At 43.7% G+C, this 1153433-nt stretch overlaps 1 protein-coding gene, 1 non-coding gene and 2 pseudogenes across 2 annotated transcripts; 3 read left to right on the top strand and 1 right to left on the bottom strand.

The window, feature by feature from the left end:
- The first annotated feature begins 133951 nt into the window (after positions 1 to 133951).
- LOC126254292 (5S ribosomal RNA) lies at positions 133952 to 134069 on the top strand (annotated as a pseudogene).
- A 423094-nt stretch (positions 134070 to 557163) lies between these two features.
- LOC126253682 (uncharacterized) lies at positions 557164 to 563495 on the bottom strand. Its single transcript, XM_049955207.1, has 2 exons — positions 563152 to 563495; positions 557164 to 561697 (listed from the first exon to the last, which is right to left on the bottom strand). Exons 1-2 carry the CDS (start codon positions 563302 to 563304, stop codon positions 559220 to 559222), a joined length of 2631 nt encoding a protein of 876 aa, XP_049811164.1. The 5' UTR covers positions 563305 to 563495; the 3' UTR covers positions 557164 to 559219.
- Positions 563496 to 583941: 20446 nt separating this feature from the next.
- Positions 583942 to 584059, top strand: LOC126254182 (5S ribosomal RNA; annotated as a pseudogene).
- A 526173-nt stretch (positions 584060 to 1110232) lies between these two features.
- Trnat-ugu (transfer RNA threonine (anticodon UGU)) lies at positions 1110233 to 1110307 on the top strand. The gene has a single exon. It is a non-coding gene; the product is annotated as a tRNA-Thr (tRNA).
- The last annotated feature ends 43126 nt before the right edge of the window (positions 1110308 to 1153433 follow it).

Raw genomic sequence — 1153433 nt, 5'->3', positions numbered from 1 at the left:
AGATGATATTTTGAAAGTCAATGACAAAGCAAACTACGTTGCTAAGTACTGGGAAGGGAAGATATAATTGGTGCATCCGGATATGGAAGAAGAAGAAGAAGAATAATTGCAATCTGGTTTCTGCACAAGTTGTAAACAGCCTTTTGCTCCTTGCATTTTATGCCTGCCACCTTCAGAAATTGAAAGAGAGTATTCCAATCAGCAGTGTCAAAGCTTTCTCTAAGTCTACAAATACTATAAATGGAGGTTTACCTTTCCTTGACGTATCTTCTGACGTAAGTCATAGGGTCAGTCTTGCATTATGTGTTCCTACATTTCTCTGGAATCCAAACTGATCTTCCTTGAGGTTGGCATCTATCAGTTTTCCTGTTCTTCTGTAAAGAATTTGTGTCAGATTTTTGCAATGATGGCTTATGAAAGTGATAGTTTGGTAGTATGCACACCTATCAGCATCTACTTTCTTTGGAATTGCAATTATTACATTATTCTTGAAATTGGAGGGTATTTTGCCTGTCTCATACATCTTGCACATAAAATGAAAGAGTTTTGCCGTGGCTGGCTCTCCCAAGACTATCTGTATTTCTGACAGAATTTCATCTACTCCCAGGGCCACGTTTCAACTTTGGCCCTTTAGTGCTCTGTCAAATTCTTCTCATAGTATTGTATCTTCCATCTCATATCCATCTACATCCTCTTCCATTTGTATAATATTGTCCTCAAGTACAGTTCTATTACATAGGCCCTCTATGTACTCCTTCCATGTTTTCAGCATTCTCTTCTTTGCTTAAGACTGGTTTTCCATCTGAGATCTTGATGTGTGTACAGGTGCTTCTCTTTTCACGAAAGGTCTCTCTAATTTTCTTGTTTCCTCTAAGTGGTATCTACCTTTACCTTAGTGATGTATGCTCCTAAATCCTTACATGTGTCCTCTAGTCATTCCTGCTTAGTCATTTTGCACGTCTCATTAATCTCATTTTTTAGATGTTTGTATTCCATTTTGCCTGCTTCATTTGCTCTAATTTCATATTTTCACCTTTCATCAATTATTTTCAAAATCTCCTGTGTTATCTAAGAATTGCTACAAGCCCTTGTCTTTTTACCTGTTTGATCCTCTGCTGCCTTCACTATTTCATTTCTCAAAGCTACCCAGTCAGTGTTTATTACCCTATAAATGAATATGGTTAAAATTTTTTTTGACTCATTCCACATCCATGGCAATCATTCCACTTGGAGTCTGTGGAACGTACATTATTATACTCGTATATTTATTGTGTATCCTTGTTATTTTGACATTTTCTATATCCTGGAGGATCTCCTCACTATGGATCAGAGGGAATAAGGTACACCTAAATCAAAATGCTGTAATGATTCCTTATATCTGGCTCTCTCTCTCTCTCTCTCTCTCTCTCTCTCTCTCTCTGTGTGTGTGTGTGTGTGTGTGTGTGTGTGTGTGTGTGTGTGTGTGTGAGTGTGTTCTGCATTTCTTGTATTGTTTGATCCTTCTGTTTGCTAATTTTCAACTGTGTTCAGCATTTTCTATAAGTTTAGTGTGTGTGCCTTTGTTTATTCAGTTCCATGTGTTCAGCAATGCTTTCAAGAGCCTTCAACTCTCAGTATCAGCTTAAGCTTGCAACAGTTTAACAAGGAAGTGTGGTTCATTTCATGAATTTTGTACTTTTCTTGGTTTGGCTTTGTGTGGCTTGGGCTACATGGTTCTGTTCTGATCAGTGTTAACTCCATCCATATCCCAGAAAGTAACTGAATCTCTATTGTTGATCTAAACTACATTTTGGATAGTAGATTTCATTTAATTCCACAGGTGAATTTTCTGTGTGATGTAAGGCTGGTGGAACAAACCTCTGCTATCTCTGTGTGTTGTAGTAAATGTGCAGGAAGAGCAATATTACTGACCAGTGAGAGGTACGATGCAGATTTTCTCTGACTGAGCAGTTCGACCTGTGACTTCATGGCGAGTGGCTGTGCATTCTTGTTTGTATCATGTTGTGTTTAATAAAGTGTATTTTGTACTTTGTACCTACAGATTTCTGTATTATTTATCACCATTATGTACTGGTGTTCCAGAATTGGTGACCCTGACTACCATGTGCTGTTCATTCATCCAAATTCATTTATTCTATTCTGACAATGCGGCCTCCGTGCACCATTGTGTTGCAAACCTCACGAATCGTGATTCTATTCGACATTCTTCACTAACAGCATTTCTGAAGAGTGCTTCATGAGTGATAAAACATGTCACTGGCACACCACGTACCAGTGTTTTGCTGATGAACATGACTGCATAACAGTGGAGTACAGTGGACAATGCTCTCACTGACTCTGCTGAAGAACCTGGCTGTAGTGTGACTTCTGCAGCCCCACACGTACATTTGCATCGGCTCGACCCAGTCGAGCTTCCAACCGGATCGCATTTTCATTCGCATGTACGAGACTCACTCTCACTCGCCACGCATCATATTCCAACCACACTGTGCGAAGCATTTTTTGGTCCATGTTTCAAGCAACCAGTTGCATTACCAGCTGCCATATTGACTGTACACATTTTAATGGTTCTTTATTTACATGACCATTACGGCACTCCAACCCCAGTTCTCAATACCAGTAATACCTTACTACTTTTCTGCGAAGTAACAGACATATTTTTGTGACAATATTCACATTTGGTTTTATTAATGTAAGGTACTCCAATGTATCGATATATTACAGTTGTATGGTTCTTGTGTATATTCATTTCTGTGAGACTGTCATAATCTTTGACTTACTTGTAACCGTTTTGGTGTGAATGCACACACAGCAGTCTTTGTTTCACTTTGCAGAAGTTAAGTTGTTATTTTGCTTTGTAAAAGAACAGTCAAGTCTTGTGTTTGGTTAAAGTGGAAATTAAATATATGAAGATTGATACAAAACTGTTTTCTTGATGATGTGACAATTAAGAAGAAGTATATGTGAATTTACAAGAAGTTTAATAAAAATGTGGATTGTGAACACCAAGTCAAAAATTATTTCTACCATACCATTGTTCTGATCTGGGATTGTTTGATCATTAAGAATTTCCTGAAAAACACATTTGTTAGGTCTTCAAATATTGCTAAAATACAGATCTGGACCTTCTAGCAGTCAAAGTGGAATCAGCCTAGAATCAACAAGATGAGCCATAGCAACTTCGACAAAATTTACATGGGAATCCATTCAAGATAAGTGCCAAAATTAATGACTTTTTTACAGTGACTTCATTATTTCCATTCTGATGATACCATCCACAGTCAATAACTTTGTTGTTGCCCGATAAAGCGAACATATGCTGCGTGAGCAACATTACTAATCTGATTTCTAACCTACTTTACAAGTGGTGGTATTGTTAGAACACACATCCTGACTGCACAGACTTGCTGCTGCTACATCATCCAGGAGATCAACACGCAGAATCACATACCAAGCTTCTGCTGTTCCCAACTGATAACCCTCAGCTTTGGTTCGCTATCACAGAAAGCATCTTCACTGTGAATGCTATCGTCACCAAATGATATAAAATACATCACCTTTCTCAGTGACACGGACAGCCGAGAAGACACCATTAACAACTTCTTTCACATACCCCCTTAGATTAGATTAGTTTTCGTTCCATAGATCCGTGCTGAGGAGATCCTCGTGGATGTGGAACATGTAATTTTTTTTTTTTAAAGCTGAAATAACAATACTAATAGTATGAATATATACAATACATCATTTGTTTCTATTAAAAAATTCGTCAATGGAGTAGAAGGAGTTGGCCACTAGTAAGTCTTTCAGGCTCCTTTTAAACTGATCTTTATTTGTAACTAAATTTTTTATGTTTACTGGCAAATTATTGAAGATGAGTGTTCCTGAGTAGTGGACCCCTTTATGAACTAAAGTAAGTGCTTTTAAGTCCTTGTACATATCATTTTTGTTCCTGGTATTGTATGTATGAACTGAGCTGTTTGTTGGAAAAAGAGATATATTATTTAGGACAAATTTCATTAATGAGTAAATATACTGAGAGGCAGTAGTTAGTATACCCAGTTCTTTGAAGAGGTTTCTACAGGACGTCCGTGAATTTACTCCACAAATAATACGTATTACACGCTTTTGGACTCTGAAAACTTTTGTTTGACTTGAAGAGTTACCCCAAAATATTATACCATATGACATTATGGAATGAAAGTAGGCAAAGTATGCAAGCTTTTTCATTTTTTTATGTCGCCTATGTCTGCTAACACTCGAATTGCAAATACAGATTTGTTAAGGCGTTTCTGCAGTTCTGTGGTGTGCTCTTCCCAACTGAATTTATTATCAAGTTGTAATCCCAGGAATTTAAGACTGTCAACCTCTTCTATCTGCTCTTCTTCGTATTTTATGCATATGCTGGGTGGAAACCTCTTACAGGTTCTGAATTGCATATAGTGAGTCTTTTCGAAGTTTAATGTCAGTGAGTTGGCTTTAAACCATTTATTAATATCCATGAAAATATCATTAGCAGATCTTTCTAGAACTACACTTGACATACTATTTATTGCAATACTTGTGTCATCTGCAAACAAAACGAACTCTGCTTCTGGCAGTGTAACTGATGAGAGATCATTAATGTACACAAGAAAAAGCAATGGCCCTAAGATGGATCCTTGTGGGACACCACATGTAATTTCTTCCCATTCTGATGATGACTGATGACTTAATTCACTAGTCCCTTGCACTGACACCCTTTGTTTCCTGTTAGTGAGGTATGACTTGAACCATTTTGCAGCACTGCCCCTGCTTGTAATTTGTTATTTAAGGAATTAAGTGCATTTTCACTGTAGGTGTAAATAGCCTTCTCGATATCAGAACCCTTCAGAAATCCAAACTGTGTTCTTGATAATATGTTATTTGTGGTCAGATGGTTGAGCAGCTGTCTGTACATTACTTTTTTTTAAATTTTTGAGAATGCTGGCAAAAGTGAAATCAGTCTGTAGTTTGATGGTATCTCTTTATCCCCTTTCTTGAATAGAGGCTTAACATCTGCATATTTTAGCCAATCAGGAAATGTCCCAGTTATAATTGACTGGTTACACAAGTAACTTAGAATTGTACTAAACTCACAAGAACATGCCTTAATTAACTGTGTTGATATTTCATCGTACCCAGTAGAATGCTTTGTTTTTAAAGATTTTATTATGGACGTTATTTCTTTTGGTGAAGTGAGCGATATATTCATGTACTTGAAGCTATTTGTGAAGGCTAGTTTCAGATATTCAAGGGCATTATTTACTGATCCTGAAAGTCCCATTCTATCAGTAACAGATATAAAGTACTTGTTAAATAGATTTGCCACACTATGCCCATCAGTTACTAATGTGTCATCTACCCTTAGTGCTATTTGCTCCTGTTCCTTTCTGGTTCTACCAGTCTGCTCTTTCACTATATCCCATATTGTTTTTATTTTGTTCTCTGAAATTGCTATCTTCTTCTCGTAGTGCATTTGTTTAGACATCTGAATTACTTTTTTTAATGTTTTACAGTATTCCTTGTATTTAGCTAAATCATCAGCATTGGAGCTATTCTTGGTTGACGGATACATTTTCCTTTTTGTCTTACAGGAAATCTTTATTCCTTGTGTAATCCATGGTTTTATTATAGACTTCTGTTTAATTTGAGTAACTTTTAGAGGAAAACAGTTTTCAAACATGGTACTTACATTGTTCATGAATATGTTATATTTTTCATTCATGTCATGAGCACTATAAACATCTTTCCAGTTCATATCTTTGAGCAGTTTTCCAAAACACTCAATTTTTGGTTGATTGACTACTCTCCTGTACTCAGATTTAGCAGTCTTGATAATCTGCTTATAATTTACATCTAAAACAAGGAGCTGCACGTCATGATCTGATAGTCCATTTATAACAGGTTTCATGATATGATTTTGTTCCTTTGATTTGTCTATAAAAATGTTATCAATGGCTGTCCTTGAGGATTTAGTGATCCTAGTTGGAAAGTTTACAGTGTGAGTTAGATTGAAAGACAACATTACTAACTGCAGTGAATGTTTATTGGAAGACTGCATTAGAAAATCTGTATTAAAGTCACCAGCAATCAAAATTTCTTTGTTTCTTCCTGTTAAATAACCCAAAAGAGCTTCTAGATGATCTAAGAATAGATTATAATTTCCTGCAGGTGCTCGGTAAATAGTTATTATTATATAGGATCTGTTATGGAACTCTACTTCTGTTGCACATGCTTCTAGATGCTGCTCTAAACAGAATTTATTAATGCCAATGTTCTTGAATTTATGGCAGTTTTTGATAAATATGGCAACTCCTCCTCCATCCATATCTACTCTGCAGAAGTAGGAAGCTAGCTTAAATCCTGAAATGTCTAACATATCTATATCAGTGGTCACTTGATGTTCGGAGAGGCAGATTATGTCAATTTGGTTAGATGAATTCATTTCATCAATACAAAGGAGTAGTTCATCAACTTTATTTCTAAGTCCTGGAATGTTCTGGTGTAATAAAGATAACTGATACTGCATACTAATGGGATTATAACTGCTTTGGCGAAGATGAACTGGCAGTTTCTGATTACTTTCTGTTAAATGCTGTTTAAATTGAGGCTGTATGATACAATCTGACTCCTGTTCATCTGTTTTCTCAAACTGAGTGTGTCTGCCAATCTCTCTTAAAACTCGTTTTCTTTCCCCCTTCCCTATCCTAAAAAAGGCATCCCTCTGACACCTGTGACCACTGGTATTTTACCACTTGTGCCAGTGTCCCCCCTTAAGTTTTCTGCAATCAACCCAGACAGTTTTCCCTTCCCTTTCCTATTGAGGTGAAGGCCATGCCTAGTGTAGTCCCACCTATCGATAGAATCCCCAGGAATCAAACCAATATGGGACCCAATACCCGTCCTAAGCAGCCACTCCAACTCCAAGTTCACCCTCCCTACGGAAGAGTTCAAATGGCGTCTCAACACAGACACCAGACTCTCTCAGTGTCAAGTACCTGACATTGAAAATGACACTCCTACAGTGCTTATCACTCACTCCCAAGGACCAGCTGTACCGTGTGATGTCTGATGAACATTTACATGATGAGATGCCATCCCAATTGTGACAGCACCTTTGCATAAGGACTGGCCCACAGCAGAAGTCTGACAAAATTTTATGGACACTTTGGGTGGTTAAATTCCCTACATACGTTCAGAAATCTACAGTGTCAAGCGACCATCAACTGTTGGATGCCCATCTTCACCTGGATGATCAAAGTTTTGTACTGATAACGAATCAAAAATGGCAACTACAGTAGGAAGTGTGGCACAGTGTTGCCACGGACCCATCTGCCTGCTGCCTTTGGCCATCACCAGCACTTCCAACTCCACCTGACAGTGGCACTACAGGCAGTGTGGTCAAAGCCTCGAGTGTTGACAAAGCAGACACAGCCACCAATTATTTATTTACTTATTACACACTAAACCACCACCGTGCCAACTGTAGTGGGTCATTTGACACTACAAAAAGTTTTTGATACAGTTAAATTGTTAGTTTAAAAATGGAAGAAAAAAAAGCAAGATACGTGAAGTACAATCAGGAAAAAGTTAATATTCTTAAGGAAAAAAATCACAAATGGAAAGATTTACATAGCAAAAGAGGTTCCTTTACCTAGCTATTTCAAGCAGGAGGGCTTCATCAAACACTTTGAGCCTGTCTCACCTGAATTAGCATATTCTGTTCTGCTATAGCTTCTACTATATGTATGTTGTGATATTATCTTTATGTGACTCGTGTGTAACGTATCACAGTACTATTTGTTACTACACTCGCTTCCTCCACTTAACCACGCCATAAGCGAGATGAGCCTCAGTATGCTCTAGGGTGCTTCTTATCTATGTTGTCTACTTGTGTTTGTGTATTTATGCCTTATTATATTGCATATGTACGTTTATGCATAATTTTATAAAGTTCACATATTTTACGGTTTCCATTTTATACATTTCACAATTGACACATTTACATGTTTGAAAATAATGATACAAAGAACTAAATGATTACATATTTTTCTTCTACAAACAGAAAAATTCATTGTTTTATTTCTGTTCTTAACTTATTTCTAAATTCCATGTTCGTATTACTTGTAGTATTGTTGCAGTCATCTGATCTGCTTCTATGCCATATATACAGGGTGTTTCAAAAATGACCGGTATATTTGAAACGGCAATACAAACTAAACGAGCAGCGATAGAAATACACCGTTTGTTGCAATATGCTTGGGACAACAGTACATTTTCAGGCAGACAAACTTTCGAAATTACAGTAGTTACAATTGTCAACAACAGATGGCGCTGCAGTCTGGGAAACTCTATAGTACGATATTTTCCACATATCCACCATGCGTAACAATAATATGGCGTATTGTCTGAATGAAATTACCCGAAACCTTTCACAACGTGTCTGGCGGAATGGCTTCACATGCAGATGAGATGTACTGCTTCAGCTGTTCAATTGTTTCTGGATTCTGGCGGTACACCTGGTCTTTCAAGTGTCCCCACAGAAAGAAGTCACAGGGGTTCATGTCTGGCGAATAGGGAGGCCAATCCACGCCGCCTCCTGTATGTTTCGGATAGCCCAAAGCAATCACACGATCATCGAAATATTCATTCAGGAAATTAAAGACGTCGGCCGTGCAATGTGGCCGGGCACCATCTTGCATAAACCACGAGGTGTTTGCAGTGTCGTCTAAGGCAGTTTGTACTGCCACAAATTCACGAAAAATGTCCAGATAGCGTGATGCAGTAATCGTTTCGGATCTGAAAAATGGGCCAATGATTCCTTTGGAAGAAATGGCGGCCCAGACCAGTACTTTTTGAGGATGCAGGGACGATGGGACTGCAACATGGGGCTTTTCGGGCCCCCATATGCGCCAGTTCTGTTTATTGACGAAGCCGTCCAGGTAAAAATAAGCTTCGTCAGTAAACCAAATGCTGCCCACATGCATATCGCCGTCATCAATCCTGTGCACTATATCGTTAGCGAATGTCTCTCGTGCAGCAATGGTAGCGGCGCTGAGGGGTTGCCGCGTTTGAATTTTGTACGGATAGAGGTGTAAACTCTGGCGCATGAGACGATACGTGGACGTTGGCGTCATTTGGACCGCAGCTGCAACACGGCGAACGGAAACCCGAGGCCGCTGTTGGATCACCCGCTGTACTAGCTGCGCGTTGCCCTCTGTGGTTGCCGTACGCGGTCGCCCTACCTTTCCAGCACGTTCATCCGTCACGTTCCCAGTCCGTTGAAATTTTTCAAACAGATCCTTTATTGTATCGCTTTTCGGTCCTTTGGTTACATTAAACCTCCATTGAAAACTTCGTCTTGTTGCAACAACACTGTGTTCTAGACGGTGGAATTCCAACACCAGAAAAATCCTCTGTTCTAAGGAATAAACCATGTTGTCCACAGCACACTTGCACGTTGTGAACAGCACACGCTTACAGCAGAAAGACGACGTACAGAATGGCGCACCCACAGACTGCGTTGTCGTCTATGTCTTTCACATCACTTGCAGCGCCATCTGTTGTTGAAAATTGTAACTACTGTAATTTCGAAAGTTTGTCCGCCTGAAAATGTACTGTTGTCCCAAGCATATTGCAACAAACGGTGTATTTCTATCGCTGCTCGTTTAGTTTTTATTGCCGTTTCAAATATACCGGTCATTTTTGAAACACCCTGTATATATCTAGTGACATTGGGGTGTTCGTGTCATGATCTATGTCTATATGCTCATCTGTTTCCATATCAGTGTTTGAATCTCAGTTGTCCCATTCATTGTGTTGTGGTGTAGAGTGTGTTTTGGGTCATGATCTTTTATATGGTTCTTGCTGCTTATAAGTCTCGTGTAGTGGTCTTGATATTTCATTGGTAATTCGGTTAAATGTGCTCCAGTTATCTGGGTCTCTTAACACTCGCCCTGTGTCCTCGATTTCTGACATCATCCTTACATGTGTGAGTGTGCCATATTTTGGTGTTATGTGTACGGAGGATCTATGTTGCCCCCATTCACACATATCTCTTTGGCTAAGGCCAAAGCAGTGCAGGTGTGTAGGGTAGGGGCAATGGTCCATCAGGAAGTGTACTATACCACAATGTGTCTGAGCTGCGACTGTTTCCAGATGTTCAGGGAAAAGGAGAAAACCTGATAGTCTTTATCAGATGTTTCCCATTCTTTTTGCCATGTTTCAACCTTCCAAAGATTTAATTGGTGTTTTTGTGTAATGTGCTCCCCTGTTATCTCATATACATTATTCAGTCTTCCTCTTTTGAGGCAATATGCTTCTGCTCTGTGTCTAATGGTTATGCCAATAGGGTATGTTGCAAGTACAACACAGAGGCCTTCCATAGACGTGGTGCCAGATGCCCCTGACATTCTGAGCAATACACCTCTTTGTCCACGTCTCACAATGGTTTTTTGGATTGTCAGTGACAGTCGATGTGCCCAGGCACTTATTGTGAAACACATTATCTATTCTAATAGGGCTGTATGATACATTCACAGAGTCTGCAATGGTAGTCTATAGTACGCTGAGTTTAGCATGGCGAGTTTGTGCATTTAGTCTTGTCGCTTTTCAGCTGTAAATCTTATGTGCTCACTGAAGATCGTTTGTCGAGGTATATCCCGAGGTACCGTGTTGTTATTTTCCCGTGTATGCTAGTGTTGTTCAGTCTAGTAGTGGGGCTTCTCTACAAAGCCCCTTTGATCAGTAAATATACTGTCTTGTTTCTCACAATTGTGAGCTTGTTATGGCTGTGATGGTCACTTATTGGAGTTGCGTAACCTTGCTTTAAAGTCGCTTTATTGAATTCGCAGTTATTACTGCTAGCAAGTCGTTGACATAGGCTTCCACCCTATTGTCTTCGTGCAGATTCTTTAGGAGCGCTTCTCTGGCAATATCCCAGAAAACTGGCCCACAGATTGAGCCTTGTGGGCATCGTTTTATTATTTTCTTGATAACCTTTTGTGTTCCTGCTTGCCACTGCACCACTCTATCTTCGCAGAAGGCGAGTAAGCTACTGTGTAAGGCTGTTGGTGTCTGCATCTCTCATAGCCTTGCAAACGACGCAGACCACCAGAGATTGTCGAAGTTTCTTGCTATATCTATTGTTACTGCTCTACTGCGCTTTTTTTTTTTTTTTTTTAATTTTTAACCTGTATCATTTCCAGCGCGCGGTTAACTGCATTGCCTATTGAGCTGTTTGGTCTAAAACCATACCGGTGTGGACTAAGGGCGAAGAGTGTCCTGTGTGACTGTAGTAAATTACACAGGAGCGTCTCCTGCGCCTTAGCCAAAAGGTTTAAGAGGCATCTACATCTACTTCCATACTCCGCAAGCCACCTGACGGTGTGTGGCAGATGGGCCTGTAGGTCTTTGGGTCTGTTGGGTCCTGATCCTCTGATTTTTTGATGACTACTGCTGTCATCCACACGGCAGGGCCTTACCTTTCTACAGTTCTTCATTAAGTAACTCTGTTAGAAAGGCGGTGACCAGTGCAACAGTATTTGTTAGTGTTACTGAGCGTATGCCATCTGGATCGGGAGTCTTCTTATTCTTCAATTGTTTTTTTGCTAACGCTACCTCTTCTTTGGCAAATGGGACAGTATAACGAGACCATTTGTGTAGGTGTCTTCCGTTAGTCTTCTTAAGTCTGTGTGATGTTATTCGCCTTTTCGTCGTCAGGAATAAGCTTGCTCAGCACGTAATGTGCTGAATAACTCCAGCCCTTGTTGGAGTGCTCAAGAGCCGACAATAGTGTCAGCGTCTTTACCTTACCTGTTAGAAGTTTAAGTGGTTTACCTCCCCCTCCCCCCCCCCCCCCACCTCCCCTCCCATGTATTGTTTTCTAGCTGAATTTTGACAAAATAGTTCCAGTCATTCTGTCTAGTCTTGCATAATTTGCTTTTATATTTTTGCTTTGCATAACGGTATAGGCCGATAATACCGCCCTCTCTTGTACTTACGGCGTAGGGCTTACGGCATACACACGTTTCTAGCATTTGTAGACTTAGAGAAAGCTTTTGACAACGTTAACTGGAATACTCTCTTTCAAATTCTGAAGGTGGCAGGGGTAAAATACAGGGAGCGAAAGGCTATTTACAATTTGTACAGAAACCAGATGGCAGTTATAAGAGTCGAGGGGCATGAAAGGGAAGCAGTGGTTGGGAAAGGAGTGAGACAGGGTTGTAGCCTCTCCCCGATGTTATTCAATCTGTATATTGAACAAGCAGTAAAGGAAACAAAAGAAAAATTCGGAGTAGGTATTAAAATTCATGGAGAAGAAGTAAAAACTTTGAGGTTCGCCGATGACATTGTAATTCTGTCAGAGACAGCAAAGGACTTGGAAGAGCAGTTGAACGGAATGGACAGTGTCTTGAAAGGAGGATATAAAATGAACATCAACAAAAGCAAAACGAGGATAATGGAATGTAGTCAAATTAAATCAGGTGATGCAGAGGGGATTAGATTAGGAAATGAGACACTTAAAGTAGTAAAGGAGTTTTGCTATTTAGGGAGTAAAATAACTGATGATGGTCGAAGTAGAGAGGATATAAAATGTAGACTGGCAATGGCAAGGAAATCGTTTCTGAAGAAGAGAAATTTGTTAACATCGAGTATAGATTTAAGTGTCAGGAAGTCGTTTCTGAAAGTATTTGTATGGAGTGTAGCCATGTATGGAAGTGAAACATGGACGATAACCAGTTTGGACAAGAAGAGAATAGAAGCTTTCGAAATGTGGTGCTACAGAAGAATGCTGAAGATAAGGTGGGTAGATCACGTAACTAATGAGGAGGTACTGAATAGGATTGGGGAGAAGAGAAGTTTGTGGCACAACTTGACTAGAAGAAGGGATCGGTTGGTAGGACATGTTTTGAGGCATCAAGGGATCACAAATTTAGCATTGGAGGGCAGCGTGGAGGGTAAAAATCGGAGAGGGAGACCAAGAGATGCATACACTAAGCAGATTCAGAAGGATGTAGGTTGCAGTAGGTACTGGGAGATGAAGAAGCTTGCACAGGATAGAGTAGCATGGAGAGCTGCATCAAACCAGTCTCACGACTGAAGACCACAACAACACAACAACAATGCTACTTGCGGTTCAGCTCACCATCGTGTTCTCACATGTTATATTCTTCTGGTTTCTTTTCTTCCTTCTGTGTCGCGTTAGTGTGGGTATGGAGAGTGTGTGTGCTTCCCACAGTACGCTGTTCCTGTTCCTTACGCATATTCAATGATTTGCAAGCTCTTCAGGCGAGAAATTTACTTAACTTTAGTGATTGCGTAACCTTCCAAACCAGGCCCCAACAGCCTTTTAACTTTATTACGTAGAATAAGTGTTCCATGCAATTTAGATTAAATTTCACTGACAAAATAAAATTTGTCCGTTGTATGTAAATGTGACTTTTTGTTTTTATCTGTGGCGGAACTCCGCTCTGCCGTTCTTCTTGAAGAACTCCTCAGTAATGAGCTTCTAACTTCCATCTGCTCCAACAGATCCTTTTCTGTGGACATGATTGAGAGTGTAGACAGACGACTTTCTCGTTGCGAATTCCTAATGGACGTCTTTATTCTTTTCAGTGTAAAAAAGATAGTTCTACTGGTGACGATGTAGCTGGCATGGTTAAAATCAGTTCACAGAATTTATTGACTTCTGGAAGTCCAGAGTGAAGTTCATTTTGTCACAGGAAGCTTTGTACTTCCTTCACAGACGTGTCTTCAAGAAAATGTGATGTAAACATAGCACGCACTTCGGACTTTAATCTAACAGTATCAACAAAACGTCCCATATATTGTCCTTTATTTTCCAAATGCCTCCTCTAGAAACAGAGCTACAAAGCTCGAGAACTTCTTTAAGTCAAACATGCCAATAAATTGTAAGTCAGGCAGCGGACCATATCTGACGTTTAACTGCGTGATTATAGTACCTAATACCTCAAGGTACAGCCGGCCGTTGTGGCCGAGCGGTTCTAGGCGCTCAGTCTGGAGCCGCGCGACCGCTACGGTCGCACGTTCGAATCCCACCTCGGGCATGGATGTGTGTGATGTCCTTAGGTTAGTTAGGTTTAAGTAGTTCTAAGTTCTAGGGAACTGATGACCTCAGATGTTAAGTCCCGTAGTGCTCAGAGCCATTTGAACCATTTTGAACCTCAACGTACATCCTCTTGCAGTCATCTTTACGAATGTTTTTGTGCAGTTTGTTTTCTAGTCTTCCTTGGAATGTCACATATTCTTTCAGCACAATACATTCTCAAAGCCCTTGTACTTCTTGGGGCGCAGATTTCCTTTGAAGTCTTCCACTTCTTTGCTGGAAAATGTAATGTCTAAGGATTTTGACTGCACAATGTTGAACCGGACATTTCTCTGTGGAAATAGTTCTTCAAACAGACACAAAAGGAAGTTAAATTTAAAAATCTGGTAACACCATGACAAATCCACGTGCTTCGTCAACAGCAGTTGTATCCCAATATGTGGATTTTCCCAAATGAAGTCGCACAAATCTTCAGTTCAACCCTATATTCCGCCACAGTTTGTATCAAGCGACTTGAGTAATTCCACCTTGTTGGTGCAGTCTGGGAAAATCTATTCTTAACTATTGTTCCTAATAAGTTTGTTCTTTTCGAGTGGGCTCAGAAAGGGATCATTGACCTGCAAAATACATTGAAAGCGGTGGATAGGATCTCATAAAATCTGGCTTCGTCATCCTTACCTTCAGTAGCACGAAACTCCCAGAACATTTCAAGGCATGCTTCCTTCGTCTAAGCATACGGCCGCATGTCCCTAACCCAACGCGCTGTTATAAAGGCCACCACTTTGGGCACACCACCTTAGGATACATCTTTTGCTTCGGCCCTTAAAACCCCTATTTCGACAGACAATGCTTCTACACAAACGGAGGTTGCTGGAATCAGCACGCGTACCTGTGTTTGTCAGTGCACATGTCAACGCGCTATTGTTTCAGAGCCCATAGCCCTCCCACGAACATCAGATAAAGCGACAATTGTCACCACTGCGGTACTTCCAGTACCTCCAAAGGCAGACCTCGGTAAAATATCCAGCTCCGCCTCCGCCGTTGCTGCGGTAGCTCCGCCAAAACCCTCCCAGTCTAAAAAACCAAACGGGAAGCTTCCATCACAGCCGGAAACAGCCAGTAAATCATCAGATACTGTCGATGTAATTCGACTTAATGGCTCTGCTGCTTATGCTTCTACGGACTATGAAGTCTTTCTGGGACAATCATCTTGCCCCAAGGATGAAACTCCACCCATTATAGGCTCCCCACTCCGGCAGAAAGGCAGGGTGAAAGTACAAGCCCCGTAACAGATGGCTCTCCTCAAACCAGGGAAGTCTTGGTACAGGCACAGACCTTGTACTTGTGTTTACAGGAAACACATTTCAAAGCTACTGATGGCCCTGTGCTACTGGGCTGTGTCCTCCACTGAAAGGATGACCTGACTGGAGACAGAGCGAAGGCAGATATTGCTATGTTTGTCAATACCACACACCACTCCTCTGCTCCTCCTTGATTTCTGATCTACAAGCAGTAGCCATTGCCATTCATTTGGATCAGAAGATCACTATCAGCTCCCTGTATTTACCTTCACAGGATGCTGTAGACCCTGGGGCTCTCGCAGGCCTTATTGAGCAACCCCCTGTCCTTTCTCCTACTGGGTGATTTTAACGCCCATAATACAGGGTGTCCCACTCAAACCTCCCTGATTTCAGGGACCCAGGAGAGAAAAATCACACCAGATACGACAGTGACAAATGCACTACTTTGTAGAGTATCTCAAAGAATTTATATTCCCGTGCCAGAAGAGCCAAGTATCGCGCCAGATTGCAGCATGGTCGCATGAAGTGAAAATGGCGACTCCACAGCAGCGTGCGCAAGCAGTAGTGTGGTTTGCAGAAACAAAATCGCCGATTACTGAGCAAAGAAATTATGTTCGTGTGCATGAATGTGATCTACCTGATGTAAAAACAATTAGGGAATGGTATAGGAAGACTCTGGCAACAGGAAGTATTCTGAAACATTCTGGCAGTGGACGTTACAGAATTTCAGAAGAGACAGTGGAGGACATCAGTCAAACGTTTCTCAGAAGCCCACGTTAAGTCCATTCGTCAAGCATCTAGGCAACTTGATGTACCTCGATCAACATTGCATCGTGTAGTTCACCAGCGTCTTCGTATGTGTGCTTACAAAGTGCAAATCCTGCAACATCCGACTCCGAACGACAAACCACGCCGCCAACAATTTGCTGCAGATATGCTGCACCATATTGATATGGATGCCAGCTTCCTGGAAAGATGTTTATTCTCAGATGAGGCAATCTTTCATCTCTCGGGAAGGGTTAATAGGCATAATGTTCGTATTTGGGGTTCGCAAAATCCGCATGTTGTAATTGAACACGATCGTGACAACCCTAAACTGAACGTCTGGTGCAGGCTAATGCATGACAGGAGTGTTGGACCGTTCTTCTTTGCGGAACAAACAGTGAATAGGTCAGTGTATCTGGACATGTTGGAGCAGTTTGTGAACTCTCAGATACAAGACTTGCAACCCAACATCATTTTTCAACAAGATGGAGTTCTTTCACATTGGTCAACGGCTGTTCACAAGTTCCTGGATAGGAAATTTCCCAATCGCTGGATCGGATGCGGAGGACCCATTGCCTGGCCATTGTGTTCGCCCTACGTTACGCCACTTGATTTCTTCATGTGGGGATCCATGAAGGATCATGTGTATGCGACCAAAGTGGATGTATCCCTACACTGCGACATCGTATCACTAATGCGATTGCAAGAATAAGAGAGGAAATGTTACAAAGAACTTGGCCAGAAATTGAATATAGACTCGATATTCTTCGTGTTACAAATGGTTCATATGTAGAGATGTATTTATGATAAATAAATAAATTCTTTGAGATGCTCTACAATGTGGCGCATTTTTCATTGTCATATCTACTGTGGTTTTTTGCCTGGGTCTTTGGAATCAGGGAGGTTTGAGTGAGACACCCTGTATATTACGGGGCTCAAACTATATTTGCCCTTGGAGTCGAGTCTTGGAAAACTTCATGACACTCAGGAGCTGTGCATCCTCAACACAGGCAATCTCACTCAGTTCTTGGCTGCTACTGGGCCATCTTCAGCCATCGACGTCTCTTTCTGCTCTCCAGCCCTCAAAGACTTAGCACAGTGGAAAACAACTGATGACCTACATTCCAGTGACCACTTCCCACTGTGGATCCGCCTACTGGATGAACAGTAGTCACCAAATAGATGATCAGCGAGGCCAAATGGGGGCTGTTCAGCCAGGTGGCTGTGCTTGAACACCACAGCAGCTCCAGGTATGGGTGGACAATATCACACGAGTGATCCATTGTGCTGCTGACCAAGCCAACTCAAAGTCCTCAGGTCACTTTAGAATGCGGCCTGTACCTTGGTGGAAAGATGAGTGCTGTTCAGCAATCAGGGACAGGCATGCAGCTCTTCAACAGTTTAAATGCCGGCCAACAGCAGGCAACCTGAGAGCCTTTCGAGTTGCAAGGGCGAAGGCTCGACGTGTCATTATGGAGAGCAAGAAACGATCATGGCAAGCATTCTTGGATTCTATCAACCGTTCCACTCGTTCTACTAAGGTATGGGAAGTCATCCAGCGGATTTATGGTAAAGACTGTCGTTTACAAATAGCAGCAGTGCTGAAACAGGGGTGTCTCCAAACAACCTCCAGAGACATCGTTCAGACACTGGCCGAGCATTCTGCTAAATCTACTGTCAGTGCAAGCCAGATCTGGCTCAATGTGGGAGCTGGAATCGGCACTTTCTGAGAATTGTGACACTTCACCTTGTCACGACGAAATCCGGTGCTGCATGCTTGAACATTTGCCAGTGGCGTTAAAGGAAATCCTCCTCGAATGTTTTATATGACAGACAGGCGACTTCTCCACCTTGTGGAGGGAGGCAATTTTGATACCTCCCCTCAAACCAGGGAAGGACAGCATGTGTCCCAGTAGTTACAGAAATATCGTCTTAACGAACCCTGCAGGCAAGACCCTGGAACGAATGGTTAACTGTTGTCTGGTGTGGTTGTTAGAGATCAGGCAACTCTATGGCCACTCTCAGTGTGAATTCTGGAGATTTCTGTCGACTGTCGACAGCTTAACCGTGCTAGAGGCGGCTATTCAGCAGGCTTTCCTACGTAAACACCACTATGTCTGGATATTCTTCGATATCAGTAAGGGGTACGATACAACTTGGAGACACAGTATTCTAGCAAAATTGCATCAATGGGGCTTTCCTGGGCTCCTCCCCATGTTCGTCTAGTCTTTCCTGTCTCAGCGGTTTTTAGGACCCCATTTGGTGACACACTGTCTGATCGTTTTGAGCAGGAGAATGGTGCTCATCTGGGCAGTGTTTTAAGTGTTACCCTCTTTGCCATAGTAAGGAGTTCTGTACAGTGCTCCTTGTTTGCGGATGATTTTGTTGTTTCCTGTTCCTCATCCAGTGTTGCAACAGCGAGCCATCATTTGCAACTTACACTGCGGAGGTTAGAGGAGTGGGTCGCAAATTGGGTTTCAATTTTCTCCAGATAAGAGTGTGTGTGTGTGTGTTCATTTTAATCGTTCTCATCATATGTTTAATTTACCTGACTTACATATGAGGGAGACCATCCTACATTTTAAAGACTCAGTGAGGTTTCTGGGCCTCACTTTTGCCTCCTTATTTTCGTGGTTGCCACACTTGAGAGACCTGAAAGCCAGAACCCTGAAGGCACTGAACATCATAAAGTGCCTTAGCCACAGGTCTTGAGGAGCAGACAGAGCACGTCTGGTCCACTTTTGTACGGTTTTCGTGCATTCCTTGCTGGACTATGGGTGCATAGTGCATGGATCAGTGAGGCCTTCTTATTTGAAGATCATTGACACTGTCCACTGTGAGGGGATTAGGCTGGCCACGGGTGCCTGTGAGACTAGTCCCATATCCAGTCTCTCTGATGAGGACAGGGAACTGCCACTCACCATCCATTGGCATCTGCTCATGGTGGATCAGGCATGCAAGTTCCCCACAGCTCCGACTTCACCAGCATACTGTACTGTTGCTCGTCCAACACTGGTACGGCTTTCCTCCAACTGTCCATGAACCACAGTGCCGTTTGGGACCTGTGTGCGGCTCGTGCTAGAGTCAGTCTATGTGGAGTAAGCACGACCGCAAATCCAGGGTTTGAACTTTTTGCCGCCCTGGTTACTGCAGAGGCCTAGGATAATTTTAGATTTGGTGCAGCACAGGAGAGATTGCTTCCGTTTTCAATGCGATATTTTCTGGGATTTTATATGAGCACCACAACTATGTAACTGCCTTTACAGATGGGTCTAAACATGGGACTCTGTTAGTTGCTCCGTCGTCTTCCCGGATTGTGTCCTCATCAACGTCCGACTGCCTCAAAAATTTACTGGCTTTGATGCAGAATTACGTGTGACCTTGCAGGCACTGGCAGATGAGCCATTCTTCCAGTGCTAAATTTCTCAGATTAGATTAGATTAGATTTACTTTCATTCCAACTGATCTGTAGTGAGGAGGTCCACCAGAATGTAGAACACGTAGGAAAAGCAATAACAGATGACAAATATTTACAACTGAAACAAATAATCTAATGTACCTTCCACAGGTCCCAAGTGGAATGATCGTCATCATTTTTTTTTAATGAACACTATATCAAAGAATCGTTTTACAAACACCAATGCACTGAATTTAAAATAAAAAAGTTTTTTATTTATAAGGTAATAAACATTCTAACAGAACTACTATAATACTTATTTACAATGAACACATTACTGCACTGAAATTATGCAGAAGTTATATTGTACTTAAATATATATATACACACACACAAATCAGTTGCTTCTACTGAGAAATTCACCAATGGAGTAGAAGGAGTTGGCCACCAATAAATCATTTAGGCTTCTCTTAAACTGAATTTCATTGGTTGTCAAGCTTTTTATGGCTGCTGGCAAGTTATTGAAAATGTGTATTCCTGAATAATGTACACCTTTTTGTACAAGAGTAAGTGACTTTAAATCCTTGGGAAGATTATTCTTACTTCTAGTATTGATTCCATGAATTGAGCTGTCGGTTTGAAAAAGTGATATATTTTTAATGACAAATTTCATTAAGGAATAAATATATTGGGAAGCAGTAGTTAGTATCCCTAGTTCCCTAAACAGGCTTCTGCAGGATGTTCTTGAGTTCACACCACACATAACTCTTACTGCACGTTTTTGTGCCCGGAAAACTTTAGCTTGGCTTGATGAATTACCCCAAAAAATAATCCCATATGACATTATGGAATGAAAGTAAGCATTGTATGCCAGCTTTTTCATTTTTATATCCCCTATGTCTGACAAAATTCGCATTGCAAACAGAGATTTGTTAAGACGCTTCAGCAGTTCTGTGGTGTGCTGCTCCCAGTTGAATTTATTATCAAGCTGTAATTCCAAGTATTTCCCACTGTCCAGTTCTTCTATCTTCTTGTCATCGTATGTTAGGCGTATACTCGTGGGACACCCCGTACAAGTTCTGAACTGCATGTATTGAGCGTTTTCAAAGTTTAGTGACAAGGAATTGGCTAGGAACCATTGATTAATGTCCACAAATATTTTATTAGCTGACCTTTCTAAGATTACACTTGATTTGCTATTTATTGCAATGTTTGTATCATCAGCAAATAAAACGAACTTGGTATCTGGTAATGTTACTGATGAAACGTCATCGATATACACGAGAAAAGGTAAGGGTACTAAGATGGAACCCACATGTAATTAGTTCCCGGTTGGATGATGCCTGATAGCTTGATACATGTCTCTTTCCTAATAACACCCTTTGTTTCCTGCCAGAGATGTAAGAGTTGAAGCATTTTTCAGGATTTCCTGTTACACCATAATATTCTAATTTACTTAAAAGGATATTGTGATTTACACAGTCAAATGCCTTTGACAGATCACAAAATATACCATTTGCCTGCAGTTTTTTGTCTAGTGAATGAAGTACATTTTCACTGTAGGTGTAGGTAGCCTTCTTAATATTAGAACCCTTTAGAAATCAGAACTGCGACTTTGATGGTATCTTATTTATGATAAGATGGTATAAAGATGATTGTACATTACTTTTTCTAAAATTTTTGAGAATGCTGGCAAAAGTGAAATTTGATGGAAATTTGATGCCATTTCTTTATCTCCCTTCCTAAACAGTGGCTTGACTTTAGCATATTTTAACCATTCATGAAATATTCCACTGATAAACGACAGATTACACAAATAGCCTAATATGTTACTTAACTGAGAATCACATTCTTTAATTAACTTTGTTGATATTTCATCATATTCACTAGATGTTTTTGATTTTAAAGCTTTTATGATGGACATTATTTCTGCTGGGATGGAGAGGGTCAAATTCATATTATGGAAGTTACTTGAAATGTCCGGTCTGAGGTATTCCGTAGCACCATCTACAGAACCTGACAACTACATCTTTTCAGTAACAGTTCTAAAATGTTTGTTAAAAAGTACTGCAACACTATACACATCCAATGTATCATTTATTCTTAATGCTATTTGTTAGACTTCATGTCTGGTTCTACCGGTCTCCTCCTTCACTATATCCCATATTGTCTTTATTTTGCTATGTGATATGACTATCTTTTCCTTGTAATATATTTGCTTTGATGTCCATATTACAGTCTTCAATATTTTCCTGTGTTTCTTGTGATGTGCTATAGCATCAACATCAGAACTGTTTCGGATTGACAGATACAGTTTTCTTTGTGTTTTACAAGATACCTCTGTTCCATGAGTAACCCATGACTTCTTTGTGGACTTTGCTCTAACCTTGTTTGCTCCGATTCTCTGAGTGCCCTTCACTCTCTCCAACGTTTGTACCCAGCAGATAAAGTAGTCTTCCCAGCCCCCGCCAACTACAACGGCTGGGGAAGGAGGTGTCTTAATGCTGACATAATGATGATCAACTTTTAATGGTGACCCAAGTGCTTGCTAAGAGAGGCAAAATCTAATTATACCTTTCACAGACAGCTTTCACATACTTTTAACAGATCGCATTCACGAATTTAACATGCAGATCTGCACTAATAAAACAACAGTTGTGGCATTCAAGGGAAAATCACCTATCAGATATAAAGTTGTAGTAAATAATGTATTACTGGAACAGGTAACCCATGTTTAGCTCCTCGGTGAGACATAGGACGAAATTTGGACAATGAAAATGATAACAAGATACTAAAATTTAACATAGTCGTGGGATAATTAGAAAAACGTTACAAAAAAAAGCCACTTATGAGACATGGATGAATCTTTACAAAGTCGTTGCAGTGGCTGCTATACTCCATAGATCTGAAACCTGAGTTCCCACACAAAAGGATGTGGGCAGATCCAGGCTGTGGAAATGACATTTCTCTATAGTGTCTAAGGGTACATCTGAGAAGATAACAACAGAAACGAAGACATTAGGAATAAATTAGAAGTTGATTCAATACGCGAGAAAATAGACCTAAATAGAAGCAGATGGTGGGGACATGTAGATAGATTGCCTGAAAGTAGACTTTTAAAACTAATTCTTGACTACAAACCACAAGGAACAAGACACAGGGGAAGACCACAGAAGAGATGACTAGAACTTGTTGACTGGAACAGGGAGAAGAAGGACAAGGGGAAGCTTATGTCCTCGTGTCACACGCAGAGTTACAAGAATGTATTAGAGAAAGCATCACAATTTGTCCAGCCAGAGCGATGCGGACTTATGTACTGGCACACAGTTGTTATTAGGGAAATAGATGTATCAGAGTGTCAAAGATAAGTGCTCGCCCCACAACCACATTCTCAGAGAGTGGGACCACATTGGATATATTTAGTTTTCTCAGCAGAAGTTGTCTTCGTTAGCCAAATGGAAAACCCATGGGCATGACCAAATTAGAACTCGAAAAAATGGTGTATTAATAAATGATACAACTTGTGATATAATGAGAGCACAGTTTCGTCTTCCAGCTACTAACACGGGTACGGCAGTAATCCAGTTCTCACAAATTACATTGCACTGGCCGGACAAACCACCAGCCCTAAACCTAACATTCCTCAACAGCACCTTAGAACCCGCCCTATTGCACTCGCTCGATAAGATGATAGCGTCACAAAAACGACGAATTCGGGAGAACAAATGTTCCAGCATACTCAGAACTACAGAGATAAACAACAGTATAGCAGAATGAGATTTTCACTGTGCAGCAGAGTGTGCGCTGATATGAAACTTCCTGGCAGATTAAAACTGTGTGCCGGACCGAGACTCGAACTCGGGACCTTTGCCTTTTTTCGCGTGCAAGTGCTCTACCAACTGAGCTACCCAAGCACGACTCACACCCCGTCCTCACAGCTTCACTTCCGCCAGGGAGTTTCATATCAACGCACACTCCGCTGCAGAGTGAACATCTCATTCTGGAAACATCCCCCAGGCTGTGGCTAAGCCAGGTCTCCGCAATATCCTTTCTTTCAGGAGTGCCAGTTCTGCAAGGTTCGCAGGAGAGCTTCTGTAACGTTTGGAAGGTAGGAGGCGAGGTACTGGCGGAAGTAAAGCTGTGAGGACGGGGCGTGTGAGTCGCGCTCGGGTAGCTCAGTTGGTAGAGCACCTGCCCGCGAAAGGCAAAGGTCCCGAGTTCGAGTCTCGGTCCGGCACACAGTTTTAATCTGCTAGGAAGTTTCAACAGTATAGCACTTCCACTACCAGGGCTGCCATGGCTCTCTTAATCTATGATGTACTGCTAACGTTCGCCAAGATGACTTCCGTCTTCGAAGCATGGAGGCTTCTGTCTCCAGCCTGGAGCACCGAACTGGTGGTGTGTAGCCCACCGTCCACCTGTCCTAGTATTTAGGCGGCTTGCTAACTGCTGCTGCCCCAGACTAGTCACTGCAAGAAGTCATTTATATCCCCTGTTTTCCTCGGTGGAAGGCGACATGCCATTGTCCATCTCCACGTCATGCAGAGCTGCTGCGACATTACCCGAACACTCCACCTTGGTGTTCATGAGAGTGCTCTGGCAACATACAGCTGCTGTCCTGGGCAGCAACGCCTGCTGTGTGGGCTGTGTCGGCTGCCACTGAAACCTGCCATCCGCCGGCCGCGGTGGTCTAGCGGTTCTAGGCGCTCAGTCCGGAACCGTGCGACCGCTACGGTCGCAGGTTAGAATCCTGCCTCGGGCACGGATGTGTGTGATGTCCTTAGGTTAGTTAGGTTTAAGTAGTTCTAAGTTCTAGGGGACTGATGACCACAGATGTTAAGTCCCATAGTGCTCAGAGCCATCTGAACCTGCCATCCGCCAGCACCGTGTTTGTGTGAATCGACACTGCCTGGGCAACTCCGAAGATCGCTGAGACAGCATCAGCACCTTCTGCGACTGTGCACTGCACATCCAGTGACCTGGGCGCTGCCACAGACAAGAATATGCGATTGTCAACTTTGATGCAATAATTACTTATGCGCCGCGCGGGATTAGCCGAGCGGTCTGACGCGCTGCAGTCATGGACTGTGCGGCTGGTCCCGGCGGAGGTTCGAGTCCTCCCTCGGGCATGGGTGTGTGTGTTTGTTCTTAGGATAATTTAGGTTAAGTAGTGTGTAAGCTTAGGGACTGATAACCTTAGAAGTTAAGTCCCATAGTATTTCACGCACACAACTACTTCTGCTGTTATTGCTAATATTGTACCCATGCTCCGTCATCCTGACAACAGTGGGGATCTCAACCCAGGAACCCAGGGCCTTACAATATATGAAGTGTTAAACCTATTTTGAAGGGGATAAAGAGAGAGAGAGAGAGAGAGAGAACAAATAAATTTAACTTGCTAAACTCTAGTCATTTCTTTTATATTATTCTAGACTGTCTAATATTCTTATTCATATACAGGTTGATTATAATTAAAGTTAAACTTTCAAACCGTTGTAGAAATAACACCATCGATCAGAATGACGTCAAATTGCGACGGAATATTGTCGGAGAAGGGGGAAAACCTATAGCAGAACAAACATAAGTACAAAATGTCGTAATAGATGGCGCTGTAAGCATAATAAGTTAATAGTGGCCGACTGCAAATGACAAATTGATCATACAACAATGGCTAAGGTGTACGTTTGACGTTAAACAAACTGTACTGCTCAGTGTGCATGGGTGTACAGGTGCGATACTGTTAGTTACGTAAGCCCATCAACCATGGCAAGGTCATATCACATCAGATGCGAAAAGTCGGCTTTTAATTGTTCTGAGGCCAAAAACCGCATAAAAAGCATGAAAAACATCGGTTTTTTAATTGTCCTGAGGACAAAAACCGCATAAATAGCATCACTCGAAATCAAATCAGATTATTAATTTCCGTGTTACTGGCACAAAACATGTTCAATATGCTGTGCACCGTTTTCTGCAACAAGTTGAAATCGACAAACAGCATTTTCCACAAGTGATCGAAGTGTTTCCGAGGTCACGTTAAGAATGTGTTGCTCAATGCATGCCTTCGATGCAGCTAAGTTTGCAATCAGAACACTGAACACAACATCTTTCAGATAGCTCCACAGCCAGCAAGTCACACGGATTGAGATCAGGTGATGGGGACGGCCAGGCTGTAGGGAAATAGCGGCTGATAATTCTAGCATTTCCGAAATGGCGCTTCAGCAGGTGCTTAAATAGATTTGGTTGGTTGTTTGTTTGGGGAAGGAGACCAGACAGCTAGGTCATCGGTCACATCGGATTAAGGAAGGATGGGGAAGGAAGTCGGCAGCGCCCTTTCAGAGGAACCATCCCGGCATTTGCCTGGAGCGATTTAGGGGAATCACGGAAAACCTAAATCAGGATGGCCGGACGCGGGATTGAACCGTCGTCCTCCCGAATGCGAGTCCAGTATTAAATAGGTTTGCAAAGTGCGGAGGTGCACCAGCTTGCATAAAAATGATCGCATCCACACGGCTACGCTGTTGGAGAGCTGGAATGGCGTGGTTGCGCAAAAGACACTCACAGCGCGTACCAGTGACATTACAGGTAACAGGACCAGAAGCACCTGTCTGAAAAAAATATGGTCCTATGATAAATGATGCCGTAAACGCGCGCCACACGGTGACCTATTCAGGATGAAGTGGTACTGGTTGATTTGCGTGCGGAGTTCCCTTAGGCCATATTCGACAATTCTGCCTATTGGCATATCCTGTCAGATGGAAGTGGGCTTCGTCTGTCCACAAAATCTTCCACGCCAATCATTGTTGACTTCCATGCGAGCAAGAAATTCTAAAGCAAAGGTCTCTCTCGGTGGCAGGTCAACAGGATGCAACTCGTGCACATGGGTGATTCTGAATGGATAGCAAAGAAGGGTGTTTCGCAGGATTTGACGAACCGTTCTCAGGGGCATGTCCAATGGTCGGGCAATTCTCCGTGGACTACACTTTTGCACACCACCACTCGTCTCCTCCTGCATTGCTGTGGCCACTGCTTCCACTGACGTCGAATCAATTCGTTTCCTCCCTCAACCAGGTTGCACACCAAAAGAACCGGTCTTTTCGAATTTCCGAATCATTTTCTCCAAACCCTTGGCAGTCATCGGACCAGCGCTTCTTTTCCAAACCCTTCCGTGTCTGGAATTTCTGCAGAGCGACATGTGTACCGTCATCATTCTTGTTATAGAGCTTGACAAGCAGAGCGCGATCCTGCATTGAAACAGTCATGGCGAACGTCGCAGACGCGAAAGGAGGCAATGCCACGTACCCGGCGTGTTTATACCAACTTCAATGGGTTATGTGCTTGACAGGTGTTTTCATTTACGCATTCTGACACATACAGCACCATCTACTGATCAATTTTCACACAATTTTTTTTTTCTTCTGCCATACGTTTTCCCCCTTCTCCGATAATATTCCGTTGCAATTTGTCGTCATTCTGACCAGTAGTCTTATTTCTACAGCGTTTTGAAAGTTTAACATTAATTATAATCACCATACAACTTATTTATTTATTGCAATGTAACTGTTACATCCGTATTGCACATGAATATTTCTGTGAGAAGATATGCATTTACACTCCTGGAAATGGAAAAAAGAACACATTGACACCGGTGTGTCAGACCCACCATACTTGCTCCGGACACTGCGAAAGGGCTGTACTAGCAATGATCACACGCACGGCACAGCGGACACACCAGGAACCGCGGTGTTGGCCGTCGAAAGGCGCTAGCTGCGCAGCATTTGTGCACCGCCGCCGTCAGTGTCAGCCAGTTTGCCGTGGCATACGGAGCTCCATCGCAGTCTTTAACACTGGTAGCATGCCGCGACAGCGTGGACGTGAACCGTATGTGCAGTTGACGGACTTTGAGCGAGGGCGTATAGTGGGCATGCGGGAGGCCGGGTGGACGTACCGCCGAATTGCTCAACACGTGGGGCGTGAGGTCTCCACAGTACATCGATGTTGTCGCCAGTGGTCGGCGGAAGGTGCACGTGCCCGTCGACCTGGGACCGGACCGCAGCGACGCACGGATGCACGCCAAGACCGTAGGATCCTACGCAGCGCCGTAGGGGACCGCACCGCCACTTCCCAGCAAATTAGGGACACTGTTGCTCCTGGGGTATCGGCGAGGACCATTCGCAACCGTCTCCATGAAGCTGGGCTACGGTCCCGCACACCGTTAGGCCGTCTTCCGCTCACGCCCCAACATCGTGCAGCCCGCCTCCAGTGGTGTCGCGACAGGCGTGAATGGAGGGACGAATGGAGACGTGTCGTCTTCAGCGATGAGAGTCGCTTCTGCCTTCGTGCCAATGATGGTCGTATGCGTGTTTGGCGCCGTGCAGGTGAGCGCCACAATCAGGACTGCATACGACCGAGGCACACAGGGCCAACACCCGGCATCATGGTGTGGGGAGCGATCTCCTACACTGGCCGTACACCACTGGTGATCGTCGAGGGGACACTGAATAGTGCACGGTACATCCAAACCGTCATCGAACCCATCGTTCTACCATTGCTAGACCGGCAAGGGAACTTGCTGTTCCAACAGGACAATGCACGTCCGCATGTATCCCGTGCCACCCAACGTGCTCTAGAAGGTGTAAGTCAACTACCCTGGCCAGCAAGATCCCCGGATCTGTCCCCCATTGAGCATGTTTGGGACTGGATGAAGCGTCGTCTCACGCGGTCTGCACGTCCAGCACGAACGCTGGTCCAACTGAGGCGCCAGGTGGAAATGGCAGGGCAAGCCGTTCCACAGGACTACATCCAGCATCTCTACGATCGTCTCCATGGGAGAATAGCAGCCTCCATTGCTGCGAAAGGTGGATATACACTGTACTAGTGCCGACATTGTGCATGCTCTGTTGCCTGTGTCTATGTGCCTGTGGTTCTGTCAGTGTGATCATGTGATGTATCTGACCCCAGGAATGTGTCAATAAAGTTTCCCCTTCCTGGGACAATGAATTCACGGTGTTCTTATTTCAATTTCCAGGAGTGTACATTTAATTAGATGGGTTGAAATAGTCACCCACCCTTAACATTAAACAGTTGAATGGACTTGACACTAGCTCTCCACAGTGCATCAGTCAGCTCTATACTGTAGTGTAGCGGAATAGTAAAGAGTTGGAAACGTGGAATATTGTCAAAATTTCGTTGGCCTATGCCGAGAGCCAGAGGCAGTAGGTTAGCCAAGAGGTAAGAGGATTGCACATATATCGGAATGTGTCGTCAGGCAGGGGCAATGGCCTGGTTACACACAACAGGCGAGAGAGAATTGCTTAGCATGCGGGTTCGTGTTAGACGGAGACTTTCGTAGAGTGTAAGACAGAGGTGTATCGTCAGCTGTATTGCATTTCGTATCGCACTTCACAACTTCGCGTAAGTCTGCCGTAACAACACGTAACTCTGTCGCAAGAACACCTAAGGGGCGAGTACGACAGATGAATCAGCATGTAACCTCCCCCTCACTTATCTACCTTAATGACCGTGAAAAATTAAACCGCGTGTACCTAATGGAAATTTGGGAAAAGTAATCGTCACCGAAGTTAATCTGTCGGTAAAGAGGGAGGAAAGGATTACATCTAAATGAAAGGAAAAATGCAAATGAAACTGGTGGAAATTAATTTTGAAAAGGGGTAAAGTTAATGAAGAAAGTAAATGTGCAGCCGTTACGTTAACAATTAACTAGCGGTAATTAGATATTTGAGATCTGGGGGAAATTACGGTCGCCAGTCCCAAGGACAATTACTATAGTAACTGAAAAAGAAAGGTAATTACACATATAATTAGCACTAGAAGCGTGGCAACTGAAGGTTGACACGTGTAGTGTGAAAACTGAAAGTTTGTCAGAAGTAATAAATTTCGCTGCACTCTGACTTAATTTAGCAAAAGAATTAATAAAACCGGAAAATTGAAAGTTAACTTAGTGACTGAAATTAATAAGAAGCTTTCTTTCTTAAGCACATAGAAATTCAGTAAAATACGGTTAGTCTTGGACTACCTCAACAATCATTTCAAAAGCTACTTGAATCTACGCAATTTAGAAATAAGAGATTTAGCTTTGAACTTGAATTAAATGATTCTGAACAATTAACAATAGTAAAATTTAGTACATACCAAGCTGAGCTGCAGTCACAGGTAAGCTAAAATACGGTAACAAAACTCGCACTCTTAATTTGTGCTTGCGTAATCTAAATATTGTAGCCAGCTATGAATACTTAAACTGAACTTTGAAATTAAAGCAGTGAAATGGAATGATTGTACTTTAATGCTGGCGTCTGAATTTCAACGACACTCGGGTTCATTCCGGAAAAGGAAGGGACCCTGCTTGGTAATGCAATTGGGACAATGAGCAACAAAGGTTCATGCTAAGTTGCTGTAATTTTGCGAGGCAAATGGAACAGTTTGAAAAGCTGAGGTCTGCCATACAGTTCTGAAATTTTACGTGCTTTTAGTCTTTGAAGTCGTCGATCGAGGAGGTGGCGACAGTCACTCATTGTCGGCCGTCGCTATTGCAGAAGCTGGATGCTGGCGCGCCTTCTTCTCGACACGGTCACCAGACGAAACGGGCTCTTGATGTGCGCCAGCTAATGCTTCCCGTCCGTGACACCATGTCAGAAACTATCATCGCAAGTCGAGCGCAATTACATGCTGCCAAACCCCGAAAGCGCGGCAACTCGCGGGGGGCGTCACACACACACCTGCTCAACCGCACTACCCCAGCCAGACCCTCCCTGCTCTGCCCGCGCTCCACGCGGCAGAGTTAACACTACCAAAGATCCTACACACTTTCGTTCTTCACACGACCTATCGATGTCTTCGTTCGATAGCATAGTTTTCCCTAGGCAAGACCCAGCGTAAAATAAAATAATATTTACAAAACAAACCAATTATACATCGACATAAATGCATATATATATATATATATATACACTCCTGGAAATGGAAAAAAGAACACATTGACACCGGTGTGTCAGACCCACCATACTTGCTCCGGACACTGCGAGAGGGCTGTACAAGCAATGATCACACGCACGGCACAGCGGACACACCAGGAACCGCGGTGTTGGTCGTCTAATGGCGCTAGCTGCGCAGCATTTGTGCACCGCCGCCGTCAGTGTCAGCCAGTTCGCCGTGGCATACGGAGCTCCATCGCAGTCTTTAACACTGGTAGCATGCCGCGACAGCGTGGACGTGAACCGTATGTGCAGTTGACGGACTTTGAGCGAGGGCGTATAGTGGGCATGCGGGAGGCCGGGTGGACGTACCGCCGAATCGCTCAACACGTGGGGCGTGAGGTCTCCACAGTACATCGATGTTGTCGCCAGTGGTCGGCGGAAGGTGCACGTGCCCGTCGACCTGGGACCGGACCGCAGCGACGCACGGATGCACGCCAAGACCGTAGGATCCTACGCAGTGCCGTAGGGGACCGCACCGCCACTTCCCAGCAAATTAGGGACACTGTTGCTCCTGGGGTATCGGCGAGGACCATTCGCAACCGTCTCCATGAAGCTGGGCTACGGTCCCGCACACCGTTAGGCCGTCTTCCGCTCACGCCCCAATAACGTACAGCCCGCCTCCAGTGGTGTCGCGACAGGCGTGAATGGAGGGACGAATGGAGACGTGTCGTCTTCAGCGATGAGAGTCGCTTCTGCCTTGGTGCCAATGATGGTCGTATGCGTGTTTGGCGCCGTGCAGGTGAGCGCCACAATCAGGACTGCATACGACCGAGGCACACAGGGCCAACACCCGGCATCATGGTGTGGGGAGCGATCTCCTACACTGGCCGTACACCACTGGTGATCGTCGAGGGGACACTGAATAGTGCACGGTACATCCAAACCGTCATCGAACCCATCGTTCTACCATTCCTAGACCGCAAGGGAACTTGCTGTTCCAACAGGACAATGCACGTCCGCATGTATCCCGTGCCACCCAACGTGCTCTAGAAGGTGTAAGTCAACTACCCTGGCCAGCAAGATCTCCGGATCTGTCCCCCATTGAGCATGTTTGGGACTGGATGAAGCGTCGTCTCACGCGGTCTGCACGTCCAGCACGAACGCTGGTCCAACTGAGGCGCCAGGTGGAAAAGGCATGGCAAGCCGTTCCACAGGACTACATCCAGCATCTCTACGATCGTCTCCATGGGAGAATAGCAGCCTGCATTGCTGCGAAAGGTGGATATACACTGTACTAGTGCCGACATTGTGCATGCTCTGTTGCCTGTGTCTATGTGCCTGTGGTTCTGTCAGTGTGATCATGTGATGTATCTGACCCCAGGAATGTGTCAATAAAGTTTCCCCTTCCTGGGACAATGAATTCACGGTGTTCTTATTTCAATTTCCAGGAGTGTATATATACAAATAGTAAAACAATTACAATATATAAAGGCACAGAAATGTCATATATTCAGGTAACAAAATAAGGAAAAAAATTTATAGTACAATAGATGGAAATAGAAGGATATGCATTTCCGGCGTTACAAGCAGTATAAGTGGGACGAATGCGTTCATTACAGACGAGCATGACGTCAGGACGTCGCTCGTGCTTCCTTTAAATACGCCAGCTTTGACAGCAACAAGGTACTCGCACTCGCAGTTAGACTTGCTGTTAGATGTGTACTGGGTCGCTGCGTAGCGCTCAGCTCGTTGATCGACATGTAAATCTTTATTAAGGAGATGTTGCAGTAAGGGCGGCCCATCCAGCAGCAGACGTGAGGGGACAGTACCAGCTCTGGTCCTCTCTGCTGCCACTGTCAATCGTCGACCCAGGATTAGCAGACATCGCGGCAGACTCGCTCGCCGCCAATGCTGACCACATCGGTGAGCCGTCGTCGAGATCGTGCGGGGCCTAGGCCCTGTGCATCCGCCGTCACAACCGGGTGAGCCGACGACGCCGGGGGACTGCAGGCCGTTCCGCCCGTCCACTGCGGACGAGCCACCAGGAGGAGCAGGGAAGAAGACGGGGTGGGATACAGTACACTCCGCACTACGAGAACGCTCTTGTGCCGACAGCGCCGGGACTCCAACCCGGAGCCTCCTGTCCGCTGCCGAGCCGGCCAGCCAGCTGGGGACAACCAGCCACGCGCAGCTGAAGTACGAAGTAAGGACATTCCTCCACTACGTCACAGCACGCGGTGCTGCGCTAGCAAGACTGATGCGGCCCGGAGCTGGTGTCGTCGCTACGAGTCTGCGAGGACTCGGGGAAGGTCGTTGATATCACCGAGCTCAGCCAGCCTGTGTTACGCGGGCCACATTGTACTCGGCAGGAATGAAGGTGTTGTGAATTAATAAGATCGCCGTTTAACAATCAGAGCAGTGTCTGAGTTAACAGGAGTTGACAAGAAAAGTGTCGAACAAGTTTACCGATTTTTTCAATGTTTGCATCAGTTTTTGCTGACAATGGTCTGCCAGTGCGAGTGTCATCACTGGTGTCTTCGCGGCCATCTTTAAATCGTTTAAACCACTCAAACACTTGTGTTCGCGATAAACAATCATCGCCGTACACTTGTTGTAACATTAAAAACGTTTCACTTGCAGATTTTCCTAGTTTGAAACAAAATTTGATGTTAACACGCTGTTCTTTCTGTACACTCAACATTTTCCGACGCACAGACAAAACGTCAACTACTTAAAACAGACGCCACGGGCAGACTGAGTGCAGGAGGCAGATGAAACTCGAGCGGTAGGCGGAGCGAGAGTCACGTGACAGGCCACGCGACTTTCAGCCTTATTGCATTCGTTTTATTGTTTCACCAGTACTAGTCCGGTTTTTTTCTAGCCACACCTCGTATAGAGAAATTTGAACTGTTTTGAATTTCCCGCCAATTATTGAATTCTGGCCATTTTACACAAAGGATTATTGGCAGGTATCAGAGGCGTGTGGAGGGAGAGGACACTGGCATCGCTGTATGACATTGTGGTGGGAGGGGGAGCGTGGGGAAATCTGACAACAATGCAGAGTGGACGCAGAGTGGTATACAACCACTCACTCCTGAGCATATCAAAGAAAGAAGAGCCTGGGTTTGGTGTACGGTCGGTGGTGCAGATCAAGTCGCTCTATAGTTATAAAGAGTCACTTTCTCTCCTGATTATCATACGAGTCCCATATGGAGGACTGTCAATTCTTTCAACTGATAGGGGTGACAACACAGAGCCACGGAAACACAAGAAGCATTGCCTCCAGTCTCAGTGCGTCAACAGCCAAAATGTGGGATCTGCGGTATGATACTGCTCTTTCCCTGAGGTGTATGTGAATTGAGTGGGCAACCACGTGAATTCTCAATGCCCGCATCTGAGGTCACTCCCACTCAGGTGAAAAAGCTGCAGCAGTAACCGCATCATGAACTGCTATGGCTGCAAAATGTACCATGATGAGGAATTATGCCTATGTGCATTGCCTCCAAAGAAGAAGGCTGGCCACTCTGTCCAATATGCACACTCAGGCCCACAGTCAACGCCAAGGGCAGCCAACACCACCACCACCACAGCACCACTGACAGCCAGTGATGATATTAGAGCTGTCTTCACTCCAGGGAACAAGACAAGATGGCATGTGCGCATGTGTAAGTGTGCCAGGACGAACATGGCAGAGGAGTGTCTTAACGACCCCTACCTCACCCTCCCTCCATAGGGTGCCCAGCAGAGATAGGTGTCACGGAAATAGGCATAAGTAGCAGTAACGCTGCCACTCCCATTGGCAATGAAGCAGCCTCACCCTGAGCCACATCTGCCACTGTCACCAGTGGCGAACTGGCATCGTTATTTTTCTCATTAACTACAGTACTCAGCAAGGTCTTGCACATTGTCCAGAACCTGCAGCAGAAGTCTGAGGTCTCCATGAGGGTTACCAAAGTAGCCAAAATGGATCCTCACAGCTGGCACCCTGAATATGCTTCCACGGCGCTCTGTGCCCAGAGAAGTGAAGACAGGCCAGCCCTCTGGTCTGAAGTGCTGTCAGCTGTCCAGTGCAGCCAGCATTAAGGAGATCAACTTAAGGTGATAACATGAGAAGAAAAGAAAACATAGAAGCAAATTTCTTTTTATGTTCCAGATATTGGAGCCAAAGTACTATATGTTGACACTTCCTGTGAACGAGGGGCTGAGGCATACCCTGACAAAGTCCTTGATCCACGTTGTCAGTAGAGATGCAGTAAAAGGAGGGCTCGGTGACTTTGAATGTCGACTAGTGACTGGATTTGACCTGAGTAACAAATCCATCAGGGACAAAAATGGTTAAAATGGCTCTGAGCACTATGGGACTTAACATCTGAGGTCATCAGTCCCCTAGAACTTAGAACTACTTAAACGTAACTACCTACAGACATCACACACATCCATGCCCGAGGCAGGATTCCAATCTGCAACTGCAGCGGTCGCGCGGTTCCAAACTGTAGCGCCTAGAACCGCTCGGCCACTCAGGCCGGCCATCAGGGACATTTTTACCCTTCTAAAGCTACCCAAGTCAGCCATTGGTGATGTGGCAGTGAAGTGGAAATGTGAAGGACAAAGCGTCTAAACCAAGACCAGGCCGACCTCATGTACTAAAGGACAGCGATCATCGTGGTTTGTGGAGGGTGGTTGTAATCGGCAGAAGGAATCACTCGTGAGTTCCAAAATGCTACCAGCGGCCCATCTAGCACAGTGACTGCACATAGGGAGTTAAGGAGACTGTAGCACGACTGTCGAGTGGTTGATCATATGCCACACATGTCACAGCCAACGTTAAGCATTGCTTGAGACTGGATGGTGGATGACTGGCAAACAGGAGATTTGGAGTGACGAATCACACCATATCGTGTGCAGTCTGACGGAAGAGTTTGGATATAGTGGATGTCTGGAGGACGTCACCTGCCATTATGTGTGATGCCAACAGTAAAGTACAGAGGAGGTGGTATTGTGGTGGGGGATGTTTGTCATGGGTTGGGTGTGGTCGTCTTATTGCGGAAAGATATGAACAAATTTTACAGCATTATGTACTGTATGCAGCAGAGGAACTGTTTGGAAACGATGATTGATTGTATCAGCATGACAATGTACTACGCCCAAAAGCAGCATTGGTGAAGCCCTTGTTTGTGGGCAATAACATTCCAGAAAAGGACTGCCCTGCCCAGAATCCCGACCTGAACCCAATGGAATACGTTTGGGATGGGGTAGAACGTCGACTTCGCTACAGACCCCAGCATCCAACGTCACTACCGTCTCTGGATTCGGCCCTTGAGGAAGAATGGGCTCCCATTTCTCCAAAGACATTCAAACACCTCACTGAAAGTGTTCCAAGTGGAGTTCTAAAAATGGCTCTGGGCACTATGGGAATTAACATCTATGGGCACCAGTCCCCTAGAACTTAGAACTACTTAAACCTAACTAACCTAAGGACATCACACAACACCCAGTCATCACGGGGCAGAGAAAAACCCTGACCCCGCCGGGAATCGAACCCGGGAACCCGGGCGCGGGAAGCTAGAACGCTACCGCACGACCACGAGCTGCGGACAGAGTGGAGTTCTAATGCACACGTAATGCCCTCGCGAAATGTGTTAGAGCAGCTTTCACATTCTCCTAGTCCAAGGAAATGAGGTACCGCTATGTAATACTGTCATTAGATTGAAAACAAACAATGGCCAGCCATCTTTTTCATGGGAGGTCGAGCTAGTATCTACAGCACTGCAAAGTGACTGGTGTGACATTTTAAGGCGATACCCAATATTTTGTCGCGTGAGCTTACACTGAGGTGACAAAAGTCACGGCATACCTCCTAATATCGTATCGGACTTGCTTTTGCCCCACGTAGTATACCAACTCGACGTGGCATGGACTCAACAAGTCGTTGGAAGTCCCCTGCAGAAATATTGAGCCACACTGCTTCTGTAGCCGTCCATAGTTGAGGAACTGTTGTGCACAAACTGACCTCTCTATTATGTAATAATAATAATAATAATAATAATAATAATAATAATTTTACTGTCGTTCGGCGATTACAGCAATAGACAAAGTCAAGAGCATATATTTCTACATAAACTACTATATCGAAGTGAATTGGTTTACATAAAATAGGTACACGTTATAATACAGTACTTTCATCTTCAAAGAATTCATCAATGTAGTAAAACGGATTGTTCACTAGTAGCTTGTATAATTCAGCTTTAAAGATATTTACAGGCAGTTCTTTAAAGTCAGCACTTAGTCTATTAAACATCCTTAGTCCAAGAACTAGGTAAGAGTTATGCGATTTTGATAATCTATGATATGGTACGTCTACAGATGTTCTGTTTCTAGTATTATGGCTATGAATATCACTTCACAACACAAAATTAGACACATTGTTTCTAATGTACATTAAAACATTGTAGATGAATATGTTTACTACTGTAAGACACTGCAATTTAATAAACAGAGGTTTACAATGTTCTGTTTTATCAGAATTCGTTATTATTCTTATTACTTTCTTCTGTAAAAGTAAAATGTCATTTACATGACAGCTACTACCCCACAGTAAAATTCCATAAGAGATGATGCTTTGGAAGAAGGCAAAATATGCTGATCTCACATAGTCATTGGGAACATGTCTTTTTAAATTTCTAATTAGATAAATCACTCTTGAAAGCCTAGCCAATATATTTTTAATGTGTGGTTCCCACGTCAATTTATTGTCAATAGTAACACCTAAAAATTTAACAGTTTCTAATTCCTGGTAGTTAGGAATCTCTCTGAGGCTAAAGTAAAGTGTCTGGGTTTTGTTTTCATTTAGCAAGAAGCCATTAGCTGTGAACCATAATGAGGACTGAGCAAGGGTATTTTCGGTCAGTGTTTTCAGTGTACCTAGATCAGAGCTTTTATGTAGAAAAGTTGTATCATCAGCATACAATATTGTATGAGATTTTATGAATAAGGGCAGGTCATTAATCATTAGTATAAACAGTAAAGGTCCAAGCACCGACCCTTGAGGCACTCCGTACCTAACATTAACCAAATTTGATTTCTCCCTACCAATGCAAACAACTTGTTGACGGTTCTCTAGAAAAGACCTGAACATATTTATACTGTTGTCATCAAAACCATAGTAAACTAGCTTATTCAGCACAGTGTCATGCTCTACACAGTCAAAGGCTCTGCTCAGGTCACAAAATGTAGCCTGGGCATAGTCCCTAGCCTCCAACACATCTAGGACTAATTTTACGAGGGAGTCCATTGCATCTGTTGTGGATTTACCTTTCCTAAATCCAAACTGTTTATCGCTAATTATATTTAGTTTACCCAAGTAGGCACTAACTCGCTCATACATAATCGTTCCTAAAATTTTTGAAAAAACTGGGGTCATGGATATAGGTCTGTAGCTAGCGGGACAGTTCTTTTCCCCTTTTTTGTATATGGGCACAACTCTAGAAATTTTTAGTATGTCGGGGAACTTACTTTCAACTAGGCATTTGTTAACACAAAAGGTTAAAGGATAAATCACACAATCAATAACATCTTTCAACAAATTACATTATGTACCATAAATGTTCGATGGGATTCATGTTGGGGCGATATGGGTGGCCAAATCAACCATTTTCCAGAACGTACTTCAAAGCAATCGTGATCAGTTGTGTCCTGGTGACGCGGCACATTATCTGCCATATAAATTCCATCGTTGTTTGGATGCAAATGGTCTCCAAGTAGTCACACATAACTATTCCCGGACAATGATTGGTTGAGTTTGACCAGAGGACTCGATCGATTCCTTGCAAGCCCAGGCCGTACCATTACGGAGCCACCAACAGCTCGTACAGTGCCTCGTTGACAACTTGGGTTCACGACTTCGTGAGGCTGCGCCACACTCGAAACCTACACTCAGCTCTTACCAACTGAAACTGGGTCTCGTCTGACCCGTTACACTCGTCTAGGTTCGAACCGATATGGTCAAGAGCCCAGCAGAAGTGTTGCAGGCGATGTCGAACTCTAACGCACTCGCGACGGTCGTCCGCTGCCATGGCCCATAAATGCCAAATTTGGCCGCTCTATCTTAACAGCTACATTTCATCGTACGTCCCACATCGATTTCAGCTGATATTTCGAGCAGTGTTACTTGTCTATTAGCACTGACGACACTAAGCAAACGCCGCTGCTCCCAGTCGTTAAGTGAAGGCCGTTGGCCACTGTATTGTCCGTGGTGGTAACACCTGAAATTTGGTGTTCTCGGCACACTGTTGACCCTGTGGGTCTCGGAACACTGAACTCCCTTACGATTTCCGAACTGGAATTTCCCATGCGTGTAGCTCCAACTACTATTACGCGCCCAAGATCTGTTAATTACCGTCGTAAGGACATAATCACGTTGGATATATTTCACATGCATCACCAGAGTACAGGTCTATTACAAATGATTGAAGTGATTTCATAAATTCACTGTAGCTCCATTCATTGACATATGGTCACGACACACTACAGATACGTAGAAAAACTCATAAAGTTTTGTTCGGCTGAAGCCGCACTTCAGGTTTCTGCCGCCAGAGCGCTCGAGAGCGCAGTGAGACAAAATGGCGACAGGAGCCGAGAAAGCGTATGTCGTGCTTGAAATGCACTCACATCAGTCAGTCATAACAGTGCAACGACACTTCAGGACGAATTTCAACAAAGATCCACCAACTGCTAACTCCATTCGGCGATGGTATGCGCAGTTTAAAGCTTCTGGATGCCTCTGTAAGGGGAAATCAACGGGTCGGCCTGCAGTGAGCGAAGAAACGGTTGAACGCGTGCGGGCAAGTTTCACGCGTAGCCCGCGGAAGTCGACGAATAAAGCAAGCAGGGAGCTAAACGTACCACAGCCGACGGTTTGGAAAATCTTACGGAAAAGGCTAAGGCAGAAGCCTTACCGTTTACAATTGCTACAAGCCCTGACACCCGATGACAAAGTCAAACGCTTCGAATTTTCAGCGCGGTTGCAACAGCTCATGGAAGAGGATGCGTTCAGTGCGAAACTTGTTTTCAGTGATGAAGCAACATTTTTTCTTAATGGTGAAGTGAACAGACACAATGTGCGAATCTGGGCGGTAGAGAATCCTCACGCATTCGTGCAGCAAATTCGCAATTCACCAAAAGTTAACGTATTTTTTGCAATCTCACGGTTTAAAGTTTACGGCCCCTTTTTCTTCCGCGAAAAAAAAAACGTTACAGGACACGTGTATCTGCACATGCTGAAAAATTGGCTCGTGCCACAACTGGAGACCGACAGCGCCGACTTCATCTTTTAACAGGATGGTGCTTCACCGCACTTCCATCATGATGTTCGGCATTTCTTAAACAGGAGATTGGAAAACCGATGGATCGGTCGTGGTGGAGATCATGATCAGCAATTCGTGTCATGGCCTCCACGCTCTCCCGACTTAACCCCATGCGATTACTTTCTGTGGGGTTATGTGAAAGATTCAGTGTTTAAACCTCCTCTACCAAGAAACGTGCCAGAACTGCGAGCTCGCATCAACGATGCTTTCGAACTCATTGATGGGGACATGCTGCGCCGAGTGTGGGAGGAACTTGATTATCGGCTTGATGTCTGCCGAATCAGTAAAGGGGCACATATCGAACATTTGTGAATGCCTAAAAAAACTTTTTGAGTTTTTGTATGTGTGTGCAAAGCATTGTGAAAATATCTCAAATAATAAAGTTATTGTAGAGCTGTGAAATCGCTTCAATCATTTGTAATAACCCTGTACAAATGACAGCTCCGCGAATCCACTGTCGTTTTATACCCTGTGTACGCAATACTACCCTCATCTGCGTACGTGCAAATCGCTATCGCATGGGTTTTGTCACCTCGGGGTACTATTCTGATAACCATGTATAAAGTGTTAACGTTTAGAATGGGCGTAGTACGAAGGAGAAGTGGGCGAGAGCTGCGCTATCCTGGAAGCTGCCGAGGCGCCAGCAGACAGAAGGGATACGGGCGTTGTGCGGGCAGCGGCTGTGACCATCGGCATAAATCTTCATCTGCCAATACCAACCGGCCAGCGTGCACGCCTTCCTTCCATCAATACCGCGCATCGTAACTCATCTCCATGTGCTCGCCAGCCGCAGCTGCTGCAAAAGCAAAAAAAGTACGCCGCCCTCGTTCCAAGGCGTGCGACGCAGAACACTTTCAACGGCGACCTACTTAAGGCTGGGCGCAAACTGAAACACATATAGCACGTGTGACGTGACACTAGACTACAGCGCGACACGCACGTGCCGCACGAGTCGCGCGGGTGCAGCGCATATTGCGACTGGCGACGCTGTGCGCTGATAGAACCGAAGCGCGCGCGAACTGTTATCTTTCTCAAACGATTTTACAGAAACTGTTCACTGAAAATACACTCCTGGAAATTGAAATAAGAACACCGTGAATTCATTGTCCCAGGAAGGGGAAACTTTATTGACACATTCCTGGGGTCAGATACATCACATGATCACACTGACAGAACCACAGGCACATAGACACAGGCAACAGAGCATGCACAATGTCGGCACTAGTACAGTGTATATCCACCTTTCGCAGCAATGCAGGCTGCTATTCTCCCATGCAGACGATCGTAGAGATGCTGGATGTAGTCCTGTGGAATGGCTTGACATGCCATTTCCACCTGGCGCCTCAGTTGGACCAGCGTTCGTGCTGGACGTGCAGACCGCGTGAGACGACGCTTCATCCAGTCCCAAACATGCTCAATGGGGGACAGATCCGGAGATCTTGCTGGCCAGGGTAGTTGACTTACACCTTCTAGAGCACGTTGGGTGGCACGGGATACATGCGGACGTGCATTGTCCTGTTGGAACAGCAAGTTCCCTTGCCGGTCTAGGAATGGTAGAACGATGGGTTCGATGACGGTTTGGATGTACCGTGCACTATTCAGTGTCCCCTCGACAATCACCAGTGGTGTACGGCCAGTGTAGGAGATCGCTCCCCACACCATGATGCCGGGTGTTGGCCCTGTGTGCCTCGGTCGTATGCAGTCCTGATTGTGGCTCTCACCTGCACGGCGCCAAACACGCATACGACCATCATTGGCACCAAAGCAGAAGCGACTCTCATCGCTGAAGACGACACGTCTCCATTCGTCCCTCCATTCACGCCTGTCGCGACACCACTGGAGGTGGGCTGCACGATGTTGGGGCGTGAGCGGAAGACGGCCTAACGGTGTGCGGGACCGTAGCCCAGCTTCATGGAGACGGTTGCGAATGGTCCTCGCCGATACCCCAGGAGCAACAGTGTCCCTAATTTGCTGGGAAGTGGCGGTGCGGTCTTGGCGTGCATCCGTGCGTCGCTGCGGTCCGGTCCCAGGTCGACGGGCACGTGCACCTTCCGCCGACCACTGGCGACAACATCGATGTACTGTGGAGACCTCACGCCCCACGTGTTGAGCAATTCGGCGGTACGTCCACCCGGCCTCCCGCATGCCCACTATACGCCCTCGCTCAAAGTCCGTCAACTGCACATACGGTTCACGTCCACGCTGTCGCGGCATGCTACCAGTGTTAAAGACTGCGATGGAGCTCCGTATGCCACGGCAAACTGGCTGACACTGACGGCGGCGGTGCACAAATGCTGCGCAGCTAGCGCCATTCGACGGCCAACACCGCGGGTCCTGGTGTGTCCGCTGTGCCGTGCGTGTGATCATTGCTTGTACAGCCCTCTCGCAGTGTCCGGAGCAAGTATGGTGGGTCTGACACACCGGTGTCAATGTGTTCTTTTTTCCATTTCCAGGAGTGTATTTGATTTTTGCCTTACTTGTAGCGTTATGTGTCAGCTTCGTAGCGAAGTGTCCATCACCTCGCTAATGACCATTCTTATTGTGATGTACACATTTTAGTGAGACACTACGCAAAACTCAAAAAGTTTACAACGAAAATTAAGGGTCGCTATGATTTTGCGTTTGGTGCATATTACAACATTTGTTGCTGTGTATGAAATTTAGCTAACATGTTGAATTTGTGTTTAGACTTGGGAGGAGGTCTCTATCTGCCTCCGATCTCGAGAAAATGGATCCCTTGTAGCGCGCTCACTTCCCATCTCACGCCCGCGAGAATGAAATACTCGCAATATCTCTCACATCTCCTAAACTGCTCGGAGAAATCGAAAGTTTGGCGAATGATAGCACACAAGGAGGAGAGTGTTTTGCCAATTCTTAAACACAAGGAACTTTCTTATCTCTGGCGATATATCAGTACTTATACTTCCCTTTTTATTTATTTCACTCCAGTGATTGTAATTTTTTAAGAGCTATCGACAGCTAGCGAAACAAGAGCTTCTTAGTATGAAAATAAACATGAAATTTCTTCTTTTATGTTACTGCAAACCGACACTATGAGGTTTTTCGAAAGCTATTGAGCTCTCTGATTGCCAATTACTGGTTTAATGAGGCACTCCGTTTCGGAATTCTGTCGCAATAGCTGCTGTGAGATGCGTTTGGCAAATTACACTGTGACAAAGGAAGTACAATTAAACGGCACCAAGAGAAATGTGACCGTTATTCACAAACGGTGATGCTTCTTCGAATGAGAAAAGGTTAACAACTCACACAAAAATAAATTGCCAATTCTGTTGGAATTTTGGTGTAATCCCCGTAACCCATCGTATTTTTAACACTGAGCAACTGGAATGGAAACTTACCAAAGGATTTTACTCCTTCTCCTGATCTGAGTAGTATTAAAATAATGACGAGCGTTCCATCAGACGGAATACCAGATACTGGTTACTCACCTACGGCTTGCCAAAATGACAATGTGTGATCGCGAATAAGATAGTTGTTATTGAGAAAAATAAACAATTGATCTGTCGCACAACACAATGGTCAGTGTATTGTCAGCAGCGGAGGATAATGCGCGCGACAGGAATGCACAAGCTAACCATGTGTGCCCTGTGAGTTGGAGTTCTAAAAACATTGTCATGAAAGTAGATCTGCCTTTGTTAGCATTACATTTCAACAAATTAAATATATCTAATCATAACACTCTTTTAGGATATTCCTCCTTTCGTAATAATACCCAGCGTTTTCTTCATTTGTGTAGCCTGTTGTACAATTAGTTTATTAATGCTGATAATGTGCATGCAACAATTGAAATGCTTTTTCTCATCGCGGCGAACCAATTAAAACATTGTTATTTGTGACTGCTTTTCGACTGTTTCTAGCTTGCAGTGGAAATGTGATGTTCACATGCATGTAGTACATTGTGTCATATTACATTATTACATCCATATCCAAGTGATCACAGTCAGACTTTTATACTTCAGATCTTGGACGCTTTTTACCAGGAGCACAAAGGGATCACACCTGTGGAGATTATCCCTTTCTAAATTTTTGTAACAGATCGTACAGATACGCTAGCTTACTTGGCAGCGAGAAGATAACCTTGCTTTACTTTCCTGCCTTGATTCTTAATCACATGATTTTATAATATTCCTTGCTTCCTTATTCACTACCCTCTGTCCCTTCTTGCGATCTGAAAACATCGCGGAGGTATATGATACAATTCCAGCGGCCAATGGCTCATCAATTACTGAAGTATGCATTTTTCTTGACAGAAGAAAAACAGAACAAAAACAAAGCTATACAGATATAAATAACAGAAAAGTATAATGTACTAAAGAAGAAAGCTAGAGCGTTTAAATAGCGAAAAACGAAACACTACCCAAAGGAGATAAAATTTAGTACAGAGTAAGGCAAAGGACTTGGAAGAGCAGTTGAACGGAATGGACAGTGTCTTCAAAGGAGGATGTAAGATGAACATCAACAAAAGCAAAACGAGGATCATGGAATGTAGTCGAATTAAGTCGGGTGATGCTGAGGGAATTAGATTAGGAAATGAGACACTTAAAGTGGTAAAGGAGTTTTGCTATTTGGGGAGCAAAATAACTGATGATGGTCAAAGTAGAGAGGATATAAAATGTAGACTGGCAATGGCAAGGAAAGCGTTTCTGAAGAAGAGAAATTTGTTAACATCGAGTATAGATTTAAGTGTCAGGAAGTCGTTTCTGAAAGTATTTGTGTGGAGTGTAGCCATGTATGGAAGTGAAACATTGACGATAAATAGTTTGGACAAGAAGAGAATAGAAGCTTTCGAAATGTGGTGCTACAGAAGAATGCTGAAGATTAGATGGGTAGATCACGTAGCTAATGAGGAGGTATTGAACAGAATTGGGGAGAAGAGGAGTTTGTGGCACAACTTGACAAGAAGAAGGGACCGGTTGGTAGGACATGTTCTGAGGCATCAAGGAATCACAAATTTAGCATTGGAGGGCAGCGTGGAGGGTAAAAATCGTAGAGGGAGACCAATAGATGAATACACTAAGCAGATTCAGAAGGATGTGGGTTGCAGTAAGTGCTGGGAGATGAAGAAACTTGTACAGGACAGAGTAGCATGGAGAGCTGCATCAAACCAGTCTCGGGACTGAAGACAACAACAACAACAAGGCAAAATTTATCGTATTTATGATTTTACACGGGGGGTAGCCGTACTTAGAAAAAAAACTGTTCTTATCGAAAATTTATTCAAGGATGACCTGTGTCGATTGACCAGGCAATTATCTTCAGATGAGAAAAGGAAAAAAAAACAGTGTTCATAAACTGTTCTTACTACATACAATATGTATACTGTATAAGAATCGACGATGAATATACCATTAAAACGCCATTACAGTGAGTAATTCATCAAATGTAGTGCGGCGGAAACGGTTACCTAATTTAAACATTTTATTTGACCGTGAAGAAATACAGCTATACATTATTAGTGCGCACGGTTCGAAAGAACACTTCATAATATTTTATAAGGCATGTCACTTAGCCGGCCGCGGTGGTCTCGCGGTTCTGGCGCGCAGTCCGGAACCGTGCGACTGCTACGGTCGCAGGTTCGAATCCTGCCTCGGGCATGGATGTGTGTGATGTCCTTAGGTTAGTTAGGTTTAAGTAGTTCTAAGTTCTAGGGGACTGATGACCACAGCAGTTGAGTCCCATAGTGCTCAGAGCCATTTGAACCATGTCACTTTTCGTAAATTAAGCCCTTCAGTTGTTCAGCATTCTTGGCGATGCAATATTTGGCATGAACTCGTTCGCTCGCCATAGCCTTGCGAAGAGTGTGGCTTGTTAAGCCCCGGTTAATGACCAAACAATTTATCTAATGTTGAGAGGCACCCACATGCCTTACTCATACTGTGGCATCAAGCAGTCAGGCCTGCAAGATGAGTGGTCAGCCAAGCGAGTGGATTCTTTCTTATTTGACGAGTAACATGAACTCTAGTACTCACACTTAGTTACAAGTTATCCTCCTATATGATTACTACGCAACGGAAACGCATATCTGACTATCAGTGATTTACAGAACTCTGACTGTACACTACGCACTGGCAATACCACATTTTCTTTTGGTCTTTTATTTACCGGCTTTTATTAACACGTGGCCATCGCACTGAATATGAGTGGCGCACACATTATAAATTTGGGACATTATGATAACATACAATTCGAAGGAAAAGGCCGCCAATCTTTTTCTTTTCACTATCTTATTTATTCCTAAACACACAAATTCTATAACCTACAACAATATCACATGAGAAATTCCGCCCAGTGGGCATGGCTTTACATTAGTGAATCTCTATATTATGGTCTCGTAGTTTATTTAAGGCTACAGTGCACTTTCTGGATAGGCTGGTGGATCTTTTATTATACCTCACACTTCGACTCTCACAATCATCACGAAACTTTCTTCCAGATCGAGCGATACAGAAGGAACAAGCATAACCCACAAATCTTTTGAAACTACCTTGCTACTCCCCCATGCAAACCACACATACCCAAATTACATGACATACACCACACAACAATATGAAATACTAAACACTAAATAGTCACAACATTATCACTTTCAGCTTTCCCACTTCAATCAATATTTATCCCAGTTTCACACGACACTGCCCCACTTTGTAATTCTACTTTCCTACTGTGAACTCTGGAGATAAATGCACGTCTTCCTGTGCAATGCAAGCCAAGTGGCGTTGCTGGATAGACGGCCGACTCACCTTGATTCTCTCTCAGAGTTTAAATCTAGCGTCACCCGGAATCATATCATGCAGTTTAATGTTAAGCACACACGCGAGTCCTCAACTGATACCATGGACGAGTACTTCTCTTTATCCTCTGTCTCATACACAGATTGAGACTCACACAGTACTCACCACGTGGAAGTACTCGTCTCTAATTTCAAGTCCTGCACACGTAATTTCTTAAATATTTCAACTTATGATACACACGCTATTTCTTAAATATTTCAACTTATTGCACACACGCTAGTAATTCAGCTTAACTTAAGCACACGGAAGTATCTCAACTTATAGCTACACGTGGTTTCATTGTGACCGTTGGTCACTTCCGAAGATTACTACAATCCCCTTAATATTACCTGCCTGACATTTAATTCTCCCCACAAAAGTTCCTGAGATAGAGAAATTATTAATTCAAACTACTCTTAAATATTCCACATGCATACCATGCCTCCACTCTTTCGTCATTACGGAGCACAACAAAAACAGGTCTTAACAGCAGAAGATCCAGCGGCAGAGTGTTGAAACATGGCCGTTCTCTAGGTCATCTCCCATCTCTGTCGAGGTGGGGGAAGCACCTTGCTATCGTATTGGTCAGCCACATTTCAGACGCTCAAAGCTCTGGTAACTTTCATCTCTTTGGTCCCACCAAAGGTGGCCAAAGGATCGACTCAAAGATGATCATATATCCACATTCACTATCTGCGGTTAGCAGACGACCATACATTCATTCATTTCACAGATCTCACCAAACTGGATGTAGGGATTTATTTTGAGAGAGTGCACATGTGATCAATTAAATAAATAAATTGTCATTCTTTCCCACACTGGTATCCGGCTTCGCTGTATTAATTGAAATTGAGTTACTTTACAAAAAAATGTGTTGTTCTGACAAAAATAATGAAGTATTTCGTACCTATTTTCAATGTCGGGCGGTACTGTACCCTTTCAATGTAACTATACTTGATTGAAGAAATGTATGATGAGATAAGAAAAATTATTCAAATAGTGAAGGGAGACCAAAATTTAATTGTCATGGGGGACTGGAATTCAATAGTAGGAAAAGGAAGAGAAGGAAAAGTAGTAGGTGAATATGGAATCAGGTAAGGAATGAAAGAAGATGCCACCTGGTAGAATTTTGCGCAGAGCGTAACTTAATCATAGCTAACACTTGGTTCAATAATCATGAAAGAAGGTTGTGATTTTGAGTTTCTCCCGGCGTATTCGATAATCAAAATATCCACGGGTGTACTGCCGGTCTACAGTGTCCAACGGGCACAATATTTCGGCGATCATACATGTCGCCATCATCAGGTGAACTGACGGACTGAGCTCCTGTGAACGTGCCGGCACGGAGATCCGTACACAATGGCTGCTCAGGGGAACTGGGTTCGGTCGCGGCGGCGGCCGATTTAAATACCCTCCGCCCGCGGCGCGCTCACTCCGCCGTCCGCGCCCCGCGCCACGGTCGCGCGGTGGAACGGATTGCGACGGCGTCTGAGATGACGTCGGTGTGATGGCTCTGTCCGCCGTGGTCGTCACAACTATACATTTGCTCGATTTACTCTTGATTAACCCAATCGCTGGTTCCCACGCCCTGCTAAGATTGCCACAGTCACGGTTTATGAGGTCGTCATTGGTGCGAATTTCGATGGCCTCTCTAACAACGCTGTCCCAGTATCTCGACGTCTGTACCAGAATCCTCGTGCGTTCATACTCCATAGCGTGATTTTCCGACAAACAATGTTCAACGACCGCCGACTTGCTCGGATACATCAGTCGAGTGTGCCTCTGGTGTTCACGGCATCGATCCTCGACGGTACGCATCGTCTGACCAATATACGACTTACCACATTGACAAGGAATCTGGTACACGCCGGCCTTCCTCAAACCGAGGTCATCTTTGGCGCTCCCCACCAGTGCACGAGTTTTATTCGGAGGACAAAACACAGTTCCGACCCGGTGTTTCTTCAAAATGCGAGCGATTTTCCCCTAGAGTGCCCCTGTATATGGGATAAACGCAGTGCCTACCTCCTCCCTCGTGATTTCATCCATCTCCACAGGTTGTGATGTAGTGGTTGGGCGGAGAGCACGTTGAATCTGCCACTCTGAGTACCCATTTTTTCGAAATACAGTTCTCAGATGTTCCAATTCCTGGGGTAGACTCTCTGCGTCAGAGATAGTGCGCGCCCTATGTACTAGAGTTTTAAGTACCCCATTCCTCTGTGAAGGGTGATGGCAGCTGTCTGCGTGCAAATACAGATCAGTGTGCGTTGTCTTCCGATACACCCCATGACCTAGGGTGCCGTCAGGCCTTCTCTTGACCAAGACGTCAAGGAAAGGTAGTTTACCCTCCGTTTCAGTCTCCATAGTGAATTTGATGTTGGGGTGTATGGAGTTTAGTTTCCGCCCATAAGAAGGTAACGGGACGTCAAACAGCTAAGTTCTCACGTCTCCTTGACAAACCATCTGTGCAGGTTCCGGGCAAGACTGTCATCAATTTGAGTGGCATGGTGTTGAGTGATGATGCGGTCTCGGTTTTGCAGAAAGGTCTCAACTTCGCTCCCACCCCCAAGTTCTCTCCGGTCGCAGAAATTGTTAGTGCTGTTGAACAGGTTGCAGCTCGACTTCCGCCTGAATCAGCTGAGGAAATACGTCGTGAAACTTGTCGTGCGTTGACGAAATCCAAGCCGATGAAGTCAAATATCACTAGTAAAGAGAGGGCGGCCATTCGTGATCTGAGGGAGCGCTCTGAAATTGTTTGTCTTACCGGCTGACAAAGGTAATGCTAAATGACGATTCCTACCGGAAGATCAGCGTTGACCCTACAAAGAAGGTGGACAACAAGACGAGGTCGCTTCTCAAGGACGCAGATTTACCGGAGGGTGACGCTAAGAAATTGTTACCCCAAGGTCCGGTACCGCCTAGACTATATGGACTCCCGAAGGTTCACAAAGAGGGGGTACCATTACGCCCCATTGTAAGCAACATCAGGGCACCTACATATTTGTTGGCCAAATACCTGACGGGAATATTAAGTCCTTATGTGGGTAAATGCCCTCATCACATCCGTAATTCCGTGGATTTTGTTAAACGCCTTGATAGCTTCAGGTTAGATGAGTCAGATATCATGGTGAGTTTTGACGTCGTTTCCTTGTTTACGAGGGTACCCCTGCGAGAGTCACTAGAATTGATTAGTCAGAAGTTTGACGAGAAGACCACTGAACTTTTTAGGCACGTCTTGACTTCCACGTATTTTCTTTTCAATGGAGAATACTACGAACAAACGAAGGGAGTCGCCATGGGTAGCCCACTCTCACCGGTGGTAGCGAATTTGTACATGGAGAACTTCGAGGAGGAAGCCCTGTCGTCATCCGAATGGAAACCTACTTGCTTTTTCCGTTACGTGGACGACACGTTCGTCATCTGGCCGCATGGTATGGATAAACTCCTTGACTTCCTTACACATCTAAACTCCATACACCCCAACATCAAATTCACTATGGAGACTGAAACGGAGGGTAAACTACCTTTCCTTGACGTCTTGGTCAAGAGAAGGCCTGACGGCACCCTAGGTCATGGGGTGTATCGGAAGACAACGCACACTGATCTATATTTGCACGCAGACAGCTGCCACCACCCTTCACAGAGGAATGGGGTACTTAAAACTCTAGTACATAGGGCGCGCACTATCTCTGACGCAGAGAGTCTACCCCAGGAATTGGAACATCTGAGAACTGTATTTCGAAAAAATGGGTACTCAGAGTGGCAGATTCAACGTGCTCTCCGCCCAACCACTACATCACAACCTGTGGAGATGGATGAAATCACGAGGGAGGAGGTAGGCACTGCGTTTATCCCATATACAGGCGCACTCTCGGGGAAAATCGCTCGCATTTTGAAGAAACACCGGGTCGGAACTGTGTTTTGTCCTCCGAATAAAACTCGTGCACTGGTGGGGAGCGCTAAAGATGACCTCGGTTTGAGGAAGGCCGGCGTGTACCAGATTCCGTGTCAATGTGGCAAGTCGTATATTGGTCAGACGATGCGTACCGTCGAGGATCGATGCCGTGAACACCAGAGGCACACTCGACTGATGTATCCGAGCAAGTCGGCGGTCGTTGAACATTGTTTGTCGGAAAATCACGCTATGGAGTATGAACGCACGAGGATTCTGGTACAGACGTCGAGATACTGGGACAGCGTTGTTAGAGAGGCCATCGAAATTCGCACCAATGACGACCTCATAAACCGTGACTGTGGCAATCTTAGCAGGGCGTGGGAACCAGCGATTGGGTTAATCAAGAGTAAATCGAGCAAATGTATAGTTGTGACGACCACGGCGGACAGAGCCATCACACCGACGTCATCTCAGACGCCGTCGCAATCCGTTCCACCGCGCGACCGTGGCGCGGGGCGCGGACGGCGGAGTGAGCGCGCCGGGGGCGGAGGGTATTTAAATCGGCCGCCGCCGCGACCGAACCCAGTTCCCCCTGAGCAGCCATAGTGTACGGATCTCCGTGCCGGCACGTTCACAGGAGCTCAGTCCGTCAGTTCACCTGATGATGGTGACATGTATGATCGCCGAAATATTGTGCCCGTTGGACAATGTAGACCGGCAGTACACCCGTGGATATTTTGATGAAAGAAGGTTGTATACGCGGAAGAGGCCTGGAGACACTGGAAAGTTTCAGACAGATTATACACAGATCAAAAAAAGTTTTGCGTCACCTCAATTCCGAGAGTTCCGGAACCTCTACAGAAAATTGAAATAGAGATCAACGTAAACATCATTTCCGTCTTTTTTATTGCTCGTGAAAACCACATACTGCATGTTGTACCACCATACAGCGAGACCTTCAGAGGTGGTGGTCCAGATTTCTGAACACACCGGTACCTCTGATGCCCAGTAGCACGTCCTCTCGCATTGATGCATGACTGTATTCGTCGTGGCATACTAACCACAAGTTTATCAAGGCACTGTTGGTCCAGATTGTCCCACTCCTCAAACGCGATTCGGCGTAGATCCCTCGGAGTGGTTGGTGGATCGCGTCGTCCGTAAACAGCCCTTTTCAATCTGTCCCAGACATGTTCGATTAGGTTCATGTCTGGCGATCATTCTGGCTACTCTAGTCGAGCGATGTCGTTATACTGAAGGAAGTCATTCACAAGATGTGCACGATGGTGGAGCGAATTGTCGTCCATGAAGACGATTGTCTCACCAATATGCTGCGGATATGGCTGCACTATCGGTCGGAGGATGGCATTCAGGTATCGTACAGCCGTTACGGCGCCTTCCATGACTACCAGCGGCGTACGTCGGCCCCACATAATGCCATCCCAAAACGGCATGGAACCTCCACCTTGCTGCACTCGCTGGACAGTGTGTCTAAGGCGTTCAGCCTGACCGGGTTGCCTCCAAACACGTCTCCGACGATTGTCTGGTTGAAGGCATATGCGACACTCATTTGTGTAGAGAATGTGATACCAATCCTGAGCGGTCCAGTTGGCATGTTGTTGGGCCTATCTGCACCGCGCCACATGGTGTCTTGGTTGCAAAGATGGACCTCGCCATTCACGTCTGGAGTGAAGTTACGCGACTTGCAGCCTATTGTGCACAGTTTGAGTCGCAAGACGACGTCCTGTGGCTGCACGAAAACCATTATTCAACATGGTGGCTTTGCTGTCAGGGTTCCTCCGAACCATAATCCGTAGGTAGCGGTCATCCACTACAGTAATAGCCCTTGGAAGGCCTGAGCGAGGCATGTCATCGACAGTTCCTGTCTCTCTGTACTCCATGTCCGAACAACGTCGCTTTGGTTCACTCCAAGACGTCTGGACACTTCCCTTGTTGAGAGCCCTTCCTGGCACAAAGTAACAATGCGGACGCGATCGAACCGTCTAGGTATGGTTGAACTACAGACAACAAGAGACGTGCACCTACTTCTTGGTGGAAAGACTGGAATTGATCGGCTGTCGGACTCCCTCCATCTAATAGGAACTGCTCATGGATGGTTGTTTACATCTTTGGGTGGGTTTAGTGACATCTCTGAACAATCAAAGAGACTGTGTCTGTGATACAATATCCATCGTCAAGGTCTATCTTCAGGAGTTCTAGGAACTGGAGGGATACAAAACTTTTTTTTATATGTGTATAATGGTAAGACAGAAATTTAGGAACCAGGTTTTAAATTGTAAGACATTTACAGGGGCAGATGTGTACACTAACCACAATCTGTTTTTTGTGAGCTGTGGGGTACACTGAAGAAACTGCAAAAAGGTGGTAATTTAAAGAGATGGGACCTGTATAAACTGAAAGAACCACAGGTTGTAGAGAGTTTCAGAGAGAGCATTAGGGAACGACAGACAAGACTGGAGTAAAGAAATACAGTACAAGAAGAATGGGTAGCTTTGAGGGAGGAAATAGCAAAGGCAACAGAGGACCAAGTAGGTAAAAAGACGAGGGCTAATAGAAATCCTTGGGTAACAGAAGAGATACTGAATTTAATTGATAAACGGAGAAAATATAAAAATGCAGTAAATGAAGCAGGCAAAAAGGAATACAAATGTCTCAAAAATGAGATCAGCAGGAAGTGCAAAATGGTCAAGCAGGGATTGCTACAGGAGAAATGTAAGGACGTAGAGGCATATATCACTTGGAGTAAGATAGATACTGCCTACAGGGAAATTAAAGAGACCTTTGGAGAAAAGAGAACCGCTTCTATGAATATCAAGAGCTCAGATGGAAAACCAGTTCGAAGCAAAAAGGGAAGGCAGAAAGGTGGAAGGAGTATGTAGAGGGTCTATATAAGGACGATGTACTTGAGGGCAATATTATGGAGATGAAAGAGGACGTAGATGAAGATGAAATGGGAAATATGATACTGCATGAAGTGTCTGACAGAACATTGAAAGACCTGAGTCGAAACAAGGCACCGGGAGTAGACAACATTCCATTAGAACTACAGACAGCCTTGGGAGAGCCAGTCCCGACAAAATTCTACCATCTGGTGAGCAAGATGTATGAGACAGGCGAAATTCCCTCAGACTTCAAGAAAAATATAATAATTCCAATCCCAAAGAAAGCAGGTGTTGACAGGTGTGAAAATTACCGAACTAAAATACTAACACGAATTCTTCACAGACGTGTGGAAAAACTGATAGCAGCCGACCTCGGGGAAGATCAGTTTGGATTTCGTAGAAATGTTGGAAGTGAGGCAATACTGACCCTACGGCCTATCTCAGAAGATAGATGAAGGAAAGGCAAACCTACGTTTCTAGCATTTGTAGACTTAGAGAAAGCTTTTGACAATGTTGACTGGAACACTCGCTTTCAAATTCTGAAGGTGCCAGGGGTCAAATACAGGGAGCTAAAGGAAATTTACAATTTGTACAGAAACCAGATGGTATGAAAGGGAAGCAGTGGTTGGGAAGGGAGTGAGACAGGGTTGTAGCCTATCCCCAATGTTATTCAATCTGCATGTTGAGGAAGCAGTAAAGGAAACAAAAGAAAAATTCGGAGTAGGAATTAAAATCCATGGAGAAGAAATAAAAACTTTGAGTTTTGCCGATGACATTGTAATTCTGTCAGAGACAGCAAAGGACCCGGAAGAGCAGTTGAACGGAATGGACAGTGTCTTGAAAGGAGGATATAAGATGAACATCAACAAAAGCAAAACGAGGATCATGTAATGTAGTCGAATTAAGTCGGGTGATGCTGAGGGAATTAGATTAGGATATGAGACACTTAAAGTAGTAGAAGAGTTTTGGTATTTGGGGAGCAAAATAACTGATGATGGTCGAAGTAGAGAGGATAGAAGATGTAGACTGGCAATGGCAAGGAAAGCGTTTCTGAAGAAGAGAAGTTTGTTAAGATCGAGTATAGGTTTAAGTGTCAGGAAGTCTTTTCTGAAAGTAGTTGTGTGGATTTTAGCCATGTATGGAAGTGAATAGGGGCAGCAGCCTTTTCAGTAGTTGCAAGGGCGACAGTCTGGATGATTGACTGATCTGGCCTCGTAACAATAACCAAAACGGCCTTGCTGTGCTGGTACTGCGAACGGCTGAAAGCAAGGGGAAACTACGGCCGTAATTTTTCCCGAGGGCATGCAGCTTTACTGTATGACTAAATGATGATGGCGTCCTCTTGGGTAAAATATTCCGTAGGTAAAATAGTCCCCCATTCGGATCTCCGGGCGGGGACTACTCAAGAGGATGTCGTTATCAGGAGAAAGAAAACTGGCGTTCTACGGATCGGAGCGTGGAATGTCAGATCCCTTAATCGGGCAGGTAGGTTAGAAAATTTGAAAAGGGAAATGGATAGGTTAAAGTTAGATATAGTGGGAATTAGTGAAGTTCGGTGGCACGAGGAACAAGACTTCTGGTCAGGTGACCACAGGGTTATAAACACAAAGTCAAATAGGGGTAATGCAGGAGTAGGTTTAATAATGAACAGGAAAATAGGAACGCGGGTAAGCTACTACAAACAGCTTAGTGAACGCATTATTGTGGCCAAGATAGATACGAAGCCCACACCTACTACAGTAGTACAAGTTTATATGCCAACTAGCTCTGCAGATGACAAAGAAATTGAAGAAACGTATGATGAAATAAAAGAAATTATTCAGATAGTGAAGGGAGACGAAAATTTAATAGTCATGGGTGACTGGAATTCGAGTGTAGGAAAAGGGAGAGAAGGAAACGTAGTAGGTGAATATGGATTGGGGCTAAGAAATGAAAGAGGAAGCCGCCTGGTAGAATTTTGCACAGAGCACAATTTAATCATAGCTAACACTTGGTTTAAGAATCATGATAGAAGGTTGTATACATGGAAGAACCCTGGAGATACTAAAAGGTATCAGATAGATTATATAATGGTAAGACAGAGATTTAGGAACCAGGTTTTATATTGTAAGACATTTCCAGGGGCAGATGTGGACTCTGACCACAATCTACTGGTTATGACCTGTAGATTAAAACTGAAGAAACTGCAAAAAGGTGGGAATTTAAGGAGATGGGACCTGGATAAACTGAAAGAACCAAAGGTTGTACAGAGTTTCAGGGAGAGCATAAGGGAACAATTGACAGGAATGGGGGAAAGAAATACAGTAGAAGAAGAATGGGTAGCTTTGAGGGATGAAGTAGTGAAGGCAGCAGAGGATCAAGTAGGTAGAAAGACAAGGACTAGTAGAAATCCTTGGGTAACAGAAGAAATATTGAATTTAATTGATGAAAGGAGAAAACATAAAAATGCAGTAAATGAAGCAGGCAAAAAGGAATACAAACGTCTCAAAAATGAGATCGACAGGAAGTGCAAAATGGCTAAGCAGGGATGGCTAGAGGACAATTGTAAGGATGTGGAGGCTTGTCTCACTAGGGGTAAGATAGATACTGCCTACAGGAAAATTAAAGAGACCTTTGGAGAGAAGAGAACCACTTGTATGAATGTCAAGAGCTCAGATGGCAACCCAGTTCTAAGCAAAGAAGGGAAAGCAGAAAGGTGGAAGGAGTATATAGAGGGTTTATACAAGGGCGATGTACTTGAGGACAATATTATGGAAATGGAAGAGGATGTAGATGAAGATGAAATGGGAGATACGATACTGCGTGAAGAGTTTGACAGAGCACTGAAAGACCTGAGTCGAAACAAGGCCCCCGGAGTAGACAATACCCCATTGGAACTACTGACGGCCCTGGGAGAGCCAGTCCTGACAAAACTCGACCATCTGGTGAGCAAGATGTATGAGACAGGCGAAATACCCTCAGACTTCAAGAAGAATATAATAATTCCAATCCCAAAGAAAGCAGGTGTTGACAGATGTGAGAATTACCGAACAATCAGTTTAATAAGCCACAGCTGCAAAATACTAACACGAATTCTTTACAGACGAATGGAAAAACTAGTAGAAGCCGGCCTCGGGGAAGATCAGTTTGGATTCCGTAGAAATATTGGAACACGTGAGGCAATACTGATCTTACGACTTATCTTAGAAGAAAGATTAAGGAAAGGCAAACCTACGTTTCTAGCATTTGTAGACTTAGAGAAAGCTTTTGACAATGTTGACTGGAATACTCTCTTTCAAATTCTAAAGGTGGCAGGGGTAAAATACAGGGAGCGAAAGGCTATTTACAATTTGTACAGAAACCAGATGGCAGTTATAAGAGTCGAGGGACATGAAAGGGAAGCAGTGGTTGGGAAGGGAGTAAGACAGGGTTGTAGCTTCTCCCCGATGTTATTCAATCTGTATATTGAGCAAGCAGTAAAGGAAACAAAAGAAAAATTCGGAGTAGGTATTAAAATCCATGGAGAAGACATAAAAACTTTGAGGTTCGCCGATGACATTGTAATTCTGTCAGAGACAGCAAAGGACTTGGAAGAGCAGTTGAACGGAATGGACGGTGTCTTGAAGGGAGGATATAAGATGAACATCAACAAAAGCAAAACGAGGATCATGTAATGTAGTGGAATTAAGTCGGGTGATGTTGAGGGTATTAGATTAGGAAATGAGACACATAAAGTAGTAAAGGAGTTTTGCTATTTGGGGAGCAAAATAACTGATGATGGTCGAAGTAGAGAGGATATAAAATGTAGACTGGCAATGGCAAGGAAAGCGTTTCTGAAGAAGAGAAATTTGTTAACATCGGGTATAGATTTAAGTGTCAGGAAGTCATTTCTGAAAGTATTTGTATGGAGTATAGCCATGTATGGAAGTGAAATATGGACGGTAAATAGTTTGGACAAGAAGAGAATAGAAGCTTTCGAAATGTGGTGCTACAGAAGAATGCTGAAGATTAGATGGGTAGATCACATAACTAATGAGGAGGTACTGAATAGGATTCGGGAGAAGAGGTGTTTGTGGCACAACTTGACCAGAAGAAGGGATCGGTTGGTAGGGCATGTTCTGAGGCATCAAGGGATCACCAATTTAGTATTGGAGGGCAGCGTGGAGGGTAAAAATCGTAGGGGGAGACCAAGAGATGAACACACTAAGCAGATTCAGAAGGATGTAGGTTGCAGTAGGTACTGGGAGATGAAGAAGCTTGCAGAGGATAGAGTAGCATGGAGAGCTGCATCAAACCAGTCTCAGGACTGAAGACCACAACAACAACATGGAAGTGAAAGATGGACGATAAATAGTTTAGACAAGAAGAGAATAGAAGCTTCTGAAATGTGATGCTACAGAAGTATGCTGAAGATTAGATGGGTATATCACGTCAGGCAGTAGTAGCCGACCGAGACAGACGCAGCAACAGGGAAGTAACCCCTTTTGTGACATTTACGAGTTTCTCACCAGGAACGAATTTTATTATATCATCTGAGTGCTTTAATAGTTTAGTTTCTTGAGTTTCTGCGTGTAAATTTAATACGAGGGCAATCCACTAAGTACATTACGTTTCGGAATTAAAAATAAATAAAGTATTGGAAATTTTTTTTATTATATACAGATGAAAGCCACACTTAAATACTACTTTTCTACATAGTTGCCATTTAAATTAAGGCACTTATCGTAGCGATGGACGAGCTTGGAAATTCCTTCGTCGTAAAATTCGGCCGCCTGCGCCTTCAACCACGTTGTTACCTCTTCTTGAAGCTGTGCGTCGTCATCAAAACGCTGCATAGCCAACCACTTCTTCATTGCTGGGAATAAGTGGAAGTCGCTCGGTGCCAGGTCGGGACTGTACGGCGGATGAGGAAACAACTCCCACTTAAAAGATTCGAGAACTTCACGAGTGGCATTTGCCGTTTGGGCCCGGGCGTTGTCGTGAATCAGCAAGATCTTTGAGCCCAACTTTCCCCTGCGCTTGTTTTGTATTGCTCTTCTGAGGTCGTGCAGAGTTTGGCAATACCTTTTAGAGTTTATTGTAGTGCCTCTTTCCAGGAAATCCACAAAAATCACACCTTTTCTGTCCCAAAAAAACAGTCGCCATCACCTTCCTTGCCGACATTGTCTGCATGCATTTCTTGTTTTTTTGTGGGGAATTTGTGTGCCCCCACTGCATTGACTGCAATTTTGTCTCGCAGTTCACACGCTTAACCCCTGTTTCGTCACCAGTAACGATGCGATCGAGTAATGTGTCGCCATCTTTCTCGTAAGCGTCCAAAAACGTTAACGCTGCAGCCATTCGCTGAATTTTGCGAATCTCTGTTAAGATTTTTGGTATCCATCTTGCACAAAACATGTGGTAACCAAGCTTTTCGGTAATGATTTCGTGCGACAAACTTCGTGAAATTTGTGGAAAACTCATAGAGAGTTCCGTTATACGGTTTTCACGGACCGCGGCATCGACTTTTTCGACAAGTTCGGCAGTCACTATGCTGGGTATTCCACTTCGCTCTTCGTCGTGGACGTCAGTTCGGCCATTTTTAAATTTTATGACCCATTGACGCACTCCACCTTCAGTGATTATGTTGTCCCCATACATTTCACAAAGCTGCCGATAGATTTCTATCGGTGTACAGTTTTTTGCAGTCAGAAACCTTATTACAGGACGCACTTCACACTTCGCGGCATTTTCAATAAACGCTGACATTTCAAACTGTCACAGTAACTCAACGGAGTGCAGCACGAACCTCTCACTAGCACGGCAGGATGCCGACTGAGCGGCGGAATGCCATGACACCAAGATGGCCGCGCTAGCCCCGCCCCTAACAGACACAAACGAAAACGTAATGTACTTTGTGGATAGCCCTCGTACCTAACAGCCACAGATCCCGCGTTTTCGTTTGCATCGGAAAGTAAACCGATTTTGTGACATATCACAAGTTACTAATCAGGGCAAATTACACTCCTGGACATTGAAATAAGAACACCGTGAATTCATTGTCCCAGGAAGGGGAAACTTTATTGACAAATTCCTGGGGTCAGATACATCACATGATCACACTGACAGAACCACAGGCACATAGACACAGGCAACAGAGCATGCACAATGTCGGCACTAGTACAGTGTATATCCACCTTTCGCAGCAATGCAGGCTGCTATTCTCCCATGGAGACGATCGTAGAGATGCTGGATGTAGTCCTGTGGAACGGCTTGCCATGCCATTTCCACCTGGCGCCTCAGTTGGACCAGCGTTCGTGCTTGACGTGCAGACCGCGTGAGACGACGCTTCATCCAGTCCCAAACATGCTCAATGGGGGACAGATCTGGAGATCTTGCTGGCCAGGGTAGTTGACTTACACCTTCTAGAGCACGTTGGGTGGCACGGGATACATGCGGACGTGCATTGTCCTGTTGGAACAGCAAGTTCCCTTGCCGGTCTAGGAATGGTAGAACGATGGGTTCGATGACGGTTTGGATGTACCGTGCACTATTCAGTGTCCCCTCGACGATCACCAGTGGTGTACGGCCAGTGTAGGAGATCGCTCCCCACACCATGATGCCGGGTGTTGGCCCTGTGTGCCTCGGTCGTATGCAGTCCTGATTGTGGCGCTCACCTGCACGGCGCCAAACACGCATACGACCATCATTGGCACCAAGGCAGAAGCGACTCTCATCGCTGAAGACGACACGTCTTCATTCGTCCCTCCATTCACGCCTGTCGCGACACCACTGGAGGCGGGCTGCACGATGTTGGGGCGTGAGCGGAAGACGGCCTAACGGTGTGCGGGACCGTAGCCCAGCTTCATGGAGACGGTTGCGAATGGTCCTCGCCGATACCCCAGGAGCAACAGTGTCCCTAATTTGCTGGGAAGTGGCGGTGCGGTCCCCTACGGCACTGCGTAGGATCCTACGGTCTTGGCGTGCATCCGTGCGTCGCTGCGGTCCGGTCCCAGGTCGACGGGCACGTGCACCTTCCGCCGACCACTGGCGACAACATCGATGTACTGTGGAGACCTCACGCCCCACGTGTTGAGCAATTCGGCGGTACGTCCACCCGGCCTCCCGCATGCCCACTATACGCCCTCGCTCAAACTCCGTCAACTGCACATACGGTTCACGTCCACGCTGTCGCGGCATGCTACCAGTGTTAAAGACTGCGATGGAGCTCCGTATGCCACGGCAAATTGGCTGACATTGACGGTGGCGGTGCACAAATGCTGCGCAGCTAGCGCCATTCGACGGCCAACACCGCGGTTCCTGGTGTGTCTGCTGTGCCGTGCGTGTGATCATTGCTTGTACAGCCCTCTCGCAGTGTGCGGAGCAAGTATGGTGGGTCTGACACACCGGTGTCAATGTGTTCTTTTTTCAATTTCCAGGAGTGTACATACGAGGGGCGTTCAGAAAGTAAGCTCCGATGGGTCGCGAAATGGAAACGACTATGAAAATCCGATAAAGCTTTGCACAGATGTGTTGGGTAGTGTCTCTAGTATAACCCCAGTTAGCATCACGTCGCTCTTCTCATTTCTGAGCTCGCAGTGAGTGCGTAAAGATGTCTAGAAAATAGTGTCTGCCGCCAAGTACGAGGGCCTGGTGAGAAATTTCGCCTGAAGCTATGCAGCTAACATTACATAACTGTCGTGCTGTTTCTTCTTCAAGACAATTCTCAGCCGCATTCTGCAGGGGCAATGAAGATGCTCCTGCATCGTTTTCAAATGGAAATGTGAGATTACCCACAATACAGTCCGCAATTGTCTCCCCCTGAGTTTCATCTCTGGTCACATGAACCGCTGTCTTTGAAGACAACATTTTGACACAGACAACGAGGTGTAGGCCAGCGTGGAGAATTGGTGGAAAGCACTGGCGGCTGCCTTCTATGATGAGGCTGTTGAAAAGTTGGTACAACGCTATGACAAAAGTCTAAGTCAGAACGGCGACTACGTAGAGAAGTAGCTGAAAGGTGTAGCTAATTGTTACAAGTAAAACATTTCTGATGTTCACTGTGGTTTCAATTTGGCAATCAATCGGAGCTTACTTTCTGAACAGGCCTCGTAGCTTCACCTGAGTGCATCGGTAGTTAGGTTTTTGAATATCTGTGTATTATTAGACACAGTTCCTGCGTTTTCGTCAGGGTCTACAGTAGAGTTGCGTAACCACGTGCTGATAGTCCGTTTATCTGCATAGTTTAGTTTTTCACGAAGTATGGACAGGGACTGCGATTGTTGTGTGCGGATGCGAGCCGAGTTGGTGAAACTTTGCTCTCAGCTTCAGGCTGTGATGGCTTCGGTTACACAGGTTGAGGCTGCAGTGGATGGGCACCACTGTTGTGGGCCGGCTGTGGGGATCCAACGGGTGTCCAGCACGTCAGAGTCCTCCGATCGGTCCTCACCGGTGGCCAACCCAGTTACTGCTCGCACTGAGGCCGACCCCCCACCTGTGGTCGAGTGGGAGGTCGCCACGGAGTGAAACAGGCGGCGAAAGACTTGCCAGGCGGCCGCACGCGAGGCCTCCCCGGTTTGTCTGACAGACAGGTTCCAGGTGCTGTCTGTGGCTGACACTGTCGCTGAGCCAGATGCTGTCGCCTGTCCTGATTCAGAGGAAACCACTCAGCCTGCAAGATCCGGGCCATCACAGAGGGTGGGATTATTGGTAGTTGGGCGCTCCACCGTTAGCCGCGTTATGGGACCCCTTAGGGACTTGGATGACAAGAAGGGTAAAAAAACCAATGTGCACTCCGTGTGCATACCGAATGGAGTCATTCTAGATGTGGAAAGGGTTCATCCGGATGCCATTAAGAACAAAGGGTGCAGCCAACTGTAGGTGGTTGCTCACATCAGTGCCGGCCGAAGTGGCCGTGCAGTTAAAGGCGCTGCAGTCTGGAACCGCAGGACCGCTACGGTCGCAGGTTCGAATCCTGCCTCGGGCATGGATGTTTGTGATGTCCTTAGGTTAGTTAGGTTTAACTAGTTCTAAGTTGTAGGGGACTAATGACCTCAGCAGTTGAGTCCCATAGTGCTCAGAGCCATTTGAACCATTTGCTCACATCAGTACCAGTGATGTGTGTCACTTTGGATCAGAAGAGCTTCTCTCTGGTTTCGAGTGGCTAACAAAAGTGGTAAAGGCTGCCAGTCTTGCTTGCAAGATGAAAGCAGAGCTGAAAATTTGCAGTATAGTCGACAGGACCGATTCCGGACCTCTGGTACAGAGGCTCAGACGGTTCTGCGGCCGTGTAGGCTGCGGATTTCTCGACTTGTGCCAAAGGGTGGTTGGGTTTTGGGCTCCGCTGAATAGTTCAGGTGTCCACTATGTGCAGGAGATGGCTACACGGGTAGCAGGAACTGTGTGGCGTGGACTGGGCGGTTTTTTAGGTTAGAGAGTCTCGGGAAAACACAAGAACGGCTCCAGTCACAAAGGGTGCAGGCTGAACACAGGAAGAACGTAGATACAGGAACCATTGGTATAACAGTTGTAAATTGTCGAAGCTGTGTTGGGAAAGTACCAGAGCTCCAAGCGCTAATAGAAAGCACTGGTGCTCAAATCGTTATAGGCACTGAAAGCCGGGTATTACCTCAGCCGAAATTTTTGCGAAGGACCTAACGGTGTTCTGAAAGGATAGGCTAAACGCGGTTGGCGGTGGCGTGTTTGTTGCTGTCAGAAGTAGTTTAACTTGTCGTAAAATTGAAGTAGATACTTCCTGTGTGGGCAGAGGTCATTGTTGGCCACCGGAAAAAAATATTAATTGGATCCTTTTACCGACCTCCAAATTCAGATGATACAGTTGCTGAAAGGTTCAAAGAAAACTTGAGTTTGATTTCAAACACGTACTCGACTCATATGATAATAGTTGGTGGTGACATCTGAAACGTCCCTTTTTTAAAAATTATACGAGACTGTGCTTATACTGACACACAATATTTTTTAGCGCAACGCAATCTGACTTTCAGAATTCCCTACAAAAGAATGGCCCTGACTAACATTAACCTATACCTTTCACAAATCACTTACCTCACAAAAATCTTGGTTACTCCCACTACTGCAATAGAGCAAGCGCCACTACTGCCAGCTAAATAAAAGATTCAAACTACGGAAGGCACTAACTACTGATAGGCATAGTTAGCAAATGAAAGATTTTAATAGAGAACAAACAATGTATTTACCTTAATAATGTTGAAAACTCATAATATGCATAGCAGTTCATGACATACAGTTTTAAAAATTTCACAACTCCGCCATCTCTCTCCCCACATCCACCATTGCTGGCGGCTCACCTCCAACTGCGCAACGCTATGCGCTGTTAACATCCAGCTGCCGCTGCCCAACACTACAATGGCAGACAACAATGCAAACTAGCCAGAGACTGCACACAGCACAGCCAGTGATTTTCGTACAGAGCGCTACGTTACGTTGCCAATAAGAAAACATAAACAGCCTACTTACATAGCCCCCATGCTCCCCACAAAAAATTTTACAAATTGTTTTGGGCACTGGCCAATACAGAATTGAAAAATTTTTCATAATTACAGTAGAAAGATATCAAATGCACACACTTCTTGATACAATGTTGGTCAAAAGCTAAAATTTTCTCACAGTCCATAAAGACAGTCCTGATCATTCATCACAGTAACATTGCAGTGTTTTTCTCAAAGTCTGAGCAGTAAAAGAAAATGCACACGGAAGTTGTGGATTTCCATGCAATCTTGAAGAAGTAGTGTTTTCCTTCCAACGGAAAGACAGTGCTGACTCTTGACATGCAGACAGGTATTGGTCCACAACAGAGCAAACCCACAACAGAGTCAGTCGAAATTTTGAAGAGTATTGCTAGGTAGGTCATCACAGAGCAGACCCACTGTAGTCCTGGTAGAGATTACGGTATTGGTGGGCCACCAGAGGCGTAGAACCACTGCAGTCCTTGTAGAAATAATGGTACTGGTGAGCCAGCAAAGACGCAGACCCACTGTAGTCCTTGTAGAAATAATGGTATTGGTGGGCCATCAAAGATGCAGACCCACTGTAGTCCTTGTAGAAATAATGGTATTGGTGGGCCATCAAAGATGCAGACCCACTGTAGTCCTTGTACAGACGGCCAGCAACCATCTGCTGCGACTGTGCAGGTGCACAATCACCATCGAATAGTCTTGCAGACAATATAGCAAGTCCATAAACCACCACTTGTGCACTCACAAACTTTTTTTTTTTTTTTTGAAATGTCCTTAGAACCAGCAATGCTGTTATCCAGTCTCTTGCTGAATTATTAACACACGTGCAAACACTAACAGTCCCAACTGCTCATATATTGTGCATATGTTATGACCAACAAAAACGTGTGCAGTGAAATGATACTTAATTTGAAGAACTGGTGTCTATACAATTATAAATTTACAACATAAGAATACAATTACAAAGGTACAAAATACATTATTAAAGAACATAACAATACAGATAACATTTGTAGTAATAGGGGCTTTACAAAAGAATAGAAATAAACACATACATCAGTGTTACAGGAAGTATGACATAAGTAAATATATAAAATAATGAGAACAGTTTTCGAAACATTAATTTCACACATGAGCATTAAAACAGAACAGAATTAATAATGTCTAACATCTTTACAAAGCAAATAACATATTATTAATGCAAATTATATTTGAGGATAACAGTATTCCTCATCATCGTTCATGTAGCTGAGTATTAGAAAAATTCTACAACATAAGTCTTATCAGATAAACATATAAAGACAGGAAGAACATAAATACACAAGGGTACACAAACATATAGTGGGATAACACCAAGGAAAGGACAGGGTTTGTTTTACTGCAGTATTTTGCAAACAAAACTTTCTTTACTTCTCGGAGATCTCCCTTCGTTCTTCATTATTTCCAAAAGTCCTATCTATACCTGCTTTCTGTACTTTTCTCGTATAGCCTCTCAGTGCATTTCATCAAATTCATCGCAACTCATTCTGTTATAGGCTACCCCCTCTTAAGCTAACTTAAATCTACTGAGCTCAGATGCTAAACTATGGGACGAGGCAGTGCAGCAGCACAAAACAATTGACACAAACAGCAATGACAAAAAAAATGGAAAATTGCAAAGGAAGCAGCATAAATTAGCAAAGAAAATGGAATATTACAACTAATATAAGGCAATGCACAGCAAACAAGAAAAATAAATCAGTAGTAAAACTAGATTAACAGAGTAATACAAAGTGAAATTTAATAACACTATGCCTGGCAAACAGCAGAAGCAAAAGCAATAAATTATATCTAAACATGACAAAGCTCAAGCAAAAAAAAATATTACATTAAGGACAAAAATGCAGACAAGGGAAATGCATATTCACATCTTAATGTCTATGTAATTAAAGTGGTGCACCACAACAACTTATTGTAAAAAAATATTACCATGTACTTGAAAAAAAATTATGTGTGCAGTTTCTGTTACTAGTCCCTTCTTATTGTTCTTTCCTTTCCAAGTGCTCCTTTTTTTAAGAATGTCGATTAAAAATTATTATTTAATAGATCTGTTGACAGAAAGTGTTCACATTAGCAAATACATTTTATTTTATAAAAGCAATGCTGCAACACAGCTGGAAACTAGATATCAAATGAAATAAGCAACTATGAAAAGCAAAGCATAAAAATATCATTCAATAGTCATGTGACATTTCATAAGTTAGTAGAAATTCTCTCAGCTCTCGTAGAAAGATGCTTGTCATAATCAGGTGTGCAGATGTATCTTTCCAAGTAATGAGCGTGTCGTATTTGCGATGCTTTCTCTAAAGGAATGTCAATGGCGAGGATAATGGCTTCTTTTTTTTTTTTACCTAATGGCTTTCTTTTGTCAGATGACTACCTCTCAGCTGGGCGCCAAAAACGCATTACGTCAAGGTCACCTACCTTTCTTAACGAAATATTTACGACAGCAGTTTCCGCTACAGTGGCAGTCTCATATAAAAAATTTCACAGGTCAAGAATTTGCGTTACAAATCTGTGGAAACAAAATCTTATTGATATAACAGTGTCCAAAAAAAAATTTTCGTCGGCATTGTGATACATTCACGCATTTACACACATTTCATAACTCTTAAAGTACGATTCTTGGTTTCCAACATCCTTTTCCACAAATCAGAGTCCCTAACCACTACTCATTATTCATATACGTATTCGTCGACACTTCTTCAATATTTCATCATAATAAATACGTAGCATAATCAAATTCCTCATATACGGTAGCATCATCTTATTGATCATAAACATACCTCAACAGCATAATACACATCATCGTCGTAAAAATAACATCATAACACCTCAGTCAAATCTCAAAAACGTCGTAGCTTTCTGCAATAATGTCAAAACCTAAAAAAAATTCTCTGCTCATTTCAATAGTGTCATCTACCTCAAACGTACTTTAAAATCATGCTCCCTTACCAAATACATCATTCAAAGCTCTCATAGTATCACAATGGTTCCGAAAAAATATGAACAGTTCACAAAGTACAGACAAAATACAATTTCATAAGTGTGAAGTTACCCAACTGTGAAATTGCGTAAACATGTGTCACTGATGTAGTAAGAAAGTTTGTCTCTCTCAGTTAAAAGATCAGATAGCTGTGTAATTATGTGTTAGAGAAATATGGTACCGATGTGTAAAGTTGTGTAAGCAAATACCATATTAGCTAGGGCTCCTTGTGCTTGCCAAACACATGATACACAAAGTAAGCGTGTACCCCCCTGAGGATTAATGTAATTATACCCTCAGGTGTTACAGATTACAGCAATGGAATGAAATGTATCACGGGAAACCCTTGTATCATTGTACTTCAAATATCTTTAAAAATAAATGTTTTAAGTGCGAAATTAATCACTCAAATACGTGTACTGTAGCGCTAAACTGTGCGTCATGTTGTAAGATAATCTCTGTGGAAGTCTCATAGTTATCGTCCTCCGAAAGCTATGTTCTGCAGAAGTCAATGTACTTACCTCATGATAAACAAAAGTGAAATGCTTCGTGTATAGGTATCATAGTTATTACGCTTATTGTTGTGATGAAGAAAGTACTGTACTGTAACGTATTGTTGTGCTACGGAAAAGGCTGTCTCATTGTATCTATACCACAAAAGTTACTACTAAAACATGTTTTACTTTCCAGAATAATTCAGAAAAACTGTGCAGATATAAAACAGAAACACTGCAAAAGCAACATTGTAAACTGTCACTCATTAGTAGCGTCGTGATAAAAATCGTGTAGCTGTCACATAAACTAACCACTGTGACATCTGGTATTTCACAGAAAGTACTGTAAATCCTGAATGTATTTTCAAGTAAACCAAAATGTTACATGTTAACAGTTTCTAAGTCTGACAAAGCATACTAGAAATGTGAAGTGAAAAGTTTTATGGCAAAGACTAAGTTAAACAGCAGATCATCATTCAATAAACGGTTTTACATGTGAAATGTGGTGAAAACCTTTACTCTTCCTAGTACGCAGACTTTCAACTGAAAAGCAATTGTCATGTTTCATACGTCGGTAAGGAATGCTAAATCTTTTCTCAAGGTTAGCGTCTGTGTTATTTTTCTCTGAGCCAGCCGGCGCAGGTGGCTGCCTGCGGTGTGAGTCATTGTCTGTTCCTTTGTTGGCGCGCGTCGTTATTGGGATTAGGAGACCTAGCTTCTACAAATTCACGTTGTCGAAAGTACCCTGCTCTGTTTGAATCCCGCCAGTGCTGATGGAATTCAGGTCTGTCGTTATGATTATCTCGTCTGTCGTCATGTCGGTAGATTTCATAATTTCTTTCTTGTCGGTCATGTGGTGGAGAATTTCTTCCTGAATCGTACCTGCGCGCTGAACTGTTGCGTCTGAAGTTATTCTGTCTCCCTTGATAATAATTGTTTTGGTTCCCATATTGTCTGTTTCTAAGGTAATCTCTGTCATCTTCATTACTACGGAAATGCGATCTTTCTCTGTAACTATTGTTACTCTGCCAGTGGTTGTCATATGGGTGGTGTCTGTTTTGTTCACGCTTTGCGTTGTAAGAATAGCCTTGTCGTGTCCAGTTATTATTTCTGTCATCACGGAATCGTGACGGATGTGACCTGTAGTGATTGTTTTCCTGTTTTCGCATTCCCCGATTGTCAGTGTCAATTTCCAGTTCTTGTAACAGTCCCTGAAAAGCTTCAATGTCGTCTTTGCAACGTCCTGCCAAAATAATAAGTCGTAAATGTTCAGGTAATTTGATTAAGCAAATGCGGATGAGTTCTGAGGGGCTGTATGGGTTTGACAGGTACTGATTCTTGTGCTACATGTCTTCAATATATTTCACAAGACTGGAGAATTCAGATTGTTCGAAATGTTTCATCATTATGATGCTATGTTTTACTCGGTCTTGTGTAGCTTGAGACCAATATGCTGAGAGGAAGGCATGATAAAATTCTCCTTCACTGTGACAATCGTGAATGACCGATCGCATTCTTACAGCTGGTTCATTCTCTAAGTAGCCACACATAAATTCTAATCTGTGTTCTAACGACCAGTTGGGAGGGAAACAATGAGAGAATTGATGGAGCCATGCTTGTGGATGAATGTCGTTTCCAGAATTCTTAAATTTTTTGAATTTACGTGTAGTAATGAACAGCTTATAGTCAAAGTCATCGTGTCGGCGAGTCGCATATCGGTCATTGTTACGTCGTTTCGGCGGTTCCATTTCAAAATTCGGTGCACCTTGCCAATTTCTTTCATAGTTTCCGAAACGCCCTGTGTTATTATTTTGTGGCTTTTCCGTATTTCTATGTCCCTCTTCCCGTATTGGGGCGCGAGTGTCCTCTGAAATACGTAATTCTTGTATTACCTGTGTCAGCTGATCTTGTACTTCCCGGATTTCTCTTTGGTGTTGCGTATTTATTTGATTCTGATTTTGTTTGAATTTCCTAATTTGTTCGCATTCTTCTGTGTCATTAAAAACTACCGGTCTTGTGTCATTCAGATCATCATCTACCTTTGTAGATAAGTTAGTGAACTGATCCGAAAGTTCGGCTACTTTCTCCGATAGTGTGCTTATTTCCTCAGTGTGTTTTTCTGAACCAAGTTTCAGAGTATTTACTGTGTCCTTTAAATTTTCCTGAGTTTTTGCAAGTTGCGTAACCGAATCGGTAGATGCAACTGAGTCAATTTTAGCTTGCAAGGTGTCGTGATTTTCATGAACAATGGTTTGCAGTTCTTTTATGGCTGCTTCGTGATTCTGTAATGCATTTTCATGCCGCGAAAAAATAGGTTGGAAATGCTCACAAATTTGTGTTTTTATGTCATTACAGACTTTTTGACATTTCGATTCGATGTTATGTAACTCAGTAGTTAAGTCTTCACGTGTTTGTTCAAGCGTATGTTCCACTGAGTCTAACTTTTGAAGCTTTTGTTCCATTGCGTCTAACTGTTGCTGCGTTTGTCTCTGGTGTTGTTCCATTGTGTCTAACTTTTGAAGCTTTTGCTGTGTTTGTCTTTGATTTTGTTCCATTGTGTCTAACTTTTGTAGCTTTTGTCCCATTTGTTGCATTAACTGTAATAACAATGCACTGGTGTCTGAAACATGTTCCTCAGTGCTTTTCGGCAGTGAATTTGCACCGGCAACATTGACATTTTGACAAGCGGAAAATGTGTCTTGACTCATTTGAGAAAACGGTGAGGACCCAAAACCTGAATCTGCAGTATTTGCAAGATTGTGTCCTGTCATTCCCGATTCCTGAGGCGAGCTGTTGCCGACCGATCGATCGATAATGCTTCCCTGCTCACTAATTGTTTCACTGCCTACGCCATTGTTTGCAGCCCGCTCCATTTCCCTATGCACAGTTACCAAATTACTACTTTGAACGTCTGTTAATTCATTACACAGTGGTGCTGGCAAGCTACGCTCGTCGTCACTATTATTTCTCAGTTTGCTTTGGAGCCTAGTGTTACGTTTTTCACACGCCATTATTGTCACAATATTTCACACGATAACACAGAAAAGCACAATTTGAAGAGCAAAAATAAGAGAACACATTAACATAGCACTGAAAATAATATCTAGTTAATTGCAAGCGCAGCTGCGAAATACTTGCTGCAAATCTACATGCATGCCACAACTGTTTTACTGTACAACAATGAAAAACTACAACTACAAAGGAAATTCTCTCTATAATTACGCGCTAGTTATAAACGAAAGCTACACTAATTACACAAACTACAAGAAAAAAATCAGAAGATTCCAGTGAGGTATCCTCGGCTAAATGGTCGACATATGAAACGTCCCCTTTGAACAATTATACATAACTGTGCTTATACTGACACACAATATTTTTTAGCGCAACGCAATCTGACTTTCAGAATTCCCTACAAAAGAATGGCCCTGACTAACATTAAACTATACCTTTCACAAATCACTTACCTCACAAAAATCTTGGTTAGTCGAACTACTGCAATACATCAGGCGCCACTACTGCCAGCTAAATAAAAGATTCAAACTACGGAAGGCACTAACTACTGATAGGCATAGTTAGCAAATGAAAGATTTTAATAGAGAACAAACAATGTATTTACCTTCATAATGTTGAAAACTCATAATATACATAGCAGTTCATGACATCCAGTTTTAAAAATTTCACAACTCCGCCATCTCTCTCCCCACATCCACCACTGCTGGCGGCTCACCTCCAACTGCGCAACGCTACGCGCTGTTAACAGCCAGCTGCCCAACACTGCAATGGCAGACAACAATGCAAACTAGCCACAGACTGCACACAGCACAGCCAGTGATTTTCGTACAGAGCGCTACGTAACGTTGCCAATAAGAAAACATAAACAGCCTACTTACACATTATTTTACCCTCGATATGTTGGCGAAAATACATGTTTAATTCCGGAGGGCCGGCCGGAGTGGCCGAGCGGGTCTAGGCGCTACAGTCTGGAGCCGCGCGACCGCTACGGTCGCAGTTTCGAATCCTGCCTCGGGCATGGATGTGTGTGATGTCCTTAGGTTAGTTAGGTTTAATTAGTTCTAAGCTCTAGGGGACTTATGACCTGAGCAGTTAAGTCCCATAGTGCTCAGAACCAATTCCGGAGGTACGCATAAAATATCATCCGAAATTGTGCTAAAAGCATTCTCTGAAAATTATTTCGAGCAGTTAGTTCATGAGCCAACGCGAATAGTAAACGGTTGTCAAAACACACTTGACCTCTTAGCAACAAATAATCCTGAGTTAATAACGAGTATCAAAACCAATTCAGGGATTAGTGAACACAGGGTTGTCGTAGCGAGATTGAATATAGTACATCTACATCTACATACATACTCCGCATTCCACCATACGGTGAGTGGCGGAGGGTACATCGTACCACAACTAGCATCTTTTCTCCCTGTTCCACTCCCAAACAGAACGAGCGAAAAATGACTGCCTATATGCCTCTGTTCGAGCCCTAATCTCTCTTATCTTTGTGGTCTTTCCGCGAAATATAAGTTGGCGGCAGTAAAATTGTACTGCAGTCAGCCTCAAATGCTGGTTCTCTAAATTTCCTCAGCAGCGATTCACGAAATGAACGCCTCCTTTCCTCTAGAGGCTCCCACCCGAATTCCTGAAGCATTTCCGTAACACTCGCGTGATGATCAAACCTACCAGTAACAAATCTAGCAGCCCGCCTCTGAATTGCTTCTATGTCCTCCCTCAATCCGACCTGATAGGGATCCCAAACGCTCGAGCAGTACTCAAGAATAGGTCGTATTAGTGTTTTATAAGCGGTCTCCTTTACAGATGAACCACATCTTCCCAAAATTCTACCAATGAACCGAAGACGACTATCCGCCTTCCCCACAACTGCCATTACATGCTTGTCCCACTTCATATCGCTCTGTAATGTTACGCCCAAATATTTAATCGACGTGACTGTGTCAAGCGCTACACTACTGATGGAGTATTCAAACATTACGGGATTCTTTTTCCTATTCATCTGCATTAATTTACATTTATCTATATTTAGAGTTAGCTGCCATTCTTTACACCAATCACAAATCCTGTCCAAGTCATCTTGTATCCTCCTACAGTCACTCAACGACGACACTTTCCAGTACACCACAGCATCATCAGCAAACAGCCGTACATTGCTATCCACCCTATCCGAAAGATCATTTATGTAGATAGAAAACAACAGCGGACCTACCACACTTACCTGGGGCACTCCAGATGATACCCGCACCTCCGATGAACACTCACCATCGAGGACATCCCCAAATCCTCGAAAAATAAGCGAAAAATATACCTATTCAAAAAAGCAGATAAAAATTCACTTGACGCCTTCCTGAGAGACAATCTCCACTCATTCCAAATTAATGATATAAATGTAGACCAGATGTGGCTTAAATTCAAAGAAATATATCTGCAGCAATTGAGAGATTTATACCAAATAAATTAACAAACGAGGGAGCTAATTCTCCTTGGTATACAAAACGTGTTAGAGCATTGTTGTAGAAACAACAAAACAAACATGCCAAATTTAAACAGACGCAAAATCCCCAAGATCGGCGATCTTTTACAGAATCTCGAAATTTAGGGCGGACTTCAATGCGAGATGCCTATAACAGTTACCACAACGAAACTTTGTCTCGAAACCTGGCAGAAAATCCAAAGAGATTCTGGTTGTATGTGAAGTCTGTTAGCGGAAAGAAACTATCAATGCCTCCTCTGCACGATAACAATGGAGATACTATTGAAGACAGTGCTGTCAAAGCAGAGTTACTAAACACAGCCTTCCGAAATGCCTTCACAAAAGAAGACGAAGTAAATAGTGCAGAATTCGAATCGAGAACAGCTGCCAACATGAGTAATGTAGAAGTAAATATCCTCGGAGTAGTGAAGTAACTTAAAGCACTTAATGAAAGAAAGTCTTCTGGTCCAGACTGTATACCAATTAGGTTCCTTTCGGAGTATTCTGATGCATTAGCTCCATATTTAACAATCATATACAACCGTTCGCTCGACGAAAGATCCGTACCCAAAGACTGGAAAGTTGCACAGGTCACAACAATATTCAAGAAAGGTAATAGGAATAATCCACTAAATTACAGGCCCATATCGTTAACGTCGATATGCAGTAGGATTTTGGAACATATATTGTGTTCGAACATTATGAATTACCTCGAAGAAAACGGTCTATTGACACACAGTCAACATGGGTTTAGAAAACATCGTTCCTGTGAAACACAACTAAATCTTTATTCACATGAAGTGTTGAGCGCTATTGATAAGGGATTTCAGATCGATCCCGTATTTCTGCATTTCCAGAAGGCTTTTGACACTGTACCACACAAGAAGCTCATAGTGAAATTGCGTGATTATGGAATATCGTCACAGTTAGATTAGATTAGATTAGATTTACTTTCATTCCAATTGATCCGTAGTGAGGAGGTCCTCCAGGATGTGGAACATGTCAGAAAAACAACAATACATGACAAATATTTACAACTAAAACAAATAAGCTAATGTACCATTCCACAGGTCCCAAGTGGAATGATCGTAATTTTTTAATGAACACTAATAGTCATTTTACAAATACTAATGCACTGAATTTAAAAGAAAAAAGTTTTTTATTTATTTATAAGGTAATATAACTACTGTAATACTTATTTACAATGAACACATTACTGCACTGAAATGGTGCAGAAGTTAGATTATACTAACACACACACACACACACACACACACACAAATTTTCAATGAACACACTACTGCACTGAAATTGTGCAGAAGTTATGTTACGTGACTGGATTTGTGATTTCCTGTCAGAGAGGTCACAGCTCGTAGTAACTGACGGAAAGTCACCCAGTAAAACAGAAGTGCTTTCTGGCGTTCCCCAAGGTAGTGTTATAGGCCCTTTGCTGTTCCTTATCTATATAAAAGATTTGGGAGACAATCTGAGGAGCCGTCTTCGGTTGTTTGCAGATGATTTAGAAAAGATATCTGAATGCGAAAAGGGGCAGTTGACCCTAAATGACGAAAAGTGTGAGGTCATCCACATGATTGCTAAAGTAACTCGTTAAACTTCGGTTACACGATAAATCAGTCTAATCTAAAAGCTGTAAATTCAACTAAATACCTGGGCATTACAATTACGAACAACTTAAATTGGAAGGTACATATAGAAAATGTCGTGGGGAAGGCTAACAAAAGACTGCGTTTTATTGGCAGGACACTTAGAAAATGTAACAGACCTACTAAGGACAGTACCTACACAACGCTTGTCCGTCCGGTTTTAGAATACCGCTGCGCGGTGTGGGATCCTTAGCAGATAGGACTGACGGAGTACATAGAAATAGATCAAAGAAAGGCAGCACGTTTTGTACCATCGCGAAATATGGGAGAGAGTGTCACAGAAATGATACAGGATTTGGGCTGGGCATCATTAAAAGAAAGGTGTTTTTTCGCTGCAATGGAATCTTCTCACGAAATTCCAATCGCCAAATTTCTCCTCCGAATGCGAAAATATTTTGTTGACACCGACCTACATAGAGGTGTGTTGGCCTCATCATCATTCGGGAAAATGGCGAGGCTGGACAGTGAAAAGATAGGGATTTGTACGGGCGCTGAAAACCGCGCAGTTGAGATTCCCACCAACCAAACATCGTCGTCATTGTATGGTATCGCCACTTTCGGCAGGAAGAAATTTTTCCTTTTGAGCTCCGTAACACTTCGTCGTTTGCAGTAGAAGATTCTGTTTCGGACAGCTCACTTTATAGAACCAAGATCATGTTTTTCAGTGCGAAGTTAATATGAAGACGTGGTGGGTTGCAGCTTCTCTTCAGTACGTTATTTTCCTTTGCAGTATGTTTTCCGGTGCGGCCACTCCTAAAATTTTCTTCAAAAATATGAACAGTTTCTTTGAGCTGTTCTTTGGTTTCAGTATTTGGGCTTTGTTCGCCAGGCAAAGATGATGATGTTATACTACTTTTTGGTTTAATGCCAAACATGGTTTCATAAGGACCTTGGCGTATTCCTTCGAGGTATGTAGTGTTCTTTGCAAACAGAACAAAGGGTAAACCAATATGACCTTGTATCTGAATCTTTATCGTTAATCCATGGAGTTAACATATTCTGTATAACCTGGCTGCTCCTTTTAAATGAGCCTTGTGTTTGACTTTGAGGATGCTTTCCCTGGACTGTCTTAACATCTTTCCACATAGCACATAGTTCAGATATGATTTGATTACAAGATTGCTTACTATTATCAGATTTCAATATAGCTGGCGCACCTACCATTTAAAATACAGGGTGGCGCATGATAAGTCACCTAGTTTATTTCATGAATAACATATTTGTTGTTGACAAGACTTGTAATTTATTGATGTTGTAACGTCACAATAGGTTTCGTTACATAGTTAAAATCAGTGTTATGTTGCTATCAGCTGATAGACAGTGTCAGCGTAAATTCAATTACTTTACATAATTAATGAACAGTGAAATAATCTTAGCCCCAGATTACATGCATGTAGAAACAATTATGGATCAAAGTCTTTTATTCTCATTACAATATGCACGTCCTGTGTCCCTGTTTACGTTTCCCCACCTCTCCTTAAAGTACGTGGTCAGGTGTGAATGTTTTGAGTGTGGTAGCAGACAAACCAGAGACGTAGTGGGTCTTAGAATCTTCTACCGACTATAACACAGTCAGTGGAAGGCAAAGAGCAGGAACAGTATGGTTCGACCAGAGGTGCGAGAGTCTAAAAAAAACGTTTTCTTACCAGAGGTTGGTCATGGGCATTCCCACCAACTCACTCTGCTCGGGAGAAAGAGTCGCGCAACGGTTACGGGGAGTGTTTTTGGAAGACAGGTGAGCGACCAGACGTTCCTTCAGAACGCTGCGTCGAAATCAGGACAAAGGTATTTGAATGTTTAAATATGTTTAATGTTAACAATTTATTTATCAGAGGCTTTTTCGCGATTGATTAATTAAGAACTATTTATTGATTTTTGTTCAATTTATCCGATAAAGAATAATCTTCTCCGTTCGAGATTTCCGTTACGACCCGCCACGTGGTGCATTGTTTCAAACTGCAACCGCCGAGAAAGCTAATAGAGGGAGTTGTAGCCAGTTTTTGCGATTGCTGAACATTTATGCTAGCTTGTGTCGATGTTTAACAACTTATTGAAAATTTAGTGAAGAGTGTAGCTTTTCTAAGATGAATCGTTCCGTATTCAAGCACTTCGCGCTGGAGATACCAGCCACGAGTCCTGCTCGATGCCAGCCACTGTACATAGAAAATCTGCATGGAGAAATAGTTACGATATTTGCATCTCAGTGATAACTCAGTCCATGTGCATGTATCAGCATAGTAGTGTAGTGACCACGTGCTCTCCAAGATTTTCCTTGCCCCCACAGGACGATGCACATCAAAGGCAACACGGCTTGTAATTCAAAGGATAAATAATCTATGTGCATAGTTAAATAATCTTTGTCCATAGTTAAATGAAAATTCAAAGCAGAATTAGTGAAATGAATGAAAATTCAAAGCAGAATTAGTGAAATGTGTATTCAAAAGATTGTTAAGAAGTAACTTCGTAAATTTGTCTAACGTTGGTTAAAATAAAATTAACTTTGTTTTTCGAAGTAATTTCCGTTCTCGGCTTGCTCATTTAAACCATACGTAAGAAAAGAGAATCATATCAATCACGCTGCCCCTTTACTAAAATTATTGGCACAAGACTAGATTCGTGCAGGATGTAGTTTTCTCTGACCATCCCCAAAATTACAATTGCGTTATCTGTTGCGACTTCAAATTCAATCGATAAGATTGTATTCTGAACTTTGATGGGCCTAAACATCAATTCTAAAGCGGGCAGAATGGTCAGGGAAGGTTACGCTGCCGAGAGAGAAAGAGTGTGCATAAGATCCTTCCCCACAGCAGGCTTATATAAAAATGAATAAAAGTAATCCCTGCTGATAAAATTAAGCAAACTCCCTTCTCAGCCTGCCACAGACAGGGAGAATTAACGACATTTACGATCTAGAATACCAGTCGTTGGGAGCTTGCAATGTAGAAGTAAAGAATACAAATGGCTCTGAGCACTATGGGACTCAACTGCTGTGGTCATAAGTCCCCTAGAACTTAGAACTACTTAAACCTAACTAACCTAAGGACATCACACACATCCATGCCCGAGGCAGGATTCGAACCTGCGACCGTAGCAGTCGCACGGTTCCGGACTGCGCGCCTAGAACCGCGAGACCACCGCGGCCGGCAGTAAAGAATACAGCTTGGAAAAACAACGTAATGAATCACATGTTCAACATGACTGCCGTTTTGGTTTACAACTTCTTCAAGTCGCACACAAGCATTTGTGACGACTCTCCGACACAAATCTTCTTGAATGGCGCGGAATAACTCCACAATGATGGCCATAAGTTGCACTGCATTTTCGATTTTCTGTGGTACACCTTCTCTTTAAGCAGTCCTCAAAGGAAGAAGTCACATGGGTTAACGTCCAGGCTGTGGGGCAGCCACATTCCTTCTCCTGCATAACTATCTGGAAATCTGTTTGATAATACCATAAGGCCAAGTCTTTCGTGCAGTAAAGCCAGCACAACGTCGGCAATATTGAGGCCGGCTCCATCCTGCATGAACCATTGTGTCTGCAGTAGAAGATATGAGGGCGTGAGTTGAGGAGAGAACTGGTTTCGCAGCATGTGTAAATAGTGTTTGCCGGTTACTGTAGCATCGAAAAAGAACGGACCGACGGTTCCATGGCTTGACATCGTGACCCACATGCACACTTTCTCTCCGTAGGCGTCTTTCGTGTGGATTATTCACGGAGGTCCACATGCCCAGAACCGAACATTCTGTTTGTTCACAAAACCGTTCACATAAAGATAAACTTCGTCAGAAAACCTATGTTGTGTTTTACTGCCTCTTGGTCTTGCTCGACTGCCCACCTTGCAAATTGCAGTCTCCAGTCATCTCTCGCAGTAAGCTTATGCGCCACGGTCATCTTGTATGTGCCCATACTTCTTTCATTCTTTTGCTCTGGGCTTCTTTTATTTCTTGAGACCATGTTGTTCCAGTCTTCTTCTTTGGTTTCTCCTCTTGGTCTCCTTGCCACTTGTGAATTTCGGATCTGAAGATTTCCCTGTCTTCGATATCCTCTGGTGTAATTCCTGCTAGTTTCAGATCTGTTTTGATTTCACCAATCCATTTCATTTGGTCTGTTTTAGATTTAGTCCTGTTTTCATAGAATTCAACTATTTTCTTTGTAAGTTTGTCCGGATTCATTCTTTTGATGTGTCCAGAGAATCTTAATCTGCGTTTTGTAATGCCACTGTGAATATTAGAGTATTGTTTGATTTCCTGTTTGCCTCTGAGCCGATACTGTTCATCTACAACTTTTGGGCCTAAAATTTTTCTTATGATCTTCCGTTCCTTTTTCTGAATGTTTTCTATGTCAGTCTTCCTGTTTAAAATTAGTGTCTCTGATCCATATAGGCATTCTGGTTTTATGACGGTATTGTAATGTTGTAGTTTTGTGTGCTTGGAGGCACATTTTTTTACTGTAGATATTTTGAGTGAGTCGACAAGCAGTGTCCATCTTTTGGCATCTGACTTCGTTGGCTTTCGTTTCTATTCCATTTTCCTGAATCGTTTCACCGATATATTTAAATTGTGGGACTCGTTTAATTTCGCCATATTTTGTCTCCATGAATGTTGGTGCTTGTTTGTTGCAAGTCATATATTCTGCCTTGTCAAAAGACACTTGCAGGCCGACTTTTTCCGCAGTTTCTTTCAGGAGTTCAATCTGTGTTTTGGCTGTTGAAACATCGCGAGTTAAGATGACGAAAACATTCTGTTGGCACCCACCTACATAGGGAGAAATGATCATCACGATAAAATAAGAGAAATCAGGGCTCGCACAGAAATATTTTTTCCCGCGCCGTTCGAGAGTGGAACGGTAGAGAAACAGCTTGAAGGTGGTTCATTGAACCCCCAGCCAGGCACTTTATTGTGAATAGCAGAGTGATAATGTAGATGTAGACGTAGATGTAGACAAGGAACTTCCAAATATGGAGAAAGTTTGGGCAATATACACTATTTAGGTATCGTAATTTTGTCATATTTTTAACGCATTTTTAAATACGACTAACAACTCTATTGCATACAGAGGACTGATAACTAAATACTGAATAACAAAGTTTATTATGGAACATCTTTAATAAAATTTCGACAAGTTCTGGAACGTATTGGTTACACATTATGTGTTTAACAAACACTATAAAAGAAATATAAACTTTTATTTTGATAATTAGTTCTCCTTTTGATTTTAATTACTTGTTTCATTTCAAAACAAATGAAGTAGTGACGAATCTTTATTACTGTGTAAAACGCACGTTTTGCACTTGACTACAGCTGAGAAGTAGTGCTGAATGAAATAATTATTTACATGTGATCGCATAATTTAGATATAAATGAGTATCGATAGCTTTTATAAACACTGATATCAACTACTACAACAAAGGAAGTTTACTTATCCCTCTATTACATTTAAACTCTGACATGAAATAAAAGGTTACACGAACCTTACTTCAGTTTCTTATATTTATGACTGCTTAAATCACAGTTTAGATGAAACAGATTTTTATCACCAGCAGCTAATATCACTAAGAAGTACATACAGTGGTCTGTGAGTAATGTTTTTTGTTTATATCAACAGACAGTTTATCAGATTACATAGATTGATACAATGAAAAGTTCTGTAAGACCATAAACTAGTTTACCGTATCATCTATCTGAAATTATTTACGGAGGACATCCCATCGTGCCAATTAGGTTCCCAAGAAAAGAAACGCATTTGAGAACGGACCCTTTCCCAGGGTATAAGAAGGGGGAAATCTTAGAGGCGTGTGTTACAAAACCACTACCTTGTTACGGCAATGGCTCCTGCTACCATTTCGCCGTGTATGTGAGAATATTGAAGCGACGTTGGAGCAGCGTTGCATCATCTGTCGAGACAGCTGAGAAGATTTCCCCAGAGAATTACCTGAACCGACACACAGCACGGGAAGTTTCTCCGAGATTTAATAGCGTGCTAGCGAGAATCTGAATGCCGTTTCTGGATGCATACAGAATGACAGCTGACGCGAATCTACATGTTTCGATCACGCGTTTATATCATATGGTTGTACTGTTTTTGTGTTTACACCTTTCGTAACAACCTAACTGCAGTAATGTTGTGTAGTTTTTATTTTCTTGATACCATTCTGGAAGATAACTTTCTGGGAAGGTATGTATGTATTTACTGCTCTGTTTATGCAGTTAATTTCTTGTAAATTACATTAAAGCATTTCACATTTGTACAATGCTTAAGGAAAAGAATTACGTTCGCAGTCTATAGGAATGTACAATGAAGCGTCAAAGAAATTGGTGTAGGAAGGCGTATTCAAATACAGAGGTAGTAAGACAAGGTATATAAGACAAGAAGTGTCTGGTGCAGTTGTTAGATCGGTTACTGCTGCTACAACGGCAGGGTATCAAGACTGAGGAGAGTTTGAACGTGGTGTTTCAGTCGGCGCAAGCGCGATGGGAAAAGAGCATCTCCGAGGAAGCGATGAAGTGGGGATTTTCCAGTACGACCATTTCACGAGTGTACCGTGAATATCAGGAATCCGGTAAAACATAAAATCTCCGACATCGCTGCGGCCGGGAAAAGATCCTGCAAGAAAGGGACCAGCGACGACTGGACAGAATCGTTCAACGTGACAGAAGTGCAACACTTCCGCATATCGCTGCAGATGGTCAGCATGCGAACCATTCAACGAAACACCATCGGTATGGGCTTTCGAAGGCTTGTACCGAGCGGATGGACGTGTACGGGTATGGAGACAACCTTATGAACCCATGGACCCTGCATGTCAGCAAAGGAGTGTTCAAGCTGGTGGAGGCTTTGTAATGGCGTGGGGCGTGTGCAGTTGGAGTGATACGGGACTCCTGTTACGTCTAGATACGACTCTGGCAGGTGAAACGTACGTAAGCATCCTGTCTGATCACCTGCATCCATTCATGCCCATTTTATACACTCGGATGTATATGATAAAATGTGGTCCTTCAGTGAATGGATTCCAAGTTCATTCTAAAGCTGAATTGTATGAGGTTCTTCCACATTAGTGGTGGGCAGGAAATAGCGTATCTGTTAGAAATCACAGTGACTGAGAAGTCACAGATATCACAGTAGCAACTTTACAGAATCTAACTGCGATTTCAGTCTCAGTTAGCAGTCGCAATAAGTATTTCACATTCAAAGACGTGAGCCATCTATTGGTCGAATTTAGCACTGCTTTCTGCGATTTCAGTGACAAGTCGCAACTAAGAGTCGCAAGTAGCAACTAAAAAGCGCAGTTAACAGTGCCATCTGTTGGCCAAAGTTCGTACTACGTCCATCTCTGCGATACGGTATCGAGTCTAACTGCGATTTCCGTGACAAGTCGCAACTAAGAGTCGCAAGTAGCAAATAGAAAGCGCGGTTAACAGTGCCATCTGTGGGTCAAAGTTCGTACTACGCCCATCTCTGCGATACACTATTGAGTCCAACTGCGATTTCCGTGACAAATCGCAACTAAGAGTCGCAAGTAGCAACTAAAAAGCGCACTTAGCACTCCCATCTGTTGAGCAAAGTTCATACTACGCTATTCGCTACCGAGTCAAACTGCGATTTCTGTGACAAATCGCAACTAAGAGTCGCAAGTAGCAACTAAAAAGCGCATTTAACATACTTTTCCTAGTGTCATCTGTTGACCGACGTACGTACTTCGTTATGAGAGCCTTGTGCCTCACGAGATCGATGTGCTGTGTGTGCATATGAAGGGCTTATTTCAATAGTGGTACAAGTCCATTTTTGTTCATTTTGAGATACAGAGTCGTAAAGTTAAATGAGCGCTGAAAAATCTGCAGTTGAGATACCAGAAATATTCAAGCATATGGCTTCTTGCTAGAGATGAACCTTTATTTATGTTTGTTTGGAACACTAATTTCAGAAGCATTATAGACAGAAAAGTGGAGGTAATGGACTTGTACCACTATTGAAATAAGCCTTTCATATTATATGACGACATGCACATTCAGCATCAGTTATGGTTGGTCAAATACTGCTGTGACTCTGAATGTATTATATTAGTAAGAAGCAACATTGCCTTTTTCTCCTGAAAATATCAAGTAACGTAACAAATGTGTTTGATTCTGCTTCCAATATGACAGTTTTGGTTAATACTCCACATGCCTACAGGACTTTGCAATGTTAACACAGCAGAACTCAGACATCTGTATAAGTGTAGAGAAATGAAAACAGTCATACGAATGCCTCACTTTTGTTCCGAGACAGTTCAAGACTCGGGAGAAAAGTTTTACACCTGGTGTTCTACATGGCAACTTCACACACAAGAACTTTTTGCCGACTCTACTACCACCTACATAAGTAAGCTTTTCCTGTGTTACTTTCAAGTAATGCACTTAAGCTATTCCTGGTTTAACTGGAAGATCTGTACTTCCCACTTTCATATCAACAGCCTCAAAATGCATATTGTAGACTTCGGGACATGTTACAGGTCAGTGTCACACCAAGATTGTGGAGAAAGGGGGGGGGGCGGCATGTCGCTCTCCAAGAAGTGTTTACCAATAAGTAAGTGGCGGAAAATTATGGGTATAGGACGGCTTAAACATGTGGAAAATGAGATTTTTATTATTCACTCACTGTATTTGACATTTATTATTCCTTTAAAATCGCACAACAACTTCAATGAAACACAGTTTAATCATTCACACACTTATTTCACAATTATTTCACTTTTAAACTGCAAATCCTCTAAGAGCTGTCTTGAATCTTCACGAGTCTCTCCCAACAGCCTTGATGTGGATAGATACGTACAGCAACCAGTAATCAGAGTCAGAACTGTGTCTGCAAAAACACAAGGATTATTAAACAATTTTTGCTGTCATTAATTACTAGCAATATAATTGACAGAGTAGATTGCTAATATTTGCTATAATGAATATCACATTTGCAAGAACGATCTCACTGAAGTAATTAAGTCCATTGAAACGCTTAGAAACTAACCTCTCGTCTGACGAAAACGGTCTAAAGCCGCAGTGGCAATTTCTTCAGATCTGTTGACAATGATATTTTGAGTTATCACTTTACTGAGTGACTGAAATGTAGTTCAGGTACCTGTGAACATAACAACATGTTAGAATTCATTTTCTAAATACGAACTATTACGGTACTGTACGGCTACTTACATATTAATTACACTATTAATATTTTCACAGTTGTTTCTTTAATACAAAATTAAAGCCAATGGAAGAAAAAACGTAAAACATACTTGCCAATGACAGGTTTCTTGCGATGCAATTTTCTGTGTTGACAGATGTAACTTTTTCATACAGTGGTAAGTCGCAGAAATCGCAGGAGTCACAGACATCGCAGAAGTAGCAGAAGTCACAGAAATCGCAGAAGTAGCAGAAATCGCAGAAGTCACAGAAGTAGCAGAAGTCGCAGAAATCGCGGAAGTAGCAGAAATCGCAGAAATAGCAGTGGCGGAGGGATACACGACCTATGTTCCTTAACTGCGACTCTTAACTGCGACAAATCGCAGTTAAGAATAACAGATACTGAAAAGTAGCATTCACAGAAATCACTGATATCGGAAAATCGCAGTTTAGCCCATCACTATTCCACATGTACAATATTTATGTTCGTATTCGATACAGATCACTCCAGGGTTGACCACAGAATATTTTCAAAGTAATTTACATCCCGCATTTTCTACGGCGTGTTGCGTAGAGATTCTATAATGGTCGATCAAAAAATTTCCGTTTGAGGGCGTTGCTGCAGCGTATATGCAACATAGCGCTATTACGGTGCTGATATATAAGCACCAATATGTAGGCAGAGCATGAGTGTGGCGTTCTTTTCTTCCGATGTGTGTGCGGTAAATGCAGAAATATCAACTGTGGGCCACATTATTACCAAATGCCTCGAAACAGGAGCAAAGTGCTGCTCTTATTCTCTCGGCTGCCGAAGGACAAACACGGGTAGATATCCGTCGGCGAATGAAGAACGTGTATGGGACAGTACGTCTGTAGAAAAGCACAGTTACGGAATTGTCCGCCAGGTTCCGTGCTAGTCGCCACTCGACACAAGATGGCGGCCGATCTGGGAGGTGGGAGGCCGGGCTCATCCATCATGGACAACGACAACTCAAGCGGGAGACATCCGAACACCCGCCCTAAAAAAAATACACCTAGTGAGCAGTGTGTCTTTCAACACAATACAGCAATACGTATCACAATATGCTATCATACAGGGTGTTTCAAAAATGACCGGTATATTTGCAACGGCAATAAAAACTAAACGAGCAGCGATAGAAATACACCGTTTATTGCAATATGCTTGGGACAACAGTACATTTTCAGGCAGACAAAGTTTCGAAATTACAGTAGTTACAATTTTCAACAACAGATGGCGCTGCGGTCTGGGAATCTCTATAGTCCGATATTTTCCACATATCCACCATGCGTAGCAATAATATGGCGTAGTCTCTGAATGAAATTACCCCAAACCTTTGACAACGTGTCTGGCGGAATGGCTTCACATGCAGATGAGATGTACTGCTTCAGCTGTTCAATTGTTTCTGGATTCTGGCGGTACACCTGGTCTTTCAAGTGTCCCCACAGAAAGAAGTCACAGGGGTTCATGTCTGGCGAATACGGAGGCCACTCCACGCCGCCTCCTGTATGTTTCGGATAGCCCAAAGCAATCACACGATCATCGAAATATTCATTCAGGAAATTAAAGACGTCGGCCGTGCGATGTGGCCGGGCACCATCTTGCATAAACCACGAGGTGTTCGCAGTGTCGTCTAAGGCAGTTTGTACCACCACAAATTCACGAAGAATGTCCAGATAGCGTGATGCAGTAATCGTTTCGGATCTGAAAAATGGGCCAATGATTCCTTTGGAAGAAATGGCGGCCCAGACCAGTACTTTTTGAGGATGCAGGGACGATGGGACTGCAACATGGGGCTTTTCGGTTCCCCATATGCGCCACTTCTGTTTATTGACGAAGCCGTCCAGGTAAAAATAAGCTTCGTCAGTAAACCAAATGCTGCCCACATGCATATCGCCGTCATCAATCCTGTGCACTATATCGTTAGCGAATGTCTCTCGTGCAGCAATGGTAGCGGCGCTGAGGGGTTGCCGCATTTGAATTTTGTATGGATAGAGGTGTAAACTCTGGCGCATGAGACGATACGTGGACGTTGGCGTCATTTGGACCGCAGCTGCAACACGGCGAACGGAAACCCGAGGCCGCTGTGGGATCACCTGCTGCACTAGCTGCGCGTTGCCCTCTGTGGTTGCCGTACGCGGTCGCCCTACCTTTCCAGCACGTTCATCCGTCACGTTCCCAGTCCGTTGAAATTTTTCAAACAGATCCTTTATTGTATCGCTTTTCGGTCCTTTGGTTACATTAAACCTCCGTTGAAAACATCGTCTTGTTGCAACAACACTGTGTTCTAGGCGGTGGAATTCCAACACCAGAAAAATCCTCTGTTCTAAGGAATAAACCATGTTGTCTACAGCACACTTGCACGTTGTGAACAGCACATGCTTACAGCAGAAAGACGACGTACAGAATGGCGCACCCACAGACTGCGTTGTCTTCTATATCTTTCACATCACTTGCAGCGCCATCTGTTGTTGAAAATTGTAACTACTGTAATTTCGAAAGTTTGTCCGGCTGAAAATGTACTGTTGTCCCAAGCATATTGCAACAAACGGTGTATTTCTATCGCTGCTCGTTTAGTTTTTATTGCCGTTTCAAATATACCGGTCATTTTTGAAACACCCTGTACAACCAGGGAAATGTACAGATAAAATACGGAAAAACGTATCTTTTCTACACCATGTTTTAAAGTGATAAGGCCATAATGACATCGTCAAAACATATAAATATAGTGAGCACAGTATCGTAACATAGATCTAAAATAAGGTGTAGAATAGGCCACATCGTCCACACAGTCATTATTGCTACTGGCTACTGAAGTACAGTAGCTACCAGAAATCTGTTTGCCTACATCCTACCCAGATGTCGCTGATAAAAACACATTAGGTAAATACATGTAGGCGTAGCAGACTTTTAAATATTGATAATTATCATAGAAACCAATTGTGATACAGTAAAAAAACATCATAAAAGGGTCGGATCTATTATCTTCATAGATTTCCTTTTAATAATTTTATATCGGTAACTGTATTCGTCTTTTACTGTATCACAATTGGTTTCTAAGATAGTTATCAATATTTACCTAATGTGTTTTTATCAGACTATGTTTTATGCGTAAATGATGACTACATCTAAGCCCACAGTAGCGACGTCTGGGTAGGATGTAGGCAAACAGATCTCTTGTACTTCAGTAGCCAGTAGCAATAATGACTGTGTGGACGATGTGGCCTATTCTACACCTTATTTTAGATCTATGTTACGATACTGTGCTGACTATATTTATATGTTTTGACGATGTCATTATGGCCTTATCACTTTAAAACATGGTGTAGAAAAGGTACGTTTTACCGTATTTTATCTGTACATTTCCCTGGCCGTATGATGGCATATTGTGATACGTATTTCTGTATTGTGTTGAAAGACACACTGCTCACTAGGTGATATATTTGTATACGAGGTGTGGCTAGAAAAAAACCGGACTAGTACTGGTGAAACAATAAAACGAATGCAATAAGGCTGAAAGTCGCGTGGCCTGTCACGTGACTCTCGCTCCGCCTACTGCTCGAGTTTCATCTGCCTCCTGCACTCAGTCTGCCCGTGGCGTCTGTTTTAAGCAGTTGACGTTTTGTCTGTGCGTCGGAAAATGTTGAGTGTACAGAAAGAACAGCGTGTTAACATCAAATTTTGTTTCAAACTAGGAAAATCTGCAAGTGAAACGTTTGTAATGTTACAACAAGTGTACGGCGATGATTTTTTATCGCGAACACAAGTGTTTGAGTGGTTTAAACGATTTAAAGATGGCCGCGAAGACACCAGTGATGACACTCGCACTGGCAGACCATTGTCAGCAAAAACTTATGCAAACATTGAAAAAATCGGTAAACTTGTTCGACAAGATCGCGGTTTAACAATCAGAGCAGTGTCTGAGTTAACAGGAGTTGACAAGGAAAGTGTTAGGCAGATTCTTCATGAAAGTTTCAACATGAACAAAGTGTGTTCAAAAATGGTTCCACAGTGTCTCACAATTGAACAGAAGGAACGCCGAAGAATGATTTGTTCTGACATCCTGGAAAACATTGAAAGTGATCCCACCTTCTTACAAAATGTTATTACTTGCGATGAATCGTGGTTTTTTACTTACGATCCCGAAACTAAACGCCAATCGATGCATTGGAAAACTCCTGGTTCTCCATGACAAAAAAAAGCACGAATGTCAAAATCGAAATTCAAGGCAATGATGATTGTTTTTTTTTTGACATCAAAGGGATTGTGCACATTGATTGGGTACCAGAGGGACAAACAGTGAATCAGCATTACTACATTAGCGTCCTGGCTACCCTACGTGAGCGAGTACGGAGAAAACGGAACGATTTGTGGAGAAAAAAGTCATGGATCCTTCACCAAGACAATGCCCCAGCTCACAGTGCGTTGTCAGTGAAGACGTTTTTGGCAAAACACAACATTCCCATCTTAGATCATTCACCCTACTCACCTGATTTGGCCCCCTGTGACTTTTTTCTTTTCCCTAAAGTCAAGTCAGCTTTGAAAGGAACTAGATTTGAGACTGTTGAAGCAGTAAAAGAAAAAGCGACGGAAGTAATGTATGGACTTACCGAAAATGATCTGCAGCATTGCTATGAACAGTGGAAAATTCGTATGGAGCGGTGTAGAGACCGAGGAGGAGAGTACATTGAAGGAGATAACATGAAATTGTAAATAATTGTAAATAAATGTTTTTTCCAGCATCAGTCCCGTTTTTTTCTAGCCGCACCTCGTATTGTAGATCTGAGGATGGTCGTTACGGACTGAAACCGGTCATCGTCAAAAGAATTGATATTGTGATCAAAGACTGCAATACAAAAACGCAGGACACGATGTTTTACCAAACGGGTATCTTCAACCTGTTGCGTCAATGCTCACGGTGATTTTGTGTGGTTGGCATGCCGATTCTGGACTGTGCGGCTTCTAACGTAAACTTTTTGATCACCATATGTATGTATGACCTTGATAATGATTGTACAGTCAAAACTGGCCTCAACAGCAAATAAACGGAAAATTTTACGGCCTAAGTCATACAAAAAAATATATTAAGACTGTAGGCCCACATACGAAGAAGACTGTCCACAAAAAAATTCTTACTCCCAAAGAGGAAGAGGCATTTCGAACAGCAACTGTAAAGAACACTTCATGCACACAGATGTGTAACACGGAGATCACTTCGATTTTACATGTATATTTCGTGCAGCTGCACACGATAGGTGTAATTTAAATTATGCCCCTAAATGATACAGGATTTGGGGTGGAGAACATTAAAACAAAGGTGTTTTTCGCTGTGGCGGAACCTTCTCACGAATTTCAATCACCAATTTTCTCCTCCGAATGCGAAAATATATTGTAGACACCGCCCTACGTAGGGAGAAACGATCATCATGATAAAATAAGGGAAAGCAGAGCTCCTACGCAACAATATAAGTGCTCGTTGTTCCCGAGCGCTATACGAGATTGGAATAATAGAGAATTGTGAAGGTGGTTGGATGAACCCTCTGCCACGCACGTAAATGTGATTTGCAGAGTACCCATGTAGATGTAGATGTAGAATTTTAGAGCACCTGTTGTATTCACAGTCTGACTAATTGCGATGTGCGTTTGACTATCACGAATGGGTGGAAGAAACAACTAAATTAACTCCGGGCGATTTTTCTGTGATTTCGACAAATATGGAAAAATATTATGTTCATTAAATCTATCACACTGGGCTATTGTAGCTACTTAAAATTTCCTTCAACAATATGGCATACTCTTTAGAAAAATCTGTCTCATATTTAAAGACTGATGAGTTGAAAAGAACAATAGAGTATTTCACCGAAAGCAAGCAGTTTAATTGGGGCAATAAGAAAGGTGTGTTTCCTTCAGAGCAGGTAAGTGACGGATTCGTTTTGTTGTGCAGCTGCCGCCAGTTGAAGCGTTCGAGAGCTTGCTGGCTGGTGTATCAACAATCAATGAATTGCATTAGCAAAGAGTGTGCGACGTGTGGAGTTTATGTGAATGCGAGACATTAAGGGAGTATTCCACCTTATGTTTGACAACCAATATCGTACTTTTTTGCCGCTGTGTTTGAAAATTTCCTCACGCTTTGCCTAAAAAAGACACGAAGTAGATCCAGTGTATTATATGAACTGACCCGGCTTCGCATCGAGTGGATTGCTGGAAGCTGCTTATGTAAAATTGCAAGTTGTTACGGATATAGATCAATCACAGTTTGCTGAGTGTGGCGTCCGAGGTGGTATTGTTCACTGTTCACAATGGCAAGCAGTTGCAAACGGTAGGTTCGTGGTTTACTATGATGAAAATGTTATATACCTCTGTGTTAAAGTCTGTACAGCTGGGCTAGAATGCAATGCCTTTCACTCCCTGATTTCAGGTGAATGTCAATGGACAGTTTCGAAGTAATGAGTCTACCAGACGGTTCAGACACGGAGTGCATTTTCGAAATGGATACTGAATGTCCAAAAAATTTACATGATACGTCATTATGGTAAAAGAAAGTTATACCATCAAATATCAGGCCAGGATTCACAAAGAAGCTAATTTCCACATGTTTCGATAAGAAAAATTTGATTCGTTATATAAATTTAAAATAGTAACTAAAGAATAATGTTATTCTAAGCAAAATTCACCAGATACTGTCATTCTCTCAATCTCCCTGTACGGAACAGTACATCGATATTAATCTTGAACAATGTATGAATACAAAAAGCGATTTCGAAAATAATTTCTTTGAACTGATTAATAATAGCGTTTTTGACAAACTATCAAAAAAGTGCAAAAAATGAGTGATATGAAGCTAGTAAAGAGTAAAGTAGATTGATACAGAGCAGATTGCAAGACTGAATTTCAAGCGGAGTGTTATATTTCATGAAAATTTGGTTGCAACTGAATTAAGTTGACTTAGCTTAGTTTTTGATAAACCTATTGCTGTAGGATGGCTGTTTTAGATATTTCTAAGACGCTGCTTGTAGATTTTCACTGTGGCTATATACTAAATAAAAGAGAGCCAAAAAATGTTAAAATGTGTTAGACAGAGTTGGACAGCCTAATGTATCATGTAACCACCTTAAATATTTGTGATATTAATAAAGATGCAGTGCTTATCACGATAATAAAGTTTATAACATTCTATTTGTCCATAAAATGAAAGTTGCTTTAGTGAAAGATGATTTATCATTAGAGATCATTACAGGATTCGTAGGGCTGACAGCAAAAATGTTCACTCTCAGAATTCAGGCGCAACACGTAGTGCATGGAGCAAAAGCTGTGAAACTCTCATCAGCAAGGAAACTAAGCGCTGATGATTATTGGAAAAGTGCGTGAAATGGTACTGAAAGATCGACTATGCCGTATACGATTCGATATAACTGCACATACAGGGTGTTTCAAAAATGACCGGTATATTTGAAACGGCAAGAAAAACCTAAACGAGCAGCGATAGAAATACACCGTTTGTTGCAATATGCTTGGGACAACAGTACATTTTCAGCCGGACAAACTTTCGAAATTACAGTAGTTACAATTTTCAACAACAGATGGCGCTGCAAGTGATGTGAAAGATATAGAAGACAACGCAGTCTGTGGGTGCGCCATTCTGTATGTCGTCTTTCTGCTGTAAGCGTGTGCTGTTCACAACGTGCACGTGTGCTGTAGACAACATGGTTTATTCCTTAGAACAGAGGATTTTTCTGGTGTTGGAATTCCACCGCCTAGAACACAGTGTTGTTGCAACAAGACGAAGTTTTCAACGGAGGTTTAATGTAACCAAAGGACCGAAAAGCGATACAATAAAGGATCTGTTTGAAAAATTTCAACGGACTGGGAACGTGACGGATGAACGTGCTGGAAAGGTAGGGCGACCGCGTACGGCAACCACAGAGGGTGACGCGCAGCTAGTGCAGCAGGTGATCCGACAGCGGCCTCGGGTTTCCGTTCGCCGTGTTGCAGCTGCGGTCCAAATGACGCCAACGTCCACGTATCGTCTCATGCGCCAGGGTTTACACCTCTATCCGTACAAAATTCAAACGCTGCAACCCCTCAGCGCCGCTACCATTGCTGCACGAGAGACATTCGCTAACGATATAGTGCACAGGATTGATGACGGCGATATGCATGTGGGCAGCATTTGGTTTACTGACGAAGCTTATTTTTACCTGGACGGCTTCGTCAATAAACAGAAGTGGCGCATATGGGGAACCGAAAAGCCCCATGTTGCAGTCCCATCGTCCCTGCATCCTCAAAAAGTACTGGTCTGGGCCGCCATTTCTTCCAAAGGAATCAGTGGCCCATTTTTCAGATCCGAAACGATTACTGCATCACGCTATCTGGACATTCTTCGTGAATTTGTGGCGGTACAAACTGCCTTAGACGACACTGCGAACACCTCGTGGTTTATGCAAGACGGTGCCCGGCCACATTGCACGGCCGACGTCTTTAATTTCCTGAATGAATATTTCGATGATCGTGTGATTGCTTTGGGCTATCCGAAACATACAGGAGGCGGCGTGGATTGGCCTCCCTATTCGCCAGACATGAACCCCTGTGACTTCTTTCTGTGGGGACACTTGAAAGACCAGGTGTACCGCCAGAATCCAGTAACAATTGAACAGCTGAAGCAGTACATCTCATCTGCATGTGAAGCCATTCCGCCAGACACGTTGTCAAAGGTTTCGGGTAATTTCATTCAGAGACTACGCCATATTATTGCTACGCATGGTGGATATGTGGAAAATATCGTACTATAGAGTTTCCCAGACCGCAGCGCCATCTGTTGTTGAAAATTGTAATTAGTGTAATTTCGAAAGTTTGTCTGCCTGAAAATGTACTGTTGTCCCAAGCATATTGCAACAAACGGTGTATTTCTATCGCTGCTCGTTTAGTTTTTATTGCCGTTTCAAATATACCGGTCATTTTTGAAACACCCTGTAGTTTCAACTTTAAAACGATGCAAACTAGCACTTTCATCTAAACATGATAACCATTGAATACCAGAAGATAAAGTGAGCACTGTGGCATGCGGTAATGGCAGTCGCCCGACCATCATTGCCCCCAAGCGTTGATCGTGCTCACCCTGTAAATCGACCATTACTACTACAGTGGGTAATGATGCTCACCATGTAAAACTACCGTCAATTCCCCCCAGGGGTGAAGGTTGACATCATGTAAATGGACCATCCCAGCGCCTGCACGCGTAATGGTGGACACGCTATAAGGGAAATAGTGCTCACTCTGTTAACTGACCCTTACTATCCTAACCATGATTTCCCACCAGGGGAAAGCTGATCACCCCAGAAATAGCTATAATTTTCTCCCAGAACTAATGGTGGCCACCATGTGAACTGGGATTAGCCTAGCGGTCTAAGGCGCTGCAGTCATGGTCTGTGCGGCTGGTCCCGGCGGAGGTTCGAGTCCTCCCTCGGGCATGGGTGTGTGTGTTTGTCCTTAGGATAATGTAGGTTAAGTAGTGTGTAAGGTTAGGGACTGATGACCTTAGCAGTTGAGTCCCATAAGATTTCACACACATTTGAACATGTAAACTGAGAATAATTGCTCCCCAGGGGTGAATGCTGCTGACTCTGTTAACTGACACTCGTGACCCAAGTGGGTGATGGTGGTCACCACATAAACTGGCCATCATTTCCCAGCAGGAGTAATGGCGGTCACCCAATAAATGGACCATTCTTCTTCAGTAGCTCTACAGCCCTTGGTGAGCCTTGGCTTCTTCAACAATCTTCCTCCACACTTCTCGGTTATTTGCTGCTCTCTTCCACCCCCGGACTCCCATATTGCTGATATCCATTATTACCTCGTCGATCCATCTTCTTCTAGGTCTCCCTTTTCGCCTAACTGAATGGATCATACCTTACATCATTTTCTTTGGAATTCTATCCTCTGCCATTCTTTCCAAGTGTCCTAGCCATCGTATTCGCTGTGATTTCACAAATTTTACTATGTCCCTGCCTTGTATTAACTCTTGTAATTCGGCATTGTAGCGTATTCTCCAGCCTTCTTCCTCCCTTATTGGCCCATAGGTTTTGCGTAGTATTTTCCGCTCGATGCTTCTTAGAGCATTTTTATCGTGTTGTGTCAACGTCCATACCTCTGAGCCGTATGTGATAACTGGGCGGACTAGGGAATTATATATTAGCAGTTTAGTTTTTCTAGTAACAAGGCTATTTTTGAAAAGCTGCATATTTGCAAAGTAAGCTCTGTTTCCTGCTTGTATTCTTTCCCTTACAGCCTTTCCAATACTGTCATCATTTGTTATTAGGGCTCCCAAGTAGTTAAAAGAGGACACTCCACTGAAGCATTTCCCATTTATGTTTAGGTTTTTAGGGGTTCTTCTGGCCTCAGATTGTGACATTACCATATATTTTCTTTTGTTTTCGTTTACTATGAGGCCAATTTTTAAGGCTTCTGTTTCCATTGCCCGGTATGTTTCTAGGAGTGTATTGGTATTTCTTCCTACTATAGCAATGTCATCAGCGTATGCACATATCTGGCTAGTTTTCATAAATATGGTGCCTCTTTTGTTGATTTTATTTACTGCACTATGCAGGGCAATGTTGAATAGGACAGTGGAGAGACTATCCCCTTGTTTCACACCTTTATTAAAGTCAAAGCTTTCACTTGTTCTGCTAAGGACCTTTACTTTTGCTCTTGTCTCTGTCATTGTCATTCTGATTAGTCTATTAATTTAGCACATATACCAGCTTCTTTCAGTACTCTGTATAGTTCTTGCCGATTTATGCTGTCAAAGGCTTGTTTGAAATCGATGAATAAGAAATGCAGATCTATATCATATTCATAGAACTTTTCCATCATTTGCCTTATCACAAATATTTGATCAGTTGTTCCTCTGCCCGGTCGAAAGCCACACTGATATTCCCCTAGTATGCCTTCTGCACACTTCTGTATCCTTTCGTTTAATATACTTGTGAAGATCTTATAAGCTGTACTTAGGAGTGTTACACCTCTATAGTTTTCACATGCTGTTCTGTCCCCTTTCTTACAAATGGGGACTATTATTCCAATTTTCCAATTATCTGGCATAGTTTCTGTTTCCCATATATCTGATATTAATGTGTGCAGTTCCTTTATTACAGCCTCACCACCAGTTTTTATTAATTCAGCAATTATGCTATCTTCCCCAGGGGCTCGATTGTTTTTTGACTTGTGCACAGCCTGGGAGACCTCTTGTAGTGTTGGTTTTCTTGCCTCATTGGTTTCATTGTCTACTTCCAGCTCCACTCTTCCCTCCTGTGCGGCTCTCTCTTCATCTTCTAGGCTGGTGCTTAGTGTATCTTTGAAATATTCTGCCCATCTTCCCACTATCTGTTCTTCCTCCCTTATCATTTTCCCATCTTTACTGGAACAGGCCATTGTTTTTGGTTGGAATCTATTCTTCATTTTGCCTATGGCATGATACAACTTTCTTATTTCACTCTGTTCCTTTAGTTCTTCTAGTTCTTGAAATTTCTTCTTATTCCACTCTCTTTTCTTTCTCTTGCACAGTCTGTTAGCTCTTCTCCTTAATTCTCTATATTGTTCCACATTATTTCTGGTTTCTCTCTGTAGCATTTTTGTTCTTGCCCTGTTCTTTTCCTCTATCGCTGACCTGCAATCTTCATCAAACCACTCCTGGGTTCTTCTGTTCCTTCTTATGCCTATTATTTCCTCTGCAGCATCCTTAATGGCTTTTTCAAACCTGTTCCACCTTTCATCTACTCCTACTGTGGTCTCTTCATTGCTCAACTTTCTGCTTAGTGTTACTTGGTATTTTTTTACTTCATCAGGGATGTTCAGTTTGTCTGTATTCCATTTCATCATCTTTCCCATTCTGTTGCCATTTCGGAGGCATGGTGTGTTCAATTTCTGTTTGGTTGTCGAGTTTGTTGCAAACAAATACTTAGTACAGATCACAGTTAACTGCCTGTCTCACTGTTACTGCTGACGTACTAGTGATTACACTGAGAGGGAAATATGGAGACAAGAAGAAGAAGAAGAAAGATTTTTTTTACCGGAGACAGGTCGTATAAAGTCATTGTCGTTCACTGAAATTTTATCTTACAAAAGCGAAGATGTGAATGTGCTGTGGGACAGCCATGAACTGGTCTCCTAAAACCAAATTATTTTCCTAAGATCTCTTCAGTCACGATAACCAAACCGACCTGACTCAAGATGGGGGCTCATACTAGCTGGAACAGTGATAAAGTTGTCAATACAGTAATAAGATAGGTTTAATTACCTTGTTAGTTTAGACCCAAAGGTTGTTCAATGGATTCAGTTGTACTTCAGCTCTGCGACAGCTGCATCCACGTGCTGTAATATAATGTACTTACCTGTTGGCTGAAATCCTTACATACGAGGGCCAAAACTTGGAAAAGTGATGTTCTGCGACCAGTATTTGAAAAATTAATACCTCCATTTTTTATATTTACTTTGTATCAAATGCATGACAGTATTAGGAACTTCAAAAACTATAAAAATGAAAAAAATAAATGGAAAAGCATGTAGTCATGATCAGAGTCCGGAGCTGACAATCACGTATGGTGAAGGCTCCTGCAACTGAACCGTCCAGTCACGTTAACTCGACATTAATATCAAAAGCAGCGCAACGTTGCGAGACGTGCGGGAGCAGAATGAGTGAGGTTCCGGAAGGTAGCTACAGGGATGTAGAGTCTCGCTGACCCCAGTGCAGTGGCCAGCTGAAGAAGATCCGGTTGAAGATCCATGGCACATACAGCCCGATCATGGTGATCCAACAGACTCTCGACTGGGTTCACATCCATGGAATTTGGTGGCCAGGGGGTAAGGTTAATTTGGAAATTTTTGGTAAGGTCTTATGAGACCAAACTGCTGAGGTCATGGGTCCTCAAGCTTACGCACTACTTAATCTAACTTAAAGTAACTTACGCTAAGGACAACGCACTCACCCATGCCCGATGGTGATGACGTTTCGGTTTGTGGGCCTCTCAACTGCGCAGTTACCAGCACCTGTACAAATTCCAAACCTTTGCTCAGTCCAATCTCGCCACTTTCATGAATGATGATGAAATGATGAGGACAACACAAACACCCAGTCATCTCGAGGCAGGTAAAAATCCCTGACCCCGCCGGGAGTTGAACCCGGGACCCCGTGCTCGAGAAGCGAGAACGCGACCGCGAGACCACGACCCATTCCCGAGTGAGGACTCGGTGGAGCCGCGCGGAGTAGGGTTAATTCATCCTGGTGCTCTTCTACCCACGCACCTACACTGCGAGCTGTGTGACACGTTGCATTGTCCTGCTGGTAGATGGCATCGTGCCGAGGAAATCGCTACCCTCACTCGCGTTTCGCCCACTATCACCTGATTGACTGTGTTAATGCGTAGTCTTACTCAGACGCACGGATAACATCACAGCCCAGCATCCTGCGATCCACTTACTAGATAACTAACATGTTGACGGAGGTGACAGTAGAACTTTTGGTCTGGTCACCATGTTGGTGCGGGCGTGCAGGGGCCCCATCTCTATTTAAAAAAAGGAAAACGCGAACTGCATGTAGGGGTGGACGTTGTCCCCAAGGATAGATGTACACCTGTGTTGCTCTATTGTGCCTTCCATCATGACGAGATCACCCAAGGAATGCCACGATAACATTCCTTGGAGCATGTCGCTCCTTCCTCCTGTCTAGACCCTTCCCACGATTGGTGTAGGGTGTTTGCTTCCAAACGTTTCGCGCCCTATCTGCCAACGGCCATCTGTACGATGGAGCGTAAAACGTGAGTCATGTGAAGAGGCTACCTGTCGCCACTCGGTGGACGTCCAGTTACGATACTGGAGTCCAAATTCCAGCCTTCGTGCCGACGAACAGCAGGCAGCATGGTTGCATGAACCAGGTGCCTGATGTGGAGGCCCATACGCAGCAACGTTCGCTGAACGCTCCTTGAGGAATCGCTGTTGGTAGCACTTTGGTTCATCTGGGTGCTCAACACTTGCACGTCTATTCGTCCGTACATATCCGCGCAGCCGTCATTACCCCGGTCATCTATGGCCTGTGGTGTACCACAATTACCTTGGCGCCGGATTTGGGCAGCGCCATTTTGCTTTGCACGGTATACTTTCACCACGGCGGTACACGTATAGTTTACAAACTTAGACGTTTCGGAACTGCCTCCACCTTTGGCCTGAAGGCCAATGATCGTGCCCTTCCGTATTACGGCGTGCACTGCACTTGTCCAAACGAGCCTAGCCTATACTCGTGTTGGGGTAGGTTCAGCGTTCTTCGCTATTCCTGCAAGCCTATGGGGTGGGTGTAGGGGAACTCACGGATAGAATTGGCTACGCAGACGGACTGCGTCTAATGGGATGTAGGGCTGATGACGGAGGACTGCGCACATGTCCTCGGTGATAAGGCTGGTAGATGCAGCTGGGGGCGGGTCGTGCGCAGGTGGTTCGCACTGACCCGATCGGGACTCCCACGCCGACACGCCTCTGGCTGAGACCACAAAAAATGTGTTCCCAGTGAGAGGGCGTAAAGACGGGGTGACTATTGATTAGTTTCAGGTCTTTCCTCGAAACCAGAGATCTTAGAACCGTATTGTGCCTGACTGGTTCGTAAGGCTGTTGAGGAAGGCGAGGTTTCGGCCTGTCTGGACGAGTGAAGGAATAGGTGAGGGTATGTCCCGTCACGAAGGGACACGGCGACCTTCTGCGGCACGGGCTGCACACTGCGTTCCGTTGTGCATCCCCTCGTCGTGTGTCTGCAACTCGTCCTCCCCGTCAGGAGGGAGAGCAGAGGTCTCCATATCCGTTGGGGACGCCACGCTGTACCGCACGTTGGTGGGGAAAGCGGCTGGCCCTGTCTGGGTGGAGGAGTCCACCCCCACCGGCTGCGTTGTACGAACAAAAACAAGGGAAAATGTCCATCAGACGTGAGTTCTGAGATGCGTACCTTGAAAACTGCGAAAACTTCTTCATCTTCGCTACTGTGAAAAACATCTCTTCAACACCAAGCTCTTTGTTATACAGAACGACCTACAAATGCAGTAAACGCACGAGAAAACATTGTTCTTCTACTGTGAAACAGAAGAGCTTCTAATACAATCTGCTTGCTATTATGTACGACCTGTACCTGCGTAAGAGAAGAACACGTTTACCATTTCTCGTATGGAACAAGAAGCTTCCTTTATGCCGGTAATTACAAACAAAAAACTACAATGTAAAAGCATTTCAGAAACTTTTCAAAACACAAATTGGTTTCTTTAGAAGTAATGTATGTGTTACCTTCCTCCACAAGTGCGAATGCAGTTTACAGTAACACCACTGAAATGAAATGAAATGATCGTATGGCATTGTTGACCGGGAGGCCCCACGCGGGGAAGTTCGGCCGCCGTATTGCAAGTTCTTTTTAGTTGACGCCACTTCGGCGAATTGCGAGTCAATGATGATCAAAGACACACAACACCCAGTCATCGCGAGGCAGAGAAAAATCCTCGACCCCGCCGGGAATCGAACCCGGGACCCCGTGCGCGGGAAACGACAACGCTACATCAAGACCACAAGCTGCGGACAGTAACAGCACAAACAGACGTTAACTGTATGCTGTATCCATGGACAATAACACAGGAATGTGTCCCCACTCGTTTACCGCATTCTGTAGTTCGTTCGTAACAGCAAAGAGCTTTCACTAGGAGAGATATGTAACACAGTAGTGAAAATGAACGAGTGCTTATAGACGAATGCGTGTTTTCGCGGCGATATCCGTTACTAAAACATTCTCGGGTTTCAAGCCGCGCCAAGTGGTTTACTGCCCTTGACAATGGCAGAGGAGATCTCTGCCGAAAGCTCGTGGGCAATAAATCACTTGATGCGGCTTGAAACCCGAGAATGTTTTATTAGTTCTCATAGATATTAATACATTTTAGAGCCCATGTTTAGAGGACACTCTTTTCTTGTTTTGTTCCATACTACTACCTCTCAAAATATGGAATACTTGCTTTTGACACCCTTTATACGGAAGTTTACTACTGGAATAATCATGTACTTAGACACCACGTGTTTACAGGCAAGATTATTAGAGATTAAACACCAAAGGTATCTCTACATGCGTATGAACTTCGTAACAGCACAACTACAACATATTACCAACAATTGGAACAATCACGAAATTGGCGCTCTAGTACGGGCGATAACACGAGATCAAATTTTACTACCTCGGTGTAATGAATCGCCTGGAATTGTGCGTTATCGAAGTAGACACAAAGGGAATACATGTGATATGAAGTGCTGCGAATTTAAAATAAATCGTTATTCATGGGCTCACGACGGTTCGAGGAAACCGAGTTGAATTCTTTTAACATTGAATAAAATATTTTAAATGAATTAATATGGATTACCTATTTGGAGCACGATGTGTGGATAACCATATGCTTCGCGCTCGTAACCGACTTGCTCGCGAATAAGCGATACGGTAGAAGCTCGAAATGGAATTGTTCCCATCTGACTTCTGTGAGGTATAATGCTAATGTTTGTGTAGTCTGTAAAAGGGTCTCAGTCTCTAAAGTGTCATATTGTAACAACAACAACGCCGTACTATTGTACATATAAGTAAATTTTTTTTCCATCTGATTTTTCGATAAATTAGTGTAATTGATGTTCTGATTTCATTCGTTTTTTGTTTCATGCCATTGTGTTAAGAAAACTGTAAACAATTTTCAATGTGAATATTAATGTTTATGTCAAATGTCAAACAATATTGTAATAGAATTGAAATGTAACAAATGTTGAGACTGTTATAAGATGTTTAAAATTGTAACTGTGCGTCTGGTTCATACGTAGGCAATGTATTAGGATATGTAGAATGCAAAACCTCTGGTGAATACCCTGTCTGTAGGGGAGCGGTAAAAGGTGGATGGCAGGCGAGCGCGGGAAAATGCACACGGGCGCGGCACGGCATAACGGGCTCAGCAGTAATAGTCGGAGTTTGGCATTGGTCTGGGCCACACGTTCTGGATCGAGGAGGCTCTCCTGGAAAACGTGATTTCATTGAGCCTCGGGTATGCCGTTCCAACGCCCATACAGCATGGCAAAATTCCATAGGCACTAAACGGAAAAGTATTGCGACGCTATGAAGGAATAAAGTGCCGATACGTCAAGAGCCATAGCTGTGGTTGTATGTCTGCTCTGTGCCTCGCCATCTCGCCGCCTGCCAACCGCCGCATCGATACAAGCAGGTTGAAACTTTTAGTACTGTATTCGTATGGACCAGTGTTACTTTTGTTCCATACTGTTCAATAACAACTTAATAACAACTTAAATTGTACCAGAACTTTCCTATCATTTAATTATCCTCACAACAAACCTAGACAGGGTCCTTTCCAAATGTTGTGCAATCCGAGTGTCCCGAAATGAAAAATTAAATTTTGTGTTAATAACAATTACCTGCAGACCTAACTATGTAAGAATGGTGTTTAAAGAAATGTTTTGTTAATGAATCAGTAAATGAATAACGAAGGTCTGATAAAGTTGGAAGATAACTTTAATATTGATTTAGTAATGAAGTTTAATTATTTCGAGACAGATATAAAGGTATTTAAATGAGTAGGAAATCTTGAGCGCATAATGAATTCAGTAATCAATTTTTTTTTATACAGTGATCATAACAATTTCAGGGTCCACCCCCCTTTTTATTCATTTGAATTCTGAAGTGTTCTAAATCGATTTGACCAGCAAAAGTTAAAGTCAATATAAAAGCCAAAATTTATCAGTGTTTTATCTTTATCAAAATTGACATTGTGTGTGTGACTCGAAAGTGCTGTTTCTAGGGTAACCTATGCCCGATTTTAATCAGATCAATAGACTACGAAGTTTTGTAGTATACATTATAGTGTAGTGTTACTGGTTCTAAAATTTACTATATTATGCAGTGTTACTACGTGTTGTTTTGCATGAACTTACATCAACTTGTACAGAGAAGAAACTCAGTTAATGCCTAATTAGGCTGGCGACCGTATTATTAACAAATTGGTAGCATCTTCTGTGTTGCTTTTTGTCCGTCCTGACGTGTAGTTGTATTTCGGACTTATTTGACGTATCATTGTTATTACAGAGTGGGTGTAAGTCTGATTTGCCACCATTCAGGTACACGCGGTCAATATATATACAAAAATCCTGTCTCGTAAGGTGAACCCCAACACCATAGTATAGGCTTTAATGAGTATTGTGTGCCCCACGCGCACGTTACACTATGAGAGTCATTTTTGGTTTTTAATGAGGTGAATTTGGGGTTCTTGGTTTAATGAATTTATCAGATTATGAGCCGAAACGTTTGTTTTGATATAAAATGTAGTGGATTTTCTGTGAATGTTATGGTAAACAAGTGTTTGGCTTAAGTGTTGCCTAATGTGAATGTTGAGAGAATAGAGGGGAGCATTTGTTTCAGATGTCTGCCGGTGACCACCGATCTCACTTCCGAACCACACACGATGGCTGCGAGTGTGACAGCGCGCCAGGTTGTCAGTCTTGCGTAGTCTGGTGGTCTGCAACAGATTAGCTGCAATTCTAGGGAACCGAACTAGTCTACAAACCACTGCCCCACAGATGCGGCCTGATGAAAAGGTGCGCTGTCATGCTGATGCAAACAATAGCCGTCTTGTCTATAAAAGGTTCCAGGTATTTGATTGAATCACGACAAGTCAATTCCGTACTATCAATTGCGAGTTGGCGGTTTGGGTGCTTGAGCTTGGTAGTGAACTGAATTGATCGACTATTGTTAGGACTGATTTCCACGTTCCAGTCAGTACGCTATTAGGCGATGTTGTCAAGATGTGTGTGCAGCAGATGAATAGCACAGTGTCACCGGCGAACTGGACTATTTCTCCTCCCGCCTGCTTGCGTATCCCGTTTGTGTATGTTGAGTACGCCACGGGTCCCAGAACAGAGTCCTGCAGCACCCCAGCCGTAACTGGTTTTATGCTGCTGCAGCGTTTGCCATTTCTGATGAAGAATCACTTCTCCCAACAACGAATCAGTCATGTTGAAGCCCTGCTCAAAAATTCACCATCAAGTGTTTTGTACCCTATTCAAGTATCTTTGCTCCAGGATGTAAGTGCTGCGAGGTAACGTAGTGCGACCTACTGGTCAAAGCATTTCGACCTCAGAATTTGCTGTTACCAACCTACAAGGGTGCCGTGAGTAAGCAGTGGGATTACGTCTATACACCACACGATCAAAGTTATCCGGACACCTATTAGTGGACATTAATGTGGGGTGTATCCACCCACCAACTCCGTGACAGCTTGAACTCTACTGGGGATACTATCAATGAGGTGTCTGAATCTGTGTTGAGCAATGACAGTCCATTACTCGTCAAGAGCCGAAACCAGAGGAGAAGACAATGACGTTGGACGCTAGAGAATGGAGCGAAATCGACGTTCTAACTCAGTGTGTTCAGGTCGGAACTCTAGGTAGGCCAGTGCATTTTATGAACGTTGTTATCCATGGGTTCTGCTTGATGACAATACGCACTGTTATGCTGATACAAACAATCGTCGTCTCTGAACTATTCCTCTACTGTACGCGGTTGACAATGCTGTAAACCGTGTTCATATCATTATGCGTCAGTTCATCTCTGGCTGGTGTTGTTTTACTGTGGTTGTTCCTTCTCGTCCCCACTTCACAGTCCCATCACCAAGAGTCGATCTCGGGAGCCTTATAAGGGCCGAAACGTCCCTGATGGATTTGTTACTCAGGTGACGTACAACGACTAGTACACGTACGAAGTCACTGAGCTCTCCTGCAGTTACTACTTCTTTACTCACGACACAATACTCGCCGCCTCGTGGTATCTAATGGACGAGTCTGCAATACATAAGGTGTCCGGAAACTTTTGACCAATGAGCAGTCGTCTGCTGCGTGGAAAACGTGACGATGAAAGGCTGTGGAACACACAGTCGCCTTTCTAAGTGTCTTCAGTTTTTAATTATTTTCATTTACACGTTAAGTTCCGTAGGACCAACTTGAGGAGCGAATCTCCAAGGTCATGGAACATATCAGTACATGAAATTACAACACAAAAGTAATTACGGATAAAAATAAATGTTCATGAACCTGAAAAAAGTCAGTCCATAAGTTAAGTAAACGCTACCAGCCATACAATAAGAATCATCTTAATTTTTCAAGGAACTCCTCGACAGAATAGAAGGAGTGACCCATGAGGAAACTCTTCAGTTTCTATTTGAAAGCGCGTGGATTACTGCTAACATTTTTGAATTCGAGTGGCAGCTTATTGAAAATGGATGCAGCAGTATACTCCACACCTTTTTGCATAAGAGTTAAGGAAGTCCGATCCAAATGGAGGTTTGATTTCTGCCGAGTATTAACCGACTGAAAGCTGCTTATTCTTGGGAATAAACCAATATTGGTAACAAGAAACGACAATAACGAATATGCATATTGAGAGGCCAATGTGAAAATACCCAGTCTCGTGAACAGAGGTCGACAAGAGGTTCGTGAACTCACACCACTTATTGCCCGAACCGCCCGTTTCTGAGCCAAAAATATCCTTCTAGAATGGGAAGAGTTACCCCAAAACATACCATACGACATTAGTCAATGAAAATAAGCAAAGTAGACTAATTTACGTGTCGAAATATCACTCACTTTCGATACCGTTCGAATAGTGAAAATGGCAGTAGTAAGTCTTTGAACGAGGTCCTGAACGTGGGTCTTCCACGACAGCTTACTATCTATCTGAACACCTAGGAATTTGAACTGTTCAGTTTCACTAATCATATGCCCATTCTGTGAAATTAAAATGTCAGGTTTTGTTGAATTCTGTATTAGAAACTGTAAAAACTGAGTCTTGCTGTGATTTAACGTCAGTTTAATTTCTACAAGCCACGAACTGAGGTCATGTACTGCACTATTTGAAACCGAGCCAAAGTTGCACACAACATCTTTTGCTACCAAGCTAGTGTCATCAGCAAACAGAAATATTTTAGAGTTGCCCGTAATACTGGAGCGCATATCATTTATATAAATAAGGAACAGGAGTGGCCCAAACACTGATCCCTGGGGCACCCCCCCCCCCCCCCCTTGATAGTAGCCCACTCAGATCCGACATCACAGCCGTTATCAACATTGTGAATAATGACCTTTTGCTGCCTGTTACTAAAGTAAGATGTGAACCAATTGCGAGCTACTCCCCGTATTCTGTAATGGTCCAACTTCTGGAGCAATATTTTGTGATCAACACAATCAAATGCCTTAGTTAAATCAAAAAATACGCCAAGCGCTCAAAACTTTTTGTTTAGCCCATGCAATACCACACAGAGAAAAGAGAATGTAGCATTTTCAGTAGTTAAACGACTTCTAAAGCCGAACTGTATATTTGATAGCAAATCATATGATATAAAATTTTCAATAACTTTTGCAAACACTGATGGCATAGAAATAGATCTAAAATTATCCCTTTCTCCCTTTTTATAAAGCGGCTTTACTGCTGAATACTATAATCGCTCAGGAAACTGACCATTCATAAAGGAAAAATTTCAAATATGGCTAACATGTGCAGCACAGTACTTTAATATTCTGCTAGACACTCCATCATAGCCATGGGAGTCCTTAGTCTTCAGTGATTTAATTATTGACTCAATTCCCCCCCCCCCCCCCTTGTCTGTATCACAGAGGAGTATTTCAGACATCAATCTCAGAAAGGCATTTGCCAAGAAAGTATATGATTTCCTGTGGAAACTAAATTTATATTTAATTCACCAGCAATGCTCAGATAATGTTTGTTAAATACTGTACATATATCTGATTTATCAGTAACAGAAATATTTTTACTGCGAACTGACATTATATCGTCAGCCTTGTGCTGCTGACCGGGCACTTCCTTCACAACTGACCATATGGTTTTAATTTTATCCTGTGAATTAGCTATTCTGTTTGCATACCACATACTCTTTGGCTTCCTAATAACATTTTAAGCATCTTACAATACTGTTTGTAATGATGGGCTACTGTAGCTTGATTGTGACTACTTCTAACATTTTGATATAATTCCCGCTTTGTTCTACATGATACCCTTATCCCGCTAGTGCTGAACTATATGATACGTGGGCACGTTAAAACGGCAGACCGCTTGTTCTCTGCTCCAGCAGCCTCTTGCGCTGGACGGCTGCCCACTGCCCCTCTTCCTGGAGGACGGTGTCTCTCAGCGCGGCACGCCGGGCGTGATACGCCTCTGTGTTTCGCAGTGTGTCTGTCGCCTTGACCCCGTAAGCCACAGCGCGTGCTGCGTAGATGTCAACGCGGACACGCGCCGCGCCTGTTTACCTGCCAGGAATGTAATGGTTCTGCGAAACTCTGCGTTGGAGTCCGCTCAGCGTCGCGTTTCAAAGCCGTCTCTTCCACTCACCCGATACAGCTTTCCTATCAAGCGTCAGCCGTTCCGTCGGTGTTCCTACTGGCCATAGCTCGATTTTTGGCCGTACGCAATGCAGTTTAATCCGTTTCTGTTAACCTGCTGTTGCAAGTAATATCCCCCAAGACGTTCCATAAAGCTGAACGAAAACTACGTAACACTCCTTTTTCTATAGCCACTAGGAGTGTTGATATTTATAAAAATATCTGGAATCCGATATATCGATATGTAAAAAGATATCACTATGGGCTCTATATATATTGAAAAACGTATCGATATATCGACGGAGAACGTATCGACGTGCCGGTCTATAAAATTATTGGCTGCACGTTGTAAATATGCTGCCGGTTTTAGAGCTATGTATTTAAGTATTTATTTATCATCAGATATTCTGTGTATCAACAAGCTGGCCTCCGTAAGGGATCCGTGATCCCACGAACATAGATGCTAGTATCCGACGCCCAGGTCGATAATAGACAGGAGTCGATTGTTGAACGCTGCAGTAGGCAGTGAGACCTAGTGTCGAGTCCGGAGTAGAGATGGGTCGAACTCGTTCATTCCAGTGAACTACTTCTTTCATTTCACTCTTTGCCGTGAAGCGTTCAAATGAAGTAGTTCATTCATGAAGTACGGAAGCCTGGCGAAGTTGCCCAGTTCGCCGTTCAGCCGCAGCTACGCTCGCTTCGCCTCGCTCGTACAATGAAGCTTCGTAATACTTCATAATTTTACCAACAGATGGCCGAACTATGCAGTAACGTGCACGCAACGTTTTACGCTCTTACAGCGTCTGAGTTAACTTAAATAGAGCATGGCCGAAGGGGACAAAGGAAAGATAAACAGAGGAGCCTGTCACATATAAAGAAGGTATTTCATTTAATCTTGCTCGAAATTTTCTCATGAAGCGTCCAAAAAAGTCTTTATCTGCCAAATGAAATATTATTTGTTGTATTCATGAACTGAAAAATAGGGCTACCAACGAAATGCAGTCCAATTTTATGTTCCTTGTAAAATTTAATCCAAAATAGAATGAGTATGTTTACCACTGTCACAGTCTATATACCTACGTTAAGTAATTATTCAGAAGTTTTCCTGTAGATTTTATTTTTGTTGAGAATAATAACCCTCCAGATTCAAAGCGTAAACTGTCACCTGTAGTCATTGGTACGATTTCAGGTAAAATCCCTCTTTCAGTGTTATTAACAAACCTTTTATTTTCATGTTGGCTGTGCGTGCTCACACAGCCAGCCCCTTCGTTTATATCTTTAATACAGGGTTATTACATATGATTGCCCGCAGCTCGTGGTCGTGCGGTAGCGTTCTCGCTTCCCACACCCGGGTTCCCGGGTTCGATTCCCGCCGGGGTCAGGGATTTTCTCTGCCTCGTGATGGCTGGGTGTTGTGTGATTCCTTCGGTTAGTTAGGTTTAAGTAGTTCTAAGTTCTAGGGGACTGATGACCATAGATGTTAAGTCCCATAGTGCTCAGAGCCATTTGAACCATTTTTACAAATGATTGAAGCGATTTCACAGCTCTACAATAACTTTATTATTTGAGATATTTTCACAATGCTTTGCACACACATACAAAAACTCAAAAAGTTTTTTTAGGCATTCACAAATGTTCGATATGTGCCCCTTTAGTGATTCGGCAGACATCAAGCCGATAATCAAGTTCCTCCCACACTCGGCGCAGCATGTCCCCATCAATGAGTTCGAAAGCATCGTTGATGCGAGCTCGCAGTTCTGGCACGTTTCTTGGTAGAGGAGGTTTAAACACTGAATCTTTCACATAACCCCACAGAAAGAAATCGCATGGGGTTAAGTTGGGAGAGTGTGGAGGCCAGGACACGAATTGCTGATCATGATCTCCACCACGACCGATCCATCGGTTTTCCAATCTCATGTTTAAGAAATGCCGAACATCATGATGGAAGTGCGGTGGAGCACCATCCTGTTGAAAGATGAAGTCGGCGCTGTCGGTCTCCAGTTGTGGCATGAGCCAATTTTCCAGCATGTCCAGATACACGTGTCCTGTAACGTTTTTTTCGCAGAAGAAAAAGGGGCCGTAAACTTTAAACCGTGAGATTGCACAAAACACGTTAACTTTTGGTGAATTGCGAATTTGCTGCACGAATGCGTGAGGATTCTCTACCGCCCAGATTTGCACATCGTGTCTGTTCACTTCACCATTAAGAAAAAATGTTGCTTCATCACTGAAAACAAGTTTCGCACTGAACGCATCCTCTTCCATGAGCTGTTGCAACCGCGCCGAAAATTCAAAGTGTTTGACTTTGTCATCGGGTGTCAGGGCTTGTAGCAATTGTAAACGGTAAGGCTTCTCTTTAGCCTTTTCCGTAAGATTTTCCAAACCGTCGGCTGTGGTACGTTTAGCTCCCTGCTTGCTTTATTCGTCGACTTCCACGGGCTACGCGTGAAACATGCCCGCACGCGTTCAACCGTTTCTTCGCTCACTGCAGGCCGACCCGTCGATTTCCCCTTACAGAGGCATCCAGAAGCTTTAAACTGCGCATCCCATCGCCGAATGGAGTTAGCAGTTGGTGGATCTTTGTTGAACTTCGTCCTGAAGTGTCGTTGCACTGTTATGACTGACTGATGTGAGTGCATTTCAAGCACGACATACGCTTTCTCGGCTCCTGTCGCCATTTTGTCTCACTGCGCTCTCGAGCGCTCTGGCGGCAGAAACCTGAAGTGCGACTTCAGCCAAACAAAACTTTATGAGTTTTTCTACGTATCTGTAGTGTGTCGTGACCATATGTCAATGAATGGAGCTACAGTGAATTTATGAAATCGCTTCAATCATTTGTAATAGCCCTGTATTCATTTGTCTGCAAGCGCTGCCAACGGTAGGCTACCCGTAGACGCGAAGTATAGCTGCACAAATAGTCACAAGCAATGTCAGCACTGCATGTAGCAGCTGACGCTGCCTTCTCCTCGCCCCTCACCTCCCCAACCCCTCGTAAACCTATCGTTCCCCACAAACCCCGCGCGATTCGTCGACAGGCAGCAGAGGCAGGACTGAAGTGAAGGGAGGATGAGTGACGTAGCGCCGATGTAGTGGGAGAAGGAGAGGGGAAGAGAGTGAGTGAACTAGAAAAAAGTGTGGAGTGCGCTATCTGTGAAGAGTTTGAAGTACCAGTTCATTGAAATTGAGTGGTTAGTTCACACTTCACGGAAGTGAAGCGTTCATTTGAACGACTCATTCACGAGCTCCCCATCACTAGTGCGGAGTAGTAATGGAGAATGTCGAGTGAGAAGTAGTACTGGAGAGAATGGTGGGCGAGTAAATCACCGAAGTATGACGAGTGAGCACGTCCCCCAGATCGTCGTGGGGTTGACCCTCACTAGTACCGATTCGCGAGTGGTATGAAACAGAAAGTGACAAGTGCCGAATTTCGTGTTTCGCGTCAACCGTGTCGGCCAGCAACAACCATGGATTGCAGTGAGGATTGTTGTGAATGTTAACCATCAGCAATGCGTGTGACGAAGTACTGAAAATCAGCAACCAATAAAAAGATACAACTGTGATTAGACCTGGAAGTCGAAGGTAGCAACTGCCTCAGAATTTGAGTGTTAGTAGGAAGTATATATCAGTTTGTACGTCGCAACCTTTATGGTCCTTAATAATAGACAAACTTTCAATCATTCCACTATTCAGTCTCAGAACAGCCGCACTCGGTTGAAATACCCCCGAAACCACAGCAGAAAAACCGATAGCCTTTCATCCATTAAGCACACGGTCATACAATCATAATAATTAACTGTTTGGCGGTTTCGATAAATTACACAAAACCCAATTAGGAAATAACGGGGGTGTTTCACCTCCCTGTACCGCTTACAAGAAGAACTGAAAGGAAAAAGATGCGCGTTCACGCTTGGCGTGCTAGCAAAGTGATAACCACTTTGCTAACAATGGTAATTGCATGTAAGTGGAACAATAAAAGTCGTTCGGTTTCGTCACATATCGGATGTGTCCAGAGCGCTTCATGCCGGCTTCCCTGTGTTCTCATTTCTGCTAACGCCAGAGGTCTAGCAGTTGTAGTGTGAAAATTGCGTGGTGAAGCTAAACATTGCACTCTCTATTGGTAGCGCCTATCGCCAATCTCTGCCGCCCACAACAAAGACCAATCTTGTCATTCAGATTTTAGTTTATATTTTTCAGCAACTGTTTTTGAAGAATGCCGAATTGAAGATATGGCACACTCGTTGCGTTAAAAATTGTTTTCTAATGCAACTGGTGTGCTATTTCTTCACATCGGAAATCTCGTTATTCCATCCACGTCACCCCCCCCCCCCCCCCCAGTGGAATCGGACTTGCTCTCTTTAGTGCCACCTATACCTGCTTCACACAATCAAAGAGAAAGATTGGACATGATGAAAGCTCAAAAAGTAGTAACACTCCTCCACACATTGAAAGCAGAATTATGTTCTACTACAATTTCTACAACTACATCAACATTTATGCTCCGCAAGCCACCCAACGGTGTGTGGCGGAGGGCACTTTACGTGCCACTGTCATTACCTCCCTTTCCTGTTCCAGTCGCGTATCGTTCGCGAAAAGAACGACTGCCGGAAAGCCTCCGTGCGCGCTCGAATCTCTCTAATTTTACATTCGTGATCTCCTCGGGAGGTATAAGTAGGGGGAAGCAATATATTCGATACCTCATCCAGAAACGCACCCTCTCGAAACCTGGACAGCAAGCTACACCGTGATGCAGAGCGCCTCTCTTGCAGAGTCTGCCACTTGAGTTTGCTAAACATTTCCGTAACGCTATCACGCTTACCAAATAACCCTGTGACGAAACGCGCCCCGCTTCTTTGAATCTTCTCTATGTCCTCTGTCAACCCGACCTGATACGGATCCCACACTGTTGAGCAATACTCAAGTACAGGTCAAAGGAGTGTTTTGTAAGCCACGTCCTTTGTTGATGGACTACATTTTCTAAGGACTCTCCCAATGAATCTCAACTTGGCACCCGCCTTACCAACAATTAATTTTATATGTCATCAGCGCACCCCGAAGTCTCATGTTACTACGCATGACGGCTGTATTAAGATGAGGCCGATCGTGACGCTGAAATAGTTCAAAAGAACAACTTCAAATATTTACCGAGAATTCTGAAAAAAATGTAACATAAAATAAAAATATCTGCACTCGATATTGCAAATCTGATATCGGTATATACGGGGGGGGGGGGGAAATATCGCAGACATATATAGATGTTTATCGGGAAAATATCGATTTACTGATATTTTATCAATGCCGTAATAGCCACCTACCACTGGAAATGTGTAGAATCGTCGTCTGTGTCTCTTGCTGTACTCTCCATTCCGAATACAGCTCTAGCCGGCCGGAGTGGCCGAGCGGTTCTAGGCGCTGGAACCGGGCGACCGCTACGGTCGCAGGTTCGAATCCTGCCTCGGGCATGGATGTGTGTGATGTCCTTAGGTTAGTTAGGTTTAAGTAGTTCTCAGTTCTAGGGGAATGATGACCTCTGAAGTTGAGTCCCATAATGCTCAGAACCATTTGAACCAATACAGCTCTCCATATTACTCTGCACTTGACAAGCATCTTCATCTCAGCACGACTACTGCAACCTACGTGCATTCGAAAGAGCTTATTGTGTTCTAGCCATCTGTAAATTTTTCGCCTCACATTTTGTTCCATTAACAAATGGACGACTCCTTGGTGCCTTAGAATTTGTCCTTCCATCCGAACCCTTCTTTACTCAAGTTATCCAATATATTTCAACATTCTACATCTACATTCATACTCCGCAAGCCACCCAACGGTGTGTGGCGGAGGGCACTTTACGTGCCACTGTCATTACCTCCCTTTCCTGTTCCAGTCGCGTATGGTTCGCGGGAAGAACGACTGTCTGAAAGCCTCAGTGCGCGCTCGAATCTCTCTAATTTTACATTCGTGATCTCCTCGGGAGGTATAAGTAGGGGGAAGCAATATACTCGATACCTCATCCAGAAACGCACCCTCTCGAAACCTGGCGAGCAAGCTACACCGCGATGCAGAGCGCCTCTCTTGCAGAGTCTGCCACTTGAGTTTGCGAAACATCTCCGTAACGCTATCACGGTTACCAAATAACCCTGTGACGAAACGCGCCGCTCTTCTTTGGATCTTCTCTATCTCCTCCGTCAACCCGATCTGGTACGGATCCCACACTGATGAGCAATACTCAAGTACAGGTCGAACGAGTGTTTTGTAAGCCACCTCCTTTGTTGATGGACTACATTTTGTAAGCACTCTCCCAATGAATCTCAACCTGGCACCCGCCTTACCAACAATTAATTTTATATGGTCATTCCACTTCAAATCGTTCCGCACGCATACTCCCAGATATTTTACAGAAGTAACTGCTACCAGTGTTTGTTCCGCTATCATATAATCATACAATAAAGGATCCTTCTTTCTATGTATTCGCAATACATTACATTTGTCTATGTTAAGGGACAGTTGCCACTCCCTGCACCAAGTGCCTATCCGCTGCAGATCTTCCTGCATTTCGCTACAATTTTCTAATGCTGCAACTTCTCTGTATACTACAGCATCATCCGCGAAAAGCCGCATGGAACTTCCGACACTATCTACTAGGTCATTTATATATATTGTGAAAAGCAATGGTCCCATAACACTCCCCTGTGGCACGCCAGAGGTTACCTTAACGTCTGTAGATGTCTCTCCATTGATAACAACATGCTGTGTTCTGTTTGCTAAAAACTCTTCAATCCAGCCACACAGCTGGTCTGATAATCCGTAGGCTCTTACTTTGTTTATCAGGCGACAGTGCGGAACTGTATCGAACGCCTTCCGGAAGTCAAGAAAAATAGCATCTACCTGGGAGCCTGTATCTAATATTTTCTGGGTCTCATGAACAAATAAAGCGAGTTGGGTCTCACACGATCGCTGTTTACGGAATCCATGTTGATTCCTACATAGTAGATTCTGGGTTTCCAAAAACGACATGATACTCGAGCAAAAAAACATGTTCTAAAATTCTACAACAGACATATTCTACAACAGACATATTTTAAGAGCTTCTACTCTCGTTTTGGCTGAACTGCTCACTGTCCACATTCATCTGCCGTACAAGACTACACTCCACAAAAATTCCGTCAGAAAAGAACTTCATCCCACTTAACTTTACATTGAGGTGATAAAAGTCGTGGGATAGCATACTGACGGTGGTAGTATCGCACACACAGCGTATAAAATGGCAGTGTGTTTGCGGAGTTGTCATTTGTACTCAGCTGATTCCTGTGTAAATGTTTCCGACGTGATTATGGCCCTACGACGGGAATTAAAAGTCTTTGAACGAGCAATAGTAGTTGGAGCTGGATGCATGGGAATCTTTCATTTCGGAAATAGTTAAGGAATTCAATATTTCGCAATACACAGTGGCAAGAGTGTGCCGAGAGCAGCAAATTTCAGGAATTACCTCTCACTGTGGAAGGGAGACGAAAATTTAATAGTCATGGGTGACTGGAATTCGAGTGTAGGAAAAGGGAGAGAAGGAAACATAGTAGGTGAATATGGATTGGGGCTAACAAATGAAAGAGGAAGCCGCCTGGTAGAATTTTGCACAGAGCACAACATAATCATAGCTAACACTTGGTTTAAGAATCATGAAAGAAGGTTGTATACATGGAAGAACCCTGGAGATACTAAAAGGTATCAGGTAGATTATATAATGGTAAGACAGAGACTTAGGAACCAGGTTTTAAATTGTAAGACATTTCCAGGGGCAGATGTGGACTCTGACCACAATCTATTGGTTATGACCTGTAGATTAAAACTGAAGAAACTGCAAAAAGGTGGGAATTTAAGGACATGGGACCTGGATAAACTGAAAGAACCAGAGGTTGTACAGAGTTTCAGGGAGAGCATAAGGGAACAATTGACAGGAATGGTGGAAAGAACTACAGTAGAAGAAGAATGGGTAGCTTTGAGGGATGAAGTAGCGAAGGCAGCAGAGGATCAAGTAGGTAAAAAGACGAGGGCTAGTAGAAATCCCTGGGTAACAGAAGAAATATTGAATTTAATTGATGAAAGAAGAAAATATAAAAATGCAGTAAATGAAGCAGGCAAAAAGGAATACAAACGTCTCAAAAATGAGATCGACAGGGAGTGTAAAATGGCTAAGCAGGGATGGCTAGAGGACAAATGTAAGGATGTAGAGGCCTATCTCACTAGGGGTAAGATAGATACTGCCTACAGGAAAATTAAAGAGACCTTTGGAGATAAGAGAACCACTTGTATGAATATCAAGAGCTCAGATGGAAACCCAGTTCTAAGCAAAGAAGGGAAAGCAGAAAGGTGGAAGGAGTATATAGAGGGTCTATACAAGGGCGATGTACTTGAGGACAATTTTATGGAAATGGAAGAGGATGTAGATGATGATGAAATGGGAGATATGATATTGCGTGAAGAGTTTGACAGAGCACTGAAAGACCTGAGTCGAAACAAGGCCCCCGGAGTAGACAACATTCCATTGGAACTACTGACAGCCTTGGGAGAGCCAGTCCTGACAAAACTCTACCATCTGGTGAGCAAGATGTATGAAACAGGCGAAATACCCTCAGACTTCAAGAAGAATATAATAATTCCAATCCCAAAGAAAGCAGGTATTGACAGATGTGAAAATTACCGAACTATCAGTTTAATAAGTCACAGCTGCAAAATACTAACACGAATTCTTTACAGACGAATGAAAAAACTAGTAGAAGCCGACCTCGGGGAAGATCAGTTTGGATTCCGTAGAAATGTTGGAACACGTGAGGCAATACTGACCTTATGACTTATCTTAGAAGAAAGATTAAGGAAAGGCAAACCTACGTTTCTAGTATTTGTAGACTTAGAGAAAGCTTTTGACAATGTTGACTGGAATACTCTGTTTCAAATTCTGAAGGTGGCAGGGGTAAAATACAGGGAGCGAAAGGCTATTTACAATTTGTACAGAAACCAGATGGCAGTTATAAGAGTCGAGGGGCATGAAAGGGAAGCAGTGGTTGGGAAGGGAGTAAGACAGGGTTGTAGCCTCTCCCTGATGTTGTTCAATCTGTGTATTGAGCAAGCAGTAAAGGAATCAAAAGAAAAATTCGGAGTAGGTATTAAAATTCATGGAGAAGAAATAAAAACTTTGAGGTTCGCCGATGACATTGTAATTCTGCCAGAGACAGCAAAGGACTTGGAAGAGCAGTTGAATGGAATGAACAGTGTCTTGAAAGGAGGATATAAGATGAACATCAACAAAAGCAAAACAAGGATAATGGAATGTAGTCTAATTAAGTCGGGTGATGCTGAGGGAATTAGATTAGGAAATGAGACACTTAAAGTAGTAAAGGAGTTTTGCTGTTTGGGGAGGAAAATAACTGATGATTCGTCGAAGTAGAGAGGATATAAAATATAGACTGGCAATGGCAAGGAAAGCGTTACTGAAGAAGAGAAATTTGTTAACATCGTGTATAGATTTAAGTGTCAGGAAGTCGTTTCTGAAAGTGTTTGTATGGAGTGTAGCCATGTATGGAAGTGAAACATGGACGATAAATAGTTTGGACAAGAAGAGAATAGAAGCTTTCGAAATGTGGTGCTACAGAAGAATGCTGAAGATTAGATGGGTAGATCACATAAGTAATGAGGAAGTATTGAATAGGATTGGGGAGAAGAGAAGTTTGTGGCACAACGTGACCAGAAGAAGGGATCGGTTGGTAGGACATGTTCTGAGGCATCAAGGGATCACCAATTTAGTATTGGAGGGCAGCGTGGAGGGTAAAAATCGTAGAGGGAGACCAAGAGATGAATACACTAAGCAGATTCAGAAGGATGTAGGTTGCAGTAGGTACTGGGAGATGAAGAAGCTTGCACAGGATAGGGTAGCATGGAGAGCTGCATCAAACCAGTCTCAGGACTGAAGACCACAACAACAACAACAACGTGGACAACGCACTGACCGACGGCCTTCACTTAACAATCGAGAGCAGTGGCCTTTGTATAGAGTTACCAGTGCTAATAGACAAGCAACACTGCATGAAATAACCGCAGAAATCAATGTGGAAGATACGACAAATGTTATTTGTATGCTTGTAATCGGGGCTCTATTTGAAGCGGGACTCATGGCTGAAGACAATTCTGCTCCAGTCAATGACATTCCACGCCGAAGATGTGTCTGGAGGCGGTGGAATACCAACCTGACTGTCGCCCGCTATACGGCACGAGAACCAGATTTGGTGGTCAGGACAGCCATCTCATTCCACACCAGGACCCCTTTGGTTGTCAGCTGCGGCACGCTTTCGGCACAACGGTACATTGACGATATTCTACGCCCCGTTTTGTTGCCCTTCATTGCAAGCCGTACTAGGCTTCAACTTTCACCAAGATAATGCCGACGGCACACGGCGAGTGTTTCTACAGCTTGCCTTCGTGCTTGCAAATCCCACCGTGGTCAGTAAAGTCGCTGGATCTCTCACCATCTGAGAACGTTTGGAGCATTATGGGCATGGCCCTCTAACCAGATGGTTTTGACGATCTAGGGCTCCAATTTCACAGAATTTGCATGACACTCAACATGGGGGACATCCAACTTCTTCTCTTGAATAAATCATCCAGTTTTTTCTGAACTGCCAGACGGGGTGGCCGAGTGGTTCTAGGCGCTTCGGTCGCAGGTTCGAATCCTGCCTCGGGCATGGATGTGTGTGATGTCCTTAGGTTAGTTAGGTTTAAGTAGTTCTGAGTTCTAGGGGACTGATGACCTCAGAAGTTAAGTCCCATAGTGCTCAGAGCCATTTTTTTCTGAAGTTGTAAAAATTGGTTTTTCTGTACATGTACAGCACAGGTACCAATTCCCGTCCCATTCGGATAGTTCTTTCAAGGTGAGTCGTTTTTTTTTCTTAAAATACACACTATATACCCTCACACAAACACACACACACACACACACACACACACACTATATCAACTTACGCCAGTATTCACTCAGTCACACTCCTTCACATTTTGTTGGTAGTAGGGATAAAACACAGAGAACGAAAGGGCATTTACAACTACTAAAGAAACCAGACTGCAGTTATAAGAGTCGCAGGGCATGAAAGGGAAGCACTGGCCGAGAAGGGAGTAAACAGAGTTACAGCCTATGCCCGACTTTATTCAATCTGTGCATCGAGCAAACTGTAAAGGAAACAAAGGAAGACGATGGAGGAGGAATTAAGGTTCATAAAGAAGAATTAAAAACTTAAAGCTTTCCCGACGACGTACTAATTATGTCAGAGACGGCAAAGGACTTGGAAGTGCAATTGAACAGACTGGACAGTGTCTTCAGAAGAGACTATAAGATTAAAACAAGTATAATGGAATGTAGTCGAATTAAATCAGGTGATGCTGAGAGAATCAGATTAGGAAATGAGACACAAGAAGCAACAGACGAGATTTCTTATTTGTACAGCAAAATGTCGGATGATGACCAAAGCATGCGGGATATACAGTGCAGACTGGCAACAGCAAGAAAAGTAGTTACGAAGAAGAGTAACATGTAATGTGGATGTAAGTCTTACGAAGTCTTTTCTGAGAGTGTATTTATGGAGCGTAGGCTGTTCAGACAAAAAGAGAATATAAGCTTTTGAAAAGTGGTGCCATAGAAGAACGCTCTAGATCGAATAACAGATGAGGAAGTCTTGAATCGAACTGGGGAAAATTTTTATGGTACTATTGCGCAGGATAGGCTAGCATGAGGAGCTGCATCAAACCAATCTTCGGACTGAAGACCACATCACCGGCCGGTGTGGCCGGGCGGTTCTAGGCGCTTCAGTCTGGATCCGCGCGACCGCTACGGTCGCAGGTTCGAATCCTGCCTCGGGCACGGATGTGTGTGATGTCCGTAGGTTAGTTAGGTTTAAGTAGTTGTGAGTTCTAGGGGACTGATGACCTCAGATGTTAAGTCCCATAGTGCTCAGAGCCATTTGAAGACCACATCAGCAACAAACAACAACAACTACTCACAAATCACATTTCTACAGTGATGTCTGAATTACACATATCGAAATACCAAAAGGTGTTTACAATTTGTTTACACCTTAACTTAACAAAAATTGGAAATCTGTATGGATCTCATACTCTAATTTCACCGCGCATTTTTACACCAGAAACACTGTCTACACTATGGGACTAACGAGTTAAGTGTAAAAACAAGTCAATGAAATGAACTAAGGCTTAAAAATAGTACCTACTGGACTTACGTCACTGTGGGGAACCATATGCTATTAGCGTGTTGAAGGCCACCTAATAAACCACGGGCAACTCTGCTCACCACGTCGTATTACGTCAGAAAGAGACACTGAATATGTCGATGGCTCCACCTACTGGAGACATCCATGATAGAGGCCAATTTCCTACGTATCTGTACAACTGTTGAAAGCTAAAGTTAAGTGTATTGTTCCCCCGTGAGAGTGCAGAAAACAGTTTGATCTACACAAGACCTATCACGTTTTTAAACATATTGTATTGTCCCGTTTTCACAGGCGTTTAGAATCAGTTCAATACAAAATATTCTCAGCAGTCATAGAGAAATTGAAGTAATAAACAAAGGTATAAAAATGGCCTGAAGTACTTTTGGGAAGCTAAATAGAGCTTTCAAAATAATGATTCTAATGAGTCTGAAACGAAAAGTTTACGCTCATTGTATATGGCCAGTTTTGACTTATGGCAGTGACACGTGGACTTTTAATGCGAAAAGCATACAGCAAAACGAATGTACACTGTGGTCAAAATCAGCAGGCCGGGAAAATGTTTCATTCACATTAAGAGATGCAAACCAAATTACAAAGGTGGATGAAATATTTTCCGGGCCACTTTTATTTTGACCACCCTGTGTTAGTGATCACACTGGAGTGAAATATGTATGTTGCAATGCGAATATATGCTACACAGACACATAGACCTATGCAGTTTATTTGCTGGATTGCAAAAAAAAAAAAAAAAAAAAAAAAAAAAAAAAAAAAAAAAAAAAGATGGTGATGATGAAATAAGACGCGTAAGGTATAAAGATTATTTCAGCATTGGTGACGAACATTAGGCCATCACATCTTTTACAACAATCGGTATGCTCCGTGGCGTTCATCAGACCCATTTACTGCCTCAACGACTCGCGCACATCATAACTCGTGTTATAAGCATCCAGAAAGACGTTCGGAATTTAACCGTCGGATTCCAGTGGAAATGCAGAAGAACATTCGCTAAACTCTAGAAGGTAATTGAACAGCACAATATTTATACCATCATAACAGAATCCCGAGTGTACGTAAATAATTCCACAGCTGGAATATCGCAATGCCTTGACTTCAAATGGCTCTGAGCACTATGGGACTTAACATCGGAGGTCATCAGTCCCCTAGAACTTAGAACTACTTAAACCTAACTAACCTAAGGACATCACACACATCCATGCCCGAAGCAGGTTTCGAACCTGCGACCGTAGCGGTCGCGCGGTTCCAGACTGAAGCGCCTAGAACCGCTTCAGCTACAGAAGCCGGCGCGATGTCTTGATATGCGTGTATCACAGTGGTTGTGAAATTATACTGTCAGTGACTGGATCCAGCTTTAGGAGAAGTGGCTTCTCTAAGGAGGTGAGTGGGGTAAATAGAACCCATTGTTCCGACTCAGCATCGGAATCCTGTCACTGCTACACAGTTATTGTATTTATAGTATAACTTCAAATCGCGTAAGACATCTTGTGAAAATTCAACTCGAAAGGAAATGCAGTTACTTCATTGTCGACAGAGTTCAAATCATTTCATAAACAGTTAGACAGCACACAGGCTTACACAGAAAACACACTTAAACCTTTTGAAACACAACAACGCAGTGTCTAATAATTTTTTCGCGTAGTTAATTCTGTAACCATAATGTAACTGTGATGTAATTTCTGTCATACGTACCTTTCATTATTTTATTAATATTGTCATATAATTCTCAATGAATTAATCCAAACAATCTAATTAAAAAAGAATACTTTAATTATGATGTGGTAAAAACGTTGGCATAGTGAGAGAAGTTTGCTGTTGATAGGGCAGAAGAATATGTTTGAATTATGTATTGTCGCTGGGTGCGTAAGCGGTGAGTCGGACGAAGTAATCGACGGAGAAAGTTGTTATTGACAAGTGACCAAGTTAACTTCTCATGGTTGGGATTCACAATCATATGACTGTATGAAATACACTCCTGGAAATTGAAATAAGAACACCGTGAATTCATTGTCCCAGGAAGGGGAAACTTTATTGACACAGTCCTGGGGTCAGATACATCACATGATCACACTGACAGAACCACAGGCACATAGACACAGGCAACAGAGCATGCACAATGTCGGCACTAGTACAGTGTATATCCACCTTTCGCAACAATGCAGGCTGCTATTCTCCCATGGAGACGATCGTACAGATGCTGGATGTAGTCCTGTGGAACGGCTTGCCATGCCATTTCCACCTGGCGCCTCAGTTGGACCAGCGTTCGTGCTGGACGTGCAGACCGCGTGAGACGACGCTTCATCCAGTCCCAAACATGCTCAATGGGGGACAGATCCGGAGATCTTGCTGGCCAGGGTAGTTGACTTACACCTTCTAGAGCACGTTGGGTGGCACGGGATACATGCGGACGTGCATTGTCCTGTTGGAACAGCAAGTTCCCTTGCCGGTCTAGGAATGGTAGAACGATGGGTTCGATGACGGTTTGGATGTACCGTGCACTATTCAGTGTCCCCTCGACGATCACCAGTGGTGTACGGCCAGTGTAGCAGATCGCTCCCCACACCATGATGCCGGGTGTTGGCCCTATGTGCCTCGGTCGTATGCAGTCCTGATTGTGGCGCTCACCTGCACGGCGCCAAACACGCATACGACCATCATTGGCACCAAGGCAGAAGCGACTCTCATCGCTGAAGACGACACGTCTCCATTCGTCCCTCCATTCACGCCTGTCGCGACACCACTGGAGGCGGGCTGCACGATGTTGGGGCGTGAGCGGAAGACGGCCTAACAGTGTGCGGGACCGTAGCCCAGCTTCATGGAGACGGTTGCGAATGGTCCTCGCCGATACCCCAGGAGCAACAGTGTCCCTAATTTGCTGGGAAGTGGCGGTGCGGTCCCCTACGGCACTGCGTAGGATCCTACGGTCTTGGCGTGCATCCGTGCGTCGCTGCGGTCCGGTCCCAGGTCGACGGGCACGTGCACCTTCCGCCGACCACTGGCGACAACATCGATGTACTGTGGGGACCTCACGCCCCACGTGTTGAGCAATTCGGCGGTACGTCCACCCGACCTCCCGCATGCCCACTATACGCCCTCGCTCAAAGTCCGTCAACTGCACATACGGTTCACGTCCACGCTGTCGCGGCATGCTACCAGTGTTAAAGACTGCGATGGAGCTCCGTATGCCACGGCAAACTGGCTGACACTGACGGCGGCGGTGCACAAATGCTGCGCAGCTAGCGCCATTCGACGGCCAACACCGCGGTTCCTGGTGTGTCCGCTGTGCCGTGCGTGTGATCATTGCTTGTACAGCCCTCTCGCAGTGTCCGGAGCAAGTATGGTGGGTCTGATACACCGGTGTCAATGTGTTTTTTTTTCCATTTCCAGGAGTGTATTTATTATTAGGATTGCAATTTCGGCCTTAGCGCCATTTTCAAGTAACACTGCAAAAGTTACATTCTGTCAGCATTCTGTCTGTAGTGTTGGCAGAAGAGCCAACACTGTTTTTTTTTAGAGGAGGCCGAAATGCACGCGTTTAATTACACGCTGACTGGCGTGAGGTCTGGAACAGGTCAGAGAAATAAGACTAGCAAAACAGGAGGTAACTGGTAGAATACTTAACTTTAATCCACAATTGTAGAACATCTCTCGTTGCGGTACATGCTTCATAATATTAATTATCAATTGAATATGGCGCCTTGCTAGGTCGTAGCAAATGTAGCTGAAGGCTATGCTAACTATCGTCTCGGCAAATGAGAGCGTATTTGTCAGTGAACCATGGCTATGAACGTCGGCTGTACAACTGGGGCGAGTGCCAGTACGTCTCTCTAGACCTGCCGTGTGGTGGCGCTCGGTCTGCTATCACTGACAGTGGCGACACGCGGGTCCGACGTATACTAACGGACCGCGGCCGATTTAAAGGCTACCACCTAGCAAGTGTGGTGTCTGGCGGTGACACCACACTGTCACTCATGTCAGATAGTCTTATATGTAACTTTTGCAGTGTTACTTGAAAATGGCCCTAAGGCCGAAATTGTAATGGTAATAATAAATATTTCATACAGTCAACGGCGACTATGATGTTTCTTAAGAAGTGACCAGGTGCTGACGCGGCGTGCGGCTATCTAAGCAATAAACTGCAAGATCTTTAATAAATGATCAGAAATATTATGTGATTGTAAATGGGTACAGTGCATTGTCATCAAGATGGATATATACAAGAAGAATACTGTCGGGCCAAACTTGTTATGTGAAGCGACGATAATGAAGAGTCTGTTGCCGACACTGTCGGCGAATAATGCCTTACATCGCATCAGCAGCAACTCATCAAAATAAGATCTGACCAGCGTCATCTTTACATTGTACAACGCTAGCCACCGAAGTAGTTTTTTTTTTTTTCTTAAATGAATAACAGTGTATTTAATATAGCAACTTCGTGCTGCAAATGAACTTCACCTCAATCGTTTACCAAACAGGGTCCTATCTTATCACTATTATTGACTCCGAGAATACCACCAGTGAAAGAACAGTAAAATATTGAAAGTGATGAGCTTATTTAATTTTAGTAACTAAGATAAAGAAGTCCAATTTACAAAACTGAGTACTATCCAAAACTGTCATTTAACAGCAGTAAACTTGGTTGCTTGGTAGAACAACTATTTAAAGAATACTGCCTAAGAGTAGAAGCATAATGTAAATGAATACTGACAAAATATTACTTCAGAATAGTACGTTTCATGTTTTTGTGTGTAATGTAATTTCTGCTCAGATTTGCAAATTACAGAAAAGTGCAGTGTAAAATTACTTATTTTTCGTTAAATGAAACATTATGAACTTTCCAGAAAAAACTTGCTGTAATAGAAAGCAAGTATTTATGAACATTTGCGTTTCTAATGTAGTTAGCATTACAATGAGTAACGCAAAACTGTCCATTACGCGAACTGTTTTGCGAACAATTAACTTTTGCGTGCATGTGCTCAATACAAATTATTCTGCTGGTTTTCTGGTTGACTTAAATTCACGCTATTAAATGTGTTTTTACATAAGATCTCGAGTCAGTGTCTTTGGTTCCGTCCTCGCCTGAATAAAAGTTAATGGTTAGTTCATAATTACAGTTTGTAAACCGTTAATAACCCTACAGTAATTTTTGCTCACACATAGAGCTGGTGACAATTCTTAAGTAAGTTTATTTATTCAAAATTTCACTAACTATTTCTTCTTTTTACCTTTTTTGTCAAAATTTGTTACGATTCTGTTATAACTGTATCCAAGCTTATCCGGATTTTCTTTATTCTTCGGAACAGATGACTTTCCCAAACAACAGGGAATATTAGCGGCACGTGTCATTTAAAAATTCTAATTCACCGGAAGTTTAGATCCGTTATACTATCCCTGTACGCATTATCTTCAGATATCGGCCTGAAGAACTTGCCGCCGTCGTACGGGCGGATAACGTCGCAGGCTGTAAACTCTCCATTCAGACTCGGACCTAACTATTCTCTATCCGAGGCGCGGCTCGTATTAAAGGCTCTGAGGCGGAGCCACCCGAAAAGATACATTAAAATAAATTTCTCAATAACATGTTGCAGAAATGAAGTTGTCAGAACGCATTTAACATATTTACAATACGGATTTCAACAATGCCGGTGAACGTTTTTGGAACTGTTGATATGTGATGTAAAGCGGTGTTTCTCGAACAGGTAGTGGCCTGTGTTAAGACTGCGCCTTGAAATGCCGCTAGCTCTATGTAGCAGAGGTGGGGGCGTGGCTTCCTCGGAGTACAGTTCTTATGGGCGTCCCGAAGGCTCTGGCGTTTCAGTCTAAGGGTGTTCTACCAACCTACAAACAGTTTTCACGTCCCACCGCTTACATCAAAATGGTATGAACAGAGCTGCTGAAACTTCACTATCGAATTCCTTTCTCTGCGTATCTCTATTAGACTTCGATGTGTCATTGATCGACGTTTAGTATTACTGTTTTGATCAACGAGTTAAAATTTCATAGAGTGGCTATAGGTCCGCCATGTTTGAAGCAAATTGAAGTTCTGTCCGCCATGTTTTCTTTAGTCAAGGCAATCGTCTGCTGTGTCCCGCCCCCTTGTAACTGCGTTTGACTTACTTGAAATAGCCCATACTAGCTTTATTTTTTCTAAAACAAGCAATAGACAGCAGTGATTTCAGTGTACACTGACAGCAAAAAGGGATGTTTTTGTCGAAATATGGCTAAACTTTTCGATGTAGATAACACTACAAGACAACTAAAATAAGTCTGTCCATCCACTATAACGTTACTTGTTGCCCATAAATTAATGCAATTAGAGCAGGTACCACCAGAATATTACGGTGAAACTTCTAAACATGCTGTGGTTAACTATTAGAAACAGTAACGGGCGCAGAAATGCGATATTTTTGTCGCTATGCCTTGGCAGAATAAAAGTGTAGGGTCAGGGCAAATTTCCTTATTTGCTGAGAAGAATGGCATACTTTAGCACTGCACTGAAGTTCCAATAGCTCCTTCAACAAACCAACTACATGTTCACTGTTTAACATATCAGAAACTGAACTACATAGCCTTCTTCTCAAACCAGCAACTAAAGTCTGTAACTGCACTATTCTTCTTTTGTGTCGTACACTAAGTTGCTTCATTTGCTTTATCCGCTTCTTTAGTCGCACATTCTCTGCTTGTACTCTGTTATATTGTGTTTTCAACTTCTTAGGGCTTGGTAGACAGTAATTGTGGTCAGCAGAAACAGATGTGGGTCCGACAGGCACTGAAAGAATGCAGTTACATCATAAGTTTATAACAGAGTTACACCATAAGATTATAATAGAAAGTATGTAATTCAAAGTAATAAGAACACGGAGTAAAATTACATTATTGACTTACTTTGTGCTAATGATGTCACTGTAACAGCACTATCTTGCAAATTGTCGAAAGATCGCTTTCTGGGTTGTGGTCGTAATACTTTATCTTGCTTTTGTAAATGTGGTGGAAAGTTAAAGATAGTAGGTCCTGCTTTTGACAAAAGGCGCCTCTGGACATTTGTGTGGTACATATAATTCTCTTCAAAATGAGCTGAACAGAGGTAACTGGCTGTAGTAGGAAACCAGTTTTCTCGCTTCATATTTATAACCCATCTTTTTGTAATTTCCTTATCTTTTAAAGGAAATCTGTAATCAACGATAAATAAATTACTTTCCTGCATTTGTCTTAAGCATAATTACAGTTCCAATGCAAATGACTCTTTAATAAACATTAAAAAACGTGTGTCGTATTTCGGTACTAATATACTTACTTATAATATGAAATATTTGTTGTTTTATCGCTGCGATTTGTGCAGTTGAACGCTGAACACACTGCAGGTATGTTGACTTTATATTTTGTAACAAAAAAGTCAACTAGAAAAGTTAAATATTGCAGTAATATCACAACAGCTGACACACTTCCAACACAAACAACAGTAACGCTTTCCTAATGTTTTGACTAAGGAGAACATGGCGGCCGAGTTAGCGTTGTTTGCCGCTAGGAGCGCTGTAACTAGTATCTCAGCCACTCTATGAAATTTTAACTCGTTGGTTTTGATAGTGTTTAAGACAGGTTTTTGTTTCTGCTATTGGCTGGTCTATCCGCCGTTGGAATAAGTTTGGAAATTTCTCGCCAGAGTGCACTAGAGTACGGTAACGAAAGTATCACCACCTAGCGAGGATTTCGCAAATGATTTGTGGAAAAAGTGCGCGAAATATACCCCCTCTGCGGAATATGCGCCGTTACTTTAGTATTCTTGCTTGCTGGCTGCGCTAAAGTACGTTAGTAACACGTTTCCTTTTGTGAGTGTATTACGCATGAGTTTACTGGGCTTTAGTTCCTTGCGAATACCTACTGTATACCACGAGTTCTAAAACAAAACAATATGAATTCCTTCTGCAAATTATCAGGTAAAATTTTGAAACATGCGGTTAGGATAAACGTGAAGGTACTTGGTATGCCCAGACCTGATGTGAGTATGCGCAGACCTGACGTAAACATGAATCAGGAAACAAAAAACCAGTGTAAATCCAGGCAAGGCATACATGGAGTTTCAGCAGAGCATGTACAATGCAGATGAGTGGTTGCGTGCGCTATATCAATTAAAATGTATAAATACGGCGTGTAAATTAACATGGCGGTTGCTCATGTCAGCCATCTCAAGATCCGTGACGTCATGGAAACGTAACTGTTGCATCACGGGAGCTCATAAACGCCGCCATTTCAGCGTACAAAACATTAAGCGTCTGAAGTTTAGAAATGAGAATATCAAACACATTAAGCATACAGCGAAGCTAACATATACCACATTAAAGATCTCTCCAAAACGCGTCTTTTAATTCGATATGTTGCGGTAAACTGTCGGGAAATGTGATGGTGGATAAATAAGTTACCTAAAGATTTTATCTTCTAGTTAGCCTTTGATGTTATTTAATAGGTGATTATGAAACGGAATGAAGAGTGTGTAATCATTTCGCTAGTCTTTGATATGACCCCCTCACCTCCTCCTGAAACATTGGTTCTCATGACAGATTGATTTGTTGTGTAGCCTGGTGTCTAGCTTAGTTCTGATCGATAAACGTCGCAGTCTTCCCCACTAAGGAAACCACGACCCGCGCCTGCTCTATCCTGACTGGAATCCCTCTCGGTTCCACGTTTAATCTCTTTCGCGAACTCACACACCGCTGCTCACCAAATCGTGCTCTCTGCGTACGTCTGTTGGGAGGAGGTTTGGTATATCGTTTGGTGTATGTAAATCTACGAGTATTATCTTACAGAATTGTCTGTCTTCTCTTTTTAATTCCTACTCTAAATATTACCAATGGATGGTTGTGTACTAACAGCAGATGGCGAAAAATGTAGAGAATACTTGTGAAAAATCTCGAAGTTAATTATAGTAATAAGGAACAAAATTTATATAGTAGTCAAATAAAATGCAAGAAGAATGCATCAGAAGAATAAGTACATGAATTACAAAAAATTGATAAATTTAGTTTAGGCATTTCATGTACTAATGATGTAAGATCCTGCATGTAAATCAGGAAAATGATTCCAACAGATAAACCTGCTTTCAATTAAAGAAGACAGTTATTAGTAAACAAATTGATTGGTAAGGAGCCGGCCGCAGTGGCCGAGCGGTTCTAGGCGCTTCAGTCTGGAACTGCGAGACCGCAACGGTCGCAGGTTCGAATCCTGCCTCTGGCATGGATGTCTGTGATGTCCTTAGGTTAGTTAGGTTTAAGTAGTTCTAAGTTCTAGGGGACTTATGACCTCAGATGTTAAGTCCCATGGTGCTCAGAGCTATTGTTTTGATTGGTAAGGAAAGGAAAAAAAATGTCGTGGCATGCATCTGGAGTGTGCTCTTTTGTAGCTGTGACAACTGGACCCATTGATGACAGACAGACAGAAGCTAGGAGGTATTTTGAAAGTAATAAATGAGTGAAGAGAGTTCATAGTACGGTAACTATTCAAAAATGTGAAAGACAAGTGTCTGGTCGATTATTTAGACACATTAAGTTTTCAACAAATACCTGACAAAAATATTTCACTTGCTGTGCAAGATATATGAGACAGCCGAAAATACCTTAGACTTCAAGAAGAATGTAATAATTCCAGTTCCAAAAATGACAAATCTGTGGCTGAAAAGGGAGCGAGACAGGGTTTTAACCTAAATTAACGTTATTCAATGCGTACGTCGTGCAAGCGGTAAAGAAAACCAAGGGAAATTTGGAAAGAGAATTAAAGTTCAGTGAGAATAAATATAAACTTCGAGAGTTGTCGATGATATCGTGATTCTGTCAGAGAAGGCAACAGACTTGGACAGAGTCTTGAAATGAGGTTACAACACAAACTTGAACTGAAGTGAGACAAGGATACTGAGGGATCTGGATTAGGAAACGAGGCACTTAAAGTAGTAGATGGGTTTTGCTATAAGGGCAGCAAAAAACTGATGATGGCCAAAGTACGGAGGATAAAAAAATGTAGACCAGCGATGGTAAGAAAAGCAATGTATGAAAGCGAAACGTGGGCGATAAGCAGTTCAGACAAGAATAGAAAACAATTTTGTGAATTATGGCGCTGAAGAAGAATGCTGATGATTAGATGGCTAGGTCGGGTAACAAATGATGACGAACTAATCGAATAGGGGAAAAAGAAATTTAGAATTTGACTAAAAGAAAGAATTGGTCGATAGGTCACTGTGATATGAGCGGTGAGTCCGTTAAGCATAATATTTCAAAGTAAATTATTTGGTTGAGTGGTGTATGGCTGACAGGTTGCCGTGAAGTGACTGGGCCAGCCAGATAAGTCGGAGTTGTTACTGGGCGGAGTGCCCACGCTATTTCAGCGAGCTACTGAAGGACACTGGTGGACGCTCGGCCTGTTACAGAGGCTCAGTGGCTCGGAAATCCGGAGATGGTAGGGGAGGGCGCGCCGCCGCGTGCTTAAGGGAGCCACGCAAAATGGTCCGAACACTACGTTAAAACTGAAACGAAAAATATTCACTGAAAATACTAAAACTACTTCCAGACATACTAGGAAAAATCAGACAGCGTCAAATTCGCCGTAGTAAGACGAGCTTATTAAAATGATTATTATTTGTAGAGCATTATTATTGGCGAAGTTACTAACATTTACACTAAAACTGTTTATGTAGCCAATAACAATTGATACAGGCAGGCTGTATGTGCACGTGATACACAGCTATGTAGATACTGATGTCAGGTAGAGAATGACCATATTTCTATTATTGTTAAACAAATACACAAATAGATGTAAATTATTTATTGAATGATCTGTGAAAGGATGCTAGAACAGAGATTTCTGCACACGTAAACGAACGATTACCGCCAGCATCAGAGGGCTGTTCCATTACTATATCAATTCACATGTTTATTTATTGAGATTTTGGTCACTTAATGTTAAGATTCTCGTTTGAGTAACGTAGGACTGCTGCTCCAAGGTGAATAAAGTAGTCAAGTTGACTAGGTTTTCTGCAGGTCCACAATAACAATAACGGCAACAACAATTACTACTACTACGTTGAAAGAAAACAAATGTAAAAATAATCAACAAATGAAGAAGGAAAGCACCAAATGGAGATGAGTGCTTGCGCGACAGGTTGCAAATTGATTGACTCATTTTATCGCGTTTTCGGTAAACGTCGTCATGCTTTTGCCTTTTCAATTTCGTTATCATACGAAATTCTGTATATTTTACAGAGATATGCTGCCGTTAATGTCGTGACTAGAAAATTGATAATACGACGTTGATGGATCATAAGTTATTTTATATATATATAATATACGCTTGAAGGTAACACATCATTCATGTCAGTTAATTACTTCATTAACCACAGTGAGCTTTCTGAAGTGCTGTAGCAAAATACGACGTCAATTTTGAGGGTGGTCTGACACAACTGTAACATTATAGCAAGGGAAATTTTATTACACAAGCAAAATAGGCGTAGAGCTTATTTCTGTTTTCAGGTACAAATGTTGAACCGAACTTCACTATGCCTGCACAACTCGAAAGCCCGCTCCTTCTAAAATTCCATTATGACGCTAAAAAACGTGTACTCCACGTAAATATGTATTTCCGAGTGGAAAGTGCTACGTTATGCGACCATTGAAAAGCAGACGTGCATGTTAAAACGCTGTGCGAGTCACGCAAATTTAGAGTTGAGCCGCTTACGAATTTTTTCACATTCAAATGAGATGATGCAGCAAAACACGGAGCCTTCGAAACACTGTTTTAAATATGAGTACAAGCTCTGAAATATTTCTGGCAGTCTAATACGTAACCTCCTAACATACGCAAAACATACGAACGGCGTACTGTGTGTCTGACTCACATCACTGTTTTCACAGTCAACAATATACATAAAATTAAACAGTTTGTTCTTTAATTCGTTTCGGATCTGCTGTAGATAATTCAGTTTGCAGGTTTCGATTAAAAATTCCCAAGTAAAATTACTTAATTTCCGGAGTCGTCTAAATGAATCTATTCGGCGACAAAGCTATTACCTGATTCTGAAATAAATGTTCACATTCTTAAAGTAAGAAGATTACACGTGAGGAAAAGATAAAGGGCACGCAAAATAATTCCCCAGCGGAGTAAATCTTTCACTGTTTCTAGTCCGCCACACAGTATTAGCTAATCGGTCAGACGATTTCAAAGTAAAGTTCTTTGGGGTGAATGATTCATCCTGACAACAACCACACACCGGGGCTCAGTAGTTTCTTCATGATATCCTCTCTCCCAGAAGTGCTAGCCTGCGAAGTATGCATGGGTAGAAATTTATCATAAAGGGTGGGTAGCATGTTTGAGAGCAAGTCTCAAAACCAGACATTTCTATTAACTCCGTGAATTTGAAGAAGTCATGTCACAAGATTCCGTTTCACAGGAAATACACGAAACTTATTACATCCTAAATTATTTATAGGCCAACGGCCTTGCCGCAGTGGTAACACCGGTTCCCGTTAGATCATCGAAGTTAAGCCCTGTTGGGTTTGGTTATCCCTTGGATGGGTTTTCGTCCGGATTTGACGAGTGCTGTTGGCAAGCGGGATACACTCAGTCGTTGTGAGACCGGATGAGGAGCTACTTGACTGAGAAGTAGCGGCTACGGTCACGAAGACTGACAACGGCTGGGAGAGCAGTGTGGCGCCCACCCGCCCATCCGGTGACCCCTCAGGGCTGAGGATGACACGGCGGTCGGACGGTACCGCTGCATCTTCAAGGTCTGTTCGGACAGTGGAATTATTTATACACATTTACTCAATATTTATTGTAGGTAGATTACTGTATGACCTAAACTGTACTCATGAATTATTAGTGTATACTAAATATGTCTTTATATAGTGTCAATACGATTATTTATGCGATTGCAGTCTTTCTCGGCGTATTCCAATGATGAATTATTCTCGGGTTATCAGCCGAGTGGTGGCGTCGTCTTGTCGCAACGTTTCGATGATTTTCGTAGCTATCATCTTCTGACTTCGCCACAAGATGATGGGTACGAAACTCGTCGAAACGTTGCGGAAAGACAACGCCACCAATCGGCTGATAACCCGAGAAGAATTCATCAACATGATTATTAATCTCATCTTTTCGCACAGAATACTACAAAATTATTTTCACACATGACGATATCTAATAAATATCCAAAAACGTGGCCAGCAGGCTAGGAAACAAAGGTATAAAATATCCTCAAACGATATTTTTATTCATACGCCAATAATGACTGGGGCACGCTCGAAGTTGCTTCGACAGCTGTCGATGACATTCCATCTAAGATAACGTGTTGCGTCCTATCAACCGATATAACTCTGAAATAGAGAAATGTCAGAGCAACTGCAGTTATTCTGGCGGACCTCACTCTACGTCTATATCTACATCTACATCCACACTGTGCAAACAACGGTAAAGAGCATGGCAGAGGGTGCTTCTCACAACAGCATCTGGGTTTCTTCCCGTTCGATTCACATGTGGAGCACGGGGAGAATGACTAAACACCTGTGCGCTCTTTAACTCATTTCATCTTGTCCTCACGATCCCTACGGGACCGATAGTTAAGACGTTATAGTAAATATCTAGGTCCGTCATTTAAAGGTGCTTCTTGGAATTTCATAAGCAGGCTTTCTCGGGACAGTTTTCGTCCATCTTCAAGTATCTTTCAGTTCGACTTTTATCCATTGTGGATGTGGAGCACTGCGACTGTGGTGTGAACAGGTTTTCAGAAATTACTGCAACCAGTCGCCTTTTATGTAGATGTATTTTATTTAACCATGACCGGTTTCGAGCTGCCTAGCAACTCATCATCAGATGGTGTATACATTTAGTGCTTTTTTTTTGTACCCATTGTGTGGGTGGTTGAGTATCTGTGGAAATAAATCTTTTTGCAGGTATATATATCTCTTTTAGGACGTATTTTTGAAACCATTGTGTCTTGTTTTTCGCAATTTCACAAGTTAAAACTTTCACTAGATGTATATTACTTTTATGAGGCACTGTTGGAAACATATATCTCGTTTTTCGTAAACATCGCTGAACACACTTAGCCACAGATACGAATACAGGATTTACACATTATAATGTGTAAATCCTGTATTCGTATCTGTGGCTAAGTGTGTTCAGCGATGTTTACGAAAAACGAGATATATGTTTCCAACAGTGCCTCATAAAAGTAATATACATCTAGTGAAAGTTTTAACTTGTGAAATTGCGAAAAACAAGACACAATGGTTTCAAAAATACGTCCTAAAAGAGATATATATACCTGCAAAAAGATTTATTTCCACAGATACTCAACCACCCACACAATGGGTACAAAAAAAAAGCACTAAATGTATACACCATCTGATGATGAGTTGCTAGGCAGCTCGAAACCGGTCATGGTTAAATAAAATACATCTACATAAAAGGCGACTGGTTGCAGTAATTTCTGAAAACCTATCTTTCAGTTCATCTTCCACAGCGTCTCTGCCGGCCGCTGTGGCCGAGCGGTTCTAGGCGCTTCAGTCGGAAACGGCGCTGCTGATATGGTCGCAGGTTCGAATCCTGCCTCGGGCATGGATGTGTGTGATGTTCTTAGGTTAATTAGGTTTATGTAGTAGGTCTAGGGGACTGATTACCTCAGATGTTAAGTCCATAGTGCTTAGAGCCATTTGAACGCTTTTTCTACAGCGTCTCTGCGACGTTCTCCTACCAATCAAACAAACCTGTGACCATTCGTGCTGACATTTTCTCTATACTTTCAATATTGCTTATTAGTCCCATTTGATATTGACCTCTCATACCCGAGCAGTATCTGGAATGACTCATTCGAGTGATTTGTAGCCAGTCTCCTTTGTAGACTGACGGCATTTCCCCAGTATTCCACCAATGGACCAGATTCTGCTACACGATTTCCCCATGATTGAGCCTATGTGATCGTTTCATTTCATATCATTGCAGCTGTGACCGAATGTTACTGTACTGATAGGATATTATGTTCTTCTTTTAGAATTGTGAAGTGCACAATTTTACATTCCTGGACATTTAAAGAATTTTGCCAGTGTTTACATCACTTTGAAACGTCATCATGACCTGACTCAGTATTTGTGCAGCTTTTCTCAGACAGTACGTCTTTAGAAACAATTTTATCGTCTGTGGGAAGTCTGAGATTACTATGAATATTTCCTGCAAGATCATTAATACACGACATGAGAGCCGGTCGGAGTGGCCGAGCAGTTCTAGGCGCTACAGTCTGGAACCGCGCGACCGTACGGTCGCAGGTTCGAATCCTGCCTCGGGCATGGATGTGTGTGATGTCCTTAGGTTAGTTAGGTTTAAGTAGTTCTAAGTTCTAGGGGACTGATGACCTCAGATGTTAAGTCCCATAGTGCTCAGAGCCATTTGAACCATTTGAACACGACATGAGCAGCAAGGGTCCCAATGCACTTGCATGTGGCCCACTCGAAGTTACTTCTGCATCTGTCGATGGTCTAAGCAACGGCCTTGCCGCAGTGGATACACCGGTTCCCGTCAGATCACCGAAGTTAAGCGCTGTCGGGTGTGGCCAGCACTTGGATGGGTGACCATTCGGGACGCCATGCGCTGTTGCCACTTTTCGGGGTGCATTCAGCCTCGTGATGCCAATTGAGGAGCTACTCGACCGAATAGTAGCGGCTTCGGTCAGGAATACCATCATAACGACCGGGAGAGAGGTGTGCTGACCCCACGCCCCTCCTATCCCCATCCTCCACTGAGGATGACACGGCGGTCGGATGGTCCTGGTAGGCCACATGTAGCCTGATGACGGAGTCCTTTGTCGACGGTCTCCATCCAAGATAACATGCTGCATCCTTCCTAGCAAGAAGTCCTCAATCCAGTCGCAAATTTTCACTGCTACCCTGTACTGTCGTACTTTCCATAATAAGCGTAGGTCTCGTGATGGGATAAAAGATTTCGAGCGTCGTCACAGGTTCTTTATAGTTTCAATATATTAATTTAGAGGTTGGAACCGTGAAGATTGTTGTAAATTTAATAATGGTGTGTAACTAATGTCAGTGTATGTCAATACGTTGTGGAAAAGCGAGCAAACGTCCGCACTTGAACGTACGAGCGAGCTAGGACACATACTTCACATGCACCAGCAGCAGAAACCAACAGCTGACCGTACCACAGATCCCATCTCATCTAACTGGCCGCTGCCCGACGCACTGAAGGCCGTAGAAGAGCAAATATTTAATTACGATAATGATGGAAGCTGCAGAAATGAACCAAAATTGATCCCATGGCTGGGACTCGAACCCGGGACTCCTTGGGTGCTAGACCGGTGTGTTAGCCATTAGAGTTGGTGTAGGACGCACACTCTAAGGTAACTGAGTGTTTTGCGCTTGCTATTGCTTAGGTTTTAATTCACACTACTGGGTTAGTGGAGTAACAAATACAGTGTACGTACCGTTGATCAAGTGTCTCGATCGATGATTGATAATAGCCAGGAACCAGAATTTGCACAGAGTATACATTGAGAGAATACAGCTATTGTTGTCCTCGAAAGTGTGGCTGCAAATTGTGTGAATAGTTTAGTTCCCTAGTGGAACCAATAAACACAAATGCCGACGATATTCCGTTGCTTGTTAGTGTGACGAGTGACATTTCAAATAAGGACTGCTGGTGAGAACGAGTGAGCCAACACCTGAAGAGGTTGAGTTCTGCCTAATACGAGGGTCACTCCAAAACAAATGCACACTCTCTATTATTCTACATTAATAAAAACTTCCGGGCTGAATTTCCGTGGTCCATATATAAAACTTCTTCTCCTTCCTGACGTTTCGTTGCCTATTGCGGGTAACATCTTCTGAGGTGAGTTGGCGACTGGCTGCTAGGCGCTGGGGGTCCCGCTTGTATAGAGCGCTTAGATGGCGCCACCACTCGTCACGTGCTTTCGACTTTAAAACTATCTCTGGCTGGTGCCATCTCTCTCGATTATAGGTAATCGATAGTCACTTCGTTGGTACAGAGTCGACCGCCATATCTTGTGTAGTTTTAATCCTTCTTCTTTTCTATTAAAATTATTTCCTTGCTTGTAGATCTATATAGCTTCTCTATAGATGCGAGTATAATAATGTGAGGTCCTAGCTCTCACGTTTGTCTCACTAAATTTTATTTCGTGATCACCGTCTTTGAAAACGTGTTCCGCTACAGCTGATTTGTCAGTTTGTCCCAATCTACAGTTCCTTTTGTGTTCCGTTAGGCGGGTATTAACACTCCTTTTAGTTGAAACTTCCTGGCAGATTAAAACTGTGTGCCCGACCGAGACTCGAACTCGGAACCTTTGCCTTTCGCGGGCAAGTGCTCTCCCGAGTTCGAGTCTCGGTCGGGCACACAGTTTTAATCTGCCAGGAAGTTTCATATCAGCGCACACTCCGCTGCAGAGTGAAAATCTCATTCTGGAAACTCCTTTTAGTTGTTCCAATATAAACCGTGCCACAGCTACACGAAATTTTATACATTCCTGGGGTAGCTAAGGGGTGTCGTGCGTCTTTCACCGATCTTAAACTTTCACTAATCTTCTTGGTAGGTCGAAAGATTGTCTCCAATTGAAACTTGGCCAAAACTTTACCATTATTATACTCGCATGTATAGAGAAGCTGTTGAGATCTACAAGCATGGAAATAATTTTAATAGAAAAGAAGAAGGATTAAAACTACACAAGATGTGGCGGTCTACTCTGTACCAACGAAGTGACTATCGATTACCTATAATCGAGAGAGATGGCACCAGCCAGAGATAGTTTTAAAGTCGAAAGCACGTGACGAGTGGTGGCGCCATCTAAGCGCTCTATAAAGGGGGACCCCCAGCGCCTAGCAGCCAGTCGCCGACTCACCTCAGAAGATGTTACCCGCAGTAGGCAACGAAACATCAGGAAGGAGAAGAAGTTTTACATATGGACCACGGAAATTCAGCCCGGAAGTTTTAATTAATGAAGACGCCGGCCGTGAAAGATTACATGTTATGATTTTATTCTACATGTTTGAAAGTTTTACAGTGTGTAGATACATCCTTTGGGAACAATATTTTGATTTCTCCACATAATTTCTATCCCTCTCAACTGCCTTACGCCATCTTGGAACCAGCGCCTGTATACCCGCACGGTAAAATTCTAGACCAACCTGTTGGAGCCACTGTTTGGCAGCGTGCACAAGGGATTCTCATCTTCAAATCTTGTTCCACGGAGAGAGTCTTTCACTTTCCCAAAGAGATTATAGTCACATAGAGCCAGGTCGAGACTGCAAGGCGGGTGTTTCAGTGTGTCCATCCGAGTTTTGTGATCGCTTCCATGGTTTTTTGATTGACATATGGCCGTGCATTGTCGTGCAACAGCAAAACATCCTGCTTTTGCCGATGTGGTCAAACACGTCTCAGTCGAGCTCGAAGTTTCTTCAGTGTCGTCACATATGCATCAGAATTTATGGTGGTTCCACTTGCCATGATGTCCACAAGCAAGAGTCCTTCGGAATCAAAAAACACCGTAGCCATAACTTTTCCAGCAGAAGGTGTGGTTTTGAATTTTTCTTTCTTGGGTGAATTTGCATGATGCCAATCCATTGATTGCCTGTTCGTCTCTAGTGAAAAACGACGGAGCCACGTTTCATCACCTGTCACAATTCCTCCAAGAAATTCATCTCCGCCATTCTCGTACTGTTCCAAAAGTTCGCTGCATACCGTTTTTCTTGTTTCTTTGTGAACCACTGTCAACATCCTGGGAACCCACCTGGCACAAACCTTTTTTTTAACGCAAAATCTTTCAGTATTCTACAAACACTTCCTTCGCCTATCCCAACGTAGCGTGACAATTCGTTCACTGTGATGCATCTGTCAGCAGTCACCAATTCGTTAACTCTCTGCACATTGTCTGGAGTGTGTGCAGTACGAGGCCTGCCGCTGCGAGGACAATCCTCAATATTGCTGTGCCCGCTTTCAGCACGTAACCGGCTTGCCCACCGACTAACTGTACTGCGATTGACAGCAGAATCTCCGTACACCTTTTTCCACCTCTTGTGGACGTTTCCCACTGTCTCGTTTTCACATCACAGGAATTCTATGACAGCACGTTGCTTCTTACGAATGTCTAGTATAGCAGCCATCTTGAAGACATGCTGCGACGGCGCCACTCACGGGAACAGGTTGAACTAAGTTTGAAAACAAGCGGGAAGGATGTATCTACACACTGTAAAATTTCCAGTGATCCTCGTAATTTAATTTAATCCGGGATGAAAGTGGGGATGTCCTGTAGGTTTTTTTATTTCAGTTTTTTGTCTTTCGTTTTCCCGATTCGTGTGGGATTAGTTTTGAGTCACTTGTTCAAGATAAAATTTCTAATTAGTATTGAATTTATTGAACTAAAAGTAAATAATGTAAGAAGTAAAGATAAAATTTGCGTCATGAACGTTCAATTAGTGGAGAGGATAGAATCCCCACTAAAGTTATTTACGCAAATAGTTTTCAAGGGAAAAGATATCATTTTGATTTGCAAGATAGTCGAAACCGACAATCGTAAAGATGAGTCATTTTCAGTAGTGTCAGAGATAAGGAAACAAGGAAAGTTACATGTTCCATAGGTTACCTGTACTATTCTTTATCGAAATGATATGGAACGAGCTACGAGTGTACAGTGATGAGCCAAAACGTTAAGATCCACCTGCTTAATAGCTTGTCTGTCCGCCTTTGGAACGAAATACAGCACTGATTCTGCGTATCAGGGATCCGACAGCTTTTGGTAGGTTTATGAAGGTATGTGACATTAGATGTCTACGCACAGGTAATGTAACTCGCGTAAATAACGGACCGATGATTTGCGAACGCTGTAATGGCGCCCGATAGCGACCCGGATGGATTCTATAGGAGCCGCCCTTGTGAACCGAGCGGTTCTAGGCGCTTCAGTCCGGAACCGCGCGACTGCTACGGTCGCAGGTTCGAATCCTACCTCGGACATGGATGTGAGTGATGTTCTTAGGTTAGTTAGGTTTAAGTAGTTCTAAGTCTAGCGGACTGATGACCTCAGATGTTAAGTCCCATAGTGCTTAGAACCATTTGAACCAGTTTTTAGGCCGGTTTTTCAAAATTATGGAGAGTTTCTTATCAGGGAACTACTTAATAATTCTTTGGCAAACATCATTTAACAACTCTTCTGTTTCCAGAATGAGATTTTCACTCTGCAGCGGAGTGTGCGCTGATATGAAACTTCCTGGCAGATTAAAACTGTGTGCCCGACCGAGACTCGAACTCGGGACCTTTGCCTTTCGCGGGCAAGTGCTCTACCATCTGAGCTACCGAAGTTAGGTGGAGAAAAAAAAGAGGCCATTATCCTCGCTATTGACATTCCTTTGTAGAAAGTATCGCAAATACGACACACTCATTACTTGGAAAGATACTTACATCTGCACACCTGATTATGACAAGCGTCTTTCCACGAGAATTGAGAGAATTTCTACTAACTTATGAAATGCCACATGACTATTGAATGATATTTTTATGCTTTGTACATAGTTGCTTATTTCATTTAATATCTGTTTTCCAGCTGTCTTGCAGCATTGGTTTCATAAAATAAAATTAAATGCATTTGCTAATGTGAACACTTTCTGTCAACAGATCTATTAAATAATTATTTTATGATCCACATTCTTCGAAAAAGGAGCTCTTGGAATAGAAAGAACAATAAGAAGGGACTAATAACAGTAACTGCATATATAATTTTCTTTTCAAGTTCTTGGTAATTTTTTGTAGAATTAGTTTTTGTGGTACACCACTTTAATTACATAGACATTACGATGTGAATATACGTTTCCCTTATCTGCATTGTTGTCTTTAGTGTAATATTTTTTTCTGCTTGAGCTATGTCATGTTTAGATATAAGTTATTTCATTTGCTGCTGCTCTTTGCCAGGCGTAATGTTACTGAATTTGACTTTGTATTACTCTGTTAAGCCAGTTTTACTACTGATTTATTTTTCTTGTTTGCTGCACATTGCATTATATTAGTTGTAATATTGCAATTGCTTTGCTAATTTCTATAATGCTGCTTGCTTTGAAAATCTGCATTTTTTGTCGTTGCTGTTTGTGTTAATTTGTTATGTGCTGCTGCATTGCCTCGTCCCTTGGTATATATATCTGAGCTCAGTTGATTTAAGTTAGCTTAAGAGGGGGTAGACTATATAAGAAACTAACTATGATGAATTGGAAGAAATGCATTGAGAAGCTATAAGAAAATGGTTTACCCAACAAAGTATTTTGAAAGAGGATATGAACAAAAAAGTAGGTTTTAGAGACAACAAGTTTAGGTAGGATTTTCTTGGAAATAAATGATGTAAGATAATGGAAAATAAATAATGAGGTAAGAAATATGTGAACATACACTCCTGGAAATTGAAAAAAGAACACCGTGAATTCATTGTCCCAGGAAGGGGAAACTTTATTGACACAGTCCTGGGGTCAGATACATCACATGATCACACTGACAGAACCACAGGCACATAGACACAGGCAACACAGCATGCACAATGTCGGCACTAGTACAGTGTATATCCACCTTTCGCAGCAATGCAGGCTGCTATTCTCCCATGGAGACGATCGTAGAGATGCTGGATGTAGTCCTGTGGAACGGCTTGCCATGCCATTTCCACCTGGCGCCTCAGTTGGACCAGCGTTCGTGCTGGACGTGCAGACCGCGTGAGACGACGCTTCATCCAGTTCCAAACATGCTCAATGGGGGACAGATCCGGAGATCTTGCTGGCCAGGGTAGTTGACTTACACCTTCTAGAGCACGTAGGGTGGCACGGGATACATGCGAACGTGCATTGTCCTGTTGGAACAGCAGGTTCCCTTGCCGGTCTAGGAATGGTAGAACGATGGGTTCGATGACGGTTTGGATGTACCGTGCACTATTCAGTGTCCCCTCGACGATCACCAGTGGTGTACGGCCAGTGTAGGAGATCGCTCCCCACACCATGATGCCGGGTGTTGGCCCTGTGTGCCTCGGTCGTATGCAGTCCTGATTGTGGCGCTCACCTGCACGGCGCCAAACACGCATATGACCATCATTGGCACCAAGGCAGAGGCGACTCTCATCGCTGAAGACGACACGTCTCCATTCGTCCCTCCATTCACGCCTGTCGCGACACCACTGGAGGCGGGCTGCACGATGTTGGGGCGTGAGCGGAAGACGGCCTAACGGTGTGCGGGACCGTAGCCCAGCTTCATGGAGACGGTTTCGAATGGTCCTCGCCGATACCCCAGGAGCAACAGTGTCCCTAATTTGCTGGGAAGTGGCGGTGCAGTCCCCTACGGCACTGTGTAGGATCCTACGGTCTTGGCGTGCATCCGTGCGTCGCTGCGGTCCGGTCCCAGGTCGACGGGCACGTGCACCTTCCGCCGACCACTGGCGACAACATCGATGTACTATGGAGACCTCACGCCCCACGTGTTGAGCAATTCGGCGGTACGTCCACCCGGCCTCCCGCATGCCCACTATACGCCCTCGCTCAAAGTCCGTCAACTGCACATACGGTTCACGTCCACGCTGTCGCGGCATGCTACCAGTGTTAAAGACTGCGATGGAGCTCCGTATGCCACGGCAAACTGGCTGACACTGACGGCGGCGGTGCACAAATGCTGCGCAGCTAGCGCCATTCGACGGCCAACACCGCGGGTCCTGGTGTGTCCGCTGTGCCGTGCGTGTGATCATTGCTTGTACAGCCCTCTCGCAGTGTCCGGAGCAAGTATGGTGGGTCTGACACACCGGTGTCAATGTGTTCTTTTTTCCATTTCCAGGAGTGTATAAATACAGAAAGCATACTTGGATAGGATTTTTTTTTTTGGTGGAAACAAATGTTGAAATAAGAGGAAAGATCTACAGAACGAAGTTTTGGGTTGGACTGCAGTACCAAATGTCACACTGAAAACAAACCCTGTCCTTTCCCCCCTGCATTATTCTGCTATGTGTTTGTGTACTCTTGTATATTTGTGCTTTTCCTGTCTTTATGTGTTATGCTAATAGGAGTTATGTTGTAGAATTTTTCCGATAATATGTTATTTTCTTTGTAAAGATGTTTAGACATTATTTATTCTGTTCTGTTTTAATGCTCATGTGTGAAGTTGATGTTTCGAAAGTTATTCTAATCTTTTATGTATTTACTTATGTCATAATTCCTGTAACACTGATGTATATGTTTATTTCTATTCTTTTGTAAAGCCCCTATTACTACAAATGTTATCTGTATTGTTGTGTTCTTTAATGATGTATTTTTTACCTTTGTTATTGTATTCTTATGTTATAAAATTATAATTGACACCAGGTCATCAAATTAAGTAACTTGTAAGTTACATTTCACTGCACACATTTCTGTTAGTCATAGTATATGGACAATATGCGAGAAGTAGGGACTGATAGTGTTTGCACGTGCGTTAATAATTCAGCAAGGGACTGCATAACAGCATTGCTGGTTCTAAGGACATTTCAAACAAATTTTTTGTGAGTGGACAAGTGGTGGTTTATGGACTTGCTATATTCTCCGCAAGACTCTTCGATGGTGATTGTGCACCTGCACAGTCGCAACAGATGGCTGTTGGCCGTCTCTACAAGGTCTACAGTGGGTCTGCACCTTTGATGACCTACCAATACCATTATTTCTACAAGGACAGCAGTGGGTCTGCACCTCTGGTGGCCCACCAATACCGTAATCTCTACCAGGACTACAGTGGTCTGCTCTGTGATGACCTACCTACCAATATTCTTCAAAACTTCGACTGACTCTGCGGTGGGTTTGCTCTGTTGCGGCCCATTACCTGTCTGCATGTGAAGAGTCAGCTCTGTCTTTCCGTTGGAAGGACAACACTACTTCTTCAAGACTGCATGGAAATCCTCTACTTCCGTGTGTATTTTCTTTTACTGCTCATACTTTGAGAAAAACACTGCAATTTTACTGTGATGAATGATCAGGACTGTCTTTATGGACTGTGAGAAAATTTTAGCTTTTGACCAACATTGTATCAATAAGTGTGTGCATTTGATATCTTTCTTACTGTAATTATGAAAATTTTTTTCAAATCTGTATTGGCCAGTGCCCAAAACAATTTGTAAAATTTTTTGTGGGGAGCATGGGGGCTATGTAAGTAGGCTGTTTATGTTTTCTTATTGGCAATGTTACGTAGCGCTCTGTATGAAAATCACTGGCTGTACTGTGTGCAGTCTGTGGCTAGTTTGCATTGTTGTCTGCCATTGTAGTGTGGGGCAGCGGCAGCTGGCTGTTAACAGCGCATAGCGTTGCGCAGTTGGAGGTGAGCCGCCAGCAGTGGTGGATGTGGGGAGAGAAATGGCGGAGTTTTGAAATTTGTAAGACTGGATGTCATGAACTGCTATATGTATTATGACTTTTGATGACTATTAAGGTAAATACATTGTTTGTTCTCTATTAAAATCTTTCATTTGCTAACTATGCCTATCAGTAGTTAGTGCCTTCCGTAGTTTGAATCTTTTATTTAGCTGGCAGTAGTGGCGCTCGCTGTATTGCGGTAGTTCGAGTAACGAAAATTTTTGTGAGGTAAGTGATTTGTGAAAGGTATAGGTTATTGTTAGTCAGGGCCATTCTTTTGTAGGGATTTTTGAAAGTCAGATTGCGTTGCGCTAAAAATATTGTGTGTCAGTTTAAGCACAGTCATGTATAATTTTTCTAAGGGGACGTTGCATCATGAACTACATTATTTGATAATGTGTCAATATTACACACAAGATACTTCACTACCAAGCTGGTGTCATCAGCAAACAGTAATATTTTTGAATCACCTGTAATACTAGAAGGCATATCATTTATATAAATAAGAAACAGCAGTGGCCCCAGCACCGACCCTTGGGGAACGCCCCACTTAACAGTGCCCCATTGGGACTGAACATCACTAACACTCTCCATATTGCGGAGAATTACCTTCTGCTTTCTGTTCTTAAAGTAAGAGGCCAACCAATTGTAAGCTACTCCCCTCACTCCATAATGGTCCAACTTCTGCAGTAATATTTTGTGGTCAAAACAGTCAAAAGCCTTCGTAAAATCAAAGAAAGCACCTAGCGTTCGCAACCTTTTATTTAATCCGTCCAAAACCTCACAGAGAAAAGAGAATATAGCATTTTCAGTTGCTAAACCATTTCTAAAACCAAACTGTACATTTGACAGCAAATTATGTGAATTTAAATGCTCCAGTAACCGTGTATATACAACCTTCTCGATAACTTTAGCAAACACCGATGGCATAGAAATAGGTCTATAATTGTGGCTTCACTATCGAGTACTTTAATCGGTCAGGAAACTGACCACTCCTAAAGGAAAAGTTACAGATATGGCTAATAAATACTGTACATATATGCGACTTATCAGTAACACGGACATTCCCATTATGCACTGATTCTATATCCTCGACCTGTCTCTGCAGACCAGCCACTTCCTTTACGACTGACCATATGGTTTTAATTTTATCCTGAGACTTAGCTATTCTATCTGCATAGCACACACTTTTTGCCTTCCTAATAACTTTTGTAAGCGCCTTATAATACTCTTTGTAATGGGCTGCTGCATTTAGATTTTGACTGTTTCTAACGTTTTGATATGATTGCCACTTTGTTCTACAGGATATTCTTATCCCTCTGGTCAGCCACCCAGGCTGCCTGTTTGTGCTAGTACCCTGTTTTGAACGTTCTAATGGAAAGCAACTTTCAAAGAGCACCAGAAAAGTCTTGAGGAAAGCATTATATTTATCGTCTACTGTATCAGCACGATAAACATCTTGCCACTCTTGTTCCTTGATAAGGTTTACAAAGGTCTCTACAGCAACTGGATCAGCTTTCCTAAAAAGTTGATAACTATATTTAACATGTGTTGCAGCACAAAAATGTTTTAGAGTTAAAACTTGTGCATCATGATCTGAAAGGCCATTCACCTTTTTGCTAACAGAATGCCCTTCTAGTAATGAGGAATGAACAAAAATGTTGTCTATGGTTGTTATACTGTTCCTTTGCACTCTCGTTGGAAAGAACACGGTTTGCATAAGATTATATGAATTAAGGAGGTCTACCAGCATCCTTTTCCTTGCACAATCACTTATACAATTAATATTGAAGTCACCACATATAACTAACTTTTTGTATTTCCTATAAAGTGAACCAAGAACCTCCTCTAGCTTTAGCAAAAATGTTGTGAAATCAGAGTCTGGGTATCTATAAATAACAACAGTTAGAAGTTTAACTCCACTAAATTTAACCACACCTGCACAACATTCAAACACCTTTTCAGTGCAGTACTTTGAAATATCAATTGACTTAAATGGGATACCGTTTTTCACATACATGGCTACTCCCCCACACTGCAAAGAGCTCCTAGAAAAGCTGCCAGCCAACCTGTATCCTGGTAAAGGAATCCTCTGAATTATCTCCTTATTTAAGAAATGTTCATATATACCAGTAATTTCAGAGTCAACATCTATAAGCAGTTCACTAACTTTATCTCTAATACCTTGTATAATTTGATGAAATATACTAATTCCCTCATTACTCGGATACCTAAGCTTTGTCGAAAGTGGTTTCTTTGTTAGAGAGACTTGCCTTAAGCAGGAATACCTATCAGCTGACTTCAATCTAAAAAAGGTGCAGCTCTAACACCCACTAGTACAGGAATTTTCCCATGAGTGATCCCACCACCCCCACCTATGCTGTCACCTACAAGCTTTGCCAACCTCCCCTTTCCATACCTGTTGAGGTACAGACCATGTCTAGTGAAACCCGTCCTGCTGATAGACTCCACCGACACCACTGAAATGTGACTCATGCCTTCTGTCATCAGCGCACCCCCAAGTCTCATGTTATTACGCCTGACGGCTGTATTAAGATGAGGCCGACTGTGACGCTGAAACAGTTCCACGAAATTCACATTCGTGTTGCCAGTCTGAGTGGCTATCTTTTCCAGGTCACCATCTATGTCATACTCCCCATCCCTGTCAATACTATTACCAGCCCCACCCACAATCACTACCTGATCCTCTTTAGTAAAATCCCTACATAACCCCCCTATGTTAAAAGTCACCTGAGCCAATCCTGCATTAGGCTTCAAAATGCTGGTGACCTGGTACTCACTCCCCAAAACTTCCTGCAACTGCTGGCCTACACCTCTACCATGAGAACTACCTAACAGCAGAACCTTCTTCTTTCTCTTAGACTTTGCAACTGTCCTAGCCACCGTAACTGCTGAGGTCTGCTGCATACTTCCTACATCTACAGCTACTAGAGATTCCTCTCCACTAGACTCTGACAGTTGGTCATATCTATTACAAACACCAATAGTAAAACTATCTGATAATCTCCTTCTCCTAGCAGATCTCTTGCCAACAGCCAGCTCCCATTCCCCAATCCCCGTCTCCCTCCTCATCCTATCTAGCTCCTCCTGTGCGTTTTTCAACTGCACCTGAAGGGCACAGATCTTACGCTCCTTTTCCTCTACCAAATTACTCTTGTCTCTTTAATTATTGAATGACCTTCGTATTATTTAAGGCTTGTACTATTTGATGAGTATAAATAGCATTCTCGGTCGAGCAATCTTTCCGGAATGCTAAATAAATTGTTTCCACTTAAAAATAGTGTGTGACTTGTAACGACAACTGTACATATAATAAATTTTTTTCTTTATGAATTTAGATAAAGTAATGTAAGCAATGTTTTGAACTTCTTTTTCGGTTCGTATCGTGATGTTAAAGAAACTGTGAGAAACTTTTGAAATGAATATTATTATTTATGTTGGATTTCAAATAATGTGGTAATCAAAGGGAAGTGTATTTAATGTTAAAACTATTGTAAGATGTGAAAATTGTAATTTATACACTTGGTCCATACGTAGGAAATGCATTAGGATATGTGTAGTAGAAAACCTGTGGTGAATACCCTACCTGTAGGGGAGCGGGAAAAGGTGGAGGCAGGCGAGCGCGGGAAGACGCACACTGGCGCGGTTCGGCACAACGGGCTCAGTATAACAGTCGGAGGCGAGCAACAGTCGGAGTTGTGAATCGGTCAGAAGAACACGTACTGTACCGAGGCGGCTACCCAGGAAAAGTGGATTCCATTGAGCCTCGGATGAACCGATTCCGACGACTATTTGGCATGGCTATGTTCTGAGGCACAAAATGGGAAAGATTACGACGCTAAGAAGATGGAAAGTGCCTATGTAGTGTGAGCCTTAGCCGTGCTTGTATGTGTGCCGTGCTGCCCGCTATCTCGCTGCCCGCCAACCGCCGCACCGACTTGCACAGGTCAAACATTTATTTCATCTTTAGAAGTGTATCTGTGTGGACCAGTGTCGAAACTGTTTCTAACTGTTCAATAATAACGTGACTTGTACCAGAATTGCCTTAGCCGTGACTTATCCTGATCACTGACCTAGACAGGATCCTTACCTCGTATTGTGCAACCCGAGTATCCTGAACTGAAAGTTTAAAATTAGTGTTAATAAGAATTATTAGCAGACAAACCTATGCTATAAAGAAGTTTAAAGTTCTATGTGTTATTGCAAATGTTGGTAAAGAACAAAAGTATGACTAACTTGAAAGAGAGTTTTTTGAATTGAATTAGCGATGTTATTTAATTAATCTGAGACAGAAATAATGACAGTTAAATTATTCAGAAGTAAGACAAAAGAGTAGTTATCCATAGATTGATAATTTTGAGTGTTAAATTGCCTTTTAATACTTAATAGTTTCAGTATAACGACCATAACAGTTTCAGCCCCCCCCCCTTCTCTTGTCCATTCTTTCAAACCTTGAAATGTGCTGATCAGATTTGACCAGTAAAGTTAAGTTCTATATTGAACCTAAGGGTATTAGTGTTGTTTTCCAATTTTAATAGTGACATTGTATGTGTGTTTTCAAAACTGCTCATTCTAGGACAATCTGTGCCCGATTTCAGTCTGATCAATATACAAAATGCAGTTCGTAGTAATCATTGCTGTGTGGTGTTGTGTGAATTTATCTCGTCCAAATTAGTACAAAAAGAGAAAACTTTAGTTCAGTGGAATTTTCTGGTTCCAAACTTTGCCATATAACGCATCATTACTACGTGTTACTATGCTTGCACATGCACCCACTTGTACAAGGAAAAAACTCACTCATTGCCTAAGTAGGCTGGCGACCGAATTATTAATTATAGGTAGCATCTACTGGGTATACTTCTAGTCCATGCGAAAGAGTAATTATACTTTACATTTGCTTGATGCATCTCTGTAGTTATTGACTGAGTACAAGTCCGATCTTGCTTCTAGTAGGTACACGCGGTCAACTTATGTACTAAAATCCTTGTTTATAAGGTGAAGCCCGTGAACTTATTACAGTACAGGCTTTATACAGCTAACGTACGTCCGAGCGGGCGGGAGCGTTACAGACTACTCTAGAGTACATCACTTTTTCGAATATTCTGGAGAAAGATGTCAGTAAGGAAATGAGTAAGGAAGGAATACTTTTGCAGCGCCACTGATTAAAGATCGATGATTTCCTAATAACTCACGAACTATGTCTTGCAGTATTATAAAATTTTGGCTGTGAGGCTAATTTTACATTGTGGATACGAATACATATTAAAAATGAAGTCATTATAAAACATTATAAGGCTGATGCCTTCTTTAATACTATCTTTTATACTGTGCAGGGCAGAAGCAGTGGCAATAACAGTGGCTAGCAACTGGACCAATATCAAACACTTGACGCTGATGTGAGGTTTATATGTCGCATGCAGTGCATAACATGTTTCTTGGATGTGTGTGTGTGTGTGTGTGTGTGTGTGTGTGTGTGTGTGTGTGTGTGTGTGTGTACGAGAGAGAGAGAGAGAGAGAGAGAGAGAGAGAGAGAGAGAGAGTGCATATGAAGAAAACGAATCGAAGCTTCTGTAAAAACACATTGTTCCTGAGTTGCAAAAAGAGATGACATGTACACGGGAGTACAGTATTTGACATAAACATTTTTAGTGAAATATGAAAACAGAGAGGGAGAGATGAAATGCTTGTAATAACAACTAAAATAGTATCAGCTTACAAAGATGGTTTTGTAAACTTTTTATCCCATGCTGGATTTAGCGACTTTAGGCCTCATCTTCAGAAGTAACTGCGCAAATAGTAAAATTTCTTCCCAAAATTATGTATGTCGTGCACAAGCATCATAACATTTCTCATAAAAAAAAATAGTCCACTATTTTTGGTGCCTTTACTGCACAAAGGCCCTGCGAGTAATTGCCGCCCAAATTCCTAGCTTTGGGATTTACCCACTTCAGGTGGCACTGACCGCCTTTGTACCTGGACTCGCCTGTACCGGTTGCCTATCCCGCCCCGTTACGGCGCGCTCTGAGCCCTGGGCCCGCTATCGTTAAGCCACACAACAATTTCACCTCCCCTATTACTATTTCCAGGCGGACAAACTGCTCGCCTACATACACGGTACGTTACATGTGCCTTGCCTCAGAAACCATTCACTACTAACTTACATTGTGGACCATAGATACATACAACAATTATAAAACTGTTTCGTTCTTTCCAGCAACTTATTAAAAGTACTGCAACTGCAAATACATTATAGTAAAGACACAAAACATAAAATATAAATATAAAACTGCATGGGGGCTTAATTAAAATAGAATGCAAATAATTTTAATTTTTTGTTTCAGTAACTGTCTGTTCGGTTACGAAGTCTCGTAACGGTTGGCCCTGACTAGTATTATTACGCTATCTGACTGCATAGAACAATAACAAAGAATGAAATGGAAATTTTCATTAACACAATTAATTAATTAAGTCCCCAGCAACTATAAAACCTACGAAACCAAAGCACAAGTGTAACTGTTCTGTGTGTGGAAGTATGACTCAACGTACGCATCTGGCACGGTTCTTCTTCAACAACACAAGAAATTTTAAATATCATTTATACTGAATTAATTAAAGAAAATAGAAATACCATAATTACTCAAGAAAACCAGAATTACACTCTAATACAAGAACACAAGCCAGATGCTTTGTTGACTGAACCTGTAATGACGCATTATTCAGGACATTGAAATAATGAGAAAGAAAAGAAAAGTAGTTTGTTACCTTAATTTATATTGATGAAAAGCACTCTAGACATTACAATCTCTCCACACCGACTCGCTACTGTCACATCTCAACAAGAACTTTTCAGTATCACATCTCAGCAAGCACTGCCTACTAGCTCATCTCAACAAACACTCCTCACTACGACATCTCAGCACTGACTACCACGAGTTCTCCCAAAGCACTGCCCACTACGAGTTCTCAATAATCACTGCCAGTGGAGGCGGCGGAACAATACTCTCTAGCGCGATCTCTGGCGCTGTGGCTCAGTGTAGCCACCTTTCAAAACATATAAAACTCGCAGACTTAGCACCAACATAAACTAATTCTTTCTGTTCCTGTACAGCGCTTTGGAATTATCTTTTAGTCTATCATTATGGTTCACACCATCTAGTATATCTGCAAAGCTCTCAGACGAGCTCACTGCCATTCTCTCAGCTTTTTCATTTAGTGTTCTGCCCATGTTTCCTATTGCGAATCAGAATTTCAACTTGTTTATAAAGACTGAGTTTGTAGCCTATTTTATGTGTATGGACTGAAGGGGCGAGTGAAAATATGTAGCAAGGCCGTGAATCCAACCCAGGTCTCCTGGTTACGAGCGAGGTGCGTCAGCCACTACGTCACCTTTGCACAACCGTTTACACAACTGCACAGATTACCCTGCCACGCCTCTCTCCTTGATCCAGATTCTCACTGCCGCCCACCCCAGTCTACTTTAAATTTCCTCTCACACTTGAACAGAATTGCAAAGGCTGTATGGATGCCCGTCCAGGTGCTCCTCTGAGGTGTTGTTCCGTGACATGGAGAGCTCAGGAAATTCTGTTCAAGTGTAAGGGGGAGTTTAAAGTAGACTGGGGTGGGCGGCAGTGAGAATTTAGGCCGAGGAGAGAGGCATACAAGGGAATCTGTGCAGCTGTGTAAACAGTTGTGCCAAAGTGTCTTGCCTAGAAAGCGGGAGACTAGGGTTCGATTCCTGTCCTTGGTACAAATTTCCACTCGCACCTTCAGTCTATATACAGGGCTATTACAAATGATTGAAGCGATTTCATAAATTCACTGTAGCTCCATTCATTGACATATGGTCACGACACACTACAGATACGTAGAAAAACTCATAAAGTTTTGTTCGGCTGAAGCCGCACTTCAGGTTTCTGCCGCCAGAGCGCTCGAGAGCGCAGTGAGACAAAATGGCGACAGGAGCCGAGAAAGCGTATGTCGTGCTTGAAATGCACACACATCAGTCAGTCATAACAGTGCAACGACACTTCAGGACCAAGTTCAACAAAGATCCACCAACTGCTAACTCCATTCGGCGATGGTATGCGCAGTTTAAAGCTTCTGGATGCCTCTGTAAGGGGAAATCAACGGGTCGGCCTGCAGTGAGCGAAGAAACGGTTGAACGCGCGCGGGCAAGTTTCACGCGTAGCCCGCGGAAGTCGACGAATAAAGCAAGCAGGGAGCTAAACGTACCACAGCAGACGGTTTGGAAAATCTTACGGAAAAGGCTAAAGCAGAAGCCTTACCGTTTACAATTGCTACAATCCCTGTCACCCGATGACAAAGTCAAACGCTTTGAATTTTCGGCGCGGTTGCAACAGCTCGTGGAAGAGGATGCGTTCAGTGCGAAACTTGTTTTCAGTGATGAAGCAACATTTTTTCTTAATGGTGAAGTGAACAGACACAATGTGCGAATCTGGGCAGTAGAGAATCCTCACGCATTCGTGCAGCAAATTCGCAATTCACCAAAAGTTAACGTGTTTTGTGCAATCTCACAGTTTAAAGTTAACGACCCCTTTTTCTTCTGCGAAAAAAACGTTACAGGACACGTGTATCTGGACATGCTGGAAAATTCGCTCATGCCACAACTGGAGACCTAGAGCGCCGACTTCATCTTTCAACAGGATGGTGCTCCACCGCACTTCCATCACGATGTTCGGCATTTCTTAAACAGGAGATTGGAAAACCGATGGATCGGTCGTGGTGGAGATCATGATCAGCAATTCATGTCATGGCCTCCACGCTCTCCCGACTTAACCCCATGTGATTTCTTTCTGTGGGGTTATGTGAAAGATACAGTGTTTAAACCTCCTCTACCAAGAAACGTGCCAGAACTGCGAGCTCACATCAACGATGCTTTCGAACTCATTGATGGGGACATGCTGCGCCGAGTGTGGGAGGAACTTGATTATCGGCTTGATGTCTGCCGAATCACTAATGGGGCACATATCGAACATTTGTGAATGCCTAAAAAACTTTTTGAGTTTTTGTATGTGTGTGCAAAGCATTGTGAAAATATCTCAAATAATAAAGTTATTGTAGAGCTGTGAAATCGCTTCAATCATTAGTAATAGCCCTGTACATAAAGTCATATCTGTATGAGACCAGTAAAGTCTCTGAAATTGTGTCTTTTCATTTGTAGCCGTCGTTTATTTTGGGAAGTATTATTAAATTGTGCTCTATGTTATCGAAGGAATATCCTGCGTCCTGAATGTGTGTAGCTATGGCAAATCTGTTAGGTGTGTTGCATCTAAATGAATTGGTGTGTTCTGCCACCTCAGCTTCAACAGTCCTGCACCAGGTCGATCTCGGTCTGCCTCTCCTCCTTGGTCCTTGTGGGTTCCACTCCAATGCCTGCTTCGGAGTGTGCTGCAAGCCTCTTCTCAGGGTGTGTCCAGTCCATCTCCATTCCTTTATTTTATGCTTATCTCGGCTTCCCACTGCTGGGTGCATTGCCATAGTTCTTGGTTTGAGATACCATTTGGCCGGGGTACTCCCAGTATAGTCCTCAAACATTTACTGACGGACGTTTGTACTCTTGTTTTAATTTGTGCTGTCACCTTCTACGTCTCACACCCGTAAAAGAGAACAGATTTTGCATTCGAGCGATACAAACTGGCGATACTCGGTCTGAGCGAAACGCGATGGAATGGTTCTGGAGAATTCAGGTTGAGAGATGGGAAGACACTTCTGTATTCGGGGAAAGAGGAAAGAGAAGACCATGAAAATGGAGTGGGTATACTATTGACAAGAGAAGCAAGGAGAAGCTTATTAGGATGGGAGCCAATCTCAGATCGGATTATTACAGTACAATTCAAGAGTCGAGTAAGAAATATATATCGCGTGCAGTATTATGCACCCACAGAACAAGCAGACACCCAAGAAAAGGGCAACTTCTATGGAGAGTTGGGAGAGGTTCTAGCCAGGATCAAAGAGAAAGATATAAAAATTGTGATGGGAGACTTCAATGCCAAGACTGGTTGTGAAAACGAAGGGTTAGAGAAAGTTATAGGAAAACACGGTGCTGGAGTCCAAAATGACAATACAGAGCGTTTTATTGATAAGTGCCTTAACAACAGGTTGGTTACTGGAGGATCGGTGTTCCACACAAACTCTGGTATAAAATAACATGGCTCTCACCAGATGGCAAGACACAAAATCAGATCGATCATCTTGCAATTAGCTATATGTGGAGACGTTCCCTTTTTGATTTCCGAAACAGAAGACATGCTGACTTCGGAAGTGACCACCATCTTGTAATACATGAAGCACGGTTAAATACTCCTGCTGCTGGATATCAAGATGCAAATTGTAGACAGAAAAGATTCAATATTAGAAAACTTCAAAACAAGAACATTAAAAAAGAGTTTGTGCTGGAGTTGAAAAAACGATACAGTCAGTTGGAGGTAGAGCATGGAAGTGAGGAAGAGGCAAGTACACAAATGGAGAGGAAGTGGAATAAAATCAAGAAAACCTTCCTAAATTCCAGTGACAAGGTATTAGGATTCCAGGGCACCAGAAGGAAGCCATGGATATCTGATCATACATCGAAGAAGACTGAAGAAAGAAGATAAATAAAGGCCTTGATCAACAAGTGTAGGGATGATGAAGATAAAGAACGCCTTAGGGCAGGGTACAATGAAGTTCATCGGCAAGTGAAGAGAAGCGATACATCTGATAGAAGAAATAGGGGAGAACAAATGGTTCAAATGGCTCTGAGCACTATGGGACTTAACATCTGAGGTCATCAGTCCCCTAGAACTTACAACTACGTAAGCCTAACTAACCTATGGACATCACACACATCCATGCCCGAGGCTGGATTCGAACCTGCGACCGTAGCAGCCGCGTGGTTCCGGACTGAAGCGCCTAGAACCGCTCGGCCATACCGGCCGGCAGGGTAGAACAGCTTGCAGAAAGAGTTCAAGAGGCAGCAGAAAGGGGCGTTTCGAAAGAGCGATATAATATCATCAAACACCTGTCCCAGAACAGCTTTAACGAAAGTAAGCCAGTGAAGTCGAAAGAGGATGAACTGTTGACCAACAGCGAGGAGGAGCAAAAGCGATGGAAGGAATAGTTTAGTGAGGTATTCGACATGACGCTGATCCATCAAGAAGAACAAGAGCAGGAGGAACTAGACCAACAGGAAACGCCTCCACTGCAAATTAATACCCACCCTCCCAGCAAGAGCGAAATTATCAAGGCTCTTAAAATCTGCAAGAATAACAAGGCGCCTGCTGTAGATGTGATGGCGGAAATGAAGGTAGACTATGAAGTAACAGCAGATTTGTTGAAACTTCATGGCACGCCCCGTCCTCACAGCTTGAGTCGTGAGTCGTGCTTGGGTAGCTCAGTTGGCAGAGCACTTGCCCGCAAAAGGCAAAGGTCCCGAGTTCGAGTCTCGGTCCGGCACACAGTTTTAATCTGCCAGAACGTTTCATACCAGCGCACACTCCGCTGTAGAGTGAAAATCTCATTCTGGAAACAGATATGTTACTGTACCCTGTTCCAAGAAATCTGGAACACAGAAACCATCCCAGAAGACTGGAGGGAGGGAATCCTTATCAAGCTGCCCAAGAAAGAAGACCTGACAAAGTGCAGCAACTGGCGTGGCATCACACTTTTGTCAATACCCAGTAAAGTATTTTCAAGGATTGTTTTAAACCGTCTCTGAGTGCCCATTGATAGTAAGCTCAGGAAAGAACAGGCTGGTTTCTGAGAAAGCGGATCAGGCACGGACCAAATCAACACCCTGACGATCGTTATTGAGCAATCCATGGAATACTGGTCTCCTTTGTATCTGGCTTTCGTTGACTTTGTAAAAGCCTTTGATTGGATGCAGCGTGAAGCCATCCGAAAAACAATGCAGAGTTATGGTGTACCTCCAAAGATCGTCAATATCGTGAAGATGAGGTACAGAGAATATACTTGCCAGGTGCAACATGATGGAAATCTCTCAGAACGATTCCCTTTAAATTCTGGAGTAAGGCAGGGTTGTCTGCTTTCACGAGGGACTAGTGAATTAACTTATCAGTGGTAATCAGAATGGGAAGAAATTACATGTGGTGTCCCACAAGGATCCATCTTAGGGCCACTGCTTTTTCTTGTGTACATTAATGATCTCTCATCAGTTACACTGCCAGAAGCAGAGTTCGTTTTGTTTGCAGATGACACAAGTATTGCAATAAATACTATGTCGAGTGTAGTTCTAGAAATATCTGCTAATGATATTTTCATGGATATTAATAAATGGTTTAAAGCCAATTCACTAACATTAAACTTCGAAAAGACTCACTACATGCAATTCAGAACCTGCAAGAGGTTTCCACCCAGCATATGCATAAAGTATGAAGAAGAGCAGATAGAAGAGGTTGACAGTCTTAAATTCCTGGGATTACAGCTTGATAATACATTCAGTTGGCAGGAGCACACCACAGAACTGCAGAAACGCCTTAACAAATCTGTATTTGCAATTCGAGTGTTAGCAGACGTAGGCGACATAAAAAAATGAAAAAGCTTGCATACTTTGCCTACTTTCATTCCATAACGTCATATGGTATAATATTTTGGGGTAACTCTTCAAGTCAAACAAAAGTTTTCAGAGTCCAAAAGCGTGTAAGACGTATTAATTGTGGAGTAAGTTCACGGACGTCCTGTAGAAACCTCTTCAAAGAACTGGGTATACTAACTACTGCCTCTCGGTATATTTACTCCTTAATGAAATTTGTCCTAAATAATATATCTCTTTTTCCAACAAACAGCTCAGTTCATACATACAATACCAGAAACAAAAATGATCTGCACAAGGACTTGAAAGCACTTACTTTAGTTCAAAAAGGGGTCCACTACTCAGGAACACTCATCTTCAATAATTTGCCAGCAAACATAAAGAATTTAGTTACAAATAAAGATCAGTTTAAAAGGAGCCTGAAAGACTTACTAGTGGCCAACTCCTTCTACTCCATTGATGAATTTTGTAATAGAAACAAATGATGTATTGTATATATTCATACTGTGGGGCGGCAGGTAGGAATTAATTGTTATTTAAATGTTCCTATTATTTATGCTGTGGTTTGCCCTTCTCAACACTGGCTCTCTAACTACATTATTGGCAACCAGAAAGTGATTAGCAAAACGTGAAGCCTGTAATTAGAATTCCTAGTGCCCACTTCATCTGAGAAATACACTCATAGCTACAGCTTATAGCTCTGAGGAATTAGGAGATTGTCTGGGATTCATAATCAAAAACGATTTTGATTAAAAATAGTTCAGTATATTCTGAAAGTCACAGATAAAAAAAAAAAAAGAAGAATCCACACAATCTGACTAACAGAGCAGTTCAGAGTCTAATGCGCTGATGCAACTATAACTGTCCAAATTAAATGTTTAAGTGAATGCTCGCCATAATTTGATGATAATGTTCATCAAACGCCACGCTAAATAATGGTAGAATGTCTGTCCCGCGGCGGCACGTGAAAATACGACATACGCAAACTGAAGATATATCATTAAAGTCATCCCAGAATTAACACTTCTCTCGAAAATGATTTCATGGTTACGCGTACCCCGAGTAACTTAATACGGCATCCGAGGCTGTTTATATCAACGATACCGACGCGACGCGACTCCTGGCACAGGTGGTGCGCTAATCAGTGCCTGGAGACAACTGGGGCCTTCTACTCTTTTCCGCGCAGCGTTCTTACATATAGAGCCGCGGTGCGGACGGCTAAGGGAACGCCTGATCAAATCGGCTCTCCCAACTAGCCGCTGGGCTAGTAATGCACCACATTAAGTTATTGAATAAATCACCGCTTCTTTTGCTGATGGCCGATGAAGCTCTCAATTGAAATGTGCATTCAACACACAGGTAAGTAATCATAATAAAAGTCTGACGTGGCTAAGTTAAATATTTTGGGCGAGAGAATTAATTTAATTACACTGCACGCTGTAGACGAGCTCTGAACTTGCCCTTTGGAGATACGCTATCGCTATAGTTTTATAGTTATTCAAATGAAAAGTCTCACATCTTTATGGTTATAGCGGATCTCCATTCTACTTAAATATAAACATCCTAGCCTTATTTCTTAGCCTACTTAATCTATCTGGCTTCCTTAATTTTTAAGACAAAAACCAGAAAATTATGAATTTCAACTAAAATCTAAATTTGTGAGATCCAGAAGACATTTTCTATTAAATAATTATGAAAAAGGAATCTAAATATAAATTTTTAAATCTGTAGCTCTTTTCTGTTGCGCCAATGATTTTTACAGAAAAACATCCAAATTTCGAAAATGGTTAAAGTTATTGAACTGACATTCAACACATGTTAATTTAGTATTACTCCTGACATGCTAGAACTGTTTCAGGTTATTTGCTTGATTTTTAAAGTATTGCGCAACATTTATGACGTCAGAGCTAGTTACAGCGGACTAGGCTGGCACACAATGGAAAGACTGCTGTGAATTTACTATGGCGTGAGTAGGCTGCTTCCCTACAATGTATTGTTACTTCAGCATGAAAAAAAAATTAAAAAAATTGACATGTTCCACATCCACGAGGTTCTATGGAACGAAAAACTAATCTAATGTAATCTAATCTAATAACAACTGCTGTTTTTGCTGACATTAGTTGGTGTCATGAAGAAGGTAACGCGAGAGAAAAGGAGAGGTATGTAGTGGACTCTATATGATCGCCTGGACTACCTGGACTTTGCAGACGACATCTGTCTTCTGTCCCACACTTTCAACGATATGAGTGAGAAGCTTAAGGAATTGGAAACAAAATTTTATGAGACTGCAAAAAATAGTTTACGAGTTATAAATCATCGATCTTTAATGAGGTTCAAATGGCTCTGAGCACTATGAGACTTAACATCTGTGGTCGTCAGTCCCCTAGAACTTAGAACTACTAACTAAGGACTACTAAGAACTACTAACCTAAGGACATCACACACATCCATGCCCGAGGCAGGATTCGAACCTGCGACCGTAGCGGTCTCGCAGTTCCGGACTGAAGCGCCTAGAACCGCTCGGCCACAGCGGCCGGCCCTTTAATGAGGGATGCTGCAATAGACTCACTTATCGTGAGTAGTCGATTGAGACAGGAAGTATCTCTTCTTGAAGAAGACTTAAAGAAGAATGTGGCGTGGCTTTTACTGTCCGCTGGCGTGTATGGAGACGCGAGTAGTTAGCTGGTGGGAGCGCGCTGCCCCCATCCCCTCGCCCAGCTGCCGCGGAAGGTCCTGCCCGATGAGGGGGAGGGAGGGGGCAGGGGGCAGGAAGGAGTGTCCACCGCCGCAGCCGGGGGTAATGGCCGCCTTCCGGCCCACACTGCCCCCCCTGCCTCTGTGTGTGTACAGCGCCGGCCACTGCTGTGCCTAGGGACGTCATCAGCATCGCTCTTGAAATAACACACACACACACACACACACGTCTACATTCCTATCATTCACCGCCACCCTTTTCTCTAGCTCGTTCTCACATGATGATGTGAAAGCTGTGGATCAATGTAGTCAGGCACGTGCATTTGACTAACAATGAAACATCACCAACCTGACCTCGTATTTTAAGCAGAGAGAAAACATACTTGCAAGATATCAGCCCCAGCAAACGTAGCATAGCGCTATTCAACTATCAATACTTACCGTGATAGTCTCGTAGCTAGCTGTGGACTGGCCGAGCGGTTCTAGGCGGTTCTACGCGCTTCAGTCTGCAACCGCGCTGCTGCTACGGTCGCAGGTTCGAATCCTGCCTCGGGCGTGGATGTGTGTGATGTCCTTAGGTTAGTAAGGTTTACGTAGTTGTAAGTTCTAGGGGACTGATGACCTGAGCTGTTAAGTCCCATACTGCTCAGAGCCTTTAGAACCATTTTTGAACCTGTAGACTGGCTATAATACCTAAGGGTATATATATTTTTTTTCAATTCATAATTCGTGTGTAAAAATTTGAAGGTGGAATTTCAAAATATATTTAGGTTTACTAGACTTTCTACTCTAAGTACATATATTTTAGCGGTGCTAGTGTTAAATCTTGAATACGCAAATACTTCAGGTTAGCAGTAGCCATCACAAAGAAAAACTTGCAATGGAATTCTAATATTCAAAAATATAAGCAATATTAAAAAATATAAGCAAATATAAACAAACATTTCTAAAGAAGAGAAATTTCTTAGCACCGAGTATAGATTTAGGTGTCAGGAAGTCGTTTCTGAAAGTATTTGTATGGAGTGTAGCCATGTATGGAAGTGAAACGTGGACGATAAATAGTTTAGACAAGAAGAGAATAAAAGCTTTCGAGATGTGGTGCTACAGAAGATTGCTGAAGATTAGATGGGTAGATCACATAACTAATGAGGAGGTATTGAACAGAATTGGAGAGAAGAGAAATTTGTGGCGCATCTTTACTAGAAGAAGGGATCGGTTGGTTGGGCATATTCTGAGGCATCAAGGGATCACCAATTTAGTATTGGAAGTCAGTGTGGAGGGTAAAAATCGTAGAGGGAGACCAAGAGATGAATACACTAAACAGATTCAAAAGGATGTAGGTCGCAGTAGGTACTGGGAGATGAAGAAGCTTGCGCAGGATAGAGTAGCGTGGAGAGCTGCATCAAACCAGCCTCAGGACTGAAGACCACAACAACAACAACCAAACACATGGTCCTTCTGCTTATATTTCTGTTACAGTCAAGTTGCATCTAAAGATATGCCCAAAACACATGATTAAAGCAAGATTTTGCATTCATAGTGGAGCACAGTGTGACGCAAATTGAAACTTACAGAGATCTGCAGTCCAACATTACATTGACTGGACTCTTATGCTCCCATTAAGTTCCTGATGCACCTGCAGGAGAATCCTTCGTAACAATACAATCTGTGAAAATAATACGATAAACGTATGGAACAACTCATCTTCAAAACGGTATACGATTAATACAATTTTCAGATGACGTGTAATCTTTATCATCATCAAAGTCTTCGTTCTCGTCGTCTGTAGACCCTGACCCCGCCGGGAATCGAACCCGGGAACCCGGGCGCGGGAAGCGAGAACGCTACCGCACGACCACGAGCTGCGGACCATCAATTTGAAACCAAAAGTTTAGTTATAGCAATTACATCATAGATTATGCTTTGATTGCTTTTTTAAATTACGAATTAAAGTAATATAACTGTGATGCATAATGTACCTAAAATCCAACTAAAAAAACATATCGGTATTTTTATCAACAGTAGACTTAATTTTCGGCAAGAAATATTTTGACTCTAAAAAAGTTAACATGCCTTAATGAATGAATCTTTCACATTTTTATTAATATCGTATACAATTTAAGTACATATTTACAGTCAGCAGAGGTGAAAAAACCCCTGATTACTTAAAAAGACATACCGATTAGCAGTTTCTACGCTACACGCTGCAAAACTTTCCTTTCATGAAAACATAATGGAAGTGTATTTATAGTCAGCAAAGGTGTAATTTTACCAAGCTCGAATAAAACTGTAAAGTAAAACTTTTACCTCGAAGCTTGATGCTACACTGTATTCTTCGTTTGTGCGTCTAGAGTGTAAGCAAACAATTCGGCGTGCCGACTCTTGGGCAAGCCAAGTATCACCGACCATGTGAAAAACAGAGCGTTTCCTAGTTAATGCTTGCCACACGAAGTGATTGATCCTGTTTATACTCACAGCAAATGCAAGTCGGGTGGGAAACTGGAATGGCTTGAAATCGAAGGGCATATTTAAATCACTGAGTATCAACGCTTGCTTAGCTGAGTAATGCCGCCACGGTAGCTCAACGTGTTCGATCAGAGAGTTAGCTGCTCTCTGTAATAAAAAGACTGAGTTGACGAATCAACGACGAACTTTAACGAGCGTCTTGGTACGTCCGCCCCAAACACATACAACGACCAATAACGAACAAAATGAGATTAAAAAAAAAAAAGTGGTAGTGTGCTCGCCTCCCACGCAGCGGGCCCAGGTTCGATTCCCGGCTGAGTTGGAGATTTTCTCTGCTCGTGGACTGGGTGTTGTGTTGTCATAATCATCATTTCATTCTCATCACAGGCACTCAAGTCGCCCAATGTGGCGTCGACTGAAATAAGACTTGCGATCGGCGGCCGAACTTAAACGGATGGGGCTTCCCGGCCAACAACGCCATTTCAATGCAACGAGAGGAATGACTACTTCACCTGCGGCATATTCCGTCATGACCGTGGTCTCTCTTTTGTTCGGCAATAAATGAAGAGTGGAAATCAATAACGGACTAAGTGCTTTTTTTGGGTCAGACGCGAAAAGCAAGCTAAGTAACGATGCCACCAACCTGAAAAGCGGGCTAAACGCTATTATCATTTCTGGTAGTGCATATAACGCCCGCTATTATCATTCCTAGTAGTGGATATAAGACCCGAAGGATAGCATGACCGTATGTGCCGACCCACTGGTGAGGCTAAAACGGGCCAAGTACCACAAAGTTTTCTAGATGTTTGCAGTTTGTGATAGAGATTTTTTCCAGATGGAAAAACTTAAGAGGATGGAAGAACGCCAGAGTGTCAAGTACCTAAGGACCTCGTAGAACTTATGGAGAAAGCGACACCCAACAATCAATTTGTGATTACTGTGCTCCAGCCTGAGGATGTTTTCGTTTTCAAACAGCAGGCGATTTACATATTAATACATCGAATATAAATATTTCCAAATGTAGTTGCGTTAGAGTGAAAAAAAAATGCTCCTGGTGCCGTCAAGAAGAGAACAATGTTTACTGAACTTGAACATTGGAGCGCCTACAAGATTTTCAAGAACAGTATTACCAATGACATAACAAATAACTTTGTTTTACCGCCACAACGGTGTAAAAACAATGTGTCAGCCGGTAAACAAGAAGGTTCTGCAACAGATGCTCCCTTATTTGAAAGTAACTAATAGAACATTATTCAAACAGTTAATCAATTAAAATTGCTTTGTGTTCTATAAAATTAAAAGGACAATTAAAAATGTATATGGAAAAGGGTTATTATTAACAAAATAAATGCTTGAGATTTCTTTCATTGTCACTTGGCTCGTTTTTGCCGATACATGTACGGCATATTTATTTTCATTCATGAAAGGTAAGATTTGCTGTAGTTGTGTGACTGTTACCCTAGGCAACAAATAAAGAATATTGTTGCGGTTTTTTCATTAAAATATTTTTGTCAAAACACAAAAAAACTGAATAACTCGGAATAGGTCTTTTGGCACTTATTCCGTTGCTGATTTCCACTCTACAAATAAGAGTTTAGTCTAGCGACCTAATGACGTCTGATGGTGCTGTCCCCAAGATGGGTACTGCCACTGCGACTCTTTCTGGTGATAGGAATTATAGTCACTGCTCGACGATATACCGGATGATCAAAAAGTCAGTATAAATTTGAAAATTGAATAAATCACGGAATAATGTAGATAGAGAGGTACAAATTGATACACATGCTTGGAATGATATGGGGTTTTATTAGAACCAAAAAAAATACAGAAGTTCAAAAATGTCCGACAGATAGCGCTTCATCTGATCAGAATAGCAATAATTAGCATAACAAAGTAAGACAAAGCAAAGATGATGTTCTTTACAGGAAATGCTCAACATGTCCACCATAATTCCTCAGCAATAGCTGTAGTCGAGGAATAATGTTGTGAACAGCACTGTAAAACATGTCCGGAGTTATGGTGAGGCATCGGCGTCGGATGTTGTCTTTCAGCATCCCTAGAGATGTCGGTCGATCGTGATACACTTGCGACTTCAGGTAACCCCAAAGCCAATAATCGCACGGACTGAGGTCTGGGGACCTGGGAGGCCAAGCATGACGAAAGTGGCGGCTGAGCACGCGATCATCTCCAAACGACGCGCGCAAGAGATCTTTCACGCGTCTAGCAATATGGGGTGGTTCTAATAAAACCCCATGTCATTCCAAGCATGTGTGTCAATTTTTACCTCTCTATCTACATCATTCCGTGGTTTATTACGTTTTGAAATTTATACTGACTTTTTCATCACCCGGTATATCGATTCTTAGGCACTAAATTTCTCATTAACTTCCTTCAGTGTTTCGTATGACTGTGCAAATTTAAAGTAAATTGGCCACAACTTTCAAGTAAATAGGTCAAGTATTTTTCGAGATGTTTGGTAACAACGTTCCCCCTTTATATATTTTATATACATATTTATATATTACGTACATTAAAAAATTTATAGCATATATCCGCCCAAATATTAATTAGGGGATCGTGTAGAAATCTGAAATAAAACGACCAAAAAATTTAAGACATTTTTCGTAACAACCTTTCCCCTTTCTATATTACATAGTGTATGTTTCAAGTCAGACTACGAAGTCATATGTAGACAGTGATTGTCCTCTGGTCTTGAAGATAAAGTGTGAAAAATGTCATCAATATCGGAATAAATGTCATCAATATCGGAATAAAACTGCAGATACAGGGTGTTTCAAAAATGACCGGTATATTTGAAACGGCAATAAAAACTAAACGAGCAGCGATAGAAATACACCGTTTGTTGCAATATGCTTGGGACAACAGTACATTTTCAGGCGGACAAACTTTCGAAATTACAGTAGTTACAATTTTCAACAACAGATGGCGCTGCAAGTGATGTGAAAGATATAGAAGACAACGCAGTCTGTGGGTGCGCCATTCTGTACGTCGTCTTTCTGCTGTAAGCGTGTGCTGTTCACAACGTGCAAGTGTGCTGTAGACAACATGGTTTATTCCTTAGAACAGAGGATTTTTCTGGTGTTGGAATTCCACCGCCTAGAACACAGTGTTGTTGCAACAAGACGAAGTTTTCAACGGAGGTTTAATGTAACCAAAGGACCGAAAAGCGATACAATGAAGGATCTGTTTGAAAAATTTCAACGGACTGGGAACGTGACGGATGAACGTGCTGGAAAGGTAGAGCGACCGCGTACGGCAACCACAGAGGGCAACGCGCAGCTAGTGCAGCAGGTGATCCAACAGCGGCCTCGGGTTTCCGTTCGCCGTGTTGCAGCTGCGGTCCAAATGACGCCAACGTCCACGTATCGTCTCATGCGCCAGAGTTTACACCTCTATCCGTACAAAATTCAAACGTGGCAACCCCTCAGCGCCGCTACCATTGCTGCACGAGAGACATTCGCTAACGATATAGTGCACAGGATTGATGACGGCGATATGCATGTGGGCAGCATTTGGTTTACTGACGAAGCTTATTTTTACCTGGACGGATTCGTCAATAAACAGAACTGGCGCATATGGGGAACCGAAAAGCCCCATGTTGCAGTCCCATCGTCCCTGCATCCTCAAAAAGTACTGGTCTGGGCCGCCATTTCTTCCAAAGGAATCATTGGCCCATTTTTCAGATCCGAAACGATTACTGCATCACGCTATCTGGACATTCTTCGTGAATTTGTGGCGGTACAAACTGCCTTAGACGACACTGCGAACACCTCGTGGTTTATGCAAGATGGTGCCCGGCCACATCGCACGGCCGACGTCTTTAATTTCCTGAATGAATATTTCGATGATCGTGTGATTGCTTTGGGCTATCCGAAACATACAGGAGGCGGCGTGGATTGGCCTCCCTATTCGCCAGACATGAACCCCTGGGCCTCCTTCTGTGGGAACACTTGAAAGACCAGGTGTACCGCCAGAATCCAGAAACAATTGAACAGCTGAAGCAGTACATCTCATCTGCACGTGAAGCCATTCCGCCAGACACGTTGTCAAAGGTTTCGGGTAATTTCATTCAGAGACTACGCCATATTATTGCTACGCATGGTGGATATGTGGAAAATATCGTACTATAGAGTTTCCCAGACCGCAGCGCCATCTGTTGTTGAAAATTGTTAACTATTGTAATTTCGAAAGTTTGTCTGCCTGAAAATGTACTGTTGTCCCAAGCATATTGCAACAAACGGTGTATTTCTATCGCTGCTCGTTTAGTTTTTATTGCCGTTTCAAATATACCGGTCATTTTTGAAACACCCTGTACTTTCATTCCAATTGATCCATAGTGAGGAGGTCCTCCAGGATGTAGAACATGTCAGTAATGAAAAAATTGTATTTCCGAAAGCACTGGCTGAAATGCAATTGCTGTAGTTCAGTAGACTCAGAACATACCTGTAAAAGTTTCATGTCAATGGCTACAGTGGTTTCTGAGATACAGGGAAGCCAAGTCACTAAATGTAACCTTGCCGCGAGAGGGCATTCCAACCCCCTTAAATTTGCGAAATACACATATGTGTCGCGATCAAAGGGCGACATGCAAATAAGAAAACTCTTCACTATATACAAGTGAAGAAAGACAGTCCATGTTTCTGTCCAGGTCACTGGTCTTGTGCTTCTGTGGTACTTCGCGAGCTGCCAGCGGCCAGGCTGTGCGGTGCTTATGTCCTCTTCATGTAGAGGGCGCTGCTGTCGCGTTGTCGTCCTGGAGAGGGACCAGTCAGCGTGCAATTGGCTGACGTCGTCTCGCAGCTCTCTCTGCTCTAACGTTCCCCCCTGGTGTGCCGGCGCTTGACTTTACACTGGAACAGTTTCCATGGAACCTTTCGTGGTACTCAAAGTCACAACAACAGACGTGAAGTACATGCACCGCCTGCATCCCTTCGTGCATAATGTCTTCCCCTACGGGGATGACGTATTCCAGCAGCATAACCGTCGGTGTGACAAGTCCAAACTCGTGCAACAGTGATTTGAGGAGCACGGTAGTCAACTCATGTTGACGTGTTGGGCACCAGATTCGCCTATCCTGAACCTGATGGAACACATCTAGTTCGCATTCTCCCTGTCAACACACCATCGGCCCATAATCTGCATTAATTGCTTGAGCAGTGCTTAGACACCTGGTGCCACATACCTCTGGAAATCTACCAGGGACTTGTCAATTAATGCCACGCAAAATAGCTGATGTGTTATCTTGTTACACGCTAGTAAATAGGTATAATAATCTCGTTCATCCGTGTGTATTTGATGCGTTCCAATAAACTGTCTTTATATTGTTGTTGTTGTGGTCTTCAGTCCTGAGACTGGTTTGATGCAGCTCTCCATGCTACTCTATCCTGTGCAAGCTTCTTCATTTCCCAGTACCTACTGCAACCTACATCCTTCTGAATCTGCTTAGTGTATTCATCTCTTGGTCTCCCTCTACAATTTTTACCCTCCACGCTGCCCTCCAATACTAAATTGGTGATCCCTTGATGCCTCAGAACATGTCCTACCAACCGATCCCTTCTTCTAGTCAAGTTGTGCCACAAACTTCTCTTCTCCCCAATCCTATTCAATACCTCCTCATTAGTTATGTGATCTACCCATCTAATCTTCAGCATTCTTCTGTAGCGCCACATTTCGAAAGCTTCTATTCTCTTCTTGTCCAAACTATTTACCGTCCATGTTTCACTTCCATACATGGCTACACTCCATACAAATACTTTCAGAAATGACTTCCTGACACTTAAATCTATACTCGATGTTAACAAATTTCTCTTCTTCAGAAACGCTTTCCTTGCCATTGCCAGTCTACATTTTATATCCTCTCTACTTCGACCATCATCAGTTATTTTGCTCCCCAAATAGCAAAACTCCTTTACTACTTTAAGTGTCTCATTTCCTAGTCTAATACCCTCAGCATCACCCGATTTAATTTGACTACATTCCATTATCCTGGTTTTGCTTTTGTTGATGTTCATCTTATACCCTCCTTTCAAGACACTGTCCATTCCGTTCAACTGCTCTTCCAAGTCCTTTGCTGTCTCTGACAGAATTACAATGTCATCGGCGAACCTCAAAGTTTTTATTTCTTCAGTCTTTATATTGTTTGTTTATATGTGGAAAATAGCTCCGTAGGTATCGAACCTCATTTCATTCAGAATCTATCAAAAAAAATTGTGTGTGAAATCTTATGGGACTTAACTGCTAAGGTCATCAGTCCCTAAGCTTACACACTACTTAAACTAAATTATCCTAAGGACAAACACACACACCCATGCCCGAGGGAGGACTCGAACCTCCGCCGGGACCAGCCCAGAATCTATCGCAACCAAAAAATGTATTATTGACGTCGTGGATCTCCCTACAGTCCAAGTGTGGTGACGGTATGATATGAACTCCTAGGATGTGTTGGTAGCAGCCGTGGTTGCATTTTATTCTGGTAATGATTATTACGAACCACCTTTTATTCTCTTTGCCGTCGGGGTTAGGGTTTGTTAGGGTTTGTCAGTCTTCGACGTACTGTAGTGACTTTGGTTTCATTCACTTATGACTGCATTCCAGAATACAGCAGTAAGATACCCAGCTTCAAACTGACTAAAGAACCAACCATCGGTATATTAAAATTCGAAAATAGCGACGCTTGATTTGTCCTCCACGCGCAGGAGGAAAGAAACGAACTTACGCAACATAGATTTTGCGTATGCGTGCAAGCGATTTCCCCCTCAGGAGTTCGTAATTCGCGGAAGATATTTTGCCATGCGATGGCGTAATTGTGTGGCCTGTATCTCTTTGTTCACACTTCTCAGAGAAGCCCGGCCACTTTACCTATTGGAACTGCCAAACGTGCCTGTAGACATGCTACAGACAAACGAAATTCTCCAAGTGTGTGGTGTTCCCGCCAAGATTAGAATGCTAATACTACAAAACTAATTACAATATAAGTCTTCACGATAAATGAATTTCAACAGTTGCTGTTTCAGCCATGTTTAAAATCTTTACAAATTTTAGGTTCAAAATGGCTCTGAGCACTATGGGACTCAACTGCTGTGGTTATCAGTCCCCTAGAACTTAGAACTACTTAAACCTAACTAACCTAAGGACATCACACACATCCATGCCCGAGGCAGGATTCGAACCTGCGACCGTAGCAGTCGCACGGTTCCGGACTGCGCGCCTAGAACCGCGAGACCACCGTGGCCGGCACAAATTTTAGGAAGTACTGTACGTAAATGAATAATTACAACATCTCTCCAAACCGTCAACGAGGAGAAATGCAAGAGGTCTGGAAGGACTTGAAAGTTACAGTTGCCTAAATGCTGTGGTTCAAGTTGGACGCTAATAATAATGGCTATTGGTAGTTGACAAATCGAAGATTCGATTGACACGATGCAAGCACGGAAAGTAGTAATATCTGTTTAAAATAAAGTGCAACAAAACACTAATCGTGGAGGGAAATAAAAGAAAATAGAAGTGATTATAAAGGAGGAGGATGTCTGAGAAAAACAATGTATAAAGCGTGGCGTGTATTGAGAACCAAGGATGTGTTGGAGAGTTGGCTCCGTGATAAGAAACACGGAAACAGTGATAATGGCATGGATACCCAAACGATCAAAATTATGGAATATGGATCTGAACTCAACCCGCAACACATACTCCACCTCAAATACGGGGAACTGGTACATTACCGAGGGAGGAACGTCCTATGAGACTAATCAAATTGTCGTCATTTTTCTGTTTTTCACCGTTCTTTAGTTGCTCCCAAATTCATAGAGGTATGTTCCGTCTTTGGAGCTAAACGAAAGGCAACTGGTTTTTGGTCATATACGTTTCGCTTCTTTTATTTATGAAGCATCTTCAGTGGCCCGTAATACGTTGGTTTTTTATATACATACATGATAAATACGTCATGTAGTAGTTTAAAGTACGTTACTGAATTACGTTTTCACATGTTTTTTCCTGCTTTTCAGGTTAGAAACAACGTTTGCAGCGCAAATTTGGTGAGACTAAATTATCGTTTGCTGTTACCTACTATATCCAATGTTGCCAGTCCATGGGCTTGGTTCTCGAGAAGTGTTTACTCGGGCCCCCATACTCCAGATGACCGATTTCCGGTGTTTTTTCACCCACGTTTATTGGCTCAAATCTTCTTGCCACCGCTACTTGTGTCCTAACAAACAAAGAAAAAAAAAAGAAAAAAAATGCACCTCTTCAGGCGTTGGCGCCTATCCCCAAACAACTAACCTATTGCTACAAGGGTGTAGGGAAGGAAGGAAGTAGGGGAGAAGAACATACAGAGTAGCGATGAAAACGGAAGTACTTGTGTGCGGACTTTTCTATTTTACTTTATTTTATTTTATTTTTTGTGCTTTTCGTGGTTTTTGTGTTTTTCGTTTTTCTCTTTTTGTATGTATATTTTTTTCTTTTGTTTATTTATTTATTTTAATTTTTTTACTAAATGATTCTATGTACCAGAAATCCAGGAGTCGCTAGCGCCTTCCGATTGGCGGAACATCCAAATGTGTCTTCTCGAAATTTTTATAGAGATTCCATTTGTAGTGCGTTCAGAACATGAGCATCGGCATCTCATGGCTTGGACGTTCCAGCTGGAAGGCAGGTCATTAAAGGCGCTTTGTAGAAAATTGGACCTGCTTGTATCTGGGGTTGCGAACAAGTGCGCAAAGTCGATGGTTGAGGTAGGTCCAATAACCTAGTTCAGATTTCTCGTCGGGGCCAAAAAAGTAATGGACCGTGAAACCGCGTATCCAATTCACAGCGTTAGCTTTTGTTGCGGGGTAATGAATCACATCTGGGAATATAAGCGTCGGGTAAGTGCTCTGAGAAGGTGTCTGTCGGGTAAGGAAACCCAAGATATGCTGCTCTAGCCTCTAGACGTCAGACGTCGGACCACATGAGAATCTATGAACGTCTGTGTCGTCTACACCACAGTGAACACAGAGGGGTGTGTCAGCGAGGCGGATGCGGTGCAAAGGAAACTGGTTGACCTGTTTGCCGTTGACGGTGATATACCAGGTGGACTGGACGCTGGTGTCGAGATAGGCAACATGCACTGCTTTCCACATACGGTGCCTTATGATCTGGGGAAACTTGCGTTCGATGGGGTTGGGGATACGACGCATTTGTACAGGGGTATTACAAATGATTGAAGCGATTTCACAGCTCTACAATAACTTTATTATTTCAGATATTTTCACAATGCTTTGCACACACATACAAAAACTCAAAAAGTTTTTTTAGGCATTCACAAATGTTCGATATGTGCCCCTTTAGTGATTCGGCAGACATCAATCCGATAATCAAGTTCCTCCCACACTCGGCGCTGCATGTCCCCATCAATGAGTTCGAAAGCATCGTTGATGCGAGCTCGCAGTTCTGGCACGTTTCTTGGTAGAGGAGGTTTAAACACTGAATCTTTCACATAACCCCAGAGAAATAAATCGCATGGGGTTAAGTCGGGAGAGCGTGGAGGCCATGACACGAATTGCTGATCACGATCTCCACCACGACCGATCCATCGGTTTTCCAATCTCCTGTTTAAGAAATGCCGAACATCATGATGGAAGTGCGGTGGAGCACCATCCTGTTGAAAGATGAAGTCGGCGCTGTCGGTCTCCAGTTGTGGCATGAGCCAATTTTCCAGCATGTCCAGATATACGTGTCCTGTAACGTTTTTTTTTTTCGCAGAAGAAAAAGGGGCCGTGAACTTTAAACCGTGAGATTGTACAAAACACGTTAACTTTTGGTGAATTGCGAATTTGCTGCACGAATCCGTGAGGATTCTCTACCGCCCAGATTCGCACATTGTGTCTGTTCACTTCACCATTCACCACTTCATCACTGAAAACAAGTTTCGCACTGAACGCATCCTCTTCCATGAGCTATTGCAACCGCGCCGAAAATTCAAAGCGTTTGACTTTGTCATCGGGTGTCAGGGCTCGTAGCAATTGTAAACGGTAAGGCTTCTGCTTTAGCCTTTTCTGTAAGATTTTCCAAACCGTCGGCTGTGGTACGTTTAGCTCCCTGCTTGCTTTATTCGTCGACCTCCGCGGGCTACGCGTGAAACTTGCCCGCACGCGTTCAACCGTTTCTTCGCTCGCTCCACACCGACCCGTTGATTTCCCCTTACAGAGGTATACAGAAGCTTTAAACTGCGCATACCATCGCCGAATGGAGTTAGCAGTTGGTGGATCATTGTTGAACTTCGTCCTGAAGTGTCGTTGCACTGTTATGACTGACTGATGTGAGTGCATTTCAAGCACGACATACGCTTTCTCGGCTCCTGTCGCCATTTTGTCTCACTGCGCTCTCGAGCGCTCTGGCGGCAGAAACCTGAAGTGCGGCTTCAGCCAAACGAAACTTTATGAGTTTTTCTACGTATCTGTAGTGTGTCGTGACCATATGTCAATGAATGGAGCTACAGTGAATTTATGAAATCGCTTCAATCATTTGTAATAGCCCTGTAATGTCTCATGTACAGTCTTTGTTTGTAGTATAAGTGGAAGGGGTAAGCAGCGAAGGATTAACTTAATTCAAAAAAGAAGTGCAGAAAGTGATACAAGGGGGTGGAATGTCTGATAACATGACTGGAGCATATTCACGTAAAAAGCTGGCTCGTCGGGCAGCGACGCCAGACTTTCAGTTGGGAGCCAACAGAAAGTGCCGTAAATCTGTCTGGCACATGGAATAAGCCCACTCCACCACTCTCTCATCGGAGGGCAAGGGAGGAATATTGAACTTTAAATAACATCCCAGTACAGACGAAGGATCCCATCGCCATCAACATACGATGGGCAAGGGTAATCGGAACTGGGAACATTTGTGCCACATGGGGGATGCGAGAGGCGTGGTAAACCTTCACGTATTGAACACGCTGTACAGTGTCGAGTGATCTAAGCCGGTGGTCCACAGGGACAGCCTTGATAGTTTGGAGGAGACGTCTACTGTTTGTTGCCGCTGAACGACGGAGGTCATTCATAAAGTCAATGCCCAAATAGCAAACGCTGGTGGCCGCACTTGAACGAGCGCAATATCTCTCAGGTAGAGCCTCATCAATGAGCAGAGCGGTCGATTTGGAAATGTTAAGAGAACTGCCCAATTCCTCCCCTTATGTCACCACCCAAGTCAGAGCCAGAGGTAGAGGACTAGATAGTCAGCATAGGCTGTGCAACAGAAGCGGTGCCCATGCAATGTCAGGCTCACCAGGTGATGGCAAAGACCCTGGAGTATGGACTCTAAAGCCAAAGCGTACAGTATCGTGGAAAGTGGGAAACCCTGTCGGACAGAGCGCTCGGTCGCTAGGGGTGAAGTGAGGCGACCATTACAAGTATTCTTGAAGTCGCGCCTCTCAAGAGGCGCATTACCACTGCTACTACACTGCTGGCCACCGTAAATGCAACACCAAGAAAGACAAGAGGTAGCACAACAAGATTTATTTTGTAGATAACATGTTGACCAAGTATCAAATGATTACGTTTACAGACGTCTGTGACATGTGGTCCCTGCCAGAATCAGTAGCCAGAGTAGCCGCCATTGTTGGAGATCACCGCTGCCACACGTCTCGGCATTGAGTCAAAGAGACGTTGGATGTGTTCCTGCGGTACAGCAGCCCAAGCAGCTTCCACGCGTTGCCAAAGATCATCTGGTGTGGCAGCTGGGGGTGTAATCTGGGTCACTCGTTGAGCAACCATGGACCACATGTTTTCTATCGGCGAAAGATCCGGAGAGCGAGCCGGCCAGGGAAGCAATTCAATCTGGTTATTGACGAAGAACCTTTGGACAATGCGTGCCACGTGTGGTCGCGCATTATCCTGTTGAAATATGGCTGTGGCCGAGCCCTGAAGGTAAGGAATGACAACTGGCTCCAGCACCTCGGATATGTAGCGCCGGCTATTTAAAGTACCGGCAATGCGTACTAGAGGCGTGCGAGAGTAATATCCAATACCGCCCCATACCATAATACCCGGTGCAAGACCAGTGTGGCAGTGCATAATGCAGCTGTCCAGCATCCTCTCTCCACGGTGTCTCCACACTCGAATCCGACCATCGTGGTGCTGCAGACAGAAGCGTGCCTCGTCAGTAAAGACAACGTCATTCCATTCTGCCGTCCACATCCGTCTGTCATCACACCATTGGCGACGGAGACGTCTGTGGTTCTACGTCAATGGTAGACGAAGCAATGGACGTCTTGCGGACAGACCACTCTGCTGTAAACGGCGTCGAATGGTACGCGCAGACACTGGATGATGCGTTACAGACGCAATGTGCTGTGCTATGGTTCGGGATGTCACTGAGCGATCCGTCACTGCCATGTGCACAATTTGCCTATCAGCACGTGCAGTGGTGCACCGAGGTGAATGCGATCGACCACGTCGGTCCGTCGTACCCTCCTGCATCCAACGGTCACATATCCGCATTACAGTTGTTTGGTTTCGTCCAACACGACTAGTGATTTCTCTGTATGATAATCCACAATCTCGGTAAGCCACTATCCTTCCTCTGTCGAACTCGGATACTTGATCAAACGATGTTCGCTGTTGTCTACGAGGCATAACTGATCGTCTTGTGAAACAACCACAAGGTAAACACACGTGCCGAACGTACACTCGTCGAAATCGCCAAGCCTAAAAAGGCGCTATGAGGTGGCGCCACAGGCGCGCGTGATGTGCGTCTGCGCTGAAATTCTAATCAGTTGCATATCTCATCGCTGCAAACCCATGGTGTAAATTTCACTCGATTCGGATGCTTCCTTCAGGGTGTTGCATTTACGGTGGCCAGCAGTGTATATGAGGCGGGAAACTCATGTGTTGGAGGACCAATTTCAGAAAGGTATGGTCGACACGGTCGAATGCCTGACTGAAGTCAAGCGATGCTGATGCGCCATGTAAATGTTGCGACCTAGCGAGTGCGATCATATCCCTGTAACGGCAAAGGGTCGTATGCACGTTGTTGCCACCGCCCAGTGAAGTCTGATTAAGGGAGGTGACGTATCTTGCTGCCCTCTTGAGCCGTGAGACCAACAAACGGGTGAAAGTTTTCATGTCACTGCTGAGTGATGGGCCGGTAATCACAGATCCGTGATCGCCCATGTGGCTTAGGGACCAGGATAATGACCCCATTAAGAAAGGTGGCTGGGATCGTCATTGTGGGTGGACGTCCAAGTAGGTACCAAACAATAGCTAAAACACTTGTAAAATTCGAGGGGTCGGCCGTCAGGTTAAGGCACTTGCTGGCAGCTCCCACCTTGATAGCATCTAGGACTTCATCGGGGGTCATTGCTTCCTGAAGTTCTTGAGCCACATCCTCTGGCACGGTGTTGACAGTCAATGCCGCTACCTCCTCAATTAAGGTCGGAGATGTGGGATGGCAGCGTACAGCCGGCTGAAATGAGAATAGAAAGCGCGACCAATGGCGCATAACGTAGTGTACTGTCGTTCTTCCACATCGGAGAGGTTGTGGATGAGAGCTAGACGGCGACGTCGGCGTTCTGTGAGGAAGTGACACGTTGATGGCGTTTCGGGGGCCATATGCTCAAGGGTGCAGGACCTGACAAGGGTCCCTTCTAACAAGGGAACCTCCCCATCGCACCCCCCTCAGATTTAGTTATAAGTTGGCACATTGGATAGGCCTTGAAAAACTGAACACAGATCAATCGAGAAAACAGGAAGAAGTTGTGTGGAACCGTGAAAAAATTAGTAAAATATACAAACTGAGTAGTCCATATGCAAGATAGGCAACATCAAGAAGAATGCGAGCTCAGCAGCGCCGTGGTCCCGTGGTTAGCGTGAGTAGCTGCAGAACGAGAGGTCCTTGATTCAAGTCTTCCCTCGACTGAAAATTTTACTTTCTTTATTTTCGCAAAGTTATGATCTGTCCGTTCGTTCATTGACGTTTCTGTTCACTGCAATAAGTTTAGTATCTGTGTTTTGCGACCGCACCGCTAAACCGTGCGATTAGTAGACGGAAGGACGTGCCTCTCCAATGGGAACCGAAAACATTTGATCGCAAGGTCATAGGTTAGCCGATTCCTCCACGGGAAATCACGTCTGATATATTCTATACGACACTGGTGACGGCATGTGCGTCACATGACAGGAATATGTTGTCGACCCACCTAACTTGTACACATAGCGAATGGGTAAAAAGATTCTTCTACCTTTCCCGATTTAGGTTTTCTTGTAGATGTGATAATCACTCCCAAAATAGTGATGAAAACATAAGAGTTCGTCACATAAACTGAAAATAAAAAAATTAAACTTTTCACTCGAAGGAAGACTTGAACCTAGGACCTCTCGTTCCGCAGCTGCTCACGCTAACCACGGGACCACGGCGCTGCTGAGCTCCCATTCTTCTTGATGTTGCCTATCTTGCATTTGGACTACTCAGTTTTTATATTTTACTAATTTTTTTCATAGTTCCACACAACTTCTTCCTGTTTTCTCGATTGATCTGTGTTCAGTTTTTCAAGGTCTATCCACTGTGCCAACTTATAACTAAATCTGAGAGGGGTGCGATGGGGAGGTTCCCTTGTAAGCATCATCGCATGAGTGAAATGATTTGCGCTTTAGCACGATGCACTATCGTCTGACGGACAAGAGAGAATGCCATCGAAGTGCACTCATGTAGCACCGCATTATAAAAGTCTATGATGCTCGCTTGCCAAGCTCTGAACTCTTTGAGATATCCAATCAGTGCCCTGCGTAGAGCTGGTTTCGCGCAGGATAACCACCAGGATAAGGTGGATAAGTACGCAAGGCGACGTCGACAACAGAGGGCGCACGCATCCTTAACAATCCGCAAGCAATCAGGGACAGTCAGGTGGGAAACGTTTAACTCCCACAGGCCGCGACTGTGCCACACCTGTTGGCTGGCGAGGACGACTTCGCAGATGTACGCTTCATGGTCGGAGAAAGCCAGAGGCCATACTTCGGGCCGGCCGGTGCGGTCGAGCGGTTCTAGGCGCTACAGACTGGAACCGCGCGACCGCTACTGTCGCAGGTTCGAATCCTGCCTCGCGCATGGATGTGTGTGATGTCCTTAGGTTAGTTAGGTTTAAGAAGTTCTAAGTTCTATGGGACGGTTGACCTCAGATGTTAAGTCCCATAGTGCTCAGAGCCATTTGAACCATACTTCGGCATGGCGAGTGTCGGCAGCAAGGGAACGTGTGAGGCGATTGGACGAATGCGGCGTACAGCATGTGAAACCTGCGCGGGTGCCATGAATCTTTGTCCATGTGTCAACAAGCTGAAGTCTGTCGATGACGACGGAGAGGGCCTCTCACAGGGAGTGATGTCGCAGTTGGTCAGCAGGCCCTCGTGTGGAGTTGAAATCACCACCGAGGACCATTTCATCCAGGGGACTCTCAAAAAGGGGCGTTACCTTGTCAGCAAACAATGTTTGTCGGTCACGACGTCGACTGGAGCCGGACGGCGCATATACACTGAGGATGCAGACGCCAAACAGCGTGAGAGCCACACCTCTAGCATTAGGAAGGTACACTACATCTTCAGTAGGGAGTAGAGTACGGAGAAGGATGGCAACTCCACTACCACTGTCAGAGGCATGAGAGATGTGTGCCTTGTAGCCAGTGGGGGCTCAGAAATCAGCGACGATCACTTCTTGGAGGTGGGCAATTCCGACATCAGCAGCTTAAATGGTCTCTCGAAACATTGCCAGTTTGTGTGGAGCCCGAATGCTGGCCAGATTCATCGTTGCGGTGTGGTAGTGTTGTGGGCATGCTCCCAGTATTGGCACAGATCGCTCGGCAGAGATGTCTGGCTGGCATGTGACATCCGGTGCAGCCACTGTAGACGCAGTCATTGGGTGGAAGGGGGGGGGGGTCAGGCACCTCCAAGGGGCACTGCCTGACGGGAGGGCCACCATCGCGATCTGCTCCATCGTCGACTTCGTCAGCCCAGGAGACTGGAACTGGTGGCAAGCCACTGTCGCACTCATCGAGGACGAGTTGTGGTGACGCTGCTGTAGCGGGGTCCAGGGACCCTCCCTCCATGGAATCCATCGTTGTCGGGTGGGATCGCTCCTCAGATTGGATATCAGGAGCGGCGACTCCTGTCGTCAGGGCGCTCGAAGGGAGATCACTGTCTTGTATCCGCTCCACAGCCTGTGATGCCACATGAAGACGTGTGTCGTCGGACGGCGTTTGACTTCTCTTCTTCCGTTTTCTGGGCGACCGCTGCTTTCGGAGATGGTGTTCTGTGTCAGAATGTGGACGTTCGATGTCCGAGGTCGCGCCCATCTGAAGAAAAGCAGAGGTAGGCACCGCACCCGTATCGATGTCCATCGCAGCGAGTGGGCTGGTCATCCGGCTCTGGAGAGTGGGTGGTGTCGTAGCCGTCAGAGGAGATGGTGCCGGTGAGGCCGCGGCCGCACCGTCATTTCCAGTGGGGAGTGCCGGGGGGAGAACAGGCGCTTCCTGAAGTGAAGCATCGGGGTGGCGTAGCTGTCTGGTAAAGAAGTGACCGTCGCTTTGGGAGCTTCGTCACTGGCCGGGACATGGAGAAAACGTCGACGGAGAGAGTCTGACCGAACACGGCCCTCTTGTCGGCAACTGGCATACGTCCGCGGCTGGCCACCATACACAACGATGGCTCGCACGCCACCTGTCATCAGATAGGATGGTACATGTTTGGAGAGTTCGATTTTCAGAATGAGATTTTCACTCTGCATCGGGGTGTGCTCTGATATGAAACTTCCTAGCAGATTATAACTGCGTGCCGGACCGAGACTCGAACTCGCAAACTTTGCCTTTCGCGGGCAAGTGCTCTACCGACTGAGCTACCCAAGCACGACTAACGACCCGTCCCCACAGCTTCAGCTCTGCCAGTACCTCGTCTCCTACCTTCCTAACTTCACAGAAGCTGCCAGGAAGTTTCAGTTCGATTTTGATTTGGCGGACGCCATTCAGCACATGGTATGTCGTGAACGTCTGCCATTTTTCCACGATGTAGCCCATAACATTGCCGTAGGGCCGGATAGCTTCGACGACAATGTCTTGTGGCTTTCGAAAGGGAGCTCAAAGACCCGAATTGTTCGAAGACTGAAACCAGCGTCATCTGCCGTTACCTCCCGAACATGCCCGTCAGAACGCTTAAACTTGAGTCCGTGTGCGTGTTGTCGGACTACCTCGGCACATACTTCCTCCGTCGTCATTTTAATAGGGGCGATACTGCCAGGAATAGAGATGTGAATACTTATCACTTACTGGTGGTCGAGACAGAGCTCTTCGTGAGTGGATTCCTCGATTTCATAAGCGCGTGGTCGTGCGTGTTCGGCTTGGAATGTTACTTTAACTATCGCTCGGTGGTAACAGTGCGCCATGAGGTGCAGTGGTAATGGACGCTACACAGCACGAAATACCGCGACGCGGAAGTAAACAGCTACGGTGTGCTGTCAGGCGCACGGAGCTCGTCCGCACGCAACCACGGCCGAAAGCCGACTCTTACACCGGGCGACTTGGGTGTCGGTCATGATGAGGACAACACAACAGCCAGTCCACGAGTGGTGAAAGTCTCCAACCCGGCCGGGAAACGAACCAGGGCCCTCCATGGTGGGCAAGTGCGTTACCACTCAGTTAAGCAGGCGGACTGTGACGTTAGTATCCGAGCTTATGTGGTGACCACTATCGAATCTGCTCGAGTGTTGCCTATTACCCATGTCTGAAGGTCCCCGTCAGTACATCACAGATGACGGAAAGATCTAGTAAGGTAACTACGAAGAATGTTTGTGTAACAGATGGAAAACTTCAGCTGATTAACGACAGAGGGAAATATAAAACAGTTGAGGGAAAGACGGGAATATAGAAATGTAAATCACTTAGGAATGAAGTGAGTAGGCACTGCAGGGAAGCCAAGGCATAAAGGCTGCAGGAAAAAATGTGAAGAAACGATCGTCGGTAGAACTGACTCAGCATATAGAAAAGTCAAAACAACCTTCAGTGAAATTAAAAGCAAGGGCGAAACGTTAACAGTGCAAAGGGAATTCCACTGTTAAATACAGTTGAGAGAGCAGGTAGGTGGAAAGAGAACATTGACGGCCTCTATGAGGGGGAGAAATTGTCTGATGTGACAGAAGGATACATTATAGTTGATACGGAAGAGATACGGGATTCAGTATTAAAAGTGCTTTGGAAGACTTGCTATTAAGGCAGAAGCGATACGTAACATTGCACCGGAATTTCTAAAATCATTGGGGTGAATGGGCAACCAATTTATTATTAACGTTGGTATATAGGATCTACGAGACTGGCGACATACCATCGTACTTTCCAAAAAAAAAAAAAAAAAATGATCCACACTATTCTAAAGACAGCAAGAGCAGATAACTGGAGAGACTACCGCTCAGTCACCTTGAAAGCTCATGCATCCAATTTGCTGACAAGATTAATACACAGAAGAATAGAAATGAAAACTGAGGAACTGTTAGAATACGATCACTTTGGCTTTAGGAAAAATAAAGGCACCAGGTAGGCCGTCCTGACGTTGTACCTGATAATGGAAGCAAGACTGAAGTAAAAACGAGACATGTTCAGACGATTTGTTGACCTGGAAAAAGCGTTCGTCAATGTAAGATAGTGTTAGACGTTCGAAATTCTGAGAAGAACAGGAGTAAGCTATAGGTAAAGATGAGTAACGTACGAGGGCAGTTCAATAAGTAATGCAACACATTTTTTTTCTCGGCCAATTTTGGCTGAAAAAACCGGAAATTTCTTGTGGAACATTTTCAAACATTCCCGCTTCGTCTCGTATAGTTTCATTGACTTCCGACAGGTGGCAGCGCTGTACGGAGCTGTTAAAATGGCGTCTGTAACGGATGTGCATTGCAAACAACGGGCAGTGATCGAGTTTCTTTTGGCGGAAAACCAGGGCATCTCAGATATTCATAGGCGCTTGCAGAATGTCTACGGTGATCTGGCAGTGGACAAAAGCACGGTGAGTCGTTGGGCAAAGCGTGTGTCATCATCGCCGCAAGGTCAAGCGAGACTGTCTGATCTCCCGCGTGCGGGCCGGCCGTGCACAGCTGTGACTCCTGCAATGGCGGAGCGTGCGAACACACTCGTTCGAGATGATCGACGGATCACCATCAAACAACTCAGTGCTCAACTTGACATCTCTGTTGGTAGTGCCGTCACAATTGTTCACCAGTTGGGATATTCAAAGGTTTGTTCCCGCTGGGTCCCTCGTTGTCTAACCGAACACCATAAAGAGCAAATGAGAACCATCTGTGCGGAATTGCTTGCTCGTCATGTGGCTGAGGGTGACAATTTCTTGTCAAAGATTGTTACAGGCGATGAAACATGGGTTCATCACTTCGAACCTGAAACAAAACGGCAATCAATGGAGTGGCGCCACACCCACTCCCCTACCAAGAAAAAGTTTAAAGCCATACCCTCAGCTGGTAAAGTCACGGTTACAGTCTTCTGGGACGCCGAAGGGGTTATTCTGTTCGATGTCCTTCCCCATGGTCAAACGATCAACTCTGAAGTGTATTGTGCTACTCTTCAGAAATTGAAGAAACGACTTCAGCGTGTTCGTAGGCACAAAAATCAGAACGAACTTCTCCTTCTTCATGACAACGCAAGACCTCACACAAGTCTTCGCACCCGAGAGGAGCTCACAAAACTTCAGTGGACTGCTCTTCCTCATGCACCCTACAGCCCCGATCTCGCACCGTCGGATTTCCATATGTTTGGCCCAATGAAGGACGCAATCCGTGGGACGCACTACGCGGATGATGAAGAAGTTATTGATGCAGTACGGCGTTGGCTCCGACATCGACCAGTGGAATGGTACCGTGCAGGCATACAGGCCCTCATTTCAAGGTGGCGTAAGGCCGTAGCATTGAATGGAGATTACGTTGAAAAATAGTGTTGTGTAGCTAAAAGATTGGGGAATAACCTGGTGTATTTCAATGCTGAATAAAACAACCCCTGTTTCAGAAAAAAAATGTGTTGCGTTACTTATTGAACTGCCCTCGTACAATACGTACAAGAACTAAGACGGAACAATAAGGGATAAAATACGGATGCACTCTTTCATTCCCATTGTTCATTCTATACACCGAAAAAGCTACGACGGAAATAAAAGAAAGGTTCACGAGTGGGATTAAAACTGAGATAAAGGATACCAGAGATAAGATTCACTGCTGACAGTGCTGTCACCGGTGAAGGTGAAGAAGGATAACAACATATGTTGAATGGAACGAACAGTCTAATGAGTACAGCATATGGGCTGAGAATAGCGAGAAAGATGAGAATTGCCAATCACGAAGTAGATGAAGTTAAGAAATTCTGCTACCTTGAAAGCAAGATAACCCATGGTGCTGAAGCAAGGAGGACATAAAATGCAGACTAGCACGGGCAAAGAGGACATTTATGAGCAAAAGAAGTCCACTAGTCCTTCATTCGAGGAATGAATTTTTGAGAATGTACCTTTGGAACACAGCACTGTGTAGTAGTGGGGCATGGACTGTAGGTGAATTGTGCTTCATTTATTTTTGAATACATTGTGGGAGTGAACAGTGATCAATGTGTTACAAATATTTACTATCAAAAACAGTCTTGATCACAATTTATTTATTACGGTGACCAGTTTCGACCACTACTGTGGTCATCTTCAGACCAATGAGTAAGAACCTCCTTCTGGTCGTAAATCAGTACTTATGAGTAATAATCTCCTTCTGGTCGTAAATCTGTAGTGATTTACCACCAGAAGGAGGTTCTTACTCATTGGTATGAAGATGACCACAGTAGTGGTCGAAACTGGTCTTCGTAATAAATAAAAGACTGTTTTTGACAGTAAATATGTGCTTCATTTGTCTCATAACGTACATAATCTAAATCATTTGATTCATGTACAGGAGACACGTCAGATTGTGGTAAAATTTCACCATAAGCAAAGAACAACTGATGTTAACAAACAGCATCATAATAATAATACAATTTTGTTATACGTATATACACACAATAAAATCAAACAATTTTCCCTTGGTCGATTTATCATTTCATCCTCTATGAGTTCTTATATTGAACAGTAGTGGCATTTCTCCCACAGAGTCTACTGTAGCCGCGTTTTTAAAATCTCTAGCTTCATATAAATAAGTTTTTCCCATTAACTTCTTATATACTGTCATCCCCATATACTGTGGAGTCCGTGCATATAATTTAAACTGGTGTGTGGGTAGCATTAAATTATTTGTATTTCTTATGTTATATGTATGGTAAAATGGATTTCCCTCAAATAATTTTTGTCTGCTGTGTAGGAAGATAATAATTTCATGGCGTATAGGGAGGGAACAGTTAGGATTTACAGTTTTCGAAGTAATGGACGACAAGACTCTGCTTGCTGTGCAATACACGGTATCGGACAATTTTCTTTTGCAGTTTCAGTATTCGAGATACACTACTTGTACTTCCCCAGGAAATTGTCCCATGTCTAATGACAGATTCAAAATAACTATGATAAGCAATTTTTCGTGTACTCACGTCAGAGGAATTTGCTAGTATTTGCATAGAAAATGCAAAACTGTTTAGTTTATTTGACAAGAAGTCAATATGTGTATTCCAGCTTAAGTTCTTGTGCACATTTCGTTCCCAGAATTTGACCGTGTCAACTACTTTCGTAGGCTGATTGTTATGTTGTATTTTAAGTCCCACACATTTTGATGTTTAGTTTTCAAATGTAGAGGTTATTGCAATGTGACTGATTTGTTTACGTAAGGGTCAAAGCATCCAGTGGCCATTTAGTTTACATACAGGCTACAGCCAAGTGTGCAGTTTGTTTACATAAAGAGAACAATGGGTCCTTCGTCTCAGAAACAGTATCGCCTCAATAATATCGTACTAAAACAACGCCTACCTTAGAGCCCTATGGCAAATAGAAGAATATAATTATACTCTCGTATAAAGCAAGAAGTACAGGGTGTCCCAGGAAGACTGGTCAATACTCAGAGTTATGACAGGAATGATCATTCGAAGCAAAAAGTCCAGCAAACATGGGTTCTAATAGGCAAACCTTAATAGCTACGAACACCTCCTCCTCTTCGATACCGTGAAACAAGTCTCTTCTACTGCAAGCTCTTTGCTTTCCATACTTTTGAGAAGTGGTAGTTTAGACCAACACAAGAAAAAATTGTCGAGTAAACATGGGCTCTAGAGTGCATGATTTAAGAGCTTTGAGTACTTGTTCACCTTCACTTCCGCAAACTACATCTCCCCTAATGAAAAAGTGCACATAACTCTTAAGTTACGCATTTTAGAGCCCGTTTTTACCAGACAATTTTTTCATTGTTTTGGTCCGTAGCACCACCTCTCGAAATATGGAAAGCAAAGAGCATGCAGCAGAAGAGATTTGGTTCACAATATTAAAGTAGAAGAATGTACGCTTTTTAGAGCCGATGTTCATTGGACCTCTTTGATTCAAATGCCGTTCCTGACAAATCCCTGAATACTGACCATTCCTCCTAGGACACACTGTATAATACATCTGTAATACATATATTTTTCTTGCATAATGTCGACAGCATCGTAATGGAAACGTGTGCATGTATGGGTAGCTCCCCTGTACCTAATGTAAATTAGTTTAGTGGTCGGAGAAAAGCAATGCCTTCCTTACAAAGATAGTAGCACTGTGAGCTGAAGAGATATGTATTTACTTTGAAACAAGAAAATATATAGTACATTAATTACGCTCATGTAACACCATCTGTTGAATTTTGTGGTTACGAAACGCGTCGTGTTAGCGAAGCTACAAAAGAACTCAAATAAAACTTGGAAACTGATTACAAGAAACAGCTTCAGTCGAGGCTCAAACGTTTCTTTCACATTGCGGCTAATCTTCAGTTAATTCGGAAGCTGGACAATAACATAAGGAACGCCTGTTGGGGGCAAACTTCATATTTTTCGCTTGTGATGGTTTGTGTGTTAGATATTTAGAAAGAAAAAAAGTAAACAAAAACAAGTACTTTTTTTCTATTTCCGTTCTACGTGTACGTTTGTACTTCGGACATAACACGGTGTTCAGTGGCGGGTAAATAGGTTTCAGGATCTGCCTTTCTCTTCTTTTTGCCACATTTCCCATTGCATTCCACCACAGCGCTATCATTAAGCGTCATTTTTCTATTACCAAGCCAGACTAACATGGCGCATTTATGCAGTGTCTTAAGGTGCTTGCATGGGTGATTTACGACGGTGCAGCTGGAACTTAGAGAGTTTGTGGTGTGCTGGCATCAAACATTCCAGCGCTGCAATATTTAAATATAAAGGGTAATATGATGGTATCCTTGACATCGGCTTTCAACCATCTTTTTCTCAGAAGCTTCAAACTGAGGCAACGACAGCTTTTAAGGGCATTTCTGTAGAGAATGGAAGTGACAGCATACATTTAAAGTGTTCGCGATTCAACAAAGGTGATTGACATTCACCATCATAAACGGAAACAGTATTTTTGTTTGTTTGTAAAAACCGTTAAAACCAAAACTCCTTTTGCCGCTGAAAGATACAGACGTGAAGCTGTCTCTGTGCGACAGTAAATATTACATGTAAAACACGTGGAAATTTGTTTCATCTGTCGCAGGTGTTCATTTATTGCAATTAGTTTTCCTGCTAAACACAAATTTTCGTACTGCGCGACGGAAGTAGCAGTTCCGGCCCAGAATGACCTGCCTGTGACGTACAGAGCTATATTTTGGCGTGCGTACTTTGACGCGGTGCCTGCTGGCATCTGGCGGCGCTACGATGCACTAACAAGCGGAACAGCTGGTACGCAAGAGGTACCGGCGAAAGAAATCACTTGTTCTACCACGCACAGTCGCTTAACAATGGAAGCCGAAGGGACACTTTTCATTTCTTTCACAGAGAAATCCGCCAATCTCGTCGGAGAACCAGAATGGCCGTCAGAGGATAGTGTCCCATTTAGAAGTGTGTTACGAATATGTAATCCCGTGCCAGTTCATGCGCCACAGCCTGATATTAGGATTCACCGATTATACACTCCTGGAAATGGAAAAAAGAACACATTGATACCGGTGTGTCAGACCCACCATACTTGCTCCGGACACTGCGAGAGGGCTGTACAAGCAATGATCACACGCACGGCACAGCGGACACACCAGGAACCGCGGTGTTGGCCGTCGAATGGCGCTAGCTGCGCAGCATTTGTGCACCGCCGCCGTCAGTGTCAGCCAGTTTGCCGTGGCATACGGAGCTCCATCGCAGTCTTTAACACTGGTAGCATGCCGCGACAGCGTGGACGTGAACCGTATGTGCAGTTGACGGACTTTGAGCGAGGGCGTATAGTGGGCATGCGGGAGGCCGGGTGGACGTACCGCCGAATTGCTCAACACGTGGGGCGTGAGGTCTCCACAGTACATCGATGTTGTCGCCAGTGGTCGGCGGAAGGTGCACGTGCCCGTCGACCTGGGACCGGACCGCAGCGACGCACGGATGCACGCCAAGACCGTAGGATCCTACGCAGTGCCGTAGGGGACCGCACCGCCACTTCCCAGCAAATTAGGGACACTGTTGCTCCTGGGCTATCGGCGAGGACCATTCGCAACCGTCTCCATGAAGCTGGGCTACGGTCCCGCACACCGTTAGGCCGTCTTCCGCTCACGTCCCAACATCGTGCAGCCCGCCTCCAGTGGTGTCGCGACAGGCGTGAATGGAGGGACGAATGGAGACGTGTCGTCTTCAGCGATGAGAGTCGCTTCTGCCTTGGTGCCAATGATGGTCGTATGCGTGTTTGGCGCCGTGCAGGTGAGCGCCACAATCAGGACTGCATACGACCGAGGCACACAGGGCCAACACCCGGCATCATGGTGTGGGGAGCGATCTCCTACACTGGCCGTACACCACTGGTGATCGTCGAGGGGACACTGAATAGTGCTCGGTACATCCAAACCGTCATCGAACCCATCGTTCTACCATTCCTAGACCGGCAAGGGAACTTGCTGTTCCAACAGGACAATGCACGTCCGCATGTATCCCGTGCCACCCAACGTGCTCTAGAAGGTGTAAGTCAACTACCCTGGCCAGCAAGATCTCCGGATCTGTCCCCCATTGAGCATGTTTGGGACTGGATGAAGCGTCGTCTCACGCGGTCTGCACGTCCAGCACGAACGCTGGTCCAACTGAGGAGCCAGGTGGAAATGGCATGGCAAGCCGTTCCACAGGACTACATCCAGCATCTCTACGATCGTCTCCATGGGAGAATAGCAGCCTGCATTGCTGCGAAAGGTGGATATACACTGTACTGGTGCCGACATTGTGCATGCTCTGTTGCCTGTGTCTATGTGCCTGTGGTTCTGTCAGTGTGATCATGTGATGTATCTGACCCCAGGAATGTGTCAATAAAGTTTCCCCTTCCTGGGACAATGAATTCACGGTGTTCTTATTTCAATTTCCAGGAGTGTAGTTACGTTCCCTCAATTCCAGTAAGTCATTCTTTACAACAGCAATTGTCGTTTGTCTATGCTAGATGCTCATTAGAAAAATTTGCATTATTTAGTAGCAAAGGTTTTCACTATATTTCATTACGTTGGTCTTATTTTGACTGTGAAAGAGACGACTGTAGCTAAAAAAAAAAAAAAAACCTGGTAAGTGCGGGGAGGTCTTACGCTGTGGTTTCCGTACAAACTTGCATTATAATTAATTATTTAGATGGTAATAATATTTTCGTGTGGCTCAGTGGCCTGATGGCAGTCTGTCAATTAGACAGGGACTGTTAGACCAGCTTAAGTAAAAACGTCTGTTAGATTTCAGTTTTGTCAGCACTTGGATGCAACAGTCAAGATTGGGTATCTATGTTTCATTCTGACAGTGTTATAATTCTGTAAATATTAGTAGTTCCAGTCTACTTTAATGTGGTCACATATTTTGACAGTCTCCTGATAGATCATCTGTGTAGTGAGTATTGTATTCAAATGTTTTATGTTACACTTTCTAACTTGTCCGACACCCACGAGAATTATCTCAGTTTTGGGTTTATGGAAAGAATACTGAATCTAGTAAGACGCCACTTCGGCGACTTGCGCGTTCCTAACCTACCCCCGTTATCCAAACAGGGAAAAGGGACCCACAGTTTAACGTGGAATCCGAACTGCGTGTCTTTCATGATGACTAGTCGTTGACAGGTGATGACTAGGTTAAACTGAAGGCTGAAAAACCCGGGGTCCGACAGAGATTATCGCTTAAACGCTAGATCCCCAGGCCCGACATGTTTATGCAAGGTGTCCCGAAAAACACCGGCAAACTTTGGGACAGATTACCTACAGCAAAACAAGAAAAAATGTGAAGTAAAGAAGGGCTCTAAAGCGCATACCTTAAGAGATATGAGCACATATTCGATACTATGAAACAAATCACTTCCATTCAAGCTCTTTGCTTTTCATATTTTGGGAGGAGATACTATGGACCAAAACAAGAAAAAAATGTCTAGTGAATATGAGCTTTAAAATACATACCTTAAGAGCTATGAGTACTTCTTTAGTAGAAGAGATGTGTTTCACATTAGCGAAGATGAGCAAGTGCTCATAGCAATTAAAGTGTGTATGCATTTTAGATCCCATGTTTACTAGACTTTATGCTTGTTTTGGTCAACACTTCCTCCTTCCAAAACATTTAAAGCAAAGACCTTGTAATAGAACAGATCTGCTTCGTAGTATCAAACATGAACAAGTGCTCATGCTTCTTAAAGTATTCATTTTAGAGCCCATTTTACTAGACTTTTTTACTTATTTCTGTATAAGGAACCTATCCCTAAAGTTTATCGGATCCCTAAAGTTTATCGGTGTTTTTCTGGGACGCCCTATAGATAGTTCGTCTACAGGTTCTGACGAGTCTGCGAGTATCAAAATATGCGACATAAATGGCAGCATTTTAAAGCATTGACTTGGAAGCTTATACTGTTTATACTGCCGAGTATTTGACATAAATTTCAACTTCTTCCTGAGAAAAAGGTCTTAACGGATGGAGAGACAGACGGGCAACAAATAGTAAAAAAGTATAGGTTTCATGTGACATAACAACAAATTAAGTATTTTTGACTTTTTTTCTTTTCTTGTGCTGTGAAATATCACTTATTGCCAAATTTCATAATTCTAGGTCACGTGGAACACCCTATAGGTTTGGATGGAGTAGTTTTCGAGTATCTAAATATGACATAAATGGCCGAATCTTTTAATTGCATTGACTCAGAAGCTTAAATATTTTTCACCGCCAAGGGATAGTAGAACTTAGAATTTGACATAAATATAATTACAGAATTCACGTTTTTTTCCCTTTACTGATTCTGTGAAATCTTGCTTCATGCCAAATTTCATGGTTTGAGGTCAGCGGGAAGGACCATATAAGCGTTTCTGAAAATCGATATTTATGTGACACAAATGACCATATCTTTTGACTGCATTGACTTAGAAGCTTACATTTTGTTAAACCGACACTCGACTGTAGACGTCAGTATTTGACATAAATTTCAACTTGGTACCTCCACCCATTCCTGCGAAGATGTGATTTTGAGAAACAGAATGACAGACAGACAATGAAGTTATCCTATAAGCGTTCCGTTTTTACCGACTGAAGTACGGAACCCTAAAAATTACATCATTTTAGTTTAGTAAAGAGATCACACACTACAAATGTTGTTCCTAAAAGGACGGCCTCTTCTATAACGAAATACTCACTTTCAAATTGCTGCCTACTCCACTGTCGCGTATTTCCTCAGACCTCTACATCTACAGGAATACTCTGCAAATCAGATTTAAGTGCCTGGCAGAGGGTTCTCTATTATTCGAAGCTCGTACAAGCTGAAAAAACGGACAGCTATATCTTTCCGTATGAGCGCTGATTTCCCTTACTTTATTATGATGATCGTTTCTCCCTATGTATGATGGCGTCAACAAAATACACTCCCGGAAATTGAAATAAGAACACCGTGAATTCATTGTCCCAGGAAGGGGAAACTTTATTGACACATTCCTGGGGTCAGATACATCACATGATCACACTGACAGAACCACAGGCACATAGACACAGGCAACAGAGCATGCACATGTCGGCACTAGTACAGTGTATATCCACATTTCGCAGCAATGCAGGCTGCTATTCTCCCATGGAGACGATCGTAGAGATGCTGGATTTAGTCCTGTGGAACGGCTTGCCATGCCATTTCCACCTGGCGCCTCAGTTGGACCAGCGTTCGTGCTGGACGTGCAGACCGCGTGAGACGACGCTTCATCCAGTCCCAAACATGCTCAATGGGGGACAGATCCGGAGATCTTGCTGGCCAGGGTAGTTGACTTACACCTTCTAGAGCACGTTGGGTGGCACGGGATACATGCGGACGTGCATTGTCCTGTTGGAACAGCAAGTTCCCTTGCCGGTCTAGGAATGGTAGAACGATGGGTTCGATGACGGTTTGGATGTACCGTGCACTATTCAGTGTCCCCTCGACGATCACCAGTGGTGTACGGCCAATGTAGGAGATCGCTCCCCACACCATGATGCCGGGTGTTGGCCCTGTGTGCCTCGGTCGTATGCAGTCCTGATTGTGGCGCTCACCTGCACGGCGCCAAACACGCATACGACCATCATTGGCACCAAGGCAGAAGCGACTCTCATCGCTGAAGACGACACGTCTCCATTCGTCCCTCCATTCACGCCTGTCGCGACACCACTGGAGGCGGGCTGCACGATGTTGAGGCGTGAGCGGAAGGCGGCCTAACGGTGTGCGGGACCGTAGCCCAGCTTCATGGAGACGGTTGCGAATGGTCCTCGCCGATACCCCAGGAGCAACAGTGTCCCTAATTTGCTGGGAAGTGGCGGTGCGGTCCCCTACGGCACTGCGTAGGATCCTACGGTCTTGGCGTGCATCCGTGCGTCGCTGCGGTCCGGTCCCAGGTCGACGGGCACGTGCACCTTCCGCCGACCACTGGCGACAACATCGATGTACTGTGGAGACCTCACGCCCCACGTGTTGAGCAATTCGGCGGTACGTCCACCCGGCCTCCCGCATGCCCACTATACGCCCTCGCTCAAAGTCCGTCAACTGCACATACGGTTCACGTCCACGCTGTCGCGGCATGCTACCAGTGTTAAAGACTGCGATGGAGCTCCGTATGCCACGGCAAACTGGCTGACACTGACGGCGGCGGTGCACAAATGCTGCGCAGCTAGCGCCATTCGACGGCCAACACCGCGGTTCCTGGTGTGTCCGCTGTGCCGTGCGTGTGATCATTGCTTGTACAGCCCTCTCGCAGTGTCCGGAGCAAGTATGGTGGGTCTGACACACCGGTGTCAATGTGTTCTTTTTTCCATTTCCAGGAGTGTATTTTCGCATTCGGAGGAGAAAGCTGTTGATTGAAATGTCGTGAGAAGATCCCGCCGCAACGAAGAATGCCTTTGTTTTAATGATGTCCACTCCAACTCCTGTATCATGCCCGCTACACTCTTTTCCCTATTTCTCGATAATACAAAACGTGCAGCCCTTCTTTGAACTTTCTCGGTGTACTCCGTCAATTCTGGTAAGGATCCCATACTGCGCATTAGTACTCTAAAAGAGGACGTTCAAGTATTGTGTAGGCAGTCTCTTTAATAGATCTGTTCCATCTTCTAATCGTAAGAGTTCTGCCAATAAAAGTAGAGTTTGGTTCGCCTCCCCCACAACATTTTCTATGGGTTCTTTCAATTCAGCTTGTTCGTAATTGTAATTCGTAAGTGTTTAGTTGCAATTACGGCCTTTAGATTTGACTGATTTCCCCTGTAACCGAAGTTTAGCAGATTCCTTGTGGCACTCATATGGATGACCTCACACTTTACATTATTTCGGATCAGCTGCCAATTTTCGCACCATACAGATATATTATCTAAATCGTTTTGCAATTTGTTCTGATGACTTCACTAGACAATAAATGAAAGGATCATTTGCAAACAACCTAAGATGGCTGCTCAGATTGTCTCCTAAATCGTTTATATACATAAGGAATAGCAAAGAGCCTACAACAATACATTGGGGAACACCAGATATCACTTCTGTTTTACTCGATGACTTTCCGTCAATTACTGCGAAATGTGACCTCTCTGACAGGAAATCACAAATCCAGTCACATAACTGAGACGATATTCCATAAGCACGTAATTTCACTATAAGCTGCTTGTGTGGTACAGTGTCAAAAGCCTTCTGGAAATCTAGAAATACGGAATCAATTTGAAATCCCTTGTCAATACCACTCAACACTTCATGTGAGTAAAGAGCTAGTTGTGTTTCACAAGAAAGATGTTTTCTAAAACCATGTTGTCTGTGTGTCAATAGAGCGTTCCCTTCGAGGTAATTTACAATGTTCGAACACAATATATGTTCCAAATTCCTGCTGCATAATGACGTTAATGATATGGGTTTGTAACGTAGTCGACTACTGCTACTATCTTTCTTGAATATTGGTGCGACCTGTACCACTTTTCAGTCCTTGGGTACGGATCTTTCGTCGAGCGAACATTTGTATATGATTGTCAAGTATGGCGTTATTGCATCAGCATACCCTGGAAGGAACCTAACTGGTATACAGTCTGGACCAGAAAACTTGTTTTGTTAAGTGATTTAAGTGGCGTCACTCTTCTGAGGATATCTACTTCTGCGTTACTTATGTTGGCTGCTGTTCGTGATTCGAATTCTGGAATATTTGCTTCGTCTTCTTTGGTGAAGGAATTTCGTAAGGCTGTGTTTAGTATAACTGTGTTTTAGCGACACTGTCCATTGCTACCGCGCCGGAAAGGCATTGATTGTTCCTTGCCGCTAGCATAATTCACATACGACCAGAATCTCTTTGGATTTACTGGCACGTTTCGAGACAAAGTTTCATTGTCGAAACTATTCTAGGCATCTCGCATTGAAGTCCGCGCTAAATTTCGAGCTTCTGTAAAAGATCGACAATCTTGGGGATTTTGCGTCTGTTTAAATTTGGCATGTTCGTTTCGTTGTTTCTGCAACAGTGTTCCGACCCGTTTTGTGTACCAAGGTGGATCAGCTCCGTCGTTTGGTAATTTGTTTGGTATACATTCCTCGCCGGTCGAAGTGGCCGTGCGGTTAAAGGCGCTGCAGTCTGGAACCGCAAGACCGCTACGGTCGCAGGTTCGAATCCTGCCTCGGGCATGGATGTTTGTGATATCCTTAGGTTAGTTAGGTTTAACTAGTTCTAAGTTCTAGGGGACTAATGACCTCAGCAGTTGAGTCCCATAGTGCTCAGAGCCATTTGAACCATTTATACATTCCTCAATTGCTGACGATACTATTTATTTGAATTCAAGACACACCAGGTCTACACTTACGTTCTTGATTTGGAAGGCATGGAGATAGTCTTTAATTTGGAAGGAGTGGAGATTGTCTTTCAGGAAGGCGTCAAGTGAATTTTTATCTGCTTTTTTGAATAGGTACATTTTTCGTTTACTTTTTGAGGATTTGGGGCTTAGAATATTCAATCTCGCTACGACAACCCCGTGTTCACTAATCCCTTATCGGTTTTGATGCTCGTTATTAACTCAGGATTATTTGTTGCTGAGAGGTTGTAACAATAACAACGGTACATGTAATAATTTTTTTCTTCTGATTTTCGATAAATTGGTGTAAGCAATGTTTTGATTTCATTTCTTTTTCTTTTCGTGACATTATGTTAAAGAAACTGTAAGCAACTTTCGATGTGAATATTAATATTTATGTCAAATTTTAAGCAATGCTATAACGGAATTGAAGTGTAACACGTGTTGAATCTATTGTAATATGTTTAAAATTGTAATTGTGCGTCTGGTCCATACGTAGGCGATGTATTAGGATATGTGGAATGCAAAACCTTTGGTGAATACCCTGTCTGTAGGGGAGCGGTAAAAGGTGGATGGCAGGCGAGCGCGGGAAAATGCACACGGGCGCGGCACGGCATAACGGGCTCAGCAAGATAGTCGGAGTTGGGCATCGGTCTGAGAAACACGCTCTGGATCGAGGAGGCTCTCCTGGAAAACGTGATTTCATTGAGCCTCGTATGTGCCGTTTCCGACGACTATACAGCATGGCTATATTCTATAGGCACTAAATTGAAAAGGATTGCGACGCTAAGAAGAAGCAAAGTGCCGATACACCAAGAGCCATAGCTGTGATTGTATGTGTGCTGTGCGCCTCGCCATCTCGCCGCTCGCCAACCGCCGCATCAACACGAACAGGTTGAATCTTTAGAATTGTATTCGTGAGGACCAGTGTTAATTTTGTTCCTGACAGTTCAATAACAACTTAACTTTTACCAGAATTGTCCTATCAATTAATTATCCTCGTCACTAACCTAGACAGGGTCCTTTCCACTTGTGCAATCCGAGTGTCCCGAAATGAAGATTTAAAGTTTATGTTAATAAGAATTACCTGCAGACCTATCTATACTAGAAAGATGTTTAAGGAGCTTTATTGTTAATGAAAATATAAGCAAAGAACAAAGGTCTGACAAAGTTGGAAGATAATTTCGGAATTGGTTTAGTAATGAAGCTTAATTAATTTGAGACAAAAATAATGGTAGTTAAATGAGGAAGTAATAAGATAAAAAGAGTAGTAACTCATATATTGTAAATCTTGAGTGCTTAATGATTCCAATAGTTAATAGTTTCAATCCAGTGATCATAACAGTTTCAGGGTCCCCCCTCCACTCTTTTCTTTTCTATTCATTTAAATTCTGAAGTGTAATGAACTGATTTGACCTGCAAAGTTAAAGTCAATATAAATCCTAAATTTATCAGTGTTTTACCCTTATTAAAATTGACATTGTATGTGTGTTTCAAAAGTGCTATTTCTAGAGTAACCTATGCCCGATTTCAGTCGGATCAATAGACAAAACGCAGTTTGTAGTAATCATTATAGTGTAATGTTGTGTATTTATAGCTCGTCCAAATTAGTACAGAAAGGGAAAATATTAGTTCAGTAGATTTTTCTGGTTCTAAAATTTTCCATATAATGCAGTATTACTACGTGTTGTTATGCTTGTACGTACATCCACTTGTACAAGGGAAAAACTCACTTAATGCCTAATTAGGCTGGCGACCGTATTATTAACAATTGGTAGCATCTGCTGTGTATGTTTCTTGCCCGTCCTAACGTGTAGTTGCATTTTATACTTGCTTGACGTATCATTGTTGTTACTGAGTAGGTGTAAGTCTGATTTTGCCTCCATTCAGGTACACGCGGTCAACATATTTACTAAAATCCTTTCTTATAAGGTGAAGCCCGTCAACTTACCATAGTACAGGCTTGAAAAGGTCACGTGTATTTTCACAAACCGTTTACTATTCGCGTGGGCTCATGAACTAACTGTTCGAAATAGTTTTCAGAGAATGCATTTAGCACAATTTTGGATAGTGTTTTATGCGTACCTCCGGATTTAAACATGTATGCTGACGAGTTTACCTTTGCCCTCCGTGATATCACAGCACGAACTTTGTCCACAAACGACTGGCACGTCGTATGTACACTAACGTGTTAACTCATTACCACCACTGAGCACTGCGGGATAGAATGTCGTCGCATGTTGGCGCCGAGGTCACGCGACGCTGTAATGGAAACGTACAAGTGGAGCACAGGCGAATGAGAAATCATTCCACCGACGACATGGACCACCACTCCGGAGATCGACTGACGTTAGTCTCTTACTTATTTTGTTCCGTCGTGAACCTCTCGCCCAGTGCAAAGTCTCAAGCGACTGAAAAAAAAGGTCAGGTGACTCTTGTATGTACACTACTGGCCATTAAAATTGCTACACCACGAAGATGACGTGCTACAGACGTGAAATTTAACCGACAGGAAGAAGATGCTGTGATATGCAAATGATTAGCTTTTCAGAGTATTCACACAAGGTTGGCGCCGCTGGCGACACCTACAATGTGCTGACATGAGGAAAGTTTCCAACCGATTTCTCATGCACAAACAGCAGTTGAACGGCGTTGCCTGGTGAAACGTTGTTGTGATGCCTCGTGTAAGGAGGAGAAATGCGTACCATCACGTTTCCGACTTCGATAAAGGTCGGATTGTAGCCTATCGCGATTGCGGTTATTTCATTGCTGGTCGCGTTGGTTGAGATCCAATGACTGTTAGCAGAATATGGAATCGGTGGGTTCAGGAGGGAAATACGGAACGCCGTGCCGGATGCCAACGGCCTCGTATCACCAGCAGTCGAGATGACAGGCATCTTATCCGCATGGCTCTAACGGATCGTGCAGCCACGTCTCGATCCCTGAGTCAACAGATGGGAACGTTTGCAAGACAAGAACCATCTGCACGAGCAGTTCGACGACGTTTGCAGCAGCATGGACTATTAGGTCAGAGACCGTGGCTGCGGTTACCCTTGACGCTGCATCACAGACAGGAGCGCCTGCGATGGTGTACTCAACGACGAACCTGGGTGCACGAATGACAAAACGACATTTTTTCGGATGAATCCAGGTTCTGTTTACAGCATCATGATGGTCGCGTCCGTGTTTGGCGACACCGCGGTGAACGTACGTTCGAAGCGTGTATTTGTCATCGCCATACTGGCGTATCACCCGGCGTGACGGTATGGGGTGCCATTAGTTACACGTCTCGGTCACCCCTTGTTCGCATTGACGGCACTTTGAACAGTGGACGTTACATTCCAGATGTGTTACGACCCATGGCTCTACCCTTCATTCGATCCCTGCGAAACCCTACATTGCGACAGGATAATGCACGACCGCATGTTGCAGGTCCTGTACGGGCCTTTCTGGATACAGAAAAAGTTCGACTGCTGCCCTGGCCAGCACATTCTCCCGATCTCTCACCAATTGAAAACGTCTGGTCAATGGTGGCCGAGCAACTGCCTCGTCCCAGTACGCCCGTCACTACTCTTGATGAACTGTGGTATCGTGTTGAAGCTGCATGGGCAGCTGTACGTGTACACGACATCCAAGCTCTGTTTGACTCAATGCCCAGACGTATCAAGACCGTTATTACGGCCAGAGGTGGTTGTTGTGGGTACTGATTTCTCGGGATCTACACACCCAAATTGCGTGAAAACGTAATCACATGTCACTTCTAGTATACTATATTTCTCCAATGAATACCCGTTTATCATAACCATTTCTTCTTGGTGTAGCAATTTTAGTGGCCAGTAGTCTAATAAGAGTAAAGGAACAGGTCTGCATAATTACAGACCCTAATCCTTAACATACCAACGGCCTTGCGGCAGTGGTAACACCGCTTCCCGTCAGACCTCCGAAGTTAAGCGCTGTCGGGCTGGGCTAGCACTTGGATGGGTGACCATCCGGTCTTCCGAGGGCTGTTGGCAAGCGGGGTGCACTCAGCACTTGTGAGGTAAACTGAGGAGCTACTTGATTGAGAAGTAGCGGCTCCCGTCTCTGAAACTGACATACGGCCGGGAGAGCGGTGTGCTGACCACATGCCCCTCCATATCCGCATCCAGTGACGCCTGTGGGGTGAGGATGACACGGCGGCCGGTCGGTACCTTTGGGCCTTCATGGCCTGTGGGGAGGAGTTAATCCTTAACACACATTTCCTGCAGAATTCTTCACCATATTCTGAGTTCGAATGTAATAAATTTCCTTAAGGCAGAAAAACTAAATTCGTCTAAAATTGTGAGCCATATGTTTGTGACTATTACATCGCTATCTATCACAAAGTGAAAAAAGTGGTCCAACTAAAACATTCATATTTCTTTACCTACTACATGAATATGTAATAAACAATGGGGGTTCCTATTTTAAAAAATGCAGTTGATATCCGTTTGACCTATGGCAGCGCCATCTAGTTTCCCCCTTCAAGCTAGACGAGTTTCGTACTTTGTAGTTTTTTCGTTTGATGCTTATTTCGTGAGATATTTGGTCCGGTCACTATCAATGGACCACCCTGTATATATGATACTGGATCAATATCAACCGTATTTCGTATACGTACTGCCTGGTATATGAGAATCAGCACTGCGGGGGGTTAGAACCTCCTCGTTCCGGTAGGAGAGGAGACACAGGCTTCTGTCCCTAGCTGCCCTGCACGACAGTTGTGTTGTGCGTGTAGTATCAGCATGCTTTGCAGGGCCTACACATGCGAATGCGCACAGATGAGCAGAGAAGTGGAAAATTGAGAAGGAGAGAGAGGATAAGGTGGAGAGAGAAAGGGAAGGAGGAGATGGACAGATAGTTGGAGGAGATGACGGGCAGAGAGAGGGGGGAGGAAACAATAGGGAGTAGTAGACAGTCAAAGAGAGACAGCAAAGATGTTGAGTGGGCAATATCGGTATGCCTTGCAGGGGCTACACAGGTCGATTGACACAGCTGAGCAGGAAGTGGAAGGCAGGAGATGGATAGTGAGAAAAAGGTGATGAAGGAACGGCCAAAGAGAGGGGGAGTAGATGTATAGAGAGAGAGGGAGTAGGAGATGGACAGAGAATTGGCAGGGTGATGCAGGAGGCAGGAAGAAGGTGTAGAGGGGTAGTGGACAGGTGTTAAAGGAAGAGGAGGTGGAGAACATGGATGGAGAAAGAGGGTATCGGCAGAGGGAAGGGAGAGAAAGATAGAATGGTTGAAGAGAGGGGGCAGAAGAAATGGACAAAGAAAGAGAGGGGAAGAAGGAGATGGTGCTACAGAGAAAGTGTTGAGGAGGACGTGGACAGATAGAGGTGGGAGGAAGAGGTGGACAGAGAGACATGGGAAGGAAGAGATGGACACAGAGACAGGGAAAGAAGAGATGTGTGCAATATCAATGTCGAACAAGTACACAAGTGAGGCTGTGCCGAAAAGACTGGTACACACGTACATTAAGTCCTGAAGCACTGTTCAGATCCCCATGCAGTCCCCTTGACTTGATGGGATGGTCTCTCGAAACCCCTGCGGCCGTTTTCCTTCCCCATCTGCGGCCAAATGCTGTAATGCTCGAGTTCCAATGACCCCCGTCTAATCTTCCTTTCTGTTTCACAGCCACTGAAACAAAAGATATTTTAACGCAGTTGTAGAATTTTGGAACACGTATTACGTTCGAGTATAATGACTTTTCTGGAGACTAGAAATCTACTCTGTAGGAATCATCATGGGTTTTGAAAAAGGTGATCCTGTGAAACCCAACTCGCGCTATTCGTCCACGAGACTCAGAGGGCCATGGACACGGGTTCACAGGTAGATGCCGCGTTTCTTGACTTCCGCAAGGCGTTCGATACAGTTCCCCACAGTCGTTTAATGAACAAAGTAAGAGCATATGGACTATCAGACCAATTGTCTGATTGGATTGAAGAGTTCCTAGATAATAGAACGCAGCACGTCATTCTCAATGGAGAGAAGTCTTACGAAGTAAGAGTGATTTCAGGTGTGCCGCAAGGGAGTGTCGTAGGACCGTTGCTACTCACAATACACATAAATGACCTTGTGGATGACATCGGAAGTTCACTGACGCTTTTTGCGGATGATGCTGTGGTATATCGAGAGGTTGTAACAATGGAAAATTGTACTGAAATGCTGGGGGATCTGCAGCGAATTGACGCATGGTGCAGAGAATGGCAATTGAATCTCAATGTAGACAAGTGTAGTTTGCTGCGAATACATAGAAAGAAAGATCAAAAATGGTTCAAATGGCTCTGAGCACTATGGGACTCAACTGCTGTGGTCATCAGTCCCCTAGAACTTAGAACTACTTAAACCTAACTAACCTAAGGACATCACACACATCCATGCCCGAGGCAGGATTCGAACCTGCGACCGTAGCAGTCGCACGGTTCCGGACTGCGCGCCTAGAACCGCGAGACCACCGCGGCCGGCAAAGAAAGATCCCTTATCATTTAGCTACAATATACCAGGTCAGCATCTGGAAGCAGTTAATTCCACAAATTATCTGGGAGTATGCATTAGGATGGAATGATCATATAAAGTTGATCGTCGGTAAAGCAGAGGCCAGACTGAGATTCATTGGAAGAATCCTAAGGAAATGCAATCCGAAAACAAAGGAAGTAGGTTACAGTACGCTTATTCGCCCGCTGCTTGAATACTGCTCAGCAGTGTGGGATCCGTACCAGATAGGGTTGATGGAAGAGATGGAGAAGATCCAACGGAGAGCAGCGCGCTTCGTTACAGGATCATTTACGGAGATGATAGATAAACTCCAGTGGAAGACTCTGCAGGCGAGGAGTCAAGCAGTATATTGCTCCCTCCTACGTATATCTCGCGAAGAGACCATGAGGATAAAATCAGAGAGATTAGAGCCCACACAGAGGCATACCGACAATCCTTCTTTCCACGAACAATACGAGACTGGAATAGAAGGGAGAACCGATAGAGGTACTCAAGGTACCCTCGGCCATACACCGTCAGGTGGCTTGCGGAGTATGGACGTTGATGTAGATGTACTGATTCTAGGGAAAATAAACTTCTAAATCAGGCCCATAGGACTGCACTACGCTGACCATATGCCGTGCCATCTTGTCATATGGCCTCAAAAAAAAAAAAAAAAAAAAAATGGCTCTGAGCACTATGGGACTTAACAGCTATGGTCATCAGTCCCCTAGAACTTAGAACTACTTAAACCTAACTAACCTAAGGACATCACACAACACCCAGTCATCACGAGGCAGAGAAAATCCCTGACCCCGCCGGGAATCGAACCCGGGAACCCGTGCGTGGGAAGCGAGAACGCTACCGCACGACCACGAGATGCGGTATGGCCTCATTTGGAAATATTATGGAGGGGCATGGTGTCAGCACAACACTCTCCTAGCGGTTGTCGATTTTCCAGACTTCGGAATCGATATTTTTCACTGAAGTACCCCGTCAGTCAACTTCCTGAGTTCCAGTCCTTCTCCCAATGGAAAATTCCAGGCAGTGCCAGGAACTGCACCCGGATCCTCCACACTGAAGTCTGACATTCTGACCACTCAGCTACGGAGACAGACAGCAATAGTCGTATATCATATAGTTCAGTTTACATACCCCATTCCTTATAGGCCTCCGTGCACACAACAGTCGAAAAAGATACGCAATGGCAAACATTCTTAATGTGATTAAAAGTATCTGGATATCCCTTTGCAAAACTCTCCCAGCAGTCCAACTCACGTAGGGAGTTAAAAAGAATGAGGTCCATTGATTGAGCAGCTCCTCAGAAGCCACATTTCTCTATAGCCAGTACTAAACGATGCTTGAGGTGGTGTAGAGGAGAGTGGATGGCGGGGATGAGTGATCTGGAGTGATGAATCACGCTATACCCCGTGTCAATAAAATGGAAGGGCTTGGGTTTGGAGAATGTTACCTGCCATCATATGTACTGGCAACAGTGAAGTACGGAAGAGGTGATGTTACAGTACAGGAGTGTTCTTTGTCATTACGGTGTGCTCTTGTTATTGATCTTAAGAAGAAGCTAAATGCGAAACACTATCGACACATCTGACAGCGTTGTGTACTGCGTACAGTAGAGGAACAATTTGGAGAAGAGGACTGCATCAGCATGACAATGCATCTTGTCATAAAATGGTTTGTCGGTAACATTTCCAAAATGATATCGCCTGCCCCGAGACGCCGCCCCCCCCCCTCCCCACCCCCAACCCGAACCCTATAGAACACTTTTAAGGTGAGCTACAGCGACGACTTCGGTCCAGAGTTCAACATCAGCGTTCATTTCTTGAGGAAGAATGAGATGCCATTCCTCCACAGATATTCAGACAGCCCATTGAATGTGCCCCAGTAGAGTTCGTCATAAAGGCTCAAGGTGCATACTAGGACTGTTGATATTTCTTAAAATATCGGGAATCCAACAAATCGATATTTAAAATAAATCATTACCAGCTCTGGATATATTGAAGTAAAATAACGATATACGAGATCGACGGAAGAAATATCGGCGTACCTGCCTATAAAAATATTGGTTGTACATTGTAAATATACTGCCGGTGTTAGAGCTGTATATTTAAGTATTGATTTATTGTTAGATATTTTGCACACAAACGAGCTAGCAGCCTGCCTATTCCACTTAGAGAGCAAGAATTGAAAGGAAAACGATGCACGGTCACGCTTTGTGATAACCGATTTGCTAACACTAGTAACTGCGAGTGAGTGGCACAATAAAATGGTTTGTCCGGAACACTTTATGTCGACTTTGTTTTCTTTTTCATTTCTGCCAAGGCCACCGACCTAACAGTTATAGAGTCAAAATTGCGTGGTGTACCTAAATGTTGGTAGCGCCGAGCACCGATTTCCCCTCACTCGTCTCTACCCGCCGTAAAGACCAATCTTGTCATTTCGATTTTCGTTCATCGTTTTCAGCAACTGTTTTTGAAGAATGCCGATGTGAAGAAATTGCACACTAGTTGCGTAAAAAATGGTTTTTCAACGCAACTGGTGTGATATTTCTTCACATCGGAAATCTTGTTATTCCATTCAAAGTGCCACCCCATTAAGAGCGAAACACGCTCACGCTTGGAGCACTGTATCAGATGAACATGGGCCGTAGCCCTTACAGCTAATTTTAATAGTGGCGTGTATTTTTATAGATGCTACACGGAACGAGGCAGTTAACGGGCTACGTGTGCGAGGTCTATTCAAAAAATTCCGGAACTTTGTCCACAAAAATTTTCGTCGCTTACCTTTTACTTATTGTGCACGGTCTTCTTCGAAATACTTTCCTCCACAATTGATCCACCGCTTCCAACAACGTTTCCACATCCGGAAGCGATCTTGGCACGCCTTCTTCTGGATTGCACTTAGCGCAGTGTGCGAATTTTCTTTTATCTCGTCTGTCGTTGTAAATCTTCGTCCTTTCAACGTCTCAGCATCATAACCGTAGACCCATGTCTCATCGTCAGTTATGAGTCTATTAAGGAACATCTCGGTGTCATTTTCGCGATCCAAAAGTTCTCGACAGGTTGCCAGACGAAGGTCTTTCTGGTCTTGATTCATGAGCCGTGGGTCGGTCTTGGCGGTAACACGATGCAATCCAAGATGCTGTGTCAGGACTTCATGACATGATCCAATTGAAATGTTAAATTATTCTGCAATCTCTCGGACAGTCGGTCTTCGATTGGCAAGCACAATTTTGTTGACATTTGTTACACGAGCGGCATCTGTGGAAGTCGAAATGCATCTGGAACGAGGGTCATCTTTAAGTTCTGTCCGGCCATTTTTAAACCGTGTTAATCATCCTGCATTATTTTCTGGGTCTCTGTAAAGGTTTTCTCGAGTTTCGCGCAAAGTTTAACGCACACGCGTTGCTCCTCTAACTCTCCCATCTCGAAATTCGAAAACGTTCTACTCAATACACCATTGAACAATAACTAACAGACATACAACAATGAAAGTTCCGGGAGCTACACATTAAACACAGGTCTGTGCAGGGATGCCAACTGCATTCCGCTCCAACACGCTATTGACGCGAATTTACGAACGTTCCGGAATTTTTTGAACAGAACTCGTATGTCATACGATTGTGAGGACACTACAGAGGCTCAAACTTAGTAAGACCGAGCTTATGAGTCATTAACACTATTAGTGCAACAAGGCTCAAATTTAGTTCTTTTTTATTTCTTTTCTTACTTTTTTAGCATCAAAAGATACCAGTCACAAATAGATATTCATAACGGAATAGAAACTGTTCAGAAGAAACGATTTTAAGCTAGATCTAAAGTTCGCTTTTCTATCTGTCAGAGATTTTTTGTGGCTGTGCAAATGACTAGAGATTCCTGGGGCTGCATATTAAACTCATTGTGGCTTCAGAAATGAGTAACACAGGTCATTTTCCTGTGTACATCACAATTCTTCTGAAATTGTTTTGGATTACTTGTGACAGATTACATTAGCGAAGGTCTACATTTTGAGGGACAGGTTGAAACGCCTAACTCGTTTAAGACCGCCGGTCCACAAGATTGTTATGGCTGAACATCGCTCGTTACTCTCATTGCTCGATTGTGTGCAGTCAGTATTTTCTTTATGAATGATGAGTGTCTTCCAAAAGCCAGGTCATGAGGAATTAATGAATGGAGAGATGCAAAACCTGTTGAGTAGTTTATTTGTTTATTTCCGAATCTAGCAATTCTATAAAGAGCAGAAGTCATCGAACTTTCTAAATTGAGCAGCCCAGTAGCACGATTCTCCCAATGTAAGTTTTCACCATTGTGTATACCCATTAGAAAGTTATACTCCTGTTCACGTAGTACACACACTATTGTAGTAATTCAATTTGTTGTATGGCTCACAACAGAAATTAACTCCAGCGCGGCAATGAGAGCAGCAACTCGTACCTTGATGAACAGTTCGTGTGGGGCAGTGCTGCAAGCGAGGGAGCATGTCGCTGGACTTCCTCTAACACGTCATCACTGTACAGCGAACCGCGGAACTTACTGGGATGAATGGAGCGAACTTGCGCAAGTTACGCCTTGGCGTCAGAGGTGGTCGTTTCCACGAAGAGGGTAGCGGCAGCTGCTGCCATGCAGCGAGAACTCCGGTGAGACACTGGGCCCCGTATGCGGGGGAACGTCGGTTCTAACTCCCCGCTCCTCCCCCCTCCCCCCTTCCTCCCTAGACATTCTTATTTAGGTTCCCGTGCTTTCCATCAATCGCTGAAGACACATGTTTGCATGGTTCCTATAAGAGAGAGTGGCCAGTTTCCTTCCCCAGTCGGAGCTTGTGCTCCGTCAGTAATGATGACCTCGTCGACGGGCCCGTGAAACTGACATGCTGAGGAAGCTGGCTGTAGCAGATTTAAATAGATCGTAACTTGAACACAGCAATAACTAATAACAATACTACTGAAAAAAAAGTTTAGTCACATTTAACCATTACCAGATCCGGTTTTTTTTTTTAAACTCATCATATGACTCCTCCAAAATTTTTGTTCTAAAACCTCGCTTTGAGGTTGTGTTGTGTATGGTGTTGTGGTGTATGCTCCTGAGCCACACATTCGTCGAATATTTCTGCTGTATTTTCAACATTATGAAGTGGTTGTTTAAAGCCTGCGACTGTAATATTAACGGTTTTGTTGTTCACACAATGACTTATAAGCTGTTTTCCAGCTGTGACTTTGGCTAAATGTATTTTGTTTCGCCAAATGAGGTCGTTTGTACCTCTCGAGGACACAGGAGACCCTTGTGACAGGTGATCCTTGACCTTGTAGATTACAAAAGTGTCTTGGTATATTTTATAAAAAGTGGTGTGGTTGTCCCACTCAGACTGGCTTAAGAATGAAATTCGAAACCTCCGACGTGTGACTGGCGTGTTGAGCAAGTTGTACGATCTAAAGCTTACCGTGGACGCAGTACATAACAATACAATTATTTTGTCAAAACTGTCTGAATATTAAACTGTTGAAGTCATAAATTCGTTAGGATTTTGCATTTTCGTTTGTCACGAGACAGTTGTTTAGTAGACTTGGCTCACTTCTTACCCGGTGATGGAACGAAGTCTCTGAAACGTGTCGTGACTATATAGGTTGACTCTTGCACAGAACATAACAGGAACCATCCACTTTTTACAATGCTATTTATTTGTTTAAATAGCGCCGTTACGGGTTTCGAACCGACAGGTTCATCTTCAGACGGTTAGTTCACGTTAAGATACATTCTACATTAGCTTTCACTTTCTGTTTTCCCAACTGATGAAATTTCCTTGGGTGCCCTACAACCAAAACAAGATGTGAGGTGATGTCTTTCTCGCTTTAACTGTGCCTCACAACGATTTTAAGTGATGTAAGCACATCACCTCTACTACCCTCTTCCCTCTCCCTACACTTCCCAGCATTACCAGACTGACCAATTCTTTACGTCACAGAATATGTTCTATAAACCGAGCTCTTCTTTTAATCAGGTTGTGTCGAAAATTTCTTTTGTCTCCAGTTAGATTCTGTATCTCTTGATTAGGTATTCGATCTACTGATGTAATCTTCATCATTCTATAGCGCCACATTTCAGCAGCTTCTGTCCTCTTCTTGCCTGAACCGTTTATCGTTCACGTTTCGCTTCTGAACAACACTACATTCCAGGCAAATACGTTCACAAATGACTTCCTCACATTTAGACACCAAGAAATTGCTCTTTTTCTGAAATGCTTTTCTTGCCATTCTACATTTCATATCCTCTTTACTTCGCCATTATCATTTATTTTGGTGGGCAAACAACAAAGCTCACCTACTACTTTTAGTGTCTCCTTTCCTACTCTAGCCCCCTCAGCATCACCTGACTTAATTCGACTACAATCAGTTAAACTTGTTATAATTTCGTTGATATGGTATAAACCTCTTTTCATGACACTATCAACTCTGTTAAACTGATTTCCTAGATCCTTTGCCACCTCTGGCAGAATTGTAATGAAACTGACGGACTGGGAAGTTGAAATTCCCTGGCAAATTAAAACTCTGTGCCAGACTGCAGCTCGAACTCGGGACCTTTGCCTTTCGCAGGCAAGTGCTCTACCAACTGAGCTACCCAAGCACGATCCCCTGCCGTCACAGCTTTACTTCTGCGAATACCTCATCTCCCACTTTCCAAGCGTCACAGAAGTTCCCCTGTGTAACTTGTGGAAGAAACAAGAGCGGACTTCCTCAACTCACACGATGTCTCTTTTCCCAAAATGAAGAGCAACGCAGTAAACTGGCTAAAAAGTCACACTGCATACTACATTCTGGCAAATGAAGAAAAGAGTGAATAGGATTTCTGGACGTGCCTCACGACAGAGCACAATAAACTTAACGGATAAGAAACTATCTACATCTTTATCTACATCCATACTCCGCAAGCCACCTGACTGTGTGGCGGAGGGTACCTCTATCAGTTCTCCCTTCTATTCCAGTCTCGTATTGTCCGCGGAAAGAAAGATTGTCGGTATGCCTCTGTGTGGGCTCTAATCTCTCTGATTTTATCCTCATGGTCTCTTCGCGAGATATACGTAAGAGGGAGCAATATACTGTTTGACTCCTCGGTGAAGGTGTGCTCTCGAAACTTCAACAAAAGCCCGTATTATGAAGAAGAACCTGCCAATTTTTTTATCTTTTGGAAATGTTTTAGTTAATAACATCGTTAAAGACAAATATCCTTTTTGTTAGATAATAAATATGTAAGTTATACTAAGTAATAAATAAATCAGTATTCCTAAAACGAGGCCGGTACGCCACTTCACTACAACAGGCAAAGGTCCTGAGCTCGAGTCCCGATCCGGTAGAAAGTTTTGATCTACCAGCAAGGTTCAGATCAGCGCTCACTCCGCTGCGGAAGGGAAAAAAGCCATACGGGAGTGTTTTATTTATTTAATTACTTTTTTTGCCTCTCCAAAATTCTCCTTGGTTACTTTTCACTGTTTGGTGAATGCAAAGGGTAGCAACACCTCTGATTTCTTTCTTAACTACTGCTTATCCTTTATATACTTCGAGTCTTCTAACTACGGTCTCGTTTTTGTGTAAATTGTAGATAACATTTCGCTCCCTCTATTTCATGTCAACTATCTTCAGAATTTCAAGACGTTATAATGGTCGCCCAATCGATGATATTGCTATATTCGCACTATATCACTCCAATATACGAAGCTTGTTAGCACTTGATGTAGAGAATTGGGTTGGCGCCATTAAATTCTATAGTAGTAGTTGCTGCTGCTGCTGGCTGGTTCACTGCTGTATCTTGATGTTAATGTTGGCTCTATGTGTATTCGTCTAGGGGTAAAAAGATGAGGTCCCGTGTTGTTGATGTGCTTGTTGATAAATAATGCATGACAGCATAAGTGAACTTCAACTATTTATTGTCATGGTAGCCATCTTAACTCCGCTGACCACCCAAAGACATTGTCACAGTACAGAGTAACACTTCTCTTACAACATCTTTGCATTGTTTTTACACATAAGACAATAACATGCGCACTTTAAAAAAGTTCTATCAAGACTCAGCTGACAAGGCTTCTTGCTGCTTGTATTTATAACCTTGTCAAAGAACTACTAAGAAGATATGTGGTTGTCAGGCATCCATCTGTTATCGTAATTTGTGCAAATAGTTATTAATTTACATCGAGTGACATAATTTAACAGGTCACTAAAATGACAGTCAGATTTGTCAACTTGTGAGAACAATTCTTTGTTGCAAAAAGACCAATTTTGAAAGGTACATCTATTGACTTCTCTCATTTGCATACATAAGTAAATAACGTGAATTATTAAAAATTACAGTGGTTCTCGTTTAAAATAGATGTGTTTACGTGAATAGTGAGTGAAAACAGTCCTAGTAAATAAATGGGTTTCACTGGGTAATTTTTATTTAAGGAGGTCCAAAACACGTAAGTTGACTAATATTATTCGTATTTCATATTAATTATTTCAGTTGAATGTAGTGTTTTTACATAATGACATCTGCTGTATCAGTGTTCAAGTGATGTTAACTTTTGTGTGGGTCAGTTATTAATTGTGTTTTAATGGGTTGACTCTTTATGTAGACATGTTATGCAATCATTGCTAACATACACAATTACTTTTCTATTATCATAATTGCTAATTAAACTGGTTGAATTAGGAGGGTATCACATACTTCGTTATAATAAAGCCTTTAATAGGTACGTGCATTACAGCAAATATCGTCATCGTCGTGTCTTGTAAATATAAATGTTAATGACCGGTTACTAAATGTTATTTGGTTGCTGTCTTCCTTCCTGGAACGTGACCCTCGGTAGGGATGAGGAAAGGTGTCGATTTCGCACAGTTCCTCGTATCGGAGTCGCGCGGCTTTTAAGAGAACAGCCGGTAGGCAGCGGGGCTGGGAAGCCCCCGCGACGGCAGCGCCGCGCCGCGCCGGCGGCAGCCGCGTGAAGCTGGCGGTCGCGCGAAGGTCGCTGGCCGTTGCGCTGAGCGCGCGGAGCCTGGCACGGACAGGTACGGCCGTGGCCGCAGCCGCCGGCTGGTGGGGGGGGGGGGGTTGTGGGGGGGGGGGGGCGGCTGCCTAGCTAGCTGCCGGGAAAAGCTCGCTGACTTTTGCTGCTTATATAACGACGCGCGCCGTGCAGCGTGGCGCAACGTAGGCATCGCGCACTGGGTCACAGGGGCCGCGGGTCTGCGTGACGCCCCACAGCTGCCCGCGGCTCTGAAAATGTACCCAAACAGGCCGGCGCCGATCCCCAGTCGAAATTAAATCGCCAGCTGTGGAGTAGGTAGAACAGGACGCAGCATTCATACTACATCTACATCTACATCTACATCTATACTCCGCGAGCCACCTTACGGTGTGTGGCGGAGGGTACTTATTGTACCACTATCTGATCCCCCCTTCCTTGTTCCATTCACGAATTGTGCGTGGGAAGAACGACTGCTTGTAAGTCTCCGTATTTGCTCTAATTTCTCGGATCTTTTCGTTGTGATCATTACGCGAGATATATGTGGGCGGTAGTAATATGTTGCCCATCTCTTCCCGGAATGTGCTCTCTCGTAATTTCGATAATAAACCTCTCCGTATTGCGTAACGCCTTTCTTGAAGTGTCCGCCACTGGAGCTTGTTCAGCATCTCCGTAACGCTCTCGCGCTGACTAAATGTCCCCATGACGAATCTCTTCTATTAATCCAACCTGGTAAGGGTCCCATACTGATGAGCAATACTCAAGAATCGGACGAACAAGCGTTTTGTAAGCTACTTCTTTCGTCGATGAGTCACATTTTCTTAGAATTCTTCCCATGAATCTCAACCTGGCGCCTGCTTTTCCCACTATTTGTTTTATGTGATCATTCCACTTCAGATCGCTCCGGATAGTAACTCCTAAGTATTTTACGGTCGGTACCGCTTCCAATGATTTACCACCTATGGCATAATCGTACTGGAATGGATTTCTGCCCCTATGTATGCGCATTATATTACATTTATCTACGTTTAGGGAAAGCTGCCAGCTGTCGCACCATTCATTAATCCTCTGCAGGTCTTCCTGGAGTACGTACGAGTCTTCTGATGTTGCTACTTTCTTGTAGACAACCGTGTCATCTGCAAATAGCCTCACGGAGCTACCGATGTTGTCAACTAAGTCATTTATGTATATTGTAAACAATAAAGGTCCTATCACGCTTCCTTGCGGTACTCCCGAAATTACCTCTACATCTGCAGATTTTGAACCGTTAAGAATGACATGTTGTGTTCTTTCTTCTAGGAAATCCTGAATCCAATCACAAACCTGGTCCGATATTCCGTAAGCTCGTATTTTTTTCACTAAACGTAAGAGCGGAACCGTATCAAATGCCTTTCTGAAGTCCAGGAATACGGCATCAATCTGCTCGCCAGTGTCTACGGCACTGTGAATTTCTTGGACAAATAGGGCGAGCTGAGTTTCACATGATCTCTGTTTGCGGAATCCATGTTGGTTATGATGAAGGAGATTTGTATTATCTAAGAACTTCAAAGCGTTGGTGTCTTCCCTCGCAGGACAGGAGACCTCTAAATCCACGGGAGGAGTGGTCATACAAAGATTACGTCTCTACCTCGCACTCCCCCCCCTCCACCCCCCCCCCCCCCCCACACACATACCTAACCCCCAATCGGGATTTGCTGTTTAATTATCCTCGTCTATAAACATTATGGCCGTGAATGCATCGGACTACTCAACGCCGGTTATAACAAAACATCAAGACACGCGGTGCACGTACTGATACTATGAAATTGGAAAGATACTAACGAACTGAGCAATGATTCGCAATTGCTAAATACTTTCTTCTTCTGTAGTGGTCAGTCCAAGGATTGGTTTGCAGCAGCTACAATGGCAGCTTGTCTCCATTCTGTGCGTCTTTCAGCTTTTCTCTTCATGTCTTTATAGGTGTTACATCCCACATCTTTTCACGATTTGATCCATGTACCTCAGTCGTGGTCTTCCTCTTGGTCTTTTTCCCTCGACATATCCCTCTATGATTGTGTTCAGGAGTCCTTTATGTCTTAATAGATGGCCTGTAAATTGCACTCTTCTTTTAACAATGAAACTCCAGAAGCTTCTTTTCTCACCTGCTCTTTCCAGAACCACTTAGTTTGTGACCTTGTCGATACATTTTATTTCGAGCATGCATCTATAGCACCACATTTCAAAAGAATTTAGCTTCTGGTCTTCCTCTGTCCCGAGAATCCATGTTTCACACCCATAGCATGCCAAACTCCACACATATGATTTCAAAAATCTTTTCCTGATTTCAAGGCTGATGCTCTTAGATGTTAAGATGCTTTTCTTCTTGTTAAAAGCAGCCTTTGCTTGAGCAATTCTGCTTCTCACTTCTGCCTTGCTCCTTCCATCCCTGGTAATATTACTGCCCAGATAAGTAAATTTATCAACTTGTTCAAGCACTTCATTGCCTACATGAACTTGGACTTTCGCTTTATCTTTTTTGTCCCATCCCATTACTTTTGTTTTTTGCTTTATTAATTCTCATATTATATTCTTCCCCCCTAACTTTATCCATTCTATTCAGTAGGACTACAAGATCTTCTTCACTTTCAGCCAGGACAGCTATATCATCGGCATATCTTATCATATCTATTCGTTGGCCATAAATTACTACACCTGTCTGTGAACTTTCCCTTACTTTTTCCAGCGCCTCTTCAATGTATAGGTTAAAGATAACAGGGGATAGTGCGCAACCTTGTCGGACACCTTTCCGTATCTGCACCTCGTCTTGTTTTGTCCGTCCATGGATAACTGCTGTCTCGTTTTTGTACAGGTTCCATATCATTTTTCTATCTTTATAGTCTATTAATACTTTTTTGAGTACCTCAAACATCCAATTTAACATTATCAAAGGCTTTCTCTACATCTACGAAAGCTATGTATGTTGTCAGGTTCTTATCTAGTCGTTTCTCTATTATTAGTTTTAGAGCAAATATTGCTTCTCTGGTTCCTCTAAATACTTATGGGAATGTAATATACACCCAAAGTCCTTGCCCCCCTTTCTCTGCATATCTTCTCCTCCTCTTTATGCATCTCCTCTTCATCCTCCTCCCCTCCCTCTCTGTGCATAATCTCTTCTGCATCTCTCTGTCCACCTCTTTCCCCCCTTTCTACGTCCATTTACTCCAACCCCTCCCCTCTGTCCACTTACCACTCTATCTGATTTTGAGCCTTGTTTATTGTTGTTGCAAATGAAACTTTCATTCGGAACTGAAGTCACTTAAAATGTAAGAGTAAGTCGATTGGGACCATTGCAATATGGGATATGAGAGAGACTTTTCCTGCTACTGCATCGGTTAGTGTAGTAGCTTGAATGACAGAATTTCGCATAGTTTTAATCTGCAAACGGCTAGGAATATAAAGTTCCCGACGATTCATATTCTGTAGTAGTATACTGATAATAATACGATATGCCATAAATACATATTTCCTGTTTTGTGTAAAACAGACGGCAAGGAATAAAACAAAACATTACACTGGTATATATATATATATATATATATATATATATATATATATATATATATATATATATATATATATATACAGGGTGTTTCGAAAATGACCTGTATATTTGAAACGGCAATAAAAACTAAACAAGCAGCGATAGAAATACACCGTTTGTTGCAATATGCTTGGGACAACAGTACATTTGCAGGCAGACGAACTTTCGAAATTACAGTAGTTACAATGTTCAACAACAGATGGCACTGCGGTCTGGGAAACTCTATAGTAAGATATTTTCCACATATCCACCATGCGTAGCAATAATATGGCGTAGTCTCTGAATGAAATTACCCGAAACCTTTGACAACGTGTCTGGCGGAATGGCTTCACATGCAGATGAGATGTACTGCTTCAGCTGTTCAATGGTTTTTGGATTCTGGCGGTACACCTGGTCTTTCAAGTGTCCCCACAGAAAGAAGTCACAGGGGTTCATGTCTGGCGAATAGGGAGGCCAATCCACGCCGCCTCCTGTATGTTTCGGATAGCCCAAAGCAATCACACGATCATCGAAATATTCATTCAGGAAATTAAAGACGTCGGCCGTGCGATGTGGCCGGGCACCATCTTGCATAAACCACGAGGTGTTCGCAGTGTCGTCTAAGGCAGTTTGTACCGCCACAAATTCACGAAGAATGTCCAGATAGCGTGATGCAGTAATCGTTTCGGATCTGAAAAATGGGCCAATGATTCCTTTGGAAGACATGGCGGCCCAGACCAGTACTTTTTGAGGATGCAGGGACGATGGGACTGCAACATGGGGCTTTTCGGTTCCCCATATGCGCCAGTTCTGTTTATTGACGAAGCCGTCCAGGTAAAAATAAGCTTCATCAGTAAACCAAATGCTGCCCACATGCATATCGCCGTCATCAATCCTGTGCACTATATCGTTAGCGAATGTCTCTCGTGCAGCAATGGTAGCGGCGCTGAGGGGTTGCCGCGTTTGAATTTTGTATGGATAGAGGTGTAAACTCTGGCGCACGAGACGATATGTGGACGTTGGCGTCATTTGGACCGCAGCTGCAACACGGCGAACGGAAACCCGAGGCCGCTGTCGGATCACCTGCTGCACTAGCTGCGCGTTGCCCTCTGTGGTTGCCGTACGCGGTCGCCCTACCTTTCCAGCACGTTCATCCGTCACGTTCCCAGTCCGTTGAAATTTTTCAAACAGATCCTTTATTGTATCGCTTTTCGGTCCTTTGGTTACATTAAACCTCCGTTGAAAACTTCGTCTTGTTGCAACAACACTGTGTTCTAGGCGGTGGAATTCCAACACCAGAAAAATCCTCTGTTCTAAGGAATAAACCATGTTGTCTACAGCACACTTGCACGTTGTGAACAGCACACGCTTACAGCAGAAAGACGACGTACAGAATGGCGCACCCACAGACTGCGTTGTCTTCTATATCTTTCACATCACTTGCAGCGCCATCTGTTGTTGAAAATTGTAACTACTGTAATTTCGAAAGTTTGTCCGCCTGCAAATGTACTGTTGTCCCAAGCATATTGCAACAAACGGTGTATTTCTATCGCTGCTCGTTTAGTTTTTATTGCCGTTTCAAATATACCGGTCATTTTTTAAACACCCTGTATATATTGAAAGGTGGCTACACTGAGTCACAGCGCCAGAGATTGCGCCAAAGAGTATTATTCAGCCGCCTCCACTGGCAGTGCTTGTTCAGAAGTTGCTGTGGGAAGTAGTGGTTCGGATGTTGCCGTAGTCTGTGCTTGTTGAGAGGATGTCGATAGCAGTACTAGTTGTGAGCATGCCGTGTGCAGTTGTTCTGATGGGCTAGACAGCCGATGCTGTTCGAATGGGGATGTTGTAAGGATCAGAGTGTATTTTTCGTCAATATATATGAGGTAATAAAAAAATTTGTATTTCAAATTTCCTAAATAACAATGCTTCTTGGTCACAGGTTCAGTCAACAAAGCATCTGGCTTGTGTTCATGTATTAGAGTGTAATTCTGGTTTCTATGTGCAATAACAGTATTTCTGTTTTTTTTAATTACTTCATTGTAAATGGCGTTTAGAGCATCTTGTCGTATTGAGGAAGAACCGTGCCAGATGTGTACGCTGAATCACACTTCCACACACAGAACACTTACACTTGTGCTTTGTTGTTTCGTAGTTTTTGTTTCGTAGGTTTTATAGTTGCTGGGGACTTAATTAATTAATTGTGTTAACGGAAATTTTCTTTCATTCTTTGTTGTTATTCTATGCAGTCAGATTGCGTACTAATACTAGTCAGGGCGAACCGGTTACGAGACTTCGTAGCCGGATATACAGCGACTAAAATTAAAAATATTTGCATTTTATATAATTAAGCCCCCATGCAATATATACGAATGTATAAACATAAATGATGATAAATGTCTGATGATTTACAGACACTGTTATGGTAGCTGCAACAAAGAAAACGAAACTATACATTTTCACAGCACAGAATTTACTTTCTCACATGTATTACATAAAGACTATGATTATATATCACATTTAGAAATATAGTTTATGTCCATTATATTGTCCCTCTCTCTTTTAATTGTGTCGATAATTACTCTTATGAACGACTACATTTATATGCTGGTAGAAATGGAATGTTCTACGTAGGCGAAAGAATATTGAATTAATTCTCTGCGGTAGTACGTTTCTCAAGACCAATATGCTGCCAGCATTGTATTAAAATTGTTCGATATAAGACAATGCTACGGAGAGAGACGACATAGACGCCTATATAGCTGTATTGTTGGGATGTTAATAGAAATATTCTGTTCTGACCTGATATAAATAGTGAAATGCAAAATTAATTTCACTTTTTCAAGTAAGAGATTATCTCAATATTACGAGCAAAGATATTAGTACTGATGCAGGCTAGAACTCTAAAATTGATTCTCTGTTGAATTTAAACTACAATCGGTGTGGCTTTAATGCAATGAATTTCAACTAATTGGTAAAACTTTTTGAAACTATTTATTTTAATGGTATTGCCGGAAGCCCGCGAATGATTAACATTTTCAATCTTTAGGTAATGGCTGCCGTTGCACCATTGCACAAACGAAAGGCAGATGGCCATAAGAATCCCTCTGCAGGCACTTATATATGATTTGCAGAGTATCCATGTAGATATAGAATCTATGTACCACTTGTCTTATAGTGCTATGTTCTTAATTATTTACGCGGAGGGATAAGAAACAAGCAAACACACGATTACGCTTAATACATATATCATAAAGCTGTATAGAAAATATGTCGGCAGCCTTTCGCTTCCAGAACAAGAGTGTAAAGCGTTTTTCTTTACATTGAAGAGACAGAGTTTTGTCATGAAGTTTCTACGATATGGCTCTTATGGACTATCACAATACATAGATAACACATAATTACATTTTTTTCCTTTGCCGGCCGCGATGGCCAAGCGGTTCTAGGCGCTTCAGTCAGGAACCGCGTTACCGCTACGGTCGCAGGTTCGAATCCTGCCTCGGGCATGTATGTGTGTGATGTCCTTAGGTTAGTTAGGTTTAAGTAATAGTTCTAAGTTCTAGGGGACTGATGACCTCAGATGTTAAGTCCGATAGTTCTCAGAGCCATTTCTTTCATACACAGTAGTAACTAAATTTAGCATCCTTTCGACCTTTACAGTTTCAAATCTATTGACATCGGTGGATAATCAGCATTTTGAGATTAACACGCAGTTTTTCTTCCGTTTCTCCACTTGACACACATAAGAGACATTTTACATGAGACACATTTTTAGTTAAATTTCTCCAGCTGACGATACACCATCCAAAAGTTCATTAGAGTATCTTGTAAAAATCTGAAATAAATTGGTCAAGAACTTTTCAGTTTTTTGGTCACAGCACTAAAATACGACTTGTATTTATATAGTACGAGGGTAATCCCAAAAGTAAGGTCTCCTATTTTTTTATAAGTACATAGACCTGTTTATTTCTACAATGGTTTACATCAGTTTACAGCCTGAACATGTAGCTATTTTTCGGCATAATCACCATTTCTGTCGAAGCATTTTTGTAGACGCTGTGGCAGGTTTTGTAGGCCCATGTTATACCAGCCCGCCGCCATGCTGTTCAGGAAGTTACGAGCCTCTTCTTTCAACTCGTCGTCGGAGCTGAATCGCTGGGACCACAATTAACGCTGACTGGTACTGTGAGACTCTGAAAATACTTAAACGGGCAATTCAGAACCGGAGAAGAGGAATGTTGAGCAAGGGCGTACACATTCTCCATGACAAAGCTCGCCCACACATCGCTCGGCAAACCGTTGCTCTCCTGCAACAGTTTCAGTGGAACATAATCACCCACACGCCCTATAGACCTGACTTGACGCCCAGTGACTATCACCTGTTCCCTAGGTTAAAAGAACATTTGGTCGGAAAGCGATTCAGCTCCGACGACGAGGTGAAAAATGGTATCCAAAGCTTAAGAATTCCCCTAACTGCTTGAGTTAATTATAGCCATCTTGTTTTTGAGTGATACCTTCTCTGGCGTTACAGTTGTTGTTGTTGTGGTCTTCAGTCCTGAGACTGGTTTGATGCAGCTCTCCATGCTACTCTATCCTGTGCAAGCTTCATCATCTCCCACTACCTACTGCAACCTACATCCTTCTGAATCTGCTTAGTGTATTCATCTCTTGGCCTCCCTCTACGATTTTTACCGTCCACGCTGCCCTCCAATACTAAATTGGTGATCCCTTGATGCCTCAGAACATGTCCTACCAGCCGATCCCTTCTTCTGGTCAAGTTGTGCTACAAACTCCTCTTCTCCCCAATTCTATTCAGTATTTCCTCGTTAGTTATGTGATCTACCCATCTAATCTTCAGCATTCTTCTGTAGCACCACATTTCGAAAGCTTCTATTATCTTCTTGTCCAAACTATTTAGCGTCCATGTTTCACTTCCATACATGGCTACACTCCATACAAATACTTTCAGAAATGACTTCCTGACACTTAAATCTATACTCGATGTTAACAAATTTCTCTTCTTCAGAAACGCTTTCCTTGCCACTGCCAGTCTACATTTTATATCCTCTCTACTTCGACCATCATCGGTTATTTTGCTCCTCAAATAGCAAACCTCCTTTACTACTTTAAGTGTCTCATTTCCTAATCTAATTCCCTCAGCATCACCCGACTTAATTCGACTACATTCCATTATCCTCGTTTTGCTTTTGTTGATGTTCATCTTATATCCTCCCTTCAAGACACCATCCATTCCGTTCAACTGCTCTTCCAAGTCCTTTGCTGTCTCTGACAGAATTACATTGTCATCGGCGAACCTCAGTTCTTATTTCTTCTCCATGGATTTTAATACCTACTCCGAATTTTTCTTTTGTTTCCTTTACTGCTTGCTCAATATACAGATTGAATAACACCGGGGAGAGGCTACAACCCTGTCTTACTCCCTTCCCAACCACTGCTTCCCTTTCATGTATTAAAGTGTATATTGAAAAATAATTAAATATTTTCACAATGATTATTTCAACATCGACAGCTAAGACTCCAGCAGCGTTGGTACAGTATTGTGGAGCATATTGCCAGGGCATCCAATTTCTTCTACATTTTTTGCTAGTTCTTCTTTAATTTGGTGAAACAGATTGCGCTGGTCGCATCGATGAAGCCCTCCGAGGTACTGTCTCCGCAAAAATCGATCTAATGGAATTTGCGGTTGTGTTTAAGTGTCTAGGCAAAACTTTGCAGTTGTCTCCAATGTCTCGTTATTGAGCGAACCAGACTTCAACAGCTTCTGTTAGATTCCGTCAGTTTCAGTAAAGTATTGAACAACTAAAGAAAACATTCGTGCCTATGCCGTAAAATAAAACTGAGGATGCATTTACATGTTCCGCTAACAGATGGCGTTACTTCAGTATTTGAGTCAAGCTCGTAACAGTATTTTCAAAATGGGGATGAAATTGGGTATTTTCGGAATGTCCGGACAAGGAAGTCGATAACGGTGACATTTCCGATATATCGAGACGGATGGCAGCCCTGATTATACAGGATAAAAAATGTGTGAGATGTTCCTACAGGAAAAATGGTAATGAGCGTATGGCATTGTGGGTCGGGAGTCCCCCATTCGGGGGAGATGAGGCTGAAGTGATGATGACAACACAACATCCAGTCCCCGAGCGGAGAAAATCTCCTGCCCCAGCCGGGAATCGAACCCGGGCTCCTTGGCGTGACATTATGCCGCGCTGACCATTTTTTTTTTTAAATTCTCATTTTGTTCGTTTTTGTTCGTTGTATCTGCTCGGGGCGGACATCGCAATACACCAGTTTCAGTTCGCCGTTGACCCATTAACTCAGTTTTTTTATTACAGAGGGCAGCTAACCCTCTGACCAAACACGCTGAGCTACGGTGCCGGCGACCATTCAGCTAACGGGGGCGGACGTTCCTACACGAGGCAGTATTAGTTAAAACTTGGAGAAAAGTGTCCATAACGATATGTCCGGAAAGCAGTATCTGTTGAGATATGGGCCAACCTGTTCTCTCGTGTCATCTGTCTGTGACTTACAAGGGAACATCTCCATCGCCACTCCCTCAGATTTAGTTATAAGTTGGCACAGTGGATAGGCCTTGAAAAACTGAACACAGATCGATCGAGAAAACAGGAAGAAGTTGTGTGGAACTATGAAAAAATTAGCAAAATATACAAACTGGGTCGTCCATGCGGAAGATAGGCAATATTAAGGGCAAAGTGAGGCGAGGAGCGCCGTGGTCCTGTGGTTAGCGTGAATAGCTGCGGAACGAGAGGTCCTTGGTTCAAATCTTCCCTCGACCGAAAATTTTAACTTTTTATTTTCAGTTTATGTGAAAAACTCTTATGTTTTCATCACTTTTTTTGGAGTGATTATTACATCCACAAGAAAACCTAAATCGGGCAAGGTAGAAGAATCTTTTCACCCATTCGCCAAGTGTACTAGTTAGGTGGGTCGACAACATATTCCTGTCATGTGACGCACATGCTGTCACCAGTGTCGTATACAAAATATCAGACGTGTTTTCCTGTGGAGGAATCGGTTGACCTATGACCTTGCGATCAAATGTTTTCGGTTCCCATTGGAGAGGCACGTCCTTTCGTCAACTAATCACACGGTTTTGCGGTGCGGTCGCAAAACACAGACACTAAACTTATTACAGTGAACAGAGACGTCAATGAACGAACGGACAGATCATAACTTTGCGAAAATAAAGAAAGCAAAATTCTCAGTGGAGGGCAGATTTGAACCAAGCACCTCTCGTTCCGCAGCTGTTCACGCTAACCACGGGACCACGGCGCTCCTCGCCTCACATTGCCCTTAATATTGCCTATCTTACGCATGGACGACCCAGTTTGTATATTTTGCCTATTTTTTCATAGTTCCACACAACTTCTTCCTGTTTTCTCGATTGATCTGTGTTCAGTTTTTCAAGGCCTATCCATTGTGCCAACTTATAACTAAATCTGAGGGGGCTGCGATGGGGATGTTCCCTTGTTAGAAGCAGACATCATAAGCCCTGCTGCATATGATTACCCACAACCTGACACTTCCTTCAGGCCTTCTTTGCAGTGAATTATGCATTCTCTTAAATACACCTGATCGCTCTCGGACTGTGTTACGCGCATTGGTCGCACGCCCATGTAACATCTGCACTTTGTCGACGTGTTGGACACATAAAGACGCCCCTAAATATCCCCCGTCTCACGATCCGTGGAAAATAAGGTGGTGCCCCGTCGTGCATAAGCAAAAGCTGCTATCTTCCTGCAAAGTTAACGTTCTCAATAACGCTGGTAACTTATCTGGAAGGAATCGGTGATCCACAACAGCTGTTAATCTGTTTGGTAAAACGTATGGGAGTATCAGTCTGTCACGGACAACCCCCGCCTATACACTGATACTGAAGCGATTCTGATGCCTCACCTCGATGACTGCTCGAGGATTTATACAGGGTGTTTCAAAAATGACCGGTATATTTGAAACGGCAATAAAAACTAAACGAGCAGCGATAGAAATACACCGTTTGTTGCAATATGCTTGGGACAACAGTACATTTTCAGGCGGACAAACTTCCGAAATTACAGTAGTTACAATTTTCAACAACAGATGGGGCTGCAAGTGATGTGAAAGATATAGAAGACAACGCAGTCTGTGGGTGCGCCATTCTGTACGTGTCTTTCTGCTGTAAGCGTGTGCTGTTCACAACGTGCAAGTGTGCTGTGGACAACATGGTTTATTCCTTAGAACAGAGGATTTTTCTGGTGTTGGAATTCCACCGCCTAGAACACAGTGTTGTTGCAACAAGACGAAGTTTTCAACGGAGGTTTAATGTAACCAAAGGACCGAAAAGCGATACAATAAAGGATCTGTTTGCAAAATTTCAACAGACGGGGAACGTGACGGATGAACGTGCCGGAAAGGTAGGGCGACCGCGTACGGCAACCACAGAGGGCAATGCGCAGCTAGTGCAGCAGGTGATCCGACAGCGGCCTCGGGTTTCCGTTCGCCGTGTTGCAGCTGCGGTCCAAATGACGCCAACGTCCACGTATCGTCTCATGCGCCAGAGTTTACACCTCTATCCGTACAAAATTCAAACGCGGCAACCCCTCAGCGCCGCTACCATTGCTGCACGAGAGACATTCGCTAACGATATAGTGCACAGGATTGATGACGGCGATATGCATGTGGGCAGCATTTGGTTTACTGACGAAGCTTATGTTTACCTGGACGGCTTCGTCAATAAACAGAACTGGCGCATATGGGGAACCAAAAAGCCCCATGTTGCAGTCCCATCGTCCCTGCATCCTCAAAAAGTACTGGTCTGGGCCGCCATTTCTTCCAAAGGAATCATTGGCCCATTTTTCAGATCCGAAACGATTACTGCATCACGCTATCTGGACATTCTTCGTGAATTTGTGGCAGTACAAACTGCCTTAGACGACACTGCGAACACCTCGTGGTTTATGCAAGATGGTGCCCGGCCACATCGCACGGCCGACGTCTTTAATTTCCTGAATGAATATTTCGATGATCGTGTGATTGCTTTGGGCTATCCGAAACATACAGGAGGCGGCGTGGATTGGCCTCCCTATTCGCCAGACATGAACCCCTGTGACTTCTTTCTGTGGGGACACTCGAAAGACCAGGTGTACCGCCAGAATCCAGAAACAATTGAACAGCTGAAGCAGTACATCTCATCTGCATGTGAAGCCATTCCGCCAGACACGTTGTCAACGGTTTCGGGTAATTTCATTCAGAGACTGCGCCATATTATTGCTACGCATGGTGGATATGTGGAAAATATCGTACTATAGAGTTTCCCAGACTGCAGCGCCATCTGTTGTTGACAATTGTAACTACTGTAATTTCGAAAGTTTGTCTGCCTGAAAATGTACTGTTGTCCCAAGCATATTGCAACAAACGGTGTATTTCTATCGCTGCTCGTTTAGTTTTTATTACCGTTTCAAATATACCGGTCATTTTTGAAACACCCTGTATGTGCCTACACGTGTTTGCTGTGGTAAGTTACAATGCCATCTCGCATGAATCTTGTGTAGCGTGTAAATAAAATGCTGACTGTGGGCTGCGGATCTTTAGTGGCCCATATCTCAATAGGAATCTGTTTCCAGACAGATCATTATAGGAACTTTATTTCTAGCTTTGGCCAAACTACAATCTGCAGGAATATGAGATATTTTTTAACACCCTGTACGCTTTCATATTTCAATTACAGAATTTTTCGGCCAACTTTGTGAGAATAACATAACATGAAAACTAAAATGACTAGGAACTCTAGAATATAAATAGCTATGTATAATATAGGACACTTTAAAGGTATGTGCATGTATCGCATCCAGCTGTAGTGCTTAACAATTATTAATTTAATGAAATTAATTTAAGAGTGACGTGTTTCGTGCCACTAACACTCGTCATCAGGCATCAAGGAATACAAATCACTTAAGTATTATTTACGTAACTAATATTGTTGCTAATTTGCTAAGTCGTCAGGGTCTTCATCAATTGCAGAACATATAAATATTATTTACGCAACTAGTACTGTTACTAATTTATTAAGTAGTCAGGGACTTCACGAATTCCAGAACATATCCCTCCCTACACAAAAATGGATTGAATTGATAAAATTGATAAAACTGAACTGAATCGAATTGATAAAACACATGCTGTCAAGTAAATATCTTTGATGATAGTATCCTGGGAATTTAACATCTTGTCTGTCCACCAGCTGCTGCAGTGTCGGACATCTGTCCACGCTTTTGTAACACTTTTCTGCACTGTATTAACTTGCCTTTTCCTTTCCACAATGCTTTTGGAGTGAGGTTAATACGGCATTATGTATCAATACACGATCACACAATGTATATACTGAACAAGGCACTGATAATGTTTATTTAGCTTTTATTCTTCTTCTTTTACATTTGCACCACTGTTTCTTCTTTCTTTTGTTCCACAATTCTCTCATTTTTTCCTCGACGTTTTCCGCATTTTTCTTCTGTCCAAGTGTCTCCAGTTTTCTTCTTCAGTTTTTTATGAGAACATTTGGAATATTGCAATTTCTTACTGAGTGGCAGTCATTCCTCAAGATCTTCCGGATTAATTCGGAGTTCATCTACGTCACTTCCAATTTCTTTTCACCATGTGTTACCCATTTTTAATTTATCGCAATAAGTGACCACTCTTTTTATCTGTCGGTTATGGTTCATCATTAAGTGTGGCCACAGGAAGCTATTCTTCTTTTCTTAATCATAAAAATATTTATATACGAACATCTAAAATTGAGGGACCGGTTTTTAATATTAATTGTGCAAGGGGGCCAATGAAATATAGTTAATTCGAAAGGTATTTATTCGTGATGTGCACATACAAACAGAACAATCGTGTGTGTATGTAGCCGTTAAGAGAGGTAAAAGGCAACTGACATACATAAATAAGAGAAGTTTTCCTTTGTCTCACACACGGCTACCAACTTCTACCACATGTACCGATCAGATACTAAGGCAGAAATGACAGACAAAAGTAATGTTTCGTGGAATCACATGCTAGGAACTTTCATGTTTAAATGTTGCAGATGGGTCATTTGCAGTAACACAAGTATACCGGACAGATACCGTTATCAGCAATGGAAAACAGAATTTCGTAGTACCGAAGAGTTGGGTGCAACATACGACTGTACATAACGTTGTTTAGTGGCGTCGTTTTATCGCTTACTTTTATCTGAGAGTAAATGGAACTAACTCCGTCTTCACTTGCCGCGTTATCATAATTTGAAGTTACTAATTTTCAGTTTCTTCGCTTTAAATAGCTACGACTTCCCTAATTACAAGGAAACTGTATTTGCTTTAGGCTGTGTCTAGAAGAAGAATACTAACGGGTCGGACTGACAGACAAAAGAGTTACAGAGACAAAATTTTTGCCTAGACAAAGTAATAGGAATTATGTGAACATCGACAATGATAATTCTATTGTTGTTTTTAGATATTCGTTTAAATGTGCACTGAAAGCAATTAATTTCATATAATATTGCGAATTATAATAGAAGTGTGATGAATGTACAGTACAGATTTTGTAATGTAAAACATTTCGCATCTGAGATTACTTTACGTGATATAATGGCATTCACATTGTGTTATCATAAGGGAAAAGTTAATTTGCCACCGTTAAAACAAATTTACTTTTCAACGTACTGTAGCATGGATTCAATTGAAATGATCAACCAGTTAAAGAGATATCAAAGAATTATTTCAGTAACATTCGTAGTCATTTCCTGTCGTCAGTTCTGAGATTTCAGACAGTTTTACGTGGAATGCATCACTTTAAGATACACGACATTTTTTGTCAATGGTCAGGTTCAATAACTTACACGTATGGTCATTCACCATATTATGCCCAGTTATATTTTTATGACATCGACACAGCTGGTCGAATTTCGACCACAGCCGTTGCTAGTGTCTATAATTTTTTCAATGTGTGTACAAAGCTCACTATTATGACCGCTTCTGTGTTGTGATTGCTCTTTAACTGGTTCCAAAGTTTTCGTTAGTATCTTTTTCATAATTTGCAGTGTTTCCATCATCATTTTTTTGTTCAGAGTTAATTACTCTGTTGCACAAAGTACTTCTGGGTGAATTACTGTAGAGCAGTTTCTATCTTTAGCATTGACGGAAATTGAGTTCTTAGTAGATAATCCTTAGTGGGATAGTACGTAGTTCAGTTTTCATCTTATTAATTCTTACTTTGATGGCTGCGTTCTCTGAAATGTCTTCTTCAATTACTTCTACTAGACAGCTGAATTTGCTAGTTCTCTCAGTTTTTCCGTATTTAGTTTCCGTTATCTTGGGGGCCACCCTAATGTTTGTCATCAGTTCGGTTTTCTCATAGGAGATTTGCGAGCCTGCTTTTTCAGCTTGTTATTTCAGCAACTCTATCTGTCTACTGGCTGTTTCCATTGAGTCTAGGAAAGCAGCCAAGCCGTCTGCGAGTGCTAGACAGTCTATGCCTAGGTTGTCCCTTTTTTGAGCTATGTAACTCACTCATTGATTTGGCTTTCGCCTATTGATACTCTCTATTCCCTTGTGACTTTTTCTATGACATAGTTAAATACCAACAGAGAGAGAGAGAGAGAGAGAGAGAGAGAGAGAGAGAGAGAGAGAGACAATCTCCTTTTCAGACTCCAGATGTAATCTCAGAACCTCTAGATCTTTTACTTTATCTTTTGTTTAAATAATTGTTCATTTTTGCAGACTGCTCTAGTTTAGGTTGTAAGATGACTGACTGATTGTGAGTTTGTGAACACAATGAAAATGATGGAATATCTCATAAACCTTCCCTGTCGGAGGCACGAAGGCAATTGTTATTATTTTTGTTGTTATTTTACTAAAATTTATTTATAGTAATCGTTGAGAGTTAGGTTCGATCAGCTAGTCACCTGTATAATTTTTATACATAGAAATTGTTGTCGCTCACTAAACAGTCTCTGATTACAAATTTTAAAAATCTGAGTGTATGACTTTTTGTCTGTCGTTGAGTGAAACAGACGTATATGGACTAACAGAGAATATTTTCCGAATATAAAAACAAACAATATTTATAAAATTTGCAAAGGAGAAATCAATAATAAAACTTTTAAGTTAAAAAAAGGGCGTTTTGGCTAAATTATTAACTACTAATCCATACCCTTTTTATCTTTACAACTGAGTGGCTCCACTCACCTTGTATCGAAGATACAACAAATCTGGGAAGAAGACAAGCAATTTTCTGATTAAAAGTATAATAAAATGAGAATAACTATTCATAAGTGTCATGTATAACTTTATCTGAATCGATTTGAGCGAGCAGCGATTTTGTGAAGCTATATCGCAGAAGCTAGGTCATTATCTTTGGTGTGAGCCATAGAGTAAATATCTATGGAGTGAGCATTCACATGCGCAGAACAGATTTTGTTGTGTCAACATGCATTGCCGGCCTGGTCACGTGATCTCGGGACGTCGTGTGTTTGTCCGTATAGCGCCCTGTATATTTAGAATGTCACTACATCCCTAGTACAGACGGATTCTTTTCGTACGTGTCGCGGATTATTTATATATGTTGCGCAGACATTTTAAAAGTATCCATTTGATACCGGGAATCAACCAGCTACGTAACTTTTAAGGGCAAGTGATATTACATTCTGCTTCTTTGCGATAGGTGTCACAGTTCAGATGCACTCGATTTTTGGTAGTTTTCGGTATGATACGGCACTTTATAGTATTACAGAGCCTGACGTACATTTTTGCAGTGATAGTCTTGCAAAACGACTTGACAGTACGCTAATACTTTTGCAAGTGTCCGAAACACACCGAATTTGCCACACATTAGCGATTATATCCCTGCCAATTCGTCCTTTTTTTCTGCTATTTCTTCTGCATATTTATTTTCTCGTTTTTGCGACTTAAAGCACAATTTTTCTTACTGGTGATACTTTGAAGTATTTATTTAACTCATTTTACGTACTTGCTCCCAGTTTATTAAATAAATACTAGACTGAGTAATCTATATACATAATCGACAATTCACTGATAAATGCATGGAGGATAGTATTTGCTGAAACAACTAACCATTCCCTTTCCTGTTCCACTAGCAAATTTACGAGAGGAAGCGATTGTTTGTAAGCTTTTGTACGAGCCGTAATATCTATTATAGAGTCATAAAATTGTAGAAAAATAGGTCTACAGAATCAAGCATTAATTATAATGCGTCTAGAAATATACAGTGTCTCTTACTAATATGATAACATGGTATGTACCCATGAAAAGTTACTATCCCTCTTTTCATATATTTTTCTTTACATCCATAGCAACAACAGTAATTCATCATCGGTATTACACTATCAACAAAGGGTGAAACACAACAAAAACTCTTGATATTATAAACTTCAAACGCTGCAGAAAGTACACACGCACAGTGAAGTCCCGAAAACACGTGACAATCCTGGTTTCATGTTGACAACATGCGCAGAACGCAATGCTCACTCCAGAGATATTTACTCTATGGTGTGAGCGGAGGTGTAGGGTCAGATAATGTTAAGCTGTGTTGGGGTGAGAAAGCAATTGTAATGTTATGTTTCAAATGTAAAGTCTCAATTTATCAATGTGTTTACTGAGCATGATTATATCATGATTGTAACGGAAACTAATTTCTGAAGGAGGAAGTTTAATGGAACTAACTGTATACCAGAAGTGGAATGTCAGAGGTAAATATTATAATGAAGTTACTTTTTTTCAGTATTGCTGCGCTATCGGACTGAGTCGTTTATTGTACTGAGAGTTGCTAGATTTAAAAGATAGGGAAGTGTATTATTTGGATGTTACGACGTTCATTAAATCTGAAGTCAGCCATGAGCACTTTTTCACAGTATAGAAAAAAACTTTGTGTTGTCATTTATGCCCATCTTTCATTTTTTACCTACCTTTCTCTTACAATTCTTAATTGACCATGTTTCTTTTATAGAAAAGGAATCACGAGTGTTCGGAAAATACTTCGATTTGCAACTAACAGAGAACTCAATGCACATCATTAGTGTATCTGTGTAGATACAGTAATTTGCAGCTTTAGCATCACACAAGACAGATTAGTACTGTAACGTGTTGTCCAGATTTGCGCAGAATAGAGGTAAGGGCTAAATATTTGATTTTTTTTATTTATTCAATCAGGGCCAACTTATGTCATTCAGATACAGTTTTTTTATCAGTTTTGCAAAACTAATTTGTTGTTGTTGTGGTCTTCAGTCCTGAGACTGGTTTGATGCAGCTCTCCATGCTACTCCATCCTGTGCAAGCTTCTTCATCTCCCAGTACTTACTGCAACCTACATCCTTCTGAATCTGCTTAGTATATTCATCTCTTGGTCTCCCTCTACGATTTTTACCCTCCACGCTGCCCTCCAATGCTAAATTTGTGATTCCTTGATGCCTCAAAACATGTCCTACCAACAGATTCCTTCTTCTAATCAAGTTGTGCCACAAACTTCTCTTCTCTCCAATCCTATTCAATACCTCCTCATTAGTTACGTGATCTACCCACCTTATCTTCAGCATTCTTCTGTAGCACCACATTTCAAAAGCTTCTATTCTCTTCTTGTCCAAACTAATTATCGTCCATGTTTCACTTCCATACATGGCTACACTCCATACAAATACTTTCAGGAACGACTTCCTGACACTTAACTCTATACTCGATGTTAACAAATTTCTCTTCTTCAGAAACGCTTTCCTTGCCATTGCCAGTCTACATTTTATATCCTCTCTACTTCGACCATCATCAGTTATTTTGCTCCCCAAATAGCAAAACTCCTTCACTACTTTGTCACATTTCCTAATCTAATTCCCTCAGCATCACCCGACTTCATTCGACTACATTCCATTATCCTCGTTTTGCTTTTGTTGATGTTCATCTTATATCCTCCTTTCAAGACACTATCCATTCCGTTCAACTGCTCTTCCAAATCCTTTGCTGTCTGACAGAATTACAATGTCATCGGCGAACCTCAAAGTTTTTACTTCTTCTCCATGAATTTTAATACCTACTCCGAATTTTTCTTTTGTTTCCTTTACTGCTTGCTCAATATACAGATTGAATAACATCGGGGAGAGGCTACAACCCTGCCTCACTCCTTTCCCAACCACTGCTTCCCTTCCATGCCCCTCGACTCTTACAACTGCCATCTGGTTTCTGTACAAATTGTAAATAGCCTTTCGCTCCCTGTATTTTACCCCTGCCACCTTCAGAATTTGAAAGAGAGTATTCCAGTTAACATTGTCAAAAGGTTTCTCTAAGTCTACGAATGCTAGAAACGTAGGTTTGCCTTTTCTTAATCTTTCTTCTAAGATAAGTCGTAAGGTTAGTATTGCCTCACGTGTTCCAAAATTTCTACGGAATCCAAACTGATCTTCCCCGAGGTCCACTTCTACCAGTTTTTCCATTCGTCTGTAAAGAATTCGCGTTAGTATTTTGCAGCTGTGACTTATTAAACTGATAGTTCGGTAATTTTCACATCTGTCAACATCTGCTTTCTTTGGGATTGGAATTATTATATTCTTCTTGAAGTCTGAGGGTATTTCGCCTGTCTCATACATCTTGCTCACCAGATGGTAGAGTTTCGTCAGGATTGGCTCTCCCAAGGCTGTCAGAACTTCTAATGGAATGTTGCCTACTACGGGGGCTTGTTTCGACTCAGGTCTTTCAGTGCTCTGTCAAACTGTTCACGCAGTATCTTATCTCCCATTTCGTCTTCATCTACACCCTCTTCCATTTCCATAATAGTGTCCTCAAGTACATTGCCCTTGTATAAACCCTCTATATACTCCTTCCACCTTTCTGCCTTCCCTTCTTTGCTTAGAACTGGGTTGCCATCTGAGCTCTTGATATTCATACAAGTGGTTCTCTTCTCTCCAAAGGTCTCTTTAATTTTCCTGTAGGCAGTATCTATCTTACCCCTAGTGAGACAAGCCTCTACATCCTTACATTTGTCCTCTAGCCATCCCTGCTTAGCCATTTTGAACTTCCTGTCGATCTCATTTTTGAGACTTTTGTATTCCTTTTTGCCTGCTTCATTTACTGCATTTTTATAGCCGGCCGGGATGGCCGAGCGGTTCTACGCGCTACAGTCTGGAACCGCGCGACCACTACGGTCGCAGGTTCGAATCCTGCCTCGGGCATAGGTGTGTGAGATGTCCGTAGGTTACTTAGGTTTAAGTAGTTCTAAGTTCTAGGGGACTGATGACCTCAGAAGTTAAGTCCCATAGTGCTCAGAGCCATTTGAACCATTTTTTGCATTTTTATATTTTCTCCTTTCATCAATTAAAGTCAATAATTCTTCTGTTACCCTAGGATTTCTACTAGCCCTCGTCTTTTTAACTACTTGATCCTGTGCTGCCTTCACTACTTCATCCCTCAAAGTTACCCATTCTTCTTGTACTGTATTTCTTTCCCCCATTCCTGTCAATTGTTTTCTTATGCTCTCCCTGAAACTCTGTACAACCTCTGGTTCTTTCAGTTTATCCAGGTCCCATCTCCCCAAATTCCCACCTTTTTGCAGTTTCTTCAGTTTTAATCTACAGATCATAACCAATAGATTGTGGTCAGAGTCCACATCTGCCCCTGGAAATGTCTTACAATTTACAACCTGGTTCCTAAATCTCTGTCTTACCATTATATAATCTATCTGATACCTTTTAGTATCTCCAGGGTTCTTCCATGTATATAACCTTCTTTCATGATTCCTAAACCAAGTGTTAGCTATGATTAAGTTGTGCTCTGTGAAAATTCTACCAGGCGGCTTCCTCTTTCATTTCTTAGCCCCAATCCATATTCACCTACTACGTTTCCTTCTCTCCCTTTTCCTACTACCGAATTCCAGTCAGCATGACTATAAAGTGGATGAATACCTACGGGCAGCATCGAGAGCGCATTATTGTAGCCACGATAGACACGGAATCGACACCCAACACAGCAGTACTAGTTCATGTGCCAACTAGCTCTGCGGATGACGAAGAGATTGAAAAAATATATGATGATATAAAAGAAATTATTCAGATAGTTAAGTGAGATCAAAATTTAATAGTCATGGGGGACTGGAATTCGATAGTAGGCAACGGGAGAGAAGGAAAAATAGTAGTAGAATATGGAATGGGGATAAGGAATGAAAGAGGAAGCCACCTGGTAGAATTTTGCACAGAGCATAATTTAATCGTAGCTGACGCTTGGTTAAAGAATCATGAAAGAAAGTTATACACGTGGAAGAGACCTTGAGACACCGGAGCTTTCAACAATTTGAGAATGCATTTTTGAGGGAATACTGGTCAGAGCAGAAGCAGGAGAGGCTATGGCGTAATTTCGTAGTGTCACAATCCTACGGCGCAAACTCATGCGACTCGATGAGAGAATTTTGCGAAAATTGGATCCGCAAATGAGAATATCTGCGTGGATCGACGGACTGAATCGGAGATAGCCTGGGAGCTGTGAAAGAAGCTTCCAGATGATTCCAGAAGTAGTTAGGCAGTAGTTACAGTAGCTACAGAACAATTACTGCATTCTTCGAAAAGGTCGAGGATGAATATAATTGGCGGAATAACCGCGGAAGTTATAAAAGCATTGGTAATAGCAACAGTTACCACAACAGCAACAACCATAATAACAACAGCCATGGCAATAAAGGTAAACACCACCGTGGTAATAATAACTCACACCGCTATAACAATAACAGTCATAGTGGGAACAATAATGGTAGAAATGACAGATGCCAGTATCAAGTTCTCAGTAGAATGTTAGTGGGCCGGAGCAAAATCAGCAATCGTGACAGACGGATAGAAACGGTTCTGTAGTACTCAATGAGGGAAACCATTAGCCACCCAGGTTTGGGGCCCTCCGGGCGTGGGAAGACCTTGGCGGCCCAGAAGAAAGCCTAGGCAACGCCGCCATGACAGATCCGGATAGATAAATCGGCGATTCGAGAATGTGCAAGAAGACAGAGCGAGTAACGGTCCCGCAGTAACAATAATTGAAGATGAAACGGCAGTCTACAAAGCGACCACTGTGCGTAATAAATGAGTACAGGTCATTAAGCAGGAAGCGGCCGCTGTTAAAGCAACAACGGTACCACAGGCTCCAATACAACGGAATGAAAGAAGCCGATATGGGATAAAACTTCAGTTATAGCACAGGGCAACACGGAACGCGACGAGGTGTGACTAGGTCAGTTCCGTCAGATACACGGCGAACGGAAGGATTACAGAGGATTGTATAGGAGGTGTGCTAATGGGGAAAGCGGACAATATTTGACACTTCTCAACCGCCATGAAATTAGCGTTTATGAAGAAACAGAAAACTCTGTACCGGAGAGGCGGACTTGTCCAAATGATGTAGTACTTGAAGTAGCCAATACCAGCGACGCAGGTAGTAAAGAAAACCGAGGCGAAATTTCAGAAGAGGGGCAATACGAGTTCGCCGATGATGGCCAGATACGACTAATTGAAAGCCACGTAGATTACACGTACGAGATTAATACTGACATCATACAGTCAGACGAAGGTAGTATGGGTTGCGTGAACTCGGGAGCAGAATTGGAAGCAGAAACAGTGCACATTTCTCCAAGCAATTTGGAAGATATAGCCATCTTCGCGAAGAAAATTTACCTGACTTGACAGCGAATTGTTGGTAATACGTGATTCGTTAATCAAAGAAATTCATAAAAAGATTACAATGTTGGGGTCAAAACCAATTCAACAACCGCAGAACAGGCAGATAGAAATTATGAGTGTTTAAAAACAGAAAATTAAAAGGGGACCAGATAAACCGCTTTCGGTGTCAGAGCCGGAAGGATTTATCTGGAACTACCTCGATGTGGAGGAGGACTTGTTACGGTAAAACCTAAAAGCAAGAACTAGACACAGATAAGTGTAGACAAAAAATAGTCCCCCGTCGATACGCACGGCCTACAAAGGCACGTTTTAATAGGTACTAGGAGATAGCTAGGTGATATGTCCGGAAAAATTTTCGACTTCATAAAAGAAAGACGAAGAGTAGTACTTATGCCCGTAATGGGAGTTAAAATAGTCGGAAAGAGTAGCAGACATATCAAATGTTTATCTGTTTCGAAATTCAAGGGCAACAATTTGAACATGAATTTATCGTCTGACACATTTGAGCACCGAGATAACAATTGGCTGAGATTGGTTATTGAAATACCAAGCAGTAATTGATTGCAACAATAAAACAATGATGTGCATTTCAAAAGATAAGACTGAAATTAATGTGAGTTTTAATGAAACAGGTGATGAAGTGAGTAGTCAGTACCAACCTATTCACATTGTTACTTGGCCTGATGAGATTGGTTTAGGCAGAAATATGGAATACTACGGTATGTGGGATCTAAATGTTGACAATAACTTGGAAGACGAGTTAAGAGAGTATTGTGGACGGTGTACCTAATGCTACACCTTACCAGAAACGAACCAATTGTCACCACAATTACAGGACCCGGGGAAAATATATAAACGCTTTCGGAAAGATTGCGAATACTTTGACGCACGAATCTAGAGGATTCACTCCGGAGGAAATACTATTAGATCGTAAGTCTAAGAGTTTAGTGGAAGAGATTATTTATTTCCTTCCGGGAGTCAGTTTACTGAGGTGAAAAAAGGACGTTTACGAGAGGTAATGAAAAAGAAAGCCGAGGCGCGAATACCGCGTCATGACGCGAAAGCGGGGTTTGCTGAAATTGCAATTGGGGACCTCGTTCTCCTTAAAGCGAATGAGAAATCGATCGACACTGATAATGATATTTCAAAATATAAATTTATTTATAATGGACCATTTAAGATTGTCAGTACATCTCACACCAACGCTTACTGTTGTTACTTTTCCTAATTCCGACAAGCTGTTATGTCTTAATAACATTGTTGACTTGAAATATTATCAGTCAAGCACAGATTAATCTGAGAAAGAATTTCCAGTAAAAATTTAATTATTCTTCTTCTTCTTCTTCTGCTTTTACGGCCTCATTGGACCACTTCAGTCAATCATTTCTGGTCCTCTTCTTTGGTATTTTCCCCTTCCGAGTGGCCCAGTATCTCTTCATTCGTTCCGATGCTTTTCGTCGTTCCTTATCTGTAAATACACTTTTCATTGTATGTCGTTTGTCAATTTTTGGTTTAAATCTTATTTCTGTGTCCCTCAACTTCTTTAAATTTGGCGTTTTGTTCTGCAAATCATCCAGAGTTATTTCCAGTTCTTCCATATCCTCTCTTATTTTCTTAAGCCATCCTCCTTGTTGTTTCAAATTCCAGAGTTTCTCAATAATTTTCCTTGATAATCTGGTTTCTGGTGTCCTCAGAATGTGACCACAAAACGAGATCCTTTTCTTTCGTATAGTATCAGTGATGGGCTCCAGTTCTCTGTATACCACTTCATTTGGAACTATCCGCCATTGCCCAGCTTTTTGATATTTCTTATTTATGCATGTTCTAGCAATTCTTCTCTCTACTTTTAAAATTTTGTCAATTCTGTTTTTCTGGGTGACTTTAAAAAGAGTTTCACTTCCGTATGTAACCTCTGGTTGAACCACCGTCTTGTAATGTTTTAATTTTGTTTTAATTGATAGACATTTTTTATTGTACGTAGACCATGTTAGGTTTTGAGCTTTTATCATTTTATTAGTTCCTGCTCGCCATGCAGGTTTCTCGACCAATTTATGTGTTATAATTTCACCTAGGTATTTAAATTGTTTCACTATTTTAATTTCCCTATTGTTCACTGTGATGTGATCTATTACAAGTGGATCCGTTACACTTATTTCAGTCTTTTCAAATGATATCTGGAGTCCTAATTTTTGTGCTATATTTTGTAAGCTTGTTATTTGTTTCGTGGCTTCCTGAATATTATTAGCTAGTAATGCTAGGTCATCAGCAAATCCCAAGCAATTTAGGTTTATTAATTATTATTGTAATATTAAAAATTTATTCCAAATTTATTTCTTGGACTAGACGGTCATCGTCGAATTTGCGAAACGTATTACGAGAAATTTAGCTTAAACAGTAAATGCTTTGAGAGAACTGAAATGTGTATAAACGACATTCTGGTATATGTACCATTTTTAATTTTGTAAATAATATGCTGTAAAAATTCTTTTATACCATGTATTATGTAAGTGGATACCGATGAACTCAGTGCTTTGTGATTCATTTATTTTCTCGTGAACTGTTGTGTTGTGCAAAAGCGTGACAACCTTCTGTTGCCACGGCAGTGGTGATTTGTTTAATTTTCTTTGCCATTATTACCTTTCTTAAGATTCTGAAGATTCATTGCCGTAGTGAGCTGACGACCGTTTAATTATCCTTTTTTTGTTTATCAGTATTTTTGTACTACCAGTAGCCGGCCAGTGTGGCCGAGCGGTTCTAGGCGCTTCAGTCTGGAACCGCGCGACCGCTACGGTCGCAGGTTCGAATCCTGCCTCGGGCATGGATGTGTGTGATGTCCTTAGGTTAGTTAGGTTTAAGTAGTTCTAAGTTCTAGGGGACTGATGACCACAGCAGTTGAGTCCCATAGTGCTCAGAGCCATTTGTACTACCAGTACTTTTTGTGTTAAATCATTATGTGGTACCCTTTTCCTCCCTGTGTGATACGTGAGCGGTTGCACTAAAATTCCACCCGTTTCAAAATTACTATCAGTATTTACACTCCTGGAAATTGAAATAAGAACACCGTGAATTCATTGTCCCAGGAAGGGGAAACTTTATTGACACATTCCTGGGGTCAGATACATCACATGATCACACCGACAGAACCACAGGCACATAGACACAGGCAACAGAGCATGCACAATGTCGGCACTAGTACAGTGTATATCCACCTTTCGCAGCAATGCAGGCTGCTATTCTCCCATGGAGAATGCGGACGTGCATTGTCCTGTTGGAACAGCAAGTTCCCTTGCCGGTCTAGGAATGGTAGAACGATGGGTTCGATGACGGTTTGGATGTACCGTGCACTATTCAGTGTCCCCTCGACGATCACCAGTGGTGTACGGCCAGTGTAGGAGATCGCTCCCCACACCATGATGCCGGGTGTTGGCCCTGTGTGCCTCGGTCGTATGCAGTCCTGATTGAGGCGCTCACCTGCACGGCGCCAAACACGCATACGACCATCATTGGCACCAAAGCAGAAGCGACTCTCATCGCTGAAGACGACACGTCTCCATTCGTCCCTCCATTCACGCCTGTCGCGACACCACTGGAGGCGGGCTGCACGATGTTGGGGCGTGAGCGGAAGACGGCCTAACGGTGTGCGGGACCGTAGCCCAGCTTCATGGAGACGGTTGCGAATGGTCCTCGCCGATACCCCAGGAGCAACAGTGTCCCTAATTTGCTGGGAAGTGGCGGTGCGGTCCCCTACGGCACTGCGTAGGATCCTACGGTCTCGGCGTGCATCCGTGCGTCGCTGCGGTCCGGTCCCAGGTCGACGGGCACGTGCACCTTCCGCCGACCACTGGCGACAACATCGATGTACTGTGGAGACCTCACGCCCCACGTGTTGAGCAATTCGGCGGTACGTCCACCCGGCCTCCCGCATGCCCACTATACGCCCTCGCTCAAAGTCCGTCAACTGCACATACGGTTCACGTCCACGCTGTCGCGGCATGCTACCAGTGTTAAAGACTGCGATGGAGCTCCGTATGCCACGGCAAACTGGCTGACACTGACGGCGGCGGTGCACAAATGCTGCGCAGCTAGCGCCATTCGACGGCCAACACCGCGGTTCCTGGTGTGTCCGCTGTGCCGTGCGTGTGATCATTGCTTGTACAGCCCTCTCGCAGTGTCCGGAGCAAGTATGGTGGGTCTGACACACCGGTGTCAATGTGTTCTTTTTTCCTTTTCCAGGAGTGTATATTAGGTTTAGAGTAGATTCTTCCTTCAGAAGTGCCTATGGTACACTTTCCTCCTACTAACCGGTATTATTTTCTTTCGGTGACGATAGCCTTACTCACTATAAAATTTTATTAGGCATACGCCATCACGATCAATTACATCGCAGTCCAGTAGGCTGATTAGGAATGGGGAGGTTACAAGACGTAAGTCGTAACAAGGCCCCAGGGGAAGACAACATTTCGTTAGAATTACTGACAGCCTTGGGAGAGCTATCTGTGACAAAACTCTTCCATCTAGTGAGCAAGATGTATCAGACAGGCGAAATACCCTCAGACGTCAAGACGAATATAATAATTCCAATCGCAAAGAAAGCAGGTGTGACAGATGAGATAAATTTTCGAACTATTAGTTTAATGAGCCACAGTTCCAAAGTACTAACACGAATTCTCTACAGAAGAATGGAAAAATTGCTTGAGGCCGACCTCGGGGAAGATCGGTTTGGATTACGGAGAAATGTAGGAACACGCGACGCAATACTGACCCCATGACTTCTCATAGAAGATAGAATGGCAAACTTTCGTTCATAGTTTTCGTTTAATTAGAGAAAGCTTTTGACATTATTAACTGGAATACCCTTTTTCAAATTCTAAAGATAGCAGAGATAAAATACATGGAGTGGAAGCCTATTGACAATTTGTACAGAAAACAGATGGCAGTTATAAGAATCGAAGGAGCAGGAAAGGGAAGGAATGGTTGAAAAGTGGATGAGACATGGCTACAACATATCCCCGGTGTTATTCAATCTGTAAAGAAAACAAAACAAAATTCTGGAGTAGGAATTAAAGTCCAGGGAGAAGAAATAAAAACTTTGAGGTTTGAGGATGACATTGTAATTCTGTGAGAAACAGCAAAGGACTTGGAAGAGCAGTTGAACGGAATTGACAATGTCTTGAAAGGAGGATATAACATGAACATCAACAAAAGCAAAACGAGGATGATGGGATGTAGTCCCATTAAATCAGGTGATGCTGATGGAACGAGATTATGAACTGAGAACTTAAAGTCGTAGATGAGTTTTGCTATTTGGCCAGCAAAATGACTGATGGTCGAAGTAGAGAGGATATAAAATGTAGATTGGCGACGGAAAGAAAGGCGTTTCTGAAGAAGGGAAATTTGTTAACATCGAGTATAGATTTAAGTGTCAGGAAATCTTTTCTGAAAGTTTGCGTATGGAGTGTAGCCATGTATGGAAGTGAAAAATCGACGATAAACAGTTTAGACAAGAATAGAGTAGAAGCTTTCAGAAAGTTGTGCTGCAGAAGAATGCTGAAAATTAGATGTGAAGATCACATAACTAATGAGCAGGTACTGAACGGAACTGGGGAGAACAGAAGTTAGTGGCACAACCTGAATAGAAGAAAGGATCGGTTGGTAGGACACATTCTGAGACATTAAGGGATCACCAATTTAATAATGGAGGGAAGCGTGGGGGTTAAAAATCGTAGAGGGAGACCAAGAGATGAATACACTAAGCAGATTCAGGAGGATGTAGGCTGCAGTAGTTACTCGGAGGATAGAGGAGCATGGAGAGCTGCATCAGACCACAGCAACAACAATAACAACAACAACACTGACATTGGTTAAGTCAACGCATCGCTTCTCAACAGCCATTAGCAAATATTTTGTAGAAAATGACTCAGAAACTTTTCCAAAATTATGAATTTCTGAATGTAATAGCAATGCTCCACTTCTGAAGTTGTCAGATACTTCCTTTGTATTCAGTGTCAACGCCATCTTTACGACCTCGAAGTCGAGTGGACGCTAAACCCTAACCTTCCTTCCTTTTTCAGTGTCAACTGGGTGGATTTGAAAAGTCTAACCTCGAGGAATGAAAAAGTATATCGCTGTGTCTACAGTCGCAATATATTCTATTTTGCCTACTGGCTACCGGTTTCATTACACGTGACCACCCTCAAGCCACCCCATGGCAAGCAGTGGTTACACTTGCTTCCCAGGGCTGTGTGTCAAATAGTGTTGTATTTGAACGCCCACTTGGGAAGCAAGTGCTTACCATGGGATGGCCTCAGGATGGTATTGTGTAACGAAGCCTGTAGCTAGTAGGCAAAATGGAATAAACTGTGACTGTAGACACAGCGAGATACTTTTTCAGTATTGCATTGGTCGTTGTTCCACTGGCAATATGTCGCGAATATCTAATCGTTGAGACTGATCGCACTTTGTCTTATGTGCAATATGACTTCACCTGATTTTAGCTTATGTCTCTTATGATAAGAATTATTGTTATTTGAATAAAAGTACGACAGATTGCCTGATTTTTCAGTGTACAATAGCTAAGAACTACTTACACCTCGACCTCTGCATGTGAAGACTATTAATTACGTACGTTTTCACTTCTGGATGTTGACGCTGAGGCAACCCCAAAACATGTCAACATGTTAATAAGTAAAGTATTGGTGGAACTACATGGGATTTGTAAAGAAGACATCACTCAATAAACTGCGACATTGTTCACACTACCTCAATCAGAAAAAAAAGTGCCATAAAATACGGAATGGAATAAAAGAGCTAAGAGCATACGGGGAAAAAGAGTCAATACTTACAAGACAGTCACAAGCACAAAAAGCGGTCCATTCAATATCGATTTGCGAAGTCATTGTAAAATATTGGTTGTAACACTGACTAGTTCGCGACGATAAATGAAACCATAACCCAAACACGTATATACTATGAGCTGGGAGTTTCGTCTATGGAGCTGAAGGAGTTCTCACGTAGAAATGATTTCAGTTTGTCCTTAAAATTTTCACTATCACCCAGCACCTTTAATTCACAAAAGAAGTGGTCAGATATATTTATGGGTGCATACTTCAGTGCTTACTGTGCAAGACGAAGTTTACTTCGTGGTAATGGAAGGTACTTATCTCGAAGATATTAAATCTATGAATGCTACCGCCGGCCGAAGTGGCCGTGCGGTTAAAGGCGCTGCAGTCTGGAACCGCAAGACCGCTGCGGTCGCAGGTTCGAATCCTGCCTCGGGCATGGATGTGTGTGATGTCCTTAGGTTAGTTAGGTTTAAGTAGTTCTAAGTTCTAGGGGACTAATGACCACAGCAGTTGAGTCCCATAGTGCTGAGAGCCATTTGAACCATTTTTTGAACCTACCTCGGGCATGGATGTTTGTGATGTCCTTAGGTTAGTTAGGTTTAACTGGTTCTAAGTTCTAGGGGACTAATGACCTCAGCAGTTGAGTCCCATAGTGCTCAGAGCCATTTTTATGAATGCTACCATTATTTTCACATAATGTCTGATTCTTCAAAACCCACTTTTTAAGAAACTAAATGTATTGTGAAACAGTTGTTAGATTGCCCAGTTTTTTAGACAGTGGCGTACGTGGTGTGGACATCAGATATTAGTCTTACAGCACGTTTCCGTACTTTGTATTATGTGTCGAATTGCCCCCAGAAAATTTTTCTATGTTATATCAAAGAGTTGGCAAACTGATGTTCAATTGCTTTTATCACCAAAGTCAGCAATTACACGTAGAACAAACGTTGTTTGAGAAGATGTGTTTTCCAATTCGAGTTCTGATCGACATGCTCATCCTAGAATTTTGAACAAACATTTTAACATATTTCCTTTCCTCCTTACTGTACTGTTGTCGATGATCATATATTTTACCTTGTACAGAATTGCATGGAACATGTTTTTTTTCTATATTAAATGATCGTCCCTTTACTGAGAACCAATCAATAATACTTTTCAATATTTCATTTGTTGTTCTTTCTGTTGGGATTCATGCTTGCACCATCAACAAAGAGCACTATTTCTTCTTTCTGACTGTAAGAGAGAAGATCATTTATATATCGTAAGAACAGCAGAAGTTCGAGAATTGAACCACGTGAACGCCAGCTTTGATTTGTCCCCATTCAGATGGACATTCATAATGTGAGCTGCATGGGTTTTCTAACATGTCCCTTTGCTTCCTTTCAGTTAAATATGAAGTGAACAACGTATTCATTGTATTTCAAAAGCCACAAACTTTCTGCAAAAGAATGTTGTGATTTGCACAGTATAGCTGCGTTCAGGTACAGCTGCCCATGCAGCTTCAACACGATACCACAGTTCATCAAGAGTAGTAACTGGCGTACTGTGACGAGCCAGTTGCTCGGCCACCATTGACCAGACGTTTTCAATTGGTGAGAGATCTGGAGAATGTGCTGGCCAGGGCAGCAGTCGAACATTTTCTGTATCTAGAAAGGCCCTTACAGGACCTGCAACATGCGGTCGTGCATTATCCTGCTGAAATGTAGGGTTTCGCAGGGATCGAATGAATGGTAGAGCCACGGGTCGTAACACATCTGAAATGTAATGTCCACTGTTCAAAGTGCCATCAATGCGAACAAGAGGTGCTCGAGACGTGTAACCAATGGCATCCTATACCATCACACCGGGTGATACGCCAGTATGGCGATGACGAATACACGCTTCCAATGTGCATTCACCGCGATGTCGCCAAACACGGATGCGACCATCATGATGCTGTAAACAGAACCTGGATTCATCCGAAAAAATGGCGTTTTGCCATTCGTGCACCCAGGTTCGTCGTCGAGTACACCATCGCAGGCGCTCCTGTCTGTCTGTCTGTGACGCAGCGTCAAGGGTAACCGCAGCCATGTTCTCCGAGCTGATAGTCCATGCTGCTGCAAACGTCGTCGAACTGTTCGTGCAGATGGTTGTTGTCTTGCAAACGTCCCCATCTGTTGACTCAGGGATCGAGACGTGGCTGCACGATCCGTTACAGCCATGCGGATAAGATGCCTGTCGTCTCGACTGCTAGTGATACGAGGCCGTTGGTACCCAGCACGGCGTTCCGTATTACCCTCCTGAACCCACCGATTCCATATTCTGCTAACAGTCGTTGGATCTCGACCAACGCGAGCAGCAATGTCGCGATACGATAAACCGTAATCGCGATAGGCTACAATCCGACCTTTATCAAAGTCGGAAACGTGATGGTGCGCATTTCTCCTCCTTACACGAGGCATCACAACGTTTCACCAGGCAACGCCGGTCAACTGCTATTTGTATATGAGGAATCGGTTGGAAACTTTCATCATGTCATCTACATCTACATTCATACTCCGCAAGCCACCCAACGGTGTGTGGCGGAGGGCACTTTACGTGCCACTGTCATTACCTCCCTTTCCTGTTCCAGTCGCGTATGGTTCGCGGGAAGAACGACTGTCTGAAAGCCTCCGTGCGCGCTCTAATCTCTCTAATTTTACATTCGTGATCTCCTCGGGAGGTATAAGTAGGGGGAAGCAATATACTCGATACCTCATCCAGAAACGCACCCTCTCGAAACCTGGCGAGCAAGCTACACCGCGATGCAGCACGTTTTAGGTGTCGCCACCGGCGCCAACCTTGTGTGAATGCTCTGAAAAGCTGATCATTTGCATATCACAGCATCTTCTTCCTGTTGGTTAAACTTCGCGTCTGTAGCACGTCATCTTCGTGGTGTAGCAATTTTAATGGCCAGTAGTGTAGATATGAAGAATAAAGGTGCAGAATGTTAATGACGTTTGGTGTATTTAAAAAGCTTTAAGAGTTTTCACATAAAAAATTCGGAGGTATTACTTTTCAGCACACCCTCGTATTTTTCTGTAATGAGTTGTTTGTAGCATCAACAACTTAGTGCCGATAATATTGATACTTTGGTTTTGTGAAACTTATGACTTAAGAATGTTATTTGGCCATTCAGTACATAATCATGTATCAAATAGAACTTCGTTGTATAAAAGTGTGTAACGGGTATAAGTGCTGGTATTTCTATTGGTGACTGGGGACCATGTACCGAACAACACTACAACAGTAATTAAGTCATTTGCAGACTAATAACTATAGTTGATTCAGATCATATATTTTCTTTAGGTAAGTTTGGACCTCCAAGTTCGTGTGGCAAGAGCAAGCTATTAATGCTTATTTTCCGCTGAGCAACAGGTCAAGTATTGAAATGTGCAGGCATGGAGGCAAAACGGTTAGTCTATACTGACGGGCATAGTCCATTTAGTGGTGCAGTTACGACTGTGCAGAAGACATTAGGCAGTAAATTATGTGACGTGTTTACGGTAAGACTGTTCAACGGACAGGAAAAACGATCAACACGCTGGTGTGTGTACTTATTAAAGCACCACGTGCAAAAATATCTCCACTTTTACCCGCTATACCCTGTATAAATATTTTTATAAACCCAAATTATAAGTCTCTGTTCTCCTCCTGAGAAAAGAGTAATTTATTGAAAAGAAATGGATGTGGTCTTCAGCCACCGAACTTGGGGGCTACTACGGCTTTCAATTGCAATGCTGTTAACAGCTACACCGCTTACCTTACTTTTCCGTATCTGGACGCCTTCTGTGTGGACGAAGTCACCGCAGGCAGAAAGCTTTGGAGACTGTTGTTACCAGGCAGTGTTTGAATACAGATCATGTAAAGGTGAGCTCTACACGAGACTGATATTTGTGCAAAAACATGGTGCAATTTATGGAAAAAAGCGGCGATATAGCACCTTTTGCGTGGCCTGGTTTCCGTGTCTACATAATAGGAGATGTGAAGATACTATGAAAGCAAATCCGCCCAATATTCACAAAAGCACTGTGGCTTAAAGACAAGATACTCACTTCTAGTTTTATATCTGGAATTGTTACAAGAGAGACAGGCATATTAGAGAGGGTGTGATGAGTACTGGGAAACAATACAGTAATAGTTACATAAAATTTCTGGCGTGCAGCCGCATAAATTTAACTTCTTCTTCTAATATTTCGGACGTATACCGTCCAGCCATCTTCAGAGTGAGCCGACGAGACTGGCGCTCCAGCACTTGCTGCGTCCTTTTAAACCCACATTCCTTACTCTTACAGAAGAAGACAAGGAAAGTTTTAAATCCATGGCTTTTCTGCCATACGTTGGAAGCCTATCGTCAAAAATAGGACGGATCCTCAGCAAACACAAAGTGAAAGTGATTTTTTCGCCCTCCACCAAAGACAGCAGCACTCCAGGAGTCCGTTATACGAGTAGATGATTTGGTTCTTCGGAAGCCCGGGGTTTACAATATCCCCTGTGAGTGTGGCCGTTCGTACATCGGACAAAGGACACGTGTAGTCCATGAGAGATGCTCAGAGCACCGCAGGTACACCCGGCTCTTGCAACCTAATAAATCGGCGATGGTAGAGCACTGTATTGACACTAGGCAGTGGCCGAGCGATTCTAGGCGCTTCAGTCCGGAACCATGCGGCTGCTACGATCGCAGGTTTGAATCCTGCCTCGGGCACGGATGTCTGTGATGTCCTTAGCTTAATTAGGTTTACGTAGTTCTAAGTTCTAGGGGACTGATGACCTTAGAAGTTAAGTCCTATGGTGCTCTGAGTCATTTGAACCATTTTGACACTGTGCACTGTATGGTGTGCGATAACGTCGAAATTTTAGCTTCAACTGGGAATCGGTAGTGAAAGAAGCAACTGAAATTCGGTTGGCGACGAATTTGATTTATAGAGGTAGCTCCTTCAGCTTGGACAAATCATGGAATCCGGCACTTTCTGTGACAAACTCACGAAAGACGTCGCGACGGTGCTGCTCGCAGTGATACATCGATATCACCGTGTGGATCGACCGTGCAGCCATAGGTCAAACTGCATGCATATGTTATACCTCCCTACCGCCGATCAATGTCTCTGGCGGGTTTTGTATTCGTGGCCGCATTCGCAGTAGCGCGGTCCGCGGGTTTAAAAGGACGATGCGAGGCCCACGAGAAAGACTGAAACGTACCCTTAGAAAAATTAATGAATTACCGTGCTGATAAACCTCTTACGTTATTTGATTTTCAAACAGCTGAGCAGAACTGAACGTACTCAGACATTTCTCTCTTTACTTATTTTGATCAACACTAAACTGACACACAATATTTTTAGCGCAACGCAATCTGACTTTCAACAATCCCTACAAAAGAATGGCCCTGACTAACAATAACCTATAACTTTCATGAATCACTTACCTCACAAAAATCTTCGTTACTCGAACTACTGCAATACAACGAGCGCCACTACTGCCAGCTAAATAAAAGATTCTAATTACTGAAGGCACTAACTACTGATAGCCATAGTTAGCAAATGAAAGATTTTGATAGAGAACAAACAATGTACTTACCTTAATAATGTTTAAAAGTCATTATATATATATATATATATATATACTCCTGGAAATTGAAATAAGAACACCGTGAATTCATTGTCCCAGGAAGGGGAAACTTTATTGACACATTCCTGGGGTCAGATACATCACATGATCACACTGACAGAACCACAGGCACATAGACACAGGCAACAGAGCATGCACAATGTCGGCACTAGTACAGTGTATATCCACCTTTCGCAGCAATGCAGGCTGCTATTCTCCCATGGAGACGATCGTAGAGATGCTGGATGTAGTCCTGTGGAACGGCTTGCCATGCCATTTCCACCTGGCGCCTCAGTTGGACCAGCGTTCGTGCTGGACGTGCAGACCGCGTGAGACGACGCTTCATCCAGTCCCAAACATGCTCAATGGGGGACAGATCCGGAGATCTTGCTGGCCAGGGTAGTTGACTTACACCTTCTAGAGCACGTTGTGTGGCACGGGATACATGCGGACGTGCATTGTCCTGTTGGAACAGCAAGGTCCCTTGCCGGTCTAGGAATGGTAGAACGATGGGTTCGATGACGGTTTGGATGTACCGTGCACTATTCAGTGTCCCCTCGACGATCACCAGTGGTGTACGGCCACTGTAGGAGATCGCTCCCCACACCATGATGCCGGGTGTTGGCCCTGTGTGCCTCCGTCGTATGCAGTCCTGATTGTGGCGCTCACCTGCACGGCGCCAAACACGCATACGACCATCATTGGCACCAAGGCAGAAGCGACTCTCATCGCTGAAGACGACACGTCTCCATTCGTCCCTCCATTCACGCCTGTCGCGACACCACTGGAGGCGGGCTGCACGATGTTGGGGCGTGAGCGGAAGACGGCCTAACGGTGTGCGGGACCGTAGCCCAGCTTCATGGAGACGGTTGTGAATGGTCCTCGCCGATACCCCAGGAGCAACAGTGTCCCTAATTTGCTGGGAAGTGGCGGTGCGGTCCCCTACGGCACTGCGTAGGATCCTACGGTCTTGGCGTGCATCCGTGCGTCGCTGCGGTCCGGTCCCAGGTCGACGGGCACGTGCACCTTCCGCCGACCACTGGCGACAACATCGATGTACCGTGGAGACCTCACGCCCCACGTGTTGAGCAATTCGGCGGTACGTCCACCCGGCCTCCCGCATGCCCACTATACGCCCTCGCTCAAAGTCCGTCAACTGCACATACGGTTCACGTCCACGCTGTCGCGGCATGCTACTAGTGTTAAAGACTGCGATGGAGCTCCGTATGCCACGGCAAACTGGCTGACACTGACGGCGGCGGTGCACAAATGCTGCGCAGCTAGCGCCATTCGACGGCCAACACCGCGGTTCCTGGTGTGTCCGCTGTGCCGTGCGTGTGATCATTGCTTGTACAGCCCTCTCGCAGTGTCCGGAGCAAGTATGGTGGGTCTGACACATCGGTGTCAATGTGTTCTTTTTTCCATTTCCAGGAGTATATGACATCCAGTCTTACAAATTTACTGTCTCTGATGGACACACGTCCAGATCATCCGCTCTCAAAACTCCGCCATCTCTCTCCCCACATCCACCACTGCTGGCGGCTGACCTCCAACTGCGCAACGCTACGCGCTGTTCACATCCAACTGCCCAACACTGCAATAGCAAACAACAATGCAAACCAGCCACAGACTGCACACAGCACAGCCAGTGATTTTCATACAGAGCGCTACTTGACGTTACCAACATAAAAACCTAAACAGCCTACTTACAAGACAGGCCGCGGCGCGTACGTCGCGAAGGTAGTCCTGCGCTCGCCCGCTCGCCCAACTCAGCAGGCAAACTACGTTTCTGCACTTGTTAACTCGTAACTAGGTGTGGACGTACAAACGAGAATTGCATATTCTACAGCAATCCACTATCATGGAGTCTTACTGTCATTAGTCCTACAATAATTGGAAATACGTGGGCCTAATTATAATACGTTACGGCTGTACTGGGGTGCAATAAAATTAAAACAGTGCCAAAATGACTATCAGTTGCATAAGGCACCGTTTCTTGTATGAAATGAGGACTGTCAAGCAAAAGAGACCAAATGGTATAAACAAGCCGTTATACCATTTGTATCGAGAACTGATCTTAAATTAAATTTTGTTGTAGTACTGTTAATCAGGAAAACTTCATAATAGCAGACTGCAGCAGAAGATGTAAATCTCGTTAGTAGGTACACGTCCAACTGCGAGTTAACAAGTTTACATACGCCGCGGTCTGTCTTTCTCGTGGGCTTCGGGACGGAGCAAGCGGTGCAGCGTCAGTCATTTCGCCTCACTGAAGATGGCTGAACGATATACAGCCGAAATATTAGAAGAAGAAGTGAAATTTATGCGGGTGTACGCTAGAAATTTTATGGAACAGCTATTGCGCAGGAAAAATATGAAGATTCACAATACAGTGATAATATTCGTAGTGACTTGTGTTACTATCTTTTACTTTACAAGTACATTGCGTCCATTCATACATATCCTTTTCTAAATAGTGTTTACCGACTAAAAGTGCATCTCTGCTATCGTAAATTTTTGTGCCGCAATTTTAATAAGAAAACGATGAAATACGACAGTAAGAGGTCGCATTGGATTGGTTTGTTTGACTTATTTAGTTTCTCGAACTTAACGATAATAAAACAAGACGAGTAACTTAATTTATACGTACACAGCTTTGTTAACTTAATTGCAAGACTGACTGACGCTAAATGTCTTGTTAGTTTCGTTCTTGCTCTAAAAGTAAAGTTGCACTCTTCCAAGTCAAATCTCGCTAGGCATTACAAATTCAATTAAAAGAGATTTTCTGAGTTCGTATCTTCTGGAATGGGAACCTATTTCCGTAGAAAGTATTATTTATTTTCAGATGGAAAATAATCGAGGTGAGTTTGTACTGGTTCCTGATCCCGCTGTAAATGCTGACACTGTAGTTTAGTGGAAAATACTGAGTTATCAAAACGATTACTAAAGTAAAAGTTAATTGAGGTGATAAATGTTTGTTTCTGCGTAGAATCATCCCCTATCCATAAATTCCACTGAATGCTCAGGAATAACAACGACAGCCTTGCAACAGTGAAGCGGGTTTTCCGTTCGATTATCTTATATTAAAAATTCAGTTTCATCAAAGCAGTTCTTAAAAATGTTTAAGTATAACATTTTATTTCTTTGTTGTAGAAATATATACCATCAGCCGTTACTTTTGGAAACTTTATATAGGTTACTAGTTTCAGCGCCTCAGTAGCGTCTTCTTCAGGTCCCATGGCATCGAACGTCAAGAGCATACCAGTCTTATGTGTACGTACTCGATTCCGTAGAAGTCTTTCAACCAGTTTGTGCCTCCCTCACGAGTAACAACGACTCATGTACTCATGTGTTGGTACATGAGTGGAAGGCACATACTAGTTCAAAGACTTATACGGAATCCAGTATGTACCCATAAGACTGGCATACTCTGGACGTTCGATGTGCTGGAGCCTGAATAAGAGGCTAGTGAGGCGTTGAAACTAGTACCCTAAATACAGTTTCCAAAAACAACGGCTAATATATATGTTTCTACAACAGTCCGACCGTCTGCTGTTCCTCAATCCATATTTCTCATTATTTTATAATTCTTTTCGAGTGTATTGATTACGCTGCGCCCGCATCTCGTGGTCGTGCGGTAGCGTTCTCGCTTCCCACGCCCGGGTTCCCGGGTTCGATTCCCGGCGGGGTCAGGGATTTTCTCTGCCTCGTGATGGCTGGGTGTTGTGTGCTGTCCTTAGGTTAGTTGGGTTTAAGTAGTTCTAAGTTCTAGGGGACTTATGACCACAGCAGTTGAGTCCCATAGTGCTCAGAGCCATTTGAACCATTTTGATTACGCTGCGATAATATCTCAAGGTTGGAGAAAGGACACGCAAATTGATAAACGCGCCCAACTACACTTAAGGTAGACGATAAAAGTTCACGATACTTACAGAAAATAGAGAACAAGGTCGTTACAACTCGAGTCGCTGTGTGTGTGTGTGTGTGTGTGTGTATGCGACTGCACGAGCTTGGCAGGCAGGCAGGGTGGGTGGCTGAGTTCTGGATGCCCCACGCGGTCCCCCCCCCCCCAAAAAAAAATATAGGGTTAAAGGCAACGAACTGCAGTGTTAAAGGACATGGGTTTCCAAGCTTTTCCACTGACGGAACACTTTCAAAATCCTGGTAGTTTGAAAGAAAAATATGACAAAAACTTGTTTTATTCACTCATTACTTCAGTTTTAAATGAAAACTAACAACACAGGAATCATAATAAAATTAAAAAAATATATTAGTATCGTCAGAATGTCGAGAAAACGCCATGCTATTAATAGCTTTTGGCGGAGCAATTCAGTTCCCGCAGAACACCAGTTTCCACGGAACACAGTTTGTGAAACCCTGCCGCAGGATGACGGAGTAAATATAAATTTCACATCACCAAGGGACTTCCAGTATTGCTTTGTTGGTATGAAAGCTTGGTATCAATGCTGAGAAAACGACTGGTGGGTCTGTAGAGAGAGAAACCTAACGGGAACTACTGGTAAACGATGTTCAAGAGAGGAGAGTTTTCTGAACGGTAACATGAGACAGGACTTAAAAACAGAGGCAGTTAACTCTAGAATGCAAGAGTACAGGCAGAGGTGGGGACTGTCGGTCGAAAAGATGGAAAAGTGCAGGCTTCCAGAGGCCACGTCTGTGCTACTCACCTACAATAAAATGGGACGTCGGAAGACCGAGGAGATGCTGTCAGGACAGAAGAGGTTCTAGCTGAAACCTTGAAATAAAGAACTGTCACAAAAGGAAGAAAGAGGGAGATTTCCACACGACACTTCTACGGTTCTGCGCTCAGCATAATTATGTCGTTTGTTGGGGAAAGGCGGTGGCGCAATGTAGACACGTACGTTAGGGAGGTTTCAGGGCATTTCAAGAGCTCTGTTTCTTTTGACACCGTTCTCCGAAAGGAAAACATGTGATTGTAAGATGTGGTCGGCACGGAAACAGACTACCTCACGCCTGTCTGAATTAGGCCCCACGGGTTGTCGCAATACTGCATCAACGACTGCACTTTTCCTGTTCGGTTGGAAATGAATAAGTTGGAAACATTAGGACATAACATAAGATTTTCAGCCGAAAATTTAAGCACCTTCGGTTCACGTTACGTCAGGAATGAAGGAGGAAGAAGTGTCCTGCAGGAAGGGTTTGCTTTAATGGAGACTCACTTCCAAGCAACGGTGACTTAATATCTTCCAGGAAATGAGATGGTTGGTCGTGCGTTGGTTCGTGTTATCTGCACAGCCTTTCTACGAAGGTTAAGCAATGTGAAAACTTTTTCTGCAGATCGTGTGTACTGCATATCACAAGAGGAAATGTATTCCGGGTGGTAACGGAAACGCTCATTTGAAGCAAAAACGATGTCTATATATGTGGGAGGAAGTTTAGTGCTTAACGTCTCGTCGACATCGAGGTCATTACAGTACAGACATGGAACGGGAGACGAGCAAAACGCTCGGATTAAAAAGAACGTAAGACAAGGTTGCTGCCTTCAGCCTCTGCTCTTCAACTTGTGTATCGAAAAAGCAGTTTTATTAATTTAGTCGTATCCCCCCCCGCGTCGGGCAGGCCGGTCGCCAGGTACCGGTCTTTCAGTTTGACGCCACTTCGGCGCCTGGAGTCGATGAGGATGAAAGGATGATGATGAGGACAGCACAACACCCAGTCCCTGGGCGGAGAAAATTCCCCGACCCAGCCGGGAATCGAACCCGGGCCCAGAGGATTGACAATCCATCACGCTGACCATCCAACTACCGGGGGTGGACGAAAAAACAGTGGAGGAAATAAGACAGAAGTTCTGGGTGAAAGGCTGTCACTTAGATTCGCTGATGAAATCGGTATAAGTGAGGAAGAGCATCAGAACTTGTTGAATGGCATAATCTGTCTACTGAGCACGGAACAAAGACTGAGTGATAGTAAGGGGAAATAGCAGAATGACAACAGCGATAAACTACACGACAAAACTGAGCGCCACGTAGTCGACGAAGTAAAAGAATTCTGCCGGCTTGGAAGCAAAAAATTCATGACGGCGAAGTTAGGCTGTCATGAGAGGCATACTAGGATAGGAAAAGGCAGCATTCCTCACCAAATAATTCTGTGAATATGAAAGAAATTTCAGAGAATGTAAGTCTGGAGGATAGCAGAGTGTGGTAGAGAATCACGGATTGTTGGGAACAAAAAGAAGGTATAATGTTTCTGAAACCTGCCACATTATTCACAGAGGCTCATTTGGAGTATGTATACGAGGTGTGGCTAGAAAAAAACCGGACTAGTACTGGTGAAACAATAAAACGAATGCAATAAGGCTGAAAGCCGGTGGCCTGTCACGTGACTCTCGCTCCGCCTACTGCTCGAGTTTCATCTGCCTCCTGCACTCAGTCTGCCCGTGGCGTCTGTTTTAAGTAGTTGACGTTTTGTCTGTGCGTCGGAAAATGTTGAGTGTACAGAAAGAACAGCGTGTTAACATCAAATTTTGTTTCAAACTAGGAAAATCTGCAAGTGAAACGTTTGTAATGTTACAACAAGTGTACAGCGATGATTGTTTATCGCGAACACAAGTGTTTGAGTGGTTTAAACGATTTAAAGATGGCCGCGAAGACACCAGTGATGACACTCGCACTGGCAGACCATTGTCAGCAAAAACTGATGCAAACATTGAAAAAATCGGTAAACTTGTTCGACAAGATCGCCGTTTAACAATCAGAGCAGTGTCTGAGTTAACAGGAGTTGACAAGGATTACCGATTTACCCATTTTTTCAATGTTTGCATCAGTTTTTGCTGACAATGGTCTGCCAGTGCGAGTGTCATCACTGGTGTCTTCGCGGCCATCTTTAAATCGTTTAAACCACTCAAACACTTGTCTTCGCGATAAACAATCATCGCCGTACACTTGTTGTAACAATACAAACGTTTCACTTGCAGATTTTCCTAGTTTGAAACAAAATTTGATGTTAACACGCTGTTCTTTCTCTACACTCAACATGTTCCGACGCACAGACAAAACGTCAACTACTTAAAACAGACGCCACGGGCAGACTGAGTGCAGGAGGCAGATGAAACTCGAGCAGTAGGCGGAGCGAGAGTCACGTGACAGGCCACGCGACTTTCAGCCTTATTGCATTCGTTTTATTGTTTCACCAGTACTACTCCGGTTTTTTTTCTAGCCACACCTCGTACATGGTTTACCGATTTTTACAAATTACTTTTGATCCCTTTAGAAAAATGTTTTGTCAAACACTGAAAAAACTGTGTTAACGGGACGATTGTCTGGTCACAACATTTTCCCACAAAGCTAAATGCTTAAGTTAGAGGCGCGCGGAGTGGCCGTGCTGTTTGAGGCGCCACGTCACGGATTGCGCGGCCCCTCCCGCCGGAGGTTCGAGTCCTCCCTCGGGCATAGGTGTGTGTTTCGTTCTTAGCATCAGTTAGTTTAAGTAGTGTTTAAACCTAGCGACCGATGACCTCAGCAGTTTGGTCCCTTAGGAAATCACACACATTTCAACAGTTTTTTCTTAAGTTAGAGTATTGGATCTAAATCAGAAGTAATTTAGGAAATAAGCATCGGATTGCTTAAACATTGTCAAGAGAATTATTTTTCAATAAATGAAATATCACAAGATCGGAACTTTTTTATTTGTCTATTATTTAAGCCTTTATCATGTAAGTACTTCAGACAAGAACTTAGTCACTCGCAGAAGCGACCATGCTGATACTATGAAACACTGACTCTAGGCTCGACAATGAGCTCCATTTGGCGAAGAACAGATTCTTCAAGTCTCGTCCGTACGCCATGTCTAGCCACTCATTGATAATGAAGCTACGAAATTGAACGGATGTTGACTGCTACATTTTACTCGCTATACCAAATAATCTCTGGCTTTTCTATGACGGTAGGATAACGAGTCAGTTGAATCGCAGCAGGGAGCCAGACTGTTCGTCAAACCAGAAACGTGTGTGCGCAGCCCTCTGATCACATCTGTTGCCGTCTTGGAAGACGCTACTTTCCGCTGCATACTCATCATAAAGATTGTAAGGGTTTTGTTTTATGCAGAAAACTGTAATTTTGGTAATATTTTGGGTGTCACGCGGCAAAGTAAAGCACCAATAGCATCTGAGTAATAATGGGCAACATCTCTGCCAAAGAGGTTGCACTGCGAGGGACTGTTAGTAGGATCTTTGCTTGTGAGTGGGTGAGTGGAGTGCAGTCTTGGAGAGAGAGAGAGAGGAGTCGAATTGTATCTTCTTATGGAGTAGGAAGTGGTTAGGCTGTGCTGTGTACTGGCAGTAATTTTCTTGTATTATTGTTCATTGCTCGAGAGATATTTTCTAAATTCATTCAGAAGACTTCAAAAGGTACTGTAATAGCGCATTTGCCGAGACATCCAGGCGTAGAAATTAATTTGGGCAGCGATTAAGAATTGGAGATTTTTATGACAACGTAAAATGTGTGATTTACTGATTTTTCTTCAAAGATAGATAGCATATGTGTCTGTAAGAAAGTAAAGAGAATTTGTTCAAGTTTTTCTGCTATTAATGTAAAGTGAATTTCTTATATTTCAAGTATTAAAATATTTTGTCTTAGTGATGTAAAGTTTTGTTAATACAGTTACTTTATTGCTTTTCCATCAATCGCCATTCCTTTAATTTCAAGTTTCACATATAAAATTTCGCTTTCCCGAATTTCTCAGTGACAGAACTTTAATTGTCAACGATCATTGTAGTAGTGCGTTCTGTTAGCACAGAAGTTTTGTGGATGTCTCTGTAGTTCAAAGCATGCATTACACATCGCGTTGGTAGTAGTTCGAACTTTTATTTTTTAACTAACATAGCAGCAGCAGCCGCAGAAGTTTGCAGATAGCAGCAGCACAGCATTTATTCATTGCGCAAATAGGTAGACCATTTATAACTTACGGGTGATACAATCAACATTTCAACAGTGACACACTCGTACTTTTCAGACAGGGCACTACTGGTAGTTACTTATATTTCATATTTTTCTCACTGTCTGATTGCTTGTATTATTGCTAACAGGACAGTTTTATTAAATTAAACTGAATATGTACTCTCGCCACGAGCGTTGCAGTACACAGTTTAATGTTACATCTCTGACTAACTTTTGCACTGCTGATCACCTTTCAAGAATTGCGAGATTACTTATGAACTTAAATACGAGCTTAACTGTTTCTCTAATCACCAATTTCACATTACCACACAGACAAAATACCAGTAAATACACTCCTGGAAATGGAAAAAAGAACACATTGACACCGGTGTGTCAGACCCACCATACTTGCTCCGGACACTGCGAGAGGGCTGTACAAGCAATGATCACACGCACGGCACAGCGGACACACCAGGAACCGAGGTGTTGGCCGTCGAATGGCGCTAGCTGCGCAGCATTTGTGCACCGCCGCCGTCAGTGTCAGCCAGTTTGCCGTGGCATACGGAGCTCCATCGCAGTCTTTAACACTGGTAGCATGCCGCGACAGCGTGGACGTGAACCGTATGTGCAGTTGACGGACTTTGAGCGAGGGCGTATAGTGGGCATGCGGGAGGCCGGGTGGACGTACCGCCGAATTGCTCAACACGTGGGGCGTGAGGTCTCCACAGTACATCGATGTTGTCGCCAGTGGTCGACGGAAGGTGCACGTGCCCGTCGACCTGGGACCGGACCGCAGCGACGCACGGATGCACGCCAAGACCGTAGGATCCTACGCAGTGCCGTAGGGGACCGCACCGCCACTTCCCAGCAAATTAGGGACACTGTTGCTCCTGGGGTATCGGCGAGGACCATTCGCAACCGTCTCCATGAAGCTGGGCTACGGTCCCGCACACCGTTAGGCCGTCTTCCGCTCACGCCCCAACATCGTGCAGCCCGCCTCCAGTGGTGTCGCGACAGGCGTGAATGGAGGGACGAATGGAGACGTGTCGTCTTCAGCGATGAGAGTCGCTTCTGCCTTGGTGCCAATGATGGTCGTATGCGTGTTTGGCGCCGTGCAGGTGAGCGCCACAATCGGGACTGCATACGACCGAGGCACACAGGGCCAACACCCGGCATCATGGTGTGGGGAGCGATCTCCTACACTGGCCGTACACCACTGGTGATCGTCGAGGGGACACTGAATAGTGCACGGTACATCAAAACCGTCATCGAACCCATCGTTCTACCATTCCTAGACCGGCAAGGGAACTTGCTGTTCCAACAGGACAATGCACGTCCGCATGTATCCCGTGCCACCCAACGTGCTCTAGAAGGTGTAAGTCAACTACCCTGGCCAGCAAGATCTCCGGATCTGTCCGCCATTGAGCATGTTTGGGACTGGATGAAGCGTCGTCTCACGCGGTCTGCACGTCCAGCACGAACGCTGGTCCAACTGAGGCGCCAGGTGGAAATGGCATGGCAAGCCGTTCCACAGGACTACATCCAGCATCTCTACGATCGTCTCCATGGGAGAATAGCAGCCTGCATTGCTGCGAAAGGTGGATATACACTGTACTAGTGCCGACATTGTGCATGCTCTGTTGCCTGTGTCTATGTGCCTGTGGTTCTGTCAGTGTGATCATGTGATGTATCTGACCCCAGGAATGTGTCAATAAAGTTTCCCCTTCCTGGGACAATGAATTCACGGTGTTCTTATTTCAGTTTCCAGGAGTGTATAACTATACGTTACTAAACAACGAAATCTACTTACCGACTTTCAAAGATGGAGAAGAAAGGGCAAACCTCCGTAACCGACAATGTTGAAATTAACTCCCTGGTTCATGTTCACGTAACCTGAATGAATGGACCCAAGTCATGGTGCGAAAACATCCCAAAACATCATGGAATCTTTTTCCAGCCTGAACTCAAATACGTGTTAAACACTTCGCTGGACCGTCGCTGCGCTCACCGCCTTCTAGCTTTTGGAAAGACTCAAAATAGTGACTTGTGGCACTGCATTACTCACCTCCTGCCCATTTTCTATGCAATTTGAACCGTTGAAGATGTGCAGCTTGAAAGTTGTCTTGGCCATTTGGGACTTTCGTGTCTTCCCATTATATTTTGTTTCTAAGAGACGACGATATTTATCTTTGCAACACTTCAAGCGAGTCTGCTATAATCAGTTTCGACTAAGGGATACAAGCACTGTAGCAACGTATTCGCATGGTCTCTGGTGCAGTTTTACGTCTTTGCTTTCGATTAATCGGAATCGTTCGCTGGCTGCAGCCCAATGAGATCCTTCTTGCTTGAAAGAGATTCCGTCATTATATTCCTATTCGAGTCTTTTGTGTGTGCTGCTTCGGGTTCATTTGCATGCTAGTCGGTGGAGTTGTGTTAAGTTGGCTATTCATTCTGCTGTTGCGTGCATAAACAAACTCTTGAGTCTGAGATATTATTATCGTGAGTGGTGCTACTGGCGCCAGAGAAGATTTTTATATTAATCGAGGATGTCTGGTAATTTTTCTTTTTGCCGCGCGTAGTTGTTGCTGGAGGGATTTTGTCAGATTTGTGTTTGCGTACAGTGAAAGTAATATTAGCATCTTTGTTCTGACGAACTAGTTGATTATTGATTAAAGGTATTGTGGAATAATTAAAGTTTTTGCTAATCAAACCGTCAGAGCAAAGCTTGTCAGTGTGTAAATCTTTAATTTTCAGAATATAGCAAATTAAAAGTTTTTATTGAGTCTTTTCATTTTTTACACCTCTCGAAGCTTGTTGACTAAACGCGACCTGATCATTTAATTTCTATAAAAAAGAAAAAGGGGAGTAGTTTGCATCAGTAGTTGTGACGATGTAATGCACTCTGCTTGAATCGCAGTATTTCTTTTGAACTATATTAGCATGTTGCGGCGTGCAAAATATTCACGTTATTGCAGCGGCAGAGGTGGTAAGTTTTCTATTGCGTGCAGGAGCATTACAGTGTAAGAGAATATTTTATAAATCGCAGTCAGATACAAAAGAACTTATTTTTCATGATTTATAGGAAGAGTAATTAATTTCAGTTTTTTGTTCTCTAACAGAATACTGGCATGTCCGATAGTAGGATATTCCAGAAAATGATTGACTACTGACATGTCGGAATAAGGGTTTTCATAATACAAGTTGTATGGCTACATATCAGATTTCTGGATATCGATAATAAAGTTTCAGTAGATAGCGTAGCATTTTTAGACAAAAAGTGTAGATAACGATAACATTGACTGAGATAGAGTTTTACACGTTTTATAAACGTCCCCTTTGAACAATTATACATGACTATGCTTAAACCGACACACAATATATTTTAGCGCAACGCAATCTGACTTTCAAAAATCCCTACAAAAGAATGGCCCTAACTAACATTAAACTATACGTTTCACAAATCACCTACCTCACAAAAATCTTCGTTACTCGAACTACTGCAATACAGCGAGCGCCACTACTGCCAGCTAAATAAAAGATTCAAACTACTGAAGGCACTAACTACTGATAGGCATAGTTAGCAAATGAAAGATTTTGATAGAGAACAAACAATGTATTTACCTTAATAGTATTCAAAAGTCATAATACATATAGCAGTTCATGACATTCATTCTTACAAATGTACTGTTTCTGATGGACACACGTCCAGATCATCCGCTCTCAAAAATCCAGCATCTCACTTCCCCACATCCACCACTGCTGGCGGCTCACCTCCAACTGCGCAACGCTATGCGCTGTTAACATCCAGCTGCCGAACACTACAATAGCCAACAACAATGCAAACCAGCCACAGACTGCACACAGCACAGCCAGTGATTTTCATACAGAGCGCAACATGGCGTTACCAATTAAAAAAACTAAACAACCTACTTACATAGCCCCCATGCTCTCCACAAAAAAATTTACAAATTGTTTTGGGCAGTGGCCAATAATGATCTGATAAAATTTTTCATAATTACAATAACAAAAGATATCAAATGCACACACTTATTTATACAATATTGGTCAAAAGCCAAAATTTTCTCACAGTCCATAAAGACAGTCCTGATCGTTCATCACAGTAAAATAGCAGTGTTTTTCTCAATGTCTGAGCAGTAAAAGAAAATGCACACGGAAGTAGTGGATTTCCATGCAGTCTTGAAGAAGTAGTGTTGTCCCTCCTACGGAAAGACAGTGTTGACTCGCGACATGCAGGCAGGTAATGGGCCACAACAGAGCAAACCCACAGCAGAGTCAGTCGAAGTTTTGAAGAATATTGGTAGGTAGGTCATCACAGAACAGACCAACTGTAGTCCTGGTAGAGATTATGGTATTGGTGGGCCACCACAGGTGCAGACCCACTGCAGTCCTTGTAGAAATAATGGTACTGGTGAGTCAGCAAAGGTGTAGACCCACTGTAGTCATTGTAGAAATAATGGTATTGGTGGGTCATCAAAGGTGCAGACCCACTGAGGTCCTTGTAGAAATAATGGTATTGGTGGGCCATCAAAGATGCAAACCAATTGTAGTCCTTGTAGAGACGGCCAGCAGCCATCTGTTGCGACTGTGCAGGTGCACAATCACCATCGAAGAGTCCTGCGGAGAATATAGCAAGTCCATAAACCACCACTTGTGCACTCACAAAGTTTTTCTTTAATTGTCCTTAGAACCAGCAATGCTGTTAACCAGTCCCTTGCTGAATTATTAACACACGTGCAAACACTATCAGTCCCTACTTCTCACATATTGTCCATATACTATAACCAACAGAAACGTGTGAAGTGAAATGTAGCTTAAGAGTTACTTAATTTGATGAACTGGTGCCAATTACAATTTTATAACATAAGAATACAATAACAAAGGTACAAAATACATCATTAAAGAACATAACAACACAGATAACATTTGTAGTAAAACAGGCTTTACAAAAGAATAGAAATAAACATGTACATCAGTGTTACAAGAATTATGACATAAGTACATACATAAAGATCAGAATAACTATTGAAACATCAACTTCACATATGAGCAACAAAACAGAATAAATAATGTCTAAACATCTTTACAAAGTAAATAACATATTATCAGAAAAATTCTACAATGTAACTCTCATCAGATAAACACATAAAGACAGGAAGAACACAAATACCCAAGGGTACACAAACACATAGTGGGATAACACAAGGAAAGGACAGGGTTTGTTTTACTGCAATATTTTGCAAACAAAACTTTCTTTACTTCTCGGAGATCTCCCTTCGTTCATCATTATTTCCAAAAAGTCCTATCTATACCTGCTTTCTGTACTTTATTCGTATAACTTCTCAATGCATTTATTCCAATTCATCGCAACTCATTCTCTTATATAGTCTACCCCCTCTTAAGCTACCTTAAATCTACTGAGCTCAGATACAAAACTAAGGGACGAGGCAATGCAGCAGCACAAAACAATTAACACAAACAGCAATGACAAAAAATGCAAATTGGCAAAGCTAGCAGCAGCAAATCTAAATTAGCAGAGCAAATGCAACGTTGCAACTAATATAAGGCAATGTGCAGCAAATAAGAAAAATAAATCAGTAGTAAAACTGGCTTAACAGAGTAATACAAAGTGAAATTCAGTAGCACTATGCCTGGCAAACAGCAGCAGCAAATGCAATAACTTATATCTAAACATGACAAAGCTCAAGCAGAAAAAATATTACACTTAAGATGGCCATGTCTAATACCTATGTCACATCTTAACACTAGAGTGATGCATCACAATAACTTACTCTAGCAGACAAGTTACCAAATCGTAAAAAAATTATTTATGCAATTCCTGTGAAGGGAAATATCTTTTTGTGCTCCCTCGTTTTTTTTTATTTGAAGTAGATCATAAAATTATTGTTTAATGCATCTGAAGACAGAAAATATTTGCATTAGTACATCTATTAAATTTTATTTTAACCAATGCTGCAGTGCAGCTAGAAACCAGATATTAAACAAAATGAGCAAATCTCTCAACTAGAAAGACAATAGATGTAAAATGTTTCTCATCATTTCATTAGGCATTTTAGTAAATATCATAAATTAAGAGCTCCTCAGTGTAATTATATGTTTTCAAGTTTGAGCGTGTCGTATTTGCGATGCTTTCTACAAAGAAATGTCAATAGCGAGAATAATGGCCTCTTTCTTCTCCACCTAATGGCTTTTTCTCAAGGTGGCTGGCACACCTGGCCGCTCACAACGCATTACGTCACGGTCACTTACCTTTCTTACCGAAATATTTACGACAGCAGTTTTCGCTACAGTGACAGTCTCATATAAAAATTTCACAGGTCGAAAATTTGCTTTACAAATGTGTAGAAAGAAAATACTGTGAATATAACAGGGTCCAAAAAATTTTCGCCAGCATTGTGATAAATTCACGCATATACACACATTTCATAACTCTTAAAGTATGATTCTTGGTTTCCAACATCCTTTTTCACAAACCAGAGACCCTAACTACTACTCCTTATTCCTTACCTTATTACACATGTACATATTCATATTCATCAACACATCTTCAATATTTCATCATAATGAATACATAGCATAATCAGATTCCTCATATAGCATCATCTCATTGATCATAAACATACCTCAAAAGCATAAGACACATCGTCGTCATAATAATAACACCATAACACCTCAGCCAAATCTCAAAAACGTCGTAGCTTTCTGCAATAATTTCAAAACCTAAAAAAAATTCTCTGCTCATTTCAATAGTGTCATCTACCGCAAACGTACTTTAAAAATCATGATCCTATACCAAATACATCATTCAAAGCTCTCATAATATCACAATGGTTCCGAAGAAGTATTAACAGTTCACAAAGTACAGAGAAAATACAATTTCATAAGTGTGAAGTTATCCAACTTTGTGATTGCGTAAACATCTGTCACAGACATAGTAAAAAAATGTTTCTTTCTCTGTTAAATAATCAGATAGCTGTGTAATTCTGTGTTAGAGAAATATGGTACCGATGTGTAAAGTTGTATAAGCAAATACCATATTAGCTAGGGCTCCTTGTGCTTGCCGGACACATGGTACACAAAGTAAGCGTGTACCCCCCTGAGGATTAATGTAATTATACCCTCAGGCGTTACAGATTACAGCAATGGAATGAAATGTATCACAGAAAACTTTCTTTGTAATTCAAAAATCTTAAAAAATAAATGGTTCAAGTACAAAATTAATCACTCAAATGCGTGTCCTGTAGCGCTAAATGTGCGTCTTGCTGTAAGATAATTCTGTGGAAGTGTCGTAGTTATCGTCCTCTGTAAGCAAAGTTCTGCTGAAGTCAATGTAATTACCTCATCATAAACGAAAGTGAAATTCTTTGCATATAGATATTGTAGTTATTACGTACCTTACCGTGATCAAGAAAGTACTATAATGTAACGTATTGTTGTGCTATGGAAAAGGCTGTCTCACTGTAGCTATACCACAAAAGTTACTATTAAAACATGTTTTACTTTCCAGAAGAATTCAGAAAAACTGTGCAGATATAAAACAGATACACCGCAAAAGCAACAATGTAAATTGTGTCACATATTAGTAGCGTCATGATATAATCGTGTAGCTATCAAAGAAACCAAATGCTAAGTCATCTTTAATCTCACTGAATGTACTTCAAATAAAGAGTATCTTTTCAAGTAAACCAAAATGCTGCATTAAAATCTCATTAGCTGTATATGTTCTAAGTATGTAAGCCTTATAGTCGTTACGTAATCGTGCAATTAACGAGCAAGAATGTACACACACAATAACACTGTGTCCTCTGTTCGCTATAACAATGCATTCGTAATTTCTATTTAAATAAGTTCTCTTGGTTCTTGACTGGATATTTAACTTCAAACATTGCAGATTATCTTTCAATAAACGGTTTCACATGTGAAATGTGGTGTAAACCTTTACTCTTCCTAGTACACAGAGTTTCAACTTCAACGCAATTATCATATTGTGTACATCGGTAAGGAATGCTAAAATTTTTCTCAAGGTTAGCGTCTTATGTTATTTTTCTCAGAGCCAGCCGGCGCACGTGGCTGCCTGCGGTGCAAGTCATTGTCTGCTATCTCTTTGTTGGCGCGCGTCGTTATTGGGATTAGGAGATCTAACTTCTACAAATTCACTTTGTCGAGAGGGCCCTGCCCTGTTTGAATCCCGCCAGTTCTGATGAAATTCAGATCTGTCGTTATGATTATATCATCTGTCGTGATGTCGGTAGTTCCTGTAGTTTCTTTCTTGTCGGTTAAGTGGTGGAGAATTTCTCCCTGAATTATCACTGCACGGTGGACCGTTGCATCTGAAGTTATTCTGTCTCCCGTAATAATAATTGTTTTGGTTCCCATATTGTCTGTTTCTATGGTTGTCCTGTGATAGTCATTACTGTGGAAATGCGATCTTTCTCTGTAATTATTTTTACTCTGCCAACGGTTGTCATACGGGTGGTGTCTGTTTTGGTCACGATTTGTGTTGCGAGAATAGCCTTGTCGTGTCCAGTTATTATTTCTTTCATCATACTGTAGAATTGTGACGGATGTGACCTGTAATTGTTGTGTTCCTGTTTTCGCGTCGCGCGATTGTCAGTGTCAATTTCCAATTCTTGTAACAGTCCCAGAAAAGCTTCAATGTCGTCTTTGCAATGTCCTGCCAAAATAGTATGTCGTAAATGTTCAGGGAATTTGATTAAGCAAATGTGGATGAGTTCTGAGGGGCTGTAAGTGTTTGACAGGTACTGATTCTTGTGCAACATGTCTTCAAAATATTTCACAAGACTGGAAAAATCAGATTGTTCGAAATGTTTCATCATTATGATGCTATGTTTTACTCGGTCTTGTGTGGCTTGAGACCAATATGTTGAGAGGTAGGTATGATAAAATTCTCCTGCACTGTGGCAATTGTGAATGACCGATCGCATTCTCACAGCTGGTTCATTCTCTAAGAAGCCACACATAAATTCTAATCTGTGTTCTAATGACCAGTTGGGAGGAAAACAATGAGAGAATTGATGGAGCCACGCTTGTGGATGAATGTCGTTGCCAGAATTCTTAAATGTTTTGAATTTACGTGTAGTAATGAACAGCTTATAGTCAAAATCATCGTGTCGGCGAGTCGCATATCGGTCATTGTTACGTCGTGTCGGCGGTTCCACCTCAAAATTCGGTGCACCTTGCCAATTTCTTTCATAATCTCCGAAATGCCCTGTGTTATTATTTTGTGGCTTTTCCGTATTTCTAAGTGCCTCTTCCCGTGTTGGAGCGCGAGTGTCCTCTGAAATATGTAATTCTTGTATTACTTGTGCCAACTGATCTTGTACTTCCCGAATTTCTCTTTGATGTTGCGTATTAATTTGATTCTGATTTTGTTTGAATTTCCTAATTTGTTTGTACTCTTCTGTGTCATTAACGACTACCAGTCTTGCGTCATTCACATTATCATCTACCTTCGTAGATAAGTTAGTGAACTGATCCGACAGTTCGGCTACTTTCTCCGATAGTGTACTTATTTCCTCAGTGTGTTTTTCTGAACCAATTTGCAGAATGTCCATTTGTGTTGAAATCGTATCTACTGTGTCCTTTAAGTTTTCCTGAGTTTTTGCAAGTTGTGTAACCCAATCGGTAGATGCAACTGAGTCAATTTTAGCTTGCAAGGTCTCATGATTTTCATGAACAATAGTTGGAGTTCTTTTATGGCTGCTTCGTGATTCTGTAATGTATTTTCATGCCGCGAAAAAATAGGTTGGAAATGCTCACAAATTTGTGTTTTTACGTCATTACAGACTTTTTGACATTTCGATTCGATGTTATGTAACTCAGTAGTTAAGTCTTCACGTGTTTGTTCAAGCGTATGTTCCACTGAGTCTAACTTTTGAAGCTTTTGTTCCATTGCGTCTAACTGTTGCTGCGTTTGTCTCTGGTGTTGTTCCATTGTGTCTAACTTTTGAAGCTTTTGCTGTGTTTGTCTTTGATTTTGTTCCATTGTGTCTAACTTTTGAAGATTTTGTCCCATTTGTTTCTGATTTTGTTCAAGCGTTGTGTCTAACTTTCGTAGCCTTTGTCCCATTTGTTGCAATAACTGTAATAACAATGCACTGGTGTCTGAAACATGGTCGTCAGTGCTTTTCGGCAGTGAAGTTGCACCGGCAACATTCACATTTTGACAAGCAGAAAATGTGTCTTGACTTATTTGAGAAAACGGTGAGGACCCAAAACCTGAATCTACAGAATTTGCGAGATTGTGTCCTGTCATTTCGGATTCCTGAGGCGAGCTGTTGCCGACCGATCGATCGATAATGCTTCCCTGTTCACTAATTGTTTCACTGTCTACGCCATTATTTGCCGCCCGCTCCATTTCTCTATGTACAATTACCAAATTACTACTTCGAATGTCTGTTAATTCATTACACAGTGGTGCTGATAAGCTACGCTCGTTGTCACTATTATTTCTCAGTTTACTTTGGAGCCAAGTGTTACGTTTTTCACACGCCATTATTGTCACAATAATTCACACGATAACACAGAAAAGCACAATTTGAAGAGCAAAAATAAGAAAACACATTAACATAACACTGAAAATAATATCTAGTTAACCGCAAGCGCAGCTGCGAAATACTTGGTACAAATCTACATGCATGCCACAACTGTTTTACTGTACCACAATGAAAGACTGCAACTACAAAGGAGATTCTCTCTACAATTACGCGCTAGCAATAAACAAAAGCTACACTAATTACACAAACTACAAGAAAAAATCAGAAGATTCCAGTGAGGTATCCTCGGCTAAGGGTCGACATATGAAACGTCCCGTTTGAACAATTATACATGACTGTGCTTAAACTGACACACAATATTTTTTAGCGCAACGCAATCTGACTTTCAAAAATCCCTACAAAAGAATGGCCCTGACTAACATTAACCTATACGTTTCACAAATCACTTACCTCTAAAAAAATGGTTAAAATGGCTCTAAGCACTATGGGACTCAACTGCTGTGGTCATCAGTCCCCTAGACTTAGAACTACTTAAACGTAACTAACCTAAGGACATCACACACATCCATGCCCGAGGCAGGATTCGAACCTGCGACCGTAGCAGTCGCACGGTTCCGGACTGCGCGCCTGGAACCGCGAGACCACCGCGGCCGGCTCACTTACCTCACAAAAATCTTCGTTACTCGAACTACTGCAATACAGCGAGCGCCACTACTGCCAGCTAAATAACAGATTCAAACTACTGAAGGCACTAACTACTGATAGGCATAGTTAGCAAATGAAAGATTTTGATAGAGAACAAACAATGTATTTACCTTAATAGTGTTCAAAAGTCATAATATATACATCAGTTCCATTCTTACTAATGTACTGTTTCTGATGGACACACGTCCAGATCATCCGCTCTCAAAAATCCGGCATCTCACTTTCCCACATCCACCACTGCTGGCGGCTCACCTCCAACTGCGCAACGCTACGCGCTATTAACATCCAGCTGCCCAACACTACAATAGCCAACAACAATGCAAACCAGCCACAGACTGCACACAGCACAGCCAGTGATTTTCATACAGAGCGCTACATGGCGTTACCAATAAAAAAACCTAAACAGCCTACTTACAGTTTCTGTACGTCTGTTGCCGTAATAATAATTTGCGATGGTAAAACTTTCAAGGTTTGTTGCATCACAGGCGTCAGGTATGCCTGACGTCTACGCTGTAAACAGCCGGATATATCTTCCTTGTGGCCGGTGAGTGCTACATTTCTGAAAACGTTCGCGTCTGACGAGTAAAACATGTTAAATAAAGGGAAGTTGTAGGTGTCTCGTGACTGACAAACAGTTTTATTTCTAACGGTTGCTGTTCCCCCTGTGGACGATGCTTGCTCTCACTGAACTTCCTTATTTGTCAGTCTTGTTCATTTTCCGACGAACTACTCATTAAGTATAGTAGAGTTTTGCCCATACGCACGCAATTTAATTTCTCAAAAAATATTCCCTGTTATAGACTAGGAATTGAAAAAATAAAAGGAGCATTGGACATCACATTCGCAGCAAACTAGCGGCATTCGCTTTCTTCAGAGCATTTTCACGAACTATGTCCATGATTACTGACTGTTGTTTGGACTGTGAATTATGATGATAGGGCTAGTTTTCACGAAATGTCAAGGAAAAGTGGATAAATTCCTGTCGATTACGCCTAATCCTCAGCGGAATCTAATTTAAGATTTTTTTGGTATCGATTTCGTCAAAAGGGAGCAATCACGGCATCCAACGCAATAATAGCTTTTCTGCGTGCTGTTTCTCGAGCAAGATATTGTTTGCATGTTCACTCGCGACGCTTACCAAACTACATCGTGTATTTAAATTTTGTGGTTTGCTATTACCATATCGATATTTTTTATGGTTTCCTGTGTGCTGACCACAACTGACAGCCCGGAATGCGCTTTATCTTCCGTGACTGCGTTTACACTCCGCAAATAAAGTCTTCAGTGCGGTTGCTGTGACCACGTGAACATCCCGCCCGTTACGATCTATGGTGCTGTCGTACTCTTCAAATGATTTTTTTAAAACATAGCAGCGCGAACCTCGCTTTACTCCATTTTCCACAGCATACGCTTCACTAACGACTTAAAATGGCTGGCAACAACCAACTACAGAATAGGTTCATTTCTTTTATTTGGCACGGGTTTATTGAAACATACTGCCAGTAGCCTCGTACAAAAATAAAATCGTACGTATAAGGAAAACACAATATAAATAATTTTCGATTGTGGTGAGCCACAGTCAAGCAATACTTTTTGAAAGAGTAAACGGCCATTTGACTGTGTATCACTGTCTTTAGCTTCTGTACTATCTAGATTTCGGCTTGTATGCCATTGTCAAGTACGATGCTACAAGCGTGAACACAAACAGTAAGACACACAGTAAAAAAATGAAAATAAAAAAAAATTAGACGCACACTGATGAACATTACGAGATTTCCATTTACTTTTTAGGCCATTAATATGTCATACTTGAAAAGGCAGTTCAAAGTAGGTAAATAAGACTATGACATGTATTTAAGACGTAACAGTCAAGAAATGTAGACTCTAGAAGACATTGTAAATATTGAAATATGACAGATAGAACTTACAGGTGTTAGGTGTCATCTGACTACATGTGGTTACCTTTGGAGAGGGTGTTCTGCATTATCACTTTTGCATTTACATATATACATCAGATCGCTAATAATATGAAGTGAACATACGTCATGCAGCATGAAGAATCCGAAGTCTGTAAGGTATAGACAAAATAACGTACAGAAACCAGTGAATCGCACTTCATGACGCAGTAAGTACCAGTAATAACATAAAAAGTGCTAAATATAACAGTATGATTGAAAAACAGACAATAAAGCACCGAAGCCAATGAATCGCGCTTAACGGTATAGCAAGTGCCAATAATAAAAAAAATACTAAATATAAAACTATGAGTGAAAGAACAATCCCTCCAATCTCTTCACCCCCCGCCCCCTCTTAACCTTCCAATCACACTTTCTTCCTTTTCTTAATCTAAGACGACGTACACATAATAATACTGCTCCTATTTCTCCCCTCCCCGCCATTTCCACCGCCCACCTTCTTGCCCCTGCCCCATGTTGATTCACTTATAACTAAAGGACCGTGGTGCAACTATATACGAAACACCAGAAAAGACCTTGTTGGACACTATGAGCTGCACTTCAAAATTATTTATTTGCTAGATCGGTATTCGGGCATATAGCCGATTATCAGCGTCATATACAATGCACGGTTACAGTACATCTATCGACGTGTCTCGCAAGTACAAAATCTTTACGATGCTTGAGTATAATGTGGATCTCTGCGAGAGAAAGATCGTCGTGTGTACATGTTGTTAATGTGAAATCCTAAATGGCCACTGATGATGGGCTGCATGCCCGAATAACTGTGTGGCAAACAAGTACTTTTAAAAGTGCAGCTCATACTGCATATGAAGCTGTCCATTATCAAAAATGCACAAACAGCGAAGCACTCAACATACAAGGTTTTCACAAAATGGAATATAAATAAGAAATAAACAGAGATTGGGAAATACACACCTGGAGGTTACAGTGTTTATACAATCATAGATAGTACATCAGATATCATACACACATGTTACTGTCTCGTATAGAACGAAAAACACTTCCTGTATTTGGGGATCTTCATAATATAATAAACCAGGAGCGTTTGTTGGAAGAGGCACCTTCAACTTCACAAGGTTTTGCAGTAAGCGGTTTTGCTGTATTTCGAACAAACTACAGTTAAACAGAAAATGGTCTACATTTCCTTCTTCCTCGGGACAGTCACAGAAAGGAAGGAGTTGAACAATGGTTGGTATGCATTCATATCATTGTAGTTATCAGCGTACTGCTCGTCTGCAATTTTCAAAGCCGGTAGGCTCTTCTAATTACTGGTCAGATCGCAGGACAGTATCGATCTTTATGGGAGACTGGAAACCCCCAATCCTCCGCACATTCTTCGTTTCCGTATTCATATCTTGAAATCGGAAGATGATACATTGGCGTTTATTACAGGACCATACCCCTGGCCTTCTCCTCCTCCAACGGGTCTATCTTGTCATTGTATACCAATCCTACATTAGCTGCGACTCATTGAAATGAGATTCGCTTGCTTCTTCGTTATTTTGCAACACTCGCGTGTGATGTCCAGTATTTCGATACTCATTTTACTGTTCCATTCTGGATTTTCAGTTGACTGCAATACGCTTTGTAACTCTGAATTTATCACCTTGTTCTGGAGCCCACCATAGTGGTAAAATCTGAATCATCTACATCTACATCTATACTCCGCGAGCCACCTTACGGTGTGTGGCGGAGGGTACTTATTGTACCACTATCTGATCCCCCCTTCCCTGTTCCATTCACGAATTGTGCGTGGGAAGAACGACTGCTTGTAAGTCTCCGTATTTGCTCTAATTTCTCGGATCTTTTCGTTGTGATCATTACGCGAGATATATGTGGGCGGTAGTAATATGTTGCCCATCTCTTCCCGGAATGTGCTCTCTCGTAATTTCGATAATAAACCTCTCCGTATTGCGTAACGCCTTTCTTGAAGTGTCCGCCACTGGAGCTTGTTCAGCATCTCCGTAACGCTCTCGCGCTGACTAAATGTCCCCATGACGAATCGCGCTGCTTTTCGCTGGATCATGTCTATCTCTTCTATTAATCCAACCTGGTAAGGGTCCCATACTGATGAGCAATACTCAAGAATCGGACGAACAAGCGTTTTGTAAGCTACTTCTTTCGTCGATGAGTCACATTTTCTTAGAATTCTTCCTATGAATCTCAACCTGGCGCCTGCTTTTCCCACTATTTGTTTTATGTGATCATTCCACTTCAGATCGCTCCGGATAGTAACTCCTAAGTATTTTACGGTCGTTACCGCTTCCAGTGATTTACCACCTATGGCATAATCGTACTGGAATGGATTTCTGCCCCTATGTATGCGCATTATATTACATTTATCTACGTTTAGGGAAAGCTGCCAGCTGTCGCACCATTCATTAATCCTCTGCAGGTCTTCCTGGAGTACGTACGAGTCTTCTGATGTTGCTACTTTCTTGTAGACAACCGTGTCATCTGCAAATAGCCTCACGGAGCTACCGATGTTGTCAACTAAGTCATTTATGTATATTGTAAACAATAAGGGTCCTATCACGCTTCCTTGCGGTACTCCCGAAATTACCTCTACATCTGCAGATTTTGAACCGTTAAGAATGACATGTTGTGTTCTTTCTTCTAGGAAATCCTGAATCCAATCACAAACCTGGTCCGATATTCCGTAAGCACGTATTTTTTTCACTAAACGTAAGTGCGGAACCGTATCAAATGCCTTCCTGAAGTCCAGGAATACGGCATCAATCTGCTCGCCAGTGTCTACGGCACTGTGAATTTCTTGGGCAAATAGGGCGAGCTGGGTTTCACATGATCTCTGTTTGCGGAATCCATGTTGGTTATGATGAAGGAGATTTGTGCTATCTAAGAACGTCATAATACGAGAACACAAAACATGTTCCATTATTCTACAACAGATTGACGTAAGTGAAATAGGCCTATAATTATTCGCATCTGATTTATGACCCTTCTTGAAAATGGGAACGACCTGTGCTTTCTTCCAGTCGCTAGGTACTTTACGTTCTTCCAGAGATCTACGATAAATTGCTGATAGAAAGGGGGCAAGTTCTTTAGCATAATCACTGTAGAATCTTAAGGGTATCTCGTCTGGTCCGGATGCTTTTCCGCTACTAAGTGATAGCAGTTGTTTTTCAATTCCGATATCGTTTATTTCAATATTTTCCATTTTGGCGTCCGTGCGACGGCTGAAGTCAGGGACCGTGTTACGATTTTCCGCAGTGAAACAGTTTCGGAACACTGAATTCAGTATTTCCGCCTTTCTTCGGTCGTCCTTTGTTTCGGTGCCATCGTGGTCAACGAGTGACTGAATAGGGGATTTAGATCCGCTTACCGATTTTACATATGACCAAAACTTTTTAGGGTTCTTGTTTTTCCACAGTAGCGATACAGAGACTATAATTAAAGTCACTAGTACGGTTTTTGTTTAACAAGGTTTGCCACTCCTTTGAAGAAATTTACATAACCCCATATTCAGAGCGCAGCATCAATGACGGGACAACATCGTGAACCGGATGTGTGCGACATAGTGTTCGCGTGAGATGTGTGGTGACAAATGGGCAAAAATCCTGTTGGTCGAATACTGGTTCGTAATAAGGATGCAAGTTTCTGCATTCTTGTTAAATAATCCCTGTGATAAACGGTTAATATATGTCTGTTTCTCGCCGAATGTTTAATTGTATTGTGACATTAAGGTCACATATCACTAAGTGATATTGTTTCATTTTTCTGTCATTATTTCATGGTTACTTTATTGTGAGTACTGGATATACACTCTAAGGCAAAATACGTACACACCAAGAGGGAATTATGCAAGTGGAACTGAAATCGATACATGTGTTGTACATGTACAGACAAGCAAATGATTACAATTTCAGAAAAAATTGGATGCTTTATGGTTCAGGAACTGAATGACACGTTGGTGCACTTCTGGCCCTATGCAAGCAGTTGTTTGGTTTGATACTGGTTGATGGAGTTGTTGGTTGCCCTCCTGAGGAACGTCGTACCAAATTGTGTGCAGTTGGCGCCTCAGATCGTCAAACCCGAACTGGTTGTAGGACCCTGCCCATGCTCCAAACGTTCTCGACTGGGGAGCGATCCTGCGATCTTGCTGACGAAGAAATGGTTTTCCAAGCACGAAGACAACCAGTACATACTCTCGTCATATCCGGGTGAACATTATATTGATGACATATAAGCCAGGATGATTTTCATGAGGGGCAACAAAACAGAGCGTCGAATATCGTTGATGTACACCTGTGATGTAAGGGTGCCACAGATGGCAACCGAAGGGTCCTGCTATGAAATAAATGGCATCCCAGTCCACTACTCCTAGTTGTCAGGTCGTACAGAGGGCGACAGTCGGTTTGGTATCCCACCGCGTCTGGGTCGCCTCCACAGAACACTTCCCTCGTCATCGGGGCTAAGTTCGAAGAGGGACTCATCGCTGAAGACATTTTTACTCCAGCCAATGAGATTCCAGGACGAATGTGCCTAACTCCATCGCAAACGGGCCAGTTGCTGTACAGAGGTCGGTGGTAGTCTGCACTTGGGGCGCCACGAGCTCTGTCGCCTTTCTGTTAATGGTCCTTATGGTCATTGAAGCAGCAGTTGCACGTCGGATCGATGATAATGGTGAATCTGGGACACCGAATACCACTCTGACGATTGCTCCGCCCTCACGTTCTGTCGTCTCTCTAGCTCGACCGCTTCCTCCTTGACGCAGTTTTCAGCTATGGTTCACCTATTTCTGCCAACATCATCGAATAGCGGCATCACGTCTATTCAAATGTCGAGCTGTTCATCAATCACCACAACCGGCTTCTTTGAGCCCAACTACACGTCCCCTCACAAATGCTGTCATCTGCCTATACTGTTCATCCTCCTCTCAGCGAGGCATAGTTACTGTCCAACAGAGCACACGGAATGAAATTCGCAAGGATTTTCTGCCCTGGTATCGACATGTCCCCTGTTCACTATGCTTGCCAATTGCACAGTGAAATTGCGCTGCAGTGCCACACTTTCATGCATCGGCGATGAAAATGTACAGTTTTGCATTTTTCCATCAGTGCGTGTATGAATATCAATTTCTGACCAATTTTCATAACTCCTTCTTGGTGCACCTTTTTTCTTTTTTGGTTTAGTGTATTTGCTACAGAGGAAACGCTGCGTTTTTCTCGCTGGGAAGTTGCACTGCTGGCGTTGTCTCAGGTTCTTGTTTGTTAGTAGCAGACAGTCAGTGACTCCCGTTAGGAGAGATGAGGAGTTTTCGCGGAACTGGGTCAGTGGTCCGCTCCATCTTTTGAAGACAAAGCCGGCACCTATCTTCATTGAGAGCAGAGGACTCCGTGGCGCCACTGCCGTCTCTAAAGAATAATAAACTGAGCGTGACATTTTTGCCTTTCCTTCTTGAACGTCAACGGACGAACGCCGGGGCACCGCAAGGCCAGCGTGAGAAAATCGACTGCTTTCGCTCCAAACATTTTGGTGTATCCAGTCGAATGTGTCCCTACCACAATCCTTGCAGTGTCGAGGAGACAGTTTTTGCTCCCTTTCCCCGTTTTTCTTCTTTTTTTTGTGAAATAAGAGAAATTCTCGTCTGTCACATTGGCAACAGCGTTGAGTCGTCCCCTTCATGTAGACATTTTTGTAATGTAGAGAGCTGAGGACAGAGAACTAAGATTCGTGGCGGTTCACCTGTTGGTCACCATCCGCTGCTGATGGGAATACTCTTTGGTGATTTAGGGGAAATGCAAATGTCGCCACCTGCGGTAGAGTGACCCATATTGTGAGAAGCTCGCTACTTACATCTTCTGGTACGTAACGTGAGTTACCGATTTTACTTGTAATTTGTATTTTTTGCCTCATTACTTTCGAATTTGAGAGCTGTCCATATAAGGATATCTTATTGTGTTTTCCCCATACAGTCTTCCACAAAATGTAGTACCTCCCCCACGGTACTGGCATCATTTTGCATAAATTCAAACGACGTTTTAGAGAACTTCGCTCTCTCCCAACTTCTTGTGAATCGTATCCAATAATTAAAGGAAACAAAAATTTGTTGTAAGCAGACGCGACTTAAATTTCAAGATCCTTCGGTTGTCCTACAACTTTCTCATGGTTAGGCGACCCACTAATAAAAAACGTAATCTGCTGCACACATAAGTTTATTAATCTGATTGTGATGGTATTATCATTGTCGACAGTTATTCTGATTGTGACGGTATTAGCATTGTCGGCAGTGACCAAACTCAAAGATCAGTTACTTATAGGGCTATTACAAATGATTGAAGCGATTTCATAAATTCACTGTAGCTCCATTCATTGACATATGGTCACGACGTAGAAAAACTCATAAAGTTTTGTTCGGCTGAAGCCGCACTTCAGGTTTCTGCCGCCAGAGCGCTCGAGAGCGCAGTGAGACAAAATGGCGACAGGAGCCGAGAAAGCGTATGTCGTGCTTGAAATGCACTCACATCAGTCAGTCATAACAGTGCAACGACACTTGAGGACGAAGTTCAACAAAGATCCACCAACTGCTAACTCCATTCGGCGATGGTATGCGCAGTTTAAAGCTTCTGGATGCCTCTGTAAGGCGAAATCAACGGGTCGGTCTGTAGTGAGCGAAGAAACGGTTGAACGCGTGCGGGCAAGTTTCACGCGTAGCCCGCGCAAGTCGACGAATAAAGCAAGCAGGGAGCTAAACGTACCACAGCCGACGGTTTGAAAAATCTTACGGAAAAGACTAAAGCAGAAGCCTTACCGTTTACAATTGCTACAAGCCCTGACACCCGATGACAATGTCAAACGCTTTGAATTTTCGGCGCGGTTGCAACAGCTCATGGAAGAGGATGCGTTCAGTGCGAAACTTGTTTTCAGTGATGAAGCAACATTTTTTCTTAATGGTGAAGTGAACAGTCACAATGTGCGAATCTGGGCAGTAGAGAATCCTCACGCATTCGTGCAGCAAATTCACAATTCACCAAAAGTCAACGTGTTTTGTGCAATCTCACGGTTTAAAGTTTACGGTCCCTTTTTCTTCTGCGAAAAAAACGTTACAGTACACGTGTATCTGGACATGCTGGAAAATTGGCTCATGCCACAACTGGAGACCGACAGCGCCGACTTCATCTTTCAACAGGATGGTGCTCCACCGCACTTCCATCATGATGTTCGGCATTTCTTAAACAGGAGATTGGAAAACCGGTGGATCGGTCGTGGTGGAGATCATGATCACCAATTCATGTCATGGCCTCCACGCTCTCCCGACTTAAGCCCATGCGATTACTTTCTGTGGGGTTATGTGAAAGATTCAGTGTTTAAACCTCCTCTACCAAGAAACGTGCCAGAACTGCGAGCTCGCATCAACGATGCTTTCGAACTCATTGATGGGGACGTGCTGCGCCGAGTGTGGGAGGAACTTGATTATCGGCTTGATGTCTGCCGAATCACTAAAGGGGCACAAATCGAACATTTGTGAATGCCTAAAAAAACTTTTTGAGTTTTTGTATGTGTGTGCAAAGCATTGTGAAAATATCTCAAATAATAAAGTTATTGTAGAGCTGTGAAATCGCTTCAATCATTTGTAATAACCCTGTATAATTCAATGAAGGCAACGAGCATTGCAGTCGCTCGCATTGTATAATAATAGGTTCGTTTATTGAGCAGAGAGAGTTGTCTCGATTTCTTCTAAGATTATGCCTACACTGCGTGTTGTTTCATGATAATAACGACCTCTTAGTATTCAGACGTAATAAAAAACAACAATTTTATAGTAACAAACCGCCTATTGACTTCTGCCTCGGGTTCTCCGGCCGACGTTCATCTAATGATTTTACTGACGTTTCGCCAGCACGAGTGGCTGGCATTGTCAAAGCTTCACCCTCCACTGCCGGTGGTGAACTGAAGCCGAGCGGTTTTTTTTAATAGAGATGGGGCCCCTCCACGCCCGCACCAACGTGGTGAGCAAACCAAAAGTTCTACTGTCACCTCTGTCAACATGTTATTTAGCTAATAGGTGGATCACAGGATGCTGGGCTGTGATGTTATCCGTGCGTCTGGGTAAGACTACGCATTAACACGGTCCATCAGGTGATAGATAGTGGACGAAACGCGAGTGAGGGTAGCGATTTGAAGAGCAGAGGGAAAAAAGTGCCAAGGCTCGTGCCGTGGGAAAAAAAACCTCTGTGACAGTGGGTTGGGTAGTAAGAGCAGTAGTGGCTTACTAGCTGCGATAGTTCATGCAATGTTGGATTTGTTAGTATGGGTATCATGCATCATTACCGTGGCAAGCGATGGCGAGCAGACTATATGTACCTGGCGCGCCAACGTCCGAAGGCTTCTCCGCGGTCATTTCCGGCGCGGTTCTCCTCTTGCTACCTGCGACGGTCGTTCGCTGCAGTACGGGAAGCCAGGATCCGTTTACCTTGAGGCTTTCCTCTTTCTTGTTGAAGCTGTTCGCGTGTTTTTGTGTTCTACAGCTTCTCTGAACAAGCGCGTGTGATAGTGCTTCTCTACAGCCAGAACTTCCGTGTCGGCGAATTTTATTACGTGGTCGGTCTCACTCAGTGCGTGCTCTGCCACGGCCGATTTCTCCACCTGCCCCAACCGGCAATGTCGCTTATGCTCTTTAATCCTGGTGTTAATGGATCGTCCAGTCATTCCGACATAAACTTTTCCGCATGTGCATGGTATACGGTATATACCCGACTTTGCAAGTGGGTCCCTTTTCTCCTTCGCCAATCTAAGACACTTGTTGATCTTCCTTGTCGGTTTGAAAATCGTCTTTACGCCATGTTTGCGCAATATACGGCCGATTCTGTCCGTCACTCTGGGAATGTATGGCAGAAAGGCCGTACCCGACATTTCTTTTTCTGGTTCCTTACTTCGCCGAGTGTTTGGCTCTGTTACACTTCTAATATAATTTGTGGTGTACCCATTGCTCCTCAGAACACTTTCCAGGTGTTGCGTTTCGCGTCTGAGGTGCTGCGACTCACATATTCGTCCTGCTCTCGTTACGAGCGTATTAATCATGCCTCTTTTCTGGCTCGGGTGGTGGTTTGATAGTTTGTGCAGGTGCGGTCCAAGTGTGTCGGTTTTCGATACACGCTGTGTCCCATGTTTTCGCCTTCCTTTGTGACCAGCACATCTAGAAATGGCAGTTTCTTGTCATTTTCTACTTCCATGGTAAATGTTATGTTGGCATGGAGACTGTCCAAGTGTCTTAGGAAGTCACCGAGCTGTTCTTCACCATGGCTCCACACCACGAGAGCACCATCGACGTACCTGTACCACACCTTAGGTTTGCAAGTCGCCAAGTCCAGTGCCTTAATAATTTTGTATTTTTATAATGAATGTGATAACGTCCTCCCGATCAGAGACGAGGAAACACAAGACTTTCAGTACCTGTGGCATACCAACGCAGCACATCTAAATAGCTAGTGCCTGGAGATGACTACTGCAGAACAGTGTGTTCGAATTCCGCCAAGGGCAGGGTTTTGAGTTCAATAAGTATGTCATTCTGCCATAGGATTCGTTCTGATATCGGTCATGCCTGATTTTTTTAATCAGCTCAGATCTGTCGATGATCAAGTAGACCTAAACCGGTTGTCTAAGTACTGACGTACTACCATGACATTTAAAATGTTATTAGACACGAAATGTTGCTGATATATCTGGACAACAGGTGTCATCACACTGCCTAGTGATTTAGAGAGGTTCGTTATCTTTTCATGGGCTGGATATCGGTCTTTCCATCTCCATCGATGTACCACTTCCATCACCTTCGGTAGCCTGTTGCATGCTTTCCGAGGTTTATTGCTGCCACAATGTTTCCCTTCTACGAATACTTCTACACTACCTGCAGACGCCTTAGAAAACGTCACAGTAATCCGTTCCTTGTTGTACGAACTGTTTCTCGTAGACTTCTTTCGCCACACATTCTTTCTAGTAACTCATCATCTTGTGCTTTACCATTCCATTTAATTTACCGCATCCTTTCCTGGTACAACATTTCTAATGCTTCCAGTTACTCTTTTTTTTTTTTTATTTGACTAAGGCGCGCGTTTCTCATCCGCATAAACGTGTTCCAGACTTTCAGTTTCTGAAACTACTTCCTCATTACGCCAGAATTTGATACCAATACACTTGTGAGAGAAGTTTGTTATGTTATACCTACGCCAGTATACTTCTGACCTCTCTGTTCCTTCTGCCAACTTGTTTAATCTAGCTTTCTAGACAGCAAGATACTTTCAATTATTGTTCAGTGTCTTCTCATCTTTTGCAGTTTAGGTGGTATTTCTTGTTATTTGTAGTAATCGTTCGTTGTTATTGGCTCTATCATAGCTCAAATTGTTCTCACTTCATTCCCTCGGCCGTATGTGCTTAATTTTAGTATTAAGCTACTTTGTGCTAATATAATTTACTTTTACTTCATTCCTTACGTTCTTTGACTTATGAACTTAACCAACAGCGGCGAGAAGCTATAGTGCTGACCAACAAATTTTATAAAATGTAGTTGTTTTCTAGCTCATTTGTTAGACATTACAAAAAACGATGTGTCATATACGACGCTCTGGCATTCAAAGCAAAGAATTTTTTAAAAAATGTTGGGTATTATACTGATTTTATATTTTGTAAACATATAATGAAAAGAAACCAGCACCAGTAAGTAAAATCATTTATTTTGATGGCGGTACATGGAAAAAATAGAAAATCCTTATATTGTCATTCAGAGGATGTTACGTGCATTCTAGGATAGCCAAGATACGGTATATTAACAGATTTTCCAAAAGATACCTTTATTTCTTCAGCTGTTGTGTTTAGTGACTTGGCAGTACGTATGAATGCAATCCAATTTGCACATGTGGAGATGAGTTCAGGAATCTCAGCTGTCATCTATTTTATGTAGTACTGACTTGGTTGACCGTCTTTTCCTTCCCGAAATACTTCTTCAAAACCTGGAGCAGATAACACTACCTTGGGGAACGCCTGAAGTCACTTCTATTTTGCTCGATGACTTTCCGTCAATGACTGCAGGGCTGTGACCTCTCTGACAGGAAATCGCAAATCCAGTTACATAACTCAGACGATATTCCATAAGCACGCATTTTCACTACAAGCCGCTTGTGTGGTACAGTGTCAAAGGCCTTCCGGAAATCCAGGAATACGGAATTGATCTGAAATCCCTTGTCAATAGCACTCAGCACTTCACGTGAATAAAGAGGTAGTTGTGTTTCACAGGAACGATGTCTTGTAAGGCCATGTTGACTGTGTGTCAATAGACCGTCTCCTTAGAGGTAATTCACAATGTTCGAACACAATATATGTTCTAAAATCCTGCTGCATATCGACGTTAACGATATGGGCCTGTGATTTAGTGGATTACTCCTACTACGCTTCTTGAGTATTGGTGTGATCTGTGCCCTATTTGGCACACACAGTCTCACACGAAGGAAAATTCATGTCTGCTTTGTATGTAAATAAACTTAGGAATTCCAAAACTGCTTCACAGAGGAAAAGCGCACTGTAGTACCTTTTCTTTAAATCGTTGTGTGTACAACAAAATGGCTGATGCAGAAATAAGTGACCATGGTGTATAAAAGCAAATGAAATCGCTAACAGAGGGAAGGCCACTGGATCTGACGGGGTAGCATTGTGAGTCTTCATAGTGTGTGCGAAAGAACTTGCCCCTGTTCTAAAAGTAGTGCACCGTAGATCTTTGGAGGAGCGAAGTGTTCCTGACGATCGGAAAAAAGCGCAAGTCATACCCGCTCTCAAGAGGGGTCGTCGAACAGGCGCACAGAATGTAGGTCTGTATCTCTGACATCGGCCAGCTGTAGAATTGAAGAGTTTTGCAACTTGTTTTGTGCATGCGTATTAGGTCATTTGTGGAGCCCACAGATCTCCTCTGTAGGAACTAACATGGGTTCTGAAAACGATCGCGTGAAAACCAACTCGCTCTGTTCGTCGACGAGATCATGAAAGCAGGCGCAAAGGTAGACGCCGTGTTCCTTGGCTTCTGGAAAACATTCGATACAGTTCCGCACCACCGCCTAATGAACAAAATACGAGCGTATGGAATATCACACCAACTGCGTGGGTGGATTGAAGAGTTTCTAGTTTACAGAACACAACGTATCCTTCAGAATAGAGAGAAGTCTTCAGCTGTAAAAGTAAATTTGGGTGTTCCCCAGGAGAGTGTTAAGGACCTTTTCTTTTTTCCTTTATTGTAATTTTAATCACCTCATATAAGGCGGGCTGGCAGCAGCATAATACGCTGCTCTTCAGCCTTAAGGGGTACAATAATACAATATATAGATGACACAGACAATACAAAAAATGGCGGGCAAAGAAAGTAGATACAGAAAACAATAAACAAGAAGCCGTTCACGTTGGACGATAAAAACACTAACACTTGTTGACACGGCGCACAAAACACGGAGAACGGCGACGGAACATGTGAACAGTTGAGTTGTAATTGCACAAAACACAAAACGAAGCACACACACTAGACACTGATGGCGATGATCTCCGGCGCGCGAATGTTCACTAGGCGTGTGCGTGTCCAGGGACCTGCCAAGAGAGGAGGAGGAGGAAGGGGAGTCGGAGAGGGAGAGGGGAGAGCAGAGATGCCACGGGCAGGGGAAGAAGGGGGAGGGGAATCCCGGGGGAAGAAGGGTGGAGGGAGGGGACGGGGGAAAAGGAAAGAGAAGGGAAGGGAAGGGAAGAGAAGGGAGGGTGCCTAAAGGAAAGGACACCGGAAGTGGGGGGTGGGGCAGGGTCAAAGTTGAAAGGAGGGGTAGATGGAGGGGAGGAGGACATCATCAGGGAGGGGGAGCTGGCGGAAGCCACCTTGGGAGAGGGTAAGGAGGGTGGAGAGATGGAGACCAGGTGGGACGTGGGAATACAGGCGCGGCAGCGGGCGGGGGTGGGAGAGGATCGGGGAGACGAGCGGGTGAGGAGGATCGAGTTTACGGGAGGTGTACAGGATCCGTATCCTTTCAAGGAAAAGGAGGAGGTGGGGGAAGGGGATGAGATCGTACAGGATCCGCGTAGGGGAGGGGAGACGGATGCGATAGGCGAGGCGGAGAGCATGGCGTTCAAGTATTTGGAGGGATTTATAAAAGGTAGGGGGGGGGCGGAGATCCAAGCTGGATGGGCATAACAAAGGATAGGGTGGATGAGGGATTTATAGGTGTGGAGGATGGTGGAGGGGTCCAGACCCCACGTACGGCTGGAGAGGAGCTTGAGGAGACTGAGTCGGGAGCGTGCCTTGGCTTGGATTGTCCGGAGGTGGGGAGTCCAGGAGAGGCGACGGTCGAGGGTGACGCCAAGGTACTTAAGGGTGGGAGTGAGGGCGATAGGACGGCCATAGATGGTGATGTAGAAATCAAGGAGGCGGAAGGAAGGGGTGGTTTAGCCTACAATGATCGCCTGGGTTTTGGAGGGATTGACCTTGAGCAACCACTGGTTGCACCAAGCGGTGAACCGGTCAAGATGGGATTGGAGAAGGCGTTGGGAGCGCTGCAGGGTGGGGGCAAGGGCAAGGAAGGCGGTGTCATCGGCAAACTGGAGAAGGTGGACGGGGGCTGACGGCGGCGGCATGTCCGCCGTGTACAAAAGGTACAGAAGGGGGGAGAGGACGGAGCCTTGGGGCACACCGGCAGAGGGGAAAAAGGTGTAGGAATCTGCGTTATGGATGGTGACATAGGAAGGACGGCGGGAGAGAAAGGAGCCGATCAGACGGACCTAGTTAATGGGAAGCGCGAAGGTTTGGAGCTTGAAGAGGAGACCGGAATGCCATACGCGGTCATAAGCACGTTCGAGGTCCAGGGAGAGGAAGATTGCAGAGCGACAGGAATTAAGCTGTTCGGAAAGGAGATGAGTGAGGTGAAGGAGAAGGTCGTCGGAAGAGAAGGACGGCCGAAAGCCACACTGGGTGACGGGAAGGAGGCGGTGCTGGCGGAGATGCTGGTGGATGCGTCGGGTGAGGATAGATTCCAGGACCTTGCTGAAGACTGTTAAGGACCATCGCTTTTCACAGTTTATGTAACTGACCTAGCAGATAACGTCGGAAGTCCTTTGAGGCTTTTCGCGAATGTTGTTGTTGTATAAAGAGAAGTCGTAACGCTAGAAAATTGTGGCAAAATGCAGGAAGACCTGCAGAGGAGCGGCGCTCTTGTAGCGGGGAGTGGCAGCTGTTCCACAACATAAACAAATGTAAAGGTCTGCGAATAGAGAGACAGAAAGCCGCTTTATTGTAGTACGAGGGGCGTTTGAAAAGTCCGTCCAAAGTCCGAGAGATGGCACCACCGGCGCGAATCGAGATCATGTTTAGCTAGTAGCATCTTTGGAAAGAATGCACACCAAGTTTCAGCCACATTGGTATATTTCTTGTGTTTGGCATTCGTGAGAATGAAGGAAGTCGAGTGATTGTCAAAAAATGGACGAAAAAGAATTTCGTGTGGTGATTAAACATTACTTTATGAAAGGCAAAACGCCTCAGGAGACTAAAGAGAAGCTTGATAAACAATATGGTGACCCTGCACCTTCGATTAGAACAGTTTATAAGTGGTTTCAAAATTTTCGGAGAGGCCATATGAGCACAAGTGATGCTGAACGTTTTCGACGCCCTGTGGCGGCTACGACTCCAGAAATCATCGATAAAATACATTATATGGTGATGGATAACAGAAGACTTAAGGTGCGTGAGATAGCTAGTGGTGTGGGGATCTCGAATGAACGGGTACACAATATTTTGCATAAACATTTGGACACGAGAAAGCTACCCGCATGATGGGTTCCGCGATTGCTCACGCTTGACCAAAAACGGAATCGTGTGAAATGTTGCAAGGATGGTTTGCAGCTGTTCAGGAAGAATCCGCAGGACTTCAAGCGTCGTTTCGTCACTGTAAATGAAACATGGATACATTACTATACTCCTGAGACCAAACAACAATCTAAACTATTGGTTACCAAGGGAGAATCTGCACCAAGAAAGGTGAAGACTATTCCTTCGGCTGGAAACGTTATGGCGACTGTCTTTTGGGATTCGCAAGGGATAATCCTCATCGACTATCTGGAAAAGGGTAAAACTATTACAGGTGCATATTACTCATCGTTATTGGACCGTTTGAAAACCGAGCCGCAAGAAAACGCCGGCGATCGGACCACAAAAAAGTCCTTTCTCATCACGACAATGCACAGCACACACCTCAGCAGTTGTGGTCGCAAAATTAATGGAAATAGGATTCCAACTCGTTTCACATCCCCCCCCCCCCCCTATTCTCCAGACTTGGATCCCTCGGACTACCATTTGTTCCCCAATTTGAAGAAATGGCTGGTGGGACAAAGATTTTATTCACACGAGGAGGTGATTGCAGCAAGTAATAGCCATTTTGCAGACTTGGACAATTCCTATTATTCGGAAGGGATCAACAAATTAGAACAGCGTTGGAAGAAGTGTAGAAGTCTAAAAGGAGACTATCTCGAGAAATAAAGGTTTACCCCAAACACGTAAGTAGTTTTTATTTTTGCACGGACTTTTCAAACGCGCCTCGTATTACTCAACTGCAGAAAAATCAATGATGGCAAATACTTCCATAAAATATCTAGAAGTATGCCTACGGAGCGATCTGAAATGGGACGACCACATAAAATTAATCGCGAATGAGGCATATGGTAGACCGAGATGCATTGGAAGGATTCTCAGGAAATGTAGTCCATCAACAAAGAGAGTAGCTTAAAAGACATTCATTCGACCAAAGCTTAAATACTGGGTTCCATACCAGATAGGAGTAATAGCGGAAATAGAGAAGATCCAAAGAAGAGCAACGCATTTCGTTACAGGCTCATTTAGTAAGCACGAAAGCATCACAGAGATGCAGACGTTGCAAGAGAGGCGTTCTGCATCACGATGTGATTTATTGTTAAACTTTTGAGAGCGTTCGTTCCTAGTATAGTCAATAAATATGTTGCTCCCTTTTACCTGTAACTCGCGAAAACATTAACGTGTAACTCGCGAAAACATTATGACGATGAAATTAGAGAGATTCGAGCCCACACGTAGCCTTACCGACAATCCTTCTTCCCGCAAACTATTTGCCACTGGAACAGTAAAAGGAGAAAAGTGGCGGTGGTATAGCATGTACCCTCCGCCACACACCGCAAGGTGGATTGTCGAGTGTAGATGTAGATGCAGATGTAGAATTGCACGGACGTTTTTACTTATGCAGATCTGTGACAACTTCTGCTCTCGCGTGCCAAACATGAACGCTGCACCTCACAAGTCAAAACTACTAAAATTCTGTTATAATTGAAACCAGAGTTTACGTTTTGCAAGAGAAAATTCGATTTTTTTAGAATAATTAATTATGTTGTGCACACAGGAGCTATGTGGACAAGCTGAGGTGCAACATTGTGACAAGAAGATGCAGCTAATGCTCTGGAATACGCTGCGAAATAAATACAGTATAGGTTTAGTGCGTTTTTAAGGAGTGTTTTTTTGTTTGATTGTTCGTAAGCAAACAAACGCAGTGAAGCTCTGTCTTAAAAAAGGTTCTCGTGTTTCACATAATTACTTCTGCGAAAACAGGACGACATAAAAGCAGGAGAAATCTATACCAAAAGAAAGGCCGAATAATTAGAAAGATACAGCTGAGATACAAGAAACGTTGCTGCATCAGTAATTATTTTCCGTAGATGCCACAGACGGAGTGATTTAGTTACAGTATAATACGTAGGAAGCCTTTATTGAAGCAAGAACTGGAATAAGAAATGGAAGTCTACTGCTCCCTCTTTCTTCTCCTTCGTCCCGAATTAAGAAAATGACACGCGATGTCAGAAGAAAGAATCTCGTAATTATTGTTTCATTATAGAATCGCAACACACACTACAAGGAGTCGCAAGTAAGTATCCCAAGATTCCAGTGACGTACACTCAAAGCATCCGGATCTAGATTCTCACCGCGAGGGCATCCAGTTGGAAATTCTCAGCAACTACGTAAAGATGTTTTCAAGAAATCCGGTCTCCGCCATATTCTGAGATTCTGTGTTTTCTCGGCTCCCATTTTTCAGAGGGCGCATTTAACCAAATGCTTGGCGTCTATAATAGATAAACAGGTACCCGACGTTTAAATTTGTTTTCCAGCTATTGCAATTACGTTGTGTTCCTCGAATAAGGTCTTCAGTTCAAGGCTGCTGTTCATTCACCTGTAGCGACTAGCGTTCACGCCGAAAACTACGTCACCGTCTGGAGTTAAGGCTATAATGAGGCTATATGCAAAACGTCATTGGATTTCCGAAGCTCATAATTATCTAATGGCCTTCGATTCACCATAAACGTTCCCATGTAAGATATATCACCTCCAGATTACCTGAACACAGTTTATTAAAAGTTACCTGTCGCTAAAGATTAATGTTGTTTCGTTTCACATATTTCTCTTAGATAATAAGTTAAAAATATTTAAATTATATCATATCGTTCTCAGTGGGGAGCTAGCCACTGTAAAACTATTATTTGTACATCAAATATCATATAAGACGCTATTCTCGTAAGATTAACAACTGTGTTATTTATTTACTGGTAAGTGAAAAAGTAGACTAGATTCAATTCACAGAGGTTCGACAGTAGTCGTGAAAATGTGTTGTAGCCTAAAACGCCTTGAAATTAGATAGAAAAGTAAAATATGAGATGGAACACGGTGCATTATTATTGAAATATATTCAAAAGTTCCCCCCATGAACCATGGACCTTGCCACTGGTGGGGAGGCTTGCGTGCCTCAGCGATACAGATGGCCGTACCGTAGGTGCAACCACAACGGAGGGGTATCTGTTGAGAGGCCAGGCAAACGTGTGGTTCCTGAAGAGGGGCAGCAGCCTTTTCAGTAGTTTCAGGGGCAACAGTCTGGATGATTGACTGATCTGGCCTTGTAACACTAACCAAAACGGCCTTGCTGTTGTGGTACTGCGAACGGCAGAAAGCAAGGGGAAACTACAGCCGTAATTTTTCCCGAGGGCATGCATCTTCAGTGTATGATTAAATGATGATGGCGTCCTCTTGGGTACAATATACCGGAGGTAAAATAGTCCCGCATTCAGATTACCAGGCAGGGACTACTCAAGAGGACGTCGTTATCAGGAGAAAGAAAACTGGCGTTCTACGGATCGGAGCGTGGAATGTCAGATCCCTTAATCGGGCAGGTAGGTTAGAAATTTTAAAAAGGGAAATGGATAGGTTAAAGTTAGATATAGTACGAATTTGTGAATTTTGGTGGCAGGAGGAACAAGACATTAGTCAGGTGAATACAGGGTTATAAATACAAAATCAAATAGGGGTAACGCAGGAGTAGGTTTAATAATGAATAAAAAATAGGAGTGCGGGTATGTTACTACAAACAGCATAGTGAACGCATTATTGTGGCCAAGATAGACACGAAGCCCATGCCTACTACAGTACTACAAGTTTATATGCCAACTAGCTCTGCAGATGATGAAGAAATTGATGAAATGTATGACGAGATAAAAGAAATTATTCAGGTAGTGAAGGGAGACGAAAATTTAATAGTCATGGGTGACTGGAATTCGTCAGTAGGAAAAGGGAGAGAAGGAAACATAGTACGTGAATATGGATTAGGGCTAAGTAATGAAAGAGGAAGCCGCCTGGTAGAATTTTGCACAGAGTATAACTTAATCATAGCTAACACTTGGTTCAGGAATAATGAAAGAAGGTTGTACACATGGAAGAACCCTGGAGATATTAGAAGGTTTCAAATAGATTATATAATGGTAAGACAGAGATTTAGGAACCAGGTTGTAAATTGTAAGACATTTCCAGGGGCAGATGTGGACTCTGACCAAAACGTATTGGTTGTGAACTGTAGATTAAAACTGAAGAAACTGCAAAAAGGTGGGAAATTAAGGAGATGGGACCTGGATAAACTGACTAAACCAGAGGTTGTACAGAGTTTCAGGGAGAGCATAAGGGAACAATTGACAGGAATGGGGGAAAGAAATACAGCAGAAGAAGAATGGGTAGCTTTGAGGGATCAAGTAGTGAAGGCAGCAGAGGATCAAGTAGGTAAAAAGACGAGTGCTAGTAGAAATCCTTGGGTGACAGAAGAAATACTGAATTTAATTGATGAAAGGAGAAAATATAAAAATGCAGTAAATGAAGCAGGCAAAAAGAAATACAAACGTCTCAAAAATGAGATCGAGAGGAAGTGCAAAATGGCTAAGCAGGGATGGCTAGAGGACAAATATAAGGATGTAGAGGCTTATCACACGAGGGGTAAGACAGAAACTCCCTACAGGAAAATTAAAGAGACCATTTGAGAAAAGAGAACCACTGGTATGAATATCAAGAGCTCAGATGGAAACCTAGTTCTAAGCAAAGAAGGGAAAGCAGAAAGGTGGAAGGAGTATATAGAGGGTCTATACAGGGGCGATGTTCTTGAGGACAATATTATGGAAATGGAAGAGGATGTAGATGAAGATGAAATGGGAGATATGAAACTGCGTGAAGAGTTTGACAGAGCACTGAAAGACCTAAGCCGAAACAAGGCGCGGGAGTAGACAACATTCCATTAGAACTACTGACAGCATTGGGAGAGCCAGTCCTGACAAACCTCTACCATCTGGTGAGCAAGATGTATGAGACAGGCGAAATTCCCTCAGACTTCAAGAAGAATATAATAATTCCAATCCCAAAGAAAGCAGGTGTTGACAGATGTGAAAATTACCTAACGATCAGTTTAATAAGTCACAGCTGCAAAATACTAACACGAATTCTTTACAGACGAATGCAAAAACTGGTAGAAGCTGACCACGGGGAAGATCAGTTTGGATTTCGTAGAAATATTGGAACACGTGAGGCAATACTGACCCTACGACTCATCTTAGAAGAAAGATTAAGGAAAGGCAAACCTACGTTTCTAGCATTTGTAGACTTAGAGAAAGCTTTTGACAATGTTGACTGGAATACTCTCTTTCAAATTCTGAAGGTGACAGGGGTAAAATACAGGGAGCGCAAGGCTATTTACAATTTGTACAGAAGCCAGTTGGCAGTTATAAGAGTTGAGGGACATGAAAGGGAAGCAGTGGTTAGGAAGTGCGTGAAGCTTGCACAGGATAGAGTAGTATGGAGAGCTGCATCAAACCAGTCTCACGACTGAAGACCACAACAATAATAATTCAAAAGTTAAAGGATATCAACCAACACCCTTAAAACTTAAAGTGTTCGTGATTAATTTGATTTCAGACGCATTTCTACTGCCTGATAAGCATTTTATTCCTCTGGGCAAGTTGTCAAAAGGTTACAACTGTATGTTTTATTTCGTTTTGATGAAATAATGTGCTATATATCAATTTTATTAGGAACAGTAATTCTGTTCGATTTATTGCAATTGGCATAATAGTGGATGGTTGGAGCATATTCGTGATTGCGATAATTACACTGAAACTTACTTTTCTTTGATATACGTATATTAAAACCGGTGTTTTCGTACGATCTAATTTTTTTGGAGAGTCTGTAGTATAACTTTATGCCCAAAGGCTGAAATGAAAAATAAATGAAGCACAAAATCTACATTTCACTCAGTAATTCTACGACAAGAAAACACTGTTACAAATCATACAAATTATCAAAGCGAAATTTGAACTTCTAATAGAAAAAATAGGAGGTAGTGGTATCACAGCTGAATGCTTCGCTTGGGAGGACAACCACTGATGGATGCATTGAAACGATTAATATCCACCATCTGGGCAGCGGAAATAATTCCTGAAGAATGGAAGGAAGCAATTATATGTCCCATCTTCATGAAAGGTGATGCTACGGAAATATCCAACTACCGAGGAATTTCACTTCTTGGAATTGGGTACAAGTCCTTACAATTCTGCTGCTAAATCGAATGAAACCACTGGCTGAAGGAATTGTAGTCACATATCAATGGGTGCGGTCTACCATTGACCACATATTTACTTTGAGGCAGCTGATAGAAAAATTCTATGAGTTCAATCGGAAATTACACCTCATCTTCATCGATTTTTGGCAAGCTTGTGACAGCATTGACCGCGTCACATTATGGGAAACGTTAGGGGAACTTGGCATCCCATCGAAATACAACCGTCTAATTGCAGCTTGGGACTCGCGGTCAACTTCTAAAGTACGGTTTGGCAACCAACTATCACCACCTTTCACTATCCAAAATGGATTGAGACAAGGCGATCCATTGGCACTAATATTATTCATCTTGGCCTCGGACAAAGGAAGCCGTGACACTTGCCGAACCAGAGCAATGGAGATGGTGGGAGCAGACACAATTCTGGTTCAAATGGGTCATATGGCTCTGAGCACTATGGGACTCAACTGCTGTGGTTATCAGTCCCCTACAACTTAGAACTACTTTAACCTAACTAACCTAAGGACATCACAGACATCCATGCCAGAGGCAGAATTCGAACCTGCGACCGTAGCAGTCGCGCGGTTCCAAACTGAAGCCCCTACAACCGCTCGGCCACACCGGCCGGCTAATTCTGGCATTTGCTGACGATGTTGTGATCCTTGGCGACACTCTAGAGCAAATGTGTGCTAATGCTTCAGGATTCCTGCAAAATGCAAAGGAAATTGGGCTGGAGGTTTTAAAGGCACGTTTGTAGGATAGGCGTGGAAATATAGCAAAAACTTAGATATAAGTTCAGAATTTAAGTAAAGAATTACATGAGATAGTAATTAGTACTAGCGGTTGTATCGATTGTGGCCTGTAAGCGCTGAAACATTAGAATAATTACGCAGTTCAGTTGTCTTGCCGTGAAGACGCCATCTTTTTTGTACTAGGAGTACTCATAGTTGCACACAGATACAGATTTAATGTAAGTATCTGTGTTGTTCAATTTCGTATAATATTTTGTGAATACAGTGGTATTATTTAATCTTGTGTTTCATTTATGTTGCAAGCTACTGTTCCATTTAAACGGCGTCTTGGCAAAGCTAAAGGTTCCGTGTTACAAATTTGCTACAAATTTTATCAGAGGTCCAGTACCAACGAAAGGTTTGGAATTATTCAGTGTACGAAGTCCGATAAAGAATCACACGCGGTCAAAATTACAATGAACAGACCTTACACAGAAAGCTATTGTCAAGCGCGCAAAGTTTATATAAACTGATCACATACAATTTTTAATAATTATTATTATTTATCTGTTGTCTGATATTCACAAACCAGACAGGAAAAGCCACGGCGAGAAGAATCAAAAGGTGAAAGAGAACACAACTAAATATCTTGGAGTATCACGTCGTCGAATTCTCCCTCCTTCCATTGTTGTAAAGGGGCATACCTTCGAACGAGTTGAAGAGTCCAAGTACCTGGGCTCATTATTAACCAACGAAAGTGAAATGACGAAAGAAGTACATCAACGCATAACAATTGCTAATTGCGTGTTCTTTAGTCTGAAAAATCTTTTTAAATCTCGTCTGATATCTCAGAAGAACAAAGGCCATCTGTACAAAACACTGGCGAGGCCAGTACTTTTATACGACTGTGAAACTTGGGCGACATCAACAACGACAGAAGATTCGATATGTGCGTCTGGAAGAAACGTACTTCGCAAGATCTATGGAAGGTAAATGGGAAAGAAGAAAGAAAGAAGTCCTATACCAGAGGATTGGAAATCCACACATTGGACGAATATTGGGGCAGAGGCGACTACAATGGTTTGGCCACATCTTACGAGCCGGCGGTTCCCCCCCTCCCCCCGCCTGAGACAGTCCACTCTCAACCCACGGGTAAACGCCCGAGAGGACGGACGCCCAAGAAAGCGATGGAAGGTTCGAGTGACGACGATCCTTCAAGAAGTGAAGCCGGTGACCGTGGATGATGACGCTAGAGACCGGCGAAGATGGAGTGCCATCTGCAGCAAATACCTCCTCTCTTGTCATTGACAGACACTCCCTTTATTGGGGTTTCTGTGTTTGTAATGTTTTTTTCTTTCCTATTGTTCTTCTGCTGTAGGCAGGCCTCAAAGGCCCATTAATGCAATAAATGATGATGATGATATTGATTATGAATAGAAACTTAAACTGAGTTGTATCTTCTTAGCTGAGTTTAATAGCAGTGAGTAAACTAGTATTTAGCGTTACCACCTGTCCCGAGTTTGTAGTGATCATTCCTACTTTTCTATAATTGGTCCTGTCTTCGTACATGACTATGACGGAACACCATCAAGTCCAAAGTTTTTTGGTCTACTTTTACAGTTTTACGTCTTGTACTGCCCCTCTCTCCTTTAATTGTGTCGATAATTACTCGTATAAACACTGACTTTATATGCTGGCAGCAATGAAATGCGTTACGCAGGGTCCGCAGCTCGTGGTCGTGCGGTAGCGTTCTCGCTTCCCACGCCCGGGTTCCCGGGTTCGATTCCCGGCGGGGTCAGGGATTTTCTCTGCCTCGTGATGACTGGGTGTTGTGTGCTGTCCTTAGGTTAGTTAGGTTTAAGTGGTTCTAAGTTCTAGGGGACTGATGACCATAGATGTTAAGCCCCATAGTGCTCAGAGCCATTTGAACCATTGTTTTCGTTACGTAGGCAAAAACAGATTGAATTAATTCCTCGCGGATGTCCACTTTTCAGTACCAATACGCACCCAGCATATACCATACACGAAGCTTGCCACAGAAGCGTATTAAAATTGCCCGGTATAAAACCCAAGTTCATGTACATCGGTATCTGTTTAAAACCCGTTAACATGTGGAGTTTTGCGCCTACAAACTACGATTTGCGGACAGCATTGGTTTTCTGTTATCAGTAGAAGAAAACTGCTGCACACTCGCATCGAATACTTGTCGAAGCTTCCGGCGAACATGCTCTTGGGAGAACACAGTGTTACCAGTGCTTCAAAAAATTCAAAAGTGGTTTTCTTGACGCGAAAAGCAACGAGCGTCGGAAACAACCGAAAAGGTTCGGAGAGTACAGATTACAGGCCTTATTGGATGAAGATAGCACTCAAACTCAACAGGAACTCGTGGAACAATTGAATGTGACTCAGCAGGCCGTCTCTCTTCGGTTGAAAGCTATGGAAAGGTGCAGAAAGTGGGAAAATGGGTTCTGTATGAACTGAGTGAAAGACAGCAAGCAAATCGAAAGACCACTTGTTGCTGCTCGCCAGATACAAAAGAAATTCGTTTCTTCATAGAGTAGTGGCAGATGATCAAAAATGGATGTATTTTGACAATCATAAGCGTCGTAAATCATGAGTGAATCCAGGCAAACCATCGACGTCCACTGCAAGACGAAATCGCTTTGGAAACAAGACAATGCTCTGTGTTTGGTGGAATCATCTGTTGTAAGCTGCTAAAACCTGGTGAAATCGAGCATTACGTGAAAAACGACCGGAATACGGAAAAAGGCAACACAGAGTCATATTGCTCCATGATAACGCCCCATCACACACAACAAAACGGGTCAGGGAAACGATCGACGCTTTCAGTTGGGAAATACTAGGGCACGCAGCTTATTCTCCAGTCTTCGCTCCGTCCGATTATCATCTACTTGCATTACTGGGACACGCTCTCGCTGAACAACGCTTCAATTCGTATGAAAATGTACGAAAATGGCTCGCTGGCTGGTTCGCTTCAAAAGAAGAACTTTTTTTTTTTCGTGGCGTGGCGTTCATAGCCTGCCGGAGAGGTGGGAGAAATGTATAAATAGCAACGGAGATTACTTTGAATACAATATTGTTTATCAGTTTCAGACAAAAGACTTGCAATTATTGTTTCCAAATTCCGGTTTCATACTTCTACACCTGGTAGATGGCAACTGTGTCCTCGTGACCTTTGCGAGCAGAAGAGGAAATGGAAGAACTAGCCATGGTCCAAGATACCCCCCGCTGTTTTCCCTATGCTGTGACTTGCGGAGTAATGTAGAAGTGTACACCAGTGGCGCCTGCGGCAGACCCCATGATTCGAGATGAAATTCGCAGGGTCTAATCGGTACTGAGAAGAAACCTGCCTGCCACTCCAAGCTCAGAAGAAGACCAACGTGTGCCAGAACGTATTATTTGTCTGCCCTACAGGGCGAGTCCTTGAGTACAGTTGTGGCTGAGGGCTCGGTCTGCTGTTATCTGACCGGTGAGAAGTCCAATGTACTACAATGACTTGGCATTTCTTTAATGCGTGAACTGCTTATTCACCTTGTAACAAAGTAACTGTTACCAACTATGATTTCTTCCGAAGATATGCATTCCATAATAACTAGTCTATGAAATTATATTATGGAAAAGTGCATATATATATATATATATATATATATATATATATATATATATATATATATATATATATATATACTATGCGATCGAAAGTATCCGGACACCTGGCTGAAAATGACTTACAAGTTCCTGGCACCCTCCATCGGTAACGCTGGAATTCAATATGGTGTTGGCCCACCCTTAGCCTTTATGACGGCTTCCACTCTCGCAGGCATACGTTCAATCAGGTGCTGGAATGTTTCTTGGTGAATGGCAGCCCATTCTTCACGGAGTGCTGCATTGAGGAGACGTATCGATGTCGGTCGGTGAGGCCTGGCACGAAGGCATTCCAAAATATCCCAAAGGTCTTCTATAGGATTCAGGTCAGGACTCTGTGCAGGCTAATTCATTGCAGGGATGTTATTGTCGTGTAACCACTCCGCCACAGGCCGTGCATTATGAACAGGTGCTCGATCGTGTTGAAAGATGCAGAGTCGCCATCCTCAAATTGCTCTTCAACAGTGGGAAGCAAGCCTACATCAACGTCGGCCTGTGCTGTGATAGTGCCACACAAAACAACAAGGGGTGCAAGCTCCCTCCATGAAAAACACGACTACACCATAACACCACCGCCTCAGAATTTTATTGTTGGCACTGCACACGCTGGCAGATGACGTTGAGCGGGTATACACCATACCCACACCCTGCCATCGGATAGCCACATTGTGTACCGTGATTCGTCACTCCACACAACGTTCTTCCACTGTTCAATCGTCCAATGTTTACGCTTCTTACACCAAGCGAGGCGTCGTTTGAAATTTACCGGCGTGATGTGTGGCTTATGAGCAGCCGTTCGACCATGAAATCCAAGTTTTCTCACCTGTCATAGTACTTACAGTGGATCCTCATGCAGTCTGGAATTCCTGTGCAATGGTCTGGATAGATGTCTGCGTATTACACATTACGACCCTCTTCAACTGTCGGCGGTCTCTGTCAGTCAACAGACGAGTTCGGCTTATAGCTACGTTTTTGTGCTGTACGTGTCCCTTCACGTTTCCACTTCACTATCACATCGGAAACAGAGGACCTAGGGATGTTAGGTGTGTGGAAATCTCGCGTACAGACGTATGACACAAGGGACACCCAATCACCTGGCCACGTTCGAAGTCCGTGAGTTTCGCAGAGCGCCCCATCCTGCTTTCTGGGGGTGTCGGGATTCTTTTGATCACATAGTGTATATACAGCCTGCTTCTGGAGGCCTGCTGTAATATTTGTTGCTCGTAGACGCAGCTTCTGTGTTGTTAGAAAAATCTCGTGATTTCCACACGAATATTGCCTTACAGAACTAAACAAGTACAACACGTATATTATTAGTTGGGAGCTGGTTGACAGCCGACTAACACTACCCGGCGCAAGAAGAAACTCAGATTGATACACTAGATCACATTTTGCTAGCCTACACAAATTCCTAGATTTGTTGTGGTTTGTGTTGCTTTGGCATTGGAAACAGCCACTCACATAACCACATGGTCGGATAATGTTCAACACCATATTGGATTACGTTATTTCGTCGTTGGTTTGACATTAAGTAATTTCGTTTCATCATAATACATACAACAATCTACATACGTTAGTTCCAACGCTACTTCAATGATTACACAGAACTACGTAAGTTTTTACGACTCTGGAAATCTGGGATCTTGGTAGTTCACAATTCAAGTGCATAGGCGGTTTTATGAATTTACATATTTTCGTTGACAATTCGTCCTTCTCAAACAATACGTTATTTTTATCGTTTTCTTCGTTGCAGAAGTAATTTTATGTAAGCGCCACGCTATTTCTAAACGAATCTTTCTTATCTTCTTCTGCTCATCAGTTTTTAAGCAATTCCCTATTACGGTGCTTATCTCTTCCTTGGCCTTCGCAGACTTCTGCCGGATCACAATCTCTGACTTTGTAAGGCGGCCTGCCAAGGTTCATCCTGTTCAGACGTCGTTACTTCAATTAAATATATCTAACTGTTTCGACTGTATTTTCTCATACTGAGAAATTAGAAGGAGCGGTCTGTTTTACTTGGTAAAAACTTTCTAAAGCCAAGGCCGCTTAAATATTCCTTTATTTCCAAACGATCGGTTTCGACAGACTTTGCTGTCATTTGCAGGTCTCCAAAAATTTATTTCACAAAGTGGGTTCATTTTGAGTTGGACCTCACCCCAAGATGTTACATTTTATCTACATGACTACTTGGCGTGAGGTCCAATAAACACATCTTATAGCATAAATTTTTGAAAACCTGAAGGTGACAGCAAAGTCTGTCGAAAGCGATGGTTTGTAAATAAAGAAATAGTTAAGCGGTCTTGGCTTTAGAAAGTTTTTACTGAAATCAACTCTTTCCTGCTGTTGCTGTTTCTTAATCTGTCTACACTGGCTCAATAGCCCTAAGAAACGTCGTTTCAGTTGACTGGATCTTACTTTCTTGACTTTTTAAATGAGACACCATTAATTTATAAAACTTCATTCCGATTATTTTTTGCCTTTTTTTCTAAAATACCTGTTTATTGTTCCACATACGTTTTCAATTTCTTTTCCATTTTTTGTCTATATGTTTGTTATACTCATTTATGATAACAATGGCAAATAATTACAATAGGTGACCTGTTCTACTGCTGTATCGTCCACCATTATTTTTGTTCTTATGAAGTCACTTCTTATTGTAAAAGTCGTTGTTTTAGTTTTCCGTGGGTATAGTCTTCGGTTATTTTACACAGGAGGTAAATTCCTTTTTACTGGTCATTCTATTTCTCTTTTATAGCTGTGGCGCTATCTGCATATAAAATGCAGTTCACAGTAGTCTCTTTGTTCGTTCTAATACCTGCATGAAACTTAGTTTTGCCTTCACGTAGTAAATATATACATAACAAAAATCGTGGGCGAAACGCTACGCTCTTGTCTGACTCCCCTGATTCTGATGGAAGACACTGCCAGCTCTTCATTCGTATCTAACGTGACTGTTACATTTTTGTATAGGCTTCCTAAGGTTTTTATTAAATGTAGTGGGCACGCCTCTTCTTCGCTATGCGCCACAGTTTTTCTCTGTCAATTGTATCAAAGGCCTTTTTTTATATCAACATAGGCAAAGTGGGTTGTTTCAGGAAACCACAAATCCCGAATCGTTTGCTGCTGGTCTTGTAGGTATCGTTGGATTTTCATTCAAGGCTTTAGAAACAGATATCCGATCAACAGAGTGAAACATCACACCATTGCTCGCACCTCTGAGGACGACACGAAGAAAATTTCCAATACAGGCATTCATTTTTCTATCTCTTTATACGTGAATGTGAAACGTCCCCTTAGAAGAATTATAAATGACAGTGCTTAAACTGACACACAATGTTTTTAGCGCAACGCAATCTGACTTTCAATTATCCCTACAAAAGCATTGCCCTGACTAACAATAACCTATACCTTTCATGAATCACTTACCTCACAAAAATCTTCGTTACTCGAACTACTGCAAAACAGCGAGCGCCAATACTGCCAGCTAAATAAAAGATTCTAACTACTGAAAGGCATACTAAGCAAATGAAAGATTTTGATGGAGAACAAACAATTTATTTACCTTAATAGTGTTCAAAAGTCATTATATATATATATATATATATATATATATATATATATATACTCCTGGAAATGGAAAAAAGAACACATTGACACCGGTGTGTCAGACCCACCATACTTGCTCCGGACACTGCGAGAGGGCTGTACAAGCAATGATCACACGCACGGCACAGCGGACACACCAGGAACCGCGGTGTTGGCCGTCGAATGGCGCTGGCTGCGCAGCATTTGTGCACCGCCGCCGTCAGTGTCAGCCAGTTTGCCGTGGCATACGGAGCTCCATCGCAGTCTTTAACACTGGTAGCATGCCGCGACAGCGTGGACGTGAACCGTATGTGCAGTTGACGGACTTTGAGCGAGGGCGTATAGTGGGCATGCGGGAGGCCGGGTGGACGTACCGCCGAATTGCTCAACACGTGGGGCGTGAGGTCTCCACAGTACATCGATGTTGTCGCCAGTGGTCGGCGGAAGGTGCACGTGCCCGTCGACCTGGGACCGGACCGCAGCGACGCACGGATGCACGCTAAGACCGTAGGATCCCACGCAGTGCCGTAGGGGACCGCACCGCCACTTCCCAGCAAATTAGGGACACTGTTGCTCCTGGGGTATCGGCGAGGACCATTCGCAACCGTCTCCATGAAGCTGGGCTACGGTCCCGCACACCGTTAGGCCGTCTTCCGCTCACGTCCCAACATCGTGCAGCCCGCCTCCAGTGGTGTCGCGACAGGCGTGAATGGAGGGACGAATGGAGACGTGTCGTCTTCAGCGATGAGAGTCGCTTCTGCCTTGGTGCCAATGATGGTTGTATGCGTGTTTGGCGCCGTGCAGGTGAGCGCCACAATCAGGACTGCATACGACCGAGGCACACAGGGCCAACACCCGGCATCATGGTGTGGGGAGCGATCTCCTACACTGGCCGTACACCACTGGTGATCGTCGAGGGGACACTGAATAGTGCACGGTACATCCAAACCGTCATCGAACCCATCGTTCTACCATTCCTAGACCGGCAAGGGAACTTGCTGTTCCAACAGGACAATGCACGTCCGCATGTATCCCGTGCCACCCAACGTGCTCTAGAAGGTGTAAGTCAACTACCCTGGCCAGCAAGATCTCCGGATCTGTCCCCCATTGAGCATGTTTGGGACTGGATGAAGCGTCGTCTCACGCGGTCTGCACGTCCAGCACGAACGCTGGTCCAACTGAGGCGCCAGGTGGAAATGGCATGGCAAGCCGTTCCACAGGACTACATCCAGCATCTCTACGATCGTCTCCATGGGAGAATAGCAGCCTGCATTGCTGCGAAAGGTGGATATACACTGTACTAGTGCCGACATTGTGCATGCTCTGTTGCCTGTGTCTATGTGCCTGTGGTTCTGTCAGTGTGATCATGTGATGTATCTGACCCCAGGAATGTGTCAATAAAGTTTCCCCTTCCTGGGACAATGAATTCACGGTGTTCTTATTTCAATTTCCAGGAGTGTATATATATATATCAGTTCATGATATCCAGTGTTACAAATTTACTCTTTCTGGCGGACACACGTCCAGATCGTCCGCTCTCAAAACTCTGCCATCTCTCTCCCCACATCCACCACTGCTGGCGGCTCACCTCCAACTGCGCAACGCTACGCGCTGTTCACATCCAACTGCCCAACACTACAATAGCAAAATTTCCAACAATGCAAAGCAGCCAAAGACTGCACACAGCATAGTCAGTGATTTTCATACAGAGCGCTACGTGGCGTTACCAACATAAAAACCTAAACAGCCTACTTACAAATGGAATCTTGAAGGACACGACGTCAGCAGAACGAGTCCATACTAGGGTAGGTGAGTACATGCAGTTGCAAATATTCGCTGCGTCACTCCATATGTGTGCCAGACGTTCTCTTCTGTCCGTTTCCTTGTGATACCATCAGTAGCTGGAATTATGTGACTCAGACCTATATGAAGCAATGAATAAGAAAATAACAGAAATAGGAGAATAGTAGACACGAAATGACTACTGCTCCCTTAATTACTACCTCACCGTGGTCCGGCAGAATAGGCGAGTGCGCGAGTAATTTCTTCCGCGTCGTCGAGACGTATCCGCCCACTGTCGCAATTATCTAGTGTCTGGTTGCAAAGTCTGTAAAATTTAGTACATACGTGGCTCAGTTTAAATGAGTTTGGTGGCAGCTGGGTCGATGTTAAGTTTTAAATAGAGTTTAGTCATCTGTACATCAATCAGTGCGATTTGTTTGGATATAGGTACGCATTTCATGCAAAAACATTGTTTTTTTCTTGTTATACAAACATGTTTCGGCACCTCTGTGCCATCGTGAGCGGGTTTCGTTTATTGAAAACATTAAAAAGTGAACAATTTTAGGTTTTAACTGTTCTAAGTTAGGTCTAAAGAAAGTTTTTGTTCGTTTTTCCTCTTACCGTCATTATATATTATATGGTTTTCAGGACCATCCGTAGTAAAAGGCAAGCAAGTTTTCAGTGAAAACACTACACTCTGTAAAGGCACATTATTTAATACACTAAAGGAAGTTTCCATAAAAGGCAACACAAACAGGTAAACGAGCTTACACACACACACACACACGCACGCACGCACACACACACACACACACACACACACACACACATATACAGAGAGAGAGAGAAAAAGTAAACAAAATTCAAATTCGGCGCCAAGCTCTCTCGGCAACAAATGAACGCCGACGGGATTAGGAAACACAATAACCGTGTTTTACGAAGTGAAAAGGCGTTTGTAAGAACGAAATTCACAAAGTACATCAATATGTGTGTGCAGTGTCCTCAGAAAGCAAAATAAGGACCAGCACAACGAAACGTGAGTAATAACAATTATATATGCAAAACATTTTTGCCACGCCACAGTCACTTGTTTAAAAATAAAGTGATGTGTTACCTTTGCGATGAAACTCGCATTTACATTATTTGGTTTGCAGATGACAAACTATTAGTGCAGAACACCATAAGGACGGTCCTGAAAACCACATAATGTAAAATCACGGTAAGAAGAAGAACGAACAAAAACTTTCTTTAGGCCTCACTTTCTTAGGTCAGTTACAACCTAAAATATGTTCGCTTTTTACAGTTTTCAATAAACAAAGCCCACTGTGGATGGCAAAGAGGTGCGAAAACATGTTCGGGTAATAAGAAAAAAAAAACGTTTTTGTATAAAAGGCAGATTTGTACCCAATAATTTAACTGCAAACACGGAAAGGAAGACAGGAGCTGCAGATCCGAAAAGATGAATATATAATCAGCGCGATCATTCGAAACCAGGGAGCATCGGTTAGCTGCAAGATGATGTGTGATAAAACACTAAAGATCATTTCTAATGATTAAGTTCAGACTCAAATCCACTTAACAAAATCGCACTATTAATTTGTAGAAATTCCGACAAAGTTCCATTGTCCCAATCCTATCATCAAACTAACTTTGTTGTTCATACATGCTATTTACTTCTTAGCTTAACTCCCTTTTGTTCCATGTCGCACGCGAGACTTAACTCCAAAACTTTATAAAAAATGTCGACGATACTAGCGAACGTGGCTGAGTTACCGCCTAAATTACCGTATGTACCGACTCGCCGCAACCGCTTCCACAAAACTAAGTGAGCTGAGACCTTGTAGCTTCCTGCTTGTGCGCCGTTCCAGCTCCCTGAGTTCTGACGTCACAAGTCTGTTTCAGAACGCGTATCACCACTGCCATGTTAATTATTTTTTTAAAAAAGCTTCTTTGACAACAGGTATAAACGGGGCTGCATGCACGCCACCAAGACAAGAAAAACGAGACTAATTGGTTGAATCTGCGTTATTTCGTAGATTAGTTTGACTGTTTTTATGCTGTTGCGTAAACTGATTGTACAAGAGAAACATCTAAATCGTTTAATGTCTATGCATATATGGTGTCGTTCAAAAACGAAATTGTCTCGTCTTTCTACTCGAGCATTCAGACTGGTGATATCCCTCACATTTCCCTCGTAATTTACATATTTAATTTCACTATTAATATTTATCACTTTCTCTGTATAAATACAGATATATTACATATTTTGTGAGTGTACTATGATACTACAATGCTTCTAGTTTGCTATACTGTTGGGTGACACTACATTTGTTACTGCTACTTCGTTACAAACTAATTAATCGTGTAATTATAATGCTTTAACGTTTTGGGCCAATCTGGTACATTGTACTGCATCTCTGTGTACCATAATTGATAGATTTCATCAACAGCTATCCAACGAAACCTTGACTGTTAAAATGTGGTAATTAATTTTACGAATGTCTGCGCCTTTCCCTGCCTTTTACTGAGAATATCTTTCATTACAATTGTCTAATCCAGATCAACAGTAATTTTATTTCTGCCTTCTCTATAAGCATGTGCACTTGCTTATTATGTAGCACATCAGTAACCTATGTTTACCGTCTCCCTCCGTGATATTATTCGTCGTAATCTGCCGTATTACCTGTGTTCAGGATGAAAGCCATTATGCGCCTTCGAACGCCTACTTCCACTCGGATGTGACATTACGTCATTGCTGTTGTCTCGCTGGTGTACCTACGTTCAGCGGTCCCTGCCGTGTGCAGTCAATATTGTGAAGAAACTATTATAATCTGATACAGCACCTTGCATCCTGTCGTCCTTAGTTGCATGTAAACGAAATTTCGTATGGTGGAAAGCAGATCACCTGTAAAACATGAAAATGAACAAGTGTAGGCCAGTATCTACGAAGCTTCCCGCTCAGATTATCTTGCAAATAATAAAGGCGAAACGTGTATGGTAAGAGAAATTTGTTTATTCAGTTCCCATTAGACGAATCTCGAGACGGAATGTCTGTTTATACCAGTAGCCTTAGACTTTATTTTCGGTATATTTTGGGGGGCTGTTTGCGGGAAGAGACCAAACAGCGAGGTCATCGGTGTCATCGGATTAGGGAAGGACGGGGAAGGAAGTCGGCTGTGCCCTTTGAAAGGAACCATCCCGGCATTTGCCTGGAGCGATTCAGGGAAATCACGGAAAACCTAAATCAGGATGGCCGGACGCGGGATTGAACCGTCGTCGTCCCGAATGCGAGGTCAGTGTGTTAGCCACTGTGCCATCTCGCTCGGTGTTTTCGGTATATCACGCGGAATGTTTTCGATGCATAAGGCCGACTGTGAACTTAATAGTCGTATAGATAGTGGCTATTGTTGCAAAATATTATCTTAGAAAATTACAAGTTGAAAGCTACGATGCTCGCACAGTGGAGTAAGGCGTTTATTATGTACAGAGTTTTTGGTACAGATAACATTCTGTTAACTATAAACATAAACGTACGGAAGTGATTATTGCCATAATACAAAAATTACAACTTTCGAACAATGGTGTAAATGTATAATAAGCGCCGTGACGTCGACAAACATAACGTTTTTTTCTGTATAGATCAAGTTAGATCTACATCGCCGACTTCAGACACTTCAATTAACGAAGAGACTTTAAATAACTCATCGATATTCAAGTCGACACGCTATTTCCCACAGCGAAGTGTCTTGTAAATTTCTATTAAACAGGCTTATTTAATATAAACATAAGTAAATCCACCGTAGCTGGTTCCAAACCCAGCTAAGATATAAGGTGGAGCAGGAGTAACACCTCGTTCAAAAAACATTGACTTGTTCTGGGTGGTAATAACTAGTCAGGACTCTTTTCCAAGCCTATTGTGAAGAATTCAACGGCAGTGAAGGTGGAGGTGGAGACCGTAGGAACGGCTAACCTGGTCGATGAAATGGTGGTATAAAAGATCAGTAAATGGAAAACTGTGAAATAAAAAACCGGTTTGGAGTAATGTGAAAGGCGCCTGTTCTCAGAGCTTGGGGCGGCCTAAAGTTCACCTCAGTTTTAAAGCTGAAGATTGGACTATGCCCACCCTCTCAGCTATCTTCAACGTTGGGCGAGATGGAAATACTTCCATTAAAGACTACTCCAGGGGGTAGCAAGAAACAGAAGTACCCCACTGCCATGAGCTCTGCGATGAGGCCGTTGGATTGTGGAGGATCTGGAACATCACATGGGGGTGCTCAGAGCCATTTGAAGCATTTTTTTCGTTACTGTATTTATATTTATTGTGAATGGTATGCAGGTGGACGAATGCTTATAATGTTTCCTTATTTAAATATTGTTGCAATAGAATAGTTTAGAGTGGAAAGTGGTCAAGTTAGGTCATAGTTGTTGGACGTCCTCCTGGGGGATATAGTGCCAAATTCTGTCCAGCCGGTGCATCAGATCGTCAAACTCCCGTGCTGGTTGGCGGTCCCTGCCCGTTGTACTCCAGATGTTCTCAGTGGGGGAGAGATTCGGCGACCTTGTTGACCAAGGTAGGGTTTGGCAAGCACTTTCGCTGTGTACCGGCGGGCATGAAATGTAAGCTTAGGATGGTTTGCCATGAAGGGGCTACACAGCGGGGCGTAGAATATCGTCGACGTACCACTTGCTGCAAGGGTTACGTGGATAACAACCGAGAAAAGGAATGCCACCTTAGACCATCTCTCCTGGATATCGGGCCGTACGACAGGCGACAGTCTGGTTGGTATGCCACCACTGTCCAGGGAGTCTCAAGAGAGGTCTTCACCTGGAATCTCATTGATTGCAGTAGATTTTCTTCAGTATACGGAGACGCACCAGGACAGCTGTGGCATACCAACCTAATTGCCGCCCATCGTACGCCTCGATAGCCAGGAATGACGGTCTGGGGTGCCGACTTACTTTATAGCAGGACCCCTTTGGTTGTTGTCCACGTCACCCTTACAGCACAGTAGATCGTGGACGATATTATACACCCCGTTGCGTTGCCCCTTCATGGCAAGCCTTGCTGAGCTTACAGTTCAGCAAGATAATGCCCGCCCGCGCACGGCGAGAGTTTCTTCTACTTGTATTCGTGCTTGCCAAACCTTTGACCAACAAGGTCGCCGGATCTCTCCCCAATTGAGAAGATTTGGATTATTATGGAAAGGGCCCTCCAACCAGCTCGGGATTTTCGCGATCTAACTCACCAGTTGGACAGAATTTGGCACGATATCCCTTAAGAGGACATCCAGCACCTCTGTCAGTCACTGTCAAGCCGAGTTACTACTTGCATAAGAGCCAGAGGCAGACCAACGAGTTACTGACTTGCTGAAATCGTCCAATTTTTTCTGAAATTGTAATCATTTGTTTGTCTGTACATGTACGTCACACCCACCGAGCTTCGTCCCTTCGGCTAATTCTTTCGTAGTGAGTCGTTTTTGTTTTGTTTTATTGTCTTGAAGTGCATATTGTATATCGACCACTGGCATTCATAACCAGCTCCAAGCGCTGTCTTTGTATGGTAAATATCTGTGGCAATGATTCCAATATTCGTATGAAGTGTCGAAACTAGTGCACGATTATGTCACATACGGAAAAGTTGGTTTTAAATGCAGCTGAGGTAATTGGACCACGCATCATTAAGTGGCGGACTGTCCTGTAACAAGACATCGGCAGTCTACAAATAAGTAATCATCCAAACAATTGGCAGCTGCGAGAGTGGCTCGGTAGTTGTATTCCGAGAGATCAGTTGGTAGAGCAGTAAAAATAAACGTAAAAGCAAAAGTCCTTTCTTCGTGTCCCGTTCAGGATTACAGTTTTAATCTACTAGAAAGTTTCAATTAGTAGAGATGTTGACGCAAGTTCTCAATTAGTCTATAAGAACCAGCAAGGTGAACGATAATACGTTTGTGCATATTTAAAATTCTATCTGCTATTTTGGATGTGCGGTACGAGCCCATCGTCCGTCGCTCAAAATTATGAGAAGAGTGGTACCACCGGTGTACCCTGAAGCGGGAAGCAATAAAAGAAATGCCTAGCTACTCCATGTAATAGAACTGCACCTGTCTCGCGCCAGTGCATCACATCACGTTTGTTTCTGTGCTGCAAGAATTCACGTCGGTCAATGTTGGTACGCTTTGTGTTGGCCTTGGCGGGTACATTCATACTCCCGTTCGACAAGGAAAAGAGAAGGTACAGTTAGAGTGTTATGTCTCATAGACGTCGAGGTCATTCGTGTCTCAGCTACAGCTCAGCTGCAAAAGAATGGAGAAAGGAATCTGAGGTTTCGGGAGGCCGCCGGTTCAAATTTCCGTCCAGTGACTCAGATTTAAGTTTTTCGTAACCCCTCCAACTTACTTACGGAAAATTCCAAAATAATTTTTTTTAAGAGGGAAGGTTGCTGATCTCACCCCTACGCTTCCCAAATCCGAGTTTGTGCTTTATATCTAATTATCTCGCCGTCGATGAGACGTTAAACGCTAATCTCTCTTTTTTCGTTTTAGTCACTGCATATGCCTGATGTGAATTTTGGCAACACCTGAAGCTTAAATCAGAATGATCAGACGACAATTATAACGCTCTTCGAAATATCAGCCCACTGCTTGTGCTAATGTAATTCATTCTAATTACTGATTGTACACACGAGCAGCTATGAAGTTAAAGCTTTGTGTGGCCGTGCGGTTCTAAGCGCTTCAGTTTGGAACCGCGTGACCGCTACGGTCGCAGGTTCGAATCCTGCCTCGGGCATGGATGTGTGTGATGTCCTTAGGTTAGTTAGGTTTAAGTAGTTCTAAGTTCTAGGGGACTGATGACCTCAGATGTTGAGTCCCATAGTGCTCAGAGCCATTTTTGAAGTTAAAGCTTTGTTGTTGCTCGTAATTGTTTCCATATACGTATCTCGTCATCTCTTTCGAGGCAGTGTCCACTAAATATGGCTCATCTATTATTTCACACTTTACCGTCATCAGACTTTCTCCATGTACTGCTGGGCGTTACTGTATTCAACCAAACACATCCATGCTGCTCCAGCGTTCTTTCTAGTAAAGAACTTCATTGGTCTTTCTACACAACTCACCATTAAAATAGCAACGCCATGAAAGCGGAACGCAACAAACGTCAAATTAGCATGAATAGTACGACATGATATATGGGATGATTCCGTGATTATGTAACAAACTTTCAGGGACGATGAAGTAAGGTAAATGTATCAATTTGAGGTAAGGGACCCTGGTCCGGAAACGGCCGACACGAAAGTTATAAGTGGGGGAAAAAAAACACTAATGGTGGACCTGTTATTCTGCAAGTCTTTGTTTCCATATTTTGGGAAGAGGTACTGGGCCAAAATAAGAAAAAAGTTTTCAGTTATAAATAGACTGAAGTGCATACCTTAAGACCTACTTTTCCATCTTCGCTACTGTGAAACATCTCTCCAACTGAACGAGTGCTCCACTTTAAGACCCATGTTTACTGGACCATTTTGTCTTGTTTTGGTTCATACAATCTCCTTCCGAAATAAGTAAAACTAAAGAACTTGGAGTAGAAAAGGTCCACTATAGGGGATAGCAGAACGATTTCCACTTATTAACTTTCGATTCGGTCGTTCCTGGACTAGGGTCCTTTACCTGAAATAGATACATTTACCTTACTTCGTCGTCCCTGAAAGTTTGTAAAGTCAACACGGAATCAACCTTTATGTACAAATGGTTATCGTTTCAGCGCAATCACACAAAGTGGGTAGGAGTTACAATATGTACATTCCGTACACAAGAAAGGATTAAGAAAGGGTTTCTCTCTCAGAAATCGTGTTTGAACGTTGGCTGTTCGTGAAAAAATCATCTTATGCCTCTTGTAAGAAGGAGAAACGTCTGAGAGCACGTTTCGTAATTCGAGACTAGAAGGATCGGAAATTATCCAGACTGTCGTTTATCTTTGCAGGATGTTGTGGTTCGCGTTGGTCGGATTCCACGTCTGTCATGTCAGTATGTAATTTACACTCACGGAAAAAATTTGCAACACCAAATAAAAGTAATGTAGAATAATGAAATTTAAGAAATACGTTTGTCTAGGTAACATTTTTAAGTGATTAACATTGCAAGATCACAGGTTAACGTAAGCGTGAGATACGCATTTGCAAATGGGAAACGCTGCTACATTAATAACCGGTGTAACCGCCAGAATGTTGGATGCAAGCATGAAAACGTGCATGGGTGCTGGATACAGGGACGGTTAATGCGTTTTGCGGATGACGCTCGAGTTGCCGTCGCATGATGTCCCACATGTGGTAGAAAGGAAGCAGACGGTGATCGAGGAAGCCAAAGCAACATGTCGCCACTGGGTATAGTATGTTGGGTTACAACAGATCTATGTGGTCGAGCGTTATCCTGTTGGAAAACGCACCTTTGTAAGCTGTTCGTATACGGTAGCGCAAAAGGTCGGATCGCCAGATTGACATACAGATTTGCAGTCAAGGTGCGTGGGTTAATTTAGTGCTGCAGCTATCGTACGAAATTTTGCCCCATACCATAAGTCCAGGTGTAGGTCCAGTACGTCTAGCACGTAGACAGGTTAGTTGCATGACCTCAAATGTCCTCCTTCTAAACAACACACGGACATCACTGACGCTGAGGCCGAACCAGCTGTCATCATAAAACATCCTGCCCTTGAATGAGCTCTCGCTTGACAACACTGAAGTCACTTTGGTGGCTTTGGCGGTGGTTTGGGTCAGTAGAATGTACGCTACAGCGCCTCTGACTCGGAGCTGTCCTCGAAGTAACCGGTTTGTAACAGTTGGTTGTGTCGCTGTGGTGCCAACTGCTGCCAAGGCTGCTGCTGAAGATGCAGTTGTGATACGCCACCGTCATATGCCGAACACGATGGTCTGTCCACGTGGTAGTGGTACGTGGCCGTCCGGAGCTCTGTCTTCTTGCGACTGTACGAGTCAAACGAAAACCTTAAATTTGTAATAACAAATCGAAATTTCGCGCCGTTATCCTGTAAGTTGGTAAGCGTCCTACAACAGCGTGCAGAATTGCGTGTAGGTGGCAGCATAGTGCAGATGCACACATACCGTCGCAGTATCAGTATAAAGATGGCCGTCCCACTTGCGACTTGCACCAGGGGAGAACAGCGTTCTGTTATTCGGTTTTTGCGTAGTGAAGGTGTGAAACCTATTGACATACATCGACGAGTGAAGGTTCATTCAGTACGGTGATGCATGTTTTTCACAGCAGCAAGTATACGAATGTAGTAGGAAGTTCGCAAATGGTGTGCCTTCAGTGTAAAATACTCCGCACCCAGGTCAGGCACAACGAGTTGTGACTCCACAGAACATTGCAGCAGCTGAAGCCATAGTGAAGGAAAACCGCCGACTGACACTGAATGACATTGCAGCATGTTTACAGATTAGTCATGGGTCAGCACACCACATTGTCCATGATGTGCTCCAGTTTCACAAAGTGTCTGCAAGATGGGTGCCACGGCAGCTGACTCCTGAAATGAGAGAACGACGTGTTGATGCTTGTGAAGGAGTTCTTCGGCACTTTGAATGCGAAGGTGACAGCTTCCTTGCAAGAATTGTTACTGGGGACGAAACCTGGGTTCACTTCCACCAACTGGAAATGAAGAGAGCGAGCAAGGAATGGCACCATTCCTCATCACCAAAACCAAAGAAGTTCGGAACAGAACCATCAGTAGGGAAGGCTATGCTGACTCTCTTTTGGGACGAAAAAGGCGTTATTTTGGAGCATTACATGCCTAGAGGGACCACTGTTACCAGTGCATCATACACAGATCTCCTAAAAAATCGTCTGCGGTCTGCAATCAAATCAAAAGCGATGTGGATTGCTGTCAGCAGGTGTCCTTTTGCAACATGACAATGCAAGGCCCCACACTGCCCGTACAACAGTTGCAACAATCACAGACCTGCATTTTGAGTGTCTTCCTCGTCCACCAAACTCACCAGACCTTGCCCGAAGTGATTTCCGTATGTTTGGACCACTTAAAGACGCAATGGGAGGAAAGAAGTTCCGTTCTGATGAAGAGGTACGCTACGCGGTGCATAGATGGTTGCGCGGACCACCAAAAGAATTTTTTTCTAAAGGAGTTTATGCAATTTGTAAGCGCTGAAGGACTTGCATTGTGCATTATGTTGAAAAGTGATACAGCTTTGTACCATTTCTGAACAGTAAATAATATTTTAAAAAATGTTTAAGGTTTTCATTTGACTCACCCTCGTACATTCTTGTGACCACTGCTACCATCGATGATGTACAATGGCTACATTCCTGCCAAGTCTTTCTGCAGTATTGTGGAAGGAACATCCTTCTCCTCACTGCCCTATTACACGACGCCGTTCAAATTCAGTGATGTTTGATAATGGCGTTTTGTCGCCTTAAGTTCCACGTCCAACCTCAAGGATAACTAACGCTCACGATCGTTACATCGTGTATTTAAAGGAAATCTGATTTGCATTCTCATAGTGGCGCTACTAGTTGTGCGAAAGTGGAACAGACATCGTATTTCAGATTTGGAAACACGCCTACCAACTTTCGTTTATGTCGGACAAGTCCTTCTTGGTGTTCTGATTTTTTCCCGTCGGTGTATAACTCAACCACAGAAGACTTATTCTCGAATTCTCTGTTACTTATATCGCAGGTCTTACGAGCCGAAACTTGGAAGAGGCTGGTAAATTACATATCCCTTCATCTGTTTTGCTTGCTTCCTCCATTTCGCTCCTCGCTTCTTCCATCTTAAGTCGGCAAAAATCGAAATCCTTTTATACACGCGCGCTGACGTTCGGGATCGTAACAATAGCGTAACGAAGTGGCAGAAGAACTCCATTGTTGGACATGCGTGAGCTGTATAGGTAGCTCCGTGGAATTTCCTCACCGTGGCGTTTTCGACCCATTTGTAGGTACCGCATGTAGAAGTGAGCGCAGAATAATGTGGTCGGTAGATGCACAGTCGGCAGGGAACGTGTGTGTAGAGCGGTAGTGGTGGGGTTACAGGCAGGCGCTGTAGGGGGGGGGGGGGGGGGGAGCTAAGCGCTGAATGAGAAGTGCCGTCCCAAACTGAAGCCTACACTCAGATTTTCTGTAACTATTAAGTGGAGCCCCTCCAGAACCACACTTGCAAGGTAATCATTCAAAACTGTCACCTCTCCTTTGGTTAGCATCTTAAGAGAATTCCTCTGAAAATGTAACAAAGCAGCGATTTATTTTCGTCTGAGTTTTTAACCATTTGTAACTTTCAGAGAATCGTGGCGAATTTTGAGTAAAATCTGCACATTTCTCTTGTTGTCATCTTAAAATTTGCTTCTGTTGCCAAAACAAAGCGAAGTTCAAGCATAGTGTCTACGCAGTAACATGTTGTTTAAACGCAACTGTGAGGGAATTCTGAAAGAGTAGTTTATTAAGTTTAATAAATGAGGAACTGAGGAAAAGTAAGAGCAAACAGCTTATGAAAAAGCACATATAATGCTATAAGTAACGTAAAAATGAATTTCTCTTGTTGTCATCTTAAAATTTGCTTCTGTTGCCAACACAAAGCGAAGTTTACGCATAGTGTCTGCTCAGTAACATGTTTAAACGGAGCTGCGACGGAATTCTGAAAGAGCGGTTTATTAAGTTTAATAAATGAGGAACTGAGGAAAAGTAAGAGCAAACAGCTTATGAAAAAGCACATATAATGCTATGAGTAACGTAAAAATGAATTTCTCTTGTTGCCATCTTAAAATTTGCTTCTGTTGCCAACACAAAGCGAATTTTACGCATAGCGTCTGCTCAGTAACATGTTAAACGGAATTGCGACGGAATTCTGAAAGAGTGGTTTATTGAGTTTAATAAATGAGGAACTGAGGAAAAGTAAGACCAACAGCTTATGAAAAAGCACATGTAAAGCTATAAGTAACGTAAAAATGAATTTTTTTATCGACTAGTTTCTGGAAGATCGTGTGAGAAATATAGCAGCGCGTGCGCCTCGGTTCTATCTTCGCCGACCGGCCGAAAGAAGGCAAACACTATCGCCATCCCTTTGCCCAGTGCTCTGGACAAAAATTGCTCAATGCACATCGCTCACCGTATTCCACGCAGACTCAACCGTGGCACTTCCGAACAACCAGTTTTTCACCGTAGTATTTGACCGAAGCCTTTGCCACTGTTGGCGATGTCTTTGACGCGGCAACAGATAGACGTAACGTCAATGCTGTGCTCTTAGATTCCTGATGGTCGGAAATCGAGACATATTCGGAAAAAGCTGCCAGAACAAAAATCTCATTGTCGCTCGTCCCATTCGGAGCAATAGAAACTTTCGTGTTTTAATCAGACTAAAAATAAACATATGAAAAACATTTGAACATGCCTGTATACTATGTACACAGTCTTTTCTAATTCTGGATAAGTTGTAAAGGGAAACGGTCGGAAAAGCCACGGCTAAGCCCGACCACTTTTCCCCTGTGGTACTTTCTACCAGAGCCCCTCACTGTTGCGGCTTCCTTTGACGATCGGAAGAGAGACAGCTAAAATACTTCTGGTCGGAAATTCCAAGTTGACGTCTTGGCACGCAGTGTCCATGGTGGGAAAGTCCACGACACCGTATAGGCGGCAGCTGTGTTAACCAAGTGTGCATTTGCCACATAAATCGTGTTAGCGAGAGGCGTGTGTCATAATCGGATGAAAATAACAAAATGACTGACAGCTTGCTGTTTACAGAACGGCTGCAGTAGTAACAACCAATCAAAGCACGTGTTTGTTCACACTCTCCGTCCTGGACTCTGCCACCTCTGATTCCGATTACCAGACAGCTGCGGACAATAACTGTCTCTAACATTATGGTTGCGATTTGTTCTGTGCTTCGTTTGTCTGTGCAGTATGTTTCTTTTTCGGAATATGCGAAGACAGTCGTGAAGTTGTAAATAAAGACTACTATTATCCTGAAAAGCGAATTCAATATCGCATTTTCACGGAGAACATATGAACATGTTCGGTAAGGAACCTCACAGCTAATATTACAGAAGCCATATTGCCTTGCGCGACGACATTTTACCAGAGTCTTAACACAGTCACGAACCTCCTGCGAAAGCAGCGCTCCAAGCGGACAGGAAGTTACACTTCTGAATACGATATCGGATAAGTGCGAATAGTATCGTTTATATTGACTTGTAACATAGTTTTTACAATAGGGAGCGTATGTAGTGCCATAAAAATCGGCAATAAGTAAACAATGTCTTCCTTTAGTTTAGTCTACATCATGGGAGGCACTTTACAGGACAGTTTATTTAAGATTCTCTTGTAACGTATAGATATTTACTGAATAACGCAGTACTCTTTTAAGAACAAAACAATGGGTAGTAAACAGCGGAAGACTTGGCCTTTTGCAGAAAGACGTTGTAAATATGCTCAACAGCGTGAAATTTTGTTCACTACACTTCTAGTCAAATCAGTGAGTGTGGAACCTAGGAAAATGAAATGGAATGAAATATATTCGTTATTTAATAAGCCGTCACAACTGTAGCTGAAGGGAAAACCACACAGACGTGTTAATAAAACGTCCAAAGCAATAAAACTGTTTCCCAACGCGGATGAAACCAATTCGACAATATTTGCTATACCTAAGCCACAAAATGGAAGAATCTTCTACGCTTTCGCTTTTGAAGCAATTACATCACACAAAACTGTTACTTGGCAAGGAAAGTACTTACCATAATAACAACAGAAATATATTCTGCTCGTGCATGAAATGTGTGTTTACATTCTCTTTCTTCCAGTTCTTTTTTTATTGTTATTTCATCCATCTCGCTCCATATGGGCGGCAGGTTGGGCTGCCTGTGGTACAATATGTCGCTCTTCAGTCTAGATGATTTACGTAATAAATGAAGAAATGATAAAACACATTCATTGAATAAAATTTTTAAAAAAATCGAAACAGAATTTGCAGATTATTATAAATATAGAGAGTGGTTTTCTTCCTTTAAGGACAAAATAGATATTTAAAACATTAAAATAAAAACGACGAAGTTCATTAAAAACAAGCACTGCACTTTCAGTAAAAAGCCGAACAACCTGCGCTGGGTGAAGAAGTTGTGGTGAGACTAAACTTTAGGATGACTGTGGGTACAAGTTCAAAAGCTGTTGGGTTTCTTCCTAAATAAGTTGTCATTGGCTCAGTGAGATTTGGCTGATACTACATTTATTTCACGCTTAATCATGTCTCTTGATAGTTTGCTAATGCTTCGAAAGAAAAAATGTAATAAATATCTCGCCAATTAACTAAAGAGATAATTAAAAACAAACATTAATCTTACGACTAGCTTTCTCGCCGCTAGGGGCGGTAGTGTGGTTCCAACTGTCAGATGGTAACAAGTTTCGTGACTGTATATGTTAGACTGTGATTTCCCCCTTCTATGCTCAGCTGTCAGTCACTTAGTTCTTGTGACCGAGTTACAGGTAGTGTTCGTTTGTTTATAAACCTACCTGGACGAAATTAGACTGTAAAAGTGACGTGTAACAACATCGTACGTTTACAGCCGTGTACCGAGGGAGACGCTACTTCTCTTAGCCAGAATATAGGAACACGATGGGTCGGAGAACTCACGATCATATACCGGTTAACTGATTAACCGTTCTTTTTTTCGATCAGTTTTTTCCCTCTTTCTGTGCCTGCGCCCTTGGCAGGGGCCTATCTCGTCACGGCCTCGGTATCGCCTGGGCAGGGAAAAGATTTTGAAGGTTTAACCGAGTGTACGGGGCACATTAAAGGCCTCTATGAGGGAGAAGATTTGTCTGATATGATAGAAGAAGAAACAGGGGTCGATGTAGAAGAGATAGTGGATCCGCTATTAGATTCAGAATTTAAGAGAGCTTTGGATGATTTAGATCAAATAAGGCAGAAGGGAACGATAACAGTCCATCAGAATTTCTAAAATCATTGGGTGAAGTGGTAACAAAATGACTATTCACGTTAGTGTGTAGAATGTACGAGTCTGCCGACATGTCATCTGACTTTCGGAAAAATATCATCCACACAATTCCGAAGACTGCAAGAGCTGACAAGTGCGAGAATTATCGCACAATCTGCTTAAAGAGCTCATGCTCCACGTTGCTGGCAAGGATAATACACTGGAAAAGAAAATTGATGATCGGTTATATGATGATCAGTTTGGCTTTAGGAGAGGTAAAGGCACCAGAGAGGCGATTCTGATGTTGCGGTTGATAATGGTAGCAAGAATAAAGAAACATCAAGACTCAGTCATTGTCGATCTGGAGAAAGCATTCGCCAGTTTAAAATGGTGCAAGATGTTCGAAATTCTGAGAAAAATAGGAGTAAGCTATAGGGAGAGACGGGTACTATACAATATGTACAAGAGGCAAGAGGGATTAATAAGAGTGGAGCAACTGGAAGCAGTTAATTCCATAAATTATCTGGGAGTAGGCATTAGGAGTGATTTAAAATGGAATGATCTGTAAAGTTGATTGTCGGTAAAGCAGATGCCAGACTGAGATTCATTGGAGGAATCCTAAGGAAATGCAACCCGAAAACAAAGGAAGTAGTATAGAGTACACTTGTTCGCCCACTGCTTGAATATTGCTCACCAGTGTGGGATCCGTACCAGATAGGGTTGATAGAAGAGAGAGCGAAGATCCAACGGAGAGCAGCACGCTTCGTTACAGGATCATTTAGTAATCGCGAAAGCGTTACGGAGATGATAGATAAATTCCAGTGGAAGACTGTGCAACAGAGACTCTCAGTAGCTCGGTACGGGCTTTTGTTGAAGTTTCGAGAACATACCTTCACCGAGGAGTCAAGCAGTATATTGCTCCCTCCGACGTATATCTCGCGAAGTGACCATGAGGATAAAATCAGAGAGATTAGAGCCCACACAGAGGCATACCGGCAATCTTTCTTTCCACGAACAATACGAGACTGGAATAGAAGGGAGAACCGATAGAGCTACTCAAAGTACCCTCCGCCACACACCGTCAGGTGGCTTGCGGAGTATGGATGTAGATGTAGATGAAGTCTTTCGCCCCTAGTGATTAATCTGTACATCGAAGAAGCTATGATGGAAATAAAAGAAAGATACAGTAGTCAAATTAAAATTCAAGGTGAAAGGATATCAATGATACGATTCGCTGATGACATTCCCATCCTGAGGAAAGTGAAGAATTACACGACCTGCTGAATGTAATGAACAGTCTAATGAGTACAGAATATGGATTGAGACAAAATCAAGGAGAGACGAAACTAATGAGAAGTAGCAGAAATGAGAACAGCGAAAAACTTAATATCAGGATTGGTGGTCATGACGTAGATGAAGTTAAGGAATTCTGCTACCAAGGCAGCAAAATAACCAATGGTTCAAATGGCTCTGAGCACTATGGGACTCAACTGCTGAGGTCATTAGTCCCCTAGAACTTAGAACTAGTTAAACCTAGCTAACCTAAGGACATCACACACATCCATGCCCGAGGCAGGATTCGAACCTGCGACCGTAGCGGTCTTGCGGTTCCAGACTGCAGCGCCTTTAACCGCACGGCCACTTCGGCCGGCTAAAATAACCAATGACGGACGGAGGAAGGATGACATAAAAAGCAGACTAGCACTGAAAAAAAAGGACATTCCTGGCCAAGAGAAGTCTAGTAGTACCAAATATAGGCCTTAATTTGAGGAAGAAATTTCTGAGAATGTACGTCTGGAGTGCAGCATTATATGGTAATGAAACAGGGACTGTGAGGAAATCGGAACAGAAGAGAATCGAAGCATTTGAGATGCTGTGCTACAGACGAATGTTGAAAATAAGGTGCACAGATCAGTTAAGGAATGAGGAGGTTGTGCGCAGAATAGGAGAGGAAAGGAATATGTGTACAACACTGGCAAGGAAAGGAGTATGAACAGGATGATAGAACATCTGTTAAGACATCTGGGAATGACTTCTGTGATACTATAGGGACCTGCAACAACTGTAGAGGAAAACAGAGGATGGAATACACCCAGTAAGTAATTGAGGACGTACACTCCTGGAAATTGAAATAAGAACACCGTGAATTCATTGTCCCAGGAAGGGGAAACTTTATTGACACATTCCTGGGGTCAGATACATCACATGATCACACTGACAGAACCACAGGCACATAGACACAGGCAACAGAGCATGCACAATGTCGGCACTAGTACAGTGTATATCCACCTTTCGCAGCAATGCAGGCTGCTATTCTCCCATGGAGACGATCGTAGAGATGCTGGATGTAGTCCTGTGGAACGGCTTGCCATGCCATTTCCACCTGGCGCCTCAGTTGGACCAGCGTTCGTGCTGGACGTGCAGACCGCGTGAGACGACGCTTCATCCAGTCGCAAACATGCTCAATGGGGGACAGATCCGGAGATCTTGCTGGCCAGGGTAGTTGACTTACACCTTCTAGAGCACGTTGGGTGGCACGGGATACATGCGGACGTGCATTGTCCTGTTGGAACAGCAAGTTCCCTTGCCGGTCTAGGAATGGTAGAACGATGGGTTCGATGACGGTTTGGATGTACCGTGCACTATTCAGTGTCCCCTCGACGATCACCAGTGGTGTACGGCCAGTGTAGGAGATCGCTCCCCACACCATGATGCCGGGTGTTGGCCCTGTGTGCCTCGGTCGTATGCAGTCCTGATTGTGGCGCTCACCTGCACGGCGCCAAACACGCATACGACCATCATTGGCACCAAGGCAGAAGCGACTCTCATCGCTGAAGACGACACGTCTCCATTCGTCCCTCCATTCACGCCTGTCGCGACACCACTGGAGGCGGGCTGCACGATGTTGGGGCGTGAGCGGAAGACGGCCTAACGGTGTGCGGGACCGTAGCCCAGCTTCATGGAGACGGTTGCGAATGGTCCTCGCCGATACCCCAGGAGCAACAGTGTCCCTAATTTGCTGGGAAGTGGCGGTGCGGTCCCCTACGGCACTGCGTAGGATCCTACGGTCTTGGCGTGCATCCGTGCGTCGCTGCGGTCCGGTCCCAGGTCGACGGGCACGTGCACCTTACGCCGACCACTGGCGACAACATCGATGTACTGTGGAGACCTCACGCCCCACGTGTTGAGCAATTCGGCGGTACGTCCACCCGGCCTCCCGCATGCCCACTATACGCCCTCGCTCAAAGTCCGTCAACTGCACATACGGTTCACGTCCACGCTGTCGCGGCATGCTACCAGTGTTAAAGACTGCGATGGAGCTCCGTATGCCACGGCAAACTGGCTGACACTGACGGCGGCGGTGCACAAATGCTGCGCAGCTAGCGCCATTCGACGGCCAACACCGCGGTTCCTGGTGTGTCCGCTGTGCCGTGCGTGTGATCATTGCTTGTACAGCCCTCTCGCAGTGTCCGGAGCAAGTATGGTGGGTCTGACACACCGGTGTCAATGTGTTCTTTTTTCCATTTCCAGGAGTGTAGATTGCGAGTACTCCTCTGGGATGAAGGGGTTGGCGCAGGAGAGAAATTCGTGGCGGGCCGCATCAAACCAGTCAGGAGACTGATGACAAAAAAAGGAAAGGAGACCGGGGAAGGGGGGGGCGAGCTAATAATCTGATGTTGAGGCCAGGACGTTGTGGCCGAGCGGTTCTAGGCGCTTCAGTCCGGAACCAGGCGGCTGCTACGGTCGCAGGTTCGAATCCCGCCTAAGGAGATCACGTCCTTAGATTAGTAAGGTTTACGTAGTTCTCAGTGTAGGGGACTGATGCTCTCAGATGTTATGTCCCATAGTGCTTAGAGCCATTTTCGTCTCGATCACGTGCTCACCGAACATTGGTTACGATCCGTCTTTTCCCACCACAAGGAGAGAGTTGGCGGCCGAGAAGGCGAGTGCGGGACATGTAGAGAGGTGCCAGAGTGTTCATTAGCAGTCTGCGTGGAGAATGGCGCGCCGGCCGCCAGATGCCAGCCAGCTCCTCTGGTATTCCTGCCGCAGCTGGCATTGTGTTGCCTGCGGTCTTGATGGCTGCGCATCCACCTTGGCCTCGAGGTCAGACGGGTCACGATGTCGGTCGTGGCGAAATGATACGGCCGAGCGAGTTGTGAGAAACCGCGGCTGCTGGCCACCGAGGACGCGGCAATTGTCGCTGTTCCTGTTACTGTCGGTAGCGGCGCTATGACGCGGAAGTGGTACCAATAAACCGCTGGCTTCCTGCGCCGTATCTGGGACTCGTGCGGGTGTGAAATAGTTGCCTCGTCCCTACCACACGGTGTGACCCACATGCGGCGGGGAACTCACGGCGTATAACGGTTGCCGAAAGTGACTCACTCACTGCGAAGTAACCACCCCAAAGAGTCGCTAACAGTTCAATACCTAAATTACGACGTGTGCTAAAAATGCTTGCAAGCAAATGAGCCGTGCGTCATGTCTAAAGGACCCCTGGCACATTCAGTAATATATCTATACCTGTACTCCGCAAGGCACGGTGTGTGGCGGAGGATACATCCGGCACCACTATCTGATTCCCCTTCCTTATTTCATTCGCGAATGGCACGTGTAAAGAATTATTGTTGGCAAATCTCCGTCAGTTTCTCGGATATTTTCATGTACTTCTACATACATACTCCGCAATCCACCATACGGTGCGTGGCGGAGGGTACCTCGCACCACAACCTGCATCTTCTCTCCCTGTTCCACTCCCAAACAGAACGAGGGAAAAATGACTGCCTATATGCCTCTGTACGAGCCCTAATCTCTCTTATCTTACCTTTGTGGTCTCTCCGCGAAATATAAGTTGGCGGCAGTAAAATTGTACTGCAGTCAGCCTCAAATACTGGTTCTCTAAATGGCCTCAGTAGCGATTCACGAAAAGAACGCCTCCTTTCCTCCAGAGACTCCCACCCGAGTTCCTGAAGCATTTCCGTAACACTCGCGTGATGATGAAACCTACCAGTAACAAATCTAGCAGCCCGCCTCTGAATTGCTTCTATGTCCTCCCTCAATCCGACCTGATAGGGATCCCAAACGCTCGAGTAGTACTTAAGAATAGGTCGTATTGTACCAATGAACCGAAGACGACTATCCGCCTTCCCCACAACTGCCATTACATGCTTGTCCCACTTCATATCGCTCTGCAATGTTACGCCCAAATATTTAATCGACGTGACTGTGTCAAGCGCTACGCTACTAACGGAGTATTCAAACATTACGGGATTCTTTTTCCTATTCATCTGCATTAATTTACGTTTATCTATATTTATAGTTAGCTGCCATTCTTTACACCAATCACAAATCCTGTCCAAGTCATCTTGTATCCTCCTACAGTCACTCAACGACGACACCTTTCCGTACACCACAGCGTCATCAGCAAACAGCCTCACATTGCTATCCACCCTATCCAAAAGATCATTTATGTAGATAGAAAACAACAGCGGACCTACCACACTTCCCTGGGGCACTCCAGATGATACCCTCACCTCCGATGAACACTCACCATCGAGGACAACGTACTGGCTTCTATTACTTAAGAAGTCTTCGAGCCACTCACATATTTGGGAACCAATCCCATATGCTCTGCAGTGGACACCAATTTAGTATTGGGGGGCAGCGTGAAAATCGTAGAGGGAGACCAAGAGATGAATACACTAAGCAGATTCAGAAGGATGTAGGTAGCAGTAGGCACTGGGAGATGAAGAATCTTGCACAGCATAGAGTAGCATGGAGATCTGCATGAAACCAGGCTCTGGACTGAAGACCACAACAACAACAATATGTTGCTCGACTGTTCTCGGAACGAATTTTCTCGGGATTCAAATAGTAAACGTCTCTGTTATGGACAAAGCACCTATTGTAACGTCTGCGACTGGATTTTATTGATCATCTACGCAACGCTCTCGTGGCGACTAAGGCTGAGTTCAGACTAACATGCGTTGACGGACACGATCGAGTTTCAGACGATTTCAGATGACAAGCGGCGGAACAAGTTGGTCCCTGCAGTTACTCTCTCGTAGTCTGTTTCTCTTTGAGGCACCTTGCAACCGGATGTGCAGTGGCCGACCTGCGCTATTCATGTAGGCCTACAGCACTTATCGGAAAATCGACTGCCTGGGATAATTCGCCAAGTATGCAAAGTTATCTGGTGGAAATTAAGACACTGTGACGCTGACCCCATATGAAGAACAGTGTTTTGAAATATCTCAAAAACATGAGCAGTACGCAATGTTTCGTCGTCATGTAGGAGCTCTCGTTGTTCAACACATAGGAACACAAAATGCAGAATATTCAAGTTCCTTATACTTCAAATATTTTTTTTTCTCTAGTGCCGTTGGCGCTATGTGGCGCAGACGATCACTTTATCTGTGCGGACATTCATGTTTATGAGAAATACAGCGACTCAGCACTTTTTCAGAGATTCCGTTGTATATGAAAAACAAACTGCAAAATATGCACCGAAACGAAGACCTTTAACAGAAAACCACAACACGGCACTTCCTTACATGACCGTTGGTGATAAAGCAACTTGGCCGCTGGAAAATTTGAAACTCTACGGCGAAAAGCAGCTGACTTATGCAAAAAAGATATTTAACTATCGGCTTATTTTGGCACGTAGGTATGTTGAGTGTTGTTATGGTATAGCGTGTGTAACGCGTCCTCTTATATTATTATGTTTTGCTATCCTTATTGTTAGAAAAACCTTTATTCAGTCGGTCGTCGAAATTTTGAAATAAAAGTTATTGTGGATGTCGCGTAATAAATATTTCGCGTGAAGCGCTGTTGCGACACAGGCAAAGATCAATTGTGGAAACTAACCCACTGAATATTACAAATAATGTTAATAAGAATACGGCCGACTGACTACATCAAATAAGAGGGCACGCACATTCGCGAACGAGTGGTAAAAAAAAAAAAAAAAAACGTTAATACTCTGTAGGAAATGAGTCTTAAATATAGTTACGCTTGTACACATTCAAATGTATGCGAACATACGAACGGGATAGAGGCACGTACATTTTGAGTGCAATCATCCCCCGTGGCCTGGATAAAAGGAATTACAGCTAAATGCATTTATTCATCTTAGAATGTAAATGCGTGGACTTCGAAATTAAATGAAAAGAAAGACTGCAGGTTCTGAATGTCGCGGCAAATATATTTGAAATTGACGGTAGCGGCCACGAAAGGAAAAGATGAACACATTCACGTACCTCTATTGTTGAGCAGCGTCGCCGTGAAAATCGTCGCCTCCATCTAAATTCTCTGCATAAAATTGAAATAATAGCAATAATTTTCCATAATTTCAGGAACTTGGAACCATGGTATCACAAAAGATGAAATCGCTCTGCTTCAAAATCACTTTCATTATTTAACCCAGTTTTATCAGTAAGAAATGGCACTACACGTCTTAATACTAGGACAGGATAACAGCGAAAGGTAACTTATTCTAAGACTAATAAACGAAGAGTGTAAAGCTTCTTTTGTTCAGCACATGCTTTTGCACATTAATCTCTGGTAGTTGAACTAGTGTCTATATATTTATAAAAAAATTTATATAATTCATTTACACATGTAATTAATGGGGAGTACTATTCGTCCATTAAATGTCAGTGTTGATTGTGCCGAACACATTGTAAAAGGCATTACATTACTTCACAACTATGTTGAAATGAAAGATGAAGTTAAACGCGAAGATCACTTAGAAGCAAATCTGACAAGTATAAATGGACGACTTTCGGACTAAATGTACCAGCTATTTTGTTAATGAAGGCGGAATGGAAAATTCAGATAGTGTGGTATGAACGAAAGGGTACTTGTTAACAGGAAAGATTTTCTTACCTGTATCGTTTCTTTTCCAATTCTCCCCACGCTTGCGGCCTCAAAATTTTTCATCATCATATCATTCCCATTGACACGCAAGTCGCCGAAGTGGCGTCAACTAAATAGACTTGCACCAGGTGACTATTCTACCCGACTGGAGGCCCTCGCCATACATTTCCATTTACTTTTACGTAATGCCGACGATATATTCCGTAATGCAGGCCTTGTTTCTACTTCGTCAGTCAGTAGCTCGATATTAATACTCTCGCCTTCGGTTTCACTCATTTTTCTCAACATCCTACAAAGAAAAATAACAGTAACATACAGAAATTACGTCTCCGTAAACGCTGCATTAACATGCCCTCATAAGCCCGGTTGTGAGTTGAAAGTCAGGTTTTAAAAAGCGCGTCAGAGTTCTGTCATCTGCACTATGCCTAAAAGATCCCTTCTGTTTATCGGATTTTGTCTATCTCTCCGATTAATCCAACCTGATAAGAATCCCAGACTAATCAGCAATTCTCAAGAATCAATCGAACAAATATTTTGTAAGACCCTTTCGTGGGTGAATTACATTTCCTTAAGATTCTTCCAATGAATCTCGGTCTGGCATCTGCTTGTCCACGTGGTCATTCCGCTTTAAGTCTCTTCTAAGCATTTTAAGGCAGCTACTTTTTCCAGAGGTTTGTTGCCAATAGTATATTTCTGCAACAGTGGATTTCTTCGCCTATTTATGCGTGACGTGTTGCATCTAATTTACATTATGCCTCCTGCACCAAACGTAATCACCTACAGGACTTTTTGGAGTTCAAATGTTTCAAATGGCTCTGAGCACTATGGGACTTAACACCTATGGTCATCAGTCCCCTAGAACTTAGAACTACTTAAACCTAACTAACCTAAGGACATCACACAACAGCCAGTCATCACGAGGCAGAGGAAATCCCTGACCCCGCCCGGGAGTCGAACCCGGGAACCCGGGCGCGTGAAGCGAGAACGCAACCGCACGACCACGAGCTGCGGACTTTTGGAGTTCACGAAGGTCTTCTGCTGCGATAGACAACCGCATCACAGGAAAAACTCTCATCGAGCATCCGACTTTGTCGACCAGATCATTTATGTATACAGTAATGGTAATGCGAGTATATTGTCAAACCTTCAATATATTGATTGTCTTTAGGCACGTATAGACGTACTCTCAGCACCAGGAGTATTGACGAGCTGTGTTGGTGGCCTCAAAAACGGTCTCAGTTTTGTCAGTAAGTACTGAGCGTGTGAGGTCGAGTATTGATGGTTTGACAATATTCACCATTCAGAAATCAACAGAGCTATACGACGTTAAAAAAAAGCACGCTTCATGTTTTGAGTTCGGCTTCTGCGCACCTCATACGTCAGATGCAATTTCTCAAGTAGTCTTTCAACCCAACACGGTTTTAATAGGCCTATTCAGACTCGCTCATTGTGTTTACTACTTTAGGAAGATCAAAGGAGAATTAAGTATGGCAAAGCTTTCGCTATTATTATATAAATATAGTACTGGCTTGTTGAATTACGTAGCATTGTGGAATTATTCTTCTGCTTCGAAAAGTACGTCATATATCGCATTTGCAGTGATTGGTACACGAAATGAATGTTCCTCCCTCCAAATTACCACGAAACAAAAAAAAAAGTTTTACCTGAATATATTCTTGGAGTTCAGAGTTCAGAAATTCCTTCACATGCTTTCATTAAATTTTGCTAATTGTCTTTGCTCAAATTACAGCACTAAATTTGAAGCATTTGAATGACCCACCTGTCGCTAGAAATCTCATTGTAACTCCGAATCTCTCATCAGTAGATATTGCCTCTCTTATTGACATAATTATTTCTTTATTTTTATATCATATTATTATTAATAAATTATCATACGATACAGGACTCATCTGAAAATAGGTTATGAAATCAGTTTCTATTATCAGTCAGTAAATTAATATGAGATAAATCATTCCATTTTTTTCACACATTATTGGAACCATTTTTTCTTTTTCGTTGTTCTCTGTTGCTTCGTGCCAGCTATAGGTAACATAATTGGGAGACTTGCTTTCTTTTCGACGTTCGCTATCTTAACCTCATTGCTAACTGACAGTATTACAGATGGTGTGAGTGTATATTGAAGGTTTGACAAACTAGAACTGACAATAAATACTGGACGTGTGCAGGTCCCAGAGCATCGCTTAGTTATAGGTATACTAAGTTGAAGCAAATTTTCTGTAGGCAGCTTAATATAAACACACTTGTGCCATAGTTACACCTAGGACTTTCAGATGCTACATTTTTATTTTTTGCTATTTCAGTGGTTTTCAGTGATTCATCATGTGAGGAAAACATGAATTAAACACTCCCATCTGTAATTTTGTTGCACCTCATCAGTGCGTTTACCCTGTTGTCATATTCTCGTGAATAACAAATCAAAATCAGGCATGCAAGAGAAAATTGTTGAACACCAATAAAAGTTTTGAATAATAAAAGAAATGAAATAATGAAATAACAAACAATGTCCGTAACTGTTATTTATGTGAAGAAATTTTGAAAATTACGAAAATTCCTGGCGAGGCATACCCTTAGGTGCACCAGTGATTGCTATGCTAATTGTTTGCAAACAGTTCAGTCGTTTCGATACTCAGGGTGGCGGATCTGTTGTAAAGTGCAGCATTTGTAAGGTCTCAATGGCAACTGTTGAAAAGCGCTAACGAAATCATGTTCAGCATCGCGTGGAAAGCACGAAGCATGCAAGGAATAAGGAATTATGGGTGGGAACAGTACAGCTTTTTAATTGAATAGCAAAGAACCGGAAGCAAGAGCCAGAAACAAATTTCGAAGACAAAAAAAATGTACTCTTATTCTATCTCAGGATTCAAAATTCAGCTAGTAGAATTAATACTTTTTACTAGTACTAGTAATGTAGATTTAGCTATTACTTGTAGAATTTTTATGAGGTCACAATGGTTGACTTTGCCTGGAGAAGGGTCTAGCATGCAAAATGCTGCTGGACTGTTTTGTTATACAGGGTGATTCAAAAAGAATACCACAACTTTAGGAATTTAAAACTCTGCAACGACAAAAGGCAGAGCTAAGCACTATCTGTCGGCGAATTAAGGGAGCTATAAAGTTTCATTTAGTTGTACATTTGTTCGCTTGAGGCGCTGTTGACTAGGCGTCAGCGTCAGTTGATGCTAAGATGGCGACCGCTCAACAGAAAGCTTTTTGTGTTATTGAGTACGGCAGAAGTGAATCGACGACAGTTGTTCAGCGTGCATTTCGAACGAAGTATGGTGTTAAACCTCCTGATAGGTGGTGTATTAAACGTTGGTATAAACAGTTTACAGAGAATGGGTGTTTGTGCAAAGGGAAAAGTTATGGACGGCCGAGAACGAGTGATGAAAATGTAGCACGCATCCAGCAAGCATTTGTTCGCAGCCCAGGAAAATCGACTTGCAGAGCTAGCAGAGAGCTGCAAATTCCACAATCAACTGTATGGAGAGTCCTACGAAAAAGGTTAGTTATGAAACCTTATCGCCTGAAATTGGTTCAAGCACTGTCTGCAGCACTTCATCACTGGCCTCCAAGAAGCCCTGATCTTACCCCCTGCGATTTTTTCTTATGGGGGTATGTTAAGGATATGGTGTTTCGGCCACCTCTCCCAGCCACCATTGATGATTTGAAACGAGAAATAACAGCAGCTATCTAAACTGTTACGCCTGATATGCTACAGAGAGTGTGGAACGAGTTGGAGTATCGGGTTGATATTGCTCATGTGTCTGGAGGGGGCCATATTGAACATCTCTGAACTTGTTTTTGAGTGAAAAAAACCTTTTTAAATACTCTTTGTAATGATGTATAACAGAAGGTTATATTATGTTTCTTTCATTAAATACACATTTTTAAAGTTGTGGTATTCTTTTTGAATCACCCTGTATTAGACAACATTATGTGCAAACGTTTGGAAATAAAAATTAGAATAACTGTGAGAGAATAATTAATCAATTCAGAGAAAAAGGTAAAGCAAAGTGCTGATTTTATGTTGTTGTTAATGACTGTGGTAAAAATTACCAAACAACAAAAGGTGAATGCGACCGAATTAAGTGATTTTGAGTACCAAAGTGGAAGAATTGGTTCAAACACTCAAACACATCTCTTATGCTGAGCAACTGCTTGTAGCTCATGAGGTATGCGTTTTAGAGTCCATGGTTCAAATGGCTCTGAGCTCCATGGGACTTAACTTCTGAGGTCATCATTCCCCTAGAACTTAGAACTACTTAAACCTAACTAACCTAAGGACATCACAAACATCCATGCCCGAGGCAGGATTCGAACCTGCGACCGTAGCGGTCGCGGGGTCCCAGACTGTAGCGCCTAGAACCGCTCGGCCACACCGGCCGGCTAGAGTCGATGTTTACTTGATTTTTTCCTCTGAATAATCGTTGCTATCATATCCCTGAATATGGACAATTTATTCTGGGACACCCTGTATATGCATTAATAATTTGCTAAGGCGTATAAAATTTGTGTGGGAGTAAAGTGCTAGTAAGGAATCGTCCCAACTCGTCTCCCATTATCAAGAAGAGCAAAAACAGAAAATGGCAATTAATGTATACTAACCAATTTGTCATGGTGAGAATACCTCAATCTGGTGCTTATTTATTATGCTGAAAAGATATTTTCAATTATTAAATCCATTGGATTATGTATACCACGTTGCCACTTTTCTGTGCTGTTCAAAGAGAACTTGACTCTGAAACCCTGTATGTGACATTAGGTACAGTGTAAATATACGTATATTCTCACAGAGCTGGTCACGTAGGATACAATTAGAAGTCTACGTTAACATTGCGACCTAACATGAAAATACAGTGACTGAAATTATGGTATATAAATATATACATACTGGTGTAGCTTAAAGAAGTCCATTTTTGTTAACTTAGTGGTACTACACATTTTTCAAATGGCTCTGAGCACTATGGGACTTGACATCTATGGTCATCAGTCCCCTAGAACTTAGAACTACTTAAACCTAACTAACCTAAGGACATCACACAACACCCAGTCATCACGAGGCAGAGAAAATCCCTGACCCCGCCGGGAATCGAACTCGGGAACCCGGGCGCGGGAAGCGAGAATGCTACCCCACGACCACGAGCTGCGAACTACACATTTTTCGTGAGGTATAGAACAATAGTAGGATTTCTAAGCTATATATACATGAATTTATTTATGCTGTAGGTGTAAGAATGTCATTGCTGGTGAAGCATAATATACAGTGGATACTAAGAAGCCATTTTCTGTTTTTATTATTTAGTAGGCAACTTGTATGATTATAGTATGTAGGTTTTCTTATGTTGTCGATATTCATAAGAACTTAAGAAAAAAAGCATTACACAGCATCAACTGGTTTAACTGAAAATTTTGTGTAAGAAAATAATTAGCTCATTTTCTAACACTGCGACTATGCACATTAATTTGCGTTTAAGTAGCATCTAGTTACATTTCTTACTTGTGATGTTGGTCTTTTAATTGATTTAGGATTCATGATGAGATGACATAATTGCTGAAACGTAGTGATTTGTTTTACATGACAGACTGGTAGCAAATACTGGTATATACATAAGCCTATACTAGAATGCCTGAGCTAAAAACTAATCTTTTATAAAATCGCCATGTGTGGGTGTGAAAGAAGTATTATTTCCACTAAATAGAAATGTTGGATAAGTAGTTTAATTATTAATTACTATAAGAACAGTTTGCATTGTGGTTTGTTAGTTGTACATGCAGCCTTATTTTCATGTGTGATTTGGGGGCTGCAGTCTCAAAAATGGTTGCATTGTGAGGATATGGTATGAATTAACCCATCCTATATTCACAAACTGGTATACACACATATGCAGTATTAACGGAGCAGAATACTCATGTATCTCAAGCCAGTACAATTGATGGTAAGAAAACAAAGCTATAGCAATGCATGCACAAAAATTGTGACAGGTGACTTACCTTTTACCTGCATCATAGACAGTGTGTAGAACCCCATGAGTATAAATCTTAGTGTGTCTACCAGAACATGCATAAACACTCTGCACTGACATTTGGTAACGTGTTACGAAACTACAAACGTAACCACTACTGAACCAACAATCAGACATTGTCAGACTGTATTGTTGCTGTTTGGTTGAGTGAAATGGGCAGCACATTGGTATGAAAGCCAGAGTTTAAATAAAAATAAACGACAAACTGCAGAGACATTCTATGAGTGCGCTGGTCAATTACAAGGCACAAAGTAAAGAACTGTTACCGATCTGTGGTTATAATAATCATACCTGAACTACTCTAGCAGGTGGACTAGGTAAAAAGTTAAAGTTATAAGACTCACAGCCAAACTCATTGCACACTTACACTATTACTCCCCAAATCCAAACAAATTCAAGTTTAATGATAAAAGCTGATTTATAAATACTTAAATAGTAACAATGCTTTTCAATTACAGGAAGATGATTGTGTGACATGTGTTCTGATTCTTTTTGTACAACTGTTACATGTACTGGTGCCATCTGGGGTTGTGGATGGCGTTTTCAAGATACTGAGCTTTAGATTTCCACTGAGGGTCCTTTCATGAGCTGGATGTTCAACCAAACTAACTACTCCATTGGCTGACGTGGGGGGAGCTCTACATACATGAAAAATATTGGTCCTGGCAGAAAAGTGTAAATATGTAAATCTGCTTGAGTACTCTATCCTCCTGTAACATTTATGTCAAGCAATCATGTCCTTGATTCATACCAATGATATTATTCAATATATAGCTAATGTTTTGTAGACCGACACTATTTATATATGTAAAAAAATTCGTACCAACACTCCACAAAAAAAACAGCTTTTTGTAAATCATATAAGAATCATTCTATAGGATGTTACCTGGTTTTCCATGGATTCTCCATGCATCTCATGTGAATTGGGGGGTCAAAAGAATAACCCAGTGTAAGTTAATCTAATCTCAAGCCACCAGACAAGAGCTCATCAAATTTTTTAAAAAAAATCTGTTGTTTGTATTATGTGTTTCCAAATACAGAATGGTATTCTTTACGCATGTACTTGTAAATAACTGTCTGCATTGTGCAAACCTTCATTCAAAAACAAATTTATTTCTTTTGCTGATGTAGCTTTATTCAGCATAAATGTGATCTGTTCTGTATTGTATCTGACGGAACTGTGTCGTAACGTACTACTAATATCCACCATATGTTTATGTACATCCAAAGATATCCATTACCTTATTCCTGTCTGTGCAGTCAGATTGGTATTAAATAAGTATAACAGAAGGCCTTAAAAAGGAAGATTTTAAAACTGATTGTGACGAGAAGTGAGTAAATCTAGAATGATCACAGACAATTTCACAAATAAAATTATCTGTCTCCATATGGGACCTTTTAGTGTCTCAATGAATTATGTTTTTTAAATATGATGCTTTATGAAAGTGAGTAAATAGTGTTTCTGGTTTTATGATGTAAGTATACGACGCCAGAGAAACCGTGTGGTTAATATGATTTTTTTAATAATTTTAACTCATCTACTAATGGCATGAAGAAATAAATTGTTAACTTCACTTGTCCTTTGTCTGTAAGCACCAAAAAACGCTAACACTTATTGTGAGCGAATAATATACAATTATTCTTGTAACGAGATTAATATTAATAAAATATATTTTTGCTTATTATTATTATTAATTATGTATTGCAGATGAGCTGGGAAGCATACTCTTCTAATTGCTATTCTTAAACTGTTCATAACTGTTGCTAACAGAACTTTTGTGGGTGTAGCCATTTATTTGATTTATTCGCGTTTATCAAACATAGAATTTCCTGCTTGAGTTGACTATGTATTCAGTTAGAGAGGCGAAGATTACAGCGTCATGGATTAAAATGTGATTGAGAACAGCCGGTGCTTACTTGTTACTTGCGTTTTCCATTCTCAAGTCAATGTTCTGTAACCTAAAACATATTACCTGCATATCATGCACACTATTCATAGAGTTTATGATGCTTTAAAAGAGGAATACTCATACGAGAACAAATTTGTATCTTGTATTAAAGAACCTTGAGAATATCTCCTGGCAGAATGCAAAGATACAAACAAATTACAGGACTTCATTTAACGACGTCCCCCATCAACAATGGACAGGGCATTTGGCTTAAAACAGCAGTGTATATCTGTAACAATTTTCATGCTGCATGATGATTTTTAAACGGTTTGCCAGGTGCACTTCACCTGTAACTGTGAGAAAGGTGTCAGATACACAGGATCTTTATATCCTGAATATCCCTGAAAGCAGCCACGAGAAAACTGTTTTGAAAGAAGCTAAGTGGATCATTTTGACAGATGTGAAGGAAGTATCTGAAGGCAGTGGCAGGCAAAAGCTCGAGCAAAATATCTCATGTGGAGGACGAACAACGAACAAAGATATTGATTATCGTTTTGAGTTGTGTCTGTTGCTGTAGGTCTTGCCCTTTCCGTTTAAAAATATTTTCTCTGTGATCGCAAACTGAAAAATATTGACATCTTTAATGACTGAGTGATTGAAATAGATCAATGTGTTAGCTGATGTGTTCCGATAGATTTATGCTTGAGCGAATTATCTTTGGGAGGTTTGTGTACGGGAAAATCCCCACTTCATCGCTATCTCGGTCATTCCGTGTGCCTCGACTGTAACACCATGTTCAAACTCACTTAAATCTTGATAATCTCCATTGTAGCAGCAGTAACCGATCTAACAACTCGCCAGACACTTCTCTTATTATAGGCATTGCCGACCGCAGCGCCACATTCTGCCTGTTTACATATCTCTGTATCTGAATACGCAGCCTATACCAGTTTCTTTGGCGATTCAGTGTTTATTGCACGAGGTGCATTCAAGTTCTAAGGCCTCCGATTTTTTTTCTGATTAACTACTCACCCGAAATCGATGAAACTGGCGTTACTTCTCGACGTAATCGCCCTGCAGACGTACACATTTTTCACAACGCTGACGCCACGATTCCATGGCAGCGGCGAAGGCTTCTTTAGGAGTCTGTTTTGACCACTGGAAAATCGCTGAGGCAATAGCAGCACGGCTGGTGAATGTGCGGCCATGGAGAGTGTCTTTCATTGTTGGAAAAAGCCAAAAGTCACTAGGAGCCAGGTCAGGTGAGTAGGGAGCATGAGGAATCACTTCAAAGTTGTTATCACGAAGAAACTGTTGCGTAACGTTAGCTCGATGTGCGGGTGCGTTGTTTCGGTGAAACAGCACACGCGCAGCCCTTCCCGGACGTTTCTGTGCAGTGCAGAAAGGAATTTGTTCTTCAAAACATTTTCGTAGGATACACCTGTTACCGTAGTGCCCTTTGGAACGCAATGGGTAAGGATTACGCCCTCGCTGTCCCAGAACATGGACACCATCATTTTTTCAGCACTGGCGGTTACCCGAAATTTTTTTGGTGGCGGTGAATCTGTGTGCTTCCATTGAGCTGACTGGCGCTTTGATTCTGGATTGAAAAATGGCATCCACGTCTCATCCATTGTCACAACCGACGAAAAGAAAGCCCCATTCGTGCTGTCGTTGCGCGTCAACATTGCTTGGCAACAAGCCACACGGGCAGCCGTGTGGTCGTCCGTCAGCATTCGTGGCACCGACCTGGATGACACTTTTCGCATTTTCAGGTCGTCATGCAGGATTGTGTGCACAGAACCCATAGGAATGCCAACTCTGGAGGCGATCTGTTCAACAGTCATTCGGCGATCCCCCAAAACAATTCTCTCCACTTTCTCGATCATGTCGTCAGACCGGCTTGCGCGAGCCCGAGGTTGTTTCGGTTTGTTGTCACATGATGTTCTGCCTTCATTAAACTGTCGCACCCACGAATGCACTTTCGACACATCCATAACTCCATCACCACATGTCTCCTTCAACTGTCGATGAATTTCAATTGGTTTCACACCACGCAAATTCAGAAAACGAATGATTGCACGCTGTTCAAGTAAGGAAAACGTCGCCATTTTAAGTATTTAAAGCAGTTCTCATTCTCGCCGCTGGCGGTAAAATTCCATCTGCCGTACGGTGCTGCCATCTCTGGGACGTATTGACAATGAACGAGGCCTCATTTTAAAACAATGCGCATGTTTCTATCTCTTTCCAGTCTGGAGAAAAAAAATTGGAGGCCTTAGAACTTGAATGGACCTCGTACACGCACAATAACTAATGTTTTGTTATTTACAATCTTTCCTGATGTTGCAGTTTTAATGTCCAGTCTGCAGGTGACCCTGAGAGCTTGATCGTAGGTTCATCATTACTCTTTTTTTTTCGTCTACGTAACTATTTGATCTTTGGCCCCAATTACCTTTGAATAAACTAGCAGAAAAACGAGTTCGTGTCCTTCATACATTTCCCAGAATTTCCCAGGTCAAAGGAGACGTGTGAGAGGAATAAAAAGACCAATCGGCTTTGCATAGACGTGTTAAGTGTCTGAAGAGTTAACGACTTGCATGCGGTGAAGCTGACGTACCTGGTGGTCGAAGCAAACGTGCCTCATTCATTACGAATGTCCGCTTCTTGCGACACCATGTTCACGAATCAAATAATTTTCTTTTATGACTGGTTTCCGACTACTGTGCCGGACATTATGATACGTAATCAGCTAGTCTAAATGCATGTTATACCGCAACGGCTCTGACGCGGGAGTCAGCGTGGAAAGGATGGATTACGCAAACGACAGACTGCGGTGGTCTCAGCAGGTCCTCTAATTTGACGCAGCTGTTCCCTCAGCACTGGCATTTCTCATCAGCAACACTGGGGACAAACAACAACCAGACAGTTACGTGTGAAGTGTTGCATTAAGTTCGTAGTGTTTCTGTTTTGCATTTTGGTCTTTCCGGTTGCTATAGGTTTATTTATCGATTTTCACTTTTTGTTTGCTGTTCACTATTGCTATTACACATATTGTCATTTGGAGATAGTGAGTGGAGCTGTGGACGCCAGAAAATGGGAGTGCCAAGTGAAGAAATCGGAACATTTCCGACATATTCTTCTGCTTGGGTTCAGTTGAGGGCTTATAAAATAAATAAATAAAAAAATAAAACAAAATATTAATTATTGTATGTGTATGATAGTGATTGGTTGTAATTAATATTTACTTATGTAGAACGTGGACGTTTAATTATTTGGTATCAGACGCTTGACAATGGCTTTTTCGTAAATGTAATATTATTCGTAGTTGGCCGTGGAATGTAACTCAAATAATCGGACTTCGTATTTAAATCGTTTCCAAAGACTGCTGCGGTAGGTGCGGACTCAAAATCTCAATATTAGAATAATTTGCCAGCCATGTCAATACGTCGTACAGGGGTGACTGTCTACTAAACATAAAAAAGTTTACACAGTTAGTTAAATCAGATATATTCAACGAATAAGCCTACAGTTAAATAATTCAACTTACTTTAATAAATATAGAGTCTTTACAGAGTCGAGTGCCTAGTGAGATTGCAACTCGCAGTGTTCTTATACAGCGTGTTACAAAAAGGTACGGCCAAACTTTCAGGAAACATTCCTCACACACAAACAAAGAAAATATGTTATGTGGACATGTGTCCGGAAACGCTTACTTGCCATGTTAGAGCTCATTTTATTACTTCTCTTCAAATCACATTAATCATGGAATGGAAACACACAGCAACAGAACATACCAGCGTGACTTCAAACACTTTGTTACAGGAAATGTTCAAAATGTCCTCCATTAGCGAGGATACATCATCCACGCTCCGTCGCATGGAATCCCTGATGCGCTGATGCAGCCCTGGAGAATGGCGTATTGTATCACAGCCGTCCACAATACGAGCACGAAAAGTCTACATTTGGTACCGGGGTTGCGTAGACAAGAGCTTTCAAATGCCCCCATAAATGAAAGTCAAGAGGGTTGAGGTCAGGAGAGCGTGGAGGCCATGGAATTGGTCCGCCTCTACTAATCCATCGGTCACCGAATCTGTTGTCGAGAAGCGTACGAACACTTGGACTGAAATGTGCAGGAGCTCCATCGTGCATGAACCACATGTTGTGTCGTACTTGTAAAGGCACATGTTCTAGCAGCACGGGTAGAGTATCCTGTATGAAATCATGATAACGTGCTCCATTGAGCGTAGGTGGAAGAAACTAAAATGAGCTCTAACATGGAAATTAAGCGTTTCCAGACACATGTCCACATAACATCTTTTCTTTATTTGTGTGTGAGGAATGTTTCCTGAAAGTTTGGCCGTACCTTTTTGTAACACCCTGTATAACATCAAATACGGCGGTGTGCCAGTTAATAAAATTGAAACGTCCCCTTTGAACAATTTTATAGGACTGTGCTTAAGCTGAAACACAATATTTTTAGCGCAACGCAATCTGACTTTCAAAAATCCCTACAAAAGAATGGCCCTGACTAACATTAACCTATACGTTTCACAAATAACTTACCTCACAAAAATCTTGGTTACTCGAGCTACTGCAATAAAGCAAGCGCCACTACTGCCAACTAAATAAAAGATTCAAACTACTGAAGGCACTAACTACTGATAGGCATAGTTAGCAAATGAAAGATTTTAATAGAGAACAAACAATGTACTTACCTTAATAGTCATAATATATATAGCAGTTCATGACAAATTTCAAAACTCCGCCATCTCTCTCCCCACATCCACCACTGCTGGCGGCTCACCTCCAACTGCGCAACGCTACGCGCTGTTCACAGCCAGCTGCCTAACACTACAATGGCGAGTATTACAACAATGCAAAGCAGCCACAGACTGCACACAGCACAGCCAGTGATTTTCATACAGAGCGCTACGTGGCGTTGCCAATAAGAAAACATAAACAGCCTACTTACATAGCCCCCATGCTCCCCACAAAAAATTTTACAAATTGTTTTGGGCAGTGGCCAATAATGATTTGATAAAATTTTTCATAATTACAATAACAAAGATATCAAATGCACACACTTATTGATACAATGTTGGTCATAAGCTAAAATTTTCTCACTGTCCATAAAGACAGTCCTGATCATTCATCACAGTAAAATTGCAGAGTTTTTCTCAAAGTCTGAGCAGTAGATGAAAATGCACACGGAAGTAGTGGATTTCCCTGCAGTCTTGAAGAAGTAGTGTTGGCCTTCCACCGAAAAGACAGTGCTGACTCTTGACATGCAGCTAGGTAATGGGCCACAACAGAGCAAACCCACAGCAGAGTCATTCGAAGTTTTGAAGAATACTGGTATGTAGGTCATCACAGAGCAGACCCACTGTAGTCCTCGTAGAGATTATGGTACTGGTGGGCCACCGGAGGTGCAGACACACTGGAGTCCTTGTAGAAATAATGGTATTGGTGGGCCATCAAAGATGCAGACCCACTGTAGTCCTTGTAGAGATAATGGTACTGGTGGGTCATCAAAGATGCAGACCCACTGTAGTCCTTGTAGAGATGGCCAGCAGCCATCTGTTGTGACTGTGCAGGTGCACAATCACCATTGAAGAGTCTTGCGGATAATATAGCAAGTCCATAACCACCACTTGTGCACTTACAAAGTTTTTGGAATTGTCCTTAGAACCAGCAATGCTGTTATCCAGTCCCTTGCTGAATTATTAACACACGTGCAAACACTAACAGTCCCTACTTCTCACATATTGTCCATATACTATGACCAACAGAAACGTGTGCAGTGAAATGTAACTTACAAGTTAATAATATGATGAACTGGTATCAATTACAATTTTATAACATAGGAATACAATAACAAAGGTACAAAATACATCAGTAAAGAACATAACAATACAAATAACATTTGCGGTAATAGGGGCTTTACAAAAGAATAGAAATAAACATATACATCAGTGTTACAGGAATTATGACATAAGTAAATAAATTAAATAATGAGAATAGTTCTTGAAACATTAATTTCACACATGATCATTAAAACAAAACAGAATAAATAATGTCTAAACATCTTTACGAAGAAAATAACATAGTATTTGAAAAATTCTACAACATAAATCTTATTAGCTAAACACATAAAGACAGGAAAGACACAAATATACAAGAGTACGCAAACACATACCAGAATAACACAGGGGGAAAGGACAGGGTTTTAATAGTCATAATATATATAGCAGTTCATGACAAATTTCAAAACTCCGCCATCTCTCTCCCCACATCCACCACTGCTGGCGGCTCACCTCCAACTGCGCAAAGCTACGCGCTGTTCACAGCCAGCTGCCTAACAGTACAATGACGAGTATTACAACAATGCAAAGCAGCCACAGACTGCACACAGCACAGCCAGTGATTTTCATACAGAGCGCTATGTGGCGTTGCCAATAAGAAAACATAAACAGCCTACTTACAAAATATACGTGCTTCCCGCACCAGCTATTGTACAAGACCTACTTCTTCTTAATGAAACATAAGAGTGTCGTAATTGACTTTTGTTTTATCAGCGGCATAGCGCTGCAGTTCTGTGCCATAGGCTTTATTTATTTGTCAGAGATTAATTATTTAATTAAGATTCCGCGTTTCCGAGGAAACTCACACACGGCATGCAAATGTGCCTTTATAGGCTGACAGCAGGGGAGGCAACCAGAAACATATGCACAGTGTAAACGGATAATGCCATTGGGCAGAGGACGAAAAGAAAATAGTTTTCTCGTTTTAAGGAGGATAGTTTTGACATTAGTGACTCTCCACGTTCAACAAGACCGTTTAAAAGCGTTAACCCGCAATGATTCGCGTCAGTGTACTCGAGAACTGGCAAATGTAATGAACTGTGATCATTCCACCATCGTGCGACATCTGCATTCGATGGGGAACGTTCAAAAATCGTGTGTATGGCTTCCACATGCTGTACGTCTAAATCACAAAAATCAACGCATGGCCATACGTACATCTCTGCTTGTTCGTCATCAACTGGCTGTTGAACAACACTGAATATTTCTATCCTGTATCGTTACTGATGACAAGAAATGATTATGCTAACATAAGGAAAAGAAAGGAATGCTTGAGTCCAAACAAAGCAGCAACTCCCCGTACGAAGACCTGCGAGTATCCACAAAATATAACGTTATCCGTCTGGTGGAATAGCGACGGTTTGTTGTAAAACGAATTGGTTCACCGAGGTGTGAACATCATTGCTGAACCGAACGAGGTGGCGCAGTGGTTAGACACTGGACTCGCATTCGGGAGGACGACGGTTCAATCCCGCGTCCGGCCATCCTGATTTAGGTTTTCCGTGATTTCCCTAAATCGCTCCAGGCAAATGCTGGGATGGTTCCTTTCAAAGGGCACGGCCGACTTCCTTCCCCGTCCTTCCCTAATTCGATGAGACCGATGACCTCGCTGTCTGGTCTCCTTCCCCAAAACAACCAACCAACCAACCATCACTGCTGAAATTTATTGTCAACTACTGAGACTAGCCAGTCGTGACTCAAACTGATGCCACCCTCTGAGAGCATTTATTATTTTGACCGTGCGTTTGTGTCTAACGGATAAAGAGTTGTTTGTTGTTGTTGTTGTTGTTGTGGTCTTCAGTCCTGAGACTGGTTTGATGCAGCTCTCCATGCTACTCTATCCTGTGCAAACTTCTTCATCTCCCAGTACCTACTGCAGCCTACATCTTTCTGAATCTGCTTAGTGTATTCATCTCTTGGTCTCCCTCTACGATTTTTACCCTCCACGCTGCCCTCCAATGCTAAATTTGTGATCCCTTGATGCCTCAAAACATGTCCTACCAACCGATCCCTTCTTCTAGTCAAGTGGTGCCACAAACTTCTCTTCTCCCCAATCCTATTCAATACATCCTCATTAGTTACGTGATACACCCACCTTATCTTCAGCATTCTTCTGTAGCACCACATTTCGAAAGCTTCTATTCTCTTCTTGTCCAAACTAGTTATCGTCCATGTTTCACTTCCATACATGGCTACACTCCATACAAATACTTTCAGAAACGACTTCCTGACACTTAAATCTATAAACGATGTTAACAAATTTCTCTTCTTCAGAAACGATTTCCTTGCCATTGCCAGTCTACATTTTATATCCTCTCTACTTCGACCATCATCAGTTATTTTACTCCCTAAATAGCAAAACTCCTTTACTACATTAAGTGTCTGATTTCCTAATCTAATTCCCTCAGCATCACCCGATTTAATTTGACTACATTCCATTATCCTCGTTTTGCTTTTGTTGATGTTCATCTTATATCCTCCTTTCAAGACACTGTCCATTCTGTTCAACTGCTCTTCCACGTCCTTTGCTGTCTCTGACAGAATTACAAATCATCGGCAAACCTCAAAGTTTTTACTTCTTCTCCATGAATTTTAATACCTACTCCGAATTTTTCTTTTGTTTCCTTTACTGCTTGCTCAATATACAGATTTAATAACATCGGGGAGAGGCTACAACCCTGTCTCACTCCTTTCCCAACCACGGCTTCCCTTTCAAGTCCCTCGACTCTTATAACTGCCATCTGGTTTCTGTACAAATTGTAAATAGCCTTTCGCTCCCTGTATTTTACCCCTGCCACCTTCACAATTTAAAGAGAGTATTCCAGTTAACATTATCAAAAGCTTTCTCTAAGTCTACAAATGCTAGAAACGTAGGTTTGCCTTTTCTTAATCTTTCTTCTAAGATAAGTCGTAAGGTTAGTATTGCCTCACGTGTTCCAACATTTCTACGGAATCCAAACTGATCTTCCCCGAGGTCGGCTTCTACCAGTTTTTCCATTCGTCTGTAAAGAATTCACGTTAGTATTTTGCAGCTGTGACTTATTAAACTGATAGTTCGGTAATTTTCACATCTGTCAACACCTGCTTTCTTTGGGATTGGAATTATTATATTCTTCTTGAAGTCTGAGGGTATTTCGCCTGTCTCATACATCTTGCTCACCAGATGGTAGAGTTTTGTCATGACTGGCTCTCCCAAGGCCATCAGTAGCTCTAATGGAATGTTGTCTACTCCCGGGGCCTTGTTTCGACTCAGGTCTTTCAGTGCTCTGTCAAACTCTTCACGCAGTATCTTATCTCCCATTTCGTCTTCGTCTACATCCTCTTCCATTTCCATAATATTGTCCTCAAGTACATCGCCCTTGTATAAACCCTCTATATACTCCTTCCACCTTTCTGCCTTCCCTTCTTTGCTTAGAACTGGGTTACCATCTGAGGTCTTGATATTCATACAAGTGGTTCTCTTCTCTCCAAAGGTCTCTTTAATTTTCCTGTAGGCAGTATCTATCTTACCCCTAGTGAGACAAGCCTCTATATCCTTACATTCGTCCTCTAGCCATCCCTGCTTAGCCATTTTGCACTTCCTGTCGATCTCATTTTTGAGACGTTTGTATTCCTTTTTGCCTGCTTCATTTACTGCATTTTTATATTTTCTCCTTTCATCAATTAAATTCAATATTTCTTCTGTTACCCAAGGATTTCTATTAGCCCTCGCCTTTTTACCTACTTGATCGTCTGCTGCCTTCACTACTTCATCCCTCAAAGCTACCCATTCTTCTTCTACTGTATTTCTCACCGAGCGAGGTGGCGCAGTGGTTAGACACTGGACTCGCATTCGGGAGGACGACGGTTCAATCCCGCGTCCGGCCATCCTGATTTAGGTTTTCCGTGATTTCCCTAAATCACTCCAGGCAAATGCCGGGATGGTTCCTCTGAAAGGGCACGGCCGACTTCCTTCCCCATCCTTCCCTAATCCGATGAGACCGATGACCACGCTGTCTGGTCTCCTTCCCCAAAACCAACCAACCACCCAACTGTATTTCTTTCCCCCATTCCTGTCAATTGTTCCCTTATGCTCTCCCTGAAACTCTCTACAACCTCTGGTTCTTTCAGTTTATCCAGGTCCCATCTCCTTAAATTCCCACCTTTTTGTAGTTTCTTCAGTTTCAATCTACAGTTCATAACCACGTAACTAATGAGGAGGTATTGAATAGGATTGGGGAGAAGAGAAGCTTGTGGCACAACTTGACTAGAAGAAGGGATCGGTTGGTAGGACATGTTTTGAGGCATCAAGGGATCACAAATTTAGCATTGGAGGGCAGCGTGGAGGGTAAAAATCGTAGAGGGAGACCAAGAGATCAATACACTAAGCAGATTCAGAAGGATGTAGGTTGCAGTAGGTACTGGGAGATGAAGAAGCTTGCACAGGATAGAGTAGCATGGAGAGCTGCATCAAACCAGTCTCAGGACTGAAGACCACAACAACAACAACCAATAGATTGTGATCACAATCCACATCTGCCCCTGGAAATGTCTTAAAATTTAAAACCTGGTTCCTAAATCTCTGCCTTACCATTATATAATCTATCTGATACCTTTTAGTATCTCCAGGATTCTTCCAGGTATACAACCTTCTTTTATGATTCTTGAACCAAGTGTTAGCTATGATTAAGTTATGCTCTGTGCAAAATTCTACAAAGCGGCTTCCTCTTTCATTTCTTCCCCCCAATCCATATTCACCTACTATGTTTCCTTCTCTCCCTTTTCCTACTGACGAATTCCAGTCACCCATGACTATTAAATTTTCGTCTCCCTTCACTACCTGAATAATTTCTTTTATCTCGTCATACATTTCATCTATTTATTCATCATCTGCAGACCTAGTTGGCGTATAAACTTGTACTACTGTAGTAGGCATGGGCTTTGTGTCTATCTTGGCCACAATAATGCGTTCACAATGCTGTTTGTAGTAGCTAACCGGCACTCCTTATCGGACAGTAATTGTGAATATGGTGAATTTATCACAAATCTAAACAGCCTTTAACTTTGGGGTTTAATGAAAGTAGTAAATTTCGTGTACGAATGAAAAAATGAACGTTCTCCAGCCCAATTAGGCACATGAATTTGGAAATATGCGTTTAAGATTGTTACTTGGATCAGTACTGCAATGTTACTGCAAGGAGTGCAGAACTAAATTTGGCTAGGACATATAAATACCTCAAATAAAAATAAATAATAGCACAAATACATTGTTTATACTCCCACCTATAAAAATAGATTTCCTTAGTAGTAATAATAGTCCCTTTATCTTTGTAATATGTGAAGAATATGATGGGGATCCATTAACTAGTATGGTGCCACTAGTCAAGCTGTGAGATTAGTTCAGTAGCAAAGACTAATTCAAATAAAATTAACTGTTAACTATTCAAAACACTATGTAGTCACTGTCCGCTACAAGTCGTAGAAGTTTGTAACGGGGATTTCCGAACACCCTGTTGTAACACGCCCGGGAGTACAAATGGGTGGGGTAGCTTTAAACTGTTTGTCGTCTCGTGACCGTTGCTTTTCGTGACCGTGCGCCCTGTCCACACCACGTACCTGATAATCCCGCGGCGGTCGTACTGTTCTGCTCCACACTGCTGCTGGCTTGCCTGAAACTATCTACGGAAAAAATGCAAGCGAGTTTAGGGGAGCCACTCAAAGTTTAAACACAACACTGTCCTACGTCTGGTATGAACATCTATATTCTGAGACGATATGGAAACCACAGGTTGCACTGTTTACACTCTAAATCGTAAATGTTTATCGCAATTAACAATCTTGATGATTCACAGTCGCAAATATAATTCGGACGAGCGTACGCGTAACCGACACGACGCGGGTGATTGTTGATGATGCGGAAGCCGAATGATCGAACGACAGTTCTTACGCTCGTCACACATACAGATACCTGGTAATAGTCCTCGTTGTCACTAGTAATGATATAACACTGTTCGTAAAGTTAATTTTTCAGTTCTCAGTTCTCACTTGTACGAGCGTGCGCGTAACCGTCGCGGCGCGGCTGATTGTTGATGATGCGGAACGCGATAATCGAACGCACGTTCTCACGCTCGCTACAAATCACTGGCGCGCGATTGCACTCTTTTGTGGTAAATAGTATTACTGATTCACATTTGTTCATTCTTGGAGAGCGAACACGGCGCGGATGATCGATGTTATGCGACACGCAACGAGAGGATACATAAATACGTTATTAACGCCACTGCTCATTTTCAATTACTTCTTGACGCACTTTCCTCTGAACCATTTCCATATGTCATCACTTTACTGTAATAGCACTTGTAGCAACACTTCAACTTGAATACTAACAATGCTTCTACATGCAGAGCTACACACTACACAACATAACAGTTTCGTGTCCCGTGCTCGACTCTCTCCAGACGCGGCTGCCCGCAAAGATACTCCACAACTAAGCCAGCGATATGACAATACGCTTACACTGTATATAGATTTTAGAACACACAGTATAAACTGGAAACTGCTCGAAAATACACTTCAGCATATGTATATATAAAGGGTGATTCTTATATTCTTATTAACGTTTAAAATTGTCCTAAGCGGCGTATGTGACGCTGAGACAACTACTTTAATATAAGACGCGTGGGGACGCAAATATCAGAAAATCTTCTGGAGCGTATGAGAAATGTTGAACATGTGACGTCACCAGATGACGTACCACATGTAGCAGTTGAGCTGTCGCACCCGATCATCCGAACAACCAGTCAGGTATTCACGTCGGTGGGGCGCATGCCCTCGGCTTTCGAGTCTTGCGTCTAGCAGGCAGGATTTTTTCATTATGTGTTTGCACCGAGGTAAGATTTGTTATTTTATTTACCGGTCTCGTGGTCTCCGCTGGTTTGTTACGAGGTACAGTACACCAAAAGTCAACTGTATTGCGTCAGAAGTAAATAAGTTTCCGAACTGTCTCGTTGCCAGTAAAGGACCTACATTTTCTTTAGTATACAATGTGTATATAAAAGAAGAAGGTGCAAAACGAAGCCGGCCGAAGTGGCCGCGCGGTTCTGGCGCTGCAGTCTGGAACCGCGAGACCGCTACGGTCGCAGGTTCGAATCCTGCCTCGGGCATGGATGTGTGTGATGTCCTTAGGTTAGTTAGGTTTAACTAGTTCTAAGTTCTAGGGGACTAATGACCTCAGCAGTTGAGTCCCATAGTGCTCAGAGCCATTTGAACCATTTTTGCAAAACGAAAGAAACACAAAATAAGAACAACTTTTCTTTGTTTACAGCGAGGACAGTAGTTTTGTAACTTCTACGTTTACAGTAGATCACATTTTCAAAAGTTACTCGAAATTTGGACCGTTTGCTCGAATGTAAGTATTGCATCGTTCCGTCGTTCCTTCATGCCCAAGCCCAACCACTGTACGTGCGGCGAGGTACGTCATCCGGTGACGTCACATTTTCAACATTTCTCATTCACTTTTGGGATATTACCAGACGTTTGCGGCCCCACGAGTCTCATATTAAATTACTTGTCTGAGCGTCATCTACGTCTCTTCGGGGATTTTAAACTTAATTAAGAATCAACCAGTATATCAAAAGAACATTTCAAAACGCATTTGCTAGTGCCGTAGATGAACTGTTAGACACTAAAACGAATCATAATTGACAACTATGACTATCTGTTGAAAACGACGAAACTACCAAATTAAGAAGCAAGTATTAACCCTTAAGAAACCGACGGAAGTTTGGGAAAATACACTCCATGTAACCAAAAAAACATGATACGAAATGGAAGATGTCACAACTGTTACACAAGAGAAGTAACCTAGAGGTGCACTTACGGTATCTGGGACGTTTCCAAAGTCTGGGACGTTTCCAAAGTCTGCTATTGTTAATAATGCCTTCCACGTTGAACGATGAGTAGAACGCAACACATCAGTCACATATAGACAGCCAATCAGATTCTCAGAAATTTTATTTGCTTCTTGAATCAATGTAGCTTAGACTATATTCGAAAACAGTGAAACATTTCTAACAAATAAAGCATCGTAAATCGAGACATTTCGATCTAACAGTCAAATAAGCACCACAACGAAGAAGCTGGGTACGTTGTCTCGGCAGTATGTTGTCCTCAGCCAATGACAGTACTCGTTCGTAAACAACGTCAGCTGCTATTTTGTATTATTAAGACGTAATCAAACAACATCGTCCAAATATTCGTCAAAGTCACAAATACAAGGAGGTTAGTGCAAATAGGATCATATATCTCGACATACGATACAGATCAACTCGGCAGTCATGCGTTAGTGCTGCAATTCCTTTCCTAGACAACTTACAACGAAATTTCCACACGCCACCTAACATAGGCCTGGTCCTAGGCTTCAGGTGATTCTGTTAACACATGTTGTTTTCTTGGCTTTCACGAGCAAACTGTTGGATTCTAACCCAGCCTTACCCCGGACAGCGCTACAGCAGAAAGCTTTTCCTCTGTCAGGTTCGTGGCTTCGCCACCACACAACCAAACTGATGCATTCCAACCTGACCAACACCTCGGACTATGCTCCAGATCAGTCTGTCACCACAGAAAGTTTTCCGCTGTTAGATTCGTTGGCTTTGCCGTCTCATAACTGAACTGGTGCATTCCAGCCTAACCTAGACCTCGGACTAGACCAGTCCGTCACCACAGATACTTATCACAAACTCAGACTCGTTAGCTTCGTCAACTCACAACCGAACTGTTGCATACAGACCTAACGTAGACCTCGGGCTACATTACAGACCACTCTCTCACCCCAGACAGCTTTTACGTTGTTAGAATCGTTGGCTTCGACAACTCACAACGAAACTGGTGCGTTCCAACCTAACCTAGACCTCGGGCCATGCTACAGATCAGTCTGCACCACAGACACCTTTTTCGCTGTGAGATTCGTTGCCTTCGCCAGCTCACATCCCAATTGTCACATTCCATCCTAACCTAGACCTCCGGCTAAAGTAATCTATTATTGTGACATTAAGCTGTTTCGTCAAGTCACAAGATAATCATTTTCTTGGAAAGTCGGAAATTCTTTCATATTTTGAAGAGATACATCTCTCTTTTCACTCCACCTCAACATTTATTCAATTACTATCTACAAATTCGCTAACACCAACGAGGAACAACTTCCAACATCATCACGCAATGCGAGAACCACCAAACAGCTAGTCCCCCTTCGACGATAATAATATAGAAATGAAAATTACAGTAATACGAAATGTCCCAGTTCTTACCAATAGCAGCTGAGTATTCCCAATAGGTTGACATCCAAGAGATGATGGATATGTGTGAAACTATTGGAAAAATATGACTTCAATACCAAACACAGAACATAAAATTAAGAAAACAAAAATAATTCTAAAAATTTAAAAAGCACCCACAGAAGCCACCACCATTTTAAAACAGAAACCTTACTCTCTTTCTTTGGCACGTCAGAAAAACTTCAGACATATACCGGTTCTGTGGAATATTCTTCCTACAGATATACTCATCCAACTAACTCCGCAGCACTGAAATTCTCCTTTTTCCCTGTCCAATAACACTTTTTATGGTCCTTTGCCCAGTACCCTTCAATGATGTCTGTACATGCCCCTGTTTTTTGTCTCTAACTTCGACACAACAGTTCACAGCTAAATGCGTCTACCCAACTTCATCTGACCACTTTTAAGTACCCCACCCATCCGACATAATAATTTACCCATCTGCTATACAACGTTTTGTTAATTGAGACATAGTACAACCTACCCTATTTTTAAGTACTTTAAAAATCATGTCTGGAGAAGAATTATTACCTGAAACAACTACCCCCCTTACACCTATGGTCCAACAGCATCATGCCCACTACCACTTTTTTTTTTTTTTTGCAAATTGTGGTTCCTCTATTTCTATAATAGCCCCCGAGCCACCAATTTTGCCCCATTTCATAACAAAATACAAAGAACCTTCCCGGCAAAACGAATACCAATCTATAACCGTTCTGCGGTCTGTCTCACATTCAAGAGCAGCAAGCGAAACAGGAGATTTTAAACGAAAAAGTAACAAAGTAATAACATAGTTTTCATAGAAAGCCTTGTTTCTCATACTAAGTCGCTCGACGAATATACCGCCACACACGATCTTTTGAACCCCGCCACATATATATAAATCGGTGCTCCGTTTCTTGGAAACCTTGGATAATGTCACGTTGCAACCACAAACACTATGTCTAGAATAACAAGCGATTACGTTGTACTGTGTGGCAAAACTGACGACATTCATCGGTTCTCTCAGTTCATTAGCCAATTTCGCCTAAGAAAGCTGGCCCACAAGGTGTTCATTTCTCGTTATCTTGCCAATTGCAATAAGACTTTCCCACTAATAACCTAAGCTAGGCTCGACATCCAAACATGAAAACTATGACACAAGCAGTTTAGTATCACAATTTCCGACTTGCATACACCTATTTACGCTTCGTCAGAAAGTAGGAGGCTACTGCCACCTACGTACATTTTGCCTAAGGATAACGAAGATAAGAGAAATTAGGGATTTTACGGAGGCATATAGACAGTCGTTTTTCCTCGCCGTATTTGGAGAGTGAAACACGACAGGAAAAGACTAGTAGCGGTACAAGGTTCTCTCCGCCACGCACTATGTGGTGACCTACGGGGTATGCATATTAAAGCAGATAACAGTAGATACCACTCATTTCTACTACGAGTTCTTACTGAAGTCGTAGATGAACGTAAATTGATCGCATTTACAACCAAAGAAGCTGAATTCCAAATCACTCGTCAGCTGGTTTTTGTTCGTACTGATGGCGTTAATATCTCTGACTTCAGAGTAACAACACGCTTGTCACCTCTGTTCTGCATAACTATAAATGCTATTCAGATACCGAGGGCAGCACTATTGCCTATTCAGATGAGTGACTAAGACGTCTGGCGACTTTTTATGTTCAAATACCGAATGTGTGAAGTTACTCGTATATTCACTACATTGCAAAAAGACTAGACAAATGACTTACCTTACTGAACATTTTCCGAGGCAAAAAAATGTTTGTCTCGGTTTAGCACAACGATATACGTAGCTACGTTACGCACCACTGCGGCCATATCGTACCGTATGCAAAGATACGTTTCCATGGAAACACGTTCTAGGACCCACGCTAAAATTCATAGTTTGACGGAAACATAAGATTGGACTTGTAGCGGCGCACTGTGTAAAATTATCAACTGCAGGTGGTTGCAGAAATGTAAGGCGATAATGATTTCAGATCATAAGTGCGACGCCTTAGCGTACAGAATTTACTGTATAGCAGTGTAATTTGTAGGCGATTTTTTTTATGTTTGTTCAAGGATATTCTGGGCCGTTCATTGAATTTCTGGATGAATCGTAATGAAATTATAACACTCTCAATAAAAGCGATGATGAGTTGCTAGTTTGATTGGTCTCAGCAGTTTATACCTATATTCTGGAAACCGCTGTGGCAGAAAGCACTCCCAGTTGCAGCACATTTTAGGGTTTGTTGGCAGTCCATTCGCGGGGGAACAGTCACTGCTTAAATATCTCTGTGAACGCTGTATTCAGTCCTGCATTCGCGATACCTGCGGGGGCCATACGAAGGGGCCCGTCGCAAATTCCTAGATCCTTCACTGAAACTAACACCCGATACTTTGTTAGTAGATTTTCGCGTGGTAATTGGCATCTATCCTCATGTGTCTATCAATTCATGTTTTCCAACAATTCCATGAGTCAAGCAAACCTTCGACCATCTGTGCTGGCCATCTTTGTGTGCTTTCAGTGTCCCCTATCAGCAATATTGACGCAGAAAAAGCTCAGTAGCACCGTCACTGTGCTGTAGAGGTTATGATACTAGAGTGTTGCATGGAAAGTCGTGAATTCAAAACTCACCTGAACCATAAAATTTTAATTTCTGTATTCGGTTCGTTGACATTCTAGAAGTATCCACAAATATCAAGAATCATTGTACTGCACTGTTCTGTAACTGTATATATACGGTATGTGCTCTGGCCGGAGGCAGTTCGCTCCGCGCTCTTGTATGTGCAAGTGCCGAATAAACTTTCGTTAAGTCAAGTTAGTGTTCGTCATTCATCTAATTACACCTTCTCCTACGTGACAATGTTCTAAGATGAGACGCACGAGTGCGTTGTAATCAATCTCCTCTGTGGATTGATAGCATTTTCCCTGTACTAGGACTGATGACCTAAGATGTTAAGTCCCATAGTGCTCAGAGCCATTTGAACCATTTTTGAACCCTGTAGTAATGAACCGACGTCTGCCGCCTGAATTACCTCCTGTTTAGCCTAAGTGGTGGTTCAATTTCATGTCCTCACAAACAACACGTATTTGTAAGTTCTGAGTGACTCCACTTGTGACCCACTGATACAGTAGTCATAGGGTACTAAATTTTTAGATTCGTGAAACGCACAGTTTCAGATTTCTGAACATACAAGGCAAGTTTCCAACATTTGAGCTGCTTTGAAATCTCTCGGCCCTGAAGCTTTGTTCAGTGCTAATTATTTCTTCTATTACTAAAGTCAAGTCCACCTCCAATATTTACAGGTTGGTTATTGCTAAACTTCCACTACTTGAGCCAGTATAGAGTGAAAGCTAAACTGAAAATCCAAAGAAACTGCTACACCTGCCTAATACCGTGTAGCATCCCTCAAGGCACACAGAAGTGCCGCGTGGACTCTACTAATGTCTGAAGCAGTGCTGGAGGCAACTGACACCATAAATCTGTAATAGTACGACGGGTTGGAGACATCTTCTGAAAAGTACGTTGCAAGTCATTCCAGATATGCTCAATAATGTTCATGTTTGGGGAGTCTGGTGTCAAACGTAGGTGTTCAATCTCAGAAGAGTGTTCCTGGAGCCACACTGTAGCAATTCTGGACGTGTCGCATTGTTATGCTGGAATTGCCCAAGTCCGTCGGAGTGCACAATGGACATGAATGGATGCAGGTGATCAGGCAGCATGCTAACGTACGTTTCACCTGTCAAGGGTCGTATCTAGACGTATCGGGGGTCCCATATCACTCCAAATGCACACGCCCCACACCATTACAGAGCCTCCACCAGCTTGAACAGTCCCCTGTTGAGATGCAGGGTCCATTGATTCATGAGGTTGTCTCCATACCCGTACACGTCCACCTGCTTGATACAATTTGAAACGAGACTCGTCCGACCAGTTAACATGTTTCCAGTCATCAACAGTCCAATGTCGGTGTCGAAGGGCCCAGGCGAGGCGTAAAGCTTTGTGTCGTGCAGTTATCAAGCGTACACGAGTTGGCCTACGGCTCCGAAAGCCCATATCGATGACGTTTCGTTGAATGGTTCGCACTCTGACACTTGTTGATCGCCCATCACTGAAAAATGCAGCAATTTGCGGAAGGGTTGCACTTCTGTCACGCTGAACGATTCTCTTCATTCGTCATTGGTCCCGTTCTTGCAGGATCTTTTTCCGGCCGCAGCGACGTCGAGATTTTGACGTTTTACTCGATTCCTGATATTCACGATACATTCGTGAAATGGTCGTAAGGGAAATTCCCCATCTCGAAGATGCTGTGTCCCATCGCGCCGAGCGCCGACTATAACACCTCGTTCAGACTCACTTAAATCTTGACAACATGCCATTGTAGCAGCAGTAACCGATCTAACAACTGCGCCAGACTCTCGTTGTCTTGCCGGCCGAAGTGGCCGTGCGGTTAAAGGCGCTGCAGTCTGGAACCGCAAGACCGCTACGGTCGCAGGTTCGAATCCTGCCTCGGGCATGGATGTTTGTGATGTCCTTAGGTTAGTTAGGTTTAACTAGTTCTAAGTTCTAGGGGACTAATGACCTCAGCAGTTGAGTCCCATAGTGCTCAGAGCCATTTGAACCATTTTTTTCTTGTTGTCTAATACAGGCGTTGCCGACCGCAGCGTCGTATTGTGCCTGTTTACATATCTCTGTATTTGAATACGCATGTCTATACCAGTTTCTTTGGCGCTTCAGTCTATTTACCATATGGGTACTAAACTTGACAGAAATGGCGTTCTGAGTGTGCGGTGCAGTGTTTCCGCTGCAATTAGTATTAGTGTGATGAGTTGCCATTAGGCGCCGGTATTGGTAAGGCGACGTAGCGTGGAAGCAGGAGAATCAGCATGCATTACAGTTGCGGACACTCGACGTGGGTCTGGACAACATGAGCAGAGGAAATCTCTTTTGTCAAAACGACAGCAATAGTGTTACATCTCTTCGCGGGTATCGACGCATTAAAGGAATATGGAGAGGTCTTCTTTCCACATGTGAAATCACACCTCCCGTGACCCGGTAGAAATAATTAATTATTTATGTCTAAAGAAATATATATTTTGCGTTAACTGCAGCGATCATGTAACGCTGATTGAGTGTTAATGCCGAGCATGCTGTGATCGGCTCGCCATTAAAATCTCTGTTACTACTATAAATTACGATGCGTGTCCGATTTTGCGCTCTCTATTGTTTTAGCGCCTTTCTGTTAGCCTCTCAGATTCTATCTTGTCAGACATTTTAGTTCTCGTGAGTTCTATTTCTTAATATTGTAATTATTCCTTGTGTCTTATGACATATCATGCATCGTAATTACTGCGATATTATTATTTTCCACGATGATTTCCTCTGCTGAAGAGCATTCTAATTTCTAAACAAGACTAAAATCTGTAAACGTTAACTGATTTTCGCCATAAGTTGGCAAATTCCATTGTGTTTTCTTTGCAGAAGATGTCTGCCATGAAACTTGTAAATGTACGAAACAATTTTTCTAAATAATAATCTGAATTATTGTAAAATAAAACCGGGATGGTTTTCACAAAATTATTTTTTAGTTCGATTTCGAGAGTCTCAGATATTCTATATTTCATCGTTAGTCGACCCCACTTCTGGACACTAATAAGAAAAAATATTTTTCTTAGCAAAGTTTTACCCTGCTCTTTAAAAACTAGCCGGTATACCAGCCAAAAACCATGTTTACCGCTGAATGACTTCTGCCGGAACTTCGCTACAGAAACTATAGAAGGTAAATTTCATGTTACTAACTTTTCTTATGAAAGTTACTATTTACTGTCAATAGAAGTCGTCTCAGTTATAAAATATTCTCTCTGTTTAACAAGATTTAATATTCTTTCAACCAAAATATAAATGTAAGTTATATTTTACACAACGGAATTGAAGAGATGATTCGGGAGTTCAAATTAGCTGGTGATTTGGGAAGTGCTCCACCCTGTACATCGATGACTCATCTTTACAGTGCTATGGGAATTAAATTTAGACAGTACGCTTGTACCTTCCTCTGTAAAGGTAGATTTGAAGTGGGACCTGACCTGCTTTATTACCCTTCATCTCGCTTACTATCTCAGCCACCAGTGGCTGGACTTTGACGCCACTGTTAGCCATTACATATGCCCAGAATTTCTTTGGGTTCTGTAAAAGATCTTTCAATAAGATTCTGTTACGGTACATTTTCGAGATGGATGTCTCTTCAAACCATCTGTTCTAAATAATACGAGGGCCGTTCAGAAAGTAACCTCCGGTTGATTTAAAAAAATACACCAAGTTAAATAAAAATATTTTAATATATACATCTTACAACTACATCTTTGCACTATTTTTCTACATAGTCTCCATAGCGATTGAGGCACTTATCGTATCTCTTCACAAGCTTTGAAATTCCTTCTGCATAAAAATCACCCGCTTGTGCCTGGAGCCAGCCTGTGACCGCATCTTTGAGCTCTTCGTCGTCATCAAACCGCTGTGACCCGAGCCATTTCTTCAAATGCATGAAGAGGTGATAATCACTTGGCGCCAGGTCTGGGCTGTAAGGTGGATGGTTGATAACATCCCACTTGAAGGACTCAAGAAGGGCCGTTGTTCTGCGAGCAGAGTGAGGACGGGCGTTATCGTGCAAAAAAACGATACCGGAAGTCAGCATACCACGGCGTTTGTTCTGTATAGCCCGTCGTAACTTTTTTATTGTTTCACAGTACACGTCTCGATTAATGGTCGTACCACGTTCCATGAATTCAACCAACAACACCCCTTTGGCATCCCAAAACACCGTTGCCATCAGTTTTCTGGCAGAAAAATCTTGCGAGGCTTTTCTCGGTTTGGTAGGCGAATTTGAATGTGCCCACATCTTTGATTCTTCTTTTTTCTCAGGGTTCACGTACTTAATCCAGGTTTCGTCACCGGTCACGATTCTGTTTAACAATGGTTCTCCTTCGTCCTCATAACGTGACAGAAAGTCTAATGCAGAGGCCATTCTTTGAGTTTTGTGGTGGTCGGTAAGAATTTTGGGCACCCATCGTGCCCAGAACTTACGGTAACCCAATCTTGCTGTCACTATCTCGTACAAGAGAGTCTTAGAAATCTATGGAAAACCAGTAGACAACTCCGACATTGAGAAACGTCGATTTTCACGAACTTTTGCATCAACTGTCTGAACGAGTTCGTCAGTCACCAATGATGGTCTACCACTCCTCTCTTCATCATGAACGTTTTCTCGTCCACTTTTAAATAAACGTACCCATTCACGGACAACTCCTTCACTCATAACTCTCGGTCCGTACACGGCACAAAGCTCATGATGAATAGCTGCTGCAGAATATCCTTTGGCTGTAAAAAACCTTATGACAGCACGCACTTCACATTTGGCGGGGTTTTCTATTGCAGCACACATTTCAAACTGCCACAAAAACTAAACTAGCGCAGGTACGACGTTCACTCGACCACGGCTTGATGCCGACTGACCTGTTGAGTGCGTGAACGCACAGATGGCGTCGCTACTCCCCCCACAACCCGCACTGTGACCAATCGGAGGTTACTTTCTGAACCGCCCTCGTATTTAGTATTGCCTCACAGGTTCAAAAATGATTCAAATGGCTCTGCGCACTATGGGACTTAACATCTGAGGTCATCAGTGCCCTAGAACTTAGAACTACTTAAACCTAATTAACCTAAGGACATCACACACATCCATGCCCGAGGCAGGATTCGAACCTGCGACCGTAGAAGTCGTGCGGTTCCGGACTGAAGCGCCTAGAACCGCTCCGCTACCGCGGCCTCACAGGTCTTGTTACGCCCAACACGTTCTGAATTCTCGGGTTATAGTACGATTGACGAACATATATTTCAGTGAGCTAAGATCGGTTAAATATGGGGAGGGGGGGTAACAATGGGAGTTGATGGAAGAAGCCCTTAATAAGTTATGCTGGCCCTTCATATTGACTTCTTCTAAACATACTTCTTGCTTACTACGACGAAAACCACCTTAATTACCCATTACCTTGTCTTTTTAATATGCACTTAGATTTAACCGAAAAATTTAACTGTTGTCAGTGCTGGGATTAAGTCAGCTTTTCAGACGCAGTGTTAAGTAGGCTGTTTAGGTTTTTATGTTGGTAACGCCACTTACCGCCCTATATGAAAGTCACTGGCAGTGCTGTGTGCAGTCTGTGGCTGGTTGGACTCATTGTTGGAATATTCGCTTGTGTAGTGTTGGGCAGTTGGATGTGAAGAGCGCGTAGTGTTGTGCAGTTGGAGGTGAGTCACCAGCAGTGGTGAATGTGGAGAGAGAGATGATAGGAGTTTTGAGAGGTTACTATAGGCGGACGATCAGGACGTGTGTCCGTCAGAAAAAGGAAATTTGTAAAGATGGAGGTCATCCTCGGGCAGACATTTGTGCTGAGTTTTCGGAGTATACGGACATTAGAGGACAGTATACGCACAGTTGTATTGCAAGTCGCTCATCGCTAGTAACAATATTTTGTACATTAAAGTATTGTCAATGTGCTTCATAGAAATAAAACTACTAATGTTATTTGCTTGAATTGTTGTATAGCATTCCGAGAACGCAGCATCCCTTAGGCACCCTACACGAGACGAGTGGGGAAGACCCAACACACTGCTTTTAGGAATGCTGAGAACTTATTGTGCACACTTCGGCACCAGTTCCTGTGATTTTAATAGTAGAATATGCGGGACACACGTCTTTGGGTAACACACTGTTAGTTCAGGACCTCCATTGGCTTTCATCGGCTGAAGTGAATGCAGGGTTCCCCAATGTAACAAGAAAACTTTTGTGCGCTCCACAAACAACCTCCTTTATAGGCTGCAGCCTCGGATGTATAATGGAACTCTAACCCATTTTGGTGGGACATAACAGCTCTCAACCCTATCGTGCAGTACGTGGTCGAAGCCTTCTACTCAGCTCGGAATCAGAAGGCTACGATCAGTTCCGTTGAACGACGCTGCACATTCTGACTGTCGTCGAAATTCCTTAAGCGAGACTGCTCTTCTTCACATTCTCTGCCAGTAGCTGGAACGATTCAAGTATGACATCGGAGCCCAACTAACAGACATCGCTTCTTCCAACGTTCGTCATTCTGTAACTGGTTGCACCTCGTTCTTTCAGTGGCTGCCGGAACATCCTCTTCGCTGTGTTGGATGAGACCACAAAGTGCACAAGGTGATCCTTCCCATCCATCGCTGATAATTCCCTAAGCTATACCGTTATTCGTAGTATGTTCTAACTGCCCACGATTAAGAGAACACATTACGCCTTTACTCATATCTCTCCCTGACACGGGACAAAGGCGGCTTCCCAACAGGTGAAGTTAATTGTGTTGGCCCAGTTTCAGTAAGACACAGCACGTGAAACTTGTTGATTAGGGGAGCAGGTGTAGTACCTTTTCCCACTCAGGGTCTCTGAACTACCATGAAATCGACGAGTAGCAGTAGCTTGTTTATTTTTGGGAGGGGAAACAGAGAACAGTATAAGAGATACTTTTGGTAAGTGGCTGTCTGCAGTTCACCCAGCACACCCATTAGAAGCAGCTTCCTATCACTTGGTAGTGGTTAGGGCGATTTATATCTGTTTACGAACAGCGACTAAGCCTGAGCCCGAGACCAGAGTTCAGAGGGGCATCTTACGTATGTGTGTTTGGGTGGAACAACAAGTAAGATTCAGATGCGTACTTATTTAAAAATTCCAGACACATTAAAATTCTATGTAGCATCGGAACTCGAAGCTGGGACCTTTGCCGTCCACAGATGAGAGCTCAGCCGACTGACCTAGCCAAGCATAACTCAGAATGCATTCTCATAGCGGTACCTACAACTTGTGAGGTAACAGGCGAGTTGTGGCGCCCTGAAAATATTCTAAGTTCGGACTTGGCATGGCCAAGCTGGGGCCTCTCGGCGGGCTATGGCTCGTCGGTGGCCACATGGTGCTGAATATCTGGGATCCAGGCCGACAGCGTGGGTGGGAATTCCGTGGTGACGCTGTGTCGATGAAGGAGACATGCCAGGAGTGCCAAAAATGGCGGACTTTGTGAAACCATAATGACAGACATTTTGTGCAGTTCATATAGAAATTAATAATATCCAGACGAAACATGATACCTTAAAAAGAAACATGTACGTTACCATTATTTGCACGATGGTTCTGACTGTGTAATCAGATTTTCAGTATCTTTATTAGTTTAAATTTTAGTATCTCACTGTAAATTATACAAGTAAAACCCAGCAACGAATTTCCAAAATCTACACGGTTCATCCGATTTCGTCGATCGGCGTGCCTTTAGAGAGCTATTGGTGTAGACCTAAATTGATATAAATTAAAGACATGTAACTTAAATAGTACATGAGTTATTGGAGGCCAAAGTGGCCGATTACTATCGATCGCGTCAGGCCATAAATACCCCACAGTTACTCGAAAATACGGTAGCAGCATGGTTATAAATATATTTATTCATCTATGTCTTTGTTTATATCTGATATAAACTATTCATGAAGAAATGTTTTAGGAAGCACAGAGACATTAGGCTACTGGCCTACCTTTTGTTTCTATTCCTTTGATATATGTTTATTTGATTTGTTTGTGTCTTTAATAATGTGTGTTACAGCGTGTTTATGGTGCAGCTGTAGGAATATTTGTTTAATTTCAAGTTATTTAAGTGTAAATCCAGTATTTCGTATGTGTTTCGATATGTTTGGCTTGAAGAAACGGCGGGAGCGCTCTAGCCAATCACAGGGATCGTTTCCAAAAAGGACACGTGGAGAGATGTATCGAGGTTTGGGAGGAGCATCGTTTCGGGAGAGGACACGAGGCAGTTCTGAACAGTGCGGCGCGAGGGACAGTACACCACAGGACACGGGAGGTGCTTATAAGCTCCCGTCTCCTTGGAGATTACGTGTGTTAATTAATGATTATTATGTTACAATCCTCTTGTTGTAGTTGACCGTGTATATCGAGACTTCGTTCATTGTTAAGTGCAGTGGTGTGGTACTGACTGATGGGAGACGCATTAAGAAATGGTAAAATTTAATTTATTTCCTTTATCACACTGCACAAACATAAACACACTATTATTCAAACTGTGTGCCACTACTATTAAACGTAGAGATAAATCCTCCGCAACGCAACCGCCTTTGGCTCACGCAGCCTACACCTCCCACAGCCTCTCAACAACTGCCTCTGCTTGCGACACTCTGCGTCACTGCGCATTATCCCCCTCCAAAGAACAACCAGTTACAGATATTACACACCAGTACCCTCACATGCTGGCGACGGACGCACGGTCGCGGGAAGAAATGGGAGAGTGGAGCAGTTTGCGCGTGGTCGCTGCAGATAGAAATACACTCCTGGAAATTGAAATAAGAACACCGTGAATTCATTGCCCCAGGAAGGGGAAACTTTATTGACACATTCCTGGGGTCAGATACATCACATGATCACACTGACAGAACCACAGGCACATAGACACAGGCAACAGAGCATGCTCAATGTCGGCACTAGTACAGTGTATATCCACCTTTCGCAGCAATGCAGGCTGCTATTCTCCCATGGAGACGATCGTAGAGATGCTGGATGTAGTCCTGTGGAACGGCTTGCCATGCCAATTCCACCTGGCGCCTCAGTTGGACCAGCGTTCGTGCTGGACGTGCAGACCGCGTGAGACGACGCTTCATCCAGTCCCAAACATGCTCAATGGGGGACAGATCCGGAGATCTTGCTGGCCAGGGTAGTCGACTTACACCTTCTAGAGCACGTTGGGTGGCATGGGATACATGCGGACGTGCATTGTCCTGTTGGAACAGCAAGTTCCCTTGCCGGTCTAGGAATGGTAGAACGATGGGTTCGATGACGGTTTGGATGTACCGTGCACTATTCAGTGTCCCCTCGACGATCACCAGTGGTGTACGGCCAGTGTAGGAGATCGCTCCCCACACCATGATGCCGGGTGTTGGCCCTGTGTGCCTCGGTCGTATGCAGTCCTGATTGTGGCGCTCACCTGCACGGCGCCAAACACGCATACGACCATCATTGGCACCAAGGCAGAAGCGACTCTCATCGCTGAAGACGACACGTCTCCATTCGTCCCTCCATTCGCGCCTGTCGCGACACCACTGGAGGCGGGCTGCACGATGTTGGGGCGTGAGCGGAAGACGGCCTAACGGTGTGCGGGACCGTAGCCCAGCTTCATGGAGACGGTTGCGAATGGTCCTCGCCGATACCCCAGGAGCAACAGGGTCCCTAATTTGCTGGGAAGTGGCGGTGCGGTCCCCTACGGCACTGCGTAGGATCCTACGGTCTTGGCGTGCATCCGTGCGTCGCTGCGGTCCGGTCCCCGGTCGACGGGCACGTGCACCTTCCGCCGACCACTGGCGACAACATCGATGTACTGTGGAGACCTCACGCCGCACGTGTTGAGCAATTCGGCGGTACGTCCACCCGTCCTCCCGCATGCCCACTATACGCCCTCGCTCAAAGTCCGTCAACTGCACATACGGTTCACGTCCACGCTGTCGCGGCATGCTACCAGTGTTAAAGACTGCGATGGAGCTCCGTATGCCACGGCAAACTGGCTGACACTGATGGCGGCGGTGCACAAATGCTGCGCAGCTAGCGCCATTCGACGGCCAACACCGCGGTTCCTGGTGTGTCCGCTGTGCCGTGCGTGTGATCATTGCTTGTACAGCCCTCTCGCAGTGTCCGGAGCAAGTATGGTGGGTCTGACACACCGGTATCAATGTGTTCTTTTTTCCATTTCCAGGAGTGTATTTCGTAGTGCCGACTTGTGCGCTTGTCAGATTTCTGTTGCTTCTGCAGTGAAGACATAGTACGCATTTATAAGTGAATACCTCGTGAGCAATGTTGTTGTTCATAACTAATTACGTGAAGCAGGAATCTATTGTTTTCTTGTTATTCAACTTATATTTTATTTAATTGCTGGACCATCGACATCAATAAGTGTTTGCAGTAATAAACGGCATTCTAAAAGGTACTTCTGCTATCGTACTCATCCTTTGAAGTCGTTGAGATAGTACCTACAGAATTTATTTAATTAAAATCTTTCATTCATAAATTACTATGTTGCATTAAAAATTCGCAATTGCCGAGTGATAAGAACCTTCGACCATTCGATTCATGTGTATATTCATATTGTATACTGTAGACTCAGCAGTATTTGGCTTGTAATGCGGCAACTACGTATCCCAGCCCCTAGACAACGAAACCAGCCAAAACTTTTAATGTTGTAATTCTTGAGTCGTAGGGTACGTAGTTGAGGTTCATCACCACATTTCATTATTATTTTGAAAGCCTGCAAACTTCTCTCGTGTGTTCCATGCTTCACAGAAGTTCTCCCGCACACATTGCGGGACAAACACTCCTGCAAGAAAGGATACTGCAGAGAAATGGGTTAGCCACAGTTATTGGATTATTTCTAGAATGAATTTTAACTGTGCAGCGGAGTGTGTATCGATGTCAGTTACAAGCAAAACACGACTTAAACATGAAAATATAAATTGTTTTTAAGAAGCCAACGCACATAGCAAATGTTTAAATATTGCCAAAAGTTGTCACTAAGTGTCTCATAAGAGGAGGCAACTTCACAGTAGATACTATGAACACTACTAACCTTTTTACAGTGATACTTGAAGAATGAACGCGTAATTCAATCCATATTGTTCTGTGTCTTTAGGGCAGTCCTCTTAATAGAGATTCTTATCCCATACAGCTACACCACTGAAGGTTTTCATTGACACCAAGGAGTTTAGGCGTCGGCGGTGGAAACCGTTCTCATTAACACGATATGGTGAAATTCCCCAATGTTTTTTTCGACGAGAAAATTTCCAACATTTGAAATGATGAGTTTCCTTTTTTCTTTTTGCGAGGGAAATAACGTACATTTACTGTTGGTTCACTGTCAATTTCATTTTTATTTCGTGCTGTCCCTGACCTCCTGGGGTGGTCGTTCTTAGGGTTGTGTGTCTCAGTCGGTAAAAACGGAACCCTTATACGATCGCTTTGTCGTTCGTCTATCAGCACGACAGTTAAGACACCTTTCTCTTAGGAACGGGTAGACGTGTCAAGTTTAAATTTATGTCACATACTAAGGACTAGGGTCCCTTGGCGGTGTGAAAAATTGAAGCTTCTGAGTCAGTGGAATCAAAAGATACGGCCATTTATGCCACAATTTTCATACTTGCCAACTCACTCACTAAAACCTATAAGATACTTCCAGTTGGCCTAGAATCAAAAAATTTGCCAGAATGAAAGATTTCACAATATAACCAAAGGAAAAAATCTGAAAACTGTAAAATTGTGATTATATCACAGGAAAAACATTTTTTGTCGTTTCTTATCTTTGTCTGTTCGTCTGTCTGTTAAGACTCCTTTTTTCTCAGGAAGGGATATACGTATCAAGTTGAAATTTGTTGCACATACTAAGGTCTATGATCACTTCGTGCTATAAGAAACTTCACCTTCTAAGTCGATGCAGTCAGAAGACATGGCCATTTATACCACATACTTTGACTATCGCAAAAACACTCACCAAAACCTGTAGCGTACTTCCCGTTGACCTATACTGATGAAATTTGGCAAGAGGTAAAGTTTCACAGACAAGTAAAATAAAAAAAAATCGGAAAACTGTTAATTTGTTATTACATCAGGCGAGAAAGATATATCTTGCGCCATTGATTATCCGACGTCAAACCTGAAATTAAAACAGTCAGTAGTTCTTCACCCAGGATGACTGGGTCTCAGTAGTAAAAATCAAACATCAGGCAAGGAATGATGTTTGACTTTTACCATTGTGACCCCGTCAGCCTGAAAGGAGAGCTACTCATTATTTTATAAATGGTCGCCTGCTTCTTGCAGTCACATTTATATTACTGAAATTAAGGGGCTCCGGAACGCCCTATACTTGCAATGTTAAAATAACGCTTATAAATTACATCTTTCCTCACAAAGTATTTGAGGTAGGAAGTTGAACTTTTTACAGATTATTTATTGGAATATGGGCTACAACTTAACACAGGGATTTTACAAAATTTTAGTTCAGTTATTAAAGATTATTTTTTTTCAATTGTAATGAAAATTCACAACATTTTTTTGCAATTTTTTATTTATATATTCAAAAATATACAGTTGTTTGGAAAAAGGCTGTGTTAAATTATGCAGAAGGTACTGTGTAACATTTACTGAAAGTTTGAAACAAATATGTTTGGAAGATCCTTAGAAAACATGTAATTAGTATGAGAAAATAAAAGTTTTGGGAATCGAGCGACAAAGATTGGATTAACTTTTTAGTGCATTCCAGGTCCATAGGATGGATTATCTTCATCCTCTGCAAACTCCTCCTCCAGCTTCCTCTTGTTCCTCCTCCTGTTTACTCTTGCTTGTATTTCTAGACTCTTTACAGCCCTGTCTGCAGCCCGAAGGCGTTCCTTGTCTAAAGCAAGCATCGCTCGTACCATGTTAGAACCTATCTTCATTCCCATATTTCTAAATATCTTGCACCTTACAATGTTGCCATCATTGAAAGTCGCAACAGCATCATACACACCAAAGTAAAGTGTTTCTATTCCAACAAATACAGTCTTGGGGATTCTCGACCATATAACACTATTTACACTTTCATTGGGGTTTTGAGTTTTTCCGTGAATACACTTTTTCAACAGTTCAGGTGCTGCTAAGTCTCTGAAAATAGGTTTTATCACCTCCATTATTGCATGAGGCAGACTATGCTTATGCGTGTACACTTCACCAGTTAGCAATCCTTTGTTATATTTACACCAACTGTCTTCTTCTTTGGGACACAAGCTATGTTGGGGATTTTCATCGTCTTTATTGTTTACAGTAATAACACATACCTTTGGCTTTCCAACATTTCTCCTTTTCTTAAAAGCCTTGAGAGGATTTCTAATAACTTTACTTTTACTCATTATTATACTTCAACAAAACAGAGACTCAAGAAACAGAATTAATTACGAATATTTTTGAGATAACGACAGAGTAAATAAACATGAAACAATCGACAATCACACAAGCGATATATATTGAACCATCACAGGTTAGCCACAACACATACTTTATCTCACATCACTAAAATGTACCTGATGAACACGGACGTTAATAATAACACCATTTGACAGCAGTTTAATAGCGCCACAGTGGGTCACGCCCATGTAGAACACATTTCAAAAAAAATTCGGAATTGAATAAATTATATATCTATTAAAAGATAATAGTCTGCAGATTCAGAAAACGCAAAAAAGTAAAAATTGAACTTTTCATGATTTTGAGCCTTTCCGGAGCCCCTTAAAATATTCTCTAAAAGCTGGGAATCGCTGGGACCGATATCTTACCAGTATTAATAACAGGCAAAAGTGGTCAAGATTCTCGATTCCCGGAATGTATAAACAGTCTCTACACAGAATTAAGTTCGTGCGGAGCTCTCAGTGCGCGAGATCTACTCGCATCTGGCCATTTTTTTAAATACTCTAAAATGTGCAGCCACTGCTGTGCTGCGTATTTGTAGATAACTTTATAAATTATGGGGCTTCAAGGTTCCAATTGCATATATTTAACTCTTCTATTCTGCTCACTACCTTTAGGTTGGAGCAAAAAATATTACACTCATGATTGTTTAAGTATATACTGTCGAATAATATGAGTATCGCGGTAATTTTGTATTAGTCTCGAAGGGTAGCTTTGACAGATGAAATAATGAAGGCAAGAGAAAATCAAAGAAGCAAGAGGAGAAGGTTCAGTAAAAATTCATGAATAGCACACGAGATATTGATGTTAATTGGTGAGAGGAGAAGGTATAAAAAAAAGCAGGCAGAATAGAATACGTAAAAAAATGAGATTGACAGGAAGTGAAAGTGGCAACGCAAGAATTCCTAGAGGACAAATGTAAGGTTGTAGAAGCATACATGATTAGGTGAAATACTGATGCCGCCTGTAGGCAAGTTAGAGAGATCTTTGGAGAAAAATAGAGTGAAGAAAGCACAGTGGTTAGCTCTCTGGACTCGTATTTGGGAGAACGACGGTCCAAATCCGCGCCCGGACATCTAGATTTAAGTTTACCATGGTTTTCCTAAATGGCTCAGGGTAAATGCTGGAATGGATCCTTTAAAAGGGAACGACGGATCTCCTTTCCGGTCCTTGAAAATTTCCGCGCTTGTGTTCTATTTACAATGATCTCGATCTTGACGGGACATTAAATCCCAAACTGCCGTCCTTCCTTCCTTCCTTGGAGAAAAGAGAAGAAACTGTACGAATATCAAGATCACAGGTGACCAAGCCAGTACTAAATAAAGAAGGGATAGCTAAGAGGTGTAAGGAATAGACACATCACAAAAAGTTTTCCATGATCTCGGTTCCGAGAGTTCCGGAACCTGTACAGAAAATTGGAGTAGAGATCAAGATAAACACCATTTCCGCCCTATTTGTTGCTCTTGAAAACCACATATTGCATGTTATACGACAAAAATATGATCCAAATGGTTCTGAGCACTATGGGACTTAACATCTGAGGTCATCAGTCCCCTAGAACTCAGAACTACTTAAACCTAACTAACCTAAGAACAACACACACATCCGTGCCCGAGGCAGAATTCGAACCTGCGACCGTAGCAGTGGCGCGGTTCCGGACTGAAGCGCCTAGAACCGCTAGGCTACAACGTCTGGCTGTTGTACGACAATACAGCGAGACCTCCAGAGGTGGTGGTCCAGACTGCTGTACACACCGGTACCTCTAATACCCAGTAGCACGTCCTCTTGCATTGATGCATGCCTGTATTCGTTGTGCCATTCTATCCACAAGTTCATCAAGGCGCTGTTCGTCCAGATTGTCCCACTCCTCAACGGCGATTCGGCGTAGATCCCTCAGAGTGGTTGGTGGGTCACATCGTCCATAAACAGCCCTTATCAATCTATCCCAGGCATGTTCGATAGTGTTCATGTCTGGAGAACACGCTGGCCACTCTAGTCGGGCGAAGTCGTTATCCTGAAGGAAGTCATTCACAAGATGTGCACGATGGAGGCGCGAATTCTTGTCCATGAAGACGAATGCCTCGCCAATATGCTGCCGATATGGCTGCACTATCGGCCGCCGTAACGGCGTCTTCCATGACCACCAGCGGGGTACATCGGCCACACATAATGCCACCCCAAAACAGCAGGGAACCTCCACAGTGCTGACTCGTTGGACAGTATGTCTAAGGCGTTCAGCCTGACCAGGTTGCCTCCAAACATGTCTCCGACGATTGTGTGGTTGAAGACATATGCGACACTCATCGGTGAAGATAACGTGATGCCAGTCCTGAGCGGTCCATTCGGCATGTTGTTCGGCCCATCTGTACCGGCTGCAAGGTGTCGCGGTTGCAAAGATGAACTTCGCTATAGATGTCGGGAGTGAAGTTGCGCATCATGCAGCCTATTGCGCACAGTTTCAGTCGTAACACGACGTCCTGTGGCTGGACGAAAAGCATTATTCAACATGGTGGCGTTGCTGTCAGGGTTTCTCCGAGTCATAATCGGTAGGTAGCGGTCATCCACTGCAGTAGTAGCCCTTGGGCGGCCTGAGGGGGGCATGTCATCGACAGTTCCTGTCTCTCTGTATCTCCTCCATCGCTTTGGTTCACTCCGAGACGCCTGGACACTTGCCTTGTCGAGGGCCCTTCCTGGCACCAAGTAACAATGCTGACGCGGTCGAGACGCGGTACTGGCCGTCTAGGCATGGTTGAACTACACACAACAAGAGCCGTGCACCAACTTCTTGGCGGAATGACTGGAACTGATCGGCTGTCGGACCCCCTCCGTCTAATAGGCTCTGCTCATGCATGGTTGTTTTACATCTTTGGGCAGGTTTAGTGACATCTCTGAACAGTCAAAGGGTCTGTGTCTCTGATAAAATACCCACAGTCAACGTCTGTCTTCAGGAGTTCTGGGAACCGGGGTGATGCAAAACTTATTTTGACGTGTGTATATAGAAGGGCTATACAAACAAGAATGAACTTGACGACAAAATTATGGAAAGGGAAGAGGAAATAAATGCAGATATCGAAAAGAGAGAAGTAAAAGTAATCAGGAATATGTTAGGCCCAAATTATACTGAAGGAGGAACATACAGTCTAAGAGAAAATAAGTAAAGATCTACCTGGATAAAGCCGGCCGCGGTGGTCTAGCGGTTCTGGCGCTGCAGTCCGGAACCGCAGGACTGCTACGGTCGCAGGTTCGAATCCTGCCTCGGGCATGGGTGTGTGTGATGTCCTTAGGGTAGTTAGGTTTAAGTAGTTCTAAGATCTAGGGGACTTATGACCTAAGATGTTGAGTCCCATAGTGCTCAGGGCCATTTGAACCATTTGAACCATCTACCTGGATATGAGAAAACACAAGCTGTAATTCTATGGAATATTAAAATAATGGAACTAATCAAATTAATGAGACAGGTTGTGGTATCATACGGTAGTTGCAGTACAGTGAAACTTAAAGCTGTAAAGCGATGTGTCCAGCGAAACAAGACAAGAAGAAAGCAGAACAATTTACACATCAGGCACAAAAAATTTGAGCAGAAATTCACATTGGGCAGTTAGCCTGGCAAACAATTTCTAGAGGCTATAAAAACATAGAATGACGATAGGAAAAAAGACTCCATTCTGAGATGATGGGAGACTGGTGTGGACAATGAAAAGTTAAAACAAGACTTCGAAAACGCCTGCATCGCCTAGTCCATTAGCACCCAAACAAGAGTAATAATAATAATAATGATAATAATAACTACTACTATTATTTTAAATTAAGCGTTGATCGGATAGGATCACGTAACAACGCCAGATCCTCTTCTTTCCTTGTTTTCTGTTTTTCCAGTACTCCCTCATTTCCCCCTCATGGTGTTTTTTCCTTTCTTCCGTTCATGTTATTCCGGATTTCTTATTACTTCTGCATTGAAAGCCTTCTAAATTTAGTATTTTATTCTTAAAAAGGGTTCTGTCTTTCATTTCAGGTTCTTTGGTATTGTTTCTTTCTAATTCCATCTTTATTTCTGGAATCTGTGCTATTGTCGATTTCTTCTTCCAGATATACAAGAATATTTGGTTTGTTGGGCTGTTCTCATTCATTCGGTAGAGGTGTTCAAAGAAGATTAATCTTCTTTTAGCCATCACTTCTAATATTTTCTCTATATTTTTGTAGTTCCCCTCATTACTTCTCATTTTACAGCCGTCTGTAGTTTATATTGCACCCATTATTTTGCTAATAATTCATCTTTCAAATATCTCTGTTGCTAATAATGCATCTTTCAAATATCTCTGTTCTATCCTGCTTACAGTCCATAGTTTCACATCCGTATAAACATTCTAGTCGTACCACTGTGATATAATGTTTTAGGTTTCTTTTTCTAGGTATGCATTTCTTGTTGTATATATACTTCTTCTTAATTTTTTTGTTATTATTATTATTTACTGCGAGTAGATCATCTGAGGACCACGTTCTAGTTTCAGTTCTTCGTTCTCTGTTCTTTTCTTTTCTTCCAGCGTGCCTTCACCTGTACCCTACGTTTCTTCTTTCTGTCTTCAAACCATTTTGAACCAGTCTGTTTAGCTACACTCTCTTGGAATCCTTTCATTTGCAATACTTTTTTTTCCGAAAGGCTTGTTTGTTGATTATGTTTACTGTTTCATTATTATTATTATACACTGAAACACAACTTTGTCATCGATTTCAACTCTTATCAACTTATAAGATGTGGCACATTATTCTGCTAGAAAACGGGTGGGTGGGGCACGTAGTAGATAATTATCGACGAATTTCTTGTCGAATATCAATTTGACAAAGACTCCAGTACACTTGCTTCTATCACTTGCAGATGCGTGTGACATATTCTGTTAGAAAGTTTTATCTTTCCGGTCCACTAGTGACACGGATATCGTGTAGTCATTATACATGTACTCTTTTTATTTCTGAATTCTTAAGACGTTGGTTGCATTATCTTTTAGATAGAAAATTTGTACGAGTAGTTTCATGGATTTCTGGAACAGAATGCAGCAGTGACTTCTAGTCTCCTCTCATCTGTTAATTCTACTCGACAGAGTAAAAATGTATTTATTTATTTGGCTATTCTACATTTAACTTTTGTTTCACCTAGTGTTCGTATGGAATGTTACACTACTACTTCAGCCTGCAGACATCTTTAGTGTGAATTGTGTATAACATAATCTCCACTTGTCATGTTTTAGGGAAACGTGGCTGAAAAGTTAACAAATCTGACTATTGGAGCTGTGAATATGGATATACCATGAGACGATACTACGAGTTGACTAAAGGTGAACATCTCTACACATGACGACTGTGGGTTTAAACTACAAAAGGTATTGGACGCACACTATACAGGGTGAGTCACCTAACGTTACCGCTGGATGTATTTCGTAAACCACATCAAATACTGACGAACCGATTCCACAGACCGAACGTGAGGAGAGGGGCTAGTGTAATTGTTTAATACAAAAATGCACGGAAGTATGTTTTTTAACACAAACCTACGTTTTTTTAAATGGAACCCCGTTAGTTTTGTTAGCACATCTGAACATATAAACAAATACGTAATCAGTGCCGTTTGTTGCATTGTAATTATATCCGGAGATACTGTAACCTAAAGTTCACGCTTGAGTACCACTCCTCCGCTGTTCGATCGTGTGTATCGGAGAGCACCGAATTACGTAGGGATCCAAAGGGAACGGTGATGGACCTTAGGTACAGAAGAGACTGGAACAGCACATTACGTCCACATGTTAACACCTTTTTATTGGTCTTTTTCACTGACGCACGTGTACATTACGATGAGGGGTGAGGTACATGTACACACGTGGTTTCCGTCTTCAATTACGGAGTGGAATAGAGTGTGTCCCGACATGTCAGGCCAATAGATGTTCAATGTGGTGGCCATCATTTGCTGCACACAATTGCTACCTCTGGAGTAATGAATGTCGTACACGCCGCAGTACATCTGGTGTAATGTCGCCGCAGGCTGCCACAATACGTTGTTTCATATCCTCTGGGGTTGTAGACACATCACGGTACACATTCTCCTTTAACGTACCCCACAGAGAAGTCCAGAGGTGTAAGATCAGGAGAACGGGCTGGCCCAGTTATGCGTCCTCCACGTCCTATGAAACGCCCGTCGAACATCCTGTCAAGGGTCAGCCTAGTGTTAATTGCGGAATGTGCAGGTGCACCATCATGCTGATACCACATACGTCGACGCGATTCCAGTGGGACATTGTCGAGCAACGTTGGCAGATCATTCTGTAGAAACGCGATGTATGTTGCAGCTGTTTGGGCCCCTGCAATGAAGTGAGGACCAATGAGGTGGTCGCCAATGATTCCGCACCGTACATTTACAGTCCACGGTCGCTGTCGCTCTACCTGTCTGAGCCAGCGAGGATTGTCCACGGACCAGTAATGCATGTTCCGTAGATTCACTGCCCCGTGGTTTGTGAAACCCGCTTCATCGGTAAACAGGTAGAGCTGCAACGCATTCTCTGTTAATGCCCATTGACAGAATTGCACTCGATGATTAAAGTCACGCGGTACAGGTCGCCGGGCAAAGAGATCACCCTATGGAGTTGCCGTGTCATTGCGGAGCGTGACCTGCGCGCCTAACAGTCCTATTAAACGTGTTTGCAATTGCACCCTCTGTTTGACAGGGTTGCCTTCTTCCCCGTGCGGAATGTACCAGTAATCTGCTGCTGTAGTTGACCGTGACTGATCACTTCCACTGGGCAGCAGTGACTCCGAAAGTTCCCCATAGACGTGAAACAATGTCGTGAGCAATACCAATGTCGAGGGCTACATCACCCTTCTTCTGGTTGTCCGATGATTCTTCCCAATGTGAAGTCGTCCAAATGTCGTCTCTAAGCATGCCATAACGAAGACCATCGCCAAAGCGCACCGCAACTGCTCACTGGTTGAGACACACCATCTTTTCCCATCTCTTCAGCTGCCTCGTATTCAGGAGACTGCCCCATTTGGCGCAATAGTCAGGCTGAGCACGCGCCATTTCACGTCCAGCTTCTGTGCACGACTGGTAGACCTCTGGCAACATGCTCCCTCCCTTTCATTCATTTCCACCAAGTTGTTAATACTTTATGTTATTTTATTTGTCTCGTTCTTAAGTTTTACAAAGCAGTGAATATTTTTCACTCCTAGTGCAACTACACATTTTTTTTTAAATACACGCTACTAATTTTTAAAATATAATTCGTCTACGCAATAGCTGGATTTGTCTATAGGGTGATTTTTTTCCAACGTGTACGAACTCTAGGGATTGATCGATGAGAGGATACAGAACAAAAAAGGTCTAATGAACTTATGTACAGAAATGCATGGTCTCCATGCTAGAGACCATTTATTCAATCATACATTGTTACAGAGACTACGGTTGAAACTTCTTTGTTTGTGTGTACTGAAATAACTGAGTAGGTGAAAGTACTTTGTGAGAGTCTTAAACCGCTGAATACAACTGGACCTACTGTCTCGTTACTTATTTATATCATTTCAACACTGACCTACAGAATTTTCCCTAACAAAGACAACTCAAACTTAACCTATTCATTTATTACCCACAATATACAAGCGTAACGCAATCTGACTGCTCTAAAATGACAACACCAAATAATCAACAGAAAAGAATGGCCCTGAATTGGAAGAAATCCTAACACATTTTGATAAGTCACTTACCTCACAGAAAATCTTGACAACACGAACTACAGCAATTACGGCAAGCAGCAGCTACAAAAAAATGGCTCTGAGCACTATGGGACTTAACGTCTGATGTCATTAGTCCCCTACAACTTAGAACTACTTAAACCTAACTAACCTAAGGACATCACACACATCCATGCCCGAGGCAGGAGTCGAACCTGCGACCGGAGCGGTCGCGCGGTTGTAGCGCCTAGAACCGCTCGGCCACACCGGCCGGCGTAGCAGCTACAGACAGCTAAATAAAAAGATTCTAACTACTATAGACTGTACCTACTAGGAGGCGTATGGTTAGCAAAAGAAAGATTTTGTTTTAGAGTAAACAATGTATTTAGCAGGTTTTACCTTATTCATGTGACATCCATGATGTATATAGTCGTCAATAATTCCGCTACCCAAACATTACCTACTACCTACAGGGTGTTTCAAAAATGACCGGTATATTTGAAACGGCAATAAAAACTAAACGAGCAGCGATAGAAATATACCGTTTGTTGCAATATGCTTGGGACAACAGTACATTTTCAGGCGGACAAACTTTCGAAATTACAGTAGTTACAATTTTCAACAACAGATGGCGCTGCAAGTGATGTGAACGATATAGACGACAACGCAGTCTGTGGGTGCGCCATTCTGTACGTCGTCTTTCTGCTGTAAGCGTGTGCTGTTCACAACGTGCAAGTGTGCTGTAGACAACATGGTTTATTCCTTAGAACAGAGGATTTTTCTGGTGTTGGAATTCCACCGCCTAGAACACAGTGTTGTTGCAACAAGACGAAGTTTTCAACGGAGGTTTAATGTAACCAAAGGACCGAAAAGCGATACAATAAAGGATCTGTTTGAAAAATTTCAACGGACTGGGAACGTGACAGATGAACGTGCTGGAAAGGTAGGGCGACCGCGTACGGCAACCACAGAGGGCAACGCGCAGCTAGTGCAGCAGGTGATCCGACAGCGGCCTCGGGTTTCCGTTCGCCGCGTTGCAGCTGCGGTCCAAATGACGCCAACGTCCACGTATCGTCTCATGCGCCAGAGTTTACACCTCTATCCGTACAAAATTCAAACGCGGCAACCCCTCAGCGCCGCTACCATTGCTGCACGAGAGACATTCGCTAACGATATAGTGCACAGGATTGATGACGGCGATATGCATGTGGGCAGCATTTGGTTTACTGACGAAGCTTATTTTTACCTGGACGGCTTCGTAAATAAACAGAACTGGCGCATATGGGGCACCGAAAAGCCCCATGTTGCAGTCCCATCGTCCCTGCATCCTCAAAAAGTACTGGTCTGGGCCGCCATTTCTTCCAAAGGAATCATTGGCCCATTTTTCAGATCCGAAACGATTACTGCATCACGCTATCTGGACATTCTTCGTGAATTTGTGGCGGTACAAACTGCCTTAGACGACACTGTGAACACCTCGTGGTTTATGCAAGATGGTTCCCGGCCAAATCCCACGGCCGACGTCTTTAATTTCCTGAATGAATATTTCGATGATCGTGTGATTGCTTTGGGCTGTCCGAAACATACAGGAGGCGGCGTGGATTGGCCTCCCTATTCGCCAGACATGAACCCCCGTGACTTCTTTCTGTGGGGACACTTGAAAGACCAGGTGTACCGCCAGAATCCAGAAACAATTGAACAGCTGAAGCAGTACATCTCATCTGCATGTGAAGCCATTCCGCCAGACACGTTGTCAAAGGTTTCGGGTAATTTCATTCAGAGACTACGCCATATTATTGCTACGCATGGTGGATATGTGGAAAATATCGTACTATAGAGTTTCCCAGACCGCAGCGCCATCTGTTGTTGAAAATTGTTACTACTGTAATTTCGAAAGTTTGTCTGCCTGAAAATGTACTGTTGTCCCAAGCATATTGCAACAAACGGTGTATTTCTATCGCTGCTCGTTTAGTTTTTATTGGCGTTTCAAATATACCGGTCATTTTTGAAACACCCTGTATTACATTCCACAATGCACATCCTACCAACACTGAGTCTCCATGAAGGACATATGTCCAAGCCGCGTGCTCGCTACCCGCTAGTCCGTCCAACCACAGAGTCTCTTACCGGGGGCGCAGATCGCTGTCAGCGATATTAATTACAGTCTATAGCGCTGCTGCCAACATACAAACACATAAACAGGCTACTTACGCGGTCTAATACGAGCGGTACTATGCAGCCACATTTACAGTTACGTGTTTAAAGTTGTTTCCAGCTGTCTCAACGCATGCGCTAACGCGCCTTAGCATGTTCTGTCTCATACGTTCGCATCGGCTAGGCTACATCCGAACAGTGTCAAAGGTAGTATGAATATACTACTCCAGTGTCTCCACATCTGGAATGGGCTCTGCGTACACGATACTTTTGAGATGGCCCCAGAGTCTGGAATCGCAGGGGTTGAGATCCGGGGAACGAGCAGGCCATGCAACTGGATCCCCTCTTTTGATCCATTGAGCGGGGAAGACACAACTCAGATGTGGACGTTAAAGGCGAAGCAGGCTGGAGGACCAGCATGTAGCAGCCACATAACCCTTCGAATCACCAGTGGCACTTGTTCCAGCAGGGGAGGCAAGATCACCTGCAAGAAACGCCGATAGTTCCGGCCTGTTAGGCGACGTGGAAGGGAGACTGGTCCAAAAATACAGTCGCCAATTATCGCGGCCCACACTTTCTGGCTGCACTGATGCTGATGATTTGCTGTCACCATACCATGGTCGTTCTGCAAACTACACTCCTGGAAATTGAAATAAGAACACCGTGAATTCATTGTCCCAGGAAGGGGAAACTTTATTGACACATTCCTGGGGTCAGATACATCACATGATCACACTGACAGAACCACACGCACATAGACACAGGCAACAGAGCATGCACAATGTCGGCACTAGTACAGTGTATATCCACCTTTCGCAGCAATGCAGGCTGCTATTCTCCCATGGAGACGATCGTAGAGATGCTGGATGTAGTCCTGTGGAACGGCTTGCCATGCCATTTCCACCTGGCGCCTCAGTTGGACCAGCGTTCGTGCTGGACGTGCAGACCGCGTGAGACGACGCTTCATCCAGTCCCAAACATGCTCAATGGGGGACAGATCCGGAGATCTTGCTGGCCAGGGTAGTTGACTTACACCTTCTAGAGCACGTTGGGTGGCACGGGATGCATGCGGACGTGCATTGTCCTGTTGGAACAGCAAGTTCCCTTGCCGGTCTAGGAATGGTAGAACGATGGGTTCGATGACGGTTTGGATGTACCGTGCACTATTCAGTGTCCCCTCGACGATCACCAGTGGTGTACGGCCAGTGTAGGAGATCGCTCCCCACACCATGATGCCGGGTGTTGGCCCTGTGTGCCTCGGTCGTATGCAGTCCTGATTGTGGCGCTCACCTGCACGGCGCCAAACACGCATACGACCATCATTGGCACCAAGGCAGAAGCGACTCTCATCGCTGAAGACGACACGTCTCCATTCGTCCCTCCATTCACGCCTGTCGCGACACCACTGGAGGCGGGCTGCACGATGTTGGGGCGTGAGCGGAAGACGGCCTAACGGTGTGCGGGACCGTAGCCCAGCTTCATGGAGACGGTTGCGAATGGTCCTCGCCGATACCCCAGGAGCAACAGTGTCCCTAATTTGCTGGGAAGTGGCGGTGCGGTCCCCTACGGCACTGCGTAGGATCCTACGGTCTTGGCGTGCATCCGCGCGTCGCTGCGGTCCGGTCCCAGGTCGACGGGCACGTGCACCTTCCGCCGACCACTGGCGACAACATCGATGTACTGTGGAGACCTCACGCCCCACGTGTTGAGCAATTCGGCGGTACGTCCACCCGGCCTCCCGCATGCCCACTATACGCCCTCGCTCAAAGTCCGTCAACTGCACGTACGGTTCACGTCCACGCTATCGCGGCATGCTACCAGTGTTAAAGACTGCGATGGAGCTCCGTATGCCACGGCAAACTGGCTGACACTGACGGCGGCGGTGCACAAATGCTGCGCAGCTAGCGCCATTCGACGGCCAACACCGCGGTTCCTGGTGTGTCCGCTGTGCCGTGCGTGTGCGTGTTCGCTTGTACAGCCCTCTCGCAGTGTCCGGAGCAAGTATGGTGGGTCTGACACACCGGTGTCAATGTGTTCTTTTTTCCATTTCCAGGAGTGTATCCCACAGTTGACTGTTACGAAAGCTGAAGATACCACCCCCTGTAAAGGTGACCTCATTTGTGAATAGCATGGATGACACAAATCCCAAAATCTTGGTTGCCTGGTGAAGAAACCAGTGCGAAAACTGCTCCTGATGTGGAAAGTCTGTCGTTAGTAAGCCCTGCACACGCTCTAAGTGATAAGGAAAGTAACAATTGTCATGGAGAATGTTCCACACGGTCGAGTGGCCTCTCCTGTACTGGCGGGTCAACTGCCCTGGTACTGACACGTCGGTCGCCTTCCACAGTGTTTATCACAGTTTCCTGCAAGTCTGGTGTCCGAACATTTCGGGTACGTCCTTAATGATTTCCTGCTTCCTGAACCGACCCTGTCTCAGAACAAGGTGGAACACTGTTGCAAACATTGAATGCTGTGGTTTTTGTCAGCGTGGATACGTCTCCTGATACAACACTGCTGCCCCACACATTACCATTTACCTTTCCGTAAGTAAACAGAGAACCACTTGTATGCATATCAAGAGCTCAGATGGCAACCCAGTTCTAAGCAAAGAACGGAAGGCAGAAAGGTGGAAGGAGTATATAGAGGGTTTATACAAGGGCGATGTACTTGAGGACAATATTATGGAAATGGAAGAGGATGTAGATGAAGATAAAATGGGAGATAAGATACTGCGTGAAGAGTTTGACAGAGCACTGAAAGACCTGAGTCGAAACAAGGCCCCGGGAGTAGACAACATTCCATTGGAACTACTGACGGCCTTGGGAGAGCCAGTCCTGACAAAACTCTACCATCTGGTGAGCAAGATGTATGAGACAGGCGAAATACTCACAGACTTCAAGAAGAATATAATAATTCCAATCCCAAAGAAAGCAGGTGTTGACAGATGTGAAAATTATCGAACTATCAGTTTAATAAGTCACAGCTGCAAAATACTAACGCGAATTCTTTACAGACGAATGCAAAAACTGGTAGAAACCGGCCTCGGGGAAGATCAGTTTGGATTCCGTAGAAATACTGGAACACGTGAGGCAATACTAACCTTACGACTTATCTTAGAAGAAAGATTAAGAAAAGGCAAACCTACGTTTCTAGCATTTGTAGACTTAGAGAAAGCTTTTGACAACGTTAACTGGAATACTCTCTTTCAAATTCTGAAGGTGGCAGGGGTAAAATACAGGGAGCGAAAGGCTATTTACAATTTGTACAGAAACCAGATGGCAGTTATAAGAGTCGAGGGGCATGAAAGGGAAGCAGTGGTTGGGAAAGGAGTGAGACAGGGTTGTAGGCTCTCCCCGATGTTATTCAATCTGTATATTGAGCAAGCAGTAAAGGAAACAAAAGAAAAATTCGGAGTAGGTATTAAAATTCATGGACAAGAAGTAAAAACTTTGAGGTTCGCCGATGACATTGTAATTCTGTCAGAGACAGCAAAGGACTTGGAAGAGCAGTTGAACGGAATGGACAGTGTCTTGAAAGGAGGATATAAGATGAACATCAACAAAAGCAAAACGAGAATAATGGAATTTAGTCAAATTAAATCGGGTGATGCTGAGGGAATTAGATTAGGAAATGAGACACTTAAAGTAGTAAAGGAGTTTTGCTATTTAGGGAGTAAAATAACTGATGATGGTCGAAGTAGAGAGGATATAAAATGTAGACTGGGAATGGCGAGGAAATCGTTTCTGAAGAAGAGAAATTTGTTAACATCGGGTATAGATTTAAGTGTCAGGAAGTCGTTTCTGAAAGTATTTGTATGGAGTGTAGCCATATATGGAAGTGAAACATGGACGATAACCAGTTTGGACAAGAAGAGAATAGAAGCTTTTGAAATGTGGTGCTACGGAAGAATGCTGAAGATAAGGTGGGTAGATCACGTAACTAATGAGGAGGTATTGAATAGGATTGGGGAGAAGAGAAGTTTGTGGCACAACTTGACTAGAAGAAGGGATCGGTTGGTAGGACATGTTTTGAGGCATCAAGGGATCACAAATTTAGCATTGGAGGGCAGCGTGGAGGGTAAAAATCGTAGAGGGAGACCAAGAGATGAATACACTAAGCAGATTCAGAAGGATGTAGGTTGCAGTAGGTACTGGGAGATGAAGCACCTTGCACGAGATAGAGCTGAAGACCACAACAACAACAACAAGTAAACACCATGTCGGCAAGCTACCGATTCGAACACGGAAACATTGTGTATAAGCTGTATCACATGCAGTACAAGGCGAGTTAGCTAGAGAAGTGAATCCGACACAACTTTACCAATTACTATGGCAGGAGAGGGCGCTAGGGCACGACGTATGAGGAACAGTACCACCCTCTAGGAGGAAACCACGCGTACTGTAACTGTGGTTGCATGGTGCAGCCCGTATTAGACACTCTCTGTAACAAAGTATGATTGAATAAATAGTCTCTAGCATGCTAACCATGCAGTTCCCGACATAAATTCATTTGACCTTTTTCGTTCTGCACCCTCTCATCGACCAGTCCCGGGAGTTTGTGCACAGTGGAAAAAATCACCCTGTATAATAAATCATTTTAGGTTAGATTTAAACTTGCTTTGTAATTTGTCAGACATTTTATGTCATTGAGCAAATGATTAAAAATTTGTGGTAATGCACTGGAACTTGTTTCTTGGCCAGTAGCAGGTGTGATAAAGGTTACTATTTTCTAATGTTGTAGGTATGCACATCACTATTCGTCTCAGATTATGCGGATTCTTTATGATGACTTTCGTTAGCGAATATACATGGTGTTCAAAAAAAGAGCCACATATTCCTACTGAAACGCCTGGTTAAATCCGCAGGACACAACAGGTAGTTGGAATTATGGAAAGGGGCCAAAAATGTGCGGCTGTCAGTTACACTCTAACACATATAACTTTATTCAGTTGCCAAACCATTACAGTGCAAATTTCCGAACTTAACTATCGACTGAATATGTCACACAATCTTATTGCTTAAGGGCACAACATCTTTAATTTTGAAAATGGCGGAAGGTCCATGATTTAAAACACAATTACAGTACATTTTCAAAAGACAGAAAGCGCAGTGTTTTATCCTTAAATAACATTTCAAATGTGGTTGAAGGCCCAAACAATTTATGACTTGACAAGTAAGGAATTTTAATTCTAAAACAGCCGAAGGCCCATGATTTAAAACCTCAACTACAGCAAAATTTTGAAAGGCAGAAGGACCAAAGCTTTATCCTTAAATAATTTTAAAAAAGGAGGCTGAAGACCCAAACAATCTAAGACTTACCAAGTAAGGAATTATAATTTTAAGACAGCTGAAGGCCCATGATTGAAAAACACAACTACAATAAATTTTCAAGAGACAGAAGGCCCAAAACTTTATCCAAAAAATATTTTAAATGAGGCTGAAAGCCCAAACAATTGTAGACCTGACAAGTAAGGAACTTTCAGTTTTAAAGAGGCTGAAGGCCCGTTATTTAAAACCCAACTAAAAGCATACATATTCAAACCATCGACTATAAGCCATTAAAATACACAATCAAACACCAATAAGAAAAGGCAGTACTGCCAGCGGCGCTTAGAAGTTTCCGGGGTTCGGTCTGACTTGAAATACACTCCTGGAAATGGAAAAAAGAACACATTGACACCGGTGTGTCAGGCCCACCATACTTGCTCCGGACACTGCGAGAGTGCTGTACAAGCAATGATCACACGCACGGCACAGCGGACACACCAGGAACCGCGGTGTTGGCCGTCGAATGGCGCTAGCTGCGCAGCATTTGTGCACCGCCGCCGTCAGTGTCAGCCAGTTTGCCGTGGCGTACGGAGCTCCATCGCAGTCTTTAACACTGGTAGCATGCCGCGACAGCGTGGACGTGAACCGTATGTGCAGTTGACGGACTTTGAGCGAGGGGGTATAGTGGGCATGCGGGAGGCCGGGTGGACGTACCGCCGAATTGCTCAACACGTGGGGCGTGAGGTCTCCACAGTACATCGATGTTGTCGCCAGTGGTCGGCGGAAGGTACACGTGCCCGTCGACCTGGGACCGAACCGCAGCGACACACGGTTGCACGCCAAGACCGTAGGATCCTACGCAGTGCCGTAGGGGACCGCACCGCCACTTCCCAGCAAATTAGGGACACTGTTGCTCCCGGGGTATCGGCGAGGACCATTCGCAACTGTCTCCATGAAGCTGGGCTATGGTAACGCACACCGTTAGGCCGTCTTCCGCTCACGCCCCAACATCGTGCAGCCCGCCTCCAGTGGTGTCGCGACAGGCGTGAATGGAGGGACGAATGGAGACGTGTCGTCTTCAGCGATGAGAGTCGCTTCTGCCTTGGTGCCAATGATGGTCGTATGCGTGTTTGGCGCCGTGCAGGTGAGCGCCACAATCAGGACTGCATACGGCCGAGGCACACAGGGCCAACACCCGGCATCATGGTGTGGGGAGCGATCTCCTACACTGGCCGTACACCACTGGTGATCGTCGAGGGGACACTGAATAGTGCACGGTACATCCAAACCGTCATCGAACCCATCGTTCTACCATTCCTAGACCGGCAAGGGAACTTGCTGTTCCAACAGGACAATGCACGTCCGCATGTATCCCGTGCCACCCAACGTGCTCTAGAAGGTGTAAGTCAACTACCCTGGCCAGCAAGATCTCCGGATCTGTCCCCCATTGAGCATGTTTGGGACTGGATGAAGCGTCGTCTCACGCGGTCTGCACGTCCAGCACGAACGCTGGTCCAACTGAGGCGCCAGGTGGAAATGGCATGGCAAGCCGTTCCACAGGACTACATCCAGCATCTCTACGATCGTCTCCATGGGAGAATAGCAGCCTGCATTGCTGCGAAAGGTGGATATACACTGTACTAGTGCCGACATTGCGCATGCTCTGTTGCCTGTGTGTATATGCCTGTGGTTCTGTCAGTGTGATCATGTGATGTATCTGACCCCAGGAATGTGTCAATAAAGTTTCCCCTTCCTGGGACAATGAATTCACGGTGTTCTTATTTCAATTTCCAGGAGTGTATTAACGTTCGCTTAGGGGAGACAGTCGGCCCAACTATATCCGATCCTCCGGCAACCCAACCAAGAGACAGTCAACGGACCCACCGACAAGACGACTTGCTTTCCACCCGACCAGTACACAAGGAACTCCAAAGTCAAAACGTAAAAGGCGTAGCCGCCCACAACCAAGTATGCATAAGCTGTCAAAACTACACACACGTGTTGGACAGTGACAACATGGTGAGGAAAGGACACCGCCTGAATTTTACGTCAGTGGCCAGGGCAGGTAACCGGAATGCTAACGGCCACAAGGAAAAAAATTCCGCTGGTATACTTGGACTTCAAATAACCAAAATACAGTTAAAGTCCACCGGATGGCGACCAAACTTTCGCCAACTCGAACACTCGTTGTTGCTCACGGGAATACCCCCAACAGCCAACCATGAAAACCAGCGGCACAATGTGAACAGACTGGCTTCGGTAATTAAATAACCACTCAACTTTGATGTCCCGGCCCGCATCTCGTGGTCGTGCGGTAACGTTCTCGCTTCCCACGCCCGGGTTCCCGGGTTCGATTCCCGGCGGGGTCAGGGATTTTCTCTGCCTCGTGATGGCTGGGTGTAGTGTGCTGTCCTTAGGTTAGTTAGGTTTAATTAGTTCTAAGTTCTAGGGGACTGATGACCATAGATGTTACGTCCCATAGTGCTCAGAGCCATTTGAACCATTGATGTCCCGGGTCGGTGAGCCACGAACCTCGTTGCAATCGGAACAGCTCCTACACACTCTGTTACTGCTTAGAGACCGCCAGCAGGCCCGGCCCACTGCGCCGCGTGGAGATTTCATGGCTGATCCACACCAACCAACCGACTGCCGCACACTGGCTAGCCGGAAACCATAAGCACCAGACCAAAAATAGTACAAGGTGCGAATACACACCACCGCTGTCACACGTAGAAAGAGGAAGAACCATGGCATAACCTCAATAACCACAGGAAACCAAACACAGAGTAACAGTCAAGGTTTAAACCAACACATAAGCCGGGGCCAGCATGGCTCACCTACAGGAGGTGTTATTGATCATAAACAGGAGAAAAATTTGGCACTTAACAACTGCTGAGACGTGGCCCCTTACTTGTGATTAATGATGTGCCGTATTCGATAGTGTAGACTGTCTTACTGTTGCAGTTCATTGCATGACGTAGTAAATTACCACAGTACGCACATGTAGACAACTGAAAATCGTCGGTCAGTCAAGAGGGTGACGCATCACGATCACTTCTTTATCAATATATGGGCAGGAATAGTCTGTGACAAACCACATAGGACTATACACTTTACAAACAGATTATGGTTCAAATGGCTCTGAGCACTATGGGACTCAACTGCTGAGGTCATCAGTCCCCTAGAACTTAGAACTAGTTAAACTTAACTAACCTAAGGACATCACAAACATCCATGCCCGAGGCAGGATTCGAACCTGCGACCGTAGCGGTCCTGCGGACAAACAGATTAGCAGGTGCTGTGTATCACCTATTTATGCGCAATGAACTACCAGAGGTATTAGAGAACGCTACCGTTGCAGAAAGACATCGACTGTCGTTTATCGATGAGGGGGCACCACCCCATTTTCTACAATTTCGTAGGCGATGAATTGATCAATGATCCCCGGTAGCATCTCCTAGTTCCACCGAATCTGAATACGATGGATTTCTGGCCACGCGGACATTTAAAGACATTGGTGTATGCCTGATCCATCGACAACACGCTGACGTTGCAGGAGCCTGTCCCCAATGCATATGAGGCAATGTGAGTGAAGCCAGGTGTATTTGGAAGAATGCGTGATTCACTGTTTCAAGATGCGATGCAACGATATGCCACACTGCCTTTAGTGTGTGTTTCTACGTAGCAGACAAATAGGAATGAGATGAAAAATTGGCCCATGTATCAAGAGGTGTTGGTTATCGAACGTAGCATTACGGGAACTTTTTTTTAGTTTTGACCTATAGTAATATGTGATACTTTCTTTTTTATAAAAGACTCTGTGTATGGGGAAGAGAGAGTTAAAATGCTCAACACCTTGAAGAAGTACCTACAAGATGTCTCTGGGTAAACACAAGATATTATTCTCATTGCTCGTTTTTGTGCAGTCACTACTTTCTAACTCAGAACTTAAACCAGAACAATTATTCCGTAAGACATTATTGACTGGAATTATTGAAAATATGTTCAGAGCTCGATACGTTTGTTACCTAGACTAGCAATTACATGAAGAGCAAAAGTAGCTGAGCTTAATTGTTTGAGCTGGTTAGCAGTATGCTTCTTCCAGTTCAAGTTTTCATCGATGTGTAGTCCCGAAAACTTGCAGCATTGTACCCTATTTACTGACTGCTTTTCATGTATTACATCAGTTCTTGGCATAACTATTTGTCGTACAGAGCTAATAGTGTGTTTTCTCAAAATTTTGGAAGAATCCATTTTCAGAGAATCATTTAATAATTCTTTGAAAAACATCAAAAATTTCTCCTTTTACTTTTTCCCTAAAGGGGTTTATTAATACATTAGTATCGTTTAAAAAGAGTACCAATCCAGCTTGATGAATGTTAAGTTGAAGATCATTCAGATACAAAAGCAATAGCAGGGATCCAAAATGGGACCCTGTGAGATTACGTTCGTGATTTCCCTGCAGTCACTAACATTTTGTCTCCTTCCGATATTGTTTGAAGCACTCAGCGTAACTTTTTGGATTCTGCTGAGTCTAATTCAAACCAGTTGTTTGTAAAGCCATAAATTCTAGAAAGATAAAGTTTTTCTAAGATAGTAACAAAATCTAGATAATAATACGCCTGGGAAAGGTCACAACAAATACCAGACGGCCATATTTTATAATTTAAGGCTGTAATATTTGGTGAATGAATGTACAGATAGCAGTCTCACTCGAACAGTTCCTCCGGAATTCTAATTGTAATGTGCTACGTTATGTGTTTCTACTTAAATGCCAGACTACTCTTGAGCACTTTATTTTTTGGAATATTTTGCAAAAATATTTCAATAATTAAGCGGGAGGATAGTTATTTTAATCTTTCTTGTCACCTTCTTGCAAAGAGGTTTAACAATGGCAGCCTCTTCATCTCAGAGTAGCACATAACCCAAGATTATCTATTGTTTGTTGGATACGTTCCAGTCTCTGTACTACTTTACAGTTTTTGCCATCTGTAGTTCTTTGTGGTGCTGTGGAAGTTACCCTCTGGTGTATTAACACATGTTTGATCGTCCCTTTCGCCGTTCCAGTAAACGTTTTCGACATATTCCTTTCCTCGTCGATTCTACGGAGAAACTCTTCATCTTATCAGTTCAGTTAATTTCCAACATCTTTCTACAGCGGAACATCTCAGTCATTGAAAATCTCTTCTTTTTCGGTTTTCCTCGAGTCCATGCTTCACATCCATACTACGCTGTGCTCGAGCATACAGCCTCGGGAACTTCTTCCTCAAATTAAGACCTGTAAACTACTTCTACGCTCGTCAGGCGTTATTTTGCTTCCAAGGTAGCAGCATTCTATCTCTTCGATTGATTCGTGGTCTCCAGTTTTGTTGTTCAGATTACTGCTAATGTTATTTCTGACACTTTCCGTTACTTACATTTTTTTTTTAATTTTCAATCCGTGTTCTCTAGTCATTAGTATGTTTATTCAATTCAGTAGGACCTGTAACTTTATCGCAAGTTCATTGAGGGTAGCAATGTCGTCAGTGAATCTTATCACTAATATATTCCTGTCATTGCTTCTTCGATGTAGCTACCCGTTGAACACAAGGGAGGAAAGACTGTCTTGCACCCTTCTTAAGGGATATAGCAGGTGACGCTCGATTTGGGAACCGATATTCATGACTTTTTCCAGTAAAATGACAAACAAATTACAGAACCGACCTTAGACATTTCTTGTATGCCCTTAAGATTGTATTATGTATTTTTAAGTAAAAAACTTGCGCCCAAAGGACACTACACGACATCTACGAAAGGCCTTTGCGGAGTGCGAGGGTGGTTGTTGGGAGTTCTGAACGCCTCAATTTTTAACCTAGAACAAAATTTCAGAAACGCCTTTGAAACTGATGATATTATCCATTCATGGATACTAAAAAATGGTTTTTAACAATATGGTGGAACGCCGAAATTTTTATTTTCATTTTTTCGACAAAACGGTCGTTATTAAAACGTGTACGGAAAATCGAAATCAAAATATATCGCAAAAATCCTATGTAATACAGTAGAAAAATCGCCGACTCACAAGTTACAAACAAGAGTAAAGATTTAACTTGTGCCTTTTAATATTGAAATTGAACAAACCTTTAATCGGCTGGCCTCGTTTTCACCGATATCGAAACACTCATTTTGGCGAAATTATATCGAGTAACTGGCTTGCGCTTACCGATCTACGCGTTTTTTGCACGATTGGGATTACTTTTCGAACCTTTTCTATCCGTACAAATACGTTTGTTTGTCATTTTCAAGCACTCACGTATTACTTCGTATAAAAAACGACCTAAATGACAAGTTAAGCAGGCAGAGGACAAGCACATGCTTTGGGACTGTTAAGTCAGAAAGTAGAATTGTGTTAGGAACAAAAATCTTGTTGAGAATAGTATTTTAGTTGGTACTAGTACCCATGAAACATGTACTGTATGGAATGAGGAGGCTCTGCACAGAACCGGAGAGGAAAGAAATACGTGGGAAACACGGACAAGGAGAAGGAACAGGATGATAGGATATCTGTTAAGGCATCGGGGAATGACTTCCGAGGTACTAGACGGAGCTGTAGAGGGCAAAACCTGTGGAAGAAGATAGAGATTGGAATACATCCAGCAGATAATTCAGGACGTAGGTTGCAAGTGCTACTCTGAGATGAAGAGGTTGGCACAGGAGAGGAATTCGTGGCGGGCCGCATCAAACCAGTCAGAAGACTGATGACTAACAAAAAAGGATCTTCTGTGATACTATCCGAAACTGTAAGGATCCCTATTTCGTCGTTACTATTATAGTCCGTCGATTGCATTGGAGCGCTCAGTTGAGCAAGACCCCCATGCAGTAAATCGTGGTTTTAACATATTATAAAGTTTATGGTACACATTATATGAATGAATCTTAAAAATGGGCTCTCTAAGGAACATTTTAAGCCAAAAAATTAAAAAAGTTTCTATCCTGGCCTACCCTCTTACGCCGAGCACTTCTGTCTTGGCCTTCCATTCTTAATTATTCTTTCTTAGATACTGCACTTCCATATTACGCGTCTTTCTCTATAACTTCTACCTACTTTTCTAAGGAGGTATCTTGATTTTCCTTAATTCTTGATTGCATTATCCACCGCAACATCAGAAGTACCTCTCTTTGAGCCTCTATCTTTCCTAAACCCAAACTAGTAAATTCTTTTCCATCCTTCTGTATATTTATTCTCGTTAGTATATAGGATGCATGAACTGTTAATCTAATTGTGCGGTAGTTCTCAAATTTATCTGCTCTAGCTGTCTACTGGACTGGTCGGAAAGTCTGTCAGTACGTCTCCAGTGTCATATACACTATGTGATCAAAAGTATCCGGACACCCCCAAAAACGTGCGTTTTTCATATTAGGTGCATTGTGCTGCCACCTACTGCCAGGTACCGCATATCAGCGACCTCAGTAGTCATTAGACATCGTGAGAGAGCAGAATGGGGCGCTCCGCGGGAAACACAGACATCCGATGTGGTCAGGTGATTGGGTGTCACTTGTGTCATACGTGTGTACACGAGATTTCCACACTGCTAAACACCACTAGGTCCACTGTTTCCGATGTGATAGTGAAGTGGAAACGTGAAGGCGCACGTACAGCACAAAAGCGTACAGGCCGACCTCGTTTGTTGACTGACAGAGACCGCCGACAGTTGAAGAGGGTCGTAATGTGTAATAGGCAGACATCTATCCAGACCACCACACAGGAACTCCAAACTGCATCAGGATCCACTGCAAGTACTATGACAGTCAGGCGGGAGGTGAGAAAACTTTGGTTTCATGGTCGAGCGGCTGCTTATAAGCAACGCATCACGCCGGTAAATGCCAAACGAAGCCTCGCTTGGTGTAAGTAGCGTAAACATTGGACGATTGAACAGTGGAAAAACGTTGTGTGGAGTGACTAATCACGGTACACAATGTGGCGATCCGATGGCAGGGTGTGGGTATGGCGAATGCCCGGTGAACGTCACCTGCCAGTGTGTGCAGTGCTAACAGTAACATTCGGAGGCGGTGGTGTTATGATGTGGTCGTGTTTTTCATGGAGGGGGCTTGCACACCTTGTTGTTTTGGGTGGCACAATCCCAGCATAGGCCTACATTGATGTTTTAAGCACCTTCTTGCTTCCCACTGTCGAAGAGCAATTTTGGGATGGCGATTGCATCTATCAACACGATCGAGCACCTGTTCATAATGCACTGCCTGTGGCGGAGTGGTTGCACGACAATAACATCCCTGTATTGGACTGGCCTGCACAGAGTCCTGACCTGAATCCTGTAGAACACTTTTGGGATGTTCTGGAAGGCCGACTTCGTGCCAGGCCTCACCGACCGACATCGATACCTCTCCTCAGTGCAGCACTCCGTGAAGAATGGGCTGCCATTCCCCCAGAAACCTTCCAGTACGTGATTGAACGTATGCCTGCGAGAGTGGAAGCTGTCATCAAGGCTGAGTGGGCCTACACCATATCGAACTCCAACATTACCGATGGAGGGCGCCACGAACTTGTAAGTCATTTTCAGCCAGGTGTACGGCTACTTTTGATCACATAGTGTATCTTATGTACTAACCTGGATATCTGTTTTGTTGCTGCTTTTCAGAATGATTTTAGGAATTCACAAGGCATATTATTTATCGTTTCTGCCTCTTTGAATTTCAACTTACCCAAAGCTCTTTCAGACATAGATACTCTGTCCCGTATACCATTTCTTCTGTCTTTCAGTAGGCATTTCCTCCCCCTCATGCATTCTACTTGCTGACAATACTTGTACGCAGATACATGCGAAAGAAAATTAAAAGATTTGTTAGATAACGACAAATCTGACTTTAGGTAACGAGTCAACGTTAACGGGCTCCGGAACGCCCTATACTTGCAATGTTAAAATAACGCTTATAAATTAGTTGAACTTTTTACAGATTATTTATTGGAATATGGGCTACAACTTAACACAGGGATTTTACAAAATTTTAGTTCAGTTATTAAAGATGATTTTTTTCAATTGTAATGAAAATTCACAACATTTTTTTGCAATTTTTTATTTGTATATTCAAAAATATACAGTTTTTTGGAAAAAGGCTGTGTTAAATTATGCAGAAGGTACTGTGTAACATTTACTGAAAGTTTGAAACAAATATGTTTGGAAGATCCTTAGAAAACATGTAATTAGTATGAGAAAATAAAAGTTTTGGGAATCGAGCGACAAAGATTGGATTAACTTTTTAGTGCATTCCAGGTCCATAGGATGGATTATTTTCATCCTCTGCAAACTCCTCCTCCAGCTTCCTCTTGTTCCTCCTCCTGTTTACTCTTGCTTGTATTTCTAGACTCTTTACAGCCCTGTCTGCAGCCCGAAGGCGTTCCTTGTCTAAAGCAGGCATCGCTCGTACCATGTTAGAACCTATCTTCATTCCCATATTTCTAAATACCTTGCACCTTACAATGTTGCCATCATTGAAAGTCGCAACAGCATCATACACACCAAAGTGAAGTGTTTCTATTCCAACAAATACAGTCTTGGGGATTCTCGACCATATAACACTATTTACACTTTCATTGGGGTTTTGAGTTTTTCCGTGAATACACTTTTTCAACAGTTCAGGTGCTGCTAAGTCTCTGAAAATAGGTTTTATCACCTCCATTATTGCATGAGGCAGACTATGCTTATGACTGTACACTTCACCAGTTAGCAAGTATTTTCTTTCCCACTTTGACTGCTATGGGCAGGTGTACTTGAGAGGTTACGTTCACTCACTTGGTTATCGTCTTTATTGTTTACAGTAATAACACATACCTTTGGCTTTCCAACATTTCTCGTTTTCTTAAAAGCCTTCAGAGGATTTCTAATAACTTTACTTTTACTCATTATTATACTTCAACAAAACAGAGACTCAAGAAACAGAATTAATTACGAATAGTTTCGAGATAACGACAGAGTAAATAAACATAAAACAATCGACAATCACACCAGCGATATATATTCAACCATCACAGGTTAGCCACAACACATACTTTATCTCACATCACTAAAATGTACCTGATGAACACGGACGTTAATAATAACACCATTTGACAGCAGTTTAACAGCGCCACAGTGGGTTACGCCCATGTAGAACACATTTCAAAAAAAATTTAAAAATAGTTGTAGTCTTCGGAATTGAATAAATTATATATCTATTAAAAGGTAATAGTCTGCAGATTCAGAAAACGCAAAAAAGTAAAAATTGAACTTTTCATGATTTTGAGCCTTTCCGGAGCCCCTTAAGGGACAAGAGAGGAACTTCTGACTTTGCGCTTGATAATTGAAGGAAGACTTAGGGAAAACTGAGACACATTTATAGGATTTCTCGACCCAGAAAAAGCGCTGTATCCTCTCTCTTCTGAATCGAAAAGCAAAAAGTAATCGACAAAGGAAGCGATAAGCCACGTGCGGAAGCAGTAAGCGAGACACGGCGCTGTTTGCAGTAATTTTCTGTGACAAACAGGTCCGTGTTGGGTTAAGCTACGAACTTATATTTACGTTTTATTCAAGTGAGGCCAGAGGGAGCTGCATCGTCCTTCGGCGTGGACGAGCCGTCACGCTTGGACCGGACCGCCGAGGTAATGGCTCGCTACTCCAGGGAAGAAAGAAAAGGAGCAACGCGACGGTTTCATTGTCTTTCCGTGGCGTAAGTGGCCCTCTGGCTCAGTCACGGCGCCTTCCAGGGCATGAATGGAACACACAACAGCTCGTCCGGGAGAGAAGGGCTCCGTTACCTGGCGGCTTTCGAGCACGCTGCACTGCCCACATTAAAAACTGCAGCAACGCGAATGCAGAAGAAACGCAACAAACATCAGATTGGTAGCAACTGCGTTACACGTACGCTTGGATGTGTAAATGATTAGCGTCTCCACACAAATTAGGCAGGAGTAATGCCTTTAGGAGGGGACGGTGATAAGTCATTGGGATTTTCTATTTAAAACTGATGTTCATGTACATTAATTCTGATATTATGACATTAAACCTTGATCTTTATATTACGAGGTGTGGCTAGAAAAAAACCGGACTAGTACTGGTGAAACACTAAAACGAATGCAATAAGGCTGAAAGTCGCGTGGCCTGTCACGTGACTCTCGCTCCGCCTACTGCTCGAGTTTCATCTGCCTCCTGTACTCAGTCTGCCCGTGGCGTCTGTTTTAAGTAGTTGACGTTTTGTCTGTGCGTCGGAAAATGTTGAGTGTACAGAAAGAACAGCGTGTTAACATCAAATTTTGTTTCAAACTAGGAAAATCTGCAAGTGAAACGTTTGTAATGTTACAACAAGTGTACGGCGATGATTGTTTATCGCGAACACAAGTGTTTGAGTGGTTTAAACGATTTAAAGATGGCCGCGAAGACACCAGTGATGACACTCGCACTGGCAGACCACTGTCAGCAAAAACTGATGCAAACATTGAAAAAATCGGTAAACTTGTTCGACAAGATCGCCGTTTAACAATCAGAGCAGTGTCTGAGTTAACAGGAGTTGACAAGGAAAGTGTTAGGCAGATTCTTAATGAAAGTTTCAACATGAACAAAGTGTGTTCAAAAATGTTTCCAAAGTGTCTCACAATTGAACAGAAGGAACGCCGAAGAATGATTTGTTCTGACATCCTGGAAAACGTTGAAAGTCATCCCACCTTCTTACAAAATGTTATTACTTGCGATGAATCGTGGTTTTTTACTTACGATCCCGAAACTAAACGCCAATCGATGCATTGGAAAACTCCTGGTTCTCCACGACAAAAAAAAGCACGAATGTCAAAATCGAAATTCAAGGCAATGATGATTGTTTTCTTTGACATCAAAGGGATTGTGCACATTGATTGGGTACCAGAGGGACAAACAGTGAATCAGCATTACTACATTAGCGTCCTGGCTACCCTACGTGAGCGAGTACGGAGAAAACGGAACGATTTGTGGAGAAAAAAGTCATGGATCCTTCACCAAGACAATGCCCCAGCTCACAGTGCGTTGTCAGTGAAGACGTTTTTGGCAAAACACAACATTCCCATCTTAGATCATCCACCCTACTCACCTGATTTGGCCCCCTGTGACTTTTTTCTTTTCCCTAAAGTCAAGTCAGCTTTGAAAGGAACTAGATTTGAGAGTGTTGAAGCAGTAAAAGAAAAAGCGACGGAAGTAATGTATGGACTTACCGAAAATGATCTGCAGCATTGCTATGAACAGTGGAAAATTCGTATGGAGCGGTGTAGAGACCGAGGAGGAGAGTACATTGAAGGAGATAACATGAAATTGTAAATAATTGTAAATAAATGTTTTTTCCAGCATCAGTCCGGTTTTTTTCTAGCCGCACCTCGTATATGTGATTGTAATTCCATAGCAAGAACCTTGGTTTTTATGTTTCTGTGCAGGTTCTTACTGAAGACGGCGCAGGAAAATAGAAAATTCACAGGAAATGCGCGTCAAGGGGTCCATTAGGGACACGGCTGCTGTGTGCATACCGGGTGGAGTCATTCCAGACGTCGATACGGTTCTTCCGGATGCCATGCATAGGGTGCAGCCAGATGCAGGTGGTGGCTCAATTCGGTACCAATGATGTGTGTCACTTTGGATCAGAACAGATTCTCTCAAGCGGCTGACAGAAGTTCTAAGCTGCCAGTCTTGTTCCGATATGAAAGCAGAGCCCACCATCTGCAGCATAGTCAACGGCACCGGTTGCCGACCTCTGGTACAGAGCCGAGTGCACGGTCTGCATCAGAGTCTCAGCCGGCCGGTGTGGCCGAGCAGTTCTAGGCGCTTCAGTCTAGAACCGCGTGACCGCTACGGTCGCACATTCGAATCCTGCCTCGAGCATAGATGTGCGTGATGTCCTTAGGTTAGTTAGGTTTACGTAGTTCTAACTTCTAGGGGACTGATGACCTCAGATGTTAAGTCCCATAGTGCTCAGAGCCATTTTTCAGAAGCTCAGACGTTTCTGAGATCGTGTACGCTGCAGATTCCTCGACTTGCGCCATAGGGTGGTTAGGTTTAAGGTTCCGTTGAATAGGTCAGAAGTCCACTACACGCAGGAGGCGGCTACACGGGTAGCAGGAACTGTGTGGCGTGGACTGGGCACTTTTATAGCTTAGAGGGTCTCGAGGGTATACAAAAAGCCTTCAGCCTTAAAGGGTGAAGGCCGAACACAGGAGGAACGTAGTTAAAGGAACCATAGGTATGTTGTTGTTGTTGTGCTCTTCAGTCCTGAGACTGGTTTGATGCAGCTCTCCATGCTACTCTATCCTGTGCAAGCTTCTTCATCTCCCAGTACCTACTGCAGTCTACATCCTTCTGATTCTGCTTAGTGTATTCATCTCTTGGTCTCCCTCTACGATTTTTACCCTCCACGCTGCCCTCCAATACTAAATTGGTGATCCCTTGATGCCGCAGAACATGTCCTACTAACCGGTCCCTTCTTCTAGTCAAGTTGTGCCACAAACTCCTCCCCAATCCTATTCAGTACCTCCTCATTAGTTATGTGATCTACCCATCTAATCTTCAGCATTCTTCTGCAGCACCACATTTCGAAAGCTTCTATTCTCTTTTTGTCCAAACTATTTATCGTCCACGTTGCAGTTCCATACATTGCTACACTCCACACAAATACTTTCAGAAACGACTTCCTGACGTTTAAATCTATACTCTATGTTAACAAATGTTTCTTCTTCAGAAACGATTTCCTTGCCATTGTCAGCCTACATTTTATATCCTCTCTACTTCGACCATCGTCAGTTATTTTGATCCCCAAATAGCAAAACTCCTTTACTACTTTAAGTGCCTCATTTCCTAATCTAATTCCCTCAGCATCACCCGACTTAATTCGACTACATTCCATTATCCTCGTTTTGCTTTAGTTGATGTTCATCTTATACCCTTCTTTCAAGACACTGTCCATTCCGTTCAACTGCTCTTCCAAGTCCTTTGCTGTCTCTGACAGGATTACAATGTCATCGGCGAACCTCAAAGTTTTTATTTCTTCTCCATGGATTTTAATGCCTACTCCGAATTTTTCTTTTGTTTCCTTTTTGCTTGCTCAATATACAGATTGAATAACATGGGGGATAGGCTACAACCTTGTCTCACTCCCTTCCCAACCACTGCTTCCCTTTCATGCCCCTCGACTCTTATAACTGCCATCTGGTTTCTGTACAAATTGTAAATAGCCTTTCGCTCCCTGTATTTTACCCTTGCCACCTTCAGAATTTGAAAGAGAGTACTCCAGTCAACATTGTCAAAAGCTTTCTCTGAGTCTACAAATGTTAGAAACGTAGGTTTGCCTTTTCTTAATCTAGCTTCTAAAATAAGTCGTAGGGTCCGTATCGCCTCACGTGTTCCCATATTTCTACGGAATCCGAACTGATCTTCCCTGAGGTTGGCCTCCACAAGTTTTTCCATTCGTCTGTAAAGAATTCGCGTTAGTATTTTGCAGCTGTGACTTATTAAACTGATAGTTCGGTAATTTTCACATCTGTCAAAACCTGCTTTCTTTGGGATTGGAATTATTATATTCTTCTTGAAGTCTGAGGGTATTTCGCCTCTCTCATACATTTTGCTCACCAGATGGTAGAGTTTTGTCAGGACTGGCTCTCCGAAGGCTCTGGCAGTTCTAATGGAATGTTGTCTACTCCGGGGGCCTTGTTTCGACTCAGGTCTTTCAGTGCTCTGTCAAACTCTTCACGCAGCATCGTATCTCCCATTTCATCTTCATCTACATCCTCTTCCATTTCCATAATATTGTCCTCAAGAACATCGCCCCTGTATAGACCCTCTATATACTCCTTCCACCTTTCTGCTTTCCCTTGTTTGCTTAGAACTGGGTTTCCATCTGAGCTCTTGATATTCATGCAAGTGGTTCTCTTTTCTCCATCGGTCTCTTTAATTTTCCTGTAGGCAGTATCTATCCTACCCCAAGTGAGATAAGACTCTACATCCTTACATTTGTCCTCCAGCCATGCCTGCTTAACCATTTTGCACTTCCTGGCGATCTCATTTTTGAGACGTTTGTATTCCTTTTTGCCTGCTTCATTTACTGCGTTTTTATGTTTTCTCCTTTCATCAATTAAATTCAATATTTCTTCTGTTACCCAAGGATTTCTACTAGTCCTCGTCTTTTTACCTACTTGATCCTCTGCTGCCTTCACTACTTCACCTCTCAGAGCTACCCATTCTTCTTCTTCTGTATTTCTTTCCTCCATTCTTGTCAATTGTTCCCTTATGCTCTCCCTGAAACTCTGTACAACCTTGGGTACAGTCAGTTCATCCAGGTCCCATCTTCGTAAATTCCCACCAGTTTCTTCAGTTTTAATCTAGAGTTCATAACCAACAGATTGTGGTCAGTGTCCACATCTGCCCCTGGAAATGTCTTACAGTTTGAAACCTGGTTCCTAAATCTCTGTCTTACCATTATATAATCTATCTGAAACCTGTCAGTATCTCCAGGCTTCTTCCATGTATACAACCTTCTTTTATGATTCTTGAACCAAGTGTTAGCTATGATTAAGTTGTGCTCTGTGCAAAATTCCACCAGGCGGCTTCGTCTTTCATTTCTTACCCCCATTCCATATTCACCTACTACGTTTCCTTCTCTTCCTTTTCCTACTATCGAATTCCAGTCACCCAGGACTATTAAATTTTCGTCTCCCTTCACTATCTGAATAATTTCTTTTATCTTAATCTAAAGGCCGTAAATTCAATTAAATACCTAGGAATTGCAGTTACGAACAATTTAAACTGGAAAGAACACATAGAAAATGTTGTGGGGAAGACCAAAGACTGCGTTTTATTGGGAGGGCACTTAGAAAATGTAACAGATCTACTAAGGAGACTGCCTACACTACGCTTGTCCGTCCTCTTTTAGAATACTGCTGCGCCGTCTGGGATCCTTACCAGATAAGATTAACGGAGTACATCATGGAAGTTCAAAGAAGAGCAGCACGTTTTGTATTATGGCGAAATAGCGGAGAGAGTGTCACGGACATGATACAGGATTTGGGATGGACACCATTAAAACAAAGGCGGAATCTTCTCACGAAATTTCAGTGACCAACCTTCTGCTCGCAATGCAAAAATACTTGTTGGCCCCGACCTGTATAGGGAGAAATGATCATCATAATAAAATAAGGGAAATTAAAGCTCACCCGGAAAGATTTAGGTCTTCATTTTTTTCCACGCGCTGTTCAGTAGTGGAATGGTAGAAAATTATTGTGAAGGTAGTTTGATAAACCCTCTGCCAGGCACTTAAGTGTGATTTGCAGAGTATCCATGTAGATGTGGATGGTGAAAGAGCGTCCTGCAGTGATCAAGTGTCTTTTTTTTTGTAAAGGGAACACGTCCAAAAAACCTGACGTTATTTTTGGTACAATGGGTGGTAGCTACCCTTACTACACCAGTATCAAGAATAGGGTTCCAGCAGTTAAAACAGGGCATTTTAGCACTGAAGATGAAGAACGTAATGGAAGGCCAACTCAAGTCACAGTTCCGGAAACCGTGGATGCAATGCATTCCGTGATCCTGAATGAACGGAATGTAACTGGTAAGAAGTAGAGACCATGGGCATATCGTCAGTGTACGAACTTGATGATTGAGGACCATGTGACGTCCATGCAGGACGTCCGTGGCACATATGATCAGCGCACAAGAGTAGAGGCAAGTCGTTTGCTCAGCTTCTCAGGGTCATACAGCCACGACACATACTCTGAATCAGGAAACTGCCGACTGTCGGCATGCCGAACATTGTCGTAGCTTGCCTTGATGCGACAGCGGCGCATCCAAAAAATGGTTCAAATTGCTCTGAGCACTGTGGGACTTAACGTCTGAGGTAATCAGTCCCCTAGAACTTAGAACTACTTAAACCTACCTAACCTAAGGACACCACATACATCCATGCCCGAGGCAGGATTCGAACCTGCGACCGTAGCAGCAGCGCAGTTCCGGACTGAAGCGCCTAGAACCGCTCGGCCACAGCGGCGGGCGCGGCGCATCCAGTGACAAATACTGCACACGGAAGTGACATAAATCCATTTCAGGCGAATCAGGGTCTGTGTATGGTCATGTGCGTGGAGGCTCCAAGGTGATGGATCGGTCCGAGGTTGCATTCGTCGTCGTCGTAAGGAAACAGAACCTGGTGCGGTGGTACGGTGTGCCGTTGAAGGCACAACACGATCACCTCTGATTTCATAATCGGTGATTTCGATAGCAGTGGTTACATTCCTAACGTGTTAAAGCCAGTAGTGGCTGGACCCCATCTTCAGTAAGACAACGCAAGATCGACTGTTCACTGTGCTGCCTTGGCCTACCTCGATAAAGCGGGTGTTCAGTTACTGGCTCGACCAGCAAGTTATCCAGATTTCTCACACACTGAAAACATTTGCTCATGGATTACCTAGAGACCGGCATCGCCAGTCACTACGATCGGTGAACTCGGGCATGGCACTGAAGCAGCACTGAATGACATACCTGTATTCATCTCCCAACCTCCCAACCTCGATGCCCACGTGAGTTAGTGCCGTTGCTCCTGCCAGAAGGGGCAGCTCCGTGTACATCCCTAAATTTACTACGTATTTAACCACGTATTCTTCATCCGCATTGTACATACATGCATAAATCCTTGTTCCATATATCATGAATACGACATTTCGTAATGTTGTGCAACGTGTCACTTTAACATAAGTTTTCTTTACACAAATTAATTAATTAATTATTTTAGAGTTACTACTTCATAACTAAGAAGTCATCTATTGAGTAAAAGGAGTTGTCATTCAGAAATTCTTTTAATTTGCTTTTAAATATTGCTTGGCTATCTGTCACACTTTTAGTACTATTTGGCAAATGACCAAAGATTTTTGTCGCAATATAGTTCACCTCTTTCTCTGCCAAAGTGAGATTTAATCCAGAATAGTGAATATCATCCTTTCTTCTATGCACTTCGCTGCTATTTTTGAATTGGGATGGGTTATTAATGACAAATTTCATAAGTGAATATATGTATTGCGAAGGTACTGTGAATATCCCGAGTTCCTTAAATAAATGTCTGCAAGGTGATCTTGGGTGGGCTCCAGCTATTATTCTGATTACAAGCTTTTGTACAATGAATACTTTCTCTCTTAATGTCGAATTGCCCCAAAATATGATGCCATATGAAACCAGTGAATGAAAATAGCCATAGTAGGCTAATTTACTGCTATGTTTATCACCAAAATTTGCAATAACCCTAATAGCATAAGTAGCTGAACATAATATATACAATAAGAGAAATCTCGTTATTTGATATCCATCCTGGTGCTGGAATTTTAATGGATTGCTTGTAAAACTATGGTAGATTACTGTAGACTATCGCAAGTAAGCGTAGACTACGATAGTTTACCTAGTGGCTTTAATGGGCTACGATCGTAATCGCGTTACCTGTACGTTATATATATTGTATATCTATCAGGCACTACCTCGTTTCAACCGCTCTGTTTGCATATGAGATCAACGTCTTACTAGATTCCCCTAGGAACCGGAAGTGGTGAATAGTCCAGAAACTGAGTGAGGATTCATAAAGGGCCACATAATCTGTGGAACATATTTGTTCTACATAGTTCTGTACTTAAAAACAAACACTATTTATAGCAAAAGTGAAATTGTGGATATTTAATTCAAGTTCCTGTGAAACAGACGGGTGTTAACTTTTGCGTTTATCAATAGTAACAGGAAAATCTTGCCTTTGATCATGATGATGAACATCCTATTGAGTACAAAACAACAACAGCAATTCTATATATATTTTTTATGTTTGTGCATATAAATTCAATTTTTATCAAAAGTAATTGCGATCAACTAATTTTTACTAGTTATAAAATGCAACTTGTACTCTGTAACAATATACTCGTAAAATACACGATGGCATAACACTGAAGGATGTGCGCTCCTAATTATGTGCGAGCCAAACAACCAACCAAACAAAAAGACAAAGAGAAATCTCTGGCTGCCAGTTTCTGTCTTACACATTCATTTATGTTTCGTTCCCTACCAATGCTACCAATACTACCAATAATTCTACCATTTACTATGTCATTTATGCAGTGTATCAAAACTACCGAACTATAGTTTTGGTAGAGCTCAACTCTAGCTGTTGTGCACCTCCTTTTCATCACATCTGGATCAACTGTTTTTACAATTCTGTACAGCAAATGGCATAACACCATTGATAAATATAGACTATGAACGGAAGTCTGTTGCTAAGGTAGAATACTCAAACTTTCTGGCTGTGTGCACTGATGAGAAATTGAATTGGAAGAAACCCATCGATGATCTGATGAAACGGTTAGGTTCAGCTATTTATGCTATTAGGGTTATTGCAAATTTTGGTGATAAACACATTAGTAAATCAGCCTACTATGCCTATTTTCATTCACTGCTTTCATATGGCATCATATTTTGGGGCAATTCGTCATTAAGAGAGAAAGTATTTATTGCACAAAAGCGTGTAATCAGAATAATAGCTGGACCCCACCCAAGATCACCTTGCAGACATTTATTTAAGGAACTCACAATACCTTCGCAATACATATATTCACTTATGAAATTTGTCATTAATAACCCATCCCAATTCAAAAATAACAGCGAAGTTCATAGCTGCAACACTAGAAGAAACTATGATATTCACTATTCTGGATTAAACCTCACTTTTGCACAGAAAGGGGTGAATTATGCTGCCACAAAAGTCTTTGGTCATTTGCCAAATAGTATTAAAAGTCTGACAGATAGCCAACCATCATTTAAAAGCAAATTAAAAGAATTTCTGATGACAATTCCTTCTACTCATTAGATGAATTCTTAGATATGAAATAGTAACTGTTAAAAAATTAATTAATCAATTAATTAATTTGTGTAAAGAAAACTTATGTTAGAGTGACACGTTCCACATCATTACGAAATGTCGTATTCATGATCTATGGAACAAGGATTAATGTATGTATGTATGTATGTATGTATGTATGTATCAACTGTTTATCTCATTTTATCTGGTCCCCAATTCTCTAAAGATTTCATGATGTTTATTGATGGACCGAAAACAAGATACAAACACAATCCATAACCAGAGTCCTAATTAAAAAATAACGAGCCATAACTCACGAATTACGCCAAATCTGCAGCACCCAGCACAGTTGTAGAATCCAATCGAGGTGACCAACAGCCAATACAGTCGGGACAACAGTGACCAGGAGTTGCCTCGCGTCACCTTCTAAGCACTTCCCAAGGAGACTCAATTATGAGCATTAATGTGCATTAAGGTGATGGAGGTTAAAGCGCTGTCACATAGTCCACCCACTACCCACATATGTTATGTTTTGTCCGGTACATCGCTGGTTATACACACAACAAATACTAAGTATCTCAAGAAAATGTCTTCTCCAAGTAGTAGAATGTACTTGTAGTAGTCTAGAAATTGTTTCATTACTTGCTTAGAAACAGATAAATCAGTTAATTGAGAGCACGACACAGCAGTGTGTGTGTGTGTGTGTATAGTGAGTGAAGTGTTATGAAACAATGTGTGTATAGTGTGTGCAATGACTGATAGTGAGATATGTGTGGCATTACATTATTTAATAAACTACTTGTAAAAAAGAACTATTGTGTACCAGGAGTAAACCTAATGATTCTCTCTAACTACTAGTATGTAAATATATGTGTGTACGAATTGGCTTATTCTAAATTGGTCTAAACTTGTAAATAGTTTGACATGTCCTATATCCTTGTAAAAAGAGATCCACAGATGAATAAAGCTACTACTACTACTACTGCTACTACAGTAACTACATAATGGTTACTATAGTGAGGACACAGTATTATTATTATTATTATTACTATCAGTGGCTTTGGTCAGACACAAAGCATTAACAGCCGGAAGTCTTCCAGTTTCTGTCAGTTCAGAAGTAAGGAATCCAGCAATCATGTGATTTACGAACACTGAGTATGGAGCACACTTTTTAACTTGGTTGATTCCATGCGCGCGCTAACTAAATTTCATTCATCGTTCATCACTTTAAAAATAAAGGCGTCCCAACAAAAGTCTTTCATTCTAGTTAGGTGCCAGATTTGATGATAACGTGGAGGACGGAGTGGCAACAAACAGCAAGAGGGGAAGGAGTGGGGGGTACTAGCTAATGTCTACTTGTACTCAGGAGGGATAAGGGCCTACGAATGGTTGGAAACGACTGCCATAGAATATTTGAACGATTCTTTTATGGAAATGAAGTGGTACGCGTCAGTTTACGGGGAACATATACATGAACGGTATTAAGGGGATGTTTACTATCCTTTGGTTAAAAAAAATCGATTATTTTAAAAATTGCATTTTTGGATCCATAAAAGTGTTTAGAGTCCACTCATGAAACGGTTTTTCCGAATACGGAACGGAAATGTTTGTTATTCGCGGTTGAACAAAAAATTGCGCCTGCCTGAAATCGGCCTTTTTCACACACCAGTTTTTTCTTTCGGAGGACGAGTTATTGTACCGGTGCTTGAAACATAGAAAATTCAAATGAAAGTTTGAACGCGTGTATTTGGAAGTTAGCCCCCAAGCATTTGCATTCTGGTGCGAAGACTGTGGAGATTGCGATTTTCCTGGCAGTGAGCAGCTTCAACGAAGGGTATTCAGCAATTCTGAAGACCATGACAACGATGGACGTCACCCTGGGACTCTATTCGACGCAGTTCGCCAAGCATTCGGACGACCACCGGATTCAAGCAGCCGAAAACCGCTGGTCACCGGCCGTACGAGCGGCTCTGGAGCAGCGCAGGATGGCGCAGATCGAGCAGAACTCCCTCTATGAGGAAGAGGAAGGACTAGTTTATGGATCCGGAATAGCAGATTGAACGTAAGTTGCATAATATTGCATTTATATGTGTCAAAACTTCAAACGCGTTTTTCTCGAAATGACTTTTTTTTATCGCGCGGTATGGTAACTTCAAATCTACTGAACTGATTGGCATGGTTCTTTGTTTCCGACGAAGCTAACTAAATTGTATAGGAGTTGTACCAGTTTTATTCCGATCTATCGACTATAAATATCGATGAAAAAAGCCCTTTTTTCAAATGGCCGTCATTTTGTTTCCTATGGTCCAAATAACTTAAGCGAGGTACAACTCCTAAAGAATCTTATATACTTCGCTAAAGTCAACTCAGTTTTGATTTCAGACGAGCCGGCTGACCTGTGATATACCGCGCGTGGAGGTCTATATCGAAATTTAGTTTCGTTGCGACGGCACTTCCGCCTTTGCTCTTCGACATTTCCGGTCTAAAAAATTCCAGTTTGTAGAGGAAATATCAATAAACATTTTGACCAAATTTGACATTGATATCTATAATACATCGCGAGAAAAAAATTCTGAAAGAACATGCTTTTTTCGGGCCAAAGATAGTAAACCTCCCCTTAATATCAATGAACATATTAATTTTTAGTCCTACTTTTGCAGTTACACTTAAAAACTAGATTTTTTTCTTTCTGGCAAGCCGTGGCAGTCACTCTGTCGAGGAGTACTATGTCGCTTTGTTCTTAGAATGTTGTACATGGCTGCGGCTGGTACGCCATTACTATAGACGTGTTGGACAGTCCATTTACCCTTACAAATCGGACAACGTCACAGTATGGTCGTGGGGGCGTTCAGCCGCGATGGCTCCTTTCTGTGAAGTTCCCACGTCGATCCAGTTCACTGTGCTGATTCCACACACACCACTCCAGTGGCATGACTCAGCTTTGACGTGGAGGCTCACATGATCGCTTGGAACCAGTTCTAATCCATCCACAGCGCCGTAAACCGACCGGTTGGCTGTTTTAGGGATGGGGTGACTAATATATTGCCCGGTCAGCTTGTCTTCCTCGAACTGAGAGGCTCCATACAGGTTACCAACGTACCAGAGTCCACAACAGGAGTACCATGCGGGCCGTGGGAGAATCATTAAAGTATCACGTTCGATTACAGTTGTCACTATTGAAACGTCCCCTTAGAAAAATTATGAATTACTGTGGTGGTAAACTTCTACGTTATTTTATACAGAAACAGCTGAGTAAAACGAACGTACTCAGACATTTCTCTCTCCACTTATTCTGATCATCACTAAAGTGACACACAATATTTTTAGCACAACGCAATCTGACTTTCAATAATTCTCTACAAAAGAATGGCCCTGACTAACAATAACGTATACCTTTCATGAATCACTTACCTCAAAAATCTTCGTTACTCGCACTACTGCAATACAGCGAGCGCCAATACTGCCAGCTAAATAAAAGATTCTAACTACGGAAGGCACTAACTACTGATAGGCATAGTTAGCAAATGAAAGATTTTGATACAGAACAAACAATGTATTTACGTTAATAATGTTCAAAAGTCGTCATATATATATCTATCAATTCATGACATCCATCTTTACAAATTTCCTTTTTCTGGCGGACACACGTCCAGATCGTCCACTTATAGCAACCTGTCAAAGCTATGGCATCTCTCTCTCTCCCCACATCCGCCACTGCTGGCGGCTCACCTCCAACTGCGCAACGCTACGCGCTGTTCTACGTGGCGCTACCAACATAAAAACTTAAACAGCCCACTTGTGCTATGGATGTGTTCAAGTGCGGTGCCAGCATGGAGAATTTTGAAAACTATAGGTATGCCCACCACTTCGAAAGGCAGCGTCGTCTCAGTATCATTGCCACAGGCAATTCTCGGTTCAATTCTCTGTCAGGAGACGAATTTTACTGTATTTACATATGTGTAGATTATACATGGTGTTAGGGATATACACTCCTGGAAATTGAAATAAGAACACCGTGAATTCATTGTCCCAGGAAGGGGAAACTTTATTGACACATTCCTGGGGTCAGATACATCACATGATCACACTGACAGAACCACAGGCACATAGACACAGGCAACAGAGCATGCACAATGTCGGCACTAGTACAGTGTATATCCACCTTTCGCAGCAATGCAGGCTGCTATTCTCCCATGGAGACGATCGTAGAGATGCTGGATGTAGTCCTGTGGAACGGCTTGCCATGCCATTTCCACCTGGCGCCTCAGTTGGACCAGCGTTCGTGCTGGACGTGCAGACCGCGTGAGACGACGCTTCATCCAGTCCCAAACATGCTCAATGGGGGACAGATCCGGAGATCTTGCTGGCCAGGGTAGTTGACTTACACCTTCTAGAGCACGTTGGGTGGCACGGGATACATGCGGACGTGCATTGTCCTGTTGGAACAGCAAGTTCCCTTGCCGGTATAGGAATGGTAGAACGATGGGTTCGATGACGGTTTGGATGTACCGTGCACTATTCAGTGTCCCCTCGACGATCACCAGTGGTGTACGGCCAGTGTAGGAGATCGCTCCCCACACCATGATGCCGGGTGTTGGCCCTGTGTGCCTCGGTCGTATGCAGTCCTGATTGTGGCGCTCACCTGCACGGCGCCAAACACGCATACGACCATCATTGGCACCAAGGCAGATGCGACTCTCATCGCTGAAGACGACACGTCTCCATTCGTCCCTCCATTCACGCCTGTCGCGACACCACTGGAGGCGGGCTGCACGATGTTGGGGCGTGAGCGGAAGACGGCCTAACGGTGTGCGGGACCGTAGCCCAGCTTCATGGAGACGGTTGCGAATGGTCCTCGCCGATACCCCAGGAGCAACAGTGTCCCTAATTTGCTGGGAAGTGGCGGTGCGGTCCCCTACGGCACTGCGTAGGATCCTACGGTCTTGGCGTGCATCCGTGCGTCGCTGCGGTCCGGTCCCAGGTCGACGGGCACGTGCACCTTCCGCCGACCACTGGCGACAACATCGATGTACTGTGGAGACCTCACGCCCCACGTGTTGAGCAATTCGGCGGTACGTCCACCCGGCCTCCCGCATGCCCGCTATACGCCCTCGCTCAAAGTCCGTCAACTGCACATACGGTTCACGTCCACGCTGTCGCGGCATGCTACCAGTGTTAAAGACTGCGATGGAGCTCCGTATGCCACGGCAAACTGGCTGACACTGACGGCGGCGGTGCACAAATGCTGCGCAGCTAGCGCCATTCGACGGCCAACACCGCGGTTCCTGGTGTGTCCGCTGTGCCGTGCGTGTGATCATTGCTTGTACAGCCCTCTCGCAGTGTCCGGAGCAAGTATGGTGGGTCTGACACACCGGTGTCAATGTGTTCTTTTTTCCATTTCCAGGAGTGTAACTGCAGATATTGTGATCATTGGTAGCTTAGTAAGTACTAGCTTCAGTGTGTTAGTTGTTTGTTCTCTGTGGGCAGTCTTCCTGCAAAGGCATAATATAATTTACTACCTGATGTTTTATGCACAATCATAACTGCGCAACTAATTGGACTACACTTGTCAGTACAGACTAACCGTTTAGATCCACATGTCCACATTTCAACACATGACCTGCTGCCCACGGGAAAACAAGCATTAATGGCTTGCTCTTGCCACATGTAGTGGGATCCACTAACCAACCTGCAAACATTCTACTCCTAATAGTCATAATTATTTGTCTCCAAACAAAGTAATTACCGATGTTATATTTTTCAGTGCACTCTCTTCTGTCACCGATAAAAATATCTGGACTCATACCTCTAACGCACTCCATACGATATTGTTGTATGTAATTCTGGACCTTCTTGTCAGACAGATTGCATTCAGTTGATTGCCACAACGTCCTGAAGAAATGAGCAGACAGCTCCATTTCTTCTCCATCAAGATATAGGCGCTAGCAAATAACCAGTCCTGCAATAAAAGAAAAAAAATTCAGGATGTGTACATATTTACAGATTCCGCGAAGAATTAAATGGGCTTAGCTTAGGAAGTTCGTAATTCACAAGTAACGGAACGTAGTACAGAAAACGAATGATTAACATACTTGTCAATAGGTAGGGATGAACTGTGTATTAAATCAGAAAGTTCTATAAAGAGCATAAGGACATCTTATTTATTCATTAACAGTTTTTTATTAAGACATAATGACAGTAAAATCACGGTAATCGTCACGTGCTGTTTCATCTTGCTTTACGCAACCCTTATTTGTTATTCACTGGTTTTAGAGAATGGTGAAGGAAACTTGGGAGGGGGCAACACAGAATTTTTTATATAGTTATTATTATTAAATGAATCATGTTACTTAGAAACTTCGGAAACAAGGCCTTGGTTTTAAGAATCCCTTTTAAGATACTCCTCAATGGAAAGAAAGTTAGCAGATGAAGCTCTTTAATATACATTTAAATTCAACTGTACTAGGTAGAGTATATTTGATGAGACGTGACAGGGTGCTCAATGCTTGTGTCTCCTTGCATCGAATTTGCTTCCGTATTTATGTTAAACCGTTCAAGTTTCTGAAGCGATTGGTTATGGTTTTAGTATTGTATCGATGTTTCGATTATATTTTGAGAATGAGGAAATATTGCCAGCGACAGTGGATATTAATGCATGCTGTATTGTAGAACTGTTTTCAAATGTCCCTGTAGCGGCAAACTTTGTCTTACACACATAACAGGATACAAATAAGGTCTTTGGAAAAGTTATGAATTGGTTTTCTGGGTAGAGCATACTAAGTTTTTGGGTGTACGTATAGATGAGAATCTTAATTGGAAAGTTCATATTTTGGATCTTCTAAAGCGACTAGGTTCAGCAACTTTTGCTGTCAGAATAATTGCCAATTTTGAGGATGTAGAAATTAGTAAGCTAACACTTTGCATACTTCCACTCTCTGATATCATATGGAATAATATTCTAGGGCAACTCAACACTTAGGCAGCAGGTATTCACTGCTCAAAATAAAGTAGTTAGAATAATATGTGGGGTTCATAGTCGCACATCTTGTAGGCATCTGTTTAAAAGGTTAGGAATTCTTACAACTGCTTCACAGTAAATTTATTCTGTAATGAAATTTTTTCTCAACAACATGGACCAGATTAAAATCAACAGCGACATTCATGATTACAATACCAGAAAAATGAAAGACCTACACTATCCTAGCTTTGGCACAGAAAGGGGTAAAATATGCTGCTATAAAACTTTTTGATAAATTACCAGATGAAATAAAATGTCTGACAGACAGCAGTAATAGTATCAAAAACAAATTGAAATGATACCTCCTTGACAACTCGTCCTATACCATAGATGAATTCTTGAATATGAGTAAATAAATCTGTAGATATAATATATGCATTTTCTGCCATTTAAGGGAATGGGATGGATAATAGAAATATTGAGGTATAACACTATAATGAAACAAAAAGAAAAAGAAAACAGAAACATGTTTCCTGTGCGTATTTCTTGTGCATTTGACACGTTCCACATCGTAACGGTTTTCCGTGCTATTAATCAATGGAACACGTAACTAACTAACTAACTAACTACGAACAACTACAATACAGAGTCCGCCAGAAAAACGTATGCACTCTTCGTCAGGACCTATCGAGATATCGATATTGCCGTTCGATTTGAGTTGCGAGTGTGTTGTAGTATTGTCTTTGGCTCAAGCGATGTTAGTACTTTCATCTCGGTATTGGAAAAACAAGATGGCTGGAGCACTCTTGACATTCGAGCAATGAAAATTTATTGCGAAGTGGTTTTTCAAGTGTGATAACGCCGTTGAAGTGCCACGTCAGTGGAGGCGGGGGTTTGAAACATAACCGCCAATCCGCCTAACAATTAAACGCGTCATTGACAAGTTTGAATTGCATGGAACGATTTGTGATATTCACAAAGGAAGATCAGGAAGACAGCGTATAGCTACAAGTCCCGCTTCATCGGCTCTCGTGTTGGAAACGTTCACTAATTCTCCACAGAAGTCTGCTTCGCAATGTGCGCGTGAAGTGGGGGTTAGCAGTACAAGTGTACGAAGAATTCTGACAACTGCGAAGTGGAAAGTTTACATTCCACGATTACTGCACGTGATGAATCACGACTATGCTGATGGCCGAGTGAAATTTTGCGAATGGTATCAGCAAATCGTTACTGATGACGAACAATTTGAGAAGGAGGTAGTGTGGAGTGGCGAGGCACAAACTTAATGGAACCGTGAATCGGCATAACAGTGTGTACTGAGCACCGAAAAATTCGCATGTTTACGTGGATAAAGTAGTCAATATACCAGGGATTCATGTGTGGTGTGGACTATCATCTAGGACAGGGCTTCACAACATACGTGCTCGCGGAGCAAGCTGTGAGCAGCAAGGCGCGAGCACGGAGCAGCGCGAGCACGCTACCCCCTCTACCGGACCAGAGCAGAGAGTGGGGAGAGTCACGTGGGGCACACAACAGCTGCCGCCAGTCAATGTAAATCCACGGCCACCTGCAGGGATATCACTCACGAATTATTACTGCGACAAATGAAATAAATAAAGGAGAATCTACAAGTGCCACATAATTATTAGCTTAGTGTATGCCTCTACCTTCTGTAGATACTGAAACTAAAGAATTCCACGACAATCCTATATTTTTAACACTTTCTTCAACACTACTTAAAATATCACCTCCGGTTGTAGTGTTCTTCATGGCTACTACATCGAGGAGCTCCTCCCTCACCTGAAGATCTCTATTAACACCTCTAATAAATATGGCAAGCTGCGCTGTTCCAGTGATATCAACACTTTCGTCCAGAGCTAGAGAATACGCCATAAAATCTTTACAGATATTTGCAAGCTGGCTCTGGACGTTGTCTGCCATGTCCTGTATGCGACGCATAATGGTCATGTTAGATAATGGCACAATCAGAAACTGTTCAACTTGAGATGGAGACAAATGCTCCGCTGCAACTACCAAACATTCCTTTATTAAATCGCCATCAGTTAAGGGGCGCAGGGATTTTGCTAAAAGCAAAGCAATTTTGTAACCCACTCTGAGAGCTGCCTCAGTTGATTTTTCTTCGTCGTCCAGATCTTCTTCAGATAGCTTCCTTTTAAGTTTAATAACTTCCTGTGCACGATCTGGTCAATCACATTTTCCAGGTCCGTAGTCTTTCGCATGGTACGACATATAATGTCGCTGCAAATTAAATTTCGTAAAAGAATCCAGCGTTTTGTGACATACTAAACATTTTGCAACACCATCTTTTCCTGTAAACAGATACAATTCCCCCCAATGGGGGTTGAACTGCGAAAGCATGGTTGGGGTTACACAAGGGCGACTTCACATGATTCTTAACCAGCGAAGTGACTGTTAAGAGCTGATCGTAGTACTTTAAACGTTACACAGCCGGCGCGAATTCAATAGGCACGCTGCGGCCCTATTCAAACGTGCGCGTGCATTTCCCCTCCCTCCCCTCCCTCCCTACTCCGCGACCTTGCAGCTGCTCGCGAGCACGTGCCTGAGCACACGCGAGTACTCGCGCTCAAAACCGGCCTGTTGTTAAGCCCTGATCTAGGAGCTCACTAAGAAACTTTTTCTTTGATGCTACTTTCACTGGAGAAGTGTACCTGGAAATGTTACGCGCATACATTTTTCCAGGCATACGTGCGCTTTATTGAGCTGATGACGAGGTCTTCTAGTAACAGGACGAGCCGCCACCACACTACCACCTAGCCGTGCGACCTTTCCTGGATGGCAATTTTCCGCGTTATTGGATTGGACGAAGAGGGCCGATTGAGTTCCCTCCACGGTCGCCAGATCTAGCACCTATGGACTTTTACTTGTGGAGGATTGTGAAACATAACGTCTATCGACGTAAGGCACGTACGCTAGAGGAACTTCGCTAGGAGATTACAATGACATATGCAGCGATCTGCACTGTAACATTGACTGACGTAGTTAAGGCGACCACTCGTCGTTCTCTTATGTGTATAGTCGCCAACAGTGAACATATTGAACATGGAAAGTAACCATGTGCTAAACTGAAGGTTGTACAACATGTGTGATCAATTATTGAATGTCAAATAAACACATAAGTCATACTTTTCGTTCCTGAAAGAGTGTATACATTTTTCAGGCGGACTCTGTAGTCAAACAAAGAAGCAACAGATTCCTATAAATTTATATATTTGTACATCATTAATACAATGTTCAAAATCTAAAAAGGTATGTTGAGCCTTTTAGCCTATCGTTTAGAGAGACACAATTTAATAGATTCGACAGCAGCTAGAATACGAGGGGGCGCTGAAAATTCCTCTGAATTTTTATGTGAAAACTTTATTCTTCGTGTCCACGTGTAATCCCTGACACAGTACTCGTTAAAGCCTGTGCCATGGTAAGTGAGCGGGATTCACCTTATGAGAAAGGATTTTCGTATAGTTATCGACCGCGTGTGCCTGAATGGTGGCAAATCAGACTTACATCCACTCTGTAATAACAATGATCCCTCAAGTAAGTTCGAAATGCAATTACACGTCAGGATGGATCAAAAGCAACTCAGAAGATGCTACCAATTAGATAATTATACGGTCGCCAGCCTAATTAGGCATTAAATGAGTTTCTTCCCTATACAAGTTGGTATATATTCATGCAAAACAACAAGTTGTAACACTGTATAATATAGTCGAATTTTAGAACCAGAAAATCTATTGAACTGATAGTTTCAGGTTCTGTACTGATATGGACGAATACATAACACCACACTATAATGTATACTACCAAACTTTATACTGTCTATTAATCTGATTAAAATCGGGCATAGGTTACCCTAGAAATTGCACTTTCGTGCCACACACAAAATGTCAATTTTGATAAAGATAAAACACTGATAAATTTTGACTTTTGTATTGACTTTAACTTTTGCTGGTGAAACCAATTTAGAACACTTCAGAATTCAAATGAATGAGGGGGGACCCTGAAACTGTTATGATCGCTGTATTTAAAAAAATTGATTACTGGGTTTATTATGCGTTCAAGATTTCCAGTATATTACTACTCTTTTCATCTTATTTACTGCTCATTTAAATGCCTGTAAATCTGTCTCGAAATAATAAACTTCATTACTATATCAATACTAAAGTTATCTTTCAACTTCGTTAGACCTTCGTTATTCATTTACTGGTTCATTAACAAAACATTTCTTTAAACACCATTCTAACATAGCTAGTTCTGCAAATAATTATTATTAACACAAATTTTAATTTTCATTTCGGGCCACTCGGATTGCACAACATTTGGAAAGGACCCTGTCTAGGTTGGTTGTGAGGATAATTAAATGATGGGAAAGTTCTGGTAAAATTTAGGTTATTATTGCACCAAACAAACACAGTTCACTCTCTGATCCACACGAATACAGTACTAAAAGTTTCAACCTGCTAGCATCGATGTGGCGGTTGGCGGGCGGCAAGATGGCGAGGCACATAGCACACATACAACCACAGCTATGGCTCTTGATGTATCAGCACTTTAATTCTTCTTAGCATCGCAGTACTTTTCCATTTAGTGCCTATGGGATTTTGCCTTGCTGTGTGGGCGTTGGAACGGCATACCCGAGGCTCAGTGAAGCTATGTCTTCCGGGAGAGCCTCCTCGCTCCAGAAGGTGTTGCTCAAACCAATGCCAAACTCCAGCAACTACTGTGTCCGTTGTGCCGTGCAGTACCCGCGCGCATTTTCCCGCGCTCGCCTGCCATCCACCTTTTACCGCTCCCTGACAGGCCGGGTATTCACCCGAGGTTTTGCATTCTACATATCCTAACACATTGCCTACGTATGGACCAGACGCACAGTTACAATTTTAAACATCTTACAACAGTCTCAACATTTGTTAATGGCTCTGAGTACTATGGGACTCAACTGCTGAGGTCATTAGTCCCCTAGAACTTAGAACTAGTTAAACCTAACTAACCTAAGGACATCACAAACATCCATGCCCGAGGCAGGATTCGAACCTGCGACCGTAGCGGTCTTGCGGTTCCAGACTGCAGCGCCTTTAACCGCACGGCCACTTCGGCCGGCTCAACATTTGTTACATTTCAATTCTATTACAATATTACTTGACATTTGACATCAACATTAATATTCAGATCGAAACTTATTTACAGTTTTCGTAACACAATGTCATGAAACAAAAAAAAATTGAAATCAGAACATCAATTACACAAGTTTATCGAAAAATCAGATGGGAAGAATTACTTATATGTACAATAGTACAGAGTATTTGTTGTTACATACGTATTTGTCTGTAACGTAACTATGCGGGTGCTTGAGAAAGAGCGTGCTGTAATCGAGTTTCGCATTCGAAGAGTTTGAACACACATGGAGCTTGCTCTTCTTCAGCATGATAACGCCAGACCATACGGGAGCGCTGCGACATCTGCAACAATCCGACGCCTTGGGTTCTCTGCCATCGATCATCCTCCATACAGTCCCGACTTGGTTCCATCCGATTGTCTACTGTTTCCACAACTCTTAAGAACACCTTCGAGGACGTCACTTTGACAGTGATGAACCGGTGCAACCAGAGGAGAGGTTGTGGCTCCGTCAACAAAGTCAAACATTCTATAGTGACGGTATCAATCAATTAGTCTCTCGTTGGGGGAAATGTGTTCGTCGCTAGGGCGACTAGGTGGAGAGATAAATGTGTAGACATGAAGAATGAAAATGTTGAATGTTAATAATGTTTTGTTTTATTTCAAAAGCTTTAATAGTTTTCACGTAGAAGACCCGCAGACACTACTTTTCAGTATACCCTCGTACTACCGCCCAAACCAAATCACATAGATTCGGGACTTAAATCTGAAATTACTTTTTATTCGTTATTATTTACATAGCATCAGCGTAATGAGTTGTACAGGTTGCCTGTCGATTGATTGTTGTATGCATTATCATACCTGCGTCTAGTATTAAAACCTTTGACATGGAAATCGATTGTGTGACGGAGTATTTGGACATGCAAATATAAAATACTGAGTGCAGAAAACAGCAAAGCAATTTCTTATGCCGTAGACATCCACAATATCTATTTTTACGAGTGTCGATTTTGACCGCAATAATGAATTAATAGATAAAATTTTGAGCACTTTCTGATTATTAAGAAAGACATTCCCTCTGTTGATAATTGTCCGATTGGCAGAAAAAGTAACGAAGGGAACATTACAACACGAAAAAGAATGTATAATTCAGTGGATTAGCCACTGACAACTGCCTTCTAAAGTTCTCATAATACCTTATCTACCTCGCAACCAACACAATCATTATTTCCGACGAAATCGGCTGTTTACAGTCAGGACATTGCAAAAACGTTCGAATGGCTCCGAGCACTATGGGACTTAACATCTGAGGTCATCAGTCGCCTAGACTTAACAACTACTTGAACCTAACTAACCTAAGGACATCACTCACACCCACGTCCGAGGCAGGATTCGAACCTGCGACCGCAGCAGCAGCGCGGTTCCGGACTGAAGCGCCTAGAACCGCTCGGCCACACTGGCCGGCAAGACATTACAAGATATGCTCGTAATGATATATGAGTCTTTTGGAAATTTGTTTATCTACATTGATTGATACATCCATGAAATTTCGGGAGGACTACCGCATGACGATGACGTTCTACGAAAATACGAAAATATGTCGGCACGGTCCTATCTCTATCTCCAGACGTATGCTGACGAAAGTACATCGAGCTCTTCCAAGTAACAGACAATATGTATGACAGGAAAGTCTTAAACAACCATCTATACACTGGGAAAGCGTTTACTGCTAAATGACTGAACACAAAATTTCTATCTGCACACATCAACGGAAGTGTTGCATCACCCCGATACGTCATACAGATTTGTTGCTAATGTGACTGTTCCTACAACGATCGGAAGGTCACCTGTGATGTTGTTTATAAACATACACATAGGTTACCGTGAGCGTTACCTACGGGTAGAGAGCTTAACTCGAACTGATTGCACCATTTCAGGTGAAATTAAAACAGCAGTGGGAACGTATTAGAGGCGTCTGTGGAGCAATAAAGTGAAAATCGTTCATGCCACGGAGGAATGTCATCGAGTTACGCGCAGAAGGTTTGGCAGCGAGTGAAGTTGCTCGATGTGTGCACCGGAGTCAACGTGTGATGCGGATATGGATTCGGTTCCATTCGAGAGGTAGTATTGAGTACTTGCACCGCACAGGCTGTCGACGTTCGGCAGATGCACAGGATGATCAATATCTACAAATTTTGAGTCAAAGGAACCGTGGGCTGAGTGCTTCAGAAATGAATTCGGCGTTCGAAGAGGCTAGAGGACGTCATGTATCGCATCAAAACATTCACACACGATTTCATTAACGACGACAATGACGAGCATCAGGTCGTACATCACGACACCGTGAACTCCGTTAGAGATGGGCAACAAACCATGTCGAATGGAAGCCCCCATGAACTGAAGTCGGGTGGTGTTAATGGACGAAACTCGGATCTGTTTGTACACCGATGATCGCAGACAACGTCTTTGGAGACAATCCAGTAACATCTAACGCCTCCAACACTGTATTCCACATGTGCAACAAGGTGGTTGTCGAGAGGTGAAGTGGGGTCGCATTACTTGGAGCCACCGTACTCCTCTCGTGTAGTGATGGGGAGCTCGTGAATGAGTCGTCCAAATGAACGCTTCACTCCAGTGAAGTGTGAACTAACCACTCAATTTCAATGAACTGGTACTTCAAACTCTTCACAGATAGCACACTCCACACTTTTTTCTAGTTCACTCACTCTCTTCCCCTCTCCCTCTCCCACTACATCGGCGCTACGTTACTCATCCTCCCTTCACTTCAGTCCTCCCTCTACTGCCTGTCGACGAATCGCGCTGTGTTTGTGGTGAGGGATAGGTTTAGGAGGGGTTGGGGAGGTGAAGGGCGAGGGGAAGGCAGCGTCAGTTGCTTCCTGCAGTGCTGGCATCATTGCCCGTGACTATTTGTGCAGTTAAACTTCGCGTCCACGGGTAGCTTGCCGTTGGCAGCGCTTGCAGACAAATGAATATTAAAGATACAAACGAAGAGGCTGGCTGTATGAGCACGCACAGCTAACATGAGAATAAAAGGTTTGTTAATAACACTGAAAGAGGGATTTTACTTGAAATCGTACCAATGACTACAGGCGACTGTTTACGTTTTGAATGTGGAGGGTTATTATGCTCAACAAAAATAAAATCTACAGGAAAACTTCTGAATAATTACTTAACGTAGGTGTATAGACTTTGTGACAGTGGTAAACATACTCATTCTATTTTGGATTAAATTTTAAAAGGAACATAAAATTGGACTGCATTTCGTTGGTAGCCCTAGTTTTCAGTCCATGAATACAACAAATAATGTTTCATTTGGCAGATAAAGACTTTTTTGGGCGCTTCATGAGAAAATGTCGAGCAAGATTAAATGTAATACCTTCTTTATATGTGACAGGCTTCTCTGTTTATCTTTCCTTTGTCCCCTTCGACCATGCTCTATTTAACTCAGACGCTGTAAGAGCGTAAAACGTTGCGTGCACGTTACTGCATAGTTTGGCCATCTGTTGGTAAAATTATGAAGTATTACGAAGCTTTATTGTACGAGCGAGGCGAAGCGAGGGTAGCCGCGGCTGAGCGGCGAACTGGGCAACTTCGCGAGGCTTCCGTACTTCATGAATGAACTACTTCATTTGAACGCTTCGCGGCAAAGAGTGAAACGAATGAAGTAGTTCACGGGAATGAACGAGTTCGACCCATCTCTACTCTCGTGGTTCTTGAGACGAATCTCGCTACTCTACCGTTCAGAGACGAGGTTCTGCAATCAATAGCCTGACCGTATCGCCAATATCTAGGTGACAATTTCATCATGACAGATAATAACTCGCGTGCTCATCGTGATGTTCTTTCAGAATGCTAGGATCTCCAGAACGGAGTGCCCGCCTGTTCCCAGGACGTAAGGTCAAGCGAACATGTGCTGCCGTCCCAACCCCCCCCCCCCCCCCCCAATCCCTCTCTTGGGAAAGGGACAATTTCGCCGTTCTACATCTACATCTACATGGATACCCTGCAAATCACATTTAAGTGCCTCGCAGAGGGTTCATCGAACCACCTTCACAATTCTCTATTATTCCAATCTCGTACAGCGCGCGGAAAGAACGAACACCTACATATTTCTGTACGAGCTCTGATTTTCCTTATTTTATCGTGGTGATCGTTTCTCCTTATGTAGGTCGGTGTCAACAAAATATTTTCGCATTCGGAGGAGAAAGTTGGTGATTGGAATTTCGTGAGAAGATTGCGTCGCAACGAAAAACGCCTTTCTTTTAATGATGTCCAGCCCAAATCCTGTATCATTTCAGTGACACTCCCTCCCATATTTCGTGATAATACAAAACGTGCTGCCCTTCTTTGAACTTTTTCGATGTACTCCGTCAGTCCTGTCTGGTAAGGATCCCACACCGCGCAGCATTATTCTAAAAGGGGACGGACAAGTGTAGTGTAGGCAGTCTCTTTAGTAGGCCTGTTACATTTTCTAAGTGTCCTGCCAATAAAACAGTCTTTGGTTAGCCTTCCCCACAACATTTTCTGTGTGGTCCTTCCAATTTAAGTTGTTCGTAATTGTAATTCCTAGGTATTTAATTGAATTTACGGACTTTATATTTGACTGATTGATCGTGTAACCGAAGTTTAACGGATTCCTTTTAGCACTTTTGTGGATGACCTCACACTTTTCGTTAATTAAGGTCAACTGCCAATTTCCGCACCAGTCAGATATCTTTTCTAAATCGTTCCTCAGTTTATTTTTATGTTCTGATGACCTTATTAGTCGACGAACGACAGCATCATCTGCAAACAACCGAAGACGGCTCCTCAGATTGTCTCCCAAATCGTTTATGTAGATAAGGAACAGCAAAGGGCCTATAACACTACCTTGGTGAATGCCAGAAACCACTTCCGTTTTACTCGATGACTTTCCGTCAATTACTACGAACTGTGACCTGTATGACAGGACATCGCAAACCCAGTCACATAACTGAGACGTTATTCCATAAGCACGCAATTTCACGATAAGCCGCTTGTGTGGTACAGTGTCAAAAGTCTTCTGTATACCCGGAAATACGGAATGGATCTGAACTACCTTGCCAATAGCAATCAACACTTCATGCGAATAAAGAACTAGTTGCCTTTCACAAGAATGATGTTTTCTAAACCCATGTTAAAGGCTTTTTTCTTCGAGGTAATTCATAATGTTCGAACACAATATATGTTCCAAAATCCAAATGCATATCGACGTTAACGATATGGGCCTGTAATTTAGTGGATTATTCCTATTACCTTTCTTGAATATTGTTGTGACCTGTGCAACTTTACAGTCTTTGGGTACGGATCTTTCGTCGAGCGAGCGGTTGTATATGATTGTTAAATATGGAGCTAATGCATCAGAATACTCCGAAAGGAACCTAATTGGTATACAGTCTGGACCAGAAGACTTTCTTTCATTAAGTGCTTTAAGTTACTTCACTACTCCGAGGATATTTACTTCTACATTACTCATGTTGGCAGCTATTCTCGATTCGAATTCTGGACTATTTACTTCGTCTTCTTTTGTGAAGGCATTTCGGAAGGCTGTGTTTAGTAACTCTGCTTTGACAGCACTGTCTTCGATAGTATCTCCATTGTTATCGTGCAGAGGAGGCATTGATAGTTTCTTTCCGCTAACAGACTTCACATACAACCAGAATCTCTTTGGATTTTCTGCCAGGTTTCGAGACAATGTTTCGTTATGGAAACTGTTATAAGCATAGCGCATTGAAGTTCGCTCTAAATTTCGAGCTTCTGTAAAAGATCGCCATCTTGGGGATTTTGCGTCTGTTTAAATTTGGCATGTTTGATTCGTTGTTTCTGCAACAGTGTTCTAACCCGTTTTGTGTACCAAGGAGGATCAGCTCCATCGTTTGTTAGTTTATTTGGTATAAATCTCTCAATTGCTGCCGATAGTATTTCTCTGAATTCAAGCCACATTTGGTCTACACTTATATCATTAATTTGGAAGGAGTGGAGATTGTCTCTCAGGAAGGCGTCAAGTGAATTTTTATCTGCTTTTTTGAACAGGCATATTTTTCGTTTATTTTTGGAGGATTTGGGGGTTACAATATTCAATCTCGCTACGACAACCCTGTGTTCACTAATTCCTGAATCGGTTTTGATGCTCGTTATTAACTCAGGATTATTTGTTGCTAAGAGGTCAAGTGTGTTTTCACAACCGTTTATTATTCGCATCGGCTCATGAACTAATTGCTCGAAATAATTTTCAGACAATGCGTTTAGCACAGTTTCGGATGATGTTTCATGCGTACCTCCGGAATTAAACATGTATTTTCGCCAACATATCGAGGGTAAAATAAAGTCACCACCAACCATAATCGTGTGAGTCGGGTACATGTTTGAAGTCAAACTCAACTTTTCTTTGAACCTTTCAGCAACTGTACCATCTGAACTGGGAGGTCGGTAAAAGGATCCAGTTATTATTTTATTCCTCTGTCCACACTAACTCACAGGAACTATCTACTTCAATTTCGCGACAAAATAAACTACTTCTAACAGCAACAAACACGCCACCACCAACCGTGTTTAGCCTATCCTTTCGGAACACCGTTAGCTTCTTCGCACAAATTTCGGCTTTCGCCAGCTTTGAGTGCCGATAACGATTTGAGAATCAGTGCTTTCTATTATCGCTTGGCGCTCTGGTACTTTCCCAACACAGCTGTGACAATTTACAACTGTTATACCGATGGTTCCTGTATCTACGTTCATCCTGTGTTCACCCTGCATCCTTTGCCGCTGAAGCCCTTCTTGTGTTTTCCCGTTACACAAATGTTCGTTTTTTTGAATATGTGGTCTGGACACATTTCAGATGAATGTGTATGCATGCCTCAGGGCCAGTTTTCGTTTTGTTGTTGTTGTGGTCTTCAGTCCTGAGACTGGTTTGATGCAGCTCTCCATGCTACTCTATCCTGTGCAAGCTTCTTCATCTCCCAGTACCTACTGCAACCTACATCCTTCTGAATCTGATTAGTGTATTCATCTCTTGGTCTCCCTCTACGATTTTTACCCTCCACGCTGCCCTCCAATACTAAACTGGTGATCCCTTGATGCCTCAGAACATGTCCTATCAACCGATCCCTTCTTCTAGTCAAGTTGTACCACAAACTTCTCTTCTCCCCAATCCTATTCAATACTTCCTCATTAGTTATGTGATCTACCCATCTAATCTTCAACATTCGTTTTCGTTTTATATGCTATGAATTTCGAAAATTTTCGTTTTATGTGCTATGAATTTCGAAATAACGGGGTGATGGAAAATTTCTGTTGGTGAGTCTGTGTCATGAAGTTACACGTAAGCAGGGAGTCACGAAGTTTCCATGAAGTTTTTATTAACGCTTCGAAAAAATATATTTAGGAAATAAATTTTTTCTCCTTTGGCGGTCACATGTCTGGAGTCCTGGAACAAGTACCGTAGCATACCACGAGAAGAGTCAAAACAAAAAAGCGCGTTCCATTGATGAAGTGGAGTTGTAAGTAGGCTGTTTATGTTTTCTTATTGGCAACGTTACGTAGCGCTCTGTATGAAAATCACTGGCTGTGCTGTGTGCAGTCTGTGGCTAGTTTGCATTGTTGTCTGCCATTGTAGTGTTGGGCAGCGGCAGCTGGATGTGAACAGCGCGTAGCGTTGCGCAGTTGGAGGTGAGCCGCCAGCAGTGGTGGATGTGGGGAGAGAGACGGCGGAGTTTTGAAATTTGTAAGACTGGATGTCACGAACTGCTATGTATATTATGAGTTTTCAACACTATTAAGGTAAATACATTGTTTGTTCTCTATTAAAATCTTTCATTTCCTAACTATGCCTATCAGTAGTTAGTGCCTTCCGTAGTTTGAATCTTTTATTTAGCTGGCAGTAGTGGCGCTCGCTGTATTGCAGTAGTTCGAGTAACGAAGATTTTTGTGAGGTAAGTGATTTGTGAAAGGTATAGGTTGATGTTAGTCAGGGCCATTCTTTTGTAGGGACTATTGAAAGTCAGATTGCGTTGCGCTAAAAATGTTGTGTGTCAGTTTAAGCACAGTCCTGTATAATTTTTCAAAGGGGACGTTTCAGAGTGTCATGCGGTAATTCGTTTTCTGCCTTTCATAGGGGCCAACAATCACGCAACAGTCCACGTCGAGTTTCTGGAAGCGTACGGCGATCTACATCTACATCTACATCCATAATCCGCAAGCCACCTGACGGTGTGTGGCGGAGGGTACCTTGAGTACCTCTATCGGTTCTCCCTTCTATTCCAGTCTCGTATTGTTCGTCGCAAGAAAGATTGTCGGTATGCCTCTGTGTGGGCTCTAATCTCTCTGATTTTATCCTCATGGTCTCTTCGCGAGATATACGAAGGAGGGAGCAATATACTGCTTGACTCCTCGGTGAAGGTATGTTCTCGAAACTTCAACAAAAGCCCGTACCGAGTTACTGAGCGTCTCTCCTGCAGAGTCTTCCACTGGAGTTTATCTATCATCTCCGTAACGCTTTCGCGATTACTAAATGATCCTGTAACTAAGCGCGCTGCTCTCCGTTGGATAATGTACTATCGTATGACACAGGGGTTAGGTGGTGGAGATCCTTCCAGGGTAGTCAAACGACTCTGAATGACGAAATCAGCCATCATCCAGCATGTGCTGTTAACGACTTGTGCAGCTAATTATGGATGCTGGTGGATTTCTCGAGACGCGCAGTGTTTATAATGAATAGTGATTAATCCCGTGGGCAATGAGCCCTGAAAATGAAAGCTGCCACGTGGACATTAGCGCCCAAAACGGCCCATACTGCCGCATACCAACATCCAGCTCTACAAGCACAGATATGCAACTTCTTCCACAATAAGATGAACCTGAAAAGTGTAGCAAAATACTTTATGGACATAAACATATATTTCATTATTGACGAGTCACAGTTGTCTTCATTTATTTTCGGTTAACATACAGTCACAGTGTTATACAGTAAGCATAATTTCAAGAAAGAACTGTGTTGATCGCACTTTATCCACGAAAACTGTGAAACTTCTTTATTGAAATGTGTGTGTCTGTACTTAAATTGCTGAATGACTGAGAAGATGAAACTCCTACGTTATTTTATTCTGAAACAGCTGAGTAAAACGGAACGTACTGAGCCTACTTTCTCTTTACTCATTCTTATCATGTCAACACTGATCCAAAATATTCTAGCGCAACGCAATCTGACTGCTCAAAAAATTTACAACCTGACTTCAGATAATTAATACAAAAGAACGGCCCTCACTAAAAAGAAATCTTAACAATAACCTATGTATTTCATTAAGCACTTACCTCACTAAAATCTTGACTACGCGAACTGCTGCAATACAGCGAGCGTCAATACTGCCAGCTAAATAAAAGATTCTAACTACTAAAGCCATTAACTACTAATAGGCAGATGATTATAAACGGAAAGATTTTGTTGCAAACCAAATAATGTATTTTTTACCTTAATAATGTGACATCCAGTTCAAACACGAATATAAATCGTCATTGACATCCAGTACAAAGATATATAATCATGAATAATTTTCAGTCTCCAAGTCGGATACTTCCAGATCCTTAGCCTACGCTAACACTTCAGACCTCTACCCTCCATCGATGCTAACTTCTCACATTTAACATCCATCACTGCTGGCTGTTCACCTCCAACTGCCCAACAGTACTTCCATGACTGCTGGCGACTAATTTCCAACTACCCAACAGTACTGGCGACTAACTTCCAACGAGTCGAACCAGCCACAGAGTCTTTTACAAAGAAAGCGCAGTCAGAGATCCAATGCAAAGCGCTGCCAACACAGAAGCAGCCCACTTACAACTGGTAAATACACGTTTCGGCGTACAGTCATTACCAGCTAATGACACGTACACGATAATCATCCACACCTTTCAAAATTTTCTACCTTTCACAGTCAAAAAAGGGGAGAAACAGATTGTTATGAGCTAACCTAATACTTCGTGACTTTATGAAGATTAGCGTACACAGATGAGATAAAACATTATGACCAGCTGCCTAATGGTGTGTTGTTCCACAGATCAAAGGCAATACAGAACTGATAATGTGTGGGACTGAACACATCTGTCGAAGTCCATGAAACTCTTCAGCTCCTAACGTTTCGTCCAGAGCTGCGCTGGACATCTTCAGAAGGGTGTTTCTCCTCCGGTGAGTCTTGCCGACTGACGGGTCGGACGTCTGAGAGCGACTTACATATCCTAGAAAGTGGGCGTGACCAGAGTTACACGTGATAAGCAGATATAATCTTTGTCAGAGATAAAACTTAACTATCGATCGTAATCTCGTCACGGATAAAACTGTCTAGCAATTCTGTAGTGCTACTGTCCAAATATCACTAAGTTTCATGGTCTCTTCTTTCCGATTAAAATTATCCCTATGTTTATATATTTCAATTGCTTCTCTACAAAGCCATGGGTAATAGTTCGTCGTCGCAGATAAAATTTTTGTTTCGGAAAACTTCACTTGATGATTTCCTCACTGAAAGGCGTGTTCTGCTACAGCCGATTTATCTGTTTTTCCTAATCGGCAAAGACTTCTGTGTTCTTTTATCCGTGTATTTACGCTTCTTTTTGTTGTTCCAATATAAACTTTACCACTTGTGCACGGAATTTTATATACGCCACTGGCTGAAAGAGGAGCGCGTTTATCTTTTACAGACCGGAGAACATGAAAAATTTTCTTCGTTGGTCTAAAAACAGGTCTAATATCATGTTTACTTAAAATCTTTCCAATCTGATCCGTTACTTTCTTTATAAAAGGGAGAGAGACTGTATTCTTCCATCGATTTTCGGGCTTGTCCTTAGGCTTTTTGTTGTTTGGGTGCAGAATTCTGCTTACTTCTTTCTTTGAGTAGCCATTTTTCTCAAAAGTGCGCTTCAGAAGTTTTAATTCGACGTCTAGATACTCCGGCGTGCAAATCCGTCTGGCTTTGTCAACGAGACTTTTAATCACACCTCTCTTTTGTTGTGGATGGTGGTTAGAGTTTTTATGTAAGTATCTGTCTGTGTGCGTTATTTTTCTAAAAATCTGTTGTTTCAATCTTCCATCTGTCTGTCTCATATCGTGATGACTGGGTGTTGTGTGATGTCCTTAGGTTAGTTAGGTTTAAGTAGTTCTAAGTTCTAGGGGACTGATGACCTTAGATGTTAAGTCCCATAGTGCTCAGAGCCATTTGAACCATTTTTTTTGTCTGTCTCATAACTAAAACATCCAAAAACGGTATTTTCTTATCATTTTCTCTCTCCATGGTAAACTGGATTCTTGGATTTATATTATTAAGGTAATCAAAAAATTCGTCTAAGTCTTCTCTACCATGTGGCCAGACCACAAATGTATCGTCTACATACCGATACCAGCGAGATGGTTTCTTATCTGCTTTTTCCAAGGCTGACTGTTCGAATTTCTCCATGTAGAAATTAGCTACTGCACGACCCAATGGGTTACCCATTGCTACGCCATTAAGTTGCTCATAAAATTCGTTATTCCACTGGAACTGACTGGAAGTAAGACAATGTCTGAAAAGAGCAGTCAGATCTTCTGCAAAAATATCCGTTATAAAATCCATAACTTCGTTAACTGGAATCACAGTAAATAAAGACACTACATCAAAACTTACTAAAATACACTCCTGGAAATTGAAATAAGAACACCGTGAATTCATTGTCCCAGGAAGGGGAAACTTTATTGACACATTCCTGGGGTCAGATACATCACATGATCACACTGACACAACCACAGGCACATAGACACAGGCAACAGAGCATGCACAATGTCGGCACTAGTACAGTGTATATCCACCTTTCGCAGCAATGCAGGCTGCTATTCTCCCATGGAGACGATCGTAGAGATGCTGGATGTAGTCCTGTGGAACGGCTTGCCATGCCATTTCCACCTGGCGCCTCAGTTGGACCAGCGTTCGCGCTGGACGTGCAGACCGCGTGAGACGACGCTTCATCCAGTCCCAAACATGCTCAATGGGGGACAGATCCGGAGATCTTGCTGGCCAGGGTAGTTGACTTACACCTTCTAGAGCACGTTGGGTGGCACGGGATACATGCGGACGTGCATTGTCCTGTTGGAACAGCAAGTTCCCTTGCCGGTCTAGGAATGGTAGAACGATGGGTTCGATGACGGTTTGGATGTACCGTGCACTATTCAGTGTCCCCTCGACGATCACCAGTGGTGTACGGCCAGTGTAGGAGATCGCTCCCCACACCATGATGCCGGGTGTTGGCCCTGTGTGCCTCGGTCGTATGCAGTCCTGATTGTGGCGCTCACCTGCACGGCGCCAAACACGCATACGACCATCATTGGCACCAAGGCAGAAGTGACTCTCATCGCTGAAGACGACACGTCTCCATTCGTCCCTCCATTCACGCCTGTCGCGACACCACTGGAGGCGGGCTGCACGATGTTGGGGCGTGAGCGGAAGACGGCCTAACGGTGTGCGGGACCGTAGCCCAGCTTCATGGAGACGGTTGCGAATGGTCCTCGCCGATACCCCAGGAGCAACAGTGTCCCTAATTTGCTGGGAAGTGGCGGTGCGGTCCCCTACGGCACTGCGTAGGATCCTACGGTCTTGGCGTGCATCCGTGCGTCGCTGCGGTCCGGTCCCAGGTCGACGGGCACGTGCACCTTCCGCCGACCACTGGCGACAACATCGATGTACTGTGGAGACCTCACGCCCCACGTGTTGAGCAATTCGGCGGTACGTCCACCCGGCCTCCCGCATGCCCACTATACGCCCTCGCTCAAAGTCCGTCAACTGCACATACGGTTCACTTCCACGCTGTCGCGGCATGCTACCAGTGTTAAAGACTGCGATGGAGCTCCGTATGCCGCGGCAAACTGGCTGACACTGACGGCGGCGGTGCACAAATGCTGCGCAGCTAGCGCCATTCGACGGCCAACACCGCGGTTCCTGGTGTGTCCGCTGTGCCGTGCGTGTGATCATTGCTTGTACAGCCCTCTCGCAGTGTCCGGAGCAAGTATGGTGGGTCTGACACACCGGTGTCAATGTGTTCTTTTTTCCATTTCCAGGAGTGTACATATGCGCGAGGCTACTTTTACCTTATACTACATCGCTCAGGCACCGCCATCGCTCCACCACGACCGGCCTCGCTAACTCGACACACACGACTGCCAACTACTACTTACTCCTACTGACACAGCTCTTACTGCAGTCAACACTGCTCTCTGGCCTGAGATTCTCTTACAGCTTACATATCGCAGGCAGCGCGTGAGCAATCCATCGAAATTACATCTGCTCTAGTGCGCTACCAATAAATTCCTTAGTCATGGACCTCTTCCAAACTCTTGCATGATGTGGCTCTTCCGCATAACATTGCTAGATGAAACTTGGACCATACATAGAAAGAACTGCTGCCGTGCAGTACAGAAGCAATGAGACGAATAGGAATGACACTTTTATTCGAAAACGATAATTGTATTGAAGTCACCGCAGTTCATGATGGTCCCCAACGGTGCGTGATGACTACGGACGGCTTCCATGTTGGCCACAAGTTTGATTAGGAATTATTGTGGGTTACATTCCTCCTCCAGCGCGGATGGCAACTGCTGTAGGATCTTTGATGAATGCAGACATGCCACAATTCGTCTTCTCAACTCATCGCAGACGTGGGCCTTGGAATTTAAGTCGAGGGAATGGGCAGGCCAGTCCATTCGCCGTACATGCTCTCGTTCCAAGGTCCATGTGCGCTGTTTGATGCGGTCGCGCATTATTATCCAAAATAAATAAATAAATAAAGCCAAGGCCGAATACACCCCTGAAAAGATTCACATGGTGAAGGACACAATGGATCAATAACATTCAACGGAGAGGTTACCGCGTGCAAAGATTTGGAGGTCAGTAAACCCATGCAACATAATGCCTCCCCTCACCATCACACGTGGATCACCAAAACTATCAGTTTCGATAATGTTATTGGATGCATTAAGTCTTCCCGCTGTCGCGAATGGATTGGCATGTCACTTCCTCCCACTTGAATCCCATCGAACACTTGGGGGATCCTTTGGGGAAAATTCATCGCAGCACGCCCACATGCACCAAAGACCATTCACGTGTTGTCAGCCGTGGAGTTTCACGTCACTACTCTCTCGAATTGTTTTAAATTGTTGCTCTTTGGTTTATTTATTTATTTTTTGATTATTGGCGTAACAACGCATATATGGAAAGAGTTACGTGAAATACTTTTAACAATGCTGTGCTTTGAATTTCTTTATCATCGTTACCTTTTTGCAAAATAAAATGTATCTATGGAAGTCTTATTGTTCTGTATCTGGCCTACAATTTAAAGAACGATTTTTCTTAACTGCAACTCATGCTAAGGATCAATATAACTTCCCTACTTCATAGTTATTAAAAGTTGAAATTACTTTTAATGAACACTGATGTTACAGTTCGTATGATCGTTCAAAAACACAAGTTCGCAGTGGATTTTATTTCTTGGTGAAATACTATTTCATACCACGACTAGCCCAAGAACATGAGACTCTCATAAAAAAAATTACGTTATCACTATAAAATTTGCCAGATCAGAACGGAGCACAGCAAGATTACTATCAGATTTTGAAGGTACATTAAATTATTTGCACTGTAAATTATATCCTATCAGCAGCCCGCGTCAACCTGCAACACATCATAAAATCTGCTGATCTTCACTGCCAGCCTGGGAGCTAAAAGAAATAATATTATTTTACTATTATTTTACCGCTTCCTTGCGGTATGCTCGACTATATTGTAAGTCGTTTAAATACGCCGCGGCAGCGGCTCTTCGTTCTCCACGCAGCTCAGCACCACAGATAATATTTATATAACTGAAAAATGTCTCAACAGGATGGGATAATAGGCAAGCAAGCTTTAACAATTAATAATACAAGTTTTCATTTAAACAACTCTATTAAAACATTTAAATATCTCATTGATTACAGACCTGTGTGAATTCACACGTAATGGCGTACATTTCCCAGTCTCGACAAAAGAATGCTACATTCGCGTTCTCCACGACAACAACAGGAGATCTTACTCTCACAACTTCCAGATTAAGAAGACAAAGAATTTAATTTACATCACGCATTATATACTAGTTCCTTTTGTAATCTCTGTTCAACATTTATCTTCTGTGGCGGTTTTATTACTCGCCGACGCAGACGTTCTCAAAAATAAATAATAAAAAAAATACATAATTTTACACAATGACACAATATGATACATCTAATTTTCTAATTACTACATAATATGTTGTTTTTGTTTCTTACTAGACGTTACAGGAGGCAGAGCAATGGAACGTCCTGCCAAGAGAACTCCGTACCGGCCTTGTAGCCAGTGTGCGAGCACGGTGCAGGGCACAGGCTTTTAAGAACCAAGTCCCACCTTCTGTAATGCCCAGGGGGTCATTATGAATCACGGTAAAAATGGAAATGAGCGTATGGTGTCAGTGGCCGGGAGTTCCCAGGTGCAAGTTTTATTAAGTGCGACGCCACATTGGGCGACTTGTGTGACGACAACGGGGATGAAATGATGATGACGATGATAGCACAACACCCAATCCGTGAGGGGAGAAAATCTCCCGCCCGAAACAAGAATCGAATCCGGGCCCCCGTATGTGGCATTCCAACGCGCTGACCATGCAGCTATCGGAGCGGACATGATTCGCGGTGACTTCAGTCTTTGCATAAAACTGTCATTTCTGTTCGTCTAACCGTGTGTTTCTTTCAGTTAATTCTTTACTTTACTGTAACAGTGCGTCTCTCAGTCCAGACTCCATGTAGCTGCGTTACTTGGCAATGACACTGCATGTGAAAGTTACTTCCGTCATTACGTTTTGCACACCAGTGTATACTATCCTTAGTATACACTGTCTGTGGCGTCACTTGGCGACATTGACTCTAGCTGAGGCCAGCTGTCATAATTATTTGTATTGTCAGTGTATTCATCTATTTTTTCCTTTACTGAATTTCGATTCCCCCCAAAGGGGGCGGGCTGGCAGCAGCTTAGTACGCCGCTCTTCAGTCTACAGAATTTGTTTTTTAAAAAAATAAATATAATAAATAATAGAAGCAGACGATAACATCAGTGACTTAAATGGTAAAAATGGCGGAAAATTGTGGAAGTTAAAACATAAAACAAAGGGGTGCTGATGCTAATAAATACACACGAATCAGACAGGTAAAATAATAGACAGACAATTAAAAACACGGCGACAGTCTGGTTTCTGTTCGCAAGAGATATAAAAATCACACCAAGCGACAGTATGAGTTCTGTTCGCAACACTTTGGAAAGACGCACAACACTGAACACTCACTTGAACACTGCACTAAAAAGTTGGCACAAATATAACACAGCACAGCTGAGGGCAGACAGGGGGAACGTCGACGGATGCTGGGAAAGAAAAGGGGGAAGGAGAGGAAAAACGAAGTGGGGGGAGGGGGGGAAGGAGCCGACAGAGGACGAGGACTCAAAAGGGGGGGGCTGGGCAGATGCGAGAGGGAGTGGGGAAAGGCAGAGGAGGGGAATGCAAAAGGACTCGGGGGGGGGGGGGGTGCAGAAGGGTGGCAGAGAGAGGGTAGGCGGGAAAAAACAGGATGGAAGGGGGGCAAGAGGGAGCCCGGGGAAAGGACAGAGGAAAGGAGGATCAGAGTTGATAGGAGGGATAAATGGCAGGAGAGAGGGCATCACCCGGGAGGGGGAGTTGACGGAAGCCACCTTGGGAAAGGAGATGAAGTGTGTAGGGGGTTAGGGTAAGGGGGACACAACAGTGAAGGAGCGGCAGAGGGTGGGGGTTGGAGAGGAGAGGAGCAACCAGGGGGTGGGGCGGATCAGGCGGGAGGTGTGGAGTATGCGGATATGTTCGAGGAATAGGAGCAGATGGGGGAAAGGAATGAGGTCGTAGAGGATCTGCGTGGGGGAATTCATCTTTTTTTTCCTTTATTGTAATTTTAATACCTGTACATCAGGTAGGCTGGCAGCACCATCCTACGCTGCTCTTCAGCCTTAGAGTGGACAATGAGAAAACATAAAGAAGACACATAATAGACATATTGACGGGCAAAAAACAGTAGGCACAGAACACAAAAACACGGAGCCGTTCACACTTGACGAAAAATACACTTAAACACGTTGGCACGGCGCGCAGACACTGACGACTTTGACGGCACGGTGAACATAGGAGAGTTATGGCGAACACTAAACACAAATACGATGGTACACACATGAGAAACCGATGGCGATGATCTCTGGCACGTGAATGTCCATGTAGCATGTGCGAGTCTGGGGACCTGCCAAGAGGTGAAAAGGGGGGGAGGGGGAGGGAGAGAGGGGAGTAAAGATGCCAATGGCAGAGGAGATGGTAGGAGGAGGGGTAGGGGGAAGCCCGTGGAGGAGTGGGGGAGGGGAAGGGGGAGAGAAGGGAGAGAGGGTGCCCATAGGAACAAACACGGAGGGAGGATCAAAGTTTGTAGGAGGGGTAGATGGAGGTCATGAGGGCATCATCAGGGAGGGGGAGCTGGCGGAAGCCACCTTGGGAGAGGGTAAGGAGGGTGGAGAGATGGAGAGCAGGTGGGACGTGGAAGTACAGGCGCGGCAGCGGACGTGTGCGGGAGAGGATGGGAGAGACCAGCGGGTGAGGAGGATCGAGTTTACGGGAGGTGTAGAGGATCTGTATCCGTTCGAGGAAAAGGAGGAGGTGAGGGAACGGAATAAGGTCGTACAGGATCGGCGTGGGGGAGGGGTGACGGATCAGATAGGCGAGGCGAAGAGCATGGCGTTCTAGGATCTGAAGGGATTTGTAAAAGGTAGGGGGAGCGGAGATCCAGGCAGGGTGGGCGTAGCAGAGGATAGGGCGAATGAGGGATTTATAGGCATGGAGGATGGTGGAGGGGTCCAGACCCTAAGTAGGGCCGGAAAGGAGCTGGAGGAGACGGAGTCGGGAGCATGCCTTGGCTTGGATTGTCCAGAGATGGGGGGTCCAGGAGAGGCGACAGACGAGGGTGACGCCAAGGTACTTTAGGGTGGGGGTGAGGGCGGTAGGATGGCCATAGGCGGTGATGTAGAAATCGAGGAGGCGGAAGGAAGGGGTGGTTTTGCCTACAATGATCGCCTGGGTTTTGGAAGGAGGAATTCATCTTTCTGCCACGATGTCTTTAGCCCGATAATGTGCTGATGTCTCCTTCGAGCAGATTCTGACTGTATGCCGTTTGGTTCGCAACAAGCTACCAGATTTTCACCAGAGGATTAACGCTGCGATATTTCTTACGCTGCAGCCGGTGGAACTCGGGCGTGAAGAGGCAGCGGTGTTGCGAGGTCTGGTTTGGAACACGGAGGCGCTGTTATACAGCGGCAGATGCCCCTGCCCGGCCGGTGCTCAAGCGCCGCCGCCGCTATCTCGTGTTCGGCGCCGCCAATGGCGCGCTAAGCCGGCCGGCGAGAGAATGTGTAATGAACGGATTACACGCCGGCGCCGATCGCCCGGCAGGAGGCTGTGCCCGGGTGGGGCGGCCAAAGTCAGCTGCGGCCGGCGCTGTTATCTTTCCATTACGGGGGATAACTTGCGGGGGACGGCCGCAAACCGCCACGGGCGGCCGCGCTGCGTATTTGTGTTGCCTCTCCATCCGCCCACGCATGCGGGCTAAGGAGCGGCGCGGCGGTCCACACGTACTTCTGCAACCACACCTGCATCTGTACTCTGAAAACCACGGAGAAGAACACTGTAGCGGATACTTGTCATCATACATTCTGCTGAAGGCTTCTTCCGATTCCATTCATTTATGGCGCGTGGGAAGAATGATAGCTGAAATGGCTCTGTGTGTTTAAACGATGGAACCATTTTAACCACCGTACGCTGTCACTTTCATCCCTTTAACGCATCGTGCTAATAAATTACATTACTGGCCAGTTTCTGCCTTAGGCGATTAGCAAATGTATGATATTAGTGATGTGTATGTTACATTTAAAAATGTTTCTTTCGTGTTACGTCTGGTCAGACACATTGCCACAAATACACTTGTCGAAAAACATTCAACGGCCTAGATCACGCAAGTAAAACAGATCGCGCCTACAGTACTTTCAAGACGAGGAAATTCAATCAAATTCATGTGCTGAATATTACAGTTATGATCTTGCACATACCAATTAGCTTACAAGAATAACTTTCACAATACGTGATGCAGGAAAAAACCTTACTATCGAGTAGGTTATTAGCCCTTGGACGTTCGTTTAGCAGCATAACGCGTGCTTCTCCGCACTCATAAACACACATATGTGTGTTCATCAGTGCGTAAAAGTACCTGTATGCGGTAAGGTTTCTGCCTACATCACATGTGTAAGTTGTTCTTGTAAGCTGATTGGTATGCGCAAGACCATAACTGCAACATTCGACATTTGTATGTGTGGGAACGTGTCTGTCCCCACATAACAAGCCGGCCGAAGTGGTCGTGCGGTTAAAGGCGCTGCAGTCTGGAACCGCGAGACCGCTACGGTCGCAGGTTCGAATCCTGCCTCGGGCGTGGATGTTTGTGATGTCCTTAGGTTAGTTAGGTTTAACTAGTTCTAAGTTCTAGGGGACTAATGACCACAGCAGTTGAGTCCCATAGTGCTCAGAGCCAGCCAGCCCACATAACACGAAACAAACATTTTGAAATGTGACACACACATCACTAATATCATACATTTGCTAATGGCTGAAAGGTGGCTACACTGAGCCACAGCGCCAGAGATCGCGCTAGAGAGTATTGTTCCGCCGCCTCCACTGGCAGTGGTTGTTGAGAGCTCGTGGTAGTCAGTGCTTGTTAAGAACTCGTGGCAGAGAGTGTTTGTTGAGATGTGCTAGTAGGGAGTGCTTGCTGAGATGTGATACTGAAAAGTTCTTGTTGAGATGTGGTAATAGCGAGTCGGTGTGGAGATATATTGTAATGATTAGAGTGATTTTGGTCAATATATGAAGGTAACGAAACTTGATTTATTTTTCATTATTTAATGTCGTAAATAATGCTTCATTACAGGTTCAGTCAACAAAGCATCTGGCTTGTGTTCTGGGATTAGAGTGTAATTCTGGTTTTCTTGAGTAATTATGGTATTTCTATTTCCTTTAATTAATTCAGTATAAATGATATTTAAAATTTCTTGTGTTGTTGAAGAGGAACCGTGCCAGATGCGTACGTTGAGTCATACTCCCACACACAGAACAGTTACACTTGTGCTTTGGTTTCGTAGGTTTTATAGTTGCTGGGGACTTAATTAATTGTGTTAATGAAAATTTACATTGCATTCTTTGTTGTTGTTCTATGCAGTCAGATTGCGTAATAATACTAGTCAGGGCCAACCGTTACGAGACTTCGTAACCGAACAGACAGCTACTAAATCAAAAAATTTAAATTATTTGCATTTTATTTTAATTAAGCCCCCATGCACGTGGCGACCGCTGCTTCGGATCGTCCCTTGGAATTCTTCTGATTGTAGAAATAGTAGACAGTAGGATTGTTGTAGTAATTTGTAGTTTAGTAATTGTAGTCTATATTGCATGTGTAGATTTGGTAATTGTCATTCTTCTAATGGTATTTTTTTTGCAAAATTTCATTTCTGTTGTCTTGTCTACGGGTTTGACAATTAGTGCAATTATTTCAATTGTTCGATTAATCGTGTTTGAGGAAACATTTCGTGTGAATGGTATTGTTGGAGATAAAGTGTCATTGTGTGTAATTTTCATATAGTGACGAGTTTTGTATGTTTTGTAAATGATTACGCGATCGATGAAAAAGGCAAAAATGATGGATAGTGAGAATGACGAAATTGTTAACATGGCGAACTCGCCAGCAGAGGAAAACAGTATCATGAATAATGAAGTGGAAAACAATTTCATAAGTCGGGAAAATAGTCCGGAACCATTTCAAAATTTATCTCAATCAGAAAATTCACAGAATACGAGATTAACGATGGAAGATTCTGAAATAGTATCGAACACACATAGCTTTACAGCTATGACGAATGAAGTTGGTTTCGCGGGAAATGTTAGGGGCGAAAAGAATTTCGAACCGGCTATTATGGAGCAGTTGATGGGTGCAATATTAAATTTGGGATCTCGGTTAGATTCACAAATAGGAACAATTAAAACAGAGATAGGAACAATTAAAACTGAGATGGGAACAATGGGATCACAGTTACGATCTGAATTTAAAACAGAGATGGGAACTTTGACAACACGGTTAGACTCACAAATAGGGACATGTTTCAAAAATATGAAAGATGAGTCAAAGAAAGAAATCAGAGAAGAAGTACAACCGATTTTGAATTCTCACAATAATAGATTAATTGCAGTAGAGATTAGACAAAGGGAACAAGATAGAGAACAGGAAGAAAGAGATCGCGTGATAGTACAAAAATTTTCAGAGTTAATTTTACAACGTGCACACGATAAGGAAGAAATATTTGAGAGAATCGAGGAATCCGTACCAAATGACAGAATAAATAACTTAACGCAACAGTGTGAACAGTTAACTACTAAATGTGACAATACTGAAACCCGAGTTGCGACACTTACGGAAGACGTAAATAAACAGAAAGAGCAATTAGGTGACTTATCGGAAAGAGTTGAGGAGATTTCAGATAAATTGACAAGTCTTAGTTTAAATGGGGACAGAGAATCGGATGATACAGCTCCATTGCCATTTGCGGAAACTGAAGAGTACCAGAACATAAATAGATATGTTGAAAATCAGGGAAAATTTAATGAACGCGTGAAAAGGGAATTTGAGGCATTACGAAAGCAAGTCAAACAAATCGAAGGCGAAATTGTAGGAAAGGACAGTAGAAGAAATTTAGAATCACAGAGAGCAGAGGGGTTTGAAGAAAGTAATTTATTTCATTTACGAGAAGCAACAAGAGAGCGCCAGGCGCGCGAACTTGACAATAATCGACATTCGGACTGGGACAGACGCGGTAGGTCTTTGTCGCCACGAGGCGAAAACTTTGACTATAAACACTTTTTGACTGTTCGGAAATTTAAGATCTTCCGCAATTCTAAGAATGACATACATCCATGTTCATGGTTTGATCAATTTACGTACGCACTTCCGCCAAGTTTGCCACTAAGTCACAAACTGAAAATTATGTGCAGCTATTAATGTCCTCAGGGGATTCACTATACTAAGTGAATATGTGCCGTAGCGTTCACAGGGCCCCGAGCTGTAGTGGTGCTATTTCCCTTTTAGTTTTCTGCACCGCTGCCTATTCTTTCACTATTCTTTGCATCTATAAAAAACAATTCTTCTACTATCCATCTATCTAGACAGTAGGTAAAAAATAACCGGATTTGACTGTTTTACCCAAAAGTGACTTTGGAAATTACCGTTTGGACTTAATATATTTTCTGCAGCATTCATTCGTAGCTTAAATGAAATTTTACCTGATTATCTTCGTGACAATATTACTTCATATGTTGACGATATTCTTATTGCTAAACGTTCTTGGAGTGAGCATAACAAAATTTTGGATTCATTGTTACGTATTTTTGCACGAGTTGGCATGACAATGAACTTGGAAAAATCTGAATTTGGTCGTTCTCAGGTGAAATTTCTCGGTCACATTATTTCTACAGAAGGTATTCTCCCTGATCCAGAGAAACTAGACGCTATTCGTAATTATGCTGTTCCTTCCACAAAACGTGATGTTCGTAGTTTCCTTGGTGTCTGTAATTTTCTTAGACGCTTTGTCAGATTGGACGATTTGGCCACACCTCGTTTATGTGAATTATCTGGAAAAAATTCTAATTGGTGTTGGGATGAGGAAGCTCAGTCTGAATTTGAACAACTTCGTGATGCTTTTAGTTGCTGCTCCACTTCTTTCACATCCGGATTTATCTAAAGATTTTTGTTTGGCGACGGACTCATCATACAAAGGCCTAGGTGCACATTTATTTCAAGAGATAGAAGAAAACGGCGTTGTAGTACGGAAGACTATTGCATTTGGAAGTCGTGTACTCTCTAAATCAGAAAAGAATTATTCGATTACGGAACTTGAAGCTTTGGCTGTTGTTTGGGCTTTCACAAAATTTCGCACATTTTTGTTCGGTAGACATACTAAGGTTTACACTGATCATCGAGCTTTGGAATTTCTTATGTCGACAAAATTAACTCATGGCAGATTGTCACGATGGACGTTGTACCTACAGGAATTTGATTTTAGTATTGTTTACATACAGGGATCTTCAAATATTGTTGCTGATGCTTTATCACGTGCACCTATGGGTTTGAAACAAAGTGCTGAAGAGGACTGCAAAGAAAACCAGTATTGTTTGATGTACATTCAAGGTGTTGCGTTTGAGAACTTTATTTCGTCTTCGCTCCAGGACATCGCTAAGGAGCAAAATAAGGATCCAATCTGGAAGGACATTAAGGAGAAGTGGAGGAGAAAGGAAAGCGTAGCGATTAGACAGCATTATTTAGTCCGCAATGACATTCTTTTCAAACGAAAATCGGTCGACAATTCTGTTTGGTTAGTTTGTATTCCTGATGAGTGGGTCAATAAATTGATTTGGTACACACATTTCAGTTATGCGCACTTTGGTCCCAGAAAATGCTTTCATAAATTACGAGAAAATTGCTACTTCAGTAATATGGAAAAACGTATTCGATCTGTTCTTGCCAAATGCAAATTATGTCAAAAGGCTAAGCCGCCAACTGTTTCTCACAGAGCACCGTTGTTTCCTATCATTCCAGCGAAATTAAAGGAGATGGCTGCAGTCGATTTGTTCGGTCCAGTGGTTCGTTCTACTAATGGTTTTGCGTACATTTTCGTAGCAGTGGAATTGACATCAAAATATGTGTGTTTTACACCTTTACACAAAGCAACAGCTCGTTCAGTATCTAATGCTTTCATCAAACATTTTCTTAAAGAAGTTGGTCATGTTGATAAGGTTATATCAGATAATGGATCACAGTTTCGCTCTCAAATTTGGCTTCGTACTCTACGGCGTCATAAGATTAAACCAATTTTTATTTCACTTTTTCACCCTCAATCTAATGCTTCAGAGAGATGGATGAAGGAAATCAATAAATTGTGCCGTCTTTATTGTCATCAGAATCACAGAACTTGGGATCAGTATCTTCATATTTTTCAAAACATTCTGAATGAACTTCCTAATGACTCAACTTCTTTACCGCCTATACTGATATTAAAAAATAAAGTACCAACAAATCGCATTTCTGAAATCGTTCCTTTTCCGCCTTCACGGAAACTGCGGCATTCTGAAGTTGTCAACCTGGCTCTACGAAATATTGCGTCTGCGGCTGCAAGAAGAGAGAAATCAGCTAAATGTCCTGGTCGTTTAAAAATTTTGTCAGTTGGTCAAAAGGTGTTAATTAAGTCTCACCGTTTGTCTCATAAAGGAAAAGGCTTATGTCGCAAATTTTTTCTGCTTTATAACGGTCCATATAGGATTCGCAAAATTATTCATGATAACTCTGTTGAAGTAGAAACTCTTAAATCTCGGCGCTCTAAGGGAATACATCACATATCTAACGTTGAAATTTTTGTGGAATGACATACTTTTGAGACATCAACAGTTGTACGTAAACACACGGAGAATGCAAGAGTACCGCGCCGTGTTCCGGCGGCGGCAGATACTCAAAGCAACAATGAAGTCTGCGCGCCGCACAAGGCTGTCGTTGACCGCAAACAATCACTTTCTACGTCACGCGCCTACAGCTGATCGAGCGCTCAGTGCGAATGCACTGACAGCCGTAAACAAATACACAGTCTAATTTCTCCGATTAAATTCAGTATAAAGCTATAGTGATTTGATGAATTATGTTATTAACGTTCAGTATTTTTCAGGATACGGTTGTATAAAATATTTAAGACCTTCAGGTAAATTCTGTGCGTGTCCGACGTTAAGACGACTTGCTATTGAGAAAATTTCAGCAAGAATGTCATTTCGAAAAAAAAAGTAATAAATTAAAAAGGGTAACTATTAATTGAGTTTAATTTTCAGGTAACATAATTTCACTTAGGTACGTATTTTAGATGTAATTTGCTGCTCGCGATTACGTGATTCATACTTTGTGCTAAATTTCATGTTCTATGAATTTACTTGTGAAGTGACGTGCTTGTGTACATTTACTGATTTTGACAATGTTTTATTAATGAACAGTGTTATTACTTGCGTATATTATGCGTCGCTTGGCTGCTATGCTTTTTCACTGATGTCATATTTTTTTAATTATGTGCCTGCTGTGCTTATTTATTTAAATTGTAATTGTCACCTGATTAATTGTGCTGACTGTAGTTAGGTATGTAGGTTACACTTTGTGATTTATCTGCTAGCGCCTTCATGTTTACTTATTAAGATTACATATGAACATTTATTTGCTTATGCTGATATGATGATAATGACCTGTTTATTATGTAAGATACATATTTGCTGCTTCGCGTATGGATTGTATATTAACACATTTCCTTTTGTTGTCATAACTACTCTTCAATTTAGAATATAGCAATGCTGATATACTGTGTACAAACATAGAGTTTAGGTTACACTGTGGTATTAATTATAGATTGTTCGCTTGGCAGAGCCTCGTTATAGGGATTGTGCTGCATCCACTTGTTGACATTCTGTTCTCTACTGGTATATTTACTCGCTATTGCATGTTTTGCTTACGCTCAGTGCCTTATATTTTTAAGATAAGAAAATGAACTGCTATAATTCGACGAACGACATTAGTACGAGAAACTTCATAGAAGTCACATGAGCTGGAGGTTTTATGGAAGCTGTATAAATTTATGCTAATAGGAAGGAAGTTAACGACATGACATACCAACACTAGGTTAGACCATTGACAGTTATTACACTGCATTCTTCGTGAGCAATTGAAATAGGAAGTGACACTTGACACAAGAAATACTCCACATGTTTGCTTCTGTTTGCCATAATTTTTGAAGTGGTGTACACACTGAAATATCACGATCATTAACACTTCGTAATCGTACTTACTTACTGAAAGTTATTCGAACTAAGTCTGTTAGAGGTCATGTATGCATTTCTTTTATTTAATGATGGACAAGGAACCAAAATGTATCTTATAATTTATAATGAGTAGAAGATTTGAGTCAGATGGATTATACAGAGGTTGTGTGTGGACACTGTGTCTTCGGATTGTATGGGATGATGAATTGAAGTTGCACTAGGATTTTGTCTGTACTTGTTCGAGGAGACTGACTAGAGGGAAGAGTTGTTATGGAAGTGAAATGATATTGGTGCTGAGGTTTATATGTATCAACGTATTGAAGAGGTATTATAGAGGTATTGAGATTATGTGAAGTTCATGATTATTGGAGTTTTCGTGGACAAGAGGTAAGGTAAATGATATTGATGATAAGGTTTATATGTATCGACGTATTGAAGATGTATTATTGAAGTATTGAGATTATGTGATGCTGATGATTATTGGAGTTTTGGTGGATAAGAGGTAAAGTAAGTGAGGAGCATATTTTTTTGTTGGTCTATATGGAACAAGGAGGATGAAGATGGCAGACTAGAACACTCAAGTAGAAGGAAGATTGTCTACACACACACTTTGTTAAATCACTAAGCAGTATATATATATATATATATATATATATATATATATATATATATATATATATATATTTTTTTTTTTTTTTGAAGAGAGGAAGTATTTGCATATCTTGGCTCACTGACAGTTGTTCAGCAACAGTACATTTGATCTGGCTTGGCAAACATTGGTCTTGACATGATGACTATGACGTTGACTTAACTATTATTGACTGTTATACATTGCTGCCACTACTACTTGATACACATGATGAACATCAAATTTTGACAGAATTACATTTACACAGTTAACACTATTCAACTACACAGGAGCACTAAATGTGGATGAAAGATGAGTGAGTGTGTTTCGTGTGTTTTCCTTTTATAATCCCAGAGAAGTGATCCCAACCTATCTCCTAAATATTATTTTACTTGTTTGTTGTGGCTTGCACTGACACCCATAAATATTATAGGTTTACTGCTATTTGTGTATTGTAATAGTTAATATGACAATTATCTGATATCATTTGTGTGTTTATTATGATTTGTATGTTTAGTGTAAGAGCATTGATAATAATTTGTTAAAGAAATTGTATGTGCATTCAAACTATTGTTCATGACTGAACTGACTGATTAGTGATAAGGAATATTATGGACTGTTATTTGCACTTTTTCTACATGATTGGTGCCACTAGGACATGTTTAAATTCTGCTGATGAACTGTGTGATTAGTGATAGTGTATATTATGGACTGTTACTTGCACTTTTTCTACATGATTGGTGCCACTAGGACATGTTTAATTTCTGCTGATGAACAGTGTGATTAGTGATAGTGAATATTATGGACTGCGGTCAGCACCTATTCAACATTACTGGGTGCCACTGATGGACTGCTTCTACCGAAATGATGTCACTTGTTGGTGTCTGCACCTGCTCAACATTGCTGGTGCCACTAATGGAACTGCTTATACTGAAATGGTGTTACTTGTTGGTGTCTGCACCTGCTCAACATTGCTGGGTGCCACTGATGGACTGCTTCTACCGAAATGATGTCACTTGTTGGTGTCGGCACCTGCTCAACATTGCTGGGTGCCACTGATGGACTGCTTCTACTGAAAAGATGTCACCTGTTGCTGTGTGCACCTGCTCAACATTGCTGGTGCCACTAATGGAACTGCTTATACTGAAATGGTGTTACTTGTTGGTGTCTGCACCTATTCAACATTACTGGGTGCCACTGATGGACTGTTTCTACTGAAAAAATGTCACTTGTTGCTATTTGCACCTGTTGACCATTGCTGGGTGCTACTGCTGGGACTGTCAACTATTTGTTTCTTGGGCTATGGAAAGCGTTTATGTGAATATTTGTATAAACTGATTTTTTGTGTATTACTGTTTCTGAAAAGTAATGAGACTCTTACCTGCACATATTCGTCATTGCTGACGCTATTGATTGAACTGTTTAACCACATAATACTTGTGTAAACTATTATGTAAAGTCACATGTATGAAAGAATTTGTATTGCTTACTGTATTCTATATATTAGGTTATTGAAAGGTCAGTGCAAAGCCAAAATTTTATCTAGTTATATGATATTTACGCATTACTATTATCTTTTATTTTTGTCTGTATTTTTTTGACGAATTTGGTGGTATTTTCACCACCAATGCTGGCAAAAATACCATCAAATTCTAGCCTGTGGAGGAGGGGCATATGAAAGGTGGCTACACTGAGCCACAGCGCCAGAGATCGCGCTAGGGAGTATTGTTCAGCCGTCTCCACTGGCAGTGGTTGTTGAGAGCTCGTGGTAGTCAGTGCTTGTTAAGAACTCGTGGCAGAGAGTGTTTGTTGAGATGTGCTAGTAGGGAGTGCTTGCTGAGATGTGATACTGAAAAGTTCTTGTTGAGATGTGGTAATAGCGAGTCGATGTGGAGATATATTGTAATGATTAGAGTGATTTTGGTCAATATATGAAGGTAACGAAACTTTATTTATTTTTCATTATTTAATGTCGTAAATAATGCTTCATTACAGGTTCAGTCAACAAAGCATCTGGCTTGTGTTCTGGGATTAGAGTGTAATTCTGGTTTTCTTGAGTAATTATGGTATTTCTATTTCCTTTAATTAATTCAGTATAAATGATATTTAAAATTTCTTGTGTTGTTGAAGAGGAACCGTGCCAGATGCGTACGTTGAGTCATACTCCCACACACAGAACAGTTACACTTGTGCTTTGGTTTCGTAGGTTTTATAGTTGCTGGGGACTTAATTAATTAATTGCGTTAATGAAAATTTCCATTGCATTCTTTGTTGTTGTTCTATGCAGTCAGATTGCGTAATAATACTAGTCAGGGCCAACCGTTACGAGACTTCGTAACCGAACAGACAGCTACTATATCAAAAAATTAAAATTATTTGCATTTTATTTTAATTAAGCCCCCATGCATGGCCTAAAGCCGCAATTCAGTGACGCAATTTATGTGTGTGGTGCATTAAAGGAATAAAACTGGCAGCCTACAGTGGTTAAAATGGTTCCATCATTTAGACCAGCGGTGTCCACCCTTTTAGTTTATCTGGGCCACATTGGAAGAAAACGAATATGTTTGGACCGCATAATATATACAAAAAAAGGTGGCGGACCAATGAGAGAATAGCATCTTGAGGCGGAAGTTTCAAATTAAAAATATTCGGCTTTTTTTTTTTATTGATCGTGCGATGACATGCTGACTGAATGGGCGTAACTGATAGTTACTTTGAATCGCATGCGGCCTTCGGGCCGCGGGTTGGACCCCTGTGATTTAGACTATACAAGGAGGCTATGGACGCATACAGGAAGAAATTATTGCCTCTGAGTGTTGCAATGAGACTAATCTTCTGTTTACGGTCCCTGTTGGAGCGATGCTTGAGAGATTGTAGTATACTTCTAGATTCCACGCTTGAAACTTTGGAAGTAGGCTTTCGCAGGATATTGCGCGTCAGGGTTTTCAGCATCTCCGTAATGCTCTCCCATGTTTCAAAGAAACCTGTGGTTATCCGTGCTGCCCTTCCGTCTATACGCTCAATAACCACTATTATTCCTAGTCGAGCACTGTTGTAGGATATGCCACACGGTGTTCTGCAAATACATTTCTTTCTAGACTCATTGCATTTTCCACCATATTAGTGAACCAAAGTCTGCCACCAGCTTTACCCATGACTGAGCTGATGTGACCATACACATTGATGCCTACACATTGATGTTTTTGTGTTCTTTAGCCCGCTTTGATGCTGCTCTCCACGATGGCCTACCCTGTGCAAACTTCTTAATTTCTGTGCAACTACTGCGACCTTCATCCATCTGAACCTGCTTACTGTATTCGAGCCTTGGTCTCCCTCCAGAATTCTTATCCTCCGACACTTGCCTTCATTATCAAATTGACGATGCTTCAGAATTTTACTACCAACCCAGCCATTCCTATTGTAAAGTTGTGCCATAAATTTTTTTCCCTTCACTTCGGTTCAGTACCTCCCCAAAAGTTATTTGATATAGCCTTGTAATCTTTAGCATGTTTCTGTAGCACGACATTTCAATAGCTTCTATTCTGTACTTGTCTGAACTGCTTATCGTCTACTTTTCACTTCCGCACAAGGCTACGCTCCACACGGATATGTTCAGAAGAGACGTCTTTGGTATCACCGCCAACGGGGGTACATATGGACACAGATTAGCTGGCATGGGACTCACGTCGGAGTAATGTGTAAAGCTGTCGCTGACGGTACGAGCAAAGCTTCATATGGGCAGAACTGCTGACGCAGGTACAGGGTTATTACAAATGATTGAAGCGATTTCACAGCTCTACAATAACTTTATTATTTGAGATATTTTCACAATGCTTTGCACACACATACAAAAACTCAAAAAGTTTTTTTAGGCATTCACAAATGTTCGATATGTGCCCCTTTAGTGATTCGGCAGACATCAAGCCGATAATCAAGTTCCTCCCACACTCGGCGCAGCATGTCCCCATCAATGAGTTCGAAAGCATCGTTGATGCGAGCTCGCAGTTCTGGCACGTTTCTTGGTAGAGGAGGTTTAAACACTGAATCTTTCACATAACCCCACAGAAAGAAATCGCATGGGGTTAAGTCGGGAGAGCGTGGAGGCCATGACATGAATTGCTGATCATGATCTCCACCATTACCGATCCATCGGTTTTCCAATCTCCTGTTTAAGAAATGCCGAACATCGTGATGGAAGTGCGGTGGAGCACCGTCCTGTTGAAAGATGAAGTCGGCGCTGTCGGTCTCCAGTTGTGGCATGAGCCAATTTTCCAGCATGTCCAGATACACGTGTCCTGTAACGTTTTTTTCGCAGAAGAAAAAGGGGCCGTAAACTTTAAACCGTGATATTGCACAAAACACGTTATTTTTTGGTGAATTGCGAATTTGCTGCACGAATGCGTGAGGATTCTCTACCGCCCAGATTCGCACATTGTGTCTGTTCACTTCACCATTAAGAAAAAATGTTGCTTCATCACTGAAAACAAGTTTCGCACTGAACGCATCCTCTTCCATGAGCTGTTGCAACCGCGCCGAAAATTCAAAGCGTTTGACTTTGTCATCGGGTGTCAGGGCTTGTAGCAATTGTAAACGGCAAGGCTTCTGCTTTAGCCTTTTCCGTAAGATTTTCCAAACCGTCGGCTGTGGTACGTTTAGCTCCCTGCTTGCTTTATTCGTCGACTTCCGCGGGCTACGCGTGAAACTTGCCCGCACGCGTTCAACCGTTTCTTCGCTCACTGCAGGCCGACCCGTTGATTTCCCCTTACAGAGGCATCCAGAAGCTTTAAACTGCGCATACCATCGCCGAATGGAGTTAGCAGTTGGTGGATGTTTGTTGAACTTAGTCCTGAAGTGTCGTTGCACTGTTATGACTGACTGATGTGAGTGCATTTCAATCACGACATACGCTTTCTCGGCTCCTGTCGCCATTTTGTCTCACTGCGCTCTCGAGCGCCCTGGCGGCAGAAACCTGAAGTGCGGCTTCAGCTGAACAAAACTTTATGAGTTTTTCTACGCATCTGTAGTGTGTCGTGACCATATGTCAATGAATGGAGCTACAGTGAATTTATGAAATCGCTTCAATCATTTGTAATAGCCCTGTATTTACTTGCCAGCAGCAATAGGCTGGCCTATACTCCATTCGCCGAAACAAGAGACGTACTGTAAACACGGCAAGGCGCGTGACCAAAGCGCTGCCGTCGAGGGGTGTACAAGGCAGGGGCGTCAGAAATTTAAAAAAATGAAAGTCGTGTTTTTTGTAATTTGGAACCTAAACATGTGAAAGTAATCCGAGACCTACCTTCCGACACCTTGTTTTACATTACATTAAAATTTATTGTCACTGAAAAAGAGAAATATTTAAGCTTTCAGGAAAAGTTGTTTTTTCGCGTTACTCTATATTTATCACGCCATATCTCCTAAACTGTGTGTCGCACAGCAAAATAATTTTATAATTGCCATATGTTGATGACGTCTGTAAATTTCCTGCCCAATAGATCAGTAATAGTGAAGTAATAAATTGAAATCTCACGTCTGATGCAGGACTTTCACCAAATCATCATCCGAAATATAGTAAGCGACAAACTTTTCCCCTTTAAATTTTTTTGTGGGGGTGTAAGCGAGGAAAGTTTCAGAAAGGTTTGAATTTAATTTTGTAGTTTGTTCGAATGCGATGGGTGCAACCGTTTGTCCTTTATGAGGGATGCATTGTGCGGTTCCCAGGCGCGGCGCTCAGTCAGTGTGGCCGTCTCAGTTGCAGGTGTGAGCTCGTTAGCGGGTGTTGTACAGCGGCGATTTCAGGGTATCTTAAGTTCATCTGTAAAGACGCTTGAAAGACTAGTTGTTGATTATTAGAGTAAGTATATGTGTTTGTAGTCACGCTGAGCATACACTGTTTATGTGAGCATCCAATAGCATCGCATGGTTTCTTATTTTACATATTCTTTTATTTCGTTAGCATGACATACGGCTGTCCTCATTATGTCATCCACGGATTCAGCGAGCGAGGTCGACGTGTCAGTTCTGAGTGCACCAAAGAAGCGAGCAAAGAAGAAATCATTAAGTTCTTCTGAGAAGCACATGGTGCTTAATGTGTACAAAACGGAACTGTTACATCCAGAGCAGTCGATGAGTGACATTGTTTCGAAAACAGCTGCAGCTATAGGTCTTGGACATTCTTCAGTGTATCGTGTGATACGTGAGTACAAGGCCACACACTCTTTGAAGTCTGCCAAGAAAGGAAAATTACGACAGAAACTTTCTGAAACTGTTGATGACTTCGATAGAAATGCGATACGAAGGAAACTACACGATTTTTTTTTTTTTGCAACGAATTGCCAATAACTGACAAAGTGCTTACAGTCGTGAACGAAGATGCTGATCTGGGCAATTTTCGGAGAACTACATTTTATAAGTTATTGAGAGAACTGAATTTCAAATATGTCTGGCGTGGGCGCGATAGCATGCTAATAGACAGGGATGACATCATTTTATGGAGGCGGCGTTATCTTCGAACCATTAAACGGTTGAGAAATGAAGGCAGACCTATTTACTACACTCCTGGAAATTGAAATAAGAACACCGTGAATTCATTGTCCCAGGAAGGGGAAACTTTATTGACACATTCCTGGGGTCAGATACATCACATGATCACACTGACAGAACCACAGGCACATAGACACAGGCAACAGAGCATGCACAATGTCGGCACTAGTACAGTGTATATCCACCTTTCGCAGCAATGCAGGCTGCTATTCTCCCATGGAGACGATCGTAGAGATGCTGCATGTAGTCCTGTGGAACGGCTTGCCATGCCATTTCCACCTGGCGCCTCAGTTGGACCAGCGTTCGTGCTGGACGTGCAGACCGCGTGAGACGACGCTTCATCCAGTCCCAAACATGCTCAATGGGGGACAGATCCGGAGATCTTGCTGGCCAGGGTAGTTGACTTACACCTTCTAGAGCACGTTGGGAGGCACGGGATACATGCGGACGTGCATTGTCCTGTTGGAACAGCAAGTTCCCTTGCCGGTCTAGGAATGGTAGAACGATGGGTTCGATGACGGTTTGGATGTACCGTGCACTATTCAGTGTCCCCTCGACGATCACCAGTGGTGTACGGCCAGTGTAGGAGATCGCTCCCCACACCATGATGCCGGGTGTTGGCCCTGTGTGCCTCGGTCGTATGCAGTCCTGATTGTGGCGCTCACCTGCACGGCGCCAAACACGCATACGACCATCATTGGCACCAAGGCAGAAGCGACTCTCATCGCTGAAGACGACACGTCTCCATTCGTCCCTCCATTCACGCCTGTCGCGACACCACTGGAGGCGGGCTGCACGATGTTGGGGCGTGAGCGGAAGACGGCCTAACGGTGTGCGGGACCGTAGCCCAGCTTCATGGAGACGGTTGCGAATGGTCCTCGCCGATACCCCAGGAGCAACAGTGTCCCTAATTTGCTGGGAAGTGGCGGTGCGGTCCCCTACGGCACTGCGTAGGATCCTACGGTCTTGGCGTGCATCCGTGCGTCGCTGCGGTCCGGTCCCAGGTCGACGGGCACGTGCACCTTCCGCCGACCACTGGCGACAACATCGATGTACTGTGGAGACCTCACGCCCCACGTGTTGAGCAATTCGGCGGTACGTCCACCCGGCCTCCCGCATGCCCACTATACGCCCTCGCTCAAAGTCCGTCAACTGCACATACGGTTCACGTCCACGCTGTCGCGGCATGCTACCAGTGTTAAAGACTGCGATGGAGCTCCGTATGCCACGGCAAACTGGCTGACACTGACGGCGGCGGTGCACAAGTGCTGCGCAGCTAGCGCCATTCGACGGCCAACACCGCGGTTCCTGGTGTGTCCGCTGTGCCGTGCGTGTGATCATTGCTTGTACAGCCCTCTCGCAGTGTCCGGAGAAAGTATGGTGGGTCTGACACACCGGTGTCAATGTGTTCTTTTTTCCATTTCCAGGAGTGTATTTGGACGAGACGTGGGTGAACGCAGGACATACCCGAAGTTACGTCTGGGTACATGACACTATAAATTCCTCAAAACAAGCGTTTCTGTCCGGATTATCCATCAGAAGCAAGGGCCCATCAGGTATATCGCACACATTGGCAGCTATGCAGGGTTCGTTGAAGGATGTTTGTGGACTTTCGAATCCAAGAAAAGTGGAGATTATCATGAGGAGATGTGCGCCGAAACCTTCGAGAACTGGTTTCAAGATGTTCTTCCTCGGCTTCAGGAAAATGCCGTTATCATTCTTGATAACGCGCCGTACCATTCTCGGAGAAAGGAAAAAGTTCCCAATGAGAATTCCAATAAGCACGAAATATCAGAGTGGCTAAAATCTAAAAACATCGATTTCGAAGAAAGAACTTCTAGATATAGTTAAAAATCACAGAACAGCGCACAACGAATTCGGAATAGATGAAATGGCGAAGAATGCAGGGAAAGCTGTTCTTAGAATTCCTCCGTACCACTGTGAATTAAACGCCATCGAGTTATTGTGGGCCAGAATCAAAGGCTATGTTGCAGCGAAAAAACAAAACATAGAAAATGCCGGAAGTTAAAGTACTGCTAGAAGAAGCAGTACGAACAGTGACTGCGGAGGATTGGAACAAGTGCGTCCTCCATGTCGTAGAAAAAGTGGAAACTCAAATGTGGAAATTAGACTGCGTTATAGAGAGAGAGAGGAGCGTTTTGTTAGCAACCTGAATGAAAATAAATCTGCTTCGACAGAATGAACTCAGTTTAACATTATTTCAACATTATTGTTAAATTTATTTCGTACATTGTTGCCCAGGTTTCTCACGGTCCGCTGTGACAGCTCGGCAGCCAGCCGAACGCCACCAGCTGCAAAGAGTGCGCCAAGGAATTTCCACACCCCTACGTATCACGTGCACACCGAATGCTTTCTCTGGAAACGAGCGTAGTCGCTCACGTGACACTGTTTATGTTTCGTCCCAGCTCTTGGTGAACAGACTTTAGTCAGTTCTTAAGCTCAGATCGACTAACATAGACCTGGCTTTCGCGCTGGGAGTTAGTTAGTTGGTTACGTGTTCCATTGATCAATAGCACAGAAAAACCGTTATGATGTGGAACGTGTCAAATGCACAAGAAATGCACACAGGAGACAATTTTTTTTACATTATAGTGTTATACCTAAATGTTTCTATTATCTATCCCATTCTCTTAAATGGCACAAAATACATATGTTATATCTCCAGATTTATTTACTCATATTCAAGAATTCATCTATGGTATAGAAGGAGTCGTCAAGGAGGTATGATTTCAATTTATTTTTGAAACTATTACTGCTGTCTGTCAGACATTTTATTTCATCTGGTAATTTATCAAAAAGTTTTATAACAGCATATTTTACCCCTTTCTGTGCCAAAGATAGGTTAAGTAAAGGATAGTGTAGGTCTTTATTTTTTCTGGTATTGTAATCATGAACATCGCTGTTGATTTTAAACTGGTCCATGTTGCTGAGAAAAAAATTCATTACCGAATAAATTTACTGTGAAGCAGTTGTAAGAATTTGAGAGGTGGCATGAGCCCCCTCTCATATTTCTATCTTACGATTTTCCTCTCTAATTGCATGTGGTGAAAAGTTGCTATTCCTTCACACGCGGACTTCCCACGCAGCGTCTCTCGTCACCCAGGTGGTCCGGTGACAGACGGGCTCTGCTGATCTGGAAAGGGTAAGCCGACGGGTGTGAGGGAGTCGAGTAGATGCTTTCCAGACGCCGACGTTGTAGAATAGTGGCGGAGACATGCTCACAGGGGCCTGAAGTAGCGGCTGGGCTAGAGGTTCCGGTACTTCGCAGAAACTTAGCGAAAATACTTTCTGGCGGGCTACCAGCGAGGCGTGGGAATGACTTGTGTACCCAGGCAGTTGTGGCGGGCAAATTCCCGCGCTTTCTGCAAAATCGTAACTGTGATTGGCTTGCTCAGGGCATAGATCCGTGACGTAGCAAAATCAGCGCAGAAATTGGCGCCAAGAATCTCCATTGGTGGAATGGTAGTGCTCCGGCAATAGAGTGGAATTTTCCGCCGGTTTTCGAGTTGCTGATTGGAACGGTTAACCACGGCCACTGTCGTGGGGGCGGGAATGTTCGGTGTTTGGTTTGTACGGGTTTCCCTTGTGGGGAGTCGGCTCTCGCCTTTCGGTCGGAGTAGGTTACAAGACTGAGCTCTCGCTGCTCTGGACAGCCTGCCTTCCGTTGGCTGTCTAATATACTTTTATTTAATTGTAACTGTTTGACGAAGTTGATGAAGCTTCGACTTCAACGTTACTTTCCGAGTACAGTTGGCAATTGAGCGTTCTGCGTACAACAGGCCTATGTTGTCTGTCTTGAGCAGTTTTGGCTAAAGTTGACTGTATCGGAGTTACTGTGCGACTTCGCTTGTTAAAACCAATCTCTGTACCATCAGTGATTGTGTGGCGAGCCTTCTTCGTCTCCCTCAGAGGCGCATTTGTATTGCTAGGAAGTCTTTAGTCTGGAACAACCAGGCCAGGATAATTTGTTTCGAGCTATACTTGCGACAGTATCATCACCACGACGGGACGTCAAAGCAACCAGCCATCGCCTCCGGTATGCCAGATCGTGTCCGTGCAGTTAAGAAGACAGCTTGGTAATGTACGTCCGCAGCACCAGCAAAGCAGGCAATTTTGCTAGGTGATAATCCGAGCTCAGCAGAGCGCGCCTGTTTGTCTTTTCTAACTTTGATCTGTCTTGGGTGTTCATTGTCTGAGTTCTCACTAATGTAGCAGCAATTAATGCTAGGTTGGCTGTGTGTCTCTCTTAAGACTTGAGTTGCAAGGAATTGGCTCCACATACCACTTCGTCATAAATGTCACAATCTAGTTTAGGGACAACTTCACCTTCACAGCATTTATTTGAGTATCCAATTTGAGCCAATTTGATGTATTGTAAATGTTTCATGTGTTTTAGTTTATTATTTTGAGTTATAATAAATCATATTGTTATTTTGGACAGAACTTTCATTCTGTTAATCGGTAGAGCAACCCTATCATTTCTCACTACATTAATGAAACTTTCCTTTATTTAACTTATTTATCAAATGAAATTATTGCAGGTGCCAAACTCTTTCCTACTCCACTTGCAGGGTCGATTACAATCAGTTCGCATTTCTTTTTAATCCATGTGCAACAGCAAAAGTCGGAGTTAGAATAGGGGGGGGGGCTTAGAGCATCATTTACATATGTAGATTCTAGAAGAATTTAGTGTTAAATACACTGCTAGCCCCGGCACCTCGCAAATTCTTAACCCTTTAAACAGATGCCTACAAGATGTGCGACTATGAATCCCACACGTTATTCTAACTACTTTCTTTTGAGCAGTGAATACCTTTTGCCTAAGTGTTGAGTTGCCCCAGAATATTATTCCGTATGACATCAGAGAGTGGAAGTATGCAAAGTGTGTTAGCTTACCAATTTCTACATCCTCAGAATTGGCAATTATTCTGATTGCAAAAGTTGCTGAACCTAGTCGCTTTAGGAGATCCAAAATATGACTTTTCCAATTAAGATTCTCATCTATGTGCACACCCAAACACTTAGTATGCTCTACCCTGGCTACTGACTTCTTTTGATGTGTTATGTTTATTGAAGGAATTATAGTTTCTGCAGAAGAAAATTGGATGTACTTTTTTTTTCCAAAGTTCAGAGCAAGCGCATTCGCAGAAAACCAATTAATAACTTTTCCAAAGACCTTATTTGTATCGTTTTCTATCGGACTTTCTTTTACTGGATTAATAATTATGCTTGTATCATCAGCAAACAGTGTCAGTTCAGCATCTTGTTTCACATAACATTCACATATTTCAAGAACAGGAGGGGACCCATGATTGAACCTTGTGGAACACCTAATGTAATTTCACCCCAGTTACATGAAGTGGCAAACTCCTTTGAAGCACTTGAAGCATATAAAGAAACTTTTTGCTTCCTGTTCTGTGGATATGACTTAAACCACTCATATGCTGTTCCATTTATACCATAGAATTGTAACTTCTCTAACATAATCTTGGATAGGCACACTTGTTGATTTAGTCGTTCAAGCTGGTCGCATCATGTACTTTTTCTACGCCAGTCTCTATACAGTGGTCGAACTCTCTCCTCCGCCGTAGACTGACCTGCACATCGAGTTTTTCCTCTCCTGGGGTCCAGCTCCCCGTCTTCCGGGTCGAACACTCACCATCGGCTGGAGCAGCGACACTTCTGCTGGCAGGACAGTTTCCGAGGCGTCGTCACGTCTGTGCAGATACGAAAACTTCCTAAAACTGAAATTTAATTCAGATGTTAAAAAGTTCCGCTTTTCGAAAAATGCCCTTCTTGCTATTGCCATTTTGTACTTTACATTCTCACTACTCCGGCCATCATCAATTATTTTACTGCCAAAATGGTAAAACTCATCTATTGCTCTTTGTATCTAATTTCAGAATCGAATTCCACCAAAATTCGCCTGATTCAATTCGACTACATTCCATTAACATTGCTCTAGTGTCGTTGATATTCTTCATTTTATAGTCTTTTTTCAAGACAATACCCATTCCGTTTAGCTGCTCTTGCAAAGCCATTGCCGTTTATCACAGGAAACGCAAGTGTTTTATTTCTTCCCTCTAAACTTTAAAACTCTTTCCAAATTTCTGCTCTGTTTTCTTCACTATTTGCTTGTCTTACGGATTAAATAAATTCGGGGAGGTGATGCAGTAGTGCCTCAATTCCTTCTCAACTACTCCTGCCATGCAACTTTAGTCATAGTTGTAGCAATGTTATACATTTGAGTGATCTGCCGCAACGGTTAGTAAGGTATATGAGAGGATCGACACGGCGTGATCTATAAAATCCGCGAGGCTAGTTTATTTAGTTATAAACACATCAAAAAAGTTTTGCATCACCCTGATTCCCAGAACTCCTGAAGATAGACGTTGACTGTGGGTATTGTGTCACAGACACACTCCCTTTGACTGTTCATACACGTCACTAAACCCGCCCAAAGATGTAAACAACAAGACATTAGTAGCGCCTATTAGACGGAGGGAGTCCGACAGCCGATCAGTTCCAGTCATTCCACCAGGAAGGACGTACACGGCTCGTGTTGTCTGTAGTTCAACCCGACGGCATGCAGCGCGGTAACATGCCGATTGGACCCCTCCGAATTGGCATCACGTTCTCTCCACCGATGAGAGCCGTATATGCCTTCAACCAGACACTCGTCAGAGACGTGTTTGGAGACAACACGGTCAAGCTGAACGCCTTAGACACACTGTCCAGCGAGTGCAGCAAGGTGGAGGTTCCCTGCTGTTTTGGGGTGGCATTATGTGAGGCCGACGTACGCCACTGGTGGTCACGGAAGGCACCATAACGGCTGTATGATACGTGAATGTCATCCTCCGACGGATAGTGCAACCATATCGGCAGCATACTGCCGAGGCATTCGTCTTCGTGGACGACAATTCGCGCCTCCATCGTGCGCATCTTGTGAATGACTTCCTTCAGGATAACGACATCGCTCGGCTAGAGCGGCCAGCATGTTCTCCAGACATGAACTCTATCGAACATGCCTGGGATAGATTGTAAGGGGGTGTTTAGGGGACGACGTGAGCCACTAACCACTCTGAGGGATCTACGCCAAATCGCAGTTGAGGAGTGGGACAATCTGAACCAACAGTGCCTTGGTGAACTTGTGGATAGTATGCCACGGCGAATACAGGCATGCACCAATGCAAGAGGACGTGCTACTGCGTATTAGAGGTACCGGTGTGTACAGCAATCTGGACCACCACCTCTGAAGGTTTCGCTGTATGGTGGTACAACATGCAATGTGTGGTTTTCATGAGCAATAAAAAGGGCGGAAACTATGTTTATGTTGATCTCTATTCCAATTTTCTGTACACGTTCCGGAACTCTCGGAACCGAGGTGATGCAAAACCTTTTTTTGGTGTGTGTGTATATTCATGATAGGGAAAGTTTAAGATCCACCGGCTCTCAGTCTGTAATAAAACGTATCGACCAAACTGACGCACAAGGGGAGTCGCGATATCAAGTAGTGGACTCGTACCTCTCTGTACGTCGCGTGATTAAACGCAGGATAGAACGAGGAGTGTGGGAGGGGCTTATGGGTTCTTTCCGTGAGTGCTCGTTTGTTTACCCTTCCATTCTGTGCGGGAAATATACGACACCTGTCTGATTTTAGCTGCCGCCGGGCAATGTAGTGCTCTCCACCGGGGAGAAGGAGACAATTGTTCAGCGGGGCGGCACGAGCTCTGGCGGTACTCTGACGTCAGCAGCGCAGTAGCCACGTACTGATGCCGTGGAGCCCTTTTGTAATCTAAAAAGTAAGCAACCAGCGTTGGAGTTAAACGTCTTCTCCACGTCACAGTCATTAGAGACGCAGCACAAGCTCGGATCGACATCTTGCCTCGGACAGTTTAAGGAAGCTGAGGAGAACTTAAATCTTGATGATGGGACGAGGACGTGAAACGCGAACCTCCCGAAAGCGAGGGAGTCCGCTGCCTCAATCGCTGCGGAATCTCACTCAGTTTTATGATCTGAGGTGTACTGACGAAAAAATGTGCTGAATTATGAACGAACAAACATCATCTCGCTCACCATTTCTTTTGTAAATGATTACTGGCTCAAATGGCTCTAAGCACTATGGGACTTAACATCTATGGTCATCAGTCCCCTAGAACTTAGAACTACTTAAACCTAACTAACCTAAGGACATCACACACATCCATGCCCGAGGCAGGATTCGAACCTGCGACCGTAGCAGTCGCGCGGCTGCGGACTGAGTAAATGATTACTGTTTCGATTTTCCGAGCAGGTTATTTTCAGATGTGGCTTCGAAAACTGCTGTTTGTCAACAGTGGAATGAATGAGATAGGTTTATGACCTTCAAACCAGTGTTGGAAAACTGGTAGTTACTAACAATTAATAAAAGATATAGTGATCCAGATTATATTCGTTCAGTCATCACAACAACTGGTATCACTATTCGTGGGACTGATGAGCTCGCCGTTTGCTCCCATAGCCCCTCTACATTAATCAATCAATCAATAACTGCTCCTGAGACACGGCGTCAGTTATAATTCAGAATTATATACAATTAGAGTGAATTTTTCACGCCACTTACTTTGTCAGTTCCAATATGGAAACTTGTTGAAGTTCAGTTTACCGCCATCGTCTGGTGTCATAACGGTAGTTTACGTTTGGAATATTTAAACCACAACATAATAACGCACCAAGCACTATTTGTTACAAAAACTGCCTTTTCATTTAGTTAGCAACTACTTTCAGGGTGTTGGACTTCGCTTCGGTTATAAGACTGAGTCAGTTTTAGTAATGCACTGAGGTGACAAAAATCATGGAGTACCTTCTAACGTCGTGTCGGACCTCCTTTTGCCCGGAATAGTGCATCAACTCGACGTGGCATAGGCTCAACACGTGGTTGGAAGTCCCCTGCAGACATATTTAGCCATGCTTCCTCTGAAGGCCGACCATTATTGTGAAAGTGTTACCATCGCAGTATCTCTCGATACTGTCCAATAAATGTTCGATGGGGTCCATGTTGGGCAGTATGGCTGGCCAAATCATTTGCTACTGTCCAAAATGTTCTTCAAGCCCATCACGAACGACTGTGGCCTGGTGACATGTTTGGGAACACGCAGTCACGGAACGGCTGCAAACAGTCTCCAAGTAGCCGAACATGACTATTTCCAGTCAATGATCGGTTCAGTTGAACTAGATGACCCAGTCCATCCAGCTAAACACAGTTCACACCATTACGGAGCCGCCACCAGCCTGGACATTGCCTTCCTAAAAATGCGTCCATGGCTTCGTGGGGTCTGCGGCACGCTCGAACCCTACTGCCATGAGCTCTCATCAAAGAAATCGTGGCTCATCTGACCAGGCCTCCGTTTTGCAGCCGTGTAGCGTACAACGGGTATGACCACGAGCCCAGGAGATGCGCTGCAGGTGATGTTGTCTTAGCAAAGGCACCCGCATCGGTCGTCTGCTGCCACGGCCCATTGACGCCAGATTTCCCCACAATCCTGACGGATACGCTCGTCGTACGTCCCACGTTGATTTCTGTGGATATTTCACGCTGTGTTGCTTGTCTCTTAGCACTGACAACTCTACTTAACGACCGAGAGCAGCGGCGTTCGCGTAAAGGTCATCGGCCGCTGCGTTGTGCGTGGTCACAGGTAACGCCTGATGTCTGGTATTCTTCGCAAACTCTTGACACTGTGGATCTCGAAATTTTCAATTCCCTAACGATTTCCGAAGTGGAATTTCCCATTCGTGCAGCTCCAACTAACACTCCGCGTTCACAATCTGTTAATTCCAAAATTATGTGCGACACGTTTTCGCATGAATCGCCTAAGCGAAAATGTCAGCCCCGTCAATGCACTGCTCTTTTGTACCTTGGGTAAGCGTGAAAGGTTTCCCTGTTTGGGGACTATGTAAAAAATGATTGAGAATGTATGCAAAATTTCGTTTACGGACAACATTTATTTTCCCACAACAAAGACAGACATAAGTTATGCTAAACAAGTTATGACTGAATACCGCAGACAACTAACAGCTGGTTTAAGACCACAATGGACAAGGATCCTGGGTGGCAGAAGTGATTCAAGTACTCTGGCCCTAAAATTGTGGCTAACGCAATCTCAATTGATGTGACACTGAGCAGACATTGAGTGAATTAGTTTACTGTAAGTTCTCTACATAGGTGCAGCTGAGAGCAAGTTTCGATTGAGATCTGTACACCCTGACTATTCTACATCTACATCTACATTTATACTCCGCAAGCCACCCAACGGTGTGTGGCGGAGGGCACTTTACGTGCCACTGTCATTACCTCCCTTTCCTGTTCCAGTCGCGTATGGTTCGCGGGAAGAACGACTGTCTGAAAGCCTCCGTGCGCGCTCTAATCTCTCTAGTTTTACATTCGTGATCTCCTCGGGAGGTATAAGTAGGGGGAAGCAATATATTCGATACCTCATTCAGCTCCATTCAGCAATACTAAACAGTCCTCCAAAGTGGTACGTTCAGTCAACGATTTAACAATTGCAAATTTCAGGGAAAGCCTACAGCAGTTAGACTGGGATGAGGTGTACCGTGAACCTGATGCCAATTTAAAATATAATTTATTTCATGACATTTTTGTAAATGCATTTGAAAACTGCTTCCCCAAGAAAATAGTTAAATATACTCGTAAGAAACCTTGTAAGAAACCATGGCTTACTAAGGGTATAAAAATATCTTGTAACCGCAAAAGGGAAATGTATCTGACAGCAAGAAAGAGTAGTGACCCAGAAACTATCAAAAATTATAAAAACTACTGTGTTATATTAAGACAAGTTATTAAAAAATCCAGGAGTATGTGTATCATGTCTGAAATCAGCAACTCTGATAATAAAATTAAAACAATTTGGAATATTATTAAAAGAGAAACAGGTCAACCAAGAGCAGAGGAAGACAGTATTACCATCAAATTGAATGAAAACTTTACGAACAAAAAGTCAGAAGTTGAAAATATTTTTAATAATCATTTTCTAAATGTTGTGGATATAGTAGGATCCAGGTGTTCATTAGAAGATGCTAGGCTGTTAATGGAAGAGGCCATACCTATGCAATTTGATACAATTGAAATCTCACCCACTTCTCCCTTTGAAATTAGGAAAATAATAAACTTGCTTAAAAGCAAAAACTCACATGGAATTGATGGCATTTCCAGCAAAATACTAAAAGCTTGTTCTCAACAGATAAGTAAGATTCTCAGCCACCTGTGTAATAGCTCTCTGGAACAGGGCATTTTCCCTGATAGACTGAAATATGCTATTGTTATACCTTTGCATAAAAAGGGGGATAGATCTGATGTCAACAATTACCGTCCAATCTCCCTTCTAACAGCTTTATCCAAAATTTTTGAGAAAGTAATGTATTCAAGAGTAGCTTCACATATCTGTAAAAATGAAGTACTAACAAAATGTCAGTTTGGTTTTCAGAAAGGTTTTTCAACAGAAAATGCCATATATGCTTTCACCAGTAAAATTTTGAATGATCTGAATAACCGAACACCACCCATTGGGATTTTTTGTGATCTCTCAAAGGCTTTTGATTGTGTAAATCATGAAATTCTGCTAGACAAGCTCAAGTATTGTGGCATGAGTGGGACAGTGCACAAATGGTTTAATTCGTACCTAACTGGAAGAGTGCAGAAAGTTGAAATAAGTAGTTCTCGTAACATGCAATACTGTCTTTCAGAAAATTACTAAGTGGTTCCTTGTAAACGGACTCTCACTGAATTTTGATAAGACACAGTACATACAGTTCCGTACAGTGAATGGTATGACGCCATTAATAAATATAGACCTTAATCAGAAGCATATAGCTAAGGTAGAATATTCCAAATTTTTAGGTGTGTCCATTGATGAGAGATTAAATTGGAAGAAACACATTGATGATCTGCTGAAACGTTTGAGTTCAGCTACTTATGCAATAAGGGTCATTGCAAATTTTCGTGATAAACATCTTAGTAAATTAGCTTACTACGCCTATTTTCACTCATTGCTTTCATATTGCATCATATTTTGGGGTAATTCATCACTGAGGAATAAAGTATTTATTGCACAAAAGCGTGTAATCAGAATAATAGCTGGAGTCCACCCAAGATCATCCTGCAGACATTTATTTAAGGATCTAGGGATATTCACAGTAGCTTCTCAGTATATATACTCTCTTATGAAATTTGTTATTAACAACCAAACCCAATTCAAAAGTAATAGCAGTGTGCATAACTACAATACTAGGAGAAAGGATGATCTTCACTATTCAAGATTAAATCTAACTTTGGCACACAAAGGGGTGAATTATACTGGCACTAAAGTCTTTGGTCACTTACCAAATAGTATCAAAAGTCTGACAGATAACCAACAAGTATTTAAGAAGAAATTAAAAGAATTTCTGAATGACAACTCCTTCTACTCCATAGAGGAAGTTTTAGATATAAATTAAGAAAAAAAAAGAAAAAAATATTAAAAAAACAAATATAAAAAATAAAGAAAAACAAAAAACACAAAAAAATAAAGTTGTTATATTAACTTAAGTATGTTGTTAAATTAACCTAATTATGTCATGTATTGGAAAATTCGACTCATTCCACATCATTACGAAATATCGTATTCATGATCCATGGAACTAGTATTAATCTAATCTAATCTAATCTAATCTAATCATCCAGAAACGCACCCTCTCGAAACCTGGCGAGCAAGCTACACCGCGATGCAGAGCGTCTCTCTTGCAGAGTCTGCCACTTGAGTGTATTAAACATCTCCGTAACGCTATCACGGTTACCAAATAACCCTGTGACGAAACGCGCCGCTCTTCTTTGGATCTTCTCTATCTCCTCCGTCAACCCGATCTGGTACGGATCCCACACGGATGAGCAATACTCAAGTACAGGTCGAACGAGTGTTTTGTAAGCCACCTCCTTTGTTGATGGACTACATTTTCTAAGCACTCTCCCAATGAATCTCAACCTGGTACCCGCCTTACCAACAATTAATTTTATATGATCATTCCACTTCAAATCGTTCCGCACGCATACTCCCAGATATTTTACAGAAGTAACTGCTACCAGTGTTTGTTCCGCTATCATATAATCATACAATAAAGCATCCTTCTTTCTATGTATTCGCAATACATTACATTTGTCTATGTTAAGGGACAGTTGCCACTCCCTGCACCAAGTGCCTACCCGCTGCAGATCTTCCTGCATTTCGCTACAATTTTCTAACGCTGCAACTTCTCTGTATACTACAGCATCATCCGCGAAAAGCCGCATGGAACTTCCGACACTATCTACTAGGTCATTTATATATATTGTGAAAAGCAATGGTCCCATAACACTCTCCTGTGCCACGCCAGAGGTTACTTTAACGTCTGTAGACGTCTCTCCATTGAGAACAACATGCTGTGTTCTGTTTGCTAAAAACTCTTCAATCCAGCCACACAGCTGGTCTGATATTCCGTAGGCTCTTACTTTGTTTATCAGGCGACAGTGCGGAACTGTATCGAACGCCTTCCGGAAGTCAAGAAAAATGGCATCTACCTGGGAGCCGGTATCTAATATTTTCTGGGTCTCGTGAACAAATAAAGCGAGTTGGGTCTCACACGATCGCTGTTTACGGAATCCATGTTGATTCCTACAGAGTAGATTCTGGGTTTCCAAAAACGACATGATACTCGAGCAAAAAACATGTTCTAAAATTCTACAACAGATCGAAGTCAGAGATATAGGTCTATAGTTTTGCGCATCTGCTCGACGACCCTTCTTGAAGACTGGGACTACCTGTGCTCTTTTCCAATCATTTGGAACCCTCCGTTCCTCTAGAGACTTGCGGTACACGGCTGTTAGGAGGGGGGCAAGTTCTTTCGCGTACTCTGTGTAGAGTCGAATTGGTATCCCGTCAGGTCCAGTGGACTTTCCTCTGTTGAGTGATTCCAGTTGCTTTTCTATTCCTTGGACACTTATTTCGATGTCAGCCATTTTTTCGTTTGTGCGAGGATTTAGAGAAGGAACTGCAGTGCGGTCTTCCTCAGTGAAACAGCTTTGGAAAAAGGTGTTTAGTATTTCAGCTTTACGCGTGTCATCCTCTGTTTCAATGCCATCATCATCCCGGAGTGTCTGGATATGCTGTTTCGAGCCACTTACTGATTTAACGTAAGACCAGAACTTCCTAGGATTTTCTGTCAAGTCGGTACATAGAATTTTACTTTCGAATTCACTGAACGCTTCACGCATAGCCCTCCTTACGCTAACTTTGACATCGTTTAGCTTCTGTTTGTCTGAGAGGTTTTGGCTGCGTTTAAACTTGGAGTGAAGCTCTCTTTGCTTTCGCAGTAGTTTCCTAACTTTGTCGTTGTACCACGGTGGGTTTTTCCCGTCCGTCACAGTTTTACTCGGCACGTACCTGTCTAAAACGCATTTTACTATTGCCTTGAACTTTTTCCGGAGCAGCAATACGTTATCCTGTTTGCTTCGTACGGCGATGTAACTTGCAGCTGGCGAGATGGATGCGGCAGAGATGAGACATGAGGCAGCACCTGTGAATCGATCGTGGCCACGAAAGAAATGCAAAAATCTCACGGTGTAGCGATCAGGGAGACGGACCGCAGTTTCCTCTCTACCAGAGCCCTGAAATTACGCTAGATTTCAGTGTGTGACACACCCGTTCGCTGGTCGTACCAAGGACCAATTTGGCTCACTTATACGATAGAATGCACAAGGATACCAAACGTCAAGACTGGTGAACCAAAAATGAATAAGTGTGCCCTCGGCAAACGAGCAGTCCGAGACGTTTGAAGTCACACTATCTGTACAATAAGAACTTCATCACAGGCTCTCAAGTCTAACTACTCGCAAGTGAAGTCAGTCACAGGACAGGTGCCAAGCACCAACCACACATGCCAGAGCTTCAACCAGAAGGACACTTTCAGACCGAAGTCCAGAACCCGAGTGCCTCACACCTATTAAGAAAAATTTCCGTAAGTGCACGAACGACACCGCCTTCACGCCATCTTGAGCCAATCGTAGGGCCCCTCCCACATGACAGCACAAATTCATATCAAACCAGGGCAAGATTTACAAAACCTGCGTCTCTGGAAAAAAAGGAAACTTCCAATTACTGGAGGAAGATGTTATTGTCCGAATTCGCATCGCTTCCCACGGCAACAAGTGAACAGGTACAATCTTAAAGATACGAGGGCAGTTCAATAAGTAATGCAACACATTTTTTTTTCTCGGCCAATTTTGGTTGAAAAAACCGGAAATTTCTTGTGGAATATTTTCAAACATTCCCGCTTCGTCTCGTATAGTTTCATTGACTTCCGACAGGTGGCAGCGCTGTACGCAGCTGTTAAAATGGCGTCTGTAACGGATGTGCGTTGCAAACAACGGGCAGTGATCGAGTTTCTTTTGGCGGAAAAACAGGGCATCTCAGATATTCATAGGCGCTTGCAGAATGTCTACGGTGATCTGGCAGTGGACAAAAGCACGGTGAGTCGTTGGGCAAAGCGTGTGTCATCATCGCCGCAAGGTCAAGCAAGACTGTCTGATCTCCCGCGTGCGGGCCGGCCGTGCACAGCTGTGACTCCTGCAATGGCGGAGCGTGCGAACACACTCGTTCGAGATGATCGACGGATCACCATCAAACAACTCAGTGCTCAACTTGACATCACTGTTGGTAGTGCTGTCACAATTGTTCACCAGTTGGGATATTCAAAGGTTTGTTCCCGCTGGGTCCCTCGTTGTCTAACCGAACACCATAAAGAGCAAAGGAGAAACATCTGTGCGGAATTGCTTGCTCGTCATGTGGCTGAGGGTGACAATTTCTTGTCAAAGATTGTTAGAGGCGATGAAACATGGGTTCATCACTTCGAACCTGAAACAAAACGGCAATCAATAGAGTGGCGCCACACCCACTCCCCTACCGAGAAAAAGTTTAAAGCCATACCCTCAGCCGGTAAAGTCATGGTTACAGTCTTCTGGGACGCTGAAGGGGTTATTCTGTTCGATGTCCTTCCCATGGTCAAACGATCAACTCTGAAGTGTATTGTGCTACTCTTCAGAAATTGAAGAAACGACTTCAGCGTGTTCGTAGGCACAAAAATCTGAACGAACTTCTCCTTCTTCATGACAACGCAAGACCTCACACAAGTCTTCGCACCCGAGAGGAGATCACAAAACTTCAGTGGACTGTTCTTCCTCATGTACCCTACAGCCCCGATCTCGCACCGTCGGATTTCCATATGTTTGGCCCAATGAAGGACGCAATCCGTGGGAGGCACTAAGCGGATGATGAAGAAGTTATTGATGCAGTACGACGTTGGCTCCGACATCGTCCAGTGGAATGGTACCGTGCAGGCATACAGGCCCTCATTTCAAGGTGGCATAAGGCCATAGCATTGAATGGAGATTACGTTGAAAAATAGTGTTGTGTAGCTAAAAGATTGGGGAATAACCTGGTGTATTTCAATGCTGAATAAAACAACCCCTGTTTCAGAAAAAAATGTCTTGCATTACTTATTGAACTGCGCTCGTATTTATCTAAATCGCCTGTGCCTTGGAGCTTGTTAGTCCTAGCTAAGAGGTGCAGTAAAGATTCTATCTCTAAATGTCTGTCAGACAGCAGAGTTTCTTATACAACCGAGGCGACCGATGGAAGTGGGTCACTGGCCTATTTGCAGTATTGATGAACATGAAAACTTGTGAATTTTTATTACGTGCAGCTCTGCACACAATGTCCGGTATATGACTCCACAGTGTAGACATGTCCCTTCAGTCCATCACACTCAGCCCAGCCTTCGGCTGGCGCCAGTGCAGGTATCACAGCATTGTCCTGCTGGAGACCTGTCTCGACGAGGGGCTGCCCTGTCTGCCCTGTACGGCTGTGGGCCTGTCTGGCACGATTTACTGAGGGATGGGCTCGCCGCCGATTGCTTTCAACTCCAACATGCCACTCCTGTGAGCTAAGAACCATAAGAAATACCTCATACTTTTAGCGCCCTACCGGGCTCCATCAACGTCTGCTCATGCCGTTAACTTTCTAGAGTCTCGCTCAAGGTGCGTCAGGTTGTAATAAAATCTTTAATAATTTTCTGTATATGAAAAACAGGTGAGAGAGTAACTTGTCCTCTCTCAAGTGATGCTACCGCCATCTGTATGTGTGCATATAGCTAACCCATGACTTGTCACCTGAGTGTATAATAGGTGCATGGTCAGAAGCAAATCTACAGACGACACAAGTGCTCGTTCCACATACAGAGCTGACACTCTCTGTTGCCGCTATGCCTGGGTCGTTAAAGACTGTTCAAAAATCTCCTCACCTCCAGCACCTGCTGTAAACATTACCTTCACCCTTCACAGTCCACCATCTCTTCCTTGTCTTTTCGCTGTACTCGATGATACTGACATATCACAAATGAAAACTTTCAACATTCACATCACTTCTCCACATTAACTTGAACTCCAATCAAAATTCTTTAGCCACAAGCGCTGAAAGAGAAATATCGAATTTCTGGAAGAAACTGAGCCTCATCATATATATGATTCAGATGAGTAATGGAAGTTTATTACTAATTTTATTACTGAAATATCAATGAGAAAAAAATAGTTATAACACTAGCCTGCCATGGCACAACTAATGTTACCCTCTGAGCGGATTTGGGAATTTATGAACGCATGTGTATCTAGTGGATAAAGGTATGTGACTGTAATTTTGAATATATTGCAATTAACAGAAAAACTAAATAGGCTTTAACTTTGGGGTTTAATGAAAGTAGTGAAATTCATATATGAATAAAAAAATGGATGTTCGCCAGCCCAATTAGGCTCATGAATTTGGAAATATACGTTTAAGAAAATTGAATATTAGTTGCTGAAGTGACTTTCATTAATATTTCCCTTTGAATAGCACACAGGATACAAATGGACACATGGCACTCTGAGCTATGGGTAGCAGCAGTAACCAAAAATGCACAAACTAGTAATCATAGAAAGCAAAAATGCACCAAACTTATACTAATAACAGTTACACTCAAGAGCATTACCTGAACCAGTACAGGGATGTTACTGCAAGAAGTGCAGAACTAAAATTGAACAGCAGGGGCTTCTTACTTAACTGACATGTAACAACCACTAACAAACACAGTGTCATAATTACACTGTTTATACTCCCATTTATAGAAATATATCAGATTTCGTCTGTAGCAATACTATTCCACTTATCTTTCTAATATGTGGAGAATATGGAGGGGACCCATAAACTAGTATAGTGTCTCTAGTCAAGTCCTATGATTATTTCAGTAGCAAAGACTAATTCAACCAAAGTTAATTCTTAGCTTCAATAGAAATAGTTTATATTTTACTCTTCAAGGCAAGTTGTTCAACACTGAAGTCAATTGACTCCAAAAAAGATGATTCATGATAGTAATTAAGACTATGTTCAAACAAGTTATTTGGCTCCTTCATCACCTGTGAAGCAGGTATTTTAGACAGCAACATTTACACAATTTGGAACTGTATTTTTGCAAAATGATGGTTTGTACTAAACCGAGAGTACTTTAGCAAAATTGTAACTAACTTCAATTTTTTAGTTTTATCTTCAACTTTTGCTAATACTTGCACATTTGACAAACATACATAAATCACTAGTTCATTTGAAACAGGATATTCGGTTTTATAAACACTGAGGAGAGGGCCCTGCATAGATTCATAATCAGGAAAGAAGATATGGTTCCAAACACAGATTTATAGCATTTGGATTATTATTAAATCACTCACACAAATTAACTGGTCCCTGCTCTGATACACATCTGTATGCATGAAGTTGGTGGAGCAGTCGCGAAGTAGTGGTGGGAAGCGACTTGGCCGGCTAACTGTACTCACGGCTCTTCATGTTTGAGTGCTCTGTAAAATTTCTTCTTGGCGACGGATTTTTGACGTGTTAGAGCCATTCCTTATTGCCGAGAGTACCAAGCAACAGCCAAATCCACATCCGAGGCAAAATTCCTTGCAAAGCGGCTTCCAATTGCCTCCCTTGGCACCGTCGATGTGTACCGTGCAACGGCTGGCCACTGACTGCGTACCGTTCCCACCAAGGAGCCGCCCAGTTCGACCGCCAAGACCACCTTTTACATCGCGCTCAGCCACTTCCGTTGTGGAGGGACTTCACTATATCTTTTACATTTTACAATAAAAGTTCCCTAAGCATGAACCAGCTTCCAATATACATCGTTTTTCTTATAAATATACACATATTATAAAGTTTCATTATTTTAAACAATCATTTATCTTTTTCCATATAAACATCACAAACTTTAAATTTCCTGTCACAAATCAATGACCTTAACTAACAAATAACACACACTCCATAATCGTAGATACACAGTTACCTAATATAAACTTGCTGCTAATCGATATAAGTGTTACATAGTGACTAAGTATCTTCGTTTCAGCAACATTTTACAACAGTGAATGTGTTAATTAAGCGAAAGGTAAATCTTTTGTTTCAAATTATGCTGGACGCAGTTCTACGTAGTCGGAAAGTTCACTTACACGCAAGTTTGGCGAGATGATGCCAGTGTTCTTCATATCTGCCCTCATATCGTTGCCCGCTAAATTCTGCGGAAGAAAGTTTGCAACTGGGGCAGGGTCAGTAATGTACAATGGCTAAGGAAAATAATAATTCAGAGGTTTCTCAGCAGATATGGCAGCTCACATAAATGAAGTTCTGAACCATCGCTACAGCGTGTTAACATCAGTGTAAGTGCCCCAACAGCGATGTTTTGAAGCTGCAGGCATCGTTTCACGTGGTAGTGGGAGCCCCTTTGTTTGGTGCAGCAAGTCGCAACTACCGTTAATTTCGAGACTAACTCCCGTCTAATCGCTGCAGTCTAGGAGATACGAGCTGAATTAGCCTGTAATTCTGGACAGAGCGTCCAGAATAGAGACGGACACGTCGCCGACGATGGCAGCGTCAAGAGGAAACGCGTGTCGGTGATCCTGCTTCGCCGGACTGCGCCGATGAATCCCCGCTGGCTGCCACGGCCGTATACACAGCGGCCGACTTCCGCCTCTGACTGCCTTCTGGCTGCTTCTGTCACAAAGCATCGACTCTCGCGTCTCTTCCACCGCCATGTAAAAACGTCCCGACGGCGTCTTTCCATCTGCTTTTTCACGTTAATAGTCTGGTGTGCTAAACTCAAGGAGGAAAGTAACTTTGACATGAGGTGCCACTGCCACAGCTCGATGAAACTTACACCACACATAGAAATAACTGTTACAGTGTAGTACAGAAACTAACTGAAAGAAGTACGCAATGAGACGAACGGAAATAACACTTTCATTCATTGACAATAATTACACTTCCGTCACCGCGATTCATAATGGTCCACTTGACATTACAAACGGCATACGCGGTTTTTCATAGCGCGTGTGATCGTCATGGACGGCATACGTGCTCTGCTGGCCGCAAGGTTGGTAAAAGAGTTCTCCCTGTACGGTTTTTCATTCCTCCACCAGCACGCTTGTGGACATACTGCAATGCACCTTCCCAAAGCTTATCACACCTTCATGATGAAATTTAGGCAGGGCGAATGTGCTCGCTAGTCCAATCGCCGAACATCCTCTTACTCCGAGAACTCCTCGACCAGCGCTGTTCTATGCGATCGAGCGTTGTCATTTTTAAAAATTGGCCGTTTGGAAGCAGGATACGTGCAGTGTGGGTTCCATACAAACTTAATTGTGTCTATAGATAGTTCATTTTCTGAATCGAGAATCTGTACCATTTTTGCCTGGTATCGACAGTAATACTGGCAAGATATTACTCCCAGTGATTCCGAAATTTTTGAAATGGTTCAAATGGCTCTGAGCACTATGGGACTCAACATCTTAGGTCATAAGTCCCCTAGAACTTAGAACTACTTAAACCTAACTAACCTTAGGACATCACACACACCCATGCCCGAGGCAGGATTCGAACCTGCGACCGTAGCAGTCCCGCGGTTCCCGAAATTTTTGAGACTGTTTTGAATTCAACAATATAAATGTGACATAAAATCACACAGAAGCCAGGCGAGCATTTATTATAATAATTAGTTTTGCATTCAGGCTAACTGGGTCGCAAAGGTACAAGTCAAACATCATACAAGGAATCACTTTATTGCTAATATGCTCAAATGGTTCAAATGGCTCTGAGCACTATGAGACTTAACATCTGAGGTCATCCGACCCCTAGACTTAGAACTACTTAAAGCTAAATGAGCTAAGGAGATAACACACATCCATGCCCGAGGCAGGATTCGAACCTGCGACCGTAGCAGCAGCGCGGTCCCGGACTGAAGCGCCTAGAACCGCTCGACCATAGTGGCCGGCTCAATATTTAAGTGAGTTTGAACGTGGTGTTATACACTCCTGGAAATTGAAATAAGAACACCGTGAATTCATTGTCCCAGGAAGGGGAAACTTTATTGACACATTCCTGGGGTCAGATACATCACATGATCACACTGACAGAACCACAGGCACATAGACACAGGCAACAGAGCATGCACAATGTCGGCACTAGTACAGTGTATATCCACCTTTCGCAGCAATGCAGGCTGCTATTCTCCCATGGAGACGATCGTAGAGATGCTGGATGTAGTCCTGTGGAACGGCTTGCCATGCCATTTCCACCTGGCGCCTCAGTTGGACCAGCGTTCGTGCTGGACGTGCAGACCGCGTGAGACGACGCTTCATCCAGTCCCAAACATGCTCAATGGGGGACAGATCCGGAGATCTTGCTGGCCAGGGTAGTTGACTTACACCTTCTAGAGCACGTTGGGTGGCACGGGACACATGCGGACGTGCATTGTCCTGTTGGAACAGCAAGTTCCCTTGCCGGTCTAGGAATGGTAGAACGATGGGTTCGATGACGGTTTGGATGTACCGTGCACTATTCAGTGTCCCCTCGACGATCACCAGTGGTGTACGGCCAGTGTAGGAGATCGCTCCCCACACCATGATGCCGGGTGTTGGCCCTGTGTGCCTCGGTCGTATGCTGTCCTGATTGTGGCGCCCACCTGCACGGCGCCAAACACGCATACGACCATCATTGGCACCAAGGCAGAAGCGACTCTCATCGCTGAAGACGACACGTCTCCATTCGTCCCTCCATTCACGCCTGTCGCGACACCACTGGAGGCGGGCTGCACGATGTTGGGGCGTGAGCGGAAGACGGCCTAACGGTGTGCGGGACCGTAGCCCAGCTTCATGGAGACGGTTGCGAATGGTCCTCGCCGATACCCCAGGAGCAACAGTGTCCCTAATTTGCTGGGAAGTGGCGGTGCGGTCCCCTACGGCACTGCGTAGGATCCTACGGTCTTGGCGTGCATCCGTGCGTCGCTGCGGTCCGGTCCCAGGTCGACGGGCACGTGCACCTTCCGCCGACCACTGGCGACAACATCGATGTACTGTGGAGACCTCACGCCCCACGTGTTGAGCAATTCGGCGGTACGTCCACCCGGCCTCCCGCATGCCCACTATACGCCCTCGCTCAAAGTCCGTCAACTGCACATACGGTTCACGTCCACGCTGTCGCGGCATGCTACCAGTGTTAAAGACTGCGATGGAGCTCCGTATGCCACGGCAAACTGGCTGACACTGACGGCGGCGGTGCACAAATGCTGCGCAGCTAGCGCCATTCGACGGCCAACACCGCGGTTCCTGGTGTGTCCGCTGTGCCGTGCGTGTGATCATTGCTTGTACAGCCCTCTCGCAGTGTCCGGAGCAAGTATGGTGGGTCTGACACACCGGTGTCAATGTGTTATTTTTTCCATTTCCAGGAGTGTAGTTGGAACACGAGCGATGGGGCGCAGCATCTCCGAGGTAGCGTCCGACCATTTCGAGAGTCTACTGTGAATATCAGGAATCCGGTAAAACATCAAATCTCCGACGTCGCTGCAGCCGGGAAAAGATCCTTCAAGAACGGGACCAACGACGACTGAAGAGAGTCGTTGAACGTGACAGAAGTGACACACTTCCGCAAATTGTTGCAGATTTCAATGTTGGGACATGAACAAGTGTCAGCGTGCGAACCATTCAACGAAACGTCATCGATATGGGCTTTCGGAGCCGAAGGCCCACTCGTGCACCCTTGATGACTGCACGACACAAAGTTTTGCACCGCGCCTGGGCCCGTCCACACCGACATTGGACTGTTGAGGACTGGAAGCAGGTTGCCTGGTCCGACAAGTTTCGTTTCAAATTCTATCGAGCGGATTGACGGTACGGGTATGGGATCAACTTCATGCATCTATGGACCCTGCATGTCAGCAGGGGACTGTTAAAGCCGGCCGAAGTGGCCGTGCGGTTAAAGGCGCTGCAGTCTGGAACCGCAAGACCGCTACGGTCGCAGGTTCGAATCCTGCCTCGGGCATGGATGTTTGTGTTGTCCTTAGGTTAGTTAGGTTTAACTAGTTCTAAGTTCTAGGGGACTAATGACCTCAGCAGTTGAGTCCCATAGTGCTCAGAGCCATTTTTTTTTGACTGTTAAAGCTGGTCGAGGCACTGTAATGGTGTGGGGCGTGTGCAGTTGGAGTGATTTGGGGCCCCTGATACGTCTAGCTACGACTCTGACAGGTGACACGTACGTAAGCAACCTGTCCGATCACAGGCATCCATTCATGGTCATTGTGCATTCCGACAGACTTGGGCAATTCGAGGAGGACAATGCGATTCCCCACACGTCCAGAATTTCTAGAGAGTGGCTCCAGGAACACTCTTCTCGGTTTAAACACTTCCGTTCGCCACCAAACTCCTCTGACATTAACATTATTGACGATACAAAATTGTTAAGGCTTTCGTGGCCACTTGTTGACAAACTGCCTATTGGCTTCTGTCTCGGGTTCTTCGGCCGACGTTCATCTAATGATTTTTCTGACGTTTCGCCAGCACGAGTGGCTGGCATTGTCAAAGCTTCACCCTCCATTGCCGGTGGTGAACTGGAGGCGAGCTCGCGGCCGCAGGCTATATGTACCTGGCGCGCCAACGTCCGAGGGCTTCTCCGCGGTCATTTCCGGTGCGGTTCTCCTCTTGCTACCTGCGACGGTCGTTCGCTGCAGTACGGGAAGCCAGGATCCGTTTACCTTAAGGCTTTCCTCTTTCTTGTTGAAACTGTTCGCGTGTTTTTGGATTTCCACAGCTTCTCTGAACAAGCGCGTGTGATAGTGCTTCTCTACAGCCAGAACTTCCGTGTCGGCGAATTTTATTACGTGGTCGGTCTCATTCAGTGCGTGCTCTGCCACGGCCGATTTCTCCACCTGCCCCAACCTGCAATGTCACTTATGCTCTTTGATCCTGGTGTTAATGGATCGTCCAGTCATTCCGACATAAACTTTTCCGCCTGTGCAAGGTATACGGTATATTCCCGACATTGCAAGTGGGTCTCTTTTCTCCTTCGCCGATCTAAGACACTCTTTGATCTTCCTTGTCGGTTTGAAAATCGTCTTTACGCCGTGTTTGCGAAATATACGGCCGATTCTGTCCGTCACTCTCGCAATGTATGGTAGAAAGGCCGTACCCGACATTTCTTTTTCTGGTTCCTTACTTCGCCGAGTGTTTAGCTCTGTTACACTTCTAATATAATTTGTGGAGTACCCATTGCTCCTCAGAACAGTTTCCAGATGTTGCATTTCTCGTTTGAGGTGTTGAGGCTCACATATTCGTCCTGCTCTCGTTACGAGCGTACTAATCATGCCTCTTTTCTGGCTCGGGTGGTGGTTTGACAGTTTGTGCAGGTATCGGTCCGTGTGTGTCGGTTTTCGATACACGCTGTGTCCCAGGTTTTCGCCGTCCCTTGTGACGTGGAATGGCGATTTCTACGAACAGCTGGAAGGCGTCGCCATGGGTAGTCCTCTCAGTGCAGTGGTGGCCAACTTCTTCATGGAACAATTCGAAGCACAGGCACTGGACTCGGCGACTTGCAAACCTAAGGTGTGGTACAGGTACGTCGATGATACTTCCGTGGTGTGGAGCCATGGTGAAGAACAGCTCGGTGAATTCCTGAGACACTTGAACAGCCTCCATGCCAACATAACATTTACCATGGAGGTAGAAAAGGAGAGGAAACTGCCATTTCTAGATGTGCTGGTCACAAGGGACGGCGAAAACCTGGGACTATCACACGCGCTTGTTCAGAGAAGCTGTAGAAATCCAAAAACACGCGAACAGTTTCAACAAGAAAGAGGAAAGCCTTAAGGTAAACGGATCCTGGCTTCCCGTACTGCAGCGAACGACCGTCGCAGGTAGCAAGAGGAGAACCGCACCGGAAATGACCGCGGAGAAGCCCTCGGACGTTGGCGCGCCAGGTACATATAGCCTGCGGCCGCGAGCTCGCCTCCAGTTCACCACCGGCAATGGAGGGTGAAGCTTTGACAATGCCAGCCACTCGTGCTGGCGAAACGTCAGAAAAATCATTAGATGAACGTCGGCCGAAGAACCCGAGACAGAAGCCAATAGGCAGTTTGTCATTATTGACGATGTCTGGGATGCCTTGCAACGTGCTGTTCAGAAGATACCTCCATCCCCTCGTACTCTTAAGGATTTGTGGACAGCCCTGCAGGATTCATGGTGACAGTTCCCTCCAGCACTATCTCAGACGTCAGTCGAGTCCATGCCACGTCATGTCGCGGCACTTTTCGCGGGGCTCCTACACGATATGAGGCAGATGTACGTTTCTTTGGCTATTCACTGTACAACTCCATATCACTGTATAACTCCTGTATTCCGTAATATCTATCTTGAACATCGAAATGTAAAACCAATTTTATGAATCCTCAAATTTAACAACATTTAATTTTATTAATATGTTGTAACAAAATTGTAATTTGAATTTTGTTTGTATGTAAAATATAACTATCTGCACTTTTCCAGTTAAATCAAATCTAAATGCCGTAAATTCAATTAAATTCCTAAGAATTACAATTACGAACAAATGAAATTGGAAAGAACTCGCAGGAAATGTTGTGGGGAAGGCGAACCAAAGACTGCCTTTTATTGGTAAACACTTAGAAGATGCGACAGAGCTACTTAAGGGGCTCCGGAACGCCCTATACTTGCAATGTTAAAATAACGCTTATAAATTAGTTGAACTTTTTACAGATTATTTATTGGAATATGGGCTACAACTTAACACAGGGATTTTACAAAATTTTAGTTCAGTTATTAAAGATGATTTTTTTTCAATTGTAATGAAAATTCACAACATTTTTTGCAATTTTTTATTTATATATTCAAAAATATACAGTTTTTTGCAAAAAGGCTGTGTTAAATTACGCAGAAGGTACTGTGTAACATTTACTGAAAGTTTGAAACAAATATGTTTGGAAGATCCTTAGAAAACATGTAATTAGTATGACAAAATAAAAGTTTTGGGAATCGAGCGACAAAGATTGGATTAACTTTTTAGTGCATTCCAGGTCCATAGGATGGATTATCTTCATCCTCTGCAAACTCCTCCTCCAGCTTCCTCTTGTTCCTCCTCCTGTTTACTCTTGCTTGTATTTCTAGACTCTTTACAGCCCTGTCTGCAGCCCGAAGGCGTTCCTTGTCTAAAGCAAGCATCGCTCGTACCATGTTAGAACCTATCTTCATTCCCATATTTCTAAATACCTTGCACCTTACAATGTTGCCATCATTGAAAGTCGCAACAGCATCATACACACCAAAGTAAAGTGTTTCTATTCCAACAAATACAGTCTTGGGGATTCTCGACCATATAACACTATTTACACTTTCATTGGGGTTTTGAGTTTTTCCGTGAATACACTTTTTCAACAGTTCAGGTGCTGCTAAGTCTCTGAAAATAGGTTTTATCACCTCCATTATTGCATGAGGCAGACTATGCTTATGAGTGTACACTTCACCAGTTAGCAATCCTTTGTTATATTTACACCAACTGTCTTCGTCTTTGGGACACAAGCTATGTTGGGGATTTTCATCGTCTTTATTGTTTACAGTAATAACACATACCTTTGGCTTTCCAACATTTCTCCTTTTCTTAAAAGCCTTCAGAGGATTTCTAATAACTTTACTTTTACTCATTATTATACTTCAACAAAACAGAGACTCAAGAAACAGAATTAATTACGAATATTTTCGAGATAACGACAGAGTAAATAAACATGAAACAATCGACAATCACACCAGCGATATATATTGAACCATCACAGGTTAGCCACAACACATACTTTATCTCACATCACTAAAATGTACCTGATGAACACGGACGTTAATAATAACACCATTTGACAGCAGTTTAACAGCGCCACAGTGGTCACGCCCATGTGGAACACATTTCAAAAAAAAATTTAAAACTAGTTGTAGTCTTCGGAATTGAATAAATTATATATCTATTAAAAGGTAATAGTCTGCAGATTCAGAAAACGCAAAAAAGTAAAAATTGAACTTTTCATGATTTTGAGCATTTCCGGAGCCCCTTAAGAGATTTCCTACACTACGCTTCTAAGTTCTGTTTCAGAGTACTGCTGCGCGGTCCTCATTCCTTACCAGACAGCATTGTCCGCCCAGATAGCTGAATGGTCAGCGTGACGGACTACCGTCCTAAGGGCGCCCGTGTTCGATTCCCGACTGGGAAGGGGATTTTCTCCGCTCAGGGACTGGGTGTTGTGTTGTCTTCATCATCATTTCATCCCCATCCGGCGCGCAGGTCGCCCAGTGTGGCGTCGGATGTAGTAAGACCTGCACCGAGGCGGCCGGACCTGCCCCGTAAGGGGCCTTGCGGCCAGTGACGCCAAACGCTCATTTACATTTACCAGACAGCATTAACGCAGTACATCGAGAAAGTTCAAAGGAGAGCAGTACATCTTCTACTATCGAGAAATAGGTAGAGAGTGTCACGGACATGGTACAGGATTTGGGGTGGACATCATTAAAACAAAGGCGTTTCTCGTTGCGGCGGGATGTTCTCGCGAAATTTCAATCACCAACTTTCTCCTCAGAATGCGAAAATATTTTGTTGACGTCGACCTACAAATGGAGATACGACCATCATAATTAAATAAGGGATATAAGAGCTCGCACGGAGAGATACCAGGTGCGGCTGGAAAAAAACCGGACTGATGCTGGAAAAAACATTTATTTACAATTATTTACAATTTCATGTTATCTCCTTCAATGTACTCTCCTCCTCGGTCTCTACACCGCTCCATACGAATTTTCCACTGTTCGTAGCAATGCTGCAGATCATTTTCGGTAAGTCCATACATTACTTCCGTCGCTTTTTCTTTTACTGCTTCAACACTCTCAAATCTAGTTCCTTTCAAAGCTGACTTGACTTTAGGGAAAAGAAAAAAGTCACAGGGGGCCAAATCAGGTGAGTAGGGTGGATGATGTAAGATGGGAATGTTGTGTTTTGCCAAAAACGTCTTCACTGACAACGCACTGTGAGCTGGGGCATTGTCTTGGTGAAGGATCCGTGACTTTTTTCTCCACAAATCGTTCCGTTTTCTCCGTACTCGCTCACGTAGGGTAGCCAGGACGCTAATGTAGTAATGCTGATTCACTGTTTGTCCCTCTGGTACCCAATCAATGTGCACAATCCCTTTGATGCTAAAAAAAACAATCATCATTGCCTTGAATTTCGATTTTGACATTCGTGCTTTTTTTTGTCGTGGAGAACCAGGAGTTTTCCAATGCATCGATTGGCGTTTAGTTTCGGGATCGTAAGTAAAAAACCACGATTCATCGCAAGTAATAACATTTTGTACGAAGGTGGGATCACTTTCAATGTTTTCCAGGATGTCAGAACAAATCATTCTTCGGCGTTCCTTCTGTTCAATTGTGAGACACACTTTCCTTGTCAACTCCTGTTAACTCAGACACTGCTCTGATTGTTAAACGGCGATCTTGTCGAACAAGTTTACCTATTTTTTCAATGTTTGCATCAGTTTTTGCTGACAATGGTCTGCCAGTGCGAGTGTCATCACTGGTGTCTTCGCGGCCATCTTTAAATCGTTTAAACCACTCAAACACTTGTGTTCGCGATAAACAATCATCGCCGTACACTTGTTGTAACATTACAAACGTTTCACTTGCAGATTTTCCTAGTTTGAAACAAAATTTGATGTTAACACGCTGTTCTTTCTGTACACTCAACATTTTCCGACGCACCGACAAAACGTCAACTACTTAAAACAGACGCCACGGGCAGACTGAGTGCAGGAGGCAGATGAAACTCGAGCAGTAGGCGGAGCGAGAGTCACGTGACAGGCCACGCGACTTTCAGCCTTATTGCATTCGTTTTATTGTTTCACCAGTACTAGTCCGGTTTTTTTCTAGCCACACCTCGTATACGTCTTTGTTTTTTCTGCGCGCTGTTCGAGGATGGGATAACAGAGAATTATTGTGAAGGTTGTTCGATGAACCCTCTGCCAGGCACTTAGGTGTGATTTGCAGAGTATACACGTAGATACAGAAGTTGAACAGTGCGAGGAATGTCGTGATAACTGGACCACTGAAGGCGATATTTAGAAGATACAACATAGCACGACTGCGAGAGGAGTTTCAAGTTCTGCTATGACAGTTTCCCATTCTACATGCATCAATAAACAAGCTGAGATTCAAAGTAGTGATTAAAGGTCTCCTTCCGCTCCCCCCACCCCCGAAACCAGAACAAGATGAAATCGGAGTCCACCAGTAAAAGACGAGAGATGAAACGAAAGGAGAGCTCATCCAAAAGGCCATCTTCATGCCGACACTGCCCAAACTCCCAGCACCAGACGCTATTTACGACTTGACAACTGGCACCTGAGTGCCAAGGGATGTGCCAACGCAATGCAAGAATCGCCATTGTCGGATACTCGCAAGTCACTACTTTGGTTACCGTCCAGATGCATGGTTAAGTGTGGAGACAACCACCAAACACGGGAATTTAAACTGAGAAAAGACCAAGCGGCAAGATGTGCCAACCGTAAGAAGACGAGACATCAGGCGTCCTTCAGAGGTTGCGAAGATTATCAGAAGGCAGTAGAAACGTGCAGACTGATAGCGAATACCGCCCCTACAGAGCCAGGGCAAAAAGCTATTATCAAGATAACTAAACGGATTCCACAAAGGGACAAAGAAACCAGGAAAGAGATACTACATCCGCAGGACGCTAACAGAGACGAAATCCACCTGAGATTGCAATCAACGTCAAGGAGAGCAAGACTCCGCTCGTCCTGCAAAACAAGGAGGAAAAGAGGTAAGGGCATCACATCAGACGAAGCCGAGACAAGAGATACGATCAGTAAGATCGCTGATCTCGTCCGCTGCTTGCTTAATGGCAGTCTTTTTAACGGACAAACAGAAGTAGGAAAGAAATTTAAAGGAGCACCAGACACAAATTTCCATATCGTCATCTTGATACAGGAGACAGTGAACCTATTTCAGTAAAGCATAATGGCCAGAAACAGAATCAGAGACCTAAAAGTTTGCTTCTGAAACAGCAACGGCGTCACAAATAAGAAAGGAAGAGAAGCTGCAAGACGTCCTAACATCCAATAACATACACATCGTACTTTCAACCGAAATCCACCTGAGACATACCGATCAATTCAAGTTGAGGAAAATGGAACGATACCGAAAAGACAGTAGAATCAGAAGAGGAGGAGGAAGGACCACTATGTTTCTCTAACGACACGTCACACCGCAAGAGGAGAAGATACCACGATTACGAAAACTGAAAGCTACAGCAGTCACGGTTTGAAGCACCATACGGCATAGCACATTTTGACCAAATGCACAGTTCCTTGCACAGTACTTTAGAAACGTGTTTTACACATATGACAAAGTAATTTAGGAGATTACGTAAACGCCAAGAACCAACTTTGCAACTGAAGACGTAGAAATGCAGGAGGCGGACAACTTTTAGACATCTATGTGATTACTCTGTTATTCACAATAAAGTGCCTGGCAGAGGGTTCAATGAACCACCTTCAAGCTGTCTCTCTACCGTTCCACTCTCGAACGGCACGCGGGAAAAACGAGCACTTATTTTTTTCTGTGACAGCCCTGATTTCTCTTATTTTATCGTGATGATCATTTCTCCCTATGTAGATGGGTGCCAACAGAATGTTTTCGCAATCGGAGGAGAAAACTGGTGATTGAAATTTCATGAGATGGTACGGTCGCAACGAATAACGCCTTTGTTTTAATGATTGCCACTCCAAATCTGGTATCATGTCTGTGGCACTATCTCCTCTGCTTCGCGATAATACAAAACGAGCCGCCCTTCTTTGTACTTTTTCGATGTCACCTGTCAGTCCTACCTGATGCGGATCCCACACCGCACAGCAGTACTCCAGAATAGGGCGGACAAGCGTGGTGTAAGCAGTCTCTTTGGTAGACCTGTTGCACCTTCTAAGTGCTCTGCCAGTGAATCGCAATCTTTGGTTTGCTCTATCCACAATATTATCTATGCGATCGTTCCAATTTAGGTTATTTGTAATTGTAATCTCTAAGTATTTAGTTGAATTTACAACCTTCAGATTTGTCTGACTTATCACGTAATCGAAATTTATCTGATTTCTTTTAGTACTGAAAGGTGGCTACACTGAGCCACAGCGCCAGAGATCGCTAGAGAGCATTGTTCCGCCGCCTCCACTGGCACAGTGAGTGTTGAGATGTCGTAGTAGTCAGTGCTTGGGGAGAGCTCGTAGTAGTCAGTTCGTGTTCAGATGTGCTAGTAGGGAGTGCTTGCTGAGATGTGGTACTGAAAAGTTCTTGTTGAGATGTGGTAATAGCGAGTCGGTGTGGAGATATACTGTATAGAGTGATTTTGGTCAATATATGAAGGTAACGAAACTTGATTTAATTTTCATTATTTCCATGTTTTAAATAATGCGTCATTACAGGTTCAGTCAACAAAGCATCTGGCTTGTGTTCTTGTATTAGAGTGTAATTCTGGTTTTCTTGAGTAATTATGGTATTTCTATTTCTTTAATTAATTCAGTATAAATGATATCTAAAATTTCTTGTGTTGTTGAAGAAGAACCGTGCCAGATGCGTACGTTGAGTCATACTCCCACACACAGAACAGTTACACTTGTGCTTTGGTTTCGTAGGTTTTATAGTTGCTGGGGACTTAATTAATTAATTGTGTTAATGAAAATTTCCATTTCATTCCTTGTTGTTGTTCTAAGCAGTCAGATTGCGTAATAATAACAGTCAGGGCCAACCGTTTACGAGACTTCGTAAACGGACAGACAGCTACTAAAGCAAAAATTTAAAATTATTTTCATTACATTTAATTAAGCCCCCATGCAAGTGGCGACCACTGCTTCGGATCGTCCCTTGGAATTCTTCTGATTGTAAAAATGGTAGGCAGTAGTATTGTTGTAGTAATTTGTAGTTTAGTAATTGTAGTCTATATTGCATGTGTAGATTTGGTAATTGGCATTCTTCTAATGGTATTTTTCAAAATTTTTGTTGTTGTCTTGTCTATGGGTTTGACAATTTAGTGCAATTATTTCAATTGTTTGATTAATCGTGTTTGAGGGAAACATTTCGTGTGAATGGTATTGTTGGAGATAAAGTGTCATTGTGTGTAATTTCATATAGTGACGAGTTTTGTATGTTTTGTAAATGATTACGCGGTCGATGAAAAAGGCAAAAATGATGGACAGTGAGAATGACGAAATTGTTGACATGGCGAACTCGCCAACACAGGACAACAGTATGATGAATAATGGAGTTGAAAACAATGTAATAAGTCGGGAAAATAGTCCGGAACCATTTCAAAATTTTTCTCAATCAGAAAATTCTCAGAATACGAGATTAACGATAGAAAATTCGGGAACAGTATTGAACACAGATAGCTTTACAGCTATGACGAACGAAACTGGTTTTGCGGGAAATGTTAGGGGCGAAAGGAATTTCGAACAAGTTAATACGGAGCAGTTGATGGGTGTAATATTAAATTTGGGATCTGAATTAAAAACAGTGGTAACACGGTTAGACTCACTGGGGTCACAGTTGGGATCACAAATAGGAACAATTAAAACAGAGATGGAAACAATGGAAACACGGTTTGACTCACTGGGATCACAGTTAGGATCTGAATTAAAAACTGAGATAGGAACAATGGAAACACGATTAGACTCACGAATAGGGACATGTTTCAAAAATATGAAAGATGAATTAAAGAAAGAAATCAGAGAAGAAGTTCAACCGATTTTGAATGCTCACAATAATAGATTAATTGCAGTAGAGATTAGACAAAGGGAACAGGATCGAGAACAGGAAGAAAGAGATCGCGTGATAGTACAAAAATTTTCAGAGTTAAATTTACAACGTGCACACGATAAGGAAGAAATATTTGAGAGAATCGAGGAATCCGTACCAAATGACAGAATAAATAACTTAACGCAACAGTGTGAACAGTTAACTACTAAATGTGACAATACTGAAACCCGAGTTGCGACACTTACGGAAGATGTAAATAAACAGAAAGAGCAATTAGGTGACTTATCGGAAAGAGTTGAGGAGATTTCAGATAAATTGACAAATCTTAGTTTAAATGGGGATAGAGATTCAGATGATACAGCTCCATTACCATTTGCAGAAACCGAAGAGTACCATAACATAAATAAGCAGGTTGAAAATCAGGGAAAGTTTAATGAACGCGTTAAAAGGGAAGTAGAGGCATTACGAAAGCAAGTCAAACAAATCGAAGGTGAAATCGTAGGAAAAGACAGCAGAAGAAATTTAGTATCACAGATAGCAGAGGGCTTTGAAGAAGATAATTTGTTTCATTTACGGGACGCAACAAGAGAGCGCCAGGCGCGCGAACTTGACAATAATCGACATTCAAACTGGGACAGACGCGGTAGGTCTTTGTCGCCACGAGGCGAAAGCTTTGACTATAAACACTTCTTGACTGTTCGGAAATTTGAGATCTTTCGTAATTCTAAGAATGAGATACATCCATGTTCATGGTTAGATCAATTTACGTACGCACTTCCGCCAAATTTGCCACTAAGTCACAAACTGAAATTTATGTGCAGCTATTAAAGTCCTCAGGGGATTCACTACACTAAGTGAATATGTGCCATAGCGATCACAGGGCCCCGAGTGTGTAGTGGTGCTATTTCCCTTTTAGTTATCTGCACCGCTGCCTACTCTTTCACTATTCTTTGCATCTATAAAAACAATTCTTCTACTATCCATCTATCTAGACAGTAGGTAATGATAAACCGGATATGACGATTTTACCCAAAAGTGACTTTGGAAATTACCGTTTGGACTTACTATATTTTCTGCAGCATTTATTCGTAGTATAAACGAAATTTTACCTGTTTATCTTCGTGACAATATTACTTCACATGTTGACGATATTCGTACTGTTAAACGTTCTTGGAGTGAGCATAACATTTCGGAAATTACCATTTGGACTTACTGTATCTTCAGCAGCATTCATTCGTAGTTTAAATGAAATTTTACCTGTTTATCTTCGTGACAATATTACTTCATATGTTGACGATATTCTTATTGCTAAACGTTCTTGGAGTGAGCACAACAAAATTTTGGATTCATTATTACGTATTTTTGCACGAGTTGGCATGACAGTGAACTTGGAGAAATCTGAATTTGGTCGTTCTCAGGTGAAATTTCTCGGTCACATTATTTCTACAGAAGGTATTCTTCCCGATCCAGAGAAACTAGATGCTATTCGTAATTATGCTGTTCCTACCACAAAACGTGATGTTCGTAGTTTCCTTGGTGTTTGTAATTTTCTTAGACGCTTTGTTAGATTGGACAATTTGGCCACACCTCGTTTATGTGAACTATCTGGAAAGAAATCTAATTGGTGTTGGGATGAGGAAGCTCAATCAGAATTTGAACAACTTCGTGATGCTTTAGTTGCTGCTCCACTTCTTTCACATCCGGATCTATCTGAAGATTTTTGTTTGGCGACGGACTCATCATACAAAGGCCTAGGTGCACATTTATTTCAAGAGATAGAAGAAGACGGCGTTGTAGTACAGAAGACTATTGCATTTGGAAGTCGTGTTCTCTCTAAATCAGAGAAGAATTATTCGATTACGGAACTTGAAGCTTTGGCTGTTGTTTGGGCTTTCACAAAATTTCGCACATTTTTGTTTGGTAGACATACTAAGGTTTACACTGATCATCGAGCTCTGGAATTTCTTATGTCGACAAAATTAACTCATGGAAGATTGTCACGATGGGCGTTGTACCTACAGGAATTTGATTTTAGTATTGTTTACATACAGGGATCTTCAAATATTGTTGCTGATGCTTTATCACGTGCACCTATGGGTTTGAAACAAAGTGCTGAAGAGGACTGCAAAGAAAACCATTATTGTTTGATGTACATTCAAGGTGTTGCGTTTGAGAACTTTATTTCGTCTTCGCTCCAGGACATCGCTAAGGAGCAAAGTAAGGATCCAATCTGGAAGGACATTAAGGAGAAGTGGAGGAGAAAGGAAAGCGTAGCGATCAGACAGTATTATTTAGTTCGCAATGACATTCTTTTCAAACGAAAATCGGTCGACAACTCTGTTTGGTTAGTTTGTATTCCTGATGAGTGGGTCAATAAATTGATTTGGTACACACATTTCAGTTATGCGCACTTTGGTCCCAGAAAATGCTTTCATAAATTACGAGAAAATTGCTACTTCAGTAATATGGAAAAACGTATTCGATCTGTTCTTGCCAAATGCAAATTATGTCAACAGGCTAAGCCGCCAACTGTTTCTCACAGAGCACCGTTGTTTCCTATCATTCCAGCGAAATTAAAGGACATGGCTGCAGTCGATTTGTTCGGTCCAGTGGTTCGTTCTACTAATGGTTTTGCGTACATTTTCGTAGCAGTGGAACTGACATCAAAATATGTGTGTTTTACACCGTTACGCAAAGCAACAGCTCGTTCAGTATCTAACGCTTTCATCAAACATTTTCTTAAAGAAGTTGGTCATGTTGACAAGGTTATATCAGATAATGGATCACAGTTTCGCTCTAAAATTTGGCTTCGTACTCTACGGCGTCGTAAAATTAAACCAATCTTCATTTCACTTTTTCACCCTCAATCTAATGCTTCAGAGAGATGGATGAAGGAAATCAATAAATTGTGCCGTCTTTATTGTCATCAGAATCACAGAACTTGGGATCAGTATCTTCATATTTTTCAAAACATTCTGAATGAACTCCCTAATGATTCAACTTCTTTACCGCCTACACTGATATTAAAAAATAAAGCACCGACAAATCGCATTTCTGAAATCGTTCCTTTTCCGCCTTCACGAAAACTGCGGCATTCTGAAGTTGTGAACCTGGCTCTGCAAAATATTGCATCTGCAGCTGCTAGAAGAGAGAAATCAGCTAAGCGTCCTGGTCGTTTAAAAACTTTGTCAGTTGGTCAAAAGGTATTAATTAAGTCCCATCGTTTATCTCACAAAGGAAAAGGCTTGTGTCGCAAATTTTTTCTGCTTTATAACGGTCCATATAGAGTTCGCAAAATTATTCATGATAACACTGTTGAAGTAGAAACTCTTAAATCTCGACGCTCTAAGGGAATACATCACATATCGAACGTAAAAATTTTTGTGGAATGACATACTTTAGAGAAACTAACAGCTACATGTAAACATGCAGAGAATACAAGGATACCGCGCCGTGTTCCGGCGGCGGCAGATACTCAAAGCAACAATGAAGTCTGCGCGCCGCACAAGGCAGTCGTTGACCGCAAACAATCACTACCTACGTCACGCGCCTACAGCTGATCGAGCGCTCAGTGTGAATGCACTGACAGCCGTAAACAAATACACAGTCTAATTTCTCCGAATAAATTCTGTATAAAGCTATGATGACTTCATAAATTATGTTATTAACGTTCAGTATTTTTCAGGATACGGTTGAGTAAAATATTTAAGACCTTCAGGTAAATTCTGTGCATGTCCGACGTTAAGACGACTTACTATGGAGAAAATTTTCAGGAAGAATGTCATTTCGAAGAAGAAAGTAATAAATAAAAAAAAAAAGGTAACGGTTAATTGAGCTTATTTTTCAGGTAACAGAATTCCACTTAGGTACGTACTTTAAACGTAATTTGCTGCTTGCGATTACGTGATTCATACTTTGTGCTAATTTCATGTTCTATGAATTTACTAGTGAAGCGACGTGCTTACGCATGTTAACTGATTTTGACAATGATTGACTAATGAACAGGGTTGTTATTTGTATATATTATGCATCGCTTGGCTGCTATGCTTTTTCACTGATGTCATATTTTTTTATTATGTGCCTGCTGTGCTTATTAATTTAAATTATAATTGTCACCTGATTAATTGTGCTGATGTGGTTAGATATGTAAGTTATACTTTGTGATTTATCTGCTTGCGCCTTCATGTTTACTTATTAAGATTACATATAAACATTTATTTGCTTATATCGATGTGATGCTAATGACCTGTTTATTGTGTAAGGCATGTTTGCTGCTGTGCTTATGGATTGCATATTTACACATTTCTGTTTTGTTGTCATAACTACTCTTCAATTTAGTATATAGAAATGCTGATATACTGTGTACAAACATAGAGACTAGGTTACACTATGGTATTAATTGTAGATTGTTCGCTTGGCAGAGCCTTGTTATAGGGATTGTGCTGCATCCACTTGTTGACATTCTGTTCTCTACTGGTATATTTACTCGCTATTGCTTGTTTTGCCTACGCTCAGTGCCTTATATTTTTAAGATAAGAAAATGAACTGCAGTAATTCGACGAACGACATTAGTACAAGAAAGTCATAGAAGTCACATGAGCTGAGGTTTTATGGAAGCTGTATAAATTTATGCTAATAGGAAGGAAGCTAACGACATGACAGACCAAAACTAGGTTTAGACCATTGACAGTATTACACTGCATTTTGGTGAGCAATTGAAATAGGAAGTGACACTTGACACAAAAAATACTCCACATGTTTGCTTCTGCTATGATTCTTGAAGTGGTGTACACACTGTGAAATATTATGATCATTCACACTCCGTAATCGTACTTAATTACTGAGAGTTATTCGAACTAAGTCTGTTAGAGGTCATGTATGCATTTCTTTTATTTAATGATGGACAAGGAACCAAAATGTATCTTATAATTTATAATGAGTAGAAGATTTGGGTCAGATGGATTATACAGAGGTTGTGTGTGGACACTGTGTCTTCGGATTGCATGGGATGATGAACTGAAGTTTGCACTAGGATTTTATCTGTACTTGTTCGAGGAGACTGACTAGAGGAAAGAGTTGTTATGGAAGTGAAATGATATTGGTGCTGAGGTTTATATGTATCGACGTATTATTGAGGTATTGAGATTATGTGAAGTTGATGATTATTGGAGTTTCGTGGACAAGAGGTAAGGTAAATGAGGTATTAGTGAAGTATTGAGATTAGTGATGATTATTGGAGTTTTGGTGGATAAGAGGTAAAGTAAATGAGGAGCATATTGTTTTTGTTGGTTTATATGGAACAAGGAGGATGAAGATGGCAGACTAGAACACTAAAGTGGAAGGAAGATTGTCTATACACACACTTTGTTAAATCACTAAGCAGTATACACTTTTTTTTGAAGAGAGGAAGTATTTGCATATCTTGGCTTCCTGACAGTTGTTCAGCAACAGTACAATTTGATCTGGCTTGGCAAACATTGGTCTAGACATGATGACTATGACGTTGACTAACTATTATTGACTGTTATACATTGCTGCCACTACTACTTGATACACATAATGAACATAAAATTTCGACAGAATTGCATTTACACAGTTAACACTATTCAATTACACAGTAGCACTAATGTGGATGAAAGATGAGTGAGTGTGTTTTGTGTGTTTTCCTTTTATAATCCCAGAGAAGTGATCCCAACCTATCTCCTAAATATTATTTTATTTGTTGGTAGTGGCTTGCACTGACACCCATAAATATTATAGGTTAACTGTTATTGTGTACTGTAATAGTTAATGTGACAATTACCTGATATCATTTGTGTGTTTATTATGATTTGTATGTTTAGTGTAAGAGCATTGATAATAATTTGTTAAAGAAATTGTATGTGCATTCAAACTATTGTTCATGACTGAACTGTCTCAGTAGTTATGGTGAATAGTATGGACTGTTACTTGCACTTTTTCTACATGATTGGTGCCACAAGGACATGTTTAATTTCTGCTGATGAACTGTGTGATCAGTGATTGTAAAAAATTATGGACTGTTACTTGTACCTTTTCTACATGATTTGTGCCACTAGGACATGTTTAATTTCTGCTTATAAACTCTGATGAACAATGTGATCAGTGCTAGTGAATTTTATGGAACTGCTTCTGCTGAGAAATGTGACTTGTTGCTGTGTGCACCTGATCAACATTGCTGGTGCTACTAATGGACTGCTTCTACTGAAAAGATGTCACCTGTGCTGTGTGCATCTGCTCAACATTGCTGGTACCACTGATGGACTGCTTCTACTGAAAAGATGTCACCTGTTGATGTCTGCACCTGCTCAACATTGCTGGGTGCCACTGATGGATTGCTTCTACTGAAATGAAGTCACCTGTTGCTGTGTGCACCTGATCAACATTGCTGGTGCCACTAATGGACTGCTTCTACTGAAATGGTGTTACTTGTTGGTGTCTGCACCTGCTCAACATTGCTGGGTGCCACTGATGGATCGCTTCTACTGAAATGAAGTCACCTGTTACTGTGTGCACCTGATCAACATTGCTGGTGCCACTAATGGACTGCTTCTACTGAAATGGTGTTACTTGTTGGTGTCTGCACCTATTCAACATTACTGGGTGCCACTGATGGACTGTTTCTACTAAAAAAATGTCACTTGTTGGTTTTGCACCTGTTGACCATTGCTGGGTGCTACTGCTGGAACTGTCAACTGCTTATTCTTGAGCTATGGAAAGCGTTTATGTGAATATTTGTATAAACTGATTTTTTGTGTATTACTGTTTGTGAAAAGTTATGAGACTCTTACCTGCACATATTCGTCATTGCTGACGCTATTGATTGAACTGTTTAACCACATAATACTTGTGTAAACTATTATGTAAAGTCACATGCATGAAAGAATTTGTATTGCTTACTGTATTCTATATAATAGGTTATTGAAAGGTCAGTGCAAAGCCAAAATTTTATTTAGTTATATGATATTTACGTATTAATATTATCTTTTATTTTTGTCTGTATTTTTTTTGACGAATTTGGTGGTATTTTCACCACCAATGCTGGCAAAAATACCATCAAATTCTAGCCGTGGAGGAAGGGCATATGAAAGGTGGCTACACTGAGCCACAGCGCCAGAGATCGCTAGAGAGCATTGTTCCGCCGCCTCCACTGGCACAGTGAGTGTTGAGATGTCGTAGTAGTCAGTGCTTGGGGAGAGCTCGTAGTAGTCAGTTCGTGTTCAGATGTGCTAGTAGGGAGTGCTTGCTGAGATGTGGTACTGAAAAGTTCTTGTTGAGATGTGCACTGAGCCACAGCGCCAGAGATCGCTAGAGAGCATTGTTCCGCCGCCTCCACTGGCACAGTGAGTGTTGAGATGTCGTAGTAGTCAGTGCTTGGGGAGAGCTCGTAGTAGTCAGTTCGTGTTCAGATGTGCTAGTAGGGAGTGCTTGCTGAGATGTGATACTGAAAAGTTCTTGTTGAGATGTGCACTGAGCCACAGCGCCAGAGATCGCTAGAGAGCATTGTTCCGCCGCCTCCACTGGCACAGTGAGTGTTGAGATGTCGTAGTAGTCAGTGCTTGGGGAGAGCTCGTAGTAGTCAGTTCGTGTTCAGATGTGCTAGTAGGGAGTGCTTGCTGAGATGTGGTACTGAAAAGTTCTTGTTGAGATGTGCACTGAGCCACAGCGCCAGAGATCGCTAGAGAGCATTGTTCCGCCGCCTCCACTGGCACAGTGAGTGTTGAGATGTCGTAGTAGTCAGTGCTTGGGGAGAGCTCGTAGTAGTCAGTTCGTGTTCAGATGTGCTAGTAGGGAGTGCTTGCTGAGATGTGATACTGAAAAGTTCTTGTTGAGATGTGCACTGAGCCACAGCGCCAGAGATCGCTAGAGAGCATTGTTCCGCCGCCTCCACTGGCACAGTGAGTGTTGAGATGTCGTAGTAGTCAGTGCTTGGGGAGAGCTCGTAGTAGTCAGTTCGTGTTCAGATGTGCTAGTAGGGAGTGCTTGCTGAGATGTGATACTGAAAAGTTCTTGTTGAGATGTGCACTGAGCCACAGCGCCAGAGATCGCTAGAGAGCATTGTTCCGCCGCCTCCACTGGCACAGTGAGTGTTGAGATGTCGTAGTAGTCAGTGCTTGGGGAGAGCTCGTAGTAGTCAGTTCGTGTTCAGATGTGCTAGTAGGGAGTGCTTGCTGAGATGTGGTACTGAAAAGTTCTTGTTGAGATGTGCACTGAGCCACAGCGCCAGAGATCGCTAGAGAGCATTGTTCCGCCGCCTCCACTGGCACAGTGAGTGTTGAGATGTCGTAGTAGTCAGTGCTTGGGGAGAGCTCGTAGTAGTCAGTTCGTGTTCAGATGTGCTAGTAGGGAGTGCTTGCTGAGATGTGGTACTGAAAAGTTCTTGTTGAGATGTGGTAATAGCGAGTCGGTGTGGAGATATACTGTATAGAGTGATTTTGGTCAATATATGAAGGTAACGAAACTTGATTTAATTTTCATTATTTCCATGTTTTAAATAATGCGTCATTACAGGTTCAGTCAACAAAGCATCTGGCTTGTGTTCTTGTATTAGAGTGTAATTCTGGTTTTCTTGAGTAATTATGGTATTTCTATTTCTTTAATTAATTCAGTATAAATGATATCTAAAATTTCTTGTGTTGTTGAAGAAGAACCGTGCCAGATGCGTACGTTGAGTCATACTCCCACACACAGAACAGTTACACTTGTGCTTTGGTTTCGTAGGTTTTATAGTTGCTGGGGACTTAATTAATTAATTGTGTTAATGAAAATTTCCATTTCATTCCTTGTTGTTGTTCTAAGCAGTCAGATTGCGTAATAATAACAGTCAGGGCCAACCGTTTACGAGACTTCGTAAACGGACAGACAGCTACTAAAGCAAAAATTTAAAATTATTTTCATTTCATTTAATTAAGCCCCCATGCAGTACTCATGTGAATAACGTCACACTTTTCCTTATTCAGGGTCAATTACCACTTTTCGCACCATACAGATATTTTATCTAAATCGTTTTTACAAATCGTTTTGATCATCTGATGACTTTACAATACGGCAAATGACAGCATCATCTGCAAACAATCTAAGACGGCTACTCAGATTGTCTCCTATATCGTTAATATAGATCAGGAACAATAGAGTGCCTATAACACTTCCTTGGGGAACGCCGGATATTACTTCTGTTTTACTCGATGACTTTCCGTCTATTACTACGAACTGTGACCTTTCTGACAGGAAATCACGAATCCAGTTGCACAACTGAGGCGATACTCCGTAGTTAGAAGACGCTTGTGAGGAACGGTGTCGAAGGCCTTCTGGAAATCTAAAAATATCGAATTAATTTGACATCCCCTTTCGATAGCACTCATTACTGCATGAGTATAGAGAGATATTTGTGTTTCACAAGAACGATATTTTCTGAAACCGTGCTGACTGTGTCGATAAATCGTTTTCTTCGATGTACTTCATAATGTTCGAATACACCGTATTTTCCAAAACCTTACTGCAAATCGACGTTAATGATATAGGCCTGTAATTCAGCGGATTACTCCTACTTACCTTTTTGGGTATTAGTGTGACTTGAGCAATTTTCCAATCTTTATGTACGGACCTTTATGTGAGCGAGTGGTTGTATATAACTGCTAAATATGGAGCTATTTTATCAGCATACTCTGAGAACAACCTGACTGGAATACAATTTGGACGGAGGCCTTGCCTTTATTAAGTGATTTAAGCTGCTTTGTTACACCAAGGATATCTACTTCTACACTATTGGCCATTAAAATTGCTACACCACGAAGATGACGTGCTACAGACGCGAAATTTAACCGACGGGAAGAAGATGCTCTTATATGCAAAAGAATAGCTTTTCAGAGTATTCACACAAGGTTGGCGCCGGTGGCGACACCTACAACGTGCTGACATGGGGAAAGTTTCCAACCGATTTCTCATACACGAACAGCAGTTGACCGGCGTTGCCTGGTGAAACATTGTTGTGATGCCTCGTGTAAGGAGGAGAAATGCGTACCATCACGTTTACGACTTTGATAAATGTCGGATTGTAGCCTATCGCGAATGCCGTTTATCGTTTCGCGACGTTGATGCTCGCGTTGGTCGAGATCCAATGACTGTTAGCAGAATATGGAATTTGTGGGTTCAGGAGGGTAATACGGAACGCCGTGCTGGATCCCAACGGCCTCGTATCACTAGCAGTCGAGGTGACAGGCATCTTATCCGCATGGCTGTAACGGATCGTGCAGCCACATCTCGATCCCTGAGTCAACAGATGGGGACGTTTGCAAGACAACAACCATGTGCACGAACAGTTCGACGTCGTTCGCACCAGCACGTACTATCAGCTCCGAGACAATGGCTCCGGTTACCCTTGACGCTGCATCACAGACAGGAGCGCCTGCGATGGTGTACTCAACGACGAACCTGGGTGCACGAATGGTAAAACGTCATTTTTTCGGATGAATCCAGGTTCTGTTTACAGCATCACGATGGTCGCATCCGTGTTTGGCGACATCGCGGTGAACGCACATTGGAAGCGTGTATTCGTCATCGCTATACTGGCGTATCACCCGGCGTGATGGTATGGGGTGCTCTTGGTTACACGTTTAGGTCACCTCTTGTTCGCATTGACGGCACTTTGAACAATGGGCGTTACATTTCAGATATATTACGACCCGTGGCTCTACCTTTCATTCGATCCCTGCGAAACCCTACATTTCAGCAGGACAATGCACGACAGCATGATGCAGGTCCTGTACGGGCCTTTCTGGATACAGAAAATGTTCGACTGCTGCCCTGGCCAGCACATTCTCCAGATCTCTCACCAACTGAAAACGTCTGGTCAATGGTGGCCGAGCAACTGGCTCGTCACGATACGCCAGTCAGTACTCTTGATGAACTGTGGTATCGTGTTGAAGCTGGATGGGCAGCTGTACCTGTACACTCCATCCAAGCTCTGTTTGACTCAATGCCCAGGCGTATCAAGGCCGCTATTACGGCCAGAATTGGTTGTTCTGGGTACTGATTTCTCAGGATCTATGCACCCAATTTGCGTGAAAATGTAATCACATGTCAGTTCTAGTATAATATATTTGTCCAATGCATACCCGTTTATCATCTGCATTTCTTCTTGGTGTAACAATTTTAAAGCCCAGTAGTGAATGTTTCTCATCTTGGTAGTTGTTTTTGATTAGAGTTCATGAATATTTTCTTTGTCTTTGGTGAAGGAGTTTCGGAAACCCGTGTTTAATAACTCCGAGATTTAGTGGCACTGTCATCAGTGACTTCACCGTTGTTGTCGCGCAGTGAAGGTATTGATTGCGTCTTGCCACTGGTGTGCTTTATGTATAACCAGAATCTCTTTGGGTTTTCTGCCAGAATTCGAGACAGAATTTCGTTGTGGAAATTATCGCGCATTGAAGTACGCGCTATATTTCGAACTTCTGTAAAACTTTGCCAATGTTGGGGATTTTGCATTCTTTTAAATTTGGCATGCTTTTGTCGTTGCTTCTGCAAGAACAATCTGACCCGTTAGAAATGGAAGAAGAACTGGAACAATAGGCTATGGGGCTCAGTGGACCCAAGACACATACCAACACAACGAGGCCAAATGTCAGACGTACTGGACATTGGGATGACTAGTGGAGTGAGCTATGACCCAGGGCTGGTGACAGTTGACGAATTGTTATCGTATCACCAACCAGTACTCGGTAAAACACATCGAGCAAGGACAGCACTAATGTCGCGGACTAGACGAGAAACGGACTGGGGACACATTTCAGATACCCCAATAATAACACTGTTCCTACAGTCGAACTGAGAACGCTAGAAAAGATTGATAGAGCAATAGGTTACATGACCGAAAAAAAGCAGTAAACATAGTCATACATGGTGATCTACAGACTGGTTGGTCGGTTTATTTGGGGGAGGGGGCCAAACAGCAAGGTCATCGGTTGCCTCGGATTAGGGAAGTATGGGGAAGGAAGTCGGCCGTGTTCTTTCAAAGCAACCAGCCGGGCATGTGGCTGAAGCGATTTTAGGGAAATGACGGAAAGAGTGAATCACGATAGCCAGGTGTGGGTTTGAACCGTCGTCCTCCCGAATGCGAGTCCACTGTCCTAACCAGTGTGTCACCTCGATCTAGAGAATGTACCCTTACCGCCACTTCTCCGGGAACTTATGCCAAAAAAAAAAAAATATTCCGTAAACTTTGGGAACAATTCAGAGACCGTAAGTACAGAAGGCGGATGCATACACTGTAAAGACAAGAGAAGTGAGAGGAATAATTTTCTACTACAAATGAAGGACGAATGGCTGTGAGCCAAAAGATTACTGTCACCAAAGCCACCAAGAACCATCTTTGCACCCATCAAGGGCACATAACGGACCCATTGTCCAAGGCAGAAACCTTTACCCGATGGTGTTATCACCAGAGCTTATCCAGATGCATTACTTGCAAGATTACCTGTTATGGATCTATGTGACTCTTGGCTTTGCGAATATCTAAAAGAATGCGGTTATCAGGGACACGTTCCGTCTCTACCTCATCTGAAGGCCAGTATGCAGGGAAACGTTGCTCAGATTCCACCGAAACTTCTGAGAGCAACTGCTGATTACGTTTTATTGATCTCGTCGACGTCTCTGATCATGATATTCAACAAATTGTGTAAGCGGCGGTCCATAATAAAATCAGCATTATACCTTGTATTTTATTGTATTTTATGTTAACCGGGGACCTAGAAATGACGGAGAGGCTCCGTCCCCGCCGCAGCCGCAGTGGTCCACAACCTCACGACGACTACCGCAGTCCACTTCACCCCTCCGCCGCCCCACACCGAACCCATGGTTATTGTGCGGTTCGGTTACCGGTGGACCCCCCCCAGGGAACGTCTCACACCAGAGGAGTGTAACCCCTATGTTTGCGTGGTAGAGTAATGGTGGTGTACGCGTACGTGGAGAATTTGTTTGCACAGCAATCGCCGACGTAGTGTAACTGAGGTGGAATAAGGGGAACCAGCCTGCATTCGCCGAGGCAGATGGAAAACCACCTAAAATCCATCCACAGACTGGCCGGTTCACCGGACCTCGACACAAATGCACCGGGCGGATTCGTGCCGGGGACCAGGCGCTCCTTCCCAGTCCGGAAAGCCGCGCGTCGGACCGCACGGCCAACCGGGCGGGCAGCATTATACCTTGCTCACTTGTTTGGCCTTTTCTATTCAAATCCTGTTCCTAACCAAATACTTATGGAAAAACTACCGTATGTCTTTCTTGCTTTCACGGCGTAACATTTGCGCCTGGTGCCCAAAACAGGAACTAATTTTTTCCAGCGTGAATCGATTCCGTATTAACGCATTAGAAGATCTACCAAGTTTCGCTGCTGTACGATAAATACAGCCCACATTGCATCTCCGTGAGTGGCTGCAGTTTTATTGTAATCACCCACTATTGTTTGAGTAGTACGTTAATTGTAGTCTAACTGCTCAAAGTATTTTTCGAATATATATATATATATATATATATATATATATATATATATATATATATATAGTGCCTCACACAACATTATGAATGCACTTCTTTATATATCTTAACTTATGTAAAAGTTAAGTGTGCGTTGTTTCATTATTTTGCCTACACTTAACGAATCCCGTTGCGTACTTCTGTTGGTCATCTAAGGTTAAAAGCTGGAAGTTACATTGTCAGCTATCTGCAGCTTTCTTCTTCTTCGTCTATCCTTTGGAATCTGTCATTGGGTGACATACATGGTGTTTATTTTAACTGAAAATATTGAAGTACTTTGGAAGCAAATGCGGACAAGGAAAGAGCATTGCCCACAAACAGACGTTTTTTCGTTTAAGGACTTACGTACATGGTTTTGTTTTCGTAATATGTGCCCTATGTCTTTCAACATAAATCAGCCTCAAGTGTAAATTAATAGACTACACCGTCCCCATCTGTTAGGGCAACGTCTCAATTTAATTTTTGTTTAGAATACAACCTTTAAAGAATATATTATAGTCAAAGTGTTGCATACGACCCGTTTCTCACGCTTACCGTTGAAGTATCTGACTGTTCCTGATCTATCCTTGGTTTAATCTTCTCTCCTAAAAGTGTTTCTCTATGTTTTCTATGATGGGCACAGGTAAATTTTTTTGTGAGGCTTTAATATGGAAAAATACATGGCGTGTTGTGTTATTTACAGATTGCGTCGCCTGTTTGAATATAGTTTACGGAGAAATATGTTGTTTGTTTTCCGTGTGACTGCTACGGTCGCAGGTTCGAATCCTGCCTCGGGCATGGATGTGTGTGATGTCCTTAGGTTAGTTAGGTTTAAGTAGTTCTAAGTTCTAGGGGACTGATGACTTCAGATGTTAAGTCCCATTGTGCTCAGAGCCATTTGAACCATTTGGAGAATAGACATGCAAGTAGACGATGAATGTCTCAACAACAGAAGAAAAAACTGAAATAATCCTGATTTACGGAGAATGTAGGAGAAATGGTGAGGCTGCCGTTGCCTTGTATGACGAGCGTTTCCCACTCTAATCTCGCTCTCGTTCGTTCTTATACAATGTTGTGAACGCCATTATGTCTGGTGGCAGCATACAGACCAGCCCTGGATCTCCGCCCCCCCCCCCCTACATTTTATAAATCACTACAAATCCTTGAACGGCATGCTCTCCGCCTCGCGTGTCGCATCCGTTTCCCCTCCCCCACGTGGATCCCGTATGATCTCATCCCCTTGCCCCACCTCCTCCTCTTCCTTGAAAGGATACGGATCCTGTACACCTCCCGCAAACTCGATCCTCCTCACCCGCTTGTCTCACCCGTCCTCTCCCGCCCCCGTTCGCTGCCGCGCCTGTATTCCCACGTCCCACCCGGTCTCCATCTCTCCACCCTCCTTACCCTCTCCCGAGGTGGCTTCCCCAGCTCCCCCTCCCTGATGATGTCCTCCTCCCCTCCATCTACCCCTCCTACCAACTTTGATCCTCCCTCCCTCTTCCTGTGTCTGTTCCTTTGGGCACCCTCCCTCCCTCCTCCCTTTCTCCCCACTCCTCCCCCGGGCCTCCCATCCCCTGTCCCTCTACTCCTCCTCCCATCTCCTCAGCCATTGGCATCTCTGCTCTCCCCTCTCCACCGTCTCCACCCCCCTTCTTCCCCTCTTGGCAGGTCCCCGGACTCGCACACGCTGCGTGGACTTTCGCGCGCCAGAGATCATCGCCGTCAGTGTCTCGTGTGTGTGACGTCGTTTTGTATTTTTAGTGTCCGCCGTCACGCTTCTACGTTCACTTGTGCCGTCGGATTCATCAGTGTTATGTGCGCCGTGCCAACGTGTTTTCAGTATCGTTATCGTCGAGTGTGAACGGCTCCGTGTTTTTTGTGTATCTGTGACCACTATTTTTTGCCCTTCACTATGTTACTTCTAATTCTCCCTTCTTGTACTGTTATTGTTAACACTATGGCTGAAGAGCGGCGTAGCATGCCGCTGACAGCCTACCTGATTGGTCAGGTATTCAAATAACAATAAAGGAAAAACAAAAACAGCGTACAGACCGGCAAAACAAAACGAAGCAGACGTGTTACAGGAGAAGCTTATGAAATAGCTGTACTAGCGGCAGTGCACCACAACCCAAGGATAAGCTCCCGGCAATTACATCGCGATGTCCGTAGGTACTACTGTCACAAAACTGCAGCGTCATAAGTATCACCCATACCACGTGTCAGTGCACCAAGAACTTCAAGGCGCCGATTTCCGTAACCGGGTAGCGTTTTGTGAATGGACACGTCAACAAATGTAAACGGCCCCCATGTTATTTTCCGAGGTACTATTTTCTAATGCGCCGACATGCACAAACCACGGCAGCTTTAACCGGCGTAACACGCATTATTGGAATGAAGACAGTCCTCAGTGGTAACGGCTAGCTGATCATCAACGTCCTTGGTCGGTTAACTTATGGTTTGGCACCGTGGGGAACAAACTCATTCGTCCGCATTTTCTCGACGGCACGCATACGAGGTGGCTAGAAAAACACCGGACTAGTACTGGTGAAACAATCAAACGAATGCAATAAGGCTGAAAGTCGCGTGGCCTGTCACGTGACTCTCGCTCCGCCTACTGCTCGAGTTTCATCTGCCTCCTGCACTCAGTCTGCCCGTGGCGTCTGTTTTAAGTAGTTGACGTTTTGTCTGTGCGTCGGAAAATGTTGAGTGTACAGAAAGAACAGCGTGTTAACATCAACTTTTGTTTCAAACTAGGAAAATCTGCAAGTGAAACGTTTGTAATGTTACAACAAGTGTACGGCGATGATTGTTTATCGCGAACACAAGTGTTTGAGTGGTTTAAACGATTTAAAGATGGCCGCGAAGACACCAGTGATGACACTCGCACTGGCAGACCATTGTCAGCAAAAACTGACATCAAAGGGATTGTGCACATTGATTGGGTACCAGAGGGACAAACAGTGAATCAGCATTACTACATTAGCGTCCTGGCTACCCTACGTGAGCGAGTACGGAGAAAACGGAACGATTTGTGGAGAAAAAAGTCATGGATCCTTCACCAAGACAATGCCCCAGCTCACAGTGCGTTGTCAGTGAAGACGTTTTTGGCAAAACACAACATTCCCATCTTAGATCATCCACCCTACTCACCTGATTTGGCCCCCTGTGACTTTTTTCTTTTCCCTAAAGTCAAGTCAGCTTTGAAAGGAACTAGATTCGAGACTGTTGAAGCAGTAAAAGAAAAAGCGACGGAAGTAATGTATGGACTTACCGAAAATGATCTGCAGCATTGCTATGAACAGTGGAAAATTCGTATGGAGCGGTGTAGAGACCGAGGAGGAGAGTACATTGAAGGAGATAGCATGAAATTGTAAATAATTGTAAATAAATGTTTTTTCCAGCATCAGTCCGGTTTTTTTTCTAGCCGCACCTCGTATATCGAACGTTTTTGGAACAGCAACTACGGGTACTAAAGCTGAATGTTGGCCTGAACGTTCCACAACGTATGTGGTTTCAGTATGACGGTTGTCGAGGCGTATTACGCAACTGAAGCACAGGAGCTATTAGACCGTGTTTACACAGGTCGGTGGATCGTCAGAGCTGGTCGCATTAATTGTTCCGCTAGGTCGCCAGATTTTACGTTGCCTGATTTCTTAGTGTGGGGATATTTAAAAGATAAAGTGTACCAACAAGTGCCAACAGGTCGTAAAGATATGGTCGACCGCATCAGAAACACCTGCTCTGACGTTTCCGCAGATATGCTTCTGTCACGTGTACAGTTGAGAGACTGCAGGGCAGTTGTAGTGGGACGTGGGACGTGAAATTGAAGCGTCCCCCATCCACCAGTGTCAGCCCAGTTAGCAGGTGAATATAAGTTTAATTTACTGTTTTGTTTCTGTATTTTTGTAATATTTGTAATAGCTGTGAATTATCTAAAGTTTTGTATTTATTTTTTATGTTTCATGTACGGAGAGGGCGGCGCAACGAACGGAGACAGCATCTTCGCTGCCGGGACCAGAGAGAAAATTGCTGGCCATTATACGTCGCGGGTCGACAGCCAAAGAGCAACAGAAGATGCTGAAACCGAATTGTTGCGTCGTGCTTCTAAAAATTAAAAAATTGAGAATTTGTAATGTTTGTACAACAATGACGTCGTAGAATGTTTAATCATGTTGTAAATGTTCAGTTCTGTCTTGTCAAGGCTCAGGTTCACGTCTATATGTAGGAAGATAATAAACTAGTGGATGCTACTAAAGTTGAAATACGTGTTCCGAGGATTTATTTATGAAGAATTATGTTACGTAATTTATTTGACAAGATTATTAATTTTTGACAACGTCCATCGCGAGTTTGAATCTCGAAAGTTTATTCAGTGTGGTTCTAATATTTATTAAATCAGATAACGTGCATTAATATAATTTCTGAGGAGAAACAAACGACATCTAAATTGGAAAAGTTTGCGCAAACCAATTGGACTGAGTGACGTAATTCTGCGCATACGACTCAAATGATGTTTTACAGTTTCGTTCAAGAACCATTCTGAGACAATTTAAAAAGAATATAAATACGAGGGCAGTTCAATAAGTAATGCAGCACATTTTTTTTCTCGGCCAATTTTGGTTTAAAAAACCGGAAATTTCTTGAGGAATATTTTCAAACATTCCCGCTTCGTCTCGTATAGTTTCATTGACTTCCGACAGGAGGCAGCGCTGTACGGAGCTGTTAAAATGGCGTCTGTAACGGATGTGCGTTGCAAACAACGGGCAGTGATCGAGTTTCTTTTGGCGGAAAAACAGGGCATCTCAGCTATTCATAGGCGCTTGCAGAATGTCTACGGTGATCTGGCAGTGGACAAAAGCACGGTGAGTCGTTGGGCAAAGCGCGTGTCATCATCGCCGCAAGGTCAAGCGAGACTGTCTGATCTCCCGCGTGCGGGCCGGCCGTGCACAGCTGTGACTCCTGCAATGGCGGAGCGTGCGAACACACTCGTTCGAGATGATCGACGGATCACCATCAAACAACTCAGTGCTCAACTTGACATGTCTGTTGGTAGTGCTGTCACAATTGTTCACCAGTTGGGATATTCAAAGGTTTGTTCCCGCTGGGTCCCTCGTTGTCTAACCGAACACCATAAAGAGCAAAGGAGAACCATCCGTGCGGAATTGCTTGCTCGTCATGTGGCTGAGGGTGACAATTTCTTGTCAAAGATTGTTACAGGCGATGAAACATGGGTTCATCACTTCGAACCTGAAACAAAACGGCAATCAATGGAGTGGCGCCACACCCACTCCCCTACCAAGAAAAAGTTTAAAGCCATACCCTCAGCCGGTAAAGTCACAGTTACAGTCTTCTGGGACGCTGAAGGGGTTATTCTGTTCGATGTCCTTCCCCATGGTCAAACGATCAACTCTGAAGTGTATTGTGCTAGTCTTCAGAAATTGAAGAAACGACTTCAGCGTGTTCGTAGGCACAAAAATCTGAACGAACTTCTCCTTCTTCATGACAACGCAAGACATCACACAAGTCTTCGCACCCGAGAGGAGCTCACAAAACTTCAGTGGACTGTTCTTCCTCATGCACCCTACAGCCCCGATCTCGCACCGTCGGATTTCCATATGTTTAGCCCAATGAAGGACGCAATCCGTGGGAGGCACTACGCGGATGATGAAGAAGTTATTGATGCAGTACGACGTTGGCTCCGACATCGACCAGTGGAATGGTACCGTGCAGGCATACAGGCCCTCATTTCAAGGTGGCGTAAGGCCGTAGCATTGAATGGAGATTACGTTGAAAAATAGTGTTGTGTAGCTAAAAGATTGGGGAATAACCTGGTGTATTTCAATGCTGAATAAAACAACCCGTGTTTCAGAAAAAAAAAATGTGTTGCATTACTTATTGAACTGCCCTCGTAATTTAGAAGTGTGTTGTAACTGACGTAGGTGACGAAGTCTACACATGGTCATATGTCAAAAGAAAATCATTTATAAAAAAACTTACGTCGTTACACTACACACTCTCACTTCTAATTCGGTATTATGCCGCTTCATATTCAAAAAAATGGTTCAAATGGCTCTGAGCACTATGGGAGTCAACATCTTAGGTCATCAGTCCCCTAGAACTTAGAACTACTTAAACCTAACTAACCTAAGGACATCACACACACCCATGCCCGAGGCAGGATTCGAACCTGCGACCGTAGCAGTCCCGCGGCTCCGGACTGCAGCGCCAGAACACTTCATATTCTTAGGGAATATGATCCTTTATTGCAATTTTTACTTCATACATTATGATGATGGTGGGCAGTAGTTAATGCTCTTGCTTGCGTGTTCTAGAGAAGGAACAACGGTAAGCTTTACCTGCGTTAAAAGGAATAGGGTACCGATTTCAACGACTGCAGTAAGAGAGCACGGCGGTCGTGCGCCGAGGGAAGCGCGTTTTTTTCTGCGGAACCTGGATGGAAACATTTCGAGACGGGTGAGTTCCGCGGTCTCACTGTACAGTAGAGTAGGTTCGCGCCGGTTGGGAGGCAGCCGCGTCCATGTAGACGGACTAGCGCTGAGCGTGGGCCCTTGTTAGGCAGGAAGCCGACAAAACAACTGTGAGCGTTGTGCGAATTTCCGTGGGACAGGCAACTGGCGGCCAGACGTCCAGACTCTGTTACAAAACGTATTTGTGAAAGCAAGAGGCTTTCAGCGAGTTTATGGCCGTTCTTTGCAAACTTTGAAATGGACGCAACAGGAGAGATAACAAGCTTTTGTGGAGGGATGTAGTTCCATCCTGGTCATGTTGTTAGCAAAAGACGTAACAAACGTTTGGGAAAGAAGCCGCAAACCTGAATCATTTTTCCTTTTCTCCCAATTAACTCTAAAAGTCTCTGATTGGTCAAATCGGTGTATTCAGAGCAAGGGGCACTCTCCGAGCTTCGAATGCTGCGCTCCAGCTCGTAATTGGCTTGCGCTAAAGTGGGGGAAGTCTAAGATGTAAAAGTGCTTTGCTACCGAGCTGAGGAGGAAGTGGACCGAAAGAGAAGAGAAGACCACTCTTGTACTGGCGCTTCGCTAGTAAAGAACTGCAGGTCTCTACCTAAACGATGAGACTTGTGTCCTTTGCTAGTGTACCAGTCACCTTCTGAACTGTCAGAGGCACTGCTTCTAGCATCACGCACACAACGGGTGTCTCGAGTCGGCCGTCTAAACATTTGACATATTCCATCACGCACAGTCGTGGCACGGAGTCAGATTGGTTTGGCAGACCAGCAAACAGATCCACCTGCATACCGGAATCCACCAGGTTTTCAGAGGCTCATAGGAAAGTATCTGCGTTCGGAATTAACCGAACGCGAGACCGAGTACTAGCATTTTACGGGCGCGCAGCATTAATAACATATTGCGGCCGTCCATGACTTCAGTCCCCGAACGCTTCGTCGTGTGCCGCCCAGACGACCAGGAGGGTAAATTATTCGCTGCTATGGCGTAGGGCTCCAATATACACTCCTGGAAATTGAAATAAGAACACCGTGAATTCATTGTCCCAGGAAGGGGAAACTTTATTCACACATTCCTGGGGTCAGATACATCACATGATCACACTGACAGAACCACACGCACATAGACACAGGCAACAGAGCATGCACAATGTCGGCACTAGTACAGTGTATATCCACCTTTCGCAGCAATGCAGGCTGCTATTCTCCCATGGAGACGATCGTAGAGATGCTGGATGTAGTCCTGTGGAACGGCTTGCCATGCCATTTCCACCTGGCGCCTCAGTTGGACCAGCGTTCGTGCCGGACGTGCAGACCGCGTGAGACGACGCTTCATCCAGTCCCAAACATGCTCAATGGGGGACAGATCCGGAGATCTTGCTGGCCAGGGTAGTTGACTTACACCTTCTAGAGCACGTTGGGTGGCACGGGATACATGCGGACGTGCATTGTCCTGTTGGAACAGCAAGTTCCCTTGCCGGTCTAGGAATGGTAGAACGATGGGTTCGATGACGGTTTGGATGTACCGTGCACTATTCAGTGTCCCCTCGACGATCACCAGTGGTGTACGGCCACTGTAGGAGATCGCTCCCCACACCATGATGCCGTGTGTTGGCCCTGTGTGCCTCGGTCGTATGCGGTCCTGATTGTGGCGCTCACCTGCACGGCGCCAAACACGCATACGACCATCATTGGCACCAAGGCAGAAGCGACTCTCATCGCTGAAGACGACACGTCTCCATTCGTCCCTCCATTCACGCCTGTCGCGACACCACTGGAGGCGGGCTGCACGATGTTGGGGCGTGAGCGGAAGACGGCCTAACGGTGTGCGGGACCGTAGCCCAGCTTCATGGAGACGGTTGCGAATGGTCCTCGCCGATACCCCAGGAGCAACAGTGTCCCTAATTTGCTGGGAAGTGGCGGTGCGGTCCCCTACGGCACTGCGTAGGATCCTACGGTCTTGGCGTGCATCCGTGCGTCGCTGCGGTCCGGTCCCAGGTCGACGGGCACGTGCACCTTCCGCCGACCACTGGCGACAACATCGATGTACTGTGGAGACCTCACGCCCCACGTGTTGAGCAATTCGGCGGTACGTCCACCCGGCCTCCCGCATGCCCACTATACGCCCTCGCTCAAAGTCCGTCAACTGCACATACGGTTCACGTCCACGCTGTCGCGGCATGCTACCAGTGTTAAAGACTGCGATGGAGCTCCGTATGCCACGGCAAACTGGCTGACACTGACGGCGGCGGTGCACAAATGCTGCGCAGCTAGCGCCATTCGACGGCCAACGCCGCTGTTCCTGGTGTGTCCGCTGTGCCGTGCGTGTGATCATTGCTTGTACAGCCCTCTCGCAGTGTCCGGAGCAAGTATGGTGGGTCTGACACACCGGTGTCAATGTCTTCTTTTTTCCATTTCCACGAGTTATGTTTCCCAGCACCCTGTTCTTTCGAGCCATATTTTTTCTTTTAGGAATGGTAGACTATAGATGCTTGAATGTGGCGTAGTTTTTGTGCCATACCCTGGATACACGTGTATGAAGTCAGATAAAGCAATAAGTGTTCCGGTTAGTGTCGTGTGTCGATCCCCAGCTGATCACTTTGTCCACCATAGAGCCCATGTCAGTGAAAGCGTTTGTCAAATAAAGAAGTTTTGTGTGACGTTTCTTTAGGCATGTTTTTGTCTTGTTAAGACTGAATAAATCTATTGTCATTTAGATCACAACTTATCCTTGAGTTCTGATTAACAGTACCTTCCCATTTTATTATTAAAGTCCAGATCAGAAACATAAGTTGAGGGCTTTCAATTGGCGTCCCCTGCCAGGATCTCTTACTATAGCCGGCCGGAGTGGCCGAGCGGTTCTAGGCGCTTCAGTCTGGAACCGAGCGACCGCTACGGTCGCAGGTTCGAATCCTGCCTCTGGCATGGATGTGTGTGATGTCCTTAGGTTAGTTAGGTTTAAGTAGTTCTAAGTTCTAGGTGACTAATGACCTCAGAAGTTGAGTCGCATAGTGCTCAGAGCCATTTCTTACTATATTAACGTTATCTTTCACAGCCATTTGAGAAGTGGATCGCTACGTATACGGAAGTTGGCGGTACTACGTTTGAACACTTGCTCCAATTGGAAAAGCAGGGTAGCTTTTGCCTCGAGGAAGGGCCTCAGTTGCGCGTCTAGTAGTCCCATGTTCGATATGTCGCAGCAATGCAACGTTGCGAATGCTGTTTCCAATCAGTAGCTATAAAATACTTGTCTGTCCTACCCTCGCAACACGTAGGTGGCGTCCCACGTCTCATTGTATATTCACGGGTTACTGAGCAGCATGTCGCGAATTGTGGTTGTGTTGCCATTTGTATTCCCCCAATTACAGCGCTATCTGTGGCGAAACGGAGAAAATGCTTCAGACAAAACGTATGTAGATTATGCACTAGAATCATAATCTACAATAAAAAAACTGGGTGTCCCATTCCATACTTGAGAGTACACCCCGGCCATCCCTGCACGGGGTGGGGGGGGGGGGCGGGTCGAATTTGGAATCGTTGGATGTCCGCCTCCGAGGCAAAAAAATTGCATTTACGACTTTTTCTGATCCGATGTGCAGTTTTCGAGATATGTAAATGTCTTTACACCCTGTATAGACTCACCGACCGTAAACACTTGTTTGTACAGGGTTATTACAAATGAGTGAAGCGATTTCACAGCTCTACAATAACTTTATTATTTGAGATATTTTCACAATGCTTTGCACACACATATATGTGCCCCTTAAGTGATTCGGCAGACATCAAGCCAATAATCAAGTTCCTCCCACACTCGGCGCAGCATGTCCCCATCAATGAGTTCGAAAGCATCGTTGATGCGAGCTCGCAGTTCTGGCACGTTTCTTGGTAGAGGAGGTTTAAACACTGATTCTTCCACATAACCCCACAGAAAGAAATCGCATGGGGTTAAGTCGGGAGAGCGTGGAGGCCATGACATGAATTGCTGATGATGATCTCCACCACGACCGATCCATCGGTTTTCCAATATCCTGTTTAAGAAATGCCGAACATCATGGTGGAAGTGCGGTGGAGCACCATCCTGTTGAAAGATGACGTCGGCGCTGTCGGTCTCCAGTTGTGGCATGAGCCAATTTTCCAGCATGTCCAGATACACGTGTCCTGTAACGCTTTTTCGCAGAAGAAAAAAAGGCCGTAAACTTTAAACCGAGAGATTGTACAAAACACGTTAACTTTTGGTGAATTGCGAATTTGCTGCACGAATGCGTGAGGATTCTCTACCGCCCAGATTCGCACATTGTGTCTGTTCACTTCACCATTAAGAAAAAATGTTGCTTCATCACTGAAAACAAGTTTCGCACTGAACGCATCCTCTTCCATGAGCTGTTGCAACCGCGCCGAAAATTCAAAGCGTTTGACTCTGTCATCGGGTGTCAGGGCTTGTAGCAATTGTAAACGGTAAGGCTTCTGCTTTAGCCTTTTCCGTAAGATTTTCCAAACCGTCGGCTGTGGTACGTTTAGCTCCCTGCTTGCTTTATTCGTCGACTTCCGCGGGCTACGCGTGAAACTTGCCCGCACGCGTTCAACCGTTTCTTCGCTCACTGCAGGCCGACCCGTTGATTTCCCCTTACAGAGGCATCCAGAAGCTTTAAACTGCGCATACCATCGCCGAATGGAATTAGCAGTTGGTGCATCTTTGTCGAACGTCGTCCTGAAGTGTCGTTCCACTGTTATGACTGACTGATGTGAGTGCATTTCAAGCACGACATACGCTTTCTCGGCTCCTGTCGCCATTTTGTCTCACTGCGCTCTCGAGCGCCCTGGCGGCAGAAACCTGAAGTGCGGCTTCAGCCGAACAAAACTTTATGAGTTTTTCTACGTATCTGTAGTGTGTCGTGACCATATGTCAATGAATGGAGCTACAGTGAATTTATGAAATCGCTTCAATCATTTGTAATACCCCTGTATATGGCTTTGGATATTTTGTCTGTAAGAGCGTTCAGTCGAGACCACTGTTCCTCATATATTATGATCGTGTAGATTCATTGTTCTGTGTAACTGTAGTTTAGGTGTAGTGTATTTCTGGTGCTCCGCTACTGTCCGCAAAAGAAAACTGTGTGTTCTGGGACACCATCTTCCCCATGTATACATGCCCGCGTCTTACCGCGACTCTCGTAGTGTACGTTAAGTGCGCAGAAAAAGGTCCGTGCCCAGTTTCCAAATGCACCGTACAGAGGCTGGGAACCATATGTTTAATTTTTAGCTCCCGTATGTAGGGGCGAACTACAACTTCCCAACAAAATAGAAGTTGGCAAATATTGTCCCATCTGTAAACCTAAGAAAGACCGCTCACAATAAGCCTTCTGAACAGTCTAAGTAAAGTACTTGAAAGATTAATCAAGAAAGTGATCCAAGAACATCTTATTGATGAAACCATGAGAATAGAACAGTCTGGCTTCAAGCAGCAAGTCTCCGCGGAGTCCCAAGTACCTGGGCTGTCGGAACACATTACTAGTAACTTCAGCCTTTCCAAGTTAGCTGCCGCGGAGGAAACGGACCTTAAGGTTTGGCAAGCCAATCTCGTATGGAAGATACAAGCTACAATACCACTCTGCTACACCAAGCTCGCAACCAGCTTTTTTCTTTCGAGGAAAAACGATCAAACACAAAAGACTACAACCAGAAATTCCACACGATTATGTCTTATAGCCGATGTTGTACACAACTTACGTTAATGACATGTCGACCATCAATAACATCAACCTGGTCCAATTCGCCTATGATTCGGCCTTCCTGACTAGCGGACGATATCGCACAATATCTTAAAAACTCAGTTTGATTTAACGACTCAAAGAGTGTCATAGCAACAAAATTAACCGCCTAAAGACAACAGGTCTGTACTTTAGCAAGAAATACTCTAACTTGAAGACCTAACATTAAATCTGCATGGCCAAAAAAATCCCATGAAGCGCAAAGGTCAAGTCTTTGGGAGTATGAATAGACAGCTCTTATTCCATAATCATCTACGTGACCTATGGCAAAAGTCGTCGGGAATGACACACGACTACAGGACGATCTAAGATGTGGGTAGCAGTAGTTGTCACTAATGCACAAACCACTTATCACAGAAAGCAAGATTGTACTCCACTCATAATAATAACAGTTACGATCACAATCATTATGTAACTCAGTACTTAGAATGTTACTGCATGAAACAAAGAACTAGAGTTCTGACTTAACTGACAAATAAATACCACAAATAAAATTAAATAATGGTACATATACACTTTTTATACTCCCATTTATATTAAAATTTCAGGTTTCTTTAGTAGCAATAAATATCCCAATTATGTTTCTTATATACTGTCTCTCTAGGCAAACTCTATGATTATTTCAGAAGCGAAGTTCAATTCAATCAACATTAATTCTTAGACCCGCCTGGAATAATTTATGTTTTCATCTTTTACAGCAAATTACTCAACACTGAGCTCGATTAAACAAAAAAAGTCGTTCATGATAGCAATCAAGGCTAAATTACGTTTCAAATAAGTTTAATTTAAGTGCCTTTTTGATCTGATCACCTGTGAAGCAGGTATTTTAGAGAGTAACATTTACACTCTCTGGCACTGAATTTTTGCACATTTACAAGGGCGGTTCAGAAAGTAACCTCCGATTGGTCACAGTGCGGGTTGTGGGGGGAGTAGCGACGCCATCTGTGCGTTCACGCACTCAACAGGTCAGTCGGCATCAAGCCGTGGTCGAGTGGACGTCGTACCTGCGCTAGTTTAGTTTTTGTGGCAGTTTGAAATGTGTGCTGCAATAGAAAACCCCGCCAAATGTGAAGTGCGTGCTGTCATAAGGTTTTTTACAGCCAAAGGATATTCTGCAGCAGCTATTCATCGTGAGCTTTGTGCCGTGTACGGACCGAGAGTTATGAGTGAAGGAGTTGTCCGTGAACGGGTACGTTTATTTAAAAGTGGACGAGAAAACGTTCATGATGAAGAGAGGAGTGGTAGACCATCATTGGTGACTGACGAACTCGTTCAGACGGTTGATGCAAAAGTTCGTGAAAATCGACGTTTCTCAATGTCGGAGTTGTCTACTGGTTTTCCACAGATTTCTAAGACTCTCTTGTACGAGATAGTGACAGCAAGATTGGGTTACCGTAAGTTCTGTGCACGATGGGTGCCCAAAATTCTTACCGACCACCACAAAACTCAAAGAATGGCCTCTGCATTAGACTTTCTGTCACCTTATGAGGACGAAGGAGAACCATTGTTAAACAGAATCGTGACCGGTGACGAAACCTGGATTAAGTACGTGAACCCTGAGACAAAAGAACAATCAAAGATGTGGGCACATTCAAATTCGCCTACCAAACCAAGAAAAGCCTCGTAAGATTTTTCTGCCAGAAAACTGATGGCAACGGTGTTTTGGGATGCCAAAGGGGTGTTGTTGGTTGAATTCATGGAACGTGGTACGACCATTAATCAAGACGTGTACTGTGAAACAATAAAAAAGTTACGACGGGCTATACAGAACAAACGCCGTGGTATGCTGACTTCCGGTATCGTTTTTTTGCACGATAACGCCCGTCCTCACTCTGCTCGCAGAACAACGGCCCTTCTCGAGTCCTTCAAGTGGGACGTTATCAACCATCCACCTTACAGCCCAGACCTGGCGCCAAGTGATTATCACCTCTTCATGCATTTGAAGAAATGGCTCGGGTCACAGCGGTTTGATGACGACGAAGAGCTCAAAGATGCGGTCACAGGCTGGCTCCAGGCACAAGCGGGTGATTTTTATGCAGAAGGAATTTCAAAGCTTGTGAAGAGATACGATAAGTGCCTCAATCGCTATGGAGACTATGTAGAAAATTAGTGCAAAGATGTAGTTGTAAGATGTATATATTAAAATATTTTTATTTAACTTGGTGTATTTTTTTAAATCAACCGGAGGTTACTCTCTGAACGGCCCTCGTAATACGCAGAAACAAATTACTAGTTAGTTAGAAGCAGGATACTCGGTTTTCTGCACACTTAGGAGGGGATCCTGCGTCGGTTCATGATTAGGATAAAGTTAGGGTTCCAAAACACGGGTTTACAGCACTTGGATTATTATTGAAAACACTCACACAAATTTAATATACACATCTGTGTGCATGAAGTTGAGGGGGGGGGGGGGGGCAGTGGCGAATCTGTGGTGGCAAGCGACGTGGCGGCTAACTGTACTCACGGCTTACTCTTCACAGTTTCTTCTTGGCGACGGATTTTTATCGTGTTAGAGCCATTCCGTATTACCGAGAGTACTATGCAACAGCCAAATCCACATGCGAGGCTAAATTCCATGCAATACGGCTTCCAAATGCCTCCCTTGGCACCACAAGTGCCACAGGTGGATCCTGAGAGATTCCAAACGGCGTAGAATAGTAGATATACACGCACAGACCTAAGTGAGAACTATCGACCAGATGATACCAGAAGCAAAGCCACCACAATACACCAACGACTAGATCCATCTTAAAAACACGTCCCGACATGTTCACGATGTCAGAGGCATAGATGTAGCGCCTTGGGGCAGATGTAAAGTACATCGCTCCCTGGTGCAACAAGTAAATACGAAAAATAGGAAATCTAGACAGCTGAATAAACATCAACGTCGGGTCATACTTACGGAGCTCGTTTTGCCACACCGAGCGAGGTGGCGCAGTGGTTAACACACTGGACTCGCATTCGGGAGGACGACGGTTCAATCCCGTCTCCGGCCATCCTGATTTAGGTTTTCCGTGATTTCCCTAAAATCGCTTCAGGCAAATGCCGGGATGGTTCCTTTGGAAGGGCACGGCCGATTTCCTTCCCCATCCTTTCCTCACCCGAGCTTGCGCTCCGTCTCTAATGACCTCGTTGTCGACGAGACGTTAAACACTAATCTCCTCCTCCTCTTTTTGCCACGAAAAAGTCCACCTCAAAAGCCCAAGAAAGCAGAATTAAAACTCTTACCGTCCCACTTATGAAGTATGGATCAGGGAAGTGATGGGACTTCCTTCAAATAGAAAAAAAAGATACTGTGCAGAAGACACGACGGACCTTTGTCATTGACACCTGCGGCACAGTCGTCAGTGACTAGAAGCGACAAGTCAGTGAATCGAGGACAGTAGCAACTTACATCAACAACGGTAAATGTAACAGGGGACTTTAAATACTTTCACTTATTTGCCTTTGTCAGCTTGGCTGCATGTAAAAGTTGTAAATAAAAGTGTATAAATTTCACCCACGCAACTGTATCACTTTCTCTTTGTAGTATAAAGGTCCATCTCGTATCCTCCTCCTACAACTGCAAACAGAATAATTTTGTTGTTACCCAAAGCACTGTTCTTCTTTCTTCCAGTCAACAGCACTTTCTTCTCAGCTTTGTTTAAAATTACTTTGTGCAAGGTACGCTGCCGAACACATTCAGCATGTCTTCCGAGACAGTCTTGCTCTAGGTCAGAAGATCTATTTCGTCTGCAAAGTGCAACACTACTATCCGCTCTCCTTCCATTTCCATTCGTCTTCCAAAATTTTCTGTCACTTGTGTAGTGGACTGACAAGGCAGCCAGTCCACAGTGACGGGTAGCCGAAAGGGCACACGCACACACACGCCGACTGGCGCGAAGTCTGGAACAGGATTCGTAATGAATGTGATAAAGAAAAGGACGTAGCTACTAGAACACTTAACTTTTATATCGTCCTTTGGTATACAGCATTCTTGATGATACATGTGAGACTATCTTGAGATACATGCAATGGTACAAATGGCGCCTTGCTAGGTCGTAGCCATGGACTTAGCTGAAGGCTATTCTAACTGTCTCTCGGCAAATGAGAGAAAGGCTTCGATCAGTGTAGTCGCTAGCAATGTCGTCGTACAATTGGGGCGAGTGCTAGTACGTCTCTCGAGACCTGCCGTGTGGTGGCGCTCGGTCTGCGATCACTGCCAGTGGCGACACGCGGGTCCGACATGTACTAATGGACCGCGGCCGATTTAAAGCTACCACCTAGCAAGTGTGGTGTCTAGCGGTGACACCACAACTTGCTTCACTTTCTCCTCAAGTCTTAAGCTGTTTGCACCTTCCTTGACACGAAGGTTTCTTAATTGGTCTTCCACTTTGATTACTCTGACTTGCATATTGTAGATCGTGAACGTTAGTCCTCTGTCTCTGAGCTTTAGCAGCGGTCGTTACATAGTTGAGAGAGTTCTGTTCGACCTTACATTAGTAAAGGATTATAGCCACTGGAGCATTCATCGTCAGTGTAATGTTGCAGTTTTACGTCACCCGTTTTCAGTTCAAATGGCTCTCACCACTATCGGACTCAACATCTGAGGTCATCAGTCCCCTAGAACTTAGAACTACTTAAACCTAACTAACCTAAGGACATCATACACATCCATGCCCGAGGCAGGATTCGAACCTGCGACCGTAGCGGTCACGCGGTTCCAGACTGAAGCGCCTAGAACCGCTCGGCCATACCGGCCGGCCCGTTTTCAGTCAGTGAGTCGGCTTGCATCAGTCCTTTTTTCAATTATCTTAGTGTAACCCTCTTCTTAGATGGTGCGTGATGTTCCATTCTTTGGCCACTATTAACTGTTCATTGTGTTTCTACTTGGATATTCTTCCGCTGTTTTCCCCTCAATTGTATCTTCAAATATTATTTGACCTAGGCAAATCACTACACACCAGGTATGGCTGAGCAGCTTATACAGGTTATCCCAATACTTTTGGGTGGACCTGAAACAGGTGACACTGGGTCCACAGCCGATTGTATTGAGACAGTAACCAGTAGTCGGCAATGTATATTTATTGTGTTATGGACATACACAGCGGGCACCGCATAACACCGCAGCTCATAGTAATTGTTCGAAGTAACGATCGCCAGTCTCAACACATGCATGGCAACAGATCATGAAGTTCTGCCGCACTGCCTCAAAGATGCCTGGTGTCTATTCTACCAGGAGATAGAGAGTTTGGACCATAGCCTGTTCCTACAGGTGTTTCGTACACCAACGTATTGACATAACCCCACAGGAGAAAGTCCTGAAGCTTGAGATCTGTTGATTGTGCTGGCCATGGGACAGGACCTCCATTTCCAACCCAACGACGAGGGAATGTGTTCTTCAGGTATTTGCGGACATTAACATCGAAGTGGGTCGGTGCGCTGTCGTGTTGAAACCACTTTCTTTCACAGGTAACAAGGGGTACAGTATTTAAGAACTGTGGCAAAAGATCCCGCAGGAACGCCAGGTAACGTGGACCACTGAAACGGGGAGGCAGCAAATAAGGTCCTGTTAGGTGATCCTGGACGATGCCCGCCCATATGTTGACAGGGAATCATTGCTGGTGGCCATCAGTGTGGGTGGCGTGGTGATTGTCCTCATTCCAGATACGGCTGTCACGGCCGTTGCAAACACCATTACAGGTAAATGGGCCTCATCAAATCGTTCAAATGGCTCTAAGCACTATGGGACTTAACATCTGAGGTCATCAGTCCCGTAGACTTAGAACTACTTAAACCTAACTAACGTAAGGACGTCATACACATGCATGTCCGAGGCAGGATTCGGACTTGCGACCGTAGCAGCAGCGCGGTTCCGGACTGAAGCGCCTAGAACCGCTCGGCCACAGCGGCCGGCTACAAATAAGCTCCAGCGGAACCTGTTATACATTCATGTACAATAAATTGCAAGACATATTCGATTGATTTGGTGTGTTTACAACGCAGAGAACTAGAAGTATTTATTGGATTCACTCACAGAAATCCACAAGCGAACATTTGTGAAAATATCTAAGAACTGCATTTTACACTGAATTAGCAAATGTCATGCCCGCCCCCGGTAGCTGAGTGGTCTTACGCGCAGTTTTGCAACACATGGGCCTCTCTCCGGAGTCTGCACAGGTGGTCCTTCGACTGGTCCACGGAGCGCGCTCCCGCATGATGGTCAACGGTTATCAGTCTGGTCACATTGTTGTTGGACGGTCAGTGCGACAAGGGTGCCCCCTGTCGGGCATATTATTTGCTGCACCGCTTGAACCAGCTTTACATGGTCTACGGTAGCGATTAACTGGTATCTCCTTGCGGGACGTGACCTTTTGTTGTGGTGCATTCGCCGATGACGTGGTGTTCCTGGCCAGATCAGAGGATGAAATGCATATGGCGCTACAGTGGCTACGCCAGTACGGGGTGGTCGCTGGGAGCGTCATCAACGTGAAGAAGACAAAATACATGGATGTCGGACGGGGGATTTCCCACACAACGGCGGTGCCCTTTGACAAGGTGCCCGTACTCAAGTGTTTAGGAGTGCAATTCTATAGCAATGTCCGCCGCACGGCGGCGGCTACGTACCGCCGGCTCCTACACCAGACACGTGCTCTGCTGCAGGACAACAAACTGCGTCACTTGGATATGCTCCTCAGAACACATTATGTCAACACCTATCTTGTCTCAAAACTGAACTATTTTGCGCATATCCTTCCCCTGACAGCTACGATGGCCGACAGATTTCAAGCAGCATATGGACATGTCGTAAGCACCGGTCTGGTTTTTAAAGTCCGATGCGCCACCCTGACACTGCCGCAGCGGGCGGGCGGTATCGGTTTAATTCACGTATATAACCGTGCGCGATCGCTTTATCTCAACACTATGCGTCGCACGTGGACCTCTGCCCACGCCACTCGGTCAGAACTTCCGACGACACGGAAGCCCAGCACAAAAGACTATTATCGCCTCTATCAGCAGCGGCAACCTGTAAATACGGTCACCCACAGACATCCTGAAGTTGCCTGGAACACGGTGTGACGAGCGGTCCACACGCCTTTTCTACCTACGACGGTGCGTTCATTGTGGTACGTGGTTGTGAATGGGAAGTTCGCTACTCGTCAGAGGCTACATTCCATACATCTGACGGACGACCCCTTGTGTTCGACATGCTCAGTCGCTGACTCGGATGCACACCGTCTGACGTGTGCCGCGACCAGCGAGTGCTGGCTACTGACGCAGCGCATGCTGGCATTACTCTTGCGGCGATTGCCGGAGTCTATCTCCCCTGATGACGTATTGCGCCCCGCCGTCGTATACTTTCCATCAACCAGAACGAACGCCGTTAACTGGCTAAAAGGCATGGCCGTTTACTACATATTTTGCGATGCTCCCAAAGGCACACTCGACTTTTGGTCCCTATTGATGACGACACATGCAGCTTTCAGCCGCCACCCGAAGTACAGAACTCGTTTCTCAAATTATTTAGGTTCATTATTTGCGGATCCTCCTGCTCACTGGGGCGTTCCGGGTATGAGACGCTGAAAATGAAGAAGAATCCTGGAGCATATTGATCCTCTACGGACGGAATAGGGGGGACCCCTCCCAACAGACGAGAAGACGACACGGACGCTCGGCTACGGCAGTTGTAGGATCTTTCTTCGTAATGAAACAAAAATAAATCTATAATAAAAAAAAAAAAAGTGGTCAGCGCGACAGACTGTCAATCCTAAGGGCCCGGGTTCGATTCCCGGCTGGGTCGAATATTTTCTCCGCTCAGGGACTGGGTGTTGTGTTGTCCTAATCATCATCATTTCATCCCCATCGACGCGCAAGTCGCCGAAGTGGCGTCAAATCGAAAGACTTGCACCAGGCGAACGGTCTACCCGACGGGAGGCCCTCGTCACACGCCGTTATTATAGCAAATGTCATGAGATAACGGGTTACAGATGGAGCAGGTGTGTTGTACGCACGCCACACTCCCACTGCGCGAGCTGCAGTTGTATAGGAGACCTTGTAAGAAGCGGCTGTGCAAGTGATTCGTGTAACATGCAACGTCGTCGTGAAGTGACGACGTTCGAACAGGGTGTGGTAGTTGGTGCCCGACGGGTGGGATTTTCGATTTCGACAGTGGTGCAGCAACTCGGCTTCACAAGTTCAATCGTGTCCAGAGTGTATAGTGAAAGGTACAGTGAGGGTGTGTCACAGTCCACAGCAGATGAACTGCCGGCCTCCAAGGCACCCTCGATGACTGTGGCCGGCGACATCTGAGACACATCACGAATAGTGAAAGAGGGGCAACAGTGCAATATATCACGCCTCAGCTGAACACAGGACTTGCTGGACATGTGGAAAATCAGTAAGAACATGTGTTCCGTGGGATATTGGAGATGGTGCTGTATACGAGTGCCACTGTTAACCGAATGTCATTCGGCACAACAGCTTGCATTTGTCACGAATCACCGGGGATGGACACTGAAGAACGGCGTAACGAGATATGGCGGGTGAATCACTATTTACGCTGGGCACGGTGTGTGAGGCAGATCCAATCGGCGGTCCCTTCTGCTAAGAAGGTGTGGTCCAAGGCGGTGGTGTCTCTGTTATGGTGTGGGGTGTGTTTTCCTGGTGTGAAATGGGCCCTCTACTTGTTCCAGAAGAGAAATTGAATGTCCGCGGCATGTTGAGCTGCTCGGGCACCATCTCCACCCATTTGTGGCCCTCCAGCACCCTGGCGGTTCTGCGGTGTTTCAAGCTGACAGCGCAGCTTGAGAGGTGGCATGAGCCCCCTCTCATATTTCTATCTTACGATTCTCCTCTCTAGTTGCATGCGGTGGAGGTTCCGTTGCTATTCCTTCACACGTGGACTTCCCATGCAGCGTCTCTCGCCACCCGGGTGGTCCAGTGACAGGCGGGCTCTTCTGACTTTGAAAGGGTAGGCCGACAGGTGTGGGGGGTCGAGTGAATACTTTCCGGACGCCGACATTGTCAGGAGACGCGCCCGCGGGAGCCGGAAGTGGCGGCTGGGCTGGAGGTTCCGTTGCTTCGCAGAAGCTTAGCGAAAACACTTTCTGGCGGGCTACCAGCGAGGCGTGGGAATGACTTATGTACCCAGGCAGCTGTGGCGGGAAAATTCCCGCGCTTTCTGCAAAATAGGAACCGTGATTGACTTGCTCAGGGCATAGCTCCGTGACGGAGCAAAATCAGCACAGAAATTGGCGCCAAGAATCTCCATTGGTGGAATGGTAGTGCTCCGGCAATGGAGTGGAATTTCCGCCGGTTTTCGAGTTGCTGATTGGAACGTAACCACGGCCACTGTCGTGGGGGCGGGAATGTTGTGTGTTCGGCCTGTACGGGTGCTCTGAGAGTCGGCAGTCGCCTTTCGGTCGAGGACGTCGAAGCAACCAGCCCTCGCCTGCGGTACGCCAGATCGTGTTCTGGCAGTCAAGAAGACAGTTTTGGTAATGTATGTCCGCAGCACCGGCAGATAGGGATTTTCCTAGGTGATAATCAGAGCTCAGCAGAGCGCGCCTGTTCGTCTTTTTCTAACTTTGTTCTGTCTTGAGTAGCAGCAATTGCTGTTGGGTTAGCGGTGTGTCTCTCTTGAGATTTGAGTGGCAAGGAATTGGCTCCACATACCACTTCGTCTTAAACCTCACGATCTAGTTTAGGGATAACTTCACCTTTACAGTGTTTGTATGAGTCTCCAATTCGAGCCAATTTAATGTATCATAAATTAGAATTCATGTGTTTTTGTTTATTAATTTGTGTTTAGTCTTAATAAATCATATTGTTATTTTGGACAGAACTTTCATTCTGTTAATCGATAGAGCAACCCTATCATTCCTCACTATGCTAATGAAACCTTTGTTTATTTAACTTATTTATCAAATTAAATTATTGCAGGTGCCAAACTCTCTTCTACTCCACTGGCAGGGTTGATTAGAGTCAGTTCGCGTATTTTTTTATCCTTGTGCAACAGCAAAAGTCGGAGTTAGAATAGGGGGGGCTTAGAGCATGATTTACATATGTGGATTCTAGTGGAATTTAGTGATAAATACACTGCTAGCCCCGGCACCTCGCAAGCTGTGAGGCAGATCCAATCGACGGTCCCTTCTGCTAAGAAGGTGTGGTCAAATGTGGTGGTGTCTCTGTTATGGTGTGGGGTGTGTTTTCCTGGTGTGAAATGGGCCCTCTACTTGTTCCAGAAGAGAAATTGAATGTCCGCGGCATGTTGAGCTGCTCGGGCACCATCTCCTCCCATTTGTGGCCCTCCAGCACCCTGGCGGTTCTGCGGTGTTTAAAGCTGACAGCGGAGCCACCACATCGCTCCCACGTCGCCTGGAAATGGTTCCAGGAACATCCAGGGGAGGTCCAAAGACTCAGATTGCCACCCCGTAGCCCAGATTTGAACTCCATCGAGCATATCTGGTTCAAAAATGGTTCAAATGGCTCTGAGCGCTATGGGACTTAACTTCTGACGTCATCAGTTCCCTACAACTTAGAACTACTTAAAGGACATCACACACATCCATGCCCGAGGCAGGATTCGAACCTGCGAAAGTAGTGGTCGCTCGGCTCCAGACTGTAGCGCCTAGAACCGCTCGGCCACTCCGCCCGGCAGCATATCTGGGATGTTATAGAAGGCAGGCTCCGTTCACAGATCTTGCACGCACGAACAAACAAGAATTGGCTGCCGCTGTGCAAACGATTAAGTGTCACGTGCTTCCAGAGGAGCACAGGAACTTGTAGAGTCACTTCCACGGCCTCTCACTGCAGTCCGCAGGGCCAGAGGAGGCCCCGTGCAATATTGAGCTCTTATCCATGACATTTGCTAAATCTAATCGTTTTAGTACTTCTCCATTTCGCAGTTTATCCATCCACTCAATTTTTAAAGTTCTTAGATTTCAACACGTTTCAGATGCTTCCAGTTTTTTCTTCTCCGTATTTCCTTCGGTATCAGAAGTACATTTTAGCACTTGTTTTCACTCCACTATATTATACCAGTACGGCTCTTCTTTTGAAGAAAGCTCTTTGTTTCCCTGCGACAATCGATGAATATTTTCGTTGTTTCATCCGCCCCGTGTAACCTTGTTATCCAGGTAGAATTCTTGCACCTTTTCCACTACTGTGTCACTTACAGTCGTATTGTTCAGCAAATCATTAGCCTTTCTACGACTCCTTTTCATATGGCCGAACGCGACTTCCTCTCCTGTGCCAACCTCTTCATCTCAGAGTAACAGTTACACCCAACATCGTCAATTATTTATTGTACACTACTGGCCATTAAAATCGCTACACCACGAACATGGCGTGCTACAGACGCGAAATTTAACCGACAGGAAGAAGATGCTGTGATATGCAAATGATTAGCTTTTCATAGGATTCACACAAGGTTGCCGCCGGTGGCGACACCTACAACGTGCTGACATGGGGAAAGTTTCCAACCGATTTCTCATACACAAACAGCAGTTGACCTGCATTGCCTGGTGAAACGTTGCTTGATGCCTCGTGTAAGGAGGAGAAATGCGTACCATCACGTTTACGACTTTGATAAATGTCGGATTGTAGCCTATCGCGAATGCCGTTTATCGTTTCGCGACGTTGATGCTCGCGTTGGTCGAGATCCAATGACTGTTAGCAGAACATGGAATCTGTGGGCTCAGGAGGGTAATACGGAACGCCGTGCTGGATCCCAACGGCCTCCTATTACTAGCAGTTGAGATGACAGGCATCTTATCCGCATGCCTGTAACGGATCGTGCAGCCACGTCTCGATCCCTCCTCAGTCAACAGATGGGGACGTTTGCAAGACAACAACCACCTGCACGAACAGTTCGACGACGTTTGCAGCAGCACGGACTATCAGCTCGGAGACCGTGGCTGCGGTTATCCTTGACGCTGCATCACAGACAGGAGCGCCTGCGATGGTGTACTCAACGACGAACCTGCGTGCACGAATGGCAAAACGTCATTTTTTCGGATTAATCCGGGTTCTGTTTACAGCATCTTGATGGTCGCTTCCGTGTTTGGCGACATCGCGGTGAACGCACATTGGAAGCGTGTATTCTTCATCGCCATACTGGCGTATCACCCGGCGTGATGGTATGGGGTGCCATTGGTTAAACGTCTCGGTCACCTCTTGTTCGCATTGATGGCACTTTGAACAATGGACGTTACATTTCACATGTGTTACGACCCGTGGCTCTACCCTTCATTCGATCCCTGCGAAACCGTACATTTCAGCAGGATAATGCTCGACCGCATGTTGCAGGTCCTGTACGCGTCTTTCTGGATACAGAAAATGTTCTACTGCTGCCCAGGCCACCACATTCTCGAGATCCTCACAAATTTAAAACGTCTGGTCAATGGTGACCGAGCAACTGGCTCGTCACAATACGCCGGTCGCCACTCTTGACGAACTGTGGTATCGTTGAAAGGTGGCTACACTGAGCCACAGCGCCAGAGATCGCTAGAGAGCATTGTTCCGCCGCCTCCACTGGCAGTGATTACTGAGATGTCGTAGTGGGCAGTGCTTTGGGAGAACTCGTGGTAGTCAGTGCTGAGATGTCGTAGTGAGGAGTGTTTGTTGAGATGAGCTAGTAGGCAGTGCTTGCTGAGATGTGATACTGAAAAGTTCTTGTTGAGATGTGATAGTAGCGAGTCGGTGTGGAGAGATTGTAATGTCTAGAGTGCTTTTCATCAATATAAATTAAGGTAACAAACTACTTTTCTTTTCTTTCTCATTATTTCAATGTCCTGAATAATGCGTCATTACAGGTTCAGTCAACAAAGCATCTGGCTTGTGTTCTTGTATTAGAGTGTAATTCTGGTTTTCTTGAGTAATTATGGTATTTCTATTTTCTTTAATTAATTCAGTATAAATGATATTTAAAATTTCTTGTGTTGTTGAAGAAGAACCGTGCCAGATGCGTACGTTGAGTCATACTTCCACACACAGAACAGTTACACTTGTGCTTTGGTTTCGTAGGTGTTATAGTTGCTGGGGACTTAATTAATTAATTGTATTAATGAAAATTTCCATTTCATTCTTTGTTATTGTTCTATGCAGTCAGATAGCGTAATAATACTAGTCAGGGCCAACCGTTACGAGACTTCGTAATCGGACAAACAGCTACTAAAAGCAAAAAATTAAAATTATTTGCATTCTATTTTAATTAAGCCCCCATGCATCGTGTTGAAGCGGCATGGGCAGCTGTACCTGTACACGCCATGCAAGCTCTGTTTGACTCAACGCCCAGGCGTATCAAGGCCGTTATTCCGGCCAGAGGTGGTTGTTCTGGGTACTGATTTCTCAGGATCTATGCACCCAAATTGCGTGAAAATGTAATCACATGTCAGATCTAGTATAATACATTTGTCCAATGAATACCCATTTATCATCTGCATTTATTCTTGGTGTAGCAGTTTTATTGGCCAGTAGTGTATATACCCGAGTCTCCGACTTCCCTCACAGTTTTTACACTTTACGGCTGCCTCCAGTACCGTGGAAGCCATTCCTACATATCTTATCACATGTCTTATTCATGTCAGTGAGTTATACATGTTCCTTTTAGTATTCGAATTTGATTCGGATTCCCCACCTAACCCGAGTACCGACAGGAAGGACATATCACACATACTCGGGCTGCAGGCGACTTTTTCTCGTGCCAGTCGCAGCAGCTGCGGCAAGCACGTGCAGACACGCCGCTCCCTGGCGAGTGTTTACTGCGAAATACCGCAGGACGGCTGTTTGCTAGCGAGGCTCTCGCAAGTCACTGAAGCCTTTAGTTGCACACCCTTGAGTAGTAGAGTTCTGACCTTGTCTGATTTACGTTTGTGATTTGGCTTGCTCTTGGATTATTCTATACACTTAAGACGACTTTGGTACGCTATGGACTTTGTTTGGTTAGTCGCTCACTTCGTGATCTCTGCTGTCACCTACCTCCGGTACAGCCTATTTCGTTCCGTTTGTCTCTAAGTTATCACCAGTGCGGCTAATCATTAACTGTGTTCTACCTACGCTCAGTAGGTCAGAAGACACCTGTCCTCGCCAGTTCAGCGGAGAACCTCCTCGTTGCTGATCTTATCAGTCCACCTAATTTTCAGCATGCTTCTGCAGTGCCACAACTCAAACGCACCGGTCTCCTTCTCGCAGTCTATGATTAATTTCGATATAACACTGTGCTCCAGAAACACATTACCAGAAATTTCATCCTCAAATTAAGGCCGATGTTTGATACGAGGACTCTTCAGTAACTAACGCAACACATTTCTTTCCTAAAGCAGGGTGGTTTTGTTCAGGATTCCGATACACAAACTCATTCCCCACCCTTTTGGTTACAAAACCCTATTCTTCAACACAATCACTGCTCAATGCGATCTTACTGGGAGGGGCTGTACGCCCCCATGATACCAGTCTACTGGTCGACGCTGCAGCCAACACCTTGCTGCACCAATAACCTCCCCAACACGCACGTACTTCTTACCGCGGAGTCCATCCTTCATTGGGCCAAACAGGTGGAAGGTGCCAGATCCGGGCTGTAGTGTGGATGTGGGAAAAAAAGTCCAAAGACGTTTTGTGAGCTGCTCTCTGGGGCGCAGATTGTGTGACGGCTTGCGCTGTTGTGGAGAAGAAGCTCGTTTGCGATTTCGTGGCAACGGACACGTTGAAGCGGTTTCTTCAATTTCGTGCGGGTAGCACAATACACCCGAGAGCTGATCGTTCCGAACAGAGGACATCAAACAAGATGACCTCTTTAGAGTCCCGGAAGACCGTCCATATGACTTTACCGCCGGCCGCTGTGGCCGAGCGGTTCTAGGCGCTTCAGTCCGAAACCGCGCTGCAGCTACGATCGCAGATTCGAATCCTGCCTCGGGCATGGATGTGTGTGATGTCCTTAGTTTAGTTAGGTTTAAGTAGTTCTAAGTCTAGGGGACTGATGACCTCAGATGTTAAGTCCCATAGTGCTCAGAGCCATGACTTCACCGGCTGAGTGTACAGCTTTGAACTTTTTCCACAGAGGACTGGTGGTGTGGCGCCACTCCATTGATTGCGGTTTTCTTTCCGATTCGAACTGATGAACCCATGTTCATCGCCTGTGACGACGTCCGACAAAAAATTGAAGGGTTTGGTGCAAGAAGGAGGCAGCTCCAGTTTGTGGTAAATTAAAAAAAAGTCTTAAAAATTCAGTTTTCACCAAAACGAAAAAGTTGTCAGCCTTGTTTTAGGCTATGGGGTATCTAATGCTACTGACGAGAATACACACAAATGCATGCACTCAGGTACGTGCAATACAGTTTTGAATTTTGGAGCTGCCTCCGTTTTGCTCCAAAGTGAATGAAAAACTCTTTGTAGGACCATTTTCTTCATAATTAAGCATATTTCAGTTTAAAAAACATTTATTAATAAGGAAAGTACAACACTATTGGCATAATACATTAATTCTGCAGTTCTTCTTCAGTCTTCTAGCTCCCCTTCAGTGGCCTCAGGATCGTTTGAAGCATCTGACGTCAACTGGTCGTAAAACCACATTTCGTTTTGCCCAACATACACTCCTGGAAATTGAAATAAGAACACCGTGAATTCATTGTCCCAGGAAGGGGAAACTTTATTGACACATTCCTGGGGTCAGATACATCACATGATCACACTGACAGAACCACACGCACATAGACACAGGCAACAGAGCATGCACAATGTCGGCACTAGTACAGTGTATATCCACCTTTCGCAGCAATGCACGCTGCTATTCTCCCATCGAGACGATCGTAGAGATGCTGGATGTAGTCCTGTGGAACGGCTTGCCATGCCATTTCCACCTGGCGCCTCAGTTGGACCAGCGTTCGTGCTGGACGTGCAGACCGCGTGAGACGACGCTTCATCCAGTCCCAAACATGCTCAATGGGGGACAGATCCGGAGATCTTGCTGGCCAGGGTAGTTGACTTACACCTTCTAGAGCACGTTGGGTGGCACGGGATACATGCGGACGTGCATTGTCCTGTTGGAACAGCGAGTTCCCTTGCCGGTCTGGGAATGGTAGAACGATGGGTTCGATGACGGTTTGGATGTACCGTGCACTATTCAGTGTCCCCTCGACGATCACCAGTGGTGTACGGCCAGTGTAGCAGATCGCTCCCCACACCATGATGCCGGGTGTTGGCCCTGTGTGCCTCGGTCGTATGCAGTCCTGATTGTGGCGCTCACCTGCACGGCGCCAAACACGCATACGACCATCATTGGCACCAAGGCAGAAGCGACTCTCATCGCTGAAGACGACACGTCTCCATTCGTCCCTCCATTCACGCCTGTCGCGACACCACTGGAGGCGGGCTGCACGATGTTGGGGCGTGAGCGGAAGACGGCCTAACGGTGTGCGGGACCGTAGCCCAGCTTCATGGAGACGGTTGCGAATGGTCCTCGCCGATACCCCAGGAGCAACAGTGTCCCTAATTTGCTGGGAAGTGGCGGTGCGGTCCCCTACGGCACTGCGTAGGATCCTACGGTCTTGGCGTGCATCCGTGCGTCGCTGCGGTCCGGTCCCAGGTCGACGGGCACGTGCACCTTCCGCCGACCACTGGCGACAACATCGATGTACTGTGGAGACCTCACGCCCCACGTGTTGAGCAATTCGGCGGTACGTCCACCCGGCCTCCCGCATGCCCACTATAGGCCCTCGCTCAAAGTCCGTCAACTGCACATACGGTTCACGTCCACGCTGTCGCGGCATGCTACCAGTGTTAAAGACTGCGATGGAGCTCCGTATGCCACGGCAAACTGGGTGACACTGACGGCGGCGGTGCACAAATGCTGCGCAGCTAGCGCCATTCGACGGCCAACACCGCGGTTCCTGGTGTGTCCGCTGTGCCGTGCGTGTGATCATTGCTTGTACAGCCCTCTCGCAGTGTCCGGAGCAAGTATGGTGGGTCTGACACACCGGTGTCAATGTGTTCTTTTTTCCATTTCCAGGAGTGTACATTCTGGCCAGCTCTTTGACATCTTTCAACTTTTGGCCTTTAAGCAGGAGTCATAAGCTTGAGGAAGGTGGTCCATTGCTATGAGACTCCCAGGTCCTTGGTTGCAAATTCGCGCATTATCAGAGACAGTCATCCCTACGGTCCCACTGCACTGAATAGTCCCTTTACCGATGTATAGCTGTTCACAGAGGAATATTTTGTACTTAGTGATTAAATATTTTCCTCTTTCCTTGTTCGATAATGATACGTAAAGGTTCTGTACAAAAAATTTCTTCAGCGTGTCAACAAAGTGAAAAATAAATCTCTGGTCCACTTCAGTGACATGAAACGCGCGATGTTTACACCGGTCTGCTGAACAATACGTAACACAACCTCCTTCCTGCTATTGTTTGGGGGAAGAACGAGGCAGCTTCCGGAGCTGCCTCTGTTTTCATGCAACAGGCAGCTCCAACTGTTGGATTTCTCTGGAACTAGTGGGTGGAGCTGCCCTTTTCTTGCGCCAAACGAAGGGGCTTTTTTTTTTTCCTGTGATAGACTGTTCAACTCAATAGAGCCAAAAAGTGGAGCTGCCTCGTTGCGCCAAACCCCTCAATTTTCACGTTCAGCCTCTTAACGGGATAAGCAATTCCGCACAGATGGTCCTACGTCACTCTTTATGATCTTCTGTTAGGCGACGAGGAACCAGCGGGCACACACCTTCAACGTGTCAGCAGTGCTAACGGAGATGTCCAGTTGAGCAATGAGGTGCTTGACTATGATCCATCCATCACCTCGAATCAGAGTGTCCGCACGTTCTAACATTGCAGGCGTCACAGCCATGTGCAGCCGGCAGACACGCGGAAGTTCTTGTTGCCATGATGAGAGACACCTAGCCCAACGACTCGACGTGCTTTTGTTCACTACCAGACGTTCCGCAAGTGCCAGCGAATAGCGACGCTCTGGTTTTCCAGCGAAAGAAACCCAGTGGTAGCTGTGTGCTCTGAACGCACCTTTCTGTCACAGAGGCCATTTTGAAGGCTACGTACAGTGCCGCCACCTGTCGGAGCTCGATGGAACTATTGACGCTGGGGCGGGAATATTCCACGATGTCCCTAAATACCGGGTGATCAAAAAGTCAGTATAAATTTGAAAACTTAATAAACCACGGAATAATGTAGATAGAGAGGTAAAAATTGACACACATGCTTGCAATGAGATGGGGTTTTATTAGAACAAAAAAAAGGGAAGTTCACAAAATGTCCGACAGATGGCGCTGGACAGCAGAACGTCAGTGACTGCGCATGACAATCGTGTACGAAAAGGTGCTGCAATGAGAGGGAGAATCAGATGCACCAGCAGTCGCAGCATGTTGACGTTAGCTGAAAAGGCGTTTTTAGTGAAGCTGTATTATCAGAATGGGGAATGTGCTAGTTCAGCATTACGATCCTATCGGCATAGGAAGGGGATTCGAACGGGTAAAGGTCCGTTGACAAATGCAGCTGTGGCGAGAAAGGTTTCGTAGTTCGAAGCCACAGGTTGTTTAGACGATAGACCCCGTAGTGGCCGACCGAGCACAAGGCGTAATGCTGCTGAGACAGTTCAGGAAGAAATGGAGACTGTAGCGGGTTCGTCTATGCACGGGGAAGTCAGCGCTCGTGCAGTCGCCCGTCGCAGCGGCATTCCATACACTACTCTTTCGTTGGCACTGAGGCGTACGCTCCGACGCTATCCGTACAAAATCCATCGGCATCGTAAACTGTTACCTGGCGATTTAGTGAAGCGGAGGGCATTTGCGGTGTGGGCGTTTCAAAAGACGGCGGAACATGACGATGGGTTGAGTAACGTGTTGTGGAACGACGAAGCTCATTTCGAATTTGGGCTACCGAAAATCCTAGAACTGTCGTAGAAACTCCATTGCACGACGAGAAAGTCACGGTATGGGTTGGATTTACCACATCTATCGTTATCGGGCCTTTTTTCTTCGAGGAAATGCGTGATTCTGGTTTTGTAACTGCTACTGTGACGGGTGAGAGATACGCCGATATGTTACCGAATCGGATCATCCCCAGCCTGGCTCATAAACACTTGCTGCAATGTACGATGTTTATGGAGGATGGCGCGTGAAAGACCTCTTGCGTGCGCCGTTTGGTGATGATCGTGTGCTCAGCCGCCACTTCCGTCATGCTTGGCCTCCCAGGTCCCCAGACCTCAGTCCGTGCGATTATTGGCTTTGGGGTTACCTGAAGCCGCAAGTGTATCGTGATCGACCGACATCTCTAGGGATGCTGAAAGACAACATCCGACGCCAATGCCTCACCATAACTCTGGACATGCTTTGCAGTGCTAGTGCTGTTCACAACATTATTCCTCGACTACAGCTATTGCTGAGGAATGATAGTGGACATATTGAGCATTTCCTGTAAAGAACACCATCTTTGCTGTGTCTTACTTTGTTATGTTAATTATTGCTATTCTGATCAGATGAAGCGCCATCTGTCGGACATTTTTTGAGCTTTTGTATTTTTTTTTTGTTCTAATAAAACCCCATGTCATTCCAAGCATGTATGTCAATTTGAACCTCTCTGTCTACGTTATTCCGTGATTTATTCAGTTTTCAAATTTGTACTGACTTTTTGATCACCCGGTATATTATATTTTCAATCGAAACTGGCGGAGAAAGAGAATGCGTTGCATTACTTATTGAACGCTGCACGTACTATAGTTGAATTCTTTTATCTTGGCGGCTCGCGCATGCCCGCCCAGACGCGGGAGATTGCTGCGTTGCCAGTTGCACACGACGCACGCGCCAAGAGAAACAGCGCCATAGTACAGTATAGTTCGCAAGCTTACGTTTAGGGGGGGAGCGCGCAGTTTATGGAGTAAAGCCACCACGGCCGCATTAATCCTTTCGCTGCTACAGAGACGTGCTCCCCGCATTCTGCGCTGTGCGCGACTTTGTCACTGCACTGCTCGCCTGTGCTGACACATGGTGTTTCCGACTGCTTTGACACACTTATCATTCGATTCCACAACAACTATTTGGCCCAAAAATTAGATTTTTACACATCTTCTTGACTGATACCTTCCCCCCACTTCCTTTGACTGATAGAAGTGCTTTAAAATAAAGCCAAACGCGCCCGGTGTAAATAAAACTTTTATTACAGTCGGGAAAGACGGAATATTTCTCAATATTACATACGACACCTATGTGGTACTTAAATTAAATTAGATATTGTTATACAGTAAATTTTATATGAAATTTAGGTACCTTGTCCACATTTCATTCTCAACATTGTGGCAACTAAAATCGACCATACGGAAAGTATACGCTATGGACTTTTACCTCTGCAAACTCTTCAAAATTTCGTGCAATGGTGTACTACATTTAATGCTGCAGAATAACTGGGTTGAACATCGAAACAAAATTAAGTCATTTATGGGGGGAAGGTATCAGTCAAGAAGATGTGTAAAAATCTAATTTTTGGGCCAAATAGTTTTTGTGAAATCGAATGATAAGTGTGTCAAAGCAGTGGAAACACCATGTGTCTGCACAGGCGAGCAGTGCAGTGATGACAAAATCGCGCACAGCGCGGAATGCGGGGAGCACGTGACTGCAGCAGCGAAAGGGTTAATGAAGAGACAAAGCACTAGAAATTTCAAAAAACTGCATTCAAACGAATAAAATTCGTGAAGTAAGACACTTCGTTATTGTTTTAAAATAAAAAAAATATTTAGCATCGCACAAGGTTTGAACTCGTTACCTATCATCTTCGAATCCAACACCTTAACCATTACGCTAACGCAGCTCGTCCTGCAAAATCCCTCCATAAGGACTATAACACGTCACGCAAAATTCTTACAAATACTGTTGGTATGCCTATGAATTACTCGCACTTCGTCGAAGTACAATAGGAAATAAACAATTACCGCTGTTCTTTATTGCGAAAAAGCGGTTAGTGAGAATGATACAAACACCTTTCCTTGCTATCGCCTGAATTAAGAGTCTTATTGCTTGTTTGGTTTAATTAATTAATAGAAAATGAAGCAATTGGCATAAATAATGGTTTTTCCAAACTTTCAAAAAACAGAGTCTGCTATCAAGACATTGCTTTTGTTCTATTACTTTATGACTGAACGTTTCTAAAACTGAAGACACTCGTCCGTGCTCTGTACTACAGTCGAGATCTGGCAACGTCGTTCTCTGTTCATTGGCTGACTGTATGTTTTGACGTCAGATGCGCAGAACGAACCTAAACTCGGCCGCCAAGATATATGACGCGCACTTTAGTAGCCTTGTCTTGGACACACATGCGCCACAGCACAATCCGTGGTTTCTGATGGGCAGTGGGTCACCGAGACGTCTCGCGTAGCCCTGTTGGCCGCCTCGGCTGGATCCAGAGCGGCGGCTGTTCCCCAGTAAGGCGCAGGTGGAGTACAGGCGCAGGTAGACTCGTCCGCTTCCTCGCCTCCTGGGCAGACGCAGACGGCGACCCGGATGCGCTGCCCCCGCGTGACGTCGGCAGTTACGCGCTCTCTTCGCGTTGGCCTTGGCGCGGCGGTCCGCCGGCCAGCTGCATCGGAGGCGCCGGGTTTTCCTGCTTCGCTCTGCAGAGACGCTGCTACTCGCCGGCACTGTGGTGGGGGGGTGGGGGGAGGGGAGGGCACCAGTGGCGCTGCCAACCGGCCTACCGGAAAGCTCTGTACTCTCGTGCCGAGCCAAAGACCTTGTAAAAAATAACTAGATTCACTGATGGCGCTGCAGTCGAGGGATAATTTGAACCACAGTCTAACATAACAGTCGCGACACTTACTGCTGTAAAAGTTGTTGCCGTTTGACAGATGGAGCGACACTAGCGCTCCAAGCGGCAGGTAAGGTGAACGTCAGACGCGTCGTAAGCATAATGTTTGTTTGCATCCATTTCCTACGTAATTTCCGAATTATTTGAGTTAGTTTCTTGCCTCCAAGAGTTTGTGTAGTATCAAAAGGCATATATGTTTCTAAAAATGATTCTAAAATAAGCGCAAGTGTGGACAAAAACCATGAATAGAGTGGCAAGCTACAATACATTCGTGAAGAAACACTTGTGACATTGGACAGAATTGCAGCTTACCACGTTGATATCAATAGAATATAAACACACAGATTCACATGTAAGAAGCACAGACATGTACCTCTACATGCAAAAGCGATGGACAGCTCGTTTATCGTTCTGCAGGCCTACTGTGTTTGTCATTGTCGCCTGTTGCCACAAGTACGACCTTCATCTTTGTATTATTCTAAGTGTGACAAGCAACTGCCAAATAGTGGGAGAAATATGGCGAAAACATTATAATGAGCTGATTACATTACATTTCACGAAAAACCAAATATTTGAATAATTTTCAAACAATCTGTCTGTAGGCACTTTCCTTGTCCCATAATAGTTTCGCTCGAAGTCTAGCGATCTGCACACCCTGACACTTCACACGCTTTTGTAAGACACGAACAGCTGCACTTAATCTACCCAGTTCATCGTCAAAGTAGGTCTGTGTTGACTATTCTCACGAATCTGGCACTAATACATGGAGAGTTGAACTGGCTGCTTCTGTGTCATAGGACTGTTTTACAGCTTTAGATTGACTGTCAAATCTTTGTGGCAGTTTCCTCTTAATCGTCAGTTGAGGTGGCTTATTTGGAATGTCAAACAGTGTGGGTACTGCATTCCACGCGAGTTTGTTATTGTCTGCGTTCATGAACTGGTTTTCTTTTAAATGTGGCGAACAAAAGCAAGTATTATTATACAGGTAAACCGGGTCTTTCTTCATAAGGTCTTCTCGTCTGCTATTAACTAGCCATTTTTTTGCTCCTAAAACGAAACATTCATCATTTATACACATACATTTGCAAGTGAATCCTGACGATACAGTTTAGTAACATGATGGTATATACCTCTCAGGATCCTTAGGAAACCTAAAAAAAGACATCTGCGGAGTCTTCTGCCTATTGCTGCAGCAATTTATTGCGCTACAAACGCTCCCGATGGTAAAAACCATTGTATAAATCCAAATAAACAATCACTTTTCGCTTTTACGATCGCGCCGAACTCACAGTTCAACCTACCGGCCGCTTGGAGCGCTGATGGCGCTGAAGGCAACAAAATCGAGGCGAAGTGTCGCGACTGTTATGTTAGACTGTGATTTGAACCTTCGGCTGGACGCCATTATAGAGGTTTTAGTCTGATGTGTTGTGTAGTATTGTTGTTTATGAAGACCGTGATTCAACGTTGTACATTTGTTGGGGCGTACATACGGTATTTGTTACTCGTAATTCTACTGTCTGTACGTTGCAATCAAAAGAAGTACAATGGTGAAGAGTTGTGCAGCGATTAATTGTACAAATAAATTCGAGAAAGGAACGAACATTACATTTCACAGGTATGTGGATATTTTAAGTTGTTTTGTATGTTAGTGCACTTGCTTAATAATTGTTTTTGTAACACGGTATTAGCATAATGTCTGTGCATCTATTTGCAGGTTTCCTTTTTCAGAATGGTTCAAATGGCTCTGAGCACTATGGGACTCAACTGCTGTGGTCATAAGTCCCCTAGAACTTAGAACTACTTAAACCTAACTAACCTAAGGACAGCACACAACACCCAGCCATCACGAGGCAGAGAAAATCCCTGACCCCGCCGGGATCCTTTTTCAAAACCACAGCTGTTACAAAAATCGTTACACGCTGTCAGGAGGCAAGATTTCCGAACGACAGAATACCATTTTATATGTTTCTGATCATTTTCAAGAAAGTTGGCTGATCGGTAGTGTTTTCATGGTCTAGGTTAGGTTGAAACTTGATAATTTGCTCGTGAGTTGCCAAAGCACTATGCCATATACACCCCTGGAAACTGAAATAAGAACACCGTCAATTCATTGTCCCAGGAACGGGAAACTTTATTGACACACTCCTGGGGTCAGATACATCACATGATCACACTGACAGAACCACAGGCACATAGACACAGGGAACAGAGCATGCACAATGTCGGCACTAGTACAGTGTATATCCACCTTTCGCAGCAATGCAGGCTGCTATTCTCCCATGGAGACGATCGTAGAGATGCCGGATGTAGTCCTGTGGAACGGCTTGCCATGCCATTTCCACCTGGCGCCTCAGTTGGACTAGCGTTCGTGCTGGACGTCCAGACCGCGTGAGACGACGCTTCATCCAGTCCCAAACATGCTCAATGGGGGACAGATCCGGAGATCTTGCTGGCCAGGGTAGTTGACTTACACCGTCTACAGCACGTTGGGTGGCACGGGATACATGCGGACGTGCATTGTCCTGTTGGAACAGCAAGTTCCCTTGCCGGTCTAGGAATGGTAGAACGATGGGTTCGATGACGGTTTCGATGTACCGTGCACTATTCAGTGTCCCCTCGACGATCTCCAGTGGTGTACGGCCAGTGTAGGAGATCGCTCCCCACACCATGATGCCGGGTGTTGGCCCTGTGTGCCTCGGTCGTATGCAGTCCTGATTGTGGCGCTCACCTGCACGGCGCCAAACACGCATACGACCATCATTGGCACCAAGGCAGAAGCGACTCTCATCGCTGAAGACGACAAGTCTCCATTCGTCCCTCCATTCACGCTGGAGGCGGGCTGCACGATGTTGGGGCGTGAGCGGAAGACGGCCTAACGGTGTGCGGGACCGTAGCCCAGCTTCATGGAGACGGTTGCGAATGGTCCTCGCCGATACCCCAGGAGCAACAGTGTCCCTAATTTGCTGGGAAGTGGCGGTGCGGTCCCCTACGGCACTGCGTAGGATCCTACGGTCTTGGCGTGCATCCGTGCGTCGCTGCGGTCCGGTCCCAGGTCGACGGGCACGTGCACCTTCCGCCGACCACTGGCGACAACATCGATGTACTGTGGAGACCTCACGCCCCACGTGTTGAGCAATTCGGCGGTACGTCCACCCGGCCTCCCGCATGCCCACTATACGCCCTCGCTCAAAGTGCGTCAACTGCACATACGGTTCACGTCCACGCTGTCGCGGCATGCTACCAGTGTTAAAGACTGCGATGGAGCTCCGTATGCCACGGCAAACTGGCTGACACTGACGGCGGCGGTGCACAAATGCTGCGCAGCTAGCGCCATTCGACGGCCAACACCGCGGTTCCTGGTGTGTCCGCTGTGCCGTGCGTGTGATCATTGCTTGTACAGCCCTCTCGCAGTGTCCGGAGCAAGTATGGTGGGTCTGACACACCGGTGTCAATGTGTTCTTTTTTCCATTTCCAGGAGTGTACTTCATCCAGTCTTAGATCGCACAACACGCCACGCAGTTTTAACTAACAGTCGAAAGCAATAATTTTGATATTCCGTCCGAAATTCCACACGACTTCCACTATAACGTTCACTTAAATACACTTTGTATTACTTCGCGAACTCGTAATTAGCATTTTTCCGCGATTTTACAGTACTTTCGTCGGAGCTGCTTTCAATGAGATGCTACTGGTTCGAACCCTCAGCCCCTACCTCCCCTAGATCACACCCAAGGCTTTGTTCCGAGCATAGATTGGCGCGAGCCTGCATTTTTCTGATTGGCTGATATCACAAACAGCAAATCAGGTTGCAGTATTATCCCGCGCTAGGCCGATATTACACTATCAAATTTCTTTGTCAAAGATTTGATCAAAGATGTGATCAAATATTCTGTCAAATATATTTGACAAAGGTCTTTGACGTAGCGCTAGAAGGGGTATTACACTGTCATCAAATTTTTCGTCAAAGTTCAAGATGGCTGACAACAACTTGTTATTAACCGGAGTAGTTGCACGTACCGCAATTGCATTGTGTGCATATGCGGAAAAGAAGTGGGGGAAAAAAAGCATTCAACAAAACTCGTTAGGTGGGCTTACAGTGGAAGACGTCAAGTTGTACATCAATTAGTTAAGAATGGATGAGCATACATTTCTGTATGTGCTCTGTGAGGTGTATCCTCATATCACAAAGCACAATATTCACTTAAGAACTGCTACATCTTCAGAAGACAGGCTCACTGTAACACTCCGATTCCTTGCTACAGGAGAGGGTTATGTTAGGTTAGGTTAGGTTAGGTCAGGTCTCCAATCTTCTTAATCAATTTTTGGATTCAGGGTGCCTCACGTTGTAAAGCGTCTCATCAGCTTCATACATCTCTATTAATTTTGTAGTTGTCGCCACACACCAATTGTATTTACCGGCAATGTTTATAAAAAACACTACAGACGACAGAACGCTGCAGCGATGCTAGCGCTCCACGTGGTAACGTGTCACATTGCGGTGAACAGAAGACAAGCGTTTTCTTTGATCAAATATACAGCGAGGCCCTAGATTTGATCAAATATTGGACGACATTTGACAAAGTTCCCTATTACACTATCAAATAGCTTTGACAAAGATATTGGACAAAGAAATTTGGTAGTGTAATACCGGCCTAACCCGCGCTTTACTTCAATGACCAATCATAGTAAAACATTTATTTCTGTTGTAATTGCTAAATAAATAAATTTAGAAAAGTATCAAATATAAAATTACTCCTTCTGAAATTAGCGATTAATTAGTGTTCTACTCACGATTTATTAGTACCATAAACTGACTGCACATTTAATTATAGTAAATCCCCTGTATAGTTTAACTGGTACTTCGTGAATAAACAAAACAATTTTCATTTACTTCTGTTCTTCTTCACTCATACAACACTCACACTGCTAATTACTACACATATAAAACAATTATAATTATGCAAATACATTAGGTATTAATGAAACATAACTTTACAACATTGTTTTGACTACGACTGTCCGTCAACTGCTGACCTCTGCCGCCTACTAGTACAACTACGTGCAGCTCTGTAGCTCAGGTCCGTGTCAGCTGGTGACATCTGTCGATGACTCATGCCTATAACGATGTCGTCCTAACAAGTGACAGGAGCGATGCGAAGGCGCTACGCCTCAACAGGTTAACGTAAGCGGGATAGAAGCCATTGCAAATCTAAAATTCTGGTACACTAATAACCGGTCTGCCCGACAGAATGTTGAATGCAAGCATGCAAACATGCATGCATGCATTGTGTTTTACAGGAGCTGGATGTCAGTTTGTGAGATGTAGTTCCATGCGTGTTGCGCTTGGTCGATCAATACAGGGACGGTAAATGCTGTTTTTTCATGACGGTGGAGTTGTCGTCCGAGGATGTCCCGTATGAGCTCTATTAGAGCCAGATCTGGTGACCGACCAGGTCAAGTCAACATGTCGACACTCTGTAGAGCATGTTGGTTAACAGCAGTATGTGGAGGAGCGTTATCCTGTTGGAAACGACAACTGGGGTGCTGTTCATGAATGGCAGCTCAACAGGTAGAATCAGTAGGACTGACGTACAGTTTTTCAATCAGGATGCGCGGGATGACCCCGAGAGTGGCCGAGTCGACATCCGTCCGTGAGGTTGATGGTCGTCCACTGCGGTCGTCATGTTCAATATTCGTTCTGCCTTCACTAAACATTTTATGCCAAAGTAAAACTTGAACTCTTGACATAACCTTCCCTCCAAAAGCCTTCTGAAGCCTGCCGTAAGTTGTCGCGTTTTCACCCAATTTCCCGTGATCACTGCTACTATAGTTCAATTCCTTTATCTTGGCGGTTCGCGCATGCCCGCCCAGACGCGGGAGATTGCTGCGTTGCCAGTTGTACGCGCCAAGAGAAGCAGCGCCATAGTATAGTTCGCAAACTTACGTTTAGGGGGGAGCGCGCAGTTTATGAAGTAAAGCCACCATGACCGCATTAACCCTCTCGCTGCTACAGAGACGTGCTCCCCGTATTCCGCGACGTGCGCGATTTTGTCATCATTGCACTCCTCGCCTGTGCAGACACATGGTGTTTCGACTGCTTTGACACACTTTATCATTCGATTTCACAAAAACTATTTGGCCCAAAAATTTGATTTTTTACACATCTTCTTGACTGATACCTTCCCCCCATAAATGGCTTAATTTTGTTTCGATGTTCAACACAGTTATTGTGCAGCATTAAATGTAGTAAACCAATGCACGAAATTTTGAAGAGCTTGCAGAGGTAAAAAGTCCACAGCGTATACTTTCCGTATGGTCGATTTTACTTGCCACTAGAAATTTCAAAAAAATTACATTCAAACAAATAAAATTCATGAAGTAAGACACTTCGATATTGTTTTTAAATAAAGAAAATATTTAGCACCGATCAAGGTTTGAACTCAGAACCTTTCACTTTGCAGCTCGTTATCAATATAATTCCCAGAGGACTTTAAAATAGCACGCAAAATACCGACAAACACTGTTCGTATGACAATGAATTACTCACGTTTCGTCGAAGTACAATAGGAAATAAACAATTACCGCTGTTCTTTATTGCGAAAAAGCAGTTAATGAGAATCATACAAACACCTTTCCTTGCTATCGCCTGAATTAGGAGGGTTATTGCTTGTTTGGTTTAATTAATTAATAGAATATGAAGCAATTGGTATAAAGAATGCTTTTTCCAAACTTTCTATAAAAGAAAGTCTGCTATCAAGACATTGCTTTTGTTCAATTACTTTATTTATGACTGAACGTTTCTAAAACTGAAGAGACTCGTCCGTGCTCTGCATTGCAGTCGAGCTCTGGCAACGTCGTTCTCTGTTCATTGGCTGACTGTGTTTTGTGACGTCAGATGCGCAGAACGAACCTAAACTCGGCCGCCAACATAAATGACGCGCACTTTAGCAGTCATGTACAGCGGCTGCATTCCTGCCAACTCATTCTGCATTATCGCAGAAGGAACATGCAGCTTCTCGCACCCCTATTAAACGACCTGGTTCAAACTCAGTGAGCCTTTGATAACGGCGTCTTTGTAGCCTTAAAGGCTCAAAGACAACTAACCCTGACGACCCTTACAGCGTGAATTTAAAGCAAACTTGATTTACTTCCTCATAGAGGCGGTACTACACACTGTTACGACTGGTGCGAAATCTGAATAGACATCACCTTTCAGATGCAGAAACACACATGGTAACTTTCATTTTTGTCGCACAACTACGTGGTCTTGCGATTTTTTTTCTGTCAGCGGATGCTCCTTGTATCTGATCGACAATGTTCTGTCTACACAATACACTCGTAGTTTTCGTTACATGACGTAGGCCTACAGCGTACTTCATCAGCCCCCAATCTGGTGGTCATCCCACGCATCCTGATTGCAAAACTGTGTCCGGCCGGTGTGGCCGAGCGGTTCTAGGCGCTACAGTCTGGAACTGCGCGACCGCTACGGTTGCAAGTTCGAATCCTGCCTCGGGCATGGATGTCTCTGAGGTCCTTAGGTTACTTATGTTTAACTAGTTCTAAGTTCTACGGGACTGATGACCGCAGCAGTTAAGTCCCATAGTGCTCAGACCCATTTGAACCATTTTTTTGCAACTGGTTCTACCTGTTCTGCTGCCATTCATGAACGGCACTCCAGGTTGTGTTTTCCAACAAGATAACGCTCCCCCACGTACTTCTGTTCTAACCTAATATGCTCTACAGAGTGTCGACATGTTGACTCGGCCTGGTCGATCACCAGATCTGCCTCTAATCGAGCTCATACGGGACATCTTCGGACAACTCCAGCGTCATGAGAAAACAGCATTTACCGTCCCTGTATTGATCGACCATGCTGGAACTCCATCTCACAAACTGACATCCGGCTCCTGTAAAACACGATGCATCCATGTTTGGATGCTTGCATTCAACATTCTGTCGGGTAGACCGGTTGTCAATGTACCTGAATTCCAGATTTGCAATGGCTTATCTCGCGCTTACATTAAGCTGTGATCTTGCGTCGTCAATTACTTAAATAGGTTACCTAGACAAATGTGTTCCCGAAATTTTATTACTCTTCATTAATTATTTTTTCCCGTCAATGTAAATGTATTCAGTCTAAGTAATTGCTACAAGTCGGCTAATGTGAACCAGATTAGATTAGATTAGTACTTGTTCCATAGATCATGAATACGACACTTCGTAATGATGTGGAACGTGTCAGGTTAATAAAAGGTGTCTATACAAGATGTTACATTAGACAAAATGTTACATGATACTTGATATATATTTTTTTTTTTTTTTTTTTTGTGGGAGTTGGGGAAATTACCCACTTACTACATCCAAAAATTCATCTAATGAGTAGAAGGAGTTGCCATTAAGAAATTCTTTTAATTTCCTTTTAAATGCTATATAGCTATCTGTCAGACTTTTGATGCTATTAGGTAAGTGACCAAAGACTTTTGTGGCAGCATAATTTACCCCCTTCTGAGCCGAAGTTAGATTTAACCTTGAGTGGTGAAGATCATCCTTTCTCCCAGTGTTGTGGCCATGTACACTGCTATTACTTTTGAATTAGTTCAGATTGTTAATAACAAATTTCATAAGTGAATATATATATTGTAAGTAGACTCTTTAGGTTTTTTTATTGGTAACGCCACCTCTGTATGAAAATCACTGGCTGTGCTGTGTGCAGTCTGTGGCTGCTTTGCATTGTTGTAATACTCGCCATTGCAGTGTTAGGCAGCTGGCTGTGAACAGCGCGTAGCGTTGCGCAGTTGGAGGTGAGCCGCCAGCAGTGGAGGATGTGGGGAGAGAGATGGCAGAGTTTTGAAATTTATCATGAACTGCTATATATATATATGATGATATCAAGGTAAATACATTGTTTGTTCTCTATTAATATCTTTCATTTGCTAACTATCCCTATCAGTAGTTAGTGCCTTCCATAGTTTGAATCTTTTATGTAGCGGGCAGTAGTGGCGCTAGCTGTATTGCAGTAGTGGGAGTAACCAAGATTTTTGTGAGGTAAGTGATTTGTGAAAAGTACAGGTTAATGTTAGTCAGGGCCATTCTCTTGTAGAGATTATTTAAAGTCAGATTGCGTTGCGCTAAAAATATTGTGTGTCAGTTAAAGCACAGTCGTGTAAAATTGTTCAAAGGGGAAGTTTCAATATATATTTATTTATTTATTGTGAGGCTACAGTGAAGATCCCTAGCTCTTTAAATAAGTGTCTGCAGGATGATCTTGGATGAGCTCCAGCAATTATTCTGATTACACGCTTTTGTAACATGAACACTCTTTTACTCAATGATGAGTTACCCCAGAATATGATGCCATACGAAAGCAGAGAATGAAAATAGGCGTGGTGAGCTAATTTACTCAGATGTATATCGCCAAAATTTGCAATGACCCTAATAGCATAAGCAGCTGAACTCAAAACGTTTCAGCAGATCCTCAGCGTGTTTTTTCCAGTTCCACCCCTCATCAATGCATACACCTAGAAAATTTGAATATTCTACCTTAGCTACCGATTTCTGATCGAAGTCTATATTTATTAATGGGGTCATTCCATTTACTGTGTGGAACTATATATACTGTGTTTTGTCAAAGTTTAATGAGAGCCCATTTGCAGAGAACCACTTAACGATTTTCTGAAAAACATCGTTTACAATTTCACCACTTAATTCTTGGCTGTCGGGTGTGATAGCTATACTTGTATCATCGGCAAAAAGTACCATGTGTACGGAACAGGCTATCCCCTAAAGGAAATAGGAGATGACTTAGAAATCCTGCACATAGGAAAGAAACGGCATAAACTCGACTTGCTGGAAGAATTGGGGATTGCCATTCATGAAAAGAAACGTAACAGTACCCTTAACGCGCAAGTGACAGACAACGGAAGGAAATTTCGTAACGGCTTTGCAGAGTTATTTGGAAGTATACGTATAAAAATAAAAGTTGAATGCATCTTTGTACGAACAGCAATAAAATATCATTATGACTGAGCCAATATCTCCGCTTACATAGCAATACCCCGTGCACATCACTTCGTAACAACTTTGAACACCTGGAGAACAGTCAACTTGACACTGTGGGAGGAGGAGATTAGTGTTTAACGTCCCGTCGACAACGACGTCATTAGAGACGTATTAGGGAAGGATGGGGAAGGAAGTCGACTGTACCCTTTCAAAGGAACCATCCCGGCATTTGCCTGAAGCGCTTTAGGGAAATCACGGAATACCTAAATCAGGATGGCCAGATGCGGGTTTGAACCGTCCTCCTCGCGAATGCGAGTCCAGTGTGCTAACCAGTGCACCGTCTCAGGGTGTTGACACTGTTGGAGGCCACAGTAGATCGTGGCCTTATGTGGTGTGCAGTGTTATATGGCACGAGTACTGATGGAATTCGACGATTTAATGTAAGACGAGGACCCACAGTGCAATATCTTGTTATTCTATTTTGTTATATGAACACTGCAAATTATTGATTGACTTTTGGTGTTTCAACCACATGGCCTAAGTTTCAAAACGTGTTGATGGGAGGCATTGTCACTCCAAAGACATTGTTGAGGCTTGTGTAGGGCAGACTGCGGTTGAATGCTACCTTGTTTTATCGTTAAATTGTAACAACAGTTACCTCACAGCCATAAAATGGATAAATACTGTATATCCCTCAAATTCAAGTGGTATCGGAAACTTTCGTAAATTAGAAGTGAAAAAAAAAATCGGCGACTTGAGCGAACAAAATAGAGTAGAATACACTCCTGGAAATGGAAAAAAGAACACATTGACACCGGTGTGTCAGACCCACCATACTTGCCCCGGACACTGCGAGAGGGCTGTACAAGCAATGATCACACGCACGGCACAGCGGACACACCAGGAACCGCGGTGTTGGCCGTCGAATGGCGCTAGCTGCGCAGCATTTGTGCACCGCCGCCGTCAGTGTCAGCCAGTTTGCCGTGGCATACGGAGCTCCATCGCAGTCTTTAACACTGGTAGCATGCCGCGACAGCGTGGACGTGAACCGTATGTGCAGTTGACGGACTTTGAGCGAGGGCGTATAGTGGGCATGCGGGAGGCCGGGTGGACGTACCGCCGAATTGCTCAACACGTGGGGCGTGAGGTCTCCACAGTACATCGATGTTGTCGCCAGTGGTCGGCGGAAGGTGCACGTGCCCGTCGACCTGGGACCGGACCGCAGCGACGCACGGATGCACGCCAAGACCGTAGGATCCTACGCAGTGCCGTAGGGGACCGCACCGCCACTTCCCAGCAAATTAGGGACTCTGTTGCTCCTGGGGTATCGGCGAGGACCATTCGCAACCGTCTCCATGAAGCTGGGCTACGGTCCCGCACACCGTTAGGCCGTCTTCCGCTCACGCCCCAACATCGTGCAGCCCGCCTCCAGTGGTGTCGCGAGAGGCGTGAATGGAGGGACGAATGGAGACGTGTCGTCTTCAGCGATGAGAGTCGCTTCTGCCTTGGTGCCAATGATGGTCGTATGCGTGTTTGGCGCCGTGCAGGTGAGCGCCACAATCAGGACTGCATACGACCGAGGCACACAGGGCCAACACCCGGCATCATGGTGTGGGGAGCGATCTCCTACACTGGCCGTACACCACTGGTGATCGTCAAGGGGACACTGAATAGTGCACGGTACATCCAAACCGTCATCGAACCCATCGTTCTACCATTCCTAGACCGGCAAGGGAACTTGCTGTTCCAACAGGACAATGCACGTCCGCATGTATCCCGTGACACCCAACGTGCTCTAGAAGGTGTAAGTCAACTACCCTGGCCAGCAAGATCTCCGGATCTGTCCCCCATTGAGCATGTTTGGGACTGGATGAAGCGTCGTCTCACGCGGTCTGCACGTCCGGCACGAACGCTGGTCCAGCTGAGGCGCCAGGTGGAAATGGCATGGCAAGCCGTTCCACAGGACTACATCCAGCATCTCTACGATCGTCTCCATGGGAGAATAGCAGCCTGCATTGCTGCGAAAGGTGGATATACACTGTTGCATGCTCTGTTGCCTGTGTCTGTGTGCCTGTGGTTCTGTCAGTGTGATCATGTGATGTATCTGACCCCAGGAATGTGTCAATAAAGTTTCCCCTTCCTGGGACAATGAATTCACGGTGTTCTTATTTCAATTTCCAGGAGTGTATATTCAGGCAGTCTGCGTTCTCTCTAATCTTTGTATCAAAAGCTGAAAAGTGGAAGTACGAGGGCGGTTCAGAAAGTAACCTCCGATTGGTCACAGTGCGGGTTGTGGGGGGAGTAGCGACGCCATCTGTGCGTTCACGCACTCAAACAGGTCAGTCGGCATCAAGCCGTGGTCGAGTGAACGTCGTACCTGCGCTAGTTTAGTTTTTGTGGCAGTTTGAAATGTGTGCTGCAATAGAAAACCCCCCCAAATGTGAAGTGCGTGCTGTCATAAGGTTTTTTACAGCCAAAGGATATTCTGCAGCAGCTATTCATCATGAGCTTTGTGCCGTGTACGGACCGAGAGTTATGAGTGAAGGAGTTGTCCGTGAATGGGTACGTTTATTTAAAAGTGGACGAGAAAACGTTCATGATGAAGAGAGGAGTGGTAGACCATCATTGGTGACTGACGAACTCGTTCAGACAGTTGATGCAAAAGTTCGTGAAAATCGACGTTTCTCAATGTCGGAGTTGTCTACTGGTTTTCCACAGATTTCTAAGACTCTCTTGTACGAGATAGTGACAGCAAGATTGGGTTACCGTAAGTTCTGTGCACGATGGGTGCCCAAAATTCTTACCGACCACCACGAAACTCAAAGAATGGCCTCTGCATTAGACTTTCTGTCACGTTATGAGGACGAAGGAGAACCATTGTTAAACACAATCGTGACCGGTGACGAAACCTGGATTAAGTACGTGAACCCTGAGACAAAAGAACAATCAAAGATGTGGGCACATTCAAATTCGCCTACCAAACCAAGAAAAGCCTCGCAAGATTTTTCTGCCAGAAAACTGATGGCAACGGTGTTTTGGGATGCCAAAGGGGTGTTGTTGGTTGAATTCATGGAACGTGGTACGACCATTAATCAAGACGTGTACTGTGAAACAATAAAAAAGTTACGACGGGCTATGCAGAACAAACGCCGTGGTATGCTGACTTCCGGTATCGTTTTTTTGCACGATAACGCCCGTCCTCACTCTGCTCGCAGAACAACGGCCCTTCTTGAGTCCTTCAAGTGGGACGTTATCAACCATCCACCTTACAGCCCAGACCTGGCGCCAAGTGATTATCACCTCTTCATGCATTTGAAGAAATGGCTCGGGTCACAGCGGTTTGATGACGACGAAGAGCTCAAAGATGCGGTCACAGGCTGGCTCCAGGCACAAGTCGGTGATTTTTATGCAGAAGGAATTTCAAAGCTTGTGAAGAGATACGATAAGTGCCTCAATCGCTATGGAGACTATGTAGAAAAATAGTGCAAAGATGTAGTTGTAAGATGCATATATTAAAATATTTTTATTTAACTTGGTGTATTTTTTTAAATCAACCGGAGGTTACTCTCTGAACGGCCCTCGTAGTACCAGGAACTCTCTTGAGAAGTTGATTTAATTGCATTTAAAGAGTTAGTTTTTTAACATCCTGTTGAGTTACATACACTATGTGAACAAAAGTATCAGGAAACCCCAAAAAACATACGTTTTTCGTATTAGGTGCATTGTGCTGCCACCTACTGCCAGGTACTCCATATCAGCGACCTCAGTAGTCATTAGACATCGTGAGAGAGCAGAATGGGGCGCTCCGCGGAACTCACGAACTTCGAACGTGGTCAGGTGATTGGGTGTCATTTGTGTCATACGTCTGTACGTCAGATTTCCACACTCCGAAACATCCCTAGCTCCACGGTTCCCGACGTGATAGTGAAGTGGAAACGTGAAGGGACACGTACAGCGCAAAAGCGTACAGGCCGACTTCGTCTGTTGACTGACAGAGACCGCCGACAGTTGAAGAGGGTCGTAATGTGTAATAGGCAGACATCTATCCAGACCATCACACAGGAACTCCAAACTGCATCAGGATCCACTGCAAGTACTATGACAGTTAGGCGGCAGGTGAGAAAACTTGAATTTCATGGTCCGGCGGCTGCTCATAAGCCACACATCACGCCAGTAAATGTCAAACGACGCCTCGCTTGGTGTAAGGAGGCGTAAACATTGGACGATTGAACAGTGGCAAAACGTTGTGTGGAGTGACGAATCACGGTACACAATGTGGCGATCCGATGGCAGGGTGTGGGTATGGCGAATACCCGGTGAACGTCATCTGCCAGCGTGTGTAGTGCCAACAGTAAAATTCGGAGGCGGTGGTGTTACGGTGTGGTCGTGTTTTTCATGGAGGGGGCTTGCACCCCTTGTTGTTTTGAGTGGCACTATCACAGAACAGGCCTACATTGGTGTTTTAAGCACCTTCTTCCTTCCCACTGCTGAAGAGCAATTCGGGGATGGCGATTGCAGCTTTCAACACGATCGAGCACCTGTTCATAACGCACAGCCTGTGACCGAGTGGTCTCACGGCAATAACATCCCTGTAATGGACTGGCCTGCACAGAGTCCTGACCTGAACCCTATAGAACATCTTTGAGACGTTTTGGAACACCGACTTCGTGCCAGGCTCAACGAACTAGATCGATACCTCTTCTCTGTGCAGCACTCCGTGAAGAATGGGCTGGCATTACCCAAGAAACATTCCAGCACCTAATTGGACGTATGCTTGCGAGAGTGGAACCTGTCACCAAGGGTAAGGATGGGCCAACACCGTCCTGAATTCCAGCATTGCCGATGGAGAGCCCCACGAACTTTTAAGTAATTTTCAGCCACGTGTCCGGATACTTCTGATCACAGAGTGTATACAAAACTTGTTTTTCCATTCATAAATATTATTTGTAAGGGCTAAAGTGGAAATTATGGGCGTTTGTATTCAAAAACGCGCTCTAACATATCAGAAAACGAGTTCCAGCGACCGGGACTTGTTTGTGGTTTACGCAAAGAACAAGAAATCTAAATTTCAAGAACGCTTTCAAATTTAACAAGAACATGTGAGCGCAACGAACGAAAGGAACTATAAGTGAATGAAGAACGGTGGAGTTACAACGAGGGACTAGTGACTACCCCAAAAAGAGAGAGACCGACCGAAGGAAACCAAAGCAGGAATGACAGTCAGTGAAACTGGAAATAGGAACGGGGGTGAGGCTGGAAGTAGACCAGTGAGCACTAAACGACCGTTTCTTGGATGTCGTTCCTCTGGCCTGCTGTTGAGTGTAGTGAACCGTTTCTTTGACAAATGATCTAGCCCTACAGTACACGGAAGCTACGTCCAGCTTTCTGTCGGCCGCCATTTTGGACGCGTCGGAGTCCCAGTCATACATTTTGCCTATTAAAGGAAGGTAGACCTCTAGCTTCAAACTGAACGTCTTACTTTACTAAACTGATTATTCCTTGATTCCTAAGGACACATTTATTTGATTGTCTGGGGATCTTGTCGTTGGATTGACCTCGTCCTTTCATCCGGCTTATGAACCTACTTATTCAGCCAGTTACATAGAGCTTAATGTTGGACCCAAACTGCTGCAGAACTTGGCATCATCTTTCACATTAACAAACACTGAAATGAAAACAGAAGTAACAAACTTCAAAATAGAACTATCGTTTCAGTAGAGCATTTATTGAGATTGCCGGTTTCGGAAAATTATGTTTCCACCTTCGAATCTTATGTACAACCCTTCAAAGAATCATCATGGACGAGGTAGGATCGGCAGATGGCAAAGTAAGTTGCTGAAACTAACAATCTGAATACATGCACTACTAAAGCGATCATGGTATTTTGAAGTTTGATACTTCTATTTTCATACTAATCTAGATCGCATCCAGAATGAAATAATGTCAAGCATATTTAACAAACATTATCAGAAGGGAAAAATGAGTCGATAAAAATCTTTGCAAATCGAATAATTTTACCGGAAGTAGAAGCAGTGAGAATTATTAGTGGATAAGGTCGTGGCACCCTAATTGCGAGCAACCGTCTACCGTCTGGCTTGAGGAAAACGCACTGGACAAGTAAAATAACTGAGACGAGTGCAAAGGAAACCGCCTTCGCTATACAGAGTGGGCAAAATGCAAACGGCCCGGAAAATATTTACAATTAGACTGACCTTTGTGACTTTTGTTAATGAACGACTTGGAAGAAGCTGGAAATGGCCACCGTAGGCGTCGATGCTGCGTTGAGCTTTATTTATCAAATCTAGACACTTGTAATAGGAGGGATAGCAGCTGAAATGTGGGCTTTCTAAGACCACCTTCCTTTCATTTTTATTATTTTTTGTAGGGATTTGTGTGGCAGACTTCTCTACGTGTTGCACAGATGATTCTTCTGTGTGTTGTAGTTCGTTGGGAAGAGAATACTTACGGTGCGACAATATTTATTTTGTGTGACCAGCAACATCCTTTTCTTAGGCACTATATGTCCCAGAGTAATCTCTGCGATTATGAATGTGTGTGGGTGTGTGTGCGTGTGTTCGAATCTGTCGGCGAGGAGAACAGACGTTCCTGTGATGTCTGGCAGTATGGTCTGAACCTTGCTAAGCTCCTCGGGAGAGTTCTATCAGAGTGCTTACCTTCGAGTGAGTGTTTCCTCTGGTTTCTCTCCGAAACACTGGCAATCAGAAGCACCCACATTTCCTTTAGTAAAAAGATTGGTTTTCACGGCAACCGCCGTAGACTGACCTGCTGTTTGTATGTATGGTTGACGAAGTTTGATTCTCTGTGAAAAAGCCACCCCCCCCCCCCCCCCCCGCCCACCTGTTCGTCTTCAGGAGACATTGGCCACCCATCCACACCCTCTCAAGACAGCAGACGTCCATAGGAACGGTCACCGACCAGCGCCTCAGGTACTCACTCTTAGACCGGACGCTGCTGTGATAAGCATGATGTTGTTTGGAACATGTTTTGGAGCATCTTTGTGTCTTTGTGTTTCGATTAGCGAAGATAACACTTATTATGGCAAGGGAGATGCTTAGTTTATTCTATTAATCATTCGAGAGTGGTTCTCGTTTGCCTGAGCATCCGGCTGCTACATCTACATTTATACTCCGCAAGCCACCCAACGGTGTGTGGCGGAGGGCACTTTACGTGCCACTGTCATTACCTCCCTTTCCTATTCCAGTCGCGTATGGTTCGCGGGAAGAACGACTGCCGGAAAGCCTCCGTGCGCGCTCGAATCTCTCTAATTTTACATTCGTGATCTCCTCGGGAGGTATAAGTAGGGGGAAGCAGTATATTCGATACCTCATCCAGAAACGCACCCTCTCGAAACCTGGACAGCGAGCTACACCGCGATGCAGAGCGCCTCTCTTGCAGAGTCTGCCACTTGAGTTTGCTAAACATCTCCGTAACGCTATCACGCTTACCAAATAACCCTGTGACGAAATGCGCCGCTCTTCTTTGGATCTTCTCTGTCTCCTCCGTCAACCCGACTAGGTCATTTATGTATAGTGTGAAAAGCAATGGTCCCATAACACTCCCCTGTGGCATGCCAGAGGTTACTTTAACGTCTGTAGACGTCTCTCCATGGAGAACAACATGCTGTGTTCTGTTTGCTAAAATCTCTTCAATCCAGCCACACAGCTGGTCTGATCTTCCGTAGGCTCTTACTTTGTTTATCAAGCGACAGTGCGGAACTGTATCGAACGCCTTCCGGAAGTCAAGGGAAATGACATCTATCTGGGAGCCTGTATCTAGTATTTTCTGGGTCTCATGAACAAATAAAGCGACTTGGGTCTCACACGATCGCCGTTTCCGGAATCCATGTTGATTCCTACAGATTAGATTCTGGGTTTCCAGGAATGACATGATACGCGAGCAAAAAAACATGTTCTGAAATTCTACAACAGATCGATGTCAGAGATCCTCCGTTCCTCTAGAGACTTGCGGTACACGGCTGTTAGAACGGGGGCAAGTTCTTTCGCGTACTCTGTATAGAATCGAATTGGTATCCCGTCAGGTCCAGTGGACTTTCCTCTGCTGAGTGATTTCAGTTGCTTTTCTATTCCTTGGACACTTATTTCGATGTCAGCCATTTTTTCGTTTGTGCGAGGATTTAGAGAAGGAACTGCAGTGCGGTCTTCCTCTGTGAAACAGCTTTGGAAAAAGGTGTTTAGTATTTCAGCTTTACTCGTTTCACCCTCTGTTTCAATGCCATCATCATCCCGGAGTGTCTGGATATGCTGTTTCGAGCCACTTACTGATTTAACGTAAGACCAGAACTTCCTAGGATTTTCTGTCAAGTCGGTACATAGAATTTTACTTTCGAATTCACTGAACGCTTCACGCATAGCCCTCCTTACGCTAACTTTGACATCGTTTAGCTTCTGTTTGTCTGAGAGGTTTAGGCTGCGTTTAAATTTGCAGTGAAGCTCTCTTTGCTTTCGCAGTTGTTTCCTAACGTTGTTGTTGAACCACGGTGCGTTTTTCCCGTCCGTCACAGTTTTACTCTGCACGTACCTGTCTAAAACGCATTTTACGATTGCCTTGAACTTTTTCCATAAACACTCAACATTGTCAGAACAGAAATTTTCGTTTTGATCTGTTAGGTAGTCTGAAATCTGCCTTCCATTACTCTTGCTAAACAGATAAACCTTCCTCCCTTTTTTTATATTCCTATTAACTTCCACATTCAGGGATGCTGCAACGGCCTTATGATCACTGATTCCCTGTTCTGCACATACAGAGTCGAAAAAGCAAGCAGGCTGTGATTGGTGGTCCGGCAGTGGCAGACATGGACGCGTCATCAGCACGGGACTGTCCACCACAGACTGGGGTCACATAACTCCTAGAGCTGTTTCATGATGACAAGCTGGTGCGAAAGGTTTAAATGTTGCCGCTCCTTCCTGACTTGGCGGTGGTACCTGTGTTTGTGCGGCACACCGCACGATGTCGAACAGAGGCGCAGACTGGTTATCGTGGTCGGCAGCTGGTTCAGCTGTAGAAACTTCCTGTAAACTCGCACGGGCCGGCACGCGGCTGTCTGACTACACGGACGGTTGCTTCCACTGATCACACAGTTTAATGACCAGTGCCAGCTGGCTGTGACTGTGGCCTGATTACACCATTTCTGCTTCAAGTTCTGTCTTTTCAGTGCCTTACAGTGTGAAGCTAATTTCCCTTGGCGTCCAGTATGAATGAATCCATTTTGACACAGCAGATTATTTGTGTGTGCATTATAAGTGATGGTTTACCGTACTGTACCCTCTTAATCCAAATTTTGCATGTACTAATCTTCCTTCAAATCGCCTTCAGCAGTCTCCCTTGTTACATTCAAGAGCAGTCCATTTGTTTCATGTTTCCATATCATACATCCTGTAGTTTTAATCCTTCGTTTCTTTGTCACTGCCCACCACATGTTTTTGAGCCTGGATTTTACAGTTACACATCCTTTCTATAAGTGTGCCGCCTCTAGATAGCACATGTACGTGAAAACTTCAAGGGCCAAGCAAACAGACCTGTGGCCGTGACGGTGCTGCAGCGTGAAGGTGCTGCTATCTGCTATCCGGTGCCACTGTGGGAGGTCAGTGTGTACTGTGAAAAGAAACGTCGAGTGGCACAGAGAGAAAAATGTTGACCGCCAGAAGGCAGAGAGGGATACGAAGAATTCCTAGACACGCTTGGGTAGCCATAGGCTGGCTCACGGCTGCGAAGAAGAACGTGTTGTTTGCTGAAAGCAAGCATGGCACGTCTGTTGTGGTTTCAGTAAAGCAGTCTGTGCTGCGCACTTACTGGAGTGTGACGACTGGGGTCACATTTGAGCTTTGTGTGTGTGTGTGTATGTGTGTGTGTGAGCCTGTGTACATACAGGGTGTTTAAAAAATGACCGGTATATTTCAAACGGCAATAAAAACTAAACGAGCAGCGATAGAAATACACCGTTTGTTGCAATATGCTTGGGACAACAGTACATTTTCAGGCAGACAAACTTTCGAAATTACAGTAGTTACAATTTTCAACAACAGATGGCGCTGCGGTCTGGGAAACTCTATAGTACGATATTTTCCACATATCCACCATGCGTAGCAATAATATGGCGTAGTCTCTGAATGAAATTACCCGAAACCGTTGACAACGTGTCTGGCGGAATGGCTTCACATGCAGATGAGATGTACTGCTTCAGCTGTTCAATTGTTTCTGGATTCTGGCGGTACACCTGGTCTTTCAAGTGTCCCCACAGAAAGAAGTCACAGGGGTTCATGTCTGGCGAATAGGGAGGCCAATTCACGCCGCCTCCTGTATGTTTCGGATAGCCCAAAGCAATCACACGATCATCGAAATATTCATTCAGGAAATTAAAGACGTCGGCCGTGCGATGTGGCCGGGCACCATCTTGCATAAACCACGAGGTGTTCGCACTGTCGTCTAAGGCAGTTTGTACCGCCACAAATTCACGAAGAATGTCCAGATAGCGTGATGCAGTAATCGTTTCGGATCTGAAAAATGGGCCAATGATTCATTTGGAAGACATGGCGGCCCAGACCAGTACTTTTTGAGGATGCAGGGACGATGGGACTGCAACATGGGGCTTTTCGGTTCCCCATATGCGACAGTTCTGTTTATTGACGAAGCCGTCCAGGTAAAAATAAGCTTCGTCAGTAAACCAAATGCTGCCCAAGTGCATATCGCCGTCATCAATCCTGTGCACTATATCGTTAGCGAATGTCTCTCGTGCAGCAATGGTAGCGGCGCTGAGGGGTTGCCGCGTTTGAATTTTGTATGAATAGAGGTGTAAACTCTGGCGCATGAGACGATACGTCGACGTTGGCGTCATTTGGACCGCAGCTGCAACACGGCGAACGGAAACCCGAGGCCGCTGTTGGATCACCTGCTGCACTAGCTGCGCGTTGCCATGTGTGGTTGCCGTACGCGGTCGCCCTACCTTTCCAGCACGTTCATCCGTCACGTTCCCAGTCCGTTGAAATTTTTCAAACAGATCCTTTATTGTATCGCTTTTCGGTCCTTTGGTTACATTAAACCTCCGTTGAACACCTCGTCTTGTTGCAACAACACTGTGTTCTAGGCGGTGGAATTCCAACACCAGAAAAATCCTCTGTTCTAAGGAATAAACCATGTTGTCTACAGCACACTTGCACGTTGTGAACAGCACACGCTTACAGCAGAAAGACGACGTACAGAATGGCGCACCCACAGACTGCGTTGTCTTCTATGTCTTTCACATCACTTGCAGCGCCATCTGTTGTTGAAAATTGTAACTACTGTAATTTCGAAAGTTTGTCCGCCTGAAAATGTACTGTTGTCCGAAGCATATTGCAACAAACGGTGTATGTCTATCGCTGCTCGTTTAGTTTTTATTGCTGTTTCAAATATACCGGTCATTTTTGAAACACCCTGTACCTGTTTTACAAGAAGTTCTCTCTCTCTCTCTCTCTCTCTAGCTTGTAAGCCTGCCTCTAACATGGACAGTGTCGTATCTACAGGAAGTAGAAAGCAGAACTGTACAGTGGATGTAAGTGATTGGTGTGTGTGAGTTTGACTATATTAACTTACAGTGCTGTTAAATGTTTGATGGACAAATTTTGAACAGAGGCCTTAAATTGGATTGTAATTTACGTCAGGGTGATCAGTGAATTAAATCGAGCTTGTCCTGCCGTTGCATACATATCTGATTAACAGAGTGTTCGCCATATGTTAGCACATAGTGGTAATTCTGATTAATTTTTATTTATCTGGGCTGCAGGCTCTAGTAACTGGTTCTGAACTTCCTGCGTATTCCGTTAGATAATTTTATTTGGTTTTCTGCTTTCATCAGCATTAACTGTTATACTCGACCGACCGCCATTTCATCCTCATCATCCATCATCGGATGCGGTGTGAAGGGACAAGGAGTCACCACACTGCACTCCCAGCCATTGTCGACGTTTCGAACTTTGAGCCGCTACCTCTCTATCAGGCCGAGTGCACTTTGGTCCAGTCCTCCCAGCGAGGACAAATCCCTGCCAGTACGGGGAATCGAACCCAGATACCCCACATTCGACGAGGATACAACAACAATAGTACAGGTTTTTACACTCGACCATCAAATACACTCGAAACGTCGTAACTGCGGTATTCCCTCTAAAATCTACCCATTTGAATCGAAAAATCAATAATCGCCCTCAAAAAACTGCACGGGAGCATTTGTACCAACCGCATGATTCCAATTACCGTTATTGTATTCCCCCCCACCCCCCACCACTGCCTCGAAAAATCTGCGTCCTCTTCTCTCTTTATTACATTTTCGCGCCTCCGCGATTCACGTCCCAATAGCAGTATTAGGCACATGATTCCGGCCAACGAAGAGATTTCTCCCCGCCAAAACACGCGCGTCGCTTCTCAGATCTAATCGTACAGTTGTATCGTCTCCCACGACCAAAAGTAAGGGCGTCCGTACTCAAGACCTTGACGGCACTAGCTCTGCGCCAATGGCTCCCTTTCGCTCCTTAAACCTTTTAGACCCTCGTCAAGGCCCTTCCTTATGCTCTGGGCTCGAGGCTACCCTGCCATTTTCAGGTCCCCCCGTGCTCTTTTCATCCAGCGATTTTGTGTCTCCTGCTTTCTGCAATTCAACTCGGTGTCCCCCGTCGTAATACCATGGGTTGGAGCTGAGGAACCATCTCGCTAGCTCCGTGCACAGCAGTCCGGGACGAAACTTTTCTCATGGAACCTATGGGCTGTCCATCTGCTTCCCCGACACGCCTCTTCGCTATCTCCTCTGCTTGAATCGCAAAGTGACTCCCAGCAAAGTTTTATGTTTCTTTCGTAGGCAGGCAACACCAGCCTGGGGTCCATTCACACAACTCTCACGCAATTAAATTCAGATTCTGTCCCCACCAGTTAGTACAGAATACAGAAAGAAGGTGTTATTGTCCAGTTCCTGATCCAAAGTACTAGCAGCAGTTAATGCAACTCGATAATCTAACGAATAAGTAGTGAAGTGTGAAACTTGCCTTTCAAAAGTCTGTGTCCTTTCAACCTGACGTCATTCCTTTGGAGTCTTCAGTATCCGGTCATGTCAAATACGAAATGCACAGCAGCCCCTCTGGTACGACTTTATAACTGCAACAGCGAATTGTAGAGTCTTACCAATATTTAGGAGATAATCCCAGTATCGGAGAGTGTTTTAAAAATTTCGTACCTCACTGCACAGACGAGTGCAGTGTTGCCAGCACGTTTGAGGACGACTCTGAACACATTTCCTTTACCTGGTACGAGTGTACAGTAGTTTGTAACATTTAACTTGCTTAAGTAGAGCTGTATTCGTTATTGATGTAGGCCTTGGGTGATATACGCGTCCAATTAGATAGCGATTTAATCGAAAAATTTACGTTTGAGACCCATTTGCACTAACTGTGACACTATTTCAAATGCTATCAACGACCTCGCACACGGCTCAGTTGTGGCCTTTATTTCCTGGAAAATTATTGCTTCTGCGAGTATAACCGCACAGCTTCACCTGTGCGAGATACTTATTTCTCACTCTACACACAAATTTTGCCGCTGGCATTCCTCTCAGCTTGGCACCCGTGTTTGGGCCTTAACCCCCCCCCCCCCCCCTGTTCACAAGTTGTATAATTTCTTACTCCTTCAAAAAATGTATTCATACGTATCTATAAGAGGCAGTCAAATCCAAAAGAGAAAGATGCAAAAAATAGTTAGTAAACTGTTTATTATTGCAGAAGTAATCGCCGCCGGTGTTAATAATTTATCTGACTGTGAGACAAGAAGGTCAACCAACGCCTTCATGGAAAAATGTTTCCCCTTGCCTACGATACCGTGATGTACCCTGCCGTGTACTTCTTCGGCCACAGCAAATCGGTGGCCACGAATGTCTCTTCAGGGCACCAATAATTTCGCTGGGAAGCCCTTACACTTGCTTCCTACAGCCCTAATCTCCGATCTCTCCTCATGCGATCTTATTTTTAGGGTCCTGAGGAAAAATATTTGTGGCAGTCAATTTCTTCAGGACGAAGAGGTTCACGCCTGGGCACAATCTTGGTTCGGTGGACAACATTCCATGAAAGCGTTGACCATCTTGTCTCACAGTGGCATGGACGTATTAACAGTTATGGCGGTTGCATTTGAAACACAAAGTTAACTTACTTTTTTACCCATCTCTCTAGTTTTCATTCGAGTCCTCATTATACACTGAAGCACCAACTAAACTGGTACAGGCATGCCTATTCAAACACAGTGATACGTAAACAGCTAGAATACGGCGCTGCGGTCGGCGACGCTTATACACTCCTGGAAATGGAAAAAAGAACACATTGACACCGGTGTGTCAGACGCACCATACTTGCTCCGGACACTGCGAGAGGGCTGTACAAGCAATGATCACACGCACGGCACAGCGGACACACCAGGAACCGCGGTGTTGACGGTCGAATGGCGCTAGCTGCGCAGCATTTGTGCACCGCCGCCGTCAGTGTCAGCCAGTTTGCCGTGGCATACGGAGCTCCATCGCAGTCTAACACTGGTAGCATGCCGCGACAGCGTGGACGTGAACCGTATGTGCAGTTGACGGACTTTGAGCGAGGGCATATAGTGGGCATGCGGGAAGCCGGGTGGACGTACCGCCGAATTGCTCAACACGTGGGGCGTGAGGTCTCCACAGTACATCGATGTTGTCGCCAGTGGTCGGCGGAAGGTGCACGTGCCCGTCGACCTGGGACCGGACCGCAGCGACGCACGGATGCACGCCAAGACCGTAGGATCCTACGCAGTGCCGTAGGGGACCGCACCGCCACTTCCCAGCAAATTAGGGACACTGTTGCTCCTGGGGTATCGGCGAGGACCATTCGCAACCGTCTCCATGAAGCTGGGCTACGGTCCCGCACACCGTTAGGCCGTCTTCCGCTCACGCCCCAACATCGTGCAGCCCGCCTCCAGTGGTGTCGCGAGAGGCGTGAATGGAGGGACGAATGGAGACGTGTCGTCTTCAGCGATGAGAGTCGCTTCTGCCTTGGTGCCAATGATGGTCGTATGCGTGTTTGGCGCCGTGCAGGTGAGCGCCACAATCAGGACTGCATACGACCGAGGCACACAGCGCCAACACCCGGCATCATGGTGTGGGGAGCGATCTCCTACACTGGCCGTACACCACTGGTGATCGTCGAGGGGACACTGAATAGTGCACGGTACATCCAAACCGTCATCGAACCCATCGTTCTACCATTCCTAGACCGGCAAGGGAACTTGCTGTTCCAACAGGACAATACACGTCCGCATGTATCCCGTGCCACCCAACGTGCTCTAGAAGGTGTAAGTCAACTACCCTGGCCAGCAAGATCTCCGGATCTGTCCCCCACTGAGCATGTTTGGGACTGGATGAAGCGTCGTCTCACGCGGTCTGCACGTCCAGCACGAACGCTGGTCCAACTGAGGCGCCAGGTGGAAATGGCATGGCAAGCCGTTCCACAGGACTACATCCAGCATCTGTACGATCGTCTCCATGGGAGAATAGCAGCCTGCATTGCTGCGAAAGGTGGATATACACTGTACTAGTGCCGACATTGTGCATGCTCTGTTGCCTGTGTCTATGTGCCTGTGGTTCTGTCAGTGTGATCATGTGATGTATCTGACCCCAGGAATGTGTTAATAAAGTTTCCCCTTCCTGGGACAATGAATTCACGGTGTTCTTATTTCAATTTCCAGGAGTGTATAAGACAAGCGTCTGGCGCAATTGTTAGATCGGTTACTGCTGCTACAATGGGAGGTTATCAAGATTTAAGTGAGTTCGAACGTGGAGTTACAGTTGGCGCACGAGCGATGGGACACAGAATCTCCGAGGCAGCGATCAAGTGGGGATTTTCCCGTACGACCATTTCACGAGTGTATCAGGAATCCGGTAAAACATCGAGTCTCCGACATCGAAGCGGCCGGAAAAAGATCTCGCAAGAACGGGACCAACAACGACTAAAGAGAATCGTTCAAGGTGACAGAAGTTCAACCCTTCCGCAAATTGCTGCAGATTTCAGTGGTGGGCCATCAACAAGTGTCAGAGTGCGAACCATTTAACGAAACATCATCGATATGGGCTTTCGTAGCCGAAGGCCCCCTCGTGTATCCTTGATGACTGCACAACACAAAGCTTTACGCCTCGCCTGGGCCCGTCAACACCGACATTGGAGTGTTGATGACTGGGAACATGTTGCCTCGTCGGACGAGTCTCTTTCAAGTTGTATCAAGCGGATGGACGGGCATGGGTGTGGAGACAACCTCATGAATCCACCGACCCTGCATGTCAGCAGGGAACTATCCAAGCTGGTGGAGACTCTGTAATGGTGTGGGGCGTGTGCAGTTGGAGTGATATGGGACCCCTGATACGTCCAGATTCGACTCTGACAGATGACACGCATTCTGTCTGATCACCTGCATCAATTCATGTCCATTGTGCATTCCGACGAACTTCCGCAATTCCAGCAGGACAATGCGAAACCCCACACGCCCAGAATTGCTCCAGGAACATTCTTCTGAGTTTAAAGACTTGCGCTGGCCACCAAACTCCCTAGACATGAACATTATTGAGCATATCTGGCATGCCTTTCGACGTGCTGTTCAGAAGAGATCTCCACCCCCTTGTACACTTCCGGATTTATGGTCAGCCCTGCAGGATTCATGGCGTCCATTGTCTCCAGCACTACTTCAGACATTAGTCGAGTCCATGCCACGTCGTGTTGCGGCACTTATGCGTGATCGCGGCGGCCTTACACGGTATTAGGCAGGTGTAACAGTTTCTTTGGCTCTTTCGGGTATATTCATACGGTGGTAGTCTCTGAATTTGTCACGACGATTTCGAAAAGGTTGGTAGGTTTCAAAAAACTCCCCTGCAGATCTCGCTTCGCTATGCTGTTCTAACCATACTTTTTTCTAAGTCTCTTATCAAGGAGAATGCCCTTCTCCTGCACAGACCAACTCGAAAACGACAGCGTCGGACGACTTAGGGTCACATAAATCGATCTACAGACCCAGTGCAGGTGCAACCTTAGCCAGAGAAAGGCTGTGTCGAGATAAAAATAATCGAGCCAACAATGCCTATCGACCTGCTATGTCTTCCTTTCACAAATAAAACGCAAGACCAATTTGAAAGGGTGGTAATACTGGCCCTGCGAAAAGCGCAAAAAATTGCCACTTTAAACAAGAAACTATGGCTCTTCACGTGAAGGTGACTTGGTGCCAAACATGACATGCTGATGCAGCAGCTGTACTTAACGAAGCAACCTTCTGCCAACTTCCAGGAGAGAGATCATAGGGAATCCTTGACGTGATTTGCTTCTTAGACATCTTGAAGCCTTCCTTTGCAGTGTATGGGTCGAAATACGATTAGACAAACACTGAAGTAGTTTGTGAACGTCTTTGACAACACCATTGAGTTTGGGTTAAAAAAAAAATGGCTCCGAGCACTATGGGACTTAACATCTGAGGTCATCTGTCCCCTAGACTTAGAACTACGTAAACCTAATTAACCTAAGGACATCACACACATCCATGCCCGAGGCAGGATTCGAACCTACGACCGTAGAGCCGCGTGGTTCCGGACTGAAGGGCCTATAACTGCTCGGCCACAGCGGCCGGCTAGTTTGGGTTCTTGAAAATGCAAGTTGAGAATGTTAAATTGACTAATACTTTGTAAAGGCCAAAGACACTATCGTCCGCAGCTCGTGGTCGTGTGGTAGCGTTCTCGCTTCCCGCGCCCGGGTTCCCGGGTTCGATTCCCGGCGGGGTCAGGGATTTTCTCTGCCTGGTGATGACTGGGTGTTGTGTGATGTCGTTAGGTTAGTTAGGTTTAAGTAGTTCTAAGTTCTAGGGGACTGATGGCCATAGCTGTTAAGTCCCATAGTGCTCAGAGCCATTTGAACCAAAGACACTATCAGATTTAGATATCTTATCGACAAAAAAATGACAGAACTCCTGAATGTGATTTGAATGACATAATCAGTAAGTTGTCGTTTAAAGCAGGGAAATGGTAAGTAAAATTACAATTAAAATTCAGTTCCTGAAGTCGGATTTTTCGACCAATACTCATAACAGACTATTTATCAGATATTTGTGGAACATTATATTGAAATGAAGATTTTGAGTTTTTAGAGAATATCAACTACTATTAAATTAATTTTTATTCACTTAATTCGCTCTCAAATCTTTACATCTTTCTTCTCTTGCTTCTAATTGATTATTTACGTACTATACAAATGAAGTAAGGAAAATCTCTTTACACACTGAAAACAAAGCACAGCAGCAGACAGAAATTACAAGACGTAGGTTTTATTTTACAACCATTTTGTTAAAAATACGTACACTTTTCAATTTATTTTCTGCACTAGTAGTTTAGTCTGTGATATACAAATCTTTTGTCAGTATAGTTTATTCAAATATTATTTTTCAAGAAGAGGTATTCTTTTCAACACTGATACAGAATTAAAATATTTGCAAAATATACTCAGAAGAAAGTTGCTGGAAGTTAGTTTTCCAGAAACTAGGAGAACGAAAGAGCGGCATAAGTGGGATAAAGAATAATCAATGTGTACCCCGTAGTGGGTGGAGGCCAGATTTGCCAGTTCTGCCAGAGGTACCGCTCCGTTCCAGTCCGCCTCTATTTCGCACTCTGTAGAGTTCGATGTTTTGTGTGTTGATCATTAAGGGGGGTAGGACGTCAAAAATTTAAAAAAAATCGATTTTTCAAAAATACGCCTGTTTTGTAGCTCACATCTTCCTGAATAGTTTGGTGTATAAAACATATATGTTTGAGAGATTATAAGGCACGTTATTTGATCTTAAGTGTACCAAGATGCAGCGTCATACCCCTTTTTGACGGAATTCTTCCGTCATACATAAGTGTAATTCGCTCTGTAGGATTCGAATGTTTATATTTGTGCCAGAGATTGTCATCAAACCTATATTCAGGGACCTTGTAAATGAAAACTTATTGAAGAAATGTCTTCATGGCGGTACCCAAAACCCAAATGAAAGTTTTAACCAATGTGTATGGGAAAGATTGCCAAAATCTATTTTTGTGGGATGGAATGCACTTGCTGTTGGTGTTTATGATGCAGTTCCATGTTTTAATGATGGTGTGCGAAGCTTTAGAGAAAGTGGGAATTAGGCCCGGCGTGAACTGCATCAAAGCTTTGTGTGCAGTAGACAGAGAGTGTGGAGTGAAAACAGATACATCATTTTTGGACTTGATAAAATCGAGAGGCGTGCATCATAGGAATGTGATGAGGAAGGAAACTGATTTAGAAAATGAAAAAGAACCTGCTTATGGTGTTGGACAGTTCTAAAACTATGCCAAATACAAGCAGAAACTTTAATGACCATTTTCCAGAAAACACAAATTTCTGTACTTAGGTACATGTAACATCCAAAATATATAACTTCTTACTTTCAAACTTGCTATGCTTACTAAACACAAACTGCTTAATGCAAAACTCTAGAATTTTCCAAATCTATTAAAAACTGGGGTAAAAATTTAGATAATTAACTGTAGTATTTGAGTTTTTTCTAAACATGAATTTTTAATGTAACTAGCTCATTCATTTAACCATTAGTTAAATACATTTTATAGTTTCATACGCCTGTAAGTATGGTTTGTATGCTGTGCAAAATTCATCGAAGAATCTTTCTTACTTATGAAGAAAAGTGTACCTGCAACAACAAATGCAACTAAATAGTAAGTGAAAAAATGACGAAATTTCACATGTAAAAAAATTTATTTTGTTATGTTTTTGAACTTCAACTGTTATGAATGTGAATCCTGAATCCTTCCTGGTCATGCTGCCAAAGTTTTATGAATTTATTTGTAAAAGTATAGACAGTGGAAATTAAAATGTCCTGTGGTGTCTCTCCTGCTCCAAGTCGGCCCGTTTGACGTCCTATGCCCCTTAAAATCCCTAGAGCACGTCAAACCGCAGCCTAAATTATGTGCATTCCAGTGAGTGTAATGAATGTCCGATATGAGAGACTTCCACGTCCTCACTAGAAGCACTTTTGTGGAGTCTCCTCACGAACTCTCCACCGCGTAGCAGCCAGCGTCCTGTCACGTGATGTCTTCTGCAGCTTTAAGAGAGACGATCGAACAATTCAGGCTGGACACTAAGATATAGACGGCACACTGGGATACTTTATTAATAAAACATCCGCTGAATAATTTAGGTGGCACGGAGCTGCCACGAGGTGGCTGTATCGGAATCAATACCGTTTTGTCCTAAATATGATGTTCCATCATATGACATCATTCCGTGCTGGCGCTACCCGCCGTATGCCCCAAGTGCAGCTCTCATTTGTTACGGCGCTGTGTCACATTTGTTTTGACGTGTCGGTATGACAATATGCAACCATAAAAATACGTTCATATGACGCTGCTGACAGGTGCTTCAACCAACCCGTTTGACTTCAGATGTGAACTGCGTGATCTTTTATGGTCTTCCATTATTGGAGGGGTAGCACTATTCATTCGGAGTGAAGGTCTTCAAAACACGGTAAATGGCCTTCTCAACTCTTCTTTGATCTGAGCTACGTCTCCAACGCACACATCGTCGACAGGGCATAATAGTCAGTTAGTAACAAAAGGCTTAAATGTAAACTAGTACCAAATTTACATGATTCGGCCGTCACGCACTTGATATCTACTACGAAAGTTGCGCTGGACATGTCCGATCTCACATCCAGGAAGCAAAACGAGCTCACAGTGAACTTAACAAAAATAAATGAGAAAGAATTACAAAACAAAAAACAAATATCAGTCAGCTTCAGGACATGGAACTCTCAAAAACAGAAACCACAAATTACTGACAAATAATGATTTACATATAAAAGATGACAAAGGAAACAGTCTCTTTCTTTTCATCTTCAGACATACAACCGCGGAAGTATCGCTTCATATTACTTCATTTAGTTCACGCTTCCTGCGACTTCGGAATATTTCAGATTCTACCATTGGATAATGGTTGATCTGAGATTTGATCCTCGTATTGCAAACTTATTGAAACAGTGCAAATCATTTTGATCTTGCTGATCTTCTAAATCTAGAAGAAATATTCAAAGGTGTGTTTCGAAAAAAAAAACCGCATCGTTTTCGAAGCATCAGCTCTTAAACATTCCAGTGGCAAGCTCTCGAAATCACGGTAAAATTACATCAAATTTCCTCGAAACCCAGTATTATTTTCTATCACAGTAATTTATTTTCCTTGCAAACAAATAAACTTTCATGTACCTTCAACTATTTTCCGAAATAATTGCAGTTCCATAATAAAACTGAGTATGAACTATGGACAAAACCGGCCAGTATTTTAAGTATTTTGACTTCTTGTCATTTTCCATTTTCACTGAAACTCAATTCGTTGTCTGAAATTTCTGTATCAGACAGATACTTAGTTTCTGTGCAACGTTGGCAACAAAAGTGTCACATCTCTAAACAGGGCTAATGTTTACGACCACGTGCCGTTACGTGCGATAAAACACTCTGAAGGGCTGTCATCAAAAGTAGGAGCCTGGAACGTTTTGTTGAACCTTGTAGATCATACTACGGTTTAACTTTCAGTAGAGCGAGCAAGTTTTGATTTAGCTCATACAATGATTTCCTGACTTGCGCTATTACTGAAACCTCTGAGCGAAGGTAATCGATATGAAGACGGTTTTCCTTTAGTTGCTCCTCAACGCAGGCAGGTATAATAAATTTTTGTCGTGTTGTTGGTGGCAAACTGTGGTGAGAAACAATTGCTTCGTTTCATATTTGTTTGTAAATAAGAGATTAAAATTCAGTTTCGCATGGTTTTCGTCAACAGATAATTGCTCTTTTTATTTACAGGAAACTGTGCTAACTGTTCACATAACTGGAAGAAAATACCGTCCGCCATTTCAGAAACAGAAGTGGAAGTAAAAACGCAGTGAGCAGCGTACCGGACATTGTTCGGTTTCTCTACTTCCTCTGATTCAGACAGAGACCCGGAACGAGTTTGTTGGAAACGTAGCGACTGTGTCACCTGGAGACTTAATAAATCCCCTAAACTCCGATAAGTAGATGCGGCCGTTGCAAAAGAGGTGACCTTGTGCAGGCTTAATTTTCCTGGAGCTTGACTTTCTTATTCTCCCTTCAGCTCAAGTTTCATTAAAAGGTCTTGTGGATCTTTCAGCTCCTGAAAGAGAAGCCTGAGACAAAAGCTTAGAACTGCTTCAGAACTTTTTATTGCTTCGGTATTCTATGAGGTAATAGAAGTAAAGTAATTGACGACTCGCAATATCCGGTCTCGTCATTTACGAAAGCGAGGAGAGGGAACATCGGACTTCGTAATTAACTATATTTTTTAGATAAAAAAGCTTATTTATCTACGTAGTACCCTTCTAGGTCAACGCACTTTATCTAGCGACTCTCCAGTCTGTGGAATTCATACATAAAATTTGATTCTGAAAAGGTTGCCAAATATCTGTTCGCAGCTGTCATAACATACTCATTCAAAAAAAACAGTGTTTTCTAACCATAAATTTATTCATATCTGCCAATAAATGTAAGTTAGGTGACAAAACTGGTAAACAAAATGCATGTTACTATCTCATCTCAACATTTTTGTCATCTGATTTAACTTCAGAGACTTCCTTAATAGTACTTACTGTTTATTCTTTTAACAGCGGCTAGCACACTGGACTGGCATCCGGAAGGACGATGGTTCAAACCCGCTTCCGGCCAACCTGATTCAGGTTTGCCGTGATTTCCCTAAATCCTTTCAGGAAAATGCCGGGATGGTTCCTCTGAAAGGACACGGCCGCTTTCCTTCCCCATCCTTCCCCATTCCGAGCTTGTGCTCCGTCTCTAATGACCTCGTTGACGGCGGGGCGTTAAACGCTAATCTCCTCCTTTTCCTCCTCCTCCTCGTATTCTTATAACAACGTTATCACTAAGAAAAATACAGGACAATTTGCTTCCACTACAGATGAACTTTCATTGTCAAGATCCTATTTCAAATGGAGAATTTTATGACAGCACTGTATTCAAGTTTACTGTTTTCAAAAACAGTATGACAATTGTAAAAAGCTACACAAACATATTTCATAGTTCAAGTTATCGCCTGAATTGTGTTTTTGAAGTGCGTACCAACATAACGAAGTTCAGAATGAAATGCTGTGCATGTATCCAACAGATAAAATAAAGAACAACATCCAGGAGATTTTCCTCGCTAAAACTTGACGGAGGACTCGTAATTCCTTTGGGTTCTAGTCTTACGCGGAAGTATGGTGTCGGTAGATTCAGTAACACTTTCTAGTTCATCTTTACAATATGTTCAGGCTGTTCACACAGGGAACAGACAACATTTGTAGACACACTATAAGATTTATAGACAAAAAATATAGGATGAATTTTACAGCTTACTGAAAAATTATCTCTAATGTAGACTTACAACGAAATTTGCAACCACACAGTTATCGAGAAAACATAATTTTTTGTAACAGACAAAATGCATATTACATGAAAACAAACCTCTGCGCACTGGCAACACAGAAATAACCACGTTAGTTTCAGTAACGAACCAAAAGACGAAAATTACAAATTGTGCGATACTGTTAAATTATTAATTAAATTGTCTTCTGAAACTTTACGCCCCATCCGAAAACTCAGGAGACAGAGACACTGAAATGCTTCCCAGTTTTTGTAAGTTCTATCCCAAAAAGAAAATAGCCAAACTTGAAGTATGAAAATTGCGTCGTAATTTTCAATTCCAAAACATAATTTATTCTCGAAACTATTCACACCAAAATTACTTTTATTACCCGTAAATCCTGGTAGGGAACATAAAATAAGTGTAATCTATTCGTAGAAAACACAAAACTGCAAAAGCACCTGTTCCACAATCAGAGTGGGGAAACACGCCGAAGTCAAATTAAGTATACCACAGTCAACACAATATAAACACCATATTTCCGTACATGACGACCAATAGTTACTGTAAACATCAATCTCGCCTGTAAGTTTCAGATTTTTCTAGTTATTGTAAGGATATTAACATGTCCCAGAAGCTAGTAAAGGAAAATCAGAATAACAATTCTAGCCTGAAACTGGGGGTTTTACAAAGTCCTTCAGTCTCGATGCAGACGATCCACTGGATTCTCAAGGATGGTAGGAAGTGGACGTGTTTTGAGGGTAACGTTAAAAACTGTTGTCATCACTAATATATGTGAACATTGTGACCAATAGTGAGAGTGTAATGACTTTGGAAATAATCCACCTGGTGGAAAATGACAACATGGCCAAGACTTTTTACTTAAAGGGAAACGTCAAACCTATTACCAGAACATATTTTTATAAACCTGCACAAGCACCAGTGGAGTAGCAGGTTGGGAGATATCGCCCAAAACTTCAGCAACACCAAAGAGCTAAGTACAAACTAATTCAGGTACACCTTCTTCACACTGTGCAAATTTATATACTTTAGGGTAGAAGACAAGTACTGAAATGTGTTCTTACCCAAAAATGTATTAGGACAGGTAACTGAAGTAACGTTAGAACGAGTGCTAAGGCGGCAATGGCCACAACAGCCACCCTAAGGTTTGGTGATTTTTTAGCTAAGTTTCAGTCGGTCTATAAACTTCAAAGTCACAGAGTGTACAGTCAAGCTATACTTCTATCTGCCTGATTGTTTCATCCTAGTTGGCCAAAAAGATAGCACCTAAATAATGAATGACCAGAAAAATATCCAAGTGGCCATTGTGCCCGACGGGTAGGGCATAATGGCCCTAATGGTGAAAAGAGCTAAACAAATACTAAAACCAGTTTTAAGTTTGAAAAACTGCGTTGAGAAAAAGAAGAGCTTAGTCACAGTACAAGTCACATACTCTCTCCGTCCACAGATCCTGGCGGGTCCACTGCTGCCCGTGGCGTCATCGGGTGTAGTGTGGAGGCGTGTAGAGCCAGCAAACCCCTCTCCCGGCCGTTGTCAGTATCCGTTGTCATTTTCCGTGACCTGGCGCCGCTGCCACTCGGTCTAGGAGCTCCTCAACTGGCATCACAGGCTGAACGCACCCGTTTCGAACCCCTCCACCAAGGAAAAATCCCTGGCAGTACCGGGAATCGAACTCAGGTCCTCCGCGTGGCAGTCAACCTAGCTGACCACTCAGCTACGGAGGCAGACAATACTAAAAAAATTACTTTCATAATTAACCCCATCTCTTAGGATTCTTGATCTCAGTTGTTACATGTGAAGGTACACCGTCTAAATAATATTTTCTTTTACTAACGGCTACTGATTTCGACTTTCGGCTGTTGCGCCACAAGGTGAAATTTGCAAACAGAGGTATAAATGACATTCATACCACCGTTGACAAAATTGAACTTGTAGTCCGCACAGTGTTTCTTCATCTCATAAGAATATAATGACGTAATAGAATTATAATTTTTTCAAGAAAAAATTCATTATTATTACCGAGAAAAATTGAAGTGATTCATAGAATAGCTTGTTGCTGCAGTTTTGAAAACTATGACGTCCTTCACTTCATGTATTTCTGTCTTCATGTCATGTGCATTTCACGATACACTATCTCATTTGCGCTTATGTGTGCATACCATCCCTGTGTGCAAAACTGTCATTTTTATTATTTAATAACAATTATTATTTATTATAAACGCGTAATTCAAAAAAATGGTTCAAATCGCTCTGAGCACTATGGGACTTTACGTCTGTGGTCATCAGTCCCCTAGAACTTAGAATTACTTAAACCTAACTGACGTAAGGACATCACACACATCCATGCCCGAGGCAGGATTCGAACCTGCGACCGTAGCGGTCACGCGGTTCCAGACTGAAGCGCCTAGAACCGCACGGCCACACCGACCGGCTATAAACGAGTAATTATTGTTTATTATTAACATTATTATTATTTCTTACTATGATTAATCATTTATCATATCTATATTTAATATTTGTTCGCATAGATAACATTAACAACAGAAGAAAAAACATTTTAGTTGAAGGCGCGTATATTAGTCGCAACACTTCGAATATTGACCGCTGGCTGTCCTTTTGCTTGCCTAGACGCCATCTCATAAAAATTGTTGTTATTATGTAAGTTGTCTGTGATGCAGCGTCAAGGGTAACCGCAGCCATGGTCTCCGAGCTGACAGTCCATGCTGCTGCAAACGTCGTCGAACTGTTCGTGCAGTTGATTGTTGTCTTGCAAACGTCCCCATCTGTTGACTCAGGGATCGAGACGTGGCTGCACGATCCGTTACAGCCATGCGCATAAGGTGCCTGTCATCTCGACTGCTAGTGATACGAGGCCGTTGGGATCCAGCCAGCACCCCCTATAGAAGAAAGCCTGCGCGCCCGCTCAGTGACGTCACGCACGTAGTCTGGTGCCGGTGCTCGCAGTCCGTTTGGCCACAGCAATAAGACTGTTACGGAAACCGCACGAGGAAAATTCGTAAAGAAATCTGACATACCGCTCTCATGAATTACAAGATTTCCTTTCTCAAATGACCCAGTTCTTTTGTCTGTAACTTATTTCTGCATACCATTTAGCCCCGACGTAAAAAGTGGCTGTAATAACTTTCATTATCTGAGGCATCAAAACTCCCAAATGAATGGACCCATTTCATTGTAGTTTATTTTAAAGTTGCTTTAATGGGGATTGTCACGACTTGTTTGATGGCAGTCTGGTTAGCCGTTCAAAGATCGTCAGCTACACAAAGTGTAAGTGTTTGCCACCAGTGTGCTCTTTTCCAATACCATTCCTAAACTGTAAGTGCTGTAGTATAAATTGTAAATCTCGAAAAGGCCAATCTAAACGTCTGCAACGGTATACAATTATCTTTTATGGCTGGCCACCATTCACCATTCTTCCGTTTTGCAGCTCCTGTGTAAGACGATTTTTAATGACAAAAATTTTGATTGAAAGCCACCCGCGAAAGATTCTCGTATGCTCTCGCGGACTTTCTATTAGGGTTTTTGTTATGTTTTTTAAGTTAAATATTGCATCACTTTGACGCAGGTCTAATAGTGTGGACAGCAATTTGCAAAGTAGCACACTGGCAGCTAACATTTTAAGGACACTGTTATTGCCGCTGCTTATTCCTTATGTAGCAAAATCTATTTTAAAACCTGGTTGGATGATATACGTGTGAATTAAAAAAAGAAACACGAAAATTGGGCAAATAGTGTTCGAATTATAACACCCCCTAGAGAGAGGCACTGGTAATAAGCAATAGTATGAGTCGTTTCAAAAACTAACACTGCCCTGAAAGACATGTTCTACATATGTTTTAGTCCACCATTTCAGCAACCTCGTATTCATGCTTTTTTTTAAATTTAAAGAAATTTCTCCTGTTAATATTTTTTAAGTAAAATGCAGTTCTAATGAATGATATGATATCTCTTCTCAGTTTGTGCACCTTTCCCTAAGAAACTTTCTTTCCATTAAGAAAATCTCACTGACCTGAGATGAGTATGTAATGGTATTGCCATAAAGTTTTGGTATGCCAATACAAATTTCAATGAATTCTCTTTTCTCAGTAAGTTAACTAAATTTCCATTATGTATTGAAATTACATGAGGTCTCAAAATACAGATTACCAGGTTAGAATTTCGCTGCTCTAAACTGAATACCTTTGAAGAAAGAATGTTTCTGTACTAAGAAGTATATACTTTGAAACAAACTGTTTGCATGAATTGCACATAAATAAATTTCAACTACGAAGTAAACTTTCATATCATCTGTTGAGAAGTTTTATGACGTGATGTGACCTGTGATGAAATAATTGTGAAAAATGAACACTTACCTTCATTTGGCATCACATTTGGGCTGCACTCACCAGTGGCTTAGATACTTCATCCTTCCGTAAGTTTGGGGAAAGGGGTGGGGGTGGTGGTTCAGCTCTATTTAGTTGCAATACTTTAACAGATCATCATTCCAAAATATATATACTGGTAATTGTTTAGAAGTGGAAAAAAGTTTCATCTACTGACCATGCTGATATGAATGAATGCAAATTAAGTAAAAAAATTCTGTGTATGAATGAATTTATTTATTTCTTTTGTTCATCTTCCATACACTCTTGTCAATCACTAACACATGGAATGAGAAAAATTTTAGATTATAGTGGTTCACAATAGAAAATTATAGATGTACAGCATGAATACTATGTAGGGACAAAATAATTAAGACTTATGGACACCAAGGCCAAACATTAACAATAACCACATTCTTGAGACTTAAATTTCATAATTTTAGGAATAATAATGATAAATTTTGAACAACATTAATTATTAAATTGCTATTTTATAATCTCCAGGGTAGTAATGGAAGGTCTTTAAGTGGGACACTAAAAGAATGCAAATAAAACACTGCACCATAAAGTTTTGTGTAGGAAGAATGCATATGAAAGCACTGTAGTAGAAAAATGGCAATGCATATAGACATTATATTAGGTCACCCTGTAAATTGCAAGTAATTACCAACTGTAAGTGTATGTTATGTGGCAAAAATGTGTCAAGTGGTGTTGGAATATGATCTGCTAACATTAATTAGATTAGGTGAGTGAAAAGCAATTGTGACAGGCTTAAGCTTTTTTAATATTCTTTTATAAACAAATATATTCAAAAAGCCAACAGAAGGGCATACCTGAGAGTCCACCTCAGATTTTTTCTCCTCAGCAAAGATGAGCTAACAAGAAGGCACTTTATGGCACAGAGCAAGCATCTATTTAAAGAGCTCAGTAATTAGTCAACCTGAGGATTAGTGGCACTCAATAGTGCTTGTAACAGAAGTGAGAGCTGTTCCAGAATTACATTACTATTAGATGAGGAGACCTGCCAATCATTATACACAAAGGCCATGAAAGTACTGCAAAGCCCTCCCCCACCAGCTTCTCCATTTGTATTGGTAGTAAAATATATGCAAACATGATCTACATAAGAAAATGTTGAGAGAACAACAGTTATAACAGCTGCAGAGAAAGTAGTAAACTCAGAAAAAGAGGGGCAATTGTCACAGCATGCACATCTGCACTCATAACAGTGACAGTAGTAGAAGACAGAGGAACACCACGAACACTACGTGAAATCGAAGTTTGTCTACCTAAAGAATGCATAAATACTATAGTAGCTTTTTCAACAGTAACAATTAATGAATCATTACAAATTGGCAGATTTCTCACATGTATCACAAGCTAAAGTAATAACTTCAGTATACAAAGAAAAGTGTTGCAGAGAATGTAGAGAACTATAGAGCAATTTTGCTCTTGTCTTCCATTTATCACCAAAACAAACTAACCTTGTTTGCAAAAAAAAGTGGAGTCTGCTATAGCACAGTTTGTGTAAGTTTTTCTCAAAATAATAAAGGAAGGTGATCAAAATGGCATTGTCTTGTCTTTGTCAAAGGCATGTGCCATGTTGGGCCACATAACTTTATTACACAAATTAGAAATACTATGAATAAGGCATGCAGCAAAGAAGTGGTTTAAGTCATACTCGGAAAAGCAAGCGAAATGATTTTTAGGTTTCACATACTATAACAAGATTACTATTGGTTCTCTCTGCCTCCCACACCCCCTCCCCTCCCTCCTGTATGTATCATTCACCACCCAACTTCAACTGAGAAAGAATTAGTGTAAGATTCTTTATATTAAAGATTAATTTCTTTGATAAAAATTTCACGTTAGGATATTAGTGTTGATAGCTGTTAGCAGCTGTATATTAAAATATTTATACAAACTCTCAGCCATAAGTTGCAATTTGGTAAGTTTGACTAGTTTCAGATTAACCTGACTAGTTCAGCTTAAGAGGCATTTGTTGATGTGGCAATATTACTGATGACAGGTTTTGTATTAATGATTTAAAAAGAATCTAAGATAAAGATTTCAAAATTATGTTGTAAGAGTTTGCAGTTTTCGCTGAGTGTTTTTTGAATTTTTTTTTTCCATTAACCTTTTTACAGTAGTTGTTTAAAAATATATTGACACCAACCCAAACAACACTTTTCATTATTGCCTGGGATGAATGTCCATTGCAGCATACCCCATCAAATAATAAAAAGTCATTTTCGTGAAGAGTAGCAAGTGCTACTGCACAGGCAATAGCACGTTGATTCGTACAGGCAAGAAAATCTCTTCATGTTCTTTGAGAAGTTTGCTGATGACAATATAAGTGTAGACAATCATATTTAAAATAGTGTCTGATGGGTATTTTAGTCCTCCATGATCAAGTCTCTGTATCAAACTAAAATGTTCGTTTATTGGCAACTCCTTTTCAATCACAATTTCATTAAGGCAACTCTCACATTTCAGCTTCTTAATCACTGCATGAGCACAGTAGCCTGCAATGAAAGTTAAAGACGTTGCAATATCTTTCACTGAAAGAACATCGTCTTGAGTTACACTGACTTCTATGTCTAATGTGTCTGTTTCTTCAACTTCAGAAAACATAAAATTTTTTATGGCCCCTACTGTGATATTGCCATAGGAAGGAGAACATAAAACAAAAGGCATTACACTTTGAATTCGAAGCTTCTTTTCTGCTTCATAGACTTGTGTCACTGAAACATTGTATTGGGAACCTGCAAGCTGTCTATACTTTCCAAAACGCCGCTCAAGCACATCTGTTTGTAGCTTGGCTGTCAGTAAATAGCTCATACCTAGCTCTTCAGTACAGTATCGAGCAATCTCTACCACGGCATATGTTGTATGCTGAATAGCAAAAAATGTTTCTTTTGTGAGAAACCCACTTGACAAACCCTTTGCTTTCCACACATCAAGCCAGTCTAGAAAATCTAGCAAAAATTGCATAGAAACGCTATCAGTTGTCAACGGATCCATATAAGGATTCTGTTTGTGTTTCCCTTTAAACACTGATTTCACATTCATGACATCAAACCATTTTGTTATTATTCGAATGTATTCTGCTGTTGATGGTGCATGTCTCAAATCAAATTTATCACTAGCTACCTCAAGGCCCTCTGACACATGTCGATTGAATATCTGCAGCACTAGTTTCATGCTCTGTTTTTCTAATGATGTAGGGCAAAGTGATTTGAGAGACAATGTGTGACAATATTTTACTAAAGAACTGGAATCTATGTCATAAATCTGTTTCAGTGTTTTAAAAGAAGCTACAGAAAACTTATTTTCTTCCACTTCTTTTCTAACTGGAAACTGAGGATAAAACATATCTTTACCATCATTTTTTTGGTTCAGCCACACATTTCTTATGCATTTAACAATGTGTACGGCATCAATTAAAAAGAAAAGTGGGCGATTAGGATCAGATGGATGTTTAAAAACTATATTAACAGCTTTATCCAGAGAAAACATTGACATGGTTTTGCTATTGATTTTGTTGTTGTCAGTTACCACACAAAAAACCCTATAGCCTATTAGTTCAAGGCCATTTATTATGGCCAGTAGCACATCGTATAATGCATTAGATGAAATGGTTTTCACCGGTAAAATGTGAACAACATCCCTGTACAAAGACTTGACACTCTGCAACATAAATACAAATGCTGAATTTGCAGCACATTCCGAGTTATATGACATGCCCAAAACACTACCTCCTTTATATTCCAAATAAGAATTTAGATGAATTTCATCTACACTCAAAACAACATTGACATCATTGCTGTTCAAGTATTGAAATTTCTGTCTTGCATAGGACAGGAAATTACTTCCCCCAAGCCTTTCGTGAGATGGATTCACATTAAATTTGCTGCAGACCCTACGCAGAGTGCTTGGATGTGGCATTTTCATTAATGAGCTGCTACGTAAAAAATTGTAAGCATGAGATGAAATGGAAAATAGCAAACAACACAGTATCATAAATGTAGAACTAAACCTATGATTAAATTTCTTTACATTTATGAGACTAACTTGTTCATATATAAAGTCTACCATCTCCTTTTCACTCTCCTGTAAACTGTCTTTCAGCACTCCTAGACTGTCTTTCACTATCTCTACAATACTATCTATAGAAGTTTCTGAGTGCCCACAATCTGTGTCTGAAAACTCCTGCAGTACACTGACAATTTCATGGATATTGGTTACAATTACAGGAAAAGATCTTTTTCCTAATGTCTTAATTTGTACATCTTTCTTAAACAATGAAACATTTAAATTACTATCTATAACGACAGAATGTGTGATTAATGGTGCTGGATTTCTTATTATCTTTAAAAAACAAACAAAATCACTGTGTTTTTCGATCACACTCCACTCGTTGGGCAAATCCACTTCCTTCGTACGCAACATCAACTCTTCTAAAGAACTGAAGCTGAAAGTGTTTTCATAGTCCTTCTGTGATGCTAAACTATATTGTAACGCTGCAGCTAACTGCTCATTTTCAAGCCTTTGCTTTTTCTCCTCTGGCCCTTCACGTCTACTTTCTTCCTTTGAAAGGTAGGAAGGACAGTTTGGGAGTAGTGATGGAACTGCATGTGGTCTCAAACGTGGTTTGAGAAGGGGGGCTCTTAATAACTGACCAGTCCTTTCATCCACAATTTGTGTTTCCCAAATAACATCATCCTTGTGGAAGTGAACATGACATACCTGTAATTAAAAATGAATAAAAAATGAAAACTGTGCTTACAACTGAATGTGATGACAATATTAATAGTGTGAAAACAATTTATGAATATAAAGTTAGTTTCTAGTTCTAAAATACAAATAGACTCCCAACTAAAATGCAGAATACTCAAGTGATAAATGTGGCCATGGCATAGTAACTCTATAAAACAATAACACTTCAATATCAAAACACATGCAGTTACATGTCATGGCAACAAGCTCTTAAAGAGATGGTGAAATGAAGAAAGTACTTTCCCCATCAAAAATTACAAACATTGACTAATGTTTGTAGCATGATTCAATAACAGTGACAATTTTTTTTATAATTTAGCCTTGAAGCTCATATATTCACAAGAGGGGTGGGACTTTTGCTTAATGTCTTGCTCTATTCCCCCCCCCACCCCACACACACACCTCGGACACAAGAAAGCATGATGACACCAAACTCACACAGGTGTAATCCATAGAAGCAACTGTGACACAGTAACAGAATAATACAAAGTAATTGTCACACTGTGTAACCTTTAGAACTATGAAATACTTAAAGGTAGTGCTTTTTATCAGATAGACACTGTTTTGCTTTTGATATCAGTTCATAACTTACATAAAAACTGACAGTATGATGAACTAATACATTGCCACTTATGTGCTACCTATTAGGCTAAACATGAGCACACAATTGCTTTCAAGTACTGTAGCTGTGTATCTATAAGACAGCTGTGTAGGTCACTGGCATGTATCTGAAATTCCAGACCCAGAAAGTAAGAATTTGTAAAATCCACAAGTATTTTTTATATGTTTTCACAGTTTCTCCCTTTGCATTTTGTGATGGCCTGTTAATCCATTCATGTACTCATTCATTTTTCCTGTCTATGGTTCACTGTTAAGTCTAAAGCCTACTATATTCCCTAATAGTAACATTCCTTGCAATGACTTCAAATTCCCACCAATAATTTATTAAAAACAAGCGACTGAGACACTGTTTTTACTTCATTTTCAATTTCTGGGTAAACCACATTACTTGTTTTTGAACAGGCAACTTCCTAAAGACTTTTACAGCAAAAAGAAACACTAAATACAGAAGCAGAATACATCGAAAGTCGTCTGTATCTTAAGTGCACGTACTTAATTATAAACCGACTTTTATTCCTAACAACAGGCAGCATAAACAGTAAGTATAAAGATATACTGAGATATTTAACTACGTAAGTATGACTGTGCTTAGGCTATACTGGTTGAACTTACAGAATTCATATAACCTATACCAGCTAAACTGTAGAATTGCCAGGGCAAGAAAACGAAACGCTATTTAGTTCGGCACTTATTCAGTTAAGATCTATTAGTCAAAATGTCGCTGACCTTCCTTACTGCATAAGTGCCTATTCTGTGTTAGCACACTTAACCTCTTTTAAGAAATAAACAAAACAAATACTTACTCTTGAACTTGAAGAAGGAGTGAAGTTATGTCTGCGAATACGTGACAACCATTTCTTCCTCGTTGCTTCATCCTCCGGAAATTTAAACACGGTTACTTTTGGTCCACCGTCGTAATTTCCTCTACAATTCGGCACACAACAACGATACGGCATTTTGCAGGCAACGAAATTTTCACAGCAAAGAAAAACAGATCACCAGTTTAGTGCATAGAAACTAAACAACCAAATCACGTACACTAACGCAGGAACACCATTCACTATAATACTAAACTGACGCGTAACTCGCCGAACGACTATTCACAAGCACTGTTCCGTGAAACTGTTGAAGAAGGGACTATGTGTGTAGCCATCTTGTGACGTCACGCACTACGTAGACAGGCTTTCTTTTACAGGGGGTGCTGATCCAGCACGGCGTTCCGTATTACCCTCCTGAACCCACCGATTCCATATTCTGTTAACAGTGATTGGATCTCGACCAACGCGAGCAGCAATGTCGCGATACGATAAACCACAACAGCGATAAGCTACAACCCGACCTTTATCAAAGTCGGAAACGTGATGGTACGGATTTCTCCTCCTTACACGAGGCATCACAACAACGTTTCACCAGGCAACGCCGGTCAACTGCTGTTTGTGTATGAGAGATCGGTTGGAAACTTTCCTCATGTCAGCACGTTGTAGGTGTCGCCACCGGCGCCAACCTTGTGTGAATGCTCTGAAAACCTAATCATTTGCATATCACAGCATCTTCTTCCTGCCGCTTACATTTCGCGTCTGTAGCACGGCATCTTCGTGGTGTAGCAACTTTAGTGACCAGTAGTGTAGAAATCTATTCTGTTCCTTTTGAAAAAAAATTGACTTAAGCCTACAGTTCTCGCAACAAAAGAGTGACTGAATTAATGTAGTGTTAAAATACTTTTAAAGGAAATATCAAGAGCTCTTATCAGCAGTGGTGTGCCGGAAACTTAATATACTTTAGTGGAGCAACAAACTTACGATTGTATTTCTCTGATACGCTAACTATTGTTTGCAGACAGTTGTTACCAGTTCTCGTAGTGGTATGTATTATCATTCTTTTACATCCTGCAAGAAGACACAGAAACTGTGTACAGTTATCCCCTTCACAATAAGCACATAAAATTTGTAAACTTACATGAGATGAATTTGCTGAAGCACTTTCTCATAAACGATATTCAGTGAGCACACGTATCTGCTTCGCTGTTTCATAGTGTTGATTCGCACACGACACAGCAACATCCTGGCAAAAGAACAAAGCAATTAGGACAAAAAGACAGAAAAAACTAGTGAATGCATTCGCGTCAGTTCAAGCACACATCACTCACATGCAGCATTGTAAGTGGAATGTAGTGGTCTGAAGCAAATTCGAATTTCAAGGAGAACTGCTACCGCATTGATCATTATTTTTGAGCCATGATCCACGCAAGCAAGTTTCTAATATCTGATTCTTCAGACAAGCGCTTTAAGTACGAGGACAATAATGGCTCATGGTTTTTTCCTGTTATCGAGGACAGAGGAACAGTTTTCTGGCAGAGACAAAAATAAGGAAGGAAGGACCGAACATTAGCGCTAAACGTCCCGTCGACAGGGAGGTAGGTTGGAGCACAAGCTCGGATTACTAAAGCATGGGGAAGAAGACCGGCCGTGTCCTTTCAAAGGAACCACCCCAGCATTTGCATGGAGCGATTTAGAGAAATCTGGATGGCCAGATGGGGTTTCGAACCACAGTCCTCCTTAATTCGAGCCCAGTGAGCTGACCACTGCGCCACTTCGCTCCGTAGGGAGGAAATACGCGCAAATCACACACAAGCACAGGGTCAGCGTTCTCTGCAATCCCCATATTCTGAGACCAGCTTAGCACCCGCTGCTTCGCTCGCTTAGACTTTATGGCATGCAGAGATTTTGTTTTTATTTAATCGAATTTTTATGTGGCTCACAAATTGCATCGCCTCTAAGCTTTTCACGCTAATTAAGGCTATATGAGCACCGCCTTTTCCGAATGTACTTGTGACCAAAAAGCGATTCTGGTAGCTGGACTCCAAAGTTTTTGTTAATCGTGCCTTTCGTGTTCTTGTGGATATGTTTTCATAGCTACTTTCATTCCATGACAAATATTTCTTTATATCTAACCAAAAGTGAAATACTAATTTTCATAAAATTAGCTTTAAAATTGTTTTTAATGTAACGAAATATTTTCCTACAAATTTCCATCCCCTACTGCACGTCCTAGCGATTGAATTTCCACAAACAATGAAACACGTATCTTTCTTACTTCTAACGGAGAAGTGAAACACCAGTTGTCATAGATGTAGCCTTACAAATACTTTAGTAGGGTTTTAGTAACTTTTTTAAAAAAAAACTTTCAGTCGCTATTTAGTCACTTAGTGGCTGAATTTCCAAAAGTGCTGAAACACTTTTTTTTTATTTTCTGACTCAGAAATCAAATAACAGTTTTTGTAGTTCTAGCGTCAAAATTCCCTTAATAGCAACATACTTTCAAAAAGCCTTTCATCCCCTATTTCCCCCCTTAGAAGTGAAATTGCGGACAATCCCTTCTTAAACGATGCGTACAGTATAAGATCCACATCCTCTCGAAACTTCAATTTTCTATCCTTAGCGGATCCTTGCAGCTGGGCGACGATGACTCAGTGAATCATTCTCACCCTATTTCATCCCGTTACGAATAGACTCTCCAAAAGTAGTGAAATACGTTTTTTTTTATCTCTAACCGAGAAGCCAAACACTAATTTTCAATGATTTAGCTTCAACAATGCTTTCACAATGAAATATTTTCATCAAACGTTTCATCCCCTTAGGCTCTGAGCACTATGGGACTTAACATCTGAGGTCATCAGTCCCCTAGAACTTAGAACTACTTAAACCTAACTAACCTAAGGACATCACACACATCCATGCCCGAGGCAGGATTCGAACCTGCGACCGGAGCAGCAGCGCCGTTCCGGACTGAAGCGCCTAGAAGAGCTCGGCCACAGCGGACGGCGTCATCCCCTTTTCCATTTCCAAAAAAAGAGACATACGTGTGTTTCAGAGAATCCAAATACAAATTTTCACAAAGGTAGCTTCAAAAATGGTCGCACAGTGAAATATTTCCATAAAAACTTACATCCCCCGATTCACGCCCACAGGGGGTGAACTAAACTTTGTTTGTAAATGGGAAGCCAAATTTAAATTTTCGTAGATTTACCTTTAAGAATGCACTCTCAATAAAGTATTGTCGTAAAAAATCTCATCCCCTGTTTCACTCCGTTAGTAGTTCAGTTCCCAAAAACATTGAAACACGTATTTTTTTTATTTGTGACGGAGAAGTCAGATCCGATGTTGATAGACGTAGCTTCAAAAATACTTTACTAGTTCTTAAATAATGATATATTTTCAAAAAAAAAGCATTCACCCACTATTGCACCGCCATAGGCTTAAATTTCCAAAAATACTTCAACACGAATTTTTCCATTTCTGACCTAGAAACCAAATAACAATATTCGTAGGTCTAGCTTCAAAATAGCTTAATAGCTACATTTTTTTTGAGAAGCCCCTTCATTCCCTATTTCTAAAAATCCCTTCTTAACGACGCCTACAGTATAAGATCCATACCTTCTTCAAATCTCAAGTTTCTATGGTTAGCAGTTTGGGACATTGCCTCTATACAGAGATTAAGCGTGTATCAGGTTAGCAAGTGATCAGTTTACAAATTGAGAATGGTCTAACTAATGGTCGACATACTCATTAGTCAACAGAAGCAAATATCAATGGTATAACGACTTAAATTCCCTTTGAGAGCCAAATTTTTTAAAACCTTAACTACAGTATATGGGAAGATACATTGGTATTAACTTACTTAGGATGCTCCTAAGCGGGCCTTAGCTAAAAATATCCTCATTCGCTGAGATCGACCCCATCCTATTCTCCCATCCACACTCGTCTTGTGTACTTGTTTCGACTGTCTCCTTTCGATCATCGCCTTTCTACGTCCAGATCATCTCAACATACCTTTCTCAATACCCCACATCCCATCTTCTTTTACACCACAACGCACCCTAAAACTACATTTATAAACTTTAAAGTCTTACTTATGCTATAGGTACGATGAAAAAACTTGATGTCATACTTAATAACGATATTATTTATTGGTAAAATTAAACTGTAATGTATATATAAAATTAAATTATGCAAATGACTGACAAATACTGCTGTGAACAATGGCCTTACATGTCCTTGGAAAGTTTGATAAGTTTGTATGTTAGTTTTTTCAATTTTAGGCACGATTGTAGGTCCATATCAACAAGACTACTCCTCACTTCACCCTTGATAAGGTTCATGCTTGAAAATAATTTTTCGAGTGGACATGTAGAATAAGGAAAGAACAGCAAACTCTAGTCTTTTTTCAGTTGATTATATAAGTCATGAACATTAGTCTAGATGCTAAAAATAAACATATATTTCTTCCCTGGGTCATTCAAACATTGTGCTCTAAACTAAATTCAAATTTGGTTTTCTCCAGTATTTCTGTACCAAACACGTTCGATTTCCGACCGCCGTAGTTCTTTGATTTTTAATCCCAGCAGTTGCGTTTCACAGTTGCCGTTGTCAGTACTGAAGAGAGAAAAATGTAATGCTGTTACACTAACACTAAGAGCTATTTTTAACAACGGGTAACTTCGCTGTAGCTGTTTCTGAATCCCTGAAACCTGCTGAGAAAAGCTTCCATCATATTTAAAAGCGTTCTTTTGTAACAGAAAATTGCAATATCGTAATTACTTTTTGCCAATGTTTCAACGGGCTTCGAGAGTGAACCAAAGTTTCTCTTTATAAATGAGAGCAAAAAGAGATAAGTTCTTTTCGAATTAAGTGACTGCTTCTGACATAAAAGAAATTGTGTTTGCTGTCCCCTGTAGTTTACAACTAAGCTGATTTAGATTGAGACGTAAAGTCTAACATGAAATAAAACTTTTCGATCCACTGATCGTTCATTAGTTCTGAACAGCGATCACCCTTCACAGAGGGAAATGCTGTGATTTACGTTAATATGGAAGTGAAACGTTTCAAAACGTTTCCTTAAACGACGAACGTATGTTGTTATGGTGCAGTAGAACTTCATACTCACTCTCCACTTCAACTAAACACACTTTAAACTGGCGATGGTGAGCAGGTTTAGCGCTGCACGTGGGCGCCCGCATCTCGTATTTTGTGGAGGAGCCGTATGTGGTTCGCGGGCCGCTGTTTGCCGACCGCAGTACTAAGTGAACTGCAGCAGTCTTCCACCATGATTTAAATAATAAAAACTACACCAGTTACTTTATTTTTTGATGCTTAGCACAACGCATTTCGAGAATTTATTCTCATTTTCAAGTGCGTTTGTGCATTTGTTTACATGAATATGTTTGGTGATGTTTGCGTCCTTTTGACTGCAATCGGAAAGTCGGACAAAATGAATCTTTGACTGTTTTTAAGAGCTAATGTTTGAAAAGATATTTTTGTTGGCCTACTAACAGGTATATTGTGCCTCCTCCTTTATACACAATATCACACACACGCAAATCATCACTTTCACTGTCTGTTTATAAAACATGCTACGAAGATATTACGACACTATGGCATCACAAAGAGTTTGCACACAGTCAGAGTTGTTACACTGTTATTGGAGTTTATATGTATAATTTCTACAAATGTTTCTCCTACATATGATTACTGTAACAATTTTCATAAATATGTACATTTCATCATTAGGAAATGGAAACTTGTGGTAACGATTATGGGACCAAACTGCTGAGGTCATCGTTTCCTAGGCTTACACACTAACTAAAGTAACTTAAGCTAAGGATATATATATATATATATATATATATATATATATATATATACTCCTGGAAATTGAAATAAGAACACCGTGAATTCATTGTCCCAGGAAGGGGAAACTTTATTGACACATTCCTGGGGTCAGATACATCACATGATCACACTGACAGAACCACAGGCACATAGACACAGGCAACAGAGCATGCACAATGTCGGCACTAGTACAGTGTATATCCACCTTTCGCAGCAATGCAGGCTGCTATTCTCCCATGGAGACGATCGTAGAGATGCTGGATGTAGTCCTGTGGAACGGCTTGCCATGCCATTTCCACCTGGCGCCTCAGTTGGACCAGCGTTCTTGCTGGACGTGCAGACCGCGTGAGACGACGCTTCATCCAGTCCCAAACATGCTCAATGGGGGACAGATCCGGAGATCTTGCTGGCCAGGGTAGTTGACTTACACCTTCTAGAGCACGTTGGGTGGCACGGGATACATGCGGACGTGCATTGTCCTGTTGGAACAGCAAGTTCCCTTGCCGGTCTAGGAATGGTAGAACGATGGGTTCGATGACGGTTTGGATGTACCGTGCACTATTCAGTGTCCCCTCGACGATCACCAGTGGTGTACGGCCAGTGTAGGAGATCGCTCCCGACACCATGATGCCGGGTGTTGGCCCTGTGTGCCTCGGTCGTATGCAGTCCTGATTGTGGCGCTCACCTGCACGGCGCCAAACACGCATACGACCATCATTGGCACCAAGGCAGAAGCGACTCTCATCGCTGAAGATGACACGTCTCCATTCGTCCCTCCATTCACGCCTGTCGCGACACCACTGGAGGCGGGCTGCACGATGTTGGGGCGTGAGCGGAAGACGGCCTAACGGTGTGCGGGACCGTAGCCCAGCTTCATGGAGACGGTTGCGAATGGTCCTCGCCGATACCCCAGGAGCAACAGTGTCCCTAATTTGCTGGGAAGTGGCGGTGCGGTCCCCTACGGCACTGCGTAGGATCCTACGGTCTTGGCGTGCATACGTGCGTCGCTGCGGTCCGGTCCCAGGTCGACGGGCACGTGCACCTTCCGCCGACCACTGGCGACAACATCGATGTACTGTGGAGACCTCACGCCCCACGTGTTGAGCAATTCGGCGGTACGTCCACCCGGCCTCCCGCATGCCCACTATACGCCCTCGCTCAAAGTCCGTCAACTGCACATACGGTTCACGTCCACGCTGTCGCGGCATGCTACCAGTGTTAAAGACTGCGATGGAGCTCCGTATGCCACGGCAAACTGGCTGACACTGACGGCGGCGGTGCACAAATGCTGCGCAGCTAGCGCCATTCGACGGCCAACACCGCGGTTCCTGGTGTGTCCGCTGTGCCGTGCGTGTGATCATTGCTTGTACAGCCCTCTCGCAGTGTCCGGAGCAAGTATGGTGGGTCTGACACACCGGTGTCAATGTGTTCTTTATATATATATATATATATATATATATATATATATATATATATATATATATATATATGTGTGTGTGTGTGTGTGTGTGTGTGTTTTGCAAATTATACAACGTATTTTTACGACTATTGACTGCTAAATTATCGATTACTTTTTGTTCCTAATGATGAAATGTACATATTTATGAATATTGTTACAGTTATCATGTGTAGGAGAAACGTTTTAAGGAATTAACTGATTCACTATCTAGTTTGTCATTGTCTCTTTGCTATTTGAAACGTACAAAAAATTTCAAGCTCTTCCATTGAATCCATTGTATGAGATTTTTAGAAGTGGTGAAGTATCTGTAGATCTTCTATGTTTTCGAATGGCTGTCCAGTGTTCCTTACGTGTGTTACTTTCGCTGATTACGTAAATTGGTTATATGTGTAAAAATAGCTGTCGAAGCCTCCAGTTTCATAAGTAAACGAATCCTCAAGAGCTTACTCCTGTTGTACAATCTCTACTACTGGTATTGACATTTTCCACACACGGATTATCCTCCTGATATTGTTCATTAATGGATGTACAGCACTCACCTATTGAAAACTAGTGTGGACCCTATCTTCTGTGGCGCACCAGTCTTTGCCTCAGATCGCAACCACAATTTTTTGATGGATGCTAATATCTTATTGACCACTCGTTAAAATATGAGAATGTGTTGTTCAGAAAAACTTTTTGTTACGAAGATTTACCGTTTCTTTCCAAATTCTCATTACAAGTAAACTCGATATATACATTGATTGTATTCGGTAGGGTTCAGGCTCCAATCTTTATCCAGTTAACCTGATTTAGATTTTCTGTGGTTTCCCCGTATTATTTCAGGTAAATGCCGGGATGGTTCCTACTAAAAGGCCACGGCTGGCTACTTATTCTGTCATTGTCATTGCAGACCTTTAAGACCGTTTCCGAGCTAATTACCCTTGCAGTTAGACAATCAGACAGTTGCGCGAATAAATTCAAGCGGCCCGCCAGATACAATTATTACGCTATTGCAGGCCTGTGTAGTTAATAAGAACGATGCAGTGTTCCTACGGACAAGCACGGCCTGCGGCGACTACAGCCGTTATGAAAAACATGAAATGTATTCGCAGTTGTGAATATGAAGAACCATCAGCTGGAGAAGGGAATGCCGACAATGAAAGTGTATGCTGGACCGAGACTCGAACCCGGAATTCCCGCTTTATGCAAGCAGTCGCCTTAACCGCTCTGGTTATCTTAACAACACAGGCATTGCAATATCGTATTTCTCCGCCAATACGAGGCAGCTACTTTCAATTAAAATGTCCTCGCCTGTACGGGAATTACATAATGTGTGTACCACAGCTTGTGACGCAGGAGCGACGACACGTGGAGGTTTAGGTCTTTCCGTGAGTCATGTGCGGATAGTCAAAGCAGTTAAAGGGACGTCTCACGTAAAAGAGGAAATCCGGGTTCGAGACCTCTTCCGGCATAAATTTCCATTGTCGTCATTCCCTTATACACAACATGGTTGATCGTATTCGCAACTGCGAATACATTTCATGCAGATACAATTAGTGTCCGTTGTTCTGAAGGCGTAGATCAGGAATGTCCAACTCGTGGCCTGAGCGACGCATGCTGTCCAAAGCAAGTATCAGTGTGGTCCAAGGATTGAGTACGGTAAATAAAAAATAACAGTTAAGTCCGTTTACGTAAAATAATTGAATATTTTCAGTCTGAAACTCCCGCCACACGATGCTGTTCTCTCACTGACCCACCCCGTTCTTTTTTTCCCCCGCAGCAGTTAATATTGGCAGTGTCAAGTATGTTACCTTACCCAAAAATACTCGTCTTCCTCGAAAGCCCAGGTAAGGTAAAAGGTTGGGCACACCTGGCGTACATGATAGCGCACGAGACAGCTCTGGCTTTAGGTCAGGTTCGATCTTTAGTACAGTTCCACGTCCAGTTTTTTTTTCATCACTCTCTTGATCGGTTTTCGGAAACCAAACGATGAACACGTTCGGCTACACCGTCTCTGGATGGCCGCTGGAATTTTGGCTCGCAGCGGCTTGATCGGCTAACTTCAACGCCAATTAACTCGGAAACGGTACAACGCATCGAATTTTTTTCTTAACAATTTCTTTTTCAGCTCAACCTATCTTGCAACACCCTTACAGTCTTCTTAGACTTTTTCTGACTACCTGGTATAAGAGGAGCAGAGACGTCTGTGGAAGCATTCTAACAACAATATGGGTCGCAAATGGGAAAATACACTGACATAAGTGACTTTGACAAAGGGCAGATTGTTCTGACCCAGCGCCTGGGAACAAGTATCTCGAAAACGGGAAAGTTTCTGGCGTGCTGCTGTCTCAAGGATCTATGGGAAGTGTTGAAGGACGCTGAAACCATGCAAATGTGTTGGACATACACGCCTAATCATAGAACGCTGAGGTCGCAGGCTTCTCCAGTCTGTAACGCAGAATGTGCGACAGATCTGATCACTCAGTAAAGTGTTGGTGCAGGCGCAAATGTTTCGAAGCACATCGTTTAGTGCACATTGTGGCACTTGGGGCTCCGCAACAGACTTCATCTGCGTGTTCCCATTTCGATCCAACGACATCGTGAATTACGATTGCAGTGGGAACAGTATCATCGAGACTGGCCCGTGGATAAATGGAAAGAAGTCGTTTTCTCAGGTCATCCAAGGAAGCAGCTCGAAAGATGCACCGCGCCGCGGATGCAGGTCGTTGTAGCAGTTTTATACTATTGGGGGCGGGGGGGAGGGGTGGGGGGCGGGGAAGGAGGTATACAGCTGGGTTTTCATGGGGCCTGTCGTAATACTCATAGGTACCGTGACAGCTGCAGACTACGTGAACATTATTGCGGACCATTTGGACCCATTCATCCTTGATGTCTTTCTCGACAGCGACAGGATCTTCCAGTTGGGTAAATGACTGTGTATCAAAGCCAATGGTTTGAGGATCTTCATAGTGGACGTATGTTGATGTCTTCGCTAGGAAATTCACCTGATCTGAACCCAGTGGAACACCTCTGGAACGCTGTGGGACACCAGCTCCGTCTTTGTAAATAACTGGTTCGTAGTTTACAGTACCTGTACGTAGAAATCTGGCGTAACATGCCTTACCAAGGAGTTACCAACTCGGTTCACACTGCATTTCAGATGTGGACCAACATGCCGCTTAGCTGTTGGCCGTAATACTCTCGTTCATCGTAGGAGAGAGAGAGTTAAATGGTTTCTCTAGGGGATCAAGGATCAATGATCAAGGAAGAAGCCTCGCTGCAGATTGTGGGTACTGCAAACGGGCTATCCCTGGTCAATTGTTAATAGCATCTAATTATTGTATAACGGTGATGATAGACAGCGAGAAGTATGCAAGAGAACTTATCTATGAACAGTCCTCTTCAGGACCAATCAAGTGCGGAACACTCATCAATCCCCAACTTACGGATATGTCACTGAATAGATCTCATTTGCTAGAAGTCAATATCTCTCACGAATGATGCTAGAGAATGTTGTAAATGTTATAGGAAAACAAGAGGCTCATACCAAGAATGACACACATGTTTACAGAAGAGCAAGCGCATATGGATATGTTCTGGTTGGGGCCCTAAATGGTACAACACACGTCAAGACCCATCTTACTGATTACAAAGTAAGTTATCAAGGCAGAACAATAGATGTCTTTCTTTTGGCTATAAAAATTGTTGGGACCACCACTCTAAACATTTGCAAACCCTCGCAAATTAGTTGGCGAAATCCACCTGTAAGATCCTTCAACCATCCAGTTGTGTATGTTGGTGGTTTCAACAGATATAGTCATGTCCGGGGATATAAGGAAGAAGACAGTAACGGAGCTGTTCCAAATGAATGGGTGGATATCTACAGTCTGCTGTTTTGTGTAGAACGTTGCAGATCCAGTAACATTACGATTTTCTAGGCGGCTAAAGGACTATTCCTCTGATATCGTATGTAAATCTGGAAAAATGGAACGACACAATGAAACGTCATCAAGTCTTTCCCGCAAAGCCAAAATCACTATGGTACTGAAATTGAAATAGCCACGTCTGTCACTCTAACTCGATGGAATTTTCAACTTGCGAACTAGGAACTGTTTCAGCAAGACCTTGATAATAGCGTTCAGTGGTTTCCCCCAGTCCCACACAATTATGAACAATTTGTGGATGCGATTAAAGTTAATGCCAGGGAATATATTCCACATGCGTTTCGGAAGGAGTATATCCCCGGATGCTCTCAAGAATGTGATGAGTTGTATGCTAAATATCAAGAATATCACATTGACACAACAGGTAAAAACCTTTTGATAGCTCTCAATAAGAACAGAAGAGAAAAATGACATAAAACAACGACAAGACTCAACTTCACAACACTGGTGGGAGAGCCTGGAACTTAAAGAAAACTTGGTACAGATGGAAGGTTATCACGTACAGTCACACATGTTAATGCAAGTTCTGTTGCAGTCAGACTAATGAAGATTTTGAAAACTAAAGTAGATAAGCCACACGTACGAAAAATATTGTATGTAAACAAGTCCTGTCTAGAACCAAATCCGCACACTGGACTCGCATTCGGGAGGACGACGGTTCAATCCCGTCTCCGGCCATCCTGATTTAGGTTTTCCGTGATTTCCCTAAATCGTTTCAGGCAAATGCCGGGATGGTTCCTTTGAAAGGGCACGGCCGATTTCCTTCCCAATCCTTCCCTAACCCGAGCTTGCGCTCCGTCTCTAATGACCTCGTTGTCGACGGGACGTTAAACACTAACCACCACCACTAGAACCAAATCCAGACTACTCACGTGACTTCTGTGATGAGGAACTTGATACAGCCTTGAATACGCTAAAGGTAAATAAAGCTACTGGCTTTGATGACTTATATCCAGAGTTTCTTAAAGTCGCCGAACCTGAAACAAAGCCGGCCGGAGTGGCCGTGCGGTTTTAGGCGCTACAGTCTGGAACCGAGCGACCGCTACGGTCGCAGGTTCGAATCCTGCCTCGGGCATGGATGTGTGTGATGTCCTTAGGTTAGTTGGGTTTAATTAGTTCTAAGTTTTAGGCGACTGATGACCTCAGAAGTTAAGTCGCATAGCGCTCAGAGCCATTTGAACCTGAAACAAAATTATGAGTCACTGAATTTTCAGCGAGATTCTGAGAACTGGAATATTACCAAAGCTTTTCAAACAGGCTGAGATAATTGTCATCCTAAAACGAGGCAAAGCCTGAACTGATACATGTCACTACCGACCACTAACACTGCTCAACATGACATGTACAGTAATAGAAAGGCTTATTGTAAATCGCATTCAGGAGGCCAATGATTAAAGTATCCATGTCGAACGAGGCGGCTTTAGGAAACATCGGAGGCGTATGCGATCAGGTCTTAACGTTGACAATTCTAGTAGAAACTGGATTTCAGTGAGATCGCTAACAAGCTGCAATTTTCGTGGATCTTATGGCAGCTTTTGACATTGTAGGAAGGGAGGGTTTGATGTTAAAGTTTACTGAAGTCATTTTATCCCAAAATGTGGTGTTTCTAACTAGCAACACGCTTTCTGGCAGCAGCGTCAATGTGTTGCAGGACGGGCAAGCTAGCAGATGGAGAGCTATAAATAATGGCCTGCCTCAGGGATCAATTCTCGTCCCCATCATCCTGTTTAACCTATGAGATGCGAGTCACGGGTTCTATGATAACCCAGTATGCAGATGACCTAACATTATAGTTCGATACACGAACGACGGCGTTCACGCATGTCGAGGCACGGACGGGAATGACATTATTAATGATTCCAAGCGACAGTTGCGGCACACGCATGAGCGTGCTTTCCACTTGAAGGTAACGTTGTTGTTGTTCTCTTCAGTCCTGAGACTGGTTTGATGCAGCTCTCCATGCTACTCTGTCCTGTGCAAGCTTCTTCATCTCCCAGTACCTACTGCAACCTACATCCTTCTGAATCTGCTTAGTGTATTCATCTCTTGGTCTCCCTCTACGATTTTTACCATCCACGCTGCCCTCCAATGCTAAATTTGTGATCCCTTGATGCCTCAAAACATGTCCTACCAACCGATCCCTTCTTCTCGTCAAGTTGTGCCACAAACACCTCTTCTCCCCAATTCTATTCAATACCTCCTCATTAGTTATGTGATCTACCCATCTAATCTTCAGCATTCTTCTGTAGCACCACATTTCGAAAGCTTCCATTCTCTTCTTGTCCAAACTATTTATCGTCCATGTTTCACTTCCATACATGGCTACACTCCATATAAATACTTTCAGAAACGACTTCCTGACAAATCTACACTCGATGTTAACAAATTTCTCTTCTTCACACACGCTTTCCGTGCCATTGCCAGTCTACATTTTATATCCTCTCTACTTCGACCGTCATCAGTTATTTTGCTCCCGAAATAGCAAAACTCCTTTACTACTTTAAGTGTCTCATTTCCTAATCTAATTCCATCAGCATCACCCGACTTAATTCGACTACATTCCATTATCCTCGTTTTGCTTTTGTTGGTGTTCATCTTATATCCTTCTTTTCAAGACACTGTCCATTCCGTTCAACTGCTCTTCCAAGTCCTTTACTGTCTCTGACAGAATTACAATGTCATCGGCGATCCTCAACGTTTTTATTTCTTCTGCATGGACTTTAATACCTACTCCGAATTTTTCTTTTGTTTCCTTTACTGCTTGCTCAATATACAGATTGAATAACATCGGGGAGAGGCTACAACCCTGTCGCACTCCCTTCCCAACCGCTGCTTCCCTTTGATGCCCCTCGACTCTTATAACTGCCATCTGGTTTCTGTACAAATTGTAAATAGCCTTTCGCTCCCTGTATTTTACCCCTGCCACCTTCAGAATTTGAAAGAGAGTATTCCGGTCAGCATTGTCAAAAGCTTTCTCTAAGTCTACAAATGCTAGAAACGTAGTAAGGTATTAACGTATATCTGCAAATTATGTCTTACGCAGAATTTATCACTTACCACCACCATCTTCAATGAGAACTCTCGACAAATGTGACAAAAATTCACTTAGAAACTCGCTACGATCACATTTAACGCTCGCATTAGCTGCTGCTTTCAGAGCAGAACGCTCAGAACACAGCTGAACGCTCGTCGCCTGTTGGATAATGCGTGACGTAGGTGCGCACAACAATCCCGAACTCGACCACTATCGTTCGTGACGCCAACTATAGTCTTCCAGAGTAAAGACCTGATGCACTGTGGGAGTGTGCTGACAAGTGATCTCATGATTACTTCCATAAATATAGTCTTCAGCCTAACCCAAATACAACTGAGGTTACTGAATTCCACTTAAGTAATAAAGAAACCTAAAGGAAACAACGTGTGATATTTCTTGGAATCTAAGTACTGTATAACTATAATACAATATATCCAGAAATCACTTTGGATCGGTCCTTGATATTCGAACAACAGTGTCCACACAATAAAGACTGATGTTCAGCTTAATAAAGCCATGAAAGCTACCACTGGTACGGTCAGATGTACTCACAGTCAGTGACTGGCTGATTTAGCTAATATTGCTCCGCTACGGAGGAAAGTAACTAAGAAAAACTTGCTCAACAAGATTACTTCTCGTAAGGACTCTTGTTTTGTATGATGCCGTACAAGATCCAGCAACAACTCGTCTGAAGTCACTCAAAGCACCCTGGGTTGATTTAGAAAGGATCGGTTCTTTTGAGATGACCTCCGAATGACGACAACGCTGAAACGAACATCCGTCCAACGACGCTCACCTGGTTCAACATCCAACAAAGAAGGTCGAGGGATTCGAAGTATCGCTCCAAATCTGGTTGATGCCGAACCGCATTAGGACTGGCCAAGGAAGATGTCGTTACAACATGAAGAAGTGGGCTTTCCGTCCATCTGCTGACGGGGCAGAGGAGCGAACAATAGATCACACTGTTAAGGAGTGTCCACTTCGACGAGCATTTGAGGTGATCTGAGCATTTGAGGTGATCTGAGCACTTTACATCAATTGAGAAAGTGCTCTTGACAGGCTGATACATTTGGACACATTCCATTTGATTGTATGTACTTTTGAGTACTTTCAAAGCAATACGATAACTAAATAAATAAATAGCTCTATAGGAAAGTACCAGATGATCAAAAAGTCAGTATAAATTTGAAAACTTAATCAATCACAGAATAATGTAGATAGAGAGGTACAAATTGACACACATGCTAGAAATGACATGGGGTTTCATTAGAACCAAAAAAAATAAAAAAGTTAAAAAAATGTCCGACAGATGGCGCTCCATCTGAACAGAATAGCAATAATTAGCAAAACAAAGTAAGACAAAGCAAAGATGATGTTCTTTACAGGAAATGCTCAATATGTCCACCATCATTCCTCAACAATAGCTGTAGTCGAGGAATAATGTTGTGTACAGCACTGTAAAGCATGTCCGGAGTTATGGTGAGGCATTGGCGTCGGATGTTGTCTTTCAGCACTCCTAGAGATGTGGGTCGATCACGATACACTTGCGACTTCAGGTAACGCCAAAGCCAATAATCGCACGGACTGAGGTCTGGGGACCTGGGTGGCTAAGCATGACGAAAGTGGCGGCTGAGCACACGATCATCACCAAACGACGCGCACAAGAGATCTTTCACGCGTCTAGCAATATGGGGTGGAACGGCATCCTGTTCTAATTATACCCCATGTCATTCCAAGCATGTGTGTCAATTTTTACCTCTCTATCTACATTATTCTGTGGTTTATTAAGTTTTCAAATTTATACTGACCTTTTGATCACCCGGTACATGACTATGTGCAAAGAAACTCTGTGGCTCGAAGAGTAAACGAGCTTAAGTCCAGTCATGAATAACGTATCAGCAATAGCACGAAGGAGGCTGACTGATTATGATAGGTTGGTTGGTTTGGGGAAGGAGACCAGACAGCGTGGTCATCGGTCTCATCGGATTAGGGAAGGATTGGGAAGGAAGTCGGCCGTGCCCTTTCAGAGGAACCATCCCGGCATTTGCCTGGAGTGATTTAGGGAAATCACGGAAAACCTAAATCAGGATGGCCGGACGCGGGATTGAACCGTCGTCCTCCCGAATGCGAGTCCAGTGTTTAACCACTGCGCCACCCCGCTCGGTGTATGATAGGTCTTTGCGGATTTATAGAATTAACAGAGTACGAAAGCTCATTGTAGCATCCTCTGTAATTCCACGTACATTTTCATGTTAGACTTTTTCATAAGAGAATACACTGTTTTGCGCAGTATAAAAACGCGCTGTAGAATAACAAGGGAAGATCACGCACAAGTAAATCCTCCTCTGAAAGAATTGCCAATTTTAGAAACTTCTAGAGGTAACTGATTCATTTACGATAGGTTTAATAAAATTACGTTACAGCGACGCTTTTCAGAATTTTCTGAAATCTACGCAGAAGGAAAATGGAAACTTCCACATTAACTATCGCTTCTTAGGCTCGTGTTTTGTCACTTGAGTCACCCAGGTGGCTACGTGACGAAATGCATAACATGTGACACCCGCTCTGCGCGCAGCAGACTTACGTGACAGGTGTTGGCCCAGCGCTCTCAGGGAAAACAATATGTACCGGGCTTTCTGCTGACGTATTGGCGTGAGTCGAGTCGTTGCGTACACAAGATTGCACATCTCAAACAGTTCACCGAAAACAATGGCGCAGAAGTAACTCCGTGAATTTCTTGAGTTAGAGTCTCATTACCTAATTAAATTAAGTCAGGGGATTGATGGCATGATTTAATTAGCAAAGATACGTATAAACCCTTGCTCAATTTTTTTTTAAGGCTGACAACTATCAGTCGCCAATAAATAATCTATCATTGGATAGTTGCACCAATGTATACAATAAAAAATATTAACTATGTCCGAACAGGTTCAGGAGCCACAACGGTACCGACCGAGCGCCATGTTCTCCTTAGCCGGCAAGCTGCAATGGATGCGGATGTGGAGAGGCATGTGGTCAGCGCACCACTCTCCCTGTCTTTGTCAGTTTTCGTGGCCGGAGTCGCTACTTCTCAATCAAGTAGCCTCTCAATTAGACTCGCAAGGGCTGAGTGCACCCCGCTTGCTAACAGCGCTCCATAGATCAGAACGGTCACCCATCCATGCGCTGGCCAAGCCCGACAACGCTTAACTTCGGTGATCCGACGAGAACCGGTGTTACCACTGAGGCAAGGCTGTTGGTACGATACACACTAATAAGGAGCAATGAAATTAGATAGCTACCTTACGTCACTGAAAAATGGCAATGCAATTAAAAACATCAGAAAATGCGTCTGATCTCGATTTTTCCAGACCTTTACACACACAAACACACACACACACACACCAGCTCTAATGGCTTTTTCGTGGACACCCACGAGTAAATTCGTGCAAACATAGGGTCTTCCTATGACCTCAGTTTGCCATCGCCTAGTTCTAATCGCAAATGCGGAGAGATGGACCTGCATACAGGCCGCCGTCCAGTCCAATTCTCAACCACAACAACAACAACAACAACAAAACTTGGGTAAATACGTCAGCATTTTCGCTTAGCGAGGAACGAATTCATTATCCGACAGCAGGACAACTGGACGCAAAGCTAGGTCGCAGGAACGTCATCAGTGAATGTAAAGTGCGGAAACGCTGACTGCATTGTACCAGTATTTCTAAAATAATATGATTGTAAATTTCTCATTAAGTTTCACCCTGTCATTGAAGCTACGCTCCTCCTATGTGTATTTTTAGCATAATGGATGCTCTGGAACTCCGCGACTGTTTCTTTAAAAAGTAATCTTGAATAAAATTACGATTGGGTTCAAATGGTTACTTTCGTGACAAACGTGCAACTACGGCTTCCATATGTCACCTTTAGTTTGTCGCTTTTCCACTTCCAACGGTTTCATCTATTTTTTTCTTTTTATAACATCACGTAATTTGCGTTTTAGGATGACCAGTAAGCTCCAACAGTAAACGTGGAAACATGCAAGAAAACGGGAAGATGGGGATAAGCATAAGCTAGTTGTGACTTAGATAAACCACTTTCAGTTACTCTATGTATCTCCACTAACTACATAAAAGCGAAGACTTTGTCCTACTCGTTCACATTATCATGAGGGATTTTTTTTTTCAGAGAGTAGAAAATATTTTGTAGTTCTGTTTCCCATACGTTAAAATTCACGACGTCACCACAAACTTTTTCAGTAAATTCTTGCATCCACCTTTAAGTACGTACACTCCCGGTCGTCCTCCGTTTTTTTTTTCCGCTAACTACTTAAGCTATTCCGCACTCTGCAACAACGGATTAATGATGGTGTTCGTAAGCATCCGCTCATGAAGCCCTAAATGGAAGAAAATTCGGGGGCGTTTCACTTCCAAACCATCACTGTTTTTTCAAAATATCTTTGTGTCAAAGTGTCGATTAAAAGGCAACGTCGGTCGTTCTAATAGAGACATTCAACAATTATTGAGATGACTCGGCTCTGGTAGGTCGTGTTGGAAACCTTGCAGAAAAAATCAGTGCGCTGTTCGAAAGAAATAAAAGCGCACATGACTTCTTTTTACTTACTTGGGAATTCCACCTGTTCTCGACGTGTGCGTGCCAGAGATCAACATTCAGCGACACGATTATGGTTATCCATCGGAGTGAAGAGCGTTTGGCCCACGAAAACACGAATAAGTGGACCGGACACTATTAATGTGAAAGAACAAGTGTCTCCGACATTCGTCGCACCTGGCGACCAACTGGACTTCAGATTGGCGCACTACAGAATCGGGTACGTTGCCGTGTTCTGAAAGAGCCTCCCTTATTTCGGGGGTCCTACAGCTGTCGCCGCACCCAGCATTTCTATCGCCAGATGCCTCCATCTCATCTTTTTTCCTCATCCTCTTCCACTCCTCTTCTCTCCATCGCTTCTTTGACACCAGTTAGCCACACTTTCCGTAGTCTTTCTCTACTTTTACTTCCAGGTGGTTGCCAGGAAAGTATTCTCTTGAGCCATCTGTCTTCATCCATTCTTTTGACATGCCCAAACCGTTCCTAGCCGCCTTTCTTCCAATTTATCCGTAATACTGTAATGAACCTGTCTCCTTTGTCTGATTTCCTCCTTTATTACGTGGCCAAATCGGGAAATTGTACAGGCTCCTCTCAAGTAGTCCATTTCTAAAGCTGTGTCGCTTTTTATTTTTTCCTGTGAGTTTCCAGCACTCACTCCAGTAGTTTGTTATTGTTTCAACGACGGATTTGTATAAATGAATTTTAACCTTCAAACTCATTTTTGAGGACCAAAGTACAGGGTTTAATTTTTAGATAGCAGCCCTTCCCTGCCTGATTCATTGTTGAATATATGTCACATCTTCCATCAAGTGGTAGGATACTCCCCAGGTATTTAATCTCTTTACACACTTCAATAAGATGTCCTTCAATGTCCAGCTTACTACCCTCTTACCCGCAACGTAGATATTCCATCGTCTCAGAATTAATTTTCGAACCACAATTTTTATACTCTTCCAACAACTTCCTAAGAGTGTAAGATATATCGTCTTCATTGTTTGTTGGAACGACCTGGCCATCAGCCCAGAAAAGTGTGAGCATACAGTGGTTACTTACTTCAACTCCGTCGCCCATGCACTTTCTACACCACAGATCGAGTGCCTTCTGCACATACATCTTAAGGAATGTGGGGGATAGACCAGTATTCTTGCCTCGCTCGTTTAGTTATTCACTGAAGATCACGTATCAAACACCATGAGAATTTTGCTACGAGTAACGTTGTTATTGAAGGAACTGTGTTTATTTTATAATTAGTGGCAGGCTTAATTGTTGCTCAATATGTTCGTGATGGGTTCCAAGAAACTCGACACCTGTATTTGCATTTGTTCTGAACGCGAAGAATCTTTTCTTCCCTTTTTCAACGGAAGATAGCGCGTTGATGGAATTAGATCCTGTAATGAATGGTGGATTCACTATTATGAACCTGAAACAAAACGGCAGATTCTTGCGCAGTTTAATGCCGATTCGCCCAGTGAGAAGATGTTCAACTCTGAGTCGTCTGCTAGTAAAATGATGTTATCTGTCTTCTGGGACTCTTATGACCTAATGTTTTTCAATGATATAGAAGGACAACACATTGTGAATAATCTTGAGTACGAAGTGATTCAACTGTACGATAATACCGCCCTCGCACTGCTCAGAAAATGTGAGATGCGATCAGGGTCTGGAAGTGTTACGACATCCGCCGAACAGCCTCGACATCACGTCCTCCAATTATCGGATGTTTGGTCCGTCACAAAGAGCGTTTACGTGGCATTATGCTCGAAGGTGACAACGCGCTCATCCAAGACGTGTAAGAGAGATTAGTCAGTCACCAGAATCAAGAATTATTCACTGCTTGAATTAGAGAGCCTCAGAGGGATTAGATGGATGAGTAAATGTTGGTGGTGATAACATTAAAAAGTAGCTTTGGTTTCATTGGCAACGGCCTTGCCGCAGTGTCTACACCGGTTCCCGTCAGATCACTGAAGTTAAGCGCTGTCGGGCGTGGCTGGCACTTAGATGGGTGACCATCCAGGCCGCCATGCGCTGTTGCCATTTTTCGGGGTGCACTCAGCCTCGTGATGCCAGTTGAGGAGCTACTCGACCGAATAGTAGCGGCTCCGGTCAAGAATACCATCATAACGGCCGGGAGAGCGGTGTGCTGACCACACGCCCCACCTATCCGCATCCTCCACTGAGGATGACACGGCGGTCGGATGGTCCCGGTAGGCCGCTCGTGGCCTGACGACGGAGTGGTTTTTAGTTTCATTGTCAGTGACTTTGTTTCGCAGCGTTGACTAGTGGACGTCCCACAAAATTACACATGACAGACACCATAATTTCAGAATTAGCCGCTTTTTGAAGGCGCCACGTACAAGCTCGTCCGTGCTTGTCCGAACTGTTCATTAGGCGCTACGATGGAAACGGACGTGCGACGACAGCCGAGCCTTAATTAACGGGAGCCATCGCTCACACCTTCCCATCCGTCATCCTTCGAGCTAATTTCAGGTGTCAAATTCAAAAGGGAGTGATACAGTAGCTAAATGGGAACGTCATGAGGTTATTACCAACCAATGTTGGCCAGGGAGCCCAAAAGATTGGACAGGCGAGGCCAGTAAATTGCTTTCGACATGTTGTTTATTCGGACTGGCAAGCTTCCCCAGAAACAGTAACTACAGCCTTATGATTACCGCGAAATAGGTACACTGTGACTTACAGAGTGTAAAAAAAACTACCTCGACACCGAATGATCAACGCACTTCACAGTAGTGAATACGTCGCCGATCTATATCTAAATCTACATTTATACTCCGCAAGACACACAACGGTGTGTGGCGGAGGGCACTTTACGTGCCACTGTCATTACCTCCGCCGGCCGAAGTGGCCGTGCGGTTAAAGGCGCTGCAGTCTGGAACCGCGAGACCGCTACGGTCGCAGGTTCGAATCCTGCCTCAGGCATGGATGTGTGTGATGTCCTTAGGTTAGTTAGGTTTAACTAGTTCTAAGTTCTAGGGGACTAATGACCTCAGCAGTTGAGTCCCATAGTGCTCAGAGCCATTTGTCATTACCTCCCTTTTCTGTTCCAGTCGCGGATCGTTCGCGGGAAGAACGACTGTCTGAAAGCCTCAGTGCGCGCTCTAATCTCAACTAATTTTACATTCGTGATCTCCTCGGGAGGTATAAGTAGGGGGAAGCGATATATTCGATACCTCATCCAGAAACGCACCCTCTCGAAACCTGGCGAGCAAGCTACACCGCGATGCAGAGCGCCTCTCTTGCAGAGTCTGCCACTTGAGTTCGCTAAACATCTCCGTAACGCTATCACGGTTACCAAATAACCCTGTGACGAAACGCGCCGCTCTTCTTTGGATCTTCTCTATCTCCGCTGTCAACCCGACCTGGTACGGACCCCACACTGATGAACGATACTCAAGTATTGGCCGAACGAGTGTTTTGTAAGCCACTTCCTTTGTTGATGGACTACATTTTCTAAGGACTCTCCCAATGAATCTCAACCTGGCACCGCCTTACCAACAATTAATTTTATATGATCATTCCACTTCAAATTGTTCCGTACACATACTCCCAGATATTTTACACAAGTAACTGCTACGAGTGTTTGTTCCGCTATCATATAGTCATACAATAAAGCATCCTTCTTTCTATGTATTCGCAATACATTACATTTGTCTATGTTAAGGGTCAGTTGCCACTCCCTGCACCAAGTGCCTATCCGCTGCAGATCTTCCTGCATTTCGCTGCAATTTTCTAATACTGCAACGTCTCTGTATACTACAGCATCATCCGCGAAAAGCCGCACAGAACTTCCGACACTATCTAGTAGGTCATTTATATATATTGTGCCGGGTTCCCGGGTTCGATTCCCGGCGGGGTCAGGGATGTTCTCTGCCTCGTGATGACTGGGTATTGTGGGATGTCTTTAGGTTAGTTAGGTTTAAGTAGTATTAAGTTCTAGGGGACTGATGAGCATAGATGTTAAGTCCCATAGTGCTCAGAACCATATATATTGTGAAAAGCAATGATCCCATAACACTCCCCTGTGGCACGCCAGAGGTTACTTTAACGTCTGTAGACATCTCTCCGTTGAGAACAACATGCTGTGTTCTGTTTGCTATAAACTCTTCAATCCAGCCTCACAGCTGGTCTGATATTCCGTAGGCTCTTACTTTGTTTATCAGGTGACAGTGCGGAACTGTATCGAACGCCTTCCGGAATTCAAGGAAAATGGCATCTACCTGGGAGCCTGTATCTAATATTTTCTAGGTCTCATGGAGAAATAAAGTGAGTTGGGTCTGACACGATCGCTGTTTCCGGAATTCATGTTGATTCCTACAGAGTAGATTCTGGGTTTCCAGAAATGACACGATACGCGAGCAAAAAACATGTTCTAAAATTCTACAACAGCTGCTCGACGACCCTTCTTGAAAACTGGAACTACGTGTGCTCTTTTCCAATCATTTGTGACTTTCCGTTCCTCTAGAGACTTGCGGTACACGGCTGTTACAAGGGGAGCAAGTTCTTTCGCGTACTCTGTGTAGAATCGAATTGGTATCCCCAGTTGCTTTTCTGTTCCTTGGACACATATTTTGATGTCAGCCACTTCCTTGCTCACAGAACTGGAAACGTTGCTATTAACGGAACAAAACCGACAAATGTAATTTCCGGAGTACCCCAAGGAAGTGTGATCAGACCTTCACTGTTGACAGTGTATATGAATGATATATTAGAAAGCGTCGGAAAGGATTTAAGAGCGGTCGCAGATGATGCGGTCGTCTGTAAGACAGCAGCAACGGAGAAAGGCAATATCGACTTGCAAAACGACCAGCAAAGGGTTGATGAATAGTGCAGGCACTGTCAGCTGATCGTGAATGTAAATAGATGTAACATAATGCGCATACATCAGGAAAGCAATGCACCACACTTTTGATGACAAATTGCTGGAAACAGCCTGTGCGTTGATATATCTAGCAGTAACTATCCACAGCGACGTTAAGTGGAATGACTGCATAAAAAAACGAAAAAACAGCAGGAAAGCGAGATGCCAGACAGATTCACTGAAAGAATCTTAAGGAAATGTAACTCATCCACGAAAGAAGTGGCTTTCAGTTGTTGAGTATTGTTTATCAATCTGGGACCCATACCAAGTACGACTGACAGAAGGGATAGAGAAGGCCCAACGAAGAGCGGCTCGTTTCGTCACGGGATCGTTTAGTCGCTTCGAGAGCGTTGCTGGAACGCCCAACAAGCTCCAGTGGCGGAGGCTACAATAGAGTTTTAGTATTGGAATTTCGAGAGATTACGTTCCACGAAGAGTCGGGTGACGTACTACTTTCTACAACATACATCTCTCGACATAGCCACGATGAGAAAATTTCATACATTAGAAATTAGAGCTAATACAGAGGCCTAACGACAGTCATTCTTCCCACGCGCCATTCGCGAATGGAACACACAAGGGAAGGGGGGGGGTTACCAGAAGTATCTCCCTCCACAAATCGTGAGGTGGCTGCCGGAGTACTGCTGTAGATGTATTCATCTCCCATAAAGGCAAAGTAGATTAACATTCAGAAGCCAATCTGAAAACGAACTACCATTAACACCATGTATTAACACTTAAACGAGTAAGAACATGTGGGGCGGCGGCTAGAAAATTTACTTGTTGTTACATGTAGAATTGTAATGTAGAAATTATGCATTTCCCGGCCGATGCACCATATGTGGGGCGGCGGGTAGAATTATTGTTGTATAAATGTTTGAATGTTGAAACACTTCCCGGCCGATGCACCATATGTGGGGCGGCGGGTGGTAATTTATTTTGTTAATATATAATGTTTTGTAGTAAAGAATGGAGAAATTATGCATTTCCCGGCCGATTCACCATATGTGGTGCGGCGGGTGGAAATTATTGTTTATTATATGTAATGTTCCTATCATTTACGCTGTTGTTTTTGTCGTTCTCAATACTGGCTCTCTAACTACAATTTTGGCAACCAGAAAGTGATTAGCAAAACGTGAAGCCTGTAATTAGAATTCCTAGTGCCCACTTCATCTGAGAAATACACTTATAGCTACAGCTTATAGCTCTGAGTAATAGGAAATTATCTGGGATTCATAATCAAAAACGATCGTGAAAAAAAAAAAACGTTCACTGTATTCTGAAAGTCACAGATGAAAAAAAAGAATCCACACAATCTGACTAACAGAGCAGTTCAGAGTCTAATGCGCTGATGCAACTATAAATGTCCAAATTAAATGTTTAAATGAATGCTCGCCATAATTTGATGATTAGGTTCATCAAACGCCACGCTAAATAATGGTAGAATGTCTGTCCCGCGACGGCACGTGAAAATACGACATACGCAAACTGAAGATAGATCATTAAAGTCATCCCAGAATTAACACTTCACTCGAAAACGATTTCATGGTTACGCGTATCCCGAGTAACTTAATACGGCATCTGAGGCTGTTTATAGCAATGATACCGACGCGACACGACTCCCGACACAGAGGGTGTGCTATTCAGCGTCTGGAGAGAACTGGAGCCTTGCTTCCCCGCGCAGCGTTCTTATATATAAAGCCGCGGTGCGGACGGCTAATTTGGGAACGCCTGATCAATTCCGCTCTCCCGACTAGCCGCTGGGCTAGTAATGCACCACATTAAGTTATTGAAAAAATCATAGCTTCTTTTGCTGATGGCGGATGAAGCTCTCAATTTAAATGCGCAATCAGCACACACGTAAGTAATCATAATAAAAGGCTGATGTGGCTAAGTCAATTATTTTGGGCGAGAGAATTAATTTAATTACACTTCACGCAGTAGACGAGCTCTGAACCTGCCCTTTGGAGATACGCTATCGCTATAGTTTTACAGTTATTGAGTCGAAACTTCTCACATCTTCATGATTGTAGCGGATCTCCCTTCTACTTAAATTTAAACATCCTAGCCTTATTTATTAGCCTACTTAATTATCTTGCTTCCTTAATTTTTAAGACAAAAACCAGAAAATCATGAATGTCAACTAAAATCTTAATTTGTGAGATCCAGAAGACTGTTTCTATTAAATAATTATGAAAAAGGAATCTAAATATAAATTTTTAAGTCTCTATCTCTTTTCTGTTGCGCCAATGATTTTTACAGAAAAACATCCAAATTTCGAAAATGGTTAAAGTTATCGAACTGATATTCAACACATATTAATTTAGTATTACTCCTGACATGCTAGAAACATTTTAGGTTATTTACTTGATTTTTAAAGTATTGCGCAACATTTATGACGTCAGAGCTAGTTACAGCGGACTGGCTGGCACACAATGGAAAGACTGATGTGAATTTATTACGGCGTGAGTAGGCTGCTTCCCTACAAACACACCAGCTAAACCCCACTTAACATGATAGCTTACAAACTACGATACAAAGTACCTTTACATGAAACTTTTTTTTAAAGAAAAGAAACACTCTGTTAAATAAACAGTGCGCCCACAAGCCTTTGATGAAACATCACTTCACATTAAGCTTACAATGTGGTGAAAGGCAAATGCATTCAGTAGATAAGGAGGGCATACCGTGTTTCAAATGGCTCTGAGCACTATGGGACTTAACATCTGAGGTCATCAGTCCCTAGAACTTAGAACTACTTAAGCCTAACTAACCTAAGGACGTCACATACATCCATGCCCCAGGCAGGATTCGAAACTGCGACCGTAGCGATCGTGCGGTTCCACACCGGCCGGCGGGCATACCGTCAAATCAGACAATATAACTATGCGTATATCGCTCCTCTGGTTTAAGATACGTCCCAGAAAAAACCTAAAAGCTGCGAATAACAGGCACCAACGCATGCACGTCAAGCTCCACTACCTATCTACTGGTAAACGGAACATCAGACTTCTAAAGTTAGAGGTCAACATCTATCTATTATTCGGAATGAAGTTCAAGTCACCCGTCTCACAAGAAAGCAGAACGGAATCAGAGATCAGCAGCCTGTAGCTACATAACATATCAAATGCCCAACTTTCCTCAAGACAACAGCCACAATAAATACCCGCTCCGGATCCAAATGCAATGAATCATCCAGTCAATATAGTATGAACAAAACGTTCTTCCTTCCATACACTGGCAACTCTCCAGTCCACAGTAGACGAGCCTAGAGACCGAGCGAGGTGGCGCAGTGGCTAGCACACGGGAGCCGCGTTCTGGAGGACGACGGTTGAATTCCGCGTCCTGCCGCCCTGATTCAGCTTTTCCGTGATTTCCTTGAATCGCTCCAGGCAAATGCCGGGATGGTTCCTTGAAAAGGGCACGGCCGACTTCCTAGCCCGCCCTTCCCTAATCCGATGAGACCGATGACCTCGCTGTGGGTCTCTTATCCCAAACAATCGAACCCAACCAAACTGGCCAAGAACTAGACCCACGCACATGGGGCACGCGTGCACGCGCCGCTTCTGTATGCGCCCTGCACGTACCTTCAACTCTCGGTAATGGCGCGGTACTCCCTTCCCTTCTGACTGTATAAGCAGTGGCAAATTCGAAATGGGCGGACAACCGGCACAATCGACATTTTACTATTTTCGTTTAACAACCGTCAAAGATAAATGGTTACTCTGACAAATAATATATTCAGACAATGTACACTCTTGGAAGTGGAAAAAAGAACACATTGACACCGGTGTGTCAGACCCACCATACTTGCTCCGGACACTGCGAGAGGGCTGTACAAGCAATGATCACACGCACGGTACAGCGGACACACCAGGAACCGCGGTGTTGGCCGTCGAATGGCGCTAGCTGCGCAGCATTTGTGCACCGCCGCCGTCAGTGTCCGCCAGTTTGCCGTGGTATACGGAGCTCCATCGCAGTCTTTAACACTGGTAGCATGCCGCGACAGCGTGGACGTGAACCGTATGTGCAGTTGACGGACTTTGAGCGAGGGCGTATAGTGGGCATGCGGGAGGCCGGGTGGACGTACCGCCGAATTGCTCAACACGTGGGGCGTGAGGTCTCCACAGTACATTGATGTTGTCGCCAGTGATCGGCGGAAGGTGCACGTGCCCGTCGACCTGGGACCGGACCGCAGCCACGCACGGATGCACAAGACCGTAGGATCCTACGCAGTGCCGTAGGGGACCGCACCGCCACTTCCCAGCAAATTAGGGACACTGTTGCTCCTGGGGTATCGGCGAGGACCATTCGCAAACGTCTCCATGAAGCTGGGCTACGGTCCCGCACACCGTTAGGCCGTCTTCCGCTCACGCCCCAACATCGTGCAGCCCGCCTCCAGTGGTGTCGCGACAGGCGTGAATGGAGGGACGAATGGAGACGTGTCGTCTTCAGCGATGAGAGTCGCTTCTGCCTTGGTGCCAATGATGGTCGTATGCGTGTTTGGCGCCGTGCAGGTGAGCGCCACAATCAGGACTGCATACGACCGAGGCACACAGGGCCAACACCCGGCATCATGGTGTGGGAAGCGATCTCCTACACTGGCCGTACACCACTGGTGATCGTCGAGGGGACACTGAATAGTGCACGGTACATCCAAACCGTCATCGAACCCATCGTTCTACCATTCCTAGACCGGCGAGGGAACTTGCTGTTCCAACAGGACAATGCACGTCCGCATGTATCCCGTGCCACCCAACGTGCTCTAGAAGGTGTAAGTCAACTACCCTGGCCAGCAAGATCTCCGGATCTGTCCCCCATTGAGCATGTTTGGGACTGGATGAAGCGTCGTCTCACGCGGTCTGCACGTCCAGCACGAACGCTGGTCCAACTGAGGCGCCAGGTGGAAATGGCATGGCAAGCCGTTCCACAGGACTACATCCAGCATCTCTACGATCGTCTCCATGGGAGAATAGCAGCCTGCATTGCTACGAAAGGTGGATATACACTGTACTAGTGCCGACATTGTGCATGCTCCGTTGCCTGTGTCTATGTGCCTGTGGTTCTGTCAGTGTGATCATGTGATGTATCTAACCCCAGGAATGTGTCAATAAAGTTTCCCCTTCCTGGTACAATGAATTCACGGTGTTCTTATTTCAATTTCCAGGAGTGTAGTTTATTGTCATGTCTCCACAATAACATATTCGTATTTTTAGAGCTCCGTACCTCATTTGCTATAAACGGAAACCTTGAATGATCACCTCGCCGTCCGTATGTCTGGCCGAGTATTTAAAACCGTTTCATCAGGAATGGGTAGACGTATGTCACATATTAAGGTCTACGGTTCGTCGGCGGTGTAAAAAATTGAAGCCTGTAAGTCAATGCGGTACAAAAATAAGGCCATTGACGTGACATATTTTGACGCTCGAAAAATGGCTCAACCATACCTGTAGGGTAACCTAGAATCATGAAATTTGGCAAGAAGTGAAACTTCTTTATTTAATTCTGAAACTACTGAGTGAAACTGAAGTACTGTCACTTTGATATTTTTTTATGATATCATTTCTGTGCTACAGAATTATTCCTGGCAAATACAATTCAAACTTATTCTATTCATTAATTACCCTCAAGGATAACGCAATGTGACTATTAATTAACACGAAAGAATGGCAGTGAGTTAGAAGAAATCCTAACAATAACTCATACATTTCATAAGTCACTTACGTTACAGAGAATCTTCTACCTCTACATCTACATCCATACTCCGCAAGCCACCTGACGGTATGTGGCGGAGGGTACCTTGAGTACCTCTATCGGTTCTCCCGTCTATTCCAGTCTCGTATTGTTCGTGGAAAGAAGGATTGTCGGTATGCTTCTGTGTGGGCTCTAATCTCTCTGATTTTATCCTCATGGTCTCTTCGCGAGATATACGTAGGAGGGAGCAATATACTGCTTGACTCTTCGGTGAAGGTATGTTCTCGAAACTTCAACAAAAGTTCGTACCGAGCTACTGAGCGTCTCTCCTGCAGAGTCTTCCACTGGAGTTTATCTATCATCTCCGTAACGCTTTCGCGATTACTAAATGATCCTGTAACGAAGCGCGCTGCTCTCCGTTGGATCTTCTCTATCTCTTCTATCAACCCTATCTGGTACGGATCCCACACTGCTGAGCAGTATTCAAGCAGTGGGCGAACAAGCGTACTGTAACCTACTTTCTTTGTTTTCGGATTGCATTTCCTTAGGATTCTCCCAATGAATCTCAGTCTAGCATCTGCTTTACCGACGATTAACTTTAAATGATCATTCCATTTTAAATCACTCCTAATGCGTACTCCCAGATAATTTATGGAATTAACTGCTTCCAGTTGCTGACCTGCTATTTTGTAGCCAAATGATAAGGTATCTATCTTTCTATTTATTCGCAGCAGATTACACTTGACTACATTGAGATTCAATTGCCATTCCCTGCACCATGCGTCAATTCGCTGCAGATCCTCCTGCATTTCAGTATAATTTTCCATCGTTACAACCTCTCGATATACCACAGCATCATCCTCAAAAAGCCTCAGTGAACTTCCGATGTCATCCACAAGGTCATTTATGTATATTGTGAACAGCAACGGTCCTACGACACTCCCCTGCGGCACACCTGAAATCACTCTTACTTTCTAAGACTTCTCTCCTTTGAGAATGACATGCTGCGTTCTGTTATCTAGGAACTCTTCAATCCAATCACACAATTGGTCTGATAGTCCTTATGCTCTTACTTTGTTCATTAAACGACTGTGGGGAACTGTATCGAACGCCTTGCGGAAGTCAAGAAACACGGCATCTACCTGGGAACCCGTGTCTATAGCCCTCTGAGACTCGTGGACGAATAGCGCGAGCTGGGTTTCACACGACTGTCTTTTTCGAAACCCATGCTGATTCCTACAGAGTAGATTTCTAGTCTCCAGAAAAGTCATTATACTCGAACATAATACGTGTTCCAAAATTCTACAACTGATCGACGTTAGAGATATAGGTCTATAGTTCTGCACATGTTCGACGTCCCTTCTTGAAAACGGGGATGACCTGTGCCCTTTTCCAATCCTTTGGAACGCTACGCTCTTCTAGAGACCTACGGCACACCGCTGCAAGAAGGGGGGCAAGTTCCTTCGCGTACTCTGTGTAAAATCGAACTGGTATCCCATCAGGTCCAGCGGCCTTTCCTCTTTTGAGCGATTTTAATTGTTTCTCTATCCCTCTGTCGTCTATTTCGATATTTACCATTTTGTCATCTGTGCGACAATCTAGAGAAGGAACTACAGTGCAGTCTTCCTCTGTGAAACAGCTTTGGAAAAAGACATTTAGTATTTCGGCCTTTAGTCTGTCATCCTCTGTTTCAGTACCATTTTGGTCACAGAGTGTCTGGACATTTTGTTTTGATCCACCTACCGCTTTGACATAAGACCAAAATTTTTTAGTATTTTCTGCCAAGTCAGTACATAGAACTTTACTTTCGAATTCATTGAACGCATCTCGCATAGCCCTCCTCACACTACATTTCGCTTCGCGTAATTTTTGTTTGTCTGCAAGGCTTTGGCTATGTTTATGTTTGCTGTGAAGTTCCCTTTGCTTCCGCAGCAGTTTTCTAACTCGGTTGTTGTACCACGGTGGCTCTTTTCCATCTCTTACGATCTTGCTTGGCACATACTCATCTAACGCATATTGTACGACGGTTTTGAACTTTGTCCACTGATCCTCAACACTATCTGTACTTGAGAAAACTTTTGTGTTGAGCCGTCAGGTACTCTGAAGTCTGCTTTTTGTCACTTTTGCTAATCAGAAAAATCTTCCTACCTTTTTTAATATTTCTATTTTCGGCTGAAATCATCGATGCAGTAACCGCTTTATGATCGCTGATTCCCTGTTCTGCGTTAACTGTTTCAAATAGTTCGGGTCTGTTTGTCACCAGGAGGTCTAATATCGCCTCGAGTCGATTCTCTGTTTAACTGCTCAAGATAGTTTTCAGATAAAGCACATAAAAAAATTTCACTGGATCCTTTGTCCCTGCCACCCGTTATGAACGTTTGATTCTCCCAGTCTATATCCGGCAAATTAAAATCTCCACCCAGAACTATAACATGGTGGGGAAATCTACTCGAAATATTTTCCAAATTATCCTTCAGGTGCTCAGCCACAACAGCTGCTGAGCCAGGAGGCCTATAGAGACATCCAATTACCATGTCTGAGCCTGCTTTAACCGTGACCTTCACCCAAATTATTTCACATTTCGGATCTCCGTCAATTTCCTTCGATACTATTGCACTTCTTATCGCTATAAACACGCCTCCCCCTTCACTGTCCAGCCTGTCTCTGCGGTATACATTCCAATCTCAGTTTAGGATTTCAATACTGTTTACGTCTGGTTTGAGCCAACTTTCTGTCTCTAGTACTACATGGGCGTTGTGACCGTTTATTAATGAGAGCAGTTCTGGGACCTTTCTATAGACGCTCCTGCAGTTTACTATTAGCACATTAATATTGTTATTCCCTGTTGCGTTTTGCCAACTCCTACCTTGCCGCGTCTCAGGAGGCGTCTTGTCGAGCCTAGGGAGGGAATTCTCTAGCCTAAAAAACCCACATGTGCATTCCACACGTACTCCGCTACCCTTGTAGCCGCCGCCGGCGTGTAGTGCACGCCTGACCTATTCAGGGGGACCCTACATTTCTGCACCCGATAGTGGAGGTCGAGAAATTTGCACCCCAGATCTCCGCAGAATCGTCTGAGCCTCTGGTTTAAGCCTTCTACTCGGCTCCAAGCCAGAGGACCGCGATCGGTTCTGGGAACGATACTACAAATAGTTAGCTCAAATTCCACCCCGCGAGCGAGGCTTTCTGCCTGCACCAATTCCGCCAACAGCCTGTACGAACTGAGGATGACCTCTGAACCCAGACGGCAGGAGTCATTGGTGCCGACATGAGCAACAATTTGCAGTCGGGTGCACCCAGTGCTCTCTATCGCCTGGTTAGACACTGGACTCGCATTCGGGAGGACGACGGTTCAATCCCGCGTCCGGCCATCCTGCTTTAGGTTTTCCGTGATTTCCCTAAATCTCTCCAGGCAAATGCCGGGATGGTTCCTTTCAAAGGGCACGGCCGACTTCCTTCCCTAATCCGATGAGACCGATCACCTCGCTGTCTGGTCTCCTTCCCCGAAACAACCGACCAACCAACCAACCATCACCGCCGGCAGGGCCTCCTCCACATCTCGGATGAGACCCCCCGGCAAGCAGACAGAGTGAACACTGGCCTTCTTCCCCGACCTTCCCGCTATTTCCCTAAGGGGCTCCATCACCGGCCTAACGTTGGAGCTCCCAATAACTAATAAACCCCTCCCCCCGTGTGCCTGCTCGGACCTTCATAACTTCATAACTCGAACTACAGCAATTGCAGCAACTACAGCCAGCTAAATAAAAGGATTCTAACTACTGTAGGCTCTAACTACTAATAGGCATGTGGTTAGCAAAGGAAACATTTTGTTGCAGACCAAACAATATGTTTAGCAGATTTTACCTTAATCATGTGACATTCAGTTCCAAAAAATATATACTCGTCTGTGACTCCAGTTCCCAAAATTATATAAGCGTCAATACACATTTTACAATCCATGTCCAAACAATATTAAATCTCCATGACGGACACACGTCCAGACCGCCCGCTCGCGCTTTAACTGCTGACCTCCATCACTGCTAACTACATTCCTGGAAATGGAAAAAAGAACACATTGACACCGGTGTGTCAGACCCACCATACTTGCTCCGGACACTGCGAGAGGGCTGTACAAGCAATGATCACACGCACGGCACAGCGGACACACCAGGAACCGCGGTGTTGGCCGTCGAATGGCGCTAGCTGCGCAGCATTTGTGCACCGCCGCCGTCAGTGTCAGCCAGTTCGCCGTGGCATACGGAGCTCCATCGCAGTCTTTAACACTGGTAGCATGCCGCGACAGCGTGGACGTGAACCGTATGTGCAGTTGACGGACTTTGAGCGAGGGTGTATAGTGGGCATGCGGGAGGCCGGGTGGACGTACCGCCGAATTGCTCAACACGTGGGGCGTGAGGTCTCCACAGTACATCGATGTTGTCGCCAGTGGTCGGCGGAAGGTGCACGTACCCGTCGACCTGGGACCGGACCGCAGCGACGCACGGATGCACGCCAAGACCGTAGGATCCTACGCAGTGCCGTAGGGGACCGCACCGCCACTTCCCAGCAAATTAGGGACACTGTTGCTCCTGGGGTATCGGCGAGGACCATTCGCAACCGTCTCCATGAAGCTGGGCTACGGTCCCGCACACCGTTAGGCCGCTCACGCCCCAACATCGTGCAGCCCGCCTCCAGTGGTGTCGCGACAGGCGTGAATGGAGGGACGAATGGAGACGTGTCGTCTTCAGCGATGAGAGTCGCTTCTGCCTTGGTGCCAATGATGGTCGTATGCGTGTTTGGCGCCGTGCAGGTGAACGCCACAATCAGGACTGCATACGACCGAGGCACACAGGGCCAACACCCGGCATCATGGTGTGGGGAGCGATCTCCTACACTGGCCGTACACCACTGGTGATCGTCGAGGGGACACTGAATAGTGCACGGTACATCCAAACCGTCATCGAACCCATCGTTCTACCATTCCTAGACCGCCAAGGGAACTTGCTGTTCCAACAGGACAATGCACGTCCGCATGTATCCCGTGCCACCCAACGTGCTGTAGAAGGTGTAAGTCAACTACCCTGGCCAGCAAGATCTCCGGATCTGTCCCCCATTGAGCATGTTTGGGACTGGATGAAGCGTCGTCTCACGCGGTCTGCACGTCCAGCACGAACGCTGGTCCAACTGAGGCACCAGGTGGAAATGGCATGGCAAGCCGTTCCACAGGACTACATCCAGCATCTTTACGATCGTCTCCATGGGAGAATAGCAGCCTGCATTGCTGCGAAAGGTGGATATACACTGTACTAGTGCCGACATTGTGCATGCTCTGTGGCTGTGTCTATGTGCCTGTGGTTCTGTCAGTGTGATCATGTGATGTATCTGACCCCAGGAATGTGTCAATAAAGTTTCCCCTTCCTGGGACAATGAATTCACGGTGTTCTTATTTCAATTTCCAGGAGTGTATTAACTTCCAACTGCGAGTCCAACCAGCCACAGAGTCTATTATAGAGGGCGCACAGCCCTGTCAGAGATATTAAAGCAGAGCACTGCCAACATACAAACATATAAACGGGCTGCTTACTGAAGTAAGGTTTCACAGTAGAACTAAAGAGAAAAAAATCCAAAATTTATTATCTTGTAATTATACCGCACTAAAAAAATTGTCATTTATTATCCTATTGTCTATTTGTCTTTCGGTTAAGACCACTTTTTCTCTCGAACAGCCGGCCGAGGTGGCCGAGCGGTTCTAGGCGCTACAGTCTTGAACCGCGCAACCGCTACGGTCGCAGGTTCGAATCCTGCCTCGGGCATGGATGTTTGTGGTGTCCTTAGGTTAGTTTAAGTAGTTCTAAGTTCTAGGGGACTGATGACCTCACGAGTTAAGTCCCATAGTGCTCAGAGCCATTTGAACCATTTTCTCTCGAACGGGTAGATGTAGGCTACATTTTGCCAGTATCGATAGGAGGCAAAAATCGTCGAGATGTCGATTCCTACGATAGATGAGCTATCTATATATACAACCAGCTGAGAAGCCCGTTGTTGCCCGGATCAGAATATATGGTATGGGAGAATGTATGGGTAACATTCTAGTTATGCTCGCCACACCCACTCGCTGCAACGTACCGCGACCAAATTCCCTTACTAACAGCATGAGACCAACGGGTATCTACCTCCACAACCACGAGTGGATGGCAGTTTATGGTCATGGAGAAACGTTAGCCAGTACGCACACACACACACACAAGCCTTTTATATATAGATACAGAATACAGACTAGGTTTCAACGGAACCCTTGATGTGCGAGTCTTACTCACAATAATCCGTATATTTTTAACTTTTACGCTACTAGCAATTATAAGTTCACACTTACAAACGTTTTGCTGCAGCGGTCATTTATGACAAATAACCGTTCAGGACCAGATATGGCAAATAATTAGTAAAGTCAAACCAATGGTTGTCTTAAGCTCATTTAATTGCAAAAGCTTATAAATTTCTTCAGTCATGATGTTCTTCGTTCGTTACATTTGGTAACACATTATATTTACCTTATTTCATTTTAATACCTCCTTTCAGACTTCCTGAATTAAATTCACTATATAAATGATATAATGTCAACGGCCTTGCCGCTGTGGTAACACCGGTTCCCGTCAGGTCAACGAAGTTAAGCGCTGTCAGGCTGGGATAGCACTTGAATGGGTGACCATGAAACTTCCCATTCAAAATTTAAGAATGGCTGTGCTGGTAAACTTCTACGTTATTTGATTTTCAGACAGCTGAGCAAAACTGAACGTACTCAGGCAGTTCTCTCTTTACTTATTCTGATCATCACTAAACTGACACACAATATTTTTAGCGCAACTCAATCTGACTTTCAAAAACCCCTACAAAAGAGTGGCCCTGACTAACATTAACCTATACCTTTCACAAATCAGTTACCTCACAAAAATCTTCGTTACTCGAACTACTGAAATACACAATACTGCCAGCTAAATAAAAGATTCTAACTACTGAAGGCACTAACTACTGATAGGCTAGTTAGCAAATGAAAGATTTTGATAGAGAACAAACAATAGACTTACCTTAATAGTGTTCAGAAGTCATAACATCCAGTCTTACAAATTTCCTTTTTCTGATGGACAACGTCCGGATCGTCCGCTCTCAAACCTCTGTCATCCCTCTCCCCACATCCACTACTGCTGGCGGCTCACCTCCAACTGCGCAACGCTACGCGCTGTTGACATCCAACTGCCCAACGCTACAATAGCGAATATTCCAACAATGAGTCCAACCAGCCACAGACTGCACACAGCGCAGTCAGCGATTTTCATACAGAGCACTACGTGGCGTTACCAACATAAAAACCTAAACCGCCTACTTACAAAGTCAATAATGCGTTGCTCCACCGCTAGACCTGATGCAAGCAGTACTGTAATTTTCACATAGCGTAACTTGAAAAATAGGTAATGTTCTTTTACCATAAGGAACTAATACTGCCTGATGATGCGATATTGTGCCAGGGTCGCATGACAACATTGGTGTGAGAATAATGTGCTCTTCTACGTAGCGTAATGCCAATTCAAGAGCATCTGCAGCGTCAGAATGTGACAATGTTTATACGGGTCTCTTCTCTTTCACCGTCTTTGTCTTTAGACTTGTCATCAGCTTGATTCTGGACTATAGAGACAATGGCTTCATCTTTGATTTCTTGGTGACCACTATCAAGGACTGATGCCCATTCTTGAAGATAATTTTCCGTTGTATCTTCGCACCTAGTGATTTCTTGAACAAACTGAAAGATATCATTACTGTCTGATGCTGGAATGTATGGTGTTTCTTCAAACACGAGACGTGGCCACAGTTTCTTGCGTGATGTTTGTATGAAACGTTTGTTCGAATTGTCCCAAGCCTCAGATAGGCAGTGGATGATGCCCTTTCATTGTTATTTTCTCATTTTTTGTAACATGGAACGGTTCTCTTTTTCAGTTACAAATTGCAGAACTTTTATCCTGCAATTCAACTTAAGGTTTTGTAACACACCTTCATCCATTGGTTGCAAGACAGAGGTTACATTTGGTGGCAAAAAAATGTTTTGATGTTTCCATTGGCTACCTGCATTTCTGAAGGATGACGTGGAGCACTGTCAAAAGTGGAGGTCGATGTGGCAGTCCAATTTCTTTACCTGATTTTCTAACAGAGGGAACAAATTGTTTCTGGAACCACTCACAAAACGGAACACCGGTCATCCAAGCTTTACTTTGATTTTTGTAACAAACAGTGGGAACCTTCATATTAATGTCTTTTAGGGCTCTTAGGTTCATAGAGTTTCCATTTGCCATGAGCGGTAATTTGTTTGCTGCTCCGGCGTTGCTACAGGCAAAAACACTAAGGCGTCGTTTGTTCATTTTAAAACCGGGTACAAACAACTCTTCTTTCGAAGCAGGGAGTTGTTCGAAATTCAGTCCAGCTTCGTCTGCATTGTAAACCAGCTGTGGTGAGTAATTTTCTGGCGGTATCAGGTCTGCTAACTCATCTAAGAATGCATCTGCAGTGGCAACATCGGATGATAATTTTTCTCCACTTATCGTTAATTGCCGAACACCGTCTCTATTCTTCCAACGGTCTAACAAACCACCGCTGGCAGTAAACGTTCGATCACGATTCATAAGTTTGTTCAGTCTCAATGACTTTTCTTGAATCACTTTTAGTGTCTCGCCTTTTAGTGTCTCCTGTGTCTTATTTTTGGTATCCCGAATGGCTTTGCGTTCTTCATCTGTTCATTTTCACAGGGTCTGATTTTCATTGTAAACAAATTTGACATAGTACACCGAACAACATATTGCAACGAATCAAAATACAGTAATACATTTCCCGCCGAGAGGTGGAGTATGCTTATGGCACGTGGGGAAATGTACGAATGCTGCCAGCAATAAACGGACAGCACTGCCTCGGTTGTCTCTCAGAATATGGAAGGACTTAACAGATTTCCGAGAAGCCAAACTGTGCTAGCAGAAACTTGTAGCACCGAAACTGTGTGGCTCGTCACATGTTTACGTGCGCCTGTTATCAGTATTTGTCGCAAGTAGACGAAAGATGGTGAAATCAGTAGCAGAGGATTAGGTGCTTACCCTTGTAAGTAGGCTGTTTAGGTTCTTATATTGGTAACGCCACGTAGCGCTCTGTATGAAAAGCACTGGCTGTGCTGTGTGCAGTCTGTGGCTGGGTGGCATTGTTGGAATTTGCTATTGTAGTGTTGGGCAGTTGGCTGTTAACAGCGCGTAGCGTTGCGCAGTTGGAGGTGAGCCGCCAGCAGTGGTGGATGTGGTGAGTGAGATGGCGGAGTTTTGAGAGCGGATGATCTGGACAGAGACAGTAAATTTGTTATATTGGATATCATGGACTGATATAGATATTATGACTTCTGAACACTATTAAGGTAAATACATTGTTTGTTCTCTATCAAAATCTTTCATTTGCTAACAATGCCTATCAGTAGTTAGTGCCTTCAGTAGTTAGAATCTTTTATTTAGCTGGCAGTATTGGCGCTCGCTGTATTGCAGTAGTTTGAAGATTTTTGTGAGGTAAGTGACTTGTGAAAGGTATAGGTTATTGTTAGTCAGGGCCATTCTTTTGTAGGGATTATTAAAAGTCAGATTGCGTTGCGCTCAAAATATTGTGTGTCAGTTTAGTGTTGATCAGAATAGGGAAAGAGCGAAATGTCTGAGTACGTTCAGTTCTGCTCAGCTGTTTGAAAATCAAATAATGTAAGAGGTTTGTCAGCACAGTAACTCATTAATTTTTCTAAGGGGACGTTTCACCCTCTACCTCTCGTCGGAAAGTATGTTCACAGGAGACCTGCCTGCTGTGTAAAGCAAGTACTACAGTTAATAGTGGCCGGCCGCGGTGGTCTCGCGGTTCTAGGCGCGCAGTCCGGAACCGTGCGACTGCTACGGTCGCAGGTTCGAATCCTGCCTCGGGCATGGGTGTGTGTGATGTCCTTAGGTTAGTTAGGTTTAAGTAGGATTCGAACCTGCGACCGCAGCGGTCGCGCGGTTTCAGACTGAAGCACCTAGAACCGCTCGGCCACTCCAGCCGGCTTTTAGGTAGGTGGTCTTAATGTTCTAGCTGATCTGTATGTATTAACCTGTTTAGGTTGTCAGTAGTTCCTTATAAATAAAGTGCTTATAAAAAAGTGAACTTCCACAGCGTAAGAATATGGAGAACTCAGCAGTCACGTAGCATAGTCGAGCACGAAAGAGACCCTCCGGAGCTTCGTTTGGTTCGCAAAATGTACGATTTTTTTTACTTGGATCACTTATTTAGGGTGAATTTTTTTTCGCAATTGCGAGAAAATGCTGAAAATTTCAATTTCAATAGGACGGAGTTCAACCACACTGGCACCAGTGTATCACTTCTTCAAAACTGAATTTTTCTGGAATGTATATCAGCCAAATAACTCTTTCAAATATATACAAATCAAAACAAGTTTTGCATCACTCCGATTCCCAAAACTCCTGAACGTAGACGTTGACTGTGGATATTGTACCACAGACACAGTGTCTGTGACTTTTCAGAGATGTCACTAAACCCGCCCAAAGATGTAAACAGATGAGCAGCGCCTGTTAGACAGAGGGAGACCGACAGCCGATCCGTTCCAGTCATTCCACCAGGAAGGAGGTACACGGCTCGTGCGTCCGCATTGTTACTTTGTGCCAAGAAGGACTCTCAACAAGGGAAGTGTCCAAGAGTCTCGGAGTGAACCAAAGCGATGTTGCTCGGACATGGAGGAGATACAGAGAGACAGGAACTGTCGATGACATGCCTCGCTCAGGCTGCCCAGGGGCTACTACTGCAGTGGATGACCGCTACCTACGGATTATGGCTCGGAGGAACCCTGACAGCAACGCCACCATGTTGAATAATGCTTTTCGTGCAGCCACAGGACGTCGTCTTACGACTCAAACTGTGCGCAATTGGCTGGATGATGAGCAACTTCTCTCCCGACGTCCATGGCGAGGTCCATCTTTGGAACCACAACACCATGCAGCGCGCCACAGATGGGCCCAACAACATGCCGAATGGACCGCTCAGGATTGGCATCACGTTCTCTTCACCGATGACTGCCACGTATGCCTATAACGAGACAATCGTCGGTGAAGTGTTTGGAGGCAACCCGGTCAGGGGTCCACCATTGTGGCCCATGTAAGGTTGTACACCACTGTTCTATTTTATTCCACAGATGTTCCATTGGGCTCAGGTCGGGACTCCGGGCTGGTTAATCCACCTCAGGAATATTATTGTCCATAAACAATTCCTTAACAGATGTTGCTTTATGTCATGATGCATTGTTGTGCTGATACATTCATCTTCTGTGAACTGTTCCTCTACTGTGTGCAGTACACTACGCTGTAAAATGTGTTAATGCTCTTCCACATTTAGCGTTTTCTTAAGCACAATAAAGGGACAACGCCGTAACCACGAGAAAAATTTACGTGTCGTAATGTCACATGGTCTGTACTTCAGTGTTGGCACTAGAAGTTCTTCATATACAATATACTGTCTGAAGCGTCGCTTAGCACTGACTTCAGAAATGTTTATCTTACGGGGAGCTGGTGGTAAGCCTTTCGGGATGTTACGTCGTGGTCCAAGAAACTCTTCTGGTCCTGACGTTTCATCCAGGACTGCGCTGGACATCCTCAGAGGTGCTCCTCTCTGAGTATTGCCGACTGACCGGTCGGACGTCCGAGCGCAACATAAATACTGTAGTAAAGGGGGCCTGGTCAAAGAAACACGTGATGAGCAGAGATAATCATTGTCAGAGATAGAACTTAACTATCGATTGTCGTCTTGTCAAAGATAAAACTGTCTAGCGATTCTGCAGAGGTACTGCCATATGTCGGTAAGTTTCATTGCCTCCTCTTTCCTATTAAAATTATCCTGATGCCTTTAATTTTCAGTGTCTTCTCTACATAGTCGTGGATAATAATTTAACGTTGTAGACAAAATTTCTGATTCAGAAAACGTCACTTCGTGGTTTCCTAACTGAAAAGCATGCTCTGCCACAGCTGATTTCTCTATTTTTTTATAGTCGGCAAAGACGTTTGTTCTCTTTTAGCTGTGTATTTACGCACCTCTTGTTAGGTCCAATATAAACTTTACCACACGTACACGGAATTTTGTATACACCACATGTCGACAGAGGAGGACTTTTATCGTTCACAGATCGGAGTTCTTGACTTGTTTTCTTTGTTGGTCTAAAGACCTATTTGATGTCTTGTTTCTGTAAAAGCATACCGATCTCATCCGTTACTTTCTTAATAAAAGGGAGAGGAACTGTATTTCTCCGTCGTTGTGGTTCATCATTGTCCTTCGATCTTCTGTTCCTCGGTCGCAAAATTATCTTTGCCTCTTTCACTGAGTAGCCATTTTTCTCGAAAGTCTACTTCCGATATTTTATTTCAGCGGTCAGGTGTTCTGATGTGCATATCCATTCGGCTCTATCGACAAGACTTTTAATGACTCGTCTCTTATGTTGTGGATGGTGAATGTAATTATTATGCAAACATCTGTCTGTATGTGTTACTTTCCGAAAATCTTTATGTTCCAAACTTCCATCGGACTGTCTCGTAACTAAAACATACAAGAAAGATATTCCGTTATCACTTTCCATTTCCATAGTGAACCGGATTTTTGGATTAATTTTATTTAGATGATCAAAGAATTCGTCCAAAGCCTCTCTACCATGGGACCAAACCACAAATCTGTCATCTAAAACCGGTACCAGCGAGATGGTTTCTTACTTGCTTTGTCAGAGCCGATTGATCGAATTTCTCCACATAGAAATTAGCGATCGCACAGCGTAATTGGTTACCCACTTCTACACCATGAACTTACTCATAAACTTCATCGTCTCACTGGAACTGACTCGAAATAACGCAATGTCTAAAAAGAGCGGTCAAATCTCCTGCAAAAATATCCGTTATAAACATCATAACTTTGTTAACTGAAATCATAGTGAATAAGGGCACTATGTCAAACCTTGCAACAACATCTTCAGGAGCCAGAATTAGCCCTTCACGTTTCTCAATAAAATGATGCGAGTCTTTTATATATGAGTCATTTTCCAAATATATGGTTGTAAACGAGTTGCCAAATATCTTGCTATTTCATACGTGTGAAAATTGATGGCACCAACCATGGGTCTAAACGGAAAATCTATTTTATGAATTTTGCATACACCATACAGTCTAGGACACACAGCTTGACTTTTCAACAACGCTCTTTTATCTTCTTTTTGAATAGAGGTAGGTGACTTAATGAGATTATTTGTTTTCCTCAGTAAGCTGGCTATCTACAACGTCAAATTATTATCCACGACTACGCAGAGAAGCCATTGAAATTTACAAGCACCAGGATAATTTTAATAAGAAAGAGGAGGCAGTGAAACTTGCCGGCATATGGGCAGTAGCTCTGCAGAATCGCTAGGCAGTTTTATCTTTGACAAGACGACAATCGATAGTTAAGTTTCATCTCTGACAAGGATTACCTCTGCTCATCACATGTTACTTTGACCACGCCCCCTTTCCTTCAGTATTTATGTCGCTTTCGAGCGTGCGACAGGTCAGCCGGCAAGACTCAAAGGAGAAAAAGTCAGGAACAGGAGAGTTTCTTGGACCATGACCTCACATGCCGAAAGGTTTACTAGCAGCTATGTCATCCGGTCGTGAAAGCCTTCATTCTATGATTGCGAGGAGCTGCTCGGCCAGGCTACTCCCTACACAGAGCCCTTAAGGGGCTCCGGAAAGGCTCAAAATCATGAAAAGTTCAATTTTTACTTTTTTGCGTTTTCTGAACCTGCAGACTATTACCTTTTAATAGATATATAATTTATTCAATTCCGAAGAATACAACTATTTTTAAATTTTTTTTTGAAATGTGTTCTACATGGGCGTGACCCACTGTGGCGCTGTTAAACTGCTGTCAAATGATGATATTATTAACGTCCGCGTTCATCAGGTACATTTTAGTGATGTGAGATAAAGTATGTGTTGTGGCTAACCTGTGATGGTTCAATATATATCGCTGGTGTGATTGTCGATTGTTTCATGTTTATTTACTCTGTCGTTATCTCGAAAATATTCGTAATTAATTCTGTTTCTTGAGTCTCTGTTTTGTTGAAGTATAATAATGAGTAAAAGTAAAGTTATTAGAAATCCTCTGAAGGCTTTTAAGAAAAGGAGAAATGTTGGAAAGCCAAAGGTATGTGTTATTACTGTAAACAATAAAGACGATGAAAATCCCCAACATAGCTTGTGTCCCAAAGAAGAAGACAGTTGGTGTAAATATAACAAAGGATTGCTAACTGGTGAAGTGTACACTCATAAGCGTAGTCTGCCTCATGCAATAAAGGAGGTGATAAAACCTATTTTCAGAGACTTAGCAGCACCTGAACTGTTGAAAAAGTGTATTCACGGAAAAACTCAAAACCCCAATGAAAGTGTAAATAGTGTTATATGGTCGAGAATCCCCAAGACTGTATTTGTTGGAATAGAAACACTTCACTTTGGTGTGTATGATGCTGTTGCGACTTTCAATGAAGGCAACATTGTAAGGTGCAAGGTATTTAGAAATATGGGAATGAAGATAGGTTCTAACATGGTACGAGCGATGCTTGCTTTAGACAAGGAACGCCTTCGGGCTGGAGACAGGGCTGTAAAGAGTCTAGAAATACAAGCAAGAGTAAACAGGAGGAGGAACAAGAAGAAGCTGGAGGAGGAGTTTGCAGAGGATGAAGATAATCCATCCTATGGACCTGGAATGCACTAAAAAGTTAATCCAATCTTTGTCGCTCGATTCCCAAAACTTTTCAAACATATTAGTTTCAAACTTTCAGTAAATGTTACACAGTACCTTCTGCATAATTTAACACAGCCTTTTTCCAAAAAACTGTATATTTTTGAATATATAAATAAAAAATTGCAAAAAAATGTTGTGAATTTTCATTACGATTGAAAAAAAATCATCTTTAATAACTGAACTAAAATTTTGTAAAATTCCTGTGTTAAGTTGTAGCCCATATTCCAATAAATAATCTGTAAAAAGTTCAACTTCCTACCTCAAATACTTTGTGAGGAAAGATGTAATTTATAAGCGTTATTTTAACATTGCAAGTATAGGGCGTTCCGGAGCCCCTTAAGATAGCTACGCAGGTGGTAACACTTTGCAGCCCACGAGTCAGTCCTTCTACTGGTTTCATGCTATTTTTTTAATGCCATCTTCGGCAACGTTGACGTTTCCGGTCCGTCAGTCTGCTTGGCCTTGGTTAAGCTATGGTTATTCCGTCGCGTTTCCACTTCACGATCACGTTACCAAGAGTTGGCATGGGCAGCTTTAGTGAGGTTCGAACGTCCCTAATGGATTTGTTGGTCAGGTGACATCCAACGAGAAGTCGAGCTCTGCTGACAGACTCATTCTGCTGTGACTGCTTCTGCACTGACAACACTATACTCCCCGCCTCCTTTCATACCGGTTGGTCTGCCTCTCGTGACATCTAGTGGTCGATTCCGGGGTGTCTGGATACTTTTGAGCCCTGTCCGGATATCTTTGATCACACAATGTACATATAAATCAGCTGGTGGATAACGTGGGAAGCTCTACGAAGGGATTTTTCAGACGACGCAGTTGCGTATAGGAACGTCGCAACGCTAGAAGACTGAGCGAAATCTGGACAACGTGTAGAGTATCAATAACAGGTGCAGGGAATGGCAGCTGACCTTGACGTGAACGAATGTAACACACTGCGCGTAAATTGGTAAAGATATCCACGAGTGCTCGATTGCGATATTCGTGAAAAATCTCTGGGAACGATAACAAGTGTGTAATAACTAGGAGAAAGCGATCTAAAGTGGAGTGACCACTTGAAACAACTAATAGGAAAAGCATATGCCATTTTAAGAGTGGAGGTATCGCAAGGAACGCTAAAGAACTGACTTACAAAACACTTATTCGTGCGATTATACATCGTGACTGGAAAATAGAAGGGAGAAAATGGTAGCGGTACCCGAAGTACCCTCCACCACACACCGTAAGTTCGGTTGCGGTGTGTAGAAGTAGATTCACGTGATCTGTACTCTGGACGCTGTTGGCCTCTTTACACCCAACAAGACGGCTGTGTTCATCACACTGGCTCTATACCCACGTATGTACTGATCGCTACTTGCCGACATTTTAAAACATTGCTCCTTTACGTCTCGGCAAAACGCACGCGGATATTTTCGACTGCAAACAGTCTAGGAAAGAAGTTGTTTTCAAAAAGGTCGGTAGGGTTTCATCCACGCGCTACTTTGTATTCGCTGCCCTGTTACGGTACTTCTGAGGATGAGATCTACTGTGTTCTGAAAAAGGATTTGCGCATCGTGTTTGCTCGGCCAGCACGATAACGATGAGGGAAAATTTACATTCGAGAACAATAATTTAAGTATCAGTAACAGACGCTATCCGTAAGGCACATAGACTTTACTGTCGGAGTTCCGGAAAGCAGATACCATTTAGTATGTCTAGGAACGGCAGCAATCTCCTAGATAGTCATTTCATGTTGGCGTTGTGAATGTGACAGAGCACGACAAATACAAAGCACGTGGAAAAATGGGTTTGTTTTCCTGCATTCCATTGCAAAATGAAGTGCCAGTGACATAAAAGCATTCGGGTGATTGAAAAATATCTTGTTTTCTAGTACAAGTTATTACAAAGCCTCTGCAGCAAGTTTTGATATCCTTGCATTGGGTAGCAATGTGATTATCGCTCTGCAGACCCTAGTACTCAAGCACAGTTACTGGGCGAAAAGCTGCTGGGTCGTCAGAGCCTTTGCGTGAAATAAAAGGAGACGAGTGTAATTTAAACGGACAAAAGCAACGATAAGCTTTAACACCGAACAGGAACAACACAGTAACACACGAACAGAATTTAAAATACAGCACCGTTCAGAATCGGTCATAAAAAACACTGACGCAGACCACAGATGAAAAGAATGCAGAATAAATGTCGAGAAAATCCTTTAAAAAATAGCAGAATAGAGGAACCAGATTACTTTGCCTCTCAGTCATTCAGGTTGACATCTCCCTCCCATTATTTTGGGAAGCAGGCCAGTGGGCACAATCTCATAATAGATTATCGACTATCGAAGCACCTAACAACAAATACTTGGCCCTAACCATAATTTATGTCAAGTGAAGTCCAGTAAGACATATTTATGACAATAGCACAACTTTGCGGTTCGTTTGCTGATTTCGTTGATCCTGTAAGTACCGGGTGATCAAAAAGTCAGTATAAATTTGAAAACTTAATAAACCACGGAATAATGTAGATAGAGAGGTAAAAATTGACACACATCCTTAGAATGACATGGGGTTTTATTAGAACCAAAAAAAAAAACAAAGTTCACAAAATGTTCGACAGATGGCGCTGGACAGCAAAACGTCAGTGACTGCGCATCACAATCGTGTATAAAAGGAGCTGTAATGAGAGAGGGAATCAGATGCGCCATCAGCCGCAGCATGTTGACGTTACCTGAAAAGGCGCTTTTAGTGAAGCTGTATTATCAGAATGGGGAATGTGCTACTTCAGCGTTACGATCCTATCGTCATAGGAAGGGGATTCGAACGGGTAAAGGTCCGTTGACAAATGCAGCTGTGGCGAGAATGATTTCGAAGTTCGAAGCCACGAGTTGTTTAGACGATAGACCCCGTAGTGGCCGACCGAGCACAAGGCGTAATGCTGCTGAGACAGTTCAGGAAGAAATGGAGACTGTAGCGGGTTCGTCTATGCACAGGGAAGTCAGCGCTCGTGCAGTCGCACGTCGCACCGGCATTCCATACACTACTATTTGGTTGGCACTTAGGCGTACCCTCCGATGCTATCCGTACAAAATCCATCCGCATCGTGAACTGTTACCTGGAGATTTCGTGAAGCGGAGGGCATTTGCGGTGTGGGCGTTTCAAAAGATGGCGGAAGATGACGATTGGTTGAGTAACGTGTTGTGGACCGACGTAGCTCATTTCACGCTCCGAGGGTCTGTCAACCCCCACAACTGCAGAATTTGGGCTACCGAGAATCCTAGAACTGTCTCCATTGCACGACGATAAAGTCACGGTATGGGTTGGATTTACCACATCTACCGTTATCGGGCCTTTTTTCTTCGAGGAAATGCGTGATTCTGGTTTTGTAACTGCTGCCGCGACGGGTGAGAGGTACGCCGATATGTTACAGAATCGCATCATCCCCAGCCTGGCTGATAAACACCTGCTGGAACGTACGATGTTTATGCAGAATGGCGCTCCACCCTATATTGCTAGACACGTGAAAGATCTCTCGCGCGCGTCGTTTGGTGATGACCGTGTGCTCAGCCGCCACTTTCGTCATGCTTGGCTTTCCAGGTCGCCAGACCTCAGTCAGTGCGGTTATTGGCTTTGGGGTTACCTGAAGTCGCAAGTGTATCGTGATCGACCGACATCTCTAGGGATCCCGAAACACAACATCCGACGCCAACGCCTCACCGTAACTCTGGACATGCTTTACAGTGCTGTTCACAACATTATTCCTCGACTACAGCTATTGTTGAGGAATGATGGTGGACATATTGAGAATTTCCTGTAAAGAACATCATCTTTGCTTTGTCTTACTTTGTTATGCTAATTATTGCTATTCTGATCAGATGAAGCGCCATCTGTCGGACATATTTTGAACTTTTGTATTTTTATTGGTTCTAATAAAACCCCATGTCATTTCAAGCATGTGGTCAATTTGTATCTCTCTATCTACATTATTCTGTGATTTTTTCGGTTTTCACATTTATACTGACTTTTTGATCACCCAGTAATTAATAAACAGTGTACTTCAAGATAACAACGTTTTATTAGTCAGTACAAAAACAAGATAAACAACTGACATCACATGTCCTATTATAGTCCCACTCGTTATTTTACATAATGCACACCTGGTAAACACACACACACAAATGCTTGCACTGCGGCAGGTAGAGGCGTACTGCCTGTTGGAAAGTGCAGTCTTCCCAACGTTGCACATTCAAAACGTTGCCAATGGATAGATGTGGAGTGACCTGCGAGCTGAGGTTGCCACGTCAGTGGGCAACCAAAATCTCCCATGTGGCGCAAGGGGTACCGGTCGTCAATTGTCTGGACGCTGATTCCTGTACAGTCGCCACAGGGGCTCCATACCTCCGGTTCCTCTGGCACCAGGTGAAGGGGAGAGGCACAGGTGCTTTCTGAATTCTGGGTCTTGTGTACTTGGGTCACTGCATCGAATTCTGCTTTTGTGATTCGCAGTTAATCAGGGCCCAGCCGTCTGGGCCTTGAGACGTTGTAAGAAGTCGTGGTCTCCTGACCTTCATTGCTTACATATTCCGACCTCAGAATCATATTCCGCACATCAAGACGCTTCATTCGAACCCAAACTCGGTATGATACAGTCAGTGTTGTATGAATTCATGTAAACGATATGCAAATAACAAGTAAGCACACTGTGGTTGAAATACTCGAGGCTGGCGTACACACATACATTCCAGACACGATGGTCAAAGGAGCTTTTATTTCGGGAGAGCAACCACACGCCAGGAGGGCGGTCCCAGCCTATTTATGTCGGCCGGTGACCGCCCGTGGAGCGGACAGTGTTTGACCGACTGAAAGGAAGAATGACCCACTGTTTGGCTTAAAAGCAATTCCGCTACATTGTGTGGGAGCGCCCAGCCTACGCATTCTTTACAAATATAGCACGCACTTTCAGAGATTTTCGCAGGGAGACAGCAAACGCCAAACGCCAATGCTACAGATTTCTGGATTGGTCGCCTTAAACGAAATGTCATTCTCCCGTTTTAGAAGAGCAATGTTGGTTGGCAGAAGATATTTCTGACGCCTTGAGCTGAAGGGGTAATGGAAGAGACCGAAAGATATACTCCTTCATGTCTGGCGTGTAGAGCGGCCGTTCCATTGTCGTTCTCGGAGCGAGAACACGTAACGAGAGCATGCGCGCTCGTACGTGTACTCAAACAGCGAGGAACAAGTCTCTCCTCAGTACTTCACTGGGAGAGCACCTCTGTCGAGAGCGAATCGGAGTGTGACTCTATATTGAGTCCTTGCAATTAAGCGTTGTTCACTGTGTTGGCCACCACACTTATTGTGCGGTGTGAACGGACAGAGTTATAGTTAAACGCTGCGAGCGAATCATTGAGTGGCATCGCGGTGGACTGGTTATCTGACCGGTGTACCACGCCAATAGTTATGCTAGGGGCGAATAGGAGTCCTTGACTTCATCAAGGCGTAGGGAGAGTTTGATTGGCGAAGGTCAATCCAGATAGAACGAGAGTTATCTTATTTGTCAGCAGCGAGCGGCGCAGGCAGCAGTCATCGCAGCTTACGGTATTGTGCGCTACAGCTCTTGCGAGCTCCATATTTACTCCACAACAGTACACTTCGCTGCATTTCAGATCCGACCGCCTCTACTGTACCTAGCAACATTCTAACGGATAATTATTCAAATTGAGTAGGCGTGGCTCTCAGCCATTCTGCCAAGTCAATAGCAATCTTAAACTTTGTATAGAAATTTCATTAGCAAATCCTATCCTTAAGAGGTAACTTCACGTTCTGAAAAGAACCTGGAAATAACGTGTTCAGTTCATAACTAAAAGTGCCATTGTGATTTATCAGAATTTTTGCAAAATAAATAATAATTTTCGTTAGTTTCATGTTTTCCGTACACTAACTAACACTACTCCAGTACTCAAGTATCCCACTAGTTACATAAGAAATTTTGTGAATTTTTGTGTCATTTCCTTACAGTGGACGACTCCAGAAGATATTTATTGCTGAAAGATTTTCCGGCATTTCTCTTTAGAACGTTAGGAGCGTCTGTCTGACTTCTGTAGTAGTGTGGGGGTGGAAATTGCATCTTGCAGGAGCCACAGGGTAACGGGTACATCTCAGATTAATAAGTTGCGCAGAATGACAGAATAGCAGCCACACGCTCACAACGTGGTGCTCATGCGATGCACTAAGTGGCGAGGCGACGCCACCACTCTGGTGGGTCAAATGACTCAGTCGTGTAGCAGGCGTGAGAGTGGCGGCGGAGCGGCGAGCAAGTGCCGTGACAGGCTGCTACACAGCAATGTTTAATGACATACCCCAGTCAAAAATGGAAGCATGCCATGCAGGATGAGGTCATAAGACAGGAAGCCCAGCCCAGTTATACCTTAGGTCACATCTCTTCCTACAAAACTCCACTCAAACGGCCTTCATAAACCTATGCCGAAATTTAAATGTGTGAGTCCGTAAATAGCTATCAGTGAACTACACTCCTGGAAATTGAAATAAGAACACCTTGAATTCATTGTCCCAGGAAGGGGAAACTTTATTGACACATTCCTGGGGTCAGATACATCACATGATCACACTGACAGAACCACAGGCACATAGACACAGACAACAGAGCATGCACAATGTCGGCACTAGTACAGTATATATCCACCTTTCCCAGCAATGCAGGCTGCTATTCTCCCATGGAGACGATCGTAGAGATGCTGCATGTAGTCCTGTGGAACGGCTTGCCATGCCATTTCCACCTGGCGCCTCAGTTGGACCAGCGTTCGTGCTGGACGTGCAGACCGCGTGAGACGACGCTTCATCCAGTCCCAAACATGCTCAATGGGGGCAGATCCGGAGATCTTGCTGGCCAGGGTAGTTGACTTACACCTTCTAGAGCACGTTGGGTGGCACGGGATACAGGCGGACGTGCATTGTCCTGTTGGAACAGCAAGTTCCCTTGCCGGTCTAGGAATGGTAGAACGATGGGTTCGATGACGGTTTTGATGTACCGTGCACTATTCAGTGTCCCCTCGACGATCACCAGTGGTGTACGGCCAGTGTAGGAGATCGCTCCCCACACCATGATGCCGGGTGTTGGCCCTGTGTGCCTCGGTCGTATGCAGTCCTGATTGTGGCGCTCACCTGCACGGCGCCAAACACGCATACGACCATCATTGGCACCAAGGCAGAAGCGACTCTCATCGCTGAAGACGACACGTCTCCATTCGTCCCTCCATTCACGCCTGTCGCGACACCACTGGAGGCGGGCTGCACGATGTTGGGGCGTGAGCGGAAGACGGCCTAACGGTGTGCGGGACCGTAGCCCAGCTTCATGGAGACGGTTGCGAATGGTCCTCGCCGATACCCCAGGAGCAACAGTGTCCCTAATTTGCTGGGAAGTGGCGGTGCGGTCCCCTACGGCACTGCGTAGGATCCTACAGTCTTGGCGTGCATCCGTGCGTCGCTGCGGACGGTCCCAGGTCGACGGGCACGTGCACCTTCCGCCGACCACTGGCGACAACATCGATGTACTGTGGAGACCTCACGCCCCACGTGTTGAGCAATTCGGCGGTACGTCCACCCGGCCTCCCGCATGCCCACTATATGCCCTCGCTCAAAGTCCGTCAACTGCACATACGGTTCACGTCCACGCTGTCGCGGCATGCTACCAGTGTTAAAGACTGCGATGGAGCTCCGTATGCCACGGCAAACTGGCTGACACTGACGGCGGCGGTGCACAAATGCCGCGCAGCTAGCGCCATTCGACGGCCAACACCGCGGTTCCTGGTGTGTCCGCTGTGCCGTGCGTGTGATCATTGCTTGTACAGCCCTCTCGCAGTGTCCGGAGCAAGTATGGTGGGTCTGACACACCGGTGTCAATGTGTTCTTTTTTCCATTTCCAGGAGTGTATTTGCATCTGCTAAGTTGTAATTTGCGAACAGTCGCAATTGCCACACAAGCACCTCAACCACTATCCACAAGGAAGTGAACCTCAGTGGTCCTGTCCATTACCACTAAACGTTGCGATAGTTGTCCAGGCTGAAGCTGCTGGCAGGCTTACCTACCGGCCGTGGAAGGCTGCTGTTCACGTTTCCCACCCAAGAAAACGGCGAATTGCTACTACTTGTCTTGTCGCCAAAACGACGGCGGTAGAAACACTGGTTCTGCTCCAGAAAGGGCGGGGAGAGTGCACCACGTCGTCCGCGTGAGGGTGCGCAGTTTCGTGGTTTATGTACACCAAGGGCTGTGACCCCCCATGCCAGTTCGTCGAGATGCGAGGTGACTCACCAGTCGCGTGACTAGGGCCTCCGGCAGGGTAGACCGTTCGCCTGGTGCAAGTCTTTCGATTTGACTCCACTTCGGCGACTTGCGTGTCGATGGGGATGAAATGATGATGACTAGCACAACACAACACCCAGTCCCAGAGCGGAGAAAATCTCCCACCCAGCCGGGAATCTAACCCGGGCCCTTAGGGTTGACATTCGTCGTGGTGACCACTCAGCTACCAGGGCGGACATGTGAGGTGACGTCGCCCAGTGTATCTCTGGCGGGCGCTGTAGTACGAGGTGCATTCAAGTCCTAGGCCTCTGATTTTTTTTTCTAATTAACTACTCACCCGAAATCGAAGAAACTGGCGTTACTTCTCGACGTAATCGCCCTGCAGACGTACACATTTTTCACAACGCTGACGCCATGCTTCTGTCGCAGCGGCGAAGGCTTCTTTAGTAGTCTGTTTTGACCACCGGAAAATCGCTGAGGCAATAGCAGCACGGCTGGTGAATGTGCGGCCACGGAGAGTGTCTTTCATTGTTGGAAAAAGCCAAAAGTCACTAGGAGCCAGGTCAGGAGAGTAGGGAGCATGAGGAATCACTTCAAAGTTGTTATCACGAAGAAACTGTTGCGTAACGTTAGCTCGATGTGCGGGTGCGTTGTCTCGGTGAAACAGCACACGCGCAGCCCTTCCCGGACGTTTTTGTTGCAGTGCAGGAAGGAATTTGTTCTTCAAAACATTTTCGTAGGATGCACCTGTTACCGTAGTGCCCTTTGGAACGCAATGGGTAAGGAATACGCCCTCGCTGTCCCAGAACATGGACACCATAATTTTTTCAGCACTGGCGCTTACCCGAAATTTTTTTGGTGGCGGTGAATCTGTGTGCTTCCATTGAGCTGACTGGCGCTTTGTTTCTGGATTGAAAAATGGCATCCACGTCTCATCCATTGTCACAACCGTCGAAAAGAAAGTCCCATTCGTGCTGTCGTAGCGCGTCAACATTGCTCGGCAACATGCCACACGGGCAGCCGTGTGGTCGTCCGTCAGCATTCGTGGCACCCACCTGGATGACACTTTTCGCATTTTCAGGTCGTCATGCAGGATTGTGTGCACAGAACCCACAGAAATGCCAACTCTGGAGGCGATCTGTTCAACAGTCATTCGGCAATCCCCCGAAACAATTCTCTCCACTTTCACGATCATGTCGTCAGATCGGCTTGTGCGAGCCCGAGGTTGTTTCGGTTTGTTGTCACACGATGTTCTGCCTTCATTAAACTGTCGCACCCACGAACGCACTTTCGACACATCCATAACTCCATCACCACATGTCTCCTTCAACTGTCGATGAATTTCAATTGGTTTCACACCACGCAAATTCAGAAACGAATGATTGCACACTGTACAAGCAAGGAAAACGTCGCCATTTTAAGTATTTACAACAGTTCTCATTCTCGCCGCTGGGCCGGCCGCGGTGGTCTAGCGGTTCTGGCGCTGCAGTCCGGAACCGCGGGGCTGCTACGGTCGCAGGTTCGAATCCTGCCTCGGGCATGGGTGTGTGTGATGTCCTTAGGTTAGTTAGGTTTAAGTAGTTCTAAGTTATTCCATCTGCCATACAGTGCTGCCATCTCTGGGACGTATTGACAACGAACACGGCCTCATTTTAAAACAATGTGCATGTTTCTATCTCTTTCCAGTCCAGAGAAAAAAAAATCGGAGGCCTTAGAACTTGAATGCACCTCGTAAACACCTGGGGAGCAGCGGCCTCAGTTACTGTGTCCGCTCTGCCTCTTGCATTACCGAGAGCAGTCTACAATGAATTACTGGCAAACAAGACATCCATGTGAACGTGCAGAGGTGTAGCAGGAACTGTGATGGCTTGCTATCGCCAATTTCCTACCTGTGTGACAATACTCTTAAGTGTTGCTTGCTACAGAGAGAAAGCCGCCGAATGAGCTCACCTTTTAGTAACTTGTACTTCGCGGAGGCAGGTGGGTTTGTGATTACATCACTAACCTCTCTAGTGGAGTGGCTGTCGATTAGCGCCACCACGTGTGCATATTTGGTGGATCTTGCGTAATCCACACAGTGATGAAATGGCTTTCAATATGTGTGAACCAAAGTAACGGACAATCCGTCCAGAGGGTTGGTGCTTTAATGCCACATAGTTCACTTTGTAACACCATAGCTTTCACACAACATACTCTTTGATTGATTCATTTAGCTTTCTGTTTTGTTCAACACCCCATCGTTGAACTTCTGTGATTAGTGTATGATTAATTCGATACTGTAATGAAGTATAATCTCTGTAATGATCTTTTGTCTTCCTCATATAATCTCTTTGGTTATCTTTAAAATTTAAAAAAAATTTAAATAATTCTCTGTAGAACTACCAATATATGCAAATGTTCTGTTTTATTTAAAATGTTTGTTTGCTGTTATGTAAACTGCTGACCTTCACTTAGGGTTCTCAGTTATATCATACGTAAAAGGTGTTGTGGTTCCCCTCGGGAACGGAACTGTGTAGCACCCGCAAATTGTGGTTGGCCTGGGTAGAAAAGGTGGAAGTGAGAGTTAGTCGGGGACGAGCTACCAGACTGTCAACTGCCCATGTAAAAGTTCTGTATTGTGTTGGTTTCGAGACAGGGTTTTCCTGACGCTTTCCAATGCCTCGGATGGATGGATAAAGAGCTGGAACTATTCTGGAATTGGCATCTATCATCGCCACCAAGAAATGACAGAGTCCAGCAATTATACCTGCAAATCCACCTACCAACATGCAATCGCCACCACATTGCGCAATCACTGTAATGGAACACTACAGTAATGTACAGTGAAGGATCAGCTCATAGGATGTTATAGCGTATCCAAATATAAGGTAAAATTTGACTGAACTCTTGTAACTACCGTGATTTATTCTCAGTCACATATCCACTTAGGATCCCTCCCACTCTAAAGTGTTTACCGAGTCTCCTTTATTGAAGGCATATTAAAATTAATATAGCATTAGAGTGTGCTAAAATTAATACTGATCGTCGAAAGGATCTTACAAATATCTCAAATTTGTATTTAACTGTAGTAAAAGTTCAGAACTGCAACTGTTGAGAGTTATATGTTCATGCTTGCTAAGTACTTGTTTCTCTAGTGCATTGAAAGTGTGTTTAGTTTGCTCTGCTACAGTGGTTAAGATTAAGGGCCCCCCTGCTTCGAAAGTAGTCCAAATGTACAAAGTTACTTAACTATACAATGTTTTAATTACTCTTGCTATTCAATTCAAATTCTGTACAATATTGGATTCCTCTTGTGTATTGAAAGTGCATATTAATAATGTAATGGGATCCACGATTTATCCTTTATGCTCAGGATAAATAACAATTAATAGAAAGGCCACTATCTACGTAAATAGTAACTTCTTTTATTCAAAATTCAGTGAGAAATTTTTTGTTAGTGAAATATATTTAACTCTGAGAGAGAGAGTCTTAACCTATGACCAGTTCATAATTTTCCAGTGAACTACATTTACAATTTTTTTGTCAGATAGGAAAATGTTTGGAAAGTAATATTGAACCTATGCCTATTTTATGATTCTACAGTGAATATTGATAGTAATATTATTGAGACCATTCAGTTTGAACAAGCCTTGAAGGCAAAAGTGTATGTCATTTTCTGTTACCATTATGCAAATAGCCATGTTCTCTTATAACTGTTAGCACTTTCTTTAACGTGAACATACAGGGTGTTTCAAAAATGACCGGTATATTTGAAACGGTAATAAAAACTGAACGAGCAGCGATAGAAATACACCGTTTGTTGCAATATGCTTGGGACAACAGTACATTTTCAGGCAAACAAACTTTCGAAATTACAGTAGTTACAATTTTCAACAACAGATGGCGCTGCGGTCTCGGAAACTCTATAGTACGATATTTTCCACATATCCACCATGCGTAGCAATAATATGGCGTAGTCTCTGAATGAAATTACCCGAAACCTTTGACAACGGGTCTGGCGGAATGGCTTCACATGCAGATGAGATGTACTGCTTCAGCTGTTCAATTGTTTCTGGATTCTGGCGGTACACCTGGTCTTTCAAGTGTCCCCACAGAAAGAAGTCACAGGGGTTCATGTCTGGCGAATAGGGAGGCCAATCCACGCCGCCTCCTGTATGTTTCGGATAGCCCAAAGCAATCACACGATCATCGAAATATTCATTCAGGAAATTAAAGACGTCGGCCGTGCGATGTGGCCGGGCACCATCTTGCATAAACCACGAGGTGTTCGCAGTGTCGTCTAAGGCAGTTTGTACCGCCACAAATTCACGAAGAATGTCCAGATAGCGTGATGCAGTAATCGTTTCGGATCTGAAAAATGGGCCAATGATTCCTTTGGAAGAAATGGCGGCCCAGACCAGTACTTTTTGAGGATGCAGGGACGATGGGACTGCAACATGGGGCTTTTCGGTTGCCCATATGCGCCAGTTCTGTTTATTGACGAAGCCGTCCAGGTAAAAATAAGCTTCGTCAGTAAACCAAATGCTGCCCACATGCATATCGCCGTCATCAATCCTGTGCACTATATCGTTAGCGAATGTCTCTCGTGCAGCAATGGTAGCGGCGCTGAGGGGTTGCCGCGTTTGAATTTTGTACGGATAGAGGTGTAAACTCTGGCGCATGAGACACGTGGACGTTGGCGTCATTTGGACCGCAGCTGCAACACGGCGAACGGAAACCCGAGGCCGCTGTCGGATCACCTGCTGCACTAGCTGCGCGTTGCCCTCTGTGGTTGCCGTACGCGGTCGCCCTACCTTTCCAGCACGTTCATCCGTCACGTTCCCAGTCCGTTGAAATTTTTCAAACAGATCCTTTATTGTATCGCTTTTCGGTCCTTTGGTTACATTAAACCTCCATTGAAAACTTCGTCTTGTTGCAACAACACTGTGTTCTAGGCGGTGGAATTCCAACACCAGAAAAATCCTCTGTTCTAAGGAATAAACCATGTTGTCTACAGCACACTTGCACATTGTGAACAGCACAGGCTTACAGCAGAAAGACGACGTACAGAATGGCGCACCCACAGACTGCGTTGTCTTCTATATCTTTCACATCACTTGCAGCGCCATCTGTTGTTGAAAATTGTAACTACTGTAATTTCGAAAGTTTGTCCGCCTGAAAATGTACTGTTGTCCCAAGCATATTGCAACAAACGGTGTATTTCTATCGCTGCTCGTTTAGTTTTTATTGCCGTTTCAAATATACCGGTCATTTTTGAAACACCCTGTATGCAGGTGCCAGAGTTCATTGCACTCTCGTGCGGCAAAGTAAAGGTTGTGTTTGTCCGTTAAAGTTACTCATACCTATTTTCTTGAACAAGAATGTCAATCATTCTCTTGCCTAATTAGGCTGGCGACCATTTTCCTTATTCTTTGAACAGTGTAGATAGGTAAAATATTGTTTGGTACTGTTTAAATATTTACGTAATTCTGACTTTCACTTCCGATAAGCCACCTCCGTTAGGTACAACACGGTCAGTATAACGAAATTCCTCTCAGATGTAACACTGCTCTTCTTCTTTATACTATAATTGCTTGAATAAGAATAATTCCATTATACGAACTGCCGCCAGCTTTAATGTTATAGTATAACAGTAGCGGGCTGTAGTGCTATAACATGCACTTGGGGGACAGTCGCAGGGGGTGGCCGCAGGCAATAGAACTCCTCTCCCTCGCAGCTGCAAGCAGTACAGCCTGGCCCACGCCTGAGGTACAAGTAAAACTGGTGCAGGCTGCCACAGGATGCAAGGGTGGCCCGACACGCGGTTTCGTGGCTGCGTGACTCTGTCAGTTTTTGTAGTTTCACCGTCGGTGGTCCCAGTGCTTCCGGCCGTGTTCGAAGTTGCTCCTCGAGTCGCTGCTGCAACACAGCCATCTCATCCACGTGCTTCCACTGCTGATCGCACAGTAGCTGCTGCTGCCATCGTAACAGTTGCTGCTGGTGCCATTAATTGGCCCTACAACTGCTCGACTTCTCCTTGTTGTTGTTGTAACTACTGTAGTGGCGCCAGTGTTTAGGGTAGGGAAAGTTAGTTTTGTGCAATATTCTGAGCACAAGTTACAGCCAGGTGCGGGCCAGATCGCAGTGAGTTATGCATACTGTAACCTCCCCGGAGAATTTTGAAATTGTTTAAATGTGAATACTCATCGTGCTAACTGTAACCTCCCCGTGTAAATAATATATGTCAATAATAGTGAAATCGTAACCTCCCACAAAACTGAATAATAATAAATGAGCCAAGCGTAACCTGCTTGCAAAATTAAAGAATAACAATGGCCCGAATGTAAACTGTCCACAGTAATAAAACTCAATGACAATAAAAGTGTGAAAAATGTTAAGTCCCTACAAAATTAACGTTAAGATCAACCTGCTAAATTTTGTAAGGGTAGCTGCGCTAACCTTAAGCCCTGTGCAATAATGTTAAGTCCCTTCAAAATTAACGATAAGATTAACCTGCTAAATTGATTCTGGAAGGAAAAGCAAAGGAAATATTGTTTCAATTGTAATGATTCTTTTCTAAAAAAAATGATAGCTTTGAAACAAAATTATTATTGTGGCATTTCTTGACCAAATTAATTACAATTAACATATATTACATTATCAGATCTGCGCAATGCTGCTTCATTACCTTATTTAAAAAATATACCTCATCCCGAACCTTGACCAGAGACCCATGTCGACGCCCGCCGACTCCTCACACACAACTCCGACTGTCTCGCACGCGCTACTAGCACTGACTGAACTACATGCTCTCGCGACTCGCTACGTACAACTACTGCACTCACGCGCGGTCAAGCGCAGACTAGCAACGATAAATAACTCTCTGGTCAGAGATTCTGTCATGCCTCGCCATCGCTGCTACTGAATACATACGTGTTTCAATACCAACAGATGCGAAATAGAATAGACGCCACAGGGCCTTGAAATTGCTGAAGGAGCATACATAGCGGTTTTGCATGTTGCAAATCACAGGCAGAAGGGGCCCACCGGCCAACCTAGCGTGTTACGAGTACGTGACGTGAAGCGGCGCATTTGGAAAAACAGAGGCGCACAGCCACGTATTAATAGGTGCGGGTTTCTAACGAGATTCATTCGAGTGTGGCAGCTCTCCTGGACAGTGGGGCGTGTCACACCACCGGCTACACGCAGCAGCAGATGGGACGCCAGCGTTCCAGTCCACGCCGGGTCGCTGGTTCGACCCTCCGAGGCTGACGCAGGGTCAGTAGCCAGTCAGCTGCAGTCCACTCCACGGCTAGCTACCACAGGCAGTCGTCCTGGCTTCCAAAACACCCCAGAGCCATCCAGAGGTGAGGGCCACAGATTCGGAGGCCGGATCGCGGGAGCTTGTTGTCGCCGCGTCCTAAAAAGCCATGTCGGCGAGGCAACACGGCGCGGACCATCTTGCAGTTGTGAGCGGGCCGCTCGGCGGCTCCTCAGAGTGGCGCTGAAGGTACGTTGTCCAAGACGCGACGCACACTAGCGACTGCGACGGGTCGCTACGTGACGTCAGAAGTTGCCTGCTGGCGCATGCGCAGTTCGAGTTCGGGATGCGACGCGCGACTGTTGCGGCAGCTGCCGCAGCACTGCAGCAGTGAGCGGTGTTGCGACGGAAGTCGCACGACTCAAAGACGTACGGCTGCCAGAAAGACGTCGAGCCAGTCAAGGAAAACTGAAATGAGCCACTCACAGGATGTGATGATCTGTGAGCTGGTCTCGCAACATCCTTGCCTTTACGATTTGAAGAACCCTAAATATAGAGACACTGTGTTCAGAGACAGAATTTGGGAAGAAATTGGTGCACAGTTGAAACTGGCAGGTGAGTGAAATATATAATATTTTCCCATTAATGCAAATTTTTCATGCCTGTTATGAAAATCAGTATAATCCATGCAGATGTAGAATCAGAATGATGAAAATGAACTTGAAGGTCAATTTTCGCATTACTCTTTTTTGTGACGATAAAAATTGAAAACGGCAAGTACATTATAAAATGAACAATCTAAAGTACAACGAGAAAGTTACATTTTACAATACCTTCACTTTGAAAGTAAACGGTAAATTGGTGTCTTGATGATACCTTCTAGTTGTGAAAAACCACCACCAGATTGGTGTACAGCTTTCTGTTATCAATAGATGTTCGCTTTTGAGGAAGGCGTTTCTCAACAGATTGCGCAAACAGTATGCTGCAATAAGTAATTTGTCACATTCACTTCAATTCATTCGTAGAAGATGGTGCTCAAAAAACTTGTGCCAAAAGTGCACTACTGTTTTACAAGGCCCTTCTGGTCTGACACAGTTCACAATTGAAATTCGTCTTTTGTAAATCCTGGAGTCATCTTTTGAGTGCAGCTTGGCAAGATTAAATGTTCGTGTCATCCATAACGATGTATGCTGTCAGAATATAAGAATATGGAAGTTCATTTGAATGGGAATAAAGATTCGGTCGGCTATGAAAGTTGCCTTAGCTTGTTCCAAACGTTTCTGCATGGGAAAAACTGACAAGTATAATTTGGGGAAATTTTGTGAACAAGCACGGACATTATTTCTTCCACATTTCTGCCAGTGTATACTGTAGACGTTCAGAATCAAAGTTCTAGAAATGTGTAAGGTGTAACCCTATCTTGTTGTCAAGAACTTGAAACAATGCAATGACGCTAGCGTGCGCTTATTGTTAATAAACTTATCTTTCATTGGAATTTTAGGTGAAATGTGCAAAAACAGATGGAGGAATATTCGGGACACGTATCAGAGAAATAAACGAGAAAGAAAGCTTGGAACAGGTTCAGATGCCTCAGCAAAACCAAGGAAATGGGTTCTGCTTGATCACTTGGCTTTAAGAAACCTACATTTCGTGGCATTTTAAATGAAATTGTCAAGAGCATATGGAGAAATATTAGTAACTCATACCGGAGAAATATGACATAAAATGGTTTCATTAGGTCCAAATGTGTCAGCGAAACAAAACAAATGCATTCCCTATCGTGTGATGACCACACGATTCTCGTTGCGCGTCAACAGAACTGGCGGCTAGTCGCGACGCTCCCGGAGATATATGAGCTCAAATCTCGGAAACGGAGATCGATATCATTCTGATCTCAACTTTAAAAATAATTTCGATATGTTAGCTTCTTTTCATCGCAACGATGTATGACCTAACGTGAACCATACGTAAAGTAGCCAGCGACCACATTTTTCACTGTACACAATTCAAATTTTATGCAGTAGGTTACTTGTAAATTAAGTATCGTAATAACTGTGACTAATATCGGAAAAATAGACACCTCATTATCAAGCTGTGATGTGAAACTGTAAGATACGCAAACATCAATTTTTTGTGCCTTTTACTTTCCTCACAATTAATAGAGAAGTAATATACAGCGAAAAAAACACGCAAACCCGGAAGAGATACTTTTCAATTTTTTAAAGTAAAAGGAGAATCTGTATCGAAAAACTAACTCTGGGAGCCGATGTAGCTTTGTTGCATTAACATACAGTATTTTTTACAGCAAGAAAATCGGAATTCTTATTTTTCTTATGTATTTGAATCCGCCGCCGCCGACCGGAGCTTGGGAAACAGCGACGACTCCAGTCGTGTTGCGGCCGTGTCGCCGTCTGCCAGGGTGGGAAAAGAGGAGGGGGCAGCGTCGCAGTCGCAGCCAACTGTCGCGTCTTGGACAACGTAACTTAAGACAACGAGGACGGGGACAGCTGAGTCGGCAGCCGGCGCATCCTGACGCCATCGGAACTCCGCAGCTGGCCAAGACCGCAAGGCCGGCTCGACACAGCATTGCATTGCACGGGCAGATGGGGTGCGTCCTCAGCATTGCAGGCCCTGTGACGCAGATGAGGTGTACGAGGGCACTGTGGTTGGAAACAATAAATCATTTGCAAAGTTTGGACAAGTCTTAATACAGTGTCTTCTACCTCTTCCCGCTACATTTGGTCATCCTGATAGATTTGGTGGCACAAGTTGCCACTACACAACTGTTATAACTGTTCTATTGTAAAGTTGTTACTTTAATTTGCTATGAAAGCGGTACTGATAGACAATAAAAGCAGGTTAAAAGCTGTGAGCTGTCTGGGGAAGTTAACCGTGCATTACTGCACAACTGTTGCACCAGGTATCTGGTCTAGGTTTACCAAATTCCCAAACAGACTAACATTAATTATAATCTTTTAAGAGTCATACAACAACCGGTAATATATATATAAAAAAGAGAATTTAAATAAAAAGAAAGAAATCAGTTTATATTTGGAAATTTATTTTAAGATTGATCATTGAAATTTCAGCATATTAAACTCGATTCATAACTAAGCTGGTGCCTTATTTAGGATTGTGAAAATGTGAGATTGTAATCTTACGGAACACATCAAATATGGAGCCAAGATTGGGAGACTGCACACAACACTGCATTCATAAAATAACACACGAAGAACGTTGAAACATATGCAAGAGGAAATTAACCACAACCAACCGATTCAATTTTCACCCAAAGAAATTACGTTCGTAGCACAATCCTGTTCGTCATGTAATTACCACACACTGGTATACTAAATTCATACTATGCTGTGAAATCTTCCCGAAAAGAATAGCTGAGGGCTACTTTGATGATTACACCACATGCTTCACGTGGTCAACTTGGTTTACACAAAGAGTGTAGCTCCACAATGATTTTGATAATCAAAATAAATTACATCGAAAAGCAGTTTACAAAAGAAAAACCTAGAACTGGTTACTATCGTCTTACTATTAACCTGATGGGTCAAACAGTTACATAAGCACGTGGTACTGCTCTCACAAAGTACACCCCACGTCGGTTGAACATAAAGAAAAGTTGCTATATTGAAAAATATTGTCAAGACGAGACGATATAATCACACAAGCATTCGCATTTAAGATTGATCTTAGTTAGAGTTACTGATCAACGTGTTGTTCCACTTTACTCACAAAGTAGTGACAAAGCAACTACCGGAAAATAATCTGAACTTCACACGAGAATTACACTGCGCTGCAATTTAAGATAACATTAGATATTTTAGAGCTAAACCTGAAATAAAGGTGATTAAATTTTCAGTTAGGCTGAACTTAAGAAATCCATTGTCCTACGGACTTAGCAGACATGCGCTTAGCCGGAGATCTTACCACTTCAGACGCTCGCCACGGACAGACTGCCTGGTCCCTTCCTGAGGGTGGCTCACAAATACAAACGGAAGTGGCCAGAGGGGCAGCTTCCTATACCAACATGACAACGGACGGACAGGACCATACTAAGGATAGAAACCTCTTTGCGTTTAGAAAGCGTAGCTACCTGTTCCGACGTTGGTCCTACTGTTCTCTAGCAGACAGGCTTGTCTGCTACCATCAAGCCCGCAACTAGAAATACATTTGCTCATTCATCCTCTCACACAGAAGGGAAGGGGGATGACAGTATCTTATCATATACAGTATATAAAAGAAAGCTGATGTAGGTTCCGTATGAGACTGTGTGACATGAATTACATATAAACTGTGTTTTAAAGTGTAGTAGTGTGACAGATCGTTCTTGTTTACGTGTAAAAGTAACACGTTCCACTACTCAGTCTCCTCCCAGATAGTCAGAAACGCCACAGTAAATTTAGAAGAGGAATTTATGCAGTAAATGGCAACATATTTCAGAAATCAACATCAAAGGAATCCAACAGAGACCTTTCACTATGATATGTCGCTGTCAGCATCTTGTAGGTACTTAGTAAACGGAACACTTCACTCCAAGATAATGGCATTTTATTACTCAACTCAACAATAAGATAAACAACTAGTATAATATGTGCTATTGTACTCTTGTTTAAAATTTTCGTAATTCACGCCTGGTAACCCAACACACACCGATGCCCGCACCATGGCAGGTAGAGGCGTACTGTCTGCTGCACAGCGTGCTCTTCCCATTGATGATCGTTGGTGACGTTGCCAATGCATAGGTGTCGAGTGACCTGAGAGCTTACAACACAATCCATCCGAAACTCTATTTTTATATTCCTGTAAGCAGTCCAACTTTCGTATCTTGGCCCGCATCTCGTGGTCGTGCGGTAGCGTTCTCGCTTCCCACGCCCGGGTTCCCGGGTTCGATTCCCGGCGGGGTCAGGGATTTTCTCTGCCTCGTGATGGCTGGGTGTTGTGTGCTGTCCTTAGGTTAGTTAGGTTTAAGTAGTTCTAAGTTCTAGGGGACTTATGACCACAGCAGTTGAGTCCCATAGTGCTCAGAGCCATTTGAACCATTTTTTTCGTATCTTGAAATCATATTTTGATACCATGAAATTGTGTATCGAAAACAATTGAAGACCATAATAGGATAAGAGTTTTCATGATGAACCGAGGTATTTGGCTAATTCCAAAATTCATTCACATATTAACAAAGGATACTGCTGTGAAATGTTAAAATTCAGTTAAACGACTGTTTCGAAAAGTGACTTTCATTCAGCAGATGCTGTAGGACAACGCATTAGGATTTATAACCTGAGTCCTTCCGATGATTTACTATTACTAAAATGTAAATCGTAATATTAAAATGTATAATAACAAAAGGTTATTGCTGTTGCACTCTTCTGTCCGAATATACGGCTTTCCATGCTAGCTTCTTCATCCCCAGGTAACTACTGAAACCTACATCCTACTGAATTTGCTTACTGTGTGCATCTCTTGGCCTCTTTCTACGATTTTTACCCCCCCCCCTCCTTGATGTCTGAGAATGTGCCCTGTCAACCAATCCCTTCTTCTAGTCAGGTTGTGTCACAAGCGTCTTTTTTCCACTGTTCTGTTCAGTACCTCCTCATTAGTTATGTGAAATACCCATTTGATTTTCAGCATTATTCTGTAGTACCATTTATTCTCTTCCTGTCTGAACTGTTTACCATCCACGTTTCCCTTTTACACATGGATTCACTCGATATAAATGCTTTCACAAAGGACTTCCTGACACGTAAATCTACTCTCGATGTTAACAAATTTCTCTTCTTCAGAAATGCTTTTCTTGCCATTGCCAGTCTACATTTCGTAATCTTCTCTACTTCGAGCATAATCAGTTATTTTGTTCCCCAAATAGCAAAACTCATCTACTATTTTAAGTAACTCACTTCCTAATTTAATTCCCTCAGCATCACCTGATTTAATTTGACTGCATTCCATTATCTTTGTTTTCCTCTTTTGATGTTCGTCTTATGTCCTCCTTTCAAGACACTGTCCTATCCGTTTAACTGCTTTTCTATGTCATTTACTATCTCTGACAGAATTACAATGTCATTGGCAAACCTCAAAGATTTTATTTCTTCTCCCTGGACTTGACCTCCTATTCCAAATTTTTCTTTTGTTTTCTTTCTACTTGCTCAACACACAGACTGAATAACATCGGGGACAGACTACAACACTTTCTCACACCGTTCTTCACAACCACTGCTTCCCTTTCATGCCCCTCGATGCTGTGTATTTTCTGTACGAATAGCAAATAGCCTTTCTCTCGCAGATTTTACCCCTGCCACCTTTAGAATTTAAAATGAATTGGAATTATTGCATTCTTCTTGAAGTCTGAGGATATTTCGCCTGTCTCATACATCTTGCTCACTAGGTGGAAGAGTCTTGTCATGGCTGGCTCTCCCAAGGCTTCTGGGCCCTTGTTTGGATTTAGGTCTTTGAGTGCTCTGTCAAAATTCTTCAAGCAGTATCATGTCTCCCACCTCATCTTCATCTACTTCCTCTTCCATTTCCATAATGCCCTCAAGTACATCTACATTGTATGGATCACCTATATACTCCTCCCAGCTTTCTGCTGTCCTTTCTTTGCTTAGGAGTGGTTTTCCATTTGAGCTCTTGATATCCATACAGGTGGTTCTCTTTTCTCCAAAGGTTTCTTTAACTTTCCTGTAGGCGACATCTATCTTTCCACTGGGGATACATGCTTCTAAACCCTTATATTTGTCCTCTAGTCATTTCTGCTTACCCATTTTGCACTTCCTGTCAGTCTCATTTGTTAGACGTTTGTATTCCCTTTCACCTGCTTTATTTGCAGTATTTTTATATTTTCTCCTTTCACCAGTTAAATTCCATATCTATTGTGTTACCCAAGCATTTTTACTAGGCCTCGTCTTTTTACCTACTTGATCGTCTGCTGCCTGCACTATTTCATCTCTCAAAGCTACCCATTCTACTTCTACTGTACTCCTTTGCCACGTTATTGTCAATCGTTCCCTAATTCTCCCTCTGAAACTCTCCAACCTCTGGTTCTTTCAGTTTATCCATGTACCATCTCCTTAAATTCCCACCTTTTTGCAATTTCTTCAGTTAGAATCTACCATTCATAGACAATAAATTGTGATTAGAGTCCACATCTGTCCCTCCAGGGCAGTCTGGTTGAGAAATCTTTGTCTTATCGTTACGTAATTAATCTGAGACTTTCAGAGGTCTCCAGGCCTATTCCACGTATACAACCTTCCTTAATGATTCTTAAGCCAAGTGTTAGCTATGATTAAATTATGCTGTGTTGAAGATGCTACCAGGTGGCTTCGTCTTTCATTCTTTTCCTCCAACCCATGTGCACCTACTATTTTTTCTTCTCTTCCTTTTCCTACTATCGAATTCCAGTCCCCCATGACTACTAAATTTTCATCTCCTTTAATTATCTGAATAATTTATTTCATCATACGTTTTTTCGATATCTTCATCATCTGCGAAGCTATTGGGCATATAAACTTTTTAAGTAGGCTGTTTAGGTTTTTATGTTGGTAACGGCGCGTAGCGCTCTGTATGAAAATCACTGACTGTGCTGTGTGCAGTCTGTGGCTGGTTGGCATTGTTGAAATATTCTCTATTGTAGTGTTGGGCAGTTGGATGTGAACAGCGCGTAGCGTTGTGCAGTTGGAGGTGAGCCGCCAGCAGTGGTGAATGTGGGGAGAGAGATGGCGGAGTTTTGAGAGCGGACGATCTGGACGTGTGTCCACCAGAAAGAGTAAATTTGTAATACTGGATATCATGAACTGATATATATGTTATGACTTTTGAACGCTATTAAGGTAAATACATTGTTTGTTCTCTATCAAAATCATTCATTTGCTTAGTATGCCTATCAGTAGCTAGTGCCTTCAGTAGTTAGAATCTTTTACTTAGCTGGCAGTATTGGCGCTCGCTGTTTTGCAGTAGTTCGAGTAACGAAGATTTTTGTGAGGTAAGTGATTCATGAAAGGTGTAGGTTATTGTTAGTCAGGGCCATTCTTATGTAGAGATAATTGAAAGTCAGATTGCGTTGCGCTAATTTGTGTGTCAGTTTAGTGTTGATCAGAATAAGTAAAGAGCGAAATGTCTGAGTACGTTCAGTTCTGCTCAGCTGTTTAAAAATCAAATAACGTAAGGGGTTTATCAGCAAAGTAATTCATAAACTTTTCTAAGGGGACGTTTCAACTTTTACGCTATGGTGGGTGTGGGCTTCGCTTCTATCTTGGCTACAATAAAGCGTTCACTATGCTGTTCATAGCAGCTTATCCACATTCTTATCTTTTAGTGTTTATTAAACACAATTCTCCACTACCCTTAGTTGATTTTGTATTTATAATAACAAAAATATATAATATTAAAACCTCATGTCTGGTTGTTAAATCCCCAGTTGGGCATATCCTCGGTGGCAGATAGGGGAAAGCTTCCCATATATGGGTGGCATCCCGGATGCGTGTGGTGTTGGAGATATGAAACACCCAGTCCATACCAAATCAAAACGACCTCCATCGACCAGTCTGGTAGCCAGGGGCTGTTGGTCGGCGTTTGTTGACCTGACTGTTGCGGCTGTTAGACAGACGAGTTTCCGGTTAGATAAGGTCGCTGTCCGTGTCCGGATATGCCGACACACACCGAAACGCTCATACGCTCGAAACATGCACTGTGTCCGCATCTCGTGGTCGTGCGGTAGCGTTCTCGCTTCCCACGCCCGGGTTCCCGGGTTCGATTCCCGGCGGGGTCAGGGGTTTTCTCTACCTCGTGATGGCTGGGTGTTGTGTGCTGTCCTTAGCTTAGTTAGGTTTAAGTAGTTCTAAGTTCTAGGGGACTGATGACCATAGCTGTTAAGTCCCATAGTGCTCAGAGCCATTTGAACCATTTTTTTTGAAACATGCACTGTGCCGTGGACGCAAGTCGGTGCTCAGTATTCTGCTATGTGGGACCTGTGGTACTTGATCGAAGGAATCACGACAGACATGGACTATGTGAACATTTTTACAGGCCGCGTGTATTCATTCATGCTTAATGGCGATAGCATTTTCAGTCGGGAATAATATCTTTGCTACAAGGCCAGAATAGTGTTACAGTGGTCTGAAGAGAATATTAGAGGACTCATATTGATTTCTTGGCCATCAAATTCGCCTGATCGGAATTCGATGGCAGACGTCTGGGGCGCTACCGGTTTCATGCTGCCCCCACCAATTCCCCTCCCGTGCCAATCTCTCCATCTCAGAGTAGCACTTGCAACCTAAAGCCCTCAGTTATTTGTTGCATGTATTCCAATCTCTGTTTTACTCTACAGTTTTAGCCCTCTACAGCTCCCTCCAGTACCATGGAAGTAATTGCCTGATGTCGTAACATATGTCCTACCATCCTGTTTCTTCTAGGTAGTGTTTTCGTATATTCCTTTCCTAGCCTATTTTCCGGAGAAGATCTTCATTCCTTACCTTACCAGTCCACCTACATTTCAACTTTCTTCTGTAGCACCACATATCAAATGCTTCGATTCTCATCTTTTCCAGTTTTCTCACAGTCCATTTTTCACTATCATACAATGCTATGCTCCAAACGCACATTCTCAGAAATTTCTTCCTCAAATTAAGGTCTATGTTTGATACTAGCAGACTTCTCCTGGTCGGAAATGCCATTTTTACCAGTGTTAATCTGCTTTGTATAGGGCGACATTCATCGAACTATACGAAGAAAAACGTAATTTAGCTACAAACTGCGGCGTGCACACACTTTATTCGACACGTAAACGTTGCTACAGATATTCGGATTTAGGTTATGACGTGTTCGATATGCCTGCCATCATGGCGACGATGTGGCGCAGACGAATAGCGAATTTCTGCATGACCGGCTGAAGTGTCGGAACATCGATGCTGTAGATGACCTCCTGAATGGCTGTTTTCAGCTTAGCAATGGTTCTGGTGTCATTGCTGTACACCTTGTGTTTAATGTAGCCCCACAAAAACAAGTCGCATTTGTTCATATGCGGACAATATGGTGGCCAATCGAGGCCCTCCCCAGTGGCCTCTGCGTAGCCCAGAGCCAGAATGCGGTCCCCAAAGTGCCCCTCCAGAACATCATACTCCAGCTTCGATGGCGTGGAGATCCGTCTTGTATGAACCACATTTGTCGAAATCACGCTCACTTTGGATGTTGTTGTTGTTGTGGTCTTCAGTCCTGAGACTGGTTTGATGCAGCTCTCCATGCTACTCTATCCTGTGCAAGCTTCTTGACCTCCCAGTACCTACTGCAACCTACATCCTGAATCTGCTTAGTGTATTCATCTGTTGGTCTCCCTCTACGATTTTTACCCTCCACGCTGCCCTCCAATGCTAAATTTGTGATCCCTTGATGCCTCAAAACATGTCCTACCAACTGATCCCTTCTTCTAGTCAAGTTGTGCCACAAACTTCTCTTCTCCCCAATCCTATTCAATACCTTCTCATTAGTTACGTGATCTACCCACCTTATCTTCAGCATTCTTCTGTAGCACCACATTTCGAAAGCTTCTATTCTCTTCTGGTCCAAACTATTTATCGTCCATGTTTCGCTTCCATACATGGCTACACTCCACACAAATACTTTCAGAAACGACTTCCTGACACTTAAATCTATACTCGATGTTAACAAATTTCTCTTCTTCAGAAACGATTTCCTTGCCATTGCCAGTCTACATTTTATATTCTCTCTACTTCGACCATCATCAGTTATTTTACTCCCTAAATAGTAAAACTCCTTTACTACTTTAAGTGTCTCATTTCCTAATCTAATTCCCTCAGCATCACCCGATTTAATTTGACTACATTCCATTATCCTCGTTTTGCTTTTGTTGATGTTCATCTTATATCCTCCCTTCAAGACACCATCCATTCCGTTCAACTGCTCTTCCAAGTCCATTGCTGTCTCTGATAGAATTACAATGTCATCGGCGAACCTCAAAGTTTTTACTTCTTCTCCATGAATTTTAATACCTACTCCGAATTTTTCTTTTGTTTCCTTTACTGCTTGCTCAATATACAGATTGAATAACATCGGGGAGAGGCTACAACCCTGTCTCACTCACTTCCCAACCACTGCTTCCCTTTCATGACTCTCGACTCTTATTACTGCCATCTGGTTTCTGTACAAATTGTAAATAGCCTTTCGCTCCCTGTATTTTACCCCTGCCACCTTCAGAATTTGAAAGAGAGTATTCCAGTTAACGTTGTCAAAAGCTTTCTCTAAGTCTACCAATGCTAGAAACGTAGGTTTGCCTTTTCTTAATCTTTCTTCTAAGATAAGTCGTAAGGTTAGTATTGCCTCACGTGTTCCAACATTTCTACGGAATCCAAACTGATCTTCCCCGAGGTCCGCTTCTACCAGTTTTTCCATTCGTCTGTAAAGAATTCGCGTTAGTATTTTGCAGCCGTGACTTATTAAACTGATAGTTCGGTAATTTTCACATCCGTCAACACCTGCTTTCTTTGGGATTGGAATTATTATATTCTTCTTGAAGTCTGAGGGTATTTCGCCTGTCTCATACATCTTGCTCACCAGACTGTAGAGTTTTGTCATGACTGGCTCTCCCAAGGCCATCAGTAGTTCTAATGGAATGTTGTCTACTCCCGGGGCCTTGTTTCGACTCAGGTCTTTCAGTGCTCTGTCAAACTCTTCACGCAGTATCTTATCTCCCATTTCATCTTCATCTACATCCTCTTCCATTTCCATAATACTGTCCTCAAGTACATCGCCCTTGTATAAACCCTCTATATACTCCTTCCACCTTTCTGCCTTCCCTTCTTTGCTTAGAACTGGGTTGCCATCTGAGCTCTTGATATTCATACAAGTGGTTCTCTTCTCTCCAAAGGTCTCTTTAATTTTCCTGTAGGCAGTATCTATCTTACCCCTAGTGAGACAAGCCTCTACATCCTTACATTTGTCCTCTAGCCATCCCTACTTAGCCATTTTGCACTTCCTGCCGATCTCATTTTTGAGACATTTGTATTCCTTTTTGCCTGCTTCGTTTACTGCATTTTTATATTTTCTCCTTTCATCAATCAAATTCAATATTTCTTCTGTTACCCAAGGATTTCTATTAGCCCTCGTCTTTTTACCTACCTGATCCTCTGCTGCCTTCACTACTACATCCCTCAGAGCTACCCATTCTTCTTCTACTGTATTTCTTTCTCCCATTCCTGTCAATTGTTCCCTTATGCTCTCCCTGAAACTCTCTACAAGCTCTGGTTTAGTCAGTTTATCCAGGTCCCATCTCCTTAAATTCCCCCCTTTTTGCAGTTGGTTCAGTTTCAATCTGCAGTTCATAACCAATAGATTGTGGTCAGAATCCACATCTGCCCCTGGAAATGTCTTACAATTTAAAACCTGGTTCCTAAATCTCTGTCTTACCATTATATAATCTATCTGATACCTTTTAGTATCTCCAGGATACTTCCAGGTATACAACCTTCTTCTACAAGGCGGCTTCCTCTTTCATTACTTAGCCCTAATCCATATTCACGTACTATGTTTCCTTCTCTACCTTTTCCTACTGACGAATTCCAGTCACCCATGACTATTAAATTTTCGGCTCCCTTCACTACCTGAATAATTTCTTTTATCTCGTCATACATGTCATCAATTTCTTCATCATCTGCAGAGCTAGTTGGCATATAAACTTGTACTACTGTAGTAGGTATGGGCTTTGTGTCTATCTTGGCCACAATAATGCGTTCACTATGCTGTTTGTAGTAGCTAACCCGCACTCCTGTTTTTTTATTCATTATTAAACCTACTCCTGCATTACCCCTATTTGATTTTGTATTTATAACCCTGTAATCACCTGACCAAAAGTCTTGTTCCTCCTGCCACCGAACTTCACTAATTCCCACTATATCTAACTTTAACCTATCCATTTCCCTTTTTAAATTTTCTAACCTACTTGCCCGATTAAGGGATCTGACATTCCACGCTCCGATCCGTAGAACGCCAGTTTCCTTTCTCCTGATAACGACGTCCTCTTGAGTAGTCCCCGCCCGGAGATCCGAATGGGGGACTATTTTACCTCCGGAATATTTTACCCAAGAGGACGCCATCATCATTTAATCATACAGTAAAGCTGCATGTCCTCGGGAAAAATTACGGCTGTAGTTTCCCCTTGCTTTCAGCCGTTCGCAGTACCAGCACAGCAATGTTACAAGGCCAGTTGGTCAATCATCCAGACTGTTGCCCCTGCAACTACTGAAAAGGCTGCTGCCCCTCTTCAGGAACCACACGTTTGTCTGGCTTCTCAACAGATACCCCTCCGTTGTGGTTGCACCTACGGTACGGCCATCTGTATCGCTGAGGCACGCAAGCCTCCCCACCAACGGCAAGGTCCATGGTTCATGGGGGGGTCACTTTGGATAATGGGGATGAAATAATCTTCCAAATTCTTCGAGTACCGTTCGGTAGTCACCGTGCCATCAAGGAATACCGCTCCAATTATTCCGTAACCGGACACTGCACACCACACAGTCACCTGTTGAAGGTGAAGAGACTTCTCGATCGCGAAATGCGGATAAATGCCCCAACTTTGCTTATTGACGAACCCATCCAAATGAAAGTGTACTTCATCGCTAAACCCAACCATACTGATTCCCATCATGCCCCGCGCCCAACCGTGCAGTTTGAACGCCCTAACGCAAACCGTTCAGAAGTTAGGACGATTTTATTTTATATAGTTCAATAATTGTCACCCTGTACCTTCTCCTTGCTCCGTCCGTCATGGGTTATTTTGCTGCCAAGATAGCAGAATTCCTTAACTTCATCTAATTCGTGATCACTAATACTGATGTTAAGTTTCTCGTTGTTCTCATTTCTGCTACTTCTCATTACTTTCGTCTTTCTTCGATTTACTCTCCATCCACATTCTGTACTCATTAGACTGTTCATTCGATTCAACACACCCTGTAATTCTTCTTCATTTTCACTGAGGATAGCAGTGTCATCAGTGAATCTTGTCATTGATATCATTTCACACTGAATTTCACTCCCACCCTTGGACCGTCCTATTCTTTCTCACATTGCTGCTTCGATGTATGCGTCGAACAGTAGGGGCGAAAGACAACATCCGTATCTTACATCCATTTTAATCCGAGCACTTCGTTCTTGATCTTCCAGTATGATTGTCCCCTCTTGGTCCTTTTACATATTACAAGTCAGTCCCTATAGCTTACCCCTTATTTTTTGGGGAATTTCGAACATCTTCACCATTTTACATTGTCGAACGCTTTTGCCAGATCTACAAATCCTGTGAACGTGTCTTGATTTTTCATTAGTTTTGCTTACATTATCAAACACAATGTCAAAACTGCCTCTCTCGCCCCGTTACCTTTGTGAAGCCAAACTGTTCCTCATCTAACGCATCCTGAATTTTCTTATCCATTCTTCTGTATATTATTCTCGTCAGCAACTTGAATGTATGAGCTGTTAAACTGATTGTACGATAGTTCTTGTATTTGTCGGCTCTTTTTATCTTGGGAATTGTGTGGATGATGTTTTACCGAAGGTCAGATGGTATATCACCAGACTCATACATTCTACTCACCAACGCGAATAGTCGTTTTGTTACCAATACCCCAATGATTTTAAAAATTCTGATGGAATGTTATCTCTCCCTTCTGCCTCATTTGATCTTACGGCTCCCAAAGCTCTTTTAAATTCTGATTCTTATACTTGATCCCCTAACTCTTCTATATCGACTCCTCTTTCTTCTTCTACCACGTCATCAAACAAGTCTTCCCCCTCAGAGAGGCGCTCAGCTTACTCTTTCCCCCTATCTGCTCTCTCCTCTGGATTCCCAACCGAACTCTTAGTGTTACCACCCTTGCTTTTAATTTCGCGGAGGGTTGTTTTGACTTCTCTATATGCTGAGTCCGTCCTTTCGACAATAATTTCTTTCTCGATTTCTTCACATTTTTCATGCAGCTACTTCGCCTTAGCTTCCCTGCACGTCCTATTTACGAGGGCAGTTCAATAAGTAATGCAACACTTTTTTTTTCTCGGCCAATTTTGGTTGAAAAACCGGAAATTTCTTGTGGAATATTTTCAGACATTCCCGCTTCGTCTCGTATAGTTTCATTGACCTCCGACAGGTGGCAGCGCTGTACGGAGCTGTTAAAATGGCGTCTGTAACGGATGTGCGTTGCAAACAACGGGCAGTGATCGAGTTTCTTTTGGCGGAAAACCAGGGCATCTCAGATATTCATAGGCGCTTGCAGAATGTCTACGGTGATCTGGCAGTCGACAAAAGCACGGTGAGTCGTTGGGCAAAGCGTGTGTCATCATCGCCGCAAGGTCAAGCAAGACTGTCTGATCTCCCGCGTGCGGGCCGGCTGTGCACAGCTGTGACTCCTGCAATGGCGGAGCGTGCGAACACACTCGTTCGAGACGATCGACGGATCACCATAAAACAACTCAGTGCTCAACTTGACATCTCTGTTGGTAGTGCTGTCACAATTGTTCACCAGTTGGGATATTCAAAGGTTTGTTTCCGCTGGGTCCCTTGTTGTCTAACCGAACACCATAAAGAGCAAAGGAGAACCATCTGTGCGGAATTGCTTGCTCGTCATGTGGCTGAGGGTGACAATTTCTTGTCAAAGATTGTTACAGGCGATGAAACATGGGTTCATCACTTCGAACCTGAAACAAAACGGCAATCAATGGAGTGGCGCCACACCCACTCCCCTACCGAGAAAAAGTTTAAAGCCATACCCTCAGCCGCTAAAGTCATGGTTACAGTCTTCTGGGACGCTGAAGGGGTTATTCTGTTCGATGTCCTTCCCCATGGTCAAACGATCAACTCTGAAGTGTATTGTGCTACTCTTCAGAAATTGAAGAAACGACTTCAGCGTGTTCGTAGGCACAAAAATCTGAACGAACTTCTCCTTCTTCATGACAACGCAAGACCTCACACAAGTCTTCGCACCCGAGAGGAGCTCACAAAACTTCAGTGGACTGTTCTTCCTCATTCACCCTACAGCCCCGATCTCGCACCGTCGGATTTCCACATGTTTGGCCCAATGAAGGACGCAATCCGTGGGAGGCACTACGCGGATGATGAAGAAGTTATTGATGCAGTACGACGTTGGCTCCGACATCGACCAGTGGAATGGTACCGTGCAGGCATACAGGCCCTCATTTCAAGGTGGCGTAAGGCCGTAGCATTGAATGGAGATTACGTTGAAAAATAGTGTTGTGTAGCTAAAAGATTGGGGAATAACCTGGTGTATTTCAATGCTGAATAAAACAACCCCTGTTTCAGAAAAAAAATGTGTTGCATTACTTATTGAACTGCCCTCGTATTTCATTCCTAAGTGACTTTCATTTTCGTATTCCCGAATGTTCCTGAACATTTTCGTACTTCTTTCTTTCATCGATCAACTGAAGTATTTCTTCTGTTACCTATGGTTTCTTCGTAGTTACCTTCTTTGTGCTTATGTTTTTCTTTCCAGCTTCTGTGATTGTTCTTTTAGATACGTTCTTTCCTCTTCAACTGAACTACGGAGCTATTCCCTATCACATTAACTATGCCTCAGAGAACTTCAAGCGTATTTCTTCACTCCTCAGTACTTCCGTATCCCACTTCTTTGCACATTGATTCTTTCTGACTAGTCTCTTCAACTGCAGCCTACTCTTCATCAACACTAAATTGCGATCTGAGTCTATATCTTCTCCTGGGCACGCCTTACAATCCACTATCTGATTTTGAAACCTCTGCCCAACCATGATGTAATCTAACTGAAATCTACCCGTATACCCGGCCTTTTCCAAGTATACCACCTCCTCTTGTGATTCTTGAACAAGCAATTCCCTATTACTGGCTAAAATCAATTGTAGAACTAAATTACTGTTACTCCTTTCTCATTCCTAGTACCTAGACCATATTCTTCCGTAACCTTTTATTCTGTACCCTTCCCTATAGCCGCACTCCAATCTCTCATGACTATTAGATTTTCATCTCCCTTTACGCATTGAACTACCCGTACAGTATTCTCATATACTGCCTCTGCCTCTTAATCTTCAACTTGCAACGTCGTGATGTGTTCCTGAATATTGTTGTCGGTGTTGGTTTGCTCATGAGATCAACTAAGTCACTGAACTGTTCAGAGTAACTCATTCAGTATGCTACCTACATATTCATAACGAATCCCACTACCGTTATATCATTTTATGGTGCTATTGATATTACCCTTTACTCTTCTGACCAGAAATCCTTCTTTGCATCTCACTTCACTGGCCACCAATATATGTAGATAGAGCCGTAGCATTTCCCTTTTCAGATTTTCTACCTTCCCCATCACGTTCAGACACCCGACATTCCACGCCCCGACTCGTAGAACGTTATCCTTTCGTTGGTTATCCAATCTTTTTCTCATGGTCACTTCCCCCTTAGCAATCCCCACGCAGAGGTCCGATTGGGGGGCCAGTCCAGAATCTTTTACCAATGGAGAGATCATCATGGCACTTTTTGAGTTACAAGCCTCATGTTCTGAGGACACATACTATGTGTCTTTAATGCAGTGGTTTTCATTGCCTTCAGCATCCTCATGCCGCTGATCATTCCTGATTCTTCCCCATGTAAGACGTGTATATTTCTATTGTCTATTGTCAAACCACAATTTTATTAATAGGATTAAGTAGGAGTAATTAATATTTGTCATGTTGGAAATAATTGTGGTAGGAGGGAAAATCTGCACCAAAGTATTGTTGATATAATTTTAAAAAGGGCGGGAGAAACCGCGTACGGATACATTTTAAGAAAAGAGCGGGAAAGACCGCGCATTGATACATTTTGTAATGGTAGCACGGATTGTCTGCACCAGAAAGCATTGTTGGCAGGAGAGACCGCACTTTAGCGTTCCTGGGAAGTCAGTAGTAAGCGAAAAGTGAAGCGAGTCGGTAGCAGGTCTGAAGCGAGAGGTTGAGAGGAGCGGTGTCCCTGCCAGCCACCAGCTATGATTTACAAGAGATTATAAACGGATGTACAGAGACATCAGCTAACTATTATCATAAGAGGAACTAATATTATTGAATTATTTTTTTGAGTAACTCAAGACTACTGAAGGTATGTTTGCGCATTGCTAGTTGTAGGATTATTGTAAAAAGTAAGTCCCATTTGAACGTTTGTAAAATCATTTCATTCAGAATATAATTAACTTTTGCGTGCAATATTGCATTTCTAATTATAATCCATCCCAAAAACCATCAACGTAACACTTTGCAAAATGTTATTATCAAGAAAAAGTTTAACTATGAATTACGTAACTTCAGTCAAATTAATTAAAGAATAACGTCAGCTTTGCTATTAAAGAATATCGTCAGCTTGGCTATTAAAGAATAACGTCAGCTTTGGTAATAAATACAGCCACTTGTTATGACAGCCCACCAGCAGCTAATGGAGTATAGTAAACCAGAGTAAGTATATTCACGTCGCAGTTCGATGTAGCAGTCAGATGGCGATCCAGTAACAGTAAAAAGGTAAGGAACAGTTTTGGGTTATTGCAGATAACGACTGAGGGCCACGACGACGACACATTCTATGTTTCGTCGAAATAATCATAAAATCACTTTTAATAAGCAGCAATTAAATTTGTATGCAAAGATAGAGAAAGAGAATAAATTTCAAAGGGAAGATTTCATTTGTTATTACTAAGCAAGAGATAGAAATCCTAAGTAAAGGTTTCATAGTTTATTGTAAAAGGGAAGGTTATCAATAACAAAAGAGGTATAGAGGAGACGGGAAGGTTTCACGCGGTTGAGTGATCTGAACCTCTGTCCGCTCTTCCACCCTCTCTGATGAGGCGGTTGGCTGAAAGAGGGCCACTTTTTATGCCGGAAGTCTTCACCATTGATGAGGATTTTTATTCAAAATTTAAGCTGTGGTGGTGGGGACCGAGGACGTTTTGATTACCAGTCAAAGACGCTACCCCTAGGCACAATAAATGATTCAAATACCTCCATCCACTGAATGTTCGTAACGCATCTGTGCTTATCTAGTGTGTCTACCACAGACCGACCACTAATCCCTTCTGCCCTCATCGTGGAGGGGGGAGTGATGGTTGTCCACCAGAAATGCATATCACCTACACTTGCCATCATAGGTTTGACTATCTGCTGTATACCTGCCTTGAGGATCAAGTTAAGCCTTTCTGCTTTTCGACCTAGGCAACCAGAATTTGCCAGACTGCACTAGCAGATATGCAGATACTGGCTGCTCTCATGAAAACTCACAGTTACTCATTTCAGACCATACAGCGAATTATATGACAGGACAAGAATATGGAAACGACACAGGCCTACAGTCACTAACTAAATACAAAAAATACAGGTGTTTACTACCTTCGCAAACAAGTAGCGACTGGCGAAGACAAACAACAGAGTCAGAAAGAGTAGAAAGATGTAGGAGATGAATTTGACGGACGCGCCTAGGCAGGTTCAAACTGGTGTATTAGGCAACAGTTATTTAGAGCTGAAGAGGCTTGCACAAGATACACTAGCGTGGAGAGCTGCATCAAACCAGTCTTCGAACTGAAGACCACAGCAGCGCAGCATGGACTCAAGTTGTTGGAAGTTCCCTGCAGAAATAATGAGCCATGCTGCTTCTATGCCGTCAATAATTGTGAAACTATCGCCGGTGCAGGATTTTGTGCACGAACTGAGCTCTCGATTATGTCCCATAACCGTTCGATGGGATTTATTGCGGGCGACCTGGGTACCCAAATTATTCGCTCCAATTGTCCAGAATAATCCTCAAACCAGTGGCGAACAGTTGTGGCCCTGTGACATGTTTTTGAACATGATGTCCATGAATAGGTGCAAATGGTCTCCAAGTATCCGAAATAACCATTTCCAGTCAATGATCGGTTCAGCTGGACTAAATGACCCAGTCGATAGCATGCAGACACAGCCCACCCCATTAAGGAGCCACTACCAGCTTCCGTAGAGCATTATCGACAACTTGGGTCCACGGTTTGGTAGGGTCTCCGTCATCCTCGAACCCTATCAGCTCTGACCAACTCAAATCGGAACTCATCTGACCAGGTTACGGTCCTCCTAGGGTCCAACCAATATGGTCACGAGCCCAGGAAAGCCACTGCAGGTGATGTCGCCCCAGAAGCGCTCGCCTAGGTCTTCACTGCCGCAGCCCATTAAGGCCAAATTTCTCCGCGATGTAGTAACGGATACCTTTGTCTTAAGTGTCACATTGATTTAAGCAGTTATTTCACGCAATGTTGCTTGTCTGGTAGCACCGACAACTCTATGCAGGCGCCGCTGCTCTCGGTTGTTCGGTTGTTAAGTGAAGGCCGCTGGCCACTGCATTGTCTGTGAAGAAAAGCAATGCCTGAAAATTGGTATTCTCGGCACATTCTTGACACTGTGGATTGCATGGGGGCTTAATTAAATGATATGAAAATAATTTTTAATTTCTGCTTTAGTAGCTGTTTGTCCGATTACGAAGTCTCGGAAACGGTTGGCCCTGACTAGTATTATTACGCAATCTGACTGCTTAGAACAATAACAAAGAATGAAATGGAAATTTTCATTAACACAATTAATTAATTAAGTCCCCAGCAACTATAAAAACCTACGAAACCAAAGCACAAGTGTAACTGTTCTGTGTGTGGAAGTATGACTCAACGTACGCATCTGGCACGGTTCTTCTTCAATAACACAAGAAATTTTAAATATCATTTATACTGAATTAATTAAAGAAAATAAAAATATCATAATTACTCAAGAGAACCAGAATTACACTCTAATACAAGAACACAAGCCAGATGCTTTGTTGACTGAACCTGTAATGACGCATTATTTAAAACATGGAAATAATGAAAAATAAATCAAGTTTCGTTACCTTCATATATTGACCAAAATCACTCTAATCATTACAATATATCTCCACACCGACTCGCTATTACCACATCTCAACAAGAACTTTTCAGTATCACATCTCAGCAAGCACTCCCTACTAGCACATCTGAACACGAACTGACTACTACTAGTCCTCGACAAGCACTACCCACTACGAGTTCTCAATAATCACTGCCAGTGGAGGCGGCGGAACAATGCTCTCTAGCGATCTCTGGCGCTGTGGCTCAGTGTAGCCACCTTAAAGGATCTCGGAATATTGAATCCCTAGCGATTTCCGAAATGGAATGTCGCATGCGTATCCCGTGTTCAAAGACTTAATACCTGTCATATGGCCATAATTACATCGGAAACCCTTTCTCATGAATCAACTAAGTACAAACGACATCTCCACCAATGCACTGCCCTTCTATATTTCGTGTACTCGATACTACCGCCATTTGTGCAGTGCATATTGCTATTCCGTGACTTTGAGAGACTGCAGGGCACGCTAACTTCTGATTTGGTGTACGGAATACGATCTATGGCGATTTGACTTCATACACTGTGATGAAATGGTGGGCAGTATTTTAAGGTCTTGTTTGCGTGCTCTAGGGAAAGAAATACGGTAAGCTTTACCCTTGTTCAAAGGAACAGGTTGCAGTCTTAAACGACTGCAGTAAAAGTACGGCGTTGGTGGGGCGAGAAAGTGCGTTTTTTCTGGGCAACAATGAAGAGACATTTCCAGACGGCCCCGTGCCGCGGTCGTATTGTGCAGAAACACATTAAGCTTGGTGCCACAGACAGGGCCAGACCTCCAGGTATACGGCCTAGTGCCGAAAAGTCGCCGACAGCGCTTTGTAGGCCTTGTTAGCGAGCAAGCCGCCAAAAGAAATGTAAACGTTCTGCAAATATCCGTGCGACAGGAAAACTGGCACCCAGACGTGCAGACTCTGCATCAAAACATCTCTTGTCAATGCGAGTTTATGGCAAACTTTGAAATGGACGCAACAGGGGAGATAACAAGATGTTTATGGAGGGCTGTGCTTCCACCCTGTATTGTGTTAGCAAAAGACAAGGCAAACGTGTGGGAAAAAGGCCGGAAAGCTGAATTTTTTTCCATTTTCTGCCAATCAACTTGGTCAAATCGGTTTGCAGTGCAAATACCATTGACTGAGCTTAGAATGCCAGGCTCCAGCTCGTGATTGGCTTGTGCGAAATTGGGGTAGATCAAAAAGGAGAAGTGTGCTTTTGAAACCGAGCTAAGGAGGCAACACAGAGACGGTGAGATTGTCTCTGACTCTCGTACAAGTCTCTTGTACAGGCGCTTCGCTAGTAAAGACCTGCAGGTCTCTACCTAAACAGTGGGACTTGTGTCCTTTACTAGAGAAGCGACTCAGAGCCTGTGCCAGCCACCTTCTGAACTGTCAGAGGTACTGCTTGTATCACCACGGTCACAACGAGTGACGTGTGGGTGTACTTATTTGTCTTGAGTCGGCCATCTAAACATTTGACGTATTCCGACACGCACAGTCGTGGCACGGAGTCAAATTGGTTTGGCAGACCAGCAAATGGGTCCACCTGCAAACTGGAACCCGTCAGGGTTTCAGAGGCTCTTAGGGAAGTACCTGCATTCTGAAGTAACCGAACGCGAGACCGCGTACTTGCATTTTTCAGGAATGCGCATTTAATAACAGATTTCCTCTGTCCATTACTTCGGTCGCCGAACGCATCGTTGTGTGCTGCCTTGACCAGTAGGATGGTAAAGTACTCGATGTTGCGAACTAGGGCTGATGTTGTTCAGTCCTGAGACTGGTTTGATGCAGCTCTCCATGCTACTCTATCCTGTGCAAGCTTCTTCATCTCCCAGTACCTACTGCAGCCTACATCCTTCTGAATCCGCTTAGTGTATTCATCTCTTGGTCTCCCTCTACGATTCTTACCCTCCACGCTGCCCTCCAGTACCAAATTGGTGATCCCTTGATGCCTCAGAACATGTCCTACCAACCGGTCCCTTCTTTTTGTCAAGTTGTGCCACAAATTCCTCTTCTAACCAATTCTCTTCAATACCTCCTCATTAGTTATGTGATCTACCCATCTAATCTTCAGCATTCTTCTCTAGCACCACATTTCGAAATCTTCTATTCTCTTCTTGTCCAAAGTATTTATCGTCCATGTTTCACTTCCATACATGGCTACACTCTATACAAATACTTTCAGAAACGAATTCCTGACACTTAAATCTATACTCGATGTTAACAAATTTCTCTTCTTCAGAAACGCTTTCCTTGCCATTGCCAGTCTACATTTTATATCCTCTCTACTTCGACCCTCATCAGGTATTTTACTCCCTAAATAGCAAAACTCCTTTACTACTTTAAGTGTCTCATTTCCTAATCTAATTCCCTCAGCATCACCCGATTTAATTTGACTACATTCCATTATCCTCGTTTTGCTTTTCTTGATGTTCATCTTATATCCTCCTTTCAAGACACTGTCCATTCCGTTCAACTGCTCTTCCAAGTCCTTTGCTGTCTCTGACAGAATTACAATGTCATCGGCGAACCTCAAAGGTTTTATTTCTTCTCCATGGATTTTAATACCTACTCCGAATTTTTCTTTTGTTTCCTTTACTGCTTGCTCAATATACAGATTGAATAACATCGGGGAGAGGCTACAACCCTGTCTCACTCACTTCCCAACCACTCCTTCCCTTTCATGGCCCTCAACTCTTACAACTGCCATCTGGTTTCTGTACAAATTGTAAATAGCCTTTCGCTCCCTGTATTTTGCCCCTGCCACCTTTAGAGTTTGAAAGAGAGTATTCCAGTCAGCATTGTCAAAAGCTTTCTCCAAGTCTACAAATGCTAGAAATGTAGGTTTGCCTTTCCTTAATCTTTCTTCTAAGATAAGTCGTAAGGTCAGTATTGCCTCACGTGTTCCAGTGTTTCTACGGAATCCAAACCGATCTTCCCCGAGGTCCGCTTCTACCAGTTTTTCCATTCGTCTGTAAAGAATTCGCGTTAGTATTTTGCAGCTGTGACTTATTAAACTGATAGTTCTGTAATTTTCACATGTGGCAACACCTGCTTTCTTTGGGATTGGAATTATTATATTCTTCTTGAAGTCTGAGCGTATTTCGCCTGTCTCATACATCTAGCTCACCAGATGGTAGAGCTTTGTCATGACTGGCTCTCCCAAGGCCGTCAGTAGTTCTAATGGAATGTTGTCTACTCCCGGGGCCTTGTTTCGACTCAGGTCTTTCAGTGCTCTGTCAAACTCTTCACGCAGTATCTTATCTCCCATGTCGTCTTCATCTACATCCACTTCCATTTCCATAATATCGTCCTCAAGTACATCGCCCTTGTATAAACCCTCTATATACTCCTTCCACCTTTCTGCCTTCCCTTCTTTGCTTAGAACTGGGTTTCCATCTGAGCTCTTAATATTCCTACAAGTGGTTCTCTTCTCTCCAAAGGTCTCTTTAATTTTCCTGTAGGCAGTATCTATCTTACCCCTCGTGAGATAAGCCTCTACATCCTTACATTTGTCTTCTAGCCATCCCTGCTTAGCCATTTTGCACTTCCTGTCGATCTCATTTTTGAGACTTTGTATTCCTTTTTGCCTGCTTCGTTTACTGCATTTTTATATTTTCTCCTTTCATCAATTAAATTCAGTATTCCTTCCGTCACCCAAGGATTTCAACTAGCCCTCGTCTTTTTACCTACTTGATCGTCTGCTGCCTTCACTACTTCATCCCTCAGAGCTACCCATTCTTCTTCTACTGTATTTCTTTCCCCAATTCCTGTCAATTGTTCCCTTATGCTCTCCCTGAAACTCTCTACAACCTCTGGTTTAGTCAGTTTATCCAGGTCCCATCTTCTTAAATTAGCACCTTTTTGTAGTTTCTTCAGTTTTAATCTACAGTTCATAACCAATACATTGTGGTCAGAATCCATATCTGCCCCTGGAAATGTCTTACAATTTAAAACCTTGTTCCTAAATCTCTGTCTTACCATTATATAATCTATCTGATACCTTTTAGTATCTCCAGGATTCTTCCAGGTATACAACCTTCTTTTATGATTCTTGAACCTAGTGTTAGCTATGATTAAGTTATGCTCTGTGCAAAATTCTACCAGACGGCTTCCTCTTCCATTTCTTCCCCCCAATCCATATTCACGTACTATGTTTCCTTCTCTCCCTTTTCCTACTGACGAATTCCAGTCACCCATGACTATTAAATTTTCGTCTCCCTTCACTACCTGAATAAATTCTTTTATCTCATCATACATTTCAGCTATTTCTTCATCATCTGCAGAGCTAGTTGGCATATAAACTTGTACTACTGTAGTAGGCGTGGGATTTGTGTCTATCTTGGCCACAATAATGCGTTCACTATGCTGTTTGTAGTACCTTACACGCACTCCTATTTTTTTATTCATTATTAAACCTACTCCTGCGTTACCCCTATTTGATTTTGTATTTATAACCCTGTATTCACCTGACCAAAAGTCTTGTTCCTCCTGCCACCGAACTTCACTAATTCCCACTATATCTAACTTTAACCTATCCATTTCCCTTTTTAAATTTTCTAACCTATCTGCCCGAATAAGGGATCTGACATTCCACGCTCCGATCCGTAGAACGCCAGTTTTCTTTCTCCTGACAACGACGTCCTCTTGAGTAGTCCCCGCCCGGAGATCCGAATGGGGGACTATTTTACCTCCGGAATATTTTACCCAAGAGGACGCCATCATCATTTAACCATACAGTAAAGCTGCATGCCCTCGGGAAAAATTACGGCTGTAGTTTCCCCTTGCTTTCAGCCGTTCGCAGTACCAGCTCAGCAAGGCCGTTTTGGTTAATGTTACAAGGCCAGACTGTTGCCCCTGCAACTACTGAAAAGGCTGCTGCCCCTCTTCAGGAACCACATGTTTGTCTGGCCTCTCAACAGATACCCCTCCGTTGTGGTTGCACCTACTGTACGGCCATCTGTATCGCTGAGGCACGCAAGCCTCCCCACCAACGGCAAGGTCCATTGTTCATGGGGGATGGGGAGGGGGGGGGGGCAAGTAGGGCTATAATATCTATTTCTCAGCACCGTGTTCTTTCGAACCTTATTTTTCCTTTTTTTTGTATGGTAGAATATAGATGCTTAGTGGTGGCATAGTTTGATGCCATAACCTGGATTCAAATGTATAAAATGAGATAGAGCGAGTAGTGTTCCGGTTAGTGTCGTGTGTCGATCCCCAGCAGATCACTTTCTCCACCGTAGATCCCATTTTAGTAAGGCTTTTGTTAAATAAATATTTTTTGTATGATGTTTCTTTAATAATTTTGTTGTCTTGTCTTGTTTAAGATCAATAAATCGATCGTGAATTAGACTAGAAATTCTCCCTGAGTTCTGATTAACAGTTCCCTCGCATTTTTATGGCAGTCTAGATCAGAAACATAAGGAGTAGCTTTTTCATTTGGTGTCCACTGCGAGGATTTTTACTTCATTAACCGTAATCATCTTTTAACATTTGTCACGTTGGTGTAAATGCGTGTCAATTTCAAAGATATTAATGTATAAACAATACGAGACAGGCGAAATTCCCTCAGAGTTCAAGAAGAATATAACAATTCCAATCCCAAAGAAAGCAGGCGTTGACAGATGTGAAAATTACCGAACTATCAGTTTAATAAGTCACAGCTGCAAAATACTAACGCGAATTCTTTACAGACGAATGGAAAAACTGGTAGAAGTGAACCTCGGGGAAGATCAGTTTGGATTCCGTAGAAATGTTGCAACACGTGCGGCAATACTGACCCTACGACTTATCTTAGAAGAAAGATTAAGGAAAGGCAAACCTACGTTTCTAGCATTTGTAGACTTAGAGAAAGCTTTTGACAGTGTTGACTGGAATACTCTCTTTCGAATTCTGAAGGTGTCAGGGGTAAAATATAGGGAGCGAAAGGCTATTTACAATTTGTACAGAAACCAGATGGCAGTTATAAGAGTCGAGGGGCATGAAAGGGAAGCAGTGGTTGGGAAGGGAGTGAGACAGGGTTGTAGCCTCTCCCCGATGTTATTCAATCTGTATATTGAGCAAGCAGTAAAGGAAACAAAAGAAAATTTCGGAGTAGGTATTAAAATTCATGGAGAAGAAGTAAAAACTTTGAGGTTCGCCGATGACATTGTAATTCTGTCAGAGATAGCAAAGTACTTGGAAGAGCAGTTGAACGGAATGGACAGTGTCTTGAAAGGAGGGTATAAGATGAACATCAACAAAAGCAAAACAAGAATAATCGAATGTAGGCCAATTAAATCGGGTGATGCTGAGGGAATTAGATTAGGAAATGAGACACTTAAAGTAGTAAAGGAGTTTTGCTATTAGGGGAGCAAAATAACTGATGATGGTCGAAGTAGAGAGGATATAAAATATATGCTGGGAATGGCAAGGAAAGCGTTTCTGAAGAAGAGAAATTTGTTAACATCGAGTATAGATTTAAGTGTCAGGAAGTCGTTTCTGAAAGTATTTGTATAGAGTGTAGCCATGTATGGAAGTGAAACATGGACGATAAATACTTTGGACAAGAAGAGAATAGAAGATTTCGAAATGTGGTGCTAGAGAAGAATGCTGAAGATTAGATGGGTAGATCACATAACTAATGAGGAGGTCTTGAATAGAATTGGGGAGAAGAGGAGTTTGTGGCACAACATGATCAGAAGAAGGGATCGGTTCATAGGACATGTTCTGAGGCATAAAGGGATCACCAATTTAGTACTGGAGGGTAGCATGAAGGGTGAAAATCGTAGAGGGAGACCAAGAGATGAATACACTAAGCAGATTCAGAAGGATGTAGGCTGTAGTAGGTACTGGGAGATGAAGAAGCTTGCACATGATAGGGTAGCATGGAGAGCTGCATCAAACCAGTCTCAGGACTGAAGACCACAACAACAACTTAAAATAACACTTCAAAACTGACTTCCTTTCATCGAATGTAAGACTTGCGCCAGCAATGTTTACTCGAGTAACTAGGTGCAACTAAGAACAAAACACTATCCGGCGACTGTCATCTGACAAAAGAAAACAACGCAATACAACGCTTGTGTGGCGATTACCGGAACTACAAACTACTGCACTACCATAGATGAGACAACTCCGTCAATTAGTTTGCCAGTTACGGATTTTTAAACAGTGGATATATTTTTTTGGACCCCTCTGTATTATTCTTCATGGCACCACTAGGGAACAAATCTAGTCTTCAAACCCCAGAACAGCAAATTGTGGTACATAAAGGAGACGAATATGCGCTCTTTTAATGACGTAAAACAAATACAGCAGTTTGACGATCAGACAACCGCGGACACAAAGTTATCGCGAATTCGAAACGGAGCAATGAAACGGAAGTGCGTCGTGCACAAGGAAAATGTTCCCGACGTCTGCTCCGGGACACGGTACACACGGGCCGGGCAGCGGCACTAGGGAGCCCTTACGGAGCACGGAGGGCGGTTTATGTCTTGATATCGCTCGCCGCCCACAGACTGTCGGCCAAATAAAAGCGGAAGGAGGCGCCCTGCACTTCCGCTCGGCGACAGGTTACTGGAGGCGGCGGGCAAGCTTATAATGAGGTGTGCGCAGTCGTTTCGCTGACGGCGTAAACTTTTTATATTTTCGAGGCAGTATAACGCGTAATTTCCCCGAAATTAATCCGGCGCTGACCGTGGGCCGCTTTTACGATGTCAGACGTCCGCGGCAGCGTATCAACGGGTCTGGCGCGTTACGGCCGTTTTATGGCCGTCGCTGCAGGGGGACTTCTCTGCTAGCCCGCTGATGGAAACTTGCGGCACTTTGTCGGCCCGCACACACTGTGCGCGGACGTACACACTCTCTCGTCTCTCCAGTGTGGCCGTCTCCAGTGTAAATACAGCGGGAAGCGCGAAGGAAACGGCAAATTAGCCGGAATACTGCCGCGAAACGGGACTAGCACCTACATCTACATGGCTACTCTGCGAATCACACTTCAGTGCCTGGCAGAGGGTTGTTGCTGCGGTGTTCAGTTTGAAGACTGATTGTAGGGAAGCAGCCTACTCACGCCGTATTAAATGCACACCAGTCTTTCCATTGTGTGCCAGCCAGTCCGCTGTAACTAGCTCTGACGTCATAAATGTTGCGCAATACTTTAAAAATCAAGTAAATAACCTAAAATGTTTCTAGCATGTCAGGAGTAATACTAAATCAATATGTGTTGACTATCAGTTCAATAACTTTAACCATTTTCGAAATTTGGACGTTTTTCTGTGAAAATCATTGGCGCAACAGAAAAGAGCTAGAAACTTAAAAATTTATATTTAGATTCCTCTTTCATAATAATTTAATAAAAACAGTACTTTGGATTTCACAAGTTAAAATTTTAGTGGAAATTCATGATTTTCTGGTTTTTGTCTTAAAAATTAAGGAAGCTAGATAGATTAAGTAGGCTAATAAATAAGGCTAGGATGTTTATATTTAAGTAGAATGGAGATCCGCTACAACCATAAAGATGTGAGAAGTTTCATTTGAATAACTATGAAACTATAGCGATAGCGTATCTCCAAAGGGCCAGTTCAGAGCTAGTCTACTGCGTGCAGTGTAATTAAATTAATTCTCTCGTCCAAAATATTTGACTTAGCCACGTCAAACTTTTATTATGATTACTTACCTGTGTGCTGAATGCACATTTAAATTAAGAACTTCATCGGCCATCAGCAAAAGAAGCTATGATTTATTCGGTAACTTAAAGTGGTGCATTACTAGCCCAGCGGCAAGTCGGGAGAGCCGATTTGATCAGGCGTTCCCTTAGCCGTCCGCACCGCGGCTTTATATATAAGAACGCTGCGCGAGGAAGCAAGCCCCAGTTCTCTCCAGACGCTGAATAACACGCCATCTGTGTCGGGAGTCGCGTCGCGTCGGTATCATTGCTACAAACAGCCTCGGATGCCGTATTAAGTTACTCGGGATACGCGTAACCATGAAATCATTTTCGAGTGAAGTGTTAATTCTGGGATGACTATAATTATGGATCTTCAGTTTGCGTATTGTCGTATTTTCACGTGCCGCCGCGGGACAAACATTCTACCATTATTTAGCGTGGCGTTTGATGAGCATATTCATCAAATTATGGCGAGCATTCATTTAAATATTTAATTTGGACAGTTATAGTTGCATCAGCGCATTAGACTCTGAACTGCTCTGTTAGTTAGATTGTGTGGATTCTTCTTTTTTTTCATCTGTGACTTTCAGAATACAGAGAAAGTTTTTTTTCACGGTCGTTTTTGATTATGAATCCCAGACAATCTCCTAATATCCTCAGAGCTATAAGCTGCAGCTATAAGTGTGTTTCTCAGATGAAGTGGGCACTAGGAATTCTAATTACAGGCTTCACGTTTTGCTAATCACTTTCTGGTTGCCAATATTGTAGTTAGAGAGCCAGTGTTGAGAACGGCGAAAGACAGCATAAATAACATTCTAAATAATAGGAACTGGTTTAACATTCTACAAACCTAACATTTATATAAACAACATAAAAGTTGACCTAATTCCACCCGCCGCCCCACATATGGTTAATCGGCCGGGAAGTGTTACAACATTCAAACATTTATACAACAGTAAATTTTCCACCAGCCGCCCCACATGATTTTATGCAGCTCTCCGTGCTAGCCAATCTTTATCTCTGCCTAAGTACTGTAGCCTACACCTTGGTCTCCAGTGAAAAGCAGACAAATTGAGTAGCAGCCATTGTGGTGGTAAACTTGGGCGCGAAATCTCTTCACGTTTGCAGTTCAGTGTCTTTAAAACTCTATGGTTAAATAAAATATCATAGGCCCTATGGAGAAAATAATTTACATTCTGCTTTGTATGGTTCGGAAAACGAAAGACAGAACAGCACCAACTTTCAGCCTTCTGCAATTTGCATAGTTCACAAGGAAACCACTTTCCTCGAAATATCCCGAACATAGAAAATGACTTTCTGTTGATGGGAAACCGTGCCTCTTGACAGCATTTAACATTTTTCTAAAAGCTGTGGTTTTGAAACAGGAAAAATTCAGTTAAATGCACGTATATTACATTATCACGTTGTAGGCACATTTATCAGACAAGTGCATTAACATACGAAACATCTAAAAACATCCACGAACCTATGAAAGGTAATATGCAATTAAACGCTGCGCAACTCTTTTTTTTCAGTTTTTTTCACGCAAACTGGAATAGTACAATTACGACTAACGAATACTTCATACGTCCTCCGATAAACACATAATGTTCGATCAGTGCCAAAAAGCAACAATATGCTTCTACGTAACAGACTGCTACCACCACAATGGCGTGCAACCGAAGACGCAAAATACCCCACGACTGTAGCGCTCTCGAGGAGTCTAGTCATTGTTATAAGATCTTGGTCCCCTCAACAATTTTATACCTCATACTTCCCTCCGCTATCAAACTGCGATTTCTTGATTCCTCAGAATGTGTCCTATCCATCGATTCCTTCTGTTAGTCAGGTTATTAAATTAATTTCATCTCCAATTTCATTCAGCAACATTGTTAACAACTTAAAGAGTTTCCAGATATCCCCATTGAGGCGGGACTGACCCGAATTTAAAGTCGAAAACCCGACTCCCAATTAAACCTTGACGGGATAGGTAAAAATCCCGATCACACAGAAATGGGCAATATTTCGGTCTCCACTTTAAATTTTCATTATGGTTTTAAAACTGAGGGACAATCTTACAAAAGTTACTGAAATTTAAAATTGTGCTTTTTAGTTGGCAAACCTGACTCAACAGCCGTTTGTTTTCCAGTTGCGAGTCTGAAGTCGATCGTAACAGTGCTTAGTCATTCTCTGCAAGAACAACTAATTAGTGTTGTCAATTTCCTTCGTGAATCGTTTTTACAGATATGGATTCTTCAACAGGCATATCAGTGCCGAAAAAGAAGTAACAGTTGAAAGCTAAGTTCCAGAATGAATGTAAAGTTTACTCGTGGCTTCAAAAAGGTAAAGACGGTCATAATGCTCACTGCACTATCTGCCCCTCGCAATTCAGTGTTTATCACGGAGGGGAAAATGTCGTTAAAAAAACCGCAAACACTGCAACACAGAACTTTTGTACAACAGGCGGCCTCGAAAACACAGATGAAAGTAAGTTCTTTTCTTACCTCTCGTGGAAGTGCAGAGCAAGAAAAAGAACAGCTGTGAAAGTATCCTTTGCGTCTGACTCATTTAAACACAGGATATTACTGTTCTGTTTCTTCGGATACACCCAACGAAGGACACATTAAAACGTTTCCACTGGTTGTACATTATTCACTCGTGAAGAACGTGTATGTACAAAACTTCCTCCATTTTACAGCAGTGATAGCGAAACGTCTGACTCATTTGCGGTAGGAATCAAAAGTGAACTTACCAAAGCATCTTTATCGCTGAAGAATATCAGCAGTTTTTCTGCTGACAAAGCCTCTGTTAATTTTGGAAAGAATAAAAGTGTATACGTCGAGCTACGCAAAGAAAATCGAAACCTGATTGTAGCGGCATGTAACTATCATCTCCTGTAATATAATGCCGCGAAACAAGCAGCAAATGCACTTCGAATTGATGTATAAGATATTGTTATTAATATATATAACGAATTCCATCGGTCTCGTAAAAGAGTCGGAGTACTAAAGGAATTTTGTGCTTGGATGGACATTGATGACAGCAGATTTCAAAACAAGTGCTGACTCATTGGCTGTCTCTCACTCTGGCTGTAGAGCGAGTACTGAAAAACTTTGAACCAATCAAAGTGTACTTCTCGCAGGAGTACGCACCAAAGATATTCAGACCTTTTTCGGAGCTGAATTAACTTTAGCATATCTCGGCTTCATGATGTACACTGGTGATCTTTTGACATCATTAAATGCAGAACTTCAATCTGATGGTGCGCTTATAACAGGCTTATTTGACGTTATGAACAGCTTTAAAACCTCTCTGAAACAAAGAAAGGAAAAATAGTTTCATGACTCTGTGGCACCATCGGTCGTCCTCAAGTCAGTAAATGATGATCTTGAATAGTGAAGCGGCCGATTACTTGCAGCGTAGTATAGATTGTCTTAAACGATTTGACTTTAAAGAGAACATGTACAAGGCTTTCAAACCATTTTCATTAATAGTGAAACTGCGTTCAATTTCAGTACTCATGGAAGTGACTTGTCGACAAGAACTTCGTGTAGACTAGGATCTGATGTCCGAAGATGTGTGCAATTAAACACCTTTTTCAAGGAAGAAGAGAACTTTTTTAAGCTCATTGATAAGTGGATGAAACTTTTTCATCGTTATGAAAACTGTGAAAACATTTTCAAAGTTGTCTTTTCGTGTTTTCTATACCTTATTCCAATGCTGCTCCAGAACGAGTTTTCAGTCTCATAAGGAACACTTCTTCCCCCATGAACCATGGACCTTGCCGTTGGTGGGGAGGCTTGCGTGCCTCAGCGATACAGATGGCCGTACCGTAGGTCCAACCACAACGGAGGGGTATCTGTTGAGAGGCCAGACAAACATGTCGTTCCTGAAGAGGGGCAGCAGCCTTTTCACTAGTTGCAGGGGCAACAGTCTGGATGATTGACTGATCTGGCCTTGTAACATTAACCAAAACGGCCTTGCTGTGCTGGTACTGCGAACGGCTGAAAGCAAGGGGAAACTACGGCCGTAATTTTTCCCGAGGACATGCAGCTTTACTGTATGATTAAATGATGATGGCGTCCTCTTGGGTAAAATATTCCGGAGGTAAAATAGTCCCTCATTCGGATCTCCGGGCGGGGACTACTCAAGAGGACGTCGTTATCAGGAGAAAGAAAACTGGCATTCTACGGATCGGAGCGTGGAATGTCAGATCCCTTAATCGGGCAGGTAGGTTAGAAAATTTAAAAAGGGAAATGGATAGGTTAAAGTTAGATATAGTGGGAATTAGTGAAGTTCGGTGGCAGGAGGAACAAGACTTTTGGTCAGGTGATTACAGGGTTATAAAAACAAAATCAAATAGGGGTAATGCAGGAGTAGGTTTAATAATGAATAAAAAAATAGGAGTGCGGGTTAGCTACTACAAACAGCATAGTGAACGCATTATTGTGGCCAAGATAGACACGAAGCCCATGCCTACTACAGTAGTACAAGTTTATATGCCAACTAGCTCTGCAGATGATGAAGAAATTGATGAAATGTATGACGAGATAAAAGAAATTATTCAGGTAGTGAAGGGAGACGAAAATTTAATAGTCATGGGTGACTGGAATTCGTCAGTAGGAAAAGGAAGAGAAGGAAACATAGTAGGTGAATATGGATTGGGGGGAAGAAATGAAAGAGGAAGCCGCCTTGTAGAATTTTGCACAGAGCATAACTTAATCATAGCTAACACTTGGTTCAAGAATCATAAAAGAAGGTTGTATACCTGGAAGAATCCTGGAGATACTAATAGGTATCAGATAGATTATATAATGGTAAGACAGAGATTTAGGAACCAGGTTTTAAATTGTAAGACATTTCCAGGGGCAGATGTGGATTCTGACCACAATCTATTGGTTATGAACTGCAGATTGAAACTGAAGAAACTGCAAAAAGGTGGGAATTTAAGGAGATGGGACCTGGATAAACTGAAAGAACCAGAGGTTGTAGAGAGTTTCAGGGAGAGAATAAGGGAACAATTGACAGGAATGGGGGAAAGAAATACAGTAGAAGAAGAATGGGTAGCTCTGAGGGATGAAGTAGTGAAGGCAGCAGAGGATCAAGTAGGTAAAAAGACGAGGGCTAATAGAAATCCTTGGGTAACAGAAGAAATATTGAATTTAATTGATGAAAGGAGAAAATATAAAAATGCAGTAAATGAAGCAGGCAAAAGTGAATACAAACGTCTCAAAAATGAAATCGACAGAAAGTGCAAAATGGCTAAGCAGGGATGGCTAGAGGACAAATGTAAGGATGTAGAGGCTTGTCTCACTAGGGGTAAGATAGATACTGCCTACAGGAAAATTAAAGAGACCTTTGGAGAGAAGAGAACCACTTGTATGAATATCAAGAGCTGAGATGGCAACCCAGTTCTAAGCAAAGAAGGGAAGGCAGAAAGGTGGAAGGAGTATATGGAGGGTTTATACAACGGCGATGTACTTGAGGACAATATTATGGAAATGGAAGAGGATGTAGATGAAGATGAAATGGGAGATACGATACTGCGTGAAGAGTTTGACAGAGCACTGAAAGACCTGAGTCGAAACAAGGCCCCGGGAGTAGACAACATTACATTAGAACTACTGATGGCCTTGGGAGAGCCAGTCATGACAAAACTCTACCATCTGGTGAGCAAGATGTATGAGACAGGCGAAATGCCCATAGACTTCAAGAAGAATATAATAATTCCAATACCAAAGAAAGCAGGTGTTGACAGATGTGAAAATTACCGAACTATCAGTTTAATAAGTCACAGCTGCAAAATACTAACGCGAATTCTTTACAGACGAATGGAAAAACTGGTAGAAGCGGACCTCGGGGAAGATCAGTTTGGATTCCGTAGAAATACTGGAACACGTGAGGCAATACTACTAACCTTACGACTTATCTTAGAAGAAAGATTAAGAAAAGGCAAACCTACGTTTCTAGCATTTGTAGACTTAGAGAAAGCTTTTGACAACGTTGACTGGAATACTCTCTTTCAAATTCTGAAGGTGGCAGGGGTAAAATACAGGGAGCGAAAGGCTATTTACAATTTGTACAGAAACCAGATGGCAGTTATAAGAGTCGAGGGGCATGAAAGGGAAGCAGTGGTTGGGAAAGGAGTGAGACAGGGTTGTAGCCTCTCCCCGATGTTATTCAATCTGTATATTGAGCAAGCAGTAAAGGAAGCAAAAGAAAAATTCGGAGTAGGTATTAAAATTCATGCAGAAGAAGTAAAAACTTTGAGGTTCGCCGACGACATTGTAATTCTGTCAGAGACAGCAAAGGACTTGGAAGAGCAGTTGAACGGAATGGACAGTGTCTTGAAAGGAGGATATAAGATGAACATCAACAAAAGCAAAACGAGGATAATGGAATGTAGTCGAATTAAGTATGGTGATGTTGAGGGTATTAGATTAGGAAATGAGACACTTAAAGTACTAAAGGAGTTTTGCTATTTAGGGAGTAAAATAACTGATGATCGTCGAAGTAGAGAGGATATAAAATGTAGACTGGCAATGGCAAGGAAATCGTTTCTGAAGAAGAGAAATTTGTTAACATTGAGTATAGATTTAAGTGTCAGGAAGTCGTTTCTGAAAGTATTTGTATGGAATGTAGCCATGTATGGAAGTGAAACATGGACGATAACCAGTTTGGACAAGAAGAGAATAGAAGCTTTCGAAATGTGGTGCTACAGAAGAATGCTGAAGATAAGGTGGGTAGAACACGTAACTAATGAGGAGGTATTGAATAGGATTGGGGAGAAGAGAAGTTTGTGGCACAACTTGACCAGAAGAAGGGATCGGTTGGTAGGACATGTTTTGAGGCATCAAGGGATCACAAATTTAGCATTGGAGGGCAGCGTGGAGGGCAAAAATCGTAGAGGGAGACCAAGAGATGAATACACTAAGCAGATTCAGAAGGATGTAGGTTGCAATAGGTACTGGGAGATGAAGAAGCTTGCACAGGATAGAGTAGCATGGAGAGCTGCATGAAACCAGTCTCAGGACTGAAGACCACAACAACAACAACAAAGGAACACTTGGCGAACTGAGAGAAACCGTTTGTCAATGGCTACGTTAGAAGTTGAATTAATGATGGTGATGAATTACTCATTTACGTGTCAGAGCTTTCGTCGTTTGTCAACAGCGAAGAGTGAAGACCGCACTAAGGAGGCCGAAAAGCGAGCAGAAATGTCAAGAAGGTAATATTCATTGATTCAGTGTTTTTTTCTGTCGTATTTTGAATTTTTGGCCTATGCAAGTTTTGCCTTGGTTTCGTAAACAATTACGATTCTATTCAGCAAAAAAAATCTGGCAACCCTGAATTTCAATTTAAAATTGTTATAATAGCATTGAGTTTAGCGTCGACGTTTCTCCTGGTCTGCTCCCTTTATATTTATTTATTTATTTTTCAACTTTTAACTTTTTAATTGCATTACCACTCCACAGCCAAAGATGAGATTCATCTGTGTCCATGCCTCACGGCAGATTAGTAACATCTTTCCCAATATTGTACACAAATATTTAATTTCTTTTAGGACGTAAACGATACTGTGTCTTTAATTTACACACATCAAAAAATGTTTTGCATCACCTTGGTTCCCAGAGTTACGGAACCTGTACAGAAAATTGGAATATAGATCAACATAAACATCATTTCAGCCCTTTTTATTGCTAATCAAAACCACACATTGCATGTTGTACCACCATATAGCGAGACCTTCAGAGCTGGTGGTTCAGGTTGCTGTACACACTGGTACCTCTGATGCCGGCCGCGGTGGTCTCGCGGTTCTAGGCGCGCAGTCCGGAACCGTGCGACACATCCTGCCTCGGGCATGGATGTGTGTGATGTCCTTAGGTTAGTTAGGTTTAAGTAGTTCTAAGTTCTAGGGGACTAATGACCTCAGCAGTTGAGTCCCATAGTGCTCAGAGCCATTTGAACCATTTGGTACCTCTGATACCCAGTAGCACGTCCTCTTGTATTGATGCATACTATCCACAAGTTAATTAAGGCACTGTTGGTGCAGATTGTCCCACTCCTCAACGGCGATTCGGCGTAGGTTCCTCAGAGTCGTTGGTGGGTGACGTCGTCCGTAAACAGTCCTTTTCAATATATCCCAGGCATGTTCGATAGCGTTCATGTCTGGACAATACGCTGGCCACTCTAGTCGAGCGATGTCGTTATCCAGAAGGGAGCCATTCACAAGATGTGCACAATGGGGGCGCGAATTGTCGTCCATGAAGACGAATGCCTCGCTAATATGCCGCCAATATGATTGCACTATCGGTCGGAGGATGGCATTCACGTATCGTACAGCCATTACAGCGCCTTCCATGACCACCAGCGGCGAACGTTGACTCTACCCAAAAGCAGCAGGGAACCTCCACCTCGCTGGACAGTGTGTCTAAGGCAGGGCTTAACAACTGGCCGGTTTTGAGCGCGAGTACTCGCGTCTGCTCAGGCACGTGCTCGCGAGCAGCTGCAAGGTCGCGGAGTAGGGATGGAGGGGAGGGAAGGGGAAATGCACGCGCACGTTTGAATAGGGCCGCAGCGTGCCTATTGAATTCGCGCCGACTGTGTAACGTTTAAAGTACTACGATCAGCTCTAACAGTCACTTCGCTGGTTAAGAATCATGTGAAGTCGCCGTTGTGTAACCCCAACCATGCTTTCGCAGTTCAACCCCCATTGGGGGGAATTGTATCTGTTTACAGAAAAAGATGGTGTTGCAAAATGTTTAGTATGTCACAAAACGGTGAATTCTTTTACGAAATTTAATTTGCAGCGACATTATATGTCATACCATGCGAAAGACTACAGACATGGAAAATGTGATTGACCAGATCGTGCACAGGAAGTTATTAAACTTAAAAGGAAGCTATCCGAAGAAGATCTGGACGACGAAGAAAAATCAAGTGAGGCAGCTCTCAGAGTGGGTTACAAAATTGCTTTGCTTTTAGCAATATCCCTGCGGCCCTTAACTGATGGCGATTTAACAAAAGAATGTTTGGTAGCTGCAGCGGAACATTTGTGCCCATCTCAAGTTGAACAGTTTCTGATTGTGCCATTATCTAACATGACCATTATGCGTCGCATACAGGACATGGCAGACGACGTCCAGAGCCAGCTTGCAAATATCTGTAAAGATTTTATGGCGTATTCTCTAGCTCTGGACGAAAGTGTTGATATCACTGGAATATCGCAGCTTGCCATATTTATTAGAGGTGTTAATAGAGATCTTCAGGTGAGGGAGGAGCTCCTCGATGTAGTAGCCAAGAAGAACACTACAACCGTAGGTGATATTTTAAGTAGTGTTGAAGAAAGTGTTGAAAATATAGGATTGTCGTGGAATTCTTTAGTTTCAGTATCTACAGATGGTAGAGGCATACACTAAGCTAATAAAATTATGTGGCACATGTACATTCTCCTTTATTTGTTTCATTTGCCGCAGTAATAATTCGTGAGTGATATCCCTGCAGGTGGCCGCGGATTTACATCTACTGGCGGCAGCTGTTGTGTACCCCACGTGACTCTCCCCACTCTCCGCTCTGGTCCGGTAGTGGGGGTAGCGTGCTCGCGCTGCTCCGTGCTCGCGCATTGCTGCTCACAGCTTGCTCTGCGAGCACGTATGTTGTGAAGCCCTCGTCTAAGGCGTTCAGCCTGACCGGGTTGCCTCCAAACACGTCTCCGACGATTGTATGGTTGAAGGCATATGCGACACTCATAGGTGAAGAGAACGTGATGCCAATCCTGAGCCGTCCACTCGGCATGATCTTGGGCCCTTCTGTACAGCGCTGCATGGTGTCGTGACTTCAAAGATGGACCTCGCCATGGACGTCGGGAGAGAGGCTGCGCATCGTGCAGCATTCTGCGCACAGTTTGAGTCGTAACATGACGTCCTGTGGCTGCACGAAAAGCATTATTCAACATGGTGGCGTTGCTGTCAGGGTTTCTCCGAGCCATAATCCGTAGGTAGCGGTCATCCACTGCAGTAGTAGCCCTTCGGCATTGACTCTGATATGGTTTGTAGTTCTTGCAGAGAAAATGTCGCCCACTCCTTTTGTATCGCTGTTTTCAGCTCACATAGGCCTCAAATTGGTTCCATTGCGACAAATATGCCTTGCTAGTGTTACCCAACGGTTTTTCACTGGGTTCAAGTCAGGACTACGTTAAGGTCAGGACAAGACATCGATATCTCTATGTTCATCCCACTTTTTGGTTGTAGCAGAAACATGGACAGATTCATTATCTTGTTGAAACATTAGACTTTCGTCGCCTAACTTCTCATACATCCTCATGGATACTGTCTCTGTCTCATTGTACATGTTAAAGTTCGTTCGACTGTTCAGTCAAGCAATGCGTGACTTAGCTTCAGAGCAAAAGACTACGCAAAACATAACACTTACACCATCAAACCTCCTGCTCACTCTTACCTGCTGCTCTATTCTCAGATCGTGCCTATAATATTGAAATCCATCCTGCTACTCTAAACTTCTTCTCATTACTGAAGATCACTTTATCCCATTCTGCAATGCATGACATACGTTTTTCGGGAAACTCCAATCTGGCCAGTTTATGTTTGGATGTGAGAGCGGGTTTCTGCTGTCGTTTCTTGAATCCAACAGTTTGTCATGTGACAAAATTCGTCATACGCGTCTGGTTGTTACTGGCAACTGTAAATCGGCAACAAGCTGAGAAGAATAACGGTTTCTGAACCTCGCTTTGCGCAAAATTAATCCGTTCTATGCTTCGGATGATTTTCTACTTTGTCCATATTTTCCGTTCCGTCCATATCGTATTCCCAGTCTAACGAAATTATCAATCACTGTAGCCTACTTGAACAGATCAACTTTCTAGGAAGTTCAGGATTAGAGTCTCCCATTTCCTTGTACGTACCGACTTTTGCTTTTTCATCGCACTGTATTCGTTTTCTGGTGGCATTCTCACAGTCTTCGTTTCCGTAAACGACACGCACCGTCACTAATGGTGCCTCTTTCCTATCTACAGTTAAGTTCCGTACGCACACACCCACACCGCACAGAGCCTTTATACCGCGTACCACCCTTTACCACCTGAATCGTTGATGTCTTGTTATATGCAGCACTACTGACATCAAGTGCGATAATATTTCACTGCATTGTCAGTATACAAGATTTCATAGTATTGCATATACACTCCTGGAAATTGAAATAAGAACACCGTGAATTCATTGCCCCAGGAAGGGGAAACTTTATTGACACATTCCTGGGGTCAGATACATCACATGATCACACTGACAGAACCACAGGCACATAGACACAGGCAACAGAGCATGCACAATGTCGGCACTAGTACAGTCTATATCCACCTTTCGCAGCAATGCAGGCTGCTATTCTCCCATGGAGACGATCGTAGAGATGCTGGATGTAGTCCTGTGGAACGGCTTGCCATGCCATTTCCACCTGGCGCCTCAGTTGGACCAGCGTTCGTGCTGGACGTGCAGACCGCGTGAGACGACGCTTCATCCAGTCCCAAACATGCTCAATGGGGGACAGATCCGGAGATCTTGCTGGCCAGGGTAGTTGACTTACACCTTCTAGAGCACGTTGGGTGGCACGGGATACATGCGGACGTGCATTGTCCTGTTGGAACAGCAAGTTCCCTTGCCGGTCTAGGAATGGTAGAACGATGGGTTCGATGACGGTTTGGATGTACCGTGCACTATTCAGTGTCCCCTAGACGATCACCAGTGGTGTACGGCCAGTGTAGGAGATCGCTCCCCACACCATGATGCCGGGTGTTGGCCCTGTGTGCCTCAGTCGTATGCAGTCCTGATTGTGGCGCTCACCTGCACGGCGCCAAACACACATACGACCATCATTGGCACCAAGGCAGAAGCGACTCTCATCGCTGAAGACGACACGTCTCCATTCGTCCCTCCATTCACGCCTGTCGCGACACCACTGGAGGCGGGCTGCACGATGTTGGGGCGTGAGCGGAAGACGGCCTAACGGTGTGCGGGACTGTAGCCCAGCTTCATGGAGACGGTTGCGAATGGTCCTCGCCGATACCCCAGGAGCAACGGTGTCCCTAATTTGCTGGGAAGTGGCGGTGCGGTCCCCTACGGCACTGCGTAGGATCCAACGGTCTTGGCGTGCATCCGTGCGTCGCTGCGGTCCGGTCCCAGGTCGACGGGCACGTGCACCGTCCGCCGACCACTGGCGACAACATCGATGTACTGTGGAGACCTCACGCCCCACGTGTTAAGCAATTCGGCGGTACGTCCACCCGGCCTCCCGCATGCCCACTATACGCCCTCGCTCAAAGTCCGTCAACTGCACATACGGTTCACGTCCACGCTGTCGCGGCATGCTACCAGTGTTAAAGACTGCGATGGAGCTCCGTATGCCACGGCAAACTGGCTGACACTGACGGCGGCGGTGCACAAATGCTGCGTGCGCAGCTAGCGCCATTCGACGGCCAACACCGCGGTTCCTGGTGTGTCCGCTGTGCCGTGCGTGTGATCATTGCTTGTACAGCCCTCTCGCAGTGTCCGGAGCAAGTATGGTGGGTCTGACACACCGGTGTCAATGTGTTCTTTTTTCCATTTCCAGGAGTGTATATCGTGCACAACTATTCCAACCGACATTCTTAATTTTCCTGCAAATGTCCATGCCTTTATACTGATTTCCGGTACTGTTTTACGAGTCTCTACGCAGCTGAATAATCATATTAACAAATAATGAAAACTTTATTTCGGCATGTCGAATTGTTTATGATATAAGAGGATGTCTATGTCTCATGAACCTGCACAATCATGTCATTGTTGTGATGAAAACATTCGTTTCATACGCCATCCACTTATTTAGTGTCGGAATATAAACGTTTATTTAAAGAAATGAGAGCACGTAATGACTACAGCAAGCTATGCAGTCACCGAGAAAGACTGGAAGACTCTGGAGGCGATGGGGTACGACTGATGCACACAGCTGCTGCAGAGCAAGTAAAGTAGTGGATGATTATAAGCAGGGGAGAATAAGAAGAAACGGCGAAGCTTCGCCATCTGCCATGAGCTGTTCTGCAACAGCTCGGAAAGTACGCAATCTGCCGGGGGATTTCCGCGAGATAACGAGGGATCAACGAGGCAAGAGTTCCAAAGTGCGCCTTGGTTCTCTCACACGGCCGTCTCAAGCCTCGAGCACTTCCGTGGGACGAATCTTGAGAGGACGCCAGAAAGAACAATATAATGCAGAAATCCCCCACGAACTTTTTTGTCTCGTAGACCATGTGCCAATTTTTGTGGTATGTGTACACCCCCTGCCTCTCATATATTGAAATTTTATAAATTTATCAGTTTGAGATGTGTTTTTAACACCTGATACAGCTCTACTCACTTTTGTACTGTACAAAATAATATATTGGTACAGATACGTAGATGACATAATTTGCTTAATAGATGAACCACTGTCTCGCATAAAAGAACTTCATGATAACAAACTCCATCCACCCACAAATACAATTCACCATAGAAACACAAACAGATGAAAAACTTAATTTCTTAGATCTCACTATACACAAGAGAAACAACAATTCACGATCTACAGAAAACCCACACTCACCACCACCATTATTCATAACCAATGCAATCACCCCATAACCCACAAAGAACCCAGCTTCAGATATTTACTTCACAGGCTGAACAAAATACCCATGAACAAGCAAGACTACACACAAGAACTGAACACAATAAAACGAATTGGACAGGAGAATATATATGACGCAAAGAGAGTAGACAAAATAAACCACAAAATACAAAAACAAACAGCACATAACCATGAAACACACACACATACAAACACAACTCATCACACAACAAATCAGCAGACAGTAAGCAACAAATGGCATATAATGACTTACAACAACAAAGTTACAAAAAAAAATGGCTCTGAGCACTATGGGACTCAACTGCTGTGGTCATAAGTCCCCTAGAACTTAGAACTACTTAAACCTAACTAACCTAAGGACATCACACACATCCATGCCCGAGGCAGGATTCGAACCTGCGACCGTAGTGGTCGCGCGGTTCCAGACTGTAGCGCCTAGAACCGCTCGGCCATTCCGGCCGGCAACAAAGTTACACACAGGGCGGGTAATATACTAAAGAAACAAGGACTCAGCATACAGAACTGACAACTCAATACAGAGCAGACTCGGAAGGAATACCACCAACACTGACAAATACAGCCAGTCCGGCATCTACCAACTTACTTGCAACTGCTGTCAATCTGTATATGTGGGCCAAACACGTAGGATCTTCAGAACCAGATATAATGAACAGCTCAGAGCACTGAAAAGCAATAGCACACACTCAACATTTGCAGACCACCTGATAGCACACAACCACCACTCAACAAACATTGAAACTGACCTTCACATCCTAAAAACTAGCAGCAGCCTATACCAAAAATTAACTATAGAAGAAAACTACCACATCCAAAAATCAATAGCCCAAGGAAAGAAAGTACTCAATGAATACACATCACTGTGCAACAACAAAACCCTCTTCGCCACAATAGAAGAACTATACAAGTAACACACACACACAAACAAACAAATCCTCTCTGTCTCTCTCTTTTCTTTCTTTCTTTCTTGCTTTCAGTGTCTCTCTGTCTCTCTGTCTCTCTCTCTCTCTCTCTCTCTCTCTCTCTCTCTCTCTCTCTCTGCCCCAGTACTCATCACACACACGCAAACCCACACAAACCACACACCAGTAACACCAAATACAGTTCAAACTCGCGCGCCTCACCCAGCAGAACACGCCACGAAACAAATGAACGCCACACAGCCACAACAACACGTAATGGCAGCGAAAACTCCGCCAATGTTTTGAGTAATCGGAAAAACTGCATTGCCAAGCGAACACAGGCAAAGAAGTAAGCCTATTTGCTTCGCCAATAACACAGGAAAACGTACCACAACTTCAAAACTGTAAGTTACAGAAAGAAAACGTGATACAGTCTTATTTCCGTTCGTAAATGCATAACAAACGGAAAAGAAATTACGTTTTGCTGTTTGCAGATGACAAATTGTATATTGTGTAGCAGAACAGCTACCAAAACAAGTGGACAATAACATCATGTAAGGTATGTTACTTACGAGTACACCCACTTTTCGCCAATTAAGTTATAAATGCAACTTTTACAGGAGAGATATATGGATGGGACACATTCTGAGACATGAAAGTCTTCTCCACACTATAATGGAAGGCCTTGTGGAGGGCAAAAGGGCAAGAGGCAGACCTAGAAGAAAGTACATAAGCCAGATAATGCAGGACCTAGGATGCGGAAGTTTCACGGAATTGAAGAGGCTGGCCGACAATCGCACTGAATGGAGAGCTGCTGCAAATCAATCTTAGGATTGGCAACTTAAGAAGAAGAAGAAGACATAATGTTGTAAACGATGCAAATGTTAATATGTTAACAACAAATTTACAGTTAAAAATAAAAATAGAACCCACTGACGATAGCACAAAAGTGTTGAAACATGTATGGCTGAAACAAAAGAAAAGAGGTGTCTTGCATAAGGCGGAACTTCTCATCCCATTTTCTTAGCAAGCACGGAGACAAGAAGAAGAACTGCACTACAAGATGATTATATAGTATCATTAACACATATAATGCTCTTAATGGGAGGGATGAGCCTGGCGCTTTATTAGAAAATTTTCAATATTTGTCTTTAATTTAGTTAGGTTTAACCGTAAACCTCCTCAATTATGGATCCCCATTTTCTTAAGAAGATTGGCAGCCTCGTGGAATCGCTTTCCGCAAGTTATTAAGATGGAAAACCTATCAAATAGTGCCTCGCAGTAGTCTATAACACAGGACAAGTAAAACGTTTGTCTTCCTGAAGCCAGAATTGTTGGTATCCTATTTTAAACTCTACCGTAAGTTTTCCTTAGGGGTTATTCCGTTCAGTTCTTCACGTAATACGACATCGATTTCTTCAGCATCACTGTATGGACTGACAATCCACTGTAGTACTTCCAAAGTCGAAACATCCTGAAACCTAGTTTTAAAGTCAGTTTGAAAGACATTTAAAATATTGAATGTAGACTGAAACTTCATCGTCCTGCCAGTTTGTCTGTAACAAATTGGGAAACTGAGAAATTCGCGCTGTCCAATGTTTTGCTTCATTGCCTCAATTCTGCCAAGAAAAATGGAACAATGGACTTTGTTTCTATCAAATTTAGACTGTCAATTTGCAACTGCAAGCTACCCTCACTAAATTTAGCAAACAACTCTGTTAAATAAGCAAATAAATGTTCTTCTGCACCTTTAGCAGCCAGAACCTCTAAAGCTATAATTCAACATGTTACTTCTTATTTTGGTTAACCGACTGATGCAATCTACTGCTAATCGGCCGATGACGCAGTATACTACAAACACGCTCGGCACATCGTGTTTTAAATGGCTTACTAATCCACGATAGCACTCAGTCATGCCTGACGCTCTTTGTGCTTCCGGTGATGATACATTTGATAAAGGGGTCACTTTTTACATGAAATAATCTTTGGAAACATTAAGTATTGATTGACCTTTAGTGTCTGTTGTCAAATTCTTCATGAAGAGCAATCCTTCGTTGATTTATGGGTCCATAAAGAAACTTGCATTACCAAGTAAAGTTGACTCGTCAAGTTGTATCGGGATTTTGGTCGTTTGCAGAGAATTCCACAAGATGCTTTAAATATCATAACTCATTCCATAAGAACGTCTTTGGACTATACTTTTGCTTAAAGGAAGACTTTCGAGTACATCGTAAACATAGATGCATAAAAACAGCTTTTGAAACCTGTTCAATGGCTGGCAAAATTGAATGTTTCCGATAGTATGCGGTTTTCCATATTTTGATGCGAGTAGACATATTGTAAGGCGCTCGCAAACCATCATCTCTTCGTGCGTCTAAGCGTGGGTCTCTCTTATAATTTTTCTTCGAGTACTAGAAAGTACTTCAGATGTTTATCGTTTACATCAGGGTGGCACATTATCAGATGATTCAGCAGCTCGGATGGTTTTATAGCGTTAGTACTACTTGTTGTTTAACATTTTGTAGCATGAAAGGCACGTAGATAATCGTTTGTGCGACAATGATGCAGTGAGTCTCTGTTGATCCATCATGGACAGGTGACATCAGCTGATCAAGTAATTATCAATGAAATTCGCCAAAGCCGTGTAATTGAGATGTTATTTTATTTTACTTTGACTACCAGCGTCGGCATTCCACTATGACATCTTCAGGCCCCATATGCATATCTCAAAAATAAGCGATATTGTCATATTCCATATATTGCTGTATGTCGTGAACTCAAACCCATACCCGGAGCTCTTCATTCGAAGACTTGATTCTGGTCATGTGAGTACTGGGTTTTAAATACAAAATCAAACAGGGGTATTGCAGGAGTAGGCCTAATAATGAATAAGGAAACAGGAATGCGAGTAAGCTTCAATGAATAGTTTGGTGAATGCATTATTGTAGCCAAGATAGACACGCAACAAACGCCCATCTCAATAGTACAAGTTCATATGCCTACTAGCTCCGCAGAAGATGAAGAGGTTGAAAGAATGTATGATGAAAATAAAAAATAGTTAAGTGTTACGGCTCCGCAGAAGATGAAGAGGTTGAAAGAATGTATGATGAAAATAAAAAATAGTTAAGTGTTACGAAAATTTAATTGTGATGGTAGTCTGGAGTTCGATTGTAGGAAAAGGAAGAGACGGAACAATAGTAGAACAACATGTACTTAGGGAAAGGAACGAAAACCCTTGGTTTCAGAATCATAAGGAGGTTGTTTACGTAGAAGCGACCTGAAGACGCCAGAAGATTTCTGACAGGTTAGATCTACATCTACATCTACATCCATACTGCGCAAGCCACCTGACGGTGTGTGGTGGAGGGTACTTTGAGTACCTCTATCGATTCTCCCTTCTATTCCAGTCTCGTATTGTTAGTGGAAAGAAAGATTGTCGGTATTCCTCTGTGTGGGCTCTAATCTCTCTGATTTTATCCTCGTGGTCTCTTCGCGAGATGAAGGTATGTTCTCGAAACTTCAACAAAAGCCCGTACCGAGCTACTGAGCGTTTCTCTTGCAGAGTCTTCCACTGGAGTTTATCTATCATCTCCGTAACGCTTTCGCGATTACTAAATGATCCTGTAACGAAGCGCGTTGCTCTCCGTTGGATCTTCTCTATCTCTTCTATCAACCCTGTCTGGTACGGATCCCACACTGGTGAGCAGTATTCAAGCAGTGGGCGAACAAGCGTACTGTAACCAACTTCATTTGTTTTCGGATTGCATTTCCTTAGGGTTCTTCCAATGAATCTCAGTCTGGCATCTGCTTTACCGACGATCAACTGGTATATGATCCTTCCATTTTAAATCATTATGGTAAGTTAGAGATTTTGAAATCAGAAGGGATTTCCAGGGGCAGGTGTGGACCCTGACCATCGGTTATAAACTGGAGATCAAAACTGAAGAACTTGCAAAGAGGCAGGAAATTAAGGAGAAGGAACTTGGATAAATTGAGAGAATCATAGTTTGTCGAAAGTTCCAGAGGCAGCATTAGGAAATAACTGACTGAAAATAGCGGAAAGAGACGCATCCTAAGATGAACGGGTGGCTTTGAGAAATTGTAATACAGCAGTGTGTTTAACACATGTACACTGTGACGTAGCGTGCTATTGCCGGTGAGCCTCACCTTGAAATATTTATAATTGTGTTTTTTCAGGCATTTTCGTGGCATTTTCATGTCACGTGACAATGCTACCAGCAGAGGACACACGGCACACGAAGCAAACGGCGGAACTGTATTGAGAGAGAAGTTGAGATCGACTGCATTAATATCCGGCCATAGAGTCGCAGAAAAGGGACACGTGAAAGTTAAGAAGGGAAGTGTTATTTCAAGAAGTATACTGTTTCAAATATATAGGTTACTCAGAAGATGTAAATTGGATACTTTTTCACACTGAGTAGAATTCATTGTACTGTACCGAATGTCAACTTACGCACTTCGTGTGAATGCCAATTGTTAGTATGGATACTGACATACAGAATAATTTATACGAGACGTTACAGTACTTATAATAAGATGGAATTCTAAAATATGACATTGACAGATGTAAGGTGGGCATGTCATTTTGATTTTTGCATGTTATGGATGTACACCATCTGGCGAGCGGTTCTAGGCGCTTCAGTCCGGAACCGCACCGCTGCTACGGTCGCAGGTTGGAATCCTGCCTTGAGCATGGATGTGTGTGATGTCCTTAGGTTTAAGTAGTTCTAAGTCTATGGGACTGATGACCTCAGATGTTAAGTCCCATAGTGGTTAGAGCCATTTGAACCATTTTTGATGTACACATCAAACAGTAAGTTACGTTACTGTTCAATTATCCTTGGTCTTGTGGCACAGTCTTTGCCTCTGCACAGGCAGATACATTCTTAGTTAAAGTGTGGCAGGTGATGTATGTAGTCAGCAGTGCTGTGTTGACTTTTCATTGTAGCTGTTAGATGAAAAAAGATCTATTGTAAAGGATAGCAAGCATGAAAATGATGTGCATACTGAGAGGTGACAGAATATAAATTTTAATGATTTCTTTTTAATTTCTTGTAAGACCACTGTGCAGCTAGTTTGTCGAGTTGATTATTGCCAGTTATTTAATTTTGTTCACTTGCTCAGAGCTGAGTGAAAAACCACCCCACTTCCCCGAGTCATGCGTTAACACATCAACTGATTAAGCTGTTTGGTTTTTATGGAAATTTTCCGTTAACATTGTACCCATTTTAAAGCATTGTTCACTTTGTTAAGCACAGTATTGTTCAGATCAATAATATGTTTGGAGACCATGCAAAGTTTTATTCTGTGTTTTTGAATACAGGCTTCATTCTAAAATCGTTGTCTTAGAGTATTATTTCACAGGAATAGCTACTCCTCCATTCCGCTGTTTAAAGAAGGTTTATCATTACGCATCTGATATTGCACCGTATGGCATGCAACAGTTTGAACATGGTTTGTAAATTTTATTTAAAAATAGAAATCGTGCTTAGCCGTAACCTACTTGCTGTTTATTGTTGTGCTCTCGAGAAACCTGCAACAATGTTGCCAAGACTCAAGGTAAGTGGAAATTTTGATTAGGGCTAGATGATTATTTTACTTCTGTTGAGTATTTAATGTAAATGAAAGTTGTATTCAGACCAGTTACAGTTCATTTCAAATTGCGCTCTGTTTGGTCAAAGGTTAGCATAAGAGTTTAAGTTTGATAACAGTTTGTGGGTACATAATTTACTTTTTTAGAGTGGGAAGTAATTTGGAGTAAATTTCATACAGAAACACATAGTGGGGAACTTGCACAGAAAGTACGAAATGGCTGAGCATGCGTAACTAGGGGAAAGGAAGACGCCGTAGGAAAATTGCAAAGACATTTGGGGTGGAGAAAATGAGAAAATGTCTGGATGAGCATCAAGGGCTCAGATGGCAATCCAGTACTATAGTCGAGACAGTGTAGAAGATCCCTGAGAGCTGACAGCTCGCGGCACTGCTACCAGCTTTCTACTGTGAAGTGCTAACGGGTGCAGGCGAAAACAGTAGCTGTCCACAGAGCTGTGACAACACCGAGACGTTGCGATAGAGACGTTTACAAAATCACGTTACATTATTGGCTGAGGTAGGCACACGAAGCTGGCGCGCCAACCCACTGCAGATTTCACGGTCCAACTTATGTCGACTCAACCATAAGGAATGAAGGGCTGTGCAAGAGGAATTACCATGAAGGCTGCATTGCAGAAAGAGAAGAGGAAACAGAAGAAGATGACGTGGGATATACACTACTGGCCATTAAAATTGCTGCACCAAGAAGAAATGCAGATAATAAACGGGTATTCATTGGACAAATATATTCTACTAGAACTGACATGTGATTACATTTTCACGCACTTTGGGTGCATAGAGCCTGAGAAATTAGTACCCAGAACAACCACCTCTGGCCGTAATAACGGCCTTGATACGCCTGGGCATTGAGTCAAACAGAGCTTGGATGGCGTGTACAGGTAAGCTGCCCATGCAGCTTCAACACGATACCACAGACCATCAAGAGTAGTGATTGGCGTATTGTGACGAGCCAGTTGCTAGGCCACCATTGACCAGACGTTTCCAATTGGTGAGAGATCTGGATAATGTGCTGGCCAGGGCAGCAGTCGAACATTTTCTGTATCCAGAAAGGCCCGTACAGGACCTGCAACATGCGGTCGTGCATTATCCTACTGAAATGTAGGGTTTCGCAGGGATCGAATGAAGGGTGGAGCCACGGGTCGTAACACATCTGAAATGTAATGTCCACTGTTCAAAGAGCCGTCAATGCGAACAAGAGGTGACCGAGACGTGTAACCAATCGCATCCCATTCCATCACGCCGTGATACGCCACTATGACGATGACGAATACACGTTTTCAATGTGCGTTCACCGCTATGTCGCCAAACACGGATGCGACCATCATGATGCTGTAAACACAACCTGGATTCATCCGGAAACATGACGTTTTGCCATCCGTGCACCCAGGTTCGTCGTTGAGTACACCATCGCAGGCGCTCCTGTCTGTGATGCAACGTCAGGGGTAACCGTCGCCACGGTCTCCGAGCTGATAGTCCATGCTGCTGCAAACGTCGTCGAACTGTTCGTGCAGATGGTTGTTGTCTCACCAACGTCCCCATCTGTTGACTCAGGGATCGAGACGTGGCTGCACGATCCGTTCCAGCCATGCGGGTAAGATGCCTGTCATCTCGACTGCTAGTGATACGAGGCCGTTGGGATCCAGCACGGCGTTCCGTATTACCCTCCTGAATCCACCGATTCCATATTCTGCTAACAGTTATTGGATCTCGACCAACGTGAGCAGCAATGTCGCGATACGATAAAGCGCAATCGCGGTAGGCTACAATCCGACCTTTATCAAAGTCGGAAACGTGATGGTACGCATTTCTCCTCCTTGCACGAGGCATCACAACGACGTTTCACCAGGCAACGCCGGTCAACTGCTGTTTGTGTATGGGAAATCGGTTGGAAACTTTCCTCATGTCAGCACGTTGTAGGCGTCGCCACCGGCACCAACCTTGTGTGAATGCTCTGAAAAGCTAATCATTTGCAAATCACAGCATCTTCTTCCTGTCGGTTAAATTTCGCGTGTGTAGCGCGTGATCTTCGTGGTGTAGCAGTTTTAATGGCCAGTAGTGTATGCTACTGTGAGAATAAAGAATTAAAGACCTAAGTCGAAACAAGTCCTCCGGTGTAGACGACATCCTCTCAGACCTAGTGATATCATCGGGAAAGCCAGCCACGACAAAACTTTTCCTCGTGGTGTGCAAGATACACGGTCCAATCACATTAATGTGACCGCAGCCAGTGTTCGACTCAACGTGCGATAACTACTCACAGATGGCAGGCGGCTGAACTAGCGGTTTAGTATGTATGGAGCGTGTCGCGGAGATGCGGAAACCACTACAGTCGTTGTCGTAATTTGGAAACGGAGTGATTTATCTGACGTCGAAAAGGGCGTGATCACTGGATTCCGGGCCAAGGGTAGGAACATTTCCAAAACGCATAAGTTTTAAATAGCTCACGTGCCGCCGTGGTTAAAATATGCCGTGTGTGGCAAAATGGCTCCCTGTAAAATGACTGAGGCAGCTATGGTGGACCATGCGCCGTAGACGACAGGGGAGAACAACAGCAGCAGAGATGTGTATGGGCGAACAGATGTGCAACTGACAGCTCATCTGAACCAAGGGGCTACTAATAATGGCTCCTCAATGGTCGCTTAGCCAACATTGTTGCATAGGGGTCTTCGCAGCAGACTGCTGTGCATCGGCGACAAAGGCTGAAATTAGCTCGCGATTACCGCTATGCGAAGTCCACGGAGTGATGACATGTGGGCGTTTTTAGATGAATCACGTTTCATCCTCACTCGGACAGAAGGCCATTGGCTTATACGGTCTGAAGCGTCTGAAAGGAAACACCCTGCGACAATCGTCGGCAGGGTCCAAGTCTGAGGAGGGAACTTTGTGGTCTGGGGAATGTTTCCATGACATTACCTGGGTGATCCCGTCATTCTCGAAGGCGCAATGGATCAATTATGCATCTATCCGTGTCCACTTCTACATGTAGTTTGTTTTTTTCTCTGCACGACGGCATCTACCAGAAGACATTTCAGTGTTTCAAATTGTTCACAGCGTACGTACACGGTTCGAAGAGCGCACGATGAGTTTACCTTACTTCCCTGGCCACCAGATTCACCCGATTTAAATCCAATTCAGAGACTGCCGGAACACCTCAGTCGGGATGTTCGCGCTTTGGATTGTTAACTGAGAATCCTACGCAACTGGCCGCAGCACTGGGGTCGCCATGGCTCCGCTTCCCTGTCGGTACCTTTCAGAACTTCACTGACTCTCTTCCTGCACGTCTCTCACAATGGTCTGTGCTGCAAAAGGCAAAAGGTGGCTATTCAGACTTTCGACTGATGGTGACATTAATGTGACTGGACATTGTATAGGAAATAAGCGAAATACTCTCAGACTTCAAGAAGAATGTAATAATTCCAATTCCAAAACAGGTGTTAATATTACCCACCCGTCGGATTAATACGTCAAAGGTGCAAAATACTGACACGAAATATCTACAAAAGATTTGAAAAAATTCGTAGAATCCAACGTCAGAGAAGATCAGTAGGGGCTCCGGAGGTATGTGAGATCACATAGACCAATACTGACGTTACGATTTATCTTATAGGGCAGATTAAAGGAGGCAAAACTACGTTTCTAGAATTTTTAGATTTAGAGAAAGCTTTTCACAATGTTCACTGCAATACACACTTGGAAATTTTGAGCGTAGCAGGTATAACATGGGTTATTTGCGACTTGTACAGAAACCAGAAGACTTTTATGACAATGAAAGGAGACGTAAGGAAATCGTACAGTGAGCAAGCAATAAAAGAAAACAAAGAAACATTTGGAAAGCCAATTTAAGTAGAGGAAGAAGAAATAAAAACTTTGCAGTTTGCCGATGACATTGTAATTCCGTCAGAGACAATAGAAGACTTAGACGAGCAGTTGAATGAAATGGATAGTATCTCGAAAAAAAGATTGCAAGGTGAATATCAACAAAAGTAAAACAAAGGTAATTGAATTTAGTCTAAATAAATCAGGGGATACTGAAGGAATTAGATTAAGTAGTGATATACAAAAAGTAAAAGATGACTTTTGCTATTTGGGTAGTAAAATAACTGATGATGGCCGAAGTAGAGAGGATACAAGCACAGACTGGCTATAGAACGAAAATTGTTACCGAGCACACAGAATATCTAGTATAAATTTAAATGTTAGGAAGACTTTTCTGATGCTATTTGTAGAGAGTGCAGTCATACATGGAAACGAAACATGCAGGTAAGCAGTTCAGACAAGAAGAAAGGAGAAGCTTTTCAAATGTGGTGCCACAGAAAAGTAGATGGATAGATCGAGTAACCAATGAGCGAATACCGAAAAAGAAGTTTTTGACAAAATTTGACTAAAAGAAGGGATCGAGTCATAGGACACAGTCTCAGGCATCAAGGAATTGTCACTTTGGTATTGGGAAGAAGTGTGTGAGGTTAAAAATGTAGAGGGAGACCAATGTTTGAATGCAGGTCGCAGAAACAAGTGGATGTAGGTTGTGGTACTTATAAAGAGACGAACAGATTTGCACAGAATAGACTACAATGGAGGATTGCATCCAACCAGTATTCAGATTAAAAACCCTGCAACAATGTACAAATTGGTATACTACCAAGTCCCACATAAGACAAGAGAAACAGTAGGTAAGTTGCAGGAGAAATACCAGCTCCTGTTTGAAATACAACTGGTACGAGTGCAATTAGCAAGTGAAAACGTTCTCGACCTACTTTTAGATATAAACCGAAAGGGATCAAGGCATAGCTTGGGGGCGTTGATTATCTTGTCAGTTTTTAACAAATTCACACGTTTTTGCTATTTGTTTACCCTTTTTAAAACTATTCCTACAAATTAAATATCTTCACCGTTTTCACACTGATTACTTCAGCCTTCCTAATTGCAGTACTGGCTGGTGATTTTCACTTTTTCGAAACTTTTCACTTATTCGACCACATTTCGCTCACAGCACATTGCCAGTTTGTTATACCGAGCACAGCTGAGAACATTAACATACATCTGCGTCACTACTCTGCGATTCACACTTTAAACGCATGGTAGAGGATTTACCGAATCAGTTATACGCTTTTTGTCCACCGCTCCACTTTCGAACAGCGCGCGGAAAAAAAAAAAAACATTTACATCTCTCCAACCGCGCTCTGATTTCTCTCATTTTATTCCGGAAATCATTTCTTCTTACGTAGGTGGGCGTCAACAAAATATTTTGGCATTCGGAGGAGAAAGTTGGAGATTGAAAGTTCGCGAAAAAATCAGCCCGCATCGAAAACGCCATTGTCTTAATGTTTGGCACCCCAAACTGCGCTCCATATCCGTTACACACTCTGTTTCTATTTCGTGATAGTGCAAAACGATCTGCCCTTCTTTAAATTTTTTCGCTGCCGCCCGTCTGTTCTATCTGGTGAGAATCCCATACCGCACAGCTATACTCCAGCAGAGCACCGTCAAGCGTAATATACTAAGTCTCTTTAGTTCAAGCGGCTCTAAACACTATGAGACTTAACATCTGAGATCATCAGTCCCCTAGAACTTAGAACTACTTAAACCTAACTAACCTAAGGACATCACACACATCCATGCCCGAGGCAGGATTCGAACCTGCGACCGTAGCAGTAGCGCGGTTCCGGACCGAAGCTCCTAGCACCGCTAGGCGAAGTCTCTTTAGTAGATTTGTTCTATCTTCTAGGTGTTCTGCCAATAAATCGCGTTCTTTGGTTCGTCTTCCTCACAACACTATGAGATGGTTCCAATTTAAGTTGTTCGTAGTTGCTGTCACTAGTTATTTAGTAGAGTTGGCAAACTTCTGATTTTTGTGATTTATCGTGTAACCGAAATTTAACGGATTCCTTTCAGAACCCATGTAGATGACCTCAACTTTTTATTATTCACAGTAAATTGCCACTTAAAATTTACGAACTGTGACCTACCTGACAAGGAATAACGAATCCAGTCGCGTAACTGAGACGATACTCCATAGGCACGCAATTTTATCAGAAGTCGCTTGTGAGGAAGGGTATCAAAAGCACTCGGGAAATCCAGAAATATGGAATGAATCTGAGCTCCCCTGCAGACAGCACTCATTACTTCGTGAGAATAAAGTGCTAGTTCTGTCGCAAAAGAACGATATTTTCGGGATCCGTACTGACTGTGTGTCAGCAGATCGCTTTCTTCGAGGTAATTCATAGTGTTAGAACACAGTATATGTTACAAAACCCTACTGCATATCGACGTCAGCGAATTGGGTCCATAATTCATGGAATTACTCCTATTTCCTTTCTTGAGTGTTGGCGTAACTTTTGCAACTATCCAGTCTTTAGGTACGGATCTTTCGTCGAGCGAGCTCTTGTGTATGATTCCTAGCTATGGATGATGATGATGATTGGATTGTGGGGCGCTCAATCGCGCGGTTATCAGCGCCCGTACAGATTCCCAACCTTTTCTCAGTCCAATCACGCCACTTTCGTGAATGATGATGAAATGATGAGGACAACACAAACACCCAGTCATCTCGAGGCAGGTGAAAATCCCTGACCCCGCCGGGAATCGAACCCTAGGTATGGAGCTGTTATATCAACATACTTTGAAAGGAATCTAATCGATGTACGATCTGGACCAGAAGACTTTCATGTATTAAGTTATTTGAGTTGTTTCGCTAGACCAAGAATACCGACTTCTCACTTACTCAGGTTGGCAGCAGTCCTTGACTTGAATTCTGGAACATCCACTTCGGCGCCTTACGTGAAGGAATTTCCAAAAACATTATTTAGTAACTCCCGTTTAGTGGGAATGTCATCGGTAACATCACCATCGCTGTCGCGCAGTGAAGATACTGATTGTGTCTCTCCGCAGGTGAGCTTTAGTACGACCGGAATGTCTATGGAATTCACGCCTGATTTCGAGAAAGATTTTCGTTGTGGAAACTATTAAAAGAATTTCGCATTGAAATCCATACTACATTTCGAGCTTCTGCGAAACTTTACAAATCATGGGCATTTTGCATTCTTTTGAATTTGGCACGCTTTTTTCGTTGCTCCTGCAACAGTGTTCTGACCTGTTTTGTGCACTATGGGAGATCACTTTCGTCCCTTATTAATTTATTTGGTATAAATCTCTCGACTGCTGCCGGTACTATTTCTTTGAATCTAAGTCACATCTGATTTACATATACATGCCTGGGAAGGAATAGAGCCTGTCGCTTGGGAAGACATCTAGCGAATTTTTATCTGCTTTTTGAAATAGATATATCTTGTGTTTATTTTCTTGGATTTGGATGCTAAGGTATTCAATCTCGCTACAATGATCTTTATGCTATGGCGACCACAGGTACTCCAATTAATGTAATACTGGCAGGATGACCATTGGCCAACTGAAGTACGAGGGTCACTCCAAAAGAAATGCACACTATTTTTTTTTAAATCCATCTTTTATTCTACATGTTTGAAAGTTTTACAGTGTGTAGATGCATCTTTAGGAACAACATTTTCATTTCTCCACTTAATTTCCATCCCTCTCATCTGCCTTACGCTATCTTGGAACCAGCGCCTGTATACCTGCACCGTAAAATTCTGGACCACCCTGTTAGAGCCACTGTTTGGCAGAGTGTACAAGGGAGTCATCATCTTCAAACCTTGTTCCACGAAGAGAGTCTTTCAGTTTCCCAGAGACATGATAGTCACATGGAGCCAGGTCAGGACTGTAAGGTGGGTGTTTCAGTGTTGTCCATCCTAGTTTTGTGATCGCTTCCTTGGTTTTTTTACTGAAATGTGGCCGCGCATGGTCATGCAACAGCAAAACATCCTGCTTTTACCGATATTCCCCTATCCCAACGTAGCGTGACAATTCGTTCACTGTGATGCGTCTGTCAGCAGTCACCAGTCAGCAGTCTGGAGTGTGTGCAGTACGAGGCCTGCCGCTGCGAGGACAATCCTCAATATTGCCGTGCCCCCTTTCATCACGTAACCTGCTTGCCCACCCACAAACTGTACTGCGATCGACAGCTGCATCTCCATACACCTTTTTCAACCTCTTGTGGATGTTTCCCACTGTCTCGTTTTCACAGCACAGGAATTCTGTGACAGCACGTTGCTTCTGACGAACGTCAAGTGCAGCAACCATCTTGAAGACATGCTGTGACGGCTCCACTCACGGGAACACGTTGAACTAAGTTTGAAAACAAGCGTGAAGGATGTATCTACACACTGTAAAACTTTCACACATGCAGAATGAAAACTGTATTTTTACAAAAATAGTGTGCATTTCTTTTGGAGTGACCCTCGTAATAATGGCACAAGCAGCCATCACGTAGAAAACAATGATCTTTTACTTAATTAGAGGATCCCACAAATTGTTGTGTTTTAGTTATTATCATCTGTTTGAACTTCTTTGCAGCTATCATAAATTTCACTGCATGCAGTTTTGTAACAGAATGGAACATAAATATTGAGTTTAATCCCTCTCGGCTCGCCAAATTATCGTGTACTGACGAAAAGATAAAATAATAGCGGGGAATAACAAGAATGGTGTGTTTAACATTGTTAACGAAATTCGAAAATCCAGTGCTGACTTTCGGGCGAATGAGAAAATGTCTGTTCGCTTACTTCATGCTCGTGAGAAGAATCAGAGATGGGAAAACATTGCGAGTGTACTGCGAGAAAAAACCACCCTAGGCGCAGCTGCTCGATGGCTGGTAACTTTGACGTAATCGTCGACGACATAGCAACCTTGAGTTGGCACTTTTTGCATAGCGTGCGTCAAGCAGACGAGAAACCGGGCATCAGATCCTTCTATCTTATGCCCTGTTGCTCCACTTACCTGTTGTTTGCAATGTAATGCTTAGCTCGTGGTCCCAGACTGTATGTCAAATTATGTACTCACGTCCTATCGGCCGTTGATATGATTGCTGCATGCCAGACGACAAAATTCATTATTCGTTCATATTACACGAAGGAAAAGCGGCTTATAAGGAAACATCTACGAGGGTGATTTAACCAAGTCTGGTAAAAAATCAAGAAAAAGATATCCGATCGAAAAAATATATACGTTCTCTCAAAGTCTGCAAAATACTCTTTGACTACAACTATCGCTTAGGCCAGTATTACACTATCAAATTTCTTTGTCCAATATCTTTGTCGAAGAAATTTGATGGTGTAATAGTGAGCTTTGTCAAATGTCGTCAAATATTTGATCATATCTAGTGCATCACTGTAGATTTGGTCAAAAAAGGCGTTTGTCTTCTGTTCACTGCAATGTGACATGTTACCACGTAGAGCGCTAGCATCGCTACAGCGTTCTGTCATCTGCAGTGTTTTTATAACCATTGCCGGTAAATACAATTGGTGTGTGCCGACAACTGCAAAATTAGTAGAGATGTATGAAGCCGATGAGGCACTTTACAACGTGAGGCACCCTGAATACAAAAATAGATTAAGAAGATTGGAGACCTGACCTGACCTAACCTAACCTAACCTAACCTAACCCTCTCCTGCAGCAAGGAATCGGAGTGTTACAGTGAGCCTGTCTTCTGCAGATGTAGCAGTTCTTAAGTGAGTATTGTGCTTTGTGATACGAGGATACACTTCACTGAGCGCATACAGAAATGTATGCTCATCCATTCTTAAGTAACTGATGTACAACTTGACGTCCTCCACTATAAGCTCACGTAACAAGTTTTGTTGAATGCTTTTATCGTGTCGTCCTGAAAACCACGTCTTCACCCAGATACATTTCCTTTTTTCCCCTTCTTCTCTTCCGCATGTGCACACAGTACAACTATAGTAACATGCAACAGCGTTGACAACAAGTTGTTGTTGTCAGCCATCTTGAACTTTGACGAAAAATATGACAGTGTAATATTCCTTTTTAGCGCCACGTCAAAGATCTTTGTCAAATATATTTGACGAATATTTGATCACATGTTTGATCAAATCTTCGATAAAGAAATTTCACGGTGTAATACCGATCTTACGCATTTGATGAAAATTTTTCGCAGCAAGCCAAAGTTTCTAGGTAGGGAATAGGGAGAAGATACTTGGGGCTAATTCTGGTGAACAGGGTGGATGAGCAACCAGTTCAAAGCCCAGTTCACGCACGTTTGCCATTGTCACCGCTGCTGTGAGGGATGGTGCATTATCCTTGTGAAAAGACACATTTTTACGTGCCAACCATCGACTATTTTCAGCCAACGCAAGTTTCAGACTATCCAACAATGACGCATAATAGGGTCGCGTCACAGTTCTGCCTTTTTTTAAGTAATCTATGAGGATTACTCCCTGGTAATAATAATAATAATAATAATAACCATCAATAATCACAAAACGTCGCAAAAGCATTACGAACTGCGATTAAACATCGCCAGACGTTGTGTTGAAATGTTGTGTCGGATTCGCTTTTGGTGGACTGTGACCAATCGCGGCACCCACGCCGCTCGCAGCTTCTTCATAGCCAGTTCTCTGAGCGGGGTCGAGATTCCCAGTCTCAGCTTTCTCACCAAGTTTCATTTGGCGGTCTTGGACAACCATATCATGGATAATGTCAATGGTTTTCTTTGTTGTGACGTCAATTAGACGGTCGGGGGGGGACTCCCATCTTCGGTGCTTGTCCGACCACATTTAAATTCATTAATCCAATAGTACATGGTCTCCAATGACGGCACAGAGTCCGCGTGAACTTCATCCGTTCTGTTTTGATTTGTGTGGCAGTCCACCCCTTCAAATGAAAGTGTTTAGAAACAGTACGAAACTCGGTTTTCTCCATTTTCAATCGCACTCGACACACCGACCATTTCAGATGGCTACAACAATGAGCTGTACGCTGCATATTATTAAAATTGTTCATACGATCCTTGGAAGAGTCAAGCTTACCAACCATGAAGGCACAACAACAATGTTCCATTCTTTTATGGAAATTTACCAGACTATTCAAACCACCCTCGTATACTGAAACAAGGAAACATACCATCAGATTATATTTATGGAATCAAGGAAATCAAGTAATTGCCCAGTTCATTTCAGAGAGTTGGGTCTAAGTGGAAGTTCAATTCTACAATGATTATTTCACTTGGGCCCCCGAATGCAATAATTGTACGTATGCACGAGCAGTTTATCAGGCAGCTGAATGAGGTCGTGGCCTTCACGGTTCCAGGATGTAGCCCTTATTGTCTGCACTGGCTGACTGAGACATCGTCAGTGGATACTGCCCTCCTCACCTCTGACTGTGTAGCGTTCCCAGCGATCTTTGCAGCAGGTCCACCTTCAAATGATGTGAATGACACATCAGCGATAAGTGGTATCAGAGGTCTAACAGATAAGTTATCGAACGTGCAGCCCTTTTTCATCATTTTATCTCACCTCTTCTATACCTACTGGGATCTCACTTGTCCTCAGGTTCGTGCCAATGGTCAGACGTAATACGTTATTGTCTCTTGTGATAAAGCCTGTTACTGATCGTTAAAGCTCCTCACTTCTTCAAGTTTGTTAGAGTTTCTCTTCTTTTCCCTATAATTCGTTAGATTTCAACAGAGCCGGCCGGGGTGGCCGAGCGGTTCTAAGCGCTACAGTCTGGAACCGCGCGACCGCTACGGTCGCAGGTTCGAATCCTGCCTCGGGCATGGATGTGTGTGATATCCTTAGGTTAGTTATGTTTAAGTAGTTCTAAGTTCTAGGGGACGGATGACCTCAGAAGTTAAGTCCCATAGTGCTCAGAACCATTTCACCAGAACATCAAAAAATTTCAGATTTTGTAGTTTCTGATTTTCTCTCAGGCATTATACATCTTCTCGTACAATTGATATGGTGTACGTCCAGCGTCGTTAGTGCCAATACAGCACTTCAGCTGTGCAGAAGACGAATCAGTGGGTTGGATTGATGGACGCTCACAATGTTACCAGCTGTAATGCGAAAAGAGTAATGCAGATGAAATTATCCATCATCTTTGGCTCCAGGCTGATATTGAGAAACGAATATTGGCAGACGATGATTATATGGGACCATTGTGAAGGGAGGTGATTCATTCACGGTTTCGGCTGTGTTCACACGGTCGCAGTTAAACGGCATTGCCAAATACAGGGACTGGTGACAGACGTACGATATGTGGGTATTCCTGTATACCATCTGTATTTCTTTCTTGCATTAGAGAATGCTGATGAAAATACCATGTTTTAGTAGGAAGATAAGATCTTTCACCACTTTTTAGTTGGACATAGGGGGCTTGATGAAGACTAGTGAGTAAATAACCGTAAGCTGGGTCCTCAGATCACCCAATCTTAATCCAATGGAGCATTAATGGACTCGGTCGATACCCGTGTACTCTCGATGAACCCATCATCGACAATACAGGAACAACTGTGATTACAACTACAACACCTCACAGAGCGGTACCTAGACGTGTTACTGCAGTTTTGAGACCTTTCCAATAGGTGACTCACTATTAACATCACATGTAGCGACTTCCCAAGACTTTTGGCCACTCAGAGTATTTTACGTCTTTTTACTACCAACTGACGTCAGAGAGATAGCTGTCTGCATCGGCCTTGCGAACCTGCTGATGACCTGGAACGACCTGTGCATTTTTCCAGCAACGATGGCACGCCCCGCCAGTACATAACTGTTGTGGCGGCGCTGACCCGCGATGCACCCCGACTATCACTGGAAAGCTACCGAATAGACCAGCTAGACAAACTGCACTACTGTCCCATTTCCTCCACGGCGCTCTGTCGCACTGTGGGCGCAGGAAAGTGTGGATGATTTATTGAAAGCTATCCCGTGTTTGTTTCTTAGGCGTTTTCTCGAATCTCTTTAGGGAGCTAAAGTGCTGGAGACCCATTTAAGCCTCAGAAACACAAACCAAAAAACATTAGCAGCATAGAGCTAAAACGGTTTTTGGGCAGAGAGCGCATACGTCATTCTTCCTTATTAACATGAAATTTTATTTATTTATTTATTTAGTTTTCAGACGAGGCACTGTAGTCCATCTACACCTAACTCCGCAAGCCACCTTACTACTACCGAGGGCGCTATAAGTACCAAGGTCACTTCGCCTCTTTCCAGCTCGAGATGTGAATGATTCTACATCAACACCTTCATCTACATCACTCGGTAAGTCACATTAAGTGCCTGGCAGAGGTCTCATCGAATCACCTTCTTGCAATTTTTCTACCGTTATATTCTCGAACACCACGCGGGAGAAATGAACACTTAAGTCTCTCCGTGCGAGCTCTGCTTTCTCTTGTTTTATAATGGTGATAATTTCTCCCTGTGTAGATCGGCGCAAACAAAACCCACCTGTATAATGGATCACACAGTGTACTCCATTTTCAGTACCGACGGTGAGAACAAGGAGGATTTAGTTACATACCTGACCATGCAGCACAGCATGACTGAACGTAAACAACACTACAAGCAGCCCTTTGCTAACTTCTTGAGCAAGACAGTTGTGTGACATGCGATTCGACTCGCCAGACCTTGCCCATGACGGGCAACGTAATTTTGAACGAACGCACTAAAACATACCAAGTGGCATCAAGGTAAATTTATCATTATTTCGCAGTTTAAAACAGACTGTCCAATGGATTATTGAGAAGCAGTAGAGGACAACAACAGACAAGAAGTGCGGCGGCAACAATAAACAAACTTTCTTTTTCTTATATTTTGCAGCCCACAAGAAAGAAAATTTTCACTCCTTTTTTCTCACCGGAAAAGGTAATTTTGTTCGATACTATTTAACACGGTTGTTCGTGTCTTGATTTTTACGTTCATACCTATCTTAAACTAGCAGATATCATTTGAGTACTGACAGAAGCATTCCTACGCTATTTTTTTTTTAAAGTACTGTCACAATAAAAGCGATTTTTTATTACATTAACGTTTACTGCTATGATATTTATTTTATGTTAGCCTAATTATTCTACATTGAAAAACAAGTTCAAAGGGCCATGATGCATGGGCAATTATAAATTTTATTATAATAGGCGGCGGAAGAATTTTAGTCTCTTTTGGCACGGACGCCCAGGTCCATTGAACAATGACCACATTTTTTCCCCCATTCTTTTCATTTTGCTTAATTACACAGAGGAGAAGCCATCTAAACTTGCAACGGGGCGCTACCGGTCATACGTTTTAGCAACAGCATGAGGTGTGAACATCACACTAAATTAATTATACGTTTCATACGAACTACCATTCACTTCAACGCCATTCTCCTCATTCCTTGCAGCAGAAGAAACAGATTCTTAACACTCTTGAAGAACTCACTCATCACCAAAGCAACGAAGAGGAAGAAAAATATTCTGTTTGGCACTTACCAAAGAAAGCATTATTTTTCCCATTATCATTAGATACGAAGAAGAGGTAATTTACTTTTTCAAAGCCAAAGAGATTCACTATGCTTCATTTTATGCTTATGTACATGGCGTAAAAAATAGAAAAAAAAGTTGGCAGAGCCGTTGCCCGCGGAAGGCAAAGATCCCGAGTTCGAGTCTCGGTCCGGGACACAGTTTTAATCTGCCAGGAAGTTTCTTTTCAGAATGTGTTTGACATTTCATCAACGTCACACGAGCTTTTTTGCATTTTTTATAATTGTGTTAATTTTAGTGAAGGATGTTGGGCTACTTCTAGTTGCTTAAAGTTTTGATGAATGACATTTATAACATACTCTCTTGCCTCGTCAACTGAGCCATTTAATCCAATATTTGTTTCTACGTCTAGAAAAAATGTTCAAATGTGTGTGAAATCTTATGGGACTTAACTGCTAAGGTCATCAGTCCCTAAGCTTACACACTATTTAACCTAAATTATTGCCGGCCGCGGTGGCCGAGCGGTTCTAGGCGCTCAGTCCGGAACCGCGCGACTGCTACGGTCGCAGGTTCGAATCCTGCCTCGGGCATGGATGTGTGTGATGTCCTTAGGTTAATTAGGTTTAAGTAATTCTAAGTTGTAGGAGACTGATGACCTTAGATGTTAAGTCCCATAGTGCTCAGAGCCATTTTTGAACCTAAATTATCCTAAGGACAAACACGCACACCCATGCCCGAGGGAGGACTCGAACCTCCGCCGGGACCAGCCGCACAGTCAATGACTGCATTGCCTGAGACCGCTCGGCTAATCCCGCGCGGCTTCTACGTCTGGAAAGTGATTGCTAAAAAGTACTTGCAACTTGTGAATTAGCAGTCACAAAATTCATAATCTGATATTTCGTCGGCAGCATGTTTCTTTCGTTGTTGCAAATCCCTCTAATGGTTTTGCTCTTAGCCCTTTGTCTCTCTCTGTCTCTCTCTCTCTCTCTCTATCCAGATGGTGCAGCGCAGCAGGTTTATCTTCGATGGCGCCGTTTGGCTGACTCCGAGCGATGACGCCTTCTATTTGCTGTCTCTTGACGTTCAATGTTTTTGCTTTCAGTCTTCTCGCTTGCGTCAGGGCAGTTCGTGGTCCAGAGAAGCGTTTAATGCGTCTTTTAGACAGACTGTGTGGAAATCTGTCTCTCATTTCCTCCAGAAAGCTTTCGCTGCACTGTACCTGATCTCTCTGATCATTGGTTTGTCACACTCTCCCATGGATTAAACAGACCTGTGACTCATTGATATTATAGTGAAGTGCAAGTGCAAAATTTTACATTTATGAACATGTAGAGCAAGTTGCCAATCTCTGAACGACGTTGAAATGTAATCAAGGTCTGACTGAACATTTATGCAGCTTCGTTCAGATAGCACTTCATAATAGATAACTTCATCATGTGCAAAAAGCCTGATTTTACTCTTAATATTGTCTACAAAGTCTTTAATGAACAGAATGGGTCTGAACACACTCCCCTGGGGCACACCCGAAGTTAGGTCTTTATCTGACGATGACTTTCCATCCAAGCGTGCTGTGTCTTCCCTACCAAAAAGACCTCAGTCCGGTCGTACTTTTGACAATAAGCGTAGGTGTGGTACTGAGTCAAATACTTTTCGGAAATGAAGAAATACTGCATCTACCTGATTCCCTTGTTCCAAAGCGCTCATTATGTCACATGAAAAAAGTGCAAGCTGTGCTTCACATGATCGAGAATGTAGGGAAAGGCAGTACCATGTAGAATACTCTAAATGAGGACTAACGGGCAAAGTATAGGCGATTCCTTTTAGTGCACATTTGCCGCATCTCTTATATTTTCGAACATTAAAACGTAGTCTTCGGCTCAATCTTCCACTGATCTTAACGCTGTTGTGCTCGTTAATCACATTGCCACATCCAATTTTTCTGTGTATGTACGAATATTATTTAAAAACGCATAATTGTACTGACTTAAAACGAGGAATATTGCGCATTAAGTATGTTGGGAAAAGAAGAATTTTAAGAGAAACACATGTGCTAGTCATCGAAGTCAGAATAATACGCGGCTGCGTGCAGTGCGCCACAATGATGACATCGGCAGAACCATACTAGTCGTTTAATCGTGGTAATATGTACGGAAGCAGCTTGCCGACAGATTCTTTGATGTTACGTTCTCTCATCTCATCATAACGCAGGGGCGTATCTGAACTGGGCCCTGCAGCTTGGCTGCTCTCGGTAGTTTAATGGTTTGGAGCGCTGGGATCCGGTATTTTCTGCTACCTGCTGGGAGGCGAATTGCTGGGGATGGGTTTGCCCTCTGTTGTCTCGTCCCTGTATGAACTGTCCGGACTGAGGCGCCGCTTCCTCGCTGCTCTGCCTTCGTCGGCAGGGGTGGTTAGCCGAGTCCCCTGGCCTTGTGGAGCCGCCACCGCTTCTATGCCCACTTTCTCGTTTGCTCACGGGCTTTCACCCGTCATAGCTTCGGCGAAAGTAACTCTAGTACCGTGTTGAGGAGTATTTCGTTGTTAACTTCCCGTGGCAGGTGATCCGGTCCTTTGTTTCTGGGCAGCTTTGGCGCAGCTAATTGCTCGCGCTAAATATAGGACACATTTGCGGCTATCCACTGTACTGGGTGAAGCCTCTACGTCCTCCTATTGTTAAGAAACAAGGAATGTGTTAACACATTCTTATTAGATCGTTCAGTACAAATTTTAGAATTAATAGATTGTTTGCAGATGATGCTGTAATTTATCGTCTGGTAAAATCATCCACCCTACTCACCTGATTTGGCCCCCTGTGACTTTTTTCTTTTCCCTAAAGTCAAGTCAGCTTTGAAAGGAACTAGATTTGAGACTGTTGAAGCAGTAAAAGAAAAAGCGACGGAAGTAATGTATGGACTTACCGAAAATGATCTGCATGATTGCTATGAACAGTGGAAAATTCGTATGGAGCGGTGTAGAGACCGAGGAGGAGAGTACATTGAAGGAGATAACATGAAATTGTAAATAATTGTAAATAAATGTTTTTTCCAGCATCAGTCCGGTTTTTTTCTAGCCGCACCTCGTATTGTGTGGTGTGTGGCGGAAATTTATTTTCTTTATCATTGTCATTTCCTGATGAGCTACAGATATAAATATTTAAACATAGCTGACAAAGGGAAGACTGTGCAAGGTTAATTCGCTTTGTTGTCTGTCATATGATAGGAAGATATCACTGGCATTTCCCCCTTTTTTTCTGTTCCAGTGGAAATGGTGTGCAGGAAGAACTATTACTGATCAGCCTCCTTGAAAGATCGTGTCGCGGGGTAACGACAAGCGCCGCCAGGAAGATCAAACATTGAGGGCTGTGAGACGACGTCAGCCAATAACACGCTGACTAGGACGTCACCACGACAAGAACGGTATATACACGAAGAGAATAAAAGCAACGAGCCGCCTAGCCCTGGCTGCACTAGTAGACCCGCACTAGAACAGAGCACTAGAAGAGCCGCACTGACGTTAACAATAGCAATGGCTTACGAACGTTTGTAATTTAGCTTGCATGGAAATTGTATCTATCAAAGGATATTGATTATTTGCATGTCGCCAGTTGCTTACGACCCATCATATAGAAACAAAAGTTAAGCATTGTGAATTCAGTTATTGTAATGAACTACATTCATAAGATTTGCTTGTATGTTGTCTAGTTATCCGAGCAAACAGCTTCCTAGGCACTCTATAAGAGACGAGTGAGTAGGATCCTACGGATCAAATCTACCTACTTTAACTTCACAATTTTTTCGCGAGATATGCGTGGGAGGAATCACTGTATTGGTTTAGTCAAGTGAAGAGAAAGTGATACAAACCAAAAATTCAGCATGTGTCTCTGTTCCTCAAAATGTTAGAAATGGTTTGAAAAATTTCTGACTACAAGAATTAAAAGCAGACAATAATTATTTTAATACAAACGAATTTTAATATACAACATTTTTAAATTGATCTAAAGCTATAAACTAATTTCTCCTAGCCCCATACAGATAATTCTGAAAACTTGTGATTGTGAATCTTTAAAAGCTAAGAAAATACTTGTACGATTTAAAATGAGAAACATCGACCACATGCAATAAATAACTGATGCATAAATAGTTCTCCTTAATATTACTAACTGATGCATTAACAGACCGCCTCGTTTCTCGTTTTCAATCTTACAAGTATTTCCATCCATATGCATAAAAATGTAAATGTTCGTAAATGATAATTAGTTGAAACCCTCAGCTGCCGACAGGTGTTGTTGATATACCTCGATGGGGACAGCTGAAAATGTGTGCTCGAACCCGGGATCTCCTGCTTACATGGCAGACGCTCTACCCATCTTTTTTTTTTTAGTTATTATTTTTTTCTTTAGTTGATCTCATTTTGTTCTATATTGTTCGTTGAATTTGTTCGGGGCGGACGTCCGCTGACACCCGTTCAGGTTCTTCGTTGATTCGTTCACTCAGTGTTTTCATTGCAGAGGGCAGCTAACTCTCTGGCCGAAGACGCTGAACTACCGTGCCCGCAACGCCTGAGCCACCGAGGACACAGATGAATAGCGCGACTGCAGGGACTTATCCCTTGCACGCTGCCCGTGAGACCCACATTCCCAACTGTCCACAATTTACATAGTAATGTACGAGGGCTATTCCGAAAGTAAGGTCCGATAGGTCGCGAAATGGAAACCACGGTAAAAATCAAAAATGTTTTATTTGCAACAGTTAGATACACCTTGCAGCTACTTATCTCCATAGTCGCCGACCCGACTTAGACGTGTATCGTAGCGTTGTACCAACTTTCCCATACCCTCGCTGTAGAAGGCAGCCGCCAGCGCTCTCCGCCAATTCTCTACGCTGGCCTACGGCTCGTTGTCTTGTGCCGAAATGTTGTCTTCATAACCAGCGGTTCATGTGACCTGAGCTGAAACTCAGAGGGAGACAATTACGGGCTGTATTGTGGGTAATCTCACATTTCCATTTGAAAACGATGCAGGAGCATCTTCATTGCCCCTGCAGAATGCGGCTGAGAATTGTCTTGAAGACGAAACACCACGACAGTTATGTAATGTTAGCTGCATAGCTTCAGGGGAAATGTCTCACCAGGCCCCCGTACTTGGCGGCAGACACTATTTTCTAGACATCTTTACGCACTCACTGCGAGCTCAGAAATGAGAAGAGCGACGTGATGCTAACTGGGGTTATACTAGAGACACTACCCAACACATCTGTGCAAAGCTTTATCGGATTTTCATAGTCGTTTCCATTTCGTGACCGATCGGACCTTACTTTCGGAATAGCCCTCGTACCTAACAGATATTTGCCCATCCACAGGTACATTACGCATGTAGAGTGTGGACAGTTGGGAATGTGGGTCTCCCGGGCAGCGTGCGAGGGTAAGTCCCTGCAGTCGCGCTATTCGTGTGTGTCCTCGGTGGCTCAGATGGATAGAGCGTCTGCCATGTAAGTAGGAGATTCCGGGTTTGAGTCCCGGTCGGGGCACACATTTTCAGCTGTCCACATCGAGGTGTATCAACAACACATATCGGCAGCTGTGGGTTTCAACTAATTATCATTTATCCTAGATAATCTGCACTGTCATCAATGGTATCTGTTCTTTCGAGAACAGTTACTACCTTCTTATATGTAAATGTTCGTTTTTTCGAAAATCATTAACCTCCGAAACTTTTTGACCAGTTACTTTGAAATTTTGAGACAACATTGCCGTCTAATACTAGCGTGTTGTAGCTACCTGATGCATCCCTCTTATTAATTTTATAAAACGTTATATATTACATGTATTGAAAAATAGGGATATAAAAACACACGTGTGTTGTAGTGGTTAATTAAAAAAAAATAAGAAGAGAAGAAAAAGTTGAAAATATGGAAGAAATCGTGAATAAAAATGGTTTTTTCAAAATCGTTAATGACCGTGATAAAAGGGAAAGAAAGAAAGAAATGCAGATCGGACTTTGTATTACAGAAAGCTATCGGACTTCGTTATTCGGAAAAGCTATTGTTGGGGTGGTCCTTGAGGCGTTTTTGAGCAAAGGTTAAATCAATTTTCACTACAAAAGTTATTGAAAAGAAACAGAGAATAACAGAATGTAACTGACAGGGGGAAGTGGCGTAGACGAGAGATCATCCTTTACCAGATTAACTTATCTTCTTTAGGGCGGCGTCCACGTCTTCAAAAATCTCCTTCATTTCAGCGTGAAAAAATCTGCTCCGAAATCTTGCAATAACCCAGGGATCACTAATGTATACCAATTAAAATCATCTTGATACTGTATGCAATTTAATTCACTTTGCTACTTCCATCCACCGAATTTCTTAATAACTTCCACAATGTCTACACATTACAAATAGATCAAGATTAGCCATTAAGTTTTTACGTCAGCATCCGATCACGTCTGCCTTAAGCTACCGCTATCAAGAGACAATTGAAACGGAATAAAAAACAAAAAAGAGTTAACAATTTTAGTATTTTCTCTCTGCCGTCGAGCGCTCATACCGCTGCGACGGGATATTTTTATCTGAGGGAACGAATGTAGCGCGGCGAAATTCAAAGTCCCGCTACAGTGTTCCAATGGAATGTTGTGTCAAAATTTCAAAGCGTTTGTTGAAAAATATAATAAATATCAAATATTGTTACCAAAAATCTCAAAACGTTCCTTTGCCATTTGCTTCAGATTTTTACATTTTGCTGTAATAAGCATTTAGACACATATAGACTGTATACCTTTTAACATGTATAATAGTGAAATGCTGTTAGTAAACAGTAGAGCTGTATTTATGGCTTATTGGTTTATTATTAGAATACCATTACAGAATCTGAATTTGTAGTAACAAGAAGCAAGGCTGAAGGACAGAGAGGGTGGGACAAAATTGACATAGAAAACAGGAAGGAGCAAAATGGAAATGAGCGTATGGCATTGTGGGCCGAGAGACCCCCATTCGGGGAAATTCGGCCGCCGAGGGCACGTACTTATTGTGTTCGACGCCATATTGGGCGACTTGCGCGTCGGAGATGGAGATGAAATGATGGTGAGGAGGAGACAACACCCAGTCCCGGAGCGGAGAAAATCTCCTGCCCCAGCCGGGAATCGAACCCGGGCAGATCGGCAGAGACAGGAGCAGGAGGAGAGGGAGAAAGGAGAAGATGGACAGAGAAAGGGGAGAGGAGTTGATGGAGTGTGACAAGGCAGGAGGAGAGAGACGATAGAGGAGAAGATTGACAGAACGAGGAGGGGGAGGTGGACAAAGAAAGGAGAAGGGACAGATGGACAAAAACAGGGGAGAGAAGGAGGTTAGGACGTATATCAAATTGTGTGCTGTCTCTTTTCTTTCTATTCCATTTAAGGAGACAAAGCCATAGCAAAGCACACCAGGTACAGTTAATAGCTATTAAAAATTCACAGTCACAAATTTTCAGGAGTATCTGGATGGAGTTACGAATCTGTTTGGGGTTATGAGATATTATTTTATACTTCTTAATCAAATGTAAATACTTGATACAATACAAATTCATTTTTCAGAATGAGATTTTCACTCTGCAGCGGAGTGTGCGCTGATATGAAACTTCCTGGCAGATTAAAACTGTGTGCCCGACCGAGACTCGAACTCGGGACCTTTGCCTTCCGCGGGCAAGTGCTCGCCAACTGAGCTACCAAAGCACGACTCACGCCCGGTACTCACAGCTTTACTTCTGCCAGTACCTCGTCTCCTACCTTCCAAACTTTACAGAAGCTCTCCTGCGAACCTTGCAGAACTAGCACTCCTGAAAGAAAGGATATTGCGGAGACATGGCTTAGCCACAGCCTGGGGGATGTTTCCAGAATGAGATTTTCACTCTGCAGCGGAGTGTGCGCTGATATGAAACTTCCTGGCAGATTAAAACTGTGTGCCCGACCGAGACTCGAACTTGGGACCTTTAAATAATTATTTTTCAGCCGGTACCCAAAAAATCTCTGTTTACAAATAACGTATTCCTGAAGAGTTTCAAGCAGCGCCCTAATTCCTCGCGAGGGACTTCAAAGGGTAAGGTATGTTCTTTAATGTTTCTCAAGTCATGCCAACGTACGAGAGTTTCACATCACTAACTTGACCACACCTCTGCTTGAACTTCCTAACACAGTAGCTAACGATGACAAGGTTTTCACAGAGAATTTCCGATTTCAGTTTTATGAAGGGGCAATACACAGCAAAGTTTAGATGCAGCCCTTCTATTTCGATTTCTTCAATCCTGAGTTCGTCAAGCGCCCACTGGTGCATTTAGTAAGCCGAAAGTCCTTCAAAAATTATGTTGAAGGCGCATTACAAGGTGTTCGCACGACTTCAAGTCGTCATTTTTGTGGTGTCACTCACCAAATGTTGAAGCGATGTTCGCCATGGCGAAACAACTACAAGCCTGGCGAGGCAGACTTCCGCAAGGCGTTTGATACAGTTCCCCACAGTCATTTAATGAACAAAGTAAGAGCATATGGACTATCAGACCAATTGTGTGATTGGATTGAAGAGTTCCTAGATAACAGAACGCAGCATGTCATTCTCAATGCAGAGAAGTCTTCCGAAGTAAGAGTGATTTCACGTGTGCCGCAGGGGAGTGTCGTAGGACCGTTGCTATTCACAATATACATAAATGACCTTGTGGATAACATCGGAAGTTCACTGAGCGTTTTTGCGGATGATGCTGTGGTGTATCGAGAGGTTGTAACAATGGAAAATTGTACTGAAATGCAGGAGAATCTGCAGCGAATTGACGCATGGTGCAGGGAATGGCAATTGAATCTCATTGTAGACAAGTGTAATGTGCTGCGAATACATAGAAAGAAAGATCCTTTGTCACTTAGCTACAATATAGCAGGTCAGCAACTGGAAGCAGTTACTTCCATAAATTATCTGGGAGTAGGCATTAGGAGTGATTTAAAATGGAATGGTCATATAAAGTTGATCGTCGGTAAAGCAGATGCCAGACTGAGATTCATTGGAAGAATCCTAAGGAAATGAAATCCCAAAACAAAGGAAGTGGGTTGCAGTACACTTGTTCGCCCACTGATTGAGTATTGCTCACCAGTGTGGGATCCGTACCAGATAGGGTTAATGGAAGAGATAGAGAAGATTTAACGGAGAGCAGCGCGCTTCGTTACAGCATCATTTAGTAATCGGGAAAGCGTTACGGAGATGATAGATAAACTCCAGTGGAAGACTCTGCGGGAGAGACGCTCAGTAGCTCGGTACGCGCTTTTGTTAAAGTTTCGAGAACATACCTTCACCGAGGAGTCAAGCAGTATGTTGCTCCCTCCTACGTATATCTCGCGAAGAGACCATGTGGATAAAATCAGAGAGATTAGAGCCCACGCAGAGGTGTACAGACAGTCCTTCTTTCCACGAACAATTCGAGACTGGAATAGAAGGGAGAACCGATAGAGGTAGTCAAAGTACCCTCCGCCTTGCGGAGTATGGATGTAGATGTAGATTCCTATAGTTGGAGTCACGAAAGATGGCGGTCGAGTTTAGGCTTGTCACGTTTTCTCCGACAACCAATGAGCGCTAAGCAGTGTTCCTAGCGCTCTTCTGTGAATGCTATAGCTATTACATCTACATCTACACGGATACTCTGCATATCACATTTAAGTGCCTGGCAGAGGGTTCATCGAACCAGCTTCACAATTCTCTATTATTCAGATCTCGTACAGCGCGCTGAAAGAATGAACACCTATATCTTTCCGTACGAGCTCTGATTTCCCTTATTTTGTCGTGGTGATCGTTCCTCCATATGTAGGTCGGTGTCAACAAAACATTTTCGCATTCGAAGGACAATGTTGGTGATTGGAATTTCATTAGAAGATTTCTCCGCAACGAAAAACGCCTTTCTTTTAATGATTTCCAGCCCAATTACCGTATCATTTGTGTGACACTCTCTCCCATATTTCGCGATAATACAAAACGTGCTGCCTTCCTTTGAACATTTTCGGTGTACTCCGTCAGTCCTATCTGGTAAGGATCCCATACCTCGCAGCAGTATTCTAAAAGAGGACAGACAAGCATAGTGTAGGCAGTCCCCATAGTAGGTCTGTTACTTTCTAAGTGTCCTACCAATAAAACGCAGTCTCTGGTTAGCCTTTCCCACAACATTTTCTATGTTTACCTTCCGATTTAAGTTGTTCGTAATTGTAATACCTAGGTATTCAGTTCAATTTACGGCTTTTAGATTTGACTGATTTATCGTCTAAGCGAAGTTTAATGAGTTCCTTTTAGCACTTATGTGGATGACCTCACACTTTTCGTTATTTAGGGTCAACTGCCACTTTTGGAACCATTCATATATCTTTTCTAAATCGTTTTGGAGTTTGTTTTGATCTTCTGATGACTTTAATAATTGATAAACGACAGCATCATCTGCAAACAACCTAAGACGGCGGCTGAGATTGTCTTCCAAATCGTTTGTAGGTAAGAAGCAGCAAAGGGCCTATAGCACTACCTTGGGGAACGCCAGAAATCACTTCTGTTTTAATCGATGACTTTCCGTCAGTTATTACGAACTGTGACACCCCTGACAGGAAATCACAAATCCAGTCACATAACTGAGACAATATTCCATAAGCCATGCAATCTCACTATAAACCGCTTGAATGGTACAAACCCTTCGGAAACCCAGAAATACGGAATCGATTCGAAATCCCTTGTCAATAGCACTCAACACTTCATGTGAATAAAGAGCTAGTCGATCGGAAGGTCGAACAGAAGTCGAAATTTACCGAACTGTGACGTAAACTGTTCGAACAGTTCGAGTCGTGCTCAAACAAAGCGAAACAGTGAAAACTGATCTGAAACAATAGAATACGAATTTCCCACAAACACAATGAGGTACTTATTGCAAAATGTAACATGAGACGGCGCCCTTTCATACACGGAAAATAGAAAGTTTGTGGAAATTTTCTTGAAGAAATGAATTAAAAATGTTATTAGAAAATAACCTACCGAAGCTTAACAGCCGGCCGGAGTGGCCGTGCGGTTCTAGGCGCTACAGTCTGGAACCGAGCGACTGCTACGGACGCAGGTTCGAATCCTGCCTCGGGCATGGATGTGTGTGATGTCCTTAGGTTAGTTAGGTTTAATTAGTTCTAAGTCCTAGGCGACTGATGACCTCAGAAGTTAAGTCGCATAGTGCTCAGAGCCATTTGAACCATTTTTTTTGGCTTAACAGAATTATCGAAGGTCTGTTTGTCGAAGTTATGTAAGTAACAGTAATAACACTCAATAACCTCAAATTATCATAAAAATAACTACATTAAAAAGTCAAGAACGATGAGGACTTTCCAAAGGCCGCATAGTTGTTTGTGTCGAAGTTATGTTTATCGACTACTGGTAACAAAGCACAACAATTTGCAAAAGTCAGAACCGGAAGCCTAGAACACGATTTTTGTGAATGCCGCAGATGACGTATTCATTCGCCGCATTCCGTTGACAACCAGTGATTCAGATATGCCCTTCGATTGAAAGCGGTGCAGCCTCCCACGCTGCTTGCATTCGCTATGAATATCAACAAGGCAAAAATCCAATCACTTTGTCTGACAGATGTTGAACATCCGTATTAGGACTGGGCACTGCAGTTAAAAAAATGGTTCAAATGGCTCTGAGCACTATGGGACTTAACTTCTGAGGTCATCAGTCCCCTAGAACTTAGAAATAATTAAACATAACTAACCTAAGGACAGCACACACATCCATGCCCGAGACAGGATTCGAACCTGCGACCGTAGCGGTCGCGCGGTTCCACCCTGTAGCGCCTAGAACCGCTCGGCCACCCCGGCCGGCTAACATAAGTTACAGGGTTATTACAAATGATTGAAGCGATTTCACAGCTCTACAATAACTTTATTATTTGAGATATTTTCGCAATGCTTTGCACACACATACACAAACTCAAAAAGTTTTTTTAGGCATTCACAAATGTTCGATATGTGCCCCTTTAGTGATTCGGCAGACCTCAAGCCGATAATCAAGTTCCTCCCACACTCGGCGCAGCATGTCCCCATCAATGAGTTCGAAAGCATCGTTGATGCGAACTCGCAGTTCTGGCACGTTTCTTGGTAGAGGAGGTTTAAACACTGAATCTTTCACATAACCCCACAGAAAGAAATCGCATGGGGTTAAGTCGGGAGAGCGTGGAGGCCATGACATGAATTTCTGATCATGATCTCCACCACGACCGATCCATCGGTTTTCCAATCTCCTGTTTAAGAAATGCCGAACATCATGATGGAAGTGCGGTGGAGCACCATCCTATGGTACGTTTAGCTCCCTGCTTGCTTTATTCGTCGACTTCCGCGGGCTACGCGTAAACTTGCCCGCACGCTTTCAACCGTTTCTTCGCTCACTGCAGGCCGACCCGTTGATTTCCCCTTACAGAGGCATCCAGAAGCTTTAAACTGCGCATACCATCGCCGAATGGAGTTAGCAGTTGGTGGATCTTTGTTGAACTTCGTCCTGAAGTGTCGTTGCACTGCTATGACTGACTGATGTGAGTGCATTTCAAGCACGACATACGCTTTCTCGGCTGCTGTCGCCATTTTGTCTCACTACGCTCTCGAGCGCTCTGGCGGCAGAAACCTGAAGTGCGGCTTCAGCCGAACAAAACTTTATGAGTTTTTCTACGTATCTGTAGTGTGTCGTGACCATATGTCAATGAATGGAGCTACAGTGAATTTATGAAATCGCTTCAATCATTTGTAATAGTCCTGTAGTTTAAGTAGTGTGTTAGTCTAGGGACCGATGACCTCAGCAGTTTGGTCCCTTAGGAATTCACACACATTTGAAAATTAAAAAATCGTCGAGAAGACGGCCACCAGCTTGACCGATTTATTTTAAATTTAGATGTGAAAAAAGTAAAGAAGTAAGTGATTAAAACTAACGAGACTCCAAACTGACGGCAACTTAAAATCATTTCTGACTTGTGTGACCCACATACGGAAATTATAGTGAAGAAGAAAACATCACAACTATTTTTGTTGTTTCTTTCTTTCCGTTCAAGTTCATCGTTCATCCATTGATTCATTCACTCTTTTTTTTTGTGTCAGAGGTGAGTTTTTCCTTGGAGATAACATAAAGTCAGATAAAAGTCTCTTGCAATTTGTAAAATGATCATTACTGAAGACCGACAAAACTCTATCAAAGGCCATGCCTCTTCTTGGGAAATCATCGCTGTATTCCCTTGAGAGATTCTATGAATAAAAATCTGTATGGGTGAACACCGAGCACAAAATCGTTGCATCGGAAACGGAAGCAAATGACCTGAAACTACGTCCCTTCATTCTGCCTCTGTCTGAAGATATGACTACAGCGCACTGTGCTACTCTTGTTAGTGTGCCTGTACTCGTGAAAATCCGGTTATCTCAGCAACAGGCCGAGCTCCGAGCTCACTCAGTAAAAGTGCTCCAACCCAGAACAACCACTGAACTGTGGATCATCCATTACTGCTCAGCACCGCTTCTTCCAGGTCTGCTACTCCAATAACGTTTGCCGGCGGGAGTGGCCGAGCGGTTCTAGGGGCTTGAGTTTGGAATCGCGCGACCGCTACGGTCGCAGGTTCGAATCCTGCTTCGGGCATGGATATGTGTGATGTCCTTAGGTTAGTTAGGTTTAAGTAGTTCTAAGTTCTAGGGGACTGATGACCTCAGTTGTTAAGCCCCATAGTGCTCAGAGCCATTTCAACCATTTTGAACCAATCACGTTTACAGAAAAGCTACACTGAAGTTTGGAAAGTGGGAGAATGGTTCTGGTAGAATTAAAATTGTGAGGGCGGGTCGTGAGTCGTACCTTCGTAGCTCAGGTGGTGAGACCATTCCACGCTAAAGGCAAGGTTATTGGAGTGAAATACGCTAGGGCACACAGTTAATGTAACGGAAAGTTTCGGAATTTAACTTATGCAGAAATTTGCCGACTTTTCCACATCCATTATATTATCACCTTCAAAATCAGTTCATGTGCACTGTACACTCCACACACGAACAAAAAAAAAAAAAAAAAAAAAAAAAGATAGAGAGAGAGAGAGAGAGAAAAGTGCCAAGTACTTAGAAGAAAGCACAGGTCGCAAGTCGCAACCATCTACAAGAAGAATAACAGAAGTGATCCACACAACTACCGTCCATGCCATTGACGTCAATTCGCTGCAGAATCTTAAAACGTATTCTGAGCTGAAACTTAATTAGCTATGTCGAATGGAATGACCTCCTCCATGCCAGCCGGCATGAATTCCGTAAAAAATTTATCGTGAGAAATCCAGCTCGCATGTTTTTCACGTGGCCTTGTGGAAGCCATAGATCAAGATAGTCAGGTATTATGCAGTCATTTTTTCATGTGTTTGGGTGTTAATAATACATCGTAAGGTCACAAAGGCTACACACAACATATTCACTGCAACTTCATTTTACGAGCAAGTGTTATTATTTTGATATTGTAAGGCTTTCTATATTCAACTGCGCGAGAAATAAATCACTATGAAATGTCTGTATAGATGTAAAATAAATTAGGAACAGCTCGGTGTGAAGCACCTTAATCTTTTACATTTAGAAATACCTCAGTGCTGTAACTGAATGTCTTCTCACGATGCAGATGGCCGTACGGTAGGTGCAACCACAACGGAGGGGTATCTGTTGAGAGGCCAGACAAACATGTGGTTCCTGAAGAGGGGCAGCAGCCTTTTCAGTAGTTGCAGGGGCAACAGTCTGGATGATTGACTGATTTGGCCTTGTAACATTAACCAAAACGGCCTTGCTGTGCTGGTACTGCGAACGGCTGAAAGCAAGGGGAAACTACAGCCGTAATTTTTCCCGAGGACATGCAGCTTTACATGCAGCTTTACTGTATGATTAAATGATGATGGCGTCCTCTTGGGTAAAATATTCCGGAGGTAAAATAGTCCCCCATTCGGATCTCCGGGCGGGGACTACTCAAGAGGACGTCGTTATCAGGAGGAAGAAAACTGGCATTCTACGGATCGGAGCGTGGAATGTCAGATCCCTTAATCGGGCAGGTAGGTTAGAAAATTTAAAAAGGGAAATGGATAGGTTAAAGTTAGATATAGTGGGAATTAGAGAAGTTCGGTGGCAGGAGGAACAAGACTTTTGGTCAGGTGATTACAGGGTTATAAATACAAAATCAAATAGGGGTAATGCAGGAGTAGGTTTAATAATGAATAAAAAAATAGGAGTGCGGGTTAGCTACTACAAACAGCATAGTGAACGCATTATTGTGGCCAAGATAGACACAAAGCCCATGCCTACTACAGTAGTACAAGTTTATATGCCAACTAGCTCTGCAGATGATGAAGAAATTGATGAAATGTATGACGAGATAAAAGAAATTATTCAGGTAGTGAAGGGAGACGAAAATTTAATAGTCATGGGTGACTGGAATTCGTCAGTAGGAAAAGGGAGAGAAGGAAACATAGTAGGTGAATATGGATTGGGGGGAAGAAATGAAAGAGGAAGCCGCCTTGTAGAATTTTGCACAGAGCATAACTTAATCATAGCTAACACTTGGTTCAAGAATCATAAAAGAAGGTTGTATACCTGGAAGAATCCTGGAGATACTAATAGGTATCAGATAGATTATATAATGGTAAGACAGAGATTTAGGAACCAGGTTTTAAATTGTAAGACATTTCCAGGGGCAGATGTGGATTCTGACCACAATCTATTGGTTATGAACTGCAGATTGAAACTGAAGAAACTGCAAAAAGGTGGGAATTTAAGGAGATGGGACCTGGATAAACTGAAAGAACCAGAGGTTGTAGAGAGTTTCAGGGAGAGCATAAGGGAACAATTGACAGGAATGGGGGAAAGAAATACAGTAGAAGAAGAATGGGTAGCTCTGAGGGATGAAGTAGTGAAGGCAGCAGAGGATCAAGTAGGTAAGACGACGAGGGCTAATAGAAATCCTTGGGTAACAGAAGAAATATTGAATTTAATTGATGAAAGGAGAAAATATAAAAATGCAGTAAATGAAGCAGGCAAAAGGGAATACAAACGTCTCAAAAATGAGATCGACAGAAAGTGCAAAATGGCTAAGCAGGGATGGCTAGAGGACAAATGTAAGGATGTAGAGGCTTGTCTCACTAGGGGTAAGATAGATACTGCCTACAGGAAAATTAAAGAGACCTTTGGAGAAAAGAGAACCACTTGTATGTGTTGTGTCGATTCCCTAAGGTCTCGACACAATGAGTGGCTAGGTGCACGCGAAACTAACGCAGACGGGCGTAAATTCTGAAACAGGAGACTGGATGAAAACTATAAAGAAAAGAAGAGAGATTTTAATATACTTAACTTTAATGTAGTCTTGTTCTTGTTGAAATACATCTCTTGCATAGTAGTAAGCAATTAGCAATGATACACATGGCGCCTTGCTAGGTAGTAGCGATGGACTAGCTGAAGGCTATTTAATCTGTCTCTCGGCAAATGAGAGGAAGACGTGATACGTCTTGTCGCAAGCTATGTCGTCCGTACAACTGGGGCGAGGTCATGTCCGTGTCTTGTGACCTGCCATGTGGTGGCGCTAGGATTGCGATTACACAGTGGCGACACGCGGGTCCGACATGTACTACAGGACCGCGGCCGATTTAAGTTACCACCTAGCAAGTGTGGTGTCTAGCGGTGACACCACATTCCTCCCCCGCAAATCGGCGAACGGTCGTGAGATAAGGCTTCCGCCCGCCGTGGGGAGGACCCCATGTTGACGTATGCGATGAGGTGGGGAGCCTAACAACAGGCGAGGCTGTGCCACCCGCACCCGGCCATTCGGTCCGAGGGGAGCTAGGAAACGCCTGCAAACCTAGTCCAGGGTGCACGTCAACATGAGGTGTATGCGCACGTAATGAGACAGAAGGGTCGACCTCCATGTGGTCGGAGCACCCGACGGGCGAAGACGACATCTGGTCCGGAGCGGGCAAGAGGTCCATGGCGGAGGACGGCTGGTCACGGGAAGCGAGCGGCGGCGCGTGACCCAGGGAGGCGCGAGGCGGCTGCAGCGAAGCGTCCGCTGCTGGCGGCGCCGGCGGCGGCTGCGGCGGCGCGACGCCATGAGGCAAAATGGAAGGCATCGTCGGTAACACCTGGGGATGAGGCGAGCCAGTAGATGGGTCCCCAAGGCGCTGACCGGACGGCTCCGTCGCTGAAAGCAGACGGGGAGCGGCAGAACCCAGGCGACGACAGAGGCGCAGCTGATTGAGATGCCGACGCACCTCACCAGAGGCCCCCAAAACCAAATACATCGCGCGGCCGAGGCAGCGAAGAATGCGCCCTGCGAGCCAACGCTGTGAACCGCGATAGTTGCGATAATAGACAACGTCGCCAGGAGCAAAAGCAGGAGTCTGCCGCTGCACAGGAACCTGATGTGGCGGATGCAGCAAAGACATCAGAGTTCGATGAGATCGACCATGGAGCAATTCAGCCGGCGAGCGACCATCGCGGGGCTGAGAGCGATACGAAGACAAAAAGAGCAACAAAGCGTCCTCCCGAGAATGCGACTCTTTCAATTTCAACATCTGGGACTTGAAAGTCCGGACCAATCGTTCCGCGGCACCGTTTGACTGAGGCGAAAACGGCGCGGATGTCAGATGTTGAATACCATTGGCCTTGCAGAACGACTGCAATTCTGCGGACATGAATTGTGGGCCATTGTCGGAAACAAGAGTCTGCGGAAGACCTTCAATGCAAAAGATAGCAGACAAGGCTTGGATGGTGGCAGAAGACGTCGTGGAAGACATCCGGACAACAAAAGGAAAATTACTGAAAGCATCGACCACAACCAACCATCGAGCATTCCAGAACGGACCAGCAAAATCTATGTGCAAGCGTTGCCAAGGGGAAGTGGCTTTCGGCCATGCAAAGAATTTCCGCGGCGGTGCGGATTGTTGTTCGGCACACGCCACGCAAGAGGAGCACATATTCGTAATCGCAGCATCGATTCCGAACCAAGTACAGTGCTGTCGAGCAAGTTGTTTCGTTCGCACTATACCCCAATGTCCTTGGTGAAGAAGCCGTAAGACAGAGGACTGTAACGAACGTGGGACCACGACTCGGGATTGATCATTATCGGAACGCAACAACAAACACCACGTCGTACAAAAAGTCTCTCCTTGTGAGCAAAAAAACGGCGAACCAAAGGATCCTCGATCCGTGACTTGGACAAGGGCCATTGCGTAGCAACAAAACGCAAAACAGTAGCAAGGACAGGGGCAGTAGCTGTGGCTGTAGCTACACGACGAAAATCAATCGGAAACGATGCGACCACGTCATCGGCTTCCGAATCAATGAACATGCAAGCAAGTTCGGAAGAATCGAATGCTTTATCCTCAGCAACAGGCAAACGGGACAACGCATCAGCGTTGCCGTGCTTAGCAGTGGACCGATACAAGATATCGTAGCGGTACTGCGAGAGAAAAAGTGACCAGCGAATGAATTTCTGCGCTGTACGTGGAGGTACAGGCTTGTTCGGATGAAAAAGCGATGTCAAAGGTTTGTGGTCCGTGATGATTGTAAAGTGACGACCATACAAGAAATCGTGAAACTTTGTGACACCAAACACAAGAGCCAAAGCTTCCTTCTCTATTTGTGAATAATTTCTTTGCGCAGATGAGAGCAATTTGGACGCAAAGGCAATAGGGCGATCATGCGAGCCATCCTGGTGCGCAAGCACAGCACCGATCCCGAAATCCGATGCATCTACCATCAACAAAAGGGGTTTTCGGGGATCGAATGGCGTAAGGCAAGTATTGGAAAGTAACGCCGATTTCAACTGGCGAAAGGCGCGTTCGCATTCCGTCGTCCAGACGAACGGAACACCTTTACGGCGTAAGCGATGAAGCGGAGCTGAAATGGAAGACGCATTGCGCACAAACCTATGATAATAATGTACCTTACCCAGCACACTCTGTAGCTGTTGTAAGTTCTGCGGTGACGGCAAGTCCTGAATGGCACGAAGGTGCTCTGGACTCGGATGTATACCTTGGGCATTTATGACATGCCCCAGGTACGGTAAGTCACGAGCAAAAAACACACATTTGTCCTTCCTCAAGCGAAGACCATTCTGACGCAATACCTGAAATAATGTTCGGAGATTCTGCAAATGTTCTGCTTCTGTCTTTCCTGAGATTACAATATCGTCCAGATAGTTCGCAGCTGTAGGGACCGACGCACAAATAGTTTGTAAATATTGCTGAAACAATGCAGGGGCGGATGCACACCCGAATGGCAGTCTTTTGAAGCGATACAAGCCAAGATGCGTGTTTACCACTAAGACGCGCTGGTATTCTTCGTCCACAGGTATTTGCAAGTACGCATCCGCTAGGTCCAATTTTGAAAAATATTTTCCCGGGCACAGTTTGTCAAAAAGATCTTCCGGGCGGGGCAAAGGAAAAGTAGCAGTCACAAGTTGCGGATTCACAGTTGCCTTGAAGTCCACACAAAGTCTCAGTTTTCCGGAAGGTTTTGGCAAAATGACTAAGGGTGAGGCCCAGAGAGAAGCCTGCACACGTTCAATGACACCTTGAGATTCTAATTCGGCTAATGTTCTTGCGACCTCATCACGCAATGCGTGGGGAACATTGCGCGCTCTGAAAAATTTTGGTTGCGCGTTATCTTTCAGTTCCAAATGCGCATCATAGTTCTTAGCGCAACCAAGGCCCGGAGCAAAAATGTCTGCAAATTCTTCACAAAGACTAGAAACGCTGGCGGAAGGCACAGTCTGATTCACAGATAGGACCTGATTTACAATAGACAAATTAAACAATTGAAACAAATCTAAACCAAACAAGTTCACTGCACTAGAGGAACGAAGAACATAAAATGACACAAGTTTTGTCTGTCCCTTGTATGTGGCAAGAAGGCTGCACTGGCCTAACACAGGGATCTGTTGTCCTGAGTAACTAGTTAACTTAACATTTGCGGCACGCAATGGCGGTGCGCCCAGCTGTTTGTACGTGTCGTGATTGAGCAATGAAACGGCAGCTCCGGTATCGAGCTGGAATGGTATCACTTCTCCTGCAAAGTCTAAGTCCACAAAAAGTTTATTGTCTTGCTGACGACAAGAGCGACTGTCTCGTGCAATTTGAACTGATACAGGTCCAGAAGCACTTGCAACTTTACGGGATGTCCGGCGACGTCGACGCACACTGTGGGCGGGACGAACACAGTCACTGTTAGCTAAAATGTCACTGGACGGGTGGGAATGAACGACATGAATGTCCATGGGCGAAGGTCCACGAGCCTGATTGTCCTGGGTTCGATTCCGGCGCGAAGCAAAGGGCCTGGAATTTGTGTGATTGTCTGATCTAAGCTTTTTCTGGCAAACACTTTGTACATGTCCTTTCTTTTGACAGTAAAAGCAAATAGCTTGGCGTGACGGGCAATTTTCACGCGAATGTCTAGTTGCACACCGCGGGCAAGATTTCACTGCATTTGCTTGCTTACGCGGCGCACGTGGTTGCAAGCTAGGCGGCCGCAGCGAAGTCGGGCGCGAGGGCCGCTTAGCGTCCCGTGCAGCGGGCCCGGCGGGCCGATTAACGTGACACACTGCTGGCGAAGTTTCAAATGATGCCTGAGCAAAGTCAAGTGTGTCTTGCCTGTCCAATATGTCTATCACTTGTTGCAGGGAGGGATTAACTAGTTTCAAAATCTGTTCCCGTATGCGAACATCAGAAACGTTCTGTGCAATTGCATCACGCACCATAGTATCTGAATATGGGAGGCCACATTCACAGGCAAACGCGCAGTCTCTAGTAAGGCCTTGCAAAGTTGCTACCCACTCCCTATTAGTCTGACCGGCGGTACGTTTTGTACGAAAAAACGTATACCGTTTTGCAACAACATTAACTGTTTCTTTGAAATAGGCATCTAAAGCCGACAAAATTTCCTCGTAGGTCAGAGTTGCTACGTCGCGTCGGGGAAACAATTTCACTATCACCCGGTAGGTAGACACACCGACACAAGAAAGCAAAAACGGCTGCCGCTCTTTACCTTGAATTCCATAAGCAGTGAGGTGGAAGTTGAACTGATCGGCCCACTCAGTCCAGCTTTCGGTTGTGGCCTCAAAGGGCCTAAATGGCGGTGCGACAGCGTTGTGTGGCTGCGGTAGCGAAGAAGCGGCTGCCGCCGCATCGGTTTGCAGCGCACGTTGACCCTGGACGAGCTGTCCAAGGGCTTCCAATAACGCCTGCGTCTGCTGATTCTGCAAGCGAAAAAATTCGGACAGTACATCTGGAGAATGCGGCGAAGCCATGACACAAGCAAATTAGAGCAAATAGAACACAAAGACTGCAACGTGGGCGCGGCATCCCATCCTCGTCGCCAAAATATTGTTGTGTCGATTCCCTAAGGTCTCGACACAATGAGTGGCTAGGTGCACGCGAAACTAACGCAGACGGGCGTAAATTCTGAAACAGGAGACTGGATGAAAACTATAAAGAAAAGAAGAGAGATTTTAATATACTTAACTTTAATGTAGTCTTGTTCTTGTTGAAATACATCTCTTGCATAGTAGTAAGCAATTAGCAATGATACACATGGCGCCTTGCTAGGTAGTAGCGATGGACTAGCTGAAGGCTATTTAATCTGTCTCTCGGCAAATGAGAGGAAGACGTGATACGTCTTGTCGCAAGCTATGTCGTCCGTACAACTGGGGCGAGGTCATGTCCGTGTCTTGTGACCTGCCATGTGGTGGCGCTAGGATTGCGATTACACAGTGGCGACACGCGGGTCCGACATGTACTACAGGACCGCGGCCGATTTAAGTTACCACCTAGCAAGTGTGGTGTCTAGCGGTGACACCACAGTATGAATATCAAGAGCTCAGATGGCAACCCAGTTCTAAGCAAGGAAGGGAAGGCAGAAAGGTGGAAGGAGTATATAGAGGGTTTATACAAGGGCGCTGTACTTGAGGACAGTATTATGGAAATGGAAGAGGATGTAGATGAAGATGAAATGGGAGATAAGATACTGCGTGAAGAGTTTGACAGAGCACTGAAAGACCTGAGTCGAAACAAGGCCCCGGGAGTAGACAACATTCCATTAGAACTACTGATGGCCTTGGGAGAGCCAGTCATGACAAAACTGTACCATCTGGTGAGCAAGATGTATGAGACAGGCGAAATACCCACAGACTTCAAGAAGAATGTAATAATTCCAATACCAAAGAAAGCAGGTGTTGACAGATGTGAAAATTACCGAACTATCAGTTTAATAAGTCACAGCTGCAAAATACTAACGCGAATTCTTTAGAGACGAATGGAAAAACTAGTAGAAGCGGACCTCGGGGAAGATCAGTTTGGATTCCGTAGAAATGTTGGAACGCGTGAGGCAATACTAACCTTACGACTTATCTTAGAAGAAAGATTAAGAAAAGGCAAACCTACGTTTCTAGCATTTGTAGACTTAGAGAAAGCTTTTGACAACGTTAACTGGAATACTCTCTTTCAAATTCTGAAGGTGGCAGGGGTAAAATACAGGGAGCGAAAGGCTATTTACAATTTGTACAGAAACCAGGTGGCAGTTATAAGAGTCGAGGGGCATGAAAGGGAAGCAGTGGTTGGGAAAGGAGTGAGACAGGGTTGTAGCCTCTCCCCGATGTTATTCAATCTGTATATTGAGCAAGCAGTAAAGGAAACAAAAGAAAAATTCGGAGTAGGTATTAAAATTCATGGAGAAGAAGTAAAAACTTTGAGGTTCGCCGATGACATTGTAATTCTGTCAGAGACAGCAAAGGACTTGGAAGAGCAGTTGAGCGGAATGGACAGTGTCTTGAAAGGAGGATATAAGATGAACATCAACAAAAGCAAAACGAGGATCATGGAATGTAGTCAAATTAAATCGGGTGATGCTGAGGGGATTAGATTAGGAAATGAGACACTGAAAGTAGTAAAGGAGTTTTGCTATTTAGGGAGTAAAATAACTGATGACGGTCGAAGTAGAGAGGATATAAAATGTAGACTGGCAATGGCAAGGAAAGCGTTTCTGAAGAAGAGAAATTTGTTAACATCGAGTATAGATTTAAGTGTCAGGAAGTCGTTTCTGAAAGTATTTGTATGGAGTGTAGCCATGTATGGAAGTGAAACATGGACGATAACCAGTTTGGACAAGAAGAGAATAGAAGCTTTCGAAATGTGGTGCTACAGAAGAATGCTGAAGATAAGGTGGGTAGATCACGTAACTAATGAGGAGGTATTGAATAGGATTGGGGAGAAGAGAAGTTTGTGGCACAACTTGACTAGAAGAAGGGATCGGTTGGTAGGACATGTTTTGAGGCATCAAGGGATCACAAATTTAGCATTGGAGGGCAGCGTGGAGGGTAAAAATCGTAGAGGGAGACCAAGAGATGAATACACTAAGCAGATTCAGAAGGATGTAGGTTGCAGTAGGTACTGGGAGATGAAGAAGCTTGCTCAGGATAGAGTAGCATGGAGAGCTGCATCAAACCAGTCTCAGGACTGAAGACCACAACAACAACAACTCACATGAATAACAATTTATACTTTCGTGGATTCGCGTGGAGGAACAACTTTTGCATGGTACACTTACTAAGAATTCAACGCTGCGAACATTCTTAGCTGTGAAAAATCTCATTTGAAGAAAACAGCGGTGAATCGTCATCCACATGAATGTTTTAGTATCGATATGACTCTTTCAAAATGAATGAAACTAACTTGGATTTAGTATGTTTGCTCAAGACATTAATTGTAAACTCTCTCCATTTTGCTTTACGCCATTTAATACTGGAGTAATTTCAACAAGAATCTGCCATCTTGTAAATGGCGGCCAACAATACAAATTACAACTCGAGCTTTACCGCACTTTATTAATCTCTGAAGAAAAGTACAATTAAATTTTCACACATGTAGGGATGCTACAGTTACTGAAATAAGTTGTTTGGTTATAAATAAAAGCGTATATTTACCAGAAATAAGTTACAAGACACATACGTCACCATTCATGTCTTTCTCATATGAAGATTCGAACACGAGTAAGATAATTATCAGAATCTATTTCTATTGTTTTCATTTTTCTCGAAACAGAGATTATCCTATATCATCGATAGCGCTTTTCATATACATCACAATGAGATAATATTTCATGTACTCTTTTGTACACAGAATAACAGTTCGTTTAAACATGTCATGTCAACCACAAATACATGTAACATTTCTTGATTTACGATAAGCATTTGACTCAGTACCACAGCTACGCTAATTATCGCGACTGCCATTGTGCGGTGTATCAATGGAGAATTGTACCTGGATTGCGGATTTCTTGCTAAGGAAGACTCAGCACGTTATCTTGGATGGAAAATCATCGATAGTTGTGGAGGAGATTAGTGTTTAACGTCCCGTCGACAATGAGGTCATTGGAGCACAAGCTCGGATTAGGGAAGGATGGGGAAGGAAATCGGCCTTGCCCTTTCAAAGGAACCATCCCGGAATTTGCCTGAAACGATTTAGGGACGTACTTCAGATGTTCCCCAGGGACGTCTGTTACGACCCATGGTGTTCATGTATTGTATACGAATATCCTTGCAGACAATTTAATAGCAACGCAGACAATGTTGATAGTACCTGCCTCAAACGCTTGACAGATTATGCAGCTAGCTATCATGAGGTACAGTCTGAAACAAGCAGCAGAGATATTACCGCTAGCTGTGGTGCATGGCTTGTGCAGTAGCGGTTAGTTTCGTTGGCTGGCGTGCTGCGGGTCCCCATTTCAAGCCCCAACCAGTGGCTACGACTGTTTGCCTTGGGCAACCGTCTACATTCAGTTATAATCCTCAAACCAATTGTGAGCATAGGAGCTATTAACCAATTGTCACTGTTGAGCGAACAAGCTAGTTACTGGCGACGGGATTTTTATTAGCAATATTGGCTGGGATGAAAACGCTGCACGAGTTCTTTATTTGTGTCAGACAAATTTTGTTCGATGCGGAAGATAGAAAGGAAAGTAGCTGGTATCAAAGAGAGTGCAACGCGACAGTGAGGCTACAATCTCTGCTTAAGAAAAAGATTTCATTTTTGTAAAATGTGAATGTTCACTTCTTGTTTGTGTTTTACAGCGAACTCATGTGTGCGCCAGGCCAGGACTCATACCTGATTATTGACTTGAACCGGAGATTTTACGCTAGGTAGGGAATACCCTCTAAGACAAAAAAGATAAAGTACCACAGAGGGACGGAAGTCGGTCGATGTGACGTGCATGTACTGAGAAAGAAATGATTACAGTTTCAGAAAGATTGTGTGATTTATGCAAAAGAAAGAGCTTCACAAATTCGGCACGTCAGTGACGCTTTAGCCACTTCTAGCCCTTATTTAAGCCGTTATTCGGCTTTGTATTGATTGGTGGAGATGTTGGATGTCCTCCTGAGGCATATCGTTCCAAATTCTGAGTAACTGGCTAGTCAGATCGTCAAAATCACGACCTAATTAGAGAGCCCTAACCCATAATGTTCCATACGTTCTCCATTGGGGATAGTTCCTGCGACCTTGTTGGCCAAGGCAGGGTTTGGAAAGCACGAAGACAAGCCGTAAACAATCTCGCCATTTGGAAGGCACGAAGACAAGCCGTAAACAATCTCGCCATTTGGAAAGCCCGAAGACAAGCCGTAAACAATCTCGCCGTTTGGAAACCCCGAAGACAAGCCGTAAACAATCTCGCCATTTGGAAAGCATGAGGACAAGACGTAAACAATCTCGCCGTTTGGAAAGCACGAAGACAAGCTGTAAACAATCTCACTGTTTGGAAAGCACGAAGACAAGCCATAAACAATCTCGCCGTTTGGAAAGCACAAAGACCAGCTGTAAACAATCTCACTGTTTGGAAAGCACGAAGACAAGCAATAAACAATCTTGCCGTTTGGAAAGCCCGAAGACAAGCCGTAAACAATCTCGCCGTTTGGAAGGCACGAACACAAGCCATAAACAATCTCGCCGTTTGGAAAGCACGAAGACAAGCCATAAACAATCTCGCCGTTTGGAAAGCACGAAGATAAGCCGTAAACAATATCGCCGTATGGAAATCACGAAGACAAGCTGTAAACAATCTCGCCATTTGGAAACCTGGAAGACAAGCCGTAAACAATCTCGCCATTTGGAAAGCATGAAGACAAGACGTAAACAATCTCGCCATTTGGAAAGCACGAAGACAAGCTGTAAACAATCTCACTGTTTGGAAAGCACGAAGACAAGCCATAAACAATCTCGCCGTTTGGAAAGCACGAAGACCAGCTGTAAACAATCTCACTGTTTGGAAAGTACGAAGACAAGCCATAAACAATCTTGCCGTTTGGAAAGCATGAAGACAAGCTGTACACAATCTCGCCGTTTGGAAAGCACGAAGACAAGCTGTAAGCAATCTCACTGTTTGGAAAGCACGATGACAAGCCGTAAACAATCTCGCCGTTTGGAAAGCACAACGACAAGCCGTAAACAATCTTGCCATGTGCAGGTAAACATTATCTTCCAGAATGAGATTTTCACTCTGCAGCGGAGAGTGCGCTGATATGAAACTTCCTGGCAGATTAAAACTGTGTGCCCGACTGAGACTCGAACTCCTTTCTTTCAGGAGTGCTAGTTCTGCAAGTTTCGCAGGAGAGCTTCTGTAAAGTTTGGAAGGTAGGAGACGAGGTACTGGCAGAAGTAAAGCTGTGAGTACCGGTCGTGAGTCGTGCTTCGGTAGCTCAGTTGGTAGAGCACTTGCCCGCGAAAGGCAAAGGTCCCGAGTTCGAGTCTCGGTCGGGCACACAGTTTTAATCTGCCAGGAAGTTTCAAACATTATCTTGTTGAAATGTAAGTCCTACATGGGTTACCATGACGGTAACAAAATTGGGCGTAGAGCACTCCTAGTTGTCGGGCCGCATGGAGTGAAATCTCAATGACTGGAGTAGAATTGTCTTCAGTAATGAGTCCCACTTCGATCTGAGCCCCAGTGACCAGCGAAGACGTGTCTCGCGACGGTGGTATACCAACCTGACCGGCATCCGTCATACGACCTGACAACCAGGAGTAATGGTCAGGTATACCATTTCACTTTATAACTGTACCCCTTTGGTTGATATCAGCGGTACTCTTACAGCACAGCAGTACGTCGACGATATTCTATGCCCCGTTTTATTGCCCTACGTGGCAAGCCATATTGCGCTCACATTTCTGCAAGATAATGCCCGCCCACACACGGCGAGAGTTTCTACTGCTTCTCTTCATTCTTGTCAAACCCTGCCTTGTTCAGCAAAATCGTCGGATCCCTTTCCATTTGAACGTTTGGAGCATTGTGGGCAGGGATCTCTTATCATCTCGGGATTTTGACGCTCTAACGCTTCAATTGGACAGAATTTGGCACAATATCCTTCAGGACGATATGTAACAACTCTGCAAATCAATGCCAAGCCGAATGATTGCTTGTACAAGGACCAGAGGTGGACCAACGTGTTAAGTTTGTCAAGCTCTTTCTCTTGAATAAATCATCCAGAGTTTCTGAGATTCTAATTGTTTGTTTATCTGAACACGTTCGTCACATCTACCTAAGACTGGACAGTTGCACAGGTCACACCAATATTCAAGAAATGTAGTAGGAGTAAACCATTAAATTACAGGCCCATATCGTTAACGTCGAAATCCAGCAGGATTTTAGACATATATTGTGTTCGAACATCATGAATTACCTCGAAGAAAACAGTCTATTGACACTCAGTCAACATGGGCTTAGAAAACATCGTTCCTGTGAAACACAACTAGCTCTCTATTGACGTGAAGTGCTGAGTGTTATTGTCAAGGGATTTCAGATCGATTCCGTATTTCTGGATTTCCTGAAGGCTTTTACTGTACCACACAAGCGGCTCGTAGTGGAATTGCGTGCTTATGGAATATTGTCTCAGTTATGTGACTGGATTTGTGATTTCCTGTCAGAGAGGTCACAGTTCGTAGTAATTGACGGAAAGTCATCGAGTAAAACAGAACTGATTTGTGGCGTTCCCCACGGTTGTGTTATAGGCCCTTTACTGTTCCTTGTCTATGTAAACGATTTGGGAGACAATCTGAGCAACCGTCTTCGGTTGTTTGCAGATGACGCTGTCGTTTATCGATTAATAAAGTCAACAGAAGATCAAAACAAAAAGCAAAACGATTTAGAAAAGATATCTGAATGATGCGAAAAGTGGCAGTTGACCCTAAATAACGAAAAGTGTGAGGTCATCTACATGACTGCCAAAAGAAACTCGTTGAACTTCGGTTAATCTAATCTAATAGCCGTAAATTCAATTAAATACCTAGGTATTACAATTACGAACAACTTAAATTGGAAGGAGCACACAGAAAATGTTGTGGGTAAGGCTAACCAAAGACTGCGTTTTATTGACAGGAAACTTAGAAAATGTAACAGACCTACTAAGGAGACTGCCTACACTATGCTTGTCCGTCCTCTTTTAGAATACTGTTGCGCGGTGTGGGATCCTTACCAGATAGGACTGACTGAGTACATCGAAAAAGTTCAAAAAAAGGCAGCACGTTTTGTATTATCGCGAAATATGGGAGAGAGTGTCACACAAATGATACAGTATTTGGGCTGGAAATCATTAAAAGAAAGGAGTTTTTCGTTGCGACGGAATCTTCTCACGAAATTCCAATCGCCAACTTTCTCCTCCGAATACGAAAATATTTTGTTGACACCGACCTACATAGGGCGGAAGGATCACCACGATAAAATAAGGGAAATCAGAGCTCGTATGGAAAGATATAGGTGTTCATTCTTTCCGCGCGCTATACGAGATTGGAATAATAGAGAATTGTGAAGGTGGTTCGATGAACCCTCTGCCAGGCACTTAAATGTGATTTGCAGAATATCCATGCAGACTTTGATTTCCATCTCATGTGTTTAATTCCTTTGCGGTGCGCCTTTCTTTGTCGTAGAATGTATTATGGTTTTTGGTATTGTTATGGTATTGTTTTGGGAGAATATAGTTGGACTTCCTTGTAACAGAGGTCTTTGACTTCTTACTTTCAGTGTGGTAATGCGCTAAAATGAAATGATATATTTGTGTCACTGACTTTGAATTTAACAGGCTGAAGTTATTATCGTGAATTGGGAAGTAATACGAAACTGATTTACGATTATCCTTAGGAATAGCTGCAAGTCCCGTGAGTGTTGAATTTTATTGGTTGTGAGCAGGCATGAACTGAAAACCCAGTGCAATTTGATTGAGAAAATTTTGTCAGAGCCATACTAATTATTAATCCTTGCGCATTGTCAGAGTCGTGTCATTGGCTTTTACTTGGCACTGCACCTCGTCCGGGTCTTAGAATCTTTGTTCGTCCAGGTTCGGAAGGATGGAAAGTGAACGCCGATTGTACCATCATCCATCCGATAGGTAGACCTCCATACAGCACATAAGTACTAAATAACAAATATCTGGAAGGTTTTCGAAATGTCTTATGTTTGTGACGTTTGCATATTCTGGAATATTCGAAGTCTGCATAAATAGCAGCACTCTTCGTCCAGGAGTACAACACTTGAGAGGAATGGGCAACAGCACTAATAACTGGTACAATGGACGCACCATCTGCCACGCACTTTACAGAGATTTGCAGAGTATGACAGTAGATGTAGAGGTAAATACTTTGATCTATTGCCTGCACTTCTGCACAGTTACTTTGGATTTTGCGCAAGGTCCCATGTTACGAAATGCTATCTGCATCCTAACATGCAAATCCTAATCCTGTTTAATGTGCTTCGCAGATTTTGGGATAATTCAAGGCAGGTATTTACTTAGTAGGATTATCAGTTAGCAAATAGTTAAGAACAGTTTTCGTCTACCAATCTCTCTATCGTTTGGGTTAATCTTCAAACCATCTAATTCCCTATAGAGACCAGTAGAGTGGTAACTCACTAAGTTTGTGAATGGCTTGCCCAAGTCCATCAGATGTTGTCTTGAGATGGGGATCTTCGTGCACTATCACCGGAAACCAAGATGTAGTTGTATCTCTCAGGGTCAAAGAGTTTATTCACATCGTTTCATTTAACTGTATGTCGATATCATTGACATATTCACCACTCATAAAGGCAGGTGTGCAATCTTTCCCAACACCGGAAACGCCAATTTTGAGGTTCTTATGATGTTGACATTGTTTCCCAATTACGTCAGTTGATTCCTGGTTTTTAACTTCAAAGTGTGATCTCCGTATGGTATCTGTACTAGAGTACCCTGAGGTGAGTCGAGGTTAAAGCAGGATTCATTAGTTGATCCATGGTTCTACGTTTACAGATTATCTGTACTTCCTCACCACACAGTTGCGTCACTGAGCACACCGTCTTAGTCTAATTTAGTGTTAGGTGACATTATTTGAATCAGAGTGAAAGAGTTTCGAGATTTTACGTATCTGATGATGAAATAGCACAGGTGAGAGTACTTATAAGAAATTGTTTATTGACACGGTTATTTTATTATCCAAATACACCTGGCATATTTTTAAAGAATGAGTTTTCTTGTATTTTATTGTTTTTGGATATTTGAAAAGCAGTAGCCTTTATTGTCACATGGTGTTCATGCGATTCACTACATTAAGGAAAGTTGCACCGATATTCCAGTATTATCCTTATTCCGGAAACCATAAATGCTGGGAATAGCCAAGTACGTGGAATTGCTGCGCCAGCCTACCTCGTCTTAGAAACAAGTGTCGGACTCACTATGTGCCGCTCCTACACTAGTGGGATAGCCCAAGAAAACCGAAAACAAAAGGACTGTTCCGATTTCTCGTGTCAGTGTGATACGGCAATGTCGGGATACCGTGTTGCTGTATTGCGTTCCAAAGGTGAATCAACACGTGTAACGCCGGAAATGCATATCCTCCTATTTCCATCTATTGTACTGTAAATGTTTTCCTTATTTTGTTACCTGAATATATGACATTTCTGTGCCTTTATATATTGTAATTGTTTTACTATTTGTATATATATATATATATATATATATATATATATATATATATATATATATATATATATATATATATATGCATTTATGTCGATGTATTTGTTTCGTAAATATTATTTGTATTTTTACGCTGGGTCTAGCCTAGGGAAAACTGCTATCGAACGATTACATCGATAGGTCGTGTGAAGAATCAAAGTGTGTAGGATCTTTGGTAGTGTGAACTCTGCCGCGTGGAGCGCGGGCAGAGAGAGAGTCTGGCTGGGGTAGTGCAGTGGAGCAGGTGTGTTGTGTGAAGCTCCCGCGAGTTGCCGCGCGTTCGGGGTTTGGCAGTATGTAATTGCGCTCGACTTGCTATGATAGTTTCTGACACGGTGTCGCGGACGGGAAGCATTAGCTGGCGCACATCAAGAGCCCGTTTCGCCTGGTAACCGTGTCGAGAAGAAGGCGCGCCAACATCCAGCTTCTGCAACAGCGACGGCCGACAATGAGTGACTGTCGCCACCTCCTCGATCGACGGCTTCAAACCTTCAATCAACCAACAAGGAAGACTAAAAGTACGTAAAGTTTCAGAACTGTATGGCAGACCTCAGTTTTTCAAATTGTTCCATTTGCCTCGCAAAATTACAGCGACTTAGCATGAACCTTTGTTGCTCATTGTCCCAATTGCATTGCCAAGCAGGGTCCCTTCCTTTTCCGAAATGAACCCGAGTGTCGTTGAAATTCAAACGCCAGCATTAAAGTAATATCATTCGATTTCACTGCTTTAATTTCAAAGTTCAGTTAAGGTATTCATAGCTGGCTACAATATTTAGATTACACGAGCGCAAATTAAGAGTGCGAGTTTTGTTAGCATATTTTAGCTTACCTGTGACTGCAGCTCAGCTTGGTACGTACTAAATTTTACTATTGTTAATTGTTCAGAATCATTTAATTCAAGGTCAAAGTTAAATCTCTTGTTTCTAAATTGCGTAGAGTCAAGTTGCTTTTGAAATGATTGTTGAGGTAGTCCAAGACTAACCGTATTTTACTGGATTTCGATGTGCTTCAGAAAGAAAGCTCACTATTAACTTCAGTCACTAAATTAACTTTCGATTTTCCGGTTTTATTAATTCTTTTGCTAAATTAAGTCAGAGTGTAGCGAAATTTATTACTTCTGACAAACTTTCAGTTTTCACACTACACGTGTCAACCTTCAGTTGCCACGCTTCTAGTGCTAAATATATGTGTAATAACCTTTCTTTTTCAGTTACTATAGTAATTGTCCTTAGGACTGGCGACCGTGATTTCCCCCAAATCTCAAATATCTAATTACCGCTAGTTAATTGTTAACGTAACGCCCGCACATTTACTTTCTTTATTAACTTTACCCCTTTTCAAAATTAATTTCCACCAGTTTCATTTGCATTTTTCCTTTCATTTAGATGTAACCCTTTCCTCCCTCTTTACTGACAGATTAACTTCGGTGATGATTGCTTTTCCCAAATTTCCATTAGGTACACGCGGTTTAATTTTTCACTGTCATTAAGGTCGATAAGTGAGGGGGAGGTTACACACGCTGTTGAACAGTTGGTCATGATCTTTTGGCTCATCACTGTAGGTATAAATGTACGAAATCAGGGTTGTGATTTACAAACTGCTTCTAACTGTCCTCGTCTGCGCCTTGCACCCAGTAAGACACTGCGGAGATTGTGTCGTCTTGACCGACGGTGTTCGGATACAGCAAGCGTAAACATTTAGGGTTGCTTTGCTGGAGCGTGTTGACGCTCCAGCAAAGCGCGTGACTGTGGTGTGGCACGCTGCAGAGCAACAAGTCTTGTTCACCTGTTGCGGCGGGCCTCGCATTTGCAAACGGCGGCCGTATTGCTCTCGTTAGCAGAGCGGCGCCTGCCCGTCACGCAGACAAACCGGCTGCCACGAGGGCGCCGGAGCGTGCAGCAAGGGCGGCAGCAACCCGTCACTTTGCTGCTCTCTCTACCTGTCACTGCGGTCTGCGATTCCCTGTCGTCGTGGCTGCTTCTCTCCCTGTCTCGACGAGAGAAGAGTAATTTTGAAGCTTTTTAATCAACTTCTTTACCTGATGAAAAAAATATAGCAGGGTCGCAGTAGTCGAGCGTATTTGGCTGCAATCATTTTAATACTGCACGACGGCAGTGCTCCTTCATTTTCAAACAGCTTACCGGAATACAGACGGCTGAGCAAAAAAAGCAGCAAGTGAGCAGTAAGCAAGCGAATTTAATACCTCGGTTTGCAGACAAATCCTGGAAAGATAAAACACACGCACACAGACACGGCACCACACAACCAAAGATGACCGACGCCAAAACTTATCGATACTGAAAATTACTGAACGGGAGTGAGATAGCATAAATTCTACCCCTTTCTTGTTGTGAATAACGAAAACTCCATCAGTTTCTTATTTCTTTAATGCTTAGCACAACGCGTTTCGAGAATTTATTCTCATTTTCAAGTGGATTTGTGCATCGTATACATCACTAGGGGTAAGATCGATACTGCTTACAGGAGAATTAAAGAAACCTTTGGAGAAAAGAGAAGCACTTGCATGAATATCAAGAGCTCAGATGGAAACCCAGTTCTAAGCAAAGAAGGGAAAGCAGAAACGTGGAAGGAGTATATAGAGGGTCTATACAGGGGCGATGTTTTTGAGGACAATATTACGGTAATGGAAGAGGATGTAGATGAAAATGAAACGGGAGATATGATACTGCGAGAAGAGTTTGACAGAGCACTGAAAGACCTAAGTCGAAACAAGGCCTCTGGAATAGACAACATTCCATTAGAACTACTGACGGCCTTGGGAGAGCCAGTCCCGACAAACCTCTACAGTCTGGTGAGCAAGACGTATGAGACAGGCGAAATACCCTCAGACTTCAAGAATAATATAATAATTCCAATCCCAAAGAAAGCAGGGGTTGACAGTTGTGAAAATTACCGAACTATCAGTTTAATAAGTCACGGCTGCAAAATACTAACACGAATTCTTTACAGACGAATGGAAAAACTGGTAGAAGCCGACCTCAGGGAAGATCAGTTTGGATTCCGTAGAAATGTTGGAACACCTGAGGCAATACTGATCTTACGACTTATCTTAGAAGAAAGATTAAGGAAACGCAAACCTACATTTCTAGCAATTGTAGACTTAGAGAAAGCTCTTGACAATGTTGACTGGAATACGCTCTTTCTAATTCTGAAGGTGGCAGGGGTAAAATACAGGGAGCGAAAGGCTATTTACAATTTGCACAGAAAGCTGATGGCAATTATAAGAGTCGAGGGGCATGAAAGGGAAGCAGTGGTTGGGAAGGGAGTGAGACAAGGTTGTAGCCTCTCCCCGATGTTGTTCAATCCGTATACTGAGCAAGCAGAGAAGGAAAGAAAAGAAAAATTCGGAGTAGGAATTAAAATCCATGGACAAGAAATAAAAACTTTGAGGTTCGCCGATGACATCGTAATTCTGTCAGAGACAGGAAAGGACTTGGAAGAGCAGCTGAACGGAATGGACAGTGTCTTGAAAGGAGGATATAAGATGAACATCAACAACAGCAAAACGAGGATAATGGAATGCATTGGAATTAAATCGGGTGATGCTGAGTGAATTAGATTAGGAAATGAGATGCTTAGCCGGTCGTTGTGGCTGAGCGGTTCTAGGCGCTTCAGTCCGGAACCTCGCGACTGCTACGGTCGCAGGTTCGAATCCTGTCTTGGGCACTGATGTGTGTGATGTCCTTAAGTTACTTAGGTTCAAGTACACTCCTGGAAATGGGAAAAAGAACACATTGACACCGGTGTGTCAGACCCACCATACTTGCTCCGGACACTGCGAGAGGGCTGTACAAGCAATGATCACACGCACGGCACAGCGGACACACCAGGAACCGCGGTGTTGGCCGTCGAATGGCGCTAGCTGCGCAGCATTTGTGCACCGCCGCCGTCAGTGTCAGCCAGTTTGCCGTGGCATACGGAGCTCCATCGCAGTCTTTAACACTGGTAGCATGCCGCGGCAGCGTGGACGTGAACCGTATGTGCAGTTGACGGACTTTGAGCGAGGGCGTATAGTGAGCATGCGGGAGGCCGGGTGGACGTACCGCCGAATTGCTCAACACGTGGGGCGTCAGGTCTCCGCAGTACATCGATGTTGTCGCCAGTGGTCGGCGGAAGGTGCACGTGCCCGTCGACCTGGGACCGGACCGCAGCGACGCACGGATGCACGCCAAGACCGTAGGATCCCACGCAGTGCCTTAGGGGACCGCACCGCCACTTCCCAGCAAATTAGGGACACTGTTGCTCCTGGGGTATCGGCGAGGACCATTCGCAACCGTCTCCATGAAGCTGGGCTACGGTCCCGCACACCGTTAGGCCGTCTTCCGCTCACGCCCCAACATCGTGCAGCCCGCCTCCAGTGGTGTCGCGACAGGCGTGAATGGAGGGACGAATGGAGACGTGTCTTCACCGATGAGAGTCGCTTCTGCCTTGGTGCCAATGATGGTCGTATGCGTGTTTGGCGCCGTGCAGGTGAGCGCCACAATCATACGACCGAGGCACACAGGACCAACACCCGGCATCATGGTGTGGGGAGCAATCTCCTACACTGGCCGTACACCACTGGTGATCGTCGAGGGGACACTGAATAGTGCACGGTACATCCAAACCGTCATCGAACCCATCGTTCTACCATTCCTAGACCGGCAAGGGAACTTGCTGTTCCAACAGGACAATGCACGTCCGCATGTATCCCGTGCCACCCAACGTGCTCTAGAAGGTGTAAGTCAACTACCCTGGCCAGCAAGATCTCCGGATCTGTCCCCCATTGAGCATGTTTGGGACTGGATGAAGCGTCGTCTCACGCGGTCTGCACGTCCGGCACGAACGCTGGTCCAACTGAGGCGCCAGGTGGAAATGGCATGGCAAGCCGTTCCACAGGACTACATCCAGCATCTCTACGATCGTCTCCATGGGAGAATAGCAGCCTGCATTGCTGCGAAAGGTGGATATACACTGTACTAGTGCCGACATTGTGCATGCTCTGTTGCCTGTGTCTATGTGCCTGTGGTTCTGTCAGTGTGATCATGTGATGTATCTGACCCCAGGAATGTGTCAATAAAGTTTCCCCTTCCTGGGACAATGAATTCACGGTGTTCTTATTTCAATTTCCAGGAGTGTAGTTCTAAGTTCTAGGGGACTGATGACCTCAGATGTTAAGTCCCATAGTGCTCAGAGCCATTTGAACCATTTGAGATGCTTAAAGTAGTAAATGAGTTTTGCTATTGGGAGAGCAAAATAACTGATGATGGTCGAAGTAGAGATGATATAAAATGTAGACTAGCAATGGCAAGGAAAGCGTTTCTGAAGAAGAGAAATTTGTTAGCATCGAGTATAGATTTAAGTGTCAGGAAGTCGTTTCTGAAAGTATTTATATGGAGTGTAGCCTTGTATGGAAGTGAAACGTGGACGATAAATAGTTTAGACAAGAAGAGAATAGAAGAGTTAGGAATGTGGTGTTACAGAAGAATGCTGAAGATTACATTGTTAGATCACATAGCTAATGAGGAGGTATTGAATAAAATTGGAGAGAAGAGGAGTTTGTGGCACTACTTGATTAGAAGAAGGGATCTGTTGGCAGGGCATATTCTGAGGCATCAAGGGATCACCAATTTAGTTCAAAATGGTTCAAATGGCTCTGAGCACTATGGGACTCAACTGCTGAGGTTATTAGTCCCCTAGAACTTAGAACTAGTTAAACCTAACTAACCTAAGGACATCACAAACATCCATGCCCGAGGCAGGATTCGAACCTGCGACCGTAGCGGTCTTGCGGTTCCAGACTGCAGCGCCTTTAACCGCACGGCCACTTCGGCCGGCCACCAATTTAGTATTGGAGGACAGGGTGGAGGGTAAAAATCGTAGAGCGAGACGAAAAGATGAATAAACTAAGCAGATTAAGAAGGATGTTGGTTGCGGTAGGTACTGGGAGATGAAGAAGCTTGCACAGGATAGATTAGCATGGGGAGTTGCATCACACCAGTCTCTGGACTGAAGACCACAACAACAACTGTTGTGTCTAGCTCATAAAGCATAGACACAATGAGGTAGCTAGGTGCACGCTAAACTAACGCAGACGGGCTTGAAGTTCTGGAACATGAGACTTATTAATGAATAAGAAGAAAAGTACGTAGATGTTACTTAACTTTTATTCTCTTGTTGGAATACATCTCTTGAATAATAGTAAGCTATAAGCACTGATACAAATGGCGCCTTGCTAGGTAGTAGCTATGGACTAAGCTGAAGGCTATTCTATCTGTCTCTCGGCAAATGAGAGGAAGACTTGGTAGGTCTAGTCGCAAGCTATGTCGTCCGTACAACTGGGGCGAGGTCTCGTCCGTGTCTTGTGACCTGCCATGTGGTGGCGCTAGGTTTGCGATTACACAGTGGCGACACGCGGGTCCGACATGTACTACAGGACCGCGGCCGATTTAAGTTACCACCTATCAAGTGTGGTGTCTAGCGGTGACACCACAACAACAACAACAACAACATACATGAATATGTATGGCGATGCTTACGTGTGTGACTTCCCGCCTCTCTTGCATCTTTTTGAAATTAGAAAACTACACATGCAAACATCGCGAAACACATTCATGAAAACAAATGCACAAAATCACGTGAAAATGCAAATAAACTCTCAAAACGCGTTGTGTTAAGAGTAAAAAAATAAGAAACTGGTGAATTTTTCGTTATTTACATCATGAATGACACAGTTACAGGCTTTTCTGAATCATCTAATATGATGAATAAAATTAAGTTCTGTCCCTTTTGTTTTTTCACAAGGGAGAGAGAAGGAGTCGAAGCAGAATTTAAGCGAAAACCTCCACCTCTGTTTACAAGGTTGCATGCTAATTTAATTTGAGCTGCTTCCTTAATGACACTGTCCCCATAGCTGGACGCTCATATTTTATAGGGTCACCGGTGCCAAGACAATGTTCTGCAATAGCCGACTTGCTCGGCTGTTGTAAACATGTGTGACGCTTATGCTCAGTACATCAATCCTCCACGATCGCGATGGTCTGACCAATGTACACTGGCGGGAAAAAAAATCGTATCTACACGAAAGAGAAGTGCGACAAAGTTTGTAGGCCTGTTTCTACCTCTCAAAGATGACGTTTATTCAGATCTCGCGCCACTATGAGCATTGTAAATGAGGTTTGCTTTAAATACACACTGTAACGGTCGTGAGCGCTAGTTAACTTTGAGGTTGGATGTGGTGAGTTGATTTTAGTCAAGAATGCCTTAAGGTGGCTAAGATACCATTATAAGCACCTCACCGAGGTTGTGTAACAGGACTACGAGAGGCTGGATGTTCGTTCTGCGATATTGCACAAAGGCTTTGGAGGAATGTAGCCACTGTACATGACTGCTGCCTGCGGTGGTCACGAGAATCTGGGTTCGCAAGACGGCCAGTCTCCGGATGGCCGCGTGGCGCTGCCGAGACGGAAGACCATCGTGATGTGTGGCCCTCCCCCATCGCACTTCATCTGCAGCAGCAATTTGAGCAGCAGACAGAAGCACAGTGACACGACGAACTGTTACAAATCGCTTACTTCAAGCACAGCTCCGAGATAGACGCTCTATAGCGTGCATTCCACCGTCCCCAAACCACTACCATTTACGACTTCAGCGTGTAACCTCCCCGTGAAATTTTAAAGTCAATATAAATGTGAACTTGTAGCCTCCCAGCAAGAATGTGAAAGTGAATGTTAAGTGAAATGTTGTCTTCCCACAAAACTGCATAATAAAAATGAGCTAAGCGTAACCTGCTTGCAAAATTAAAGAATAATAAAGACCCAAATGTAAACTCCCCACAAAATTAAGGAATGAAGATTGATCGTAAAACCGCACAATATTAATTAAATAATGATCTATGAACTGAATGTAACATCTCAACAGCAATAATTAAACCTGATAAATTTTATAAGGGCAGCGGCGCTGACCTTCGGCCCTGTGAAATAATTAAACCTGAACACAAAAAAAAACAAAATTCTTACCTCAGTAAACTGCATCTATATCTGCTCTTATTTAAAAGAAAATTTCCGGCACAGCTCCGTGCAATGCTGGCCCATATTTAATTTAGATTCTTGTAGGGAATGCATGGGAAATATTATTTAACTTGAAATGAATCCTTTTTCTTTAAAACAGTTACTTTATAAGAAAATTATTATTGGGGCAATTCTTGAACAAATTAATTACAATTAACATATGTTATTAGCTGAGCGCAATGCTGCTTCATTGCCTTCGATAACAATATACCTCGTCCTGAATCGTGACCAGAGATGGAGGGAGAGCACGCCGCCGACGCATGCCGACGGCCGCTCAATACAACCGTCCACTCGCTACAACTACTGCCGACTGACTACTACTGCAGACAGAGTGCAACTCGCAACTGACAACTCGCAACTGAACACTCGCGCCGTCAAGCGCAGACTAGCAACGATAAATAACTCTCTGGTCAGAGATTCTGCCATGCCTCGCCATCGCTGGTAATGAATACATACGCGTTTCAAGTGTTGTCAAGCGAGAGTTCATTGAAGGGCAGGTTGGAGGACTGTTGTGTTTTCTGATGAAAGCTGCTTCCGCTACGATGGTAGTGATGACTGTGTATTAATTGGAAACAGACAAGTTGAGAGCTTGCAACCAGTCTACCTGCCTGTTAGACACGCGTTGACCTACACCTGGAGTTGTGGTCTCAGGTGTCATTTCCGACAGCAGGAGCACTCTTGTGGCTATCCCACACACCACGACTGCAACGGTGCTCCATTAGGTGTTTTCCAACAGGATAACGCTCGTGCACATACCGCTGTTGTAACCCAGCATGCACTACAGAGTCTCAACATGTTCCCTTGCTCTCTTGGCCTTCTCCATCACCAGATCTGCCTCCAATGGAGCACATGTAGGACACCATCGGACGACAATTCCAGCGTCATTCACAACCAGCATTAACCGTCCCTGTATTGACCGACCATGTGCAACAGGCAGCGGACTCCATCCAACAAATTGACATCCAGTACGTGTGCAACATAATGCATGCACGTTGGCATGCTTGCATTCAGCACAGGGGCGGTAACATCAGTATTTGACACTTAAAATGGCTTATCTTGCGCTTACAATAACCTGTGATCTTGCTATGTTAATCAAATACACTCCTGGAAATTGAAATAAGAACACCGTGAATTCATTGTCCCAGGAAGGGGAAACTTTATTGACACATTCCTGGGGTCAGATACATCACATGATCACACTGACAGAACCACAGGCACATAGACACAGGCAACAGAGCATGCACAATGTCGGCACTGGTACAGTGTATATCCACCTTTCGCAGCAATGCAGGCTGCTATTCTCCCATGGAGACGATCGTAGAGATGCTGGATGTAGTCCTGTGGAACGGCTTGCCATGCCATTTCCACCTGGCGCCTCAGTTGGACCAGCGTTCGTACTGGACGTGCAGACCGCGTGAGACGACGCTTCATCCAGTCCCAAACATGCTCAATGGGGGACAGATCCGGAGATCTTGCTGGCCAGGGTAGTTGACTTACACCTTCTAGAGCACGTTGGGTGGCACGGGATAATTGCGGACGTGCATTGTCCTGTTGGAACAGCAAGTTCCCTTGCCGGTCTAGGAATGGTAGAACGATGGGTTCGATGACGGTTTGGATGTACCGTGCACTATTCAGTGTCCCCGCGACGATCACCAGTGGTGTACGGCCAGTGTAGGAGACCGCTCCCCACACCATGATGCCGGGTGTTGGCCCTGTGTGCCTCGGTCGTATGCAGTCCTGATTGTGGCGCTCACCTGCACGGCGCCAAACACGCATACGACCATCATTGGCACCAAGGCAGAAGCGACTCTCATCGCTGAAGACGACACGTCTCCATTCGTCCCTCCATTCACGCCTGTCGCGACACCACTGGAGGCGGGCTGCACGATGTTGGGGCGTGAGCGGAAGACGGCCTAACGGTGTGCGGGACCGTAGCCCAGCTTCATGGAGACGGTTGCGAATGGTCCTCGCCGATACCCCAGGAGCAACAGTGTCCCTAATTTGCTGGGAAGTGGCGGTGCGGTCCCCTACGGCACTGCGTAGGATCCTACGGTCTTGGCGTGCATCCGTGCGTCGCTGCGGTCCGGTCCCAGGTCGACGGGCACGTGCACCTTCCGCCGACCACTGGCGACAACATCGATGTACTGTGGAGACCTCACGCCCCACGTGTTGAGCAATTCGGCGGTACGTCCACCCGGCCTCCCGCATGCCCACTATACGCCCTCGCTCAAAGTCCGTCAACTGCACATACGGTTCACGTCCACGCTGTCGCGGCATGCTACCAGTGTTAAAGACTGCGATGGAGCTCCGTATGCCACGGCAAACTGGCTGACACTGACGGCGGCGGTGCACAAATGCTGCGCAGCTAGCGCCATTCGCCGGCCAACACCGCGGTTCCTGGTGTGTCCGCTGTGCCGTGCGTGTGATCATTGCTTGTACAGCCCTCTCGCAGTGTCCGGAGCAAGTATGGTGGGTCTGACACAGCGGTGTCAATGTGTTCTTTTTTCCATTTCCAGGAGTGTATGTTAGCTAGACAAATATATTCCCGAAATTTCATTACTCTACATTAATTATTTTTTGGTATTGCGATGTTTTCCCGTAAGTGTATGATTACCACAACTGCAAGGAATACGATAGTCACCTGCCTTATGAGACCGAGGTCATACTTAACGGAACCCAAAAGGTCTCAGGGTCGGAAAACACATTTCTCATCATATTTCCGCGGAAAACACATTTCTCGTCATATTTCCGCAAAAAACCACCAGTTTTGTTTGAAATGTCGCCTGCATAAGGCAGAAAGGGCGTAGACCTTAGTGTGGTGTTGTCATCAAAAATAGTTCAAATGGCTCTGAGCACTATGGGACTTAACAGCTATGGCCATCAGTCCCTAGAACTTAGAACTACTGAAGGGGCTCCGGAACGCCCTATACTTGCAATGTTAAAATAACGCTTATGAATTACATCTTTCCTCACAAAGTATTTGAGGTAGGAAGTTGAACTTTTTACAGATTATTTATTGGAATATGGGCTACAACTTAACACAGGGATTTTACAAAATTTTAGTTCAGTTATTAAAGATGATTTTTTTTTCAATTGTAATGAAAATTCACAACATTTTTTTGCAATTTTTTATTTATATATTCAAAAATATACAGTTTTTTGGAAAAAGGCTGTGTTAAATTATGCAGAAGGTACTGTGTAACATTTACTGAAAGTTTGAAACAAATATGTTTGGAAGATCCTTAGAAAACATGTAATTACTATGAGAAAATAAAAGTTTTGGGAATCGAGCGACAAAGATTGGATTAACTTTTTAGTGCATTCCAGGTCCATAGGATGGATTATCTTCATCCTCTGCAAAGTCCTCCTCCAGCTTCCTCTTGTTCCTCCTCCTGTTTACTCTTGCTTGTATTTCAAGACTCTTTACAGCCCTGTCTGCAGCCCGAAGGCGTTCCTTGTCTAAAGCAAGCATCGCTCGTACCATGTTAGAACCTATCTTCATTCCCATATTTCTAAATACCTTGCACCTTACAATGTTGCCATCATTGAAAGTCGCAACAGCATCATACACACCAAAGTGAAGTGTTTCTATTCCAACAAATACAGTCTTGGGGATTCTCGACCATATAACACTATTTACACTTTCATTGGGGTTTTGAGTTTTTCCGTGAATACACTTTTTCAACAGTTCAGGCGCTGCTAAGTCTCTGAAAATAGGTTTTATCACCTCCATTATTGCATGAGGCAGACTATGCTTATGAGTGTACACTTCACCAGTTAGCAATCCTTTGTTATATTTACACCAACTGCCTTCTTCTTTGGGACACAAGCTATGTTGGGGATTTTCATCGTCTTTATTGTTTACAGTAATAACACATACCTTTGGCTTTCCAACATTTCTCCTTTTCTTAAAAGCCTTCAGAGGATTTCTAATAACTTTAATTTTACTCATTATTATACTTCAACAAAACAGAGACTCAAGAAACAGAATTAATTACGAATATTTTCGGTATAACGACAGAGTAAATAAACGTGAAACAATCGACAATCACACCAGCGATATATATTGAACCATCACAGGTTAGCCACAACACATACTGTATCTCACATCACTAAAATGTACCTGATGAACACGGACGTTAATAATAATACAATTTGACAGCAGTTTAACAGCGTCACAGTGGGACACGCCCATGTAGAACACATTTCAAAAAAAATTTAAAAATAGTTGTAGTCTTCGGAATTGAATAAATTATATATCTATTAAAAGGTAATGGTCTGCAGATTCAGAAAACGCAAAAAAGTAAAAATTGAACTTTTCATGATTTTGAGCATTTCCGGAGCCCCTTAAACCTAACTAACCTAAGGACATCACACAACACCCAGTCAACACGAGGTAGAGAACATCCCTGACCCCGCCGGGAATCGAACCCGGGAACCCGTGCGCGGGAAGCGAGAACGCTACCGCACGACTACGAAATACGGACGTTGTCGTCACTCACCCGATGCACAGTTGGTCTAAAGCTCAACTCATGTCTGATCTGTCTGTCTGAAGGACAAGATCTTAACGCCAGTAACATATTACACTATTGCAATTCTGGCCTTAGGCCACTATCAAGTACTGACAATATGGTTTTAAGCTATGTCAACGTAATGTAAGCTAAAAGCCATAATATCAGCACTAAGGCCGAAATTGCAATAGTGTAATAAAAACTTATAACAGTCACTGGCGTAAAGATGATGTCCTTCAAAAAGTTTTTTTTATGACAGTGAGTCCCAGCTACGACATGTGTATTGATCTGTCTATGATTAGGGTGCTTTTAGATTCGGTTAAGGATGATCTTCCTAAGATAAAGTTCTTTCAGGTTACTTTAATAACGGTCTTCCGGTTGTGGCATTTCATGTATTGGTCGGACTATCAGGATCGTGGAGAAACAGTATACTGAGCATAAGCGCCGCACACGCTTACAATAGCCGAGCAAATCGGCTGTTTTAGAACATTGTCTTAGCCCCGGTCGTGGTATTTAATATAACAACACGGAGATTCTTGCAATCATTTTCAGCTATTGGGGTAGTGTTATTAAGGAAGCAGCTGAAATTAAATTAGCAAGTAGCCTTGTAAATAGAGGTGGAGGTTTTTGCTTGAATTCTGCTTGGAATCCTGCTCTCTCCCTTGTCAAAAGAAAAAAAAAAGGGCCAGAGCTAATGCTACCTCACCCCTGCTTAGTAATTTTCACAATCGATAATTTTGATGGCTAGAGGACAAATGTAAGGATGTAGAGGCTTGTCTCACTAGGGGTAAGATAGAGACTGCCTACAGGAAAATTAAAGAGACATTTGGAGAGAAGAGAACCACTTGTATGAATATCAAGAGCTCAGATGGAAACCCAGTTCTAAGCAAAGAAGGGAAGGCAGAAAGGTGGAAGGAGTATATAGAGGGTTTATACAAGGGCGATGTACTTGAGGACAATATTGTGGAAATGGAAGAGGATGTAGATGAAGATGAAATGAGAGATAAGATACTGCGTGAAGAGTTTGACAGAGCACTGAAAGACCTGAGTCGAAACAAGGCCCCGGGAGTAGACAACATTCCATTAGAACTACTGATGGCCTTGGGAGAGCCAGTCATGACAAAACTCTACCATCTGGTGAGCAAGATGTATGAGACAGGCGAAATACCCACAGACTTCAAGAAGAATATAATAATTCCAATCCCAAAGAAAGCAGGTGTTGACAGATGTGAAAATTACCGAACTATCAGTTTAATAATTCACAGCTGCAAAATACTAACGCGAATTCTTTACAGACGAATGGAAAAACTGGTAGAAGCGGACCTCGGGGAAGATGTTTGGATTCCGTAGAAATGTTGGAACACCTGAGGCAATACTGACCTTACGACTTATCTTAGAAGAAAGATTAAGGAAACGCAAACCTACATTTCTAGCAATTGTAGACTTAGAGAAAGCTTTTGACAACGTTAACTGGAATACTCTCTTTCAAATTCTGAAGGTGGCAGGGGTAAAATACAGGGAGCGAAAGGCTATTTACAATATCTACAGAAACCAGGTGGCAGTTATAAGAGTCGAGGGGCATGAAAGAGAAGCAGTGGTTGGGAAAGGAGTGAGGCAGGGTTGTAGCCTCTCCCCGATGTTATTCAATCTGTATATTGAGCAAGCAGTAAAGGAAACAAAAGAAAAATTCGGAGTAGGTATTAAAATTCATGCAGAAGAAGTAAAAACTTTGACGTTCGCCGATTTCATTGTAATTCTGTGAGAGACAGCAAAGGACTTGGAAGAGCAGTTGAATGGAATGGACAGTGTCTTGAAAGGAGGATATAAGATGAACATCAACAAAAGCAAAACGATGATAATGGAATGTAGTCGAATTAAGTCGGCTGATGCTGAGGGAATTAGATTAGGAAATGAGACACAGTAAGTAGTAAAGGAGTTTTGCTATTTGGGGAGCAAAATAACTGATGATGGTCGAAGTAGAGAGGATATAAAATGTAGACTGGCAATGGCAAGGAAAGCGTTTCTGAAGAAGAGAAATTTGTTAACATCGAGTATAGATTTAAGTGTCAGGAAGTCATTTCTGAAAGTATTTGTATGGAGTGTAGCCATGTATGGAAGTGAAACATGGACGATAACCAGTTTGGACAAGAAGAGAATAGAAGCTTTCGAAATGTGGTGGTACAGAAGAATGCTGAAGATAAGGTGGGTAGATCACGTAACTAATGAGGAGGTATTGGATAGGATTGGGGAGAAGAGAAGTTTGTGGCACAACTTGACTAGAAGAAGGGATCGGTTGGTAGGATATGTTCTGAGGCATCAAGGGATCACAAATTTAGCATTGGAGGGCAGCGTGGAGGGTAAAAATGGTAGAGGGAGACCAAGAGATGAATACACTAAGCAGATTCAGAAGGATGTAGGTTGCAGTAGGTACTGGGAGATGAAGAAGCTTGCACAGGATAGAGTAGCATGGAGAGCTGCATCAAACCAGTCTCAGGACTGAAGACCACAACAACAGCAACAATTTTGATTTGTGATGGCAATGCTGTTTACAGTGAGTGACTGTGTGTGTGTGAGGGAGAGAGAGAGAGAGAGAGAGAAGGAGAGAGACAGTATGTTATCTTTCTGGAATTGCTCTGCAAGCCGAGGTTTTACATTCCCTTGCACGACGCTTACTTGCCGCAGTTTTGTCTTGAAAATGACAGATTGGTAACTTGTCGAAATATCGGCGGATGTCCACGATTTCTCCCGGCCGTATTCCCGTAAGTTATTACAATATTGTATATACCGGGAGAAACTCATGTCTCAACCACCTTCATCTTGAAACGTCTCGCCGTATAATTATGAATTTGACCCGCCATGAGTCAATTAAAAGAATAAAATTGTTTCCTTTGATGTGAAACTCCATCACATCACTCAAAAAACGTTTTGTATAAGTTTGTTGTAAGTTTCCCAGGTTTTGAAGAAGTAATGACGACATTCCTATATTTGGCCGCGTACTCATCCACTGTTTTTGAATCCTCGGACCAAAAGTTTTCTTTGACTTTTCTGTTAATACCTTTTGATGAAAATATTAATAAGCATAATATATTGTGCATTATTTCGGTTTGTTTGTAGTGCAAGTATCTAAAAAATTGAAAACCTCTATCTGGAAGCGAATTTAACATAAATGACTGATGCGTCGCCCGACCCGCGCCGAAAATTCTATTTTTTCTAAACGTTCGGCCATTTGGAGCCCCCTCTCCCGACACTTTCATTTCTGAAAAACATCTGCGTATACCATAAATTTGGAAGAAATCGGTGGTTATGAGTAGGCGCGGTCTCCTTATGAGTGTATGAAATAAAATTTGATATATCCACTGAATATCAAAATGACTTACAGACATACTACGTAAAATATAAAGATACCTTTTGATTTGCGGCAGTGGGACGGGCTTACTGAAAATTAAACCGTGATTTTAAACATATTATTGGCAGATGTTTAACATTTGAAATTATGATACAGATACACAATGTACACACATGGAACGTCATTTTATAGCTCTTGATACCAACAATAGAGAAAAGAACGCATTTTATTAATAAACAAGTACGTAAATAGTTATGAACAATCTATAGAGCACTATAAAGAAATGCACCTATAGGTAAACAGTTATGAACAATTTATACATCAGTATAAAGAAATGCGCCTAAACCAAAATTTCTCCACATGACCGCAATTGTTTGACAGCGGCATGAGAATCTAATTATTCCTGTGTCTATTAGGGATATTTCGATATTTTAATCCTTGTAATGTTGTAATTTTTAGTCACGTAGGGCTGCAGCGTCAGGATGTGTAACGTCATTGTGTTCACTGGTTTAATTGCTCTGTATATGGTGAATGAAGTTAATAAAGCTAGTTATTATTGCTGCTTTTAGACCTGGATATTGCAATATGAGCTTGCAAATTAACCAACAATATTTAATGCACGTTATGAAATGTATAAAATCTTATATTTTGCCCAAGTTTCACCAATGCTGGTCAGTTTGTAGGCTAATATAGGGAGCAGCATAGTGGTCATGGGACCAAGACTCTACTTCTAAACACGCATGCAGAGTAAGTTTAGCGGTATTTTGTCGGTGAGTGGTAAGAGCTTTGGAAGTATTGTGCGGCCAGAGGCTCACTTAGGTCTGCGTCATTTCGGGCTTAAAATATTTCGTTGCCCGCCAGGTGAGAACCTTGAATATTGTCGGAACTCTGAATACTGTTGCACTTGGAATCTCAAACGGGTTTCAGTGAATGAATATTTTATAACTGCGTATATTTTGACGTTTAAACACTTATATGCAGCTGTAAACAGCAGTATATTTGCTGCATTGTGTAATTTCATCAGTAGAATGCACTTGGACGATTTTATTCACAACACTGTTAGTGGCATTCAGATTTCGCAGTGAATATTAGCGAGACTCTGCACTATCAAACTTACACAGTTTGGCTGCAGGTTTTCGTGATTTTATTGCACGTCGCTTATCCTGCACTTTTCACTGTCTGTGAATATTCTGCACGCACCTCGTATCTACACTCCTGGAAATTGAAATAAGAACACCGTGAATTCATTGTCCCAGGAAGGGGAAACTTTATTGACACATTCCTGGGGTCAGATACATCACATGATCACACTGACAGAACCACAGGCACATAGACACAGGCAACAGAGCATGCACAATGTCGGCACTAGTACAGTGTATATCCACCTTTCGCAGCAATGCAGGCTGCTATTCTCCCATGGAGACGATCGTAGAGATGCTGGATGTAGTCCTGTGGAACGGCTTGCCATGCCATTTCCACCTGGCGCCTCAGTTGGACCAGCGTTCGTGCTGGACGTGCAGACCGCGTGAGACGACGCTTCATCCAGTCCCAAACATGCTCAATGGGGGACAGATCCGGAGATCTTGCTGGCCAGGGTAGTTGACTTACACCTTCTAGAGCACGTTGGGTGGCACGGGATAATTGCGGACGTGCATTGTCCTGTTGGAACAGCAAGTTCCCTTGCCGGTCTAGGAATGGTAGAACGATGGGTTCGATGACGGTTTGGATGTACCGTGCACTATTCAGTGTCCCCGCGACGATCACCAGTGGTGTACGGCCAGTGTAGGAGACCGCTCCCCACACCATGATGCCGGGTGTTGGCCCTGTGTGCCTCGGTCGTATGCAGACCTGATTGTGGCGCTCACCTGCACGGCGCCAAACACGCATACGACCATCATTGGCACCAAGGCAGAAGCGACTCTCATCGCTGAAGACGACACGTCTCCATTCGTCCCTCCATTCACGCCTGTCGCGACACCACTGGAGGCGGGCTGCACGATGTTGGGGTGTGAGCGGAAGACGGCCTAACGGTGTGCGGGACCGTAGCCCAGCTTCATGGAGACGGTCGCGAATGGTCCTCGCCGATACCCCAGGAGCAACAGTGTCCCTAATTTGCTGGGAAGTGGCGGTGCGGTCCCCTACGGCACTGCGTAGGATCCTACGGTCTTGGCGTGCATCCGTGCGTCGCTGCGGTCCGGTCCCAGGTCGACGGGCACGTGCACCTTCCGCCGACCACTGGCGACAACATCGATGTACTGTGGAGACCTCACACCCCACGTGTTGAGCAATTCGGCGGTACGTCCACCCGGCCTCCCGCATGCCCACTATACGCCCTCGCTCAAAGTCCGTCAACTGCACATACGGTTCACGTCCACGCTGTCGCGGCATGCTACCAGTGTTAAAGACTGCGATGGAGCTCCGTATGCCACGGCAAACTGGCTGACACTGACGGCGGCGGTGCACAAATGCTGCGCAGCTAGCGCCATTCGACGGCCAACACCGCGGTTCCTGGTGTGTCCGCTGTGCCGTGCGTGTGATCATTGCTTGTACAGCCCTCTCGCAGTGTCCGGAGCAAGTATGGTGGGTCTGACACACCGGTGTCAATGTGTTCTTTTTTCCATTTCCAGGAGTGTATATTTTACTTTGCTATCTTGAATCACTTTTCCGTTAAATTATCCATTTTCTCGAGGTCACCATATGCATACATTTGGTTACTTATCTGAATAAATATAGGGTCAAAAGCTTAAACCATCTATTGCAGACCACATTATGCTTTGGGATTATTTTATATTTTTTACCCTTTACTTTTCATTATTAAGTTATTCTTATTTATTTAGTTTCATGTTCAGTTGCGTCTATGCTGTCGAAAGGGCTTGGTGACTGATCTATACTTCAGTTAGGACTTAAAAGCAACCGTGTAGCCGTGCGGTTCTAGGCGCTTGAGTCTGGAACCGCGTGACCGCTACGGTCGCAGGTTCGAATCCTGCCTCGGGAATGGATGTGTGTGATGTCCTTAGGTTAGTTAGGTTTAAGTAGTTCTGAGTTCTAGGGGACTGATACCACAGATGTTAAGTCCCATAGTGCTCAGAGCCATTTCTTAGCAACCGTGTATGCTGACCCCTTTGATTCAGCGAGCCGTACTGAAATTCAAGGCTGTGCACTTTCCCTCAGCTGGTTTCGTTGTAATTGGTTGGCCTCGACACCAATTGTTATAATCAAACGCAGCGAAGTTGCAAATTCTTTCATTCTTCGTAATCTATGCAGTCAGTCCACGACCTTTGAACAGATTATCTTGTGGAGGATCTTTCTCTCGAATGACTCGGTTTATTTCAGTCCCGTCTGTCAATCATAGACATTCTCTAGCATATACGGGCACACTGTTTTGGTCACCGTGTTGTAGTATCATTGGTTTATCTCACCTTGAGGAGTCCTGTGCAAATCAGAGACATCTTCTCTCGTATGGTGCTATAGACACCTCTTTCGCTAATTTTCAGCTGTACATTTTTTAAGCTGTGAGCCCTTTCTTTTTTCGTTGCTCTGTCATCAAGATATGACGGTACAATTTCATGTTTGCCGTACTTCGTTTTTTTTTTTTCAAAGGAAATTCGGAGTCCTGATTTTTCTAGTTGCTGTTTTAGTACATTATCTTCTCTGTAGCTTTTTTAGTGTTTCGATAAAGGATCGAGAAATAGTCGGTGTATTCACAGCAGTTGATATCGATAGCTTCGTTGAGTCCTCCAATGCACTTTTGGTTCAGCGTCTCCTTCCTGACCAACTCTCTTTCGCATTCGCGGATAAAAAATTAAAAAAAGAAATATTAAGACTACTTGTCACTGTTTGATCCCTGTTTTAACAGCTAACTACTGCAAGATATTCCCAATAAATTTAACCTTTGAACTGCTCCCTGCTAATAACTACTCGATAATTTCCGTTGTTTTGAGGTCCACTCCCATTTCTATCTGTATGTAAAACGGTATTTCTCTGTCGACCGAATAGAACGTTTTCTTTTTGCAGTCCACAAAGGCTACTTCCAGTTCTCTGAATACCTAGTTACCACGACTCTTTCTCAGGCCCCATACAAATAACAGTCTGGACATACATCTACACTCCTGGAAATTGAAATAAGAACACCGTGAATTCATTGTCCCAGGAAGGGGAAACTTTATTGACACATTCCTGGGGTCAGATACATCACATGATCACACTGACAGAACCACAGGCACATAGACACAGGCAACAGAGCATGCACAATGTCGGCACTAGTACAGTGTATATCCACCTTTCGCAGCAATGCAGGCTGCTATTCTCCCATGGAGACGATCGTAGAGATGCTGGATGTAGTCCTGTGGAACGGCTTGCCATGCCATTTCCACCTGGCGCCTCAGTTGGACCAGCGTTCGTGCTGGACGTGCAGACCGCGTGAGACGACGCTTCATCCAGTCCCAGACATGCTCAATGGGGGACAGATCCGGAGATCTTGCTGGCCAGGGTAGTTGACTTACACCTTCTAGAGCACGTTGGGTGGCACGGGATACATACGGACGTGCATTGTCCTGTTGGAACAGCAAATTCCCTTGCCGGTCTAGGTATGGTAGAACGATGGGTTCGATGACGGTTTGGATGTACCGTGCACTATTCAGTGTCCCCTCGACGATCACCAGTGGTGTACGGCCAGTGTAGGAGATCGCTCTCCACACCATGATGCCGGGTGTTGGCCCTGTGTGCCTCGGTCGTATGCAGTCCTGATTGTGGCGCTCACCTGCACGGCGCCAAACACGCATACGACCATCATTGGCACCAAGGCAGAAGCGACTCTCATCGCTGAAGACGACACGTCTCCATTCGTCCCTCCATTCACGCCTGTCGCGACACCACTGGAGGCGGGCTGCACGATGTTGGGGCGTGAGCGGAAGACGGCCTAACGGTGTGCGGGACCGTAGCCCAGCTTCATGGAGACGGTTGCGAATGGTCCTCGCCGATACCCCAGGAGCAACAGTGTCCCTAATTTGCTGGGAAGTGGCGGTGCGGTCCCCTACGGCACTGCGTAGGATCCTACGGTCTTGGCGTGCATCCGTGCGTCGCTGCGGTCCGGTCCCAGGTCGACGGGCACGTGCACCTTCCGCCGACCACTGGCGACAACATCGATGTACTGTGGAGACCTCACGCCCCACGTGTTGAGCAATTCGGCGGTACGTCCACCCGGCCTCCCGCATGCCCACTATACGCCCTCGCTCAAAGTCCGTCAACTGCACATACGGTTCACGTCCACGCTGTCGCGGCATGCTACCACTGTTAAAGACTGCGATGGAGCTCCGTATGCCACGGCAAACTGGCTGACACTGACGGCGGCGGTGCACAAATGCTGCGCAGCTAGCGCCATTCGACGGCCAACAGCGCGGTTCCTGGTGTGTCCGCTGTGCCGTGCGTGTGATCATTGCTTGTACAGCCCTCTCGCAGTGTCCGGAGCAAGTATGGTGGGTCTGACACACCGGTGTCAATGTGTTCTTTTTTCCGTTTCCAGGAGTGTATATCGTAACTTCATTCCACAATGGCTGACAGAGAAAAGTGCTTTCGTGGCCGCTGACGATGTTAACGCTCCCTGAGCATTGAGAGCGGGTCGCTTCTGCAGAACTTCCGAGCAGAAATTTAGTTCTTCTTGCAGAGCCCTCCTTCTGGGAATTGGCTGCGCTCTGTAGCTCATTGTCAATTCACGGTGTCTATCGCCACAGATATTCATTTTTGACTTTTGAATTACATCGCTGGACGGAGGAGCAACGTTAGTGCTTTGTTTCTGTTGCCGAGATTAAAATAGTTTCCACGTTTAGAAGTCTCGACTTCCTCCCTGAATTTTCGTTGCCAATGGGCTTTCGTTAACCCCAAACATTATCTAAGTCTATATTCTGACCACGCTGTCCCCTAAGTTCTTCTAGCTTAAACTTACGCCGAACCAATCTTCCCTATATATAAAACGCTATGTTTTGAATGAGTGACTGACAGACTGAGTGACACATTATCGCTGAGCCCAAACCGCTAAGGACAGAAACTTTAAATTTGGATAACATGTGGATCTTATACTGTAGACTTCGTTTAAGAAGGGGTTTTCCGAAATTCCAACCATATTGGGGTGAAATAGGGTCAAATGTTTTTTTTTTTTGTTTTTGCTTTCTTTTAGCTGTCGCTCTTAAGGCAATTTTGAAGCTAAACCTAACGAATATTGGTAGTTGGTTTCTCGGTGTAACATAAAGAAATATGTATTTCTACATTTTTTTGGAAATTTAACCCCATCGGAATAGTTGGTGAAAGCTTTTTTTTTGAAAATATATCATTATTAAAGAAATACTGAAGTATTTTTAAAGTTACATCCATGAACATTGGTATTTGACTTTTCGGTTACAAATAACAAATTATTTGTTTCAGCGTTTTGGAAATTGGATCCCTAAGGGAGTGAAATAGAGGGTGAAATTTTTTATGAAAATATGTTTTATGAAACAATTTTTAAAGCTACATCTATGAAAATTTGAATCCGGCGTCCCAATAAAAAATAAAAATACTCATTTCACTGCTTTTGGAAATTCAATAGCGATGGGGTGAAATGGGGGATGAAACTTTTTATGAAAATATTCATTGTGTAAGTATTTTTGAAGCAAAATCTATGAAAATTTGTGTTTTGCTTCTCTGTTAGAAATAAAACATACGTATGTTACTGTTTCTGGAAATTCAACCCCCAAAGGGGTGGAATAGGGATGAAACGTTTCATGAAAATCTTCCATTGCGAGAAGATTTTTAAAGGTAAATATCTGAAAATTGGTGTTCGGCTTCTCGGTTAGAAATGAAAAGATACGTGTTTTACTATTTTTGGAAATTCAACCGTTAATGGGGTGCAATAGGGTCATACTGATTCGCTGATACATCATCGTCCAGTCCAAACCGCTAGGTGTATAAACTCGAAGTATGGAGAGGGTGTGGATCTTACACTGTAGGCATCGTTTAAGAAGCGATTGTCCGAAATTTCACTCCTAAGAGGGTGAAAAAGGAGATGAAAGTCTTTTTGAAAGTATGCTGGTATTAAGGGAATTTTGAAGCTAGAACTAGAAAAGCTGGTATTTGGTTTCTGAGACAGAAAATAAAAAAAATACGTGTTTCAGCATGTTTGTAAATTCAACCACTAAAGGGGTAAAATAGTGGATGAAAGTTTATTGGAAAATAAATAATTTCTAAAGAACTGCTACAGGATTTTTAAGACTACGTCTATGACAAATGTAATTTCACTTCTCGGTTAGAAATAAAAAAATACATGTTTCAGTGTTTCTGGAAATTCAGCCCCTAAGGGAGTGCAATAGGGGATAAAAATTTTTGAGAAAATCCTTCGTTAGATTAAAAATTTTAAAGCTAAATTTATGAAAATTGCTATTTCGCTTCTCGGTTAGATGTAAATAAGTATTTGTTAGGGGATGAGAGTTGCTATAGAAACATCTCCACAAGAACGCAAAAGCGTGAAAAGCTTGGGGGTTGCAACGTAAAAATTCGATTAAATAAAACAAAAAAAAATTTTGCAGGCCATACAGTCTACGCTAGCAAAGCAGTGGCCACTATGCTAGTTACTCATAATATTAGGCAGATTAAGTGTGTAGCCATACACAATAATGCATAGACGAAACGTTACGTTTATATGATACATTTGAGGATGTGGAATACACTCATATCCACATTGCCTTTCTGAATAGGAAACATTGTATTTCTGCTAGTTGTATTTCTATTAGTCACAGTCATGCGGTACTTAAAATGTTCGTCTACAAATTTAAACTTAGGATTCTAACAACCAGAAAGCAACCTTCTATTATCCTACTGAATCTAACATTCAAAGAACACCTGTTTCATCAGCATCACTGAAAACACACATCCGTTGTCACCAATAATTACTGATCACTTACTTTCTTCCTACGGAGCGAAATTTCTCTAGGCCGTAGCATGTTACAAATTGAATGCAAATTATAATACACTGAAACATTCTCCATTTCAAATAATGTTATTGTTTTACTCATTTGAATCTCTTAGTTACAACAACATTAAGTGACCCAGGATGAGATTTTCACTCTGCAGCGGAGTGTTCGCTGATATGAAACTTCGTGGCAGATTAAAACTGTGTGCCGGACCGAGACTCGAACTCGGGACCTTTGCCTTTCGCAGACAAGTGCTCTACCACTTACCTGCGAAAGGCAAAGGTCCCGAGTTCCAATCTCGGTCCGGCACACAGTTTAACATTAAGTGAAATCTTTTACAAAAAACTACTGACTACTGTGTGTCATTTAAATAGTTTTTGTGCCATAAAAATGTGTGTTGCACAAAATTCACTATAAAAATGCAGTATATCAACAGGAGTTCCGGACCACTTTGTTTACAGTTGTGAAGTCACATAATGCATGATCCACCTAAGTGACCTACATATATTGTCGGATTCAAAGATGGTAATAGCCACGCACCCTTGTCACGTGACAAGCCACGCCTTACTTATCTTTTATATGACCTCCCTCACCTATCACCTTTCACGCCCTCCTTCCCCCACCCCACCCCCTCCCCCCTCTCCAGCTAATATCAGTGTAGTATTAAAGAGAAACAGTCCAATCCAGTGCAATATTTTAGCGAGCACTGAAATGAATTCACGATGTAGCCCCAGAGCAGACATGTTGGCTGTGCTCAAAAGTATCTGAACCATCTCAAGTTCCATGTTCAAAGGTATTAAGCAGCACACACACACACACACACACACACAAAATTTACAGCATGACCTTACAGGTACGTAACATTATTGAAAGTGCAAAGTTCGATCAGTGTATCATATGTGGTGTAAGGCACGAAAGACCCTCGAAGTGAGCATTTTCCACATTTAAATTGTCGAAGTTTTCTTTCCATGTCTAAAATGTCTTCAGTAATACGACGCCAACACAAAATACACTTGTGCATGGACAACTAAACCGTGGAAGGCTACTTTATTTTGTGGGGCATGTAAACGACAAAGTGCTCTCATTTTCAAATACTGGTTGACTATGTGTAGATAATTTAGACACTGTGAGCTATGATGTCTCAAGAAATATATGCAGTTTCTAAATTTAAACTTGAATTACAATGTTGAACCTTTAATGTAACATTATATCTCTTAAAGATTGGGTTACGAAGCATTTTCAAGTTTTAAATTCGAAATACTCATAATAAAATTTATGCAGCCCCTGGAAGCCCATAGATACGCATCATGAAACTAGGACCGTGCACTATTTTAGCCGTTTAGTAATACAGATAGGCTCGTTGTTGCCTACTGACTGCAATTCATTCACAATGCATAAATCTCAAACGTCAACTGATATACCTGTTTTCTGTATTTATAAAGGAACGAAGAAACAAGTGCGGTAAGGAAAAGACAGCCTCTCTCGTTTTGTACTACTTACCATATGTGTAACTTAACCGCACAACCGGAATGGCAGTATCTTCTTTTGTAAGCAAATTAATGTCTGGTAAATTATCGCTGCCATAAACATATACTGGTAGTGAAAGTTAAAAATGTATGCAGCACTGGAAGCTGAACATGGACTTACAATCTAGAACAAATTTTCAATTGAGTACATGTAGATTAAAACTGAAGAGACTGCAAAAAGGTAGGAATTTAAGAAGATGGGACCTGGATAAACTGAAAGAACCATAGGATGTAGAGAGTTTCAGAGAGAGCATTAGGGAATGACTGACAAGAACAGGGGAAAGATATGCAATAGAAGAACAATGGGTAGCTTTGAGAGATGAAATACTGAAGGCAGAAGAGGATCAAGTAGGGATAAAGACGAAGGCAGGTAGAAATCCGCCGCGCGGGATTAGCCGAACGGTCTTAGGCACTGCTGTTATGGACTGTGCGGCTGGTCCCGGCGTAGGTTCGAGTCCTCCCTTGGGCGTGGGTGTGTGTGTTTGTCCTTAGGATAATTTAGGTTAAGTAGTACGTAAGCTTAGGGACTTATGACCTTAGCAGTTCAGTCCCATAAGACTCCAAACACATTTTTTGAGTAGAAATCCTTCGGTAACAGAAGAGATATTGAATTTAATTGATAAAAGGAGAAAATATAAAAATGCGGTAAATGAAGCCGGCTAAAAGGAATACAAAAGTTTCAAAAATTAGACCGACAGGAAGTGCAAAATGGCTAAGAAGGGATGGCTAGAGGACAAATGTGAAGATGCAGAAGCAGGAAAATTAGAGAGAGCTTTGGAGAAAAGAGAACCACCTGTATGAACATCGAGAGCTCAGATGGAAAGCAGCCCTAAGCAAAGAAGGGAAAGCAGAAAGGTGGAAGGAGTATATAGATGATCTGTACATGTTCTTGAGGGCAATATTATGGGAATGGAACAGAACGTAGATGAAGATAAAATGGGAGTTATGATACTGTGTGAAGAATTTGACAGAGCACTGAAAACCTTAAGTCGAAATAAGGATCCGGGAGTAGACAACAATCCATTAGAACTACTGATGGCCTCGAGTGAGCCAGTCCTGACAAAACTCTTCCATTTGGTGAGCAAGATGAATGAGACAGGCGAAATACCCTCATACTTCAAAAAGAACATAATGATTGCAATACCAACCAAAGCAGGTGTTGGCAGCTGTGAAAATTATTGAACTATCAGTTAAAAAAGTCGTGGTTGCAAAATACTAACATGAAAACTGGTAGAAGCCGACCTCGGTGAAGATCAGTTTGCATTCCATAGAAATGTTGGAACACGAGAGGCAATACTGACCCTACGATTTATCTTAGAAGATAGATTAAGGAAAGGCAAACCTACGTTTCTAGTATTTATAGACTTAGAGAAAGCGTTTGACAGTGTTGACTGGAATGCTCTCTTTCAAATTCTACAGGTAACAGGGGTAAAATACAGGGAGCGAAGGGCTATTTTCAATTTGTACAGAAACCAAATAGGAGTTATTAGAGTTGAGGGGCACGAAAGGGAAGCAGTAATTAAGAAGGGAGTGAGACAGGTTTGCAGCCTATCCCGATGTTATTAAATCTGTATATTGAGCAAGCAGTAAAGGAAATAAAAGAAATATTTGGATTAGGAATTAAAATCCATGGAGAAGAAATAAAAAATTTGAGGTTTGGCGACGACACTATAATTCTGCCAGAGACAGAAAAGGACCTGGAAGAGTAGTTGAACGGAATAGACAGTTTCTTGAGAGGAGGATATAAGATGAACATCAACAAAAGCGAAACGAGGATAATGGAATGTAGTCGAATTAAATCAGGTGATGCTGAGGGAATTAGATTAGGAAATGAGACACTTGAATTAGTGGATGAGTTTTGCTATCTTGGAAGCGAAGTAACTGATGATGGTCGAAGTAAAGAGGATATAAAAAGTAGACTGGCTATGGCAAGGAAAGCGTTTCTGAAGAAGAAAAATTTGTTGATATCGAGTATGGATTTAAGTGTCAGAAAGTCCTTTATGAAAGTATTTGTATAGAGTGTAGGGATATGTGACAGTGCAACATGGGCGATAAATAGTTTGGACAAGAAGAGAATAGAAGCCTTTGAAATGTGGTACTACAGAACAATGCTGAAGATTAGATGGGTAGATTACATAAGTAATGAGGAGGTATTGAACAGAATTTGGGAGTAGAAGAGTTTGTGGCACAACTTGACAAGAAGAAGGGACCTGTTGGTAGGACATGTTCTGAGGCATCAAGGTATCACAAATTTAGCATTGGAGGGCAGCGTGGAGGGTAAAAATGGTAGAGGGAGACCAAGAGATGAATACACTAAGCAGATTCAGAAGGATGTAGGTTGCGGTAGGTACTCGGAGATGAAGAGACTTGTACAGGATAGTGTAGTATGGAGAACTGCATCAAACTAGTTTCTGGACTGAAAACCACAACAACAACGTGAAGAACAACATGTTCGCCATAACGCAGATTCTGCTTTCGGTATATCACATCATGTCAGTCCATATTCCCTGATATCATTCTCTAGGATACTAATAAAACGTTAACGAATGCTGATCTTTTTTATAAAATCTTTACTAGCTAAGATCGCATATGGGAAATCTGGTAACTAGTTTCAACCATTACACGTCATTTTCAGATCAAAGTATGCACAACCGTGTCTAAGATAACAGGACACTTTGTCAACTGGCTGTTAACAACGCAAAAGAATGTCAGCTTCGAACTCATACTGGTAACATGACTAAATACAGTGAAGCACAATTGTCGTGCGTACGCAGGGACATGCACAACAGCTATGCTGTCGGGTGACGGTGACAATGAAGGTTTTCTTGAAATGTCCGTACACTAAACGCAGTGTGTTCGCGACCGTCTCACGAACACTCTAACTGTCGCTGCCACCAGACAATATGGCTATTGTACAGTGACGTGATGAAAGTCACTGGATACCTCCTTATATCGTGTCGGACAGTTCAGCAACTCGACGTGGCGTGAACTCAACAAGTCGTTGGAGGTCCCCTGCAGAAATATTGAGCCATGTTGCCTGTCTAGCCGTCCTAAATTGCGAAAGTGTTGCCGGTGCAGGATTTTGAGCACGAACTGTCCTCTCCATTAAGTAGCATAAACGTTCGATGGTATACATGTCTGGCGGTCTGGGTGGCCAAGTCATTCGCTCTAAATGTCCAGAATGTTCTTCAAATCAATCGCGAGCAGTTGTGGCCCGAAGACATGACGCATTTTCATCCATAATATTTCCACTGTTTGCGAGCGGAAGCCTATGAATGGCTGAACATGATCTCCGAGCAGGCGAACATTTCCAGTCTATGATCGGTTCAACTGGACCAAAGGACCCAGCCCATTACTCGTAACACAGTGGACACCATTATGGAGCCGCTACCAGCTTGCGCAGTGCCTCTTTGACAAATTGGGTCCATGGATTACTGGGGTCTACGTCACAGTCGAACCCAACTATCGGATCTTACCATCTGAAATCTGGATTCATCTCACCTGGCCACGGTTTTCCAGTCGCCTGCGGTTCAACCGATATGATCGCAAGCCAGCAGAGGCGCGATGTCGTGTTATCAGCAAACGCGGTCGCGTCGATCGTCTGCTACCGTATCCCGTTAGCGCCAGATTTCGCCGCACTGTCGTACCGTTCGTCGTGCGTCCCCCATTGATTTCTGCGGTTATTTCAAGCAGGGTTGCCTGTCTGTTAGCACTGACAACTCTACGCAAACGCCGCTGCTCTCGGTCGTTAAGTGAAGGCCGACGGCCGCTGCGTTGTCCGCGGTGAGAGGTAACGACTGAAATCTGGTATTCTCGACACACTCCTGACACTGTGGATGTCGGAATATTGGACTCCGTAACGAACTACCATTCTAGCTTCATATACCACTACGTGTTGAAAGTCTGTTATTTCCCGTCGTGCAGCCATAATCACGGTGGAAACCTTTCACATGAATCTCTTGGGTACAAATGGCAGTTCCGCCAATGCACTGCCCTTCTATAAGGTATGTATGGGATATTACTGCCAATATCGCTATCCTAAGACTTTTGTTTCCTCAGTGTACATGTTACTTTGTATGCGCTGCAGTTGTGCTTGCCTGTACTTACGATTTGGTTATACAGGTATGAGTTCGAAGTTGACATTCCCTTGTCTTGTTAACAGCCAATTGAAGTGTCCTCTTGCCTTGGACACGGCTCAAATGGTTCAAATGGCTCTGAGCACTATGGGACTCAACTGCTGTGGTCATAAGTCCCCTAGAACTTAGAACTACTTAAACCTAACTAACCTAAGGACAGCACACAACACCCAGCCATCACGAGGCAGAGAAAATCCCTGACCCCGCCGGGAATCGAACCCGGGAACCCGGGCGTGGGAATTCGACACGGCTGTGTATACTTTGATTCGAAGATGACCCGTATCTATGGAATCTAGTTATCTAATTTTCTATATGCCGTCTTGATTAACAATGACTTCATAAAAAAATCAACATTCATTGAAGTAACAGAACGCGTGTCTAAACTGATAATGCCAAGTAAGTACGATAAAATATTAATCACATGGCATTTCACATGTATGTGAAATGTTCATACATTATGAGACACATAAGAATAACATTAATGTGTAAAGAGTTGGTTTGATTCATATGTACTTTGGGCCATTTAGAGATTTATACAAATTTTATGCAAAGTGTCTCGTGTAATAGCATTTGAGATAATTATTTCCGTTGATTTACAGAACAATATACTAGGGTACTGAGAATTTTAGACCCTCAGGTAAAATGAGAAATCCGGGCATAACCAGTGGAAAAAAAGGCACGTTGTATGCTGAAATTTTTGCATTTCTTACTTTCATGTTTTCGTTTTCTTTAAAGGCAAAGTGAAAAGGTGAAGCGGTAGCCCAGTGTAGAACCTGTGCCTACCGTCATGTATTTTTGATTTGCAGATGTTAAAAAACATAAGATTTTTTTCCTGTCCCTCAGGATTTGCTCTCTGCTAGTGAACGGAGGTAGCCATATTGGGCGATGTGAATAAGTGAAGAGTATAGTATTATTTTATTAATTGAATGATTGTATGGCTTATTATTTCAGGTAGTAACATAATAAGAAGAACTGAAGCCCACCTGTGTACTTCGGAAAGTTTACGAAGATCCGATTAACGCAACAGGGACACGGTTAAGATTTTGTAGGCGGATACGGCGATCTGAGATATTATTAATTGGTAAGCGTAAATATACCACAAGAGAAAGGCTATTTCATTTATGTGAAACTAATATAAAAGGATCCTTCACCCGTTTACGGACATAGTCCAGCTTATTGTGCTTGTCCGAGTGCCGAAAAAATAATCTCATTAATTCAATATATCTAAAAAGCCACACACTTTATTTTTTATTATATATTTTTATTATATTACAATTGTCTCCAAGCACACTTTCTGTATCACGTACGCGTCGTAAGGAAGGCAACACTATCGTTCTGTGTGGTAACTCCGTGCTTTCCTCCACGCCACTAAACTATCTTCCTTATTATTGCCACACAGGCGATAAGCTAATGACTGTGTGGATGAGGCATTTATCGTTCCTCGTTCCGTTCAAGGTTCTGGAAAAGCAGCACCAGCAAGGACATCACGAGGGAAGTTATGAATGAATTCTAAAGAGAATTTTCTGAAACGTGAGTGAGTGTGACAAGTTAGGAGTTATGAGGGAGAGTTAGTATCAGGAAGTGAAACAGTATGCTCTCAGCAAAGTTAGAAGTGAATGATACGTGATCAGAGACGAATTTGTACCAACTGTAGATTGCACAGCAGCTGAAAAAACGAAGAAAATAACAAAAATAATTTAAACAAGAGAGACGAGCGACCCATTTCTGGTAAGTTGGTAAACTGTCTATCAAATGTAATTATAGGTCTACAAAGTCCGCATTTCCATTGTTTCTGTTGTCGTTCTGGTCTTCAGTCCGAAGACTGGTTCGACGCAGATCTCTGCACAGAGCTATCCTGTGCAAACATCCTCACCTCCGAATAACTACTGGCATCCACATTCACTTGAAACTGGTTACTGTCTTCAAGACAAACTGCCTGCTGGGCTCTATCTGGGATTCTTCGGGCGACGTTTGTTTGATGATCTTTTCGACGTTTCCCTAGCCCGACTGGCTGGCATTGTCAGAGCTTCACTTTCCATTGTTGGTGGTCCACCAGCAGTGGCTGGTGAAGATCTGACAATGCCAGCCACCCGTGCTGGCGAAGCGTCAGAAAAGTCATAAAAAAACGTCGGTCGAAGAAATGGTTCAAATGGCTCTGAGCACTATGGGACTTAACATATGAAGCCATCAATCCCCTAGAACTTACAACTACTTAAACCTAACTAACCTACGCACAACACACACATCCATGCCCGAGGCAGGATTGGAATCTGCGACCGTAGCGGTAGCGCGGTTCCAGACTGTAGCACCTAGAACCGCTCGGCCACCCCGGCCGAAGAACCCGAGGCAGAAGCCAACAAGCAGTTTGTCAATAAGTGGCCACGTAAGTCTTACAGAGTCGTATTGTATTCAAGCCGTGGTCTCCCTGTACAATTTTTATTCCATTACCAAACTAACAGTTCCCTGATGCCTCAGGATGTCGTGTCAACCGACCCCTTTTTTTAATCAAGTTGTGCCACAAATTTCTTTTCTCCCCAGTTCGACTCAGTAACTCCTCATTAATTGCTCCATCTACTTATCTAATCTTCAGCATCATTTTACAATAGCATATTTGCAAAGTTTCTATTGTCTTCTTGTCTCACCTGCTTGTCGTCCACCATCCACTTCCCTCTATTTTGTCTGTCGTGTGAAAATTGGGTCGTTTACACCACAGAGAGCCAGCTAAGGCTGCCGCGAAAGACATGTACGAACACAAGACCTTGAAGAAATGGTGTGTTGCATCGTGTGACCAAAAAGCCAGCAGTAAACACCCGTCAACTTGTCCGCCACGAAGCGCACACGTCGAAGGACACTGTTTGGAGAGTACTGGTGGAACAGGTGTAACACCCCTACCATAAAGAACGTGTGTAAACACTGGTACCAACGGATTTTTAGCCCCGCATTCACGTCTGTCAACGGATTATCCACAACAGCGCTACGGTCGCAGGTTCGAATCCTGCCTCGGGCATGGATGTGTGTGATGTCCTTAGGTTAGTTAGGTTTAAGCAGTTCTAAGTTCTAGGGGACTGATGGCCTCAGAAGTTAAGTCCCATAGTGCACAGAGCCATCTGAACCATTTGAATAACAGCGCTGTAGTGCCGAACTTCGTACAGTTAATTTTTTTTTTTTCCTTTATTGTAATTTTAATCACCTATACAGGCGGGCTGGCAGCAGCATAGTACGCTGCTCGTCAGCCTTAAGTGGAACAATAACATGACATAGAGGCGATACAAACAATACAAAAAACGGCGGGCAAAAAATGGAGATACAAAAAACAATAAACAAGAAGCCGTCCACGTTGGACGATAAAAACACTAAAACTTGTTGACACGGCGCACAAAACACGGAGAAAGGCGACAGCACATGTGAACAGTTGAGTTGTAATTGTACGAAACACAAAACGAAGCACACACACTAGACACTGATGGCGATGATCTCCGGCGCGCGAATGTTCACTATGCGTGTGCGAGTCCGGGGACCTGCCAAGAGAGGAGGAGGAGGAAGGGGAGTTGGAGAGGGGAGAGCAGAGATGCCACGGGCAGAGGAGAAAAGGGGTGAGGGTGGAAGGGGGAGGGGAAGCCCGGGGGAAGAGGGGTGGAGGGAGGTGACAGGGAAAAAGGAAAGAGAAGGGAAGGGAAGGGAAGAGAAGGGAGGGAGGGAGGGTGCCTAAAGGAAAGGACACCGGAAGTGGGGGGTGGGGCAGGGTCAAAGTTGATAGGAGGGGTAGATGGAGGGGAGGAGGACATCATCAGGGAGGGGGAGCTGGCGGAAGCCACCTTGGGAGAGGGTAAGGAGGGTGGAGAGATGGAGACCAGGTGGGACGTGGGCATACAGGCGCGGCAGCGGGCGGGGGTGGGAGAGGATCGGGGAGACGAGCGGGTGAGGAGGATCGAGTTTACGGGAGGTGTACAGGATCCGTATCCTTTCAAGGAAAAGGAGGAGGTGGGGGAAGGGGATGAGATCATACAGGATCCGCGTGGGGGAGGGGAGACAATATTGCTAACGGATGGGACTTTATTCACCACAGATGGTGTTTTCAACAGTGAGAACAACCCCCACGCCACCCACGTCATGGCCACCAGCAACGATTTTCTGCCAACGTATGGGCGAGCACTGTCCAAGATCACGAAATAAGACCTTATTTGCTGCCTCCAAGTTTAGCTGGACCAGTTACCTGGTGTTCCTGCTAGAAGTGCTGCCACAGTTCTTGCCTGTTGCCTGCGCGAAAGGATACGGTTTCAGCACGACGGTGCACCAACCCACTTCGATGTCCGCGAGTATCTCTACAACACATACCTTCATCGTGGGATTGGAGAGGTAGGTCTTGTCTCATGGCCAGCCCGATTGCCGCATCTCACATCTCAGGACTTTTTCCTCTGGGATTACTTCAAGGCGTTGGTGTATGAAACTCCATAGAAACGGATGAAAACCTGCTTGCTGGGGTCCAGACTGCCTGCCTCCTTCGAGGGGGTGCTGCAGAACTTCATGCGCCGTTGCCACGCATGCATTGAGACTGGCGGTCGTCACTTCGAGTAATTACTATGAGCTACGTCGATGCTGCGTCATGTACGCTGTGTATGTCCGTAACACAATAAATATGCATTTACGACCATTGGTTCCCTATCTCTATATAATCGATTTTGGACCCACTATCATCTTTTTCAATTTGACACAAAAGGTTTGAGACATTCTGTATTGTGTATAATTGTTTTTCTAATACGCTCCGCATCCTGGAGACGCTCCTCACTATGGATGTATTGGAACGAAAAGTACATCTAATCTAATCTGACCTTCATGTCGACCATTTCCGTTATTTCGCGTCTTTTCGGCCACGATCTAAGATCTTTTACAGATGTCAGGACATGGCATGTATGTGAAACTGATGCAAGCCGTGAAGCATTTCCTACTCGAATATGACGCTCTTTCTGTATCTTACGTCAATATGATGTAAAAACTATTGAGGCATGCGGTAATGCTCGCTGCGTCCATGGCATTCCATGAACCACACGTGCCTCCTGGACACAGGTCTGATGAACCCTGACCTAGGGACTTGTACGCGTCGTCAGTCCTCTTTCACTGTAAGCTCTGGACACTCCCCTGTGACCACCTCGCGGCGAGACGGTGGAACGAGAACATGGCTTAACGGACAGGATCACGAGAATGGTACAAACCTCTGTAAAACAAAAAACCCTCAACTCGTGATGTGTTGCGCGCAAATGTGATGAAACCTGTTGAGGTGAAACAACAGTAAGTGGGCAACCTCTGGATAACCTCAGCTGTACGAGGCTTACCGAGGAAAGTTGGGCTCCTCTGCCTGGGAGGACATCTGTTAGCCCAGCTGCTCGTGGGACGCCTATGGAGCCCCTTAATTTTTCAAATCCGCTTCCAGAGAACCCACTCTTACCCAATTGAGCAATAGAATCCTTGATGGCTGCTGTCCTGAGCACGCTGCTATAAAAATTAGGAATAGTTATAGTAACACGGCAGAGAAGTTTCAAAATGTGTTTGTGATTGTTAAAAGGGGGGGGGGGGGCGTTTGCTAAAGGGTCCTTATTCTACATACAGAAAGGTCTAGATGGTATTACGAGTCAATAAAGAGACTCGAGAACGGTACATTATAGATCGAAACTGTCGCTTCTGGACAAGTACAAAATTTTTTTTAAATTTAAAAAACTAGGCGACTATCCCATTGTAGCTGAGCTGCACAAAATTCTCAATTCCAGGCGTGCAGTGGAGTTGTCTGAAGACCTAATAGACGAAGACTTCGTTGCTCTACAAAAGGAATGTGCAAAAGAAGACATTGCAGATGTGCTGAAAGTGATGGAGTGAATGGAAATCTAGAAAGAACACCTACACTCATTTTAACTGTCAGTTCGCCAGTCTTAATCATTAAAATTAAACTGGTTTCTTACCCTAAAATGTGCGCCGATATTTTCCAAATCCCTTGCGACGTTTTAAATGCCAATGATTTTGTCACAGTACAGTTTAATGTAATGGCTATGCTACTTATGGTAACTGTGGCCAAGCAACTCACGAACAAGATGTAGGATGCTCGTTTCCACCAAAGTGTTTTAACTCCTTCAACACACATACAATTCAGAGACTCTCCCGTCTTCATAAACGGGAAAAAGTACAATAAATTAAAGTTACACTGTATGTGTCTTATGTTGAAGCAAAGAAATTGCTTAGAGCCTCCATATTTCGATACCTTATTTATATCAGCATTGAAACAGCGCACAATTAAAGTCACTGTGTCAACAGAAACACAAGCAGGAAATGTCGCTACCAACACCTGATCATGTTGCTTCGCACACCAAAGTACAGGCTCCAGTAAATTTGAATCTGACAGAGAATCGGTTACGCATACTTCTAAGGCTGACAATGTACCCCCATCACCCCCAAAAATAAAATTTATCACCAGCAGTGCTTGGTTCACTCACGGGCATTCTCGCGTTTCTATCCAAAAAAGAAAAGTTAGCATGAGGAACAAGTAAAATTCCAATAGAATGGAAACTAAAGCAGCAACGATATCAGGAGCCACCTCTGATGCTGAAGATTTAGAAATGGAATTGTTTACTTTGCAGGACCCAACAAGTCCCTCTAATCCACCTCCGACAGCCTTAAACTCCCAACCATGGTACAAAGAGAAAGGGAAGGCAGACCTCGCTACCAAATAATGGACGTAATACAATGGAGCTTAAACGGCTTCAGATGTCATGTGGAAGAACTGAAGCTCATAGTACAGGCTAGACTTGCGTTTATGTGCCTTCAGGAAACGCATTTCAAGGATTCTGATACCCCTGTGCTACGAGGCTATCAGCTACATAGAAAAAGTGATTCAACTAATGAAAGGTGGTAATGGGGACGTGCGTGTGTTCTTCCTCGTCACCCTAAGTACTACACGACAAACAGTTGCTACCACTGTACGTTTTGCGTCATTTCTTGTAACACTGTGTTCCATTTTCCTCTTATCACAGGAAACCCTGGATGACGAGGCGTTCTTCGCCCTGATCAACTGGCTTCCCCTACGGTTCCTCTTTTTAGGATATTTCAATGTACGTACTGTCCATGGGGCGGCAACTCCACCTACCTGAGGGGTCGAATAGTGGAAAACATATCAAGATCTGAAACCATATGCCTCCTGAAAAACAGGGACAACAACATATATTTGTACAGCAACAGGTTCATCCTGCGCCATTGATGTGACACTTTCCTCTCCCGTTCTCCCTAATTCTGCCCTGTGGGAAGTAGTAGATGACTTCATCTCTAGCGACCATTTCCCTGATTCTGTCCACCACAACACAAAGAACAGGGGCAGAGGGAAAACCACGCAAATGGATGTTCTGCAAGGCAGTCTGTACAGTGGTCAGTTGGCCATGTTTGACAGTGTCCTATATCGGGTGGATCACATCACCAATATCATCCACTCTGCAACTGATGGGTCTATACCAAAATCCTCATAGGAGGCAACCTATTCCTTGGTACAACGATCAGTGTCGTGCAATAAGGGGCACGCGGATATCGCTAGGGAGATTCAAGTGCAGTCCACCTGCAGGGAACCTTCGAGATTTTTGGCCAGAGAGAGCGAAGTCCCGACTGACAGTGAAGGAGAGCCAGAAGCGATCGTGGCACAAGTTTTAACCAGCCAACTTTCGCCAATGTACCATTATAATATGTGAATAAGTAAGGAAGATTCCTGGGAAAAAGATATCGTGGCCATTAGCTGTCATACGAGAGAATGGAGTCATGAAAGTCGGCTCGTGGGGGTATCACAGATCATGGAGTGGTATTTTTACTATGTACGAGGGCCGTTCAGAAAGTAACCTCCGGTTGATTTAAAAAAATACACCAAGTTAAATAAAAATATCTTAATATATACATCTTACAACCACATCTTTGCACTATTTTTCTACATAGTCTCCATAGCGATTGAGGCACTTATCGTATCTCTTCACAAGCTTTGAAATTCCTTCTGCATAAAAATCACCCGCTTGTGCCTGGAGCCAGCCTGTGACCGCATCTTTGAGCTCTTCGTCGTCATCAAACCGCTGTGACCCGAGCCATGTCTTCAAATGCATGAAGAGGTGATAATCACTTGGCGCCAGGTCTGGGCTGTAAGGTGGATGCTTGATAACGTCCCACTTGAAGGACTCAAGAAGGGCCGTTGTTCTGCGAGCAGAGTGAGGACGGGCGTTATCGTGCAAAAAAAACGATACCGGAAGTCAGCATACCACGGCGTTTGTTCTGTATAGCCCGTCGTAACTTTTTTATTGTTTCACAGTACACGTCTTGATTAATGGTCGTATCACGTTCCACGAATTCAAACAACAACACCCCTTTGGCATCCCAAAACACCGTTGCCATCAGTTTTCTGGCAGAAAAATCTTGCAAGGCTTTTCTTGGTTTGGTAGGCGAATTTGAATGTGCCCACATCTTTGATTGTTCTTTTGTCTCAGGGTTCACGTACTTAATCCAGGTTTCGTCACCGGTCACGATTCTGTTTAACAATGGTTCTCCTTCGTCCTGATAACGTGACAGAAAGTCTAATGCAGAGGCCATTCTTTGAGTTTTGTGGTGGTCGGTAAGAATTTTGGGCACCCATCGTGCACAGAACTTACGGTAACCCAATCTTGCTGTCACTATCTCGTACAATAGAGTCTTAGAAATCTGTGGAAAACCAGTAGACAACTCCGACATTGAGAAACGTCGATTTTCACGAACTTTTGCATCAACTGTCTCAACGAGTTCGTCAGTCACCAATGATGGTCTACCACTCCTCTCTTCATCACGAACGTTTTCTCGTCCACTTTTAAATAAACGTACCCATTCACGGACAACTCCTTCACTCATAACTCTCGGTCCGTACACGGCACAAAGCTCACGATGAATAGCTGCTGCAGAATATCCTTTGGCTGTAAAAAACCTTATGACAGCACGCACTTCACATTTGGCGGGGTTTTCTATTGCAGCACACATTTCAAACTGGCACAAAAACTAAACTAGCGCAGGTACGACGTTCACTCGACCACGGCTTGATGCCGACTGACCTGTTGAGTGCGTGAACGCACAGATGGCGTCGCTACTCCCCCCACAACCCGCACTGTGACCAATCGGAGGTTACTTTCTGAACCGCCCTCGTATTATCGTCCACGACGCCAGTTCCAGGTTTCCAGGCCTATCCTGAATTCATTTCGATTCCATCAATGAAGAGGTCTATAGGCCCCTTCCCATTGTGGGAACTGGACATACTGCTAGATGCAGCTAGCGAGACCGCCCCTGAGCCGAACTCTATACATAATGGCGTGCGAAGGAATCCGTCTGCCCAGTGAGTTAACTGTATTTGACGCCGAACTCTGTTGGATTTCTAAAACTGCAGATCAGATGAAAGCCGATCACATTTTAAATTTACTGATTTGCTCAGATTCATTCAGTATACTTTGCAGACAGTTCAACATATGTAACAACCACGAAAATCATCCAGAACATACGGGGCGCCCTTTTGTAGTTGCAGAAACAGGAAAGGAGGTATCATTTTGCTAGATACCAGGACACGGGGGTATTCGCGGGAAACAGCCGATCCCGCAGCTAAGGAGGTTGAGAGGTGGCATGAGCCCCCTCTCATATTTCTATCTTACGACTCTCCTCTCTATTTGCATGCGGTGGAGGGTTGCTATTCCTTCACACGCGGACTTCCCATGCAGCGTCTCTCGTCACCCGGGTGGTCCAGTGACAGGCGGGCTCTTCTGACTTTGAAAGGGTAGGCCGACAGGTGTGGGGGGTCGAGTGAATGCTTTCCGGACGCCGACATTGTCAGGAGACGCGCCCGCGGGGGCCGGAAGTGGCGGCTGGGCTGGAGGTTCCGTTGCTTCGCAGAAGCTTAGCGAAAACACTTTCTGGCGGGCTACCAGCGAGGCGTGGGAATGACTTATGTACCCAGGCAGCTGTGGCGGGAAAATTCCCGCGCTTTCTGCAAAATGGTAACTGTGATTGGCTTGCTCAGGGCATAGCTCCGTGACGTAGCAAAATCAGCACAGAAATTGGCGCCAAGAATCTCCATTGGTGGAATGGTAGTGCTCCGGCAATGGAGTGGAATTTCCGCTGGTTTTCGAGTTGCTGATTGGAACGTAACCACGGCCACTGTCGAGGGGGCGGGAATGTTGGGTGTTTGGACTGTACGGGTGCTCTGGGTAGTCGGCAGTCGCCTTTCGGTCGAGGACGTCGAAGCAACCAGCCCTCGCCTCCGGTACGCCAGATCGTGTCCTGGCAGTCAAGAAGACAGTTTGGTAATGTATGTCCGCAGCACCGGCAGACAGGGATTTTCCTAGGTGATAATCAGAGCTCAGCAGAGCGCGCCTGTTCGTCTTTTTCTAACTTTGTTCTGTCTTGAGTAGCAGCAATTACTGTTAGGTTAGCTGTGTGTCTCTCTTGAGATTTGAGTGCAAGGAATTGGCTCCACATACCACTTCGTCTTAAACCTCACGATCTAGTTTAGGGACAACTTCACCTTTACAGGGTTTGTATGAATCTCCAATTTGAACCAATTTGATGTATTATAAATATTTGCTGTGTTTCTTTTACTATTCTGTGTTTAGTCTTAATAAATCACATTGTTATTTTGGACAGAACTTTGATTCTGTTAATCGATAGAGCAACCCTATCATTCCTCATTATGCTAATGAAACCTTTGTTTATTTAACTTATTTATCAAATTAAATTATTGCAGGTGCCAAACTCTCTTCTACTCCACTGGCAGGGTTGATTAGAGTCAGTTCGCGTATTTTTTTATCCTTGTGCAACAGCAAAAGTCGGAGTTAGAATAGGGGGGGCTTAGAGCATGATTTACATATGTGGATTCTAGTAGAATTTAGTGATAAATACACTGCTAGCCCCGGCACCTCGCAAGGTGTGTAAGCTTCCGGCCGTAATCCACTGTTCTACCCTTTTGTGTGGCGTGCTGTTGCTGCTGAGACGGTAAGTAATACTTCTTTGGGAGGAAGAGTAGTTGGCGTGATAGACAACAAGTTGATTATAAGGCTCTGTAAGGCCATGGTGCACTTTTTTCCGGCCAGTTGGTAGTGATAAAGTCGGCTTAGCACTGGTTCGAATATGACACAGCCTCCTAAGGCGTGTTACTTACATTTCGCCACATTTTAATTAAGTTTAGTTTATGTAAAGACAAGAGGGTGGAAGTCAGTTTATTAGAAGACCTCCCTTCAATTTTAAGAGGTACGTGTTCTACGATTTTATGTTTTGTCTGACCTTCTACCTCAGCTCTTAGGCAAAATCCTTCAGCGTTCCTGAGAATGGTTGGTTCATACAGTTGTTATGTTAGTGATCAGGCAACACTTGGCTTTCTTCTCCGTAGTTTTTCCGTAATGGTAACAATATTTTAATAACTCGTCTTGAATCTGTTTTCACTTTTATACCGTTAAGAGTGACTGTATGTCCTAATGTGAGAAACAGCGCGAGAGAGATAAAAATGGCTCTGAGCACTATGGGACTTAACACCTGAGGTCATCAGTGCCCTAGAACTACTTAAACCTAACTAACCTAAGGACATCACACACGTCCATGCCTGAGACAGGATTCGAACCTGCGACCGTAGCAGTCGCGCGGTTCCAGACTGAAGCGCCTAGAACCGCTAGGCCACCGCGGCCGGCTCGAGAGAGATAGTGTGATGTTCTACATCTACGTGATTACCCTGTAATTCACATTTAAGTGCCTAGCAGAGGGCTCATTGAACCACCTTTAAGCTACTTCTCTACCGTTCCACTACCGAAGAGCGCTTGGGAAAACCAACACTTAAATCTTTCCGTACGAGCTCTGATTTCTCTTATTTTATTGTTGTGATCATTTCTCACTATGTAGGTGGATGACACAAAAATATTTTTACACTCCAAGGAGAAAGTTGGTGATTGAAATTTCATGAGAAGGTCCTGCTGCAGCGAAAATCGCCTTTGTTTTAATGACTCCCAGCCCAACTCGTTTATCACATCCGTGGAAGTCTCTCCCTCATTTCGCAACAACAGAAAACGAGCTGACCTCCTTTCAACTTTTCGATCTCCTTCGTCAGTTCTAAATAATGCGGACACCACACCCCACAGCAATACTGAAAAAGAGGAAGGACAAGCGTAGTGTAGGCAGTCTCTTTAGTAGATCTTCTAAGTATTCCGCCAACAAATCGCAGTCTTTGTAACATTATCTATGTGATCATCCCAATGTAAGTTAGCCGTAATTTTTCTTATGACATCATGGTCGCCGTTGACTGTATGAAATACAGGGTGATTCAAAAAGAATACCACAACTTTAAAAATGTGTATTTAATGAAAGAAACATAATATAACCTTCTGTTATACATCATTACAAAGAGTATTTAAAAAGGTTTTTTTTTCACTCAAAAACAAGTTCAGAGATGTTCAATATGGCCCCCTCCAGACACTCGAGCAATATCAACCCGATACTCCAACTCGTTCCACACTCTCTGTAGCATATCAGGCGTAACAGTTTGGATAGCTGCTGTTATTTCTCGTTTCAAATCATCAATGGTGGCTGGGAGAGGTGGCCGAAACACCATATCCTTAAAATACCCCCTTAAGAAAAAATCGCAGGGGGTAAGATCAGGGCTTCTTGGAGGCCAGTGATGAAGTGCTCTGTCACGGGCTGCCTGGCGGCCGATCCATCGCCTCGGGTAGTTGACGTTCAGGTAGTTACGGACAGATAAGTGCCAATGTGGTGGCGCTCCATCCTGCTGAAATATGAATTGTTGTGCTTCTTGTTCGAGCTGAGGGAACAGCCAATTCTCTAACATCTCCAGATACTGTAGTCCAGTTACTGCTTGCTGGATGCGTGCTACATTTTCATCACTCGTTCTCGGCCGTCCAGAACTTTTCCCTTTGCACAAACACCCATTCTCTGTAAACTGTTTATACCAACGTTTAATACACCACCTATCAGGAGGTTTAACACCATACTTCGTTCGAAATGCACGCTGAACAACCGTCGTCGATTCATTTCTGCCGTACTCAATAACACAAAAAGCTTTCTGTTGAGCGGTCGCCATCTTAGCATCAACTGACGCTGACGCCTAGTCAACAGCGCCTCAAGCGAACAAATGTACAACTAAATGGAACTTTATAGCTCCCTTAATTCGCCGACAGATAGTGCTTAGCTCTGCCTTTTGTCGTTGCAGAGTTTTATATTCCTAAAGTTGTGGTATTCTTTTTGAATCACCCTGTATATATTATTATGACTGTAATTTCGGCCTTAAGGCCATTTTCAAGTAAGACTGCAAAAGTTACATTGTGTCTGAATATAAGACTAGCTGACATGAGTAGTCGTCGTCAAAATGTAGCCTTTTGACAGCGAGAATCACATAAGATCCGATGCGTACGACATTTATTACATCGTAATATGTTGTTAAATATTGTCAGTGTTACCATCGTTCTCATAATCTGTCACAAATAAAAGCTCGGGTGCACTGACAACATGTGGGGCTAAGTAACGTTTGAAGTGTTACTTGAAAATGGCCCTAAGGCCGAAATTACAATCGTAGTAATAAACATTTCATACACTCAACGGCGACCATGATGTCCTTTAAGAAATATTATATGACTGTGAATCCCAACCATGAGAAGTTTATCCGTAATTGTAATTCCCAAGTATTTAATTGAGTTTACGGACTTTTAGATTTAAGTCATTTATCGTGTAACTGAAATTTCGCGGGTTTCTTTTAGTGCGTATGTGGATGACTTCACACTTTTCATTATCTAGAGTCAATTGTCTCCTTTTGAACCATACACATATCCTGTCAATCATTTTGCAATGCGTTTTGATCATCTGATGAATCTATAAGACGGTGAATGACAGCATCACCTGCAAACAACCTAAGACGGCTGCTCACCTTGTCTCGTAAATCGTTCATGTAGATCAGGGATAACAGAGGGCCTGTAACACTTCATTCGGCAAGGCCAGATATTACTTTTATTTTACTATGCGACTTACCGTCAGTTATTACAAATTGTGACCTTTCTGATAGGAAATCACGAATCGCATCACACAACTGAGACAATACTCCATAGGCACGCAATTTAATTAGAAGAGGCTTGTGAGGAACAATACCTAAAGCATTTTCGAAATCTAAAACTAAGGAGTCAAATTGACGTCCCTGTCGATATCACTCATTACTTCGTGAGAATAAGAACCTAGTTGTATTTTACAAGAACGATATTTTCAGAATCCATGTTAATTCGTAACGCAGTATACTTTCCAAAATTGTACTGCAAATCGGCGTTAGTGATATCGGTGTGTCATTCAGCGGATTACTCCCATTTCCTTCCTTGATATTATTGTAACTTGTCTAACTTTCCAGTCTTTGGGTATGGATCTTTCTAAGAGCGATAAGCTCTATATGACTGCCAAGCATGGAGCTTTTGAATCAGCGTACTCTGAAAGGAACCTGACTGGTATACAAGCTAGACCTTGCCTTTCTTAAGTGTTTTAAGCTGCTTCGTCACACCGACGATATCTACTTCTACACTATGTGATCAAAAGTATCAGGACACCCCCAGAAACATACGTTTTTCACATTAGCTGCATTTTGTTGCCAGGTACTCCATATCAGCGACCTCAGTAGTCATTAGACATCGTGAGAGAGCAGAATGGGGCGCTCCGCGGAACTCACGGACTTCGGACGTGGTCACGTGATTGGGTGTCACTTGTGTCGTACGTCTGTACGCGAGATTTCCACACCCCTAAACACCTCTAGGTCCACTGTTTCCGATGTGATAGTGAAGTGGAAACGTGAAGGGACACGTACAGCACAAAAGCGTACAGGCCGACTTCGTCTGTTGACTGACAGAGACCACAGATAGTTGAAGAGGGTCGTAAAGTGTAATAGGCAGACATCTATCCTGACCATCACACAGGAATTCCAAACTGCATCAGGATCCACTGCAAGTACTATGACAGTTAGGCGGCAGGTGAGAAAACTTGGATGTTATGGTGAAGCTCGGCTGCTCATAAGCCACACATCACGTCAGTAAATGAGAAACGACGCCCGCTCGATGCAAGGAGCGTAAGCATTGGACTACTGAACAGTGGAAAAACGTTGTGTGGAGTGACGAATCACGGTACACAATGTGGCGATCCGATGGCGGGGGTGGGTATGGCGAATGCCCGTTGAACGTCATCTGCCAGCGAGTGTAGTGCCAACAGTGAAATTCGGAGGCGGTGGTGTTATAGTGTGGTTACGTTTTTCGTGGAGGGGGCTTGCACCTCTTGTTGTTTTACGTGGCACTGTCACAGCAAGGCCGTACATTGATATTTTAAACACCTTCTTGCTTGCCACTGTTGAAGAGCAATTCGGGGACGGCGACTGGATTTTTCGATCACCTATTCATACAGCACGGAGTGGTTACACGACAATAACACCCCTGTAATGGACTGGCCTGTACGGAGTCCTGACCTGAATCCTATAAAACATCTTCGTGATGTTTTGGAACGCTGACTTGGTACCAGGCCTCGCCGACCGACATCGATACCTCTCCTCAGTGCAGCACTCCGTGAAGAATGGGCTGCCATTCCCCAAGAAACCTTCCAGTACCTGATTGAACGTATGCCTGCGAGACTGGAAGCTGTCATCAAGGCTAAGGCTGCGCCGACACCATATTGAATTCCAGCATTACCGATGGACGGCGCCACGAAGTTGTATGTCATTTTCAGCCAGGTGTCCGGATGCTTTTGATCACATAGTGTAAGTCACTCAAGTTGACAGTTGTTCTCGATTCGAGTTCTGAAATATTTATTTCGCCTTCTGTTGTGAAGAGATTTCGGAAAATCTCGTTTAGTAACTCTGCTTTAGTAGCGCTGTCATCAATAAAATCTCTATTGTTATCGCGCAGTGAAGGTATTGATTGCGTCTTGCCACTGGTGTACTTCACATACGACCAGAATCTCTTTGGATTTTTTGCCAGATTTCGAGACAGAGTTTCGTTGTGGAAAGTATTACCAGCATGTCGCATTGATGTTCGCACCAAATGTCGAGCTTCTGTAAAACTTCGCCCATCTGGGTTCAAAAAATGGTTCAAATGGCTCTGAGCACTATGGGACTTAACTTCTGAGGTCATCAGTCCCCTAGAACTTAGAACTACTTAAACCTAACTAACCTAAGGGCATCACACACATCCATGCCCGAGGCAGGATTCGAACGGTTCCAGACTGGCCAATCAGGGGATTCTGCGTTCTTGTAAATTTTACGTGCTTTTTGCGTTGCTTCTGCAATAGAGTTCTGACTTGTTTTGTGCACCATGGGGGATCAGTCATCATCATCTTGGACAGTTTCCAGCCACTGGCTGGGTCTGTCGGGAACACAAGCCTCTCCATCGTGTTCTGTCTCTCCACCATTCCCGCTCTTCCACCTTCGTCCAGTTCTCTCCTCTTCTCGTCACACATTCCTTCACTCCCTTCACCCATCTATCTCTTGGTCTTCCTCTGGGCCTCTTCCCCTCCAGTTGCAGATCAAACATCCTCTTTGGAATTCTTCCCTCATCCATTCTCTTCATGTGTCCATACTACTGCAGTCTTGATTTTTCTATCCTGTCCTGTACTGGTTCCTCCTTTAGTCTTTCCCTCACATACACATTTCGCAATCTGTCTCGTCTTGTTACACTCAACCTGCTCCTCTGGAACTTCATTTCACTAGCCTGTATTCTACTTTTGTCGCTTTTGTGCATTACCCATGTCTTACTTCCGTATGTCAATATGGGGACAAAGTAGGTTCGGTATATAATTCCCTTGGATTTCTGTGGCACCTCCTTGCTCCAAATAAGCCCCCTAATGCATTTGTAGAACTGCCCTGCTTTTCTGCACCTTTCATTTATTTCCATTGCGTTTCCCCCCTTACTTTCAATCATGCTTCCCAGGTACTTGAAGTTCTCTACCACTTGTAGTTTTTCCCCTCCACAAGTTATATCCACATTTGGCCTATTCTTCTTCCTTGTTGTGACAATTATTTCACTTTTCTTTGCAGAGAAATGCATTCCATATTGTGCTGCCGTTGCCCCCCGATACATCTAACTGCTCTTGCACCTCCTTCTCGCAATTTCCCCATAACATCAGGTCATCGGCAAAAAGCACTGCTTTCATTTTATGATCTCCAATTGCATCTAATACTTGCTGTAGGATTTCATGCATAACAATAATAAACAATAAAGGCGAAAGTGCACTTCCCTGTCGCAGCCCATTTTCCAGCTTGAACCATGCAGTACGTTCCCTCCCCACTTTCACACAACTCTCACTTCCCTCATACATTTTTCTGACTTTTCGTGTTATCTCTTCATCTATCCCTTTTGCGTTCAGCACATCCCAGAGCTACCATCTCTTATTGATTTATGTTGTAAATATCTCTCAATTGCCGACGATAGTTCTTTGAATTTAAAACACGTCTCGTTTATCCTTACGTATTCAAACTTGAACGGGTTGAGACGATCTCTTAGGAAGGTGTCAAGCGAATTCTTATCTTATTTTTTTAAATTTATTTTGCTTAAATTTTTTGTGGATTTGGATGTTGCGGCAATCAAACTACGTAACTTTTTCGCACTGCTGCATTTTATATGTTTTCATTCATCTCATGCAGCAGTTGTAAGGCTGCTGATAATCACGACGTTGAGCAGTTTAAAAAAGCGACAACAACAAAAAACGCGACTGTATTAATGACAACCAAGTGATCTCTTACGTCAACTCCCTTTCTGGAAAATGCTGTGAGTGAGTGGCCCAAGTTCGTTCACAATCAGACAGTGCACACCTTCGACATTTGCACTGTTGTGTACATATTTTCAGTGTAATATAGATATGATCATAACAGGAGGTAAGAAATCAAAAATACAATTACTCTGTGCCTAACCACGGGGTTTCCTTGTTTTCAAATACTCAGGAAGTTTCACAGATCAACCTTTGAAATTTTGTCGGAGTATTTTATTATACTAGAACGCGCACTTTTCTTACTTTAACAGAAAACATGAAACAGAAATTTCGTAACAGTCCGCCGCCACCCCTTCGACCTAACATTTCCTTGCAGGTGAAAATGAAATAATCGACAGAAAATATTACACAAATGCTAAAAATGGGTTTGTAGTGTTGAACAGAGTATGTGGTTTGAAATGCGTCACTTAAAAAATACACAAATAAACGATGTTCAGAGACCGAGGAACGCTAAACGTAAAGATGATTATGGGGGTTGTTATAGGGAGAGGAGTGAGAAAGAAAGAACTGGCGGAAAGTTGTGGAGGTTATGGAGCCGTGGAGAGAAATTGTTCAACTTTGTGTGTGTGTGTGTGTGTGTGTGTGTGTGTGTGTTCGAACCTGACTGTTCTTGCTTTGACTGCGCCCGCTGTTTACGAACTTGCCTGCTCCGTCACTATTGCGGCATGTAGCGCTGACACACGCTTATCCAGGTGCTGCTAAACACGATGAGATGCTGAAAGCATAACACGGCTTTGTTGTGGTACACAGGCCGCCAAAGACGATTTCTACAACGTAGCGTCACGTGCTTCGTCTGAAAATCCCTCAAGATACCGTGTTGCTGGTTCTGCGTAGTAATCACAAAGTAAGAATGATGACTGACAGTTATAGAGAAGCTACAACTAGAGTTTCATCAATTACAGTAAGACATATCTGTGCAAGTTATAGGCCTAAGCTGTTTGAAAGAAGCACTTTTCTTTTTCCTCTGCAAGACCTGCGGCTACAGGAGAAAAAGTGGGCATTTACAGTGGTCCCTCAATAACGTAGGTGCCGCGTAACTTAGCGATGGACACAATAGAAAGTAAGGAAGAATAAGATTTAATGGCCCCGAGGTGAATTGAGATCGAGGACAAGCTCGGATTTAGAAAGAATGGGAAGTAAATCGGCCGTGTCGTGATAAGAATGCCATTTCTCAAACTAATTCCGTCCAGACAGGCCGGGGAAAGCCCAAAGCCCCGGAAATCGCAACGGCATCGACCGACCGCCGTGTCATCCTCACCCACTATCGTCATTGGATGCGGGTATGGAGGGGAGTGGGATGAGCACACCGCTCTAGACGTTGTCTGTTTTCGTGGTAGTCAGTCGTGGGCATCGTAGTGTTGACAATACGAGCGCGCGTGTGTTTCTACAAGAAAACCTTGTTTCCACACGAACGGCCGAAAAAACTGATTTTCTCTCGCAGCAGTCCCGTTTAAAATGACGGTTTCAAAATATTTTCGGGTATTTGCAGTAAGCAGCAATTTCCGAGGTGGTGTTTAAGCAGAGACGAAAGGGTACAGCGCAACTTTTACCAAACATTCTGTTAGAACACTAAACCTAAATACCTTGGCGTCGCTTAAGACAGGTTTTTAATAAAGCGCAAACACTGTTTCATCACCGAACCTAAGTTGTCAGCCTGAAAAAGCATCATTCTGAGACTTACTGGCAGTAGCTGGAGAGCCTAACTGCAAGTCATAAGGACGTCCGCCATGGCACTCTGTTTCTCTATATGGGCGTGACCTATGTGGTACAGTTCTGCCGTGCAAAGCAAGTGGACGTCGCACTGAACGAAACTCCACGACGGACACTGGATGTCTGAAAGGTACTGAACCACTCAATATACGTCGTAAAGTCGCTGCAGACTGTGAAAGGGAAAAACTTGACTGAATCTTCGTCTGTACTGAAAATAAACTCGTGTAATGTCGAAAAATATCATCACGGCCGACATGCACCGATATACCGGAGGGTCAGTTTGGTAGTGTTCGGTTAAGGTGTTCATGCTGTAACACGTTCAGTTTCCATACGTGTCTGTATTCAACCAGATAGAGTAATTAGAATGAGATTTTCATTCTGCAGCGGAGTGTGCGCTGATATGAAACTCCCTGGCAGATTAAAGCTGTATGCCGGACCGAGACTCGAACTCGGTCGGGCACACAGTTTTAATGTGCCAGGAAGTTTCATATCAGCGCACACTCCGCTGCAGAGTGAAAAACTCATCCTGGAAACATCCCCCAAGCTGTGGCTAAGCCATGTCTCAGCAATATCCTTTCTTTCAGGAGTGCTAGTTCTGCAAGTTTCGCAGAAGAGCTTCTGTTAAGTTTGGAAGGTAGGAGACGAGGTACTGGCAGAAGTAAAGCTGTGAGGACTGGGCGTGAGTCGTGCTTGGGTAGCTCAGTTGGTAGAGCACTTGCCTGCGAAAGGCAAAAGTCCCGAGTTCGAGTCTCGGTCCGGCACACAGTTTTAATCTGACAGGAAGTTTCAGATACAGTAATTGTTTAAATCTCCTGAGTCTGATTATTAGTAAAAATCCAATCTGGTAGTAATAATAAAAGCTTCACGGCAGCTGACGATAGCACATCATGACTGTCGATATACTGAAAGTATTTCAAAACCTGAGCCGGCCGGTTTGGCCGAGCGGTTCTAGGCGCTTCAGTCTGGAACCGCGAGACCGCTACCGTCGCAGGTTCGAATCCTGCCTCGGGCATGGATGTGTGTGGTGTCCTTAGGTTAGTTAGGTTTAAGTAGTTCTAAGTTCTAGGGGACTGATGACCTCAGATGTTAAGTCCCATAGTGCTCAGAGCCATTTTTTTTTTCAAAACCTGAATTATGTCCACACATAAGGTATGGCACACCCCATACATGACCAAGATACTTTTCTCTGGAAAGCATCATTACAGTTTTTGAGACATGTTGTGGATGCTGAAAGATTGCAGAAGTTAAGAGGAAATGAATGAAACAATTTGTCGCCTCTCATTCTCCTGTCCGCTGGCCGCGGATACATCAAATCTGTTTTCTTCCTGAAATGGTTTCGATTGGCAGAGTTAATTATATAAAAAATGAAGGGACAGGCGGAAAGCTACAGACAAGTGATAGACAGCAATTTAAAAAAGTCGATGTATATTTTAGTTTAAAACAAAATAAATGTGTGCTAGTATTGTTCCGTATCACAAGAAATAAACCTACAATTCTGATTACTTGCCAAGCAGCCGTGTTGCTGCAAGACAAGAAAAATACACGGAAAGAACAATACAACACAAACTATAATTCCTCTAGTCCCTAAAGAGTGATATTTAGAGAATTTAACTGAATGGTTCCCAGCCGGAGTGTAATTACCCTCTCAGGGGTAAAATGAAATTTTCTGAGGAGTAAAAAGTAAACGATATGATTCTGTTTCAGTCTCGAAACTACTAAGTTATTTTGAAAAGATCGTTACCATGATCACAATTTTGTAACACTCATGTTGATGATATAAGTTATCAATAATTACGTTTTCTCAATTAGTAGCATAAATGCAGTGGAGGTTACAGGTTGCTCACGAAGTCCACCCTCTACACACTTACGTTGTGCTTTGTCCCGTACATCGTTGATGATAGAAGTGCGACATATACATAACAATTGCTAAATGTCTCAACAAAAATGTCTTCTCCAAGTTGCAGATAGCACCTCCTGTAGTCCAGAAATTGCTTCATAGCTCGCTTCAAAATAGATTTGGGGATGAAATAGCGGCTGAAGGCTTTTCGTAAAAATATATCATTATTAAAGAAGTACTAAAGTATTTTTGAAGCTACATCTACCAACATTGGTATGTTGCCTCTGGTCACAAATAAAAAGACACGTGTTTCAGTGTTCTTCGAAACTCAACCTCTATGGGGGTGAAATGAAGGATGAAATTTTTTGTCAAAATATCCTATTATGAAAGCATTTTAAAGCTAAATCTATGAAAATTTAAATTTGACTTCTCAGGTAGAAGTAAAAAAATGTGTGTTTCACTGTTTTTGGAAATTCAGCCTCTTCGGGGGTGAAACGGGGGATGAAAGTTTTAATCGAAATATTTCATTGTGCTAGCATTTTTGAAGCTATATCTATGAAAATTAATATTTGGCTTTTCTGTTAGAAATGAAGTATACTTATGTCACTGTTTTTGGAAATTCAACCCTTAATGGGGTGAAATAGAGGGCGAAAAGGTTTTATGAAAATATTTCATTGTGACAGCATGTTTAAAGGTAAATCTTTGAAAATTGGTATTTGGCTTTACGATTAGAGACGAAAAAATACGTGTTTCACTGTTTTTGGAAAGTCAATCCCTAATGGGGTGAAATATGGTCAGATTGATTCACTAACTCATTGTCGCCCAGCACAAGGCGCTAGGAATGGATGCTTTAAGTTTGGAGAGGACGTGGGTCTTACACTGCAGGCATCGTTTAACAATTAATTGTCGGAAATTCCACTCCTAAGGGGTGAAATACGAGATGAAAGACTTTATGAGTATATCACTATTAAGGGCATTTTGAGATAGAACTGCGAAAACTAGTACGTAGTTTTTCAGTCAGAAAATTAAAAAAATGTGTTTCAGCATTTTTCGAAATTTAACCGCTAAGAGTAAAACAGTGGGTGTTAGTTTATTTGAAAATAAATAATTACAAAATAATTTTAAGGCTACCTAATGATAATTTGTATTTGACTTCTTAGTTAGAAATAAGAAGAATATGTATCTGCAAATTCAACCCCTGAGGGAGTGCAATAGAGGATGAAAATTTATAAGAAAATCCTTCATTACATTACAAAAGTATTAAAGCTAAACTAATGAAAATTGGTGTTTCACTCCTCGGTTAGACAGAAAGAAATATTTGTTAGTGTATGAAAGTTGCTATGGAAACGCGTCCACAAGAACGCGAAAGACATGATTAACAAAAACTTTGGACTCCAGGTACCGGAATCGCATTTTGGCGAGAAGTGCATTCGAAAATGACGATGCTTATATGGCCTTAAATAGCGTGAAAACCGTAAGTGACACCTTCTGCGATCTGTAACCGGGCTCGGAGAGCCTCTGTCCATGGTTTTTCAGACTCTAATGTAGTACATTAGTGTAACCTCCCCCCCCCCCTCCCCCTATCGTTAAGCGCTCTTCCGCACTAGGATGCAACGGCAGATCCGTTGACAACTTTACTGACAGCGCTCACATCCAGCAGTACAAGACACCAGCAGAGACGCCAGAATAATCCCTTCAGTCTGCGCTCAGTACAAGAGTTAGAAATTTGTGCGCTATTTCGAAATGAAAAAAGTGGATGCAGAAAAAGACGTTCTGGGCATTCCCTTCACAGCTGAAGGTGACATAAGTGGGTTATTTCACACTCCGTGCTATGAGTGTTAATTTTTTCACATCGTTCGGAGCTGTCCTTGAAGTAACCAATTTGTAACACTTGGTTGTGTCACTACGTTCTTTTGATGAACTGGTGGGGATCTCCGGAGATGGAGTGATGAGAAAAGGGCACTGTTTTAAGAAAAGCAATCTCAAGGGAAGAAATGTTTTTTACCTGTCTTATTAGTAGATAATTATTTTTTGTCTGCAGCGATAGTTACAGTTTTAGTTCTACGTCTACATCTACATTTATACTCCGCAAGCCACCCAACGGTGTGTGGCGGAGGGCACTTTACGTGCCACTGTCATTACCCCCATTTCCTGTTCCAGTCGCGTATGGTTCGCGGGAAGAACGACTGTCTGAAAGCCTCCGTGCGCGCTCTAATCTCTCTAATTTTACATTCGTGATCTCCTCGGGAGGTATAAGTAGGGGGAAGCAATATATTCGATACCTCATCTAGAAATGCACCCTCTCGAAACCTGGACAGCAAATTACACCGCGATGCAGAGCGCCTCTCTTGCAGAGTCTGCCATTTGAGTTTGCTAAACATCTCCGTAACGCTATCACGGTTACCAAATAACCCTGTGACGAAACGCGCCGCTCTTCTTTGGATCTTCTCTATCTGCTCCGTCAACCCGATCTGGTACGGATCCCACACTGATGAGCAATACTCAAGTATAGCTCGAACGAGTGTTTTGTAAGCCACCTCCTTTGTTGATGGACTACATTTTCTAAGGACTCTCCCAATGAATCTCAACCTGGTGCCCGCCTTACCAACAATTAATTTTATATGATCATTCCACTTCAAATCGTTCCGCACGCATACTCCCAGATATTTTACAGAAGTAACTGCTACCAGTGTTTCTTCCGCTATCATATAATCATACAATAAAGGATGCTTCTTTCTATGTATTCGGAATGCATTACATTTGTCTATGTTAAGGATCAGTTGCCACTCCCTGCACCAAGTGCCTATCCGCTGCAGATCTTCCTGCATTTCGCTACAATTTTCTAATGCTGCAACTTCTCTGTATACTACAGTATCATCCGCGAAAAGCCGCATGGAACTTCCGACAGTATCTACTAAGCTGTTAAGTACACATAGAAGTGATTTTTTTAGTTTTAAGTGAAAAATACGTTACTATAAAATCAGAATCAATTTACCAATATTTTAGACAACAGGTAGGGAACTTGCTTCGTCTATTTGGATATCTTATTTCTTAAATTACACTGACGGAAAACAATCGCAACACCATAAAACTACATGTAGAGTAATGCAATTTCGGGAATACATTTGTCTAGGTAACACATGTAACTGATTGACATTGCAAGATCGCAGGTTAATGTAAGAGCGAGATAAGCCATTGCAAATGTGAAATTCCGGTACATTAGTGACCCATGTAACCGACAGAATGCTGAATTCAAGCATGCAGTGTCCATGATTTGTTTACAGGTTCCAGATGCCATTTTGTGGTATTGAGTTCCATGCCTGTTACACGTTGATGGTCAGTACAGAGACTGTTATTGCTGGTTGTGGATGATGCTCGAGTTGTCGTCCTGTGGTGTCCCATATACGATCAATTGGAGACAGCAGGCCGAGGCAACATGTCGACACACTGTACAGTATGTTGCGTCACAACAGCAGTATGTCGGCGTGCGTTATCCTGATGGAAAACACCCCCTGGAATGCTGTTCATGAATGGTACCACAACAGGCCGAATCACCAGATTGACGTACAGATCTGCAGTCAGGTTGCGTGGGGTAACTACGAGAGCGCTTCTCCTGTCATACGAAATCGTACCTTAGACCATAACGCCGTGTGTTAAGTCCAGTGTGTCTAGCACGCTGACAGGTTGTTCGCAGGCTGTCAACTGGTCTCCTCCTAACCAACACACGGCCACTGCTGTTACCGAGGCAGAACATTGTTTAAAGTAATTAATCGGAAACCCCCTAAGTGCTTCACTTTGCTATTTTATTTCATAAATATGGTTCAGTTTTCAATAAAAAAGACTGGAAATTGTGGGATGAGAAGTTCCGCCTTATGCAAGACACCTTTTTTCTTTTGTTTCACCCATACATGTTTCAGCACTTTTGTGCTATCATCAGTGGGTTCTATTTTTATTTTTAACTCTAAATTTGTTGTTAACATATTAACATTTTCGTCGTTTACAACATTATGTAAAAGTTGCATTTATAACTTTATTGGCGAAAAGTAACATACCTTACATTATATTATTGTCCTCTTGTTTTGGTAGCTGTTATGCTACACAATATACAACATGTCATCTGCAAACAGCAAAACGTAATTTATTTTCTATTTGTTATGTATTTACGAACGGAAATAAGACTGTATCACGTTTTCTTTCTGTAACTTACAGTTTTGAGGTTGTGGTACGTTTTCCTGTTTTGTTGGCGAAGTAAATGGGCTTACTTCTTTGCCTGTGTTCGTGTGGTAATGCAGTTTTTCGATTACTCAAAACATAGGCGGAGTTTTCGCTGCCATTGCGTGTTGTTGTTGTGTGGCGTTCATTTGTTTCGTAGCGTGTTCTGCTGGCTGAGGCGCGCGAGTTTGAATTGTATTTGGTGTTAGTTGTGTGTGGTTTATGTGGGTTTGCCTGTGTATGATGAGTACTGGGGCAGAGAGAGAGTGTATGTGTGTGTGTGTGTGTGTGTGTGTGTGTGTGTGTGTGAGAGAGAGAGAGAGAGAGAGAGAGAGAGACTGAAAGAAAGAAATAAAGAAAGAAAGAAAAGAAAGCATCAACATAATAGAAAGAAACCTCCAACTGCAAGGAAACATACCCACAACAAACATACAAGAAATATTAGCCATACTCAGGCTCATCACAGAACACAGAACACTCTCTCTCTGTCCCAGTACTCATCACACACAAGCAAACCCACATAAACCACACACAACTAACACCAAATACAATTCAAACTCGCGCGCCTCAGCCAGCAGAACACGCTACGAAACAAATGAACGCCACACAACAACAACACGCAATGGCAGCGAAAACTCCGCCTATGTTTTGAGTAATCGAAAAACTGCATTACCACACGAACACAGGCAAAGAAGTAAGCCCATTTACTTCGCCAACAAAACAGGAAAACGTACCACAACCTCAAAACTGTAAGTTACAGAAAGAAAACGTGATACAGTCTTATTTCCATTCGTAAATACATAACAAATAGAAAATAAATTACGTTTTGCTGTTTGCAGATGACATGTTGTATATTGTGTAGCATAACAGCTACCAAAACAAGAGGACAATAATATAATGTAAGGTATGTTACTCTTCGCCAATTAAGTTATAAATGCAACTTTTACATAATGTTGTAAACGACGAATATGTTAATATGTTAACAACAAATTTACAGTTAAAAATAAAAATAGAACCCACTGATGATAGCACAAAAGTGCTGAAACATGTATGGGTGAAACAAAAGAAAAAAGGTGTCTTGCATAAGGCGGAACTCCTCATCCCATTTTCTTAGCAAGCACTGAGACAACAAGAAGAACTGCACCACAAGATGATTACTGGAAATTGTTGCTATTATGCTGTGTGCCGCTTTGAAAAATCATGTTCCGAGAAAAACGCGTTTGAAATTTTGAAATGTATAGTAGACATGAACAAATTTTAAAAAAATACCTTTTAAAACGTCTACCATTAATCGGTTGTTCCAGCACTAGCTTGTCGTACAGTTGCCGTTGCAATCTAAAGCATATCCACTAGCATATCACAGAACGATTGAGATATTTGCCGCGGCAGTTCCGCGAACACATGAAGCCTTACAGATCCGTTTAGCCCTACTCCAAGTAGGGGCATCGGTAGGGCTATTCGACAGCTGATTTCATGCGTGTTTCGTACATACTACTACTTGGTATAACAGCTTGTGGGTAGTTTGAACAGATACTAATTACTGTGAAGCCTTAGCCTCTAAGACTTCGTTCATGCAACGTGATGTGTGCATGGCACGTTTTACATTTCACGTGTTGAGAATTAATAGAGAAGATGACAAGAAAATTTTGATCCTATAGCTCAGCCCATAAAGTCACTGTCTTTCAGTTTCACTGACGTCTTCCGAACTGCTCTCACTCTCATATCCATTCTTTTGACGCTTTGTTGACGCCGCCGCCTTGGATACGATGTTTTCATACTATTTCTGTCCGAGAACACTTTCTTATCACTCATTCTCAGTTGAAAGACAGAACTGTACACTGTAAGATCACAAACTGTCAAAAGTCAATACTGCAGACAAAAATCAAGAATCGAAGCGAAAGAATTGTCTTTTTCGTACACGTACTGGTGCTTGCTGACGCCAAGCTAAGGTATTATTGTTTTAAAATGCTTCTAACTATACTCAGACAGTTCAAGGTGTACCGAGTTGGCGCAGGTAAGCCGTTTCGGGTCATCCTAGGCATTAGAAAATGCTCGCAATTCCATAGAACTGTTTTTAAAGGTTAGACTACTTGTCTTATGTTTTAGAATGTTCAAAGCATCTTTTAAGCCAGTTAAAAAAATGGTTTGAAAGTAGACGGCTGTGGGAAGGTGAGAAACAGAAGAGGACTGATAATTCTCGGAAGGGAGAGACCAAATGAAACGTAATGGCTACTTGCTTTCCTATACCTAGTCTGTATGGTCAGTCGTATTTGTCCCTCCTTTATTATTATTCAAAATGTTCTTTGGGACGCTCCTCTTTTATGTTGGGACAGCCCTCAAAAGTGTGCGGAATTACTTTACTTCCGGTCCACAACCGGGGGAAAAGGCCAGAATGAGAGAAAACCGGCAGTTTGCGGCGATAGTTACTTCAGTTAATGTTGCCTGATACTGTAAGTGTGCAACGGATATCTGGGGAGTGAATGAGGGAGGTCCGCAAAGAAGAGCAGAACGTGTCTTTACTCTTTCGTATTTACTGGTTATCAAAGGGACTGGGGTTGCACATGCAGATATGTGACACGGTGATTGTTCTATATTTCTCTAGTCGGCTTCTGCTGATGGCATCCAACTTATTCTACTGATTTACAGGTAATATTTGTCTGCATGTTAAAGATTCTTCTATTCAACATTTACTTATTTATTAACTGAATAACATAACATTGTCTGATGACATTCACCACGGTTAAGAGTAATATTAACGTCACTATGATTTAGACAAAACTTTCACTACGATTTAGAGAAAACTTTCATTGACACACAACACAATATTAAGATAGAGACTTGTTATCGCTATGAACGCACACAGTGTGAAAACGTGATGGATTGGTTGGGATTGCGTTTCGTCAACTTGCCACAACACGTAATTCGTTAGTCTAGTGCGCACACACTGGGCTCGCATTGGGAAGGACGACGGTTCAATACCGCGTCCGGCCATCCTGATTTAGGTTTTCCGTGATTTCCCTAAATCGCTCCAGGAAAATTCCTGGATGATTCCTTAGAAGGGGCACGGCCGACTTCCTTCCCCGTCCTTCCCTAATCCGATGAGACCGATGACGTCGCTGTTTGGTGTCTTCCCCTAAACAATCCAATCCAAAAAAATCCAGTCTAGTGTGCGTACATTCAACTACACGAAATGAGAAGTCAAATACAATAAAACAGGAATGTAACAAGACAAAGAGTGCTGCGGAGAGAGCACAGATTCACTACTCGCGTTCAGATCTTTAACGGACACGAGGTTACCTTCTGCGTGCAAGAAAACTTTTCAAATTTCTCAATTTCTTCCGCCTGTGCGTGCCTAGCTTGCTGTCCTCGCCTATTGTGCCGATGACCACGCTGTCCTGGTCAAACACATCAAGCGGTATCCTGTTTGCAAAATCGACCTAAAGCGTGAGTGAAAAGGTCCGTGAAGCGGCAAGGATTACTGAATCGATTCCGTTCGACAACTGATTTTATCGGCGGTGGACAACAATCGCTTTAAAAGCGGCACTGTACACGTGGTCGACATGAGGCCCCATGGGTCACAAAGAACAAACCGGCACGAAATTTACTATAGTTGAATTCTTTTATCTTGGCGGCTCGCGCATGCCCGCCCAGACGCGGGAGATTGCTGCGTTGGCAGTTGCACACGACGCACGCGCCAATAGAAGCAGCGCCATAGTATAGCATAGTTCGCAAGCTTTCGTTTAGGGGGGAGCGCGCAGTTCATGTAGTAAAGCTACCACGGCCGCATTAACCCTTTCGCTGCTACAAAGACGTGCTGCCTGCATTCCGCGCTGTGCGCGATTTTGTCACTGCACTGCTCGCCTGTGCAGACACATCGTGTTCCGACTGCTTCGACACTCTTATCATTCGATTCCACAAAAACTATTTGGCCCAAAAATTAGATTTTTACATGTCTTCTTGACTGATACCTTCCACCCATAAATGACTTAATTTTGTTTCGATGTTCAACGCAGTTATTATGCAGCATTAAATATTGTAAACCATTGCACGAAATTTTGAAGAGTTTGCAGAGGTAAAAGTTGAGGGGGGAAGGTATCAGTCAAGAAAACGTGTAAAAATCAAATTTTTGGGCCAAATAGTTTTTGTGAAATCGAATGATAGGTGTGTCGAAGCAGTGGGAACACCATGTGTCTGCACAGGCGAGCAGTGCAGTGATGACAAAATCACGCACAGCGCGGAATGCGGGGAGCACGTGTCTGCAGCAGCGAAAGGGTTAATGAAGAGACAAAGCACTAGAAATTTCAAAAAATTGCATTCAAACAAATATAATTCGTGCAGTAACGCACTTCCATATTGTTTTCAAATAATGAAAATATTACACACTGCACAAGGCTTGAACTCATAACCTTTGGCATAGAAGCCCAACACCTTAACCATTACACTAACACAGCTCGTCTATACACAGAATGCCATGAGGACTCTAACATGTCACGCAAAGTACTGACAAAAACTGTTGGTATGACTATGAATTACTCACGCTTCGTTGAAGTACAATAGGAAATAAACAATTACCGCTGTTCTTTGTTGCGAAAAAGCGGTTCGTGAGATTGATACAAACACCTTTCCTTGCTATTGCCTGAATTAGGAGTCTTATTGCTTGTTTGGTTTAATTAATTAATAGAATATGAAGCTATTGGTATAAAGAATGCTTTTTCCAAACTTTTTATAAAAGAAAGTCTGCTATCAAGACATTGCTTTTGTTCTATTACTTTATTTATGACTGAACGTTTCTAAAACTGAAGACATACGTCCATGCTCTGCACTGCAGTCGAGATCTGGCAACGTTGTTCTCTGTTCATTGGCTGACTGTGTTTTGTGACGCCAGATGCGCAGAACGAACCTAAACTCGGCCGCCAACATAAATGACGCGCACTTTAGCCAGAACGGAGATCTTATTATTTTCCCTCGCTGTAAGGGCTTGTAGTTAATGTAATAGGGCAATGTAAGAGGTTTAAGCTTCAGTGCTGGCTACCACGTGGCAAGGAACAAGGAACAGAGTCCTTTCCTACACACTGTAAGGTAAATCTTAATAAATTTCACAGAAAGCAGACATGAAGTCTTTCCTTATGCAGCGATGTGCTAGAAATAGAACAGATTGGTACATTTACCAAATATTGAAATACCTTCGTACTGAATTTGGAAAAATTTTCAAATGTGTGTGAAATCTTATGGGACTTAACTGCTAAGGTCATCAGTCCCTAAGCTTACACACAAATTAACCTAAATCATCCTAAGGACAAACACACACACCCATGCCCGATGGAGGACTCGAAACTCCGCCGGGACCAGCCGCACAGTCCATGACTGCAGCGCCGCAGACCGCTCGGCTAGTCCCGCGCGGCCTGAATTTGGAGACGGACGTACTGCTCTTCTTACACTTTGCCTCTCGTCTGCCGAACTGGTGGGCACTTAACTTTTCTACTGGACTTCGTTGGAGGGGATGAACGCGCCAAAAAACCGCCGTGGCCAACCTCTCCACCTCCAAGCTTTTTTCAGTCGACCGACTACCTCTGGTCACTACCTGTTTGTGTCCTCTCTGCACTCATCTCAGAGTGGAAGAAACTAAGTTGTTATTACTCTGTAGGGTCTCTTCTACCAAAAGTCGTCTGCTTCCCAACTAACGTTGGCTACGCTCAGGGATCGGAGGGGGAAGACATGGGATGTGTACACACAAATAGCGCTTCAATACTAACCTAATAATAATAAATAAATCTATGCAACCTATTTACAATGTATTTGACTACTGTCATCCACCGACATGGTGTTGCGCTTCACCCACGGCAGGGACGCGTCACATGAATGGTGGCGGAGCAGCCGCCTGAGTTACTGCGTTCGCGCCGTCGCCACTTCAGTTTTATATTATATTATTATTGTCATGGAGCGGCACAAATGGTGTCGTTTCAGGTCTTTTGGAAATTCTACAGTGGTGTTATTCCTTAATATGTTAAAATACTATATTTGACGTTGTTGTTGTTGTTGGTTCAAATGGTTCAAATGGCTCTGAGCACTATGGGATTTAACATCTATGGTCATCAGTCCCCTAGAACTTAGAACTACTTAAAGCTAACTAACCTAAGGACATCACACAACACCCAGTCATCACGAGGCAGAGAATGTTGTTGTTGTGGTGGTCTTCAGTCCAGAGACTGGTTTGCTGCAGCTCTCCGTGCTACTCTATCCTGTGCAAGCTTCTTCATCTCCCAGCACCTACCGCAACCTACATCCCTCTAAGACTGTTTAGTGTACTCATCCCTTGGTCTCCCTCTACAATTTTTACCCTCCACGCTTCCCCCCAATACTAAATTGGTGATCCCTTGATGCCTCAGAACGTGTCGTACCAACCGGTCCCTTCTTCTAGTCAAGTTGTGCCACAAACTCCTCTTCTCCCCAATTCTATTCAATACCTCCTCATTAGTTATATGATGACCACATTTCGAAAGCTTCTATTCTCTTCTTGTCTAAACTAGTTATCGTCCATGACTCACTTACATACATGGCTACGCTCCATACAAATACTTCCACAAACGACTTCCTGACACATCTATACTCGATGTTAACAAATTTCTCTTCTTCAGTAACGCTTTCCTTCCCATTGCGAGTCTACAATTTATATCCTCTCTACTCTGACCATCATCAGTTATTTTGCTCCCCAAATAGCAAGACTCCTTTACTACTTGAAGTGTCTCATTTCCTAATCTAATTCCAGCAGCATCACCCGATTTAATTCTCCTACATTCCATTATCCTCGTTTTTTTTCCTTGATGTTCACCTTATATCCTCCTTTCAAGACACTGTCCATTCCGTTCAGCTGGTCTTCCAGGTCCTTTGCTGTCTCTGACATAATTACAGTGTCATCGGCGAACCTCAAAGTTTTTATTTCTTCTCCATGGATTTTAATACCTATTCCGAATTTTTCTTTTGTTTCCTTTACTGCTTGCTCAATATACAGATTGAATAACATCGGGGAGAGGCTACAACCCTGTCTCACTCCCTTCCCAACCACTACTTCCCTTTCATGTCCCTCGACTCTTATAACTGCCATCTGGTTTCTGTACAAATTGTAAATACCCTTTCGCTCCCTGTATTTTACCCCTGTCACCTTTAGAATTTGAAAGAGAGTATTCCAGTCAACGGTGTCAAAAGCTTTCTGTAAGTCTACAAATGCTAGAAACGTAGGTTTGCCTTGCCTTAATCTCTCGTTAAGCATGTAAAACCTTTATGGTGGAAGACACAAAATCTTAATTATGTTGGTTTTATTAGTTTCGTATTGTTCAACCACGTAGTGATCAAAAAGCCAAGTCAGAAGCGGTGAAACGAGTCCTGTGGTAAGTTTCACTTAATTTATTTGGTCACTTGTGCATCATATGTGTTGCACCGTCAGTGAGGGAGCTCGGCCTTTAATGAGTCTGCAGTGCCAGTTTTCGACATCGCAAGGACATACACTTCTGGAAGTTGAAATAAGAACACCGTGAATTCATTGTCTCAGGAAGGGGAAACTTTATTGACACATTCCTGGGGTCAGATACATCACATGATCACACTGACAGAACCACAGGCACATAGACACAGGCAACAGAGCATGCACAATGTCGGCACTAGTACAGTATATATCCACCTTTCGCAGCAGTGCAGGCTGCTATTCTCCCATGCAGACGATCGTAGAGATGCTGGATGTAGTCCTGTGGAACGGCTTGCCATGCCATTTCCACCTGGCGCCTCAGTTGGACCAGCGTTCGTGCTGGACGTGCAGACCGCGTGAGACGACGCTTCATCCAGTCCCAAACATGCTCAATGGGGGACAGATCCGGAGATCTTGCTGGCCAGGGTAGTTGACTTACACCTTCTAGAGCACGTTGGGTGGCACGGGATACATGCGGACGTGCATTGTCCTGTTGGAACAGCAAGTTCCCTTGCCGGTCTAGGAATGGTAGAACGATGGGTTCGATGACGGTTTGGATGTACCGTGCACTATTCAGTATCCCCTCGACGATCACCAGTGGTGTACGGCCAGTGTAGGAGATCGCTCCCCACACCATGATGCCGGGTGTTGGCCCTGTGTGCCTCGGTCGCATGCAGTCCTGATTGTGGCGCTCACCTGCACGGCGCCAAACACGCATACGACCATCATTGGCACCAAGGCAGAAGCGACTCTCATCGCTGAAGACGACACGTCTCGATTCGTCCCTCCATTCACGCCTGTCGCGACACCACTGGAGGCGGGCTGCACGATGTGCGTCGCTGCGGTCCGGTCCCAGGTCGACGGGCACGTGCACCTTCCGCCGACCACTGGCGACAACATCGATGTACTGTGGAGACCTCACGCCCCACGTGTTGAGCAATTCGGCGGTACGTCCACCCGGCCTCCCGCATGCCCACTATACGCCCTCGCTCAAAGTCCGTCAACTGCACATACGGTTCACGTCCACGCTGTCGCGGCATGCTACCAGTGTTAAAGACTGCGATGGAGCTCCGTATGCCACGGCAAACTGGCTGACACTGGCGGCGGCGGTGCACAAATGCTGCGCAGCTAGCGCCATTCGACGGCCAACACCGCGGTTCCTGGTGTGTCCGCTGTGCCGTGCGTGTGATCATTGCTTGTACAGCCCTCTCGCAGTGTCCGGAGCGAGTATGGTGGGTCTGACACACCGGTGTCAATGTGTTCTTTTTTCCATTTCCAGGAGTGTATTTCACCAGTCACGTAAAAATATCCCGAGCATTCCTGAGATTTTCCCCGAGTCGTAACTTGTCTTATAAGGAAGATGGAGTGGCTGCGCAGGGATGTCCTTTATGTGGCCTACCAAGCCGAAATTGAATTATGTGGAATACGTTCGAATGTTGTACGCGTTCTTTTCGGTCACTTTCCACCGCCTACTTCTTGGTAAGACGCAGGGGCGGCTCCTGTATAGGTTTGCAGGTTTGCGCTACCCCCAAGGAATAAGTTTGTTAAACTGTGTTTGCCTTCTGAGCGTTCTACACTAGTGGAGACGTAGCGCGCCGTTTATCTCTTTTGAAATGCCTGGGCTCCAAACGCCGAACGCAGCGGAGTTGGACGGAATGTGCCGACGGCGACAGCGGGTTGCACTGGTGTTCATACCGCCAAACTAACCGGTCTCAACCTGAAAAAAAAAAAAGTGGCCGGTTAATGATAACGATACTCGAAATTACGTCCACCATATACTGGAATGTGAGTTACTAGCGGAAGTACCTTCCGACATACACCATTAAATGGCATGCGGAGAACAGATGCACGTACTGCTTGCTTATGAAAAACGACAAATATCTGTGAAAGGAAGGCGAAATTTCAGTGGCTTTTGAACTCTGTAACACACGTACCGATTTCGTACCCGACATTTTGAAATGTTAATGTTGTGCGTTCTTTGTGATCATGCGAACACGAGTTTGCACTTTTTTTTTTTTATGAGACGCTTATCGTACGTGCAGCAAAACATGTTTTTGTTTACGTTGTGAAATGAAGCAGTGCTTTCATTACGAAAGGGATTGCAATGTTTTTGACTGCTATGAAAAATGGAAACAGAGTGACTCACTACGATAAGCAGAAACGGACTGTAACTTTGTGGTTCTAAACCACAAAGAAACACAGTTTGTTCACCTCCAATATCTACCTTACTCTGAAAAAGAGGTTGCGCGACAGGGGTCTGGTTGGATATATGGGGTTCTGATTCAGTGTTGGCTGTTGCCTTTATTTCTGCCACGCACCACTCATTAGCGAGCATTCGTACGTTCTCATACAAACTCCTGACTGTGGCAGCATATTATTTCTCCTCGTACTGTTCCTCGTAACACAGCGTTCAGAACAATGCCTAGTGTGTGACTGGATCATTTATTTATTATTTTAAGAAATAAACGGATCGCATCCTGCCAGTAACATCACGCGAACATGAAATTTAATAGACGCCTGCACCACATAGTATCAGTTGAGTGAAATAAGCGAAAGTCTTGTGAGCAAAGTTCCAGTCCTTTGCAGCTCTGTCCACTTAAATATTGTAGTGCACACAGCTCGTCCTGTGTTCCTCCGTTAAATTCCTTTTTATCTGTTCACTCACAACTGTTACATATGACTGCTCCAATGAGCCCCACCTTACACTCTCATCCTTGGATAATATATAGAGCGTCTGATTCCACTCCAAAAGACTGTTTCTTCTACATGAATGAAGACAGAAACGTGGAGTAAATTTTAATTTACACGTTTGCTTTGCCGGCCGAAGTGGCCGTGCGGTTAAAGGCGCTGCAGTCTGGAACCGCAAGACCGCTACGGTCGCAGGTTCGAATCCTGCCTCGGGCATGGATGTTTGTGATGTCCTTAGGTTAGTTAGGTTTAAGTAGTTCTAAGTTCTAGGGGACTAATGACCTCAGCAGTTGAGTCCCATAGTGCTCAGAGCCATTTGAACCATTTGAACGTTTGCTTTGGTGCCAGTTGCAATTTTCTGGTTGATGTGGTAGCCTTTTGGGGTCTCCCCTACTACAACTATCTCGCTTGCTCGTTCATTACCCAATGTGTGTCGATTAGAGGTGGTGAGCCTCGTGCTTCAACAGCTGTAGGTCAGTAACAAATGTGAGGAAAGATTTTTGTCGACTGTAAGTCTCCCGCACCTCTTACAGCTCCGGGCATCCGACGATGGGACCGGCAGTTTCCAGACACTGGTTGTTTATTTGAAGGTAAAACCACACCTCGCGCTCATGTGCTCGTTCAGGACATAAAGTGTGTTCAACTGAGTTCTTTAAGTAGTTCACAGAAGTCTAGTCGTATCACCAGCCGAGAGTTAGCGGCCTGTATTGTGTCCGGCGTCGTTCGTATACAACACATACAGGATTCTGTTGCTACAATCCCATAGTCCTGGTGATGATCAACGGCGTGTAGAGTTCTGTAAATTCATGTGGATGCGGACTGCTCCAAGCATTATATGTGCAAGCATATACAACATGTTTGTTCGTAATATCGGATGATTCATTTTAAAATAAAACCTTTGCAGTTCTATATATAGTTAAACTTTGTATAGTGTTTGTATGTAAAAACAAAAGTTAAACTAGTGGACTAGTGGACATAAAAGAACCTATGACCAGGCTATCGACCATAATGACTTAGCTGTAAAGACTCGATCATACAGCACTTTCATAGGAAATTGTATGAATACATTGCATAACAACTGTTGGTCCGAAGTTCTCGAAGCCGGCCGCTGTAACCGAGCGGTTCTAGGTGCTTCAGTCCGGAACCGCGCTGCTGCTACGGTCGCAGGTTCGAATCCTGCCTCAGGCATGGATGTGTGTGATGTCCTTAGGTTAGGTTTAAGTAGTTCTAAGTCTAAGGGACTGATGACCACAGAGTTAAGTCACATAGTGCATAGAGCCATTTGAACAGTCTTTTTTTTTTTTTAAGTTCTCGTGGGAAAGTTACCTTCTGCAATCTGAAAACATTTTATTTAAAAAATGCAAATGATTTTTTTTCTTTCGTAATTGCTTGTCAACATAAGAAATGGCTGTTACCGAAGTAAGTATTGGGATGAATGGACTAGGCTGGGCTCCTTGATCATTGTTATGCGAGGCATTAATTCATGTACAATTTTTTTTTCGTTTGATGAGGGTATGATCTGTAAATGAAGGCTGAAGAATTGATATTGTCCCATGATTATTCAATTCCAAAGAATACTTAACATCAGAAGAGGCACCAGTGTTAGCAGTGAATAGGGGATCATGGAGGAACTTTATAAGGGGGACTATGCTCCAGACTGGACACTGAAAGGCATAATCACTCTTAAATGATGATGATGATGATGATGATGATGATGAAAGAATACTGTTGGCTTTCATAGCACATCAGATTACTACTATGTGTACCACATGGTGCTTATGCCACCATCAGAAGCAAATTTCAGTTACAAATTATTGTTGAAACCATCAGAAAGCAGGAAAATTCTGGAAGAATAAGAAACTCTCTCATCATTACGGTTATGAATCAAAATGCCATATATAGAAAATGCCAGACTGGCCCATGTAAATCGATAATTACAAATACCACGCTGTAAATCATCATGGATCAATTCAAACAAGAACAGTACGTTTCAAATATGGCTCGCTAAGCTCTCACACCGCTACCAGTATAACCTCGCTTACAACTCTCGTCTGTAGAGAACACGTGATTCACGACTCTCCTGTCATCGCTGGCACACACCCTGCCACCATTTCCGTTTCAATATGTTTCACGGCAGCCTTCGTTCTTATACCACGGAACAGAACCATCCAGAATGAACGAGGAACGCACTATGCCATTAAACCTCCAGACCGTGCTGCCTCTAAATCAGTCTTTGCAGTTCCACTGGCTGAGGCCCGCCTGCCTCAAAGACCTTAGTTCAGATAAAACAGTGTAGCAGAGCAGATGTGACTGTGCAGACAATCGATTAATGGACACACGTACTGCAGTAGAAAAATACTCGCGGGTAGAAGAAGCGTATAACTTAATTCATTCGATTTGGCAATAGTATAAACAACTTCAAAATAGCTCACATAATCTTTCGAAATGGGATGGATTTTTTGGAACAACCTGCAGTGAATTTATCTTGGGTAATATTGACATAGAACGTGTAACAAAGAAGTAGGAAAAACTCACAAGAGACATCTCACACACTTAGATAAAGAAGTTTATCTGAAAATGTGTCCGGAAAAGCTTTATTCTCATATTATAACTCATTTTCTACAACTTTTCTTAGCGATAACCAAGTTTAAGGGACGAAAGTGAGCTGCTTTGTTACAGAATACCCTACTAGAAGATGCGCCTTCATCAGTATAAAGTTTGTAGGAACTTCGAGAAAATACGTCGAATGAAGCGGTGCATTGTTTACGGCATTGGATCCGTATTCGCAAGCAGGAGAATCCAGTTCCGACTCGTCCATCATAATTTCGTTAGCTCCGATTTCATAAATTTAAGATAAATGGTGGAGCGATACCTACGAAAAGGAGGCTAAATCTTAACCAATTTTTTTTTTCACAGTACTCTCTCTCATTAATTCAAGGTTATTATCAGACGATTTCGGGCTAGTACTGAAAACTTCTACAACTTTTTTTGTGCCTCTCATAAATTTGTACATATGATGGTATTAACTTTGTACAGTAATGTACATTCTAAGGAACACTGGAGTCGACAGGAGGGATAGAAGGCTGTTTAATAAGATGTACCTACAACAAAATACGAGTACAGATTGGGAATTAGATGACAGAGGAAAGAATGATTGGAATGGGAGTTAGGTAACACTGTTTAACAAATATTTAGAGAACATCATTCAGAAATGATTGAAACAAAAGAGTCCAGGCTGGTGGTACGAGGATAGAATGTATCCGATTTACAGATGATATGGTGTTATTGGCATGTTAAAAGAATTTATTAAGACGTGTGAGGATTTCGGGATGAGAATTAATAAAATAAGGCGAAATGTATGGTGATAAGTGCACGAAAAGTGATAAAAACTATACAGTTATGACAGGAAGACATAGAACAAGCTAGTGCTTTCAGATATCTGGGAAGCATAATTACGTAAGACATGAGGTACAATAACGAGGTAAAACCGCATATTGCAACTGCCAAGGAGGCATTTCATAAGAGGCGGCGGTTTCAATGTGGGTGTATGGACAAGGACTGAGGAAGAGACGGATGAAGTGCTTTATATGCAGCGTGGCGTTATACGGAGCTAACAAGGGAACCTCCCCATCGCACCCCCCTCAGATTTAGTTACAAGTTGGCACAGTGGATAGACCTTGAAAAACAAACACAGATCAATCGAGAAAACAGGATGAAGTTGTGTGGAACTATGAAAAAAATAAGCAAAATATACAAACTGAGTAGTCCATGCGCAAGATACACAACAACAAGGAGAATCTGAGCTCAGGCGCGCCGTGTTCCCGTGGTTAGCGTGAGCAGCTGCGGAACGAGAGGTCGTTGGTTCAAGCCTTCCCTCGAGTGAAAAGTTTACATTCTTTATTTTCGCAAAGTTATGATCTATCTGTTCGTTCATTGACGTCTCTGTTCACTGTAATAAGTTTAGTGTCTGTGTTTTGCGACCGCACCGCAAAACCGTGCGATTAGTAGACGAAAGGACCTGCCTCTCCAATGGGAACCGAAAACATTTGATCGAAAGGTCATAGGTCAACCGATTCATCCACAGGAAAACACGTCTGATATATTCTGTACGACACTGGTGACGGCATGTGCGACACATGACAGGAATATGTTGTCGACCCACCTAACTTGTACACTTGGCGAATGGGTAAAAAGATTCTTCTACCTTGCCCGATTTAGGTTTTCTTGTGGATGTATTAATCACTCCCAAAAAAGTGATGAAAAGATAAGAGTTTGTCACATAAACTGCAACAAATGAATGGAACAGTTCCACAGTCGCACAGTTTTCCCTCTGCTCTGTCAAAACATATGTTTTTAACGTTTTCAAATTTTTCCGTGTGTAGACCGTCAAATCCTGCATATGCCCAATCGAATCTGAACATGTCCTGGGATTTTGGAGAGTGAAGTTGATTATGTGTGACTGCCAGAACTTTGATAATTGTCTGACAGTAAAAAATTAAACCTTTCACTCGAGGAAGGACTTGAACCAAGGACCTCTCACTCCGCAGCTGCTCACGCTAACCACGGGACCACGGCGCTCCTGAGCTATGTTGCCTATCTTGCGCATGGACTACTCAGTTTGTAAATTTTGCTTATTTTTTTCATAGTTCCACACAACTTCTTCCAGTTTTCTCGATTGATCTGTCTTCAGTTTTTCAAGGCCTATCCACTGTGCCAACTTATAACTAAATCTGAGGGGGGTGCGATGGGGAGGTTCCCTTGTAAGATGGACACTGAGGAAAGACGTAGACGAATAGAGCCTTCTGAGATGTAGATTTCGAGGAAGAGATGAAGTGGATAGGCAAAGTGAGAAACGAGGAGGTGTGAGAAGAGTAGGGAAAGCGAGAGAAATTTTAAAAATGATGAGGAAGAGGAATCGCAATTGGCTTTGACACTGGATAAGAAGAGATTGTTTACTGATGGATGCCATGAGAGGAACGCTAAATGAAAGAAATAAGAGAGGACTCGGAAGACACCAGGTGGTGGACAGTGTAGGGACAGAAAAGAATTATGAGAAAACGAAGAGGGCAGCAAATTATTATGCTGTAAGGAGAGATACATGTTGAGACCTGCCCTAGGGCGGAACACTGACCATGATGACAATCACTTTGCACCTGAATGCTGAAAGCATTTTCCAGAAACTGTAGCATGCGAAAGACATTTTTTTCTTCCATAAGCTTCCACTTCGTTTGACACCTCTTGACGTAGATTTGACATTTCGTCTAGACATGAGAGGGTATTGTTGGTTTACGTGAATCTCATACAATTTCTCTGCAATATTAATCACTCTTTGGTGGTACCCCGTTTTACATATTGTCTGAGTTGGGATACAATGAAGCAATGAACAAATGTAACGAAATGGCAGCGATACAGCAATACGTAACGCTTGTGTTTGAATACACATAAACTACGTAGTATGTTACGAAATTAGGTAGTTTATATTCCAGATTATTATTACTAAATCTATATATTCAAAGAAGAATGTCCGTTTGTTTGTAATTCGTACAAATCTACACTTTCATTCCGGTTTCAATGAAATTTTGCTGATTTACCTTCAAGACAACAGAAAAATCACTGTCAAAATAAAATTTCGTACTCTGGCTTTAAACATGTATATATCTAATATATAAAGGGTAAAGGTCGTTACCAAAAATCTCTATATGTTCTTGGACGACTAACTTCAAGTTTTTACACGATCCCCTATCGAACATTCGGGTGGGCATAGACTACATGTTTTTAATAGACACAATATATAAATATATACATGAAATCTGTAAAGGAGAAACGTTAGAAAACATCTCGAAAAGTACTTGACCGATTTACTTCCAAGTTCTTGGCCAGTTTAAAATTTGTACATTCACATGAAAATTAAAGAAAAATTAAATGCTTAACAAATTAAATATCTCGTGGCAGACTGACAAATGCCTGTCGTGAGAATAAGTTACAGCGGCAGTACCATCAGACATCAGTAGATCGCGGGACGAGCGAATACTCCAGAATGACAAACACGATTGGGAACTCTTATTTATTTATTTATTAGTTGTTACATATATAACGTAGAAGATATTTTAGTCCGTGTTTCACAGTTCTTTTTATTATTAAAATCCACGGAACAAATGCTGAAGCAGGTCGTGGATATAGTACCGAAAGTACGATCAAAAGATCGAACAGAACTCGAGCTTTTCTGAACCGCGACGCAAACTGTTCGAACAGTTCGATAAGTGCTCAGACACAGCCCTACTTGAAACAACAGAAGTTATATTTACAGCTACTGCAGTTTCCCATGCGGATTGCACTCTCATACAGGATCACAGAGGATTAAACATCCTTTGTAGCGCCGGGCACTGCAGCTACAAGTGAAAGAGAGGGTGGGGAGAGAGAGAGAGAGATATCCACGAGTGTGTGGTAAATCCGTTCCCTCGAAAATTTCCCTCTTTCATACTTCCTCTGTATTACCACAGAGGATGTGTCACTGATCTGATTTGTACTAAGATTGAACCTGAGAAAACTGATAATGTTCAGAGTGAGGTTAAATATGTAACACATGTTGTAAGAAATAGAGTATACATGACATTTTGTAAGAGGAAAGGTACTGTTACTTTCTGAATAAAGGTTATTGTTTACAGCTAATGTCTGCGTTGGAGTTTTTTTATGCCAACTGGGACCATATCCGAAATTACCCGGACGACCTGCGCCTGGCATTCCTAGTTCCCAACAATCAACAGAGGATTGATGAATTAGCTATTACGTTTTATGGCAACAAAATAAATTATTCTGCAGCTGTTATTGTGTTAGAAGAACTATGGTATTATAAGCCAAACCTGGATGATTTAATTCGTCAGTTTAGGGATGCATACAGAGAATTTGTTTTTATGCCCAACGGTATAAGGTGTGCTAATAGGTACTTGCTTCCACCACCCTGAGTCGAATCCATAATTTCTGAATAACGTTCACCAACCTGCAGTTTTCTGTAGTTGCAACTGCTCGAAAAAAAAAAAAACAGCACGTGGATCTTGAGTCTGTTATCTTGAGGCTGTAATAAACTGCTCGCGAGGAACTAGTATTCTACGAGGGCCGTTCAGAAAGTAACCTCCGGTTGATTTAAAAAAATACACCAAGTTAAATAAAAATATTTTAACATATACATCTTACAACTACATCTTTGCACTATTTTTCTACATAGTCTCCATAGCGATTGAGGCTCTTATCGTATCTCTTCACAAGCTTTGAAATTCCTTCTGCATAAAAATCACCCGCTTGTGCCTGGAGCCAGCCTGTGACCGCATCTTTGAGCTCTTCGTCGTCATCAAACCGCTGTGACCCGAGCCATTTCTTCAAATGCATGAAGAGGTGATAATCACCTGGCGCCAGGTCTGGGCTGTAAGGTGGATGCTTGATAACGTCCCACTTGAAGGACTCGAGAAGGGCCGTTGTTCTGCGAGCAGAGTGAGGACGGGCGTTATCGTGTAAAAAAACGATACCGGAAGTCAGCATACCACGGCGTTTGTTCTGTATAGTCCGTCGTAACTTTTTTATTGTTTCACAGTACACGTCTTGATTAATGGTCGTACCACGTTCCATGAATTCAACCGACAACACCCCTTTGGCATCCCAAAACACCGTTGCCATCAGTTTTCTGGCAGAAAAATCTTGCGAGGCTTTTCTCGGTTTGGTAGGTGAATTTGAATGTGCCCACATCTTTGATTGTTCTTTTGTCTCAGGGTTCACGTACTTAATCCAGGTTTCGTCACCGGTCACGATTCTGTTTAACAATGGTTCTCCTTCGTCCTCATAACGTGACAGAAAGTCTAATGCAGAGGCCATTCTTTGAGTTTTGTGGTGGTCGGTAAGAATTTTGGGCACCCATCGTGCACAGAACTTACGGTAACCCAATCTTGCTGTCACTATCTCGTACAAGAGAGTCTTAGAAATCTGTGGAAAACCAGTAGACAACTCCGACATTGAGAAACGTCGATTTTCACGAACTTTTGCATCAACTGTCTGAACGAGTTCGTCAGTCACCAATGATGGTCTACCACTCCTCTCTTCATCACGAACGTTTTCTCGTCCACTTTTAAATAAACGTACCCATTCACGGACAACTCCTTCACTCATAACTCTTGGTCCGTACACGGCACAAAGCTCACGATGAATAGCTGCTGCAGAATATCCTTTGGCTGTAAAAAACCTTATGACAGCACGCACTTCACATTTGGCGGGGTTTTCTATTGCAGCACACATTTCAAACTGCCACAAAAACTAAACTAGCGCAGGTACGACGTTCACTCGACCACGGCTTGATGCCGACTGACCTGTTGAGTGCTTGAACGCACAGATGGCGTCGCTACTCCCCCCACAACCCGCACTGTGACCAATCGGAGGTTACTTTCTGAACCGCCCTCGTATAAATAATAAAATTTTGAATTCTTTTTTTTTTTTTTAACAGGATGCGACTCGCGTTTCATTAGCATAATATGCGGAACTGCACAATTACAGTCCACATTATGAATCACAAACAATTTCCATTCTTCACATTTTCGCAGAAAATAAGATTATGAAATGCGTATCCACGTAATTACTACCAAACTAGTTCTCAGTTATACATGTCAAACTAACCAGAGATTTCTAATTAAGCTCTTAACCGATTTTGATCGCTACAGACAATATGTGTGACCTCCGAGGCTGAGGAACCAGCTTGGATCTTACAACCGAACCACCTCACCTGCCATCCGAGTTAGCCGCTATCTCAGGATCTCCCAAGTGCTTCGTCTGCCTTCTCGTTTAGCAACTACGAGGGGCGTTTGAACAGTCCGTGCAAAGTCCGAGAGATGGCACCACCGGCGGGTATTGAGGTCATGTTTAGTTAGTAGCATCTTTGGAAAGAACGCACACCAAGTTTCAGCCATATTGGTCTATTTCTTTCTGTTGGGCGTTCGTGTGAATCAAGGAAGTCGAGTGATTGTCAAAAAATGGACGAAGAAGAATACTTTACGAAAGGCAAAGTGCTCCAGCAGACTAAAGAGAAGCTTGATAAACATTACGGTGACTCTGCACATTTGATTACAACAGTTTATAAGTGGTTTCAAAAATTTTCGGAGTGGCCACATGGGCACACGTGATCCTGAACGTTCTGGACGCCGTATGGAGGTTACGACTCCAGCAATCATTGATAAAATCCATGATATGGTGATGGATGACAGAAGAGTTAAGGTGCGTGAGACTGCTAGTGCTGTGGGCATCTCAAATGAACAGGTATATAATATTTTGCATAAACATTTGGACATGAGAAAGCTAGACGCAAGATGAGGTCCCCGATTGCTCTCGCTTGACCAAAAACGGGATCGTGTAAAGTCTTGCAAGGATGGTTTGCAGCTGTTCAGGAAGAATCTGTAGGACTTTAAGCGTCGTTTAATCACTGTGGATGAAACATGGATACATTACTACACTCATGAGACCAAACAACAATCTAAACAATGGGTTACCAAGGGAGAATCTGCACCAAAAAATGCGAAGACCAGTCCTTCGGCAGGAAACGTTATGGCGACTGTCTTTTGGGATTCGCAACCGATAATCCTCATCGACTATCTGGAAAAGGGTAAAACTATTACAGGTGCATTTTATTCGTCGTTATTGGACAGTTTGAAAACCGAGCTGCAAGAAAAACCCCGGCGATTGGACCGAAAAAAAAGTCCTTTTTCATCACAACAATCCACCAGCACACACCTCAGCAGTTGTGAGCGCAAAATTAATGGAAACAGGATTCCAACTCGTTTCACATCCCCCCCTATTCTCCAATTTGTTCCGCAATTTGAAGAAATGGCTGGCGGGACAAAGATTTTATTCAAATCAGGAGGTGATTGCAGGAACTAATACCTACACTCCTGGAAATGGAAAAAAGAACACATTGACACCGGTGTGTCAGACCCACCATACTTGCTCCGGACACTGCGAGAGGGCTCTACAAGCAATGATCACACGCACGGCACAGCGGACACACCAGGAACCGCGGTGTTGGCCGTCGAATGGCGCTAGTTGCGCAGCATTTGTGCACCGCCGCCGTCAGTGTCAGCCAGTTTGCCGTGGCATACGGAGCTCCATCGCAGTCTTTAACACTGGTAGCATGCCGCGACAGCGTGGACGTGAACCGTATGTGCAGTTGACGGACTTTGAGCGAGGGCGTATAGTGGGCATGCGGGAGGCCGGGTGGACGTACCGCCGAATTGCTCAACACGTGGGGCGTGAGTTCTCCACAGTACATCGATGTTGTCGCCAGTGGTCGGCGGAAGGTGCACGTGTCCGTCGACCTGGGACCGGACCGCAGCGACGCACGGATGCACGCCAAGACCGTAGGATCCTACGCAGTGCCGTAGGGGACCGCACCGCCACTTCCCGGCAAATTAGGGACACTGTTGCTCCTGGGGTATCGGCGAGGACCTTTCGCAACCGTCTCCATGAAGCTGGGCTACGGTCCCGCACACCGTTAGGCCGTCTTCCGCTCACGCCCCAACATCGTGCAGCCCGCCTCCAGTGGTGTCGCGAAAGGCGTGAATGGAGGGACGAATGGAGACGTGTCGTCTTCAGCGATGAGAGTCGCTTCTGCCTTGGTGCCAATGATGGTCGTATGCGTGTTTGGCGCCGTGCAGGTGAGCGCCACAATCAGGACTGCATACGACCGAGGCACACAGGGCCAACACCCGGCATCATGGTGTGGGGAGCCATCTCCTACACTGGCCGTACACCACTGATCGTCGAGGGGACACTGAATAGTGCACGGTACATCCAAACCGTCATCGAACCCATCGTTCTACCATTCCTAGACCGGCAAGGGAACCTGCTGTTCCAACAGGACAATGCACGTCCGCATGTATCCCGTGCCACACAACGTGCTCTAGAAGGTGTAAGTTAACTACCCTGGCCAGCAAGATCTCCGGATCTGTCCCCCATGGAGCATGTTTGGGACTGGATGAAGCGTCGTCTCACGCGGTCTGCACGTCCAGCACGAACGCTGGTCCAACTGAGGCGCCAGGTGGAAATGGCATGGCAAGCCGTTCCACAGGACTACATCCAGCATCTCTACGATCGTCTCCATGGGAGAATAGCAGCCTGCATTGCTGCGAAAGGTGGATATACACTGTACTAGTGCCGACATTGTGCATGCTCTGTTGCCTGTGTCTATGTGCCTGTGGTTCTGTCAGTGTGATCATGTGATGTATCTGACCCCAGGAATGTGTCAATAAAGTTTCCCCTTCCTGGGACAATGAATTCACGGTGTTCTTATTTCAATTTCCAGGAGTGTATTTTGCAGACTTGGACAATTCCTATTACTGGGTAGGGATCGACAAATTAGAACAAATGGCTCTAAGCGCTATGCGACTTAACATCTGAGGTCATCAGTCCCCTAGAAATTAGAACAGCGTTGGACGAATTGCGTTAAGTCTAAAAGGAGACCATGTCGAAAAATAAAAAAGGTTTACCCCAAACACGTAATGGTTCTTATTTTTGCACGGACTTTTTCAAACGCCCCTCGTATTTATTAATCTGCTAGTAACTAAAACTTTTGAATCAATGAAATGATTCTGATGACTGAAAGATGCTTTTATATGAAATGCAAGCAAATTCACTATTAGTATTTTAATACTATGGGGTGCTGGCCGCTGTGGCCGAGCGGTTCTAGGCGCTACAGTACGGAACCGTGCTGCTGCTACGGTCGCAGGTTCGAATCCTGCCTCGGGTATTGATGTGTGTGATGTCCTCTAGGTTAGTCAGGTTTAAGTAGGTCTAAGTCTAGGGGACTAATGACCTCAGATGTTAAGTCCCATAGTGCTTAGAGCCATTTTTAATTTTAATAATACAAGTTTATGATTCTGGCGCGCTACTTTCGAAGGCAGCAGCCACAATTTAGGCTGTCTTTCTCACGATAAACGTACCAAATAAATCACTTGTCACCGGTACCTCAGACACCTTACGTCATCTTCCCGCTGCCGCCTTCTCCACTTCTCCACTTGTTGTACCTGAATATGGTGGGTGTAAAGCCAGAAATATTACATCAGGTAGTATAGAATGTACACCTCTTTTTAACTATCCACCAAGTTGCGTCCACGTTTAGATAGCTTTTCCGTGCGGACGTTTCAGCTGACTAGTGGCCGCAGAGAAGACGATGTCAAGCCTGCAAGAACTGCCGTCTCATCCTTCGCCTGCGGGCATTCTTGAGAGCGCGGTCGGTGCTAGGCGGTGCCTGGCTGGCTGTAATCGTCATTACGCAAGCCCGACCCCTCATCTCGCGGGAAGACCTGCACAGAATTCCCCAGCACCCGGTATCCTAATGGCTCTCCGGTTTTCAAGGAAAACCTGTGGGGAGCAAACAATGTGCAACTGTTTCCCACCCGTCTTAATTTTCCATTCCCATTAACTACCAAGACCGAAGGCACTAATTGTTATCTCATCACTGTCACGCGGAATAAAAACATTTGTGGGAAGAATATGTGGAAGACCTGTCAGGAATCTAAATGCACTGTGTGTAAAAGGTAAATCATAAACTAAAGTTTCAGCGGCGGGATTAATATTCAGTGTGATCGGTTTCAGTTATAAAATTCATTCATGACGCTACCATCCTCAGTGAAATTCTGGAACAACTGGATCTGTTGAACGGCATGAACAGTCTAAAGAGCACAAAACGTGGAGTGAAAGTAAGCCGAACAAAAACGAAAGTATTAAGAGAAATGAGATTAGCATCAAAATTGAAGACCACGTACTTGAAGTAAAAGAATTCTGCCACCTTGGAAGCAAAGTAACATGACGGAGGAAATAAGCACAGTAAAGAAGGCGTTTCTGGCCAAAAGATGCCTGTTGTTGTTGTTGTGGTCTTCAGTCCTGAGACTGGTTTGATGCAGCTCTCCATGTTACTCTATCCTGTGCAAGCTTCTTCATCTCCCAGTACTTACTGCAACCTACATCGTTCTGAATCTGCTTAGTGTATTCATCTCTTGGTCTCCCTCTACGATTTTTACCCTCCACGCTGCCCTCCAATCCTAAATTTGTGATTCCTTGATGCCTCAAAACATGTCCTACCAACCGGTCCCTTCTTCTAGTCAAGTTGTGCCACAAACTCCTCTTCTCCCCAATCCTATTCAGTACTTCCTCATTAGTTGTGTGATCTACCCATCAAATCTTCAGCATTCTTCTGTAGCACCACATTTCGAAAGCTTCTATTCTCTTCTTGTCCAAACTGGTTATCGTCCATGTTTCACTTCCATACATGGCTACACTCCATACAAATACTTTCAGAAACGACTTCCTGATACTTAAATCTATACTCGATGTTAACAAATTTTTCTTCAGAAACGATTTCCTTCCCATTGCCAGTCTACATTTTATATCCTCTCTACTTCGACCATCATCAGCTATTTTACTCCCTAAATAGCAAAACTCCGTTACTACTTTAAGTGTCTCATTTCCTAATCTAATTCCCTCAGCATCACCCGATTTAATTTGACTACATTCCATTATTCTCGTTTTGCTTTTGTTGATGTTCATCTTATATCCTCCTTTCAAGACACTGTCCATTCCGTTCAACAGCTCTTCCAAGTGCTTTGCTGTCTCTGACAGAATTACAATGTCATCGGCGAACCTCAAAGTTTTTACTTATTCTCCATGAATTTTAATACCTACTCCGAATTTTTCTTTTGTTTCCTTTACTGCTTGCTCAATATACAGATTGAATAACATCAGGGAGAGGCTACAACCCTATCTCACTCCCTTCCCAACGACTGCTTCCCTTTCATGTCCCTCGACTCTTATAACTGCCATCTGGTTTCTGTACAAATTGTAAATAGCCTTTCGCTCCCTGTATTTTACCCCTGCCATCTTCAGAATTTGAAAGAGAGTATTCCAGTTAACATTGTCAAAAGCTTTCTCTAAGTCTACAAATGCTAGAAACGTAGGTTTGCCTTTTCTTAATCTAGCTTCTAAGATAAGTCGTAAGGTTAGTATTGCCTCACGTGTTCCAACATTTCTACGGAATCCAAACTGATCTTCCCCTAGGTCGGCTTCTACCAGTTTTTCCATTCGTCTGTAAAGAATTCTCGTTAGTATTTTGCAGCTGTGACTTATTAAACTGATAGTTCGGTAATTTTCACATCTGTCAACACCTGCTTTCTTTGGGATTGGAATTATTATATTCTTCTTGAAGTCTGAGGGTATTTCGCCTGTTTCATACATCTTGCTCACCAGATGGTAGAGTTTTGTCATGACTGGCTCTCCCAAGGCCATCATTAGTTCTAATGGAATGTTGATAATGTTAAAATAAAAAAGGCTTTAATGTGAAGATAAGTTGCTGAAAATGTGGTTCTGGAGCACAGCATTGTACGGTAGTGAATCTTTGGCTTAATGGGAATCGGAAAAGAAAAGAATCAAAGTTTTTGAGATGTGGTGCTGTAGGAGTATGTTGAAAATTAAATGAAGTGATAAGAAATGTGGAGCTTCTCGATAGAATCGACGGGGAAAGGAGAATGATAAATACACTGACTATGAAAAGTGACAGGATGATAGGACACGTATTAAGACGCCAGAGAAGTGTGGAACTGTAAGAAGCCATAGACGATAAAAACTGTAGAAGACAGATTAGAATTTGCTATGCTGGGTGCAAAAGCTACGCTAAGATGAAGTTGGCTCAGGAGAGAAGCCACGGCGGGCCGCATCAAACCAGTTATGTGACGAAAAATAAATACGAGGGACCTCCCCCTATGACAACACTAGTGAAACCTTGGCTTCCCACAAAGACCAGCCAAACACTGGCGGACAAAATCTGATCACAATACTGGTCCGCTACAACAGAGACTTTTTCACGACTTATACAAGTGTGCAGTGCAGACTTTAAAAACTCGCCCCTTTGTGCTAATCAGTTCTTTTCCACCAAATCACAACTTACTATGAGTAGGACAGTGGATTACGTGGTGAAGCGTGATGACAACGCTGTTTATTGAAATCGGAATACATTTACACAGCTTCCACGAAACAGGAATACACACGAGTTTCAAGTCACGCCTCGTTATCTGACCCATCTCTGAAGACGTCGCTGTCGAGGGGACGTTAAACCTCGATCTTCCGTCTTCCCTTCCTTCCTTGTTATCTGAAGGTGAAGTCAACTACTTCATTAGAGGAAACCAAAGTGGAAGCAAATAATGTTATGCTATGTTGTCGAAAACTGATATTTTGAGATTCTGCAGAGAAGAAAACAGCAACCAGCCACTTTTTATAATTCTGTTTATTCACACAAATGCGCCGTTTCCGTTTCCGAACGGTTTGTTCACGTTAAGGTACATTTTTGTTGTTTACGTTACTAATACGTGGCCGTGAACAGCTCTGCAAGAAAACGCTTCCAAGAAACCTTATTACTTGTGTGTGTGTATCACATTTCTACTAGACATAGTTGTTAATGGGCATGACACAAAAACCGTATGTGTGTTGTCAACACTAAAGAAAACTATTTCTTCCGCAGCGTTCGTCACCTCTGCGGCAGTCGTCGCTCAACCTTCTGACACCTCTCCACTACCTCCTCAGGATTCGTTAAAAGGTGAGCAACCTATAGTGGTCCTCCCAAGTTTCTAAAAATGTCAGTGGTACGCAGTGACAAAAAGTTAGGGATGTGATTTTCACATCTTTGGCGACCTGAATAAAGGCATGCGTGGACGTCGGTTTCAGTCGCACGAGGAAATAAGAGAGTAGGTGCGGATGACGATTCGTCGGCGGCCGACCGCGTTCTACGACACAGGAATTAATCGTCTCGCCTCCCAACGAGATAAATGTCTTAACATGCGTGTACTGATGGCTTTCGAATGGAACCAGTCTATCGTCCTGTTGTGGTAGGTGTCCGGTTTTCATTTGACTGCTCCTTATAACACAGCATGAGACCAGAACTGGGAGACTTTCAATGGCAATCAGCTTCAAACCCAACAGGGATGGCTCTTGTCAGTGAATGTGGGTTCATCTCGAGCAGTTCCCAAGCGGGCGTTGGGAAGAGAACTTCATTCCAAGGGTACCCCCCAAAAGGCCATTGCTCAAAGTGCGACATGAAGTTGCACATCATCAGTGGACCGAACAACACAGAAGTTGGACAGCAGCTGACCGGACACGTATAATGTAGTCAGACAATTAGTAATTTTGCCACTTTTCAAATGATCCAATGCTTCGACTGCACGAAGGGTCCAGTAGGCTTTTATCTGCTGTGTGTGGATTGTGTGTATGATGTAGTTCAGGCTAGACGTGGTTCTCCGATGTTTCGGCAGTATTTTTCTTGCTATGACTTCGGTCCATTAATTTAGGTTACTGCGAACATCTACATTTACATCTACGTGACTACTCTGCAATTCACATTTAAGTGCTTGGCAGAGGGGTCATCGAACCACAATCATACTATCTCTCTACCATTCCACTCCCGAACAGCGCGCGGGGAAAACGAACACCTAAACCTTTCTGTTCGAGCTCTGATTTCTCTTATTTTATTTTGATGATGATTCCTACCTATGTAGGTTGGGCTCAACAAAATATTTTCGCATTCGGAAGAGAAAGTTGGTGACTGAAATTTCGTAAATAGATCTCGCCGCGACGAAAGACGTCTTTGCTGTAATGACTTCCATTCCAACTCAGGTATCATACCTGCCACACTCTCTTCCCTATTACGTGATAATACAAAACGAGCTACCCTTTTTTGCACCCTTTCGATGTCCTCCGTCAATCCCACCTGGTAAGGATCCCACACCGCGCAGCAATACGAGGTGCGGCTAGAAAAAAACCGGACTGATGCTGGAAAAAACATTTATTTACAATTATTTACAATTTCATGTTATCTCCTTCAATGTACTCTCCTCCTCGGTCTCTACACCGCTCCATACGAATTTTCCACTGTTCATAGCAATGCTGCAGATCATTTACGGTAAGTCCATACATTACTTCCGTCGCTTTTTCTTTTACTGCTTCAACAGTCTCAAATCTAGTTCCTTTCAAAGCTGACTTGACTTTAGGGAAAAGAAAAAAGTCACAGGGGGCCAAATCAGGTGAGTAGGGTGGATGATCTAAGATGGGAATGTTGTGTTTTGCCAAAAACGTCTTCACTGACAACGCACTGTGAGCTGGAGCATTGTCTTGGTGAAGGATCCATGACTTTTTTCTCCACAAATCGTTCCGTTTTCTCCGTACTCGCTCACGTAGGGTAGCCAGGACGCTAATGTAGTAATGCTGATTCACTGTTTGTCCCTCTGGTATCCAATCAATGTGCAGAATCCCTTTGATGTCAAAAAAAAAAAACAATGATCATTGCCTTGAATTTCGATTTTGACATTCGTGCTTTTTTTGTCGTGGAGAACCAGGAGTTTTCCAATGCATCGATTGGCGTTTAGTTTCGGGATAGTAAGTAAAAAACCACGATTCATCGCAAGTAATAACATTTTGTAAGAAGGTGGGATCACTTTCAATGTTTTCCAGGATGTCAGAACAAATCATTCTTCGGCGTTCCTTCTGTTCAATTGTGAGACACTTTGGAACCATTTTTGAACACACTTTGTTCATGTTGAAACTTTCATGAAGAATCTGCCTAACACTTTCCTTGTCAACTCCTGTTAACTCAGACACTGCTCTGATTGTTAAACGGCCATCTTGTCGAACAAGTTTACCGATTTTTTCAATGTTTGCATCAGTTTTTGCTGACAATGGTCTGCCAGTGCGAGTGTCATCACTGGTGTCTTCGCGGCCATCTTTAAATCGTTTAAACCACTCAAACACTTGTGTTCGCGATAAACAATCATCGCCGTACACTTGTTGTAACATTACAAACGTTTCACTTGCAGATTTTCCTAGTTTGAAACAAAATTTGATGTTAACACGCTGTTCTTTCTGTACACTCAACATTTTCCGACGCACAGACAAAACGTCAACTACTTAAAACAGACGCCACGGGCAGACTGAGTGCAGGAGGCAGATGAAACTCGAGCAGTAGGCGGAGCGAGAGTCACGTGACAGGCCACGCGACTTTCAGCCTTATTGCATTCGTTTTATTGTTTCACCAGTACTAGTCCGGTTTTTTTCTAGCCACACCTCGTATTCTAACAGAGGACGAACGAGTGTAGTGTAAGCTGTCTCTTTAGTGGACTTGTTGCATCTTCCAAGTGCCCTGCCAATGAAACGCAACCTTTGGCTCGCCTTCCCCACAATATTATCTATGTGGTCTTTCCAACTGAAGTTGTCCGTAATTTTAACACCCAGGTACTTAGTTGAATTGACAGCCTTGAGAATTGTACTATTTATCGAGTAATCGAATTCCAACGGATTTCTTTTGGAACTCTTGTGGATCACCTCACACTTTTCGTTATTTAGCGTCAACTGCCACCTGCCACACCATACAGCAATCTTTTCTAAATCGCCTTGCAACTGATACTGGTGTTTGTTTCTAAGTTATTGGCAACCAAGTATTGACCTTTCTTCTACATCTTCATGATATGAATGCTGCGCACTCTCCCATCTTCCAAGATTACCACAGCCGTGTTCATAAAGCTCCATGACAAGTTTCCTGGTCTGACGAATATTCAGGCATCCTGTCGCACCCCCACTTCTTTGCAGTTCGGTAGCTCTGCAGGATGTAATCATCGGCCTTTGGTTCCAGGTGGATGTGGCATTTCCTGCAGAGCCATGCCGACTATTCCCCCCACCGGTTTCACGCCACTAACGAGGCTAGAGGCAGTGTCACACGGTACTGGCTTCGTGTCTCCTGGGGACAACAAATGTTTGTGTCACTTGTGCTTATTATCAGCCATAAGTTCGTATTTCACTAGCGAATATCGTTGTTATTTAAACGTTCTGGTTCACTGGCGCTTGAATTTCCTTTTATATATGTTATTTGCGGTAGCTGTATCTGACTTCAAAGTGTCTGCACATTGATTTGTTACGGTAACCACACTGTAAATCGAAAACTGTGCGTGTCAGATTCTAAAACGATTTTCTACACTCTTCACGGTAATTAGAGGGTCAGTAACGAGAACATCGCGCAACCTCCGTATTACGTGGTACCTGGGACGAATTGGAGTACTCTCAAAAGCATTATTACAGAAGATGAAAAACGTCATTCGCCTCAGGCAGCCACGTGTCTGGCAATTGAAGCGTTGCTCGTATGTAATGTTTTATAAAAACTGCAGTGCTCTTGGCTCACATGAACTCTTGCTCCCCCCCCCCTCCCCTCTCTCTCTTTCCTTGTGGTTTTACCGCCTTCTGATTCGGCCACATTGTGATGATGTATCAATTACTTCTCGACTGCTCCTTCCTTTGCCTGCAACATTCTTTCAACTTTTCACCATATCTCTTATACATTTTCTTCAGACCATACTTTCGATTCTCTTACGACCTACCCTTTGCAATCCTCTTAAATTTGATACTTTTCTTCTGAAAATGTGTCATTCTGCTGCATCTTCAGCCTTTCTGTTGCGTATTTCTAACTCCTTTCTAGCTTCTCGAATGCAGTAAGTTGTCTCCCATAAATATTACAATATATGTTCTGTTTTGTCAGCCTATTGCCTGTCATCCTGTTTAAATATTTAAAAAAGTCAGTCTTGTTTTTCTTACTGTTTTTTTCTTTCGAGTGAAGTGGCGCAGTGGTTAGCATACTGTACTCACATTCGGAAGGACGACGATTCAACCCTGCGACCGGCTATCCTGGTTTATCTTAACCGTGATTTCCCCACATCGCTTCAGGCAAATGCAGGGTGGTTCCTTTGAAAGGGCACAGCCGATTTCCTTCCCCATGCTTCCCTAATCCGAGCTCGTGCTCCGTCTCTAATTACCTCGTTGTTGACGCGACTTTAAACACTGATCTCATCCTATTCGTCCCTATTTTTTCCACATTTTGATATTTTTCCTTATTGTTTCTTAATTTCCAGGCTTTTGTGTTCCTGATTGGAACTAATCTTTTCCCTCAGGAGTCTCTTTAACATTTCTAGGCCATCTAATTTAGAACGTGGAGGCGTTCTCGTTTCACCAACGTGTTGCAATGCATCATATTTATATTTATTTACACGCGATTTCGTTTTAAATATTTCTGCTACCCCATATATCTCCTGTCGTTTTCATAACTTGGCAAATTTATTTTATTTTAACCTAGAGATAGCATGCCCTTCATCTGCCTGGATAGCCGAGCGCTTTAAAGCCGCCACTACCGGGACACTGAGAGGAGCACCGGCCACGGATCAGGCCGGCCGGGGTGGCCGAGCGGTTCTAGGCGCTACAGTCTGGAGCCGCGCGACGGTTACGGTCGCAGGTTCGAATCCTGCCTCGGGCATGGATGTGTGTGATGTCCTTAGGTTAGTTAGGTTTAACTAGTTCTAAGTTCTAGGGGACTGATGACCTCAGATGCTAAGTCCCATAGTGCTCAGAGCCATTTGAACCATTTTGAACCGGCCACGGATCGGGTTCCCCCGGCGGACTAACGACGGGGGCCGGTGGATGTGCATTTCAGGCAGTATCCCCACATCCATCTACGAAACTATCAAACGGGTACCCCCGTCCTGTCTCACATATGAGCTAAGCAAACATGCAGAAAATGTTACCACACTTCAACATGAGATTTACTCTAGACGCAGACAGATGGGATACTCGAAATCCACTGTGGGGGAAGGGAGGGGGGAAAGGAGGGGGGGAGGTTGGCGTCTGCAAGAGTATCCGGCCACCAACTACCATAACCTATACAGGGTGAGTCACCTAACGTTACCGCTGGATATATTTCGTAAACCACATCAAATACTGACGAATCGATTCCACAGACCGAACGTGAGGAGAGGGGCTAGTGTAACTGGTTAATACAAACCATACAAAAATGCACGGAAGTATGTTTTTTAACACAAACCTACTTTTTTAAAAATGGAACCCCGTTAGTTTTGTTAGCACATCTGAACATATAAACGAATACCTAACCAGTGCCGTTTGTTACATTGTAAAATGTTAATTACATCCGGAGATATTGTAACCTAAAGTTGACGCTTGAGTACCACTCCTCCGCTGTTCGATCGTGTGTATCGGAGAGCACTGCAACATACATCGCGTTTCTACAGAATGATCTGCCAACGTTGCTCGAAAATGTCCCACTGGAAACGCGTCGACGTATGTGATATCAGCATGATGGTGCACCTGCACATTCCGCTATTAACACTAGGCTGACCCTTGACAGGATGATCGACGGGCGTTTCATAGGACGTGGAGGACGCATAAATTGGCCATCCCGTTCTCCTGATCTTACACCTCTGGACTTCTTTCTGTGGGGTACGTTAAAGGAGAATGTGTACCGTGATGTGCCTTCAACCCCAGAGGATATGAAACAACGTATTGTGGCAGCCTGCGGCGACATTACACCAGATGTACTGCGGCGTGTACGACATTCATTACGCCAGAGATTGCAATTGTGTGCAGCAAATGATGGCCACCACATCGAACATCTATTGGCCTGACATGGCGGGACACACTCTATTCCACTCCGTAATTGAAAACGGAAACCACGTGTGTACGTGTACCTCACCCCTCATGGTAATGTACATGTGCGTCAGTGAAAAAGACCAATAAAAAGGTGTTAGCATGTGGACGTAATGCGCTGTTCCAGTCTCTTCTGTACCTAAGGTCCATCACCGTTCCCTTTGGATCCCTACGTAATTCGGTGCTCTCCGATACACACGATCGAACAGCGGAGGAGTGGTACTCGAGCGTCAACTTTAGGTTACAATATCTCCGGATGTAATTAACATTTTACAATGCAACAAACGGCACTGATTAGGTATTCGTTTATATGTTCAGATGTGCTAACAAAACTAACGGGGTTCCATTTAAAAAAACTTAGGTTTGTGTTAAAAAACATACTTCCGTGCATTTTTTATGGTTTGTATTAACCAGTTACACTAGCCCCTCTCCTCACGTTCGGTCTGTGGAATCGATTCGTCAGTATTTGATGTGGTTTACGAAATATATCCAGCGGTAACGTTAGGTGACTCACCCTGTATAACAATGGTGGTGACTCCGTAGCGAAACGGAAACAGGCACTGAAACACGAGGAGTAGACAAGGAACAGAGGATGCCCGACATATTGCCATAGTCGTCACTAATCCTAGGGGAGGGAGTTGTGTACACCGTCTAGCTGTGAATCGTGTAAACATTCTGTATATTATCGAATTTTAACCCTTTGTAAATTGTAATTTCCAAAGCGGAGATGAGTGATCAGCAAAGCATTTAGCTAACCAGGCTTTAAAACTGCTTAAAAACACAGGCTGAGCAGTGTTCGTCACTACAGGTCTTTAATCTGTAGTGCGCAGTGTGTTACGCTGTAAAACCAGGAAACTGGAAAGATAATTACAGCACAGAACATGTGCATCCCCCCATGAACCATAGACCTTGCCGTTGGTGGGGAGGCTTGCATGCCTCAGCGATCCAGATAGCCGTACCGTGGGTGCAACCACAACGGAGGGGTATCTGTTGAGAGGCCAGACAAACGTGTGGTTCCTGAAGAGGGGCAGCAGCCTTTTCAGTAGTTGCAGGGGCAACAGTCTGGATGATTGACTGATCTGGCCTTGTAACACCAACCAAAACGGCCTTGCTGTGCTGGTACTGCGAGCGGCTGCAAGCAAGGTGAAACTACGGCCGTAATTTTTCCCGAGGGCATGCAGCTTTACTGTATGGTTAAACGATGATGGCGTCCTCTTGGGTAAAATATTCCGGAGGTAAAATAGTCCCCCATTCGGATATCCGGGCGGGGACTACTCAAGAGGACGTCGTTATCAGGAGAAAGAAAACTGGCGTTCTACGGATCGGAGCGTGGAATGTCAGATCACTTAATCGGGCTGGTAGGTTGGAAAATTTAAAAAGGGAAATGGATAGGTTGAAGTTAGATATAGTGGGAATTAGTGAAGTTCGGTGGCAGGAGGAACAAGACTTTTGGTCAGGTGAATACAGGGTTATAAATACAAAATCAAATAGGGGTACTGCAGGAGTAGGTTTAATAATGAATAAAACAATAGGAATGCGGGTAACCTACTACAAACAGCACAGCGAACGCATTGTTGTGGCCAAGATAGACACGAAGCCCACGCCTACGACAGTAGTACAAGTCCATATGCCTACTCTGCAGATGATGAAGAAACTGAAGAAATGTATGATGAAATAAAAGAAATTATTCAGATAGTGGAGCGAGACGAAAGTTTAATAGTCATGGGTGACTGGAATTCAGTAGTAGGAAACGGGAGAGAAGGAAACGTATTAGGTAAATATGGATTGAGGATAAGAAATGAAAGAGGAAGCCGCCTGGTGGAATTTTGCACAGAGCACAACTTGATCATAGCTAACACTTGGTTCAAGAATCATAAAAGAAGGTTGTATACATGGAAGAAGCCTGGAGATACTCACAGGTTTCAGATAGATTATATAATCGTAAGACAGAGATTTAGGAACCAGGTTTTAAATTGTAAGACATTTCCAGGGGTAGATGTGGACTCTGACCGCAATCTATTGGTTATGAACTGTAGATTAAAACTGAAGAAACTGCAAAAAGGTGGGAATTTGAGGAGATGGGACCTGGATAAACTGACTAAACCAGAGGTTGTACAGAGGTTCAGGGAGAGCGTAAGGGAACAAATGGCAGGAATGGGGGAAAGAAATACAGTAGAAGAAGAATGGGTAGCTTTGAGGGATGAAGTAGTGAAGGCAGCAGAGGATCAAGTAGGTAAAAAGTAGAAATCCTTGGGTAACAGAAGAAATATTGAATTTAATTGATGAAAGGAGAAAATATGAAAATGCAGTAAATGAAGCAGGCAAAAAGGAATACAAACGTCTCAAAAATGAGATCGACAGGAAGTGCAAAATGGCTAAGCAGGGATGGCTAGAGGATAAATGTAAGGATGTAGAGGCTTATCTCACTAGGGGTAAGATAGATACTGCCTACAGGAAAATCAAAGAGACCTTTGAAGAAAAGAGAACCACTTGCATGAATATCAAGAGCTCAGATGGAAACCCAGTTCTAAGCAAAGAAGGGAAAGCAGAAAGGTGGAAGGAGTATATAGAGGGTCTATACAAGGGGGATGTACTTGAGGGCAATGTTATAGAAATGGGTGATACGATACTGCGTGAAGAGTTCCATAGTGCACTGACAGACCTAAGTCGAAAGAAGGCCCCGGGAGTAGACAACATTCCATTAGAACTACTGACAGCCTTGGGAGAGTCAGTCCTGACAAAACTCTACCATCTGGTGAGCAAGATGTATGAAACAGGCGAAATTCCCTCAGACTTCAAGAAGAATGTAATAATTCCAATCCCAAAGAAAGCAAGAGTTGACAGATGTGAAAATTAACGAACTATCAGTTGAATAAGTCACAGCTGCAAAATACTAACGCGAATTCTTTGCAGACGAATGGAAAAACTGGTAGAAGCCGACATTGGGGAAGATCAGTTCGGATTCCATAGAAATATGGGAACACGTGAGGCAATACTGACCCTACGACTTATCTTAGAAGCTAGATTAAGGAAAGGCAAACCTACGTTTCTAGCATTTGTAGACTTGGAGAAAGCTTTTGACAGTGTTGACTGGAATACTCTCTTTCAAATTCTGAAGGCGTCAGGAGTAAAATACAGGGAGCGAAAGGCTATTTACAATTTGTACAGAAACCAGATGGCAGTTATAAGAGTCGAGGGACATGAAAGGGAAGCAGTGGTTGGGAAAGGAGTGAGACAGGGTTGTAGCCTCTCCCTGATGTTATTCAATCTGTATATTGAGCAAGCAGTAAAGGAAACAAAAGAAAAATTCGGAGGAGGTATTAAAATCCATGGAGAAGATATAAAAACTTTGAGGTTCGCCGATGACATTGTAATTCTGTCAGAGACAGCAAAGGACTTGGAAGAGCAGTTGAACGGAATGGACAGTGTCTTGAAAGGCGGATATAAGATGAACATGAACAAAAGCAAAACGATGATAATGGAATGTAGTCGAATTAAGTCGGGTGATGCTGAGGGAATTAGATTAGGAAATGAGACACGTAAAGTAGTAAAGGAGTTTTGCTATTTGGGGAGCAAAATAACTGATGATGGTCGAAGTAGAGAGGATATAAAATGTAGACTGGCAATGGCAAGGAAAGCGTTTCTGAAGAAGAGAAATTTGTTAACATCGAGTATAGATTTAAGTGTCAGGAAGTCGTTTCTGAATGTATTTGTATGGAGTGTAGCCATGTATGGAAGTGAAACATTGACGATAAATAGTTTGGACAAGAAGAGAATAGAAGCTTTCGAAATGTGGTGCTACAGAAGAATGCTGAAGTTTAGATGGGTAGATCACATAACTAATGAGGAGGTATTGAATAGGATTGGGGAGAATAGGAGTTTGTGGCACAACTTGACTAGAAGAAGGGATCGGTTGGTAGGACATGTTCTGAGGCATCAAGGGATCACCAATTTAGTATTGGAGGGCAGCGTGGAGGGTAAAAATCGTAGAGGGAGACCAAGAGATGAATACACTAAGCAGATTCAGAAGGATGTAGGTTGCACTAGGTACTGGGAGATGAAGAAGCTTGCACAGAATAGACTAACATGGAGAGCTGCATCAAACCAGTCTCAGGACTGAGGACCACAACAACAACAACATGTGCATAGCAGTAGTTGGACAAAGTATGTACATCCCCACTCTTCATTGTTGCCAAATTTATTCAAGACGGCGGCGATGACGTCATCCAAGATGGCGGCCAGAAAGACAGCTGATGACGCAAGTACCATTTCTTTCCCGCCATTTTCTTAGATTAGTAGTGGTTGCATTGTCCTGATGGATTTTGAACTTCCTGCCGGGGGGGCGGTGGGGGGGGGGGGCGTGGCATGGTGTGTATGGAGGGGGGTGTGGCACTTTCCCATCATCTTGGATAATGGTACTTGCATCATCAACTGACGTCATGGCCGCCATCTTGGATGACATCATGTGCTGCTGCCAAGTCTACATGCCACCACTTTGATGACGTCATCGCCGCCATCTTGAATAAATTTGGCAACAATGGAGAGTGGGGCCATACATACTTTGTTCCACTAGTCATACACACAAATACACTCTACAAAAAAAATGAAATTTCAGAGAAATTGGATGATTTATTCAGGAGTCAGAGTTTCACAAACTGAGCAACTGAATAACGTTTTGATCCACCTCTAGCTCTTATCCGGGCAGTTATCCAGCTTGGCATTAATTGATTCAGTTGTTGGATATTGTGCCAAATTCTCACCAACAGGCGCGTTAGGTCGTCGAAGTCCAGAGATGGTGTAATGCTCCAGACGTTCTCGATTTGGGAGAGATCTGGCGACCTTGCTGGTCAAGGTGGGGTTTAACAAGCACTCTCATCATGTGTGAGCAGGCATTATCTTGCTGAAATGTAAGGCCAGGATGGCTTGCCATGTAGGGCAACAAAAATGGGGCGTAGAATGTCGTTGACGCGCCGTTGTGCTATAATGCTGGTCATCGTGGCACATTTCAGGCGGTGCTGATCACTGACAATCATTCTATCGCAGTCAATGATATTTCATGCCGAAGACGTGTCTGCGGTCGCCCACCATACGACCTGACAAACGGGCGATGTGGTCTGGGCTGCCGGCCTCTGTGGCCGAGCGGTTCTAGGCGCTACAGTGTGGAGCCGCGCGACCGCTACGGTCGCAGGTTCGAATCCTGCCTCGGGCATGGATGTGTGTGATGTCCTTAGGTTAGTTAGGTTTAAGTGGTTCTAAGTCTAGGGGACTGATGACCTCAGATGTTGAGTCCCATAGTGCTCAGAGTCATTTGAACCATTTTTTTGGTCTGGGGTGTCATTTAATTTCATAGCAGGACCCCTTTGGTTGTCATCTGCAGCACCCTCACAACACAGCCCCGTTTTGCTGCCCTTCATGGCAAGCCGTCCTGGGTTTATATTTCAGCAAGATAATCTTCTTCTTCTTCTTCTTCAGGAGCTCTACATCCCTTGGTGAGCCTTGGCTTCTTCAACAATCTCCCTCCACACTTCTCGGTTATTTGCTGCTCTTTTCCACCCCCGCACTCCCATATTGGTGATATCCATTATTACCTCGTCGATCCATCTTCTTCTAGGTCTCCCTTTTCGCCTAACTGAACGGATCATACCTTTCATCATTTTCTTTGGAATTCTATCCTCTGCCATTCTCTCCAAGTGTCCTAGCCATCGTATTCGCTGTGATTTAACAAATTTTACTATGTTTCTGCCTTGTATTAACTCCTGTAATTCGGCATTGTAGCGTATTCTCCAGCCTTCTTTCTACCTTATTGGCCCATAGATTTTGCGTAGTATTTTCCGCTCAATGCTTCTTAGAGCATTTTTATCGCGTTCTGTCAACGTCCATACCTCTGAGCCGTATGTGATAACTGGGCGGACTAGGGAAATGTATATTAGCAATTTAGTTTTTCTTGTAACAAGGCTACTTTTGAAAAGCTGCATATTTGCAAAGTAAGCTCTGTTTCCTGCTTGTATTCTTTCCCTTATAGCCTTTCCAATACTGTTATCATTTGTTATTAGGGCTCCCAAGTAGTTAAAAGAGGACACTCCATTGAAGCATTTCCCATTGATGTTTAGGTTTTTAGGGGTTCTTCTGGCCTCAGATTGTGACATTACCATATATTTTGTTTTGTTTACATTTACTATGAGGCCAATTTTTAAGGCTTCTGTTTCCATTGCCCGGTATGTTTCTAGGAGTGTATTGGTATTTCTTCCTACTATAGCAATGTCATCAACATATGCACATACCTGGCTAGTTTTCATAAATATGGTGCCTCTTTTGTTGATTTTATTTACTGCACTATGCAGGGCTATGTTGAATAGGACAGTGGAGAGACTATCCCCTTGCTTCACACCTTTATTAAAGTCAAAGCTTTCACTTGTTCTGCTAAGGACCTTTACTTTTGCTTTTGTCTCTGTCATTGTCATTCTGATTAGTCTTATTAATTTAGCACATATACCAACTTCTTTCAGTACTCTGCATAGTTCTTGCCGATTTATGCTGTCAAAGGCTTGTTTGAAATCGATCAATAAGAAATGCAGATCTATATCATATTCATAGAACTTTTCCATCATTTGCCTTATCACAAATATTTGATCAGTTGTTCCTCTGCCCGGTCGAAAGCCACACTGATATTCCCCTAGTATGCCTTCTGCACACTTCCGTATCCTTTCGTTTAATATACTTGTGAAGATCTTATAAGCTGTACTTAGGAGTGTTACACCTCTACAGTTTTCACATGCTGTTCTGTCCCCTTTCTTATAAATGGGGACTATTATTCCAATTTTCCAATTATCTGGCATAGTTTCTGTTTCCCAAATATCTGATATTAATGTGTGCAGTTCCTTTATTACAGCCTCACCACCAGTTTTTATTAATTCAGCGATTATGCTGTCTTCCGCAGGGGCTCGATTGTTTTTTGACTTGTGCACAGCCTGGGAGACCTCTTGTGGTGTTGGCTTTCTTGCCTCATTGGTTTCATTGTCTACTTCCAGCTCCACTCTTCCCACCTGTGCAGCTGTCTCTTCATCTTCAGCAAGATAACGTCCGCTCGCATACGGCGGCTGTTTCTACTGCTTGTCTCCGTGCTTGGCAAGCCCTACCTAGGCCGGCGAGGTCGCTTGATCTGTCCTCAATTGAGAACATGCAGGTAGGGCCTCCAAAACAAGCTGGGTTTTTTACGATCTAACGCACCAGCTGGACAGAATCTGGCACGATACCACTCAGGGGGAAATCCAAAGAGTCTGTCACTCAATGTAAACCCGAATAACTGGTTGCATAAGAGTCAGAGCGGACCACGGTGTTACTGACTGGTGAATTTGTGAAGCTCTTTTCCACGAATAAATCATCCAATGTTTCTGAAATTGTACGGTAGTCATTTGTTTGCCTGTACAAGTACATCACATCTACCGACTTCCGTCCTATTCGGAAAATTCCTTCGTGGTGCCGCTTTTTTTGTCTTAAAATCTATTATGATCTAGTTGAATACTTTATATCCTAAAAGTTTGAAAAAATATTCATTGTTTGTAATTAATTCTTCTACTATACTCTATAAATGCTTTAAGTTTTTTCAGTTAAACTTAATCCAATAAATTTAAGTCTACTTGAGGTTACTATTAAGTACTTCTTTTCACAACGAATACCACACTGAACAGCGTGTTGACAATGGTGACGTAACTTTTCTTCTTTGTAGTTCTGTGTGTGTACTGCAGAGTGTAAGTACAAGAATCTAATTACTGAAAAATGTGATTACTTAAGGGGCTCCGGAAAGGCTCAAAATCATGAAAAGTTCAATTTTTACTTTTTTGCGTTTTCTGAATCTGCAGACTATATTACCTTTTAATACATATATATTATTTATTCAATTCCGAAGACTACAACTATTTTTAAATTTTTTTTGAAATGTGTTCTACATGGGCGTGACCCACTGTGGCGCTGTTAAACTGCTGTCAAATGGTGTTATTATTAACGTCCGTGTTCATCAGGTACATTTTAGTGATGTGAGATAAAGTATGTGTTGTGGCTAACCTGTGATGGTTCAATATATATCGCTGGTGTGATTGTCGATTGTTTCATGTTTATTTACTCTGTCGTTATCTCGAAAATATTCGTAATTAATTCTGTTTCTTGAGTCTCTGTTTTGTTGAAGTATAATAATGAGTAAAAGTAAAGTTATTAGAAATCCTCTGAAGGCTTTTAAGAAAAGGAGAAATGTTGGAAAGCCAAAGGTATGTGTTATTACTGTAAACAATAAAGACGATAACCAAGTGAGTGAACTTAACCTCTCAAGTACACCTGCCCATAGCAGTCAAAGTGGGAAAGAAAATACTTCACAGAAGAAGCTTGGTTCAATGAGTGTAAACTATGAATGTTTTATGGGCGAATCTGATGTGAATGAAATATTTGATATGTCGGTTCTCAAAGGAATTTTTTCAAACTGTGTAAGATGTATTCATTGTAGTGAAGTTGGTCTGGAACTCTCCATAATAAAGCACGTAGGACTTGCTAGTGAAATACAACTGAAATGTGATAAGTGTTCATACATGACCACCTTTTGGAACAGTGTTGCAGTAACTGCAACTGAAGAAAATGGTAGCAAAATCTACGAACACAGCAACGAGCGATGCTTGCTTTAGACAAGGAACGCCTTCGGGCTGCAGACAGGGCTGTAAAGAGTCTAGAAATACAAGCAAGAGTAAACAGGAGGAGGAACAAGAGGAAGCTGGAGGAGGAGTTTGCAGAGGATGAAGATAATCCATCCTATGGACCTGGAATGCACTAAAAAGTTAATCCAATCTTTGTCGCTCGATTCCCAAAACTTTTATTTTCTCATACTAATTACATGTTTTCTAAGCATCTTCCAAACATATTTGTTTCAAACTTTCAGTAAATGTTACACAGTACCTTCTGCATAATTTAACACAGCCTTTTTCCAAACAACTGTATATTTTTGAATATATAAATAAAAAATTGCAAAAAAATGTTGTGAATTTTCATTACAATTGAAAAAAAATCATCTTTAATAACTGAACTAAAATTTTGTAAAATCCCTGTGTTAAGTTGTAGCCCATATTCCAATAAATAATCTGTAAAAAGTTCAACTTCCTACCTCAAATACTTTGTGAGGAAAGATGTAATTTATAAGCGTTATTTTAACATTGCAAGTATAGGGCGTTCCGGAGCCCCTTAAGCCCTTGTACCGCTCAGTCGAGTAAACAGTGGTGTGTTGCCTGACGCCATAATAAACTAATCTCACAACGAGAAAAATGTTTCACACACGGATGTACCACACCGTTGTCTGAAATGCTCTTTGTATAACACGAATATAGTTTCCAAACTGAATGTAAGCTACCTGATCTAATCAGTGATTAACTCTGTAATGACATTATACTGTATGTATACTGTAACTGTATGACTGTGGCCCTGAACTATTCTTGCAATTACTTCGAAACCGTAAAGGTTCTCTCGAACGTGTAGCAAAGCAAGCTGCGTCAATGGTTCAAATGGCTCTGAGCACTTTGGGACTTGACTTCTGAGATTATCAGTCCCCTAGAACTTAGAACTACTTAAACCTAACTAACCTAAGGACATCACACACATCCATGCCCGACGCGGAATTCGAACCTACGACCGTAGTAACAGCGCGGTTCCATACTGAAGCGCCCGGAACCGCTCTGCCACAGCGGCCTCTCAGGCAGCAAGTAGTCGCAAAGTAAAGACTGCCTACTGCTGCCGAAGGCGGAAAGCACCAAGTCTGCACTCCGCCCCCGTGTCAGGAAGCTGGAGTGAAGAGAAAGACTGCCCAAGCAGAACACTGTGTCTGTTCTGCCTTCAGTTTCGCGTCTAAGACCGCTCACCAATGAAATGAAAGCTTGTTCGTCCCTAGCCAATGGCGTAATTGTTTGGCTGTTGTTTTTCTCCTACCAAAAGTTGTGAAGAACTTAATATCTGTCCGCAGCTCGTGGTCGTGCGGTAGCCTTCTCGGTTCCCACACCGGGTTCCCGGGTTCGATTCCCGGCGGGGTCAGGGATTTTCTCTGCCTCGTGATGACTGGGTGTTGTGTGATGTCCTTAGGTTAGTTAGGTTTAAGTAGTTCTAAGTTCTAGGGGACTGATGACCATAGATGTTAAGTCCCATAGTGCTCAGAGCCATTTTGAACTTAATATCGAGTCTCCTGGTCTCCTGACTCTCTGCTCTGACGATCGTGCACCATTTGAGAACATACGTCACCAATTCGCTTTTTGATTTCCACCAATTTGCGGTCTTTTTAAAGAACATCTTATGCGTTTCTCTCTTATTGATGGCAAAAAGGAAAGAATCTCCGATCTTATCAAAGTTTTGACATCTGTTTGTTGCACGCTTGCACTGAGGGGCGAAAAAAATATTCTGAAAATGAGGCCTCCCTTTAGAAATCCCTGGGCAAGATGCAGTGCTTCCAGGAGACAACATCTCGCCACAAGGGCCTAGCTGTAAGCTGTCTATTTAGTCGCTGAGACGAGCCTCCGCGGAACACAATTTTTTAAGCTTTCTGCTGAATTCTCGTGTTGTGCCCTGCGTCCTAAAGAGCATGAGGTAGCGAAATTTGGCCGTGGGGCGCCAGCCTGTCGCCAGAGCTCGAACAGTACCGTTGTCCAAAGGCCTACGTGGCCCATGTGCAGATTGGGTGGGTGTGGCCTCCACCACGTATGTCTGGTTTACCAGTGCCCTGCCTGACGGGTGAGGGGGGGGGGAGGGAGAGTAGTGGGGGGGGGGAGGGTTGTGAGGGGGGGGAGTTCTCATCTCACGGCCCTGGTCTGTGAAAAGTTGACTCTCTCATGCACAGAGACCCAACTGAAATACAAACAAGAAAAAAAATGATTTGACCTCTACGACGACTGTTAATTACAACTCGAATTAAAAATCAATTTGATCGACCTATTTGATTTTAGTCGTTGGTTGATTATATTTGCATATCAGAATAATAAGAAACGTCAAGTCGAAAACGGGTTGACGTTTTTCGTCTCTAGCGGAGTTGGAGATTTTTGAAAGAAGCTCGCTACGAAGCGGCTGCCTCTTCAGCATTTAGTGGTAATAGTGAAAAGACTGTGCGACTGTTCCCCTGTCTTCGTCATATATCTCACTTAATTTTTCCCTCGCTCAGGGAGTGAATCGGATAGAAAGGCAAATCGATGTCAGTACGAAATACCCTCCGCCATACGCTGCACAGTAGCTTTCAGGGTATGCAAATTTAACCCAAAGTCAATTGAGACAACATCGGAGTTCTATCAGTTTCTGAATATTTGGGGGTCGATGCTGCTTCACGTCCGTGGAAGTAAACCTGAAATTTACCCCACACGTGACCCCTGGGTGGTGCTATGAAGGCAACAAAATTGGCAGCCAGACAATCTTTCTAGATCTCCTGGCTATACGAGAAGCACATAAGTTTAGCCATACGCTAAATAAATAACAAAATAAATCTGAATATTTTTGTACGAGACAGCAATGCTCTCTGGTGAATCGTTAAAGAGACACTATCCGACGAGAAGTGTGCATGCGACCCTTCGTAATGCAGAACTAGCCACTAGACGTTGTAACCTCCCCACAAAATTCTTTTCTCATTTAACCTTCCCACAAAATTCTTTTCTCATTTAACGTAAGCTCAAAACAGAAAAATTCCTAAACTTCTCAACAGTAAAAATTATAATTATGTCGTTCACATTCAGTGTAACGTCCCAACAAAAAACTACAATGTAACTAACCTCTCAATTAAATTGTCGCTCACTTATGACTTCTCAATAACTGACTGTGAATTTAACCTGGTAAATTTTGGACGTCAGCGGTGCTGCGTCATGGCCCTGAAAGATCAATCTGAATAAAGAAGAGAAAAATTCTTACCTCAATGAAGTCGCCGGATAACGCATATATATCTGCTCTTACAATAAATTTTTCTGGCACAGCCCTGTGCAATGCTGGCCGATAGATTTGTCATTTGTGAAAGGGAAACAACTGATTTTTCTTTTGCAATAATCGGGATGATCATGGATTGGAGAAATTAGTAAATTCTTTAAGTTGAAATGAATGGTTGTTAAAAATTACTTTATATGAGAAAGATTATTATTAGGACATTTTTAAAACATTTACATGGGAGTTCAGATAACATTACTAGATATGCGCGAGGCTGCTTTTTACCTTATACAATAATACTCAGGCTCCGGCATCGCTGCACCGCGACCGGCCCAGCAAACATGATACACCACACCAGAGCAGAGCAGACTGCAGACTGGCAACAACTTACTGCTACAGCTACACAGTTCCTACTGCAGCCAACACTGCTCTCTGGTCAGTGATTCTCTTGTACCGTTCATATTGCAGGCAGCGCATGAGCAAAACATCGAAATTACATCTGCTCGGACCTCTTACAACGTCACGAGCGGCAGATCCGCCAATAAAAAAGGAGAGAGGGAGTATTATGCTGTCTGCAGAAAAGCAGTAACAGCAGATTGGGATGGTGAGAAGAGAACGTGGATTAATGATGGGATGTCACCTGAGTAAGAAATAGATTACGGATATTTCAACCCTTCTAAGTCAGTTTATCTATTGAGGACGACGATCCACGACTGTGATTTAAATTTGCGATTTATCTGGTAATAAATATGCAACCAGTCGCTTTTTTTTTAGTTGTTTGATACTACTTATTCGACGATAAACAATGTTTTCGAGACACTGCAGATTCATCATCAGATGGAGGTGTTACAAGAATATTATGCTTTGGACTAGGTCTAGTAGCTAGGTGCATTCCTGATGCTGCTGGCAGAAATGACGGAAATTTAGCAACCGGTGACGACACGTGAAATGCAGTGCGCTGTAAGTACCTGAAACATAAGCAACTTCTCTTTCGTAAGCGTTTCGTCACCGATTACAAAATCTCCGACGTTTCTGCCACCAGCATCAGCACTGCATCTAGCTACTACACCTGGTCCACAGCATAAAATAAATGTCGTGTGACTAGGGCCTCCGGTCGGGTAGACCGCTCGCCTGGTGCAAGTCTTTCGATTTGACGCCACTTCGGCGACTTGCGCATCGATGGGGATGAAATGATGATGATTAGGAGAACACAAGACCCACTCCCTGAGCGCAGAAAATCTCCGACCCAGCCGAGAATCGAACCCGGGCCCTTAGGATTGACATTCCGTCGCGCTGACCACTTTTTTTGCCCATTATATCAATTCTAATATACACTACTGGCCATTAAAATTGCTCCACCACGAAGATGACGTGCTACAGACGCGAAATTTAATCGACAGGAAGAAGATGCTGTGATATGCAAATGATTAGCTTTTCAGAGCATTCACACAAGGTTGGCGCCGGTGGCGACACCTACAACGTGCTGAGATGAGGAACATTTCCAGCCGATTTCTCATACACAAACAGCAGTTGACCGGCGTTGCCTGGTGAAACGTTGTTGTGATGCCTCGTGTAAGGAGGAGAAATGCATACCGTCACGTTTCCGACTTTGATAAAGGTCGGATTGTAGCCTATCGCGATTGCGGTTTATCGTATAGCGACATTGCTGCTCGCGTTGGTCGAGATCCAATGACTGTTAGCACAATATGGAATCGGTCGGTTCAGCAGTAATACAGAACGCCGTGCTGGATCCCAACGGCCTCGTATCACTAACAGTCGAGATGACGGGCATGTTATCCGCATGGCTGTAACGGATCGTGCAGCCACGTCTCGATCCCTGAGTCAACAGATGGGGACGTTTGCCAGACAACAACAATCAGCACGAACAGTTCGACGACGTTTGCAGCAGCATGGACTATCAGCTCGGAGACCAGGGCTGCGGTTGCCCTTGACGCTGCATCACAGACAGGAGCGCCTGCGATGGTGTACTCAACGACGAACCTGGGTGCACGAATGGCGAAACGTTATTTTTTCGGATGAATCCAGGTTCTGTTTACAGCAACTTGATAGTCGCATCTGTGTTTGGCGACATCGCGATGAACGCACATTGGAAGCGTGTATTCGTCATCGCCATACTGGCGTATCACCTGGGGTGATGGTATGGGGTGCCATTGGTTACGGGTCTTGGTCACCTCTTGTTCGCATTGGCGGCACTTTGAACAGTGGACCTTACATTTCAGATGTGTTACTACCTGTGGCTCTACCCTTCATTCGATCCCTGCGAAACCCTGCATTTCAGTAGGATAATGCACGACCGCATGTTGCAGGTCCTGTACGGGCCTTTCTGGGTGCAGAAAATGTTCGACTGCTACCCTGGCCAGCACATCCTCCAGATCTCTCACCGATTGAAAACGTCTGCTCAATGGTGGCCGAGCAACTGGCTCGTCACAATACGCCAGTCACTACTCTTGATGAACTGTGGTATCGTGTTGAAGCTGCATGGGCAGCTGTACCTGTACACACCATCCAAGCTCTGTTAGACTCAATGTCCAGGCGTATCAAGGCCGTTATTCCGGCCAGAGGTGGTTGTTCTGGTGCTGATTTCTCAGGATCTACGCACCCAAATTGCGTGAAAATGTAGTCGCATGTCAGTTCCAGTATAATATATTTGTCCAATGGATTCCCGTTTATTATCTGCATTTCTTCTTGGTGTGGCAATTTTAATAGCCAGTAGTGTAAGTAGTAAAGAATGTGAAAGGGTTGAAAAAAATAATGAAACTGACGAACAGGACTCGATCCAGGGGTCCGGCCAGTATGGGGCTTGAACGTTAACCACTTTTTTTTTTAAAGATGCAATAATCTGTTTTAAAAAGCTAACAGCGTATACAATGCAACAATTCTTCAAGATACAATTTGAACAAATACAAATGATTGTTAGTTTAACAAAAACATTAGAAAAACTTTAAATACAACAAAATATAACAAATTCTGTCTTCTTCCTTTTTTATTTTTTTTCGATGCATGAGACCGTTGCGTCATGTGACGGGTAGGCATGGCACACCCCAACTTTGAGGGGGATCAACGAAGACGCTGCGGAGATAACAGGAAAAAGTTTGTCGGTAAGACGGTTTTCGGATGAGTGTGCTACGCGCGATCACAATTTTGCGCCAGAAGTCGAGGACTGTATGCGGACCACACTGAAAGAGGTATTCTAAAGGCCTGTCCTCGAAACCAAATGAGTGTATGGTGCTTAACAAGAGGGTAGTGAAATGTCGGGGGCAACGACAAGAAATCTGCGGTTACCGTCGTTGGCGGGGCACGGAGGTAAAAGCCCACGATTCGTTGGATGAGGAGCCATACGTTTTGTTTCAGGGGACACGTAAGACGGCGCTCGTCGGTGTCTTCGAGCTGGCAGTCAGGGCAGAGTGGGGAGGTGGCCAGTCCTATGCGATAAAGTCGACTATTAGTCCGGAATTTGCCATAGACTAAAACGTATTGCCGGCCGCGGTGGTCTAGCGGTTCTGGCGCTGCAGTCCGGAACCGCGGGACTGCTACGGTCGCAGGTTCGAATCCTGCCTCGGGCATGGGTGTGTGTGATGTCCTTAGGTTAGTTAAGTTTAAGTAGTTCTAAGTTCTAGGGGACTTATGACCTAAGATGTTGAGTCCCATAGTGCTCAGAGCCATTTGAACCATGAAAGGTGGCTACACTGAGCCACAGCGCCAGAGATCGCGCTAGAGAGTATTGTTCCGCCGCCTCCACTGGCAGTGATTATTGAGAACTCGTAGTGGGCAGTGCTGAGATGTCGTAGTGAGGAGTGTTTGTTGAGATGAGCTAGTAGGCAGTGCTTGCTGAGATGTGATACTGAAAAGTTCTTGTTGAGATGTGATAGTAGCGAGTCGGTGTGGAGAGATTGTAATGTCTAGAGTGCTTTTCATCAATATAAATTAAGGTAACAAACTACTTATCTTTTTTTTCTCATTATTTCAATGTCCTGAATAATGCGTCATTACAGGTTCAGTCAACAAAGCATCTGGCTTGTGTTCTTGTATTAGAGTGTAATTCTGGTTTTCTTGAGTAATTATGGTATTTCTATTTTCTTTAATTAATTCAGTATAAATGATATTTAAAATTTCTTGTGTTGTTGAAGAAGAACCGTGCCAGATGCGTACGTTGAGTCATACTTCCACAGAGAGAACAGTTACACTTGTGCTTAGGTTTCGTAGGTTTTATAGTTGCTGGGGACTTAATTAATTAATTGTGTTAATGAAAATTTCCATTTCATTCTTTGTTGTTGTTCTATGCAGTCAGATTGCGTAATAATACTAGTCAGGGCCAACCGTTACGAGACTTCGTAACCGAACAGACAGCTACTGAAGCAAAAAATTAAAATTATTTGCATTTTTTATTTTAATTAAGCCCCCATGCAACCATTTTAACTAAAACGTAACAGACTTCAAACACAGACGACGGCGAAAAGGGTGCATTCACAGACGCCAAACCGTTCGCCAGTTAATGTCAGGGTACTGTAGCACCATGGGGTCGCAAGGGTTGGACAGCATAAACAAACGATAGTAGCCTTTTTTACGGGGAGGACGGGTGACTGGAAGATCGGCCCGAACGTAGCTAAGTTCTAGGAAACAATTGGCGACATGGTACAATAATGGAGAAATAGGTGCCACATTGATCGGTGGATGCCACTCAGCCACCGGGGGCGGACGTCCACAGCATAATGTTGTTGTAGCGCCTCCATCAGGTGATGAGCCTGCAGCTCCTGGAAAACATGTTTATGGTTGAATAAATAGCATCAAACAACTAAAAAAAGCGACTGCTTGGATATTTATTACCAGATAAATCGCCTTCTGAATCAGCCCAGTCGATAGTCAGTGACGGGCTTGTGAAGTAGAGAGGTGAATGAACAATCGCAGCTAAATCGAGACTAGACAGAACCGACTGGCAGATGTCGAGCACTGCAGAGGGTAGCTGTGAAAAAATATCAGCAGGAACAATCGCTCGTGAGTTCCAAACTGCTACGAGCAGCCCAGCTAACACAATAACTGTGCGGAGGGAGTTAAAGAGAATTGTACCCCATGGTCGACGAGCAGCTTCCAGTAATACACGCATATCTGCACTCAGTATTAATTGTCACAAGGCACACATTTCTGTACTCAGTGTTGACAGACGCTTGAGGTCGTGTAAAGAGATACGCCATCGCATAGTGGATGATTTTAAGTGCTAAATCACGCTATGCTTTAGGGCAATCTGATGGAAGTGTTTGGGTCTGACGAATGCCTGGAGAACGTTACCTGCCGTCATGCGTAGTGCCGACAAATGTAGTGCGGAGGTGGTGGTGTTACGGTGTGAGGGCGTTTTCCGTGGTTAGGGTGTGGTCCCCATACTGCGCTAAATGCGGAAGCATATGAACAGGTTTTACAGGAAATTTTGGAAATTTGTGGTAAGTTCCTATGGGACGAATTGCTGACGTCATCGGTCCCTATGCTTACACACTACTTAATCTCACTTAAACTAATTTACACTATAGAAAAACACACACACACACAACCACACACCCATGCCCGAGGGAGGACTCGAACCTCCGGCGGGGGAGAGCAGCGCGAACCGTGGCAAGGCGCCTGAGACCGCGCGGCTACCCCGCTTTCACAGCATTGTGTACCTCGTACAGTAGAGGAACATTTCGGAGACGACGATTGATTGTATCACCATTGCAACGCAACCTGTTATAAAGCAGTATCTGTGAGGCAATTTTTTTTTTTTTTTGACATTAACATTCCTGAAATGGACTGGCCTGCCCAGAGTCCCGACCTGAAAACAATGGAACACATTTCGGATGAGTTACAATGTAGACTTCGCTTCAGACCTCAACTTCACTATCTTTTCTGAATGCGCTGTCATTCACCGACGGGCATCCAGACATCTTATTGAGTGTCACCAGCAAATTCAACCCGTCATAAGACTGGACACAACCCATAGCAATGCCCCTTAATAGGTGTCCGACTACATTTGATCACATAGTCTAATGTAATTACGATTTAATTACTTTTGATTATGGGAGTATGCAGTGATCAATGTTATTACAAATATTTACTATCAAAAACAATCTTGATCACAAATTATTTATTCTGGTGACTGGTTCCGACCACAACTGTCGTCATCCTCAGATCAATGAGAAAGAACCTCCTTTGGTGGTAAATCACTACGAGTGATTTACCAACGAAGGAGACAATTTCCAGAAAAAATCTTTCACTCTGCTCTGATTTGAAATCTCTTACGAGATTAAAGCTGTGTACGGTTTTTACTCAGTTATTAAAAGGTGAACTGAGAGTCTCTGACAATGTAATAGTGTGACCTTGACCTGCAGCCAGTGTCTCACTTAACCACAAAAATGTACATTTGTGTACTGGTGGTCCCCCTTATTTTTTCTGCTAATAGATCAGTTAACTTGTCCAAATGTCGCCCATGAGAAACATACCACCATCTTTCTACAGCAATTACTGGAACAGTGCCAACATTAAATTTTGCACCTGTCCGAAGGAGCCCCCTCAACTCCACATCCACTCGCTTAAGAACCAAACTGACTCAGTGCCAATCATGACACCACAGAAGCTCCACACAACCCACATTTGTGTTCTCAGTTGCTGTTTCTATTTTGTCCATGCCATCCCCAATACTGCATTTTTGGTTTTTAGCCAGTCTGTTTCAAGCTCCGCCAACTATAAACACCTTATCGTCTTGAAGGTCTCCTCGAGTTTGCCGCCGGACCCTTAGTACAGCACCGGCGGCAACAATACAGGGTGATTCAAAAAGAATACCACAACTTTAAAAATGTGTATTTAATGAAAGAAACATAATATAACCTTCTGTTATACATCATTACAAAGAGTATTTAAAAAGGTTTTTTTCACTCAAAAACAAGTTCAGAGATGTTCAATATGGCCCCCTCCAGACACTCGAGCAATATCAACCCGATACTCCAACTCGTTCCACACTCTCTGTAGCATATCAGGCGTAACAGTTTGGATAGCTGCTGTTTTCTCGTTTCAAATCATCAATGGTGGCTGGGAGAGGTGGCCGAAACACCATATCCTTAACATACCCCCATAAGACAAAATCGCAGGGGGTAAGATCAGGGCTTCTTGGAGGCCAGTGATGAAGTGCTCTGTCACGGGCTGCCTGTCGGCCGATCCATCGCCTCGGGTAGTTGACGTTCAGGTAGTTACGGACAGATAAGTGCCAATGTGGTGGCGCTCCATCCTGCTGAAATATGAATTGTTGTGCTTCTTGTTCGAGCTGAGGGAACAGCCAATTCTCTAACATCTCCAGATACTGTAGTCCAGTTACAGTAGCACCTTCGAAGAAAAATGGACCAAAAACTTTATTGGCTGAAATGGCACAGAAAACGTTCACCATAGGCGAGTCACGTTCATACTGAGTTGTTTCCCGCGGATTCTCAGTGCCCCATATAGAGACATTGTGACGGTTGACTTTCCCGTTAGCCGGCCGAAGTGGCCGTGCGGTTAAAGGCGCTGCAGTCTGGAACCGCAAGACCGCTACGGTCGCAGGTTCGAATCCTGCCTCGGGCATGGATGTTTGTGATGTCCTTAGGTTAGTTAGGTTTAACTAGTTCTAAGTTCTAGGGGACTAATAACCTCAGCAGTTGAGTCCCATAGTGCTCAGAGCCATTTGACTTTCCCGTTAGTGTGGAAAGTTGCTTCATCACTAAACACAATCTTTGAAACGAAAGATTCATCTGTTTCCATTTGAGCAAGGATAAAATCACAGAAATCGATTCTTTTAATCTTATCAGCTGCAGACAGTGCTTGAACCAATTTCAGACGATAAGGTTTCATAACTAACCTTTTTCGTAGGACTCTCCATACAGTTGATTGTGGAATTTGCAGCTCTCTGCTAGCTCTGCGAGTCGATTTTCCTGGGCTGCGAACAAATGCTTGCTGGATGCGTGCTACATTTTCATCACTCGTTCTCGGCCGTCCAGAACTTTTCCCTTTGCACAAACACCCATCCTCTGTAAACTGTTTATACCAACGTTTAATACACCACCTATCAGGAGGTTTAACACCATACTTCGTTCGAAATGCACGCTGAACAACTGTCGTCGATTCACTTCTGCCGTACTCAATAACACAAAAAGCTTTCTGTTGAGCGGTCGCCATCTTAGCATCAACTGACGCTGACGCCTAGTCAACAGCGCCTCAAGCGAACAAATGTACAACTAAATGAAACTTTATAGCTCCCTTAATTCGCCGACCGATAGTGCTTAGCTCTGCCTTTTGTCGTTGCAGAGTTTTAGATTCCTAAAGTTGTGGTATTCTTTTTGAATCACCCTGTATATCGCACTCAAAGACTGTTTTCAAACACTTGGGCTGGCCTCACCGAAAAGCTTTCTGGTTTGACGTGCGATAGGTTCCACGTCCTACTAGGAGGAAAACCGTCGCCTCTGTTAATCAAATTGGCTGCCAGCTTAATTTCAATTGTCACTTTATAAACACTGTTCCAAAAACCGGAAGTGTTGGTTACTATCAAAGTCTCGTCAAATTTCATACTGTGTTCCTCTTTTAAGAAATGTTGTGACACCGTCGACTCTTCCGGCTGTTGTAGCTTCGTATGACGGCCGTGTTCCACGCACGTGTCCCGAGTTCTGCGAATCGCACGCCCAGTATAAACATCTCCACATTAACATGGAATTTTGTATATATCCGGGTCCCTAAGCCCCAAATCATCTTTCAAAGAGGCGTGTAGAGCCCTAAACTTGGAACGGAACACGTTCTTAATGTAAAAAATACTTAAAATTCTTCCAGTGTTAAACGATATGCCCCCAGCATAATGAACAAAGGCCACAGCTCTTTACTCCTCTTCATGCACCTCCAGGAATGGTTCAGAGTCCATAGCCCGACACATCTGCTTCTCAGAGTATCCATTTCCCTTAAAAAGAGCCATCAAATGTGAAAGTTCTTGGGTTAAGCTGTCCACGTCGCAGATGGCATTTGCTCTGCGTCCCAAAGTCCTACGGATGCCATTGCGTTGGTTTGGCGGATGGCATCTGTTTGAATGCTGGTACCGATTGCTGTGTGTTGGCTTCCGATGAACACCATTTTGTTTTTTGTAAACCACAACTTCCAAAAATCGAAGCCTCCCATCACTTTGAACCTCCAACGTAAATTGAATGCTGGGATGAAGACAGCTGAAATGGTCCAAAAACCTGTTGAGAGCATCACGCTCATGAGGCCAGACGAAAAAGGTATCACCTACGTATCTCCAGAAGGACTTTCCTTGCAAATATGAAGTCCTCAGTGCTCTATCCTCGAAGTGGCGACCATGGCCGATAAAGGACTATCCATAGCCACGCCGTCATTCCGCTGGAGAATGTTGCCATTAAATGAAAAGTACGTGGGTGCCAGCACATGACATCAACAACTCTTCACCCAGTTTTTCAGTAATCAAAGTAAGGGACTATTACAGAGGAACTCGTGCAAATAGAGATACCACATCAAAACCCACTAGTAAATCCGAACGACCCAGCCTCAAAGATTTCACCCGTCAAATAATACGAACCAAATTGGATAGATGATGATCAAAAAAATGGTTCAAATGGCTGTGAGCACTATGGGACTTAACTTCTGAGGTCATCAGTCCCCTAGAACTTAGAACTACTTAAACCTAACTAACCTAAGGACATCACACACATCCATGCCCGAGGCATGTTTCGAACCTGCGACTGTAGCGGTCGCACGGTTCCAGACTGTAGCGCCTAGAACCGCTCGGCCACACCGGCCGGCAGATGATGTTGACACTTGACAACATACGTGCCGAGAACAGATGGTGACCCAAATTACTAACAATACGAGGTGTGGCTAGAAAAAAACCGGACTAGTACTGGTGAAACAATAAAACGAATGCAATAAGGCTGAAAGTCGCGTGGCCTGTCACGTGACTCTCGCTCCGCCTACTGCTCGAGTTTCATCTGCCTCCTGCACTCAGTCTGCCCGTGGCGTCTGTTTTAAGTAGTTGACGTTTTGTCTGTGCGTCGGAAAATGTTGAGTGTACAGAAAGAACAGCGTGTTAACATCAAATTTTGTTTCAAACTAGGAAAATCTGCAAGTGAAACGTTTGTAATGTTACAACAAGTGTACGGCGATGATTGTTTATCGCGAACACAAGTGTTTGAGTGGTTTAAACGATTTAAAGATGGCCGCGAAGACACCAGTGATGACACTCGCACTGGCAGACCATTGTCAGCAAAAACTGATGCAAACATTGAAAAAATCGGTAAACTTGTTCGACAAGATCGCCGTTTAACAATCAGAGCAGTGTCTGAGTTAACAGGAGTTGACAAGGAATGTGTCGAACAAGTGTCTGCCAGTGCGAGTGTCATCACTGGTGTCTTCGCGGCCATCTTTAAATCGTTTAAACCACTCAAACACTTGTGTTCGCGATAAACAATCATCGCCGTACACTTGTTGTAACATTACAAACGTTTCACTTGCAGATTTTCCTAGTTTGAAACAAAATTTGATGTTAACACGCTGTTCTTTCTGTACACTCAACATTTTCCGACGCACAGACAAAACGTCAACTACTTAAAACAGACGCCACGGGCAGACTGAGTGCAGGAGGCAGATGAAACTCGAGCAGTAGGCGGAGCGAGAGTCACGTGACAGGCCACGCGACTTTCAGCCTTATTGCATTCGTTTTATTGTTTCACCAGTACTAGTCCGGTTTTTTTCTAGCCACACCTCGTAGGGCGTAGGGGAACCCCCTTCTTATGTAACTGTCGCAGACCATACAACCTAGGCTGAACGGCAGCACCAGCGTGAAGCTTCTTGCGTAAATCTTCGGACAACGAGCTCTTTTTCAAAAGCGAAAGAGTCTTGCGCTTAGTTCTTTCTACGGGGTCAGCGTTCTCCTGAAGATGGCGGACATCTGTATTGCCGAAATGTTGAATCACGTTGATTTTAAGACCTTATTACGCCGGGAAAGCCTACGAAGTCACCTTCTCTTCTTTCTTGAAATCCTTGCACATTTTCGTCCTGTTTTCTGTTACCTGGCTAAGACTAACACATAAGCCGCCAAACTTGTGACCTGGTTCTGTGCATCTAGTTTTTCCTGTCGCTGCTGGCGTCATCCATGAAAGAAGTGCCTTACAAAACACTTGTTCAATCGTTTCTTGAGTACTGCTCATCATTCTGGGACAGTTACCAGGTAAGATTGATAGAAAAGATAGAGTATATACAATGAAGAGAGGCGCATTTCGTTACGGGACCGTTTGGTAAGTGTGAAAGCGTTAAGGAAGTGCTCAACAAACGGCGGTGGCAGACCCTACAAGAGAGGCGTTGTGTATCACAGAGGTTTACTGTCGAAAATCCGAGAGCGTTCATTCGAAGAAGAGTCAGACAGTACATTACTTTCTTTTTTCTCTAACAAACTCGAATGACCACAACGAGAAACTGAGAGAAATCTGATCTCATACGGAGGTTTAACGATTCGTTGTTACGACATACAAATCGAGAATGGAAGAGGGAAGCGAGGAAAAGATGGTGTACCAAAAATACCCTTCGCCACACACCGTAAAGTGACTTACGAAGTATAGATGTAGAAACACATCCCTACTTATATTTTTGTGTGTTTCTCTAATTTTACGACGTTTTATCTGTTTATGCTATCGAGTTTCTCATTGGCTTGTCAAAATATCTATGACTCACCATGTTATACACTCCTGGAAATTGAAATAAGAACACCGTGAATTCATTGTCCCAGGAAGGGGAAACTTTATTGACTCATTCCTGGGGTCAGATACATCACATGATCACACTGACAGAACCACAGGCACATAGACACAGGCAACAGAGCATGCACAATGTCGGCACTAGTACAGTGTATATCCACCTTTCGCAGCAATGCAGGCTGCTATTCTCCCATGGAGACGATCGTAGAGATGCTGGATGTAGTCCTGTGGAACGGCTTGCCATGCCATTTCCACCTGGCGCCTCAGTTGGACCAGCGTTCGTGCTGGACGTGCAGACCGCGTGAGACGACGCTTCATCCAGTCCCAAATATGCTCAATGGGGGACAGATCCGGAGATCTTGCTGGCCAGGGTAGTTGACTTACACCTTCTAGAGCACGTTGGGTGGCACGGGATACATGCGGACGTGCATTGTCCTGTTGGAACAGCAAGTTCCCTTGCCGGTCTAGGAATGGTAGAACGATGGGTTCGATGACGGTTTGGATGTACCGTGCACTATTCAGTGTCCCCTCGACGATCACCAGTGGTGTACGGCCAGTGTAGGAGATCGCTCCCCACACCATGATGCCGATGTGCCTCGGTCGTATGCAGTCCTGATTGTGGCGCTCACCTGCACGGCGCCAAACACGCATACGACCATCACTGGCACCAAGGCAGAAGCGACTCTCATCGCTGAAGACGACACGTCTCCATTCGTCCCTCCATTCACGCCTGTCGCGACACCACTGGAGGCGGGCTGCACGATGTTGGGGCGTGAGCGGAAGACGGCCTAACGGTGTGCGGGACCGTAGCCCAGCTTCATGGAGACGGTTGCGAATGGTCCTCGCCGATACCCCAGGAGCAACAGTGTCCCTAATTTGCTGGGAAGTGGCGGTACGGTCCCATACGGCACTGCGTAGGATCCTACGGTCTTGGCGTGCATCCGTGCGGCGCTGCGGTCCGGTCCCAGGTCGACGGGCACGTGCACCTTCCGCCGACCACTGGCGACAACATCGATGTACTGTGGAGACCTCACGCCCCACGTGTTGAGCAATTCGGCGGTACGTCCACCCGGCCTCCCGCATGCCCACTATACGCCCTCGCTCAAAGTCCGTCAACTGCACATACGGTTCACGTCCACGCTGTCGCGGCATGCTACCAGTGTTAAAGACTGCGATGGAGCTCCGTATGCCACGGCAAACTGGCTGACACTGACGGCGGCGGTGCACAAATGCTGCGCAGCTAGCGCCATTCGACGGCCAACACCGCGGTTCCTGGTGTGTCCGCTGTGCCGTGCGTGTGATCATTGCTTGTACAGCCCTCTCGCAGTGTCCGGAGCAAGTATGGTGGGTCTGACACACCGGTGTCAATGTGTTCTTTTTTCCATTTCCAGGAGTGTATTTAAATCTACATCTACGTCTACTAGACAACTCTGCAGTTCACGGTTCAATGTCTTGCAGAGGGTTCATCGAATCGCCTTATGACTATTTCTCGAACAGCGCGTGGGAAGAACGAAAACTTCAATCTTTCCGTAGATGGTTTGATTTCTCTTATATTATTATGATGATCATTTCTGCCTGTGTAGGCTGGCGTCTATAAAATATTCTCGCTTTCAGAGGGGAAAGTACGTGATTGCAATTTCGTGAACAGATCTAGCCGCAACGAAAAATGCCTTTGTTTTAACGATTGCCGCCCCAAATCGCTTATCATATGCATGACACTCTGCCCCTTATTTCGTGATAATATAAAATCAGTTGCCCTTCTTCGGACTTCATCGATGTCCCCCCTCAATCCCATCTGATAAGGATCCCATTCCGCACAGGAGTACGCTAGCAAAAGACGGACAAGCGTAGTGTAGGCAGTCTCTTTCGTAGAAGTTTTGCATCTTCTAAGTGCTCTGCCAATAAAACTCCATCACTGGTTTGCCTTCCCCACATCATTATCCAAGTCATCGTTCTATTTTGAGTTGTTCGTGATTGTAATCCCTAGGTTTATAGACGAATCGACAGCCTTTATACTTGTCATTTATAGTGTAACCGAATATTAATGGATTTCTTTTAGTACTCATATGGATGACCTCATACTTTTCCTTATTTAGAGTGGGCTGCCGCTTTTCCCACCGAACATATATCGTGTCAAAGTCATTTTACAATTGATTTCGATCTTTTGATGACTTTACTAGACGGTAAGTGACAGCATCATCTACGAACAATCTAAGAGGGCTGCTCAGAAGTTAATTGAAATTTTTTTAAATGAAAAGATATTTCCTCATTTTGGTAGGAGATTATCTCAAATAGTTTTTCGCAGATGAGTAGCAACACTGAACACCGTCACGACTGTGAGAGCACTATAGAAATGTACAATGTCCGATATGCGTGCTCTAGATGTGGGAAACGAAATCTTCGTCGGCCCAATTAAAATTTCGATATTGTTATAGAGGTCGCAATGTATGGCTATATCTGTAAGAAATAATCTCCGCACTCTCATTTATAATCCAAAATTGAAATCTTGTTTTACTCCATAGCTTAGAAAACAATGGTTGTCGTGAGTGGCAAAAGCCAAGCCACATGCAATACATATCGTGTCAAGCCTTAGAATCAGTACTGGAGTGCTGAATGTCTAGAAATGCAGGGTGGTCCATTGGTAGTGACCGGGCCAAATATCTCACGAAGTAAGTATCAAACGAAAAAACTACAAAGAACGAAACTTGTCTAGCTTGAAGGGGGAAACCAGATGGCGCTACGGTTGGCCCGCTAGATGGCGCTGCCATAGGTCAAACGGATATCAACTGCATTTTTTAAAATACGAACCCCATTTTTTATTACATATTCGTGAAGTACGTAAAGAAATATGAGCGTTTTAGTTGGACCACTTTTTTAGCTACCTGATAGATGGCGCTGTAATAGTCACAAACGTGTAAGTACGTGGTATCACGTAACATTCCGCCAGTGCGGACGGTATTTGCTTCGTGATACATTACCCGTGTTAAAATGGACCGTTTACCAATTGCGGAAAAGGTCGATATCGTGTTGATGTATAGCTATTGTGATCAAAATGCCCAACGGGCGTGTGCTATGTATGCTGCTCGGTATCCTGGACGATATGATCCAAGTGTCCGGACCGTTCGCCGGATGGTTACGTTATTTAAGGAAAGGGGAAGTGTTCAGCCACATGTGAAACTTCAATCACGACTTGCAATAAAGTAGGTGTTTTAGCTGCTGTCGCGGCTAATCCGCACATCAGTAGCAGACAAATTGCGCTAGAATCGGGAATCTCAAAAAGGTCGGTGTTGAGGATGCTACATCAACATCGATTGCACACGTACCATATTTCTATGCACCAGGAATTGCATGGCGACGACTTTGAACGTCGTGTACAGTTCTGCCACTGGGCACAAGAGAAATTACGGGACGATGACAGATTTTTTGCACGCTTTCTATTTAGTGGCGAAGCGCCATTCACCAACAGCGGTATCGTAAACTGGCATAATATGCACTATTGGGCAACGGAAAATCCACGATGGCTGCGACAAGTGGAACATCAGCGACCTTGGCGGCTTAATGTATAGTGTGGCATTATGGGAGGAAGGATAATTGGCCCCCATTTTATCGATGGCAATCTAAGTGGTGCAACGTATGCTGATTTCCTACGTAATGTTCTACTGATGTTACTACAAGATGTTTCACTGCATGACAGAATGGCGATGTACTGCCAACATCATGGATGTCCGGCACATAACTCGCGTGCGGTTGAAGCGGTATTGTATAGCATAAGCCGGCCGGAGTGGCGGTGCGGTTCTAGGCGCTACAGTCTGGAACCGAGTGACTGCTACGGTCGCAGGTTCGAATTCTGCCTCGGGCATGGATGTGTGTGATGTCCTTAGGTTAGTTAGGTTTAACTAGTTCTCAGTTCTAGGCGACTGATGACCTCAGAAGTTAAGTTGCACAGTGCTCCGAGCCATTGGAACCATTTTTGAATATAATATTTCATGACAGGTGGATTGGTCGTCGAAGCACCGTACCATGGCCCGCACGTTCACCGGATCCAACGTCCCCGGATTTCTTTCTGTGGGGAAAGTTGAAGGATATTTACTATCGCGATCCACCGACAACGCCTGACAACATGTGTCAGCGCAATGTCAATGCATGTGCGAGCATTACGGAAGGCGGACTACTCGCTGTTGAGAGGAATGTCGTTACACGTATTGCCAAATGCATTGAGGTTGACGGGCATCATTTTGAGCATTTATTGCATTAATGAGGTATTTACAGGTAATCGCGCTGTAACAGCATGCGTTCTCAGAAATGATAAGTTCACAAAGGTACATGTATCACATTGGAACAACCGAAATAAAATGTTCAAACGTACCTACGTTCTGTATTGTAATTTTAAAAAACGTACCTGTTACCAACCGTTCGTCTAAAATTGTGAGCCATATGTTTGTGACTATTACAGCGCCATCTATCACAAAGCGAAGAATGTGGTCCAACTAAAACATTGATATTTCTTTACTTACTACACGAATATGTAATAAAAAATGGGGGTTGCTACTTTAAAAAACGCAGTTGATATCCGTTTGACCTATGGCAGCGCCATCTAACGGGCCAACCATAGCGCCATCTGGTTTCCCCCTTCAAGCTAGACAAGTTTCGTTCCATGTAGTTTTTTCGTTTGACGCTTATATCCTGAGATATTTGGCCTCGTCACGATCAATGGACTACCCTGTATAATGTTGTTGTTGTTGTGGTCTTCAGTCCTGAGACTGGTTTGATGCAGCTCTCCATGCTACTCTATCCTGTGCAAGCTTCTTCATCTCCCAGTACCTACTGCAGCCTACATCCTTCTCAATCTGGTTAGTGTATTCATCTCGGTCTCCCTCTACGATTTTTACCCTCCACGCTGTCCTCCAATACTAAATTGGTGATTCCTCGCTGTCTCAGAACATGTCCTACCAACCGGTCCGTTCTTCTAGTCAAGTTGTGCCACAAACTCCTCCCCAATTCTATTCAATACCTCCTCATCAGTTATGTGATCTAGCCATCTAATCTTCAGCATTCTTCTGTAGCACCACATTTCGAAAGCTTCTATTCTCTTCTTGTCCAAACTATTTATCGTCCAGGTTTCACTTCCATACAGGCTACACTCCATACAAATACTCGATGTTAACAAATTTTTCTTCTTCAGAAAGGCTTTCCTTGCCATTGCCAGTCTACATTTTATATCCTCTCTACTTCGACCATCATCAGTTGTTTTGCTCCCCAAATAGCAAAACTCCTTTACTACTTTAAGTGTCTCATTTCCTAATCTAATTCCCTCAGCATCACCCGACTTAATTCGACTACATTGCACTATCCTCGTTTTGCTTTTGTTGATGTTCATCTTATACCCTCCTTTCAAGACACTGTCCATTCCGTTCAACTGCTCTTCCAAGTCCTTTGCTGTCTCCGGCAGAATTACAATGTCATCGGCGAATCTCAAAGTTTTTATTTCTTCTCCATGGATTTTAATACCTACTCCGAACTTTTCTTTTGTTTCCTTTATTGCTTGCTCAATATACAGATTATAATGTGCTCGTATGAAATATAATCTTTAATTTTGGAACTACTGTTAGTGCTAAAAGGAAACAAAATTGACGCACACGGACTTTATGAGCTTTCATTGATACGATTGGACGCTATGATGTTAACATCGCGTTGTTTAGACTCGTTATTGCTTCACAGCGAAGTGGTAAACAATAAATGTTTCGATATTTGTTGAATCGCGTATTTCAATTTCCCTTCTGGGCAGCGGGCGGCGGCAGAGTGGCCCAGCCAATATCCTGCAGTGTAACGCGGAATGGCACGCAGCCACAGACAATCGCATCTCGCGGCGGAACCTGCCGCCCTTTTTCCAGCGAGCGTAACCAATCACGGGGCAGCGGGCTGCGTTTGATGCGGCCTTTGTCCTGGAAGCGGCGTTTAACGACCCTCCGTGTTTGTTCGTGCCGTTTTAATAACTGTCGGATGCTAGGACGCCAGCTTTGCCCGATTGATTTCAAACTTTTCCTGCTCACCGGTGACAGGATGCTCAGTGAAGCGCGTCACGTAATTCGTCGTAACAAATGTGTCTTATGCTACTTTATTAATGGTTTGTTAGTTGGGTTGGGTTGTTTGGGGGAAGAGACCAAACAGCTAGGTCATCGGTCGGTTTGTTAGTCTAACTAATATTTATTCTGGTGCATGTTTTGGAAGTGTTTTTCCATCTCCCGTCATCTACCTTCATGGACAGGCCTAGTACAGGGTGTCCGAAAAGTCTTTCCCTGGTTACATAAATTGATAACTCAGGCTAGAAGTAAGATAGAAATATGAAACTGGTGTCTAATTGTTTACAAACTATGAAAGTTTTTTCACACATCAGTAAACTTCCACAAGAGCACCCTTGCTAGCACGTAGCACATCTAGGCGATATTCAATTTGCGTCCAGAAAATGGTTCAAATGGCCCTGAGAACTATGGGACTTAACATCTGAGGTCATCAGTCCCCTAGAACTTAGAACTACTTAAACCTAACTAACCTAAGGACATCACACACATCCATGCCCGAGGCAGGATTCGAACCTGCCACCGTAGCAGTCGCGCGGCTCCGGACTGAAGCGCCTAGAACCGCTCGGCCACACTGGCCGGCACAATTTCCGTCCACACATTAGCCAACATCACTGGAGGGATCGATTCAACGACTGTGGTTATCCGTTGCCGCAGGGTTTCGAGATCTGGTACACGTGTTCGGTAGACCTCGTCCTTGGCATGACCCCATAAAAAGAAGTCTAATGGGGTTATGTCAGGAGAGCGTGGAGGCCTAACCGTTGGCCCGTCAAGACCAATCCATCGCCGAGGAAAGGTCATATCGAGATAGGCACGGACGTCCAAACCCCAATGAGGCGGTGCACCGTCTTGCTGAGACAAGACATCGGGGTGATACTGAAGCAGCTGAGGAACAGCATACAGTTGCAACATGTCCAGATACACTGCAGATGTGATGGTAGCCTCAGCGAAGAAGAATGGCCCGTTAATTCGATCGTGCAATAGCGCGCACCAAACGTTCACCTTGGGACTGCCTCTGGTGCTCTCCATGACCTTGCCAGGGGGTTGTGAACCCCAAATGCGCACATTATGGCGATTCACTACCCCACTGACAAAAAAGGTCGCTTCGTCGGAAAAGGCAATTCGTCTGAGATAACCATCATCGTCGTCAATACGTGATAGCATTTCGAGCGCAAAGTCATATCGACGTGTACTGTCATTGGGGAACAAGGCCTGAACGATTTGCACTTTGTATGCGCGAAACAATAAACGTTTGTGTAAAATGTCACGGAGAGAGGTTTTTGGCATCTGTAATTCACGTGAGGCCTGCGCACCGATTTCTTCGGACTTCGCAGAAAAGACTGCCTTACAGTTTCCACCCTGTCTGCTGAGGTTCTTGGTCGACCAGACCTCGGAAGGTCAGCAACGGATCCTGTGTTCTTGAACTCCTCATACCAGGCTTTAATGCTCTAGACATCAGGTGGATTCCTTCCAAATGTTGTCTGGAAGTGTCTCTGCACTGTGGTTGCTGATCGTGTCTCATGGTGCCACAGCACACACTGTGCCTTCTCCTGATTGATTAACACGGCTTCTTGGACACTGCACCTCATCCACTACTTACGTACTGCGAACCTAAAACAGAAGAAAAGCTTTGATATTTGTAAACAATTCGACACAAGTTTCATATTTGTATCTTACTTCTAGCCTGAGTTCTCAATTTATGTAATCAGGGAAAGTCTTTTCGGACACACTGTGTTTCCCACGAGGGCTGTTAAATTAGTAATGCAACATATTTTTTCTCGGCCAGATTCTGTTGAAATAATGCGGAATTTGGAAACCTGGCAGGGTTCGGTTACGATTGTGGACAGGGCCGTAATCGGTTACTATTGGTTGCCTTTTACATTTACACACAATTTATTTCAAACCACTAACTGCAGACTCAACAGTAAATAAAAGTACCCCACGTTATTAATGAAGGAATAAACAACTGTGTAAATAATAGTGTTTTCAGTGAGTCACAATTTAGCGATTCACCAGATAATGTCTTAAAACCAAGCCACTGTGATCTGGACAGAAGGTCTTACACGCCAGGAACGGCAATTATAAAAAATTTAGAGACCTGCTTTAAAACAGCAAATACAATTGCAAAACAAGCAACTGATCACCAAACGGGTGAAATAAGACGATGGTAAATTTTCTAACACAAGCCTTAACATCCACTGAACACTACACTGCTAGATTTATTCCAGAAGGGGAACAGAACTGTTAACTAGACATATATAACCTTTAATGTAGGCATTACAAGGTATTGTAATAAATAATACAATAATAAAACACAAGGACCAGTACATAAGTTTCTTAAAAGGGTACTGAGGCAGATTATACCGGCAGAAGGCGTGGGCTGAAGGAGCGTTACACTGAACTGCTGGCCACCAGACGTCGTTTTAGAACACACGTGTCTTACACGAACCAAGGGGCCACAGACGGTGCTCCAGGAATCGACCTCTGAGAATGTCCAGCAACAAACACTTTCACGACCGATGAGATAGGCAGCCAAGAGTTGCATTCACTACACAAGATGGTAACTCAGATTAGTGGCAGTCTAACAAATGACTAATGATAATCTTGCTAAAGCTACCTGACGCCCGATAAACCAAATGGAACGATGGAACTATACGCCAAAGCCGGAGCTGGCGGTCTGCACTACGTGCCAAAAATACTGTGTTTAGAGCGTCCGGAACGAGAAAGGAATCACTACCACCAGAGTACAAGTATCACCAATCGGCCTACAATCAATAAAGCTGTCAAAACTACACTCCTTACCGGACAGCAGCGGCAAGGCGAGGAAACGTACACTGCCGTTACATACACCAACTCCCAGGGCAGGTAACTGGGGCGTTAACGGCCACCAGGCAAGAAAAATTGCCGCTGGTTGAACTTAACAAATTGTAACAAGTTGAGCGCAGTAAATAGTAATAGCCGGCTCCTGTGGCCGAGCGGTTCTAGGCGCTTCAGTCCGGGACCGCGCTGCTGCTACTGTCGCAGGCTCGAATCCTGCCTCGGGCATCGATGTGTGTGATGTCCTTAGGTTTAAGTACTTCTAAGTCTAGGGGACTGATGACCTCAAATGTTAAGACCCATAGTGCTCAGAGCCATTTGAACCAAATAGTAATAAGAAGTCGTGGAAAACTGACCAGGTCCGCCTTCGACAAGCACTGCACTCGCTGCTCTTCCCCTCGGCGATACTACGAGCAGAAACACGAACCCAAGTCACTGGAGAATCGCGAGCTATCACAGTGGTGGAGGTTTCTCTACTTGGATTGAAATGCACTCATCTCAGAGCTTGCTGGATCCGGTTTGCGACGGGGTCGTGCGGTCAGTCCATACGTGCCGCCAGCGGACCCAGCGTGTTTTCTCGCACTGTGCGGACCTGGCTCCTCCTGAGTCCCTAACCGAACAGACCCACTCACAGGACCCGGAAGAACAACGACGTCGCCCCAAAGCTAGGGCAACAGTTACTACATGTCGATAACCGCCGCTGCTGCCACTATCGGACAGGCAATGCTTGCGAAACCGACTGGCGCCAGTCAACACGAGAAGAAGACAAACAACCGCAACCGTGCCAACAGAGGTCGGAAACCACAGCTCAATTTGCTGTGGGACATCGTGAAATACACTCCTGGAAATGGAAACAAGAACACATTGACACCGGTGTGTCAGACCCACCATACTTGCTCCGGACACTGCGAGAGGGCTGTACAAGCAATGATCACACGCACGGCACAGCGGACACACCAGGAACCGCGGTGTTGGCCGTCGAATGGCGCTAGCTGCGCAGCATTTGTGCACCGCCGCCGTCAGTGTCAGCCAGTTTGCCGTGGCATACGGAGCTCCATCGCAGTCTTTAACACTGGTAGCATGCCGCGACAGCGTGGACGTGAACCGTATGTGCAGTTGACGGACTTTGAGCGAGGGCGTATAGTGGGCATGCGGGAGGCCGGGTGGACGTACCGCCGAATTGCTCAACACGTGCGGCGTGAGGTCTCCACAGTACATCGATGTTGTCGCCAGTGGTCGGCGGAAGGTGCACGTGCCCGTCGACCTGGGACCGGACCGCAGCGACGCACGGATGCACGCCAAGACCGTAGGATCCTACGCAGTGCCGTAGGGGACCGCACCGCCACTTCCCAGCAAATTACGGACACTGTTGCTCCTGGGGTATCGGCGAGGACCATTCGCAACCTTCTCCATGAAGCTGGGCTACGGTCCCGCACACCGTTAGGCCGTCTTCCGCTCACGCCCCAACATCGTGCAGCCCGCCTCCAGTGGTGTCGCGACAGGCGTGAATGGAGGGACGAATGGAGACGTGTCGTCTTCAGCGATGAGAGTCGCTTCTGCCTTGGTGCCAATGATGGTCGTATGCGTGTTTGGCGCCGTGCAGGTGAGCGCCACAATCAGGACTGCATACGACCGAGGCACACAGGGCCAACACCCGGCATCATGGTGTGGGGAGCGATCTCCTACACTGGCCGTACACCACTGGTGATCGTCGAGGGGACACTGAATAGTGCACGGTACATCCAAACCGTCATCGAACCCATCGTTCTACCATTCCTAGACCGGCAAGGGAACTTGCTGTTCCAACAGGACAATGCACGTCCGCATGTATCCCGTGCCACCCAACGTGCTCTAGAAGGTGTAAGTCAACTACCCCGGCCAGCAAGATCTCCGGATCTGTCCCCCATTGAGCATGTTTGGGACTGGATGAAGCGTCGTCTCACGTGGTCTGCACGTCCAGCACGAACGCTGGTCCAACTGAGGCGCCAGGTGGAAATGGCATGGCAAGCCGTTCCACAGGACTACATCCAGCATCTCTACGATCGTCTCCATGGGAGAATAGCAGCGTGCATTGCTGCGAAAGGTGGATATACACTGTACTAGTGCCGACATTGTGCATGCTCTGTTGCCTGTGTCTATGTGCCTGTGGTTCTGTCAGTGTGATCATGTGATGTATCTGACCCCAGGAATGTGTCAATAAAGTTTCCCCTTCCTGGGACAATGAATTCACGGTGTTCTTATTTCAATTTCCAGGAGTGTATTCCCGCTTCAGCCCCCTTTAGTTTCATGAAGTTCCGATACCTGGCGGTGTGCTTCACGTAGCCTTCAAAATGACATCTGTAATGTGGGTGCGTTTTAAGCAGAGAACTGTCATTGAGATTCTTTTGGATGAAAAGCTGGGCATCGATGATATTCGTAGGCTCCTGCAGAATGTCTACGGAGACCTGGTAATGTACTGTGAGCCATTGGGCGAAGCATCTGTCGTCATTGCAACTAGGTTGCGTAAACCTGTCTGATGTTCCACGTGCCGGTCGAATGCATACGGTTGTGACTCCTGCCATACCGCAACGTGCGGAGACTCTCATTCGTGGTGATCGACGCATCACAATCAGACACCTCGGCTGCTCGACTGGACATGTCTGCTGGCAGCGCTGACAAACTCGTCCGCCAGTTGGGGTACTCGAAGGTGTGTGCCCTCATGATTCTTCGCCGCCAAAAAGATGCCCATAAAGAGCTTCCATCTGTTTGGTCCAGTGAAGGATGCACTCCATGTGAAACACTATGTGGATGATGGGGAGGTTGGCTTTGATGTAAACCAGCAGAAGCAAGTTACTTAAACAACGTCAATCATAACGTAGCTAAACGAATAATAAGAAACCGGGAAACGAATATGGAACCTAGTTAATAAAACGTAATCTGTGGTGTAAAATACATACTAATCAATCTAAAGACATTGAAATAGGATTTTAAGCGGCATGTTAACTTACATTTTTATTCGAATGAGTAGCTTTTACACTCCTGGAAATGGAAAAAAAGGACACATTGACACCGGTGTGTCAGACCCACCATACTTGCTCCGGACACTGCGAGAGGGCTGTACGAGCAATGATCACACGCACGGCACAGCGGACACACCAGGAACCGCGGTGTTGGCCGTCGAATGGCGCTAGCTGCGCAGCATTTGTGCACCGCCGCCGTCAGTGTCAGCCAGTTTGCCGTGGCATACGGAGCTCCATCGCAGTCTTTAACACTGGTAGCATGCCGCGACAGCGTGGACGTGAACCGTATGTGCAGTTGACGGACTTTGAGCGAGGGCGTATAGTGGGCATGCGGGAGGCCGGGTGGACGTACCGCCGAATTGCTCAACACGTGGGGCGTGAGGTCTCCACAGTACATCGATGTTGTCGCCAGTGGTCGGCGGAAGGTGCACGTGCCCGTCGACCCGGGACCGGACCGCAGCGACGCACGGATGCACGCCAAGACCGTAGGATCCTACGCAGTGCCGTAGGGGACCGCACCGCCACTTCCCAGCAAATTAGGGACACTGTTGCTCCTGGGGTATCGGCGAGGACCATTCGCAACCGTCTCCATGAAGCTGGGCTACGGTCCCGCACACCGTTAGGCCGTCTTCCGCTCACGCCCCAACATCGTGCAGCCCGCCTCCAGTGGTGTCGCGAAAGGCGTGAATGGAGGGACGAATGGAGACGTGTCGTCTTCAGCGATGAGAGTCGCTTCTGCCTTGGTGCCAATGATGGTCGTATGCGTGTTTGGCGCCGTGCAGGTGGGCGCCACAATCAGGACTGCATACGACCGAGGCACACAGGGCCAACACCCGGCATCATGGTGTGGGGAGCGATCTCCTACACTGGCCGTACACCACTGGTGATCGTCGAGGGGACACTGAATAGTGCACGGTACATCCAAACCGTCATCGAACCCATCGTTCTACCATTCCTAGACCGGCAAGGGAACTTGCTGTTCCAACAGGACAATGCACGTCCGCATGTATCCCGTGCCACCCAACGTGCTCTAGAAGGTGTAAGTCAACTACCCTGGCCAGCAAGATCTCCGGATCTGTCCCCCACTGAGCATGTTTGGGACTGGATGAAGCGTCGTCTCACGCGGTCTGCACGTCCAGCACGAACGCTGGTCCAACTGAGGCGCCAGGTGGAAATGGCATGGCAAGCCGTTCCACAGGACTACATCCAGCATCTCTACGATCGTCTCCATGGGAGAATAGCAGCCTGCATTGCTGCGAAAGGTGGATATACACTGTACTAGTGCCGACATTGTGCATGCTCTGTTGCCTGTGTCTATGTGCCTGTGGTTCTGTCAGTGTGATCATGTGATGTATCTGACCCCAGGAATGTGTCAATAAAGTTTCCCCTTCCTGGGACAATGAATTCACGGTGTTCTTATTTCAATTTCCAGGAGTGTAGATTGATTAGTATGTATTTTACACCACAGACTACCTTTCATTAACTAGGTTCCATACTCGTTTTCTAGTTTCTTATTATTCGTTTTGCGATGATATGATTGACGCTGTTTAAGTAATTTACTTCACTGTCACTTTAGTATGATGGCAATGCAGTGTTATGCAAACATAACTCTATTTCTACCTTTCCCTCCTTTTCCTATTCTTTAATAATGGATCTTACCCTACATATGTCCGATTAGCAATGCATATTCTCTTTAGCACTGTTTGTTATCCGTAAGCGTAACGGCTTGTCACCTAAGTTTTTTAATATATATACTCGCATTTCATTTAATCCTTGACAGTGATCTGTAATAAAAACGATTATGTATATGTAATTTCACTTGTACTTATTGGTACCACATAAATTGTTAATTTCCAGAATGATTGCATTTAATGAAAACTGCCGAAATGTAATTAATTTTATTGAATTCGTTCATTATGTAATACGTTTATAATATATTTGTTAACATAATAACTCATATATTACTGATGTCACATTGGTTGTTGTATGTATGGTGTATTTTACAGGGCCTGAAGATGACGTTGTTACAACGTTGAAACTAGTTGCCAAAATAAAATCGACACCTTAAATACAGCCCGAGGAATTTCTTCATTTTTAATATAAACACTACTAGTCGCGTCGTTTCCTTTCCTGTTCCCTCGCAAATACAGCGGGAGAGAAACAACTGTCTATTGTCTACGTACAAGCCTTAATTTCTCTCATCTTGTCTTTCCGCTCCTTACGCGACATACGAGGTGCGGCTAGAAAAAAACCGGACTGATGCTGGAAAAAACATTTATTTACAATTATTTACAATTTCATGTTATCTCCTTCGATGTACTCTCCTCCTCGGTCTCTACACCGCTCCATACGAATTTTCCACTGTTCATAGCAATGCTGCAGATCATTTTCGGTAAGTCCATACATTACTTCCGTCGCTTTTTCTTTTACTGCTTCAACAGTCTCAAATCTAGTTCCTTTCAAAGCTGACTTGACTTTATGGAAAAGAAAAAAGTCACAGGGCGCCAAATCAGGTGAGTAGAGTGGATGATCTAAGATGGGAATGTTGTGTTTTGCCAAAAACGCCTTCACTGACAACGCACTGTGAGCTGGGGCATTGTCTTGGTGAAGGATCCGTGACTTTTTTCTCCACAAATCGTTCCGTTTTCTCCGTACTTGCTCACGTAGGGTAGCCAGGACGCTAATGTAGTAATGCTGATTCACTGTTTGTCCCTCTGGTACCCAATCAATGTGCACAATCCCTTTGATGTCAAAAAAAAAAAAAAAAAAACAATCATCATTGCCTTGAATTTCGATTTTGACATTCGTGCTTTTTTTTGTCGTGGAGAACCAGGAGTTTTCCAATGCATCGATTGGCGTTTAGTTTCGGGATAGTAAGTAAAAAACCACGATTCATCGCAAGTAATAACATTTTGTAAGAAGGTGGGATCACTTTCAATGATTTCCAGGATGTCAGAACAAATCATTCTTCGGCGTTCCTTCTGTTCAATTGTGAGACACTTTGGATCCATTTTTGAACACACTTTGTTCATGTTGAAACTTTGATGAAGAATCTGCCTAACACTTTCCTTGTCAACTCCTGTTAACTCAGACACTGCTCTGATTGTTAAACGGCGATCTTGTCGAACAAGTTTACCGATTTTTTCAATGTTTGCATCAGTTTTTGCTGACAATGGTCTGCCAGTGCGAGTGTCATCACTGGTGTCTTCGCGGCCATCTTTAAATCGTTTAAACCACTCAAACACTTGTGTTCGCGATAAACAATCATCGCCGTAGACTTGTTGTAACATTACAAACGTTTCACTTGCAGATTTTCCTAGTTTGAAACAAAATTTGATGTTAACACGCTGTTCTTTCTGTACACTCAACATTTTCCGACGCACAGACAAAACGTCAACTACTTAAAACAGACGCCACGGGCAGACTGAGTGCAGGAGGCAGATGAAACTCGAGCAGTAGGCGGAGAGAGAGTCACGTGACAGGCCACGTGACTTTCAGCCTTATTGCATTCGTTTTATTGTTTCACCAGTACTAGTCCGGTTTTTTTCTAGCCACACCTCGTATATGTTGGTAGCAATAGAATCGTTCTGCAGTCTATCGTAAATGCCGGTTTTCTAAACTTTCTCAATACAGTTTCTTGAAAAGGACGTCTTCTTCCCTTCACGTATTCCAGTTTCGAGTTCACGTAGCATTTCCGTAATACTCGTGTATCGATCGAACTTACCAATAACGTATGTAGCAGCACACACATGAACTGCTGCGATGCCGTCTTAAAAATCCGATCTGGTCGGGATCCCAAACACTCGAGCAGTACTCAAGGATGGGTGGCAAAAGTGTTTGGCACGCGGTCTCCTTTGCAGAGCTACATTTCCCTAGTATTCCCCCAATAAAATGAAGTCGGCCATTCACCTTCCATATAACTGGTCTTACACGTTCGTTCCATTTCGTATCGCTTTGCAACGTTACGCCTACATATTCAACCGCCACGACTGTGTCAAGGCACACCACCAACACCGTAACCGATCATCGCAGGATTGTTTCGCTGTTTTCCCCCATTTAGAGGAAGGTGCCATTCATCACGCGAATTGAAATTTTGCCTAAGTCACCCATTGTCTCCTACAGTCATTCAACGACGGCGATTTCCCGTACGCTACAGTCGCAGATTGCTCGTCCCGCAAAGAAGTGTAGATACTTGATGAGATGGGAAGGTCTGTGTCACCTTTAGGTGTTGCGAGTGGTCAATACACATCCGCTGTGAGATGGACGCTGAAAATTGAGGTGGTTCTGTCTCTTATGAGGCGGGACACCTGTATTCCACTAGGCTAACTGAGGAAGTATTCGGAAAAGACTCTCTTTGAGCGAAAGCAACTATACCAGAAGAACACAGATGGTGCTCAGGAACTGCGAAAAAAGATACAAGTCGTTCGAGAGGTAAGTGCGGAGAGACGGGACACGAAAATATGAAATTATAATGAAATACAGATCTTTAACTGCTTACAGGCGTCGATAAACATCAATGGAGACATTTGAAAGTGTGTGCCCCGACCGGGACTCGAAACCGTGATCTCCTGCATACATGGCAGACGCTCTATCCGAGTTTATTTATTTATTTTTAATATATTTGTAATGTGTATTTCCTGTGTACCACACCGAAAATAAATGGACCTAGCACCGCATAGTGCTCTGAGTAAACAAAACAAATATCTTGGTACTTCCCTACACCGCGGTTTTAAGTTGACAGACCAGAATAACTCGAAAAATAAGCTTCAGACGAAAAAATGTGTAGAATCCAAAGTTAATTATTTTCGAGGGGGACATCTGCAAGTGCTAAAATTAGCCCGCCACCCCAGCTCCCTGTGGGTGGACAATTTCAAATGGGAACCCCCATTTTTTATTGCAGAATCAGATTCTACATTAAAAAAACTACGTACATTCTGCCTTAAAAATTTGTTTTGATTCTTGGTAGTTGGCGCTGTAGGTCAAGGAAATTCATGTTCTCATTTTTGCGTCGAAAATGGTTACGGATAAGTAAAAAATATTTACTTCGTAAATTTTGATTCGTTAAAACTAAAACTCTCCCTCTCTCCCCATAGGGTGGGATTTGAGAGAGAGGAATTAGAGTTTTACAAATGTTGACCCAAAGATTAATTTTTTCTGCAACTAAGAGTTAACATATTGTAAATAGGCTCTTTAGGTTTTTATGTTGGTAACGCCACGTAGTGCTCTGTATGAAAATCGCTGACTGCGCTATGTGCAGTCTGTGGCTGGTTGGACTAATTGTTACTCTGGGCCATTCTCTTGTAGGCATTATTGAAAGTCAGACAGCGTTGCGTTAAAAATATCGTGTGTCAATTTTGTGATGACCAGAATAAGTATAGAGAAAACTGTTTGAGTATGTTGAGTTTTGCTCAGCTGTTTGAAAATCAAATAACGTAGAAGTTTACCAGCACCGTCATGCTTAATTTTCAAAGGGGACGTTTCAATATTACGAATCGGAGTGTCGAGTGTCAGAAGGTTGAGTGTGGAGGGAAGCTAAAAAACCTGAAGAGGTAAATGCAAATGCTCAACCTAGATATAGTGGGAGTCGCTCAAATACAGTGTAATACCAACAGCACCAGAAAAAGGTATAACTGGAATGTTTATGAAATCGGAAGTAGGGTAGAGAATAAGTTACTGTAAACAGGTCAGGGATAGGCTTGTTCTTATCAGAATCGACAACAAGCCTGCACCAACAACAGTAATTCAGGTACATATGCCAACGTCATGAGCAGAAGATGAAGAGATACAGAAAGTATATGAGGATACTCAATGGGTAAGTCAGTGTGTAAAGGGAGATGATATTCTAACAACGATAGAAGAAAGAACAGAAGACAAAGTTAAGGGAGAATAAGGTATTTGTAGTAGGAATGATAGAGAAAAAAGCGTAATTGAGTTCTGCAATAAGTTTCAGCTAATAAAAGCAGTTTACAAATCAAAAGGCAAGAAAGTATATTTGGAAAAGATCTGGAGAAACGGCAAGATTTCAGCTGAATTATTTCATGGTCAGAAGATATCCCGAAATTAGGTACTGTATTGTAAAGCGTATTGAGCAGCAGATATAGATTCGGAACAAATTTTAATAATGATGAAAAGTATGTTGAAGTCCGGAAAGAACAGTGTACAAAGAACTTGGATAATGAAGTACTGAGGAATAATGATATACATTTGAAGTTGTCTGAAAGTAGTCCATCTGAAGGAACTTTGTTTCACAGTTCAAGTTTCCGCAGCTAGTTGGCGCTCCTGTCGTGGCACTGCAGTCTCTGGCGGAGGCGGGAAATTTAAAAATCCAAGATGGCGGGTGGCGGGTAACTGTAAAATGCAGGATGACGCTCCACAGGCTTGGTGAAGAAAGGAACATGGGGAAAATACTGAGAAGAGGAAGGAATGGAATGATAGGACATGAGTTATAACATTAGGGAATAACTTCAACGTGAGGGATTTGCAGAGGGTAGAAAATATAGTGAGAGACAAAGAATGGAATACATGAAATAAATAAATCAGAACATAGGGTGCAAGTGCTCCTCTGAGATGAAGAGATTTGCACAAAGGAGGAATTCGTTTTGAAAAGCATCGAACCAGTCGGAATAGTGACGATCAATATACACTGACGGAAAAAATCACAACACCAAGAAGGAGTTGTGTGACATAAATGAAAGTTGGTCGGCGTGTTTCAGGATGTGGCTCCAGTTGCATAAGACGGGCGCTAGCGGCGCCACTATGAGGACGCAAATAAGGTTCACTTTAAATACGCACTGTAACGGTCTTGAGCGTCAGTTACCTTTGAGATTGGACACGGTGATGTGACGTCAGTCAAGAATGACTTTAAGGCGACAAAGACGCCGTTACAACACCTCACTGCGTTTGAACGAGGTCGTGTAATAGAGCTACGAGAAACTGGATCTTCCTTCTGCGGTATTGCGGGAAAGCTTGCTGTACATGATTGCTGGCAGGGGTGGTCGCGAGAATGTGCGATCGCAAGAAGATCGGTCACGTGGCACTGCCGAGAGGGACGACCATGGGGATCTGGCACATCATACTGCTTCTGCAGCGTCGCGTGGGATTAGCCGAGCGGTTTGGGGCGCTGCAGTCATGGACTGTGCGGCTGGTCCCGCCGGAAGTTCGAGTCCTCCCTCGGGCATGGGTGTGTGTGTGTGTGTGTGTTTGTCCTTAGGATAGTTTACGCTGAGTCGTGTGTAAGCTTAGGGACTGATGACCTCAGCAGTTTAGTCTACATCTACATCCATACTCCGCAAGCCACCTGACGGTGTGTGGCGGAGGGTACCTTGAGTACCTCTATCGGTTCTCCCTTCTATTCCAGTCGCGTATTGTTCGTGGAAAGAAGGATTGTCGGTATGCCTCTGTGTGGGCTCTAATCTCTCTGATTTTATCCTCATGGTCTCTTCGCGAGATGTACGTAGGAGGGAGCAATATACTGTTTGACCCTCGGTGAAGATATGTTCACGAAACTTCAACAAAAGCCCGTACCGAGCTACTGAGCGTCTCTACTGCAGAGTCTTCCACTGGAGTTTATCATCTCCGTAACGCTTTCGCGATTACTAAATGATCCAGTAACGAAGCGCGCTGCTCTCCGTTGAATCTTCTCTATCTCTTCTATCAACCCTATCTGGTACGGATCCCACACTGGTGAGCAGTATTCAAGCAGTGGGCGAACAAGCGTACTGTAACCTACTTCCTTTGTTTTCGGACTGCATTTCCTTACGATTCTTCCAATGAATCTCAGTCTGGCATCTGCTTTACCGACGATCAACTTTATATGATCATTCCATTTTAAATCACTCCTAATGCGTACTCCCAGATAATTTATGGAATTAACTGCTTCCAGTTGCTGACCTGCTATATTGTAGCTAAATGATAAGGGATCTATCTTTCTATGTATTCGCAGCGCATTACACTTGTCTACATTGAGATTCAATTGCCATTCCCTCCACCATGCGTCAATTCGCTGCAGATCCTCATGCATTTCAGTACAATTTTCCATTGTTACAACCTCTCGATATACCACAGCATCATCCGCAAAAAGCCTCAGTGAACTTCCGATGTCATCCACAAGGTCATTTATGTATATTGTGAATAGCAACGGTACTACGACACTCCCCTGCGGCACACCTGAAATCACTCTTACTTCGGAAGACTTGTCTCCATTGAGAATGACATGCTGCGTTCTGTTATCTAGGAACTCTTGAATCCAATCACACAATTGGTCTGATAGTCCATATGCTCTTACTTTGTACATTAAACGACTGTGGGGAACTGTATCGAACGCCTTGCGGAAGTCAAGAAACACGGGCATCTACCTGGGAACCCGTGTCTATGGCCCTCTGAGTCTCGTGGACGAATAGCGCGAGTTGGGTTTCTCACGATCGTCTTTTTCGAAACCCGTGCTGATTCCTACAGAGTAGATTTCTAGTTTCCAGAAAAGTCATTATACTCGAACATAATACGTGTTCCAAAATTCTACAACTGATCGACGTTAGAGATATAGGTCTATAGTTCTGCACATCTGTTCGACGTCCCTTCTTGAAAACGGGGATGACCTGTGCCCTTACTTTCGAATTCATTGAACGCCTCTCGCATAGCCCTCCTCACACTACATTTCGCATCAAGTAATTTTTGTTTGTCTGCAGGGCTTTTGATATGTTTATGTTTGCTGTGAAGTTCCCTTTTCTTACGCAGCAGTTTTCTAACTCGGTTGTTGTACCACGGTGGCTCTTTTCCATCTCTTACGATCTTGCTTGGCACATACTCATCTCTTGCATATTGTACGATGGTTTTGAACTTTGACTACTGATCCTCAACACTATCTGTACTTGAGACAAAACTTTTGTCTTGAGCCGTCAGGTACTGTGTAATCTGCTTTTTGTCACTTTTCCAAAACAGAAAAATCTTCATATCTTTTTTAATACTTCTATTTACGGCTGAAATCATCGATGCAGTAACCGCTTTATGATCGCTGATTCCCTGTTCTGTGTTAACTGTTTCAAATAGTTCGGGTCTGTTTGTCACCAGAAGGTCTAATATGTTATCGCCACGATTCGGTCCTCTGTTTAAGTGCTCAAGGTAGTTTTCAGATGAAGCACTTAAAAAAATTTCACTGGATTCTTTGTCCCTGCCACCCGTTATGAACGTTTGAGTCTCCCAGTCTATATCTGGCAAATTAAAATCTCCACCCAGAACTATAACAAGGTGGGGAAATCTACTCGAAATATTTTCCAAATTATCCTTCAGGTGCTCAGCCACAACAGCTGCTGAGCCAGGGGGCCTATAAGATCTCACACACATTTGAACATTTATGCTTCTGCAGCAGCGATCTGGGCCACCCCAAACCACCGTCATTGGCGACTTCAATGGTGTCTACCGAGGGCTCATTGGAGAGAAGGGTGGAGGTCGGTTGTGTTTTCTGAGGAAAGCTGGTTTTCTTCTTGGTGCCAGTGATGGCCGTGTGTTCGTTAGAAGGAGGCGATTTGAGGGCCTGTAACCAGTCTTTTTGTGTGCTAGACACACTGGATTTACACCTGGAGTTATGGTCTCGGGTGCGATTTCGTATGACAGCAGGAGCACTCGCGTAGTTATGCCACACCATGACTGCAAATTGTTCGTCAGCCAGATTATTCGACATGTTCCACGTGAACACTATTCTAGGGGATGCTTCCTGGCAGATTAAAACTGTGTGCCGGACCGAGACTCGAACTCGGGACCTTTGCCTTTCGCGGGCAAGTGCCCTACAATCTCAGCTACCCAAGCATGCCCCGTCCTCATAGATTTACTTCTGCCAGTATCTCGTCTTAGATACTGGCAGAAGTAAAGCTGTGAGGACAGGGAGCGAGTCGTGCTTGGGTAGCTCAGTTGGTAGAACACTTGGCCGCGAAAGGGAAAGGTCCCGAGTTCGAGTCTCGGTCCGGCACACTGTTTTAATCTGCCAAGAAGTTTCATATCAGCGGACACTCCGCTGCAGAGTGAAAATCTCGTTCTGCATTCCAGGTGTTGTTTTGCAACAGGGCAATGCTCGCCCATATGTGACTGTTATAACCCAACAAAATCTACATTGTCGAAATATTGCCTCGGCGTGCTCGATCGCCAGATCTGTCTGCTGTCGAGCCCGTAAAGGACATCAGCGGACGACAATACCAGCGTGTCCACAAACAGCATTAACAGTCCCTGTATTGACCGACCAAGTGCCACAGGCATTGAACCTCAGTCCACAAATTAACATCCGGCACCTGTACAGGGCAATGCACGCACGCCTGGGTGCTTGCATTGAACATTCTGGCGCCCGTACTGGTTATTAATGCACCAGCGTTTCACACTTGCATTGGCTTATGTCGCGCTTTGCGAGCAAACATCCCAAACATGTTCGGGTTGACATGCGGTTCCCCTACATCTAAATGTCTTGGATCAAACTCGTCTAGGGGTTGAACTGCACGTGTCGCATTACACGCCCAAAATTAGACAGTTGTGACCCTTTGGTTAAATTGTCTGGCCCGATGTCAAGTTTGCGAAATTGTGTGGAACAAAGTTAATATAACATGTTGTTGTTGCTGCTGTTGTTGTGGTCTTCAGTCCTGAGACTGGTTTGATGCAGCTCTCCATGCTACTCTATCCTGTGCAAGCTTCTTCATCTCCCAGTACCTACTGCAACCTACATCCTTCTGAATCTGCTTAGTGTATTCATCTCTTGGTCTCCCTCTACGATTTTTATCCTCCACGCTGCCCTCCAATGCTAAATTTGTGATCCCTTGATGCCTCAAAACCTGTCCTACCAACCGATCCCTTCTTCTTGTCAAGTTGTGCCAGAAACTTCTCTTCTCCCCAGTCCTATTCAATACCAACTCATTAGTTACGTGATCTACCCACCTTATCTACAGCATTCTTCTGTAGCACCACATTTCCAAAGCTTCTATTCTCTTCTTGTCCAAACTATTTATCGTCCATGTTTCACTTCCATACATGGCTACACTCCATACAAATACTTTCAGAAACGACTTCCTGACACTTAAATCTATACTCTATGTTAACAAATTTCTCTTCTTCAGAAACTCTTTCCTTGCCATTGCCAGTCTACACTTTATATCCTCTCTACTTCGACCATCATCACTTATTTTACTCCCTAAATAGCAAAACTCCTTTACTACTTTAAGTGTCTCATTTCCTAATCTAATCCCCTCAGCATCACCCGATTTAATTTGACTACATTCCATTATCCTCGTTTTGCTTTTGTTGATGTTCATCTTATATCCTCCTTTCAAGACACTGTCCATTCCGTTCAACTGCTCTTCCAAGTCCTTTGCTGTCTCTGACAGAATTACAATGTCATCGGCGAACCTCAAAGTTTTTACTTCTTCTCCATGAATTTTAATACCTACTCCGAATTTTTCTTTTGTTTCCTTTACTGCTTGCTCAATATACAGATTGAATAACATCGGGGAGAGGCTACAACCCTGTCTCACTCCTTTCCCAACCACTGCTTCCCATTCATGCCCCTCGACTCTTATAACTGCCATCTGGTTTCTGTACAAATTGTAAATAGCCTTTCGCTCCCTGTATTTTACCCCTGCCACCTTCAGAATTTGAGAGAGAGTATTCCAGTTAACGTTGTCAAAAGCTTTCTCTAAGTCTACAAATGCTAGAAACGTAGGTTTGCCTTTTCTTAATCTTTCTTCTAAGATAAGTCGTAAGGTTAGTATTGCCTCACGTGTTCCAACATTTCTACGGAATCCAAACTGATCTTCCCCGAGGTCCGCTTCTACTATGTAACATATAATAACAGTAATAATAACATTGGGAACTAAATTAACGACCCATAAATTATGTAGGCCACACAGTTGCTAATTGGTTAGAATAATGTTTGTTCGGAAAGCAAAATAATAGCGAAAGTGGTCGTATTTAGAGCTACAGTTACACTTGAGCGCATATCCATTTGACACAGTTCGATCACTCACAATCTCATCGCGAAACACAAGTTATCTACGCAAAAAGTAAGAGTTCACACCAGGCGCGCGGCTGCTCACCGCTCAAACCCGTCATACCACACAACGCGAAATTTTCTAACTAATTTCACTTCCTAACTGCCTAAAGACTGACTGTTCACTTTCGCATCTCAATCCGAACTGTCCCTTTGGTGTCTCCAGCCGAACTGTCCTCTTTGGTGTCTCGATCAGAACTGCCCTCTGACCGTCTCCGACCGCGTTTCCCGCGCTGAACATGTTCACTCAAGTGACTAGCGCACTTCCCTTTCCTGAAGCCGTCCATCTGATTGGCTATAGCATATTCTACATTATTTTACATTTTAACATATTTAAATAATCAAAGCTTGACCACTTTCACGTTCTAAATAAAGTAACAATAATATCCATTACATAATGAAGTGAAAGTTCTTTTACATAAAACCAATACAGTTTCCTTGTTAACTCTGAATGCCACGGCCTTGTACCAATGTGCTTTCTGACAAATAAATAAAGAACAAAAGTAACTATTATGCACTAAACTTTGCAACAAATATTCTAATAATTCAATAAGATGTCATGCTCTCATCGTCCAATGTGCTTTGTGTGGAGGAAATGATGATCTGGTGCTTAACTGTAAATACTGATAATTGAAATTTACTACATGTTTTAAACAAATGAAGTTACAGAGTTGCTATTTAAATCACTTGTCTTGATGCGCTTCTATATGAAATGTCGATCGTTAAGGTCGACCAAAGCGTTCAGATTTTAGCATTCCGGTATTTGTTACAAAACTTGTGAATTTCACTTTCACAGTAAATCCTGAACTGTTATAGATATGATAAATATTCAAGTTTTATTGGGATCATCATGAAAATTTATGGAGGATGGCAGATTAAAATTACTGTGGCTTCATTCCCTGACTTACTCCAGAATTACATAGTTTTCATAAATGTTTATGCTCGATGTTAGGTCCGCCATATTTAACACTGCTACGCCTCCTTGGCCACAAAAGGCTTCTACTGCGTTTCCCAATGACGTAGGCTCTCGTCTGTCTCACTCGCACACTACAGCGCTTAGGCCTCAATAGACAATAGACGCCTGCGAGTTTCCCCATCTCGTGGTGAATCTGCGCCCTTAGTCGCACCCGGTCTTGGACGACAGGGTTCGTTTCACAATTCCTGTAGGCTGAGTCTTTCGGCCATATATTTAAATGAGAGCGCAATGCTCGTTAACTCACAGCTTACATTAACCTGTGATTTTGTAATGTTAATCACTTAATTGTGTTACCTAGACTACTGTACTGCCGATATTTCATTACTCTATAATCTATTTCAATTATTTTTTCACGTTGCGAATTTTCTTACGTCATCGTGTATATAAATGGAGATAAGAAATCAAACGAAATGGAAGTACTCTGTAAGGAGTCACTGAAGACCACAGGTCGGTCATACCGAAGTGTAACGAGGCTGTTTAGGTTTTTATGTTGGTAACGCCACGTAGCGTTCTGTACTGCGTGCTGTCTGTGGCTAGTTCGCATTGTTGGAATTTTCGCTATTGTAGTGTTGGGCAGTTGGATGTGAACAGCGCGTAGCATTGCGCAGTTGGAGGTGAGCCGCCAGCAGTGGTGGATGTGGGTAGAGATGGCGAAATTTTGAGAGCGGATGATCTGGACGTGTGTCCATCAGAAAGAGTAAATTTGTAATACTGTATATCATGAACTGATATATATATGATGACCTTTGAATATTATTAAGGTAAATACACTGTTTGTTCTCTATTAAAATCTTTCATTTGCTAACTATGCCTATCAGTAGTTAGTGCCTTCAGTAGTTTGAATCTTTTATTTAGCTGGCAGTAGTGGCGCTTGCTGTATTGCAGTAGTTCGAGTAACGAAGATTTTTGTGAGGTAAGTGATTCATAAAAGGTATAGGTTATTTCTTTACTTAAAACTTCCGGGCTGATAGGCCGTGGTCGAAGTATAAGCGGCGCTGTACCTCTGAGGATGTCTCCCGCAGTCGGCGACGAAACGTCAGGGGAGAGTTTTATACTTCGACCACGGCCTATCAGCCCGGAAGTTTTAAGTAAAGACAATACCGGCCGTGAAAGCTTACATTCTATGGTATAGGTTGAAAGGTCTCTGTTGGATTCCTTTCATGTTAATTTCTTAATTCTGTTGTCATTTACGGCATACATTCCACTTCTAAACTTACTGTGGTGTTTCTGACTATCTGGGAGGAGACTGAGCAGTGGAACGTGTTACTTTTACACATAATCAGGAACGATCTGTCGCACTACTACACTTTAAAACACAGCTTATATGTAATTCATGTCACACAGTCTCATACGGAACCTACATCCGCTTTCTTTTATATACTGTATATGATAAGATACTGTCATCCCCCATCCCTTCTGTGTGAAAGGATGAATGAGCAAATTTATTTCTAGTTGCATGCTTGATGGTAGCAGACAAGCCTGCCTGCTAGAGAAGATTAGGGCCAACGTCGGAACAGGTAGCTACGCTTTCTAAAAGCAAAGCGGTTTCTATTCTTAGTATGGTCCTGTCCGTCCCTTGGCATGTTGGTATAGGAAGCTGCCTCTCTGGTCACTTCTGTTTGTATCTGTGAAGCACCCTCGGTAGGGGCCCACGGCAGTCTGTCCGTGGCGAGCGTCTGAAGTGGTAAGATCTCCGGCTAAGCGCGTGTCTGCTAAGTCCGTAGGACAATGGATTTCTTAAGTTCAGCCTAACTGAAAATTTAATCACCTTTATTTCAGGTTTAGCTGTAAAATATCTAATGTTATCTTAAATTGCAACGCAGTGTAATTCGAGTATGAAGTTCAGAATATCTTCTAGTAGTTGCTTTGTTACTACTTTGTGAGTAAAGTGCAACCACATGTTGATGATCTGTAACTCTAAGATCATCAATCTTAAATGCGAATGTGCGTGAGATTACAACGTCTCGTCTTGACAATATTTTTCAATATAGCAACTTTTCTTTATGTTCAACCCACGTGGAGTGTACTTTGTGAGACCAGTACCACGTGCTTATGCAATTGTTTGACCCAACAGGTTAATAGTAAGACGGTAGTAACCAGTTCGAGGTTTTTTCTTATGTAAATTGCGTTTCGATGTAATTTATTGTAATTATCAAGTTTATTGTGGAGTTACACTCTTTGTGTAAACCAAGTTGGCCACGTGAAGCATGTGGTGAAATCATCAAAGTAGCCCTCAGCTATTCTTTTCGGGAAGATTTCACAGAGAGTTGTATGAATTTAGTATACCAGTGTGTGGTAATTACATGACGGACAGGATTGTGCTACGAACGTAATTTCTTTGGGTGAAAATTGAATCGGTTGGTTGTGATTAATTTCCTCTTGCATATGTTTCAACGTTCTTCGTGTGTTATTTTATGAATGCAGTGTTGTATGCAGTCTCCCAATCTTGGTTCCATATTTTATGTGTTCTGTAAGATTACAATCTCACATTTTCACAATCCTAAATAAGGCACCAGGTTAGTAATGAATCATGTTTAATATGCTGAAATTTTAACGGAACAATGATCAATGTTAAAATAAATGTGCAAATATAAACTGATTTATTTCTTTTTATTTAAATTGTCTTTATTATTATTATTCACGTTTGGGCCCTACTGGACCACGCGAAGTACAATCACGGGGCATTCAGTTATTTTCTTTTAGACTTTCTCTCTGCCCAAATTGTTTTCATTCTCTCGGAATGAGCTCTTTTCCTTTCATCAGACCATGTGGTTCCAGTTTTCTTTGGTTTTTCAGCTTGACCAACTACCCAGTCATGAATTTTTTGCCTAAATAATTTTCTGTCTTGAATTTCATCTTGTTTTATATCTGCCTCTTTCATGTCCTCTTTTATAGCGGCAATCCATTTTATTGTCTCAAATTTAGCTTTACTTCGATTTTCGTAGAATTCCACTACTTGTTTAGTTAGTCTGGTAGCATCCATTCTTTTAATATGCCCATAAAATTTTAATCTGCGTTTTTTCATATCTGAATATATGCTGGTGTATTGTTGAATTTCACTATTTGCTCTTAGCCTGTATGTTCCTTCTTCAGTATATTTTGGACCTAGAATTTTTCTGATTACTTTTCTTTCTCTTTTTTGGATTTCTTGAATGTCCTTTTTTCTGTTTAAAATTAGCGTTTCAGCCCCATAAAGGCACTCTGGTTTTATGACCGTGTTGTAATGTCTCAATTTAGAGTACCTCGAGAGACATTTTTTGTTGTAGATGTCTTTTGTAAGTCTAAAAGCTGTCTCCATCTTTTGACAACGAATTTCATTTCCAATTTTTTCTAGACCAGTCTCTGAGATTGTTTCACCTAAATATTTGAATTGCGAAACTCTTTTGATTTTTCCATACTTAGTTTCCAAAAGTTTGGGTGCCAGTTTGTTGCTAGTCATATACTGTGTTTTTTCAAATGAGATTTGGAGACCTACTCTTTCTGCTGTTTCTTTAAGGATTTCTATTTGTTTCTGAGCAATTTGGATGTCCTGCGTTAGAATAACCAAGTCGTCTGCAAAGGCCAAACAGTCTATTCGAATATTTGTTCGTCCTAATTTCACTGGTTGGTCAATTTTGAACTCCAATTTTCGTTCGCGCCACTCTTGTATTACTTTTTCTAGAACGCAGTTAAATAGCAACGGAGAGAGTCCATCACCTTGCCTCACGCCTGTTTTTATTTCAAAGGATTCTGAAATTTCTCCTCTGAACTTTACTTTTGATTTTGTACCAGTTAGCGTGTCTCTGATAATTGCCATGGTTTTAGGATCCAGGCCTTGTTCTTTCACAATTTGGAAAAGAGATTCACGATCCACTGAGTCATAAGCCTTTCTAAAATCTACAAAGGTACAAACTAGTTTTTTATTGTAAATTTTTTGATGTCTGAGAATTAGTTTGAGGACTAAAATCTGTTCTGGGCAAGATCTATTTGGCCTGAAACCTGCTTGATATTCGCCAATTTTCCATTCAAGTTGCTGTTGTGCTCGGTTCAGAAGACATTGAGAGAGGATTTTGTATGTGACTGGAAGAAGAGAAATTCCTCTGTAATTATTAACATCAGTTTTGTCTCCCTTCTTATGAAGTGGGTGAATCAAGGCGGTTTTCCATTCATCAGGAATTTTTTCAGTTTGCCAAATGTTTTGCATGATTGAAGTAATTTCTTTAACGGTTTTTGGACCAGCTGCCTTTAAAAGTTCTGCAACAATTCCATCTTCACCAGATGCTTTGTTGTTTTTCAACCTATGAATTTCTTTAATGATTTCCTCTTCATTTGGTGCAAGTGAAACTGGTTTGCATTGTTGGGGAATTTTTGGTGGAAATCTTTCTGTGGGCTCGGGGCAATTTAGAAGATTCTTAAAATATTTAGAAAGTTCTTTGCAATTTTCTTGGTTGTTAAGAGCCAACTGTCCATTTTCCTTCTTGAAGCAAAGATTCTGGGGTTGGTACCCCTTTATTTTGGTTTTAAAAGTTTTATAAAAATTTCTGGTATTGTATTTCTGAAAATCTTCTTCAATTTCTAAGAGTTGACTATTCTCATATGGTCTTTTTGTTTGTCTAATTAGTTTTGAAGTGTCTTTTCTAGTTGCCATGAATGTATCATATGTGTCTTCTGTCTTGTTGCTATTCCATGCTTTAAATGCCTCTTGTCTGGCTTTGATTGCATGATCACAGTTTTCATTCCACCAAGCATGTTTCTTGTGTTTTCGTAAAGGAATTTGATCTTGAGATGTTTTGATAATCTTGTGTTTGAGTTGTTCCCAATTTTGTGCACTTGTTTTGTCAAATTCGTCTGCTAATAATGATGGTTGGATTTTACTGGTGTCAAATTTGGGGATTAATGGTGTCCTTTTGTTGAAATTTTGGGGTTTTAGCTTTAGTTTCACACGGGTTAAGTAATGGTCTGAGTCAATATTGGCGCCTTTACGAACTTGAACATTTAAAATTTCTTTGTGACATGGATACGAGATTGCAATATGGTCAATTTGGAATTCACCTATGTCCGTGTTAGGTGATCGCCATGTCTTTTGTTTTGAAGGTTTTTTCTTAAAATGACTTGACATAATTTTGAGATTGAAATTTCTGCAAAATTCTACCAGCCTCTTTCCATTTTGATTGGTCCATTTATGTGCAGGGAATTCACCGACCGTTTTTCTAAATTTTCTCTCTTTCCCTAACTGCGCATTAAAATCACCCATTAAAATCTTTACATAATTTGGAGGAATTTTGGAGACTGTATTATCTAACACTTCCCATGACTTATTTACTTTTTCTGGATTTGTTTTATTCTCCTGGTTGATAGGCATGTGTGCGTTAATTAAACAGTACATTTTATTTGCACATTTCATGGAAATTGTCATTAGTCTGTTGTTTACTGGATTTACTTCGATTACGGAGCCAAGAATGTCTTGCGAAATTGCGAATGCAACACCAGATGCGGAGTGTTTTTAAGAATTCTTTTGTCTGTTTTACTTTTAAACAATCGGTAGTTTCCAAAATCCATGGTATTCTCATCAGGCAACCTTGTTTCTTGCAGGGCTAAAATTTTGATATTTTGTTCTTTTAGTGTGTCTCCTAATTTATAGAGTTTTCCTGGTGTCAAGAGAGAGTTAATATTGATAGTGCCAAAAAATGTTTCGACCTTGGGCATGAGTCGGTCAAAAGACTTCGATTTCCTCTGGTTTGGGATATAGCGTTTCAGCCTAGTCTCCCCAGAATCCGATAGACTAGTTGCGCCACTGATGGCGGAGGATTTGTTACCACCTGGGGTAATTTTGTAATTACTAAAACGCTCCATAATAGTACTTAGAATCAAAGGGTTGAGCTCAGAAAAGCTCAGTGGTTAAGACTGGAGTGGTTAGTTCCAGAATTTGTATTACGGCCGCACCTCTGGTGAACAGACGCCGACCACCGTGCCGCTTGTTACAAGTCAGACGCAAGGTGGATTTATTGTATTATGTGCCTCTTCCGCTAGTTCCACCGTACCGAGATTCGTTCTCTCCGCCTTCACTACCGTTGAGGTCTTCGCTGTAACCCTAGCAAGGGGCCCTGACAGAGTACTATCACCCGGGCCAGGTGAACTCTGGTTTTTTAAACGAGGTTGTTACTCCTCCCCCTCCTCCTTCCTCATCACTTGCATAATGAGGCCCCGGGCTTGGGACCGTTACAGCGGAGTTTAAATTGTCTTTATATATATATATATATATATATATATATATATCACCGGTTGTCGTAAGATGACTATTAAAAGATTGTAATTAATGTTAGTCTGGTTGGGAATTTGGTAAGCTAGACTGGATACCTGGTGAAACAGTTGCTCAGTAATGCAAGGTTAACTTCCCCAGATAGCTCACAGCTTTTAACCCGCTTTTATTGTCTTGAATATCAGCACCGGTTTCAGAACAACTTAATGCATCAACATTATTGTTAGTCAGGGCCATTCTTTTGTAGGGATTATTGAAAGTCAGATAGCGTTGGGCTAAAAATATTGTGTGACAGTTTAGTGTTGATCAGAATAAGTAAAGAGAGAAATGTCTGAGTACGTTCAGTTGTGCTCAGCCGTTTGAAAATCAAATAACGTAGAGGTTTTCCAGCACTGTCATTTATAAAAAAAATTTTAAGGGGAGGTTTCAAACGTACTCAGAAAATATCGTTGGACAGGCTCAGAAATTTTGTCTGTTGACCCTTTATTTATCCACGCTGTAACCGAGTTGTCATCCATCGCACAGTTATGTCCAAGTCATCATACTGCCCCCCTCCCTTAATAGTCTCTCATCAATCAAACTGGACCGTCCCGCGCAGAGAAGCGTTCCTCTTCTGCTCTCTGCTATCGCGTGGGGGAAAAAAATAACAGTGCGGGGAGAAACTTGTTTGTAATTGGAGGAATATACGAGCCTTGTGGTACCGCACGCTGTCCGGGCAGGTCGGCTGTAGCGTGTGCTGTGGCCGTCGTTCAGCTAGCTGGCTGCCGTGGCTCGGCTGGTGTGTTACAAGGCTGTTGTACAGCCTGGCTGTGGCCCGGCTGGAAGCGTTACGAAACCCGACGTGCCTCAGCGACCCGGCTCTGCCTTTCCGCACGGAACACGAGTTTCCGTTCGTCACCACTTCTCTGGCACAGAGCAACAGCGCCGTGGATGCTGCCGTTCCATTTGTGCTGCAGCTTTGGCGCTTTTTCAGTACTTCTATCACCCTGTTGTAAGGTAACAACACAGCAGGTGTGCTTGAGGCCTACTCGACCAATCGGATGAGGTGCCGAGATGGAGGGGACCAGCGACCGCAAGGGCAACACGAGGGGGGGGGGGAGGGAGGACACATTCGTCCAATCCTTTTCTCAGTAAAGACTGTGGTTGCTGCATCGGCTCACTAACCCTCCCACCAATCAATCCTAGAGAGTTGGCTGTAGGGGACATCAAAACTAATATTTTTCCCTAATGCCATTTTTTCCTATGAGGAGTATTTAAACCGTAGTGGAAGATTTCTCTGGCGGCAAATTAGTTAAACCAACAAACACTTTTCCATTTTTTTATGACCAAAAGACAACACATTAACACAACCCAATTTCAGTTACAGTAGATGTTCAAAAATGCCTCCATTGACACGTATACAACGGTTACACTGTCGGATCATATTCTATCTGACACGGGCAAAAAAGCCTAGGAGTATCCTGAATTGTTCCTGCTGCTGCTGCTACTATCCGGGCAACCAGATCCTCTTCTGATGCTGCAGCAGTTGCGTAAACAAGGATGCGCATCTCTCCCCACACAAAAAAGTCCAGAGGGGACATATCTGGGGATCGAACAGGCCATGGTTCAGGGCCACCTCTGCCAATCCGCGTTTCTGGGAACCGTCGGTCCAGGAATCGACGCACACGACGACTGAAATGTGCCGGCGCCCCCTCATGTTGCAACCACATGCGTTGTCTTGTAGGGAGAGGGGCGTCTTCCAGCAATTCTGGCAATGCTCTGGCGAGACAATTGTAATCGTGCCTGCCATTTAATGGCCTAGGTAGCAGATACGGCCCAATTAAACAGTCCTCAACAACACCGACCCACACATGATCGAAGAACCACAGTTGATGAGCGTTAGTAACTGTGGCTTGTGGGTTATCCTCACTCCAAACTTGCGATTTGTGAATGTTGGAGACTCCATCACGGCCGAACGTTGCTTCATCGGTAAACAACATAGAGGATGGAAATGCAGTATGCATTTCACACTGTTCCAGGTACCACTGCGAAAACTGTGCTCTGAGTGGATAATCAACTGGTTCCAGCTTGTGGACACGCTGTAAGTGAAATGGACGCAACAACTGCTCTCGAAGGACTGTTCTTCCATACGTCTGATTCGTCCCCATGTTACGTGCAATTGCACGAGTGCTGATTGAAGGATCCTGTTCCATGTGCTGCAAGACAGCTTCCTCAGGTTGCAGAGTTCTTACCGTGCGACGGTGTCCCTGTCCAGGTAATCTGCTAAATGACCCGGTCTCACGCAGACGTTGGTACACAGCAGCAAAGGTCGTATGATGCGGGATACGGCGATTAGGATATTGTTGTTGATAAACCCGCTGTGCAGCTCGTCCGTTGTGGTGCGCTACGTAGTACGCACCAACCATATCAGTGTACTCACTCCAGGTGTATCGCTCCATTAGTAAACAGAGGCAATGCACTACTACACTGGTGGACAGCAGTTGCCTACATCTAAAGAGCGTAATACGCCCACTAGCTACTGAAGATCGTAATACGGCCTCTAACAAATGCAGAGCGTAATACGGCCTCCACCGGTTTAAATAATCCTCATAGGGAAAAATGACATTAGGGAAAAATATTTGTTTTGATGTCCCCTCCAACGTCCCAGAGTTTGTCGGCTTAAATACTTTTCACCCTGTATAATTCATTACGACTGTGGAATCTATTAGCTGATACTGAACTTTCTGTGAGGTATCGATAGTTCCGATACCACACGGTAGGTGCACGCTCGTAGGTTGGCACTACGAGAGCGGACGAACTACGCCGACCACAGCGCCCTCTAGCCGAAGCTGTGGAGCTCAACGAGCCCCGTTCTACTTTCTCCTCATTTCATCAAGTGCAGACGCCCGTGAAACATCGCTTCAGGTTAGCTTGCTACAGAGACTTCGTATCAGTTACGACGGCTCTAAGACGTCGCACCTAGGCGGACATCTGTACCAAGTTACGTATTCAGTTGTGTTCTTGGTTTTGGACTATAGTAAACCTCTTTAACTTTACTTGCAGTACCGAAGTGCTTTACCTCACCTGCTCCTACTCGCTTCCTTCATTCTGCCTACTTTACCGATCTCCGGATCAGACCCACGCGCCGCCTTCCAGGCGGGATTCAAAATCCTGTCTATTCTATTGGCTTGAGAATTGCAGGAAGGGAGTCAGTGAGGTTGTGGAAGGGACCGACATGGAGGGGGAGCCCTGTCGTAGCCAGCTGCGCTAGGTTTCACGGTTGAGGATCCATGGCACGAAGAGCCTGGTCAAGGTGGTCTCTCTCGACTAGGTTTAAACCTGTTGGGTTTGGTGCCCAGGGGGGTACAGTGCACTCATGCTGGTGCTCTTGGAGCCATGCACGCACGCTGTGAGGTGCGTGACACATTGCATTGTAGTGCTGGTACGTGTCATCGTGCCGAGGAAAAAGAAACCGCATGTAGCATTGGACATGGTCCCCAAGCATAGACGAATACTTGTACTGGTCCACTGTACCTTCAGAATGACTGGATCAGCCAGGGAATGCCACGAAAACACTCACGTAACGATCTCTCCTCGCTGCAGTCTGCTGCAGGTGTTTCACTCCGTACACGCCAACGGCAAGCTGTCTGAGGAACATAACACGTGATTCATCTGAAAAGATCACCGATCGCGACTCAGTGGACGTCCAGTTGGCGGAACTGGCGTGCAAATTTCAACCTTCGTCGCCGATGACCATGCAGGTTGCATGGCTGCATGAACGAGACGCTTGCTACACAGGCCCTTACACGGCAACGTCTCTGAACGCTCGTTAAGAAGACACTGCAGGTAGTCCCTTGGTTCATCTGGGCAGTCCACTGGTCAACAGTTGGATGCCTATTCTCCCATACACATTTCCGCCGTCGTCATTCACCTATGTCGTCTGCGGCCGATGGTCTACCACAGACGTCTCGGCGCATGTGTTGGGTAACATCGTTTTGCAATGTACGATATACTTTAACCATGGGGGCACGCAAACAACTTACAGACTCTGCCGTTTCGGAAATGCTTCCACCCTTGGTCCATGGTCTGCAGTACGACAGTAGAGGCCCAGGCTCCGCAAATGTTTGCAAAAGACAAAGTCCTTTTAGTTTCCTTATTCAAATACGGAATACCGCATCTGCACCCTCATCACTACAGCATGGTTCAGAATTGTGTAACCATTCAAATGGGATGAATACGTATCTATTAACGGTGTGCCAAACATGCATGATGTTCAACTTCAGTATAATAATTAAAGATTAGCGCATAAGCTATTCACACATAGCTGCCACAAGCTTTACGTTTTTCTTTTTTTATAACTCAGGTTTCCTAATGTGTGAACAACTTGCTCTGGTGGAAATAAAAGTTGCAGCAAGTTTGGTGGAACCGTATGGTTCGGCGAATGTTTAACCCTTTCGGGACGCGAGGCCCGTATATGTGGCCCGATTGTCGCGTCACACACCCAGTGCTGTATCTGGGGACTGGCTTGCAGTATCGACACGGGACGGGGCGCATCCTGACAAAAGGGTAATTGTTCTGGCCAATTTCAGGTTGGGACGGTCGACGCTTACTTGCTACACTCCTGGACTTGCTCCGGACACTGCGAGAGGGCTGTACAAGCAATGATCACACGCACGGCACAGCGGACACACCAGGAACCGCGGTGTTGGCCGTCGAATGGCGCTAGCTGCGCAGCATTTGTGCACCGCCGCCGTCAGTGTCAGCCAGTTTGCCGTGGCATACGGAGCTCCATCGCAGTCTTTAACACTGGTAGCATGCCGCGACAGCGTGGACGTGAACCGTATGTGCAGTTGACGGACTTTGAGCGAGGGCGTATAGTGGGCATGCGGGAGGCCGGGTGGACGTACCGCCGAATTGCTCAACACGTGGGGCGTGAGGTCTCCACAGTACATCGATGTTGTCGCCAGTGGTCGGCGGAAGGTGCACGTGCCCGTCGACCTGGGACCGGACCGCAGCGACGCACGGATGCACGCCAAGACCGTAGGATCCTACGCAGTGCCGTACGGGACCGCACCGCCACTTCCCAGCAAATTAGGGACACTGTTGCTCCTGGGGTATCGGCGAGGACCATTCGCAACCGTCTCCATGAAGCTGGGCTACGGTCCCGCACACCGTTAGGCCGTCTTCCGCTCACGCCCCAACATCGTGCAGCCCGCCTCCAGTGGTGTCGCGACAGGCGTGAATGGAGGGACGAATGGAGACGTTTCGTCTTCAGCGATGAGAGTCGCTTCTGCCTCGGTGCCAATGATGGTCGTATGCGTGTTTGGCGCCGTGCAGGTGAGCGCCACAATCAGGACTGCATACGACCGAGGCACACAGGGCCAACACCCGGTATCATGGTGTGGGGAGCGATCTCCTACACTGGCCGTACACCACTGGTGATCGTCGAGGGGACACTGAATAGTGCACGGTACATCCAAACCGTCATCGAACCCATCGTTCTACCATTCCTAGACCGGCAAGGGAACTTGCTGTTCCAACAGGACAATGCACGTCCGCATGTATCCCGTGCCACCCAACGTGCTCTAGAAGGTGTAAGTCAACTACGCTGGCCAGCAAGATCTCCGGATCTGTCCCCCATTGAGCATGTTTGGGACTGGATGAAGCGTCGTCTCACGCGGTCTGCACGTCCAGCACGAACGCTGGTCCAACTGAGGCGCCAGGTGGAAATGGCATGGCAAGCCGTTCCACAGGACTACATCCAGCATCTCTACGATCGTCTCCATGGGAGAATAGCAGCCTGCATTGCTGCGAAAGGTGGATATACACTGTACTAGTGCCGACATTGTGCATGCTCTCTTGCCTGTGTCTATGTGCCTGTGGTTCTGTCAGTGTGATCATGTGATGTATCTGACCCCAGGAATGTGTCAATAAAGTTTCCCCTTCCTGGGACAATGAATTCACGGTGATCTTATTTCAATTTCCAGGAGTGTATTACGGCCGTAGTTTCCTCTTGCTTTCAGCCGTTCGTAGTACCAGCACAGCAAGGCTGTTTTGGTTAGTGTTACAAGGCCAGATCAGTCAGTGATCCAGACTGTTGCCCCTGCAACTACTAAATGCTCACAACGGCAAAAGGTGGATTGCCGACCAGCTTCTGCGTTTCTGACATGCTCGATCCCAGACGCCGGGTCGTAGTTATGTGGCCTTTGTCAGAGTCGCTTATCTCCGTGTATTTCTCCATTTGCGGTCCGTGTCATCACTAGAAAGATTTCCCATTCGTCCCTGCTTCACTTACACACTGCCCTTAACGCACCACGCTCCCGCACTCAACATAGCGGTAGTCAACTGGCATAATGTTTTGCAGTGCGTATGCCTACACTGTGAGGCTTTAACGTTTTCATACTAGAGCTGTCCGCCCCGGTAGCTGAGTGGTCAGCGTGACAGACTGTCAATCCTAAGGGCACGGGTTCGATTCCCGGCTGCGTCGGAAATTTTCTCTGCCCAGGGACTGGGTGTTGTGTTGTCCTAATCATCATCATTTCATCCCCATCGACGCGCAGGTCGCCGAAGTGGCGTCAAATCGAAAGACCTGCACCAGGCGAACGGTCTACCCGACGGGAGGCCCTAGCCACACGACATTTCCATTTTATACAAGAGCTAGATTCGTAGGCTATTTTTACTTGCTTACATAATCACAAGGACCTTATAAAGTAATAATGAAGTTTACTAGACACCGAGATCAAAAACATCATTACTTGAAACCTTTTCATTTTTTCCCGAATAGAGTTATGTTTCTCTTTTCTTTCTTTTTTCGGAATAGAATTTCTCTGAATGAAAAACTTGACCAAAAAAATTAACTGTTTTGGAGATAATACGAGAAAAAAGGTGAGAAAATTTCGAAATCTACTGATGCCAGTGATGGATAAAACGTTCGTTCTATATCAGCAACGTTACCTACTGTGGAATGTGTAAGTAGAAGTGTTAATGATGGTGGTAAAAGTAAAAATTTTATGCACTTAATATACGAATTTTCTTTCACTGAAGTCAAGGACACACTGTAATATATTGATTATTCCTTGCTACTGTAGTGTGTTGTATACATGGAAGAACCCTGGAGATACTAAAAGGTATCAGATAGATTATATAATGGTAAGACAGAGATTTAGGAACCAGGTTTTAAATTGTAAGACATTTCCAGGGGCAGGTGTGGACTCTGACCACAATCTATTGGTTATGAACTGTAGATTAAAACTGAATAAACTACAAAAAAGTGGTAATTTAAGGAGATGGGACCTGGATAAACTGAAAGAACCAGAGGTTGTACAGAGTTTCAGGGAGAGCATAAGGGAACAATTGACAGGAATGGGGGAAAGAAGTACAGTAGAAGAAGAATGGGTAGCTCTGAGGGATGAAGTAGTGAAGGCAGCAGAGGATCAAGTAGGTAAAAAGACGAGGGCTAGTAGAAATCCTTGGGTAACAGAAGAAATATTGAACTTAATTGACGAAAGGAGAAAATACAAAAATGCAGTAAATGAAGCAGGAAAAAGGGAATACAAACGTCTCAATAATGAGATCGACAGGAAGTGCAAAATGGCTAAGCATGGATGGCTAGAGGACAAATGTAAGGATGTAGAGGCTTATCTCACTAGAGGTGAGATAGATACTGCCTACAGGAAAATTAAAGAGACCTTTGGAGAAAAGAGAACAACTTGTATGAATATCAAGAACTCAGATGGAAACCCAGTTCTAAGCAAAGAAGGGAAAGCAGAAAGGTGGAAAGAGTATATAGAGGGTCTATACAAGGGCGATGTACTTGAGGACAATATTATGGAAATGGAAGAGGATGTAGATAAAGATGAAATGGGAGATACGGTACTGCGTGAAGAGTTTGACAGAGCACTGAATGACCTGAGTCGAAACAAGGCCCCCGGAGTAGACAACATTCCATTAGAACTACTGATGGCCTTGGGAGAGCGAGTCCTGACAAAACTCTACCATCTGGTGAGCAAGATGTATGAGACAGGCGAAATACCCTCAGACTTCAAGAAGAATATAATAATTCCAATCCCAAAGAAAGCAGGTGTTGACAGATGTGAAAATTACCGAACTATCAGTTTAATAAGTCACAGCTGCAAAATACTAACGCGAATTCTTTACAGACGAATGGAAAAACTGGTAGAAGCCGACCTCGGGGAAGATCAGTTTGGATTCCGTAGAAATATTGGAACACGTGAGGCAATACTGACCTTACGACTTATCTTAGAAGAAAGATTAAGGAAAGGCAAACCTACGTTTCTAGCATTTGTAGACTTAGAGAAAGCTTTTGACAACGTTAACTGGAATACTCTATTTTAAATTCTGAAGGTGGCAGGGGTAAAATACAGGGAGCGAAAGTCTATTTACAATTTGTACAGAAACCAGATGGCAGTTATAAGAGTCGAGGGGCATGAAAGGGAAGTAGTGGTTGGGAAAGGAGTGAGACAGGGTTGTAGCCTCTCCCCGATGTTATTCAATCTGTATATTGAGCAAGCAGTGAAGGAAACAAAAGAAAAATTCGGAGGAGGTATTAAAATCCATGGAGAAGAAATAAAAACTTTGAGGTTCGCCGATGACATCGTAATTCTGTCAGAGACAGCAAAGGACTTGGAAGAGCAGTTGAACGGAATGGACAGTGTCTTGAAAGGAGGGTATAAGATGAACATCAACAAAAGCAAAACGAGGCTAATGGAATGTAGTCGAATTAAGTCGGGTGATTCTGAGGGAATTAGATTAGGAAATAAGACACTTAAAGTATTAAAGGAGTTTTGCTATTTGGGGAGCAAAATAATTGATGATGGTCGAAGTAGAAAGGATATAAAATGTAGACTGGCAATGACAAGGAAAGCGTTTCTGAAGAAGAGAAATTTGTTAACATCGAGTATAGATTTAAGTGTCAGGAAGTCGTTTCTGAAAGTATTTGTATGGAGTGTAGCCATGTATGGAAGTGAAACATGGACGATAAATAGTTTACACAAGAAGAGAATAGAAGCTTTCGAAATGTGGTGCTACAGAAGAATGCTGAAGATTAGATGGGTAGATCACATAACTAATGATGAAGTACTTAATAGAATTGCGGAGAAGAGAAATTTGTGGCACAACTTGATCAGAAGAAGGGATCGGTTGGTCTAACATATTTTGAGGCATCAAGGGATCACCAGTTTAGTATTGGAGGGCGGTGTGGAGGGTAAAAATCGTAGAGGGAGACCAAGAGATGAATACACTAAGCAGATTCAGAAGGATGTGGGTTGCAGTAGGTACTGGGAGATGAAGAAGCTTGCACAGGATAGAGTAGCATGGAGAGCTGCATCAAACCAGTCTCAGGACTGAAGACCACAACAACAACAACTGTAGTGTTATCTTGAAGCTGTGAGAAAGGAGGACAGGAGTTCCAAGGCGAGGAAGCAGAGACGATGCTGAGGGCAGACGAAATTGTGAGAGATATTGTTACATGAAGTAAACTGTAAGGGGAGAGCCTTGTGAAAATGGAGACGCCCCCAGACGCGGTCCCAGGGCGCTAGTTACTCTTCAACGAATTAACATGTAACTTCGCATGTCGTATAGACGCTGTGGTAGGTTGCCACCGTAGAACTTTGTAACCAACAGGCACGTACTAGCGTATAAATCCAGCTTGATACCAGCCCTGAGAACACCAACGTCAGTAGGCTCACAAAGGTTAGAAAGAGAGCGAAAACGCCAAAAACTGTCGACCTAGCAGTCCCTACTCCGGGGAGCCCGAGGGGCGGGGCTAAATGACTTATAACAATAATGTTGCAAGCTTAATTTGGCAGAGCAGTTACGTTTAGCTTTCAGCTGAACAATGTTGATACCAAATACGGACTTAGTTAGTGCAACTGCATTAACATTTCCGCCTTAGGATATGGTTCAAATGGCTCTGAGCACTATGGGACTTAACATCTGAGGTCATCATTCCTCTAGAACTTAGAACTACTTGCGAGGTGCCGGGGCTAGCAGTGTATTTAACACTAAATTCTTCTACAATCTACATATGTAAATGATGCTCTAAGCCCTCCTATTCTAACTCCGACTTTTGCTGTTGCACATGGATTAAAAAGAAACGCGAACTGACTGTAATCGACCCTGCAAGTGGAGTAGAAAAGAGTTTGGCACCTGCAATAATTTCATTTGATAAATAAGTTAAATAAAGGAAAGTTTCATTAACGTAGTGCGAAATGATAGGGTTGCTCTACCGATTAACAGAATGAAAGTCCTGTCCAAAATAACAATATGATTTATTATAACTCAAAATAATAAACAAAAACACATGAAACATTTACAATACATCACATTGGCTCAAATTGGATACTCAAATAAATGCTGTGAAGGTGAAGTTGTCCCTAAACTAGATTGTGACATTTATGACGAAGTGGTATGTGGAGCCAATTCCTTGCAACTCAAATCTTAAGAGAAACACACAGCCAACCCAACATTAATTGCTGCTACAGTAGTGAGGACTCAGACAATGAAGACCCAAGACAGAACAAAGTTAGAAAAGACGAACAGGCGCGCTCTGCTAAGCTCTGATTATCACCTAGCAAAATTGCCTGCTTTGCCGGTGCTGCGGACGTACATTACCAAGCTGTCTTCTTAACTGCAAGAACACGATCTGGCGTACCGGAGGCGATGGCTGGTTGCTTTGACGTCCCGTCGTGGTGATGATAATGTCGCGAGTATAGCTCGAAACAAATTATCATGGCCTGCTTGTTCCAGACTAAAGACTTCCTAGCAATACAAATGCGCCTCTGAGGGAGACGAAGAAGGCTCGCCACACAATCACTGACGGTACAGTGATTGGTTTTAACAAGCGAAGTCACACTGTAACTCCGATACAGTCAACTATAGCCAAATCTGATCAAGACAGACAACATAGGCCGCTTGTACGCAGAACGCTCAATTGCCAACTGTACTCGGAAAGTTACGTTGAAGTCGGAACTTCAGCAACTTCGTCAAACAGTTAAAATTAAATAAAAGTATATTAGACAGGCAACGGAAGGCAGGCTGTCCAGAGCAGCGAGAGCTCAGTCTTGTAACCTACTCCGACCGAAAGGCGAGAGCCGACTCCCATCAACAGCACCCGTACAAGCCACACACAGAACATTCCCGCCCCCACGACAGTGGCCGTGGTTAAACGTTCCAATCAGCAACTCGAAAACCGGCGGAAAATTCCACTCTATTGCCGGAGCACTACCATTCCACCAATGGAGATTCTTGGCGCCAATTTCTGCGCTGATTTTGCTACGTCACAGAGCTATGCCCTGAGCAAGCCAATCACAGTTACTATTTTGCAGAAAGCGCGGGAATTTTCCCGCCACAACTGCCTGGGAACACAAGTCATTCCCACGCCTCGCTGGTAGCCCGCCAGAAAGTGTTTTCGCTAAGTTTCTACGAAGTAACGGAACCTCTAGCCCAGCTGCTACTTCAGGCCACTGCGGGCGTGTCTTTTGACAATGTCGGCGTCTGGAAAGCATTCACTCGACTTCCTCACACCCGTCGGCTTAACCCTTTCAAGATCAGCAGAGCCCGCCTGTCACCGGACCACCCGGGTGACGAGAGACGCTGCGTGGGAAGTCCGCGTGTGAACGAATAGCGACTTTTCACCGCATGCAATTAGAGAGGAAAACCTAAGTAACCTAAGGACATCACACAATCCATGCCCGAGGCAGGATTCAAACCTGCGACCGTAGCAGTCGCGCGGATCCACACTGTAGCGCCTAGAGCCACTAGACCACCGAGGCCTCCACCTTAGGAGCAGTAGAGTAGACCTAACTAAACCGTGATTGGCAGGCGCCTGCAAGAGACCTGCGGGATTGGCTGGGTGGCTTAAAGTGGGAAAAACAGTGCCCCCATGCGACTCTTTAAAACCCCTAGATTCCGCATTTTGGCGGAGTTCTCAGTCAGAAGATCTGGACGCCGAATCTGCGTCCGTCGACTCCAGCCTCGGTCCAGCTCCGCGTAAGTCTGCTCTCTCTCCCTCACGTGGAGTGCCTCAGTGAACAGTGTCACGTTCAGTATGTTTTGTTTTGCAACGAAGGTGTTGCCTTAAGATGCTGCCAGTGTTTGCTACTGTGGTTAGCATCCACTCCTGGGACTTCAGCACTGGCTTCTGTTGTAACAGTGTTATTCCTGCTTTTTCTAACCCTAGAACTAGCCTCCAGTGTATTAGTTAGTCCTGTCTGGAATAAACAACTAATTCAATACCCTACTTGTCAAAGAGTCTCCACAACGAGTTCCCTACCGAGTCTCTCCACCTGCATTTCTAGTAAATGCCTGCACCAGTGTTGGCTCGGATAGAAGAAAACAATCAAATGCCTTCACTGTGAATTGCCCTTCTGCCTTTTTCTCTGTACCGATCGGGAGCGCAGACTGACCAGTAACCGCTTTTTTCCTCTCCCACCTATATCAGGACACGACTACACTCTCCTGGATGTTGAGATCACTCTAAACAGTGAACTACTTGCCTGATGGAGGAGACACTGAACCAGACAAGTATGTTCCTTTGAGGGATTTGAATGAAGTACAGCGGAAGCAATATCCACATTGATCATTGTACGCTATAATTTTATCTTTGCACTCTTCCATTTGGTCCGTGTTTGCATAGAAAAACAACAATATCAGAAATTGAATCCACCTTGATGCAAACCCCTTGTTATTCGTTTATTTCTTTATTTCCCCAAACTAGTTTCGGCGACAAATGTCACCATCATCTGCAGATGACATGATGTTCGCTGAGTGAAAAACGGCAACAAAAAAAAGCGCACTGAAAATATGTCGCAAACAGCGACAATAATTCTCAAAACATGTTGTAACATACAATAAATAAGGTCGTATGAAAGTATCCATAGAAAACTATATTTCAAAAAACGAATAGTAAAAATGTAATAGCTATTTCCTGCATGTTGTAGATTAAATAACCCACTGATGACGGTGATATTTGTCGCCGAAACTAGTTTGGGAAAATAAAGAAATAAACAAATAACATGGTGTTTCGCATCAAGGCGGACTCATTTTGAGATATTGTTTTTTATCATCGTACGCGGTGGTAGGCCAAACTTTACTTACAAAAAATGTTTTTCGTTTGAGTCTATCGTCTTTTCCTAACTAATTTAGGGCAGTAATCGATCTATAAGCTTCTTGCACACCTAAGTTCGTGTTGTGTACGAGTGCAGCTTTCCCCGGTGGTAGTGCGACGGTCCCCGTCATCTGATATTGGGTTTTGTGCAGCGTGTTTCTATTGTGACACTGACGGGCTCCCGGTAAGCAGCTATTGTGCAATGTGGCCACACCGTTAGCCTCTGTTCGTGGAAGCCATGTTGACAGCTAGGAATATTTACTTTCCCTGATACGGGGATTCACTATACTAGGGTGCGCGTAAGCCACGGTAGATAGTGGGTTATACATCAGGTTAGTAATGCGGAAAAAATGTTGAAGTAGAACGACAGTAATATGCTAGAAGACTTATCCAGTATTGATATTTATAATAAGCGCTTGTTGATTTTCTCAGATGGCTCATTAGGCAACGCATGGCTGACTACGAAAGAAGACGAATGGGAAGCTTGTGAGAAGAAACAATTAAGGCAGCAGAGGATCAAATATGTAAAAAGATAAGTCCGAGAAGAAGTTTTTGGATAACACAGAAGATATTGAATTTAATTGACGAAAGGGGAAAATATAAAAACACAGCAAATGAACCAGGCAGAAGGTAATACAGATGTCTGAAGAATGAAATTGACAGGAAGTGCAAAACTGCAAAGCAATAGTTGGCAGACGAAAAACGCGAGAATGTATAAGCATGAATAACTATGGGAAAGACAGAGGCTACCTGTAGGAAGATTGAACAGAAGCAGCTGTAAGAACATCAAAAACTCAGATGAATACAATACTACAGAAAGGGAAGTGGAAGCAGATGAAGATGGCATAGGAGACGTGATGCTACGAGAAGAATTTGGCATAGCATTGGAAGGCCTACGTTGCAACAAGGCTCATGGAGTAAACGACTGTCTCTCGCAATTATTTAGATTCTTGAGAGAGCCAATATTCTTCCACTTCGTTCGAATGTTCAAATGTGTGTGAATTCCTAAGGGACCAAACTGCTGAGGTCATCGGTTCCTGTACTTAAACATTACTTAAACTAACCTATGCTAAGAACAACCCACACACCCATGTCCGAGGGATGACTAGAACTTTCGGCGGGAGGGGCCGCGCAGTCCGTGACATGACGCCTCAAACCGCGCGTCCACCCCGCGCGGCCTTCCACTCCGTGTGCACGATATATGAGACAGGCGAAATACCGTCAGACTTCAAGAATAACGTAAAAGTTTCCATTTCAAAGATGGTTGGTGCTGACAAGTATGAGTGTGATAAGCCATGGTTTCAAAATAATGAGGCAAAATATATGCAGAAGAATGGAAAACTGGTAGGAGCCGATTTCGGAGATCAGTTTGGATTCCGGTGAAATGTAGGAATACGAGAGGTAGTATTGATCCTACAACTTCCCTTGGACTGGAGAAAGGCAAATCTACGTTTGTAGCATTTGTAGATTTACAGAAAGCTTTTAGCAAAGTTAACTGGACTACAGTCTTTGAAATTCTCAAGGGAGTAAGCATAAAATACAGGAATTGAAAGGTAACTTGTACAGAAACCAGACTGCGCTTATAAGAGTCGAGAAGAATGAAAGGGGAGCAGTGATTGAGTAGGGAGTGAGACACAGTTGTAGTGTATCCCCCATGTTTTTCAATCTGTACAACGAGCAGGCAGTAAAGGAAACCCAGGAGAAATTTTGAAAGGGAATTAAATATCAGCGAGAAGAAACTCAGTCAGAAACAGCAAAGGGCTTGGAATAGCAGCTGAACGGAGTAGATAGTGCCTTGAAAACGTATTATAATATGCATATCGAAAAAGCAAAACAAGGTTACTGGAACGTAGTCGAATTAAACCAGGCGATGGTGAGAGAATTATATTGGGCAATGACACGCTCAAAACAGTAGGTGAGTTTTGATATTTGAGCAGATAAATAACAAACAGTACTTTAAGGTGCTTAAAAATGTTATTAGGAGGGCAAAGAGTATGTGATAGGCAAATAGAATAGCTAATTCCCAGGATAAAATTAAAACCATATGATCTGTCGTGAAGGAAGTGTCTAGTCAGCAGCTCAAGGACGAGGGTATAAAGGCGGTACGTAATGAACAAGTTTCTGTTACTGATAAATCAGATATATGTACAGTATTTAACAATCAGTTTCTGAAAATAGCTGATGAATTAAATAAAAACTTTGTTTCTACAGGGAATCATATAACTGTCTTGGAAAATGGGTTTCCGTGACTGATATCTAAAATACTGGTCAGTGATACTGACACGAGATCACTGAGTCAATAATTAAATCACTGAAGATTAGGGACTGTCATGGATATGACGGTGTATCTAGCAGAACAGTAAAGTACTGTGCTGCACACGTTAGCCCCTTCATTAACCATATTTGTAATTTTTCCTTTAAGAATAGTCACTTTTCTCAACGGTTAAAGTACTCAGTAGTAAAGCGGGTGCTTTATAAAAAGGGGGAAAGGGATAATGCAGGCAATTTTAGACCTATTTCTAAGCGATCAGTTTTTTCTAAAGTTATTGAAAAGGCTGTGTACATGAAGTTAATTAACCATTTCATTTCACACAATCTGCTCCCAGATGTACAGTTTCGTTTTAGAAGTGGTTTAACAACTGGAAATGTTATATTCTCTTTTGTCTGTGAGGCAGTGGATGGATTAAACGAAAGGTATCGAACGCTATGATTTAAATAAGGCGCTTGATTGCGTTGATCACAAAATATTGCTCCAGAAGTTGGACCATTATGGAATATAGGGACTAGTTCACAATTGATTCACCTCTTACTTTGAGAAGAGACAGCAAAAGGTGATTCTTCACAGTATTGAGAATAGCTGTGATGTGGTGTCCAAGTGGGGCACAGTTAAATGGGGCTGTCCCAGGGATCGGTGCTGTTCCTTGTTTATATAAATGATATGCCTTCTAGTATTACAAGAGATTCTAAAATACTTCTGTTTGCTGATGAGACTAGCTGGGTACTAAAGGATGTTGTGTGCAACATTAGCACTGTTTCAAGTAGTGCAGTTCAAGGCATAAGTTCACGGCTTGTAGAAAATAAACTAACACTAGGTCGCAGCAAGACAGTTTGTACAGTTTCCAACACACAGTTCAACATAATCTCATTTTTTAATTAGACACATCGGGCATACGATTAGTGAGGCTGAACAAATTTCTAGGTGTTCAGAGAGAGGTAAACTGTGTGGAAAACCCATGGTCAGGATTTTATGCAAAGGCTTAATGTTGCCATTCTTACTGTTGTTGTTGTGGTCTTCAGTCCTGAGACTGGTTTGATGCAGCTCTCCATGCTACTCTATCCTGTGCAAGCTTCTTCATCTCCCAGTACCCACTGCAACGTACATCCTTCTGAATCTGCTTAGTGTATTGATCTCTTGGTCTCCCTCTACGATTTTTACCCTCCACGCTGCCCTCCAATACTAAATTTGTGATCCCTTGATGCCTCAAAACATGTCCTACCAACCGATCCCTTCTTCTAGTCAAGTTGTGCCACAAACTTCTCTTCTCCCCAATCCTATTCAATACCTCCTCATTAGTTACGTGATCTACCCACCTTATCTTCAGCATTCTTCTGTAGCACCACATTTCAAAAGCTTCTATTCTCTTCTTGTCCAAACTGGTTATCGTCCATGTTTCACTTCCATACATGGCTACACTCCATACAAATACTTTCAGAAACGACTTCCTGACACTTAAATCTATACTCGATGTTAACAAATTTCTCTTCTTCAGAAACGATTTCCTTCCCATTGCCAGTCTACATTTTATATCCTCTCTACTTCGACCATCATCAGTTATTTTACTCCCTAAATAGCAAAACTCCTTTACTACTTTAAGTGTCTCATTTCCTAATCTAATCCCCTCAGCATCACCTGATATAATTTGACTACATTCCATTATCCTCGTTTTGCTTTTGTTGATGTTCATCTTATATCCTCCTTTCAAGACACTCTCCATTCCGTTCAACTGCTCTTCCAAGTCCTTTGCTGCCTCTGACAGAATTACAATGTCATCGGCGAACCTCAAAGTTTTTACTTCTTCTCCATGAATTTTAATACCTACTCCGAATTTTTCTTTTGTTTCCTTTACTGCTTGCTCAATATACAGATTGAATAACATCGGGGAGAGGCTACAACCCTGTCTCACTCCTTTCCAAACCACTGCCTCCCTTTCATGCCCCTCAACTCTTATAACTGCCATCTGGTTTCTGTACAAATTGTAAATAGCCTTTCGCTCCCTGTATTTTACCCCTGCCACCTTCAGAATTTGAAAGAGAGTATTCCAGTTAACGTTGTCAAAAGCTTTCTCTAAGTCTACAAATGCTAGAAACGTAGGTTTGCCTTTTCTTAATCTTTCTTCTAAGATAACTCGTAAGGTTAGTATTCCCTCACGTGTTCCAACATTTCTACGGAATCCAAACTGATCTTCCCCGAGGTCCGCTTCTACCAGTTTTTCCATTCGTCTGTAAAGAATTCGCGTTAGTATTTTGCAGCTGTGACTTATTGAACTGATAGTTCGGTAATTTTCACATCTGTCAACACCTGCTTCCTTTGGTATTGGAATTATTATATTCTTCTTGAAGTCTGTGGGTATTTCACCTGTCTCATACATCTTGCTCACCAGATGGTAGAGTTTTGTCATGACTGGCTCTCCCGAGGCCATCAGTAGTTCTAATGGAATGTTGTCTACTCCCGGGGCCTTGTTTCGACTCAGGTCTTTCAGTGCTCTGTCAAACTCTTCACGCAGTATCTTATCTCCCATTTCATCTTCATCTACATCCTCTTCCATTTCCATAATATTGTCCTCAAGTACATCGCCCTTGTATAAACCCTCTATATACTCCTTCCACCTTTCTGCCTTCCCTTCTTTGCTTAGAACTGGGTTACCATCTGAGCTCTTGATATTCATACAAGTGGTTCCCTTCTCTCCAAAGGTCTCTTTAATTTTCCTGTAGGCAGTATCTATCTTACCCCTAGTGAGACAAGCCTCTACATCCTTACATTTGTCCTCTAGCCATCCCTGCTTAGCCATTTTGCACTTTCTGTCGATCTCATTTTTGAGACGTTTGTATTCCCTTTTGCCTGCTTCATTTACTGCATTTTTATATTTTCTCCTTTCATCAATTAAATTCAATATTTCTTCTGTTACCCAAGGATTTCTATTAGCCCTCGTCTTTTTACCTACTTGATCCTCTGCTGCCTTCGCTACCTCATCCCTCAGAGTTACCCATTCTTCTTCTACTGTATTTCCTTCCGCCATTCCTGTCAATTGTTCCCTTATGCTCTCCCTGAAACTCTCTACAACCTCTGGTTCTTTCAGTTTATCCAGGTCCCATCTCCTTAAATTCCCACCTTTTTGCAGTTTCTTCAGTTTCAATCTGCAGTTCATAACCAATAGATTGTGGTCAGAATCCACATCTGCCCCTGGAAATGTCTTACAATTTAAAACCTGGTTCCTAAATCTCTCTCTTACCATTATATAATCTATTAGTATCTCCAGGATTCTTCCAGGTATACAACCTTCTTTTATGATTCTTGAACCAAGTGTTAGCTATGATTAAGTTATGCTCTGTGCAAAATTCTGCAAGGCGGCTTCCTCTTTCATTTCTTCCCCCCAATCCATATTCACCTACTATGTTTCCTTCTCTCCCTTTTCCTACTGACGAATTCCAGTCACCCATGACTATTAAATTTTCGTCTCCCTTCACTACCTGAATAATTTCTTTTATCTCGTCATACATTTCATCAATTTCTTCATCATCTGCAGAGCTAGTTGGCATATAAACTTGTACTACTGTAGTAGGCATGGGCTTTGTGTCTATCTTGGCCACAATAATGCGTTCACTATGCTGTTTGTAGTAGCTAACCCGGACTCCTATTTTTTTATTCATTATTAAACCTACTCCTGCATTACCCCTATTTGATTTTGTATTTATAACCCTGTAATCACCTGACCAAAAGTCTTGTTCCTCCTGCCACCGAACTTCACTAATTCCCACTACATCTAACTTTAACCTATCCATTTCCCTTTTTAAATTTTCTAACCTACTTGCCCGATTAAGGGATCTGACATTCCACGCTCCGATCCGTAGAACGCCAGTTTCCTTTCTCCTGATAACGACGTCCTCTTGAGTAGTCCCCGCCCGGAGATCCGAATGGGGGACTATTTTACCTCCGGAATATTTTACCCAAGAGGACGCCATCATCATTTAATCATACAGTAAAGCTGCATGTCCTCGGGAAAAATTACGGCTGTAGTTTCCCCTTGCTTTCAGCCGTTCGCAGTACCAGCACAGCAAGGCCGTTTTGGTTAATGTTACAAGGCCAGATCAGTCAATCATCCAGACTGTTGCCCCTGCAACTACTGAAAAGGCTGCTGCCCCTCTTCAAGAACCACATGTTTGTCTGGCCTCTCAACAGATACCCCTCCGTTGTGGTTGCACCTACGGTACGGCCATCTGTATCGCTGAGGCACGCAAGCCTCCCCACCAACGGCAAGGTCCATGGTTCATGGGGGAAGGCCATTCTTACTATTAGAACAGTATTTGAAGTAAGTGATAGTTCGACACCACAAGTAGTCTACTTGGCTTCTTTCCATTCGCTTATGACGTATGGCATTATATTTTTGCGTAACTCTTCCCATTCTTAAAGGTTATTTTTTGCTCAGAAATGGGTGGTTCGGGCAATAGGTGATGTAAATTATCGAACCTCCTGTCGGCCCTTGTTCATTTCCTGCATCCGTTTTCAGTACGCTACAACATGAATTCAAAAATATTAGCAGTCATCCGCGCACTTTCAAATCTCAATTGAAGAGTTTCCTCATGTGTTACAACTTCTATTCTGTAGAGAAGTTCAGTGAAAAATTAAATTGATTCCTGTGTCATATTGTTGATTCAGTTTATATAAACTCATGGCGTGTCGTATTTTTTAAGATTCATGAATATTTTATTTTTCCTGTTAGTACGTTCTTGTTGCAATGTCATGTACGGACACGTTCCATGACCATGGAGATTTGCTCCTCAATTCTGGGAACTAGAAGTGCAAAATAAAATAAAATAAATTTAGATGTTAGGAAGTCTTTTCTGAAGGTATTTGTTTGGTGTGTAGCTTTCAACAAAAATGAACAAACTTATGTATCAATCAATTATTTCTTTTTGCGTCTGTCCATCAGGATGCCGGCGGACGTTATCATAAAGTAATATCACTTCAGGTAGTCTTCCTAGTCATTGTTTTTGGACTGCGTCTGCGAGACGTCTCAGTTGTTGACAATATCCGCGGTGACGGCTACACCTCAGGGAAGCGATTCGCAGTACACTACAACCCCGTCATTCCACCAGATGCATAACATTGTATTTTGTGGATGCCCGGAGCTCTTCGTACGGGGAGTTACTGCTTTGTTTGGGCTCACCCATTCCCTTCTTTTCCTTAGGTGAGCATAAAGACACCATTTCCCGTCACCAGTAACGATACAATATGGAAATGGTAGGTGTTGTTCACTACCTAATTGTTGACGAGCAAGCAGAGATGCAAATATGGCCAATGGGCTGATTTTTGTGATTTTGGCTTAGAGAATGAGGTACCCATACACCCGGCGTTCTACGGATCGGAGCGCGGAATGTCAGATCCCTTAACCGGGCAGCTAGGTTAGAAAATTTAAAAAGGGAAATGGATAAGTCAAAGTTGGATATAGTGGGAATTAGTGAAGTTCGGTGGCAGGAGGAACAAGACTTTTGGTCAGGTGAATACAGGGTTATAAATACAAAATCAAATACGGGTAATGCAGGAGTAGGTTTAATAAGGAATAAAACAATAGGAATGCGGGTAAGCTACTACAAACAGCACAGCGAACGCATTGTTGTGGCCAAGATAGACACGAAGCCCACGCCTACGACAGTAGTACAAGTCTATATGCCAACTAGCTCTGCAAATGACGAAGAAATTGAAGAAATATATGATGAGATAAAAGAAATTATTCGGGTAGTGAAGGGAGACGAAAATTTAATAGTCATGGGTGACTGCAATTCGAGAGTAGGAAAAGGGAGAGAACATAGTAGGTGAATATGGATTGGGGCTAAGAAATGAAAGAGGAAGCCGCCTTGTAGAATTTTGCGCAGAGCATAACTTAATCATAGCTGACACTTGGTTCAAGAATCATCAAAGAAGGTTGTATACATGGAAGAACCCTGGAGATACTAAGAGGTATCAGATAGATTATATAATGGTAAGACAGAGATTTAGGAACCAGGTTTTAAATTGTAAGACATTTCCAAGGGCAGATGTGGACTCTGACCACAATCTATTGGTTATGAACTGTAGATTAAAACTGAAGAAACTGCAAAAAGGTGGGAATTTAAGGAGATGGGACCTGGATAAACTGACAAAACCAGAGGTTGTGCAGAGTTTCAGGGAGAACATAAGGGAACAATTGACAAGAATGGGGGAAAGAAATACAGTAGAAGAAGGATGGGTACCTTTGAGGAATGAAATAGTGAAGGCAGCAGAGGATCAAGTACGTAAAAAGACGAGGGCTAATAGAAATCCTTGGCTAACAGAAGAAATATTGAATTTAACTGATGAAAGGAGAAAATATAAAAATGCAGTAAATGAAGCAGGAAAAAAGGAATACAAACTTCTCGAAAATGACAAATGTAAGCATATAGAGGCTCATCTCACTAGGGGTAAGATAGATACTGCCTACAGGAAAATTAAAGAGACCTTTGGAGAAAAGAGAGCATGATGTATGAGACAGGCCAAATACCCTCAGACTTCAAGAAGAATATAATAATTCCAATCCCAAAGAAAGCAAGCGTTGACGATGTGAAAATTACCGAACTATCAGTTTAATAAGTCACGGATGCAAAATACTAACGCGAATTCTTTACAGACGAATGGAAACACTGGTAGAAGTCGACCTTGGGGAAGATCAGTTTGGATTCCGTAGAAATGTTGGAACACGTGAGGCAATACTGACCTTACGACTTATTTTAGAAGCTAGATTAAGAAAAGGCAAACCTACGTTTCTAGCATTTGTAGACTTAGAGAAAGCTTTTGACAATGTTAACTGGAATACTCTCTTTCAAATTCTGAAGGTGGCAGGGGTAAAATACAGGGAGCGAAATGCTATTTACAATTTGTACAGAAATCAGATGGCAGTTATAAGAGTCGAGGGGCATGAAAGGGAAGTAGTGGTTGGGAAGGGAGTGAGACAGGTTTGTAGCCTCTCACCGATGTTATTCAATCTGTATATTGAGCAAGCAGTAAAGGAAACAAAAGAAAACTTCGGAGTAGGTATTAAAATCCATGGAGAAGAAATAAAAACTTTGAGGTTCGCCGATGACATTGTAATTCTGTCAGAGACAGCACAGGACTTCGAAGAGCAGTTGAACGGAATGGACAGTGTCTTGAAAGGAGGATATAAGATGAACATCAACAAAAGCAAAACGAGAGTAATGGAATGTAGTCGAATTAAGTCGGGTGATGCTGAGCGAATTCGATTAGGAAATGAGGCACTTAAAGCAGTAAAGGAGTTTTGCTATTTGGGGAGCAAAATAACTGATGATGGTCGAAGTAGAGAGGATATAAAATGTAGACAGGCAGTGGCAAGGAAAGCGTTTCTGAAGAAGGGAAATTTGTTAACATCGAGTATAGATTTAAGTGTCAGGAAGTCGTTTCTGAAACTATATGTATGGAGTGTAGCCATGTATGGAAGTGAAACATGGACGATAAATAGTTTGGACAAGAAGAGAATAGAAGCTTTCGAAATGTGGTGCTAGAGAAGAATGCTGAAGATTAGATGGGTAGATCACATAACGAATGAGGAGGTACTGAATAGGATTGGGGACAAGAGGAGTTTGTGGCACAACTTGACTAGAAGAAGGGATCGATTGGTAGGACATGTTCTGAGGCATCAAGGGATCACAAATTTAATATTGGAGGGCAGCGTGGAGGGTAAAAATCGTAGAGGGAGACCAAGAGATGAATACACTTAGCAGATTCAGAAGGACGTAGGTTGCAGTAGATACTGGGAGATGAAGAAGCTTGCACAGGATAGAGTAGCATGGAGAGCTGCATCAAACCAGTCTCAGGACTGAAGACCACAACAACAACAACAATACACCCGGTTTTTGAACCTTCCACATTGCATGTAAATGTCGGTCGATAGTGGAATGATCACGTTTCATCAGATTTGCCAGGTCTCGAGTAAACTGTGTGGATCATTTTGGATTAATGCTTTTAAATGATCTTCATTAAACCCCGAAGCTCTTCGTGGGAGCGGAGAGACGCTAATGTCAAAGCGATCCTCCTTAAAACGAGAAATCAATTTTCTTGCCGTGTTCGGTATAACGGCTTGATCCCCATACACAGCGCAATTGTTTCTAGCTGCTGTCACACCTCTTGAACTTAAACGGAAGACTATGTCGGAAAAGTTCCGATTTCTTCACCTAGCACCCCATTTTCTAGCATCCGTTAACTATCTGCAAATGACAATATGTAATCTCAAATAGCAACAGTTAGCTACAAATAAAAAATGACAGTCGATAAATAAACCCATAGCAACCGGAACACCAACATGCAAAGCAAAAACGCTACAAACGTATGAATCAATCTAATTCTTTCTTTTGTGCAGTGAATAGTTTTTGCCTAAGTGAGGAGTTTCCCCAGAATATTATCCTATAATAAAGTAGTGGATAAAGATTTGCGAAATATGTTAACTTACTGACTTCTATATCCCCAAAGTTGGCAGTTGTATTTATGGCGAAAGAGTTGGAACCTAAACGTTTTGGCAGGTCTGCTGTATGATATTGCCCAGTTTAACCTAGCCCATTTATGAAAAAAAAGCAGTTAGCAACTTACACAAAAATATCGTTTACCGTTTTCTTTGTTGATGTTTCTTTGCTCGGCTTCGCAACAATACTTGTATGATACGCAAACAGGACTAATTCTCCCTCCTGGTTCAAATAAGATGCAGATTATTAACGTCAGACAAGACCAACAGCGGACCAATGATGGTACTCTGTGGACTCACGCTGTAATTGCTCCCCACGCAGACGATGTAGCGACCCTCGTTATCCCTCATAACATTACTCAAACAGCCTAGGGCAACGGGCTCTATTCTGTTTCTTAACTAAGAATTAAACCAAACATGTCCTAAACAACGTATTTCACTAAAGCTTAATGTTTCTAATAGGATATCACTATCGGCGTTGTCAGCTGCCTTCAGTAAGTCACAGAGGATCCCAGTTAATGACGTTTTATCATTTGAAGAATTCGTTACGTGATCATTATATGTTTAAATAGCTGACTCACTATAGTGGCCCGTTTGAAATGTAAACTGTAAAAGTTTGTTTTTCTTTATGAAATACAATTATTCTATTCACCTCAGAGGGGAATGTTCTCTACGACGTGTGACGCATAGATACAGTCACACTCACAATGCCCGGATAGTAATTGCCATGGACGTCGCACAATAGGGATAAATTTATGTAGTACCCTTCCTTTCCCAGTTCCCAGACCGTTGCATATGGAAGCTGATAGAAAATTTCCAGGCGTGCAACCATTTCTCCTACAGTTATGTGGGAACAGTATATAACCTAATTAGATTACACCGAGGCAGGAGATTGTTCCGAAACCATGCAGATTTTGGTTAATAACCTAGTGGTACTAGTTGTTATGTAATCTAACAAACGTCACCTCACACAGTACCCTAACAACACCGGCACAGATTAAATCCGCATGGAGTGAAAAAAATCGAGTATTCTTGAAGAGGGATGTTCATGTGGATAATACTAAAATGGGTAGCACCACATGTGGATGTTGGGCTTGAAGTTCAGTACTAAGTCCCCTTCTCTAGGTGACGTAGGTGAAGGTATACCTATTGCTAATCTTTCCAGTCTTCTTTTACTCTCTTCTTAAATTATACGATAAATTTATCGTTTCCTACTTCCAAATTCCTGTATTTTTCTTTAAAAAAGAAGTATAATTGCTGTAAGTAAATAAAAGATAACAGCAAATTGCAGACAAAAGAGCTCCATGTAGCCCCACCTCCACGTGGTGCTGCATGGATGACAGTGCCCGTGGCCTCAGCTGTGTAACACAATACGTATGTTTTTGGATAGGCTCCACCTTTAGCAAAACACAATTTTGTTTTTTAACCCAAACATGTTTCACTGCAGTTGCAGCATCTTCAGTGGGCTTTTATTTTCATCTGTTAAAGATAAACATTGTTCTATACTGTTTGTATAAATGTAGCTATTGGTTTTTAAACCATAATTACAGATATTTAAAAAACACATAAATTATGAATTCATACTTTTTACCACATGGTGTGGTATTTCTGATGTGTTGGGTTTCTACAGTGACTGTTTTACTCCACAGTTTGTCATCTGCAACCACTTATACCTTAAAGTACACTCCTGGAAATTGAAATAAGAACACCGTGAATTCATTGTCCCAGGAAGGGGAAACTTTATTGACACATTCCTGGGGTCAGATACATCACATGATCACACTGACAGAACCACAGGCACATAGACACAGGCAACAGAGCATGCACAAAGTCGGCACCAGTACAGTGTATATCCACCTTTCGCAGCAATGCAGGCTGCTATTCTCCCATGGAGACGATCGTAGAGATGCTGGATGTAGTCCTGTGGAACGGCTTGCCATGCCATTTCCACCTGGCGCCTCACTTGGACCAGCGTTCGTGCTGGACGTGCAGACCGCGTGAGACGACGCTTCATCCAGTCCCAAACATGCTCAATGGGGGACAGATCCGGAGATCTTGCTGGCCAGGGTAGTTGACTTACACCTTCTAGAGCACGTTGGGTGGCACGGGATACATGCGGACGTGCATTGTCCTGTTGGAACAGCAAGTTCCCTTGCCGGTCTAGGAATGGTAGAACGATGGGTTCGATGACGGTTTGGATGTACCGTGCACTATTCAGTGTCCCCTCGACGATCACCAGTGGTGTACGGCCAGTGTAGGAGATCGCTCCCCACACCATGATGCCGGGTGTTGGCCCTGTGTGCCTCGGTCGTATGCAGTCCTGATTGTGGCGCTCACCTGCACGGCGCCAAACACGCATACGACCATCATTGGCACCAAGGCAGAAGCGACTCTCATCGCTGAAGACGACACGTCTCCATTCGTCCCTCCATTCGCGCCTGTCGCGACACCACTGGAGGCGGGCTGCACGATGTTGGGGTGTGAGCGGAAGACGGCCTAACGGTGTGCGGGACCGTAGCCCAGCTTCATGGAGACGGTTGCGAATGGTCCTCGCCGATACCCCAGGAGCAACAGTGTCCCTAATTTGCTGGGAAGTGGCGGTGCGGTCCCCTACGGCACTGCGTAGGATCCTACGGTCTTGGCGTGCATCCGTGCGTCGCTGCAGTCCGGTCCCAGGTCGACGGGCACGTGCACCTTCCGCCGACCACTGGCGACAACATCGATGTACTGTGGAGACCTCACGCCCCACGTGTTGAGCAATTCGGCGGTACGTCCACCCGGCCTCCCGCATGCCCACTATATGCCCTCGCTCAAAGTCCGTCAACTGCACATACGGTTCACGTCCACGCTGTCGCGGCATGCTACCAGTGTTAAAGACTGCGATGGAGCTCCGTATGCCACGGCAAACTGGCTGACACTGACGGCGGCGGTGCACAAATGCTGCGCAGCTAGCGCCATTCGACGGCCAACACCGCGGTCCCTGGTGTGTCCGCTGTGCCGTGCGTGTGATCATTGCTTGTACAGCCCTCTCGCAGTGTCCGGAGCAAGTATGGTGGGTCTGACATACCGGTGTCAATGTGTTATTTTTTCCATTTCCAGGAGTGTATATAAATTGTTTAAGCCAAAAATTACGATTTGAAAAATTGTTATTTCTATGCCTGAAATTATTTAATTCTATGTGTCTGTGTGTGTGTGTATGTGTGTGTCTGTGTGTGTGTGTGTGTCTATGTGTGTGTGTGTGTGTGGGTCTATGTAATGTTTCACTTACATTTTCTTTTTCTTCATCTTCATCACTCTCAAACATTATACGATGTGCATTCAACTTCTAAGGCCTCCGATTCTTTTTCCCCGGACTGGAAAGAGACAGAAACATGCGCATTGTTTTAAAATGAGGCCGCGTTCATTGTCAATACGTCCCAGAGATGGCAGCACCGTATGGCAGATGGAATTTTACCGCCAGCGGAGAGAATGAGAACTGTTTTAAATACTTAAAATGGCGACGTTTTCCTTACTTGAACAGCGTGCAATCATTCGTTTTCTGAATTTGCGTGGTGTGAAACCAATTGAAATTCATCGACAGTTGAAGGAGACATGTGGTGATGGAGTTATGGGTGTATCGAAAGTGCATTCGTGGGTGCGACAGTTTAATGAAGGCAGAACATCGTGTGACAACAAACCAAAACAACCTCGGGCTCGCACAAGCCGGTCTGACGACACGATCGAGAAAGTGGAGAGAATTGTTTTGGGGGATCGCCGAATGACTGTTGAACAGATCGCCTCCAGAGTTGGCATTTCTGTGGGTTCTGTGCACACAATCCTGCATGACGACCTGAAAATGCGAAAAGTGTCATCCAGGTGGGTGCCACGAATGCCGACGGACGACCACACGGTTGCCCGTGTGGCATGTTGCCGAGTAATGTTGACGCGCAACGACAGCATAAATGGGACTTTCTTTTCGTCTGTTGTGACAATGGATGAGATGGATGAGACGTGGATGTCATTTTTCAATCCAGAAACAAAGCGCCAGTCAGCTCAATGGAAGCACACAGATTCACCGCCACCAAAAAAATTTCGGGTAACCGCCAGTGCTGAAAAAATGATGGTGTCCATGTTCTGGGACAGCGAGGGCGTAATCCTTACCCATTGCGTTCCAAAGGGCACTACGGTGACAAGTGCATCCTACAAAAATGTTTTGAAGAACAAATTCCTTCCTGCACTGCAACAAAAACGTCCGGGAAGGGCTGCGCGTGTGCTGTTTCACCAACACAACGCACCCGCACATCGAGCTAACGTTACGCAACAGTTTCTTCGTGATAACAACTTTGAAGTGATTCCTCATGCTCGCTACTCACCTGACCTGGCTCCTAGTGACTTTTGGCTTTTTCCAACAGTGAAAGACACTCTCCGTGGCCGCACATTCACCAGCCGTGCTGCTATTGTCTCAGCGATTTTCCAGTGGTCAAAACAGACTCCTAAAGAAGCCTTCGCCGCTGCCATGGAATCATGGCGTCAGCGTTGTGAAACATGTGTACGTCTGCAGGGCGATTACGTCGAGAAGTAACGCCAGTTTCATCGATTTCGGGGGAGTAGTTAATTAGAAAAAAAAAAAATCGGAGACCTTAGAACTTGAATGCACCTCGTATATTCAGTTGCCACTGTCACTGTTTACGAGCTGTAAAAACAATCATGGCGGGCAGTGGAACAGTTGAAGGTGTAAAAACAAGATGGCTGACAGTGGAGCAGCTGAAGGTGTTCCTGGCGGTTGTTGTGAATCTTACAGAGGTGTCCATGATTTGTGTGTGTGTGTGTGTGTGTGTGTGTGAGCCCGTATCTCGTGGTCGTGCGGTAGCGTTCTCGCTTCCCACGCCCGGGTTCCCGGGTTCGATTCCCGGCGGGGTCAGGGATTTTCTCTGCCTCGTGATGGCTGGGTGTTGTGTGCTGTCCTTAGGTTAGTTAGGTTTAAGTAGTTCTAAGTTCTAGGGGACTTATGACCACAGCCGTTGAGTCCCATAGTGCTCAGAGCCATTTGAACCATTTGTGTGTGTGTGTGTGTGTGTGTGTGTGTGTGTGAGTGTGTGTGAAAAGGGAGGGAGGGGAGAGAGAGAGAGAGAGAGAGAGAGAGAGAGAGAGAGAGAGAGAGAGTGTAACAGTTGAGAAGACAGACCCTATCAAAAACATACGTATTGTCAAAACAAACACGGAAAAAAGAGCTTCAACCGCAAGATGTGTAACACAATTTTGTTGCGCGGTGATGGCCATGGGTGCTGACAAAGAGGTCTGTGTGGAGCACTACGGCCTGCAAAAAGTAATAAGGTGGCAGGTCCTAGTAGTCATAACGCAGCTTGAAAGAAAAAAGAAAATAAAAGTCCAGCCGCATGTCCGGAGATGATAGGACGACAGATCATATTAATGATGTTATTTTTGGTCACTGTGTGGGCTCCACACATTCTAGATGGACAACTGGACATATGCACATTGTGAATAATGCCAGAAAAGCCTAACATATCATATTAACAAATTTGTTTACAAGCGATTCGCGGAGCTCAATACTAAACGACCAACCACTGTAGCGAGCGTACCATTAATAACATATTCATCTTGCTCCACTGTACCACATTTAGAGAAAATTATTTATCGATGGGGGTACCAGATGAAACATAGCGCTTCCAGCTATTGCGTGAAATTAATGTCGATGCCCGAAATTAGGGCTAAATTACTGGCCACTGCAACGGCTCGGGTTCGTCACACGCTTGTGTATTAATTGGGATGAAATAACCGCCGCGCGGCACATGAAAGTCGTCAGAACTCCTAGCGTAGCTGCTGGTTATTATGTTTGACGGGCAAAACGACTCATATCCGCAGCGTGTAATTGCAGTGATGTTCCAGAGTCCGGTTACACACTGGGGACGCTTTTATTTATAAAGTACAAATTAAAATCAGTTTTAAATGCCTCGGCGTAAAAACAGCTGGACACTTAGTGCCATAGAACGAAAAGAATGTCAATTATTCGCGTTTTTTAGGATCGAAAGGTTTTTGTGGGTCTAAATATGCAGTTGCCTTTACGTACTGAAAGCTGTATGAACTCGAAAGGTAGCTGGTTTTCAGAATATCAGTATAGACCCATACACAACTATTTGAATAACGTAAGTTTTTAAAGTCAACAGCACTTGTTACTCGACGAGTATTCTTAAACCCTTTGTCTTTTCTGCTTATCCACAAAAAAACCTACTGAAATGTAGGACGTTAACAATGACAGTTGGATATGTTAAGCCCATGCCAGATCTCGACAGTGCGGCTTGGCTTTACTTCTCCAGATTGCAGCAATATTCAGTTTTCATCATAATCGTAGCTTGGGGCGATACTGTGATTCTAATTCACTGTGATATGCAATGCATGTCATTGGTACAGTACATTATATGTTTGGGCAATGAACATCAACAAAAGCAAAATTAGGATTTTGGAATGTAGCTGAATTACAAAAGTTGATGTTGAATGAATCAGATTAGAAAGTGATGCACAGAAAGTAGTACATGAGTGTAGGCAGCTTAGTGAGCGACGATGGTCGAAATAACAAGGATACCAAATGTGGACTGACAATAGCAAAAAAGCATTTCTAAGGAAAAAAGAAGAAATTCTCACCTGGAACACAAAACTGAGTGTAAGAAAGCCTTTTCTGAAAGTATTTGCGCATAGCGTAGCCTTAAATGTAAATCAACACGAGCTATAGACAGTACAAAGAAGATGAGAAGAGATGATTTCGAAGTGAAGTATTATAAAAGAATACTGGAGATTTGATGGGTAGTTCAAGTAATTTACAAAGAGGCTGTACTCCAGTTTCATCAGAAAAGAACTTAGTGGCAAAATTTCAGTAAAAGAACGAATGGAATAATGGCTTTCATCCTGACACATGAAGTACTAGCTGATTGGGTAATCGAAGAAAGTGTGGGGAGTAAAAACTGTACAGAGGAAAGAAGTTTTGACTACAGTAAGCTGATTCAAGTGGATGTATGGTGCAGTTGTTTTACTGATCCTTGACAAAGTGGATGTATGGTGCAGTTGTTTTACTGATCCTTGACAAAGTGGATGTATGGTACAGTTGTTTTACTAATCCGTGACAAAGTGGATGTATAGTGCAGTTGTTTTACTGATCCGTGACAAAGTGGATGTATGGTGCAGTTGTTTTACTGATCCTTGACAAAGTGGATGTATGGTGCAGTTGTTTCACTGATCCTTGACAAAGTGGATGTATGGGGCAGTTATTTTACTGATCCTTGACAAAGTGGATGTATGGTGCAGTTGTTTTACTGATCCTTGACAAAGTGGATGTATGGTGGAGTTATTTTACTGATCCTTGACAAAGTAAAGTGGACGTATGGTGCAGTTGTTTTACTGATCCTTGACAAAGTGGATGTATGGTGCAGTTGTTTTACTGATCCTTGACAAAGTGGATGTATAATGCAGTTGTTTTACTGATCCTTGACAAAGTGGATGTATAGTGCAGTTGTTTTACTAATCCTTGACAAAGTGGATGTATGGTGCAGTTGTTTTACTGATCCTTGACAAAGTGGATGTATGGTGCAGTTGGTTTACTGATCCTTGACAAAGTGGATGTATAGTGCAGTTGTGTTTCTGATCCTTGACAAAGTGGATGTATGGTGCAGTTGTTTTACTGATCCTTGACAAAGTGGATGTATGGTGCAGTTGTTTTACTGATCCTTGACAAAGTGGATGTATGGTGCAGTTGTCTTACTGATCCCTGACAAAGTGGATGTATGGTGCAGTTGTTTTACTGATCCTTGACAAAGTGGATGTATGGTGCAGTTGTTTTACTGATCCTTGACAAAGTGGATGTTTGGTGCAGTTGTTTTACTGATCCTTGACAAAGTGGATGTATGGTGCAGTTGTTTTACTGATCCTTGACAAAGTGGATGTATGGTGCAGTTGTTTTACTGATCCTTGACAAAGTGGATGTTTGGTGCAGTTGTTTTACTGATCCTTGACAAAGTGGATGTATGGTGCAGTTGTTTTACTGATCCTTGACAAAGTGGATGTATGGTGCAGTTGTTTTACTGATCCTTGACAAAGTGGATGTATGGTGCAGTTGTTTTACTGATCCTTGACAAAGTGGATGTATGTTGCAGTTGTTTTACTGATCCTTGACAAAGTGGATGTATAGTGCAGTTGTTTTACTGATCCTTGACAAAGTGGATGTATGGTGCAGTTGTTTTACTGATACTTGACAAAGTGGATGTATGTTGCAGTTGTTTTACTGATCCTTGACAAAGTGGATGTATGGTGCAGTTGTTTTACTGATCCTTGACAAAGTGGATGTTTGGTGCAGTTGTTTTACTGATCCTTGACAAAGTGGATGTATGGTGCAGTTGTTTTACTGATCCTTGACAAAGTGGATGTATGGTGCAGTTGTTTTACTGATCCTTGACAAAGTGGATGTATAGTCCAGTTGTTTTACTGATCCTTGACAAAGTGGATGTATGGTGCAGTTGTTTTACTGATCCTTGACAAAGTGGATGTTTGGTGCAGTTGTTTTACTGATCCTTGACAAAGTGGATGTATGGTGCAGTTGTTTTACTGATCCTTGACAAAGTGGATGTATGGTGCAGTTGTTTTACTGATCCTAGACAAAGTGGATGTATGGTGCAGTTGTTTTACCGATCCTTGACAAAGTGGATGTATGGTGCAGTTGTTTTACTGATCCTTGACAAAGTGGATGTATGGTGCAGTTGTTTTACTGATCCTTGACAAAGTGGATGTATGGTGCAGTTGTTTTACTGATCCTTGACAAAGTGGTACACACATTCTACTCACCGGCCTACCAGTGTGCGACTGCATACTTCTTGCGCAAAAACTGCCATATGTTTCCAACACTTTCCTTCTAATTGAAACGGTCGCTATACTGAACAATAATATATTCACTGACGTGATACGCAGACACTATTACTGATAATGAAAAAAGGTAAATGCTTTTGATGATCTTCTCTTTCCATGTAGTACCGTTATATGTAAACTCTTCCTGATGCAAAATATGGTCAATTTATTTATCAAAAAAATGGTTCAAATGGCTCTGAGCACTATGGGACTCAACTGCTGTGGTCATAAGTCCCCTAGAACTTAGAACTACTTAAACCTAACTAACCTAAGGACAGCACACAACACCCAGCCATCACGAGGCAGAGAAAATCCCTGACCCCGCCGGGAATCGAACTCGGGAACCCGGGCGTGGGAAGCGAGAACGCTACCGCACGACCACGAGATGCGGGCATTTATTTATCATTCGCACATACAATGTACACTAAGTTACGCCCGCATCTCGTGGTCGTGCGGTAGCGTTCTCACTTCCCACGCTCGGGTTCCCGGGTTCGATTCCCGGCGGGGTCAGGGATTTTCTCTGCCTCGTGATGGCTGGGTGTTGTGTGATGTCCTTAGGTTAGTTGGGTTTAAGTAGTTCTAAGGTCTAGGGGACTGATGACCATAGATGTTTAGTCCCATAGTGCTCAGAGCCATACACTAAGTTACATGTTATATGTAAGTGATTGCTTTGTTTTTCTATACATATAAAACATGCAGAAAAAATGAACAACTCACCGAAGAGAACACACAGTGACGTGTAACAACGATGGGTAAAACTGAAGTTAATGAAACGAAGTTACCTTAGTCAGAATTTCGACACTGAACTTCCCACTTTTTCATTGCTTACTCGTAATTAACAAATCTACAATAGTCCAATTAATTGTTCCGTCATGCTCTGTTAATGTTTCTTAAGTAACTGCCTTAACTTAGCGCTGAATTGTATCCAGTGTCTTAATTGTAAATTTTAGTTAGAAGCTGGTTCTTTCAGTGATTTTACACCACTAGCCATTAAAATTGCTACACCACGAAGATGACGTACTACAGACGCGAAATTTAACGAACAGGAAGAAGATGCTGTGATACGCAAATGATTAGCTTTTCAGAGCATTCACACAATGTTGGCGCCGGTGGCGACACCTACAACGTGCTGACATGAGGAAAGTTTCCAACCGATTATTCACACACAAACAGCAGTTGACCGGCGTTGCCTGGTGAAACGTTGTTGTGATGCCTCGTCTAAGGAGGAAAAATGCGTACCATCACGTTTCCGACTTTGATAAAGGTCGGATTGTAGCCTATCGCGATTGCGGTTTATCGTATCGCGACATTGCTGTTCGCGTCAGTCGAGATCCAATGACTGTTAGCAGAATATGGAATCGGTGGGTTCAGGAGGGTAATGCGGAACGCCGTGCTGGATCCCAAAGGCCTAGTATTACTAGCAGTCGAGATGACAGGCATCTTATCCGCATTGCTGTAACGGCTCGTGCAGCCACGTCTGGATCCCTGAGTCAACAGATGGGGACGTTTGCAAGACAACAACCATCTGCACGAACAGTTCGGCGACATTTGCAGCAGCATGGACTATCAGCTCGGAGACCATGGCTGCGGTTACTCTTGACGCTGCATCACAGACAAGAGCGCCTGCGATGGTGTACTCGACGACGAACCTGGGTGCACGAATGGCAAAACGTCATTTTTTCGGATGAATCCAGGTTCTGTATACAGTTTCATGATGGTCGCATCCGTGTTTGGCGACATCACGGTGAACGCACATTGGAAGCGTGGATTCGTCATCGCCATACTGGCGTATCAATCGGCGTGATGGTATGGGGTGCCACTGGTTACACGTCTCGGTCACCTCTTGTTCACATTGACGGCACTTTGAACAGTGGACCTTACATTTCAGATGTGTTACGACCCGTGGCTCTACCCTCCATTCGATCCCTGCGAAACCCTACATTTCAGCAGGATAATGCACGACCGCATGTTGCAGGTCCTGTACGGGTCTTTCTGGATACAGGGAATGTTCGACTGCTGCCCTGGCCAGCACATTCAGCAGATCTCTCACCAACTGAAAACGTCTGGTCAATGGTGGCCTAGGAACTGGCTCGTCACAATACGCCAGTCACTACTCTTCATGAACTGTGGTATCGTTTGGTATTGTTGTTTACTCTAGCTATCTTCTCCTTTTAAATTTATCTGTTTCCAGACGCAACAGTATTGTAAGCAATTGGGACAGGGATTAATGGTCATGTGATTATAGTGGGAACAGTACATGAACAGAAATTTTAACCCCTGGAGCAGGGAAAATTTGTGATCCCTAGAACAGCTTAACAGTTACCAGTGTCTTAACCTTGAAGAGAAAATGAGACTACCTCACTGAAAAATGGCAGAAACACAGATATTTTGATTACAGTTTAACGTTTGTAGTATCTTGAATAAATATAAACCAAATGAGGAACTAACTAAGGATAGGATATCAAATAGTTTGTATGGTTTAACAGATTCCTCAGGAAATATAGTTATTTCAAGCAAATATCCATAGTGATTATGAAACAAAGATTAAGAACAGCATATTCCCATGCAAAAAAACTTAACTTGAGGCTTACAACTTATGAAACTGAAGCTAAACAATAAATGTTTTAAAATGTCGTGGCTCAAGTACTCTCGTCAACCCTCCTTGTTTGGACTGGAACACTTCTGTATATCTTGACCAACTACAACCATTGAGAAAAAGAAGAAGTCTCTGAACAATTCATCCACAGCTAAAGAGTATGAAAGAGTTTGGCATAGTGTTACTGTCTTTTACATCTCATATAATATGTCTATAAAATATGTAATATAATTTTCACTAAATGTGATTATGATAGCATTACAATATTTTCCTCATTAGTAAAATGTGTGTTTCGTAATATCTTTGATTCTTTTTACCACTTGCTTCATAAATGTAATAAATTTAAATGCAACATCTATGTTGATAAAAATCATTCTTTTTATAAATACATATGACTGATATTTAATATCAATTTTTTTAAAATATTGACGCCCCATCTTTCACACATTTTCTTCAAAATATTCTGTAATAGAATGGTGCTTTCCAAAGTTGATCAAGGTACGACTGAAACCACTTACAAAGAAAACTCTTTAACTATGTTGAAAATAATCAAAAATACCTGTGTGCAACAGGCTTAGTTTGAGTTTCATGCCTTTGCTATGTCACTGAGTTATTTTCCATCCCGTCTAAAATTACTCAATAAAATTGTTTTCAGAATGAAATTTTCCCTCTGCAGTGGAGTGTTCGCTGATATGAGACTTCTCGGCAGATTAAAACTGTATGCCGGACCGAGACTGGAATTCGGGACCTTTGCCTTTCTCGGGAAAGTGCTCTACCATCTGAGCTACCCAAGCACGACTCACGACCCGTCCTCACAGCTTCAATTCCGCCAGTACCTCGTCTCCTACCTTCCAAACTCCACAGACGCTGTTGGGCGAACCTCCGCTGCAGAGTGAAAATCTCGTTCTGGAAACATCGCCCAGGCTGTGGCTAAGCCATGTCTCCGCAATATCCTTTCTTCCAGGAGTGCTAGTTCTGAAAGGTTCGCAGAAGAGCTTCTGTGAAGTTTGGAAGGTAGGAGACGAGGTACTGGCAGAAGTAAAGCTGTGAGGACGAGTCGTGAGTCGCGGTCGGGCAGCTCAGCAGGTGGAGCAACGGCCACGAACTGTACCGACAGATTTGTGAATACGCAGTCACTGTCAGTGCTCAAGGGCAAAAGCTGTCGATATACGACTGTGGTTTAGCTGCCAATAATCATATGACTTCCCGAATCCCACAGATCAGGTACTGAACGCCCACCCCAGTGGAAACGATACATTCACAAACAGCTTAAGTAGCAGAAACATAGACAAAACACTTGGTTCAGTTCGACATTTCAATCACGCTGCGCATGTTCCCACTAGAAAACATATTTTTCGTGCAATGAAATTTGTTTGGCACCATAAATAAATTAAAATTTGATCATTTATCTACAATTTTACTGTGTCTAATTAGAACTTTTAAAACTAATAATATCCTTTGCAGAAATCGCCATTTAACCTTCATTTTTAAACCAGCTGATAGCTGGACCATAAATTCAGCAAATTTGTAATTTTATTTGCACTAAAGTACGATTTTGATCTCCAAGCGCCACATTTTGTGCGGACAATCATTACAAATAAACTACACGTAGCTCTTTGCTCACATGAATTGTTGAGTGCTATTGACAAGGAATTTCAGATCGATTCCGTATTCCTGGATTTCCGGAACGCTTTTGACACTGTAGTACGTAGTGGAATTATGTTCTTATGGAATATCGTCTCAGTTATGTGACTGGAATTGTGATTTCCTGTCAGAGAGAGGTCACAGTTCGTAGTAATTGACGGAAAGTCATCGAGTAAAACAGAAGTGATTTCTGGCGTTCTCCAAGGTAGTGTTATAGACCCTTTGCTGTTCGTTATCTATATAAACGATTTGGTAGACAATCTGAGCAGCCGTCTTAGGTTGTTTGCAGATGACGCTGTCGTTTATCGACTAATAATGTCATCAGACGATCAAAACAAATTGCAAAACGATATAGAAAAGAGATCTTCTAACATTCAGCGTGGTGTCTGTTTGTGTCTCCGTACCACTTTCGCGCAACGACGCTCTGAGTGTGTTTTTTAGGGAATTGACTAGTTTGAACCTGGGACCTATTGCTGGTAAGGAGACGCCAGACCACACATGAAATGTAGAGTTCAGAAGAGTTCAGTGAGACTAGCGATGATATAACCAAATACTTAATGATTTCAGCGTCAGCTCCACTGCACTCCCTGTACAAGAATCTTAATACTAACTAAATTTAGTGGAAGGGGTTCAAGGCTTTCCTATTTTTAGTTAGCTGGTAAAATATCGTCGAAAAAGCAGATAAGTTTATCATTGGAATTTTTATTCTATTCACAAAACATTGTTTATAAATTGCACTATTGATAAAAGGAAATATTTTAATACAGGATGATAAAAACCAACTGCGTTCAACAAAAATGTGAACTAATATTCCCTGAATGGGTTTCCAAGTTCTACAATGGATCGAAGCATGACCTATGCCATATCACGTCTATAATCTAGGTTTAAGTTAAGTTTCATAAAAGAGAAAACTATCAAAATGGTCTACAGTGACCCTCAATTATCTTTAATTACTTATGTAACTTGTCGTAAATTACAGTGGCTGATGTGGCTTCTCAATAATTATATAACAGAAAAATCATCGCGTTTCAGATTTTAACTTACGTAGCAAATGTGAATACCAATTAATTGACGATCGACACTAGTATTACGTAAAAAGGGGATGTAACAGATGAGACTTCTGCTGTTCTGAGTGAAGCCTTATGCGCTCAAAAATGCGGCATCACGTGCGTTCATTACCTTGTCGGTGTTCGTCAGGGAGCGGCGGCCGGCGCAGCTCCGCTCACCTCGCCGTCTCGGAAGGAACTCTCTCCTAACTTCCCCTTATGACAATTTACTGAAGTCGGTTTAAGAAAAAGGTATCTGGCTGTGTTTTCAACTGACCAATCAGGGTCTCAATGTTAACCTTAAGCTCCGCCTACAAAAATTCTGTCTATCCAATGAGAAACGTTATACTTTTCGTGGTGGGGCAATGTTTTTAATGTTTGCAACGTAACAGAGACGCGTGTAGTCTCACGCGTGTGGCCCTTTTAATGTTATCGTAAGATCTATACTGTTCTTCTGGAGGGCTCTATCTTTTAACATGGGGGCTGCTCTTGGCGATCGGCCGGCGATGTGGGTGTCCGTCCCTTATCGTAGGGCCTTCCAGCTTAACACGGTTCTGCTGTCGGCTTCTGTTCTCGTTTCTCCCCTCGGAACTGTGTCTGTCTCACGGTGGGAAGGTATGACATGCATTTAGGCATTCTTGTGTTAGTCTGTGGTACTCCATTTGCCCACTCACTGATCGTATTACTTTGGTTAATTTAATATCAGGATTTATTCGGAGCTATGTGACATCCTGCCGGATTTGCTATCGTGTCAGGGTTTTCATGGAAGGTGTTGGATTTGCCTGGCACCTTACAATCTAAATGGTGCGAAAATTGGCAGTTGACCCTAAATAGTGAAATCTGTCAGGTCATCCACATGAATGCTAAAAGGAACTCGTTAAGCTTCGGTAACACGATTAATCAGTCTAATCTAAAGGCCGTAAATTCAACTAAATACCTAGGTATTACAATTACGAACAACTTAAATTGGAACTAACACAGAGAATGTTGTGGGGAAGGCTAACCAAAGACTGCGTTTTATTGGCAGGACACTTAGAAAATGTAACAGATCTAAGGAGACTGCCTACACTACGCTTTTCCGTCCTCTTTTAGAATACTGCTGTGCGGTGTGGGATCCTTACCAGGTAGGACTGACGGAGTACATAGAAAAAGTTCAAAGAAGGGCAGCACGTTATGTATTATAGCGAAGAGAGAGTCACAGAAATGATACAGGATCTGCACTGGAAATCATTAAAACACAGGCGCTTTTCGTCGCGATGGATTCTTCTCACGAAATTCCAGTCACCAACTTTCTCCTCTGAAATGGTTCAAATGGCTCTGTGCACTATGGGACTTAACTTCTGACGTCATCAGTCCCCTAGAACCTAGAACTACTTAAACCTAACTAACCTAAGGACATCACACACATCCATGGCCGAGGCAGGATTCGAACCCGCGACCGTAGCGGTCGCGCGGTTCCAGACTGTAGCGCCTAGAACCGCTCGGCCACTCCGGCTGCCTTTCCTCCGAATGCGACAATATTTTGATACCACCGACCTACATAGGGAGAAACGATCACCATGATAAAATAAGGGAAATCAGAGCTCGTACGGAAAGTTATAGGTGTTCGTTCTTTCCGCGCACTATACGAGATTGGAATAATAGAGAATTCTGAAGGTGGTTCGATGAACCCTCTGCCAGGCACTTAAATGGGTATCCATGTAGATGTAGATGTAGATGTAGGTGTACTACACGAGAAACCCCTGCAAAATACTGCAAGTAACACATTTAAATAACTGCTATAAACCCACCCCCGTTCCAAATATTACGTACAGTACGATTTACATTTCTCACCTACGTAAATAACGATATTAATTACGTTATGCCTACCTCCGCGCTCCAAGACTCGTACGACCAATTCCGACACTCTCCTTGCACTAAGTTGTGCCCCCATTTATCTTACATTCATCTTAAACTCACCAAATTTACCTTGTACACCAAACAGAAATAGCCCACAAAATTCTTATAAAAAACTACACATCAAATACTTTTATTTACACACTTATACCAATACAAGTCACGATATTATTCACAAGGTGCATCTCCCCAACCGTCGCCCTTTATCACATATAGCTCGCCAGTGTGAGTGAGTTTTGAATCTCACTTTTTCCGCTTTTTCACTTGCTCAGATGCAAGCGCACTTTCCTCGTTCACCAACGGACTCTTTCGTTTACAGACAAAATTTTTGACTGCCACTGGAACACCACTTTTCGTTTAGAGAGACACAAAGTACCTTTCTTCATTAACGTCGACCATTTCACTTGTAAGCTGCACATTTTTAATTTCACCCTTCTCGACACACTGTTCCCTCAAAAGATAATTTTTAATATCCCTTTCTTTCTCATCCGTATCTCTTATTAATGTTACAGCATCAGACCGACTCTCAATTTCATTATCAGCATCAAACAATTCATTAAATACTCTCTTTTCTTCTTTCAAGACCTCTTGCTATTTTATATTTCTCCCGTGCCCACCAGTGAAGCAGTAAACGACTCCAATGTTTTACCATACCATTTCTAACCGTTAAGATTCACTTTCTTCCTTACCGTACCATTCTCTACTAAACAAATATTTTCCCCATTACACATTCCTGTATTCTCCTGATCTACCTCTACATCATTTGCAGCATTTAAATACCTTCTAAATGCGCCGTTTCTTCGTCCTTGTAAGCGTCAGATATACTGCTTCCTTCCTCTGAACTAACCCCCAACAATAGCTGCAATATTGTCACAATTGACCACACAACTTAAAACTTCATCTCCCTTAAACAAATAGCCACAAACTTTGTCACTATTAACTCCATTTACATCCATAGATAACTCGTAAGCTTCTTTACTTAAAACATCTATTACATTTGTCGATACATTATGGAAATCACCCACCAATAACTCCATCAATCTCAGCCGATACACCCTATACATTGTCGCTACTGAATCGTTCCGGATGTGAACTCACAGCGCACTCGAATTGCGCCAAATTCGGATCTACCTCCGTCTCCGCTACATTTTCCCTACTCTGAGATTTCTCCGACAATCTGCATTCTGATTTACTACCCAAGACATTACTTTCACATTCGTCCTTTCACGACCACTAATAATTCATGCTTTCATCAAATGCCATCAGTTCACTTCCACCAATAGAAATAAACGTATAAATTCCTTCCTCCGAGATATCTAGATCAGTAGCTTCAACCTTCGCAACTTCACACCTAAAACATCACCTTTACCCATTTTACCTCCCTTTAGCAATAAATTGGTGACATCCACCGACGCATAACAAAATTTATCACCAGCTGCCGAGAATATTGCTACGCGGCTTCCACAAATACCTCGCATATTTCTGTCGATACAACGCAAAATTCATCTCCAACCGACGAGACTACCGTTTCGCCCCCTTCAAAGACAGTTTCACCTACTGTCTCCGATACAAAATCATCTAGATTAGTTTCACCTACATTATTACAATTGTCGCTAGAGACTGGTGCATTTCCGAATAAAATCTTCTCGTCAACCTGAATAAAATTCTCGGGTTTTCGATGGCTATCTACGCCATCGTCGTCACAATCTAAAGCTCGAAAATTTTATTCGAGCTGACCCGGCTTGAAAACTGAGAAGATTTTATTCAGACGTGCAGCCGCGAAAGACTCCGACGACACTCATCACAATTCGTCATAAATCCACCTGCACCAAATCCAGATCCACCTCGGCCTCTCTTCTGGTCACAGACTCTTTCAGCAAGCATGCACTCATTCTACCATTCACTTTCCATTCACAAAATAAATTTTTTAGTTCCATATCCTCATTATCAAATTTCTCAACACATTTTACATCCTTTCTTGCGACCTCTTCATAGTTGCGCTGCTTAAAATTACTCCTCGTTTTATTCTTACTGGTTATTACCTCCATCTACAAAGTTTGTGGATTCTTAGCCAAATTTTTGACACCCAAGAATTTTTAAAATAAAGCGTGCTTTCCAACGTCGGTTTATCTTGCCATCTCGGAACCTGAGACAGACACTCTCTCATTTCCCGACCTCGTATTATTTTCGCGAGGCTCCTGCCGCTCAAATCTTCGTTCTCAATTTTTTATTTCCGTTGTGGGAATTCTCATTTCCATTTCCACTTTGAAAATTATTATTATGGCGATAATTATTTCTTCTATGATCATTGCAATTATTGTGGATATTACTGTTGTTCCCGTTCTGGTACACATTTTCTTGTCTACTGTTCCAATGAGGTGGCTTTAATTCCAACGCCTGTTGACGTCTCTCAATAAAATCTAAAAACTCGTCAATGGTAGTTTGTCGGACTGTGGATATGGTCCCATTGTACACGTTCCGGTAAGTGTCTTTTGAGCGTTGCGGTTTCAGTCAGCTCTCCCAGCGGACGATTTATACGCGTCAACTTGGCCAATTCACGCACACAGAACTTCCGCATCGAGCCACTTCGTCTGAGACTTGGTCTGTTTAGGAACTCTTTCTGAAGTCGCGTTTGCTTCGATTCACTGCAGAATTTATTCAGGAAACAACTCTCAAACACTTCATACGAAGTGAATGAAGCACTCACTAGATTTGCCCACGATTGTACACTGCCCTCAAGATGTCTTTTCGCGGATTTAATTTCTGCCTCTTAACAACATTCACTCACAAAACCGTCGCTACACGCAACAGCAAAATCTGCTGGATGATATTTTCCGTCACCCGCCAAACACTTTGTCGTTCTCGAATCACCCCATGGAACACCTACCACAGTTGTAGTCTGATTTACTGCTAAAGGATTTAATTGTGCCCTCATGTCTTTAAATTGCTGCACAGCTTCTTTAATTAAAACAGCTTCATAATGTTCTCTGTGCTTAAGCCCCTCTCTCTCACATTCTACTACTCTACCTGACAAACTGTTTTTATCTCCTGAATCAGCTCTGGAGTTAAGTAGACCAACCTCCTTGGAAATCTTACTCACCTCTGCCATTATGTCATCTAATTTTGAAATCATCAAGTGTTCTATATCAGCTCTCATTTTTTCCACCTCAGCTCTTACATTTTCTACAACACTTGACTCTAAATTTTCAATTTTCGAACATGGTTCTATTTTCACAGCATTTATCTCTGTTTTTACAGAACCTAGCTCAGTACTCAACGCCACCCTTACCATATTGCATTGCTCCCATACTAGATTGCATTTCTAGCAAAATTTGCATTAACTGTGGCGATTTATCCTCCAAAAGCCTGCCCCTGATTTTGGACTATCTGCCCCATCAGTATGTTCCATTTCGGCTCTCCCACGGTCAGACTTACGACTAACTGGTCCATTAATATTATGTGAACCACTCAGACTGGGTAGTAGGTAACACTATTGGCACAGTACGGGGTGAGGCGTAATACTGAGCGATTTTAAAAAGCGCGCGAATCAAGGTACGTAGGAGAGAGGTGGAGTGGGTAGCATCAGCTACGTTTGGCGCGAAATAGTATTTATTTATAATGGAGCTCTGGACCCAACAGAATCGTGTGCACGCTGCCAAAGCATTTTATCAAAACGGTATTTCGTACCAGCTAGCATGTCGTGCATTCTGCAACCACTTCAAGATTAAAAAGTGTGATTAGTAAGTGGATTGAGAACTTTGAGGAGACGGCGTCAACGACAAAGAAGAAAACTGGGAGACCAAAAACTGTGCGCACAACTGAAAACATCAAACGTGCGAGAGCTGCCATTGAGAGAATGAAACGTCCCCTTTGAAAAATTACGAAAGACTGTGCTGGTAAACTTCTACGGTATTTGATAAAGAAACAACTAAGTAAAACACAACGTACTCAGACAGTTCTCTCTTTACTTATTCTGATCATCACTAAACTGACACACAATATTTTTAGCGCAATGCAGTTTGACTTTCAATAATCCCTATAAAAGAATGGTCCTGACTAACAATAACCTATACCTTTCATGTATCACTTACCTCACAAAAATCTTCGTTACTCGAACTACTGCAATACAGCAAGGGCCAATACTGCCAGCTAAATAAAAGATTCTAACTACTGAAGGCACTAACTACTGATAGGCATAGTTAGCAAATGAAAGATTTACCTCAATAGCATTCTAATTAAACAAATTTCCTTTTTCTGACGGACACACGTCCAGATCGTCCGCTCAAAACTCCGCCATCTCTCTCCCCACATCCAACACTGCTGGCGGCTCACCTCCAACTGCGCAACGCTACGCGCTGTTCACAGCCAACTGTCCAATACTACAATGGCGAGTATTACAACAATGCAAACTAGCCACAGACTGCACACAGCGCCGTCAGCGATTTTCATACAGAGCGCTACATGGCGTTACCAACATAAAAACCTAAACAGCCTACTTACAAGAATCCCTCGTCGCTCAGCTCGCCGGCACAGCGCTACACTTGGGATTTCAAACAGAACGGTAAGGAGAATTTTACACCAAGATTTGCACTTTTACCCCTACAAAATCCGAATGGTTCAGGTCTTTAAGGAAACAGATTATGTGAGCCGAAGCCGGTTCTGCTTAGAATTTTTGAACATGATTATTCAAGACCAGTACATTGTAAACCGTTTGTGGATGATTGATGAAGCTCACTTGCAGCTTGTAACGCTCCCGCCCTACTCGGACGTACGTTAGCTCTATAAAGCCTGTACTGTAATAAGTTCACGGGCTTCATCTTATAAACAAGGATTTTAGTACATAAGTTCACCGCGTGTACCTAATAGAAGCAAAATCGGACTTATACTCAGTCAATAACTACAGAGATGCATCAAGCAAATGTAAAGTATAATTACTCTTTCGCATGGACTAGAAGTATACCCAGTAGATGCTACCTATAATTAATAATTCGGTCGCCAGCCTACTTAGGCGATGAGTGAGTTTTTCCTTGTACAAGTGGGTGCGTGTACAAGCATAGTAACACGTAGTAATGATGCGTTATATGGCAAAGTATGGAACCAGAAAAATCCACTGAACTAAAGTTTTCTCTTTTTGTACTAATTTGGACGAGATAAATTCACACAACACCACACAGCAATGATTACTACGAACTGCATTTTGTATATTGATCAGACTGAAATCGGGCATAGATTGTCCTAGAATGAGCAGTTTTGAAAGCACACATACAATGTCACTATTAAAATTGGAAAACAACACTAATACCCTTAGGTTCAATATAGAACTTAACTTTACTGGTCAAATCTGATCAGCACATTTCAAGGTTTGAAAGAATGGACAAGAGAAGGGGGAGGCCCTGAAACTGTTATGGTCGTTATACTGAAACTATTAAGTACTGAAGGCAAATTAACACTCAACATTATCAATCTATGGATAACTACTCTTTTGTCTTACTTCTGAATAATTTAACTGTCATTATTTCTGTCTCAAATTAATTAAATAGCATCGCTAACTCAATTCAAAAAAACTCTCTTCCAATTTAGTCATACTTTTGTTCTTTACCAACATTTGCAATAACACACAGAACTTTTAAACTTCTTTATAGCATAGATTGATCTACTGATAATTCTTACTAACACTAATTTTTAAACTTTCAGTTCAGGATACTCGGGTTGCACAATACGAGGTAAGGATCCTGTCTAGGTCAGTGATCAGGATAAGTCATGGCTAAGGCAATTCTGGTAAAAGTCACGTTATTATTGAACAGTTAGAAACATTTTCGACACTGGTCCACACAGATAGACTTCTAAAGATGAAATAAATGTTTGACCTGTGCAAGTCGGTGCGGCGGTTGGCGGGCAGCGAGATAGCGGGCAGCACGGCACACATACAAGCACGGCTAAGGCTCACATTACATAGGCACTTTCCATCTTCTTAGCGTCGTAATATTTCCAATTTTGTGCCTCAGAATATAGCCATGCCAAGTAGTCGTCGGACTCGGTGCATCCGAGGCTCAATGGAATCCACTTTTCCTGGGTAGCCGCCTCGGTACAGTACGTGTTCCTCTGACCGATTCACAACTCCGACTGTCATACTGAGCCCGTTGTGCCGAACCGCGCCAGTGTGCGTCTTCCCGCACTCGCCTGCCTCCACCTTTTCCCGCTCCCCTACAGGTAGGGTATTCACCACCGGTTTTCTACTACACATATCCTAATGCATTACCTACGTATGGACCAAGTGTATAAATTACAATTTTCACATCTTACAATAGTTTTAACATTAAATACACTTCCCTTTGATTACCACATTATTTGAAATCCAACATAAATAATAATATTCATTTCAAAAGTTACTCACAGTTTCTTTAACATCACGATACGAACCGAAAAAGAAGTTCAAAACATTGCTTACATTAATTTATCTAAATTCATAAAGAAAAAAATTTATTATATGTACAGTTGTCGTTACAAGCTCTCCGGTTTTGTGAACAAGCCGTCGATATTAAGTGACGATAATCCTAGAGAACTGCATCAGCAACCACTGCACTACGTAAAAGTTACTGTGTGGTGCGTCCTGTCTTCATTAGCGATCATAGGACCATACTTTTTTGAAGATGGTCTTGGCAATGCTGTAACAGTGACTTCGCTGGAATACGCAGACATCTAGGAAAACTTTTTTACTCCACAACTTGCCCATTACGAACTCAACGACGGGACGTTTTTCCCAGCAGGACGGAGCAACCTCCCACATTGCTCGAGTATGCATGAATATTGCCAATCGTTTGTATCCAAATCATGTGATGTCCCGTGATGGGGATATTGTATGGCGCTCTCGTTCACTGGACCTCACAACACGTGACTTTCTCTTGTGGAGTTATATGAAAAGCAAAGTTTGCCAAGATAACCCTCCTCGAACAATTGAAGCCCTGAAAGAGCAGATCCGGCAGGAAGTTGTTCAAATCCCACCGGCAATGCTGAGAAATGTGACGAGTCAGTTGTAGGTCCGGCTGGAGGAATGTGTGCGTCTAAACGGACGCCGTCTTAGCTCAGTTATCTTCAAAAAACAACCGACGTTTTACACTTGCAGAAAATGCTTCTTCATGTATTTTAAGATTATGAAATAAATTTTTTTTTAACGAAGTGTTTTCGCTTAACAGGCTTTCAGCAATCGCTCTTTACTATGCCTCACCCTGTCTTTAACATATGGGACATACTGGCTGCTGTTGCTGAGCTGTTGCTGAATGTGTGGATCCTGTTGATGTCCATGACCACGCTGGTGAATCGAAGTCACCAACGGTAGCCCAAGTTGCCATGGCCGCCGTCGGCCCCCCCGTCCCCCCCCCCCGCCCCCCCTCCCAGCTGGTTTCTGCAGACTCCAACTCAGCACGCCTCCCACCTCCGTGTAGCCTTGTTACTGTTTCTTGAAGTTCCGCGCCTAACTTCCGCACACCTAATTTCTGCTACCGACCGCAACTGCTGCAAAATCGTACGATCGGAGTCCTCATGCTAACTGCCCGTCATGTAATAGATTTGGGACCTGGATCGCAGAATTTTGTAAATGGGTTAGAATTACAGTTGCAATTCTAAAGGAATTAGATTACTATCCCTGATCTAACGATTATTGCTACTATAGTTGCTCTTCTGAGCAGCATCGCATACGGGCAAACCAGTTGTCCGTATACCTGTGGTTACTAGTACTTTAGGCACCTGGGCTATGCACAGGTCTGTTTAAAAAGAATAGCTCGATGTAGTCATAAGGCCGAACCACGCACATATGCTTTCATGCGCCACAGCTGATTCACTGCAAATAGCAACCTGTAGCTGTGATTCTGCTGTCAAATAGTATAAGCACTGGCTAGAATTGCGAGTTAATAAAATACACAGAAATACAAAATAAAAGTTAAATGAATAATTTAGTAACAATCGTTTTATTTCACGTCTGTAACTGATGTAGACGATGGCTGTTGAAGAATGTTTATTTAGGAAAGAAAATCTCAAACAAACGGGAAATGCTCTTACGATATTCACTTAAAATACAGAAATAAAATAGCCTTATTAAATTCAACCAAGTTACGTGGCGAGCGTTATGAGAATGGCAGCAAAATCCCCTAACTAAATAGTACCAAAGATACCTCAAAGCTAAGTCTGTTTTGGAATCACAATACACAAAATATTCACCACCTCAAAAAGGTTCACAGTCGAACATGACGAGTTGCGAATTATCACATGTGATACAAAGAAAAGTGACTCATACTCTGTCTATCCTCAGTTCCTTGACACAGTAGTAAAAAGTTAGAGTCCTGCTCTGGAGCACATTCAGTCCTCTTGAAACATAAAGCCACTTCAGAAGCTAAAGCATGGTAGCGGCCGTTCAACTGCCGAGAATCGGACACCTCCACGATCGAATACCACTCGTTACCACGAGCATGTCTGCCTCTATCCAGAACTCACATAAAAGTGCCAAGAATCGCTCCCTTAAGCTCTTCAGTCGAAAAAGTCTGAGTCTCTACTTAACTCCTACATTGTTCTGCTTTTCCATTGGCTGAAGGCTGACCCCAGCAAACAAACGTCACTCTTAAGCAGGATGTGACTCAACTGACCATTTGCCAGACTAAACTAATATACACTGAACAGCCAAAGAAACTGGTACACCTGCCTAATATCGTGTGTGGCTCCGGCGAGCACTCAGAACTGCCGCAACACGACGTGGCATGGACTCGACTAATGTCTGAGGTAGTGCTGGAGGGAACCGACACCATGAATCCTGCAGGGCTGTCCATAAATCCGTAAGAGTACGAGAGGGTGGAGATCTCTTCTGAACAGCACGTTGCAGTGCATCCCACATATGCTCAATAATGTTCATATCTGGGCAGTTTGGTAGCCAGCGGAAGTGTGTAAACTCAAAAGTGCGTTGTCACGTTGTCCTGTTGGAATTGCCCAAGTCCGTCGGAAAGCACGATGGACGTGAATGGAGGCTTACGTACGTGTCACATGCTCGAGTCGTATCTAGACGTATCAGGGGCCCCACATCACTCCAACTGCACACGCCCCACACCATTACAGAGCCTCCACGAGCTTGAACAGTCCCCTGCTGAGATTCAAGGTCCGTGGATTCATGAGGTTGTCTCCATACCCGCACACGTCCGTCTGCTCGATACAACATGAAACGTGACTCATCCGACTAGGCAACATGTTTCCAGTCATCAACAGTCCAATGTCGGTGCTGACGAGCGCAGGCGATGCGTAAAGCTATGTGCCGTGAAGTCAGCAAGGGTACACGAGTGAGGTCGTACCGATGATGTTTCGTTGAATGGTGCGGTCGCTGACAGTTGTTGGTGGCCCAGCATTGAAATCTGAAGCACTTGTGTCACGTTGAACGATTCTCTCCAGTCGTCGTTGGTCCCGTTCTTGCAGGATCTTTTTCCTCCCGCAGCGATGTCGAAGATTTGACGTTTTACCGGTTTCCTGATATTCACGGCACACTCGTGAAATGGTGGTACGGTAAGGTCTCCACTTCGTCGCTACCTCGGAGATGCCATCGCTCGTACGCCGACTATAACACAACGTTCAAACTCACTTAAATCTGCCCTTTTAGCAGCAGTAATCGATCTAACAACTACGCCAGACATTTGTTGCCGTATTCTGCCCGTTAACATGTGTCTGCATCTGAATGCCCATGCCTATATCAGTTACTTTGGCGCTTCAGTGTAAAATACCATACGTCGTAAGCGAATGAAAATAAGCAAAGGAGACTACTTATCGTGTTGAATTATCAGTCATTTCAGATACTGTTCTAATAATAAGAATGGCAGCATTAGCTCTTTGAACAAGATTATAAACATGGGCTTCCTACTGCATAATGGTCTGAAATGCCACTCACCCTTCACAAACAGAATTCCCACCTAGTATGTTGTTGTTGTTGTTGTTGGTTGTGCTACAGTTCCCCTGCACCCTGCAGCCTGGTTACATCTTCCACCATCCTTTTTCATGCACAACCACATACAAAATTAATACTGAAAACAGACATACAACTAATCTTTGTACTTCCTGTACAGTGAACCAAGAACCCTCTCTAGCTTGAGCAGAACTGCTCCGAAGTCTGAGTTACGGGACCTATAAATAACTATAGTTAAAAGTTTTGTCTCACCAAATTCAACTGCCTCTGCACAACATTCAAATACCTGTTCAGTGCAGTGCTTTGATACAACAACGGACTCAAATGGAGTACTGTTTGCCACATAGATGGTGACTCACCCACTCCGCAGACAACCCCTTGAAGAACAGCCAGAACAAACAAACCTTCAGTGGTCGGATTCAATATTACTGTTTGACACAATCAAGTCGTTTAAGTATCTCGACGTAACGTTGCAAAGCGATATGAAGTGGAACGGACATATGAGGAGTATATGAGGCCTGTGGTAGGGTAGGCGAATGGTCGACTTCGGTTTATTCGGAGAATTTTAGGAAACAGTGGACCAGCTGTAAAGGAGACTCAAAGAAAGGCCTCGCCGCTTGTTGGTGACGTCACGTCAGCTAGGCACGGCGAACGCCAGGTCTGTTGCAGGCAGAAACGCCTATAAATCTCTTATTTTTGGACAAAATGTTTGGTATTTAGATGAAAGATTTTCTTACTATCGTAAAGCTACAAATGAAGATCATAGTTCTGTGTTACTGAATCCTGTCGAAACAAACGTAGATCAATATGATAAGATGCTTTGCCCCATTGCAAGCTTCGGAAATTTTACATTCAAGCAACTATATTTACTTGATCCATTTTGCTATCGAAACTTACCGCAACCCCCTTACAATGAACTCGTTTCTTTTATTTATTTATTTATTTATTTTCGTTTGACATCGTCAGTGGACATGTGAACTAATTTACATGTGTAAATGTCCAACTGTTGCCAGTCATTAGATTACAGTCGTTTTCAACGAAAGGAATTCTAAACAGGAAACAAAATAGCTTCATACATCGAAAATACTGCTGAGCTTAAACTTTTTTAAACATGCACATTAGAAAAGATAAATATTCCCCTCTTGCAACTGAAAGGAGAAACTTTATAAGATAAAAAAATTTATTTGATAAAACAAGTATCTCTCTTTTGCCTCTTCTTCTGTCCCCGACCCCCTTCCCCCAACGTGTACAATCACAAGATATTTCATTAACATTCAGTGCTCCTCACCCCATAGTCAACCAAGATACCTAAAGCAGAGCACCAATATGTTCACAGTTTCTTGTAAAAGCAACCCAGTACAAACGTAACTTCCTCAGATTTACAAATAAAGTAAAGCAGCACGAATTCTGTTGCTGCTGGCCCATGAAGTTGTTTTTGTACGTCAATCCTTAAAACAGGTGGAAATTTAAGTTCAGGAGTACACTATTTGTTAAGAAGTGTAATGAATTGCACAATTAATTGATTGCAGAAATCTCTCAGAACAATGTGTGTTGGCCGGCCGAAGTGGCCGTGCGGTTAAAGGCGCTGCAGTCTGGAACCGCGAGACCGCTACGGTCGCAGGTTCGAATCCTGCATCGGGGATGGATATTTGTGATGTCCTTAGGTTAGTTAGGTTTAACTAGTTCTAAGTTCTAGGGGACTAATAACCTCAGCAGTTGAGTCCCATAGTGCTCAGACCCATTTGAACCAATGTGTGTTGGTCAACTACCGCCAATAGTTTCACATTTTCCTGTGTCAGAGAGGGAGACACCACCATTATGAGTATGCCTGCAACAGACCTGGCGTTCGCCGTGCCTAGCTGACGTGACGTCACGAACAAGCGCCGAGGCCTTCCTTTAAGTCGGTATAGTGCGCTGGTGCGACCTACCCTTAAGTACAGCTCGAGTGTTTGGAATCCGTACCAGGTTGGGTCGAGGGAAGACATCGAATCAGTTCAGAGGTGGGCTGCTAGATTTGTTACCGGCAGACTCGAACAACTCGTAAGCGTTACGGAGTTGCTTCGGAAGCTCAAATGGGAATCTGTGGAGGGAAGACGACGCTCTTTTCGAGGAACACTATCGAGAAAATTTAAAAAACCGGCATCTGAAGCGGACTGCCGAACGATTCTCCTGCTGCCACATATACTGCACGTAAGGACCACGAAGATAAGGTACGAGAAATTAGGCCTCATACGATGGTATATAGACAGTCGTTCTTCCTTCGCTCATAAGCCAGTGGAACAGCGAAGGAAATGACTAGTACAGGTATAGGGTACCCTCCACCACGCACCGTAAGGTGGCTTGCGGAGTATCTGTGTCGATGTAGATGTAATCTATATCCTGTTAAAGGAAACCTCTGAACCGTCAGATTATTTAAGTGGTGTTCTGATATACCAACAATGTCAGAGTCAACTTCTAGAAGCAGTTAGCTAACTTTATCCATAATACCTCTTATATTTCGATGAAAAATGCTACTTCCTTCACTACTTGCATATCTGACCTTCTCTGAAGGTTGGCAGGGGTACCTATCAGTTGACTTCAATCTAAAAAATGTGCAGCTCTAAAACCAACTACTACATCGACTTTCTCATGGGTGATCCCACCATTGCCCACTATGCTGTCAGCTATAAGCTCTGCCAACCTCCCCCTCCATACCTACTGAGGTGCAGGTCATGCCTGGTGAAACGCGATCTATTCATTGACTCAACTGGCACCATTGCAGTGTGGGACATCCCCTCCGCTGTCAGTGCCTTCTCCAGGCCCGTGTTAACACGCCTAACACTAGCATTAAGACGAGGCCGACCGTGACGCTCTAACAGCTGCACGAAGTGCAAATAGGTGCTACCAGTTTGCACTGCTATCTTTTCCAGGTCACCACCTGCATCATACTCCCCGTCCCAATTAAGACTATTCCCAGCTCCATCCACAGTCACTACCTGATCTTCTTTCGTACAATTCCTACATAACTCCCCTATGTTAACAGCCGCCTGAGCCAACATTGCACTGGGCTTCACAATGCTGGTGACCTGGTACTCACTCCCCAACACTTCCTGCAACTGCTGGCCTACACCTCTGCCATGTGAACTACCTAACAACAGAACCTTCTTCGTTCGGTATGAAGCTGGAACTTGTAACGCCGGAAATGCATATCCTCCTATTTCCATCTATTGTACTATCAATTTTTTTCCTTATTTTGTTACCTGAAGATATGATATTTCTGTGTCTTTATATATTGTAATTGTTATGCATTTATGTCGATGTGTAATTGGTTTGTTTTGTAAATATTATTTGTATTTTTACACTGGGTCTCGCCTAGGGAAAACTATGCTATCGAACGACTACGTCGATAGGTCGTGTGGAGAACCAAAGTGTTTAGGATCTTTGGTAGTGTTAACTCTGCCGCGTGGAGCGCGGGCAGAGGTAGTCTGGCTGGGGTAGGGCAGTGGAGCAGGTGTGTTGAGTGACGCTCCCGCGAGTTGCCGCGCTTTCGGGGTTTGGCAGCATGTAATTGCGCTCGACTTGCTATGTTAGTTTCTGACACGGTGTCGCGGACGGGAAGCATTAGCTGGCGCACATCAAGAGCCCGTTTCGCCTGATGACCGTGTCGAGAAGAAGGCGCGCCAACATCCAGCTTCGGCAACAGCGACGGCCGACAATGAGTGACTGTCGCCACCTCCTCGATCGACGACTTCAAACCTTCAATCAACCAACAAGGAAGAGTGGAAGAACGTAAAGTTTTAGAACTGTATGGCAGACCTCAGCTTTTCAAACTGTTAAATTTTTCTCACTAAATTAGAGCAATGTAGCATGAACCTTTGTTGCTCATTGTCCCAATTGTATTGCCAAGCAGGCTCCCTTCCATTTCCGGAATGAACCCGAGTGTCGTTGAAATTCAAACGCCAGCATTAAAGCAATATCATTCGATTTCACTGCTTTAATTTCAAAGTTCAGTTAAGGTATTCATAGCTGGCTACAATATTTAGATTACACAAGCACAAATTAAGAGTGCGAGTTTTGTTACCGTAATTTAGCTTACCTGTGACTGCAGCTCAGCTTGGTACGTACTAAATTTTACTATTGTTAATTGTTCAGAATCATTTAATTCAAGTTCAAAGTTAAACCTCTTATTTCTAAATTGCGTAGATTCAAGTAGCTTTTGAAATGATTGTTGAGGTAGCGCAAGACTAACCGTATTTTACTGAATTTCGATGTGCTTCAGAAACAAAGCTCACTATTAATTTCAGTCACTAAATTAACTTTCAATTTTCCGGTTTTATTAATTCTTCTGCTAAATTAAGTCAGAGTGTAGCGAAATTTATTACTTCTGACAAACTTTCAGTTTTCACAGTACACCTTCAGTTGCCACGCTCCTAGTGCTAATTGTATGTGTAATAACCTTTCTTTTTCAGTTATTATAGTAATTGTCCATAGGACTGGCGACCGTAATTCCCCCAAATCTCAAATATCTAATTACCGCTAGTTAATTGTTAACGTGACGGCCGCACATTTACTTTCTTTATTAACTTTACCCTTTTAAAAATTAATTTCCACCAGTTTCATTTGCATTTTTCCTTTCATTTAGATGTAACCCTTTCCTCCCTCTTTACTGACAGATTAACTTCGGTGACGATTGCTTTTTCCCAAATTTCCATTAGGTACACGCGGTTTAATTTTTCACTGTCATTAAGGTCGATAAGTGAGGGGGAGGTTAGAAAGTGTCTTAGGGTCCATAAGTACTGAGATCTGCTGCATGTTTCCTACACCTACAGCTACAGGAGACTCCTCTCCACTAAACTAATACTGAGACTTGGTAGCCACGGGAAGGCAGGATCGGTTACGATTGTGGACGGGGCCGTAGTCAGCTACAATTTGTTGCCTTTTATAGTTCTACACATTTATTATAAACCAGTAATTACAGACTCTACAATAATTAGAAAACACGTAATTAATGAAGGAATGAACAACTGTGTAAAATAATAGTGTTTTCAGTGCATAACAATTTAGCAAATCACCATAAAATACAGATACAAATGATGTTTTAAAAACAAGCCACTGTGATCACGGCTGAAGGGCTTATACACCAAGTATGGCAATAAATTAACAATGTTTAATGTTTAAGAACTCGCTGCATTTTACAACTTACAAATATTAAAATATTACAGGTAAGTAGCCACAAACACAGCAGAAGTCATCAGACGCCAGACGTGGCAGTAAATAAGGTTTTAAAGGCTTACTGCTAAAAATAACAATACCAAATTAGAATTTTAAGGCAAATAACCACAATTACGGCTGAAGGTCTTAAACGCCAGGAACGGCAATTATATAAAAAGAAAATTAGAAACTGCCGTAAAACAGTAAATACAATAGCAAAGGTTAATTAAAAACAAAAAAAAACAAGCAACTGATCACCAAACGGGTCAAATAAACCTTGTAAGACAACCCTTACACTGCTGGATTTATTCCAGAAGGCGACCAGAACTATTAACTTCGCATATATAACCTTTAATGTAGGCATTACAAGGTATTATAATAAATAATACAATAATAAAACACAAGGACCAGTCACAGACGGTGCTCCAGGAATCGACCTCTGAGAAACACTTTCGCGAGCGATGAGATAGGCAGCCAAGAGTTGCATTCACTTCACAGTATGTTAACTCAGACTAGTGAAATGGCTGTTGATATACTTTCCGGGATGTGAGGTCGTGGTCCAAGAACTTTTCTGCTCCTTACGTTTCGTCCAGAACGGCGCTGGACTTCCTCAGAGGCGCTGCTCCGCTGAGTCTTGCCGACTGCCATGTCACCCGGTCGTGAAAGCCTTCATTCTACAGACTAGTGAAAGTCCGACGAATGACTAATGATAACTTGCTGAAGCTACCTGACGTACGACAAACCAAATACAACGATGGGACCGGTAGTCTGCACAACGTCCCCAGAATATTGTGTTTAGAGCGCCCGGAACGAGAAATGAATCACTACCACCAAAGTAAAAGCATCACCAACCGGCCTACAATCAAGAAAGCCGTCAAAACATCACGCCTTACCGGACAGCGGCGCCAAGACGAGGAAAAAGTACACTGCCGTTACATACACCAACCCCCAGGGCAGGTAGCTGGGGCGTCAGCAGCCACCAGGCAGGAAAAATACCGCTGGTTGAACTTAACAAATTGTAACAAGCTGAAAGCAGTAATAGGAATAAGAAGTCGAGGAAAGCTGATCAGATCCGCCTTCCCCAAGCTCTCCACTCGCTGCTCTTCGCCTCGGCGACACTACGAGCGGCAACACGACCCAGGTCACTGGAAAATCGCGAGATATCACAATGGTGGGGGTTTCTCCACTTGAGTTCAAGTGCACTCATCTTAAAGCTTGCAGGATCCGGTTTACAACGGGGTCGTGCACCCTCGTGACCACAGGCCTTCTATCTGGCAGTCCATGCGTGCCGCCAGCAGTCCCGGTGTGTTTCACGCACTGTGCGGACCTTGCTACTCCTCGGTCCCCAACCGACGCCACACTCACACGACCCAGAAAAACAACGACGTCGCCTCAGAGATAGGGCAACAGTTACTACATATCGATAACCGCCGGTGCTGCCACTAGCGGACAGGCAACGCTTGCGAAACTGAGTGGCCCCAGTCGACACGAGAAGAGGAGAAACAACCGCAACCATGCCAACTAAACGATACCGTCTGGACTCCAACAGAGGGCGGGAACCTACAATGTGAGCCGCAGCATGGCTCAAATACACTCCTGGAAATGGAAAAAAGAACACATTGCCACCGGTGTGTCAGACCCACCATACTTGCTCCGGACACTGCGAGAGGGCTGTACAAGCAATGGTCACACGCACGGCACAGCGGACACACCAGGAACCGCGGTGTTGGCCGTCGAATGGCGCTAGCTGCGCAGCATTTGTGCACCGCCGCCGTCAGTGTCAGCCAGTTTGCCGTGGCATACGGAGCTCCATCGCAGTCTGTAACACTGGTAGCATGCCGCGACAGCGTGGACGTGACCCGTATGTGCAGTTGACGGACTTTGAGCGAGGGCGTATAGTGGGCATGCGGGAGGCCGGGTGGACGTACCGCCGAATTGCTCAACACGTGGGGCGTGAGGTCTCCACAGTACATCGATGTTGTCGCCAGTGGTCGGCGGAAGGTGCACGTGCCCGTCGACCTGGGACCGGACCGCAGCGACGCACGGATGCACGCCAAGACCGTAGGATCCTACGCAGTGCCGTAGGGGACCGCACCGCCACTTCCCAGCAAATTAGGGACACTGTTGCTCCTGGGGTATCGGCGAGGACCATTCGCAACCGTCTCCATGAAGCTGGGCTACGGTCCCGCACACCGTTAGGCCGTCTTCCGCTCACGCCCCAACATCGTGCAGCCCGCCTCCAGTGGTGTCGCGACAGACGTGAATGGAGGGACGAATGGAGACGTGTCGTCGTCAGCGATGAGAGTCGCTTCTGCCTTGGTGCCAATGATGGTCGTATGCGTGTTTGGCGCCGTGCAGGTGAGCGCCACAATCAGGACTGCATACGACCGAGGCACACAGGGCCAACACCCGGCATCATGGTGTGGGGAGCGATCTCCTACACTGGCCTTACACTACTGGTGATCGTCGAGGGGACACTGAATAGTGCACGGTACATCCAAACCGTCATCGAACCCATCGTTCTACCATTCCAAGACCGGCAAGGGAACTTGCTGTTCCAACAGGACAATGCACGTCCGCATGTATCCCGTGCCACCCAACGTGCTCTAGAAGGTGTAAGTCAACTACCCTGGCCAGCAAGATCTCCGGATCTGTCCCCCATTGAGCATGTTTGGGACTGGATGAAGCGTCGTCTCACGCGGTCTGCACGTCCAGCACGAACGCTGGTCCAACTGAGGCGCCAGGTGGAAATGGCATGGCAAGCCGTTCCACAGGACTATATCCAGCATCTCTACGATCGTCTCCATGGGAGAATAGCAGCCTGCATTGCTGCGAAAAGTGGATATACACTGTACTAGTGCCGACATTGTGCATGCTCTGTTGCCTGTGTCTATGTGCCTGTGGTTCTGTCAGTGTGATCATGTGATGTATCTGACCCCAGGAATATGTCAATAAAGTTTCCCCTTCCTGGGACAATGAATTCACGGTGTTCTTATTTCAATTTCCAGGAGTGTAGACTTGCTGAAATCTATTGGTGATATGTAAAGTACTACTGTATCGATATCTCCTCCTCCAAGCTGCTAGTTCCCAATCCCCAGCGCCCTTATCCCTCCTCATCCTATCCAGTTCCTACTTTGCGTTTTGTAAGTGCACCTGAAGGGCACATGTCTTACTCTCCTCCTCCTCCATTAACTTGTTTCTGCTACAAATCCTGCATTTCCCCGGAAGGATCTGGCTAAAAATGCCTACTGGCTTCGCCAATACATTCACCCCACTGAAAATACTTTGACCAAATATCACACCATAACATACTACTAACAAACCTACGGCAAAGCCCACACTTCCCACTCGCGGTAAAATATTAACACTTACTAAAAAAACTAAACGTCTACGTTACCTGAGTTCAGTTACCACAGTACAAAGATTTAAAGAACTAACAAAGCGATCTAGAATTTCGTGCTGTTCAAAGAAAGCAACTACTTGTATTGATAGCTACTGTACCACAACTGATACCTGTACCAGTAAAACTGCACACAATTTCTTGTCCAATTCTAGACAAGAACTGTCCATCTGCTGGGTGATCCATAAGGTCCTCGACAGGCGCGGTTCGTGGTTTCATTACTGGGGGAGACTGCGACATTTGTCGATCAGAACTGACCTAGATTCAGAACTAACCTAGATCTCGGGCTACCAAATGGTTCAAATGGCTCTAAGCACTATGTAATTTAATATCTGAGGTCATCAGTCCCCTACACTTAGAACTACTTAAACCTAACTAACCTAAGGACATCACACACACACACACACACACACACACACACACACACACACACACATCCATGCCCGAGGCAGGATTCGAACATGCGACCATAGCAGTCACGCGGTTCCTGGCTGAAGCGCCTAGAACTGCTCGGCCACAGCGGCCGGCTCTCGGGCTACCACGCTAGATATCAGTCTGTCACCTAAACCAAGATTTCAGGATTGGGAGGGGGGGAAGGGGGCAATATCACACTCTTGTCAAACGTTTACATACTGTATCTTCTTTCTTTTTCATAATCGACTACTAAATAACATCAAAAACTAACTCCAAGATTAAATCTATAGGTATCTTATTTATTCCCCAAAGTCGGATTTCCCGGCGGTTTGCTACAACAAATCGTACTAAAAGACGTGTTTTGGAGAGATCTTTAATCCCGTTTCTGTTAGCTTCGATGCATGTTTGTTATTTTAGCTATTTTCGTTTCTAAACTTCAAATGTTAAGTGTTTTTTGTGCTCAAACCGCGGCGTTCATGAGCTCACATTGTGAAACATTGATGTGTCCATGATGTAGTGGATTTTGCGCTGTGATTGGCTGACATGAGCAACCCGAACGACTGTTATGGTAATTTAAACACCGTATTCGTCGTATTTATACCTGCGTATTACAAAAATGTGCATTGTAAGTGATAAAGCGCACACAGACACTCTGCTGCATTGTACATTGCTCTGTTAAAATTGCGTATATATCCTTTGGTGGATTTACACAGTTTTTCTTCTTGACTCATGTTTACATTGGGTCTGGGCACATTCCTACCGTACATTCCAAAATTTTACCTGATAAATTGCACACTGAATTCATGTTGTGTTGTATACAGCTTTTATTCGCAAGACCCATTCATAATCCACTCACAAAAAGAAACCTGCTAATAACACACGTTACCCGCAGTTGGAAAGCATAAGTAACCCGGCATATTTCGCTCCCTGCGTATACTCCTACTTCGCGCGTCTTCTGTAATCATTCGTAAAACTCTTGCTAGGTCATGACACTTCTGTTACCGTACTCTAGTGCATTTTCGCGAGACGAAAACTGCCCAAAATACCTTCAAAACAATATACTGAACTTCGGTCAATGACACAATCAAGCATAATAGATATACTGTATACAAAGACACGTGTTCGATAGCGAAGTTTCAGCTGCTCAGTTCAGTCCTTTTTTATGTAAGCAGTCGACCGTGAAAATGATGTGCTGGTTGGCAGGACACCCTTCGGCTGAAACACCAGAGCCTTCGGGACGCCCATAAGAACTGTACTCTCGAGGAAGCCACGCCCCCACCTGTGCTACATAGAGCTAGCGGCATTTCAAGGCACAGCCTTAAGACAGGCTACTAACTGTTCGAAAAATATGGACTGATATCACGTATCAACAGTTCCAAAAACGTTGGCCGCCCTTAATTAAATCTCGCGTTCTGATAATTTAAATTCTGCAATACGTTATTGAGAAATATTTTTAATAGATATTTCGGAGCGGCTCTGCCTCAGAGCCTTTCATTACGAGACGCGTCTGCTCCTCGTCGTGTGGAAATTGAAAAGAATCAATAACTGTAAAGTGTTAACTTGTAAATTTAAAACTGGCAGAAAATCTCACTTTCCTGTTCGATGTTCTTGTGATAAAAAGAGCAAATGCCCACTAACGAACAGAAATATGTTTCGAAGCTTCTGTTTATTCCAGTCTGTTGAGGGCAGAAGCAACTCGCTTGGTGAAACTATGGTTGTGCATTGTCCTTAACCGGAATGTGCTAGCAAAGAAATGTCCATGTTGTTGTTGTTGTTGTTGTTGTTGTCTTCAGTCCTGAGACAGGTTTGATGCAGCTCTCCATGCTACTCTATCCTTTGCAAGCTTCTTCAACTCCCAGTACTTACTGCAACCCACATCCTTCTGAATCTGCTTAGTGTATTCATCTCTTGGTCTCCCTTTACGATTTTTACACTCCACGCTGCCCTCCAATACTAAATTGGTGATCCCTTGATGCCTCAGACCATGCCCTACAAACCGATGCCTTCTTCTAGTCAAGTTGTGCCACAAACTCCTCTTCTCCCCAATCCTATTCAATACCTCCTCATTAGTTATGTGATCTACCCACCTAATCTTCAGCATTCTTCTGTAGCACCACCTTTCGAAAGCTTCTATTCTATTTTTGTCTAAATTATTTATCGTCCATGTTTCACTTCCATACATGGCTACACTCCATACAAATACTTTCAGAAACGACTTCTTGACACTTAAATCTATACCTGATGTTAACAAATTTCTCTTCTTCAGAAACGTTTTCCTTGCCATTGCCAGTCTACATTTTATATCCTCTCTACTTCGACCAACATCAGTTATTTTGCTCCCCAAATAGCAAAACTCCTTTAGTACTTTAAGTGTCTCATTTCCTAATCTAATTCCCTCAGCATCACCCGACTTAATTCGACTACATTCCATTATCCTCGTTTTGCTTTTGTTGATGTTCATCTTATATCCTCCTTTCAAGACACTGTCCATTCCATTCCAAGTGCTTTGCTGTCTCTGACAGAATTACAATGTCATCGGCGAACCTCAAAGTTTTTATTTCTCCTCCATGTATTTTAATAACTACTCCGAATTTTTCTTTTGTTTGCTTTACTGCTTGCTCAATATACAGATTGAATAACATCGGGGAGATGCAACAACCCTGTCTCACTCCCTTCCCAACCACCGCTTCCCTTTCATGTCTCTCAACTCTTATAATTGCCATCTGGTTTCTCTAGAAATTGTAAATAGCCTTTCGCTCCTTGTATTTTACCCCTGCCACCTTCAGAATTTGAAAGAGAGTATTCCAGTCAGCATTGTCAAAAGCTTTCTCCATATTTTTCACATAAATGATGAATGGTGGCATGCAAAAACTGAATACTGACGGCATACACATTGTCTTGAAAATCCGATCCAGACAAATCAAATGCATCCATCCCAAAAATACTGAGAATGGAGCAAGAGTGAATTGCCATGAATGGCACTAGTGTAGTCGTATTTTTGTATTTCTCTTTCAAAGTGCATGTCCTGAGAACAGAGATACTTTTGTAGTCGTAGGCTGTGAGATGCAGACGTGATTTCTGTAACTTAGGGTGTCCCAATTGCTGATATGAATTCTGATTCATTAATTTGACAAAGCACCAGTGTCTAGCTGAAAAGATACATTTTGATCGCAAATTTGTAAAGATATGAACAGTTTAAGATTATTCCTCTGAATGTGATTGTCAATTCTAACTTTTGGACGACTGCCTTTGTTTGATTCGTGAGTGACGGAAAGTTCTGCTGTTTGTTTATCTGATGAGAGCTGATTCGAATGGGTAAAGTTTTGCACTGTGCGTGTACCTTTCTGCACTTGCAGCTACGGCTCCTGTGAGTATTGCCAGAAGGATCAAATGTGGACTAAGAATGTGAGATCAAACTGATTTCCATTTCCCGAATTTAGATTTGTATGGGGCAGAGTTTACTTCACGACGCATTCGCAGGCACATTTAATGTCTGTGTCCTGACTTGTGGCAGCTTCGGCATTCCACTTGGTGAAAGAAGCAATGTTTCTAGTCACGTGGTACATAACACTTAACACAAGACTTCGGAGCATGCGAATTTTCAGTCAAACCGGCTGGCTGTCTCACATACTGCCTTCACTCTTTGCTGCGGCCGTTGTCAACATGTGCCACATGAACTGTCAGCAATGTTACAACAACGAACACATGAAAGTCTAGTTCTGCAAAGTATTGCCCGTCCTGAGATTCAGTCGCTATAAATACGTCAGTGAGAACAGAACTGCAATGCTTTAAAGTGTCAACCTTATTCTCTTTTCAGTCAGGTTCCGAATAATGGAACCATGAAGGATTTAATCTTGAAATGAAGCTCCACAAGCGCAGTTTAATTTACAATTCCTCTAGTCGAGAGAGACAATGTCGATACCACAAACGTGAGATGGACCTGTGAGCCATGGATCTCTAAGTCATCATAAGGAAGATGAGCATGAGTTCCTTATGAATAGTGTTCACCAAAGGAGGTCTGTGGTATTGGCGTGCTTAGGATGGTGGAAGCATTGAGATGGAGATGTGTCGCTAGCGATTTCAGTCACTCAGTATTTCTAAGATCACAGTTTATACTTAACAGAAGTAGTGTGAAAGTCTTCTACCCACAAACGCTGCAAATAGCTCTAGACATGGTAATCATTTCGTTTGATGAGAGTTTTGTCTTACTACATCCCAGATCAACTATGTCAAGTGTCATATGTTTGTGATCAAAAATAAATGGCAGTGGAGTGCACTCATCAAAAAGTGCCGCACTAGACAAATAGTGAATGAAATATCAAACACAGACATCGCACGTTTCCATAGACTTTCTAAATTATTTCTAGTCTGTACGGATATACGAGGTGTGGCTAGAAAAAAACCGGACTAGTACTGGTGAAACAATAAAACGAATGCAATAAGGCTGAAAGTCGCGTGGCCAGTCACGTGACTCTCGCTCCGCCTACTGCTCGAGTTTCATCTGCCTCCTGCACTCAGTCTGCCCGTGGCGTCTGTTTTAAGTAGTTGACGTTTTGTCTGTGCGTCGGAAAATGTTGAGTGTACAGAAAGAACAGCGTGTTAACATCAAATTTTGTTTCAAACTAGGAAAATCTGCAAGTGAAACGTTTGTAATGTTACAACAAGTGTACGGCGATGATTGTTTATCGCGAACACAAGTGTTTGAGTGGTTTAAACGATTTAAAGATGGCCGCGAAGAGTTAACAGGAGTTGACAAGGAAAGTGTTAGGCAGATTCTTCATCAAAGTTTCAACATGAACAAAGTGTGTTCAAAAATGGTTCCAAAGTGTCTCACAATTGAACAGAAGGAACGCCGAAGAATGATTTGTTCTGACATCCTGGAAAACATTGAAAGTGATCCCACCTTCTTACAAAATGTTATTACTTGCGATGAATCGTGGTTTTTTACTTACGATCCCGAAACTAAACGCCAATCGATGCATTGGAAAACTCCTGGTTCTCCACGACAAAAAAAGCACGAATGTCAAAATCGAAATTCAAGGCAATGATGATTGTTTTTTTTTTTGACATCAAAGGGATTGTGCACATTGATTGGGTACCAGAGGGACAAACAGTGAATCAGCATTACTACATTAGCGTCCTGGCTACCCTGCGTGAGCGAGTACGGAGAAAACGGAACGATTTGTGGAGAAAAAAGTCATGGATCCTTCACCAAGACAATGCCCCAGCTCACAGTGCGTTGTCAGTGAAGACGTTTTTGACAAAACACAACATTCCCATCTTAGATCATCCACCCTACTCACCTGATTTGGCCCCCTGTGACTTTTTTCTTTTCCCTAAAGTCAAGTCAGCTTTGAAAGGAACTAGATTTGAGACTGTTGAAGCAGTAAAAGAAAAAGCGACGGAAGTAATGTATGGACTTACCGAATATGATCTGCAGCATTGCTATGAACAGTGGAAAATTCGTATGGATCGGTGTAGAGACCGAGGAGGAGAGTACATTGAAGGAGATAACATGAAATTGTAAATAATTGTAAATAAATGTTTTTTCCAGCGTCAGTCCGGTTTTTTTCTAGCCGCACCTCGTAATTCCCGCAACAACAAGCTTGCATTGTACGTCTGTTGCTAGCCGAGATTACAGTTGATCATGATAGAGGGGTCTGCCGTAACAACTTACACGCTACTCCACGTGCAGGTTTATCATTGTAGGCAGATCGAGCGAGCAGACAAATTAGTTACAAAGACACATTGAGACGAATTTTAAGGCTAAGACATCAACAAGAGTGCTCACCATTCCAGTATAGCACGACTGGGTCTTATACGACAATGCAGCAAGAAAATGCGCTGCAAATAGTTCTTAGAGATGTGTTGTTGATGTGGTACAGTTTGTAGAGTCCTAGTGGTGGTTATTGTAATACAACACTCACTCCACAGATTCAAACAGTTGGTCCCAAGGCGAATTCAGTAAGGCTGTAGCAGTAGATTCAGACAATTAATTCAAATAGGTTCCAAACTAGCTGCAGAAGTAGTAGATTCATGCCATAGATTCTCAAATAGCTGTACTGCAATGACAACACACTTTTTGATAAAGGACAGAATTATTCTTTAACCAAAACTGATTTGCGCTGTAGATTGGTGTTAACGAACACAAAACGTTTAACTACAGTTATCCCTGCCATAAACAGAAAATGACCTAATGTCCAGCCTAGCTTTGCGTTTTTAAGTGATTTTTAAGTGAGTCCTCATATAAATTGTGTTTAACATTATGCATAAAACATCTAACATTTCCAGTGGATTTCTGCGTAGTGAGAGGTGAGAAATCTGAAGGTGTGAGCAATATGTGGAAGGTTCTCATCTTCGTAATCAATTGGCGTCGTAGCGCGACTTCTGTTTGTGAGGTTATTCACTTTCGTGGAATTTCTAAATCATTTTCTGATGAGTGCCTGTAAGATTCCATCAGCAAGGACGCTCGTTCAGCAGGTCTTTTGCTGGTCACAGTAAGGGATGTCAGAAGACATGATGTGAAATATCCAGACATGTGGACGTCGAGAAATTCTACAAGCCTGCTAGATTGTAGTGCATTTGAATTTATAATAGTCACCAAACTTAGAATTATTCCAGTTCGTGGGGAGTATGATTTTATGAGAGCTACTCTGAAATATTTCATCGGATGTTTGGTCTTCGAATATTTTATATGAAGTGGGAAAATGATGAGAAATTGAAGAGTTCATGCATTCGTCTGTGGAGACAACATAACACTCCAAGCCATACATCTACATGATACGGTGAAATTGTAACAAAATGGTTTCTCTTACAGTGGAACGTAACAAAATGCCCAATGTTACACGCAAAAATTTTAACAAAATGAGCAGGGTTGTACTGAAATGGTAAAAGATGCCCACAAATCTGTAACAGATTGTCCACAAACTGTAAAATATCACCCCATGTTTCAGCAAAAATTATAAAAAAAATTGCCCCAAATTGTAACAAATTTCCCCATGATATAGTAAAATTGTAACAAAACACTCTATATTAAGCTGAACTGTGACAAGTATCCCCTGCTACAATAAAAATAGTAACAAATTACCCAATACACCACTATGTAACTATAAAATTCACTGAATTATGCAAGCTGTAGAGTTCCATTACAGCTTTAGGACACACTCAACATAAAAGCTCTGCATAATTCACATGCTGATCGTGCTGATGCAGGGCTATTAACAAATGTAACATCGTAGCTTTCACAGTTATTCGGCACTTTTATCAAAGACCTTTTAGCTATAACACAGTTGTATCCTATGGAGTTTTTACCTAACATCACATTGGAAGTAGGTTGCTTGTGCTAAGTACAGAATCCAAGACGGTCACTTGTAAAATCCAAGGTGACACTCCGAGATGGTAGACTTATGATGTCACAATCCAAGATGACGATGTACGACATCATCGATGAAATTAGAATACAAGGTGGTGATCGAAGATGGTTGACCTGGTGTTACACCCACAGTCCATTACAGTTTCAACTTCTGTGACGCTGCAGTCACTCATCGTGTGACGTCAGCAGATGTCTTCAGCACGCCTCACCCTAGTGAAAGGTTCTATCTATCTATCTACATCCATACTCCGCAAGCCACCTGACGGTGTGTGGTGGAGGGTACCCTGAGTACCTCTATCGGTTCTCCCTTCTATTCCAGTCTCGTATTGTTCGTGGAAAGAAGGATTGTCGGTATGCTTCTGTGTGGGCTCTAATCTCTCTGATTTTATCCTCGTGGTCTCTTCGCGAGATATACGTAGGAGGGAGCAATATACTGCTTGACTCTTCGGTGAAGGTATGTTCTCGAAACTTTAACAAAAGCCCGTACCGAGCTACTGAGCGTCTCTCCTGCAGAGTCTTCCACTGGAGTTTACGTATGAGACCCACCCACCGTACCCACTCCTAAACACAGTAAGCCACCCGAACAGCAACGTATACAGGGTGTTACAAGAAGGTACGGCCAAACTTTCAGGGAACATTCCTCACACACAAATAAAGAAAAGATGTTATGTGGACATGTGTCCGGAAACGCTTAATTTCCATGCTAGAGCTTATTTTAGTTTCGTCCACCTACGCTCAATGGAGCACATTATCATGATTTCATACGGGATACTCTACCTGTGCTGCTAGAACATGTGCCTTTACAAGTACGACACAACATGTGGTTCATGCACTATGGAGCTCCTGCACATTTCAGTCGAAGTGTTCGTACGCTTCTCAACAACAGATTCGGTGAGCGATGGATTGGTAGAGGCGGACCAATTGCATGGCGTCCACGCTCTCCTATCCTCAACCATCTTGACTTTCATTTATGGGGGAATTTGAAAGCTCTTGTCTACGCAACCCCGGTACCAAATGTAGAGACTCTTCGTGCTCGTATTGTGGACGGCTGCGATACAATACGCCATTCTCCAGGGCTGCATCAGCGTATCAGGGATTCCATGCGACGGAGGGTGGATGCACGTATCCTCGCTAACGGAGGACATTTCGAACATTTCCTGTAACAAAGTGTTTGAAGTCACGCTGGTACGTTCTGTTGCTGTGTGTTTCCATTCCATGATTTATGTGATTTGAAGAGAAGTAATAAAATGAGCTCTAACATGGAAAGTAAGCGTTTCCGGACACATGTCCACATAACATATTTTCTTTCTTTGTGTGTGAGGAATGTTTGCTGAAAGTTTGGCCGTACCTTTTTGTAACACCCTGTATATCTATCTACCTAATTTAATCACCCTGACAAGGAGACCTCACTTACCGTGAGGCCATTCTCTAGGATTGCCTTCGGCTGTGTGTCTGAGAAGGACTTTGAGGTTTTATTCTATTGAGGTTATAAATCATCACTCTAACATGATCATGAAGCAGCATAAGAGATATGCGATCTTCAGATAGAAAAAACTAATCCCCACAGTTGGTTGCAAGCATTAAACCACACAGCTCTCTCAATGTTATGTTTATTATTCATTGTGTGTATGTGACTTGCGGTTTTCGTTTATTTGTCCCTCAGCACAACTGCTCCCTGAAATGTCCAGCGCCTAGCAGCAGAAATCAAGGCAGCACGCAGACAGGCTCCATGACGGATCGCCTTATATATTGGAGCAGGACACAGAATTTTTTTCAAACTTTTTTCGAACTTCCAATATATTCAACATATCACTGAGCGACTGCGTATTTGATACATTGGAGCAGAAATCAAGCCAGCATACAGAACTGTTTCCAGACTTTCGAGTTTCCGATATCACCAACATCTCCGCCACTCATCCAGCTGCTATCATGGTATAGTGCAACCATTAATGTGGTGTTATTCTCTGTAACATACAAGCCGAATGCAAGTGATAGCAAATGCGTTGTTGTAGGCTTGGCCTCAGATATCGACGATTCAATGGCATGAAAGTATTGCTTTCAGACTATGAATGATATCAATTATATCAGAATTCAATTATATGTTATTGTATATTCCATATATAATATATTATATATTACTGTATCAGAAATCAATTATATCAGAATTCAACACCAATAATTCCAATGTTCAACGCTCAAAAGTAGTGCAGATTTACTGGATTGTCTTACGATATATAAATCAACTAGAATACCAGACCGCGCATTTACGTTCAGAAATTTATATTCATAAACTTGACATGCGCTATATCAAACATCCAGTGTATAGTGTATGAGTGTCTTGGTTGATGGTCTTATACGAGGGCAGTTCAATAAGTAATGCAACACATTTTTTTTCTGAAAGAGGGGTTGTTTTATTCAGCATTGAAATACACCAGGTTATTCCCCAATCTTTTAGTTACACAACACTATTTTTCAACGTAATCTCCATTCAATGCTACGGCCTTACGCCACCTTGAAATGAGGGCCTGTATGCCTGCACGGTACCATTCCACTGGTCGATGTCGGAGCCAACGTCGTACTGCATCAATAACTTCTTCATCATCCGCGTAGTGCCTCCCACGGATTGCGTCCTTCATTGGGCCAAACATATGGAAATCCGACGGTGCGAGATCGGGGCTGTAGGGTGCATGAGGAAGAACAGTCCACTGAAGTTTTGTGAGCTCCTCTCGGGTGCGAAGACTTGTGTGAGGTCTTGCGTTGTCATGTAGAAGGAGCAGTTCGTTCAGATTTTTGTGCCTACGAACACGCTGAAGTCGTTTCTTCAATTTCTGAAGAGTAGCACAATACACTTCAGAGTTGATCGTTTGACCATGGGGAAGGACATCGAACAGAATAACCCCTTCAGCGTCCCAGAAGACTGTAACCGTGACTTTACCGGCTGAGGGTATGGCTTTAAACTTTTTCTCGGTAGGGGAGTGGGTGTGGCGCCACTCCATTGATTGCCGTTTTGTTTCAGGTTCGAAGTGATGAACCCATGTTTCATCGCCTGTAACAATCTTTGACAAGAAATTGTCACCCTCAGCCACATGACGAGCAAGCAATTCCGCACAGATGGTTCTCCTTTGCTCTTTATGGTGTTCGGTTAGACAACGAGGGACCCAGCGCGAACAAACCTTTGAATATCCCAACTGGTGAACAATTGTGACAGCACTACCAACAGAGATGTCAAGTTGAGCACTGAGTTGTTTGATGGTGATCCGTCGATCATCTCGAACGAGTGTGTTCGCACGCTCCGCCATTGCAGGAGTCACAGCTGTGCACGGCCGGCCCGCACGCGGGAGATCAGACAGTCTTGCTTGACCTTGCGGCGATGATGACACACGCTTTGCCCAACGACTCACCGTGCTTTTGTCCACTGCCAGATCACCGTAGACATTCTGCAAGCGCCTATGAATATCTGAGATGCCCTGGTTTTCCGCCAAAAGAAACTCGATCACTGCCCGTTGTTTGCAACGCACATCCGTTACAGACGCCATTTTAACAGCTCCGTACAGCGCTGCCACCTGTCGGAAGTCAATGAAACTATACGAGACGAAGCGGGAATGTTTGAAAATATTCCACAAGAAATTTCCGGTTTTTTCAACCAAAATTGGCCGAGAAAAAAAATGTGTTGCATTACTTATTGAACTGGCCTCGTATCTGTGGATTTTTGTGTTTAAACTAATAAAACGCAAGTGCATACCTCTCCATTTCTAACCTAGTAAGCATGACAGTATGTGTTAGCATAAGAGGTCTAATGCTGACAATCATAACGCTTCCCATCATCCTCAGGAAAAGTTAATTTCTCGCCATTTTAAATTTAGCACAAGTCAGCGCCAAACTTAGGGCGATTTTTGTCTAAACTGTAATGGTGTCTGTGGGAAATTGTTAAGCTCTGATTCAGGAGGCTACAGGAAATTGTTAAGCTGCAATGTCAGAGGGGCAATTGTTTAAACTCTGGTCTACTTGGCTAGGAACATTTCAAACTAAGGCCAAATGAAATCAACGAGTTTTTTGAATTTACCACCAAGGTAGGATTCCAAACTTAGGACAAAAGTGACTTGGCAACCGTGCAGACTGCACAGGGAGCTGGGAAATCTGGCAACCGCGCAGGCTGTGTCAGTATTCTCAGATCCATCATCCTGAATTGCGATGTTTTAGGGCTGTGTCAGTATCCCAGTTCCACCATCTTGGGTCGCCATCTTAGATTCACAGGACTGTGCCAGTATCCCCAGGTTCGCCATCTTGGATTATGGCATCATGGGTCTCCCATCTTGAATTGTGTGGATTTCACACCAACAGGACAATGACTGAGGTCGGATTTTTCAATTGTCCTGCCATTTTACACTTAGGATAATAGCCCTACTTTTACCGTGAGGTCGTAGGAGTGAGGAGAAAACCTGTAGCACAGTTGGGCTATGTTCGAATTTCTAGCCATTTTCTGAATTTCCTATCACTTTGTACAATGTCAGAGGGGTAGGAGCAGAAGGAGGGGTCAGTATAGAAACAGTACATGATGCATCATCACTGACTTCGTAAGGAGATGGAGAGGAGGGAGTGGGAGAGAGGAAATCTGGAAACAGCGCAGATTGTGCCAGAAATGGTCAGCTGTACTGCTCACCACATGCTGGCACAAAGCTACGAATTCAGCAGTCGAGTTTGTACGACTGCATAGTAATGCGACAAACTGGATGGTTTGGTACTGGCTTGGTTTAATCCTAGGCAGTCAAAAGTCGATTCTACAGACCGCTTTGAGAGTGGGTTTGTGGGATTTTTCACATTGGTTATAGATCGTAGCCTACACTTTGTGCACTCAAGCAAAACTGTGGTTTTCAAAACACATTTTGTTTAATTTTAATTATGCCAGTCAGTATCAAAAGACAGAAAACATGAAAGTGATGAAATATACCTAGTAACGTGATCAGATGTGTTTTGCAAGCACAGAAAGTGTTATAGATGACCTCAAGTCTAATATGCTCTTTTCCAAAGTTTAAAGCCTGTTATTAATGATGGTTAATTTTTTTGGAATCCAAAGGGATTTTCTCAATGTTTCTGTCTTTTTTCCTTTTAGCTTTCCAATTTTAATTTCGTACCATACTTTGGGGCAGTAAATAATTTTCTCGGAAAAAATTTTCTTGTTTTATTTACTAGTTTGTTGGAAACACTGGATTTAGTGATATGAGGATGAAATTTAGGTCATTGAATCAAAAAAGTGGTATGTGTAATCATATTAATAACATATACAGGTGTAGGTGGGATACACAACTGAATATTCTTTCCATTTCGATATCAAAATAATCTATCTTAAAAATACTAAGTGGGCAACTATAACTCACTGAGGTACAATGACTTTTGTGTAATTCTTGTCAAATTTAGTTGCGAGGACGTGATACGTTACAAACTCACAAAATCAGTTACATAAAAACTGGCAATTTCAGAGTTTTCTCACCTTCAGAAAATTGTCGTGAAAACCTGTGGTCCAAGTACTGTAGTAGTAGCATGGGAATATGACTGAGGTCTGTCAACATGATCATAGCTTCTAATACATTTGAGATGCTAAAATTTTGCATGTTTCACATATGTGAAGCCAAAGTTTGGTTTGCATATCACAATGCTTTACTAGGTAAAGTCCTGGAGCAGTTGGTACGGCATTACCTTTCTCTGAACTTTGAACTGCTTTCTTTGGACACACATATGGGGCCTGTAGTTTTACAAGGGCTCTGAACTACAGTGTAACTCGGCAGTCTTCACGTTAAGAAACATTGCCAGAGAAGAAAGTAGTAATAAGCGGCAGACAAACATCCTAAGGATGACAGGAGATCGAACCCAGCCCTTTTGATCTATTGTCTGTTATTTAACCACTGAAACATAACTACACTGAATCGTACTGAATGACACCACGTCTTACTCCAAATAAGTTTTTATAAACATGATTTCGTTCTATTACTTTCAGTATATTTTGTTATTTGCAAATAAGTTTTCTATCTACTGTGTTTAGCTATTATCTTATTTACACTCCTGGAAATGGAAAAAAGAACACATTGACAACGGGGTGTCAGACCCACCATACTTGCTCCGGACACTGCGAGAGGGCTGTACAAGCAATGATCACACGCACGGCACAGCGGACACACCAGGAACCGCGGTGTTGGCCGTCGAATGGCGCTAGCTGCGCAGCATTTGTGCACCGCCGCCGTCAGTGTCAGCCAGTTTGCCGTGGCATACGCAGCTCCATCGCAGTCTTTAACACTGGTAGCATGCCGCGACAGCGTGGACGTGAACCGTATGTACAGTTGACGGACTTTGAGCGAGGGCGTATAGTGGGCATGCGGGAGGCCGGGTGGACGTACCGCCGAATTGCTCAACACGTGGGGCGTGAGGTCTCCACAGTACATCGATGTTGTCGCCAGTGGTCGGCGGAAGGTGCACGTGCCCGTCGACCTGGGACCGGACCGCAGCGACGCACGGATGCACGCCAAGACCGTAGGATCCTACGCAGTGCCGTAGGGGACCGCACCGCCACTTCCCAGCAAATTAGGGACACTGTTGCTCCTGGGGTATCGGCGAGGACCATTCGCAACCGTCTCCATGAAGCTGGGCTACGGTCCCGCACACCGTTAGGCCGTCTTCCGCTCACGCCCCAGCATCGTGCAGCCCGCCTCCAGTGGTGTCGCGACAGGCGTGAATGGAGGGACGAATGGAGACGTGTCGTCTTCAGCGATGAGAGTCGCTTCTGCCTTGGTGCCAATGATGGTCGTATGAGTGTTTGGCGCCGTGCAGGTGAGCGCCACAATCAGGACTGCATACGACCGAGGCACACAGGGCCAACACCCGGCATCATGGTGTGGGGAGCGATCTCCTACACTGCCCGTACACCACTGGTGATCGTCGAGGGGACACTGAATAGTGCACGGTACATCCAAACCGTCATCGAACCCATCGTTCTACCATTCCTAGACCGGCAAGGGAACTTGCTGTTCCAACAGGACAATGCACGTCCGCATGTATCCCGTGCCACCCAACGTGCTCTAGAAGGTGTAAGTCAACTACCCTGGCCAGCAAGATCTCCGGATCTGTCCCCCGTTGAGCATGTTTGGGACTGGATGAAGCGTCGTCTCACGCGGTCTTTACGTCCGGCACGAACGCTGGTCCAACTGAGGCGCCAGGTGGAAATGGCATGGCAAGCCGTTCCACAGGACTACATCCAGCATCTCTACGATCGTCTCCATGGGAGAATAGCAGCCTGCATTGCTGCGAAAGGTGGATATACACTGTACTAGTGCCGACATTGTGCATGCTCTGTTGCCTGTGTCTATGTGCCTGTGGTTCTGTCAGTGTGATCATGTGATGTATCTGACCCCAGGAATGTGTCAATAAAGTTTCCCCTTCCTGGGACAATGAATTCACGGTGTTCTTATTTCAATTTCCAGGAGTGTAATATTTTATTGGCCGTATTATTTGAGATTCTTTCTTTTGATTCACATAGTCTTAAAACAATAACTTGAATGTTGCCTCTTATATTTGTCAACTTACAATTTATCATGTTTTTCGCATCTGTAACTCGCGAACAGTCTTTGCAGTGATGTCTGTAGGCAATAGTCGATATGTGCGTAGTAATTCCTGGCTCATCTACGCTGGTTTGCCTTCACTACAGTCTTTGGGACGCGAAGTGGCTCAGCCAATAAAAAATGGAGGCTGCTGAGACGACATACATTGCCTATGGTTTAGAACGCAAAAAAAGATTGCCATTCTGTTTTGGCTTCCGCTCTATTCGATTCTTGCTTATGTTACGATGGTTGCTCTGAACTATACTGAGAAGGAGGGTTACTGACACATGTCTGCAGCCTGCGTTTGTATGTGTGAGACTATAATGAGAACTGCGAAGAGCATTTCTCTGCGGACGAGTGCTGGGAAACAAGCCAATATTCGGTGTAAATGCACGCTTGGAGAGGCATACCGAGGTTGGGGCTTGTTGCCTGTTCTGAGAGGTTGTGAGTAATAAAGCAGAACTTCCAGTTTCTATTGGTGTGGGACAGTTCTCATTCTGTCTATATGGTGAATTTGATTTGCAACCGAGCTGAGTTAATAAGTTTTTCATTCACCTAACTTTCTTTATGTTCTTGTTGGTTTTACGAATATTTTGTGAACAAAATCTTTGTCTTGCCATGGCGTAGCTGCTGCGTGGTTCTTGTAATATTAAGTACGGTATTCCATGTAAAGTAACTGTATCGTTTGGGTTTAGTAATTATCAAGTAATACGAAATCTCTTGCATTTATTCACACACTGCCTCTCATTAAATTGAAAGTATATATTTATATGGTTGTATATTGCCATGGCGCCGTATGTCCATGAGCTTATACATTACTCAGTTATGGGATCTTACTGTAGTCGTTTGCCTTCAGCAGTGCTACCTCTCCAGTGAGAATGATGTTCAGGTGATACAGAAACTTAGAAAGAGCGAGTTTGATTGTAACATTTTTAGCAAGTTTCCTGCAGGTACCAGAAGGTAAGTTTCCATCGAGAGCTTCGGACCAGTACCTGCTGTGCCAGGTTTCGTGCAAAGAGAATTCTGTATTACTGGGTTCTTGTAGGAAAGTGTTCTGAATTACAGTCATGAAACAAGCATGCTCACAGCACTTTTGGAACAACTTCTGTGTCATCCAGTGTTTTTTTTTTTTTTATTTTGATAGGAAGCTTATAGTTTACATGTAATTACATAATATACATGCTTGAGCTAACGACTGCGTGATGTTTGTCTGTGTTAAATTACTCATGAAACGAAGTTAGCTTACGTTATAATAGTACTTTTCATGGATCGTCATTCGTGGAGAAAAGAGGGCATTCTCATGAGGGCAATTTGCTGTGGGATTTCGGTGTCCACTAAATTCACTTCTAAAGCATAGGTAGCCTACAAACTATAACTGGAATTAGGATCTATTTACATGTTATTTCATTTATCAAAACTACTTTCGGTATAACAATAATTACGTTACGGTATTAGACATCACTACGCTTTTTCTTCCAAAAACTGTGCTACTTTACAAGCTATCTAATCGGTTAATTTCTCAAGTGGTCTATTTTCATAGGTAATCCTTTTGTTGGCACCGATAAAATATTTTCTGCAAATTCATACTATGAATCATTAAAATGTAATTTTATTATATACGTTCGTGAGTCTTCTGGCGCATTTCGTACTGACTCGTGTGCAGGACAGAATTCGGTTTCCTATTCTAGTGTTCTGACTCACCAGATAATGTGAGCAGTTCTCAGCGGGAAAAATTCGAATGAAGAGGAAACGGAAGAAAGTGACGATTTTTTCCCGAGAATGAACTAAGAGCAAGTGACACTAGAAACAGGTGTTTTTCACTTTTGTTTAAGTTGCCAATTTCTGTCGAATAACGGAGTCGGCTTTTCAGTGTGACATGTAGCACTGTTTTGCAAAAACAGTAAATAGCACGTTCAGGTAGAACCACACTTATTTCCGATTTTCCTTGTTTCCACGTTCTTTGTGGTGTCTCACGTCCACACTAACAGAGATAATCGGGAGCTCGCTCTCACACAGCCAACAAAAGTACTTCTGCTCCATGGATATACATACACTACATCCACATCTACATTCCGCAAGCCACCTGACGGTGTGTGGCGGAGGGTACTTTGAGTACCTCTATCGGTTCTCCCTTCTATTCCAGTCTCGTATTGTTCGTGGAAAGAAACATAGTCGGTATGCCTCTGTGTGGACTCTAATCTCTCTGATTTTGTTCTCATGGTCTCTTCGCGAGATATACGTAGGAGGGAGCAATATACTGCTTGGCTCCTCGGTGAAGGTATGTTCTTGAAACTTCAACAAAAGCCCGTACCGAGCTACTGAACGTCTCTCTTGCAGAGTCTTCCACTGGAGTTTATCTATCATATCCGTAACGCTTTCGCGATTACTAAATGATCCTGTGACGAAGCGCGCTACTCTCCGTTGGATCTTCTCTATATGTTCTATCAACCATATCTGGTACGGATCCCACACCGGTGAGCAGTATTCAAGCAGTGGGCGAACAAGTGAACTGTAACCTACTTCCTTTGTTTTCGGACTGCATTTTCTTAAGATTCTTCCAATGAATCTCAGTCTGGCATCTGCTTTACAGACGATTAATTTTATATGGTCATTCCACTTTAAATCACTCCTAACGACTACTCCCAGATAATTTATGGAATTAAATGCTTCCAGTTGCTGACCTGCTATATTGTAGCTAAATGATAAAGGATCTTTCTTTCTGTGTATTCGCATCACATTACACTTGTCTACGTTGAGATTCAGTTGCCATTCGCTGCACCATGCGTCAATTCGCTGCAGATCCTCCTGCATTTCAGTACAATTTTCAATTGTTACAACCTCTCGATATACTACAGCATCATCAGCAAAAAGCCTCAGTGAACTTCCGGTGTTATCCACAAGGCCATTTATGTATATTGTGAATAGCAACGGTCCCATGACACTCCCCTGCGGCACACCCGAAATCACTCTTACTTCCGAAGACTTCTCTCCATTGAGAATGACATGCTGCGTTCTGTTATGCAGGAACTCTTCAATCCAATCACACAATTGGTCTGATAGTCCGTATGCTCTTACTTTGTTCATTAAACGCCTGTGGGGAACTGTATCAAACGCCTTGCGGAAGTCAAGAAACACGGCATCTACCTGTGAACCCGTGTCTATGGCCCTCTGAGTCTCGTGGCAAAAAAAGAAAATCGCAACACCAAGAAGGAGCTGTGCGGCATAAGCGAAAGCTGGTAGGCGTGTTTCTACATCTGAGACAGATGACAATTCAGATTTCTCGTCAGTCTGCCAGTAACGCGACCATGTGGATGCAAATCAGGTTTGTTTTAAATACACCACCTAACGGCCGTGAGTGTTAATTACGCTTGAGACTGAACGTGGTGCACTGATGTTAGTCAAGAATACTTTAGTGACAAAGATGGCATTCTCAACGTCTCACTGAATTTGAACGAGGTCATCTTACAGTGCTACGAGAAACTGGATGTTCGTTTTGCGATACCGACAAAGACTTGGTAGAAATGTAGCGACTGTACGTGGTTGCTGGCAGCGGCGGCCACGAGAAGACCGGGCTCTGTACAGACACGCAAAACTACAGACAAGGGAACCTCCCCATCCCACCCCTCTCAGATTTAGTTATAAGTTGGCACAGTGGATAGGCCTTGAAAAACTGAACACAGATCAATGGAGAAAACAGGAAGAAGTTGTGTGGAACTATGAAAAATATAAGCAAAATATACAAATTGAGTAGTCCATGCGCAACATAGGCAGCATCAAGAAGACTGTGAGCTCGAGAGCGCCGTGGTCACGTGGTTAGTGCGAGCAGCTGCGGAGCGGGAGGTCCTTGGTTCAAGTCTTCCCCAGAGTGAAAGTTTTAAGTTTTTATTTTCAGACAATTATCAAAGTTCAGGCACTCACATAAAATCAACTTCACTCTCCAAAATTCCAGGACATGTTCAGATTTGCTTGGACATATGCAGGATTTGACGGTCTACACACGGAAAAATTTGAAAACGTTAAAAACGTATTTTTTTTACAGAGCATAGGGAAAACTGGGCGACTGTGAAACTGTTGCATTCATTTGTTGCAGTTTATGTGACAAACTCTTATGTTTTCATCACTTTTTTGGGAGTGATTATCACATCCACAAGAAAACCTAAATCGGGCAAGGTAGACCAACCTTTTTACCCATTCGCCAAGTGTACAAGTTAGGTGGGTCGACAACATATTCCTGTCATGTGACGCACATGCCGGCACCAGTGTCGTATAGAATATATCAGACGTGTTTTCCTGTGGAGGAATCGGTTGACCTATGACCTTGCGATCAAATGTTTTCGGTTCCCATTGGAGGGGCACGTCCTTTCGTCTACTAATCGCACGGTTTTGCGGTGCGGTCGCAAAACACAGACACTAAACTTACTATAGTGAACAGAGACGTCAATGAACGAACGGACAGATCATAACTTTGCGAAAATAAAGAAAGTAAAATTTTCACTCGAGGGAAGGCTTGAACCAAGAACCTATTGTTCCGCAGCTACCCACGCTAACCACGGGACCACGGCAATCCTGAGCTCAGCCATCCTTGATGTTGCCTATCTTGCGGATGGACTAGTCAGTTTGTATATTTTGCTTATTTTTTTCATAGTTCCATACAACTTCTTCCTGTTTTCTCGAGTGATCTGTGTTCAGTGTTTCAAGGACTATCCACTGTACCAACTTATGACTAAATCTGAGGGGGGGTGCGATGGGGAGGTTTCCTTCGGAGAGGGAAGACCATCGAGTTCGCCGTATGGCTGTGGCGCATCTTACTGCATCTGTAGTAGTAATTTGTGCGGCAGTTGCCACCACTGTGACACAACGAACTGTTACAGATCGGTTACTCCAAGGACAGCTCTGAGCCAGACGCCCTGTAACTTGGATTTCGCTGACCCCAAACCACCGCCATTTGGGACTGTAGTTGTGTCAGGCGAGAGCTCATTGGAGGGCAGGGTGGAGGTCTGTTGTGTTTCCTGCTGGAAGCTGGTTCTGCCTCGGTGCCAGTAATGGCCGTGTCGTTTGTTGCAAAGACGCCAGTTGAGGGTCGGCGACCAACCTGTCTGTGTGCCAGGCACACTGAACCTACGCCTGGGGTGCGATTTTGTATGACAGCAGGAACACTCTCGTGGTCATTCCACGCTCCTTGGCTGCAAATTTGTACGTAAATCTGGTGATTCGGTCTCTTGTGCTGCCATTCATGGACAGCATTCCAGGGAGTGTTTTCCAGCAGGATAACGCTCGCCCACATGCCGCTGTTGGAACCCAACATACTCTACAGAATGTCTACATCAGGGCTTAACAACTGGCCGGTTATGAGCGCGAGTACTCGCGTCTGCTCAGGGACGTGCTCGCGAGCAGCTGCAAGGTCGTGGAGTACGGAGGGAGGGGAGGGAGGGGAAATGCGCGCGCACGTTTGAATAGGGCCGCAGCGTGCCTATTGAATTCGCGCCGGCTGTGTAGCGTTTAAAGTACTACGATCAGCTCGTAACAGTCACTTCGCTGGTTAAGAATCATGTCAAGTCGCCGTTGTGTAACCCCAACCATGCTTTCGCAGTTCAACCCCCATTGGGAGGAATTGTATCTGTTTACTGAAAAAGATGGTGTTGCAAAATGTTTAGTATGTCACAAAACGCTGAATTCTTTTACGAAATTTAATTTGCAGCGACATTATATGTCGTACCACGCGAAAGACTACGGACGTGGAAAATGTGATTGACCAGATCGTGCACAGGAAGTTATTAAACTTAAAAGGAAGCTATCCGAAGAAGATCTGGACGACGAAGAAAAATCAACTGAGGCAGCTCGCAGAGTGGGTTACAAAATTGCTTTGCTTTTAGCAATATCCCTGCGCCCCTTAACTGATGGCGATTTAATAAAAGAATGTTTGGTAGTTGCAGCGGAACATTTGTGTCCATCTCAAGTTGAACAGTTTCGGATTGTGCCATGATCTAACATGACCATTATGCGTCGCATACAGGACATGGCAGACGACGTCCAGAGCCAGCTTGCAAATATCTGTTAAGATTTTATGGCGTATTCTCTAGCTCTGGACGAAAGTGTTGATATCACTGGAACAGCGCAGCTTGCCATATTTATTAGAGGTGTTAATAGAGATCTTCAGGTGAGGGAGGAGCTCCTCGATGTAGTAGCCATGAAGAACACTACAACCGGAGGTGATATTTTAAGTAGTGTTGAAGAAAGTGTTGAAAATATAGGATTGTCGTGGAATTCTTTAGTTTCAGTGTCTACAGATGGTAGAGGCATACACTAAGCTAATAAAATTATGTGGCACGTGTAGATTCTCCTTTATTTGTTTCATTTGTCGCAGTAACAATTCGTGAGTGATATCCCTGCGGGTGGCCGCGGATTTACATTGACTGGCGGCAGCTTTTGTGTACCCCACGTGACTCTCCCCACTCTCCGCTCTGGTCCGGTAGTGGGGGTAGCGTGCTCGCGCTGCTCCGTGCTCGCGCCTTGCTGCTCACAGGTTGCTCCGCGAGCACGTATGTTGTGAAGCCCTGGTCTACATGTTGCCTTGGCCTTGCCGATCAACAGATCTGTCTGAAGTCGTCTCTGGATTTCAGCTATAAATAAATGCAAAGGGAATTACCCTAAACGGTCGAGACGGACCAGCTGAGGCGCCATTTCACCGTTCGTGGACTAATAACCACTTATATAAATACGTCCCTTGTCTGTGGGATGGATACGGGAATCTTAATTATAAAAAGACGACTTCATCCTTGTCCATTTATGGCATGCACATGGACATATTAGTAGCTGTCTTTTATTTCTTTTTAATTCTTCCCTGTGAAGAACATGCCCTTTTCCCATCTCAAGGATCCGTAAAATTTTAACAACAGCCTGTAATATAAGAGGTGATAATTGTGTTTAGTAGCGCTTAGTGAAATTGACCTCTGTCGGTCGATAGAGTATAAGGGCGATGAAAGGGCGTTCCACGTCCGTTCACGCAATTACCACATGTTTCAGACGTAAACATAATTTGGCCTATGCTGGTCAATTGCTATTACATGGCGATGAAGTGGCGTTGTTCGTTCAATCACGCGTTATTTTTAGTAATAAGATAAAAATTAATCTTGATAATATTCTTCATTCAGTGCGTGTCAGCAATAAGAAGTATATCTACATGAACGGATAAAAACACCTACTCGACCATCTCTTTACAGGTTATCCGAAATTATTTCATTGTGTCTTTTACATACTACAGTTTCGCTGTTTTATGTCATATTTCATTAATAACAATGGTTGCGTTGTGCAGCATTCGTTGTGAAAGGGTCGGTATATTGTAGCAGTGTAAGTCGGGGTAGTGTCTTCGCACTCACATAAATCCATTCATAGTTTGTTACATTTTCGTTAATACCTGGTGCACAGGCTTTATGTATCAGTTTCAACCATTCTATAAGTTATTTGTTTTAAGATATAACTGCGTTGCTCTTTTATCTTTGACAGTCATGGTCTCAGTTCGACATGCGCAGTGTTCCCCGCCATGTTGATATGCAGCGCGTTATCTAGGTATACTTACAAGGGGAGGCCGCCAATTGTGAAATTCAGATTCGATTCATACTGCGCATAATAAAAGCTCATGGCCAGAGGTGTAATGTGACAAAGCACCAAGATGCACTTCTCAGCCGTTGACGAGAAAATCGGCAGTTAAAAGAAACCGTTGCGATGAAATACTCTCTACGATTAATAATTTTCTACAGCGTCGTGGCGCAGCGGTAAGCGCTCGGGTTCGTAATCCGAAGGTCGCCGGATCGAATCTCGCGACATGCAACCTTTTTCTTTTAGTATTTGTTTTTTGTAATTCAAGTATATATATATATATATATATATATATATATATATATATATATATATATATATTCATTTCATTGTTGCCCTTATGGACAGTGTTTGAACTCGAAAATCACATGATGACACAATTTTCACTTCTTTCCTCTCTTCCTCTTCTCTTCCCAAAATCTCTTCATCCTTTGGCTGTGCTCCTGTTTCCTTTGCTCTGTCCATAATGTTCCTGTCTTCTTTCTCTGCTTTACAATAAATTTTGCACTCCTAACTTTGTTTCTGAAGTATTTCCTGTCTCCTATCATTTGCCTGTTGATCCCTATCTGCCTTAAGTCTTCGTCTATTTCATGATACCAATTTGTTTTCTTGCTTGAGCTGTTTACTACATCAAAAATTTTCTTTGTAAGTCGGTTGTTGTCCATTCTCTGTATGTGCCCATAGAAAGTTAATCTGCGTTTTCTGATCGCGTCTGTTAGTCTGTCAGTGTGCTGGTACAGCTCTTTGGTAGGTCGCTTCATCCATATGCCATCTCTGTGAATTGGTCCAAATATTTTTCTGAGAATTTTGCGTTCCATTTTTTCTGTGTCTATGATGCCTGATGCTCCAATTGTGGTTGTTTCTGACGCGTACAATGCTTCTGGTAATACAACTGTTTTGTAGTGCCTAAGTTTGGCCTGCCTCGATATGCTTTTCTTATTATAATGTGACCATGTGAGTTTGTATGCCTTCTGGAGTTTCTTCGTTCGTTCCATGTTAGCCGCCTTGTTTGATCCTCCCATTTGTATGTACTCCCCTAAATACTTAAATTTTTCGACTCTTTCTACGGATCCATATACAGTATGCATGGTGTGTACATTGTTGGTCTGTCGTTCCATATATTGTGTCTTCTCGTAAGATACCTGCAGACCTGTTTTGGCAGCTATTTCATGCAAGCATTCCAGTGCTTCCTTTGCCTCCTGTGTATTATTGCTGAGTATGGCTATATCATCTGCAAATGCCAGACATCTTATGATTGTTTTGGTTTCACGTGTTCTTCCCACCTGTATTCCTTTAACTTGTTCCTCCCACTGCTTGATAATTTTGTCGAACACCATGTTGAACAGGATTGGTGAGAGCCCGTCTCCTTGTCGGACACCTGTGTGTATGTGGAAGGGTTCCGAAATTTCTCCCATGAACTTAATCTTGGAGGTAGTGTCTGTAAGCGTCTGTTGTATAAGTGTCCTGGTTTTTCTGTCGATACCATATTCTTCCAGTACGTCTTATATATATATATATATATATATATATATATATATATATATATATATATATATATATATAATTTCCGGCAATCAGTTGCAGCAATTATGCATATAATAAGATGTTGAAAGTCGTTTGTCGTGGAAAAACTGGCGACTTCGAAAATCATTATGTTTTCCGCAAACAAAGTTGTATTTCACAAATGTTATTAATTGTCTTCATAATGTTAACCACGTATAGTTAACGGAAGACGTAGAAACGATATTCCGAAACGAATGCGTATAGCGTAAGTCAAACGTTCGAATTAGAATAGAGACCCCACGAACACAAATTTGCTGTGGCAGGTATGAAATATAAACTCCGTTACTCTCTCGTTACACTTGAAGGACAGATGTTGAATGGGCCGAAACGAGCCGCCGCATAACAGCTTACTTGCCTGCTAACTTCGAAAGAAGGTCGATGCGGTCCCTAGCGCAACTTATAACATCGTCGAAAATCAGTGCGGACGTAAGGCCTTTGGTACACCCTGTTACACAAACGGAAAAATGGAGGCGGTAGAATTGGAGAGCGGTCCGCTTTCACCAACATGCATAAGCAATTCATTAATAGTATATATATATATATGAATTACAAAAAACTAATACTAAAAAAAAATTTGCATGGCGCAGGATTCGATCTGGCGACCTTCGGATTACGAACCCGAGCGCTTGCCGCTGCGCCACGACGCTGTAGAAAAGTGTTAATCGTAGAGAGTATTTCACAGCAACAGTTTCTTTTAACTGTCGATTTTATCGACAACGGCTGAGATGTGCATCTTGGTGCTTTGCCACATTACACCTCTGGCCATGAGCTTTTATTGTGCGCAGTATGAATCGAATCTGAATTTCACAATTGGCGGCCTCCTCTTTTTAGTTTCACGTGAGCTCCCTAGCCCCACCGCACGTCGTCCATGGAGACGAGGCGCTCGCCGGAGCTTAAATTAAGTCTTGGTGGTGTCTTAGTACCTATGTACCGCATTTTCAAAATGTGACTACGCCTTTTCAGGCTGTTTTAGTTTTATTTCTAGACCATGCCCTCGTAGACATATTATAGAATCAGGTTCATCTTCTGAGGAAGACTCAATTACTTGGGCTGAAACCTAGGTGAAGGTTGGTTTCATTACCGCAATCGAGGCTCATAGTTTCTGATATATTAGTATTAACCTTCCCTATATTGACCAACCAAGTGCAGCGGGCATGAAACACCATCCCACAAACTGACATTCGACACCTGTACAACAAAACGCACATACGTTTCTATGCATGCATTCAATATTCTGACAGTCAAATCAGTTATTAATTTACCAGAATTTCACATTTGCAATGCCATATCTCGCTCTTACATTTACCTGTAACCTTGCAACGTTAATCGCTTAAATATGCTACCTAGGTACAAGTATTTCCGAAATTTCGTTACTGTACATTATTTTTTCGTTTGCGATTTTTCTCCGACGCTGTATACTGCCAGATCACTCACAAATGAACAATAACAAGAGTAGACCCACAATCTATCTCTGTGATGACCAATTAATGAAAGAAGGATGCAAACGTAGATGGGTGAACATCACAATACATTACGGCGTATTGCTTGCGTTCTGTCATTTCGATAAACTATCCCTGTAAAGTTCTTGATGCTCTTTGCAGCAATAAGCAGAGGACTTGTAACGTTACACTCACTACTCACGAAAGGTTACTAAAATTTTATTTTAAGTAGAAGTTATCTAACATTCTGCGTGGTGTCTGTTGTTCTATATCGTATCTCCCTACCACTTTCGCGCAACGACGCTCTGAGCGTGTTTTTTAGGGAATTGACTAGTTTGAACCTGGGACCTGTTGCTGGTAAGGAGACGTCAGACCACACATGACATGTAGAGTTCAGAAGAGTTCAGTGAGACTAGCGATGACATAACCAATTACTTAATGATTTCAGCGGCAGCTCCACTGCACTCCCTGTAAAAGAATCTTAATACTAACTAAATTTAGTGGAAGGGGTTCAAGGCTTTCCTATTTTTAGTTATCTGGTAAAATAACGTCGAAAAATCAGTTAAGTTTACCATTGGAAATTTTATTCTACTCACAAAACATTGTTTATAAATTGCACTATTGATAAAAGGAAATGTTTTAATACAGGATGGTAAAAACCAAGTGCCTTCAACAAAAATGTGAACGAATATCCCCTGAATGGGTTTCCGAGTTCTACAATGGATCGAAGGATGACCTATGCCATATCTCATCTATAATCTAGGTTTAAATTAAGTTTCACAAAAGAGAAAACTATCAAAATGGTCTACAGTGACCCTCAATTATCTTTAATTACTTATCTAACTTGTCGTAAATTACAGTGGCTGATGTGGCTTCTCAATAATTATATAACAGACAAATCATGGCGTTTCAGATTTTTACTTCAAGTGGCAAATGTGAACACCATGAGCTTTAATTGACGATCGACACTAGTATGTAACAGATGAGACTTCTGCAGTTCTGAGTGAAGCTTTATGCGCTGTTATGCAGCATCGCGTGCGTTCATTACCTTGTCAGTGTTCGTCAGGGGGCGGCGGGGAAGCTCCGCTCACCTCGCCGTCTCAGAAGCAACTCCCGCCTAACTTCCCCTTACTACAATTTACCGAAGTTGGTTTAAAAGAAAAACTATCTGGCTGTGTTTTCATCTGACCAATCAGGGTCTCAATGTTAACCTTAAGCTCTGTCTACAAAAATTCTGTCTATCCAATGAGAAACGTTAACTTTTCGTCGTGGGGCAATGTTTTTAAAGTTTGCAACGTAACAGAGACCCGAAAAAGTCTCACGCTAAAACTTGCAGCTGGTGTGGTCCTTTTATTGTTATCGTAAGATCTATACTGTTCTTCTAGAGGGCTCTAGCTTTTAACATGGGCTGCGGGGTGGTCCTAGCGGTTAGCTGGCGACGTGGGTGTCCGTCCCTTATCGTAGGGCCTTGCAGCTTAACACGGTTCTGCTCTCGGCTTCTGTTCTCGTTTCTCCCCTCGGAACTGCGTCTGCGTCACGGTGGGAAGGCATTCTTGTGTTAGTCTGTGGTAGTCCATTTGCTCACTCGTTACTCGTATCACTTTGGTTAATTTAATGTCACGATTTATTCGGAGCTATGTGACATACTACTGGATTTGCTTATCATGTCAAGGTTTTCGTGGAAGGTGTTGGATTTGCCTGACACCTTACAATTTACAGTTAATCACAGGAAAGAAAACCGTTAAAATTAACTGCAGCAGACGGCCATTGTTGATGCTAGATGCATTTTTGCTGGTGGCCAAACTGACTTATAGATAAATGCTGAAAAATTTAGAGAACGTTACATCTTTTAATGCCACCATCAGTTTTGAAGCGCAGTTATCAGTTGTTTACGGGCGAAATGGAATCATAGCTTGGAGACCGTGACCAGCTCATTTAAAGGTTCCGCACTTGCATTCAAGTTTGCAAAACGCTTCGTGATGATTGCCAGTTAATCTCAGGGATGCTGTAGCTAGTTGCAAATGAATAAATGGCATAACACTTATTCGGCCATTCCCTCTCCACGCTACGATCCGTTACTCGTATTCTTTGTTGGCTGTAACAATAATATTTTGCATGTATATCTGTTAGACGAACTGTTGAAATGAGAGCTCATGAGACTTACCTAATTTACTGTAATTTAATTACAAATGGTTCTAAAGCTGATAAATGACACTTACAACAGATTTGTCTGCACAAAACAAAGATTAGTTACTGCGAGGCACGGAGCGCAGCTGTAGCACGTCCTATCAGTGCAAAGGCTAACGGAAAAGAGAGATACGAGCAGGAACGCTCTTCATTTACTTTCTAAAACAAAACAAAGAAGGAAACAAAAAACGTATTACAAGCGCCGCCATCAGCCATAGGCTGACTGACGCTATATCTTTTAAACGTCAGTCATGAAGTGGATTACATTTCACAAAATTAACCAACGTAAGTCATTTAGATTGGAAGTTATTTATAATAAATAAATAGACACGTGCACATTTTTGTGCTTTCCTTGGTTTTTACGACGCTAAATTTACGTAAAATTACGTGGTTCTGTCCATGTAATTTTTCAATCGCCAAGCGATGTTTCACTATTTTCTGTTGCTTTATTTTTCTCAAATGTGCTGGAGGAGAGCACGCGGCTTGTTGGATCAGGAATGAAGCTTCGAACTGTCTTGACGGAGACGAGCAACTTCTGCTCTTGGTGGTCGGTCGCAGGGCTCCCATTGTACGGGAAACGGCTCCCCGAGGGACTGCGGTTTGCGGAATTCGGCGAGGCCAGGCCAGCGGTGTGCTTTTGTCGGCAGAGGAGGGGTTCGCCTTTATAGCCTTTGCTAAGCCACCACTGGTCGGTAGAGATACTCTCAGCGTGACTAAAGCCACCGTTCTGTATGCAGATGTCAGAACGTGCTGGCGCACCTATGCCGTGCACCGTGACAGAATTAGGTATCGCTCATTCCGGACGCTGCCGTCCAATCAAATAAATCGGTTCTCCTCTGTGCCGTGGCGCGAAAGGCACGGCCAATGACCGGGACACCGCTATTGGCCAGTACCAAGCTCTTGCATGTTAAGGCGTGTCCTGGAAGTTATGGATGGGGAAGTTTCTGCACCATTCCCCTGCATTTCTGTGAATTTGGACTTCCATTCCGGTCAGAGTGGTAAAAGCAGGAATCCTCCCCTCCATGTAGTTTTTCTTCTCTTGTCTTTAGAAAGAGGGAGAGAAGATGAGCTAGGTTTTGGAGACTACATTCTCTGTGATGGGGGCGTGCTGCCTGGTCATTGCTAGAGAGATGGCAGGTCCAGCTTCTAAGCAGGGCGCTTGCCGAATTTCCGGTTAGGTTGCACACTTCGCGTCTCCGGCATCCGCTTTCTGAGCAGCTCACAATTTCTTGATCTGCTACACGACTTGTGTTGCCTCATTAATTGTATTGTATCATGGATCTTGAATCTGTCTGCTTCAAAATTGCGAGCCTTTCATAAAGTTTTGAGGTATCTTCCAAACTGTTAACGGTATATTCAACACGCATTTGAGCCTCAAGTGAGGCCCTCTTTGCTGTGAATTTTACGGGAATGAATGTTCGTTTCACTAATAACTCGCGATCGCTCATTTTCATTGCAGTTGCTGCTCATATAGGAAATCGGGTCAGTAAATCAATATTGTTTAACACAGTGTTAAGTGAGTAACATTTGCTTGCGTGTGTGTGTGTGTGTGTTGTAAATACAAACCTGACAATGTGAACTGACAACCTAAATGTGCTACTGAGCTCAAAGCCGCATCACTTACACGAAATTGAAAATAATGCTGTGTGTGTGAAAACTGATCTCATTCATAAGCAAATAAATAAGCAAACCAATAATTTCACGCTCAGTAGACTTGGTCAGTGCGAACTGTTTGAGAAAAATGTAACTCTATTAAAAAAAATTGTAATACCTGTATAAGAATGTAACCTAAAACACACGAAAAATTCTGCACTGACGTATGGCCCAGGTAAAATAAAGTAACTGACACAACATATATTGCTCAAAGGAAACGAAAAAATCACGTATTATGAATCTCACCTCCAAAATGAAGTATTGGCAACACAGAATGACTCCATAACAGCTAAAAGAATACTCATAAAAGCCAATTACAGTTGTTCCACGGAAATTAGGGTAATAATTTTGACACAGAATACCGATAAAACACATGACTCAACCTTTAAGTGATGAAATTTTAGTTAGGAAGGAATTTATAAAAGAAAACAATTATAGACTCTATTTCGAAAATTCATTCAATCTAATAACTTTATTGGTACAGTAAATTAACTCAGAAGATCAATCAGTAGAATAAATTATCAAAAGCTCGACTGTGACGAAGGTGAAGTAGACAAACAATACAAGTCTACCGACACAAAAATAAACTTTTTACCTCCGCAAATAATATTTTGTTCTCCGTTCCGAAACCTTTTTACTTCTGTATGGTATCCAACCATTGTTCTGAGTTATCAGTCCTTCTCGTAATAAATCTGCTACCCATATAGATCCAAAAGTGCGTCAATGCATTACACTGTATACACCACGAATTCCCGCCTGCTGCACCCTGCAGCTATCCACTACTGACTGTCAAAGATTCTACGACTCTACTGTGCTGCCACCGCAGACAAAGATACTGTTGCGTAACAACTGTTCCTCTGACCATAGTTCTTCAAATATATCATTTTCCTCTACAAATATTAACACATCCAATAACATCATCAAAAAACAGCCATCTTACAACAGACTTGATTTGCATTTCGAAAACTAATTGTTGTACAACTGGCCGTGATTTGGCGACCCTTAACCAATAAATATAATCAGTCATTTGAACATCTAATTTGGTGTCTCACTGTGACGATGTTTCCGTTGCAGAATAGGTGTCTACCCTTCGAAACATTCAAATTTAAAATAATTTGTTGGATTGATGTATAACGATCATGTAGGGAAGCAGCCTACTCACGCCGTAGTAAATTCACATCAGTCTTTGCATTGTGTGCAAGCCTAGTCTGCTGTAACTAGCTCTGACGTCATAAATGTTGCGCAATACTTTAAAAATCAAGCAAATAACCTAAAACATTTCTAGCATGTCAGGAGTAATACTAAATTAATGTGTGTTGAATATCAGTTTGATAACTTTAGCCATTTTCGAAATTTGGACGTTTTTCTGTAAAAATCATTGGCCCAACAGAAAAGAGCTAGAGAGTTATAAATTTATATGTAGATTCGTCTTTCATAATAATTTAATAAAAACAGTACTTTGGATTTCACAAATTAAAATTTTAGTGGAAATTTATGATTTTCTGGTTTTCGTCTTAAAACTTAAGGAAGCAAGATAGATTAAGTAGGCTAATAAATAAGGCTAGGATGTTTATATTTAAGTAGAATGGAGATCCGCTATCACCATAAGGATGTGAGAAGTTTTATTTGAATACCTATAAAACTATAGCGATAGCGTATCTCTAAAGGGCCAGTTCAGAGCTCGTCTACTGCGTGCTGTGTAATTAAATTAATTCTCTCGCCCAAAATATTTAGCTTAGCCACGTCAAAATTTTATTATAATTACTTACCTGTGTGCTGAATGCACATTTAAATTAAGAGCTTCATCGGCCATCAGCAAAAGAAGCTATGATTTATTCGGTAACTTAATGTGGTGCATTACTAGCCCAGCGGCTAGTCGGGAGAGCCGATTTGATCAGGCGTTCCCTTAGCCGTCCGCACCGCGGCTTTATATATAAGAACGCTGCGCGAAAGAGTAAGGCCCCAGTTCTCTCCAGACGCTGAACAGCACGCCATCTGTGTCGGGAGTCGCGTCGCGTCGGTATCATTGCTACAAACAGCCTCGGATGCCGTATTAAGTTACTCGAGATACGAGTAACCATGAAATCATTTTCAAGTGAAGTGTTAATTCTGGGATGATTTTCATTATCTAGCTTCAGTTTGCGTATTGTCGTATTTTCACGTGCCGCCGCGGGACAAACATTCTACCATTATTTAGCGTGGCGTTTGATGAACCTAATCATCAAATTATGGCGAGCATTCATTTAAATATTCAATTTGGACAATTATAGTTGCATCTGCGCATTAGTTTGCTCTGTTAGTTAGTTTGTATGGATTCTTTTGTTTTTCATCTGTGGCTTTCAGAATATACTCAACTATTTTAGAAAATCGTTTTTGATTATAAATCCCGGACAATCTCCTAATTCCTCAGAGCTATAAGCTGTAACTATAAGTGTATTCTCAGATGAAGTGGGCACTAGGAATTCTAATTACAGGCTTCTCGTTTTGATAATCACTTTCTGGTAGCCAATATTGTAGTTAGAGAGCCAGTGTTGAGAACGGCAAACAACAGCAAAAATAATAGGAACATTTTTAAGAACAATAATTTCACCCGCCGCCGCACATATGGTTAATCGGCCGGGAAGTGTTTCTACATTCTACAAATATTTATATAACAGCAACATATTTTCCCTCCCCGCCGCCCCACAATCACTTCACTGCCTCGTACAGCATCTCAGTGTTGAGTTCACAAAAATATTTATTTGAAGGTGTTGTTTACTTTATGTCTAGCGAGCTGAATTCGGTCGTATAGTATCTCAGTGTTGAGTTCGGGAGTGTGGCAGCAGACAGCACACACCACTGCCGAGACCCAGCGCCACAGGAAGCGTAAACATTTCAAAATGTTTGTGGTCTTGGACAGATGAAGGCTGCTTATTTATACATAGAAAGAATAACAGTGGACTCATAACTTTATAATCAACAGTTAATAGGAGTAGCATATATCCGTAGGTGTGAGTGTGTTGCAAAATATCCCAGCACATTGCTGGATCCTGACATCCAGAGGAAGTATTCCTTGAAAGATCTTGGTGTACCTCATCGCAGCAAGTTCTTTTGTATATAACAAGAATAACAGTGGGCCAAGTATCGACCCCTGAGGTACTAATCAATTAATAGAAAATGTGAGCAGACTCAGGTGTGATGACATTACGAAGCATTGCAGTACATTACCAGTGTGCTGTCGTTTGGAGAAAGCACTACCAGAAACTTCTTGCTGCTTCTCATGGTTGCAAGTGGAAAACTATTTCTGCTTCTTGCTTATAGAATGGCAACTCATTTACAAATAATAAGAATGGCCCCAACATCAATCCCTATGGTTGTAATCAATTAACAATGAACTGGAGAAGAATACAGACGTAGACGTGAGCACATTACAAAACACTGGAGCATATTGCTGGGGTCTTAACGTCTGGAGAAAGTGCTTCCGGAAAGTTCTTGGTTCTGGCTGCATATGAGGAACTATCCCTTATTCTAGTTTATGTAATGCAGCTCGTTAATACATGACAAGATTAAGAGTGCACCCTGCATAATTCCGTGTGATAGTAACCAATTAAAAATTAATGGGAGTAGTTTCACCAACTGCGACATGGTTGTGTACACAAACAGTGATCCAATACTGTCAAATGTTTTTTTATTCCACTCTTTGATTCATACTGTGATCAAAAACTGAAATAAAAAAAAACATTTAATGGGAGTAGGATACAGAAATAGGTGTGAGGACAATACGAAAATTGTAGCATAATGCAGGGTCCTGTCATTTGGAGAAAGTGCTCCCAGAAAGTTCTTGGTGTGTCTCATGGCAACAAGTGGAGATCTACTACTGCTTCTTGGATGCACAACGGCAACTCACCTATGCATAACAAGAATAACAGTGGCCCCACTGTCGGTCTTTGTCGCTGTAGTCAATTAACAATGCATAGGAAAAGAAAATAGTCTTAGGTATGAGAACATTACGAAATATTCCTGCATATTGCTGGAGGTCCTGACATTTGGAGAAAGTGCTCCCAAACAGTTCTTGGTGTTTCTCATGGTAACAAGGGTAGAACTATTTCAACTTCTTGATATATGATGGTAGCTGGTTTATACATGACAAGAATAAGAGTGACGCCAATACCGATCCTTGTGGTCGTAATCAACTAACAGCAAACAGAAAAATAACATAGACGTAGACGTAAGGACATTATAGAACACCGCAGCATATTTCAGGATTATGTCATTTCGAGATAGTACTCCAGGAACGTTCTTGGTGCTTCACAGCAAGTGGAGAACTATTTCTGATTCTTGGATATACGATGGTAGCTGATTTAGACACAACATGAATAAGAGTGGGCCCTATTTAGATCCTTGTGGTAGTAATCAATTAGTAGGAGAAGGATACAGAAATAAGTTTGAGGACATTACGAAATATTGCATTATATTGCTGGAGTCTTGTCTCGCAACATCAAGTAAGATCCTATTACTACTTCGTGGAAATAAACTACTGGCCATTAAAATTGCTACACAACGAAGATGACGTGCTACAGACGCGAAATTTAACCGACAGGAAGATGCTGTGCTATGCAAATGGTTAGCTTTTCAGAGCATTCACACACTGTTGGCGACACCTACAACGTGCTGACATGAGGAAAGTTTCCAACCGATTTCTCACACACAAACAGCAGTTGACCGCCGTTTGCTGGTGAAACGTCGTTGTGGTGCCTCGTGTAAGGAGGAGAAACTCGTACCATCACGTTTCCGACTTTGATAAAGGTCGGATTGTAGCCTACCGCGATTGTGGTTTATCGTACCGCGACATTGCTGCTCGCGTTGGTCGAGATCCAATGACTGATAGGAGAGTATGGAATCGGTGGGTTCAGGAGGGTAATACGGATCGCCATGCTGGATCCCAACGGCCTCGTATCACTAGCAGTCAAGGTGACAGGCATCTTATCCGCATGGCTGTAACGGATCGTGCAGCCACGTCTCGATCCCTGAGTCAACAGATGGGGACGTTTGCGAGACAACAACCATCTGCACGAAAAGTTCGACGACGTTTGCAGCAGCATTGACTATCAGCACGGAGACCATGACTGCAGTTACCCTTGACGCTGCATCACAGACAGGAGCGCCTAAGATGGTGTACTCAACTACGAACCTGAGTGCACGAATGGCAAAACATCATTTTTCGGATGAATCCAGGTTCTGTTTACAGCATCATGATGGTGGCATCGGTGTTTGGCGACATCGCGGTGAACGCACATTGGAAGAGTGTATTCGTCATCGCCATACTGGCGTATCAGCTGGCGTGATGGGATAGGGTGCCATTGGTTACACGTCTCGGTCACCTCTTGTTCACATTGGCGGCACTTTGAACAGTGGACGTTACATTTCAGATGTGTTACGCCCCGTGGCTCTACCGTTCAATCGATCCCTGCGAAACCCTACATTTCACCAGGATAATGCACGACCGCATGTTGCAGGTCCTGTACGGGCCTTTCTGGATACAGAAAATGTTCGACTGCTGGCCTGGCCAGCACATTCTCCAGATCTCTCACCATTTGAAAACGTCTGTTCAATGGTGGCCGAGCAACTGGCTCGTCACAATACGCCAGTTACTACTCTTGATGAATTGTGGTGTTGGGTTGAAGCTGCATGGGTAGCTGTACCTGTACACGCCATCCAAGCTCTGTTTGACTCAATGCCCAGGCGTATCAAGGCCGTTATTATGGCCAGAGGTGGTTGTTCTGGGTACTGATTTATCAGGATCTATGCACCCAAATTGCGTGAAAATGTAATCACATGTCAGTTCTAGTATAATACATTTGTCCAATGAATACCCGTTAGCATCTGCATTTCTTCTTGGTGTAGCAATTTTAAATGCCAGTATTGTACAATGACAGCTCACGATTGTGTAATAAGAATAAGAGTGGATCCAATATCGATCCGTAATCAATTAATAAGAGAAGGACACAATTCAAGGTGTGAAGATGTTACGAAACATAGCAGCATATTGTAGCGTCCTGTCATTTCGAGAAATACAGGTATTCCTAGAACGTTCTTTTTGCTTCTTATGGCAGCATGTGTCAAACTATTTCCCCTTCTTGGATATATGACACCAGTTGATTTATAGCCCACACGAATAAGAGTGGACCCAGGGTCGACCCCTGTGGTAGTAATCAATTAATCGGGAAGGAATAGAGACGTAGACGTGAGGACATTACGAAACATTGCAGCATATTGCAGGATCCTGTCATTTGGAGAAATACAGGTATTCCCAGAATGTTCTTCGCACTTCCCACGGCAGCAAGTGTCGAACTATTTCCCCTTCTTGGATGTATGACACCAGTCGAGTTATATCTCAGGGGAACCAGAGTGGACCCAGTATCGACCCCTGTGGTAGTAATCAATTAATCGGGAAGGGATAGAGACATAGACGCGAGGACATTATGAAACATTGCAGCATATTGCAGGATCCTGTCATTTGGAGAAATACAGGTATTCCCAGAATGTTCTTGGTGCTCCCCATGGCAGCAAGTGTGGAATTGGTTACCCTTCTTGGATATATGACACCAGTTGATTTATATCTCACAGGAACAAGAGTGGACCCAGTATCGGCCCCTGAGGTAGTAATCAATTAATCGGGAAGGGATAGAGACGTAGACGTGAGGACATTACGAAACATTGCAGGATCCTGTCATTTCGAGAAATACTGGTATTCCCGGAATGTTCTTGGTGCTTCCCACGGCAGAAAGTGTAGAACTATTTCCCCTTCTTGGATATATGACACCAGTTGATTTATATCTCACACGAACAAGAGTGGACCCAGTATCGACCCCTGAGGTAGTAATCAATTAATCGGGAATGGATAGAGGCATATACGTGAGGGCATTATGAAACATTGCAGCATATTGCAGGATCCTGTCATTTGGAGAAATACTGGTATTCCCAGAACGTTCTTGGGGCTTCCCATGGCAGAAAGTGTCAAAATATTTCCCCTTCTTGGATGTATGGCACCAGTTGATTTATATCTCACACGAACAAGAGTGGACCCATTACATGGGTCGATACTGGCTAGTAATCAATTAATCGGGAAGGGATAGAGACGCAGACGTGAGGACATTACGAAACATTGCAGCATATTGCAGGATCCTGTCATTTTGAGAAATACAGGTATTCCCAGAATGTTCTTGGCGCTTCCCATGGCAGCAAGTGTCGAACTATTTCCCCTTCTTGGATGTAAGACACCAGTTGATTTATATCTCACACGAACAAGAGTGGACCCAGTATCGACCCCTGTGGTAGTAATCAATTAATCGGGAAGGGATAGAGACATAGACGCGAGGACATTATGAAACATTGCAGCATATTGCAGGATCCTGTCATTTGGAGAAATACAGGTATTCCCAGAATGTTCTTGGTGCTCCCCATGGCAGCAAGTGTGGAATTGGTTACCCTTCTTGGATATATGACACCAGTTGATTTATATCTCACAGGAACAAGAGTGGACCCAGTATCGACCCCTGTGGTAGTAATCAATTAATCGGGAAGGGATAGAGACGTAGACGTGAGGGCGTAACGAAACACTGTGGGGTCCAGCTATCTGGAGAAAGTGTTCCCGGAAAGCGCTTGCTACTCCTCGCCGCAGCAACCGATCGTGCCACCGGGACAGCTCAACGTGGCCGAATGACCGGCGGCAGCCAGAAGGCTCCGGCGGTGAGGTAGCGCGGGCCGCCTACCAATGACGTCGCGAGCGCAACAATGCCGGCGCGCGCCATTGGTTAGCGGGGGACGGCCGGCCCTGCGCGCCGCTGCCGCCTGCCTCGCGCAGCCAGTGCGCTCTAGGCTCCGCCAGAGCGAGGTCGTTGTGGGAGTGTCGCCGTCGTTCTGCTCAGTGCGTGACGCGAGATGTGCGCGTGAGGTGCGGCATAGTGCGCCCCTGCTTGCTCCGCCAGTGACTAAGAGACACGCGTTCCCCCGCAGCCATGGCGCTCAGAGGCAGCCGGCCAGCGTCGGTGCGGCTTTCCATGTCCGCGGCCCTCGGCTGTTTCGTCTTCGCCAGCGTCGTCGCCGCTTCCAGAAGCACAGGTAAGCCGACCTGCGATGTTAACACTGTGACGACTGGAGGTCGTTAGAAACACGAAACTGTGCGAGCGATAGGACAGACTATGGGGTGTTAAACGTCTCGTGTTTCGAACCCAGAAATAGTTCCGTGGATGAAACAGTAGTACCACACCGAGCGCAGGTAAAAAAAGTCTAAAAACTAGAAAAATTATATTGCCAAAGAATTAGACTTAGCAAACCTGGCACGAAGTGTTATTCACTACCATTTATAACAGTTCAGCTGTCTACCCCATCTTTCTACCATCCCGACGAAGATAAATTGACAATCTGGTTATCTAATAATCATATTAATTGATTCCTTCGTAACCATTCGGCTCGATTATTACTGCAAGATGTGGCGAGGAGCTGAATTGTACTGTTCCACGTACCGGAAAGCTATCTGCAGTATCAACTCGTTACCATGGAAACGCCATCAGCCTATTTCGTACGCGTGTCATTAGCGACAGTTTTCTGTTAACGTACGCTAGAGTTGCTTTTACGTTGCACGATCGTCGCATCAGAAGGCGCGGTGGAGAAAGATTGCCACCTATTGCATTCTGTCGACGTGTCTACCGAACCTAACCGATCTCATTCACGAGAGGTCGGTAACGCGGCTATTTCGGCAGGAATTGCGGTTTTCCAGCGGTTGTAACGGAGCGGTGCCGTAATTTCACCGCCCGCGCAGTTCTGCGTGCATAACACCTGTTGTTCGCTTGCCAGGTGTCACAATTCGCAACCTGCAAGTCTGTTTCTTTTTCCTGTACTTAGGTTGGCGAATCGTACGCCGTCAAGGAAATAATACCTAAATGAGTTTAACATCGCAGCGCGTCAGCATTCGTTGGTTAATATATTAAAAAACTAGAAACCCGCCTCGATTGCGAAAAAAGCACCTAGTGTTAACCTAGGTTTCGGCGTAGATAACTACAGCTTCTTCAGAACAATAAAACCCACAAGTGCCTAAGAAGACATTGTTCTGAAGAAGGTGTAGTTATCTACGCCGAAACCTAGGTTAACACTAGGTGCTTTTTTCGCAATCGAGGCGGGTTTCTAGTTTTTGTGATATACCTAAATAAGTTTCTACAACGTGATATTCACGGTAGCTCGCAGTCGGAAGTGGATCTTAAGACGAGTGAGTTCGGAGTCTACGTACGAGAGTTGAGTAACCGCGGAAAATATGAGAGGGGAGGTACTGTTCTTGGTCCATTGCTGTTTTTCAATAAAACCCACAAGTGCCTAAGAAGACCTTGTTCTGAAGAAGGTGTAGTTATCTACGCCGAAACCTACGTTAACACTAGGTGCTTTTTTCGCAATCGAGGTGGGTTTCTAGTTTTTTGATATACCTAAATAAGTTTCTACAACGTGATATTCACGGTAGCTCGCAGTCGGAAGTGGATCTCAAGATGAATGAGTTCGGAGTCTACGTACCAGAGTTGAGTAACCGCGGAAAATATGAGAGGGGAGGTACTGTTCTTGGTCCATTGCTGTTTTTCACGTGTATTCATAACTTGCATTAAGCATGGTAAGGTGACTGAAAACTATAAAAAGCAGACGTGTTGCCTGCGAGTTAGCTATCGAAAGTGATTTATTTCGAAACAGTTAAAAAGAGTCCACATACGATCTCGTACAGCAATCCATAATTCAAATTCAGATTTCTTGGTCAAACTAAACAGCGGAATTTTTTCTGCTGTGAATATTATTACCCTCCATCGCACACAGGAAGGCGACATGCGTAGATGAGCTACAGTTTTGCCAAGACGTTTCTGCTTCGCTTGTTTCTTTTGTCTTCCATACATAGTGGGTCGTATGCACAGTATTTGTCTCAAGGTACGGGCCACATGTTGCCAAGATTGTGCCGACTACGCTGCAGAAGTTTCACTGCACAGCCGTTACACATCCTCGATACAGTTCAGATCTCTCCCCACACGATTTCCATATTTTTGGAGCCCTGAAGGAAGATATTCGTGGCCGTCGCTTTGTTTGGGACGAAGAGGCGCAGGACTGGGTACAGCCATGGTTCCTTATGAAAAGAGCCGGCCGCGGTGGTCTAGCGGTTCTAGGCGCTCAGTCAGGAACCGCGCGACTGCTACGGTCGCAGGTTCGAATCCTGCCTCGGGCATGGATGTGTGTGATGTCCTTAGGTTAGTTAGGTTTAAGTAGTTCTAAGTTCTCGGGGACTTATGACCACAGATGTTGAGTCCCATAGTGCTCAGAGCCATTTGAACCATTTGAAAAGAAGTGCAAACATGTTTCCGTGAAGACACTGACCGTCTTCTCTCACAGTGGGATAAGTGCATTAGCGGTTATGGCGATTACTTTTGAAATAATAAACAGTTTATTTGATTTGATCCATTATAAATGGTTTCTGAAAGCCTGCGACTGTAGATACAATAGGTTTGTTTATAAATAAATAAATCTTCTGCTACCAGTCACGATTTTTCTTTATTTTACTATTTGCACGACGCGTTTCGAGAAATAATTCTCATTTTCAAGTGCGTTTTTTTTTATGTGTGTTAAGCCATTTCTTTTGATGTTGTCAGTGTGTGTGAGTCTGCTTCATTTTGTTGACTTTTACTGTAATACATAAGAAACGCGATTTTTAGTTGGGTATCAATTCTTTCTGTGAGGTTAGTGGCTAAAGTTTGAGAACAATTTGTACTTACAGTTTTCTAATGGTCCATTTGTGTAGAGTCTCACACACACTTAACATCACACACAACTTGTACACTTTACACATCGAAAATATCTTATATAAACAAAACTGTTACAGAGATCTTCTTACAGGTAGTTCACAGAGATGTTTCGATAATATACTTAAATAAAAATAGTAAAACATATAAATAAGCACAATTGTAAAATCAAACTGTTAAGATAAATAACCTCTGTACAAAAGCATATCATAATCTGTGGAAGACCTATAATGTTATCTCTGTGAACTACCTGTAAGAAGATCTCTGTAACAGTTTTGTTTATATAAGATATTTTCGATGTGTAAAGTGTACAAGTTGTGTGTGATGTTAAGTGTGTGTGAGACTCTACACAAATGGACCATTAGAAAACTGTAAGTACAAATTGTTCTCAAACTTTAGCCACTAACCTCACAGAAAGATTTGATACCCAACTAAAAATCGCGTTTCTTATGTATTACAGTAAAAGTCAACAAAATGAAGCAGACTCACACACACTGACAACATCAAAAGAAATGGCTTAACACACATCAAAAAAAAAAACGCACTTGAAAATGAGAATTATTTCTCGAAACGCGTCGTGCAAATAGTAAAATAAAGAAAAATCGTGACTGGTAGCAGAAGATTTATTTATTTATAAACAAACCTAATAAACAGTTTAGTTGTTTTGCTCATCTCACTGCCTGTTATAGATTTAGTATGCTTTGGCGTGTACTTGTGAACTGTCCCGCTAGTGCCACGTCAGACCGGTAGGTGAGCCGAGCTTTCCCGCGACGGCTGCGGCCTTCTAGAAGCTCATCAGGGACAGAAGTTTACCGAGCGAGTGAGACACAACTCTCGTCCGAGCCGCACTGGCCGGAAAATCGTCGTCGTCTGGAGGCGGGCGCGCGCGCGTTGCCATGCTGGCAGCGGCGCGGTGCTGCTGTCCCGCAGGTGGAAACCCTGTGACGTGGCCGCTACCTGGACCGGCGAGGTTCAAGGTCAGCGGCGCTCCCTGGGGACCTCGTGGCCACAGGTGCCCGTGGGCAGCCGCATCCGCAGCCGCCATACTCCGAACACAGGTGCTGCACCCCGCCCCGTAGTCTGCGGCGATTGTAGGCCCCGAGCTCGTCCAGACGGCGTTGCCACGTCTTTGGCGGCCAGTCCGAATGTCGTCGGAGCCGTGCCTAACCTGCAGCTAGCGTGACTCAATTGGCGCAGCCTCGTAGGGGAACGAAAGGCAGTTCGCAAGGTCCATTGACAGATAGAAATCCAACAACTGCTGCTACCGTCAGATCTTCTATACGTGGAATCCACGTCACACCGTTACCATAAGGCGACTGTGGGGAGATCCAAGACGTCAGCTATATCTACTTTGTTCTTCGTTGATCCATTATGGATCGTGGGACGACGGCTGGCATGAACTTTTTGATGCAATAATTTACCAACAGCCGTATGTATTGTAGAAATTTATTTTATTTTATGAACTTCTATGTGCTACCAGTTTCGGCACTACATTGATGCCATCTTCAGGCCCCACTCGTCATAGTCGTAAAACCGCTATACACGGAAGGAGCCGTATAACAGGATCCGTGAATCAAATCGTCCTGCAACAGGTATTGGTGGCCGGGCGACACAGACTCGAGGCTGTTGGTAAATTATTGCATCAAGAAACATCTACTTTGGGTGCCCTAGATGGAGAAGAGAGTCAGGCTGGCTACTTACCGAAGTTAATCCACACGATTCGAGAACTTTCCTACTCATCTGGACAACCAAGAACATAGATATTCACCATTAGGTTTTAATGTTGTAGGGAAGTTCTTGTAGCTAGCCGGCGCCATGTAGAGGCATTGACTCGTGTGTGCGTGCATGTGTGTGTGTGTGTGTGTGTGTGTGTGTGTGTGTACGATAGCTCGTAAAAAAGAAATAAGTCCAAAACTAGCAAGTTTCTCTGTTTTTGTGTGTGCCTATCGACGTGTCTTCTTTAATCATACAGTATTTACATCATTAAGTTTTTCTACTCTTGCGTTCGCTGTGATTACGTAAGTGCAGGCACTGTGTTGTGGCGGAGTTTGATCGGTGTAATGTACAAATGAACTTGTGCAAGATGTGTGTAGCGTCGTTAGTGTGTGCTTCACAGCAACTGAGGAGAATACAGATTAAAAGAAAAAAAAGGATTTGTGAAACCTAGATTTCCAGATGGCAAATATACTAGTACACGATAACGTACGGAGTGTTCTGCAAGACCCTGTAATGTAAAATTAAGATTGGAACAAAGAAAACCCGTTGAGGATGGCACAAGGATGCTGAAACATGTTTGGGTCTAAATGTGAAATGTCTTGCATGACAAGCAGACCTTATATCCAGTAATGGACAGACATTTATAAACTGCATGTTGAATTCGTGTTAAAGGTAAGCATTAAAATGTAACCGCTCCGTTTTTGTGTTTGTGCGTGTGTGTGTGTGTGTTTTTTTTATCTGGACGTATTAAAAACTTGCGCCGGACGATGTGGCCGAGCGGTTCTAGGCGCTTCAGTCTGGAACCGAGCGACCGTTCCGGTCGCAGGTTCGAATCCTGCCCCGGGCATGGATGTGTGTGATGTCGTTAGGTTAGTTAGGTTTAAGTAGTTCTAAGTTCTAGGAGATTGATGACCTCAGATGTTAAGTCCCATTGTGCTCAGAGCCATTTGAACCAATAAAAACTTGCCGGTGAATGTAAGAGGCATTTCTCAATGAAATTTATTCTTAAAATTTCTCAGAAATTGTAGAAAAGACGGATTGATGCTTCAGCAGATAACCAGCGTTTAAGTTTGGACTGGATGTATTGCTGTATCCAGAGGCCAATAACTTCCTCATTAAAGTTTAAAAACCTCCGAAGCGAAGTGGACGACGCTTAGACAAGTAATTTAATGTAAGGCAGTTGGGACCGCAAATTTCGGGGAAAACCACAATAGTAAGATTTAATTGGTTTATTTGTTACAAAATAACTTTTGCTCGTGCCAGTCATAATTTTTCTTTCTTTATTTTCCGCACTAAGCTTTTCGGGAAGTAATTCTCATTGCCATGAGCATTTTTCGTGTACTGTGGGATTTTCGGGCGTCACTTTGCTGGATAATTTGGCTGACTTTACTGTAACGTAAACACGCGCAGTTTGTTAACTCCTGTAGACAATTGGGAATTTCGAAACACCCTTTACTTATGAATTTCCACCTACACTCTGCAAACCAGTGTAAAGTACGTGGCACAGGACTCTTCCCATTGCAGAAGTTATCAGGGCATCTTCGCGTCCCATTCGCGTATGCAGTGCAAGAAGAATGCGGTTGAATTAGTCCAGTCTGATCTTGTGACCCTGCGGAAGCGACGTGTAGCAGGTTTTCGTACATTCCTAGAATCGTCACCGCTCGCTTCTTGAAACTTTGCAAGTACGCTTCCGCGGGATAGCTTGCGTTTATCTTCTGCTTTCTACCATTTCAGTTTCTTGAGCTTCTTGGTGAAAGAAACCTGCGACCATTCTTACTGTCCTTCTTTGTATGCGTTCCATGTCCACTGTTAGTCCTATTTGGTATGGGTCTCAAACAATATTCTAAGATGGGTCACACAAGTGTTATGTAAGCAATCTCTTTTGTAGATTCATTACTTTTCCCAAATCTGCCACCTGCTATACCTACGGCTGAGCCTTTGCATTCTTTTCGTTTCACATCCCTACAAATTGCTGCAGTCAGGATTTTGGATGAGCTGTTGATTCTGGTTGTGACTCAGTGACATCACAGTCGTATGAGACTACGTCTGATCGTTTTATTTCTTATTGTCCTCTTACATACATGTTTCTACATACAAGAGCAATAAGATTTCCGTGAATAAAAGTTACTTGCAAATTACCTATAGGACAACATACACAGTCAATTACAAAATTGTCCTTATTAACATAAACGTCTACAAAATAACGCATCAGGTCACTAATCGCAAACATATCGCCTCCGAATGCCACGTACAGACTCACCTCGATAGTGGGAATAATTTCCCCAAATGCGTCGTGCGGGAAATAAAGAAAAAAGCTGGACGGCAGCAGCAAGTGTTGTTTTGTAACAAACAAAAATATTGTTTTTACAGTAGCAGGTTTTCATGGTGGGTAAAAACAAATATGCAGCATGTTATTTGATTTTACCGGTTGGAGTTGGCGTCAGTTAACGGAATAAATGTTTGCCTCCAGTGACAAAGCATGGTGCTCACAAAGTACGAAGTTTCTTGATTCCTGAAGACTTAGGTTAATACATCTGAGGTCATCAGTCCCCTAGAACTTAGTACTTAAACCTAACTAACCTAAGGACATCACACACATCCATGCCCGAGGCAGGATTCGAACCAGCGACCGTAATAGCAACGCGGTTCCGGGCTGAAGCGCCTAGAACCGCTTGGCCACAGCGGCCGGCTCTTAATTTTATTTATGGGAAGCAGTGTTCAGTTTCTCTCCAGTTTTTATTTGGATTAATGTAGTTACTTAAGTTCACTACATTTTTTAACACTGAAGCTGTCCTTTGCAGGATACCAATTTCTTTAGTCACTGTACTTTCTTGAAAGCTTAATGACGCCTAATTAAGACGCTCATCATCCACCTCCATGCAACCGACACACACGTACTGACGATGTAAATGCATCTGTATTACGTCAACTGAAGGTAGACAAAACTTTGTTGGCATAAATAAACCTAAAAAAAATGTGACCGGTTCCTGTATTTCTGCAAGTAATTAATCCTTAGGTCTTTAAAGACACTATGTGTCGGTTTGTTTGTTCCTGTTACATATGCAAAGGTTAGCTACATGTCGATATCTCTTTAGCACTGAAGTAACTTTCCTGCTGTGGAATCTACGTGCAGGTTTTCAAAGCAATGACCCAGATATATATGTAGTTTTTAGTTTTAGGCTGCGCTTATTAACGCTGTTTGCCTGTCTTTGTTTTGGTGCAACAATTATTATGACTTTTCCCATATTCTTCCATAATTTAATGAATAGACTATAACAGGCATTTCGTACACACTATTTATGTAATTTTAAAAGTGTGATGGCAACAATCGAAATTTGAAAATAGTCACGTGTCTTAAGTATCAAAGTTGAACATCCTGTGACGAAAGATAACTAGCTTTTGAAAGAGTTCTGTTTGTGTAACTCAGCGCGCTTTTCGTTGCGTTTAGACGACAAGCTCGTATTGCTAAACAACTTCGTGATGTAATCCCTACACATTTGCTAAAAGGCTTTCATTGCACGTCTTTCTCGATGACACCGATCTAATGTACAGCGTAAGCTTTGTTCAGTGATGCATAATTCTGTCATTGTCGTCTAAAATCGCAGTTTGATATTGTGATTCTTGATGGAAATAAAGTTGTTTCGAAACAGATCACTTTCGATCGCTGTCCCCCTCTCAGAGGAAATATGACTGCTTTTTTTAGTTTTTAGTGCTGGATCGTGTTTGCTGCAGATTATTAGCTAAGAAATGCGATGGACTAAGAACAGTATCTAGCACATTCCCCTCAAATTTTTTTTCGTATAATAAACTCCAGAACACAGAATTCGAGCAAATGTTTGCTTTACGTAAGACCTGAAAGAAGTCCTGAGTGGATACTGTCTCGTATTTTACAACCTCTTTTCTGATCTGGCTCTTCCTATTTTGTGCGCTATGTATTTCTCTCATAAAATTATTCTAAAATTGAAGCGTAGTTGTAGGATTAGCATTATGGGATCACATTTTCACATGAACATTTCTGCAGAAGTCCTTGCAGGATGCTTAAAAATACCGAAACATACACGTTAAGTGTTTTTTGTAACCGGACGCATTTCTGCTTGAGTAGCAGTACTCCGTCAGTCATTAACATTTTACTTGTCCATTCAGATAAATTTGTATTGTCATTCGATTTTCTGTCTCGTTATAACTAGAAAGTATTTTACTTTATAATCAGTCTACTGTTGTCAGTTTTACAATCAAGGTTTGCCATATTTTAACTGGAACGTTTTTGTTTCAAATTATCCTTGTTCATGACAGTGGCAGTTGAATAGATTGTCTGGACGTCGTGGTAACTGTTCCGCTTACAAATTACCTTGTTACCGAGAACTAGGTCACTAGATGTAGTTCATACGAAACGAGATGTCTTACGTGCCTACATAATAGACGTCGAACTGTAGTTGCCTAGTTGTCTTCTGTTGATCCCACGTTCAAAATAGTTCACAGCATTAATATGTAACAAAACTTTCACGTCCTCTGACACGCAGAGCTGTTGGATTATAAGGACTTTGTGGCTGAAGGAAATCAATTGGATGGATGTAACTCAGCACTTGTGACGAATATAATATCCATCGTTCGATCTTATAGAGATCGTCTTGTCAACACCACTTCTGCAGTATTTTAAACCTTCAATTTTAACCAGACTTGCAAACCTGACACAAGTTGGTTGTTTGGTTTACATGTTCCATAGATCAAGTGAACGATTTTTTTGCCGAAATGATCGCGGGACGAATCAATTTACAGGATATAATATACATGATTAATTTTATCATTAACGAACGTATTATTTTTCTCTCCTACTCATGCAACTACACTTAAAATTAATCTATTTGTTTACCGGGTACCAGTTCTTAAATAAAAATTTGTCTATGGAATACCAATTGTACAAAAGAAATGACTTTAGGTTAGATTTTAAACTTGTTTTGCTACCTGTCAGATTATGCTGTTGGGTAAATGACCAAAAAGTTGTTGATAAATTTTTAATTCCTTTCCGAGCCACTAACAGCTTGAATAATTGATAATAAAGGTCATTCTTTCTCGCGTTGCAGGTACGGACATGACTATTCTTATAAATTTTTGGTGGATTATTTATGACTTTATTTCTGACTGATGAGTTACCCCAAGAAAACCCGTAAGATATTATTCAGTGGGAATGTGCAGATTACGCCAGCAGGTTGATTCGTTTGAATCCAAGACCCGCAATTAAACGAAGAGCAAAGGAGATGAACTCAATTATTCGAGCAGAACAGTCTTATGAATTCTTCCAGAAGAAGTTTTCGTCAATATGTGCACCATGGGCGTCGATAGAAATTCTTCCAGGGGAGGACAAGACTCTAAATTTGCCATTTTTGCTATAAACGAGTTAGTCAGCTTACAGACGTGTCGTGCCACGAGAATCAAATTTCATAGGTGGCACGAAAACTTACAATATCCCAGAGAATTAATGGTTATTCACTCAGTTCTGTAAGTGTATGATAATTCTGTAATTAATAAAAGCTTCGTAGTCCAGGTTTCAGAGAGACAACAGCCCTCTCTGGCCTCCCCCGCCTCTCAACTCCCCCCCCCCCCCCCCCACTCCACCCCACCACACCCCCAGCCCTCCCGGCTGTGGACATCTATGATGTAAACTCTAAAATAGGGAGCATTCTACACTGTTTACTGACTCCTGTTCATGTGCTACATCAATTAAAACGAAAAGAGAAAGAAGCAGAAGTGGGAGAAGATGGTACTGTTTGCTGTACTGTTTGACATAGGGAAACCGACTTTACATGTGGATTTTTAATGGAAATGCTACGAGGTTGATTGGAGGAAGTGCTGCAGACTGCTCTTAAATGCAACGGACATCGAATTGCTCGCACAGTGCACAGTAGCGGACGCCATACGTAGGAGGACAGTAATATGCGAATGTTTTCATTTTGTGGATGGGCACAGCTAGAATGCTAAATAAACAAGACTTTGCGTTCCGATTGTGATGAGATGACAAATGTTTGTCCTCTGACGTGAAGTACTGGGGTGCATGCGCGCTGAGAATCCGATGAAGCAAAATGGCGTGTGGCAGTCCTGTAACTTGTCTGACCGCAGACAACCTGACTGATTGTAGGAAGAGCTGAAATGGTGAAATAGACGGCAGTCATGCTTATTTATAGCCATCCAATGTTGTCATACTCTTGCCATGTTGCATTACATCGAATGACATGCATACATTTTGAGTCATACTGGAACAGGAGATAGTGGGTTCAAATGGCTCTGAGCACTATGCGACTTAACTTCTGAGGTCATCAGTCCCCTAGACGTAGAGCTACTTAAACCTAACTAACCTAAGGACATCACACACACCCATGCCCGAGCCAGGATTCGAACCTGCGACCGTAGCGGTCGCGCGGTTCCAGACAGTAGCGCCTAGAACCGCTCGGCCACATCGGCCGGCGATATAGTGGGTCCACAACCGATTATACTGGGATTGGGAACCATTGATCGGAAATCCATATTTATTATGTAATGGATATAGACAGCGATACCGCATGACAACAACGTAGATATGGTAATTGTTCAAAGCGACGAAAGCCAATTTCAGTGCATGCATTGCAATGGCGCATGCAGTTCTGCCGCACTCTCTCAAAGATCCTGGCGGTCTGTTGCTCAAGGGAGCAGACAGTGGGTGGTAAACAGCGTACGCCCTGACCACCAGACATACGGTACACAACTTAGCTCACACCATGTGTGTGTCATGTGATGACCACATGCATCGCACTGGCGTATTAACTTCTGCCGCATGCACGTCCCCATCCTTGGTGTCAGTTGTCTGTTGCATCAGACAGCTTTTGAAGTGTCCGTGGTCAAGTGCGGTACTGTGTACAATGCATGACGCATAGATGGAACGTCTCGAGTGTTAGCAGACGCCGGCCGGTGTGGCCGAGCGGTTCTAGGCGCTTCAGTCTGGAACCGCGTGACTACTACGGTCGCAGCCGGCCGATGTGGCCGAGCGGTTGTAGGCGCTTCAGTCAGGAACCGCGCAACCGCTACGGTCGCAGGTTCGAATTCTGCGTCTGGCATGGATGTGTGTGATGTCCTTAGGTTAGTTAGGTTTAAGTAGTTATAAGTTCTAGGGGACTGATGACCACAGATGTTAAGTCCCATAGTGCTCAGAGCCACTTCAACCATTTTTTTGTTAGCAGGCATGCATTCGACGTCCAGTGCGGCAGGATGTAGTGCCCCTAAAGTAGCACGGATGTACAGACAACGGTTCCTCAGCAGGCGTCATCCTAATTGGAAGAAATTTATCTCCGTGGATACCAGTTTAGGAGAGACGGAGTCGTTGGAGGCAGAGAAAGCCAGTCAAGGTTCCCGCCAAACACATGTCCAAACATCAGACATTGAAGAGATGGTGTTGGATCGTACCCAGCAGTAAGCACCCCTCAGCTGGCCCGCGAAGCGCACACTTTTGAGGCTACAGTGTAGACAGTACTGGTGGAGCAGGTGTTCATCCCTGCCACAAAGAACGTGTGCAAGCACTCGGTCCGACGGACTTTAGGCCCAGCGTTCACTTCTTATCAGTGGATTATCCACCACAGTGCCGTAGTGCCGAACTTCGTACAGTTGGTATTGATCACGGATGAGGCCTCATTCATCGCCGGCCAGAGTGGCCGAGCAGTTCTAGGCGCTACAGTCTGGAACCGCGCGACCGCTACGGTCGCAGGTTCGAATCCTGCCTCGGGCATGGATGTGTGTGATGTCCTTACGTTAGTTAGGTTTAAGTAGTTCTAAATTCTATGGGGCTGATGACCTCAGAAGTTAAGTCCCATAGTGCTCAGAGCCATCTGAACCTCATTCATCCGTAATGGTGTTTTCAACAGCCGCAACAACCAACCATGTCTGCAGTGAGGACAACCCTCATGCCACCCACATCGGTGACCACCAGCATCTATTCTTTGTCGATGTATGGGTTGGCATTGTCCAAAATCACCTAATAGGACCTCATTTGCTGCCTCCCCGTTTGACTGGTCCACGTTAACTGGTCTTCCCGCGAAATGTGCTGCCACAGTTCTTGGCCACTGTATCCCTCGTTCCAGAATGAGATTTTCACTGTGCAGCGGAGTGTGCGCTGATATGAAACTTCCTGGCATATTAAAACTGTGTGCCGGACCGAGACTCGAACTCGGGATCTTTGCCTTTCGCGGGCAAGTGCTCTACCAACTGAGCTACCCAAGCACGACTCACGCCCTGTCCTCACAGCTGGCAGTATCTCGTCTCCTACCTTCCAAACTCTACAGAAGCTCTCCAGCAAACGTTGAAGAACTAGCACTCCTGAAAGAAAGAATATTGCGGAGACAGGAGAGCTTCTGTAAAGTTTGGAAGGTAGGAGACGAGCTACTGGCAGAAGTAAAGCTGTGAGAACGGGGCGTGAGTCGTGCTTGGGTAGCTCAGTTGGTAGAGCACTTGCCCGCGAAAGGCAAAGGTCCCGAGTTCGAGTCTCGGTCCGGCACACAGTTTTAATCTGCCAGAAAGTTTCGTATCCTTCGATCTCCGTGAAAGGATGTAGTTTCAACCTAATGGTGCACCAGCCCACTTCGATGTTAATGTCGGCGAGCATCTAAACAACACGAACCCCCGTTGGATTGGAAGGGTAGGTCCTGTCCCGTGGGCAGCACGATTCTCGGACCTGAAGCCTTTGGACCTTTTCCTCTCAGGCTAAATCAAGTCGTTTGTGTATGAAACCCCCGTAGAAATGGATGAAGACCTGCTTGCAAGTGTCCAAGCTGCTTGTCTCCTGGTAGAACAGACACCAGGGATCTTTGAGAGTTTGCGGCAGAACTTCATGCGCTGTTGCCATGCATGCGTTGAGACTGGCGATCGTCAACAATTACTATGAGCTACGTTATTGCAATGCGATGTACGCTGTGTACGTCCATAACACGATAAATGTGCATTTCCGTCCATTGATTCCCTATCTGAATATAGTCTGTTGTGCACCCACGATCAGATGTTTCGATCTGACGCAAAAGGTTTCAGACAAGCTGTATGTAAGTTGATACGAGGATCACTCCAAAAGAAATGCACGCATTTTTTTTTAAATCCATCTTTTATTCTACATTTTTCAAAGTTTTACAGTGTGTAGATACATCCTTTGGGAACAATATTTTCATTTCTCCACATAATTTCTATCCCTCTCAAGTGCCTTACGCCATCTTGGAACCAGCGCCTGTATACCCGCACGGTAAAATTCTGGGCCAACCTGTTGGAGCCACTGTTTGGCAGCGTGCACAAGAGAGTCATCATCTTCAGACCTTGTTCCACGAAGAGAGTATTTCAGTTTCCCAAAGAGATGATAGTCACATGGAGCCATTCTAGTACTGTTTCAAAAGTTCGCTGCATACCGTTTCTCTTGTTTCTTTGTGAGCCACTGTCAACATCCTGGGAATCCACCTGGCACAAACCTTTTTTGACGCCAACACTTTCAGTATTCTGCAAACACTTCCTTCCCCTATCCCAGCGTAGCGTGACAATTCGTTCATTGTGGTGCGTCTGTTAGCAGTCACCAATTCGTTAACTCTCTGCACATTGTCTGGAGTGTGTGCAGTACGAGGCCTGCCGCTGCGAGGACAATCCTCAATATTGTCGTGCCCGCTTTCATCACGTAACCTGCTTGCCCACCGACTAACTGTACTGCGATCGACAGCAGCATCTCCATACACCTTTTTCAACCTCTTGTGGATGTTTCCCACTGTCTCGTTTTCACAGCACAGGAATTCTGTGACAGCACGTTGCTTCTGACGAAGGTCAAGTGTAGCAGCCATCTTGAAGACATGTTGTGACGGCGCCACTCACGGGAACAGGTTGAACTAAGTTTGAAAACAAGCAGGAAGGATGTATCTACACACTGTAAAACTTTCGCACATGCAGAATGAAAACTGTATTTTTACCAAAATAGTGTGCATTTCTTTTGGAGTGACCCTGGTTTAGTTTATGTCGCACAACTGTACGATTCGAAAACCATAAATTAGAGACAATGGGAGGGCCATTTCAGTCAACAGATTAACCGAAAGAATTCCGCAAAACACGTCAAAAGCGCTATCAAATATCGTCTGTGCTTCCCTGAATACGAAGCGCGGGATTCGTTTATTTTCCAGGGCCGGACGTCGTTACCTTCGGTCCGTTTCCGCAATTAGGGCAATTACCGCGCGTTGCAGAATGAAGCCTGCACCGGAAGCGGGCCATCCTGTTGCATGGAAGCGCCAGCTGTTTCAGTAATTTATTCAGACTTCATCGCAGCCCGCCGAGAGCAGCGAATTTTATAGCCCGAACGAGATAAAAACGTACTTTGCGCGGTGTCCGCGTGTGCCGGGGATTTTAAACGCTGAATACAGCTGCTGATTTTTCGGAGCGTCGGTCGCTGCCGCGAAACACAGTAAGCGAACGCCACCTACACTCGGCGTAACTAATCGCATGTGCTGTTTTACGTGTGCGGTCGGGCAGTTCTACACTCCTGGAAATTGAAATAAGAACACCGTGAATTCATTGTCCCAGGAAGGGGAAACTTTATTGACACATTCCTGGGGTCATATACATCACATGATCACACTGACAGAACCACAGGCACATAGACACAGGCAACAGAGCATGCACAATGTCGGCACTAGTACAGTGTATATCCACCTTTCGCAGCAATGCAGGCTGCTATTCTCCCATGGAGACGATCGTAGAGATGCTGGATGTAGTCCTGTGGAACGGCTTGCCATGCCATTTCCACCTGGCGCCTCAGTTGGACCAGCGTTCGTGCTGGACGTGCAGACCGCGTGAGACGACGCTTCATCCAGTCCCAAACATGCTCAATGGGGGACAGATCCGGAGATCTTGCTGGCCAGGGTAGTTGACTTACACCTTCTAGAGCACGTTGGGTGGCACGGGATACATGCGGACGTGCATTGTCCTGTTGGAACAGCAAGTTCCCTTGCCGGTCTAGGAATGGTAGAACGATGGGTTCGATGACGGTTTGGATGTACCGTGCACTATTCAGTGTCCCCTCGACGATCACCAGTGGTGTACGGCCAGTGTAGGAGATCGCTCCCCACACCATGATGCCGGGTGTTGGCCCTGTGTGCCTCGGTCGTATGCAGTCCTGATTGTGGCGCTCACCTGCACGGCGCCAAACACGCATACGACCATCATTGGCACCAAAGCAGAAGCGACTCTCATCGCTGAAGACGACACGTCTCCATTCGTCCCTCCATTCACGCCTGTCGCGACACCATTGGGGGCGGGCTGCACGATGTTGGGGCGTGAGTGGAAGACGGCCTAACGGTGTGCGGGACCGTAGCCCAGCTTCATGGAGATGGTTGCGAATGGTCCTCGCCGATACCCCAGGAGCAACAGTGTCCCTAATTTGCTGGGAAGTGGCGGTGCGGTCCCCTACGGCACTGCGTAGGATCCTACGGTCTTGGCGTGCATCCGTGCGTCACTGCGGTCCGGTCCCAGGTCGACGGGCACGTGCACCTTCCGCCGACCACTGGCGACAACATCGATGTACTGTGGAGACCTCACGCCCCACGTGTTGAGCAATTCGGCGGTACGTCCACCCGGCCTCCCGCATGCCCACTATACGCCCTCGCTCAAAGTCCGTCAACTGCACATACGGTTCACGTCCACGCTGTCGCGGCATGCTACCAGTGTTAAAGACTGCGATGGAGCTCCGTATGCCACGGCAAACTGGCTGACACTGACGGCGGCGGTGCACAAATGCTGCGCAGCTAGCGCCATTCGACGGCCAACACCGCGGTTCCTGGTGTGTCCGCTGTGCCGTGCGTGTGATCATTGCTTGTACAGCCCTCTCGCAGTGTCCGGAGCAAGTATGGTGGGTCTGACACACCGGTGTCAATGTGTTCTTTTTTCCATTTCCAGGAGTGTATTTGCCGCGTCGCTGCCTCGGAATAAACACAGCGGCAGCCGTAATAATACTGTAACAAAGTCCATATTTGTCCGTAATGTGGCAAATTACAGAATATTAAAAAAACAACGCCCGTCCTATTAAAAAGCGGAGGACGCGGAGAGAGTGCAATCAGAGAGAAACTGTACATATCCTGAATGAGTGCAGCAACATAAATTAGACCTTGCGAAAGTCCCTGTGTCAGGGTTTCAAGAGGCACAAAGAAGTTCATTTTGAAATACATACATCTACCTGCTCATATACTCCGCAAGTCTACCCTATTTCATTAGCGTACTGAGCGATGGTACAATGACTGTGTGTATGCTCTATATAACATCTAATGCGTTTCTATTTATGAGAATTTGAACTGGAAATAACATTTTCTTGGACTCTTTAAAAGAACCCTGTTCAGTCACATTTTCACTTCGAATCACTGCAAACATCAGTGGTGAGAAAATCATTAAGTCAAGGTATTTTGCTTATTTCCATTCAATTACAGGGAGCGAATGGCTATTTACAAATTGTACAGAAACCATGACCAAGGCAGGACTCGAACCTCCGACGGCGGGGGGAAGGGGGGGGGGAGGAGCCGCGCGAACCGTGGCAAGGCGCCTGAGACCGCACGACTACCCCGCGCGGCACAGAAACCGGACGGCAGTAATAAGGGATAAGGGTCGAGAAGTCACGAAAGGGAAGCAGTGGTTGAGAAGGGAGTGAGACAGGGTTGTAGCCTATCCCCAATGTTATTCAATTTGTACACTGCGCAAGCAGTAAGGGAAACCAAAGGAAAATTTGGAGTAGGAATTAAAGTTCGGGGTGAAGAAATAATAACTTTGCCGATGACATTGTAATTCTGTCAGAGACAGCACACGACTGAGAGGAGCAGTTGAACGGAATGGACAGTGTCTTCAAAGGAGAATATAACGTGAACATCAACAAAAGCGAAACAAGGGTAATGACGTGTGGTCTAATTAAATCAGTTGTTGCTGAGGGAATAAAGTTGTTAACATCGAATATAGATTTAAGTGTTAGAAAATCTTTTCTGAAAATTTTTATATGGAGTGTGGCCACGTATGGAAGTGAAACATGGACGATCAACAGTTTAGACAAGAAGAGGATAGGAGGTTTTAAATGTGGTGCTACAGAAGAATGCTGTTGGGCAGACCACATAACTAATGAGGAGGTATTGAATAGAATTGGGGAGAAGAGGAATTTGTGGCACAACTTGACAAGAAGAAGGGATCGGTTGGTAGGACATGTCCTGAGGCATCAAGGGATCACCAGTTTAGTGTTGGGGGCAAGCGTGGGGGTAAAAGCCGTAGAGGGAAACGAAGAGAGAATACATTAAGCAAATTCAGAAAGACGTAGGGTGCAATAGTTATTCGGGAACTGCATCAAACCAGTCTTCGGACTGAAGACCACAACAACGACAGTGTCAAAAAAAAGAAAAAAAAAGGCTCTAACCACTATGGGACTTGACAGCTGAGGTCTTCAGTCTCCTAAACTTAGAGTTAAACCTAACGACATCGCACACATCCATGCCGAGGCAGGATTAGAACCTGCGACCGTAGCAGTAGAGCGGTTCCGGGCCGAGGCGCCTAGAACCGCTCGTCCACCGCGGCCGGCACGACAGTGTCCTATGGAATAATGTTCTTGTGTAATTTTACTTTAAGGAAGAAAGTTTTCATTGCTCAAAAGCGTGATGTAAAGGTAATATGAGATGCTGATCCGCAGGTCGTCTTATACACATCTGTTTAAGGAGTTAGCCATTTTGAGTACTTCACATTATATATATTGCGTCAAGAAGGATGCTGTAAAATACGTGCTACATTTAAAAATGAAAAAAAAAATCATGCTCATAATTACAATACGACACGAGAAAATGAGACTCATTACTTCACATTAAGATTCACTTTAGTCCAAAAAGAGATGCTCTGTGCTCCCACCGAAATTTTTGATCACCTACAGCAGTAAGAGTAAATTTGAAAAAGAACACTGAAACAATTTCCCCCAGTACAACTCCTTCTGTTGCTTAGAAGCACTTTTATTTATGTAATGTGTAAAGGTGGAGGTAACTAATTTACGTCTGTTAAAAAATACCGTGTAAATTATTAGCATGTAGCCATATTTACGTACAAACGTATAATGTGAACGGAAAATTAGTCGTTCACATCGTTACGATTAATCGTACAAATGATCCTTGCGTCACGTACGCGTCCTAATCACACTCACCTTACTATCACAATCCCTATTTGGAATGGATACGAGAATGTATGTCTGGAGCATAGCATTGTATGGAAGTGAATCATGGGGGAAAACCGGAAAAGAAAGAATCGAAGCGATTGAGATGAAGTGCTGTATGAGGGTGTAGAGTATTAGATGGACTGATAACAAATGATGGGGTTCTCGTCAGAATCGGCAAGGAGAGACATAACATTGACGACAAGAATAAGGAATGCGATGATATGATTGTGTTACATCAGGGAATAAGTTCCACAGTTCTAGAGGGAGCTACAAGGGGTAAAAACGTTGGAGAAAAGCACAGATTACAGTATACGTTGACTGCAAGTGCTACTCTTAGATGAAGTGGCTGGCACACGAGAGAACGTCGTGGCGGGCCGCATGAAACCAGTCAGAAGATTAATGCCTTGGTTTGACAATGGTAAACTTGAAAAATCAGAGGACAAATTATATGGACCATGAAGACGTAAGCAATGGCCGGAACTTGCTGAGGCGTACGGAATATACAATTTGCACTTTACAGGAAACTTCATTGAAATTAACCGTGTCATAAGGACGAACGAATTATTTTGAAAGTCAAGGAAAATTTCTTAGATGAATATGCCTTTACAGTCTCACTCGTACTACATGAAATTATACAGTGAAGCGCCAAAGAAACTGGTATAGGCATGCGTATTCAAATACAGAGGTATGTAAACAAGCCGAATACGGCGCTGCTGTTGACAACGCCTATAGAGGGTGTTACAAAAAGGTACGGCCAAACTTTCAGGAAACATTCCTCAGACACAAAGAAAGAAAATATGTTATGTGGATATGTGTCCGGAAACGCTTACTTTCCATGTTAGAGCTCATTTTATTACTTCTCTTCAAATCACATTAATCATGCAATGGAAACACACAGCAACAGAACGTACCAGCGTGACTTCAAACACTTTGTTGCAAGAAATGTTCAGAATGTCCTCCGTTAGCGAGGATAGATGCATCCATCCACCCTCCGTCGCACGGATTCCCTGATGCGCTGATGCAGCCCTGGAGAATGGCGTATCACAGCCGTCCACAATACGAGCATGAAGAGTCTCTACATTTGGTACCGGGGTTGCGTAGACAAGAGCTTTCAAATGCCCCCATAAATTAAAGTCAAAAGGTCACCGGATCTGTTGTTGAGAAGCGTACGAACACTTCGACTGAAATGTGCAGGAGCTCAAAAAAATGGCTCTGAGCACTATGGGACTTAACAGCTATGGTCATCAGTCCCCTAGAACTTAGAACTACTTAAACCTAACTAACCTAAGGACATCACACAACACCCAGTCATCACGAGGCAGAGAAAATCCCTGACCCCGTCGGGAATCGAAAAAGCGAGAACGCTACCGCACGACCACGACTGCTGGAGCTCCATTGTGCATGAACCACATGTTGTGTCGTACTTGTAAAGGCACATGTTCTAGCAGCACAGGTAGAGTATCCCGTATGAAATCATGATAATGTGCTCCATTGAGCGTAGGTGGACGAAACTAAAATGAGCTCTAACATGGAAATTAAGCGTTTCCGGACACATGTCCACATAACATCTTTTCTTTATTTGTGTGTGAGGAATGTTTCCTGAAAGTTTGGTTGTACCTTTTTGTAACACCCTGTATAAGACAAGTGTCAGCTACTGCTGCTACAATGGCAGGTTATCAATATTTAAGTGGGTTTGAACGTGTTGTTGTTGTAGTCGGCGCTCGAGCGATGGGATATAGCATTTCCGAGGTAGCGACGAAGTGGGGATTTTCCAGTACGACCATTTCACGAGTGTACGGTGAATTCAGGAATCCGGTAAAACAACAAAAGATCCTGCAAGAACGGGACCAACGACGACTGAGAGGGAGACCAAGAGATGAATACACTAAGCAGATTCAGAAGGACGTAGGTTGCGGTAGGTACTGGGAGATGAAGAAGCTTGCACAGGATAGAGTAGCATGGAGAGCTGCATCAAACCAGTCTCAGGACTGAAGACCACAACAACAACAACAACAACAAAATGTCATGACTCTTGCCACCAGAATGTAAATCGGGGACCCCTTTCAAAAGAACCAGACTGGCAGCTGCGTCCAGCTGTTTAGGTACGTCACGGAGTTTTGAACCGGTAACCTTCAGATCGCGAGTCCACTGCCTTCCCACTGCGCCCCCTGGCTCGGTCCCGTGCTAGAGTCGGGCAGTGCCGCGGCTTCAGAGTGGAGGTTGGTACACGGCTAGCTGGACGCCCTGGACAAGCCGGCGGCGAGTTTCACCTGCGAGTGCAGCGTGGCGGGCCGGTTCAACGACCGCCGCGGCAGCTGCCTGCAGCGCCGCAGGTACACGTGGCGCTACAAGGCGACTGCTGAGACTCACCGTACCAGCTGTGCTGCCAACATAAGGCCAATTTTTATTTCATTAAAGAATTTTTATCTACAGAATGAGATTTGCAGCGGAGTGTGCGCTGATGTGAAACTACCTGGCAGATTAAAACTGTGTGCCGGACCGAGACTCGAACTCGGGACCTTTGCCAGTTGGTAGAGCACTTGCCCGCGAAAGGCAAAGGTCCCGAGTTCCAGCCTCGGTCCGGCACACATTTTAATCTGCCAGGTAGTTTCATATCAGCGCACACTCCGCTGCACAGTGAAAATCTCATTCTGGAAACATCCCCCAGGCTGTGGCTAAGCCATCTCTCCGCAATATCCTTTCTTTCAGGAGTGCTAGTTCTGCAAGGTTCGCAGGAGAGCTTCTGTTAAGTTCGGAAGGTAGGAGACGAGGTACTGGCGGAAGTAAAGCTGTGAGTACCGGCCGTGAGTCGTGCTTGGGTAGCTCAGTTGTTAGACCACTTGCCCGCGAAAGGCAAAGGTCCCGAGTTCGAGTCTTGGTTGGGCACACAGTTTTAATCTGCCAGGAAGTTTCAGTTTTTATCTGTTCGCCCATATCAGTCCGTCCCAACCTGCGAGATTAACTCTCCAAAGCACCCGCAAGTGGAATGACCAAATAAGACAAATTGTAGGAAAAGTAGATCCGAGATTGAGATTCATAGGAGGAATCTTAAGGAAATGTAAATCATCACACGAACGAAGTGGCTATCAAGGCATTTGTTCGAGCGATTCTTCAGTATTGTTCATCAATCCGGGACCCTTAATAGGTAGCACTGGTAGAAGAGATAGAGAAGATCCAAAGAAGAGCGGCACGATTTGTCACGGAATCGGTTGGTCGCCGCGAGATGATTACAGAAACGCTTATGAAACTTGTAACGGTTCTTTATTTACGTGACTATTACGGCACTCCAACCCCAGTTCTCGATACCAGTAATATCGTACTACCTTTCTGCGAAGTAACAAACATTTTTTTGTGACAATATTCACATTTAGTTTTATTAATGTATAGGTACTACATCTACATCTACGTTTATACTCCGCAAGCCACCCAACGGTGTGTGGCGGAGGGCACTTTACGTGCCACAACCCCAATGTATCGATACATTACAGTGATATGGTTGTTGTGTGTATTCATTTCTGTCAGAGTGTCATATAATCTTTGACTTGCACGTAACCGTTTTGGCGCAAATGCGCACACAGCAGTCTTTCTTTCACTTTGCAGAAGTTAAATTGTTATTTCACTTTGTAAAAGAACAGTCAAGTCATGTGTTTGGTTAAAGTGGAAATTAAATATATGAAGATTGATACAAAACTGTTTTCTTGATGATGTGACAATTAAGATGAAGTACATGTGAATTTACAAGAAGTTTAATAAAAATGTGGATCGTGAACACCAAGTCAAAAGTTATTTCTACCATACCATTGTTCTTATCTGGGATTGTTTGAGCATTAAGAATTTCCTGAAAAACGCGTTTGTTAGGTCTTCAAATATTGCTAAAATACATATCTGGACCTTCTAGCAGTCAAAATGGAATCACCCTAGAATCAACAAGATGAGCCATAACAACTTCGACGAAATCTACGTGGGAATCCATTCAAGATAAGTGCCAAAATTAATGACTTTTTTACTGTGACTTCATTATTTCCATTCTGACGATACCATCCCCAGTCAATAACTTTGTCGTTGCCCGATAAAGCGAACATATGCTGCGTGAGCAACATTATTAATCTGATTTCTAACCTACTTTGCAAGTGATGGTATTGTTAGAAACTCCAGCGGCAGACGCTACAAGAGAGGCGTTGTGCATCACGGAGAGATTTGCTGTTGGAATTTCGAGAGAGTACTTTCCGAGAAGAGCCGCACAACATACCACTTCTTCGCACATACATCTCGCGAATGACCACGACGAGAAAAATCGAGACATTACATCTCATACAGAGGCGTACTGGCTATCGTTCCTCGCCATTCGGGAGTGGAACAGGAAAGGCGGGTAGGGGGAGGGGATCAGTTAGCGGTATAATTCGTATACACATATACAGGGTTATTACAAATGATTGAAGCGATTTCACAGCGCTACAATAACTTTATTATTTGAGATATTTTCACAATGCTTTGCACACACATACAAAAACTCAAAAAGTTTTTTCAGGCATTCACAAATGTTCGATATGTGCCCCTTTAGTGATTCGGCAGACATGAAGCCGATAATCAAGTTCCTCCCACACTCGGCGCAGCATGTCCCCATCAATGAGTTCGAAAGCATCGTTGATGCGAGCTCGCAGTTCTGGCACGTTTCTTGGTAGAGGAGGTTTAAACACTGAATCTTTCACATAACCCCACAGAAAGAAATCGCATGGGGTTAAGTCGGGAGAGCGTCGAGGCCATGACATGAATTGCTGATCATGATCTCCACCGCGCCGAAAATTCAAAGCGTTTGAGTTTGTCATCGGGTGTCAGGGCTTGTAGCAATTGTAAACGGTAAGGCTTCTGCTTTAGCCTTTTCCGTAAGATTTTCCAAACCGTCGGCTGTGGTACGTTTAGCTCCCTCCTTGCTTTATTCGTCGACTTCCGCGGGCTACGCGTGAAACTTGCCCGCACGCGTTCAACCGTTTCTTCGCTCACTGCAGGCCGACCCGTTGATTTCCCCTTACAGAGGCATCCAGAAGCTTTAAACTGCGCATACCATCGCCGAATGGAGTTAGCAGTTGGTGGATCTTTGTTGAACTTGGTCCTGAAGTGTCGTTGCACTGTTATGACTGACTGATGTGAGTGCATTTCAAGCATGACATACGCTTTCTCGGCTCCTGTCGCCATTTTGTGTCACTGCGCTCTCGAGCGCTCTGGCGGCAGAAACCTGAAGTGCGGCTTCAGCCGAACAAAACTTTATGAGTTTTTCTACGTATCTGTAGTGTGTCGTGACCATATGTCAATGAATGGAGCTACAGTGAATTTATGAAATCGCTTCAATCATTTGTAATAGCCCTGTACTCTGTCCCACACACCTATCAGGTGGCTTGCGGAGTATTGATGTAGACGGAGATGGCGGTAGCTACCCCTTGAGGGGAAAATGTTGTTTTCTGAGGGATAGAACAACAGGGTTCAACCTTATTTCGGTCAAGAAACTACGTTATTTTTAAAAAATCATTACTACCTTAACATAAAACAATAAACTGGTAACCAAGATCGCAGGAATTCCTTTTATTCCATGGTTACCGGTTTCGGCGAAACTAAATCTTAGGACACATACAGGTTACAACATCAAGGTAAACAATGGTGATATTAATAGTTGCCTATAACACGCACCCCTTGTTTGCCTTGATGTTGTAACCTGTATGTGTCCTAACATCCGATTATGGCGGCTTTAGTTTCGCCGAAACCGGTAATCATGGATTAAAAGGAATTCCTGCGGTCTCGCTCCCATATGCGCACAATGTGCTCCCTACAAAAAAATACCATAACAGTTTCGTACGGCTGAAATACTGATTACGCAAGTTACGAATAATGGAATTTTCTTTCAGATACTAAAACACACTGTGGCAGCGATTATAGTTTATGAAAAGATACGAGAACAACCTGTACTTCAGACAGCCCTCTCACTATAGACACACTTTGTACCGTGCATCTCTGATAGTAAAATGTAGACATATGCGCAACATATGCTTAAGCACCACGTGAAAATTTCTCCGAGTTCTTGGTAGTCCCTGCAACAGACTAAAAATTGCTTCATTATTTACTTCGCAACAATAAACGAAATGACTTGCAGCACAACAGTAACTATAAAATGGCTGCTACGCTCCCGTAAGGCCTACAGTGTTGTATTGTTATCATTATTACTAGTGGAAGTTGGCAGATGCGAAGCACTGGCAGGCTGAAGTCTTTCAGTGTCTGCCACTCCACTTGTCAGTAGTCCCAGTAATTCCGAAACAGTAGGCCTAAGTAATGTGCACAAATTTTACTTTGGTTGATGTTACATGGGGGGTGCAGCATATGAGTGAATCAAGCGACGATAGTGGGAGGGGAGTGCACTGAGAATTGCTCCATCATTCTACGGGAGGCGACTTTTTATTCTTAAATACACCAGCCTGTAAGTGTCGGTGCATCAACGCCATGAGATGTCACTTAACGAACCAGCACCAGTTTAGCTTTTAATGAAATCGCTGCGGGAGAGCCGGCAGTCGCAGGGGACTGTTTAGACTGTTCGCGCGATCACTTTGCCGCGTGCTGTGGACAGTTAGTGGATGGGGCGCTAAGTGGACAGTTACTAGCGCCAGCCGGTCCGCTTCGCACGCCAGCCAAAGCCGAGAAACGAAGACAGCCAACGCGAAGATATGTAACCGTAAGCCAGCTCATGTTGCAAGCCACTGATAAGTCTGAACAACTGTTTATGCTCAGTAAAGTACTACTGCTACTCACGTTACCGGGTTCAGCGAATTACTGCCATCTGCAGATTTGGTGATCAATCCGCAAACAGTTTCGCCGGGATATACAGGGCGTTCGTTCTAAGAATTGTCAGGTGCATTCTCTCCGGCGTTTCGGCAGATATACGCAATTTCGTTTTTGCAGTGTGTAGCTGGAGTCAGCGCAAGTAATTGCTTCTCATACCACCTCTTTCGTACGAAGCGCAGCGACGACGGAAAGCCTCGGTTTGTTTCCTGTTCAAAAAATAAAAAATAAAAAAGATAGAATATAAAAAAAGAAATGAATTGGAATTTTACGTGGCCATCCGATAGAGCGGTCCCAAACCAGTCTACTGCGGTAATCGTTTTGTCGATACGACGGGTTCCCAGAAAAACCGGAATAACATTTGCAGTGGGCGGAGCTTGTGTAGTACGTGTTTCTTCCGCTAGGCGCGTACAGCGCAACTCATTGCCAGTTCAGAGCCGCCTGTGTTGTCGACCTGGCTTGTTCTGTTCACCTGTAGCGATTGTTTTTGCTAGCGCTGTTTTGTTCTTGTTTCGTTTTTTACTGTGACAAGTTTAAGTGAACAAAGGACAGCTGTGAAATGTTGTTTCCTACTCGGTAAAAATGTTGCTGAAACTATTTTGATGTGGAAGCAGCTTACCAAGATGACGCTATGGGGAAAACATCAGTGTTCGACTGGTTTTCTCGATTAAAAAATGGCGACCTATCGACTGATGACAAATCTCGTTCTGGACGTCCATCGACTGCCCGAATCGACGCAAATATTGAAAAAAATTCGAGAGCTTGTGCTCACAGGCCGTCGACAGACAGTCGATTAACTGTCAGACATTAGTGGATTATTTTGGAGCTCAGTTCAGCGAATTTTAACGGAAGATTTGGGAATGAAAAAGAGTTGCTTCCAAGTTTGTTCCTCGTGTTCTGACTGGCAATCAAAAGGAACGTCGAGTTGAAAAATGGTGTGCTTTGAAACAACAGATAGAAACTGATCCAGATTTTCTGTCAAAGTTCATCACTGGCGATGACTCATGGTGCTATGGCTACGACCCAGAAACAAAGCAACAGTCAAGCCAGTGGAAGATGTCATCGCCAGCCTGTCCAGAAATGTCGTCAATCCAAATCAAACATGAAAACAATGCTGATTTGCTTCTTTGGCACCAATGGCGTAGTTCATTAGAGTTTGTTCCCCCAGGTCAGATCGTCAGTCAAGCTTTTGATTTGGAAGTTTTAAGAATGCACAACAGTGGTCGTAAAAAAAAAAAAAAAAAAATGATTCCTCCATCACGACAAGGCACCGTCACACAACATCCGTCTCTGTTAGACAGTTTTTGGCTAAAAATGGCATGATTTAGCTATCCCACGCACTTTACTCGCCGTGCGACTTTTTATTTCCACGCCTGAAAAGGGACATGAAAGGACACCGATTTGACAACGCTGAAGAAGTGAAGAAAAAAACGAGGGAGGAGCTGTCAGCAATTTCTAAAGATGACTACAAAAAATGTTTCGAACAGTGGAAGCACCCGTCAGACAAATTTATTACTTGTAATGGAGAGGATTTTGAAGAGGATATATATATATATATATATATATATATATATATATATATAGCGCCTATTAGACGGAGGGGGTCTGACAGCCGATCCGTTCCAGTTATTCCACAAGGAAGGTGGTACACGGCTCGTGTTGTCTGTAGTTGAACCATGCCTAGACGGTCAATACCGCGGTTCGATCGCGTCCGCATTGTTACTTTGTGCCAGGAAGGATTCTCAACAAGGAAAGTGTCCAGGCGTCTCGGAGTGAACCAAAGCGATGTTGTTCAGACATGGAGGAGATACAGACAGACAGGAACTGTCGATTACATGCCTTGCTCAGGCTGCCAAAGGGCTACTACTGCAATTGATGATGGTTACATACGGATTACGGCTCGGAGGAACCCTGGCAGCAACGCCACCATGTTGAATAATGCTATTCGTGCAGCCACATGACGTCGTGTTACGACTCCAACTGTGCGCAGTAGGCTGCATGATGCGCAACTTCACTCCCGACGTCCATGGCGAGGTCCATCTCTGCAACCACAACACCATGGAGCGCGGTGCATATGGGCCCAACAACATGCCGAATGGACCGCTCAGGATTGGCATCACGTTCTCTTCACCGACGTACGCCGCTGGTGGTCACGGAAGGCGCCGTAACGGCTGTACGATGCTTGAACGCCATCCTCCGAGCGATACTGCGATCTTATCGGCAGCATATTGGCGAGGCATTCGTCTTCCTGGACGACAATTCGCGCCCCCATCGTGCACATCTTGTGAATGACTTCCTTCAGGATGACGACATCGCTCGACTAGAGTGGCCAGCATGTTCTCCAGACATGAACCCTATCGAACATGACGGGGATAGATTGAAAAGAACTGTTTATGGACGACTTGACCCACTCTGATGGATCGACGCCAAATCACCTCGCGGAGTGGTACAATTTGGACCAACAGTGCCTTGATGAACTTGCGGCTAGTATGCCACGACGAATACAGGCATGCATCAATGCAGGAGGACGTGCTACTGTATATTAGAGGACCCGGTGTGTACAGCAATCTGGAGCACCGCCTCTGAAGGTCTCGCTGTATGGTGGTACAACATGCAATGTGTGGTTTTCATGAGCAATAAAAAGGCGGAAATGATCTATATGTTGATCTCTATACCACTTTTCTGTACTGGTTCCTGAACTCTCGGAACCGAGGCGATGCAGAACTCTTCTTTGGTATACACACATTGTAACACATAAACTTTGAAACCGGAGTCTGAACGGAGCAGAGGACAAACTTGGATATTCGTGCAATATGTCGAAAGTGGAACGTGATGGTTCCCATTTGGACAACCACTCGTATGCTACGAATAGTTATGATCTCAGGAGCTATGCTGCGACTCCATGTAAGAGTAATACGGTGACAAGACCAGGTCGTAAATAGAGCAACACATGTTTTCTATTGCACGAATTTCGATGGAGGCAGCAGGATTCGCTCTTGCTGTGACAATGCCTCTAATGGACGCGGGCTGTTATTGTCTTCCCTGGGTCAGTTATCCTAACGGGCCTGTCCTAAGTCGGTGTCTCGTGACATACATATCGTAATAACGGACGCAACGTGTCTTGCCACCTACATGAAAGACCTGCGGTGGTCGTGCATACCGTCTCTAGAAGTCGCCACGCTCGTCAACAGGCTGAGTTTAGCGGGCAATTTTTTTTTTTTTTTTTATTTGGAAGATGATGTCTCCTGTGCCGAAGGTCGGAGAAGAGTGTTAATATCCCCCGAAGTCGAGGTCGATGTTGATAGAAAAGTAGTTCGACTGGGCAAAGGTGGAGGAATTAACGACCTGTGACCTTGAAACACCTCGGGCACGGATGTGTGTGATGTCCTTAGGTTAGTTGGGTTTAATTAGTTCTAAGTTCTAGGCGACTGATGACCTCAGAAGTTAAGTCGCATAGTGCTCAGAGGCATTTGAACCATTTTGAACCTTGAAACAACGAAACCAGTATTCTTCTGAAGTGGAAAAGATCCACAGTATTTGTCGCGCTAGATAAAGTACTTACCGTTATTAATCACATATCGTAACAGTTACCACTTTATGCACGATTACTTGTTGAGCAGCTAGATATAATATACTGAAACCGTTATGAAAAATTGGGTTTGTCCGTGTTACGTGGTGCTGTTTTCTTTGAGGTCATTGCCTTATGCCCCGATTTTTCAGTGTTAGGTGTTACTTATTAGCTGCCACAGCTTGCTTGCGGTTAGGGTTATTGCAGCGACTGTTAATCGCTCATTATGGGCCGCCACTCGAGAGATTACCCTAGCGAACCTTCAAGCCAATATTAACTATTTTCTGCCCTATCTCTTTCGTGTGTGGGGCGAGGAAGAACTGGTTGTCTACGTGTTTGTTATTCTCCTGATGTCATCGCACGTTATACTCGTACGGCGGAGACAGCATAATAGTCGCACAGACTTTCTTTGAATATCGGATATTTAAATGTATCCAATAGGATTCCACGATAACAACGTCGCCTTTCTTACAAAGCTGACAACTGCAGTTGGCCGAGAATTCCTGTTACACAGACGTGTTACCACCCAAGTAGCCAGTCTCTGAACTCGTATAGTGCCTTTTGTCATGCCTACTTATTAAGGTGAATATGGAGTGGGGCTAAGAAATGAAAGAGGAAGCCGCCTGGTAGAATTTTGCACATAGCACAACTTAATCATAGCTAACACTTGGTTTAAGAATCATGATAGAAGGTTGTATACATGGAAGAACCCTGGAGATACTAAAAGGTATCAGATAGATTATATAATGGTAAGACAGAGATTTAGGAACCAGGTTTTAAATTGTAAGACATTTCCAGGGGCAGATGTGGACTCTGACCACAATCTATTGGTTATGACCTGTAGGTTAAAACTGAAGAAACTGCAAAAAGGTGGGAATTTAAGGAGATGGGACCTGGATAAACTGTCTAAACCAGAGGTTGTACAGAGTTTCAGGGAGAGCATAAGGGAACAATTGACAGGAATGGGGGAAAGAAATACAGTAGAAGAAGAATGGGTAGCTTTGAGGGATGAAGTAGTGAAGGCAGCAGAGGATCAAGTAGGTAAAAAGACGAGGGCTAGTAGAAATCCTTGGGTAACAGAAGAAATATTGAATTTAATTGATGAAAGGAGAAAATATAAAAATGCAGTAAATGAAGCAGGCAAAAAGGAATACAAACGTCTCAAAAATGAGATCGACAGGAAGTGCAAAATGGCTAAGCAGGGATGGCTAGAGGACAAATGTAAGGATGTAGAGGCTTATCTCACTAGGGGTAAGATAGATACTGCCTATAGGAAAACTAAAGAGACCTTTGGAGATAAGAGAACCACTTGTATGAACATCAACAGCTCAGATGGAAACCCAGTTCTAAGCAAAGAAGGGATAGCAGAAAGGTGGAAGGAGTATATAGAGGGTCTATACAAGGGCGATGTACTTGAGGACAATATTATGGAAATGGAAGAGGATGTAGGTGAAGATGAAATGGGAGATACGATACTGCGTGAAGAGCTTGGCAGAGCACTGAAAGACCTGAGTCGAAACAAGGCCCCCGGAGTAGACAACATTCCATTAGTACTACTGACGGCCTTGGGAGAGCCAGTCCTGACAAAACTCTACCATCTGGTGAGCAAGATGTATGAAACAGGCGAAATACCCTCAGACTTCAAGAAGAATATAATAATTCCAATCCCAAAGAAAGCAGGTGTTGACAGATGTGAGAATTACCGAACAATCAGTTTAATAAGCCACAGCTGCAAAATACTAACACGAATTCTTTACAGACGAATGGAAAAACTAGTAGAAGCCGACCTTGGGGAAGATCAGTTTGGATTCCGTAGAAATGTTGGAACACGTGAGGCAATACTGACCTTACGACTTATCTTAGAAGAAAGATTAAGGAAAGGCAAACCTAAGTTTCTAGCATTTGTAGACTTAGAGAAAGCTTTTGACAATGTTGACTGGAATACTCTCTTTCAAATTATGAAGGTGGCAGGGGTAAAATACAGGGAGCGAAAGGCTATTTACAATTTGTACAGACACCAGATGGCAGTTATAAGAGTCGAGGGACATGAAAGGGAAGCAGTGGTTGGGAAGGGAGTAAGACAGGGTTGTAGTCTCTCCCCGATGTTATTCAATCTGTATATTGAGCAAGCAGTAAAGGAAACAAAAGAAAAATTCGGAGTAGGTATTAAAATCCATGGAGAAGAAATAAAAACTTTGAGGTTCGCCGATGACATTCTAATTCTGTCAGAGACAGCAAAGGACTTGGAAGAGCAGTTGAACGGAATGGATGGTGTCTTGAAGGGAGGATATAAGATGAACATCAACAAAAGCAAAACGAGGATAATGGAATGTAGTCAGGTGATGTTGAGGGTATTAGATTAGGAAATGAGACACTTAAAGTAGTAAAGGAGTTTTGCTATTTGGGGAGCAAAATAACTGATGATGGTCGAAGTAGAGAGGATATAAAATGTAGACTGGCAATGGCAAGGAAAGCGTTTCTGAAGAAGAGAAATTTGTTAACATCGAGTATAGATATAAGTGTCAGGAAGTCATTTCTGAAAGTATTTGTATGGAGTGTAGCCATGTATGGAAGTGAAACATGGACGGTAAATAGTTTGGACAAGAAGAGAATAGAAGCTTTCGAAATGTGGTGCTACAGAAGAATGCTGAAGATTAGATGGGTAGATCACATAACTAATGAGGAGGTACTGAATAGGATTGGGGAGAAGAGGAGTTTGTGGCACAACTTGACCAGAAGAAGGGATCGGTTGGTAGGACATGTTCTGAGGCATCAAGGGATCACCAATTTAGTATTGGAGGGCAGCGTGGAGGGTAAAAATCGTAGGGGGAGACCAAGGGATGCATACACTAAGCAGATTCAGAAGGATGTAGGTTGCAGTAGGTAGTGGGAGATGAAGAAGCTTGCACAGGATAGAGTAGCATGGAGAGCTGCATCAAACCAGTCTCAGGACTGAAGACCACAACAACAACAACTTATTAAGGACTACATACTCTCGAGCAATACTCCAATAATTTTTCGCTCTATCGTCCTGGTTGCTAATTCCTTCACAGATGTATCACACTTTTCCGACAACCATACCATTTTGGAAGTGTGTGTGACAATTTGTGGAATGTCCCAGTTATTCTGATACGGCGTAAGATGATAAACAGAAAGAATACCTTCAAAAAACATTTCGAATTAGCATAGTACTACTCTCATTTTATGCTACTGACACTGTTGATGCCCACGCCACCAAGGGGTACATCGAGTCTCATTTGTTCCTTCTTCATTTGCCTCTATGGTGTTCAGTAGACTGACATGGAATTTGAGGCGGATATTTTGAGTTAAACTGTCGATTACTAGTACAGGTATTTGAGAGGAGGGACTGTTTGGAACGGATTTACAAGTATATTAAACACATGAGGCCACATAAGAAGTTGATAATACAACTTGAGCGACCACTCTTTTAACATACAAGCTGCCCGATCGTAGTTACGCACTTGCACCCAGCTGTGCGCCATATGATTAGCTGAAATGTTGCCAGGTCGTGTTAGAAATGTTGTGAAGAGTTTGTTCCGTAGTCGGCTGCTACTTCCATGTTTCCAAACCAGTCTCTCTCTCTCTCTCTCTCTCTCTCTCTCATCCCTCCTCCTGAGTTTCTGTCCCTTAGAGCATGGTTTTTTTTTTAAATCTTTTCGATAAATGGAACACGTTTTAATGTCGGTGGAACCCCATATTGTTTCAGTAGTATGTTTTTGATGCGACATTCTGTAAATGCATTGTTTTAAACAAAATTGACCCTTATTTCAATTTTTTATTACTTTCTAAACGTAATTTCAGAATTAACCTAAAGGTTTTTAAACAGACTTTAATAGTTACATTGGTAATACTGTTAACACAGTAATGTAAAACTCAAACTATTGATACAAACTTATTCATACGAACAAACATGTCATTTTATATAACTTGCTGAAAGTGATGGGAAATGTTGGTGGAGGGGGAGGGGGGAGTTGGTTCAGTTGTTGCATAGGCAATGACCTTCTTTTAAATAAAATAGCTTCACTTTTACAAAATTTTATCAAGGTAGGAATAAACCTGTATATTTCTAACATACATATACACATAGATTAACTTTACTAAGCATTAAGTGGCTCACCTCAAAAATGGTTCAAATGGCTCTGAGCACTATGCGACTTAACTTCTGAGGTCATCAGTCGCCTAGAACGTAGAACTAATTAAAGCTAAGTAACCTAAGGAAATCACACACATCCATGCCCGAGGCAGGATTCGAACCTGCGACCGTAGCGAAGTGGCTCACCTTCCTGATGATAAACTACACAGTAACGTATGTCGGAAACCTATTTTCGCTTCCCTGTTTACCTGTTAAGGACTGAAGCGGTATGCCAGACAGGTCAAATATTGGTTTTCCTATCGTCAGTTATTTTACACAAATGGCCTCTGCAAATCAGGTGTTCTGCTTTGTGATTTAGTCAGCTGACTGGTTGTTTCTCTTCACTTAAATATCGGAGGTAGACAACTTCATTCTCAGACTAATATTTCTACTTCTCCTCCAGCGCATAAAAAGTCACTCTGTCCAGATAAGCCGAAAATGTTTAAAAGCATGACCTAACCATACCGCGCACGCACGTTTCATGTACGGCTGTGCGTTTAACATGGGAGCGAAAGTCGATTGTGGAAGAGGGAATCCGGCAGCTAGAACCGCATTTTCAGAACTGATATTGGAGTGTTTGCATGACCAACCAGAGGCGGTATTGGGAAATTGGTTTGCGAATTCCGGTTTTGGGAGCCCCATGCGAACATAATGGCTGAGTGATACGGTCGGCTGTGGATGCGGGTGCACTGTTCGACGAATGACGCTCACGGCTTGAATGGCCTGCTAAAATCACGCCTCGTGCAGCCGTTCCCTCATTGTTGATTTTTTTCCGCCTGCAGGATTGCCGCCTGGTCTCTGATAAATACAGCCTTATTCGCTGTTGGTGTCACACTCGTGGCGACTACTCAAATTAGTGAATAGAAGTGAGGCCCAGGTTTTATGCTTTTATTTTAAATTTCATAGTGCGTTTATTTTTATTGTTTTTCTTAAATTACTTATTCATTGTTACAAAAAGGCACGTAAACATTGCGGGAACCCATGAGTGAACTGCACGAAACTACAGGACTCCGCGGGACAATTGCTGACTTAGCAAACACAATAAAATTCTTATGTTTTTCTCTCCGAATGAACGTGAGACAATCACAATTTGATAAGTGTTAAGTATGCCCTAATTGTATACTGCCAATCCATTTTCAGAAGTGCTGCACTTCCTTTTGTCCTGGTTTGTGTCAAGTCGAATCTAGCTGTCCGAAACGTCGAATCTAGTATAAGCGTGTTCTTTCATACCTTGTGTGGGAAAGCATTTCCAAATATCCAGACCACAGGCAGCTACGGTGACCGATGCGCTGACGTTCTAAATGCGTATATCATTCTCCACCTGGACAAAGAAGAGGCAAGCCGTGAGAGGAAACTGTAAAATGGAAAACTGTTCTCGTGTTGTTGAAATGACAAGATTCGTGAAATTTACATTTCTCATCTTCGTAGAGCCACGGAGAAGTTCTGAGAGTACAATACAACCATGCAGCAACGATTTGGTACAGCTGTTGATGTCGTGACCGTTGGATGCTTTCACCGGTGACGTCAGAAAGCCTACGAGACGGTACGTCTCAGTAGAGAGATTGTGACGTCTGTGCGGTCACGAGCATATTGAAGAACAAATTGGGTTTTTTTTTTTTTTTGGCAGCACCCTTAGGAGATGCAACAAATTCACGAAAGAGACTGCTTACACGACGCTTGTCCGTCCTCTACTGGAGTATTGCTGAACGGTATGGGATCCTCGACACAAAATATGCAAGGAAGGGTAATGCACTGTCGCAAAATAGAGGAAGTGTCACAGATATGGTGCGCGAATAGTGGTGGCAGTCATTAAAACAAAGGCACTTTTCGCTAAGGCGAGATCTCTTCACGTGATTTCGCTCACAGACTTCCTTCTCCGAGTGCGAAAATACTAGGTGGTTATAACCAAAGAACAGCGATTCACATAGGTCCAGTGTGGCCTGTAATTATCGTATGGCAACGAAACTTGGTGCATATTCTACTGCGTTAATGCGGAACCGATTTCAACTAGAAAAAAGTTAGTTCCAATTTTGGCCACCAGGTGCAAATCTGGCGCTGTACAGCATCTCGTCGACGTGTCCGGTGTTCATACTAAACAAACTGTGTAAGCGGCGGTTAATAGTAAAGTGAACACTATGCCTTTCTCACTTCTTTGGTATTTACTACCCACGACCCATTCCTAATCCATTACACATGGTAACATTTCAATACGTTTTTCGTGCATTCGCAACTACAAATTAGCGCCTGTTGGCCAGAATTGGAACTAATTTTTTCCAGCCTAAAACACGCTAGAATGTGCACTTAGTTCCAAAAATGGTTCAAGTGGCTCTGAGCACTATGTGACTTAACTTCAGAAGTCAACAGTCCCCTAGAACATAGACCTACTTAAACCTAAGTAACCCTGTACATCACACACATCCATGCCCGAGGCAGGATTCGAACCTGCGACCGTAGCGGTCGCGCGGTCCCAGACTGTAGCGCCTAGAACCGCTCGGCAACCCCGGCCGGCTATGAGTGTTGACTGAAAAGTAATGCCTCCACTTTCGTAACTCTTCAACAAAATGGCTCTGAGCACTATGGGACTCAACTGCTGAGGTCATAAGTCCCCTAGAACTTAGAACTACTTAAACCTAACTAACCTAAGGACATCACACACATCCATGCCCGAGGCAGGATTCGAACCTGCGACCGTAGCGGTCGCGCGGTCCCAGACTGTAGCGCCTAGAACCGCTCGGCAACCCCGGCCGGCTATGAGTGTTGACTGAAAAGTAATGCCTCCACTTTCGTAACTCTTCAACAAAATGGCTCTGAGCACTATGGGACTCAACTGCTGAGGTCATAAGTCCCCTAGAACTTAGAACTACTTAAACCTAACTAACCTAAGGACATCACACACATCCATGCCCGAGGCAGGATTCGAACCTGCGACCGTAGCGGTCGCGCGGTTCCAGACTGTAGCGCCAGAACCGCTCGGCCACCAGCGGCCGGCAACTCTTCAACAGTTGGCATCATTGGTATGCAGCAGGTAGTGGCGGCTTGTTCCGTAGCCTCTTCTCTACAGCTCCAGTCGGCGGGAAGCCTTAGCACGGAACGGTTGTGTTGCTACACTGTAAAGTATGGGACCCTCCTCAAACGGTCGGTCAATGCGATTTCAGCAGCATGCAGTCACTGAATTATTTGACGGGAGAAGGTGTCACCCCAAAGAATGAAAGCAGTTTATGGTGATTGTGTTGATCCGAGTACTGTGCGTCGTTGGGCTTGTAACTTTATAGATGCTGAGGTGGGAACATCTGACCTGCGTGACAAACAAAGAGTTGGCTCTGAGCACTATGGGACTTAACATCTCTGGTCATCAGTCCCCTAGAACTCAGAACTACTTAAACCTAACTGACCTAAGGATATCACACACATCCATGCCCGAGGCAGGATTCGAACCTGCGACCGTAGCAGTCGCGCGGTTCCGGACTGAGCGCCTAGAACCGCTGGACCACCGCGGCCGGCAACAAAGAGTTGGTTTGTGACAGCAACCACTGACTTTCACAAGCAAAATGCTGACATATAAATTCAGGACAATCGTATATCGCTCAGAGAGAAACTGCAAGCACAATCGCCATTTCACAAGAACATGTGGGGCACATTATTGCTTTGCTTGGCGATCGGAAGATCTGTGCGCGATGGGTATCGTGAATTAAAAGCGCACAGACTTGAAATTTGCCAGGAACTCCTCGCGTTACGAGAATGAAGGCGCACGGTACTCACATCAACACAATCACCATAAACTGCTTTCATTCTCTGATGAATCTCCTTTTGGGGTGACACCATCTGCTGTCATGAATTCAGTGACTACACGTTGTTTAAACCGCACTGACTGACCCTCTGCGCAGGGTTCCATACTTAACACTGCAACAACACAACCGTTCAATGCTAAGGCTTCCCGCCGACTGGAGCCGTAGAGAAGAGGCTACGGAACAAACCAGTACCTGCCGCACAGCAATGCTGCCAACTGATGAAGTGTTACGAAGATGGAGGCATTACTTTTCAGTCAACCCTCGTATGTTCCAAATCCTGCTGCATATCGATGTTAATGATATGGGACTCTAACTCAGTAGATTACTCCTATTGCCTTTCTTCAGTTTTGGTGCGACCTGCGCAACTTCCGTCGAGCGAGCGCTTGTACATGACTTTACATACACCACTGGCCATTAAAATTGCTACACCACGAAGATGACGTGCTACAGACGCGGAATTTAACAGACAGGAAGAAGATGCTGTGATATGCAAATGATTAGCTTTTGAGAGTATTCACACAAGGTTGGCGCCGGTGGGTAATACGTGGTGACATGAGGAAAGTTTCCAACCGATTTCTCATACACAAACAGCAGTTGACCGGCGTTGCCTGGTGAAACGTTGTTGTGATGCCTCGTGTAAAGGGGAGAAATGCGTACCATCACGATTCCGACTTTATTTATTTATTTATTTATTTATTTATTGTTCCGTGGGACCACATTTAGGAGAAGTCTCCATGGTCATGGAACGAGTCAATACATGAAATTATAACACGATAGTAGAAACAGATAAAATGAAATATAAGAAACATATTCAGGCGACAAGTCGTTAGTTTAAATAAAGAAAATCAAGAATGTAACACTGGAATTTGCTTAATTTTTTAGCTCTTCCAGGAGCTCCTCGACAGAATAGAAGGAGTGAGCCATGAGGAAACTCTTCAGTTTAGACTTAAAAGTGTTTGTGCTACTGCTAAGATTTTTGAGTTCTTGTGGTAGCTTATTGAAAATGGATGCAGCAGAATACTGCACTCCTTTCTGCACAAGAGTCAAGGAAGTGCATTCCACATGCAGATTTGATTTCTGCCTAGTATTAACTGAGTGAAAGCTGCTAACTCTTGGGAATAAGCTAATATTGCTAACAACAAACGACATTAAAGAAAATACATACTGTGAGGGCAATGTCAAAATTCCCAGACTATTGAATAGGGGTTCGAACTTACACCATACATAGCTCGAACAGCCCGTTTTTGAGCCAAAAATACCCTTTTTGAATCAGAAGAATTACCCCAAAAAATAATACCATATGACATAAGCGTATGAAAATATGCGAAGTATACTACTTTTCGTGTTGAAATGTCACTTATTTCAGATACTGTTCTAATGGTAAATAAAGCGGCATTTAGTTTCTGAACAAGATCCTGAACATAGGCTTTCCACAACAGCTTACTATCTATCCGTACGCCTAGGAACTTGAACTGTTCCGTCTCGCTTATAATACGCCCATTCTGTCTGATCAAAATATCGGTTCTTGTTGAATTGTGAGTTAGAAACTGTAAAAACTGAGTCTTACTGTGATTTAGCATCAAATTATTTTCCACAAGCCACGAACTTTGATAAAGGTCTGATTGTAGCCTATCGCGATTGCGGTTTATCGTATCGCGACATTGCTGCTCGCGTTGGACGATATCCAATGTCTGTTAGCAGAATATGAAATCGGTGGGTTCAGGAGGGTAATACGGAACGCCGTGCTGGGTCCCAACGGCCTCGTATCACTAGCAGTCAAGGTGACAGGCATCTTATGCGCATTGCTGTAACGGATCGTGCAGCCACGTCTCGATCCCTGAGTCAACAGATGGGGACGTTTGCAAGACAATAACCATCTGCACGAACAGTTCGACGACGTTTGCAGCAGCATGGACTATCAGCTCGGAGACCGTGGCTGCGGTTACCCTTGACGCTGCATCACAGACAGGAGCGCCTGCGATGGTGTACTCAACGACGAACCTGGGTGCACGAATGGTAAAACGTCATTTTTTCGGATGAATCCAGGTTCTGTTTACAGCATCATGATGGTCGCACCCGTGTTTGGCGACATCGCGGTGAACGAACATTGGAAGCGTGTATTCGTCATCGCCATACTGGCGTATCACCCGGCGTGATGGTATGGGGTGCCATTGGCTACACGTCACCTCTTGTTCGCATTGACGGCACTTTGAACAGTGGACGTTACATTTCAGATGTGTTACGAGCCGTGGCTCTACCCTTCATTCGATCCCTGCGAAACCCTACATTTCAGGAGGATAATGCACGACCGCATGTTGCAGGTCCTGTACGGGCCTGTCTGGATAAAGAAAATGTCCGACTGCTGCCCTGGCCAGCACATTCTCCAGATCTCTCACCAATTGAAAACGTCTGGTCAATGGTGATCGAGCAAGTGGCTCGTCACAATACGCCAGTCACTACTCTTGATGAACTGTGGTATCGTGTTGAACCTGCATGGGCAGCTGTACCTGTACACGCCATCCAAGCTCTGTTTGACTCAATGCCCAGGCGTATCAAGGCCGTTATTACGACCAGAGGTGGTTGATCTGGGTACTGATTTCTCAGGGTCTATGCACCCAAATTGCGTGAAAATGTAATCGCATGTCAGTTCTAGTATAATATATTTGTCCAATGAATACCCGTTTATCATCTGCACTTCTTCTTAGTGTAGCAATTTTAATGGCCAGTAGTGTAGGTTGTTGCTCGAAACGCCCCGGCGTTCATCCACTCCTACAGTATGGTAAACAGTTTCCCAAGTAATGCAATTTCCAAATGCGGGGCGGGGCACAGAAACCGCTTGCCGCGGCTTGGGACACGGAAGCGGCCATCAGGGCAGACTGCGGCGGCCATGTGCAGAACCAATCCGGTCTGCGGCATTGGCGCCGGCCGCTGAGCCTCCGGATCTGCCGCTTTGAGGTACGCAAGCCGAGCGTGAAAGGGGCGCGCGTAATCAAGACGGAGTGTAGGCGGGCCCGCTCAATGGCCCGGGGCCAGCAACTTGTCCCGCGTGACGTCACAGCCGGGCCGGCGGGGCAGCCCGCAGGATTCGGCCCGCTGCGCGCGCTGCACCTCGCTCTGATGTCTGGTCCAGCGGCAACTGCATGCCACCACACGAAGAGGCACTTTCGCGTGGACTCAATGTACTAACGTAAGTTGCAACAAATGGTTCAAATGGCTCCGAGCACTATAGGACTTAACTTCTGACAAGGGAACCTCCCCATCGCACCCCCGCCCCCCTCACATTTAGTTATAAGTTGGCACAGTGGACAGGCCTTGAAAAACTGAACACAGATCAATCGAGAAAACAGGAAGAAGTTGTGTGGAACTATGAAAAAAATAAGCAAAATATATAAACTGAGTAGTCCATGCGCAACATAAGCAACATAAGGATATTATGAGCTCAGGAGCGCCGTGGTCCCGTGTTTGGCGTGAGCAGCTCCGGAGTGAAAGGTCCTTGGTTCAAGTCTTCCATCGAGTGAAAATTTTACTTTCTTTATTCTCGCAAAGTTATGATCCGTCTGTTCGTTCATTGACGTCTCTGTTCACTGTAATAAGTTTAGTGTCTGTGTTTTGCGACCGCACCGCAAAACCGTGCGATTAGTAGACGAAATGACGTGCCTCTCCAATGGGCACCGAAAACATTTGCTCGCAAGGTCATAGGTCAACCGATTCCTCCACAGGACAACACGTCTGATATATTCTATACGACACTGGTGACGGCATGTGCGTCACCTGACAGGAATCTGTTGTCGACCTACCTAACTTGTACACTTGGCGAATGGGTAAAAAGATTCTTCTACCTTGCCGATTTAGGTTTTCTTGTGGATGTGATAATCACTCCCAAAAAAGTGATGAAAACATAAGAGTTCGTCACATGAACTGCAACAAATCAATGCAGCAGTTTCACATTCGCACAGTTTTCCCTGTGCTCAGTCAAAACATGTTTTTAACGTTTTCAAATTTTTCCGTGTGTAGACCGTCAAATCATACATGTTTCCAAGCAAATCTGAACATGTCCTGGAATTTTGGAGAGCGAAGTTGATTATGTTTGAGTGCCTTAACTTTGATAATAGTCTGAAAATAAAACATTTTTACTCGAGGTAGGCTCGAACCGAAGACCTTTCGTTTCGCAGCTGTTCACGCTAACCACGGGACCACGGCGCTTCAGAGTTTACAGCGCCCTTGATGCTGCCTATCTTGCGCATGAACTACTCAGTTTGTATATTTTGCTTAATTTTTTCATAGTTCCACACAACTTCCTGTTTTCTCGATTGATCTGTGTTCAGTTTTTCAAGGCCTATCCACTGTACCAACTTGTAATTAAATCTGAGGGGGGTGCGATGGGGAGGTTCCCTTGTAAGTACCCGGACACCCCGCAAAAACATACGATTTTCATATTAGGTGCCTTGTGCTACCACCTACTGCCAGGTACTCCATATCAGCGATCTCAGTAGTCATTAGACATCGTGAGAGAGCAGAATGGGGCGCTCCGCGGAACTCACGGACTTCGAACGTGGTGATGTGATCGGGTGTTACTTGTGCCATACGTCTGTACGCGAGACTTCCACACTCCTAAGCATCCCTAGGTCCACTGTTTCCGATGTAGTAGTGAAGTGGAAACGTGAAGGGACACGTACAGCACAAAAGCGTACAGGCCGGCCACGTCTGTTGACTGACAGAGACCGCCGACAGCTGAAGAGGGTCGTAATGTGTAATAGGTAGACATCTACCCAGACCATCACACAGGAATTTCAAACTGCATCAGGATCCACTGCAAGTACTAAGACAGTTAGGCGGGAGGTGAGAAAACTTAAATTTCATGGTCGAGCGTCTGCTCACAAGCCACACATCACGCTGGTAAATGCCAAACGAAGCCTCGCTTGGTGTGAGGAGCGTAAACATTGGACGACTGAACAGTGGAAAAATGTTGTGTGGAGTGACGAATCACGGTACACTATGTGGCGATCCCATGGCAGGGTGTGGGTATGGCGAATGCCCGGTGAATGTCATCTGCCAGCGTGTGTTGTGCCAACAGTAAAATTCGGTGGCGGTGGTGTTATGGTGTGGTCGTGTTTTTCATGGAGGGCCCTTGCACCCCTTGTTGTTTTGCGTGGCACTATCACAGCACCGGCCTACATTGATATTTTAAGCACCTTCTTGCTTTTCAGTGTTGAAGAGCAATTCAGGGATGCCGATTTCATCTTTCAAGACTTCTAGCACCTTTCATAATGCACGGCCTGTGGCGGAATGGTTACACGACAATAACATTCCTCTAATGGACTGGCATGCATAGAGTCCCGACCTGAATGCTATAGAACACCTTTGGGATGTTTTGGAACGCCGACTTCGTGCCAGACCCCACCGACCGACATCGATACCTCTCCTCAGTGCAGCACTCCGTGAAGAATGGGCTGCCAATTCCCCTTCGCTTCCAGCACCTGATTGAACGTATGCCTGCGAGAGTGGAAGCTGTCATCAAGGCTAAGAGTGGGACAACACCATATTGAATCCCAGCATTCCCGATGCAGAGCACCACGAACTTAAATCATTTTCAGCCAGATGTCCGGATACTTTTGATCACATAGCGTAGATAAGTCGACTGAGTGCTTTGTAAGCTACTTCCTTTTTTGATGGACAACACTTTCTGTGGATTCTTCCAATGAATCTCAGTCTGGCATCTACCTTACCCTCGATTAATTTCATGTGGTCGTCATATACTTCAAATCGCTTCATTCAGTTCATTTCTGGAAGCTAGGGAGCACTAGACTGTTCTCCAGTGTCAACAAACAGAGAAGAGTTTGGAAACTGACTGGGTCGAAGTATAGTAGGAGGTGCCATTGGGTTCTCTTCTGGACCCCTTTTCTTGATACACAGGGTGTAACGGGTCTAAGACTTGACGTTTCTATTGGTGACTGAGGACAGTGTACTGAAGAACATTAGATCACTATTTACGTCATCTGCAGACCAATAATCGTATCTATTACAGGTCGTATGTTATTAGGTTGGTTATTATCTCCAAGTACACTCCTGGAAATTGAAATAAGAACACCGTGAATTCATTGTCCCAGGAAGGGGAAACTTTATTGACACATTCCTGGGGTCAGATACATCACATGATCACACTGACAGAACCACAGGCACATAGGCACAGGCAACAGAGCATGCACAATGTTGGCACTAGTACAGTGTATATCCACCTTTCGCAGCAATGCAGGCTGCTATTCTCCCATGGAGACGATCGTAGAGATGCTGGATGTAGTCCTGTGGAACGGCTTGCCATGCCATTTCCACCTGGCGCCTCAGTTGGACCAGCGTTCGTGCTGGACGTGCAGACCGCGTGAGACGACGCTTCATCCAGTCCCAAACATGCTCAATGGGGCACAGATCCGGAGATCTTGCTGGCCAGGGTAGTTGACTTACACCTTCTAGAGCACGTTGGGTGGCACGGGATACATGCGGACGTGCATTGTCCTGTTGGAACAGCAAGTTCCCTTGCCGGTCTAGGAATGGTAGAACGATGGGTTCGATGACGGTTTGGATGTACCGTGCACTATTCAGTGTCCCCTCGACGATCACCAGTGGTGTACGGCCAGTGTAGGAGATCGCTCCCCACACCATGATGCCGGGTGTTGGCCCTGTGTGCCTCGGTCGTATGCAGTCCTGATTGTGGCGCTCACCTGCACGGCGCCAAACACGCATACAACCGTCATTGGCACCAAGGCAGAAGCGACTCTCATCGCTGAAGACGACACGTCTCCATTCGTCCCTCCATTCACGCCTGTCGCGACACCACTGGAGGCGGGCTGCACGATGTTGGGGCGTGAGCGGAAGACGGCCTAACGGTGTGCGGGACCGTAGCCCAGCTTCATGGAGACGGTTGCGAATGGTCCTCGCCGATACCCCAGGAGCAACAGTGTCCCTAATTTGCTGGGAAGTGTCGGTGCGGTCCCCTACGGCACTGCGTAGGATCCTACGGTCTTGGCGTGCATCCGTGCGTCGCTGCGGTCCGGTCCCAGGTCGACGGGCACGTGCACCTTCCGCCGACCACTGGCGAAAACATCGATGTACTGTGGAGACCTCACGCCCCACGTGTTGAGCAATTCGGCGGTACGTCCACCCGGCCTCCCGCATGCCCACTATACGCCCTCGCTCAAAGTCCGTCAACTGCACATACGGTTCACGTCCACGCTGTCGCGGCATGCTACCAGTGTTAAAGACTGCGATGGAGCTCCGTATGCCACGGCAAACTGGCTGACACTGACGGCGGCGGTGCACAAATGCTGCGCAGCTAGCGCCATTCGACGACCAACACCGCGGTTCCTGGTGTGTCCGCTGTGCCGTGCGTGTGATCATTGCTTGTACAGCCCTCTCGCAGTGTCCGGAGCAAGTATGGTGGGTCTGACACACCGGTGTCAATGTGTTCTTTTTTCCATTTCCAGGAGTGTATTTGCGGCAAGATCAAGCCATTAATGTTTATTTTTCCCTGGGCAGCAGGTCAGTTGTGGACGCAAAACAATCACTCTATATTGATAGGCATGGTCCAATTAGTGGTGCGGTTACGACCACGCAGGAAACATAAGGTCGTAAAGTTTGGGACATGCATTTCGGAAGACTGTTTGACGCAGGAGAAAGTAACCAATACACTCATTTGTGTGCATATTAAAGTACCACATATTCAAATGTCTGCACTTAAGCTTTGCAGTGTGTATGCCAGTGACAGGCAAAGAAACCTGACAGATGACTAAAAAATGTTCCTCTTTACAGGTAACACAACTGTTTCCAGGATAAAATTTTCACTCTGTAGTGGAGTGTCGCTTATGAAACTTCCTGGCAGATTAAAACTGTGTGCCGTGTTCGAATCTCGGTCCGGCACACAGTTTTATTCGGCCAGGAAGCTTCAACACAAGAGTTACTGTGATTTAAGTGGAATGTATTGTAAATGATTTAGCTTATAGGGTAGTCAATAACATTAGCACAAGACTTTCAGAGTACAGATTAAAGCTTAACTGCAATAAAACGGAATACATACAGTTTTTGACACGGAACTCTTGCGAAAGGGAATTTTTTCTGTCCCAAGCTGGTCAGTCAGGCACTGAAGTCCACCACTTTGACGTCTTAGCGCTGAGGATACGTGGAAGACCTTCATGGAAGTACAGGGTGTTTCAAAAATGACCGGTATATTTGAAACGGCAATAAAAACTAAACGAGCAGCGATAGAAATACACCGTTTGTTGCAATATGCTTAGGACAACAGTACATTTTCAGGCGGACAAACTTTCGAAATTACAGTAGTTACAATTTTCAACAACAGATGGCGCTGCAAGTGATGTGAAAGATATAGAAGACAACGCAGTCTGTGGGTGCGCCATTCTGTACGTCGTCTTTCTACTGTAAGCGTGTGCTGTTCACAACGTGCAAGTGTGCTGTAGGCAACATTGTTTATTCCTTAGAACAGAGGATTTTTCCGGTGTTGGAATTCCACCGCCTAGAACACAGTGTTGTTGCAACAAGACGAAGTTTTCAACGGAGGTTTAATGTAACCAAAGGACCGAAAAGCGATACAATAAAGGATCTGTTTGAAAAATTTCAACGGACTGGGAACGTGACGGATGAACGTGCTGGAAAGGTAGGGCGACCGCGTACGGCAACCACAGAGGGCAACGCGCAGCTAGTGCAGCAGGTGATCCGACAGCGGCCTCGGGTTTCCGTTCGCCGTGTTGCAGCTGCGGTCCAAATGACGCCAACGTCCACGTATCGTCTCATGCGCCAGAGTTTACACCTCTATCCATAGAAAATTCAAACGCGGCAACCCCTCAGCGCCGCTACCATTGCTGCACGAGAGACATTCGCTAACGATATAGTGCACAGGATTGATGACGGCGATATGCATGTGGGCAGTATTTGGTTTACTGACGAAGCTTATTTTTACCTGGACGGCTTCGTCAATAAACAGAACTGGCGCATATGGGGAACTGAAAAGCCCCATGTTGCAGTCCCATCGTCCCTGCATCGTCAAAAAGTACTGGTCTGGGCCGCCATTTCTTCCAAAGGAATCATTGGCCCATTTTTCAGATCCGACACGATTACTGCATCACGCTATCTGGACATTCTTCGTGAATTTGTGGCGGTACAAACTGCCTTAGACGACACTGCGAACACCTCGTGGTTTATGCAAGATGGTGCCCGGCCACGTCGCACGGCCGACGTCTTTAATTTCCTGAATGAATATTTCGATGATCGTGTGATTGCTTTGGGCTATCCGAAACATACAGGAGGCGGCGTGGATTGGCCTCCCTATTCGCCAGACATGACCCCTGTGACTTCTTTCTGTGGGGACACGTGAAAGACCAGGTGTACCGCCAGAATCCAGAAACAATTGAACAGCTGAAGCAGTACATCTCATCTGCATGTGAAGCCATTCCGCCAGACACGTTGTCAAAGGTTTCGGGTAATTTCATTCAGAGACTACGCCATATTATTGCTACGCATGGTGGATATGTGGAAAATATCGTACTATAGAGTTTCCCAGACCGCAGCGCCATCTGTTGTTGAAAATTGTAACTACTGTAATTTCGAAAGTCTGTCTGCCTGAAAATGTACTGTTGTCCCAAGCATATTGCAACAAACGGTGTATTTCTATCGCTGCTCGTTTAGTTTTTATTGCTGTTTCAAATATACCGGTCATTTTTGAAACACCCTGTATGATGTTCAAGATCTTGTGCAGAAACTGAATGCTGCTATCAGCACTGTAAGAACTATGTCCTCCGTTTGTGACACCGAAATACGAAGATTTGTTTACTTGTTTACTTTCACTCTCTTACCTCGCATGGTGTTATATTTTGGGGCTCCTCTCTCCACTCAACAAGAATATTCTTAGCTTGGAAAAGGTGCGCATGGTGACGTGTGGAGTCAGTCCACCAACTCCATTGTTCAGGTGTCTCGTAATTCTAACTTATTCAGAGGATTTTTTTTTAAAGACATTCAACGTCACCCACGCAGCCGAGCGGCACGTTTCACTCGGCGGTAATTTCGTTCGCTTTTCTGGTTCAGTGAAGTATGGAGCAGCCAGATTTGAATGGGTCTGTCCCAGTGGGGAAGGGGAAATTGAATGGACGGCTGATGTAAGCTGGTGGAGACTTGTGCCCTCCAGGGAGGCGGCGCGCTCTGGAACTGGAAGTCTCCAGGGAGGGCGCTGCGGGCCCACAATGGCCGCTGCTGCGTCCGTCTCGGCTCCAGGGGCTGCGCCTGCAGATCCTCCGACGGCGCTGACCTCGATTCCACTTGAATTTAATCGACGGCCGCATTCCGGAGGGAACGCATGGAGCTGCGGGGCTCCTGGACCTTCTGGCGGCATAGGCTTACATTCTGCAAACCGCTGTCGAGTGTGTGGCGGAGAGTAATTCCCACTGTATCGCGTTTTAATGTTCCTTGTCGTTCCGTTCACTTATGGAGCGAGAGAAGAATGACCGCTTACATGCACTGCGGGCGCTAAATCTCTCGCTCGGCGGAAAATCCCGAGCGACTGCAAAAAAAAAGCGCAGGTGGCTCCCGTGCAAACGAAGGGTAAAAAGACGGTCCTGCAAAATTACAATCTAATTTTCTTAACGTTGGTTTGCTGTAAAATTCTCGAATATGTTCTGTCTTATAATGCATTGGGTCGGTGCATGATTCGTAGCATTTTCCCATAAGTGTAATAAACACAGCAGTTACCCACAACAGAGATTTTAGTCTTGAATAATACACTGCTGGCCACTGTAAATGCAACACCCTGAAGGAAGCATCCGAATCAAGTGAAATTTACACCATGGGTTTGCAGCGATGAGATATGCAACTGATTAGAATTTCAGCGCAGACGCACATCACGCGCGCCTGTGGCGCCACCTCATAGCGCCATTTAAGGCTTGGCGATTTCGACGAGTGTACGTTCGACACGTGTGTTTACCTTGTGGTTGTTTCACAAGACGATCAGTTATGCCTCGTAGACAGCAGCGAACATCTTTTGATCAAGTATCCGAGTTCGACAGAGGAAGGATAGTGGCTTACCGAGATTGTGGATTATCATACAGAGAAATCGCTAGTCGTGTTGGACGAAACCAAACAACTGTAATGCGGATACGTGACCGTTGGATGCAGGAGGGTACGACGGACCGACGTGGTCGATCGCATTCACCTCGGTGCACCACTGCACGTGCTGATAGGCAAATTGTGCGCATGGCAGTGACGGATCGCTCAGTGACATCCCGAACCGTAGCACAGCACATTGCGTCTGTAACGCATCATGCAGTGTCTGCGCGTACCATTCGACGCCGTTTACAGCAGAGTGGTCTGTCCGCAAGACGTCCATTGCTTCGTCTACCATTAACGCAGAACCACAGACGTCTCCGTCGCCAATGGTGTGATGACAGACGGATGTGGACGGCAGAATGGAATGACGTTGTCTTTACTGCCGAGGCACGCTTCTGTCTGCAGCACCACGATGGTCGGATTCGAGTGTGGAGACACCGTGGAGAGAGGATGCTGGACAGCTACATTTTGCACCGCCACACTGGTCTTGCACCGGGTATTATGGTATGGGGCGGTATTGGATATTACTCTCGCACGCCTCTAGTACACATTGCCGGTACTTTAAATAGCCGGCGCTACATATCCGAGGTGCTGGAGCCAGTTGTCCTTCCTTACCTTCAGGGGTCGGCCACAGCCATATTTCAACAGGATAATGCGCGACCACACGTGGCACGCATTGTCCAAAGGTTCTTCGTCAATAACCAGATTGAATTGCTTCGCTGGCCGGCTCGCTCTCCGGATCTTTCGCCGATAGAAAACATGTGGTCCATGGTTGCTCAACGAGTGACCCAGATTACATCCCCAGCTGCCACACCAGGTGATCTTTGGCAACGTGTGGAAGCTGCTTGGGCTGTTGTACCCCAGGAACACATCCAACGTCTCTTTGACTCAATGCCGAGACGTGTGGCAGCGGTGATCTCCAACAATGGCGGCTACTCTGGCTACTGATTCTGGCAGGAACCACATGTCACAGACGTCTGTAAACGTAATCATTTGATACTTGGTCAACATGTTATCTACAAAATAAATCTTGTTGTGCTACCTCTTGTCTTTCTTGGTGTTGCATTTACGGTGGCCAGCAGTGTATATTCTCTTTCATTACTTACAACAGTCTGGCAACGCTTGGACAACTTTTCGATTCCACGACTGTTGAAATTACGATGTCTTGAGACGGAGAACTCGTCGAGAAATGTTCGGAGAGCATTTTCATCCGGAAAGGAAGTTCAAAATGGTTCAAATGGCTCTGAGCACTATGAGACTTAACATCTGATGTCATCAGTCCCCTAGACTTACAACTACTTAAACCGAACTAACCTAAGGACATCACACACATACATGCCCGAGGCAGGAATCGAACCTGCGACCGAAGCGGTCGAGCGGTTCCGGACTGAAGTGCCTAGAACCGCGCGGCCACTGCGACCGGCGAAAGGAAGTTCCTTGAAGGTTGTTCGATAGAGAGAGGAAAAGCCGAACATTCGAGGGCGCAAGATCAGTTGGATAAGGTGGATGCGGAATGACTTCTCAACCCAACGGTTGTATAGTGTTTCTTTGTCAGTGTAGCAGAATGCAAGCGGGCGTTGCCCTAAAGTTGCATTACCTCACGCAGTCTTCCTAGTCGTTTCCGTGGATTGCGTGTGCAAGGCGTCTCAGTTGTTGAAAATAAATATACTGTATTCGAACATTATGAAGTATCTCTAAGAAAACGATGTACTGACACAAATTCAGCACGCATTCAGAAAATATCGTTCTTGAGAAACACAACTAGCTCTTTATACTGATGAAGTAGTAAGTGCTATTGACAGGGGATGTCAAATTGATTCCATATTTTTAGATTTTCAGAAGGCTTTCGACACCGTTCCTCACAAGCGTCTTCTAACCAAACTGCTTGCCTACGGAGTATCGTCTCAGTTGTGCGACTGGATTCGTGATTTCCTGTCAGAAGGGTCACAGTTCGTAGTAATAGACGGAAAGTCATCGAGTAAAACAGAAATAATATCCGGCGTTCCCCAAGGAAGTACTATAGGCCTTCAATTGTTCCTGATCTATATTAACGACGTAGGAGACAATCTGAGCACCCGTCTTAGATTGTTTGCAGATGATGCTGTCATTTACAGTCTTGTAAAGTCATCAGACGATCAAAACGACTTGCAAAATGATGTACATAAGATATCTGTATGGTGCGAAAAGTGGCAATTGACCCTGAATAAGGAAAAGTGTGAAGTTATCCGCATGAGTACTAAAAGAAATCAGCTAAATTTCGATTACGCGATAAGTCACACAAATCTGAAGGCTGTAAATTCAGCTAAATGCTTAGGGATTACAATTACAAATAACCTAAATTGGAACGATCACATAGATAATATTGTGGGTAGAGAAAACCAAAGACTGCAATTCATTGGCAGAACACTTAGAAGGTGCAACAGGTTTGCTAAAGAGACTACTTACACCACGTTTGTCCGCCCTATTCTAGAGTATTGCTGTGCGGTGTGGGATCCCCATCAGGTGGGACTGACGGATGACATCGAAAAAGTATAAAGAAGGGCAGTATTATCGCGAAATACGGGACATAGTGTCACAGACATGATACGTGAGTTGGAGTGGCAGTCATTAAAAGAAAGGCGTTCTTCGTTGCGACAGGATCTTCTCATGAAATTTCAATCACCAGTTTTATCCTCCGATTGCGGAAACATTCTGTTGGCACCCACCTACGTAGGGAGAAATGATCGTCACGATAAAATAAGAGAAATCAGGACTCGTTCAGAAAAATTTAAGTGCTTGTTTTTCCCGCGTGCCGTTCGTGAGTGGAACGGTAGAGAGAGAGCTTGAAGGTGGTACACTGAACCCTCTGCCAGGCACTTTATTGTGAATAGCAGAGTAATCACGTAGATGTAGTGATGGTTGCACGTTGGGGAAACCGTCCGTAGCACACCACATCGTCGTTGTTCCACCAGATGCCTAACATTATATTTTGTGTACGCCCTTAGGCCTTTGTACGGGGTGTTGTTGCTTTGTTTGGGCACAAGCAATCCTTTCTTTTCCTTATGTTAACATAAAGACACCACGTCTCGTCACCACTAACGATACACAATAGGAGAATGGTCAGTGTTCACAAATCAGTTGGGGACGAGCAAGCAGAGATGCACCCGCTGATTTTTGTGCTTTTGCCTTAGAGCATGCGCTCCTCACCCATACACCATATTTTTAAACCTTTCCCGAGACATTCAAATATCGCAAGTTAGAGTAATGATCACAGTTCATCACATTTGCCAGTTACCGAGTACAGTAACGCCCATTAATGCGTTTAAACGTTCCTCATCGGGCCCCCAAGTTCTTCCTGGACGTGGAGAGTCACTAATGTGAAAATAGTCTTCCTTAAAATTATCATATCATTTCCTTGCCGTGCTCTGTCCAATGGTATTACCCCTACACACGTCGCAAATGTTTCTGGTTGCCTCTGCTGCTGTCTTGCTCTATTGAACTCAAACAGAAGAATGTGTCGCAAATGTTCCGATTTCTCCACTTGGCCAACTATTTTCTAGCGTCCACAGTTCTGCTCACTTTCTCCAAATGATAAAATGACAGTATGTGAGCTCAGATAGCAACTGTGAACTACAAATAAATGTTGCCGTTTCCTCGCCCAGTATACTGCCGAACAATGGACGAAGGCCAGCAGACAGATTCCGTATTCCTCGATTAGCAGAAAGCGTTTGACAGTACCGAACTGCAGACTGTTGACGAAAGACCGAGCACGCGGATTAGGTTCCCTCATATGTGAGGAGCTTAAAGACGTTCTATGTGATAGAAACCAGTACGTTGTCTTCGAAGGTCAGTGATCATTACAGGCAAAGGATATCGTCATTGGCACCCCAGGAAAGTGTGAGACAACCGCTGTTGTTCTGTATACACATAAATAATCTGACGGGTAGGGTGAGCAGTGATTGTTTGCTGATGGCTCTGAAGTGTACGGGAAGGTGTCGTATTTGCGTGACTGTAGGAGAATAGAGGAAGAATAGAATATCGATTTATTCTGATGAATGGCAGCTTGCTGTAAAAGTGGGAAAAAGCAGGTTAATGCAGATGAGTAGGAAAAAAGATGTGTAATGTTCGGATGTGGTATTACTGGTACGCTGCTTGACACAGTGATATGCATTAGATATCTAGGCCTAACGTTGCAAAAGGACATGAAATGGAAGGAACACGTAAAGTCGGTTTTAGGGAAGGCGAATGGTTAACTTTAGATTGTTGGCAGAATCCTAGGAAAGTCTAGTTTGTCTATCAAGGAGGCCGTGTACCAAACACCTGTGCGGCCCATTCTTGAGTACTACATGAGTGTTTTGGTATCCACACGAAGTCGGATTAAGGAAGCACAGCGCAGCGGTTGAGAATCGTACTGCTAGATTTGTTTTCGGAAGGTTCGATCAACACTCGAGTATTGCGGAAATGTCGAGATGTCACTGATTCACTTCAGATAACGTTAACATTTCTCCCACATCAAAATTGCCGTCGATTTCATCATTATGACGTAATTTTCTTTTTTAATTATTTACTTTTTCTTTTATTTATGCCATATATACGCCATGTAAATTTACGTACAAAATGCTGTATATGTGTATTTTCCATTGTATAACTACTATTCCCAAAGAAATTAAAATGAATGTACAATCTGGGGAATAGGGAGATTGTTGAAGAACAATTGAGTGGTGAGAGACAAGTGATTTTGTTGGCCTTGGTGGCAGGATGTGCAAGAGGCACAAAGGGTTATTGTAAAGGACAGTAATAGTTATTTATCGGTGTGGAAAGAATTGTAAAGTGTGCACAGACTGCTAAACGTCGAAGTAGTAGTGCAGCAGAGAAGGAATAAAACCGGTGTCGTGAGCATTTAACCTCATGTCGTCCCAACATTCCATCATAAACTGTTCTACACGTTTGTGGTTTCAAGAAACTGCTATATTACAGCGATCCAGCAGTCATTTGTCATTATGAATAATTTTAACGAAAAGTTACGTAATATTCAAGAAAGAGGCGTCGCCATACTGGTTACAGTTCCATAGATTATAGCATCACTCGCCGTCTTCATACGCCACGAGGTAGGCGCAACCTACTTTCATACATCTTTGGCCACAGAAAACGTAAACAGTAGAAGCGAGCCTAAAATAAACTTGGCTCACGAGAGCATTCAAAGTGTAATAAGAATTTGTGTACAGGTAAGATTGCCCTTGCATATTCATTGAAGCTTTCCCCATGAACCATGGACCTTGCCGTTGGTGGGGAGGCTTGCGTGCCTCAGCGATACAGATGGCCGTACCGTAGGTGCAACCACAACGGAGGGGTATCTGTTGAGAGGCCAGACAAACATGTGGTTCCTGAAGAGGGGCAGCAGCCTTTTCAGTAGTTGCAGGGGCAACAGTCTGGATGATTGACTGATCTGGCCTTGTAACATTAACCAAAACGGCCTTGCTGTGCTGGTACTGCGAACGGCTGAAAGCAAGGGGAAACTACAGCCGTAATTTTTCCCGAGGACATGCAGCTTTACATGCAGCTTTACTGTATGATTAAATGATGATGGCGTCCTCTTGGGTAAAATATTACGGAGGTAAAATAGTCCCCCATTCGGATCTCCGGGCGGGGACTACTCAAGAGGACGTCGTTATCAGGAGAAAGAAAACTGGCATTCTACGGATCGGAGCGTGGAATGTCAGATCCCTTAATCGGGCAGGTAGGTTAGAAAATTTAAAAAGGGAAATGGATAGGTTAAAGTTAGATATAGTGGGAATTAGTGAAGTTCGGTGGCAGGAGGAACAAGACTTTTGGTCAGGTGATTACAGGGTTATAAATACAAAATCAAAAAGGGGTAATGCAGGAGTAGGTTTAATAATGAATAAAAGAATAGGAGTGCGGGTTAGCTACTACAAACAGCATAGTGAACGCATTATTGTGGCCAAGATAGACACAAAGCCCATGCCTACTACAGTAGTACAAGTTTATATGCCAACTAGCTCTGCAGATGATGAAGAAATTGATGAAATGTATGACGAGATAAAAGAAATTATTCAGGTAGTGAAGGGAGACGAAAATTTAATAGTCATGGGTGACTGGAATTCGTCAGTAGGAAAAGGGAGAGAAGGAAACATAGTAGGTGAATATGGATTGGGGGGAAGAAATGAAAGAGGAAGCCGCCTTGTAGAATTTTGCACAGAGCATAACTTAATCATAGCTAACACTTGGTTCAAGAATCATAAAAGAAGGTTGTATACCTGGAAGAATCCTGGAGATACTAATAGGTATCAGATAGATTATATAATGGTAAGACAGAGATTTAGGAACCAGGTTTTAAATTGTAAGACATTTCCAGGGGCAGATGTGGACTCTGACCACAATCTATTGGTTATGAACTGCAGATTGAAACTGAAGAAACTGCAAAAAGGTGGAAATTTAAGAAGATGGGACCTGGATAAACTGAAAGAACCAGAGGTTGTAGAGAGTTTCAGGGAGAGCATAAGGGAACAATTGACAAGAATGGGGGAAAGAAATACAGTAGAAGAACAATGGGTAGCTCTGAGGGATGAAGTAGTGAAGGCAGCAGACGATCAAGTAGGTAAAAAGACGAGGGCTAATAGAAATCCTTGGGTAACAGAAGAAATATTGAATTTAATTGATGAAAGGAGAAAATATAAAAATGCAGTAAATGAAGCAGGCAAAAGGGAATACAAACGTCTCAAAAATGAGATCGACAGGAAGTGCAAAATGGCTAAGCAGGGATGGCTAGAGGACAAATGTAAGGATGTACAGGCTTGTCTCACTAGGGGTAAGATAGATACTGCCTACAGGAAAATTAAAGAGACCTTTGGAGAGAAGAGAACAACTTGTATGAATATCAAGAGCTCAGATGGCAACCCAGTTCTAAGCAAAGAAGGGAAGGCAGAAAGGTGGAAGGAGTATATAGAGGCTTTATACAAGGGAGATGTACTTGAGGACAGTATTATGGAAATGGAAGAGGATGTAGATGAAGATGAAATGGGAGATAAGATACTGCGTGAAGAGTTTGACAGAGCACTGAAAGACCTGAGTCGAAACAAGGCCGCGGGAGTAGACAACATTCCATTAGAACTACTGATGGCCTTGGGAGAGCCAGTCGTGACAAAACTCTACCATCTGGTGAGCAAGATGTATGAGACAAGCGAAATACCCACAGACTTCAAGAAGAATATAATAATTCCAATACCAAAGAAAGCAGGTGTTGATAGATGTGAAAATTACCGAACTATCAGTTTAATAAGTCACAGCTGCAAAATACTAACGCGAATTCTTTACAGACGAATGGAAAAACTGGTAGAAGCGGACCTCGGGGAAGATCAGTTTGGATTCCGTAGAAATGTTGGAACACGTGAGGCAATACTAACCTTACGACTTATCTTAGAAGATAGATAAAGAAAAGGCAAACCTACGTTTCTAGCATTTGTAGACTTAGAGAAAGCTTTTGACAATGTTGACTGGAATACTCTCTTTCAAATTCTGAAGGTGGCAGGGGTAAAATACAGGGAGCGAAAGGCTATTTACAATTTGTACAGAAACCAGATGGCAGTTATAAGAGTCGAGGGGCATGAAAGGGAAGCAGTGGTTGGGAAAGGAGTGAGACAGGGTTGTAGCCTCTCCCCGATGTTATTCAATCTGTATATTGAGCAAGCAGTAAAGGAAACAAAAGAAAAATTCGGAGTAGGTATTAAAATTCATGGAGAAGAAGTAAAAACTTTGAGGTTCGCCGATGACATTGTAATTCTGTCAGAGACAGCAAAGGACTTGGAGGAGCAGTTGAACGGAATGGACAGTGTCTTGAAAGGAGGATATAAGATGAACATCAACAAAAGCAAAACGAGGATAATGGAATGTAGTCAAATTAAGTCGGGTGATGCTGAGGGGATTAGATTAGGAAATGAGACACTTAAAGTAGTAAAGGAGTTTTGCTATTTAGGGAGTAAAATAACTGATGATGGTCGAAATAGAGAGGATATAAAATGTAGACTGGCAATGGCAAGGAAATCGTTTCTGAAGAAGAGAAATTTGTTAACATCGAGTATAGATTTAAGTGTCAGGAATCGTTTCTGAAAGTATTTGTATGGAGTGTAGCCATGTATGGAAGTGAAACGTGGACGATAACCAGTTTGGACAAGAAGAGAATAGAAGCTTTCGAAATGTGGTGCTACAGAAGAATGCTGAAGATAGGGTGGGTAGATCACATAACTAATGAGGAGGTATTGAATAGGATTGGGGAGAAGAGAAGTTTGTGGCACAACTTGACTAGAAGAAGGGATCGGTTGGTAGGACATGTTTTGAGGCATCAAGGGATCACAAATTTAGCATTGGAGGGCAGCGTGGAGGGTAAAAATCGTAGAGGGAGACCAAGAGATCAATACACTAAGCAGATTCAGAAGGATGTAGGTTGCAGTAGGTACTGGGAGATGAAGAAGCTTGCACAGGATAGAGTAGCATGGAGAGCTGCATCAAACCAGTCTCAGGACTGAAGACCACAAAAACAATTCATTGAAGAATTTTTTTAGAAGTATTCTCGCAGGCGAAGTTACTTGAAAGAGTTGTATTTCCCTAGTGGTGGTGAAGTGTAGATATTGGCTGAAAAGGTCTAAGCACTTCTACAACTCACAATTTCCTTCTGAGGAATATAGTGCAGAAATAACGATCCATAGGTTACAAGAGCTGCCAATAATTACGTAAATAGCTGTGCGTTCGTTAATGATAAACATCTTGCTCCCAGTAGTAAACTCATTTTCGACGAAAAGCACAACTATTTCTACTAACAACAGCCCAAAAAACATGAAAATTCTGTAGTTGTCGTGTATTTGCATGAAATTTTTATATGTGCGTTGTGAATGTAATTTTCCCATCGTAGTAAAGAGAAGTAGTGGGATAAGAAAGTAAAATGTAGTTCTTTACGTGAGGTGCACTTGACTTAGTGCTAATTCTTTCTGAATAGTTAGTTTATAACAAAAAATAGCTCTGCGATTGGAGTTTCATAAAAAGATAGATATTAATCTTTGGTAAGAAATAAGAGCCATTCAGCAGATCGAGTAATTAATCGCAACCATAGCTGCTCAACCATACCAGACTCTGAAAAACTTCAGACGTGGGTGAGCGCATTAGATGCCGCAGAAATGGCAGACTCGCTTTAAACGGAAGGTAACCAAGTAAAAACTCGTGAAATAACGGGAAAATAAAAGTTCTTTGTTTCAAATTTTAAAAAACTGAAAACTCGTAGGAGTACTGGTATCTTGTGACGCGGCTCAGGTGATTAATAGCGAATAAAGAAGAACGCCCCATTTTTTAAAGTCAGTACTAGCCACACCCAGAGATGGCTTCGCTGTTCTGGAAATGTCGGTGCTCAGTTTTTGCTGCTGAGCACACGGGGTCGGAGCCAGCATGACGGCTCATGCAAGGCAAACACGTGCGATAAGGCACGGTCGTTCTTCAAGCAACGTACGTCGCAGAAGCAGCGATAGCTGCGGCACACATACATATCTTAACTGCATTTCAGTGTCTTCTACGGTAACAATCCCACTTGCAGAATTGGTCGTTTCCAAAAACTGAGGGCATATTAATAGGAACACAGACATTAGCAGCTTTGGTTCAATTTGTAATATACCTTTATTATACTTTTAGGAGAACAAAAATACTCTTCAGTTGCCAGTAATTTCTTAATTTATTGCACGACTAGTTGCGAAGCATTATGCTTCAGGTACCACAACGGCGAACAAGAGGAGGGGCTACTGGCGAACAAATACTTTGGTGTTGATATATCAAAGAAGCTGCAATAGTGAAAAGTGGTGTGGTAACATAACTGTGTGTCGGTCGGGCCAATCAAACATTGGAGGGGGGAGGGGGGGTTTACACGCACTCCAAACAAACGCATGGACTAGAAAAAAACGTTAACATTTGGAGAGAGTGCTGGACAGAAATGAACTCAATAATAACGTAAATAAATAAGTAACTGAACTCACATGCTTACGGATTTCAGCCGAATTCGTTGTGTTTTACGTCGAATTTTTGGCCGAATATGAGCATGATCCCACGGTTTTGAAGGAGAGTCGCATTCCCACAAGGAGATCTACACGCTGCACTGCATTAAGGTACATATCAATGTTACACAGGTCTGCTTACATATAATTTTTAACATCGGATACATGTGTTCTATACGAGAAAACTGGATTTTTTCTCAAACCAAGAAGAGTTAAGCCCATATATCTACATCTACATCCATACTCTGCAAACGACTGTGAAGCATATGGTAGAGGAGACTTCCTATTCTTCCACATATTTCTTTGCTTTCCTTCACTGCCTTTTCAATGTACACATTGAATAACATCAGGGATAGGCATAAATCTTGTCTCACTCCCTTCACAACTACTGCTTCCTTTTCATGCCCTTCGGTTCTTATAACCGCAGTCTGCTTCCTGTACGAGTTGTAGACAACTTATAGCACTGCTAGCTTCAAAGTTTCAAATAGTTAATCGAGTATACTTTGTCAAAAGCTTTTTCTAAATCTGCAGTTGTTGCGGCCGTAGGTTTGCCGTTCTTCAATTTTCTAATACAAGAAGTAAGGTCAGTACGGTCGAGCGTGTTCCTGCCTTTCTCCAGAAACCAAACCGATCTTACTCGAGGTCGGCTTCTATCAGTTTATCCTTTTTTCTGTGTATAATTTGTCAGTATTTTTTCAATCATGACTTGTTAAACTGACAGTTCTGTAATATTCTCACCAGTCAACAGCTGCCTTCTTTTGAAATGGTACACTTACAGTCTCCTTTAAGTCAGAGAATATTTCTGTCTCCTATGTCTTTTACACCTGGTGGAATAGTTTTGTCATCGCTGCCTCTCCCAAGGAGCTCAATATTTCTGAGGGAGTGTCGTCTACTCCAGGGGAATTATTTCCACTTAGGTCATTTGCTGCTTTGTCAGGTACTCCTCGCAGTGTCATATCTCCCATCTCATTTTCTTTTACTACTGCTTTTGTGTCTATAATATTGCCCTGAAGTTTTTTTTTATTATGCAGACCCTTTGTTTTTATTATGCAGACCCTCTATGCACTCCTATCACTTTGCAGCCTTTCCTTCCTGTATAGTACGGGCTTCCCATCGGGAAGCTCGTAATATTCGTACATGCGCTTCTCTTTCCTCCAAAGGCTGCAGATATCTTTCCCATAGATATGCATGCTTCTAGAGCCTACCACTACTCTTCTAGCCATTTCTGCCTTGCCAGTTTGCACTTCCTATCGGTCGCATTTTTTAGTCATCTGTAATCCCTGTTATCTACTTGACTTGCTGCATTTTTAACATCGTATACATGTAAAACAGGCATTGGTTGTGTCTGCGTGAGGACGAACGGCAGCCTGCCGGCTGTGGAGCTGTGCGCAGACGGCGGCGGCTGCAAGCAGGTCGTTTCTCCCACTTTCACAGCGCCGCCTGCTGGGAACTGGACCGCTCGCTCCGCTAGGAAAGCGTGCAGAAAACGCAACACGGCGCTGCTCCGTGGCGCAAACCGGGCGAGCTCAGGGAGTCAGTCAGTAGCTGCTCCACATTGTCAACTTCGCGCAGTAGTGTGTCGCCTTACTTCCTGATAGGGCACGTCGAATAGTCTGAGTTCTTCTCTGCAGCGGACTTCCCACATTTGTACCACTGCTATTCGTAAATAGACGTTAGAAAAATACACTGGCGGAAAACAGTCGCAACACCAAGAAGGAGTTGTACGACATGAACGAAAGTTGTTAGGTATGTTTCTACATCTGAAAAATGTTGTTGTTGTTGTTGTGGTCATCAGTCCAGAGACTGGTTTGATGCAGCTCTGCATGCTACTCTATCCTTTGCAAGCTTCTTCATCTCCCAGTACTTACTGCAACCTACGTCCTTCTGAATCTGCTTAGTGTATTCATCTCTTGGTCTCCCTCTACGATTTTTGCCCTCCACGCTGCCCTCCAATACTAAATTGGTGATCCCTTGATGCCTCAGACCGTGTCCTACCACCCGACCCCTTATTCTAGTCAAGTTGTGCCACAAGCTCCTCTTCTCCCCGATTCTATTCAATACCTCCTCATTAGTTATGTGATCTACCCATCTTATCATCAGCATTCTTCTGTAGCTCCACATTTCGAAAGCTTCTATTCTCTTTTTATCCGAACTACTTATCGTCCATGTTTCACTTCCATATATGGCTACACTACATACAAATATTTCCAGAAACGATTTCCTGACACTTAAATCTATACTCGATGTTAAAAAATATCTCTTCTTCAGAAACGCTTTCCTTGCCGTTGCCAGTCTACGTTTTATATCCTCTCTACTTCGCCCATCATCAGTTATTTTGCTTGCCAAATAGCAAAACTCCTTTACTACTTTAAGTGTCTCATTTCCTAATCTAATACCCTCAACATCACCTGACTTAGTTCGACTACATTCCATTATCCTCGTTTTGCTTTTATTGATGTTCATCTTATATCATCCTTTCAAGACACTGTCCATTCCGTTCAACTGCTCTTCCAAGTCCTTTGCTGTCTCTTACAGAATTACAATGTCATCGGCGAACCTCAAAGTTTTTATTTCTTCTCCATGGATTTTAATATCTACTCCGAATTTTTCTTTTGTTTGCTTTACTGCTTGCTCAGCATACAGATTGAATAACATCAGGGATAGGCTACAACCCTGTCTCACTCCCTTCCCAACCACTGCTTCCCTTTCATGTCCCTCGACTCTTATAACTGCCATCTGGTTTCTGTACAACTTGTAAATAGCCTTTCGCTCCCTGTATTTTACCCCTGCCACCTCTAGAATTTGAAAGAGAGTACTCCACTCAACATTGTCAAAAGCTTTCTCTAAGTCTACAAATGCTAGAAACGTAGGTTTGCCTTTCCTTAATCTATTTTCTAAGATAAGACGTAGGGTCAGTATTGCCTCACGTGTCCCAACATTTCTACGGAATCTAAACTGATCTTCCCCGAGGTCGGCTTCTACCAGGTTTCTCATTCGTCTGTAAAGATGCTGTCTATTAAAATTTCGCCTAAGTCCCATAAATATGGCGCTAATAGTGTCACTATGAGGATGCAAATCAGATTTGCTTTAAATGCACGCTGTAACGGTCGTGACCCTTAGTTACCTATGGGACTGGATGTGGTGAGTTGACGTCAGTGAAGAGTGCCTTTCTTAATACTGCATTGAGTTTGAACGGGGTCGTGTAATAGAGCTGCGACAACCTGGATGTTCGTTCTGCGATATTGCAGAAAGATTTGGCAGGAATGCAGCGACTTTACATGACTGTACATGACTGCCGGCAGCAGTAGTCACGAGATTGTACAGTCCCAAGAAGACGGGGCTGCCGACGGCCACGTGGCACCACCGATAGGGAAGACTCTCGTGTTCGGCGTATGGCTCTGGCGCATTGTGGTGCATCTACAAAAGCAATTTGAGCAGTTGGCACCACACTGAAACAAAGAACAGTTACAAATTGGTTGTTTCAAGGACAGCTCCGAGCCAGACACCCTCTATCGCGCATTTCACTGACCCCAAACCACCACCATTTGCGACTTCGGTGGTATCAAGAGAGAGCTCCTTGGAGGTTTGTTGCGTTTTCTGAGGAAAGCTGGTCATGCCTCGGCGCCAGTGACGGCCGTGTGTCGGTTAGAAGGAGGTCAACTGAGGCCCTGCACCCAATCCGTCTGCGTGCTAGACTTGCTAGACCCACGCCTAGAGTCTGGGGTGCGATTTCCCCTGACTGCACATTTGTACGTCAGTCTGGTGATTCGACCTCCTCTGCTGCCATTCATGAGCAGCATTCCAGGGGGTGTTTTCCAACACGATAACGGTCGCCCACAAACTGCTGTTGTAACCTAACAAGCTCTGCAGTGTGTCAACATAGTGTCTTTGCTTGGCCGGCCGCTGTGGCCGAGCGGTTCTAGGAGCTTCAGTCTGGAACCGCGCTGCTGCTACTGTCGCAGGTTCGAATCCTGCCTCGGGCATGGATGTGTGTGACGTCCTTAGGTTGGTTAGGTTTAAGTAGTTCTAAGTTGTAGGGGACTGATGACCTCAGAGTGCTTCGAGCCATTTGAACCATTTGTCTTGGCTTGCTCGATCACCAGATCTGTCTCCAATGGAGCACATATGGAACACCGTCGGACGTTAACTCCAACGTCATCCACAAACAACATTAACCGTCCTCTATTGATCGACTAAGTGCAACAGGCATGGAATTCCATCTCACAAACTGACATGTGGCGCCTGTACAACATAATGCATACACGTTTACATCCTTGCACTCAACATTCTGGCGATTACACCGGTTATTAATGTACCAGCATTTCACACTTGCAATGGCTCATCTCGCGCTTACGTTAACCTGCGATCTTGCAATGTTAATCACCTAAATATGTTGTCTAGACAAATCAATTTCCCGAAAATTTATTACTGTACATTAATCATTTCTGGTGTTCCGATTTTTTTCCATCAGTGTAGATAGAATTTGTTTCATATGCAGTCTGTACTCACATGTAGACATTACTTCCCCACATATTCGCCACCCAAATTGAAACAAGTATCGCACTGTTACAGCAGTTTTTTTTATCCCTGCTTCAAAGAACGATGTCGCCTGGTGCTTCAGTCAGTCGTTGCAACATTGTCGGCTGGGGAAGAGATTAAAGTTGCGCTGCGTCAAGTCCTTACTACAGGGAAATATTGAAAAACCTACTAGCTGCAAAGTCTCCCTCACAATATCATCACTCGTATTGTCATGAAGGAGAACGATTGGTTCGTTGTCCGCGACTCGTGGTCTTGTGGTAGGGTTCTCGCTTCCCGAGCATGGGGTCCCGGGTTCGATTCCCGGTGGGTTCGGGGATTTTTCTCTGCCTGGAGATGATGGGGTTTTGTGTGTCCTTCATCATCATTTCCTCCTCATTCACTCGCAAGTCGCGGTAGTGGCGTTAAAGAACTTGTGGAGCGGCGGGCGAATCATCCCCCGCCGTTTGTTTTGGATCGACCTCAGGAGCTTTGTAAGAGGCTCACAACAGACCTGTGTCGTCACAGTTGCACACACGTAATTCTCATTAAATCCCTTCTCGCCTTTTCTTTGAGAACCCCCAAAAAGTTTTAACCGTGACTTTGCGGTTGGACAGCGTCTGCTTGAATTTTTTGGGCTCATTGGGAGAGTTGTTGCGCAGTCGCTGTTTGGACTGTACCTTAGTTTCAGAGTTCACGTGTTGCACTCACGTCTTGTCCCGAGTCACGATTCTATCCAGAAATTTCTCTGGCCTCTTCGTGGTGGCGCTGAAGCAATATCAAGCTCGACCCCGTTCTTTCATTTTTGTGAACACTGGTTAGACATTTTGGTACCCACCGTGTAAAAACATGATGGTAATCTAGCCCTCTGCGGTGTTCTATAAAGACAGTTGTACGTGAAATCTGAGAAATCTTCGGAATGTTCGAAAGTTGTGAACCGACAATTTCGCACTCGGGACTTTTCATGAGCACGCACAGTTCCGTCAACATGTAGCACAAGTCCGTCAGTTACATCGAAATGTTTTCCTTTACCACTTTCGTCGTGCACCTCTGTGCAACCGGCCTTGAATTTTCTGCACCGCTCCCACGCTACACCATCACTCACAGCACCATTCCCATGCACACGACAGACTCTACGATGAATCCCGGTCTATTTCAGTCGCTTGCTACTTATACACAGGCGAAGGCAACAGATACTTGGTAGAACGTGATTTTCTAAGTCTCCTTTTCTAACCACACAAGCGCCATGAAGCTATGATTGTTTTTGTATATTTATTTTTTAGAATAATTTATCAATAATCTAGACTATTTCCTTTTTTCTTCTGCAGGTTGACAGCACCGACTCAACAAAGGCATGCTTTAAGCTCACTGTTGTTGTCCTTATGTGTTGACTGTGTTAGTTCAGTGAATAGCTATATTCGTAACGATATCAGAGTATTTTACTATACGAACAAATGAGATTCGTTTTCTGTATTCTGAAGTAACTGAAGCTGCGGAGATTATACACAGAATGCAGCTGCAGTGTGGTCATAGCTATCTCGCTGAACGGTAATAATTTAAGAGTGGAGAAGTCGCTTTGTAACTGGACGTGTGTGTCTCTGCGGCGAAGAATATTTGGGTAGGCCATCCACTTCGAAAACGGACAGGAACATCGAGACAGCCCAGTGAAGGATTAGTGGTGATCCTGAAGATGGCAGAATTGACCATACTGCGCATGAACCGAACATTAGCCAGTGTTCAGCATTTGCAGTAGTCCGTGAGTCCGTAAGTGCGCACAGGGTTCTGAACTTCGCCTGGGGCGCGTATGGCAATTGCTTTGAATCGCAACAGGATCCATTAACTGCATGACTTTCCACTAGATCAGAGCTTCACAACATACGTGCTGGCGGAGCAAGCTGCGAGCAGCAAGGCGCGAGCACGGAGCAGCGCGAGCACGCTACCCCCACTACCGGACCAGAGCGGAGAGTGGGGAGAGTCACGTGGGGCACACAACAGCTGCCGCCAGTCAATGTAAATCCGCGGCCACCTGCAGGGATATCACTCACGAATTATTACTGCGACAAATGAAACAAATAAAGGAGAATGTACACGTGCCACATAATTTCATTAGCTTAGTGTATGCCTCAACATTCGTATTAATTTGTGAACTGTTACACAATAAAAGGTGTCACTGAAGTGTGGGATTCTCGGTTATCTAGTACTTTTTGCCCTTTAGAATTGCGTCTGTGTTCGGAGTAATTGTTCTTGTGCATTGTAGGCGCAGCGTGCAGTTTAAATTTCGATGAGACAATGCGTTTCTCAGGCGCGTCTTGTTACATTTCATTGCAGAGAACAGTTGTTCACAAACATACGTGGAACCAAACATTGATATTATTGTAGCCGCCAGTTTGTGCAAACGAGGAAATCTATCCTGAGGGAAGTGTCTGTAGAATTCCAAAACGTTTTTCTCGTTCTGAAATTTGTCTCTGTATTCTCTGTCACACTGCAGGTCGATAGTTTCTAGTTGCAGCTCAGGACGAATCTCTTCAATATTCGCTGAATATGGAGAGGAGAACAGATCAAAATCACTGTCTAGTGCTGTCAGATGTTGAAAGCGTTGATCAAAGGGCAACTAAACTATGTGAATAACGTTCACAGTCTTTGTGAACATCTTGCATGGATGATAATTTAGGAAAATGAGCTAGATTTCCTGTTTCCAGCTGACTCACCCAAAGTGTCAATTTCATTTTAAAAGCTCGTATTCGATCTATGAAATGAGTAATCTTTACCTTGTAGTGAAATGTTCAAAGCATTCAGACGGCTAGTTAAATCTACTAAGAACGCGAGATGAAATTTCCATGAAGGCTCTTTCAATTCAGGAACACACATGTTATTTATTTCCATGAACATATTTATCTCGTCTAATAGGCAAAAAAATCGATTTAATAATTCGCCACGACTAAGCCAGCGGACCTCGCTGTAATAAGGCAGGCAACCACACTGACTTTCTACATCCTCAAGAAAGCTTTTAAATTGCCTGTGTTGTAGCCCATGCTTCCTTATATAATTGGTTGTACGAACAACAACACTCATCACATTTTTTAGAGTGATACTCTTTGCACATAAGTTTTCCTGGTGGATCACACAGTGAACGCCCCTTATTTCATTCGGCACGGTCAGTTTTTGCATTTTCTCCTTCAACAGCGCAACGAAACCTGATTTTATATGGCAAGCTGTCTGTCGTCCAGAGCTAGAGAATACGCCATAAAATCTTTACAGATATTTGCAAGCTGGCTCTGGACGTCGTCTGCCATGTCCTGTATGCGACGCACAATGGTCATGTTAGATAATGGCACAATCAGAAACTGTTCAACTTGAGATGGACACAAATGTTCCGCTGCACCTACCAAACATTCTTTTATTCAATCGCCATCAGTGAAGGGGCGCAGGGATTTTGCTAAAAGCAAAGCAATTTTGTAACTCACTCTGAGAGCTGCCTCAGTTGATTATTCTTCGTCGTCCAGATTTTCTTCGGATAGCTTCCTTTTAAGTTTAATAACTTCCTGTGCACGATCTGCTCCATCACATTTTCCACTTCCGTAGTCTTTCGCGTGGTACGACATATAATGTCGCTGCAAAATTAAATTTCCTAAAGAATTCAGCGTTTTGTGACATACTAAACATTTTGCAATGCCATCTTTTTCTGTAAAAAGATACAGTTGCTCCCAATGGGGGTTGAACTGCGAAAGCATGGTTGGGGTTACACAACTGTGACTTGACATGATTCTTAACGAGCGAAGTGACTGTTACGAGCTGATCGTAGTACTTTAAACGTTACACAGTCGGCGCGAATTCAATAGGCACGCTGCGGCCCTATTCAAACGTGCGCGCGCATTTCCCCTCCCTCCCCTCCCTCACTACTCCGCGACCTTGCACTTGCTCGCGAGCAGGTGCCTGAGCAGACGCGAGTATTCGCGCTCGAAACCAGCCAGTTGTTAAGCCCTGCACTAGATTATTATGGGCGGAAGATTGGCAACTGTCACCGTGGAGTCAAGTCAGAGTCTAAGTACTTCGGGAAGATAACCAGGGTGTACGTAAAGTCCGGGAACACTTGCAGTTATTTATTGCGCAAGAACTAAATATTGTACACATGTCATACATCTTGCATTTTGAAGAGAAACTCTGAAACTTTTTTTTTTTTACAAACATCCGATATGCGAACCATGAGTGACCCGGCAGACGTCGAATTCTTGCCATACCCGCCGCAACATGGCATCGTCGACTGTGGCAGTCGCTTCTCGTATTCTTTCCCGGAGCTCTGCTGCACCACGTGGTAGACGCGGCACATACACCAGATCTTTAATGTGTCTGTCCCCACAGAAGAAAGTCACACAGAGTGAGATCTGGTAATCGGGGAGGCCAGTTCGTGAAACAGCTCGCTCCAGACCTGAAGTCGCCATGTTTGTGACTAGCGCTGACTATCGGCAAATTACCAAACTACGCCGTGGCCGTATACACGAAGGAAAAAAAAACTTTCAAGGTTTATCTTAAAAATTACGTATGTATGACATCTTTACAATGTTTGGTTCTTGTGCAATAAATAATTAAAGTGTTCCCGGACTTTATGTGCACCCTGTACATCGTTGCGTGTCGTGTCACAAGCTTCCACTGTGACGTAATTACTGCCTCATAACGTACTGCTGTTGCCGAGGACACCTGTATCTGCTTCCTATGCGAAAAAGTGTGTTGGGCTTTCACAACTCACAAACGACTGCCTCAGCGGCATGTTTCCTAACGTGTGCCACTTAGAAGAGCTGATTTACGGTTATGTTTTTCACCTTTCTGTGGCGCATGTGGAAACAAGCGAATAAAAAGATGATGGCATTCAAATCTTGTTTCGTGACATTGACGACCGATCTAGAGAACTGAAATCGTTCCATGTTTCACAACACTGGGCAAAAAGATGTAGACGGAGAATGTATTCCGAAATTAAATCGGAATCCCTACCGAAGGAATATTTGACCGTCGTGCGACGAAGTCCATTGGTCTCATACATTTGTCTTTGAGTAGAAAATGACCTTAAGTATTTTCTTCTTTTACTGGAATGTGTGGTATCTTCACGATGTCGGCATATTAGTTAGTGGACTTGATAATGTTAGTAGGACAGGGTGACTGGATGCACTTCTAGTCCCTAATCGTCCTTCCTTCCCTTTTGCTGTCCTTAATCAGAACCGAGAACATGAGAGTGGTTTTTCATTTCCGCTGAAACTGCTTTCCACTCAGCTAATGCTAACACTTTCATTTCTGACACAACATACAGGGCTATTACAAATGATTGATGCGATTTCATAAATTCAGTGTAGCTCCATTCATTGACATATGGTCACGACACACTACAGATACGTAGAAAAACTCATAAAGTTTTGTTCGGCTGAAGCCGCACTTCAGGTTTCTGCCGCCAGAGCGCTCGAGAGCGCGACAAAATGGCGACAGGAGCCGAGAAAGCGTATGTCGTGCTTGAAATGCACTCACATCAGTCAGTCATAACAGTGCAACGACACTTCAGGACGAAGTTCAACAGAGATCCACCAACTGCTAACTCCATTCGGCGATGGTATGCGCAGTTTAAAGCTTCTGGATGCCTCTGTAAGGGGAAATCAACGGGTCGGCCTGCAGTGAGCGAAGAAACGGTTGAACGCGTGCGGGCAAGTTTCACGCGTAGCCCGCGGAAGTCGACGAATAAAGCGAGCAGGGAACTAAACGTACCACAGCCGACGGTTTGGAAAATCTTAAGGAAAAGGCTAAAGCAGAAGCCTTACCGTTTACAATTGCTACAAGCCCTGACACCCGATGACAAAGTCAAACGCTTTGAATTTTCGGCGCCGTTGCAACAGCTCATGGAAGAGGATGCGTTCAGTGCGAAACTTGTTTTCAGTGATGAAGCAACATTTTTTCTTAATGGTGAAGCGAACAGACACAAGGTGCGAATCTGGGCGGTAGAGAATCCTCACGCATTCGTGAAGCAAATTCGCAATTCACCAAAAGTTAACGTGTTTTTTGCAATCTCTCGGTTTAAAGTTTATGGCTCCTTTTTCTTCTGCGAAAAAAACGTTACAGGACACGTGTATCTGGACATGCTGGAAAATTGGCTCATGCCACAACTGGAGACCGACAGCGCCGACTTCATCTTTTCAACAGGATGGTGCTTCACCGCACTTCCATCATGATGTTCGGCATTTCTTAAACAGGAGATTGGAAAACCGATGGATCGGTCGTGGTGGAGATCATGATCAGCAATTCGTGTCATGGCCTCCACGCTCTCCCGACTTAACCCCATGCGATTTCTTTCTGTGGGGTTATGTGAAAGATTCAGTGTTTAAACCTCCTCTACCAAGAAACGTGCCAGAACTGCGAGCTCGCATCAACAATGCTTTCGAACTCATTGATGGGGACATGCTGCGCCGAGTGTGGGAGGAACTTGATTATCGGCTTGATGTCTGCCGAATCACTAAAGGGGCACATATCGAACATTTGTGAGTGCCTAAAAAAACTTTTTGAGTTTTTGTATGTGTGTGCAAAGGATTGTGAAAATATCTCAAATAATAAAGTTATTGTAGAGCTGTGAAATCGCTTCAATCATTTGTAATAACCCTGTATATGTGTATACGAATTAGCTTATTTTAAAGTGATCTAAATTTGTAAATACTTTGACATGCCCTACATCCTCGTAAAAAGAGATCTACGGATGAATAAAGCTACTACTACTAACATATCGGATGACAGTGTGGGTTGCAGTAGTTACGTGATCTTTTCAGAAAAGAATCCCACCTATTTCGATATATCCTGGAGTCTCTGTGAATCAAGACACAGAGGAATTAAAGACATTAGCTGCCATTGGACATTGATTTAGCACGCGTCAACATAAACTACACACTACTGACCTACTGCCTTCCCCTGCTCGTTCGCCTCATAGCCCGAGGCACCTCGCTGACTGTATATATTTCGTATGGCTAATAGAATACAGGAGTAAGTAAGTAGTAACACAAACAACGTATAAAAACAATGAATGTTCAATGTTACAGGCAACAAACAATTATTAGATCTAAAAAAGGAAGTAATACACAAAATACACAAAAATACATAGAAATTATAGTAATATTATCTAGTAATAGGTTTTTCAGAAGGAGAAGAGTAGACCAGACTCATGGTTGTATGTCCAATTCCGTCAGCCAGCCAGAAGCATCTACCTCCAGGAGGTGCAGCTCCTGCATTGTGCCAGGGAATCTCCTCGTAGGGCAGTCCATTGCGATATGATGTAGAGTTTGTGGATTCCCACAGTCGCAGTTGGGTGAGTCAGTCTGTCCCCATTTGTGCTTCCAGTAATTACATCTACCATAGCCTGTTCGGATACGATTTAAAGTTGTCCAAGATTTTCTGGGAAGACCGAAGCCCTCGGGCCGTACGGTTGGCTCCGAGACTAAGTTAAGGTGATCAGGGTTAGACATATCCCATTCCCGACGCCAGGCTTCGTCGATATCATAATTGTCCTCGATCAGCTGTTGCCCTGATCTCCATGATGGCTTACGGGACTTGAGCCTGTGGCTGGGATTCTTGCAGTGTTCGTGTAAGGGTAGGTCACGGTTGTTAGCGCACTTTTCAGTGCAGATCTTCGCCTTAGATGAGGTGGGGCTATGTTAGCCAGTACCGGGAGCCATTGGTGGGGCGTCGGTTTAATAGTGCCTGAGATGAGCCTCACGGTGTCGTTTAGCTGGGTGTCCACCGTTGCTGTATGAGTGCTGTTTAGCCAGACCGGAGCGCAGTATTCAGCCACCGAATATACTAGTGCGAGAGCAGATGTTCTGAGAACTGTGGCGCTTGCTCCCCAGCTACTTCCAGTGAGTTTGTGTAGGACATTATTTCTGGTTTTGATTTTTGCTGCGCATTTGTATAAGTGCTCCTTGTACGTCACAGATCGGTCCAATGTAATTCCCAGATAATTTGGGAGGGGATTGTAGTTAAGCAGCTGGCCTCTGAACTCTACGTGGGGTGCATAGTTTGCCTATGCACCCCACGTAGAGTTCAGAGGCCAGCTGCTTAACTACAGTCCCCTCCCAAAGTATCTGGGAATTACATTGGACCGATCTCTGACGTTTTGGACTGTTTTGGACATGTTCCGGACTGACGGATACCACGTATCCTATATATAAGTAAGGCGATAACGGCCAATGATCCTTTCTGTGCAGATCCACACCAAGTTTGAACCCTTACGGGAACCGGCGAGATGGCGCGCCCCATTAGTAGCGTGTGCTAAAGTTGAGTCTAAGGGGAGGCGGGCTTTTCCGAATTTGGTCAGCGCATTTGCCTAGTAAGCAGGAGACCTGGGTTCGAATCCCAGTCCGGCATAAATTTTCAGCTTTCCCCATTCATATAAATCAAATCGTACTGCCACATAATGTATTTAATTCCCTTGTGTCTTATCAATGTTTCAGTCAAACCAAATGCTTCCAGATTTGTGAGTCTTCATGTCAGCAAACTGTTCATCTACTGACGGAAACACTAGGTAAATATAATTTGTTCTTTTTTCGTACGCAAGGTGTTTCACAAAACCTTTTACAACCTTCTAGCGGCTGTAGAGGGGACTTGGTAGAGGAACTTTTGATGCGCAAGCCATGACCGGAAATATATCGTTTGGACGTAAGATAACTACGAACATCGGACCACTATCGACTCTCTCGCTGCACGGTACCCACACGGCGGAGACAACCTCTGACCGGACCTGTGTGCTCTACATACGTCGGCCCTGCTGTTCGTTGGACAAGGTGTCTCTCCGAAGCATGCTTCCAGACACACACTTCACAAACTCTAGTGCGCGGCTGTGGAGTAGGGATGCGAAAAACCGACCGGTTAAAACCGATAACGGTATTTTATTTCTGAATAACCGGTATTTTTTCGGTTTTCGTATGGTCTCGGTTGTAACAGGTGTTGTTTTATTTCTTTCTACTGACCGAGTAAAAAAAATTATCAATTAGCCATAGCAGCAATGCTAAAATTTTTCGTTTTTAAAGAAACCTTTTTTTTAAAAAAAAGAGGAGTAATTTTTATTCGTAAAATTTTCAGTGGTTTGAAATAGTGCGCTATTGTAGCAAATGGGAAAAGTGATCAGTGCTATTTTAATAACAAGGCCAACAGACACGAGCAACAAACATATGGTATACGAAATATTGCAGCACTGAACAGACAATAGTGTCCCTGTTCCCGTGTGTCATGGCATATAAGGTACGCGTGTGCGTGCAGTGAGCAAGACTTGGCCCCCACCTGGTCTTATACGTCAGCGTCTCGCTGTACTCACCGGACATCCGTCGTATCGCTGAATGGCACCAGTCCTAGTCCGGAAATAAACTACTGGCCATTAAAATTGCTACACCAACAAGAAATGCAGATGGTAAACGGGTATTCATTGGACAAATATATTATACTAGAACTGACATGTGATTACATTTTCACGCAATTTGGGTGCATAGATCCTGAGAAATCAGTACCCAGAACAACCACCTGTGGCCGTAATAACGGCCTTGATACGCCTGGGCATTGACCAAAACAGAGCTTGGATGGCGTGCACAGGTACAGCTGCCCATGCAGCTTCAACACGATACCACAGTTCATCGAGAGTAGTGACTGGCGTATTGTGACGAGCCATTTGCTCGGCCACCATTGACCAGACGTTTTCAATGGGTGAGAGATCTGGAGAATGTGCTGGCCAGGGCAGCAGTCGAACATTTTCTGTATCCAGAGAGGCCCGTACAGGACCTGCAACATGCGGTCGTGCATTATCATTCTGCAATTTAGGGTTTCGCAGGGATCGAATGAAGGGTAGAGCTACGGGTCGTAACACATCTGAAATGTAACGTCCACTGTTCCAAGTGCTGTCATTGCGAACAAGAGGTGACCGAGACGTGAAACCAATGGCACCCCACACCATCACGCCGGGTGATACGCCAGTATGGCGATGACGAATTCACGCTTCCAATGTGCGTTCACCGCGATGTCGTCAAACACGGATGCGACCATCAAAAAAATGGTTCAAATGGCTCTGAGCACTATGGGACTCAACTGCTGAGGTCATAAGTCCCCTAGAACTTAGAACTACTCAAACCTAACTAACCTAAGGACAACACACACATCCATGCCCGAGGCAGGATTCGAACCTGCGACCGTAGCGGTCGCGCGGTTCCAGACTGTAGCGCCAGAACCGCTCGGCCACCAGCGGCCGGCCCTGCAACCATCATGATGCTGTAAACACAACCTGGATTCATCCGAAAAAATGCTGTTTCGCCATTCTTACAACCAGGTTCGTCATTGAGTACACCATCGCAGGGCGCCCCTGTCTGTGATGCAGCGTCAAGGATAACGGCTGATGCAAACGTCGTCGAACTGTTCGTGCAGATGGTTGTTGTCTTGCAAACGTCCCCATCTGTTGACTCAGGGATCAAGACGTGGCTGCACGATCCGTTACAGCCATGCGGATAAGATGCCTGTCACCTCGACTGCTAGTGATACGAGGCCGTTGGTATCCAGCACGGCGTTCCGTATTACCCTCCTGAACCCACCGATTCCATATTCTGCTAACAGTCATTGGATCTCGACCAACGCGAGCAGCACAGTCGCGATACGATAAACCGCAATCGCGATAGGCTACAATCCGACCTTTATCAAAGTCTGAAACGTGATGGTACGCATTTCTCCTCCTTACACGAGGCATCACATCAACGTTTTACCACGCAACGCCGGTCAACTGCTGTTTGTGTATGAGAAATCGGTTGGAAACTTTCCTCAAGTCAGCACGTTGTAAGTGTCGCCACCGGCGCCAATCTTTTGTGAATGCTCTGAAAAGCTAATCATTTGCATATCACAGCATCTTCTTCCTGTCGGTTAAACTTCGCGTCTGTAGCACCTCATCTTCGTGGTGTAGCAACTTTAATGGCCAGTAGTGTATTTTTACGATGACATTGCAATGAAATACAACGCTCCACTTGCTTCAAAGCATTAAAAATTTATCTGCCACTTCTATGAAACAGTAAAAGAGGAAGGAAATTATGGTAACAATAATAAATTAATTCTGTTGTGGTAACAATAATAAATCAATTCTAAAAGTATAAAAAATACTAGAGTTAAACGCGCTGTTTCGAACCAGTTCATCAACTTTAATAAGACATGCATCACAAGAAATTTGACACGCGGCACTGAAGATAGCCACAGAGTGACCGAAATCTAGATGCGCAATAACCATCATTGCGACTGATAGTTGTACCCTTTATTATTTGCTAACAACGCTACATCCGTAATATACAATTTTTAAAAAAAAGGAAGTAGCCCATCTGCTGCCTGTGTCTGCATAAAATGCCTTAATCTGCTTGTAGCCCTTGGAAACGGACAAATTCACGAAAAACAGAGTACTTCAGCCTTAGTTTTCACCCTTTAGCACTGAATATTTGTAATTTCCAAACAGTGGCATGACCACCGATTAAAGCATTACTTTTGAGCAGTTTCAAAAAATTAGAATCAACAGGAGAATACTGACGATTTTTTTGTAGTATTCAACCACTCAAAGCAGCGAACGGTCGACGGACTAACATTTATTTTACTTCCCTACTTAATTTAATATTTTGATTTTGTATGGGCCTGTCTTGACAATGAGAGTCAAAATTTTCCAGTCGTTCGATTTCTACGTTTGTTGCAGGAAATAATAGGAGTAAAAAACCGAAAGTCGGTTACTTTAGAAACCTATTATTTTGGGCGGTTTTAACAGCAAGGATAATCTGGCGTAAAAAAAAAATATAACCGAAAACCAGCTTATTTACCGATAACCGCCATCCCTATAGTCTGTCGGTAAAATGAAGAGCGAGCGAGCGAGTCCCCACTCTGCCTACCCTGCTACGTCACAAGGCGCTTCTACAGGCTGTTTCACAACGTAGTTCCGTCCCTGCCACGGAGCGCGCTTTAAGGGGAGCCGGAACGATGAAAATGAAAAAATTAAAGGTTCTTGGTTTTCTTCATTATAAAATTATTTGGAGTTCTCTGGATAAAACAAATCAAGTTTCGCCCTTCTAAGTGAATTCTAAGTGTGTTTTTTATCGCTGCAAAGTTGACGCGCCGCGTAAACGGTTGTAGGAGCTTGGTGTGTCACCTCTGACGGCGCCGCTCGCTGGCTGCAAGCAGGGTATCTTTGCGGAATTAGACAGTGTTTTGTTTTCCAACGTTGTACTGTTTTATCCCTGTGACAAGTGACTGTTCATATCGGTGAACATAAACGTTATACCGTGTTTGTTGACTTGTGGAGTTTGCTTTGTGTTGTTTAGCTGTTCAATTTTGCGTATTTGACGAATTTTGCTCGTACCTGTTTTACATATTTGGTTTGTGGATATCAATATGCCACGTTCCAGCAATCGAGTGTTTAACAAATGGCACAATGAGTGGAAGAAGAAATCTTTTGTTGAGATGCTGCTCAGACTGCTTCACCGACTACTCCAAATGAATGTGATAGAATGTGCGGAACACCACAGTCTAGCCTCCTGGGTGTGAACATACCAGTTTCTCGCAGCCGTTTTTGCAGCCGGATGAAAGTGATACGTGGTGGACTGAGGCGATACGGGAAACGTTCTCGATACTTGTGTAACTCTCCCATTACGTACTGTACACCGTAAACGGGGAGGTTTGAAAGTGATCCGATCTTGAAACTTATTTTATATTCAAACTAGTGATGGGCTAAACTGCGATTTTCCGATATCTGTGATTTCTGTGAATGCTACTTTTCAGTATCTGTTATTCTTAACTGTGATTTGTCGCAGTTAAGAGTCGCAGTTAAGGAACATAGGTCGTGTATCCCTCCGCCACTGCTATTTCTGATACTTCCGCGATTTCTGCTATTTCTGCGATTTCTGTGACTTCTGCGACTTACCACCGTATGAAAAAGTTACATCTGTCAACACAGAAAATTGCATCTCAACAAACCTGTCATTGGCAAGTATGTTTTACGTTTTTTCTTCCGTTGGCTTTAATTTTGTATTAAAGAAACAACTGTGAAAATATTAATAGTGTAATTAATATGTAAGTAGCGGGTTCAGTACCGTAATAGTTCGTATTTAGAAAATGAATTCTAACATATTGTTATGTTCACAGGTACCTGAACTACATTTCAGTCACTCAGTTAAGTGATAACTCAAAATATCATTGTCAACAGATCTGAAGAAATTGCCACTGCGTCTTTAGAGTGTCTTCGTCAGAGGAGAGGTTAGTTTCTAAGCGTTTCGATGGACTTAATTACTTCAGTGAGATCGTTCTTGCAAATGTGATATTCATTATAGCAAATATTAGCAATCTACTCTGTCAATTATATTGCTAGTAATTAGTGACAGCAAAAATTGTTTAATAATCCTTGTGTTTTTGCAGACACAGTTCTGACTCTGATTACTGGTTGCTGTACGTATCTATCCACATCAAGGCTGTTGAGAGAGACTCGTGAAGATTCAAGACAGCTCTTAGAGGATTTGCAGTGTAAAAGTGAAATAATTGTGAAATAAGTGTGTGAATGATTAAACTGTATTTTATTGAAGTTGTTGTGCGATTTTAAAGGAATAATAAATGTCAAATACAGTCAGTGAATAATAAAAATCTCATTTTCCACATGTTTAAGCCGTCCTATCCCATAATTTTCCGCCACTTACTTATTGGTAAACACTTGTTGGAGAGTGACATGCCGCCTCCCCGCCCCCCTTTCTCCACAATCTTGGTGTGACACTGACCTGTAACATATCCCGAAGTCTACAATATGCATTTTGAGGCTGTTGATATGAAAGTGGGAAGTACAGATCTTCCAATTAAATCAGGAATAACTTAAGTGCATTACTTGAAAGTAACACAGGAAAAGCTTTCATATGTAGGTGGTAGTAGTGTTGGCAAAAAGGTCTTGTGTGTGAAGTTGCCATGTAGAACACGAGGTGTAAAACTTTTCTCCCGAGTCTTGAACTGTGTCGGAACAAAAGTGAGGCATTCATATGGCTGTTTTCATTTCTCTACACTTATACAGATGTCTGAGTTCTGCTGTGTTAACATTGCAAAGTCCTGTAGGCATGTGGAATATTAACCAAAACTGTCATATTGGAAGCAGAATCAAACACATTTGTTACGTTACTTGATATTTTCAGGAGAAAAAGGCAATGTTGCTTCTTACTAATATAATACATTCAGAGTCACAGCAGTATTTGACCAACCATAACTGATGCTGAATGTGCATGTCGTCATATAATATGAAGGGCTTATTTCAATAGTGGTACAAGTCCAAAACCTCCACTTTTCTGTCTATAATGCTTCTGAAATTAGTGATCCAAACAAACATAAATAAAGGTTCATCTCTAGCAAGAAGCCATATGCTTGAATGTTTCTGGTATCTCAACTGCAGATTTGTCAGCGCTCATTTAACTTTACGACTCTGTATCTCAAAATGAACAAAAATGGACTTGTACCACTATTGAAATAAGCCCTTCATATGCACACACAGCATATCGATCTCGTGAGGCACAAGGCTCTCATAACGAAGTACGTACGTCGGTCAACAGATGACACTAGGAAAAGTATGTTAACTGCGCTTTTTAGTTGCTACTTGCGACTCTTAGTTGCGATTTGTCACAGAAATCGCAGTTTGACTCGGTAGCGAATAGCGTAGTATGAACTTTGCTCAACAGATGGCAGTGCTAACTGCGCTTTCTAGTTGCTGCTTGCGACTCTTAGTTGCGACTTGTCACGGAAATCGCAGTTAGACTCGATACCGTATCGCAGAGATGGACGTAGTACGAACTTTGGCCAAAAGATGGCACTGTTAACCGCGCTTTCTAGTTGCTACTTGTCACTGAAATCGCAGAAAGCAGTGCTAAATTCGACCAATAGATGGCTCACGTCTTTGAATGTGGAATACTACTTGCGACTGCTAACTGTGACTGAAATCGCAGTTAGATTCTGTAAAATTGCTACTGTGATATCTGCGACTTCTCAGTCACTGTGATTTCTAACATACGCCGTTTCCTGCCCACCACTGACTCAAACGCTACATTTCTGGACATGAGTTCCTATCACAACTTTTGTCTAGTAGTCCCTTCTCCAACACGCGGGATCCTGTGATACGGATTGTGAAACAACCTGCGCATACTTTGTATGAGCATCATCTTAGAAAAACCAGAAACAGTTTACTTGACAAGAAAAGTTTATAACAGTATTTCGGAACACTACGTTTGGCGAGAATACGACAGCACTTATCCCGCATTTATTACATTAAATTACACTCTTTTGTTGAAATGTAATCCGAGCGCTGTTGGCAATGCGACGACATTAATCAGTATTCGTAGTCCTTTTAAACTGCGGGTATATTTATCTCACTAATAGCTTGAAAATAAATGTATGTAGCAGCTTCTCTGCCTCTAGCAACAGGTGGCCGTATTGTATGTTAATGCAGTGAGCTACAAAATAGAACACAAGAAGCCTGGCCGCCCCTAATGCCTGTAGAGCTCCGTACACAGATAAATTCTCTCTAACCTTTACCTCCACTGTATTTTGAACCAGCGGGAGAATCAGTGAATTCACCTTCACACACTAGTTGGCGGCGGTGAGACATCAGTTTGAAAACTAACATACAAACGACTCCTAATTCGGGAAATATTTGCATAATTTTTGTGGCAGATTCACCGGCATTGTTTCTCAAAGAAGCTGTGTTATAAACGAACATTTCCGTTTTAAAGCATCGCGCATGGCTTGATTTTTATTTGTGTAGGAAATGACATATGAAATAAGAGGCGTGTAGGATGCCGAACAACCGCAGACGTGGTTCTCTGGGCAGTAATGCCATACGATCATTTCGTTTGATTTTGCCACTGGAGTCCGTTATCTGTAACGCTTTCGCGCCCACTTAAGCACAACGAAACGCACCCTTTCTTTTTTAATCTTCTCTGCTAATTCTAACTGTTGGCTTAATCGATCGAACTAGTATTTTATGAAACACTTCCTTTGTGGATGAATTCGGTTTCTCCACGATTCTTGCAATGATTTTCAGGCTGGCATCAAATATCCCCTCACCACTTTTATGCGATCGTTCCGTTTTACGCCACTCCTGACGGATACTCATAGAGATTTTACTGTTGTTGCTAATTCCATTGAATGTAAATGTCATATGGCATTGTTGACTGTGATATGATTTATCGCCAGTAGTCCATTGCAGCAGGAAATCTGTTAAGATGTAACTGTTCACACATTAAACTTCTCAAGTACACATTTCGACATGTTAATTATTTGCACGCTGCATGTTATACCGATTAGCTTAAATTCAGTCGTCTTTTCCGCTTCTTGGTGATAAAATCGAATTTTCAACTTACAAACGCTCAAATTTAAACATTTTCGTGTGTTGTCGACATGTTTGGCTCCCACTTCCTCGCTAATAACCGTGTTGTATCGTCCTCACTTCGCAACTGAAAACCGCGATGATCATTTATGACATGCGTTCCGCCTTTTTTCTTCCAAAAATACCTTTAAAGACCTGAAATTACATTACACTTATAGACATCTATTTATTTTGTGCAATTTATTGTGTACGTCTGTTGATTTTTGAGTTAGTGACAGTTCGTTGATTAGCTTGCTATATAGTTCTTTCTTTCGTTTCTATGTCCGCTTTGTCAGATTTTTTTTAAATATAATTTACTTATCTTAAGAATGCAATATTCGTCAAGTAACAATTTTCGGGGTTTGTATGACCTTAAAGACAATAAATTTGTAAGAATTTGGTTAAGAATACTATCCGCGTACTTTTTTGTTTTTTTTTTTTTTGTTTTTTTCTTTTGTTTTAATACCCAGTTTATTTTCCATACCTTTGATATTTTTGAAGTGTGTTGATACACTATTGAGAGACAAAATATCACTTTTCCGCATGATCCCCGTCTCTTTCAACTGCCTTATGCTACCGTGCCTGTACACAAGCTTGCAGGAATCGGGACCAGCACGTTTGAGCCACTGTTTAGCAGCCTTCAGAAGGCAATCATCACATAAACGGCGTCATCCCCAGACACTTCCTTCAATTTCTTGTGAATGTCACTGGATCGTTCTCACAACACAGGGACTCTGTAAAAGTACCTCGCTTCAGACGAATGTCAACTGCAGCAGCCATATTGATGGAGTGCAAAAAATGGTTCAAATGGCTCTGAGCGCTATGCGACTTAACTTCTGAGGTCATCAGTCGCCTAGAACTTAGAACTACTTAAACCTAACTAACCTAAGGACATCACACACATCCATGCCCGAGGGAGGATTCGAACCTGCGACCGTAACGGTCGCGCGGTTCCAGACTGAAGGGCCGAGAACCGCACGGCCACACCGGCCGGCGATGGAGTGCATATCTCCGACAACGCTGCTGCCAGAAAAAGATCCTGCAAGATGGTCGACTGAAGAGAACCGTTCAGCGTGACAGAAGTGGAACCCATCCACAGATTGCTGCAGATTTCAATGCTAGGCGATCGAGATGTGTCAGGGTGCCAACCGTTCAACGAAACATCATCGATATGAGCTTTCGGAGCACGACACGAAGTCTTACGCCTCGCCTGGGCACGTCAGCACCGACATTGGACTGTTGATGAATGCAAACATATCGCTTGGTCGGACAAGTCTCGTTTCAAATTGTATCGAGCGGATGGACGTGTACGGGTATGGAGAGAAACTCATGAATCCATGGACCCTGCATGTCAGGAGAAGACTGTTCAAGCTGGTGGAGCCTCTGTAATGGTGTGGAGCGTGTGCATTTGGAGTCATATGGGATCCCTGATACGTATAGATACGACTCTGACAGGTGACACGTACGTAAGCATCCCGTCTGATCACCTGCATCCATTCATGCCCATTGTGCATTCCGACGGACTTTGGCAATTCCAACAGGACAATGCGACACCCACACGTCCAGAGTTGCTAAAGAGTGGCTCCAGGAACACTATTCTGAGTTTAAACTCTTCCGCAGGCCGGTAAACTCCCTAGACATGAACATTATTGAGCAAATCTGGGATGCCTTGCAACGTGATGTTCAGAAGAGATTTGCACCCTCTCGTAGTGTTCCGGATTTGTGGACAGCCCTGCAGGATTCATGGTGACAATTCGCTCCAGCACTGCTTCAGACATTAGTCGAGTCCATGACACGTCGTGTCGCGGCACTTCTGCGTGCTCGTGGGGGACCTGCACGATATTAGACGGGTGTACCGGTTTCTTTGGCTCTACAGTGTATATTGCTTCGTAACTAACTGCACTCGTAGTGTTCGTATCAGCTCTGATTGGTTTTCTATTCCACGTAGCATTCTGAGCAGATATCGTGTCTTTTGCTTTATGCTGGTATGCGACTCTTCGCTCTAAAATTGTGTCACCTCGGTTCTTCGCACATCTTCTTCGCGCGTAAGCGAGACTCACTGTGCAAAGAGTAGCAGCTCATCGCCGGATTTGGCATATGTTCTGTGTTCTAAGACTCTGTTTGTTGTCACTGTGTACCTCAGAAAGGAAGTCACGAACCCCTACTTCTCCGAAATCTCTTAATTTCATTTGTCAACGTATTTCTCTGCGCGCTGCTGTACTTCATTGCTGACGGCTAACTTACAGCGCGGTTGATTGCAGAATATTACACTTTCCTTCTCAAACTCCATCTTGTGTAGCAGTGTACCTCTTACCTATATCAACCGAATTATCATTCCATCAACGAAATCAGGGGCAGGAATCATGTAGCCAGAAAACAGGAGTTGCGAAATGTGTTAGCAGAAACACGAGACAACACATGAAAAACCTTCTAGTGCCAACACTGTGTTGTGGCAGCCTGCCTGGTAAATCTCCGGTTAATCGAACTACACTCTCCAGTAAACCGACTCCATGCGAGTGGAAGCATCGTCAGAAATTTTCATAAAATTTGCAACAGTTCGTAGCTGCGACCCCAGTTAGTCTGTCAATTGTTTGTGAAGACAGTAAATTATTATAATCGTCTTCTGCATTTCCGTACTTGAACTGTTTATGTGATGAGTCATCATGAGTGGACAGTGGGGTTAAGTTAGTATACGCTTTGAGATCTGTGGAGAACCGTCTAAATATCACACCTAGGTTGGCAGGTGTATCATACGGTAGACGATAATTCTGGCGCGTCGATTTGATTCTTGGATGATTCTTCTTTATATTTCGCAACCTGATGTTTTGCTCTCATGGGGGAACAAATTAGATTGTACAGGGTGATTCAAAAAGAATACCACAACTTTAAAAATGTGTATTTAATGAAAGAAACATAATATAACCTTCTGTTATGCATCATTACAAAGAGTATTTAAAAAGGTTTTTTTCACTCGAAAACAAGTTCAGAGATGTTCAATATGGCCCCCTCCAGACACTCGAGCAATATCAACCCGATACTCCAACTCGTTCCACACTCTCTGTAGCATATCAGGCGTAACACTTTGGATAGCTGCTGTTATTTCTCGTTTCAAATCATCAATGGTGGCTGGGAGAGGTGGCCGAAACACCATATCCTTAACATACCCCCATAAGAAAAAATCGCAGGGGGTAAGATCAGGGCTTCTTTGGGGCCAGTGATGAAGTGCTCTGTCACGGGCTGCCTGGCGGCCGATCCATCGCCTCGGGTAGTTGACGTTCAGGTAGTTACGGACAGATAAGTGCCAATGTGGTGGCGCTCCATCCTGCTGAAATATGAATTGTTGTGCTTCTTGTTCGAGCTGAGGGAACAGCCAATTCTCTAACATCTCCAGATACTGTAGTCCAGTTACAGTAGCACCTTCGAAGAAAAAGGGACCAAAAACTTTATTGGCTGAAATGGCACAGAAAACGTTCACCTTAGGCGAGTCACGTTCATACTGAGTTGTTTCCCGCGGATTCTCAGTGCCCCATATACAGACATTGTGACGGTTGATTTTCCCGTTACTGTGGAAAGTTGCTTCATCACTAAACACAATCTTTGAAAAGAAAGATTCATCTGTTTCCATTTGAGCAAGGATAAAATCACAGAAATCGATTCTTTTAATCTTATCAGCTGCAGACAGTGCTTGAACCAATTTCAGACGATAAGGTTTCATAACTAACCTTTTTCGTAGGACTCTCCATACAGTTGATTGTGGAATTTGCAGCTCTCTGCTAGCTCTGCGAGTCGATTTTCCTGGGCTGCGAACAAATGCCTGCTGGATGCGTGCTACATTTTCATCACTCGTTCTCGGCCGTCCAGAACTTTTCCCTTTGCACAAACACCCATTCTCTGTAAACTGTTTATACCAACGTTTAATACACCACCTATCAGGAGGTTTAACACATACTTCGTTCGAAATGCACGCTGAACAGCTGTCGTCGATTCACTTCTGCCGTACTCAATAACACAAAAAGCTTTCTGTTGAGCGGTCGCCATCTTAGCATCAACTGACGCTGACGCGTAGTCAACAGCGCCTCAAGCGAACAAATGTACAACTAAATGAAACTTTATAGCTCCCTCAATTCGCCGACAGATAGTGCTTAGCTCTGCTTTTTGTCGTTGCAGAGTTTTAAATTCTTAAAGTTGTGGTTTTCTTTTTGAATCGCCCTGTATTTTAGACAAGGTACAGTAGTAACATACGACTCTCGTTTTATGAATTACTGTTTTTCAAAATTTGATATGATTTAAGCTGCAGTTTATCAGGTACTGCTAGTTTTCCAGATGTCTCCTAACGTCTCAAGGGGACAAGTGTATCACTTGGTCTGCTAAGAACAATTATGTCGCATGTCTTGTCAGTTGCATCACGTACTACCTGAAGTAATATTTGGCTCGATGATATTGAACACATCCGCCGCAGTCGTATTATACGAAAAATACACTGTACTAGCGGTGTGTGAAAGGTTTTGTAATTCGCAGAAGCCGTATCATAGTAGCTCCTTATATGCACCATTCTGTTCAATTTTCGAACGACGTAATTGCCAATGTTATAGCCTTCATGCTGCGTTACTTGTCAAGAGACGAGATACCTGTTTCAGGAAATACGCTTTGATGTCTTTCTGCGCACAGCGACTTCTGCTTTGGCGAATGTGTTGAAAGCGTAGCCACCGTTCCGAAATAAATTTTATTGTTCTCCGAAACGCGCGCTTAAGTTACGCGTAAGAGATTGGTTTACGTGCCAGCCTCCGAAAAGGACTCTGCTTTCAAAGCACGTCTGCCTCTTTCCAAGATTGGTGTCATGCCCACGCAAATGACACACTCATTCCAACGAAGATGGACATGCCAAATGCGCCACAATTCAAGCGAGACATCTTTGCTACAAACGCAACCTTTTGTGGCTTTACTTCACGTACGCGTACTTTTTTCGTTCGTTCTATCTCCCCGGTTTCCTTTTCATAAAATCTGCATTTCGTTTCCAGTCATTGCAATTTTTTTTTTCATCACCTTAGTCTTTTTTCGCGTGTGAAGTACTTTTGCTGCGGATCGCGCGTTTCATTCCAAGGACATCTGCAGAGAGTGTCTTCTACATCTACATCATACTTCGCAAGCCACCTAATGGTAAGTGGTAAGTGGCGGAGAGTACTTTTGTCAGTCTGGAACCGCGCGAACGCTACGGTCGCAGGTTCGAATCCTGCCTCGGGCATGGGTGTGTGTGATGTCCTTAGGTTGGTTAGGTTTAAGTAGTTCTAAGTTCTAGGGGACTGATGACCACGGCAGTTGAGTCCCATAGTGCTCAGAGCCATTTGAACCGAATCCCTGACTGCAGCACAAACAGCAGCACAAGCACACGTGCAATGATCTGCCTCAACGCCGCTGGCAGGATCCAGAATGTTTCATGTCCAAACTTGTGAATGGCTGCATTGCCATGAGTCGGAGACCAAAACCCAATCGCTGCAGAGGATGCATACAGGCAGCCCACGCCGAGCAAGTTCCGTACAGCGTCTTCAATGGGAGAATACATGACCACAGTCGTTGACTGACTGGAACCAGGGACCACGATTAACAGCATGGCGTAAGTGGATACTCTTTGGAGGTTGCGCCGTGCAATTCAAAAGAAACGACTGTGAAACTGGAGGAAAGGAGTACTCTTGCAATACGACAACGCTCGCCCCCTTACAAGCCGGACAACCACAGCTGCTATCGCTGACGTGGGGTTCCAGGTGATGCCGCACATACCGAATTCTCTTGCCTTGGCCCCATCTGATTACCACCGATTCGGGACTATCAAGAAACCCCTGCACTGACATCACTTGGCAGACGTCCAGGAATTGCGAGCAGCTATCCAGCGATGCGTGCGACCCTCTTCGAGGGCCTACAGAAGTTACCATACCGGTGGTGCAAGTGTGTGCAATTCAGTGGAGACTATATTGAGAAAGTGCCTCTATCTGCCGAGGCAAAGAGGTTAGCAGTGAGTAATCAAATAAAATTATGCCCTCTCCTTCCTCACCCCCCCCCCTCACACCCCTTTTCTTTAAGTGAGAGACACAGGGCCAACAGCTTCACCGTAGTGGCAACACGCTTGCCGTAGATCACCGAAGCGCTGTCGGGCTGGGCTAGCACTTGGATGGGTGACCATCCGATCTGCCGAACGCTGTAGGCAACTGATGAGCTCTTTGATTGAGAAGTGGCGGCTCCGGTCTCGTAAACTGACCAAATGGCCGGGAGAGTTGTGTACTGACCACTGGCCCCTCCCTGTCGGCATCCAGTGACACCTGTGGGCTAAGGATGACATGGCGGCCGGTCGGTACCGTTGGGCCTTCATGGCCTGTTCGAGCAGAGTTTAGTTTAGTTAAGAGACAGAGAGAAATGACACAACAAAGCAAAATTTGGTTTGGATACAGCAGTGCTACCTTACATATTGTCCTATTCGACGAGCTGATAGAACTCTGCCTTCCTGCAACGTGAGGACAGGTTCAGCCACCGACGTACGGTGGAACCTTTTGTTTAATGTGAAATCCGAAACGACGTTGCAGTTTTGATTTATTTCAAATCATAAAAGCCACTGTATGGGATGATGGAACAGGAAAAAGTGCAATATGTATTTGTACGTAGTTATTCTTTGACTTGCTTATATTTTTGCAGCGTAAATTTGTGCTAGAAAATCGATCGAGTATGATACTTAAAAACTGTGCATTTCTAGCATCAATTAGCTTTATTGCTAGTCTGCACAATTGATAAGAGAAGCAATAAGTAATTTTACACAACTGTCTTTGTTAGGCATATTTGTTTCGACAACAGACTAAAATGTATCTAATGAATGGGACCAGTGGGAACTACCGTGTAAAATTAATGACGGAATAATGTGTTGAGCACCTGAATATGGACGAGGGCTTGAAATGCGCCGTGGCTCAAATAGAAAACCACGTTTCTTAATGAAGGTTGTTTTTGTGTCCTACATTCACGGAAATGGAAAGTGTTGCACCATTAACCATCTACATCTACATCTACATTTATACTCCGCAAGCCACCCAACGGTGTGTGGCGGAGGGCACTTTACGTGCCACTGTCATTACCTCCCTTTCCTGTTCCAGTCGCGTATGGTTCGCGGGAAGAACGACTGCCGGAAAGCCTCCGTGCGCGCTCTAATCTCTCTAATTTTACATTCGTGATCTCCTCGGGAGGTATAAGTAGGGGGAAGCAATATATTCGATACCTCATCCAGAAACGCACCCTATCGAAACCTGGCGAGCAAGCTACACCGCGATGCAGAGCGCCTCTCTTGCAGAGTCTGCCACTTGAGTTTGTTAAACATCTCTGTAACGCTATCACGGTTACCAAATAACCCTGTGACGAAACGCGCCGCTCTTCTTTGGATCTTCTCTATCTCCTCCGTCAACCCGATCTGGTACGGATCCCACACTAATGAGCAATACTCTAGTTGAACGAGTGTTTTGTAAGCCACCTCCTTTGTTGATGGACTACATTTTCTAAGCACTCTCCCAATGAATCTCAACCTGGTACCCGCCTTACCAACAATTAATTTTATATGATCATTCCACTTCAAATCGTTCCGCACGCATACTCCCAGATATTTTACAGAAGTAACTGCTACCAGTGTTTGTTCAGCTATCATATAATCATACAATAAAGGATCCTTCTTTCTATGTATTCGCAATACATTACATTTGTCTATGTTAAGGGTCAGTTGCCACTCCCTGCACCAAGTGCCTATCCGCTGCAGATCTTCCTGCATTTCGCTACAATTTTCTAATGCTGCAACTTCTCTGTACACTACAGCATCATCCGCGAAAAGCCGCATGGGACTTCCGACACTATCTACTAGGTCATTTATATATATTGTGAAAAGCAATGGTCCCACAACACTCCCCTGTGGCACGCCAGAGGTTACTTTAACGTCTGTAGACGTCTCTCCATTGATAACAACATGCTGTGTTCTGTTTGCTAAAAACTCTTCAATCCAGCCACACAGCTGGTCTGATATTCCGTAGGCTCTTACTTTGTTTATCAGGCGACAGTGCGGAACTGTATCGAACGCCTTCCATCAGTTCGATATTTACGAAACTTTGTGGAGATCTTCGGTATTAAATAATAAAGCTTTCCTTCCATCTGCAACTAAAGTCCATTGTCAACGTCAGTATGAGATGTGACTCCGCCTGTACGAATACACATATTTTTTTTCTTTTTTTATGACACGGAAACAAACAGCCTCTGAATGTCATCTCGAGGAATTTCTGCCGGCCGGAGGGGCCAAGCGGTTCTAGGCGCTACAGTCTGGAACCGCGAGACCGCTACGGTCGCAGGTTCGAATCCTGCCTCGGGCATGGATGTGTGTGATGTCCTTAGGTTAGTTAGGTTTAAGTTCTGTGGCACTGAAGACCTCAGAAGTTAAGTTCAAAAAAATGGCTCTGAGCACTATGGGACTTAACATCTATGGTCATCAGTCCACTAGAACTTAGAACTACTTAAACCTAACTAACCGAAGGACAGCACACAACACCCAGCCATCACGAGGCAGAGAAAATCCCTGACCCCGCCGGGAATCGGACCCGGGAATCCGGGCGTGGGAAGCGAGCACGCTACCGAACGACCACGAGATGCGGGCAGAAGTTAAGTCCCTTAGTGCTCAGAGCCATTTGAACCTTTTTTTTTTGTGTCGGTTCATCTGGAAGCTGATATGAAAATACGCGTCTTCCCTTTGCATCCCAGACATGCGCTTTGGGCGATAAAACAAGAGGCGGTGTGGCCGAGCGGTTCTAGGCGCTTCAGTCTGGAACCGCGCGACTGCTACGGTCGCAGGTTCGAATCCTGCCTCGGGCAGTTAGTGTAAGCGTAGGGACCGATAACATCAACAGTTTGGTCCCACAGGCCAGACGGCGATGTGTGGCGTACAGAGAGGCGGCACAGCCTGCGGTAAGTTGCCAGCTGGGCGGGCTCACTGACCGCAGCGTCCTCGACCTTGACTGCTCGCTGGTCGCTGGCCGCTGGCCGCTGGCCGTGCCGCCCAGGAAGAAACCAGCCGCGTCCGACCGCAGCGCCCTCGCTATGGACGGCACACACCGTCTCTTCCTGTCCACACCACGTTGCAGAGCAGTTTCACGAAAACTCATCCACTGATCGATAGCACCCACACACCTGTTCGTCGATATTAGTATGGAGTACGTCCACTCTTTGCCTTAAGGGGCTCCGGAAAGGCTCAAAATCATGAGAAGTTCAATATTTACTTTTTTGCATTTTCTGAATCTGCAGACTATTATCTTTTAATAGATATATAATTTATTCAATTCCGAAGACTACAACTATTTTTAAATTTTTTTTGAAATGTGTTCTACATGGGCGTGACCCACTGTGGCGCTGTTAAACTGCTGTCAAATGGTGTTATTATTAACGTCCGTGTTCATCAGGTACATTTTAGTGATGTGAGATAAAGTATGTGTTGTGGCTAACCTGTGATGGTTCAATATATATCGCTGGTGTGATTGTCGATTGTTTCATGTTTATTTACTCTGTCGTTATCTCGAAAATATTCGTAATTAATTCTGTTTCTTGAGTCTCTGTTTTGTTGAAGTATAATAATGAGTAAAAGTAAAGTTATTAGAAATCCTCTGAAGGCTTTTAAGAAAAGGAGAAATGTTGGAAAGCCAAAGGTATGTGTTATTACTGTAAACAATAAAGACGATAACCAAGTGAGTGAACCTAACCTCTCAAGTACACCTGCCCATAGCAGTCAAAGTGGGAAAGAAAATACTTCACAGAAGAAGCTTGGTTCAATGAGTGAAAACTATGAATGTTTTATGGGCGAATCGGATGTGAATGAAATATTTGATATGTCGGTTCTCAAAAAGTGTATTCACGGAAAAACTCAAAACCCCAATGAAAGTGTAAATAGTGTTATATGGTCGAGAATCCCCAAGACTGTATTTGTTGGAATAGAAACACTTCACTTTGGTGTGTATGATGCTGTTGCGACTTTCAATGATGGCAACATTGTAAGGTGCAAGGTATTTAGAAATATGGGAATGAAGATAGGTTCTAACATGGTACGAGCGATGCTTGCTTTAGACAAGGAACGCCTTCGGGCTGCAGACAGGGCTGTAAAGAGTCTAGAAATACAAGCAAGAGTAAACAGGAGGAGGAACAAGAGGAAGCTGGAGGAGGAGTTTGCAGAGGATGAAGGTAATCCATCCTATGGACCTGGAATGCGCTAAAAAGTTAATCCAATCTTTGTCGCTCGATTCCCAAAAGTTTTATTTTCTCATACTAATTACCTGTTTTCTAAGGATCTTCCAAACATATTTGTTTCAAACTTTCGGTAAATGTTACACAGTACCTTCTGCATAATTTAACACAGCCTTTTTCCAAAAAACTGTATATTTTTGAATATATAAATAAAAAATTGCAAAAAAATGTTGTGAATTTTCATTACAATTGAAAAAAAATCATCTTTAATAACTGAACTAAAATTTTGTAAAATCCCTGTGTTAAGCTGTAGCCCATATTCCAATAAATAACCTGTAAAAAGTTCAACTTCCTACCTCAAATACTTTGTGAGGAAAGATGTAATTTATAAGCGTTATTTTAACATTGCAAGTATAGGGCGTTCCGGATCCCCTTAATGACAGCTTGAACCCTGCTGGAGACACTGTCTGTAAGGTACCTGTATGTCTGTGGAGGAATGGCGGCCCATTTTCCGAGATCCGAAAACAGAGAAGCTAGTAATGTTCGCTGGAGTTTGAGTGAACTCATCCCGAAGGTATTCCGTTGGGCTCAGGTCGGCTCTCTTGGACGCCAGCCCGTTTCAGTAATAGTGTCCACAAGCCATTGCCTTAGAAACACTGCTTTATGATAGGGTGCGCTGTCATCCTAGTACAAACACTCGAGTCTCCGAACTGGTCCTCTACCGCATGCGGTGTACCGTGCTTTAAATGTGTTCATATCCTTCCACAATTAGCTTTATTCTTCCCACTGCTTCACTGTGGGCGCTACACACGATTGCAGGTAGTATCCCTTCGGATTGCCACAGGGTACAGTGTCATTCATTACTCCATGCCATTCGTTCCCTGACATCCACTGTCCACTGGGGTCGCTATTTGTACCAGCTCAAGCTTCGCTTAACACTGACTGTGTGTCTTATGAGGAGATGCTCGACCATTTTACCCCATTCCTTTTAATTGCCTATGCACAGTCATTGTGCTAGCTGGGTTATTGTTATGAGATTACAACTAACGAATGATTCCTTCCACTGGTTTGATGTGCCTAGTTAGAAACTACGACCATTCTCCGCAGTGCTCGACGCTTCGTGTCCGTTTGGACATAAGGCCTGCTAGGGCTTGGTTTTTATCTACCTTTGTTCCCTCGCGTTCCCACTTCACAGTCACATCGCCAAAAGCCGGCTGGGACTGCTTTAGAAGGGCTGACCCTGACGGATATGTTACTCGGGCGACATCCAATGATTAGTTCATTTTCAAAGTCACTCAGATCACGTGACGCCTTCTGCTGTTACTCTTTCTCTGCTGGCAACACAGTACTACCCACATCTTGTTAAACTAAGACTCAAAGTCGTGAGTGGCCGGCCGGAGTGGCCGAGCGGTTCTAGGCGCTAGTCTGGAACCGCGCGACCGCTACGGTCGCAGGTTCGAATCCTGCTGCGGGCATGGATGTGTGTGATGTCCTTAGGTTAGTTAGGTTTAACTAGTTCTAAGTTCTAGGCGACTGATCACCTCAGCAGTTAAGTCCCATAGTGCTCAGAGCCATTTGAACCAAAGTCGTGAGTGAGGCGTGCGAGCATTTCTAATGACCTTTACATCATTGTACGCTAACTGATAGAGCGCAAAATTAGTCACTGAATGTCCGTCGGACTTCTTTGTTTTCATGACGTGTTTCGTTCTTGCGGAACACAACTAGCACTTCGTACTCGTGAAGTAATGAGTGCTATCAAATTCATTCAATATTTTTAGATTTCCAGAAGGCCTCCGACACGGTTGCTCACAAGCGTCTTCTAACCAAACTGCTTGCCTACGGAGTATCGCCTCAGTTGTGCGACTGGATTCGTGATTTCCTGTCAGAAAGGTCACAGTTCGTAGTAATAGACGGGAAGTCATCGAGTAAAACAGAAATAATATCCGGCGTTCCCCAAGGAAGCGTTATAGGCCCTCAATTGTTCCTGATCTATGTTAACGACATAGGAGACAGTTTGAGTAGCCGTCTTAGATTGTTTGCAGATGATGCTGTCATTTACAAGCTTGTAAAGTCATCAGACGATGCATGGGGGCTTAATTAAATGAAAATGCAAATAATTTTAATTTTTTGCTTTAGTAGCTGTATGTCCGATTACGAAGTCTCGTAAACGGTTGGCCCTGACTAGTATTATTACGCTATCTGACTGCATAGAACAATAACAAAGAATGAAATGGAAATTTTCATTAACACAATTAATTAATTAAGTCCCCAGCAACTATAAAACCTACGAAACCAAAGCACAAGTGTAACTGTTCTGTGTGTGGAAGTATGACTCAACGTACGCATCTGGCACGGTTCTTCTTCAATAAGACAAGAAATTTCAAATATCATTTATACTGAAGTAATTAAAGAAAATAGAAATACTACAATTGCGCAAGAAAACCAGGATTACACTCTAATACAAGAGCACAAGCCAGATGCTTTGTTGACTGAACGTGTAATGAAGCATTATTTACGACATTAAATAATGAAAAATAAATGAAGTTTCGTTACCTTCATATATTGACCAAAATCACTCTAATCATTACAACATATCTCCACACCGACTCGCTATTACCACATCTCAACAAGAACTTTTCAGTATCACATCTCAGCAAGCACTCTCTACTAGCACATCTCAAAAAACACTCTCTGCTACGAGTTCTTAACAAGCACTGACTACCACGAGCTCTCCCCAAGCACTGACTACTACGAGTTCTCAATAATCACTGCCAGTGGAGGCGGCGGAACAATACTCTCTAGCGCGATCTCTGGCGCTGTGGCTCAGTGTAGCCACCTTTCAACGACCAAAACGAATTGCAAAATGATTCAGATAAGATATCTGTGTGGTGCGAAAAGTGGCAACTGACCCTGAACAAAGAAAGTGTGGAGTTATTCACATGAGTACTACAAGAAATCCGCTAAATTTCGATTACGTGACAAGCCACACAAATCTCAAGGCTGTAAATTCAACTAAATACTTAGGGTACAATTACAAATAACCTAAATTGGAACGATCACATAGATAATATTGTGGGTAGAGCAAACCAAAGACTGCGATTCATTGGCAGAACACTTAGAAAGTGCAACAGGTCTACCAAAGAGACTGCTTACACCACGCTTGTCCGCCCTATTATGGAGCATTGCTGTGCGGTGTCGGATCCGTATCAGGTGGGACTGACGGATGACATCGAAAAAGTTCAAAGAAGGGCGGCTCGTTTTGTATTATCGCGAAATAAGGGAGATAGTGCCACAGACATGCTACGTGAATCGGAGTGGCAATCATTGAAACAAAGGCGTTTTTCGTTGCGACGGGATCTTCTCATGAAATTTAAATCATCAGTTTTCTCCAACGATTGCGAAAACATTCTGTTGGCACCCACCTACACAGGCAGAAATAATCATCAAGATAAAATAAGAGGAATCAGGGCTCGCAGATAAAAATGTAAGTGCTCGTTTTTCCCGCGCGCCGTTCGAGAGTGGAACGGTAGAGACAGCTTGAAGGTCGCTCATTGAACCCTCTGCTAGGCACTAAATTGTGAATAGCAGAGTAATCATGTAGATGTAGATGTCGTACGTAATTCGGGACAGCATTCACAATTGATGAACGACAGGCAATATTTCTAATCAGTCGTTACCGAGCGCATTCAGTATACCGTGGCTCTAAGCAGATGTCTGCAGCTGACGAAGCGGTAACTATTGAAACTAAATAGCGCCTATTATTCCAGTTGGCATTCCTCCTTACAAGTTCCGCACCTAGTTTGGAAACCAAGGGTGGCAGTGAATCTACTCCCTGCTAAGTTCATTAGAATTGGGAGTCGATTTTAACTTACTGAATACGAAAAAGGAAAATTACTTCACGAGAATAGAAGAATAAAAGCAATATGTCTTGTAGGTAGTTGAGGATACATACGACAAACACATTTTCAAAATTTGTTACTCATGGAAAGAGCATCGAGATGACACGAAATGTCCGCATCTCGTGGTCGTGCGGTAGCGTTCTCGCTTCCCACGCCCGGGTTCCCGGGTTCGATTCCCGGCGGGGTCAGGGATTTTCTCTGCCTCGTGATGGCTGGGTGTTGTGTGATGTCCTTAGGTTAGTTAGGTTTATGTAGTTCTAAGTTCTAGGGGACTGATGACCATAGATGTTAAGTCCCATAGTGCTCAGAGCCATTTGAACCACTTTTTTGACACGACAACTCATTTACCGAGTTATAGTAACTTGTAGCTTCAGTATCAGCTGTACTTAATGTAAACGATATATGTATACGTTTTTCCGTATGACACAGTGTACGTCTTCAAATTTTTTGAGAACAACTAAGATTCGTAAATATTACCATGTTTCTTCTTCCTGTAGAGCACCATAATGCGGTCATGTTGCTATGATTACTGTATTACTGACCCGTACTTTATCAATGAACCGATCTATAAAGCTTCCTACATAAGAGATTGTTTGTTTCTAATGAATTAATCTCCATTTAATGAATTATTTTATCACTCCATGATAAGATAAATAAATAAAAAAACATGAGGGTGATCCAGGTGTACACTGTCTCAGAATGGAGTAAAATAATTAAAAAAGTCTAGCAAACATGAGCTCTGAAGTGCGTACCCTAAGAGATAGGAGCATCCTTTCAATAGAAGAAGTGCTCATAGCTCTTGATGTTTGCACTTCATAGCTCATGTTTGCTAGACTTTTTTTTATTGTTTTGTTCCATACTGTCACCTCTGGAAGTTTGGCGGTTCTAGTTGAACCTGTATATGGCCGAAAGGAAGATAAACTTGATTGTTTCATACATGTTTTTTGCTAAAAGTGATTTACGATTTAGTAGGGAATCACCAAGTAACAACTGACTAATCTCCACAAAAATATACATACGAGCGTGTGTTACCACATGGGTGTGTACTAAGATGAAATACGGAAACTAACCAAATACTAGCAGAATAGTCTAAATATCCTTATTTGTCAACCTTACATTTAATGCCTGTCGGTATAGCGAGGCGGACAGAATGCCAGCTAACAGGGTCGCTATATTTAGCACCGCGAGGGTATAGCGCGTTGTTTGAATGTGGCAAGCCGCCCTGCTTGCCTCTGTATTCGCTCGATTTTCCATCCATAATTGGTTGCGCCCTGTTCTAATGCCCCCTGGTGTGTTTGGTTCCCCTCCATGGAAGCAGATTAAACAGTGGCCACAGCCAAACAGTGACCATGCGTCAACTAGCAGTGTGGTCCTTTGGTACACCTCTGGCCAATCGTGACCGTCCCACCACGCTAATTACTCCCCGTGGAGTTCTGCCACGGTGCTGCACGGGAATGTTCTTGAAAGGGAACCGAGAATATTGCAGAGCGAAGAGTCAGGGGCGTTAGTAGCAAACGAGCTGCGCTTCGGAGGACTTTCTCCTCAGCCGAGGAAGGCTGCCGCCCTTATCGACAAGAAAACATCCTGCAGGACACCGCCAAGTCCAATCACTGTGTTTGACTTTAAAATTGTCAATAATAAACGCCTGCACTCCTGATTTCTTAGAAAAACAAGTTACTATTCTCGTTTAATGTACCTGTGGGACTCAGGTTTTGATATCATTCACAGAACAAGCACAGCAAGTTGTGATGCTGGGGGCGCGGTCTATGACGAAGGTCATGTAGATGTGGTGCTCCTCAGCTTGCAATGAAAATAAAGTCATGTACAGCTCTATTACAAATGATTGAACCGATTTCATAAATTCACTGTAGCTCCATTCATTGACATATGGTCACGACACACTACTGATACGTAGAAAAACTCATACAGTTTTGTTCGGCTGAAGCCGCACTTCAGCTTTCTGCCGCCAGAGCGCTCGAGTGCGCAGTGAGACAAAATGGCGACAGGAGCCGAGAAAGCGTATGTCGTGCTTGAAATGCACTCACATCAGTCAGTCATAACAGTGCAACGACACTTCAGGACCAAGTTCAACAAAGATCCACCAACTGCTAACTCCATTCGGCGATGGTATGCGCAGTTTAAAGCTTCTGGATGCCTCTGCAAGGGGAAATCAACGGGTCGGCCTGCAGTGAGCGAAGAAACGGTTGAACGCGCGCGGGCAAGTTTCACGCGTAGCCCGCGGAAGTCGACGAATAAAGCAAGCAGCGAGCTAAACGTACCACAGCCGACGGTTTGGAAAATCTTACGGAAAAGGCTAAAGCAGAAGCCTTACCGTTTACAATTGCTACAAGCCCTGACACCCGATGACAAAGTCAAACGTTTTGAATTTTCGGCGCGGTGGTGATCATGACCAGCAATTCATGTCATGGCCTCCACGCTCTCCCGACTTAACCCCATGCGATTTCTTTCTGTGGGGTTATGTGAAAGATTCAGTGTTTAACCTCCTGTACCAAGAAACGTGCCAGAACTGCGAGCTCGCATCAACGATGCTTTCGAACTCATTGATGGGGACATGCTGCGCCGAGTGTGGGAGGAACTTGATTATCGGCTTGATGTCTGCCGAATCACTAAAGGGGCACATATCGAACATTTGTGAGTGCCTAAAAAAACTTTTTGAGGTTTTTGTGTGTGTGTGCAAAGCATTGTGAAAATATCTCAAATAATAAAGTTATTGTAGAGCTGTGAAATCGCTTCACTCATTTGTAATAACCCTGTAGATGTACTAGCTGACATACCAGGCCTTGCCCAGGTATTCGTTTTGCCAATTTTCTATTGGTGACTTGCAGTTTCTGTACGCTGGGCGCAGATGCTTAGCGTATATACAACGCCATTTTAGCTGGCCGGAGTGGCCGAGCGGTTCCAGGCGCTTCAGTCTGGAACCGCGCGACCGCTACGGTTCGAATCCTGCCTCGGGCATGGATGTGTGTGATGTCCGTAGGTTATTTAGGTTTAAGTAGTTCTAAGTTCTAGGGGACTGATGACCTCGGAAGTTAAGTCTCATAGTGCTCAGAGCCATTTGAACCATTTTGAACCAACGCCGTTTCATAAACGTCTATGAGGCAATATCTTTTCGTACCTCTATAGACGGCTCTTGTGTCCGCCTATAGCCGTTGGCGCTAAGCAGTCGAAAGCCGTCAAAAGCGATGACAGGTGTCAGGGGTTTCCTGAAGTTGACTCGACACTAGCAGTGTCTTAGCAGTAAAGTGAAAATGTAGGTATTAAAACTTCATGCATGATGCGGTATTTTTTCACCAAGTCCGTGTATATGATGTCGTAGCTCTTGAACTGTGTGTCGTCCGCACATACTAATTTACGTACATTCAGTGGCATGTGTGGCCACTGTCAGCGATATACGTTGCGAACACAATTCTTAGCAAAGAAGTAGTGAGTTTAAACGTCATGCACGATGTGATACTTTTTCACGCGTCTCAGTATTTATGATATCTAATTTCCTGATGCATGTGTCATACAATGGTATAATTTTGCAGGGTCATTCATCGGCATACAGTATGTGCATACTGTGTGCAAAATGTTTTGAGAATAATAGAATTTTTAGCAAAGAAGTAATAAATTTAAACACCATGCACAATGCGGCAATTTTTCACGCATCTCCGTGTTCATTAGGTCATATCCCATGATCTATGTGTGGTACCATGGTATAATTTTGTATGTGCGTTTAGCGACATATGTAGATATTGCCTGCGAAATTTATTGCGAATACAGTTAGTAGCACAAAGTATAAAATTTAACGTCATGCATGATGCGGCAGTTTCTCACCGTTTCCATTGTTTATGACGTCATTTCTCCTGAACTATGATACGTACGTGGTTCATAACGCCACAGCGATTGTCGCCTGACAGTAAGGGATACCGGTATCAAATTTGCTTGAAGTAGGTCCTGGGGTTTACGAGGAAATGTCGAACATAAACACACACACATACGCATGCATGCATAAATCAATTTTTATGATATGTATGGATATTGACATTTGACTTTTAAACGGCGAAATGGGAACAATAATCACTTCCATCGGTCGTAGCTTGTGGATGCGTAAAATATCGTACTGCTTGCCGCGCGGGGTAGCTGCGCGGTCTTAGGCGTCTTGTTACGGTTCGCGCGGCTCCCCTCGTCGGAGGTTCGAGTCCTCCCTTGGGCATGGGTGTGCGTGTTGTCCTTAGCGTAAGTTACTTTAAGTTAGATTATGTAGTCTGTATGTTTATGGACCGATGACCTCAGCAGTTTGGTCCCATAGAACTTACCACAAATTTCCAATTTCGTGCTGCTTTAGGTACGTAATGACGTATAAATATTCAAATATCATAACGCAGGTGTTGGAATTTTCAAGTAAATGAATATCGTGTTACTGGAAAACCGTCTGATGATCAAAAGGACTCATAACGTGAGTGAACTATTATACGACAAAGGAAAAAAGCCTCACTGCTGTATTATTGTTAACTATCTTATATCATAATAAATTCCAGGAAAGTGTCGTTACGTTGGCTGTACGATTTATAGACGGGAGAAAATTAAATTGACAAGTAATAGATCTTTAAATCTCCACGTTCTTTCTCAGGGTTTGGAGCGAGTGGCAAGATGCTGTTTCTTCCAAGATGCGCAGGCAACTTCTGGTGTATGCGTGACACAGATGGCAGCACTGTAAGACAGCAGCTGCGGGGAGTGTAAAGCTGTCGCTACGCGGGTCGAGGCACCTAACAGCTTTGACGTGCCAGCGTAGGGTATATCCAACGTCACGAGGCACAGTGCCGTCAGCATTCGGGATGGTCTGTTCAACGTGATTGTGCGCTCTCTGCGCTCTCCAACAGCCCTTGTTGGCTTAATTTGGCTCGCAAACCAAACAGTTTGTTCACGGAAATGGACGCACGTAAAATTCGTATGTTAGCGCTATTAAAACGCACATTTCCTCCTTTGTCCAATTGCTACTCAGGTTGTTCTGTCTGTGGTATACACAAATAAAAACTTCAATATCCGTGGGAACATGTAATAAGACACAAAGGAAAGTACCAATAAGGGGACAGCTTATAAAAGTCAACCAAATCGAACAGACTCATACATGACAGAGAACGTACTTCTGTTTGTATAATATCAGGTATTACAGAAATTATTTCTATCGATTTCGTAAGGAAGTCCGATAACTTTTTAGAAAACGCGAAGGTTCAACAGAAAATCTTTCGTTCCACAACAATACGAGACTGGAATAGAAGGGAGAACCGATAGAGGTACTCAAGGTACCCTCCGCCACACACCGTCAGGTGGCTTGCGGAGTAAGGATGTAGATGTAGATGTAGATGAAAATGTTGATACAGCAGGACTTGGACCGTCTAGCGATCTGACATCTGTTGGATAACGTACGCCTGTACCCGATATGCATGGCTGCAGCTTCGTGACAGCTACTCTGAATTTAATATTATGGTCTTTTATAGGCTTCAATCACTGAATTTTTTTAAAATTTACATTTAATTATAACAAATCCTAACAAGAACGACCGGTTTTTCATGAATCTTCGATGTGGCGTTGCCTTAAAGGGTCTTACTCTTATAACACGCGAGTTTTAACGCAATAATACATAAATAAGAAAGTTCTTTAACCATCAATACGACTTTTCCCGTCGTTTTATTACTAAGTCGTACCAGTAAAGATTTGCTGTCTAGACATTCAATGTTCTGGTGCTTAGAAACGGCACATACTCATGGGGTGTACGGTATAACACAAAACCCACCGAATATGGGGTTCTGCTGAACGGGACAAATACAATATGGCGTCTTGCTTTCTGCGGTCCTAAAGCTTTCCGCTTGTGACATAGGAACGGTCTTGTTTCCTGTTGGTTCAACTTTACGTGACACGTTTCACGTGAGGGAATAGCTCCTCAACGTGAAATAGCAAGAAGTGACGTCACAAAACTAGTAGAGTGCCAAGTCAACTTAGATAATTCCCCCCGTGAGTCGACGACTAAAGGAGTATTTTTGATGCTAGAAATGGCGACGTTTTCATTACAAAACGACCGACTAGTCTTCACTTGCAGGTCGTGACGCCAATTGAAATTCGTGACCAGTTGACTGAGACGCGTGATGACGGGTTCAAGAGCGTGAATACTATGCGTCCGTGGCTGTGGCAGTTCAAAGAAGGCCGAACACCGTGTGGCAAGAAATAAAAACAATCTCAGCCTTGTAGCAGCCGGTCTGACAACGTGATGGGTGGAGACGGTTGGTTTGGAGGATCGCCAAAGGGCACTAGGTAGCAGGTGCGAGCTACCAAAATGTTTTGAAGGACTAACTCCCAGCGTCGCCAGAAAAGGCAGCATATCTGGGCTTTCACGAAGACAATGCGCCAGTGCATCGGACGAAGGCGACACAGAAGTGGGAAACAACCTAGAAGTGGTTTCTCACGCGTCTTACTCGCCCGACATGGCTCCCAGCTATTTTTGACTTTTTCCATCAATGAAAGAGAGACTCAGTGGTTCCACGTTCTCCAGTTGCGTCGCTATCACGCCAGCAATTCCCACGTGGTCGGAACAGATTCCCAAAGCAGCGTTTGCAGCGCGCACGCAATCATGGCATCGGTTTTGCAAAAAGTGTGTATCGCTGCAAAGTGATTGTGTTGAGAAATGATAAACGTTTCAGTTTATTGGTGACTGCGTTACGAGAAAGTTTAAAAGAGAGCTTAGCACTCTTTCTTCAGTTGCAGCTCGTCCAGTACAGACTTGCAGGGTAGAGAGTAATACCAAGATTAGCACGCATCACTCATCTTTTGCGTAATGATGTAAATGGAAACTCTGCTAATAATATCAGTGTGAAGCTTACAGTTCGGTTTAACAATTTTACCTTAACTTCAGTATACCTATTATCTGTAACTACAACAATTGTACACTCTCTTTTACTTTTAATTAATACCTTCTTACGGTTCGTCACGCGCTGTTTAATGCACATTACGGACCTATGTTTCTACCTCGTAACTGCCCACCAGTAGCTGTACTCAAGTTTCTTTGTTCCCGGTTCAGCTGTATGATGATTTATGTCTTGAACATTATGTTTTCTGCCGCTTTACTACTCTGTACAGTGGGTAATGTTCAAGGCGTATTCGAAAAACAAGGGGCCGTTATCTCATTAAAGAATTACATCCACTGTAAAACACTATTGTCACCGATTTTAGTTCCCTGCGATTGTATTTCGCTGTCCCACGCAATGGCCGTGCTAGTGTAAGCACTTTTCTTAATGCTGCACTAGGTGTTTCTCATCACCTGTGCGCAGACGAGTTACTAGTAATCTCCAAATGGTAGTACAACAAGTTATTGTTCCAGGTGTAAGAAGTTATAGTCGCTGGGTCGTTGGTGGCGACTAGAGGGAGATGATCGATAACTTCCCCAGGAATATACTAAATCTTACCCTTCACAGTGTGCGGATACGCCTTACAATGGAGATAGGGCTGCTAGATATCCTGCTTTAGTCGAACAAGTACGGGTTTCTCGGTCGCGTTCGGCCAATTATACACTCCTGGAAATGGAAAAAAGAACACATTGACACCGGTGTCTCAGACCCACCATACTTGCTCCGGACACTGCGAGAGGGCTGTACAAGCAATGATCACACGCACGGCACAGCGGACACACCAGGAACCGCGGTGTTGGCCGTCGAATGGCGCTAGCTGCGCAGCATTTGTGCACCGCCGCCGTCAGTGTCAGCCAGTTTGCCGTGGCATACGGAGCTCCATCGCAGTCTTTAACACTGTTAGCATGCCGCGACAGCGTGGACGTGAACCGTATGTGCAGTTGACGGACTTTGAGCGAGGGCGTATAGTGGGCATGCGGGAGGCCGGGTGGACGTACCGCCGAATTGCTCAACACGTGGGGCGTGAGGTCTCCACAGTACATCGATGTTGTCGCCAGTGGTCGGCGGAAGGTGCACGTGCCCGTCGACCTGGGACCGGACCGCAGCGACGCACGGACGCACGCCAAGACCGTAGGATCCTACGCAGTGCCGTAGGGGACCGCACCGCCACTTCCCAGCAAATTAGGGACACTGTTGCTCCTGGGGTATCGGCGAGGACCATTCGCAACCGTCTCCATGAAGCTGGGCTACGGTCCCGCACACCGTTAGGCCGTCTTCCGCTCACGCCCCAACATCGTGCAGCCCGCCTCCAGTGGTGTCGCGACAGGCGTGAATGGAGGGACGAATGGAGACGTGTCGTCTTCAGCGATGAGAGTCGCTTCTGCCTTGGTGCCAATGATGGTCGTATGCGTGTTTGGCGCCGTGCAGGTGAGCGCCACAATCAGGACTGCATACGACCAAGGCACACAGGGCCAACACCCGGCATCATGGTGTGGGGAGCGATCTCCTACACTGGCCGTACACCACTGGTGATCGTCGAGGGGACACTGAATAGTGCACGGTACATCCAAACCGTCATCGAACCCATCGTTCTACCATTCCTAGACCGGCAAGGGAACTTGCTGTTCCAACAGGACAATGCACGTCCGCATGTATCCCGTGCCACCCAACGTGCTCTAGAAGGTGTAAGTCAACTACCCTGGCCAGCAAGATCTCCGGATCTGTCCCCCATTGAGCATGTTTGGGACTGGATGAAGCGTCGTCTCACGCGGTCTGCACGTCCAGCACGAACGCTGGTCCAACTGAGGCGCCAGGGGGAAATGGCATGGCAAGCCGTTCCACAGGACTACATCCAGCATCTCTACGATCGTCTCCATGGGAGAATAGCAGCCTGCATTGCTGCGAAAGGTGGATATACACTGTACTAGTGCCGACATTGTGCATGCTCTGTTGCCTGTGTCTATGTGCCTGTGGTTCTGTCAGTGTGATCATGTGATGTATCTGACCCCAGGAATGTGTCAATAAAGTTTCCCCTTCCTGGGACAATGAATTCACGGTGTTCTTATTTCAATTTCCAGGAGTGTATACAAGTCCGGCTTTTGTTAGGCTATTTAGCGGTGAAGTGGAGAACGCGCAAGAGTGGCCCGTTCCAAGCTAATGACGTAAGCGAGAGAAATAGATGTAAGGAGGCATAATGAGGTATACCGTACGGATGTATCGGTGTACAAACCAGTGCTTCTCCTATCTCGGTGACTGTTTTTTCCTTCGTAGACCGAACAAACTTGACACACAATTTTACAATTACGCTACTCGGGAAGCGAGCGAGACAAAGTAGGTGCGACGATCAATCGATGCCAAATACACGTGGCAAAGCTCGCGCGTCACACCTAGCCGTGTGGGGACACGCAAGCGCTAACGGCAGTTACTTGCGAAGATCACTGAGCAGTTGGTTGTTATAACAACTGCCAAATTGTAAGGCTGTTTACTGATTGTTTTCTTTATTTTAAGTGCGTTTAAGAGTGATCTAGCAAAAAACTGACTTTAATTGATTATTAATAAACGACTGTAAACATGGATCCGCGCGACCGCTACGGTCGCAAGTTCGAATCCTGCCACGGGCATGAGTGTGTGTAATGTCCTTAAGTCAGTTAGGTTTAAGTAGTTCTAAGTTCTAGAGGACTGATGACCACAGCCGTTAAGTCCCATAGTGCTCAGAGCCATTTGAACCATTTTGACTGTAAACACCCAACTGACATTATTTCGATTTAAAATTGGTAGTCCAACTTTTAATGCGAAATGTCCGGCTAAATACTACGCCAAGTCCTGATTTCTGGTTTTGAACCTGGCAACCTTAAGTATAGATGACCTATCCATGTTGACTACGAGTCTCGCTCCGTCGATTTTGGATATGTCGTATCAAATCGGTGCGCATTTAGCAGTATGTATCTGTTGTCATTGTTAGCTCACGATCCATTAAATCAACCAAAAGTATACCCATATCAACCCAGAACAGGGTAGCCATCATTTTTCTACTCGAGTATATACACTCCTGGAAATCGAAATAAGAACACCGTGAATTCATTGTCCCAGGAAGGGGAAAGTTTATTGACACATTCCTGGGGTCAGATACATCACATGATCACACTGACAGAACCACAGGCACATAGACACAGGCAACAGAGCATGCACAATGTCGGCACTAGTACAGTGTATATCCACCTTTCGCAGCAATGCAGGCTGCTATTCTCCCATGGAGACGATCGTAGAGATGCTGGATGTAGTCCTGTGGAACGGCTTGCCATGCCATTTCCACCTGGCGCCTCAGTTGGACCAGCGTTCGTGCTGGACGTGCAGACCGCGTGAGACGGCGCTTCATCCAGTCCCAAACATGCTCAATGGGGGACAGATCCGGAGATCTTGCTGGCCAGGGTAGTTGACTTACACCTTCTAGAGCAGGATACATGCGGACGTGCATTGTCCTGTTGGAACAGCAAGTTCCCTTGCCGGTCTAGGAATGGTAGAACGATGGGTTCGATGACGGTTTGGATGTACCGTGCACTATTCAGTGTCCCCTCGACGATCACCGGTGGTGTACGGCCAGTGTAGGAGATCGCTCCCCACACCATGATGCCGGGTGTTGGCCCTGTGTGCCTCGGTCGTATGCAGTCCTCATTGTGGCGCTCAACTGCACGGCGCCAGACACGCATACGACCATCATTGGCACCAAGGCAGAAGCGACTCTCATCGCTGAAGACGACACGTCTCCATTCGTCCCTCCATTCACGCCTGTCGCGACACCACTGGAGGCGGGCTGCACGATGTTGGGGCGTGAGCGGAAGACGGCCTAACGGTGTGCGGGACCGTAGCCCAGCTTCATGGAGACGGTTGCGAATGGTCCTCGCCGATACCCCAGGAGCAACAGTGTCCCTAATTTGCTGGGAAGTGGCGGTGCGGTCCCCTACGGCACTGCGTAGGATCCTACGGTCTCGGCGTGCATCCGTGCGTCGCTGCGGTCCGGTCCCAGGTCGACGGGCACGTGCACCTTCCGCCGACCACTGGCGACAACATCGATGTACTGTGGAGACCTCACGCCCCACGTGTTGAGCAATTCGGCGGTACGTCCACCCGGCCTCCCGCATGACCACTATACGCCCTCGCTCAAAGTCCGTCAACTGCACATGCGGTTCACGTCCACGCTGTCGCGGCATGCTACCAGTGTTAAAGACTGCGATGGAGCTCCGTATGCCACGGCAAACTGGCTGACACTGACGCCGGCGGTGCACAAATGCTGCGCAGCTAGCGCCATTCGACGGCCAACACCGCGGGTCCTGGTGTGTCCGCTGCGCCGTGCGTGTGATCATTGCTTGTACAGTCCTCTCGCAGTGTCCGGAGCAAGTATGGTGGGTCTGACACACCGGTGTCAATGTGTTCTTTTTTCCATTTCCAGGAGTGCAGATAGTTTGAATTTTTTTTTAGTTCTGGTGAAGCCGAATCGGGCCATAGCATTGACTTGATTTGGTGTTGGTGGTGGACATCCACGTCTCGACTCGAGTAACAGCACGGAGGAACATATCATCTCCATCTCCATGGGTGTCCAGAAAACACTGGTCCACTTGACAGTCTTTGCCTTTGGGTCGGTCGGTAAGGATTTCTTGGTATTCACCTACACCACAGTTTGCGATATCCAATTTTTTCCATTACTATCGTGTAAGCAGTGATGCACCCAACTTGTCGAAATTAATCAGACTCAACACCATTAGGTGATCGGATGTAAGTGTTTTGGACCACTTCTTGTACCATTTCATCCATTTGGACACTGAGCTCTCCGCTGCGCTCATCATCATGTACAATTTTGCAGATACTTTAAAATTCTCGGAATCGCTGCCCAACCTTTCATTCATTACTGTAGACCCATAAACTAGGCACAACCTCTCACGAATCTGAGCAGGAGTAGATCCTTTCTGTACATCTCATTAAAGAACTTCGCAACTGGCGGGAGCAATGTTTTTGTAGCCATTGGTGTTTGCTTTCAGCCAGAGTCTAACGACCACTAACGCGAAAAATGATCTCAGAGGGTTTGTAACCAATCAATAGACTGTCTTGCACTCGAACATCTTTGTTCTCAGCTGCCAACATTTAAATACAAGCAAATGGTCCTTACTTTCCCGATAACACCTCGCGTTACCGTCAGCGATACATTGTTAGGGGCTCCGGAAAGGCTCAAAATCATGAAAAGTTCAATTTTTACTTTTTTGCTTTTTCTGAATCTGCAGACTATTACCTTTTAATAGATATATAATTTATTCAATTCCGAAGACTACAACTATTTTTAATTTTTTTTTGAAATGTGTTCTACATGGGCGTGACCCACTGTGGCGCTGTTAAACTGCTGTCAAATGGTGTTATTATTAACGTCCGTGTTCATCAGGTACATTTTAGTGATGTGAGATAAAATATGTGTTGTGGCTAACCTGTGATGGTTCAATATATATCGCTGGTGTGATTGTCGATTGTTTCATGTTTATTTACTCTGTCGTTATCTCGAAAATATTCGTAATTAATTCTGTTTCTTGAGTCTCTGTTTTGTTGAAGTATAATAATGAGTAAAAGTAAAGTTATTAGAAATCCTCTGAAGGCTTTTAAGAAAAGAAGAAATGTTGGAAAGCCAAAGGTATGCGTTATTACTGTAAACAATAAAGACGATGAAAATCCCCAACATAGCTTGTGTCCCAAAGAAGAAGACAGTTGGTATAAATATAACAAAGGATTGCTAACTGGTGAAGTGTACACTCATAAGCATAGTCTGCCTCGTGCAATAATGGAGGTGATAAGACCTATTTTCAGAGACTTAGCAGCACCTGAACTGTTGAAAAATTGTATTCATGGAAAAACTCAAAACCCCCATGAAAGTGTAAATAGTGTTATATGGTCGAGAATCCCCAAGACTGTATTTGTTGGAATAGAAACACTTCACTTTGGTGTGTATGATGCTGTTGCGACTTTCAATGATGGCAACATTGTAAGGTGCAAGGTATTTAGAAATATGGGAATGAAAATAGGTTATAACATGGTACGAGCGATGCTTGCTTTAGACAAGGAACGCCTTCGGGCTGCAGACAGGGCTGTAAAGAGTCTAGAAATACAAGCAAGAGTAAACAGGAGGAGGAACAAGAGGAAGCTGGAGGAGGAGTTTGCAGAGGATGAAGATAATCCATCCTATGGACCTGGAATGCACTAAAAAGTTAATCCAATCTTTGTCGCTCGATTCCCAAAACTTTTATTTTCTCATACTAATTCCATGTTTTCTAAGGCTCTTCCAAACATATTTGTTTCAAACTTTCAGTAAATGTTACACAGTACCTTCTGCATAATTTAACACAGCCTTTTTCCAAAAAACTGTATATTTTTGAATATATAAATAAAAAATTGCAAAAAAATGTTGTGAATTTTCATTACAATTGGAAAAAAATCATCTTTAATAACTGAACTAAAATTTTGTAAAATCCCTGTGTTAAGTTGTAGCCCATATTCCAATAAATAATCTGTAAAAAGTTCAACTTCCTACCTCAAATACTTTGTGAGGAAAGATGTAATTTATAAGCGTTATTTTAACATTGCAAGTATAGGGCGTTCCGGAGCCCCTTAAATAATGTGAGCAAGTATTTAGTTGATGACATTATTAGTGAATGTTATACATGTGTTGCAGCGATGTTTATTCTCAGCCCTGGCTACCGCTGAAGATGGGGTCCTGCCCGATACCACTTTGCCATCGATAAAGTACACACCCGCTTCCTTGGCTAAGGTCTCCAGCGCACGCTCGTCTTGGATGTGGTCGATTCGTATAATGCTGGGGTGGCTGAAATCTTCCCGGCATGTGTTTGGTCCCCATGTGTAGTAGAGGTGGTGGTGCGCCCTTCCTGGTTTGCCGCAAAGTCCTCGGTTGATTTCGAGAACTCCTCACAGCGTCTTTTGGAGCGGGAACTCGTGACACTGTTGTCCCGTTGGGTTATTCTTGCTTGCACATGGTTTACGGCTCTCCGTTCTATCATCACCAACAGCAGCAAACTGTAGCTCAAGTCTGCACGCACTCTCCACTATCTTCTACAGTGGGCAGTTACACGTCATACAGAGCACTCAAAATATCATCAAAGTAAGGTGCCACTGTGTGCCAGGAAGGAAAGTAGGCAAATGAAAATCCTTCTGAGGTCCCACGTTCAACGGCGCCATTCGGCTTTATTTGTTAATGGCATCATATGCAGCCTTAGTTAATTATTTCAAAACTGATTGTTTCAGGTAAATAAATTTCGTTAGCAATTCGATGGCCGAATTGAGGGAATATAAAATGCACGACAGGAATATCAAGAAATACGTTTCCCCAAAAGGAGAAAGTTGTTAATCCGTACTTATACTAACTTTACTTGCTAATATTATAAATGCTCTTTTTGATGATATTTGAATGTTTATACGTCGTCAAGTACGTAAAGCAGTACGATATTTTAAGCACCCGCAAGCTGTGACCGTTGGAAGACGATTATTGTTCTCATTTCGTCGTTTAACAGTCGAGTGTCAGAATATCGATATGCAACGGGACACCCTCCTCAACAGTAGTATTATTTTCCAAATTTTGGACAGGTCAATACTATCTCTGCTGCTTTTCTGAAAACTTTCATATACTTTTATACACAATATGTTACCTTTCAAGCTAAAATTTTAGAAAAGGAATTACTTCTTTTTCGATGTTACAATCGATAAGTACTAGCTCTGAATGCACAGTTAAAATTATTTTTTTAAGAAACATTTGAAATTACGAATTATTTGGCACACTTAAATTTTCTACTATAAATTGCGCAATCTGTGTACTATGTTCATTTCTGGATTCATCTATTAAATAATAATCGAAATGAATAGAAACTCATTTGTCAAGAAAAATTGTAAATCCTTTGGAATATGATTATTACCGCAGAGTGGAGTAGCAGTAATCATGCCTCTGATGTGATGGGACGTATTTTTGTATTTTGGGCGAACAATGTAATTTCGGCTTTGTTAATGTGAAAATTCAAAAGACTGTATGATGTACTAAAATGTGACAAAATATATTAACGCAACGACAGAAGTTCTGCAACAGCAATCTTCAAATTTATTTAGATCAATTCAACCATGAGGACCTAAAATGTGAGAATTTCAGCTTCAAGAATCAGACTCCTAGAGAAGAAGAACTTTACGTGAAAAGAAAAGTAAACATTACTGTAATCTTCACTCCTCTCAATTTTTTCATAAAAGACTTTGCTTATTGTGGCCAAGAAGTGGAATGAGGAAGGAAGGGGAGATTACACACACACACACACACACACATATATATATATATATATATATATATATATATATATATATATATATATATAAGTAAGTGTGTATGATAACGCTCAATATGTCCTGCAAAGCGCCGTAACCGATTTCAACCAAACTTGGTACACATATCCATTACTGTCAGCCAAGAATCGCTGTGGACTTAAGAACCACTTGCCCATCATTAACGACTAAACCTCTGAAGCGATTTCGATAAAATTTGGTACGAACGTAGCCTGAACTCTGAGGAAGAAAGTAGGCTACTTTAGGGGAAATAATCGGCCCTGTGAGAAGGAAGTAGGGAATGACATCCTTTGTTACATCAGTGAACATAAACCAAGTAAAAAATTATTAAATTTGTTTGCAAAATGCCACCCCTGATAACAATAGTACTGATCTACGAACGCAGCCGCAGATAACAGCTAGTATTACATATAAAATTAATTTTTAAGGCATTTGTCTGCAGTTTAGCCTTGTACGGAAGAGAAAAGTGAACCATAAACAGTTCAGACAAGTAGAGTATACAAAACTTTTGAAGTGTGTTGCTAGAGGAGAACGATGAAGATTATATTGGTGGATAGGGTACCTAATGAAGAGGTACTGAATCGAAATGGGGAAGAAAGAAATGTATGACAGAACTTGACAGTGGGGGGGGGGGGGGGGGGCGGAAGAGTTAAACATTGCAGAGGGAAGTCAAGACTTCATTACAGTAAACCGTTTCAAGTAGATGTAGCTTGCAGTAGTTATTTAGAGATGAAGCGGTTCCTAGAGGCTAGAATAGCTCGGAGAACTGCGTCAAACCAGGGTTCGGACTGAAGACCACGATTACAGCAGTGGAATTCAAAACTGAGGCAAAAATAACAAACTGAAAAATGATACAAATATGTACTCGTACGAAACTAACGCAAAGCCACGGTGTGTTTGAGCATCAAAATTACTCCACCGGCGTGCTGCATGCTTCTCTGTGTTTGAAGTGTGTTGTAATTGCACGTGAATGCTGGCGCCGCCGTAAGCGCACAGTTTACACTTGCACACTCGTACCGCTCACCCTATAAATTCAACAGCGTATGGGTAACAGAAAGCACGCCACGTGAAAGTTTGCCCTGCGAGTAGCCGCGCCGCGGCCCAGAGGAGCAAACAGGGGTCGTGGAGGAGCCGTAAAGTCGTCCGTCTGCCGAGATATTACGGTGCCAGGAGTCTTGCCTCAGCTGTTTACGACCAGCGTCTTGCGTCAATATTTGCCCGCCAGCGTGCACTCGGGTACGTGTCATCTCTGCAGACAGTGGTTTCAGATGGAACGAGCCCGTAGTGGAACAAAGGGTGGTTTTGTATTAACTGCTATGTGTAATTTGATAGGATACGAAGGATGGGAATAGAAGTCATCAAGGAGAAGGGAGTGGATCGAGGTGGCAATAAGATAACCGGACGGTTAATCACACCCTTCAAACGGCGCGCTGGTCCCTTTGGCACGCTATAGACGGTGTGGAGGCGGAAATTGTATCCATTCAACGATGACACTGCATGGAATCAGACCAGTGGATACGTGACATAGTAGTAATTTAGTGTAGTACTGAGTATTTGCACTAAAAGCGTGCTTTCAGCCATAGTTTGGCTTATTTTGTGATCATGAGTCGACTACCGCCGATATTGCATTGCGGAACGATACGAAAAGCGAGATCGAATCATCCAGTATCTCACTTAGCAGTACTTATCCTGGAAGAAATTGCAATGAAAAGAACACAAAATGGGCACAAGAGTGGATTGGCCCCAATGAGGTCCTCACACAACTCGTCGTTGGACAGGCAGAAGTATACGTTTCTCACACTGAGAAAGTCGCTCCAGTTTTCTGACAGAATAAATAATTCAGTGAACCGATACTCATAGAAAAGAAACCATATCTACGGAAACAAACCTTGAGATCGTGAGGCACTTTCTAGCTATAAGAATCATGGCACACATCATTCGTCTAGTGGAGTCAGCTGCGTGCCAGACATCTCACATTCGACTACTAATTCTGTTACATATAATCAGTAACAAATATGATAGTAGTTTCATCATTCCAACAAGCCACAGTGCCGACCTACGAGGAACAGAGATGATTGATAAAACTGTGGTGTCACCGCCAGACACCACACTTGCTAGGTGGTAGCTTTAAATCGGTCGCGGTCCATTAGTACATGTCGGACCCGCGTGTCGCCACTGTCAGTGATCGCAGACCGAGCGCCACCACACGGCAGGTCTCGAGAGACTGACTAGCACTCGCCCCAGTTGTACGGACGACGTAGCTAGCGATGCACACTGACGAAGCCTCGCTCATTTGCAGAGCAGGTAGTTAGAATAGCCTTCAGCTAAGTCAATGGCTACGACCTAGCAAGGCGCCATTAGCATTACATAGCTTGTATCTAAAGAGTCTCACTTGTATCGTCAAGAGCGATGTACCACAAGGATGGATTAAAGTTAAGTATTCCAGGAGCTACGTACTTTTCTTTATAGCATTCATTACGTATCCTGTTTCAGACCTATCTACTAGCCTGCGTGAGTTAAGGCCTGCCTTTCGGCTACTTCCGAGTGGCGTGGCTGTCTTGTTACGCCACAACAAAAGCTATTTGGTCTGACGTTTCTTAACTAGTAAGATTTGTAGCCTTTCAAAAATAAACGAGTATTTTTTCTCCTTACACCAGTAATTGCGTTCTTTCTCGACATTATTACCCTAAATGTGAAACACTTCTGACCTCTTCCCTCCATTCTCACCTCCTCTTTCTCCTGTTCTGCCTGCCTTTCGAGTGAGGTAACGCAGTGGGAAGACCCTGGACCTGTATTCAGGAGGACTACGGTTCAAATCTCCGTTGGACCATCAGTATTTAGCTTTCCCGTCGTTTCCGTAACTCACTTGAGGCAAACATGGGGATGGTTTCTTTGGAAAAGTACACGGCCGATTTCCTATGCCAATGTCTCGGGGAGACATTAACCCCCTAATCTTACTTCATTTTTTTAAGCTTATTACAGCTTTGGTTTTGAGTCGCAATTACACTCCTGGAAATGGAAAAAAGAACACATTGACACCGGTGTGTCAGACCCACCATACTTGCTCCGGACACTGCGAGAGGGCTGTACAAGCAATGATCACACGCACGGCACAGCGGACACACCAGGAACCGCGGTGTTGGCCGTCGAATGGCGCTAGCTGCGCAGCATTTGTGCACCGCCGCCGTCAGTGTCAGCCAGTTTGCCGTGGCATACGGAGCTCCATCGCAGTCTTTAACACTGGTAGCATGCCGCGACAGCGTGGACGTGAACCGTATGTGCAGTTGACGGACTTTGAGCGAGGGCGTATAGTGGGCATGCGGGAGGCCGGGTGGACGTACCGCCGAATTGCTCAACACGTGGGGCGTGAGGTCTCCACAGTACATCGATGTTGTCGCCAGTGGTCGGCGGAAGGTGCACGTGCCCGTCGACCTGGGCCCGGACCGCAGCGACGCACGGATGCACGCCAAGACCGTAGGATCCTACGCAGTGCCGTAGGGGACCGCACCGCCACTTCCCAGCAAATTAGGGACACTGTTGCTCCTGGGGTATCGGCGAGGACCATTCGCAACCGTCTCCACGAAGCTGGGCTACGGTCCCGCACACCGTTAGGCCGTCTTCCGCTCACGCCCCAACATCGTGCAGCCCGCCTCCAGTGGTGTCGCGACAGGCGTGAATGGAGGGACGAATGGAGACGTGTCGTCTTCAGCGATGAGAGTCGCTTCTGCCTTGGTGCCAATGATGGTCGTATGCGTGTTTGGCGCCGTGCAGGTGAGCGCCACAATCAGGACTGCATACGACCGAGGCACACAGGGCCAACACCCGGCATCATGGTGTGGGGAGCGATCTCCTACACTGGCCGTACACCACTGGTGATCGTCGAGGGGACACTGAATAGTGCACGGTACATCCAAACCGTCATCGAACCCATCGTTCTACCATTCCTAGACCGGCAAGGGAACTTGCTGTTCCAACAGGACAATGCACGTCCGCATGTATCCCGTGCCACCCAACGTGCTCTAGAAGGTGTAAGTCAACTACCCTGGCCAGCAAGATCTCCTGATCTGTCCCCCATTGAGCATGTTTGGGACTGGATGAAGCGTCGTCTCACGCGGTCTGCACGTCCAGCACGAACGCTGGTCCAACTGAGGCGCCAGGTGGAAATGGCATGGCAAGCCGTTCCACAGGACTACATCCAGCATCTCTACGATCGTCTCCATGGGAGAATAGCAGCCTGCATTGCTGCGAAAGGTGGATATACACTGTACTAGTGCCGACATTGTGCATGCTCTATTGCCTGTGTCTATGTGCCTGTGGTTCTGTCAGTGTGATCATGTGATGTATCTGACCCCAGGAATGTGTCAATAAAGTTTCCCCTTCCTGGGACAATGAATTGACGGTGTTCTTATTTCAGTTTCCAGGAGTGTACATCACGTAAAGTAACAAATGCGGTAATGCGTTTTTATCTGTTGCTGAACAGAGGTAACTATGTCCACGCTGTAAACTGCAAGATACCCCGCCCTCCGCGCCCCCTCTGAGGGAGGACATACGGCCCAAATCTGACCAGGTTGAATAACCACGTTGTTGCTGTTGTGATCTTCATTCCGAAGAATGGTTTGATGCAGCTCTCCCTGCCACTCTATCCTGTGCAAGCTTCTTCATCTCCCAGTACCTACTGCAACCTACATCCTTCTGAATCTGCTTAGTGTATTCATCTCTTGGTCTCCGTTTTCGATTTTACCCCCCACACTTCCCTTCAATACTAAATTGGCGATTCCTTGGGCTCAGAATGTATCCTATCAACCGATCCCTTCTTTTGGTCGAGTTGTGCTACAAATTTCTAGTCTCCCCAATTCTGCTCAGTACTTCCTCATTAGTTACGTGATCAACACATCTAATATTCTGCATTCTTTTTTAGTACCACATTTCGAAAGCTTCTATTGTCTTCTTGTCTAAACTGTTTATCGTCCATGTTCCTCTTCCATGCATGGCTACACTCCATACAAATACTTTCAGGAAAGACTTTCAAACACTTAAATCTACATTCGATGTTAACCAGTTTCTCTTCTTCAGAAATGCTTATCTTCCCGGAGGTCGGCATCTACCACTTTTTCCATTCTTCTGTAAAGAATTCATGTTAGTTTTTTGCATCCATGACTTATTAAACTGACAGTTCAAGAATTTTCACACCTGTCAGCGATTGCTTTCTTTGGAATTGGAATTACTACATTCTTCTTGATGTCTGAGAGTATCTCGCCTCTCTCTTACATCTTGCACACCAAATGGAACAGTTTTGTCACGGCTGGCTCTCCCAAGGCTATCAGTAGTTCTGGCAGAATATCGTCTACTACCGGCGCTTCTTTCAGCTTTCCTTTCTTTGCTTAGGACTGGCTTGTAAATCTGAGCTCTTGATATTCATACACTGATTCTCTTTTCCCCAAACGCCTCTTTAATTTTCCTGTTTGCGGTATCTATCTGTCCCAGTGTGAAAATTCTTCTAAAGTCTTACGTTTGTCCTCTAGCCATTCCTGCTTGGCAGTTTTGCACTTTCTGTCAATCTCATTTTTTAATCGTTTGTACTCCCTTTCATTTGCTGTCTCCTTACATTTTCTCCTTTCATCAGTTAAATTCAATATCTCTTGGATTATCCAAGGATTCCCTACTAGGCCTTGTCTTTTTGCCTATTTGATCGACTGCTACCTTCACTATTTCATCTCTTAAAGCTACCCATTCGTCTTCTATTGTGTTCCTTTCCCGTGTTCTAGTCCACTGTTGCCTAATACTCCCTTTGAAGCTCTCAACAGCCTTTGGTTCTTTCAAAGTATCCAGGTCCCATCTCCTTAATTTCGTACCTTTTTCCAATTTCTTCAGTTTTAATCTGTACTCCATAACCAATAAATTGTGGCCAGAGTCGACATCTGCCTCTGGAAATATCTTACAATCTAAAGTCTGGTTGCTAAAGCTGTGTATAACCATTATATAACAATCTCTAACCTTCCGGTATCTGGCCGAGCGGTTCTAGGCGCTCCAGTCTGGAACCGCGCGACCGCTACGGTCACAGGTTCGAATCCTCCCTCGGGCATGGACGTGTATGATGTCCTTAGGTTAGTTAGGTTTAAGTAGTTCTAAGTTCTAGGGACTGATGAGCTCAGATGTTTAGGTCCCATAGTGCTAAGAGCGATTTTTGAACCTTCCGGTATCTCCAGGTCTCTTCCAAGTGTACAACAAGTGTTATCGACGATGAAGTTACGTTCTACGGTCTTTTCCAAGTGTACAACAAGTGTTATCGACGATGAAGTTATGTTCTACCAGACGGCTTCGTCTTTCATTCATTTCTCCCAGTTTACCTACTATTTTCCTTTCGCTTTTCGTACTACCGAATTCCAGTTCCTCTTTTCCAGGGAATGTCCGCTTGTAGGCGCTGCAGAACAGGGGCTTCTCCTTTGGTCTGTTCCTGCTTCTTTTGCAGGGTTGGCGGTGGTTGCTCGTCGGATGCCTTCCCTGACACCACCACTCCCCCAAGGACAGAATCTGTGTGCTCCATTTGTCTGCGCCTTGACTATGTTCAAGTGCGAGAAAGTTTTTCTGGACGTTTTCGTATCGTGTAACGGAGGCAGGACGTGGCTGCTAGCCCGGTGTTTACTTAATTGCGTGTGGGAAACCACCTAAAGCCATATATAAGACGGTCGGTCACCACCCACGTCGTTAATCTGCCTCCCCGTGTCCCGGAACCGGCGATTTAATGCTCTCGGCTATCCGGCCGAGTCACAGAACACGGACTTACGAGGCTCTCACTCACGGGAGGGTGGTAGTAGACACATGACGGTGGGTGGAACTCTGAACACAGCGCGTGTATGACGGCGGGTGGTCTGTGAGAGGGGGCGTTGCCCGCAGAATGACCCGTGACCCCGGGGGAAAGCGCTGCCCGCCCGTGCGGAACACTTTGAGATCCGCACGTGCAGCAAACCACTGCTTTCTCTAAGCGAGACGCTATGGTGTTACGACTGTTACTAATTCCACGTAGCAGGCTTCCGGGGACGGGGCAGTGTCGCATAGGAACGCTGTCTCGTCTCGTTCTACTTTTAGCTAGGACAGATTCTTGCCTGAGTTGTTTTTTATGCGCAGGAAGAGCCCAAATCGCGTGGTCTGTGCAACCGCGGGGACAGAAAGGGCTGTCTCTTAAGGGGCTCCGGAAAGGCTCAAAATCATGAAAAGTTCAATTTTTACTTTTTTGCGTTTTCTGAATCTGCAGACTATTACCTTTTAATAGATATTTAATTTATTCAATTCCGAAGACTACAACTATTTTTAAATTTTTTTTGAAATGTGTTCTACATGGGCGTGACCCACTGTGGCGCTGTTAAACTGCTGTCAAATGGTGTTATTATTAACGTCCGTGTTCATCAGGTACATTTTAGTGATGTGAGATAAAGTATGTGTTGTGGCTAACCTGTGATGGTTCAATATATATCGCTGGTGTGATTGTCGATTGTTTCATGTTTATTTACTCTGTCGTTATCTCGAAAATGTTCGTAATTAATTCTGTTTCTTGAGTCTCTGTTTTGTTGAAGTATAATAATGAGTAAAAGTAAAGTTATTAGAAATCCTCTGAAGGCTTTTAAGAAAAGGAGAAATGTTGGAAAGCCAAAGGTATGTGTTATTACTGTAAACAATAAAGACGACAACCAAGTGAGTGAACCTAACCTCTCAAGTACACCTGCCCATAGCAGTCAAAGTGGGAAAGAAAATACTTCACAGAAGAAGCTTGGTTCAATGAGTGAAAACTATGAATGTTTTATGGGCGAATCGGATGTGAATGAAATATTTGATATGTCGGTTCTCAAAGGAATTTTTTCAAAGTGTGTAAGATGTATTCATTGTAGTGAAGTTGGTCTGGAACTCTCCATAATAAAGCACGTAGGACTTGCTAGTGAAATACAACTGAAATGTGATAAGTGTTCATACATGACCACCTTTTGGAACAGTGTTGCAGTAACTGCAACTGAAGAAAATGGTAGCAAAATCTACGAACACAACAACGAGCGATGCTTGCTTTAGACAAGGAACGCCTTCGGGCTGCAGACAGGGCTGTAAAGAGTCTAGAAATACAAGCAAGAGTAAACAGGAGGAGGAACAAGAGGAAGCTGGAGGAGGAGTTTGCAGAGGATGAAGATAATCCATCCTATGGACCTGGAATGCACTAAAAAGTTAATCCAATCTTTGTCGCTCGATTCCCAAAACTTTTATTTTCTCATACTAATTACATGTTTTCTAAGGATCTTCCAAACATATTTGTTTCAAACTTTCAGTAAATGTTACACAGTACCTTCTGCATAATTTAACACAGCCTTTTACCAAAAAAACTGTATATTTGTGAATATATAAATAAAAAATTGCAAAAAATGTTGTGAATTTTCATTACAATTGAAAAAAAATCATCTTTAATAACTGAACTAAAATTTTGTAAAATCCCTATGTTAAGTTGTAGCCCATATTCCAATAAATAATCTGTAAAAAGTTCAACTTCCTACCTCAAATACTTTGTGAGGAAAGGTGTAATTTATAAGCGTTATTTTAACATTGCAAGTATAGGGCGTTCCGGAGCCCCTTAAGGGAAGAGCGAACGGAAACAACAGTGTCCCAAATAGCCGTGGCGTTTGCAACAACTGTGCTAATTGTGATGACTTAAAAACACCACTCACGGATCAAGCCTTAGGCGTGTCCCGACTGGCTTACTGCTGCCTACAAGACAGTACGAGGAGCGATCTATGATCGTGGGAGATGTGGGCAAAATGTCGCCAATTCTTCCCGCCGTCATTGTCAGTAGGTGAATCCTAATACTGCGGCTGCTTCCTTGTTCAGGCAGCTTCTTATTTTGGCTCACGAAGCCGAATCGACCGTTTCAATCCTCCATAACTCAGAAAATAACCTGAGGAAAGTAGCGGAAATCGAACCCAGGCCTTTCGCACCAAAGGCAGCGACGCCATTCAGTACTTGTCGCAGTGTTGCCAACCGAGCCGTAAATGTTTGAAGGCTTAAAAAATTATCCCATATGACCTCGCGCATACTCCAAAATTAATATCTTACCGCTATCTTCTTCCTGTAAATCATTTGTTGAAATTCTCGTGATGGAATGGTATATACTACCTGATCAAAAGTAACCGGACGCACATGAGTGGACATCAGTGTGGGGTGTGTTCTACTCTTTGTCTTTATGACGACTTGAACTCTACTGGGGACACACTCAATGTGGTGTCTGAATGTCCGTGGAGGAATGGCAGCCCACTCTTTGTCAACAGTCGAAACCAAAGAAGCTATTGATGATGGACACTGGGGTCTGGAATGAAGTCGACGTTCTAACTCATCCCAAAAGCTGTTGCATTGCCTTCAGCTCAGGATTCTGGGCGGACCAGTCCATTTCAGGAATGTTATTGTCCAGAAACCATTGTCTTACAGGTACTGCTTGATGACATGCTCCGAACTGTTCCTCTACTGTAGGCAGTGCATAGTGCTCTTGAAATGCGTTCATATCCTTCGGCATTTAACGTCTCCTTAGGCGCAATTAGCTGACCACGCCATAACCACGAAAACAAAAACATACCATAACATCTCTGTACTTCACTGTTGGCACTGCACACTATGGCTGGCAATGTTCTCCAGGCTTTCGCCAAACCCTCCAGGCTTTTTCCAGACCCAAACCCCTCTATCGTATTACCACAGGGTATACCGTGATTCGTCACTCCAAATCGCTCGTTTCCAATCATCCACTGTCCATTGGTGTCGCCCTTTATATCAGCTCGAGCGTCGCTTAGCTTTGGCTACTAAAGGGGGTGGCTTAATAGGAACTTCTTGACCATTGCACTCCATTATTTTTAATTCCATACATATAGTTGTTGTGCTGTCTGGACTGCTGGTAACTCTTTGTATCCCTCGACTGATTCCTTCCGCTGATTAGATGCGATTTTTGTAGAGCCATCTTGCGCAATGCTCGACGCTCCTTGCCCGTCAGTAAATGAGGCCTGCTGCTCTTGTGTGGTTCTGCCTTCCCGTTTTCACTTCACAGTCACATCACCAACGATCGACATGGGCAGCTTTTTGTTTGGTTGAAATGTCCGTGATGGATTTGTTACTTATTCAGTGACTAGTCCACGTTCGAACTCACTGAACTCTCCTGGGCGACCTATGCCACTGTTACTGGTTCTCTTCTTACACACAATGCTACCCGCCTCCTGTCGGTACATCTAATGGTCGCTTCTACATTACGTAGGGACGTCCAGATGCTTTTGGTCAGGTAATACACTCCAGTTAACGTTTTGATCGCCAATAAGTGATTACACAAGCACTGTAGCATTTATATTCAAAGTTTTATGTACTCCCTGCCCTTGATAAAATAAAAACTGATCTCGGTAAAAATCTCGAGTTACCATTGGTGTTCCATATTTGAGTGTTGTGGATGTTTACAACATTAACTTGTCGCGTCAGCGTCACAGCTTTGAACCTTAAACGTCAGGTGACAACTGATTTGATTCAGACGTGTTATTTCTAAAGTAAACCTTTAGTTCTGCACAGGAATGTAACCCATTTTGAAACTTTCCGTTTGACCGGAATAGCTATTTGTGAAGTTTGGGAAGTTGCTCAACAAAGGTGGCGAGAATTCTTTCAAGTCAACTTTGGCAGAACATCTCAAAACAGAGAAACACGCATTTCCTCCTCCATTCTTGCTTAACATGAAAGTTTTACATACAGTTGACAAGGGCTACAAAGTGAACGTTTTAGAAGAATTTGAAATAAACATTCTCACTTAAATTCAAAAAATGTGTTGAATAATTAATTAGCATTAAAAACAGACGCTATTTTGGTTGCATATCATCGCTTATAAAATGTGAAAATTAGCCCATTCCTTTTATATATTACAACTATGTGTCGTGTTTTTTAGATATATACCGGGTCATCAAAAAGTCAGTATAAATATGAAAACTGAATAAATCACGGAATAGTGTAGATAGAGAGGTACAAATTGACACACATGCTTGGAATGACATGGGGTTTTATTAGAACCAAAAAATACAAAAATTCAAAAAATGTCCGACAGATGGCGCTTCATCTGATCAGAATAGCAATAATTAGCATAACAAAGTAAGACAAATCAAAGATGATGATCTTTACAGGAAATGCTCAATGTGTCCACCATCATTCCTCAACAATAGCTGTAGTCGAGAAATAATGTTGTGAACAGCACTGTAAAGCATGTCCGGAGTTATGGTGAGGCGTTGGCGTCGGATGTTGTCTTTCAGCATCCCCAGGGATGTCGGTCGATCACGATACACTTGCGACTTCAGGTAACCCCAAAGGCAATAATCGCACGGACTGAGGTCTGGGGACCTGGGAGGCCAAGCATGACGAAAGTGGCGGCTGAGCACACGATCATCACCAAACGACGCGCGCAAATCTTTCATGCGTCTAGCAATATGGGGTGTTGCTAATAAAACCCCATGTCATTCCAAGCATGTGTGTCAATTTTTACCTCTCTATCTACATTATTCCGTGGTTTATTAAATTTTCAAATTTATACTGACTCTTTGATATATAATTTCTTTATACACAGTGATTATATTTTTATATATGCTTCTATATATGTTTCTTGATGCTAACACAAGAGACAGGTAGATGAGACTCAGTTACCGTAAATTGTCAATCAGTGTTTACAATAATCACGTACAATATGTACACTTCTGAGCATACCATGGCTTTAAGCTTCTGCCAAGATGACACTCACAGCTGCTAAACCAATACTAATAAGTTTCTGTAATATATTTTTATGCGCTTCACGTAAAGTTACAACCATGGTCTAAACTTTTATAATATCTCTAATTTTGTGGGCCTCTGAAGATAACAAATTAATTTGTCGAAACTGGTAAAGGATAATAAAATTTATTTACAACTGGAGAGCTGCATCAAACCAGTCTCAGGACTGAAGACCACAACAACAACAACTGAGTTTTATCCTGAAAAACAAAAAGAAAATGCTTTAACTTCGGGTTTCAGTAGCAGACCTATTAGTCTTGTAGCTGTGAAGTTACAAGCAGAACATGATGAACCTTTGTTCGGCTACAGTAGGCGGTAGTACTAAGTGAGCGATATAGCTCTTGCCTGTGCCTTGAGACGTTTACGAGTTCGGACAAAGTGCCGTGTGCTGCAAGTTGCGGCAGCTACGTTTGAATTTATGTTCGGCGAAATAGCGACCACACGCCCGCGAACAATTACGACCGGCGCTTTTACTGTTATGACATGAACTGCGCCGTCATTGTCGACGGAGCTTGTGATTGACGTTTACTCAGCTTATCTTGCGACCGTTTTAAGTGCGGCCAAGCGCCTTATTGTTGAGGGATCGAGCCTTATGTTGCTTTTCACTTCTGTGGGCCTTCTTTCCAACTATTTGCTTGGTGATTTAGTGGGCAAGTGCCAGACTGCGAATCCAGACGCCCGAGGTTCGATCCCAGAGTATTTTCTGTAAGTCAGCGTCATTGTTTTCACTTCTGGTACCGTGGGGCAGAGTCAGCGTTAATCTTTAGGTCCTGCTTTAAGTAGCTAAATCCGTACTAAAGAGAAGAAGGCAGCATACAAATCTATGGGAAACACTTACTAGGAGATGGGACAGGTTATTGCGGCACATGCTACTACACGACGAATAATTAACCTGGTTGAAAGGAGCAACAGGAAGTCGGTAAAAGACAATTCGAAGGCCGCAGGAAGGCTAAGGCATACCACTTCCAGAAGAATCGCGCACTGTGTACGAGGGAAGTCGGGATTCGTGGTAGTGTAATTTATTGTGTGCTTTTACTTCCCTGTAATTCCTAAACGACAGAAATCCGCTCCTCGGTCACGGACCCATTCCAGAACCTCTCTGTGGACGTCCACATTGTCGGACATTTGATTTGATTTGATCTGATTTATTGCTCATTTAGAGACGCGTTGGCTAGCATTTTATAGCAGATCGTTCATTTTACAGCTTTTCGTGTAGGTTACAAAACATATTCCTTATTACAAACAGCAATTATTGTTCTCAGCAATTACAATGGAAGTAGTAATAAATTAAAAATAATTTAGAAATTGACAAAAAAACAAAAAATATTAAAATTTTAAGAAGATATGATGATAGATAATAGAAAGATTTGGCTAGAAAGGGGGACAGAAATTCGAGCCTTGCAGTCCTGGTTCGTTACCGTTTAATTTTCGGATTAATATTTCTTAACACTATTTACAAAAGCAATATAACTGCTTTGAACATTTTGGAAAGCGCAGTGGTGTGCTGGCCGGAGTGGCCGAGCGGTTCTAGGCGCTTCAGTCTGGAACCGCGCGACCGCTACGGTCGCAGGTTCGAATCCTGCCTCGGGCATGGATGTGTGTGACGTCCTTAGGTTAGTTAGGTTTAAGTAGTTCTAAGTTCTGGGGGACTGATGACCTCAGATGTTAAGTCCCATAGTGCTCAGAGCCATTTGAACCAAGCAGTGGTGTGTGAGTGTAAAGTATGTTATTTCTTGGGGTTATTAATTAACCTTCAGTTCTTATATTACGTGTCTTGAATCTCACGTATTATGTTCCTTGTATACTAATTATTCAGTTGTAAGTGTTACATCCCAACAGCGGTATAATGACCGCGGGATGGATGTGCGTGCTGTTTATACTTAAGCTAGAAAAGGTTTACAGGGTTGATTGCATTACACTGTTTATTCTAATACAGTTTCATTATTATAGATGTTGTTGAAGGTTGTCTGCGGTACATGTCGGTGAAAGTATTTGCTGTTTGAGTGTGTGTGTGTGTGTTTCGGCATTGCTGTCTGTGCTGGTGTAAAAATTGAAACTACTGTCTTAAGTGTTCAGAATGGTTCAAATGGCTCTGAGCACTATGGGACTTAACTTCCGAAGTCATCAGTCCCCTAGAACTTACAGCTACCGGAGCGGTCACGCGGTTCCAGACTGTAGCACATAGAACCGCTCGGCCACTCCGGCCGGCAGTGCTTCGTGTGTGTCGCAGTGTTCTATGTTGCATTTGGTCCATATATCGCCTTAGTTTCACGATGAGCCCGCCTACAATTTGGGTGCTTTCCCCACAAGAATCGCACCGTCACGCGTGTTTCAGCTCTGGAGTACGTTTCCATTGGCCGCGACATTTCAATCGCACGGTGTGATGTACCTGGTATGCGTTTCACAGCAGAATGTCTACAGGCAACCTGCAACATGTGCGCTCTTCTGACAATACGACATTCTTGTTACGCACTAATTTGAGCGAGGAACGACATGCGTAACTTACTTTTTAAAGTGCCGACCTAGTTTTACGCGTAGTTTTCGTGCTTTGTTATTCAACATACTTCGTTGCTAATACCGAATATAATGCCCTTAGTAATGAAGACACGAATCTGAAAGCTCTGTGCTTAATTGTAATTTTAATTAACTATCGAGGCAAATACATGAAGGCGTAGACTGTGAAGATGTACGATAATGAAACGTGTGTTGAACCAACGCGCAATTACAGCCTCCTGTTACTTCTATTGTACTTGGGCCGCAAATGAGAGATGACTAATGTTAAACATTTTAATAACAAAAAACTTCTCTCAAAGCTCTGAGGTCAAAACTGGCTTCGTGGCTGTCAGCAGCCGTAAGACGTAAATGACTCCGAGTAAGCTGAACGCATCTCATACACACGCTGACTTTTAAGAAAGAAGGAACGTTCGTTCAAATGGCTCTGAGCACTATGGGACTTAACATCTGAGGTCATCAGTCCCCGAGAAGTTGTTGTTGTTGTTGTGGTCTTCAGTCCTGAGACTGGTTTGATGCAGCTCTCCATGCTACTCTATCCTGTGCAAACTTCTTCATCTCCCAGTACCTACTGCAGCCTACATCCTTCTGAGTCTGCTTAGTGTATTCATCTCTTCGCCTCCCCCTACGATTTTTACCCTCCACACTGCCCTCCAATACTAAATTGGTGATCCCTTGATGCCTCAGAACATGTCCTACCAACCGATCCCTTCTTCTGGTCAAGTTGTGCCACAAACTCCTCTTCTCCCCAATCCTATTCAGTACCTCCTCATTAGTTATGTGATCTACCCATCTAATCTTCAGCATTCTTCTGTAGCACCACATTTCGAAAGCTTCTATTCTCTTCTTGTCCAAACTATTTACCGTCCATGTTTCACTTCCATACATGGCTACACTCCATACAAATACTTTCAGAAATGACTTCGTGACACTTAAATCTATACTCGATGTTAACAAATTTCTCTTCTTCAGAAACGCTTTCCTTGCCATTGCCAGTCTACATTTTATATCCTCTCTACTTGGACCATCATCAGTTATTTTGCTCCCCAAATAGCAAAACTCCTTTACTACTTTAAGTGTCTCATTTCCTAATCTAATACCCTCAACATCACCCGACTTAATTAGACTACATTCCATTATCCTTGTTTTGCTTTTGTTGATGTTCATCTTATATCCTCCTTTCAAGACACTGTCCATTCCATTCAACTGCTCTTCCAAGTCCTTTGGTGTCTCTGACAGAATTACAATGTCATCGGCGAACCTCAAAGTTTTTACTTCTTCTCCATGGATTTTAATACCTACTCCGAACTTTTCTTTTGTTTCCTTTACTGCTTGCTCAATATACAGATTGAATAACATCGGGGAGAGGCTACAACCCTGTCTTACTCCCTTCCCAACCACTGCTTCCCTTTCATGTCCCTCGACTCTTATAACTGCCATCTGGTTTCTGTACAAATTGTAAATAGCCTTTCGCTCCCTGTATTTTACTCCTGCCACCTTTAGAATTTGAAAGAGAGTATTCCAGTCAAAATTGTCAAAAGCTTTCTCTAAGTCCACAAATGCTAGAAACGTTGGTTTGCCTTTCCTTAATCTTTCTTCTAAGATAAGTCGTAAGGTCAGTATTGCCTCACGTGTTCCAGTATTTCTACGGAATCCAAACTGATCTTCCCCGAGGTCGGCTTCTACTAGTTTTTCCATTCGTCTGTAAAGAATTCGTGTCAGTATTTTGCAGCTGTGGCTTATTACACTGATTGTTCGGTAATTCTCACATCTGTCAACACCTGCTTTCTTTGGGATTGGAATTATTATATTCTTCTTGAAGTCTGAGGGTATTTCGCCTGTCTCATACATCTTGCTCACCAGATGGTAGAGTTTTGTCAGGACTGGCTCTCCCAAGGCCGTCAATAGGTTTAATGGAATGTTGTCTACTCCCGGGGCCTTGTTTCGACTCAGGTCTTTCAGTGCTCTGTCAAACTCTTCACGCAGTATCGTATCTCCCATTTCATCTTCATCTACATCCTGTTCCATTTCCATGATATTATCCTCGAGAACATCGCCTCTGTATAGACCCTCTATATACTCCTTCCACCTTTCTGCCTTCCCTTCTTTGCTTAGAACTGGGTTTCCATCTGAACTCTTGATGTTCATACAAGTGGTTCTCTTATCTCCAAAGGTCTCTTTAATTTTCCTGTAGGGAGTATCTATCTTACCCCTAGTGAGATAAGCCTCCACATCCTTACCCGAGAAGTTATAAGTACTTAAACCTAACTACCCTAAGAACATCACACACATCCTTGCCCGAGGCAGGATTCGAACCTGCGACCGTAGCGGTCGCGCGGTTCCAGACGGAAGTGCCTAGAAGCTCTCGGCCACCGCGGCCGGCTGAACGTTAGTGGATTAACGCCCATTCAACAACATCCCATTAGAGACGGAGTGAAAGCTCGAGGGGGCCGGTAAATGGACCGTGACATGTTTGAAAGCAACTATCTGGGCATTCATAGAAACCCCGGAGAACCTTGTACGGTGCTGTAAACCTCGCACCTGTAGTTGTGTCTCTTTAAGCACTGAGAAGTGTAGGCGACTCAAGTGGCCACTTGGAGCATTCGGATGAGAGGGGCATCAGGGACGCTCCTAGTGCGAAATTTGTACACGGAGTGTATCATAATTAGTAGTGAAAACAACCGATTTATAAGCGCACTAACTTTAGATTTCTGTTTAGTAGTCTTACCAAGAACCCAAGAAACGGCAGCTAATGTATGAGGGCAAGGGAAAAGGGGCGCTTTATGATATGGCACTAGGCAGGAAAAATTAAGGGGAGGGATCACCGTATATAGTATGTCGTTCTATGGGAAAGTGTTCTCGAACCGTTCCTGGCACTGAAACATTTCGCTTGGTGACTTTTAAGAGCTCGCTGGGTCTTGGCACAGTAGTGATAAAAGTAGGCTCACAGTAATCCTGATAGAAATTTGCGATCTTCGCACACGAACATTTCGTCGTTCAGGACTATGGTTCACACCACAATATTGCAAATAGGTTTAAGGTCTGAGCGTTGGCAGATAAAGTTATAAAAGCCCCCTAATAATGCATTCCGATGTCAGGATGAGCCATGGCGAAATCAAAGAATATTTTGAAGCAAGTTCGAGGCTGGTTGCTGGTTTTTCTTTATTTTGTTGCATTTCTTGTCTGTTGTATGGTAGCCGCGTTTCTCCAAACACATTATCAAAATGTCTTCGTCTGGTTGTGTACACTATTACTTTTCAGTCAATAACTGATAAATGTCTGACCTGTTACATTCATTTTTCTGTACTTGAGTATCGTTTCTGCTCGGTTATAATGTGGATTTTGCACACTTGAAATAAAATTCACAACGGACGTCCATTTCAGAGAAAATTTACAGGTTATGTCGGAGCTCTCCGCTGGAATTACGAATGACGCTCATAAAAAGTACGTGCTTTTGGTACTTACATTGTACCTGCTTTTCTATTCGTTTTCTTGTTTATAAACATATCCTGGAGTTCACTAGTACACGTAAATTAAACGGTGTTCAGTAGACAATACGAGTTTTGTGTAGTACTGGAATACGGAAATCGCCGGCCGCGGTGGTCTCGCGGTTCTAGGCGCGCAGTCCGGAACCGTGCGACTGCTACGGTCGCAGGTTCGAATCCTACCTCGGGCATGGATGTGTATGATGTCCTTAGGTTAGATAGGTTTAAGTTGTTCTAAGTTCTAGGGGACTGATAACCACAGCAGTTGAGTCCCATAGTGCTCAGAGCCATTTGAACCATTTTTTTTTAATACGGAAATTCATACCATCACTGTATATAAAATAGACTTTTCTGAATTGTACTTAATTTTTGTTGTGTGAGATGAGAACCATGCTTCAAATCGCATTAGTATTGCCACCGATTTTTCTAGCTTCTCTTGTTTGATTATAACTAAGCGATAGCTATTCTCTTTACAAACTGTTACTTTTACCTTTCTGCACTAGTCGTATTAATAATATCTCCTTTTCGTCTTTTACAGGTATGTCCACTGAAACTGTGAAGCCGAGAATGTTAGTAAGTAAACTTATTTCTTATACTGAAATTTCTTTAGTGAGACTATAAAACTGTATAGACTACAACACTTGCTGCTGCAAAGTAAACAACGCTTCCCATACTATAGCAATCTTAAAATTTTCGTTGTACGAATAGCGCCCATCCTTCTTCCCTACATGCGTTGATTATGCTTCTTCCCCTGAAGCTTATCACCTCACTGCTTTTCGTGCTAATTCTCTCCTCCGCGTTCCGTTTTCATCAGCTTCCTTCTCTTCTGAAAGAGTGTGTGCGCTGCTCATACTAGATTTAAAATGAGCATTTCCATTTCCCAGTGTGCTGACGCTGTTGACCGCCAGCTGTTGCGTCAGAAATGTCATCGGGCGTTTTCCGTCTACGCGAACCCGTTACCCGGCGGCAGTGTATTGCGGTGGTTGTAGATCTCGTCTTTAACAAATGAGGTGCCAGGTAGCACGTATTAACACTTACCGTGGACTTTGACATTTAAGGAAGTTTTCGTCCTAGTTGCTATACGGTAGTTCCCGTGGGGGAAAAAGGTTATCCTGATATATATTATTGAGTGATAACCGGAAAGAGCTGTATGTAAGATCCTATTATTTGGAGTCACAATGGGTTTCGTAACTTAAAAATGGCTCTGAGCACTATGGGACTCAACTGCTGAGGTCATTAGTCGCCTAGAACTTAGAACTAGTTAAACCTAACTGACCTAAGGACATGACAAACATCCATGCCCGAGGCAGGATTCGAACCTGCGACCGTAGCGGTCTTGCGGTTCCAGACTGCAGCGCCTTTAACCGCACGGCCACTTCGGCCGGCCGGTTTCGTAACTTAAAGCCACATCTTCACGGAGGTGTATACCCGTAAATTACATTACATGAGACGCAAATGTGGGCATGGACAGAAGACCCAACGTTCACTGTCCAAATAATAGCAACACGCCAAGTGAAAGTACTGTCCAGTTGTAAATAGGCTGAAAGGTGCCATCAGTGTTCACCCGAAAATCGAGTTGGGTTTTGATTGCACTACAGTTTGACAGTACGCTCACTTGGCGTACTGCTGTTATTTCGACAGTGATCGTTGGGTCTTCTGTCCATCCCCACATTTGGATCTCATACGATGTAATTTATATACCCACCTGAAGACGTGGCGTGATGCTAAGGAAACACACAGCTGTTTGCGGCTACATTTCATAAGCTGAGGTTGCCGTCAACAACAAGTTGTGTCCTGACATAGTAGTAGGCGTGCAGAAATGATACGGTGAAAGTCGGAGTGCCGTTTCTCTCCTGGTTGCTGTGGCTCCGCGAGCTATAAGTCGCAAATGGCAGGGAGAAGTACGCAAACAGTTCCTCTGTCTTTAGTAGCACATATACTGTGCTCCTGTCCGCAGCTCGTGGTCGTGCGGTAGCGTTCCCGCTTTCCACGCCCGGGTTCCCGGGTTCGATTCCCGGCGGGGTCAGGGATTTTCTCTGCCTCGTGATGGCTGGGTGTTGTGTGATGTCCTTAGGTTAGTTAGATTTAAGTAGTTCTAAGTTCTAGGGGACTCATGACCATTGATGTTAAGTCCCATAGTGCTCGGAGCCATTTGAACCATATGAACTGTGCTCCTACACAGGCAGTGAAAAAGTGTGAATAAGGAGAGAAATTGTAATAGTAGTAAATGAACAACAGTTAAATTTACGCTGTTGACGGTGAAGTAGCGTTCGATAACAAATGTACTATAATATGGACGCTATTGTAGGATTTTAAGCGAAAAGCAGTGAAACGTTCCCTTAGAAAAATTGTGAATGACTGTGGTGGTCATTGATTTATTTGATTTTCAAACTGCTGAGCAAAAGTGAACGTACTCACAAGGGAACCTCCCCATCGCACCCCCCTCAGATTTAGTTATTAGTTGGCACACTGGATAGGCCTTGAAAAACTGAACACAGATCAATCGAGAAAACAGGAAGAAGTTGTGTGGAACTATGAAAAAAATTAGTAAAATATACAAACGGAGTAGTCCATGCGAAGATAGGCAACATCAAGGACAATGGGAGTTAATGAGCGCCATGGTCTACTGGTTAGCGAGAGCAGCTACGGAACGAGAGGTCCTAGGTTCAAGTCTTCCATCGAGCGAGAATTTTAATTTTTTATTTTCAGTTTATGTGACAAACTCTTATGTTTTCATCACTTTTATGGGAGTGATTATCACATCCACAAGAAAACCTAAATCGAGCAAGGTAGAAGAATCTTTTACCCATTCGCCAGGTGTACAAGTTAGGTGGGTCGACAACATATTCCTGTCATGTGACACACATGCCGTCAGCAGTGTTGTATAGAATATATCAGACGTGTTTTCCTGTGGAGGAATCGGTTCACCTATGACCTTGTGATCAAATGTTTTCGGTTCCCATTGGAGAGGCACGTCCTTTCGTCTACTAATCGCACGGTTTTGTGGTGCGGTCGCAAAACACAGACACTAAACTTATTACAGTGAACAGAGACGTCAATGAACGAACGGACGGACCATAACTTTGCGAAAATAAAATTTTCGGTCGAGGGAAGACTTGAACCAAGGACCTCTCGTTCTGCAGCTACTCACGCTAACCACTGGACCACGGCGCTGCTTAGTTCACATTCTCCTTGTTGTTGCATATCTAGCACATGGACTACTCAGTTTGTATATTTTACTAATTTTTTTCATAGTTCCACACAACTTCTTCCTGTTTTCTCGATTGATCTGTGTTCAGTTTTTCGAGGCCTATCCACTGTGCCAACTTATAACTAAATCTGAGGGGGATGCGATGGGGAGGTTCCCTTGTCAGACATTTCTCTCTTTACTTATTTCGGATCATCAGTAAAATGACACGCAATATTTTTAGCGCAACGCAATCTGACTTTTCGTAATACTGGTTGACTTTCACTGAGCCGCATTGTTAATGCTACCATTCATTACCCGCAAATCGCCGCAGTTTTGTCCCATATCATCCATAATATCAAATAATTCTCGAGTTTGTTATAAAACTTCTACCGTTGTTGGTCTCCGGGCGGCATACGCGAGGAGGCGTAAAAAGTGCCGTTCCACCTTTATAAACAGTCGGCTTTGTTTGCATATCACGCACGCCGCCGCTCGCTCTCATTTAGGTAAGCCGCTGTTTTCTGCAGCCGCTCGCCCAGGATGCCGGCATGTTTTCTTAAGGAGAGAGGCGACTGTTAATTTGGAATTCATAGCCACCCTCGGGGAAAGTCATTTCCCGTGCCGGGCCGGGCCGCCATAGCTCTCGCGATCACCCCCTCTTAGCTGTACGCGAGCACCCTCCGAATTTTTAGGGGGGACACTCGTGGTGGGGGCGGGAGGCAGAGGCGGCTGCTTTGTCAGGGGGCAGCGGTGCACTGGCCCCCTTAATGCCTTTCGAATTCCGGTAGTCCTGAATAATTCATAAGCTCCGAGGAGCCTCCGTTGTCGGCTGATGAGCAGGCATTTCCATTCACTCTTGCTGCACAGAGGAAAAAAGATTACAAACGTGTTTTATATAGTATGGAACAATCTACTTAGCGCAATATCGTTAAGTTTGTGGTCCGCCCATAGCAAAAATATCGAATTAGGTTTCCTAGGTAATATAACCTCGCGAAAAGAGTTTCAAAACTGTGAAAAAGTCTCTTTAGTTCCAGCCTCAGGAGTATTTATTGCAACTGAGTTGGAGCACACCCATCTAGTACGGAATTGCACTTCGTAAACGTGTCCTTAATGGCATAATTCCATAGTCTCAGGGCGCTATATAAAGCGGAGCGCGAATGGAAGGTGTCCGTGGAGTGAAGTTTACGACGACCGGCTCCAATTCCGAATCCCTTCGGGTATAATTCCATTTCATATTTGCTGCGTTTACATGGCTGGTTCAAATGGCTCTGAGCAGTGTGGGACTGAACATCTGAGGTCACCAGTCCCCTAGAACGTACACTACTGGCCATTAAAATTGGTACACCGAGAAGAAATGCAGATGATAAACGGGTATTCATTGGACAAATATATTATACTAGAACTGACATGTAATTACATTTTCACGCAATTTGGGTGCATAGATCCTGAGAAATCAGTACCCAAAACAACCACCTCTGGCAGTAATAACGGCCATGATACCCCTGGGCACTGAGTCAAACAGAGCTTGGATGGCGTGTACAGGTACAGCTGCCCATGTAGCTTCAACACGATACCACAAGTCATCAAGAGCAGTGACTGGCGTATTGTGACGAGCCAGTTGCACGGCCACCATTGACCAGACGTTTTCAATTGGTGAGAGATCTGGAGAATACGCTGGCCAGGGCAGCAGTCGAACATTTTCTGTATCCAGAAAGGCCCGTACAGGACCTGCAACATGCCGTCGTGCATTATCCTGCCGAAATGTAGGGTTTCGCAGGGATCGAATGAAGGGTAGAGCCACGGGTCGTAACACATCTGAAATGTAACGTCCACTGTTCCAAGTGCCGTCAATGCGAACAAGAGGTGACCGAGAAGTGTAACCAGTGGCATCCCATACCATCACGCCGGGTGATACGCCAGTATGGCGATGACGAATACACGCTTCCAATGAGCGTTCACCGCGATTTCGCCAAACACGGATGCGACCATCATGATGCTGTAAACAGAACCTGGATTCATCCGAAAAAATGACGTTTTGCGATTCGTGCACCCAGCTTCGTCGTTGAGTACACCATCGCAGGCGCTCCTGTCTGTGATGCAGCGTCAAGGGTAACCGCAGCCATGGTCTCCAAGAAAATGGTTCAAATGGCTCTGACAACTGTGGGACTCGACTGCTGAGGTCATTAGTCCCCTAGAACTTAGAACTAGTTAAACGTAACTAACCTAAGGACATCACAAACATCCATGCCCGAGGCAGGATTCGAACCTGCGACCGTAGCGGTCTTGCGGTTCCAGACTGCAGCGCCTTTAACCGCACGGCCACTTCGGCCGGCCCATGGTCTCCGAGCTGATAGTCCATGCTGCTGCAAACGTCGTCGAACTGTTCGTGCAGATGGTTGTTGTCTTGCAAACGTCCACATCCCTTGCCTCAGGGATCGAGACGTGGTTGCACGATCCGTTACAGCCAAGGGGATAAGATGCTAGTGATACGAGGCCGTTGGGATCCAGCACGGCGTTCCGTATTACCCTCCTGAACCCACCGATTCCGTATTCTGCTAACAGTCATTGGATCTCGACCAACGCGAGCAGCAATCTCATGATACGATAAACCGCAATCGCGATAGGCTACAATCCGATCTTTATCAAAGTCGGAAACGTGATGGTACGCATTTCTCCTCCTTACACGAGGCATCACAACAACGTTTCACCAGGCAACGTCGGTCAACTGTGTACGAGAAATCGGTTGGAAATTTTCCTCATGTCAGCACGTTGTAGGTGTCACCACCGGTGCCAACCTTGTGTGAATGCTCCGAGAAGCTAATCATTTGCATATCGCAGCATCTTCTTCCTGTCGGTTAAGTTTCGCGTCTGTAGCACGTCATCTTCGTGGTGTAGCAATTTTAATGGCCAGTAGTGCAGAGCTACTTAAACCTAACTAACCTAAGGAAATCACAGACATTCGTGCCCAAGGTAGGATTCGAACCTGTGACTGTAGCAGTCGCGCCGTTGCGGCCTGAAGCGCCTAGAACCGCTCGGCCACCGCGGCTGGCTGTGTTTACGTGCAACACAACTTCAGGAAGACAAAAATCGGATGTCGGACACAGATTTCGCTGACGAATTTACACGCTAATGCCTGAATCGATTTTGCTGCCGCGGTTTGTTGTGTTTTTCCGTCGCCAGTTGCTTTACACGAAAAATCTCTGAAAATGACAAGTTTCTGTTTCCGACGTTCTCAGAAGAGTGTTTCTCTGTGGTTAAAAACATGGGAGGGCAGATAGCCTCTTGCTGAGCAGAATATTTCTTTTTCTCCTTCGCTGGACAAAAGGTCGCACCGTCGATCCGTCATTTTTAAAAGTGAGGAGAAAGCTGACCACCCAAGCACCTTCGCCAAACAGTAGAGCGTTATCGATTATGCAAGGGGAAATCCTACAGCTAGAACCCCATTTCCAGAGTGCTTTTGGCGTGTTCACATGAACAATCAGAAACGGTAATGGGAAATCGGTTCACGAAAACCGTATTTGGGAGCTCCGTGTAACCTATTGATTGTGGGACGCGTGATTGATTCGGGCAGTAGCTGAGCGCTGGTAGCAGTTGAAGCGATGTACCTCACAGGCCGTTATGGGAGTGTTTTCCTTCTCACGAATTGGGTTCGCTCACTGAGATGACTACTAACATGAACCAGCATGTTGAATTAAACATTTTGAAAGATCAGGCTTTGCGTATCACTCAACATTTGCATGGTGAGTGTGCTATTGATACCGCCATTTTTCAAGACGACAACATCGAAGTTCATCGGGCTGGAACGCTCTCCCATCCTATTACATCTTGACTGGCCTGCAAAATCACCTGACGTAAAGCCCATAGCGAATCTCTGGGACATGTTGGAACAGCGCGTTAAACGCCGACGTCAGCATGGCCGCAGTTTGTTAGATTTGCACGATAAAAAGCCTCAGCGAGTGGCTTAACCTCGATACGATGTACGGGCACAACCTTGTCGACTCACTTGCTAACCCAATCCAGGCGGTTATGGAGTAGAAGCGCAGAATTACACTGTATTACATGACGCTTGTAACGATTTCACAGGGGGTGACTAATTTTTAGTCCGGCGAGCTTCCCAAGTCATCCACGATGAACCAGCTCAAGGCGAATATTCTCCATACCTCGAAGGGGTCGATAACCTACCACAAAGGTACCGTGTTGCGGCTGTCTCCTGTTAGGAAGCCCGAGAGTCGCAGACTGCAGGTTACTGTTGGTTACAGGAAGAGAAAGTACAAGAGAATCGGTATTGGCATTGCGTTTGCTAACGTAAGGCAAACTGGAGAATAAACTGGATACCGTTGAACACTTTGCAGATCCCTAAGGTGGAATAAGATGTTCTCCAGCCTTAGAAGAGTGTGAAGAAAGGACAGTCTGGCGGTGCTGTGTCCTTCAGAAAATGCGGTACACAGCCGTACGCAGAGAGGTACCTACATGGCAAGGCCGGTCTCCAGAGAGGCGCAAGACAGTTATGGTCAGACGCCATAGAGGGCGTACGCACATGACACGGACTATGTTATGCCTGCGCCTTTCGTCATGCAGATAGTTCCCAAGTGAACATCCGTCCGCCAAACGGGGACATAAGCAGACACTGCGCGCCACTTGGAGTGTGTATCAGTATTTCGTCAGACAGTTTCAACATCGCGCCTCAAGACTGAATCCGGACTTAATCTTCCACCGCCGCACAGAAGAGCCTCAAGGCACATGCTACAAGTTTATTCGTCATCGGTCGTGGGATTCAGGACTGGATCAGTTTTCACGGATAGATCTCTGAAACTATACTGCCACCCATCCTCTTCGCACTCAAGATACGTACTGTATACTTTCATTCAATAAATTATTGTAAACTGTTGCTAATGTGTGTTGCCCTTAGTTTTGCAGTAATTCATTGTTATGTGGTGTCTGTTCTGTTGGACGTGTCAGCATTGAAAGTTCCTAGAGCCGTCCTCGCTCTTATATATATTGATATGTAGTGTCTGTTCTGTAGGTCAGACACCATATGTATGACCCAGGACGGCTCTGGCTAATTTCAAATCGGATTCTGCATATCTTCCGAACCCCCTCGGGACTTGGCGAATGCTACGAGCAGTGAGGCTAATGGATGGCGCCGCCACTCGCGCATAACAGGTAGAGAATTTGGGTTGGCAGGGGAGCGTGTCCGGATGGTCGAGGCTGTTGAGGCAATCGTTCTAGAGAAGCGGAGCATCCGACAGAAATTTTCAACCTTCTCCACTGATATATTTCAGTGCCTGTCGGCGGATGAAGTCATGGTTTCTCGTAATATAACTGCAGTATCACCAACTGCGACATGGTTGCGTGTACAAACAGTGATCCAATACTGTCAAATGTTTTTTATTCCAGTCTTTGATCACAGTATGAATTCTTTAGACGGTGACCGGTTTCAGTCCGTAATGACCATCCTCAGATCTTTTTTACACCGTCTCGTAAAGTGATAAGGCCATAATGGCATCGTCAAAACATATAAATATAATCAGCACAGCATCGTCACATAGATCTAAAATAAGCCACATCCTCCACACAGTCATTATTGCAATAATGACTGTGTGTACGATGTTGAAAATCTTACAAAATAGACTTCGCCAATATCTAGATCGAGAGCTACCAGAAGAACAAGCTGGATTTAGGAAAGGAAGAGGAACTAGTGATCAAATTGCTAACATTCGGTGGATTATAGAAAAAGCGAGAGAATTCCAGAGAGATGTGTACCTCTGCTTTATTGACTACGCCAAAGCCTTTGACTGCGTCGATCATAACAAATTATGGAACGTACTGAAAAACATGGGTGTACCAGATCACCTCATTCATCTGATACGGAGTTTATACCTTGATCAAGAAGCCACGGTGAGAACTATGTATGGAACAACGAAATGGATAAAGATTCAGAAAGGGGTCGGGCAAGGCTGCATACTGTCACCGTACTTATTCAATCTGTATGCAGAACATGTTATGAGGAATGTGAGGCTAGATGAAGGAGAAACAGGACTTAAAATAGCTGGAATAAATGTAAACAACCTCAGGTACGCGGATGATACATACGATCCTGTTGGCAGAAAGTGAAGAAGAATTGAGAACACTCTTACTGAAGGTGAAAGACGAAAGTGAAAAGGCCGGTCTTATGCTGAATGTGAAGAAAACGAAAATTATGGCAACTACACCTACCAATTCGTGGGATATAGCAGGAGAAACGATGGAGGTAGTAACCACATTCAGTTATCTCGGTTGCCATATCTCTGCTGATGGCGACTGCAGCCATGAAATCCGGAGACGCCTGTTGCTCGGTAGACAGGCGATGTCAAACCTTGACAGGGTTATAAGATCCAGAGATATAACACTAGCAACAAAGATCCGTATTGTGAGGGCTATGGTCTTTCCAGTTGTGATGTATGGATGTGAGACCTGGACCATTAGAAAGGCTGAACGGCGAAGAATTGACTCCTTCGAATTGTGGTGTTGGAGGAAACTTCTTAGAGTTCCATGGACTGCAAAGAGAACCAACAGCTCAATATTGGAGCAAATAAAACCAGATTTCTCCCTGGAAGGTCTAATGTTAAAACAAAAGCTGACCTACTTTGGACACACAATGCGAAGGCATGCCTCGCTGGAAAAAAACATTAATGCTGGGGAAGATTGAAGGAACTAGAAGAAGAGGACGTCAGAGGATGAGATGGATCGATGGCATCACAGAAGCAATGTGTTCCAACCTGGAAGATCTACGTGAGAAAGTGCAAGACAGGAAAAAGTGGCGTGATTTGGTTCATGGGGTCACGAAGAGTCGGTACCGACTAAACGAATAGAGAGAGAGAGAGTACGATGTGGCCTATTCTACAGCTTATTTCAGATCTAAGTGACGATGCTGTGCTGATTATATTTATATGTTTTGACGATGCCATTATGGCCTTATCACTTTAGGAGATGGTGTAAAAAAGATCTGAGGATGGTCATTACGGGCTGAAACCGGTCATCGTCTAAAGAATTGATATTGTGATCAAAGACTGGAATAAAAATCATTTGATAATTGCAGTAGTTTGCCCAGAGATATTTTCCCCGACGACGAAACTGTATAGCTGCCGTGTGCAAAATGGTTCAAATGGCTCTGACCACTATGGGACTTAACATCTGAGGTCATCAGTCCCCTAGAACTTAAAACTGCTTAAACCTAACTAACCTAAGGACACCACACACATCCATGCCCGAGGCAGGATTAGAACCTGCAACCGTAGCGGTCGCGCGGTTCCGGACTAAAGCGCCTAGATCCGCTCGGCCACTGCGGATGGCGTGTGCAAAAAAACGGCCTCAATAACAGCAAATACTTTCGGTGGTAGGGGTTCTCTTACTGCCACATAATGTTCGACGCCAAGACTATATGATGAATGCGACAGACAATACAAGAAGGACAAGTTGACAGCGGAACGGCGTGGGAAAGGGGGGCGGGGGGGGGGGGGAGTGAAGCAGGACTGCAGCTGATGACCACTGCTGCTGAGGTTGGCAGATGACATCGCCATACTGGCCAAAAGTGAGGAAGAGTTAGAAGACATGGCGCGGCGTGGTTACTCTTCTGCATCTTCAAATATCTCGTTATATGCTTTCTTTTGCTGGTAATTTTTTGGGAGCGGACACTGAGAGGTCAATCTGATAACCGTTACTGGCGAATCACAGATAATACGATTTATTACTGAAATTGTGACTCGTTCGAAACCAGGTCAACTACAATCAGCTTGAGCAGCGTACCGTAGCGCCACACTGCAACATGCAGTCCAACATCTGGCGACTGTCACATCCGAACGCTCCACAAATCTAAATATTACATGATTGAACAGTCCGACCAAATAGATTCCCATTCACACTATTTGTCATGTGCTGATAACGCTCTCTCATACTAGTACGAGGCACTTCCTGCTCCTTCACACTGATCACTCGCCATCTGACGCTACTAACGCCCCTTATATACCCTACCAGGTCTGGTAAAAACGCTAAACACGATCAACGCTAACGCACTCTGCCGGGCCATTCTACCTGTAACGGAGAATGGCAACTATACGAGGAGTCATTTTACATACGTGTCAATGATGTGTACGTGTACGGAGTTACATTGACTTTTGACATTGGACTTATAGTTGCTTCACTCTTTTGTCAGGCAGTGTAGTTAGATAGAGATGATAAGATTAGCCGCAAGTTAAAAAGAGAGAGAGAGAGAGAGAGAGAGAGAGAGAGAGAGAGGATAGCTTCAACCAAGTCGAAAGACTGATGACGTAAGAAAATAAGAAAAAAGTTACGTGGCACCGCAGTGCATGTCAGACTCTGAAACGATTCGTGAACCATGCAGTATGTACGAGGTGCATTCAAGTTCTAAGGCCTCCGATTTTTTTTTCTAATTAACTACTCACCCGAAATCGATGAAACTGGCGTTACTTCTCGACGTAATCGCCCTGCAGACGTACACATTTTTCACAACGCTGACGCCATGATTCCATGGCAGCGGCGAAGGCTTCTTTAGGAGTCTGTTGTGACCACTGGAAAATCGCTGAGGCAATAGCAGCACGGCTGGTGAAAGTGCGGCCACGGAGAGTGTCTTTCATTGTTGGAAAAAGCCAAAAGTCACTAGGAGCCAGGTCAGGTGAGTAGGGAGCATAAGTTGTTACCACGAAGAAACTGTTGCGTAACGTTAGCTCGATGTGCAGGTGCGTTGTCTTGGTGAAACAGCACACGCGCAGCCCTTCCCGGACGTTTTTGTTGCAGTGCAGGAAGGAATTTGTTCTTCAAAACATTTTCGTAGGATACACCTGTTACCGTAGTGCCCTTTGGAACGCAATGGGTAAGGATTACGTCCTCGCTGTCCCAGAACATGGACACCATCATTTTTTCAGCACTGGTGGTTACCCGAAATTTTTTTGGTGGCGGTGAATCTGTGTGCTTCCATTGAGCTGACTGGCGCTTTGTTTCTGGATTGAAAAATGGCATCCACGTCTCATCCACTGTCACAACCGACGAAAAGAAAGTCCCATTCGTGCTGTCGTTGCGCGTCAACATTGCTCGGCAACGTGCCACACGGGCAGCCGTGTGGTCGTCCGTCAGCATTCGTGGCACCCACATGGATGACACTTTTCGCATTTTCAGGTCGGCATGCAGGATTGTGTGCACAGAACACACAGAAATGCCAACTCTGGAGGCGATCTGTTCAACAGTCATTCGGCGATCCCCCAAAACAATTCTCTCCACTTTCTCGATCATGTCGTCAGACCGGCTTGTGCGAGCCCGAGGTTGTTTCGGTTTGTTGTCACACAATGTTCTGCCTTCATTGAACTGTCGCACCCACAAACGCACTTTCGACACATCGGTAACTCCATCACCACATGTCTCCTTCAACTGTCGATGAATTTCAATTGGTTTCACACCACGCAAATTCAGAAAACGAGTGATTGCACGCTGTTCAAGTAAGGAAAACGTCGCCATTTTAAGTATTTAAAACAGTTCTCATTCTCGCCGCTGGCGGTAAAATTCCATCTGCCGTACGGTGCTGCCATCTCTGGGACGTATTGACAAACAACGCGGCTTCATTTTAAAACAGTGCGCATGTTTCTATGTCTTTCCAGTCCGGGAGAAAAAAAATCGGAGGCCTTAGAACTGAATGCACCTCGTACTAACGCAGACCAACAACTGACTACAGGTACGCTTCTTTGCATTGCGCGTTATTACTTGTATACTCCAAGATGCGCGTAACTAATAAACGATCATTAAAAACATTTCTTCCATAATCTAAAAAAAATGACCCTTTGTACATGAACTGTCGTCGCTGAGGTCCCAATACACATTGTAAATGTTTTTTCACTTACAAAACTCTTTCCGTTTTGTGCTCCAGCCACTTCTACTACCGATAATAGTTCCTGATAGAGCGTTTCGGTGGCATATTCCCATCTTCAGGTGCACGATTCTTTTTATTCAGATAGGTGTATATCAAACAAGGTAATAAATTAGTAAGAAATGGGCACCTGCAGACTGCAGCATGCTCCTCAATTGCATTTTGTTTAACTATGTTTGGAGATAAAAGTGGCTGAAGTATGTTAGAAAACGCCTGAAGTGTTGCTCATTTGGCAAGACAGAAGAACCTAAGCTAGTGTGCTTCGTCTGCAGCAATCCCTAGATGATAAATAACCATTTGTCGAGCGTGTTCCAGCGTACTGCGTCCAGCAGTCGAGGACGTTCGGGGGTAAACGATGTTTCGTGTGGTCCGCCATTCTGCTCGTCCGGAAGCTATGTCCGTGGCTGCGCTGTCAGTTCCGCAGGAAGCTGCTGTACGAGTGGACTGTCAACCCACATTACGTGCTGTGACAAGCGACAGGAACCAAGTTCTCTTTCAGACACGGGTGCAGTATGTAACCTCCCCCTCACTTATCGACCTTAATGACAGTGAAAAATTGAACCGCGTGTACCTAATGGAAATTTGGGAAAAGCAATCGTCACCGAAGTTAATTTGTCGGTAAAGAGGGAGGAAAGGGTTACATATAAATGAAAGGAAAAATGATAATGAAACTGGTGGAAATTAATTTTGAAAAGGGGTAAAGTTAATAAAGAAAGTAAATGTGCGGCCGTTACGTCAACAATTAACTAGCGGTAATTAGATATTTGAGATTTGGGGGAAATTACGGTCGCCAGTCCTAAGGACAATTGCTATAGTAACGAAAAAGAAAGGTTATTACACATATAATTAGCACTAGAAGCGTGGCAGCTGAAGGTCGACACGTGTACTGTGAAAACTGAAAGTTTGTCAGAAGTAATAAATTTCTCTACACTCTGACTTAATTTAGCAAAAGAATTAATAAAACCGGAAAATCGAAAGTTAATTTAGTGACTGAAGTTAATAGTGAGCTTTGTTTCTGAAGCACATCGAAATTCAGTAAAATACGGTTAATGTTGGACTACCTCAACAATCATTTCAAAAGCTACTTGAATCTACGCAATTTAGAAATAAGAGATTCAACTTTGAACTTGAATTAAATGATTCTGAACAATTAACAATAGTAAAATTTAGTACGTACCAAGCTGAGCTGCAGTCACAGGTAACTAAATTACGATAACAAAACTCGCACTCTTAATTTGTGCTTGTGTAATCTAAATATTGTAGCCAGCTATGAATACCTTAACTGAACTTTGAAATTAAAGCAGTGAAATCGAATGATATTACTTTAATGCTGGCGTTTGAATTTCAACGACACTCGGGTTCATTCCGGAAATGGAAGGGACCCTGCTTGGCAATGCAATTGGGACAATGAGCAACAAAGGTTCATGCTAAGTTGCTGTAATTTTGTGATGCAACAATTTTAAAAGTTTGAAAAAAATGGTTCAAATGGCTCTGAGCACTATGGGACTCAACTGCTGAGCTTGTTAGTCCTCTAGAACTTAGAACTAGTTAAACCTAACTAACCTAAGGACATCACACACATCCATGCCCGAGGCAGGATTCGAACCTGCGACCGTAGCGGTCTCGCGGTTCCAGACTGCAGCGCCAGAACCGCGCGGCCACTTCGGCCGGCAAAAGTTTGAAAAGCTGAGGTCTGCCATACAGTTCTAAAACTTTACGTGCTTCCAGTCTTCCTTGTTGGTTGATTGAAGGTTTGAAGCCGTCGATCGAGGAGGTGGCGACAGTCACTCATTGTCGGCCGTCGCTGTTGCAGAAGCTGGATGTTGGCGCGCCTTCTTCTCGACACGGTCACCAGGCGAATCGGGCTCTTGATGTGCGCCAGCTAATGCTTCCTGTCCGCGACACCATGTCAGAAACTATCATCGCAAGTCGAGCGCAATTACATGCTGCCAAACCCCGAAAGCGCGGCAACTCGCGGGAGCGTCACACAACACACCTGCTCCACTGCACCACCCCAGCCGGACTCTCTCCGCTCTGCCCGCGCTCCACGCGGCAGAGTTAACACTACCAAAGATCCTAAACACTTTGGTTCTCCACACGACCTATCGATGTATTCGTTCGATAGCATAGTTTTCCCTAGGCCAGACCCAGCGTATAAATACAAATAATATTCACAAAACAAACCAACATAAATATATATATATATATATATATATATATATATATATATATATATATATATATATATATATATACAAACAGTAAAACAATTACAATATATAAAGATATAGAAATGTCATATCTCGAGGTAACAAAGCAAGGGAAAAAAATTATAGTACATTAGATGGAAACAGGAGGATATGCATTTCCGGCGTTACAAGTATCCTACAGCTAGTTTACTGACAAAACACACGGATGTAAACAGGACTGTTGCAAAAACGAAATTCGGTAATGCTGTAGCGCAATGCAGAGACCTGAAGCATGCTGCGACGTCAAACGTCATTTCTAGGCGCTCGCCGCCGCACTCTGGCCTGATGCTAAACAATGACGCAATGCTGCTGAATGCATGCATGCAGCAGTTCGCCTGCGTTTACTGTATCGCTGGTATACCATCACCTACTGTCGGGGTAGCCGGAGGCGATTCTTCATCCATACCTGAAAACCAACAAGGGGACCCTCCGTACTGTAAATCACGGATTTTGACGCGCTTCAAATACACTCCTGGAAATGGAAAAAAGAACACATTGACACCGGTGTGTCAGACCCACCATACTTGCTCCGGACACTGCGAGAGGGCTGTACAAGCAATGATCACACGCACGGCACAGCGGACACACTGGGAACCGCGGTGTTGGCCGTCGAATGGCGCTAGCTGCGCAGCATTTGTGCACCGCCGCCGTCAGTGTCAGCCAGTTTGCCGTGGCATACGGAGCTCCATCGCAGTCTTTAACACTGGTAGCATGCCGCGACAGCGTGGACGTGAGCCGTATGTGCAGTTGACGGACTTTGAGCGAGGGCGTATAGTGGGCATGCGGGAGGCCGGGTGGACGTACCGCCGAATTGCTCAACACGTGGGGCGTGAGGTCTCCACAGTACATCGATGTTGTCGCCAGTGGTCGGCGGAAGGTGCACGTGCCCGTCGACCTGGGACCGGACCGCAGCGACGCACGGATGCACGCCAAGACCGTAGGATCCTACGCAGTGCCGTAGGGGACCGCACCGCCACTTCCCAGCAAATTAGGGACACTGTTGCTCCTGGGGTATCGGCGAGGACCATTCGCAACCGTCTCCATGAAGCTGGGCTACGGTCCCGCACACCGTTAGGCCGTCTTCCGCTCACGCCCCAACATCGTGCAGCCCGCCTCCAGTGGTGTCGCGACAGGCGTGAATGGAGGGACGAATGGAGACGTGTCGTCTTCAGCGATGAGAGTCGCTTCTGCCTCGGTGCCAATGATGGTCGTATGCGTGTTTGGCGCCGTGCAGGTGAGCGCCACAATCAGGACTGCATACGACCGAGGCACACAGGGCCAACACCCGGCATCATGGTGTGGGGAGCGATCTCCTACACTGGCCGTACACCACTGGTGATCGTCGAGGGGACACTGAATAGTGCACGGTACATCCAAACCGTCATCGAACCCATCGTTCTACCATTCCTAGACCGGGAAGGGAACTTGCTGTTCCAACAGGACAATGCACGTCCGCATGTATCCCGTGCCACCCAACGTGCTCTAGAAGGTGTAAGTCAACTACCCTGGCCAGCAAGATCTCCGGATCTGTCCCCCATTGAGCATGTTTGGGACTGGATGAAGCGTCGTCTCACGCGGTCTGCACGTCCAGCACGAACGCTGGTCCAACTGAGGCGCCAGGTGGAAATGGCATGGCAAGCCGTTCCACAGGACTACATCCAGCATCTCTACGATCGTCTCCATGGGAGAATAGCAGCCTGCATTGCTGCGAAAGGTGGATATACACTGTACTAGTGCCGACATTGTGCATGCTCTGTTGCCTGTGTCTATGTGCCTGTGGTTCTGTCAGTGTGATCATGTGATGTATCTGACCCCAGGAATGTGTCAATAAAGTTTCCCCTTCCTGGGACAATGAATTCACGGTGTTCTTATTTCAATTTCCGGGAGTGTGTGTTGTGCAGGCACTTACCCCGAGTACGTGGCTATCCGGTTTTTTAGCGACGGGCCTTGGTTTTTGAGAAAATCGATTTTGAAATTCATCGCGTGATTTGTATACCTTAAGATTACATATATTCCGAGCAAGTCAGTGTAGCGCAGTTCTTTTATAATGTAAGCCGATCCCTGCAATTATAATAACTGTATAAATAACGCTGAATCTCGTCTTGTACAGATGGATCCAGTATGTGTTTGGTTAGTGCTGGGCAAGAAACGTGTGTATTTCGTTAGCATCGTTTTGTGTGTGTGTGTGTTGTTTTTGGTGTGGTTATCACGTGTGAGGAAATGCAAAATAAAAAGGGCCAGACCCAGGATTCGGGATGCGAACGCATCAGGAAAGAATGCTGCACAAGGAATTGAAAGTGAAATCACCAATTGTTGTGGCAGTTTGGAATCGGCGAAAGATTCGGGACTAACGTCGAGTGCTCTGATTGGAGGAAACCAGCTACAACGCGTGTATGAAGTAATTTTAATCGGACTGTAGTCAGCAAATTTTCAACGCCGTATCTTTAAAAATGATTTGGTTGTTAAGCAAAATTTTTTTAGATGGCATTTTGTACATCTTCTACTTAGAGGGTGTTGTAGCGATTGGGTTGATTTCAAAGAGTAATAAAATTATTAATTATCAGTAAACAAGTCACTCTAACTTTAAAATGGCTTTGACACAATGAGATGATAAGCGACAGAGGAATATCGATATGCGCAGAAATGACATTACTTTCCGATCCCCCTAATATTTTAATCAACGAGTGTATCAATAAGCCGGCCGGGATAGCCCAGCGGTTCGAGGCGCTACAGTCTGCAACCGCGCGACCCTACGGTCGCAGGTTCGAATCCTGCCACGGGCGTGGATGTATGTGATGTCCTTAGGTTAGTTAGGTTTAAGTAGTTCTACGTTCTAGGGGACTGATGATCTCAGAAGTTAAGTCCCATAGTGCTCAGAGCCATTTGAACCATTTTTGTAACAATAAAATCCCCTGCAATTTGGAAGCAGCACGGGATCTAATCACCAATGGGCGACCTCAGCTCCGTACTGCATACCTCAAGAAACTCTTGAACTTTCTTCCTCGGTGAGTTGTGGCTGTTATCAAAGCTAGAAGCGGAGATACACGGTATAAGTGCGACGCCTTCGGCGTGTGACGAAATTTTTGTCTGTGGTGCTTATATCGAGACAGTTTTAAAACCTCCAACAATCGGTCAGTCATGACACTGGGATATTGGCATGAGTACAGTATACGGTGTTCAGCACTAATTGCTGAATAATGAAGACAGTGATTCAGTGGGTCGTAAAGAACTGATTTTCCTCGTATCGTATTCGAATATAATGAATTCAGCACGGCTTTAGAAAGCATCGCTCCTGCGAAACACAACTCGCCCTTTTTTCACATGATATCTTGCGAACCATGGATGAAGAGTACCAAACGGATGCCATATTCCTTGACTTCCCGAGAGCGTTCGACTCGGTGCCCCACTGCAGACTCCTAGCTAAGGTACGAGCATATGGGATTGGTTCCCAAGTATCTGAGTGGCTGGAAGACTTCTTAAGTAATAGAACCGAGTACGTTGTCCTCGATGGTGAGTGTTCATCGGAGGTGAGGGTATCATCTGGAGTGCCCCAGGGAAGTGTGGTAGGTGCGCTGTCGTTTTATATCTACATAAATGATATTTTGGATAGGATGGATAGCAATGTGCGGCTGTCTGCTGATGATGCTGTGGTGTACGGGAAGGTGTCATCGTTGAGTGACTGTAGGAGGATACAAGGTGACTTGGACAGGATTTGTGATTGGTGTAAAGAATGGCAGCTAACTATAAATATAGATAAATGTAAATTAATGCAGATGAATAGGAAAAAGAATCCCGTAATGTTTGAATACTCCAGTAGTAGTGTAGCGCTTGACACAGTCACGTCGATTAAATAATTGGGCGTAACATTGCAGAGCGATATGAAGTGGGACAAGCATCTAATGGCAGTTGTGGGGAAGACGGATGGTCGTCTTCGGTTCATTGGTAGAATTTTGGGAAGATGTGGTTCATCTGTAAAGGAGACCGCTTATAAAACACTAATACGATCTATTCGTGAGTACTGCTCGAGCGTTTGGGGTCCCTATCAGGTCGGATTGAGGGAGGACATAGAAGCAATTCAGAGGCGGACTGCTAGATTTGTTACTGGTAGGTTTGATCATCACGCGAGTGTTACGGAAATGCTTCAGGAACTCGGGTGGGAGTCTCTAGAGGAAAGGAGGCGTTCTTTTCGTGAATCGCTACTGAGGAAATTTAGAGAACCAGCATTTGAGGCTGACTGCAGCACAGTTTTACTGCCGCCAACTTACATTTCGCGGAAAGACCACAAAGATAAGAGTGATTAGGGCTCGTACAGAGGCATATAGGCAGTCATTTCTCCTTCGTTCTGTTTGGGAGTGGAACAGGGAGAGAAGATGCTAGTTGTGTTACGAGGTACCCTCCGCCACGCACCGTATGGTGGATTGCGGAACATGTATGTATATGTAGATGTATTACGTGGTTTCTCCCTGAGTTATGTCAATGATGTCTTCCGTCAATGATGTCTTCCATGTCGGCGGTGGTTCGGGATGTGTCTTTCACAGACTAGGTGCAACGGTACGCATAGGCGGTCCACCTGCTGGTGGGACGTCCGGCGGACCGGTCCATCCCGTACCCTGCAGCGGGCCCCCAGTCAGCGGCAGATCATTTGCATACAAAGGTGCGGCCCGGAGGAAAATCAAAGCGGCGCGCGGACGAGCACTGCGCGTGTAATTGCATTCTTGCGGTACGCCGTGGATTACCGGCTCGCGCCTGCGTGCCGCGGGCAGCCCGGATCGGCTCTCTGTCTGGTCGCCGCGGCCGGAGTAATGAGAAAGTCCGCCGCGGCCGGTAATTGTGTTCCGAAGTTGCCTCCTCGCTCTGCGACGGAACCGCAGCGGGGCAGCTCCGCTTTGCGCTGCACCACTCGCACCTCCCAGACTTCGCGAACTCGGTACATTTGGCACAGAACACACCACCTGACAAAAATAGCAAACAAAATGAGAGGAGGAAATGAAATAAAACTTCCTGTATTGAGTTGCTACGTGATGTTGTCTCAGTGATTACAAAATCTAAGTCAAATTTACGAAGAACACGCAAGCATGAGCCCACTCACCAGTTTGACGTTACACCCCCTCTGGCCTAGTTGCTTGCACTGATCCGGTTGGGAGGCTGTCATAAGGCCCTTGAGACAAGTCGACCCACAACTCGTGTAACTGGCCCTCGACATCCTGGCTGTTGGCACTGAGACGGAGCTGAGGTCCAAGCTGGTCCCACACGGGTTCTATCGGGGAAAGACTGAGAATGTTGTTGGTCGTGGGAGTACTTCAACATCGCGCAGGCTGTTCGCAGAGGCAAGTGCCATGTCGTATTGAAAAATGTCACCTTGGTACTGTTGCATGAGTAGTAACATTGGAGAACGCCGAATGTCCGTGGCGTACTGTTGTGCCACTGACGTTCCCTCAGTCACTGCCTGCCATGACCTGAACTCATACTCGATAAGTATTGTCTTGTTGAAAAATGGCACCGTGGTACTGTCGCATGAGTAGTAACATTGGAGAACGCCGAATGTCCGTGGCGTACTGTTGTGCCACCGACGTTCCCTCAGTCACTGCCTGCCATGACCTGAACTCATATTCGATGAGTATTGTCTGGTTGAAAAATGGCACCATGGTACTGTCGCATGAGTAGTAACATTGGAGAACGCCGAATGTCCGTGGCGTACTGTTGTGCCACCGACGTTCCCTCAGTCACTGCCTGCCATGACCTGAACTCATACTCGATAAGTATTGTCTGGTTGAAAAATGGCACCATGGTACTGTCGCATGAGTAGTAACATTGGAGAACGCCGAATGTCCGTGGCGGACTGTTCTGCCACTGACGTTCCCTCAGTCACTGCCTGTCATGACCTGAACTCATACTCGATGAGTATTGTCTTGCTGAAAAATGGCACCGTGGTACTGTCGCATGAGTAGTAACATTGGAGAACGCCGAATGTCCGTGGCGTACTGTTGTGCCACCGACGTTCCCTCAGTCACTGCCTGCCATGACCTGAACTCATACTCGATAAGTATTGTCTTGTTGAAAAATGGCACCGTGGTACTGTCGCATGAGTAGTAACATTGGAGAACGCCGAATGTCCGTGGCGTACTGTTGTGCCACCGACGTTCCCTCAGTCACTGCCTGCCATGACCTGAACTCATATTCGATGAGTATTGTCTGGTTGAAAAATGGCACCATGGTACTGTCGCATGAGTAGTAACATTGGAGAACGCCGAATGTCCGTGGCGTACTGTTGTGCCACCGACGTTCCCTCAGTCACTGCCTGCCATGACCTGAACTCATACTCGATAAGTATTGTCTGGTTGAAAAATGGCACCATGGTACTGTCGCATGAGTAGTAACATTGGAGAACGCCGAATGTCCGTGGCGTACTGTTGTGCCACCGACGTTCCCTCAGTCACTGCCTGCCATGACCTGAACTCATACTCGATGAGTATTGTCTTGCTGAAAAATGGCACCATGGTACTGTCGCATGAGTAGTAACATTGGAGAACGCCGAATGTCCGTGGCGTACTGTTGTGCCACCGGCGTTCCCGCAGTCACTGCCTGCCATGACCTGAACTCATACTCGATGAGTATTGTCTTGTTGAAAAATGGCACCTTGGTACTGTCGCATGAGTAGTAACATTGGAGAACGCCGGATGTCCGTGGCGTACTGTTGTGCCACCGACGTTCCCTCAGTCACTGCCTGCCATGACCTGAACTCATACTCGATGAGTATTGTCTTGTTGAAAAATGGCACCATGGTACTGTCGCATGAGTAGTAACATTGGAGAACGCCGAATGTCCGTGGCGTACTGTTGTGCCACCGACGTTCCCTCAGTCACTGCCTGCCATGACCTGAACTCATACTCGATAAGTATTGTCTGGTTGAAAAATGGCACCATGGTACTGTCGCATGAGTAGTAACATTGGAGAACGCCGAATGTCCGTGGCGTACTGTTGTGCCACCGACGTTCCCTCAGTCACTGCCTGCCATGACCTGAACTCATACTCGATGAGTATTGTCTTGCTGAAAAATGGCACCATGGTACTGTCGCATGAGTAGTAACATTGGAGAACGCCGAATGTCCGTGGCGTACTGTTGTGCCACCGGCGTTCCCGCAGTCACTGCCTGCCATGACCTGAACTCATATTCGATGAGTATTGTCTTGTTGAAAAATGGCACCTTGGTACTGTCGCATGAGTAGTAACATTGGAGAACGCCGGATGTCCGTGGCGTACTGTTGTGCCACCGACGTTCCCTCAGTCACTGCCTGCCATGACCTGAACTCATACTCGATGAGTATTGTCTTGTTGAAAAATGGCACCATGGTACTGTCGCATGAGTAGTAACATTGGAGAACGCCGAATGTCCGTGGCGTACTGTTCTGCCACTGACGTTCCCTCTGTCACTGCCTGCCATGACCTGAACTCATATTCGATGAGTATTGTCTTGTTGAAAAATGGCACCATGCTACTGTCGCATGACTAGTAACATTGGAGAACGCCGAATGTCCGTGGCGTACTGTTGTGCCACCGACGTTCCCTCAGTCACTGCCTGCCATGACCTGAACTCATATTCGATGAGTATTGTCTTGTTGAAAAATGGCACCATGGTACTGTCGCATGAGTAGTAACATTGGAGAACGCCGAATGTCCGTGGCGTACTGTTGTGTCACCGACGTTCCCTCAGTCACTGCCTGCCATGACCTGAACTCATACTCGATGATTCCCCACACCATAAGGCCTCTTCAAAACAATGGAAGAATAGGACCTCTTCCCAGGTCGCCATGTTTATCACCGAATGGCACCAGTCCACACGCAGCAATTTGTGCTATGGTTCAGTTCGCAACATACGCATGAGACACTAATTCTCTAGGCCGGCAGCTGCTAGTCTCCGACAAATGGTGCGGGATGCTACAAAATGTTGCAGTGATTCAATTACTTGATCTCGGATGGCAGGCGCATATGTGAAGGGGTTACAGTGTGCTTGTTCCACAATATGGCGACCCTCCCTTGTGATACTCAAACGTGAGCGACTGGAACCTTGATTACGAGAATTCCTGCCCTCATGCTCCCATGCAGTCCAACATCAGCCCTCTGTCACATCCGAAAGCCCCATAAATGTGGATATTACACTATTCGACAAGCGGCCTCTTCAGGACCGCTTCCAAACTCTTCTCAGCTGCTGATAACGTTGTCTCACATGAGTACGCGGCATCTCCGTGTCCTTAGGAGTGATCACTCAACATCTTATGCTGTTAACGCCCATTAAACACTGATATGCCAAAGAAACCGGTATAGGCATGCGTATTCAAATGGAGAGATACAGGGTGTTTCAAAAATGACCGGTATATTTGAAACGGCAATAAAAACTAAACGAGCAGCGATAGAAATACACCGTTTGTTGCAATATGCTTGGGACAACAGTACATTTTCAGGCGGACAAACTTTCGAAATTACAGTAGTTACAATTTTCAACAACAGATGGCGCTGCAAGTGATGTGAAAGATATAGAAGACAACGCAGTCTGTGGGTGCGCCATTCTGTACGTCGTCTTTCTGCTGTAAGCGTGTGCTGTTCACAACGTGCAAGTGTGCTGTAGACAACATGGTTTATTCCTTAGAACAGAGGACTTTTCTGGTGTTGGAATTCCACCGCCTAGAACACAGTGTTGTTGCAACAAGACGAAGTTTTCAACGGAGGTTTAATGTAACCAAAGGACCGAAAAGCGATGCAATAAAGGATCTGTTTGAAAAATTTCAACGGACTGGGAATGTGACGGATGAACGTGCTGGAAAGGTAGGGCGACCGCGTACGGCAACCACAGAGGGCAACGCGCAGCTAGTGCAGCAGGTGATTCGACAGCGGCCTCGGGTTTCCGTTCGCCGTGTCGCAGCTGCGGTTCAAATGACGCCAACGTCCACGTATCGTCTCATGCGCCAGAGTTTACACCTCTATCCGTACAAAATTCAAACGCGGCAACCCCTCAGCGCCGCTACCATTGCTGCACGAGAGACATTCGCTAACGATATAGTGCACAGGATTGATGACGGCGATATGCATGTGGGCAGCATTTTGTTTACTGACGAAGCTTATTTTTACCTGGACGGCTTCGTCAATAAACAGAACTGGCGCATATGGGGAACCGAAAAGCCCCATGTTGCAGTCCCATCGTCCCTGCATCCTCAAAAAGTACTGGTCTGGGCCGCCATTTCTTCCAAAGGAATCATTGGCCCATTTTTCAGATCCGAAACGATTACTGCATCACGCTATCTGGACATTCTTCGTGAATTTGTGGCGGTACAAACTGCCTTAGACGACACTGCGAACACCTCGTGGTTTATGCAAGATGGTGCCCGGCCACATCGCACGGCCGACGTCTTTAATTTCCTGAATGAATATTTCGATGATCGTGTGATTGCTTTGGGCTATCTGAAACATACAGGAGGTGGCGTGGATTGGCCTCCCTATTCGCCAGACATGAACCCCTGTGACTTCTTTCTGTGGGGACACTTGAAAGACCAGGTGTACCGCCAGAATCCAGAAACAATTGAACAGCTGAAGCAGTACATCTCATCTGCATGTGAAGCCATTCCGCCAGACACGTTGTCAAAGGTTTCGGGTAATTTCATTCAGAGACTACGCCATATTATTGCTACGCATGGTGGATATGTGGAAAATATCGTACTGTAGAGTTTCCCAGACCGCAGCGCCATCTGTTGTTGACAATTGTAACTACTGTAATTTCGAAAGTTTGTCTGCCTGAAAATGTACTGTTGTCCCAAGCATATTGCAACAAACGGTGTATTTCTATCGCTGCTCGTTTAGTTTTTATTGCCGTTTCAAATATACCGGTCATTTTTGAAACACCCTGTATGTAAACAGACGGAAAACGGCGCTGCCGTCGGCAATGCCTGTATAAGACAAGAAGTGTCTGGTGCAGTTATTAGATCGGTTACTGATGCTACAATGGCGGGTTATCAAGAGATAAGTCGGTTTGAACGTGGTGTAATAGTCGGCCCACGACCATCTTGGAGGTAGCGTTGAAGTGGTGATTTTCCAATAGGACCATTTCTCGAGTCTACCGTGAACATCAGCAATCGGATAAGGCATCAAATCTCCGACATCGCTGCGGCCGGGAAAAGATCCTGCAAGAACGGGACCAACGACGACTGAAGAGAATTGGTCAACATGATAGAAGCGCAACCCTTCCGCAAATTTCTGCAGATTTCAATGCTGGGCTATCAAGTGTCAGCGTGCGAACCATTCTACGAAACGTCACCGATATGGGCTTTCGGAGCCGAAGGCCCATTAGTGTACCGTTGATGACTGCACGATACAAAGCCTTACGCCTCGCCTCGGCCCGTCAACATCGACGTTGGACTGGTGATGACTGGAAACATGTTGCCAGAACGGACGAGTCTCGTTTCAAATTATATTGAGCCGATGGCCGTGTACGGGTACGGAGACAACGTCATGAATCCATGGACCCTGCATGTCAGCAGCTGACTGTTCGAGCTGGTGGAGGCTCTGTAATGGTGTGGGGCGCGTGCAGTTGTTGTGATATGGGACGCCTGATACGTCTAGATACGACTCTGACTGGTGACACGTACGTAAGCATCCTGTCTCATCACCTGCATCCACTCCGTACCCTACACGTTGTAATGGTCGCCTAGTCGTTGATATTGCTAATTGCTGTAATCGCACTATTTCACTCCCATTTACAGAGCTTGTTAGCACTTGATGTTAGGTTGGCGCCATTAAAATGCATTGTGGTAATCGCTGCTGCTTGTTGGATCGCTGCTGTGTCTCGAAGATAATGCTGGCTCTAAATCTGGTTGTCTAGGGGTAAAAACATGAGGTCCCGTGTTTTTTATGTGCTTTTGATGATAAAGAACGAACGAAACCAACACATATGTAAACATCAAATATTTATTACTTTGGTGGCCATCTTAATTCCACAGACCATGACACAACACAAAGTAGTACTTCCTTTACATGTTCTCTGCATTGTTTATCCATCTCAAACAATAATACATAAACACACTTTACCAAAGTGACATTTCGACTGCCTCCTCGACCCTTCTTGCTGCTTGTATTTATAACATTGTCAAAGAACTACTAAAAAGAGATATAGTTTATAAGTCACATGTACATCTGTTATCATGATTTGTGCAGATAAGTTATTAATTTGCATCGAGTGACATAATTTAACATGTTATGAAAATGACAGACAGATTTGTTGACTTGACACAATAATTCTCTGTTACAAAAAGGCCATTTTTTAGAAGTTTGTCAATTGACTTCTCTAATTTGCATAAATAAGTAAGTAACATGAATTATTAAGAATTACATTGGTTTCCGTCTAAAATAGGATTGATTACGTGAATACTGAGTGAAAACGCTCCTAGTGAACAAATAGGTTTCACTGCGTGATTTTTATTTAAGGAGATCCAAAATACCTAAGTTGGCCACTATTTTTCGTACTTCATATTAATTATTTAAGATAAACTTAGTGTTTTTACATGATGACATTTGCTGTATCAGTGATCAAGTGATATAAACTTTTGTGTGGGTCAGTTATTTAGTATAATTTAATGGGTTGACTGGTTATGGAGACATGTTGTGCAATCATTGTTAACATACACAATAACTTTTCTATAATCATAAATACTCGTTAAACTGGTTGAATTTGGAGGGTATCGCATACTTCGGTAAAGTAAAGCCTTTAATATGTTCCGTTACAACGTCCAGAGCTCCTACAGACTGGCTCCAGGAACACTTTTCTGATTTTAAACACTTCCGCTGGCCACCAAACTCCCCAGATGTGAGCACATCATGGATGTCTTGTAACGTGCTTTTCCACCCCCTCGTACTGTTAGGGATTTATGGACAGCCGTGCCGGATTCATGGTGTCAATTCGCTCTTTCACTACTTCAGACACTAGTCCAGTCCATGCAGCGCCGCATTGCGTCACTTGTGTGTGCTCGCAGGGGCACACCGCGATATAAGGCAGGTGTACCAGTTTCTTTGGCCCTTCAGTGCACATCCTACCAAACATGCTAACAACACTAAACCGAACGACACTAGTGCACTCCGGTGGCCGTTCTACTTGTCACAGAGAACTGGAACTTTCGAATCATTTACGTACCTGCTGATGGTGCGTACGTGTCGAAAGCTACGGCGACATTCGGCCACGTCTTCTGGGTGTTTCACTTTCTTGTAGGGCAGTGTATTTCAACTATATATGACGGTAGTACCTGTTCCCGAAAGAACAGTTACCGTGGATGACCATGCAGCTTTGCTAGAAATGAAATGATAATTAAATGGACACCCTAGCTGCAAACAGGCGTTGATGTACTTCACTGGGGACATGTTGAAAATGTGTGCCCCGGCCGGGACTCGAACCCGGGATCTCTTGCTTACATGGCAGACGCTCTATCCATCTGAGCCATCGCGGCCACAGAGGATAGTGCGTCTGCAGGGACTTATCCCTTGCACGCTCCCCGTGAGATCCACATTCCCAACATGTCCACACCACATACACGGGGAGCGTGCAAGGGATAAGCCCCTGCAGACGCACTATCCCCTGTGCCCTCGGTGGCTCAGATGGATAGAGCGTCTGCCATGTAAGCAGGAGATCCCGGGTTCGAGTCCCGGCCGGGGCACACATTTTCGACATGTCCCCAATGAAGTACATCAACGCCTGTTTGCAGCTAGGGTGTCCATTTAATTATCATTTCAGTGTATTTCAGCTAGCGTTGATGCAGAAGTCGGGTGAATTATCGTAACCAAAGACTAAACGGTTAGTAAATCTAATCGGCGTTCTCGACTGTAGTCAGTCCTCCAGATTTACACAGCAAGTCGGTTTAGTGATGTGAAATTCGCGAGCTTCCAGCCGAGTGAGTCAGTCTTGATACAATGATGGACTATTAAAACTGCTGCACTCGGAAGGATAGCAACTTGCGGAAAACCGACCTAGTAACATGTATGACTTGTAATACGCGTTCCTCAACCGATACTGAGAACAGAATAAAAGATTTGGAGGCATTGCTTTTCTTCACGCCGTCGTATCTCCATGTGTCGCAGTACACCGCCCCGTATTTTCACTGTTCGTATCTGCTCTCTAGTTGTTCTAAAATCCAAGATTCAACAACACAATCGTTCGCGATTGGAACAAATGGTCTACTATGAAAGTCTCTTCGGGTTTGCTGCCGGATCCTAAGGCAGACAGAAACCGTGATGGGCGGCGCATGCGCCGTGTACTGAACGGTGGCCTATATAGGATGTCGATTTGCAACCTGGCGTCAGTTCTCGGCGGGACTCATCAGCAGAAGCAGCATTCTCCTGAAGATGGCGACCAGTTGGATCGCCGAAATATCAAGTCAAGTTGATTTTAGGATCCGGCAGCAAACCCGAAGAGACTTTCGAGACTTATTACGCCGGGAAAGCCTACGTAATCACATCAAATGGTCTACTAATTACGAAGAAACTGATATATTTCTTTGAAACGCAGGCTTTCTCGGCAAATTTCACTAACGATATCATCTTGGGTTGTCAGGCGAATAACGGCGTCCGTCGTCTTGGAGCAACTTTTCTACTGATCCGACATGAAGATGGGTTGTAGGAAACATGCCGAAACGTTGTCTCAAGACGACTTGGAGACTTGTTATAACCTCAATAAACTACTTCGCAACAATTATTTGCCGGCCGCGGTGGTCTCGCGGTTCTAGGCGCGCAGTCCGGAACCGTGCGACTGCTACGGTCGCAGGTTCGAATCCTGCCTCGGGCATGGATATGTGTGATGTCCTTAGGTTAGTTAGGTTTAAGTAGTTCTAAGTTCTAGGAAACTAATGACCACAGCAGTTGAGTCCCATAGTGCTCAGAGCCATTTTTTTTGAACAATTATTTTCTAACATTCGACGCAGTACGTGAACTAATACCTGTGCGTAAATTACTTATTCCTGTACTTAAACCACAATAATGCTTCGCCGAAGAATCCATACCGATCCGACCTTCACGAAACATTCCCATCACACGCCTGGCTACAAATAACCGACTGACCCACGGCAAAAATTGCGATTCTCGCGATGGCTCCCACCAGCTATTGATACAATTCGAAAATCGACAGGCTAAAATTCGATAGCACTCTCAGAATGAAACCGAAATTTGCAGAATGCTTGAGCGTTTTCACTTGGTACGTTTCAGCCGATTCTTTCACCAGTCGCCATCGAAACGTGTACTCTGTCCTGGTTCTGTAACTACGCTGTAGATGAAACCTCAAACGCAAGTTGGAAATAAAATGTACTAACTATACAGTGATGGCCTTTGCAACTATCATTTATTCCGCTGGAGATGAGACAGTGATTCTGCTGCTTTGGCGGAAGACTTGAAGGTCAGTCCTTAAATTATCTGATATTTAGTTCTTCGATTCGTGTTTGAAGGTAACGCCTGACTGCCAGAAGTCGGGAGCAAAGGCGAATTCAATTTACAGGAGGGGATAAACTTTGGAAAATGTGAACGTGCTCCACCAGTGCCTCTGACGATGCCTCCTGCAACAGCAGACGAAACGTTATACTGTGTGTGTATGTATATGCAACGAGTTAAGGGGCTCCGGAAAGGCTCAAAATCATGAAAAGTCCAGTTTTTACTTTTTTGCGTTTTCTGAATCTGCAGACTATTACCTTTTAATAGATATATAATTTATTCAATTCCGAAGACTACAACTATTTTTAAATTTTTTTTGAAATGTGTTATACATGGGCGTGACCCACTGTGGCGCTGTTAAACTGCTGTCAAATGGTGTTATTATTAACGTCCGTGTTCATCAGGTACATTTTAGTGATGTGAGATAAAGTATGTGTTGTGGCTAACCTGTGATGGTTCAATATATATCGCTGGTGTGATTGTCGATTGTTTCATGTTTATTTACTCTGTCGTTATCTCGAAAATATTCGTGATTAATTCTGTTTCTTGACTCTCTGTTTTGTTGAAGTATAATAATGAGTAAAAGTAAAGTTATTAGAAATCCTCTGAAGGCTTTTAAGAAAAGGAGAAATGTTGGAAAGCCAAAGGTATTTAGAAATATGGGAATGAAGATAGGTTCTAACATGGTACGAGCGATGCTTGCTTTAGACAAGGAACGCCTTCGGGCTGCAGACAGGGCTGTAAAGAGTCTAGAAATACAAGCAAGAGTAAACAGGAGGAGGAACAAGAGGAAGCTGGAGGAGGAGTTTGCAGAGGATGAAGATAATCCATCCTATGGACCTGGAATGCACTAAAAAGTTAATCCAATCTTTGTCGCTCGATTCCCAAAACTTTTATTTTCTCATACTAATTACATGTTTTCTAAAGATCTTCCAAACGTATTTGTTTCAAACTTTCAGTAAATGTTACACAGTACCTTCTGCATAATTTAACACAGCCTTTTTCCAAAAAACTGTATATTTTTGAATAAAAATTGCAAAAAAAGTTGTGAATTTTCATTACAATTGAAAAAAAAAATCATCTTTAATAACTGAACTAAAATTTTGTAAAATCCCTGTGTTAAGTTGTAGGCCGTATTCCAATAAATAATCTGTAAAAAGTTCAACTTCCTACCTCAAATACTTTGTGAGGAAAGATGTAATTTATAAGCGTTATTTTAACATTGCAAGTATAGGGCGTTCCGGAGCCCCTTAAGATCTGGGAACTATATGCAGAAAAATCTGCAATGTATTGGCAGTCTAGCGTTGCCTTCTCTTTCCGATATATTTCTTTTGAGCACTTATGTGACACTTATGCCTAGGGTATTAGATAAGAGCGCACACTGCAGTGAAAGTAATATCGTGTGACGGAAGCACTCTATGATGAAGGATGTCCCACGGGCTATCACGCTCCTCCTTAGTAACTGAGTGGCCATACGGGGGACGGCAGAGCATGGGGAGCGGGATGTGGCGACATCGACATCACAGGCATGCTCACGTACTGGCCGTACATCACAAGCCGGCTCTCAGCCGTATTGGTCCTGTCTGAGGGCGCTGCGCTGTCAATTGTGCCGCAGTGCAGGCGCGTGGCAGAGATGGCGTCCGTGCACCCCCCCCCCCCTCCCCAACATACACACGCTCACAAGGGGAGGCCGCCAATTGTGAAATTCAGATTCGATTCCTACTGCGCATAATAAAAGCTCATGGCCAGAGGTGTAATGTGGCAAAGCACCAAGATGCACTTCTCAACCGTTGTCGAGAAAATCGACAGTTAAAAGAAACCGTTGCGGTGAAATACTCTCTACGATTAACAACTTTCTACAGCGTCGTGGCGCAGCGGTAAGCGCTAGGCTTCGTAATCCGAAGGTCGCCGGATCGAATCTCGCGCCATGAAAACTTTTTTTTTTTTAGTATTTGTTTTTTGTAATTCAAATGTGTGTATATAGACACACACACACACACACACACACACATATATATATATATATATATATATATATATATATATATATATATATATATATATATATATATATATATAATTCCCGGCAATCAGTTGCAACAATTATGCAAATAATAAGTTGTTGAAAGTCGTTTGTCGCAACAAAGTTGTATTTCACAAATGTTATTACTTGTCTTCATAATGTTAACCACGTATAGCTAACGGAAGACGTAGAAACGATATTCCGAAACGAATACGTATAGCGCAAGTCAAACGTTCGAATTAGAATAGAGACCCCACGAACACAAACTTGCTGTGGCAGGTATGAAATATAAACTCCGTTACTCGCTCGTTACACTTGAAGGACAGATGTTGAATGGGCCGAAACGAGCCGCCGCATAACAGCGTAGTTCCCTGCTAACTTCGAAAGAAGGTTGATTCGGTCCCTAGCGCAACTTATAACATCGTCGAAAATCAGTGCGGACGTAAGAGCTTTGGTACACCCTGTAAAACAAACGGAAAAATGGAGGCGGTACAATTGGAGAGCGATCCGCCTTCACCAACATGCATAAGCAATTCATTTGAATTACAAAAGGCTAATAATAAATAAATGTTGCATGGCACGAGATTCAATCCGACGACCTTCGGATTACGAACCCGAGCGCTTACCACTGCGCCACGACGCTGTAGAAAAGCATAAATCGTAGAGAGTATTTCACCGCAACGGTTTCTTTTAACTGTCGATTTTCTCGACAACGGCTGAGAAATGCATCTTGGTGCTTTGCCACATTACACCTCTGGCCATGAGCTTTTATTATGCGCAGTATGAATCGAATCTGAATTTCGCAATTGGCGGCCTCCCCTTGTCAGTGTAACACCGCCTGATCCACTCTGCAGCGTCAATCTACCAAACCAAATCAATTACTTTGTTCAACGATAATACTACGGTGGCCGTTCAATAAATAATGCCCTACAGACTTTTTTCTCAGAACATATTTGGTCTGATACCAGTCAAAATTTCTTTTACAAGTATTTTTCCACACTACTGGCCATTAAAATTGCTACACCACGGAGATGACGTGATACAGACGCGAAATTTAACCGACAGGTAGAAGATGCTGTGATATGCAACTGATGAGAGCTTTCACACAAGGTTGGCGCCGGTGGCGACACCTACAACGTGCTCACATGAGGAAAGTTTCCAACCGATTTCTCATACACAAACAGCAGTTGACCGGCGTTGCCTGCTGAAACGTTGTTGTGATGCCTCGTGTAAGGAGGAGAAATGCGTACCATCACGTTTCCGACTTTGATAAAGGTCGGATTGTAGCCTATCGCGATTGCGGTTCATCGTATCGCGACATTGCTGCTCGCATTGGTCGAGATCCAATGACTGTTAGCAGAATATGGAATCGGTGGGTTCAGGGGGGTAATACGGAACGCCGTGCTGGATCCCAACGGCCTCGTATCACCAGCAGTCGAGATGACAGGCATCTTATCCGCATGACTGTAACGGATCGTGGAGCCACTTCTCGACAGATGGGGACGTTTGCAAGACAACAACCATCTGCACGAAGAGTTCGACGACGTTTGCAGCAGCACGGACTATCAGCTCGGAGACCGTGGCTGCGGTTACCCTTGACGCTGCGTCACAGACAGGAGCGCCTGCGATGGTGTACTCGACGACGAACCTGGGTGCACGAATGGCAAAACGTCATTTTTTCGGATGAATCCAGGTTCTGTTTACAGCAACACGATGGTCGCATCCGTGTTTGGCGACATCGCACTGAACGCACATTGGAAGCGTGTATTCGTCATCCCCATACTGGCGTATCACCCGGCGTGATGGTATGGGGTGCCATTGGTTACACGTCTCGGTCACCTCGTGTTCGCATTGACGGCGCTTTGAACAGTGGACGTTACATTTCAGATGTGTCACGACCTGTGGCTCTACCCTTCATTCGATCCCTGCGAAACCCTACATTTCAGCAGGATAATGCATACCGCGTGCTGCAAGTCCTGTACGGGTCTTTCTGGATACAGAAAATGTTCGACTGCTACCCTGGACACCAGATTTTCCAGATCTCTCACCAATTGAAAACGTCTGGTCAATGGTGGCCGAGCAACTGGCTCGTCACAATACGCCAGTCACTACTCTTGATGAACTGTGGTATCGTGTTGAAACTGCATGGGCAGCTGTACCTGTACATGCCATCCAAGCTCTGTTTGACTCAATGTCCAGGCGTATCAAGGCCTTTATTACGGCCAGAGGTGGTTGTTCTGGGTACTGATTTCTCAGGATCTATGCACCCAAATTGCGTGAAAATGTAATCACATGTCAGTTCTAGTGTAATATATTTGTCCAATGAATACCCGTTTATCATTTGAATTTCTTCTTGGTTTAGCAATTTTAATGGCCAGTAGTGTACGTAGCCCCCATCACGTTCTATGACCTTACGCCAGTATTTCGTAAGAGCACTTGTTCCCTGCTGTCAAAATCTCTTTTCCTTTGTTCGAAGCCATGTTTTCACTGCATTAATTGTGTAGTCATCATGTCGAAAGTGTGCCCCACGTAGAGAACCCTTAAGCGTCCCAAACAGATGAAGTTCGAGGGCGCCAGGTCCGACCCATAGGGTGGACCCAATTAGGTGACATGTTTCCGGCTTCTGAAACTTGTGTGTGGTCGGTCATTGTCGTGTTGGAGCAACATTTCTGCTGGATTCTTGACAGACCGAGCATGTCGGAAATGGTTCTTGACTTTGTTGAGAGTCGTCACTTAATGCTTCTGAATTAGTGGTGGAGCCTTTTGGCAACACATCCACGAGAAGGATAACATCGCTATCCTAAAACACTGCCATCACGAATTTGCCAGCGGAGGGAGCTCGTCTTTTTCGATGGTGACTGCCTTTGCGTTTCCGGCTCGTAGTGATGTACGCGGGTCTCGTCACCTGTACCCATCGGTGACAGGAAGAATTCTCTATGGGGCTCAAACTACTCTAAGAGTTCAGATGAAATGACTTTTCTTTGAAACTTGTGGTCTGACGTGATCATTCGTGGAACGCATCTTGGGCACACTTTTGAGTATCCAGCAGGCTTAATCAATCTGTACGCACTTACAGTGCTCACTTGTAGCTGTAGAGCCAGTTGTCGAGTTGAAGTGCGCCGGTCTGCACGAATAGTGAATGGCATCCGTGAGATTTCACCGTCTCGGCACCAGTGGCTATGACAGGAAGTTCCGAACGTGGCCGATCCTGGAGCTCAGCTTCTGCACTTCCTGAAGTTTCTAACTCTCTTCACCCGTCGCCTAGCGGTACTCCTGTCAACTGCATCATTACCATACACAGCGCACAAATCTGTATGGATGTTCACCGAGGTCTCTTTTTCCGCAACCAAGAATTCAGTTATAGGACGTTGCTTCTAATGAGAGTCTTGCGTAAACGCCATTTTGATGGTTCACTACGGCTGTGCCATCTGTCAGAAATGGTCGACACTTCACCCACCTGCAGATGAAACATCAGACTGGAAACCCTTAAAAGGACGTTTTCCTATGTATACAGACGGATGGGGCATTATTTACTAGACGGCTCTCTAGCTGTCAGGTCGGGTCGTGAGTCCCGTGTGGACAGCCCAGTGGGTAAGAACATTGTTTGCGAAACGCACGGTTTCGGGTTCGAGGCCTGGTCCGGCACACAGTTTTAATCTGCCAGTGAAGTTTCTTACGAGAGGTTTACAGGACTGCCAGGTGTTTCGGAGTCGTTCCTTGCGCTGCCTGCCAAGAGGGTTCCCGGCCACCTGTGCGCTACGGGCGCGCGGAAGTTTTGAAATACACTCCTGGAAATGGAAAAAAGAACACATTGACACCGGTGTGTCAGACCCACCATACTTGCTCCGGACACTGCGAGAGGGCTGTACAAGCAATGATCACACGCACGGCACAGCGGACACACCAGGAACCGCGGTGTTGGCCGTCGAATGGCGCTAGCTGCGCAGCATTTGTGCACCGCCGCCGTCAGTGTCAGCCAGTTTGCCGTGGCATACGGAGCTCCATCGCAGTCTTTAACACTGGTAGCATGCCGCGACAGCGTGGACGTGAACCGTATGTGCAGTTGACGCACTTTGAGCGAGGGCGTATAGTGGGCATGCGGGAGGCCGGGTGGACGTACCGCCGAATTGCTCAACACGTGGGGCGTGAGGTCTCCACAGTACATCGATGTTGTCGCCAGTGGTCGGCGGAAGGTGCACGTGCCCGTCGACCTGGGACCGGACCGCAGCGACGCACGGATGCACGCCAAGACCGTAGGATCCTACGCAGTGCCGTAGGGGACCGCACCGCCACTTCCCAGCAAATTAGGGACACTGTTGCTCCTGGGGTATCGGCGAGGACCATTCGCAACCGTCTCCACGAAGCTGGGCTACGGTCCCGCACACCGTTAGGCCGTCTTCCGCTCACGCCCCAACATCGTGCAGCCCGCCTCCAGTGGTGTCGCGACAGGCGTGAATGGAGGGACGAATGGAGACGTGTCGTCTTCAGCGATGAGAGTCGCTTCTGCCTTGGTGCCAATGATGGTCGTATGCGTGTTTGGCGCCGTGCAGGTGAGCGCCACAATCAGGACTGCATCGAACCCATCGTTCTACCATTCCTAGACCGGCAAGGGAACTTGCTGTTCCAACAGGACAATGCACGTCCGCATGTATCCCGTGCCACCCAACGTGCTCTAGAAGGTGTAAGTCAACTGCCCTGGCCAGCAAGATCTCCGGATCTGTCCCCCATTGAGCATGTTTGGGACTGGATGAAGCGTCGTCTCACGCGGTCTGCACGTCCAGCACGAACGCTGGTCCAACTGAGGCGCCAGGTGGAAATGGCATGGCAAGCCGTTCCACAGGACTACATCCAGCATCTCTACGATCGTCTCCATGGGAGAATAGCAGCCTGCATTGCTGCGAAAGGTGGATATACACTGTACTAGTGCCGACATTGTGCATGCTCTGTTGCCTGTGTCTATGTGCCTGTGGTTCTGTCAGTGTGATCATGTGATGTATCTGACCCCAGGAATGTGTCAATAAAGTTTCCCCTTCCTGGGACAATGAATTCACGGTGTTCTTATTTCAATTTCCAGGAGTGTACAAAATACAATCACTGGCTGGGTCGACAGGCTCTACAGCGTACAACAGTCTGCCGCAGGTGTGCTGAATCCGACGGCGGTGGGCGTTTGGCCTCGCGAACGTTAATTACAGAGACAACACCGGTGTTAAGGGAAGGAACCTAATGGTGAAGTTGCAACACATTGAGTGAGTGGGGTTCGAAATCAATTTTAGTCTTCAGCTCTCTTGTAATAAACATTACGTGGCAGGACCCGCTGTGGCCGAGCGGTTCTAGGCGCTTCAGTCTGGAACCGCGCGACCGCTTCGGTCGCAGGTTCGAATCCTGCCTCGGGCTTGGATGTTTGTGATGTCCTTAGGTTAGTTAGGTTTAAGTAGTTCTAAGTTCTAGGGGACTGATGACGTCAGATGTTAATCCCATGGTGCTCAGAGCCATTTGAACCGCCCGGGTTGCCAAGCGCGGTAACGTGCCGCCTCCGGGATACGGGGAGGTGTCCCGGGAGAGGACCAAACAGCGAGGTCATAGGTCGCATAGGATTTGGGTAGGATTCGGAAGGAAGTCACCCGTGCCCTTTCAAGGGAACCATCCCGGCATTTACCTGAGGCGACTTGGGAAAATCACGGAAAACCCAAATCAGGATGGCCGAACGCGGGTTTGAACTGTCGTCCTCCCGAATGCGAGTCCAGTGTGCTAACCGCTGCGCCACCTCGCTCGGTAGGTCTCGTGGATTAAAGGCGAGAGATGGTGAGCCGCCCAGCCTGGACGTGATTTTAGGCGGTTTGCCACATCCAACTAGATGAATACTGGGTTGGTACCCACGTCCCGCCTTATGTACACACTACGCGTTCTCACATTTGAGCATGAAAGTCACTCCAGGCGCAGACAGTGAAGTGCATGAATTCCGTCCTGCGGCGAGGGAAGGGGGGATTGTTGGCGTCAGGAAGGACATCCGGACCAATTACCACTGACTCTGCTAAATCCCGTATAATAATGGCGACCCCACAGTGACAAGGGAAAGGCAAAGAAGAAGATGAAGAAGCGTTACGTGTCCCCCAGCCTGTAATCATGCGGTTGTGGAGTAATTAACATTTTCTTTTTCTTTGACGTTATTCCCTCCTTCTCAGAGGTCGCATATGATGTTCGTACACTCACACTGGATTTAGGACTTAATGTATTTATTATTATTATTCTTCTTTCACTGTCTTCCTTATGTAGCTTACAGCGTGAAAGACCAATTTAACGGTGTCCTGGCTCGGCTGAAGCGGTTAGTTATTCAAATGGGATGTTTCATATTCTGACCACATGGTCATTACCAAGTGTCATGTCCATGTGGCCATATATCAACTAGTGACAGATCGTACATGCAGTATAAACTAAAAAAAAAATACGAAATGCATAAGCATGTCGAAAGGCGTCATCGACCGAAAAGTCTGTAGACTGCATTGAGAAGCGAAACAGGTAAACAGTGATATCTTACGAGGAAATGAATACCACGATCTGTAGCCAGAGGAGATGTAACAGGTGACGCACTAATAGCCAGTTGGAATATACGGCGTCACTAGGCTTCCTTGTACTCATGTAACGCTGAGTGGCAACTCGTTAGCTTATCCTTCGCTATTTATTTGTAAAAATGTACAGGAAAACATATTTACGTTGTAAATTCCATGTGGCAGTAGCGGAATAACCTGTTATGGTTCTCAGTGCGATCTGCACACAGTTCGGTCGACGGCGCATTTGCACATGCACGGAATTTATATTTTTATTTCTACTACATGTACAATTTGCTGTATGAATGTATACGCTGGTCTGAAACAAACTTAAGGGGCTCCGGAACGCCCTATACTTGCAATGTTAAAATAACGCTTATAAATTACATCATTCCTCACAAAGTATTTGAGGTAGGAAGTTGAACTTTTTACAGATTATTTATTGGAATATGGGCTACAACGTAACACAGGGATTTTACAAAATTTTAGTTCAGTTATTAAAGATGATTTTTTTTCAATTGCAATGAAAATTCACAACATTTTTTTGCAATTTTTTATTTATATATTCAAAAATATACAGTTTTTTTGGAAAAAGGCTGTGTTAAATTATGCAGAAGGTACTGTGTAACATTTACTGAAAGTTTGAAACAAATATGTTTGGAAGATCCTTAGAAAACATGTAATTAGTATGAGAAAATAAAAGTTTTGGGAATCGAGCGACAAAGATTGGATTACCTTTTTAGTGCATTCCAGGTCAATAGGATGGATTATCTTCATCCTCTGCAAACTCCTCCTCCAGCTTCCTCTTGTTCCTCCTCCTGTTTACTCTTGCTTGTATTTCTAGACTCTTGACAGCCCTGTCTGCAGCCCGAAGGCGTTCCTTGTCTAAAGCAAGCATCGCTCGTACCATGTTATAACCTATCTTCATTCCCATATTTCTAAATACCTTGCACCTTACAATGTTGCCATCATTGAAAGTCGCAACAGCATCAGACACACCAAAGTGAAGTCTTTCTATTCCAACAAATACAGTCTTGGGGATTCTCGACCATGTAACACTATTTACACTTTCATTGGGGTTTTGAGTTTTTCCGTGAATACACTTTTTCAACAGTTCAGGTGCTGCTAAGTCTCTGAAAATAGGTTTTATCACCTCCATTATTGCATGAGGCAGACTATGCTTATGAGTGTACACTTCACCAGTTAGCAATCCTTTGTTATATTTACACCAACTGCAACTGTCTTCTTCTTTGGGACTCAAGCTATGTTGGGGATTTTCATCGTCTTTATTGTTTACAGTAATAACACATACCTTTGGCTTTCCAACATTTCTCCTTTTCTTAAAAGCCTTTAGAGGATTTCTAATAACTTTACTTTTACTCATTATTATACTTCAACAAAACAGAGACTCAAGAAACAGAATTAATTACGAATATTTTCGAGATAACGACAGAGTAAATAAACATGAAACAATCGACAATCACACCAGCGATATATATTGAACCATCACAGGTTAGCCACAACACATACTTTATCTCACATCACTAAAATGTACCTGATGAACACGGACGTTAATAATAACACCATTTGACAGCAGTTTAACAGCGCCACAGTGGGTCACGCCCATGTAGAACACATTTCAAAAAAAATTTAAAAATAGTTGTAGTCTTCGGAATTGAATAAATTATATATCTATTAAAAGGTAATAGTCTGCAGATTCAGAAAACGCAAAAAAGTAAAAATTGAACTTTTCATGATTTTGAGCCTTTCCGGAGCCCCTTAAGGACGAAAGTAACATTCGCGTGATGTTCGCTGCCAAGTAACAGAGCTTGATGAATGTTGGACCATACAAAGTAATAGCTGCTACAGCGAAATACAAAAAAGTAACTGAAAGAGATAGTCAGTGAGACAAACATATATTACACTTATATTCAAACAGAACAACTGCACTGAAGTCACCACGGTTTATGATGGTCCCCTTGTGAGGGTAGTGGTGTGTAGTATCTGTAAGTGGTTGTTCTTTGGAGGGCGACAATGCCATGTGGCGCAGAGAGTGGCAAGCAGAGGCAGTTGTTGAGGGACTGTGGAAGGTGTAGGCTGCCTGAGCCAAAGGCGGTTGCGTAGCGAAGGATTTATCTCTATGTTTAATAGTAGTGGCACACAGTTTGAATAATAGTGTGTTTATGATTGTGCAGTGTAACAAAGGAAATAAATTAAATTTTACCATTTGTTAATGCGTCTCCATCAGTTAGTACCACACCATTGCATTTAACATTGAACGAAGTCTCGATATACACGGTCAACTACAACAAGAGGATTGTAACTTAATAATCATTAATTAACCCATATAATCTCCAAGGAGGAGGGAGCTTACACCCAGGACATTCGAAAAAGGTGGGACATGGTTCTCAGCAGCGTGTGTGTTCACCGCTGACAGCAATGCATGTTCTGCAACGTGGTGGTAAGTTCTGGTTGTGGGGCATGCCATTCCACGACCAGCACGGCTGACATCTGGTGGATGTTCGTCGGCGCACGTGGACTTGCAACGGGTGTCCCCAACGCACCCCAACCGTACTCAAATGTGCTTCAGAGGTCATCGGTCCCTAGACTTACACACTACGTAAGCTAACTTATGCTGAGAACAACACACCCACACACCCATGCCCGATGGAGGACTCGAACCTCCGGCGGCAGGGGTCGCGCAGCCCGTGACATGGCGCCTCAAACCGCGCGGCCACTCCTCGCGGCTCAAACTTACTCGATGGAACTTAAGTTAGTGGATGTCATCATATGTACATGACACTTTATGATGACCACAGAGTCGAAATTGAACAAAAGAGGCGAATAAAACTTTTTGTTGTCAAATAAAAAACTTCTGTAGCTGAACCGTAGCATCTTTTATTTTTCTTTGGCTAGGTCGTCATTTTCACCTACGAACGGAGAGAGTACTGTTAGCAGTTTGGTATCATAATCTGTAATTTTTTTGTGTGTCTTGTTATTATTCTGTTCGGTTGTTTCGTTACTAATTCAGTCATATATCGCGATTTTTGATGAAAGAGTTACATAAATTTTTCTGCTGAAGGTTATTGTTTCGGTACTTTGTTCAATGCTCGGCAGTTTTTCAGATGATCGACATAGAAACGATCTCTTAATTCCTAATAAATGGAAGCCATCGGGGAGCGACGCCAGTCACCGAATGGTGTAATCGTTTCGTCTGACGCCTGCCGGTGCACGTTTTAACGTCGGCAGCTTTATTGATAATCCGCACACAGAAGTGCGAACATTGCCAAGTGCAGCCTGCAGTGTTGGAAGCTTCCGCTAAAAGAGCACTGTCATCTGCAGCAAAGCAAAGCTCCGCTCACCGGTCCTCACAGGACCTTTAAGAACCGACCGACCACCGTGTCATCCTCTGCCAATGGTGTCATTCGGTTGCGGTATGGAGGGGCATGACGTCATCACACCGCTCTTTCGGCCGCTGTCGGCTTTCCAGACCTTGCAGCCGCAACTTCTCATTCAGGCAGCTCATCTACGAGGTGCATTCAAGTTCTAAGGCCTCCGATTTTTTTTCTCCGGACTGGAAAGCGATAGAAACATGCGCATTGTTTTAAAATGAGGCCGCATTCATTGTCAATACGTCCCAGAGATGGCAGCACCGTACGGCAGATGGAATTTTACTGCCAGCGGCGAGAATGAGAACTGTTTTAAATACCTAAAATGGCGACGTTTTCCTTACTTGAACAGCGTGCAATCATTCGTTTTCTGAATTTGCGTGGTGTGAAACCAATTGAAATTCATCGACAGTTGAAGGAGACATGTGGTGAAGGAGTTATGGATGTGTCGAAAGTGCGTTCGTGGGTGCGACAGTTTAATGAAGGCAGAACATCGTATGACAACAAACCGAAACAACCTCGGGCTCGCACAAGCCGGTCTGACGACATGATCGAGAAAGTGGAGAGAATTGTTTTGGGGGATCGCCGAATGACTGTTGAACAGATCGCCTCCAGAGTTGGCATTTCTGTGGGTTCTGTGCACACAATCCTGCATGACGACCTGAAAATGCCAAAAGTGTCATGCAGGTGGGTGCCACGAATGCTGACGGATGACCACACGGCTGTCCGTGTGGCATGTTGCCGAGCAATGTTGACGCGCAACGACAGCACGAATGGGACTTTCTTTTCGTCGGTTGTGACAGTGGATGAGACGTGGATGCCATTTTTCAATCCAGAAACAAAGCGCCAGTCAGCTCAATGGAAGCACACAGATTCACCGCCACCAAAAAAATTTCGGGTAACCGCCAGTGCTGAAAAAATGATGGTGTCCATGTTCTGGGACAGCGAGGGCGTAATCCTTACCCATTGCGTTCCAAGGGGTACTACGGTAACAGGTCCATCCTACGAAAATGTTTTGAAGAACAAATTCCTTCCTGCATTGCAACAGAAACGTCCGGGAAGGGCTGCGCGTGTGCTGTTTCACCGAGACAACGCACCCGCACATCGAGCTAACGTTACGCAACAGTTTCTTCGTGATAACAACTTTGAAGTGATTCCTCATGCTCCCTACTCACCTGACCTGGCTCCTAGTGACTTTTGGCTTTTTCCAACAATGAAAGACACTCTCTGTGGCCGCACATTCACCAGCCGTGCTGCTATTGCCTCAGCGATTTTCCAGTGGTCAAGACAGACTCCTAAAGAAGCCTTCGCCGCTGCCATGGAATCATGGCGTCAGCGTTGTGAAAAATGTGTACGTCTGCAGGGCGATTACGTCGAGAAGTAACGCCAGTTTCATCGATTTCGGGTGAGTAGTTAATTAGAAAAAAAAAATCGGAGACCTTAGAACTTGAATGCACCTCGTATTGGCCTCAAGACGCCGAGTGAACGCCTTTGCGGTCCTCCCACAAAGGAAACATCTCTGGCGGTACCGGGAGCTGAACCCGGGTCTTCCACAAAGCCGTCAGACACGCCGACTACTTAACTACGAACGTAGACAATGTCATCTGTGCGCGATGGATAAGTGTAATTAACAAAAAGACCGCATTTCTGGAAAATTGTGCTTAGTTTCGCCGCTAACTCTCTTGTAAACTCAAGCAGGAAGGCAGTTAATCATAACTTGACGCAAATAGTGTGCTATGAAATCATAGTAATTATACAGCTGTCGATGTAACGCGGAGACGTGTACCATTCCAACACAGCCACATTTTCCATACAACGCGGACCGTGTCAGACAGGGAAGAGGGATATAATTTCAAATTGAAACATTACGGAACAAATAAAATTGAATTTAAACACTACATCTGAAAAATAGGTTTATTTCAGTCGCTAATTAAACTAATTTTCTACACAGTTATTTTGATACGAGGCAGCAGTTTGGGTAATGGAGAAGAAGCGCTTCCATCCTCAGTCTCTGCTTCAGAGTTAATTAAATTTTCTGCTGAGGAAAAATGTTTTCCGAGTTGTAGCCTAGCCTCGTCTTGCTTGCTTCGTCTTTTTCCTTCTCTCGGGACGAGGCACTTTCGTAGTTGACTTTACCGTGGCTTCTATTTTTTTTATCCAAAACGTCGTGAATTAATTTAGGATAAGATGTTTTAGTATGCTTATTTTCATTACACTCTTCTTCTTTTTATCACGCCATGCGCTTCTGCGCCACGTTCATTTTCCTAGTAAGAACAATTTGTGCATCAAACATTAACGTTTTCAGAGAACAAGCCTTCCTTTAAATTATTACAATGCAATGAAAGAGCGTGACGGTGCAGTTGTTGGCGCACAAGCCTCGTATTCACCAGGCGCGGGGTTTATTTTCGAGTCTAGCCACGCTGCTACAGGTTTATCGCGCTTTCCCCTTAAGTAGTTGATGCTAGTATCGGCATTTTCCTGAGAAGAGCTTTATGACTGTTTCCATCCCCATTTGTCTCCTACTGAGTTTGTGCTCCATTTCTAATGACTTTTTCGTTAATGGGGTATTAAACCCAAACCTACCCCTCCCCACGTCTTTACAATCAAATTTATTTAAAACTGACAGTAGGAGCTTGATTCTACAGTTGGAAATAGATTTTTTAAAGTTATTTCGCTTTCATTCCCGTATCTTTTTCTGTGACCAGCGAGAGACGCGGCGCAGAGGTAAGACGATTGACTCTTGTTTGGAGGTCGACTGTTCAGATCTACGGTAGGCTATTCAGTTTTGAATTTTCTAAATCCTCTAAGCTGTCTCCTGTGATGGCTGCTCTGAAAGGGCGCGGCAGATCTTCCTTGCCCGATCTTGTGCTTCGCTTCCAATGACATCGTCTGCGGTGAAACGTTAAACCTTAATCTTCCTTTCTTCCTTCTTCTCAAGTGAGCCCTTCCTAGATAAACATGGTCCGTCTTAGTCAGGAGACAGAAGCACAGGGTGGATAGATAGAGGAGCCACCTTCAGTCATCCTTCGCCCGGCGTACTAAGGATAACGGAGTGCCTCACCGTATTGGTTCAAACATGAATCCAAGTCAGGTACGGAATCTAAAAAAAAAAAAAAAAAAAAAAAAAAAAAAATGTTCAAATGTGTGTGAAATCTTATGGGACTTAACTGCTAAGGTCATCAGTCCCTAAGCTTACACGCTACTTAACCTATATGATCCTAAGGACAGACACACGGAATCTAAAAATTTGAAGTGAAATTACATGTTCGTCTGCCTCCGTACCCAAATTGAGCACCAGTACGTCACAGCCTCATCGTTTTCTCATCAGCATCTAATTTCGGCACTCTGCCTTGCGTATAGCAGCACACCTTCCAATTTCTTATGTGCACACATCTTCTCCAAATAAAACTTCAATCAGTTCCTCATACCTGAACGTGCATTTCGTCATGCTATGTACCCATCGTTCCCGAGTTAATAGAATTTTTGTTTTCTTATCACTTCAGAATACACTCCATTTCCATTCCTCTCCTCCACATGACAAGAGTTTGATTTGGGAGCATGTTCCTATACCCCTTATCCACATCGTGTTGCAAACAGTTCCTCACGTAACATCCGTTTCACCACCTACGCCTACTAAACGCTACACTCGAAATCTACATTACGAGGTGCGGCTAAAAAAAAACCGGACTGATGCTGGAAAAAACATTTATTTACAATTATTTACAATTTCATGTTATCTCCTTCAATGTACTCTCCTCCTCGGTCTCTACACCGCTCCATACGAATTTTCCACTGTTCATAGCAATGCTGCAGATCATTTTCGGTAAGTCCATACATTACTTCCGTCGCTTTTTCTTTTACTGCTTCAACAGTCTCAAATCTAGTTCCTTTCAAAGCTGACTTGACTTTAGGGAAAAGAAAAAAGTCACAGGGGGCCAAATCAGGTGAGTAGGGTGGATGATCTAAGATGGGAATGTTGTGTTTTGCCAAAAACGTCTTCACTGACAACGCACTGTGAGCTGGGGCATTGTCTTGGTGAAGGATCCATGACTTTTTTCTCCACAAATCGTTCCGTTTTCTCCGTACTCGCTCACGTAGGGTAGCCAGGACGCTAATGTAGTAATGCTAATTCACTGTTTGTCCCTCTGGTACCCAATCAATGTGCACAATCCCTTTGATGTCAAAAAAAAAACAATCATCATTGCCTTCAATTTCGATTTTGACATTCGTGCTTTTTTTTGTCGTGGAGAACCAGGAGTTTTCCAATGCATCGATTGGCGTTTAGTTTCGGGATCGTAAGTAAAAAACCACGATTCATCGCAAGTAATAACATTTTGTAAGAAGGTGGGATCACTTTCAATGTTTTCCAGGATGTCAGAACAAATCATTCTTCGGCGTTCCTTCTGTTCAATTGTGAGACACTTTGGAACCATTTTTGAACACACTTTGTTCATGTTGAAACTTTCATGAAGAATCTGCCTAACACTTTCCTTGTCAACTCCTGTTAACTCAGACACTGCTCTGATTGTTAAACGGCGATCTTGTCGAACAAGTTTACCGATTTTTTCAATGTTTGCATCAGTTTTTGCTGACAATGGTCTGCCAGTGCGAGTGTCATCACTGGTGTCTTCGCGGCCATCTTTAAATCGTTTAAACCACTCAAACACTTGTGTTCGCGATAAACAATCATCGCCGTACACTTGTTGTAACATTACAAACGTTTCACTTGCAGATTTTCCTAGTTTGAAACAAAATTTGATGTTAACACGCTGTTCTTTCTGTACACTCAACATTTTCCGACGCACAGACAAAACGTCAACTACTTGAAACAGACGCCACGGGCAGACTGAGTGCAGGAGGCAGATGAAACTCGAGCAGTAGGCGGAGCGAGAGTCACGTGACAGGCCACGCGACTTTCAGCCTTATTGCATTCGTTTTATTGTTTCACCAGTACTAGTCCGGTTTTTTTCTAGCCACACTTCGTATCGCGCTGTCTTATCCGCACTTCCCTTTCGCTGAAATGGAGCGGAGCTCTCTGATGAAAACCACAAATCGCTGTCATCTCCAACATCACAGAATGCTCAATAGCACCTTCGATCTGCGTCACACAGTGATTAAGTCTCTGGCCTCACATTCGCAACGAGCGCGGTTCACATTTTCAACCAGCTACATTCACTTAGGTTCTCCTTGGACTCCTTACATCGCTCTAGGCGGGACAGTTCGACGGAAAATAACACTTCGAACTTCTTTTCCTTATCTTTGGCCAATCTGTGCCTGTTCTACCTTTCTGACCGTCGTCAATAGCACTTAACCTCTAATCTTTGCACCTTCAGTAACTACCCATTTCTCTTCATACGCGAAAGATCAACTTGTCTCATTAACATTTAAATCTAATACTTACAGACATTTCTTTCATCAGTGTTGATTTCAACATATTTCTTAGAATGGTCTAAATATATAATATTTTTAACGTTAAAGGCTTACCACGTTGCCTCAGCTGGAGAATCTTGTCCATATAAGTCGATTAATCCTCTCGAGTGTTGATTATATTATTTAGTTCTACGTAAGGCTAAGTGTCAGTATCATATTGCGGTTCGGTTGGTGCGTCCAAGAATACAAATGTAAATGCTCAGGATTGTTCCCCACTCGGTCGTAAGCTACTTTTCTGCACTTAAACGTAGCTTTCCCACCGATAAGGCTGTGTGCACTCGAAAACTTCAAGTTGCAATGTGGGTAACCAGTATATCGCTCCCTCCCTATTTGTGGTTGCAGAAGTCAGTTCGTAGGTCAGAGGAAGACATGACGTACCAATAGGAGTAGGCCTAACAGGTTATGGTGGTGTCCATACCAAGTAACAAGACGATTACTAGTTTACTTTAAAGAGGGAGTCACGTTACATACACTCCTGGAAATGGAAAAAAGAAGACATTGACACCGGTGTGTCAGACCCACCATACTTGCTCCGGACACTGCGAGAGGGCTGTACAAGCAATGATCACACGCACGGCACAGCGGACACACCAGGAACCGCGGTGTTGGCCGTCGAATGGCGCTAGCTGCGCAGCATTCGTGCACCGCCGCCGTCAGTGTCAGCCAGTTTGCCGTGGCATACGGAGCTCCATCGCAGTCTTCAACACTGGTAGCATGCCGCGACAGCGTGGACGTGAACCGTATGTGCAGTTGACGGACTTTGAGCGAGGGCGTATAGTGGGCATGCGGGAGGCCGGGTGGACGTACCGCCGAATTGCTCAACACGTGGGGCGTGAGGTCTCCACAGTACATCGATGTTGTCGCCAGTGGTCGGCGGAAGGTGCACGTGCCCGTCGACCTGGGACCGGACCGCAGCGACGCACGGATGCACGCCAAGACCGTAGGATCCTACGCAGTGCCGTAGGGGACCGCACCGCCACTTCCCAGCAAATTAGGGACACTGTTGCTCCTGGGCTATCGGCGAGGACCATTCGCAACCGTCTCCATGAAGCTGGGCTACGGTCCCGCACACCGTTAGGCCGTCTTCCGCTCACGCCCCAACATCGTGCAGCCCGCCTCCAGTGGTGTCGCGACAGGCGTGAATGGAGGGACGAATGGAGACGTGTCGTCTTCAGCGATGAGAGTCGCTTCTGCCTTGGTGCCAATGATGGTCGTATGCGTGTTTGGCGCCGTGCAGGTGAGCGCCACAATCAGGACTGCATACGACCGAGGCACACAGGGCCAACACCCGGCATCATGGTGTGGGGAGCGATCTCCTACACTGGCCGTACACCACTGGTGATCGGCGAGGGGACACTGAATAGTGCACGGTACATCCAAACCGTCATCGAACCCATCGTTCTACCATTCCTAGACCGGCAAGGGAACTTGCTGTTCCAACAGGACAATGCACGTCCGCATGTATCCCGTGCCACCCAACGTGCTCTAGAAGGTGTAAGTCAACTACCCTGGCCAGCACGATCTCCGGATCTGTCCCCCATTGAGCATGTTTGGGACTGGATGAAGCGTCGTCTCACGCGGTCTGCACGTCCAGCACGAACGCTGGTCCAACTGAGGCGCCAGGTGGAAATGGCATGGCAAGCCGTTCCACAGGACTACATCCAGCATCTCTACGATCGTGTCCATGGGAGAATAGCAGCCTGCATTGCTGCGAAAGGTGGATATACACTGTACTAGTGCCGACATTGTGCATGCTCTGTTGCCTGTGTCTATGTGCCTGTGGTTCTGTCAGTGTGATCATGTGATGTATCTGACCCCAGGAATGTGTCAATAAAGTTTCCCCTTCCTGGGACAATGAATTCACGGTGTTCTTATTTCAATTTCCAGGAGTGTATATTGATCTCGATGACAATTATAAAATGAGCTGTACCTTGCCGTAAAAAGGAGAAAACCTCTTCTGCCTATCCACTGAGAACAGAAAGCAAGAGCTGCATCGACCCTCTTGATTAAAGGGGCCGCCCTATCATAAAAGGCATACTGCGCAGTCCCAAAGATACGTGAGGATTGGCTTTGATGATCAACGTGAAAGAACCCTGCCGAAATTAGATTTGCGCCCTCTGGGCTCTGGTAATGGCACTACGGAAACACAAAGCAGCGAAGAACGCCATCTGCATGCAACTTCTCTGTACCTGCTGCACGCGCGCGCGCTCACACACACACACACACACACACACACACACACAGAGAGAGAGAGAGACTTTCATAAAACAGAACTGAAAAAGCTGAAGGAAAAACGAATGATTTTCTGCTCCCTCGTTAACACGATGTTAATTAATAAAAGTGAAATTCCGATACCGAAACAGCCACTGTATCTTAAACTTTTTTAAATTTCTTACTGTGTATTTTAGAGCCTGTGTTCCATCATAAGATCATCCATATGCTAGATTATCACTGCTAGTCATCTTCGGTGTCTACAACAGTAACCTAGTTGCGTATTTCATAAAGAGAAATTTTTTGTTCATGAAGGCCCCCTCCCCCTCTCGATTATAGCTTGCCGTCACTTCTGACATGCCACAGATCCCTATGACTTTAATAATAATAACAATAAAATGATTAAAATCTTTCAGTATTGTAATTACAGTAGTATAATTTGTTACGTCAGTCCTTAGTACATCACTTTAACTTCCAAGAAACTGCTGTTCAGAAAGCATACATCATTTGAATACTCGTACGTGTCGGCCCAGTAATTGAAATTTATATGTGTCACTCATTTGGTTTACTAGCAACAGCCCGCATCTCGTGGTCGTGCGGTAGCTTTCTCGCTTCCCACGCCCGGGTTCCCGGTTTCAATTCCCGGTGGGGTCAGGGATTTTCTCTGCCTCGTGATGGCTGGGTGTTGTGTGCTGTCCTTAGGTTAGTTAGGTTTAAGTAGTTCTAAGTTCTAGGGGACTTATGACCACAGCAGTTGAGTCCCATAGTGCTCAGAGCCATTTGAACCAACTAGCAACAATCTGACTTAAGATTGAAGCTATACAAAACGTAAGTGTCGGCTTACCGTTATGACATTTTCACTTAGGATAGGTCTGCAGGGCTGGCCTCCATAGGCGAGTTGTCAGCGCGACAGACCCTCACCCGGGGGACCCAGCTTTGATTCCCTGAACTTCCAGGGATTTTTCCCTGGTGGGAGGACTGGACCGAATTGCACTCAGCTTCGTGAGGCCAGTTGATGAGCTGCCTGACTGAGAGGTTGCGGCCGGAAGTGCGGTGTACGAACCCCATACCCTTCCATACTGCATCCTGTAATGAATGGCTGAGGATCACACAGAGGTCGGTCGGCTATATCGTGGACTTCAGGGTCTGGTCGCGGGGTTATCATTTCCAGATCTGCAGATCTGGCTATACGAGCATGTAATGGAGGGGAAAGGTTTCTTGTTTCAGTCGTTTCCGCCTATATTTGGGAAATTCAGACTTTATTTTTTTCTGAATCTGGAGGATATGCCTCTTTCTGTCTGCCTCACTCACTCTCCTTCCTGTGGTTCACCGAGTCTGCTTCTGCAATGACGATCCGTTCCGGATTTGCTGTTCGCGGCAGTTGACGCCAGCCGGTGATAGTAAGCCTTTTCACCCCTAGGATGTCTTCTGCAGCTGTTCATGGCACAAGCGTGATCTAGCCCTTAGACAATTTTAAAAATTGATGTACGTAAAAATGTAAGTGCTTTTAGTAAAATATTTTTCCGATGGGGGCGTTGTGACCTCCGTGATCCAGTCCTTTAAACCGCCCCTGTATCTTGGCTGTGTATACTGAGGTGACATGGGTTAGCGATAAGCACGTGTACAGAAAGCGGTAGTATCGCCTACACAAGGCATAAAAGGGCAGTGCTTTGGCGGAGCTACCATTTGTATTCAGATGATTCATACGGAAAGATTTCCGATGTGATTATGGAGGCATGACGGTAATTAAGCAGTGGTAGTTGGAGCTAGCAGCGTAGGACATTCCATTTCGGAAATCATTATGGCCGGCCGTTGTGACCGAGCGGTTCTAGGCGCTACAGTCTGGAGCCGCGCGACCGCTGCGGTCGCAGGTTCGAATCCTGCCTCGCGCATGGATGTGTGTGATGTCCTTAGGTTAGTTAGGTTTAAGTAGTTCTAAGTTCTAGGAGACTGATGACCTCAGAAGTTAAGTCCCATAGTGCACAGAGCCATTTGAACAATTTTTTTTTTGAACCCAAGTTGTCAACAAGTCACTGTGCAAGTTCTTGATGGCTCCGTAATGATGTGGACTGTGTTTACATGGAACTGACTGGCTACTTGCGGACCATTTACAACTACTCATGGACTCCATGTTCCCAAAGAAAGATGGAATTTTATGGATTACAGCACGCCATGTCACAGGGTCACAGTTTGTTGTGATTGGTTTCAAGAACATTTTGGACAGTTAGAGTGAATGATTTGGCCACCCAATGGTCCGAAATGAATCCCATCGAACATTTATGGGACATAATGGGAAGGTCAGTTGGTGCACAAAGTCCTGCACCGTCAATACGTTCGCAATTATGGACGCCCATAGAGGCAGCATGGCTCAGTATTTCTCCAGGGGACTTTATCACGGTATAAGTGTATATTTTTATTTTTATAATTATATATTTTATGATTTTGGTTGGGGTGGCTTTAAATATTGTGAGCTAGCATGAGACTTTTAATTAACTTATACCGCGATAACAGTCGTACAGACATCGGCTGCCCCGAAGTACGTACGATATAATATTTTTTAAACACAGCGCGCGACTCACCGCCTTCTAATAAATAGTTTACGTGAGCGGTGCTATTTAGAAAAGAAAATACGCGTATTCTTACGCAAACTGTAATTATTAATATGGGTCTCAGGGGCTAGTGATTATTTATGCACCAAATTACATTAAGATTAACTGAGATATTGCGGAATGTAATGATTGTCAATATTTCTTATTCATTATTTGCAAGACAAAACTGGAGAGAATCTCGTCTGCCGTTAGGCGGCCAAAATGAAACATACTGAACTCATTCAGTGCTGTGAATTTTGGTAACTTAATTCTAACTTCGAAATTAATGAAAGATCAAAATTGAGAAGTCTCTTGCATTTACATTTAATATTATGATATGAAATTTTAATTAAATAGTACAGTCAGCGTAATGGCCGACTAAATCGTGCTAGGGGAGATGAGCTCCCTGCACTACGAAGTTCTGTAAAAATTTTGTTAATTATAATTAATGGTTGCGATCATGCGAGGTGACAGCTAAGTCAATAATACACACTTTCCAATAACAATTTCTATTGTATTTTTTTAAAAATACAAACAACAGTTACGTTAATTATCAGACAGCACTACAATGGCGGCCTACCGATAGACGAAACAAAACAGGAGAGTTAGTTCAATCAAAGCATTGTCTCTGATCTTCATGTCCTATGTTACACAGAGATTATACCAAAAAAACTGTGTTTTGTTAATTACATCGATAGTTGTGTTTTGATAATCTACATCTACATCCATACTCCGCAAGCCACCTGACGGTGTGTGGCGGAGGGTACCTTGACTACCTCTATCGGTTCTCCCTTCTATTGCAGTCTCGTATTGTTCGTGGAAAGAAGGATTGTCGGTATGCTTCTGTTGGGCTCTAATCTCTCTGATTTTATCCTCATTGTCTCTTCGCGAGATACACGTAGGAGGGAGCAATATACTGGAGCAATATACTCTTCTATCAACCCTATCTGGTACGGATCCCACACTGCTGAGCAGTATTCAAGCAGTGGGCGAACAAGCGTACTGTAACATACTTCCTTTGTTTTCGGATTGCATTTCCTTAGGATTCTTCCAATGAATGTGTCTGGCGTCTGCTTTACCAACGATCAACTTTATATGATCATTCCATTTTAAATCACTCCTAATGCGTACTCCCAGATCATTTATGAAATTAACTGCTTCCAGTTGCTGACCTGCTATTTTGTAGCTAAATGATAAAGGATCTATCTTTCTATGTATTCACAGCACATTACACTTGTCTACATTGAGATTCAATTGCCATTGCCTGCACCATGCGTCAATTCGTTGCAGATCCTCCTGTATTTCAGTACAATTTTCCATTGTTACCACCTCTCGATATACTACAGCATCATCCGCAAAAAGCCTCAGTGAACTTCCGATGTTATCCACAAGGTCATTTATGTATATTGTGAATAGCAACGGTCCTACGACACTCCCCTGCGGCACGCCTGAAATCACTCTTATTTCGGAAGACTTCTCTCCATTGAGAACGACATGCTGCGTTCTGTTATCTAGGAACTAGTCAATCCAATCACACAATTGATCTGATAGTCCATATGCTCTTACTTTGTTCATTAAACGACTGTGGGGAACTGTATCGAACAGTATAGTAATAACTTACGTTCTTTACTATTTGTTATACATCGCGCACACGTACACAGCCTTGAAATAATTTATAATTCACACGTCTCATAAGAAAAACTTCCTTTCCATTTCTCCAAATGTCCATTTATGTGACGTACCGTCACAACTTGCAACCACTTGTTGATAAGGAACTCCGAGATACTGGACTACAGCGGGAAAAAGGAGGTCCGGCACGGTATTGGGAGCTACCCCATGAGTTTTGTCGCCTTAATGTGAGTATCGGTGTCTGGCAGGGATGCAGGGGTTTTCTAACACAGGATCTCGAATATAAACATAGGCTCAAGCTTTCGTTGTTTGAAGGACTCGGATCAGGTTTAAAAAGAAGGTGTGCCGCCTCGTGCCGGATTCTTCGAGAGCACAGCCATCGCCTGCGGTCGGAAAGCCCGTGACGTAAGAGGGATGACGTAGCCGAGTTTGTGGCGGCAGATGTGCATCGCGGAGCAGAACCGGGCGCCGCCACAGGAGATGGGCGGTTTGTCCTTGCCGGCGAGAGGCTGCACGAAGCGCCGGTGCGGCAAATTGATATTTGTCTGCTGTGCCCGTCCTCGCGACCACCAAGGCGTCCTCTCCACACGCACTCTTGCTGGCTAACAAGCTTTCCGTGCTCCTAATACAAATGTTATGTTCGCTGCAAGCGGTGAGTCCAGCTACACTGGACCAAAGGAATCCCAACTTACTTTACTTTACTTTTTTACTTTACATGTGGCAAGGGCCTTACCGACCATACGCCTCTTCTATGCGCCTCTCCCACTTCTGCCTGTCCAATGCGCTGTTTGTCCAGTTGCTGTTGCTGTTCATCCTACTTGTGTCCCCCCGAATGTTATCCCGCCATCTGATTCTGGGTCTCCCTCTTCTTCTCGTTCCTTCTATTGTTCTGCTTAATGCCATTCTAGGTAGTCTATTCTCTGTCATTCCTACTATATGGCCTGCCCAATTCAACCTTCTCCTCTTGAGCACTTCGACGATGTTACAGTGTTTGTACAGCCCGCTTAATTCTTCATTTCTTGTTATTCTCCATTCCATGTTCAAATGGCACTGAGCACTATGGGACTTAACTTCTAAGGTCATCAGTCCCCCTAGAACTTAGAACTACTTAAACCTAACTAACCTAAGGGCATCACACACATCCATGCCCGAGGCTGGATTCGAACATGCGACCGTAGCGCCGGCGCGGTTCCAGACTGTAGCGCCTAGAACCGCTCGGCCACCCCGGCCGGCCTCCATTCCATGTTATTTTCGTCGTATACAGGTCCAGAAATTTTCGTTAGTACTTTTCTTTCAAATATTAATAGTTTTTCTTCATCTTTCTTTCTAAATATTAATGTTTCACATCCATATTACATCGTAGGTCGGCCGGTGTGGCCGTGCGGTTCTAAGCGCTTCAGTTTGGAACCGCGTGACCGCTACGGTCGCAGTTTCGAATCCTGCCTCGGGCATGGATGTGTGTCCTGTCCTTAGGTTAGTTAGGTTTAAGTAGTTGTAAGTTCTAGGGGACTGATGACCTCAGAAGTTAAGTCCCATAGTGCTCAGAGCCATTTGAAAATTTTTTATAATGGTCGGTTGATATAAGCGGATTTTGAAGTTACTGCTAAGAGATCTTTTTCTTAGAATTTGGATGAAACTAAAAAGTGTCTTGTTTGCTGTTGATCAATATCTATACAAATTTCTATATCTGTTCTGTTGTTATTACTGAAAATACTTCCTAGGCATCTTCAACTTTTATAGTCCTGTCTTCCTCAGTTGCGTGTAATATTACGGTATATTAATAATTTTTACTTATGGACCGTCTGAGAGCAACTGAATAAAACACAATTTTAGTGCCATACGCGTTTCGCCTTTATTTTCTGCAAGGCATCATCAGTGGCAGGTTGCGTGGACAATTTCCTACATATTACGCTCCTGTTGCATTTCTGGTGTTGTTCTTCTTCTTATGAACGCTAATTTGCGGTTTTTTTCCCCATTCCACAACACTATGCGCTGAACGCTTGTTTTAAAGCTGATGATGCCTTGCAGAAAATAAAGGCGAAACGCGTATGGCACTAAAATTGTGTTTTATTCAGTTGCTGTGAGACGGTCCATAAGTAAAAATTATTAATATACCGTAATACTTCCTAGGCACTTGAAGTGGTCAACAGTCTTGAAATTGAATCCATCTACAGTCAGAGGTGCATCTTTTCTGGTTTTCTTAGTTATGGGCAGGTCTTCTGTCTATTCTTCATTAACATGTAATCCTGTTTTCTCAGCAATTTTGTGGTAATTTTGCATCATCGGTGCTTTCAACGAATATGTGACCTGAGTAGTAACACTGTCTTAAGCAGAGGTCGAACATAAAGTCCCAATTTCAGTGGCTAAGAGTTGATTGAAATCCCAACGCAAAGGAGAAATTGTGCAACAAAAACGAAAGTTGGTGGGCGTGTTTCTACGTCCGAAATATGACGTCTAGTCATATTTCGAGCCAGTCGCATAAGGGTGGCGCTAGTAGCGATGCAACGATGCAAGTCAAGTTTGCTTTAAATACACGGCGTAACGGTCGTGAACGTAAGGCGACAGAGACGCCGGCAGTTATCAACACCTCGCTGAGTTTGCGCGAGGTCGTGTAATAGAACTACGAGAAGCTGTGTGTTCCTTCTGCTGAAGGACTTGGCAGGAATGTAGCCACTATACATGACTGCTTGTAACACGCCCGGGAGTACAAATGGGTGGAGGTACTTTAAACTGTTTGTCGTTTCTTGACCGTGCGCCCTGTCCACACCACGTACCTGATAATCCCGCGGCGGTCGTACTGTTCTGCTCCACACTGCTGCTGGCTTGCCTGAAATTATCTATCGAAATATGGAAGCGGGTTTAGGGGAGCCAATGAGCGTTAAAACACAACACTGTCCTATGTCTGGTATGGACATCTATATTCTGAGACGATATGGAAACCACAGGTTGCACTGTCTACACTCTAAATCGTAAATGTTTATCCCAATTAACAATCTTGATGATTCACAGTCCCAAATATAATTCGGACGAGCGTACGCGTAACCGACACGACGCGGGTGATTGTTGATGATGCGGAAGCCGAATGATCGAACGAAAGTTCTTACGCTCGTCACACATACAGGTATCTGGTAATAGTCCTCCTTGTCACTATAATTCTTTTATCTTGGCGGCTCGCGCATGCCCACCCAGACGCGGGAGATTGCTGCGTTGCCAGTTGCACACGACGCACGCGCCAAGAGAAACAGGGCGCCATAGTATAGCATAGTTCGCAAGCTTAGGTTTAGGGGGGAGCACGCAGTTCGTGAAGTATAAAGCCTCCACGGCCGCATTAACCCTATCGCTGCTACAAAGACGTGCACCCCGCATTCCGCGCTGTGCGCGATTTTGTCACTGCATTGCTTGCCTGTGTAGACTCATGGTGTTCCAGCTGCTTTGACACTCTTATCATTCGATTTCACAAAAACTATTTGGCCCAAAAATTTGATTTTTACACATCTTCTTTACTGACACCTTCCCCCCATAAATGACTTAATTTTGTTTCGATGTTCAACGCAGTTATTATGCAGCATTAAATATAGTAAACCTTTGCACGAAATTATGAAGAGTTTGCAGAGGTAAAAGTCCATAGAGTATACTTTCCGTATGGTCGATTTTAGTTGCCACAATGTTGAGAATGAAATGTGGACAAGGTACCTAAATTTCATATAAAATTTACTGTATAACAATATCTCATTTAAGTACCACATAGGTGTCGTACGTAATATTGAGAAATATTCCGTCTTTCGCGACTGTAACAAAAGTTTTATTTACACCGGGCACGTTTGGCTTTATTTTAAAGCACTTCAATCAATCAAAAGGAAGTAGACAAAATACATTAAACAAAACTGTGGACTTACAAAAACATTAGGACTTGAATATACCGTCTATCAGTGAAGTGGTCTGAGATATGTCAAATATAATTTTTTGTCTGTGGCACACACAAACAACATTTATTTGCTAAAACACTGATCAGCCGACACAAACGTTGAATATTGTGTTACCGCAGCACAAAACTACGAAAGGTGACTCGGCAATGGAGGAGACAAAATATTGTCCACTGAAGAGGCTTCAAACGAGAGACACGCATCTGGTCTAAATAAGTCGCTTTATTACAGTTGCAGAAGAGGAATATATTTCAATACCATTGGTAAAACCGCGACTGTGGAACAAATACAAGAAAGAGAACATGAGTACCATTGTGTATGTGCCATACCTTTCATTGACTGTAGTGCTATAAAATAAAGCCAAACGCGCCCGGTGTAAATAAAACTTTTATTACAGTCGCGAAAGACGGAATATTTCTTAATATTACATACGACACCTATGTGGTACTTAATGTGGTGTCACTGCCAGACACCACACTTGCTAGGTGGTAGCTTAAATCGGCCGCGGTCCATTAGTACATGTCGGACCCGCGTGTCGCCAGTGTGTGATCGCAGACCGAGCGCCACCACACGGCAGGTCTCGAGAGACGTACGAGAACTCGCCCCAGTTGTACGACGACGTTGCTAGCGACTATACGGACGAAGCCTTTGCTCTCATTTGCCGAGAGACAGTTAGAATAGCCTTCAGCTAAGTTCATGTCTACGACCTAGCAAGGCGCCATTAGCCTTATATAGCTTGTATCTAAAGAGTCTCACTTGTATCGCCACAATCTCCAGATGTCTCATCAAGAACGATGTATGCAAAGGATGGATTAAAAGATAAGTACCAAAGGAGCTACGTACTTTTCTTTATAGCATTCATTAAGTCTGCTGTTTCAGACCTCACTCCATCCTTCGTGAGTTAGCGCGTGCATGTTGGCCGCCTCTTTCAATTAGTGTGCGTAGTGTTGGCAAGTCTGCCGACACAACACTTAAATTAAATGAGATATTGTTGTACAGTAAATTTTATATCAAATTTATGTATCTTGTCCACATTTCATTCTCAACATTGTGGCAACTAAAATCGACCATACGGAAAGTATACGCTATGGACTTTTACCTCTGCAAACTCTTCAAAATTTCGTGCAATGGTTACTGCATTTAATGCTGCACAATAACTGCGTTGACCATCGAAACAAAATTAAGTCATTTATGGGGGGAAGGTATCAGTCAAGAAGATGTGTAAAAATCAGATTTTTGTGAAATTGAATGATAAAGTGCGTCAAAGCAGTCGAAACACCATGTGTCTGCATAGGCAAAGCAGTGCAGTGATGACAAAATCGCCCACAGCGCGGAATGCAGGGAGCACGTGTCTGCAGCAGCGAAAGGGTCAATGAAGAGACAAAGCACTAGAAATTAAAAAAAAATGGCATTCAAACGAATAAAATTCGTGAAGTAAGACACTTCGATATTATTTGTAAATAAAGAAAATATTAAGCACTGGACAAGGATTGAACTCTTAACCGTTACGCTAACGCAACTCGTACCGCAATATAACACCATGAGGACTGTAACAGGTCATGCAAAATACCGACAAACACTGTTGGTATGCCTATGAATTACTCACACTTCGTCGAAGTACAATAGGAAATAAACAATTACCGCTGTTCTTTATTGCGGAAAAGCGGTTCGTCAGATTGATACAAACACCTTTCCTTGCTATCGCCTGAATTAGGAGTCTTATTGCTTGTTTTGTTTAATTAATTAACAGAAAATGAAGCAATTGGTATAAAGAATGCTTTTTCCAAAGTTTGAATAAAAGGAAGTTTGCTATCAAGACATTGCTTTTGTTCTATTACTTTATTTATGAGTGAACGTTTCTAAAACTGAAGACGCTCGTCCATACTCTGCTCTGCAGTCGAGCTCTGGCAACGTCGTTCTCTGTTCATTGGCTGACTGTGTTTTGTGACGTCGGATGCGCAGAACGAACCTAAACTCGGCCGCCAACATACATAACGCGCACTTTAGTAACGATATAACGCTGTTCGTAAAGTTAATTTTTAGTTCTCACTTGTACGAGCGTGCGCGTAACCGTCGCGGCGCGGCTGATTGTTGATGATGCGGAAACGCGAGGATCGAACGCACGTCCTCACGCTCGCTACAAGACACTGCACTCTTTTATGGTAACTAATTTTTACTAATTCACTTCGGTTCATGCTGGGAGACCGAACACGGCGCGGATGATTGATACAGTACGGTACGACACGCAACGAGAGGATACACAAATACGTTATCAGCAGCACTGCTCATTTTTAAATTACCTCTTGACGCACTTTCCTCTGAATTACTTCCATATTTAATCACTTTATTGCAACAGCACTTGTAGCAACACTTCAACCTGAATACTAACAATGCTTCTTACATGCAGAGCTACACACTACACAACATAACAGTTTCGTGTCCGGTGCTCGACTCTCTAGACGCGGCTGCCCGCAAAGATAATCCACAACTAAACCAGCGATATGACAGTACACTTACATGCTGGCACTTTGTCACGGGAATGTACGGTCACAAGAAGACCGGGGTGCGGACGGCCACGTGGCTCTACCGAGAGGGAAGCCCGTCGCGTTGCATCGTACTGCATCGGAGCAGCAATTGAAGCAGCAGCCGACACCACAGTGTACAGGGAACTGCTACAAACCGGTTGCTTCAGGACAGCTCCGAGCCAGATGGCCTTTCGCGCGCATGCTACTGAGCCCAAACCACCGCCATATGCGACTTTAGTGATGTCAAGCGAGAGCTCATTGGACGGCAGGATGGAGGTCTGTTGTGTTTTCTGATGAAAGCTGGTTCTGCCTGTGTGCCAGCGATGGTCGTGTGTTGGCTAGGAGGAGGCCGGTTGAGTGCCTGTAATCAGCCTGTCAGCGCCCCACACCAAGAGCTACGGCCTGGGGAGCGATTTCATATGACAGCGGGAGCACTCTTGTGGTTATCCCACGCGCCCTAACTGCAAATTTGTACGACAATCCGGTGATTCGACCTGTTGTGTTGCCATTCATGAGCAGCATTCCAAGGGGGTGTTTTCCAACAGGATAGCGCTCGCCCACATACCATTGCTGACTTTTCCGGAGACTAGAAATCTACTCTGTAGGAATCAGCATGGGTTTCGCGAAAGACGGTCGTGTGAAACCCAGCTCGCGCTATTCGTCCACGAGACTCAGAGGGCCATAGACACGGGTTCACAGGTAGATGCCGTGTTTCTTGACTTCGGCAAGGCGTTCGATACAGTTCCCCACAGTCGTTTAATGAACAAAGTAAGAGCATATGGACTATCAGACCAATTGTGTGGTTGGATTGAAGAGTTCCTAGATAACGGAACGCAGCATGTCATTCTCAATGTAGAGAAGTCTTCCGAAGTAAGAGTGATTTCAGGTGTGCCGCAGGGGAGTGTCGTAGGACCGTTACTATTCACAATATACATAACTGACCTTGTGGATGACATCGGAAGTTCACTGAGGCTTTTTGCTGATGATGGTGTGGTATATCGAGAGGTTGTAACAATGCAAAATTGTATTGATATGCAGGAGGATCTGCAACGAATTGACGCATGGTGCAGGGAATGGCAATTGAATCTCAATGTAGGCAAGCGTAATGTGCTGCGAATACATAGAAAGAAAGATCCCATATCATTTAGCTACAATATAGCAGGTCAGCAACTGGAAGCAGTTATTCCATAAATCATGTGGGAGTACGCATTAGGAGCGATTTGAAATGGAATGATCATATAAAGTTGATCGTCGGTAAAGCAGATGGCAGACTGAGATTCATTGGAAGAATCCTAAGGAAATGCAATCCAAAAACAAAGGCAGTAGGTTACAGTACGCTTGTTCGCCCACTGCTTGAATACTACTCAGCAGTGTGGGATCCGTACCAGATAGGGTTGAAGGAAGAGATAGAGAAGATCCAACGGAGAGCAGCGCGCTTCGAGACGCTCAGTAGCTCGGTACGGGCTTTTGTTGAAGTTTCGAGAACATACCTTCACCAAGGAGTCAAATGGTTCAAATGGGTCTGAGCACTATGGGACTTAACATCTCAGGTCATCAGTCCCCTAGACTTAGAACTACTTAAACCTAACTAACCTAAGGACATCACACACATCCATCCCCGAGGCAGGATTCGTACCTGCGACCGTAGCAGTCCCGCGGATCCAGACTGAAGCGCCTAGAACCGCACGGCCACCACGGCCGGCTCACCGAGGAGTCAAGCAGTATATTGCTCCCTCCTACATATATCTCACGAAGAGACCATGAGGATAAAATCAGAGAGATTAGAGCCCACACAGAGGCATACCGACAATCCTTCTTTCCACGAACAGTACGAGACTGGAATAGAAGGGAGAACCGATAGAGGTACTCAGGGTACCCTCCGCCACACACCGTCAGGTGGCTTGCGGAGTATGGATGTAGATGTAGATGCTGTAACTCAGCTTGCTCTACTGAGTGTCAACAAGTTTCTTTTGGCCTGCTCGATCACCAGATCAGTCTCCAGTTGGGCACATATGGAACATCATCGGACGGTAAATGGTTCAAATGCCTCTGAACACTAGGGGACTTAAAATCTGAGGTCAGCAGTCCCCTAGAAATTGGAACTACTTAAATCTAACTAACCTAAGGACATCACACACATACATGCCCGAGGCAGGATTCGAACCTGCGACCGTAGCAGCAGCGCGGTTCCGGACTCATGCGCCTAGAACCGCTCGGCCACAGCGGCCGGCTATCGGACGGTAACTCCAACGTCATCCACAAACAGCATTAACCAACCCTGTATTGACCGACCAAGTGCAACGGGCGCGGAACACCATATCACAAAGTTAACCTTCCACCTATACAACACTGTGCATGCACGTCTTCGTATTTGCAGTCAACATTCTGGCTGATACGCTGGTTATTAAGGTGGCAGCATTTCATATTTTCAATGGGTTATCTCGCGCGTCCTCTAACCTGTGATCTTGCAATGTTAATCACTTAAATATATTACCTAAACAAATGCATTCCCGAAATTACATTACTCTACATTGAATATTTTTTGGTGATGCGATTTTTCTTTCATCAGTGCGTTTTCAAAGTTCGTAGTGTAACCTCCCAGCAGAAATTTATGAATGATAATTGACCATTAAACCACACAATAATATTAATTAAATAATGAACCATGAACGAAATGTAACCTCCCAACAGAAATAATAATGTCTGGTAAATTTTATAAGGACAGCAGCTCTGACCTTCGGCGCTGTATTCTGAATAAAACAAGCAAAATTCTTACCTCAATAAAACTGCAATTATATGTGCTCTTAATTAGTCATTTTTCGACACAGCTTCGTGCAATGCTGGCGTATATTTTTTTTGATTATTGGAAGCAATGATAATGCATTGGAAATTGAAATGAATGCCCTTGTTTAAAAGAGTTACTTTATATTATAAAAATTATTATTGGGGCATTTTTTTAACAAATTAAATTACAATTAACATACATTATTAAATATGCGCAAGGCTGCTTCTTTACCTTCTACAACAATACTCATCCTCCAGAGTCCTGACCAGAGTCGCGAGCAGAGCACACAGCCGACGCATGCCGACCACGCAGACTTCACCAGACTACTAAAGCCGACCGACTGCTACTGTCGACTCGCGCAGACAAGCGCAGACTGGCGACAAGCAACAACTAACGACATACTACTCTCTGGTCAGAGATTCTGTCATGCCTCGCCCATCGCCGGCAAAGCATACGTCTTACAGTAGTTTGCTCGTGTTTCATGTACGAGGGGTGGTCATAAAGTTTCATTTATCACCTCTAAAAAATCAAGCTGTAATCAGACTTTATAGTGGTATTAAATCCTTCTCTCCATATTCATCCTTTAATGCGATACAAAGCCGTGTTTGTAGAAGTATTCAGTTTGCTTGTTCAGGAAACCTCGTCGTCATTTAGGAAATGATTTCTTTGTCCGAGAAAAGAACTAGGCGCTGGGTGGTACGTCTGGAGAATACGGAGGTGAGCCGAAATTTTGTTGAACTCACTTGGTGTCCTTCCCTCCCTTCACCAATCTTTGTAATGTTTAGTCAAATAAAAAGTGTGTGAAATGTTATGGAACTTAACTGCTAAGGTCGTCAGTCCCTATGCTTACACACTACTTAACCTAAACTATCCTAAGGACAAACACACACACCCATGCCCGAGGGAGGACTCGAACCTCCGCCGGGGCCAGCCGCACAGTCCATGACTGCAGCGCCCAAGACCGCTCGGCTAATCCCGCGCAGCAATGTTTAAGTCTTCTTGAATGCTGCATATTTAGTGACTTGTCTTCAAACCAAACGTTAGTCTTTACTTTGAAGCTAGTTGCATCTAAGGACACATCCGCATATGAAAAGATGAAATTTTACTCAGCGTAATAATGTCCGCGGGTGCTCTTCTGCTATGGACAAAATTAACCAATGAACTTCTAAATGGTTGTATTCTGCAACATTTCGCGTATTATGAAGGCACAATTTGAAAAAGAGCGCAATCAATAGTACATCTGTTTTCTGTAAGCTCAGAAACGGCTCGGCTTCCATGGACGACTATTTCCCGCCAAGTCTGTACGCAACAAAGACGAACAGAGATACTATATAGAGCAAAGAGTTTACGTTTTCGTCGGAGACAATCGCTGTTACATATTTAGCAAAAGTAATAGAACTGAATTTGCAAAATTTTACGTAAAATACCTCAACGATGTTCTAAATACTTCGAATATAAATATTTAAGCGTGAAATAATTAATTTTTGTCATGAAGGTTTTATATGACTATATTTTTATGTAAATAAAATACCGTGGGATTCCTAACGTATCGTTGCATTTGTTACATTACGCCCAACTCCTTTCAGTTTCGTCGGAGACAATCGCTGTTACATATTTAGCAAAAGTAATAGAACTGAATTTGCAAAATTTTACGTAAAATACCTCAACGATGTTTTAAATACTTCGAATATAAATATTTAAGCGTGAAATAATTAATTTTTGTCATCAAGGTTTTATATGACTATATTTTTATGTAAATAAAATACGGTGGGATTTCTAACGCATCATTGCCTTCGTTACATTACGCCCAACTTCTTTCATTTCCGGATAGCAAGTCGTATGTGTAGCACTATTGGTTGAAATGGTTCCAGCCATTGGGAGGCTATGCTGGAAGAAAGAGACGTGCGTCCTCCTTCATGGGCAGTGGGGTCTGTGTTCTCCTTACTGGTATCAGTGCGGTAGCTCCGTTTCCAGTCGTAAGGAGACGAAGAAGGGGAAAAAATTCCCCAGCAATTCGGCAGCGCAGGGAGCGTAGCAAGGCGCCGCTGGCTCGCATAAAATTTGACGCAGCGAGTTTGCGGCTGGTCCAACTTTTCAAGCGCCCCCCCTCCGCCCCCGCAGTCAATAACAGCTGTATTTGCGCGCCTCAGTTCTGCCTTTTGCGTATGAAGTTCGGAATTCCGATGCGCTATTCATCCGCGAGTGCGGGCGCAACGGTCGATGTCGGGAGGGCCTCTCAGCCGAATACTGAGGGAAGAGAATAAATAAAAGGCGAACGGCCGAATGTGTAAGAAACGGAGAGCTGCCAACTGGCGCAGCAGAACAATGGCCGTACAGCTCCGAGCGAGGCACGGCCTAGGATGCAAGCGCGCAGGCTGTTTACTCAGGGCAGCCCGTGCTCCGGCAGGATTAACTGCTCAGTACAGAAATCGTGCGAGGTTCGCGACAGGTTTCAGCTGTTTCTTATTTACTTATTCTAGCAAGTTTTCCTTAGCAGTTACCTGACATGGCCCAATGTTCCTTCAAAAATGGTTCAAATGGCTCTGAGCACTATGGGACTCAACTGCTGTGGTCATTAGTCCCCTAGAACTTAGAAGTACTTAAACCTAACTAACCTAAGGACATCACACACACCCATGCCCGAGGCAGGATTCGAACCTGCGACCGTAGCAGCAGCGCGGCTCCGGACTGGAGCGCCTAGAACCGCACGGCCACCGCGGCCGGCCCAATGTTCCTGCTTTGATGCTTCCGAAATAGGAAATAATATTTGTCAGTGTAGCTGAATGACCCCATCTAATGACGCATAACCTGACTAAGGTGCTGGTGGATAGGTGGGTTTAATTTTGGACGCTAAATAGCGAAATCACCTGCGACTGTTATCAGTGTAGTCGCACAACTGCCTACGGCTTAAAATCATAAACGAAAGCTACGCCCCACCTAGAACCACACTTATTAAAAAGTTGTACAAGCATTCACCTGTATCTCTGATAGTGCTGTTGGTATATGTGGTGTGAGTACTGTAAGACCTTCGGTACACACACCATCACATTATTTGACTTGTCGCTCTAGCGAAGTAGGCGAGTGTCAGCAATATGTCTCGTGGTCTTATCGTGCCGTGTTTATCTTCTGCCGTTAGGTCAGATGATTGAAATGCCACTTGCACGCTTAGAGTAGCACATTGACAGTGACCAACTTTAAACAGAACTTGATTAATTTTCACACATTTTTATCAAAATAATAACAATCATAAACCTTACTTAACTTGATTCTGGATGCTATTTACAATTGACAATCTGAAGTTCCTTTGCTTTTGGTACGTTAATCTTATTCTCACATATCCCTGATACGTGACAAAGCGCAGTGGTTAGCACACTGGACTCGCATTCGGGAGGACGACGGTTCAATCCCGCGTCCGGCCACCCTGATTTAGGTTTTCTGTGATTTCCCTAAATGCTTCAGGCAAATGCTGGGATGGTTCCTTTGAAAGGGCACGGTCGACTTCCTTCCCATCCTTCCCTAATCCAATGAGACCGTTGACCTAGTTGTTTGGTCTCTTCCACCAAATCAACCCAACGAACCCCAACTTGACAAAGTGTCTATTCATTTTTCTTCATGGCTATGTACAGGAATATGGTAATCTTATTAGGCGCAGACTGAAACTTGACTGGTACAGACAAATGGAGACTAATGCAGACTAGTCCAGACTGACTAATTGGAGGCCTGTACACTCGTTATAATACCTCGCGCGTTTAGGTATCACTGCGCGAGTGTGATCCGCGAGGACAAAAGGTTCTACGTTAGCAGCAATCTCATTGGCTGCGTTACATATTAATACGCGGATCGGCGGAAGCAGAATTTGGTCTCCGTCTCTAAGAGAGCGCCATCTCGTAGTGCGGAGACGGACGAGCGCTGCGCCTGCGCTGTTGTGCTTAGCGGGGCGTGCTCTATTGGGAAAGTTGTGTACGCGCTGACTACGCGGAACTATGTACACAACAGTATACGTTTAACGTAATGATAATATAGTTTATCTCTTAAATGTTACTGGCTGGTCGCGTGACTAACACGATGAATGAACCACCTTGAAGCACATTAGCTGGCCTTGGTGGCCGAGCGGTTCTAATCGCTTCAGTCTGGAACCGCGCGACCGCTACGGTCGCAGGTTCGAATCCTGCCTCGGGCATGGATGTGTGTCATGTCCTTAGGTTAGTTAGGTTTAAGTAGTTCTAAGTTCTAGGGCGCTGATGACCTCAGACGTTAAGTCTCATAGTTCTCAGAGCCATTTGAACCATTTTTGAAGCACATTAAAATTTCCGTCCAGGAAATAAGGGAGGAGTTCTAACACCATACAAAATTTAAACAATCTTCTAGCTGACGTCTCACTATCGCCTACATATTCAGGGTAAACCCCATAGCCGTGGTAGGCCAGTGGCATGTGAGTGTTATTCCAGCTGCCGGTGGGTTCTCTTGTCCGAAGAGGTAAGCGTGTATCATTGGGCAGTGCCCAATACGAAGGCGAGCGAGAACGACGTTCTCTCCCTTTGAGACTTGAGTGACAGGTTCCACGGTGGGACTGTCGGTCGCAGCCAGCCATAGGTCCCTTTGAGCAGTAACCAGACAGCGCCAGACAACAGGCTGTACTGCGCATGCGCAGCTACGATGACGTAGGCAGCCCGTGCTTGGTGCTTGCTCTGCTCATGCGCTTTTCGTCGCATTTCTGGTGCGGCATCACGTGACCATGTGCAGTCCTGCGGCATGTTGTTGAGAGGACATATACAGAGTTGTACTTAGAGCGATTGTTTTATCATATTCCACACAGATAAATGATGCAAATAAGAAAGCAGTTTTTCGCAAAATAACATTCCAAAATTAGACTCCACAGCTCGAAGTACCACAAAATTTTGCTAATGGGTGACTGATAGATTTTTTTAATTCGTACTCTGCAATATTGTTATGTAGGATTTCCAACAGGTTTACATCTACACATCACTGCTAAAAGCTAGTAAGATGGAATACAAATTTCTTGCAAAAAAAAAAAAAAAAGAAAAAAAAACGTTTCTTGTGTAGCTTACACCGAAATAAAGGACAATAAATTTCATGAGTATTTCAAAATGTGTAAAAAATTAAGATGATTGTCTGTGAGGCAAAGAAACTGTACACCTGACAGTTTATATACTACTCTAGGAATAAATATGAAGCCATGTGGGGAGTTAAGACGATAAAACACAATATGCTGCCAGTCTACAATTTAGCGTAGAATGGGATTCTATAAATTTAAGACGTAAACACAAATTAAGAAATAACTTCAGGCCTAGAGGAAATACTAGGCAAGTACCTTGTGATCGAAAAGCACTTGCACAGAAGGCAGATTTGTAAAATTCTGCTACAGCTGCCATTATATTAGAAACAAAATATTTAGTTGAAAACTACTGACCAAATTTGCCTACTTCATCCCGCTCTAATTGCGCATTTCTGTGTCCAGATGCACTCTGAAGTAGCTGCTATTCAGCTTTTCATGTGGTTTTCGTGATACCAATTTTCTTGGCGGTCCAGTACTGTATTCTCATGTTTGGTTCTTTATTATGGTATAACGTCCCAGGAAATGAAAATTTGCACTTCAATTTGAACCAAGCTGAGAGGTAGCCAATAGTGCGCAATGAAACACTTCGTTTCAAATAAACTAACTGCCTCAGCGGAAAAAAAATTATAGAAGCAAATTTCTCTATAAAAGAGACAGAAATAGCTTCATTAAGACATTAATGGTTGATTGCTAATAACGTGGAAATAATATAAAATCAGAAAATTGAAACTACTAACCTATTTTGGTCTTTCATTGTTATGAGAATGTATATTAATTCACTTGATGGCTCCCGGCCACAGAAATCTGTTTTGATTTCATTTGACGTGGGAGCTGTAAACGAAGAGATCAGCAATATTACGAAGAGACGTACACGGGTCACGTGTGGATGGACCTCCCCCCCCCCCCCCCCCCCACTATAACTCAGCTTGCTCTGCACATGCGCGAATCTGGCAGCTTGGGCGCGCCAGGAAAATTGTTCCGGGTAGCTTCTGGCTACTTGCTGCTGCTCACACGGGAAACAGCCACGCTTCAAGTAGTCAGAAGCGGGAGGAAGGCACGACTCGTACGCGAATTCAGCTCTGCGCATGCGCACGAGCCCGCTGGCAACTGCTCATACGAACCTCGTGAATCTACAGCCTGCGGGGGGGAGAAGGGGGGTAGGACTCATAGCGAACCGTGGTGTTTTCAAGGTAGACTGCTTTCGCTGCTCTGTCAGATGCATCTCTCCCTCGATTCCTCTCGTGTCCAGGTACTCCGCAGAACACCACGTCTTTTCCTTGCCGTTGTAGGCTCTTGCACCATCTGAACTGTAATATCTGCAGGGAACATTGTGCTTAAAAACCTGTAGACCATTGAAAGACTGCGAGCAGACCAGAAACTTCTCTCCACCTAAAACTGTCATCTGCTCCAGTGTCTTCGATCGCATATACACTCCTGGAAATTGAAATAAGAACACCGTGAATTCATTGTCCCAGGAAGGGGAAACTTTATTGACACATTCCTGGGGTCAGATACATCACATGATCACACTGACAGAACCACAGGCGCATAGACACAGGCAACAGAGCATGCACAATGTCGGCACTAGTACAGTGTATATCCACCTTTCGCAGCAATGCAGGCTGCTATTCTCCCATGGAGACGATCGTAGATATGCTGGATGTAGTCCTGTGGAACGGCTTGCCATGCCATTTCCACCTGGCGCCTCAGTTGGACCAGCGTTCGTGCTGGACGTGCAGACCGCGTGAGACGACGCTTCATCCAGTGCCAAACATGCTCAATGGGGGACAGATCCGGAGATCTTGCTGGCCAGGGTAGTTGACTTACACCTTCTAGAGCACGTTGGGTGGCACGGGATACATGCGGACGTGCATTGTCCTGTTGGAACAGCAAGTTCCCTTGCCGGTCTAGGAATGGTAGAACGATGGGTTCGATGACGGTTTGGATGTACCGTGCACTATTCAGTGTCCCCTCGACGATCACCAGTGGTGTACGGCCAGTGTAGGAGATCGCTCCCCACACCGTGATGCCGGGTGTTGGCCCTGTGTGCCTCGGTCGTATGCAGTCCTGATTGTGGCGCTCACCTGCACGGCGCCAAACACGCATACGACCATCATTGGCACCAAGGCAGAAGCGACTCTCATCGCTGAAGACGACACGTCTCCATTCGTCCCTCCATTCACGCCTGTCGCGACACCACTGTAGGCGGGCTGCACGATGTTGGGGCGTGAGCGGAAGACGGCCTAACGGTGTGCGGGACCGTAGCCCAGCTTCATGGAGACGGTTGCGAATGGTCCTCGCCGATACCCCAGGAGCAACAGTGTCCCTAATTTGCTGGGAAGTGGCGGTGCGGTCCCCTACGGCACTGCGTAGGATCCTACGGTCTTGGCGTGCATCCGTGCGTCGCTGCGGTCCGGTCCCAGGTCGACGGGCACGTGCACCTTCCGCCGACCACTGGCGACAACATCGATGTACTGTGGAGACCTCACGCCCCACGTGTTGAGCAATTCGGCGGTACGTCCACCCGGCCTCCCGCATGCCCACTATACGCCCTCGCTCAAAGTCCGTCAACTGCACATATGGTTCACGTCCACGCTGTTGCGGCATGCTACCAGTGTTAAAGACTGCGATGGAGCTCCGTATGCCACGGCAAACTGGCTGACACTGACGGCGGCGGTGCACAAATGCTGCGCAGCTAGCGCCATTCGACGGCCAACACCGCGGTTCCTGGTGTGTCCGCTGTGCCGTGCGTGTGATCATTGCTTGTACAGCCCTCTCGCAGTGTCCGGAGCAAGTATGGTGGGTCTGACACACCGGTGTCAATGTGTTCTTTTTTCCATTTCAGGAGTGTAGTTCTTCGTAGTACACTGGAAATTGGCGTGGCAGGCGGGTTTTCATGATACGATGCGGGAAGGTAGCAAAGCATCCGACATTGTTCTCGTCGGTAAAAAATACTAGTGTTCCGATTCTCAGATAAAATACTATTAAAGATGTTTTTAAATACAATAGGCGGATTGCCTAGTTTGCTGCATTCCGGTTCGTGCAAGTTACGGCCGAGCTCTCAGTCATCCACAGAACAGAACGAATAGTCACATGTTAAGTCACCAGCTCTACGTAACATCTTCCTTCAGGTAGACGTCATCTTCTTAGTTTGACTGGATGGTGTTATCCAGGAATGCATTCTGCATTCAATTACTGGGCGAAAGCAAATTCAAAATGGTTCAAATGGCTCTGAGCACTAT

The sequence above is a fragment of the Schistocerca nitens genome, chromosome 4, assembly GCF_023898315.1.
Source record: "Schistocerca nitens isolate TAMUIC-IGC-003100 chromosome 4, iqSchNite1.1, whole genome shotgun sequence".
NCBI classification, from domain to species: Eukaryota; Metazoa; Arthropoda; class Insecta; order Orthoptera; family Acrididae; genus Schistocerca; species Schistocerca nitens.
The sequence above is the reverse complement of the archived record's forward strand: the minus strand, read 5'-3'. Positions and strand labels throughout refer to the sequence as shown.

Excerpts from the sequence above, each read along its gene's own strand:
- LOC126253682 (XM_049955207.1), bottom strand. The coding sequence starts at position 563,304 with ATGCCGTATCGTTGTTGTGTGCCGAATTGTAGAGGAAATTACGACGGT. Across the intron at positions 561,698-563,151 it reads CTCCTTCTTCAAGTTCAAGA|GTATGTCATGTTCACTTCCA; the intron begins GTAAGTATTTGT and ends TTTTAATTACAG.